Source organism: Leptopilina boulardi, unplaced genomic scaffold, assembly GCF_019393585.1.
Source record: "Leptopilina boulardi isolate dan_hultmark-lab unplaced genomic scaffold, ZJU_Lbou_2.1 LbouV2_310, whole genome shotgun sequence".
Taxonomy (NCBI): domain Eukaryota; kingdom Metazoa; phylum Arthropoda; class Insecta; order Hymenoptera; family Figitidae; genus Leptopilina; species Leptopilina boulardi.
Genome location: NW_026137875.1, coordinates 5,465,276 through 6,436,925, shown reverse-complemented (window position 1 = coordinate 6,436,925; position 971,650 = coordinate 5,465,276). Strand labels below are relative to the sequence as shown.

The 971,650-nt window shown below is 26.3% G+C and overlaps 25 protein-coding genes and 2 long non-coding RNA genes across 51 annotated transcripts; 16 read left to right on the top strand and 11 right to left on the bottom strand.

Moving 5' to 3' along the window:
- Positions 1–71,437: 71,437 nt before the first annotated feature.
- LOC127283584 (uncharacterized) lies at positions 71,438–89,065 on the bottom strand. Of its 5 annotated transcripts, XM_051308557.1 has the most exons (8): positions 88,642–89,065; positions 88,371–88,520; positions 86,399–86,489; positions 84,403–84,635; positions 83,492–83,801; positions 75,094–75,408; positions 74,361–74,747; positions 71,438–71,876 (listed from the first exon to the last, which is right to left on the bottom strand). In XM_051308557.1, the coding sequence occupies exons 4-8, from the start codon at positions 84,522–84,524 to the stop codon at positions 71,622–71,624; spliced, it is 1,389 nt and encodes a 462-aa protein (XP_051164514.1). In that variant the 5' UTR covers positions 84,525–84,635; positions 86,399–86,489; positions 88,371–88,520; positions 88,642–89,065; the 3' UTR covers positions 71,438–71,621. The 5 variants fall into 5 exon arrangements, with proteins under 5 accessions (XP_051164514.1, XP_051164515.1, XP_051164510.1 ...); XM_051308558.1 differs by lacking the exon at positions 88,642–89,065 and having other exon boundaries at positions 88,371–88,607; XM_051308553.1 differs by lacking the exons at positions 86,399–86,489; positions 88,371–88,520; positions 88,642–89,065 and adding an exon at positions 84,718–84,894.
- Positions 89,066–93,576: 4,511 nt separating this feature from the next.
- On the bottom strand, positions 93,577–116,988 carry LOC127283558 (huntingtin). The gene is made up of 14 exons (XM_051308514.1): positions 116,753–116,988; positions 115,957–116,140; positions 113,978–114,256; positions 112,499–112,640; positions 111,756–112,334; positions 110,668–111,263; positions 110,200–110,513; positions 102,627–107,949; positions 101,770–101,975; positions 98,095–98,269; positions 97,570–97,983; positions 96,395–96,555; positions 95,779–95,866; positions 93,577–94,130 (listed from the first exon to the last, which is right to left on the bottom strand). The coding sequence occupies exons 1-14, from the start codon at positions 116,839–116,841 to the stop codon at positions 94,032–94,034; spliced, it is 8,649 nt and encodes a 2,882-aa protein (XP_051164471.1). The 5' UTR covers positions 116,842–116,988; the 3' UTR covers positions 93,577–94,031.
- Positions 116,989–117,256: 268 nt separating this feature from the next.
- LOC127283567 (MATH and LRR domain-containing protein PFE0570w-like) lies at positions 117,257–122,894 on the top strand. Of its 3 annotated transcripts, none has more exons than XM_051308528.1 (3): positions 117,257–117,347; positions 117,879–117,992; positions 120,159–122,894. In XM_051308528.1, exon 3 carries the CDS (start codon positions 120,198–120,200, stop codon positions 122,736–122,738), a length of 2,541 nt encoding a protein of 846 aa, XP_051164485.1. In that variant the 5' UTR covers positions 117,257–117,347; positions 117,879–117,992; positions 120,159–120,197; the 3' UTR covers positions 122,739–122,894. The 3 variants fall into 3 exon arrangements, with proteins under 3 accessions (XP_051164485.1, XP_051164486.1, XP_051164484.1); XM_051308529.1 differs by having other exon boundaries at positions 117,329–117,410; XM_051308527.1 differs by lacking the exon at positions 117,257–117,347 and adding an exon at positions 117,429–117,678.
- On the bottom strand, positions 122,891–125,762 carry LOC127283587 (cytosolic non-specific dipeptidase-like). The gene is made up of 5 exons (XM_051308561.1): positions 125,331–125,762; positions 124,368–124,629; positions 123,712–124,258; positions 123,351–123,531; positions 122,891–123,151 (listed from the first exon to the last, which is right to left on the bottom strand). Exons 1-5 carry the CDS (start codon positions 125,562–125,564, stop codon positions 122,936–122,938), a joined length of 1,440 nt encoding a protein of 479 aa, XP_051164518.1. The 5' UTR covers positions 125,565–125,762; the 3' UTR covers positions 122,891–122,935.
- A 150-nt stretch (positions 125,763–125,912) lies between these two features.
- Positions 125,913–128,899, bottom strand: LOC127283603 (beta-1,4-galactosyltransferase 7). Its single transcript, XM_051308591.1, has 5 exons — positions 128,636–128,899; positions 128,267–128,478; positions 126,602–126,825; positions 126,357–126,503; positions 125,913–126,208 (listed from the first exon to the last, which is right to left on the bottom strand). The coding sequence occupies exons 1-5, from the start codon at positions 128,736–128,738 to the stop codon at positions 125,923–125,925; spliced, it is 972 nt and encodes a 323-aa protein (XP_051164548.1). The 5' UTR covers positions 128,739–128,899; the 3' UTR covers positions 125,913–125,922.
- A 140-nt stretch (positions 128,900–129,039) lies between these two features.
- Positions 129,040–131,143, top strand: LOC127283598 (uncharacterized). 3 transcript variants are annotated; one of them, XM_051308582.1, is made up of 4 exons: positions 129,040–129,369; positions 129,714–129,746; positions 130,141–130,389; positions 130,703–131,143. In XM_051308582.1, exons 1-4 carry the CDS (start codon positions 129,216–129,218, stop codon positions 130,999–131,001), a joined length of 735 nt encoding a protein of 244 aa, XP_051164539.1. In that variant the 5' UTR covers positions 129,040–129,215; the 3' UTR covers positions 131,002–131,143. The 3 variants fall into 3 exon arrangements, with proteins under 3 accessions (XP_051164539.1, XP_051164537.1, XP_051164538.1); XM_051308580.1 differs by having other exon boundaries at positions 129,459–129,746; XM_051308581.1 differs by having other exon boundaries at positions 129,237–129,376; positions 129,459–129,746.
- Positions 131,082–132,397, bottom strand: LOC127283824 (uncharacterized). Its single transcript, XM_051308918.1, has 3 exons — positions 132,030–132,397; positions 131,488–131,832; positions 131,082–131,095 (listed from the first exon to the last, which is right to left on the bottom strand). The coding sequence occupies exons 1-3, from the start codon at positions 132,310–132,312 to the stop codon at positions 131,082–131,084; spliced, it is 642 nt and encodes a 213-aa protein (XP_051164875.1). The 5' UTR covers positions 132,313–132,397.
- A 135-nt stretch (positions 132,398–132,532) lies between these two features.
- On the bottom strand, positions 132,533–138,940 carry LOC127283594 (inhibitor of growth protein 3). Its single transcript, XM_051308571.1, has 6 exons — positions 138,576–138,940; positions 138,076–138,147; positions 136,056–136,415; positions 135,532–135,955; positions 133,953–134,154; positions 132,533–133,428 (listed from the first exon to the last, which is right to left on the bottom strand). The coding sequence occupies exons 1-6, from the start codon at positions 138,601–138,603 to the stop codon at positions 133,312–133,314; spliced, it is 1,203 nt and encodes a 400-aa protein (XP_051164528.1). The 5' UTR covers positions 138,604–138,940; the 3' UTR covers positions 132,533–133,311.
- Positions 138,428–139,890, top strand: LOC127283611 (uncharacterized). The gene is made up of 2 exons (XM_051308603.1): positions 138,428–138,594; positions 139,492–139,890. Exon 2 carries the CDS (start codon positions 139,497–139,499, stop codon positions 139,713–139,715), a length of 219 nt encoding a protein of 72 aa, XP_051164560.1. The 5' UTR covers positions 138,428–138,594; positions 139,492–139,496; the 3' UTR covers positions 139,716–139,890.
- Positions 139,891–139,974: 84 nt separating this feature from the next.
- LOC127283599 (sideroflexin-2) lies at positions 139,975–150,901 on the bottom strand. 2 transcript variants are annotated; one of them, XM_051308583.1, is made up of 9 exons: positions 150,546–150,901; positions 148,543–148,708; positions 146,955–147,125; positions 143,419–143,617; positions 143,028–143,153; positions 142,834–142,900; positions 140,993–141,092; positions 140,721–140,768; positions 139,975–140,643 (listed from the first exon to the last, which is right to left on the bottom strand). In XM_051308583.1, exons 2-9 carry the CDS (start codon positions 148,698–148,700, stop codon positions 140,529–140,531), a joined length of 984 nt encoding a protein of 327 aa, XP_051164540.1. In that variant the 5' UTR covers positions 148,701–148,708; positions 150,546–150,901; the 3' UTR covers positions 139,975–140,528. The 2 variants fall into 2 exon arrangements, with proteins under 2 accessions (XP_051164540.1, XP_051164541.1); XM_051308584.1 differs by lacking the exon at positions 150,546–150,901 and adding an exon at positions 150,378–150,531.
- A 6,515-nt stretch (positions 150,902–157,416) lies between these two features.
- On the bottom strand, positions 157,417–159,069 carry LOC127283597 (uncharacterized). Its single transcript, XM_051308579.1, has 2 exons — positions 158,966–159,069; positions 157,417–158,886 (listed from the first exon to the last, which is right to left on the bottom strand). Exon 2 carries the CDS (start codon positions 158,875–158,877, stop codon positions 157,870–157,872), a length of 1,008 nt encoding a protein of 335 aa, XP_051164536.1. The 5' UTR covers positions 158,878–158,886; positions 158,966–159,069; the 3' UTR covers positions 157,417–157,869.
- Positions 159,070–173,965: 14,896 nt separating this feature from the next.
- Positions 173,966–241,107, top strand: LOC127283574 (PWWP domain-containing protein 2B-like). The gene is made up of 7 exons (XM_051308540.1): positions 173,966–174,228; positions 229,171–229,625; positions 229,707–230,391; positions 232,652–233,174; positions 234,319–234,453; positions 236,715–238,091; positions 238,436–241,107. Exons 1-6 carry the CDS (start codon positions 174,077–174,079, stop codon positions 236,862–236,864), a joined length of 2,100 nt encoding a protein of 699 aa, XP_051164497.1. The 5' UTR covers positions 173,966–174,076; the 3' UTR covers positions 236,865–238,091; positions 238,436–241,107.
- Positions 241,108–244,117: 3,010 nt separating this feature from the next.
- Positions 244,118–262,645, top strand: LOC127283605 (uncharacterized). Of its 3 annotated transcripts, none has more exons than XM_051308594.1 (6): positions 244,118–244,444; positions 245,700–245,756; positions 249,906–250,123; positions 251,155–251,229; positions 252,784–253,009; positions 259,281–262,645. In XM_051308594.1, exons 2-6 carry the CDS (start codon positions 245,702–245,704, stop codon positions 259,394–259,396), a joined length of 690 nt encoding a protein of 229 aa, XP_051164551.1. In that variant the 5' UTR covers positions 244,118–244,444; positions 245,700–245,701; the 3' UTR covers positions 259,397–262,645. The 3 variants fall into 3 exon arrangements, with proteins under 3 accessions (XP_051164551.1, XP_051164550.1, XP_051164552.1); XM_051308593.1 differs by lacking the exon at positions 244,118–244,444 and adding an exon at positions 245,167–245,375 and having other exon boundaries at positions 245,587–245,756; XM_051308595.1 differs by lacking the exon at positions 244,118–244,444 and adding an exon at positions 245,168–245,375.
- A 1,647-nt stretch (positions 262,646–264,292) lies between these two features.
- Positions 264,293–271,264, top strand: LOC127283575 (BLOC-3 complex member HPS1). Of its 2 annotated transcripts, none has more exons than XM_051308543.1 (8): positions 264,293–264,685; positions 265,727–265,992; positions 266,122–266,594; positions 267,946–268,577; positions 268,969–269,085; positions 270,547–270,660; positions 270,780–270,865; positions 270,940–271,264. In XM_051308543.1, exons 1-8 carry the CDS (start codon positions 264,566–264,568, stop codon positions 271,115–271,117), a joined length of 1,986 nt encoding a protein of 661 aa, XP_051164500.1. In that variant the 5' UTR covers positions 264,293–264,565; the 3' UTR covers positions 271,118–271,264. The 2 variants fall into 2 exon arrangements, with proteins under 2 accessions (XP_051164500.1, XP_051164498.1); XM_051308541.1 differs by having other exon boundaries at positions 264,295–264,685; positions 267,946–268,573; positions 268,941–269,085.
- Positions 271,265–272,106: 842 nt separating this feature from the next.
- Positions 272,107–278,016, bottom strand: LOC127283593 (BRISC complex subunit FAM175B-like). Its single transcript, XM_051308570.1, has 6 exons — positions 277,891–278,016; positions 277,564–277,654; positions 276,326–276,635; positions 276,091–276,228; positions 275,703–276,018; positions 272,107–273,228 (listed from the first exon to the last, which is right to left on the bottom strand). The coding sequence occupies exons 1-6, from the start codon at positions 277,999–278,001 to the stop codon at positions 272,896–272,898; spliced, it is 1,299 nt and encodes a 432-aa protein (XP_051164527.1). The 5' UTR covers positions 278,002–278,016; the 3' UTR covers positions 272,107–272,895.
- A 3,134-nt stretch (positions 278,017–281,150) lies between these two features.
- On the top strand, positions 281,151–347,793 carry LOC127283590 (hexokinase type 2). 3 transcript variants are annotated; one of them, XM_051308563.1, is made up of 7 exons: positions 281,151–281,380; positions 339,162–339,324; positions 341,037–341,392; positions 341,518–341,617; positions 343,113–343,467; positions 344,717–344,987; positions 346,459–347,793. In XM_051308563.1, the coding sequence occupies exons 1-7, from the start codon at positions 281,324–281,326 to the stop codon at positions 346,534–346,536; spliced, it is 1,380 nt and encodes a 459-aa protein (XP_051164520.1). In that variant the 5' UTR covers positions 281,151–281,323; the 3' UTR covers positions 346,537–347,793. The 3 variants fall into 3 exon arrangements, with proteins under 3 accessions (XP_051164520.1, XP_051164522.1, XP_051164521.1); XM_051308565.1 differs by lacking the exon at positions 281,151–281,380 and adding an exon at positions 296,307–296,348; XM_051308564.1 differs by lacking the exon at positions 281,151–281,380 and adding an exon at positions 331,750–331,950.
- Positions 331,880–369,426, bottom strand: LOC127283610 (uncharacterized). 2 transcript variants are annotated; one of them, XM_051308602.1, is made up of 4 exons: positions 369,313–369,426; positions 367,126–367,211; positions 337,310–337,369; positions 331,880–332,421 (listed from the first exon to the last, which is right to left on the bottom strand). In XM_051308602.1, the coding sequence occupies exons 2-4, from the start codon at positions 367,148–367,150 to the stop codon at positions 332,183–332,185; spliced, it is 324 nt and encodes a 107-aa protein (XP_051164559.1). In that variant the 5' UTR covers positions 367,151–367,211; positions 369,313–369,426; the 3' UTR covers positions 331,880–332,182. The 2 variants fall into 2 exon arrangements, with proteins under 2 accessions (XP_051164559.1, XP_051164558.1); XM_051308601.1 differs by lacking the exon at positions 369,313–369,426 and adding an exon at positions 367,290–367,337.
- LOC127283565 (FHF complex subunit HOOK interacting protein 2A-like) lies at positions 348,109–360,778 on the top strand. 2 transcript variants are annotated; one of them, XM_051308526.1, is made up of 6 exons: positions 348,109–348,392; positions 351,171–352,292; positions 354,698–355,148; positions 356,743–357,106; positions 357,221–357,721; positions 360,367–360,580. In XM_051308526.1, the coding sequence occupies exons 1-6, from the start codon at positions 348,363–348,365 to the stop codon at positions 360,476–360,478; spliced, it is 2,580 nt and encodes an 859-aa protein (XP_051164483.1). In that variant the 5' UTR covers positions 348,109–348,362; the 3' UTR covers positions 360,479–360,580. The 2 variants fall into 2 exon arrangements, with proteins under 2 accessions (XP_051164483.1, XP_051164482.1); XM_051308525.1 differs by lacking the exon at positions 348,109–348,392 and adding an exon at positions 349,737–350,098 and having other exon boundaries at positions 360,367–360,778.
- On the top strand, positions 361,075–366,785 carry LOC127283592 (DALR anticodon-binding domain-containing protein 3). Its single transcript, XM_051308569.1, has 5 exons — positions 361,075–361,411; positions 361,993–362,611; positions 364,179–364,312; positions 364,536–364,703; positions 366,094–366,785. The coding sequence occupies exons 1-5, from the start codon at positions 361,124–361,126 to the stop codon at positions 366,211–366,213; spliced, it is 1,329 nt and encodes a 442-aa protein (XP_051164526.1). The 5' UTR covers positions 361,075–361,123; the 3' UTR covers positions 366,214–366,785.
- Positions 369,427–369,565: 139 nt separating the features above from the next.
- LOC127283606 (max dimerization protein 1-like) lies at positions 369,566–826,793 on the top strand. Its single transcript, XM_051308596.1, has 8 exons — positions 369,566–369,690; positions 371,094–371,495; positions 380,292–380,385; positions 381,615–381,644; positions 618,901–619,015; positions 654,004–654,331; positions 818,637–818,791; positions 824,138–826,793. The coding sequence occupies exons 2-7, from the start codon at positions 371,441–371,443 to the stop codon at positions 818,789–818,791; spliced, it is 777 nt and encodes a 258-aa protein (XP_051164553.1). The 5' UTR covers positions 369,566–369,690; positions 371,094–371,440; the 3' UTR covers positions 824,138–826,793.
- On the top strand, positions 672,626–673,423 carry LOC127283615 (uncharacterized). The gene is made up of 2 exons (XR_007843377.1): positions 672,626–672,929; positions 673,258–673,423. It is a non-coding gene; the product is annotated as an uncharacterized LOC127283615 (long non-coding RNA).
- On the top strand, positions 694,298–696,013 carry LOC127283583 (cytochrome P450 6B4-like). The gene has a single exon (XM_051308552.1). The coding sequence runs from the start codon at positions 694,335–694,337 to the stop codon at positions 695,874–695,876; it is 1,542 nt and encodes a 513-aa protein (XP_051164509.1). The 5' UTR covers positions 694,298–694,334; the 3' UTR covers positions 695,877–696,013.
- Positions 811,001–811,456, top strand: LOC127283613 (uncharacterized). The gene is made up of 2 exons (XR_007843372.1): positions 811,001–811,151; positions 811,231–811,456. It is a non-coding gene; the product is annotated as an uncharacterized LOC127283613 (long non-coding RNA).
- A 13,770-nt stretch (positions 826,794–840,563) lies between the features above and the next one.
- Positions 840,564–925,519, top strand: LOC127283595 (nicotinamide/nicotinic acid mononucleotide adenylyltransferase 1). Of its 5 annotated transcripts, XM_051308572.1 has the most exons (6): positions 840,564–840,837; positions 842,654–843,063; positions 844,558–844,659; positions 844,744–844,907; positions 845,569–845,887; positions 853,592–853,736. In XM_051308572.1, exons 1-6 carry the CDS (start codon positions 840,762–840,764, stop codon positions 853,619–853,621), a joined length of 1,101 nt encoding a protein of 366 aa, XP_051164529.1. In that variant the 5' UTR covers positions 840,564–840,761; the 3' UTR covers positions 853,622–853,736. The 5 variants fall into 5 exon arrangements, with proteins under 5 accessions (XP_051164529.1, XP_051164533.1, XP_051164532.1 ...); XM_051308576.1 differs by lacking the exons at positions 845,569–845,887; positions 853,592–853,736 and adding an exon at positions 925,501–925,519; XM_051308575.1 differs by lacking the exons at positions 845,569–845,887; positions 853,592–853,736 and adding an exon at positions 888,445–888,591.
- Positions 884,006–921,722, bottom strand: LOC127283570 (ABC transporter G family member 23). 5 transcript variants are annotated; one of them, XM_051308536.1, is made up of 15 exons: positions 921,126–921,722; positions 900,580–900,721; positions 893,255–893,499; positions 890,550–890,727; positions 889,627–889,720; positions 889,224–889,448; positions 888,910–889,028; positions 888,437–888,668; positions 888,111–888,294; positions 887,067–887,182; positions 886,900–886,970; positions 886,715–886,803; positions 885,866–886,042; positions 885,669–885,755; positions 884,006–884,291 (listed from the first exon to the last, which is right to left on the bottom strand). In XM_051308536.1, the coding sequence occupies exons 2-15, from the start codon at positions 900,681–900,683 to the stop codon at positions 884,074–884,076; spliced, it is 2,139 nt and encodes a 712-aa protein (XP_051164493.1). In that variant the 5' UTR covers positions 900,684–900,721; positions 921,126–921,722; the 3' UTR covers positions 884,006–884,073. The 5 variants fall into 5 exon arrangements, with proteins under 5 accessions (XP_051164493.1, XP_051164491.1, XP_051164490.1 ...); XM_051308534.1 differs by lacking the exon at positions 921,126–921,722 and adding an exon at positions 914,406–914,539; XM_051308533.1 differs by lacking the exon at positions 921,126–921,722 and adding an exon at positions 914,411–914,511.
- A 15,789-nt stretch (positions 925,520–941,308) lies between the features above and the next one.
- Positions 941,309–961,431, top strand: LOC127283569 (ABC transporter G family member 23). Its single transcript, XM_051308532.1, has 12 exons — positions 941,309–941,769; positions 949,026–949,236; positions 952,738–953,008; positions 954,825–955,247; positions 956,695–956,784; positions 956,989–957,101; positions 957,444–957,829; positions 958,180–958,295; positions 958,975–959,045; positions 959,163–959,251; positions 959,340–959,516; positions 960,253–961,431. Exons 2-12 carry the CDS (start codon positions 949,028–949,030, stop codon positions 960,552–960,554), a joined length of 2,247 nt encoding a protein of 748 aa, XP_051164489.1. The 5' UTR covers positions 941,309–941,769; positions 949,026–949,027; the 3' UTR covers positions 960,555–961,431.
- A 707-nt stretch (positions 961,432–962,138) lies between these two features.
- On the top strand, positions 962,139–966,217 carry LOC127283586 (uncharacterized). The gene is made up of 2 exons (XM_051308560.1): positions 962,139–962,321; positions 964,615–966,217. Exon 2 carries the CDS (start codon positions 964,628–964,630, stop codon positions 966,065–966,067), a length of 1,440 nt encoding a protein of 479 aa, XP_051164517.1. The 5' UTR covers positions 962,139–962,321; positions 964,615–964,627; the 3' UTR covers positions 966,068–966,217.
- The last annotated feature ends 5,433 nt before the right edge of the window (positions 966,218–971,650 follow it).

Here is a 971,650-nt window from a genome sequence, read left to right as displayed (position 1 = left end):
ATTTCGATTCCAATGTAAAAAGGTCATTTCTGTGATTACAAACAAAAACCAATAGTTACTTTTGTATTTAACATTATAATTTTTCGTGAAAAGTGGTTTTTAAGGCTGAAAACGTCAAAATTTCACCTGTCCCCACAGGATTTTTAAACAAAAAAGTTAATATTTTTAGCAATGTGCACTAATAAATACAATTACTGTTCAAATTTTAGTATTGTATATTTTAGTGGAATTGAATAAAAAAAACGTTTGATCAAAAAAATAATTATTTTCTTTTTTTTTTTGCTATTTATACTTGACTGCACTTTTGTGTGTTATTCTGCGTTTTATTATTAAACATTGAATTATTTAAATAAAAGTCAAATGTTAATATAGTTCTACTTCAGTAACAGCAAAAGTTATATTCCTTAAGGCCAGGTCCAAGTGAGGCAGCTCCATCTACATTGATACTAAAATTTTGGAAAATTTTCAACAGCCTTTTCTTGAAAACAAGATGGTAAAATGCTTTTTCCTTTATGGATAATTGATTATTGGCAAGATATACACCAGCTAAAACTTTTTTTGAGTTAAAATATTAAAAAAAATTTCATGTCAATAAATTAAATATGAGCACTTTTTTCACAAAAACTGTAACAGTACTTTCTCAGAAATTACAATCAAAAATGCAATTTCCATTTGGAAAATTAATAAACACTAAAAAAGTACACGACCTAAGATTTACCAATCACGAAAATAACAAAAAAAAAAGTATTTTAACATAACATATTTTACTCATTAGGACAGCCGTTTGGCAGGTTATATATGTCACCAGACGTTTCGCAGTTTTGCCGAAAGGAGGAGATTGGCGCTGTTGCTAACCACCTGAAATACATAATCTACCAAAGGGCTGTCACAATCAGTAAAGCAGTATCAATATGTTAAATATTTAATAAAATTTTTTTTTGTTTTTTGTCGTGATTTGTAAATCTTAGGTGGTGTATTTTTTAGCGTTTATTAATTTTCCAAATGGAAATTGCATTTTTGATTGTAATTTCTGAGAAAGTACTGTTACAGTTTTTGTGAAAAAAGTGCTCATATTTAATTTATTGACATAAAATTTTTTTTATTATTTTAACTCAAAAAAAGTTTTAGCTGGTGTATATCTTGCCAATAATCAATTATCCATAAAGGAAAAAGCATTTTACCATCTTGTTTTCAAGAAAAGGCTGTTGAAAATTTTCCAAAATTTTAGTATCAATGTAGATGGAGCTGCCTCACTTGAACCTGGCCTTAAGTTGATCTATGATGAAAGTAATCAATTGTCTAATTGATTTATCCTTTTTTTACACATTTTAAGATTCAAATTTGTACAGGGCATCACAAAATCGTCTCCACCGGCATCCACCGACCCTTCAATATTTTTTAAAAAAATAGAATATAATTAAATAATAAAGGTTAAATAAAGTGTAGTTATATTATTTTAGTCTATAAGAAACGTATGAAACTGATCAAAAATAAATGATAATTTTCTCAAAAAAAAAAAAAAAAAAAAATTATTATTATCAGTTCCACCGGTTCGATCGACCCCAGCGTCTCCACCCGCCACAAAATTTCGACCGTCAGTCCGTCACTAGTCCAAGTTTAATACACAATGAAACAAACGAAATTAAAAATATTTATTATAAACTATCATAGCTCTGGTAAGTTTACTATAACTTACCAAATAAATTTCTATAAATTACCGTATAAATTTCCATAAATTTCCATAAATTACCAAAATAAAAATTTTAATTGTCGTTCGCGCTATATATATTTTTGTAAATTACAGCGAAAATTTTCATAAATTACCGAAATTAAAATTTTTAATTGCGATTTATGCTTTACATATTTTTATGAATTATAGCCAAAATTTCTATAAATGACCGTATAAATTTCCATAAATTACCATAAATTACCGAAATAAAATTTTTAATTTTCGTTCCCGCTATATATATTTTTGTAAATTACCGCGAGAATTTCCATAAATTACCGTGGAAATTTCCGTAAATTACCAAAATTAAAATTTTTAATTGTGATTTATTCTTTACATATTTTTATGAATTTTAGACAAAATTTCTATAAATTACCGCATAAATTTCCATAAATTACCGAAATAAAAATTTTTAATTGTCGTTCGCGCTATATATATATATATATATATATATATTTGTGAATTACCCCAAAAATTTCCATAAACATTTTAAATCAAATTTCAACTATTTTATAGAATTCAAAAAGCAAAGAATTTTGTTTTTAATTTCTTTAAAAAAATTATAAAAAATTTTTCCGGCCCACCATGGATATTTATTTCTTGACACTTTATCTTCAAAAATATGTATTGATATTTATCATTTCGATAAAAAAAATATTTTTAAAGTTTCAGACACCAAATTGTGCGCTACGCGGAGAATCACCCATATAATATGAGCTTTAGCCTCACGAAAAAGTTATACCATGATAGTCTTTGCATAAACCTTGAAAAAAAAAGAAAAAAATAATTTCCAAGGACAATGAAATTTACATCATTTACAAAGGTGCATTCAGTACAGAGAACAACTTTTCGTGTCATATCCAGAGAGAGGAGAGAGAGAAAATTATTTGGGTATAAAATACCCCTATCTTTTCGCACTTAAAATTTTCTAACAATGACGTAGTTACCACCACATTGTTTTCGTTTTCTTTATATATATATATATATATATATATATATATATATATAATCACATTGCACTTTTTGCAGTACATATTCTCTATTTCAAAAGTTTCATTCCATATATTGTTTCGCGTTGAAAAAAAAAATCTGAACATCTTAAAAAACAAGGAGTATTTTTCAAGAAACAAACAATCCAATATTTATAAATTTTGGAGGCAGAATGTATTTTTTTTAAATTTTAAATTGCCTTATGCTGAATTGGTTTAAAATTGGGTAGGTAATATACCCAAATTCTTAGTTGAACTAATATTTATATGGTCTTATTTTCATTTGATATAATTCTTGTTTGGCCTAATCGTTCATTGAAAAAAAAGATTTTGTATTTGCAACATAATTGTTTGGTTAGGCAATTTTGGTGAAACAAAGTCGTAGAGTTATCTCAACTAAACATTTGGTTAGGCCAACAAAACTATTTGGTTGAACATTTTTAAATTCCAAGCAAAATTTGGTTAAGACTGTAAAATAATTTGGTTAACACAACAAAGCAGTTAAGTATAAAAAAAACCAAATGATCGTTTGTTGTCCCAAACAAATAGTTTCCCCCACAGCACCGAAACTTTTCAAAAGATTTCCTAAAGATTTATTTGAAATATTCGGAATATTTAATTGCAATGTTTAGTGAAATTTGTGTAAAGATTTAAATGTCCCGATTAAATAAATGTTAAGGAAAGTTTAAATACCAACAAAAGTTTTTTTTTACCCAACCAAATTTTGGTTGCTTTGACTAAACATTTTTCTCGTTGTTAATTAGGGCAATTTTCATTTGGTCCAATATTTAATTAACCTAATATGTTAAGACTAATTTTCATTTGGTCTAATCTTCATGAAACCTAATTCTCTTTTTTGGCCTAAAGTATATATTTGTCCTAATTTTTATATGGCCTAACGTTCATTTAACATAATTGTTATTTGTCATAAGCTTTGTGTGGCCTAAATTTCATTTGGACTAATTTTAATTTGATCTAATCTTTATTTAAACTAATTCTCATACGGTGAAAACCGGCTCTTGGTCAAAATAAATGTTAAGTTACATAAAAATTAGATTAATTAAAAATTAGGCCAAATGAAAATTAGCTCAATTTACGAGTAGGTCAAATAAGAATTATATGAAATTGAGATAAGTTCACATTAAGAATTATGCCAAATACACAGAAAAAACCTGAACTCAATTTTGTTAATTAATTAATTAAATATTTTAAAACCTTTTAATATAAAAACAATTGCATGCAATTTATTATAAATATACCTATATAAAAACATATTTCTAACCTTGGCTTGTAATAGATGTAATATATATTTTGGACATCATCTGCTGGAAACACAAGCGATTAAAAAAAAATTTCGAACACTCCCGAAATAACGTCTAAATTAATTAATAAACAAAATACTTTTTCTAAAGTATGAAGCGATTGCGATTTAAAAAATTTCGAACACTAACGAGATAAAAATTGAGCTAAAATTGCAAATAAAGTTTAACATTCTAAAGTGTTTTCATTCCACAACTTCAAATGTGAAAATACATTTTGTTTACTTACGCTTCTCGTGAAGTAATAATAATTGAAGTCCTTACCTGAAACGGAAAAAAATAATTAATTATAAGTTTGTATACTCTTTCAGGATTTTATTATTTTTATTTTGATTTCTGGTTTCTGTATTCTGGTTATTGTAATATCAAAAATTCTTTAAACCCATGTTTTATATTTTGTATAAATAAAATTAACAATTGCATTAAAATAAAAAGATTCGTTTAATAATAAAGCCATGTGGGAAACTCCCACGTGACCTAGTATGGAAAAATATATTTTGCAAAATTTAAACTTTTTCTGAAATAAAAAAAGATTTGGGGCTAAAATTTTCAGCGATAATAAAGAAGGATACACTGTACATCGCTGTTCTTAAACAGCTAAATTAACAGTTAAATTACTAAAAAAAAATAAGTTTAAAAAGTAATATTTTTAAATGAAAATGTCAAGAAACATGGGGGCGCATACACAGACGTCGCGTGAAAGTGTCAGTGCCTCAGGATGCAGCGCCAGTGCTAGCTAGTGGCCGCTGAATGAACTAGGAAACGACACATTAATCGTTCCTGCTTTATTTTTATCACTTTTGCGTTAAATTATTGAAAATGAGTAGAAGAGCAATGTTCCTTGTATCCTTCTATATCATTTCTAAAAAAAAATTTAAACCTAAATCTTTTTTTTTCAGAGAAAGTTTGAGAGTTTTGAAAAAAGTATTTTTCTCACATGGCTTTAAAATTTTTTTTTTTTTTTGCGAGCAATTAAATTTTAAGATGTATATTTCAAAGCACATACGTAAAAAAAGACAAATATTGTACTGAGAAAAAATATATAAATTAAAATACAAAAAAATGGTCTCGACATTAATACAATTAGTAATTTTATACTAAGGGCAATTTTTTTACACCTATATTTACAGAAAGTCTTAAAAAAAACCGTTTTATATTTACGCTTCATCTTCTATATTGAAATTATACTGCGATCATTAAAATGGCAATGCGGGATAATAAAAGATTCCTACACGTGCGGATTTAGAAGAAGAGCTTGGCTGCTTAACCACCCCTTCCCCCCTCCCCCCTCTTCATCACTCAAAGTCTTAGATTTATAGGTGAATGAAAAAAAGTAACATGTTTTCAATTTTTTTATGGGTGTTCTTTTCTAGTCCCTTGATGATCCCCTTGCTTCAATCTCACCTTCCCCCCCCCCCCAAAAAAAAACTATTGTTTAAATACTCCTTTGAAGTACTATGCCAAAAATAATGTTTATTTTTTTTATCAAATTACGTGTGAAATGATCCACAATTAGCTAATTAAGTTTTTATTTTCGAATAAATGAAATATTACCCTCTGTTTAACATTCGCCGGACTGGATACCCACCCAGGGTGGGTCAGACCGAATTTACATTGTCATATCTTCTAAATTTTTGCCTAAATTGAATCGCGATTTTAAGTCACTGAACAAAATTTTAAAAACTTTCAAAAAATGTAGAAACAAATTTTTTTAAAAAATTTTTTCTTGATTATTTATAACGTTTATCAATGTACTAGCAAAATTACACGCGCGCAATCGCGCAAACTTTGAATGCAATGGTTGTTTTAAAATAATAATTCTGCATCAGTGGAGTAATAAATTAATAATAGGTATATTTCTAATTTTCACGTTATTATTTATTTATACACAGAAAAAAATGAGTTTGATGTTATATAAATAGTGATTTTTTAGTTAAGCCAGCTCATAATTAGTTAATACAGCAAAAATAATTTAGCTAAGTTAATTTTTAAATTTAATAAACTTGTAATACTATTAGTTCGATTGTTGACGGTAACAACAATGAAAACCCAAGAAAAAACCTATCGAAAAAGTGATGATAAGAAAAACATAAATTAAAATCAATAGTTACAATTGGCGGTGTAAATGTTGATAAATCAATTCTAGTATCGCCAACATAACCGCCGCCACTTGAAATGCCGAGAAAAATTAATTATGTTGTGTCAATTATGATTGAAATATTCTTTGTCACTTATGTATACTGTATACGAAAAGGCAGAGATTGTTGGGATAAAAGATGATATTACTGACGAATGGATTTTCTTATTGACAGAATGTATATAACGAGTAAGATCATTTTTTTGTGAATTGATAGTAAAAAAATAAGATTTTTAAATAAAAATTTTAAAATATAAATATTAAAATTTTAGAAATAAATATTGTTGATAAAGTCAATGTTCGATGATTTTTTATAATCTTTAAGATTACAAAAAAATAGTTTTGCTAAATATTTTTTTGTATTTTCTATAAATATTTCGTTGTAAATGAAAATTTTAAATTTATGTTTTTTTTTCAAAAAATTTAATTAATTGATAATTAATAAATATTAAAAAATTATGTAATCAAAAAGAAAATTAAATTAACTGAAACTTATTAATTATATTTTAAAAAGTATTAAGCAATTAAAAAATATTTAAAAATTTTGAAAAAATAAAACCTAAAAAAAACTTTGTAATGTTTTAAACTTTAAATTTAAATTAAAAATTAAAATCAAATTGAACATTTTTTAAAAAAACAAACTATTTTTATATTGTTTACAGATAAAAAAATATAACAATTTAATACTAATAAATTTATGAATAATAATATATAATAAATAATAATGAATAATGAAAAAATAATGAAAGAAATAATAATTATAAGTTAAAATGTTCTAATTATCTGTAATAATCATTATATAAAAAAATGTATATATAATATAATAAATTTATAAATAATAATAAAAATTATATTATAATTGAAACTTTTTTTTCTATAAATACCAAGTAAGAAATATACTGGTGCTGCACACAATGAACAATATTTTTTTTTTACTTTAAACTGTCACTTTTAGTATATGACTTAATTAATGACGATGAATAAAAATATCCGTCGCGTTAACCATAAAATATTACGAAATCAAGAATTGTCAAAATTTTAGAAAAACAAAAGGAACAAAATACGACTAACTTCAAGTGTGGACAGACGGAATGAATGAATGAATGAATACGGAAATTATTATAGTTAATTAATAATAATAATAATGTACAGCGATCACCGGGATGATTCAAATATTTTTTTAATTCTATTTTACAAAAAAACTTGAAATCATACTGTAAGTGTTTTATGTTATCAAATAATATGGATATAAAAATATTATATTGCATTTTTTATTTGTTTTGTATTGCACCTATAGAAAGATGCAGTTTTTTTCAAATTTTGCTATTATATTGTGCTTGTTAAGTTGCAAAATGTTTGTTTGTTTGTTTAAACAATTTATTATAATAGTTGTAAAAAATTTAATTATACATTTTATTTTATTTATAATCTTTAAATTAATAACTTCGAAGAAAAGGTAACAAAATTTATAAAAATTTTGCTCCTTTCTATGTATATTTGAAAAAGTTTTAAATTATTAATAATTAATTGTTTAAACAAATAAAAAATCAAGAAAACATTAAGAAAATATATTATTTGTGTAATATATAACAATTTCGGGAAAAAACTGGATGATTCCAGTCCGGCGAAGGTTAATTTTATTTGTCTTGGGTTTCGTTATTTTTTAATTTTTCATAAAACAATTTTCTATAATGAATACAATATGGGCGATTCCATGTGAAATTTACCTATGACATTTTAAATTTGGATAAATATATTTTTTCTCGTTTAAATTAGTGAAGATTTTACTAATATTAATTCAGTGAATAACAAGTCTATTGCGAAACTGAATAATCAACTATGTAAACATAAAAGTATAAATTCATAAAATTAATCTTTTTGAAATGAAGCTGAAAACAATAATTAAAATTGTATTCAATAATAATCGACAATATTTTTAATTAATTTAAAATTTTTATTTCATAATTAATATATACCTATTCATGATGGATATTGTAAATTTATTATATGTAATTATGATATCCACCTTAGATTAATTAACTAACTCTGTTAGTGTTTCCTGTAATTAAATTTTAAACGTAAATTTCAATTTTCATGTATATCTATTTATGATGAATATTGTAAATTTAATTATATAATTATGATATCCACTTTAGATTAGTTCACTAACTTCATTAGTGTTTTCTTTGTAGATGAAATTCATATATTTTAATGTTGATATAATTTTATTATTTTTTTAAAAAAAGTCATTGTCAACTAATTTTAAAAAATTATAATCTACAATATATAATTCTATAATATATTTCTAAAATAAAAAATAAAAATAATTTTCTTAATTTTTGTATTAATTATTAAATAATAATTAATAATATATATAATTATTATTTATATATCACAAAATCTAAGAATCTGTAAAAAAAAAAAGATTTTCAATGTATAGGAAGTAAAACAATAGTCTGCTTTAAAAAAAAAACAAAGATTTAACTGCAAAGATTCATTAATAATTCAAGAGATAAATCTTCTTATTTTAATTTTCCAATTTCCATACAAATCACCCTATTCTGACCCTTGCAGTATCATGTTTCAAGAAATACTTTTAAAGTCTAAATTAGCCTTCCTCGCCCTTCTCGCAGTCACAGTTTACTTAATCAAGAGATTAAGCTAAAAAGAGAATATAACTTTTTCAAAAATTGTTTTAACTGCTTTTTTCTTTAAATTATTTATAATATTTTATATATATATAAATTTAGACTCGCATTATTAAACCCCAAATTTCATTTGACGTAAAATTAATTTGATATAAATCTTACATGACATAAATTTCATTTGACATATAAAACTCACTTCACATAATTTTAAATTAACATAATTATCCATTGACATAAAATTTATTTGACGTATAATAGTCACTTGTCATAAATTCCATTTAAAATAAATTTTATTTGATAGGTACACACTGAAAAAAAACTAGTAGATTTGACTACTTTTTAACTACTCTGCCTAGTACAATAGGTCCTCAATTAAATTTAAAAAGTTGTATTAACTATAAAAAAGTAGTTAAAATAATTAAGAATGTAGTTGGCAGAACGAGATTTTTTAGTTGTTTCAGTTTTAGTAGTTGATTCAACTATATTTTTTAGTAAACTGAACTGCTAATTATTAACTACATAAAAAGTAGTTCAATTAATTACACACACAAAATTAAACTAACTAAAAAAGTAGTTACTTTAACTACTTTCCAGTCAACTATCGAACAGTATAGTTAAAGATCTCAGCTAAATTTTTTTCAGTGTATAAATTTCATTTGACATAAAGTTCATTTGATATAAAATTTATTTGTCATAAAAATTGCACACACAGAAGTTTATATGTAAGACAAGGATAGACAATGCTATTTTTATGACAAATGAGTTTTATGTCAAATGAATTTTATGTCAAATAAGTTTTATCTTAAATGAAATTTATGACAACTGACTATTATGTCAAATAAAAGTTTTTATTTTAATTTTTATTTAATTTAATTTTAATTAAAAAATTAGGCATATATTGCAGATTTTTTGATTTTTACCCTTAATTTAATTACCTGTATTTGTAGAAATATATAAATTTACCTTCTTTGTCTCTATATATACATTCTAACCAACTGCGCATGCCTCGTACTTAACTTTCGTATCTTACTTACGCGACTTACGAATGAACGAACTTAGCCGATATTAATAGTTTAAATATTTAAATAATTATTTAATTTTACAATTTATTTGAAAATCTTTAATACATGATTTTTATAAAGTGAAATGTTGAGGGCTGGAAAAGCAGAACCTACGCTGCGCTCGAACTTAAGAAACGAGTGGTGGGGATGTTGTCTGTTTTCAATGGCTTTCTCCAATGGGAACGTTCGTACGTGGACTTGAAAGCAAAATCCCCACCACTCGTTGCCTAAGTTCGAGCGCAGCGTTGGTTCTGCTTTCCAGGCCCTTAATTATAATAAAAAAGGAATTATCCATTTCTATATGAATAATAAATATGCTTTTTCCAAAATTCAAAACATTTACATTTATAAACATCATTTTCACACTTGTTTAATATTATTACAATAAAACTTCGTGGAATACATCGTTACCATACAATACTCCATTCTTAAAATCAGTTTTACGTAATATTTATTTTTAAAAAAGTTATTAAGAAAAACGAACTTAGCCGTCGGACGAACTGACCCACCTTTCCCCTATATATATGTATAATATGGATTTCGAATGAAATGTAGCGAAAAAAAAATGTAAAGAAGAGATAATTCACCAAAAGTTGGGTAATTATTGTACTTCTCTGTGAAAGAAAAATTATTCTAGTGCGGAAGCACAGTGACTTTAAGAATTATAGTTCATTCATTAAAATATAAGAACAACTAAAAGAAAAACTGAATTTTATAAAAAGAATTCTTCCAACATTAAGAAAAGTCCAAATTTTACAAACACAACTTTAAAGTTTCCCTATATTTCATCTACATCACATTTATATGTAAAAAAGAGAAATTTTACAATAAAAAAAAAATTGAGACATTTTTTCCACAATATTTCATCTTTAAATTAATTTTTTCTTTTTAACTGTACTTTTTTTATTTTCTATACCTATTTAATTTTTAATAGCAATTATTATATACATATACACTGAAAAAAAAATTTATTTGGATCAAATAAAAAGTATGTGATTCAAATACATCATTTACTTGTCTATTATCCAATAAATATGTATTTGAACCAAATACACATTTACTAAACGTAAGTATATTATTTTATCGTATCAAATAAATAGTTATTTGAATCAAATACAAAGTATTCAAGTCAAATAAATGGAATATTCAAAGCAAATAAATAATTATTTGAATCAATTATGAAAATTATTCCATTCAAATAAATATTTACTAGACATAAGTATTTTATCATATCAAATAAATATAGTTATTTGAATCAAATACAAAGTATTCAAGTCAAATAAATGGAATATTCAAAGCTAATAAATAATTATTTGAATCAATTATGAAAATTATTTCATTCAATACTGCATGTTTTTTGATTTAAATAAATATTTATTTGCATTAATAAAATATTTTTCTTGAAACAATTAAAAATTTTCTTGAATCAAATATTCGATTATTTGTCATAAGTAATTGTTTTAATTGAAACTAAAACCTCTTTAATTGCGGCAATTATTATTTTATTTGATCCAAATACATAATTTATTTGCAAAAAATGTAAGAATTTTTTGATTCAAATAAATCAAAATTATTTGAATTCAATAAATAACATATTTATTTACTAATTCTTCTATTTCTAAATTAAATTCTTACTCAAATAAATAAATTAAAAAATATGTAATTTCTACATACTATGATCGGATATTTTCATTTTTCAACTAATTCATACATAGAATTAATGATTAAGGCCAGGTCCAAGTGAGGCAGCGCCATCTACATTGATACTAAAATTTTGGAAAATTTTCAACAGCCTTTTCTTGAAAACAAGATGGTTAAATGCTTTTTCCTTTATGGATAATTGATTATTGGCAAGATATACACCAGCTAAAACTTTTTTTGAGTTAAAATAATAAAAAAAATGTCATGTCAATAAATTAAATATGAGCAGTTTTTTCACAAAAACTGTAACAGTACTTTCTCAGAAATTACAATCAAAAATGCAATTTCCATTTGGAAAATTAATAAACGCTTAAAAAATACACGACCTAAGATTTACTATTCACGAAAATAACAAAAAAAAAATTTAATTAAATATTTAACATATTGATACTGCTTTACTGATTGTGACAGCCCTTTGGTAGATTATGTATTTCAGGTGGTTAGCAACAGCGCCAATCTTCTCCTTTCGGCAAAACTGCGAAACGTCTGGTGACATATATAACCTGCCAAACGACTGTCATAATGAGTAAAATATGTTATGTTAAAATACTTTTTTTTTGTTATTTTCGTGATTGGTAAATTTTAGGTCGTGTATTTTTTAGCGTTTATTAATTTTCCAAATGGAAATTGCATTTTTGATTGTAATTTCTGAGAAAGTACTGTTACAGTTTTTGTGAAAAAAGTGCTCATATTTAATTTATCGACATGAAATTTTTTTCATTATTTTAACTCAAAAAAAGTTTTAGCTGGTGTATGTCTTGCCAATAATCAATTATCCATAAAGGAAAAAGCATTTTACCTTCTTGTTTTCAAGAAAAGGATGTTGAAAATTTTCCAAAATTTTAGTTTCAATGTAGATGGCGCTGCCTCACTTGGACCTGGCCTTAAACACAAACCTGAGAAATAAATAAATCTAACGCTTGGGGGGAATCGAACCTACGGCCTACGGATTATAAGTCTAACGCTTTACCAACTACGCTACGCACGCTACGTGAAAACGAATGTTAACTTCTTGATGTCATTTAAACTTGCAAAAGACCTTACTCAGAAAAGTGCTTAACATCATTTAGTTAAAATTAAGATATTAAATTATATTTTCCAATTAAATGCAATTAATAAAATATAATTAATTATACACGCAGAGAAATGATTTATTTGAACCAAATAAAATATATTTGAGTTAAATAAACGTATATTTGTCTCAGAGCCTACTAACTTATTTATTTGTCGTAAATAAAAGTTTTATTTGTCAGAAATAAATTTTTCTTTGCCTCAAATAAATTTTTTATTTCAGTGAAATAAAATATATTTGCAACAAATAAATGAGTTAGTAGGCTCGGAGACAAATATACCATTTCTCTGAGTGTAAGCTTCATGATTTTTATCATGAATCATCCCAGGTGAATTTTCAAAAAAAGTGTAAATATATTTTTATTAAAAACATTAAAACATTAATTTTTTGTTGATGAAAAAATATTTGACTTTTGGACTTAAAATATTAAATAATATATATAAATAAATGAATAGTATCAAATAACTCATTATTCTCATTACAGTTAAATATTTAATTGGTAAAAATATTTTCTTTTCCTTTAATAAAATAGTGTATTAACATTAAGTAACGCATTATTTATATTAAATAATTTAATTAATTAGAATTAATAAATTTATTGTATCAAATACTTTTTATTTGTATCAAAAAAAAAATGAAATATTTGAGTGAAATAAATAAATTAATAGTTTCAAGTAACTCATTATTTGTATTAAATAAATTCATTTATTTAATTCAATTTAATTATTTAATTGAACCAAATACGATTTATTTGGTTCAAATAAATGCGATTCAAATAATAATTCAAGTTATTTGAATCAAATACATATTTTTTTGATCCAAATAAAAAGTATTTGAACCAATTAAATATTTTTCAAATATTTTGAAGTATTTGAATCAAATAAATTTTTTGTTTTCAGTGTAATAATTATTTTGTCTAATTTTATATTAAATATTGGAGTTGAAAAAAAAAATTCATATTAACGATATCTTTAATCGTTAGAAACTTATGTGTAAAATCTGTGAACGAATTTCATGCAAATTGCTTTAACATGTAATAAATTTAATTCCGACGTTTTAACCATTCATTTCGCTTCATAGTGACGCCTCTATTTATGAAAGCCATTTTAGCCGAATAGGCTTTTATATTGCACATACAAGATCGATCAGTGTGTGGAGAGTCACCTTTTATGACTGTTATAACTTTTCAATTTAAAGGGTAGGTTCCAAAGTCTCAGGGAAGCTCTTCAGGTCGTAAAGATAAACCCCAATTTATCGTAAGCATGTCAAATATTTACGTTACATATTCAACATTAATCTATAATTTTCAAAAAAATATCTGTCTCTTCATTTCAATTTTTTAATCGCAATTAAACTGAAAAAAAATTAAAGTAGGGGACTGTATTTATTACACGAAAGAATTTTAAGCGTGACAACAACGTTTTTTTTTAATTAATATTAAAATACATTTTATAAGATTTTGATTTAGAATTTATTTTGTACTCAAACACACACAAAAAATTTATTTGGTTCAAATGCTTAACTACTTGATTATTATCATATAAATATTTACATAAACCAAATAATTTTTATTTGAATTAAATAAATTGTATTTGAACCAATAATTTCTGTATTTGAAATAAATACCATTTAATTGACTGAAATAATAATTATTTGATACAAATGAATATTTATTTGATAATAATCAAGTAACTGATTATTGGAAACAAATAAATTATTTTCAGTGCATAAAATTAGCCAATTGCTGAAATTTTGCACCGGAATAATATCAAAACATAACCTCAATCATAGATTTACTTTTTTCAAGAATTGTGGTGGACCAGTTAAGTTTAAAGGTTAAAAGGTTGCTTTAAGGGTGTTTCTTTTCCTGATTTTTTTTATAAGTATAATGTTTTTTTGAAGTTTTTTGTTGTGTTTATGCAGTATCCTGGGTTTTAAAATTTCGATGATCGTAATCAATGTGAACTTCACCGACCTATCGCTATACAGTTTTTTTTCCTCAAATAACGACACGAAAACAAAACAAAGTGACAGCTTCGACAGCCATGTGTATTTTCCAGGGTGTCTACTAGTCCTAGAAGTCCTGGAATTTGAAAAAATGTCCTGGAATTTTAATTTTTATCCTTGAATTTTTTATATTTTGCTTTTAAAATTTCAAAAATTTATAATTTTGTCAATCAAGTTGAAAAAAATTAATTAAATAAGTAAAATGAAAATTTACTTAAGTAATTAATTAATTTTTTAATTAAATTTCTGAAAACAATAATTAAACTAAAGATTTTTTTATTAAAAATAAGAAATTTGTCCTGGGAAGTCCTGGAATTTTAATTCAGATTTTTAGTAAACACCCTGTTTTCACCATTATACATATATACTGTCAGCAGTCTGCGCTGTACCAACATGTATAGTTAAATCTTTAACTGGTCGGTAAAATAGAAAGATATACAAAATTTTATTTCACAGTTTTCCTAAAAGTATCAAATTGAGACCAAAAATTGCATCAAATCTTTGCAACGTTTTGATGCACATAAGTTATATCAAAAAGAGATCGTTTTGTGTATCATTTTTAGAAATGATACACGAAACGGTCTCATTTTTTGATGCAAAAATTTTAATCAATTTATATCAATCATGGCCGAATTGAATCGACTCAAAATTAAACGAATTTTTTTCAGATATTTTGGTAATATAGTACAATTGCGGAGACCATTTCACTATTTAATTTGAAAATGAAAATAACAGAAAATCAAAGACAATGTGCAATTCGATAATTAAAAAGTGACAGCTTATAAACATAACCTAAAATACATGAGAAAAAATTTGTCGATAAAATCAATGTAGCTGAGCTTTTTAGAAGGTAGATGGCAGCACTCATCTATTTTCTTTCTTTAAATTTTTTCTGAATCGTTTTTATAAAAAGCAAAACTGCCATCTACCTTCTAAAAAGCTCGGCTATATTGATTTTATCGACAAATTTTTTCTCATGCATTTTAGGTTATGTTTATAAGCTGTCACTTTTTAGCTTTTTAATTATCGAATTGCACATTGTCTTTGATTTTCTGTTATTTTCATTTTCAAATTAAATAGTGAAATAGTCTCCGCCATTACACTATTCAGAAAGTAACTGAAAAAAATTCGTTTAATTTTGAGTCGATTCAATTCGGCCATGATTGATATAAATTATATAACTTATGTGCATCAAAACGTTGCAATAGAAAAAAATACAACCAAGTTTACTGTGTTCCAAATTTGACAAAAATAATTGTGGCATCGAGATTAAACCTAAAGTAATTGAATAACACAAAAATCTTGAAAATATGACTTATAGTTTTCAAACTCTGGCTGTCAATATAAACGCCAATTTTTCTGACTGACTCCTTAGACCTCAGAGTAAGACGTTGTCACGTCAAAAAATAATATAAATCTACTTTATAATACGACAATTTTTGCTACGTTACTAAAGAAATCCACAAATGGCAATTGTTTTTGTAAAAACAGATAATTTTTGCTTTATTACCTAGATTTAAAAATTATATTTTTTTTGACATTTATATTGACGTATTATAAAATAGAATTTGAATTTTTTTTACTTCAGTGTAAAGAATTGAAACCAATTAACCATTGATTATTAATTCAAATTATTTATTACAAAACCCCATATGAGGCATTCTCTGAAAAAAGGTACCATCAAAAACAAAGTTTTGATTGTTTAGATAATACTGCGCCGAAATCTTTCTGACGATTGTTTGTTCGGCCATTTGAAATTTCGGACAAATGAAAATTCTATCAATTAGAAATTCTGTTAAATGATTTTTCGGTTAATTAAAAATTCTGTAGTATAAAAAATCGGTTATATGGAAATTATATCAAATAATAATTCGAACAAATGAAAATTCATTTGCAAGAAAATTCTATGCAATGAAATTCTACCCAATAAAAATTCTTTAAAATGCCTATTATGTTAAATGAAAATCGAGCAAATAAAAATTCTAACAAATAAAAATTCTGTGAAGTGGATTTTTGGTTATATAAAAATTCTGTAATATAGAAAATCGGTTTGATGAAAATTCTGCAAAATACTAATTCAAACAAATAAAAATTCGGCTTAAAAATAATTATGACAAATAAAATTCCATAAAATGAAAATTCTAACTAATGATTTTTAAATCATATTCATGCGTTCCAATTTACCAAAGTATCAAGACAATCTCAGAACTTTTTTTGTGATTTATATTAAGAATTCAAATATTTATTAAAATATTTATTTAAAAATTAAAGAAAAATTTATTACCACGTAATTTGTATGAAACTTTATTGTAATTTATTATATAATTTTATTAATTGCAATATTAAAAGAATGTCTTTTAAATTTTTGGCAAAAAAAGAACAATCGCAATAACAGAACTTAAATCCATATGGATTTAAATAATGCGCGATAATATTAAAGTTGAAATAAGAGAAGTTTGCGTGGTAACTATTTATATAGTTGAGAAGAGTTTTTGAAAATCGAAAACGAAAACTTGCAACACAGAACTTTCAAGAAAAAGTTTTAAGTAAGAAGAAGAAGAAGTAGAAATTGTGAAGGTTTTGACGTCATTTTAAATAAGAAAAAAGCATTGCGTGGGCATATACAGATACCTACTTTTTTAACCGTATAAAAGTTATTCGATTATAGAAAACCAAAATTGATCTATAAATGTTATTCACAAAATTTTTTTTACATTTTTATTATTGTTGTATGTTAGAAAAATTAAAAATTTTAACTATATATATCATTATTCAAAACATCCATTAATAAAATTTATCTCCTTTCTTGATTACACAAGTACCTATATTGCACGCATATATACCACTCTTTTTAAAATACTTTTTGCAATTGGCAACTATAAAATCAAGATTCGAAAACTCCTAAAACAAAATTCCAAGCATATAATCATGTCTGCGGATAGCGTGATAATAAAACATTTAGTACAATAACTTATTATTATTATGCCACACAAAGAGTGGGAAAATTATTTTTTATGTAAAAACAAGAAAAAAAATTCTCATTGATTAAGGCCTTAAAAATTATGTAATTGCAATTAAAATATTTAAGAAACAAAAAGAAAAACATTTATCCTCAATACTATTAGATTTAAAGCTAATATTATTTTCTAAATTTTGCTTAAAATAAAATTTGCAAATTTATAAATGTTTAATTAAACTAATTATTAATTTATTAAATAATTAAATAGTATTGTGAAGATATTATACTAATTATATATAGCAATTCAATATTTCAAAAATTATATTTAGTGTTATAATTAATTCTTAACTTAATTATTAGATTTTAGCCTTAGGCTGATTGCGAGTAGTATCATGAACAACATATTATACATGTGTCAGTCAATTAATTTTCTAACTATTTTATATACGTATGAGAAATTGATTTTATCAGCATTATTAAATATTTATTATTAATAATAAAAATTAATGAAATTATCCTAGTAGGTAAATATTTACAAAATATTATAGTTAAATATTTCTTTTCAAAAATCAAAAACATTTTTCACTTCTTAAAATTAGATTTTTTTTTTTTTTATTTAAAAAATTATTTTTATAAAGTTTAAAATATATCTCCATGAATTTGACGTCGACGCTCAGCGCCGAAAAATTTGTTGGTCCCTTAAAAAATAAATTTTGACGCTGAACGTCGACAACTTCATGGAGATTTTTCAACTTTATAAAAATAATTAAATTTTTTTTTTAAAATGCCGATTTAAAGAAGTGAAAGATATTTCTAATTTTCAAAATAAAGGGTTAAATTTTGATTTCTTTGAAAATTTTTTAAACAAGCAGGAAAATACTTTTCAAAAGGTCAAAAATAACCTTATTGATTAATGACTTTTCAAAAAACGCACTGTTCGCACTTTTTACCCTGTATCAATTGAAAAATTTTGCCCCATATAAATAATATTAAACGGAGAAATTAACTATATATACAAGTTTACTAAAAGGTAAAATTTATTTTATTCTAATTTAAAGTGTGTGCAATTTTAAATATAAACATTAAAACAAATACTGTTTCACTGCAAAAAGTTGGTATCTTCTTGGTATCTTAAAACAAGATGTTAAGACGGAAATGGTAACTTCCATTCGCTTCCATCTTAGAATAAGATGTTAATTTTAATATTTAGATGCTTTATTCCTATTATAACATCTTAAAATAAGACACTTTAAATAACTAAAAAGTTACTACCAAAACGTCTTAAAAGTGACTACCAAAACATCTTATATTAAGACACTTCTTTTTGCAGTGTTGTCCTCATAAAATAATAATTAATTTAATTATTATTTTCAGGTCCGTTTCCGGTAGAAATCTCTATCCTCACTTTAAAGTCTATCTGCAACCATTAATTAATTAATAAATCAAGAAATCCTTTGGACTTAACTAAAAGCCAGTTATGGATAGAGACCTCTACCCACTACAGAAGCTGTCTACAGCCACTAATTAATTAATTAGCTGATTACTTAGACCAAGGTCGAGAAATAATTTTGAGAGAAAATTTCTAAAGTGAAAGAATTTCAATCTAAAATTTCTAATATTTTATCATTCAATTTTTTTCCCACGATATAAATATAATAGAAATTTTGTTAGATTAAAATAGGTGCAAAAAATAGGTCGAAGTAAATTTAGTGTGAGTTTAATTAATGTTTAAAATTTAAATTGATAGTCAATTTAATATTCTAATATGGTCTTAACACTTTTGTTTTTATTTCCAAGATATTATGGGTTCTTTCTTTCGTTTTGCATTATTTACAAAAGGAGATTGCACTATTTACAGAATAAATTTTGTAATATTTACCAAACGAAAAAATAATACTTGTAAAACAATTCTACATACAATACAACACATCTACAATACAGTGAATAATACTTGCATAAATTAAACTGATAATAAAGTAAAATACTAAAAACTTTCAGTTAAATATTTTTCTTTATTTTTATGTATATTTAATTGTCAATCATTTTTCAGGGTGGCCACTAAAACAAATTAAAAAAAATTCCCAATTTTTCAGAAATAAATATTATCTCCTTAGTATTCAATAAGTCAAATAACTATAAATAATAACCACTAAAAAAACCTTTAAAACACAATTTTATTTTATTAAAAACAATCTAAATATAAAATTTAATTTATACTTTTAAAAATTAATTTCGAAGTTTTAAAGCGGTAGTAATCTTTTTTTTTTAAAAAAATTAATGTAGGGTCAGTTGGGGTAAATGGGGCCAAAATCGCTATTTTTCACAAATTACGTAAGTTTCTTCCTTTAAAAGGTAATATTTGCGGGTTTATTTTTTTTAAAGTTGTTATTTACGTTCCCAGGATTAATTTTATGCAGCAAAAAAAATTTAGATAAGTTTTAAATGCATGAAAATATAGCATAGTTTCTAAGAAAGTTTTAAGAAAAAAGTTTTCTTAAGTATATTACTGTATTAAGGGATGAAAAAACTTGAAAAAATTTTGTACCCACATGGTACGACTTCTTGCTGTAAGGTTACTGTAAGGATATCTGTAGGGTTTGTAAAGTTACCCTGTAAGCTTACAGTAAACGAGAGGTCATCTTAAAACTTCCGCCATTACAGTAAGCTTACACAGTAAAGCTAAGGTAAGCTTACACAGTAGGATCGTAATAAGTTTACATGGTAAGGTTCACAGTAAAGTTAGTTGTATCATTTTCTATTGCAACGTTTTGATGCATATAAGTTATATCAAAATCACAGAAAATTAAAAGGCATTAAAATAAGCTGCAACACTTATTATTTTAAAGCGTTGCAGCTTATTTTAATGCCTTTTAATTTTCTGTGATGAGAGCGTTTTGTAAATAATTTTTAGAAATGATACTCGAAGCGGTTTCATTTTTTGATGCAAAAAATTTAATCAACTTATATTAATCATGGCCGAAATGAATCAACTGAAAAATAAACGATTTATTTTCAGTTATTTTCGTAATAGTGTAATTGCAGAGACTATTTGACTATTTAATTTGAAAATAAAAAAAACAAAAAATCAAAGACAATCTGCGATTCGAAAATTAAACAGTGACAGCTTATAAACATACCCACACGGAGAGAAAAATCTGCCTTTTATAGTATAGAAAGGTTTACATTTAATGCACAGAAATTTTCTATGCTATATAGACATGAAATTTGAGTAATTATAGTACAATCGTATGTCTTTTTAGCATGAAACTTGTCTATGCTAATAAAGTTTGTCATATAGCCTCTTATTACATACTTATTATACTTTTAATCCAACGGCGCCATGCGAAGATCGCACATAACATCATTCTACTATGTTTGCATAAGTTCTATGCTTTTTCGGGGATAGACTCTTGCAACTGGCGATTAGGGCAGTTCCAATTCAGTAAAGGTGGGCGTGGCCTAATCGCCAGTTGCAAGAGTCTATCCCCGAAAAAGCATAGAACTTATGCAAACATAGTAGGATGATGTTATGTGCGATCTTCGCATGGCGTTGTTGCTATTAAACTACATGTTTTGTACTATAGAAGCATATATACTATGCTTTTTTAGTACGGACAAATACTATCCTAAAAATTCTCAAATCTTTGCTCTATTAGTATGAAAAGTTTAAAGAAAAATAGCAGCAATCTATTTCATACTATAAAAGGCAGATTTTTCTCTCCGTGCAAAAATGCAAGAAAAAAATTCATCGATAATATCAATCCGACCGAGCTTTTTAGAATGTAGGTGGCAGCACTCATATCTTTTCTTTCTTTAAACTTTTTCTGAATCGTTTTTATAAAAAGCAAAACTCTTACTTGCTAAATGGAAATATTAGTCAAAAAGTTGTATTATGCTACCAAAAAAAGTAATATTGTCTTCCTCTACTCGTATCGAACCATCATGAAGTTGGCGTCGACGCTCAGCGCCGAAAATTATTTTTACAGGCCCAAGAATATCAAATTATTTTTTTAAAAATACTTTCGGTCCAAATAATACCTTGAGAAATATTTTTCAAGGTATTATGTGGACCGAAAACGTTTTTAAAAATGATTTGGTATTTTTGGTCCCATAAAAAATAATTTTCGACGCTGAGCGTCAACGCCAACTTCAGGGAGGACGTATCGAACTGTAAATTATTTTCTACATTTTTGGGTGTATTTTGTGCAAGAAATTGCAATAAAATAGTCTACCTAAGAAAAAATGAATTTTTTTGAAAATTTTTTTTTGACCGTAAACGCTTTAATGGTCATAATTGGGGTCTTCCTCTACTTGGATCGGGCGGTCAATTTTTTTCTACACTTTTGGGTGTATTTTGTTCAAGAAATTGCAATAAAATAGTCTGCCTAAGAAAAACTGAATTTTTTTGGTAAGTTTTTTATGCTTTTGGATGCCTTTTTGGTCATAAAAAAAGTCTTCCTCTACTCGGATCAGGGTGTCAATTTTTTTCTACACTTTTCGGTGTATTTTGTGCAAAAATATGCAATAAAATCGTATGCCTAAGAAAAATTAATTTTTTTGGAAAGTTTTTTATGCTTTTGGATGCGTTTTTGGTGGTAAAAAGGGTCTTCCTCTACTCGTATTTGGCTGTCAATTTTTTTCTACACTTTTATATGTATATTGTGCAAGAAAATGCATTAAAATCGTGTGCCTAAAAAAAATTAAATTATTTTGGGAACTTTTTTATAATTTTGGATTTATGGGTTTGTCGACTTTTAGGTGGAAATATGTGTCATCCTCAACTCGGATCGGGCTGTCAATTTTTTTGTACACTTTTATGTGTATTTTGTGCAAGAAAATGCATTAAAATCGTCTGCCTAAGAAAAATTAAATTTTTTTCGGAACATTTTTATAATTTTGGATTTATAGGTTGGCTGAAATTAGGTTGTAACAGGTGTCTTCCTCTACTCGGATCGGGCTGTCAATTTTTTTCTACACTTTTATGTGTATTTTGTGCAAGAAAATGCATTAAAATCGTGTGCCTAAGAAAAATTAATTTTTTTTCGAAACTATTTATAATTTTGGATTTATGGGTTGGATGACTTTTAGGTTGTAATAGGTGTCTTCCTCTACTCGGATCGGGCTGTCAATTTTTTTCTACACTTTTATGTGTATTTTGTGCAAGAAAATGCATTAAAATCGTCTGCCTAAGAAAAATTAAATTTTTTTCGGAACTATTTATAATTTTGGATTTATGGGTTGGATGACTTTTAGGTTGTAATAGGTGTCTTCCTCTACTCGGATCGGGCTGTCAATTTTTTTCTACACTTTTATGTGTATTTTGTGCAAGAAAATGCATTAAAATCGTCTGCCTAAGAAAAATTAAATTTTTTTGGGAACTTTTTAATAATTTTGGATTTATGGGTTGGATGACTTTTAGGTTGTAATAGGTGTCTTCCTCTACTCGGATCGGGCTGTCAATTTTTTTCTACACTTTTATGTGCATTTTGTGCAAGAAAATGCAATAAAATCGTCTGCCTAAGAAAAATTAAATTTTTTTCGGAACTATTTATAATTTTGGATTTATGGGTTGGATGACTTTTAGGTTGTAATAGGTGTCTTCCTCTACTCGGATCGGGCTGTCAATTTTTTTCTACACTTTTATGTGCATTTTGTGCAAGAAAATGCAATAAAATCGTCTGCCTAAGAAAAATTAAATTTTTTTCGGAACTTTTTAAAAATTTTGGATTTATAGGTTGGCTGAAATTAGGTTGTAACAGGTGTCTTCCTCTACTCGGATCGGGCTGTCAATTTTTTTCTACACTTTTATGTGTATTTTGTGCAAGAAAATGCATTAAAATCGTCTGCCTAAGAAAAATTAAATTTTTTTCGGAACATTTTTATAATTTTGGATTTATAGGTTGGCTGAAATTAGGTTGTAACAGGTGTCTTCCTCTACTCGGATCGGGCTGTCAATTTTTTTCTACACTTTTATGTGTATTTTGTGCAAGAAAATGCATTAAAATCGTGTGCCTAAGAAAAATTAATTTTTTTTCGGAACTATTTATAATTTTGGATTTATGGGTTGGATGACTTTTAGGTTGTAATAGGTGTCTTCCTCTACTCGGATCGGGCTATCAATTTTTTTCTACACTTTTATGTGTATTTTGTGCAAGAAAATGCATTAAAATCGTCTGCCTAAGAAAAATTAAATTTTTTTCGGAACTATTTATAATTTTGGATTTATGGGTTGGATGACTTTTAGGTTGTAATAGGTGTCTTCCTCTACTCGGATCGGGCTGTCAATTTTTTTCTACACTTTTATGTGTATTTTGTGCAAGAAAATGCATTAAAATCGTCTGCCTAAGAAAAATTAAATTTTTTTGGGAACTTTTTAATAATTTTGGATTTATGGGTTGGATGACTTTTAGGTTGTAATAGGTGTCTTCCTCTACTCGGATCGGGCTGTCAATTTTTTTCTACACTTTTATGTGCATTTTGTGCAAGAAAATGCAATAAAATCGTCTGCCTAAGAAAAATTAAATTTTTTTCGGAACTTTTTAAAAATTTTGGATTTATAGGTTGGCTGAAATTAGGTTGTAACAGGTGTCTTCCTCTACTCGGATCGGGCTGTCAATTTTTTTCTACACTTTTATGTGTATTTTGTGCAAGAAAATGCATTAAAATCGTCTGCCTAAGAAAAATTAAATTTTTTTCGGAACTATTTATAATTTTGGATTTATGGGTTGGATGACTTTTAGGTTGTAATAGGTGTCTTCCTCTACTCGGATCGGGCTGTCAATTTTTTTCTACACTTTTATGTGTATTTTGTGCAAGAAAATGCATTAAAATCGTGTGCCTAAGAAAAATTAATTTTTTTTCGGAACTATTTATAATTTTGGATTTATGGGTTGGATGACTTTTAGGTTGTAATAGGTGTCTTCCTCTACTCGGATCGGGCTATCAATTTTTTTCTACACTTTTATGTGTATTTTGTGCAAGAAAATGCATTAAAATCGTCTGCCTAAGAAAAATTAAATTTTTTTCGGAACTATTTATAATTTTGGATTTATGGGTTGGATGACTTTTAGGTTGTAATAGGTGTCTTCCTCTACTCGGATCGGGCTGTCAATTTTTTTCTACACTTTTATGTGTATTTTGTGCAAGAAAATGCATTAAAATCGTCTGCCTAAGAAAAATTAAATTTTTTTGGGAACTTTTTAATAATTTTGGATTTATGGGTTGGATGACTTTTAGGTTGTAATAGGTGTCTTCCTCTACTCGGATCGGGCTGTCAATTTTTTTCTACACTTTTATGTGCATTTTGTGCAAGAAAATGCAATAAAATCGTCTGCCTAAGAAAAATTAAATTTTTTTCGGAACTTTTTAAAAATTTTGGATTTATAGGTTGGCTGAAATTAGGTTGTAACAGGTGTCTTCCTCTACTCGGATCGGGCTGTCAATTTTTTTCTACACTTTTATGTGTATTTTGTGCAAGAAAATGCATTAAAATCGTCTGCCTAAGAAAAATTAAATTATTTTGGGAACTTTTTAATAATTTTGGATTTATGGGTTGGATGACTTTTAGGTTGTAACAGGTGTCTTCCTCTACTCGGATCGGGCTGTCAATTTTTTTCTACACTTTTATGTGTATTTTGTGCAAGAAAATGCATTAAAATCGTCTGCCTAAGAAAAATTAAATTTTTTTCGGAACTTTTTTATAGATTTGGATTTATGGGTTGGATGACTTTTAGGTTGTAATAGGTGTCTTCCTCTACTCGGATCGGGCTGTCAATTTTTTTCTACTGTTTTATGTGTATTTTGTGCAAGAAAATGCGATAAAATACTCTGCCTAAGAAAAATTAAATTTTTTTTGGAACTTTTTAATAATTTTGGATTTATAGGTTGGCTGAAATTAGGTTGTAACAGGTGTCTTCCTCTACTCGGATCGGGCTGTCAATTTTTTTCTACACTTTTATGTGTATTTTGTTCAAGAAAATGCATTAAAATCGTCTGCCTAAGAAAAATTAAATTATTTTGGGAACTTTTTTATAATTTGGGATTTATGGGTTGGATGACTTTTAGGTTGTAATAGGTGTCTTCCTCTACTCGGATCGGGCTGTCAATTTTTTTCTACACTTTTATGTGTATTTTGTTCAAGAAAATGCATTAAAATCGTCTGCCTAAGAAAAATTAATTTATTTTGGGAACTTTTTTATAATTTTGGATTTATGGGTTGTATGATTTTTAGGTTGTAATAGGTGTCTTCCTCTACTCGGATCGGGCTGTCAATTTTTTTCTACACTTTTATGTGTATTTTGTGCAAGAAAATGCGATAAAATCGTCTGCCTAAGAAAAATTAAATTTTTTTCGGAACTTTTTAATAATTTTGGATTTATAGGTTGCCTGTAATTAGGTTGTAACAGGTGTATTCCTCTACTCGGATCGGGCTGTCAATTTTTTTCTTCACTTTTATGTGTATTTTGTGCAAGAAAATGCATTAAAATCGTCTGCCTAAGAAAAATTAAATTTTTTTCGGAACTATTTATAATTTTGGATTTATGGGTTGGATGACTTTTAGGTTGTAATAGGTTTCTTCCTCTACTCGGATCGGGCTATCAATTTTTTTCTACACTTTTATGTGTATTTTGTGCAAGAAAATACATTAAAATCGTCTGCCTAAGAAAAATTAAATTTTTTTCGGAACTTTTTTATAGATTTGGATTTATGGGTTGGATGACTTTTAGGATGTAATAGGTGTCTTCCTCTACTCGGATCGGGATATCAATTTTTTTCTACACTTTTATGTGTATTTTGTGCAAGAAAATGCATTAAAATCGTCTGCCTAAGAAAAATTAAATTTTTTTCGGAACTATTTATAATTTTGGATTTATGGGTTGGATGACTTTTAGGTTGTAATAGGTGTCTTCCTCTACTCGGATCGGGCTATCAATTTTTTTCTACACTTTTATGTGTATTTTGTGCAAGAAAATGCATTAAAATCGTCTGCCTAAGAAAAATTAAATTTTTTTCGGAACTTTTTTATAGATTTGGATTTATGGGTTGTGTTGAGGTTGTGGATTTGTAAATGAATTAAACACGTTAGAAATAAGTTTAATACAAATATATTTAAGTGACAAATGTTTAAAGACACATCGGTAGACCTTTCTTGTTCAACAGATTCGTAAGGACTAACCACCCGTAGCTACCTGGACGACCAAGGTCCAGACGTCATAAACACCCCTACCTTGAAAAACGCATTAGACACTCTACCTAAATTTAAGAGAAACTTGTTTATTACTTTAAGCTTCGTCGATTCAAAGGTGTTGAGTTTTCGAAGACAGGAATATTATTTCAACACCCTCCCTAAAACTCTACAGCCTTACATTTTATGAGATAAACTAGCAAATTTCCCTTTTATTTCGGAGACCTAATTTAGCCATTAGATACATAAATCTTGGCTTTCCTAACGCCTTTGTAAATATGTCCGCTATCTGTTCAGAACTCTTGATATATTTAGCATTAATTTCATTCTTTTCATACAAATTGCGGATGAAGTGATATTTCACTTCAATATGTTTGCTGCGCTGGTGAAATTCTGGATTCTTTATCAATCTAATCGCACTCATATTATCTATATACAGAGTATAATCAACATTATTTATCTCACAATCTTCAAACAGTTTCTTTAGCCATACAATTTCTTTAGCTGCAGAAGCAGCACTTACAAATTCGGCTTCCGTTGTGGACAAAGCAACACACTGTTGACGCTTGCTTTGCCACGTGATAGCCGCATTCGCATTTTTACATAGTATACCTGAAGTTGATTTTCTGTTTATTTTATCCCCAGCGAAATCGGCATCGCAATAACCCTCAAAACTGCCACCCCTACTATAAAATAATCCTACATCTATTGTCCCTTTCAAGTACCTTAGGATGCGTTTAACTAATCCCCAGTGCGCTTCACTTGGTTTATCCAAATATCTCGAGACAATGTTTACAGCATAACTAATGTCAGGTCTGCTCACAACTTGTAAAAACATAAGATTCCCTACAGCTTCTCGATACGGTGCTTTACAAATTTCACTTTCTAAATCGCCAGCCTGCCAATTAGTTTCTATTGGTGTCGAGACGCAGTTTGCCGAATTCATATTAAATTTTTCTAAAACTTTCTGAGTGTATTTACTTTGATTTATGAAGATAGACCCGTCGCCTAACTTATTTATCTCAATCCCGAGAAAACTTGTTACATCTTTTGTACTCGTTATTTTGAAATGTTTACTCAATTCGAAAAACAATTTATCAATGAGATATTCATCACTTGCTGCAACAAGTCCATCATCAACATAAATCGCAAGCAGCATTGTTTTATCGCCTACTTTATACACATAAAAACAAGAATCAGCTGAACTTCGTTGAAAACCAAAAGATTTAACAAAAACATTAAAATGTTCAGTCCAACATCTAGGAGCTTGTTTTAGTCCATAAAGACTTTTAAACAATTTACAGACTCTCGCAGTTCCATCATCAAAACCTTCGGGTTGTTTCATATACACATCTTCCTTTAAATTACCATACAAAAACGCTGTTTTAATGTCAAATTGCCCTAGACGAAGTTGTTCAGTAGCTGCAATACTTAACATTAAGCGTACAGTATCGAAGCGGACTACAGGACTAAAAGTTTCTTTGTAGTCAATTCCTTCTACTTGCGAACATCCTTTGATTACTAACCTAGCTTTAAATCTTTCTGTGTTATCAGAATTTAATTTTCGAGTAAAAATTCAACGGCTATTCAAAACTTTCTGATTTCTCGGTTTCTCAGTCAATACCCACGTTTCGTTTTCATGCAAGGAATTAATTTCATCCTGCATCGCGTTAACCCAATTAACTTTTTCATTTGACGTTACAGCTTCTTTATAACATTGAGGAAGTGCCTCAGCTAAATACAATACTGGATCACCATAGAAATCAGTCCGTTTTATCGTATTTCTATCACGCAATTCTCTTAGATTTTGATTACTTACATCGAATAATTGCAAAGGTCTTTCAGATTCCGTTTCACTTTCCGCACTTTCAAATTGATCCTCGTTATTATCGTCAAGTTCATCTTCTAGTTTGTTTTTAATATTCGACTTACATGAGTTTACAAGTACCGTATTTGGCACTACCTTTTCTGTTTTAAATAAGACATCGCGACTCAAAACAACATCTCTGAAACCCGGGACATAAACGCGATATCCTTTGCAATTATCCATGTAGCCAACCAAAAAACCTTTTATCGATTTTCTATCAAGTTTCTTTCTTTTTTCTTTTGGAACATGCACAAAACATTCGGTCCCAAAAATTCTAAAATTATCAACGTTCTCAGATTTTCCATACCACAATTCATATGGAGTTTTACCCGGCTGTTTTGACGGACCAGTTCTATTTAATACATGTACTGTCGTATTTACGGCTTCAGCCCACAAATACTTCGGTAAGTCATATCTAGAATATAACATCGATCGCGCTGCTTCTATCACAGTTCTGTTTTCACGTTCCGCAACACCATTTTGCTCAGGTGTATAAGGAGTAGTAAAGGTTTGACGAATTCCTTTACTATTTAAAAATTTCTCTACATTTTTATTTTTAAATTCCAAACCTCCATCACTGTGAATCTCTTTAATGTTTTCTTTAAATTCATTTTCGGTTTCTAAACAAAATAATTTTAATTTATCAAAAACTTCAGATTTATTATGAATCAAATAAACTTTTCTAAAACCAGAGAATTCGTCCTTTAATATCAAGAAATATCTATTTTTAGCAAGAGATTCAAGTTCCATGGGGCCACATACATCTGCATGTATTATTTCTCGAACTTTCTTTGCCCGATCAACGCGCTCGTGAAAAACAGATCTGTGATGTTTCCCGTAAGCACAACCTTCGCAAAAATCAATGTCATCAACATAATTTATTTCTAAATTTTTCAAGAAGCTCTTTACATGTTTATAATTTTGATGACATAGCCTTTCATGCCACAATTGCAATGATTCAGGTTTCTTTTTAGATGATTCTTTTGTCGTTAAACTACATTCTGCCGGATTTAAAACACAAAAATCTATTTCATACAAATTTCCTTTATCGGAACCCTTTGCTACTATTTTGTTATCTTTAGTAAATAAACATTTCTCCCCATTTTCTGTTATAGAAAAATCTATTCCCCTTTTTGCAACAACTTTAACTGAAAATAGACTTTGTTTTAAGTCCGGCACAAACAATACATCATGCAACGTTGCCAAAACATCTTCGTCGTTAACAAAACTCACGATTTCTATATTCCCTTTTCCAAATGCAAGTATATTCTTACCGTTACCTATTTTTATGTTGATAGGCTTCTCAAATTCCTGGTAGTCAGCAAACCATTCTCGTCGATTCGTCATGTGGTCCGATGCTCCAGAGTCTATAATCCAAGAATCGTTGTTGATAGTGTTCTTGCTTCCAACTAAAGCAATTTTCCCCGATGAATCCTGCTGCACTGGATTCGTCCCACCACTATCTCGTTCACTGTTCATTTTTCCTTGCCACCGATTTGCACCATTGTTGTCACCATTTTGTTTATTTTTAAAACAATTTCGACTCAAATGTCCTCTGCCACCACACGTATAACACCCACGACAGTCTGCTCTTTTGTGACCGATTTTTCCGCAATTGTAACAATTAATTCCCCGATGTCCATTACCGTTATCAAATCGAGCCGACTTAGATTGCTGCTGCTGTTTCGAATAATTGTTACCTGATTTCACTTTCGACACTAAAGCGACTGGTGTTTCTGAATTACCATCTTTATCTTGAATCCTTACTTCTTCTGTCATTAATCTGGTTGTGAGATTTTCCAGATTCTTCTTCTTATCATCCACGGAATCCCACGCACTATGGAAATAGTTGAATTTCTTGGGTAATGAATGTAAAACCCGTGAAACTAGCATTGATTCCGAAACTTCGCTACCGAGATTCTTCATTTTTGTAGACAGTTGATCTATTTTCGACAAGTTAAATGCTATTCCTTTTGCTTCGTTCCACTTGAAATCATAGAATTGTTTCTGCACCATCGACAAATTCTCATCTGATTTCATATCGAAAACTGCATTTAACTTCTTCCACATGTCTCTTGCAGTTGTGCAACTCAAGATCAGATCCATAGGCTTCCTGTCCACAGATGTGACGATCAACTTCCTTGCTGTTTTATCTGCATCCAAAAACTTTTTCAGATTACTCTCATAATTTTCTGAGTCTACTACCGGGCGAGTCAAGGTACCTTCACACACATTAATCACATTATCGTCATCCTCCAGCAATGTACGCATTACAAAGCGCCATTGGAGCCAGTTATCCTTGTCCCGTAACTTCTCAACTTTCATATTCGAGTAATCCATTTTAATTTAACAAAATCACTTTTAAAACAACATATGTTCACTGTCACTTATCGCGTTATTGATCTGGGCCCATAACCTGTTGAGGTTGTGGATTTGTAAATGAATTAAACACGTTAGAAATAAGTTTAATACAAATATATTTAAGTGACAAATGTTTAAAGACACATCGGTAGACCTTTCTTGTTCAACAGATTCGTAAGGACTAACCACCCGTAGCTACCTGGACGACCAAGGTCCAGACGTCATAAACACCCCTACCTTGAAAAACGCATTAGACACTCTACCTAAATTTAAGAGAAACTTGTTTATTACTTTAAGCTTCGTCGATTCAAAGGTGTTGAGTTTTCGAAGACAGGAATATTATTTCAACAGGTTGGATGACTTTTAGGATGTAATAGGTGTCTTCCTCTACTCGTATTTGGCTGTCAATTTTTTTCTACACTTTTATGTGTATTTTGTGCAAGAAAATGCATTAAAATCGTCTGCCTAAGAAAAATTAAATTTTTTTCGGAACTTTTTTATAATTTTGGATTTATAGGTTGGCTGAAATTAGGTTGTAACAGGTGTCTTCCTCTACTCGGATCGGGCTGTCAATTTTTTTCTACACTTTTATGTGCATTTTGTGCAAAAAAATGCATTAAAATCGTCTGCCTAAGAAAAATTAAATTTTTTTCGGAACTATTTATAATTTTGGATTTATGGGTTGGATGACTTTTAGGTTGTAATAGGTGTCTTCCTCTACTCGGATCGGGCTATCAATTTTTTTCTACACTTTTATGTGTATTTTGTGCAAGAAAATGCATTAAAATCGTCTGCCTAAGAAAAATTAAATTTTTTTCGGAACTTTTTTATAGATTTGGATTTATGGGTTGGATGACTTTTAGGTTGTAACAGGTGTCTTCCTCTACTCGGATCAGGCTGTCAATTTTTTTCTTCACTTTTATGTGTATTTTGTGCAAGAAAATGCATTAAAATCGTCTGCCTAAGAAAAATTAAAATATTTTGGGAACTTTTTTATAATTTGGGATTTATGGGTTGGATGACTTTTAGGTTGTAATAGGTGTCTTCCTCTACTCGGATCGGGCTGTCAATTTTTTTCTACACTTTTATGTGTATTTTGTGCAAGAAAATGCATTAAAATCGTCTGCCTAAGAAAAATTAAAATATTTTGGGAACTTTTTTATAATTTTGGATTTATAGGTTGGCTGAAATTAGGTTGTAACAGGTGTCTTCCTCTACTCGGATCGGGCTATTAATTTTTTCTACACTTTTATGTGTATTTTGTGCAAGAAAATGCATTAAAATCGTGTGCCTAAGAAAAATTAAATTTTTTTCGGAACTTTTTTATAGTTTTGGATTAATGGGTTGGATGACTTTTAGGTTCTAACAGGTGTCTTCCTCTACTCGGATCGGGCTGTCAATTTTTTTGTACACTTTTATGTGTATTTTGTGCAAGAAAATGCGATAAAATCGTCTGCCTAAGAAAAATTAAATTTTTTTCGGAACTTTTTAATAATTTTGGATTTATAGGTTGCCTGTAATTAGGTTGTAACAGGTGTATTCCTCTACTCGGATCGGGCTGTCAATTTTTTTATTCACTTTTATGTGTATTTTGTGCAAGAAAATGCATTAAAATCGTCTGCCTAAGAAAAATTAAATTTTTTTGGGAACTTTTTAATAATTTTGGATTTATGGGTTGGATGACTTTTAGGTTGTAATAGGTGTCTTCCTCTACTCGGATCGGGCTATCAATTTTTTTCTACACTTTTATGTGTATTTTGTGCAAGAAAATGCGATAAAATCGTCTGCCTAAGAAAAATTAAATTTTTTTCGGAACTTTTTTATAATTTTGGATTTATAGGTTGGCTGAAATTAGGTTGTAACAGGTGTCTTCCTCTACTCGGATCGGGCTATTAATTTTTTCTACACTTTTATGTGTATTTTGTGCAAGAAAATGCATTAAAATCGTCTGCCTAAGAAAAATTAAATTTTTTTCGGAACTATTTATAATTTTGGATTTATGGGTTGGATGACTTTTAGGTTGTAATAGGTGTCTTCCTCTACTCGGATCGGGCTATCAATTTTTTTCTACACTTTTATGTGTATTTTGTGCAAGAAAATGCATTAAAATCGTCTGCCTAAGAAAAATTAAATTTTTTTCGGAACTATTTATAATTTTGGATTTATGGGTTGGATGACTTTTAGGTTGTAATAGGTGTCTTCCTCTACTCGGATCGGGCTATCAATTTTTTTCTACACTTTTATGCGTATTTTGTGCAAGAAAATGCATTAAAATCGTCTGCCTAAGAAAAATTAAATTTTTTTCGGAACTTTTTTATAGATTTGGATTTATGGGTTGGATGACTTTTAGGTTGTAACAGGTGTCTTCCTCTACTCGGATCAGGCTGTCAATTTTTTTCTTCACTTTTATGTGTATTTTGTGCAAGAAAATGCATTAAAATCGTCTGCCTAAGAAAAATTAAAATATTTTGGGAACTTTTTTATAATTTGGGATTTATGGGTTGGATGACTTTTAGGTTGTAACAGGTGTCATCCTCTACTCGGATCGGGCTGTCAATTTTTTTCTACACTTTTATGTGTATTTTGTGCAAGAAAATGCATTAAAATCGTCTGCCTAAGAAAAATTAAAATATTTTGGGAACTTTTTTATAATTTTGGATTTATAGGTTGGCTGAAATTAGGTTGTAACAGGTGTCTTCCTCTACTCGGATCGGGCTATTAATTTTTTCTACACTTTTATGTGTATTTTGTGCAAGAAAATGCATTAAAATCGTGTGCCTAAGAAAAATTAAATTTTTTTCGGAACTTTTTTATAGTTATGGATTAATGGGTTGGATGACTTTTAGGTTCTAACAGGTGTCTTCCTCTACTCGGATCGGGCTGTCAATTTATTTGTACACTTTTATGTGTATTTTGTGCAAGAAAATGCGATAAAATCGTCTGCCTAAGAAAAATTAAATTTTTTTCGGAACTTTTTAATAATTTTGGATTTATAGGTTGCCTGTAATTAGGTTGTAACAGGTGTATTCCTCTACTCGGATCGGGCTGTCAATTTTTTTATTCACTTTTATGTGTATTTTGTGCAAGAAAATGCATTAAAATCGTCTGCCTAAGAAAAATTAAATTTTTTTGGGAACTTTTTAATAATTTTGGATTTATGGGTTGGATGACTTTTAGGTTGTAATAGGTGTCTTCCTCTACTCGGATCGGGCTATCAATTTTTTTCTACACTTTTATGTGTATTTTGTGCAAGAAAATGCATTAAAATCGTCTGCCTAAGAAAAATTAAATTTTTTTCGGAACTATTTATAATTTTGGATTTATGGGTTGGATGACTTTTAGGTTGTAATAGGTGTCTTCCTCTACTCGGATCGGGCTATCAATTTTTTTCTACACTTTTATGTGTATTTTGTGCAAGAAAATGCATTAAAATCGTCTGCCTAAGAAAAATTAAATTTTTTTCGGAACTATTTATAATTTTGGATTTATGGGTTGGATGACTTTTAGGTTGTAATAGGTGTCTTCCTCTACTCGGATCGGGCTATCAATTTTTTTCTACACTTTTATGTGTATTTTGTGCAAGAAAATGGATTAAAATCGTCTGCCTAAGAAAAATTAAATTTTTTTCGGAACTTTTTTATAGATTTGGATTTATTAGTTGGATGACTTTTAGGTTGTAACAGGTGTCTTCCTCTACTCGGATCAGGCTGTCAATTTTTTTCTTTACTTTTATGTGTATTTTGTGCAAGAAAATGCATTAAAATCGTCTGCCTAAGAAAAATTAATTTATTTTGGGAACTTTTTTATAATTTTGGATTTATGGGTTGGATGACTTTTAGGTTGTAATAGGTGTCTTCCTCTACTCGGATCGGGCTGTCAATTTTTTTCTACACTTTTATGTGTATTTTGTGCAAGAAAATGCGATAAAATCGTCTGCCTAAGAAAAATTAAATTTCTTTCGGAACTTTTTAATAATTTTGGATTTATAGGTTGCCTGTAATTAGGTTGTAACAGGTGTATTCCTCTACTCGGATCGGGCTGTCAATTTTTTTCTTCACTTTTATGTGTATTTTGTGCAAGAAAATGCATTAAAATCGTCTGCCTAAGAAAAATTAAATTTTTTTCGGAACTATTTATAATTTTGGATTTATGGGTTGGATGACTTTTAGGTTGTAATAGGGGTCTTCCTCTACTCGGATCGGGCTATCAATTTTTTTCTACACTTTTATGTGTATTTTGTGCAAGAAAATGCATTAAAATCGTCTGCCTAAGAAAAATTAAATTTTTTTCGGAACTTTTTTATAGATTTGGATTTATGGGTTGGATGACTTTTAGGATGTAATAGGTGTCTTCCTCTACTCGTATTTGGCTGTCAATTTTTTTCTACACTTTTATGTGTATTTTGTGCAAGAAAATGCATTAAAATCGTCTGCCTAAGAAAAATTAAATTTTTTTCGGAACTATTTATAATTTTGGATTTATGGGTTGGATAACTTTTAGGTTGTAATAGGTGTCTTCCTCTACTCGGATCGGGCTATCAATTTTTTTCTACACTTTTATGTGTATTTTGTGCAAGAAAATGCATTAAAATCGTCTGCCTAAGAAAAATTAAATTTTTTTCGGAACTTTTTTATAGATTTGGATTTATGGGTTGGATGACTTTTAGGATGTAATAGGTGTCTTCCTCTACTCGGATCGGGATATCAATTTTTTTCTACACTTTTATGTGTATTTTGTGCAAGAAAATGCATTAAAATCGTCTGCCTAAGAAAAATTAAATTTTTTTCGGAACTTTTTTATAGATTTGGATTTATGGGTTGGATGACTTTTAGGATGTAATAGGTGTCTTCCTCTACTCGTATTTGGCTGTCAATTTTTTTCTACACTTTTATGTGTATTTTGTGCAAGAAAATGCATTAAAATCGTCTGCCTAAGAAAAATTAAAATATTTTGGGAACTTTTTTATAATTTGGGATTTATGGGTTGGATGACTTTTAGGTTGTAATAGGTGTCTTCCTCTACTCGGATCGGGCTGTCAATTTTTTTCATACTGTTTTATGTGTATTTTGTGCAAGAAAATGCGATAAAATACTCTGCCTAAGAAAAATTAAATTTTTTTCGGAACTTTTTAATAATTTTGGATTTATAGGTTGGCTGAAATTAGGTTGTAACATGTGTCTTCCTCTACTCGGATCGGGCTGTCAATTTTTTTGTACACTTTTATGTGTATTTTGTGCAAGAAAATGCGATAAAATCGTCTGCCTAAGAAAAATTAAATTTTTTTCGGAACTTTTTAATAATTTTGGATTTATAGGTTGCCTGTAATTAGGTTGTAACAGGTGTCTTCCTCTACTCGGATCGGGCTGTCAATTTTTTTCTACACTTTTATGTGTATTTTGTTCAAGAAAATGCATTAAAATCGTCTGCCTAAGAAAAATTAATTTATTTTGGGAACTTTTTTATAATTTTGGATTTATGGGTTTGTCGACTTTTAGGTGGTGATAGGTGTCTTCCTCTACTCGGATCGGGCTGTCAATTTTTTTCTTCACTTTTATGTGTATTTTGTGCAAGAAAATGCATTAAAATCGTCTGCCTAAGAAAAATTAAATTTTTTTGGGAACTTTTTAATAATTTTGGATTTATGGGTTGGATGACTTTTAGGTTGTAATAGGTGTCTTCCTCTACTCGGATCGGGCTATCAATTTTTTTCTACACTTTTATGTGTATTTTGTGCAAGAAAATGCATTAAAATCGTCTGCCTAAGAAAAATTAAATTTTTTTCGGAACTATTTATAATTTTGGATTTATGGGTTGGATGACTTTTAGGTTGTAATAGGTGTCTTCCTCTACTCGGATCGGGCTATCAATTTTTTTCTACACTTTTATGTGTATTTTGTGCAAGAAAATGCATTAAAATCGTCTGCCTAAGAAAAATTAAATTTTTTTCGGAACTTTTTTATAGATTTGGATTTATAGGTTGGATGACTTTTAGGATGTAATAGGTGTCTTCCTCTACTCGTATTTGGCTGTCAATTTTTTTCTACACTTTTATGTGTATTTTGTGCAAGAAAATGCGATAAAATCGTCTGCCTAAGAAAAATTAAATTTTTTTCGGAACTTTTTAATAATTTTGGATTTATAGGTTGCCTGTAATTAGGTTGTAACAGGTGTCTTCCTCTACTCGGATCGGGCTGTCAATTTTTTTCTACACTTTTATGTGTATTTTGTTCAAGAAAATGCATTAAAATCGTCTGCCTAAGAAAAATTAATTTATTTTGGGAACTTTTTTATAATTTTGGATTTATGGGTTTGTCGACTTTTAGGTGGTGATAGGTGTCTTCCTCTACTCGGATCGGGCTGTCAATTTTTTTCTTCACTTTTATGTGTATTTTGTGCAAGAAAATGCATTAAAATCGTCTGCCTAAGAAAAATTAAATTTTTTTGGGAACTTTTTAATAATTTTGGATTTATGGGTTGGATGACTTTTAGGTTGTAATAGGTGTCTTCCTCTACTCGGATCGGGCTATCAATTTTTTTCTACACTTTTATGTGTATTTTGTGCAAGAAAATGCATTAAAATCGTCTGCCTAAGAAAAATTAAATTTTTTTCGGAACTTTTTTATAGATTTGGATTTATAGGTTGGATGACTTTTAGGATGTAATAGGTGTCTTCCTCTACTCGTATTTGGCTGTCAATTTTTTTCTACACTTTTATGTGTATTTTGTGCAAGAAAATGCATTAAAATCGTCTGCCTAAGAAAAATTAAATTTTTTTCGGAACTTTTTAATAATTTTGGATTTATAGGTTGCCTGTAATTAGGTTGTAACAGGTGTATTCCTCTACTCGGATCGGGCTGTCAATTTTTTTCTTCACTTTTATGTGTATTTTGTGCAAGAAAATGCATTAAAATCGTCTGCCTAAGAAAAATTAATTTTTTTTCGGAACTATTTATAATTTTGGATTTATGGGTTGGATGACTTTTAGGTTGTAATAGGTGTCTTCCTCTACTCGGATCGGGCTATCAATTTTTTTCTACACTTTTATGTGTATTTTGTGCAAGAAAATGCATTAAAATCGTCTGCCTAAGAAAAATTAAATTTTTTTCGGAACTTTTTTATAGATTTGGATTTATAGGTTGGATGACTTTTAGGATGTAATAGGTGTCTTCCTCTACTCGTATTTGGCTGTCAATTTTTTTCTACACTTTTATGTGTATTTTGTGCAAGAAAAAGAAAAATTAAATTTTTTTCGGAACTTTTTTATAGATTTGGATTTATAGGTTGGATGACTTTTAGGATGTAATAGGTGTCTTCCTCTACTCGTATTTGGCTGTCAATTTTTTTCTACACTTTTATGTGTATTTTGTGCAAGAAAATGCATTAAAATCGTCTGCCTAAGAAAAATTAAATTTTTTTCGGAACTTTTTAATAATTTTGGATTTATAGGTTGCCTGTAATTAGGTTGTAACAGGTGTATTCCTCTACTCGGATCGGGCTGTCAATTTTTTTCTTCACTTTTATGTGTATTTTGTGCAAGAAAATGCATTAAAATCGTCTGCCTAAGAAAAATTAAATTATTTTGGGAACTTTTTTATAATTTGGGATTTATGGGTTTGTCGACTTTTAGGTGGTGATAGGTGTCTTCCTCTACTCGGTTCGGGATATCAATTTTTTTCTACACTTTTATGTGTATTTTGTGCAAGAAAATGCATTAAAATCGTCTGCCTAAGAAAAATTAAATTTTTTTCGGAACTATTTATAATTTTGGATTTATGGGTTGGATGACTTTTAGGTTGTAATAGGTGTCTTCCTCTACTCGGATCGGGCTATCAATTTTTTTCTACACTTTTATGTGTATTTTGTGCAAGAAAATGCATTAAAATCGTCTGCCTAAGAAAAATTAAATTTTTTTCGGAACTTTTTTATAGATTTGGATTTATGGGTTGGATGACTTTTAGGATGTAATAGGTGTCTTCCTCTACTCGTATTTGGCTGTCAATTTTTTTCTACACTTTTATGTGTATTTTGTGCAAGAAAATGCATTAAAATCGTCTGCCTAAGAAAAATTAAATTTTTTTCGGAACTTTTTTATAATTTTGGATTTATAGGTTGGCTGAAATTAGGTTGTAACAGGTGTCTTCCTCTACTCGGATCGGGCTGTCAATTTTTTTCTACACTTTTATGTGTATTTTGTTCAAGAAAATGCATTAAAATCGTCTGCCTAAGAAAAATTAATTTATTTTGGGAACTTTTTTATAATTTTGGATTTATGGGTTTGTCGACTTTTAGGTGGTGATAGGTGTCTTCCTCTACTCGGATCGGGCTGTCAATTTTTTTCTACACTTTTATGTGCATTTTGTGCAAGAAAATGCATTAAAATCGTCTGCCTAAGAAAAATTAAATTATTTTGGGAACTTTTTTATAATTTGGGATTTATGGGTTGGATGACTTTTAGGTTGTAATAGGTGTCTTCCTCTACTCGGATCGGGCTGTCAATTTTTTTCTACACTTTTATGTGTATTTTGTGCAAGAAAATGCATTAAAATCGTCTGCCTAAGAAAAATTAAATTTTTTTCGGAACTATTTATAATTTTGGATTTATGGGTTGGATGACTTTTAGGTTGTAATAGGTGTCTTCCTCTACTCGGATCGGGCTATCAATTTTTTTCTACACTTTTATGTGTATTTTGTGCAAGAAAATGCATTAAAATCGTCTGCCTAAGAAAAATTAAATTTTTTTCGGAACTTTTTTATAGATTTGGATTTATGGGTTGGATGACTTTTAGGATGTAATAGGTGTCTTCCTCTACTCGTATTTGGCTGTCAATTTTTTTCTACACTTTTATGTGTATTTTGTGCAAGAAAATGCATTAAAATCGTCTGCCTAAGAAAAATTAAATTTTTTTCGGAACTATTTATAATTTTGGATTTATGGGTTGGATGACTTTTAGGTTGTAATAGGTGTCTTCCTCTACTCGGATCGGGCTGTCAATTTTTTTCTACACTTTTATGTGTATTTTGTTCAAGAAAATGCATTAAAATCGTCTGCCTAAGAAAAATTAATTTATTTTGGGAACTTTTTTATAATTTTGGATTTATGGGTTTGTCGACTTTTAGGTGGTGATAGGTGTCTTCCTCTACTCGGATCGGGCTGTCAATTTTTTTCTTCACTTTTATGTGTATTTTGTGCAAGAAAATGCATTAAAATCGTCTGCCTAAGAAAAATTAAATTTTTTTCGGAACTTTTTTATAGATTTGGATTTATGGGTTGGATGACTTTTAGGATGTAATAGGTGTCTTCCTCTACTCGTATTTGGCTGTCAATTTTTTTCTACACTTTTATGTGTATTTTGTGCAAGAAAATGCATTAAAATCGTCTGCCTAAGAAAAATTAAATTTTTTTCGGAACTTTTTTATAATTTTGGATTTATAGGTTGGCTGAAATTAGGTTGTAACAGGTGTCTTCCTCTACTCGGATCGGGCTGTCAATTTTTTTCTACACTTTTATGTGTATTTTGTTCAAGAAAATGCATTAAAATCGTCTGCCTAAGAAAAATTAATTTATTTTGGGAACTTTTTTATAATTTTGGATTTATGGGTTTGTCGACTTTTAGGTGGTGATAGGTGTCTTCCTCTACTCGGATCGGGCTGTCAATTTTTTTCTACACTTTTATGTGTATTTTGTGCAAGAAAATGCATTAAAATCGTCTGCCTAAGAAAAATTAAATTTTTTTCGGAACTTTTTTATAATTTGGGATTTATGGGTTGGATGACTTTTAGGTTGTAATAGGTGTCTTCCTCTACTCGGATCGGGCTGTCAATTTTTTTCTACACTTTTATGTGTATTTTGTGCAAGAAAATGCATTAAAATCGTCTGCCTAAGAAAAATTAAATTTTTTTCGGAACTATTTATAATTTTGGATTTATGGGTTGGATGACTTTTAGGTTGTAATAGGTGTCTTCCTCTACTCGGATCGGGCTATCAATTTTTTTCTACACTTTTATGTGTATTTTGTGCAAGAAAATGCATTAAAATCGTCTGCCTAAGAAAAATTAAATTTTTTTCGGAACTTTTTTATAGATTTGGATTTATGGGTTGGATGACTTTTAGGATGTAATAGGTGTCTTCCTCTACTCGTATTTGGCTGTCAATTTTTTTCTACACTTTTATGTGTATTTTGTGCAAGAAAATGCATTAAAATCGTCTGCCTAAGAAAAATTAAATTTTTTTCGGAACTATTTATAATTTTGGATTTATGGGTTGGATGACTTTTAGGTTGTAATAGGTGTCTTCCTCTACTCGGATCGGGCTGTCAATTTTTTTCTACACTTTTATGTGTATTTTGTTCAAGAAAATGCATTAAAATCGTCTGCCTAAGAAAAATTAATTTATTTTGGGAACTTTTTTATAATTTTGGATTTATGGGTTTGTCGACTTTTAGGTGGTGATAGGTGTCTTCCTCTACTCGGATCGGGCTGTCAATTTTTTTCTTCACTTTTATGTGTATTTTGTGCAAGAAAATGCATTAAAATCGTCTGCCTAAGAAAAATTAAATTTTTTTCGGAACTTTTTTATAGATTTGGATTTATGGGTTGGATGACTTTTAGGATGTAATAGGTGTCTTCCTCTACTCGTATTTGGCTGTCAATTTTTTTCTATACTTTTATGTGTATTTTGTGCAAGAAAATGCGATAAAATCGTCTGCCAAAGAAAAATTAAATTTTTTTCGGAACTTTTTTATAATTTTGGATTTATGGGTTGGATGACTTTTAGGTTGTAATAGGTTTCTTCCTCTACTCGGATCGGGCTGTCAATTTTTTTCTACACTTTTATGTGTATTTTGTGCAAGAAAATGCATTAAAATCGTCTGCCTAAGAAAAATTAATTTATTTTGGGAACTTTTTTATAATTTTGGATTTATGGGTTTGTCGACTTTTAGGTGGTAATAGGTGTCTTCCTCTACTCGGATCGGGCTGTCAATTTTTTTCTTCACTGTTATGTGTATTTTGTGCAAGAAAATGCATTAAAATCGTCTGCCTAAGAAAAATTAAATTTTTTTGGGAACTTTTTAATAATTTTGGATTTATGGATTGGATGACTTTTAGGTTATAACAGGTGTCTTCCTCTACTCGGATCGGGCTGTCAATTTTTTTCTACACTGTTATGTGTATTTTGTGCAAGAAAATGCATTAAAATCGTCTGCCTAAGAAAAATTAAATTTTTTTGGGAACTTTTTAATAATTTTGGATTTATGGATTGGATGACTTTTAGGTTGTAACAGGTGTCTTCCTCTACTCGGATCGGGCTGTCAATTTTTTTCTACACTTTTATGTGTATTTTGTGCAAGAAAATGCATTAAAATCGTCTGCCTAAGAAAAATTAAATTTTTTTCGGAACTTTTTTATAGATTTGGATTTATGGGTTGGATGACTTTTAGGATGTAATAGGTGTCTTCCTCTACTCGTATTTGGCTGTCAATTTTTTTCTACACTTTTATGTGTATTTTGTGCAAGAAAATGCATTAAAATCGTCTGCCTAAGAAAAATTAAATTTTTTTCGGAACTTTTTTATAATTTTGGATTTATGGGTTGGATGACTTTTAGGTTGTAACAGGTGTCTTCCTCTACTCGGATCGGGCTGTCAATTTTTTTCTACACTTTTATGTGTATTTTGTTCAAGAAAATGCATTAAAATCGTCTGCCTAAGAAAAATTAATTTATTTTGGGAACTTTTTTATAATTTTGGATTTATGGGTTTGTCGACTTTTAGGTGGTGATAGGTGTCTTCCTCTACTCGGATCGGGCTGTCAATTTTTTTCTACACTGTTATGTGTATTTTGTGCAAGAAAATGCATTAAAATCGTCTGCCTAAGAAAAATTAAATTTTTTTGGGAACTTTTTAATAATTTTGGATTTATGGATTGGTTGACTTTTAGGTTGTAACAGGTGTCTTCCTCTACTCGGATCGGGCTGTCTATTTTTTTCTACACTTTTATGTGTATTTTGTGCAAGAAAATGCATTAAAATCGTCTGCCTAAGAAAAATTAAATTTTTTTCGGAACTTTTTATAATTTTGGATTTATGGGTTGGATGACTTTTAGGTTGTAATAGGTGTCTTCCTCTACTCGGATCGGGCTGTCAATTTTTTTCTACACTTTTATGTGTATTTTGTGCAAGAAAATGCATTAAAATCGTCTGCCTAAGAAAAATTAAATTTTTTTCGGAACTTTTTTATAATTTGGATTTATGGGTTGGATGACTTTTAGGATGTAATAGGTGTCTTCCTCTACTCGGATCTGGCTGTCAATTTTTTTCTACACTTTTATGTGTATTTTGTGCAAGAAAATGCATTAAAATCGTCTGCCTAAGAAAAATTAAATTTTTTTCGGAACTTTTTTATAATTTTGGATTTATGGGTTGGATGACTTTTAGGTTGTAATAGGTGTCTTCCTCTACTCGGATCGGGCTGTCAATTTTTTTCTACACTTTTATGTGTATTTTGTGCAAGAAAATGCATTAAAATCGTCTGCCTAAGAAAAATTAAATTTTTTTGGGAACTTTTTTATAATTTTGGATTTATGGGTTGGATGACTTTTAGGTTGTAATAGGTGTCTTCCTCTACTCGGATCGGGCTGTCAATTTTTTTCTACACTTTTATGTGTATTTTGTGCAAGAAAATGCATTAAAATCGTCTGCCTAAGAAAAATTAAATTTTTTTGGAACTTTTTAATAATTTTGGATTTATGGGTTGGATGACTTTTAGGTTGTAATAGGTGTCTTCCTCTACTCGGATCGGGCTGTCAATTTTTTTCTACACTTTTATGTGTATTTTGTTCAAGAAAATGCATTAAAATCGTCTGCCTAAGAAAAATTAAATTTTTTTCGGAACTTTTTATAATTTTGGATTTATGGGTTGGATGACTTTTAGGTTGTAATAGGTGTCTTCCTCTACTCGGATCGGGCTGTCAATTTTTTTCTACACTTTTATGTGTATTTTGTTCAAGAAAATGCATTAAAATCGTCTGCCTAAGAAAAATTAATTTATTTTGGGAAATTTTATAATTTTGGATTTATGGGTTTGTCGACTTTTAGGTGGTGATAGGTGTCTTCCTCTACTCGGATCGGGCTGTCAATTTTTTTCTTCACTTTTATGTGTATTTTGTGCAAGAAAATGCATTAAAATCGTCTGCCTAAGAAAAATTAAATTTTTTTCGGAACTTTTTTATAGATTTGGATTTATGGGTTGGATGACTTTTAGGATGTAATAGGTGTCTTCCTCTACTCGTATTTGGCTGTCAATTTTTTTCTATACTTTTATGTGTATTTTGTGCAAGAAAATGCGATAAAATCGTCTGCCAAAGAAAAATTAAATTTTTTTCGGAACTTTTTTATAATTTTGGATTTATGGGTTGGATGACTTTTAGGTTGTAATAGGTGTCTTCCTCTACTCGGATCGGGCTGTCAATTTTTTTCTACACTTTTATGTGTATTTTGTGCAAGAAAATGCATTAAAATCGTCTGCCTAAGAAAAATTAATTTATTTTGGGAACTTTTTTATAATTTTGGATTTATGGGTTTGTCGACTTTTAGGTGGTAATAGGTGTCTTCCTCTACTCGGATCGGGCTGTCAATTTTTTTCTTCACTGTTATGTGTATTTTGTGCAAGAAAATGCATTAAAATCGTCTGCCTAAGAAAAATTAAATTTTTTTGGGAACTTTTTAATAATTTTGGATTTATGGGTTGGATGACTTTTAGGTTGTAATAGGTGTCTTCCTCTACTCGGATCGGGCTGTCAATTTTTTTCTACACTTTTATGTGTATTTTGTGCAAGAAAATGCATTAAAATCGTCTGCCTAAGAAAAATTAAATTTTTTTGGGAACTTTTTAATAATTTTGGATTTATGGGTTGGATGACTTTTAGGTTGTAATAGGTGTCTTCCTCTACTCGGATCGGGATATCAATTTTTTTCTACACTTTTATGTGTATTTTGTGCAAGAAAATGCATTAAAATCGTCTGCCTAAGAAAAATTAAATTTTTTTCGGAACTTTTTTATAGATTTGGATTTATGGGTTGGATGACTTTTAGGATGTAATAGGTGTCTTCCTCTACTCGTATTTGGCTGTCAATTTTTTTCTACACTTTTATGTGTATTTTGTGCAAGAAAATGCATTAAAATCGTCTGCCTAAGAAAAATTAAATTTTTTTCGGAACTTTTTTATAATTTTGGATTTATGGGTTGGATGACTTTTAGGTTGTAATAGGTGTCTTCCTCTACTCGGATCGGGCTGTCAATTTTTTTCTACACTTTTATGTGTATTTTGTGCAAGAAAATGCATTAAAATCGTCTGCCTAAGAAAAATTAATTTTTTTGGGAACTTTTTTATAATTTTGGATTTATGGGTTTGTCGACTTTTAGGTGGTGATAGGTGTCTTCCTCTACTCGGATCGGGCTGTCAATTTTTTTCTACACTTTTATGTGTATTTTGTGCAAGAAAATGCATTAAAATCGTCTGCCTAAGAAAAATTAAATTATTTTGGGAACTTTTTTATAATTTGGGATTTATGGGTTGGATGACTTTTAGGTTGTAATAGGTGTCTTCCTCTACTCGGATCGGGCTGTCAATTTTTTTCTACACTTTTATGTGTATTTTGTGCAAGAAAATGCATTAAAATCGTCTGCCTAAGAAAAATTAAATTTTTTTGGGAACTTTTTAATAATTTTGGATTTATGGGTTGGATGACTTTTAGGTTGTAATAGGTGTCTTCCTCTACTCGGATCGGGATATCAATTTTTTTCTACACTTTTATGTGTATTTTGTGCAAGAAAATGCATTAAAATCGTCTGCCTAAGAAAAATTAAATTTTTTTCGGAACTATTTATAATTTTGGATTTATGGGTTGGATGACTTTTAGGTTGTAATAGGTGTCTTCCTCTACTCGGATCGGGCTGTCAATTTTTTTCTACACTTTTATGTGTATTTTGTGCAAGAAAATGCATTAAAATCGTCTGCCTAAGAAAAATTAAATTTTTTTCGGAACTTTTTTATAGATTTGGATTTATGGGTTGGATGACTTTTAGGATGTAATAGGTGTCTTCCTCTACTCGTATTTGGCTGTCAATTTTTTTCTACACTTTTATGTGTATTTTGTGCAAGAAAATGCATTAAAATCGTCTGCCTAAGAAAAATTAAATTTTTTTCGGAACTTTTTATAATTTTGGATTTATGGGTTGGATGACTTTTAGGTTGTAATAGGTGTCTTCCTCTACTCGGATCGGGCTGTCAATTTTTTTCTACACTTTTATGTGTATTTTGTGCAAGAAAATGCATTAAAATCGTCTGCCTAAGAAAAATTAATTTTTTTGGGAACTTTTTTATAATTTTGGATTTATGGGTTTGTCGACTTTTAGGTGGTAATAGGTGTCTTCCTCTACTCGGATCGGGCTGTCAATTTTTTTCTACACTTTTATGTGTATTTTGTGCAAGAAAATGCATTAAAATCGTCTGCCTAAGAAAAATTAAATTTTTTTGGGAACTTTTTTATAATTTTGGATTTATGGGTTGGATGACTTTTAGGTTGTAATAGGTGTCTTCCTCTACTCGGATCGGGCTGTCAATTTTTTTCTACACTTTTATGTGTATTTTGTGCAAGAAAATGCATTAAAATCGTCTGCCTAAGAAAAATTAAATTTTTTTGGAACTTTTTAATAATTTTGGATTTATGGGTTGGATGACTTTTAGGTTGTAATAGGTGTCTTCCTCTACTCGGATCGGGCTGTCAATTTTTTTCTACACTTTTATGTGTATTTTGTGCAAGAAAATGCATTAAAATCGTCTGCCTAAGAAAAATTAAATTTTTTTCGGAACTTTTTATAATTTTGGATTTATGGGTTGGATGACTTTTAGGTTGTAATAGGTGTCTTCCTCTACTCGGATCGGGCTATCAATTTTTTTCTACACTTTTATGCGTATTTTGTGCAAGAAAATGCATTAAAATCGTCTGCCTAAGAAAAATTAAATTTTTTTCGGAACTTTTTTATAGATTTGGATTTATGGGTTGGATGACTTTTAGGATGTAATAGGTGTCTTCCTCTACTCGTATTTGGCTGTCAATTTTTTTCTACACTTTTATGTGTATTTTGTGCAAGAAAATGCATTAAAATCGTCTGCCTAAGAAAAATTAAATTTTTTTCGGAACTATTTTATAATTTTGGATTTATGGGTTGGATGACTTTTAGGTTGTAATAGGTTTCTTCCTCTACTCGGATCGGGCTGTCAATTTTTTTCTACACTTTTATGTGTATTTTGTGCAAGAAAATGCATTAAAATCGTCTGCCTAAGAAAAATTAATTTATTTTGGGAACTTTTTTATAATTTTGGATTTATGGGTTTGTCGACTTTTAGGTGGTAATAGGTGTCTTCCTCTACTCGGATCGGGCTGTCAATTTTTTTCTTCACTGTTATGTGTATTTTGTGCAAGAAAATGCATTAAAATCGTCTGCCTAAGAAAAATTAAATTTTTTTGGGAACTTTTTAATAATTTTGGATTTATGGGTTGGATGACTTTTAGGTTGTAATAGGTGTCTTCCTCTACTCGGATCGGGCTGTCAATTTTTTTCTACACTTTTATGTGTATTTTGTGCAAGAAAATGCATTAAAATCGTCTGCCTAAGAAAAATTAAATTTTTTTGGGAACTTTTTATAATTTTGGATTTATGGGTTGGATGACTTTTAGGTTGTAATAGGTGTCTTCCTCTACTCGGATCGGGCTGTCAATTTTTTTCTACACTTTTATGTGTATTTTGTGCAAGAAAATGCATTAAAATCGTCTGCCTAAGAAAAATTAAATTTTTTTCGGAACTTTTTATAATTTTGGATTTATGGGTTGGATGACTTTTAGGTTGTAATAGGTGTCTTCCTCTACTCGGATCGGGCTGTCAATTTTTTTCTACACTTTTATGTGTATTTTGTGCAAGAAAATGCATTAAAATCGTCTGCCTAAGAAAAATTAAATTTTTTTCGGAACTTTTTATAATTTTGGATTTATGGGTTGGATGACTTTTAGGTTGTAATAGGTGTCTTCCTCTACTCGGATCGGGCTGTCAATTTTTTTCTACACTTTTATGTGTATTTTGTGCAAGAAAATGCATTAAAATCGTCTGCCTAAGAAAAATTAAATTTTTTTCGGAACTTTTTATAATTTTGGATTTATGGGTTGGATGACTTTTAGGTTGTAATAGGTGTCTTCCTCTACTCGGATCTGGCTGTCAATTTTTTTCTACACTTTTATGTGTATTTTGTGCAAGAAAATGCATTAAAATCGTCTGCCTAAGAAAAATTAAATTTTTTTCGGAACTTTTTTATAATTTTGGATTTATGGGTTGGATGACTTTTAGGTTGTAATAGGTGTCTTCCTCTACTCGGATCGGGCTGTCAATTTTTTTCTACACTTTTATGTGTATTTTGTGCAAGAAAATGCATTAAAATCGTCTGCCTAAGAAAAATTAATTTTTTTGGGAACTTTTTTATAATTTTGGATTTATGGGTTTGTCGACTTTTAGGTGGTAATAGGTGTCTTCCTCTACTCGGATCGGGCTGTCAATTTTTTTCTACACTTTTATGTGTATTTTGTGCAAGAAAATGCATTAAAATCGTCTGCCTAAGAAAAATTAAATTTTTTTCGGAACTTTTTTATAGATTTGGATTTATGGGTTGGATGACTTTTAGGATGTAATAGGTGTCTTCCTCTACTCGTATTTGGCTGTCAATTTTTTTCTACACTTTTATGTGTATTTTGTGAAAGAAAATGCATTAAAATCGTCTGCCTAAGAAAAATTAAATTTTTTTCGGAACTTTTTTATAATTTTGGTTTTATGGGTTGGATGACTTTTAGGTTGTAATAGGTGTCTTCCTCTACTCGGATCGGGCTGTCAATTTTTTTCTACACTTTTATGTATATTTTGTGCAAGAAAATGCATTAAAATCGTCTGCCTAAGAAAAATTAAATTTTTTTGGGAACTTTTTATAATTTTGGATTTATGGGTTGGATGACTTTTAGGTTGTAATAGGTGTCTTCCTCTACTCGGATCGGGCTGTCAATTTTTTTCTACACTTTTATGTGTATTTTGTGCAAGAAAATGCATTAAAATCGTCTGCCTAAGAAAAATTAAATTTTTTTGGGAACTTTTTTATAATTTTGGATTTATGGGTTGGTGACTTTTAGGTGGTAATAGGTGTCTTCCTCTACTCGGATCGGGCTGTCAATTTTTTTCTACACTTTTATGTGTATTTTGTGCAAGAAAATGCATTAAAATCGTCTGCCTAAGAAAAATTAAATTTTTTTCGGAACTTTTTATAATTTTGGATTTATGGGTTGGATGACTTTTAGGTTGTAATAGGTGTCTTCCTCTACTCGGATCGGGCTGTCAATTTTTTTCTACACTTTTATGTGTATTTTGTGCAAGAAAATGCATTAAAATCGTCTGCCTAAGAAAAATTAATTTTTTTGGGAACTTTTTTATAATTTTGGATTTATGGGTTTGTCGACTTTTAGGTGGTAATAGGTGTCTTCCTCTACTCGGATCGGGCTGTCAATTTTTTTCTACACTTTTATGTGTATTTTGTGCAAGAAAATGCATTAAAATCGTCTGCCTAAGAAAAATTAAATTTTTTTCGGAACTTTTTTATAATTTGGATTTATGGGTTGGATGACTTTTAGGATGTAATAGGTGTCTTCCTCTACTCGTATCTGGCTGTCAATTTTTTTCTACACTTTTATGTGTATTTTGTGCAAGAAAATGCATTAAAATCGTCTGCCTAAGAAAAATTAAATTTTTTTCGGAACTTTTTATAATTTTGGATTTATGGGTTGGATGACTTTTAGGTTGTAATAGGTGTCTTCCTCTACTCGGATCGGGCTGTCAATTTTTTTCTACACTTTTATGTGTATTTTGTGCAAGAAAATGCATTAAAATCGTCTGCCTAAGAAAAATTAAATTTTTTTGGGAACTTTTTAATAATTTTGGATTTATGGGTTGGATGACTTTTAGGTTGTAATAGGTGTCTTCCTCTACTCGGATCGGGCTGTCAATTTTTTTCTACACTTTTATGTGTATTTTGTGCAAGAAAATGCATTAAAATCGTCTGCCTAAGAAAAATTAAATTTTTTTGGGAACTTTTTAATAATTTTGGATTTATGGGTTGGATGACTTTTAGGTTGTAATAGGTGTCTTCCTCTACTCGGATCGGGATATCAATTTTTTTCTACACTTTTATGTGTATTTTGTGCAAGAAAATGCATTAAAATCGTCTGCCTAAGAAAAATTAAATTTTTTTCGGAACTTTTTATAATTTTGGATTTATGGGTTGGATGACTTTTAGGTTGTAATAGGTGTCTTCCTCTACTCGGATCGGGCTGTCAATTTTTTTCTACACTTTTATGTGTATTTTGTGCAAGAAAATGCATTAAAATCGTCTGCCTAAGAAAAATTAAATTTTTTTCGGAACTTTTTTATAGATTTGGATTTATGGGTTGGATGACTTTTAGGATGTAATAGGTGTCTTCCTCTACTCGTATTTGGCTGTCAATTTTTTTCAACACTTTTAGGTTTATTTTGTCTAAGAAAATGCATTAAAATCGTCTGACTAAGAAAAATTAAATTTTTTTGGGAACTTTTTCATAATTTTGGATTTATGGGTTGGATGACTTTTAGGTTGTAATAGGTGTCTTCCTCTACTCGGATCGGGCTGTCAATTTTTTTCTACACTTTTATGTGTATTTTGTGCAAGAAAATGCATTAAAATTGTCTGCCTGAGAAAAATTAAATTATTTCGGGAACTTTTTTATAACTTCGGATTTATGGGTTGGTCGACTTTTAGGTGGTAATAGGTGTCTTCCTCTACTCGGATCGGGCTGTCAATTTTTTTCTACACTTTTATGTGTATTTTGTGCAAGAAAATGCATTAAAATCGTCTGCCTAAGAAAAATTAAATTTTTTTGGGAACTTTTTATAATTTTGGATTTATGGGTTGGATGACTTTTAGGTTGTAATAGGTGTCTTCCTCTACTCGGATCGGGCTGTCAATTTTTTTCTACACTTTTATGTGTATTTTGTGCAAGAAAATGCATTAAAATCGTCTGCCTAAGAAAAATTAAATTTTTTTCGGAACTTTTTATAATTTTGGATTTATGGGTTGGATGACTTTTAGGTTGTAATAGGTGTCTTCCTCTACTCGGATCGGGCTGTCAATTTTTTTCTACACTTTTATGTGTATTTTGTGCAAGAAAATGCATTAAAATCGTCTGCCTAAGAAAAATTAAATTTTTTTCGGAACTTTTTTATAATTTTGGATTTATGGGTTGGATGACTTTTAGGTTGTAATAGGTGTCTTCCTCTACTCGGATCGGGCTGTCAATTTTTTTCTACACTTTTATGTGTATTTTGTGCAAGAAAATGCATTAAAATCGTCTGCCTAAGAAAAATTAAATTTTTTTCGGAACTTTTTATAATTTTGGATTTATGGGTTGGATGACTTTTAGGTTGTAATAGGTGTCTTCCTCTACTCGGATCGGGCTGTCAATTTTTTTCTACACTTTTATGTGTATTTTGTGCAAGAAAATGCATTAAAATCGTCTGCCTAAGAAAAATTAAATTTTTTTCGGAACTTTTTATAATTTTGGATTTATGGGTTGGATGACTTTTAGGTTGTAATAGGTGTCTTCCTCTACTCGGATCGGGCTGTCAATTTTTTTCTACACTTTTATGTGTATTTTGTGCAAGAAAATGCATTAAAATCGTCTGCCTAAGAAAAATTAAATTTTTTTCGGAACTTTTTATAATTTTGGATTTATGGGTTGGATGACTTTTAGGTTGTAATAGGTGTCTTCCTCTACTCGGATCGGGCTGTCAATTTTTTTCTACACTTTTATGTGTATTTTGTGCAAGAAAATGCATTAAAATCGTCTGCCTAAGAAAAATTAAATTTTTTTCGGAACTTTTTATAATTTTGGATTTATGGGTTGGATGACTTTTAGGTTGTAATAGGTGTCTTCCTCTACTCGGATCGGGCTGTCAATTTTTTTCTACACTTTTATGTGTATTTTGTGCAAGAAAATGCATTAAAATCGTCTGCCTAAGAAAAATTAAATTTTTTTCGGAACTTTTTATAATTTTGGATTTATGGGTTGGATGACTTTTAGGTTGTAATAGGTGTCTTCCTCTACTCGGATCGGGCTGTCAATTTTTTTCTACACTTTTATGTGTATTTTGTGCAAGAAAATGCATTAAAATCGTCTGCCTAAGAAAAATTAAATTTTTTTCGGAACTTTTTTATAATTTGGATTTATGGGTTGGATGACTTTTAGGATGTAATAGGTGTCTTCCTCTACTCGGATCTGGCTGTCAATTTTTTTCTACACTTTTATGTGTATTTTGTGCAAGAAAATGCATTAAAATCGTCTGCCTAAGAAAAATTAAATTTTTTTCGGAACTTTTTATAATTTTGGATTTATGGGTTGGATGACTTTTAGGTTGTAATAGGTGTCTTCCTCTACTCGGATCGGGCTGTCAATTTTTTTCTACACTTTTATGTGTATTTTGTGCAAGAAAATGCATTAAAATCGTCTGCCTAAGAAAAATTAATTTTTTTGGGAACTTTTTTATAATTTTGGATTTATGGGTTGGATCGACTTTTAGGTGGTAATAGGTGTCTTCCTCTACTCGGATCGGGCTGTCAATTTTTTTCTACACTTTTATGTGTATTTTGTGCAAGAAAATGCATTAAAATCGTCTGCCTAAGAAAAATTAAATTTTTTTCGGAACTTTTTTATAATTTGGATTTATGGGTTGGATGACTTTTAGGATGTAATAGGTGTCTTCCTCTACTCGGATCGGGCTGTCAATTTTTTTCTACACTTTTATGTGTATTTTGTGCAAGAAAATGCATTAAAATCGTCTGCCTAAGAAAAATTAAATTTTTTTCGGAACTTTTTTATAATTTTGGATTTATGGGTTGGATGACTTTTAGGTTGTAATAGGTGTCTTCCTCTACTCGGATCGGGCTGTCAATTTTTTTCTACACTTTTATGTGTATTTTGTGCAAGAAAATGCATTAAAATCGTCTGCCTAAGAAAAATTAATTTTTTTGGGAACTTTTTTATAATTTTGGATTTATGGGTTGGATGACTTTTAGGTGGTAATAGGTGTCTTCCTCTACTCGGATCGGGCTGTCAATTTTTTTCTACACTTTTATGTGTATTTTGTGCAAGAAAATGCATTAAAATCGTCTGCCTAAGAAAAATTAAATATTTTTGGGAACTTTTTATAATTTTGGATTTATGGGTTGGATGACTTTTAGGTTGTAATAGGTGTCTTCCTCTACTCGGATCGGGCTGTCAATTTTTTTCTACACTTTTATGTGTATTTTGTGCAAGAAAATGCATTAAAATCGTCTGCCTAAGAAAAATTAAATTTTTTTGGGAACTTTTTAATAATTTTGGATTTATGGGTTGGATGACTTTTAGGTTGTAATAGGTGTCTTCCTCTACTCGGATCGGGCTGTCAATTTTTTTCTACACTTTTATGTGTATTTTGTGCAAGAAAATGCATTAAAATCGTCTGCCTAAGAAAAATTAAATTTTTTTGGGAACTTTTTTATAATTTTGGATTTATGGGTTGGATGACTTTTAGGTTGTAATAGGTGTCTTCCTCTACTCGGATCGGGCTGTCAATTTTTTTCTACACTTTTATGTGTATTTTGTGCAAGAAAATGCATTAAAATCGTCTGCCTAAGAAAAATTAAATTTTTTTGGGAACTTTTTAATAATTTTGGATTTATGGGTTGGATGACTTTTAGGTTGTAATAGGTGTCTTCCTCTACTCGGATCGGGCTGTCAATTTTTTTCTACACTTTTATGTGTATTTTGTGCAAGAAAATGCATTAAAATCGTCTGCCTAAGAAAAATTAAATTTTTTTGGGAACTTTTTAATAATTTTGGATTTATGGGTTGGATGACTTTTAGGTTGTAATAGGTGTCTTCCTCTACTCGGATCGGGCTATCAATTTTTTTCTACACTTTTATGTGTATTTTGTGCAAGAAAATGCATTAAAATCGTCTGCCTAAGAAAAATTAAATTTTTTTCGGAACTTTTTATAATTTTGGATTTATGGGTTGGATGACTTTTAGGTTGTAATAGGTGTCTTCCTCTACTCGGATCGGGCTGTCAATTTTTTTCTACACTTTTATGTGTATTTTGTGCAAGAAAATGCATTAAAATCGTCTGCCTAAGAAAAATTAAATTTTTTTCGGAACTTTTTTATAATTTGGATTTATGGGTTGGATGACTTTTAGGATGTAATAGGTGTCTTCCTCTACTCGTATTTGGCTGTCAATTTTTTTCTACACTTTTATGTGTATTTTGTGCAAGAAAATGCATTAAAATCGTCTGCCTAAGAAAAATTAAATTTTTTTCGGAACTTTTTATAATTTTGGATTTATGGGTTGGATGACTTTTAGGTTGTAATAGGTGTCTTCCTCTACTCGGATCGGGCTGTCAATTTTTTTCTACACTTTTATGTGTATTTTGTGCAAGAAAATGCATTAAAATCGTCTGCCTAAGAAAAATTAATTTTTTTGGGAACTTTTTTATAATTTTGGATTTATGGGTTTGTCGACTTTTAGGTGGTAATAGGTGTCTTCCTCTACTCGGATCGGGCTGTCAATTTTTTTCTACACTTTTATGTGTATTTTGTGCAAGAAAATGCATTAAAATCGTCTGCCTAAGAAAAATTAAATTTTTTTCGGAACTTTTTTATAATTTTGGATTTATGGGTTGGATGACTTTTAGGTTGTAATAGGTGTCTTCCTCTACTCGGATCGGGCTGTCAATTTTTTTCTACACTTTTATGTGTATTTTGTGCAAGAAAATGCATTAAAATCGTCTGCCTAAGAAAAATTAAATTTTTTTCGGAACTTTTTATAATTTTGGATTTATGGGTTGGATGACTTTTAGGTTGTAATAGGTGTCTTCCTCTACTCGGATCGGGCTGTCAATTTTTTTCTACACTTTTATGTGTATTTTGTGCAAGAAAATGCATTAAAATCGTCTGCCTAAGAAAAATTAATTTTTTTGGGAACTTTTTTATAATTTTGGATTTATGGGTTGGATGACTTTTAGGTGGTAATAGGTGTCTTCCTCTACTCGGATCGGGCTGTCAATTTTTTTCTACACTTTTATGTGTATTTTGTGCAAGAAAATGCATTAAAATCGTCTGCCTAAGAAAAATTAAATTTTTTTGGGAACTTTTTAATAATTTTGGATTTATGGGTTGGATGACTTTTAGGATGTAATAGGTGTCTTCCTCTACTCGTATTTGGCTGTCAATTTTTTTCTACACTTTTATGTGTATTTTGTGCAAGAAAATGCATTAAAATCGTCTGCCTAAGAAAAATTAAATTTTTTTCGGAACTATTTATAATTTTGGATTTATGGGTTGGATGACTTTTAGGTTGTAATAGGTGTCTTCCTCTACTCGGATCGGGCTGTCAATTTTTTTCTACACTTTTATGTGTATTTTGTGCAAGAAAATGCATTAAAATCGTCTGCCTAAGAAAAATTAAATTTTTTTGGGAACTTTTTAATAATTTTGGATTTATGGGTTGGATGACTTTTAGGTTGTAATAGGTGTCTTCCTCTACTCGGATCGGGATATCAATTTTTTTCTACACTTTTATGTGTATTTTGTGCAAGAAAATGCATTAAAATCGTCTGCCTAAGAAAAATTAAATTTTTTTCGGAACTTTTTATAATTTTGGATTTATGGGTTGGATGACTTTTAGGTTGTAATAGGTGTCTTCCTCTACTCGGATCGGGCTGTCAATTTTTTTCTACACTTTTATGTGTATTTTGTGCAAGAAAATGCATTAAAATCGTCTGCCTAAGAAAAATTAAATTTTTTTCGGAACTTTTTTATAATTTGGATTTATGGGTTGGATGACTTTTAGGTTGTAATAGGTGTCTTCCTCTACTCGGATCTGGCTGTCAATTTTTTTCTACACTTTTATGTGTATTTTGTGCAAGAAAATGCATTAAAATCGTCTGCCTAAGAAAAATTAAATTTTTTTCGGAACTTTTTATAATTTTGGATTTATGGGTTGGATGACTTTTAGGTTGTAATAGGTGTCTTCCTCTACTCGGATCGGGCTGTCAATTTTTTTCTACACTTTTATGTGTATTTTGTGCAAGAAAATGCATTAAAATCGTCTGCCTAAGAAAAATTAATTTTTTTGGGAACTTTTTTATAATTTTGGATTTATGGGTTGGTCGACTTTTAGGTGGTAATAGGTGTCTTCCTCTACTCGGATCGGGCTGTCAATTTTTTTCTACACTTTTATGTGTATTTTGTGCAAGAAAATGCATTAAAATCGTCTGCCTAAGAAAAATTAAATTTTTTTGGGAACTTTTTATAATTTTGGATTTATGGGTTGGATGACTTTTAGGTGTAATAGGTGTCTTCCTCTACTCGGATCGGGCTGTCAATTTTTTTCTACACTTTTATGTGTATTTTGTGCAAGAAAATGCATTAAAATCGTCTGCCTAAGAAAAATTAAATTTTTTTCGGAACTTTTTATAATTTTGGATTTATGGGTTGGATGACTTTTAGGTTGTAATAGGTGTCTTCCTCTACTCGGATCGGGCTGTCAATTTTTTTCTACACTTTTATGTGTATTTTGTGCAAGAAAATGCATTAAAATCGTCTGCCTAAGAAAAATTAAATTTTTTTGGGAACTTTTTAATAATTTTGGATTTATGGGTTGGATGACTTTTAGGTTGTAATAGGTGTCTTCCTCTACTCGGATCGGGCTGTCAATTTTTTTCTACACTTTTATGTGTATTTTGTGCAAGAAAATGCATTAAAATCGTCTGCCTAAGAAAAATTAAATTTTTTTCGGAACTTTTTATAATTTTGGATTTATGGGTTGGATGACTTTTAGGTTGTAATAGGTGTCTTCCTCTACTCGGATCGGGCTGTCAATTTTTTTCTACACTTTTATGTGTATTTTGTGCAAGAAAATGCATTAAAATCGTCTGCCTAAGAAAAATTAAATTTTTTTCGGAACTTTTTTATAGATTTGGATTTATGGGTTGGATGACTTTTAGGATGTAATAGGTGTCTTCCTCTACTCGTATTTGGCTGTCAATTTTTTTCTACACTTTTATGTGTATTTTGTGCAAGAAAATGCATTAAAATCGTCTGCCTAAGAAAAATTAAATTTTTTTCGGAACTTTTTATAATTTTGGATTTATGGGTTGGATGACTTTTAGGTTGTAATAGGTGTCTTCCTCTACTCGGATCGGGCTGTCAATTTTTTTCTACACTTTTATGTGTATTTTGTGCAAGAAAATGCATTAAAATCGTCTGCCTAAGAAAAATTAATTTATTTTGGGAACTTTTTTATAATTTTGGATTTATGGGTTTGTCGACTTTTAGGTGGTAATAGGTGTCTTCCTCTACTCGGATCGGGCTGTCAATTTTTTTCTTCACTTTTATGTGTATTTTGTGCAAGAAAATGCATTAAAATCGTCTGCCTAAGAAAAATTAAATTTTTTTCGGAACTTTTTTATAGATTTGGATTTATGGGTTGGATGACTTTTAGGATGTAATAGGTGTCTTCCTCTACTCGTATTTGGCTGTCAATTTTTTTCTACACTTTTATGTGTATTTTGTGCAAGAAAATGCATTAAAATCGTCTGCCTAAGAAAAATTAAATTTTTTTCGGAACTTTTTTATAATTTTGGATTTATGGGTTGGATGACTTTTAGGTTGTAATAGGTGTCTTCCTCTACTCGGATCGGGCTGTCAATTTTTTTCTACACTTTTATGTGTATTTTGTTCAAGAAAATGCATTAAAATCGTCTGCCTAAGAAAAATTAATTTATTTTGGGAACTTTTTTATAATTTTGGATTTATGGGTTTGTCGACTTTTAGGTGGTGATAGGTGTCTTCCTCTACTCGGATCGGGCTGTCAATTTTTTTCTTCACTTTTATGTGTATTTTGTGCAAGAAAATGCATTAAAATCGTCTGCCTAAGAAAAATTAAATTTTTTTCGGAACTTTTTTATAGATTTGGATTTATGGGTTGGATGACTTTTAGGATGTAATAGGTGTCTTCCTCTACTCGTATTTGGCTGTCAATTTTTTTCTACACTTTTATGTGTATTTTGTGCAAGAAAATGCATTAAAATCGTCTGCCTAAGAAAAATTAAATTTTTTTCGGAACTATTTATAATTTTGGATTTATGGGTTGGATGACTTTTAGGTTGTAATAGGTGTCTTCCTCTACTCGGATCGGGCTGTCAATTTTTTTCTACACTTTTATGTGTATTTTGTGCAAGAAAATGCATTAAAATCGTCTGCCTAAGAAAAATTAAATTTTTTTCGGAACTTTTTATAATTTTGGATTTATGGGTTGGATGACTTTTAGGTTGTAATAGGTGTCTTCCTCTACTCGGATCGGGCTGTCAATTTTTTTCTACACTTTTATGTGTATTTTGTGCAAGAAAATGCATTAAAATCGTCTGCCTAAGAAAAATTAAATTTTTTTGGGAACTTTTTAATAATTTTGGATTTATGGGTTGGATGACTTTTAGGTTGTAATAGGTGTCTTCCTCTACTCGGATCGGGCTGTCAATTTTTTTCTACACTTTTATGTGTATTTTGTGCAAGAAAATGCATTAAAATCGTCTGCCTAAGAAAAATTAAATTTTTTTCGGAACTATTTATAATTTTGGATTTATGGGTTGGATGACTTTTAGGTTGTAATAGGTGTCTTCCTCTACTCGGATCGGGCTATCAATTTTTTTCTACACTTTTATGTGTATTTTGTGCAAGAAAATGCATTAAAATCGTCTGCCTAAGAAAAATTAAATTTTTTTCGGAACTTTTTTATAGATTTGGATTTATGGGTTGGATGACTTTTAGGATGTAATAGGTGTCTTCCTCTACTCGTATTTGGCTGTCAATTTTTTTCTACACTTTTATGTGTATTTTGTGCAAGAAAATGCATTAAAATCGTCTGCCTAAGAAAAATTAAATTTTTTTCGGAACTATTTATAATTTTGGATTTATGGGTTGGATGACTTTTAGGTTGTAATAGGTGTCTTCCTCTACTCGGATCGGGCTGTCAATTTTTTTCTACACTTTTATGTGTATTTTGTTCAAGAAAATGCATTAAAATCGTCTGCCTAAGAAAAATTAATTTATTTTGGGAACTTTTTTATAATTTTGGATTTATGGGTTTGTCGACTTTTAGGTGGTGATAGGTGTCTTCCTCTACTCGGATCGGGCTGTCAATTTTTTTCTTCACTTTTATGTGTATTTTGTGCAAGAAAATGCATTAAAATCGTCTGCCTAAGAAAAATTAAATTTTTTTCGGAACTTTTTTATAGATTTGGATTTATGGGTTGGATGACTTTTAGGATGTAATAGGTGTCTTCCTCTACTCGTATTTGGCTGTCAATTTTTTTCTACACTTTTATGTGTATTTTGTGCAAGAAAATGCATTAAAATCGTCTGCCTAAGAAAAATTAAATTTTTTTCGGAACTTTTTTATAATTTTGGATTTATGGGTTGGATGACTTTAGGTTGTAACAGGTGTCTTCCTCTACTCGGATCGGGCTGTCAATTTTTTTCTACACTTTTATGTGTATTTTGTGCAAGAAAATGCATTAAAATCGTCTGCCTAAGAAAAATTAATTTATTTTGGGAACTTTTTTATAATTTTGGATTTATGGGTTTGTCGACTTTTAGGTGGTGATAGGTGTCTTCCTCTACTCGGATCGGGCTGTCAATTTTTTTCTTCACTTTTATGTGTATTTTGTGCAAGAAAATGCATTAAAATCGTCTGCCTAAGAAAAATTAAATTTTTTTCGGAACTTTTTTATAGATTTGGATTTATGGGTTGGATGACTTTTAGGATGTAATAGGTGTCTTCCTCTACTCGTATTTGGCTGTCAATTTTTTTCTACACTTTTATGTGTATTTTGTGCAAGAAAATGCATTAAAATCGTCTGCCTAAAAAAAATTAAATTTTTTTCGGAACTATTTATAATTTTGGATTTATGGGTTGGATGACTTTTAGGTTGTAATAGGTGTCTTCCTCTACTCGGATCGGGCTGTCAATTTTTTTCTACACTTTTATGTGTATTTTGTTCAAGAAAATGCATTAAAATCGTCTGCCTAAGAAAAATTAAATTTTTTTCGGAACTATTTATAATTTTGGATTTATGGTTTGGATGACTTTTAGGTTGTAATAGGTGTCTTCCTCTACTCGGATCGGGCTGTCAATTTTTTTCTACACTTTTATGTGTATTTTGTGCAAGAAAATGCATTAAAATCGTCTGCCTAAGAAAAATTAAATTTTTTTGGGAACTTTTTAATAATTTTGGATTTATGGGTTGGATGACTTTTAGGTTGTAATAGGTGTCTTCCTCTACTCGGATCGGGATATCAATTTTTTTCTACACTTTTATGTGTATTTTGTGCAAGAAAATGCATTAAAATCGTCTGCCTAAGAAAAATTAAATTTTTTTCGGAACTATTTATAATTTTGGATTTATGGGTTGGATGACTTTTAGGTTGTAATAGGTGTCTTCCTCTACTCGGATCGGGCTATCAATTTTTTTCTACACTTTTATGTGTATTTTGTGCAAGAAAATGCATTAAAATCGTCTGCCTAAGAAAAATTAAATTTTTTTCGGAACTTTTTTATAGATTTGGATTTATGGGTTGGATGTCTTTTAGGATGTAATAGGTGTCTTCCTCTACTCGTATTTGGCTGTCAATTTTTTTCTACACTTTTATGTGTATTTTGTGCAAGAAAATGCATTAAAATCGTCTGCCTAAGAAAAATTAAATTTTTTTCGGAACTATTTATAATTTTGGATTTATGGGTTGGATGACTTTTAGGTTGTAATAGGTGTCTTCCTCTACTCGGATCGGGCTGTCAATTTTTTTCTACACTTTTATGTGTATTTTGTTTAAGAAAATGCATTAAAATCGTCTGCCTAAGAAAAATTAATTTATTTTGGGAACTTTTTTATAATTTTGGATTTATGGGTTTGTCGACTTTTAGGTGGTGATAGGTGTCTTCCTCTACTCGGATCGGGCTGTCAATTTTTTTCTTCACTTTTATGTGTATTTTGTGCAAGAAAATGCATTAAAATCGTCTGCCTAAGAAAAATTAAATTTTTTTCGGAACTTTTTTATAGATTTGGATTTATGGGTTGGATGACTTTTAGGATGTAATAGGTGTCTTCCTCTACTCGTATTTGGCTGTCAATTTTTTTCTACACTTTTATGTGTATTTTGTGCAAGAAAATGCATTAAAATCGTCTGCCTAAGAAAAATTAAATTTTTTTCGGAACTTTTTTATAATTTTGGATTTATAGGTTGGCTGAAATTAGGTTGTAACAGGTGTCTTCCTCTACTCGGATCGGGCTGTCAATTTTTTTCTACACTTTTATGTGTATTTTGTTCAAGAAAATGCATTAAAATCGTCTGCCTAAGAAAAATTAATTTATTTTGGGAACTTTTTTATAATTTTGGATTTATGGGTTTGTCGACTTTTAGGTGGTGATAGGTGTCTTCCTCTACTCGGATCGGGCTGTCAATTTTTTTCTTCACTTTTATGTGTATTTTGTGCAAGAAAATGCATTAAAATCGTCTGCCTAAGAAAAATTAAATTTTTTTCGGAACTTTTTTATAGATTTGGATTTATGGGTTGGATGACTTTTAGGATGTAATAGGTGTCTTCCTCTACTCGTATTTGGCTGTCAATTTTTTTCTACACTTTTATGTGTATTTTGTGCAAGAAAATGCATTAAAATCGTCTGCCTAAAAAAAATTAAATTTTTTTCGGAACTATTTATAATTTTGGATTTATGGGTTGGATGACTTTTAGGTTGTAATAGGTGTCTTCCTCTACTCGGATCGGGCTGTCAATTTTTTTCTACACTTTTATGTGTATTTTGTTCAAGAAAATGCATTAAAATCGTCTGCCTAAGAAAAATTAATTTATTTTGGGAACTTTTTTATAATTTTGGATTTATGGGTTTGTCGACTTTTAGGTGGTGATAGGTGTCTTCCTCTACTCGGATCGGGCTGTCAATTTTTTTCTTCACTGTTATGTGTATTTTGTGCAAGAAAATGCATTAAAATCGTCTGCCTAAGAAAAATTAAATTTTTTTGGGAACTTTTTAATAATTTTGGATTTATGGATTGGATGACTTTTAGGATGTAATAGGTGTCTTCCTCTACTCGTATTTTGCTGTCAATTTTTTTCTAAACTTTTATGTGTATTTTGTGCAAGAAAATGCGATAAAATCGTCTGCCAAAGAAAAATTAAATTTTTTTGGGAACTTTTTAATAATTTTGGATTTATGGATTGGATGACTTTTAGGTTGTAATAGGTGTCTTCCTCTACTCGGATCGGGCTGTCAATTTTTTTCTACACTTTTATGTGTATTTTGTGCAAGAAAATGCATTAAAATCGTGTGCCTAAGAAAAATTAAATTTTTTTCGGAACTATTTATAATTTTGGATTTATGGGTTGGATGACTTTCAGGTTGTAATAGGTGTCTTCCTCTACTCGGATCGGGCTATCAATTTTTTTCTACACTTTTATGTGTATTTTGTTCAAGAAAATGCATTAAAATCGTCTGCCTAAGAAAAATTAAATTTTTTTCGGAACTTTTTTATAGATTTGGATTTATGGGTTGGATGACTTTTAGGATGTAATAGGTGTCTTCCTCTACTCGTATTTTGCTGTCAATTTTTTTCTAAACTTTTATGTGTATTTTGTGCAAGAAAATGCGATAAAATCGTCTGCCAAAGAAAAATTAAATTTTTTTGGGAACTTTTTAATAATTTTGGATTTATGGATTGGATGACTTTTAGGTTGTAATAGGTGTCTTCCTCTACTCGGATCGGGCTGTCAATTTTTTTCTACACTTTTATGTGTATTTTGTGCAAGAAAATGCATTAAAATCGTGTGCCTAAGAAAAATTAAATTTTTTTCGGAACTATTTATAATTTTGGATTTATGGGTTGGATGACTTTTAGGTTGTAATAGGTGTCTTCCTCTACTCGGATCGGGCTATCAATTTTTTTCTACACTTTTATGTGTATTTTGTTCAAGAAAATGCATTAAAATCGTCTGCCTAAGAAAAATTAATTTATTTTGGGAACTTTTTTATAATTTTGGATTTATGGGTTTGTCGACTTTTAGGTGGTAATAGGTGTCTTCCTCTACTCGGATCGGGCTGTCAATTTTTTTCTTTACTGTTATGTGTATTTTGTGCAAGAAAATGCATTAAAATCGTCTGCCTAAGAAAAATTAAATTTTTTTCGGAACTATTTATAATTTTGGATTTATGGGTTGGATGACTTTTAGGTTGTAATAGGTGTCTTCCTCTACTCGGATCGGGCTATCAATTTTTTTCTACACTTTTATGTGTATTTTGTTCAAGAAAATGCATTAAAATCGTCTGCCTAAGAAAAATTAATTTATTTTGGGAACTTTTTTATAATTTTGGATTTATGGGTTTGTCGAATTTTAGGTGGTGATAGGTGTATTCCTCTACTCGGATCGGGCTGTCAATTTTTTTCTTCACTTTTATGTGTATTTTGTGCAAGAAAATGCATTAAAATCGTCTGCCTAAGAAAAATTAAATTTTTTTCGGAACTATTTATAATTTTGGATTTATGGGTTGGATGACTTTTAGGATGTAATAGGTGTCTTCCTCTACTCGTATTTGGCTGTCAATTTTTTTCTACACTTTTATGTGTATTTTGTGCAAGAAAATGCATTAAAATCGTCTGCCTAAGAAAAATTAAATTTTTTTCGGAACTATTTATAATTTTGGATTTATGGGTTGGATGACTTTTAGGTTGTAATAGGTGTCTTCCTCTACTCGGATCGGGCTGTCAATTTTTTTCTTCACTTTTATGTGTATTTTGTGCAAGAAAATGCATTAAAATCGTCTGCCTAAGAAAAATTAAATTTTTTTGGGAACTTTTTAATAATTTTGGATTTATGGATTGGATGACTTTTAGGTTGTAACAGGTGTCTTCCTCTACTCGGATCGGGCTGTCAATTTTTTTCTACACTTTTATGTGTATTTTGTGCAAGAAAATGCATTAAAATCGTCTGCCTAAGAAAAATTAAATTTTTTTGGGAACTTTTTAATAATTTTGGATTTATGGATTGGATGACTTTTAGGTTGTAACAGGTGTCTTCCTCTACTCGGATCGGGCTGTCAATTTTTTTCTACACTTTTATGTGTATTTTGTGCAAGAAAATGCATTAAAATCGTGTGCCTAAGAAAAATTAAATTTTTTTCGGAACTATTTATAATTTTGGATTTATGGGTTGGATGACTTTTAGGTTGTAATAGGTGTCTTCCTCTACTCGGATCGGGCTATCAATTTTTTTCTACACTGTTATGTGTATTTTGTGCAAGAAAATGCATTAAAATCGTCTGCCTAAGAAAAATTAAATTTTTTTCGGAACTTTTTTATAGATTTGGATTTATGGGTTGGATGACTTTTAGGATGTAATAGGTGTCTTCCTCTACTCGTATTTGGCTGTCAATTTTTTTCTACACTTTTATGTGTATTTTGTGCAAGAAAATGCATTAAAATCGTCTGCCTAAGAAAAATTAAATTTTTTTGGGAACTTTTTAATAATTTTGGATTTATGGATTGTATGACTTTTAGGTTGTAACAGGTGTCTTCCTCTACTCGGATCGGGCTGTCAATTTTTTTCTACACTTTTATGTGTATTTTGTGCAAGAAAATGCATTAAAATCGTCTGCCTAAGAAAAATTAATTTATTTTGGGAACTTTTTTATAATTTTGGATTTATGGGTTTGTCGACTTTTAGGTGGTAATAGGTGTCTTCCTCTACTCGGATCGGGCTGTCAATTTTTTTCTTCACTGTTATGTGTATTTTGTGCAAGAAAATGCATTAAAATCGTCTGCCTAAGAAAAATTAAATTTTTTTGGGAACTTTTTAATAATTTTGGATTTATGGATTGGATGACTTTTAGGTTGTAACAGGTGTCTTCCTCTACTCGGATCGGGGTATCAATTTTTTTCTACACTTTTATGTGTATTTTGTGCAAGAAAATGCGATAAAATCGTCTGCCAAAGAAAAATTAAATTTTTTTCGGAACTTTTTTATAATTTTGGATTTATAGGTTGGCTGAAATTAGGTTGTAACAGTTGTCTTCCTCTACTCGGATCGGGCTGTCAATTTTTTTCTACACTTTTATGTGTATTTTGTGCAAGAAAATGCATTAAAATCGTCCGCCCAAGAAAAATTAAATTTTTTTCGGAACTATTTATAATTATGGATTTATGGGTTGGATGACTTTTAGGTGGTAATAGGTGTCTTCCTGTACTCGCATCGGGCTGTCAATTTTTTTCTTCACTTTTATGTGTATTTTGTGCAAGAAAATGCATTAAAATCGTCTGCCTAAGAAAAATTAAATTTTTTTCGGAACTATTTATAATTTTGGATTTATGGGTTGGATGACTTTTAGGTTGTAATAGGTGTCTTCCTCTACTCGGATCGGGCTGTCAATTTTTTTCTACACTTTTATGTGTATTTTGTTCAAGAAAATGCATTAAAATCGTCTGCCTAAGAAAAATTAAATTTTTTTCGGAACTATTTATAATTTTGGATTTATGGGTTGGATGACTTTTAGGTTGTAATAGGTTTCTTCCTCTACTCGGATCGGGCTGTCAATTTTTTTCTACACTTTTATGTGTATTTTGTGCAAGAAAATGCATTAAAATCGTCTGCCTAAGAAAAATTAAATGATTTTGGGAACTTTTTTATAATTTTGGATTTATGGGTTGGATGACTTTTAGGTTGTAATAGGTGTCTTCCTCTACTCGGATCGGGCTATCAATTTTTTTCTACACTTTTATGTGTATTTTGTTCAAGAAAATGCATTAAAATCGTGTGCCTAAGAAAAATTAAATTTTTTTCGGAACTATTTATAATTTTGGATTTATGGGTTTGTCGACTTTTAGGTGGTAATAGGTGTCTTCCTCTACTCGGATCGGGCTATCAATTTTTTTCTACACTTTTATGTGTATTTTGTTCAAAAAAATGCATTAAAATCGTCTGGCTAAGAAAAATTAATTTATTTTGGGAACTTTTTTATAATTTTGGATTTATGGGTTTGTCGACTTTTAGGTGGTAATAGGTGTCTTCCTCTACTCGGATCGGGCTGTCAATTTTTTTCTTCACTGTTATGTGTATTTTGTGCAAGAAAATGCATTAAAATCGTCTGCCTAAGAAAAATTAAATTTTTTTGGGAACTTTTTAATAATTTTGGATTTATGGATTGGATGACTTTTAGGTTGTAACAGGTGTCTTCCTCTACTCGTATCAGGCTGTCAATTTTTTTTTACACTTTTGGATGTATTTTGTCCAAGAAATTGCAATGAAATAGTTTGTCTTAGAACAATTGAATTTTTTTGTCAATTTTTCTGTGGTGAAAAGTGATTTAAAGGTGGTAATAGGGGTCTTCTACAAAATACTGAAAGAGTTTGTCTTTGATTTTTAAGTTTTTATGCATTGAGCGATAACTGTAAATTAAGCTCCAAAACCTCTTGTACCCATTTACCCCAGCTGACCCTATAATATAATATTTATAATACAATAACAATTGCATGTAATTAATATTTTTAAAAAATAAATCTCTAACCTTAGTCTCCAAGTGATGATGATATTTCGGACGAGTAGATCTGCCGGACACACACACACACACAATTTAATAAAAATTTTAAACACTCGAAACCACGTCTAAATCAATTAAAAAATCAAAATACTTTTTTCTAAAAAATTTAAGCGATCGCGATTTTAAGAATTTCGAACACTCTCGAGATAGAAAATTTACTAAAATGAAAATAAACACTCCCGGAATAGAAAATTTACTAGACTGACAATAAAATTTTTTTATTCACGAATAGGCCTTTTCATGCTGATCGTTTTGTCCTTATCTATCGCATACAATGATGCATGAGTTGGAAGAGGACAAAATGATCAGCATGAAAAGGTCTATTAAAAATTTCGAACACTCTCGAAGCTATTCACTTTCAAAATATATCAAATAAAAGACGATAAAAGAAATATATATATATTTAACATAGATAAATTTTGATTTTAAAATTAAAAAATTTACACTCATGTTGATCACGTCTAAACAGGCCAATACACGAATTGCAACTGATTAAATTATCTTTGGGATTTTCAATCTATATACATTGTGTATATGACCTTAGGTGACAATAAACTTTTCTTCAAGTAATGAAAAACATGAAAAACTATATTTATACACGTGGAGAAAAATATCAGGGTTTTCTAACAGAACCTATTATATACTTATTTCGTACGCTCTCTGCCGTCAGTTTTTGTTACTACAAATACAATGGAATCGAGCAAATACAGTGCTTGGTCGTACCAAAAACTGACGACAGAGCGCGTACGAAATAAATTACTAAATTTATTTTAGAATAGGAATGAAATGTTTTCAAAACATTTAAAAAAAATTTTTTAAATATCATTCCTAACCTAAAAAAAATTTTAGTAATTGTAATAAAAATCCTATAATAATAATAAGTTTTCATCAATTATTTAAAAATTATTTTCAAAATACAAATACAAATGTTGCTGTAAGGTTACTGTAAACATAAAGTAATATGAAAATATATTAAGAGAAATTAAATTATAATATATATTATATTATAAATTTTTTTTATAGAAAATTATATATTTGGTAAACTACTTATGTTTATCGATGAACCCCAATAGGGTTTGTTAAATAAAATTTACTACGCAGCCATATGTGCCATAGAAAACTACTGTGCATGAATATTAATAAAATTGATTTATTAATAACATTCTATGTTTACAGTAACCTTACAGTAACCTTACAGGAAGCTTACAACAACCTTACCATGTAAAATTACCACGACCTTACTGTGTAAGCTTACTTTACTTTTACTGTGTTAGCTTACTGTAAGGCGGAAGTTATATAATAAAATTTATATAATAAAATTATATAAATTAGACGAAACATTAAAAAAAAATTTTTTAGGTTCAACACAAGGTTATTTATCAACCTTGCACTAACCTTGCTACAAGCTTACCGTGCAAGCTTACTAAACAATCTTGCAATAATCTTATTTGAATATTTGGCAATCTTGCAGTAACCTTACACTGCAACCTTTCAGTAAGCTTACCATGCGAGCTTTTGGTCAGGTGGGACATTTGAAGCTTACGTGCTATCTGGGATGGTACAATCGTTGAGTATACATAACAACGCAGATAATTTTTTTTTCTAATAAAACTTACAGAAAATTTTCAAAATGATGTCCTCAACACGACTAAATTATTTTTTTAATTATTATTACTATAAATTATTTAAAACATTTTTCTATAAAAGCACCGGTTGACAATAATAAATATGTTTTTTTTCTACCTATTTTATTACCTTACAGTGGTAATGTTTTATATTTAAAAAATTTTAATTTAATTTTATTATTAAATTGTGTACTTAAATAATTATCATATAATTATTTTTATATAATAATTATTTTACAATTTATAATAATTTTATTGTTATTAAAATTTTTTTTTGTATCTTATATAAAAAATTGAAATAACAATGAAATTATTATAAACTAGTAAAATTAAACGCGCGTAACTCAAATTGAGTATTTAATTGTTTGTTATAAAGAAATTAAAGATTAATACTATCAATAATAATTTAATTTATTAGAATATTACTACATATTAAATGATAATAATGAAAATTATATGATTACAGGCCTCGGATTATACGACTTTTTCTGACTTTTTTCAAAAATACGACTTTTATCGACTTACTTTTAATAAAATGCGACATTTTTTTTACATTTAAAAAAAAATGTAAATAAAATACATTTTTTTAGTATAAAATGTAGATCTTCTTTAGATCTTCTTCAATTCAATTATTTAACAAATTTTGAAATAAAATGATTCTTCACTAAATTAATTATTTTTAATAATTTTAATGAAATACATCACAAATTCAATTATATCAATATTATTTTTCAATTAAAATTTTTATGAAATTTAATAATTGTTTATAATTTAAAAAAAATATCACAATAAAATTGAATTATTTTTTAAAAATTTCAATTCAAAATAAACTAAAATTCAGTTATTACCCGAAATTTTAATTCAAAATCAATTAAAAATTCAATAATTATCAAAAATTTTCAATTTAAAATTTAATTATTTACCAAGTTTTCAATTTAAAATGAAATAAAATTCAATTATTTTCTAAAATTTCTATTCAAAATTAATTATCCAAATTTTCAATCAAAAATGAACTCCAATTAAATTATTATCCAAAATTTGAATTAAAATTCAATTATTTCACAAAATTTTCAATTCAAAATGAATTGAAATTCAATTATTTTCCAAATTTAAAATCAAATAAAATTTAATTATTCTCAAAAATTTGAATTCAAAATTAATTGAATTTTCAATAATTTGAATTTAAAAGCATCTAAAATTTAATTATTTCTAAAATTTTCCATCGAAAATGTTTTTTTTTGAAATTTAATAATTTCAATTATAACTCTAAGGAAATTCAATTATTTTTAACTATTTTAATAATATTCTTGGAAATTTCAACTATCTGAAACCATTTTTTAATTAAAAATGATTTTCAAATTATTGTACTTTGTCCGCATTTTCTAATAAATTTTTAGTGAAATCATCTAAAATTTTAATTACAAAACACTTAAAGTTTCAATTAATTTCAAAAATCTCAATTTTAAATCTTTGAAAATTTAATTAATTTTAAAAAATGTTTTCCAAAAATTGTTTGATAAATTATTTTTAGTTCTGTAAAATTTAATAATTGTTTGAAAATTAACAATAACTTTTGAAATTTAATTATTTCTAAAAATTTCAACTTTAACCCTTCGAAAAGGATTATTATTAAAAAAAAAAATTTTATTTAAAAATCTGTAAAATATTTTTGTTAAAATAAAAAACAAATACACTTTTTTTTGGAATCGACTAAAACGACTTTTTATGTCTTTAAGTTGATTCGAGGCCTGTGTTTTTATAATTAATATTTAATAGGTATTCGTTGGCCCCTGGTACCTTAAAAATAAATTTTTTTCAAATTACTATCTTGTACGAAATTTCCTGGCGCATCTTTTTTCTCATCATAAATTTTTTGTATTTGTATACAATTTTTGAATGAATATACAACTTTAAAAAAAATTTCGTTGGTAAACGTTGTGTACTTCAGCTTCGTGAATTGAATTTTCGAATTTGGAATTTTAAAGAAACTTATTCCGAAATTTGGAAACACAATTATACAACTTTGGCAAAAATGAGAAAAAGAATAAATTGTCAAAATTTGACACGTCATAAGATTAATATTCAAAAAAACACGTGAAATCAGAAAAGGCCAACTTCAAGTTAGGACAGAAGGACAGACCAAGCATTTTATTATTATATAATTATAAAATAATTATTATATAAAAATTAAATATAATTATATTATTATTATCTTTATAATTTATTATAATTTTATTGTTATTAAAAAATTTTTTTATATCTTATATAAAAAATTGGAATTTAATTTACAATAAACAAATGAAAGAACATAAATTTTTCATAATTATACAGTAAAAATAATGATATGAAATATCATTGAAATAGAGTGAAGTGTATTTTGAAAAAAAATTTTTTGGATTAAACGTTCTCCTTTTGCTTCTTTGATATTTTGAAAAGCTTCGACAGTGATTTCACTTTTTTTACCCCTATAATATGCTTTCGCAAGTTCCTTTTATTCAGCTCTCAGAATTTGAGATAGGTCTACTATGCTAATCAGCCGTGCGAATGATACTATATTCGATTGGATCTCTCTCTCTTCTTCTGAATGCAAGCATTCCTATTCAGAAATCGCTGTCTTCTCGCTATATACGATACATCACTGATTATCAGTATCGACATCAAGAGCGCGTTTTGCACATATATACATATACAACTTTCCTATATATTCATAAGAGCACATAAAAGAAAATGGAATATGCTACATAGGTACAAATTCTGTTTTATACAAAAGAAAAGAAGGCTTATATTTATACAGAACAAGAAACATTTCTTGTCATTGAAACTACTGTCACAAATTTACATAAAAATAGTAGAAAATTAGTAAAAAAAAAAAAAAAAAATTGTCATTCAAAATTATTTCCATTTACAATATTCAGCAATATCAGTAAAAAAAATTAATTTTTCTCCACGAAGAAATAAACTTGTTTCTTATTTTATTAAAAATTTATTTGACAATATCAATCAATATTCTGGCATAAAGAATATAGATATATATATATATATATATATATATATATATATATTTGTGTATATTGCGTACCTTAGAAAGGTTTATAGAATTTCTCGAAAAATTTTAAACTGTAATGTTAAATTATTTTTTGGATTGAATGTTCAAGAAGTTGCAGCTTCTTTTTCAGCATGCCGAGGAGAACAAATATCGATTATCTTTTCAAGACTTCGAAGTTGTTCTTGAATGTGTTTAATATACGCCCAACGAAATCTCTTTAACAGCTTTACATTATCAATATTATTCTCTTGAAAATTATCCAAGTTCTGAGTAAATGACTGACAGTAATCACCTTGAAGCGCTCGAGTTACCTCAAAACACATTTCTTGCCAGGATGGTGAATTCTTGTTTAGGTCAACCTAATAACCAGATGTTATATAGATATATACAAATAAAATGTTAATTATCATACTGCAAATTTTCATTAAACATACATGTCTCAAATAAATTTCAAAATTAAAATTTATATATTATATATAATCACCTGGAAGTTAATTAATTTCATTTATTTAAAGAATTACAAATATTCAAATGTATTTATGCAATTAAGACGTTTAGTTTACGTTACTTAATTAGAGAAATATTAAAAATAATTTTTAAGAAAAAAAAAAAATTCAGGGTTGTCATAATAATAAATTTTTCAATTTTCCATGCAAAAAATAACATTCGAGATAAAAATTCATAGAATTTATTTTTCATTTAAAAAAATATTTCTTAATCGTTGATCATAGTGAATTCCAATAATTTACAATTTTATTAATTTCTGATTTTAATAATTTTAAGTTACAAATAATAAAATTAATTAAATTGTAGCTATACAGTTAAAATTGATGTCATTTTTAACAAGTAATTATAAAAATTGAAAATATCTTCAATATATTTTTACTACCTAATTAAAAAATCATAATATTATTCATGTTTACTTCAATTTTCAAATGAACATATCTTCTTTAAATATTAAGAAATTGTCACTGATATTGAAGTATAAATCAGTATTTCTGATACTACGCGTATTATTTTAAAAAGAAAAAGTTTATGAATGAAAATATAAAATAGACAAGTTTAACAAAAGATTGAAAAAATATACAAAATATTCAAATCTATTTTTTATGTGCAAATATTGAAAACTATATAAAATTACTGCAAATTTAGATTTTCATATTTTCATAAAATATTTTCAAATGTCGCCTAATAATTAATTGTTTAAACTTTGACACATAATCAATATACACTTTGCTGTCAGTTTTCCACTTCACGTTTATAATTATATATATAATGTATATACAATATTTTGATGTTTCAATGCAATTTAATGAAAAATTGGTAAATAACTATTAATTAAAATTTTAATTATAATAATAATGAAATTTTATTATTTTTTATTTTTTGTATAATCTATTCTTATTTATTTTTTTTTATTTTGTAGATGTTTAGTCTATTATTTTCTATTTCTTTTAATTATTTTTTTTGGTAGCTGCTTGTTTTATTACGAATCACCAATTACAGGTTATTTCGAAAAAAAAAATTTTTTTCAATATATTATTAATATTTTTCTTAATCAAGTTTTACAGATTTTTAAATAAAATTTTTTATAAATAATAATTTTGGAAGAGTTAATGTTGAAATTTTTAAAAATAATTGAATTTCAAAATATTTTGTTAATTTTCAGAGAATAATTAAATTTTACAGAACTAAAAATAATATATCAAATAATTTTTGATAATATTTATTTAATGTAATTGAATTTTCAAATATTTACAATTTAGATTTTTGAAATTAATTGAACTGCAAGTAAGTTTTAATTTAAAATTTTCGATGATTTCTGTTACTAAAAAATTTATTAGAAATTGCAGACAAAAAAACAATAATTTGAAAACTTTTTAAGTGAAAAATTGTTTCAGATAGTTGAATTTTTTAAAAATTGAATTTGAGGAGAGTTATAATTGAAATTATTAAATTTCAAAAAATTTTAGAAATAATTAAATTTTAGATGCTTTTAAATTGAATTTTTTTTTAAAATAATTGAATTTCAAAATATTTTGTTAAATTTTAGAAAATAAGTAATTAAATTTTATACAGAATTGAAAATAATTTATCAAATAATTTTAGATAATATTTTTTTAAAAGTAATTGAATTTTCAAAAATTTATAAAATTCAGATTTTTGAAAATAATTGAACTTCAAGTGATTTTTGATTGAAATTTTGGATGATTTCTGTTGCTGAAGAATTTATTAGACATCACATAGAAAAATTGAATTTCAAAAGTTTTTAATTGAAAAATGCTTTAAGATAATTGATTTTGTGAAGAATTTCATTAAAATTATAAAAAAAATAATAATTAATTTAGTGAAGAATTTTAGTAAATTTGTTAAATAATTAAAATAAAGAAGATCTGAAGAAGATCTGCACTGTATACTAAAAAAAAACGAATTTTGGTTAAAAAAATTTTTTTTTAAATGTAAAAAAAAGTCGAAAAAGTCGCATTTTATTAAAATAAGTCGAAAAAAGTTGGAAAAAATCGTATAATCCGAAGCTTTATTTTTAAATAATTATTAAGAAAGAAGAAGAAAAAACCTGGCGCGAATATAAAGAAAATTAATTTGTTTATAACATTTTTTTTTTCTATTAAAAAACTAGTTATTTTTCACGTTTTTCGAAAATAGAAAAGAAATTCAATAAATGTTACATCATAAAGAAAAATAATACGAAAAAATAAAAAAAAAAAAAAAAAAACTTTCACTATTGTATAAAGTATCGGATGATTTTCTTTATGGTTACTTATAATATTATTTATTGAAATAAAAATTTCTTTTTATTTAAAAAAAAAATATTTTTTTTTTACCTTTCTCTCATCCATATGCGTTCTCAACTGTTTGCTAAGTGCTCTATCAATAAGATCTACAATGTAACTCTTACACGTATGCAAATCTAAATCACCACCTCCATAAAGGTTCCTTCTGTCTTCCGCTAATGCTTTGTTTTTAGATTGAAATTCATTTTCCTTTGCCAAACTCATTATTTCAATATTATTTCTCTCCAATTTTTCCATTTGTAAATTCTCAATAGTAGAATGACGTGAAATTTTTGAATTGCCATTGCCTTTGAATTCATGTTGCAATTGCGATTGCTTCAAAAAATCCACCTCAATATCGTTATCCGAATCGTTATCGTCCTTTGGAAGTGTATGGCAACTAGTACTCGGTTCAATTTTGTGTCGTTGATGCATTCCCTGAAATAAAAAAAAAAAAAAGAAAAAAAAATATCATGCATCTTTCGTCAAACTCCAATGGACCAGAAAATTAGAAAAGAAATTTTTTATTTTTTGCACTTTGAAAGAAAAAAAAAAAAGAAAAAATCTTATTTCGCAACTCATGTGAAATGAAAGTTAAAAAATTGATCAAATAATTAAAGATTGAGAAAACGAATAAATAAAAAATAAATCTAAATAATAAAAAATTCGATTTTTTAAAAGAAAATATTTACTATTATTAAAAAAAAAAAAAAAAAAATATTAAAAATGAAGAATTTTTTAAATCTATGAAAAATAATAATTCATTATATTTGCGAATTTTTACTTCTCTTTTTCGGCAAACCTTTCGATCAGATGAAATTTCATTAGGACGTATAATTGCAGATTTGTCAAATTTTGCCTTTTTCTTTTGACTGTCACTGTCTTTTTGGCTTTTTATTTGTTTCGTTTCCACAGTCAGCTGATTAAGTTCCTCACAATTGTGCTTCAGCTCCTCATTTCTTGTGATCTCACATTTTTCAATTGATTCGGGAATCTTTTCGAAACAACCTCTCTTATCCTTCTTCAAGTGACAATGGACTTTGAAAGTCTTTTTTGAACAATCACTATCCAACTCCGACTCATCCTGATTGTATTGAAGCTGCAAAATTTATACAACCTAATTAATTGATACATTATTATTATTATTTGAAAAATTATTATTATTATATAAAAATTTTTTTTATAAAAAAAAATTTTCTATAAAAAAAAAATGCGAAACAAAAAAATTATTTTCAGAAAACTAAATAATATATTTTCAATATGTATATTAGAATTGTATATGTATATACTATATACAATTCAATCTTAAAAAACGGAAATGAATTTTATAAATCTGAAAAATAAAGGAAAGGAAAAATCGCAATGCCAGTGAAGTTTCTACAAACTCAATTTTCTGGTAATATAACTTGAATGGAAAATTGAAGACGTGAGAGGATTTCAAAAAAAAAAAGAAATAAAATAAGAAAATAAATCGAAATATACAGTTTAAAATTTTTCATAATAAAAAAATAACAAGTCATATGTATATATATGTATAGTACCTATATCATTAGAAACAAAAAAGTATGATACTAAATTTGAAGGTTTAGCTTTACGTGACTATATTTCAAATATTACAGCAATTTAACCTGACATTTTGCAGGAATAATCTCTAAAGTTCTAGTTGCCTTCAATCTCACAAGTTCATGTATGTCAAACTGTCACGCCATAGAGTAATTTTTTTTTTTTTTTCATTTTATTTCGAAAAATCTACCAGGTGCTGAAAATTTCCTGTCAATTCATTCTTTTCATTGTAGTATTTATTTTTTAAAAAAATAGAAACGTACTTTAATCATATATTTTCTTTTTCTATACTAGAATTATTAAATTCAATTTTATTTATTTTATTTTTGAATTCAGTGTCTAAAAATTTCCTGAAATTTCACCTTTTTCATATATTTTTTTTTAAATAAAGACGTACTTTAATCATTTTTAATTTTTTACTATATTTTCTTATAGAATTATTTTATTTAATTTTTAAAAAATTTATTTTATTCTTCAGTATCTGAAAATTTCCTCACAATTGTACTTTTTACGCTAATATTTATTTTTTAAAAAAGTATAAACGTACGTTAATTATTTTTAATTTTTTAATAAATTTTCTTTTTCTATACTAGAATATTATTTTATTTAATTTTTAAAAAAATTAATTTTATTGTAAAATTCAGTATCTTTCTATTTTTGCTTTTGTATCTCCTTTATTGAATTATTATTCTTAATTCTTAATTATTATTATCTTTAAATATTGGGAATTATATTATGGTCAGTAAAATAATATGTAAAAGGTATTTAAGTAATTATAGAAAATACATTAATTACAAACTAGCAAAATTAAACGCGCGCAAGCGCGCCACATTAAGTATTTAATTGTTTGTTATAAAGAAATTAAAGATTAATATTATCAATAATAATTTAATTTATTAGAATATTATTACATATTAAATGATAATAATGAAAATTATATGTTTACAGGCCTCGGATTATACGACTTTTTCCGACTTTTTTCAAAAATATGACTTTTATCGACTTATTTTAATAAAATGCGACATTTTTTTTTACATTTGAAAAAAAATGTAAATAGGTAAAATACATTTTTTTAGTATAAAATGTAGATCTTCTTCAGATCTTCTTCAATTCAATTATTTAACAAATTTTGAACTAAAATGATTCTTCACTAAATTAATTATTTTTAATAATTTTAATGAAATACATCACAAATTCAATTATATCAAAATTATTTTTCAATTAAAATTTTTATGAAATTTAACAATTGTTTATAATTTAAAAAAAAATATCACAATAAAATTGAATTATTTTTTTTAAATTTCAATTCAAAATAAACTAAAATTCAATTATTACCCGAAATTTTAATTCACAATCAGTTAAAAATCCAATAATTATTAAAAATTTTCAATTTAAAAGTTAATTATTTACCAAGTTTTCAATTTAAAATGAAATAAAATTCAATTATTTTCTAAAATTTCTATTCAAAATTAATTATCCAAATTTTCAATCAAAAATGAACTTCAATTAAATTATTATCCAAAATTTCAATTAAAATTAAATTATTTCACAAAATTTTCAATTCAAAATGAACTGAAATTCAGTTGTTTTCCAAATTTAAAATTAAATAAAATTTAATTATTCTCAAAAATTTGAATTCAAAATTAATTGAATTTTCAATAATTTGATTTTAAAAGCATCTAAAATTTAATTATTTCTAAAATTTTCCATCCAGAATTTTTTTTTTGAAATTTAATAATTCAAATATAACTCTAAGGAAATTTAATTATTTTTAACTATTTTAATAATATTCTTTGAAATTTCAACTATATGAAACCATTTTTCAATTAAAAATGATTTTCAAATTATTGTATTTTGTCCGCATTTTCTAATAAATTTTTAGTGAAATCATCTAAAATTTTAATTACAAAAAACTTAAAGTTTCAATTAATTTCAAAAATCACAATTTTAAATATTTGAAAATTCAATTAAATTTAAAAAATGTTTTCCAAAAATTGGTTGATAAATTATTTTTAGTTCTGTAAAATTTAATAATTGTTTGAAAATTAACAATATCTTTTGAAATTTAATTATTTCTAAAAATTTTAACTTTTACCCTTCGAAAAGGATTATTATTAAAAAAAAATTATTTAAAAATCTGTAAAATATTTTTGTTAAAATAAAAAACAAATCCATTTTTCTATGGAATATAAATCGACTAAAACGACTTTTTGTGTCTTTAAGTTGATTCGAGGCCTGTGTTTTTATAATTAATATTTAATAGGTATTCGTTGGCCCCTGGTACCTTAAAAATTAATTTTTTTCAAATTACTCTCTTGTACGAAATTTCCTGGCGCATCTTTTTTCTCATCATAAATTTTTTGTATTTGTATACAATTTTTGAATCAATATACAACTTTAAAAAAAATTTCGTAGGTAAACGTTGTGTACTTCAGCTTCATGAATTGAATTTTCGAATTTGGAATTTTAAAGAAACTTATTTCGAAATTTGGAAACACAATTATACAACTTTGGCAAAAATGAGAAAAAGAATTGTCAAAATTTGACACGTCATAAGATTACTATTCAAAAAAACACGTGAAATCAGAAAATGCCAACTTCAATTTAGGACAGTAAGACAGACCAATTAAGCATTTTATTATTATATAATATTTCAATAATAATGAACTTTACAAATAATTGATTTTAAGAATAATTAAAATGATAAATAAAAATTATTCAAAACATCAAGATAAATGAGAAATATTATACTTTTTTGTCAAAAAAAATTTTTGGAAAAAAGAATAAAATTATGTTTGGAAAATTTTGGCCTAAAAATTTAAACAAATTATAACAATTAAAAATAATTCTATAATATGTAAGTTAAATTTTATTGATACTGCAAAAATTGACGTAGAATTAATTTAAAATAAAAATTTTCTAAATTTGAACAATGAAGAATAATAATTTTTTTTTTATTTATTTATAACGTATAATAATATATAAATATTACTTATGTTCAATTTTCAATTATTTAATAATAATAAATTATATGATTTATATTTATAATAATATAATATAATTTGTTGCTGCAAATGAAAAAATTTTGTTTCACTATTTGTTTAAAAATAGAATTGAAAAAAATCCATGATTTTCATAATTTAATTGAGCTGCCGGATCAAAGAAGGGCACATAACTAATGTAATTCAAATGGATTATGTGCCCTTCTTTGATCCGACAGCTCAATTTCAAAGAAAAAAAAAGCTGCTGAAAAATATCCTGGTCATGAAAAAATAACAGTATAGTAGCCAGTAAATATTTATGCGATATTGTCGATTTCTAGTTTTATAGATATAAAAATAGAATTTTATGATTCTTATTTTCACTTGTAGCCTATACAAGGAGGAGAAATATATAGAATTATTTAAGGACCAGATGCTGTTTTACGTGTATTAAATTATTCAAACTCGCAACTGATGCAGTAAATGAGAATTCATCGATTGAGTCTCGTCGAATTTTTAAAACCCATACTATCGAGGAAGAAGTGCATTACCCTGATTCGTTGATAAGCAGGAATTTCCGATTAGCCAGTAATTGAAACAGTCACGCTTAAAGCGAGAGTTCGGAATGCTCTTCAATATTAAAAAAAAAAGAAAGAAAAAAAACTATTAGTTTAATCAAATATTATTCCAAAAGTGAGAATTTACAAACATTACAAAATTTTGCCTAATTATTTTAAAGTTTCAAATTTTTTTTTCATTTATTATTAAATCAAGAAAATGCATTTTTATACATAGAGAATCTTAATTTGTCTCAAAGACTTTTGAAACATGCATTGATTTTATTTGTTTCAAATAAATTTTATTTGATAAATAAAAAATTTTATTCGCGGTAAATAAAAAATTGTATTTTTTTTTTATTTAAAACAAATAAAATGTTACATATTAACCTCTGAGACAAATATATTTTTATTTCATACAAATAAATTTTATTTCTCTCAAATAAACGCAAATAAAAGATTTTTCTTGGAAGTAAAACCCCTTTATATGAAAGATGTTTTTTTTTATATATTTGATTTTTATACTTAACATTTTCTATAGCTTTTAAAGAAATTTATTTATTATTATATTTTCTATATATGAGGATGAAAAGAATAATTTATTCTTGATATACAAAATAATTTCTTTTTGATGTCAAGAATATTATTTCCAATTCAAATAACATTTTTTTTTCAATTTAGAAGAAATAATTTATTGCTCTAAATCTAAAATAGTGAAAAATTCCTGTTTACCTAAATAGAAATTTGTAAAAAATTTTACTAATTTTTACTAATTAAAAATCCTATTTTTTTAATATTTGAAATTTTATTTATTATTTATTTATTTACTATTTAATTTTAAGCTATTGAAATTTTCGTTGCTATAAGGTAACACATTTTTTTTTTCTAAAATTTTTTAGGATCTAAAATTGTTTTACGTTATCAAAATTAAAAGAATATCTTTTCAACCAATTTGAAAACTTTATTTTTTGAAAAAAATGAAAAATTTTTAAAATCCATTCAATTGATTGTTCAAGATAATAAAATCATAAGTCTAAAAAAAATTTGTTAATGAGAATTATAAAAAATTGTTAAAGAAGTTAAATTTTAAAAGAATTATCAGTGAAATTATTTCAATAAAAATTTACATTATTTATTTATTTATTGAATATTTATTTATTATGTAGAGTTGTCATTTTTTTTAGACTTTTTTTTTACTAAAGTTTTTGTGAAAAATAACTAAAAAGTAATAGAGAAATTTTCACAACAAAAAAAATTATTTGACGAAAAAAAAATTATATTTTAGCCATATTTGTTTATATTTTTTATTTTAATGTTATAACAAAATTCAAATGAAGTTTCTATATACTTTAGATAAATAAATAAATAAATAAATAAATAAGATATTTAAAATTTAAAAAAAGAATAAAATGAGGAAATAACGTAACCTGTATATAAAAAAACACTTTATATTTCTTATTAACACTCGAAAAATTCAGTTTGGGATAATGGTACCGATTATTGACGAAACATTGCCTTTTTATTGGGACGAAGAAAAATATACAAAATCGTTTTCTCTGTGCAATGCAAGGGAAATGTGACATGAAGGTAAGCTGGCTTTCAGATTCTGTTATTCTAATGGCTCTCCCTTTACGACAATCGTTGGTACAAGTGTCTTCTTCCGCGTAAAGTCAAAAACTCGAAGAAAAAGAATAGAATATATACTATAAAAGGAAGAATATCACAAATAGTTTTGTGATGAAATCCCTTTTATCTTTATCCTAAAGCTAACAAGGTACTTGGATGTCAAAGACTAAAAAATGTAAATTTGCATATTTTTTTTTTTCTTTTTTGCATAGATTACCAGTCATTCTTTCTTCCATTTCAACAATTCCATTATTCAATTTATCATTCTTTTATCTCTTAATATTATAATCAATAAAGTTCATTGATTTAAATGTTATTTATATTATTGGAGAAGAATGCTTTTTTAAAAGAATACATTTTTTTTAGAAAAAAAAAGTTGTAAATAAAAGAGAAAAAAATATAGATATATATATACAATATATATATATTATTTGAGAATATGAATATTTATTTGTTTTCAAATAAATTTTATTTAGTTCAAATAAAATTTTTATTTGTGCAAAATAAAAGTTGTATTTGTGACAAATAAAATTTTATTTGGTTTAAATAAAAATTTTATTTGCGTCAAATAAAATTTTATTTATGTCAAACAAAATTTTTATTTCTTACAAATAAATAATCACTTTGGTCTGAGATAAATATTTTTTATTATTTATTTGATTCAAATAATATGTATGTTGGTTCGAATAAACAATTTCTCTGTATTTAATTGACTTGAAAAAAATTAATTGATGCAAAAAATTAATTATTTGATACAAAGTAAATATTTCTTTGATAATAGACAAGTAATCAATTATTTATTTCAAAGAAAATGTTTTTTCCATACAATTAAAAAAAAAACTTAAGTAATAAAAATAATTAAAAAGAGAAAATTATTTTAGAAAGATAATAATGCTTAAAAAAGTAAACTTAAAATTATAATTTCTATTTTTTTAATTACAAATTTGTAGTTCAAGCCTCGGATCGAATTTTTGGCGTAAAAAAGTGTTTTAGTCGATTTATATTCTAAGAAAGTCGAAAAAGACGATTTTTTTTATTTTAACTAAATTTAATTAGTTAATAAATATTTTACTTTAAATAATTAATATTAGATATTAAATTTATTTTATTAATTCCTTAATAAGAATAATTTTACAAAAAAAATTAACAAAAAAATTTATTTCTAATAAAAAAATTCAAAATTTTCCAAATTTTAATTAAGTAGAAAAAATTAAAAAAAAAAAATTCTTAAAGTTCAATTTTAAAAATTTTTTGAAGTCTGATTTGATCAATTTATTCTAATTTAAAATTTTGGCTTAGTTTTTAGTTTTAATGATCAAAAAAAAAAAAAATTCCAGACAATAATGAAGTTTTACACATTTTTAAATTAATTTTTTTTTTTGGTAATTGAATTGCAGATGATTTTAAATTTGAAATAAATTTTCTGCAAATTTAAACTTCTGTTGTTTCTTTTTAAAATTTTTGACAACTAGTATTCAATTTTACAGTTTTTATTTGAAATTTTTTTAAATATATAATTGAATTTTTAAAGAAATATTAAAATTATTAAAAATAATTAAACTTTTGGAAGAGTTAGAGCTGAAATTTTTAAAAATAATTGAATTTCAAAAGAATTTGTTAAAATTTAAGACAAATAATTAAATTTTATACAGAATTGAAATTAATATATATCAAATAATTTTAGATAATATTTTTTTAAAACTAATTGAATTTTCACAAATTTACCATTCAGATTTTTGAAAATAATTGAACTTCAAGTGATTTTTAATTAAAATTTTCAATGTTTTCTATTGCTGAAGAATTTATTAGAAATTACAAATAAAAATTTAACTTTGAAAATTTGAAATTATTATATTTCAAAAAGTTTTAAATGAAAAATTCAAAAAAATAATTAATTTTTAGAAGATTTTAAATTGAAATTTTTTAAAATAATTGAATTTTAAGTGATTTTAAATTAAAATTTTTGGTAATTTTATTTGATGATTATTTTTTTAACTTTAAACAATTATTGAATTTCCTAAATTTTAACTGAAAAATAATTAAAAATAATTGAATCTGTGTAGAATTTCATTAAAATTATTGAAAATAATTAATTTAGAGAAGAATTTTATTTAAAAATATTGTACATGAAAAAAAAGTTGTACATATATGACAAATAAAAAAATAAATAAATAATTTAATTAATGAAAATTTGAATAAGATCTGCATTGCATTACTAAAAGAAACGTATTTTGTTTAAAAATTGTAGTAAAAAATTTTTACAAAAAGTCGAAAAAGTCGCATCCAAGACCTGTCATTTCTATTTTTTTTTTTTTTTAATTGCAATTTTATAGTTTAGTGAAAAACATTTATCGTATATATAAAAAATACTTAAATTATTAATTACCATTTTAGAAATACACTGTATTTTAAAAGGATTTTGCAAAAAAAAATGTATTTCCACAAATATAAATACCTGTCCATCTTCTTTGTCGTGTTCCTTTCTGTGTGTACTCTTATCGTAAAATTCTCCATTTTCATCTGCTACAGCGGAATTTATCATATTCATAAACACAGTATGCATCTCCTCCGGATATTCGATTTTTGATGATTGGTTTTGTTCCGTGTTTTGACCTCTTTTAAAGCTCTGAATTTCACCTGTCATTCGAGAATTTATTCCAGTAGGAATTGAGAAAGGCGTTTTCATTCTTTTCATTGTTGAATTCTGCGGATTAGCCAAATAATTCTCATATTCTTCCAACATAGCCATACTTTCCATGTATCTACTAATTGGTTATTTGTCAATTTTTTTTAAAAAAATATTTTTCTAATTTTAATTTAATTTTTCTTATTTTAGTTTTATTTTGCATCCAGAGAAATATTTTACTTGCATTGAGACAAAAAAATTATTGAATCAAATAAAAATTTATATGAAGTTCTGAACATTTAAATGAATGAAAAATTTTTTACTATTTTTTTAATTTCAAATTTTATAATAAAATATTGCTTTTTGTATCTACAGGTAAATTAATAATTTATTAAATATGTTTAATGTACTTTTTTATTTTTTACTGATGTAGTAATTTTCAAAAAAAATTTATATAGTCCAAAAAATGATTTCGTTCATTTAAATGTTCAGAACTTGAAAATATAAAATATCTAAATAAATAAATATATTTATCTCAAAACCTAATAACATTTTGTTTTAAATAAAAAATTTTATTTAGCGCAAATAAAATTTATATTTAAATCAATTAAATATTTATTAGGCTCTGGGCCAAATATATCTTTTCTGTTTTTTCTTTCATTTTTTTTTTTTTTTGAAACTTTTTTTAAATAAAAATATTTTAAAAATTGAAATAAATATTTAATTTTTTGTTAATGTACCTTTCATAGTTGTTGTAATTCAAATGACAATTACAAGAAGGACAATGTTGATATTTATTGGATTTTTTTCTCCTTCTTTCTTGATTCAATGATGCCTCATATGTGGGCAATTCACATTTCATGCAAACATTCTCTTTCCGAATTTGACGCTTTTGTCGATGTGCTGTTGATTTTTCTTGCCTTCGTAAATTTCTGTTAAATAATTCTTCAGTTGGAAATGATTCAAATTTCCCCTATGATAAATTATAGTAATTTATTACATCTTTATAATTAAATAATCAAACTCTCTTTTTTTTGGGGAAAAATTTTACTCACATCTCCATGCTGTCTTGGCATTTTTATTTTATTGAAAAAATTTTTTTTTTTTTTAATTTCCAATCATATAAATTATTATTTTTTTTTTATTAAAAAATAGTTGGATTCATAAAATTATTTTAATGAAAATTAAAAGTATTTTATAGAATTAAAAAAAAAAATGTTAACCATCAAGGAAACGACATTGACATAACAAAAACTGATCAAACAAACGATTAACTTCAAGAGTGACAATATTATTTTTATTTATTTATTGAATGAATTATTTTTCATAATTTAGTAATTTTTAAAAAATTTTACATTAAATTTAAATAAGAAGGAAAAAAAAGAATTAAAATTAAAACTAGAAAGCGGATAAATTAATTTAAGAAATGTTCAAAGGAATATTTTTATAAACTAAAATACTTCTCATTATTTATAAAGAAAAACAATAAAGAGATGTAAATTAAATTTATACAAATGAAATGGCATAAAGATAAAATAATGAAAATACTTGAAAGTCGAGTTCATAAATAGACTTGAAAATATTTTTATTCTATGTATACGTATTCCAAGCAGAGAAAAAGAGAGATCTTTTATCAATTTCGAAGCTCTTGAGACTATTCAGTATCTTCACTCGCATAATGAAACACACTTTAGAGAAGTAAAGATTGGAGATGTAACTCTTCAAATCTTATATTATTCAGACTTTAAATGAAAATTTCTACTATATACACATATATATATATATATGAATCTGCGAGAAAATTGAATTTTTAAAAATCCAAATCTAAACATTATATGAAGAGAAATAAAACAAAATGAAAATGATAAATTAATTATAATAATTTTACAAATTATAAAAAAATCATAATTATATATTTACTTAAGGAAGTTCTCTCCCTCCAACGTCAGTCAAATCAATGCCCATTTAAGTTTTCATTTGTATCACGTAGTACTAGCTCAACGCTTGGCAACGTTGGATTATATTTCCCCCGTTCCGTTTCTTGTCGTCTGCTATTGTTTGATTTATTTTCGTTAAATAATAATAATAATAATTTATTATTTTAAAAATCTTAATTTTTTATAAGCAAATTCAAATTATTATTCATTATTATGAATCTTTGAAGAATATACTATTATATGTATATACTACTTATATTACTTTCAAATTTCGCGCTTTTTCTATACCTAACCTACAAGACGCAACGTTGCCAAGCGTTGTGCTAAGTAATTTCTGATTGTCAAAATACGGTGTTTTTTTAGACAAAATAATTAATTGTGAGTCTCCTAAGCCAGGTATGATCAATTTTATTAAAAGTAAGTGAACATTGGCTATTAAACTTTATGTATATAAAGTTCCAGTAATATCTTTTCGTCAGATTTTTCACAATTTGAGATTTCAGACCAAAAAATTCAATTTCCTATAAGAACCCGTGTTAAATGTGAAAAGAGAAAATTATTTATATCTTTTGTCAAAATCCACCTAGACCTCTAAAAATTTAACTACATCTTCTTTAAACCATTATCTATCAGTTTATCAAGTTTGATAATTAACTCTTCGTCATTTCTGTTTGCGAGAGAACTTCCTTAAAAAAAAGTAAAATATTAAAAACTATAAATTCATGTTAAAATTGTATATATATATTATATAGTTGACATAAAGGATGGAAGTTGAAAGGACCAAAAGAGAAAATATTACCTCTTTTAGTGATTTCGTTTCTGGGAATGAGAAAAAAACGATCAACAGATTACGTAAATCTTGAAAATCCCTTCCTCGAATCCTTTGAAACCTAGTCAAATTTAGTAAAGTGTTTCAATTTGATATTAACAGTTCTTTTTATTATATTTTATTTTCAGTTCAGTTTTTGCAAGATAAAAAAAAATACACGAAACTGAAATATGCAACGTTTAAACGATTTTTAAAGAAATAATTTTTTATCACGGAAAATTATAAAAATTTTTGCCTAAAAAATATTTCTTGTAGTTTTTATTAATCATGAAATTATAAAAAAAAATTTTTTTAAGTAAACAATTTTAAAAATTTTCCGTGTTAAATAAAAATTGATTTCTAATCATTGATCAGAAACGTTGCGTACTTCAGCATCGTAAAAACACTATAAATTATAAAAATATTTCGTAAAAATTATTTTTTTTTAAAACAACGAAATAACTATATTGCGTCACTCTAATGAAATCAGCACAATAATTTTTAGTAACGAAAAAAATATCCTATTTAGCTGAAAAATACAAAAATCAAAGATGAGAAAAAATTTACGTGAAATAATGAAAATTACTATAGAAAAAATGAATCATTTAAATTATTAAGTTAACTAATTATTAGTGAAAGTCCATCTGCAGTTGCATCTCCAATTTTTTTTTATTTTAGTACTAATTGAGACTAGCTTCCGTGAATTTTTTCAAATTTATTTATTTATAGTTTATTTGTAGTCAAGTGTACACAATTTTTACTAGTAAATTCCCCCTCGAAAACACACATTTTAGAAAAAAACTTTTAAAATTGATGCATTTTTAAGGAATTTATGAGCATTCAAAAATTAAAAGTCATGAAAATTCTCCAATTTTCAAAATTCCAAAACTCAAAAACGGCTTGCTAACAAAATTTGAAAAAATTCATGGAAGCTAGTCTCAATTAGTACTAAAAGAAAAAAAAAATCTCAAAAAAAACGGGGATGTAATTGCAAATGGACTTTCACTTTGACGTGGAATACATTCTATATTTTCATATAAATAAACATAAAATATATTATTATTCAAAAGTTGTCGTTGGTTTACATTACAGTAAAGTTTTACTAATTAAATTTTAGGGAATTAATTTTAGTCGTGTCGAGGCATATAAAAAAAATATATTTACAAAATAGCATATATATATAATAAATTATTAATGCATAATAATTAGAGCATATCATAAATTGCATAAATCTAATGTGAATCAAATTCATATGAGAAATAATTCAACAAATTGTCCAATAAATCATCCAGCACATGCTTATTAATCAGTAATTTATATATCAAAATGTTAAAATATGCAAAATATTTGTTTACAATATAATATTTACAGCTGTGGCAATTTTTTTTTCTTTCAAATTATATTTTATCACTGTATATTTAAAAAATTTAATTTAATTCATCTTTTTAAATTATTATAAATTCATAAAAATAAATAATTTACTATATAAAAATTGCATTATAAATATAATTTGAATTTTTTTTTAATTAAATGAACGCCATATAATATTGCTTAGGATATTTTTTTGAAAATCTGTATAAAATATCCTAAAAAAAAATAACATGAAAAAGAAAGTGAAATATTTTTATAAAATATCAACACTCATTGTGTCTCAATAGAAAAGATAGATACAATATATATATGGACATTGATAAATTCAACGTCTTCAATATAAATAATCAATAGCTTCACGTCTCAGTTGTATTGAAAATTTTTGAAATCAAAAAATATGCATGAGGAAAAATAAATTGTTACATCAAAGAAACGAATTGTTGATAAATATATAGAATATGTAAATGTAATAATATAATATAATATTTATATATAAATATATAAAAATTATAAACAAGCGAAATTTACAAAAATATGAAAAAATTCTGTCTGAATTTTGATAATACTGTATAAAATTTTTTATATTACTGACCTGAATATTGCGACTTGTTTAAATTACATTGTTGTACAATTTTCAAGAAATATATATTTCTTACTGCCACTGCCTTTTACTCGAGAAATTTTTTATTCGAACCAAATTTGTAATTTAATTGAATGAAATAAAAAATATATGCAACTCGTTCTGAAGAAAGACCAAACAGAATGCACCATATTTTATAGGTTATGTTTATGTTTGTTTTTCTTTGATTAAAAGTTAATTTTTAGTTATAAAATCAAAATTAGTTTTTTATTAAATTATAAACCTCTTTGTGTGTATTTTCACAGTAAACTACATAAACATGACCTAAAATTTATTGCTTCGGTATTCCTTTCTTCAGAATGCAGCACATCACTTCAACACTTTATATATGCTTCTATGGTAATTCATAGAAAGAAAATAGTGAAAATAATAATGAATTATATTTGTCTGACAGTTTAAGAGATGTTCAACGGTCTCTGAATTTCTTTGGCAAACAGAGACCTTTAATTATATCGCTCTATAAAAACGGCACTGATCGTGAAAATGATAAACATTGATTTTAAAACACTTTTTTCTCGAAACATGAACATTTTTTATAAAATCGGCCAACGTACCAAGATTTCTTATCTTATAAATTTTCTAAATCCGAAAGATTTTTCGAATCCATGCAAAAAAGTGATCGTAAAATTGGAAATAGGAAAATAATAATAATGACAGCTGCGACTTTGTGCTCCCTGCATGCTCCTGCCGCCTAACGGCAGGAGGTCGTAATAAAGCTGTGATTATATTACTTTTCTATTTCCAATTTTGCAATCGCAATTTTGCATGGATTCGAAAAATATTTCGAATTTAGAAAATTTTTAACATAAAAATTCTTGGTACGTTGGCCAATTTTATAAAAAGTATTCGTGTTTCGAGAAAAAAGTGTTTTAAAATCAATGTTTATCAGTTTCACGTTCAGTGCCGTTTTTATAGGGCGACAATTAAAGGGGTCCCTCTTTGCCAAAGAATTTCGTTGAAAATAAATATTTATTTATTATTTTAAATAAATATTTATTTGCCTTTTTGTTTCAAATTTTCGTTCAAATAAAAATTGTCATTCGTGTCAAATAAAATTATTATTTAAAATAGAAAATAAATATATAGTTACACTTAGCTCTGAGAAAAATATATACTTTAATTTAATTCAAATAAATTAATGTATTTGATTTGAATAAAAAAAAAAATCTGAATTGAAACAAGTTTCTATCAAAAATCCTGAAACTATAAATCGCACAGTGGCGTAGGAACCATTTTTGTAAGGGGGCCAGTTGCCCTTCAGTTCCACAAGTGTTTAAGGCCATGTAACTGTTGTGATTTCACATGTTAAATTTTCTCCGCAGGTTTTTTCGCAAAAAAATTTGATAAATACAAATTTTGTGGAAAACTCAAAAATAGTATAAAAATTCGTGTTGTCATGTGCTAAAGGACTAAAATCGTATTGAATATTTTCTCAAATATTCAATTTTTTTAAAATAAATTTTTTTGATAAAATATTAATAATACTCTGGCACATAACAACGATTTTTTTATACTATTTTTTGAGTTTTCTACAAAATTTTAGCTACTACATAAATAAATAATTTACTGTATTATATGAGTATAAAAAAAAAATTTATGTGGGAAAATCTTATTCTAATAATTTTTGCATACTGTCCGACTATACTTGGTTATTACCACGAAGTAGTATAAGGAGTCCCCACTATGCAAAATGAATATGTACCGAGTTTCCCGACTGCCTTTCAATTTGGTAGGATAGCGATACTAGCGCGATTACCGGGAAAATTGTTGCAACTCAACTGGATAATGGCGGAAATGTATGTTTCGTGATGATTCGTATCTGCTCGTGAAGAGTCGAGTGCAGACGACAAATCTGTCACAAACATACATTTCCGCCATTATCCAGTTGAGTTGCAACAATTTTCCCGGTAATCGCGCTAGTATCGCTATCCTACCAAATTGAAAGGCAGTCGGAAAACTCAGAACATGTTTTTCCTGAAATTGCCTATGCAGTGGGGGCTCCTTATACTACTTCGTGGTTATTACTACTTAAAGAAGTCGTGTAGCACTTCTTATATATAAAAAAAATTTATATCCCGTCTGACTACACTTAGTTATTACTACTAATAAAAATGTCACTTTGACAAATTTATATATTCGAATGGAACTGTCTTCCACAATACTGAAAATAAAATTTCAATTTTACAAAAAAAAAAATTCTACAAAAATGAAACTATATTTCAGAAAATGATTTAAACTAAATATATAAAAATTCAACATTTTTTGTTTGCGACTAATAACTAACTTTTACTGCTGTTACTAATTTAAAATACTATATTATTATGTTAAATTAAAGCTCTTATTTAAATTAGTAATCAATTTTCACTAATTGAAAATACAAATAATAATTATTCTCGTTTGCAAATTTCATCGATAAAATTTAACTTCATTTGAAGCTATAATTATTGATCGAAAATTGATAGTACTACCTACATAATTACTATCAATTAAAACTATCGTTGATTGTAATTTTATTTATTTTTTTTTTTTTTAAATGAGATTTTTAACTTTAGTATACCGAAAAAAAATTTATTTGATTCAAATAATTTATTACATGACTATTATCAAATAAATATATTTATTTGTATTAAATAATTATTTGGGTCAATTAAATGGAATTTGTAATACAGAAATTATTGGTTTAAGGAAACCAATAATATTGTAAAATATATTAATATTAATTATTATTAAATAATAATAAAATGCTTGGTCTGTCCTTCTGTCCTAACTTGAAGTTGGCCTTTTCTGATTTCACGTGTTTTTTTGAATAGTAATCTTATGACGTGTCAAATTTTGACAATTCTTTTTCTCATTTTTGCCAAAGTTGTATAATTGTGTTTCCAAATTTCGGAATAAGTTTCTTTAAAATTCCAAATTCGAAAATTCAATTCACGAAGCTGAAGTACACAACGTTTACCAACGAAATTTTTTTTAAAGTTGTATATTCATTCAAAAATTGTATACAAATACAAAAAATTTATGATGAGAAAAAAGATGCGCCAGGAAATTTCGTACAAGATAGTAATTTGAAAAAAATTTATTTTTAAAAATTAATTTTTAAGGTACCAGGAGCCAACGAATACCTATTAAATATTAATTATAAAAACACAGGCCTCGAATCAACTTAAAGACACAAAAAGTCGTTTTAGTCAATTTATATTCAAAAAAAAAGTGGATTTGTTTTTTATTTTAACAAAAATATTTTACAGATTTTTAAATAAAAATTTTTTTTTTAATAATAATCCTTTTCGAAGGGTTAAAGTTGAAATTTTTAGAAACAATTAAATTTCAAAAGATATTGTTAATTTTCAAACAATTATTAAATTTTACAGAACTAAAAATAATTTATCAAACAATTTTTGGAAAACATTTTTTAAATTTAATTGAATTTTCAAAGATTTAAAATTGAGATTTTTGAAATTAATTGAAACTTTAAGTGATTTTTAATTAAAATTTTGAGATGATTTCACTAAAAATTTATTAGAAAATGCGGACAAAATACAATAATTTGAAAATCATTTTTAATTAAAAAATGGTTTCAGATAGTTGAATTTTCAAAGAATATTATTAAAATAGTTAAAAATAATTGAATTTCCTTAGAGTTATAATTGAAATTATTAAATTTCAAAAAAAAAAATTTTCCATGGAAAATTTTAGAAATAATTAAATTTTAGATGCTTTTAAATTCAAATTATTGAAAATTCAATTAATTTTGAATTCAAATTATTGAGAATAATGAAATTTTATTTGATTTTAAATTTGGAAAATAATTGAATTTCAATTCATTTTGAATTGAAAATTTTAGGAAATAATTGAATTTTAATTGAAATTTTGGATAATAATTTAATTAAAGTTCATTTTTGATTGGATAATTAATTTTGAATAGAAATTTTAGAAAATAGGTAATTGAATTTTATTTAATTTTAAATTGAAAACTTGGTAAATAATTAAATTTTAAATTGAAAATTTTTGATAATTATTGGATTTTTAATTGATTTTGAATTAAAATTTCTGGTAATAATTGAATTTTAGTTTATTTTGAATTGCAATTTTTAAAAAATAATTCAATTTTATTGTGATATTTTTTTTTTAATTATAAACAATTGTTAAATTTCATAAAAATTTTAATTGAAAAAATAATTTTGATATAATTAAATTTGTGATGTATTTCATTAAAATTATTAAAAATAATTAATTTAGTGAAGAATCATTTTAGTTCAAAATTTGTTAAATAATTGAATTGAAGAAGATCTAAAGAAGATCTATATTTTATACTAAAAAAATGAATTTTATTTACATTTTTTTTCAAATGTAAAAAAACATGTCGCATTTTATTAAAAGAAGTCGATAAAAGTCGTATTTTTGAAAAAAGTCGGAAAAAGTCGTATAATCCGAGGCCTGTAGACATATAATTTTCATTATTATCATTTAATATGTAATAATATTCTAATATTATTATTATTGATAATATTAATCTTTAATTTCTTTATAACAAACAATTAAATACTCAATTTGGCGCGCTTGCGCGCGTTTAATTTTGCTAGTATATAATAATAATTAAAAAATATATACCAATAGTTGTAAAATAAAAATACAATTTTTTTTACTTCGAATAAAAATTATAAATACATTTTTTCAATTTATTTTTGTTCTTGTACTATTTCTATTCATATTTCTGTAAATATATTAATGATTTTCCAACTATAATAAATTGATTATTATAGAAATAATGGGATATTAAATAACCCGGTTTTATATTTCGGTTATACTTCAATTTATTTTCCGGAGTCAAGTATATAAAAGCACATTTTTGTTGAGATATTCGCAAACTTACGTTTACACTGCTATTTGCATAGTTTGAAGCTTTCAAACGAATCGCAAACTTAAACCATAAAATGCTTTTTCTAAAAAAAAATGAAAAATAAAAAAAAAATGAAGAAAAATTCCTGTTAGAAAGAGAATAAATTATTTAAATATGAAATATTATATGTTGTATACAGTAGAGCCTTCAACGTGCACGTTTGCATGAATTTCAAATTTTTTCGAATTATTTTAAAAAATAAAATTTATTAAATAAAAAAAAATACATAATATATTGGAAAAAATTTACACAAAAATATAGAATCACTCCGAAAAAATATTTATTTAGAAACATTCTCTGCTTTCATTTTTACTCTCTAATTCTGAATTATGATAAAAATTTTAAAAACTAATTTGAATTAGTAACTGAATTTTTACTATAAATATAATATACATATATTAGTTAAAATCATTATAAAAAAAAAATTATTCACTAACGCATTTGTAAAATACAACTAATTCAGATATAGAAAAAAATTCAGTTACTGATATTTAGTTAAAATTTTTACTAATTCAAATTTTAGAGAGAGTTATATAGACAATAAAGTTTTCTATACATAAATTCTTCAATTTTATATATACAATACATATAAATATACACTCTCGGAAATACTTAACTGGAAATAGAAGCACCATATTTATAAACTCAGTAGTTACATTTTTCTCATCAAATTTATACAGGAGGTAGAATAAATTATTATTCTTATATATGATTCATAGGGATGCTAAAATATCAACAAACGGATTTCCAGGTTCCTTTGCTGCAGCCTCAAATGTTTCCACAAAAGTCTTCTTTTGAGTTTCACTAGTTAACTGCAAATTTTTTTTTTTTTTTTTTTGTAAAAAGCGAAAAATATTTTAATATCTAAAAACTTAAATGAGTACACATAAATTATAAAAATTATAAAAAATTACATTTTTTAATATAAATAAAATGTATAAATTATATTTAATATAATTTTATTTATAATATAAATAAAATTAGTTTTATATATAAATTATATTAAAGTCGTCCATAAATTACGTCACACTTTAAGAGGAAGGGGGGCTCACAATCAGTTAATTTGTGACAAACAGCAGAAAAAAATGTCGCTAATGTACGCAACAGTGTGTGACATGGGGGATCAAAAAAAGGTAAAAAATGTGTGACTTTAAATTTATAGACGACCCCAATTTTTATAAAAAAAATTATATGGAGCATTACACGTGAGATTTTCATTTAAAATTTTTTTCGACTTGAATATTTTCGAAATCATTATGAAAATTTTAAAAAAATACGTTTTCTATTTTTTAATTTGGTAAAATTATAGAGCCCAATAAATTTGATAAAAATTATAAAGATTTCATTATTTTAAATTTAACATTGTCAAAAGCAGAGTACTTTTGAAACCTATTTTTCTCTGGCATACTAATTGATAAAAAATAATTAAAAAAATAATTAAATTAAATAATTAATATCAAATATTATTAATAAGATATTTGGTAAAAAAAAAAGTAAATACAACAAAAGCATCTAAAAAATAGAAATTAAATCTAAAAAAATGACTTTTTGTCAAAACCGAAGTAATCGATTTTTTGAAATTTTTTCAAATCCAGTCTCTGATAAATAAGAAATTTTTTGCCATTTATGTGAAGGTGGTATTTTTTGTAGTTAAAATTCTATTTACAATTTTTAGTACTACTCACTGATTTTCAAACATTTATTTTATAAATATAATCGTTTCCCATATTATCATTAATTTGTTTTTGTATTATTTTCAGATATACATAATGTAAATCTTTGCATCTAGCTTAAGAATTGTAAATATTATTTTAATTCCAAAAAACATCATTTTTGCATAAACATGAATAAGTTCCATATTTAACAGAGACTGAATTAAAAAAAAAAAATTTCAAAAATCGATCACTTCGGTTTTAAGAAAAGTCACTTTTTACACTCAATTTCAATTTTTTTAAACACTTCCGTTTTCCGTATATTAGTTACATTATTTTTAACTATATATTTAAAATATTAACGAAAAATTTGACCAATTTTATATATTTATAATATTATTTTTTAACTATTAGTAGAATAGTGAAAAACGCTTTTTCAAAAATAATTTCAAATTTTTCAAAAATTCAAATTTAATTCATTTCAAATTCAAATTAAAAAAAAAACATTACTTTCATAATTTTTATTAAATAAAGAAATAAAAAATTGCGTATTTTCTTATTTTTCATCAAAATTTTGAAAATAAATTACCCAGTCAAAAAAAAATATTTAATGAAAATCTTACATGCAATGCCGCGTATTTGAGTAAATTTTACAAATTATAAAAAATTATATTCAGTATATAAGTATAAATTTCATATATTTTTATATAAAAAATAAGCTAATTTTATTAATATTAATTATATTTTTTGAAAAATTATGTTAATTATATTTAATTAAAATTATTTATTTTTGTAAAAATTAAAATACCTTGGAATAGAAATCTGATGCAGCAATGCAAAGAAGTTTTTTATCTTCATACTCATATTTGCCTATCCTAGATTGAACGTGTGGAAATCTAGTGAAAAAATAGTTAAGGATCATTTTTACAACATTAAAAAAATATAGAAACATTTATGTATTCCAATTTTTTGAAATTAAAATCATTGAACAGTAATAAAGTGTAAAAAAAAAAATAATATAATACACTATTAAATAAGTAATAATAAACTCGATTATTATAAATATTTATTTTTGATAAAAATAAATATTTTTTGAATCAATTATTTTTTTTCAAAAAAAAAAAATAATAATAATTTTGAAACAAATAATTACTTTTTCAATTAGAAAAATATTTTTAAAGTTAAATAAAAAATAATTACTAAATAATAATATTAAATAACAATAATAATAATAATAATAATAAAAATAAATAAAAAATATATTAATAAATATTTATATAAATAATAAATTTAAGTAGAAGTAATTTAACCAAAAAATAAATTTTTTTGTTGTTTTATTAATATGATGTATAATAAATAAAATTTTCAATTTTTTTTTCTTTTTTGATAAATAAAACGTTAAAAATAATAATGAAAAAGGATACAGAGCCCTCAGCCATGGATTTGTTGAGGTGCTAATGAAAAAACAGGATAAACACCAAGTCGATATTACAACTGGCAAACTTTGTATAAAATTCGGTAAACTGAAAACTACCCAGTCTTGAAGTAAACTTAATTGAGCGCTATTACACGCTCTCTCGCAAACCTGCAAAATAAAAAAACATCTATATAATTAAAAATCAATTTTACAACACGAACAATAAATTGTCCAGTAAATCATTTCATAAAATTATTCACTAAAAAAAATACTCAATTTATTTTTCTTAAAAAAAAAGAGTTTAAAAAAGTCATTAAAAAAAAAATTGATTTAAAAATCCCTCAACTATTGAATTGACAATAAAAATCCAACCTCTGATAAAAAAATTGTAATAAATGAATTTTCATCTTAAAGATATTTCTTGCAATGTTTATTGATTAACAAATTATATATATAAAACATTTTTTTAGATAAAATTTTTTTTTGTAATTGTCCGTGTTAAAACAAATTTGTTTTCTAATTTTTTATCATAAACGTTGTGTGAACTTTTACTAAATATTTCCCACGACATTACTTTAAATTATTAATAATAAAAAATTGATTATTATTCATACTATAGAAGTTTTACTTAATCGAAAAATCATTTAACAGAATTTATTTTTTAAATTTATAATATAAATTCTATGCATTAAAATTCTACCTTCTAAAAATTCATTAAAATGACTCTTTAAATGAAAAATCAAGCAAATAAAAATTCCAACAAAAGAAAATTCGAACAAATAAAAATTCTGTGAAGTGAATTTTCGGTTATATAAAAATTCTGTAATATAGAAAATCGATTTAATGAAAATTCTACAAAATAAAAATTCGGCTCAAAAATAATTATGACAAATGAAAATTCTATAACTAATGATTTTTACAACTTATTATAACTTATTTCGTAAATTTTGATTAGAAAATTTTTTCTTTCGGAAAATGATCTTTTCTGAATATTGTAATTGCGGAAAATTAATTTCGTAAAAATGTCCATGAACGTAATTAATTACAATGTTGATTCTAAGCTCGCAGTCTAGTCATTAAACAAAATGTTAAACATGTAAATGATAATTGTATATAACAATCTTTGGATTCTATGAAATATTCACATTCCCATTAAACCACATGCACTCTATGCAATCTCACCTTAAATACCACAGCAGACATTAATCTCTGATGTGGTTGTTGTGGCGATAGAAACTCTCCTATAACTTTAGTTAAGATTTCCGATGGTGGGAAGAAATCGCTTAAAACGCCGGAAAGTACTGTACAAAGAATTTCAACTTCCATAGGATATCCCTTTTTAACCTTATCAAATATTGCTGATGTTCTTTCAATCGATCTAACTAAAGCTTCCGGCTCTTGATCAGGTAAAGGCTCTTCAATATCAGGCTGATTAAACCTATCAGCCGCTTCTGTATACATGCACGTCAACAGTAACTGCAACGCTGGCAGGGCAACTAGTGCATTACTTTGTTTCAAACGATCGATAGCAATTTTGACAATTTGCTCCGTAACTTTACCAACTACACTTCTTGTTGCAACCAACCTTTCCAAGCCCTATTAAACAAAACAAAGTTTCAATACATATATATACAACTTTCAAGTGTCAAACGTTCAATCAATAAGAGACACTCACACAAATACAAGTGGATTATAAATGTACTATACCTTTAGCAAGGTTTGATGAAGTGTGGTTGAAATATTCTGAGTTGTGACTAGAGTGAGGACAAGTTCTAAGACTGCTGGTGCTTCTGAATCCGCTGGTGTATCATCAGCGTGTTCCAATAGAAAGAAGACAAGGGCCCACATTATTCCTTGATGCGCTTCACTTTGAAGTGGAACTCTGCAAAATTATTATATCCAACATTATTCACGAGAGAATCCATAAAACAAATTTCAATTATTTCATCATTTTTTTTATTATTACATTAAAAAAAAAATTAAAATTTTTAGAGACAAATAAAACAGCATTGAAGTTAATTTTTTAGAATTTTCATTTCATAGAATTCTCATCTATATAGAATATTATTTTTGCAAAATAATAAAATGCTTTGTCTGTCCTTCTGTCCTAATTTGAAGTTGGCCTTTTCTGATTTCACGTGTTTTTTTTTGAATAGTAATCTTATGACGTGTCAAATTTTGACAATTCTTTTTCTCATTTTCGCCAAAGTTGTATAATTGTGTTTCCAAATTTCGGAATAAGTTTCTTTTAAATTCCAAATTCGAAAATTCAATTCACGAAGCTGAAGTACACAACGTTTACCAATGAAATTATTTTTAAAGTTGTATATTGATTCAAAAATTGTCAAAGATTTAAAATTGAGATTTTTGAAATTAATTGAAACTTTAAGTGATTTTTAATTAAAATTATAGATGATTTCACTAAAAATTTATTAGAAAATGCGGACAAAATACAATAATTTGAAAATCATTTTTAATTGAAAAATGATTTCAGATAGTTGAATTTTCAAAGAATATTATTAAAATAGTTAAAAATAATTAAATTTCCTTAGAGTTATAATTGAAATTATTAAATTTCAAAAAAAAAAAATTTTCGATCGAAAATTTTAGAATTAATTACATTTTAGATGCTTTTAAATTTAAATTATTGAAAATTCAATTAATATTGAATTCAAATTTTTGAGAATAATGAAATTTTATTTGATTTTAAATTTGGAAAATAATTGAATTTCAGTTCATTTTGAATTGAAAATTTTGGGAAATAATTGAATTTGAATTGAAATTTTGTATAATAATTTAATTAAAGTTCATTTTTGATTGAAAATTTGAATAATTAATTTTGAATAGAAATTTTAGAAAATAATTGAATATTATTTAATTTTAAATAGAAAACTTGGTAAATAATTAAATTTTAAATTGAAAATTTTTGATAATTATTGGATTTTTAATTGATTTTGAATTAAAATTTCGGGTAATAATTGAATTTTAGTTTATTTTGAATTGTAATTTTTAAAAAATAATTCAATTTTATTGTGATATTTTCTTTTTAATTATAAACAATTGTTAAATTTCATAAAAATTTTAATTGAAAAATAATTTTGATATAATTGAATTTGTGATGTATTTCATTAAAATTATTAAAAATAATTAATTTAGTGAAGAATCATTTTAGTTCAAAATTTGTTAAATAATTGAATTGAAGAAGATCTAAAGAAGATCTACATTTTATACTAAAAAAATGTATTTTATTTACATTTTTTTTCAAATGTAAAAAAAAAGTCGCATTTTATTAAAATAAGTCAATAAAAGTCGTATTTTTGAAAAAAGTCGGAAAAAGTCGTATAATCCGAGGCATGTAAACATATATTTTTCATTATTATCATTTAATATGTAATAATATTCTAATAAATTAAATTATTATTGATAATATTAATCTTTAAATTCTTTATAACAAACAACTACATACTCAATTTGGCGCGCTCGCGCGCGTTTAATTTTGCTAGTTTAAAATTAATTTGTACAAAATTTTAATTTGACAGAATATTTATTTATTCTAAATAAAAATTCAGCAACATTGATAATTAATCAGTTAAATGGAAATTTTGTAAAATGAAAATTCCAACAAACAGGGTTGACACAAAAATATTCTTTTCTTTTTCCATGACTTTTCCCTGATTTTCAGTCAAAATTCAAATTTTTTCGCAGAATAAAAATACTTCAAGATGTTTTCAATAACATGCCTCGGATTGCACGACTTTTTCGACTTTTTTTTTGTTTGTTTTAAATTGAATTATTAAAAAAATATATTAACCTGATTGTTTGAAAAATCAATTATTTTCAATTATTTAAAACAAATTCATTCGAAAATTACATGATTTAAAATATTTTTCAATTGAAAATTCACTAAATTTCAATTATTGTCCAAAGTTTTAAAAAAAAATTTAACCACTTCAAATTGAAAGTTTCAATTAATAATCTCCTGAAATTGAAATATTATTTCTAAAAAATTTTAACTCGAACTCTTCTAAAATACAATTATTTCTAAATTTTCTATCTACAATTCTTTGTTGATTAATTTAATTTTTATAATTTTAATCAAGATTTTCAAAAATTAAATTATTTAAAATATTTTCCAATTCAAAATTCTCCAAAATTTAATTATTTTTTAAAGCTTATAAAATATCTACAGAAATTCCAATTTAGGAAAATTTTAATTAAAAATCTTCTGAAATTCAATTACTTCCAAAATTTTAACTATTACTTTTCCAAAATTCAATTATTTCTCAAATTTTTAACTTCAATTTTTTTTTCAATTAATTATTTCTAATAATTTTAATCAAGTTTTTCAAAAATTCAGTTGAATAAAATATTTTTTAATTATTAATTCTTTAAAATTAAATTTTTTTATACTATATTTTTTAAAAAATTTCAATAATGTAAGTTTATTAAAATTTTAATTCTAAAAAAAAATTTATCAATTAAAATTTATGAAAGTTTCAATTTAATATCTTTTGAAATTTAATTACTTTCAAAAAATTTTTTAACTTGAACTCGTCCAAATTGAATTAGTAATTGAATAATTAATTGAATGTTAATTCAATTGAAAATTTTTTTTTCCAAATTTTTATCTATATAACTCTTTATTTAATTAATTATTTCAACAGGTTTAATCAAATTCTTCAAAAATTTAATTATTTAAATCGTTTTTCAATTAATGTTTATATTTACAACAAAATTATAATTTTTGAAATCTCAAAATATTTAACTTGAAAATTCTCTAAAATTCAATTATTCATTGAAATTTGTAAAAAAAAAAATGTAATTAATTTAAATTTATAAAAGTTTTAATTGAAAATCTCCTGAAAAAGTATTTCTAAAAATTTTTAATCAAACTCTTCTAAATTCAATTATTTTTAAAATTTTAATTAAAAATCTTCTGAAATCCAATTATTTCACAAATTTTCAGTTAAAATTAAAATTTTTTTCAATAATATTTATTAATCAAATTTTTAATTCCCAATAAAAAATTGTTAATAATAATAAAATATTTATCGACTAATTAAATTTATTGAAAATAAAAAAAATTGACTTTTTAGATTTTTCTTGTAATTTAAATCGACTAAAATGACTTTTTTTCAAAAATCAATCCGAGGACTACAATTATAAAAATTTAAGACAATAATTTTTAGAAACAAAAGTTTGAATTGAAAATTTCAAAAATTATAATTTTAGTAGCATTTTATATCATTAAAAAATTTAATGACTAAAATAAATTTTTTAATTTCTATTTTTTTTCATATTTTATAGAATAATTAATTTAAATCTTCAATAATGAAAATAAATTAACATAAATCACATGTCCCTCTCCTTTAAGATGAATACCTTTCAGATTCTTGAACGTCAATATGTTTTTGAATATATTCTATTGCCAATGGATGTACAATACTCTTTGTATCCTCACAATTTGCCAATACAGCACTTTGCAAGAGATATAACATTCCATGCAATGCTGATATTCTCGCAGGTAAGAATCCAGACTTCAGACTTCCATCTAATAAGCGCTTTATCCTTTCTAAGATTTCCATATCCTGGAAAAAATTTTTTTTTTCATTTCTTACAAAATTTATTAAAAATTTTTTTTATATTTTTTTAAATTTACTTATATATATATAATAAAAATGATGTAAAAATAGAATAAATCAAGTGATAAGAAATTATAAAATTGAAATCAAATTAAATTATATAAATTTAAAAACAAAAAAAAATAGATTTTTATTCTCTCGTAACGTAGTATTTTAAAAATAATTTTTGTTTCCAAAACAGTTAAAAATTTCAATTATTTATAACTTTAACAAAAAATCTTTTTTCATTCTAATACCTATTTTCAGAAGTTTATTTTAATTACAGTAGAAGCAAAAAAAAACACAGAACGAAAATAAAAATTTAGTTCCATTCTGTTCCAAATTCTGAAAAATTTTATTTTCATTTTCATTTTGCGTTTTTAAAAACAAAATTGAAATAAGATTCACATTTTCATGAAATTTATTTATAAAATTAAACAAATTTTTTTTTCATCTCCAAGCAAATTTTTTTTTTAATTTGAAAATACAAATTGTATTTGAATGAATAAATTTTGTTTCTTTAATTTGGAAAAAACAAATTTTATAGAAATTTTTTTTTTTTTTTTCAAAACTTTCTAAAATATCAAACTCACAACATTAATTAATGAAGAAACTTACCAAAGGCGTCAAAACAGCAGCGGCCTTACAGACAGCGATGACTAGATATTGATGTAATATTTCATCTTCAATTGGATGCTTCTTCAACAATTCAAAACATGAATCCAACATCCATTTATATTGCCCTCGTTCAACAAATAATTCCGAAATTGCAAGTATCGATTGAACAACTTCCTTGAGAAGACGTAATGGAATTTTCACTTGTGGACTTATCCACGATGTATATAATTCCAATAGAAATCTCAAACACGAATCAATATCAAGTGAGGACGAAACTAATGCATCATTTCGACGATTTTTCAATAAAAGAACCGATGTACTCAATTTATCCTCATGCAAATAGCACAATGACCATAAATAAGCCACCGATAATTGACTGTAACCAATGGAATTATCCATATTTGTCACACGTTCAATATTTCCACGACAAAATATATTATCCAAAGAAAGACCAAAGCGAGTATTTTTAAAATCATTCATACATTCATATTTCCAACAAAGTAAATCCTGTACGAAAAATAATTTTTGTGAACTTATTTTATAAAGTGCCAATTGTGGATCACGTGAATGATGAATGGGACGGCTATTACCCGGATTACCCGGACATGGTAATAATAATGTTTGCATTAATAATCTCGTGATTCCTTGTACCGCTAAACTTGTCACTTGACATAATTCAATTAAATCCTCCTGTGGAATATCATCATTTTGTAAAATATTCACAACACTCAAAAATGCCATCCAAATTTCTTCGAATTGTAATCGCGATGACCAACCCAATAGTGTCACACGAAATATAAATTGTTCAAGAATATCAATTTCATGAAATAAATCCGATTCAGATGATAATAATGGAAATTCACATTTTGTTAAACCAGTTCCCGTCATTTGCCATCCATTTTTCCAAACTAACGGCGGCGTTAATACAAAAGAATTCACTAACGATAATCGACTAATACTAATAATGAGACTTTCAATGGGTTCCAATAAAAAATCAGGAATGATTTGCGAGCAGTCTTTTAATTTACATTTCTCCAACCAAGCTACCAATGTAGCCATACGTAAACATGCTTGGGCAAAATTTTTTGTTTCCTCATTATCAAGAGCCGGTTCCAATCCACATTTATCAATAATTGGTAACATATTTTTTGATTTATAAAAATGTTCAACAATTCTCATCAACGCTATTGTCATTGAACAAATTCTCTGACAATGTACATCTTTATTCATAATTTTACTCAAATTGGAATTTTTCATTATCTCCTTTGCACAATTTAAACACATAACAATTTCCGATGGTTTCAATTTTTTCTTTCCACTTTCATGATTTTCAATAATCCAATGACACGTCTCCAAACATAATGTGGCAAATTTACACAAATCATCCTCATATTTATCATCAATAAATGCTAAATTAAATTTCACTAATTTCGATAAAGTTTCAAGATAAATAACTATTCCTGGAATAACAGAAAAAAGTACATGTCGATAAAATTTATCCTCCATTAATTCATTAAATTTACCAATATATTTCATTGAATCTTGTTCTTGTGGATTAAAAATAAAATAAGGTCTCGGAATTAAATCATTTAGATTTTTCACATTCTCCAATAAACATTGTTTACTAGCCAAGTAAAGTGGACTTTCTTTAAAATCAAAATTCTTCTCCAAAGCATTAAATTCCATATCCTGACATAATTTCACCGTTAATCTCACACCCATTATTATACATTCCTTAAGAATTTTAATATTAAATTCCTTAGTGGAAAAAATATTGACACATTCCTCATAGTTGAGATTACTTAATAATTGCGCTGATTCACAATAACCGCTATTTAAATAACAACAATGAATTTTCACCTGTGACAAAAACCAATTGCGATCAATTTCAATTGTTTTTATAATCAATGGATTTAAAGTACGACATTGATCAATTAATAATGGTGATAAATCATAATATTGATCACCAAGTTTATTTAATAAACTCACAAGACCACTATATTTTTTTGTTAATTTTTCATTTTTTAAAATATCCATAATTCTAATAAATTCAATTTTAGGCAATTGTTCCATAACATCGTCTAAATTTAATGTCAATAAAATTTCCACTCTTCGACTCAATATATTGGCTGCAATTCGTGAGAGTGCCAAATATTTTGTTGTCAATAAACGTGGAATAAGGGCAATAATCACAGCACCACTTTGTGAATGATGAGCACCTTCAATGCACATCAATAAACGTTTAACAAAACATGGTCGCGTAAGATCTAAACATTTTGTTGCTATTGCCTGAATTAGTAAACCACTAGCTGATGAATTTCTATGAACTGCAACTGCAACAAGTTCACGAACAGGTGGTTCACTAGCCAAATGAATTGTCTCCTCGATATGATTCACCAATAGCCATGTTAATGGTTCAGCGTCATTTAAATTTTCACCAACATAATCACAAAATAATATTGTCCCACCACGTTGAACAATATTTCTATTAATCATCAACGAACTCTTCGATTTTATTCCCAAAACATCAGACCAAAAATTCATTTCACTATAACTTAATAGCGTCATTAAATAAGCCCACTGACATGTCAAAATTGGCCAATAATTACCAATATCCAACATTAATTTATTTAAATCATTGACAAAAATTCTCTCATCCTCTGAAATATTACGTCCCACAATCATTTGCATCGTAGCATTGGCAACTTTACAATGACTACCCGATTCAAACATATGAATACAAAGTTGCAAAAATAATGCCGTTTGATGAACAAAATATTCATTCACCATTTGATTACATCTAAATGTGGAAATTTTCAAATCCCTCAATTTCCCTCCAATTAATTTAATAACACGAAATATAAAACGTGACAATATTCTTTCGGGTTGCATTTCCATTAATTGTGTACCAAGTGCATTTAATGGATCACGTGATTTTTGCATTGCCTCTGGCAATAGAACAACATCAGATAAATCATTAATCGTTGGACTTAAATCCGACAATCTTGCCAACATTGCCTCCTCCTTGGCATTGGAAATTAAACACAATAGAATAATATTCACCATACCAAGCCATCGTTCAAATTTCATTAATTTATCACAAGATAATGGTGGATTTGTCAATAATACCTTTAATAATGGATCAACGGGACGAAATACAGTTGGCGATACAGCGGCACAAAGTTTCACCATTGCCGCATGCGATTCTTTTGTTTCAATTCTCAATTTTCCACACGCCAACATTGGCAACAATGTCTCCATTACTGATCTTGACCAACGTCTCCATTTTTCCTCACCATTACCATCGTTATTACAACGAGATTCAATTAAACACAAACTAATCAATTCAATAATTTCACGATATTCAACTAATTTCAATAGCATTGACATTAAAACTTCCCTTGTTGTTTCCAATTCTTTCTGTTCTGTTAAATTTGTACTTGAATTACGCGCGAGAAATATATCCTCAACAACAGGTATAAGCGCTGGTATACAATGTGTCAATGGTAATTGTCCACTTGCCATTAAACCATCGCACAATTGAATTATTTTTGGTATACCAATAATATTTTTTGAATGATATTTTTCATACGAGAGACGTACCAAAAATTCAAAAATACGTGGTAACAATATTTCCGTCTCCTTTATTTGACCCTCTTCAATGAATTCAAATTGTTTTATAACAAAATCAATGAAAATTTGATCCGAATCCAACATACAATAGTTTATATGAAGCTGTACCAATTGACTGAGAAGCATTAACACTTGACATTGCAATTGTATTGAACTTGTTATTGTATATTGTTTCAATGATTTAATAACCATTGGTTCAAATAAACGAATATATGATGCAACCGATGTTTTTTTATCCAATGATTTTGTTAAATTTTTAAATACAGATGTAATTTTACGATCACTACGTCTACGCATTAGACCAATAAAACCAGTATCTGGTTCATTACCACCTCGGCAATTGTTACCAATTAATTTTATTGTTTCAGCAAGTTGTCGCGATGGTTTTTGAAAACATTGATTATAAAAACCACGATCCTCATCGCGATAATGTTGATTATTTCTCTTTTTATCTAAATCAATCCATTGGGCACAAAGATTTGTACCAAAGAGACATTTTAATAATTGTTGTACACATTGAACTGATTTTGTCGATGATAATATCATTGTTGTTTGTAAATAATGTAAAATTTCCTCAGCAATACGACCAGCTTCAATGAGTGTTGCCATTTCTAAAAGTTGTGAAAGTACCTGCAATGTTGCATTTAATAATGATAGATACATTTCACTAGCCTCGGATATTAATGTGACATTATAATTTCCATGTGCTGTTCGCAGAATTTCATATAATTTCATATAATGTGTGATATTGTGAAAAACACCCATTTGCTCTTTACCTAAACGTAATATGGGAAATTTGTCAATTTTCTCCTTTGATTTATCAATATTTATGAGTTTTTTTTTTGGTGACAATGATTGTGCACCTGGCAATGATGAAAGTGCTGATTTACTAATTGGTTGCAACAATTGAATATCATCGATAACATGAACAAAAACATTTAAAAGTCTCATTACATGATTTAACAATAATTCCAAATGTTGATACATTTGTTTATCTTTATAAAATCCCCATAATTTTGATGAATCGGTTTCATTTTTATTTAGTGGATCAATGGGTTTTAAATTTGATACTGCCATTCCTGATGCTAAATTACCAGCGAGTAATAATATATTTCTATGAAGTGCAAGATCTAAACTCACTGGCAATGAGGATAACATTGTTATTGATAGTGATAATAAACTATTTCCACTTGATATTATCATGTCATTGGATAAATTAATTTCTTTATGATCCGATTTATTTGATGAAAATGCTGAAGAAGAAGAAGAAGAGGATGAGGATGATGATGATGATTTTTTATGTGTCTTCTTTGATGGATTTTTTGATAAAATACAATCCCAAGCTCTTGAGTATACTGTTGTGAAATATGTCTCGCTTAATAGACTGAGAGTTTCAAAAATACCAAATGTTAAATGTTTTGATTGAAATGGATTGAGTTGATCGATGAGAAAATTCACTATTCGCGATAGAGTGTCATCGATTTTTTCTGAATAATGCATTTCTTTTGGCGCGCATAGCGATACGAAAGGCTTGATCAAGCTATTCATTAAGAGTTTATGCTCGACGAAGCATGTTGATAATTCCAAAGATTCGGAAATTACTGTCGATAAATACTGATCTGTGTGCAGTGATGCTTTCCTCGTCACTGCATCTTCTTGTGGTTGTTGATAATATAATAATGGAATTATTCTGTAAATAATTAAAAAAAAGAAATTTAATATTTTTAATTACAAATAAATAAATATTATTTTATGGAACTTTCCTAAATAAAAAATATACTAATAAAATATACCAACATTTTTTTTTTGTATTTAATAGAGGTTAAAAAAAATTTTTAAGCTTTGTTAATTTATTATATTAATAATGTCTTCTAATAACTGAATTGACAATATAAACATTTTTATATACAAGATAAAAAGTTGGTTCATATCCAATAGTTGAAGAATTAATTTAAATTCTCCAAAAAAAGAAGGAGAATTTAAAAGAAAAATTGGAAAAGAATAAAAACACGAGAATTTTAGAAAATGGAAATAAAAAATTTCAAGGAAGTACAAAAAAAGAAAAGTTGAAGAAAAAAGTTTTAAAAAAATCAAGAATTTTTAAAATTCCAAAAGAAAAAGAAGAAATTGAAAAAAAATAAAAACACGAGAATTTGAAGGAAAAATTCGAAAAAATAGAAACATGAGAATTTTAAAAAAATGAAAATAAAGAAATTTAAGATTCAAAAATTTTTAAAATTCCAAAATAAAAAGAAAATTTTACGGGATAAATGAAGAATTTTTAATTAATTTTTAAAAATAAATAAATAAATTTAAAAAATTTTTTAAAAAAAAGTAGAAATACAGGCGAAAAATAATTTCAAAAGACAAAAAATTTAGATGATAAAAGGAAAACGAAAATTTAAGGAAAAAATTGTTGAAAAAGAGAAATTGAATAAAAAATCTACAATTTTATAAAATTTATCCAAACAAAAGTTTTGGAGAAAAATGTAAGAAAATAAAAAAAGTCAATGATTTTGAAATAAAAATGGAGAATTAAAAAAATTTTAAATGACAGAAGATTATGAAAAATAAAATAGTAAATGAATTAAAACACGAGAATTTTAGAAAATGAGAAGAAAAAAATTGAAAAAATCGAGAATTTTAAAAATTTTGAAAGAAAAAGGAGAAAGTGTAAAGGAAAAAAAACCCCGAGAATTCGAAGGAAAAATTCGAAAAAAAATATAAACACTAGAATTTAAAAAAATTGAAATTAAGAAATTTCAGGAAAAAACACAAAAAAATTTAGAATTTTAAAAATTCCGAAAGAAAAAAGAGAATTTACTGGAAAAATGAAGAATTTTTAGTTAATTTGTAAAAATAAATAAATTTTATAAATTTCAAAAAAGTAGAATTATAAGCAAAAAAATTGTTACAAAAGACACAAAATTTAGACGATGAAAACAAAAAAGAAAATTTAAGAAAAAGCTGTTGAAAAGGAGAAATTTAATAAAAAATCTACAATTTTATAAAATTTATCAAAACAAAAATTTTAGAAAAATTGAAAAGAAATAAAAAAAAGACGATGATTTTGAAAGAAATTTCAAAAGACAGATTAATTTGAAAAAAAAATAGTAATAAAGAATTAAAACACGAAAATTTTAGAAAATGAAAAGAAAATAAAATAATTTAAGGAAATATAATGTTATTTTGAATTATTTTGTAAGAATAAATAAATAAATTTTAGTAATTCCAAAAAAAACAAATAGAATTTAACGCAAACAATTTTTTAATTTTTTAAATAAAAATTTTAATAATTCTGACATGAAAAGGAAAATTTTTTGAAAACATTGTATATGTATTTTTATATAATAAATAAATTTTGTATATAAATAAATAAAATAAAATATACATTTTTTTGTTCAGAATCTCCCAACTTAAAAGAGAAATTGAAAATTTAGAAAAAAAATTTCCAGTATTAAAATTTCTTACTAAAAAAAATTTATTTTTTCCAAAAGAAATAAATTTACTTTATTTGCATTTTCTTCACGATGCTGAATTTCACATTGTTTATAACTAAAGATTAAAAAATATATATTTTTTTTTGAAAGAGAAAATTATAAAATATTTTAGCTAAAAAATTGTTTTCTATAATTTGTATATTAATAAACATTGAAAGAAATATGTTTTGAGACAAAAATTAACAGAATTTAAAAATTTTTGATTTTCTATAAAAATATAAAAAAAAAAATATTTCTTTAAAAATCGTTAATCAAAAACGTTGTAAATTTTAGGTTCGTGTTTTTTCCAAAATTTGTTTTTTATTTAGATAAAACATAAAATATTTTTAATTTTTGAAAATAATTGTTATTATCAAAAATAAATTCAAATTTCTTTTGAAAATTCAATAACTAAAAAATTTGTATAAGATTTAATAATTAATTGTTTTTTTTTAACTCACTTGGTAATAGCAGTGCTAACAGCCGATCGAACTCGTTGATCCTGATCACCTAGCAATTGAGTAAAAACAGAAATTACATTTTCTTGAAATTGAGTACTATTTGTTGCGTGTTCTATGGTAATATAGGGCAGTTCACTTAAAATTTCAGCTAATTTTACTCTAACTAGAAAATAGGGATTATTTACAATTTGCGGAAGCAAATTTAATATCACTATTGCCCGTTGATTTTCCACTGATTCTAAAAGATCAGTCAAACAAATTTTCAGAGCAATTAAAGTCTGTCGACATGTTACTGCCGATTCATCCTCCAGTCCCTTAAAAATTCAAATAATTCACAAATTAAAAAAACAATTGTAATAAATACAAAATTTTTGAAATCTCACACTTTTTTTAAAACAAAAAATTAAAAAATTAAAATTACTTTTTTAGATGAAAATTAAATTAAAATTAAAAAATTATTATTATTACCTTCAATAATAAATTGATCAACTCTGCCAAAAAATCCGGCCTTTTGTTATTAATTTCAAAATTTGTTACTTCCGTATTTTGAAATGTGCCACAATTTTCGGATAATATTGCTTTTAAAAAGAAGCCAATAATCATTGATACATTTCCTCTCAATTGGGGATCGGAATGTTTTGCAAATAGTAAAATATCGGCAATTGTTTGTTGATATTCATCCGTCGGTGTTCTGGCAACCGTTGAAAATAATAAACTTGGATATATCCTTAAAATATGTGCAATGCATGTAAGTGCAAGGGATTTAACGCTCACACGAAATACTTTATCGGGTATTAACTGACCGACTTTATTTGTCAATAGAAATGTTGATATTAAATAACGACAACAATATTTCAATGGCACATCAGCTTGTGTAAGTCTACCAATATCAAATTCAGGAAGTGAAACATTCACCAAACTTCTTTGCGGTGAATCAATCGATGTCATTGTATCGTCCAAAAATTCCTCTTCCCTCGAATGCTGACTCAATACACTTGAATCATAAATTTTCTCCGATTTTTCAATTTCACTTCCAAAATCACTTCCATCATCCAATTCGTCATCTATGAGAAATTTATATCTTTTTTTTTTCAATGTAAATAAATAAAATTTTAGAAAAGAATTTTTTTTCTTTCAAAAATATTATATTACAAATCAAATTTATTTTTGACAATTATTTAATAAAATTTGCAGGGTTGCAATAATTGAAATCATGATTTAAATTCTATTTTGTATATTCTAAGTTTTAAAATTCATCAATCTATTTTGACAAAAACTCTATAATGAACATTCAATCAAAAGTTATTTACCTTTTAAAATTTAAAAAAAAAAAAATCTTTTTAAAATAATTTTTTTGATCAATTCAAATCTTCAGTGATTTTTTGTCCCAATTAATAATAAATTTTTAAGAAATTATAATTTTTGATCAAATAAACAATGCAAAACACTATTTCTTTAAAAATCGTTCATCATAAATATTGTAAACTTTAGCATTCTATGGATTTATGAATAAATAATTTTAAATTATTATGATTGAAAAAAAAAAATTAACATACTTCCAATTGTTCCAATTTTCAAATTATTATAATCGTCCAATATTTTCGTTGATGTTTCAAGACAATCATTGGGAACTTGTTTTGGTGATCTATGAACAACGGGCAATGAATTTTCCGATTCAGCAATCCATTTTTGTACTTTTGGCGTAATATCTGACATTTCGGATAAATCTAAATCTAATAAATTTAAAGGAACATCAGATGTTCCTCCCGATACTGTTGTGGTGGAGAGACTCATATGTCCCAATGATAGTCTTCCTGTATTTTCAGTGAGAAAAATTCGACTATGTCCAATGCCATCGGATGATAATAAAATTGACACAAAATCCTTTTGAGGCGATTGAAAAAGTTTAATAAGTGTCTCCAATGCGGAATTAATGACATTATGATTTGAATGCCATTTTGTGTAATGTAAACATAATTCATAAATTTGTAGAAAATTTTCCAATCTATGCGCATTTTCAGATTCAGTTTCCAATGGTTCATTCATATGTGGTAACATTAATTGAAAACAATTGAAAATACCAAGAACTGTTGTCATACATTCTTTATCGGTTTCAATCACTCTTACCGCTGTTTCTAATAAATTGGGAAAAATTCAATTATTTTTAAATAAAATTAACTAAAAAATTATTAAATTACTTTTTAGTAGCGGTAATTGTTGAAATTAAAATTTTTCAATTATTCTTTTAGTTAACTAAGAAAAATTATAAAATTTTTAATTTATATTATTTATTTTATACCTATAAGATTATCCATGACGTAACTTAAAAAATTTTGTGGTTTACGACAATTCAAACAAGTTGTTACTATCATATTGGCAGCGGATCTTCTTAATGTGGATTCAGTTGATGAAACATTGGGAAAAAATGCTTTTAACAAAATCTGCAAAAAATTTTCGATAAAAATTGATATAAATACGTTCTAAGTTTGCGATGAGAAATAATATTTATATCTTTATATTTAGTTGAATTATGTTTTTTCTTTTTTAAATTAATTATATTTCTAATTTGTTTCTATACTTTTTGTATTTAAGTGTAACCCACTAATGGATCAAGAGAACCGCAGGTTTACCATTGTAATAAATAAATAAATAAATTTTAATGTTTCTGGGTTAAAAGTTGTTTGTTAAATTTGAATTATTTTGAATAATTTATTATTCAAGATTTTGAAAATTGTTGTAGGAATTTCTTTTTCTTCTGGTCTTGCAAAATTATTTATTTCTAATTACGCGTAAGAAGCATTTCTGTGCTTGAAAATGTTTTTTTTTATTCCAATCCTAATTACATACTATTCTTTCAAAAAAAATTTCACAGCACAAATTGTCACAATAATTTTTTTTTTCGAAAAAATAAAAGTGGCTAACTATTATTTGATTTTTAATAAAATTTAATTCTTTTCAGAAAATTGAATATATTTAATTGTTAAAGGTAACTTTGTTCTTTATTTTTTATTTGTAAGATTGATTAAAATTTTTTTTTTTGAAAGTCTAGAATTAAACAATTTTTTATGTATAAATGAAAACTTTAATATTTTAAGGGAAATGATTTTTGTATATTTTTTTTAATGAAAACTTTTACTGAAGTGTAAAAAGAAAAGTTCACATAACTGAAAAGTTGTTGAAAATGAATAAAAATTACACCTGTAATAATTAAAAGGAGAAAAGAAGAGAATTTAATCGTAGATTAAATCTAATTATGTGACTATGAAAACAAAAACTGCAATAATTCAGCTAATTTTTAACGAATCCTATTTCCAAAAAAATCTCATTCGACGCATAATTACTATTTAAAAGTGTAAACAGAAAAAAAATTATTCTAAATGAAATTGTGACTGAAAATTAGTGTTTAAGTTGAAAAATTGCTTAAAAATTTATAATTTTTGAACTTTTTTTCCAATTTTTCTGATCTTATTTTTAATTATAACAAAAAACACTTGTTGAGAGTTAAAAAGCTCTTTTCTTCAGCTTTAAAATGAACAAAAACTACAAAAAAAAACGGTTTTTTTGCTCTAAAATTAAATTTTAAATTCCTTAATATAGTTAAAAATGTGGATGTATTCTCCTGTTAATTAATGAATTAACAATATATAAAATAAAATAATTAATTTATAATCAAACTCATCAAATTTTTTATCTTGTTATAATTTTGGTTTTCTTAATTCAGCTTTTTTATTTGCATTAAAAAAGTAGTGAAAAAAGCAGTGAATTTTTTTTCTGATACCTTAACATCTTTGTCGGTCATAAATGGTCCCAAGGATTTCAAAATTAATGGCAATGACTGAGCCAATGTTTCAATGACAGATTCCTCTTTTCGTTTTATAATGTTAACAATGCAAGGAATTAAATTTGAAACATATGCTTTTCCCCTTGCTGCTCGAATCATATGACTGAGTAATCCAAAACGCCATAATGCAGCCCTTAAACTTCGTGCTGATCTATTTCTTTTTATTTCTTGATATAATTCAATTTGTACTTTTACGATATGCGTATCAGCCATCGCCTAAAATCAAATTCTATAGATAATAATTTTGTTCTTTTTTTTAAGTTAGAAAGTAATAATAAATCTCTAAACTACTGATAAATATATATATTTTTAGAAATAATTAAATTTCAAAAGATTTTGTTAAATTTCAGGAAGTAATTAAATTTTAAAGAATTGAAAATAATTTATCAAATAATTTTAGATAACATTTTTTAAAAGTAATTGAGTTTTCAAAGATTTACAATTCAGATTTTTGAAATTAATTGAACTTCAAGTGATTTTTAATTAAAATTTTTTGGTGATTTCTGTTGCTGAAGAATTTATTAAAAATTAAACCCAAAAATTGAACTTTAAAATTTTTTAATTGAAAAATTCTTTCAGATTATTGAATTCTTGAAAATTATATAAATCATTTAAAATAATTAAATTTTGGAAGAATTATAGTTGAAATTTTAAGAAATAATTAAATTTTAGAAGGTTTTAAATTGAAATTTTTGAAAATAATTGAATTCAAGTGATTTTTAATTGAAAATTTTTTTTCACATAATTGAATTTTCGAAGAATATTTTTAAAATCATTTAAAATAATTCAATTTTGGAAGAATTACAGTTGAAATTTTAAGAAAAAATTAAATTTTAGAAGGTTTTAAATTGAAATTTTTGAAAATAATTGAATTCAAGTGATTTTGAATTGAAATTTTTTTCAGATAATTGAATTTTCGAAGAATATTTTAAAAATAATTTAAAATAATTGAAATTTTTGAAGAATTACAGTTGAAATTTTAAGAAATAATTAAATTTTAGAAGGTTTTAAATTGAAATTTTTAAAAATAATTGAATTCAAGTGATTTTTAATTGAAAATTTTTTTTCACATAATTGAATTTTCGAAGAATATTTTTAAAATAATTTAAAATAATTGAAATTTTTGAAGAATTACAGTTGAAATTTTAAGAAATAATTAAATTTTAGAAGGTTTTAAATTGAAATTTTTGAAAATAATTGAATTCAAGTGATTTTGAATTGAAATTTTTTTTCAGATAATTGAATTTTCGAAGAATATTTTAAAAATCATTTAAAATAATTGAATTTTGGAAGAATTATAATTGAAATTATTAAATTTCAAAAAGTTTTAGATGGAAAATTTTAAAAATAATTAAATTTTAAAAGGTTTGAAATTGAAATTTTTGATAATTTTATTTGATTTTTTTTTTAAATTATAAACAATTATTTAATTTCATAAAATTTTAAATTCAAAAATAATTTAACATAATTGAATTTGTAAAGAATTTCATTAAAATTATTAAAAATAATTAATTTAGAGAAAAATATTAGTTAAAAATTTGTTAAATAATTGAAATATTTCTTTGATATTAAAAATTCTCTCATAATTTGAAACTTAAATTGATTAATCTTTAAATAGATTGAAATTTTGTTAATTTTAAGTTTCAATCGATTGAAATTTGCATTTGAAAAAAAATTTTAATTAATAAATTTCTGTTGACCAATAAAAATTAGAATTAATTGAAAATTAGAATATTTTGAAATTTAAATTAAAGTTAAGAATTAATTTAAAGTTTGATCGAATACAATTTTAATCAAAAAATTCTTCAACTAATTTAAATATTGATTTATTGAAATTTGTCCTTAATAATTTTTAAATAGATAAAAAATTGAAGAATTTTAATTTATCTCTATAAACTAATAAATTATTTTCATACCCTAATAATTTTGTTGAGACATTCATCTGCCACAGTTTGAACGTCAGAATCATTATCATCGCAATATGATAAAAGTGTTTCGATTGCAAGACTGAGAACATGAGTGAATTTTGGAACAACTTTAATTGTCGATACACAAACTCCATCAGCAACAGTTATGCAATTTGATATTTTCTCCTTTTTTCTATAAAAACAAAATAGTTAATTAATTAGATAAATTAGTTCATTTAAAATTGCAGACAGAAAAAATTCAAAAAAATTAATAAAAAAAAAACAACAAAATAACAATAGAAGATTAAAAATAAATTGTGAAAACAATAAATTAAATTCAATAATTTTAGTTTGAATATTTGTAATTTTAAACATATTTCCCAAAAAAAAAGATAAAATTAACAAAAGTAATTTTTATTAATAATGAAAATAACAATTGAAAAAGTATACACAAGTGTCACATTACAATTTAATTACCATATAAATATAAAAATACATTATTCATATTATTTTGTTAAAAAATGTCGTTTTATCTCAAATAACTGAAATTACTTTTTTTTATTAGAACGTGACATTTTTTTCCCTGCTTTTCAAAATAACAATAATAATCTCCCCTTTGGTTAGAAAAATTCATAATTTTGTTTATATCATTTAAATATAGAATTTCATTTACTTAAAAATTTATTCACAAAAAAAATACTCCAAATTAATTTATAAAACTCATTAATTATCAATAAAATTATTAATTTTTAAAAATAAAATAAAAATACATGAGAAATTTAATCAAAACAATTATTCAAAATACCTGGCACCAAAATCCAAATCAGCTGATTCTTGTTCTTGAAAATTTTTTAAATTCTCCACTGCTTTTATTATTACATTTAATGTTGTCATTTTTGTGAAAGTTTCATTTACAAGCGAATTAAATAAATTTTATTCATTTTTTCCACTTTATTGGCACATTAGCCTTATTAATAATTGAATGCTTTCTAAAAATTTAACACCATGCATGAAGGTCGAATGATGTTGACAACGCGTCAACGCGACATTATTGACAGATTGACATTTTTTTTTTTGACAGCTGTCAGTATGTAAACAAAGACAGAGATGGCGCCAGTGTTCAGCGCGCGCGTACTTGAAATTGACAAAATCAATAAACTTTAAATTAACTTTTAAATACAAAAACAACTATAACATCATTATTATTCACTACCAATAACAATAATTTATTTATATTATCCTCAAAATTATATTTAAAATTAAAAAAAAAATAATTTTTATCATTTTACATTATTTCCCTTGGAGAAACATTTGATTGGTTGATAGTGAGCTTGAGAAATTGAGATTGGTCTGCTAAATAAGTGAAAGATTCCTGTTTACAGTCCTATTTGATTGAAAAGGTACTTTATAAGTCTTTTATCAGTTATATTTTGTATATCTACAAAAATAATTCATCTTTCATGGTACAATAGTATTTTTTTTTGTTTATATATAAAATCTCACTAACCTATTCATAAGTAATTTATGAATTTGTAATAGTATAATATTTCTCAAAACAAAAATGGGGATACAAGTTTGGGATGCTCTTGCTCTCAGTTACGAAATTCGTGATACATGTTTTATATGTTTGTTTCATTTTAAATTTCTTTGGCTATGAATATTAGTTTATTTATTTAAAGTTTTTGATTATTTGTGCCATTAATAAGTAACAATAGAGAATAATTCAAAATGGTAAGGGGATGAAGATGTATTAAGATGTTTGTGCGCCAATAATGTCAGAACATTCGTTTATTTTTTTCTTATAAAACGCAAATAAACATCATTGTTGCTAAAAAAAAAAAGAGAGAGATGAAAGGGAAATAATTTGAAACTATTTCTAACAATGTAGTGAGTTATTATTTATTAAATTATAAATTTTCTTTTCTTTTAAGGAGATCAAATAACATTGGAGGTTACAATTTAAATCTGGATTTTTTAGATCATCAGTTGATTATACTTGTCTATTTTGGAAGGATTTTTTGAAAAATTTTGAAAATTTCAAATAGGTAAGTAACTTTTTTTTGTTGATTTATTGCGTAAATATGAATTTAAGGTTTTTCTATATTTTTTATTAGAAATTTGCTTCAATTGCTTGAAATTTAATTTATTGGTGTTATTGATTGTAGGTTATGTTTTGTAGTTTCTTTAATAATTCAATAAGGCGCTAAAAGTATCACTGCACTTTAATCGTTAAAAATTTACAAATCATGATTTTTTTTTTAAATTCAAATTCTGATATTTTTTTTTTTTAAATCAGAGTTTTTTGTTTACATAGAATTTTTTAAATCTTTGCATCTAAGTAGTTTAATTTTTAATAAATAAACGACAAATTTAATAATAAAACGATAAAACATCTATATATATATATATATATATATATATATATATAGGTCAAAAAAATAGTAATTTCTTTATCTGTTATAAAATTATATTTTTTTATTTCAGTTTTACTATTATTAACAAAAATTATTTTTTAATAAATAAACGAAAATTTAATAATACAGACCTCGGATCGACTTTAAGACGGAAAAACAGTCGTTTGAGTCGATTTTAATTCTAAATAAATTCGAATTATTGGATTTTTTTAATTTTAATAAATTTGTAATTTTATAGATTTATAAATATATCCAAAATTCAATTATTTGAAAATTTTATTGTCTTTTGCAAAATTACTTTTTTTCAATAATTTTAATGAAATTCTTCGAAAATTCAAATATTTAAAACATTTTTCAATTGAAATTCTCTAAAATTAAATTATTGACAAAAATTCTTTTATAAAAAAGTCATTTGTAAATTGAAATTTACAAAATTTTTAATTTAAAATCTCTTGAAATTTGATTAATCCTAAAAATTTGGACTGTAGCTCTTCTCAAATTCTATTATTTTTTTAATTTATACATTTAAAATTCTTCGACAATTTTATTTATTTTTAACAATTAATATTAACCAAGTTCTTCTAAAATTCAATTATTTAAAATATTTTTTCATTTTAAAAATCTCTTGAAATTAAATTATTTTTAAAAATCTTAAATCAGTATATATAACTCTTTGAAAACTCAATTATTTTCAAAATTATTTAAAATTCTTGTCCAAATTAATAAATACTTATCAATAATATTTACTCAATTGTTTTCAATTCAAATTTAATTTTTATCAATTTCATCTAAAATTCAATTATTTAAAACATTTTTAGGTAAAAATTCTCAATTTTCACAAAAAGTATTGAAATTTTAAAAAATGACTGAAAGATTTCTTTTACCCATTTGAATTTTTTAAATTCAAATTATGATCATAATTAATTTGAAAATTTAATTTTTTTTTAAAAAAAGTAACTTTCATACAAAATCTACAATTTTTGAAATTCTTGAAAATTTGACGTCGATAAAATTTACAACATTTATGATCAACGATTTAAAAAAAAGTATATTTTTCACTCAAAAAATAATAACTAATTTTTTGCCTACAAATTTTTTTTTCAAAAAAATTATTCATCAAGAAAGGTTGCAAAAAAATGTTTTAGATCAAAACTAATAATAATAATTTGCATAGAAAAATAGTTTGTTTTTTTTATCAATCGTTGATCATAAACGTTGTGAACTTTACCGATGTAAAATTTGTCTCATTGTCAGTTCAATTTTTAAAATATTGTTTAAATAAAATATCTTGATAAATTTTTGTGCAATTTGTTTTTATCAAAAATTTCTTAAAATTTGTTTTTATTTATTTATTTAATTAATATTTATTAACAAAATGATTAATAGAAATAAAATATTTATTTAAAAAAATCGACTTTTTCACAGTTTTTTATATACACGAAAAAAAAATGGAAAAACGAATAAAATAACTTTTACTATTTTAGAAGTAAAATTTAAACTGTCCGCAGTTTCTGAGTATTTCTGGCAATTTTTAATCCAGAAATAAAAAAATTTAGTATTTCCGGAATAATTTTCACTATTTTAGGAGTAAATTTTACTGCGGACAGTTCCGGTTTTACTTTTGTAAAAGTAGTAAAGGTTTTTCCATTTTTCTCCGTGTATAAATCGACTAAAACGACTTTTTTGTACCTTAAAATCGATCCAAGGCCTGTGTTTTACTTTTTTTTTTTTTTTTTGTAATTTGAAGAGGAAAAATAATTTTAAAAAAAGAAAAATATTTTTGAACTATGATTTCAGATGATGTTTATTAACAACTGAGTGAACAATGTTTATTTCATGTGTGAGCAGTTAATTTCTCCAAAAATACTGTCAACAAAGAATTTAAACAAGAAATCATTGAAAATGCCTGGTTGCGCTGCGATAGGATGTAATAATCGTAGCGAGAAAGGTTATACAATGAAATGTTTCCCACGCGATCCAATATTACGACAAATATGGAAAGATCGTGTTGGAAGAGCCGATTGGGAGCCATCGAATAATTCATTTTTGTGTCATGCACATTTTGCACCAAATCAATGGATGGTGACACAATGTGGAAGATTGAAATTAAGAAAAGGCGCTGTACCATCGATATTTCGTGTTGTTTCCACTCGTAAATCACCAAATAAACGTCGAAGATTGGGAATAGTTGGTCGCAGTGAGGATGAAGAATTTGGAATTGAAATTGTCGACGACGATGAGGAGAATTATATTTATGTTGAAACACCAGATATGGGAAGAATACAAAATATTGGCGACGAGTCAATTGTTTTTCTTGATTCACAAAATTCGCCAATTCTTGCTAATTTAAAGGGAAAAGATGGTCAATCAATGAATAATGTTTATCAAATTATTTCAAATAATTCATTGAATAATCTTCAACATGAAAATGTATTAGTTATTTCTGACGAGAGTAATAATGAAATTGGACAATTTGTTCACAGTAATGATAAATATATAATAATAAACAATGAAAATGAAGATACAAACAATCAAATTCAACCAATTGAAATTGTTACAAATCAAATTCCTCACAATCAGAGAATAAAAGTTGAAGTCAAAGATGAAGGACACGCGACGGCTGATGAAATTTACGATGAAGTTGAAAGTAACATGGAACGTATTTACGAAGGTATCAACAGCGATGACGAATCAACAAGTCAAAAGAGTTCGAGGCTTAATAAAAAATTGGAACAAATTGAAGTTCTACAAAGAAGAGATTTTATATTAAATGGTAAAAATGTTGATAATGATGTCAAGAGTATGTTGAGAAATAGTAGATCCGATGATAGTGATGAGATCATTGTTAATGTTGATGATATTGAAGATGAAGATGAGGACGATATTGATATTGAAAATACAAGTACAAAAGGAACTGAGGAATTACCAAATTTCGAAGCTGCACTACAACGTAAAAAGAAAGCTCGTGAAGAAACAATGAAATCAATTGAAAGATTTATTTCCGATTCAGTTAATGAATCAACTGAAAACGATGTCACAGAGGCAAATTCATCAAAATCAACAAATGGAAAATTTAATATTAAATTCACCGAGGAAATTGAAGATATTTCGGATATTATGCGCGATTTAGGTGAAAAACCAACGGAGAAATGTCCAATAGAAATAAATTATCAAAAAAGACCCGTTATTCGTATGGAGAGAACTTTACAAAAAATTATTAAAACCGAACGCATGAGTAATTACGATAGTGAAGAAACTATAACCGATCAAATAATTACTATACCGCAAAAATTACAATTGAAAACTGAACATTCCGAATTTATGATAGTTGCTGATTCAGATTTTATAAATGAACAAAATGAAAATGTTGACATTCAAATTACAAATAAACAAAAGAAAGACACAAAACGTGGAATTAAACGAAAATGTACATCAGACTCGGAGGAAAAACTCGATCCATCAGATCCTCAATATACATTAAAATTAAAATTACAACAACAAAAAAATACAATTGCCAAACTCACTGATCATATGTCAGCGTATAAGGATATGGAAAATAAAATGCAAGAAATTAACGATGAATTGAAATTAAAGAATCGTGAAATTGTTATTTTATCAGCAAAATTAAATCGTAAGGATAATATTGATGAGCGTAGTGATAGAAATTTTGCCGCTCTACATGCATTAATAAAAGATTTAACGCAAAAAGTGAAAACAATTGAAGATGTTAATAGACGATTATCGCGTACAATATCAGTGGAAAATCAAAGTAAAAAAAGTTTAGAATATCAAATAAGAGGTCGCGATAAATTAATAAAGGAATTAAATTGGAAAGTTGATAAAGCATCAAAATTACTTGAGCGCGCTGAAAGAAATGCAAATAATTATAAAAGACGAGTTAATAATATGCGTTCATTATTGAAACGTAAAAATTTTGATCTTGTTCATGATAAACAATCGTCATTTGATGTTTTATTTGCCGATTATGTGAAACATGAATTTTCTGAAAAATCATTGGAAATGGCTTGTGAAATAAGAAAATTATGCGGTTCCAATGGTTATGAAAAATTACTTGGTTATAATTTTCCTCTACCATCATTGAGAACAATTAAAAGAAGAATATCGCGACCATTAAATGAAAATGGAGGAAATAAATCAAATATTGATACAAATTTTTTTAATGCAATTGGTTTAAATTCGTCAGATTTGAAAAATATTCAAGCAGTCATGAAAACGCCAGAAAATAGTGTCACAGTAACGGGTACAGTACAAGATATTTTTAATGAAGACGACAATATTGAAGATATGAGTGAAACCGAAGTGATGAGTGAAATGGAATTAAAGGAACATCTTTTCAATTTTATGCACGTTAAATGATGTCTAAAATAACGAAAAAGAAAAATGAGAAAAGGACTTTTTTTTGTGAATTTTAAAGAAAATTTTCAAAATTTGTGTAAATAGAACTTAAAATTCAATTTGTACAAAACGAAAAGTGTGTCCTTCTCGCTAATTAATAAACTTAATGATCGTTTATGTATTTTTTTTTTTTTTTTTTTTTTTGAGGGAATTTATTTTCAAACTTGACTCAATTGATAGAAATAATTAGCAAGCACTTTTGTTCCTTCAATGTAATTTTTCAACGATATATTCTCATTATCCGAATGAATATTTGCATCGTCATTGACCAATGGCAATAGGAGAATATTTTTTTTAGGAAAAATCTTGCGCAAATGCAAAACAATTGGAAAACCTTGTCCCTCTTGTATTAAATTTGCCTCGTCTTTAAAAACCTTGAAAAAAAAAAAAAATTAAGAAATTAATGATTAGAAAACAAATTATTTTTTAAAATGAAAAATCGAAATCTATTTCGAGAATAATACAAATTTTCATTAAAAAAAAAATATATTTCTTTAAAAATCGTTAATCGTGAACTACGTAAAAATCATTTAAAAAAAAAAAAATTGTTTTTAAATATATATCAGAAATTACTTGTTTCATGGCAATTTTTGCCGCTTTATAATTCCAATGTGAATAATCTTCCGACCATGGATCCATTGTATTGTGAAATTTCACATTTACATTGTTAGGTGTACATCGGGAATGAAGAATTTTTCTTATATATTCCATTACCAAAGCAGAAACTTGTTCATGTGTTTGATAAGGAACAATACTATAATAATAATGTAAAAATATGTATCTTTATTTTTTTTTTTCTTCAAAATTTCTATTTTTTTTATGTTTAATTTTCAATATTCTTATAAATTAACTTAAGAATTTACTTTTTTTTCCCCCTTATTGTATTAATCAATATATTTTATTATTGAATAAATAATTTATGAATAAAATTTACCATATGGAAAATCTTGCATTAACTTTCTTTGGTATCGCTAATTTAACAGTTGGTTCACATTTAATGGACGTGTCAATAAAATGTAAATTAAACGAAGGATGTCGCCAAGTATTCATTAGAGTGCGTGTTATTTTTTCGTTGTGAGTAAAATTTGCAATTGATGAATTTTTTTTATAATCGTCGAAATTAATTTTTATTTCACGATAAATCTCTTCCTCCTCGGGCGTAACGGGCATAACGTTTTTATAAAAGTTTGGAATTAAAATATTACCCGATGAATCGACGAGATTATTTAAAATAAATAGTAAATCTTCCATTGGCTCATACATCATTCCACCATAATCGCCACTGTGAAAATCTTTTAATGGACCATCTATTGTTATATCAAAGAAACAAACACCACGAAAACCATACATTATGCAGGGATAATTTTTTCCCAACCATTTGCCTTCGTTCAATAAAATACAATCGATGTTTGTCAAGAAACTTTTTTTTAAATCTTGCAAACTTTCGAGAATATATTTGCTACCACATTCGTGCGTGGATTCTGAAAATTTATTTTTCACTTTTAATACCTGTTTTTTTTTTTTATTTTATTTATTTATTTACTTATTAAAAATTAAAAAAAAATAAAATTATTAGAATTTATAATGTACCGCAAAAAATTTTAATGTTAATTGGCATTTTGATTTTTAATTCCTTAAAACACTCGATGGCGTGTAAAAAACATAAAAGTGGCCCTTTCATTTTAGCAGTTCCTCGACCAAATAATTTTCCATCTTTTTCAATTAATTGAAAAGGATTTGTCGACCATTTTTTTTGATCAACTTTTAAAACGTCCAAATGACAATAGTAGAATAGAGTCTTTTTATTTAAATCATTACCAAGGGTTCCTAATACAAGAAATGGAATTTTTACCTAAAAATTCAATAATATTAATTTTCTTCTCAGAAAATTAGTTTTAATTAATTATTTGAAATTATTAAAGTTAATTTCAATTATTTTTCATTTTAATTAAGAAAAGTCACCACTTTTATTTTGAATTCTTTAAATTTTAATGAACGTAGAATGTTATATTTTTTCTATGTGTCATTTGGATCCTAAAAACATATTGTGATCAGAAATAAAAAATATTAATTTTTGACCAGTTTAAAATTTTTGGTTCCAATAAAAATTGAAATATTTTTCAAAGTGTAACTTTTTTCACAATTTTCACTATTTTCTATTACCAATTTTTTTTTTCTTCATAATTCTTCAGAATTTTTCGTATGGATTTTCAAAAAATAAGAAAAAAAGAGTTGAAATTTAATTATTTTCTCCTTTTAAATAATAAACTACTTTCACAATTTTCATTATTTTCTATCGGCAATTTTTTTCTACGTTTTTTTTTTTTTTTGAATAATTCTTTACAATTTCTCGCATGGATTTTCAAAATTTTTAATTTTATCAAAAAAATAAAATTTCTAAATTGTCAAAAACTAAAATTTTAATTTTTTGATCACTTGGTATGTTTTTAGGACCTACAGGAAAAAAAAAACTATAACTTCTTGTGATTAATAAAATTTAAAGAACATAAAATAAATGTGGTGTTGCTATTTAAAAGCTTCATTGTCATTTACTTGTTCGTTTTGTCCAGAATTTGCGTAATTTCTGATATTTTTGAGTGAAACAGAAAATCCAAGTTTCTTCAAACGATTTTCTAACCAATGAATTAAAAGTGACATTTGCTTGTCAGCTTTTTGATTTGAACTCACATTTTGAATTTGAATAATTTCTCTCAATTCTTCCACATATTTTTTTTTATTACCATCTATATATTTATAGCACTTAACAATCTCTGGTGCAGTTGGCATATTTAGAAATAAGGAAAATTAGATAAACTTTCAACGAACAAAGTTTTTTTTTAATCTTTAAATATGCATTTGGCATTTGTTTTTAAAAAATAAAAGAAAATTTCTTTAAAATGAATATATTTAAAAGTATCGGTAAACATTAATTCCCAATAAAATTCTGTTGTACAGAATAAAATAATAATAATAATAATGTCAAATGTTTTTAGTAATTAATTTGTGGAATTATATTCAAAAACAGTTGTTTTATTTTTTAAAAATAAAATTTTGACTTCCCTGGAAAAAAGAAAAAAAAATTCCCTAACTTGTGGCTACTCTGTATTTGTAATATAATTTTAATTAAAAATTCCATTTCAAAAAGTTACGTGACGGTTTTATTATTGCTTTCTTTTTTCTTTTCTTTTGTCTTAACATTAAGTGGATCTTCAACTTTATTGCATTCACACCATGGAGTAATGAATTTATCACATATTAATGCAATATTCAAAACTGTCACTGAACTATTTCCTATAGTCATTTCAATGACTTCTTCTAATTTAAAAGAAACATCATGCAATCCTGTTTGACGATCTCTTTTTCTCGTCACTTCACGTTGATTGTAGCATTTGGTCATATCTCTTTTACGACGATTTCTATCGTGCAAGTGTCTAAAGTTGAATAAATAAAAATTATTAAAATATTAATAAAAATCTTAATTATATGAGTATTAAATTTAAAATTTTCCAAAAAAAAAACAACTTTAGAATAAATTATTATTATGACAAACGAAGAGAAAGTAGATAAAATATTTCTCACATAAATGTATTACGAGAAGTTGTTGATATTTTTTGCGGATGAGTAATATTAAGTCCCGCTTCTTTCAGTCTTATGTAAAATTCATCATCCTCCAATCCCCAGCCCCAGTATTTATTTGACATTCCGTCAACTTTTATAAAATGTTCTCTATAAATGGGAAATTAAATCTCATTTATTAAAATTATTTCAAATGAAATGTTTCTTTATTGTAATAAATGAAATTTTCATTATTATATAAAAATCACCTTCTAACGAGTAATATTCCTCCAACAAATGTATCATAATGATAACGCGGATGAAGTTTTGGCGATGAAACGTGAAAAGGTCCCGTTTCAGGGAAAATGTATATTAATTCATCATTCATTGGCAATAAGTCAACGTCATGCATTGCTATATAATCGTAATTATTTTTTACTTCTAAAAATCCTACATTTATCAAAGACGCTCGATTAAATCTATATTTGTCTACCTATATAAAAGTAAATAATAAATTTAAATTAGAGCAAAGAAAAAAAATTTTATTTTCAAACACAACAAATCCTTATAGAGAAATAATACTCTAAGAAAAATTTTTTTTTGTATGGGTTTTTTTAATACATTTTATCTAAAGTCGATGCGGACAATTTATTTTTGATAATTATTTAATAATAATTTGTTTATTTTGCCCGTCTATACTAAATAAATAAATATATAATAATAAAAGTAAATTAGATCATTTTAAACAATTATCAATTCTCAAAAAAAATTGATTTTTTTATTTTAATTAAATTTAATTAGTTAATAAGCATTTTACTTTAAATAATTAATGATATTAGATATTAAATTCATTTTATTAATTCCTTAATAAGAATAATTCTATAGAAATATAGACAATAATTAAATTTTACAAAATTGAAAATAATTTATCAAATAATTTTAGATAATATTTTTTAAAAGTTATTGAATTTTCAAAGAGTTACAATTCAGATTTTTTAAACTAATTAAACTTCAAGTGATTTTTAAATGAAATTTTTGATGATGAAGAATTTATTAGAAATTACAGACAAAAATTAAATTTCGAAAGTTTTTAATTGAAAAATGCTTTTAAATAAGTGAATTTTTGAAGAATATTATAAAAATCATTAAAAAACAGTAAATTTTGTAACAGTTACAGTTGAAGTTTTTTAGAAATAATTAAATTTTAGAATATTTTTGAAAATCATTAAAAATAATTGAATTTTGGAAGAGTTTTAATTGAAAGTAATTAAATTTTCAAAGAATTACAATTCAGATTTTGGAAATCAATTGAAGTTCAAGTGATTTTTAATTAAAATTTTTATTAATTTCTGTTGCTAAAGAGTTTACTAAAAATTAAAGACAAAAATTGAATTTTCAAATTTTTTAATTGACAAAGTTGAAGTACGCAACGTATTATGATAAACGATTTTTAAAGAAATAATTTTTTAAAATAAAAAATTCTACGATTTTTTGCCTAAAAAAAATTGTTTTTTTTATAATTTGTTGATTAATGAAAACTAAAAGAAATATTTTTTAGGCAAAAAATTAGGATTAATTAAAATTTTTCATTTTAAAAAATTATTTCATTAAAAATCGTTTATCATAAACGTTGTGTACTTCAGCTTCGTTTTAATTGAAAAATGCTTTCAGATAATTGAATTTTCGAAGAATATATTATAAAAATCATTAAAAAATAATTGAATTTCGGAAGAGTTATAATTAAAATTATTAAATTTTAAAAAGTTTTAGATGGAAAATTTTAAAAGGTTTTAAATTAAAATTTTTGTTAATTTTGTTTGATTTTGTTTTAAATTGTAAACAATTGTCGAATTTCATTGTCCGCAATTACTTTAAATGAAATATAATGGATTCACCCATAAAAAAAAATATTTTTAATCAATAAAAGTATTTACCTGATTCAAAATAAATATATGATAATCTAAATTTTGTTTATCTAAAAATTTCTTCATATGAGGAGCAAATTTTAACAGCTCATCAAATCGATCTCTAAATGGCACAAGTATGGCTAATTGATGTTTTGATTTTTTTCTATTTCTCAAAATATGTGATGATTTCACAACACTCCTATCTCTTGCCAATGGACCAATATTGTATTTAGTCTCATCTGAAGTAAATTGAAAATTCAGTATTTTTGATATTTTCAAAAAAAAAATATATATACGCGCACTACAATACTTAACCTCAAAAAAAAAATTTGCATTTAAAAATAAATGAAATATTTACAAGAATTTAATTTTCAATATTTAGTTAAATGAACTTACCATTGTTTATTGGAGAAATACTTATCAAACATGTGATAATAAATGTAATAACAATACATATGAGTACATATTTAAATCTCAAATTTTTCCAAAATCTTTCCATGTCACTAATCCATTTACAATAATACTAATTGTTTGTGTAAACTTTGTAAACGTCATCAAAAAAATTCCATAGTTTTCAACTCTATAATCAGTACAATAAAAAAAAAATGTAAACATTAAAAAAGTTAAAATTATATATCTGTTTGACAACTTATAAAAGCCATGGAGGCTGCCATTTTGAATTTTATATTTTCCAAATTTTGCTCAAGACGTCTCTAGTCTCGCAATTAGCGCGTAATTTTGAAATTTAAAAAAAAAAAAATAAAGAAGAAACGATAAAATTTGTCATTTCTGCAAATTCAAGGAAATAGTTAATTTACAAAAATCTAAATTGACATGTAAAAGTGACACATTAAACAATATATATATATATAAATTAAGAATTTAACAAAATCTCTAATGAATAGAAAAAAAATATGTTTGAAAATATTCATTTTTAGAAAAATTTTTCAGTAATAATAAATAGAAAAAAAAAATTATGGAAGATTTTAATTTTACATTTGACAAAGAAAAAAAGCAAACTATTGACAATTCTCATCAAGATGGAAATTATGATGTTCTCTATCGTTGGCTGAATAAAATTCCTTTTTCCAAACGACCTAAAACTTTAGCTCGCGATTTTTCCGACGGTGGTAAGTAGTATGTATCCACATTGGATTTGAAAAAAAAATCAAAATAAATAATAAATCACAATATTATTTTCTTAATTTTTTTTTTTTAGTTTTAATGGCCGAATTATTAAAATTACATTATCCTCAATTATTGGAAATTCATAATTGCATACCAACAAATAATGTTAGTACCAAAAAGGATAATTGGAATAATTTAAATAGAAAAGTATTTTCAAAAATTAATTTAAAATTAAATAACAATATTGTGAGTCAATTGGCAAATTGCCAACATGGAACAATTGAGAAATTGCTTTTTTCTTTAATTGATCAAATTACAAACAATGATAATAATTCTTCTTCTCGAGATCCGGTACAAGAAATTGAAATTATCGAAAATGGTATAAAATTTATTTAAAAATTAAAAATTTATTTTTATTATTATTATTGTATATTTTTGCATTTTTTATATTAAATTTGGTAAAATTGTATATTTAATCTCTGCATTGAAAAAAATTTATATTATTCAAATGATTAAATAATTATTTATTTGAACCAAACAATTTTTACATTGAATTAAATAAACTGTATTTGGACAAAAAAATTTCTCTATTTCAAATAAATACCATTTAATGTACTTATTAATTATTTAATACAAATATATATTTATTTAATAATAGTCAAGTAAATTATTTGAATTAAATAAATTTTTTTTCAGTGTGTAAATTAATTTTAAAAATATATCTTTATTTCCTTTTTTTTTTTTTGAAAAAAGAAAATCGATATTATTTTCAGTTGATGAAAGTATAAATGAAATAATCCAAGAAATTCCGAGAGTAGATTCAAAAATTCCGCAAATAATAGAAAAAGAAAAATTTTTCTCTTTTTTTTCAAAAATGGGAAAAAATATTTTTAATCATCTCATGACTTTTTTGATGCAAGCATCTTGTATTTGGCGATGGTTTGGCAATTTACAAATTATAAAAGGGGACCTTGAAATTGAAAATAAATATATCAGTGGAAATAATTATCTTTACGAAACAAGTATGGGAGTTTTATTTATCTAATATTATAAAATTTTCATAAAAATTTTATAATTTCTTTTAATTTTTTTTATTTATTTTTTCAATTTATTCTTAGTTTATTTATTTAAATATAAATAAATATTATTTATTTTTTGAATTAATTTTATATTAATTATTTTATGATGGTATTATTATTTGAATAAAAAAATATTATTCTCTGCAAAAATAGCTTTGTTTTCAAAAACTGTGAAAATAAAAATTAAAAAATTAATTTAATATAAATAAATAAAAATTATATAAAAATTAAAAATAAAATTAAAAAATCCCTACAGGAAGTGAAACTTATTTTAATGAAGAAATTGACGACACTGCAGCGCGTTGGGCTTATGAACAATTAATTGAAGAGATACGCGAAAAAGAGGATATAATTTCAACTTTAAATCATAAAGTCGCATATCTTGAGGGAACAATGAGACAAAAAGATTTACGAATTGCAAATTTGATGATTCAAATCACCAATGAATCATTAGAAGTACCGTCGAATTTAAAAAAACGCTCTTCCATTTGTGGATCCATGAAATTACGACCAAAAACATATAATTCACAATTGATAAATTCGTACAAAAATTGAAGATCAACTATTTTTTTTTTCAACATTTATTTTTTCGATAAATATTTTGTATACTTTTATTTTTTTTAGTTTATATATTTTTATACAAAACTGTCTTTTAGAATTGACTTTTAAGATTTTGAATAAATATTTTTAGAAAATATTTTGTCTTTTTTTAATAAATGCAATTAATTTTTAATATTTTAATTAATGTAATTAATTTCTATTTAATGTAGGTAATTAATTTTTAATTAAATTTTCCTTTAATTAATAGAACACTTAATTTTTATTAAATTTTTTAACACTTCTTAAATTTTGTTAATTAATTCATATTTCTCTTGTATTTTATTTTTTCAAAAAAAATTCAGAAAATTAAAAATATATTCTAGGAACAGTAACAATATCATTTTTTTTTTTTTTTTTGTTAATTTCTGCAAAAATTGTGAAAATTGCAATCAAATTCAAAGTGCTTAGAAGTAATTTGTTTATAATCATTTTTATAAGTACTAATATTTCCAGAATACGGTAGTTGAGAAAATTGCTTTGGCAATTGACGATAGAATGTTTTTTCTTTAGGACAAAAGTAAAAATGAGATTTTCGACGATTTTTACTATCAATGTCATTGTTAAATTTTTGTGAAATTATATTTTTCTCATTGCGAAAAAAATCAATATGTGTCAATTGAGAAGTTGTTGAATAAATATCTAATAATTTTTGAAAATTATTCTCATTAATAGGAATAGTAAATTTATCATTGTCTCGTAATTTTATGGAACAATCAACATTTTTCGGTAGTTGATGTCTCTCAAAAGAAGTAAAAAATGGTAGTTTTAATTTTCTGTCTCTTGTACCTGTGTAAATAAATTTTTAATTAACTATTAAAATAGTAAAATTAATTTAAAAGATTAATTATTATTATCATAATAATTTTTCCCATTTATAATGGAAATAAATAAATTGAATTATTTTTCACAGTTATTTGTAGTAAAAATAGCCGTCGAATAAGAATATTTATTAAAAATTTTAATTTAAAAAAAAAGAAACTTACCAGTAGTTGTTCCATGAGGCTTGACCGGATTTCCTAAATATTCTTCGTGCAATCTTTTCAAATTTTCTTTAACAGACGTTCGTTGATAGTGATTAACGCCTTCTTGTTTTTTATATCTAAAAGATGTCTCATAAGTTGATAAATATTTTTCTCGAAAAATAGGAATTTTCAAATTTTTTTTCACTTCCTTGTTAACATAAATATTATGTGGATAATTCACAATATTTCGTCTTCCAAATGAATGATTGTACGAACTTTTAAAATTATTATCCACTAAATTCATTTTCCTTCAATTTACCGAAACCTATTTAAAATAAAAAAAAAATATTATTTTTACCTAAATAAAAAATCGAAATTAACCTAAACAAATAAATTTAATTTTCTTCTGTGGAATAAAATGTTCATGTGAATTAAATTAAGAATTAAAATTAACTTATACTGGCAGAAATAAAAAAAACTTTCAGGTATTTTTGTTAAATCGAAAAAAAAGGGAAAAATTTAAGTAACTCTGCATTCTTCAGTTTTATTACACAATCGGAATGACTACATTTCCTAAAAGTTTAAAAATCATGAATTTTATGCGTTGTATCATTTTTTTTTTTTTTTTTTTTGCTTTTGTTTTTTCTTTTCTCTGACAATACATAGAACTAACAAATAGACGAAGTAACAAGCGAACAAGTCGCCTAGAATTGAAAGACGCATAGCATTAAAAATGTGATAATTTGAAATATTTGAAAATTGCTATTGTTTAGAAAAGCGTTTCTTTTTTATTATTATTATTATTAATATTATTATTATAATAATAGAAAAACAGTACTTCTGTCATGAACATAAAGTTCATTCTCAAAAATCGAGCTACCAACATCATTGCTAATGATGTTAAAAATCTTGAAGTTTATATCCTAAATTGCAATCTCACTTTTCTCTTTTGACTAACTTTTTTTTTTTTGAACTAACGCCTATACAATCTTAAGTTAAAAATTCGATAAAAAAAAAAAAATAATAATAATAAGAAAGTTATCAATGGTATACTATCGATCTCACTTAAAAGTCATTCTTACTATTTAAAGTCAATATTGTTTAATTGAATCGATTGGCGAATTATTGTCGCGTACGATTTAAATAAAAAAAAAAAAAAAAAAAAAAAAAAAAAAAAAAAAAACCGCAAGTAAAAAGGAATAAAAAAAAGTGTGTAATCAGAATTAACGGTTGCCGAAATAAATTGATGCTCAACAGACAATCCTAAGAGGTAGTAGAAATCTCTTGATCAACTGTGCCGAAATCAGTTCTTCCGACCACCTCGTCTCTTCATTGAAGATGTACATTGAGGACAGTACCATTTCCCTTTCGGCGGAGAGGTGATTCCTACGCAAGGGTAATGGAACCACTCGAAGGGGCACTGAAATTAAAAATATTAATTTGAATATCATTAATATAAATTAATGGATTAAAATAGATGATAAATTAAAATATTTACGAAATTCTAATTTTACAAAATAAAAAGAAAATTTATAACAAAATGTTGAAAAAAAAAAATTAAAAAAAAAATCTAGAATTTAAAAAATTTACAATTAAATAAAAGGAGAATTTGTAGAAAAAATTGAGAATATTTTTGATTTTATTATTTTCTGCATGAAAAATATTTCTTAATTTTTATCGTTGATCATAAACATTGTAAACTTCACGATTGAATTTCTAATTTTAAATCTAAATTTTATTTTTTAATTAATTATAAGGCTTTTTTTCTAATTGACCAAATTTAAATTTAATGAATTTATATTGAAAAATGTTTAAATTAAAATCAGGAGAGATTTAAATTAATAAACATTTAAATATTATTAAAAAATGTTATGTAACGTTAATTTAAAAAAAAAAATTTAATTAATTAATGACTTTAGTTAATTATGTGAATTAGTAACTTACATCAGAATTATCACAGGCAACCATGTCTCCGTAAGATACTTGGTTGCATATGCAATATCTCGGTTCATTTGGATCGTAAGTCCAATCAGGATTATCTGAATCTGTGACTGTACTTGCTGTCGTTACAACCGGGGGTGTAACAGGTTGTTGAACAGCGGCTGTAATAACGCTCGAATTTGGAACTGTAGCAGCAGTAACTTTTCTGTAAATAAAAAAAAACAGCATTCTATTAATTTTTGAAATTATATTATTAGATACCATTCAATTTGAGTAATAAAATTCAAGGCTTTTATGAATTCAGGGTGTCTAGCACCTTTTCCAAATAAAATTCCAGGACTTTTCCAGATTAAAAACTTTTTTCCAGGTGCTATTTTAATAAATTTTAATGACAAAAATACCTTAAATGTACAAGATAAAATTATTCTTAATTTTTTTTCATTATAAACTACTAATGAATACATTTTATTTTTAGTATTTTTAGGCCTCGGATCGAATTTAGGGCAAGAAAAAAGATGTTTTAGTCAATTTACATTACAAGAAAAGTCGAAAAAGTCGATTTCTTATTTTTAATAAAAATATAATTAGATAGTAAATATTTTATTATTATTGTCAAACAATTGTTATTAGAAATTAAATAAGTTTTATTAATTCTCTAATCTGATTTATGCAAATTATTCCAATTTAGAAGTTTAGAAAATGTTTTAAATAATTAAATTTTCAAAGAACTTAATAAATTTTAAAAATAATTGAAATTTCAAAAAGCTGCAGTTAACATTTATAGAAGTACCTAATTGAATTCTTGGAGATTTTTAAATAAAATTTTTGAAAATTTGAATTGCTAAAGATTTTTTTATTAGCTTTTGATAATAGTAATTAAATTTTAGAGAATTTTAAATTGAAAAATGTTTTTAAAAAAATTAAATTTTCGAAAATGTTGATTAAATTTATTAGAAATAATTGAATTTTTTGAAGATTTAAGTCAAAATTTTTAGAAATAATTGAATTTCAGGAGAATTTTAATCAAAACTTTCATAAATTTTAATTGATGAATTTCTTTTTTTTTTTACAAAATTTAGACAATAATTGAATTTAAAAGAACTTTTTTTTCAAAAATATTTTAAATAATAGAGTTTTGATAGAACTTGATTAAAATTACTAAATATAATTAATTTTGCAAAGAATTCTAGTTAATATTTATTTAATAATTCAGTTTTTGAAGATATAAATTGTATACTAAAAAAGTCGTATTTTCTTTAAAAAAATGTTTTAAAAAAAGTCGAAACAGTAATTTTTTTTTAAATGAGTCGATAATAGTCGCATGCATTGAAAAAAGTCGAACGTATTATACGAAATGGGAAATTACAGGACTCTATGAAAAATTCAAGAACTTTTCCATTCTTTCCATGTGAAAATAAAATTTAAAGAATTTTCCAGGTTTTAAAGAAATTTCAAGTCGCTAGACATCTTGCATGAATTTTTTTTCCGGACCAAAAAAAAAATTAGTTTTATAAATAAAAATTTTTAACAGCAAAAGATAAATAAATTCTTTGAAGAAAACAAAAATGTTGGAAAAACTTACTTTTTGTGCTTTTTGGTAGTTTCTTGAATAGCTGCTATAGCAGTTTGAGCAGCGCCGGCCAATTCTCGACTAAATTCAGCTGCATGAACACCACCAGTGTTAATGGCCTCGTAGCTGGCTTTTAAACTTGCGGTACGTCTTCCCTGTTGCATTTGTTGTGTTGCGGCAATTGCTTGCGATGCTGCCGCAGCAATGGCATTACCACCAGCTCCAATATGACCCAAATTATAACTCACAGAACCAACAGAATTTGCTATTGCCGTTTGTGCAGCGGGAAGACTTGCCGTTGTAATAATTGTTCCAGAATTCGCTGACGCTGGACGTGGCTCAGCGGGAAGACTTTGAGGAATTTTTTCAGCCGCTGCTAAACGTTTTTCCGCTGACGCTGAAGACGCATTTGAATCTCTTCTCTTTTCAGAACGAGCTGCAAAAAAAAAAAAAACAGAAACAAAATATATATTAAAAGTATTTATAAATATTTGAAAATAATATTGAAATAATAAAAGAAATGATATTAGACTTACAATGACTATGATTGTCACGAGATCTACTCGAAGAAAAGCTATAACGATTTTCTTTTTGACTACTATTCGTGGGAGGTTGATCCAATTCCAGGGATCTCTTCTCCAAAACTTCTGTGATACCCTTATTATCAGCCTCTAATTCCATTTTAAATTTATGAAGTTCCTGATCTAATCTTCGCAAATACCTATCTACCAAATCATACATTTGATTCGCTAAATGAACTTTTTCATCGGCATCCTCAAGTGTTTTGTAATATTCCTTTTGTATTGTTTTATATTCTTCGTCTTTTTCGTTTGGCTTCATTTTCTTGGCATTTGAAAAAAATACTTTTACTTTCTTTTCCAAACTATCCACTGAATCTGAAAAAAAAAAAATAATTTTATCGTGAGTTGCCACAATTTCTCTCGAACAAAATTCCATGAGATTTTCAGGTTTTCCAGAACTTAATATATTTTTCCATTCTCTATAAAAGTATGATTTATATAAAAATAGTTATTAAATATATAAAATTCATTAAAATACAGTAAAATTTATTATTATAAAAAATAATTTTAAAAAATTTTAAATTTGAACAATTTTAATAACAGTTATATTATTTTTATTTCTTTCACAAGAATATTTAATTAACTTAATTTAGGATATTTAAACGTTGTAATAAGTGCAGTTTATTAAAAATACTATTGGTTTTTATATTTTAAAAAATATAAAAATAATTAAATTCTTGAAAATACAAAAATTTACTTATATATTTAAATTCTCATCATACTGAAAATTTTTTTGTTTTGGGCGATTTTTTTATATTATTTTTAAATATTTCTTAATTATATTTATCTCTAACATATTAATCGCTTTTTCTTTTCCATCAATTTTTTAACTGTTTTATTCTTTTTTTCTTCTTTACACTTTGATCTCTAAAATTTGACTTTAGAAAGTCATATTTCCGAAACTTTTAGAAATATAAGCACATCAAGTTTTTAATTTGTAGGATATTATTTGTTTTAGTTCTTCTTGAAATACTTGAGAGTTGAGATACAATATTTAAAAAACTGAATTTTACAAAGTTTTGTTTAAGTTTTTAATAAATTTTATAATTCTATTTTTTTTCAGGTGTTTTATACTTTTTTCCTGACTTTTCAATATCAAATAAAATTCTCTGATTCTTTTCGAGGTTTCTAGAAAATGTAGCAATCCTGGATTTTTGACAATTCAATTTTAGTTTTTATTTGATATTTTTTAAATTGAATTTTTGATGAATATTATAAAAATCATTAAAAATAACTGAATTATGGATGGGTTATTGTTAAATTTTACAGAATTAAAAATAATGTATCAAATAATTTTAGAGAACCTTTTTTTTAAAAAAATAATTGAATTTTCGCAGATTTAAATTTCAAATTTTTGAAAATAATTGAGTTTCAAGTGAATTTTGATTGAAAATTTTTGTAATTTTTTATGTTAAAGAATTTATTAGAAATTACAGACAAAAATTGAATTTCCAAATTTTGTAATTGAAAAATGTTTTCAAATAATTGAATTTTCGAAATATAAATCATTAAAATTAAATTAATTTCGGAAGAGTTATTATTTAAAATTGCTTAATTTCAGAAAATTTTAGATGGAAAATTTTTAGTAGATTTTAAATTGAAATTTTTGAAAACAATTGAATTTTAAATCATTTTGAATTTCAATTTTTGGTAATTTTATTTGCTGATTACTTTTTAAAATTTTAAACAATTATTGAATTTCATAAAAAAATTTAATTTGAAAAACAGTTTAAGATAATTCCATTTGTGAGTAATTTCATTAAAATTATTAAAAGTATTTAATTATGAGAAGAATTTTATTTAAAAATTTATTAAATAATTGAAATGATGAAAATTTGAAGAAGATCTGCATTTTATTCTAAAAAAAGATGTATTTTATTTAAAAATTTTGTAAAAAAAATAAAAAAAAGTCGAATCTTATTAAAATAAATCGAAAAAAGTCGTATACTCGGAGGCCTGAATATATATAACTTACTCTGTACACCTAAGTCCATCTCTCTCATTTCTGTAAATCGATCTCTTAACTCCTGTGGAAGGTGCTCGATCACTGAAAACAAAACACGAGGTCAGTAAACATAACCTCCAAAAATGTATTTATTTTTTGTAAAGAAAAAACATTCAAAACCCACAAAACACAAATTAGCATCGTTTTAATTATAAAACAATATCATTTTAATTAAATTAGTTTATTCTTTTTTTAAAAAAAACATTAAAAATAAAAAGTAAAATTAATAGAAATCATTCCAAAAACATTTGACTAACCTATAAAAATAATAAATACAAAAAATTATTTTAAATATTAATTATATTCTCAAAATGCACGATTTAATTTAACAAATTTAAAATTTGAGATTAAAATTGAATAGATATTAATTTACAGTTTATAAATTAAATATTTCATGAGAATAATATATTTGAAAAGGACAGTACTTAAGAAAAAGTTGTGTCATTCTTGCTCGCTATATTTTTACTTACTTTCAACGTAATCTTCCAGGTAAAGCATTTTGTATTACTAAAAATACTTTTTTCAATACTTAATTAATAATTATATACAATTTTCTAAATCAAAGAGCTTTTAGTTGTGTAGTATTTCACGAAAATTGGAGCACTCGAAATGAAGCGTCGTTACAGCAACTAATTCCCTTGTTGCACCCACTTTTTCATTAAAAAAACAGTAATAATTTACAAAATCTACATTTATTATTTACATAATTTAAAAAAATAGATTATTTTAATCATTGAAAATGTAATTTCTCCAATGTGTACTGCCACGTGGCAGGGTTACTCCAAAAATGAAATCAAAATACAGCCGTCAAGTTCCATTGACGCCATTTTAGCATCATAAATGCCCAAGCCTTTCAATAATAAATTTTTTTTTTTTAAATCTTTAAATAAATCAATAGTATTTAATTTTTCATTCTAGAAATACTTAAATTTATCAGAATTAATTTTTTTAAAAATAATTATGTTACCTTGTTTAAAATCAATAATTTTTTGATAAAAAGTTTTCTTTTTAAGTTTTTGAGCGGGAAAATTTGAATTGACGTTACCTGATATTTTTTTGAGAAATAAAATAATATTAAAAAAAATAGATTCTTTTAATTTACATTCACTTTTTTTTGCAATTATAAAATTCTAATTCCAAGGAATTAGTAAAAATACTTTAAGAAAAATTTGATGTAAAAAAAAATTTTCATTTGAAAATTAACCCATGTGGAAGGATTTCCGGAAATTCGAGTAAATAACTTCCGGAAATTTTCCGGAAGTCATTTCCAAATTTTTTTCAGAAATCCTTCCACGTGGAAAACTTTGTAAATTGAATTTTTATTTATTTTTCATATATTTATTTATTTATTTAAAAAATAAATATTTCTATTCTTTTTCTATTTAGAAAAAATGATTCGTCGCAGCCCAACGAGAATTGAATTTCGTGTTGAAGATTTGGCGGAATATGATCAATTGAAAAAAGAACGCGAGGGTAAAAAGGAAAATGATCGACAAACTGGTTTTAATCCATCGTCATGGGGTGGAAAAATTTCTCAAAGTGAAATTCACGAAAGAATTGGATTTGTCTCACAACAAGCACCCACAACTATTGAAAGGCATAATATTTAAGAAAAAAGAAAATTTAATTTTTAAATGTAAAATTAAGAAATTTTAAATTAATGATTATTAAGAATAATTTCCAATAACAAAGAATGATAATTATAGAATAATTAATATAATAATAATAATAATAATAATAATAATAATAAATAAATAATTGATAATAAAATATTGATTAAACAATTGTTTCAGTACCTTAATTTTTATTTTTCCGGTACTAAAATATAATTTTGTATCAGTATTTTTTTTTTTTAAATAGACAATCAAAAATTTATCCATTATTTTATTTGATATTTACGCATCAATAATGACGTAACTTTTTATCATTTCCAGTTTAACACAATCACATTTACAATAATATATGTTTAGTTGAAAATATTAGTTTGCTGATAACTTTACATGAGCAGACTTACATATAATATAGATATATAATTATTATTTTTGTTGTGGAAAAAAATACCAAGTGAAATAAAATAAAAAAAAATTTTTATAGTTACTTATTCAGTTTCTAAGTAATGACGAAAAATGAAATTTACTTAAAAAATTGTTGCATTAAATAATAATTATTACATTTTCTTTTCAATAATTTTCAAAAAACAAATGCAGAATAAATTTAACCTTCTTCTGTGCTTTATATATCCTCTATATCTAATCTAGATTCATCAGTTTGTATATTATATAGATTGATTATTTCTGGAAGACCTTTAGCGGCAGCATTAAAATAGTAGATTTTGCCGATTATTTTCTTTCTCTATTTTCTAGAACTCTCAAAAAACATTAAATTTATTTTTTTTTTTGAGAAAAAAAAATTAATTTCCTTATTTATAATCCTTTATTGAAGTAAAGATAAGCCGGTACTTCTTTTCCTTCACAATTTTTCTTCAGTAGCTCATAATTTTCAGGTTCCCATTTCTTTAATGTAGTTGTTGATATTGAGCTGAAATTTAATAAAATACAAAAAATAAATAAATATAGGTATTAGAAAAAAAATTACTAAAAAAAAAAAATACATACCATCTTTGAGGAAATAGAGCACATGCTGTTGGTACCATAAAAACAAGGCTAAAACAATTATATAAATTAAAATTATCTAAAAATAAAATGAATAAATAAATTTTAGAAATTAGCTTCAAAAGAGTATAACGAATTTGTTATGGATTATTATACAATATTGTTTCAATTTTATAAACTAAAATTAATTTTGGTTGAAGTTATCATTGATTATAAATATAAATAATTCATTAATTACAGAAATTAATTAAAATTATAAAAATAGTCAAACTCACAAGCATCCGACAAACAGAACTTGAATTGGTCCATGAAGTGGAGTTATCTTCTTCATCCAATTATATTTCTCCAATCTTTCCATAATAGGCGGTAAGATCACTATAATAAATCAAGTGAAATAAATTAATATTTCAACAATTTGAAATATAAAAAAAAAAAAAATGGAAAAAATATCAGGGTTGCCATAAGAATAATAAATTTTTTAATTTAATAATAATTTAATGTTAGAAAAACTTGTTTTTCTATTATATTTCACTGTTTTTACTAGATCAGGGATCACAGTTCCCTTTTTTCTTGATAATAGTAAAACCAATAAAAACGTGAACTATTTACTGAAAATAGGTGATAAAATTTTGAATAAACTAAATTTTGAAGAAATCTAAACTTAATCTTAACTTACATTAATTAAAATTTGGACAAATTGAAATTCAGATAAATTGAAACACAAATCAATTATATCAATTAAAATTTCAATAATTTGAAAAATAAATCAATTGAAAATAATAACAATAATTTAAAGTTTAAATTCGATTAATCGATTAATATTTAGATAGATTGAAGTTTAATTTTAAGTTTCGATCGAATATCGGTGAAATTCATAACGTATAATATGATCAATGATTGAAAAAAAAAAATTATTTTTTCACTAAAAAAATAACTAATTTTTTGCCTAGAAATTTTTTTTTCAAAAAATTATTGATCAAGAAACGTTGCAAAAAAATTTTTTACATCAAAAATAATAATAATTTGCATATAGATAAATATTTTTTTTTCTCAATCGTTGATCATAAACGTTGTGAAATTCACCGACGTTCGATCGATTGAATTTGAATTCAAAATAGAATAAATTGGATTTTAAATAGATGGTTGATTAAAATTAGAATGATTTTAAATTTAGGTCGATTACAATTTTAATTAACAAATGCTTAAATACCTATAAATTTAGATTTATTAAAATTTGTCCTAAATCATGTTTAAATTGATGGAAAATTTTGATAAATTCAAACTTTAACTTTTGTCTAAAAGTTTTTTTTTTTAATTTTGCATATTTTACCCAATAAACGAAAAAACCATAAATTTTAGGACTTTTTTTTTATGGTTTTCACCATAATAATGAAATTTTCATGTATTTTATTTATTACTCTTGTTTAATTACAAATTGTGTTTACAAGAGGAATTACGCAAAAAATTTACAAAGTAAATTAAAAGAAATTTTTATGTATTGTCACTATGATTTTTTTAAAAAATTCAAATTTTTTTAAAATTCCGAAAATATTGAAAAAATTGTTTGCCCACGATTGGACTAGGATTAAAATTTTCGTAATAGGAAGTAAATAGTTTTTTTTAAAATAAAGTTTTGAAAAAAATCGATCAGTACATAAATTGAGAAAAATGACTTTTTATCTTTAAAACTTAAAAATTTGATAGTAATAACATTTGAAAAAATTTTTGATATTTTTTGAAAAGTACTTTTAAAATCAAATATTTTGAAAAAAAAACTTTTAAAATTGATGCATTTTTAAGGAATTTATGAGCATTCAAAAATTAAAAGTTATTAAAATTCTGAAATTTTGAAAATTTCATATCTCGAAAACGACTTGATAAAAAATTTGAAAAAAAATCATGAAAGCTAGTCTCATTTAGTACTAAAAGAAAAAAAAGTTTCAACAAAAATCGGAGATGCAATTGCAGATGTACTTTGAATTTGGCGTGGAATACATCATATACTTAACTGACTTTTTCTGTTTTGTTCAATTTCCCAAATTTCCCTGACTTTTGACTACTCTGAATATGAATATTGATATGAAATATGATTAAAATTTTTTTGTAATTCACTCACACATTCCGGGAGCACACATGATAATCCTTGAGATGACAACTTGAGAGATGCCTTTCACAGCTGCAATCTAAAAAGTGTTTTGCTCGATCAGCCGTGATCCATCTACATGATAAGGAATAGCATGAATTTCCTTTTGATCGTTTTTGAAACTAACGATATGCAACTAATGATCATATATATTATTGAATATTTACCTTTGATCGTGTAAGTTTTTTTCCATCCTCATCGGTTAGTTCTATTCCGCCACCTATTTCCGTTTGTCTCATCAGAGGAATATTGACACAGTTTGCGGCAGCGACAGCAGCAAATGGAACGTATCTCTAAACAATCAATGCAAATTTTAATTAATAATATAAATAGATACGTGAAAATTTATTCAATATTGAAATTGAATTCCTAACTATATAAACAATAATATATTGAAATATTTTAAATACAATTGTTCGTTTTTGTTTTTAAATAAATGAAATTACATTATTTTTTAATTTTATATCAGAAGTTAGAAAAAATTCTCTATTTCTAAATTATTTTAGAACTGAAAAAATTTAGAGAAAAAAAAAAAAAAATGATGAAAACAAAACTTACTGCAAAAAGAGGATTTGCTCTTTTTCCCCAAAATGATTTGCAACCAATTGCCGTAACCATAGCAGCTGTTGTTGCACTTGCATAAGCTAAACCCAATTGAACAGTTGAAATTGGACTATTTGCATTTCTATTGGTATAATTGACTAGGGCATTAAAGGATTGATTGACCCATTGCCAAAATACAACGGCCGTTGTGCTCCTGATAAAAAGAAATAAAAAAATATAAATCTTTGTAAAACATTATAGAAATACAATAAAATTTAGCGGAACAAAATGCATTTTTATTTGAAAAAAAAAAAATAATATTAATATACAGCAGGGTGACTAGCACCTTTTCCAAATAAAATTCCAGAACTTTTCCAGGATAAAAACTTTTTTCCAGGTATTATTTTAATAAATTTTAATGATAAGAATACATTTAATGTACAAGATTAAGGGGGGGGGACCGCTGAAATTTCAACCTTTTGAAATTAAAGCTGTTTATGGTTGTCAATTTTTTTTCTGTTAAATATATTGAATATTTAAAACTTTAATATATACTATGGAAAATTGAAAAACAATTAATTCATTAATAATTTTTTAAATAAAACTCGAAATTTTCAAAAACTAAAAATTTAAACTTCTGTCGCAATTTTGATTATTTTTTATTGCAAATTTTTTTATACACTTTTTTCATGATTCTGAACAATTAATCGTATGGATTTTGAAAAAATGGAATTTTTTTATTTCTGAAAAATAAAAAAAAAATTGTAAAATTATTGTTAAAAATTACTTTTTCTTCATTTTTTATAATGAAATATGATTTGAGATTCTAGAAAATTAAATAAAAAAAAATTGTTACCCCTAAACTAAACCAATCATGTTTGGTTAAAATTTTATCAATTATTCCTTAAAAATTCAACTTCTTTTACAATTTTTATTATTTTTTATAGGTCATTTTTTTGTAGGCTTTTTTCATGATTGTGAACAATCAATCTTTATGGATTTTTAAAAATTTTAATATTTTCAAAAAATAAAATTTCTAATATGGTCAAAAAAATTTTTTTCTCTAATTTTGATAAGTCACAATAATTTTAGAACCCAAATAATGCCAGAAAAAAAATTGACACCTCTTAGCAACATTAATTTCGATGAGTACAAATTAACTAATTAATACATCTAATTTTTGGTATTTTTAGGCCTCGGATCGAATTTAGGAAAAGAAAAAAGACGTTTTAGTCAATTTACATTACAAGAAAAGTCAAAAAAAAGTCGATTTCTTATTTTTAATAAATACAATTAGACATAGTAAATATTTTATTATTATGTTATCATCAAACAATTGTTATTAGAAATTAAATAAGTTTTATTAATTCTCTAATCTGATTAATGCAAATTAATCCAATTTAGAAGTTTAGAAAATGTTTTAAATAATAAAATTTTCAAAGAACTTAATAAATTTTCTTATTGACAAAAAAGGAATATAGAAAAAATTTTAAAAATAATTGAAATTTGAAAAAGCTGCAGTTAACATTTATATATAGAAGTAATTGAATTTTTAGGGATTTTTTATTTAAATTTTTGAAAATTTGAATTGCTAAAGATTTTTTTATAAGCTTTATTTGATAATAGTAATTAAATTTTAGAGAATTTTAAATTTAAAAATGTTTTTCAAAAGAATTAAATTTTCTAAAATGTTGATTAAATTTATTAGAAATAGGGTCAGTTGGGGTAAATGGGGACAAAATCGCTATTTTTCACAAATTACGTAAGTTTCATCCTTTAAAAGGTAATATTTGTGGGTTTATTTTTTTTAATGAGTCAAAAGTTTTGAACGTTCAAATGAACGAAATTTTTTTTGCATCTTCTATTTGATTACAAAATATTGTATTAAATATCTAAAAAGAAGTTATTAATTTAATAATTGTTTAATTTACTGTTTTATTTTAAATTACCCTCATAATTTTTAATAATTTATAGATTTAAAAAAATATTTCGTTCATTTGAACGTTCAGAACTTTTGGTTCACTTTTTTTAAAGTTGTTATTTACATTCTCAGGACTAATTTTATGCAGCAGAAAAAAATTTAGATAAGCTTTAAGCGCATATGAAACTGACTGTCCCCATTTACACCAAAATTTAGAAAATTTCATAAAATTTGGGGTAAATAGTGACAGCACAGTTTCTAAGAAAGGTTTAAGAAATAAGTTTCCTTAAGTATATTACTGTATTAAGGGATGAAAAAACTTGAAAAAATGGAATTTTTTCAAAAAATAAAATTTCAGACAAATAAAAAAAAATTGTAAAATTGTTAAAAATTACTTTTTCTTCATTTTTTATAATGAAATATGATTTGAGATTCTAGAAAATTAAAAAAAAAAATTGTTACCCCTAAACTAAACCAATCATGTTTGGTTAAAATTTTATCAATTATTCCTTAAAAATTCAACTTCTTCTAAAATTTTTATTATTTTTTATAGGTCATTTTTTTGTAGGCTTTTTTCATGATTGTGAACAATCAATCGTATAAATTTTTAAAAATTTTAATATTTTCAAAAAATAAAATTTCTCATATGATCAAAAAAATTTTTTTTTTAAATTTTTATAATTCACAATAATTAATTTAGAACCCAAATATGCCAGAAAAAAAATTGACACCTCTTAACAACATTAATTAGATAGTAAATATTTTTTTATTATTGTCAAACAATATTGTTATTAGAAATTAAATAAGTTTTATTAATTCAATAATCTGATTTATGCAAATTATTCTAATTTAGAAAATGTTTTTAATAATTAAATTTTCAAAAAACTTAATTAAATTATTATTGAAAAAAATGAATTTAGAAAAGATTTTAAAAATAATTGAAATCTGAAAAAGCTGCAGTTAACATTTATAAAAGTAATTGAATTCTTTGAGATTTTTAAATAAAATTTTTGAAAATTTGAATTGCTAAAAAATTTTTTATACGTTTTTGATAATAGTAACTGAATTTTAGAGAATTTTAAATTTGAAAAATGTTTTAAAAAAAATTAAAGTTTTCGAAAATATTGATTAAATTTATTAGAAGTAGTTAATTTTCCGAAGAATTTTAGAAATAATTGAATTTTTGAAGATTTAAAGTTAAAATTTTTAGAAACAATTGAATTTCAAGAGATTTTAAATCGAAACTTTCATAAATTTTAATTGATTTTTTTTACAAAATTTAGATAATAATTGAATTTATTTATTTATTTATTTAAATAATGTAATATAGATATATATTATCTTTTTACATGAGGCAATAATTGAATTTAAAAGAACTTTTGTTTGAAAAATATTTTAAATAATAGAGTTTTTAAAGAACTTGATTAAAATGATTGAATATAATTAATTTTGCAAAGAATTCTAGTTAATATTTATTTAATAATTTAGTTTTGGAAGATGTAAATTTTATACTAAAAAAGTCGTATTTTGTTTAAAAAATGTTTTAAAAAAAGTCAAAAAAGTCGCATATTCAAGAACTTTTCCAGGCTTTCAATAAATTTCAGGTTGCTAGACATGTAATTACAATTACCTATAAAATTGTAGCATAGCACCAGTAATAGCCATTCCTCCTGGCACTTGAAAGGACATTCGGCCAAAAACATTTTGCAAATCACCAGTATCTGGATGAAAAGCAGATTCATATAATTTTTTCGCATATATTACTTGATCTCGGGTTGTGCCCGCTGGCTCTATGCCCAACCTAAAAAATAGAATGGCTTCGTTACATATATGACAAAATTTTAAAGGTGATTCTGATCCTAATTATAGGACAAACACTTTTTTTTTAAATTGTTCATTTCTTAGACTGACTGAAGTTAGGTAAATTTTTTTTATATATTTTTAAAAAATTTTATTATATTTAAAAATCGCAAAATTTCAATTTTACAAAAATAAATAGTTAAATTTTAGTTTAATTTATAAATTAATTAATTAAATAGATAATAATTTTCATTTTTTTTTATTAATTAGCAAAATTATAGTTTTACTAAAAAAAAAAGATTTGTCATTATGAGCAAAAGAGATAGAAACATATATATTTCGTTAAAAACAGTTGAATATTGCAACCTGGATTTCTCATCGTGATTTTTATGTTGCTAAATTCACATTGTACGAAGCGTTAACCTGTCTTTTTAACCGCATATAACAAGAAAGTGTTTTTTTGTTTATCATTTACCTATATTAGTTTATATTTTTAAGATAAGATACATATTTTTTATTACTTTGGTTTTATTTAAAACAGCTAAATTGTTATAAAATCAACATTAATATTTAATAATATTTTCCATTTAAATCTCATTTTATTTCTGAACAGAATGAAAAATAGACTTTTGAATAACAAAACAATAGAATTAGATTCAAAATGTGAGGTTAAAAGTACAAGTAAGTAAGCATTATTTTTCATAAAATAACTTAAATTTCTTATTTAAAAATGTGTTAAATAGTTATGTTTTACAAATATTTCACTAATAAATGTTGTGAACTTCGCATGGACGTTAAATGTCAATCATCGACTTAATGGTAAATATGTGACAATTGAAAGAAATTTGTAAAAAAAAATAATTTCCTTTCAATATACAATATCTACGGAAATATAGCGCACACACACACACACACACATTCACAACCTAACATAATAATTTCTAGATTAGATATACGCTTTTATAAATAATAATGTAGTACATATTTCACCCTTCACCCATTACAAAAGTGTTATTTAAACTTCATTCTATTGTTACTGTATATCTTGTTTTTTTGAAATTTCTCAAATTAAACAATACATTTCCAAAAAGTTAGACAAGACGTCAGATGATTTTTTATTACATTTTGTAACTTGTAAAATTTCATTTTTCCTTAATAATTTTGTAATATTTTTTTTAACAAAATTTGAGCAAAAAATCATATATTTCTAATGTATCAGTATTTCAATTTAATATTTTGAATTAATGATTTAAGTAAATAAATAAAATAAATGTACAAAATGATTCATATTTCATATTTAATTAATTAATTTCATATTTTATTAAATTTAATTCATTATACTAAATAAATAATAAAAATACAAAATTATAGAAAAAAAAAATTTGTTAGAATATAAATAAATTATTTTATTATCTCACCTATAATCTTCGCACAATTTCTTAGCTGCCAAAAGATCTTTTTCGGAAGCAACACATGTTCTAAAATCTGTAACCCATGCAAAATGTTTCCATCGTCCAATGAATGTATTAAGATCCCAAAGGGGTTTATCCAAATCTAGCCTCTGATGACTCTCCATTGTTTAATCTAAAAATTATAATTAATTAATAATTACATTAAAGAATTGTATCACAATTATACTAAAATTCACAAATTTTTATGACCATTGATTAGAAAAAAAATATATTTTTAAAACGGGAAATTATAACAAATTTTATCTAAAAAATAGTTTTTTTATAATTTTTGCAAGAAAAAGAACAAAGATTACAGGCAATATCTTTGAAACAAAAATTAATAGAATATTTTTTTTTCAAATTTTCATAAAAAATATTTCTTTAAAATTTTTTGATCATAAACGTTGTGAACTTCAGCGACGTGAAATCATATGAAATTTTAATTTTATAAAAAGTTATTAAGATATATTTTTATCAAACCAAAAGAATTGTTTGTTAAATTTTTGTTGACAAAAATTTATTTTGAATATAAACTCCGCGCACTATGACCATTAAATTTTAATTACCAAGTATAATATAAACTTTATATTTTGTAATTGAAAGCATTCAAGGTAAAAGTGAATTTTCATTATTTAAAATGTTAATTAAATTTAAAATATATAAATTAAATGTAAATTAAAGTAGCTAAATATATTTAAAAAATGTATTTTAATTTTTGTTTTCTCATAAATAGAGAAAATAATTTCTAAATTTATTTTTTTATTCAAATAAATATTAAAAAAAAAAATTAATTATATCATTCTATTTTGCAATGGAAAATTAAAACTTAAATATATTTCAATTAATTTATAATTTAAAAGAATTTTCGCAACGTTCATCGATCAAGAATTTTTAAAAGAAAAATTTTTAGTTAAAAAATTAATTATTATTTTTCTAATGAAAAATAAATTTTCTTTCAATAGTTGATCATAAACGTTGTAAACTTCATCGACGTAAAATTAAGTAAGAAAATTTGAAATTAATTATAAAAAGAAAACCTAAGATTACAATTTAAATACACAAATTTTTACATAATGGCCTAGAAAAATAATTCAACAAAATTTATATATATATATATATATATATATATATTAATTTTTATTATCTTTACAATGAATTATTTATCATTTATGAGATAATATAACGAAATTATAAATAATATTTTTACGTAATTTATTGCCAACATTTATAAAAGAATTGACGACCCTGAATTATTTAAATAAAAAAATAAACTTATACACAAGATATTAAAGTCTTTGAAAAACATAAATTAGAAAATTTGAAATTTAAAAATCTAATTGTTTGCACCAAAAATATATTTAAATTTATTTTTAAAACTCTAGAAATAAGTTTTAAAATTATACGAATTTTTGAAACACCCAGTATATTGCCTTTCGTGGCTCTTAAAATATTCTGATACCTGCGCCCTTCAGCTTTTCAAAATTCTAGACTTGTCCCGAGAACACTTTTTTCAATCTTAATAATAATAATAATAATAAATATAAATTAAGGAGCCTTCAAATTTTACGAATATACAAAAAATTTAGACTTTAAAAATCACTTGAATATTTCAACAAAAATATCAATTTGTTTTAAACAAATTTAAAAAATTAAACTATTTTTTTTTCATATAGACAAAATTATATGCAAGAATATCGATCGCAGAAAAAAATAATTATTAGTTTATACAACTGAAACCGTTATAATATTTTGTGTGGTAATATTTCTATATGTATATATATACCGGATAATATAAGACACACCTGACACTTTTCAATTTACACAATTTACCAAAAACTGTCAATCATCATTTAATAAACAGTAAAAATAAAAAAAAAATGATATTTCATAAGTACATAATTTTAAAATAGATTTAATTTTTTAATTCTATTTATAATGCAAAGAATACAAAATAATATTCGTCCGCTTACCGTGAAACGCGAGTCTGATCTGGAAGACCCTCTTCTCGAGTAAAGCGCACACGCAAATAATATTTACTCAAGGGCCCTCAATAATTATTGTTACGCACCTGGAGGGGGATTCCGCACATAGCTATATATATATATTATTGTTATGTGTATATTGTTGTTTCAGAAAAATGGTTTCATTGATCATTTCAGTAACACATATGTTGTCACTGAAATGTGCCACACACATGTTTAAGGGCTCGTGACGTCATTGAATATTGATTTTTATATTTAACAATAGGACCTTATTTTAAGGGCAATTTTAATTATTATTTATATAATATATACACTGGAGTCTCCCAAGAGAGGACTTCTGAAGAGAGGACTAAGTAGTAACGCGGCGCGGTAAGGAGTGAGGGGGGAAGAGATGGGCGGGATCAGAAAGAGGAACGTGAACTCAGGAGCGTTTGTTTTTAGTGTACCTTTCTCGCGTAGTGTTTTACATACGTAACAGAATGTATTCTGTTAAAAAAAACACATCTCTGTGATACGATATACGGCCCTGGAGTGTTTACAATTTTCGGCGTCAAGGACGAATTCCGTAGAGAGGTCCAAGACTCTTTCTGTCCTCTCTTCGGAGACTCTAGTGTAATTGTAAATTTTATTTTTTACATATACTAGAATTTATATTAAAAAAAAATTATAATTCAAATTAAATAAGTCTTAAATGTTAATATAAATTAGATTCAAAACTTCGAAAATAAAATTTTACATCTGAATTTACGAAGCGTGTGAAATTCAGACTCTTGAGATTAACATTATAAACTTACAAACTGGCTTAAAAGTCCATCTCAGTATTTTAATTAAAATAAAATTACTTTAAAATAAGTTGTATTAACTTAAAATAATACTTTTTTCTCTTAAAATAATATTATATACCTTTTTGTCATAATTTTGTGTTTATATGTTTGTTTAATATTTTTAAAATTGATATATAAAATAAAAATTATATTTACATGACATAAGAAATAAAGTAACAGACAAAATAAATCAGTCAAGAAACAGTTAAATTTAAGTGAACCTGACATCAAGTGCGACTTTTCGAGGTGACGTTTTTTGTAACATGAATATTTTATTTTTACTCTCAAAGTCATTCATGCAAAGTTCACTCGTACATATATATATATATATATATATATATATATATATTCTCTGCCAAGTTCGTAAACTCTTACAACTTCGAACTTGTACTTGAAAATTGCAAATTAATTAGCAAAACTGATGTGTATTAATTAATTTATACATTATTCAAAATAAAAAATAATTTAAATATAAACTTCCTGATTAATTAACAAATTACAAACACAAATTAAAATCTTACTTTTAAACAAAAATAAAAATTTTTATATGGAACTTTAAACCAGTATTATATTATTTTCTGTTGTCATATTATTATTAAAGTGTATATACATATATAAATAAAAAGTAGTTCAAACCAGGATTATACACGGAAAAAAAGAAAAAGTAATTTTTACTACTTTCATAGTAAAATTGGACCTGTCCGAAGTTTCTGCGCATCTCTGGCAACTTTTACTCAAAAAATAGTAAAATTTACTATTTTTGTAATCATTTTTACTATTTCTGGAGTAAATTTTACTATTTCTGGAGCAAATTTTACTATTTTTGGAGTAAAAGTTGCCATAGATGCGCAGAAACTTCGGACAGATCCCATTTTACTATGAAAGTAGTAAAAATTACTTTTTCTTTTTTTCCGTGTACTATTTTCTATATTTATATTATTAAAGTGTAATTAAAAAATTGTTTAAACCAGGATTCTACTATTTTCTATATTTGAGGAGCAAGTTTTCAAAACCTGATAAATCCATATTTTCTTATTTCGAGAAATTCGAACAAATGACTTTCCACACATAACCACTATAGAGTTAATTTTAAAATAAAAAATTTATAATAATTTATTTCTATTACAATGTTTTTATATTCAAGACGTTATGTTTCTAATTGAACTTTGTCATAATTGAGTGATTTACAGGTTTTGGTAATTTTTTTCTAATATAGAACATACAAATTGTAAATCATCTTGGTTATGTCAATAAGTTTTTAAATAAAAAATTTGTAATTAATAAATTTTTTTTCTTAAATTTAACAGTGACAGATCGATTTGTGAGATCCTTAAATTATTAAATTTATGGTTATCTCCATTTTTTTGAAAAATGGATTTATCAAGTTTTGAAAATTTGCTCCTCATTTATATTATTAAAGTGTAATTAAAAAAATTGTTTAAACCAGGATTCTACTATTTTCTATATGTATATTATTAAAGTGTAATTAAAAAAATTGTTTAAACCAGGATTCTACTATTTTTGATTTTATAGCATTAAAGTGAAAAAAATTGTTTCAACCAGGATTCTACTATTTTAGATTTTATGGCATTAAAGTGAAAAAAATTGTTTAAGCCAGGATTCTACTATTTTTGATTTTATAGCATTAAAGTGAAAAAAATTGTTTAAGCCAGGATTCTACTATTTTTGATTTTATAGCATTAAAGTGAAAAAAATTGTTTCAACCAGGATTCTACTATTTTAGATTTTATGGCATTAAAGTGAAAAAAAATGGTTTAAACCAGGATTCTACTATTTTAGATTTTATGGCATTAAAGTGAAAAAAAATGGTTTAAACCAGGATTCTACTATGTATTTTCAATTTTTTATATCATAATTTAAAAGTTTTCCATGGGCCCATAAAAATCAGTAATTAAAATTTTTAATTAAAAGAATTTTATTAGAAATAATTATATTTTTTAGACGAATTTTTATTTTTTGAATTAGCATTTGACAAAATTTTTTTATACGAATTTTTACTTAATAAAATTTTTAGCTATCGAATTTTTGTTTGTCAGAATTTTTATTTCATATTCATTTCATTTACATAACTTTTTATTTAGTTTAATTTTAATTTTAATTTAACATCATTCTCATTCAATCGAATTTTATGTGATTTGAATTTTTAAATGAAAGAAATTCCAATTCACCGAATTTTAATTTGTATGAATTTTTAATTGATAAAATTTTTAAGACGCTGAATTTTCATTTGTCCGAAATAACATATCACAGAAAATTAAAAGGCATTAAAATAAGCTGCAACGCTTATTATTTTAATCAAATTTTGCTTATTTTAATCCATTTTGGTATTAAAATAAGCAAAATTGGATTAAAATAATAAGCGTTGCAGCTTATTTTAATGCCTTTTAATTTTCTGTGATGTTTTACTAATCACGATTTTTTTTAATAATTTATAATTTCTCAATTTTTAAAATTGCGCCGTAATCTTTCTGTCGATTGTTTTTTCAGACATTTGTAATTTCGGACAAATAAAAATTCGGACAAAGTAAAATTCGGTGAATGGGAATTTTTGTCATTTAAAAATTCGATTGAATGAGAATTCTGTTAAATTAAAATTCGATTAATTAAAAATGTCATGTAAATTAAATGACTATAAAATAAAAAATTCTGTCAAACAAAAATTCGATAGCTAAAAATTTCGTTTATGTAAAAATTCCGTATAAAAAGAAAGTCTGTCAAAGTTTAATATGAAAATTCGTCTAAAAAATAATTATTTCTATAATAGAATAATTAAAAATAAAAATTCTAATTTAATCATTATTGGTAATATTATTATTGATATTAAAATTTTTGTCAAATATAATTTCTGTTAATTATTTTCTAACATTATTGTCATTAATTTTTGGTTGTATATTATTACAAAATCGTTAATTAAAACTCATTTTAAATTATGGCAAGATAAATGAACGTTTGTAAATATAATATGTATAAAAGCAACATTTTTTTATTTTATATATGAAGGAAGAAAATGTTGTTGACAATTTTCTGTGAAAATGCTGAAAGATAGATCAATGAATCAAACTACCCTATATATATATCGTGAAATAATTTAGTGATAGACTGATAGCTATATATATATATATATATATATATATAAGAACTTATACACATACAAAATATGACAAGAATATAAAGACAAAGGCCATTGCCCTCCGGTTGTTCATATATATATATATATAATATCGAATGTCAAAAATGGTTTTACTGAAATGCCATACAAAATAGGGGAGAAAAATTTATTTATCGTATTCAATGAATATTCAGAAAAAAAACCCCCAAAGAAAATATTCAAATCTAATCGATTTTTGCATACATTTTGAGTTTTAAAGAAATAATGGAAGTTTCGTAATAAATTTATATTAGCATACCAGTAAATTTCCGAGTTCCAACTTCCAAGTTTTAAGACACAAAAAATAATTCGATGCAATCTTACCATTCCAGGGGCTATTATATCCATCGACAGTTTTTAATGAAAAACATTTTTGTTGTAAAGTACCTAAGTATTTAAATTTACCTTTCTTTTTAGTAAAATTGGGCTAGAAAAAAATTCTTTTAAATAACTACATATTCTGTCTAATGAAAATATTCTATAAAATTCAAATTAGATAAAATAAAATCTGTAAAATGAAAATTCGTTTGAGTAATAATGCGCTATTAATATATAGAAACTCGGTTAAATGGAATTTCTGTTAAATAAAAATTCGGCAAAAAATAAATTCTATAGGTATAGGTATAAATAAAATTCTAACAAATTAATTTTAGAGCTTACACTGAACAAATGATATTCTATATTCTAGAATGCCTACTTAAATAGGAGACACAATAAATAATATATTCTTGTTGTTAGAATATTTTCCAATTAATTTAAGTGGGGAATATTCTTGGCTCCTATTTAAGTATATAGGCATTCTAAAATCTAGGATATCGTTTTTTCAGTGTATTCATACTTAAAAATATGTAGCTCGAAGTGTAGACTGCAAATTATTTATTTATTAATTAATTTGAATTAAACGTTATAGAATATAAGTTCTAAAAATTTGAATTTCCATACGATATATAATACAAGTCCAACTAAATATATATAGAAAAGGATCAAAGTCCATTATATATTTTTTGTAATAATAAATTATCTTAAACATTCACTACTATATATTTATTATTTACTTCAATCACTATAATAATTATATATAGTAAATCTACTTTTTCGCTGTTCTATATATTTATTCACCATATAAAATTTAAGTATTTTTGTAAATATTTAAGAAACTTAAAATAAAGCTCGTTATGTAACTTGTTATATATATTGAGCGCACGTCATAACTAACACATGTGCGTTATTTATACATATATATATATATATGTATACATGTTCATAGATTTACCATCATGAAGGAGCAGAATCCACATGGACATAAGCCGGTAAATAAATCCTCCAGGATTTCATCCCCTAAAAATGTTCCTTTCATGAACCCTAAATCCCCTTCAAAAGAGTGCAAAAAATGTTGTGTGAAACATGATTTTCGAATCATGGGTCTCGTTTTAGAAAGACAAGAAATTTTAGCACAAGCTGCACTTGAGAGGAAGTCTGTGAGAATAAATCTTTGCGAAACGGCATAATATGTACATGCGTTTTTATATACACATCAAAGAAAAGAAAATCTTATAAAAATATATTTCAAAAATTGAAAATTTTTCTTCAAACTATTTAAAATTGATTTTAATTTAAACTGAAATTTATGTAAAAATAAAATAAATTCTTCTCTTCTTATAAAATTTATAGATTTTTTTTTTTTGATTTTGATAATTTATCAAAAAATAACGTCTTAAATTCAACATTATAAATACCTTACGTATATAATTTATACGAAATGATAAAACAAAGAAAAATTGTTCTTTGATTTAAATAAAATTTATTGGCTGAAATAATTATATATTTCAATAATAAACAAATTATAAATTAAAATATATTTGAATCGTTTGAATCAAATAAACTTTTTTTTTTTTGTCAGTGTGACTCTAAAACAAAAAGAAATTATTAGAAAATTAATTAATTTTTGTGTAAAAATTTTTGTAATAGTATAGAAAATATTTTTTAAATCTACCAGGTATTTAAAATAGTCACTACGCACCTGTAGAATTGAAAAACATGAGCGTATCTAAGCTTAGTACACTGAGGTATTTTAAAAAGTGAAAGTATAAAAAGAATTTTTTTCTGCAAAAATTAGAAAAAACAAATTTAACATTGACAGACTGAAAAATATTTTTCAATTAATATTATTATTACTATTATTATTATTATTTGACACAGTATTAAGTGTTTTTGTGTATAAAGTACTAATAATAAAATTTCATATTAATTCAAAATAATAAAATTGTAATTACATTTTGGGTAAATTACATTCATTTCTGTGAGTTAATTTAATTTAACTTAATTTTTTTAAATTTAAAGAACAGAATCGTCTAAACAAAACAAATTTTACAGTTCAATTAATTAACAAAATTTTTTATCCTGTATAATACATTTAATCCTCTGTAAATTTATATAAATTCAAGAAAATATTTAGGGAAGTAGAAACTTGTACCTGAAAATACGGGTGCCCTGATCTACGATGATTGATAAAAAAAAAACGTTATTGGGGTCTGAAGTCTCTCACTAAATTTCGAGATCATTCAAACGTCATTCTTTTTGAGTTGAAATAATAACTTTTAACTTTTTAGACTTGAAATTCAAGTTTTTCAATTTATTGAAAATTTCTGATTTCTCATTTAATAAAACTACTCTAAAAATATTATGAAAACTTTGATTTTACTATGAAAAATTGAAAAAGTTTAAATATATATAAAATGCCCCACATGGGCTGTCCAGTTTTTGGAAATTTTAAAGATTACTACGAAATAAACTAAATTTTTTCAATGTCTTATTATTCATTGAATTAGTTTAATTTTTTACGATTTTTTTTATTAATATAGGTATATATTTTCATAAACTTTAATTACCAATAATACAAACAATGTTTATTTAATTCGAATGAGAAACACAGAAGTTAAATAAAATATTCAAAATGATGTTATTTGGTTAAAGAAAATTTTTATTTATCAAAACTAAATATTTCGTGGAAATTCATTATCAGTAAGGTTTATCAGTAATGGAACAAAACTGACACATTCGACAATTATTTTTAAATAATTCCATTAGCTTTTTAATTTTTATGTAGGTATAACAATTTTCAAAGTCAAAAGCCAAGCCCAAAAATGTTTGCGAAAAATGCCGTTGGTGATTAGCCTACAGCCTAAATGTAATAGTAACATTACAGTAATATTACAGCAATATTACACGTTTATTTGAAATACATAAAAATTTCAAAGTTCTTTATGATAAAACAGAAATAATATTACCATAAGGCGGACATTTTAATATTACAGTAAAATTACTTGCTACTTGGGATCTGATATTTTTCACAGTCCACATAAAATGTCGTACCAGAATCTTTTAGTTCTTTTAATTTTATCATTACTTTTTTCTGTTGCTCAAATATACTCAAATTTTCATCATTATGAGTTACATTTATTCTTAAATCAACATCAGTAACACGATATCTATTTCCTTGAATTATTTTCCAAAAAGATGGATTTTCTCCCTTTCTCCAAGTCCTATTGTTAACAATTAATTTCGTTTCTGGAAGCAGCACTGTTTCTTTTTGAATATCGTAACGTGTTATATTGTCAATATTTGCACTCAAAAATGGCTTTGAAAAATGCATTTCATAAAGTGCTGAAATCATGTTAGTTCCATTTTTTCTTATTTTCGCATATTCAGTTGCTACTTCTTCACTTGGTGCTGTTGAAGTAAATCTTGTCAATTCTTCCGTTTTATTTTCACCATAACGTTCTTCATACCATGTATTCAGTTGACTTTGTCCTCGATACAATATAGAATTATGATATTTATTTGGATCTTTGGATTGTACAATTGCTAATCTGTAGAAAGCATTCCTCATTTGTCTACCTTCATCCGTATCATCTCTTATTCTTTCAAAGCCATAATCAGTGTAATGAATAATTGAAAAGCAATCTTCAAAACTTAATACAGATGACAGATTATTACGTGTATAAATATTAATTGCTATATCATAAATTCGTTTAAAAATATAATTATTATCCCAAAATTTTTGTCTGCCATTCATACTGTAAGAATACCAAATTCCATGATGAGTTTCGTTCATCGCCTGTAATCTATATGGGCAATTGTTATAAAAATTTTCTGTGTGCGTTAAGTCGTAAAACAATTCTGGCTCAACCATTCCTAAAGCAGTGAGACGTGCAATTTCTTCATCCCTCAATTTTTGTTCCTCATTTAATACAGAAGCATTGCTACAGAAGCACAACGTAATAAGAAGAATAATTTCCAAAAGAATTACATTATTTAATACAGCCATGATTGGAATCTAAAAAATTGTATTAAAATTATTGCGCCATTTTAATAAGTACAAAAATTATAATAAAGAAGAATAAAATAAATCTTACCTTTTCCAAAAGCAACGTTATAAAATTACTTGTGATGAATTTTGACCTATTTTATATGATTTCTGTATTATATATATATACACATAAGTGTAATTCCTTATTATTCTACAATGATAATAATATTCGCTTAAATAAATATAATTCACTTGAGTTAATATTAATATTTCAACATTTCAGTTAAAATTACCATGAAATATAATTATTCTATTATGTATGAGGTATTCCACATGACAAATTAGACACCAGTTTGAATTTACTTTTCCGATTTTTTTGAAACTTTTTTTTTCTTTTACAAGAATCATTAATACCTAAAATCTGACACAAGGATTTCCGAATATATTCACAACATTTTATTTTTTACAATTTTTTCAAAATTAAAAAAAAAAAATTTTTTCAAAATATTTTTTTCTTTGTAAATTTAATTTTGTTTAGTTTAAAAAAACTTATTTCTTGCATTAAAACGAGTCGATTAGCCTATATAAAGTTCATATTTTACTGAAATCTATAGATTAAATAATTTTTTGAATTTTTGAAAATAATCGTTTTTGGTATATTTTTTTGAAATAACTTTTTCTAATATAAAATTTTTAATTAATTCTTGTCAAAATTGTATTTCTGTCATAAAAACGAATCGATTGATGTATACAAAGTTTACATTTTACTAATATTTATAAAATTGATTGCTATTTTAGTTGTAATCCTTCTTTTAATCTTGAATATGTATGAGTGTATCATGATGAGAAAGCTACATGCGGTCATGAAATGAACACCTATTTTTTTTTTATTTTTTAATGCTCATAACTTCCTTAAAAAATGCATAAAATTTTATCAGTTTTTTTTATTATTTGTTTTTACGTGAACTTTTAGAAAATTAAAGAAAAATAAAATAAAAGTTTTAAAGCTAAGTAAAAATTTTTTTTCATAAATCATATAAAGAAATAAAGAATACGAAATTTTTACATTTTGATACTTTCAATAACACGTCTTTAATCGAGGAATAGACGCAACATGTGCTGCATAATAAAATAAAAAAAAAAAAAAAGAAGGAAAACATTCGTCCACAATGCTCCGCTTTTAGTGTCAATGACATATGTCTCTGGGCACCATAGGAACTGACAATAAACTAACTGCAAACTTAGCGGCTGACACAAAAACGAATCTACCTTCATTTGATATTACATATTATACAGAAAAGACAAATTTTTGTACTTTAAAAGATATTTTTCTTCTTGTAATGATATTACACAAGAATCAAGTATATAATCCCATTTTTTTTCCACATTTATGTGTGTATAGATAACTATACACAAACATAAAATGGCATCAATCATTTGAGGAATTTCACCATGGAATACGAGGGGTAGATTACCCCATCGTCTTAAAGTGCGATGAAGTAGAATATAACACACGTTATTCAGGCGCTACATTGGGGAAAAATATATATATATATATTTCTTGAATTCATTCAAGTCAGCATATTATTTCAACGTTGAAAATTAAATTGAAAATTATTTAAAAAACAAAAACTATACAATAATATATATATATATATATATATATAAATTGACATATTAATAAAAATTTTCTTTCTTAAATCTTTTGAGAAGCATTCATTGGAAAAAATTTAAAGAACAAAAATTAACAAAATAAAAAAAAATATAACTGTGAGCATAGTTTTATTGTGTATACAGTATTAAATTTCGAAATAATCTTATATTATATGTAGTGCGTGCGTTCTCCAGCGAGAGAGAATATAAAGTCACTCTGGTCATGCTGACAACAGAATTTCAGACCTTTACCTTGATGGAATCCGATGCCAGTTCCTTATATCTTTATGGTCGCGGCTTTAAAAACATATGAACTTTTTGAGAAGCAAAAAAAAAAACAAAATTCCCTCTAAATTTTTGAAGCTACAATTTTATAATTTTGTTACACTGAAAAAAATGTATTTTATTCAAATAATTGCAATTACTTTACTAAATATTATCAAATAAAAATATATATTTACTTGAAACGAAATAATTTTTATTTAAATTAAATAAATTGTATTTATAGATCAATAATTTCTCTATTTCATGCAAGTACCATTTAATTAACTCAAATAAAAATAATAATTATTTAATACAAATTAATATTTATTTGATAATAGTTAAGTATAATCGATTATTTAAATCAAATAAATATTTTTTCATTGTACAAAGAATTCTGTTAAATTAAAATTCTTTTAAATAAAAAGTCATGTAATAAAACTGACTGTAGAAATTAAAATTTTGCGAAACAACAATTCAGTAGTTAAAAATTTTATTATGTTATGTAAAATAGAAAAAGAAAAAGTAAATTCAAGAAAATCATAATTATAGACTATTGAAAAAATTTTTTTTAAATATTCTTTCTGTAAACGACAATAAAAAAAAAAAATTTTATTAAAGATAATACTGTAAAATTTGTAATTTTCTGTCTATAGTATATTCTTGAGTCCAAAAATCGTTGTTTGATTATTACGTCTGTTTACAGTCTTATTGTCTGTGCGTTAAGCATATATAAAAACTTGTTGACGCGATAACTCAAAAAAGTTATATTGAATCGATTTCTATATTTTATATAGCATTATACTAAATCAAGTTAGAGAAAAAATAAAGGCATTTAAGTTAGCCAGAGAAATTTTTATTATATTTTTATTTTTTATTAAATTACACTTGCAATTAGTCATTTTCGACTAAGTATTAGTCAAAATGATTACGTTTGATGAACGAATCGGCGCAGTTTTTGCTATTATATAATTATTATTTATTTTATATAATTTTTTCAAAACATTTTTGATTTTAATAAAAATTAATTTATCGCAAAACAAATATATGTAGTTCATGATAATATTGATGAAATAGAAAACATTGCACAACTATATTGATTGAACAAAACGTAAAACGCAAAAGAGTATATATGCTTTTGATGTAAATATATCTATACAATGTATGTATTAGTTATATTTTGTGTATTGTTGCCATACAATAGGGCCATAATCTAATCCGACAATAATTATTATATCTTGATATATTCATTGTTTAGTTTATTCTAAGCATTACTTATTTTTAAGGAAATCAAAATCCTTTGTAATGCCTTTAGAAAATCTTACTTATTTTACCGTTTTCAATTTTAACCCTAAAAAGGGTTTATTTTGCAATTTTAAAAAATTTCTTTCGAATTTATTTGATATACACCTGATGCGAAATTCCTTAAGTCATCCAATTGACAAAATGTATATATAGGTATCTTTCTAAATCAGAATTAGTAAAAATGTTTACTAATTTAAATTATAGTGACTCACTTTTTGCTTTAGAATTAGTTAAATTTTACTAATTGTTAGTAAAAGTTACTAATAATTAGTAAAATTTTAATAATTGAGAAGCAAAAAGTGAGTTACTAATTCAAATTAGTAAACTTTTTTACTACTTCAAGATTTAAAGAGTAAGCATTGCATTTTTTGAAAAATCATAACTATTGTATAACAGGGTGAAAAAAAAATTTGACCTATATGATTTCGAAAGGTTTTTCCTGCTCTTTCGAATGGTGCAAAATTTAAAAAAAAAAAATATTTAAAATTTTACCCCTTTTTTTGAAAATTAAAAATATTTTCGACTTTTTTTTAAATAAAGGACCCTTTTTTTCACCCTCAAAATGAAGCTTAAGATGTATACATTCAATACCAAAAAAAAAAAAATAAAATCTCAGGGTCAATCCATTATATTTCGAATGAAGTCGTCGCTGACTAATTTTTAAAAATAATTATAATACTTTGCAGGAATGATTTTGAAGTTATCTAGATCACGAAATGAAAAGAATTTTATTAAAATTTTAATTATTTATTGCAAAATATGAATTTAAAGTATATGAGGTGCTGAAAACTGTCAATTTTTTAGCCATTAGAAAATATGCAAAAATACGTAGAATTTACCATAAAAATAAAAATTTTTTTTTGTAATTTACTAAGAATGAATAAATTTATCATTATCAATTGATATAATTATTTAAATATGTGAAAATTATATAAAATATGATTTTCAAGTTCGCCTGTCAAATAACCTAAATTTGCAAATTTCATCTATTAAATGTGAGAAAGAGAAGTCATTAAATTAAAAAAAACTTTACCAAATATAAAGTACCTGTGACTAACTTTTAGTTTTTCTTAGCACTTTTTTCCTTTTTTCTTCATAAATGTGAAATAAAAAGCAATAAAAATTGGCACTTTGCTTATTTTCACTATTTTCAAATGTAAATAACTTTCTTGGAGAAAACTGAAAAATTACAAAACTTGGGCAATATCTAATTGATCACTAAATACACACACTGGAAAAAAATTCGCTTTGGTCCCGAAGATACTTTTTGAGATAATTATGTTTAAATTTTTCACAATTTTTATCAGGTTAATGCATGTGATTTTTATAAAATTGAAGTTAGTTCAAAATGTTTAACCAATAAAACCTAACTTCGTCCTTAAAAAACTACATGTATTAACCTGATAAAAATTGTGAAAAGTTTAAACTTAATTATCTCAAAAAGTATCTTCGGGACCAAAGCGAATTTTTTTCCAGTGTGTGTATTTAGTGATCAATTAGATATTGCCCAAGTTTTGTAATTTTTCAGTTTTCTCCAAGAAAGTTATTTACATTTGAAAATAGTGAAAATAAGCAAAGTGCCAATTTTTATTGCTTTTTATTTCACATTTATGAAGAAAAAAGGAAAAAAGTGCTAAGAAAAACTAAAAGTTAGTCACAGGTACTTTATATTTGGTAAGGTTTTTTTCAATTTAATGACTTCTCTTTCTCACATTTAATAGATGAAATTTGCAAATTTAGGTTATTTGACAGGCGAACTTGAAAATCATATTTTATATATTATTTCACATATTTAAATAATTACATCAATTGATAATGATAAATTTATTCATTCTTAGTAAATTACAACAATTTTTAGGGTTCCGTACTCGGTTCGGAACCCTATTAATATCGGTTTTTTTGAAATCGTGTACCCCCCCCCTAGCGGCCACATAAATTTATCTGGAGGGCTGAAAATTAGTACACATATGTATTTTCGCGTGTAGATTACAGGAAAATTATAGCGAACTTGATTGGAATTGATTAACATAGCGTTGTCAAGGAAAAACCATGAATTTTTACGAAAAATGCCTAAAAATGACTATGTACCCCCCCCCCCCTAGCGGCCACATCTTTTGACATAAAGAGCTCAAATTTGACACACTTACGTATTTTTACGTGAAAATTACAGGAAAATTATAGCGAACTTGATTCGGATCAATTTACATAGCGTTGTCAAGGAAAAATCAAAAATTTCGAAAAAAATTATTTATTCTCCCTAGCGCACACAATATTCAACCCAGACAGATCATATTTAGTATACAAATGTATTTTTACGGGAAAAATACAGGGGAAAAAAAGCGGTCACGATTAGAGTTGATGATTAACTTTTTATCAAGTTTTTCAAGAAAAAATGACAATTTTAGGAAAAAAATGTATTTTTCCACCAAAAACGAACAAAATTTTATTTAAAGCAAATTAAATTTATATATTTTAACGTATTTTTACGTGTAGATTACAAAAAAAATATAGCGAGCATGATTGGAGTTGATTATCATAGCGTTGTCAAGGAAAAACCATGAATTTTTACGAAAAATACCTAAAAATGAGTATGTACCCCCCCCCCCCCTAGCGGCCACATCTTTTGACATAAAGAGCTCAAATTTGACACACTTACGTATTTTTACGTGAAAATTACAGGAAAATTATAGCGAACTTGATTCGGAATAATTTACATAGCGTTGTCAAGGAAAAATCAAAAATTTCGAAAAAAATGATTTATTCTCCCTAGCGCACACAATATTCAATCCAGACTGTTCATACTTGCTGTAAAACTCAATTTTTGCGTGAAAAATACAGGGAAAAAATGTAAGCGCGATTGGAGTTGATGATCAATTTTTATCAAATTTTTGAAGAAAAATGATAAATTTCAGAAAAAAATGTATTTTTCCGCAAAAAACGAAAAAAGTTTTTCTACAGTGATTCAAATTTATATATTTTGCCGTATTTTTACGTGTAGATTACAAAAAAAATATAGCGAGGATGATTGGAGTTGATTTTTCAGGAATTAATAAACAAATTTTATTTTTTAGATAACTTTCGATTTTTCCTTGACAAGCAGCTACTAGCCTTATATCAATATCTTAAGTTTTATCTCTTTTTGACTTAGAAAGATAAAATTTAATATTCAATATATTTTTAAAATGTAAATACAATAAAAATATTGCGAGTTGAAATAAAATTATGTTTCTTATATTTTTTTAGTAAAATATTTTTTAAAAATAAAATCGGACAAGTGCGAGTTACACTCGCACTGAAATCGAGGGTTCCGTACTCGAAGCGAACTTATTTGGTATAAAAACAAATGTTTAAAAAATATGTGTTGTATGACAACTAATATAAGTGATACAAAAAGGAACAATTTTGTAAAATTCAAGAAAATTGTTCCTTTTTGTATCACTTATATTAGATGTCATACAACACATATTTTTTAAACATTTGTTTTTATACCAAATAAGTTCGCTTCGAGTACGGAACCCTCGATTTCAGTGCGAGTGTAACTCGCACTTGTCCGATTTTTTTTTTTATTTTTATGGTAAATTCTGTTTTTTTTTGCATATTTTCTAATGGCTAAAAAATTGACAGTTTTCAGCACCTCATAAACTTTAAATTCATATTTTGCAATAAATAATTAAAATTTTAATAAAATTGTTTTCATTTCGTGATCTTGATAACTTCAAAATCATTCCTGCAAAGTATTATAATTTTTAAAAATTAGTCAGCGACGACTTCAGTCGAAATATAATGGATTGACCCCTCATTTTTTTGTTTCTGAAATATTAATTAAATAATGTTAATAAAAAATGAAATATTTTACAAAAACAAATAAAGTTACCCTACATGAAGTATTTTGGATAAGAATATTGTTAATAAACAATTGCATAGGCCTCGTTGAATGCGGAATTACGTTAAATTTCAATTGGTAAGTTTAGAATTACGGTAACTTTATTTGTTTGAAAAATATTTCATTTTTTATTAACATTAATTAATTAATATCTCGAAAACAAAAAAACGACATTTTAGTTTTTTTTTGGTATTGAAAGTATATATATATATGAGAGATTCTTTTTCAATCGCCCCAGCCCAAAAAGTCAATGTTCTGGGATTGGCTTCATACTTTGGTAAATTGTTGTCCTATATGATAGTAATAAATCCCTAAAATATAAATTAATTAAAAAAATATTTGTAGAAAGTAGAGGGGGTTGAAGTTTTGACGTTAAGGGTAACATTGTCATTTTCAAATCCGTTTAACTATGACAAAAGTTAATGGATTTTAATTTATCTATAATGAATTTTATTGCATTTTTCACGTACTTTTCAAAAATGTATATGAAATTTAAAAAAAAAAAATTTTAACCCCTTTTTTGTCAAAATCAACCCTTATTTTTAGATTTTCACCCCTTTGGTTATTTTTTTTTTTTTTTTTTTATTTTCATTGGAAAGCTGAGGTTTTTTCCGATGAGCTATGTAAATATGAAAATGGGACAACAATAATTTTGTGAGTAACAGAATATTAAAGTAGGCGGTGCCGATAAGGGGTGTACCTGGAGATCATCTTTGAGGATTTAGATAGGCACCGCCTAATTTAATATTATGTTTCTCACAAAATTATTGTTGTCCCATTTTCATATTTACATAGCTCATGGGAAAAAACCTCAGCTTTCCAATGAATATAAAAAAAAAACAAAAAAAAATTCCCGAAGGGGTGAAAATCGAAAAATAAGGGTTGATTTTGAAAAAAAAGGGGTCAAAATTTTTTTTTTTTAAATTTTGTATACATTTTTGAAAAGTACGTGAAAAATGCAATAAAATTCATTATAGATAAATTAAAATCCATTAACTTTTGTCATAGTTATACAGATTTGAAAATGACAATGTTACCCTTAACGGCACCCTTATCGGCACCGCCTACTTTAATATTCTGTTTCTCACAAAATTATTGTTGTCCCATTTTCATATTTACATAGCTCATCGGAAAAAACCTCAGCTTTCCAATGAAAATAAAAAAAAAAAAAAAAAAATACCCGAAGGGGTGAAAATCGAAAAATAAGGGTTGATTTTGACAAAAAAGGGGTTAAAATTTTTTTTTTTTAAATTTCATATACATTTTTGAAAAGTACGTGAAAAATGCAATAAAATTCATTATAGATAAATTAAAATCCATTAACTTTTGTCATAGTTAAACGGATTTGAAAATGACAATGTTACCCTTAACGTCAAAACTTCAACCCCCTCTACTTTCTACAAATATTTTTTTAATTAGTTTATATTTTAGGGATTTATTACTATCATATAGGACAACAATTTACCAAAGTATGAAGCCAATCCCAGAACATTGACTTTTTGGGCTGGGGCGATTGAAAAAGAATCTCTCATATATATCTTAAGATTCATTTTTAGGGTAAAAAAAAGCCCTTTAAAAAAAAGGTAAAAATATTTTTGATTTTCAAAAAGGGGTTAATTTTGAATTTTTAAAAAAAAATTTGCACCATTCAATAGAGCAGGAAAAAACTTTTCGTAATCATATAGGTCAACATTTTTTTCACCCTTTATTATTAAATAATAAAATATTAATATTTAATTAATATTAAATTTTTTTAAATAAAGTCACAAATAAAACCATAATTAATCCATAATTCACTGCTTGTGAAACGGGCCAAATGCATGTACACGTCATTTGCACGTCATATATAGTATATATAACTCTCTAAATCAGAGTCAGTGAAAATTTTACTGATTTTTCGCAATGATTCATTTCTCACGATTTTAACTATATAAATTGAAATTTAATTTGAAAATCATACCAAAAATTAATCAATTCTCATATGATTGATGAAAATAACTATATAGTTTCTGTATAAAATTATACACCTCGTAACGTATATACACGCCAACATAAATACAACATATGGTATACGTAATACAACCGTACAGGAAAAAAAATGTTCTATTTTAAGCTCCAAACACCATCTTAAAAATATTTCATTAGGCCAAATATCGACTCATTTTTAATGTGCGTGGTTAATACAATATTTTATAATACAGAATTTCTCTCCAAAATATTGAATTACCTTTGTTTTGTGCAACTTAATCTTCGACCTTAATGTACAATAATAATTATAAATGTTATCTAAGATTGTTTATATCGTTATAAGAAAATCTATTTTTTGTTAATTCGTTTATTTATATTATATCGAAATAAATGAAAATAATTTTTAAATAAAATCATAAATAAGAAAAATAAAATTGTAAAAGCAATATAATATTTTCGATGAAATTTCATTCGTCATCAATAGCGTCACCATCAGGAAATTGATGAATCAACATTGACATATATGAAATATGTCGTGATATACTTATATATACGCGTTATAAAAAATAACATTTTTTTAACGTTTCTCTGTTTAAGAATATTTTTTTTTTCTTTTGAATCATCGTTTATATTTTTAACTTTTGTATTATTTTATATTATATATGTGAATATTACGTTTTTAGTAATATACATCATAAAAAATATAAATAGAATCATTTATTAATATTATATTTCAGTTATCAATGAAATAAAGAATCTTCTTTAAATAAAAAAATATTTGTAAAATAATTTTTTTAGCCTGCATAAATAATTGTCGAAAATAATTGTAATTTTTTGAAAAAATTATTTTACAATTATTATTACTTGATTGAGAAACTGCGAGTATTTATAATAAATAATATTTTTTACTCATTAATAAAATTAATTAATTATTAAAGTTTAAATTTTCTAAGCCCACTTTTTCATCTTTATGCCCCTCTAGGAAATATCTCAGCTGTCGTTAAAAAAACCCATGTATCTTTCACACAAAAAAAAGTGAAATTTATTTTCCATTTTCATTTGTTCCAAAAATTTTTGTTTAAAAATGCATTTTACCAATTTAAAGGGCGTCAAAATAGCTATCGAAAGTATGATATTGAAAAAATTTGCAAAAGAAAAAAATATAATTAAACCAATGGTAAGAAAAAACTATTACCCCCTCCCTCCACAGTAAATATTGATCTAAATGGAAAAATTACCACCCAGATAAAGCATCATTTTTCAAGAAGTTTGTAGCAAGTTTTGGGCATATGCCAAAATGTCGTTTAGTGTCAAGTTTGCCGTGCAATCTTGCAAGAGGTTTGCCATGCAAACTTTCAGGAAAATTGTCATGTAAACTTGCAGTAAGTTCTCACGGTAAACTTGCTGAAAGTTCTCTCGGTAAACTTGCACAAATGTATTGAAAGTTATAGACAAGTTTAACTAAATACCCAAGCAGCACGGTATATCCCCTGAATATCCCTTGAATACCACCGTGGAATATTCCCATGATCTTCCAGGAAAATCAAAATGTCCGCATCATGGGAATATTCCACAGTGACATTCAGGGTACACGGAAAAAAAATTTCTGTAGAATTAACAGAAACTCCTGCGCCATCTACTGATGTTTCTCCAAATAGAGAAATATGTAGAATCATTGGCATTAAAATCTGTTAATTCTACAAGTTTGAGCTACAGTTCTTAAAAACTGTTGAGTGACCAAATTATGTATACTATATATGGGGATAATATATATTTGGTAGAGTATTTCTTATAGGTTATATTCTCCTCCGAATACATTAAATTCGCGGAACATTATTGTATAAATTAGTATAACTTCTATGTAAATAAATTCATCCTTCAATAATTTTCTAACAAAAAAAATGAGGAGCAAGTTTTCAAAACTTATGATAAATCCACTTTTTCTTATGTCGAGAAATTGAAACAAACGACTTTTCTCACTTAATCACTACAGTTAATTTTAAAATAAAAAATTTGTAATAATTTATTTCTATAATAATAATGTTTATATACTTAAGACGTTTCCTTTTTAATTAAACTTTCTTGCCGACACTATGATAATAATAAAAACACTAAATTCGCCTTAACCTCTCGCACTCAATCGTACTCAGCCTTAGTCGAATCACTGCATTGTTTTCGCGCATGCGTTAAATCCTTACAGAAAATATCTGTAGAAGTAACAGATTTAGGAACATGTAAAATCTCTAAATCGATGTTAAAGAATTACCAGAAAAATTTTTTCCGTGTATATTCCAGTGCCATTGAGGGTAATATTAAAGGAATATTCCAGTGATATTGAGGGAATATATTCCACGGTTATATTGAATTTTTTTTAAGTGTTGAAATAATAGAAACACATTTTAAAAAAAAATTCAATGTAACCGAGGAATATTCCCTCAATATCACTGGAATATTTCCACAATATCACCTGAATCTCCCCTTAATGTCACTGGAATATTCCATGAATGTCACCGAGGAATATTCCCTTAATGTCACTGGAATATACCCTGAATGTCACTATGGAATATTCCCATGATGCGGACATTTTGATTTTCCTAGAAGATCATGAGAATATTCCACTGTGGTATTCAACGGATATTCAGGGAATATACCGTGCTGCTTGGGTATTATTAATTGTATATATAATAAAAAGTTAAAAAAAACAATACTACATTATTTCATATTTTGAGAACAATTTTATTCAATAAACTTTTATATGAACAGTACAAATTTTTAAAAAATAAAACAAGTATTATGAAACGTGAATTGAAAAATTTCAGCAAGTTATTTACCATGAGAACTTTCTGCAAGTTTCCATGACAATTTTTCTGAAAGTTTGCAGAGAAATTTTCCTGTAAGTTTGCACGGCAAACTTGACACCAAACGATATTTTGGCATATGCCCAAAACTTGCTACAAACTTCCTGAAAAATGATGTGTTATCTGGGCATCCAATAAAACTACAAAATTACCTAAGTTTAAGCACGGTGGGAGGAAATTTTTTTTTTTACTTTGATCACTTCACCTGATATCCTCCAAAATATATGTCATAGATTTGATTTTAACGATAAAAAAATACACATAGATAAGAGACGCGCATGAATAAGCTCTAAAATTAATTTGTTAGAATTTTCATTTGACAGAATTTTATTGCCTATAGAATTTGCTTATAGCCGAATTTTTAGTTTTTCGAATTATTATTTAACAGAAATTACATTTAATCGAATTTCTATGTTACAGAATTACAGAATTTTATAGACCCACTTCACTTTTTCGTATTTAAAAATATAATTTTTCATTAAAAAGTTTGTCAATAAAAATATGAGTAATTTTATTTTTAACTATTTTAATCACTTAAAAGTTCTTTTTTTTACATCACTGATTTTTTGTTAATTAAAAACGCAATTTTCGCGCATTTCTGGCAATTTTTACTCCAGAAATAGTAAAATTTACTCCTGAAATAGTAAGAATTATTCCGAAAATAGTAAATTTGACTATTTTTGGAGTAAAAATTGCCAGAAATGCACAGAAACTGCGGACAATTCCGGTTATATACTTTTAAAGTAGTAAACGTTACTTTATTCGTTTTTCAATTTTTCTCCGTGTATCCAAATTTTGATAAGCAATATTAAAATTTTTAATTAAAATATTTAATTAAATTTAGTTTTATAAATTTATTTCATTAAAAATAAAAATTTTTTAAAAACATTTGAAAAAATTACGATGGCAGAGAATATAATTTCAATGCGAGTAATGTAAGTTATTGATTATAAAAATATGAAAACTGCAATGTGTCTGAACTGAAAGAAAAATTATCAAAAATTTTAAATTATAATTTTTTAAATATTTTTCTTTGCATTAAAAATCAATTTTTTAAGTTTGAGGTTATGTTACTGTCACCATTCTCCTTAAAATATATACAATTTCAAACTGTTAAGACTTAAGAATGATGGACGCCCTAACTTAACCTCAAAACAGAAAAATTGTTTTTAACGCAAACAAAACTTTGTTAAAGAATTAATTTCAAATAATTTTAGAAGATTTAATTATATATACTTTTCGAAAAAATTATGATGAGTTAAAATCTTTTGTTAAATTTTTTTTTTAACCTTTTTAATATTTTGATTTTTTTCTTTCACAACAGACAAAAATCGCATAATTGTTAAAAACAATAATATTTTATCCATGTGAAACAATACCTATACAATCGTATACTTTTTTCAGTTATTAAAAAATTATTTAATAAATAAAATGTTTGTTTTATAATTTTTTAATAATTAACATACTTTTAACGATCTCTCTAAATCTGAATTAGTTAAAAATAACTAATTAATAGTAGAATCTTACTAATTCAAAAAGCAAAAAGTGAGTCACTAATAATTAGTAAAAACTTACTAATTCAAATAGTTATTTTGGTTTAACTAATTCAATTAGTAACTTTTTAATGCGGCTCCCGGGGGCGCAAATTACTAATTGATTAGTTAAAACTACTAATTGTTTACTAATTCATTAGTCATTATACAATTTTACCGCCAAATCGTAAATAATCAATAAAAATTTATCAACTTATTAATACTAAAATTTTAAATTTGAAAAGTCGAGTTTCAAAGATAAAATTTTTCGCATGTAGTTTCTTCATGATTGTATAAAAAATATTTTATTTTTAAAAGTCCGTTTTCATGGGTTAAATTGCATAATATTGGAAAAATTCATATAAAATTTTTTACGTTCTGGTGGTTCATTTGATATATTATTTCCGATTTTTTTTGAGTAAAGATTTTATTAAAATTTTTACTTTATAGTAATTTATTAATTTACTTAAAGACAGTTTAGATACACATACATAGTTACTTTTGGTGAAATAAAATTAATAAAAAAATTTTAACGGTTAGTTTATATCAAAAAATTTTTTGAAAAATAAATAATTTCAAAAGTAATATTTAAAGCACCAAACAAAATATTTTGAACATAGTACAAGCTATAGTATCACATAATACTTCAAAAAAACAGAACAATAATTTAAAAATAATAAATGCTTTCAAAAGTAGTATTTTAAGCATCAAACAAAGTATTTTGAATAGAGTACAAGCTATAGTTTCACATAATACTAAAAAAACAAAAAAATATTTTTAAAAAAAACCCATGGAAGATGACATACGTCATAAAAATAATAGAGGTTACGTTCAACTGACTAATTCAATTAGTAACTCGGGTGTAATAACTAATAGAATTAGTTAATTTGATTACTATTTTAAATTAGTAATGTTCAAATACTAATTTTTTACTATTTTATTAGTAAAACTTCCAAACATAACTAATTCATTAGTTGAAATTTAATTTACTAAATGAATTAGTTAATTTTTTACTAATTCAGATTTAGAGAGATATATTGAAAAAAGTTTACTTGGAGAGTGTTTTTCAAATGAATAAAATAATGTTTATTTAAATTGAATAAAAATTGCGCTTTTTGTCTATGTTCTGAAAGAAAAATGTTAAAAAAAGTAATTAATTTAACAAAAAAATGTTAACTCAACATATTTTCAAAAAATGTATAATTATAAATTGTCTTAAATTGTTTGATATTAATTTTTATTTTGTTCGCGTTAAAATCATATTTTTTTTCCAGTTTTGAGGTTATGTTAGCGCTTCCATTCTCCTTAAATTAAATTATTTATACACTTTTCTCACACATCATCAATTCAAAGTAAAATTTCGTAATAAATAACAAGTCTCCTCATATAAAACAGGTATTTTTAAGACGAGTAAAATTGAATAAAGCACATAATAACAGAAATGGAACCCTTTTATTAATCAATAACAATGAAAGTATTTGATAAAGAAAACAGGTTGAGGTTAGAGATGGTGGGGTGTTATTTTTATTTTTTTTTTTCGTCTCTAATAATCTGTCGCGGGCATAACATTCGTCTTCGTCCGTCACTGTTCGGCAATGGGGCGCATGCGCGATTCTAACCAGCTGTGCATGCAGCAATGGCGAGCGTCCCTCGCCCTGCACCCCGCGCAAACGTGTTGGAGTACTGTGGCCAGGCTGCTCCTCACGTCATCCAGACAGACCCGCGAGGAGGAGGCGAGGAGCTCCTAACGAGCTAATATGGCGGACCTCGAGGCCCCGTCCGGGCTGGCCCTTGTCCCGGGCGAAAAGATCCTCGTGACCGTCGGGTCGGCACTGCCGGACATCATCGTCGTCATCTTCGAACACGGAGCCAAGACCTTCCAGGGTGCCTTGCTTGACGCCACCAAGAGGTAAGCCTCTCATACAAAAAAAAAAAAAAAATATCCCTCTCGAGAAATTCACGCCTGATTGCCTACACTCTCGACGACTTGACTTTTCCCGTCTGGCGTTGTTGTCGAGGATATGTCTAAACTTCTTCACATCTTACCCTCTGCAAAAGGTACTCCTCCTTAATCCTGACACGAAAACAAAAAAATGAATTTTTTTCCCACCGTTTTAAAGCTGGACATTCTTCCGGTTTCAAATCGTCTCTTGATTTCACTTTATGCAAAAAAAAAAAAAAAAAATATTGTGATCACAATAAATGATATCAAATAGAAAAAAAAGTGCCACTGTGAATAGTGAAAATTTGGAAATTATTCACATGCTTCAGTGTTGGAGCTCTCTGCAACTATCCGACGGCAAACAAGTCAGCAAATAAGATGCTTGTAACATTTTTCTTTTGGATGAAAAGCTTTTTGACTGTTATATTAGAAAAAAAAAAAAAAAAAACTCAAGAAAGGAAAATTTGAAAAAAATGAACATTTTGTTTTTGTGCAATTTTGAGAATTAATGTAGGATGTCTATTTCTGTGATGCTGATGTTCGTATACACAAGCAAAAAGGTTGTGTGGGTTTCACAACATGAGATCTAGTACAAAAAAAAGAGCCTTTAATGACTTCTCAGAATGAATGTGTGTAGTTTCACTTATACTATGGTGTAATTTGTTCCTATTGATCTTATATCAAAGAAAATGATCCTTATCAAGAGAAATAAAATTTTGGAAAAAAAAGAAAAAAAATTGAGACAAAAAAAAAAAGTAAATTTTATTCTTCTAATAACCAAAAGTAAACTAAAACTAAATAACTGAAAAATAAACATGAAAATAATTTTAATATTGTCTAATCATTTGCGATTATCAATATATTCGATCAATCTCCAAAAATTTTAGAAACTTATTCTTTTTTACTTGAAACATTTTTTTATCTACAAGAAAAGTAAAGTGATATATATTTTTTTTTTGCTTTTTAAACAAAGTTAAAGTTTTATTTTCACGTGACTTGTTGAAAACTGGTAAAATTCATTCGTGAAATGAAATTGAATTGAATTTGCTTCATTAAACACTTTGTGCCGATGAAAGAAAGATTTGCCAGGATAATGCACTTATTGAATGAAATATTCATTGGACCGACTAAACGATTATTTTCTTTTGTTCAAAATTATTAAATTGCAACAAATACCAAAACAATTTTCTAATACATATCTATTGAGCAAAGTGATTATAAAAGCGAGAATAATATTTTTACTTAATATTTGTGCAACCAAATTTGTGGTTGACCTAATAACATTTTTTTTTTTTTTTTTTCTCTAAATCTGAATTAGTTACACGGAGAAAAATGGAAAAACGAATAAAGTAATTTTTACTACTTAAATAGTAAAACAGCAACTGTCCGCAGTTTCTGCGCATTTTTACTCCAGAAATAGTAAAATTTACTATTCCCGGAATAATTTTTACTATTTCAGAAGTAAATTTTACTATTTCTGGATGAAAAATTGCCAGAAACTGTGGACAGTTCCGGTTTTACTTTTAAAGTAGTAAAAGTTACTTTATTCGTTTTTCCATTTTTCTCCGTGTAAAAACTTAAAAATAACTATTTTTTTTAGTAAAATCTTAATTTGACTTTTTGCTTCAGTAATTAGTAAAAAGTTACTATTTTTTAATGGAAAAATAAATGAAAAAAATAGTAAAATTTGACTAATTGAATTAATTACCAGAAATTTTCGTTATAATATTAAATGATCCAATTGTTCTATAACATTGATGTCTCTTTGGAATATCAAAGAGTGAAACAAAAGGAATTTTTTGGTTCATAAGTCAGTTAATTTAGACATTTGAACTAAATAATTTTTTTTAATTAAAAAAATATGAAAAAAAATGTTATTATATTTTAAGCGTCTCCTTATCTTGAGTTTTTACAAAAAAAAAAACCCAACTCAATTATCTTTAACCGTTTAAAAGATATGTCCATTTAAACAATTTTAAGCAACTTTAACTTTTTAAATAAACAATTGTTTTACTTAAAAAGTTGATTTTCTAAAAGTTTAAACTAACAAATTTAATATTTTATAATTTTAAAAATCTATTTTTATTTTGAAAAATTTAATTTACGATTACTGAAAAAAAAATAAATTAAAAAAATAAAATTTTGAAGCTAATTTACACTGCACAACAGAATTTCAACAGTTTTATGTTTTCCAAAATGTTACAGGCGATTCTTATATAGGATTTTGTTTGTAGAATTTGAATCTGACCTTGAAAATATTGGATTGCATCTAGTTTTCGAGTAAAAATTAGATTTTAAAGTGAAAAAACGTATTTTTGGTTTTTTTTGAACGTCTGTAAAAAACAAAATAGCGAGATAAAAAAAAAATAAGTAGGGGGCCCTTTATGTTCATTTCATGCACATTTTGCTTCCTCATTGTGTGAAGCAAAAAATTTGCTTCCTCGTGAAGGAAGCAATAAATTTCTTTAACTCATTTGATTGATTTAAATTAATTTTGAGTAAAACATATACTTTATATATATACCATAATCGATTCGTTTCATTGCAAGGAATACAATTATTTTATATGTATAAACTTTAATTTAAACAAACAAAAATTTTTTTAGCTACAATGTAAATTTTTGATTTTTTAATTTTCATTAATTCTTTAAATTTAAATCAAATTTATACTTTATGTATATATATATATATATATATTTTTTTTTATTGGAAACAAATTTTTGGACAAAAGACAATAAAATTTTTCTTGGGTTATTTTTTAAAATCTTATAGTGTCCATTTTGAGATATTAATGTGATAAATAAGTCTTTATATACCAAATTTCTATATAGAGGAAAATTTGTTTCGACTATTTTTAAAAATTTTATAAACAAAAAGACTACAAAGCTTCCTTCACGAGGAAGTAAAATTTCTTTCATTTCATTCTTTCATTTCGAAGTTCGATAGTTATAAATTTTTTAAATCATTAAATTTTGGAGACTTTTTGACACTCATTATATAATTAAATAAAAAGTCATTTAAAAATAATCGTAAATACAGTTGATATGCAAGCATTACTGTGAGTGATATATATATATATATATATATATATATATATATATTATTTACTGAGGAAACCCCTTCAAGTATTATTGCGCGAATTGAAACAAAAGAAACACTAATCTTAGAGGTTATGTTTCACGAAGAGATGCACAGTAAAAATATTTAAAATTCGCAGAGTAATATCTAATGCAGTAAAAAAATATTTCTATTAATTACTGTTTTAAGAAATATAAATTGAAAATTAATAAAATATGGGTCAATTAATATATTTTTAAAACATATTATTGTAGTGTATTCTTGCACGGAAAAAAATTTTCTGTAGAATTAACAGAAACTCCTGCGCCATCTACTGATGTTTCTCCAAATAGAGAAATATGTAGAATCATTGGCATTAAAATCTGTTAATTCTACAAGTTTGAGCTACAGTTCTTAAAAACTGTTGAGTGACCAAATTATGTATACTATATGGGGATAATATATATTTGGTAGAGTATTTCTTATAGGTTATATTCTCCTCCGAATACATTAAATTCGCGGAACATTATTGTATAAATTAGTATAACTTCTATGTAAATAAATTCATCCTTCAATAATTTTCTAACAAAAAAAATGAGGAGCAAGTTTTCAAAACTTATGATAAATCCACTTTTTCTTATGTCGAGAAATTGAAACAAACGACTTTTCTCACTTAATCACTACAGTTAATTTTAAAATAAAAAATTTGTAATAATTTATTTCTATAATAATGTTTATATACTTAAGACGTTTCCTTTTTAATTAAACTTTCTTGCCGACACTACGATAATAATAAAAACACTAAATTCGCCTTAACCTCTCGCACTCAATCGTACTCAGCCTTAGTCGAATCACTGCATTGTTTTTGCGCATGCGTTAAATCCTTGCAGAAAATATCTGTAGAATTAACAGATTTAGGAACATGTAAAATCTCTAAATCGACGTTAAAGAATTACCAGAAAATTTTTTTCCGTGTGTAAATATAATATCAACATATACTAATTTAAAATTATCGAATTAATACAAAAATATCAAATTGATATAAAAATTTGTATCAACACTGTAAAAACTGGCCGTCTTAAAAGTGCAAAAAAACGTCTTGTTTTAAGACGTTTTTCGCGTCTAAGACACCAAATGTGTCTTAAAACAAGACGTTTTTTGCACTTTTAAGAAGGCTAGTTTTTGCAGTTAATTTGATATTTTCAGTACCATTAATTTGATACTTTTAAATTAGTGTGAATGATTTTAAATATAAACATTAATTTTTTCGTTTTGAATTAGTTAAATTTTACTAATTCAATGGTTACTTTTGATATATGTTAAGAAGAATAATTATTCGATTATAATTTTATTTTCAATATTTTATAACTTGTAGTTTTTTCAAGATTATAACACTTTTTATTTATTATTATTATTATCTATATATAGAAACTGCATAAAGAAAAAGATGATTAATATAAAAAAAAAAAAATATGATACTATCAGTGAAAAATGTGAGGCATTCCGTTGCATTTTATATTTTGAAATTGACAGTGCAAATTTCACTTTTAAAGTGGTCCATTTCCTTTGAGGCGAATAATATTCTAAGGAAAAATTTACAAATGACCAACTTTGAATGAAGGCGACAAACAAAAGCAACCACTTGTATGGTTTTGAGATGCAAAACAAAACACGCGTATTTTATGGGTAATTAACCATCAAAACCTTTAGCAATTACATTATTTCCGCTTCGAATTATTTAACATGTGCATTTTTTTTATTAGCCTCATTTATTTATTCTTTCTTTATTTATATATTTATATTCTTTTACGCAAGTGCCTCTATATATATATATACATATATATTTAAAAACCCATCGAAAATTAACTGAGATAAATAAACAAACGACAACTTATTTTTTTACCATTTTTTGAAAAAAAAAACAATTTTCTAAATCTGAATTAGTTAAAAATAACTATAAGTATTAGTAAAAAGTTACTAATTTTTATTGGATAAAAAACTGAAAAAATAGTTATAGCAGGTGTCATTTACTGTAGCTTTTACCATAAATATTAAAAAATTATTTTCTACATTTCTTCTCTCAATGAGAGGTAAATTTTAGTAATAATAAGAATTATGCACATGCATATCCGACGGATAAAATTCAAACACCCCTTTTTTTATGGTCTCAAAAAATGTTTTCCGAAAATTCGAATATAAACGACCAGGATCACGCCTACGTGATTTATTTCATCAATGCCTCTCCTGGTTTTCGTTCTACAATAAAAACATAAAAATTCAAACCCTCATTGTTTCGTATTTAGTATCCGTCACTGTGCGAGAGTTGGGCACCACCACGCCCGTGAGTGTTTCATAAATTCTTCAAGCCCAATCCTTTCTTTGTTATTCGATTTGTTATATACCGTAAGTTCCATATTATTTAAAAATTACGGCATACTAAATTTCTTTTTTTAAAAAAAATGATATATATATATATATATGTATACGAATATTACAAAACAAGTTTCAATGTCAAGTCCACTGTCCTTCACATAATTAAATTTCATAATTTTATATATATGATTCATTTTACATACACTCAGGGAAAAGTTTTGTTTGAACCAAATGTACAATTTTACTGTATTACACTGAGAAAAATGTTTAGTCAGAGCAACCAAAATTTGGTTGGGCCAACAAAATAATTTTGTTGGTATTTAAGCAACCAAATTATTTGTTTGAGTCAACCAAAAAAATTTGTTGAGTGTTTTTTGTTGGTTGGAATTTAAAAATGTTCAACCAAATAATTTTGTTGGCCTAACCAAATGTTTTGTTGAGATAACTCTACGATTTTGTTTCAGTTAACCAAAATTTGGTTGTAAGAACCAAAATCGCCTAACCAAACAATTTTGTTGCAAACACTAAATTTTTTTTCTCAGTGTAGCTGTTAAAATTTAATATTTCATTTATCTTCCATTTATCGAATTAAAATATTATCTTACATTACAATATTGGAAGTAAAAATTGTTAACTATAATTTTGTTGTATATAATTGTATTATTTCAAACAAAATTTGTTTGATTCTAATAAATATTTATTTGATCTAAATAAAACTTTGGTTTCTAAATTTTTTCGAAAAAAAGTATAAGGGTGATTCTCTCAAAAAGAACAAATTATTTGTGCACAATTTTGGACGAGGTTTTTGTTAAAAAATAATAACATTAATTTCAATTAATAAACATTCTCCCAGCCATACGATAAAATTCAACAAATTTTTATGGAATCACTAAAGAAAATTTCAAAAAAATGTCAAACAACTGAATTATTGAATGAAAACTAGTGTTAAAACTCCATTCCGTAACTCCATTCCGTAACTCCATTCCGTAACATCAGTTTTTATTCAATATTTCAGTTATTTTACCTTTTTTTAAAATTTTCTTTAGTGGTCCGATTGAAAATTGTTAAATCCTAACGTATGGCTGACAGAATTTTAAATAATTTCAATTAATTTTCATATTTTTAACAAAATATCTTAAAAGCGTAATTTGTCCTTTTTGAGAGAATCACCCATAAAAAATAGTTTCTAATTCTTAGTCAGTTTAAAATTCACAAGTGGAATAAATTTATCGGTGCAATTTTACAAATAAAAATTTTTTAAAATATAATAAGTAAGCCAATTATTATCATATAGAGTTTATTAAAATCTGAAGACGATCCAAATAAAAAATATAAGGGACGTCATAATTATTTTTGAGCCGAATTTTTATTTGTTCGAATTATTATTTGATGTAATTTCCATATAACCGATTTTTCATAGTACACAATTTTTACTTAACCGAAAAATCATTTAACAGAATTTCTAATTGATAGAATTTTCATTTGTCCGAAAATGCAAATGACCGAACAAACAATCGCGCCGAAATCTTTCTGTCAATTGTTTGTACGGCAATTTGCAATTTCGGACATATGAAAATTCTATCAATTAGAAATTCTGTTAAATAACTTTTTGGTTAAGTAAAAATTGTGTACTATGAAAAATCGGTTATATGGAAATTACATTAAATAATAATTCGAACAAATGAAAATTCATCTGAAAAAAAATTCTATGCAAATAAAATTCTACCCAATAAAAATTCTTAAAAATGCCTATTATGTTAAATGAAAATTCGAGCAAATAAAAATTCTGACAAATAAAAATTCGAACAAATAAAAAATCTGTGAAGTGAATTTTCGGTTATATAAAAATTCTGTAATTTAGAAAATCGTTTTTATGAAAATTCTGCTCTCTAAATCTGAATTAGTAGTTTTCTACGAAGCTGAAGTACGCAACGTTTATGATAAAGTAATAATTTTTTAAAATGAAAAATTCTATAATTTTTTGCCCGAAAAATATTTCTTGTAGTATTCATTAATCAAAAAATTATAAAGAAATATTTTTTAGGTGAAAAATTATATAATTTTTCATTTTAAAAAATTATTTCTTTAAAAATCGTTTATCATAAACGTTGCGTACTTCAGCATCGTATAGTTTTCTACTAATGAAAGAGTGCGGATTCGTTTGTCAATTGACTCTTTTTTTTAGTAGAAAACTACTAATTGCTAGTAGAAAAACTACTAATTCAGATTTTGAGAATGCAAAATACTAATTCGAATAAATAAAAATTCGGCTCAAAAATAATTATGACAAATGAAATTCCATAAAATGAGAATTCTAACTAACGATTTTTAGAACATATTCATTTGTCCCATATTTATTTAGTTGTTTTAACCAAAATTTTAATTGCTTTAAACAAATTTTTTTCTAAGTATAATATATATTCGCGCGCATAAAACTTTATATTTTATCATTAAATTTTTCGATAATTGATAAATTATTGTCTTTTAATTAAATAACGTAATTAATTTTAATTCACTTAATTTTAATTAACGTTTACTTATAATTAATTACTAAAATTGTTTAATATTGGAATAAAATTGCGAGTAAAATAGTAATAATTCTAACAAATATAGCTTTACATATGATAAAGACGATTTATAACAGATAACATTACTTTTGAGTATAATTCAAAGCTCTCATATACTGATTCAACATTTTGACAATGTCTTGTCTAACATCCATATATCATAGTATAAATTTCAACGTAGCGAATTTTCTCAATTTTAAGTACTTGAATATTTTTCAATGATCGTGTACAGAACAAACTTGACTATGCTTTATGTCAGTCGTGTATATAAATGTTATGATCTGTTACACATCATATGATTATATTGTAAAATTAGCAGACACATGAAAGCAAAGTTTATAATAGTAGGTATACGTGTCATCAGATAATGAATTTAACCAATTCAATATTACGAAAAGGATGAATTATTTTTTTCTAAAAAAAAAATTCTTTGAAATTAAAAAAATTTAAATTGTTTAAAACAATTAATAATTGAAATTATTTTTCCTTATATGTAAAGTCACACACGCAGAATAATTTTTTATTTAAACCAAATATATGAATTTAATAAAAATCAATTTATTTTGGAATTAAATAATAATTCTAAAACACATTAAGTTTCTATTTATAATTTTTTAAGTCAAATAGTTTTTTCTTTGAATGTGTATTTTTGAATTTAAAAGAATTATAAAGTCTTGAACGTCATATTATATAAAAGATATTTATTCTTTAAAATTACTTTCTTTCAAAAAAAAAAAAAAAAAAAAAATATTCTCTATAAAAACTTTTTTATAGAGCAAAAAAAAAAAAAAATCTTGCAGAAAAAAAAATTTAATTTTATGCAAAGGACAGAGTCTTTTCTCTCGAAAATGACTTCCTGCTATGGACAGAGTTCCAAAGAAGATAAAAGGACACCATCAGGGCCGTATGACTATAACTACCATATAGGGGCTGTTCTCAAATTACTTTTACTTTATTTTCGGAAATTTTAGACGTCTCAACAAACACACACAGGCATATATATAGGAAACCTAAGATATTTTTGATCTAAGATCACATGATGATACACCATTAAGACTTCAATTTAGAAGAGTGAAATTAATAATAATAATAATAATCGTGTAATTTTATATTATTAATATTATTATTATATATTATATATATATTATATTATATATTATATATTATATAACATAATTTTATAATAAAAATAATAGTAATAATAATAATTATTATTATTATCATTACTATTATAAAAATATGACGTATTTGAAAAATCTATAATAATATGATAGAAGAAAATATGATACACAACATTTAATCAAAACATTGACTAATCAAAAAACTCAAGTTCTTATTAATTCGAACATAACTATTTTTGGAAGTGACATCACTTTCTATAACAGTAATTCTAATAATTAATTATTTGAAGCATAACCATTGCTTCAATAAAAAATGATTGCTATTATATACACTGAAAACTGACTACATTATCAAATAAATATTTATTTTAAAATAGTCAAGTAACTCAAGTAACCGATTATTTGAATCAAATACATTTTTTAATGCGTCAGAGGACTTAACTAGTATTGAATAAAATTTTCATAAAATTAATAAAGCTACACTGATCAGAGAAAATTTATGTTTAAACCAAATATACCATTTTTTCGCATTAACACAATTTTTTTTTTAGTTATTTTAAACAAAATTTGTTTGATTCAGATAAATATTTATTTGATCTAAATAAGTGGTTTATTTTAATAAATTTTTCGAACAAAGAAAGAATTTAATTGAATTCTATTGTTTAACAAAATTTTCTTTTGAAAAAGGCATTGTTATTTACTAAAAATTTTTATTTAATTTTTTTTTTAAATTATATGTAAAAATCGACGCCTTTAAAAAAATTTGCCATTCATAATATAAAAAAATATTACTCGAATTTAAGGAGAATGGTGACTGTAACATATAACTTCAAATTAAAAAATGGTTCTTTTATGCAAAAAAAAATTATTAGAAATATTAATTTCCAATAATTTTGGATGATCTAGTATAAGAACTTAAGAAACACTTAAGAAAAAATGATATATTGAGTCAAAATGATTTGTTCGAAAAATATTTTTAACAAAAAAAAAAACATTGAAAAACTTACAATTGTAAAGTAAAAATGTTTCAAATGAGTAAAATAGATTAAATTGGATAAAAATTAAAATTTTTGTGAAAAAATGAAAAATTTAAAAAATAATTATTTATAACGCAAGATTTTGACTCACTGTCATTTCTTCTGAAAATTTGTATAACTATATCTTCCAAAATTTATTAAAATTAATTTTTATTATATTTTAGTATGCATGTTAAAAACGTAGTTCAAAATCATTTTTTAATTTTAGGTTATGTTAAGGTCACCTTCATCTTTAAAGTAAAAGTCGATTATAGTGGCATTTTACTTTATAAAATTCAAAAGAAGGATATATGTATTTTATTTTTATTTATTCGAAAAATTCTTACACTCTCAGCCCTACCGGAAATAAAATGTTTATTTAAACCAAATGAATATTTATTCAAGTCTATATAAGAAAAATATTTCTTTTCTCTTAGGAGTACCGCATTTTTGAAACTTACCGTTATTTCTCGAAACATGTGTATATAGCAATTTTTCAGAATATAAGTTATTTTATGAAAATTATATAAATTTTTGAAATTAGAGAAAAGAGAAAATGTAATAAGTAAAATTTATTCTGGAACTAATAAATATTAATCTAGTATAATGAAAGAGGAGGTTGCAGTGAATATATTTCTACGTATATTTAGGTCAATTTGCATTGCGAATATATGGGTTATACATTTCTGGTTCATGATTTGATTAAATCTTTTTTTTTTTTTGATACGCACATCAAATTCACAAACAAAAATGGGCCAAGATTTTATGTTTTTGCACTTCGTCCGGATATTAACTTTGATAACCTGTGCTTTTTGCTCTCTCTCTCTCTCTCTCTCTCTCTCTCTCTCTCTCTCTCTCTCTCTCTGTAATATGAAAAAACCGCAGAGAATAATACAGTATGTAACACAAATTATTTTTGATGTCATTGCACAATGTCACATATTGCATGTTGACGCTTCCATTGCAAAAATTAATGTATGCAATACATTCTAAATTATACAAAAGCAAACTGAAGAGAAATCTGATTTTTTTCAAAAAATTAAAAGAATTATAGAATTTTTTTTTTTTTTAATTTTGTTTAAAGATGTTTTTTAAGAATTAAATTAATTAATTAAGAAAATATGTGATCGGCCGCATAAAAAGGAACTACTTTGTCAATTACAATAGGGATTATTTTTGCTTGAACACAATTATATTAATTCGAATTTCATTAGGTAAAATTTTTATTGAGCCAAATTTTATTTGTTAGAATTATTATACTTTGCGGAATTTTTATTAAACCAACTTTCTATATTATAGAATTTTTATAAAACCGAAAATTTACTTCACAGAATTTTTATTTATCAGATTTTTAAAATCAGCCAATCACAGTTTTATAGATAATATTTGATTGGTTGATTTTAAAAACCACTCCTACAAAAATAGTTTCAGTTAGTTACCACCAATGCAAAAGTTTAACTATAACAGAGTAGTTGGGTTTACCATTTTTTTTTTTAGTAAACGCAGTTGGTAGTTGTTAGTTGTTAGCAATTCGGTTGGCGACACTCATGCTCGTGAAGCAATGTCGTGAGAAAACGTAGTCATTTGTGTTTAGGTTGTTTTACATTTTATGTAATTATAGGGGAGGATGGGGCAAGGATAGTTAGGTAAGACCTTTTCAAATCTAGCGGCCAAACCTAAATATATATCAGCAATCGAATAGTATCTTCAGAAAACCTGGTTATTTGGCTATAATTTTGCTATACATTATTTTGCTGTAGAGTGCAATCCCTACGAGATACGAATGAAAAAGTAAAAAAAAAATTTCAACTATCCTTGCCCCAGTACCGGGGCAAGGATAGTTAAAAGAATCCAAATTCTAAAATTGTCATAGAAAATCAGTAAATTTTCGGTTTCTTTATTTTATTGAATTTAGACTATTTAATATTGATATATCAAGTATTAACAACATGTTTTGAACATTTTCTAAATATCAATTATTGCATTAAAATTCGTCTGAACTAAAATCTGAGGTTTAACCAATTTTCTTCAGATGATCACCAATTTCTTGGTCAATAAGCTTCTTTTTTCGTATATAATTACATACCATTATGTATATCAACATATAAAGAACAATTAAACATTTTTTTAAAATTTGCAGTCGCATTAGCAGGATTTTATCGAGCCGTAATAGCCCTAACTATCCTTGCCCCATGAGCCCATATTTCAGTTTTTTCTAAATTTTAAGGAACGACGTTAATTAATTTGAAAATAAATACGATATTCGTGTTCAGCAGGAAATTTCACTCCGGAAAACACTTACGAAAATAAATATTCGGAAGCACTAATATAGAAAACAGTATGATAAACACTACGTTGACATTTTATCAAAACAGACTTTTTACAAAAATAAACTCCTAACTTCGCAAATTGTGGCAGATTGACTTCCAATTTTTACTATCATCTATTGGTGTTAAGACGCAAATATACCATAAATGACGCGAATTTTGAGCAAGCCGTCTAAACATAACAGCAACTAACTATCCTTACCCCTTAACTATCCTTGCCCCATCCTCCCCTATAATTTCTATATAAATTATTTAAATTATTTTATTAATATTGTTAAAAAAAGTGCCATGGATTTGCGAGAGTTATTACTCTCATGTGTGTTCGAAGAATATGTATAGATCGTTTTGAATGTAAGTAACAATTTAACCTCGAATTTAACCAATAAACCTAACTTAATGTATTTATTATTATTCACATCATACAAAAAATATGTTTAATATAAGATTTATATTTTACTTCACGGAGAAAAATAAATAGTAATAATTGTAACATTTTCGATCAAAAATTACTACTTTCAAATAGTAATTTTGGACCTGCTCAAGAAATAGTAACTTTTGTTTCTTTTTAAAGAAATTTTACTTTTTTCAAAAAAGAATAATTCATCTCAAGGAATATAATTTTTATTAAAAGCTGAGTAATATTTAAAATGTCCCAAGCAATAAATGCTAGGATCGAAGCAACTTTTATTATGAATCGGAACAATTATTACTATTTCCTAAAGAAATAGTAATAACTTTTACTCGAAAAAGTAGTAATCGGTACTACTACAATGACGCGCCTCACATGTACGGGTGAAAGGAATTCTGTCGCGTGTGCAGCTGCGCGCCTGCGCGTTTGTCCACGACGTGATGAGAAGATGAAGCGAGTATAGAGAGCTATATATTTTCTCGTTTTATTTTAATAAATAAAAATAAAGCAGTGCGTTTAAAAAAAATTTTTTTAATTGATTAACACTCTTTATGCGTATTATATTCATTATTTCACAAGTTTCACTCTTTAAACATATTCACACTTACAATTAACAACTGAACATATCGGAAAATCTTACATCTATACGGATTAGAACCCTACCTACGAAACTTATATCTAAACGCAATAACCCTAAATCGCACGCTTTTTCACTAAGCCTCTCGGCCGTCGCAACCGCTGCACTCAAATATGTAATTTACCCACATACCCCTCTTTAATAAAATGAATCATAAATTGTATTTATTTAGATAAGATATTAAATTAACATATAAAAATTTATAATAATTTAGATTTAAAAAAATTTGGATATTTCTTGTGAAATTTTACTACTCAAGTAAATAGAAATACTATAACCCCATTTTTGAATCTTTCGAATTTTTTAAATCTTTTTATTTACTTTTTTAAAAAAGTTTTAAAACGTTAAATAATTTCATATATGAAATTTTTTTCTGTCCTATAAAAAATGTTAACTTTTAAACATATCATGTTTTAAAATTATTTTTGCGCTGAAAATCTCGTTGATCATTACAACTGATTAATGAAAACTTATTTTTTGTATTTTAATTATCAATATAAAATGTTGATAATTAACCAAAAACATGACATTGTTAATGTTATATTAAAAAACAATTTTTATTATTGTATTGAAATGAACTATTATAATTTTACTTAATTTTAATTTAAAAATGTATTTTCTGCAAAGATTTTATTATTTGATTGAAATTATAAATATTTTATTGGTGGCTTTGACATTAAAAACAATTTTACGAGGTTTGGATGTCGACATTTAATTTAAGAGGAAAATCCTCTTAAATGAAGAATAATAATTTTGATACCAAAATTAAGAGGAAAATATGCATTTATTTTAGAGGAATCCTCTAGATTGAAAATTACTTTTTTTAGGGTGTAGCAAATAATAATTAATACTAATATACATAAAATCTTAAGAAGTTTATTTCTTTATGTTTTTTTTATTTATTTTATTATTATAGGTATAATAATTATTATATTATTTATTTTTATTATTTAATTAGATAGTAATTAATTAAAAGTTAATTAAGTAATCAATTGATATTCATTATATACGCAGGAATTGCATACTTTGGAAATTGATATAAATAAATAAAATGTAGGAATTAAAAATTAATTTAAAATGCTAAAATTATTTATTGTCAAACATTTTTTTATTAAGATATTAAAACCATTTTTTGGCAACATATTCTTGACCATTGCCAAGGCGTGTCATATACGTGATTTTTGCTTGAGACACATTTTCCCAAGTAAATAAAGTGTACTTGGAATCACACTTAACAACTTTGTACGCTTGAAAGTGATCATCAAAATAACATTCAATTGCGCTAACAATTACGTTTAAATCATCAACTTCATTTGTGATTAAGTAATGAATGAAGTAAAACTCTGGTTCATCTTCGTTAAAATTAACCAAAATCATTCCAGGCTTAATAATTTCTCCATTAAAAGAGATCCAAGATGTAATTGATAAATTTTCAATTCGCAAGTCATTTGGCAAAATTTCGAAAAACGAGTCGTAATTTTTCAGATTTGAAGAATGAACACTTTTTACCGGACCTTTAGTAAACTCGTGGTTAGTATCAATTGGCTTTAAAAATTCGTAATTTAATTTCAGTTGTTCCTTTAACGCGATAGTATAAAGTATATTTCGTCGGGAGAGTGAAACGTGAGCTACAATTTTTCCTGTTCTATGTTTTCGTTCGAAATTCATACAAGCAACATGCCACAATGGACCCAATAATTGCATTACTCTCGGGTAGTGAATAAGGAAGTGGTGCTTTGGTTTAAAGCAATTTGGAAATAATTCTTGCAATAGAGTGAGGTATTCTGTTATCATATAATCTAAAAGGTCAACGCAACCGAATTGAGAACACTTTGAACTAACACACAATGTTATCTGCTGCAAAAGAATTATTAGTCGCCAATGTTTCGAATCTTCCGGTACTAAATGGCCTATCATCATTGGTAAATTTCGAATTAAGCACATCATTTCACTTGCTGACATTGAAAATGTTTGATTTTTTAAATGAGTATCTTTCAATTCAGGTGGCTTATTTTGTTTGTCATGAAAATTATAATGAAAACCTTTTAAAATCGAATTAAATTCATCTACTGTAAAATAAGGATTGTCTTTAGTAATAAAATAGTATAAAATTTTACCCAAATCATAAGGACCGATACCCTCCAATATGTCGTGCATCAAGTCAACTACAATGTTTTCTACAAAATGAAAATCTGGCAAATCTTTAAAAACACTATCTTTCACTATTCCTGTCGTTTTACTATTCCCGTGTTGCTTATTTTGTTCATAATTTTCTTTAGTTCGAAGTTTGCACTGATTTTCATGAAAAATCGTATTGATCAATTTTTTGTTTATTAGACACATGCGGCAGAAAATGGAGGAATTAAAACTTTCAACTAATCCAAACATTTGTTGTAAGCCTAAATTATCTGCAGTGACACTAATTACTTTGAAATATATTTTTCTTTCTACGTTGTTTATAATTACTGTTATTCCATTAGTTTCTAAATTTTTTAACTGTTCTACGGCTGGTTTAAAAACTTCTACGTTATTTCTATCGAGAGCATTGAATATTCCAAATAAAAAAATGTTACTTAATTTTGACTGTAATCCGGGTGGTAGACATGGCATTTTCAAATATAATGCACCACATTTTTTAATTCCCTTGTGACTCCCAAGTGGGTTATTTGTCTCGTACTCATCGAAATATAAAATCAAGGGTAAAACAAATTTGTCTCCAAATTTCTCCATTTTCTGTCGCCATAAATCACCTTGAATTATATTTTGAAAAAGACTTGAAACGCTTTGTAACGAATTCACATATTCTACAACCTGGTTAAAAACATTTGACAAACTAAAAAATTTCGTAAAAACTGAAGCAATATTAATGTATTCAGCAGTAATTGGAACTTTCTTGATAACATTTTTACCATTTTCTTCTGTGAATTGCTCTTTATATCCCAAAGTGTGGCGAATAGGGGGAATAAATGTTCCTTTTTTTTTAAAAAATTGAAATCTTTTGTGTTCAGTATCAAAATTGTCAAGCGAATTTTGCAATTTATCGAACATATCTCGAATTTTACGAATTTCATTTGGGTCATCGTTTAGCAACTCTAATCTTGTTAGAACCGTATTCCGCAAAATATTTATAATTTCCGAATTAAAAAATAATTTCAAATCATCAATAAACATTTGAACTCTTTTTCTTGGCAGATCAGTGATGTTATACCATTTTGCAATTAGTATGGTCATTAAAAAATTCAACATGTCATTAAACTTATTTTTAGAATTTTTCAACACGTCATCATTTGCGTACTTTAAATCGAAATCTTCTTCAATTTTTTCCATTTCATCCTCAATGTCAACATTTAATGAATTCGTTTCAAAAAGTGTTTCTGGTGGTAAGCTATTAATCAAATCGTCACTCGGGACGTTATCAAAAATTTTATTTTGATTTACAAAATTATTTTCATTAAGATTGATCGAACTAGTTTCCGATGAACTCTGGAGATTTCGATTTTGAGAATTTGTTAACTCATGGTCTCGGGCTCTATGCCTTTGAAAACATCGAAAAATTGAAAAAGCCCTGTCACAATCTTTTTCTGAGCATTTAAAAATTGACAAATCAGAATGTGCAATTTTTATATGAATCAACAAATCATCATTGCTTTTCACACTTTCGTTACAAGTAAAACATTGAAACATTATGAATGCGCGTTAAACAAAAAATTACACGAAAGCCTGTGATCTAACCACGATTTTACTTGCTCAATAAGAATTTCCAAATATATATAGATAATAAAAACAAAACGTTTATATATACATCGATGAACACTTTTAGTTAAACGTTTTTTTATAATCCTATAAAAAAATTATTTTTAACGTTTTAGTTAACAAATCTAAGATTTGTGAGACACAGAAAACGTTTAAAAATATATCAAAATCACGGGCTAGGATGAGAAGCCATATAAAAATTTAAAGCGCAGCTATAATAGACAGCAATCAACAGCGTAAAAAATTTAGCAATTTCAAAGTTTTACATCGATTGCATCGATACTATTTTTTAAACGATATCTAAAATTATATCAATGTAATAACTTATTTCGAAGAGATTATGTCTAAGTGAACGCTTTTTCGATCGTCAATTATTTCTGATGACGTCTTCTATCAATAAATCTAAGGTTTGTGAAACGTTAGGAACGTCTAAAGGTATACCATAACCAGCAGCTTGGACAAAAAGCCAAGAATTTAAAGCAGCAGGCGGGTAGTGACAGTCAACAGCGAAGCAAATTTTAAAAGCAATATCGACTGCATCGATAGTATTCTTTAAACGATATCTCAGATTATCAATAATGACGTAGGCGTCTTCTACTTGTGTTAAAGTTCCAATAAGAACCGGCAGTGGCTGAAGAGGCAATTTATTCTCAGTGTACTCTTTCCTCTTACGTTCCACAATTGTCTCAAGATTTCCAACATTCTGTAATATACAAAGTTTTTATTAATTATGCAAAATATACAAAATATTTTAAAATTTATAGAAAAAAAAACTCACAGGTACGACAAGAAAAAATGATTCTCTACTCTCTGACAAAGTAGCTCTACGTTTTTTTGATACTCTTTGCTTTTTGTTATTCGATACTTTTCGCTGATTTTCTGGTATATCTACGTATGCCCTTTGTGTCAGAATAGGAAGTAAGTGTAAAACAATTGCATCTTGTTTATCTGTAACATTATAACTTTATAACTATTGACACATAAATTATGTATACAATATATTATATAGATTTACGTACCATTATCCACAATGCTTAAAGTTTTAAATAAAGCCAAATCGTCATTTTGCATGGTTATTTTGCAATTTTTTAACAATTCAATTAGTTTCAGTTTTATCAAAGGCCATTTGCTTCTAAATTCATTTTCTTTATTTGGAAACTGGCGAGAAAAATCGACTTCGAGCTGAAAAAAAAGTATATATACAAAAATAAATATTAAATAAAAATATATTATTTTATACGAATTAAAAATATAATCGTTTGCATTAAAGTTTTATTCTATATACCAATTTATATCCGGTCTCACTGGCTAAACTCGGAAATGAATTTAAATATTCATCCACTGGCAAAGAATGATTTTTCAATGATTTTTGACGAGCATTAAATGTTTCACTCCAATAAAGTTTAATTCTTTCGATTGGTTCCAAGTTTTCTTTTAGCCATTGTAATTCAATTTCTTTATCTATAAAAATCATTCTAATTAATTATTCATTATATATTTATTATATATTTAATTTGTTTATTATTATTTTTTATTATAAAAATATTTTACTTTGCAAAATTTTCAATTATATCTCACTTAAAATCTTATAAATAATTATTTATTATATTTTGTTAAATAAAATGGTTAATTGTTTACCTGATGTATTATCGTCGAGAGCAATTTCATCAATTTGTTCCTCCTGGGAATTTGCCGACTTCGAATTTCCAACTAAAATATTGTCATTTCGCAATTTCTTTTTCATGTAGTTGTAAGAGCAATATAACTTGCCTTTAGCACCTTGTGCTCCAAATTTAGTTTTCTGACTCGGGATATAGTAGGCTGAGCGTTTTTCGCATTTGAAAATTGATTTAATCGCTTTAGTGTAAGTAAGAAATTGTCTTTTAGATATGCTGAAAATAAAAAAAAGTAAGAAATTATAGCATTAGAATATACTTAAAGACAGATTAACTTACACAAATTTTAATAATTTTCCATCTTCACTATCAGAAACGGCCTTCTCTGTTTCATATTTTATAATTTCTCTGGCAAGACGATCTGGTTTTTTCAGTCTTTCATTTGGCAACTTCTGATTTGCACAAAGAATTGCACGCCCTTCTACAGTTAATTTTAAAATTTCTTTCAAATTCTATAAATAATTAAATTTCGAATAAAATTATTGTAAATTATATATGAATAATATTTCATTTATGAAAAAATTATAACAATTTTTAGAATAAATCATCATACTACTGCTGCGACATCAGCATCTGTTATTATTTCACCGTAATCTTCATCAAACTGTGTACTTCCTGGCAATACAAATAAATCATTTTGTTTATCATTCATTGACTGTACTGATAAAACATTTTCAGTTACTCCTTTGGAATTTGAAACGGTTGAATCTCGGTAAATTTGTCTATTTCCTAACTCTTCACGTACATCATTTTCCGAAGGCATAGAATGCGATTGTGGTAAAAAATTTGATTGTTGAATTATCGATTCTGCTGATGAGGATATTTTTTCAGTTTCGTTAACAGAAGGTGGAGTAGTAAAATTGTGTGAGACCGGTTGAAGTTGAGCATAATTGGAATTGTTTAGCGATGCAAATTCATCTATTTAAAAAATATGATTTTTTTAAATAATCGATTAATATATACTGCTCGAATTTCAAGGCCGATCGATTTTCCAAAGAAAACAGACCCACAATTCGACCAGCGAGAACATCGAAAATAATATTTCTGGCGTTAGAAATTAGAATATTAAAACGTTTACGCGTATACATACTTGTCGCTGGCACAACCGATTTCTGAATGTTATCAAATGTTGATGGATAGAATTCACGATTTTCCGGAGGAAATATAAATCTTTGATAATTTTCGTTATTTGTCTGAAGCTGCTCATTTCGATAAAAAGGACTCTGATTATCCCAGTGCGACATTTTTATAGAACGCTATGTCATTAATTTACCAGCTATATCAAAAAATGATTATATATTTCATTAACTTTGATTATAATTAGAAATGTACATACAATAAAATAGAAGTGACTTAAATTCGATACAAATTGATTTGAGGAAACAAACTTAACCTTATTTCGTTTGCGAGTGTTATTTTTAAAAACAAATCTATTGAAGTTGCGTGCAATAAATTTCGTTTCAATATATAATTTTTTGTTCTTGAAGATGGGAATCATCAAATAGTATAATTTAAATAATATCTGTCTTTAAGAAAGAATATATATCTAATGTATTGAATACGTGAATTTTATGATAAGCGACTTCTTGTATATATTTATATAACTGTTCACATAACTTACTTGAAAAAAGTCTCAAATTTGATGAATTCTATCCTTGATGATCACTTATATTTGTAAAATTAACCACTTTCATAACCTTGCTTTCTTTGCTTTCTAACCCGAAAATGTCGGATCACTTTAACAACGTCAGGCTACGATCGCTGCGCATGACCGTAGTGACGTAATCACACACTCACAGGCGTATAGTAGTAGTGGTACGGATTACTACTTTTTCGAGTAAAAAGTTTGTTCTGCAATAGTAAAAGTTGTTTCTTGCAGAAGCAATTTTTATATTCCGCAGTAGTGCTTATTAGAATTTCTACGAGTAATATTTAAAAAATGTTAAATGTAAAAATTAATACAAAATTTAATAAAATTTACAATGGCGTTATAAAATTTAAAAACCGCAAAGCAATTTCCATTACATCTGTAGTAATTTTTAAAGTGACTACTGTAATAATTACTATTAGTAATTTTTACTACCATAAATAGTAATATTTACTTCATGAAAAGTACATTTTACAATTAATAGTAATTTTTATTAGAAAAATATAATTATTACTATTCCATAGGAATTATTACTAGAAACTCAGCTCCATTTTTCTCCGTGTTGGCACACCCAGAGAAATGATTTATTTGAACCAAATAAAATATATTTGAATTAAATAAACGTATATTTGTCTCAGAGCCTACTAACTTATTTATTTGGCATAAATAAAAATTTTATTTGTCAGAAATAAATTTTTCTTTGGCTCAAATAAATTTTTTATTTCAATGAAATAAAATATATTTGCAACAAATAAATGAGTTAGTAGGCTCGGAGACAAATATACCATTTCTCTGAGTGCACAACAAGAAAGTTATAATAAACATATTTTTTTGAATGTAAATACCTAATATTAAATAAATAATTGCGGTTGTAAGTATTTTATTTATCGTATTACCTATTTTATCAGTAAGGTTAACTAACTAAATGCTATCTGTTTCAATATTTATTAGTTGCTGGTAGTAACTAAAGTAAGTTCCTCTTACTAATAAAATGGTAACGACAACTATTTCACTGTAAAACGAAAGGTATTAATTTAATACCCATTTTAGGTACTAAATTGTCATTTGGTTCTATTTTGATATACCTAAAATCGGTATTATTTTAGCACTTTCTTTTTACAGTAAATTAACTTCTTATTATTATAAATGGCATCTCTGACTACCGAATTAGAAGTGGTATCGTTTTTACTAACAAAAACGGTATTCGTAATCATTTTATTAGTTGACACAACTACTTTGTTCTCTCATTGTATTAAATAACATGTTCAATAATTGATGATTTTAAATAAATAAAAAAAATATAATTCATGTCACATTAGACAAATGGTAAAAATGGAATTACAAATAAGGTTTAAATATAGCGTAAATGTATATAAAATTTTTTTTTTTATTTAATGACTAAAGTCATGCGTTAACAAAGTGAAGTATAAAAATTAAATGATATTCATGTAACATTTTGAACTCTACGATAGGTCAGAATAAATTCAAGAATATTGTTATGCAAATAAATTCATATTTTATCAAATAACTTTTCTGTGATGAGTTAACATTGTATTTTTAAATTTTTGAAAAAAATGGACCACAAATTTTTTTTTCTTTTTTTTAGGTTTTTAAAGCGCATGATTATTCTATATAAAAATCATTATAGTGTTAGAATATTTGAACATTTGAAAATTCGATCAAATATAAATTTGTATACTTTTAGAAATCCATATCCTTGGATAATTCGAAATAATAGAAATTAAATCTTTTGATAATTTGAACTTTTAAAAAATTTTATCTTTTGGTAATTATAAAAATTCGAATTTCTAAAAATTTAATATTTTGGTAATTCAAATTTTTTGAAATTCTATTTATAACAATTTTTGTTTATTATAGAAATATTCGATTACTTTCATTTTTCTAATCTCAAAATTAATTGATATAAATAGGTATCTATGTATATACTTAAAAGGCAAATATATAATAATATTAGAAAAGTTACAAGTTCTATCTTAAAGTTTTGCGGTCACATATATCGTTTCTAATTAAGTTGAAAATGTTTCTACAACTTCTTGACGAATAAGCTTGCAAGACGGAAAGAAATTTTCTCTGGGTGAGAAGTTTCCTTAACTTTTTTCTTATATATATATCTTAAAAACTAACCGAATCGAATAATCTGTCAATACCGTGCAGTACTCGATGAAAAAAAATGATTAAAAAACAAAATAGTTAATTTTTTATTTTGATACTAAAACACGTTTTAATTATATGTATATAATTGTAATTTAGAAATATATGTAGGAAAATTAATATTTATTATATTTTATAAATGAAAAAGTAACATATATTTATTATACTAAATTAATGACAAGAGTATTACAACCAATAATCAAATGAATTGAATTATAATTATTATTAAGAGACGATGTGTCTTAGTCAAAGATTCGACATATAATATCCTCTCAGTTTAGAGGAACCAAGGGCTATGCTTAACCTATTGCTTCTATAATATTCTCCTTCATATATTATTATAAAAAAAATATAAATGACAATTTAAAAAATAATATTTGCAAATATGATTTGAAAACTTAAAATTTTATATTTTATTGTGAATTGAAATTTACACTACTAATTTTATTAAAATTATAGAGTAATATATAATATAATATAATATAATATATAATATTTGAATTACATACCTATATAATAAAATACAATAACAATTTTTTAGCATGAATTATGCAATCAAAAAGTAAATAAATTCAAATATTATTTGTCACTTTTTTTTGTAGAAATTGCGAAATCTTTTATTATTTCTTGTTTCTCAATAGCTTATATCAATCCTATCATTAAGTTGAAAGCAACTTACAATAATAATAATAATAATAATAATAATAATAATAATAATAATAATAATAATAATAATAATTACGGATTCTAAGAAGCAGGATATAAATTATTGATATTCAAAAATGAAAATTAAATAAATAGGAAATAAAGTATTAATAACACTTCAAAAAGAAGTATCTTATTTTAAGATGTTCTGGTAGCGTTTTTAAGACATTAAGACATCTAAAACATTTTAATGTCTTAAAAACTCTATCAAAACATCTTAAAATAAAAGATACTTCTTTTTGCAATGAAGAAAACAATGTGAACAAAACAACAAATGTTTAACACTTAAATGTTTCCGAACATATATGGTATTAATATTAACTTTACGTAATATATGTAAATTAAATACAAGTGACATTTTAAGATAAATTTGATCTCTGACAAGTATCTTCACACGATTCTGATTCTAAAACAATAGTCGCTTTTATTAGAAGTGATTCAATCCATATGTCGACGAGTGAAGTACGGATATTAACATTTCATATTCCTAACCAAATACGAGTTGATGTTCCTCGTAAATTTTCAACTATCAATAACCGAATCGAAATTTATTCATTTATTGAATCATTAAAGTGACTAATTATTATTTCCATTTTCTATAAATATATATATGAGGCATTTTACGTGTAATGTCCTGAGTTAAAAAATTGATTTCTCGAAAAAAAAATGAAACTTGGGGAAATTGTTGTCCTACCTGATAGTAAAATATCCCCAAAAAAATTTTTGACTTTTTTGAAATTTTGGGGGTGATAGAGGGGGTCAATTTTATCAGCTTTCCCTGACACCGACTACTATTTGAATTTATTCTGTCTATAAATGCAATAAAAAAAATTTTGGCAGGTATGTTTTTTGAAGGTTTTTTCATGCTCATAATAGATAATTTTAAAAAATTCACTTTTTTTGTGTTCCACCAAATAAATTGGTTTAAAGATCAATATTTTCCTTATTTTTTAAGCTTTAATACTGGACAAGAAAAATGAGGTGATTCGAAATAGTTAATTCACAATTTTTGAAATAATTTTAGTTTTTTCTTTTTTGTATTTTATTTACTGTGAAACGTCTGCTATCACTGCGCGCGACGTTCGGAAGTTGTCGCTCTCGTTATTGAGCAGAACCTCATTACACTAGCGTAGTAGAAAGCATTTTTAGCTACCAAATTTTTGTTTGGCAGAATTTTTATTTTACAGTCATTTTCTTTACATGACTGTTTGATGTAATTTCCATATAACCGATTTTTCATACTGCACACGGAGAAAAAAGATTTCTTTTATAAAGTAACTTTTACTACTTTCAGAGTAAAACTGGACCAACTCGAAGTTTCTGCGCATCTCTGGCAATTTTTACTCCAAAAATAGTAAAATTTACTTCAGAAATAGTAAAACTTACTACGGAAACAGTAAAATTTACTACAGAAATAATAAATTTTACTATTTTTGGAGTAAAAATTGCCAGAGATGCGCAGAAACTTCGAGTTGGTCCAGTTTTACTCTGAAAGTAGTAAAAATTACTTTTTCTTTTTCTCCGTGCAGAATTTTTACTTAACCAAAAAATCATTTGTCAGAATTTCTAATTGTTAGAATTTTCATTTGTCCGAAATTACAAATGGCCTAACAAAAAATTGAGAGAAAGATTTTGGCGCAATTTTTCAAATTGACCAATTAGAAATTATCAAGAAAATCGAGATTAGTCAATTTTAAAAAATTGCGCCAAAATTTTTCTGTCGATTGTTTATTTGGCCATTCGGAATTTCGGACAAATGAGAATTCTGTGAAATTAAGGAGGGTGGCGGGTCAACATAACCTCAAAAACCTGTGAAAACTAAAAAATTGTTTTTAACGCAAACAAAAATATAATAAATATTAATTTCAAACAATTTTAGAAGATCTAGATTTACTCCTTTCGAAAAAAATTATTTTTTTTCAAAATATTTTGTCAATAATTTTTTTCGAAAGGAGTAAATCTAGATCTTCTAAAATTGTTTGAAATTGATATTTATTATATTTTTGTTTGCGTTAAAAACAATTTTTTAGTTTTCACAGGTTTTTGAGGTTATGTTGACCCGCCACTCTCCTTAAAATTCTTTTAAATAAAAGTAAATGACTAAAATAAAAATTCGGTAGCTAAAAATTTTGTTATAAAAAAGAAGGTATAAAAAGAAAATCTGTCAAATGCTAATTCGAAAAATGAAAATTCGTCTAAAAAATAATTATTTCTAATAAAATTCTTTTCTTTTCGTTTATTTAGAAAATTTAAAATTTCAGGCACATAATTTTTTTATTTTTTTTATTGTTTTCCCTATATTATATTTCTTCGCGTTTTTTCATTAGAAAAAATGTGGAAATTTTATTGCGCTAATGGACTCGTGTTTTTATAAATTCTTTCAAAAATATCTCGGAAAAAATTCATATATTTTAATAAATGAAATTCTTCTTTATTTTTTTTTTTTTTTGGCTTTCTTTTTTTTAGAAAAAAAATTAATTAAGTATAAATTTATATTATAGTAGAAATGTGCTATATAAAATGTAATTAATATTTTCGTAATGAATAATAGAAAGGTCAATATGTATGCATGATTTATTCCATATAATATATGTAATATAATGGAAGCGATATCAACCAACGGTATAATATTGATTTGATGGTTTCCCTCAGTGGTATGAATATGAAAGGAAAACTTGACAGTTGAATTTTTATTTTCTCAAGTCTCGAAACCATTGATTTTATCTTTTTATGTTTAAACTTTTTCCTCTTGTTCATCAACTATAGAAAAGGCGAACTTGTTGAAAAGTATTTTTCTCTAACAACACAAATCAAGGCCTTGCAATACATTCAAAAACACATGTGCTTACCACAACAACTTACAGTTTTCAAAAAAAAAACTTTCCAAGTCTTGTTCAAGTCGTTTAACAAAGAAAAAAAACATATTTTTTTAACAAGTTTAACAAAGTATTATATATATATATATTGTCGAGTAAATTGTAGTAGATTTGTGGCTTTTAGTTGAATTATAAACTTTAACCATATATAAATATATTATAACTTTATAAGAGTTGGTATAATAACTACACAAAATTTTTCAAAAACTGTTAAATTGAATAAAACATAAATAATATTATTCTTACATTCGACTTTTTATTTACATCAAATTTTATTTCGATTTGTTATTGTAATAAAGAATTTTTTAATGTTTAAAAAAAATGTTATGTAAAAACATCTAAAAATAAAATTATTTGTATTGTTCAATCTAACGTTTTTTCTTTTGAAAAATTTTGTGTAGTTTTGATACCGTCTCAACTGTAATAAAAAAAAATCAAGAAATATTATTTGCAAAATTTCTTGTTTTTTAAAATTATATTCCAGACGTTGTGTTAGTTTTGCAAAAATAACTTTATATATATGTATCATACATATATTATACACAGAATTGCAAACAACTTTGTAAATAAATGATTATATTGTAAATGAAGCTTCTTTAAATATGTATCAAGTGTCAGGAATTTTGAACATAATAAACGTTAAAGATACATAACAGATAAGAAAAGGAATCCTCCTGTTTCGTTATATATATAATATATAATCAAATTATATATAATTTTCTTATCAAATATAACTTCATTATTGGACTATTCAATTATTATCATCTTCACTATAAAATTTTTCGAATTTTTCCAAAAACTGGAAAAAAATAATTATTCTTGTTTGGCAGATTGTAATTATCTTTCATGATCAGACTCAACACGTACGTCCATACACATACATATATATATATATATGTAATATTGACGTGCTTACATCATTGCAATTAATTGATCGCTCTTAAATTACATACTATTATTCACAGGCACGGATAAAACTTTATATATCAAAATTAATATTAAATCTTGAATTTTATTGCAAATTTATAATGCCTAATAAGACCACGTTTTTCCCATAAAATTTTATACGATCAGGCTCAATTTTTATGATACTTAAAACTGTATAATATAATTAAATTTAAAATGAATAATTATAATGATTTTTACTGAGTTTTTTTTAATCTACAACATGGCATTTGGCATTTTTCCTGACATTTTTTGTGAGATTATTTTAATTTTAAATGACAGTTTTTACAATTTTTTTTTGTTTCTAACTTATATATTCTATTTAAGATTATTACATATGTATTTAAAACACTTGAGAATAATATTAAAAAACCTCGCACGCATGGGGGATCGAACCCATGACCCTTGGGACGCGATCTATGTACTCTGACCACACAGCTATATGAAAATTTGCCTCCAATTATAGTTTCTACCCGAATTTAAATTTCTTTGTGACTAAAAAACTCTTTTGAAATCAATTATTTGAATCATATAAATTTTTTTAAGTGTAAGAATAGTGTATTACTATAATATGTAATAAATAAATATAAGTATATAGGATCACTTGGGGTAAATGGGGACAAGAGGTTTTGGAGCTTAATTTACAGTTTTAAAATTACGTTCAACGTCCAATATTTTAACCTCAGATCACCTGCAAGAGGTTTTGAGTATTGCCAAGCTTTTATCTTGACAATTGGCAGTAAGATAAAAAAAGTTAACGCTCAATGCATAAAAACTTGAAAATCAAAGTCAAACTGTTTCAATATTTTGTCGAGCATTTGAAAGAAAACAGACTTAAAAATCATACCAAATTTTTTTCTTATTTCTTATGACTCGCATAACAGAAAATTACTTGAATTTTTTATTTTTGTCAATTTGGCTAATAATGACAAGCTGTCCCTATTTACCCTGAGTTTTCAAATTTTTGGGGTAAATGGGAACAGCTTGTCATTATTAACCAAATTAACAACACAGTAAAAAAAAAGTAGAATTTTTACCCCAAAATCGATATAAAAATTAACTACAACAAATTTTATCCTAGTTGAGGGCGCCACCGTCTATGTGAATTAGCATTGGTTAAAATTACCCGCAACAAAATTTATCCAGCATTTTTTCTGTGAAAAATCAAAAATTCAAGTGAATTTCTGTTATGCGAGTCATAAGGAATAAGAAAAAAATTTGGTATGATTTTTAAGTCTGTTTTTTTCAAAATGCGAGACAAAATACTGAAATAAAAAAAATAAAAAAATTTCAATTAGTAGATATATCTACTACAAATTTTTTTCAAGTTTTTTCATCCCTTAATACAGTAATATACTTAAGGTATTAGTCGCGTAAAATCATTTTCGTCAGATATTTTTTAAATTTTGCATGAGTGTTTCTGACATAATTATCTACAAAATAAGACCAATCCCATCGATTTTGACCGTTCCTAAGCTTTAAAATATCATTTCAAAGTTGATACTTTTTACATGGACGGAGCACCTAATGCATGTAAGGAATTTGCTTTATAATTATTTAAATGAAAACCAGTCGTCAGATTTTAAAATAAAACTACCACATAATACATTCTCATGAAACGAATGCCTACAAAAAAACTGAAATTTTTTGACCGTACCAAACTATAAATATGTTAGGAGAAAGTTAACAAAATTTTAAATTATATGAAGTTCCACTGCTGGAAAGCAGTAAACTTGGCAACGCTGTAGCGCGCGAATGCATACAAAATTCAAAATCATGCAAAGTACACAGTTAGAAAGTAGGAATATCTCATAGAGTAGAATAAAAAAATAATATATTTAAAATTTCACAACATAGATTAGTATTAAGTAATTCTCAATTTTTTAAATTAAATCATATATTTTAAGAAAAATAAGAATGAGAAACGTTAAATTGGTTGGTTATATTTCAACAGTTAAGAAATAAAAACAATTTTTGATGAAATATTTATTTTTTACTTTATAAACCAATTTATAATACATTATTGATGTAAATATTAATTATAAATAATTAAAAATTAGTTTTCAAAGAAGCATACTTGAATTTTTTTTAATAATATTCACATCTTTAATTATTAATTATTCTTAGTAAGTCTCATACTTTTAAAAAGTTTAAGCATTTATATACATAATTATTAATCATAAATAATTCAAAAATAGCTTTTAAAGAAGCATATTTGAATTTTTTTTAATAATATTCAGATTGCGACGTTGCCGCGATCAAAACTTTAGTTCTACACGTGCGAGAACGCGGCGCTCTGAGTGGAAGTTACCTGTACCCTTCAAAAAGTTTGACTCAGAACTATAGCTCTTGCTAAGCACAGACTGAGTCAGACTCAAGACAAACTTTTGGTTAGAGCCGGCGCGCGACTAATACCTTAAGGAAACTTTTTTCTTAAAACTTTCTTAGAAACTATGCTGTCCCCATTTACCCCAAATTTTATGAAATTTTTTAAATTTTGGGGTAAATGGGGACAGTCAGTTTTATGCGTTTAAAGCTTATCTAACTTAAAAAAAATAAACTCGCAAATATTACCTTTTAAAGCAAGAAACTTACGTAATTTGTGAAAAATAGCGATTTTGTCCCCATTTACCCTAACTAACCCTAAAATATAATTTTTATTATATAACATAATAATATTATTAATAAAGTATACGAAAGAATAATTTTCTTTTAAAATAAATAAATTTTACATAAAACTTCCTTCTATATCAATGAGCAAATGTCTCACTGGAAATTCTTTTAATTTTGAACTTCTCTGCAGACTTATTGCGTCCATAAAGGCAAGAAAACGTGGTAACGGATATGTCTCTATTTATAATAAAAAATTATTAACAAATTAATGATTTTCAACTTTCTCGTTATATATTATCGCCTTCCGTGGTCCTAAATGCGTGTATATATGCACAGAAAAAACTTGGACTCATTTTTGTTGCAACTCATTTTCTTTTGGGTATCGAAATGAGTATGGGACAAACTTCATGTTATTCAAAATGATATTGGCTGGAATTTCAGATTTCTAAGTTGGCATCATAAGCAGAGTAATTTTGTATTTCAATTATTGTTTCTAATATTTCAACAACACCAGAAAGATTATTTTGACCAGTACGAATATTTAGAAGTTTTTAAATAAAAATTATTTATTATTATTTACGTAGATAATAATTAATTTCATAAGTTTTTAAATTTACCGCTATTATTTAAGTTGGCAGTACCGTTCCTGTTGTCAAAACACATGTTTTCATTTTTCTAACCTAAAAACATATTTCCTTTATTATTTTATTACGCGATTACAAGCAATTTTTAATCAAATATATTAAGTCTAGCGTGTTATTTACTTCTTTGTAATTATTATATTTCATGTTTTTGTGCAAAATTATTCGTTATTTCACAATATTTTTCCATTTTTCTTTTTCTCAAAATGAAACTTGCCTGTTTCATTTTGATACTTTTACCTTAGAACTCGAAATGAAACAACCAGTTTCATTTTTGTTGCGAATCAAATTGAGTAGGGTAAATGCACTAATTGCGGCGAGATTCGAGTCAAAACACCTTTGAAATAGAAAATTCGACATTTCTATTGTATAAACTCAATTTAAGACTTATTAAACTTAAAGCTTATGTTATTAAGATATTAAAAAAAAATTTTAACTCTATAAAAATCGATTATTTAAACAAATATGAGAAATTAAAACTAATACCGTAATTTTCTATTGCGGCGAGTTTGTATCAGTTTCGGTGTATCAATTGCGGTGACCAAAATTACGTGTACTTTGAAGATACTTTGCCCGCCGAAATTGAAGCCAATGGAAATCTTAAAAATGTTTCAATTGCGGCGCGGAAAAAAATTTGATCTCAAATAATTAAATTAATAATTGAGGAGCTGGAAAGTAAAACTCGCTCTCCGCTCGGATGGACTCCGTAGAGCCAGTCAAACATTTGAAAAAGTGATGAAAATTGAAATTCAAAATTTTGAATTTTGAAAAGTACTACATTATAGGAAATTAAAAGGCGCATCTTTTTTTCCTTTGGAATTTTTTTATAAAACGAATATTTTAGTTTCTAGAGACCAAAAACTGAGAAATTTAAATTGTTAAATTTAATTAAGTTTTAAAACATAAATCATCGTATCTCCGACAATTATTAATGAATTTGATTCAAATTTGAGATGTACACGTAATAGGGTCTACTAAAGGCGACAAAATAATGAAAAATTAAAAAATCATTAATTGTTTAAATTTTTTTTAATAAAAATTGTGACCAGTTGATAATAACGTTTTCTTACTTTCATCGACAAAAAGTCTGCGGGGAACTTTGTAGTTTAGAAAACTTCCAGTGAGACATTTGTTAACCACTATATAAGGAAGTTTTCTGTAAAATATTAAACCAAATTCATTGAAAACTTTAAAAATTATTCAAGTTTTAAGAAAGCGCGGTCGACGCGCAAGTAAGTCCTAACGCTATTCGTACAGACAGCTGTTCCGTGCATGAAATATAATTAGATTTTCACATTAAAGTATAAATTTCTTTATTATTATTATTATTGCCTATTCAGAATTAAAGTTTCTTGACAATTAATACTACAATGTTCAATTCTGTAATTACCATGTTATTTTATTGAACAAATATAATTTACAAATTTTTTGTCATTTTGGATAAATGGAAAATTGACGTTCTGTAAAATAAATTTTTTTTAATTCAATTTTAATTATATAAAATAAAATTTTGGTTTTAGGATTGTTCAGTTTTATAAACTTTAGAAAGTTAATAAGATATTTGTAATACTTTCTGTATTTATATATCATCATTATAAAGTGTATGTATCGAAATTAAGTGAAATAATAAAAAAAAAATTTGAAAAAAATTAGTAAATATAAGGTAATAAAAAAATTTAACATTAACAATGTATATACAAAGAAACTGTTGAACTGTTTGTTAATAAATAATAACAAAAAAATGTATTATTAGCATCATTTTTAAAATACATATAATTTTCCATTTATCCAAAATGACAAAAAATTTGTAAATTATATTTGTTCAATAAAATAACATGGTAATTACAGAATTGAACATTGTAGTATTAATTGTCAAGAAACTTTAATTCTGAATAGGCAATAATAATAATAATAAAGAAATTTATACTTTAATGTGAAAATCTAATTATATTTCATGCACGGAACAGCTGTCTGTACGAATAGCGTTAGGACTTACTTGCGCGTCGATCGCGCTTTCTTAAAACTTGAATAATTTTTAAAGTTTTCAATGAATTTGGTTTAATATTTTACAGAAAACTTCCTTATATAGTGGTTAACAAATGTCTCACTGGAAGTTTTCTAAACTACAAAGTTCCCCGCAGACTTTTTGTCGATGAAAGTAAGAAAACGTTATTATCAACTGGTCACAATTTTTATTAAAAAAAATTTAAACAATTAATGATTTTTTAATTTTTCATTATTTTGTCGCCTTTAGTAGACCCTATTACGTGTACATCTCAAATTTGAATCAAATTCATTAATAATTGTCGGAGATACGATGATTTATGTTTTAAAACTTAATTAAATTTAACAATTTAAATTTCTCAGTTTTTGGTCTCTAGAAACTAAAATATTCGTTTTATAAAAAAATTCCAAAGGAAAAAAAGATGCGCCTTTTAATTTCCTATAATGTAGTACTTTTCAAAATTCAAAATTTTGAATTTCAATTTTCATCACTTTTTCAAATGTTTGACTGGCTCTACGGAGTCCATCCGAGCGGAGAGCGAGTTTTACTTTCCAGCTCCTCAATTGTTTAAATGTGCACCTTTATAAGTATTTGTATCAAAAAAAGATTGAAATAATTTTTTTTAATCATTTGGTAACAGTTATATTAAATATAATAGTAATAATAGTTATTTTTTATGAACGCACCGTAATTGGTGCACTCGCCGTAATTAGTACACTTACCCTATAGAATCTATACTCAATTTGAATTCAGGCTTTTTCTGTGTGTACCAAATTTCAAAACAAATAATTAATTGCCCAAGATTCGACAATTTATGTTTTAAAATTCAATAAAATTTGTAAAAAATATTTTTTATAGTTTTTGGTCTTTATTAACCCCTTGACAGTCCAGGGCCCATATGTGGCCAGAAAAAGTCGTGCCACCTTTGTGCAAGTGGCCATATATGGCCATCGCAAAAAAATAATACTAAATTTAATTTGATTCGCCTGAAATTTGTTACTCGGGGGTTTTTGGGGTCGCTGAATCCAAATTTGAAGTCAGATTTCAAAAAAACAAAATGGCGGACCCAAAATGGCGACCATGAAAACTTAAAATTTATCAGATTTACATGAAACTCGTTGCTCAGGGGTTTTCGGGGTCTCTGATTACGAATCTGAGGTCGGTTTTTCAAAATTCAAAATGGCGGATCCAATATGGCAACCCAATATGGCGGATAATTTAAAAATTAATGCGTTTTGACCACAAATTGTTACTCGGTGGTTTTCGTAGTCGCTGAATTCGAATTTGAGGTCAGTTTTTCAAAATTCAAAATGTCGGATCCAATATGGCGGACAAATTTTTAAAAAATCAATCCGATTTGTCTGAAATTTGTTACTCGGGGGTTTTTGGGATCGCTGAATTCGAATTTGAGGTCGGTTTTTTGAAATTCAAAATAGCGGATCCAATATGGCGGACAAATTTAAAAAAAAATTTTTTTTAATTTGTCCGCCATATTGGATCCGCCATTTTGAATTTTGAAAAACTGACCTCAAATTCGAATTCAGCGACCACAAAAACCCCTGAGTAACAAATTTCAGGCAAATCGGTTTGATTTTTTAAAAATTTGTTCGCCATATTGGATCCGCCATTTTGAATTTTGAAAAACTGACCTCAAATTTGAATTTAGCGACCCCAAAAACCCCCGAGTAACAAATTTCAGGCAAATTGGATTGATTTTTTAAAAATTTGTCCGCCATATTGGATCCGCCATTTTGAATTTTGAAAAACTGACCTCAAATTCGAATTCAGCGACCACAAAAACCTTAAATATGATGAAGTCATATTTTTTTGGAAACTTTTTTTTCGGACCGTTTTAGGCCCACCAGCGATTTTTAACTGGACTGCGAAGGGGTTAATTAAAATATTCGTTCTACAAAAAAATGTCAAAGAAAAAAAAGATGCACCTTCGTATTTCATATCGAGTAGTAATTTTCAAAAATCAAAATTTCGAATTTTTACTAATTCAAATTTAGACACTATTTTGAAATTAACTGAATTTAGGGAGTTTGTAATCTCACGCATTACGAATTTTACACAAGGCGGATATATTTTACTATAATAATAATAATAATAATAATAATAATAATAATAATAAAAAATTATCATAAATAAACATTCATTTAAGCGGAATAATTTCCATTTCTTTTGTTTTTATGAGCTTTTACGTAATTTTAAAATGTTGCTCAATTAATTCATTTTCATAAAAAACAATAGTGGTTTATATCTACCTGAGTTTAATTTACCGCATACATATAGTATAATAATATAAAAGTCACAGGGAAACAGGATATAGAAAAAATTAAAATATTAAGAAGTTGAGACATTATATACTATATGTAATGTCTCGGATTTGCCGAATCTGGAATTTCCGACTTTTGTTATATTTTTCTTTTTTATATATCTAGATTTCTAGAACGAATGAACAGACCTTGGGTATTACTGCCATATACAATTTCTCGCATGTAAATCTTGCCTCGTTGGGCGGTGGCTCCATTGTAGCGTATCATGGTTCATGCGGGCTTATGGTTCTCTATGTTGAAGCTAGATTAATCGTCTTTCTAATGAATCCACGTCTGCAGAGAACATTGCCTTCCATGGGTTCTCTTCCTCACACAATTAGAGGTTTTTCGAGGAAAATACTATATATATGTATACAGTGGGCTTTCTTTTGTTTGAACCTTTTTCACTTTTCATGCCCGTAATGTTTATATATTATACGTACACAATACAATTAGTTATATAGTACATTAAAAATAAACTATTGCGCTTATAATCAATTTTACACAAAACACCTGTTTTTCACTATTAGAAATATAGCCTCCTTTTTGAGATGAAGAGGGTCGCATGATTATGTTCTAAAAATCCTTAATTAGAATTTTCTTTTTATGGAATTTCATTTTTCATAATTATTTTTGAGCTGAATTTTTGATTTGTTCGAATTTGTATTTAGCAGAATTTTCATCAAACTGATTTTCTATATTAAAGAATTTTTATAAAACCGAATATTCATTTCTCAGAATTTTTATCAATCCTAAAAATTTTACGCCAAAATATTTTTTCATTTTAGAGAAAGTTTAGTTTTTGCAAAACACATTTTCCCATACTAGGTCACATAAGAGTTTCCCACAAGCTGTTAACCGAATAATCATTTAACAGAATTTCTAATTGATATAATTTTCATTTGTCCGAAATTGCAAATGACCGAACAAGCAATCGACAGAAAGATTTCGGCGCAATTTTTAAAATCAATCAATCAAAAATTATCTATAAAATTGTAATTGGTTGATTTTAAAAATCGCGCCGAAACCTTTCCATGGATTGTTTGTTCGGCCATTTGCAATTTCGGACAAATGAAAATTCTATCAATTAGAAATTCTGTTAAGGGTATGTGGGCAAAGGACGTTTTTTTGTGGTTTGAAAGTTACTCTGAAATAAAAAATGATTTTGGGTTAAAATTTTGGAGAAATGATTTTGTTTGGTACAAGGAATTTCGCTGTTCTACTCATTTACCATAACTTAACGCAAAAATAATAAAAATAAAGCAATAAATAGTAAAATAATGTATTATATAATAGTTCATTCAGCGGCCACTCGCTCGAATTGGCGCTGTTTACTGGAGCACTGACACACTCAAGCAACGTCTGTGTATGCGCCGCCATCTTTGTTTTCATTTTCGTTTAAAAATGCCACTTTTTAAACTTCATTTTTTAATAATTTTACTCAAAATTATGTATTTTTCAGAGAACAGCGAGATTCCTTGTACCCTAATCTATCATCCCTCAAAATTTTAGATAAAAATCTTTTCTCATTTTAGAGTGAAACGTATACTACCAAAACACATTTTCCCATACTAGGTCACGTGGGAGGTTCTCACATAACCTTAAATGATTTTTCGGTTAAGTAAAAATTCTGTAGTATGATTAATCGGTTATATGGAAATTATATCAAATAATAATTCGAACAAATGAAAATTTTTTTGAAAGAAAATTAAATGAATAAAAAGTTCTTTAAAAAGCCTATTATGTTAAATGAAAATTCGAGCAAATAAAAATTAAAATGCGAATAAATAATAATTCTGTGAAGTGAATTTTCGGTTATATAATAATTCTGCACGGAAAAAACAAACTAACTATTTTAGCACCAAACTGCTTTATCCTTTATTAGTATGCAATGTCGTTTACCTATTAAAGTATGAAATAATGCTTTTTTAGTTTAAAGTAAGTCCATACTAAATAAGTATAATGGTTATACTCTTATAGTAATAGTGACGTACTTTAAAAGCATAAAATTGATGCCCGCGAAGTACGACATATAGTCTACCTACACGGAGAGAAAAATCTGCCTTTTATAGTATGAAATAGATTGCTGCTATTTTTCTTTAAACTTTTCATACTAATAGAGCAAAGATTTGAGAATTTTTAGCATGAAACTTGTCTATGCTAATAAAGTTTGTCATATAGCCTCTTATTACATACTGATTATACTTTTAATCCAACGGCTCCATGCGAAGATCGCACATAACATCATCCTACTATGTTTGCATAAGTTCTATGCTTTTTCGGGGATAGACTCTTGCAACTGGCGATTAGGCCACGCCCACCTTTACTTAATTGGAACTGCCCTAATCGCCAGTTGCAAGAGTCTATCCCCGAAAAAGCATAGAACTTATGCAAACATAGTAGGATGATGTTATGTGCGATCTTCGCATGGCGCCGTTGGATTAAAAGTATAATAAGTATGTAATAAGAGGCTATATGACAAACTTTATTAGCATAGACAAGTTTCATGCTAAAAAGACATACGATTGTACTATAATTACTCAAATTTCATGCCTATATAGCATAGAAAATTTCTGTGCATTAAATGTAAACCTTTCTATACTATAAAAGGCAGATTTTTCTCTCCGTGTATGGACTTACTTTAAACTAAAAAAGCATTATTTCATACTTTAATAGGTAAACGAAATTGCATACTAATAAAGGATAAAGCAGTTTGGTGCTAAAATAGTTAGTTTGTTTTTTATGTGTGTAATATAGAAAATCGGAGTCATGAAAATTCTGCAAAATACTAATTCGAACAAAATAAAATTTCGGCAACTAATGATTTTTTGAACATAATCATGCGTAACGATGAGGCTGATATCAAATTGCGTGCGCCTGGTTGAATTGCGTGCCTTGGGTAACCGTGATATAGAGTCAAATTGCGTGCGGTGTCCGCAATTTTTTATATGATGTCTTAAAGAATAAATTTAAAATTATGTAGCCTAATATGCCTGAAAGTGTGCAGAAAAGTGTACTTTGCTGCACACTTTATCAGAATGCAAAAATCAACAACTTTGTGCTGCATTTACGTTAAAGTAAAGTAATGATTTTCTTACTGGTGTTACACAAAATAATTTTTTTTAACTGGGGAATTTGTTAAATATTTCATGTCTATTAACTAAGAAAATTGGTGCTACGATGTCGATTTTGGAGGGAACGGCACGCAATTCAAACAAAAAAGGATCATACCTGAAAAACCGCACATAATTCATTATCACCGTACGATGAAGTGATCAAGAGTTCTTTGTTTCGAAATTTATTTACAATTTTTTCAAAATTTGAAATTTTTTGTTTTATTCTAATACTTATTTATATTAAGTATAACAATAATATACCAATAAAAACTATTCTTTTTTTTATTTTATATACCTAAATTTCCATTAACAAAATTTCTAGAAAATAGAATTTAAAAAAAAATTTTCTATATGACGCAATTTTTGTTTACGATGGCTTATTTTCTTTATTAATAGATTATCTACAACTTCGACGAAAAAAAAATATTGAAAAAATGCAACATTTTCAAATTATAATTATTTGTTTTTTAAAAATTGCACTTTATTCAACGAAAATTGCACTTTTTTATTATTAAACAAATAATCATATTTAAAAAACGGTTCATTTTTTCATAATTTTATTCATTGAAGTTGTAGATAATCTATTTACGTAGAAAATAAGCCATCGTAAATAAAAATTGCATCACTTTACAAAATTTGTGTAATAGCGATATGAAAAAAAAGTTTGATTGACTAAAAATTTGGGTAAATAAACAAATATTTAGATAACAACATTTTTTCCTCGTAGAACCACATTTTTTCTTTACAAAATATACTTATATAATTTAGAAAATAACAGATATTATTAACATTATTTAAATTTAATTCAATAATACAACCCAAGTAGAAATATCCGTAGCTCGCCGTAATTAAACACCGGCATGGTACTGATCCAATACTGGCTGTCGGTATTGACTTTCAGTACTGGCAGTGTACTGACTAATACACCGAATCAGTACTATGTCGGAGGTAAAAAAATATTTAAACCAGTACTGGCAGTACACTGTCATTCACACCGAATCAGTACTATATCGGTGATAAAAAACATTAAATGAAAAAGTCTTTAAATTATTTCAATAGGTAGAAAACGATGATTTTTTATTTAAAAAAATGTATATTAATTTCTTTCGAATACTTTCCCTCAAAATTTTGGATGTAATTGTAATGTATTATTATATACCTATATAAAATATATTTATGTTTTTTTAGTTATTTTAGTACTCATTGAAATATGTGCATTAAGTTATTTATCATGCATACAATAACAATAAGTTGAGAATTTTTTTCTAATAGTTTTAAAAATAAAGCAAATGTAATTTTTTCACTGTAATTTTTAAATATTATTAATAATTAAATATTAAATTTAAAAAATTTTTCACCATTCATATTTTACAGTCGTCTTTTATTAACTTATTTTTAATTATGTAATTCATCAATCATTTTTGTCTGTTTTAATATTATTTACGGTAAAAATAATTTATTAAAAATATTTAACTGAAATTGATATCCAGTTTTATTTCATTAAATCTTTGTAAAAATTGAAAAAATTTTGTGAGTTTAAAAAATTTAAGAATAAATTCATTTTATTTTCGTGATCAATAGATAATACAAACTTTGAAATCAAAACTTTTGTATTAGGTGAACTACTTCAAGTCAGCACATTTAAGCCAGCGCGGCTGTGCGGTATGCGTATCTGACTTGCGTTCTAAGGGTTTAGGGTTCGATCCCCCATGCGTGCGAGATTTTTCGTTCTTAGTTTTAAGTGTTATAAGTACAATATTTGTTCATGTGTAATATCAATTATTAAATAATTATTAAATTAAGTATAAGTGCAAAGTAAAAGAAATTAAATATTATGAATTTAAAAAAATAAAAAAATTTACAACACAAATTATTTTTTGTAAAATAATTTATTAAAAATAAAATAATTTAATTAATATAAATGATAATTATTATTTTAATTATTTATTGTTAATAATATTTTATATATTCTAAATAACATTAACTATTATTGGCTTCACATTACCTGTTCGTGGTAAAAATGGGAGTAATAAGCTAATAAGGATGAAATTTGCATTGGAAAGCGTGTTTTAGCATTTTGTAAAAAAGTGAGATTTTAAGTCCGGATGAGTACTTTGCCAGTATTATGCCAGTATTATTCTAGTACTACGTTAGTACTGGTGAGCGGGACAAAATCAGTACTGGACAGCGTTACCAGCCAGGGTTGGTCCACTACTGGCCCAGTACGGCAGTCAGTACTATTATACTGACTGGCAGTGTTGGGTCAGTACTATGCCAGTGGCACATTTCTACTTGGGAATTTTGTTGGTAAAATATATTTTATCTAAACGTAAATTTTGTTTGATTCAAAGTTAGTTTATTTTTGATATGGAGTTATAAATACAATAAGTTTAAATGAAAAATAATTCATGCACTTTTCATACACGAATAAAAATACAGTATAAATTTAATACGCACAGAATAAACTTGAGCTGAAAATGATTTGCGAACGAAACACGAAAAATAATTTTTAGGTTAAGAATCATGTACAAAAATATGTCGTGCAAAACTGAAAGACCGTAACTTCATTTTTGAATTAGGTTATGTTGACCATTACATTTTTACTTCTATAAAAATAAAGAGATTAAAATTTCGATCAAATTTTGTTTTTTTTTAAGGTAGAAATAATCATTTCCACCTATGATATGTATCAAATTTTTCATAATTTCAATTTTTCTATTCTTGCAGAAGGGAAAATGTAATGGTCAATATAACCTATTTGAAAAATGAAGTTACGGTTTTTCAGTCCTGTACAGTAGAAATCTTGTTGACAATAAATATAAAATAATCAGTGAAACATTTGAATTGTGCAACTTTGCAGGGAATGATAGCTTTTTTTCTATTCATAGCGGGGAACTAAAATAGAGGAAACCAGGGTGAGGCAGGTGTCAAAAATATAAAGATATGGCATATTTCACACGTTCTACTGGATTTCCAGTGGAAATTTACATGCCCCCATTCTAAACTAACCCTTAAGTTTAAATCAAACATATTATAATTTTCATTTAAAGAAGTAATATTTTTAAGGGGATGTCAAAGCAGTGATACTTTTTACATGGCAGCTTTTATGTAAAAAGTATCACAACTTTGACATGCCCTTAAATGAAAGTAATAGATATTTTTCTTGTTTTCAGTCAATGAGACTCTCAGAACCGTAGCTATCATTTTTTAAATAATTGTAATATTGAAATCAATTTTTCCATGTAAATCAAAATATTATCCATTCCTCACTTATTAAAAATATAATTAATACAAAAAATGCCATTGCGTATTTCAATTATTATTTAAATAAAAGTTTTAAAAACACAAAATATATCCATGATTTCAAAATTTCTCCTTACTTAGTATATGAATTATTATATTATTGTTGAGGTTATTCCACCAACAAGTTTTTGCAAACTTTAACATACAGGATATATCTTCTACATCGTATAAAATATTCATTATATTAAACCATATAAGCGTAGACGGTTATATAACCAGAAGCGAAGGTGGTGAGATGTCGGATCAATGTTTTCCTGTATTATTCCTTTTTGTTCATATATATTGTTTTATATGTTGAAAAAATATGGTTGTTAGACATATTTTTTTACACAGGGAATTATATAGAGCTATAGAGTATAATTCCTTTAATTATTCATTTTTTCGAGCAAATATATTTCAATAACTTGTGGGTACAATAATAATCCGATATTATATAATAAATATATGAAGTCATTTTCATCTTATATTTATTTAATTCAATAGTGAAAAATATGTAAATTTTCATACTAAATATTATATTTTACATAATATATATTTCTGTATTATATATATATTCAATAATAAAAATATATGTAAATGAGTTAGCACAAATAAATTATCTTGAAAATTAAGAAACTTTCTCTATATATAACTGTAATATTACTATTTAAATATAAATTATAATTAAAAACTTTAATTAGTAATTCCAAAGTTCCCATTATATTTTAAACCGGAAATTTTTGAATTTTTAAATTAAAAATTAGTTAAATTTTATTATCATTATTATTATTGAAAAATTTAACCTAGAATTCGAATTATATTCAGAATTCATTATATTCAAAATTCAGTTCGTGAGGAAAATGGGTCACTAATAAATGTTAATCAAATTTCATTGATTAAAATTTAATTACATTTCAGTTATATATTATACATTCTATAATATAAATCTGATTTAAAATAATAATTTAAAAAAAAAATTCATTTTTATGAAAAGGAAATTAAATTTTTATAAATTTAACACACTGTTGATGTAAAATTTTTCTAAATTAAAGTAAATTCTCTTTATTACAATATATATTTATATAATGTGGGTTTTCCCTGAAATATGTCAGGAACAAGCGGCAACATAACTGCTTTCATCGCAACAATATATATAAGATGCGTCTAAGCTCTACTTGGTGCGAGAATATTATAATTTTCACCGCTAGCTTTGCGCATTGTACCTTGTACATATACCTATTCAATGAAAGGCGTAATGAAATCAACCTATGACTCATATAGTCAAATTCTGACTCACAATTCTCTATTATCTTTCGTTTGAAATTTTATTGGCTTAAAATTTTCCAAGCTCATTACATTATAATAAAAAATATATGTCAATAAGACTTACAATAGTAATTGTTTAATGTGATAATTTGTTGTAATCAGCAAAAAAACGATTCACAATACTATATATATATATTGTTCAATGTATTTTGGCGCAAAATAAATGAATATAAACTCAAAAGAAAAAGAAAGGTTGATCGCGAGTCATTTTAAATCGAGTACATATGCATTAATGATTTCTTTGTTTGAACGATACATAATTATTATTGTTGTTGGTTGCGAAATGTCATACTGTAATATTATGCATATATGTCTCACAATATGTCGAACCCTTTTTTATGTTAAATTTTCTATATATATAGATTATTGTGAAATTACTTTTATTGATTACTTTTTTTTTATTTCTAAAAAAGTATTTTTTTTTTAAATATGTCTGACATTCAGCGCTGCTATAACAAATATGTATAGCAAAGAAGTTTATATTGTGCGAAAGGCAAGTGCAAATCCGAGAAAACCATGAGTACAAGAGAGATAGCTAGACTATTTATCTCTCTTGCACTCATGGCAGAGAGGAATTGAGAGTAAGCACGTAATGCAAATCGCGCTTTTCTATTAAAGTCTGCCCCCTCGCGGTCAAAATATCGAAGCTTAGGTGGTTAGCTATATATATTCCTTAAATCGGTGAGGCTACACACATACGCATAATGTAATGGCTAAGCCGAATGACGTTCGGAATTGATCGGGCGGGCTCGTGTATCTTTGCGTGAATTAGAGAAACAAACTGAAAACGAACCGTGCGGGCCTCATCCAATGTTTTGACTTTTTTTCAGATAAAGTATATGAGCCGGTTTTTCAAACAATTCACTAACCGACAATATTTTTAAGGTTAAATTTAGAAATTTTACTTTAAATTAGTAATTAAAATACAATTTTAATTTATTATTTAAATTTCATTTTAAATTTTTATAAAATTTAGAATTCTAAATGTTCTCTCTTCGAATGCATAGTTGAATAAGTACGAAATTCGTTTTCAATAAATCTTATCATAATTATTATAAATTTTTAATTAAAAAATGTTTTTCTTAAACGTATGGGTGATTTCACGTGAGATTTCAGTCGACCCTTTAATTTCAGCCAAATATAATTTTTTCGTGTTCTGTAGTGAAAAAAGATACTTTCTTTATGCAAATTTTCGAGTTATAAATTTTCAAAATTTCAGTTTTGTAAATGTAGACAAAAAACTGGATTTTTTCAATTTTTGCCAAGAGAAGAAAAGTTCCAGTTTATCTTTTACTTTTCAATAATGTTAACGAAATTTTTTTTTCATTTTTTATTAAAAAATAAAAAAATTTTATAAACAAATTAAGTTTTTTTAAATTGGAATATGATTTTTAAAAAAAAATTTTAAACATACCTGAAAATACTAAGAAATACTGGAAATAACTAAGATTATAGGTTTAAATAAACATTTAAACACTGCGCGCAGCATTGTGCACATTTCTGAAAAGTAAAAAAAATTGTTAAATTATTGTTAAAAAATTTTCTTTTATTTTTCATAGTGAAATAAAATTTCAGGTTTCAAAAAAAAATTTTTTAAATAATTTTTAACAATTTATCAATTTTTTTTACTATTCAAAAATGTGCACAATGCTGCAAGTGGTGTTTTTTTTTAAATACATAAAAATATAAAACTTATTGGCTGACTAAATTTTTTCACTAAATCTTCTTCTTATTTCCAGGTATGTTTTAAAAAAATCACATACAAATTAAAAAAAAATTAATTTGTTTATAAAAAATTGTTACTTTTTTAATAAAAAATGAAAAACAAATTTTTTTGATAACACTATTGAAAAGTAAAAAAAACTGACATAATTTTTATAAATATTATCTTTATTTATTTAATTTAGTTAAACATAAATAATAATGTGAAACTAAACACCATAGAATATTCTATACAAATTAATAATGTATTAAATTGTGGGTAATTTTAATAGGTATTGACAACAATGTTTACAATTTAAATTTTAAGAATATTCTCATTTTATTTAAAATTAAATCATTTTTTACTTGGACAAGCCCAAAGAAAAAATAATTAATTAATTTACAAAAACAATTTTTCTGATTTAAAAACCTATAAAATATTTTTTAAAATTGATTATTTTATTTATTTATTTTAAGTTAAAACATTTAATCTCTTGACAAAATGTTTTTAAATTTAATATTTTAAAAAATGTAAGCTACTTATAATGTGTAAGCATTTACAAATCGAAAATTTAAAAGTATAATATAAAAAAAATTATATTTTTTTATAAACTATTAAATAGACATAAAAAATTGATTCAATTTTAAATAAAATGAGAACATTCTTAAGAATTAAATTATAAACATTGTTGTCAGTATTAGGTAAAATTTTTAAATTCTAAAATTTTATTATAATATTACAAAAAATATTTTTCAAAAATTTTAACGGCAAAATAATAAAAAGAATTTAATTTTTCTTTTAATATGATTTTGACAAAAGCACATTATTTCACATTACTAATCTATGATTTAACTGAATTAAATAAATAAAGATAATATTGTAATATCGAAATTTTTTTTACTTATTATAAAATAATTATGATAAGATTTATTGTAAACGAATTTCGTACTTATTCAACTATGCATTCGAAGAGAGAACATTTAGAATTCTAAATTTTATAAAAATTTAAAATGAAATTTAAATAATAAATTAAAATTGTATTTTAATTACTAATTTAAATTAAAATTTCTAAATTTAACCTTAAAAATATTGTCGATTAGTGAATTGTTTCAAAAACCGGCTCATATATACTTTATCTGAAAAAAAGTCAAAACATTGGATGAGGCCCGCACGGTTCGTTTTCAGTTTGTTTCTCTAATTCACGCAAAGATACACGAGCCCGCCCGATCAATTCCGAACGTCGTTCGGCTTAGACATTACATTATGCGTATGTGTGTAGCCTCACCAATTTAAGGAATATATATAGCTAACCACCTAAGCTTCGATATTTTGACCGCGAGGGGGCAGACTTTAATAGAAAAGCGCGATTTGCATTACGTGCTTACTCTCAATTCCTCTCTGATATAAGATTTATTGAAAACGAATTTCGTACTTATTCAACTATGCATTCGAAGAGAGAACATTTAGAATTCTAAACTTTTATAAAAATTTAAAATGAAATTTAAATAATAAATTAAAATTGTATTTTAATTACAAATTTAAATTAAAATTTCTAAATTTAACCTTAAAAATATTGTCGGTTAGTGAATTGTTTCAAAAACCGTCTCATATACTTTATCTGAAAAAAAGTCAAAACATTGGATGAGGCCCGCACGGTTCGTTTTCAGTTTGTTTCTCTAATTCACGCAAAGATACACGAGCCCGCCCGATCAATTCCGAACGTCATTCGGCTTAGCCATTACATTATGCGTATGTGTATAGCCTCACCGATTTAAGGAATATATATAGCTAACCACCTAAGTTTCGATATTTTGACCGCGAGGGGGCAGACTTTAATAGAAAAGCGCGATTTGCATTACGTGCTTACTCTCAATTCCTCTCTGCTCATGGTTTTTTTTTTGGACTTGCACTTGCTTTTTGCACCTATTATAGAACCTTCTTAAAGTTTAGGGTTAGTTTAGAATGGGTGCATGTAAATTTCCACTGGAATTGTACTAGAACGTCCGAAATATGACATATCTTTATATTTTTGACACCTGCCTCACCCTGCTTTTCTCTATTCTGGTTCCCCGCCCTGTATCGGAAAAAAGCTACCATTCTCCCTCCATTTTGTTTTTTCTACTCTTTCTAACCTATTAAGGCCAGGTCCAAGTGAGGCAGCGCAATCTACACTGAAACTAAAATTTTAGAAAATTTTCAACAGTCTTTTCTTGAAAACAAGAAGGTAAAATGCTTTTTCCTTTATGGATAATTGATTATTGGCAAGATATATACCAGCTAAAACTTTTTTTGAGTTAAAATAATGAAAAAAATTTCATGTCAATAAATTAAATATGAGCACTTTTTTCACAAAAAACTGTAACAGTACTTTCTCAGAAATTACAATCAAAAATGCAATTTCCATTTGGAAAATTAATAAACGCTAAAAAATACACGACCTAAGATTTACCAATCACGAAAATAACAAAAAAAATTTTATTAAATATTTAACATTTTGGTAGATTATGTATTTCAGGTGGTTAGCAACAGCGCCAATCTCCTCCTTTCGGCAAAACTGCGAAACGTCTGGTGACATATATAACCTGCCAAACGACTGTCATAATGAGTAAAATATGTTATGTTAAAATACTTTTTTTTGTTATTTTTGTGATTGGTAAATCTTAGGTCGTGTATTTTTTAGCGTTTATTAATTTTCCAAATGGAAATTGCATTTTTGATTGTAATTTCTGAGAAAGTACTGTTACAGTTTTTGTGAAAATAGTGCTCATATTTAATTTATTGACATGAAATGTTTTTTATTATTTTAACTCAAAAAAAGTTTTAGCTGGTGTATATCTTGCCAATAATCAATTATCCATAAAGGAAAAAGCATTTTACCTTCTTGTTTTTAAGAAAAGGCTGTTGAAAATTTTCTAAAATTTTAGTATCAATGTAGATGGCGCTGCCTCACTTGGACCTGGCCTTAATTGAAGAGAGACAAAGAAAGAAAATGGAGGGAGAGAATGGGTTCCCACCAGATGGCGTATTGCAGTTTAGCCGATCCCAATAAAGTGTCAATTCAGATATTCCACTGAATTTTATCTAAAATTTAGGAAAAAAAATTTAAAGTTATATAACTTTTAAAGTAATTTAATTATTTCATTTTTTTCTTTTTGTATTTGAAAGAGCTTTCATTTTTCTTTTAAAATCCGTTGGAAAAATTAAAAAATGTTCAAAAATAACAAAATGGCGGCCATTTTAATAAAAACATTTTAATTGAAAATACTCAAAAACCCCATTTTTTTTGTTGCTCAAAATTTTTTTGTAGACTGTCTTCACCGTGAAGAATATTTTTTATAATAATTTAACTTGTGCTTGATTCTGATAGAAGAGAAAAAAATTTTTTTTATTGTTATTTTTTTAAGAAAATTATTTTTTCTCTTCTACTAGAATCGGGCACAAGTTAAATTCTTATAAAAAATATTCTTCACGGTGAAGAAAATCCACAACAAAATTTTGAGCAAAAAACGAAAGTGGGGTTTTTGAGTAATTTTAATTTAAATTTTCCTTATTTTTGAACATTTTTTATTTTTTTATGGCGGATTTTTAAAGAAAAATGAAATCTCTTCCAAATGCAAAAAGAAAAAAAAATTCACAGAAAAAACCGTAAACTGAAATTAAGAATATATTCGTGGCGCATATTTAAGAATATTTTATACTTAAATTCAGAATATATTCTTATATTTTAAGAATAATATATACTAAGTTTAAGTATAAAATATTCTTAAATATGCGCGACGAATATATTCTTAATTTCAGTTTACGGTTTTTTCTATGTTACCTTAGAAGTTATATAATTTTATAAAGTTTTTTTTCTTTAAATTTGAGATAAATAAGGTTTCAGCCTGCCTGATTTGAAATTAATTTGGCCATTAGAAATTAATTTGTTAAGAATGTTCTGTAATTTAGTTATAGGTAAACAAATTGTTTCGTCTACATATGTATAATAAAATTTATGATAATTAATTATCACTAAAAATAACGAAACTGAAGTACGCAACGTTTATGATAAACGATTTTTAAAGAAATAATTTTTTAAAATGAAAAATTCTATAATTTTTTGCCTAAAAAATATTTTTTTTATAATTTGTTGATTAATGAAAACTACAAGAAATATTTTTTAGGCAAAAATTTATATAATTTTCCATTTTAAAAAATTATTTCTTTAAAAATCGTTTATCATAAACGTTGCGTACTTCAGCTTCGTCTAAAAATTTGTTTTTCATAGTATTGCATAACTATTTTAGAAATAACTCGAGAAATAGGGCTAACCATAGGGAGATTTAATTTTTGTCTATAAATATTATTTTGAAACGAACAGAAAGTATTATCTAAACAAGTCCCCTGATAAAAAAGAAAAAAAAATGCCCTTTTGTACTATATAGATACTAAATTATAAAAGTCTATTTAAAATACACAGTTTTTGATAATATAAAAATTAAAAACTAGACGTCATTATTATTATTATTATATTAAAATCAAAAAGTAAATTAAACAATTGTGTTGTAAATTCACTAAAAATTAAAGAAATCTAACGAATTACCAATATAAATTCGTACAGAGTCTATATATAGTATAAATAAATTTATCTCCATAATTTGTTCTTTGTTGATTAATTTAAAATAAAAATCGATTTCAATATATGATCGTTCAAAAGCCGAGAAATTAATATTCATAATGTTAAAAATTGAGTTTATTTACATTAATTCCAAACAGGGAAAACACTGACCAAAGCTCCATTTTATAAATATAGGGCAAAGTGGCAAAATTTCTGCACGAGTATATAAAACTTTTTAAGATTGATCTAAATATTTGCGGTGAATTGCTGCGCGAGCTTAATTTTCTAAAAAGTTTGCATATTTCGGCGAAACACTCAGTAAACTTACTAATGAGTTTCAAGGATGGTCTTCATTTTGAAACTAAGCGGATCTTTAGATCTTTGAGAGTTTCTTTCATATATATATATATATATATATAACTTGAAAGTATATATGTACATACACACATAAATATATATATAGTGTACGAGGTGTTTAACAAAGTAAAAACGATAAGTACACATCATAACCATTTCGCTTTAAATTTATACAGTTTCTTTGAATGCTTCTTTAAATTGAAATTGAAATTTAAAGTCGACATTCACAATATTCTTATATGCTCCAATATTAAGTAATCAAATTCTTTTTTTAACTCAATATTGAAAATTTTCTGCTAAATTGCAAAAAAAAGCATTCCAATACACACATACTGTTGAAATTTGTTTCTTGAAGAAAAGAATTAAATTTTGTTTATTATACGAACACTAAATAAAATCTTGTTTTAAGAGAATTTATAAGTTGCAACATTTTTGTCAAATTCATAGGGAGTAAAAGTTTTAAGTTTTAAACGAATTTAATAAATTAGAAAAAAATCCATAAAATTACCAATTTGAATTTAGAAAATCAGATGATAAATTCGACTCTGATTTACAACACCTATGTTGACCGAATTCCAACGAAATTTCACAGAATTAAAATTGTGAGAAATGAAGACATATACTGAAAATTATGTGGGAATATTCAGATATTCAGAATATTTCCTTTTACAACAATTATTTTCTTTTCTGGTTTTTTTTTTCTAATCTTGAAGAATATAAGAGAAAATTTTCTTATATATCTATAATTAAAAAACTAATATTTTCGCTCTAAGCCTGTGTTCGACACATATCAAACCTTTTTGTGAAGGATTATTATTAGGGATAACTTTTCTGATTAAGCGTGAAAGCTGTGCGAGCCAAAAGTTTCGCAAGAGATTTTGATCAGGCGTGGACCAATAATAGTGACCCAAGGATATATATGGAAACATTATAGAATATGGGCATTCGCAAAGACCACATAAATTTTGGGGCGAGCTTTATGCTTGCATATACAGCTTCCATTATTTCAACAGTGGGAAATATGATGGAAACAGCAGCCACCCGTCGCTCATTGTCCGCCTCTTTCGAATCAATACCTTGCCCTTGCGAATGTGTTGTCTGTGCAAGTTGAAGCTGCAAGTATAAATGTGTATATATATACCTATTCGATCATTGGCTACTGACCATTTACTTTTGATGCATATATATAGATCCAGTTGTGTATGTGTGTGCACTTGTAACAGAACACTCTCAACAGTATCAAGTTTCCGAGGGCAAAAAAAAAAAAAAATACGGGAAACTTATCTTCAAAATCAGATATTGGTTCGTCCTCGTTTGCTACCTGAAAATACACTTCTAACGAGATTAAGTATATATAAATTCTCCTTCGTTTCTCTGATAAATTTCTGATTTTTTAAAAAGAATATCAAATCCACTTATTATATTCTTATATTCAGCCGGTGAACTGATTAAATGTTTCTTAACAGAGAATTTTTATTTCATTATATCTATCTTGAATTTTTTTTGCTTTCTTTATTAATTTTTACAAATGTTATTATTTTACAACAAAAACAATAATCATGGAAAATTTTGAGGTACAAAATATTTTAACGCAATTTTATAGCTTATTTTAATCCAATTTTGCAAATTAAACCCCCAAATTTTCTCTGAATAATTGAAATTTTCTGTGGGAAATCAATAATATAAAGATGAAAATGTATATAACTCTTCTTTATCGAAAGGTCAATTATATATAAGTATTATTTCTTTCTGTGCCGTCAATCCCAGATATATAAACTTTTAAATCAATTTGACCACAGTCCATGAATCTTGATTGCCCTGAATCGAAACAATACACCTGAATGTCTAAACTCAACAATATATACATATATATATACTATATAAAGAAGTCATATAATCCATTATTCGTGTATAGATATGAAGCAATGCCCATGGGTTAATCTCGAAACTAAATGATAGATGAGATTGCGTGACTTTTTGCTAATCATTATGTATATATAACTTGTAGCCATTTCAAAAGAATTTTCGGCTCTTATAACGTTTACTATGTATAATTTTAGATTTCACGATATATATTTCGCAGCTAGGATTAAAAAAAAAATTCCTCTCGATATTCTTTTTGCAACCCAGAGAAATTTTTTATTCAAACCAAATATACAATTTATCTGAGTTAAATTATAAAAATATGTGTGGTTAATTCTTGGCGGGGAGAATATTCACAGTTTAATTAACAAAAAAAAAGTATAAATAATTATTGATTTTGTTGCAAAATATATGAATCCCAAACCGTGACAATTCTCTGATTCCCTATAAAAATTTGTTGCTTAAAACGTAAAAAAGAACAAAAATCAATATAATAAAATTAGCTTCTGTCATATAGTGGATCCGCCACTGGACAAGAATTAACATAAAATAATAAACTGTCAATAATAATAATAATAATAATAATAATAATAACCTTCGTAAAGTCGACGTCGACGCTCAGCGTCGAAAATTATTTTTGACGGGACCAAGAATACCAAATTATTTTTAACAAGATTTCGGGTCCACATTAATATCCTTGAAAAGTATTTCTCAAGGTATTATTTAGATTTTTAACATCAATAACTTGGTAATATTTTATAATAAAAGGTTCAATAATATAGGTGAATTGATTCGTTTTTAAATATTCTCCAAATTGTTCATAATAATTTTAAAGTTTTTTTTTTAAGATTTTTTAATAAATAATGCAAAAAAGGCAGGTTTTTCAAAATGTTAATAACTCTGAATAAAATAACAATAGAATATTCGCTATAATAGGTCAAAAGATGCGTCTTGAAAAACTCTACAAAACTAGACATAAATATCTGTTGGTGTCCTAACATTTTTTTTTAAAGTTATGGGCAAAAAACGATTTTTCAAAAATTTTAAAATGCAAAAAAATAATAGTTAATCTTTATTAAGGAGATTCAACCCATGAACATAACCTCAAACTAAAAAGTAATTTTTAACAAAACTTTCCTTCCTTCATAAGACAAAATTTTGCCACAAGAGCAAACGTTGGTCTCAATTTTGAGAAAAACGGGTTCAAAGTGTCAAAAAATGGATCCAGTTGTATAATTTTCAAAAAAAATTGTTTTGATTTAAAATTTGTTGTTAAATAATAATTAATTAACATTTTGCGTATTTTTTGTTAAAAGTTAGTCAACAATTCTAATTTTTATCCAATTTTTATAAACAATAGCTCATTTTTCTCTTTGAAAGATTTTCTACAATTTTGTTTTTCTGTTTATTTGTTAAATAATTGTTTGTTAAAAGAAAAATAAAAAATAAAAATTTTATTTGTTTATTAACTTTTAAACAAAATATTTGCAAATTTCATCGAACAGAATTGTAAAAAAATTCTTTCAAAGAGCAAAATGAGCTATTGTTTTTTAAAAATTGGATAACAATAACAATTGTTTATCAACTTTAAACAAAAAATATAAAAATAATTATTATTTATCAACAAATTTTTGCGCAAAAATAATTTATTTTGAAAATCATAATTACAAAATTTAATGAAATTAATTTTATTTTTAATTTTATTTGTAGGTAAAAATAACTTTTTAGTTTGAGGTTATGTTAATCGGCTAAGCACCCTTAAGGCCAGGTCCAAGTCGTGTCAGCTGTTCCATTGAAACTTCAAAGGAACAGCTGACTCGACTTGGACCTGGCCTTAATTGTTTTTAGCGCAAACAAAAATATTAGAAAAATTAATTTCAATAAATTTTGAAAGATCCAGTTATAGGTACAAACTTAAGAAAAAAAAATGATATTAAGTCAAAATCTTCAGGCCTCGGATTACACATTACTTTTTGACTTTTACCGACTTTTTTCGACTTATTTTAATAAAATGCGACTTTTTCGACTTTTTTACAAAATTTTAAAACAAAATACGTTTTTTTTAGGATACAATTCAAATCTTCTTTAAATCTTCTTTATTTCAATTATTTAACAAATTTTTAACTAAAATTCTTCACTAAATTAATTATTTTTAATAATTTTAATGAAATTCTTCACAAATTCAATAAACTTTAAGTATTTTTGAATTAAAATTTTTATGAAATTTAATAATTGTTTATAAATTTTTAAAAATTAGCAAATAAAATAATAAAAACTGTTTAATTCAAAATCACTTGAAATTAAATTATTTGCAAAAATTTTAATTATTTTTAATAATTTTTTATAATATTCTTCGAAAATTTAATTATCTGAAAGCATTTTGCAATGAAAAAAATTTAAAAGTTCAATTTTTGTGTGTAATTTCTAATAAATTCTTCAGTTATTTTCAAAAATTTCAATATAGAAATTCAATTATTTTCAAAATTTTAAATTCAAAATCAACTAAAATTCAATTATTTTCCAACGTTTCAATTCAAAATCAATTAAAATTCAATTATTTTCCATTATTTCGATTGAAATTACATTATTTTCAAAATTTTCAATTAAAATCAACTAAAATTCATTTACTTTCAAAAATTTCAATTCAAAATCAACTAAAATTCAATTATTTTCCAACGTTTCAATTCAAAATCAATTAAAATTCAATTATTTTCAATTATTTCGATTGAAATTACATTACTTTTAAAATTTTTAATTAAAATCAACTAAAATTCATTTACTTTCAAAAATTTCAATTCAAAATCAACTAAAATTCAATTATTTTCCAAAATTTCAATTCAAAATCAATTAAAATTTAATTATTTTCAAAAATTTCAATTTAAAAGCTTCTAAAATTTAATTATTTCTAAAAATTTCCATCGAAAATTTTTTTGAAATTTAATAATTTCAATTATAACTCTCGTGAAAACAAATTATTTTTAATGATTTTTATAATATTCTTCAAAAATTCAACTATCTGAAACCATTTTCCACTTAAAAAGTTTTCAAATTATTGTATTTTTGTCTGCAATTTCTAATAAATTTTTTAGTAACAGAAATCATGAAAAATGTTAAATTAAAAATCACTTGAAATTCAATTAATTTCAAAAATCTAAATTGTAAATCTTTGAAAATTCAATTACTTTTAAAAAATGTTATCTAAAAGTATTTGATAAATTATTTTTAGTTCTGTAAAATTTAATTATTGTCTGAAAATTAACCAAATCTTTTGAAATTCAAAATCATTTCTAAAAATTTCAACTTTAAATCTTCCAAAATTATTATGATTTAAAAAAAAAAAATTTTAATAAAAAATCTGTAAAACTTGATTAAGTTTTTGCCTGAAATTATTTTGATCATCAAAACTAAAAAACTATGACAAATAAATTTTCTTGATAATATTTTTATAGAATTATTCTCATTACAAAATTAATAAAATGAATTTAATTAACATTAGTTATTTAAAGTAAAATATTCATTAACCAATTCAATTTTGTTAAAATAAAAAAAATCAACTAAAACGACTTTTTTTGTGCCTTAAAGTCGATCCGAGACCTGAATCTTTCGTCAGAAATAATCAAATGAAAATTCCCTTTTTTTTGAAGAATCTCATAGCTAAATTACCCGTATATTTTATTTTAAAAAAATCTTATTTTAACTAAATTTTACTGAAAGAAAATAAAAAATAAATAATTTGAAAAAAAAAAAAAAAAAAATTGCAAACAAATATAATTTATACTCATGTGTAAATTATTTTTAATGTTACAGAGGACTTCCTTGCGGGGTGCAACCACCAGAACCAGTAAGTGGTCCTGACGGCGATAAACTTGCTTCGATTGCCGCTCGCTTCAGTTATTTCCAAGAAAAAAGGCAAGCACTAGCGGCGAAGGCCGATCTTCGTCGAAATATAAATCCTCCAGCGAGATACAAAAATGCCAGACCAACCGTTCGTCTTAGACCAAGGCAGGTGCTTTGCAGCAAATGTAGATCGATTTGCAACGAAAATAGCGAGAATGTCGATGTCAGCAAAAAGCGAAAGCTCGAGACACAATCATCGGAGCCAACAGCAATGCCAACGCGAAAAAGTGATCGTCGATGTGTTCAACAACCAACGCAATCAACGCCACAGAAAAGTCAACAACGACTCTTGTCTGATTCAACAAAAATGAGAGCTTCTCTCATTCCAAAATTGTCAAGGTTGCAACCCAGCGAGATGAATGCCGGTTGAGTGTTTTCTCAAAAAAATTTTTAAATTTCCTAATTTTTATTTTATTTTTCTAATCTGATGATAATTTTTTTTACAGGTCCAATGAAAGTTGCATCCAAAGCATGTTGGAGTGAGAGTGAAGAGACTTCAAAAATAAATGGCGACGAAGAACCAGTGGAAACTGAAGGTGTTCCCATGGAGATGGAAAGTAATCCAACAGCAGCGTATTGCGCCACACCACGAAGACTGAGTAGTTCATCAGTTGAAAGTGCCAAGGTACCGGACGAAGAAGAAAAGAAAACTCTAGCGGCGGCCGATTCAACAATGAGGCTTAAAACGGGTAGAATACCAAGGAAGAAACGTTCTGTGGGTTCAATGGAGGACCTTTGGGATGAATCAGTCTTTGAAGATCTCACGAGGATAGCCAAGACAACTCCGGTGATAAAAATCTCTTACGGAGCTCAGGGAGAGGGTACAGTATTGAAAATACCCTCAAAATTACAAGAGCCTTATCAACATGAAGGTGATACCGATCAGGATGACCTTCAACTCGAATCCGACAGGGATCCACTTGAGTTACCAAAAACATTTGAAGGAACTGATTTATATTCAGCCGATGTGGAGGAAGATGGTCAGGAACAAGTCGATCCACAGAAGCAAGGTGTCAAAGATGCAAGTGCAAAAGCCGCTAAGAGAGCTTTGAAAAAGGCAAAAAAAGAAGCGAGAAGAAAAATGCTTGGCGGTGTTTCACCAGCGAGATCACCATGTAATGGTTCTCCTAGGTAAGAATTTTTTTTTTGTTCAATTGAACAATTTTCGATGTGACTATTTTGTGACGAAGCTAAAGTACGCAACGTTTATGATAAATGATTTTTAAAGAAATAATTTTTTAAAATGAAAAATTCTATAATTTTTTTGACTAAAAAATATTTTTTTTTATAATTTATTGATTAATGAAAATTACAAGACATATATATTTTAGGCAAAAAATTATAGAATATTTTAATTTAAAAAATTATTTCTTTTAAAATCGTTTATCATAAACGTTGCGTACTTCAATTTCGTTATTTTGTGATAAATTTAAATTCAAAGTTGCCGTAAGAATAAATTTTTCAGTTCATTGAAATTTTTAAACATTAATATCGTGCTAGAAATTAGTAACTCCATTTTGTTTTTTCGAAAAAATAATTTTTGTGCTAATTAGTGCTGTAAAAAGTTTTTCGTAATAAAAATAATTAGGACTCGAATTTCAAAACAAAAAAAAACAATTTTAATCTCAAAAAATCGAACAAGTGCGAGTTATACCTATAATTTTATCAGAAATAATTCGTAAAAATACACCAGAATACCAAATTGTAGCACTTTTGGTTAAAAATTGTAAAATTAATAGAGGGGATCGCTTATTTTCGAAAATTTCAATTTATCGAAAAAAAAATATTTAAATCAATTTCAATCGAATTCGCTAAAATTTTTTTTGTAATCTTTCATTGAAAATACACTATCAGAACCAAGTTTTAGAATTCAATTTTAAAATTCAAGTGTACATTTTTCTATCCAGAAATATTTAAAAAATATTGTTTTACAAAAATAATTTTTGTGCTGAATTATGCTGATCGAGAACAAAAATAAATTATATCTAATAATAATTATTTCAATACATTGCTTTAAATTCTTAAATTATTTATGTGACGATTATTGAAGCAAAGGTGTCGATAATTGGGGCATTTGAATTTAAAAATTAAATTATCTTTAAAAAAATATTATGATTTTTTGCTTTTTGTACTTTGGCTTAAAATTAAAATGTGTCTGAAGTTCTGAACGTTCAAATGAACAAAAAATTTGATTACCTTACGAAGCTGAAGTACGCAACGTTTATGATAAACGATTTTTAAAGAAATAATTTTTTAAAATGAAAAATTCTATAATTTTTTGTCTAAAAAATATTTCTTGTAGTTTTTATTAATCAACAAATTATAAAAAAATAATTTTTAGGCAAAAAATTATAGAATTTTTTATTTTAAAAAATTATTTCTTTAAAAATCGTTTATATAAACGTTGCGTACTTCAGCTTCGTATTACCTTTTTTAATTTCAAATTTTTTTTAAAAAATATGTACAAAAATAAATTTATATTTTATTAAATGTTTAAACATACTTTTTTAGTATTATTCATTGTTGTAGTAATTTTTTAAAAATTTATGGGCAAAAAAATTATTTCGTCCATTTGAACGTTCAGAACTTCAGACACATAAATTACTCATCCTGAAGTTGTGAACGTTCAAATGAATGGAATAATTTGTTTGGTCTATAAATCTTTTAAAAACTTACTACAGCAATGTAAAATAAAAAAGTATACATTAAATTAATATTTAATAAATTTATTTATTTTTTGATACAGAAAGCAATATTTTATAATAAAATTTGAAATTAAAAAAGTAGTTAACAAATTTTTATGTTCATTTGAGCGTTCAAAAATTTAGACAGTTGAACTAGTTCAAATTAGCACAAATTTTGAATATTTCTCGGCTAAAAAATCGTTTTTTGAATTTAAATTTGACTTTATTTCAATTTTGATCTAGTCTTGAACAATTGTTTATTTTTAATTACACATAAGTAGCTTTTTTGAGCTTAATACTCTTTTTTTAAAAAAATTCAAGTCCTAATCATTATTATTAAAAAAAAATTTTTTGCATTATAAATGAGAACAAAAATTATTTTTTTGAAAAATAAAAATGGCACCTTGCTAATTTTTTGCTCGTACATACACAACGTTTATAATTAACGATTGAAGAAAAATTATAATATGTATTTTTCATTCGGAAAATAATAAAATTATTTGCCTAAAACTAATTTTCTTTTGAAAATTGTTGATTGAGAAATATAAAAATTTTTGTACAAAAAAAAAAAAAATTATAATAATTTGCATAGAAAAATATTTGTTCTTCTAAATCGTTGATCATAAACGTTATAAATTTTTTCATAGCTTCCCTGTTTTTCATTTATATTTTTTGTAATAAAAAATACAATTTTCTTCAATATATAGGTATAATCCAAATTACGATCCCTTATCGTATCATCGTCGAAAGCACAAAGTGAAACACAAGAAGAAGCACAAGGAAGAAAGAAAGCACAAGAATCAATCACAGCAATCGTCATGCCTCGACGACAGTGAAGAGAATCAGCAAAATTGGAATGTTTTGCCTGGAGGAGTAAGCGGCGGTGGTGGTGATACTTATACTGCGATCAAAGAGCAGTGCCTCAAGCAAAAGCTCTCGATCTCCCTCAAGAGACTGAATACAAATGCTTACGCAAGATGTGACTATCCAGTAAGTAATGCATCCTCAGGTTGTAAGAGTCCTGGTGCAAGTAGCGACGAGCTCAGTGAACAAGAGCCGGAAGTTGACGCTGGAGAAACAGCTCCAGATTTTCCACCTCCGTCTCATCCACTTGTGATGCGACTCGCCGCTACGCCCGTGCCACATTGTTTAACTGCCAATGGCCGAAGAATGGATGTTGGCGATGTTGTTTGGGGGAAAATTCATGGATTTCCCTGGTGGCCAGGAAAAGTAAGTGAAATTTACGAATATTGTCAAAATTTTCATCAGGGAACGTCACAAGAAGAATTATTTTCTCATTTTAGTTTTTGTTTTTTTTTTTTTTTTGTCTTCTGTTCAAGAAGAGAGAAATTCAAGAGAACAACATTTTTTATTTTTTTGATTTTCAAAATGCAAAATACAAATTGCAAATAAATCAAAAATCGACATAAAGATTTCGGTACGATTTTTAAAATTTACCAATTAGAAAATTATCAAGAAAATTGTGATTGGTAAATTTTAAAAATCGCGCTGAAATTTTACTGTCAATTCTTTTTTCGGCAATTTGAATTTTTGGACAAATAAAAATTTGTCGCTTTAAGAAATCTATCAAATAAAAATTCATACGTAAACAAAAATTCGAACAAATGAAGATTCGATAAATTGAAAATTCTGACTTTTAAAAATTCGAATCACTTTAAATTTTGTTGAAGTAGAATTTTTGCTAAATTTTAATTCCGTTAAATTAGAATTATTTTAAATAAAAATTTTTATAAAGATAAATTCTGTAAAGTATAAATTTGTTTAAAAAGAAATTCTCTCAAATGCCAATTCAAAAAATGAATATTCGTCTAAAAAATAAATACTTATATCTAATAAAATTATTGAAAATTTAAATTCTTTATAATAATTTATATAAAATAATCATGTGCCCCGTTTTTTGTAAAAAAAAAAAAAAATTAAAAAGCTCAGAACAATTATTTGGTTTTAAGTAGAAATTTTAAATAATGTATTTATTTATTCATAAACGGAAATCTTATGAATTTTTATTTTCAAAAATAAGTAGACATAATAATTACATAAATTTTGCAATATTACAAGAAATATGAATTTCAAAAATATCAAAAGTATCATAGTTCCAAAAGATAAATTTATCTCTTTTAAGATAAATTATCATTTCTAATAATTCCAAAAAAATTTAGTTTTATTACATTTTTTTCGAAAACTAATAAATATTATTTGACCAAAAAAAAAGAGTTTGGAATCTGAAATTTAGTTATTTTTATTTCGTACTGGAAGAAAGGAAAAAAATTCATTTGTGACGATCCCTGATTTTAATTCTCTTAATTAATTATCTGATAAATTTGTTATTTTAATGAATAATATTTAATTTTAGGTTCTCAGCATCACAGTATCCTGTAAAGAAGATGGTACATCTTCGGGTCCACAGGCTCATGTTGCCTGGTATGGTTCGTCGACAAGTTCTCTCATGTCGTGTGACCAGCTTAGTCCATTTTTAGAAACATTCAAAGTGAGTTTCGTTTTTTGATCAAAAATTTTTATTTTTAAATTTATAAAAAATTAATTTTTCTAATTATTAGAAAAAAAATAATCATATTATTCTTTTCTTAAAAAATAATAAAGATTTTTTTGGTTGTAAATTAAAATTCAAAATTAAAATTTGACTAGATTTTGAAAAATATCCCAAAGATTAGGTTTGAATTTTAAAACGTATACTATAAATTAGGAATCAGGTGAAAAAAAGTATTAATCAATATACTTATTTTTTCTAACTTGTTTATTGGGAAAATGTGATTTATTTTGAAAATAGAAAAATAAGGGCGGAAATGTTTTTAGAATAATTTAGAAACTTTGGAAAATTAAGAAACGAATCGATTTAATCTAGATAACGATGAATCATCATTAGGCTCTGATCCGCCCACGCACCGTCCATTTTGCATTCACCCTATTACACTATTCTTCAATTTATTCTTATCAAGAAAATTTAAATCCCGTTTGAAAAATCACAACACAATTTGAAAGACCATCATTTATATTAATGTCTTAAATCACATGTTAAATATTAAAGAAAAAAAATACACAATCATTTTGACAAGAAAATGTAATTACCGCAATTGACAGATTGATTATTATTATAATCTTTATCAGTAAAATTTTATCTTTATTTAGCAATAGAATTTTTTTTTTTTGTACACACGTAGACTGAATATTATATTTTTTCAAGATATTTAAATTTCAAATGTGTTGTTTTTTGTTTATAGAAATTATTATTCTTGGCTTCATTTCAAAATTTCCGAATGAAAGTTTTTATAAAACTTTCTCTGTCGGTCAAAGTTAAATAAAATGTTTAACTTTTATTCATTACAATTTACATTTTATCAAATTTCTATTTAAAAGAATTTTTATTTATCATTAGTTCTATTTAAAAGAATTCTGATATAAATGATTTTTTGTTGTTTTCTAATTTTTTTTTCTCACTTTTTTAAAATTTGTTTTCTAATCGTTGATTATAAACTTTGTGTACATCATAGTAATTATAATGAAAATTCTCTAGTTGATTAAATTTCGAAATTTGTTTTAAATAAACTTTCATTTTTATATTCAATTAATTTGTTTTTTAATAAAATTTACATTTTATCAAAATTTTATTTAACCAAATTTTATATGTTAAACGAATTTTCCTCTGACACAATTTTCATGTAATTTAATCGCATTGTTGTTTAATGAAATTTTCTTATGAAGTAATTTTTATTTAATCAAATTTTCATTTCAATGAATTTTGCTTTTTTTTGAATGAATTTTAATTATTTTTTGTTAATTATTGTTATTTATTAATATAAATAATATTTGTCAATTGATATAATTAGTAAAAATTATTAAAATTTTATTATTCGGAAATTTTTTTTTTCGAATTATTTATTTAATCAAGTTTGCATTTGATCAAATTTAAGAGAATTTGCTTTTAATTGATTTTTCATTTAGTCAAATTGTCATTTCATATTTATTTTTTTATCGATTATTTATTTAAAAATCAAATAATAAAATTTCAATGATGTAGAAAATCTGTCAAATGAAAATTGGATCAATTAAAAATGTTCTTACATGAAAATTGTGTTTCTACATAATTAAGGGGAGGGACCGCTGAAATTTCAACATTTCGAAGTTAAGACTATTTAAGGTTGTCAATTTTAAAAAAATTCAATTTTTTCAAGAAAAAAAAATTTCTGAAAAATAAAAAAAAATTGTTAAAAATTCCTTTTTTTCATTTTTTAAAATGAAATACGATTTTAGGTTCTAAAAAAATTTTTTTTTAAAATTGTTACCTCTAAACCAAATCATTTATGTTTGGTTTAAATTTGATCAATTATTCCATAAAAATTCAACTTCTACAATTTTTATTATTTTTTATCGGTAATTTTTTTTGTAGGCTTTTTTATGATTTTGAACAATCAATGGATTTTTAAAAATTTTAATATTTTCAAAAGTAAAATTTCTAAAATGCTCAAAAAAAAATTTTTTTTTTTTATAATAATTCACAATAATTTTAGATACCAAATAATGTCAGAAAAAAAAATTGACACTCCTTAACAACATTAATTTCGATGAGTTGAAATTTCACCGGTCCCTCCCCTTAAAAATGTGATTAAATGAAAATTCTATAATATAAAATTTGTCTAAATAAAAATTTGACTTTGTAAAATTCGTTTTATTAGTATATTTTAAACTGATGAAAATAAACTATTTAAAAAAAACAAAATATTTAAATTTCAGACACGGTACAACAAAAAGAAGAGAGGCCCTTATAAAGAGGCAATTCGACAAGCACAAACTGAAGCCCGTAGCCAAGTGACACCCAATCCTGTGAATCCTGCGAGTAGTGTAATATGTGGATCACCTCGCGAGGTGAATGTTTTGTCATAAATGAGAATTTTCTCATTATCTTACTGCCGCGTGTCTGTGAACGAGAATACGAGTTTTAACTGACAAAACGGAATTGTAATGTAAAATAACTTTTGTACATAAAAAAAAGTAGTTTATGAAAACAAAAAACAAAAAAAAATTGTCACGAAATCGTAGTCGTGACGTTTCTTTTCTTTTTTTGTTTTGTAATTTTTTTTTTTTGTTTTTGTTTTATTTTTGGGCCAAATAAATCATTTTTTTTGCGCAAATCATGTTGAATTTGCCTTGCGAATGATAATAATAGAAATATCTTTATAAAGATTGAAAAGCAACGAGATTCAATCATGGCCATTTTTCACTTTTACTGTTTACAATGGAAAAAAAAATCTTCGTAAAAACAATTACTGTGATAAACGAAAGAAGTTCGCGCAAAGACACACATACACATAATATTTCTCTTTAAAGCGTGATACTTCAAAGCATTTTTTTTTCTCTCTCAATATATAAATCGCCGTAATAATAATTCGAAGATTATTATACTGAATCATATTTAGAAGCTGATTTCCGTTTTTTATCATCTTAAAGATTCACCTATTTTTATACATATAAATTTTAATTTATGCATATTATATAAATTCTAGAGATGCATCTAGAATAAAAAAGAAAAATCGAACTTTTTTTTGTTTAAAGAAAAGGAAAAAAAGAAAGGAAAGGGTAGAAATTAAATTTTTACGCTATTAGAACGCTTTCAAAAGAATATTAAAGAGACGAAGAATAATAGAATACCAAGTAAAACATAATGTTTTATAAAAGATATTCTTTTTCAAATTATTCAAAAATTTATGTCATAAGTAAATAAAATTTGTTTTTTTCTTCTTTTTTTTAATTCTTTTTAAGAATGTTTAATATTATCGATGTTACCAATTTGTTAAAATTGGAAGAAAGAAGACGAGTTTTTGAATTTAGTCATGTTTTGTGGTGTTACTTAAAACGTTTGTATATTGCAATAAACATGAATCAGACTTGAGATACTTATCAAACAATCGTATTGATTATTAAACGCGCAATCTCGTGTTTATCAGTAAAAAAAACCAATAATCAGTACAGTTGCGAGTTCACTATAGAGTGTTACAACTTTTCACTGTATATATAAAAAAAAAAGTGTTAAAAATTCAAATTAATACAAATTTCATTGAGCTGCGTTGAAACACAAGAGAAAATGTTTTCTTGTTACACAACAATATTAATGTAACTATCATGATAATAATTTCAATTTAATATTTAAAAATTAAAATTGCTCTTATTTTTTATTTATTTTCGTAATAATTTTTTTTTTCAAGCTTATTTCATCTCATTACATTGTCATTTTTAAAATATATAATTATTTTCCAACTTATAATTGTATTTTCCTAATGACGAATTTTCCATTATCATTATTGTTCTTACAATTAGAATCGATGATAAACATTATTTTGAACTTACACTGCCATTGAGAAGAATAAATAATTGTGCTGAAGCACAATTCATCTTTTTTTTTTTTTTTTATCAATTGCTCTACAATGCGAAAGTATCTTGTAATGTCTTTTTTTTAGGTATCGAAAAAAAAGATTTCAAAGTGTATAACAATAAATTAAAAAAAAAAAGGTTCACAATACATTTGGACAAGTTATAAAATTAGAATCAATTAAAAAAGCGACAAGTAAATCTCGATGCAAGGTGAATATCAGTTAATGATGACAAAAAAAAAAAAAAAAAAACTGCAGTCGCGAAGCATTTTTCTAAAACTACGTTTGCTACGCGATTGTACCTCGTCGATGAAATGTTTTAAGTAACTGTGATTTTTTCAAATGTTTTTATATTAAATATATATATAGTATATATACATATATATATATATATTATATATTAATTTCGATGTTGCTGTGTTTATACGAAAACGTAGCTTTTCTAGACTAACATATCGGTAACGTATAGATGTACGTGCAAAAAACCTATCCGTTATGGAGTTTCAATTGTTGTTCTAGATTATGAAAAATGCACAAAATTGTCAAAGCCAATTATAAGGTTTGCTAGACTTTTGCATAAAGGAAAAAAAAAACCTCGTCTAGATAGTCAAATAATTTTTTTTCCAATTTAATTCAATGAATTTTTTTTAACATTTAAGAAGGTTCGACCCATTAACATAACTTCAAACTAAAATGTAATTTTTAACAGAAAAATGTATTTAAAATTGATTTTACTCAAATTCAAAAGATCCAGTTGTAAAATTTTCAAAAAAAAAATTATTTTCAGTTAAAATTTATCGTTAAATAATAAGTAATAAACATTTTGTGTTTTTACCTTAAAGTTAGGTGAACAATTCTAATTTTTATTCATTTTCTATTCACAGAAAAATTTTCTACAATTTGTTTTGAATTTTATTTAAAAAAATTTTTCTTCAAAAGTTTATTGAATAAATAAAATTTAATTATTTAATAATTTATTAACCAAATTAAATGAACAGAATTGTAGATAATCTTTCAGAAATTAAAATGAATATAAAAATTGGATAAAAATTTTAATTGTTCATTAAATTTTAAGAAAAAACACAAAATGTTTATTAAATTATATTATTTAACAATAAATTTTAAATGAAAATATATTTTTTTTTAAATTGTACTTTCGAATTTAGATGAAATCAATTTCAAATATATTTTTAGTCCTATTAAAAACTATATTTATTAGTTTAAGGTTATATTAATGGGTTGAAACTCCTTAATTTAAAATTAAAATTTTCAATTTTTTATTTAAAACATTTAAAAATTATTTTCCAAATGAATGTATATTTTTTTCATTTAAAATTTCTTTTTTGAATTAATTTTCTTTTCATTTTTATCATACAAAATTCGATTGTCATACTATTAGGACGATTTTCAAAATTATCCCTGAAAATTTTTTCGTAATTTTCTAAGTTTGCATCATATTTTCTTTAGTGACTGTTTTAAAAATGAGTGTCATATATTACGAAATGTAAAACACTAAAAAAAATCGCATTAAGTGTTTATTTTGTACTACAGTCCACCAAAAATGGTTTAGTGAACGTGTCATAAACTTGAGGTCACATTTTACCTTTTTTTTGAAATTCTAATTTTTTTTTTTAATTATACAAAGTCTACGTTAATTAAATTATTATTCTCTCAATATACAATTGAAATTCTTTTTGTTATTTAGAATGGAAAATTGTAGTAAAATAATAGTAAAAATTATGCTTTCACAAAATTTATAATAAAAAAAATTAAAAATTGTACCTAATGTGATTTCAGGTGATTTGACTCGATACCTACTGTACCTGAAATGGTCGAGGTACACAAGTAACGACCTATAAAAATTATTACAGAATAACAGTATCAATTGAACAGTTTACCTAGAGTGTCAAATTAATCTCCAAATATTCTTTTTCTCTGATCTGCACTTTATTGAAAAACATTAAAATAAGATGAAAGAAAAAAAAAGAAAAAAGGACAGAAAATTGTAATAAATAGTAAAAATTACCCTTTCGAAGATTTACAATTAAAACAAAAAGTTTACAAATTCAATTTTTTGGTAAAATTAAAAAATTCGAAAATAAAATTTGTATAAATAAATTGAATTCAAAAATTTTTTAAATTAAATTATTTAATAATTAAATTAGTTAATAAAAACCAAATTTTTGCCTACAAATTTTTCTTCAAAAAAATTGTTGATCAAGAAATGTTACAAAAAATTTTTTAATAATAAATTTGCATAGAAAAATATTTGTTTCTTCTAAATCGTTGATCATAAACGTTGGGAATTTAACCAACGTGATATTTCAAATAAATTATTTACTATTTTATTTCAAATTACAATGCAAAATATAATTTACGATTATAAAGAAAACAATTTTCAATTTAGTGCAAATCGAAAAAAAAAATTTTTCACAGTTTATATAAATGTATTTGGAGAAAGTCGTATTTTCACACTGGTCAGTTCATCGTCTTCCAATTTAGAATGATTTTCTTTTTTTTTTTTTTTTTTTTAAGAAATATTATAATAATGTATAATTGTCATGCTTGTACTGCATCTATAGTACACGTTTTTGTATGTTCTAAGTAAACACGACATTCTTTTTTTTTTGTCACGAATATTTTCAAATGTTAATGTATAATATTCTTTGCATCGAATGAACAGATAAAGAGAAAAAAAACAGAAAAAAGTTCTTTCTTAGTGTGTATAAAAAAAAAAATAAATAAAAAAGTGAGCCTTATGACATTTCGATTTCATAACTCCTTTGGGAAAATAATTTCATTGCCCTCAAATCCCTTAGTTCATTTTCAAACTTTTGATTAGATTTTTTTAGTACAAAAAAAAACTTTTATTCCCCTTTTTATTTTGATGGTATAATTAAAATTATTTTATTTGAAAACAAATTTAAAAATAAAGTATTACAAGTACAATATTTATAGAAAATAAAAAATTCCCCTTTTTGTATATTAAAATTTACTTTAAAAAATCTTCTTTTGAGAGATTTTTTTTTCCGCTTCCGAATTATTTTTTATATTTTCTATTTAAAATATAATTTAATATTTTAAAAGAATATTTCATATCTTTAAAAAGATTTCTTGGTCAATTAGAAATGATATTGAAAAGATAACTTAATTTTTTCGGACAAATAGAATTTTCGATAAATAAAAATTCGATGCAATAAAATTTTGAATAATTAAAATTGGGAATAATGATAAAGTAGAATAAATTAAAATTTGGTCAAATGAAATTTTGGATAAATATAAATTTTAATAATGAAAATTTTGCAAAAAAAAATAATTTTAGATAAATATTCTAAATTTTAATAATAAAAAAAAAATTCGGACAAACAGAATTTTGAAAAAAATGAAAATTTCTCTTAATTGAATTTCGGAAAAGTGAAATTTTGGGCAAAAAGAATTTTAGAAAAATAAAAACTCGATAAAATTAAATTTCAGCATAAAAAAATTTTCCACAAAATGGAAATCTTGAAAAATGTGAATTCGAATAAATTGAAAATTTGGACTAGAGTTTGGAATAGAGTTTTGGATAAATGTTGCATAAATGAAAATTCAAATAAAAAATTTTTTTTTTTGTCAATTCAAAATGATATTGAAAAGATAATTTAATTTTTTCATACAAATAGAATTTCGGTAAAATAAAAACTCGATAATATTAAATATCGCGATAAAGAAATTTTCCACAAAATGGAAATCCCAAAAAATGTAAATTCGAATAAATTGAAAATTTGGGTAAATGAGATTTTCCTTTTGAATAAAAATTCTGAGAATGGAATTTAAATATTTTACAATTATTTATTGAAAAATTATTATTCAATGATTGAAATTTTTCGGCAAATGAGATTTTGAAAAAATGAAAATTCGTATACATTAAATAAAATTTGGTATTTTGAATTAATAAAAATTTGAATTATTTATAATTCGTTATAAATTTCTATTCAAATTGAATTTCAGATAAATATGAATTCGGACAAATTAAATTTCAGTCAAAAGATATTATTTTGAACAAAAAAAAAAAAAATTCCAATAAATATAAATTCGAATAAAAATGCATTTATTTAGTCAAAAAATGAGATTTTGGTGAAAAATAAATATTTTGATAAAGAAAATTTGTATAGGAAAAATAAAAATTACTACAAAAATTTTTTATAGAAATTTCGATCAATTTGAATAATAATAAGAAAATTTCTGAAAATTTAAAATACGTTAAAAAAATTGTCTTAAAGTATTTTTATAAATAAAAAAAAATGCTTGTTACAGACATTCAGAGTGACAAATTATAAATTAGATTTTCTGTTCGAAAAGTTGCATACACCTTGACTCCATCAACAAGTGCGCCATCTCCATTGATTGTTGGCAGCCACGAAGTAAGAATAAGGAGTCTTCACTTTGAAGGAAAAATGTCCCCAACTATGGTACAAGCATTCCGGAAAATTAGAATAGTCGGAGGTGGCGTTCGTAACGGGAAAAACCTTAAACTATTGATTTCCCTAATGAAAATCGTCTGCTATTTTTGAAAAGTATATTATAAAATCATATAATTCCATATTTTTGAAAAATTAAGTAATTTAATAAATAGTAAATGTTAAATATGAAATATTATTTGTATTTAAAAAGTCATTTACAAATTAATTAATTTTATTAATTTTAATGAAGTTCTTTAAAAATTCACTAACTTTAAACTTCTTTTTAATACACATTCTTTAACAATCAATTATTGTTTTTACAGTACGACGAAAGTTCGAAAGGTAGTTTAATAATACCTTTCCAATGGTATATTATTTTTTTTGGACAAACTAATTTTCCTACAGGTGAATTTAAGTAACGTCACACCTCGAAAATGTGTTTTTTTAGATTCAGCAAAATTGCACGAAGGAAAAAAATATCCAAAAATATGTTTTTCTTACTTAAAAAACACCTATTAATAAAAAAACATGTTTCGTACGATTGGCAATTTCACTGTAAACTGGTGTGATTTATGACAATTTGAAGAGTTTTTAAAATGTTTTAAATTATTGAATTTTATTTAAATATGATTAAAAACATTTTTATTACATTTACTTTTATAAAGAATTTAAATAATTTTAAAAATAATTAAATTTCGGAAAAGTCATATATTCGAAAGATTCTTAGATTGAATTAATTCAATTTTAATAGATTTTTAATGGAAACTTTTTTACAATTAAATAGATATACAGATTACTGTAAAAACAAAAAAATCAATAGTTGACTGTTAAAGAATGTGTATTAAAAAAAAGTTTAAAGTTAGTGAATTTTTAAAGAACTTCATTAAAATTAATAAAATTAATTAATTTGTAAATGACTTTTTAAATACAAATATTATTTCATATTTAACATTTACTATTTATTCAATTACTTAATTTTTCAAAAATATGGAATTATGTGATTTTATAATATACTTTTCAAAAATAGCAGACGACTTTCATTAGGGAAATCAATAGTTTAAGGTTTTTCCCGTTACGAACGCCACCTCCGACTATTCTAATTTTCCGGAATGCTTGTACCATAGTTGGGGACATTTTTCCTCTAATCGACGCATGGAGTGAAGACTCCTTATTCTTACTTCGTGTTGGCAGCATAGAGAGTGACCTCTAATTCTAATGCACATTAACCCTCCAATCTCTCATCCAAAATTGTCTCATGCAAATACTACCCTCCCCACCACTCCCCTCACGTCATCGTAGAGGGTTAATTTTGACCTATTTGCGCGCGCACCCACCCTCCACAAGGTATATAGAAAAAAAAAGTCGTGCTTGCGAGTATTATTTTGTACTTCTCGAAATACATACAGTATTTCACTGTGTGTTGACCGTGAAGTAAATGCGCGAACCGGGTGATTCCACGATGTGAAATTCATATCGTCTTTTCGTCAGGAAAATCCTCCTGCTACTCTATACATATAGATATATAACCTATAATAAACACTCGTATGTACATCGTGAGAATAGTGAATAATAAATTTTCGTCATTTCCGCGCATGAACCCGGAAGAAATGGACGACCTCAGATCATCATCATCATCATTCAGTGGCCTTGAATAGTAAGTCTCTCCGAAAAGAACATTTATAACACAATGATCATTACATATATATGTATATATGTATACATGAAGGGTGTATCATGATCGATTTGTTTCTTGCGTGGGAGAGGCCGGTTTATATCCCAATAGTAAAAATGTATTAGACTAAAGTTTCCTCATACAAAATTTATCGTCATATTTACTGTCTAGACGATAAATCAAATATTAATATTGGAAATAATTTATTTTATTCCAGTGAAAATTCAGGTTATTAAAATAGAAAAAAAAATTTCATCAATCTGTGACAATAAGAAAATAAATACTCTGTAAACAAATTTACTACAAAGCAAACATATATTATACGAGTCGAGGGGAAATGTATAAATCAATTTCTTATCAGATCATGCGAGAATGAAATGCACCCTCGCGTTGAATTTTTTTTGTGTATAAATGTAGGTCAGGAGGGAAGTTCTCCTTTTTTTTCGACCCCCGAAAAATCGAGCAACCTTCTTTTTTTTTTTTAATATAATTTATTATAGATAGTCGCTCAATTTGGCCCTGACTTATGTAGACGCATACCGGCATTATTTCAGCAGGCAGGGGTTGATTGTTCGCTATATAAATTCGATCCTTGCAACTGCGCAAAGTCCTGCGGAGGAGGTGAAAGAGAAAGAGGTGGTGATAAGGCGGGAGGGAGGGAAAAAAGAAAGGAAAAAAAAAAAAAAAAAAAACCCTCTCGAGCAAACGACACCTGCAGTAGCATCCCTAGTACCGGTTGAATCGTTTCGTATATTTCATAACTGAATATTGCCAATTTTGATTAATTTCCTGTGTGTTATCGGATGTTATTGGACAAATTGCTCGTTTATCGATTTGGAGAATTCATTTTCTGAAGAATCAAAAAATTTTTTTATAGCCAAAGGTTTATGCAGACCTATATAATACCAAACAGGTGTCAGTTTGTTTCATCGATAAAACACTTTAAAAAAAAAAAAAATTTTCCACTATATAAATAAAAGAAAAAATTTATATTTTTTTCTTTTTTTTTTTACATAAGAAACGTTTTTTCATTTTAAAAAATTGATTTTTTAATTTAATTTTAGAAAGAAAATATTTTTTTTTTCTTTTTTTTTCAAGTACAATATGGAACTTTTTAATTGTAGAAAAATAGTAATGATACACGTGTCTTCTGAGAATGCACAAAGATTCGAGAAAATTAAACGTAAAGGTGCAATTTTCTTGGCCAATTTATTTAAATCGAAAACATTGACTCTAGGAATGAGGATCAACACGAATGAGGAGATGGAACGAGCCCCGAGAGTCGAAACTCCAGGTGAGATTTATTTTTTCACTATTTTCTGAGTTTATTTATTTAAATTATATATATATTTTTTTTAATATTCCATTAACTTTAATGATTTCGAGTTTTTATTTGATCATATATGGATGGAAAAAATTCTCTACTATCGAATATAAATTCAATCAACTCACTCGTTTTCAATTTAGCCGGTTTTTTATTTAAAAAAAAGAGTGATGTTTTTCTTATATTGAAAGAGAATTCAGAATTTATGAATAATTTACAATTTTTTGATAAATTTAATATTTACAATATAAATAATAGGTATTGTTTAAAAAAAAAACAGGTCACTTTATATAGAAAAAATAAAAAAAAATTTTAACCCTTAAAGTACACATTGGGTACAAATCGCCCATATGTGATTTTTAAAATTGGGGGCCTTCTTTGAAAACAACACGGAGAAAAAAGATTTCTTTTATAAAGTAACTTTTACTACTTTCAGAGTAAAACTGGACCAACTCGAAGTTTCTGCGCATCTCTGGCAATTTTTACTCCAAAAATAGTAAAATTTACTCTAGAAATAGTAAAACTTACTACGGAAACAGTAAAATTTACTACAGAAATAATAAATTTTACTATTTTTGGAGTAAAAATTGCCAGAGATGCGCAGAAACTTCGAGTTGGTCCAGTTTTACTCTGAAAGTAGTAAAAATTACTTTTTCTTTTTCTCCGTGAAGTCATTGTTTATTTTTAAATATTTTTTAAAAAATTAATTTTTTTATTAATAAAATTATATTTTTTAAAAAATTAATTTTTTTATCAATAAAATTATATTTTTTATGTTCCTTAGAAAATTTCCAATCAATTAAAAAAAAAACTCAAACGTAAGTTTATTATGGTTAAAGTAACTGGAAATTTGATTTCCTTTTTCAATTTCTATTTAATTATATTGAAATTTATACTCAAAGTGTTCATTGTACAAAATTATTTTGAAGGCACTGAGGAAAGACTTAATTTTAACGCATTTTTCAAATTAATTTAATTTTCATTTTCTTTTTTTTTGTAAAATTTCTAAAATAATTAGATACAAACTCATGCATTTTTTGTATGAATAAAAAAAATAAAAAAATATTATTACACTAAAAAAACATATTTAAAATATAAACTAATACAAAAAATATGACAATTACTAATTTATTTAAAAATAATTCTATAAACATTCAAATATTAACGATGCTGAAGTCAACAACGTTGATTATTATTATTTTCATTACTACTATTATTATTATTATTATTATTATTATTATTATTATTATTATTATTACTATTAGAAAAAAATTATTTTTTAAAACGAAAAATTATAAAAAATTTTATCTAAAAAAATGTTTTTTTAAATAATTTTTTCAGGCCTCGGATTATACGACTTTTTTTTCAAAAAATAAGCCAAAAGTTTTGAACGTTCATATGAACGAAATTTTTTTTGCAACTTCTTCAAGTACGAATTTTATTACAAAATATTGTTCAAAATATCTAAAAAGAAGTTATTAATTTAATAATTATTTAATTTACTGTTTTATTTAACATAGTCATCATAATTTTTAATAATTTATTGATTGAAAAATATATTTCGTTCATATGAACGTTCAAAACTTTCGGCTAATTTCAAAAATACGACTTTTTTCGACTTATTTTAAAAAAAACCGAAGTACGCAACGTTTATGATAAACGATTTTTAAAGAAATAATTTTTTTAAATGAAAAATTCTATAATTTTTCGCCAAAAAAATATATCTTGTTGTTTTCATTAATCAACAAGCATTTTTCAATTAAAAACTTTTGGAATTCAATTTTTGTATGTGTGATTTCTAATAAATTCTGGAATTGAATAAAATATTTTGAAATTCAATTAATTTCCAAAAATTTCAATTTAAAAACTTCTAAAATTTAATTATTTCTACAATTTTCCATTTAAAATTTTTTTAAATTTATTAATTTCAATTATAACTCTCCTGAAATTCAATTATTTTTAATGATTTTTAAAAAATTCTTCGAAAATTCAACTATCTGAAATAATTTTTTACTTAAAAAGTTTTCAAATTATTGTATTTTTGTCTGTAATTTGTTAAAAAAAATTTTATTAACAGAAATCATCAAAAAATTTTAATTAAAAATCACTTGAAGTTCAATTAATTTCAAAAATCTAAATTGTAAATCTTTGAAAATTCAACGATACTTTTAAAAAATGTTATCTAAAATTATTTGATAAATTATTTTTAGTTCTATATAAAATTTAATATTATTGTCGTAAAATTAATAAAATCTTTTGAATCTGTAAAACTTAATCAAGTATTGTCTGAAATTTTTTTGATCATCAAAACTAAAAACTATGACAAAAATTTTTAATTCAAATAAATTGCTTAAATCAGGCTTCAAAAAATTACAAAAATGGAACTTTAAGAATTTTTTTTTTTAAATTTGTCCTACTTAAATAAAATTTTGAAAATTTGTCTTACAATTAGTTCGATTCTGAAATATTCGAAATTTTTCTTGATAATATTCTTATAGAATTATTCTCATTACAGAATTAATAAAATGAATTTAATATCTAATAACATTAGTTATTTAAAGTAAAATATTTATTAACCAAGTAAATTGTCTTAAAATAAAAAAACGATTTTTTCAAACTTTTTTTGGAATATAAATTAAAATGAATTTTTTTGTGCCTTAAAAGTCGATCCGAGGCCTGTGTTTTGATCAATAAATATTGCAAGAAATATCTTTGAGACGAAAATTCATAGAATTTTTTATTAAATGAAATTAAGTGAAATTTCAATTTTTTAAAAACCTGTAACGTTACTTAGAGATGTTCATTTGTGTTTCAATATTATTAAGAATTTAAAATTATACTTCAACATTATGAAATAGAAAAAATTGTTATTAGTTAATCAAATGTTTTAATAGAACTTGAAGTTTTTAAAAAATTAAAATTTAATCTTCTTTAATTATTTTTAACTGACAATTTTTAAAAATCTGTTTTTCAATATTCCGGACAATTAATCGCTTATGGATTTAAAAAAAAAATCAATTTTTATAAAAAATTTATAAAAATTTGTATAAAAATATAAAAAAAAAAATTTTTAATTACAAAATAGTTACAAATTATTTTTCTTTAAAAAAAACAGAATTGACACCCCTAAACAATTTTAATTTAAAAATCAGTAATTTGCAAAAAAATAAATATACAACAGAAGAATTTCGTTTATCATAAATCTTAATAGCAAATGAAGCAAATATTGTATTATGTATGAAAAATTATTACACTTTATTCGTATATATGGAAAGTAGGTCGTAAAGAGAGAAAAATTATTTATTTGTTCGTGTGTGACCTATATAAAAAAAGTTTTGGTCGTAAACTAAAAAATATGACATCATTTTGGCTGCAAAAAAATCGATTTTTCCATCATAGTTACAAAATCATTTGCAGATAAGAAAAGACATATATCTATACAATCATAAGAATATAATAGGGACATTTTTTTTTTTTGTATATTATGTTTTATGCATGTCTTTAATAGACAAGCCCTCAGTCTAAAGTCGATTAGGGTCAATCTGATAACGTCAAAAACAATAAAAATGAAGTAATTTTTCATTTGAATACAAGGAAAAGTAATATGTATATTATTTTCTACCTTTTAGTCTATTAACATAAAAAATGAGCACTTGCAGAATAAAAAAAAAAAAAAAAACAAAGTTATTATAAAACTTCTTATTTGAATAAATAAATTAAAGTAACATTTTTATTGTTGGTGTTCCCTTTAAGTAAATCGATTGTAAATATAGTAATTTGATATAAAACATTTAATACTAAAAATTATTATTAAATTTCATACACAAAAATTAGTAAATTTTTGATAAATGATTAGAAAAAAAAATTTGTTTTAAAACGGAAAATTACAAAAAAAAAATGTTTTTTTTTTTCATAATTAATCATTAAAAATTGCAAGAAATATCTTTGAGGTGAAAATTCATAAACGTTGTGAATTTCAGCATCGTATATTATCACACTCGTGTGTATTCAATGATAATAATATCTACATTCATGAATATATAGCCAAGTGTGATTAATAATTTGCCCCAGCGTGTGGAACTCATAAATAATTATAATTTGTGTGTTATGAAATTTTAGCCGTTATCACGAATGTTTGTCGGCGAAGTGGAAATGAAATTGACAATGTGGTGTCGAGAATTCCCTCGACCTTAAGTGTGACGGCCGTGGATGTCGTTGTTGCCTGCCAGCCTTCACCGTCTCATTCGATCCTGACATTGACCCCCGGAAGGACTCGTAACATCGACCAGGACATGGAAGCCTTAAGGCTCAGTCGTCAGGACAATCCATTTCTCCAGGTTCAAATTTACTTTTTTAAATTAACATCAATTTTTTTTACAAAAGAATTGTTAAAATTTTTCATTCATTCATTCATCATTATTATTCAAGTTCAACCTAGAAAAAAAAATAATATATTTTTCCTCATGAATAACCAAAAATTTTTTTTCATTGCTCTTTTCTTCGTGAACGAAATACTAATTTGAAAAATTTGCAAAAATAAATAAAAAATTAATTTTTTCAATAAATCAAAATTTAAATTAATTGATTCAAATTTTAATTTCATTTAAATTTTCATTTAAATTTCAAGTAAGCGAATTTTCATACAAATTTAATATAATTCAAATTTTAATTATATGCAAACTCCAACCGATCGAAAATTAAAATTGAAGAAATTTCAATCAATCTAAAAATTAATCGATTTGAGTTTCAAAATTAACTAAATTTTAATTTATCAAACATTTAATTGATTTAAGATACAATTTATTCACATTTCAATTTGTCTAAATTTTAATTGATTTATGAAAAATTATCAGAATGGCAATTTATTTAAATTTTAATTGATTTAACTTTCAAATTATACGAATTTCAATTTGTCCAAATTTTAATTGATTTAAGATTCGAATTATCCGAATTTTAATTTGTCCACATTTTAATGGATTTAAATGTTTAATTATCCGAATTTTAATTTATCTAAATTTTAATTGATTTATGTTTCAAATTATTAGGATTTCAATTTATCCGAATTTCAATTTTTTTTTGTAATTCAATTTATCCAAAATTCAATTTACTCATATTTTAAACTATTAATGCTTCAATCTTTGATGAAAAATTTGAAAGTTATTTTTCACGTTAATTGATTTTTTTTTTAAATTTAAAAATACGAAAATATGAATTTGGGATTATTGTTTTTTTTTTTATGAAATTCAAGTTTTAAAAATGTTGAAAACATTTTTTCTTCCCTATAAAAATTTTGTTATAATTTTTTTTGTTTTTTTTTTTTTGTTATAATTTTTTATAATTTTTTTAATTTTTCTTTATTCACTTTCAGGTGCTAGCGAGTCGGGAAAATCTAGTCGAGTCAATAGAGGAATCAGAATCCGACGACGCAATATTGATGGCACAGGTTAAACTAATTTACCTTAATTAACAATTAAAATGATAATTCTAAAATCAATATAATCATAAATAATATTAAATAATAATATTGCGAGAGAAATAATATGAGACCAGGGTTATATTAGGGTATAGCCAATCGATAGTCAATATAATCCTATATATCTATATAACTACTATATAGCAGAGATTTATCATTAAAGACACGAAATGCCCTCGTTAAAGATATTAGCTAAGAGAATTTCCAATAACTTAAAAATCATAAATTTTCTTTATTATTTGCACTTTTAAAAAATTAAATTTTTCTGTTTTTTATGAGAAACAATGTTGCCTCATAAATAAGTGAAAATTATGAATTATTATTAATATAAAAGAAGAAATTAGGTTTTAAATAATTTTAGAAAACATATTTTTAAATCAGACGTTCTTTTTAAATTTGTATGAGTTCAAATTTTGAATATTTGTTGATTCAACATTTTTTAAAATTATTTTATTTAACAATTTTCTATTAGGTAATTGATCTTTTACGCAAATTAAAAAAAACTATTAATTTTTGATTATTATTCTTATACTATTATTATATTTGGAATATTTCTAACAACTGTTTTCATGTTTTTTGAAAATTTTTAAATTTTATTCTGAACTTTTTAATTTAAAGTTTTTTAAGTCGGATTTATGGAAATTATTGCATGTTATTTATTCAGAATTTCAGTAAAATTTTAAAAAGGAATATAACTAAAAAATTATATTATATTCTTCACAAATTCTTTACAAATTCAATTATCTTAAATTATTTTTCAATTACAAATTATTTCATCTAAAACTTTTTGGCAATAAATTTTTCAATAAAAAATTTTTAAGTTCAAATTTTTGTCTTTAATTTTTAATAAATTCTTCATCAATAAAAATCACCAAAAAATTTCAATTCAAAATTACTTGAATTCAATTATTTTTAATAATTTAAATTTAAAACCTTCTAAAATTTAATTTCAAAGGGTTTCACCCTATTTACTTTAAGTCGTTGATATATTCAGTTTAGAAAAGTATTAAGTCTAAAATTTAGTTTTATTTTTGAAAATGTTATCTAAAATTATTTGATAAATTATTTTCAATTCTGTAAAATTTAATTATTGTCTCAAAATTTAATAAAATCTTTTGAAATTTAATTATTTCTAAAAATTTCAACTATAAATCTTCCAAAGTTCAATTATTTTTAATAATTTTAATATTTTTTTAAAAATTCAATTATTTAAAAAGTTTCAAATAAAAACTCTAAAATAATTGAATTGTTGTTAGAATTTTTTTTATTTTTTTTTTTAGAAATTTCTCCTACTTAATTAAAATTCTAAAAAATTAACGTCTTCGATTTTGAAATATTCAAAATAAATTTTGTTGATAATATTCCTATGGAATTAAATTTAATTAAAATAAAAAATCGACTTTTTCGAGTTTTTTTTTTGGAATGTAAATGGACTAAAATGACTTTTATTGTGCCTTAAAGTTGATCCGAAGCCTGTAGATTTAAAACTGGAAAAAAAAAATAATTTCTCTTTTCGTATTGTAGGAGTTAGGAGACTCGGATCCACTTACCTTAGCACAAGTACACGAGCATCTGGTAAGAAGTCCTCCACCTGCCTCATGGTCAACTACGCCTATGTTCCATTTTTCACATCAAAATAATAGCGGGAGAAGTGACACTTCAACTTTTTACAAGAGTCCACCAAAAACCCCAGCTAGGCACAGCAGCAGTGATGTTGAAGTAAGAAGTGATCCACCTACAGACATAAGAGGTAATTCACAAAATTAATAAGACATAAACTGAATCAATATATTATTAATGGGTGATTCTCTTGAAATATTTCATTTTATTAGTTGAAAACAAAAAAATACTAATTGAACTTCAAAACATTGAATCCTGTTTTAAAAGATTTAATAATACTTTTATTCTTGATCATGCTAATTTTTAACTTTAAAATAATAATAAAAATAATAATTATTATTATTTCGCTGGTTTAGTGGAAAAAAAGGACACGTGAAATTTTCGTTGAAAACGATGACACGTGCCTTTATATTTGAATACACGTGTCCCCCTTTTTCAACGAAAATTTCATGTGTCCTTTTTTTTCACTAAACCATCAATTTAATGATTCTAATTTATTATTTTTATTCATAAAAAATTGGAGATTTTAAAAGACAAGAATAAAAAATTTCTCAACATGCAAAAATCAGAGAAATGATGATTTCAACGTTCTTTTAATTTTATTTAATATTAAGTAATTTTTCCTTAATATTAAAATACTATAATTTTCAATGAAAATATGTTTTTTGTTTCGACTTATACTAGTCAATTATTTGGTATAAGATATTAATGACTTGAGTCTCAATGATTAACAATAAAAAAACTTTTTCACGCGGAAAATAATAAAATTGCTTACAAATTTTTCTTTTAACAATTTGTTGATCCAAGAAACTTGAAAAAATTAAAAAAAAAATTATAATAATTTATAAAGAAAAATATATTTTTTTCTTAATCTTCAAAAATATTTTCATCATCAGAAGTGTATAAAAATTTTTTTTGCGTATTTATTTTGGAAGTTAACGGAAAATATTGTCTCTTTAACATAAGTCAATTTTTATGTCTTTTTTTAAATGACGATGTTCAAGAGAGATGTGAATTATGGTAACCTATTTACAGACGTGATAAATAAAGAAAATACAATGTCTTCAGGTAATTTAATCCTCTTTTTATATTTTTATATATGATGTATTCCACGCCAAAGTGTAAGTCCATCTGGAATTGCATCTCCGATTATTTTGAGATTTTTTTTTCTTTTTGTACTAATTGAGACTAGCTTCCATGAATTTTATCAAATTTTTTTAGCAAGCCGTTTTCAAGTTATAGAATTTTGAAAATTGGAGAATTTTCATGACTTTTAATTTTTGAATGCTCATAACTTCCTTAAAAATGCATAAATTTTAAAAGTCTTTTTTTCAAAATGTTTGTTTATAAACGTAATTTTCAAAAAAAAAAAAAATCTAAAATTTTTTTTAAACGATATTACTATCAAATTTTTGAGTTTTAATGATAAAAATATTTTTGGTTTTTTTTTTATACTACGTAGTTTTATGTACCAAAATTTATGGTTTTTTTCGTTTATTGGGTAAAATATGCAAAATTAAAAAAAATTCATAAGATATAAAAAATGTATTTTAATAAGATCTATAACATTTGTTTGAAAGTTTTTTTTAAATTTTGCATATTTTACCCAATAAACGAAAAAAACACGTAGCTGCAGTACGCAACGTTTATGATAAACGATTTTTAAAGAAATAATTTTTTAAAATGAAAAATTCTATAATTTTTTGCCTAAAAAATATTTCTTGTAGTTTTCATTAATTAACAAATTATAAAAAAATATTATTTAGGCAAAAAATTATAGAATTTTTCATTTTAAAAAATTATTTCTTTAAAAATCGTTTATCATAAACGTTGCGTACTTCAGCTTCGTAAAAAAAACCATAAATTTTGGGATTTTTTGGGGTATTGTCACTATGATTTTAGTAATCAGCGCATCAAAATACATAAAAGTACGTAGTATAAAGAAAAACCAAAAATATTTTTAAAAAATTCAAAATTTTTTGAAAAATTCCAAAAATATTGTAAAAATTGTTTGCCCATTATCGGGCTAGGCTTAAAAGTTTTGTAAAAAGAAGCAGTTTTTCAGAAAAAATTATCTATTAATTTTTAATTAATTTAATTAAATAACAAAAATTTGTTTATAATTTTTAAACCCATTCTCCCTGTTTTTAAAGATCGCAAAAAAATTATGTATATTATAAAATAATTAAAATAATGTTAAAGCTGAAATGTTTTCAGTATAATGTTTTTTGTATAATATTTTCGCGATTATAGGTAATTTATTATAAGAAATTCATTATAAAATTTTTTTTCTCAAATAATTATAAAAATATAATTATTAGAGACTCTGTTATGAAATCATTACAATTTTATAATTATGAAAATGTAATTATAGAAAATAAAATTTTTCACGTGCAAAAATTAAAATATTATAAAATTAAAATTATAAAAATTTAATTACAGAAATTAATTAATTTTTTATTTTACTGATAACTATATATAGTTTTGTAATTAAATTTTTGTAATTTTAATTTTATAATATTTTAATTTTTGCACGTGAAAAATTTTATTTTCTATAATTACATTTTCATAATTATTAAATTGTAATGATTTCATTACAGAGTCTCTAATAATTATATTTTTATAATTATTTGAGAAAAAAAATTTTATAATGAATTTCTTATCAAAAAATTACCTATAATCGCGAAAATATTATACAAAAAACATTATACGAAAAACATTTCAGCTCTAACATTATTTTCTTATAAGGAATTTTCATAAGGGAAGGATTAGAAAATTAAAAAAAAAATTTTCTCGAAAACAAAAAATAAAGCTATCATGAAATTTTCGGTTTGTCTTTTTATCATAAGTTGAATATTTTTGTTTTTTTCGAAGTTGAAAAACAGGAAGAACAATTATTTCATACTAAAAAAAAAAAATTTATTTTTTAAACAAATTTATTAAAAAAGTCATAATTTTTATTACTTTTTTCTAAATGTTGAACATTTTGCTACACCAAAAAGAAATCTTTGAATAACATTTATTTATTTAACAAGTAAACGGACTTACGGAAATAAAAATAAAAATAAAAAAAAAATCAATGAAAAATGAAACTTGGTATTCTTATATTTTTCACTAATTGAAATTTGTATTCATAACGAAAAGGATCTTCTGATAATTTCCAACTATGTATATAGTGTATGAAACAATTTTTAATTTTTTCACATACATTAAAATTCCATATTTTCTGATTTTTTTATCAGATAATTTCTAATAAATAACACACGCTATATACGACTTTCATCTTTTTAAATGATGACTTATATTTCTACCGAGAAACAGTAATAATTCTCAACAAATTGAAGTTAATATGATACGTTATGAAGATATATCATTTTTTGGGATATTATATAATTAAAGATGATGCTGCAGCTAGTGACTTTCCCGAAACAAGGTTCCTCTCTTTATATATATATATATATATATATATATATATATATATATCTACATTAAACAGGGAAAGTGGACGTCCTTGACCTTCCTAGGCCAAGTTATACACGCTCCATCGATCTCCTTATTTTTAACACGAATAAATTAAATTCTTGTCTAAAATTGGGCGAGCTTAATCTCCAACATTGTCAAAAATAATTGTCCGATTAGCTAAAAGTATATATATATATAAATATACATATATATATATTTTCAGACATATTTTCACTCTTGAAAAATAAAAATATACAAAAGCGAACTATATTTATGATTAATTATAAAAGAATGATTGATCAAAACTTTCTTTTGATTATAAATGAATCAGCGCAATAGGAAGCATTTATTGATTCAGAATTATTGTCTTCTAATGAGAATTATTGCACATTGAATAGACAGTTCTGTCAGTTAATACATATTTCATTAATAAAAGACCATTCTATATTGATAAACAATAGAAAATAAATAATTAACTCTTATATAATACAATTTATCAGAGTTTATAATTAATTATGCCTTTATATGTACCTACATTAATAAGAAATACTCTAATTAATTACCTACACTCAGAGAAATGGTATCATTGTCTCCGAGCCTACTAACTCATTTATTTGTTGCAGAAATATTTTATTTCATTGAAATAAAAAATTTATTTGAGCCAAAAGAAAAATTTAATTCTGACAAATAAAATTTTTATTTACGCCAAATAAATAAGTTAGTTGGCTCTGAGACAAATATACGTTTATTTAAATCAAATATATTTTATTTTGTTCAAATAAATTATTTCTCTAGACGTATATCATCGAAAAATCAATAATATAAGCCTCTTGAATCGTAAGTTGTTTCATTTTTTGCTTTTTCACTGAAAAAATTTAATCAGCATCAAAAATAACAAAAAAAAAAATTTTTTTTAACTTGAAGCTCATATATATTTTTTAAAGATAAAAATATTTGCAATGATAAGAATAAAATATTTTTTACATCATTAAAAAAGAATTTTTTTTGAATTATCAATAACTTGCCAAACATTTATAGATACAAAAAAATAATAAAAATAATTTGTAAAAAATAAACGATTGAATTTTTTGTGAATAAATTATTTGAACAAAAAGTTATATCAGACACACACTAAAACAATTTGCAAAATTTTTTTTGAATTGAAAAAGAAATTATTGTTGAGAAAAGAATTAAAATTTAATTTTTATTTGTAAAAAATTTTCTCATTTTTATATTTTTCAAGGCTGAAAATTAAATTTTTCAGTATTAAAGTAAAAAAAAAAAAATTTTTAATTTATATTTAATATATTCGTTCAATTTTTTTATTTCAAATTTTTAGCTTATCAAAATAAAACTTGTTTTAAAATATGACTTTTTGAAGTATTTATTAAAAAATATTTATGTCAAAACGATTACAAGCAGATAATGTAGAATATTTAAAAACGTATCGACTGATTTATTTGAGAAATTTTACTGTTAATTATTACAAAGTTATTGACGTTTCAAACATTTCTTTTTAGAACAATAATTTTAGTTTAAAATTTTTATACGAGTTCTGATATATATATTCTAAAAACAAGTTCAAACTTTATTATCGAATTATTGACTTTTTAAAAATCGACAATTTATTTATTTACAGTAATAAACTGGGCTTACACAAAAAATTAACAAAAATAAGATCTCGGATTATACGACTTTTTCGACTTCTTTTTTAAAAAATTTTTTAAACAAAATACGTCTTTTTTATTGTACAATACAGATCTTCTTAAGATCTTTTTTATTTCAATTATTTAACAAATTTTTAACTAAAATTATTCTCTAAATTAATTATTTTAAATAATTTGAATGAAATTCTTTACAAATTCAATTATGTACCTTAAATTATTTTCAATTCTGTAAAATTTTACAAAATCTTTTGAAATTAAATTATTTCTAAATATTTCAACTGTAACTCTTCCAAAATTCAATTATTATTTTTAATAATTTTACTATTTCTTTAAAAATTCAATTATTTAAAAAAGCTTCAACTTAATTATTATTTTCCGAAATTTTCTTTTGACCATTAAAACTAAAAACTATGCAAAAATTTTTTAAATTAAAATTATTTGCATAAATTAGACTTTAAAAAATTTTTTAAATGAAACTTAAATTTTCTTTTTTTAAATTTGTCCTACTTAATTTAAATTTTGAATATTTGTCTTAGTTTAGTTTTGAAATATTCGAAATAAATTTCCTTGACAATACTCTTGTAGAATTATTCTTATTAAGGAATGAAAAAATGAATTAAATAATATGCAATAATTTGAGATCTTTTATTTAATGTACAATAACAGTAGATATTTAAAGTAAAATATAAAAACTAATTAAATTAAAAAATCGACTTTTTCAACTTTTTTTGCAATGTAAATCGACTAAAACGACTTTTTTTGCGCCTTAAAGTCGATCCGAGACTTGAAAAATGAAAATAAGTATAGGTAAAAACTAAAAAATTGAAATAATAATATTTGGATTTTAATTTTTAATTCAAAAATATATTTAAAAAAAAATATATTTTCTGATGCTTGCATTATTAGATTTATCGTTTAAGTATTTATTATATAAAAAAACAGACTACTTAAAAATCAACTTTTGAAAAAGGTAAAAATAAAGATTTAAATTTAAAAAATCAGATTTCAATAAAAAATAGTATGTTTTGATTTTTGTTTTTAAAAATCATGATTTAGATCAACTCCGATATTTTAAACTTTATTTTTTTAAACGAAATTGTTCCTTTTTTGCTGTTGTAATATTGAAATATTAAAAAAACGATTGATTTTGGTAACGGAAAATTGACGATTATTATTATTACTATTATATATATTTTATAATATTATGTATTTTCTTCTTTTAGAAAAATAATTTGAGAAAAAAAAACTAATAATTAAAAATTTCGTTTTCAGATCGACATTCACATCCTTTCTCTCTACTAAATCCAACACCAATTCGTTCCCTATCAGAAGTTAGACGATTGCATAGATCAGCGGATGACAGTGTTCAGCTAATGTCATCGGAATGAAATACTTTTGATCGCCATTTTTGGCAACGACATGGAAAACCAACGAATCACTTTTATTAAATATTAATAATAATAATAATAATAATAATAATGAAGTGATGGTTAAATTGTTATCAATTTTTTGAGGTCATTAGATTCTGGTAATACAATGGCTATATATATATAAATGATAATTATATATAAATCAATCAGAGAAAAGAAAAATCTCTATAAGAATAACGACCGATATAAAATCTATCGATCTATATATATATAAATTAATTCGCCTTATTCCTGATGACACTTTATACATTTTATTAAAAAAAAAAAGAAAAAAAAAGTGACTTGGCAAATTTCTTTATCTTTCATAAAGGCTTAATGCCTTAATGCCTTACTGATTGTGCGAATTTAAAATTCTCAATTTGCTCTAAAAATGGCAAATCTTTCTTTGTTCCACATTCGGGAATTAGCTAAAAAAAAAAAAAAAAAAAACTTTATGACGTGATATATCACAAATACAAATTTGTTTTGTCGTCAGATTGACGAAACGTTTATTTCAAATTTTCTTTAATTGCTATAGTACAATTATTATTTTTATTTATTACTATCAGTATTGTTAAAAAAAAACAATGAAATATCGAAAAATTCCATCCTTATAATAAAACTATCATTATAAAAAAAAAAAAAAAAAAAATGGGGTGTGTAATATATAATTTTCAATATTATATTGAAAATAGAATATTTTGTGCGTACAAATATTTTTCAATATCAGTCAATCAAGATTGTCAAATTATTATAAATTATACAGTATAAATCGAGTATTATAAAACATTTAGCATACCAAAAAATATACTGTCTAAATTATAATAATAAGCTGAAAATGATTTTTAAAGACAATTGAAAAATGGATTTTTAGATCTTCCTATATATATATATTATATAAAAAAAAATAGGGTGTGTGCCTATAATTTATTCGTCAAAGAATAATAATTTATGACTATACTGTTAGAAACTGTTTTTTCTTGATGAAAAATAATTTCATTTTCTTAAAAAAAAAAAAAATTTTTTTTTCATATTGCAAATACAATAATAAAATTCAAAAACGGGAAGTTTTTTAATCACTGTAAAAAGAAATTAAAAAATAAAAAAAAATATATTTTTCCACTAATCTTTACACAAATTTCAAGTATAATACACATTTTCTGCGTGAAAAAAAAACACACACACATTTTTAAACAGAAAAATTTCTAACAGTGTGGTTTTTTGTCTTACGGATTTTTGTGGCATGTATATAGACAGTAAATAACTGTCTTTTAAATTATTAGGGCCTACTTGACAATTATACATTTACTATTTATTATAGTAAAAAAAACAAGGTTCTTAGCAAAAAGGAACTTGAGCGATGTGTTTATAATGTTTATATATAATTGTACATTGTGTTATATTTATATATATAACAGGGTGTTTACAGCACAGAGAAAAAAAAAATTTAATTTAAAATTTTAAACAAAAATACAATAAAAATATTAAATATTACAGAATTTTCAAATTATTTCACTATATAAATAATTTACGCAATCTATTTTCAAAAAGTGAAAATAATATTTTTCTCTGTGAATAAATTTGGAAAAAAAATTTTTTTTTTTTAATCACGAGTTTATAGTTTTGTAAAACATCCTGTATATATATACATATTTTAGAATAGCAAATCAATAGACTTATTGAAAGTGTATTTTACATGAGCACCACGTTGCACCGCTTTACAAAAGCATAAAAAAAACACTTGAAGAATATTTTTCTAGAGTCCCGAGTTGCTCGAATTTTTTCATGATTGACTGTGTAAAATTTGTAAAAAAAAAAAAGAAGCACGCGAAATCAAAAAAAAAAAAAATGAGAAACCACAAAAAAATGCTCACGATGATTGACAGCAATGATGAAAGTAAAAAACGGTTCTCATTTTATACTTCAGCCAGAAATAATGTAAAAAAAAAACATTTTTAATTTTTCAAATTTCAAATCACTCAAAATAAATCGTGGCAATCGTTAACTTCAAATGTATAATATATTATAAAATTAAAAAAAAAAATTAAAAAAATTTAAAGTAAATTTAATATGAAAATGATAAAAAAAAATTATTTGATAATATAAAAATATGAAATTTGATACCAAAGAAAAAATTAATCGATAAAATGGAAAATTTGATACAAAACAAAATTTCACAAAATAATATTTCATATAAAAGAAAATAAGAAAATTTTTTATATTAAAAATGAAATTTGGTCTTTAAATAAAAAGAAAATTTTATAAATATTGATCGAAATTCGATCTTAAATAAAAAGAAAATTTTTTGAATAAAAATTGAAAAAAAAAATTATTGATTTTGTATAAAGCTTTGCTTTTAAAAAATTTTGTTCTTAAAAAAAACGTGGGTGTAGTTCACAACGTTTATATAATCAACGATTGAGAAAAAAACATATTTTTCTATGCAAATTATTACTATTTCTGATCTAAAAAATTTTTTCCAACGTTTCTTGATCAATAATTTTTTTAGAGAAAAATATTTTTTTTTCAATCGTTGATTCACCGACGTTTTAAAAATATTGTACATTGCATCTCAAGTAGCCTGTAAAAAAGATAATTTATTTTTAATTTGAAAAAAAAAAAATTTCCAAAGCTTATTGTCGAAAACATTTTTTTTTTTATTTATATATAAGAAGGAAATTATAAAGAAAAATATATTAAATCATATAGGAAGACATATTTAGAAAATTTTTTAATTAGAATTAAATTTATCTGGCTAATACTTTTGAAAAAGATATTATAAATTAATAAATGAATTTTTATTGTATGAAAAAAAAAATAAAAGCGAAAACGAGAGAGAGAGGAATTTAATTGCGGCTCTGAATGAGATTTTTAGAGCTTAAAACAATTTGAGATTACGATGAAATTCGTAGAAAATCTTAAACAAATATTTAAATAGAAAAGACTTATTAATCTAGTCCAAATAAATAATAAAATAAAACGTATACTATAATATACGCTAACTGCATTTATATCACGACTATCATAAAACTGCGAGAAAAGAATACGAAAAGTTATTTTCTTTTTTTTTTTAAATAACATTAAATGTGCAATTTATGTGTTCTGAACCATTTAGAAAATATTAAGTTATTGTATATAATATTAAGTTTATTAATATGGATATTATTTTATATTATTCTATTTTATTATTCAAAAAATATTTATTAATATATATATATATATATATATATATATATATATATATATATATTATATATTCAGTATTGCATTGTACTTTAATTTATGCTCAATTTAAAATAGTCAATTAAGTTTACGAAATGAAATAATTTGTAAAAATAAGTATTTTATATTCCAATAATTTCTAATATAAAAGATTTACCTGGGACAATTAACACATTTATCGAAAAAAAAATATTCTCCAATTGAGTAGGAATATTCCTATATTTTATGTTTACTTTTTTAAAATAATAATATTTCTCTACAAAAAAAAGAGAATTTTCTCCTTTCAATCAAAGAACCGGTTATAATATTATAATTATACTAATAATAATAATAATTTAAAAAAATGAAGAAAAGTTTTACTAGAAAAAAAATATTGAACTAAAATAAATGTTTTAGTTGTTCTGGGCAATTTTTTTTTATCTTGTCTCTAAGAATATGTATTTTCCAACACTGAAATAAAAATTGAAAATGTCTATTTAATTTAACGATATTAAAATTAAATGACAATTTCTCGCAGCACATTAATTATAGCATACAGTTTGATATAAAAGATCCTATAATGTGAAATTTGTCATCTTGTTGTAATATTTCAATTTAGTAATGTAAATGGGCCTAAAGAATAATATGTATAATGAAAATCGAAAAAAAAAGAAAAAGGGAAGAAGGAATATTTTTCTGCATACGGCCAACAAAGCAGAGAAGCACAAAAGAAAAATCAATATTTATAGTGTAAAATGAGAAAATATTCGTAACTTACAGGGTGCTTCGATAATATTTGTATAACATTCACAGGCGGTTATATATATATAAGCGATATTAAATTATTGTTAAAATACAAACATAATATATTTAGCATAGTTGCATAATTCAATCTGTGCTAATTATAATTAATTAAACCGCCTGAAATTTAACTCCTTTCGGATATATTGTGAATTATTAAAAAAATTACTTATTTATTTATTTTTTTAAGTTTACTCTCGTTATTAGATATGATAAATATTGTTTTACATTAAAAAAAGAAAAATTTAAAAAATAAAATATATTTGCGTTACTGTAAATTGTTTTGTCTTTTTAATCTATATTTCCTTTATCTATAAATTTTCCACAAAATTAAAAGAAATAATTTTAATTTTTTTATTTTTGTTCAAAAATAATTTTTGAATAGAATAAATATAAATAAATATGTATTATGTGGTTTTTTGTTAAGAAATTTACATAAAATAATTTTTAGAAAAAAAATATATAATCAGTAAATTAGAAAATATTAAATTTTGCTATTTTTATATAACATTTGCTATCTTTATTTAATATTTTTATTCTTAATTTTTTCTATTAGTTTCTTTTTATAAAGAAAAAATTCGTTTTTGTTAAAAAAATTTTTTATAACTCTTTTTATAATGTAATTAAAGAAATTAATATTAAATTAAAAAAATAAATATTTTTAAATTGAATTTAAAATAGAGATTAATGAACTTTTTCTTTTATAAATTAATTTAAATTTCAAAAAAAAAATTTTAATTTTCTTTCTTTTTACATTTTAAATATAAGTAAAATAAATTGAAACAACAATTCCACTAAACGTATAAGTAGTGTCATCTGTGTGATGAAAGTGTAATGAAAACTCCCGATAAAATGTGTTCGATCTACTCCACCCAACTTTACCTGTCTGGCATTTTAGTATAGCTCTGTTTTTTATTACGAAAAGAAGTATATAAATGTGAATAAATATTTTTTTTTTTAATATCATGAATGACATCAATATTTACTCATTTATTTTAAAATTATTTCTAAGCAGAAGATTGTTAATAATGAAAGAAAGTAAATTTTAAAATCAACAATTGAATATATACAGTCAAATATAACAATAATAATAATAATAATAATAATAGTATTCTTTCATCGGCGAATGTAAATAAAACACAAACAATGAGAGGAATTTTGGTATTTGATCATCTTAATGATGTACTTTTTTCAAAGTGTAACAAAAAATTTGTCAGGCATATAAAAAAATTGGCTAAAAGTCAAGGTCTTCTCAGTGAAAGTGAAGTATGTGTTCTCTTTTTTTTTTTAATATAAGTTAATTAATTTATCACTGAAACATTAATAAAGTTTAAATGAAACTTGAGATAACATTTTAATAAAAAAAATTTTTAATTAGTATTTTACAAGAAAGATGTGAATAATCATTTTTTTTTAAACCAAATATAAAAAAGCTAATTATAATTTTATAATAATAAATAATAAATAAATCATGCAATAATAATAAATAATAATAATAAAATAATATTTTAATTATTTAATAAATTATATTAATAATGTATTGTAAAAATTGTACAAAGTATATATATACAATTGAGATAAAAAATTAATATATTAATCATAAGATGCAATATCTCAAAATTAATCTAATAAATCTGACAAATATGTTTTAATTTTAAACATTTATCATTGATTTTAAAGAATTTGGTATGCATGAAAAATGTTTGCGTTTTAATGCAATTATTTAGAATGATAAAATGTAAGAATATATTTTATCAAGGAAAAATAATTATCCATTCTTATTAACTATTTTTATCACTGCCTTGCATAATCATGTGCAATGTACATTTTTAATTGTAAATTTTATTATAATTCACAAACTTTATGTTAAATTTGTAAATATTTACTAAAAACTAATTAAATTATTTAAATTTTAAATAACTATCGATTCTTTAATTCCAATAGTAACTTAATTACAGATTAATTAATATTATTTATTTATATAACAATAATTTATATTCTATAGGTAATAATAATATTAATATATTATTGAATAATTAAATTTTTTTTCTAAATAAAATAATTAAAAAACAAACTAAATAATTATCTATTTGCTTTTTTTTTAATGAATTTTTCGTGCATTTAATAAATTTCACCTAGAAATAAATTATTAATTTAATATTATAAGAATTTGAAAAAATTGCTAAAATTTGATACGAAAATGAAAAGTAAGAAATGTGTTTTAAATATAAAATTAAAAACACATTCGAAGTAAATAAATATTAATTAAATTATAATATATAATGTAATTTATTATTTTGTCATCAGGATGATGAGGAATCGGATGATTCTCCAAGTGCAAATATTGTCATGCAATTATTTTCTCCCATTGTAACATCACAGCATATAATGGCATCACAATTTGGTAATTCGTACACATCAATGAAATGCGAAGATGGGACAAATATGGTTTTTGACGAATTTATGGGTAATACATTTATTTATATTTCTACCAAAGAAATAGATCTAATGAAGAGAACACTAGGAATATGTATATCTATCATAAGACTCATTTGTGGTCCTGATGTTTCTTCGTGAGTTGTAATTTTATATAATTTTCTCAAATAAAAAATAAAATATAAATATTGTACATTAAAAAAATTATTATTATTAAATAAGTTATTTTATTTTTTATCAACGATTTAAAAAATTATATATTTCAGATTAAAATCAAGTACTCAAAAGGCAAATCTCGTATCTTCTCTTTTGGACGCTTGGATACATTTACGGGAAACTGAACAGAGTTTTTTAACTGAGGCTGTGGAACAATTATCAGTGAATATTGATTTAGCATCATCAACTTTGAAAGTATTAACTGATGCGGCGGATAAACTTAAAGCGCAATCAGAATTTTCTAATATTCATCTTTTGATATTGGTAGAACAAAAATTTGTATCGCTATTCTCCAGTAAAAATGCTCAAGACTTAAATGCATCTGATATTTTGATGATGATTTTAATGTGTTATGTGGCAAATAAAAATGAATCATCATTATCATTATCGGAACAAAAAGATATTCAAGAAAGAGATATTTTATTAAGGCCAAATAGCTCAATTCCAAAAAATGAGGATCTCACATCAAGCTCATCATCACTTCTATCGAACCCAACGTCTGAGGATATTCAAAATTTATTCGGTAAAATATTTTCATCATTTTCAAAATTCATTTTCGTGTATGATAAGAATTTTTATTTTTCTCAAATTAAATTTAAACTTTTGAAAACTTTTAAATACTATTTTTTTTTTTAAAAAAAAAGGCAAATTAGGATAAATTCATTATATTTCATCTAAAATCATTGTGGGCTATTTTTAGAAGAAACTTATAATTCGTAATAATGATTTCTGATATCCGTACATTTAATTTTTTTTATAATAAAATATTTTTTATTTAAATAATAATTTATATATTTACTTTTTTATATTATTTTTTTCAAATTCAAAATGTAATACATATTTTTTTAAATTTGTGTCAAAATACGTTTCTAAATTTAACCGGTTTTTTTTAAATAATATTATTTTGTAAATTCAATTGAATCGGAAATTTCGAAAAGAATTCAACTCTTTTTCGAGTTGAGCTCTTTTCGAAATTAACTATTCAATTATAATTTATTGCTCGATTTAAAAAATAAAAATCTAAGTACTGCAATTTTGATATCACAAAGCGGATAATTGGTTTAAAAAAATTATTTAAAACTAAAAAATTGTTCAGCAACTGTTTTCTTTATATAAATTTTTCCTATGTAGAAAATTGAAAAAATAGAGAATTCAAGTTAAAATTCAGAGAAATAAATAAAATAATCGAAAAGTATGATCCATACCCAGACAAAAAATTTCTAAATCTAATTGAATTCACAAAATAATTGAATTAAAAAAAAAAATGTACAAAAAAATAATTAACTTGTATCTAAAGTAGTTTTTCAACGATTGTAGGGTAAATGCACTAATTGCGGCGCGATTCGAGTCAAAACACCTTTGAAATAGAAAATTCGACATTTCTATTGTATAAACTCAATTTAAGAATTATTAAACTAAAAGCTTATGTTATTTAGATATTAAAAAAAAATTTAACTTTACAAAAATCAATTATTTAAACAAATATGAGAAATTAAAACTAATACCGTAATTTTCTATTCCGGCGCGTTTGTATCAATTTCAGTGACCAAAATTACGTGTATTTTAAAAATACTTTTCCCGACGAAATTGAAGCCAATGGAAATCTTAAAAATGTTTCAATTTCGGCGCGGAAAAATATTTTAATCTCAAATAATTAAATTAATAATTGTTTAAATGTGCATCTTTATAAGTAATTGTATCAAAAAAAGATTGAAATAATTTTTTTTTTAATCATTTTGCAACAGTTATATTAAATATATTATTAATAATAGTTATTTTTTATGAACGCGCCGTAATTGGTACACTTACCCTAGACGAAATTATAATGAGTTGACTCATTATTAATTTTCTTATTATTTAAAATATTTTTTCAGGTGACTCGAGATATTCATCGATAAGTGAAGGCCTTTATACCTTCGCTGAAGACGGTTTGTATAGTCAATTAGTTTTATTAGGATCAGATGAAAATTTCACAGCAAACGCAATTCACATTTCAAAATTAGCTGAAGGTATTAATTTAGTAACAATTGTTGAAGTAATGAATTCGGGAATTTCATGTGGGCTGTATAATTGTTTTTATCATTTAAATATCATCAATAAACTACAATTACAAAGGGATATGGATGATTTAAGATCGGCTGTAGAAAATTTAGAGACATCGATTAAAAAGACAATTGATGGGATCAAGAAACATCGAGCTTATATAAATAATGACATTGATATGTGTCAAAGACGTTTACAAGTAAAATGGGAATTTGTACGAAAAAAATATATAGATCTATTTAAATCAAGAGATCCAGATTTTATAATACAAATTGAGTCAAACATATCGGGTTTCATTGAGACAATGAAGGAACTTTTTCGTTTGACTTGTTTTGATAAAAATTTATTGAGACAAGGATTTGATGTGATAACAACTGTCAGTCGTCTTGTCAGTCAAAAACTCAATGATTTTAGTGATTTTTTGAAAGTAAAAGCGCTCAATAATTTTAGTCTTGGATCATATCCTTTTTGAAAAATAATTTATAATCTGTGCTTTTTGTAGCAGTTATTTTTTTGTCATTTTTGTTTATTGAGATTTGAAAAAAAAGACTTTTTTTCATTTTTGTCAAATTCTCAATATATTTGTGTCATTTATAAACTGTTATGAATTATACTTTGTGACTGATAAAGAAAATGAGAGAATTTCTGCAAAAAAAAAAAAAATCATTTTAACAAAGTATTTATCATAAGGTTTATGAATTATTATTATTTTTTTTTTGTACATTAAATTTTGAGTTTTCCGTTTCCAAAAGTGTGCTTGTGTAATAAGTTGTATCGCTTGTCAAATATCTGTCCTTAATGTTTTTAATATGTGATTTGAATATACGAGAACTTCCCTAACCATCAACAAATATTTGGAAGAATTTCCTGGACTGGTACATTTTATATACATCGATCGAACGAATCATAGACTAACAGCACCAACTGTTGATTTTACAAATTCAGAAACACTACAGCTCACAACTGCAAAGGTAAATATATATAAAAAAATTTTAAAAAAGTAATTATTCCTGTATTAAGAATTTGTCAAAAAAAAAAGAAAAATTGTTTTCTAATTTTTCGTTTAAAATCTTATAACTTCTACAATTTTCGCGATATTCAGTTGCTCCTACGCTTTTTTTTCATTTTTTTAAAAAAAATTTTCAGAAAATATTACGTAAAGTGAAAAATGTTGATAAATAATAATAATAATAATAATAATAATAATAATAATAATAATAATAATAATTTAATTTTTTTGGGCCGCATGAATTTCTCATAAAAATCATTTATTAGAATTTTTATGTTAAAGTATTTTATTAAAAATAATATTATTTTTTAGATGAATTTTCTATTTTTGAATTGAAATTTTACAAATTTTCTTTTTATACGAATTTTTAGCTACCAAAGTTTTATTTGTCCGAATTTTTATTTTACAATCATTTTCTTTATATAATTTTTTATTTAAAAGAATTTTAATTTAAGCAAATTTTCATTTAACGGAATTCTCATTAAATAGAATTTTGAGTGTTTTGAATTTTTAAATAACAGAAATTCTAATTCACCTAATTTTAATTTGTTCGAATTTTTATTGGTACGAATTTTTAAGACGACGAATTTTCATTTGTCCGATATTACAAATTGTCAAACAAACAATCGACAAAAGGATTTCGGTGCAATTTTTAAAATTGACCAATCACGATTTTCTTGATAATTTCTAGTTGGCTTATTTTAAAAATCGGGCCAAAATTTTTCTATCGATTGTTTGTTCGGCCATTTGTAATTTCGGACAAATTAAAATTCAATTCAATTAAATTTTAAATAAAAAGTCATGTAAATTAAATGACTATAATATAAAAAAAATTCTGCCAAAGAAAACTTTGAAAGTTAAAAATTTTCTTATGTAAAAATTTGTATAAGAAAATTTGTAAAATTTTAATTCAAATTTATAATTTGAATATTCTTGTTAATTTCTTTAAATACACTGTAAGTTTGGTACCTCAGATGCCCAAACGAAAAATTTCTATATTCAATTAAATTCATACTTAATATTTACCATGAGTTTTAATATGAGTAAAGTTAACTGAATATAGAAATTTTTCAAATTGGAACAGCGAAAAAAACTAAAAACAAATTTTAAACAAGAAAATAAAATTATTAGGTAATTAATAAAATTATTTAAAATAAAATTATGTATTTTTTAATTGTCGTGATTGGTCATTAAATTTAAAAGTATTTAATAATAAATTTTCCATTATAATTTATTTTCTTTTCACTTGTACAATTACAATTTATTTATCACAGAAAAAAGCCGAAATGATTGTTTCTTTTTTTTTTTTTTTAATCCTAATTCACAGCTTTATCTAAAATTTAGGACAATAATGACAAAGATTTTTTTTTTCGTTTATATAAGAATGAACATAGTTTATTAACAATTTGAGAAATAATTTTAGATATGGACAATGATTGAAGAAAGCAGGATTCATTTACAAGAAGGTCACATGTCAGTAATGTGGAAAGACACGACTTTTAATTATGCCTACTTTTTATGGTTTGAAGACAGTTCGGTGAGTATCGTGTATATTATTTATTAGTTAAACATTACAAGTTTTTTTTCAAAAATGTAAATAATGCATAATTATATAATGACCGGGGGATGAAAATTAAAAATCATTTTTTTTTTAAGGGTACACCTCTTAAAAACAAAGAATATGTTAATCATATGATTAAAAACTTTGGTGTTCCTGGAATACTCTGCGGTGATTATTACAGGTTTGTTAAATTTTTTCTTTTCTTTTTTTGTACGTTTTGCATTTAGGTAATTTCACCTTTTTTTTTTTTTATAGAAAAATAGCGAGTGCTTATTTTCCAAAAGTATCGCCAAATAGAATGAGGATTTATGAACTTTATTGTGTTCATCTTGGATTGGCAACTGCATCTTGTGTTTTGGAACATTCAAGACGATTAGCGGCAACAATATGGGAAGTTACAGGTCTACCAAATAATCCCGTGGATATTATTTAATTTTTATTTAAATAAAAGTGATCTTATTGTGCAAATTATTGCGACGAAGAAAAAAAAAAAAGACTTTACATGACAAAAATGTATTTATAATAATGTGTAACGGGGAATTATTAATTTGAAAATAATATTTAAATACGTTAAAATTAATTAGCAATTACGCATCTTTTCCATAATTAAAAATATCTCCTTAAAAATCTTTAAAAACACAATCTAAGGGGGAATCCCTTCAAAGACAGCTATGATGCGAAAAAGCATTCGATACCGACGCTTTGGATTTGAAAATAACGAAACTTATGCAGACAGCTTGGCGCCAACGATGTCTCAGAACGCCACAGATAAGAAATCGCCACAAGAAGATAAATCCAAAAGGAAACTTATAAAATAGTACACACACACTTAAAAATAATGAACAATTTATTAAAAAGAATAATTAATATAACAATAAAATTTATAATTAATAAAGTCCAACTATTCACAACTCTAAAAACGCGACCACTCGCGAGAGATAAACCAACAAGTGAAGTCAAGAAATTCTACTTCCCGGAACAAACAAAATACTCCATCCTTCTTCCATAGTCCAAAAAAAAAGTCTGTCCTCGTTATCCCCAACTGGTTAACAACCTAAAGGGTAAAACTGGAAGGGACGTTGACCACGTGACTCTAAGCGCCGATTAATCATGCACATAATCACTTCTAATAAGACTTGACAAAAGTCACATCTCCTGAATGTTGAACGAAAGAAAGAAGGCAAAGAGGAAACGAGACAAATCTATACGAGAAGAGAGAGACAACCACTTGTCTCACAATAACGTTATCTCTCGCTATACACCTTATATTCTATATTCATTTTAATTCCCAGGGAATTGGTGGTTTAAAGATTCACTTCGTTACAAATTTGTTGAGTAGTCCATTATTCACCGATTTATACAGTATTTATAAAACTTAAAATTTGGGGTTTTAATAAAAAAAAAGAAAAGAAAACGAAAAAATTAAATGTTTTTTTGTTTAATTGACTTTTAAGAGAAATATTTCAAGAAACATGCGTCGTGGCTACATTTTTCTTTGGTGTATTGTGAAGTCTTAGAATATCAGACTCTTTTAAGTAATAAAATATCATTTACTCTTATGCTAGAATTTTTTTTTTGTTTCTTTTTTTTTTAGTAAAAGTTGATCCTGCAAGTACTTGGCGATAACTTTTTAAGTATCGCTTTTTTTGCAAGTATAAACGTTTAAGTACAGAGAGCAACTATTCGTAAAGTTTTTTTTTTTTTTCAAAGTTCTTTCAGAATATATGTTATAGGATAGCGATAATAATTCTGTGAATATGCAGCTAAAATAAAATCAATCTTTTTTTGCACTTAGGAGTCAAGGCAAAGTTCCTATTATTAGCTCATTAACAATATTTAGATAACACTACTAAATTTCACGAATTTATCTATTCTCTCTTTCAAATTCTACTTTTTTTTTTTTCTTTGAAAAATAATTAAACTTTATTTATTTTCTCTCTCTTCTCTCTTTTGAAAATATCGACTATTGTCGATGAAAAAACTAAAACAATTAATTATTAGGAACTATTCATTATAAACTTTCAAAATGCTGAAGTATTTACAATGGCGTTTTTAGTGAATTAACTGAGAATATATGAATGTAAGAAAAAAAAAATCGAAATTAAAAAACAAAATAGTTTTCTTTTCTTTAAAAAATAAAAAAACATAATCTTGGAATGGCAAATAGCAACACTTATAAACTTATGATTAATTTTCTGAATAACTTATTCGTCAAGGCATTTGATCTCTATTTCCAACAGTGAAACTCTCTTCTTGACTGTGACCACCAAAATCGCCAATAGAATGACGTTCAGTTTTTTTACCTGTATTTTTAGGAGAACTCGTTTGTCTCTTTGACGTTGTAAATTTTTCATCTAAACTACTTTTATTCATTGATTTTAATCCTCTTTCTCTACTTCTTGTACTCTCTGGTGAACTATCGGCTCGTGTTACATCACTGTAACTTAAATCTGTACTCGAATGATTTCGATTCTCCTTTGAAACAATCGATTGTTTTGTTCGTTCCAGACTTGTTATTTTAAGGGTGTGTAAATTTGAGAATGGCTGAAATTCATTTCAAAAAAAATTTAGTAATTTAAAAAATTAATAATATAACAGGATTGTCACAAAATTTTCATTCTAATTTTCCCTGACATTTTTGAATTTTATTCTTTTTTATCAAATGCGTGAATTCTATTTTTAAAAAATCGTAATAAATGGAAATTCAATCAAATGAAAATTATATTAAACATTGACATTCTTAAAAAAAAAAAAAAAATCAAATAGAATTTTCAAAAGTTTTAATTAAATTCTTTTTAAAAATTCAATTATTTTCAAAGCTCTCAATCAATTTTTACGAAATTTCAATTACTTACAATTATTTTAATTCAATATATTTAAAAATTCAATTAAAAAAAAAATTTTATTTGTTATCATTTAAAAAAAAAATTTAATTATTTCATAATTATGAAAAAAATTCTTCGAAAATTGAATTATGTTTGAAATTTTTAGTTAAAAATCTTTTAAAAATAGAAAAAATCAAAACTTTTAATTGTAACTCTTTCAATATTAATTTATTTCTATTAAATTCACATAATTTTGTTATTTACAAAAAAAGTTAACTAAATTAAACTTCAATTGACTTGATTCTTTTTAATCAATTACCAATTTAAAATTATTGCTTTTAACACATTATTTTTAATTTTTATAAAATTTATGTATTTATAAAAAAATTATATAATAAATTTTACTCTTGAAAGTTTGTGTGAATTAAAATTAGAAATAGAATTGAAAAAATAATTCTATTTTAATTTTTCGTTTTTGAAAACGTTGCAGACTTCAGGCTCATATAAATTTCTCAAAAATTTCATTATATTATTTAAAACTTTGATTGCAGCTCTTCCAGACAACAATTATTTCAAAAATATCAAAATTAAATTTGTACAAAAAATTTGTACCTACAAAGTTTTTTAAACTTTTAAATATTATCCAAATTTTCAATTGAAAATCTTTTAAAATTTAATTATGAACAAAAAATTTATCAATCAAGAGAATTTAAAGAATTATTTGAAAAATAAGAAAAAACATAAGAATTTTATAAAAATAAAGAAATTATTAAATTTAAAGTAATATACTAGTGCGGAAAAAGGGAAAATTGAGAATTTCTAACTAGTTTGTAAAAGTCAATAAATATATAAATTTTATGAATTGCCAAAAAAAAAGAAAATTTGAGGGAAATATCGCTTTAAAAATGAAAAATTTTAATAATAAAAAGATTTAACAAAATAAAAAGTATTAGAAAAAAAAACGAAAAAAAATTTTTAAATTGTTCGAGTTTTGAAAAAATTAAAATTTATGATAAAAAATCGAGATCTTTGTAAAAATAAATAAATGTTAGGAATTTTCAAAAATATTTTTTTATTGCATGAAATTTTTTTGCAACAACAAACCAAATTAGTTCTATATTAACAATCTGATTGTCAAGTACTTTTAATATTTTAAGAAAAAAATATCCCTTTAGAACATTTTCAAAAATTGAAGATTTTTGTTATAAAATTCCAGAAATTTTAATGTTTTTTAAGGTTCAAAAAAATATTTAAGGACTTTTCAAGGATTTTAAGGTCCGTTGGACACTATTTGTAATTAATTAAAAAAATTTTCAATAAAAGTTTCTAAAATTTAATTAAAATTTTTTTAAAAAAATTTAGGAGTAGGGTAAGTGTACCAATTGTCGATGGTTGTAATTTTCTTTTTCTGATAAATAGTATATTGTAGAAAATTTAAAAACAAAAATAATTTATAAATTAACCCTGTATTTCCAATTACATATTCATCCCATTTATCCCCCCCCAAATTTTATATCAATGGCACTATAATAATTATTCTCTTATAATTATTATAATTCACTGCTGTGAAATTTACTCGATTCGCCATTTTTAAATTCAAATTTTTAAGTACATTTACTCCTGATAAGCCAAAAGTTTTAAACGTTCATATAAACGAAATTTTTTTTTGCAACTTCTTCAAGTACGAATTTTATTACAAAATATTGTTCAAAATATCTAAAAAGAAGTTATTAATTTAATAATTATTTAATTTACTGTTTTATTTAACATAATCATCATAATTTTTAATAATTTATAGATTGAAAAAAATGTTTCGTTTATATGAACGTTCAAAACTTTCGGTTAATTACTCCTGAGAAAAAAAAATATCAAAGTCACATGTTGTCTAAAATCATCGACAATTGCTGCACCTATTCTATGAATTTACAAAAAATTTCCATTTAAAATTGCATGAAATTCAATTATTTCTAAAAATATAACGTGTTAATATTCAAATATTCAATTATTTTGATACATTTTTAAAAAATTTGTACGCATTTGTGTGCTAATAATTGTAAAAAATTTAAATTAATTTAAATTAATCGATAAATTCTCAAATTTGCCTGACAATAAAATTTTTCCTGATTTGTGGCTACCCTGTTTTATATTAAATTGATATCAATATTTAGAAAGAAAAAAAAAATATTAACATACCACATGAGATGGAGAATTAGAATCAAATAAATCATCCGAGTGTGTGGATCGCGGTGAACCATGAACTTGAGCTGTGGTTAATATTTTTTCACTTTCTATACTGTGTTGTAGTTCAGATGCTTTTTCCATTCGTGTACAATTATTTTTCCAATTACTTTTCAAAAGTTTAGCTCGCACATCATTAATTTGTTCCTCTAATCTAGAAATTTCCTCATCAGATTGACAAACTTTCGTTATCATTTCATGTAAATAATCCTCAGCTTGTTTTTCAATAGTTGTCACCATATCGACACTCGATGTATTGCTTGGATTTAATCTGAAAATAGAGAATAAATAATTAACAAACAAAAAAAAAAAAAAGAAATTAAACAAAAATTAATATTCATACTTTAGATCTTCGACGAGTTTTGTAAAACAATCAGTCTCTTTGAACCTTCTAACTGGCACAGATTTATAATCAGATCCATCGAGACACGCGACATCATCACCTAAATTAATTATTCTCACTGGAACTGGACGATATGAACTTAAAATTGAAAATAATTTTTTTTATTACAGCTTTAATGTAAAAATTGTTCATTAATAATTTTTATTAATAATAATAAAAATTTCAAAGAACTTACTCACGACAATATTGAAGACAAACGTGTCTAAATTTATGTGTACCTAAATGCTTCGTTGTGGAAGCATTTAAAAGAAACATTATAAAATGTTCTTCACAAGAACGTGTTAAATTCCAAAAATGTGTTGCAAGCTCTTTGTGTAATATTTTATCTTTCATCGTTGGTTGTAAGAAATTGTGACGTCGAAATCGAAACCATCCAACAACACGTTTCTCCTTATTTTTTATGAAGGCTTCCAATTTCTCAGGACTGATTCGTCCGATTCCATCTTTAATAACATCTTTCGAACAAACCGTAATTGTATCAATATCTGAAAGTGCGAAACAAAAATATCAATATTTCTTTTATTATATAAATAATTTAATAAATTCAATCAAAAATAAATAATATAGTCGATGAAGTTCACAACGTTTATAATCAACGATTGAGAAGAAAAAATTATTATTTTTGATTTACAAAAATTTTTTGCAACGTTTTTTTGATAAATAATTTTTTTAGAAAAAGATTTGTCGGCTAAAAAATTACGATGCTGAAGTACACAACGTTTATGGTTAACGATTATAGAAGTCAATTTTTATTTAACACGGAAAATTATAAAATTGTTTACTCAAATAAAATATTTTTTAAAATAATTTGATGATTAATAAAAACTACAAGAAATATTTTTTAGGCAAAAAATTATTTCTTTAAAAATCGTTTATCATAAACGTTGCGTACTTCAGTTTCGTAAAATTAGTTATTATTTTTTGAGTAAAAAATATATTTCTTTGAATCGTTTATCATAAACATTGTGAACTTCACAAACGTAATTTTTTCCTAAAAAAAAGAGGACAAAAAATAAAAAATATTACAAATAAGTGTTTAAAGTTATAATAACAATATATTCATACTAAAATATAATTTCTTACAATTTTTGAATTTTTTGATAGAAAGTAACTTTAAATTAAATATAATTAAATTTTTCAATTTTTATTCTTATTGGTAGTAAATTAGTTAACTTAAACAAATTTATCGACACTCCTCTTTTTTATGAACAAAATTCGAAATATTTACAAAAAAAAAATTTACATTTTTTATCAAAAAAGGGGAAAAAATCATCGAAAAAAAAGATGAAAAGGGAACTAACTAACAATAATAGATATTTTAAATAAATTAAAGTATAAATGTAGTTTGAAATTTTGAATACTAACAATAGAAACACAAGAGAATTTGTGAATTTTTATAAAATATAAACTTACTGATGTGATGCTCAGTACGTTCCACTTGTCTTTCACAGTCTGTCACTTTTTTAATAACAAAAGTAAATACATTGCCAAGAAGAAGTCCTATCTGTAATCATTTATCATTATAATTATTGATATACACATATACATATACAAAAAATAAGAGAAATATGTCACATACACAAAATCCATAAAATCATTATAGGTTAGACGCAGAGAGGTTATGTTCGACAAATATATACAGTCATTTAATACGAGAAAAATAATAAAAAAAAAAAAAAAATTAGATATTTAGATATATATGGAAACATAGAATTAAATGAGAAAAATTATAATAATTACCTGATCACCAGTACTTCGAGCATTTTCGTACAAAAGTAGAGAAAGTGCTGGACCAGAAATAGTAACGAGTACACTACCTTCCGCCATGTTGACAACTGCATTAACCTGCATTATACATTTACATACAACGATATACATATATGTATATGATACTTACACAGTAACACAATTTCATTGCATATATCACCGCAGTAGTAAAAATAATAAAGGCGCGAATCTTAAATTGGATTTATCGTTAAATTAATTGCGAGTGGGACGAGTATAATATTTGCTTTATGTTCCATTAAATTAGGAAATAAAGAAATTACGCGAAATCGTTAAGACGCAGAAATATAATTATTATTATTATGCGTTTCTGTTTTCAAGAGAATTCTCAAAAGTGAGAACAATTATTATTTGCAATTATGTGATAATAATAATAATAATAATAATAATAATAATAATAATAATAAAATGTTATTTCTGAAAAATAAAAATAGTAATAATAATAATAATAAAAGGAACAAAAATTAAAATAATAATTAAAATACCTATAGTTTATAAATTTTTCATCAATTTTACAGGTGATAAAATTTTTATTGCTGCAAATAATTTTTGTTTAAAAAATAATATTTTGATTGCAAAAAAAAAAAAAAAATTTCTAATATTTTTTAGTTATCTATATATAAAATAAATTTTTTTTGTAAAATTTGATCATTTTAGAATTTTTATTTTCTTTTTAAATGAAAAATGTTTAAACTTCTGTTCGAATTACTATATATGTTTGGAATGATGAAAAAAAGTATAAAAGAAAAAATGGTCGACGAAAAATAATAAAAATAATTTATTTATTTAGGTATTAATTAATAATAATTTATTTATTAATTAATTAATAATAATTAATTAATAGTGTTAAATTTTTTAGAAAATGTATTATTTTGAAAAAATTGTAATTTTTTAAAATTCATACATTGTTTACAAATTATATGAGGAAAAAAAGAAAAATAATTAGAAATAAAAAAAAAATAAAATAGGTAAACGAGTAATATTGCGATAGATTAAAATTTCACTGATTTCTCCCCTTAAATTATAAATGAACGTTTTGACAAATATTGGTGAATTTTTTTTTTTAAAACTGAAAAGAAAATTTTATAATATAATGTTTTTTCGAAATATTATTTCAACATTTTAATTTATGAAAAACAAAATTTGTATTTTAGAAACGAATTAAAAATGATAGGTTTTTAAGTATATAACAAAAAAAAAATTTAATTTTTTTATTTTTTAAAATAATTAAAAAAATTTATAATAATAAATATAAATTGTGAGTTTATCACTTCGTCCTTGGTCGTTTTTAATATACAGTAAAATATGTTTTAAGATAACAATCACTTCAATTTAATGAAAAATAAAAAAAATAAACAATTCTTTTTTACGTTTAGAAAATTTTTTTATTTATTTATTATTTTCTGAAATTTATTAATATTATATTAATTTTATTATAAAATATATTGCTTTCTGCATGGGAAATGTAAAAGGCCGAAAGGTCATACATATGAAATCAATAAATCCATCTATCTATTGCTTTCTGCATTCAAAAAAAAATTAATAATTTATTAAATGTTTAATGTCCTTTTTTTATTTTTCATTGCTACAGTAATTTTTAACAAATTTATAGACCAAAAAAATTATTTCGTTCATTTAAACGTTCAAAATTTAGCCATACATAAATTTTTTTCATCCATTAAAAAAACTTCGATTGTGTAAATTTTTTAATTAATCATTTATTTGGTTAATCAAAAATTTGCTTCTTGCAACTTTGGTTCTCCAAAACTTTAATTATTGTAATCAATAACAAAAAAATAATTATTTTGAAAATTTTAATATAGCATAGAAGTAATTTAAGTAAATAGTTTTTTTTTAATTAAAAAATTTTAATGACAGAAAAACTAAATTAATAATTTTTTTGAAATTAGAAAATTTGAATGGCATAGAAATAAAATAAATAAACATTTTTTTTCGAAAATTAAGAGCATTTTTTTTCATAAAAATCATTAATTAGAATTTTCATTTTAAAGAATTTTATTAGAAATAATTACTTTTTAGACGAATTTTCATTTTTCGAATTATCATTTAAGAGGAATTTCTTTCTATACGAATTTTTACATAACAAAATTTTTAGCTACCAAATTTTTGTTTTTGGCAGAATTTTTATCTTATAGTCATTTAATTTACATGACTTTTTATTTAATTTTCATTTTAATGTAAATTTAATTTAATTTAATTTTAATTTAACAGAATTTTCATTCAATTAAATTTTATCTGATTCAAATTTTTAAATGACAGAAATTACAATTCACCAAATTTAAATTTGTCCCAATTTTTATTTGTACAAATTTTTAATTGTATACGAATTTTTAAGACGCTGAATTTTCATTTGTCCGAAATTAAAAATGTCCGAACAAACAATCGACATAATGAATGATTTTGGCTAAATTTTTTAAATTGACCAATTAGAAATTATCAATAGAAAATCGTGATTGATCAATTTTTGAAAATTGCGCCATAATTTTTCTGTTGATTATTTATGTTTGGACATTTGTAATTTCGGACAAATAAAAATTCGCCGTCTTAAAAATTCGTGCAAAATAAAAATTCGGACAATTTAAAATTCGGTGAATTGAAATTTCTGTCGTTCAAATAAAATAAAAATTCTGCCCAAGAAAAATTCGTTAACTAAAAATTTTGTTATGTAAAAATTAATATAAAAAAAAAATATGTCAAATTTTATTTTGAAAATTAAAAAAATAGCTAAAAAAAATTATTTCTAATAAAATATAATTGAAAATAAAAATTCTAATTAATTAATTTTATGGAAAATTAAAGCGCTCTCTTAAATTAAGGTGAATTACGTTTAAAAAAATGAACTTAAAAATTTTTATACAATTTTTTTTTAAATAAATAAAATAATATGTTCAAAATAAATGAATAAAAAAAAGTATTGTTCCTCATTAGTTATTTTAATGTTTTTATCGTAAAGTTCAAACGAAATAAATATTACGTCTTGAAATTTATAACGATGATGGATGAAGATGAAAATGATCAAAGAAATGAATGATTGACAAAATGGGAAAAATAAAACGAACGTACGTTCGTAGGTAGGTTTTAACATACACGATTATAAACTTTGCTCACCCAAAAATACCTGGCAGACATACTACATTAGACTCGTATATTTCTAGCCAGTAAGATATAGGATTAGTTGTCGGTCGTGTGATGTAAGCATAGTGTGTTTAGTAATCGCAAGAGAACTCATCAACAAGGTGTCCAAGATACCTTTTTCTACAGCTTTCTTAAAATTGTTCTTTTGAAATATTCTTTCCACTCCTCCTCCTCCTTCCCAACTCCCTCAAAAAAAAAGAAAAGAAAAAAAAAATCATCGAAATTTTCGATAATGGAAAGTGAGGACTGGAACTATCTTGCCGAGAAATGGGAGAACATAGCAGAACCGGTGAGTCAAGCAAAAATTTTCTATATTCCAATCAACTTCATATAGCGAAGAATAATAACCCTGACATCATTATTTAATTAAAATTTTGACGATCATCAAATTTTATCAATTACCCCAGTCATTATTTAATTGTGAAAATATTTTTTATATTTTAATGAGAGAAAATTTCAATTTTATTAATTATTAATAAATTATATTATTCTCTCTAAATCTGAATTACTAAAATAGTTTACAAATTTGAATTAGTGACTCACTTTTTGTTTTTCAATTAGTAAAATTTTACTATAATTATTAGTAACTTTTACTAAAAATTAGTAATATTTAACTAATAATCGATTATTTGATTATTATCAAATAAATGTTTACTAGAACCAAATAATTTTTGACACAAAATAATTGAATTAAATAAATTGTATTTGTTTCAAATACAGAAATATTATTGATTCAAATAGAATTCAATTATTTTGTGTCAAAAATTATTTGGTTCAAGTAAATATTTATTTGATAATAGTCAAGTAATCGATTATTTGAATCGAATAAATTTTTTTTTTTTTCAGTGTAAAAGTTAATTAATAAAAATATAATATTTTTATGAAAATATTCTTATACAATTTTTAATAATTCATTTTAAGATTAAAATATTAATGTAAATATTAAAATAATTTAATATATATATAACAGTAATAGTTACTGATGATGCGGAAACTGTCATTTTTTTTTTTAATACAATGTATAAGGAACTGTTGACATTATGTTTAAAAAGCTATTTAAGAAACATGCCACTCTTCCTATTTATTAATATAACGAAACAGCTTCCGCGGAACATAAGCGTTGTCTCTACTTTCGATGATCTTGATTCACTGATACGTCACGAAGGTCATGGTCAAAATATGTTACATATATATAAAATATACATAAATGAATCACAGTAACGTGTCAAGAGAAAAATAAAGCAAAGTTCATTTATAAGAGTTAGTGTATGGTCAGTTATCACAAAAAAATATAGTAATAAAAAAATAATAAGTTAAAGAATTTTAATGACAATCAGTATTATAATATATATATATATGGTATTAAATCTCGAAGACTTTATGTGATTTGCAAAAAAATTATTAATATTTTTTCAACTTTTTTTTTTTCATTTTACTCTGTTTACTATATCCAGTTTATAGGGGATATAACAGTGCTGATAATTATTTAATTGTCCAGCCAATATAGAAAATGGAGAAAAAAAAGTATGATCTCATTTTTTATGCTTTCATTAATAAAATGATGATTATATTATCAATATTTTCTTAAATAAAAATAAATAAATTTTTTTTTTTAATTTAAATTCTATAGAAAATTATTAACAATTTATTACTCATGAAAATCCATCTATTAATTAAATAAATTAACAAGTAAAAAAAAAATCCACCCACATAGCACGACTTCTTGCTGTAAGGTTACTGTAAGGATATCTGTAGGGTTTGTAAGGTTACCGTGTAAGCCTACATGTAAACTTGAGGTCATCTTAAAACTTCCGCCATTACAGTAAGCTTACACAGTAAAGCTAAGGTAAGCTTACACAGTAAGGTCGTGATAAGTTTACATGGTAAGGTTGTGGTAAGCTTACACGGTAAGGTTGTTGTAAGTTTCCCACAAGGTTACTGTAAGGTTGCTGTAAGGTTGCTGTAAGGTCACTGTAAACAGAGAATGTTATTAATAAATCAATTTTATTAATATTTATGCGCAGTAGTTTTCTATAGCATATACGGCTGCGCAGTAAATTTTATTTAACAAACCCTATTAGGGTTCATCAAGTACTTTACCAAATATATAATTTTTTATAAAAAAAAATTTATAATATAATATATATTATAATATAATTATTTTTAATATATTTTCATATTACTCTATGTTTACAGTAACCTTACAGTAACCTTACAGTAACCTTACAGCAACCTTACGGGAAGCTTACAACAACCTTACCGTGTAAGCTTACCACAACCTTACCATGTAAACTTACCACGACCTTACTGTGTAAGCTGACCTTAGCTTTACTGTGTAAGCTTACTGTAATGTCGGAAGTTATAAGATAACCTCAAGTTTACATGTAGGCTTACACGGTAACCTTACAAACCCTACAGATATCCTTACAGTAACCACACAGGAAGAAGTCGTGCTATGTGGGGAAAAATAATAAAATTGAAGAATCTAACATTCTAAATAATAATAATAATAATAATGATTATTATTAGTTTTTTTAAATAAATAATATTACATAAATAATTATATAGTGAATTGATAACTTATTACTATTTTTATATGAATGATGATGCTTTTTTTTAAATAGAATTAACGCATCGAATAATAATAATAAAAATAATACTTTTAATAATTAATAATAAAATAATTCCCCCAATGAAACATTTTAAATAATTACAGTAATTAAAAAATGTTCTGCGCACTCTATTAAATTTTTTTCTGTGATAGAAATACATTTTTTCACAATAAGAACACGTGCTAATTGAAAAAGTTGAAGATACATCACACATAATATATTTATAGTTAAGGGTATATATGTTTCAGCCACGTGACAATTTCACGTGGGCAATATTGTAATGAATTTCTAATAATTAGTGTCATTAAGGGCGTAATTACGAAATAATGACGTTAAGTTATAATAAAAATAATAATATGATAATTATTATTATAATTTATTTATTTTCATAAATTCTACGGGATAATAATAATAATAAAAAATAATAACAATAATCTCTTTTTAATTTTTCTGAAATGCAATATGTTTTCTATGAATTCTTTAGCCAAAACTAATAAATTTATTTAAACTATATACTATATAAACACAAACAAATATATATATTTTTACTATAAACATATAAAAAAAACATCCGGTTTCATTCAAAAACACACGTGCCCAATATTTTCGTAGTAAAAAATCGTAAAGTTATATTTATAAATAAACATAAAAATACATAAATAATTTAATTGACAAAATATAAAGAAGAATAAGTCATATCATTTATATGATAAATGTTGAAAAATTAATGGAGAATGATACATTATATACTTCCTTAAAAAATGCATCAATTAAAAAAAAAATTTTTTAACCCTTAACTGGCACAACGGGTCTGCTGGACCCAACGTATTCAAACGTGTATTGTACAGCCGGTATTGAATATTTTTGCACAAAAATTTAATCTGAGGTAGCTTATGATGTGTTTTTTAAAATTTCATTAGTTTTACAGGGATTAATTTAATTTAAGTTAGTTAAAAAAAATTGTCAAAAATATAAACGAAAAATTGCGTGTTTTTACATAAAAATTCATGAGTTATTTAAATTTTAATAATATGACTTAAAAATTTAAGGTTATGATATATTATTGTTTATAAGGAAAAAATTACCACAACAGCAGGACTTGCAAAAAAGGTGTTTATTTTGCCGAATAAAATGTGACTTTTTAGGTTAAAATTAAAAATTTATAATTATTAATGTTTGAAGCTAATTTATTCTTTTGTATCGAATTAGTTGTATGAAAAAACTTAGAAAATTACTAAGAATATGTCAAACTAATATAGTAAAATATAAAAAAATATTCAAAAGCTACACATTCAATTAATTTGAGCTTGAAAAAATGCTCGGGTCTACTGGACCCATGGTGCCAGTTAAGGGTAAATTGTCTGTTTTTACGCGAAATTTTCGAAAATTCGATGCAAAAAATTTTGGAAAAATAATTCACTATATTTGTTTGCAAATTATGAATTAAAATTTTATTTTTTAAAACTGTATGTAGCATTCATGAGCATTCAAAAAAAGAAATCATTAAAATGCTGAAATTTTGAAAAATTCATATTTCGTAAACGACTTGATAAAAAAAAATTGAAAAAAAAATCATGAAATCTAGTCTCAATTAAAGTTTTAAAATTTGAATGAGTCTAACAAATTAATGACACTATAAATGTAATAATATCTTACAAAATAAATATAATAGAAAAATAATTTTTTAATTAAAAAAAAATTATACATAAAAAAAAAGAATGAAACAATAGCCTATATAACGGCACGATTATGTTCAACCTATATAAATGCGTTATCAAATCATTAATTTTCATTTCTTTTGCTAGATGTATAATGACAAATCTTAATAATTTTCAATCATTTTTTTAAATTATTGGTAAGACGTGATAAAATATAAGAATTGCATTTCCATAAACATATTATATATTGAAAAGTGGGTTTCATATTTGATAGCATATCTTTGACCAATGAAATGCTTCAAAAGCACACTGGGTCATTCTCGTTATGATTTCTTCATAAATATTCAGCTTTAAAAGAATTTATTCGCAATTCTTTACCATAATCTGTTTTAAGAGCAGGACTTACAAATCATTAGAAAAAAAATAATTTTACACGCAACTCTATATATATGTAATATTTTCTAATTTTGATATAGAAAAAAAAAATTATTGTGCCCAAAAAAAAAAAAAAAATTCTAAATATTTAGAGGTGAAAGTGTTTTCGTGATTTAATTGCAAAAAACAAAAATGGAAGTCAAATTATTGTGTTGCCTCAAAAATTACTATCATCAACTTCCAAAATTAAATGAAAAAAATCATATTCTGTCGGTGAAATCTCAGGTATACTTTTTTCAATTATTTAATATTTAATTCTTTTTATTCGTAATTTTTTATTTACTCTTCCTGCGCATAAAGCAAGAATCAAGTCTATAATTTATTTATTTTTATTATTTATTATATTTATTATTAATATAATTTTTTATTATTATTATAATATTAATTAGATAAGATTTATTTCATTGATGCTATACATATTATATTTTACATGCTTTAATATTTTATTTTTACTTATTTCACAACTTTTACAATATTAATTATTATTGTATAATTTAGTGAAAGAAAAAATGTAAATTAATACAATTTAGTCTAATTAAATAATATTAATAAGGCCCAAGATACTTTAAGGCCAGGTCCAAGTGAGGCAGCGCCATTTACATTGAAACTAAAATTTTGGAAAATTTTCAACAGCCTTTTCTTGAAAACAAGATGGTAAAATGCTTTTTCCTTTATGGATAATTGATTATTGGCAAGATATACACCAGCTAAAACTTTTTTTGAGTTAAAATAATAACAAAAATTTCATGTTAATAAATTAAATATGAGCACTTTTTTCACAAAAACTGTAACAGTACTTTCTCAGAAATTACAATCAAAAATGCAATTTCCATTTGGAAAATTAATAAACGCTAAAAAATACACGACCTAAGATTTACCAATCACGAAATTAAAAAAAAAAAATTTTATTAAATATTTAACATATTGATACTGCTTTACTGATTGTGACAGCCCTTTGGTAGATTATGTATTTCAGGTGGTTAGCAACAGCGCCAATCTCCTCCTTTCGGCAAAACTGCGAAACGTCTGGTGACATATATAACCTGCCAAACGGCTGTCATAATGAGTAAAATATGTTATGTTAAAATACTTTTTTTTGTTATTTTCGTGATTGGTAAATCTTAGGTCGTGTATTTTTTTAGTGTTTATTAATTTTCCAAATGGAAATTGCATTTTTGATTGTAATTTCTGAGAAAGTACTGTTACAGTTTTTGTGAAAAAAGTGCTCATATTTAATTTACTGACATGAAATTTTTTTTATTATTTTAACTCAAAAAAAGTTTTAGCTGGTGTATATCTTGCGAATAATCAATTATCCATAAAGGAAAAAGCATTTTACCTTCTTGTTCACAGAAAACTAAAAGGTATTAAAATAAGCTGCAACACTTCTTATTTTAATCAAATGTTTCTTATTTTAATCCATTTTGGTATTAAAATAAGTAAAAATGGATTAAAATAAGAAGCGTTGCAGCTTATTTTAATACCTTTCAATTTTCTGTGTTTTCAAGAAAAGGCTGTTGAAAATTTTCCAAAATTTTAGTTTCAATGTAGATGACGCTGCCTCACTTGGACCTGGCCTTAAATCAGTTTTTAAATTAACAATGTTCAACAGTCTTTGAAATTCGTTGACAAAGAGAGACCTCTAATTATCGCCCTATAAAAACGGCGTTGAACGTGAAAATGATAAACATTGATTTTAAAACACTATTTTCTCGAATTATGGACAGTTCTTATAAAATCGGCCAACGTACCAAGATTTCTTATCTTATAAATTTCCTAAATCCGAAAGATTTTTCCAATCCATGCAAAAACGTGATCGAAAAATTGGAAATAGGAAAGTAATAATATAATGACTCTGCTGCGACTTTGTGCTTCCTGCATGCTTCTGCCATCTAATGGCGGTAGGACGTAATAAAGCTAAAATTATATTACATACTTTCCTATTTCCAATTTTACGATCGCGCGTTTTTGCATGGATTTGAAAAATCTTTCGAATTTAGAGAATTTATTAGATAAGAAATCTCGATACGTTGGCCGATTGCATAAAAAGTGTCTATAATTCGAGAAAAAAGTGTTTTAAAATCAATGTTTATCATTTTTACGTTCAGTACCGTTTTTATAGGGCGATAATTAAATGCCAAAGAATTTCAGAGATCGTTGAACACTCTTAACTTGAATATGTGAAATTAATAATGTTACTTATTGAGGTTATGTTGTACCCTTTGTAAAATTATAATTTACTTATTTTTAATTTTCTTACATAAAAATGAGACATTTATATATGTACATATAAAATCAAAGTAAGGAAAATTTTTTTTTCCTTATTGGGAAATGAATTTTCGTATAATAATTATTTTTAATTATTCAAATACCCCGGTTGACAATACATGTGTTTTTAAACTATTTTCTTGACTTTAATCTTTGTTAATAGTACAAAAAAAAAACATTTAGCAATTCACAAATGAACTCCAACTGTCCTTGAACTTGACCTTTTCATTGGAAATTATCTTTCTCCCGTTCATTTATTACTTCATTGCACGAACCTTCCTCTAAATCTTGTAAGTTCTAGTTTTCTAAGCTTTCTTTTAAAGCTGATAAACGATAATACAAACATTAAAAAAAATATATGTAAATTTTTTTTTTAAATAAATATAACTGGAATTTTTATTAGATTACAAATTAAAAAATTATCAATTATTTTTATGCATTGAGAATTATTATTATTATTAATTAATAATGTGATAATAATATAAAATAATTATTTTTAAAAAAAAATTATTAATAATAATATAAAATATAGTAATTAATAATGAAATAATTAAATGGATTCATAAAAATTAACATTTTTTTTTTAACAAAAAACACACGACATTGTCAAGTAAAGGAAAATATATCCATAACCTTCAAGTGTAATAAAGTTAAAAAAAGAAACTTGCAAAATTTTGCTTTTATCCATACAATAGAAAAATGTGGTAAATATATATATATATATATTTCTTAAATTTGTATATTTATAAAATCAACAAATTTTGTTTTTATTTTTTATTTTACATACAAATTATTTAAAGATAAAAATTATGAAATTTTTCAACTAACCCAAAATTACTTGCAAAAAATTATATTATGTAAGTGTGGATAACTAATAATTTATTACATAATCTTTTTTTTTAATAATAATGTCTTGAAAACAAATTTAATGATAGTTTGGTTTTTTTTACAGTCAGTGAAGATTTTATTGTCAGAAAGTCAAATTTTGAGAAAATGTCTACAATTCCACCTAAGGCAAAAAACATTAACATTAATTTTTCATTTAAAATCAATTAAATTTACATATATATATACATGATTCACTTTTCTTAATTAATAATTTTTTTTCATTACGATAATAATAATAATTTTTCTTAGTAATTTGCAAATAATTACATATATCATATATATAAATGAAAATGAAAGTTTTTATTCCAATTAAATTATATAGAAAAATATTTCAATTTTTAAAAATGATAAAATAACTGTTATTTCCATATTAACGGATTTTCAACATTCTCCCTCGATTTTGTGACACCCCAAATTTTATGTTGAAAAAACTAGTAATTCCAGTAAAAACCGGAAATTCTGGTTTATTTCAACGAAAATTTCGATTCCTATATTAGGGAAAAAAAGTGTTAAATGAGCTTGATAGGAATTTCAATTCAAAAATTTTTTTTTCTCTATGAATCATATGAATTATTAAAATAATTAATTAAATTGAATGATTTATGAAATAATTGAGTATACGTATATAATCAATTTTTATCAAAGAAGCAGATTTTGCAAGTTCATCATTTTTAAAGTAAAGTACATATATATATATTGTGCAGGCCATGTATTGCACTTGTAGATAATAAGTTTTATTCTAAAAAAAAATGTTTGTATTGATGATAAGACAGTTAACTAATCATGAAATGTAGTCATCAGAAAAAAAATTAATGTAATCTTTGACGTCACCTGCTCTTACAAAGTCACATTGAATACTGAAATAATACACGGCAGTCACATTACGTATTTGTGGAGTGATATTGACCTAGCAACAAACGCACGCGCACAAAAAATTCATTGTAAAATATTTAAAAAGTGTTATTCCACAAGAATGAAATTAACTAATTTTGCACCTAATTAAAAATTTTTCCTAAAATGAGATTATATCGGAAAAAGAAAATAGAAAAATACGTTTTTATTAATTATTCCATATAAAAATTATCGAAAGCAAAAATTATAATTGAATAAAAATACATATATATATATTACATGGAGTGCTCTATATAATTATTTTAGTTTTTATTTCCCATTTCAAAAAAAAATATTTAAATTAAATCAATTTTTTTAACTAGGGTCAGTTGGGGTAAATGGGGAGAAGAGGTTTTGGAGCTTAATTTACAGTTTTGAGTATTGCCAAGCTTTTATCTTGACAATTGTCAGCAAGATAAAAAAAGTTATCTCTCAATGCATAAAAACTTGAAAATCAAAGTCAAACTGTTTCAGTATTTTGTTGAGCATTATTCAAAGAAAACAGACTTAAAAATCATACCAAATTTTTTTCTTATTCCTTATGACTTCTATAACAGAAATTTACTTGAATTTTTGATTTTTGTTAATTTGGTTAATAATGACAAGCTGCCCCCATTTACCCTGAGTTTTCAAATTGTTGGGGTAAATTAGCTTGTCATTATTAACCAAATTAACAAAAATCAAAAATTCAAGTGAATTTCTGTTATGGGAGTCATAAGGAAGAAGAAAAAAATTTGGTATGATTTTTAAGTCTGTTTTTTTTCAAATGCAAGACAAAATACTGAAATAAAAAAAAATAAACAAATTTCAATTGGTTCAACTATTATATATCTACTACAAATTTTTTTCAAGTTTTTTCATCCCTTAATACAGTAATATACTTAACACGGAAAAAATTAATTCAGTATATTTTACAAAACTGTGACGGAGTAGCGGATACAGCTCTTTACGAAACAGAGTTTTGTAAAATGTGATGAATATTTTCGGATAAACTACACAAATTTCATTGTTTATACTGAATATTTCTGAAGTTTATCCTGAATATTTAGTGACATTTTACAACACTCAGTTTCGTAAAGAGCTGTATCCGCTACTTCGTGATAGTCCTGTAAAATCTACTGAATTAATTTTTTCCGTGAAGGAAACATTTTTCTTAAGTCAGGTCCAAGTGAGGCAGCGCCATCTACATTGATACTAAAATTTTGGAAAATTTTCAACAGCCTTTTCTTGAAAACAAGATGGTAAAATGCTTTTTCCTTTATGGATAATTGATTATTGGCAAGATATACACCAGCTAAAACTTTTTTTGAGTTAAAATAATAACAAAAATTTCATGTCAATAAATTAAATATGAGCACTTTTTTCACAAAAACTGTAACAGTACTTTCTCAGAAATTACAATCAAAAATGCAATTTCCATTTGGAAAATTAATAAACGCTAAAAAATACACGACCTAAGATTTACCAATCACGAAATTAACAAAAAAAAATTTTATTAAATATTTAACATATTGATACTGCTTTACTGATTGTGACAGCCCTTTGGTAGATTATGTATTTCAGGTGGTTAGCAACAGCGCCAATCTCCTCCTTTGGGCAAAACTGCGAAACGTCTGGTGACATATATAACCTGCCAAACGGCTGTCCTAATGAGTAAAATATGTTATGTTAAAATACTTTTTTTTTTGTTATTTTCGTGATTGGTAAATCTTAGGTCGTGTATTTTTTAGCGTTTATTAATTTTCCAAATGGAAATTGCATTTTTGATTGTAATTTCTGAGAAAGTACTGTTACAGTTTTTGTGAAAAAAGTGCTCATATTTAATTTATTGACATGAAATTTTTTTTATTATTTTAACTCAAAAAAAGTTTTAGCTGGTGTATATCTTGCCAATAATCAATTATCCATAAAGGAAAAACGATTTTACCTTCTTGTTTTCAAGAAAAGGCTGTTGAAAATTTTCCAAAATTTTAGTATCATTGTAGATGGCGCTGCCTCACTTGGACCTGGCCTTAAAACTTTCTTAGAAACTATGCTGTCCCCATTTACCCCAAATTTAATGAAATTTTCTAAATTTTGGGGTAAATGCTGACAGTCAGTTTCATGCGTTTAAAGCTTATCTAAATTTTTTTATGCTGCATAAAATTAATCCTGGGAACGTAAATAACAAACTTAAAAAAAAATAAATCGGCAAATATTACCTTTTAAAGGAAGAAACTTACGTAATTTGTGAAAAATAGCGATTTTGTCCCCATTTACCCTAACTGACCCTATATATTAATTTCGAGATTAATTTTATCTTTTTATCACATTAATAATTTCTAGAGTGCATCAAAAGAAATTTCCATAGAAGAACACACACACCCAAAAAAAAGTAATCTTATACTTAGAGGAAAATTCCTCTTCTAATATCCTCTAAATATTTCCTCTTAAAACAAGATTATTCAATTGAAATGTAGAATATTTTTATTCTTCATTTTAATGGAAGAATGACAAAAGGATTCCTTTTGTATTTTCCTCTTTAATTAAGATTTTCCGTTTTAAATTTAGAAGATTTAAAAAAAGGAAACGGAAAAAAATAATGTAATCGTTTGATCCCTTTCCCTGGGTATGATAGTTGTGAAGTTGTTTTTTAACCTTTCAGTTTTAATATTTCTGGTAAAATGTCAACAAAAAGGACAAAAAAATGGATTTGCTTTATTAAAAATACAGAAAATATAGTTAAATTCAAATTAAATGAATATTTTTAACGCTATTTTTAGATTTAAAAAAATTTGGATATTTCTTGTGAAATTTTACTACTCAGGTAAATAGAAATACTATAACCCCATTTTTGAATCTTTCGAATTTTTTAAATCTTTTTATTTACTTTTTTAAAAAAGTTTTAAAACGTTAAATAATTTCATATATGAAATTTTTTTCTGTCCTATAAAAAATGTTAACTTTTAAACATATCATCATGTTTTAAAATTATTTTTGCGCTGAAAATCTCGTTGATCATTACAACTGATTAATGAAAACTTATTTTTTGTATTTTAATTATCAATATAAAATGTTGATAATTAACCAAAAACATGACATTGTTAATGTTATATTAAAAAACAATTTTTATTATTATATTGAAATGAACTATTATAATTTTACTTAATTTTAATTTAAAAATGTATTTTCTGCAAAGATTTTATTATTTGATTGAAATTATAATTATTTTATTGATGGCTTTGACATTAAAAACAATTTTACGAGGTTTGGATGTCGACATTTAATTTAAGAGGAAAATCCTCTTAAATGAAGAATAATAATTTTGATACCAAAATTAAGAGGAAAATATGCATTTATTTTAGAGGAATCCTCTAGATTGAAAATTACTTTTTTTAGGGTGGCAGATCAAATTTATAGTCTGAAAATGATTTTATTTATTGCAGATAAATATCACTAAAAGTAAATTTACAATTTAATATCGTGGATTTAATTAAAGCTTTTCTCGGTATTTTTCAAATTTCCTATAATTTCTGAGAAGATGCACTGAAAAAAATTCTTTTATTTAAATAATCGATTACTCGGGTAATATTATTATTATTATCATCACACTGAAAAAAAATTTATTTGATTCAAATAATCGATTAATACTATCAAATAAATATAGGTATACTTAAACTAAATAATTTCTGTATTTAAAACAAATACCAATTAAATAAAAATTATTTGGTTCAAGTAAATATTTATTTTGATAATTCTCAAGCAAGTAAATGATTATTTGAATCAGATAATTTTTTTTTAGTGTATTATTATTATTATTATTATTATTATTATAGAATAATTTTTTAATTTTATATCAAATAATTTTTTTTATAAGTGAATTAAATTATATTTGTATTAAATATAGAAATTATTGATTCGAATACAGTTTATTTGATTTAATTAAAAATTATATTTGGTCCAAGTATAAATATGTCAAGTATTAAATTTTTTTTTTCAGTTATGTATACGCTCTCTAAATTTAAATAAGTAAATTTTTTTAACTAATTTGAATTTACTGACTCAATTTTTTGCTCCTGTAAAAAAAATTTTTTTTTACTTTTATAATTAGTTAAATTTTACTCATTTAAAAGCAAAAAATGAGTTACTTATCAAAATTAGTTAAAATTTTTATTAATTCAGATTTAGAGAGCGGAAAAAAAAGAAATTTAAAATTTTATAAAAGTATTTTCAAATTTTGTAAAAGTATTTTGAAGTCTGTGAAAAATATGGTAAAAAGCGAAATTTTAATATAAGAAATTTTAATAATTTTCAATAAACTTTATGAAATTTACAAGACGTATTTGATTAATTACTAAATGATAATAAATTTCATTAAATTCTGTAAGTTTATAAAAAAATTTTCTATAGATTAAAATTTCTTATTATGAAAATTATCCGTTTTTAACATATTTTCCACGACTTGAAAATATACTTTTATAAAATTTCTTATTTATTTTCATTCCGTGTAAATATATGAATGATGATAATCCAAAAGTTAAATATGAAAATCCCTCTGAATATAAAATTAAAAATGATATGAAATTAAATTCAAATTATAATTTCCTTATACAGAGGAAATTTAAAGAAGATTAAAAAAATCAAATAAAAATGAATATGACTAAGAAATATATAATTATATCAAAGATAAATAATTTTTTAAATTGAAACAAATAAATATTTATTTGATCAAAATAAATCTGAGACAGATAAATTTCTTTTCTAAATGTATAAAAAATTGTTTTTTTTTTTTTTTTTTTAATAACTTATAGATGAAAGTTCAAATGTCCAGAAAAATCTGGTTAATTTTGTCCCATCATTCTTATAATATTTACGTAATAAATTTTCATAATAATAATAATATAAACGAAAATACTTTTATCATAGATATTATAGTTCATTTAACCCTTTACGACACTACAGCAATAAATTTTTTAATAATTTAAAAAAAAAAGTTGAAAGTTGCTTCCAATAGGGTGGAAAATAAAAGAGATGATGCTATAACGACGTAATAAATATGACGTACTGTAATTACGATTAAAAATGCGTCGTTGACGTTTTATAGAAAATTATTAAGTGTAAATAATAGGAAAAAGTAGGAAAAAAAAGTTTGAGCAAAAGTTTTATAGGAAACTTTTAATTTAACCTTGAACTTAATACAGATTAAACATTAATTGAACATGCATTAAGTATTTATTTAATCAGATCTTAATGATGATTTATTAAAGAATTGGATATTTGATAAAAAAAAAAAAAAAAATTTGTTTCTTCGAAGTAAATATTTTCTTTAACATTAATAACACAAAAAATAAAATAAGTAAATGATCAACACAAAAAATAGAACACATGAATATTTCTCATTTATGGGAATTTTTTGTGATGTCTATAATTAAAAATTATCGAATTATTAAATTAAATTGTATAACAATTTTTCTAATATATCGAATTTTCAAATATACTTAATACAATTTCCATTTAACAAAATTTTCATAAAAAAATAATTTCCACTTTATCTAATTTATGTCCACCAAAATTTACATAAAAATTAATGTTTATTTAACAAAATTGTTATTTTATCGAATTTCTATTTATCCGAATAGTATTCATTTGGCAGTACTTTCATATAAATAAAATAAAAAAACAGTATTTTTTGACCATTTTACAATTTCTTTTTATTTTTTAAAAAATTGAAATTTTCTCGAAATATTTACAATTAAATTTACGATAAAAATTATAAGAGAAGTTTAAATTTTAATTTTTCAAGAATTTCGAGTTCAATTAAAAAAAATTAAGAACTAAGTAATAGTTTTTTTTTCAATTTTTCATAATATATTGTAATTTTAAATATTCAATAATGTTGGAAAATAAATTTTCACCTCTAAACAACATAAATTTGTATAGGTTAAAATTTCACTGGTCCCTCCCCTTAAATAGAAATTCTATTAAATCATAATGTGGTTAAAAATAAATTTGCTTATTATTATTATTATTATTATTATTATTATTATTATTATTATAATTATTTTATTTTTAAAAATATTTTTATTTTTTGATCAATTTTTTCCTCGTATATATTTATACATAAAATTACAAAAAATTTTAATTTAAATCATTTTTCCTAATTAATATAAAACCTAATTTTCCTCATTAAATAAAATAAAACTCATTATATAAAGAATATATTAATCATTCTAAAATAACTAGGCAACACATTTTTTTTAACTATTTTTGACTTCGTATTATTTCCTTTCGTTTTCTCCCCACGTCTACACTCGTTGTCACTATTCGCGAATCGTGTGGTTATTTTAGTTACATTCTTAAAATGAACCACATACTGTTTTTATCGTTTTAAGCGTATAGACACGTGGTTACTTTTAGGATATAGTTGAAAACGTTATAAACTGAGTGTGCTTTCTAGTGTTATTATATCGATTGTGTTTTATTAGAAAATTACAAAAATATGAAGTGCCCAACAACAAAAATGCTTGTAAGTTTCTAAATCAGGCAGAAAATTAAAAAAAAAAATTCTTACATCATATTGAATAGAAAATTTAAACTCGTTATATTTTAATTTAAATTATAATTAACCTATAATTATAATAAATGATATTAACGTTATTTTTTAAATATTTTATTTTATAAATAAAAAAAAATAATTTTCCACTCACGAAAACGATTCATTTATTAAAACAGAAATCTTTCGTAAAATTCACAACGTTTATGATCAGTGATTGAAAAAAAAAATATTTTTCACTCGAAGAATAGCAATTATAATTTTGTGTCTACAAATTTTTCTTCCAATCTCAAGAAACGTTGCAAAAAAAATTTTAAGACAAAAATTATATAATAATAAAATCCTTGGTCTGTCCTTCTGTCCTGACATGAAGTTGGCCTTTTCTGATTTCACGTGTTTTTTTGAATAGTAATCTTATGACGTGTCAAATTTTGACAATTCTTTTTCTCATTTTTGCCAAAGTTGTATAATTGTGTTTACAAATTTCGGAATAAGTTTCTTTAAAATTCCAAATTCGAAAATTCAATTCACGAAGCTGAAGTACACAACGTTTACCAACGAAATTTTTTTTAAAGTTGTATATTGATTCAAAAATTGTATACACATACAAAAAATTTATGATGAGAAAAAAGATGCGCCAGGAAATTTCGTACAAGATATAGTAATTTGAAAAAAATTTATTTTTAAAAATTAATTTTTAAGGTACCAGGGGCCAACGAATACCTATTAAATATTAATTATAAAAACACAAGCCTCGAATCAACTTAAAGACACAAAAAGTCGTTTTAGTCGATTTATATTCCAAAAAAAAGTGGATTTGTTTTTTATTTTAACAAAAATATTTTACAGATTTTTAAATAAAAAATTTTTTTTTAATAATAATCCTTTTCGAAGGGTTAAAGTTGAAATTTTTAGAAATAATTAAATTTCAAAAGATATTGTTAATTTTCAAACAATTATTAAATTTTACAGAACTAAAAATAATTTATCAAACAATTTTTGGAAAACATTTTTTAAATTTAATTGAATTTTCAAAGATTTAAAATTGAGATTTTTGAAATTAATTGAAACTTTAAGTGATTTTTAATTAAAATTTTAGATGATTTCACTAAAAATTTATTATAAAATAAGGACAAAATACAATAATTTGAAAATCATTTTTAATTGAAAAATGGTTTCAGATAGTTGAAATTTCAAAGAATATTATTAAAATAGTTAAAAATAATTGAATTTCCTTAGAGTTATAATTCAAATTATTAAATTTCAAAAAAAAAATTTTCGTTGGAAAATTTTAGAAATAATTAAATTATAGATGCTTTAAAATTCAAATTATTGAAAATTCAATTAATTTTGAATTCAAATTTTTGAGAATAATTAAATTTTATTTAATTTTAAATTTGGAAAATAATTGAATTTCAGTTCATTTTGAATTGAAAATTTTAGGAAATAATTGAATTTTAATTCAAATTTTGGATAATAATTTAATTGAAGTTCATTTTTGATTGAAAATTTGGATAATTAATTTGGAATAGAAATTTTAGAAAATAATTGAATTTTATTTCATTTTAAATTGAAAACTTGGTAAATAATTAAATTTTAAATTGAAAATTTTTGATAATTATTGAATTTTTAATTGATTTTGAATTAAAATTTCGGGTTATAATTGAATTTTAGTTTATTTTGAATTGAAATTTTTAAAAAATAATGCTATTTTATAGTGATATATATTTTTTTAAATTATAAACAATTGTTAAATTTCATAAAAATTTTAATTGAAAAATAATTTTGATATAATTGAATTTGTGATGTATTTCATTAAAATTATTAAAAATAATTAATTTAGTGAAGAATCATTTTAGTTCAAAATTTGTTAAATAATTGAATTGAAGAAGATCTGAAGAAGAACTGAAGAAGATCTACATTTTATACTAAAAAAATGTATTTTATTTAAATTTTTTTTCAAATGTAAAAAAAAATGTCGCATTTTATTAAAATAAGTCGATAAAAGTCGTATTTTTGAAAAAAGTCAGAAAAAGTCGTATAATCCGAGGCCTGTAAACATATAATTTTCATTATTATCATTTAATATGTAATAATATTCTAATAAATTAAATTATTATTGATAATATTAATCTTTAATTTCTTTATAACAAACAATTAAATACCCAATTTGGCGCGCTTGCGCGCATTTAATTTTGCTAGTTTATAATAATTTTCATAATAAATAATTTTTTCTTCTATACATCGTTGATCATAAACATTGTGAATTACACCGACGTAAAATTTTTTAAAATTTCTGAATGACTGGGTCTTACTTATATTATTTATGTTAAATTATTTATCATCGATTCGCAATAATGACCAATTTAGAACAACTCATACAATTAAAATAGGATGTAAATTATTTTAAAAATAAAACTTATTTGCATTTGCAATATACGACAACTAAAATGTAAAATAAAAATATATAATTCAACTTTTTAACAATTTATGTTTAATTAATTTAGAAAATTAATTACAAAAATTAATTCATTAATTGAAAAAAAAAAATGATTAAATGATGAACTTTATATTTTGCGCTAATTTATACAAAAACAATGTCATCGACCTTATTATTTTCTCGTGAGATGAAAATACTTTCTTTAAAAAAATGTATAAATATATCCACGAGTTAAATGACCTGATGCAATTTTTTTTAAATAAACTCGAAATCTTAAAAATTTATTCCGTGCATTGATAATTAATTTTCAGGTAAATTTTCTTCGTATAAAAAAATCGAATTATCTTTCATTAGAACAAATATGTATCAAACATTTGTAATATATTTGGTTAACTTTTAGGCATGAAAAATAAAATTTTTTCCTTAATTATAAAAAACAAAAATTTTTGCGCATCAAAAAATAAGTACCTCAAACTAATAATTTACACCCAGAGAAAAAATATATTTGTCTCTGAGCTAAATAAATATTTATTTGATTTAAATAAATTTTATTTGGTTTTAATAAACTTTATTTTTTATGTGAATAAATTTTATTTGGTTTAAATAAAAATATTATTAACGCTAAATAAAGTCTTATTTGTGCAACATAAAATTTTTTAATTAAAAAAATAAGTCATTAGGCTCTGAGACAAATATATTTTTATTTGATTCAAATAAAAACTTATTTGTTTTCCTTATTTGTCACAAATGCAAATAAAAGATTGGATGTAAAAAAAAATAAAGAAAAACACCCTATAAACTAGAAAAAAAGGTTTGGTATTAACAACCAAACATTTGGTTGGTATTTAAGCAACCAAATTTTTTTTGTTGAATCAACAAAATTTTGGTTGTCCCAATCAAACTTTAGTTAGGACAACAAAAATCCTTTTTTTCTAATTTTGGTTGTGTCAAACAAATTTTGATTGAGACAATTAAATTTTTGTTGATTCAACCAAAAAAAATTTTAATCTATTTTTCAATGTCTTTAGTTCAGTGAAGAAAAAGTATTAATTGCAGGTTAATTAATTTTTAATTCTATAAAGGACGTGTTTTACGTACTAAATGTATGTTAAAAAAAAGAAAGCGCAAATATATAAAAATATTGATCACATGGTGTTTTTAAAAACAGTTCATTCACCTCCCAATGTAAATCACGTGTAACTTGACTTTCGTATTTTTACGTCATACTGACACGAATAATGTTATTTTGAATAAAACGTAGAATAGAAGCCACAAATTTCATAGCGCACATATATAAATATATAATCAAGCGTAAAATATTTTCACTGATTTTATAAAAAAAAAATTTAATCGCGGACTTTTATTTATATATTTATATAATATGAATTACAAAAGCCTTAAATTCTAAAAGTATATTTAAAAAGAAACAATTGACAAATAAAAAGTAGTTTATTTAATCCAAAAATAATTGTTGAATTAAAAAAAAAAAATTGTTAACAATGGATTCAAATCTTTTGTATAAAAACAATTCCATTATTAAGAAAAGAATATATTTTAAAGTGAAATTGTGAAAAGTATACAAATTCTTTTAACATGATCTCTTCTTTATAAATATTTTCATTCATGTTAAATTATACTCATTCATATTTTGAAATGTGAAATAATTAAGTAACTAACAAATTGCGAATGAAATTATAAAATATAAATCTTTCAAAAATTTTAACTGAAATGAATTTTAATTTTAAGTAACAATTTTTTTTAAATAAAAAAAAAAAAAATTTTAATTTTTCTTTTTATTCAAAGACGACAATTATTGAAAGGAAAAATTCAGAAAATGTTTGTTTTTTTATTTCTATTTAAACAATTTTTAAGAAAAAAAGAATTAAAAAAATTTTGAATCTTTGAAAATTATTTTTATCCATTATTTTTAAACGTTGACTTTATAGTATCCCCATGAAGAGGATACACACATGTTTTTTTTATATCTAATCTCGTCATTCTTTTTTAAGCCATTACAGTATGGTCCACTCATTTAAGTATAGATAATGTATAATATAATAGATACTATTTAAGGCCAGCTCCAAGTGAGGCAGCGCCATCTACATTGAAACTAAAATTTTGGAAAATTTTCAACAGCCTTTTCTTGAAAACAAGAAGGTAAAATGCTTTTTCCTTTATGGATAATTGATTATTGGCAAGATATACACCAGCTAAAACTTTTTTTGAGTTAAAATAATAAAAAAAATTTCATGTCAATAAATTAAATATGAGCACTTTTTTCACAAAAACTGTCACAGTACTTTCGCAGAAATTACAATCAAAAATGCAATTTCCATTTGGAAAATTAATAAACGCTAAAAAATACACGACCTAAGATTTACCAATCATGAAAATAACAAAAAAAAATTTATTAAATATTTAACATATTGATACTGCTTTACTGATTGTGACAGCCCTTTGGTAGATTATGTATTTCAGGTGGTTAGCAACAGCGCCAATCTCCTCCTTTCGGCAAAACTGCGAAACGTCTGGTGACATATAACCTGCCAAACGGCTGTCATAATGAGTCAAATATGTTAGGTTAAAATACTTTTTTTTTTGTTATTATCGTGATTGGTAAATCTTAGGTCGTGTATTTTTTAGCGTTTATTAATTTTCCAAATGGAAATTGCATTTTTGATTGTAATTTCTGAGAAAGTACTGTTACAGTTTTTGTGAAAAAAGTGCTCATATTTAATTTATTGACATGAAATTTTTTTTATTATTTTAACTCAAAAAAAGTTTTAGCTGGTGTATATCTTGCCAATAATCAATTATCCATAAAGGAAAAAGCATTTTATCATCTTGTTTTCAAGAAAAGGCTGTTGAAAGTTTTCCAAAATTTTAGTATCAATGTAGATGGCGCTGCCTCACTTGGACTTGGCCTTAATAGTTAATATATTATATATACACTGAAAAAAATTTATTTGATTTAAATAATTGGTTACTTGACTGTTATCAAATAATTATTGTTTGAGTCCAATTAAATGGTATATTTGTTTCAAGTACAAAAATTATTGGTTCAAATACAGTTTATTTAATTCCAATAAAAATTACTTGGTTCTAGTAAATATTAGTGCTGCCCACGAGATGAGACGAGACGAGATTTCACATAGTATCGTCTCGGACTCGTTAAATATTAATATTTCGAGTATCGATTTCGGTTTAAGTTTCATTTCATTTTATTCGTGTTTTTTATTGCAATACATAAAAACAAATAAAAAAAAAAAACATAATTGGCATTTTAAAGAATTTTTATTGGGTAGAATTTTATTGCATAGAATTTATTTTCAGATGAATTTTCATTTGTTCGAACTATTATTTAAAATAATTTCCATATAATCGAGTTTTCATACTACAGAATTTTTACTTAACCGAAAAATCATTTAACAGAATTTCTAATTGATAGGATTTTCATTTGTCCGAAATTGCAAATGACCGAACAAAGAATCGATTTTGGCGCGATTTTTAAAATCAACCAATCACAATTTTATGGATAATTTTTAATTGGTTGATTTTAAAAATCGCGCCGCATATTTCTGTCGATTGTTTGTTCGTCCATTTGCAATTTCGGACAAATGAAAATCCTATCAATTAGAAATTCTGTTAAATGATTTTTCGGTTAAGTAAAAATTCTGTAGTATGAAAAATCGGTTATATGGAAATTATATCAAATAGTAATTCGAATAAATGAAAATTCATCTGAAAAGAAAATTCTATGCAATGGAATTCTACCCAATAAAAATTCTTTAAAATGCCTATTATATTAAATGAAAATTCGAGCAAATAAAAATTCTGTGAAGTGAATTTTCGGTTATATAAAAATTCTGTAATATAGAAAATCATTTTGATGAAAATTCTGCAAAATACTAATTCGAACAAATAAAAATTCGTCTCAAAAATAATTATGACAAATGAAATTCCATAAAATGAAAATTCTAACTAATGATTTTTAGCACAGAAAATTAAAAGGCATTAAAATAAGCTGCAACGCTTCTTATTTTAATCCAATTTTTCTTATTTTAATCCATTTTGGTATTAAAATAAGCAAAATTGGATTAAAATAAGAAGCGTTGCAGCTTATTTTAATGCCTTTTAATTTTCTGTGAGAACATATATTCATGCGTCCCTTTTTTTCAATGTAATATTCAAATAATACTTTTATATTAAATTTTACAATTAAAATTGTTCATTTTACATGTAAAAAGAAGAAAATCTTTACAATCATCAATTTATCTTCTTTAGAAAAAAGGAAAAAATTTTTTAACTTACCTTTTTATCTTCAACATCATTAACTATAGTATTATAGATTTATCATATACAGTTTTAAAAATATTTTTCATTGCAAAAATGACATGGCAAAATTATGTTTTTTTTCTTTTTTTTTTTTTGCACAGATTCTTGTTAAGAAAATAATCTTTTAATACAATATCAATTTTGTGTGGAGTTATGTTTATGGCGCATATAGGCCACGTGACATATTTTGTATATATATATACATACATATGCAGATCATTCAATCGAGTCACATGTATACGTGTAATATTTCTCACAGTCAACAAATGTTTATGAGCATACGTATACTTAAAACAAGATCAACCAAGTTATATAATATCAATGCTCGGTGTATATGCACTCTGTATTGTAAATTTAAACGTAGGTAACTTGAGTTTCAATGCGCAGTTAGAAATGTATGCAAAATAAATTATCGATTTTCTTTTGCAATCAAAGACTTCGATTTTATCATTATTTTAATACTCGCAAAGTTTGCATTTATAAATAACCAAATATATATATATATATATCATTCAAATATTAGGACCATGTGTCTAGAAAAAAATTATTTCATTTTCAGAATATTATATATTTTATAATATTGTTCGAATATATATGGGCAAATCCACAAAACTTTTAACTTTCAAGAAAAAAAAATTTCTTTTTTTAATTTGCAGGCACATTGATGTCACTTTGTATACACGTTTAAGTACATTTTAGCACTACAAATTCATATGCGTGATTCATTTTTAGCTCACGCCGTCAATGTTTAACTCTTTAATGTTAATAAATTACATATAAAATTGAAAAATTCAACTTTTTTTATTTTTGATATCGGAGTGGTTTCCAAAGTATTTTCGTCCTCTGAACACGATTCTGGCACTCAAATTTGCTTAGCACGTCAGAATTTTGAGAAAAGAGGAGGTAAGGACTCCAAAAAAGTGTTTTCAGCATATTCTTAACTTAATAAAATTTATTTCACTCAAAATCCTTAAGCGGCGTTTTTGTGTTCAAATGTATGTATGAAAATGTTTCGATCACAACATAGATTGACCTATGTTTAAAGCAAAAATGCAGTTGTGCCTTTCAAAAATGTATAAATTTAAATGAAATCACGATTTTTATTATCATCTTTAAATTGTTGCCACAGGAATACAATTAGAGGCACATCATTGAAAAAGGTCTTAAAAGTTTTGTTTTTTCATCACCCTTTAAGAAATGCATTGAACTTTTATTTTTATCCAACGCCGTAATAGATATTTTCAATAAGAAGACGTTCAATTGAATTTTTTAAAAAAGTGCTATCACTCAATCAAACCTTCGTATTTTTAGTTTTAGTGGTGGCACACTAATGGGATAGTGAAAATTTGATGACAACATATGTCTGTTTGATATTTCCATAGTAGCTGAAGTGATATTTTACACGCCGCAAAAATAAAAACGTTAAGAATATAAACTTTTTCAAGAAATTCAAATGAAATATAAGCATTTTTTCACTTTTTAACTTATAAAACTAATTGTCAAATAAATATTTTGTTCTAATATTGTATATAAATGTTCCTTTGTATATAATTTTGAAAAAAAAAAAAAATGATACCCAAAGTTTTAATTAAAAATAATTCAGATTTTTAAGTGTTCGATTCGAGAATCACAAAAGTTGAAAGTTTCGTGGATTTACCCATATGTATACAAATAACAAATTTAAAAATATATATAGATTCCTCTTGATTAAAAATAAAATACATGGGGCATTCTATGGGAGATTTTCATTGAAAATTTTTTTTCCCCGAAACATTTTTTTTCGAAATCTATATGAAAAATAAGGAAATACGTATTTTTTTATTTGATGCTGAAGGAAGTTATGATTTTTTGAAATTTAAAGTCAACGAAGAAAGTGTGTTTTTGGAACATTTTTTAATCTATTGTACTAATAAATGAAAAATTTTGCGTCAAGCTTAAAAATTGTAAATAATAATTTAAAAACTAAAAGTACCACTTTCGCAGATAGGGGAAAAAATTTTTCAGTCATTAGAGATTGTAATGCGAAAAAAAATTAAAAATCGAAAGTGTCTCTTTTGAGAAAACTCACTTTTTGAGTTTAATTTCAACTTTTTTGTTGCTTCTGTTATAGGTACGTTATTTTTTAGCACATATTTGAAAAATTTGAGAAAAAATGAACAAATTTCATATATATATAGCATAATTTTTAATTTATTAGTACAATAGATTAAAAAATGTTCCAAAAACACACTTTCTTCGTTGACGTTAAATTTCAAAAAATTATAACTTCCTTCATTTTCATCAAATAAAAAAATACGTATTTCCTTATTTTTCATATAGATTTCGAAAAAAAATGTTTCGGACAAAAAAAAATTTTCTATGAAAATTTCCCATAGAATGACCCACATTGATTAAATTCTTATAGATATTAGAATAAAATATTCTTAATGTACAAAACATTGCTATTTATTAAGGGCGTACTCACACCTTTTGGCTGCCTGCCTGCCTGCAGGAGTTGTCATGGCAACGTGTAGGAGTAACAGAGAGAGAAAATTCAAATTTGAATTTACTATCTCTGTTACTCCTTCACGTTGCCATGACAAATCCTGCAGGCAGGCAGGCAGCCAAAAGGTGTGAGTGCGCCCTTAAGGCACCCTTATTTGAAACCTTTAAATTTTAGAAAGATGAGAACCCTAACATAACCTCAAAGGTGAAAAATATTTTTTAACGCAAACAAAAATTAAAAAATTAATTTCAAACAAATTCTATGATTAAACTATACACTTTTCGGAAAAAAATTGTGTTGCGTTAAAAACATTTTTCTGTTTTGAGGTTATGTTAAGTTCTCCATTCTTCTTAAATAATCGGAGAAAGTTATATATATAAGGTTGAGTCCACAATAGAAAACGTTAAACAGATCAGCTTTGCAAGATATGCTTAAACAGCTATTTATCGTCTGTTTAACGTTTTCTATTGTGGACTCAACCTAAAATGATCTCTGAACGAAACAGGAAAAATAATTTTTTATGGTTAAGAATCATGTGAAAATCTTATTGACAATAAATATAAAATAATGAGTGGAACATCTGAATTGTGACACTTTGCAGGGAATGGTAGCTTTCTTTCGATACATGGCGGGGAAGCAGAATAAAGGAAAGCAGGGTGAGGCAGGTGTCAAAAATTTAAATATATGGCATATTTCGGACGTTCTACTTGATTTCCAGTGGAAATTTATATGCGTACATTCTAAACTAATTTTTAAGTTTAAATCAAACATATCATAATTTGTGTTCTTTATTATTTGGTGTATATTTATTAATTTTGGTGTTTTTTTTTAAAAATAAATTAGCCTGAAGAGAACGGTAACCACGCCATCGAAACGTGGAAAAAGCTTTAAAAAATAATCATAAATTTGTTTTTTATTTTACCTTCGATCGAATTTACTTTTTATTAAAATTAACAATTTTATATCGCGCAAAAAAAAGCATTTATATATTTTTTAAAAAACAAAAATTAATGACTATTAAAATTATAAAATAATCCAGTTTTTAAAATTAAATTTTAAAGCGAATTAAGGGCGCTCTTATAACTATAACGAGAAGTTGAAAATTCAAAGTGCAATATTGACACGTCTTTGGACCTTTTGTCATCTCATCTTCTTCGTTATTTGTAAAGTAGAGCAAGTAATATATATAACTTTTCACTTCATAATAAGAACCAATATTCGCATATGAGTTTCACCAATATAAAATATATATGTGAAAAATACACGATTAAAAAAATATTATTTTTTATATATATTTTTTCTTTTTAATATAAAAGAAAAATATTTTTTCTGTAATTTACTTGTGAAAATACACCAAATTTACCAAAGCTTGTAAAGTAAAAAATAATTATAAAACACGAGGGGGGGATGTGAATTTTCAAAAAAATGTTGTGTTTTTCAATAAAAAAAACTCTATTAAAATCAATACATTTTAATCAGGTTAGCTGTATTTTTCTTGTATTCTAATCGTAAAAATACACATAAGTACCAAATTTCATCCCAATAGGTTAAAATGTCTGAGCTCGGAGAGGGGCGACACAATATCATGAAAGTGGAATCATAACCCAAGCAAAAATTTACAACCGGCACAGTGTTGCGCCAGTACTGACAATTACTGGCAAAGTACTGACCGCCAGTATTGAACCAATACTGGCATATGTTTGGGATGATAACGTTTCTTAGTACTGGTCATTAGTACTGGCGTTCAGTACTGGTTAAATACTGGAATTTAGCAGTAATTCTGTATTTTGTCAGTATGGGCAAAATTATAGTAACCAGTAATAAGCCAGCACTGGTAGATATTCAAACTTCAGGGTTCTTTTTGCTTTTTACATTAATTGAGGAGCTGGATCGAAGAACCGACTCATACCATTAACTATTAATAATAATAAATTATTATAATAACATTTAAATTGTTATTTTTTTCTATTAACATTTTACTCTTTATTTTATTATTCAAATAATTTCTTCAAATATTATAAAATATATATTTATTTGTATTTGTTTAAATTACCGGAATTGAATGAAATTATGTATTTCTTTTATTAAAAATTGTTAATATTAAATTTAAATTTCATAATTCCGTTAACGAACGCATTGCAGTAATCGAAAAGAAATATTAAAATAATTTAAAAAAAATATGTATGTAAATTTAATTTGTAACCAACAAAAAAACACAATTTTCACGTCTATGAAGTTGGCATCGACGCTCAACGTCGAAAATTATTTTTCACGGGACCAAAAATAACAAATCATTTTTAAAAAAGTTTTGGGTTCACATAATACCTTAAAAAGTATTATTTCTTAAGGCATTACATATTTGGACCGAAAATCTTTAAAAAAAAAAAAAATTTGACATTTTTGGTCCTGTGAAAAATAATTTTCGGCGCTGACCGTCAACGCCAACTTTATGGAGGTAAATTTTCATAATTTTTCTGGATACTGGCATTCGGTATTGAATTAATACTGACCGAGTACTGGTTTGCCATTACTGTCTCAATAATACTGGCACAGTATTGGAAAATACTGGCATGCCGGTATTGGCACAGTACAGAATTTAATCCATATCAGTACTAAACCAATACTGGTAAGCCAACGGTCGGCCAGACAGAAATTTTTGCTTGGGAAGGATTACTTCGTGAACGAAACCTTAATAATAATAATAATAATAATAATAATAATATTGACCCGTTGCCTGTTGCTGACGCATATATCGTCAAAACTAAAAGTGGACAAAAGTGCTCATCACGCAATGTGCGTCAAAAAAAAAATAATAAATAAAAAAATAGAAAAAAACTTCTTATAAAGATTCCTGAAATTTGTTACTCGGGGGTTTTCGAGGTCGCTGATTACGAATCTGACATCAGTTTTTCAAAATTCAAAATGGCGGATCCAATATGGCTGACAACAAAATTAAAAAAATTGATCAGATTCGCTTGAAACTTATGTTACTCGAGGATTTTTAGGTCAATTTTCAATTTTGAAAAACTAATATGTCAGATTCGTAATCAGCGACCCCGAAAACCTTAAGATAACAAGTTTCATAAAAATCCGTTAAAATTTTATTATTATTATTAATATATTTAAAAATAAAAAGTGAATAAATATTTTATTTGACCGTAAAGAATGCAATTTGTCATATGTCACATGATTTGTTGAACGGGTCAAGAAACTATATTCTCTTCTATTATACAATAAATTATTAGATTATTATTATTGCAATATCTCGGTCGAGGATTTGAACTTTTGACGATTGTCTATATTAACGCTGTATATCAACTTTTTATTATTTTCAACCTTAAAACTATGTCATGATTACGTTAATGTTTAAGGTATTGATTTTTAACGACATAAGAGGTAGTTATTATTATTATTATTATTATTATTATTATTATTATTTTTTATTATTATTGTATTATTTTTCATTAAATAGGTATTAACTACTTTTTTTACTCATTTTTCATCAAAAAAAACGTAACGTATTTAAATATATATTCAATGTTAAAAATTTATGTTTTAAAGTATTTTATTATTATAATTTTTGTAACAAGTTGTCAAAAACATATGAAAAATTTGCCATTGTTGTCTGTCATAATTTATAGTAAGTTTAAATCGTGATTTAAAATTTTTTTTTAAGTATTTTCCTAATTTGTGTACATGTACTTTGCATATATATGAGGTTTTTGATGTTATAATTTTTACATTTTATTCAAAGGAACTAGAAAATTGAATAATAAGTCATTGAATATCAATATCAATATATATAGTATTCTTTCTAGATGACGAGCATCAAGAAAAATTAATTACAAATTCATCTGTTTTAATTAAACACACTAGCAAATTGTACTTGAACTTGACATAATACAATAATTCGAGAATATATTTATATAAAAATTCAAATTTTGCAACATTGTAAAATTTTAATGACTCATATAAATATCAGCTTTAATCTGTATATAGCTTAAATTGTCAAGATATTATATACGTATATATATATATATAAATGCAAAATCACTTAATACTATGTAATAGAAATCTCATCAAATATCGTTAAAGGCTTAAATTGTTAATGCTTCATAAGAAGCTTTTTTTTTAAATTATAAAAATTTTAAATTCAATGTTCTTCATAGTAAAAATTTTATCAGAATATTGAATATGATTTTATATGATTTAACAAATTGTTATAAAGTTTTGTTTAATAATAGAATAAAACTGGTTTTCATTAATATTACATTAATTGCGGTAAAACGGTAGAAGTTACTATTATCGTATCGCTTTGAAGAATGAAATTCAAAACCTTATATATGTGTACATGAAAGAATGTTGATTAACAAGTGTAATTTAATCGTAACGTCATTTTTCTATGAAATGTATTTTTATTTCAATGCATATATATATATATAGATATACACAATTTTTTTAAAAATAAATTTGAATTAAGTACATATATAAGATTTGCAAATTTTTCTGTGAGAAGATTTCTTCACAAAAAATAATAAACAAAAACAATATATATTTACAAAAACAAAGTTCAATATCTCGGGAATTAATTTTTAAACGAAAATTTCTGCAAATATATTTTATTCTTTCTTTCCGTGTTTGTAAAATAATTCTAGAGTCATCAATCATTATAAGTATAAACTCTCTTGATATAATTGGACGATACCTGTATATCATCTGATCTTTTATAAAAAGTTTCTTATAAAAAAAATGAAAGACAAGAAAATTTATTGTCTACACTGATTTTCGGGATTAATTGTAATCGATAAATCCTGGCAATTAAAATGATAAGAGTCGTAAAATCACATCAATATATATAAAACCTAATAAAAGTAAATCCCTTATAAATTTTATCAGAAAAACTCGGAAACAATTTTTATTAGAATATGTTTTTATTATTAATTTTTTAAATGAATTAATACTTTCTTACTTACTAAAATATTTTAAATATATCTAAAAAGAAGTTATTAATTTAATACTTGTTTAATTTAATGTTTTATTTTACATTAACATATTATAATTTTTAATAATTTATAGATTGAAAAAACTATTTTGTTTATTTGAACGTTCAAAACTTTTGACTCATCTTTCTAAATCTGAATACAGTAAAACTGATTTTAATTTTGTAATAACCAAATTTATTTCAAATTAGGCCGGCCATTTTAATAAAAAAAATTTAATTGAAATTACTCAAAAACCCCAATTTTTTTGTTGCTCAAAATTTTTTTAATAGATTGTCTTCACCGTGAAGAATATTTTTTATATGCGAATTTAACTTGTGCCCGATTGTGGTAAGAAGAGAAAAAAATTTTCTTACAAAATAACAAAAAAAAAAAATTATTTTCTCTTCTACCAGAATCGGGCACTAGTTAAATTCATATAAAAAATATTCTTCACGGTAAAGAGAATCTACAAAACAATTTTGAGCAACAAAAAAATTGGGATTTTTGAGTATTTTCAATTAAAATGTTTTTATTAAAATGGCCGCCATTTTGTTATTTTTTAAAAATTTTTAATTTTTCCAACGGATTTTGAAAGAAAAATGAAAGCTCTTTCAAATGCATAAAAAAATGACATCCAAATTACTTTAAAGTTATAACACGCACTTTAAAGATTTTTTTCCTAAATTTTAGATAAATGACGTTTTTTAGCCTGCCTGATTTGAAATGAATTTGGTCTAATACTGTTTGCTATTTTTTTTAATATTACTATAGCAATTACCATCGTCAGGTTATTATTGCATTATTTAAGAATTCAAAGTGTCGTTTAACATAGTGAAATGTTTGTACAAGTTGTCTTTTGTACTATCCTATGGTCACGACTGAATAGAGACTTTAGGACTAAGAATAATGGACATCCTCACACTCTATATACGTTATAGAGCAGAGATGCATGAATAAGTCCGAAAATTCTTTTGTTAAAACTTTCATTTGAAAGAATTTCTTAACATAAAATTTTTGTTTAGTCGAAATTTCATTACTTCGAATTATTATACGTTTCACAGAATTTCCATCTAACCGATTTTCTACTAAAGAATTTTTATATAATCAAACATTCACTATTGACCAGAATTTCTATTTGATCAAAATTTTATTTGGCAGAATTTTCATTAAACAGAATATCAATTTAGACGAATTTTTCTTTTAAACACATAGAAAAATGAATTCTTTATTGAGATATTTTTTTTGCAACACTAACCTCTAAAGTTAAATTTTACACACCGAAAAGTGTGTTATGTGTAAAGAAGCTCTTTTTCAAACGGTGCGTGTAAAGTAATTCACTTTACGCACTGAAATTTACTTTACGCACCGAAATTTTTCTCACATAATATAAGGATTGTTTTAGACCATACAAAACCACAAAATTAAAAAACGAATACTTTACTTTTAAATTTATACACTCCTGCTTAATGATATTTTTCCTGATCTTCGATTGATTTTTTGAATTCTATACAATCGAAATTATTCTAATAGAGAGTTGGAATTCTTCATAATAGGTACTTAACTTTAGAGGTGGGTGTTGCAAAAAATGTTGTATGATACACGTGCGTAAATCTGATTATACTCGTGTGATTTGCATCACACTCGTGTAATCACTCACTTTACGCACTTGTATCATAAATAACTATTTTGAACGATTTTTGTTTAATTTAACAAAGTTTGTAAGTTTTATTTTAATATATATGAAAAATATCTATAACTTTCATTTAAGTATATTATTCGCTTGAATGAAAATTATAATAATTATATTTGATTTAAACTTAAAGATTATTAGTTTAGAATGGGCGCATGTAATTTCCACTGGAAATCAAGTAGAACGTCCGAAATATGCCATATATCTTTATATTTTGGATACCTGCCTCACTCTGCTTTTCTCTATTCTAGTTCCCCGCCATGTATCGAAAAAAAGCTACCATTCCCTGCAAAGGGTTACAATTCAGATGCTCCACCTATTATTTTATATTTATTGTCAATAAGATTATAACATGATTGTTAACCTAAAAAATTATTTTTCCTGTTTCGTTCAGAGATCATTTTAAGTTTAAGTTTATTCTGTGTGTATTAAATCTACTGTATTTGAAAACGCGTGCAAATTAAATTTCCTTATATTTTTTATGTTGTTTATTTAACTGCCGCGTGGATGTTTAATTGTTCTTTGATCTAAATGATTATGAATTAAAAAACTTGTCTAAATTTAAAATAATGGTAAAATGTTCAGGTTAAAATTAATTCACAATTTGAAATTAAAGAAAAACGTTTATTTTAAGTTGACAGACTGAGTGTTGGATCACGACTGACCTTCGTCAATGAATATACAAATTTCGACAATTTCACGATACACACACTAACAAAATTTCTACCACAATTAAATTCAAAATTATATACTTGTCGTCGACATACCGCCGGCCTTGAACGGCTTGCGTTCAATTTTTATTACATTTCAATCGGCAACGGAGACAATGTCTTTAATCCACGCTTATATACTCCATCCTTCGTACGCACATCCACCACACGAACAATATCATCCCTTCCCGGATAAATCTTCTCAATCCTTCCCAACAACCATCTTAGTGGTGTTTGATTATCATCTTTCAACAAAACAAATCCACCAATTTCTACTTTTGACTCTCCCGTATGCCATTTATTTTTCACTGTAATTTCATTCAAGTATTCTGTGTGCCAACGTTTCCAAAAATCAATTTTCATTTTTTGAATGTGCTGCCACACAGAAAGTCGATTTACTTTAATATCTGAATAATCCACAGATGGAACAGTTTGGAAGGATTGCCCTATTAAAAAATGCGCTGGAGTCAAAACCATTAAATCGTGCGGATCAGATGACATCGGCGTAAGAGGGCGAGAGTTCAAAATCGCCTCTATTTCACACACAAGCGTCTCGAACTCATCGTAACACAACAATGTTTCCCCGATTGTTCTTTTTAAATGGTGTTTGAAGGACCTTACAGCAGCTTCCCAGATGCCTCCAAAATGTGGAGTACGTGGCGGAATAAAGTGCCATTCAATTTTTTGTTCAGCTAAATTTTTTGTTATTTTTTCTCGATCTTTTTCCGAATTTAGCATGCTGTAAAGTTCCTCAAGCTCATTTTTTGCGCCCTTAAAATTCGTCCCGTTGTCAGAATACAATGCCTTGCATTTTCCCCTTCTCGCAAAAAACCTACGCAAACACGCCAAAAATGCATCAGTGGTTAAATCACAAACAACTTCCAAGTGAATCGCCTTGGTGACCATACAAACAAATACTGCGACATAAATTTTTATTCTATTTTTATTTCTATATTTTTTCTCCTTGACGAAAAAATAACCACAAAAATCTACACCTACGTTCTCAAAAGGTCTCGCTGATTTAAGTCTAACTTCTGGTAAATTTCCCATTTTATAACCAAATTCTTTTGGATTGGATCTCGCACATTTTACACATTTATAAATACAACTTTTTACGGCGCTCCTTCCATCTACAATCCAATAATTTTGTCGAAGCGAATATAATGTACAATTTACTCCCGCGTGCAAAGCTCTCTCATGGTACTCACGAATCAAGAGAAGTGTTATGGGATGATTTTTAGGAAGGATTATCTGATGTTTCTGATCATGATTTAAATTAGAATATTTAATTCTTCCCCCCACTCTCAGTAAGCTTTTCTCCATCATCGGACTCAAGCGAATCAATTTCGATCCCCTTGAAACCTCCCCACCACTTGACAGATCCCTGATTTCCCCTGCAAATGCCTCGCGTTGGACCAGTAGTAATATTCGCAATTCAGCTGACTTGAATTCCTCAACCGAAAGCAAACCTTTGCGTAATTCACCTTTCTTAAATCTCACGAACCGTAAACAATAAGCAACCACACGTACCAAAACAGTCCAAGATGAAAAACGCTCACTTAATTCAAATTTCTCAATCGTCTTGACTGTCAAGGATTTAATTGCTCGCCTTTCAGGAACTTCCACTGCCTTCCATTTTTGTTCAGGCCACACAGCTTCCGGTTGCTCCAACCATTCTGGACCTCTTTTCCAAAGATTACTTTCGATAAATTCTGAGGGTGATAATCCACGAGAAATTAAATCCGCTGGATTCTCTTTCGTTGGAACATGTTTCCATTCTTCACTACTCGTGAATTCCTGAATTTCAGCGATCCTGTTGGCCACGAATGTTTTGAGTTCATGTGAAGGAGTATTTATCCAATTTAGTACAATAGTGGAGTCAGTCCAAAACACCACTCGTGAAATACTCAATCTCAAGGCCGCCACCGCTGCCTTGTGCAGTCGAACCAGCAACAGCGCTGCGCACAATTCCAATCTCGGGATGGTAACGAAATGTAAGGGCGCTACCCGTGACTTAGAGCACAATAGTAAATTATAATAATTTCCATTTCTGATCACTCTCAAGTACAGACACGCTCCGTATGCCTTCTCGCTCGCATCTGAAAAACCATGAATCTCTATTAATTCATTTTTCTCGCGACGTATTGTTCTTGGAATCGACCATTCATTTAATCGTTTCAGCTGTTCAACGTAATCCTTCCAGAATTCCACCGCTTCAACAGGAACAGGATCGTCCCAGTCCAGTTTATTTTTCCCCAATTCCTGTAGGCTGATTTTTGCGCAAATTATTACAGGGGATATTAATCCAAGTGGGTCGTAAAGTTGCGCAACCTTTGAAAGTATTGTTCTCTTAGAAATGAGCTGCTTTTCGGAAGATTGATTTATCTCGAACAAGAGTGTATCCTCTTCAGGATTCCAACACACTCCCAACATCCTCGAGGTTGAAGAATGTTCTTTATCCAGATTCACTCGCATCTTGATGATTGTATTTGGAAGATCCTCGATTAAATTATAGCAATTAGACGTCCATTTTGACAATCGTAAACCAGCAGCATTTGTTATCCCTATTATCTGATCTCTTATTTCCACAGCCTCTTCCATGGTCTCTGCTCCCGTGAGCATATCATCCACGAAGAAATCCTCTCGTAACACAAGTGCAGCTATAGGAAATCTTTCTTCTTCGTCGTCTGCTAGCTGCTTTAAACACCTGACTGCCAAAAAGGGAGCAGCTGATGTACCATACGTTATGGTGTTTAATTCGTAAGTACTCACAGGCTCACTGGAATTGAATCTCCACAAAATTTTTTGAAATTTTCTGTCTGCAGGCTCCACCCAAAATTGACGGAACATCTTTTCAATATCGGCACCCAGAACTATTGGATGTTGCCTAATTCGAAGCATGAGTTCAAAAATTCCATCCTGTATTATTGGACCGGCTCTCATTACATCATTCAATGAAATCCCTGTAGATGTTTCCGAAGAAGCGTCAAATACCACTCTCAGAATTGTTGACAAACTCGATTCCCGAATAACTGCCTGGTGAGGTATAAAATACCCTTCTTCCTTTTTTGTCTCTACTGGCTGCATATGTCCCAAGTCTAAGTAAGTCTTCATAAATTCGTGATATTGAATCTTTAGATCTGGATTACGTTCCAATCTTTTCTCCAGCGTAAAAAATCTTCTTGCTGCAATTTCAAAAGAAGAACCCAATTCTTGTAATTTGTCCGTAAATGGTAAACTAACCATATATTTACCATCATTCATTCTTCGAAAATTTGAAACAAAATGTTCCTCGCATGTAATTTCCTCCTCAGACTTGTGACATCTTTCCTCTATGTTCTCCAGCTTCCAAAATTTTTCCACTTGTTCTGAAAGTGAATCTCGAACCATATGACATCTCAGACTTGAACTTCCAGGAACTCCCACCTTTCCTACAACTATCCAACCAAGTTTAGTACTTTGTAAATAAAGTCGTGGTGCTGCTAAGGGAATTTTTCCATCTTGTAATAATTCATAAAAAATTTCTCCACCAACTAACGCATCAATTTTACCTGGTTTGTGGAAACTGGGATCCGATAATTGAATTTGAGAAGGAATGCTAAGATTATCTTTATTTATTGGGAAGTTGGGAAGGTGACTGGTAATGTGAGGAAGTACCATGAAAGAAAGTCTGCCTGCATATCCTGAAACATGTGATTTAAATTTTACATCTACCCATTCTGCGCTTTTTATTGCATTATTATTTACACCTTCAATAGACGAGTCAAATTTTCTTTTCTTTAGTCGTAATCGCGTTACACATTCTTCGGTAATTAAGTTTGGCTGAGAGCCACTGTCGAGTAATATTCTACATGAATGAGATTTTCCTAATGTGTCAAACAATCCTATATTTGCTGTAGACAATAAAACTCTTGACGCGTCTAAGACATGCATATTTTTTACATTTGATGAACTATCGCTATTTTGTATTTTTTCCTTATCTCGTTCAGCATGCAACAGCGTATGATGTTTCTTTCCACAAATGGTACAATTACTACAACGACATTCATTGATTCTATGATTACGCCTAAAACAGTTAAAACATAAACCTTTCTTTTTTACAATTTGAACTCTTTCATCTGTTGACAATTTTGTAAACTGCTGACAATTTTGAATGTAATGATTTTCGCTACACATCGGACAAGAAATTGAACCCTGAGTATTTACAAATGCTTTGCTTAAATTCCTTCTATTCGTATGAGTGTGCGACCCCCCACCAGCCGTCGACTTCAGAGGCTCTATTTGGTTATTACTGTCACTCTTAATAGTTTCGAGTATCTCGCATCTTGTCTTTAGAAATTTACTGAAACATTCAAAGGTAGGCATCGCACTCCCCGTTACCGATTTTTCCCACTCCGTCCGAGTGTCCCTGTCCAGCTTACCAGTGATAAGACAAATTAAGGGCGTATCCCAACTATCAGTGGGCTGGCCTAATACATTCAAAGCCCGCACATGTCTTAACATCGAGTCTACCAAATTTCTCAAATTAAACGAGGAATCTCTATTTGCATTAGGCAATTCAAAAATCGACTGCATATGGTTTTGAATAATTATGCGTTCGTTGTTGTATCGTTCGTTTAGTAAGTCCCAAGCTACATTATAATTATTATCAGAAGTTGACAAATTATCGATTACTTTTGCCGCGTTATCTTTTACATAAGCCCTTAAATATCTCAATTTTTGAATTTTTGGAATTGACGCATCCTCATGAATTATGGCCTTAAATGCATCTTTAAACCCCAACCAATCTTTATAATCCCCTGTAAAAGTTGGCAAATCAAGTTTCGGTAAAGGGAAGTGCGAACCAGAATGTATACTACTACCTCTAGAAGCCGTAAGCTCACGCAAAGTCGCAAGCTCATTTTCCCTTTGAAGTGCAAGTGCAGCTTCAAGCTGTGCGATTCGCTCCCGATTATGTCCCTGATCAACTTCCGATTCTTGAAATCTACTCGTTACAAATGTAGCTGAACGTTCTTTTATTAATTTCGAAGCTACTGCACAAAGACGAAAATAATTATCTTCAAATTCCATACGTTCAGTTTCGCGATTTGGATTCGGCACAAGTATTTCTAATTTACTTTGAGTTCTATCATAAATATCCCACGTCTCTTCTATCTTTGCTAATCTAAGTTTAAGTTCCTCTACATCCACAATATCGTTAAAATTTTCATTCGTGCATTTTTCTATATACGTTTTAAATTTAGTCAATCGAGTTTTGCAATTTGTCCTAGTCTGTCTCAATTCCTCTAACTCAGGCATTTTAATATCGTTATTATCGTCGATTAATTAATTACACGAAATTTACAAATATACAAAAGATTATAACAATTTTATTTATTTCTTACTCAGATGTTGTTGTTTTTCTGACCTTCAACCGCTTCTCTGTAGTGACTTGCTGCTTTCAAGCTGCTGTTTGAAGAACGCCTAAATTTTATTTCTCGAATTTATTCCTTAAATTTCGTTTCTTCTCTCTGGATTTTTCACGGTTTTTTGTCCTTTAAACTGATAACACCTGATCTGAATAATGTCTTTCTTGTGAGTCGTGATCCTTATATATTTCTTAACACTCTTGCACTTGAATTTTTACTGAAGCTTCAGTTTTCCACTATTGTTTTTTCATTAAAAACTTCACTTAGTTTAGTTAACTTACAATTGTTCACAAACACGAATTATTTTCACTTTTTATTGTTCATTTTATCTTCCCACACCTCTTATAAACAATTTTGTGGAAAAGATCCGGCTCGAAGGACCATGAAAACGCGTGCAAATTAAATTTCCTTATATTTTTTATGTTGTTTATTTAACTGCCGCGTGGATGTTTAATTGTTCTTTGATCTAAATGATTATGAATTAAAAAACTTGTCTAAATTTAAAATAATGGTAAAATGTTCAGGTTAAAATTAATTCACAATTTGAAATTAAAGAAAAACGTTTATTTTAAGTTGACAGACTGAGTGTTGGATCACGACTGACCTTCGTCAATGAATATACAAATTTCGACAATTTCACGATACACACACTAACAAAATTTCTACCACAATTAAATTCAAAATTATATACTTGTCGTCGACAGTATTTTTATCCATGTATGCAAAGTGCGCAATATAATATAAATAAAATAATATACTAGATCAGCCAAAGAATTATTTTTTATTTAAACTTAATATATTTAACTGCACATTAAGAATATACTTTGAATCAAACAAAATTCATTTTTAAATGAAATATAATATTTTGTCAACAAAAATTATTGAATTAAAATCAAACAATCAAATTTTTATTTATCAGAATTTTCTAAAGTACACTGAGAAAACTGTTTGGTATCATCTACTGAAGTTTGGTTCCCCAAACCAAATTTTTTATTTGATATATGTGCAACTAATCCGTTTGGTTCGGGCTACTAAATTTTTTCGTTGAATCATTTTGTTCGGTCTACCAAATTTTTTGTTTTGCACAACTAACTTATTGTTTTTAAGCAAACAAAAAATTTAGTTAAATGAAAAAAATTTTTTTCTTTTCTCAACCAAATTATTTTTTGGCTCACACTTATATTTTTTATTTTTCACTTAATTTTATCACTTTTGTTATCCTAGCCTATGTCTACTTAAATTAATTTCTATTGCGGAAAAACCTAACACTGCTGGGGATCGAACCCTCAGACTACGCAACGCAAATCAAGAACGCTGACCACTACACTAAGAATCCTAGTGACAATGTGAGTGTAAATTATTTTCATAAAGTATACAGGCTGGAGAAAAACTTCCGTTCTTTTAACAAGCTTTATTCTCTCTGTTCGATATGCATCACTACACACACTTTTTTACCGAATTTCTGAAACACATAAAAATCCCGAAAACACTTGAATAAAACTGGACGACACGAAGAGCGAAGCATGGTTAACGTGTAACATATTTACGAGAACAGCGCATGCGCAATTGAGCATTCAGACGGTTTGGTTTGGAGAACCAAATTATTCAGTTAACAGACACAAAAGCTTGAACGAAATTTTTGGTACAGCCAACTAAATTTCTCGATTGATTGCTTCTTTCGTTACTGTTATGTCAACTAAATTTTTGTAATCTTAACTAAAAGTGCTCCACCAAATTATTTTATTAACATTACATTATTATTTTTCTCAGTGTAGATTTTATAATGAGCCGAATTTTCATTTATGATTTTCTAGTTAACTGAAATTTTGTAAAGCAAAACAGAAATTTGATAAAAGAACAATTCTCATAAATAAAATATAGTTATTTATGATACAAGTGCGTAAAGTGAGTGATTATACGCACGTGTATCATACAACATTTTTTGCAACACCCACCTCTAAAGTTAAGTATACCTATTATAAAGAATTCCAACTTGCTATTAGAATAATTTCGATTGTATAGAATTAAATAAATCAATCGAAGATCAGGAAAAATATCATTAAGCAGGAATGTATATATTTAAAAGTAAAGTTCTTTTTTTAATTTTGTGGTTTTGTATGGTCTAAAACAATCCTTATATTATGTGAGAAAAATTTCGGTGCGTAAAGTAATATTACAGTGCGTAAAGTAAATTTCAGTGCGTAAAGGGAATTACTTTACACACCGTTTGAAAAAGAGCTTCTTTACACACACTTTCCGGTGTGTAAAATTTAACTTTAGAGGTTAGTGTTGCAAAAATTAATTTTTTATAAAAATTTTTCTAGACATAAATTCTGTTAAATGGAAATTGTATTACATATTTGAAAATTTAATGTATTTAAAATTCTTCTATACAAAAATTGAGTTAAATAGAAATTTTTCAATATGATAATTCGTCTTATTATAAAATCTACTTTATAAAATTCTGATGCAACATAAAAATTCGATAATTATTTTAATTCAAAACAACAAAAATTCCAATACTTCTAATGTGGCAAATATTCATGGTTCCAAGAAGAATCAAAGGTGTCCACATAACTTTTAGGTATAACTTTTCGTTTTGTTTTTTATCCAGATATCATAGGAAAAAAATTCTAGAAATGCAGTTTTTAGATATTTTAAATATTTTGAAAATTACTCATGAAAAATTTTACCTGATATATTACACCTACTAATTATGCGATAATATTATATAGATATATATCACAATTTGATATCTTAATCTTTTGTTTGAAAGAACAAAAATTATACCAGAATATTCCGATAAAATCTCATTCGTATATATAACATTTTTTGATTAATTTTCTGATCGTTAAAAATAAAAATTCCCTTTGAAATTCGTTTCAATGATTCATATTGTATAGTCAAAATTAGATTTTTCTCAAAAGAAATTGATGAAAAATTATCTATATTATCATTTTTCAACACATTTTGGTCGTCGAATTTTGTTAGGAATAACAAAAAATCGCCTCTTGAGAATTTTTTCTAATATTTGAATTTTCCATAATCAATTGGATCTGTCAGAATGTCATGGTCATTTATTTATGTTAATAAATTATTTTTCACGTCAAAAATACAACAAAAAATATTTATTGATATCTTAACCGGAATTTAGAATTGGAATTTCTAGTTGGAATTTTCTGGTAGCCGTGTAGAAAATGAAAACTGGTTCTAGCTTGGTCATATCTATTTTGCCCTATTATTAACTAGGTCCAAGTTTGGCATTCTAACTTGGTCCTACAATGGTTTGTGATGCGATTTTAGCCTGGTCCTAACTTGGGTGCCTAGTTAGAACCAGTTTTAATAATAAATAATTAAAAAAATTAATTTTATCCACAATTAATACTAACTTTCTAGAAGAAATATCCTGTAAATTTTAAATTAAACTCTGAGAGTTGAATTAACCAATTAAAGTCCATGCTTAGACACATGGAAATATCTGCACAATCAAAAGTAGAAAGAGGACTGCGGTCCAAATAATGACTTTTGACGTTAAAAATTGTTAAAAAAAATAATTTGTTTAAACAAATTAACAAAATTGATGAATTTTTAAAAACTAACAGCGCCATTCGCTTCTACGGGAAAAATTACTAAAAGAACAAGTATTACTTTTTCAAAATTTTCACGCCATTTGTTATAAATAATTTATAAACAAAAAATGCACTGTGGTGCACCCATTAGAGCTCATGCTCTGATGGAAATATCTGTACAATCAAAAGTGGAAAGAGGACTGCGGTACAAAAAATGACTTTTGACGTTAAAAATTGTTTAAAAAAATAATTTGTTTAAACAAATTGTTATAAACAAATTAACAAAATTGGTGAATTTTTAAAAACAAACAGCGCCATTCGATTCTTCGGGACAAATTACTAAAGGAACATGTATGACTTTCAAAATTTTTAATCTATTTGTTATAAATAATTTATGAACCATAAGTGCACTATGCACCCATCTGAGCCCATGACTAGACGCATGAAAATATCTGCAAAATGAAAATTGGAAACAGGACTGCGGTTGAAACAATTACTTTTGACGTTAAAAATTGTTTAAAAAGTAACACAGCCCCACAAAAAAAAAAAGTGTCATGTACTTTTGACCGGAATACCCTAACCCTATGTATTTTGACGCGCTGAACACGAATCCGAAGTCCGTTTTGCTCCATCACGTCAGGATTTTTTCTAACCTCAAAAAACATGTCCGATTTTGAGAAGTAGGCGATTTTTTTTAAAAATTGCTGTATTAACTTCAAACTTGGTATCTGGGGGTTTTTTGTGTCGCTGATTACGAATCTGAAGTTAGATTTTCAAAATCCAAAATGGCGGATCCAATATGGCGGGCGAATTTTGAAAAAATTTTAAGATTTACTTCAAACTTGGTATCTGGGGGTTTCTTGGGTCGCTGATTACGAATATGATGTCAGATTTGAAAAATTCAAAATGGCATATCCAACATGGACTTCTATCGGACATATTAGATACGCCATTATCTGTATCTGGGGGTTTTTTGGGTCGCTGATTACGAATATGATGTCAGTTTTCAAAAATTCAAAATGGCATATCCAACATGGACTTCTATCGGCCATACTAGATACGCCATTATCAATTTTTGAAAACTGACATCATATTCGTAATCAGCGACTCAAAAAACCCCCAGATACACTATTGCACATTAATTTTTAAAAAATTTCGTAAAATAATGTCCCCCTACCAAAAAAAAATTAAAGGGGTAGTTCCCCCCATAAATCAGCTTTTGGGGAAAAACAAAACATACGTGTCAAATTGTTTTTAAAAAACTACAAAACTGCCAAGTTTCAGAAAAATCGTCGTATGGCACTTCCCTAGTGTTACTTGTCAGCAACTTAGAAAACCTGTAGATACCAAATTTCATAATAATCTGACAATTTTTTAAAAATAATTCCTTAATATTGAATCAGACATGTCGAATTTCGGAAATCTGACATCAGATTCGTAATCAGCGACCCAAAAAACCCCTAGATACCAAGTTTGAAGTAAATCTTAAAATTTTTTCAAAATTTGTCCGCCATATTGGATCCGCCATTTTGGATTTTGAAAATCTAACTTCTGATTCGTAATCAGCGACACAAAAAACCCCCAGATACCAAGTTTGAAGTTAATACATCAATTTTTAAAAAAATCTCCTACTTCACAAAATCCGACATGTTTTTTGAGGTTAGAAAAAATCCTGACGTGATGGAGCAAAACGGACTTCGGATTCGTGTTCAGCGCGTCAAAATACATAGGGTTAGGGTATTCCGGTCAAAAGTACATGACACTTTTTTTTTGTGGAGCTGTGTAATTTGTTTAAACAAATTATTTTTTAAATAATTTGTAACGTCAAAAGTCATTTTTTGGACCGCAGTCCTCTTTCCACTTTTGATTGTGCAGATATTTCCATGTGTCTAAGCATGGCCCAACCAAATTTTGGTTGCTCTGACTAAACATTTTTCTCAGTTTAATTAATATATATATACAATGTTCCTGTTTTGGTTAATTTTTAACGTTAGTCTACAATATGAAACTATATAATAATGTGGAAATAAATTATACGGATACTTTAACTGTTTTTAGTCATTCAGAAGTCTATTTTTCAATGGAACCGTAAATAACGGATGTTGGCATACAGCGAAAGACATTCGTGACGTCAATCTGTAGATCTATAGATATATATACGTATATATGATGTGAGACAGTCCCATTGTAGATGCGTTCTATATCAGTTCGAAAATGTTTGAGTGCGTGAGTAAAATCACGAAGTCAGAACTAAAATTATTGTCCTTCTCCAAATCCATAAAAGGTATCTACAGATTGTTTATTGAAAGCATCCATTTAATTTGTCAATAAAAAATCAAAGCAAAACTCTGGAAATATTTCATGGAGTTAATTTTCATTCTAATACATATACATATATATAAGAGTACAATAAAAATATAACTCTAATCTGATCTAAACCGACTTAATTCACGCAATGGGTATATAAATATATTTATTAAAATAAAATTAGTTAACAATTTGACTGATTATAAAAATGTAGAAAATAATTTCTCAATTCACTTTTGTGCAAATTCTGAAAATTTTTCGAGAAAAAAAAAAAAAATTTTTTCGAGAATGTTCGTGACTTTGATAAAGTCCAAAGGCTCAGATACAATCTTGTAAATACTGTAATCATAAATCAACGGTTTTTCCATGAAATGCGCAATTCCTATTGTCTCTTTCCTTATATTTCGTTTATTTATACTTTTTCAAAGTAAATAAAAAGCTTCATCATCTTATTGATGAAGAATATAAAAATGATGAATATATTATGATAAAGCATATATACAACAAAAAATAAGTAATCAATAACCTATATATTATACATGTGTGTGTATATTCCTTATTACAATGTAAATATTTTTGGTGACATTGGGACAATAATTACATTGCATTAATCAATTCTACTTATTTATAGTAACATGGAATTTTTTTAAGAGTCTAATACAATACATAATGAAAATTTTAACGTTATTTTGTGATTCAATGTAATTATGAAGTTGAAGTTTTTTTGTGGTATTTACACTATGAAAAAAGGTTTGGTATTAACAACCAAACATTTGGTTGGTATTTAAGTAACCAAAATTTTTTTGTTGAATCAACAAAATTTTGGTTTTTCCTAATCAATCTTTAGTTAGAACAACAAAAATCCTTTTTTTCTAATTTTGGTTGTGTCAAACAAATTTTGATTGAGACAATTAAAATTTGTCTAAAAAATAATTATATCTAATAAAATTTTTGAAATTAAAAATTCTAACTAATGATTTTTATGGGATAATCATGCTTCCCGTATTTAGAATCATTAAAGATTGAAAGTAGATAATTATTTTGTTTCTTTTTTGTAAAAAGTTTCGATCCTAATTTAGATCATCTTCATAATCTTTTTATCTTCTGTAAAAATTTAGTTATAAAATTAAAAAAAATTTAAATTTATTCTAATTTATCTTTAGTCTTAGTTTAAAAAAGTTAGGTATTAAAATCAGCATGAGCTATTGGTTCTAAGTCCCATTTATATTAATTATTTTTATTTTAAAATTCTATTCTCCGACTACAGTAAATTTTTTGAATGAAAAAAACTGCAATTACATTTAATCATGCAAATCGTTTAATATATTTTCTGGAAAATACTAGTATGTATGTATAAGGATCCCAAAGAGAACCGTTGTTGGAAAGTTACATAGCAAGGACGTACGGGAGTTGGGAAGCGATGTGACGTCAGTAGAGGGATCGACCGTTCGAGCCCCCAGAAACAGCCAATCAGAATTTACCCCGATCCCTTCGCTTATAGCATACAAAGTTCGATTCGTTGCGTCACCCTTAGAAAATACTTTCTCGCGACATGAACGTAATTTTTTCTGCAAAACTTATTTTATTTTATTTTTCTTTTATTTATAATTTATAACAACACGCTCATTGCTATATAATCTCACTGACCTTTATAGAATGTTGACGCGCAGCAATGACTATATAGATAATCGATTATTATCAGACATTTTTTTATTCGTTTGATCAAACACACACACACATGTACACGCACAGTGTATATTATAGTGACGTATTTACATTCATGAATTTGCAAATTCAGTAAATTCTGATGTAACAAATTTTTTTTTTGTCTATTTGCTCTTTATCGAAAAGTCATTGACCACAAATGAAAAGGAGTATTTGAATCAAACAAATTTTATTTGAAATAACTAAATTGACATAAAAAATGGTACACATTTGGTTCAAACAAAACTTTTCTCTATTATTGCTGAAGAGATGTTTTTCTTCTTTCTTTTCGACCAGTGATAAAAGTTTTAATTTGTTAAGATGTCAAATTAAAACTTTTCTCTAAGTATAAGGATTTTGTGCGATCAGAAATAAATCATAAAAGTTTTGTTTTGAACCAAATATACAATTTTTTTTTGTACTATCACAATTTTTTGGTTATTACAAACAAAATTTGTTTCATCTAAATTAACGTTTGGTTTGTTTTAATAAATTTTTAGAACGAAAAAAGAATTGAATTGCGTCAAATAAACTTTTGGTTAACTGTATAGCAAATGCATTTTTTTAGTTGTTCCAAACAAATTTTTTAGACTGTAAAAAATCATGCAGTGGATTCTTGAATTATTAGAACATTATACGCATTCTCTTTTGTTTGTAAAGAATAGAAGTGATCTGAACTTAATCTGAAAAAGAAGTAGACATAATTCAAAGAACTTCCAGTCAGATAAGCAGTCTATCAGGCCTAAAACGTGTCTCTAAACACGTAATCAAAGGACGTGTCTGAACCGATCGAAAATATGTCCTTTTATCTTAAAAAAATATTTCAAAGAAACTGAAGATCTTATTTTTAAAATCATAGATTTTTGCTTTATAATATACACTAAGTTCAAAAAGTTTCTGTACATTTGGATGGATTAATGGAAAATACTCGTTTCACTTTAAATAAAAACATTTCTACAAAAATTGCAGTTGACTAAGCTGGGAATATTTAAAAATTTATTAAAATTAGCGTTAAGTAGGCTATAGTTCGGTCAAGTTAGCATTTTTAGATGTTTTAACTCAAGACTTCAATTTTTTTTTTGCTTAAATCCTTTATTTTGGGTTAAAAATAAAGTACCTAAACTTGGTACTTTTTGAACTCCTACCGGAACCTAAAAATTTTTTAAGAAATAAGTGCAAAAAATCAGTTTTCTACAAATTGCCGCCTTCCAAGACATTTTAGCATAAAAATAGTTATTATAAAAAATATAGTGTATAAAATCCTGAGTAATTTGATAAATAATAAACCCTGTAGCTCAAAAATTGACCGAAATATAGCTTCCGCAAAAAATCCATTTTTTTTCGTGATTTTAGCCAAAATCCGGTATTTTTCGGTTTTTATAATATAGCTTTGAAACTAATGATTTTTTGAAAAAATGACCAACATGTAAGTTAAAGCTGTCTAAATTCCTAACAATTTGCAAAAAAGATCAACGTGATAGCTTTGATAGTTTCCGAGATACAATCTCTCAAATTTGACCCTTTTGAGGTTTTACATACAATATTATTTATTATACTATTGAATGTAAAATCTCAAAAGGATCAACTTTGAGAGACTGTATCTCGAAAACTATTGAAGCTATCACTTTGATACTTTTACAATGTAAAGTATAAATCTTAATTTTTAATTCTTAACCAAAATCACTCAAAAGTAATCAGTATTCGCTTTAAATTTATTAAAAACATTTTCATATGTTCTGTAAATTTTTGCAAAGAAAATTTGACGATCTCATTCTTTTGCGTTCTGATATTTAACCACACTTTTTGATTGTTAGATTTGTCACATTATAAATGAAAAACAAGTTTAGTTTTTTAAAAGTGTGGTTAAATGTCAAAACAAAAGAACGAGATCGTCAAATTTTCTTTGCAAAATTTACAGAGCATATAAAAATGTTCTTATTAAATTCAAAGTGAATACTGATTATTTTTGAGTAATTTTGGTTATAAGAATCAAAGATTAGGGTTTATACTTTACATTGTAAAAGTATCAAATCCAAAAAAAATTTCAATTGACGTTCACTTGAAATCAAGATTTATCAATTTTAGTTTTCGCTAAAATAATATCTGACTTTAATAGAGAACTATTATACTGAGAAAAATATGCTATTGAATCAACAGTATTTTTGCCGCAAAGGTATAAAAATTATTGATTCAAAAGCATATGCTATAGAATTTGTAAAATATTATACAGATTCTATATAGCATATGCTTTTGAATAAATAATTTTTATACCTTTGCGGCAAAAATACTGTTGATTCAATAGCATATTTTTCTCAGTGTATTTCATATTAATATCATTAAAATGATTGTACTTTAGCCTATTTAACGCTAATTTTAATAAATATTCGAAAATTGTATATTTGAATTAAGAAATAATAATTTCAGTTTTCGTAAAATGTCTTCAGTTAAAGGTATTCGTATAAAAATATACCAACTTTTATTATCAAACCAGAATGTTTCGCAATTGAAAAACAAAAATATCAAAATTTCTATTCAGATTTATTAAATATTCTAACAAGATTTCTTTCCGTGTGATTATACGATAAAGATAATTAAAGATTAATAAACCAGTGTCAAATTTAGACGCATTGTATTTATAGTCAATTATTCCTTAATTAATCGAGCTATGTGACGCAACAGTGCAAGGATATATACGGAATAGAATTTCTGCTCTAAGCGAACAACTTTATGTCGTCATGCTTGTATCCTGGGAGAACAGAAAAGCGGGGTATAACCCACTCGGTGAACCTGGTATCACCAATGTGGAGGGATGAAAATTGAGGGTGGAAATTCTCTACCTCGGTACTCGCGAATTTCATCATACACCAAAGGATGATGCAAACTGGAATCACCTTTAGTTTCTATAAATTGTGTATTTTATAACACGAAAAAAAAAATATTTGATTCAAATAACCGGTTACTTGACTATTATCAAATAAGTATTTATTGTATCAAATAAATACATTTATTTATTTTCAAATAAATATATTTATTTGTATAATTTTTATTTGAAAATTCGAAAGTTTTCACAGAAAAATAATTTATAACTCGCACAACTGTTTTTTTTTAGCCTCTAAGTATATAATTAATGTTGGATCGGTTTCAAAACCATAATGCCAATGTCATGAAAATAGAAATAAAGGATCAATATTTGTTTTATACCGAAAAGAACATATAGCAATAATGAAAATTGCCAATTTATATAAAATTAAAATTAGTTTCAACCAAAATTGAGATGTACACATATCTCCTAAACAGATCTAGCAAAGGGGATGTTATTTTAGCTATTTATAGAGTAGTTTTTCGGATGAATACCACATTCGAAGTAACCTAAAATTGAAGCACTTATTTATATTTGAGCCCCTTTCTTCCAATATAAATCAGTGACGTATATTAAAACAAGATTTTTAGAGGTAATCCATTAAAAAAATTTAATCTCTTTCTCATATAAATCTTAAGGGGGTTTTTTTTTTGGAAGGGGAAGAAAACTGCAATAAATTCACACATTTTGTACGAGCTATGAATTTTTATCCAAATATTATGATGATTGCAAAGTAAAATTTTAAGCTTTGTACAATATTTTTGAATCAAACATGTATAGTATATGTTTAATTCAAACTTATTTTATACTATTTACTGCTATATACAGTAAAACAAATTTTTTATTTCAAATAGAATTTTCGATTGATTTAATGCAGATAATAAATTATTTAATTTAGAAAATAAAAATAAAAAATCATCAAAAATTATATCTTTGTACTCGCAAATTGGGTATAATTTTTTCTCAATGTATGATTTATTAAAATCAAATACAAACATTTATTTGAATTAAACAAATTTTGTTTAAAATAACCTAAAAATTGAGTTAACACAAAAAATGTTGTATTTGGTTTAAACAAAACTTTTCTCTGAGTGAAACATTAATAAAAAAAAACCTAAAAAAAACAAGACGTATAAATAATGCCTCAAATTATTAATTTATTAGAATTTTTTTTATAAAATGTCACACGGAGAAAAATGGAAAAACGAATAAAGTAATTTTTACTATATTTAAAAAGTAAAACCGAAACTGTCCGCAGTTTCTGAGCATTTCTAGCAATTTTTGCTCCAAAAATAGTAAAATTTACTATTTTCAAAATAATTTTTACTATTTCTGGAGTAAAAATTACCAGAAACTGCTCTCTAAATCTCAATTAGTAAAAAAGTTTACCAATTTGAATTAGTGACTCACTTTTTTCTTCTTAATTAGTAAAATTTTACTCATTATTAGTAACTTTAACTAACAATTAGTAAAATTTAACTAATTCTAAAGCAAAAAGTGAGTCACTAATTTAAATTAGTAAACTTTTTTACTAATTCAGATTTTGAGAGTGCAGACAGTTCCGGTTTTACTTTTAAAGTATAGTAAAAGTTACTTTATTCGTTTTTTCATTTTTCTCCGTGCATTAGATATAATTTTCATTTAGCCGAATTTTGATTTGTGCTAATTATTTTTTGACATGATTTCTATTTAACCGAATTTTCAAAAATTTTACATAAGCGAAATTTCATTAACCAGAATTTTTATTTGACAGAACTTTCATTATTGTTCGAATAAATATATTCGACAGAAACATATTTCGGCGCGAATTTCAAAATTAATCAATCAAAATTTTCGGGCTAATTTCTGATTTTAAAATTCGCGCCCATATGTTCATATAACGAATGTTTATTCGACATTTCAAATACAAATGAAAATTCTCGCATAATAAAAATTCGATCCAATAGAAATTCTGTTAAAAGAATTTTTGGTTATAAGTAAAAATTCAGTTACAAATGGAAATCATGTCAAAAAATAATTGAAACAAATAAAAATTCTAATATATATTAATTTTAAACATTCATGCGTCACAAAAAGCGAGCTAATAATCAAAAATTTTGTCCCGTTTGTAAAAATAAACAAATTTCCAAAAATAAAATAAAAAAAAAAAGATTTAAAAAAAAATTGTAAAAATTTCCAATTTGACAAAAAAATTCCCGTTTGGGGTTTTCCAGTTAGTACACACTCACTATATCTTAGTTAAAATATATTTTTCATTGTTAATAAAAATTTGCAAATATTTTGCAAAATACAAATGCAAAAAAAAAAAACCTCGCAAAGAATTAAAATCCAAATATTGAATGAAATACAATAAATGAATTATAGTAAAAAAAAAAAAAAAAATCCTACAATCAGATGATGAAACATTACTCTCTTCTTTGCGAGGGGAATTTCGCACGTGAATGTAAAATTTTGACAGAATGGTGCAATGGTTTATCGCCGCAAGAACTTTGGAGAGATGCAGGAATGCCACGTGACCTCGTTGCCCTTGGGACGACAGGCGAGCCTCCTTCTCCCGGTTGTATAGGCGCATTCACCGATAAAACGTGGAAATCAGCGAGTACGTTAGTAGGAGGGAAAAAGGAGGGGGGGGGGTAGAAGGGGAGATCAAGAGGAAGCCAAACAACCTTGGGTGGAAGAGGGAACTACCCATACTTTCGAGTCCAGTCCACCTCCACTTCCTTCATATATATATATATATATTTATATATATATATGCCATTTGGCCTACCCCCAACATGGAAACACAACCCCACCAACAACTCCAAGTCCATATGCATGGAGGTGCGCGTGGAGTAGGCGCCTCCAACTTTAGTCTCAATATAAAACTGGATTGGTACGCACGCAACAGCGCATAGAGACGCCAAGTTTCATAGAGGATTTTTCACATTTTATCAGTTTTTTTCCCTCCCCTCGGACACACAAGTGTTTTTAATAAGTGAAGTGAGAAAAAAAGTGTTTTTTTATTTCACTAAAAAAAAAAAAAAAAAACAACATTATGAAGATGTCACCGACACTAAATACTAGTGATTTGATTAAACCGGAGGTGAGAGAATTAAATTTTGTAAATTATGTGTGTAAAAAATAAAAAAAAAAAAAGGCGACAAAATTAATTTCGGCAAAATGACAATTGAGCATGCCTCGTGTGCACTTTTGCGCGAGCCATGAGGCGCTACGATTAAAAAGAATAGTCAAGTATCGACGTATGAGGGAAAATTTGAAGAGAGTGGGAATATCAATGTTTCAAAGTTACGTGTGCTTTTACGTAATGTTTGAAGCTAGGATCGAACATTTCGTTGAGTTTTTTTTCTTTTTTTTTTGTTAGCAAAGAAACCGACAGAAAAAAATGCATGCATGCACTCAGTGTCGTATGAGATAATGAGAATATACACAAACCAGGTGCTCCAATCGATTTTACCTATACTCGTGTGTGTGCACGAGTCACGAGGGCATTGGTTTGAAACCCGGCTTTTATTCTCCTTAGTGTCACATCCCTTAACCTTGACAAGAGATTCCACTAAAAATAAAAAAAAAATCTTAGTCATTCAGTGTGATTTCCCCTTTGGAAATATATAAATCATTTCTTGAAATTCCAAACTACTTTTGTGTGAAATGTACTGGATAAATGAAATCAATATATATATAGTCAATGTTCAGTTATTTCTATCAATATGGTTACAAGCAGGGAAAAGTTTTACAAATGCAATTTTTTTTTTTCGAGAAAAAACGCTTTTTTGTAAGCAAAATTATTTGTTTTAAATAAATATTCTATTTTTTTTCATACATTTTTTTAATGAATAAATTATTTTAAATTAACTATACACACTCGCAAATAAATATTTTACTTGTGTCAACAAAAAAAAATTAATTTAGCACAAATAAAATTTTACTTAGCGCAAATAAAATTTATTTGTCAACAAAAAGAAATTTATTTAGCACAAATAGGTGCTAGTTTTAAGCAACAAATAAAATTTTACTTAGTGCAAATAAAATTTTTATTTAAATCAAATAAAATTTATTTGACTCTGAGACAAAAATATAATTTCTCTGGGTATATTTTTATTTGATTGAAATAAATTTAAAAATAAATGCAAATAAAAATTTCTCTGTATGTAAATTTAATTAGTTAATATAAAAAATTTGCATAGATTTTCATGAAACGGAAACTACATTAATTTTTAAACAATGTTAATTGATTGAAATTTTTATGTAATTGGTTAGAAATTATTTTTAAAAAAAAGAATTGTTTCATATAGATTTCTATAAAACGGAAACTATAGGTATTAATTTTAATAATAGAATTTGTACAATATTCATGAATTTTAAACTAAACATTTGTATCGTCACAAACTCAAAATTATTATAAATTCCATCTGCATTCACTCAACATTAATGATAATAATTGTACACCTTTACAAGTCACACTGAAGCTTAACAAACACTATTATAATGTGACAACAATTTTCTATATATCTGATGAAGTACATCACGCTAACAATGTTTAATTAAAGTACTCTGACATCAAAACAACAATATTATAAAGTTACAGAATTTATATACTTTCGTGAATTGAATTTTTGCATTAATAAAATATTAAAAGTATATTATATAGTCATAAAATAAATTTTTATTTGTTTTAAATAAATGTTTATTTGTTTTAAATAAATTTTATTTGTTTTAAATAAATTATATTTGGTTTAAATAAATTTATATATTTATATTTATATTTATTTATATATATTTAAAAATGGAAATTTTCGTTTAAAAAAAATTAGAACTTTTTTAACTTGAATGTCAGAGTACACAAAAGTGTATTGTTAATTTTCACAGTCTCGCAATAATGTTAGTTTCGCGATAACAATATAAGGTACATAGATAAAAATTACTCTTTTCTTTTCACTTTTTTTTTTTCAAAAACAATTTACTGATATTTTCTTCTAATCTATAAAAGTTAATGTATAAAATCAACGTTGATGAAGTTCACAACATTTATGATTTTTAATTTTTTATTATTTATAATTAATAATAAATAATATTTAATAATTTAAAATAATTCATAATTAATTTTGAAAGACAAAATATTTTTTTAATGCAAATTATAATTTTTCCAACGTTTTTTGATCAATAATTTTTAAAAGAAAATTTTTTTTATATATTTAAAGCATTTGAGAACCCTCATACGAGTGTTATAAGCTTACATAGAATTTAAATTTTCAAATTAAATTTTGTTAAAAATTTTACAATATGGTTACACACCACAAAACATACATATTACATTTCGCGTGAAGAATATTTTTTACTTATTTTTAATAGTTTTTTTTAACGTCGGTGAAGTTCACAACGTTTATGATCAACGATTGAGAAGAGAAAATATTTTTCTATACAAATTATTTATTTATTTATCAAACAATTTTTTTTTTTTTTGCAACGTTTCTTGATCAATAATTTTTTGAAAAAAAAAAATTATAGGCAAAAAGTTAGTTATTATTTTTTGAGTGAAAAATATATATTTTTTTTTCAATCGTTGATCATAAGCATTGCAAAGTTCACCAACGTTTTTTAAAAAGTTAAAATCAACTAATTTCTGCAGAAATTTACAAATAAATAAACGATTGTATTGTGAATTTTATTTAGATTTGACTCTTTAAATAATGGCGAAATTTACAATTTTCATTAATTAACAAATTTTAAAAAACATTTTTTAGATAAATTTTTTTTTTTTTATGATTTTTAACAAAATAAATGTTCTTTTATCGTTGATCAAAAACGTTGAGAACTACATTGTTATTGTTTTGTTCTAGTTTTAAAATACAATCACTTATGACGTAAACATTTGAAAGAAACATTAATTTTTTTTTTTTAAAAAAAAAGCTTATTCATCGCATTCTTTGGTTTCAATGATATAATTTTTATTCTCTTGATAATTCAAAGAAGGATCAAAGACCTTTTTATGAAATAAAATTATTCTTTGAACTCGAAACTGTCATAGAAGGTGCAAAAATCTTTTAAATGTGTGTCTAAAGTATACAATTTAATATGTTAAATAAACCGATAATGTTACGTGCCAATAATGATAGTGACGTATATTAATGAGAGATTTAAAAATAACTTTAAAAAAAATGGAAGCTATAGTGACTATTTTTAAGCCGCACAACTTTGATAATTTTCTTAATAAAAAAAATAATTAAATAATTTCAATTTGTATAAATTTTAAATATTTTGAAATGTAGATTAAAAATTTTTTAAATTAATTAATTTAAATTAAATTTATTTCCTACTTATTTAAATTAGATAAATATTAAGGGAAAAAAAATTTTTCTAAAAGAAACTGAAAAAATATAACAAAATTAAAAATATGCTTTTTTTCAAAATAAATGTTAAATTATGTGAAATTGCTGAATATTAATTTTCACTTTAAAAATATTTAACCGATATATAACAAAATCGTTCAAGATTTTATTTGTTACATAAATAAGCGAAAAATATATGAATTTTACATAACAAATGCTCCATATAAAAAACTTATCTTTTCTTTTATTGCCATGAATATATATATATATATATATATATTTCTATACAGATTCCGCATTATTTTCTGCTTTTTGTTGGAATTTACAAATATGTTTTTTAAAATTCACGTAATTTATAAAAAAATGAAAAAAATTTGGATAAAAATTCAAATTCTTTACTATTTGTAATATAGTTATATCTTTTAATAATATACTCAGAGAAATTTTTTATTTACATTTATATATTTAAGACAAATAAAATTTATTTAAATCAAATAAAATACAATATATTTATCTCAGAGACAAATATAACTTTTTATTTATTTTAAATGTGTTATTTAATACAAATACAATTTTATTTTGCGCAAATAAATTTTTGTTTTAATCCAAATAAAATTTATTTGTAAGAAATACTTAAATATTTATTTGACTCTGAGAAAAATATTTTTTTTCTTTTTCACAAAATTTGTAAAACAATTTTAAATTCCATTTTCAATTGTCTTAATGTTTTTATTAATTTTTTCTTATCTTTCTAGAAATTTATGAAAATGAAACTTCACTCAAAAATATTGTATTGTGTAAAACAATATTGTTTCGAAGTAATATTTTTTTTCCTTCCCAGTCGAGTGTAAAAAAAAAAAAAAAACATATACCACGTGTTTTGTAATTAACATTTTTGCATGAAAAACCTGTTTTTTATTACAATAACATAAATGAAGTCGCGTGGAACGTAAAATTCATTATAGAATACACGAGAAAATATAAATATAATTATTTCTGATAAAAATAAAAGTTGTATTAATTTTTGAATTGCATATTTCAAAGAAAATAAAATTTTTTATACTTTTGAAATTATTAAAAAATAAATATTTTTATAAAATTAATCTTTTTTTGTTAAATGTTTTTAATATTATTTTGAATGCAGTAAATTTTATTTTCATGAATTTACAAAATTCGAAATGCATTTGCTAAATGAAATATGAATCATTACATAATAGTTATGTAAAATTGTCATAAGTGTCAATTCCACTGAGATTTTAATGTCAAGAGAAATTTATACACAAATATACGTTATTTGAACCGCATGTGCTTCAGCTTTTATCGTTCATTCATGTAAATTCTATCGGACAGTTTGCGGGTGTGTCAATGACGTCAGAGAAAATCAATGGCAAGAGTATACAGCTTGAGAAACGGAAGATGGGGTAATATGATAGCAAGGACATGACTTTGAACTATATAGAAAATATATTTATTATAAAGTATAATAATTATTTTCGTTATATGTAAAAATATTTTTTTAAAAACTCTTTACGCATATTAAATTTTACAATCAATTAATTAACTCATTCGGCTGATAAGATTCTTCTAAATTTAAAATTCAAGTTCAAATTGCCATTTAATCAAAATATTTTTGTCAAAGATAAATATAAATATATGCGTATATAAATTAATTGTGTAAGTAATCGTTAAAAATAAACGCAATCATTGTCCCATTTATTGAACGATTGTGGAATCGCAAGTATAGAAAAAAAAAAAAAAAACACTTAAGAGAATGGAACGTAAAGTGGTAATTAAAAATAATTCCCGCAATTCTGTGAATTTGTTGACTAATCATTGTTATTGAAAGAAAGCTTATTTTTTTTAAATTCAACGTATCGGTTTTTTTAAAAATGTATTTGGAAAAATAAACTTTAGGGGAAAAAATTTTTGTATTTCCCAAATGAAATTTTTTTTCTTTATTAAAAACCATATACCATTTTGCTTAAAGCACAAAAAACGTGATGATGAAGTTCATTCACAGTTTTATGTAAATTCAATGACTTTCAAAGTCAATTATTAGTAATACTAATTACGAGATGATTTCTTATTCATTTATTCGTAAATAAAGGTACTTACGATTTTTCTCTATGCGAGAATCGAAATTTAACTTCCATTGCGAAAATTTTACCAACAAATCTAGAAGAAAAAAAGAATAAATAAAATTTAAAAATGGAAACTAATAAAAAAAAACTAACATAAATAATAAACAAATAAAAATATGTTATTTACGGCAATTATAGTAAAAAATAAATAAAAAAAAAATGTCTTCAAAATATATATTTTCTAGAAAGTATTTTTTTTTTAGAAAAACGTGAAAAATGAATATGATTCATAAAAAAAAAAAAATTATTGACGTATTGAACTGTTGTCGTTCATTGAGTAAATAACAGTAGTTTGATAAAAATGTATATAAACCAGAGAAAATAAAATTGAAGAAAACTAGAAAAAGAAAGATTACAATGTTGTCTAAGCACATTAACATTGATATTCAAATTTACCCTCAGAGCAGGAAACATTAACCAGTAGCCAGATAAAAAAAAAACTGGTTTGATGAATAAAATGACTAAAGGGAATCTCATGTTCATTCCGCTAATTTCCTAGAATTCGGTCACGTTTATCATTAAACACGTGACTTATTTTGTTGAATCATAAAATATAGTATTGCGTAAATTGAGTATTATTAAGAAATTTTATGTTAATTAAAAAAAAATAACTATAAATTTGTATATTCTTTTTTTATATTTATAATGTATTTTCTTTATTAATTTTGAAATAATATACTATTTAATATATATATTATTTCAAAATTAAAAAAAAAATACAAACTGAATTTTGGAAATTGATAACTAATAAATTAAAAAATGCACCATTATTATACCCAGAGAAATCTTTTGTGTTTATTTGAAAAAAAAAAAAAATTTATTTGAATTAAAAATATTTATTTTAGGGCCTAATATTTTTTTGTTTCATATAAAAAAAATTTAATTTAGCATAAATGAAATTTTATTTAGCGCAAATATAATTTTTTTTTTTTTTTTTTTTATTTAAACTAAATAAAATTTATTTAAAAGAAATAAAAATTTATTTGACTCTAAGACAAATATAAATAAAATACATAATTTTCTAAACCTTCAATAAAATAAAATAAAATATTTTTTCTAAACCATTTTTGCCTTGAGAGGTGTTTCCTGAGATATAAATGAACAAAAATTTTAAAAAATTGTGTCTTATTATTTCCTTGATATGAAAATGTAATTATTTACTATTGCACTCAAAAAAAAATAAAAAATTAATTATTAGGAATCATTTTATTAAATACCAACACGCACAATATTATCAGCTATATTCAAATTTTATCATTTTCTTTTTATATACTGATAATTATAAATGTTTATCATAAATAAATATTAATTTTTGATCAAATGAATGACGAATATTTAAACTATGAATAATAAAATTATCGAAGAATTTAATAACTCTCAAGAAACTGTCTTCAAAAATTTATATTAAAAAAAAAAATTAAAAGTTAAAAAAAAACAAAAAAAGTTTATTTATTATTTAATTCTAGAAATTTTAATTTTATTCCAATAAAATATATTGAATTCAAATTTATTTAGTAAATAGTAAAGGAATATTTTTTTTTTTTTTTAAAATTTTCTTTTCATGAGAATGTAGAAACTATCTTAGATGAACTTTGTAAATTAGTTTTTTTTTTCTTCAAAATATATCCTATATATGACCGGATGTTACTTTGTAAAAGCTGATAATCGCACTAAGATTTAAAGAAAAGATTTCCAAGAAAACGCCATTAACTATATGAACAAGTGATATATATATATTCCACAGTAGTCTTAAAAAAAAGATATGGTCTGATTTAAATAAAAGTCTCTCTGAAATAAAAACTAACCATTAATTTTCTTACTTTCAGATAAGGGAGATTTGTAAAGATCTCATCTTGACAGATGAACAATGTCGGAAAATTATGGAAAAATTGACGGAGGACATAAATAAGGGATTATCGAAGGATAAGCATGATGATGCTGTAGTTAAATGTTACACAACTTACGTTCAAGACCTTCCCAATGGCACAGGTGATTTTATTTTTATCAATTAATTAATCTTCATAATAAATATGTAATTGAAAAAAAAAATATGATAAAATAAAGAAAATCGAATTTTAAGATACTTAAATACTCATAGTATACGTTCTGAAAAAGCTCAGGAGAAAGGCACCTGAGAAGCAAGAAAATTTTAGGTTATGTTTAATTTAGAATTACCTTTATTAAAAGTTCCTTTTTTTCTTTTTCTTTTCCTATTTGTAAAATAAATATCAGTTTTTATTGATTATTTTGGTTGTAATAAAGACTTAAGCATTAATGATTTTTATTAAAAGTTAAATATCCTTTTTGTGTATTTTCACTTTAAACTTCATAAACAAACACGGAGAAAAATAGTAGAACTTTCTAGCAGAACAATTAATCTATTCTTGTTTCGCACCCCCTCTGTCGTCAATTATTGATACGACCAAGAATTCAAAGTAGTTTCTTATTTTACTTGTGAATTAAAAAGTTCGATTATTAAATTCTTCAAATCATTAAATTTCCGAGACTTTTGGCACCACTGATCTTTATTTATATATATATATATATATATATACAGGGTGATTTTTATGTTCCGTACCTAAAAAATTTTGTTCCTTCTCATTTTTTTTCGTTTTTTAAACAAAAATAATGGAATTTAAAAAAATTTTAGGGGGCCCAGAACAAAAATCACCCTACCACAACCGTACATACTTTGATTAGAAGACCGGAAGCGCCATATTGTTCATTCCCATTATTGTCATAATTGGCGGGAAAATTCAAATAATTTAATGGAAATAAATTCAATAACAAATTAAACAATTGTTAATAATTTTAATTTTGAAATATTTGAACATAATTGATATAAAAATACAGTTGTTATTACATATTAAATTAAAAATGAAATTAGTTAATTAATTAATTAATAATTATAATAATGAATAATATAAATTATTTAACATTTAAATTTTGTTTGATTTATTATTACTGGTTTTTAGTGTGGCATCTTTAATGATTTAATATTTATTAGTTTATTTAAAAAAGTACTTATATTTTTGTTTGTTTAATGGATTTTTAAAGAAATAGCAACATTTAAAAATTAAAAAATTAAAAATAAATTCGTTTTTTAAAAATTTATAGTATAATAAGGGGAAACCGCAGTAATACTCACACTTCCCCTATAGTTTTACTAAATGACTTTCCAGTAGTTTAAACTCGTTATTTATTTATTATTATTTATTTATATATATAATTTTTTTTTTTTTTGATAAAACGGAGTGGGCACTTAATTTTAAAACCTTGAAAACTGGAAAGACGACATGAATTTATTTATGTCTTTAAAAAAAAGAAAACATAAAAATTTTAACCTTGACATTTTTCTGAAACGAAATGTCGGGGGAAAAGTCAGAAATTTTTATTAAAAACACTGGAAAAATATCAAATAGATAAATTTGTTAAGAAAATTCCTCCCTTCAAGGAAAAAAAATAAAGTAATTTAATTAAAAAAACATTTTGTCAGCGTCAAGGAAAAAAAAATTTCATTTTTCAACAATTACATTTTCTCAAATTTTAAATCTTGTAAAAGAAATTAGTTGTTTAATGAATTAAATTTTCAAATATTTATTGCCTACAAAAATGAACAGTATTATTTGAAAAAAAATAGAGACAAAAAAGAACTATGATTTTTAAAATAAAAATTTAATTTTTTTTTTTTTTTGTTACAGAAAAGGGTAATTTTTTGGCTTTGGACTTGGGAGGAACAAATTTCCGAGTACTTTTGATTACACTGGACGGACACAATTTCGATATGAAAAGTAAAATCTATGCAATACCACAGAGTTTAATGTTGGGAACTGGAACACAGCTTTTTGATCACATCGCCCAGTGTTTGGCACTTTTTGTTAAAGATCTCAAACTTGAAAATGAGGTTTTACCTCTTGGATTTACGTTTAGTTTTCCATTGGTGCAAGAAGGACTCACAGAAGGAAGACTCGTGAGGTGGACAAAAGGTTTCAATTGCAGTGGAGTTGTTGGAGAGGACGTTGTTGCTCTTCTTGAAGCGGCAATTGCCAGGAGAAACGTAAGTTAAATAATATACTTTTTTCCTGACAAAAAAAAAAAAAAAAAAAAAATTAACCTCGTGTTTGATGATTTGTTGATTATTTGTACCAGAAGAAATTTTTAAGTTTCTTATTTATCCTTCAGGATGTCAAGATTGACGTTTGTGCCATTTTGAACGACACCACTGGTACCTTAATGTCCTGTGCTTGGAAAAACAAAAATTGTCGTATTGGACTTATTCTTGGTAAAGACAAATTTGATTTCTAACTATCGAAATTAAAATCATTTATTAATTCACACATTTATGCCTCGGATCGACTTTAAAGCACAAAAAAAGACGTTTTAGTCGATTTATATTCCAAAAAAAGTCGAAAAAGTAGATTTTTTTATTTCAATAAAATTTAATTGATTAATAAATATTTTACTTTAAATAACTAATGTTATTAGATATTAAATTCATTTTATTAATTTTGTAATGAGAATAATTCTATAAGAATATTATCAAGAAAATTTATTCCAAATATTTCAGAATCAAACTAATTGTAAGATAAATATTTAAAATTTTATTCAAGTAGGACAAATTCTTAAAAGTTCAATTTTAAAAATTTTTTGAAATCTGATTTAAGCAATTTATTCGAATTAAAAAATATGGCATAGTTTTTAGTTTTGATGGTCAAAAAAATTTCCGGCAATACTTAATCAAGTTTTACAGATTTTTAAATAATAATTTTGAAGGATTTAAAGTTGAAATTTTTAGAAATAATTGAATTTCAAAAGATTTTTTTAATTTTCAGACAATAATTAAATGTTACAGAACTAAAAATAATTTTAAATAACATTTTTTAAAAGTAATTGAATTTTCAAAGATTTACAATTTAGATTTTTGAAATTAATTGAACTTCAAGTAATTTTTAATTAAATTTTTTTTGATGATTTCTGTTACTAAAACATTTATTAGAAATTACAGACAAAAATACAATAATTTGAAAACTTTTTAAGCGAAAAATGGTTTCAAATGTAGTTGAATTTTCGAAGAATATTATAAAAATCATTAAAAATAATTGAAATTTCTGCTAATAATTAAATTTCAAGTGATTTTGAATTAAAAATTTTTTTGTAATTTTATTTGATAATTTTTTTAAAATTATAAACAATTATTAAATTTCATAAAAATTTTAATTGAAAAATAGTTTAAGATAATGGAATGTGTGAAGAATTTCATTAAAACTATATTAAAAATATTTAATTTAGTGAAGAATTTTAGTTAAAAATTTGTTAAATAATTGAAATAAAGAAGATCTGAAGAAGATATTCATTGTATACTAAAAAAAACGTATATATTGTTTAAAATTTGTTTAAAAAAATGTTAAAAAAGAGTCAAAAAAGTCGCATTTTATTAAAATAATTCGAAAAAAGTCGTATAATGCGAGGTCTGCACTTTAAAAAAATTATTAATAATATAATTAATCTAAATATAATTTACATTATCTTATTTTCATTCACTAAAAAAAATGATTAATTTTTTATTATTTAATGAAATTAGTTCCATTCGAAAAGTAGTCCAAGATGTAAAATCTCACAAAATGAAAATATAACGAGAATAAAGATTAAAAAATGTCAAGTGGTGAAATATAGTCGAATTTATTATTAATAGCGTCTTCACACTCCATTGAATGATTCAATATTTTCAGACGAATATAATTAATAAAAATAAATAATAATAATTGTTTATTTTTTAGGTACGGGTAGCAATGCATGTTACGTTGAGAAGACACAAAATGCAAAACGTGCAACACCAGGAAGATATTCAAAAGACAAATCAAATATGTTAATAAATATGGAATGGGGTGCGTTTGGCGAGAGAAATACACTTGATTTTTGTCTCACTGAATTCGACAGGGATGTTGATCAAAATTCCATTAATCCTGGAAAACAAATTTTCGAGAAAATGATCTCTGGCATGTACATGGGCGAATTGGCAAGATTAGTACTTGAAAAACTTGTCAATAATGGTCTTTTATTCGGTGGTAAATGTCCCAGTGAACTCAAAAAACGAGGACAATTCTTCACTAAATACGTATCAGAAATTGAAAAGTAAGTGTTTAAAATTTTTGTTTAATTACCTATTCTGAGAATCTTTTTTTTTTTTTTTTTGAATGAAATTAGAAATAGGCCTCGGATAGACAAAAAAAAGTCGTTTCAGTCGATTTTTTAAATTTTAATAAATTTAATTTAATAAATATTTGATTTCTATCAATCATTGTTAAAATTAATATTAAATTAATTTAATAATAATTAATTATTAATATTAATATTAAAAATAAATTTTAATATTTCCGAATAAGAATAATTGCATAGGAATTTATCAAGAAATTTAATCAAAAATGCAACTGAGACAGTTTTTCAAAAATTTTAGATTTTTAAAAAATAAAAGTCAGTTTAAAAAAAAAAATTCCAGACCTGATTTATGCCAATTATTTATGAATTAAGAATTTTTGAAAAGTTTGAAGTACAAATGGTTAAAAAAAAATTCAGTCGTTTTTAAAAATAAGATACGGAAACGGGAGAATTTTCAACCTAAACATGTTTTTAATAATTGAATTTTAAAAAATGGTGAAAAAACTATTTGAATTGAAACAATTGATTAATATTATTAAAAATAGCAAATTAGATAAAGAAATTTAGATAATTGAATTATTTCAAACGAATTTAAGATTTTTTTTAAATAATTGAATTTTAAGAGATTTTAAATTGAAATTTTTGTAAAATTGAATTGATGAAGATTTTTTTTTTACAAACTACAGACAATAATTGAATATTAAAAAACTTTTATAATTGAATGATTAAATTATTATTATTTTTGATATACAAAATTTTTTGAAACGTTTCTTGATCAATAAATTTTTTTGAAAAAAATATTTCTAGGCAAAAAATTAGTTATTATTTTTTTAAGTGAAAAATATTTTATTTTCAATCGTTGATCGTAAACATTGTGAACTTCACCGACGTAATAATTGAATTTTAGAGAATTTTTAATTGCAAAATATTTTATTAAATAATTGAATTTTTGAAGAATTTCATTAAAATTATTAAAAATAATTAATTTTGCAAGGACTTTTTAGATTAAAAATTTCAAAATAATTAAATTTTAGAATAGCTACAATTTGTACAAAAAAATTAATATAGGTTTTTAATTTAATAAATTAATTAATTTTTCATTTTATTTTGTAAAATAAGTGGAAAAGTATTCTTTTATTAAAATAAGTCGAAAAAAATCGTACAATCCGAGGCCTTAGTTTGTGATTCTTAATTAAACTAATAAATGAAAATTTTTAATTTCCAGCGATCCAAAAGGAAAATATACAAATTGTCGGGAAGTTTTAGCTGAAATTGGAGTTAGAAACGCCAGTGATCAAGACTGTGAGAATGTTAGATATGTTTGTTCAGTGGTATCAAGAAGAGCGGCACATCTTGCGAGTTCGGGAACAGCTGCCGTTCTTAATAAAATAGGAGAAGAAAATGTTACCGTAGGTGTCGATGGTTCCGTCTACAGATTTCATCCTCACTTCCACGATCTCATGACAGAGAAAATTAGCCAATTACAAAATCATACGGTGAGTCATCTTTCATTAATTTGTAAAAACAATGTATTCAAATTTCGAAAATTTCTCAATTTTTTCTCCAAAAATTTTCAACGAAATAAAATATATCATAAAATTTTCTAAAGTATTTTAGAAATATAAAATATCCTTTTTACTGGCGAATAATAATTTAATTAAAAGATTTTTCATTTCATAATTCAGAGAAAATATTTTTGTCAGAAATTGTGAATTTTATAAATGATTCGATTGACCCAATTTTGAATTAATCAAAATTATTCATCGATTCATCAATTTTATCAATCCAAAATTTAGTTTATCAAAATTTGAAGTTGTTTAAATTTTAATTTATCCAAATTTCATTTTAATTTTTATTAGTTAAAATAAAATTTATTTTAAAAAATTTTAATTAAATTCAATCAATCGATACTTAAAATTAATGAAAATTCAAATTATCTAAATTATAATTGATTTCAGTTTCAAATTATTCGAATTTTAATTAATTTAAGTTGCAATGTTTCCGAATTTCATTTATTTGTCCTAATTTTAATTGATTGATTGATATTTTTTGTAATGTTTATTGATCAAAAAAATTATAAAAAAGATTTTTTTACATAAAAAGTTTTATAATTTTTCATTTTAAAAAAAAAATTTGTTTTCTAATCGTTGATCATAAACGTTTTGAAAATCAGCATCATATTCTAGTGAAGAGTTAAATTTTTGTAGAAAAATGTGATTTTGCAACTTCAAATTATTAGATTTCTATTATAATTCATTAAGTTTAGTAAAATTTGTTTGTCAAGGCAAATTTTTTAATGTCAAGGAAATGTCGAAAAATTGAAAAATTTATTCTTGTGACAACTCAGAGGAAAGATGTGATGATGAAATGTAAATTGTGTAATTTTTATTTTTGTTTCACTTAGAGTAAAAAAAAAAAAATCGTGGAAAAATAGAAAAAAGTATTTAAGTTAACAAAATTTTTAAATAAAATTCGAAATTCTGAAAAAATTAATTTCTATTATATTTTATAGACAATTTTTTACGCTGTTTTATTATTGTAAACAATAAATAGTGTGGATAAGGGAAATTTTTTAATATTTTTCAAAAAAAAAAAAAAAAAAAATTCTAAAAGTTAAAAAAATTTGTAAAATGGTTAAAAATTATTTTTCTTTATATTTCATAATAAAATGTGATTTTAATTACTAAAACTTTTAAAAAATCAACTCCTTTCACAATAATTGTCAATTATTTAGCAATTATTGATAGAAATTGATGATTAATAAAAAAAACTGAATAATTTTATGGAATTAATTTTTAAAAGACAAAAAGTGAAATTTTCAACATTAGAAAAATTCATATAAAATATAATTTTACATAAAAAGTTTTAGAAATAAATTGTAAAACTTCGAAAAAATTGATTTCTCAAAATTTGAATATAATATGATAAAATTAAATTAATAAAAATAAAATTTCTCTTTTTTTGCAGTTCGATCTGATGCTTTCAGAGGATGGTAGTGGTCGTGGTGCTGCGCTTGTCGCCGCAGTTGCATCACAAAAGCGGTGAAGATAATAACGGAGCCATATTACCCACACATTAGAATAAAATTAAATGTATAATTAAATACAAATTGAGACACTGTTGTACATATAGCACAAAAAAAATAGTAGCCAATGCGGGCTAGTCCCAATTAAATAGCTGATTGTAAATTTGAAATTTACTATACACGACCTCGAATATATTTCGGCAACTAATTAAATCTGCTTTGTTCGATTCAATTAACGAAAATTGATCGAAAATCGCGTTTTCAACTTTGAAGGTGCTCGATGCAAATTCAAATTGTTTTGTTCTCTAGAACCTTCAAAATAAATGTTTCGTGTTCTTTTAACTATTTTGATACGAATCGTGGGTGTAATTAAAAAAAAAAAAAAAAACCGCAATCTCGCACTATTATAAAATAATAATTTATTTCTAAATAAATATAGAATCAACGAAAGTATCACAATATTATAGTGATTCTCTGCAACTACATTGGGCAATAAATACTGCCAACGAGCACTACAAAGAAAAAAAAAGAAGAAAATAATAAAATCGAATAAAATCAAGAGCAGTGCTCTTAAAGTATATATTATATCAATAATTAGATGCTTTGCAAAAAAAAAAAAAAAATTCTTTTGTAAATTACAATTATAATAGCGCGCAATTAGACGATTTATTGACTAGTATAAAAGAATGGAGAATCGAAAAATAAATTCTTTTAAAAAGACATTGCCTACTTGTACAGCTAAAATCCGATCTAAAGAATGATATTTTTGTTTTTTATTGTCAAAATAAAAATCCTATCATCGTCACGCGCGTATTTGAAACAAAAAATTGTTTCATTTCTAGAAGAATAGTCGAGTCAGATATTATAAATATATAAATATATATATATTTATGCATAAGAAAAATAGACACTTACGCAGTCTACATTATTATCAACTTGGACGATCGAACTTTTTTTTTTATTTTTTATTTTTTTTTGGACCAGTTCCAAAAATCAAGTTCGATCAAATTTCCGAGTGCGATTTAAATTAATTGGAGATTATTGTGTGTAAATAGAAGAATGAGTGACAGATGTTTGATGTCAAAGTTTGCAGTGTTTACCTCAAATTAATTGTTGAGATGCAACAAAAATAAAACGCGTCAATTTGAATGAAAAAAAAAAAAAAATAATGAATGAATGTAGTTGAAAAGGACATTATACAACAAAAAAAAATTGAAGAAAAATATTGCGTAGATCTTATAAAATGGAATGAACAAAGATTTATTCGAACGAACAAATGTTTATTCAATTTCCTATACTTTCCCTTCCGTTAAAATTGCAACGAATATGTTGTTTCAAATACAATTAAATATACAAAAAAAAAAGGCCTACAATAATTTTATCTTTTGTCTTACAAAAAAAAAAAAAAATATTTTAACCTATATCAGCAAATTTTGAAAAAAAATTTTGAAAATTCATACTTTTTGTAATTTTTTAAATCCGTAAATATTCGTTGGAAAAAAAGGAGGAATTTTAAGGTAATTTGTGTTTAAATTAAAATATGTGGAAATTAGAAAGTTTCCAAACTATATAGTCAGAGTGATCTGATAAGTTTAACTTTGAAAAATAAAATTAGTCTCTTCCAACGTGACTGTAAGTAAACTACCACAGAGGAGAGGGAATCGGTCGCAGTAAAGGGACGATAAAGTATAATAAACCCGGTGTTGCTACATTCTTCATATTATTGTCATTCAGATAAGATGAAGTACAAGTTAAGTGAAGAAAATATCGCGAAGAAGCTCAATAAATTTTCTGTTTCTATTACATCTACGTTCTTCCGCAAAACAATAAAATTTATTTTTGCATCATGTTACGTCGTTTACGTAAATTTAAGCGGGTGAGTACACCTTGAAAAAGTAGACAATAATTCTCTATGGGGGGAAAATAAGAAAAAAAAAAAAAAGTGACATTCTGTTATTACTGCCATGGAGCAAAAATTATACTTTTAGAATTTTCAGACTTGACAATGCAAATTATATATAATATATATTCTATTTGAAAATTGAGAAGGTACAAAAACTTCTATTTTATACAAAAAAAGTGTCATATGTACTCAAAGAGATAAGAAATATAATACAGGTGCTACGAGATATAATCGAGTTAAAATACTTTTGACGATGTAAAAAATTATTATTTTCTATTATTATTATTAACTCTGCATCATTACGATTCATCACGTTTTATATACATTTAAGACTATATATATATATAAATGTTGTTAATTATGTACACGTTGAAAATGCAAAATAAAATTTATCAAAATCCTATCAGTTTTTGATAATTGAGATAGAATTTAATTTTCACAAGAAAATTAAAATGCAAAAGAAAATCTAACTTTTTTTTCATTTGAAAAATCAATTTTTTAATCTTTTTTTCACGTATACTATTTTTTTTACAGTATAAATAATGAAAAATTATTATTATTATTATTATTATTATTTTAATAATAATTATTATAAAATATAACAATAATAAAAAAAATTTTAACGATATTATAAAAAATTAATAATAATTAAAGCACCAATTTTTCAAATCGGTTATATATTAATATATAGTTGATATAAATATAAAAGTCAAGTTTGTACAATCCGATAGTAATTTTTAAAATTGATTTGCATATTGGTACCTTGCCAAAGGTTACGCATAAATAAAACGTTAAAAAGTTTTATTTTAAACAAGTTTTCCTGTGCGAATAAATTATAAAAATCAATTAAAAAATATAAATATAATATTTAGAATTTAATTATATAGAATTATTATTTTTTTAATATTTTTAAAAACACACGATTTCTAAAATACTATTTTTATTTTCTACTATTTGATATTTACTTTCTGATGAAGATAAACGTAATATTTAAATTTCTACTTTTTAAATCGATTTTTTTAATATATATATATATCTGTTTTATCATGTAAATTTGAAAGTAAGTAGCTCTATCTATAAAACCTTGAAAAAAAAAGTTAAACTAAATCTATATTCGATATATCGCTACATAGTTCTTCATTTTCGAATAATAATTTCCGTATTAATTATACAAAATTAAATAAAGAAAAGGACAATTTTTTTATTAAATAAAATTTAACAAGTATAATTCGTCTTGGAAATTATAAAATTTAAATAATTTCGTATAAATGAAAATTAAAATCTAAAATTTGCCGCTCTTTTTTATATCGATACTTATCGATATTTTACATTAGTGTTATATCGAATTAGACTTCGAGATAAGGAAAATAACAATATGTCACACATACAGAATCGACGAAATGTCAATGTTTAATTTGTTATAATTAATTTCTTTCAAGTTTTTAACAATATACATCACCTGTGATATTATTTATAAAAATACAGTAAAGCTCAAAGCTATTAAGAAAAGAGAAGTTAAATGAAAATAATAATGAAGTCATTTGTTGATAAGTTTTACCTACACTTGTTTGCTCTAATTTTATAAAAAAAAAAATAAGTTACAAATTTTTCCATCTAGTATTCTATATTAAAAAATGATTAGCAGTCTTCAGGTTGCTTTAAAAAATGCTATTGACGTGGTGAGTTATGTGATTTTATTATTATGAACATAAAAAAGCGTTCTCTCTCATTATTTTTATTATTTAATTTTTATTAATAAATATAATACACTTAATGACTAAAAAGACTACCATGTACAGTCAATTTAAATCAAGGTTTCATTATTATTGAACAGAATAATTATAAAAAAAAGAACACTAATAATAAATAGTACAAGAAAAATAATAAAAGTCTATTATTGTTCCTTTTATAATTATTTTCATTTATTATTATTATTGTTTCTTTTATAATTATTCTTTTTAACAATGACATTTCTATTCGATTCATATTATAGATTTTGTTCTTCGTATTTTCACGTTTATTGTTTTTGACACTTTTTGTGTTTTTCACTTTTAGAATCGACATTTTTCATATATATTCATCGTTTTCATTGTGTGATTATATTGTTGCTTTCGAATTATTCGTATTTTATTTTCCCTTCATGTATTTTATGTACACTGCTTTTTATATAAATAAATTATTTATTTTCTATTTTATTGGTGTTTTTGCTTTCATCCTTATGTCATTATTAAAGTATTTTTTTTTCTTCTTACGCTCATTTTTGAAAAATTGTCTTTTTCTTTTCTAAATAATTTGCACAGTAAAGCTCGTTTATTATCGAAAAATAAAATTTAATTCATAATTTTTTTGAGTTTGAAAAAAAAATAATTTTTATTTAAAAAAAATTTGTAATTTATTATTTTCCGCGTTAAAAATATTTTTTATTTTTAATTATTTGTCATAAACGTTGTAAACTTCACCGACGTAATTCTGATTATTTTAACGAGTTTTTTTTTATCTCAAATAAAATAAAAATTTTATTTAAGGCAATTTACATTTTTCTATTTTTTAATAAAAAGGATCCAATTTTGTTAACTGAAAAATTGTTGTTTACACAAATATAAACCAAATATTTTTCTTATTTTTATATTTATCTCCAAATTGTAAATTATTTTTAAAATATTTATTTCAGTAAAATTTAATTTCATTCAAATATTTTCAAAAAAAAAAAATTAATCTTCGCAAACTTCCTGTGACCTTAATAAATTACAGATAGCTCCGCCAGCAACACCGTTTCAAGATTTCACTTATCATTGGAAGCAATTGATGAATTTTTATGCGGATCATTTAACCGACACTAAAGTACCAATAGAATCAACGGGAATTCCTCATCATTTAAATAGACTCCTTGAAATATTGATACTCGAGGAAAAAGATAGAGAGGAACCTGGCTCATGTTTGGAATATTTGATACAACACAAATTACTCGATTTATTAGCAACATTAGCATGTGCAGAATCACCGCCAGGAATGAGATTAGTGAGTCTTGCATTTTTTCGAAAATTATTAACAAGATCAAAATTTCCATTGCTACATCATTCAGCGGTGTTTATACCAATTCAAAGGCTTATTGAAATTTGCGATGGTAATCGAGCGTCGCCAATTGAAAATGAAGAAATACAATTTTTACTTGCACTTTGTTTTCTTGTTTGCAAATATCCACATTGTACAAATATTGTCAATGAATCGAGAAATATTCATAGAGAAAGTAATGCGACACACAATAATGACACTGATAGAAATAAAATACAAAATATCACCTATGTTGCCGATAGACGATGTAGTAAATCAAATCCATTATTTAAACCACTCAATACACAAGCGATAACACTTGTGAATCCAGATTTATTTGCTGGTGGTGATGGTGGTGGTGGAGCACGTTTGATATGTTCTAAAAGAATTTCCAGAAATTTGGAGAATAGTGTTGAGAAAAATTCACAGATTACATTGGAACAAAGAGATATTAGAAATGATACAGAAAATGTTCCAAGTTGTTCCAATATATCTAGTCAATTGAATGAATTTTCAAATGAAAATGCTTCACAATCGTCGAGTCCAACTTCACAAAAATGTAGTTTTGAAGGAACCTCAACGATGGAAAATCCTTGTGATAATCAAGATAATGAAAATTCAAGTAATGTACCTGATGAGACTTGTGATATAGTAGACACCATTATAAATGACATCGAAAATGTTAAGGTACAATTTGATAGTAGGAAAAATAATTCCTGTGAGGAAAACACTAATATAGACAGTCCATTGAGTGATTTAGAAGATCCTCCAAGTTCCAAGTGTCTGATGATAGACGCTCTCAAAAGTTACATCAACAGTGCTGTGAGTAATTTATCAAATTTATTTTTTATATATCCTCAAAATTAAAAAAAAACTATTAAAAAAGAGTTTACACACGTGGTTTGAAACAAAAAATATAATCATGTAAATTTTAATTTAATAAACATGTTCTCTTTATGAGAACATGTTTGTTTTTCCTAAAAATTTTTCCCTCTAATTTTCAATATGATGTTTTATATACACTGAAGAGGACACCAACGTTTGGTGTCGAAACGTCTGTAATTTTTTTGTGATTTATTATTAATAAAATAAATCATTTTTTGATCCAGTATAATCCTGTTTTTCAACAAATTATATATACATCTGGATGAAACTAAAACTTATGAAAAAAGAGGCATTTTTAAAATGAAGTAAAATTAGTTTTCTAAGTTTGACGTTAAAATGGTTCTTGTCTAAAAAAAATTGACAAAGCTGAAGTACGCAACGTTTATGATAAACGATTTTTAAAGAAATAATTTTTTAAAATGAAAAATTCTATAATATTTTGCCTAAAAAATATTTTTTTTATAATTTGTTGATTAACGAAAACTACAGGAAATATTATTATAGAATTTTTTATTTTAAAAAATTATTTCTTTAAAAATTGTTTATCATAAACGTTGCGTACTTCAGCTTCGTAAAAATTGAAAGAAAATTTCTAAGGAATAAAATTAACATTATTTTTCTCATGATTATTTAAAAAAAAAAATATCTATTGTTAAATTTCGATTAACTTTTTGTTTTTGGCACAACGGTAGGAGAGTATGATTATTTTATAAAAATGATTTTTAATATAAATTTTTATTTTACAAAATAGCATTTTCTACAGAATTCTTTTTAAACGAATGTTTACTCAACGGAATTTTCAAAGTAACGAATTTTTATTTGACAGAATTTTTATTTTACAAAATTTCTCTTTACCCAACTGTTTCTTGAAAAGAATTCTAATTTAACTTATTTTTAATTTAATAAAATTCTCATTCAGTAGAATTTTAAGCAATTCGAATTTTTAAATCCTAGAACTTGGAATCGGAAGCTTATATAAAATATTCAATATTTTAAAACAACGATTTTCATTAAAAATCTCCAAAAATTCAATTATTTCTAAAAATCTTAACTCGAATTCTTACAAAATTCAATTATTTTTAAAATTTGTATCTAAAATTCTTTGCTAAATTAATAATTTCAATCCAATTATTCAAAAATTCAATTAAATAAAACATTTTTGAATTAAAAATTATCTAAAATTCAATTACTGTTTGAAATTTTGTTAATATAATTTTCAGCAATTCTAATTTACAAAAATTTTAATTCAAAATCTCCTGAAATTCAATTATTATTAAAAATTTTGATTCAAATTTTTTGTTGAAATAATTATTTCTAAAATCTTTAATCAAGATCTTGGCATTTCAATTATTTAAAACATTTTCAATTCACGTCCATAAAGTTGGCATCGATGCTCAGCGTCGAAAATTATTTTTCACGGGACCAAAAATATCAAATTATTTTTAAAAAAGTTTTGGGTTCACATAATAACTTAAAAAGTATTTCTCAAGGCATTATTTTGACTGAAAATCTTAAAAAAAAAAATAATTTAACATTTTTGGTCCCGTGAAAAATAATTTTCAGCGCTGAGCGTTGACGCTAACTTCATGGAGGTTTCAATATTCAAAATACTCTAAAATTCAATTATTGTCTGAATTTCGGTTAAATTAGAATTATTTAAAATAAACGGTTGAGTAAAGAGAAATTTTGTAAAATAAAAATTCTGTCAAAAAAAATTTGAAAAATTAAAAATTCCACTTGAGTAAAATGTCGTTTAAAAAGAAATTGTGTTAAATGCTATTTTGAAAAATAAAAATTCGGGTAAAAAATAATTATATAAAGCAGTAGTTCACGCGGCAAATAATAAATCATCAACTTGGAGAGCTTTTAGGAATAAAAAAATTCGCTAAAATTTAAATTCTTGAATTCTTTCATTTTTAAAATTATTTTTTTGAGAAAAGTAGCATTTAGTGGCTTTTGGCCAAAATTAGTAGTAAAAAACTAAAAAATTGTGTCACTTCAAAGCCTGCTAACATGAATTTCTACATCATGAAAATTAATTATTACTTATAAACGAATTTTTATATGTTCGAATAAATATCTGCCAGAAAAATTTTCAGCGTTTTATGAATTCTGTCAAATGTAGAAAAGAGCAATAATCAAAATTTGGATAGAAATAAAAATTCTTTTTGTAAAATAAAAATTTATTACTCACAGAAATAAAAATTCGGCTAAAAATAAATTCTACTTAATGAAATTCTATGAAATAAAAATTCTAACAAATTAATTTTAAAACTTATTCATACTTCTTGGTTTTGATTGAATTTAAATAAATAAATATTCAAAAATATTTCAAATTTCAGGACAACACAGTACGAATAAGAGCATGCGAAGGAATAATGGTATTAGCGTCCTTGGAAGATACATCCTTCATTACTTCGATAGCTCAAAGTGATCTTCCATTAATTCTATCAAAACGTTTAGAAATTCTCTTTAATGCCATACCGGCTCACGTTTTTCCCAATGAAATTGACGACATTGAAGTAACTTGGGGTTTAGATTCACCTCTATTAACGAGTGAGAAAAAATTTCCCGGTTGTCGACGTGTTGCAGCATTTTTTATGTGGCTAGATTTTTGTGATCAACTCATAAAGGAAGCACATCAAAAAATTGCCGAAATTGTGGCTAAAACAATAAGAATTGAATTTTTCGAAACAATTTTAACACCAGCACTTTCTGAGCATCACGTTGTATTGGTGACTTCTTTAATTACAAAATGCTTCAAGGAAATTACATCCCATTATTTGAGTCGTGGTAAATATTCTCCAATCAGTTATCGATAATTTTTTTATTTTACCACACTGAAAAAAAACATTATTTTATTCAAATAATCGATTACTTGACTATTATCAAATAAATATTTACTTGGACTAAGTAATTTTTATTTGAATTAAATAATTTTTTTTCACTACATAAAGCAATAATTTCAAAAATTAATAAATACAAGTCATCTTTTTACAAGGAAAGAAAATAAATATTTTTTAGTAAAGTACATGGAAAAAAAAATTTATTTGATTCCAAATAATCGGTTACTTGACTATTATTATTATCAAATAAATATTTATTTGAACCGAATAATTTTTATTTAAATTAAATAAACTTTATTTCAACCAATAATTTCTGTATTTGAAACAAATAAAATTTAATTCCAGGCCTTGGATTGACTTTACGGCGCAAAAAAATCATTTTAGTCGATTTACATTTCAAAAAAATTCGATTTTTTTAATTTAATTATATTTAATTAGTTAATAAGTATTTTACTTTAAATAGCTAATGTTATTAGTGATATTAAATATATTTTATTAATTCCACAATAAGAATAATTCTATAGGAATATTATCAAGAAAATTTATTTCGAATATTTCAGAACCGAAGACGTGAATTTTAAAAATTTTAATTAAGTAGGACACATTTCTAAAAAAAAATTCTTACAACAATTCAATTTTAGAGTTTTTCTTTGAAACTTTTTAAATAATTGAACTTTCAATGAGTTATAGTTGAAATTTTTAGAAATAATTAAATTTCAAAAGATTTTTTAAAATTTCAGACAATAATTAAATTTAACAAAATTGAAAATAATTTATCAATTAATTTTAGATAACATATTTGAAAAGTAATTGAATTTTCAAAGATTTACAATTCAGATTTTTGAAATTAATTGAACTTCATGTGATTTTTAATTGAAATTTTTGATGATGAAGAATTTATTAGAAATTACAGACAAAAATTGAATTTTAAAAGTTTTTTATTGAAAAATGCTTTCAAATTGAATTTTTGAAGAATAGATATAAAAAATAATTAAGAAACATTAAATTTTGGAAGAATTAAAGTTGACATATTTTTTAGAAATAATTAAATTTTAGGAGGTATTAAATTGAAATTATTTGGTGATTTCTGTTGCTGAAGAATTTGATTAAAAATTAAAGACAAAAATTGAACTATATATTTTTTTATTCAAATATGCTTTCAGATAATTGAATTTTCGAAGAATATTATAAAAATCATTAAAAATATAAAAATAATTGAATTTCGGAAGAGTTATAATTGAAATTATTAAATTCCAAAAAGTTTTAGACGGAAAATTTTGAAAATAATTAAATTTTAAAAGATTTTAAATTGAAATTTTTGGTTAATTTTATTTGATTTTTTCTTTAAAATGTAAAAAATTGTTGAATTGCATAAAAAATTTTAATTGAAAAATAATTTAAAATAATTGAATTTGTGAAGAGTTTCATTAAAATTCTTAAAAATAATTAATTTAGAAAAGAGTTTTAGTTAAAAATTTGAAAATTAATAAAATTTAATATTTACTTTCTTTTTGTGTAATTAAAAATTATTTACTTTATAGAAATGAGTTTCTGGCTGGTTGGACAGCACAGAAATCCCGATATTCCGAATTTTTGGTCATGGCCAGTTTTGCATAGATTAATTGACAATTGTTGCACCGACAGTGATGATCTGACTGTTGAGACATTGAAATTGTTTGAAGAGATGATTGAAAAAAGAAATGAGCACATATTACATTGTCTTGTTTTAACGTACTTAACAAATCGAGGATATTATGACAATAGTGCTGCTGATAGTGCAATTGCTTCTTGGAGTGATGAAGAAGATGAACGAGAAAGAGAAAAGAAAAGTTCACTTGATTTATCAAGTGGAATTAATCATAGTCGAACACTAGCACCAAGCAATATTCACAGAATTCTCAATTGGTATGAGTAGATAATAATAATTCTTGAATTTCAATTTCAAAATTTTTATTTCCTAATTCGAATTTTGTCTCGAAATTTTAAAAAACTAAATTTTAATTCTACTTTTTTTTACAGTTTCTTGTCACTGATACCAAGACAACTACAAACAGATTTTGAAGCAAATCGATATGAACGTTATATGCTCGATTGGGAGAAACAATATTCAATAGTATTTGCAGATTGTGCTCTATTTGCATGGCCTTTGGAAGCAGTGACAGTGGACGATTCTGCTAGTTCTGATTCGAGGCCAGAAGCTGATCATGGTTCGACTCGATTTTATATGGGTCCATTTTTGTCAATGCTTTTGGAAAAAATCAACAATTTAGCTAATCAAAAACACGATATCAATTTGCAATTAACTATTGTGATATCTAAATTAGCACTGTTACCTCATCCATATCTACACGAGTTTCTTTTAAATCCACTGATACCATTGACTGCTGGTAATCGAAGTTTGTTTATTTGCCTACAAAGAGTTGTAAAACACTTGATGAGCGAAGTGCAAAAAACCCCAAATTACAAGCAACTTCTCAAAGAGACAAGACATAGACTACTGGAGGATTCATGCATCGATCCGTATGTATAATTTTGAATGTTATATAAAATTAAAAAATTGAATTATAATTTCAAAATCATCGTCGAAACTGAAAATCAATTTTTTCTCCAAAATGTTGTTTTTCAAAGTATTTTTAGACGTTACGTTGCTTTTTTACGTCGGTAAAGTTCACAATGTTTATGATCAACGATTGGAAAAAAAAAATATTTTTCACTCAAAAAATTAATACACTAATTTTTTGCCTACAAATTTTTTTTCCAAAAATTATTAATCACCGGCCTTGGATTATATGACTTTTTCTGATTTTTTTTTCGAAAATACGACTTTTTTTGACTTATTTAAATAAAATGCGACTTTTTCGACTTGTTTTTTACAAAATTTTTAAACAAAATTCGTCTTTTTAAGTATAAACTGCAGATTTTCTTCAGATTTTCTTTATTTCAATTATTTAACAAGTTTTTAACTAAAATTTTTCTCTAAATTAATTATTTTTAATAATTTTAATGTAATTCTTTACAAATTTAATTATCTTAAAAAACTATTTTATAATTTAAAAAAAAAATGCCAATAAAATTACCAAAAATTTCAATTTAATACCTATTTAAAATTTTCCATTTAATACTTTTTGGAATTTAATAATTTCAATTATAACTCTTTCGAAATTCAATTTTTTTTTTATATTTTAAATGATTTTTACAATATTCTTCGAAAATTCAAATTATCTGAAAGCATTTTTCAATAAAAAAATTTTTAAGTTCAATTTTTGTCTTTAATTTTTAATGAAATTCTTCAGCAACAGAAATTCTCAAAAAATTTGAATTAAAATCACTTGAAGTTCAATTATTTTCAAAAATTTCAATTTAAAGCCTTCTAAAATTTAATTATTTCTAAAAATGTCAACTGTAACTCTTTCAAAATTTACCTCCAAGAAGTTGGAGTCGACGCTCAGAGCAGAAAATTGTTTTTCACAGGACCAAAAATGTAAATTTAATTTTTTTAAAAGATTTTTGGTCCAAATAATACCTTGGGAAATACTTTTGAAGGTATTATATGGACCCAAAACCTTTTTAAAAATAATTTGATATTTTTGGTCCGATAAAAAATAATTTTCGACGCCAACTTCATAGGGGTCAAAATTTAATGATTTTAAATGATTTTTATACCTATTCTTCAAAAATTCAATTTTTGTCTGTAATTTCTAATAAATTCTTCATCATCAAAAATTTCAATTAAAAATCACTTGAAGTTCAATTAATTTTAAAAATCTGAATTGTAAATCTTTGAAAATTCAATTACTTTTAAAATATGTTGTCTAAAATTATTTGATAAATTATTTTCAATTTTGTAAAATTTAATTATTGTCTGAAATTTTAAAAAATCTTTTGAAATTTAATTATTTCTAAAAATTTCAACTATAACTCTTTGAAAGTTAAATTATTTAAAAAGTTTCAAAGAAAAACTCTAAAATTGAATTGTTGTAAGAATTTTTTTTAGAAATGTGTCCTACTTAATTAAAATTTTTAAAATTCACGTCTTCGGTTCTGAAATATTCGAAATAAATTTTCTTGATAATATTCCTATAGAATTATTCTTATTGTGGAATTAATAAAATATATTTAATATCACTAATAACATTAGTTATTTAAAGTAAAGTACTTATTAACTAATTGAATATAATTAAATTAAAAACATCGACTTTTTTGGTACGAGTCTTGTGATCAAGAAACCTTGCAAAAAATTGTTTAGATCAAAAATAATAATAATTTGTACCTATAGAAAAATAGTTTTTCTTCTCAATCATTGATCATAAACATTTTTTTTTTAATTAATTTTTTTTTACGAAATTACAATGAATTTAATTTTCCAAGTCGGAATATTCGTTTATCTTAAAATTGAGAAAAAAAAAATCTTTTAAGTGTTATAATTTTTTGTCACATCGGAATATTTAATTTTTTCTTTTTTGACATGAAAGAGTTTTTGCTCCTCTTTGAAAATCCGGTAGAAAAATTAAAAAATATTCAAAAACCTTTAAATTCAAATTACTCAAAAACCCCACCCCAAAGAATTTTTTGTCATAAGAATTTAACTTGTGTTTGAAAAAATATTTTTTTAAAAATTTTGATAAAGAGAAAAATTACATTTTTCCCATGAAATACAATAGCGATAAAAAAATTTCTCTAACGAAATTTGTCCCTTTTTAAAAGATGAAAAAAAGTGTCTTTTGATATTTTTCTCTATCTCGCTTTGTTTTCGATATGTTTTGCAATATTTTTTGTTATGGACATTTTTTCTTTTTTCTTTTTATTTATAGTAAAAATATACTGTTACTATTCAAATTAAATTTTCCAAAACATATCGAAAACAAAGCAAAATATAGAAAAATATCAAAAGACATTTTTTTTACATTTTTAAAAATGAAACCACTTTTGTTGTCTGCGAATTGGAAAATTAAATTCGTTGTAACTTCATAAAAAAATTTATTTCATCCAAACAAAAAAATACTTGTCGTTTAAAAAAACTTTGAAAAATAATATTTCGAAGGAAAAAAATTTATTTTCAGCTCCGACGATTTTTCATCCTGTCTAATTTGAAACGAATTCAGTCAAAACAATTTTTAATTGAAATAATCTATATAATTTTACATCATAATGTTAATTTATTTCAGAGCGATAGAGAATATTTTATTTGAAAGTGTGATTATTACTGAAGAATTTTGCAAAGAACTTGCAGCGATAGCATATGTCAAATATCATCATTCCATGCCAATCAAATGTTGACTTAAGAATTTTAAATATAATTTGTATTTAATTAAAATAATAATTGAATAGCGAAGAATGTTTTAGTCTATAATATGAGGCATATATCATGTGAAATTTGCATTCAAAAACTTTTTTTTGAATAAAAATCTCATCTGTAATTGCCCCATAAATATAAACTTGTAAGTATTTCACAAATTTCAAAATTTTATTTAGAAATATTGTAATGCATTTCATTCTGTAATAATAACTTTCATAAAAACATAAAATGAATGTATAAATATGTATTTTTCAATAGAATTATTATAAATGTTTATATTATACAAATTATAGAAATTTTTGTGCACAATTTCGTTATTGTAAATAAAAAAATTGAAAATCTATACATTAAACAATTTACTCTTAACAATAATTCATAATAGATTTATAATTTCCAATATTTTATTTGATTGTTTAATATATTTATAAAAAAAATTATCTAACAATTAACGAAAATTGTAAAATGAACAGAAAAAAAAATTTAATTAATTTACCTGCAAAATTCATTAAATAAATAAATATGAATTTAAATCAGTACTCATTCAGTATCGTAAAAAATATATATACTGAGAAAATGAGTAAAGTTGTTTTTGAGGTTAGTTTCTTCCTATATACATATAACAACAGATGCTCCTGATGGAAAATTCAATAACTTATCACGTGAGTAATCTGGTGAACAATATATTTTATGAACTAACTAATTTAGAGACAAATACTTCTAGTATTATTAAAATAAATTGTGAAAAATTGTCGAGGAACGGAGAATTAAGTTTTCTAATCAATCGTCAAGTTTGGAAAGACTATGTACCAAATGGCAGTGACAATAATTTAACATCAAATAATATTTTAGACTACTACGTGAAAAATAAGAATGCAATTGAAAATTGTTCAACATTTGATGAAATTGTACAAAAGGTGAGTAGTTTTATAAAAAAAATTTGTAAATAAATCTGCAAAGAAATAATATCGAAATGATAGAGAAAAATAATACAGTAACATAACCTCAATTTTTTTTCGGAGTAAATGAAATATTTTGAAGTAAACAATAAAATAAAATAATTTAAATCAAACAATTAATAAAAATTAAGATAATAAATTTAAAAATACATAATAAAATTTGTTAATTTTTATCTTTTGAAAGAAATTTAAAGAGCAAATAAATAATTATATTGGTAATAATTACGAGTGGTGTAATATTATTCACTTAATAAATTTCGTTTCTGTTCTTTTCGTTCGTTTTTAAATATTTACAATATAAATCAAGAAACGTTAAAGATTTAATTTAAAATTAAAATAATAATTTAATAGTAAAATTAATATAGTAATTAAAATAATAGTTCATTTCTAAAATTATCGTTTTTATCTATAAATCAAAATTTCTGAACTAAATTTTACACAGAAAAAAATTTATATGAAATTTTTGATTATTTAAAATAAATTTAAAATTCTAAACAGTATGCTACTTAATTTTATTAATTATTCATTTCTATTTCCAGGCTTTTAATTTAATAGAATTAAAATCTCACGAATGGTCTCTACAAATTAATTCATTTTCATTACAAAAAGAAAGATTATGTCTATTTCTAAACAGACCTCAAGCACTATCATTAGCCATAAAAAATGCTTTAAACAATGGTTTGTCATATGGTCAAAAGGCATTGGTTGACGAAAGTTTTACATTTAAAATTCAAATCGACAATGAAGCTGAATTATCTAATCAACGATTGAATTTTTTGAAAGATTTTTTTCAACGTATTTTACAACTACAAGGATATAAAATTATAACGGAAAAAAATCATAACAATTATATATTGACAACAAAATCTGAGGGTATTGTAGAAGAAAATTATAAAAAAATTGTCTGTGGTGTTGTCAAAAATTCAGAAAATAATTCCAAAGAAAAATCTATAACGTGGAATTCTTATTTATCTAGTAAAAAGGAGCAATTAAAGAAATTAAATGCTCATAAATATCAAAATAAAGACAATGGAGAAGATGATGATGAGAATATAAAACAAATTGCAACGACAGCTGTAAAATTTGAATTTTTGTCAGTAAAGCCTAGTCGCTCTGTGGTTTTGAAAAAATTTGATACTTCCGACGATACATTGAAAGGTATGTTCTAGATTTTGTTTTTAATTGAAAAAAAACTGATGTTTCAAAAGTGAATTTTTGTCTTTTAATTTTCAGAATTTTTTTTGGCTGAAAATATTTTTTACAATGCTTCACGATTAACAAAAATTTTAGGACAAAATTTTTATTATTTTTTAAGTAAAAAATATTTTTTTTGTTTCAATCGTTGTGAATTTCACAAACATAAAAAAACATTAAAATTAGTATTTTTACTCTGACGTTTATTAAAAATTTGATACTATCAAAAAAATAAGACTTAAAAAATAAAATTTGATTAACATTCGAGTAAGATATTTCAAAAATAATTTAATTTTTTCCATTTTTTTTTTAAATTCATATTTTTTTCGAATTCTTATAAGAAATTTCAATATTTTAAAATTTTTATAATAAATTTGAAATGATTTTGAAATATCAAATCAAATATTCTGACAAATCTTGCAATTGTTTAACGAAAATGTCTAATGAAAATTTTTAATGAAATTATAAAAAATAAAATAATATTTTTGATCAATTTTTCATGTAAAAAATTTCAAATTAAAAAATATTTAAAGAAAAACAAACGGATTGTGAAAACAAAAATAATTCCTTTAATATAATGATAAATTTATCAGTCGATTGTGATTTTTGTATTACAATGTAAAAGAAATAAATAAATTCCAATTAACGCTATTTTCATTAAAAGTGTGAAAAATTAAACAATTATTAAATTAAGTAAATTGTTTTTAGATATCTAAAACAATTTTTTGTAATAAAATTTGTACTTAAAGAATTTATAAAAAAAATTTCGTTCATTTGAACGTTCAAAATTTTTGGCTCATTAAAAAAAATTTGTTTTAAAGTTGCACTGAAACAGTTTTAAAGTGTAAATTATTTTTTTTATTTAAATATACGTAAACATAAAGTTCAACTTAATTTTTGTTTCATTTGTTTGTCCGATTCTTTTGTAAATGATTAAACGATTGTAAAAAAACATTTTTAACATTCAGAACGTAAAGAATTTAAAAAAAGTCATATATAAAAAAAGTTAACTTTTTGAAGATTTACACAGAAACGTAATTTTTTATTTCTATTCAAATATTTCAATTCAACTATTTCAACTTTTAAAAGTAAATTTTAATGTTTTTCCTTTTAATAATAATTAATTATTTTAATTAAAATAAATTTAAAAATTTGTAATTTCTTTTAATTTAATTACATTTTAAGTAAGTGAATTTTTCACAAGTTCGGAATGTTTAAACGAACCAAATTTTTTTACTATTTTTTTTTTTCATTTGTATTTTTATTACTAGTATAATTTCAAAAATGTTAAATATTTAAAAATACAAAATATAAAACTCATTCGTTAAAAAATAATTAACATAAAAATAAAATAAAATAAAAAATAATAAAAATAAATTAAGAATTTATTAAATAAAATTTTTTTTTTACTTTCAACATTTTTTAAGAAATATTTGAATAAAAACAAATAAAAATTTCGTTTACATGCGAGCATTCAAAATGTCAAGAACATCAATCTTTTCTGTTCTACAATTTCAAAATTATTTTTCAGAGGCAGCTTTTATCTTGTATAACACTGCAAGAATAAAAGCAATTTTAAATAAATATGAAGAAAAAGTGCTTGCTGGAAAATATCCAAAGCTTCTAAACGTCGACAATATCGATTTCCTCTGTCTTTCTCAAGAGGTAAAATATATATATTTTTTTTTTAATATTGTATCTACAGTAAGAAAAGTACCATGGTAGTCACAGCCCATGAGTGCGAGTGAGACAAACTTATGCGTAACGCATGCTTTCCTATGACTACCATGGTACTTTTCTTACTGTATATTAAAAATAATTATTAAAAAAAAAAAAAATTCACATCTTCAGGGACTTAATAAAAATATATATAAAATTTTTTCTCCAGGAAGAATGGGAACTGGTTTTTAATTATATTCTACAATATCCTGAGATGATACAGGGCTGTGTTAAACACAAACCAACTTTAGAAGCATGTCCACAGTATATTTGCTCCTTTTTGAGTAAACTTTGTCAACATTTTAGTATATATTATAGAAGAAGTCGTGTTTTAGTCGTAAGTATGAAATGTTTCATAAATTTTATATTATTTAAAGTAGTTGTTGCTAAAATAACACAGTTTTACAACCATTTTTTTTACGCTAAATGGAACTATATTTTTCTTATGCATTTTTGCCTCGTAAACTCGAAAATGACATTAAAAACTAATTTTTTTTATGGATAATTGTAATTTTGAAAATGTTTTTTTTGGAGGTAGTTTCTATTTTGATTATATTGCAAATTTCCTAATCTGTTTTGTAATCTAAGTGCAATGTCTTAAAATATAAAAAATATAATAATGGCTTCATTTTCATTTTTTACATAATGTTGAAATTTTTTACAAAGAAAATAAATATAAATATAAATATTTCAAAAGCAAATTTAATAAAAAATTTACCGATCTCAACATTTATTAAAATATCTGCCTGAAATTCTGAACGTTGATTACTACTTTTTTAAGTTAAATTTTATTATAAAATATTGATTTCTGTATTCAAAAATAAAGGAATAATTTATTAAATATTCAATGTACTTTTTTTATTTTACGAAGCTGAAGTACGCAACGTTTATGATAAACTATTTTTAAAAAAATAATTTTTTAAAATGAAAAATTCTATAATTTTTCACCTAAAAAATATTTCTTGTAGTTTTCATTAATCAGCAAATTATAAAAAAAATATTTTTTAGGCAAAAAATTATAGAATTTTTCATTTTAAAAAATTATTTCTTTAAAAATCATTTATCATAAACGTTGGGTACTTCAGCTTCGTTTTTATTTTTCATAGCTGTAGTTATTTTTAAAAAATTTATATACCAAAAAAAATTGTTCCGTTCATTTGAACGTTCAGAACTTCAGACAAATAAAATATAAAATTTACTTTGTAAAAGTTAAAAGCAAAATTTTCAGAAAAGTAACAGTTTGGAAGCAATAATAACAAAAAATTTTAATTTTTACTTAATTAATCTAATAATTAAGTTTAAAAAATTTTTAATTTAAACAAATTTTTAAAATTTCAACATTTAATACGTCGTTGAAGTTCACAATATTTATGATTAATGATTTAGAACAAAAATTATTTTTCTATACAAATTATTATAATTTTTTGTCTAAAAAATTTTTTGAAACGTTTCTCGATCAATAAATTCCTAAAACAAAAATTTTTAAGCAAAAAATATTATCATTTTTTACGTGAAAAATATTTTTAATATTTAATCGTTGATCATAAATGTTGTAAACTTCACTGACGTCATTTAATAAAATATAAAAATCATTTCAAAAATTAAAAAAACAAAATTTTCAGAAAAGTTATAATTTGGCAGCAACTATTGCAAAAAAAAAAAAAAAAAAAAATTGTAATATTTATTTCATATTTAAAAATTGTAATAAAATGAAATTTTTTTTTCAGGACGGTTATAGTCATTTAATGCCAACGGTGATGGCGAGAATTTATTTACTACAAAGTATACTTATTGTTTTGGAAAATTCACTTTCCATTTTTGGAATAACTCCAATGTCAAAAATGTAAATTGTTTTTTAAAAAATAGCCTTTGTTTTCAATTATTTTTGGCGAATTTTGCCATTTATACAAAAATTTATATATATATATTTTTTAGTGCGATTTATAAATAATATCAATTAAAGATTATGATAAATTTTTCAATGTAGTATATATAAATTAAATATAATTTCAATGATTTTTACAAAAAATGTCAAATTCAAATCTACTGTAACAGTGATGAAAAATTAATGTATTTTGATTTACTAAAAAATAATGTTCAATATAGAAAATTGTATTTATTTTTTTTTAATTCTGGTGACTAGCTGTCTGTTTCGACAGCATTTAAAAAAGACTTCTTATCGCAACTGATAACATTGCGAATAAATTCACCGTGCTATGTATAGTTCGTTTATATACATGTTTTCATGAATTTAAAAATCACAATATTTATGAGTTGTCTGCCAGGCAGACGTTCTTTATCGTGTATATCGAAAAAACAAGTTCATTCTTTTGTCAAGTAACAATATAGTTTAATAATGTACTTTAATTAATTAATTTTTTATTCTTAATAAAAACAAATATTTGCTTTTTATTAATAATTTTTGTATAATAATTATAAAATTTAATTTAATTTATTTAATTTAATACCTACTTTTATTATTAAATTAATTGAATGGTGAATTTCGAAAAGGGCTCAACTCGAAAAAGCGTAAGTGTCATTTTCGCATAATAATTGATAGTGAAAATGACTTTTAGCCTTTTTAGAGTTGAGCCCTTTTCGAAATTCACCATTCAATTTAATTAATAATTTTAAAAATGTTTTAATTTAATATATAATTTTTCATATAGTGAATTTTAAAATATAAAAAAAGAAAAAAAATATTAATCATTAAAAAGAGTATATTATACGACTAAATAGAATTATAAATAAAAACTTACAATTTGAATCAGATTTTGAATTCATGCTGTGTTGTCATCTTTTTTTTGCAAGGTACATCACATCCTGTCAATAATAATTGATCCACCTGTTTAATGACCAGATTAAAAAAAAATGTTATTCATCTTCTCTTATTGCGAATTTTGAAATAATGCATAAAACCCACATTTATAAAAGAGAATATTATAATTACAGCATTTTTATTACAAATTTCCTGAAAAATATATAATAAAACATTAAAATAATTTTAAAAAAAGCGTATAATAAAAATATACTTACACAATAAAAAAAAAAAAAAATTTCATGTCAACATTTTTTGCATCTAATAACACTGTCCGACAAAAATGATTTTTTTTTCTGCCCCTCGGATAATTCCGGTCACTTTCGATAGATTTTTACACGCTGATTACGAATCTGCAAATAAAAATGCTCTAGCACGTCCAGTTTCTGAGAAAATTAGTGTTAAAAAGTCGAAAATGCGTGTTTTTGGCCATATTTGAATTTGAATAAAATAAAAACAAGAGGTGCTAGAATCTTGTTCTTGGGTTCAAATGAAAGCTTGAAACTTAAACAACAATTCCATGAAGGGAAAAATTAAAGGCATAATGATAAGGCTGTTAAAACTTATTTTTTCATTTGCGATTAATTTTGTCATTTTTCATATTCAACGAACACTGTATATAACCCTAACATTTTGAAACAAGTGACAAGCAAGTGAATGAAACATCATTCGAATTTGAAAATTTTTCAGTTGACTTTCAGGTTACTTATTATCTAATTAATTTTCTATTAACTATTTTCGTCAATCGTGACGAGTATAAACACACAAACTTTAATAAATAATAAATAATTATCACAAATAACAAAATTTCACAATACACCTAAAAAAGTTTATATAATTAACATCTTATTAGTTTCATTTAACATAAAATACACAAATACAATATTTAAAATTCTATACGATAGATAAAAAATTTCAAAATATATCTTAAAAAATTTTCAAAAGATGTCTTTGAATTTTTAATATTCATATTTTTAAAATTCACACTTTAAAGATATTATTATTTAAAATCAGTTTAATTTTGTTAATTTTGCAATTTTTTTCTGGTTTTAATTTTCAAAGTTTGTGTATTTAAATTTTTAATTTATTCGTTATTTACAATTGTAAATTTACAATTAAAATTATTATTGTCTGAAAAAACATTTATAAAATTTAGAAAGACGAGAAAAGTTTGTCTACATTTGGATTGCTAAATAAACATCATTTAGCCATATTTCCATTTATTTATTGCTCTTTGTAATCTTCATTTATATATCTGAATTTTCAAATAAATGAAATTAAAATAAAAATATATCCGAAAAATAAAATTAATTAAAATTTTTGATTAACAAAAACATTTTTTATAAAATTTTTAAATTTTTATTTAAATATTAATTTAACCTATATGTAATAATTGAAAGTTAATTATTTATTACTGTATTTTGTTAATAAAAACAATTCGGCCCAGCGTTCTGCAGAAGTCTTCAAAAAACTGTATAGTGAACATTATCTTATTTAAATATGGTTTAAAGAAGGTAAGTTTAAAAATTAATAGATAATAAGTAACCTGAAAGTCACGTGAAAAATTTTCAAATTCGAATGATGTTTCATTCACTTGTTTGTCACTTGTTTTAAACTATTAAGGTTATACACGGTGTTCGTTGATTATGAAAAATGACAAAATTAATCGCAAATGAAAAAATAAGTTTTAACAGCCTTATCATTATGCCTTTAATTTTTCCCTTCATGGAATTGTTGTTTAAGTTTCAAGCTTTCATTTGAACCCAAGAACAAGATTCTAGCACCTCTTGTTTTTATTTTATTCAAATTCAAATATGGCCAAAAACACGCATTTTCGACTTTTTAACACTAATTTTCTCAGAAACTGGACGTACTAGATCATTTTTATTTGCAGATTCGTAATCAGCGTGTAAAAATCTATCGAAAGTGACCGGAATTATCCGAGGGGCAAAATCATTGTCGGACAGTGTAATTAAACCCTTAACACTTGTACAAAAAAACCAATTCTAATAAAAACTTTCCCTCCAAGAAAAAAATACAAAATAAAAATATAACCTCAAAAAGTTTAAATTCAATTACTTTGCAACTTTTGTTCTTTTTGTAATAATAATAAGAAAAAAAAACTGACATATTTTATTTTCAGAGCACGTTTACACCGAAATCAAAGAGTTATAGAATTTGAGACAAGCAAAACAAAGGCAAACGAATGTAATAAAAGGCAGCTGTTTGTTTTGTTTTCAAAGCATGAGATTCACGTGACACGGTCACGGCCGGCGCTGGTGGCGACACGTACGGCAATAAAGAAACAATAATTTCTATTGGCTGTTGCAATGCACTCGCGCACTGGACAACCAATCAGATTTTCGTTTATAGGCAAATCTCACTGCTTCTACAGTGCAGTCGTTTGACTGGTTTGACATCGATAAATGCGTGAGAGTGTTCGCGAAGTGCGGAGGTGTAGGTTGTCGTTCGTCGTAGTCGTCGGCTCGTCGGCTCGTCGTCGTCGGTTAGTTTTTATTTTTTTTGGGTTTACATTTAAATAATTATTATTCCTCAATTATCATTTTAAAGCCAAAGTGTATCGAAAGTGTTATTATCTACTTTTTTTTTTTTTTAATTCCAACCTTGTACACCAGGCAAGGTTACGCTACTCCTGTCGCTGCGTTCGATGACCGAATGTAAAAGGAGAACCTTTTGTAAAATATCGAGCTCGCTTCTAAATTGCCAACAATTTATAAATTTATTCGAAAGAAGAAAAATCTATATCGTGCTAGATGAGAAAAGTTTCTTTCTTTTTTTTTCCCCCTAAATTGTATTTGTGTGTATAATAACATCTACCCCGTGCTTCTTGACGTTTACTCACACATTTTTCCATCGAATGCAGTTGAACGCGCACGCAGCCACGCGCACACACGTTTCCTACGCATACAAAGACCACTAGACCAGTCGGCGAGCACGCAGTCGAACGGTCGCCTGACTTCTGTAGACCTGTTTTTTTCTCCGCGCTTAAATCACGCGTTTCTCTGATCTCCGAGTTTGGTGCGAGTATTTTAGTGTTTGGCGGAGGTGATTTCTCAGTGATATCGTGTTGTGTTTGTGTGTGTGCGCGTGTTTCTGTGTGTTGTGTCACACGCGTATTTTCAATTTAAAGAGCCCTGTTCTCAAGTGTTTTAAACTTTTGTCCCTATATATAATAAATAAAAATAAATTGTGTTTTGAGCACAATTTATTATTTCTGTATTCCAAATAGCCCTGTGTGGGCAACAACAATCACTTAGCTCTGACGCAAACCCGACTGACAGTGGTGTATTACCATTCCAGGTGTCCAATTAGTAAATTAGGGGACGAAAGTTGCTCTCGCTGACCCGGTAATCAAGGTTAAATTCGCGTAACGGTGAGACTCCCCCCCTTCCCACCCATTTCTGACCAAATATAACCTCAAAGAAAGAACAAAGGCGCATATTGTTTCTGCTTTGGAGTATATAGCAGTTCTTTTTCCATGAGTACATAAATTGGAGTTGGAGTGACGGGAGAAAAAGCTAAAAGGCACGAGAATATAAGAGAGGGAGAGTGAGATCGAGTTTTTTGTTTGCGGCGTAGAAACCAATCGCGCGCGCTGTATAACGTCACGAATTTTTTTTTTTTTTCCAAAAAAGAGGGGCTTAAAAAGGCGCGAAAAGAACGTGATTCAAAATCACGCAAGATGCAATAAAAAAAAAAAAAACGTGCAATTTTCTTTACCTCCCACATTTTTTTAGAAAAAAGAAAATTTAAAGTTGGTTATAGTTTAGCGTTTTGCAAAGTAATGTGTGCATCTCCTAAAATCATCGGTTATCAAATCGCTTTGGCAGGCGTGGAGTAGCCGTGTGTTCTCTGGTGATTACAAAAGTGTTTCATTTCTGTCAATAGTTTGGTATCGTGATTAAAGTGAAAACGTGTTAAGTGGTGGAACAGTGAAAAGAATAAAAAAAAAAATTCAACGACGAAAAATCGTGGAGAAGACGAAGACACGAGACAAAAGAAAAGAATTTTGGAAAAAAGAAGGAAAAAAGTCGTGTGTGTGTGTGTGCTTTTTATCGAAAAAAAATCAGCTCTTTTTTTTTGTCCCAAATTACGTTTTTCAAACGCACAACAAAAAATTGTGATTTTGTGTCCTCAAAAAGTTTTTTTTTTTTTGAGCGCTTCCAGTTTATCAAGAGTAGAGTTTAAAGGGGGCTTGGAGGGAAAGGAACAAATTTAATACAAATCAGGAAAATATGAGCATTGCTGCCCTTCTGCAAGCCGCTGAGTACATTGAACGAAGGGAACGAGGTAAGTTTTCGCCATGTGCGACGAGTGTATGCGCATGTGTAATTATGAACATACGTGTGTGTCTGAAACCGAAGTTGTAAGGGGGCGATGTAAAACCTCTCTCTCTCTCTCTTTGAAACCACATTCTTTCACATAAAGCCTTTTCTTATCACGTCTTAAATATCCTTCAAAATTTTTACCATTTTCTTGATATCGAGTTTTTTTTTTAAATTATAAATACAGATTGATTTAAAGTACTCTGAAAGAGAGAGAGAAAGAGAGAGACACGTGACCTGTTTCCATGCTTGATATATACAAGTTTTACTTGTTGATGATTTTTGTATTTTAGTCAATGATTCTTGTTCTTTAGATGTTTATTATAGAGAAATTTATTTGTGATATTTTATATTTAATATACAATAGCTGTTACTAAGGGAAGGCATTGTCCCCCAAGCACGCAAAAAACAACAGTTGGCCTGGGTGTATTACTTACATGTATTATGAATTCCCACGCAATGCATAATATTATAAACTGAACTCTATATAATACACAAGTGCGACATGCAAACAACAAATCAACAAACTACATTATAATAGTTAAAACTTTATATACATATATATATTTTGTATTTTGTCATATTTGTAACTTGACAATAATGTTTTGAGGTAAAGTTAGTGTGGTCATTTTGGGGAATTTAATCCCAGACGAGATTATCCGAGATTCATCAGTGCAATGATACAGAAAATCCTCGAGAGATGATAATTCAGACGCTATATTATGTTGAACCAAAAATAATCTGATAAGAAGCGAAAAGAGGATTAAACATATGGCGTGAAATAATAACTATATATATATATATTGCTCAAGTCTCACAATATCATTTTCTTACGAAGCTGAGAAGTACGCAAAGTTTATGATAAACGATTTTTAAAGAATAAGCCAAAAGTTTTGAACGTTCATATGAACGAAATTTTTTTTGCAACTTCTTCAAGTACGAATTTTATTACAAAATATTGTTCAAAATATCTAAAAAGAAGTTATTAATTTAATAATTATTTAATTTACTGTTTTATTTAACATAGTTATCATAATTTTTAATAATTTATTGATTGAAAAAAATATTTCGTTCATATATGAACGTTCAAAACTTTCGGCTAATTTTAAAGAAATAATTTTTTAAAATGGAAAATTATATAATTTTTTGCCTAAAAAGTATTTCTTGTAGTTTTCATTATAATCAGCAAATTAAAACAAAAATATTTTTTAGGCAAAAGATTATAAAATTTTTCATTTTAAAAAATTATTTCTTTAAAAATCGTTTATCATAAACGTTGCGTACTTCAGTTTCGTATTTTCTTGATTCCTATATGATGAATTTTGTGAGTTTGTCATGTGTGGTCTAACCAGGGTTCCCTACAAAATTTACTCTCTATAAATCTGAATTAGTCAGTTTTGACTAATTCTCAATTGCGTCGATTTTTTCATCTAATGAATTGGTAAAATTTTTTTTTCTAATTCTCAGTCAAAAATGACTAATTGATATTGTAGAAAAATAAATTCATTTATTAAAGTTTACTAAATTGAAATAGTAGCCTGTAATATTGAATTAGTAGTTTTCTACTATCAATTAGTCATTTTTGATTGAAAATTAGTCAAAATGTTTACTAATTCATTTAATAAACGAATTGGCACAGTTCAATATTAGTCAAAATTTTGAGAATGTAAATCATGGAAAAGGAATGGAATTTTTAAATGTTTCTAGAAATCATAGAAAAAAAGTACTTCCATGAAGTTGGTGTCGAAAATTATTTTTTACGGGACCAAAAATATCAAATTATTTTTTAAAAAGGTTTTGGGTCCACATAATATCTTTTATAGAAGTTATGGTAAATGTCCCAACTATACTGCGGGTTACAATCCAAGACCGATTTTAAAATAATGAAAAACTATAACTATAAATGAAATAATGATTTAATTCTTTTTATTAAAGCACAAATGGTATTTATTGAAATAGAAACGATATACTTTAAAACTTGAAAAGAAACAACTATATATTCTTAAAAATATCAACTTTTTTTAAAAAAGGACATATTCTGCACTGAAAAAAAATTTACTTGATTCAAATACTAGATTACTTGACTATTATCAAATAAATATTTACTTGAACCAAATAATTTTTATTTGAATTAAATAAATTTTATTTGAAATAATAATAATTAATGAGCCAAAAGTTCTGAACGTTGAAATGAATGAAATCTATAAATTACAATTAAAAATTATGATGTCAATGTTATATAAAACAGTAAATTAAACAATTATTAAATTAATAACTTCTTTTTAGATATTTAAAACAATATTTTGTAATAAAATTCGTACTTAAAGAAGTTGCAAAAAAAATTATATTCTAGTTTTAAGAATATTTTCTTGGCGCCTATTTAAGAATATTTTCTATGCATTTTAATGAGTCAAAAATTTTGAACGTTCAAATGAACGAAATTTTTTTTTTGCAACTTCTTTATGTACGAATTTTATTACTAAATATTGTTTTAAATATCTAAAAAGGAAGGTATTAATTTAATAATTGTTTAATTTACTGTTTCATTTTACATGGCCATCATAATTTTTAATAATTTATAGATTGAAAAAAATATTTTGTTCATTTGAACGTTCAGAACTTTTGGCTCATTGCATTTTATTCTTAAAGTTAGAATAAAATATTCTTAAAATAAGAAACAATTCTTAAATTAAGAAATATTCTAATGACAAAAAAAATTCTTAATTTAAGAAATGTTTCTTATTTTAAGAATAAAGTGCATGGGAAATATTCTCAAATAGGCGCCAAAAAAATATTCTTAAAACTAGAATATAATTTTTTCAGTGTAGGTTGACTGAATTGACTGCAGTATTAGCACCATGAGAAGAATATACACATGCTCTAATTACTGCAGTATTAATTAAATAATTAATTTGCTAACAGTCGAAATATGCATCTTGGATATAATATTAAATAACATTCAGAATAATTATATTATAGTCATTTTGAAACAATTTTATATTTTCAAATATAGTAAGTTTTACTAATTTTATAGAAATCGCAGTAATTGGAGCCTTTGCAGTAATTGGTACAATTACTCTACTTAAATTCGCGCGATAATATAAAACCTTGTTCATAACAGATTAGTCGAATTTAATGAACAAGGAAAAAGAGGAAGCAAGGTTTAGAAAGAGAACAATAATTATTGTAGATCGCAAGTTGAAGATTTAAGATTGATTTTACATTATTAATGTTATAATGAATAATAAAATATTAAATTTTTTTGTTCATTCTATTTTCATATTACAAAAATTAAGACATCGCTAAACCTATTTAAAATGTGATAGAAAAATTGTGGAAAAATATGACTAATTAATTGTTGAATAAAGTTTCAATATTAGGCGAAACCCTCTATTCGCAGATAAACATCCGACGACGCAATTTGTATGCGACGTATATGTCTGGTAGAAGAAAAGAAGGGGAAAGAAATGTAGAGAGAGAGAGAGAGAGAGAAATGGGTAACCTTAATAAACCATTATACGTAATTCGGATGCTTGCTGATACAAATAAAAAGAGTAACAGAGTGACTACAAGTTGGAAAAAAAATAATTTATGTGAGACTAGAAAATTACAACAATTTTTTTAAACCTTTAATTTGTTTTTAAAAAACAGTTTTTATTTCATAAGAATAATTATATATCTAATAAAATTCTTTAAAATGAAAATTCTAATGATTTTCATGGGTAAAATCCGACCCAAAATGTATAGACTAAAAAATGATTTCGTTCATTTGTAGATATTATCAGAAAGAACTTATATTATGGACCCTCATGTCAATACATGAAACATATTTCAATTTATAAAATAATTATTAAAAATGTATTGTAAACTAATGCTTATAAATCATTTCTACAAAGTATGTATTAGAATTTTCCATTAACAGAATTCATTTGTACTTTTTATCAAGTCAGCAAAATGTCAAGGAAATTAAAAAAAAAAAACTAATTCTTGCGACCTCCTTGTGTACCATACACGAAAAGAAATCGAAAAACCTTGAGTACATTTTGACATACTATAATAGTCAGTAAAAATGACGGAATATATAATGTAATCATGTATATATATAATTTAACCCTTTCGTGCCTCCGGTACATATATGTACCACTTATAAAATTTGATATAACTCTTACAAATTTAACCCAATCAGTAATTCCAATGGATAGTTTTATTGACAATCGTTATTACTATATGTTAAAAAATAGAAAACAGTATAATACAGTTATAATTATTTTAAACAATAGGTACAACATTGATAAAAAATTAACAAAAGTTATATATCAATAATGTTAAGTCATTCATTTAGGCTTCATCCGTTTTTAACAACACATTGACTCCTAATATTTTCGAGGTCGCTGATTACGAAACTGGAGTCAGATTTTCAAAATGCAAAATGGCGGATCCAATATGGCGGTCGAATATCCAAAATTTTATCTGTTCTCTTCAAATTCGTCACTCGGGGGTTTTTGGGGTCGCTGATTACGAATCTGAAGTCAGATTTTCAAAATTCAAAATGGCGGATCCAATATGGAGGAATAAATTTCAAAATTTCACCGATTTCCCTTAAAACTCATCACTCGGGGGTTATTAAAATTATTATTTTATTAAACTAATTATATTGAAATTAATAATTTTATTTTAATCACCATCTGAAAATTATATTTAATTAATTTCTTTTATATTAATTGAACAATTTTTTGTATTTTGTTATATGTAAAGCTTACATCGAATTTGAAAATTCGCGAGACTCACATGATAATGAAATTCATCCACCTTGTTAAAATAGGGTTCTTGGCGAAGGTTTACTGTAAAAAAAACCTAACGCGCCTTATTCGGAACCTCTTAGGTGGTGTGGAAGACCGTCACCGCTGCAAACAATTGATTTGAAAGTGAGAAAAATTTAAAAATTTCTAAAAATTTTTTGAACAAACTCCATCCGTCATTTAGAATTTTGAAAATCTGACTGCAGATTCGTAATCAGCGACCCCAAAAACCCCCGAGTAATAAGTTTTAAGTGAAACCGGTGAAATTTTGAAAATTAGTCCGCCATATTAGATCGGCCATTTTGAATTTTGAAAATCTGACTTCAGATTCGTAATCAGCGACCCCAAAAACCCCCGAGTGATAAGTTTGAATGGAAACCGGTGAAATTTTGAAAATTAGTCCGCCATATTGGATCCGCCATTTTGATTTTTGAAAATCTGGCTTCAGATTCGTAATCAGCGACCCCAAAAACCCCCAAGTGATGAGTTTTAAGGGGAACAGATAAAATTTTGAAAATTTGTCCGCCATATTGGATCCGCCATTTTGAATTTTCGAAATCTGACTTCAAATTCGAAATCAGCGACCCCAAAAACCCCCGAATGATGAGTTTTAAGGGGAACAGATAAAATTTTGAAAATTTGTCCGCCATATTGGATCCGCCATTTTGAATTTTGAAAATCTGACTTCAGATTCGTAATCAGCGACCCCAAAAACCCCCGAGTGATGAGTTTTAAGGGGAACAGATAAAATTTTGAAAATTTGTCCGCCATATTGGATCCGCCATTTTGAATTTTCAAAATCTGACTTCAAATTCGAAATCAGCGACCCCAAAAACCCCCGAGTGACGAGTTTCAACAAAATCTATAAGCTAGGTTGCCCGGGGGCACGAAAGGGTTAAATGTATAGAATGAATAGTGTGATGCTATTTGAAAACTAATTGACATTTGTAATTTGAAAATACTAACTATACTTATACTACGTAGTTCAATCGTCACCACCAATCTCTGGTGATGGTGATAAATATACCGCATTATGTTTCCAAGATAATTAGCCAAGTGCATTAACGAAGCATTTTAACTTACAAAGAGAGTTAAGATACACGCCCGTTACAAACAAAGTAATCAAACGCACTCTCATTAATCACATACTATATGAACTCAATTGCATATAATCATCGGAAAGTGAATATTTCATCTGAACTGAATTACAAAGTAATAAACGAATTAAAATTGAAACTTCTAATTAGATAAGAAAAAAAAAATTTTTTGCAACAAATGGTTTGTGTGTGTGTGTGTGTGTGTTTTTTTATTTTATTCATTTAACTATCTTCTGGCATGAGGTAATCTCTGTTTACAGAAAAGTGATCTATTAAAGACTTATCTTTGTCTCTCGATTTGTATTCCAGTCTAATCTAATCAATAAGCATTGTGTTATATTTTTATCTTTCTCAATACATATATACACATATATCAGTCATCTTAATGCTAAATTTAATGTGAAAAATACTCTCTCTCTCTCTCTCTCTCTCTCTCTTTTATTGATAGTTACAAAGATCATTTTAATTTTTAAAACAAAAGAAGAAAATAATTACATAAATTTTCTGGAAATCGTTAAAGAGAACGATATTAATGTTTTTCCGTATATTTAGTTGCAACTTGACGCCCACTTGATGAAAATGGAAAAATTCATATGATAGTTAAATTTACCTTTATATGTATGTATATAGCTATTCGTAATGGACAAGTTTGAAATTTACATAATTAAAAAAAAAATTTTTTTCAGTCGCTAAACTATTAAACATCTAATGTGAAAAATACAACAAACCAATTATGATGGACAGTATGAAATATTACTATACTCAATTATTTAGTGTAGTAAAATTAGCATTACAAAATATGTACACCTATATAGATTATATTAGAGACTTTAACTATATACACATTGACGTAATATGATCTTTAAACAGATGTTGACTCACGACTAAATAGTCATTTTTTGGCACTTTTATCCATCATATAAAAAAGTTACAAACGCCACTGACTGTTAGCCTAACCCAGTAACTTTGATTCTTCACTAAATTAATTATTTTTTAAAAATTTTAATGAAATTCTTCACAAATTCAATTATCTTAAACTATTTTTCAATTAAAATTGCTAAATTATTGTCTGAAATTTAACACAATCTTTTAAAATTCAATTATTTTCAAAAATTTCAATATAAAAGCTTCTAAAATTTTCCATCTAAAATTTTTTGAAATTTAATAATTTCAATTATTACTTTTCTGAAATTCAATGGTTATTAATTATTTTTACAATATTCTTCGAAAATTCAACTATCTGAAACCATTTTTCACTTAAAAAGTTTTCAAATTATTGTATTTTTGGTCTGCAATTTCTAATAAATTTTTTAGTGAAATCATCAAAAAATTTAAAATTAAAAATCACTTGAAGTTCAATAATTTCAAAAATCTTAAGTAATTGTAAATGTTTGAAAATTCAATTACTTTTAAAAAATGTTATATAAAATTCTTTGATAAATTATTTTTAGTTCTGTAAAATTTAATTATTGTCTGAAAATTAACAAAATCTTTCAACATTCAAATAATTTTTAAAAATATCAACTTTAACTCTTCCAAAATTAATATTATTTAAAAAAAATTTTTAATTAAAAATCTGTAAAACTTGATTAAGTACCCCATTGCCTGAAATTTTTTTTGACTATCAAAACTAAAAACTATGATAAAATTTTAAATTCGAATGAATTGCTTAAATCAGACTTCAAAAAATTATAAAAATGGAACTTCAAGAATTTTTTTTAGAAATTTAAAGTAAAATATTCATTAACCAATTAAATGTTGTTAAAATAAAAAATCGACTTTTTTGGAATATAAATCGACTAAAGCGACTTTTTTTGTGTCTTAAAGTCGATTCGAGGCCTATCCGACTGTATTTTGGCCTCAATTTAATTAATGAAAACAATCAGGTTACTTTTCATGCTTGAAGATAATAAAGAATAGAAAAAGTCTAAATTGTAAAATTTGAATGGAAATTTTTTCTTTCCTTATATATGTATGTTATAAACTAAAACATAATTACAAAAGGAAACGTACGTTTAAACAGTTTCAAAATAAGTTGACCTTGATTTGATCATTAGGCGCTCAATAATGTAGAAGCACCGGAAATTTTAAAGTAAACAAAGCAATTACAGTAAATATAAATTCCAAATTGTATATCGATGATTAGAGAAAACGCAGTGTTTCTTGTTTTATATATATATTATGTATATATAACCTGCAATAAAAAGGAGGTTGTTTGATTCTTGAGTATCCCTTCGCTATATAGTTTAAACGTAAATGGAAATATTGTTCTTTTTTTTTCTTAAGTTCACCTTAGCGTGAATTATTCCTGAGCTCATATGTTGTTGATGCGAGCGTCCCCGGAACGATGATCTCATTTTATCACTCCACTTACTGCGCTGCGCCATGTCAAGTCAAGCGATACATATATGCGAGCACGTACACGACGTGGCATTACTTTCTGTCCAAACTATAAGCATCTCTGTTGCTATGTTTTATGACATTTAAAAAGAATACTACATTTTTTATAGAATGTAAATCTTTAAATATTGTTCATGTTTTTTTTTCCAAACACATACTTTTATTATAAGTTAATATATTCCTAATTTTGTATATATTTGAAGCTTTTTTAATACAAAAATAGAATTATTTATTTTCTTACAATATTGTTGTAGCAAAGAAAACATAATTTTTGCCTATTTAACTATTTTTTATTGTCGGAATTAGTTTGTCCTTGAACACTAATCATTTAATTAATTTAAATTTAGCGTTGTTTAGTAATTTAAATTTTTTTTGCTAATGGACGTTTATAACGTTGATATTAATTAATTTAATTTGATGTACCAATTTTGATTTTTAATCAATGTTAATTTTCTATTTTTGTAGAAGCTGAACATGGCTACGCTTCGACAATGCCGATACCTGATGACTTGCGATCATCCAGTAAGAGGTCAAAAACGAAAAAATCTCAGGGCAGCAGGTTAGTATTCATTTATTCCTATATATATATATATACATGTATTAAATCTTTGTTATTCAATTCAAATTTAAATTTTTGAATTTCATTGAAACTTGTTCAAACTTCTTTTTAATGTAAAAAAAAAATAATTTAAATTATATTTATTTCTCTAAATAAAATGGAAAATAGTATCAAGATGTCTTGATTATATATTTCAGGTGGATAGGTTTTAATCTATTCTGTTGGGGACTTTTAAATGTAAATGATCTGCTTTATGGTTGGGATTAGTTGGGAGTCCTATGAATAATGATGTTTACAGCTACCGTTTCGTCATTTCAGTTTATCTTTAGATCCTATAGAAACCTAACTTTTCGTATATAACACCATTAAAGGAAAAGTCACAAATTTCTAGTCGTTCAGATAGTTTAGTTCGTAAATCCCATTATACCTTAAATGCACTTTATTCTCTGATTGATTGTTAGTACCGGTTGCATTTAATTGTAGTTCTAATCGTCCAAGAAATCAACTATACACTACAGATGGTTTTATTAGTACCTTTAAAGTTCATATATCCAGAACAATTGAAAATAATTAGCAGTTTTGTTTAAAGTTAAATTTCACTATTCTAGAAATGAAAATTATTTTTAAATACCGTATTATTATATGACTAAAATAAATTGTTTTAGAAAAAAAACATCAAATCTGTACAAAGATAATGATAGAGGAATGTTTAAAAACTATTAATTTAAAATACACTTTTACCCCCTCATTGATTATTTTTCTGAACCCCATTTCCAGAAACTACAAATAATAAATCCGTAATGCGAAAGTGTGTGTCCACAACAAAAGTATTCACGCGCTAAAATTATGACACTGGTTTACGAGCGAAACGACGTTTCCTCCCTACTTTAATGTTTCTCCTCCATGGGGCCGACTGTCAAACGTTTATTATCAGACATTTCGCAGTCCGGAGCAGCTGGTCATTGGAAGAATACAATTACTTAACCTTTTGTTGAACGCAATTATTTCCAGTTTTCAAATCACATTATTTGAAATTCGTCATTGACGCTAATAAATTTTTTTTTGTACATTTAAATGGAAAACGAGATTAATGAAAGAATATTTCAATTAGTATTTAAATTATTTCATCTTGATCTTTTTTTTATTCAATAGACTAATTTTTTTTCTCCAACAATTCATTAAATTCTATTTAATGACTTTTGACTAACTTTTATTTCTTTTTGTTTCAGGACAACTCATAACGAGCTGGAGAAAAACAGGTGAGTGCCTCTTTTATGCTCATAGTCAAATGGCGTAAAGATAATCGAGGCGGTCATTACCGCAACTCTTTTATCGACCCACAGGGATATTTATGTAGACTCCTTTCTTATTCTGCTTTGCATTAGTAAAGCCTCCCCGTCCGGAGGAACGTCTTCACGTTTTGCCAACAAATATTTTATTGCCAACCACATTCCTTAAGTTGAGAATAATCTTGAAAAAGTTAGATCTTTATACTTTATCATAAAACTATCCACATAATGTTGCTTTTCAGTTTACTTCCTTTCCTATTCAAGAATTCATCACATTTGATTGCTTTTCTTTCTTAGAGTTTTTTTTTTATTATTATTATTTTATAAAACTACCATTATTTGAAATTAAATTATTGGAATTTTTTTTAACATACTAAAACATTTTAATATCCTGTGGGTCAAATATATATAATTTTTGTTGTCTTAATTTTTTTTTGTTCCTTGGGAAATATTTTGAATTAATAACTGGAGCTTATGAAAAAAAATATTAATTCATATATTTTAATATTTAATACCAATATTTTTCATTTGAAAAATATATAAGGATGGTGTGGAATGAAACGATATTGAGTGTAGGCAATGGCAGGGGTTAATTATATCGTAGTTGGTGATCTTAAGTGCAACCCTATTCTGTTGAAGAGAGATCAGAAAACTTTGGAACAGAATGGAACACAATAGAGAGCGAGGCACTCTAGTGAACCGGATCTGTTCCAAGGGTGCCTGTACTAACCCCGATTGTTGAGGTGATTTATAAGTCGCGAACCGCGGCCGTGCGCACACCGCCCTCTTCCGTTAGTGGTGCTTTAACATATACATTGAAATGGGCCTTGAAGTATATAAAATACAATTGTAGCCACGCACACGTGCCTCGGCAAACCCCCCTATGCTTTTTGAACACCTATCCTTTTGCAGTAAAATGTACGATACGATATGAATGTATATTCTTTAAGTACGCCGTAGCGTCGTTAAGATTCAACACGATTGTTTCTTAAAATCGTCAATGGCATGGTGTGTGTGTATGTATGTATAGTTGGCCTCTTTCCTTAAGAGCGATAAAGTAACTGAAACTTTAAACACAAAAAGCTTTTATTTTAACCCATTGTTATTCACAATACTCAATGATACTATTGGAAAAAAAGTAAAGGGAACGCTTTAACGGTATTCTATTTAATTTCTTCTTTTTTCCCTCCCAAGTTCAGGAAATAATCACTAATAAAAAGTATATAAAAAGAAAGTATAGGCAGAATTTTTTTTTCACATACCTAAAAGATATTTCATACCTTAAAGATAACCTTTTGATCCTGAAAAAAAATCTCCTTTGTTTATTTGCTGATAAACATATTTATTATTATTGAATTTAAGTCTTTTTAATTTCGTATCTCGAGATAAAAATAATCTGCTTTTTTTTGTTAACGGTATACAATAGTTAATTTAGTAAAAAATTTATTCATTTTCATTGAGGGGAAAATTTAATTATTTTGTATTATACAAGTTGAATCGAGTGGTTGAAAATATTCATTAATTTTAATGAAAAATGTCGATGCAGTAGCTGTAACATTTTGCAAGCCGTCACTTGTGTCAAGAAGAGAGTAGTGAGATGTGAAACGTTCGATGTGAAAATAATTATGAAATCATTCGAAAATTCCACGCTTTGTTTATTATCGTTTATGTAAAGTTGAAATGCGGTCAGACAAGTGCAATAGCGTGAATATTTCACTGAATATAAGCTGTCGATTTTCGTGGCAAAATTCTATTTTATTCAACATGTTCGACAAATAATAATAATAATTTCCAATATACATATATACTTTTATCTATATATTACAGAAATACCATTTTTCAGTAATTAACATTTTTTTAAAAATTTTTCCTCAAACTCTGACAAATATTAATTGGCCCAAATTTATTTTTCCTCTTTTTTTTTGAGAAAATAAAACTTTTTGAAATTCAAAGTGCAATTCAGCACGAAATTTGAATTTTAAAACTGACAGTATTTTATTTGAAAATTATTATTATTATTGTAGAAATAATGAGACTATCTTTCATTGTCGATTGTTTAGAATTTTTAAAATTTTAATTGATTTAGGTTTGAAATGATGGAAATTTGAATTGATTTGTGTTTCAAATTATCTGAATTTTGATTGATTTAAGTTTCAATTTATCCAAAATTCAATTTACCCTGAACTACTTATGCTTCAATCATTGACAAATAATTTCGACTAATCCAAATTTGAATAGATACAAATAAGTTATTTTGCACGTTAATTGGTTTTAACTATCAGTTTTTTTTTATCACTTTTTGGCAACTATTTTTGGTAAATAATTCACCTTTTCACCTATTCAAGAAAAAAGGTCTCCACTCCAGTAAAAACCGTAGAATATAGTTTAGTAAAACACGTTTCTCTATCATCAAATTATTAAATTTCTATTCAAAATTCATTAAAAATAAAAAAAAATTCGTAGGAGAAAATTTTTTAATGTCAGAGAAATGTTGGGGAAATTGAAAAATTTATTCTTGTCGCAACCCTGATACAGTTTGATATTCTTTGCGGAGGGATAAAAAATTATTTATTATTTTCATTTTTTTTTTCTCGAGAAAACTGGGGATGTGAGAGAAAAAGAGAGGCAGTGAAAACGATGCATACGTCGTGCACTTCGAAGGACTTCGTCGTCGTGCGGAGTCTATTGATTTTTTTCGGTGTCGAGGAGGGGTTGCGTGCCCTACTCCGGTCATGACAAACCGAACGAAGTAAAACCAGACACCCGTTATATCGAATAGTGATTCGAATACGTATCCACCCATACATACTCGTGTTATGTAACCCAAACGCAACCTCTCTGGGCAACGCACAGCCCACGCCACACGTTGCTGTCATGACACACGATTTCGTTTCATTGAGAGTGTAACGTGGACTATGAAACTATATACACACACTGGTTATTTTCGATGCCAGATTCGCATTTACCTCCACAAATGCATTATCGCATTGGTATATGTTGAGGTATTTACATGCGTGCATCTAAAAAAAAAATCGTATTTTTTTGACATGTTGAACGAAGTATAAATATTTAAAAAATTATCCCGTTTTTTTAATATTTCCTTTTAATAAAAATATATTTTTTTATTTATTTATTTACACTTGTCTACCTCGTTACATGAGTAGAGAATCGCTATTCTCTAAAACTAAATTATGAGATAAAATTACATTTATATTTACCTAATACAGATACTGAAATTAAAATAAAAAACAATCGGTAAAAGTGACTGTAACACATTAATACTCTTTCACAATTATATCGTTCATGCAACAATTGACTAATTAATTTTACAACAAAATTTGACAATTCTTATTTCTGAGGAATTTAAAACTGAAAGCCATCTTTCCACCGGATCAGAATTAGAACAAACATCAACAGCCGCGTTGAGAAATATAGGTATTCAAAATATATATTTAATTTCCTTTAAAATTGCAAAAAAAATAATTTTTTTAAAATTATTGAACAAAAAAGAACTGGTTGATAAACTCGCTTTTAGTATATTCCATTAACGTTTATAATTGCCTTGAAAAATAATTATAAAAAGTAATACATTAAATGATAATGTAAACTAGTAAAGTTCCCTTCTTGAATAAAATAATCAAACATTCATCCGGCTATGTATATGTCGTGCACAGATCACGAGATTGCAGAACGGAGGACGATAATGGCTGCCATTTAATTAATTGCCTCAGTAACGACGCGACCGCGTAATGCGTTACATGAATTTGTATTCATTTGCACCGAGACCAATTCCTTAATCAAACAGCGCCCTAGTGCAATATTGAAAAATAAATTCAATTAAACATTTTTTTTTCTAAATTCAAATTGCAGTTTAATAGTTGAAAAATTTATTTAGCAGTAAATTAAGGTTTTTAGAGTAAAAAAAAATTACAAATAAGCACATATATTATTAATTAATATTCAATTAGTTGTATAATTAATATAAAATACTGTAATGGAGAAGTAAAAAATAGCTTGTTTATTTGCTCGACTTGAATTAATAGCTTTATATTTAAATTGATATGAAGCTGAAAATAGTCGCGACTTTGAAAATTATGGATAAAGTTTAAAAAAATTAAGATCGTTAATATTTTTTTAAATTAAAAGATATGTAAAGAATTGGAAAAGTATAAAAATTCTTGGAGATAAAATTGAGTCTTAGTTTTATTAGGTCGAGGAATTAAAATCTCTCGTGAAAGTCTCTTCAACTGATTCTTCTCGTTTCTATTTTTCTGTATAAGGCTTAGTGTAATTAGTGTTGTAACTGCAGTCTGACACGTACCTGGTACACTGTACGCGCGTACATGCCAGCTGCATCAGCAAGATCCACTTTAGATTGTTGCGCTGTCACTTCCAGTGGGAACGATTTGCGTCTGTCGATATCTACATAATTGCAGTATTGTCACCTTAACGAGGTGACGAGAATCTAGAACTAGAATTACGGAGAAGCTCTATAACTTTATAGAGTATGCATCCCTTGTCTTTGTGTCATGCTTGCATCGTTCCTTTGTCTTGTTGGCTTCTCGAATTCATTATTTCTCGGAACACCTAGTCTGTTATTAAAGAAAGCATCCCATTCCTCCCTCTCTCCTTAATCTCGTGGATTACTTTTCACTGTTAAGCAAAACTGCAGAACAAAGAAAAACAAGGAGGAAGAAGAAGAAGAAGAAGAAGAAGCGAATTATGCTAAGCGAAAATGTCGCAAGTTTTGTGTAAAATAAAAATATTGAAAGTTGGAGGATAGTGGTTATAGTTTCTTTAAAACTATTTTCTTTTATGAGCTTTCTCATTCTTGTGTGGTGTTCCGGGTATGAGAGTGCAGCTGTAGTTTTAATTTGTTGAGTTTTCTTCTATATCCCGACGAAGGACGCGTCAATTTCATTTCTATTAATGTTTTATTTTTTCACTAGCTAAAAGTAGTTTCAATATTTTGTTACTTCAATTAAAGAAAATACTTTAATATTGTCATTTTAACAGTGAAATTTTTGTATCAAACGTTAAATTCTCTACCTGAGAGAGTGGCTCTGTAAAATGGGAGGGATGCTGAAAATCCTACACGCTCACAACAGCCCCTATTCGATTTGTTTCGATGCGGGCGAATAATTTATTGGAATGTGTGTTGAGTAATTTTCCAGTAGTGAAATAATTAGTTTTGCTTATGGAAAAAAGGAATTAATATTTATTTTTTTTAAACTATAACAAAACTTTTATTTGTTCAATAATGAATATAAAAAAAAGATTTCGTTTTGTAATTTGAATTTTATTGATTCAAATCAAAAAAGAGGAATTTTCAAATAAGGAAATTGAATTCAACCAATGTTATTATATTTGAAGAAATGAAATATTGAACGTGAATGATATTTCTCCATTTGATATATCCTTGAAAATGATAGAATTATATAAACTGCAAATGTAAGCCAGGTGTTCAAGATCTGCCATGATAGCTATGTAATGATAGCTTTGAACAGAAATGACTAGTCTACACCACTAGAGAAATTGTCAATATCAATCAGCTTGCTGCTGATAGCTGAATCATGAAACTGAATCATTGTTGTCTATATATATGTAATTCAACTCGATATTAATTATTGTTGAGTCTATATAGCTAGGCAATATTTGACTGATTGGTTGATTTTGTTTGTTTCCATTTTCATGTCTCTTGCATGAATTACATTAATCATGCTATAATTAACGTTATATAAAAAGATTGCTATTAGGTTTAAATATTTGACAAAATATGTTTAAAGTCTTCGTAACATTTTATACCATTATTCATTAATAATTTTAGTTTATTGTTTCATTCACGAATTAATTATCCAATCACGCGTGTTTTCTTTTTAAGTAATTTCTCTTTACTATTTTTCTTGTTTCCTATCTATTCTGGTACCTTGCTATCTACCACTATAAGCTCCACCTCCAAAATCGATTACTCTCCCTGAAGCCTTTAATCTTTCCGAACTGCCAGCTGGCATTCTTCTAGCAAACGATGTAAATCCTACTCTTTTACTCTTTTTTCTTCCTTTTCTTTTATAGTTTTATCCAGATAGAAAAACATTTTTCTCTCTCTTTTCTTTTATACCAATGTGCTCTTCCAAGTTTTGGTGTTTTGTAATTATTTTTTTCCATACTTTTTTTTTTTTGTTTTATTTTGCAATGCGCAATTTTTATTTTATTTTTCTTAAAGATATCTGGCGCACGTTTCGCCTAGTTGGAAGCATCTGTGTTTTTTCAATCGTTTATTCTATACAAGCACTTCCGGTAAATAGGTATTTTCGAAGCGTGATCACGACGTGGAAGCGATAGCCTGAGGATGTCGATGCTCCGTCAGCAATTTTTTTCTTCTTCTTTTTTCATTGTATTTACTTCGTTACCTATAGCCTTTTAGGGCTGAACGGATTTTGGACATTCCTTTTAAATTGCTCTAAATTGTTGTGTAATTTTAAGAAAGTAGAAACAGGAAACCATTTACGAAAATTATTATTTGGATAACATCTCTATTTATATATAATATTTTGTTCAGTAAATGCGTGCAATTTTACCAATTTTTTTTTTGCTAAATGCTTAAATATTGTGGTTTTGGGAGTTAGAAAATTGTACGACTTGGAAAAAAAATTTAGTTTTAAATGCAATAAGTAATTCGATAATTAAGAACAAAGTGTATCAAACTCCTTTTTATGGATTTATCAGACATCCTTAAGCAAATAAATGAAAATTAATTATTTCAGTCTGTAGGAACTATACCTGAAAAGAAAAAAAAAGTTTATTCTATATAAATCTTAGAAAAGTTTTGTACATACATATTTAGTAAGTCTATAGTGCGTAAAGTTTCAACTTTATTTCAAAAATGTACCAACTATTATTAATTTTCTAGACAGCTAACGCAATTGTAAGTCTATACGTGTCCTAAACCGCATATATATATATATATACTTGCGATCCACTTTAAGTTTGTCTTTCAGTACGATTCATCACACTAAATGATTTATGTGCGTGTAAAGAATTATTATTGAAACTCGAGCACTAGTTATTTTAATTTTATATATGATTACTTTTAAAACTAATATATTCACCTCTACACTGAAAAATAAAAATTTACTTGATTCAAATAATCGGTTACTTGACTAATATCAAATAAATATTTTTTTGCATGTTTTCACTCGAAAAAGGATAAATTTTTTTGCTTACAAATTTTGGTTTTAGTAATTTATTGATCAAGAAACGTTGCAAAAAATTTTTTTAAACAAAAAATTACAATAATTTTTGTTCTAAATCGTTGATTATAAATGTTGTGAATTTTAACGACGTGTATATTCAGTCTTTTTTTTAACCCAGTATAATTGCATTATATTTGTATATAGCTATAACTGATACAGTCATTAATTTTAAATAAGAGCCACACTATATTCAAGGTGCACACCAGCTCTCAACATGTAATTCTCCCTCTTTTTTTTTTAATAACGGCAGTAATTACCACCTGGTGATCAATATTGTGAAAACATTTCAAAACTTGTTATGGCAATATTAAGGATTAATCGTATCGTTGGTCCAGGCGGTAATTTGTTTTCTGGGATTAAAAACAATTCGAGTTCATGATAAACGAGTTTTCTTTTTTCTAAAATTCAACTTTTAATTTTTTCGTTTCCTTGCGGAATTATTTTTTTCCATATTAAAATCGAGTAATTAAACTGAAATTTTTTGGGTACAAAAAGGCGCATCATTTAGGAAAAATTGTAAAGATGTCTCGTTAAATTTATAACACTATGTTAGTAACAAAAAAAAATGTATATTGTATTATTTTAAATCGATTTTTGGAAGACAGGTGAATAAAACACATTCACATATATAATGACAAAAAAAAATGTATTCTACAAATTCTGAATGTTTAACAAACCGTTTTTAAGTATATTTATGTACAAAAACTCTTGTGATTTTATTATTTCTGGTGTTCTTCCGAATAGTACTTCTAACCGATCTTAGTAAAACTTGGTATTACGTATTTTGAAGCTCCACGAAGTTGTCGTCGATGTTCAGCGTCGAAAATTATTTTTTACGGGACCAAAAATATTCTGAAGCTTATGATAAACAAGCGTTTTCTTTTTTCTAAAATTCAATTTTTATTTTCTATTTTCCTTGCGGAATAAATTTTTCTTCTTCCTTTAAAATGAAAACTGCTCACCATTTAAGAAAAATTGTAGAGAGATGTCGCTTCTTGGATTTATAATAATTGTTGCAACAAGTGATATAAATTTGTTCCAAGAAAACCATCTTTGTAGCGGCGCGCCTATATCTTTATATTATTAATTTTAGCATTCATCTTCATTCTTTATCTTCAGTTGTTCGTTTTTGTTGTAGTCGTTGGTTTAGTAATATAGGTACAGCTATATATACGGAAAGTCGAGTCGCGAAACGTCTTGCTTCGCTGGGAAAGGTAGCGGATTCGAAAGATGGAGTAGTAACAGCGAAAATTGAGCCTCGAGCAGGACCGTAGGCGACCAGGGACGTTTCCTGGTCCATTTGAAATGCATTGAATTTTTAAGCGTTTCCCTTTGTACTGTTCATGCGCTACTACACTTTACTCTCTTTCTCTTTCTCTCAAGGCTTACCTAGGATCTTGCTTAGGCTCATGGTCGATATGATTTTCCTGAGTGAAGAGGTTCTTTAGGAGTTTTCTTTTGTTCGTCCAATAGAAACAGAGTTCAAACATCAAGCTTAAAATGAATTTTAGAATAAAAAAATGCGGAAAAATTTTTTTCAAATATTTGAGGAAATTTTTTTTTTCCCCTTCTTTTGTGCAATCTCGTAAATGTAGATTCTTATTATAGAGCTTTAATTTATTGAGGGAAAATAAAAGTTTTTCCTTTGTTCGTTTTTTTTGTGGGATTTCGCATAAATCTAAAATCGCAATACTTCGTTCTTAAATCGGTCTAAAGTCCTGGTTTTCCGGTATATGAGAAGTAGTTGAAGCTTACCGGAAGGAAGAGCTGTAAGGTTCTAAGGATTTTAGGATGGGTTGTGAGTTGAGACGACTTAAGAAAGTTAAGGTGGCTAGGAAGTACATAAATACAGAATGGCCACAGAGATCCTTCTTCCTTCCTTGAGGGCTTAATCTTGGTCAGCTGGATTTTCCAAGTCGTAACTGTGCACCAGTGATAATGGAACAGGTCCTCCTCGAATATGACCTTTCGAGAATCGTCCAAACTGCCATAAACTTTGCATAGATCGTGTTTTAAGGTGCAAAATTCTTAAGTAGAACAGATGTTTCATAAATCTCAATGGTATAATAAAATATATGCGTCTACTATATTCGATAATAAAAAACCAAACGGGAGTTAATTTTTGCTAGGAAAAAAATAGTGTTTTCTGTATACTATTATATTGTGAATAGCATCAATCGAGAGGAGAGCCACTGATAACTCTAGTTGGCTGCTTCACTCGAGGTCATTGCTCCCTTTCTACGATTACAATTTCAAAACCGTTTTCAAATGGTAATCGGTTTTCTCCATGAAACTCATGAAATACAATGGCAACAGTGCTTCCGTTTGTTTTCCAACAAAACTTTGATCCTTTTACTGGAGTATAATGGAACGAATCGAAATTCACGTAGAATAACATTACGCAGAAAACCAGGAGTGAACTCTTTCATTAGATTCCATCGTCAATTAACTCTTTTTCGATTACATATTGACAGAATTTTAAATTAATTTTTTTTTTATGGAAATAATATTTGGGTTTGCTATTTAGAACAGTTTTCTTTGCGTTTTACTGAATTGTCCTTAACCTTGAAAAAATCTTAGTATAGAGAATGCACTTCTTTGCGCTTGCGTTCTCACCTTGTCTTTCTTCAGTTTATCTTTTTCTCTTAAGCTTTCTTTGTCTTTGTTCAAGAGTTCTCGTTTCTTTTTTTCACTCTCCTTTTTTTATGTATATATATATATATAAGCTTGTAGTCGCGTCTATTTTTCTAGTTTTCTTACCTTTCTCGTTCTTGTCTGTTCTCTTATCTTCGCTGTTTTACAAGTACAAAGGCAAAGGAGATGCGAGCACACAGTCTCATTTCTCGTTGCATTACATAGGTCGTTTCAGAGTAGAGATATATGGGCATCTTCGCCTACGAACCTTCTACAGGGCTTTATTGCGATATATCTCCTTTTCTCTCTTTCTCTCTCCCTCTCTTTTGGATGTGTATACTCATGGTTTCTTTAGTTGTTTCCACACTTTTCTTCTTTTTTTTTCTCTCTCTCTCTCTCTCTCGAGTTTTTATATACGAATAACTGCACGAATTTCTACTGGCATTGACAAGTTACGCGAGCTTTTCTCATGTATCAAGGCTACATTAAAATATACTGAGCCCATTTTTACACACTGGGAACGCGGATGGGGAGGGGGGGAATATAAGACTTTGCGACATCAAAAATTGTACTTTGCACTTTATGTCCATTGTCTGTGTGTTCTGCTTTCCATTCTTTGGGGGGATATAAAACGTAAATCCTCTCGTAAAAGGAATTTGTTTATTCTATAATAAAATGTCAGTTTGCATTATAGCAGGAAAAAAAAGAATTCCGTTAGCTGAGATTTTTTTAATATATTTATTCAAGATGTACTTAATTCTTTAAACATTCGTATTGAATTTAGATAGTGCCAAAATTACTTCTACAGAAGATATAAGTTATCAATTTTCACTGTGAGAGTATATCGTGCGAAAAGTTGTAAGTAAAACGATAAATGAGAGAAAACAAATAATGTGCCAAATGCTTCTCTCTCTCTCTCTTTCTGAGTATAGTGGAAAATAACAGCTAACGCTTCTGGCTTACATTTCGAAATTTTCCAAACCACTTCACGTGTAATTTATAATACTGAAAATGTAGTTTTTAGGTCATAGAGTTGATTTAGCATGGTAACGTGTGAACTAAAGTGGAAAAATGTAATTTCGTGTAGTATTAATTTCCGGAATCTCTTATCTTTTTGATCAGACAATTAAACAATGCTTTTAAAATTTTGAAGGATGTAAAAATGGTAGGAAAAAATTAAATTTGTTGCGATGAATTTTCTTTTTTCTTCTCTTTCGTTACAATTTTGTTCTTATCGAGTGTCTGGATCTGATCCAGAAACAGCAGCCAGCGATATCAGCAACCTGTAGATGTAAATGACAGCTCTTCGACTCTCAAAAGCTGTAAGAAAACTAAAGTAAGGACTTGGCAAAGAGGCACGAATTATATTGCCGATTCTTTCTATGTGTTGAGCCAGTCAATCTTTTTCGATCTTCTAATGGGAAAAGAATTTCTTCCTTCCCAATACTTAATGGATACGAGTTCCTTCTTTTTTCTTCTGTTTATGTATATAGTAAAGTTGTAACTTTACTTTTTCTATATTTGAAAACTTTTATTGTTGTATTTTTATAGTTTTTATTGCTATCATTTAAATTATTTCAAAAAATATATATTATATAATCATACAAAAAGAGATATTGTACTTTTTATTATATACTTAAATATATATATATTTTTATGTATTAAAAAATTTTTAAATTAAAAAAAAGATTTTTTTAGCAATAATTATTTGTATGAAACACTTGTTACTTCCTAATGATTTATCGTTCATTATCTTTATTTCGGTCTCGAAGCTTAATGCAGATACATAGTTATCGATTATGTATAAGAAACTGGTACCAACCTCTTACCTTGTAAATAGACATAGCACTTAAACGACCGACCATGACCGCTTCAATAGCATCCGCCAGTTATCGACTTTATTGTTGCACCATATTCACTGATATCAATGCAAACGATAAAAAAGTATAATAGCGTGTTTTGTTAACTTGGTGATTTCGATTTTTCACAAAAATAATTTTGAAATGAATTTTTTAGTCACAAACATTTTGGTTTATTTCAAATTATTGTATCAAGAATAAATTAATTGATTTAAGATCCAAAAATATTGAATTTTTTTTTAGTAATAGATGTAAAAGTTTTTTTGGATTGTAAAAATTGTAGTATATGATGTTTATTTTTTTATTTTTTAAAAATAATCCACTTTTTATTATTAAAAATCTCTCTTAGTACATAAGCTTTCGCCCAACGACGTCGGGCCTCTTCAGATGAGAATAAACTACAAAAAATATAATAAAAAATATAAAAATATTATTATTTCAAAAAATGAGGTTCTCTTTTCGTAGAAAAAATGTTGTAGTTTTTTGTAGAAAAAATGTTATAGTTTTTTGTAGAAAAAATGTTATAGTTTTTGTAGAAAGTGAAAGAACAAAAGGGCATGTATTTTATAGACATAACCTCAAACTCACCATAGTGGATTATTTCCTTCTCATAATATGTGAAATCAAATTTTAAGTATTATAATGAAAGCGCATTTTTGGCGCGATGATAATTTTATTAAAAAAGAGTAAGAATTTACGATCCCACATAATAATCGTATGTTGACGGCGGAACATAATCAAAACCTCGTGGTGTTGGTTTGATATGTGGCGGCAACTGATTTCATAAGATGGAGAATCGAATTCTTTCTAATATAGGTTGATAAGGTAGAAAATTATTATATCATTAAACTTAAAGACATGAGATGTAAATACACTTTAATTAGTTTTAGTAATAAGAGAATGGTAAATTCTACTTAGAGAATTTATATCTGTTTTTTTATTGATAGCATTACTGTTTTTCAAAATATGAAACATTTCTCTAAACAAGCGTTTCTTTCTGTTTCTTTCTGTGCAAATGATTCTAGTATTTTGAAATTGGAAGGCATGATCATTGTCATGCGCGTGACAAATAAGAGCAGTTTCTCTCTTATCAAGTCTACAGTCTCTCTTATGTTGGTAAATTCTATCTTTAATATAGTTACTGGTTTCACCAATGTAACAGGCCCCGCACTGACAAGGGATGTGATAGACCACGTGATTTCTATATTGAAATTCTGTGATATCTTTATTTTTTGAAAAAACTTTAAAAGGATCCCTTTTGTAAGAGAAGACAACTTTGACGCCATACTTCCGATATAGGTTGTCAAAAAAATATTTTAATTCGTTAACAAAAGGTAGGACTACAGTACTATTAACATCAAAAGATTGTGTATGTGTATTTGTATTATCTGGAGAAAAAAGTTTCTGAAATCTAAAATTTATATGTTGTGATAAAAATGAAGATGGATAGTCATTCTCTTTTAATGTGTCAAAAATGAAGTTAAGGTTTTCTTCATAAAATCTTACATCAGAAAGTTTAACTGCCCTATCCACAAGGCCGTATATTATTGATATCTTGTCTTTCTCAGAAGTGTTAGAATTGAAATTAACATATCTGCCCGAGAAAGTGTTTTTGTGGTACCAGTTAGTGATGACGCGGTTGTTTTCTCTTACAACGGTGTAAGACGGTGTCTTACATTTTTTTTTATTTATTTAAGGAATCTGAATTTGTGAATTAATAATTATTTTACAACTTGGATCATTAACGTTAATTTTGATATAAAAAAATTTAATTTCAAAATTTTTCTTAATATTGGATTTTTTTTTCTTTTTATTAGGTGTAGTTTTAGAAAATATACGATATTCGATCTAGTCTAGATTTATACACCCCTCACTGATTCGATCCGCCTCTTCGGTGTTTCGTAGAGAAGCCACATTCGCAAGCTGATTTTTCCGCACCCTGAACACCAAGTACTTTACCAATGATGATGCCGGAATCGCTTTCCTTCTTCCTTTCCCTTATCGCTTCCAGTAAGTTAATGCAGTCGACACCACTAGAGTGGTGCTTATTACAAGTCAAATATTGCAAGTTGGAAAAGATCAATTCCTCTTCTTTTTTTTATTTCTATTCGTAACTTACTTTTCACTATTAGATTCAATAGTTTTTTGACATTATTTTGTTAATAAATTTTTTATCTGTCTATTTATAAATTTTTTTTCTGTTTAATTAAAATTACGTATTTGTATATAGAAATTTTATAAGATTAGATTCAAATTGTTATTTTATTAAATTTGTCTAAGTGTAGAAATCTAACGAGACGCATGAATATTCCCCACATTATACATGTTGGAATTTTTTATAAATATATAAATTATCGAATTTTCATTTAGCAGAATTGTTCTTTTATTAAATTTCTATATTTATTTGAATGTTCACTCAACAGTATTTTCATTAACTGAATTCACATTTAATATAATTTTTATTTTACAAAATTCTTATTCTTAACGTTCCACGAGAAAAGAGAACGTAAAGGCAAAAAATTTTAGGTTATGTTTAGTGAGAGTTTTAGCTTGATTAAAAGTTCATTATTAATTATGTAAAGCCAACATTTCTATTCCAATTAATTTTTATTAAATCGAATTGTCATTTAACAGAAAATCTACTTAATTGAATTTTTAAGTGGGAGAATACTTATTTCACCGATGTTGTACTTGACCGAATTGTCATTTGATAAAACGTCGAATTTCTATTTGATACAACTTTCATTTGTTGATTTTTAAAATTCAAGGTTTTAAAAGTTCTATCCAATGACAATTCGGACAAATAAAAGTTCGGTCAAATGGGGTTTCGGTAAAATAAAAGCTTTTTCACTTAAAAAATTCAGCTAAGCAAAATTCCACTTAAATCACAATTCTGTTAAATAAACATTAGTTCGAATGAAAATTTTCTTTAATAAAACTTTGGTTATATAAAAATTTTGTTAACTAATTCTAATTTAATTCAGTTAATGAAAATGGTACTGTCAAGTGAATATTCGGATAATTCTCATAGATAAAAATTACTTTTTATGAAAATTTTACTTGACATAAATTTTGTTAAATAAAAATTGTAATTGAAAGTATTAGAAAATTTGCTTTATAAAAGTTCAGTTAAATAAAAATTTTACTAAATCAGAATTTAGTTAAATGGAAATTTTTTTTAAAATTAAAATTTGTCTTATTATAAAATCCAATTTATAAAATTCTGCTAAATAAAAATTTGGATAATTTTTAATTCGACAATACCAAAATGCCGAATAGGAATCAAATTTAACAGTACAAATTTCTGAATTTCAGGAAAAAAGTTTTTCCGATATTTTTAATTTCTTGAAAATTGAAGTTTTCGAACATTGAAATAAAATTGTAAAAGTGTAGAATAACTATGTTTTTTGTTTTTTTATCTTGATTGCTCCTTTTTTTTATTGAAAAATAATACTTTTTCGTTAATTAAAATTTCTTGAAAATCGAGGTTTTGTGGAAAACGGGAATGAAACAAAAATATAGAAGAATTATATGTTTCGTTATTTTGTTTTTTACAATAATCATTGTTCTGTTCTTTATTTACTCGCTACACTTTCAAACTTTTTCGCTTATAAAAAAAGATAAAGAGGAAAATCTTTGAAAACAATTTAATATTTCATTTGTGTGTGGGTTGGCAACGGTTTTCTCTTTTCTCTCTCTCTCTCTCTCTCTATCTTACTCTCTCGTAGTGTTGAGTTCAAGTATTAGGGACGACAGACCCTTCGGCTCTCCCTTGCCAGTTCCATTGCCAGTTCGAAGCTCGTTCACCTTGAGTTCTCGAGGGCAGCGATTCTCAATCTCATTCAGTTATTATTAAGTACAAAACCATGGAAATATTATACAAAATTCAAATATTTATAATATTTTCTATTTAATATTGTTGAAAGTAAAATATTTTTCTTCTTGTAAAATTTTGTTAAATCCTTGTTTCTTTTGAAAAAAGAATATTCAAACTTTATTTTGTTTTCTTTCTTTTTTTGAGAACCATTATTTAATGATCTGTTTTAGGTTCATAGACTTATAATTCCCTTATAAATACACACAAGTAAATCGATAGTGTTTGAAAAAATTTGTACTAGGCCCTTTAAATCAGTTTTTTTTTTTTTTTTTTTTAAATTCTCTATTAATAAAATCTTGAAAAGTTCTCTTTTTTTTTTGTTGTTAATGAGAAAAAAATTGCAATATGTTTATCGAAGAGAAGAATTCTAAAAATTTTTTCTCTTTGAGGGAATTGTATAACTAATATTCTTAATTTTCACAAACGGAACAAAATAAATTTGAAATGAAAGAAATCAGAGAGTCAGAAGAAAAATTGTAATTAAAACGAGAGCACGTTCTGCCCAGCCTCGATTCCAGTATCATGTTGCAGCAGGTTTGAAAATGATATCTGGATGCCTCTATCCTTTCATTATTCGATATTTTTTTTACCTTCTTTGTCACTTCCTTCTTTCCTCATCAAAACATTACTTTTTTTTTGTTATTAGCCAACACGTGTCAAGTTATTTTTTTTGTTTCTGTGTTCATGAACCAAAAAAAATGTATAAAAGAGAAAAAAAATTTTAAATTTAGAATTTTCTTGATATATATATATATATATATGACAAAACTTTTTCATCCTTTTCTTTTTTATTGCCTCATGTTTTATTCATTTCGTTATCTGTATTATATATATATATACCTATAGTTTAAACTTTCTTTAAAAGTTCCTACAAAAAAATGATTACTTTTACAACTTTAGTTATTATTATTTTCTAAAACAATTTAGAAGCGAAACCAGTCATGCATTTTTCATCACGTTCAACACGCGAGCATTGTTCTTTGCCTTTATTTTATATTTTTCTTCGTTTCTTCTAATTTCAAGTTAACAATTTCATGTAAGATATTGTTTAACTTTAGCATTATATATATATAGTTGTAATTAACATGTGACTGCATGTTATTTCGTGTAGGAAGCACCTTGTTGGCAACTATTTTTATTTGAAATATGTATATCAATAAGTTTGCCAACAAGGTCACGTAAACGATAAATTATTTTAATTAATTCTTAAAATTTAATTTAAAATTTATTTTAAAAATTTTGAATTAAATTTGTTGTCTTCTAAAAGGTGAAAAAATTTTTTTTTTTGTCTACGTTAAAGCTGCGTTGTCGAATTCAAATGATGACTCTTGAGTTTCACTGAAGGGAAAAGGGGGCAATCTATATAGTAATTAAATATCCTTCTTCTCGTGATCATCTTTGAATAAATTAATTTAAAATTTTGCACTCCTCTTGCGATGTAGCGGAAATATACCTGAGATTGCAAGTTTTCAGAGGGAGAGAGAGAGAGAGAGAGAGGGGGGGGGCTGGAATTTGCATCGATTTGAGAAAGAGGGAGGCATCTTTTACCTCATCCCTTTTAGGCTGCTACCTCTCTCGCGCGCGCGAGACTGTTTGGTCGAGGCATTTAAAATTAAATTCAATGCAAACTAGCACAAATGGCAATGTGCCACGGCATGGCAAGAGCGTGGCCCGTACCAACTATACCAACTGGCCACGAGAGAAGAAAACTTTAATGTACATTCCGGTGCACGAGGTGTCCCGTCAGCGACGTGAATGAAAATATTTCTCAGAATTCTGCACAAAATAGAATACCTCGCTAGTGTGTGAGTGACTTATTATTTTCCTGAAACATTAAATTACAACTTTAATATAATAATATATGCTTTTAGAAAAAATGACAAAGCCATATCCTGTTATAGGAATTAATTATTTCTCGTGTATGTACGCAGAAAATTATAAAGTAACTAACATATATAATGTTTGCCTTTTTAGAAAAACCGTTATGAACTTAGAAAATTCATTATTTAAATGAAAATTGACTTTTCAAGAGAAAAATGAAAAAAATTTGAATAAATTAAAAAAATTTGTTATACTAAAAAATTAAGTTTTGATCTACGGGGTCTGACTATGTATACTATATGTTTTTGGGGTCGCTGAATCTGAATGCAAGGTCTGTTTAACCCCATCACTTAAAGATTCTGCCACAACCTCAAAAAATCCTTGAGCTACGAATCCAGAAAAAAATTTCTTTCTGATCTGGGGGTCTGACCATGTTTGCTATATGTTTTTGGAATCTTTAAATCCGAATCCAAAGTCCATTTAACCTTACTACTTTAGGATTCTGCCATAAACTCAAAAAATCCGAAATTTGAGTTACAAATTCAGAAAAAAAATTTTCTTTCTGATCTTGAGGTCTGACCATGTTTACTTTATGTTTTTCGGGTCTTTGAACCCCATCACGTCAGGATTCTGTCATAACCTAAAAAAATGTGTTTCTAATGTGCTTTTTTAAGGTTATGACAGAATCTTGACGTGATGGGGTTAAATAACCTTTGGATTTTGATTCAAAGAAATTCAAAGACCTGAAAAACATACAGTAAATATGGTCAGACCCCGAGATCAAAAAGAAATTTTTTTTCTGGATTCCTAACCCAAATTTCGGATTTTTTGAGGTTATGTCAGAATCCTGAAGTGATAAGGTTAAATGGGCTTTGGGTTCGGATTCAGGAACCGCAAAAACATATATACTAAACATGGTCTGACCCTAAGATCAATAAGAAATTTTTTTCTGATTATTTAACTCAAATTAAGAGTTTTTTGAGGTTATGTCAAAATCCTAATCTGATGAGATTAAACGGACTTCGGATTCAGAGACCCCAAAAAAACATGTATAGTAAACATAGCCAGACCTCCAGATCAGAACTTATTTTTCTATGACTGATGTATTATCAGTAAAATTTTGACTTAATTTTTATTCAAGCAATTAGTGGAAAACTGAATTATTAATAAAAGAAAAAGAAAGTACGTAAATCATAAAATAAATTGCCAAAAAAAAAGTCAAGGAATAATTAAATCAGTTAATGAATATAGTAAAAAGAATCATATTTTATTAAGATATATGAAATCAAATTAAATAAAATATTCATAATTTTGAAAGAAAGAAACCTCACTAAAAAATTAGTAACTGATTATATTTTTATAAAATTAGTTATTTTAAATTCAAATTTCAAAAACGAATTTCATTATTTTAAAGTAAAATTTGAGAAAAATACAATAACCATAAAAAAAACATCCTTAATATTAAATATTAATGTGAAAAAATGTTACATTTAGACCTTTCTCATAAATAAATAATTGGGTTAGAAGCTTCTGAAGGAATCACTCAGATTCGATGAATATTTTAAAAGCATAAAGAAGGGAAATTTGTGACTGTCTTTTATACAAAGTATAATATTTGTGAATAAAAGATAGATTGATGTGCTCGAGATATGTAAAAAAAAATCTAAAATTTTAAATTCACTTCTCTTCAGTATATATGCAAAAAAGAGAGAAAGAGAGAGAGAAAAAAAATTGCTGTAAAAATATACGCATTCAATTTTTAAAAGTGGAAACTACATGTTCAATGCGGTAGGTCCTTACTCACACATACACATATACAGAGTTGGGTTTATTTAATAAACAAAAGTCAAGACCTGGATCGTGCTGGAAGCATGTGCAAGTACAAGCGAAGAGTGATCCTGAAGGGCTTGAGAGCTCAAGGGGGTTGTTGGAACGAATAAGATCGTGATTTCGCAATGCGGACAGCCTTTCTGATACGTGAGTTCACAAGGAAGCTTAATGTACCCGGAGATAGAAAATTACGCTTGCAATTTAGAAGCAAGTTACTGCAAATAACATCTATCATTTTGCAAAAGGACATTTGACTTTGTTATTGCTGCAGTCATCATCAAAGAGCTGATGTTTTCTATTCTGATAGACAAAGAGAAAATCCCATGACCACATATCTAGAAATTATTATTATTATTCTTATTATTATATGAAAACTAACATTACCCACATCAAAAGCAATATACATTACATTTGGATGCTATGATTAAGTTCTTGGTAGCAAGATAATATACAGTGTGTCCCAAAAGTTTAGAAATTTAGTTGTTATTAAAATCTGTAAACTGAAAACTGTAAAAATCAACTATTGTTTAAATTTAAAAAAAATTATTTAAATTTTACCCTAAATCTGGGTTAAATCTTATGGGTTTTAGCATTGGAGAAAATTACCCGCAATAAAAATAACACCAGCTTTTTTCTATGAACTTGAAACTTACATGATTGGAAAACAGATAAAATTCTGCGTTGAAATTTACATCAAGAAATTTTTGTTTTGAAACATCAAAAACGTTTCAAGAAAAAAATTATAAAATTTTCCTACTTTTATATATACTAATGTTTTTGACTCCCGGCATAATCTAGAATAATGTATGGAAAATTTTGAAACTCTTATACAACATTATCTTTAAGATGTTATAGCTTTAATTTGCTTTTTTAAAACTAAAAAAATGTTTTGTGGTTCATGAAATATGTTAAGAAAAATCCAAATATGCGTTTTTTAACATATTTCAGGAACCATAAAACATTTTTTAAGTTTCAAAAAAACAAATTAAAGCTAAAATCTGAAAGATTATGATGTAGGAGTTTCATATTTTTTTCATACACTATTCTAGATTATGCCGAAAGTTTTAATTAGTACAAAAGTAGGAAAATTGTATAATTTTTTCTTGTGACCTTTTCGGTGTTTCACAAAAATTTTTTTTTTTATGTACATTCAGACGCAGAAATTCATCAGTTTTTCAACCATCTGAGTTTCAAGCCTCTAACTTTTTTCTAACTTAAAATATCTTGCTTTAAAATCAGTTTTTAGATCAAGTTTTGAGCTTAGAGAAGACGAAAAAAAAACCAAAGTGCGATCGCTTGACTAGCAAGCAGTTGATTGATATTGATATAACATTGAGGAATTGTAAAGTTTGGCAAAAAAAAAAAACTATAAATTGAAATTTGACGTCGAGAACAGTTAACACTTTAGAGAAAAATTGTATATCATATAGATATATGTTACAGAAGGTGAAAACGTTACAGACGTGGAAATTATGACTACAAGTACACAACTTGTCTTGTGCTATCAATCATTCTAAGAGAGATGACAAACTTTATCCACTATCATCATTCATAAATCTCATGTATATTCGAAGACGTTTTATATATATATAGTAAAGAATAGAAGCGTTTAGACATCGCTGGCAGATCGCGTCTGTTTGATGAAAGCTACAGAGGGTACTTATGACTCCGTGCTGCGCAATTAGTGTGAATCTTTAGAGAACCGGTTACATAACGCGGGTAACTCAACGTGGGTTGCAAGAAAGGGTACCATGAGGAATTAAGCGAGCTCGTGACTTGCGTCATAAGCACAACCAGCTTTACTGACTCCTGTTCTCTCCAGTAGTGTGTCTCTATATAATAGTCCCTTTTATTATGTACATACATGCATATATATATATATATATATATATATATATTCATAAACGTGTGTGTTCATCCATAATAAATCATAATAATATATATTCGCTTTCTTTCCTAAAAGTTTATACCTTTAACTCTAGACAATGTTTAATATCTATTTTTTATTTTTACCTTTATACGATAACTTTACATTACTATTTTGATGACGGAAATATATTTTATTATTTATTTGATTTTTTTGACGTGACGTCTTATTGCGAGGTCTATAGGGAGTCAGTCAGAAAAATTTGTCGTTCATATTGACGGCCATTTCTCGAAAACTATATAAGTCATTATTTAAAATTTTTGTGTTATTCGATTAGTTTCGATCTAATCTCGATGCCAAATCTATTTTTGTCATATTTAGAAATGAAATTTTTTATAGCTTTCTATATTACCAACCGGTTAAAGATTTAACATGTTAGTACAGCGCTGACTGCTGACAGTATCCACTATACCTATATATATGTATAATGGTGAAAATAAACATTGCTGTCGAAGCTGTCAGTATTGCCAATTGCTGAAATTTTGTACCGAAATAATATCAAAACATAACCTCAATCATGGATTTACTCTGTACAAGAATTGTTATAATTAACTGATCCCACTACAATTCTTGAAAAGAGTAAATCCATGATTGAGGTTATGTTTTGATATTATTTCGGTGAAAAATTTCACCAATTGGCAATACTGTAGTGTCCGTATATAATAAATATACACGGAGAGAAGAGATTTAGTCTATTCTACTAAACACGTTTAGTCCAGATTCTACTAAACAGCGTAGTCAGAGGGACTACTATAGTTCTGTCACACAAAAAAAATTTACCGACAGAATAAAAATGCACAAATCTGATTGGTTGTCCACAATTAACCAGATTACGGACAACCAATCAGATTTCTACATTTCATTTCTGTCGGTAAATTTTTTTCTATCGATAATCGTGTAAATTTTTTTACTAAACAGTATCGTTCATTTAACTGAATGTTTACTCCGTCCAAAATGAACGATACTGTTTAGTAGATTTAACTGAGATAGTAGTAAGATCTACTACGCCCTTCTCTCCGTGTAGACAGGTCCGTTAACCTAGCTTGTCCACATAGTCCGATCTGGATAAAACCTATTTGAAAATTAAGGGCTAATTTAAGGCTAATTTAATGCCCTAATGCCGAATTTAATGCTCGGCATTTTCTTTAAAAAACTTGTGGACAAGCTAGCTTAACATTAAGGTGGCTTGTCCACACAATGAAGGAGCACTCGTAGGAAGGCCTACTATAGGTCAAAATTTAGGGCTTTTTTAAGGCTCTTGAATGCTCTATTGTAGAATTTAATGCCGGCATTATTTCGCGAATTTTTTGCAAAAATTCAATTTTTACGTTATCTCATTTTGTCCACATCATGAAGGAACACTCGTAGAAAGGTCTACTATGGATCAAAATTTAGGGCTTTTTTAAGGCTCCTCAATGCTCTATTGCCGAATTTAATGCCGGCATTATTACACGAATTATTTGCAAAAATTATGTTCAACATTACAAAAGTTTGTCCAAAAAACGAAGGAATACTCCTAGGAAGGTCTACTATAGGTCAAAATTTAGGGCTTTTTTAAGGCTCCGCAATGCTCTATTGACGAATTAAATGCCGGCATAATTTCGCCAAATATTTGCAAAAATTCAATTTTTACGTTATCTCAGTTTGTCCACATCATGAAGGAGCACTCATAGGAAGGTCTACTATAGGTCAAAATTTAGGGCTTTTTTAAGGCTCCCCAATGCTCTATTGTCGAATTTAATGCCGGCATAATTTCGCGAATTATTTGCAAAAATTCAATTTTTACGTTATCTCAGTTTGTCCACATCATGAAGGAACACTCGTAGAAAGGTCTACTATGGATCAAAATTTATGGCTTTTTTAAGGCTTCTCAATGCTCTATTGCCGAATTTAATGCCGGCATTATTTCGCGTAATAATTGAAAAATTCATTTATTACTTGATATTTGTTTGTCCAAAAAACGAAGGAATACTCCTAGAAAGGTCTACTATAGGTCAAAATTTAGGGCTTTTTTAAGGCTCCACAATGCTCTATTGACGAATTTAATGCCGGCATAATTTCGCCAAATATTTGCAAAAACTCAATTTTTACTTGATATCAGTTTGTCCACACAATGAAGGAGCACTCATAGGAAGGTCTACTATAGGTCAAAATTTAGGGCTTTTTTAAGGCTCCCCAATGCTCTATTGTCGAATTTAATGCCGGCATAATTTCGCGAATTATTTGCAAAAATTCAATTTTTACGTTATCTTAGTTTGTCCACATCATGAAGGAACACTCGTAGAAAGGTCTACTATGGATCAAAATTTATGGCTTTTTTAAGGCTTCTCAATGCTCTATTGCCGAATTTAATGCCGGCATTATTTCGCGTAATAATTGAAAAATTCATTTTTTACTTGATATTTGTTTGTCCAAAAAACGAAGGAATACTCCTAGGAAGGTCTACTATAGGTCAAAATTTAGGGCTTTTTTAAGGCTCCCCAATGCTCTATTGTCGAATTTAATGCCGGCATAATTTCGCGAATTATTTGCAAAAATTCAATTTTTACGTTATCTTAGTTTGTCCACATCATGAAGGAACACTCGTAGAAAGGTCTACTATGGATCAAAATTTATGGCTTTTTTAAGGCTTCTCAATGCTCTATTGCCAAATTTAATGCCGGCATTATTTCGCGTAATAATTGAAAAATTCATTTTTTACTTGATATTTGTTTGTCCAAAAAACGAAGGAATACTCCTAGGAAGGTCTACTATAGGTCAAAATTTAGGGCTTTTTTAAGGTTCCCCAATGCTCTATTGTCGAATTTAATGCCGGCATAATTTCGCGAATTATTTGCAAAAATTCAATTTTTACGTTATATCAGTTTGTCCACACAATGAAGGAGCACTCATAGGAAGGTCTTCTAGGTGTCAAAATTTAGGGCTTATTTAAAACTCTAAAATGCTTTTATGCCAAATTTAACACTATCTTAGCAAGTCTAAACGATTTTTTTTTTAAATAAGCACTTAAGAATTACTTGCTTATTTATTGCTCGTAAATAGCACTGTATTGGCTGTTTAAAAATGATCTACCAATCCTAAAAACTACCCCCGACTAGTTCAAAAATTTATTTTTGAATTTTTTATAGAAAATAACGATTTTTTTATAAACAAATTATTTTTTTTAACTTTAGACCCGTTGTTTTACTGTTTGTATATTTACATACATGGAAATACTACTAAAATACTTTGTAAAATGTTTTACTGATAACCTGATTACCCTTTTTGGATGACTACTCGAAATTTTTTTTTGCAAAATATTCTTACTATTTTCAGGTATGTAAAAATAAAAAAAAGTAAAAATAATAGCTTCCACAGTTTAAAAAAATTAATTTGTTTATTAAAAATCGTTATTTTCGATAAAAAAATGTAAAAGAAATTTTTGAACTACTGAGGCGAAGTTTTCGAAGATGGATCGTTTTTGAAAATGCAATTTAGTGCTATAATAATGAGCCTTAAGTTAGCCCTATATTCCAAAGTACTTGTTTTTTGTAAAAACTGAGTTTGAAGTACTCAGAGGTAGTTTTTGAAATTGGTGGATCATTTTTGAACATCTAATTTAGTGCTATTTAAGAACCCTAAATTAGCCCTAAATTTCTAATTACTTGATTTTGAAAAAATTGATTTTGATTTTCTCAGGGGTGGTTTTTGAAGTTGGTGGATCATTTTTGAATATCCAATTCGGTGCTCGTAAAGAGCCATAAATTATCCCTAAATTCCTAAGTACTTTTTCATGAAAAAATTGAGTTTGAAATACTCATGTATAGTTTTTAAAATTAGTGGATCACTTTTGAACATTTATTTAGTTCTATTTAAGAGCCTTATATTAACCTTAATTTCTAAGTACTTGTTTTTTGAAAAAATTGAGTTAGAACTACCCAGTTAGTAGTTTTTGAAGTTAGTGGATCATTTTCGAACATTTAATTTAGTTCTATTTAAGAGCCTTAAATTAGCCCTAAATTCATAAGTACTTGTTTTTGAAAATATTAAGTTTGAATTATTTGAGGGTAGGTTTTGTGTTTGGTTTTCTATCAGTTACATGGTTGGGGTGCTTAGGAGTGCATTTTTAAAAAGTCAATTTAGTGCTATTGAAGAACACTAATTTAGCTCCTATGTCCTATATGATTATTGTTAGGTTAAATCAAGTTTTAATAATTGGAGATGTTTTTTTGAACTTAGGGGTGGTTTTTGAAAAATTTAAATAGTCTTAGTTAAGAACCCTACTCTCTAAATCTGAATTAGTAGTTTTCTACTAATGAAAGAGTGCGTATTCGTTTACCAATTGAATTAGTAACAGTTTTTACTAATTTTTAGTAAAAAACTACTAATTCATAGCGTAAATCGGCTTACTAATTTGAAATAGTAAAAAATACGACTTACTCCATAAATTAGTAGTTTTCTACTAGCAATTAGTAGTTTTTTTTACTACAAATTAGTCATAACTGTTACTAATTCAATTAGTAAACGAATACGCACTCTTTCATTAGTAGAAATTAGAAAACTACTAATTCAGATCCAGCTTGACGTCAAGCTTGCAGTACGAAGGGTTACTTTAAATAGGTAAAGGGCCCTAAATTTTTGCATGAGGTACTAAATTAGCCCTAATTGAGCCCTAAATGTTAGCATATATAAAAACTTTTTTCGTGGAAGTGGTACTTCTAGGATTAACGACCTTTTTGGCTAGACTTTTCAGACGAGCGACGCTATTTAGGGTCTGACTAGTGGCTGAGTAGCAGCAGAAATGGGCAAGCTTATCAAGTAAAAGTTGAATTTTTGCAAATATTTCGCGAAATAATGCCGGCATTAAATTCGTCAATAGAGCATTGGGGAGCCTTAAAAAAGCCCTAAATTTTGACCTATAGTAGACCTTCCTATGAGTGCTCCTTCATTGTGTGGACAAACTGATATCAAGTAAAAATTGAGTTTTTGCAAATATTTGGCGAAATTATGCCGGCATTAAATTCGTCAATAGAGCATTGCGGAGCCTTAAAAAAGCCCTAAATTTTGACCTATAGTAGACCTTCCTAGGAGTATTCCTTCGTTTTTTGGACAAACTTTTGTAATGTTGAACATAATTTTTGCAAATAATTCGTGTAATAATGCCGGCATTAAATTCGGCAATAGAGCATTGAGGAGCCTTAAAAAAGCCCTAAATTTTGATCCATAGTAGACCTTTCTACGAGTGTTCCTTCATGATGTGGATAAAATGAGATAACGTAAAAATTGAATTTTTGCAAATATTTCGCGAAATAATGCCGGCATTAAATTCTACAATAGAGCATTCAAGAGCCTTAAAAAAGCCCTAAATTTTGACCTATAGTAGGCCTTCCTACGAGTGCTCCTTCATTGTGTGGACAAGCCACCTTAATGTTAAGCTAGCTTGTCCACAAGTTTTTTAAAGAAAATGCCGAGCATTAAATTCGGCATTAGGGCATTAAATTAGCCTTAAATTAGCCCTTAATTTTCAAATAGGTTTTATCCAGATCGGACTATGTGGACAAGCTAGGTTAACGGACCTGTGTAGACTTCACTTTAATTTTTTTTTTCACTACTTAACAATAGAAATTTAATATTTAGAAGTGGAAAATTATGAATTTAACGTATAATTTCTGAGAATATGTCTGGAAAGTTTAATTTAAGAAAAAAAATGTTTCTTATATTTTGTGAGTTAGGCCAAAGTTTATAGACTTGTATTGCATTGAAAGAAATTTATTATTAAATTTTACTTTCAGTATTTTATGATTCAGGGAAAACGTGTGTGTTGAACATGAAAAGCATATAAATTATTTGTGAACTTTTGAAAAAAAAAATTCATAAACTTAATGTTTGTACTTTCTTATATATAATACAAAACATGAAAATAATTTAATTTTAGAAAACAACAATTAAGGCCGCGGATCTTAAAACGGCCTACACTCGAATTTGCATCACAAGTTTTGATCCCTGAAGTTAATTAAAATTTTGCCAAATTGTTTAATATCAAATTTTAATAGCTATGGTTGAAATTTGATATTGAAAATTTTTAAATTATTTTAATTCAGAGGCCAAAACTTATTATGTAAATTCGGGCGTAGGCCCTTTTAAAATCCAGAGTTTCAATTCGGGTATTTAAAATTTTTCCTTAGTCGAAATTCTGTTGAATAAGAATTATGCTTAAACATCTTAATGTCTTAAAAACGCTACAAAAACATCTTAAAATAAGATATTTCTTTTTGGAGTGTAAGTCCTAAGTTTATCATTCTAAATATTAGAATATTATTTTTTTTTTTGGTGCAAATAATCCACTAGTTCCAACAGATTCTAAAAAATTTTGTTGAAATACATTTTTTTCACCTGAAATGAGTCATTTTCGAATAGATCGAATAGTCGTCGTGATTTGGCCTGTTTACCGAAACTAATTAGCAGAATTTCAAACAAATCAGATTATATAGGTTTCAATGCGCACATTTATATAAATCTGTTAGAATTGGGAACAATGCAAATTAGGAGTGTGCGTTTCCAGGCTTCGACTAGATTCCCGTAATTTTCACTGAGCCACAGTTATATGGACAAGTATAGGGACTTGTTGTAGACGGTGATTGGGGAGGGTCGCCAATGGCGAGGGAGAACAAGGGAGGCTTCAGTGAAATAGGAAGATAACAACTTCACGTTAATTATGCGTTAACAGCCTCCAATTAGAGACCGCATCGAGCATGCCCGTGTTCGGCTCTCTCTCTCTCTCTCTCGCTTGTTGGTTTGCATCTCTACGAATTTCTCTTATTCATCTCACAAAATGCACAAATCATCGACAACTTTTTTTTTTTATATTTTTAACTGGAACAAGGCATTCACTGATGATTAACAAAAAAAAAAAAGAACAGAAAAAAAATCAATCAATCCGAATTGCTCGATGCCCAGTAGACGAGTTCGCAGTTGATTGGACAGTCGCTTTTTTTTCTCCTCTGCACAATTTCATTTTCTCTAATTTGTCATCTAGTTAATTATTTCAATGTGGATTTACAGGTTTTATTGAATTTAACTCTTTCACAATATCCTGTTTGCAGTTTTTGATTTGTTATTGAACAAGATAATAGTTTTTCAATTTGAATAGAATATATATTTATACATCTAATCTTGAATTTTTGAGGTTATTTTCGTATTGTAGCCCTGAGTTTTGACTTAATTTTGAGGTTATGTTTGTTAATTTTAATCTCAAACACAGCGGCGTTTTGATATAAGAATATAAAATTTTTAACATTGAATTTTGATATTATGTTCGCTCTCTTCATACTCAGCAATTAGCCTAATTTTGAGGTTATATTTGTTGATTGTAATCGTAAACACAGTTTCCTCTTGGTTTTTTTTTATTATTTTGACTTTGATCTAATTTTGAGGTTATGTTTGAACCTCGAACCCAGCGTTCTCTTGACTTATGACCATGTTCAGGGTCAAAATACTAACAAATCTGAAAACATAACATCAAAATTAGATGATAAGTAAGGTTCAAAAGGCAAACGTTAACAAATTAGTTAAATTTTACTAATTGTTAGTTAAAGTTACTAATAATTAGTAAAATTTTACTAATTCAGAAGCAAAAAGTGAGTCACAAACCTGAAAACATAACCTCAAAATTAAGGAAAAACATGTCAAAATAAAAAAAAATTGGTATAAATCTCTAAATCTCAGAAAAGTTATAAAAATTATACTAGAAATTATTACTTGAATGTCCTCATTATTAACTATAAAATTTCTACTAATTTGAAATTTTTAAAATATTTTCTTTAATATTTCATATTAATTGTATTAAATCAATAAATGACCGTACGAATCTATCATATGCATGACTTTTCAATTTATATTTGATTCCACTTATAAAGTTTGCATGCAATATGAAAAATGAAAGATAATGGAGGAGAGGACGAAAAGAATAAAAATGAGAGGTAAAGGAGAGATGAGAAGAAGATTGGTAAAAATTGCTCTTACGTGCAAGATCGAATGAGCAGTCTCTCGTACTTCAAGGTCATTATTGTTGAATGAAAAAAGCTTTCAAATTTATAGATGTTGTTGCTAAAGCTATATTATTTTCCTCTCTGTTGTATGTGTGTCAATTCGAAATGTTGGAGAAAATAGAACTCTATATATATATATATACATTGTATAATAATCTATATGCTTCATTATTCGATATTGCATAATATACATAAAGAACATGTATAATAAGGATTTTGAGAAAATATTTTTGTTACGTAAAATTCTAGTATAACGAGGTTTTTGTACGATATTATAAAACATCTGATAAATGGAGACTGAACGATAGAAAAACAGAATCTAAAGTATATAGATATATACATCAGATTCTTCTAAATGAAAAGAAGAATATTGAGATACAAAGGAAGAAGATTCTTGAAAAATCATCTTCAGTCAGAAAGGCAGTTAGTGGTAACAGTGAATAGGATATTAATCTCCTTTGCAACCCCCTCGTCGCGATCGACCCTCCCTATGAATTTTTCGGATTTCCTTCTTCAGTTTCTCTCTCTCTCTCTCTTTCTCTCTCTCTTTCTCTCTACTCATCAATCGTTATATAGTTTGTTTCTCTTCCTTTAACCTGCAAGTCGTCCATTTATCAACATCCCTTTTTGCTACAGAATGCAGCGGCTTAAGGCATGGAGAGCCTTTTCTTAAGATTTGTCGACAATTAAAATTAATTGCCCGGATACCCCTAGTAGAAATTTGTCCTAGCTATTTTAAAGGAACTGCCTAGTCGCGCTGGAGTCTGTCTAGTTACTTGACTGACCAGCTAGCTAAAAACTCGAATGTCATGTCACGCTTTTTTCATCAAGTTATTATCCAGCCCAACTTGATAATTATTTATCAATAGGACTTTTGAAAAACTAGTCAAATTAATTCTTTTAAATATTTCGAAATTCATTTAATAATAAGATTTAATGTAGTAAACACGTTTATTTTATGTAATTAAAAAAAATATTCCAATTATCAACAAAAATTATTATAAGAAAATATATTGCACTAAATATAGTAATTCGTTATAAAAATGTAATTTTTCATTCACAATTAAACTGGATTTAAAAAAAAAATTTACATAAGTAAAACGATTGAAGCAACATCTTGACCTGAACTGTTAACAACACTGAAACAATTATAATTTTTATATTAATATGAATGTCATAACATAAACCTTAAAACACTTCTCGCAGTTTCAACGAAAAAATCTTGGGGCTACCGGGGAGCGAACACGGGTCCGCTGGGCGGGAACGAAAGAAACGCACGCTTTACGCAACTCGGCCGTTCTGATCAGTGATATTAGAATAAATGCTTGACGTATTTCACTGTACCTAATAATATTATGAATTTGTGCATATTATTTTTATTATTTTCTAGGCAAATAAACATTTTAGATGTTTATTTGATTTTAAATGATTTACTTATAATTTAATTTAAACATTAGACAATTATAAAAAACTAATTACTAATTTTTTTTATTTATTATCCTCAAAAATTATATGTAAAATTTTATAAATAAAATTATTTTAATAAATTAATAATTATTGATATAATATAATATTATTATTATTATTATTATTATTATTATTATATTATTATAATATACTCAAACAGAAAAATAATATTCTACTATATTTGTAAAATTTGTCTGAAAATAATAATAATTGTTTAATCATTTTTTTTTTAAAACTAAAAACACTTTTTATTCAAGGTAATATTATTTTCATAATAATTTAATTTATTGCAATTATTTTATTATAATTTAATAAATTTTATTATTTTAAAAAAGCGCGCGCTATTTTGTCTTGGGCCAATCAAGTGATTTCAACTAAATATAGGTTATGTTCGTTTCTGATTCATGACAGCTGGCAAACATTTACAACAAATAATATTTTGCAAGTGTATATTTATTGCAATAAGATAAGTTATGCAAAAAATATATATGTGGAACAATAATTTACAGTGATTTTCATAAAATGAATATTGATTTAGATGCTCTGGAAAGCAAAGTTCATTTTTTCTTAAATTCAATTTTTTCGACCACCGAGATATTTCGATACATTTTCATGTGTTTTGTATGCACTGTCTTTTTTTGAGAAAGGAATATTAATATTATTATTATTAATTTTTATAAACAAGTTGTAATTTTTTTAAATCAAGCAAGCGAAATGTCAATACACAAAATCCTAGCATAGCTGTCCAGTTACTAGACTTATTGAAGCGCCACCGCCATGACAAGGATATGAATTTAATTTCGAGCAGCACTGGACAGTGCCATTAAAAAAACTGGATAGCTTTGAGTCGTGGAATTATCAAGTTCAACTTGAATTTCTTTCAAAAAGCACTGATCAGTAACTTCACAGTTATTTATCAGTTCAGCTAGAATCAGCGTCCGCGAGAAAAACTGTCAAGTAACTTGAGTCAATCTAGTGCATCCACGACAAATTTCTACTAGGGACTGGAGCGCATCAATGCTTTCTTCGTTACTTTTCTTGTTATTCCCCGTTATTTATTGATAGGATTATATGGGCATTGATTTTTAAGAAAGAGAAAACAAACAACGAAATTTTATTCTCCAATATTCTAAAATGTAATTATTGCGATACATGGAAAACATGATTTTGCATTAATAGAAACATGTTGATTAGAATAAAATTTTTTTTTTTTTTTCTTAATGGAAAATTAAACTGAACTATTATTTAAATAAATTCAGAATATTTATTTACCTAAAGAAAAAAATATTTATTTGACATTTACACAGAAAAAAATCTTTACCTATAGAACAGCAATAAGTTTTACTGAAACAGCGATATGTTTCACTAAAACAGCTAAAGTTTTCCCTATTCTAGTGAAACATATCGCTGTTCCAGATGAAGATTTTTTTCCGTGTAAAAAATTTAAATATTAAAAAGATGAATAGCACTGAGTTACAAAAACAAGCTAATGTGTTTATTTAAAATTTCTTGTATTTATTGAAAGTTTAGGTCTCACTGAAGAAAAATACAAAAAAAAAAATTTTTCTATTTGGTCAGTTTCATAAAAAACGAAATTAAAGTGTCAAAAAATCGCTTTCTTAGAACTTGATAAAAATCAATTTTCATAACCGGATTTATTTAAAACTTGTCACTTGGATGTATTTAATGTTTCTATTGACGAATCGAAAGTTGGATTTAAAAAATTCAAAATTACGAAAGAATGCATTCAATTTTGAAATGGACGCCATTTTGAATGCGACATTTTTAATTTTTTAAATCCAACTTTCGATTCGTCAATACAAAACGTTAAATACTTTCAAGTCGTGTCATTTTAAAAATTTTTTAAAGAATCTAGCGAATATTTTTATAATATTTTAATTTTGTTAAATGTCATTTATTTTTTTCTGGAGATTTAGATTTCCGAGTATAAACGCGTTTAAAATAATTATTTATTGATACTTTAAAAGATTGAAATTTTTTTTTTCTACTATCAAAAAAGTATATTAAAATCTGACCCGGTGATAAATGAAAAAATATTCTTGATATGACAATATTTTTGCAGTGTGTGTGTAGGTGTATGTGTATAAAAAAAGCCTTGACATTTTTCTAAAGTGAAATGTATTTTTTGCACGCGAGAATATTGATTTTCTTTTATAATAAAATTGTGTGTGTGTTGAATTTTGAGGTATATATATATATACTTTTTTATTCGAATTTGCGATATAATTTAAAATATTTATATATACATACGCGAGAATCGTAATATAAATGATAATTAAAATATAGATGTGAATACATTGTTTACATTTTGTATAGTAGATTATTTAACAGCAATTATATTGTCGTCATGATATTGAGCTCGCTATTGTAATTTTTATATAATTTTCAAATTAGATATTTCCGTGCACCAACTGAGTTATAAATGAATTAATGAATACTATTTGTATTGTTTAAAGAAAAATCAGTATTTTTCTTCCTCAATGGAAAATGGATTATAATTTTCATTTTTTTTTTTTTTTCATTTAAGATTTTAGTTCTCGAGATAAAATTTTCATCAACTATTATTATACTTTATGTTAGAAGCAGATAACAAGATGATTATACGACCATTTGAGTAAACAGTTCAAGGTTGGGAAAAAGATTCTTATCAATATGCCATTCTTTTTTTGTGTGCAGAAACTCGATTTAAATTTTCCTTCTGTTTAGGTAATTTCTGAAAAAAATTACCATGGAATTAGATTTTAATATATAATTGCATAATACTACTTGTTTTAGTTTTAATTTATTTAGAAAACAGTTTGGATTAATTAACCGTAAAACTGTATAGACTATCAAAAACTGACTACTGTCGCAGTACTTGTATCATTACTGCACCAGTAGTCAGTTTTTGATAGGATATACAGTTTTACGGTTGTAGTAATATGAGTGAAACTTATTAAGTTTTCCTATAAAATTTGTTTGAAGTATAAAGAAATTTTAGTCAAATGATCAAATTATATTTTGTGGGTGTTATATTAGTTTTATCATTACATATAATTTTCTGAGAATTAGTCAAGAATTTTGGGAAAAAATTAACAAATTTGGAAAGTAGGCTTTTCGAAAAAGAAGTTAAAAATTAAGTATTTGAAAATAAACGTAAACTAAGGAAGAAACCATTAAAAATCTATATATTTTTTCTATAAGCATTTTTTATATATATTTATAAAGACATAGATATGTGTTATCTATTTGAATAAAAAATAGCATACTCCAGCATCTTGGAACACGTAAGAGGTTATATGCCTTTTGATATCTATACGACGTGTATATATATATTATATAGTGGACAGTGTCTTTATGTAAACTTACTCATTCGTCACGCCCACAAGTGTCATATACTCTTTCATTGATTCGTATTCATATAACCAAGGACACAAAGACAAAATTTTATATATATTAGCATCCATAGATTTTTCGAAAAAGATCTATTGACTCGTATTTATAGTAAAATTTGTGCGTCCTTTAAAAAAATGACTGCACCCAGAAAAAAGATTTTTTGTTGTAAAAAAAATTTTCTTTGAATCAAAGAAATTTGTGTCTCGTTATAGGATCAAAATAAAAAAATAATTTCTTTACTTTCAAGAAATTATTTCTTTACTTTGTTTTTTGTTGACTCAAAGAAATATTTCATTTTTACCATTGTTAAGCATAAGGAAAAAATGATATCGAATAAAATATTTTTCATAAAGTAGGATATAGTAATTTTTAAATGAATCATAAGTATACAAAAATATTATTTATTATAATAATAATTATTATTATTATTATATTATGTATTTTTGTTTCCATACAATAATTAATATAATTATATTGATTAATGTTCTTCAAATTTGTTTATATTATCAAAAAAAAAAATGCGGCCAATTTAAATAATTAATAAATTAGATAATTTTTTCATTTATTTGTTGATACATTTAATTTTATAAATTATAAAAGTATCGTTTGCACGTATTTCAATCTAGAACAAATAATTTCCTTCGCATGAACGTTCAGTATTTCCGGAATATAGATTGAATAACGCAATTCATCGCGAGTAATGGAATTCTATATTAATTAATACACACTATTAATAATAGTAATCAATGGAATTAATTTGTAATATAGTACTATTAAATAATCAATTTAGCTGATTGTAAAAATTTAAAATAATAAAAAAAATAATAATAATAATAATCACCCTAAAAGTAACTTTTCAATTTTACGATTTAAAAAGTTATTCATTTTTATTTAAATTGAAATTACAAAAATATAAATTATAAAAATAAATGTTAATTTGAACATTATTTAAAAATTTTCAATTAAGTTATAGTAGTACTTAAAGATGACCAATATACTAAGAAATTTTTTTGTTAAAAAATTTAATATAGTACCGTTTCATTTTAGGGAAACTGGAAATTATTTGTATTTCCATTAAGAGTGTATTGAAGTTTGTAAAAGGTGTATGAAAGTTTGCAAGTTTTTACTTGAGGGACGAATGATTATGTTCTAAAAATCATTAGTTGGAATTTTCATTTTATGGAATTTTATTTGTCATAATTGTTTATGTGCCGAATTTTTATTTAATGTAATAGGCATTTTAAAAAATTTTTATTGGGTAGAATTTTATTGCATAGAATTTTCATTTTATTCTTTCAGATGAATTTTCATTTGTTCCAATTATTATTTGATATAATTTTCATATAACCGAGTTTTCATAATACAGAATTTTTACTTAACCAAAAAATTATTTAACAGAATTTCTAATTGATAGAATTTTCATTTGTCCAAAATAGCAAATGTCTGAACAAACAATCGTCAAAAAGATTTCGGCGCGACTTTTATAATCAACCAATCACAATTTTATGGATAATTTTTAATTGGTTGATTTTAAAAATCGCGCCCAAATCTTTTTGTCGATTGTTTGTTCGATTATTTGCAATTTCGGACAAATAACAATTCTATCAATTAAAAATTCTGTTAAATAATTTTTTGGTTAAGTAAAAATTCTGTAGTATATGAAAAATCGGTTATATTGGAATTATATTAAATAATAATTCGAACAAATGAAAATTCATCTAAAAGAATAAAATGAAAATTCTATGCTATGAAATTCTACTCAATAAAAATTCTTTAAAATCCCTATTATGTTAAATGAAAATTCTGACAAATAAAAATTACCTCCATGAAGTTGGCGTCGACGCTCAGCGCTGAAAATTATTTTTCACAAGACCAAAAATGTTAAATTATTTTTATTTAAAGATTTTTGGTCTAAATAATGCCTTGAGAAATAATTTTTAAGTTATTATGTGAGCCCAAAACTCATATTTATAAAAAACTAAAATTAAAAATAACTCAGATGACGTAGACTATACTCAGAGATAATACAGAATTTCCTACTGGGACACCACCTCGGATAATCGAGACCTCGGATAAAGCGAGCTCGGATAAACGGGGTTTTACTGTATTTGAAACACAAAGTCTCTCAGTGTAGGTACTATAGAAATATCGCAATTCTTGAAAAAGTATGTTAAAATTTTTTGTTTTTGAAATAATTTAAGAGGTTAGATTATTTTTAAATTATGTCATACACCCGCAAGAAACGATATATTGTAAAAAAAAATTAATTCGCTTATGTGACGTTCCACGAGAGAAGGGACCTTAAGTCAAAAAAAATTTTAGGTCATGTACCGTGTAAAAATTGTCCTACCAGGGCCCTAGTAGGGAATGGAACGCCACACCTGATCAGGGCCAAATCAGGGCGACCGGAAAATTTTGATTTCCTAATCAGGGTCACATCAGGCGCGGCATTTCATTCCCTAATAGGGCAGCCTGGTTCGGCCCTTATCTGGGCCCTGGCAAAATTTCTGCACGTTTAGTGATAATTTTACCTTGATTTAACGATTTTTTTAATTTAGTAAAATAAAATTTAGTTTTTAATGAACTTTTTGAATGGAGATAAATGTTTTTTTTTTTATTAAGAGTTGATTCTCTGTGAGTAGTTTTCTTTCAAAAAATCACAAACATAACCTAAAAATTTTTTTTGACGTAAGGTCCCTTCTCTCGTGGACCATCACATATGATAATAATAATACAACAGCAAACATTAGAGTATAGTTAAAATTAATGAACATAACAGTAAAATATTTTAAATTAAATTTTTTAATAATATGTAACGAATATAAATATAAAAAATATTTTGTTTTCAACAAATTGATTTCCCGACACTCGCGAGCTTACAAATATTTCCTTCAACGATCTCATCGTCGTGAAAAAAATGCATTATATCCCGAGGGCGGTGTAGGTTCATTTAAAAGTATATCATGGTGACTGAATCGCAGGAAGCAGGGTATAAGAGCGTGATGATGATGGTGGTGGGAGAGAAAAAAGAGTGTTGAGGGGGGTAAGAGGGAAAAAAAAAGAAAAAAAATCTTTGGAATATATCAAGGCGTGCGTAGAATGAAAAATTTGCTCGTTGCACGGGACCCCGGAACATAATAATTTCACCCTTATAATGGCTCTCTGTCGCGACTTTTTTTTTTCGCCCCCTTCCCTTGACTGTGGCTTATGACATTACAGCATAGGTAGTATAAGCAAAAGAGTTTAACGTGGTTATCGCGTCGTCGCTAATTCCTCAGCTGTTCTTATCACCTTACGGCCGGGCTGCGGGTTAGCGAGGGTTGGTGGGTGGGATGATGGAAGGTGAGGAAGGGGAACGAGGGAGTAATCGATACGACGAACGTTTCGTGCGCTCGATACTTGCTGGATGCTAGTGTGTTATGTGTAGAATACGTGACATGAACGAGGAAGCTATATATATATATACTGATTCGTTTGTTCCTCACCCTTTTAGTCGCCCCACCCCCTCTCAATCTTCCTCTAGATCCGTCGATATAAATTTAGAGGAGTCACTTGGAAGCTACACTGAAAATTTATATTTTTAATACTCTTGTTCCATAAAGGAAACAAATTTCACAACGCGGTGTATATATATGGGTTTAATTTATTGCTTTTGAAATTTTATTTTGTTGCTCGAAATTCATTTTTTTGTTCCTTCATTTTCTTTCGTTCTTTTCTTTTTTAATTTTGGTAAATGTAATCGAAAAAAGGTAGGGTGTATATATGTGTATATATATATATATATGAGGGGGATCCACGTCATTCCAACTTAATGTTGACTTAGACATTTTCGATTTGGCTAAAATTTTTTTTATAGTACTCTAACAAAAAGTGTTCCATGATTTTTAAAAAATTTTTTTTATCAAGCTGTTTACGAGATTGAAATTTTAGAATTTTAATGATTTTTTATTTTTGAATTTTTTACTATCGAATTAGTAAAATTTAACTAATTCAAAAGCAAAGAATGAGTCACTAATTGAAATTAGTTAACAAATTTTACACTGATTGTGAAAGAAACGATTAGTTGCGATTATCATTTTTTTAGTAAGAGTATTTTTGCTAATTTATATTAGTTACTGTTACCATTTAGTTAGTCTAACCATTTCGTTAGTATAAGTTAACTAATTAAATAGTTATTCCAATAAACTAATTATTTAAACCAACTAATAAAATAGTTATGCCAACCAATGAAAATAGCAATCATAACCAATCTTTTTTCTCAGTGTACTAATTCAAAAGAGTATGACAAATGAGAATTTATTTATAATAATATAAAACAAAATTTTTCAATGAAGTGCGATTAATCATTGATTACAAAATACCCGTAAAACTGATGATCAAGAATTACAATGCATTGAAATTTTATCGTCCAAATATTAAATTATATATATCAATATTAAAACCCTTAAGGGAGAGTTTGCGTTTGTAAATTTCTATAATTGAAACTTGTAAAATAAATTAAATGGATTATAATGTATTCACTGATCATGAAATATAAATATATACATATATATATGTTTAGTGGATGTGGCAAATATTTTAGATATTTCTGTTCTCGATGCGAATGATATGTGAAAATTCTCTCGACAAATATAATGAATATCAAACATATGTATAGCAAATATTTCCACAAATTTGCCTGCAACAGTAACTATACAAAATGCGTGGTTATTTTGCATTACATATACCATAGGTACTGACAATTTTCCCTCGGGGCAAAAGCATTATTGAAATATTTATTTTATTACAGTGGTATAATTATACAATTCAGCTTACTGTAAATGTAAAATAACTATATATATATTTATATGCATATACATTTATGTATATGTTTCTTTTTACCGAATTTTCGCAGTATTTTTTTTTGTAATTACTTCAATTTACAAAGGCATTAATTAATTCATATTTATTTTTCTGTTTTAGGTAAGGAAGAATATTTTGATGCAACATGTTTGTTCAATTCTGTTGTTTACGTAAGTTTTTATATTCGTATATTTTTATAATTCCCTAAAATGCATTTTTTTTACATGAAGAAATTTTATTGACAAAAAATTAATTATTAGTTTTTGTATATATGGGTATTATCTTTTTAGGGCTCATGATTATCCCATATAAATCATTAGTTAGAATTTTCATTTTCAACAATTTCATTAGATATAATTATTTTTTAGACGAATTTTCATTTTTTGAATTAACATTTGTCGGCAGAATTTATTTTTTTAAAGAGTTTTTAATTAACAGAATTTTTAGGTAATTTTTATTTGATAGAATTCTTAAAATTTTTGAATTTTTTATTTGTCCGAAATTGCAAATGGCCGAATAAACAATCGACAGAAAGATTTCGGCGCGATTTTTAAAATCCACCAATCACTATTTTTTTTTGGCAACTTTTCATACGTGAATTTTAAACATAGCGCCGAAATCTATCAGACAATTGTTTATTCGGCCATTTGCAATTTCGGACAAATAAAAATTCGGTCCCTAGAAATTCTTTCAAAAAGAAATTTTGACAAATGTTAATTCGAAAAATGAAAATTCGTATGTGCTAAAAGTTTTGAACGTTCATATGAACGAAATTTGTTTTGCTACTTCTTTAAGTACGAATCAAAATATTGTTTAAAATATCTAAAAAAAAGTTATTAATTTAATAATTGTTTAATTTACTGTTTTATTTTACATAGTCAGCATAATTTTTTAATAATTTATAGATTGAAAAAAATATTTCGTTCATATGAACGTTCAGAACTTTCGGCTCATTTCGTAATTAAATAAATAATTATCGGAATAAAATTCTTTAAAATAAAAATTTTAAATAATGATTTTTATGGGATAATCATGCGCCCCATCTTTTTATTTATATTTATTGAAAATGCAGTTCAATGGGAAAATTTGTGCTTTTTTTTTTTTAATTTAGATATATGTATTGATTAAAAAAAAAAGGGAGCTTTGAGAATTTTACTGACATATATAGGAAAAAGTTCTAAATTGAAAGTGTCTCCTCTTTCAAAAGTACTCAACATTTGACTTTGCATGGAATTATAACGTTGGAATTCGTAATAAGGATGATGTCAAAGAAACTAAATTGCATCTCTCAGAGATCATACAGATTAAAGATTCAATTCAATTTGAAGTTTGTTCCGGCTGAGGAAGCTTAGAATCGTTGTAGAGAAAATAATGAATTTTTTATAATGTGACAATCATTTTGAAATTTTATCAATTATTCAATATTATGTAAATGATTAAAATTTACTATTATTATCGAAAAGAAATGGGAAATTCAGATTTTTAAGTTGGCAGCATTTTAAAATTACAAATAATTTTTTCTAGTATTTTAATAATAGCCGAAAGATTTTATTTACTTGTACGAATATTTAAAAATTTTTAAGCAAAAATATTAATTATTATTGTTTATTTTAATAATTTATTTCATGTTTTCAAATTTAGCGCCATTATTTAAGTTGGTAATAGTGTTCCTGCTATTCATTTTTCTAACCTCAAAACATATTTATTTTTACTTAGAAAAATTTTTTAGTTATTGAATTTTTATTTGACAGAATTTTCCTTTACCCAACTTTTTATTTAGAAAATTATAATTTTATTCGTATTATTTTTTGTTTGATATAATTTTTAAAATGTCAAATTTCCACTTGTCCGAAATTACAAATGCCCCGACGAACAATCGACAAAGAAAATTGTGATTGGTTAATTTTAAAATTCACGCCTAAATTTTTCTGTCAATTATTTGTCGGGCATTTATAATTTCGGACAAATAGAAATTCATGGCATTGAAAAAAATCGCTTCAAATTCTGTTAAATCAAAATTCTGCTAAATTCGGTTAAATTAGAATTTTTTAAATGAAAAATTGTTTAAAGAAAAATTCTTTTAGAAATTCGGTATATACCTAATAAATCTGTTAAGTAAAATATTCGTCTACATATATATATTTATAAATCTCAAAAGAAGAATTTAATGGGATAAAAAAAGCCGATTTTACAGATGTTCTTAAGGTAATAAATGTTGGCATACACATAAAGTAGGAAAAGTCAACGACTCCCGACAGAAGTGCAGAACAACAACGACGCGAGAGTTATAAAAAAGTCGGTCAGGAAAAATGGCATATGTCGATAGGTATCCCCGATGACAAATTCGCACACCGTCGCGCATCATCGCTCGCAAAAGCATGAAAAGTGCTGTCGTCTCTTGTGCTTCATGGCTTGTCGTTTGTTTTCTTTCAATCCCTCTTAGATTTCTTGTATTAAAGCTTTTTCTTATACGTTGTTATTGTATTGATGTGTCTTACAGCAAATTCCATTGCAAGCATTCACTTGAGAGAATTGTATTTGATTTTTTTCTCTTAACTCTTCATATTGTATATATATATAGTTTTTTTCTGATGTCTTATTTCTCCAACAGTGGTTTTTTTGTTGTGTCAATTTTTTTCTCTTCTTCAATATAATTGAAATTCAATATTTTTGTTTAGAAAAATTTTTCAAATACAAAAAATCGTGAAATAAAAACAGAATTTTCTTTAAACAAAAATATTAGGTAACAAAAAGAATTTTTTGACAATAATTTTGAAAACGTTTAATAATTGCTGAATTATGCTAGTCACAGTACAAAAAGATATTCCTCAATTTTGAGTAGAAAAATTATTTTTTTTCGTAAAAATAAAATATATATGATAAAGGAAATAAAATTGGACCTTATTCCGCATAAGCGGTTTGAGAATGTAAAATAGAAAAATAAGATGAAACCAGACATACATATATATATCTTTTGGCATATTAGAATGGTATATGATTGACGGATATGTAATCCATCCTATGACTTCTATTTCCAATAAAATCGATAGCAAGTTGAGATGTTCCATTATTGAATTCGGAGATCAGAAGAGACGAGAGAGAGAGAGAGCTTTGGTCCAGGTATACTTATACGCAAGGAAGCAAATGACATCGACGAATGAAAGCCGCATTGGGCGCTGTACCTTAGATCGGTGACTCAGCGAAAGTTCACCAATACCTGACCTATTGTGCTCGTTAGAGACGGAGCGGCCATTGGCCAAGCTGTTTCACTCAACTCATCCTCCTATCGCTTCTTATCCTACGTTATATCCTCTTTCTTATCCTCTCCAATAGATGCGGACCATTCTCATGATATCTTTCAACTCGCGGGGAGAATTGTTGAGAGTGGCTATATAGCGTCTTGTCCTTCGATCTATCGGGTCAAATCCTAATTCTATAGGCCACCATGTCGACGACGAGTACTCTCATGGGGATTTAGAAAACCAACGTGCACTTTGGGGAATCCCTTTCTCTAACGAGTTTCAGGATTTCAGAACTCTTGCGAAGCCAGCAGTAACGTAATCGCGTTCGACAGACCAAGCTAGAAGCTTGTGCTTCTCATCACCACGAGCAAAGAATCCTGAAAGAAATTGGGATGACAATTAGATATAGCAGGAGCAGAGAGAGAGAGAGAAATGAAGAAAAATTTTCTCTCAAGCAAAAAGGAAACATAAAGATGCGGTCTACAATTTTCAAATTTATTTCACGCTGTAGAAATACGAGACAAAGTAAAATCACCCGAAAATTCAGAAATTTCTTTGTAAAATATGAAATTTATGTAACAGAAATTTCATTTAACAAAATTTCTATTGATACAACAGATTGGACGAAATTTTTATCTAGAAATGCTTCTTAACAGAATTTTCACCTGGCAGAATTTTTATTTCTAAGTAAAAAATATATTTTTAAATTGAATTATTTATAAATTTATTAATTAGATAGAGAAATTCGGTTAAATAAAATTTTCGTTAACTAATAATTCGAAGAAATAATATTTAAGCTAAAAGTAAATTCTAGGTAATGATATTCGGTCATGGGGGTCAATTACGTAACTTTTTCCGGATCCCATTTTCAAAATTCCGTATTTTAGATTCAACATTATAGATTTCACTTTCAAAATTCGGTATTCCACATTCCGGATCCCACATTTCACATTCTGTATTTCAAAATCCGGATTTACATTTCGTATTCCACTTTCCAGAAACCACATTGCGGATTCCATTTTCCACATTCCGGATTCTACATTCAGAATGTGAGATGTGAAATCCGGAATATAAAAAGTGGAATCAGGAATGTGAGATCCAGAATACGGAATGTAAAAAGTGGAATACGGAATCTGAAATACGGAATTTTTAAAGTGGAATCCGGAATGTGGAATCTGAAATATGGAATTTTGTAAGTGGGATCCGGAATGTGGAATTCGGAATACGGAATTTGAAAAGTGAATACGGAATTTGGGATCCGGAATACAGAATTTGAAAAGTGAAAACTAAATGTGAAAAGTGTAATCTGGAATTTGTAATCCGGCATGTGAGATCCGGAATACGGAATGTGAAATTTGAAATCCGGAATCTGAAATATGGAATTTTGAAAGTGGGATCCGGAATGTGGAATTCGGAATTTGAAAAGTGAGTACGGAATGCGGGATCCGGAATATGGAATTTGGTATCTGGAATTTTGAAATTGGAATCCGGAATGTGGAATCTGAAATACGGAATTTTGAAAGTGGGATCCAGAATGAGAGATCCAGAAAAAGTTACATAATTGACCCCCCTGTCTGAATTTGATGCACATTTTCCTGTCAAATGAAAATTTTTAAAAAATAATTAATTTTAAAGTTTTATTGATGCGTGTTATATTATTCTCTCCTCAACAATGAACGAACAAGATTTAATCGTAATAAGCTGTGTGCGAAAAAAAATGAATAAAAGAAAATCAACTTTATAAGCGCATTAAGTCCCATGATTATCAGAAATTATAACAAAATAGCTTAAGGGAAAATATAGGGGTGAAGATATTAGCCGCTGCAATAATATTTGGGTTCGAAAGGTCAAGATCAACGTTGCCTGCGCTTTAGAAGAGGAAGAAGCAACGAACACAAAAAGGAGAAAGGCAAAAGGCAATGAAAAGAAGAGGCAAGACGAAAGCAGCATCAACCACGAGGAGATTCAGAGGCGCTTCTCCTACAACGAGATATAAAATAAAATGGCAGCTTGCCAATGCACGTGTGTGCATCAGAGAGACGATGCGATGCTCTGCTGCGATTTTTCGTTGAGATTCCAACAAGCAAGAGTTTATATATATATATATACAGATTCAGTTGACAACAACGTCAGTAGTTGAAGCTTCTTCTTCCTTTTCATTCGCACGAAAAACGAATTTACAAATTCTTAAGCTTGTGCAAAGCTCGAATTTACCTTTTGTCGTCCTTTCCTTTACAGATATGAAGACTCGCGTCACAACAAAGGAATAAAAATAAAAATAATAATAAAAAAAAAAAAAAACAGAGTTTACGATCCTCTTGGGATGCTCTACGAAATGCCACACACTTTACTATATTATGAAAACTTATCTATAGCTTCTTCCTAGGTACCAGCAGGCACGACCTATTGAGCGGATATACTGTTCTATAAAACCTTAAATCTCATAAAAGACCTTTTTTTTCTCTCAATGAAATTTCCGCATTTTTGCCAAAAAAAAAATAAATAAACTATCCAAAACTGTTTTTTTTTCTCTTGAACCGAAAATAGATAAAATTTTATACACTCTATTTTCTGGCGAAGAGAGGTATAACGTCACGCACATACAATGGATAAATATCTGATTGCAAGAAAGTATATATTTTGAATGCAAAAACCTATTGAAAACCTCTCTCTCTCTATATATATAAGTATAGTCACTCTATTCTTTACATATACCTGCTATCTAATAATTTCCTTGGTTGTCATAAAAACAGCCATTGAAGGTTTTAGAGGGGGGTAAAGTGTAATATGCAATAAAGAAACGAAAAGATGAGAATTCTATATATTTATGTAGGGTTCAATAATTAATAAAAATAAATCCATGAGTTACAAGTAAATTATACATCGAACTATATGAAGGGTACACTATAAATCCATGAGTGACAAGAAAATTATACATCTAACTATATATGAAGGGCACGTTGCACACTATCCGATTTGTGTCGGACGAACGAGCTTTACACACTGTCCGATTTTTGTCGTACGACATTTGATCATCCTACGAAAACTTCAGGTATGCGAAGGAATTCTTTCAGGTATGATTTCAGTCGCACGTTAGCCCGAGTACTGTGTGCAGCAAAGTATTATTATAATTTGATATTTGCTTTTAAAAAATGAATATTAAAAATATAGTTGTCACAGCTTGTCTGCTACGTCGTAAAAATTGGAAACTACCTGAATCTATGAGCCTAATGATATTTTAATTATGGAGTTAACAAACATATATTTTCTAAAAGCTGTTCAGTATCAGAGAGTATTTTACCTCTTTGGTTTAGAAAAAAAATTTTAAATAAAATATTGTTTAAAACATTACTCTGTTTATACAAATTGTTATAAACAAATTGGGATCTGAAATACTGCGATACGCCATCTGGTGTGAGCCTTGTTGTGGTGGCCATGTTTTCATTCCGTGTTTCTCTAACAAATACAAAAGAAAGAGATAAAAAACCAAGATGGTTGTCACAAGAAGGCTCAGGAGTGGGTCAGTTTCGCGTGATTTCTGATCCCAATAAGAAAATTCAAATTTTTCTAATAGAGTTCACGTAGAATTAGAAAAACTACCTGATTCTATAAACATCGGACGAAAAATTGTCGGATAGTGTGCAAGCATCCATTGCTTTTCATAAGAGACTGCTTTGACGACATCATCCGACAGTCGGATGTTCTAGTCGATTCTTCCGGTAGCACAACGACATTTTGTCGGTCCGATTTTAAATCAGAAAGTGTGCAAAGCCCTATTTACTTCATCAGTCCACTGAAAATTTTTTGTCGTCCGATTTTTTGCCGTCTGACACAAATCGGATAGTGTGCAACGAGCCTTAAGAGAAACGATTGGTTGCGATTACCATTTCGATAGTAAGAGTATTTTTGCTAATTGATATTAGTTATTGTTACCATTTAGTTAGTCAGCCTAACAATTTCGTTAGTAAGGTAACTAATTAAATAATTATTCCAACAAACTAATTAGTTAAAGCAATTAATAATTTAGTTACGGCAACCAATAAAAATAGTTACCACAACTAATAAATTAGCAGCAGTATTGTTTACTAACTAACAAAAGGTCACATCAAAAATGGTAACCCCAACCATTCTTTTCTCTCTCAGTGTATATATTGCTAATGGGGTAAAACAGAAAAATTTGGACTCATTTTTTTTTTTTGCATCTCAGATTAAATTAGGTATCGAATTGAGTAAGTGACAAACTTCAAGTTACTCAAAATTATCATGGTCGGAATTTCAGATTTCTAAGTTGGCAGCATTTGCAAAGTGATTTTGAATTATAATGAGGCGCCGTAAAAACTTATAATAATTGTTGTCGAAATCACCACTTGTTCGAAAAACAGTAAATCAAATGTTGAGTTTTTAGATAAGTTTGTAAATAAAAATAAAAAACACTGAGAAAAAAAATTTAGTGTTTGCAACAAAATTGTTTGGTTAGGCAATTTTGGTTCTTGTAACGAAATTTTGGTTGGCTGAAACAAAGTCGTAGAGTTATCTCAACCAAACATTTGGTTAGGCCAACAAAATTATTTGGTTGAACATTTTTAAATTCCAACCAAAATTTGATTACGACAACAAAATAATTTGGTTAACACAACAAAATAGTTTGGTCTAAAAAACCAAATGATCGTTTGTTGTCCTAACGAAAATTTGGTTGCGACAACCAAATAATTTGATTCGCTCTCAGCTCATAGCTTAAGAGAACAGTTAGTTTAAATCTCTCACAAGGATGGGTAGTCCAGTTGTCAGAGCTCCCGACCTTCAGTTTAAAAAAAAAAGGTTCGATCCCAGGCGGAGATGAGATTTTTCAAAGTCCACAAATATTTCAATTGGATAAATATAAATTAAACGTTAAATTGAATAATAAATAAATAATGAAATAAATTATAAAAGAAATAAGGTAGAATAAAATTTTTAATTTTACAAAAAAACTGTTTGTTTGATCAACCAAGAAAATTAAAAGGCATTAAAATAAGCGTTGCAGCTTATTTTAATGCCTTTTAATTTTCTGTGCTAACAAAAAAAAATTTGGTTGAGCTAACCAAACATTTTTGTTCTGCCAACAAAAAACACTCAACCAAATTTTTTGATTGACTCAAACAAATAGTTTGGTTACTTAAATACCAACAAAATTTTTTTGTTGGCCCAACCAAATTTTGGTTGTTCTGACTAAACATTTTTCTCAGTGAACAATTGTCAAAATTTTGATTAAGCTTAATAACAATTTAAAAGAATTTTATTTTTTAATAATTAGCATTTGTATAAATTTCCCTATTTGTAGTATAAAAACATATTTATCCTTATTTATATTTGACGAAAGTGACGTTTCATAATAAAAATTTTATTTAATCGAACCTATACAAAAATCATAAATATTACTTATCAAAATTGCAAGTTGTCCTACGGCGAACTTCCGGAATACCAGATATGAGAAACAACGACGATAAAAAAATTCCTAAGGAACTTCCAGAATTTTTTTTATCGTCGTTGTTTCCCATCTCTGGTATTCCGGAAGTTCGCCGTAGGACTATTTGCAATTTTGATAAGTAATATTTATGATTTTTGTAGGTTTGATTAAATAAAATTTTTATTATGAAACGTCACTTTTGTCAAATATAATAAATAATTTTGAAAAATAATTAATAATTAAGAAAAAAAAAGGGGAAGAAATTTCTAATTTCTGCAATATTACCCCAAAATTACTTCATGCGACTTAGAATAATAATTTTGTAAATATTACAAATTGGATACAAAAATTGATAAAAGTTATTGGAAAAACAAAACCTTTTTATTAAATTAAAAGAAAGAGGATTTAATATTTAATTTTCATATCAAGATTAGAAAAGTTTCCACCCTATTGGAGTGTAGAGAGAAACAATAAAGAGAAAGCAATTATATTATTGTTACTTGTGAATTTCTTCGAACATGCATAAATTATATATTCCATTCGCGGAAAAAAATACATTTCATTTATTTATTTTATTATTCATCGGTCACTTATAATCTATAACCAATATCCTTTAATGAGAATAGAATTTTTTGTTTTTGTGTGTTACAAATATCTGGCTAATAAGAATTTATTTTTATTATAATAAATTTTTTTAAATTTTATTCAATATATTTAATAATTCATGTGCAATGAATCAGTAATTAATTTATTTTAATAATTATTAATTTATTTATTAAAATAATGATTTTAATTATTAAATTACTTTTAAGGAGATTCAATCCCATTAACATAACCTCAAACTAAAAAGTAGTTTTTTACAGAACTAAAAATATAGGTATTTAAAATTGATTTCACCAAAATTCGGAAGTACAATTTTCAAGAAAATTATTTTTTGTTAAAATTGTTGTTAATATTTTGTTATTAATATTTTGTTTTTTTTTTTCTTAAAAGTTAGTGAACAATTCCAATTTTTATCTAATTTGAAAAAAATTAGAGAAAAGTCAGTGTATTTTGAACCAAAAATATGGTTGGTTGAATTTTTTCTTTTTTAAATTTTTAATCGAGATACATTGTAAAAATGTTTTTAGTAAAAAAATTATAATAATTTGAAAAAAAAATTTTTTTCTTCAAAGTCGATGATCATGTAAATTTATAAACTTAATTGACGTTTTTTAACTTGTATTTCTAGTTATGAAAAATATATATTAAAATTTATTTACGTTTTAAAAAGTTAAAAACAAGCATTTGTTAATTTAATTCCACTTTAAGTACCTATATGTATAGTTTAATTTAAAAAATATTTTGTTCCATGAAAGTATTACATTCTTTTTTTTCTTATAAGGTACGATTAAAATAAATTTATTAGGTCTATTAACTAAATACCTAGAACGCTTTTAGTTTCAAAGCGATAAGACTTTAATGTCTTTTAATTTATTAACTTTATTTGCGTTCTAAATTATTCCAACTTTTAAAGTTTTATAATAATTTTATCCATTAAAGTTGTTGATCTTTGTTGCTCTTTGAATTTTTTTATGTCTTCTCTCGACTTTTTTTTGAATTGTATACAGTAAAACCATTTTTTTTTTTATTTTATTTACAATTTATTATTATTTATTTTTGTTTATTATTATTTTAGTAACTTTCTACTGGGGTGTATTTTTTTTTTGTACAATATTGTTTGAAGATAATTTAAATATTGAATAATGCAGATACTATTTTGTTATGAACACACAACAGAAGTTATTTTCGAGATTGTAGACCCCGTCCTAATTTCTTCGAGTTTCATAAGTTACTGAATGATTCACTGCACGCGAATTATTATGCTTCAGAAATTATCATTATGTAAATTTATGTAAAGAGGGGATGATTTCATTGAAAAATATTTTGGTGTTAGTTTTGTTTATTCATTTCAGTGTTTATATTAAATGTTTATAGACGGAGAAAAATGAAAAAACGAATAAAGTAACTTTTACTACTTTAAAAGTAAAACCTGAACTGTCCGCAGTTTCTGGCAATTTTTACTTTAGAAATAGTAAAATTTACTTCAGAAATAGTAAAAATTATTCCAGAAATAGTAAAATTTACTTAATTGCCAGAAACTGCGGACAGTTCAGGTTTTATTTTTAAAGTAGTAAAAGTTACCTTATTCGTTTTTCCATTTTTCTCCGTGTATTTTTAATAATTTATAGATTGAAAAAATTTTTCGTTCACTTAAACGTTCAGAATTTTTGGCTCATGTCAAATTGAAAATAAGAACAGATTTTTATCATTTTTTTTCAATTTAAATTTATATATTGAACGTAGACTTTTTTTGTGGATTTTAAAAAAGAAATTGTTTACAACTTGCGAAAAAAAAAATATATATATATACTCTTGAAAGTAATAAACTTACGCGGTATTTTAAGTCGTAGTGAATGTTTTAAAAACTAACATTATATGTGAACGTCGCCGTAAAATCTCTCTAAGTTTTCTTACATTTATTTTAAGACCAAAAACTCTCATGACAAACTAAGTTAAGATATAATATACCTATCGTTCATATATCATTTGCCTTCTGATTTTTGTTTCGCTTATTCGATTGAAAGTTACTTCTATATTACCGACATTTATTAGTTTTTCATCACTTTTTGTTATATCTCATCATATATCTTCCACAAGAAACTTCCATTAAGTTTTATCTCTTATATATATAGGTATATATATATAGTGTTCGACTTTTATTTTGCAAAGTCATCTATAATAGCCATGTGCTACTTATATATATGATCAAAAAAAAATTTTGCTGCATTGTCATATATAGGTATATTTCCCTCGAAACTGAATCTAATTTTATCCATATGTAATTATCTAATTATGATCTGAGGGATACAATATATAACCTCTCTAGAGAGATGAAATTATCTTCTCTTTCTATTAACGAACAATCAGTGTCTGAATAATGTAAGGTTTTTTAAATTACAAAAGCAGCAGTTTTCCTTCTACGTCATTAAAACTTTCAGCAACGTCTTTAAAAAAGTTTCCCCCAGACATTGGGAAAAAGTTTCCACACGAAGGTAAAGTACTTCAACTAAAATCACTTTAAAACATTTTATTATTTCGACGAGTATTTATGTCTTTTCATATAGTATATAGTCATCAAATATATATATATATATTAGAGGAGCTACGCACTTCTGCACGTTTCGCGTCCCAGCCCGTTATTTTACACTTTAAGGATTAATTTTTTAAAGGCTTTGCAAATATTAAAATTATTAAATTTTTTGCCTAAATTTTGAGGTTACACTACCGTCGGAAATTGTCGGTACGATTGACGTGCGCGGGATGAAATGTTGATGTCGCACCTAAATTAAGATATTTTAAGTTTGAGAAAAGCTAGAGACTTGAAACTTAGATCACCTGAAAGCTGATAAAATTCTGCTTCTGAATATATACCTAGAATTTTTTTTCGACTTTCTGGAGCGATTATAACACTGGAAAGATTTCGAAAAAAAACGTCTAATTTTCCCAATTTCGTACCCAGTTTTTGATTCCCTGCATAATCTAGGAAAATGCAAGGAAAAATTTGTAACTCCTACAACATAATCTTTAAGATCTTAGCTTTAAAAGTAATTTTTAAGACTTAAAAAATATTGTTTCGTTTTTGAGATAAGTTGAAAAATGGCAGAGCATGTTTTTTACACAACTCAGCGTCAAAGATTAGTTCTTGCATCCCCGCTGCTTCGCCCGTTCCTTGCGCCAGGGCCGAATATGCGTGCGGGCCCCTGCTTGAAACCCGTCTTGTATTTTCTCACATTTACAGTTATTGATTATTAGAATATTAATTAATTTATTTAAAAAATGTTATTATTATTAGTTAATTAAAAGTTTAACAAATACTTTTTAATATTGTACTTAAAATTTTCCAAATTGGAAAAATGTTCTTCTTTATCAGAACTTTAAAATTTTTTGTTTAAAATTTGTAATTAATTTTGAAAAATTTAATTTATAGTACTAATTATTTTAGTAAAAATTATGGAAACAATAATATGAACAGTGTATGGTTAATCTTTTGCATTTGTATGACATATTGAATTATTATTAATTTTTCTGTCTTATTGAGAAGAGAATGAAACAACTGCAAGAATGTAACAATGTTCTTTATTAATTAGTTAAAACCAAAAAAATATCTTGCAAACATTCAATTAAATTTAACGTAATTTATCAAAACAATATTTTTCATTTAAATAATTTACATATTAAAAGGGCAGAAAGTGCATTTTCAGAAAAAAAGAACTTTCTTATGTACACTAAATTATATATAGTATAATATAATATAATAAATAATAATAATATAAATATTAATAATAATAAAATATTTATAACATTTATAATAATCAATAACTGTAAATGTAAGAAAATACAAGACGGGTTTCAAGCAGGGGCCCGCACGCATATTCGGCCCTGGCGCAAGGAACGGGCGAAGCAGCGGGGATGCAAGAACTAATCTTTGACGCTGAGTTGTGTAAAAAACATGCTCTGCCATTTTTCAACTTATCTCAAAAACGAAACAATATTTTTTAAGTCTTAAAAATTACTTTTAAAGCTAAGATGTTAAAGATTATGTTGTAGGAGTTACAAATTTTTCCTTGCATTTTCCTAGATTATGCAGGGAATCAAAAACTGGGTACGAAATTGGGAAAATTAGACGTTTTTTTTCGAAATCTTTCCAGTGTTATAATCGCTCCAGAAAGTCGAAAAAAAATTCTAGGTATATATTCAGAAGCAGAATTTTATCAGCTTTCAGGTGATCTAAGTTTCAAGTCTCTAGCTTTTCTCAAACTTAAAATATCTTAATTTAGGTGCGACATCAACATTTCATCCCGCGCACGTCAATCGTACCGACAATTTCCGACGGTAGTGTATGTGCAGCATTTCTTGCTTAAGGGAATTTAAGGTTATGTTCGTCAAACATATTCAAAGTAACCCCACTTCTGTGTTCAACAGATCTAAGTTTTTTCTAATAATTCGACCTCTAATAATGCCTCTCCTGAGAAAAATTGGAATTAAAGTATATCGTCTGCTATATTGAGTAAACACTAACTGAAAGCAAAAACTGTTTCAGTAAAATGAGTTCGAACAATTAAAAAAATGTGAAAAATATGGTTGGAACAGAAAATTTTGATTTTACAAATTGCAAAAAAAATTTTAATATACCATTTACCCTCTGAAAAGTGGTGCTACATCAATGAAAATGAAACTTTGAGGTTATGTTTGATCTATAGCCTTGAATCCTGGAGATCTAGGACCTTGAATTTTGAGGTTATGTTCATTTTAATACTAATATAGGTAGATATATGGGTCATTTCACGCCAAGAGTAACCAACCTAAGACCTATCTTATACTTCCCATATGTCAAAAAATAGGTTTTAGGTTGCTTACTCTTGACGTGGAATGACCCATATAAAGACAACGGCGAAATCTTTTTATATTATAGAGAGATATATTCTCCTTTCTATATTTTCAAATATGTGAAAGTTTGAAAATTTTCAACTCTTTTTCTACCCTTTATTGCTATATTTGTAAATTTAAATTGCCTGCTATTACATTGTAGAAAAAATCCATCGTTTTTTTTTTTAAACAAAATCATTTGTTTGATTATTTCGCATCAGTCAACTGAAAATCGTTGCTATTTCGTTTCGTTGATTTTTTTCCCCCGAAGATATTGCTCGCCAATCAAATTAAAAATTGGATTAATTGATTTTCGATAACGTGACAAATTTTTTGTTTATAATTGGTGAAAATGTTGCATATAGGTAGATATTGAAATAAATGAAGTGCAATTTAGGGAATTAGATGAATTCGAGTATAAAAGGGATATTTCATTTGTAAAAATCTGTTTAAATTGTTGTATCAAAAAAAAAAAATAATGGAAAATCGTCACAAAACTAAAAAAAAAAAACTGATGGAAATTATATATAAAGGCGATTCTTTAAAAAGAACATTAGGGCCTCCATCCTCCTTAAATTTAATCGATAGAAAAATTTTGACGCACTATTTTAAAAAACCAATCACAATTTTCTTGATAATTTCTGATTGGACAATTTTTAAAATCGCGCCGAAATCTTTTTGTTATAATGAGCCATTTGCAATTTTGGACAAATGAAAATTCGAATATTTTTTAATTTTCGTATCACTTAAAATTCTGTTGAATGAGAATTATGCTACACTCTAAATCTGAATCAGTAGAAATTTTACTAATTCAATCAGTACTTTTCATTTTAACTGAAGTTTCAGTTATTTTTTGAAATTTACTAATATAATTAGTGAATATACAAGCAATAGAAAATAACTTATGTAAAACAATAATTTGTATATAACATAACCTTTAAAATTAACTATTAAATCAGTAGATTTTGCGACCGCCGCCATATATTTATATTACTGATTCAATCATAGTAATTGATATTTTACTAATTGAATCAGTAAATTTCTACTAATTATCAGTTGCTCAATTCTCGCTATATGGCAATTAGTAGATTTCTACTGCTAATCAGTGAAATATGACTGATTCAGATTTAGAGAATAAATTAAAATTTGGTTAAAAAGAAATTCTCTTTTAAACGCTGATTCGAAAAAATATATATCTATATAATTTTCTCGCAATTTTAATGTTCAATATATTAAAGCGCAGAGATAGAGAGAGAGAGAGAAACCCTTTTCTGATTGAAGATTGTGGATGTAACTGGCCAATAGGACCTTGAGTACGAATCAATGAACAGACTCTGCGTTCGATGAAAGCGCTTTATGTTCACCCATACATATGGATTGGTTGTGTACACACGCATGGACTTCACTCGTGCACACAAACGACTTCAATGCTGGCACCAGAATACTAAACGATCGTTCCCAGCTTTCGTCGAGAGCTTGAAACCTGTGGTTTCTATCCTACTAGGGAATGCAACTCTCTCACAAAAGTCAGTGGCGTATAATAAGCGTATTCCTTTTGCAAAATACAACATTCAAATATATACCATTTTCAGATTTTCGAATATCTGATATTCTTGAGGGCACAACCCTTTTTTCCTGATATATATATATATATATATATATATATATATATATATATATATATATATATATAAACAGTCTTCTTTTTATGTTTATGAGAAACAGTTTCTGACGGATAAACATCTCAAAAGGAACGAAAAAAAAATTGTCGAGATATTTTTCTATTTTAGCTGAATTAGGAATCGGATATTGTTTTTCGATTTTCTGTTAGATTATAGGATTATACTAGTGTAAGTTATCACTTTTCGATTTTGGCAGCTTTTTCATCTATTTTTTTTTTTTTTTTAATGATTTGTCACCTTTTTCACTTTTTTTTATGATTTTATAACGCAACACTGATTTTGATTCTAGAAGGTTTCTTTCTGTTGATTAGAAATCCGTTAGTGAAAAGTTTCCACTTATTGTTAGTTATATCTAGTTTTCAAGATAAATAAGGTAAAAGGATCAAAAAATCGCGTTTTTGGCAATATTTGAGTACCTCTACCAATGAATTATAGGAGCCTAGAAGCTTTTACTTGATCTTAAATTAAAGCTTAAACTTATGACTACATTCCCTAAAAAGAAAATACCTGGACTGAAAGTCGTTGGTGATTATTTTTTATCCGCAAAAACTTGATTTTGACAAAATTTAAATAACTCTAGTGGTGAAACAAAAGGTGATATAACCTTTTTCTTTAACTTAAATTAAACCTTTATAACTGTGAATGAACAGCTAGAAACACTTAAACTTTGTCCATATCATTTTTGTTGCGTTTAGAAAAATGGCTACCAATAATTTTAAGTGTAAGGTATAGGTATTTTCTTTTTAGGAATCGTAGTCGGAAGTTTTAATTTTAATTTTTTAAATCTTTGAACCAGTTTTTCTTAAAAACTACAGCTCTGATGGAAATTTTTCACTAACGGATTTGTAATCAGCAGAAAGAAACCTAGCAGAATCAGCTTTGACATTTGCCCCCACCAAAATCAGTGTTACCCTGCGATATCATAAAAAAAGAAGTAAAAAGGTGCCAAATTTAAAAAATTAATTTCAATTTTCCGAAAGCTTTCGTTGCAGTTTGAATTATGATAAACATATGCTTAATTTGGTGACAGCGGTGGGATTTTCCTCTAAAATGACACATTTTTTTAAAGCTATTGTAATTGTATACTTGAAATTTGCTAAAAACATTGCTTTTGGTGACAGCGGTGGGATTTTTCTAAAAATACACATTTGATCAATCTATTGAAATTGCATACAATTGATTTTTGTATTTTCGATTTTCCTCTCAAGAAATTGAAAATTGTATAGAAAAAATACTGTTTTTTTTTTTTTAATCGAAATATTTTTTTTCCCAAATACATGTGTGCGTGACAGAAAACAATTTTATTCCTCGTCAAAAGTCACATACAATGTATATATGTAATATTCATATTGTACCTATATATGAAGAGAGAAAATTCCCAGTCATTTCCAACAATTCACGCCCTTTATGAAGCGTTATATAATGTGCACTATGTATATAAAAGTAACAATTGACGTTAAAAAAAAAATATATACATTTATAAAAAGTATATAAATAATATAATTGGCGGAATAAGTATAATTTTTTGGAACGAAGGCTATAGTTTTAAAAAGGCTGTATGTAACGATCCCTTTTGTCGTAAGAATTGCTTTTCTTTTCTGATGCAGGTGAGTCTGGTACAGGGCGATGTTATCTCTCCTTCCTTGGGTAGAGAAGATGGCAAAGTAGTCGTCTTTAAGTATAAGGTAGAGTGACTGTGCCCCTTTTGCAAACTCGAGCAAAGACCATGCGGTCTTATGCAAAGGGACTTTCGAGGTTGTCGAGTTAAACGAGGTGGAATATAATTTTTCTTTTTTTTTTTCCAGTGGCGAGGTCACCAAAAATCGAACCGCGAGATTTACATGGGAAAATTATATGTACTATACAAAAAGAAAATTTTAAATCTACAGATTTCAATTTATGATTTTTGATACAGAACTAACAAATCTTGTTTGTCAGGAAGACAAGTTTTTTGTTTTCTAGTTTTCTAAAGCATTTTGACGTGCTCAATCCAAATCTAATTTCAGAATTGACCCAGTATGTTAGGTTTTCGAGATATTATAACCTAAAAGTTCAAAAAAGATGATATTTGAGTCATGTAACATCAAGAGATAACTATTTTTCAAGAAGTTCGTTACAAGATCTGAAAGTACTAATCTTACTTTTTTAAATGAGTTTTGAAACTTTAAAAAATGACTCTGAGTTATCTTCATTTGAATGTTTTGATATACTTCTCAGTTTATGAATATTGAAAAATTCACCGTATTTGGAAAATTCAAATGAAGATAACTCAGAGACATTTTTTAAAGTTTCAAAACTCATTTTAAAGAGTAAGATTAGTACTTTCAGATCTTGTAACGAACTTTTTGAAAAATAGTTATCTCTTGATGTTACATGATTCAAATATAAACAAAAAAATATCTTCTTTGAACTTTTAGGTTAGAATATCTTAAAAACCTGACGTACTATGTCAATTCTGAGGTCAGATTCGGATTCAGCACGTCAAAATTCTTCGGAAAAGTATAGTGTCTGGTTTTTGCTTTTAAAGTAGGACAAAATTTTGTTGGCCTGTGTAATTTAAATTAGTGACTATTAAAACTTCGTTGCTCATCTCTGGCAATTTTTGCTTCGGAAATAGAAAAAATTACTTATGAAATCGTAAAGTTTATTCTGGAAATAGTATTTTTTTTTTTACTATTTCCGGAGCAAAAGAGCGATAATCTCTCTTCTCCGTGTATGTAGATAGTTTGAGGTTATAAATTACATGAATTTTGGATTGGATATATGTATATTTTAGTAAATAACATTATAAAAATAACGAAATGATCCGTGATACTTCTTGCAAAAACTCCGAACTCGTTTTGCTTTCAAGTGTATATAGAGAAGGGATACTTTCACAAATTTGTTTACGTTGTTGCGATATATACACGCGGTAATGGCGCAACTCAAGGATCAACATTTACGTTTTGATTCAAGGTTAAACTATATTGAAAAAACTTCATTTTAATTCCAGTCAAATAATCCCGCACTGGTAGAAAGTCGCTTTTCGACACACAATGAAAGTTGTATACGAGTTTTAAATATATTGTCTTTAGGATTTTTTTTTTTTTTTTTTTTTTTTTTTAAAGGAATATTTAATTTTGTTTTTAATAATTTTTTTTACGTCGATGAAGCTCACAGTAGACATTTAAAAGAAAAAAATATCTTTCTGTGTAAATTATTATAATTTTTGTCCATAATTTTATTGATTTAAATTAAATATATTTTTGAAATGAAAAAATATTTCTGTGTTTTTAATCATTGATGTCGTAAATGTTGTGAACTTCACTGAAGTTATTTTTGTTATCTTTTTTTTTTAAATTATATATACAAGAAATTTGATTATGTATATTTCTAAATGTGACGCTTTACGGTGAAAGGGACTTTAGCTGCGAAATTTTTTTCAGGTTATATTTAGTGATAGTTTTACCTTGATTAAACCTTCATTTTTAATTATGTAAAATTAAAATCAGTTTTTATTGAATATTTTTGATTAAATATGAAGAATTGAAATCGTTTATTATAAATGTTGGATACTTCAGCTTCGTTATTTTCCCTTCAAAAAAACTCAAACATAACCTAAAATTTTTTTGCAATTACGGTCCCTTTTACCATAAAGTGTTACATATATTAATTATTAGAGTAGGATTTACTTTTCATCATTTTGAACTATTAATAGTTGAATTTTAATAAAAATTACAATTTCCAGTCAATAAGAAACGATTTCGATAGAAATAACCTAAAATTCAATAATCGTTTTTCATATTAAGGGATTTTTAATCTAATTATTTTGGAATATAATTTTTTTAATATTTAAAATTTATTATTATTAATTTCATTTTTATTGTTTTTATTATTGTAAATAAAGTTTAGTTAAGACAGAAATTATTATTATTATTGCTGTTACTGTTTTCACAACTATTATTAAAAATATTTAAATTTTAAATGAAACAAAATGATTGTTACATAAAAACTTTTCCTTAACATATGAATGAAAATATATATATATATATATAGATAGATAATTATATGCTGAAACTTTTAAAATATATGTATAAAACTAAACTATAAATTTCGCTTATGTTATAATATACTTGTAAAAAACTATTTCTCATTTTCTCCGGAAATAGTTTCTGTCGAAGGAAACTTTATATGTTTAAGAAAGCTTCGATAGAAAAATATATAGCCAAAGCACTTCAAGGTCTCAGTGTGTCCATAAAATATATCGGAAAGTCTAATTTTTCTTCTGAAAATTGCTTTTACACACAATATGGGAAAACATTTTTTTTTCTTTTTTTTCGTTTAAAAAAAAAGTCTAATAAATTGTGATTTTTTCTTTTATCTTTAACGTTATTCCACTAAGTATACATTTGAATTTTCATTCTTTGTTATTATTATTATTATTATTATTATTATAATTTTTTTTTTCGTTTGAAGAAAATCGTGTAGCGGACGATGTTTGCTTTGCTTTCAAAATCAATATTAGTTTTAGGAGTATATATGCGTTACGTCATGAGAGCATTGCAACCAACGCCTTCTCTCTTGCTGTTGAGAAGTCTTCGATAACGAAGGAAACTCGTTTACTTGTATATATCAAAACTTATCTCTTTTTCTTTTTTCAAAGGGGGGGATGTTAAAAACCAAGTTTTCTTTTTACTCTCTAAATCTGAATTAGTAAAAAATTAACTAATTCATTTAATAAATTAAATTTCAACTAATGAATTAGTTATTTTTGGAAGTTTTACTAATAAAATAGTGCGATTCCAAGTGAGATTTTGACTTTTTCGGAGTAGGTAAACCGATTGCAATGAAACTTTGGAATTTTGTTATATATAGTAAGACTAATCTTTAACGTAAATTTCAGCCTAAAATATTTGTTAGTTTACGAGATTTGCAATAATAACAAAAAATTTAAAACTGCTATATCTTCCGTTCTAATAAACGGATTGAGGTCTACTTTTTTTAAAATGTCAAGGAAAATGAGAGGAATAAATCTCTTTCAGAACATTTTTTTATAATTTTACAACTAAAAAAATTATTAAATAATAATTGAATAACTTTCGCGCGACTATCTAAAATTCAATCACTTAAACGCTAAAATGATCTTACCTGTGTTTTCTTTAATGTTCCAAAGGATTTTTATTGTAAATGTAAGTTTAACTTAAGAAATTTTATTAATTTATTAGTATAAACAATTGAGATTTCTGCTAGTTGACGTGCAGATGACATTGCGCACGCAGCATTCTCACATAGCCAACTGACGTGATTCGTGGACTAAATTGGCTATGTGAGAATGCTGCGTGCGCAATGTCATCTGCACGTCAACTAGCAGAAATCTCAATTGTTTATACTAATAAATTAATAAAATTTCTTAAGTTAAACTTACATTTACAATAAAAATCCTTTGGAACATTAAAGAAAACACAGGTAAGATCATTTTAGCGTTTAAGTGATTGAATTTTAGTTAGTCGCGCGAAAGTTATTCAATTATTATTTAATAATTTTTTTAGTTGTAAAATTATAAAAAAATGTTCTGAAAGAGATTTATTCCTCTCATTTTCCTTGACATTTTAAAAAAAAGTAGACCTCAATCCGTTTATTAGAACGGAAGATATAGCAGTTTTTAATTTTTTGTTATTATTGCAAATCTCGTAAACTAACAAATATTTTAGGCTGAAATTTACGTTAAAGATTAGTCTTACTATATATAACAAAATTCCAAAGTTTCATTGCAATCGGTTAACCTACTCCGAAAAAGTCAAAATCTTACTTGGAATCGCACAATAGTAAAAAAATAGTATTTGAACATTACTAATTTAAAATAGTAATCAAATTAACTAATTCTATTAGTTATTACACCCGAGTTACTAATTGAATTAGTCAGTTGAACGTAACCTCTATTATTTTTATGACGTATGTCATCTTCCATGGGTTTTTTTTTAAATATTTTTTTGTTTTTTTAGTATTATGTGAAACTATAGCTTGTACTCTATTCAAAATACTTTGTTTGATGCTTAAAATACAACTTTTGAAAGCATTTATTATTTTTAAATTATTGTTCTGTTTTTTTGAAGTATTATGTGATACTATAGCTTGTACTATGTTCAAAATATTTTGTTTGGTGCTTTAAATATTACTTTTGAAATTATTTATTTTTCAAAAAATTTTTTGATATAAACTAACCGTTAAAATTTTTTTATTAATTTTATTTCACCAAAAGTAACTATATATGTGTATCTAAACTGTCTTTAAGTAAATTAATAAATTACTATAAAGTAAAAATTTTAATAAAATCTTTACTCAAAAAAAATCGGAAATAATATATCAAATGAACCACCAGAACGTAAAAAATTTTATATGAATTTTGCCAATATTATGCAATTTAACCCATGAAAACGGACTTTTAAAAATAAAATATTTTTTATACAATCATGAAGAAACTACATGCGAAAAATTTTATCTTTGAAACTCGACTTTTCAAATTTAAAATTTTAGTATGAATAAGTTGATAAATTTTTATTGATTATTTACGATTTGGCGGTAAAATTGTATAATGACTAATGAATTAGTAAACAATTAGTAGTTTTAACTAATCAATTAGTAATTTGCGCCCCCGGGAGCCGCATTAAAAAGTTACTAATTGAATTAGTTAAACCAAAATAACTATTTGAATTAGTAAGTTTTTACTAATTATTAGTGACTCACTTTTTGCTTTTTGAATTAGTAAGATTCTACTATTAATTAGTTATTTTTAACTAATTCAGATTTAGAGAGTAGGTAGACCAAAAATCGGTAGTAAATTCAATTATATAGGAGAAAAAAAAAACTTGAACTCATTTTTGTTGAAACTCATTTTAAGTTGGTAATCGAATTGATTGAGCGACAAACTTCAAGTTACTCAATATTATTTTGACTGGAATTTCAGATTTTTAGATTGGTAGCATTTGCAGAGTTATTTTAAATTACAATTATTTTTTGTACCTAAATTTTTATTATTATTACTACTACTATTATTATTAATTTTATAATAATAATAGTAATAATAATAATAATAATAATAATAATAATAATAATAATAATAATAATAATAATAATAATAATAATAAGTTAATATTATTATTATTAAATAAGAATCAATTTCAAAAGTTTTCAAATTTCGCGCCATTATTTAAGTTGGCAGTACCGTTTCTGCGGTCAAAACACACATGTCAATTTGAAACTATAGTTTCAAATTGCACAGAAAATTAAAAGGCATTAAAATAAGCTGCAACGCTTATTATTTTAATCTAATTTTGCTTATTTTAATCAATTTTGGTATTAAAATAAACAAAATTGGATTAAAATAATAAGCGTTGCAGCTTATTTTAATGCCTTTTAATTTTCTGTGTGATCATTAATAGCGTAAGCTATTCAAATTTTGATTCCAAATTTTTTCTTTGTATATCTGATCGTTATTTTTTACCTTATATTGAGTGCAAAAGGTGTCAGGAGAGGGGAGAGAGTAAAATATATGATTTTTAAAGAAAACAATATGACGCGATGATTCTCGACAAGTTTTGTCATATACTCAAGATATATTTGTCTGACCAAGCAAGTTATTGCATAAGCACAAAAAAAAAGTTGGCTTCGGTCAATACAATTCTGATTATCTTGGTCGCGGTATTATTATTGCGAAAAACAAAACACGCAACGAATAAATTGAAATTAAATTGTAATAATAATAATCGTAATCATATAGTAGTATTCTACTATATGATTATTTCATTATTTTATTATTATTTTTATTGTTATTATTACTATTACTATTACTACAATATACAGGGTGTTCCAAAAGTATGGAAACTTGCAAATATCTCGAAAAGTACGAATTTTCGTGAAAAATGTTCAATACAAAAGTTGTTCCAAACAAAAAGATCTACATTGTTGAAAACAAAAAATTGGGCCCCGGGCCCAATGTTGGGCCCTACAATGAAAAAAGTAGTTTTCTTAAATGAGACCACTAATTTTGAATATCAAATTCGTAATCCTCATGAAATTCTGCGTTCAGACATGTGGTATAAGTGCCCAAAATATTGGGCCCAATCCAAGATATCGGGCCCAACATTTTTCGACAAACAAAAAAAATTTTTTAAATCGTATCTTTGTGGGTTTTTGGGGTCACAGGATTACAAAATTCAAAGCTACTTTTCAAATTGGGCACAGAGCCCAATGTAGGATTCCGCGGCCCAATGTAAGGCCCACAGTAAAAAAATTAGTTGTCTAAAATAAAACCCACTAATTTCTAGTATCCATTTCGTAATCGTCATGAAATGGATACTAAAAATTAGTGGTCTCATTTAAGAAAACTACTTTTTTCATTGTAGGGCCCAACATTGGGCCGTGGAATCCTACATTGGGCTCTGTGCCCAATTTGAAAAGTAGCTTTGAATTTTGTAATCCTGTGACCCCAAAAACCCCCAAAGATACGATTTAAAAATTTTTTTTGTTTGTCGAAAAATGTTGGGCCCGATATCTTGGATTGGGCCCAATATTTTGGGCACTTATACCACATGTCTGAACGCAGAATTTCATGAGGATTACGAATTTGATATTCAAAATTAGTGGTCTCATTTAAGAAAACTACTTTTTTCATTGTAGGGCCCAACATTGGGCCCGGGGCCCAATTTTTTGTTTTCAACAATGTAGATCTTTTTGTTTGGAACAACTTTTGTATTGAACATTTTTCACGAAAATTCGTACTTTTCGAGATATTTGCAAGTTTCCATACTTTTGGAACACCCTGTATACATAGAACTTTGAAACTTATTCTTCTTGTTGTTAGAGCACATGAATTTTATAATTTGAATTTCCGGACTAAAAAATGATGTTACATTTTCCAAGTACCATTTTTCAATTTAGATGACAGTGATTGTGAGAATCAGGACCATTTCGTTGACAAATGGATTGTTGAGGTCTGGCGTGAAATTTCCAGACAGCGACGGACGTTTTATAACGTGATTTAACTTGAAGCGCCTGCGAATTCAAAGAAGTTTTCTAGGCGACAAAATTTCAGGATCGCTATTTTCCCCTTGCTGCATTCCTCTCGTACTAAAGTAATTGACGTATAGGACATTCTATTTCAGGTTTATCCATCTGTCAAAATATCTCTTCGAATTGTAGTTAATTCGCCTTTCTTTTCTTTCTTTTTTTTTCAATTTGTTCATTCTCAACTTGTTACATACGTGCAGAAAAAAAAAGAATTCAACCTTTGATATTACTCGCGCGCACCTAAATTGACAAACGGAAATTCAATCAATTACGAAACTCGAATGTCGTTAAATTGCATCGTGGGTCCGAAAAAAGTATTGGAAGCTTACCGATTCGTTGGATTTGACTCTATAGGGGTAAAAAACACAGGAAAGAGAAAAGGAATGATTAACTACTCTTCTACACAAATTAAACAAGATCGAGTTAGAAGGATATTTAATTTTCCTTTCGTATCCCTTTCTGTTGAACTTAAACTAAATGTATGCTCTCTCTCTCTCTTCGATTTTAATCAAGAAATTTCCATCAGATATTCATTAGGAACTCATTGACTTTTCAATTTTGTACTTTTTTTTTTTATTTGCTAATAAATGAAAGAAAATTTACGAAACTGAAGTACGCAACGTTTATGATAAACGATTTTTAAAGAAATAATTTTTAAAAATGAAAAATTCTATAATCTTTTGCCTAAAAAATATTTTTTTTATAATTTGTTGATTAATGAAAAGTATAAGAAATATTTTTTAGGCAAAAAATTATAGAATTTTTCATTTTAAAAAATTATTTCTTTAAAAATCGTTTATCATAAACATTGCGTACTTCAGCTTCGTAAATTTCAATTTTTATGAAATAAAATTATTCTTACACGTATATAGAAAAAGTTTGCGGAGGCAAAAAATTTTTTGGTGCCACACTTTGCTTATGCAAATAAGCTGTTTTTTGTTTATTCAAAAAAATAATTTTTGCAACAGTTTGTACTAATTTGTATTGCAAAATGTTTTTTGAAAAAATAATAATTAGGATTCTAATTTTAAAAAAAAAACACATTTCTAACCTCAAAAATGCTACTTAGGGAGCGTTAATAAACTACGTAGACCTATTTTTGTGACTTTTTGACACCCCCCTCCCCCCACGTAGACCAACGTAGACTTTTGATGAACACCCCCCTCCCCCCGTGTTTCACGTAGTTTTTTTTTAATATGCATTTTTACTACATATTTAATTATATTCGCATATTATACAAACAAGTCAATTAAAAACAGTAAAATAATCTGAATAAAATATTTTATTCTTTACATATAGAAATGTTTAAAATCAACAAATACAAAAAATCTTTTAATACAAAGATAACATTTTTTTAAAATTTTCTTAAAAATTTTTTTTTTTTAGAGATTCCCAAGTAGCACGATATATCAAGCAGATGTCAGGGTGATATCACCGGGGAATGTCACCGTGACATCAGGAAAATGTCAAAATGTCCGCCTTACAGTGATATCACACGGTGACATCGAGGTGATATCATGGTGACATCAAGGTGATATTATGTTGATATTTTACAGGGACTTAAAATTTTTAATAATTTAAAAAATAATAATAAATAAAAAAAAATAATAAAAATAATAAAAAAAAAATAAAAAAAAAAATTTTAAATCCCTGTAAAATATCAACATGATATCACGGTGATATCACCATGATTTTGACATTTTGACATTTTCCTGATGTCACGGTGACATTCCCCGGTGATATCACCGTGACATCTGGTTGATATATCGTGCTACTTGAGTTTTAGTATATTTTAGTATATATTACGTAGTTAGAGTCGACACCCCCCCCCCTCCCCCCACGTAGACTAAGGTAGAATTTCGCTTAACCCCCCCTCCCCCTAAACATACTACGTAGTTTATGAACGCCCCCTTATATGTAATTAAAAATAAATAATTCCTCTTCCACTTTTTTTAATTCTCATTCCCATTTACACTTTTTTATTTTTATTAAAAAATTTTCTTATTTTCACTCTCATTTCCATTTCCCTTTTTCAAATTTTCATTCCCACTTCTATTCTTATTTTTTAAAATTTTTATTCCCATTTTTCCACTTCTTCTAATTTTCATTCCCACTTCAATTTCGACTTCTATTCTTTCTAATTTAAATTCACACAATCATTTCCATTTTTTTTTTAGATAATGGATGGAAATTAGAAAAAGTGAAAGTGGGAATGGAAATTAAAAAAAATAGTGAATAGAAGAAGGAGTAAAAATTAGAAAAAGTTGTAATGAAAATAAAAAAGTGGACGTTAAAATGGGAATGAAAATTAGAAAAAGTGGAAGTGAACGTGGGAATGAGAATTAGAAAAAGTGGAAGTGAAAGTGGAAATGTGAATTACATGGAAAGAAAAGGAATGGTTGAGCCAACCATAGGTATTGATAAATACGTCCCATCAATATTATATGGTTACCACAACCATATCTTTAGTTGATACAACCATAGTATGGTTGGCCTAACCAAAGGTTAGGTTGTCACATCAAAATGACGAAAAATTGCAAATTTGATGTGTCAACCTGACCTTTGGTTGCGCCAACCATACTATGGTTGTATCAACTAAAGATATGGATGTGGTAACCATATAATATTGATGGGACGTATTTATCAATACCTATGGTTGGCCCAACCATTCCTTTTTCTCCTTGTAGGATAAGTGGAAGTTGGAATGAAAATTACAAAAATTGGGAATGGAAGTGAGAGTGAAAATAAGAAAATTTTTTAATGAAAATAATAAAATGGAAGTTGAAACGGGAGTGAAAATTAGAAAAAGTGGAAGTGGGAATGAGAATTAGAAAAAGTGGAAATAAAAATGGCAATGAATATAAAAAAGTGGAAATGGAAATGGGAATGAAAATTAGAAAACCTGGAAGTGAGAATGGAAATGGAATTATATAATCGACCCTCTGGTTTTACATCTTTGTTAACTTAGGTTAATTTCCTCGTAAAAATTGACCAAAATTGACCTAGAAACCAGTCAGTCGTGGTGAGAATCCTTCTGGTTTTCCATATATTTGTTAGTGTGGTCAATATTTCCGTAGAAATTAACCAAAAGTGATTTTGACACCTAAGAGAAATTTTGAGAATTCTTGGTTTTCTATCTTTGTCAAAATTGATCTAGACACCCAACTAGGGCGTTCTAGGTTGGCCCAACTGTGGCTGCTGACCGTCATGTCAGGTGGTCGGCCCAACTATGGCAGCCAAGGTTGGCCCAACTGTGGCTGTCGACCGTCGTGCCAGATGGTCGGCCCAACTGTGGCTGCCCAAGTCATGCCGACCATTATCCCCTACAGTCGGCCCAACCATAGGCCAACCAACCATCTCTGGCGGCCGACCGAAATTCGCACCTGGTGAAATACAAATTTTCCGGAATTTTCTCCCGGAAACTTTTCACGTGGGAACCCAAATTAGCACAAAAATGATTTTTTTGAAAAAACAAAATGTCGGTCCTAATTTTTTTCCGCCTCTACAAATTTGATATTATAGGGACAGTAAATAAGTTTGCTGTATGTAGGGTTTAAATTCTTTATTTTTTGGTTTGTTACACGTCACAGCTAATTTTTTTTAGCAGCTCCAACATTTTAGTTGTAGCAATTTTTGTCAGCAAACTCATTTTTTTCTGTGTATTTTTGACTATCTAGTATATAAACTAAAATTATGCAAATATTTTGGAAACATTACAAAAATCAGTGTATATTGTATACAATAAAATCAAACGTTATATATTAACTCTACTGCAGAAAAATCTCGATTATTATGGGACATTTTTCAAAACTCTTGCCAAAAATTCTTTATAAGTTTGTGAATCTTGGTAAAATAAAGTTATGCGAGAGTGAAAATAAGAGAGAAGAAGAAGAAGAAGAAGAGGCCAGGCAAAGCGAGAAAATGAAAGGGAAAAAAAGAGCACACATAGAAAAGGAAGGAAGGAAGGAAGAAGACCGTAAGGTTAAGGGATTTCGTTTTGCCGCAGAAGCCAGTTGGATAAAAACACACACACACACATACACACACGTGGGTGGAAGGATTTTGAAAATTCCAATATCTCGGTACGAAGCTTCGGCACAAAATCCTCCAGGGCTTTAGGGGAGGAACTTAAGCTAACCATTCGGTTGCCCGTTTCGTTAAAGCAATCGTCGCGCTGCTGAGAAAAATAAGTGCCAGTTCCAAAGAGAATCCACGTATAGTTGAGTGAATATTTTGAATTCTTCTTACCTTGAAAATTTCTTTTTATATATCACACAAAGTTCTAACAACTTTTAGGTGAATATTCTCTTTTAATATAATGTATATGGTTATTTTGATAAATCTGATTCAGTTATTTATAGTATAGATTTCAGCAAAGTACCATATTTATCAGAAAGAAAAGGGATTATTACAAATTTTTCTCCATGTGAGAATTATTATTAAGAATTCATTGATAAAAAACTGTTGTACTTACATAAAACCTGGAACTAACAAATTTTGTTTGGTCGCTACAACAAATCTGTATTGTTGCATTAATATATTTGTTATTACAACTGTTTAGTTGTTATAACAAAATTTTATTGTTTCTTACTATAAATTTGTTATACCAACGAATATATAGTTAATATTACAAAGGAATTTGTTACTACAACAATACAGATTTGTTGTAGCGACCAAACAAAATCTGTTAGCCTTTAGGTGAGAATCTCTTAACTTATTTGCTCCTATACAATGTAATTTAATATTTAGAAATATAGTGCTGATATTTATATTGTATTTTTACGAATCCAATTAAACAATTAACAAAAATCCCAAAAATACAGAATTCACTTTTACAGTAAAGTTGAGGGCAAAACGAAAGAAGTTAAGATTTCGGAAATTAGCTAATTTTAAAGTGATTTTGATCCGATAAGAAACCTGGAAAAGTTAATTTTGGTGGTTTAGGTCTATTGGTCTTCTATAAAAAGACAATGTACTTTTTGAACATAATTGTAGAATCATTGACCTTTCTTTAGATTGGTATCGAGCAAACAAAAGCGCCATCGATACCTGACAAGAGTTTCCACTGTGATTGTATGTGCACCTTGCCTTTGGCAAACACACCTCTCTCTCTCTCTCTCGTCCTTTTCGTACGCGCGTCAAGGACCGAGGAAGATTATCTTTTTACTTGTCCACGTTGTCGACTCCTTCGTCTCATTCTCATCCTGTCTTTCACTATTCTTTTATTTTTCTTTTTTTTTTGGATCTACTCTCGCTTCGGGGTGTTAGGTCTTAGGAAAACCAGCTACAGGCTGCTCTCTCCTTCTATCTTTCTTTCTCTTTCGTTTTGTCAACGTACTTGCATCCTCAGTGCCCTCACCTCGCTTCAGAGTGACAATCAACGACAACGCCGCAGGCAACGCTACGAATTTTTCTCCTCCTTTCCTTTTAAAGATCCTCTCCGCCTGTTTTGTGTCCCTCTCTCACTCTTCTATTCGCACATCACTCTCTTTCTTTATTCTCTTTCCAGTAAGAAAACAAGTATTCCTTTCTGCACTGTCTGACGGTTGTGCTCTTGCGGAAATTGCGTGTCATCGGGCTTCAAACGCTCGTGCCCTCCGGTGAATCGAGATAACAGGCTTCGAGAAAGAAGAAGAAGAAGAAAATTTAAGAATAACTGCGAAACTAAATATCGTTTTCTTGTGGCTTGGTAATTTTCTCTTTCTTCTAATAGCAAAAGCAGCAGGAGCAGCAACATCAGTTGAAAAGTATTTCCATTCTGATCTGGCAAAAGAGCTTGATGAGAAACTTCTTTATTTCACAATTTTCCTCTTGCGTGTCAGCCAATTCGATAACAGCCTTCAGCAATCAGAAAAAAAAATTTTATATATATATATAATGTAATATTGCAAAGTTGAAAACTTTTAAACGTTTAGAGAGAGAAAATTTTTCTTCCTTTAAATTATATATCTACGAATTTGAGATTCTTTGAAATAACTGTTTTCATTTTGCTGCTTCTTGAACTTGGAGATAAAATAAAAATTATTTTTCCCACTACTACTTTTTTAATTCAAATTTTATTATAAAATATTGGTTTTTGTATGATGCTGAAGTCTGCAACGTTTTTGTAAACGAAAACGAAAAAATAATTAGACAATATATCTATTAATTTGGGTTAAAATTAAAGTTATTCGGGGGTAATTGGTTTTTATAAAAGTATTAATTTCTTGAAAGTTTGTGCAAATCAAAATTAGAGATAAATTGACATGAAAAAATAATTCTATTTTAATTTTTCTTTTTTGAAACAGTTGCGGTCTTCAACCTCATGTTTTTGTTTAAAAAAAGTAAATTAAAAAAAAAAATTAATAAAAGTTTATTTGCAGTAGTAAATTTAAAACATTTGTAGATCAAGAAAATTAATTCCATTTAAACGTTCAGAACGTCAGGCACATGAATTTTAGAGTATATATATATATATATATATATATATATATATATATACCGTGGATGTCCCAGTTACCGTCCACCTAAGACCTAGTTTCCGTCCAGTTTAATTTTCAAAATAACATTTATAAAAAAATTATTTTCTTTTTTTTGTTTACTTAAACTAATAAGTCGATTGTGTGCCAAAAGGAATAAATTATTGTTAAAAAATAATTTAAATTACTATACGAGATATTTGTAAAATGGACGGAAACTGGGACATGGACGGTAACTGGTACATCCACGGTATATATTTATGGTTAATTTAAAAATATTTTTATATAAAAATATTTACAAATTTGTTTTATTACAATTATTAAATTTTTTTTCTAAAAACTATTCATTTTTCTGTTTCAGGTAAGCACCAAATATCACAGATGATTTTTTTTCGCTATTTGTGTTTTTATAAACGTAAGTAAAAAAAACGTACAATTTTTACTTTCAAGAGAGCCTTTCTTTTATCTTTGGGCGATTTCAAGTGAAATTTACCTAATATGACATTCTAAATTCGGATAAATATATTTTTTTTTGTTGTTCTTTGCAGAAAAAAGTGGTATACATACACGTACAGAAAAAAGATTTTTTTTGAAACAAAGAAATTGTTTTTTTGAAATCACTTTTTGAATCGAAGATAAAATTTGTTTGAGTTAAAATAAATTTGTTTTACTTTTACGAAAAAAGAATTTCAATGTGTTTTTTAATTAAAGAATTTTTTTTCTTTAATTAATATTATTGATTCAAAACTTTTTTCACATTAGAATAAAAATTTATTTCTTTGATTTAAATAAAAAATTTCTTAAATCCAAACAAATCATTCTTTGAGTCAAAAGAAAACAGACAAAGAAATAATTTCTTTAAATCAAAGAAACTTTTTTTTGACTCTATATATATACAAATTTCTTTGATTCAAAGCAAATTTCTTTCAAACAACACTGAGAGAAAAGAATGGTTGCGGTTACCATTTTTAGGTAGTAAACTATACTTTTCATCGACTCTCGAAAAAATTTTAACGAAAAAAATTTTGTTCAATTTTTATTTATAAAAAATAACAAATTTTTTTAAACAAATTAATTTTTTTTAACTTTGGGAACAATTTTTTTTTACTTTTTTCATATTTTTACATACGGGTGAATCTCTCGAAAAGGACAAATGCTGAATTAAGAAAAAAAAAAAAAAAAAGTTCAAAACCACTGTTATGACTATTGCTATGTGAAGAGAAGGACCTAAATAAGTCTCTAAAATACGTTGTTACGATCTTTATGAACATTATTGTTTAAAAAATAATTGTTTAATATAAAATAATTGTTTAATATTTTGTCACCGATACAATGATCGAATCCGTTTAAATCTTGTTACTCGAGGGTTTTTGGGGTCGCTAAACACGAATCCGGTGTTAGTTTTTCAAAATTCAAAATGACAGATCCAATATGGCGGACGACAATTTCAAAAATCAGTCCAATTTACTTGAAAATGGTTATTCGGGGGTTTTCGGGGTCGCTGATTACGAATTTAAGATCCGTTTTTAAAAATTCAAAATGGCGGACGACAGATTTAAACATCCATCCAATTTACTTGAAAATAGTTACTCAGGGGTTTTTGGGGTCGCTGATTACGAATCTGGAATCAGTTTTAAAAAATTCAAAATGTCGGACAATTATCTTTTAAATCTATTTAATTGGCTTTAATATCGTTAATTAGGGGGTTTCAATAACGGTGAACACAAATCTGAAGGTAACCCAAGTAACCATTTTCAAGTAAATTGGATTGATTTTTGAAATTGTAGTCCGCCATATTGGATCCGCCATTTTGAATTTTGAAAAACGGACCTCAGATTCGTAATCAGCGACCCCAAAAACCTCCGAGTAACCATTTTCAGGTCAATCGGATCGATTTTTTAAATTGTTGTCCACCATATAGGTTCCGCCATTTTGAATTTTTGAAAACGGACTTCAAATTCGTAATCAGCAGACGAAAATCTTGAAGGAACGATTTCGTTTGATTTTTTTAACATTATTATTCGATAATATTACATGTTCTTTTTTTTTGACATGGCCCCCTTTGACCCCCTGTAATTCCGAAAGGGGGCATATGCTCATCTTGAAATTTTGCAGGGATTATTGGATCATCATATGTTACCATTTGGCATAAAGAAAGTTTCAAAATTCGAGGTACGAAAAAGGTGCATTTTTTTGCATGAGGCTTTATAATCGATGGATGTGACTAGCGATCACGGAGGGGAGTTTTCTTCCTTTAGGCGTAGCCAAAATTTATTGATTCTAATATAAAAATAATAAATTTTATAAAAAAAAGTAATAATAGTATTCGCGATATTTAAAAGAATATTCTAAAAATTATTAATAATATTTATTATTTATTTATCAAAAAACTAAATTTAAAGTGGACACGGAGGGGAGTTTTTTTGTGTCGACGAACATTGCGAAACTGAAAATCTTTCTGACACTTATTGTTTTCATTTCTTTCATGATGTTGTGTACTGACCAAAACAACATCGTCACTGTAAACACTTTTGAATTCTTCATTTCTCAATTATCATTTTTTTTTCATTTACTCATTATATTTGTAATTGGTCACGGAGGGGAGTTTACTTTGCGAACAAAACTTATTTAATTCTAGGAAAAAATATTTTACAAATATTCTGTTTTACACTTTATAAATCAATTATAAATAATGTAATTAGTAGATGTTACTAGACAAAAGATGTTTTCCTATTGCAGTATGAATGCAATAATTCTTCTTTAAATAAAACTTACTTCGCGAACGGTAACGGAGGGGAGTTTTTACACTATATAAACATGATTATATTCAATTATTTAAAATTGTCAATTTTTTTTTATAAAATCTTATTAAATTCTGTTGACTTCTATAATAAGGCCCGCAACATTTTCAATTATTATAATTATTTATTAAAAATAATGTCATGAACGTGTCATTTGTCCTTTTTGTGAGAATGACCCATACATATTGTGATTAGGCCAAAAATAATAATTTACTATACACCGAGAGAAACAATTTTTTTGATTTAAAGAAACCAATTTTTTTGACTTCTTTTCTTCTTTCCCTCTAAATGTGAATTAGTGAAAAGTGAGCTACTGATTCACATTAGTAAAAATGTTTACTAATTTTTAGTAAAATATTACTATTTGAATTAGTAGTTTTAAAATTTTTTACTAAAGTTTTAGTAAAAAATGACTAAAAATTAATAAAAATTCGTACTAATATAAATTAGTAGCTCACTTTTCACTAATTCAGATTTAGAGAGATCATTCGAAATAAAATTTTCTTTAAAACAAAAAAAGCTTCTTAGTTGCAAAGAAATTTTCTTTGAATGAAAGAAATTTGTGCATTAAAGCAAAGAAATTCTAACATTTATATATATATATATATAGGGTTCAAGAAACATTTATTTGAATTAAATAAAAAATCTCTTTAAAACGAAGATAATTTTTTTTTTTAATCAAAGACAATTTGTTTGAAACAAATAAAGTTTCTTTGTACACTGAAAAAAAAATTTATTTGATTCAAATACTCGATTACTTGATTATTATCAAATAAATATTTACTTGAATCAAATAATTTTTATTTGAATTAAATAAACTGTATTCGAACCAATAATTTCTGTATTTGAATCTAATACTATTTAATTGACTCATAATAATTTTTTGATAAAAATAAATCTCATAATAGTCAAGTAATCGAGTATTTTAATCAAATAATTTTTTTTTAATTTTCCATAAATACCTATGTATTTTTATATCCACAAGTTTTTCCTTTTACCAAACAAAGTGTTTAATTATAAAATTCATATACATAGTGAACTTTGGTTGTTGCTCATTATAGATGCGGTTATTAACTTTGTTAGTATATAGTTTTTGTGCAGATATATATATATATATATAGGGAACTTTATAACTTTTGTATAAGAATATATTTCGTTGCTAAATAGAAAGTTTTTGATTATTGTCAATTGCACGGTTTCTCCGCGAGTGTGGTTAATTACGATGTTAGAACTAGCCATAATAATGTTCACAATCTGGTGGTCTAATTTCAAATTAGATTGACCAGAAGTTTGAAACTTGTGGCAAAGCTTTCCACTAAGTTTGAAACCCTGGAAATTCTTTTACCATGATAGCTAATTCCTCGCTAATCTGAGCTCGAGTTTCTCCAAAGTTATATACGCTGGAGTTAAATGAGTTTTTGAAATAATAAAAATACTTAACTCTTGGCTGTTTACATGTGCGAAAAATTAGATCGTCGCACTCTAAATGCATAAAAAAAAGTTTCTCAACATAAATAATAATAATAATAATAAGTCTTGTATAAAAAGATTTTTTAAATCATTATTTTATTCATTGACATTTTGTAATTGAGTTTTTTTTTCATAAAAATGGAAATATAATTCTAAGACGTGTATGCTCAAAATGGAATTTGTTAGAATTTTGAATTGATAGAATTTCATTATCTCGAATTTACATGTTCGCTTTACACTTTCCTAAAGTGGAGAATTTTAAGTGCTGATTATTATTATTATTATTATTATTATTATTATTATTATTATTATTTAATTTGTCTCTAGATTTTGAAGGATTCATTGAAGAAGATGTTGTATATTCAGTGCTACAGTTATATGAATAAGCCTCAAATGTTAAGAGGATTATTTATTTTTAATTTCGATGTATATCGTAATATATATATATATATATATATATGGCACCATTGTATTTCGATTGCCAAACTTTAGTTGATGCTACAACAAACGAAACAATCTGTTACGCCACTTTAGAGTGCGGCTTATTCATATACGGAAATTGTTGTGAACTTACTTTTGTTATTCAAAATTTCTCTCTTTTAGTATTCAAAATAGATAATTAAAATAATTGCTTTTGTTGTACTTTCACTTTGGAGGTGCGGAACTTCAATAACATATATATATATATATTCAAGTGATATAATAAAAACTTTTCGTCTCAAGAAGGTAAAAAAAAAAAGATTTTGTGTTTGCAACAAAATCGTTTGGTTAGGAAATTTTGATTCTTGTAACCAAATTTTGGTTGGCTGAAACACAGTCGTAGTGTTATCTCAACCAAACATTTGGTTAGGCCAACAAAATTATTTGGTTCAACATTTTTCAAATTCCAACCAAAATTTGGTTCCAACAAAATAATTCGGTTAAAACAATAAAAAATAGTTTGGTCTAAAATTTTAACATCAAAGGCCAAAACTTGTGATACAAATTCGAACATGTGCTCGAGGATCCGTTTTAAGATCCGAAACCTTAATTTTTAATTCAACACCTCAAAAATTCTAATAAATTTAATGTGGAGAATATTAATGCATCCCAATTGTTTCTATACTGAATTTCAATAATATTGCAATATTGTAATTCCAAACACTGCATTAGGCATAAAATAGATACAAATATAAGCAGATGCAGTTGGTGTATATATGTATGTATATATGTATAGTTACTTAGTGTGCAAGATTAAGCTTAGACGACGCATACGGATTTAGCAAGTGTGAGCTTCAATTAATACAATCCAAGGCGCATTAATGTGCATTTATGGGGCTTCTATTGTGTATCCGATGATATTCTAAGGGTTCGCCAAATCATGTTTACTTAATTGAGATTTGCTCAATATTCGTAGCCTTACGAATATCTATATTTTTGTTTTTTACGCCAACAGTTGATGCATCCTTTTTCGATAAATCAACGTCTGTGTCGCAATGTATACATGGGTGATTCTCCGCGTAGCGCACAACTTGCTTTTTTTCATGTTGTGAAAGAAAAATCACAAATAATGTTCACATAATATTTCTATTCCAATGTCAAATGATCATTTCTGTGATTACAAACAAAAACCAATAGTTACTTTTGTATTTAACATTATAATTTTTTCGTGAAAAGTGGTTTTTAAGGCTGAAAACGTCAAAATTTCACCTGTCCCCACAGGATATTTATACAAAAAAGTTAATATTTTTAGAAATGTGTGTAAGTTTACTATAACTTACCAAATAAATTTCTATAAATTATCGTATAAATTTCCATAAATTGCCACATAAATTTCCATAAATTACCGAAATAAAATTTTTAATTGTCGTTCGCGTTATATATGTTTTTGTAAATTGCCGCGAAAATTTCCATAAATTACCGTGGAAATTCCCGTAAATTACCAAAATGATAATTTTTAATTGTAATTTATGCTTTACATATTTTTATGAATTATAGCCAAAATTTCTATAAATTACCGCATAAATTTCCATAAATTACCGCGGAAATTTCCGTAAATTACTAAAATGATAATTTTTAATTGTGATTTATGCTTTACATATTTTTATGAATTATAGCCAAAATTTCTATAAATTGCCGCATAAATTTCCATAAATTACCGCGGAAATTTCCGTAAATTACCAAAATTAAAATTTTTAATTGTGATTTATGCTTTACATATTTTTATAAATTATTGCCAAATTTTCTATAAATTACCGCATAAATTTCCATAAATTACCTCGAAAATTTCCGTAAATTATCGAAATAAAAATTTTTAATTGTCGTTCGCGTTATATATGTTTTTGTAAATAACCGCGAAAATTTCCATAAACATTTTAAATCAAATTTCAACTATTTTATAGAATTATTCAAAAAGCAAAGAATTTTTTTTTTAATTTGTTTAAAAAAATTAAAAAATTATAAAAAAATTTTCCGGCCAACCATGGATATTTATGTCTTGACACTTTATCTTCAAAAATATGTGTATTGATATTTATCATTTCGATAAAAAAATATTTTTAAAGTTTCAGACACCAAATCGTGCGCTACGCGGAGAATCACCCATATATATATATATATATATATATATAATATATGGCTTCAAAAATTAATTTCTAAATTTTTTTCCCCCTTCTAAAAAAGCAAGAAACTTTTATACTCGGCAAGAAAAAAAAATTAATCACACTTTCCGTTCTGTTTATTCTACTGCGTAACAGAAGTAGCGCTCATAATAAATTAAAAAGATTAAGACCTGTTTTTTTTATATACTCATCTTATAAAGTAAAATATTTGCTTCTAAAATCATATGCTGTACTATCTTTTTCGTTTTATTTATTCATTATTTCGTTTAGTAAGATTTTTTGTGTAAAAAAAATATTAAGCACTCTTTTTTATACTGTTGCAATATTATGATTACAAAACAAAAAATGAATATATTATTTTTAATGTATGCCTGAAGTTCTGAATGTTCAAATGAAGAAAAAATTTTTACTTTTTTTAACTTTAAATTTTATAAGAAAAAATTATTGGTTTCTGTATCCAAAAATAAATTATTATTTTTTACTATTTGATACTATACTATTGTATATTTGATACACTACTAGCGCAGTACTGGAATTTGATAAATTTCTTTATGTTTACAAAGATTAAAATTTAATTAAATTTTCATGAATGACAATTTGTAATTTCCAATGAATTAAAAGTCATTACTATACGTTTGAGGTAATTAAATAACAAATTAATAATTCATTATATTTGTTATTAGAACAAAATTTAATTTGATTTACTCGTATTGTAGAAAATTGAAAGAGCCAAATAATATTCGTTTGAGCAAATAAAAGTTATTATAATATTAATTGATTAAACTATTGTATAATGTAAATTTTAAATGTGTTTTATTTTATAAATATATTGAAATGCTTTAGTCCGTGAACTGAATAACCTGCTCACTGTACAATATACAGTTTCCGGTATCAGCCAATTATTCCATTCGATATTTGCGACGTTGCGTTGTTACGTCTATACTGATGGATGGTTTCGTTGAGCATATACCTTTCTGCACAGGATATCGACTATGTGTCGGATACGTGCAGACGTAATTAGTCTAGTAAGACAATGTTAGTTCATAGAAGTGTGTTCGACGTACAGACAGAGAGACACAGAGAGAGGGGGAGAGTCAAAGATATATATTCAACAGAAATCAATTTTGATATTTTGATTTATAATTCTCGACGCGAGCATATAACGTAATATTATTGAATTAATCCGGAATTTATAGAAATATATATATATATATATATATAATATAAGGGAAAAGGAATAATACTCTTCAATTTTCATTTCTATTTTTTAACAAAATATTTAACATTCGGAAATGCAAATTTGTTCAAAATATATGACTTGTTTGTATCTTTCCATATAGTTTTTTTAATTGAACATTTTTTTATTCGGGTCCGTTGTGAAATTATTTTATCAATTTATTTGGAATGTTTTCAAATTATCGAAACCGATTTAACCTAAAGATTCAGGCACCTGGGATTTTCTTCTTGATTTCTATTCTAGATGATAAATACATTCAATAAATGCGACAATCTTTTGTGGCGCCGTTTTTGAAAAAAGTCGATTTAAAAATTTTAAATACCAAAAACTCAACTTTTTTTCAAGAAATATTTATTTAAGAAAAAAATTTATCAAATGGAATTTGTAGATATTAAAAAAAGGAATTCTTTTTACTTTACCAATTTCCTGTACAATTAATAATTTACTAGAAAAACGAAAAAGAAAATATAATGACAGATTCATTACGTCCTGTCGCCGTCAGATGGCAGAAGCATCTATGGAGCATAAAGTCACAGCTATTATTATATTACTTTCCTAATTTTCCTGTTTCAATTGAGTTTTTGTAAGTTCCAAACAATTTTAAAAATATAATTTTAATCTTTAAATTAAAAAAAAAATTTAGTTAATTATTTTTTCATCATTCTGAAATCGAAAAAAAATATTTTTTGAAAATTTTGAAAAATTCATAACTCTTAACCCCTTCACTGTTACTGACCTCTATAGAGGCAAAAATAAGTCGTGCCACCAGTGTGCATGACCGTTATAGCAGCATCTTAAAAATAAAATAGTTTTACTTAATATAATATTAATGTTAATAAAAACATACAATATGGTAATATAAGATTTAAAAAAAAAAATTTTTTTTTTGCACACTGGTGGCACGGAAACACGATTTTTGCTTCACAGCGAAGGGGTTAAATAGCATTATAAAAAAAAAATTTGAAAAAAGTCATAAAACCCTTTTTCCTGTAGAGTAAAAAACAGTAAAAGAAAATTTTAGTCAAATAAAAAGTTGTCAAATTCAAATGATTTTGTTGTTATGTGGATTATACATATATATATATATATATATATATATATATATATATATATATATAATATGTCATCTCGTTAAAAGAAAAATGATGGACTTAATTATAAGAGGTAAATTTCTAAGAGCTTCTTAAAGAAGAAAAGTTCTCTTTTTTGTTATAGAGACCCGACAAGTAAAGATAAAAATCAGCAAGCTATATATTTTTCCTGAAAGAGTCGAGATAATATTTTTATTAAAAAATTTGATGATCAATGAATTTGGTGATTCTCGAGGAAAGATTAAAGGTTTTTCTCGACTCCTTGAATACCAGAGTAAAGATACCTTAGAAGAGAAAAGATAACGAAGAGCATTGAGAGAGGGTCGTAAGAATAGAATAATGATGAAGGTAAAAGGGAGAGACAAAGTAAAAGATGGAGGAAACGCAGAGAGTTGAAAAAGGAAAGGTCAACATAGAGAAAATACAATGTTAGATATATAGAGAAGAGATTTTTAGTGAAGAACGTATATATATATATATATAGAATTTAAAGGAAAAATGAGGGAATGAAAAAGTAACTTTATTTGTGATGTACGACGACGACGACGACGTCGACGAAGGGTAGAATTTTCTCTTCTCTTTCTCTTCTCAAGTTTTATATAAGCGTACTAATATAATTATAAATAAACAGGAACTTGGGAGTGCACTTCTCTGTTTACTGCTTTTTCAAAGCACCTCTCTCTTCTCTCAGCCAAATTACACTTACCTCGTAATATACATATATATGTGTATCTCAAAAAAAAAATTTAATTTGAATATTTCCAATATTTACTAAATATTCTAAAATGTATGTACAAAGATAGCAGCGTCTACGAATTCTGAAAGAAGTGTATTTGCTTATACATTCAGCAAACTGTTAATAGCTTCAACTTTTTTTGAAAATTAAATTTTCTTTCATTTGCATTTTTAAATCAAAAGTCGTAAGTTTTTTAATTAAAACTTTTTGATAAACTATAAAGTTTGTCAAAAAGGTGGTTCTTGCATATTTTTTTTTTTTTTTAAAACACACACACACACACACATACTTTGTTCATTTAAATAAAAAAGTTTTTGATTCTAACACAATTTAATAAATATTTTAAATCGAAATTTTTAAATTCTAACGTAGTTTAATACATGTTTTTAATTTGAATTTAAAAATTTTAATATATAATTAAATAAATATTTTTATTTGCATTTTTAAAGTGTTGGCATAAAAATTAGAATAAAAAGAAGTTTTTCTTCTCTGCATACAAATTATACGAGTATTACTTTGTCAGGCAGTTGGTTTATTTATTGTTTTGAGCTACATAGAGTTTTTAGTTTATTCAGTAGCTGCTATTTTGAAACAAAGTCATTATCCATTATTGACTGTTTAGGTTTTAAAAGTGCTCATAATATTCTCATAAAACTTGTGTGTATATCACGCAACATTTTTTTTTCACCACTAAAAAAAAGTGTATACGTGCGTTTTAGTCATAAAAAAAAATGGTGTTACTCTCAAACTAATTAATTTATGGTAGATAAACTATATATATATATATATATATATATATATATATATATATATATATATATATACATACAAAAGAATCGATATGTTAATGTCACTTCCAATTTCACAATGTGCGTGCGTATTCATAAACGTAAGCTCATATTGAATGCTGGAACACAATCGATTGTGAGTTTCACGATAAGTGCAGCGTTCATATAGGTATATATATATGAACACTTAGGATGACTCTTTGTTAAATATGGAAATGGATGATGTATTTACTTTTCATTTCTAGCTTTTTTTCATATTGAACCCATATATATAGAGTTGAGACGCACATGAATATTCCCTAAAAGTAATTAGACGAAGCTGAAGAACGCAACGTTTATGATAAACGATTTTTAAAAAAATAATTTTTTAAAATGAAAAATTCTATAATTTTTCACCTACAAAATATTTCTTATAATTTTCATTAATCACCAAATTATAAAAAAATATTTTTTAAGCAAAAAATTAAAGAATTTTTCATTGTAAAAAATTATTTCTTTAAAAATTGTTTATCATAAACGTTGGGTATACTTCAGCTTCGTATAGTAATTAGTCTGAATTTTCCAATTTCAAAATTCATATTAGTCAAATTTCTATATTTAATACAACACTTTTTTTTCAAAGGCAGATTTTACCCAATATTTTTTTTTTTAAGTTTTATTTTTCTGTATCACTAAAATCCTCGAGAGTGTTATGTATTAATTAAATAGACGATTCCCGCTAAAGGGGTATACACACAAAGTTTATACTTGTTTAGAAATAGTTTTAGGAGATTATAATGAACATATATATGCATATTTCGAGGATATATTAACACTTAATTTTCTTCAAGAGAGTTCCTTGAGTAAGAGATCAAAGGAAGTCAGAAACACTCCTATTATACACACAGTTCACTTTGGCCCTTTGGCCATATTTGATTTACAATATATACTTCACAAGTATAATATTGTTAGATATATACGTGCACTTTAGAACTGGTGTGCTGCAGCAGCAGAGGTATTCAGGCAACAGTATATACATTAGAAGTAAGTTCCTTGTGGAAAATTCGTGGCACGCAAATCCGCGGTGAGTTTCCAACAAAGTGTTACCAGTAATAATTTATCTATATATATATATATATATATATATATATATAACATGGGATTGTTAATTTGTCGAGACATTCCTTTTTAACCCGTAACTAGCACCATGGGTCCAGTAGACCCGAGCATTTTTTCGAGCTCAAATTAATTGAATGTGTATATTTTAATATATTATTTTGACATATTCTTAGTAAAAGTAAATTTTCATTTAGAACAAAATTTATTTGAAACAACCAAATTTTTAGTTCAATCAATTTTATTTATTTGAATCAAACAAATAACGTTAAATTTTTATATTGCTGTTGAGTCAAATGCAACAATGTATTAAATAAATACACTAAAGATTACATAAAGATAAAAAAAAACACTTATCTTTGTATTTCCGAAACACATTTTTTTTTTTTATTTGAAAATGTCTATATTTAAAAAAAATTTAACACTGTCTTTTTTTTCTAGTCTTTTACACAAAATTCCTTTTGTTTGCTGCGTGCCTTATGTTTAAACATTTGACTTTGAAAAAAAAAATAAAAAAAAAAAAAAAAATGTTTAAACAGTTATAATCGCAGGAAACTCGCTTTTACTGAGATAATCGTAATTAGCTTCGAGAGAAAGTAATTTCGTTTCCGTCAGAATAACGTGTTCGTGAATCCGTGCTGGAAAGCAAACAAGCGGGCACATTAGGATAGTCCCTGCTCTTTGCTGCATGTGCAAACATGAATCGAGAGTCTCTCTCTCTCTCTCTCTCTCTTGGTGGCCCATAGCTATATACGGACAATGAAAATATCCCCAGTGTATTTTCAAGAGGAGATCGGAGCCCGAGTCTCTCCCTACATTTGAATTAATCGTGATGTCTACAGGGAGCCGTGTATACTATATATGTAGAGGCAAAAGGACCTCACCACGGAGGAAGTAAAGTGAGGAGAGGAGGAATGAGAAAAAAAAAAATTCAGCTACCAAATCGGCCAGATGAGATTCTTGATCCTTGTATAGAAAATAACATGCCTCAACCCTGAGGCAAGGGACTATAGACTTCATTGCGGATCAATGAATACAAGAATATATACAACGAAATCCCTGAAAGTAACTTACCATGGTAATAAAAGGAAAAGTAATTGTGATTTCATATATATACTAACAGAGGCTACATTTTTGGCTTATATATGTATATTTATATTAGATAATACATTCTTTTAGAAAAATTTTAACTTCTCTAAATAACTTTTATAAAACCGTTTTATTTGTACTATTTATAAAAGTAAACAAACAAAACTTTCAGGTCAGTAACTTGTTTAATTGTTAGGCATGATCATGTCTAACCTAACCTAAAAAGTTTTGTTTACTTTCATAAATAGTACAAATAAAACGACTTTAAGGTCGCTTCCACAATAGGTATTAGATGAACGATAAAGCGTCGATTTATTCAGCGATTAAGTATAGATGTTCGATTAGAAGCGCAGTACTGCCAACTACTAAAAAAAAAGTTTAAATTTTTTTTGGTTTTGTTTATAAACTGACACATAACGTCCAAAGTTTTGCGACTCATGTTTTATTAATTTGAATTAATCTTGCAAGATTAGTTGAAAGAATCGCAAAACAGATTTGGAGGTTATGTGTCAGTTTGTAAACAAAACCAAAATTGGAAAAGATTTGAAAATTTTTCTTTTACATATGGAGAAAATTGGAAAAATTAATAAAGTAACTTTTACTATACTTTAAAAGTAAAACCGGAACTGTCCGAATAAGTTTCTGCGCAATTTTAACTCCAGAAATAGTAAAATTTACTATTTCTGGAATAATTTTTACTATTTCAGGAGTAAATTTTACTATTTCTAAAGTAAAAATTGTCGCAGAAACTATGCGGACAGTTCAGGTTTTACTTTTAAAGTATATGTAGTAAATATCTGATTTCAGATTCGTAATCAGTGACCCCAAAATACCTCTGAGTAACAAGTTTCTAGCAAATCCGAACAATTTTTCATTTATTTGTCCGACTTATTGTATCGGACATTTTGAATTTTGAAATCTGACTTCAGTTTCGTTATCAGCGACCTAAAAAACATTAAATAGGACCTTTTTTTTATAAAATAAGAAGCGTTTACAAAAAACGAGACACAAAGGGTTAAAATAATTTCTCTTTACTACCCAACTGTTTATTTAAAAGAATTCTAATTTAACCCAATTTTAATTTAGCACAATTCTTATTTAACATATAACATTAAGGGGTCTACTCACTTTAGACGCTCTAAAATGAAGGCTGTTTTCAAGAATTTTTCTGATTGGTTTATATTATAAATATTGACATATAAGTTGTTAGACTAAAGAAATACACTCCCGAAATACATGAAAAATTTTTGTTATTTGTTTTTGTAAATTTTATATGCTTACAAATGGTAGTTGAAAAAAAATCCCCCAAAAAAGATGGGTCCACGCTGTTGATGAAATCTCTGACATGAATTGTCCAAAACCAAAAAATCAAAAAGTTTTAGATTCAGTGTGTTAATAGCTATTGCGCATATCAAGGGATTTTTTATTTTTGCAAAATTGACAAAATGGCGGACATTTTTCGAAAAATTAAAGAAAACCGTGTGTTAGTTTTTTCTAAAAATATCCGCCATTTTGTCAATTTTGCAAAAATAAAAAATCCCTTGATATGCGCAATAGCTATTACCACACTGAATCTAAAACTTTTTGATTTTTTGGTTTCGGACAATTCATGTCAGAGATTTCATCAACAGCGTGGACCCATCTTTTTTGGGGGATTTTTTTTTCAACTACCATTTATAAGCATATAAAATTTACAAAAACAAATAACAAAAATTTTTTCATGTATTTCGGGAGTGTATTTCTTTAGTCTAACAACTTATATGTCAATATTTATAATATAAACCAATTAGAAAAATTCTTGAAAACAGCCTTCATTTTAGCGCGTCTAAAGTGGGTAGACCCCTTAAGTGACTCGATATTTATAAGCAAAAATTTCAAATTCGTCCAAAGATTTTTTATTTGACGAATCGTTATATTTCATAGAATTCTTAAAACAAGTAGAATTTTCATTCGACCGAAATTACAAATGACCGAATAAAGAACCGACAAAAAGATTTCGCGTGAATTTTAAAATTAACCAATCAGAAATTGTAAAGATTGATGATTGGTTAATTTTAAATTTCGCGCGAAATCTTTTTGTCTGTTCTTTATTCGGTCATTTGTAATTTCGGTTGAATGGAAATTTTATTTGTTTTCACAGAAAAAACCTGATCTCAAATTAAGTATGAAATTCATACTCAATTTGATGCGCATAAAAAATGAAACTGCTTGTCTCATTTCGAGTTATAATGCTAAAAGTATCGAAATGAGATAGAACAGTTTCATGGCAGTAGTATCTGTTTTCAGGTATCTGTATACAGATTTCCCAATAGTCCCTAAGCAAAAAAAAAAAAGTAAGAGAAATATATTTTTAGATTATGAACGTGAAAACATGTGTTTTGACAGAAACAAACTGTACTGCCAACCTAAACAAAATGGCGCGAAATTTAAAAACTGGTAAAATTAATTATTATTTAAATAAATAATGACTAATATTTTTTACTTGAAAAATATTAAATATTCGCACTGACGTTAAGAATCTATTTAATATTATTCAAATATTAGAAAAAATTATTTAAATTGTAAATCAGTTTAAAAATGATACTAACCTAAAAATCTGAAATTAAGGTGCTCTCAAATTAAGTAACTTGAAGTTTGTCATTTTTTTTTAATTTGATACCGATCTCAAAATGAGTTGAAACAAAAATGAGTCCAGGTTTTTTCTGAATTAAAATTGTGTTAAATAAGAATTATTTTAAATTTAAATAAACAAATGGAGGTAAAGAGTAAATGATTTTTCCCGAAAAAAACGGTTCTAATATTATTTTATGTAAAAAAACTGTACAAAAAAAAATTGTTGTTACATACAACATGATTCGTTGCCGATGCATTGTCCCCTTTTTTTTACGTCATGTCATTGTTTGTTTATTGGAACATATAATAAACTGAGTTGATGGTTACTATTTTTTTCTTTACGTGTGTGTGTGTGTGTTGGGGAGGCATTATCGTGAAACTTTCCTGTTGACATCATCGCTGACGTTGCAAAAATCTTATATAGTTTTTCTCTCGCGCGGATTTCAGAAGAGAATCCCTATATATATAAATATCTATCGTGTGAGATAGGTGTGCGTCTCGATCGATCTTGTTTCCGGTAGCGCAGATCCACCGTCGTCTCTACCTCAAATTTATTTCCCGATGACCTCGTTACGCGGATTCGTGGCTTTCTACCCTCGCTTCCGCGTGACTGTTGAGCCGTTTCTAAACCCATTTCCTCCTCCACCCCCTTGATTTCCTCAAGCACTGTAGTCAGGATGCACGACGACGTTCAATGAGGCATACATGCCTCACAATTATTCAAGAAATGTCTTCGAATAATAGTTAATGGCGTACAGCCGTTAAAAAAAAATGAATATACGACGACATTCTTTTCATTCGCAACGACAATGAGGTGTATAAGATTTCATGGCCTAGTAAATTCTCATCGAGATGAATAATATAAGTTTTATTTCATATTACCTTTTATTCACAATGAAATTATGCATTTTGTTTACTGTATGTTTCTGGGGTCCTTGAATCACTTCAAGATTTTGCCATAACCTCAAAAAAAACACATTAGAAACATATTTTTTAGGTTATGACAGAATCCTTAAATGGGTCTTTGATCCGGATTCAGCGATTCTAAAAGCATATATAATAAACATGGTCAGGCCCCTAGATTAGAAGTTTTCCTTTTTTCTGTGACTAATAGTAGTAATCCACTGTATTTAGTCAAATTTTTATAAAACTTTTTTGCCTAGGCGACGGTGTTGAAAAAAGTGATTCACTGTTGCCTATACTCTTTTCCACACACGTGTACGATAAAACAAAAGTGTAATATTGGAAATTTCGACATAGACACGGCCATAAGCAATAACAATTCTATTTAATAGTTTTCATTCAACCGCGTAGTTAAATTTTGACTATATATATATATATATATATATATATATGTATAAGAAATAAAACGCATAACACCCCCGGATTTATGAAGAGTTGAAATATTTTGTTTCACGTGCGCGCAGCTCTCGAGTTGAAATGAAGTGTAATAAAGGATTGAAATGCAAGAGAGGAGGCCAGTGACCAAATAGCCAGGCGGTTTACAAACTGAGAGAAAGAGAGTGAGGGAGAGAAAAAAGAAAGAGAGAGAAGAGCAGTGTCATGAAAACCAACTGCAATATAAAGCTTAGACATTGAAGCGGAACGCGTTCGTTCTCGCACGCATCGACCAACATATAACCCTCTTCTGTAAAGTGGAGGGCTTGGTCAGCTATGGACAAAAATAGAGAATGGAGTATTCAGGATTGTGGTGGATAAACGAAGAGAATCGAGAGCGAAAGAGTGAGAAAGAGCTCAAGAGATAAAGATTCTCCAAAGCGATTTAGAGAGAAAGAGACGATATGTTGAAGAGGCATGCTCTTTATGCGTCGTATAAACGCCAGAGCACGTTTACAACTATAATGTACTTTTTTGCTACAACAGCCCTTGTACGATCTTGAAATTCTTTTCTATGAGTATTTAAACGCGGGATTAGTTTTCCAACTCATTACTATTCATGAGTAGTCGCGCAAATTAAAAGAAATGAGAACTCGAGTTATATATACATATATATATACTTGACAATTTATATTAAACTTCTTTTTTTGTATATTTAATACGAGTATAAGAGGATAAAGATATTTGCCAAAAAAAAAAAAAATAATATTCTGATTATAATTTTCGTTATTACTTTATTTCTTTTTTTCCTGCAGCTTCGCTCGTGAAATTTTTTTTTTTTCCTTACACACACACAGGAAATTATCTTGATAAACCGAATTATAATAATTTTATTTAGGTTATGTTACGCAGTTATGTTTACGAAATAGTATAAAATGCTTCCACTCTGTGGATATGTATTTGAAAAATTTTTGATGACAATTTGTTTTTTCTTCGTTCTTATAGCGATACTAGCGCTCTTGCGGAGAAACTGTTGCAACTCAGGTGAGAGATGTATTATTACAAATGGCGGACTTGTGAAACACAAAACGCACATGCGCAGTTTCTACAGGATCTTTTTTTGAATTTATTAAATTCACATATCCGCCATCATCTCTCACCTGAGTTGCAACAGTTTCTCCGCAAGAGCGCTAGTATCGTTAACTAAGCTTGACTTCAAACAGAAATGAAAAATTGTCAACAAAAAATTTTTTTTTATAATTTTAATATATAATTATAATGTATAATATAATAAATATTAAATTAAAGAAATAAATTTAAATTGCACATATCTAATATTTTTTTATTTCTCTGTTTCAGGTGAGTTGTTGAAGTCCATGTTTTTCGAATTCTCTCTCTCTATATATATATATATCTAACTCAAGACTATATTTTTGGTTACGGTTATCAAATACATCTTAAAGTTTGCAAGAGGTATAGTTATTTCAAACCTACTTATCTGAATCCCTTTTATTTTCTGATGCGTCTATCAAAAATGCATTGCATATGAAGTGATAAAGCTCTATGAGTTTCACGTGACGTATATATATATATAAAGAGAGAGAAGTTTGAAACTCGAAGACAAATTCTACTTTTATTGGATCGTAAAACGTGAGTAGAAGTTGAGAAACTTATTTCACCGTTTTCTGTCTTGTTCATCTCTTAAGTAAACTACTGTATAGTCAAATTTGCAAAAATTATCGTTCCCTTTACAGTTGAAATGATTTTTAATTCTAATTATGTAATTCTTAATAATTCTAAACACAATTAACTTGAAAGTATCAAATTGATTCAAATTTTTATATAAATTATTGTCGTAGTATTATATAGAAAGCTTTTCGGTATTGTTGGAAAATCAGAAATTAATTAATCACATTCGGAAAAAGGTTTCATTTAATTAAAAAATAGTTTTATGAATGAGAGAAATTTTTTTTATTGATATAGAGTTGAATTAATTTTTTTTTTTTTTCTATAAAGACTTTTTTCTATAAAAATTTTGATTAATTTATTACATTTAATATGTGCCTGACGTTCTATAATGAATTTAGTTTAATTTAATTTTTATTCTAAAATAAATGTGTATTCTAAATTTAACACCCTGGAAAAATTTTGGTGCATCAACACTGTCGCAAACGAAAAATTTCTATATTCAATTAACTTCACTCAAATAAAAACTCACATATGGTAAATGTTAAGTATATATGGGGCATTCTATGAAAAATTTTTATTTAAAATTTTTTTTTTGCCTGGAACCTTTTTTTTGGAATCTTTATAAAAAATAAGAGAATACGTATTTTTTTCTTATTTGATTTGATGAAAGTTACGTGAGTTATGAATTTTTTTAAATTAAAGTTTACACATGAAGAAGGTACTTTTCAAACGCGTTTTTCTTCATTAAAACGAAAAGATGGAAAAAATGTGCCATATGAAATTTGTTGGAAATTTTTCAAATTTTTTATATAAAAAATAATATATTTTTTGTGGAAATGCCCAAAAAGTCAAAATTGAAAAAAAAAATTGATTTTTCTCAAAGAGAGATACCATGGATTTTCAATTTTTTTTTTTGCAATACAATCTCTAATAAATAAAGAATTTTTTCCCGTATATTAGAAAGTGGCGTTTTTTGGAATCTAAAAAGTATTTCAGATTTTCGAGTTGAGTAAAGAGAGCTTGAAACTGCTTTTTTATTAATGTAAAAAATAATTTCACTCCATTTTTATTCTAAGTCATTTGTTTTCTCTATAGTACTTGAATGTTTTTTTTTTTTTTTTGACAGCTGTGTAAACAAAAATTATGCAAAAATTAACAACTGCCTTAAAAAGTGCTACTTTATCTGCCCAAAACAGACACAAAAAAGACACTTTTTCATGTCAATGGCGAAAAAAAAAATTTTGAATAAATATTTTTCGTAGAATGCCCCATATGAAGTTAAATGAATATAGAAATTTTTCATTTAGAGCAGCTGCTGCACCAAAATTTTTTCACTGCAGAATATTTTTTTTTCGGTGTGGACAAACGTACATATTATTTACATTTTTTACAATTTACACATATACATATATATATTTGACGCATTTTATGCCTATTATTATACTTGGAAGCAAAAATGGAGAAGGTTAATAATCGCGATTGTCGACTGCTGTTATCGACTTTATGTTCTACTTGTCGGACCGTCAACGACGCAAAAGGGGGTGAAGAGCGTTTTGGCGAGAGGAGAAGAGCAGCTTCATTATTACGACACGTACGTGCTCGACCGTTAACGATATTACCGTCGGATTTAGGTTTATTAGAGCCACGAGAGGTACTTTAAATTTTCTTTATTACGTCAGTCCGTTATACTTGCATTAACACACCCGTTGACGAACGACCCGGTCACTGCCGATTGCCTCGAGGTCATAAAAATTAACCATATATAGAACTTGAAAAAAAAAAAAAAAATATTTCCTCAATTGCAAAACATTATTTTTTTTGCCTAATTAATAATAATTACTACTTACAATATCGAAAAAAAAAAAATGAAAAATAATCGTTTTTTTTTTTCATTGTACACCTCCAAAATATAATGAAACATATATATTTTTTGTGACATAAGCTCGAGGGAGATTTATAATAAATTAGGGCACATATTATAAATTGACTCACACACTATTGCGTGCTAGTATTTTTTTCTTCTTCCTCTTTTATTAAACTCAGCTCATCTCTTCACACTTTTGAATTGAGGACAATATATTTCGTTAACTCTGTTGTATATTATACATGACAAGTGCAATTAAACCATTGATAAATTAATAAAGAGATATCATAAGTTTTATTTAAAATGCGTCCAAAAAATATTATTCGTGATAACTTTTTTATTTTCATTTTTTTATTATGTTTTCGTCTTGAGTCAAGCAATTATACGTTAAAAATTTTTATTTCATGGAATTTTATTTGTCATAATTATTTTTGAGCCGAATTTTTATTTTCTCGAATTAGTATATATTTTGCAGAATTTTCATTTAAAACGATTTTCTATGTTACATAATTTTTTATATAACAGAAAATTCATTTCAAAAATCACAAAAGTCAGGAAAAAACAGAACAATATTTTTGTGTCAAGCCTGTTATACTTCAAAGATAGAAATTATTTGGTTTAAATACAGTTTATTTGATTAAAAATATATTTTATATGCATTTAACACACCTTTTTGAAAAAGAAATATTAAAAGGGACACATTTAAAAGGATTCCTCTAAACATTAAATAAACTGTTCTGTCAGTGTAATTTTATATATAATAAATCTTTTTATATTCAAAAATAAGAGGGCAATTCTTAATAAACCACAAGCAGAAAATAAAATGTGATGAGTTTACGAGTCGCAAATATATATGTAAAAGAAATGAAAATAATATTTCGCTTTGCATTAGTGTATGCGAAAAGATAGCACCATCATAAATCCGAGTATGTTGGCACTATACTGCCGCGTTTTTTAAATGTACACACACACACAAATACAGCCGCGAGTCTTTTATTTCCCATTTCCGTCCTTCCGTCTTTTTCGCATGAAAAACACGGCCGCTATTTTTCTGCTGCTTTTGGTTGAGCGTATTTGCGAGCTTTTATTATTTTTAATGGTCGCCATTGTGGATACAGGAGCCGAGGGAAAATCGCGTTTGATCCGCACTCGCATGGGATTAGCGAGGTCGCCAGGAATGAAAGAGAAAGAGGGCAAAAGAGAAAAAAGAGAGAATCAACCAAAAAGGATTCCGTTGGTTCCCAAAAAAGAATTAAAATAAAATAAAAAAAAAAAAAAAAAAAAAAAAATTGTTCACGTGTTGTGTCTAACAAATGCAAAGACCATAGTTTCTCATTCCACACTTAATGAAATATGTTAGTCCGATTTACCCGAAATTTAACAGAATTAATGCACCAAAGCTGTAGAATTTCTAACGAGGGTCTCAGAGACCTTCAACTCTATCTCTCTCGCTATTTCTCTATCTCTCCATGAAACCGCTTATCACTACAGCAACATTGATTTTTCAGGTTAAGCAAATATATATATATATATACCAATATTTTAATAATTGTTTGTTTTGCATCATTAGTTTTTCGGTCAAATCTGTAAAAATCTTTTGTGTTTTTTAAATACTTATTAATTTTTGATCCATTTTTAACAGATTACAATTGTTATGTATTACTCAGATTTGACGAAAAATATGATCAAAGTTTATATCTGAAAGAACACTGAAAAAAGAATTTGATTTTACCAATAAAACGTTTATTTGATATTTAAGGAACTAAAATTTTTCTGTTGTAACAACAAAATTTTGGGACGCATAATTATGCCACAAAAATAACTAGTTAAAATTTTCATTTTAAAGAAGTTTATTGGTTATAATTATTTTTTAAACGAATTTAATAACAAAAAAAAATTCGGTACCTAAAAATTCTGTTAACTAAAAATTCTGACAAATGTTAATTCGTAAAATGAAAATTCGTCTAAAAAATAATATGATATCTAATAAAATTGTTAAAAATGAAAATTTTAACTAATGATTTTTATATGATAATCATGGGATCCAAAATTTTATTTGCCCCTACCAAACTTTTGTTAAGACAACAAAAATCTCTTTTTTCTAAAGGCAATAACAAAATTTTGCTTCCTTAAATATACCAATCAAACGTTTTGTTGTCAAAACCAAACCTTTTTTTCAGTGCGAATCATTTATGGTTTTTGATTCAAAGGATTTACTAAAAATCATGGTCAAAATTTAAAGGTGTCAAAAAATGAATTCACTTTAAATTATATTTGATTAATTTAAATTTAATTTATTTTTTAAAAGAAGCATTTATGTGTCAATAAACATATTTTCTATATTCTCTGTTATTTGTAAAAAAAAATTCATCTTTACAAACAAAACACAGTTTTCTGAGGCTATCAAATTGAGACCATAAACAGCATCAAAACGTTGCATTATCAAAAATTTGATACATTTTATGGTATCAATTTGATATCCTCAGAAAAACTGTGAATATTTATTTCGAAAATTGTCATTCTGTTTATAATAATCAAGTATCGCAGACATTTTCAAGCCTTTGGGACCTGATAATGTCGTCGCTTCCGGTACAAAATTTCTGTTTCAATATTATTATTATTATTATTATTGTTATTGACATCCAGTAATCGTGAGTCTTCGATTACTCATTGGTTGGAATGACATTCAATTTGCATTGAAGTCGCCATGTCAAAGAATTGAGATAATAATGTACCTATCAGTTTCACTTCTCTTAGAAAGAAAACTAATATATAATTTATTTCTGCCAAGTTATAGAATTTCTCACAAAATAACTATATATATAAATACAAAAGTATAAAATTTCAAAACATAAAAAAATTTATAAAAAAAAGCATAATGATAAAATTGGCAAATAAACACATTTTTCTTCCATTAATTAGAAAAAATTCTAAAATTTTCATTTAAAAGGATTTTTAAAATATAATAAAAGAATTTTGAAATTTAAATATATAATTTGTACAAAAATTCCTTTTAGTTTTTGCTCGCAGACACGTCCCCTTAAAGGGAATATATATATATATATATAAAGAGACGCGACAAGAAATATTAGGAATGTGCGTGATTCTAAGTAACTGAATCGTCCCTGAGGTGCTCCTTTCATGAAAATCGTGTTGCACCTGACAAGGAAAAATGGAGTGCCTGCCTCGCGCATTTCCCTCGACTTCCGCAATCGTCAGCGATTTGCTTAAACCATTTCCTCGAGAGAGAGTCTCTATTTCTGCAGGCAGGCATATACCCTATATATATATAGAAGACGTGTGCACACACATTTTTTATGTATGCGTGTGAGTGCCATTTTTTATATACGAATATGTGACGTGTACGTGCACATATGAATATATCTATGAATATATGAGAATCATGCTAACGTATACACATAGGTTTCAAAACGTTTTGTATCCACCTTGAAAATTCGAATTAAAATAATTTTTCTTCTTTTTTTTAATCTATTTTATTTTTGAATTTTTTAGATTCTACCCAATGGGAAAAATACCATTGGCGTATTAATGGCCCAATAATGGGAGCCAGGGATGACAATATAATTCCAATAATGGGACCCAATAATGGACCATTATTGGTAAAGTCATGGGCTGTCCACGCCGATGCTAATGATTGGCAACCATCATTGGCAAATTATTGGCAACCAATAATTAGCCAATATTAAAAATTTTAATAATAATTTAAAAAATCAATAATTTAAAAAAAAAATTATATTTTTATTATTTTTTAATAGTTATTATTATTATTATTTTATTTTTAATAATTAAATTAAAATAAAAAAATGGTCATCAAAGTATTAGTGAAACTATTTCTTCCAAAAAAGAGTTTGTCTCAAATCCAATTAATAGGAGAGACATCGGGCAGAAAAAAATTTCGACGAGAAAAAAATTTTAGATCACTGCTTATATACCAATCAAGTGGCATCTCAACTGCGAGAAACAGTGATGTTCGCCCTCCCTTTGCGGCGTTGAGTGAACTAAAGTCCAGAGCTGAGCCATCAGCGCAGCGCGGGAACATTTGAAAAATTTGATTTTATTAGATATTTTATTTTATTTTAAATATGACAAATAATTAACTTAATAAATAATTAATGTCATTAATAATTATTAATAACATAATGTCATACTTAATAATTCGTTAATTATTATAAAATAAAATATCTAATAAAATCAAATTTTTTAAATGTTCCCGCGCTGCGCTGATGGCTCAGCTCTAGACTTTAGTTCGCTCAATGCCACAGGGAGGACGAACATTATAACTGTTTCTCGCAGTTGAGGTGCCATTAGATTGGTATATAAGCAGTGATTGAAAATTTTTTTCTTGTCGAAATTTTTATCTGACCGATGTCTCTCCTATTATTTGGATTTGAGACAAACTCTTTTTTGGGAGAAATGGTTTCACTAATACTTTGTTGACCATTTTTTTATTTTAATTTAATTATTAAAAATAAAATAATAATAATAATAACTATTAAAAAATAATAAAAATAAACATTTTATTTTTAAATTATTGATTTTTTAAATTATTATTAAAATTTTTAATATTGGCTAATTATTGGTTGCCAATAATTTGCCAATGATGGTTGCCAATCATTGGCATCGGCGTGGACAGCCCATGACTTTACCAATAATGGTCCATTATTGGGTGCCAATGGTTTTTTCATCGGCTCCCATCATTGGGCCAATTAATACGCCAATGGTTACTCGTGGCAGTTTCCCATTGGGTAGTTTTAATATTCTTCATTTGGTGTCTGTCCGTGGTCGTTTACGATATAGTTCATCAGATTATAGGTTACAATAATACAATAACCACTTGTCCAAGAAACGGTTACGGCTCCTTCACTGAAAAAAAAGTTCTGGTTAAAGTTACTAGATGCGTTTGGTTAAAAAATTTCTAGTTATTTTAACAAGAAAATATAGTTAAAAAGACTAAACAGTTCTAGTTAAATAAGTATGGTTAAATTATTCTGGTTAAAATAATTCTGGTTAAAAACGCGCGTTCGCGGACACTGCATAGCGTCTGTTGTTCTTTTTCGAATAGTTTATCGTGCGGATCGCAAGAATGGATGAAAAAGTTAACCAAGCTCTGGAAAATTGGGGTTTGGGAGAATTAAAAGATCTGTTTAAAGGTTGGTTAATTAATTTTATAATATAAGTGAAAAAATTGTTGACGAACGGCAAACCCGTTCGTGTGGAAAATAGTTTGAAGGTTATGTTGAAAACGTGCTCGACACGTTTTATCAGAATTTTAGTTCTAAATAATCATATTTAAATAAACATTATTAAGAGAATTGCAGTGTAAAGGTGTTATTGTTTGATTGCATTTATATGTACATAATACAAATTTTTTTAATTCATATTTTATAATATTTTATAATATAATATAATAATAATAAATTTAATTAATTCTCTGATTAACTAGAATTTCTGGTAAGATCAACCAGAAATTTTTTTACCAAAAATTTTTAACTAGAAAAATTCTAGTAAGATTAACTTGAAATTCTAGTAAGATTAACTTGAAATTCTGGTAAAATTAACCAGAATTTTTTAACCAAATTTTCTAGTACTTTTAACCAGAAAAAGTAGTAAGGGTATATATAACTTTTTATTCTGGTTAGATTAACCAGAATTCTGGTTATTTTAACCAGACTTTTTTTTCAGTGTTAGCAACGGTTACTATATTAACCGCCCCCTTAGCAACAGTTGCTATTATAACCGTCTTCATAGCAACCGTTGTTATGGAAAGAAAGGTTACTATGGCAACCGTTGCTAAGGGGCGGTTACTATGTCAGCCGTTTCTACAGAAACGATTACTATGGCAACGGTTGCTATGGAAATTACTGACATAGTAACCGATCCTTAGCAACCGTTGCTATGAAAACAGCTGTCATAGTAAGCGACCCTTAGCAACAGTTGCCATAATAACCTTCCTTATAGCAACTGTTGCTAAAGGGCGGTTACTATAGAAACTGTTGCTAAGAGGCGGTTACTATGGCAGCAGTTTCCATAGCAACAGTTACTATGAAGGCAGTTAACGTAGTAACCGTTGCTAAGGAGCGCTAACTGTGGCAACTGTTTCCTTAGCAACGGTTACTATATGAAGGTGGTTACTGTTGTTAAGGGGCGGTTACCATAACAACTGTTGCTGTGGTAACAGTGGCTAACTTTCTGTATGTAAATAAAAATAACTATTTTTAATTAAAGCAAAAAAAGGTTTTTAGAGGTTAATTTAGTTGCATCTTTTTATTCATATATATATATATATATATATATATATATATATATTAATAAATTTATTTATATATTATATTTGTGCGTGTGTGTTCAACGGAAACATCTTCAATAAGTAGACTGCTCGACACATCGTATCAAAAGAAAACTCTCGTGTGCCGCCTTCTGTATTATTCGTGTGCGTATATTTCACATTTTTCGTAACCGTCAGCCATTCGTTCAAACTACTTTCCCACAAAACGTCCATACATCTTCTCCCTTCCTTTTTTCAAGGCACCTTTACATATATACATTGCTATATAGCAGTTTCTCCCTTTTGCGAACTTTTAGATATATAGGCGTATATATATATATATATATATATATATATATATATACAAGCCCTCACTCACATTATCACACGTGCCTCGCGCTATGCCAGCTTGGCGCAGATGGGCAAGGACGAATCCAGATTGCTTTCTTAAGAGGAAATTAAAAAAATTCCGGAAGGTCGGAGAGAGGATTCAAATCGAAAAATATTTCTACTCACCCAACTTGTGCGAGAAAGAGCGCAAAACGTGCTTTACGGACGTAGTTAATTGTTTTTTTTTTCTCTTTGTATTTGTGTATGTGTGTGTGTGTGTGATTTTTTACTCTTTTCTTTTTAAAAGGACTCTAATTCCACAGAGACTAATTACAAATTGTACCCTCGTCTTTAGATGCATTGCCTTTTTGAACTTTGAGGCATTATATATTAGTGTTATGTTTGAATTGTATATATTAAGAATTTTTGTTTAAATAATTAATTTATTATTATTATTTATGCATTGAAAAAAAAATTTTTGATTCAAATACTCGATTACTTGACTATTATCAAATAAATATTTATTTTTATTAAATATTTATTATTTGTGTCAATTAAATGGTTTTATAATTTTTTATCTATAAACAGCAATTAATGTCTAAAAGAAATTATTTATTACAAAAAAAAAAAATTTCTTTGAAAATCGTTGTTAACTTTAGCATTTGTTTGCGAATTGTTTTTTTAAATTATTTGAATTTCCTTTTTTTTAAATTAAATACAATATGGAGTTCAGTAAACAAAAACAAAAAAAAATATGTTTTTAATCAATCACATGTGTATTGTGCGTGGTTTTAAAATAAATCGTCTCTTTCTTTTGTGCAATATATTGATTTTTATTTTTATAAAAATTCAATTTATCTTCTTATTTTTTATTGATAAGATAGTTACTGAAGATAATAAAAGATCAATTAAGAAAATTCAAGGATATAAAAAAATGACTTAAAAATGAAAAGGTATTGGTCATAAGTTACAAGTAAATAAATATAATAATAATAATAATAATATATTACGAAGATGTTTTTCATTTGTCATAATTATTTTTAAGCCGAATTTTCATTTGTTTCAATTATAATTTGATTTTCAAATAACCAAGTTTTCATAGTACAGAATTTTTACTTAACCGAAAAATTATTTAACAGAATTTCTAATTGGTAAAATTTTTATTAGTCCGAAATTGCAAATGGCTGAACAAACAATCGATTTTGGCGCGATATTTAAAATCAAGCAATTGAAAATTATCCATAAAATTGTGATTATGGTTGATTTTAAAAATCGCGCCGAAATTTTTCTGTCCATTGTTGGTTCGGCCATTTGCAATTTCGGATAAATGAAAATTCTATCAATTAGAAATTCTGATTTTTCGGTTAAGTAAAAATTCTGTACTATGAAAAATCGGTTATATAGAGATTATATCAAATAATAATTCAAACAAATGAAAATTCATCTGAAAGAATAAAATGAAAATTCTATGCAATTAAATTCTACCCAATAAAAATTCTTTAAAATGCCTATTATGTTAAATGAGAATTCGAGCAAATAAAAATTGTGACAAATAAAAATTCGAAAAAATAAAAATTGTGTGAAGTAAATTTTCGGTTATTTAAAAATTCTGTTAATATAAAAATCTTTTTTTGATGAAAATTCTGCAAAATACTAATTTGTACAAATAAAAATTCGGCTCAAAAATAATTATGACAAATTAAATTCCATATAATGAAAATTCTAAATTTTTAGAACATAAACAAACGTCCTCTGAAAAAATAATGAAGTTTGACTAATCGATCAGAAATTTTAGCTAATTTATTAATTTTATATTATTATTATTTATTTAAATAATTTTTTTAACATAACCTAAAAGTGAATTCAACCAATAATTATTAATTTTTAATTAAAAGATTAGTATAAATATTACAATTTAAATCAGTAGCTGACCTTTTACTATCAAATGAATTATTTTTTACCAATCCAATTTTAAAAACTCCTTAAAAAAATTGTTTTACTATATAGAAAAAACTTCTATTTAGGGTGAATATTTAGTTTCAATTTTGTTTAGGAGGGGGGGGGGGACATTATTTTTTTTCCAAATTATTTTCTACTCTAGATGTATATATACAAATGCATAAAATGTCTTTTTTTCACATAAATTGTTCATATTACCATAACACATTGATCATATTGCTGAGGGTGTTTTATTCCCCTTCAGGGATCCACTTAACAATTATGTGATGCATGACATATTTTTATGTTTCCTGAAATCACCATATGCCTAATAGATGTGGTTTTCTTTATGTCAAAAACACAAATATATGTACGTTCGCAAGTTTCAAATGGCCATACTATTTCACAACCTCGAGAGGGTGTGTTTTTTTTCTACTAAAACTTTTTATGATGTTTACCACTTTTTTTTTACACACCTAAAATAACCAACATTCTCACACTAAAAGTAAATAAATTGCAAATCTGTTTGGCTATTAAGAGTGAGATAGAGAGAGAGAGAGAGAGAGGGAACATTTTTTTTCCTGCGTATATTCTCATGTTACAGGTTTGAAACGATTTTTTTTTTCTTTTTAAAGGTAGTTTAACGCTCATTATCCTCACAGCTTTTATTATCCGATTTAACGATAATTTAAAACAATTTCACGGTATTGAGATTTTTCAAAAGTTTTTCTCAATAAAAGAGATTTATTTTCTTTTAATGGCGCGATGGAAATAAATTAAATGTGTTCAATTTTCAAAATTGAGTTTTTTTTTTTATTTTTGTTAAATTTTTGAAAGTAGCAATTTTTTTTTCATGTATTTTACAAAATAAGTAAACTATAATGTTGTAAATTAAAAATTAATTGAAATTTTTTTTAAGTTTACCTTTTAGGGAAAAATTATTTTCGAACGAAAAATGAAATTTTTTTGTTATTTTAAACAAAATTTATTTAACTTAAATAAATATTTATTCTTTTCAAATAAACATTTAGTTTATTTTAATAAACTTTATCAACGAAGAAATAATTTTGATTGAATCAAATAAAAAATTTTAATTGCTTAAAATTTTGTTAAATGCGAGGATTATATCCTTTCTTAAAAAAGACATGTGCATATGCAAAGCACATAAAAATGTATCGAAATATCTCGATGGTTGAAAAAATCGAATGTAAGAAAAAATGAACTTTGCTTTCATTGCGGCCCAAGACAAAATAGCGCGCGCTTTTTTTAAAATAATGAAATTTATTAAATTATAATAAAATAATTGTAATAAATTAAATTATTATGAAAATAATATTACCTTGAATAAAAAAATGTTTTTAGTTTTAAAAAAAAATTATTCAACAATTATTATTATTTTTAGACAAATTTTACAAATATAATAGATTATTATTTTTCTCTTTGAAACTTTCTCTATAATTACATGCCTTTTTGCATTTTGTCAACAATATTATTAAATATTAAATAAAATAATTGTAATAAATTATGAAACATAAATTGAAAATTAAATTGAATGGACAAAGAATAGAAGCAGTAGAGACGGCCCAAGGCCATCGGAGGCGCTAGTTAAATTAAAATTCGGATAAATTAGAATTTTTTAATTTTAAAAATTTAGAAATTCTGTAAAAAAAACATCATACACCCAGAAAAAAGATTTCTTTAATTTAAAAAAACCAATTTCTTTGACTTGTTTCTTTCATTCGAAATATAATTTTTTTTTTTTGAAACAAATAAAAGCTTCTTTGTTTCAAAGAAATTTTTTTTGTATGAAAGAAATTTGTGCATTAAATCAAAGAAATTCTAACATTGATATAGGATTAAAGAAACATTTATTTGAATTAAATAAATAATTTCTTTGAAACAAAGATAATTTTTTTTAATCAAAGATAATTTGTTTGAAACAAATAAATTTTCTTTATATCAAAGAAAAATTTGTTAAAGAAATTGATTTCTTTGAATCAAAGAAATCTTTTTTCTGGGTATATCTAATAATTTATACGGGTTTATCACCCGTTTGTATATTTAAATAAAATAAATAATTTCTTTAATTAAATTGAAACTTTCTTTAATTAAATTCAAAATATTTTTAATGTAAAATTTTTGAAAATTGAAAATTCTAATCAATAATTACATTTTATTTGACTGATTCAATAAAACTTTAGTCGTTGTTTCAAACAAAAATTTGTTTCTGAATAAATACAATTTATTTATTAACACATGAAAGAGTGTTTTAATAAAACAAAGAATTTTTTTTTTTTTCTCATTCATTTGAACACATTTTAGAAGCATATAGTGTAATTATATATTCAGAAAAATGGAAAAGGAACTTTTTGTTTTTTCTTTTTTTTTGGACAAAAGTAACACAATATGAATGTACAATTGAGCATCAACATTCGTCGAGTGACGTTACAAAATCGTGTTGTATATGTACATATACATAGGTTGATAGGGTGGAAGTATACATATAAAGCGCTGGTTCCGTGTTATTATATGGGCAGTTGCTATGGTGACGTGCATTTTTCAAAGCAATATTCGCGGAAAGAGACGACGACCGACCGTACGAACCAGCGAACATTTCTATTTCCCCGGAAACGTCTTCCTGCAGGAATGCAACACTTTTTTTTACCCCTTTTTCTCCGTCTGCACAAAAAAAGAAAAAAAAAAAAAAAATGCAAACTCATTTTTTTCAGGATTCATTTTGCCCTCTTCTTTTTCATGTCACATTTGAGGCTTTCCCCCATCACATCTTCTCATTTGTTTTTGCGGTCTTCGCGATCTGTTACAGAAATATTTTTATCCTGAAAAACATATCATATATCAAAATATATATATTTTTTAACTGGCATAAATTGCTTTTAAAAATTCTGTCGAGGTGGAAATTAAAAATTACTTTTTGGACAATTTATTTATTATTTTAAAATATTACTGTTTAATTTAGTAATATTTTTTTTTCTAAAATTTAAGTGAAAAATAACAGTCCAAGAATTTAGAACAGTAAAGTTAAAGTTTTCAAAAAACTAATATTGTGCTCGATTTATGCTCATTTTTGATATAAAATTTACTTTTTGCGGGAAAACTCAAAATTCGGGACAAAAAAATCAAAAAAACTTTTGTAAATTTAAAAAAAAGTTAATGTTTTCAAAAAACAAATATTTGGCTGAATTGTACTCGACTTGTGATATGTTTTGTGCAAAAATTAAATTTTTTGAAAAACTCAAAATTCCGGGTAAAAATAAAAAAAACTTATTTTAGACGATTCAATTTACAATTTTCAAAAAAATAATTATTGAGCTAAATTGTGCTATTTTGTACACAAATTAATTTTTTGAAAAACTCCAAATTTTGGGCATTAAAACTAAAAAATATTTGTAAATCTAACAAGGGGTCGTGCAAATAATACGTCACGCAATTTTTACCTTTTTTTAACCCCCCCCCCACTCTCACCCCATGTCACACTTGGTTCTATACAATAGCGCCATTTTGTCTATGGGGCTCAAATCTCTAGACCCCTCCCCCCCCTATTCGCGTATGTTGGTCAGAAACTTTTTTTAATTTTAATTTTTTACGTCCCAATTAATAAAAAGAGCTCAATTGGAAATACTATAAATTTTTAAAAAATTTATACACTTTACATGTCTAAAAAAAACTTTTTGATGTTTTTGCCCGGAATTTCGGTTTTTTAAAAACGAATTTTAGCACAAATAAGCACAATGCAGCACAAAAATTTGATTTCTTTTTTTTTTTTAGAAAAGTTTAAACTTAGTCATTTAAAAAATGGTTTTTCATGTTTTTGCCCGGAATTTTGAGGTTTTCAAAAATTTATTTATACACAAAATAGCACAATTCAGCACACTATTTTTTTTTTTAAATTTTAAACTGAGTCATATAAAATAAGTTATTGATTTTTTTTTTGCCCGGAATTTTGGTTTTTTAAAAAATTAATTTTTGCACAAAAAAACACAATTCAGCACAATATTTGTTTTTTTTATATAAACATTAACTTTTTTAAATTTACAAAATTCTTTTTGATTTTTTTTTTTGCCCGGAGTTTTGAGTTTTTCAAAAAATTAATTTTTGCACAAAGGAGCACAAGTAGAGCACAATTCAGAAATTTTTTTTTTTTTTTTTTTTTTTGAAACTAACTTTTTAGGTTTACAAAAGTTTTTTGGAGTTTTTGGTCAAAAAAAAAATAAAATTTTAATTTTTGATCATTTTAGAATTTGTAGTTTTTGCAATAATATAAAATTTTGAAAATCCCTATGAAAGAGTCTATAAAATAAAAAAAAGTTGTAAAAAATTGACTATGAAAAATAGTCGAATTTTAATTTTTCCAAGACTCTAAGATAGTCGAAAAATTAAGATTTAATTTTTTTGACCACCTTGCATATTTTTAGAAACCAAGTGATGCAATAAAAAAAAATAACATCTTGCAATTATAAAAATTTAAAGGTGTCAAAATAAAGGTGATGTCACCCCTTAAAAGTTCAATTTGCTCACATTTTCTCAATTGTTTTCTACTTCAAAAATTTTTGTCTCCAAAACATTTATACATACAACATATCATCATGTCAAATCGATTCATATTTTCAATAAATTTGTGCAAATTTTTTTCAATTTTGATATGCGTCTACATGAAAATTGAAAATTTCACCCGCTCGTATACATAAAATATTTATTTTCTATATTTCGAATAAAAATTTCATTTTGAAAATTGAATCTATATTGTAATAATAAAAAAATGTTTATATTTGTAAAAATTTTTTGAGAATTTAATGAAAACTCATACTATAAGAAAGTGAAATGTAATTTTATATAAATAGAAAAAAGTTTACTTCCATTGAAACTTGAGAATGATGATATGAGTTTTATTATTACTGTGGCGGTGCGTGCATTTTTGTTTGTTGATTCATTGTTGAAGAAAAAGAATAACAGGTATAATTTCTTTGTAACTGCAACTCGTGCGAGCTTCCGAGGAGGGAATTATGTTTTTCATATGGAAATAAAGTAGGATAGAATACCAGGCTGATTATAACGTCAGCTATATACTATATATACGACAGTTGTAGTAGTTCCACTCTTTGTGTGGCTCTCATCGCGTTGTTTGTGTATAAATATACATAAGGGAAACTAAAGTAAGGTGTAATGCTTCACATTTCCATTTTTACCACTGATGGTCCTATCTGAAAAGTAGGTACATGCAAGAGAGAATTTTAACTCTTTTCTGAGGAAAGTGTTGGAAAAGAAAACCGTAAATCTGAGGGGGATATGATTTATGATCCATTCACAATCATCCGTTTGCTATTGCAGACTTTTGAATTGGCGAAGATAAGGTTTTATACCTATTTCACATGCAGCCATTCTTTACTTCCGATTTCTGTCAAACATTATATATATATGTATATATAATAAAAGAAATAGAAAATTTTCAGAATCTTTTTTTTATAACCAAGTTTTTGACTGATGTATTAGTCTTTCGAATTTTCAAATCAATCTTCAAAGTTTTGTCAGGTAAACAAAATTATGTGAGCGAAACTAATTTCTTACTAAACTTAAAATCTAAATTAGTTCAAAAGTTTTAGTAATTTGAATCAAAGCCTGAAGTTTCGAACGTTCAAATTTATTTACTACATTTTTAACTTCTAATTTTATTATATATAAGGGAAATCTATAAAAGCGAATAACCTCAACATTGGTTTGTTTTGCAATATTTCTTTTAAATTTTTGAAATTTTATTAAAAATCTATTAAACAAAGGAAAATAGATTGAAATTTTGTTGTAAATTTAATAATGGCCTTTATGGCATCAATTTTGAAAATTTGATTAATTTTAACTTCAGAAATTGGAAAACAAAAAATTATGTTTACAATTAACTTTGATCATTTTCAGAAAAAAAAATTGGGTTATAAGTTCGAGTCGATAACTCCAATTCAAACTCCAGTATATTTTATAAATTAAATATAACTTTTAAATCATTTAGAATTTTAGAATTTAGTATACTTAAATCTACAAAATTTATGATATCTTTTAAGACATTTTCCCCATCAAAAATTGACTACCTACTGGCAATTTCTGGTATAGGGTTTAAATATTTTTAAAATGGTCCAAGTTTATGAAAAATTGATTTAAAATTTGTTTTTCAATTTTTTGAAGTTAAAATTAATCTAATCTTCAAAATTAATGCCATAAAGTCAAATAGCATTAAATTTACTATATATATATGCAAATCCACACATATTTTTCTTCGTTTGGTGGATTTTTTAACAAAATTTGATATTTATTTTCTTTTCGTGTACAGATTTAAAACATAAAATTTTAATTAATAGAGTAGATTTAGAGTGTGTGTGTATTAAAATATGCCAGTTTGTTTGAAATTATAATTCCTTATTATATATTAATATTGTGAGTATATTTATAATACGAGGAGAGAATTAAAAAAAAAAACATAATAAGGAAGGTCAGGTAGAGGTAATATATAAATGAAATTCCTTATAATCATCTTGTGCAAACTTCCTCATAACATTCTTGTTGCAAATATATAAGCAATTTGCGTAAACACGTAAAGAAAATTTAAAAATTATACATATATACGGGTGAATCTCTCGAAAAGGACAAATGCTGAATTAAGAAAAAAAAAAAAAAAAAAGTTCAAAACCACTGTTATGACTATTGCTATGTGAAGAGAAGGACCTAAATAAGTCTCTAAAATACGTTGTTACGATCTTTATGAACATTATTGTTTAAAAAATAATTGTTTAATATAAAATAATTGTTTAATATTTTGTCACCGATACAATGATCGAATCCGTTTAAATCTTGTTACTCGAGGGTTTTTAGGGTCGCTAAACACGAATCCGGTGTTAGTTTTTCAAAATTCAAAATGACAGATCCAATATGGCGGACGACAATTTCAAAAATCAGTCCAATTTACTTGAAAATGGTTATTCGGGGGTTTTCGGGGTTGCTGATTACGAATTTAAGATCCGTTTTTAAAAATTCAAAATGGCGGACGACAGATTTAAACATCCATCCAATTTACTTGAAAATAGTTACTCAGGGGTTTTTGGGGTCGCTGATTACGAATCTGGAATCAGTTTTAAAAAATTCAAAATGTCGGACAATTATCTTTTAAATCTATTTAATTGGCTTTAATATCGTTAATTAGGGGGTTTCAATAACGGTGAACACAAATCTGAAGGTAACCCAAGTAACCATTTTCAAGTAAATTGGATTGATTTTTGAAATTGTAGTCCGCCATATTGGATCCGCCATTTTGAATTTTGAAAAACGGACCTCAGATTCGTAATCAGCGACCCCAAAAACCTCCGAGTAACGATTTTCAGGTCAATCGGATCGATTTTTTAAATTGTTGTCCACCATATAGGTTCCGCCATTTTGAATTTTTGAAAACGGACTTCAAATTCGTAATCAGCAGACGAAAATCTTGAAGGAACGATTTCGTTTGATTTTTTTAACATTATTATTCGATAATATTACATGTTCTTTTTTTTGACATGGCCCCCTTTGACCCCCTGTAATTCCGAAAGGGGGCATATGCTCATCTTGAAATTTTGCAGGGATTATTGGGTCATCATATGTTACCATTTGGCATAAAGAAAGTTTCAAAATTCGAGGTACGAAAAAGGTGCATTTTTTTGCATGAGGCTTTATAATCGATGGATGTGACTAGCGATCACGGAGGGGAGTTTTCTTCCTTTAGGCGTAGCCAAAATTTATTGATTCTAATATAAAAATAATAAATTTTATAAAAAAAGTAATAATAGTATTCGCGATATTTAAAAGAATATTCTAAAAATTATTAATAATATTTATTATTTATTTATCAAAAAACTAAATTTAAAGTGGTCACGGAGGGGAGTTTTTTTGTGTCGACGAACATTGCGAAACTGAAAATCTTTCTGACACTTATTGTTTTTATTTCTTTCATGATGTTGTGTACTGACCAAAACAACATCGTCACTGTAAACACTTTTGAATTCTTCATTTCTCAATTATCATTTTTTTTTTTCATTTACTCATTATATTTGTAATTGGTCACGGAGGGGAGTTTACTTTGCGAACAAAACTTATTTAATTCTAGGAAAAAATATTTTACAAATATTCTGTTTTACACTTTATAAATCAATTATAAATAATGTAATTAGTAGATGTTACTAGACAAAAGATGTTTTCCTATTGCAGTATGAATGCAATAATTCTTCTTTAAATAAAACTTACTTCGCGAACGGTAACGGAGGGGAGTTTTTACACTATATAAACATGATTATATTCAATTATTTAAAATTGTCAATTTTTTTTTATAAAATCTTATTAAATTCTGTTGACTTCTATAATAAGGCCCGCAACATTTTCAATTATTATAATTATTTATTAAAAATAATGTCATGAACGTGTCATTTGTCCTTTTTGTGAGAATGACCCATACATACACTGAAAAAAAATATTTCGTCTTAGCAATCAAAATTTAGTTGGTCCAATTATACAATTTTATTGATATTTAAGCAACCAAACCATTTGTTTGGGGTCAACTACAAAATTTGCTTTTTTTGTTGGCATAACAAAAATCTTGGTCAGCTCAACCAAATTTTTTTTTATCAAGGAAACAAAAATGTTTGGTGGATCAAATTAACATTTGTCATTGTAAAATTAAAAATTTTCTTTATATCTTATTTCTTTTTATTTTATCTATTACTATTATTTATTTATTATCAATTTAACGTTTAATTTATATTTATCCAATTCAAATATTTTTGGAGTTTAAAGCAGACTAAATTATTTGGTTGTCGTAACTTAATTTCGGTTAGGACAACAACTACTGATCATTTGCTTTTTCAGACCAAACTATTTTATTGTGTTAACCAAATTATTTTCTTGTCGTAACCAAAATTTAGGTTGGAATTTAAAAATGTTCAACCGCAAATAATTTTATTGTCCTTATCAACTGTTTGGTTGAGAGCCAAACAAAATTTGACTACGACAACCAAAATTTGGTTACGACAAACCAAAATTGCTTACACTTTAAAAAGTAAATCTTATTTTAAGATGATGTCTTAAATTCAGCAGTACTAGCCATAATGTTGTATTTAAATTCAAATTGCATGTAAATCCATTGCTTATAGATTCAGCAAGGGCTGTCTTAAAAATGTTGCCTCTTAAAATAGGACACCTTTTTTTGTCTTAAAATAAGATTTTCTTTTTACTGTGTAACCAAACGATTTTGTTGTAAACACAAAATTTATTGTTCAGTGATACAAAAAAATGCGTTATTTTGAATGAGTCGATACGATGAGAGACAGGTGTGTAAAAACCAAATTAAAAAAAAATTCAAATCTAGAGATCTCACTATAATGCATTTCATTTTAGATATAATTGTGTAGTGTAAATATAAAGGGGTTACTTTTTTTCCTTCAGATTATTGGCGAAGATAATGCGAAACGATCACTTTTTTTTTTTTTAACTCGCGTTTAGCAAATTGTAAGCGCGCGTTAGCGAATATCTATAGAAGTGGGTGTAAATACGAGAGAGTGCATATAAGCGCAAGGCATATATCTTTAGGAGCGGTGCATATACATACACACACACACACACAAATACATGTTTGAACATAAATATACGCACCGACAAAATTACCGGAGGCATATCGCAACAAGGACTGTCAGAGAAGCACACACACATATATACACATAGGTCCGCGTGCGCGCACAACGGTGCAAATTAAAGTGGAGTGGCGTTTCATGAATAATTGAAAGCTGTCGGTTTTCCATGTGTTCGTCGCGCTCCATGTAAGTACATTCGAGCCCAGTAGAACGAAGTGCGAGAAGCAGTTGTCGAACGAAACACTACTACTTCCCTCGCCTCGTAGTGTGTTCACTTCTCTTCTTCCCAAAGCGTTTTCGCCCTATTCAACGTTGATATATACATATATATAGTCTTTCACCTGCCTTCAAACTATGCTATATGACACAGGACTCAATAAATGTAACTTGCAAATAACTCAATTATAAACATTGCCATTCATTAAGTTGACCAAAAGCGGGACAAAATTCAAATATCGATGCATTCAAATGAATAAATTAATATTGAAAAGGGTTAATTAATCTTTATTAAATTTTTTTTTTTTAAATGAAAAAAATACTTGTGTAGACGCTTGATAGTGTGTCGAAATTTTTATATTGATGATTTTCTATTTTGATACATTTTTTTAATGAGAAAAACAAGACAGTAAGTGGACTAAATTCCCTAATTATTCTCTAGTAGAGGTTAAAAGTAAATTTACTGTCAAATTTCTACTAGGGAATTATTTTTCTACTAGAAAAACAAAACAGTAATTAGGGGGCCGTCCAGATACCACGTGGACAATTTTTTATCACTTTTTGACCCCCCCTCCCCCCTCGTGGACAATTGTGGACTTTTGACGAACCCCCCCACCCCTAAATTTTGCTAAGCAAAATAACATTTTTGGTTGAATCACATAACAATCACATTGGTAACACATCTTAGAATAACGTTTACCAACTAAATACCATTATTTTTTGGTATCGTGAAGATATTTTTGGCAAAAATATTTCAAATTACTTTACAAACTAAAAATACATAAATCTTTTTGGCAACAAATCTTAAATTATCGATCACTATAGCTAAAAATACAATGTATGGTAGAATTAAAATATTTATGCCAGGAATATCTGAAAATTATCGTATAAAATAAAAGTAGGTAAATCTTTATGGTAACAAATCTTAAAATAATATCGAAAAAACCACAAATCTACTAATCGTCATCTTTATTATCATTGCTGATCCATGGTTGTGTTAACCATTCGGCAAGATTATCAGTTGCGAAAAAATCAATGGAGCTCTCTGAAGTTACATTATTTTCCATCTCTACACAAGACACTTCAACAAGTTCCGTTTCTTCATCCCAATCCTCTGTATTTCTTTTACGTTGATTTTTATGTAATATTTTAACGTGAGTAGTTAAGTGCGACTTTGCGGCAAAATAAAGGCCACATTCACTGCATATGCGTTTTAAAATTTTAAAAACAGTCTGTTAGTTGATTGAAGTATTTTGAGTCAATAGTAGTTTCAAAATTCAAGATGTATTTCAAATCAAAATTTGTTACGCTAAGTATCAAAATTTTTATCGGAGTCCTATCTGTGGAATCTTTTTAAGGGGACGAAGCTGAAGTACGCAACGTTTATATAAACGATTTTTATAGAAATAATTTTTTAAAATGAAAAATTCTATAATTTTTTGTTTAAAAAATATTTCTTGTAGTTTTTATTAATCAACAAATTATAAAAAAATAATTTTTAGGCAAAAAATTATAGAATTTTTTATTTTAAAAAATTATTTCTTTAAAAATCGTTTATATAAACGTTGCGTACTTCAGCTTCGTTTTAAGGGGTCACTTACCTTGCAGTACAGGTAGTACTGAAGGGCAGTACAAATCATAAGGGAGATTTTGAGGTAAATCATTCACAGTAGGTTTTAAATTCATTAAAAATGAAATTGTAATTTATGAGAATTCAGGTTTAGGCGGGTTTGTTATGATTTTTCACGTATAGCACACCAGCCGGCGTATATTGATCCGATAAAACTCGAACGAAATCGATAAAAATATCGAATGACTTGCGCAGCGCTGCATAATACACTGGCGCGAAATTTAAAAGAGGGATAAAAAACAATAAATAAAATTTCATTTTTACTGGGTCCACGTGGATATTTGCTTTGACCCCCCTCTCCCCCCAAAACTGTCCACGTGGTATATGGACGGCCCCTTAGACTAAATTCCCTAGTAGAAATTTAACAGTAAATTTACGTCAATTTTCTACTAGGGAATAATTTTTCTTTTCGTAACTAAATTTAGTGTAAATTCCCTAGTAGAAATTTTACCTAAATTTACTGTCAAATTTCTACTAGGGAATTTACACTAAATTTGGTTTAGTTACTGTTTATTTTTTCTCATGGACGTTTATGATAATTATCAACATCTAAAATTACTAGAATGTTAGTCAACAACGCTCTTGAAACCCGTTGAATTTGATATTTTTACTATAGATGTAATTTCTGTTAGTTTTTGTAATGTCACTGATCTGTTTTTATTTATTTATTGAAAAATATACGGGCAAAGCCCATTATTGTCGTTGAAAATTAAGTCACGCAATTTTTTAATGAAAGTTGTAAGTCACTACAAGTCACTACAATGATTCCAGTAACTAAACAGCCATGCTTGGTAGTAACTTTATCGACGCAGTAGCGAGCGCCATCTGTTGGTTTTGAAAACAAACACTAATCGCTTACTACCACTGACTGTCGTCTGCTATTGTGGAATATAGTTTTTATGTTTCAAAAATTACTAACTAGATTTTTTTATTTAATTTTGGAGTATATTTATTGTGTTAATTTGAAAATATTTTTATTCGAAAATATAAAATTTTTTTTTGGAATTTTCTTTTATTACAATTGTTAGAATTTTTTTTAACCTATTCATTTTTCTGTTTCAGGTAAGCAACAAATACCAAAGATGTTTTTTTTCGCCATTTGTATTTCAATAAACGTAAGTAAAAAAGAAACAATTTTTACTTTCAAGAGATTTATACACTGAGAAAAAAGGTTTGAGCTGACAACCAAATATTTCATTTAATATATGTGCAACTAAAATTTTTTGGTTGACACAACTAAACTTTAGTTGACATCAACCAAAGTTATTATTTAATAGAATTTGTGTTAAGGCTAATTTTAATTTTATCCGAATTGTTATTTAACGAAAATTTGATAATAATTAAAAATAAAGTTTTCTCAATTATACAGTTTAAAACCTCAAGCATAATTTACAAATAAAATAATACTTTAAAATGAAAAATTCGAAGAATTATAAAAGTGTCGAAGCAATTTTGAAATTATCTTTATACCTGCACCCCAAGCTGTGTGTTTACATTATTCAAGTACAAAAGGCGCCTTACGGCAAAGGTCATAAACAGTATAGATTGAAAATCTGAAAGATAATTAAATCAGTTACAATTCGTGTATTGACCTGTTTAAACGAGATCAACGTGAGGGTAAATTTTGTAATTTTGATATTTTTCACATTTGAATATATATATATACCCAGATAACACACGTACTAGTACGGTAGTAGTATAATACTAGTACGACGTACTAGTCATACTAGTACTGTACCAGCCATGTACCTTCGCACGGTACCAGGTACTGTACTAGTACGGCGTACCGGTATGCAATATCGGTAGAATACGAGTACTATACGAGTACGACGTACTGAAAACTTTTGTGACTTAGTATAACGTACTGTTATTGTACTGGTACAATACTAGTATGATGTACAATATAAAATATTATATACCCTCCCCTTTCTCTTCCCACAATAGTATTTTCATTATTTTCATTTATTATTCAAAAGAAAATCTGTGGGAGAACTGAAATAATAATAATTCATTTTTATTGAATCATTTTTTTTATTTACATCATATATGTAACTTGTATTCTCACTTATCTTAAAATATCTGGTATTTTATATTATTTTAATTACTTAACTTTATCAAATATTAATTGATTATTTCTTTACATTTAAACATTATTTCAAAAGAATTTTAAACTTGATGTTATAAATTGCTTTGAAATTTGCTTTGAAAAACATATTATCACATCCTAACCTATAAATATGTTATATGTATAAGAAAAACTATAACGAAATAACACACAATTGAATTTAAAAATATATCAATATGATCAAGACCGAATTTATGAATTTTTCTCATTATAAATGTAAAAGATTTTGAAGTTTTTCAATGAAATAACACCATGGCACCATGTCAAAGTAAAAGAATATAAATCTTATAAAGATCGATAATTTAATATAAATTTAATCTCGGATATTCAAGATGAGTACAGAAGCACAAGTTACAAACGTTAAAACTCTTTTGCTGCATCATAAACGACTTTTTTCACCAACATTTAATGCACCGTTTTCAGTGACGCGTTCATATTTGACAATTGTCAAGAAAGTGAGGTTGGGTTGGCATTACCAGCAAAGATTCCCAGTACGACGTACCAGTATTATACTTGTATCGTACAAGTATGTTGTGTTTCTTATTTCAGAAGTACGACGTACTGATATTGTACTAGTACTATACTTTTATCGAGTAATCATATTTTACAATTCTAACAGTACGACATACTTTTATTGTACTAGTACCGTACTGGTACGACATATATAATTATTTTGTACTTGTATAAAACTAGTATAATACTAGTACGCCGTACTCGTAAATAACGATTAGTACGCTTGGTTATCTGGGTATATATATATATATATATATAGTATATAGCTTCGGGAGTGCTCGAATTTTTTAATTTACTCGCGAACGAAAAAATTTCAGTGTTGAAACTTTTATTATAGTAAATTTTTTGTTTCGGGAGTGTTCGAAAATTTTAAAATCGCGATCGATTTTAATTCTTAAAAATCTTTAGAAAAAGTATTTTGTTTCTTAATATTATTTCAACGTATTTTCGGGAGTGTTCGAAATTTTTTAAATCGCATGTGTTATCATTGCGACGGATTTTTTTTCTGAATTATTATGAACCGCATCAACAATAATAATTGGAGGCTAAGGTTAGAGATATATTTTTTTATTGTTGATAATTATTGTTATTTTTACCAAATACTTAAAAAATATTACATTTATTTTTTTTTTTAAAAAGCTTATTACCATTTTAACGAAACTATTTTTTAGAAGCACATAAATTACATTGCTCGGTCAAATAAAAATTTTGCTAAATGAATATTCGGTTAAATGAAAATTCTGCTTAATAGAAATAGAATTAATAGAAACGGTTGAATATAAATTATTTAAAAATTGAACTAAAAAATTGAAACTTTCCTAAATATTCAGTTTAGTGAAAATTTTATTAAATGAAAATTAGAAAACAAGCTATGTAGCTATTAATTCTAGTTATAAATATTGCAGATGTTGCAAAAAAAAAATTTCAAATGTTCTGACGCATGTCAAAAAAAAAAAAAAAAAAATGGCAAATGTGGTTCAATATTCAAAGTTTAAAATTTCAAGTACATTAAATGTCAGATGCAATTCCTGCATTCGACGAACAATTCTCTATTGTTTTCTGGCTTTTATATGATTCAATATTATTGGTTTGTTAATTTTGACATAAATGTAAATTTAACATTGAAATGCAAAAATTACCAGAAGTATAATTGTTTTTGTGTATTTATATAGAAAAGCAAATGCGTATATGTATATTATTCATTATTGATAAAAATGAATGTTGCCAGTTTTGTGCGAAAATATTTAATTCTCTTTTTTTGTATAATGTCACATCCTTGACAAAGCGTGATCGTAATGATTTTTTAAAACAAAAAATAATGAGCTATTAGTTTGAACCAAATAATTTTTGATTTCAAATTGTATTTGAACCAATAGTTTCTGTATTTGCAACAAATATAATTTAATTGACACGAATAACAAATAAATACAAATTTTACAAATAAATATTTATTTGATAATAGTCAATTAACCGATTATTCAAATCAAATAAATTTTTTTTTTCAGCGTATAATTTGAATAAGTAGTACTTTTTGCTTTTGAATTAGTAAAATATTAATTCAAAAGCAAAAAGTGAGTCACTAATTCTAGTTTTTATTTTTAATTCAGATTTAGAGAGTACATGGAAAAGAATTATTTTTTTTTTCTGATTTTTTTAATTTCATCATATAAAATAATTTAATTTTATTGCTATTGATGAGAGTTGGAGAAAGTACCTTTATAATTTAATGAAAATTTGAATTATTTAAATATTGATATTAATTAAATCCTTATGGTCGTATTAATTTACCAATAAATTTCTCATAAACATTGGAAGTTTTAATGCGTATAAATATATAAATAAAGTTTATTACACGCGCGATTGGTGTACTCTAAATAACGAAGACCGGAAGTTAAATGAGAAGGTTCAACGATATTTCTCGGTAACATTTAACGAATTTTCCCAACGTTTAAAGTAGTCGTAATTCTCTTGTCTATATTGGTATTCATATTCATGGGGTTATAATGGCCAGGCAAAAGATCATAAATACTGTTATTTCTCCCAAGACTTTTCATTCCTTGCTTTATTAGCTTCTATTATGACGCAGCCTCTAACAGCATTTGCATGCCGCTATGAATATTTATAGCGACTCGCGTTGCATCTCGGATTGAGTTTTCTTATTTATATACTCGACGATCGATCACTAATGCACAAAACACGAAACTGATCTCCTTCGCTGTGTGAATATTTTAACCAGATTTCTCTCGTTTTTGACTTGGGTGTGTAGAAAGAGAGAGAGAAAGAGAGAGAGAGAGAGGAGGAACTTCCATCCAGTTTAGAGTTTACTGCATCTGCATGTAAATTTTATTTAAACACCACGCTCTATTTTTCCTTCTTCATGAGCGCAATATACAAACTTTAGTACAACCAGACATTAATCATTTATATACGCCAAAAAAGGTACTGGCAATATATTTCAAAAATTTTTCCCTTTTTTTTAAATATAAAAGTAATTTTTATTAATTTAATTAAAAGAGAATCAATTCCTTGACTCATTTTCACAGAGAGAGAGAGAGAGAGAGACGCAAACAGAAAATTCGCAATAGCGTTAATTAGAGTTATAAATAAAACGAACTGTCGAGATTAAAAACAAAAATTGTCATCCACTAGTGAATTTACCGATCCAATTTACTCAAACAGTCTCGTTCTCCAGTGTGAATTTATTGTTGCCAGGTTAGGTTCGACATGCACGAAAAAGCAATACTCTCTTTTTCGCAGAATTTCTTTCACGATAAAAGCGTCTCTCTGATGGTTAAATTGCGACTCGACAAAACAGAGAGAAAACGAGAAGGAGAATGGACGTCTCGTCGTTTTATGAGGTGCTTCGCGAATGCTTCGATTTTTCAAGGCGCGAGCCGCAATCTTGGATGTATATATATATATATATATATAGAGGATTGGTCTCCACAGAATCGTTTATACAAGCCAATCGTCGGCCCCCCCCCCCCCCTATTTCACAAATCGACAAACTCGATATAGAAAACCGATACACATTTCTTCAAATTTCATAGTGTGCACATGAAACTTTCCTCGGTCACGCTATACGTCAATTTGTTTCACCGTATCATCTCGCTTCTATATAACGTGTGTTGTAATAACAAGGTCACACGAATTTTAAACTGAATTTGTACTTGCGAAACATTTTTCAATAAATTTATACATTATACATATTGCTTTAATAATGTTACTATGAATTTTATTCAAAATACATTGTCATTGATATTAAAAATTATAATTACTTGGTTCTCAATTAAAATATAAATATAATTCACTTATATATTTTTGAAGAAAATAGAAATTTCTACACGGGAAAAAAAAGGGGCCAAAAAAACTCGGGACGCATGATTACGTTCTAAAAATAATTAGTTAGAATTTGAATTTTATGGAATTTTATTTGTCATAATTATTTTTACGCTGAATTTTTATTTGTTGGAATTAGTATTTTGCAGAATTTTCATCAAAACAATTTTCTATAGGATTACAGAATTTTTATATAACCAAAAATTTACACAGAATTTTTATTTGTTCAAATTTTTATTTGCTCGAATTTTTATTTAACATAATAGGCATTTTAAAGAATTTTTATTGGATAGAATTTTTTCAGATGAATTTTCATTTGTTCGAATTATTATTTGATATAATTTCCATATAATCGATTTTTCATACTACAGAATTTGTATACTTAACCGAAAAATCATTTAATAGAATTTCTAATTGGTAGAATTTTCATTTGTCCGAAATTTACAAATGGCCAAACAAACAATTGACAGAAAGATTTCGGCGCGATATTTAAAATCAAGCAATCGAAAATTATCCATAAAATTGTGATTATGGTTGATTTTAAAAATCGCGCCGAAATTTTTCTGTCCATTGTTGGTTCGGCCATTTGCAATTTCGGACAAATGAAAATTCTATCAATTAGAAATTCTGTTAAATGATTTTTGGATTAAATAAAAATTCTGTAGTATGAATATATATACAATTACTTATAAAGATGCACATTTAAACAAATATTAAATTAATTATTTAAGATCAAATTTTTTCCGCTCCGCAATTGAAACATTTTTAAGATTTCCATTGGCTCTAATTTCGGCGAGCAAAGTATCTTCAAAATACACGTAATTTTTGTCACCGAAATTTCTCATATTTGTTTAAATAATAATCGATTTTTATAAAGTTTAATTTTTTAAATATCTAAGCTTTTAGTTTAATACGTCTTAAATTGAATTTAGACACACGGAGAAAAAAGATTTCTTTTATAAAGTAACTTTTACTACTTTCAGAGTAAAACTGGACCAACTCGAAGTTTCTGCGCATCTCTGGCAATTTTTACTCCAAAAATAGTAAAATTTACTCTAGAAATAGTAAAACTTACCACGGAAACAGTAAAATTTACTACAGAAATAATAAATTTTACTATTTTTGGAGTAAAAATTGACAGAGATGCGCAGAAACTTCGAGTTGGTCCAGTTTTACTCTGAAAGTAGTAAAAATTACTTTTTCTTTTTCTCCGTGCAATAGAAATGTCGAATTTTCTATTTCAAAGGTGTTTTGACTCGAATCGCGCCGCAATTAGTGCATTTACCCTATATGAAAATTCAGTATTATAAAAAATCTTTTTGATGAAAATTCTGCAAAATACTAATTCGAACAAATAATTGAACAAATAATTATGACAAATAAAATTCCATAAAATGAAAATTCTAACTAATGATTTTTAGAACATAATCATGCGCGTCCCAAAAACTCTACCTCACGGGTGGTGTGAAACTGAGTATTAATGTTTTATAAAAATAAGAAATATTGATGAAAATATTGCATAAAAAGACCAAAATATTAATTTACATTTATAATTTTCGAGTTATAATTGGTTTGCATTGGTGATTTGAGTAATTTTTGCTGGCACTGCTGAGCAAGCCGCGTCAATAGAGTGTTGCAGTGAAAATTTCATATAAAAAATAACAATAAAAAATTATTGTTTAAACAAATTATAGAAAAATTAACTTTTGTTAATTGTAAAAATAATATTTATTTATTTATTTATTGAAAATATACGGGCGAAGCCCATTCGTATATATATATTATCAAATTCCAATGTTTTCCCTACAATTTTTGATCAGAAAGTTTTTGAAAATTTTGCAAAATCTTTTGTCATACTTATTTTGCACCCCAAGCACAACAAAATCACGAAGTATAAACAAAATCTATTTTCCGTCAGTCCACCATGAAATAGAACGCCCCTATGACTTTTTGTTCAAGAGAATTTTAATTTAATCGAATTTTTAAATGACGTAAATTCCAATTCACCGCATTGTTATTTATACAAATTTTTAAGACGCCGAATTTTTATTTGTCCAAAATTACAAATGGCCGAACAAACAATCGACAAAAAGGTTTCGGCACAATTTTAAAAATTAACCATTCACGACTTTCTTTATAATTTTTAATTTGTCATATATTTAAAAATTGCGCCGAAATCTTTCAGTTGATTTTTTATTCGGACATTTGTAATTTCGGATAAATGAATATTCGGCGTCTTAAAAATTCTATCAATTAAAAATTTAGTGAATTCTAATTTTTTGTTATTTAAAAATTCAAATCACATTAAATCGTCCAATAATAATCATTCAAGGCATACCTTATCAATTTCTACATGAGCTCTTATTTTCAATTTTATCTACAGTTCATTTTTCCCTTCTGAAATTTTTTTTTTCCTATTTGTTTTTAGAAAATATTTTTTTTCAACATATAATAACGAAGTTGGAGTTTTCTAAAGCTGATTAAATTGAAAATTGCAACAAAAATAAGTCGAGATGACTGCGTGACGGCAGATTTTTTCCTAATACTTTTTTTTTTTGTCAATCTTCTAATATTGCTTGCCGAGGAAGATTGGGTTTTCTTTAAAGAATCAGCGTAAAGGAAATGATGAAAATGATTACGTTGAGAAGGAATATATATATATATAGGGTTGACATTTTCATTCTTATATTATATATACTATGCGATTGGAGAAATACGGAAAGATTGTTGTGGGGTGATCTGATCTTGTACTGAAGAGGGATAGAATAACAAAATTCAAAAGTATACACGAAAATTGCTGAGGTGCAAGTCGAGAATCTAAAAAATATTATACGTGAACGATATATCGTCTGATGGTTTCTCTATGTCAAACGATAAGTTCAACATATATTGTATATTCTTTGAATATACAATTTTTCATTTTTAAATTGCAACTTACATTTATAAAATTTTATTTTGTAAAAAAAAAACGAAAAAAAATATAAATAGATATATAATTCGTAACAAAATCGAACAACTGAGTGCACTGATAAAAGAGGAAGTAACTTTACCGACGCAGTAACGAACCGCCATCTGTTGGTTTTGAAAACAATCACTAATCACTTCCTATACAGATTACTGTCGTCTGCTACTGTTGAATTTCAACAAATACGTGCTGAAAGGCCTTGTAACAAATAAAAAATTAATGTTTTGTTATAATTTATAATAAACAATGCCGTCTGTATATTACAATTAAAATTTTAATTCTAAGAAGAAATGTAAAATTTTTATAATGAATGAAAATAGTGTTTATAAATGAATACAGAAACTATATTCGCGAGTTATTTATTCGATTTCATTCCTCTATAATATATATGTATACAACTGCGCGCTGTTTCACGGGTATTTTCTTCTAATATGTGTTTCGGTTTAACTCTCCTCATGTCACGAATTTGTTCGTTACACACGTACGTCACAGTTTCCAGGTACAAAACGTGCGTTCATAAACATCTAAACATATGTGGTTTGGCTGCCCCATCGATGTGTATATGTTTATATGTATATGTACATACGGGAACGTGATGCACGTGACTGGCGCAAGGGTATGCAAAGCTAGATTGCGACGTGGTTCAAAGTGAAGCAGGAAAATCCATCCCCGGGGCGAGATTCCACCGTGAATTGTGTCCGAGGGATATCACACCCAGCTACGGTTATTTATGCATTTGTACATTTGCACACTCCTGGAATCATAGATTCTATGCACGCGACCATGCGTTGTTGCAACGCGATGCCATCACATTTATATATATATATATATATATACATATATATTATGGCCCTTTCTGTACCTTTTATACGTTCATTTCAACGTAGAGAGGAGTACGAAATTGCTTTTGCCTCAAATGACTCTGTTTATTCCCCACAGTTTCTCCACACATACAAAATGTTTAAGGGACTATTTTGCGTGATTCATATTTATATATATATTTGTATTATATAGGAGAATGTAATCATGAGTGGGCCACGTTTTGTTTTTTCCTGTATTTAGAATTTTTTTTTACTGTCATCAGAGTTGCCAATGACCTACACTGTTAGAAATATATGATAAATAAGATTACAACTTTACACAAGCGATCGGTGTTAATATTTAGTGCGAAAATGCGTACGTTTACTTGTTCTGCATCATATATAAAGTGTGAAGTTTAACCTTCGCTTGACAAGATGCCCACCCAGGGTGGGCCAGACAAATTGAAATTGCCATATCTTCTAAAGTTTTGCCTTCATTGAATCGCGATTATAAGTCACTGAACAAAATCTTAAGAACTTTCAAAAAATGTAAAAACAAATTTTTAAAAAAAATTTCTTCTTGATTATTTATAACTTTTATCAATGTATGTACGGAGATAACCGGGATGATTCAGATATTTTTTTAATTCTATTTTACAAAAAGACTTGAAATCATGCAGACTTTTCACTGTGAGTGTTTTATGATGTCAAATAATAGATATAAAAAATATTATATTGCATTTTTCATTTGTTTAAACAATTTATTGTTATTATTTATTAACTTTCTTTGTTCTGTACCTAGAAAGATGCATTTTTTTCTAATTTTGCAATTTATCAAGCCGAATATAATAAAAGATAGATTTGAAGTAAAATTATTAATTCAACAATTGTTTAAACAAATAAAGTTAATAAATAACAACAATAAATTGTTTAAACAATCGTTTGAATACTAAATTCATATAAAATCTACATGTTTATTATGTTGAGCTTGTTAAGTTGCAAAATTAGAAAAAAATTGCAACTTTCTTGGAATATTATGAAGAATGTTAATAAATAGCAACAATTATTTGTTTAAACAATTTATAATAATAGTTGTTGCAAATTGAATTATATATTTTATTTTATTTATAACCTTTGAATTAATAACTACGAAGAAAAGGTAACAAATTTTTAAAATTCTTCTACTGTCGTATGTATATTTGAAAAAGTTATAAATTATTAATAATAAATTGTTTAAACAAATAAAAAATCAACAAAACATTAATATAATATATTATTTGGTAACATATAACAATTTTGGAAAAAAACTGAATGATTCTAAGTTTTTATTGCAATATACAAAGAAGAAAACATTTGGCCCACCCTGGGTGGGATCTTGTCAACCGTGTATATAAAAAGTATCCAGTCCGGCGAAGGTTAAGAAAATAGATCTTTCACACCAAAGCGGTGTAACAAGTTTGTTCCTAACCAAGCTTAACATCTATGAAAGTGCGAGAGTGTTTTCAATCGCATTAATAAGTGTTTTTAGATCTCCCACCTCGTTACACGCATGCGTTGTGCATTTTATCTAGTATGTAATTTAAGTAAAAGCCTTTAATAATTTATGTTTAACTCACGTTGTAGCGTCATATTCTATAAAATTTGAGTATAAGAGTTTTGTTTTTGTAAATGTTTGAAAAAATATATTTCTTTACCTTTTATATATAATATATTAAATACAAAAATGTAAGCAAATAATTTTATTCTATTCTCTACCTATCAGAATATTATCATATTTAATGTATAAAAACTATATTTAATTTATATTTTCTCTAAGCACTGAGAAAAATGTTTTATCTAAATATATGGTGAACGAAAAAAATATGTTTAAATTAAACATAATATGTTTTAATAAAAAATATTATAATGAATTCAAACATATTTTTTGTCTGACTGTATATCAAACATTTATGTTTCAGTGAAACATACTTTTTTCTTAGTTCAATGTATATTATATATTGTATATGAATATTACTAATAATATAATATTACCTTTTTAAATCCAAAATGTTATACATAGATTTGGTCTGAATTTTCTATTAAATTTTTTTATCTGTTTAAATGAGATTCAAAGGTTACAAAAAATTTTTTAAATTGTTTCAGAAAATTTGGTTTGAAATTAAAATTAAATTATTTTAATAAATTTAAATGTAGGTTAAGTATTTAAAATTATTTTTGTATTAAGCTTTATGTATTAATTAAAATACTGAACTAAATAAATAATTAATAAATTAGTAATAAATAAAAATAATTAATTCAAAATAAATAAATAATATTAACCTGAGTCTGATTAGACATCTTTTTAGAAAACGAGATAATTTTGCAATAAATTTATTAATTAGATACTGTCTAAATATTTTAGGGTTATAAAAAATTCAGATTGGTATATTTAAACAATTTGTAAACAATTAGAAAATCATTCCGTTTTTTAAGAAAATATCCAGTCTTTTTAAATCTAAAACAGCACCCTCTGCTGAAATCATTCTAGAGTATAGGTATGCAGAACTTACAAGTTAATAACTTGTTCCTCTTTTTCTCCAAACGGCATATCAGCCTAATTATTACGCTAGAGACAGTGTTAAAAGAATAGAAATTTCAAGAATTGCACTTTAGTCATCACACTTATAGTCGCAACTCACTTTACACCATACTTGCATCTTTTATAGTGTGACTCAAACAGAAGTTACACTTCTGTAGTTGCAACGTATATTCATTCACACTTTTTGGAGTAATTCGAATTCACATTTCTAACAGTGTATGTTTTGATGAACCAAAAGTTCTGAACGTTCAAATGAACGAAATATTTTTTTGAATCTATAAATTATCAAAAATTTATAATGTCAATGTAAAATAAAAAAGTAAATTAAACAATTATGAAAATAATAATTTCTTTTTAGTTATTTAAAACAAAATTTTGTAATAAAATTCCTACTTAAAGAAGTTGTAAAAAAAATTTCGTTCATTTGAACGTTCAAAACTTTTGGCTCATATGTTTTGACACAAAAATGCACACATATTACAATAAACATTTTTAGCAGACTTATTTTACATAAAAAAACCAGGAAGTGGTCCACTCATGACTACATTCCCCTATATAAAAAAAACAGTAAAAAAAAAACGAGAGAAAAATTCACTCGAGTCTTTTTTTAATATTTAGAGCGCTTGCAGCTAATTTTATCTCTCCCTTAATTTAAATGTTAGGTACAATTTGAGAGGGTAAAATTGAAATGGGGTTGAGAATTGTTTTTTTTTTTATTACAATAAATTTTTCAAAATGTAAATTCTTTTTGCTCTCGTATATAAACGGTAAAATGAAAAATTCTGAATAATGAACGGCAATTTTCTTTCATTTTGTGAGGGACGCCATTATTTCTTTCCTTCTTCATCAATCACTTAAAACATAATGCACGACAAAAGGAACATCAAAGGTTTCGGTTTCTCCAAGTTGGATACTTAATGGACCTCTCGATTGCAGTTGTTAAACATTCGTACATTCTGAAAGAGGTTTGAAAAAACCTATTTCTACCCTTTACTCTCTTTCTCTCTCTCTCTCTCTTGGCTTTTTTTTCTGTGTGTGGCAGGCGGGTATCCAACCATTAAAGTCTAATCGATATAGACCAGTGAACTTTTACAAGGGAATAAAAGTAAATGCACGTCGTCGAGCGAAAGTGACCTTTTTTTTGGAGGGGAAGGCAATACCTTTTTCATCATGATGAAAATAATGTGAGAGTAGATTAAACAATTTTTTACACTAAATTTAGGTGTATTGGCAGGGTGTCCACCAGTCAGGGAGAGTCAGTGAATTTACACAAAAAAAAAAAAAATTAGAAAATTAAGGAAATTACGAAATTTTAAAAAGATAAATAGGGCATTCTATATGAGACTTTCATTCAAAAAAAATTTTTTTTTACTTGAGAATATTTTTTTAGAAATTTTTATGAAAATTGAGAAAATAGGTATTTTTTTATTTTTTGATTGGATAAAAATTGTGGAAGTTATGATTTTTTTAAATTTAACGTTCGTCATAGGCCGAGTACTTTTGAAATGCGTTTTTCTCTGTCATTTTTTGGACTTAATTTAAAATTTTTAAAAAGCTTTCGTTGTAGTTACTTTATTTTTTACAACATATTTAAAATCTTAAAGAAAAAATGAATATAATAGTATTTTTCATGGAGAAGAGAGAAAAATGCATTTCAAAAGTATTCGGCCTCCGATGAAGTTAAATTTTAAAAAATCATAACTTCTATAATTTTTATTAAAACAAAAAATAAAAATATACGTATTTTCTTATTTTTCATAACAATTTTGAAAAAAAATGTTGTAGTGAAAAAAAAAATTGAAAAAAAACAGGAATAGAGCGAAAAATTTTAAGACAGAAAAACAATCAAAACTATACAAAAATTTTTTTTTTTCAAAAACATGTTAGATTGAACAAAACATAAATATTGTTATTTTACTTTTGTTAAGTTAAGTTCAATTGCAATTTTCGGCTGTATTTTTCTGTTTTTTTTTTTTTTTTTCTTTAATAATATATTGAGAGGTTTTGTTGTTTTCTAGTATACACGTTCGTGCATCTGCACCGGCGAGTCAAGACTTTAGGTTGGTCGTCGTGGCTCTTCGAATTATAACCGGCTTTATCCTGCACTTCAGTCTTCGTGCCGGTCACGCTCCGAACGTTTATTATCCACGGCACTCAGTGGTTCTCATTTCATAGTATACGTGCAACAATAATACTCACGATAACTTTGTCTCAAGTATCAAATTCAACAGACCATCTCTTCACCCGAGTTATTGATTTCTATTAAAGGGAAAAAAAAAATTTTTTTTTTTTTTATTTTCAAAATTATATCGGAAGTGAGAATATTAAATTTTCCTTTTTTTCCCCCTTTTATAATAAGGGTCTTTGAATTTCTAAATTTAATTTTTTAATCAATAGAATTCTTAAAACGCCAAATTTTCATTTGTCCGAAATTGCAAAATAGCCGAACAAAAAAAAAAATCGTCAGAAAGATTTTGGCGCTGTTTTTTTTGAAATTTACTAATCACGATTTTTTTTTGATAATTTCCGATTGGTCAATTTTAAAAATTGTGCCGAAATCTTTCTGTTTCGATTTTTCGTTCGGACAAATGAAAATTTGGAGTTTTGAGAATTTTATCAAATAACAATATGTACAAATAAAAATTCGAACAAATGAAGAATCGGTGAATTAGAAAAATTTTGGTATTTTTGTCTGCTAAACATGATCCCGAAGTCTTAAAATTGTCTGGATTTTGAGAAAAGTGGGGGTAAAATAAAAAAAAACGTGTTTTTGAGTTTTCAAAATTTTTTTCTATTTAACCTGAAGTGCTAGAGATTTCCGTTAGGTCTTAAATTGAAAATTTTAATTGTACACTTGAAGATCTACATGCGCAGGACAAAAAAAAAGAGAATTTTGATAAAAGTGGGGATAGTCCCAAAAAAAAAAATTTTTTTGTTATTTTTGATATGGGAGTGGTTTTCAATGTATTTTTGTCCGCTGAACACGATTTCGGGTCCCAAAATTGCCTAGCACGTCAGGATTTTGAAAAAAGTGGTGGTAAAGACCTAAAAAAACGTATTTTTAGGAGTTTACTTACATTTTTTTCAAAATTATGACGTGCTGGGCAATTTTAGGACCCAGGATCGTGTTTAGCGGATAAAAATACATTGGAAAACACTCCGATATCTAAAATAAAAAAGTCAAATTTTGCAGGTTAATTGCTAAATTAAAATTCGGTCAATTTAGAATTCTTATAAATAAAAAATTTGGGTAAAAAGAAATAAATATAAATAAAAATTCTACTATTAAAATTTCGGTACATTGAAATTTTGTTAAATAAAAATTTGTTTAAAAAGAAATTCTATTAAATGCTAATTCAAAAAATGAAAATTCATCTAAAAAATATACAAAAATTTTAAATTGAAAATTCTAAATAATTATTTTTATCAAATAATAATGCAACCCGTGTATATACAAAACAAGTTAAAAGCATTGCAGCAATTATCTTTATAAATATTTTTCTTTAGTTTACTTTTTTTTTTTTCTATTATTGTATATTCTGTGAACAAAATTCTCCTTTATTTTGCATAACCTGAATATCTCAGTATTCTCGTGTATATTAAAAAATATTTCAAGAGAAGAAAACAAAGAATCTCCTTACAGTGAAAATGTAAAAAAAATATATATATATATATATTCTAAATAGAAGAGAAAATAATTTGTTCACCAATATTGTCAAATAATTCAAGGGAGCAAAAATGGAATTTTAAATTCTCGAGAGAAAGAGGTTTTGAAATATTTAAAAGCAAAAGGGTTGCACCGTATCTTTTAATAACATGCACACTTTCATAAGACAGCGTCTTATTGAATGTCTTTTCAACAAATGATTTAAGATTTGTTTAAAGAAAGCTTTTTAATTATTTAAAAGTTATAATAATATAATCTACAATCGAAGAGAATGGCCGAAGTATTATAATGTGTGTGTGTGTGTGTGTATTTCAATATGAGATTTTCTCTCGTTTTATCATGGAGAATATAAAGTCAGAAGAAGATGAGATGTGTTGGTAAGAGAGGATGAAAATACGTGCAGGCATTGTTTAACCGTTAATTTATTCATCCCTGCGAGGCGCCGAGTCGTGGCAAGAGAAACGCTTAATCTTAATAAAATCTTCATAAAATCATATGCCCGCTGCAAGCTTTCTCCTTCTCTTTTACACTCTTCGCCTCTTTCTCTCCCTTCATTTTCTTCTTCTTCTTTCTCTTCTTCTCTTTTACACTTTCATATTCACTCCTGTTTCCTTTGATTAATTCTCTCCTCTTGTCCCCTTATAAGCTTCGAGCTCCATCACCTTCTCTCTCTCTCTCTCTCCTTTTCTCTCCTTTTCTCTCTCTCTCTCTCTTTCTCTCTCCATGTCGAATTTTGACTGAGCGTTTTGTCTTTATTTTTTTAATATTTAGCTTTCAGATTTTTTTTTTTTATTATACATTCGACTTTTATATTTCAATATTGTATATATCTCGTGTACTTTGTCACATTTAAAATTCATGAAGTTGGATTTTTTTTTATTTCAAGTTGAAAGAGAATTTTACACACGTATATACAAATGGAGGAGTAAAATTTACAGAAAAGATGAGCGGAAATATGGATGAGATATGGATATATATGTAAAATTTACATGACTACTATTTTCTTTTTACTTAACTTCTGGTAAATTTTAATGTAGAATTATTTTGTTTAATTTTGTTCTCATTATTAATTTCAAAAATTATATTTAAATAAAAAAAAAAAAAAACTTTGGAAAACATTCTAAGTAGATTTATAATTACAGAATATTTATTGTGGCATATGATTATCCCATAAAAATCATTAGTTAATATTTTCATTTTTAATAATTTTATTATATATGATTATTCTTTTTGAGATGAATTTTTATGTTTTGAATTAAACTTTTTTGACAGAATTTCTTTTTAAACAAATTTTTACTGAACAGAATTCTTATGTATCGAATTTTTATTGTACAGAATTCTTAAAACGCCGAATTTTTATTTATCCAAAATTGCAAATAGCCGAACAAACAAACGTCAGAAAAATTTCGTCGCGATGTTTAAATTTTACCAATCTATATTGTAGTTGTCAAAAAAAATCGTTATTGGTGGATTTTAAAAATCGCGCCGAAATCTTTCTGTCGATTGTTTCTTCGGACATTTGCAATTTCGGCCAAATAAAAATTCAGCGTTTTAAGAATTGTATCAAATAAAAATTCGGTGCTTAAAATATATGTTAATTAAAAAAACTTTTAAGAAACTTAAAAAAAAAGAAAATTCTGACAAATGTTAATACGAAAAATGAAAATTCGTCTGAAAAATAATTATATCTTTAATAAAATGGTTGAAAATGAATATTCTAACTAATGATTTTTATGGGATAATCATGCGCTCTATATTTATTATTCGAATTATTTAAAGTTCGAATTATCAAAAAATTGTATTTTAAAAAATTCGAATTATTAAAAGTTTGAATTATCAAAAATTGGAATTTTCGAAAGTTCGAATTTTTATTTGTTCGAATTTCTTAAAGTTCGAATTTTCATTTGTTTCATTTGTGTCCGAATTATGAAAAGATGGAAATTTTTTACTTATGTGATTTAACATTCTATGTTTTATATTGATGCTATAGTGAATTCTATTTGCGCGCGAAATTTGAATTTTGTGTATAAATATAGAATCTTTTGATCATTCGAATATTGGAAAATTCGATTAAATACAAAATTCGCAATTTTAAATATACAATTTTTTTGGCAATTCGAACTTTTAATGAATTAAATTTTTTAAGATTTCTATATTTTGATAATTGAAACTTATAAAAATATTATCTTGTTGGTTATTCGAACTTTTAAAAATTCAATTTTTTTATAATTCAAACTTTAAAAAATTCGGATATTTGAAAATTCTAATTTTTTAACAACTCTATGTTTAATAATTCGAACTTTTAAAAATTCAATTGTTTGATAATTCTAACTTTTGAAGAAATTGATCTTTTGATAATTTGATTTTTTGATAATTTAAGGCTTCTCCCTGGCAATATAAGGAAATGACACAGACTTACCAAATTTTGACAGTTTATTCATTAGATTGATTTAGGAAGTTATGATTTTTTTCAGAATTTTTTACAACGTAGTTTTTTAGAGAAAAAATAAAATATATGACCAATTTAACATGAGCTCTTATGGGAACGTGTATAAACCATAGGAAAAAGGTGTGATGGAAATGACACAAAAATCTGAAAGTTGGTATACAGGAAGAAAATATGATAAATTTATTAACTGCACAATATAAAGAAAGTTTACCACATAGTTTTTGAGTAAATAAATAATAAAGTTTCATTTTTTTTCATAATAATAATAGTAAGTGTAGCAGACATGAAAACGTGGCAACGTCGCAACACGTGTTTGGCACGTTTGCGCAGCAACTCGCCGCGAATTTCAAATGCAAGTCGACAAATTGATAGATATTTTTTTATATTATTTTTAGAAAATAATGGATTAAACTGCAATTTAATATATTTTTTAAATTTAATTCTGATTAATTATTGGAAAACAAAAAGAGTGATAAAAATACACGTACATAACCTCAAATTATAATTAAATATTTTTGTCAAAATAAAATATAGTTCAAAACTACTACAATCACAGTTTTATTTAATTGGATATTTGTTTACTAATTATCATGCAAATTGAAATTAAGTAGAATAAATAAACTATATTTTCCATTTTATTTTCAAATTTTGAGGTGAACGACTTATATTACAAAATTCTTATAAGTAAATAATCTTATTTTCATTTCAATTTTAAGTGTTTTATGAAAGTTCAACAATTAAATAATAACATATAACAAAAAATTTGAGGTTAGCTGTCAGATCAGGTGTAGGCCCAATCTGTGTTACATACATATATATACATACAAAGACCAGTCTTACCAACCTTACATAAACTACGCGACGAGAATGCGACGTTGCCCTGATTTCAAGCACTTTTTAAAAAATTTAATTAAATAGAATTTATAATATTTTAGTAACGAGGAAAGCTTATTATTAATTTATACACCTTTTTCTAAACAATTCTCCTATCAATAAGGACAAGAATCTTACTTATCAAATAAAAATTTATTTTTTATAAGGTTGCAAACTTGTGAGCCTTCACACGGGAAGAATAGAAACTATTCCCTTACTCCGCACCACCCCCTGGAGAATCCTTAAACTTTTAGAAATTCGAGTTTTTGGTTATTCAAACTTTTAAAAATACAATCTTTTCGTAATTTAAATTTTTAATTTTAAAAAAATTTTTTTTGTTAATTAAGTTTTACCAAAACAAAAAAATTTTTGTAAAGAAAAATTAATTTTCAATAATGTAAAAAATTATTTAATCATTTTATGATAAAATTTATTAATAATTAAATTTTTGTCATTAATTGAATCAAATTTTTATTTTTATTTTTGAATGAATAATATCAAATAATCTGAATAAATAATGAAATCCAAATATTATGTGGGTATGTATATACATAGAGAGAGGGTAAAAAAAAATGTAAAAGAACTTTTAAATTGAAAAAGCGAGAAGTATAAAATAAATATAGCAAGAGATGTGGGGGTCGGGGGCGCGAAGGTTTTGCTGAAAGCTAAAATCGTTTGATGTTGCAAATTTTTTGAGCGGAAGTATGCTTGAAGAGAAAAGAATGATTTTAGGTGAGGCGCGCTAGAGAGAGAGAGAGAGTGAGCTTTTTTCAGCAGTACTGTACTTGCAACACATGTTGCACGCTTTCGAATGAGTTCGCACGACAGGCACACGTGTTCGCGTGTAAACGACTTTATCATACCGATCAGTCAGAACCTTATAGTTCAAATACATTATTTGAACGTTGTCAATGAGAGAACGAAAAAATATCGAAAAAAAATATTGTAAATCAATATAGAAAAATTTACAAGAATTTTTATACATTCTTTCGTTGACTTATTATTCTATCTTTTTTGGGGAAAAGCAAAAAGTGGAGCATTTTACGAGAGATTTTCATTGAAAAAATTTTATTTTGACTTGAGTATTTTTTTCGAAATAGTTATGAAAAATAAGACAATACGTATTTTTTTATTTTTTAATTTGATAAAAATTATAAAAGTTATGATTTATTTAAATTTAACGTCTTCGCAGAAGCCGAATACTTTGAATTTAAAATGAATTTTTCTTTGTCCTTTTAACAGATAAATATAATATTATATATCAAATTTGTTCGATTTTTTTGTTATTTTTTTAATATGTAATCTTGTAATGATTATTAATAAAAAAAAAAATTATAAAATTTTCTTAGATAAAATAATTTAGTTAAATGAAATAAGTTTTTTCCTGAGTAAATTTATGAAATTTTGAAATAAATTATTTTTTTATTATTATTATTATTTAACATTGAGCCTAATTTATTGTCCACTATATATTTGTATTCTTGCCACAATATAGTTTCGATTATAATCAAAAGTTAAATTGGACATCTTGAATAAAACGTGATCGAATCGTGGGATCTGATCGAAACACGTGATCTCGTCGCAATTGTACTATATATATATGTATATAGATGATATAGAACATTCTTAAATAAAAAAATTTAAAAAAAAACAATAACAAAATAGAAATTGAAAACGATTGATTTATGAGCCTTATCATATTTCTCATCTCAATTTCTCAAGATCAATATATATAAAAAGATCTTGATCTCTCTCCCTCTCTCTTCTACCTTCACAGTGTTATATCCTTATGTTTGACTCAAAGGAGCCAACATAAATATATGTGTCGCATAAAAGTAGCTTGCAAATATTCTCAGCACGAACAAGTAAATATAAACCACAGGTACACCCCGAGAGTTACGGGCCAAGAATGAGAAGTAAATACTAGGGCGGGTGGTGCGTTTTACAAAAAAACGTGTGAAACATTTTTGACTTTATATAACATAGAGACTGAACAAATTACATTTTCCCCTTCACAAAAAGGGCTTTGATATTATTCTTTTTTTTATCGTGTATTCTAAATTTTTATTATTATTATTATTTTTTTTTGTTTACACTGAGAAAACAAATTTATTTGATTCAAAAGGGTCGCATTATTGTCACATAAAAATTTTTAGTTCAAGAATTTTATTAAATATAATAATTATTTTTTAGACGAATTTTTTACTTTACAGAAATTTTTAGATATTAAAATTTTGGTTTAGTAGAATTTTTTATTTTTGATTGGTTGATTTTAAAAATCGCGCCTAAATTTTTCTTTCGATTGTTTTTTTGGTCAATTGCAACTTCGGACAAATAAAAATTCTATTAATTAGAAATTTTTTAAAATTAATTTTTCTGTTAAGTACAAATTCTGTATTATAAAAAATCAGTTATATGGAAATTCCATCAAATAATAATTCGAATAAATGAAAATTCATTAACAAAATTTCGTCTTAGTCGAATTTTTAAATGCCAGAATTTTCATTAAACCGAATCTTCATTTGTCCGAATTTTGAATGGTCAATTTTAAAATTGGCGCCTAAATATTTGGTTATTCGACCATTTGCAATGTAGGTTAAATGAAAATTCTAAGTTTTAAGATTTTTATCAAATGAAATTTCGTTTTAATAAAAATCCGGGCAAATGAAGATTTGGTTTAATAAAAAATTCTGGCATTTAAAAATTCGACGCAGACAAAATTTTGTTTAATAAGAATTCTGATAAATAAAAATATGTGTTAAAAAGAATTTTTTTTTAATAAAAAGCGTGCTAAATAGAAATTATGTTAAAAGAATATTCTCTTAAATAAAAATTTAATTAGGTACATAGAAATAAAAATAAATTAAAGTAAATTTTAAATATATTTTGTGGGATCCTAAAACAAAAATGAAAAAAGGAATGTCGCATAGTCAAGATTTAAAAAAAATGAGACACTTGAGTATTACACATACAAAATTTTGGCCTACTTAAAAATCAAGAACCAAACTATACTTTTCCGAAGCATTTTGAATCCGAATCTGACTTCAGAATTGATACGGCACGTTAGGTTTTTGAGATATTCTAACCTAAAAGTGCAAAATGACGTTTTTTGACAATTTTTAGAGGTTATGCAACAACAAGAGATTATTGTTTTTTCAAAAAAGCCGTTACAGCATCTGAAAGTACTAGTCTTCTCCTTTAAAATGATAACACAGAGCCATATGAAGACTTTTTAAAGTTTCAAAATGCATTTTAAAGGGTAAAAATAGTACTTTCAGATTCTGCAACGACCTCTAAAAAAAAATTATCTCTTGATGTTACATGACCTTAAATATGCACGGAGAAACTTTGTGTATCACTTTTTATTAAACTCATATGTATTTTTAGTAAATTGACTACTAAAGTGGGGAAAAAACGAGAAAAAGACGAAATTTATTATTTAATAGAAGTCTCTTTAACAATATATGACTTCTTTTTTTCAATTTCTGTGTTTACTAGTTAAAGTGGTTCAATAGGCTTTAAGAACATTTATGTCGTAGAATTAAAAAATCCTTTGCAATTAAAACTATCACTTTAAGTAGTAGATTTTACTGCATTATGCAATTAAATAACTTATAATATAATTAAAAGATGAAAAATTTACAAGTCAAAACTTAAAAAGGATAGTTATAGCAACTAATAAAAGTAGTAAAAATGACTACTTTAAATAGTTAAATTACCAATTGGACAAGCAGAAAGTAGTCTTCGAGTAGTTTGCAGACTGTCGTAGCGAGCGTGCGTGGTTAGTCGGTTAAGGTATCGGATAGCGAGCATTAGGGTCGAGGGTTCAATTCCCGTCGGTTAGAAATTTTCTCTGTTAGGTACATAATCGTTAGGGCATAAAATAAGCGTCAGTATGGGAGAGAGGATGAAAAAGTCAATTCTACTGATAATAAACAATTATAAATAAAAAATAATTTTATTTTCCTATTTTAAGTAGTAAAATCTACTACTTAAAGTAGTAGTTTTAATTGCAAAAGATTTATTAATTCTACAAAAAAAATGTTCTTAAAGCCTATTGAACCACTTTTAGTTGTAAAGTTTACTACTTAAAGTAGTAGTTTCAATTGCAAAATATTTATGAAATGTACCAAAAAAATGTTCTTAAAGCATATTGAACCACTTTAAGTAGTAAAATCTACTACTTACATCTTGAGCTGTTTTAACATTTTTAAATTGAGTTAATACAATCACAAAATGTCATTCTACCAATTACATTTTTAATTGGTTTAACTATTTTTATATATTTAATAGAACCGTTTAAATTCAGTTAAGGACCTATTGTACTACTCAAGAGTAGTTAAAAAGTAGTAAAACCTACTAGTTTTTTTTTCAGTGTAAGAAAGTACATAAGAATTTACCGCTTTTTTCCTATTTTGTGACAACTATTTTTTGTTTTTATAATATTTCTACTCCAGTGATTTCAGTTACAACTAATCTAATGTTTTTATAGTAATAAGATGTGTACATACCAGATCCTATAAAGAAATTGACATTTTTTTCAAAAATTTTAGCAATAAACAATAAAACTTGTAAGGTGGTTGACTACTGTCTGTGTTTGAGTGAGAAATTAAATTTTAATTGACTGATGACTGAGGACATCTGAGTGTTATACAGAAATTAATAAATAGAGAGAATTGAGTAGAGTGAGTGAGATAGGAAAATAGTCATGACAATATGTATGTAAGAAATATTCAAATTCTCATTTAGAAATATAATAGACGCGAAACGAAACAGTGTTTCAAAATTTTAAACTTATTAATTATTGTAATTTTGTGGAGTGATTTTCAATATTATTAAAGTTGCTTTGTTTAGAATAATTATGAACTTTATTTATTTATATTATTTTTATCATCATCCTACGCAATAAGAGAAATCCATATCATAAAATTTTTAGCCATAAGAAATATGTGTTTTTCATATTACTAATATTCTGATTAGATGTAACCTCAAATTTCAGTTCTAGAGATCTCCTCGCATTCGACGTCCGATTCCAGAGACAGTTTATGCCTAAATCTCATATGAAATCTCTAATTTAGATCTATAAGATGTACTATAAGATCCTTTTTTCGAAAATTGAAAAAAAACAATTTCCTATTCAAAAAAAATTATTAAAAATGTCTGAAATAGCCATTTTTTGACCCTTTAGGATTCATTTACTAAAAATCCTAACGTGGTGGAGCATTTTGAAAGGTCAGATTCGTTTTCAGCACAAAAAAAATCTACACGAATCACTTAGAACTATTTTAGATACTGGAAAAAATTAAATTTCGCAGGCATGTGTAATTTTTAAATTTTATCTTTCTCTGATGTGTGGTTAAAAATAAAGTTTTTACACTTTTAGATTAGAATATCTCGAAAACCTGATGTATTGTATTATTTAGCCAATTGCAATATATAATTTCTCTATTAGATTCTCGTGACATTTTGCTGATTCAAATTTAGAGTGTGTGTGAGAGAGAGAGACGACTTTCCGGATCCCCCGGTCTTTATGTACAAAGTTTTGAGAAAGTGCGCGCATGATTAATACAGCCCTATAACAGATGGATTGTCGATGCAATTCATAATAGATGTAATGGATAATAAATTTCGTAGGTACAAGGTAAGATAAATTCAATATAAGTGATTTATGCATCGAATCATCGATATATTGCCGAGTATTATTGAAGGAGACTATCTTTGAAAATCGCGAAAGTTGAGATTGCGGCTATATAGGAAAAGAGAGAGAGAGAGAGAAAAAAAGAGAGGGGGAAGTAAAATGGAATGATATATGAAGGAGTAGTACAATGAGTGGAACCGTCGACTAAGAAACAAAGCAAGAGAAGTACGTGAGGCAGTGTGAGAGAATCAGAGGAGGGGGTGAAGGGGGGTGGTAGTGGTGGGAGGAGGAGGAGGAGATGAGAAAGGAGTAGTAGGGCATCAGACTATGTTTGCGCTCTCGTCGCTAGTTTGTTGAACCCAGCGTCGATCCACCATGTATTCTGCACACAGCGACAGTTTTGCCACGATAAAATCGTGCGTTTATCACGACGTCGTTCATGACTTATTCAATGCACGACGCCGTAGGGCATAAATGCGTGCTAGGTATCTGCACTGACGTTTACCTCTAGCAGCGAGAAAATTTTGGTTGGAAAAGTTTTAAGAATCAGATTTGACTTGTACACTCCCCTTAATATAGCTGATATATAATTTGTATTTCTTTTCTTTCGTGAATCCACTTTGTAAAATTACTCTCTCAACGTTAAATTCAAAAGACATATGTGTAATGTAAGAATTTTTTAGTGACAGAATGTGTAAGAAAAAAATTATTTGAGTATAGAAAATATTAAAAAAAAGTCCTTTTTCTGCAATATTACCGTTTTTATTGAAATTTGCATTCAATGTGTAAAATTTTAATAGGAACGACCTGTTAATATTATTAATTTAAGGACATTTAATGAGTCAATTCTTGTAAAACCATATTTAAGGTAAACGTACACAATTACGACCTAGTACGTTATTACGTGCTATTTCTTTATACTAATTGAAATAAGAAATTGATAAAATGTTTCAACAAGTGAAAAATTGCAACACAAACTTTGCTATTTATTAGATCAATATTCTGTGTTTTAATTGCATCTATTTTGTTTATGTATTGAAAATAAAAGTTTTTGTCAGTCAGTCGACGACTGAGCTTTGTGCAATACAATATACTTTAAGTGACAGCTAGGACCGAAGGTGATCTTAGTAAGGATATTAAAAGTGAAGTGTGTTTATTTTTTAATTTATTTTTTAATTTGTTGATTAATTATGATCTATTTAAATTATATTTTCTATTGCTGAATTATTTTTAAAAGTTTTCTTTATATAAAAATACTTTTTTAAATAGACGGAATTATGTTCGCTCTTCTCACACGAAGTATATTATTCCGTTTGAAACACGTAAATAGGGAATTACATTGTTTTATATTATACTTATTTTAATGAATCTAATAAGAATATTAAATGTGTTTACATTTTTTAACAAAAAATGAAATTATAAATAAACAAATGAGGTAATTGCGTACTAGTATTTTATTAACCATATTTGAAATATTTTATTAGAAATTATATGAACGGAATTAGGTTCAAAACATTTTATACATACATTCATTATTCCGTGCTATACGCCGTATTTAAGTTTAAGTAAAATGGAAAAAGAGTTTGTTCACAATTCTTTAATTTTAAACTTATTAATTATCATTTCAAGAGGCAAATTTTTAAAAGTATCGTTTTTTATAAGAATTATTAGGTATTGTCACGAAAATAATTCAAGCAAAATGTGAAAAAATATCAATTAAAAATTAATCAAATGAGTGGGACAAACTGGCGCTGGCTTGATAGAGACGATATCCTCATCTTCGATGCTCAAGATGTTTTAAAAAAACTGAATCCTCTAGTATTATTTGATGACCGTAAAGCATATATGTTTAATGATTTATAATATTATTTCAAAACAAGTTAATGACCAAAGCGAGTAACCAAAGAAGAAAAATAATTACTGAATATTACAAAAATTATCATTTGAATAAACATTATTTTATTTGACATCTGTGTAAAAAATTCCCTTTTAAACACAATCTTAAACTAATTTTAAGATTATGTTATTAATATTCTTATAAGAATAATTATTATCAAACAAATTGATATTTTATATATAAGTATGTGTGAAAACCTGGAATATGCCGCAATTATGGACAAGTTGGAACGGAATTAGTTACATGTCAATATTTTTAAAACGGAATTACATACAATTGAAAGGATTTAAAATATGTTAAAAAATAATATAAATTTAGTTTTTGAACAGATATATAAAATAAAAAATTGAAAATGATTGATTAATTTTTACAATACAATTGTTTTCTTAAACTTTAAGTTACTTGATAAAATAAGAAAAATAAAATTCTCAGGAAGGGCCTTAACATGCCGTAATTGTGTACATTTACCTTATTGGAATTTTGAATGGAACAACGCAGTTGACGTAAAATTTGCAACGTTATAACGATTGAAAATTCAATGAAAGTGTAATCTAACAAAAATATTTGTAAATTTACTGTGATTGTTGAAAATTTATTACTTCTTTTTGTAATTTTATTACACGTAATGTTCCATATTAATTTTTCATTATCCTCTGTTGAAAATTCATAAAAGAAATTAAATTTTACTAATTTAAAAGCACAGTTTTCCTAAAAGTCTCAAATTGAGACCAAAAATTGCATCAAATCTTTGCAACGTTTTGATGCACATAAGTTATATCAAAAAGAGATCGTTTTGTGTATCATTTTTAGAAATGATACACGAAACGGTCTCATTTTTTGATGCAAAAAATTTAATCAATTTATATCAATCATGGCCGAATTAAATCGACTCAAAATTGAACGAATTTTTTTCAGATATTTTGGTAATAGTACAATTGCGGAGATCATTGCACTATTTAATTTGAAAATGAAAATAACAGAAAATCAAAGACAATGTGCAATTCGATAATTAAAAAGTGACAGCTTATAAACATAACCTAAAATGCATGAGAAAAAATTTGTCGATAAAATCAATATAGCCGAGCTTTTTAGAAGGTAGATGGCAGCACTCATCTATTTTCTTTCTTTAAATTTTTTCTGAATCGTTTTTATAAAAAGCAAAACTGCCATCTACCTTCCAAAAAGCTCGGCTATATTGATTTTATCGACAAATTTTTTCTCATGCATTTTAGGTTATGTTTATAAGCTGTCACTTTTTAATTATCGAATTGCACATTGTCTTTGATTTTCTGTTATTTTCATATTCAAATTAAATAGTGCAATAGTCTCCGCAATTGTACTATTACCAAAATATCTGAAAAAAATTCGTTCAATTTTGAGTCGATTTAATTCGGCCATGATTGATATAAATTGATTAAATTTTTTGCATCAAAAAATGAGACCGTTTCGTGTATCATTTCTAAAATTGATACACAAAACGATCTCTTTTTGATATAACTTATGTGCATCAAAACGTTGCAATAGAAAAAGATACAACCAAGTTTACTGTGAGCAAAAAATGAGTCATTAAATTAAATTAGTTAAACTTTTTACTAATTCAGATTTAGAGAGTAGGTATTAATAATAAAATAGACTTTTTTTTTTATTTATTTACAGTATTAAACGGACTTACATAAATTTTTCATTACTGTAATAATTTCGTTTGAAGTGAACGTTCAGAACTTCAGGCACACATGATATTTCTTGTATGTGCAATTTTCTTTTTACTCTTAATATTCTCAAAAAAAAGTGGAACATTGTAAATTACAGAATTTTTGAGCAATTTGAGTGTCTCATCATTCTTTTTTCCTCAGACCTTCCACTTCAAAGAACTTTCACTCTTCTTTAAGATGAGATTTTTTTTTAAGAAATTAGTTTTAAGACCAGAAAATTAGTTTTAAAGGCGAAAAATGTGTTATACTTTTAAAAATAACAAGAAAAAAAAATTTTAAACCCTGAAAAAGAATTCTTGTTAATTCCCAATCAAAAATTTACTAATGGCGCAGTAGTGGCACCCAGTATTGGCGCTAGAGTTGGCGTAACTTTGGGATGATAACATTTTACCAGTATTGGCTGCCAGAGTTGGCACCAGTACTGGTAAACACAACTGGTTCAGTACTGGCTGAGTACTGGTAGTTTTGTTTATAAAATAATTATAATGTATATAATTATATAATTAGCAATTTAATTATTTTATTATTCACTTTAATTATTTGCATCAAAATAAATATGTGGAAAACTTTTTTAAGAAAAAAATAAAAGTTGTTTTTTAATTTTTAACAAGTGTTGTCAAGGAAATTTTTTTAAATTCTTTTTTTAAAAATTATTAATTTTTTTATAAAAAATTTTATTTATTTTTAGTTTGATCGTTTAAAATTTTTTTTTGGTTCACTCTAGAACTTTTTGTAAACTAGTATTAATCAAAAAGAAAATCTATTTGTGCCAGTACTGGCTCAATATCGGCTCAGTACTGGTTTTCCAGTGGTACTGTACCAATACTGATACAATGAAAATACAAGTACTGGTTCAGTACAGACTGCTCAGCCTCGGCAGCCAATACTCAACCAGTACTGCGCCAGTAGTTAACTCTGGTATAATACTGAAATTTTTGGTTGGGTTCTGTTTTTTTTTTTCTTTTTTTTTTTTTTAAAGAAAGTAAGGAATTTATTTTGATTGACGTTATGCTAAATGTCAATAATATCATCTCTGATTTACGTCTGAGAATTCTTCGCAAGTATTTTACTCGATATTTGTCAGATTTACTTCGAAATCAGTCAGGATGAGTGAGATAAAATGTTTCTCTTTATATTAAAAAAGTTGTGAAAATTATTTTAAAAACGTTTTTGTTTTTTATTTAAAATGATAAACTTGTTTTTTGTTTGACGTTTATAAGTTTGTATTTATTTTTCCTTTCTAATTGTTTTCATAGATAATAAATAAAATAATAATAATAAATATGTAAACAAATGATAATAAATGTATAGATAATAAAAAAAAAAAAAAATAATGAGCCAAAAGTTTTGAACGTTGAAATGAACAAAATTTTTTTTTGTAACTTCTTTAAATATGAATTTTATTACAAAATACTGTTTTAAATATCTAAAAAGGAGTTATTAATTTAATATTAGTTTAATTTACTGTTTTATTTTACATTGACATTATAAATTTTATTAATTTATAGATTGAAAAAAATATTTTGTTCATTTGAACGTTCAAAACTTTTGGCTCATAAAAAATAATAAATATGACCAAAATTTCTCTATTTTAGAGTATATTTATTGTTAATTTAAAAATATTTTTATTCAAAAATTTAAAAATATACGAATATTTTTTTTTTTTTACTACATTTGTTGGCAATTTTTTTTTCTTTTCTAAAAATTGTTCATTTTTCTGTTTCAGGTAAGCACCAAATACCAAAGAAGATTATTTTTCATTATTTGTGTTTCGATAAACGTAAGTAAAAAAAAATACAATTTTTACTTTCAAGAGTGACTTTTTTTTTAATATTTATTGTTTTAATTTTTTTTTGTTATTTATTATTATTTTGGGACGCATGAATATGTTCTAAAAGTCATTATAGATTTTTAAAATCGACCAATCAAAAATTATCCATAAAATTGTGATTGGTTGATTTTAAAAATCGCACCGAAATCGATTGTTTGTTCGGACATTTGTAATTTCGGACAAATGAGAATTCTATCAATTAGAAATTCTGTTAAATGATTTTTCGGTTAAGTAAAAATTCTGTAAATATAGAAATTCGTTTTGTTGAAAATTCTGCAAAATACTAATTCGAATAAATAAAAATTTGAATCAAAACTAATTATGACAAATGAAATTCGATAAAATGAAAATTCTGACTAATGATTTTTAGAACATAATCATGCGTCCCATTTTTTTTTAAATGCCAAATCATTAAGAAATTTAAGCAATTATTGAATAATGTTTGACATTAATGAATTGAATTTTATTTCTTGATAGAATTCATAAAGCATGACATTATTATATGATAAGTTGGCCTTCGGCAAATTCAATTGATTCTCCATTAGAGAAAAGAAAAAAAAAATTGATTGACATGATTTGCAAAAACATATTTGCTTTTGCTCAATCATAATTCGATTAACTTATTTATTTTGTTTTGCAAAACCAATCTTAGACTATATATATTATATATTTAATAATATAATATTATAATAATTATAATAATTTTTACAATAAATTTATAATAAATTTTAATAATATAATGTATCAAAATTTCATTATACAGGAAAAAATAAAATTTGATTGAAATTGACAATTAATATATTTAAAAAAATATAATTTGCGATTTTATTTTTTTAAAAAAAAGCATATTAAAAGTGAGATCACACAGTCGATCGATAATTTTCTAATTGAAACCAGCGTAGATAACACACATACTAGGGAAAATCTGATAAACGAGGTCGCGTGTCGTTTTTAAAAATAAAGTCATATTTTCTTATCTTATTCATTAATTCTCGTAAACGTATATTCAATATCTGTATTGATATTATTTTTTATATGATTATTTGTATATATATATATATGTCTGCGTACCATATTTGTGACAAGATAAAAATAATTTTTGATCTTAAAATGAAGAAAAAACATTTTTAAACGATTGTTTGAAAATTTTATAATTAACCTTTAAGATTAGATTAAACACATTTGCCTCGAACTTTGTATTTTATACTGGAGTAAATTTCATAATAAAGAATTATCATGTCTAAAGAGAGATGAGATTAACTAATATAATTGCTGACGTTCGCACGATAATATTTAAAACACACATTTATAATTTGAATTTCTGAACATCCACTGACCTAAGTCAAATTTCTTTAATTAAATATCGAAAATAAAAATAATCTGCTTTACGATAAAAAAAAAAAAAAAAAAAAAAATTGTTTTGCACATCTTTTTGCATTTCAATGAAAGAGACAGTTTTTGTATCTGCCTATATGCCTTGTAATAATAAAAGAAAAAAAAAATTTCTATACATTAAAATTTTATATACGAATATTATTGTAAAATACTAAAGTTGCCCGAGGCGAAATTTAAGGCCTACTTTACAGGGAGTAAAGTAGGGGTAAACAGACCCTCCTCAGCTTTCTCAACTAGTTGCAAATTTCCCTTTCTTCCACGTTTGTATATTCAAAGGAGGGCCTAAAAATTTATTAAAATATTGAAAATTTTGAAATTGCTCTAATTCTATTAATTTTTTTTTAAAAGCTTCAAAATATGTTAATTTCTGTTTTTAAAGTGTAATTAGAGAGAAATTGTGTGAAAATAAATTTCATTTTGCTTTAATCAAAATATAATTAAAAGAGTATTTTTTTGTATTTTTTTAATCGAACTATAGACCCTCTTTAGATTCTTCAACCAGTCGCAAATTTCCCTTTCTTCCACGTTGGGATTCAAAGGAGGATCTACGGGAGTCTACAAGATTCAAAAGAGGGCCTATTTAGGTTCTAAGGGGAGCTAAAGAGGATTTTTCGCCTCGGGTGATTAATTTTTCAAGTTTTTTTCTTTTTTCATGAAAAAATTAGACGGAACTATTTAAATAAAAATGAGTCTAATTATTCATTTTTATATTTAATACATTTTGAATAAATAAAAGTTTAAAAAGTTACTTTCTAATAAAGATATTAAAAAGTTTTAATATAGTAAAAAGACGATTAAGATATCTATATATAATACGCCTAATATATAATGTAACAACTTTTAAAAGTTTATTTTTTTTTTTTAGTGTCAGAAAAAGTTATATTTTTATACAAATACATCATCTTTTAATAGTTTAAAGTTGAAGTAAAATTGTTCATGAGTTTTACTGAAACAAATTTTGTTTTACAAATTGTTTTTTTTTTTTTTATTTATAATAATCACGAAAATAAAATTTAACAAAACTTTTGTTTCGAGTGTTTGTCCGATTTTTAATTTCATTTCCACTTTTTATTTCTATTTCTACATCCACTTTTTCTAATTTTCATTCGCATTTCCATTTCCACTTTTTATGATTTTCATTCCCACTTTCATTTTAACTTCCCCTTTTTCTAATTTTCACAATGTAAGTGGGAATAAAAATTAGAAAAAGTGGAAGTGGCAGTAAGAATGAAAATCAGAAAAAGTGAAAGTGGAAATGAAAAATATAGAAAAAGTGGGAATGAAAATCAGAAAAAGTAGAAATGGAAATGGGAATGAAAATTAGAAAAAGTGGAAGTGAGAATGGAAATGAAATCCTCTAGGGAGTTGAAATTCAACTCCTTTTTTTTTACAGTCTATCTTTTAAAGTTGGTAGAAATTAATTTGTACTATATTTTAGTTTGCGTCTAAAAACATTGTAGAATATCATTTTTTAATTTGAAGTTATGTTACAGTCACTATCCATCTTAATTTTTTCTTAAACGCTATAAAATTCATAGCTTCATTTAATTCTAAGAAATATTTATATATCTCTCTCTCTATATATATATAAACATGTTTCATATTTGTTTTTACTGTGCGCATTAAATATTCATTAGAAATATCGATCCTCTATAGTTGTTAGTGCGGAAGACTCTTCTGTTAATAATTGTTTCGGAAGTTGAGACCAGTCGTGTTTCATTGCCAAGTCAAAGCTGCTGTAACTTTAACGATCACTTTCTTCTCTCTGCAAACATCAGAGTCATAATACAGTTTCCTTCAATTCTCTCTCTCTCTCTCTCTCTCTCTCTCTCTCTCTCGTCACTCCCAGCATTGTCTCGAATCCTTTCCGTCTTCTTACTCGCAGAATCCCCCCCCTCTCTCTCTCTTTCTCTCTCTCTTTTTCTCTTTCTCTCTCGTAGTGTTCCTTTCTCGAATAGAGGTATAGCAATAAACTAATCGTAAAAGCGAGGTAAGTGATTACAACCACATCACGAAGACTATATACAATCTCTGTCTATCGAACACACAAACGATAAGAGTCTGTTCAGTTGGAAAGAGGAATTGGGTTGAGAAGGGGGGTGTGGGGGTGGGATGATGTATTGATTCGACATTTTCTGTCGTCGTCGTCGTCGTAAAACCGCAAAAGGCGTTACCTCGTTGCTTGCCATATTATGTCACTATATACATATCAAAGGCTTTGGGTCTTACGGATATTTCTACGCTTTTAAGGTGATCGATTCACCAAAGAGCTAACGAACCGTGAGAATTACCAAGCCTCGTCTTAAGCCCAAGAATAACCGAGGTAAAGTTCATGCGATACTTTAAACACTTTCGATATAGATGTATCGGATTTCTTGCAAGACATGCGTCTAAAAATAGAAAATGTTTTTATTTTTTCTGCTGACTTTTCAAAGTTGTGTAGAAGGCAAAATTCTTATAAAAATACTTTCTCAATGAGAATGTAATTATTAAATAGATCTGATAAGGAAAATAAAATAATTTGCAAAATTTTTTAAAAGTATACCATAAAATTGTGATTGGTTGATTTTAAAAATCGCGCCGAAATCGATTGTTTGTTTGGCCGTTTGTATTTTTGGACAAATGAAAATTCTATCAATTAGAAATTCTGATTTTTTGGTTAAGTAAAAATTTTGTAGTATGAAAAATCGGTTACATTGGAATTATATCAAATAATAAATTGAACAAATGAAAATTCATCTGAAAGAATAAAATGAAAATTCTATGCAATGAAATTCTATCCAATAAAAATTCTTTAAAATGCCTATTTATGTTAAATGAAAATTCGAGTAAATAAAAATTCGAACAAATAAAAATTCTGTAAAGTGAATTTTCGGTTATATAAAAATTCTGTAATTTAAAAAATCGTTTTGATGAAAATTCTGCAAAATACTAATTCGAAAAAATTAAAATTTTTCATTATTCGTACACTGAATAGTATCAAAAAATTCAAATAACGATAATTCAGAACCAAATAAATATTTTTTAAAGTTTTAAAATACATTTTAAAGTCTAAAAATAGTAATTTCAGATGCTGTAATGACCTTTTTGAAAGAAAATGATCTCTTGATGTTACAAAAACAAAAATATAGTCAAAAAACGTATTTATGTATTTTTAGGTTAGAATATCTCGAAAACCTGACGTGCTGGGTCAATTCTAAAGTCAGATGCAGATTCAAAATGCTTCGAAAAGATATAGATTCCAAAGAAGATAAAAATTTTGTCGGCTTGTGTTATCAAACAAATATTTATATACTTGAGCCAAATGATTTTTATTTGAATTAAATAAATTTAATTTCAGTATTATATTGCAAATTTTCCTAGAGTCGTCAGGTTCAATCTTTATCTACTCAGAAATGTAATTTTTCAAATACGACAGTAAAGAATTTAAAAATAAAGATATGGTAAATTTTTTCATGATGTATTATTAATTTTAATAAACTGTCATTTTGAAATTACCATAATGTGGTATTATTTTTCACATATTTGAAACATTATACAAATTTCCTGACGTTAGGTTTCAATATACTCAAAATTCAGTTTAGTATAATTTTTCAAAATCGCTTTTATGAAAAATACGTTACGAGAGTGCTGTGGAATAAATAAGTACCTAATAAATTATTATAAAAGCAGCATATAGGATTAAAGGTATTAAGAGGACCAAAATTTTTTTTTAAATCACGATTTTTAATTTTTAAACAAATTTTCCAACGAAACTAATTCATCTTTTTTGTTTGAAAACCAAAGTTTGGAATTGAAAATTTTAAATAAAAAAAACATTAATCCAATATTCAGTTTTAAAATTCAAATGAGATAACAAAAAAAAAATGTTCATGTTGCCTGAACTGATTTTCAAAGGGTTAAATAGATTGAAAATAAACAAAAGTTTAAATAAATTAAAAATAAACAAATGTTTAAATAAATTTTAAAACAAATTGAAAATACAAAATTAAAAAAAGAATTTAGATACAACATTTTTTGAAATTTTCCTTTTTTATATAAAAGTAAAAATAAATTTTATTAATATTTAATATATATATATATATATTTTTTTTCTGACATGTTAGATTCCAGTAAGCAGTTGCGGAAGGAAAAATATGATTGCTTCTAAAGAAATCCACCTTTTCGTTGAACAAAGGTTTCTCTCCGCGTGTACACACACTCTCAGCGAAATTGAAGCAATCTTTCAATTTTCTCTTTCAGCTAGATATTTTTTTTTCTCACATTTTTTTTTTTTCTTATAATCTTTGGCAAATAGGTCAAGAAATAAAACTCGGTTTGATTTTGATAAGATAGTAAACCCAAGGTTTCGCTCTTATTGACCAAAAAAATAAAAAAAAAAAATAATAATAATAATAAAAAAAAATTAAGAGAGAACAATTTTTATATATCAGATTTTTGGAATCTTATTTCTGTAAACAATTTTCTTTTCATTGTCAATAGATTTTTTCTGCAAACATTTTTTTTTTTTTTAACTACTAAACTATTATAAACTGAATTAAAATCATTTTCATTTTTCGGAATTTTTATCTGCACGAATTTTTATTTGATATAATTCTTCAAACGATGAATCTTTATTTGTCCGAAATTGCAAATGACCGAATATAAAATCAACAGAATGATTTTGGCGCGATTTTTAAAATTGTCCAATCAGAAATTATCAAGAAAATCGTGATTGGTTTCACAGAAATTTAAAAGGCATTAAAATAATAAGCGTTGCAGCTTATTTTAATGCCTTTTAATTTTCTGTGTTTTAATAACAATTTCGAAATGTTTCTGTTAATTATTTTTTTTTGTCTATTTGCAATGTCGGATAAATGAAAATTCAGCGTTTTAAAAATTCGGGTGTACTTCCGAAGTAGGGGTACCTCCGATCTTAAAACCGATTTAAATTTGTAAGAAAGATTATTATGGAAAAGAATAGAAAAGGTACGATATTTGTCAACTTCAAAATCTTTTTTAGTTATTATCTTAGTATCATTATTATTGTTGTAATTTTGTAATTGAAAGGTTCTTATTTTAATTTGTTTATTTATAAATTCTAATGAGTAGTTATTTAATAATAAATTTTCTTTAATTAAATTTAGATTTTCAAAATGGAATCTCTTGTCAGCTAAAAATATTGCGGAATCTACTAAATTTTTAATAATACAAATTTTTTGATTTATTGGATGATTGGACAAAAAATTAAGATATCGTCCAGAGTATGTACTTTTTTGGAACCAGTTGGTTATGATCGAATTATCAGGTAATTTTATTAATTTTAAATCTAAAAAGGAAATCGAATTATTATTCTCAATTTCATACGTGAACTGTAATCTAGGGTTATAACTATTGAATTGTTCAATGATCAAGTCTAATTTATTCCTAGGAACAATAAGAAAAATTAAAATTAACTATATTAAATCAGTAGATTTTGTGGCCGCCGCCATATATTTATATTACTGATTCAATCAGTAATTGATATTTTACTAATTGAATCAGTAAATTTCTACTAATTGTCTGTTGGTCAATTCTCGCTATAGCAATTAGTAGATTTCTACTGCTAATCAGTAAAATATGACTGATTCAGATTTAGAGAGTACCTCACGCGGCCGAAGGCCGTGTTTACTATTTTGCGTTCACCGCAAAAAACCATGATTTTATGGTGTTTTTTTGGATTTTTCTCGAAAAATAATGACTTTTGGTAAAAAATGTATAAAACATAAAATGTGTGCTTTTTTTGAGATCTACAACTTTTGTCTGAAACTTTTTTCAAAATTTTGCGATTTTTACGAGATAATCGCAAAAAACCATGATTTTATGGTGTTTTTTATGGTTTTTACCATGATAATCAAATTTGCGCCAATTTTCACTATCATTTTCGTTATCAGCGCACCAAAATACGTTAGTATACCAAGTTTCATTAAAATCGGAGGTACCCCTACTTTGGAAGTATATTCAAAAATTCTATCAAATAATAATTCGTATAAATAATAAATATTTGGATAAATTAAGAAATTTTTTTTGAAATAAAAATTTGCTACCTAAAAATTGTGTAAATTAAAAAAAATTCTGCAGAGTCTTAAAGTTTATTTTAAAAAAATTCTGTTTAAATATAAATTCAATAATTTTGAATTCGACATCTTAAAAATTCTAAGTTCAATGTTGGTAATCGCATGCATCCCAAGAATCGGACATATCTCGCGTTTATTTATTCAAATGCAATTTTGAATCATTATACTATCTTCATGTAAAATTATGCAGACATTAATCAATTGATCAGCTGATGATGAAGATGAATGGCTATAAATAGGCAAAATACACAGCGCCAGACACGGATTCTGGATGTATGTATATATATACTTCTTATCTCGAATGTCTGCACTTTTTTGCATTTAGTTAAATATATATAAATATAGTTGTGGAATATATTATTTCTGGATTTATATACATATATAATGGTGAATTTACACGCATCTCTTGCTATTGACGCTCTTGACTTAACACGAAGTCGTTCTCGTGCAGAGTGAAGAGAAGACGATTATTGCCCTAGCAATTTCGCAATTTTTTCAACGGTCGTCGACGCGAGGCGGATGCCTTGCTATCGTGATTGCCTTATCCGGGAACTGCTCTATCTCTGACTATACGCTCCTGGCAACGACGTCAATATTAAAAGAACCCTGTGTTTTGTAGCTTATTTTCATGATTGCATCGCACTCACACATTTTCATATATATATGCAACGTTCACTTATATATGTGGATGAAGCAAGTATAAAATCGTGAGTCATTAGCGAGAGCTCCTCTCATTTTATAGCTTTATCACTTTCGCTCTGATAGCAAAGAAATTAATATACAGCTGGTACTTAAAAAAAAAACACGACATTTGTAAATTGAGGCTTTTAAAGCGTAAAAAAGTAAATTGTATCATTTGTCTATAAAAGTGAAATAATATATTTGCACAGAGTTGAAAAAATTTATATAAATTTCAAATTTATTATGTCTTCTAAAAAGGCTCACACTTGGCTTCAAGTAGATTTAGGTTTTGCAAAAATGGTGACGAAATCGGGAAGTGGCATGTTATTCCTCTTTATTTAAAGGTTTAAAAAACGTAAAGACCAAAATCTTAGCTGATCCTTTTCTCAAGTTATTGTCAAATTAATATTTTTTTGACGAAATTTATATAAGATAATAAGAGAATAATTATTGCACATTAGTTTAATTAAAAAATTTAATGTTTTAGTAACAATTAACTATCTTAAAAATAACAACGAAGATATTTTTCTTAATTATTTTAGTTTTAATTAACAAATTTAACACATTGGAATCATCAAAAATTTTCTCAAAGGTATTTTGAAGAGAACTCGATTACTGCATTTTTGAATCGAATTAAATAGGTAGGATCGTCAATCAAATTAATTTTCTAACGCTCCCAAAACTAAAAATTCTCGGTGAATTGATTCACCAGCCTGTTCTGACCACAAACCTAAACCACGATTTCCTAAAAAACTCAAACTTTCTTGAATGTGTGATACTGCGACATGGATTTTTAAAGTTTCGGTAGCTTCCGTACCTCTAAGAGCAGTTTTTAACTCGTGGATGTGTTTATCCAAATTAGGGCCAACTGTTTTTGCAGAAAAACAACAATTAACCACTTTATCCATAGCCTTAAAAGCAGATATTAAAGGCACTAAACGCAATTGACAATCTCACAATCCAAAAGTTTGTCCGCTTCTTTTAGGAGCTTTCGACAAGCATTGCCCTCAAAAATTTCACCCTGGTAATTCTTTGGTATCAATTTCAATTTTTTCGGACAAAGAAGCGCTCTTTCGCGACCAACGAGTGGTACTAAAGAGTTCCAAAATAAATGATTGACGACACCTTGTAAAATGTGTAATTCAGGAACATCACATTTTTCAATTACGTATGTGTCATCTTTTTCGTCAAATAAAGGAAGCCAAAGAATTACCAGGGTGAAATTTTTGAGGGCAATGCTTGTCGAAAGCTCCTAAAAGAAGCGGACAAACTTTTGGATTGTGAGATTTATAAAGATGTAGGTCAATTACGTTTAGTGCCTTTAATATCTGCTTTTAAGGCCATGGATAAAGTGGTTAATTGTTGTTTTTCTGCAAAAACAGTTGGCCCTGATTTGGATAAACACATCCACGAGTTAAAAACTGCTCTTAGAGGTACGGAAGCTACCGAAACTTTAAAAATCCATGTCGCAGTATCACACATTCAAGAAAGTTTGAGTTTTTTAGGAAATCGTGGTTTAGGTTTGTGGTCAGAACAGGCTGGTGAATCAATTCACCGAGAATTTTTAGTTTTGGGAGCGTTAGAAAATTAATATGATTGACGATCCTACCTATTTAATTCGATTCAAAAAAGCAGTAATCGAGTTCTCTTCAAAATACCTTTGAGAAAATTTTTGATGATTCCAATGTGTTAAATTTGTTAATTAAAACTAAAATAATTAAGAAAAATATCTTCGTTGTTATTTTTAAGATAGTTAATTGTTACTAAAACATTAAATTTTTTAATTAAACTAATGTGCAATAATTATTCTCTTATTATCTTATATAAATTTCGTCAAAAAAATATTAATTTGACAATAACTTGAGAAAAGGATCAGCTAAGATTTTGGTCTTTACGTTTTTTAAACCTTTAAATAAAGACGAATAACATGCCACTTCCCGATTTCGTCACCATTTTTGCAAAACCTAAATCTACTTGAAGCCAAGTGTGGGCTGTAATATTTATTTAATTATATTCCTAGTTGTCGTGGTAGAACCAGATTTAGTTCAGTTACTGTCTAGTTTTTCTTCTAGTTATTTTCGAGCAAACAGAACTGCTAGAAAACTGGGTAATTAAAATTATTTTCTATTTTCTAATACAAATATTGAAATAAAAAAATAAAAAAATAGAAAAAATTTTGATCAGTAATTTGTAACAAAAACAAACAGCTAAGTGCACTGATAAAAAAGAGGTAGCAACTTTATCGACGCAGAAGCGAGCGCCATCTATTTGTTTTGAAAACAAACACTAATCGCTTCTTTACAATAAAGAATTATTTTGTAGAATTTTTATTTAACCCAAGTTTTATTTGATCGAAATTTTTATTTAACACAATTTTTAATAGAATTTATATTTGATAGAAAAAACGAAAATGTCAAGGGAAAATAATAGCACACGTGGTGGGAAAAATGACGTCACAATAAAATGAGTTCTTTTTCTCCAGTGATAATATGAATTGTTTTTTCGCATTGGTGTGTATATTTGTGAGATGGTTGTTGGCCTCTCTTGCACGCTTTTATTTTCCCGAGGAAATATTATAAAATTTGCTTCTCATTTTCTCGTGTATTTTATATATTTGTGTGTGTTGTCTTATTATTTCGCTTTCTCGGTTCTTTTACCGTTCAAGAGCCGACGCAATTCATCACCCTGATAGCATGCATCGTTTCTGGGGGATCGCGTAAGCCAGTGGCATTAGGAATGCATGTATGCGCTGATCCGCAGCCAAGATACGTAGCAATACGTCAAGTCCTGGCGAGAAAAATGCCTTCGCCTCCCGTGTAAACCGACCAAGAAAGAGAGAGAGAGAGACTGGGTCGTGCCACCGGGATCGTGACCTCGCGGGTACCAAAGTCACGAAATTACTAGAAATTTCATCTCCTCACAATTTATCCCCCTTGAAAGGAAGAGAGAAGGAAGCGAACGAGTTTTGGGATGGTAATTTATTCTAAGTATCTAAGGGCTAGGTGCCAATTTTTTTTTTTTTTTTCCTATCTTCGCTCTTCTGTACTCGGCATCCCTTCTCTTCTTTTTCATTCTCAAAAACTAGAATCTGTGTATCAACGATAATACATTGCTGTGGAAGTCATAAATCTCGGAAAGTTTCTTTCGGTCAGCTACAGTTTCCGTCAAAACAAAAGTGTGTGTGTGTGTGTGTGTGTGTGTGTGCTTCTCTCTTAAAAACTATGATAACAGATTTACACGAGATTGTGACTGAAACTAACCAAATATTATAGATTTATGTTTTAAATATTAATAACAGTAAAAATTTAAAGTTAACTTATTTTTTCTTTCTTTTTACTATATTTAAGGCCATGTGGGAAATTCCCACGTGTCCTAGTATGAAAAACTGTTTTGCGATGACCAAAGCATTTTAATTTAGTAAAATTCTCATTTAATCGAATCATAAATGATACGAATTTTGAAAAGACAGAAATTCCAATTTACCTAATTTTAACCTCCATGAAATTGGCGTCGACGCTCAGCGTCAAAAATTATTTTTCACATGATGAAAAATGTCAAATTATTATTTTTTTAAAGATTCTCCGTGCAAATAATGCCTTGAGAAATACTTTTTAAGGTATTATGTAGACTCAAAACTTTTTTTAAAAATGATTTGATATTATGGGTCCCACGTGAAAAATAATTTTCAATGTTGAGCATCGACGCCAACTTCATGGAGGTTAATTTTAATTTGTCCGAATTTTTATTTGTTTAATTAAAATGCCGAATTTTCATTTATTCGAAATTGTCAATGGCAAAAAATAGGCACAGCTTTACTATTTTTTTTCTCTATTTTAAATTAAAAAAAAAACTTTTTACACTAAAAAATACAATATTTTAACTAAAAGGAACAATTTTCGTTTTTAAATTGAAACGTAAATTTCGAAAAGGGGCTTTCGTAAATTTTCGAAAAAGCGTAAGTGTCAGTTTCGCATAACAATTGGATAGTGAAAATGACTCTTACGGTTTATAGAGTTGAACCCATTTTGGAAGTTCATGATTCAATTATTAATTATTTTTTCCAGAGGGGGCGAAAATGATAAAAAAAAATGGCGGTTAATACAGACGTGGCGTGAATGTGTCAGTTGTCCAAAAAGCAACGCCATTGCGAGCTTGTAGCCGTTTAATGAACTAGAAAAGAACTCATTACTTTACTATATTTTTTGCTTTATTTTTATCAAGTTTTTTTTGTTAATTTATAGTAAATGAGTAGAGGAGCAATGTTCTTTGTATCCTTCTGTAAAATTTCAAAAAAAAAAATTTACTATCAAAATTGAATTGAATTGAAATTACTTAGTTAATAGACATGACATTTATTCTAACTACTAAAATTTCAAAATTTTGTTTTTCCTTTTCAGGCAACTAATATTTTTTTTTTTTTTTATCATTTATTGAAAATTGACTACTGGCGCAGTACTAGTACACACTAATATTTAAAAGTATCAAATTGGTACTCAAAAAATATCAAATTGATCCAAATTTTTATATCAATTTAATATTTTTGGTATCAATTTGATACTTTTAAATTAGTGTGAATAGTTTTTTAATTTTTATTATGGGTAACAATAATTTTCATGAAATTATGAAATAATTTTTAAATCGTTCTGGAACATTTTTAACGAAAATATATTTAAAATTTTTTTTTCTTGAATTTTTGAAGCATAAAGTATGAACGTGGCAACGTTATATATACTTATAGTTATGGACGCGAGAATTGTAAAATGGACGTTAGTTGGGGCCTAGGTTAATTGCCTTGTGAACCACAAGGTGCAGCTCATTGCGGTGGTTGAGTTTTTCTTTTTTATCATCTTTTTTTTTGAGCAATAAAACGTTGCTTTTTTACCCGCGGAAATGTACTTTGCGGCGGCCTCGTTTTCCAGCGTGCAAAAGGCGAAATCGTCAAGGGAAAAATGTCGAGGGGTAAAAAAGTCACGAATGGTACGGGCGGGTGCCTATAAATTACGGTATCTCTCCGGCAGCAGAAGGTCGACATCAAATTCGCGGATTCGACGAAAAAGGTCACCCGTGGTAAAAAAAAAAAAAAAGAAAAGAAAAAAAAAGTGCACTCGCGAAAGAAGGTGGATGGCATAAGAAGAATCGACGAACGACGTCGGGCGACTTGGACGAGACGTTCTTCTTCTTCTTCTTCTTCTTTTCACTTCTTCTTTCTTTATCGTTCAGCTTTTAACCCTCGTCTTCCTTTCTCTCTTTTTCTCCCATCTCACTCCCCCTTTAGAGGTTGCTCCATCTTCGTTTTACACGCAAGATTAATTTTATCGCCACTATGCTGGTGGACCTTGGTAGAAACTGGCAAAGCATGTTGCGCCTCGATGAAAAGACTTCTTGAGAGTTGTACGGTAAAAAGCGGAAGGGGTTGCCGCGCAACTACAGAGAGAAAAGAGGAGAAGAAGGGATAGATCTTTTACGAAACGAACGTTAGAACTTTTTCCTGTAGATTTTGCTTGGAAAAATGAAGAAGAGAGAGAATCTTTATGTAACCTCCACGAGACGTATAACAGTTCGCTTTCATATCCTTTCTTTGGTAAAATGTCATTCGCAAGGGTGTTTCATTTTTTTTTTCCTTTTTTTTTTTTTTTTTGTTTGCTTGAGCCTTTTTTACGCAAACGAAGCGAAAACTTTTGAAAAAGAGAGGAAGAAAGAGAGCTTCTTTTTTTTTTTTTAAAAAAAAAACTTATTTTGTAAAATAGCAAAAATTACTTCACGTCTGGAATATTTCGAAATTTTAATGTTTTATATAAAAATTGTTTGAAAGATAGTTACGACAAAATCGGATGTCGTAACACGTGATAATTTTATTATTTTAATAGAAACAGTTGTCTAAAACTTGAAAAATTAAAAGGAAAATTTTCTTTGAACATGAAAGCAGTTTAATAATTATCTTGATATATATGTTTTACATTATTCTGGAATGTCGAGTTTTGATTTAACAAAGTGGAAGAAACAAGGGAAAAAAAACTTAATTCAAACAAAATTGCGCCTACTGCATATATGTGCTTACTTGTATGTAATCGAAAAAAAAATCACGCGGCCCTTAGACAATTTCTTGCTAAATACATATACATATATGTATATATATATATATATATATATATATATATATATATATATATATATATATATATATATACAAACTCACGTTCGAACTCTTAAAGTAGCAAGAGTGGCGAGAGACACGAAAGTCACGAATCACGACTACAACCAGCACGTCGAAGTGATTAGACAGTCACGAGCTTTACCGGAGGTAAAGAACTATATATACATACATACAATGTAGACCTTATTTACAGTTGAATAGCTACAACTCTTTTTTTTACCTCTTTTATTGCAATTAGGTGCATTAAACTTGCATCTAAACTAATTATTAAGTCAGTGTTGTCTTGTGACAGTCTTTGCGAAAAGTTTGTTTTAAAAGTGGGAAACATTATAAGGAACGTTGATATTTTTATTAAATCGAATGCCGTATAGGACGTGATAATTTTTTTATTTTAGTAGGAGCAACTGTCTATAAAACCCATAGAAACGACAAAATCAAATGTCGTAGTACGTGATAATTTTTTTATTTTAATAGGAGCAACAATCTAAAACCTATAGAAACCTATAAAAAGTGGCATTACAAAATTGGATGCCGTAGTACGTAATAATTTTATTATTTCAACAGTCGAAAATTCATAGAAATTTAAAGATGGGCACGACAAAATCGGATGCCGTAGCATATGTGATAATTTTTCTATTTTAACAGGAGCAACATTATTTTATTATATATATACTTGAAGTTTAAATAAATGACAAACATTTTTAACGTAAAAATGGAAATTTTATAAAATTATAATTTAAATGACTAATTGTATTTAATTAATGAGTAATTAGTAAAATTAAAATTATTCGAAACAAAGTAGAAATTGAAAAATTTATAAGCGCAAAATATACGTAATATATAACCATATCTGGGAAGAGTTAGAATTTCAGTTGAAGTAGTTGAAATGCTTTTGTAAGGTATTTCTGCAATTAATTATGGCAGAACTATTCATAGTCACATTCTACTAATTTCATTTTATAAACCAGAGATTTAAGTGGAGTTGTTTAAGGTCTACAAACTGTAATTAAATTACAGGCCACGAGGCAAACTTGTGGAGAGTAATCAGCATAACTCTGTCATATCTTTCCGTGACACACCAGTGACCAACACGCTTGGCTTCATCATCTTTCATTTTCCACCCTGTGACACGACAGTCCAGTAACACGTCCTTCCGGTGGCTGTGATAACACTTGATAGAACTTGAAATTCCTCTTCTCTCTCTCTCTATCTCTCACTTCACCATAGTTTCTTAGGTTTACTATCAGTCTATCACACACATACATATACATAGTGGTTCTCTTCAACGACCAAGATGACTCTTAATATAAAGTTTCTCTACCTCCACAAACAGTGCGGTGGAAACACCTGAGAGAGGAAGACTAATTAACGTTCTCTCGAAACGACGTCTTGAACAGTCGTCGTACTTTTAGTTCCGGATATCGTTGATTAGGAAGTGAAATTGCATCTTTAGAAACTAAAATCAACGACGTTAACTAAATTCTAGTTCAAATTTTAGTTTAATATTGAAAATTTAAAGTTTTGAAATAATTTTTTTTTTAAAATAAATTAACGAATTTAGTTTTCTTAAGTAATTAATTAGAAATTTTGTTATTTACAAGTTTACGTATTTAGAATATCTTCTAAAGTGGACTTAAAATTTTTAAATTAATCTATCCTTAGGATGAATTTAGAAATGTGTAGAGATGGAATAAACCTACTATATGACTCTAGGTTGAACCTACTTTGAATCTACATTAAACTGACTTTGACTCTACATTAAAGCTACTTTGAATCTACATCAAATTTACTTTTTTGTAAAATTAAAATTTCTTAGACCTTTCAACCCTGACTTAAATCTATTTTGAATCTTCTTTGAATCTACTTTGAACATAATTTTACTCTACTTTTATTCTATTTTGAAGTTACATTGACCCTATTTTAAACCTACTTCAACCAAACCTTCAGCCTTCTTCGACTCTGAATTATACCTTCTTTGAACCTAAATTTAATCTTTTTTTTACTCTACATTAAACTTTCTTTGATTCTATATTAAACCTACTTTGACTCTACAATGAAATTTTTTAAACCTTACTTTGCCCTTCATTAAACCTACTTCGAACTTAACCCTAAATTAAACCTACTTTGAACCTTCTTTAAATCTACTTTTAACATAATTTTACTCTACTTTGAAGTTAAACTGACCCTATCTTAAATCAATTTTAATCTATTCTTAAACCATCTCTGACTCCAAAAAAAAACCTACTTTGAACCTACATTTAACCTCTATTGATTCTACATTAAACCTTTTTTGACTCTACATTAAACCTACTTTGACTCTACATTAAAATTTTTAGACTATACTTTGACCTTACATTTACTCTCCATTAAATCTACTCCGACCTTAACCCTAAATTAAACCTACTTTGAACATAATTTCACTCTACTTTACACTGCTAATACATTTAAAAAAATTTCGATCTTATTCTTCAACCTTCTTTGACTCGAAATTATACCTAGTTTGAACCTTTAACTCCACGTTAAACCTACTTTGACCCTACATTGACACTGCATTAAATCTTTTTTAAACCAATATTTCACTTTGTGTAACCCTTTATTAAACCTGCTCTGACTCTAAATTGAACATATTTTCATTTCACTTTAACTCTTAATTAAACCTACTTTGACCTAAAATTAACCCTACATTAAACCTATCACTGTAAAAAGAAAGGTATTAATATAATACCGACATTAGGTACTAAATTGTCATTTGGTTCTATTTTGATACCTGAAATCGGTACTGTTTTAGTACTTTTCCGTACTGTTTTAGAACTTTCTTTTTACAGTGATTTTAAAACTACGTTTAACCTAGTTTAACTCTTTATTGAACCTGTTTTTACTAAATTTGTTGTATTTTTTTATTTTGGACCTTTTTGGATCCAAAAACGATTTTTCCATACTAGATTACACAGCCCCACAAAAAAAAAAAAGTGTCATGTACTTTTGACCGGAATACCCTAACCCTATGTATTTTGACGCGCTGAACATGAATCCGAAGTCCGTTTTGCTCCATCACGTCAGGATTTTTTTCTAACCTCCAAAAACATGTCGGATTTTGAGAAGTAGGCGATTTTTTTAAAAATTGATGTATTAACTTCAAACTTGGTATCTGGGGGTTTTTTGTGTCGCTGATTACGAATCTGAAGTTAGATTTTCAAAATGAAAAATGTCAGATCCAATATGGCGGACGAATTTTGAAAAAATTTTAAGATTTACTTCAAACTTGGTATCTAGGGGTTTTTGGGTCGCTGATAACGAATCTGATGTCAGTTTTCAAAAATTGATAATGGCGTATCTAATGTGGCCGATAGAAGTCCATGTTGGATATGCCATTTTGAATTTTTGAAATCTGACATCAGATTCGTAATCAGCGACCCAAAAAACCCCCAGATACACTTTTGCATATTAATTTTAAAAAAATTTCGTAAAATAATGTGTCCCCCTACCAAAAAAAAATTCATGGGGTAGTTCCCCCCCCCATAAATCAGCTTTTGGGGAAAAACAAAACATACGTGTCAAATTGTTTTCAAAAAACTACAAAACTGCCAAGTTTCAGAAAAATCGGCGTATGGCACTTCCCTAGTGTTACTTGTCAGCAACTTAGAAAACCTGTAGATACCAAATTTCATAATAATCTGACAATTTTTTAAAAATAATTCCTTAATATTGAATCAGACATATCGAATTTCGGAAATCTGACATGAGATTCGTAATCAGCGACCCAAAAAACCCCTAGATACCAAGTTTGAAGTAAATCTTAAAATTTTTTCATAATTCGTCCGCCATATTGGATCTGCCATTTTTCATTTTGAAAATCTAACTTCAGATTCGTAATCAGCGACACAAAAAACCCCCAGATACCAAGTTTGAAGTTAATACATCAATTTTTAAAAAAATCGCCTACTTCTCAAAATCCGACATGTTTTTTGAGGTTAGAAAAAAATCCTGACGTGATGGAGCAAAACGGACTACGTATTCGTGTTCAGCGCGTCAAAATACATAGGGTTAGGGTATTCCGGTCAAAAGTACATGACACTTTTTTTTTGTGGGGCTGTGTTATTATGAAAAGGGATAATGAAATTATTAATTAAATAGATTCCGTGACATTAGAAATTTGAAGTAATTTTGAAGTAAAACTTTTAATAAATGTGCGATTCCAAGTGAGATTTTGACTTTTTCGGAGTAGGTTAACCGATTGCAACTTGGAATCGCACAAATAAAAATTCGATTAAATTGTTTTTTGTTAAATTAAAAATTCTCTGTAATTAACATTTTTTTTTATCTAGAAATAAAAGTTAAATCAATAAAAATTCTTCTTTTATAAAATGCGATTTAATTGAAAAAAATTGAGTTTATGAATTTTAAAACACACTGTAAATTCAAACTTATGATTTTTTTAAAAAGAATATTCATGCTTCTATAAAAAAAAAATTAAAACAAATATAATTGTTTTTAATGCCATATAAAGTTTAGCTTCAATTGTTTTTACACATTTTTACAGTTTTATTATTACGTTGTATGTTATAAATTTATAAATTGATATCGTTCAGCACCAACAAAAAAAAAAGAGAGCAATAAAGCTAAACTGCTGTTTCAAATAATGGTGATGAAATTTATAACGTTCATGATCAACAATTTTTAATGGAAAAATTATTTTAGATAAAAATGGTTTTTTTTTGCGTTTGAAAAATATTTTTCTAACTTTTACTTATCAACAAGGTTTAAATATAATTTTATAAACAAAAAGTTTTACTTTCCGTTGGATAAAAAAATTTTATAAATTGTTATCATACAGATTGAAAAGTTTACCATTATTATTTATATATATATATATATATATAGTACACTGAGAAAAATGTTTAGTCAGAGCAATAAAATTTGGTTGGGCCAATAAAAATTTTTTTTTTGGTATTTAAGCAACCAAACTATTTGTTTGACTCAACCAAAAAATTTGGTTAAGTGTTTTTTGTTGGCATAACAAAAATGTTTGGTTAGCTCAACCAAATTTTTTTGTTAGATCAACAAAAAATGTTTGGTTGATTTTTAGACCAAACTATTTTATTGTGTTATTCAAATTATTTTGTTGTCGTATAAACAAAATGTTCAACCAAATAATTTTGTTGGCCTAACCAATTGTGACAACTCCACGACATTGTTTCAGCCAACCAAAATTTAGTTACAAGAACCAAAATTTCTTAACCAAAAAATTTTGTTGCAAACACAAAATCTTTTTTTTCAGTGTATGTATATAGGTAGTGAAAAAAATATTCCGGGAAATAAATATGAAATTAAAATTCTCGTATATATAAAAATAAGTGGAAACTGTTTTATGCTTCGGCGGTCATTCTGACAATCGTTATGTAACTTAACGCCATGTTTTCTTCCGCGAGCAGAAACTTTTCGATGGTAATCATGTTTTTAATACCGTTTCAAAATTAACTTGATATTTATCTTTTAGGAGGTTAAAGAAAATCAGAAACTGTATAATTACGACTGCAATTTACATTTTTAATTAAAGTCAACAACCAAAATATGCAAACTTAATTACACTTCTTTATGCTTATCATTTTAATTTTCAAAATTTTATCAAATTTGTATGTAAAAAGATTCGTTTAAAATTTATTTGATAAAGTTTATATCAAAAGCTTATCTATTAATAGTTTCAATTTTTTATCCTATATATAACTATATTAACTTATTAAACAAAAAATAAAAATTTATTTATAAATTAATATAATATACCTATATATTTATTTTATAAATAAATTTTTATTTACATTTTTTGAGTAATAATATATTAATAAATATAAATAAAAATATCATAATTGAATTATAATTAAATCTGTTAATAAAAAAAATATTTTTCTTGCTCTCTAAATCTGAATTAATAAAAATGTTTACTAATTTAAATTAGTAAACATTTTTACTAATTCAGAGAGTGGTACAATATTTATACAATAGATTTAATTTATACCTTTTTATTTCAATTGTCAGTAATTTTGTTTTTTAATGAATAAATCCATTCTTATATACTTTTCATGATTATAAAGTTTTTCAATTCACAAAAGTATAAAGGTGTGGCTGTAAAAAAAAAGAAGTTGAGGAAAAAAAAAAACTTTATTTGACTGTATAAAGAATCATTTTAAGCAGACCTAATTAGAATAATTCGCTTCATGAAATAATAATTGTCTTTTAATGAGTAAGTTCACGAGAAAAAAGTGAAGATAAAATTAGCAATTCTTTGTCTACTTAAAATTCAATTAAAAATCTTTAACGCTGATTGCAAAATTAGGTTGTTTCTATGCTATCGATTAAGACACTTTGCTCTATATAACCTATACTTGCGCGCATGATTCTAGCTTTTCAAATTAACTTCTCTGCGAAAATTTTCTATATAAATCTTATACTTTTTCCAAATCTTTATTAGCAGACAGACATTTTATATATATATATATATATAGGAATAAAATTGTATTTTATTGAATTTTTATTTTTAAAATTCATTTTTTATAATTTTTTCTGTATTATAAATATATAATAATTGAAGAGAGAAATATAATTTTTATGAATTATTGAAAATAATTAAATTAATTAGTATTTTTAATTTTATAACAAATTTTATTTATTTAATGAAGTTGAGATTTTAATTATAGGTATATAATTTCATTTATTTAATTTCAAATAATTAAATTCTAATTATTTTTATTAAAATTTGAATTTAAATACGGGGCATTTTATGTAAAGCGTACAACCTCGATTTTTATTTTTACCTATTACTTATAGGGACGGATAAATATGTTGTAAAAATCATTAGTTAGAATTTTCATTTTATGAAATTTCATTTGTCATAATTATTATTGAGCCGAATTATTATTTTTTTGAATTAGTATTTGATATAATTTCCATATAACCGATTTTTCATACGGATAATTTTAAAAATCGCGCCGAAATCGATTGTTTGTTGGGACATTTTCAATTTCGGACAAATGAGAATTCTACACGGAAATAAAATTTTTGCGACGAAAACGAGCTATTTGGGAATATAATTAATATGAAGGAACGAAACATCCAACGCTGTGAATAAGTTTCACCGCAGTAGCCAAAAAGTTTATCCAATTCGGCTATAGTGAATTTAGAGTACAATCTTTCTGGTCAGCCAATTTTGGCAATACAATATCGCTGGTTCATTTTTGACGAAATGTTTAATTGTTATGGCGAAAAAATTCTCAGATGCAGTTGTACTTTTTTTCCGTGTATCAATTAGAAATTCTGTTGAATGATTTTTCGGTTGAGTAAAAATTCTGTAGTATAAAAAATCGGTTATATATATGGAAATTATATCAAATAATAATTCGAACAAATGAAAATTCATTTTATAATAAATATTTCGTTTACATTTTGAGAAAAATTTTTGAATCAATAATAATTTATTTGAAACAAATAAATTTTCTTTATATCAATGAAAAAAAAATGGGTCAATGAAATTGATTTCTTTGAATGAAAGAAATCTTTTTTCTGAATGTATATTTTCTATAAAATGAAAATCTCATTGCGTATATTTTTTTATTGAAATGATGTTACCGCATAGCGTCATACTATAATATATTATGAAGACTCTATATGAAACGAATGTTTCTTTTCTACTCTCTAAATCTGAATCAGTAGAAATTTTACTAATTCAATTAGTACTTTTCATTTTAACTGAAGTTTCAGTTATTTTTTGAAATTTACTAATATAATTCGTGAATATGCAAGCAATAGAAAATAACTTATGTAAATCAGTAATTTGTATATAACATAACCTTTAAAATTAACTATTAAATCAGTGCCGCCGCCATATATTTATATTACTGATTCAATCAGTAATTGATATTTTACTAATTGAATCAGTAAATTTCTACTAATTATCAGTTGCTCAATTCTCGCTATGGCAATTAGTAGATTTTTACTGTTAATCAGTGAAATATGACTGATTCAGATTTAGACAGTAAAGTTCTTTTAACGTTTACTAAAATTGTTGGCTTGTACATATAACTTCCCTCCTCTCTTCTTCTCTCTCTGTGCATAACTTCTGGCACAAAAATGCCAAAAGTCTTGTGAGAGAGAAGTGTTGTATATATATATATATATATATATATATATATTTCGGAAGCTCGCGTCATCGAGCGTTCTTGACCTCGACAAGTTTAAAGAACAATTTTAAAATCACCCATTCTGAAAACGTTTCACGATGTTTTACAACTTTCTTTTGTTGTCGATCAATTTACAATTTACTGGATATTATACGATCATTACAAAACTTTTGTAAAATGATATACCTACACTTGTTTAGTGTATATAATTTATATATTCTTATAAACGTTTAAAAATAACATTTTCGCAATATATGTCAGTTGATTTATATTTTCAAAGAAATTATATTATCACGATGCTTTAGAAGCGTAATAACAGATATATGGTAAAAATGGGTGTAAATTTTTAATGTGTGTTATATACACCATTATTTATGTGTAGGTTAGAAATTCGTTGGCGAATAAAAAATTATAAAATTTCCTTTTCTCAAGATATTGCACAAGAAGGGAAATATTATCTTTTAAGTTTCATGTAAATTGAAAATTATACTTTTTTTTAGAAAAAATTCTTGCTTTTAATTGATTTATTATATTATGAACATTATATCAAAATTTAACTTTTTTGTACCATCTTTTAGACTGAGATCTCAAAATATGTTTAAAATTCCCTTTCATAGAACTAACTACGGTAAATTTTCTGTTTTTAGTCGTTTGAGTAGTAAAGCGAATGACTTTTTCAACGATTTGAACTTTTTTGATTTCAATGAGAATGCATTTATTTCGAGTTTGCGCACATCAATATTAAAATTATAATAATATACTCTATGTACTATACACTACCTCTGTATCTCTATAGAGCTATAAGCCCGTTGGTTCATTAAATAAATAAATAAATAAATAAACATAACCTCAAAATTTAGACTTGTTCAAAAGTCAGAAAACAAGTGTTTATTTTTTTTCTTAGGGGCCATTCATTAATTACGTAAGGGTCCTCAGGGGGAGGGGGGGTTTATAAAATCTCTACATGGTCTTACGTGGGGGGGGGTGGGGGGTAGAAGCTAATCTTACGTAAGATTTTGCCAAGTATTTTCCATTTGTATTGATGTAATTAATTTTTTAATTAGATTAATATTGTTAAAAACTTACGTAAGAAGGGGGAGGGGGGGGTCCGAAAAATCTTATATATCCTTACATGGGGGTAGGGGGGGTCAAAATTAGCCAAAATCGTCCTTACGTAATTAATGAATGGCCCCTTATTGAAACTAGTATAAGTTTTGAGGTTATAAAAAAATTTAATTTTAATTAACACTTTATTCTAATTTTTATTGGGAATAATTTTAAATGCACACCTTTATTATAATATTAAATATTTCTTTTATGAGAAAGAAATATAATATTAGAAAATATTTCATTTTCTAATATTGATTTGAAAGGAAAATTATAGAATAAAATTGTCAAGATTTCAAAAAAATCAGTCAAATTTTATTAACCAGAACAAAATTGTTCTGGTTGACTCAGCAAAAGTTTTTGTTGTTTCTGTGTATATATATATATATATATATATACATATACTGCCCCGCATGAAAATAAATTAGATTATATATGAGCTTCATCCGGTCCCCTACGATATATTTTTAGATTTGTGATATTATATATCTTTTTATGGAAAATGCACAATATTTTTTTTTATATAATCCAAATTTTTTTTTATGTTTTTTCGAATCTTTCTCTATTATGAGAATATTATGTTTCACAATATATATATATATATATATATATATATATATGGGATGTTCCACGTCAAGCGGACCAAAGCTCTGCCCAAAATTGTACGCAATATAAATAAACTTATAATATATAAAAATGTTCGTACACATGTAAACTTTCAAAAAATGAGTGGCAAATTAAAAAATTTATAATAATGCTTTTGTTATAACAAATATAAACAATCATAAATGGAAATGCGTAAGTTAAAAAATGTCTCATTTAAAGACAAAAATTTTAAATTCTAAAGTCATAGTTGTTTTTAATGTTTTCGGGGTCGCTGATTACGAATCTGATGTCAGAATTGAAAAATTCAAAATGGCGGATCCAATATGGCGGCCGAATTTTTAAAAAATCGTCCAATTCGCTTAAAACTTATTATTCGGGGGTTTTCGGGGTCGCTGATTACGAATCTGATGTCAGAAATAAGAAATTTAAAATGGCGTATCCAATATGGCGGCCGAATTTTAAAAAAATCGTCCAATTCGCTTAAAACTTATTATTCGGGGGTTTTCGGGGTCGCTGATTACGAATCTGATGTCAGAAATAAGAAATTTAAAATGGCAGACCTAATAGGGCGGAAGATTATTAAAAAAAACTATTAGAAATATTTAAAACTTGTTACTCTGGAGCTTTTTAAGTTGCCGATCACGAATTTGTCACGAGAGATTAAAGAAAAAAAATATTAATAAAAAGATCATTTGTATGGATCTTGTAAACTATAGGTTTTCGTATTCAAAATATTTTTTGCAGTTACTCATTACTACTCTAGTATTGGATAACTGCGAGTGGTGTGGTTGCATTTGAGTACCTAAATACTACTAGCTTCTTGTCTGAAGTAACTATGAATGAGTGTGCTGATTGGATTTTTGTAACTGAAGGAGCTTTGGAAAATCTTTTATTTAATGAACGCTTAATTTTTTCATGCTCTTGTTTTGTGTAATAGATAAATCGTGTCGTTTTAATGTGCTCTTTAGCCCATGTAAATAGACTAGTGGCATTCAAAATAGCATTTTCTGGCTTAGCTTGTAAGCTAGCTCGAGTGGCTTCTCTCTTTAACACTGCTCCTATGCCATCGCATGCTCCTTTTCCATGAGCGGTAGCATGAAAATGCCACTCTGCCAGAACATTAAAATCATCTTCGTGATGAACTAAATTCATCATTTGAAATTTGTTTTTATAATGCTGTTTAGCACCATCAGTAAAAATTATTATTTTTTTAACATTTGTGCAAACTTTTTTAATGTCTGCAATAACTTTTTGTTGCAGTATGTAGACTGCAGCAGTATCATGCGTAGTAGATTCGGATAGCAAGACAATGCTGCAATGCTTTAATTCACCATTTTCTTTATAATAAAAAATTGCAGGATGCACTGTGCATTGGTCATTATTATAATGAAAACCTTGTACAGCATCTTGTACAACATAGGCGTAGTTTTCAGAAAAATCACACTGTAGTAACACTTCGCCTTCTTGGAGGTTTCTTTTCCTCTCTTGATAATATTCCGATTGATTTTTTGCAATGTAATGGTGTGGCAATAGTTTTGTTAATTGACTAGATAATTCGGTTACAAAGTCCTTTGAAATATAATATTTTTTCGTCAGAGTGCATCTATCAGTTGATTGCCAACAACTACAAATGATTTCAGATATTTCATTTTCTTCCAAAAGGTTTAAAATCATATTTGAAAAGTTTTCCACGCCAGGGCATAAGGTGCACTCCAAAAGGAAACAGGATGGTCCAGGATTTTCACATAAAGCAAATTTAAAGCAGTCTTTATAATCTTTTATCCTATTCTCTGAATCAGGTATCAATTTTTCAAAATTTATGGATTCAATCATCAACTTGAAATTTTGATGAATCACACACACACAGACGCTTTGTGTACCTGCTGATCCTGCGCAGACACAATTTTTGGGTCGCAATTCAGCGAATTTCGACAAGCCAATTGGAAATTCAGGATACTGCTCCTTAAATTGATTATGCAACACTTTAATGTCTACAAGCAAAAGTCTTTTTTGTAGTATCATTTTTTTTCCATTCACTCTAGCGGAAACAGTATCTTTTTTACCTGGCATAATACGACTATTCTGATCACACTCGTAATAATCTTTAACTTTATCAATTGTTTCCTCAGGTAGTGTTTTACCAAGTTTTGATTCAGGTGTTGCCAAAACTCCACCATTCTTTCTCAAATGTTTGGCTTTCCTTGCTTGTCTCTCTGAAGTACCAAACTCTGACGCAATTTGTCGTACAGTCCAGCATTCAGGAGAAATTGTCAGTATAGACATGCGTAGAGGATCGTTCATTGGTAAAGAAGAAAATTTATCCTTTAGCCCCGTTAAAAGTTGCTCTAATTGTTCTTCTCTTGACAAACATTTCCGTTTACTCTCTGGCTCTTCTGTCAATGAATTATCAAAATCACTAGTGACAACACTTTTATTACATAATTTACGACATTGCGAGCAAATTCTTGCATTTTCTGGTACTTGAGGAAATTGTTTTAATAATGTCTTTGACATTATCCTTAAATCTGAACCTTTGTGATTTTCACGGTTTAAGGGGTTAATGCATCTATCTGCATGAAGCGGATAGTTAGAAGTTTTCTTTTCACCGCCTGACATGATGGAAATGATAATTTTGAAATTAAACAATTTCGAAAAGAAATTAAGAACTTTCAATGCAAAATTGAAAAAACTTACCTTTTGACAATTAAAATAAAAATGACAGAAGAAAGTCACTGAAAATAAACAAAAAAAGAACTAAAAATAGGAAAGAAAGTATCAGAAGAATGAAGAACAGAAAGAGAAGAATAAAACAATGATTTGAAAAAATGACTGGAGAAAGAAATGTAGAGATGAAAATGAAAAGTTTTAAAAAAATTTAAAAAGATATGACTGAGAAAAAAACGAAAAATAGAAGGAATAATGGAAAGGAAAAATGGAAAGGAATAGCTCTGAAAAGAACTGATTTTTTTATGTTTGAAATGCACAAGAATACCTACCTGCAAAAGTACACGAAAAATTCGTAATATTTCTGTATCGAAAGTCTCTCGTATTTATACGTTTCACAACGCATCTCGTTGATGAGAGAAATTACCTCATTTACGATTGCGCCACCATGCGGAAAATATAGAAAACGCGGCTCTTTAATGAAGGAATCGACCTTATGTACGATTTCGCCACCTCGCGGACAAAATAAGAGTTATATATTAAGAGCGCGAATATTTAAATTTGACGAAATCTTTACAAATAATAAAAAGCAAAATTATGTTAAATTATTAAATAGAAATTAATTCAAAATAATTAAAAAATTAAGTGATAAATAAAAATCACAATTTTCACAAACAAAACGGGTTCTTAAAATTATATGTTAGAATTTTCATTTCCAAGAGTTTCTTGTGAAATAATTTTCTTTTAGAGCAATTTTTATAACTCCAAATTATTATTAGAAACAATTTTCATTAAACAGTTTTTCTACATTATAGAATAATAATAATTCGGGCAAATGAAAATTATACACAAAAAAAAATTATTTTAATCAAATATAAAAGTACTTATCATTCAAATGTTTTTGCTTCCTCGTGGAGGAAGCTTTGCAGTCTTTTCGTTTATAAAATTTTTAAAAATGGTAAACATTTTTTTTAATTGAAAAATTTAAGGTAATATATAATATAATCGTCTTTCTTACGTCAAGACGAATCCATTGGTATATACAAAGTATAGATTCGATTAAAATTTAAAGAATTAATGAAAGTTAAAAAATCAAAATTTCACATTTTAGCTAAAAAATTTTGTGTTTTTTTAATTTCAAGTTAATAAATAAAATAATTTAATTCCTTGCATTGAAACGAATCGATTCGTATATATAATATAAAGTATATGTTACACCCAAAATGAATTGAAATTTTCTTACTTTTCCAAAAAATTTTATTAATTTAAATCAATTTTTAACTCGAAATATTTTAATTTAATCAATCGAATTAGAGAAATTTATAGCTTCCTCCACGAGGAAGCAAATTTTTTGCTTTACACAAGAAGGAAGCAAAATATTTATGAAATAAACATAAAGGACCCCCTCTTTGTTTAAGTTTCAACATAATCAATTTCTTATTTCTGACATCAGATTCGTAATCAGCGACCCCGAAAACCCCCGAGTAACAACTTTCAAACGAATTGGACGATTTTTTTAAAATTCGGCCGCCATATTGGATCCGCCATTTTGAATTTTTCAATTCTGACATCAGATTTGTAATCAGCTACCCCGAAAACCCCCGAATAATAAGTTTTAAGCGATTTGGACGATTTTTTTTTAATTCGGCCGCCATATTGGATTCGCCATTTTGAATTTTTCAATTCTGACATCAGATTTGTAATCAGCGACCCCGAAAACCCCCGAGTAATAAGTTTTAAGCGAATTGGACGATTTTTTAAAAATTCGGCCGCCATATTGGATCCGCCATTTTGAATTTTTTAATTCTGACATCAGATTCGTAATCAGCGACCCCGAAAACATTAAAAACAACTATGACTTTAGAATTTAAAATTTTTGTCTTTAAATGAGACATTTTTTAACTTACGCATTTCCATTTATGATTGTTTATATTTGTTATAACAAAAGCATTATTATAAATTTTTTAATTTGCCACTCATTTTTTGAAAGTTTACATGTGTACGAACATTTTTATATATTATAAGTTTATTTATATTGCGTACAATTTTGGGCAGAGCTTTGGTCCGCTTGACGTGGAACATCCCATATACATCTATAAAAATAAAAAATTTGGATTATATAAAAAATATAATAAATATATTTATTAAATCGTTAAAATTTGTATAAAAAGTAAATAAATAATAAATAAAAATAAATTTTATATATAAAGGTGAAACGATTTTCCTCCTTGTTTTTTTTTCTCTTGCAAAATGTCAGGGGTCGTTAAAAATCTAAATTGTTTTAATTGCACCAATTTAAATATATAGGTATATTAAAAAAAAAATATTTCTATTTTTATAAAATGTCTTTTATACTCATATGGGTCATTTCACGTGAGATTTTCATTGAAAAAATTTTTCTTTTCCTAGAGAAGTTTTTTTCGAATTTGTTATTAAAAATAAGAAAATTAGTTTTTTTTTTTTTTGATTTTTTGATTGGATAAGAATTATGGAAGTTATGATTTATTTAAATTTAACGTCATCGCAGAAGCCAAATTCTTTTAAAATGCGTTTTTCTCTGTCCTACTAACAGATAAATAATATTATATATGAAATTTCTTCGATTTTTATATTCAATATTTTAAATATGTATATAGGTAGTAAAAAATAATGTAATTTCTTATATATTATTTTTTAACTCCTATAGTAGAACAAAGAAACGCATTTTAAAAGTATTCGGCTTATGCGATGACGTTAAATTTAAAAAAATCACAACTTTCACAATTTTAATCAAATAAAAAAATAAAAAAATACGTATTTTCTTATTTTTTATAAAAATTTCGAAAAAAAATTCTGCAGAAAAAATTTTTTTTTTTTTTGAATCAAAATCTCACTTGGAATGTCCCGTATATATATATACAGTTTATACGGATTTATATTTACTTTTGAAATATATAGACAAGTCTGTTGAATATATGCGTGCTTAGCAGGTGGACGAAAATGCTTGTGGGTTTGTTTGACGAGTTCACCGGTAGCTCTGGTAAACAGGAAGATAATATATGTATGCACGCATACCTAATCTTTCGTTTGTTCGGGACTTATTTTATAGACAACCTCTTACACTTTATGAGACTTTCAGAAATACTCAGCGAAAAATGTTTTAGTCAGCAGGCACCATAGATTATATTCGACTTTTTTTTTTTAAATAATCTTGTAACATACATATTATATATTTAAATATAGGAATTTTGAAAATATGACACCATTTAATCTGTTCTGGAAATTTTATTTTTCAATTTGATTATAAATTTATTTGAATTGTAATGTTTCTAAATTTTTTTTTAATAAATAATAATAAATAATTTTTATAATAATAAATATTTCTTTAATTAACAATTTTTCTAAATTCAAATAATTTGGCGTTTATAATATTAAATTTAAAAAAATATGTAACATTAGTGTTAGTGTACATAAATTTATAAAATTAAGAATTTTTAATTACACTATTTTTTTTTCTTTTTGTTTCAGGTAAGCAAAATGACGAAATTGAAAATCCTATAATATTGTGAAATGTAACGTAAGTTCTATTAATGTTTTAATCTTCTTTTGAAAAGTAACTAAAATATGCTTTTTGAAAATATAAATTCATTATATTATCATGTAAAAGAGATATATAGCTCATCCCTTTGATTTGCAAATATTATTTTAAAATGAGAAACAGTTTTTGTAAATAACATGCATTTTTTAAACATCTCTTTCAAAAATTAAATAATTAAAATCCTCATTTTATCTTTTGCCGCGAATTTTGAAAAATAATCTAAATATTACGAATGCATTTAGCAGATAATTAATTTTTTATATTCTAATGTTCCTTTTTAAAAATTGAACAAAAATTTATTTCTATAAATTCCTTATATTATATTATGATTATCCCATAAAAATCATTAGTTAGAATTTTCATTTTGCAAATTAACATTTGTCAGAATTTCTTTTATAAGAAATTTTTAATTAACAGAATTTTTAGACAACGAATTTTTATATGGTAGAATTCTTAATACGCCGAATTTTTATTTATCCGAAATTGAAAATGTCCGAACAAACAATTGATGGCGAGATTTTGACGTTATTTTTAAAATCCACTAATCACGATTTTCTTGACAACTTTTTTATTGGTGAATTTTAAACATCGCGCCAAAATCTTTCTATCAATTGTTGTTTGTTCGGCAATTTGCAATTTCTGACAAATAAAAAATTCTGTTAATTAAAAATTCTTTAAAATAGAAATTATAACAAATATGTTAATACGAAAAATGAAAATTTGTCTAAAAAAATAATTATATCTATAATAAAATTCTTTGACTCTTTCTTTTCTTTAATTGAAACAACGTAAAAAATTAATATTTATTTATTTGTTAGCGAGGGAAAAGTAAAATATTATTTGCTGGTAAAATTTTGCATAAATTTTGAAGCTTTTCAAGAACTAAAAGAAATTGTACAAATTCCAAGAATTTGTCGTGTATAAAATGAATAAAAGCAAAAATCCAAGTCGCGATATGTAAGTTGGAGAAATGCTGCTGCTGGCGTTGAAAGAAAAAGAAAAAAAAAAATTCCAATAGTGTAATTCAAGTTGAAAGTATATAAGTAGTTTTGTGTATTCTCATACATTTTAACATCATCGACGCAAGATGTTTGCGTCAAAATAAACTTTTACCATGAAATACCGATAAAATGCACATCCTTTCAATGCTAATTCTACTCTTAACGCTCAGTTTTGAAAAAGAGCTTTTCTCTCCTCTCTCGCAAGCGAAAGCTGAAAGTACATTTGCAAATGCATTCCAGCGCATCCTAAAGTATATAATCTCTCTCTCTCTCTCTCTCTCCCTCCATCCCGTGTGTTTGGATCTAACTTTCATTTCTAGATATGGTTCGAAAGTTTGTTGCTATGGGCTTTCAACAAAGTTTTACCTATTCCCTAATCACGTAGGGAGCTTTTCTTCATTAAGGCTCTTACCAGTTATAACAAGTTTGATAATAATTTGCTGCTACTGCTGCTGCTGCTGCTGCTATATGTGTCGGAACTACAGGCTAAATATAAATTTCATATTAGTTTCCCTCAATTTGACTATCAGGTTAATGGAGAGAGTCGCTTATCTACAATCACATTGGGTGATAATAATACTTGTAATGCTGAGTATTACGTTGTTGTAAAACTTCCACCTACATGTTGTCAAACCATTTGGAAGAATGCCAACTATATCACATATAGACTTGTTAACAATCATTCTCAACTTTATATTTTCCTCTCTTTCTCTCTCGTTCTCTCTTTCTCTCTATAAAATGATAAAATTGAAAATATTTTTTTACATACTCGAGAGATTATTATTGTTTTTATAAAAATTAAGGGAATGCACCGCCTCACTTATTTTGACCCCTTTAAATTTCAATTGACAAACAACGTTATATTTTTTTCTTGCATTATTTGGGTTTAACCCAACTTTCAACCTTCTATGACTCTAAATTATTATATTATATATATTGAACCTACATTTAATCTTCTTTGATTCTACATTAAACCTCCATTGACTCTACATTAAACCTACTTTAAATCTACATTGAAGCTTTAAAACTAAGTTGAGCTTACTTTGGCCTTACATTGACCTTACATTAACCTTACATTAACCCTATATTAACTCTATATTAAACTTATTTTAAATCTACATTTAACCTATAGTTAAACTCTACATTAAACCTACCTCGTCTCTAGCTTGAATCTGTTTTGAATCTATATTGTATCGACAATGACTATACATTATGTTAGATCCTACTTTGGTCTTACATTGATTCTACATTGAAACTACTTTGATCTTAATCATGAATTAATCATACATTAAAGCTACTTAGATTCATGAGCCAAAAGTTCTGAACGTTCAAATGAACGAAATATGTTTTTCAATCTATAAATTATTAAAAATTATGATGGCTATGTAAAATAAAACATTAAATTAATTAATTATTAAATTAATAACTTCTTTTTAGATATTCAAAACAACACGGAAAAAAATTTTCTGGTAATTCTTTAACATCGATTTAGAGATTTTACATGTTCCTAAATCTGTTAATTCTACAGATATTTTCTGTAAGGATTTAACGCATGCGCGAAAACAATGCAGTGATTCGACTAAGGCTGAGTACGATTGAGTGCGAGAGGTTAAGGCGAATTTAGTGTTTTTATTATTATCATAGTGTCGGCAAGAAAGTTTAATTAAAAAGGAAACGTCTTAAGTATATAAACATTATTATAGAAATAGATTATTACAAATTTTTTATTTTAAAATTAACTGTAGTGATTAAGTGAGAAAAGCCGTTTGTTTCAATTTCTCGACATAAGAAAAAGTGGATTTATCATAAGTTTTGAAAACTTGCTCCTCATTTTTTTTGTTAGAAAATTATTGAAGGGTGAATTTATTTACATAGAAGTTATACTAATTTATACAATAATGTTCCGCGAATTTAATGTATTCGGAGGAGAATATAACCTATAAGAAATACTCTATCAAATTTATATTATCCCCATATAGTATACATAATTTGGTCACTCAACAGTTTTTAAGAACTGTAGCTCAAACTTGTAGAATTAACAGATTTTAATGCCAATGATTCAACATATTTCTCTATTTGGAGAAATATCAGTAGATGGCGCAGGAGTTTCTATAAATTCTATAGAAAATTGTTTTCCGTGAATATTTTATATAATAAAATTCGTACTTAAAAGAAGTTTTAAAAAAAATTTCGTTCATTTGAACGTTCAAAACTTTTGGCTCATCTTAGATTCTAAGTTGAACCTACATTGAAGCTGAATTAAATTGACTTTGAATCTACATTAAAATTTACATTGATAATACGTTAAAAATTTTTCGACCTTATTCTTTAAGAGCATTTGAACCTTCGTGACGTCACAAATCATGGCGCATGACACGCAAACTTCTCAGGTATGTGAAAAACACAATTTTGAATATTTTTTAAAAAAACCTTTTGGAAAATATTCAGAATAACACAGACTCTGTCTGTTATGTGCGAAAAATTCAAAATTTTGCGTTTAAAACGTTTTTTAAACAATGTTTAAGTTGGTTGTCACAAGTAAGGAAAAATACACGAATTGCTTATATGTAGGCATTGTTTAAAAAACGTTTTAAACGCAAAATTTTGAATTTTTCGCACATAACAGACAGAGTCTGTGTTATTCTGAATATTTTCCAAAAGGTTTTTTTAAAAAATATTCAAAATTGTGCTTTTCACATACCTGAGAAGTTTGCGTGTCATGCGCCATGATTTGTGACGTCACGAAGGTTCAAATGCTCTTAATCTTCTTTGATTCTAAATTACACCTAGTTTTGAAGCTTTGATTCCACATTAAACCTACTTTGACCCTACATTGACACTGTATTAACCCTAAATTAAATCTATTTCAAACCAACATTTCACCTAGTTTAACCCTTACATTGACCCTTATTCATTAAGCCTACTATGACCCTACATCAACCCTGCATTTTACCTATTTTAAACTTACAGTTAACAATTTACATAATTGTAACAACACTTTATAAATCATTTTTAAGGACATGTAACTGTTGTGATTCGAGGTCAAACAATGACTACTTTATGTTTTTGGGGTCGCTGAAACCGAATCTGAAGTCAGTTTAACTCCATCACGTAAGGTATTTGACATAACCTCAAAAAACCTCAAAATTTGTTCTCATTATTTTAAAATCAAGAAAAATTCGATTTATATAAGTTTTACCATGACTACTTTATGTTTTGGGGTCGCTGAATCCGAATTTGAGGCCTATTTAACCCAATCAACTCAGGCTTTTGAAACTAACTCAAAAATTCCGAAATTTGACTCAAAAATTTTAAAATATAAACAAATTTTGATTTATATAAGTCTTACCATGTCTACTTTATGTTTTTGGGATGGGGTTATATAGACTTCAGATTTGGTTTCAGCGACCCCAAAAACATTAAATACACAGAAAATTAAAAGGCATTAAAATAAGCGTTGCAGCTTATTTTAATGCCTTTTAATTTTCTGTGTAAACATGTAAGATTTATATACGTATACGAATTTTTCTTGATTTTAAAATTTTAAGGACGAATTTTGAGGGTTTTTGAGGTTATTTCAAATACTTTACATGATGGGGTTAAACTGACTTCAAATTCGGTTACACTGTCCCCAAAAAACATAAAGTAGTCATGGTTTGACCTCGAGTTCAGAACATTTATGTAGGTCAAAATTGGAGATATGCCTCTCCTTAATGAAAAATTATAGTTTTGGCGTTTTATATTTATTTTTATAAATCCAGAGTATAGCTACAAGTCTCAGGTAGGACATGAAAAAGGTTAGAGAAAAAGTTATTTTTATCAGTAAAATTTGTGAAATTAAACAAATTTACAAAAAAAAGACTATTTTAGACTTTTTTTTCTTTTGTTCAAATTTTGAAAAAATTGAAATTTTTCAAATATTGCAATGCTGCAAAATAATAAGGGATAAAGTTAAATAAGTATAAAGTTATATTTAAATTAAAAAATATAAATATGTAAATGTGATTTACTGTGTCTTTTTAAATGTTGCATATACTATAGCAACTTCATTATATTATTCTTCCGCTCTAATTATATTATATTATCTCAAATAAAACACGGTATTATAAAATCTAATAAAAGTTTTATAGTTATGCACTGCTTGAGATGTGAAGGATTTCCTATTGAGAAAAGTTGTTCGTTTAATTTTGAAAGACAATGACCTATAAATTTTAAATTATTTTAATTTGTTTGCAATTTAGAGCATTTTTGTTGTTACAGTAGTGGAAATATTCAGAGGAGCCATTTATTTTGCATTCATTATTCTTTACTAGAATTTATATATATATGTATATGTATGGGTGAATCTCTCAAAAAGGACAAATGCTGAATTAAGAAAAAAAAAAAAAAAAAAGTTCAAAACCACTGTTATGACTATTGCTATGTGAAGAGAAGGACCTAAATAAGTCTCTAAAATACGTTGTTACGATCTTTATGAACATTATTGTTTAAAAAATAATTGTTTAATATAAAATAATTGTTTAATATTTTGTCACCGATACAATGATCGAATCCGTTTAAATCTTGTTACTCGAGGGTTTTTGGGGTCGCTAAACACGAATCCGGTGTTAGTTTTTCAAAATTCAAAATGACAGATCCAATATGGCGGACGACAATTTCAAAAATCAGTCCAATTTACTTGAAAATGGTTATTCGGGGGTTTTCGGGGTCGCTGATTACGAATTTAAGATCCGTTTTTAAAAATTCAAAATGGCGGACGACAGATTTAAACATCCATCCAATTTACTTGAAAATAGTTACTCAGGGGTTTTTGGGGTCGCTGATTACGAATCTGGAATCAGTTTTAAAAAATTCAAAATGTCGGACAATTATCTTTTAAATCTATTTAATTGGCTTTAATATCGTTAATTAGGGGGTTTCAATAACGGTGAACACAAATCTGAAGGTAACCCAAGTAACCATTTTCAAGTAAATTGGATTGATTTTTGAAATTGTAGTCCGCCATATTGGATCCGCCATTTTGAATTTTGAAAAACGGACCTCAGATTCGTAATCAGCGACCCCAAAAACCTCCGAGTAACCATTTTCAGGTCAATCGGATCGATTTTTTAAATTGTTGTCCACCATATAGGTTCCGCCATTTTGAATTTTTGAAAACGGACTTCAAATTCGTAATCAGCAGACGAAAATCTTGAAGGAACGATTTCGTTTGATTTTTTTAACATTATTATTCGATAATATTACATGTTCTTTTTTTTGACATGGCCCCCTTTGACCCCCTGTAATTCCGAAAGGGGGCATATGCTCATCTTGAAATTTTGCAGGGATTATTGGGTCATCATATGTTACCATTTGGCATAAAGAAAGTTTCAAAATTCGATGTACGAAAAAGGTGCATTTTTTTGCATGAGGCTTTATAATCGATGGATGTGACTAGCGATCACGGAGGGGAGTTTTCTTCCTTTAGGCGTAGCCAAAATTTATTGATTCTAATATAAAAATAATAAATTTTATAAAAAAAGTAATAATAGTATTCGCGATATTTAAAAGAATATTCTAAAAATTATTAATAATATTTATTATTTATTTATCAAAAAACTAAATTTAAAGTGGTCACGGAGGGGAGTTTTTTTGTGTCGACGAACATTGCGAAACTGAAAATCTTTCTGACACTTATTGTTTTCATTTCTTTCATGATGTTGTGTACTGACCAAAACAACATCGTCACTGTAAACACTTTTGAATTCTTCATTTCTCAATTATCATTTTTTTTTTCATTTACTCATTATATTTGTAATTGGTCACGGAGGGGAGTTTACTTTGCGAACAAAACTTATTTAATTCTAGGAAAAAATATTTTACAAATATTCTGTTTTACACTTTATAAATCAATTATAAATAATGTAATTAGTAGATGTTACTAGACAAAAGATGTTTTCCTATTGCAGTATGAATGCAATAATTCTTCTTTAAATAAAACTTACTTCGCGAACGGTAACGGAGGGGAGTTTTTACACTATATAAACATGATTATATTCAATTATTTAAAATTGTCAATTTTTTTTTATAAAATCTTATTAAATTCTGTTGACTTCTATAATAAGGCCCGCAACATTTTCAATTATTATAATTATTTATTAAAAATAATGTCATGAACGTGTCATTTGTCCTTTTTGTGAGAATGACCCGTATGCATATACGTGTTACTCGAGAAAATCTCGAAAAAGCAAAGCGCAGCAAACAACATATATATATATATATATATATATATAGTGAAGATTTATCCAAGCAAGATAGATTTATCTATGCCGCAAAAGAAGTGAATTAAACGTTCGATTATTCAGTCGGTGTGTCTTGTTACGCGACGTAAACGAAAAGAAAAAACAAAAAAAGAAGTTAGTCGATTCGTCTTGGCGTATATATATATATATATATAAATACGATGAAAGTCGATGTATTTAATCCTCGTAATCGAATTGAATCCATCTCCAATTATAAACTCGGAGAGTTTCTTCGTGTGACCCCCTCCCCCCTTCCTTTTTCTCTCCTATCTAGAAATCGTCATCTCAAGCGGTGTAAATGCTCTTCTGGCTTGAAACGAGTTACTGGCTTCTGTCTGCGGGTTTTAGTGACTCCCAAAGACGGACATAATAAGAGTCTGAATATATAGGATTATGAGGGCGCAATGAGAGAGAGAGAGAGAGAGAGAGATGAGAGAGATTCTGCAAGCTCGAGAGCTTCGCGATGGGGGGAATGAGAGAGTGGAATTTCTCGACTGAAAGTGCACAAGGACTAATTTGGTTTATCGTCAGACGATAATATTCAGAGAACCATGCTAGGACAGGGTCGGTGGTAACAGATGTCGCCAATTGTTCCTAGACGCAAAAGCAGCAGCACACAGAGACGTGCCGACTGCATTTCGACCTCTCGACATCAGGGAACAACGACGTTCCTTCGTCTTCCAAGTCTGTGGTGTATAACGACATTAGGAATTCTTATGACCACCCAATCTGCCAGTATAGTTTCTCTCTCTCTCTCTTGCTTCTAACCCCTTTTAGAAACAGTATGCTTCTGCAGATAATTCCCCTTGGCTTTCAAACTTTCAGAATGAACTTCCAAATTAAGAACAGACATTTCAAAATTCACTCTATACATCGGTCAGCGACCTTCACGAAAGTCGAATTTTCATTTCGTTTCAATATTTGTAACGAAATGAAATTTCAATGTACTTTGGTTTGACAAAATAAAATCATCTTTTGCTGTATAGATAAAATTTAGTTGCATTTACCCGAAAATTTTATCTAGGGAGAGTGGACAACAGTGGAACACTTTTTTCCAAGAGCTATAATCATATTTTAACCCTTTCACACTGATAGATGTAAAAAAATTACACTTAGTTCTATCTCCGGTCTATTAGACCGCACTTCCTTTTTTTTAAGTGATTTTAACAACTGTCGTGTGTATTTTATATTTTTTTACATTGGAAAGTTATTTTTTTTTTTATAAATAATTGAAATATTTGCATATTTACAGAATTACAAAACAATAATATTGTAGGTTATGATGACTAACACAACTAGTTGCGCAAGCATATGCGCAGAAGTTACCTGATACAAAAATTCGTTTACATTTACGTCAGCCACCAAATGCAACTGCGCTTGCGCCGCAATAAACTTGTGATTGGTAGTTAAAACCGCGTTTATATAAACTCCTTAAGGCCAGGTCCAAGTGAGGCAGCACCATCTACATTGAAACTAAAATTTTGGAAAATTTTCAACAGTCTTTTCTTGAAAACAAGAAGGTAAAGCGCTTTTTTGTCCTACCTGCACGGAAAGTGTGTTATTTCGTGCACTTGAGGCGGTCGCAAAGTAAGTGATTCCCGCCCAGAGATGGGGTGAGCGTGCGCAAAGTACGAAAATTACAAAAAAAAAGTATCTTGCCAATAATCAATTATCCATAAAGGAAAAAGCATTTTACCTTCTTGTTTTCAAGAAAAGGCTTTTGAAAATTTTCCAAAATTTTAGTTTCAATGTAGATGGCGCTGCCTCACTTGGAGCTGGCCTTAAGTAGGTTTGACCCTTTAACATAACCTCAAACTAAAAAGTACTTTTTAACAAATACAAAACTAAAAATATATTTAAAATTAATTTCACCTAAATTCAAAAGATTCAGTTGTATAATTTGCAAAAAAAGAAAGATTCACTATACAATTTTGATTTTATGCACCCAGAGAAAAGATTTCTTTAATCTAAAGAAACCAAATTTCTGTAACTTGTTTTCTTTCATTCAAAATAAAATTTTCTTTGAAACAAAAATAATTTTTTTTTAATCAAAGATAATAATTTGTTTGAAACAAATAAATTTTCTTTGTATCAAAGAAAAATTTTTCAAAGAAATCTTAGTATTGGTCGAGGAAAATTCAGAACAAAATTTTTTTTTATTTAATAATAATAATAATTGTTGAATGTTTCTGGGTTAAAAAAAAATCATTTTTTGATTTATATTTAAAAATCTTTCTTTGTAAATGTAAAAAAAAAAGATTCTTTTTAAGAGCAAGATTTAATTTTCTTCTTTGAGTGAAAATTAAACTTCTTCAATCAGTGTGAAGTCACTAAATCAAATTAGTCAAAAATCCAGGTTGAATTTAGAGTGTAGATAATTTTTTAGATCTCTCTTCAAGCGGAAAACAGCACACTCGTGTGAAAAAGGGGGTCAAGAAACTCTTGAAAAGTTTTTGGGTTAAAAGAAATGTTTGAAAAATTAAAAACTATTTAATTCAATGTTTTTTCCTTTCTTTCTTTTATTAAAAAAAAAAAGAAATTAAATTAAAAGTGTCATTAAACGAAAATATTGCAAATTTCCACTAAATTGTTAAAAACAAAATTAAATTAAAAGTGTTATTAAAAGAAAATATTGCAAAATTCTCACTATCTAATTTAAAAAAAAAAATTATTTTGTAATTAATCAATATATAGTTTCTGAAAATGAATTTAAGCGCAACTTGTTCTTGATCTAAATTGTAATAAAATTACATTAATAATTTTAACGAACTTTTCTTCACATTATTATCTTCAACGTTTTGATAATTTCTCGATTATATGGAAATGTTCTATTATCATATTACATTAATAATATCTCTATTGTAAAGAATAATCATAATGATCTCTCATTATATATGCACATAAATGGAACTAATTAATTCTATATACATATATATGTATATTCATAAATGTTTCAATAATATGAATTTTGTATATTTACATATATAGAAACCTTCTCGTATTTAGAGAAAATCATGGAATTAAGTTACAAAATTAATTATTTATTTGTAAATGATTGTACATAATTAAATTCGGATAAATATATAGTTTACGTTGTTTGCAGAAAAATATGGTATACGTATTTTTTTTTTTTTATATATATAAATGCTCAAATTTTCGAGTTATAAATTTTTAGAAATCTGTATTTTTCGAGATTAAATTAAAAAAAATTAAAATTTATCCGAATAAAAATAAATTTGAAATATAGTAAATTGAAAATATTTTTTTTTGTATTCACAATATGTATTATTTTCTGTATGAGGTATTAAGTAAAATAGAAATAAAAATAGAAAATGCATGTATTAGGATTAATTTGTTCTATTTAGATATTTCTAAATAAAATACGATAATGATACAAGGCAAATGGCATTTGAATTTTAAATTAGAACATATAACTATATATATATATATATAAAATGACGTCTAGATACTTCGACATATATATTACCTAGTTATTAAATTTTAATATTCAGATAGTAAAAATATATTGTTTGAAATATTAATAACTCTACGATTTAAAATTTTACTAACACATAAAATTCTAATATTGAAAATTTTACATCTATAACCACTTCTCGAGTTAAATAATCACCTAGATTTTATATGTATTACTTTGTATTTATTTTTGTGCAAAGTTTGTGAAATTTACAACAAAATTGTATAGTAAAAGGAAAAAAATTTGAAAATAATTATATTTTGTAAAGGATTAAAAATTTAAAAAATTATTTTTAGTTAAAATTTATTGTTAAATAATAATTAATAAACATTTTGTGTTTTTTTTGTTAAAAGTTATAGTAAACAATATTCTAATTTTTATCCAATTTTTAGAAACAATGGCTCATTTTAATTTCTGAAGGATTATCTACCATTTTGTTTATTTAATTTGGATATTAAATTATTAAATAATTAAATTTTATTTATTTAATAATTTTTATATGACATTTTTTAAATGAAAACAAGTAGAGAACTTTTTTTGAGAATAAAATAAATAAGAATTGAATTCAAATTAGAATTGTTCACTAACTTTTAAGAAAAAACACAAAATGTTTATTAATTATTATTTAACAATAAAAATGCAAAATAATTTTTTTTCTAAATTGTACAACTGGATCTTTTGAATTTGAGTGAAATCAATTTCAAATACATTTTTAGTTCTGTTAAATACTACATTTTAGTTTGAGGTTATGTTAATGGGTCGAACTTCCTTAATCATTAAATTCCGACCAAAAAAGTCAAATTATTCTTTTAAAAAGATTTTTGGTTCAAATAATGCCTTGAGAAAGACTTTTTAAGGTATTATGTGGACCCAAAACCTTTTTAAAAATGATTTAATATTTTTAGTCCCGTGAAAAATAATTTTCGACGCTGATTTGTATTTACACGTCGTAAAAAAATTAAGGAGTTAACGTTATTGGGAGTTGAATTTTTCGAGTTAAAAATCAACTCAAAAAGGGAGTTAATAATTAAATTAACTCCTTAAAACTAACTCCCTATAGGCATAAATTTAACTCGTAAAGCATTAACTCCCTTCGCTTCAACTCCAAAAAGGTGGGACATTTATAGCATCCCCTAGGGAGTTGAAATTCAACTCCTTTTTTTTACAGTGCATTGAAACGTGAAATGTGTAATTACAGTGAAAAACTTAGGTGGTCCACTCATGACCACATTCCTCTACACAAATAGAAGTTAAAGTAAGGAATTAAAGTGAACTTGAACTTTAAGGAGAATAAGTACTGTGTTCAGAGAAGTGAAAAAAGAGCAAAAGGAGAAGAACAATTAAATTGTGATTAGGAGAAGTTGAGAAAGGAAAGATAGATTAGAGGTGAACTTAGTTTCAACCTTATTTGCAAGTTCTTGCGCCAAGGAAATGTTTCGACAAACTAAAAAGCATTTCGTAGAATATAATCACTGTACAACAAAGAGCAGGAAGAAAATTTTGTCTTTATCATTCTAATTATCATTTGCAATTATTCGTTGAAAAAAAATTTGTATCTATATGATTATATTATTTGCATAGATAATGAGGAAAGATTTTTCTCCTTTTTTTTATTGTTTAGACGATATTGATGACTGTTGAGATAAACATATATATTGTTTAGGTAATAGAGAAAGAGAGAGAGAGAGAGAAAAGAAAAGAATTCACATACACATAGGAGGAGGAGGGTACTTTGCCTCTCTTTAGATAGAGATAAAACAATAGACTTTGCTTAACAAACAGTTCGATGAAGACGTTGTACAGTGAATCTCTCTCGGAAACAATACAGTGCCACATTTCAAGGTTCATGAGACCAGAGACAAACGTCATTGTGATTAAATTCTCCCTCTCTTTTACGAAATGCTTGCTTAAAACTTTGTCTGAATTCACAGTGTTATATATACTTCTTGAAAGTGTATAAATTATTTGAAAATGTGATGAAATTTCGTTGAAATTTAATTTAAACAGTAAGCTGCACAACTAATGCTTCTTCCTTTTTTTTCTTTTTACACTTGTTCGCTATAAAGAATTTCTGCGAATGCATTTGTATTCTTTTCTTTTTATTATGATTAATATTGTACTTCTATTATCATTACTGTTACTGAATACTGTTACTACATATATATATTATTATTACTGTTAGTACATATATATTATTATTATTATCATTATAGGAAAGACAATAAGTAAATTAGAAAGGTGAGCATAAAAACATTCTTTCCAGTTCTCGAGATTCCCATGACTTCGTTATAGCATTTAATTCTTTCAGTCTTGTATTTAACATTCATTGAATAATATAACATTTGCAAAATATAATTGATACGAATTAATGATGGTTCATTATTTCTTGTTTACTCTCAATTATAAATTTTGAAATATATATTCATATTTAATGGTTCCTATAATTATTCAATCACTCGTATATCGCGGTGATTAATAATAATAATATGAAACAACCTGATTTTAAAATAAAAAAATTCAACCGTCGGGGTTTATCTGGTACACAATTATTAGGATATTTTTTTAAATAAGTATCATTTTTTTTTATTTAAATCATATTTATTTTTACTAAATATATATATAACATTTGTCATAAATTTATTTTTAAGAAATTTGCTTTTTTAATAAATGCTTAAACGATAAATTCAGAAATTGTATAGAACATTAACAATTAAATTTTTATATAGTAAAATTTATATAATAACTCAATCAATAATTGTTGAAACTGGATTGGTTATTTGGAAGTAAAACACGTATAAGATGAAAGATAAGAAATTGTAACAGATAAATTAAGACTTTATTGAACAATTATAATGTTAACTAGCTAAAAGAAACGCGCGTAAACGCGCGAGATATCTGCAATTTTTTATGAAAAATTAAAAATTTATTTTTATTTGACGGACACTTTTTGGAATTTTGATCTCACAAAAATAATAATATTATTTTTGTAATCGTTACTGTATTACTATTTCAACATTATGGTGTTATAATAATATAATACCTATTATTGCCCAGTCAATATGACCTTTAAATTTTGTACTCAAATAAAGATTATACAATGTATAATCAATGATCTCAGGATCCATGCAGGGTGAATTAATTCCTATTTTGTTTACCACAAGGCCCATGAACTTAAAATCGCTTTACAATGTTAAAAAGTTCTGGATTCTTTATTTCGTCTGTGATTTCAGCACATATCATTTTATTTAAAGTTTCTGAATCGCAAATTTGTGTACGTAAACAAATAGTTAAACGCACATGTGTCAATCCACGCTTTTTTCTTCTCTATGAAAGACGATACATATAAAATTGTAAATGAATAAAATTACAAGTACCTTGAGTATGCTTAACCCTAGTAGAAATTTGTCCTAGCTATTTTAAAGGAACTGCCTAGTCGCGCTGGAGTCTGTCTAGTTACTTGACTGACCAGCTAGCTAAAAACTCGAATGTCATGTCACGCTTTTTTCATCAAGTTATTATCCAGCCCAACTTGATAATTATTTATCAATAGGACTTTTGAAAAACTAGTCAAATTAATTCTTTTAAATATTTCGAAATTCATTTAATAATAAGATTTAATGTAGTAAACACGTTTATTTTATGTAATTAAAAAAAATATTCCAATTATCAACAAAAATTATTATAAGAAAATATATTGCACTAAATATAGTAATTCGTTATAAAAATGTAATTTTTCATTCACAATTAAACTGGATTTAAAAAAAAAATTTACATAAGTAAAACGATTGAAGCAACATCTTGACCTGAACTGTTAACAACACTGAAACAATTATAATTTTTATATTAATATGAATGTCATAACATAAACCTTAAAACACTTCTCGCAGTTTCAACGAAAAAATCTTGGGGCTACCGGGGAGCGAACACGGGTCCGCTGGGCGGGAACGAAAGAAACGCACGCTTTACGCAACTCGGCCGTTCTGATCAGTGATATTAGAATAAATGCTTGACGTATTTCACTGTACCTAATAATATTATGAATTTGTGCATATTATTTTTATTATTTTCTAGGCAAATAAACATTTTAGATGTTTATTTGATTTTAAATGATTTACTTATAATTTAATTTAAACATTAGACAATTATAAAAAACTAATTACTAATTTTTTTTATTTATTATCCTCAAAAATTATATGTAAAATTTTATAAATAAAATTATTTTAATAAATTAATAATTATTGATATAATATAATATTATTATTATTATTATTATTATTATTATTATTATTATTATTATTATTATATACTCAAACAGAAAAATAATATTCTACTATATTTGTAAAATTTGTCTGAAAATAATAATAATTGTTTAATCATTTTTTTTTAAAAACTAAAAACACTTTTTATTCAAGGTAATATTATTTTCATAATAATTTAATTTATTGCAATTATTTTATTATAATTTAATAAATTTTATTATTTTAAAAAAGCGCGCGCTATTTTGTCTTGGGCCAATCAAGTGATTTCAACTAAATATAGGTTATGTTCGTTTCTGATTCATGACAGCTGGCAAACATTTACAACAAATAATATTTTGCAAGTGTATATTTATTGCAATAAGATAAGTTATGCAAAAAATATATATGTGGAACAATAATTTACAGTGATTTTCATAAAATGAATATTGATTTAGATGCTCTGGAAAGCAAAGTTCATTTTTTCTTAAATTCAATTTTTTCGACCACCGAGATATTTCGATACATTTTCATGTGTTTTGTATGCACTGTCTTTTTTTGAGAAAGGAATATTAATATTATTATTATTAATTTTTATAAACAAGTTGTAATTTTTTTAAATCAAGCAAGCGAAATGTCAATACACAAAATCCTAGCATAGCTGTCCAGTTACTAGACTTATTGAAGCGCCACCGCCATGACAAGGATATGAATTTAATTTCGAGCAGCACTGGACAGTGCCATTAAAAAAACTGGATAGCTTTGAGTCGTGGAATTATCAAGTTCAACTTGAATTTCTTTCAAAAAGCACTGATCAGTAACTTCACAGTTATTTATCAGTTCAGCTAGAATCAGCGTCCGCGAGAAAAACTGTCAAGTAACTTGAGTCAATCTAGTGCATCCACGACAAATTTCTACTAGGGAAGGTTAACAGTCCATCCAGGATCACCATAAGGAAACATTGTAAGATATGTCATAGGATCAAAATTTTCCCTAACAATAAGACTTGAAATTATTTTCTTTTTATTTTCTGTTGTGCATACTGAATTTACATCAACATGTAAATCCCTCTTCAATTTCTGTAGATAATTTCTTCATCTTTCAGGACAAACTTTTTTCTTTGGGTATTTTCTTTTCATTCTCAGTTTCAGTAGACAGAACTCTGTTGTCATTTTTACTGGGAAAAGTCTTTAAAAAATATGAAAGGTTTAGTTCACCATTTTGAACTTCTTTAGCTCGATTTATGAAAAGACAATTTCAATCATTCTCTACAAATCGAAATCCTAATATTAGACATTCTAACTGCCGGAAAATTATTTAATTAATTGTTTTCAAAAAATGATATCAAATGCTTGCTCATTATATTATTATCAGTTTCATAAATTAATCTTTTAATTTACACTGTTAACCAATACAGATGTTGCAAATGCTATTGCATTATACTTTACACTTAACTGTACCAATCGGTTGTTGATCAACATCTACAAAAAATTCTGTTGGTTTAAAAGGGAACAATCTAATTAAATATTCTATTTGTTGAATATTCAAACACCCTGCATTAAGGCTATCAAAAATATAAAGTCTTACTCCATCGTAATAAACACAAATCCAATGCCCAGAATTGTTATTACCGCTAAAAACTATTTGAATATGTTTAACTCTTTCTCTAATTGGAACAATTAAATCAAGCATTTGTAAATACAAAGTACTTTGCATAATGAAAAAAGAATTTGAATCATTTTTTGATAATTCTTGAAATTTATACATGTGCATATCATTTAACATTTCATTTACATTTTCAATAATTTTAAAATCTTCATTACTTAAAATAAAATACTCTTCTATGTTCGACATGGTATCCTTCTTCAACTTTCAAACTGTTGATAAAGCCAATTTTCAAAACAAATCGTTTATTTTAGTTTATTGCTTTAAAAAATTTACTTACATGTGTTTCACCTATAAAATATTGCATTAACTATAATTCAGCTAACTAATGCAACAATGATAGTCTTTTATGAACGTGAATTAGCGTTGTTTAATCATTTTCCACATTACATCATTTTCGATAATGATTATTATTGAACTTATTTTCCTCTGCACTTTTTATTAATATTCAAATCAATATTCAACTCACAAACTATTATTTAACCCATAAAACAACTTTAACCCTTAAAACAATATTCAAACCTCTTTCTATCTATTTAAATACTTTTCCAAAAGCCAGCATCCTCTATTCTCAAACAGTCAATATTTTTTTTTCATTATCGAAATATATTCAATGCCAATGTTATCCAATATCATATTTTATTATCCTCAAAATCCAAATATCTTTAATGCCAAAATTACCCAATACCAAAAAATTTTTCCAAAAGACAGCTTCCACTATTATAAAACAATCAATATTTTTGTTGCATTATTAAAATATATTCAATACTAATGTTATCCAATATCTTTCTTTATCCTCAAAATCGTAATATCTTTAATGCCAATGTTATTTAATACCAAAAAAACTAAATGGATTGAAGTATTTTTTATATGAAACATTTAAGACAACCAAAAGAAACAAATATCTTCAATAACAATATCATGCAATATCCATATTTATCTTCAAAATACATATATAATTATTAATACTATACAAAAATAGGAATATATTTTTTGGGCCCAATACAAAAATGAAAAAGACAAATATAATATAAGAAGATTCAACACCTGCAGTAAGTTATTGATCGACAAATTGCAGAAAAATATTATAAACTTTATAATAATCAAGTTAATTTACCTGAGACTATTAGAATCTTTTTTTAGCAACACTACTACAATGTTGTTGAAACGGTAGTTGGTTGCTCTATGTTTATCTTACATCAGCAGTAGCCGTTTCATTCCATTGAGGAGAAGTGTTATACCCCCACTCTACCAATCTGGGCCTATATTAAGTTCTCGCGAGTGGCAGATATTACGGTAGGCCTGAGTGGCGTCCTCGGGGATAGGTGTTGGTAAGTTAAGTATGAATACACCACTTCCACTCACTGGGATTAAACGGTTATCATCTATATCGCATATACAATAATAAAAAAATTTCCATCAACCCAAGACTGTTAGGACGAATCGAGCGATCACGGATTGGGTCCTGAAAAGGGAAGTGGTATATTCTCACTCTATCGGCCTGTCCCGGGCTCAGACCTCGAGTAAGTCAATTACAGCGGGGGCCTGTATGACGTTCTCGGGCTTAATGACAATATTATTTTATGACGCTTAATGAGTTTTTCAAAAAAATTATAAAATTTTTAAATATAAACACTGTTTAATTTATTTTGACATATTCGTTTTCCTCAGAAGTTCACGATTACGATCATATATTGCTCCAATAATAACACAGGCACAAAAAAAAATTCAGGTCCCAAAAAACACAACCCCATATTCCTATGTTTTTGGGGTCGCTGAAACCGAATATGACCATGAACAATTTTTTTGACGACCCATTTTCCCGCAACCACCCCTTGCATCTACTCACGGGGGTTGGAGTTTCAAATTAAAAAAAAATTGAGTATGGTGTCTATTCCAATGTTTTTTGGGTCGCTTCATCCCAAAAACACCATTGAAAACAAATCCTTTCTTTCCTTAACCCCGTACAACCCTCTGGGAGGGGGTTAAAATTTTAAATTTCACAAAAAGTCAAGTTCGGTGTCTAATCCTACGTTTCTTGGGGCGCTGAAATCAAAAAACACCACCAAAAACAAATTCTTTACCCCCTTAACCCGCTAGAACCCCTGGGAGGGGGTTGGAATATCATTTTTCACGGCGCTAAGTGTAGAAAAATAAATTTCCTTAAGACTTTGTAGGTGCGTATTTGTGTAATCATAGGTAACTTTCTAGAAAACTTTATTGTTGGTGATGTTTTTTGGTTTCAGCGACCCAAAAAACATAAGATTAGACACCGTACTCGACTTTTCGTGAAAAATGAAATTCCAAACCCCTCCAGGGGTTGTAGGGGGTTAAAAGGGTAAAGAATGTGTTTTTGTTGGTGTTTTTTGATTTCAGTGACCAAAAAAACATAGGAATAGATACCGTACTCGACTTTTTGTAAAAATTGAAATTCCAACCCCTTCTCAGGGGGTTGTAGGGGGTTAAGGGAGGAAATGACTTGTTTTTGGTGGCGTTTTTCGGTTTCAGCGCCCCAAAAAACATAGGATTAAACACCGTACTCGACTTTTCGTGAACAATGAAATTCCAACCCCCTCCCAGGGGTTGTAGGGGGTTAAGGATTTGTTTTTAGTGGTATTTTTCGGATTAAGCGACCCAAAAAACATTGGAATTGACACACTACTCGATTTTTTTTTTTTGAAACTCCAACCCACGTGAGTAGGTGCAAGGGGGTGGTTGCGGGAAAATGGGTCGTCAAAAAAAAAAATTTTCATGGTCATATACGGTTTCAGTGACCCCTTTCATTACAGTATTTAAAAGGTCATCGACCATCTTATGAACCCTCAACCAAAAGCTGTTTTGACAACAAAAATTTCAGGTAGAAACCTTCGAGAACCCTAATTATCAAAGTAAAGATATATATGTATATATAATCTAATAATAATGAGAAAATTCAAGTACTAAGAAAATGTGAATGAATGACGGAATGAATACAAAGATTATTATACTATAATTTGACAAACGTAGAATTGACTTTAATGTAGATTCTTTACTGAATTCTTTAAGTGAGCTGTACAAAGTTTAATGCTATCCGCAGTAAACAACAAAATTCTTCAACCCGGAATTGCACTCAGGTACCTCAAGTACCTGGTTTTCCCTTTCCACCTGAATTTTACTTAAAACCTTAAATATTTATGAATATCGTTGTATCTCCAATAATAATAATAATAATAAATTATAGACCCTATTAAGTTATTTAATTAGTGTAAAATGTGGTTATTTAAAAGTTCTGTAAAATACCATTCTTAATCTAAAAAAAATTCTGTAATTATAATGAAGTTTCTATAATAATAATAATAACAACAATAATAATAATAAATAGTTTTCAGTAACTTTTTAAAAATTATTTCCAGAATATGCAGTTAAAAGTTTTTCAACTTAATTCGAAGGAAAAAAAAATTTTTCCTTTATTTTATGAATAAAATGAAATTTTTTACCATAAAGTGTACCATAATACACCCAATTGCGGGGCTATTATGGTACAAAGTTTAACTTAACATAACTTAAATAAAAAATTTTGTTTTCTTATAAAACTTACAGAAAATCTTCAGAAGAATGTCGCCAACACGATTAAAAACATTTTTTTACAAAATTAAAAAGTTCGATTAAGAATAAAACAAACAGAATTGCGATTTTTATTTATCATAATAACCCCGGTTGACGGTAGTGGAAAAAATTAATTTCATACAGTATATAAATAGTATTTTTATTGATTAGAAAAAAAGAAAATTGCCAAAAATTTAGAAAAGAGAGAAAATAAGTAAACGGTTCTTTTTAAGATGATGTAAAAAGTTGTGTGTGCGCACATACGTTTCACCTATTCGAAAAGTGACGACGAAGAAAGTAAACATCGGCGAACTTCACAGACCCATTCATTCCGTTTCTATGAAAATATCTGCTCAAAACTTTTCTCATTGCATATGTCTTCTTCTGGGTTTCTTTTGCCGTTATTCCTTCCGGGATGACCCGTTAAGCGTAGGTGTGTATAGCAAACGACGTACGGTTACTTGAAGGCTTATACGAGAGGCGCATTTGTACTGATCCTCCCAGTCACGTATCAAGACTTTCTTTTATGACTGTGCAAAGACCTAAAAGTGCAGAAAAGATTTTTTTTTGACCATATTTGAGGTCGTGTAACAAAGATATAATTTTTTTTAAACAAAAGGGCCGTTACATCATCTGAAAGTACTTTTTCTACCCTTAAAAATGCGGTTTGCAACTTTAAAAAATCTTTATTTGTCTCTGAGTTATCGTCATTTGAATTTTCTGAAATGTTTCAATATTCGTGTATCAGATAATGCTTCAAAAAATTCAAATGACTATAACTCAGAGGCAAATAAAGATTTTTTAAAGTTTCAAAATTCATTTTAAATGGTAAGACAAGGACTTTCAGATGCTGTAACGACCCTTTTGTAAAAAAAAAAATTAGATCTTAATGTTACACGATCTCAAATAGGTATGGTCAAAAAACGAAAATCTGGGTCAATTCTGAAGTCAGATTCGGAAACTAAATTATAAATAGAAGCATATTCTTTTTTTGGGCATTTTATACTTATAATAATCGTGAAAAAAACTGATTTTAAAGGAAAATATTTTTTCCTTCGAGTATATTAAAAAAAAAAAAAAAAAAAAAAATGTTATAGATAAGTATAGAGCTGCGAGGCAACATTATTATTATATTGAATATATCGAGTAGGGGGAGGAAGAATAAAGAAGGGTCGAAGAACTTACACACACAACAAGTAGAAAAACAATAAGAGGATGATGAGAAGGAACAATTTCACGGATCAATGGAAAACCGTAAACGCAGAGAAAGAGAGGGATCTCTGCGTATTACAGTCTAGCAGTTATTTGACGTAACATCTCGAATGGAATTACACTGTCCCGTCAAATTTTGCACGCGTAACTTATTCTTTGCTATTGCATATATGTGTTGTCGTCACTGTGGAAAAGAGAATACATGTTACAAGAGACTATATGCTTAATATCTTGCGCCTGTTATACGGTTGGAACGTACGCTGTTCGTGGCGCATTCATATTTAAATTCAATTTCGTCTAGACTACGTGTAACTTGCGCGCTTCAAGGGCTCACACACACACATACACAGTGACTCTTAAGTTTGTGCGAGTAACTCTTGTCGTCGACGTCATCGTCAAAATACCTTGTAGTTTTCATACCCAATCTCACTTGTGAGCCGAAACCAGGTGACGACGATAAATCTAATAGTCACTTCAACTGATCTGCTTTCTTCGAATTTTTTAGATATTATTTATATACTACACTTGCCACCGAAAACGAAATTAAATTTAAAAATAATTCCCATTTATTTTTTTCTGTAAATTAGAGCCGATTTTTACCGTGTGGATTAAATTTAATCCTCCTAGAGGTTTTAAAGGCAATAGATATATTCTGCGTCTGCGCAGAATGTTTGTCTGCGCAGACGCAGAATATATCTCCATGCCTTCAACTTCTCGAAAGATTAAATTTAACCCAAACGGTGAAAAATCGGCTATATTTAAAACAAAAAAAAAGGAAAAATAAGAGCGGAAAATATGCAAATTTCTCAAAATTTAATTACACACATTTTTTTTTTGTTAAATAAAAATTTTAACCACTTGACAAAACTGGCAGAACAAAGAGAAATAAACGCAAAAAAATTGAATAGCACGAGGGAATAATAAAATCGCGCGTAATTTTAATTATTTTTCGTCACCGAAGAGCTCTTCTCTCTTTTTGACGTGTTCGTATAATACATATGTGTGTGTATATATATAATGAAAAGACCGATGCGAAACGCATGAAGATAATTAAATATTGGTTATCCAAATTATGGTGCACTTACAATACACAAAAGAGGTTATATAGAGGAGATAAATCATTGACATAAAAACGGTTTTATAGATATGTACAATTATAAAAATTTTTTTATTTCTAAATTTATGATATTATTTGAAGTATTCCTTTGATAATTAAATTAATTAATCTGTAAATTGTCGAGCATATGTGTGTACGCAACAGAGAGAGAGAGAGAGAGAGAGAGAGAGAGAGAGAGAGAGAGAGAGAGAGAGAGAGAGAGAGAGAGAGAAGAGCTATGTAAGAGCGTGTTGTTCTCTGTATGCTTCTGTTAATTTTAGGTTACAACATATTACGCCTGTTCTCAAAGCCTGCTATTTAACGGAGCGTAAAGCTTGTACATTGGTATAGAGATTATTTATGCCATTGCCATCGGCATTTACACTGAGAGAGAGAGAGAATCAGTGTGGAATGCGTGCATTTAATATCTTATAGTATAGTCTCAACCGATCGAACTGTAATAACCCCGAAAACGGTCTCTTCAGTACATATAGAATATGCGTGTATTTAATATGTTTACCAAGTAATTTCGCTTGTGTTACAATTTACGAGCTAATTAAGGATGAATTGATTTATCTTATACGCACGAGTGTATTTTATTACCATGCGCAAACTGTTTTTTAAAAGTACAATGTGAAAAAACACGATTTTACACACACTCTCTCTCTCTCTTTATTATTTATTCTCAATTATATCTGCTGGCTGTTTAAAATTTTTTTTTCTTGCCACATTTATCTCTTTCTTTCAAATGAGATGAGTATGAAGGTCATTTATCATTTTGTTCAACATAAAGAACAAAAAGCTATTCTATATAGAGGTGATAAATAGATTTACTGCTCATTTAAATGGCTTAATTTGTGCCTCCTTCATTTTGTATTGTCGCAAAAGAATCTAGCAGATTTTACTACAGTGTTAAAAATCAGATCTTAACACTCAGAATGAGAAAATTTTCAAATGTATAACGTCTTTTGAACACAATTTTAGTCATTGCTACAAACAAAAATTTTAATTTTGATCTGTAAAAATCTTTTTTCTTTTTAAATATACTTATTATTTTTTTGATTTTGTATTTAAAAACACAACAGATTTTTACAGATTTGACCACTAAAAAATGGTTCAAGTTTTTCTGAAAAATTTATAGTTTTTGATTCATAGGATTTACAATCATGCTCAAAACGTTAAAAAAGATGTACATATTTTTTCCTGTTTCAAAATGCCAAAATTTATTAAAATAATTATTTATTTATTGGTAAAAAACTCATTATTAATTTAAAGATACAATATTTAATTCACTCTTTTCTTGAAGGTATATCAAATTGATACCGAATTGGATCAAATTATGTTTCGATTCAAATATTAGTATCAGTTTAATCCAATTTGGTATCAACTTAATATTTTCAAGAAAAGAGTCCTCATGAGGAATTAAAATTTAATTATATAGAATTTTCATTGTGTTTAATTGTTTTAATTTTAAGCAAAGTCATTAATTAAACACTAAATTAAACGCGGGTATAATTTAATACTAAAAACGGATTAAAATAAGATGCACAACGCTTTCCATACATCGAAGATTAAAATAATCCATCCAAAGATTAAAATTACAAACTGTCAATAATTGAAGTAGGAAAATTTATATGTATATTCATAGACGAATTTAATTCTGCAAAAGCAATTATTTTAATTTTTTGTGATATGAATTTTAAAATCAGCAACGCTTTTTAATACCTTATATATTTTACAATATTATTCACATCACGTTTCAATTGGACGAGAATTTTTTTTTTTCCTATTCTTTTGTCATTTAATGTAGCAAAATTTTATGAATTTATATCGCAATAATGTTCCTGGTTCTTTATAAATAAATATCTGTTATCAGAGTGAGTATTTGTGTTAACTTTCTGTATATAAAAATAAGAATAGATGATAAATCATAATGTTAAAAGTACCGCTTATGACTTTTGTTTCACTTCGTTTATAATATAAATTTCTCGTTTAAGAATACAATTCAGATATAAATGACATTCATGGAAACGGAAGGAAACTGTCCATAACGACGTTTTATGTATATGTATCGTTTGTAGACGAAAAGTAACTATATATCTACCTTTTCTCATTACATTACAATTGGCATATACATTCCGCGCGCAATAACTTGGATCCCCTTAATTAATACAAGTGTGTGAGTATAACGTGCCAGCGACGGAAACGACGTTATGGTTGACTGATACTTGTCTGAGTACATGCTTTCAACTGGAAGACCCGTTTAATTCCGAATCGTGTTTACACCTCGCGTGAGAATACAATTATTGTCAAAGCAAACCTTATATTAGTTGGAATATTATTATAAATTTAAAGCTCTAAAGAAATCCATATTATATGCGACAACAATGTTCAACATTTAAACATCAAACATTGGAAAATGCGAGAATTAGAAGAGGCATTTCATATGAGCGTACGGGGTCATGTCTCAGATTTTTCTCAAAATTCGGTAATAATTTGAGCAATATTTTTTTAATTCACTTATAACTTTTTCCCTACTAAAAATAGAGAAAAATGTTGTAAATGTTTTTTACGCAGAAGATCTTAAACTTTTAGAAAAAAATTATTTAAAAAAAAAATATTAATTTTTAAACAATTTGTTTAAAAAATAAAATTTGTTTATAACTTTTAAACATGTTCTCTCTCATTTAGAAGCGCGAAAAAAATCATGAATATTGTTTAAGTCATAATAAATTGATGGTTAAATTTTTGAGATGGCATTATTTTTTGTTTCCGAGATATTAATTAATTAACTAACAAAAGTTAATAAAAAACGAAATATTTTACGAACAAATAAAATAAGAGTAATTTGAAAAACACCATTAGAATGCTTATCAAAATCCGCATCCAACGAGCCCTATATGAACTATTTCTAATAAGCGGGTATTAAATTAATAATCTTCCTATATTACAAAAAGATATCGCCGCCGCCGCTGTTTCAAGAATTCTTGACCTAGGAGGGGGGGAGTCCCCTCCTCCTAAATTTTGAGGTTATGTTCGTTTCAAGGCTCTGAATATAGCCGCAAGTCCCCCCTCCCTCCTCTCATTTCCCCTCCTCCTTCAAAATGGCCTAAATTTTAAGGTTATGTTCGTTTCAAGACTCTGAATATAGCCGCAAGTCCCCTCCCCCGTCAGAAATGACCTAAATTTTGAGGTTATGTTCGTTTCAAGGCTCTGAATATAGCCGCAAGTCCCCCCTCCCTCCTCTCATTTCCCCTCCTCCTTCAAAATGGCCTAAATTTTAAGGTTATGTTCGGTTCAAGACTCTGAATATAGCCGCAAGTCCCCTCCCCCGTCAGAAATGACCTAAATTTTGAGGTTATGTTCGTTTCAAGTCTCTGAATATAGTCGCAAGTCCCCCCTCCCTCCTCTCATTTCCCCTCCTCCGCCAAAAATGACCTAAATTTTGAGGTTATGTTTGTTTTAAAACCCTAATAAAGCAGTCAGTCCTTCCCCCTTCCCTCATTTCTCTCTCTGTATTTCCCGCAAAAAATGACATAAATTTTAAGGTTATGTAAATTTCAAGACTTTCAATATAGCCGCAAGTGGAGGTGGAGTTCCCGCCAAAAATGACTTGAATTTAAAGGTTATGTTCGCTTCAAGACTTTTTAATAATTTATTGGTTTTTAGGCAATTTCATTGAAATTATTTTTAAAAATAATTTCTTAATGTCGATTTTAATTTATTTAATTATTTATTTATTATTAATTTAATTAATTTATTAATTAAAATTTAATAATTTTAATTATAATAATATTTATTCAGATTTCAATGAATTTGTAATAATAATTCTTTGAAATAGGTGGTTCATTTGGAAAAATAAGATTAAATGGAAAATTAAAAAAAAATGATTAAAACAGGGGGCTTGGCGCGCGAGTTCATTCTGCTAGAATGCAACATAACCTAATCCAATAGAATACAAATCTTTGTACATAGCGTTATAATAATAATACAAACAAAATTCAAGATTAAAAAAAATTATAATACAGAAAATTTATTTGGTAATTTTTGGAAATTTATGAGGTAATTTATGAAATTTTTGAGGTAATTTATAATTGTAATATAAACAAAATTTAAGATTTAAAAATTATTGCAGAAAAACTTGAAAATTAATTGATTAATTAATATTTAAAAAAAAAATAATTTTTTTCTAAAAGTTTAAGATCTTCCGCGTAAAAAACATTTACAACATTTTTCTCTATTTTTAGCACTGCAAAAAGAAGTATCTTATTATAAGACACATTGGAAGCAAGTTACCAAAAGTATCTTCCTATCTATCTTATATCTTAAGAAACTAGTGCATTTTAAGATGTTTTTGATAACTTAGAAGCAAGTTGTAAAAAACATCTTAAAAAGGCGACCAAAACATCTTAAAATAAGATACTTCTTTTTGCAGTGAGTAGGAAAAAAATTATAAGTAAATTAAAAAAATATTGCTCAAATTTGTTATTGTAAATATCTCGAAAAATATTAAAAATTTCAAATTCAAAATTTGTACACTTATTTAGCACCACTATCACTACAATTTTCCGAATTTTGAGAAAAATCCGAGACATGACCCCGCATTCTCATATGAAATGCCTCATAAACAATTTTTGAATTAAGATGTACAATTGTGTTGGATAACACAGGCCAACAAAATAAGCAAACTTTTTTGGTGCGGCAAATGTTAGACCTATTTCTGATAGGTTTTTTCATGCCGAACACGAATCCGTAAACAAAAATTTCCTATCAGCTCTAGTTTTTGAGAAAAACGGATTTAAAATATTCAAAAATCGCGTTTTTGGCTAACTTTTAGTATCTCTAACACTAAAACAAAAGGTCGTAGAACCTTCCACTTGGGCTTAATTTGAAGCTTAATGTTTTAACTATAATCCCCAAAAATGACCTATCTTGCACCATAACCTCAAAATCATTTGTTATCCATTTTTGATTCCCAAATATTAATTTTGTAAAAGTTTGAGCGCATACATCTAGTCCTTGAGATTAAGGTGCAGCAATGTAATTTTTATGAACTACGGTCAAGGGATAAATTGAATTGAAGCTCAACAAGAAGGTTGACCTTTGATTTTATTGACTAGATTTATTCAAATATTACCAAATAAGTTCTGTAGTTAAATGTCTGGTTACCAACAATTTTGAGGTTATTAGTGAATAATATAATTTTTAGGGCTTGTAGTCTAAAGTTCAAACTTTATTTTAAGTTCAAATAAAAAGTTCTATGATCCTTTTTTCTTTGCTAGAGGTACGCGCTCAAACTTTTACAAAATTAATATATGCGAATCAAAAATGATAACAAATGACTTTAAGGTTATGGTGCAACATAGGTCATTTTTGGGGATAATAGTTGAAACATTAAGCCTCAATTTAAGCCCAAGTGGAAGGTTCTACGACCATTTATTACAGTGCTAGAGGTACTCAAAGTTAGCCAAAAACGCGCTTTTTGAACATTTAAAATCCATTTTTCTCAAAAACTAGAGCTGATAGGAACTTTTCGTTTACGGATTTGTATTCAGTATGAAAAAACATATCAAAAACAGGTCTGACATTTGCCGCACCAAAATCAGTGTTGGCCTGTGTAATAATCCTGAAATATATGGAAGCATCTGAATTATCGTGATTTGTAAAGGTATTTGAAGTATTGTAAATTATCTGAAGTATTTTGAAATATACTGAAGTACCTAGAAGTACTTTAGATTTAATAGATCACTTCAGATTTTTAATATTTCAATTACTTCAAGATAAATCAGGATATTTAAAAATATTTCAAAATAATTATTACTACTTGAAGGTGCTTACGGATATTTCATAATACTTTAGATAACTTAGGGTATTTCAGATAATTTAAAATACTTTAAGACAATTCAGAATATTTCAAATCATTTTTTTTTGAAGTCCTTAAATTTATAAATAAATATTTTCTAACGATAAAATTATTTTTTCTGTTACAGGTAAGATGCTCTTAAGATTCATCACATCATAATTTTAAATATTTCTTAAAATTGGTGAGTAACGTGAAAAATTATTTTTTAAAATCATAAAGCTTCCTGTAAAAAGGAGTGTGTTTCATCGACAGATCAATCACAATAGGGTCGATTGAATTTTCAATTTGCATATGATATCCGCCGAGGATAGAACAGAGGGAATGAGAGAGAGAGAGGGCAAAATAAGACTGCATAATTTTGATGGAACTCATATCTAACCTCTGTGATTCGCAATGCCGATCCTAAGCACGTCCTCATCGCGTGACTGGCTTCACTGATATCGAATGTCACTGTATTTTGCGTTGCGAATATTTTATACAGAAAGAGAGAGAGAGAGAGAAACTATTCGCCCACGTTGTCCCTCCTCCACCCTCTATTCTCTCTATTTTACCAATAATCGAAATCATACAAGCAGACTCTATAAAACTACGATTCTGAAATATATACGCTTACCATTGAAAGCATCTGTGCCCCCTCCAAAAAAAAGGGTATAGAAATAATAAAAAAAAGAAAATATTCTAGTCAAGGCACCTAACTGACGCATAAAACACGAGCTCTAGTTTTGCACAAATCCAAGTTTTTCTCTCAATTTTTCTTCCTTTACTATATATAGTATTTTTCTTCTTTTTCTTCTTCTACTTACTTTTTTTCCACTGGCACACACACACTATTTTATTTTTCTTATTTGCCACCTCTTTTTTTTCCGGACAAGAAAATATTTGAAATTCGAGCGCATATAGTTTGGGGCCAAACGTATCTATCTCTTTCTCTTGGCGTCTGCAGTCGACATGTGCCCTCACACCCTCTTTTACACACCACTATACACACACACTATACCCACCTCTTTCTCCTTCTTTACCTCTTCCATTGGACCTTTTGCTTTACTCTCGAACTCTCAACCCATTTTCTATAAAACGACTCAAACTATGAAAGTACGAGAGGAGCGCGAAAGTACGAAACGGAAAACAACCGCGGATAAATGATGGCTCGAGTTTTAAGATATATCGAGGACAAGGAGCCTGTTCTCGCTCTCTCGCCTCTCTGAGTCGAGTCGACGAGAGAAGAACTCTCTCTCTCTCTCTCTCTAACCAGGATAAGGGATGAGAAACGTTGAGAAAATAGGCAGTGAGAATGGTCGAGGCTTTTTTTTTTCTTCTATACCTCTACTCGAGTTGAGATCATGCGCTTCAAAAAAAAAAGTTACAGAATATCTTGTAGTTTTATATATATATATATATATACATATGTATATATATATATATATATATATATATATATATATATATACTAGGGGGGGGGGTCGCCTACATCTTGAATTTTTGAGGTTATGTTCGTATTTTATCTGACATAACTGTCATATAGATTTGTAGCTATATTCACGTCATTAAAACTTTCTGAATCACTGACGGTGGCGGCGAAATCTTTTTATCATAGGTTATGAGTGGCCTTATGACCTATCTTAAGGCCAGGTCCAGATGAGGCAGCGCCATCTACATTGATACTAAAATGTTGGAAAATTTTCAACAGCCTTTTCTTAAAAACAAGATGGTAAAATGCTTTTTCCTTTATGGATAATTGATTATTGGCAAGATATACACCAGCTAAAACTTTTTTTGAGTTAAAATAATAAAAAAAATTTCATGTCAATAAATTAAATATGAGCACTTTTTTCACAAAAACTGTAACAGTACTTTCTCAGAAATAACAATCAAAAATGCAATTTCCATTTGGAAAATTAATAAACGCTAAAAAATACACGACCTAAGATTTACCAATCACGAAAATAACAAAAAAAAAAGTTTTTTAACATAAAATATTTTACTAATTATGACAGCCATTTGGCAGGTTATATATGTCACCAGACGTTTCGCGATTTTGCCGAAAGGAGGAGATTGGCGCTGTTGCTAACCACCTGAAATACATAATCTACCAAAGGGCTGTCACAATCAGTAAAGCAGTATCAATATGTTAAATATTTAATAAAATTTTTTTTTCTTATTTTCGTGATTGGTAATTCTTAGGTCGTGTATTTTTTAGCGTTTATTAATTTTCCAAATGGAAATTGCATTTTTGATTGTAATTTCTGAGAAAGTACTGTTACAGTTTTTGTGAAAAAAGTGCGCTCATATTTAATTTATTGACATGAAATTTTTTTTATTATTTTAACTCAAAAAAAGTTTTAGCTGGTGTATATCTTGCCAATAATCAATTATCCATAAAGGAAAAAGCATTTTACCATCTTGTTTTCAAGAAAAGGCTGTTGAAAATTTTCCAAAATTTTAGTTTCAATGTAGATGGCGCTGCCTCACTTGGACCTGGTCTTAAGATTATGTTTGACTTATGACATGAAATTTTGAGGTTATGTTTTGTTATGACTTAAAATCTTGAATTTTGAGGTTATGTTTGTCGAAAGTAGCCTTAATCCCAACGGTCCCCATGACCTATGACCTTGAATTTTGAGGTTATGTTCGTTTCTTGGTTGAGGGAATTTGAAGTTGTTTGTCGGGCATAGCCTCAAACTCATAACGGTCCCTTAAAAAATTTTTGAAATTATATTTGAACGAAGGCCTAAAATCTTTGAAACCTATGCCCTAGAATTTTGAGGTTATGTTTGATCTATGACCTTGAATCAAGGTCATATGTCAAAAACTTAGATTTTTTTAATGGTTTAAAACGGTCATAACCTCAAAATTTGTATCAGAGGTCAGGAGATGACCCCCCCCCACCTTAAAATTTCAATTGTCATAGGTCAAAGGTGAACATAGCTTCAAATTTACGTGATATCTCACCTCCCCGTGGTGCATCTTGGAAACTAGATGCAAGCAATTAAAACTTGTTAAGTTACTAATTAATTATTTAATTTCAGAATAAATGAAAATTTAGTTTACGGATACAAGTTGAAATATATAGGTTTATGTTTATATTAAAATATACATAAATTTCAGCTGTTAAAATTTTTAAAAAATTTATTAAATATAAATTTAATCAAAATTATATATTGAATATTTTTTGAATAACTTAAACAGGGGTTGGCTCACAAAGCGCGCAGGGGGTCGGGGCCCCCCTAGTATATATATATATATATATATATATATATATATATATATAAAGAATCTCTTTCTGTGAATCAAAGGATATCTCGAAATCCAAGGCGAGGATAAGAACTTTACTTTCTTATAATAGCGCACATTCTGATAATGCACATTTTTCCTCCTCGCGTAAAATGGAAAACTTTTACTGACAGAAATGTTAAAAGGAAGAATAAGGCTATATATGGATTGTATGTGCCTCTGACGTTTCTTGAGTCAGGCAAAGTCAGATTGTAACATATATATATACACTATCAGCGTCTATTCCTTTGCTTTCCATCCATTCCCTTCTGTCAACAGACAAAAAGATGACTAAACTCTATACGACACTAGTAGTGGCCTGTCTTTCTCGACACATTGAAGACAAAACTGCAGTTTCATATGAAATAACTGATAGTGAGAACGTATGATATAGATATTTCAAAAAAAGCATTTTATTTCTTTGTTTTACTTTTTTATTCACAAGATTCTTCTAAAAGATATTTTCTCTATAATACATTTTTTTTTTGACATCCAATTAGAGAATGATATCATTTTAAGGGTGGCGCTTAGCCCATTAACATAACCTTAAACTGAAAAAATTGTTTTTTTAACAACAAATAATAATATGAATAAAATTAATTTTATCAAATTTTAAAAATACGATTTACATTATTTTGCCCAAAAAATTGTTGTTAAATAATATAATATTATTTCACTTATTTTTTATTATTTAAAATTGGTATAAACAATTGTAATTTATATTCATTACCTCATTTTGCTCTTTGAAAGTTTTTCTACAATTCTGTTCGTTGAATAAGAATATATAACATAATAACAATATTTTATTCAAAAGTTAGTAAACAAATTTAATTTTTAATTTTTTTAAATTAAAAATGGCGGATCCAATATGGCGGACGAAAAAATAAAAAATTTAACGAATTTATATATGAAACTTTTTGCTAGGGCGTTTTCGGGGTTGCTAATTATGAATATAATGATAGAGCAATAAAACTTTCACATAAAAAATTCAATAAAGAAATTATCTATTTTACGAAAAAAATTCTAACAATTATAAGAATATAATTTTTATAAAATTAGAAAAAAAATCCAATAAATAAAAAGGTGACACAAAAAAAACTCTGTTCTATTTTCAATATACAAATAACAAAATATAATTTATTTTGTATTGTTATTAATTTTTTTTCCTGAAATAATATAGTTTTAATATGTTGGATCACTCGAGAAATTTTGCCCCAAATTTTATATAAGTGAAATAATATTTAAAAATTTAAAAATTATAATTTCGAAGAATTGTAAAAGTATCCAAATAATTTTCAAATTATCCTTATACCTGCATCCCGAGCTGTATGTTTACATTGAAGTACAAAAGGTCATAAACAATGTAGATTGAAAATCACAAAGATAATTAAGTCAGTTACAATTCGTGTATTGACCTGTTAAGACATGGTCAACGTGACGGGGAATTTTTTGTAAATATATATGTATATTTTTTTTTACTTGGTTTTTTAAAAATTAGAAATAAAATAACTTCGGGAGTGCTCGATTTTTTTGAATTTATTCGTGTACGAAAAAATTTAAGTGTTAAATTCTTTTTTTTTTAGTCAATTTAAGAAATTTTTTGTTCCGGGAGTGTTCGAAATTCTTAAAACCGCAATCGCTTAAATTTTTAGAAAAAGTATTTTGTTTTTTTTTAATTATTTAAACGTGATTTCGGGAGTGTTCGAAATTTTTTAAACCGCGTGTGTTTGTTCTAACAGATCTTTCTCGTCTAAAATATAATACGTCATCATCAGTTGGAGGCTGAGGTTAGAGATTTATTTTTTTTATGAATAATCATTGTTTTTGTACTATTTAAAAATATTACACTGATTTTTTTTTTACAAAAAAGTTGAAAATTAATTTACATCGAACGAAAATATCTTTTAAATTATTATATGCTTGAAGAAACGGAAAATATTCTTGGATTTTTTTTTAATTTCACCATACTTTGAATTTACTGTTTATTAAGTAAATATTAATATGAAAATATTATTTTTAAAAAATATAGATAATATAAAGAAATATAAAATAGAAAAATATTTGGTTCAAATAAATATTTACTTGATAATAGGAAACTAATTATTTGAAGAAATAATTTTTTTTCTTTGCATAATTAATAATAGTTCATTATAATTGATTTTTTTTTTAAATTAATGAACATATGTAAGTTTAAATCACTCTAATAGTTATACAATTGATGTCATGAGCAATTTATAATTAATTTATGGTTCTTATAATAAATTCGTGATAGTTACGATACTTACGATCAATGGTAGTTATAATTAACGATGTAGTTCGAGTTGAAATTAGTTGTAGTTAATGAATATATATAGTAATCGGTACTAATTACAATTCAAGATTGAATCAATTAACGTCAAAGAGATAATGAGGAATATTCATTTTTTAAGGCAGTTTCAAAATGTGAAAAATAGGCACATATTTACTATTTTTTTCTCACTCATTTGTATTTTAAATTAAATAAAATTTATTTCTACATTTAGAAAATATATTTTTTTTAATTTAGAATATAAAAAATATATTAATAGTATTAAAAACTATACTAATATAATTGTAATTTAAATTTGTTTTAATTGCCTAAAATTGGTATTTTCTATTGTATATATATATATGTATAAGCTAAATAGTTTACTGACTATAAATTTTGTTTGAAATGTTTTTAAAGTATATAATATATGTGGGCTGAGAAAATATTTATCGATTCATTTTTTTTTCTATTTAGAACGCACTCACGACATATAGCTATAACCATCACTAGCATTTACTTTCTCAACCCTTTAGTTTTTGCAACTATGTGATTTTCCTCTTATGTTTATTTTAAGCGTGGGTTGAAAACACTAAAATGGGGTTAAGTTGAGCTATAAGTGTTGGAAAATGTTCACACCACAGCTTCATAATACAAATATATGTTTTGTCAAGATAAAATCCAAAATAAACTTGAAAGTTAAACAGATTTAATAATATAACTATATAATATATATAAATTTTAACTTCCTATATAGAATATAGGTGTATTAAGTTGGACACTTTTCAAAACTGAGTGTAAATATTTTAGTTTTCATATTTTGGGGAAATTTTAACGAATATATTAATTTACCTCGATATTAGGATGAATATATACATGGTCGATTCTACGTGAAATTTATATATGACATTTTAAATTCGAATAAATATTTTATTTTCGTTCTTTGCAGAAAAAAGGGGTATACATATTTTTTTATATAAGTGCCCAAATTTTCAAATTATGAATAAAATATCTGGAATTTTTCGGGTTTTTTAAAATTAGAGTTATTTATTTTATTATGATGTGTATAATTTTGTGACGCATGATTATGTTCTAAAAATCATTAGTTAGAATTTTTATTTTATGGAACTTCATTTGTCATAATTATTTTTGAGCCGAATTTTTATTTGTTGGAATTAGGGTAATCGGTACAATGATTGGCCACCCTACAATGATTGGCCGTCTTGATGAAATATAAATATAATAAGAAAGAACTAACATCAAATCATTTTTCAATTTATGCTTAATAAACTTCACACAATTACGCTGCGATCATTTCAGTCGGGATTATCTGGTCCTTCATTATTAATTTAAATTTAATTATTTATTTACGTGTTCTGAAAACAAAGTTTGACAGCAAAGAATACTATGGTGATCAGTAGTGTACCCTAATAAAAGATTAGAAATTTTTTAGTGTAAAAATATGTTTTTAAGAAAATTTGTTCTTATATAAACTTGCAGTGGTTACAAATACACGATAAAATAGTTTTTTATTTAAAAATATAACGTTTTTTTAATTTATTGGGAGGCCAATAATACCCTCTTTGAATTGTACGAAAATACAATGATTGGCCATGGTGGCTAAAGAGGCCAATGACTGTAGTTTTCAAAAATATTGTAAAATATTATCAAACATTTTTTACAACACTTAAATATTTGTTTTTAATAAGTCTGTTTATGTAAAAATGTTAAATAACCTTAAATTACAATTTTTGGCCACGGCCAATCATTGTACAACGATAGGGGCCAATAACTGAAAATTCAACATTTTATTTTGCCACCAGTGTCGCCTCTGTTGCTTTCAAAAAAGTACAGGTTATATTTATCTGCTGTCACAAAAACGTTTACCTCATGTGAATGCAAAAAAGTGATTTTATTTAGCTAATTTATTTATTTAGTGTTTAAAAAATGCCAAAGACAAAGCACGATTCAGAGTACTGTAAAAAGTACAAAGAGATATTATATATTAAATAAATAATTTTTATTAATAAAAAATAAAAAGATATAATAAATTAAAAATTTTTTAAATATAATTCTAATAACTTCATGTTAATAGGAAAGGTGGCCAATCATTGTACTTAAAAACTTACAGAGGCCAATGATACAATTATTGGCAACTGCCAATCACTATGTTTTTAAGGCCAATAAATGTATTTTCTGACATTTGCATTATTTTCTTAACATATCTGTTATTTAAAATTTTCCTATTTTTTTCTAATTACTAATATTTAAAATAGAATAAATTTATGGGCGATTAGTGTTTCTCAAATATTTTTTTGACATATGGTGTGAATTCGACAGTAAGTCAAACATAAAAATTTTCTTAGGGGGGCCAATCATTGTACCGATTACCCTAGTATTTTGCAGAATTTTCATCAAAACGATTTTCTATATATATTACAGAATTTTTATATAACCAAAAATTTACTTCACAGAATTTTTATTTATTCGAATTTTTGTATGTCAGAATTTTTATTTGCTCGAATTTTCATATATAGTCAGTTTAAAGAATTTTTATTGGGTAGAATTATCCATAAAATTGTGATTGTTATTGATTTTAAAAATCTCTCCGAAATCTTTCTGTCGATTGTTTGTTCGGTCATTTGCAATTTCGGACAAATGAAAATTCTATCAATTAGAAATTCTGTTAAATGAAAATTCGAGTAAATAAAAATTCTAACAAATAAAAATTTTGCCAAATAAAAATTCTGTAATATATAGAAAATCGTTTTGATGAAAATTCTGCAAAATACTAATTCGAATAAATAAAAATTCGGCTCAAAAATAATTATATATATGACAAATGAAATTCCATAAAAAAAAAAGTAATAATTTTTAGAACATAATCATGCGTCTCGTAATTTTTAGTTTTTAAGAGTACTTTTTGTACAAATGGGCTTGTCCTATATACTAAATAAATAAAATAAATATATTTTGAAAGTAGATGAAAAACTGAAGCTTTTTTTTTTCTTTGCAAAAATTCCAAAATTGAATAGGTACATTTGGAGTACTAAAAATAACAAAAAAATTTGTGCAGTAATAAAAAAAAAATAGGTATACCACTTTTTTCTACAAAGAACAAAAAAAAATAAATTTATCCGAAATTAAAATCTCATATAGATAAATTTTACGATGGAATCGCCCATATATAAAGTCTTTTGTTAAAGTCGGTATACATATTGTGTAAGGTTATGGAAAAGAGAGCTCAATTATCATAAAATGTAATAGAAAAGTTTACGTAACACCAACCATCTGCTTTATTCCTTTCACTGTGATTTCATCAATTATAAGTTCCCGCCAAGTAAATTAAAAACATGAAACGTGTATATTGCGTACAGTGTAGTTTGAAAACAAAAAAAAAATTACAAATTTTCATTACTTCCTGATGAAGAATTTCTACTAAATGTCTTTCAAATATATAAACAAAAATTTTTTTCCTTTATTCTTTGTAAAAAGAAATTTAATTCATTTTGATGTAATTCTCATTTAAATATATATGTAGAATAAATTATATTTTAAGTAATTTTCTTTTTACATAATGTATAAATCAGATAAATCTTTTATATATGTTTATTTGAAGCAAATTAAATTTATTTGTTTCAAATAAAAATATATTTGTCTCAGAGCCTAATAAATTTCTATTTGTTTTAAATAAAAAATTTTATTTAGCACAATTGGGAGTTTATTTGGAGCAAATAAAATTTTTATTTAAATCAAATAAAATTTATTCGAATCAAATAAATATTTATTTGGCTCAGAGACAAATATATTATTTCTATATAAATATGTATATATATATATATATATATATATATATATATATATATATATATATATATGTTACGGTTAAAGTGCGAAGTCCGGTGAATGTGCACATTAACCGGTCAATGTGTACATTCACCGGGCATTTTGGTAAAAGTGAGAAATCGGACATTTGGGGAAGATATTATGTACATTTACCAAGTAAATTGGTGATTGTACACATTGACCAGCCTTGGTTGGTAAATGTGAAAATTTGAAATGAGTGATTTGTTAAATAATTTTTTTATGCATATAAAATGTGAAAATGGAATGAATATTATTATTAATAAATTGATAAGATAATATTAAATATAAATTGTATTAAAGGAATAGAATTATAATAAATGAAAATGAAAATTATAAACAGAAGTAGGAAGACAAATATAAATAGAAGTTCAAATGAGGGGCTGATAGTAAAAATGGTTTAAAATAACATTGGGAGCAAAAGTGGGATAAGTGACTTGGGAGCAAAAACGGGTTAAAATGATTCGTGTAATTTATTGATAAATTCATTATATTATCGATTAAAAAATATTAACAATAGGAAAAAATGCATATTTTATTATAATTAATATCTTTTAATCGATAATATAATGAATTTATCAATAAATTACACGAATCATTTTAACCCGTTTTTGCTCCCAAGTCACTTATCCCACTTTTGCTCCCAATGTTATTTTAAATCATTTTTACTATCAGCCTCTCAAATGTAAATAAATATATTAATTGCAAAAATAAATAAATATATTCTTCCTACATAGCTATATTTAAAGTTAAAATTTTTTAATCCCAAAAAATATATATATTATTCAAAATTCAATATTTTCTAAAATACTTTATACTTTAAAAATAGCAAAAAAAATGTCAAATTAAACAAAATTTCATGAAAGTCGCCCCTGCAAAAATAAATAAATATATTTTTCGTACGCAGCAAAATTTATTTTAATCAAAACGATTTGGGTGAATGTGTACATTTACCGGTTAAAGTAGCAAAACATCAATACTATAATATTTATTTTTCACTTTAACCAAAATGATTTGGTGAATGTGTACATTTACCGGTTAAAGTGCACAAAACAAAGAAATTCGTATGCTATTCTCACAATCACCTACCTACTGATGCCCAATTTGGTCAATGTGCACATTGACCGGTTAATGTGCACATTCACCAATTTCGCACTTTAACCGTAACATATATATATATATATATATATATATATATATATATGAGGCATTATTTGTCAACTGAAGCCCCCTTCTGCCTAAAAATAGTTTAAATATAGAAATTAAAAATGGCGGATCCAATATGACGACTAAATTTCATAAAATTAATTTAATTCACTTGAAAATTGCTAGTCGGGGGTTTTTGAGGTCGCTGATTACAAATCCGATGATAGTCTTGAAAAATTCAAAATGGCGAATCCAATATGGCGTCCAAATTGATGTCAAATGGTTTCTCAAGCAAAAACATCTATTACTTCTCGGTTAACACTAGATTTGTAATCAGCGACCCTAAAAACCCCTAAGTATCAAATTTCTAAAGAATCTGAGTAAATTTTGAACATTTATCCATCAATTTTGACGCCATATTGGATTCGCCATTTTGAATTTTTGAAAACTATCATCAGATACGTAATCAGCGACCCTAAAAACCCCCGAGTGTCAATTTTCAAGTGAATTTAATTAATTTTATAAAATCTAGTCGCCATATTGGATCCACCATTTTGAATTTTTGAAAAATATCATCGGATTCGTAATCAGCGACCCCAAAAACCCCCGAGTGTCAATTTTCAAGTGAATTTAATTAATTTTATAAAAGTTAGTCGCCATATTAGATCCGCCATTTTGAATTTGCAAAAACGCTACACGACATCGAAAAGTATTTGTTTTTATTGAAGTAATAAGTCTATGCCCGATTTTCTATATTTAAACTATTTTTGGGCAGAAGGGGGCTTCAGTTGACAAAGAATGCCTCATATATATATATATATTTTTTTTTATTACTATTGATACTTTATGTAGAAAGAAAATAATTTTTTTTTAAATTTATTTTTCAATTTCTTTTTCTTTAAACTACATCTAGTCGTTATTTCTATGTAAACATAAATGGAAATTCACTTAAACATCTGTAAATTCATTAAAAGATGAAATATTTTATTAATTAAACAGGAAATTGTTGAATTCTTGACGTCAGTCGACAGGGATTACTTTAATATTTATGTCTCACACTTTATTGGATTTTGTGTTTTATTCATAAGATGTCAGTTTTCGTTTTCTTTTTGCCCTGAGTGTTTATATAAACTGTCTGATGCGCGTCTAGATATTTAAAGTGTAATAGACTCCAAAGGGACTCTTTGTTCCCCGGTTAACAGTTTTCGTGTTTTCTTCCTCCTTCGCGTTTTTCCTCAAATATAATATAACTCTATATATGTGTTATATTCAAATTTTCAAGACTCGCATAAAGCAACAACCGAAAATTAACAATCGAATACATTATCCTTTGTTATAATATTACTAACAAGAGAGAAAATCAACACACTATAAATATATTATGTGTTACACGCAGACTTCTCGCAGAGATGGATGAATAATGTCTAAAATTAATTTGTTAGAATTTTATTAGATGAATTTTTTATTCGTTCGAATTATTTTTTGAAAGAATTTCCAATAAACAGATTTTTCATATTAGAGAATTTTTCACTTAATCGAAAATTTATTTAACAGAATTTCTATTTGATTGAATTTTTATTTTCATTCGTTCGAATTAACTTAAACACTAAAAATTCTGAACTAAGGCGGGGAATTATTCAATCTTAGGAAAAAAAAATACTTTTCGTCGATCCAACGTTGGTAACTTCAGTGTCATATTAACTTACGCGTCAGAAAATTTTGGGCTCGAATTTTAAAATCAACCAATGAGAAATTACTCAAAAAAAAATTTAATTAGTCAATTTTTAAATTCACAACGAAATATTGCCAATCGAATGTTTATTTGAACAAATTGCAGTTCTGTCAAATTAAATTTTAATCAAATAGTGTAATTCTGTTTCATTTATTTTTGGTCGTGTAAAAATTATGTATAATAAAAATTCGGTTAATTGTAAAATCTCAAAAAATAATTCGGAACAAATATAAATTTGGTTAAAAGAAAATTCTGTCTATTATAAAAGTTGATTATAAAGACTAAAAGAAAAATAGAATTTTTACCCGAAAATCGGTATAAAAATTAACTGCAATAAATTTTATCCTAGTTGAGGGCGCTATCATTTATGTGAATTAGTACTCAGAAAATTAAAAGGCATTAAAATAAGCTGCAACGCTTATTATTTTAATTCAATTTTGCTTATTTTAATACCAAAATGGATTAAAATAATAAGCGTTGCAGCTTATTTTAATGCCTTTTAATTTTCTGTGTATTGGTTAAAATTATCCGCAACAAAATTTATCCAGCGCTTTTTCTGTGTTTGTCTCTAAATAAAAAGTCTCAAACCTTTTTTTTTTGTTTTTTTTTTTGCTATCCGGTAGTTATGAAGTTTAAAAAAACAAAGTTGCACGTTATTGTGGGTTGAAAGAAAATTTAAATCAAAACCTCCTGTCGTGAATTGCGTTAATTTCGCTTTAATATTTAATATAAATGTCACAAATTGTAGACTATTGCGCTATTGTCCTGAGACAAATTGAGATAGTTTAGTAGTCGCTTTAACTGCTTTCTTGTGTGTGCGGCGCGCGGTTAAGGCAACAACGTTTGGAATAGGTAATAACAGTAACTATATACCAGAGGTCTTAGACTTGGACAATTGTGCAAACTTTAAACTCGTCAGGCAACGACCAGTATATAGTATATAGTAGGAAAACTCTCCAAGACAAGGGATAACACACTTATGAACAAGTCTGTTTACGTGAAGTCGTATATATTCGATCGTTTACTACATGTATATATTATATAACTATACAGAAGCACACATAAAATCGTCCCCTTGTGCGGAGGATCACCAACACACATACACAAACACCGCTTTCGGCGCGATTGTAACTCACAAACACGCGGGTGCATCGAACTGGCAGGTGAAAGTGAACCACAATTTTCTGATATATGTTCTTTGATTTATTTATTTGTGAAAATAATTAGTTTAAAGGTTGAAAATAAAGAAAAGGGAAAAGGTCGATTATGTACTTTTATTTCCACTTTTCCCCATTATTTTCCACTTTGATGATTATGTTATGTTATGTTATGTTATGCCTCAAACCCAACTTTTCTTTGACCTATGTCCTTGAATTTTAGGTTATGTTTGAACTAAGGCCTTGAATCCTATGGAAACCTATGCCCTAGAATTTTGAAGTTATGTTCGATCTTATGACCTATCAATACTGAAGACCTAGGATCTTAAATTTTGAGGTTATGTTCGTGTTAATACTAGTATGTGTCATTCCATGTCAAAAACATAGGTTTTAGGTTGGTTACACTTGACATTGAATTTTGAGGTTATGTACGCTTTAACCTATTTAACCTTGATTTTTAAGGTTATACACTGAAAAAAAATAGTATTGAATCGAGAAAACCTATGTACTTGACCGTATTTTATACCAATATTTTCTTGATCCAAGAAATTTTTATTAGTTTGAAGTAAATTTTCTTGGATCAAGAAAATATTGGTATAAAATACGGTCAAGTACATAGGTTTTCTTGATTCAATACTATTTTTTTTCATTGATAGAGTGATAATGATTAATATAATATATAAAATATAATTATTAATATAATAATATATAATTATTTATTATTATATTAAAATTATAATTTTTATGTGGGAGAGCAGTTATCTCCCATATGTGGAAAAAATATATATACATAGTTACAGTTTGAGATAAATAGAAACTATAAATTTTGCCTTTTTTCTCTCTCTCTCTCTCTCTCTCTATAGTGTCTGTTTTTGGTAACGGCATACACGCACACATCATCTTCTTTTTTCTCACAATTTCGCGCGGGTTTATACATTATTACAAGTTTCATGGTGCGCGCAGATAATATCAGAAAAACTTATGATAAAACTAACAATAAAAATAACCGTAACAGTATAACGCAATGTTATGCCGATAATGTTGTTATCATTCAAATGAGAAGGACAGACAATCGTTTTCTCATGCATTTTATAAAAATTGTGTGTAGATTTTTTTTTCTTTTTTTTTTGGGGGGGAGAAAGCAAAAGAATTTTTGTCCTCATTTCTGATTCTCTCGAGGTAAAATAAAACTTCGCGAAAAGCTTTTTATATACCTTACGTTCACAAGAGAGAGAAAGAGAGAGAGCGAGAGAGAGAAAAAAGAGAGGAAAATCCTCTTAAGCTTCTTAAATATATAAAAAAGAAAATTCTCTCCCTCTGTTCAAGAATACGCACTGGAATATGACTTCCATTTTTTTTTCTATTAAAATTTATTTATTTTTGTTGCTTTAGTGTAAAAAAAAATGATTTAAGAAATCTTATTAGTTCCGTATTTTAAAATACACACAGTATTCCGTATTTTGAAATATGTGTATATAGAATGTATAAGAGTTCAACGCGGAAGCGTTATATATATTATGAATAAACGGGAACATTGACCATCAGCTTAAGTTGAGCATGAAGGTACATATGCTATTGTTTGTCAGAAATTTCAACAAGTTTGTGTTATTGTTTCCTTGATCTAGCGATCGTTTGCGGTCTAAAATAACAGATTTCAATAATAGATTCAGATTTATATTTATATATGCAAATATAAATTATAATTGAAAGTGCAAAAAATACTTCTGTTTTTACAAAGATACAATCTTAAAGTGATTCCATGATGGAGTAAATCCATTATATTTCGACATAAAGTTGTCGCCGACTAATTTTAATTTCAAAATTTCGACACAATTTTTAAAATAGGCCAATCACAATTTTCTTAATAATTTCTGATTGGTTCCTGATTATACCAACAGGAATTCTAACCTCAAATTTTATGTCCGTATTCGTAATACCAAAATCGCACTTATAAACAGTATTTCACAATTATATTTCTCTGTCTGATAAATAATGCAAATAAAATTAAAAAATTTTAAACACATTATTTTTTCTCTTTTTTATTTACAATTAAAAAGATAATTAATAGAAATATCAGATTTAAGTTTGTGTAAAACGAGTTCTTTTTTAATTAAATGATAAAATTTAAAAGCATTGTCACGTGTTTTGGTGTTTTATATCAATTAAGAACAAAGCGTACAAACTACCACCCTGACGTTTTCCTTTAATTCGCAGAGTGCGCGACGACGTCGTCAATTGAATACAAAGTTACAGCATCATCATTGCCACAGTATTTTATCTTTTTACGGTTAAAGCAACGATAAAACAAGCTTCATAGGAAAAGAGGTTTTATATATATATACACTACTATCGTTGAAGAATTGCTAATCAGATCCACGTTCGCGAGTTACTTTATCCGAATCCCCATTTTATCGTCGCGTTCAAAGTATAAAGATTCATGTGCGCGCACACGCTGCTAACATTCAGGCGACACTTCAATTAATGGCATAGTCTATCAAGATATACACACATTCATAGCCGAAACTGTGTATATATATATACTGTATATCGACTATCGTGCAAGTATATTTGAAAGGATGGTTCTTCTCGGTTGCACAAGTTGTCGGGACAGAGAGAGAGAGAGAGAGAAAGTTCCACTTAATCGTAATTAAACAGCGCCCTGCAATTAATCAACCCCTAGAATTGCGTTCCATTGTGCCCCAGCTGCGCTTAAAAAATACACCACTCAACAACTAATTTCTTTATTCTCATCGCAATGTATATACTCGCACTGTTTAAATTTCAATTTACATTCCGATTTCCATTATTTTGACGGTTACTCTCTTTCTCTCTCTCACTCTCTCGACAATGTTTGCTTTTCGGTAAATTAGATTAGGTTCGTTGAAACGATAACTTTTGAAAATTATTATTAAAATAATAGTGTAATGATAATTCCTCTCGGGAATAGGAAGAGGAATAGTTTTCATAGAGTTAACATTTATGTTGAACGCGGTTTCACGGAAGAGGACAATTTGTAAGCACTGATTGTGTTAGACTCGAGGAAAATTAGAAACTTTTGCTTTCAAACTTTTCACATCTATGTGTATGTGAGGAAATTAGACATTTCCGGTTCTTTTTTTTATGTCGTTTTTCACTCATTTACATTTTTAAATAAACATACTGATGTCTTTGAATTAGAATGTTAGTCAAAATATTAAAAATATATTCATCATAATTCGAACTCTCTAAATTTGAATTAAGATTATTAGTGTATTTAAATAAACTAAAAGTTGACTACTTATTTAACTGGAAATATATTAGAAAATATTGCTTTCTGTAGCCAAAAATAAATTAATAATTTATTAAATCGTAAGTAGATATGTGGTGTTTCTGGATAGTAGGAATCTGTTACCGGCATTACCTACATTTTTAATGCGCCCTAAACTTTCAAAACAGGAAATACGGAGATATCTTTCAATTGCGCAATATTGAGCAATCAGAAGTTTACAAAATGTCGGTAATGCCGGTAACAGATTTCTACTATCCAGAAACCCCATATATCTACTGAGCTACTTTTTAATTTTTCATCGCTGTAGTATTTTTTAAAAAGTTTATAGATCGAACAAATCAATTTCGTTCATAACGTTCATAAGCAGATAATCTTCATTTTTGAAATTATTTTTTCCCTTAGATTTTGAGTTTATGTTTGTCCCTTAACCTAAGCTTGCCTTTCGAAGTTTTGTTTGACGGGTCAATTCTGAAAACTGCGAAGATTTTGGAGGTTATGCTCGAAAAACATTCTGAATCATTATAGATAGATTTTTACAGGAATTATTTATCAATTAGAGATTCTTATAAAGCAGTGATAAATCGATTGGTTTACTTTTGACGAAAATGAAAAGGTTTTTAGGTTTAAAGATTTTCGGAATTTATGAAGAGGTCGATACGAAGGTACAATATCTATATATATATATATATATATATGCGACCCATAGGGCGGAACTTTTCTCGTTTCCGGTATACGTGCCCGATGAAATTTTTCGAATTTCCGCCAGGCAATTGGTCTCGAGAAGTGGAATAGTAGTATTCCCCATGTTGTAAACGAAGTTAGCCTTCCGTTGTTTTGGATTTCATATACATAGTAGTGGTAGTAGTAGAGAGTGGATGTGTATATATCCACCAAAACCCTAATGAAGGCACGCAGTCTCCGTGCACACGGTATGCCTTTGTCGTTCGGCTATATACGTGGCACGGTGCATGGCAAGGCCAGAGCTTACCAGCTAGACATAGTTTAATTAAGCGAAACCAGCGTTATAGCACTGCTCTGCTTCTATCCATACATCCATACAAATATATATATATATATACCTAAGTACATATATATATATATATACGCATATTCATTGCAGCGAGGAGTATGGTACACCCTTGGCGGAAGCACACATAGATGGAATGGACCACTGCTCACTACTGTCTGCATGGTCCAAGTGTCCGCCACTATAGTTCAACGGTAACGATCCAACCTGCCTTTAAAACACGTCGCTCTTTGACAAAACACAAAATAACGGAGTAAATTTCATTCTCGAAGTGTGATAAGACTCATGAATTTTGCTAGAATCCCTCTTGTGCGATAAGAGGTTATAAACATTCTTTAAGGAAGTTTCCCATTTTGTTGTTTGAGAGTTATTACACTAGTACACAAATCCCTAGACCAATTTTGTCTGAAACCTACTAACCAAATTTGGAGTATTTTATTTCGTTATCGAATTTACAATTTCTATTCTAATTGTCCTGTTACACTGAAGAAACGTCTTTTGAATTTCAATTATTACGTTAAATGTAGGCATTTATTTTGAAAGAAACTTCTTCTTCTTCTTCTTTTGTAGAATAACAAATTGCTAATGCTAATTTTGTGTAGGATTTTTTAACCGATGCTGATTTTGGCCCAGAGGCAAGGGCGATCCTTTTAATTTTCATAAGTAATCCCTATACTTTGTGATGACAATTATGATTCTTCTTTTATTATAGTATGGCGTTACTTTGGAAAAATTTAATCCATTTTGGATAACACGTTCTTCCGAACGGAACTAGAAATTGTATTAAAAAAATGAAGAAGTAATTTTTGACTTTAGGGATTATGATTTCTTCGATTGTTTGAAGATTTATAAATGTAACACTATTTCAGTTTTTGCAACAATTCGGTGACTTGATTTGACACCATTTTCAGGTCATTATGTGTTGTGAATTTTGAATAAATGTTCTACATTCGCAACAGATAATGTCCTGAAGATGGTGTCAAAGCAAGTCACCAAAACGTTGCAAAAACTGAAATAGTGTTTAATTTATTAATTTTTCAATAATCAATAAATCCCTAAAGTCAAAAATTACTTCCTAATTTTTTATATAATCCCTAGTTCTTATCCAAAATGGCCTACTGTTTTGATAGTACAGCCAAGCAAATGAATAAAGTAACATCCGTGTGGCTAAAACAACCCAACGGTATGGCTGTAAGAAAATCACCAATACAATATGGTTGCATCGGTCAGAATTAAGGCAATATTTAAGAAAAATTTCTTTTAATGTATGTTAGGGATACTTCTAGAGTATGATCTCAATAATAAATTGAGTCCTTTTATGGATTGCTTTAGATGAATAAGATCAACATGTACACTAAAAGACTTTTCATTTCAAAAAATTAATATTATTTACACTTAGAAAAAAATGCTCTTGCATCAGCAGCATTTCTGTCAAAGGCATAAAAATTATTGATTCAAAAGCAAATATGTTATAGAATCTGTATAATATTTTACAAATTCTATAGCATATATGCTTCAGAATCATATTTACTAACATATTTTTCTCAGTGCATTTCAATACTCATTTCAAAACTAATTTTCAGTATTATTTGATCAAAAACTGGTACGTTCCAACTTTCTAAATAGGTTACCTCACCCAAAACAAAGATGTCCCTATTTTAAAATACATTATATAAATTTCTAAAATGAAAACCCTTTTAAACTATAAATGCTTGAAAATTTAGTTTTTACGTTGTAAAACACACAAGAACATTGGTTTAATGTCTTATATTATTCTTGTGAAGGTCTTATGACTTGTAATATACAGACTAGAGTTGATCCTTAAAGAGCGTCTTCTCTCTATGAAAGCTATTAACATGTTCATTGTGCTCTCCCTCTACCCTATTTCTCTAAGCATTAGTCTCTGGCCTATCGTGAGGATAGCTTTGATGTGGGATGATGTGAATGTGTCAGGATCTGGATCCTTCATCCTTAGTTTGCAGACTCAGCAACTCTCTCACTCTCTTGCAGGGCATTGGCATAAATTATGGATGGAGGCTTCATCCTCCATCTCATACAATCTGCAAACCTACTTCTCTACCGACCCAGGTTTATGCATGTGATATTTCAAGGCAGCAATGACCTGCTAGAGAATTTACCCTGGGAATTAAATCGTGTATATACACACACACACACACACACACACTGCGACTGGAAAATATCCAATTTACTATTCTACTTACTATTCTACTCTCTGTCAAGTGTAAGGCTTGTTATAAAAATTTAAGACTTAACTTCAACACTGGGAAAAATATTTTTTTTTTTGTTTTAAAAAGAATTTTTCTTATCTCTGCGCTGGAATTAAATTCCAATGGAAATCTTATTGTTAGTAAAGTGTTAAATATAGTTTTCTGAATTAGAACTACTGAAATTTATAACAACTGCAATAGTTTAGTAAGACTTTTGTATAAAGGTTAATATTTCATTTCCAGTTTATATCTGGTATCTAGGACAGTTGATTTTGTTCAAAATTATAATAACTACGTTGATTTATGATTATTATGTTACCACGCGTATATTACCATACTATTCGAGTATCAACTTTCCAAGTATATATCAATTATTATTATAATATACATGTGCGGAATTGTGTGATTATAAACTCTCATGAAATGTCAATAGGTATACATACGTGCGTGCAATCTGCCTTTTAAATAAACACGTGATTGCTAATGCAATTATTTTTTTTTTTTCCTTAAAGAAATGGCCTAGATGATTGTGTGTACGCGCGATTTGGTACGTAACGCATTACGTTCGTTTGTGGATAAACGTGGCTGAGTACTTTGCAAACTTTCAAGGACAGTTGAAGGTCAATGAATATAAGCGCATTGAAAATATATATATATATAAAATTCAAGAATGTATATATGCACGAATTACTCATATTATCTGCGACTTATTTATTCTCTCACGTTACAATTCAGAGAAGATTATTTCCTTTTTCAAAATGTACGGTAATATTAGATTTATTTAAATATCATCTTTTGTAAGGGTAATTTTTTTGTAAGTCTCGGATTTTGATTTTTACATTATTAAATTACATTATTTAAACTCTACATAATTAATTTTTTAATTCTCCAAAATGAAATTCTACAGTGTTAAACTCTACATAAATTTTATTTAATGAATAGAAAAATTAATTTTGTTAAATTCTACACAGTTAAATTCCACACCGTTAAACTCTACATATTTTTTTTATTACATTATATTACCATACTCTACATTTATTTTTCATTGAGAAAGTGATTGTTGATAAACTCTAAATTCTCTCAATTACATTCCACAATATAAAAGTCTTTAGATTTTATATATATGCTTCGTTAAACTTTTCATGGTTAAACTTTACATATATATTTATTTAAAAAAAATAATTTTATTAAATTCTGAACTCTAAATTGAGTACTATTAAACTCTACACACGTTTATTTTTTAGTGGGAAAATTATTATTGTTAGACTCTACACATTTAAATTCTACAATGCTAAATTCTTTACATTCCATTAGCTTTGTTAAACTCAACATCTTTAAATTCTACACATATTTAATAAATGAAAAATTAATATTGTTAAATTCTACATATTAATATTAATTTTTAATTTATTAAATATATATAGGATAGAATTTAAAGATGTTCAGTTTAACAAAACTAATGAAATGTGAAGAATTTGGCATTGTAGAATTTAAATGTGTAGAGTTTAACGGTGTGCAATTTAAATGTGTAGAATTTAACAAAATTAATTTTTCTATTCATTAAATAAAATTGATGTAAAGTTTAACAGTGTAGAATTTCATTTCAGAGAATAAAATAATAAATTATGTAGAATTTAAATAATGTAAAATTTAATATTTTACATTTTAAATTTTTTTTACATTTTAAATGTGTAGGGTTATGAAACTTATCAGGAATACGTCGTGGAGATACAGTTAAATTCAACACCATTAAATTCTACACAAAATTATTTTGTAATAAAAAATTAAATTTATTAAATTCTACACAATTAAACTTTTCACAAATTTTATTTATAATAGAAAAGAAAATTTGTTAAACTCTACACAATTAAACTGCACACAGTTAAAATTTACACAAACTAAGCTTATAATAAGAAATTAATTTTCTATAAATTCCACGCAGTTAAATTGCATACCGTTAAAATTGTCAAAAATTTATTTTCTAATGAAAAATAATATTTGAATTTAACACATTTTGTGTAGAGTCTAACGGTGTGTACAATTTAAATGTGTAGAATTAGAAAAAAATTGTCTATAGAATTTAAATGTGTAGTATTTGAACCGCCCCCAAAAAAAAACTTGCGACAATTTTGCATACTTTACACTCTTTAAAAATTCTATGCTTTAATTTTAAATCCCACAATAGCATTAGTTGGAATTCTATACAACAGCCGAAGTTTAATCGTATATAGGATAATAACTATAAAGGAAAATGGGATTTTCGAGAAATAGAAACTAGATGGAAATTGAGATTAGTTTCAATATATCCATACTTATTTAACACTTGTGAAGTTTATTATATAATATAATTGTTAGGAATTGTTCTAAACGTCTCTCTCGGAGAGTGAAAGCTATTATATATAGAGAGAGAGAGAAAGATACTGGAACAATCACTGTCGTAATGAAATACTATTCCCTGACAAGAGTGTGCACGCTCATTCAAGGAATAAATAAGGACCAAGAAGGGAAGATTCGTGCTAAACTATAATGAGACACACTGCTTGCGTGAAATGCCATGACGAACGCTAAACAATTCATCTGCTATGAGCACGCACTTACGTGTCGACAACCCTACTTCTCAAACTGATATATATCTATACTATGGATTCAGATTTAGAGGAGCGATTTGGATCGTGTGGTGGCTTTATACGTATAAAGCGCCACCATTATTTCAACAGGGTACTTTGTATATTGCACTAAAAGGGAATATATATATATAGCATCAATGTTATAATATGAATTTCTCACTCAACAACGAGAATATAGCGTGTCTACTCAATAAAAGAGAGGGAAAAAAAAAGAAATCCGAGTTTATCTTCTTTTGCCGGCAAAATAGTGCGCCAAATGAATCGAAAGCCTTGTGCATTGTAAAATACAATTTTTTTTCTTCTTTTAATTAATACAAAGAGATAGTCTGTCTGCGAACCTTTTATCCTCCTTCGTATAAGCCATGTTATATATAAATATATTCCTATTGAATGGACAGTTTATGCATATGCTGATATCGTTTTGATATGATTTAATATGCCTCAAAGGAGCAATGTTCTTGTCAAAGAGCACTTTTTATTTTTATTGACAAAATACTCTGTTGGTATTAATTTTTTTTTTTCAATTAAAATTGGAAGTGAATCAATATTTTTAAATTCACCAAAAAAAAATATTAATGTCTATAAATTTTTTTTTTATAAAATTACTACAGCAATAAAAAAAAATAAATTATTAATTTATTTTTAAATAAAGAAAGCAATATTTTATAATTAAATTTGAAGTTAAAAAAGTAGTAAATAAATTTTCTGTTCATTTGAACGTGTTTACAATTTGCAGAACATTTTTTTCTAGTCTAATTCGAAATTTTTATGAAGGAGTATTTAATTAACTTGTTTAATTTTACTTTGAGAATTTTTTATACTCAAAGAAAATGCTTTGACAATATAAAACAATTTGATTATATATAGTCCCAGGAAAACGTTGATTAACTCAATGAATTTTTTTATTGCCTCTAGTGAAATTCAAAAATTTTTAAATATTTTTTAATTTCAAATATGAGGGACAATATTAAAAGTTAATTAAATCAGCCAAAATTTGATTGAGTCAATTTTGATTGAATAATTTTTATTGGTTAAAAATGTTCGATTCTGCACGAAACATTAATGAAATTTTTTTAGTTGACAAAAATTTTTATATATATTGAATATTTGAAATTAAATTTTTTTTTCAGAGTAGTAGTAAAATTGTTGTGTTGAGAATTATTTTGTTATAGCTTTTTCTTATTATATTTAATAAGTAAAAAAAATATATACATATATTATTTATGCATTTACATATTGATATCAGTGCGAGTGTATTTGTTTGAGTTCAGTTCATTGGTATTGTTCGTGAGGTCGGGTTACGGTAGGTTACCAAACAAACGAACTTGATCCGTTTAAAGCAATGCTCATCGATCGATGCATTGAAGCAGGCTAACAAGGTCTTCGATGCTCGCGTTTTACCGGCGGATTTTCTGTGCGTTGTTGGCATTTGATATGCTGATTCGCCAAATTATCTTGTGTACGTGAAATGTTCTATATATATATATATATATATATATATATATATATATATACACATACATACAAATTGAATTTGAGATACTAAGAATGATAACTAAGTATAAAAATATCAAAATAAAATTAAAAAAAAATTATACGGGTCATTGAAGAAATACGATCGACATATTCGAAACGGAAATTTCTAAGAATTATAACTATATACTAAAGCATACGCATTATTTATTTTTTAACGATCGACTTGAAACTTTATAGTTTTCAATTTTAAATATTCATTCACACTGAAAGAAATGCTTTGGGGGGAACTGACAAATAAATATGGCTGGGGTTTTGTTTTGAACTGGCGATAAAATTAGGTTATGTTACCCACTTTTCTGTTGACTTAAACATCTATATGTATGGAACGCCATTATGTATGGCTGAACTGCCTATATAATATATGTCAGTATCCAAATAGCTGTTTACCAATTCATTATGGGAAAACTAGAAATAATTCTAGCTGTGCCGACGAATTATTTCTTTCAGTGCATTCTTTGGATAATTATCCGAAGAATGAAGAAAAAATAGCTTTTACCATATAAATTATATTTAATATGATAAATGGTATTATTTATTTTAGTTTGCTGTTAGGATTCCATTTTTAAAATTAAACCAAGTTCCACGATTTTTTTTTTTTAATTTATTGAAACCGTTTACGAGATATGTATTTAAAAAATTTTTTTTTTTTGAATTCTCATAACTTTCTTAAAAATGCATTAATTTTAGATTTTTTTTTGTAAGATAGTATTACACCATTAAAAAGAGCGGTTTTTAGCACATAAGAAATGGCTATTGCAGAATTTTTTTTTTACAGAATTTAATTGCGAAAATACAGCGTCAAACTTTGATAAAAATTTGTACATTTGTGAGTTGAAAGTTTAAATGCGTTTTTCTCGAAACGATTTTTTTTGAAATTGTCGGATAGGATAACTCGGATTCTATTCATCAAATTAAAAAAAAAAAAAACATTTTCTTCGTAATTAGAGCCTTCAGGAATACTGCCTAAAGCCGATTATCTGTTCCATTTTGGTTTTTAGCTACGACCCAAAAACTGCACAAAAAACCCTTTTTTGAAATATATTTTTAATTCGTTGCCATTTTATAATTATTTTTTATCAAGGTTTTTGCAATGCCTGCACGAAGCTGATGTACGCAACGTTTATATAAACGATTTTTCAAGAAATAATTTTTTAAAATGAAAAATTCTATAATTTTTTGCCTAAAAAATATTTTTTTATTATTTGTTGATTAATGAAAACTACAAGAAATATTTTTTAGACAAAAAATTATATAATTTTTCATTTAAAAAAACGATTTCTTTAAAAATCGTTTATATAAACGTTGCGTACTTCAGCTACGTATGCCTGCGCCATATAGTTGTTCTACATTAAGGTAAAGGCCTCATCTGAAGCTTTTCGAATGGCTGTGAGCTGCTTACGAGCTTCTTTAGCTGCTTCTGTTTTTTACATAAAACAATTCCAGATCCAACTTTTATAATTGAAATTATATTCTATACCCTTTAAAGTACAGATTAAGCAAAAAAAAACCGACTTTTGTGCCTTGACAAAAGGCATACCAGGGACGCTGAGAATTTATGAAAATGTGAAGTAGAATTTCGTTACACATTGATATATATATAGAAAATTAGTTTGAATTGCAAGTTAATTTAAAAAAATTCTCTTTAAATTTTAAAAATATTGAAACATTTTAAAATATGTAATAAATTGATTAACATTAATAATAAGATTCTATATCGGTTTCATGAGAAGATATGATTATTCGGGCATGTTATTAAACTTGAATGGTTCACAAAGGGTCCAATTACTCCATTCTACGTTACGTAATCTAGGACATATTCATGATAGAGTGAGAGAGACAGAGACAGAGATTCATGAAGATCCATTCAATCGTCAATCATTGTTTTACGAATGTTACGAGAATACTGATGTAACTCGAGAGATGCTTGAATTCTATGGAAACTCGAGCTTAGAATCCAGCTAGGAAGCCATTATATATATATATATATATATATATATATATATAGTATACATATATATACATAATATATGGAACTGAAGACCCTCATGTGATTTTTCTTTTGAGAATGTTTGAATCGAAAATGCATTATGCGAAAATTGTTGTTTGATAAAACGACATGACTCTGTAATTTCTAGAACGGTGTGTATCGAGTGTGCTTGCAAGAGGAGAGCAAGAGAGGTTTGCGAAGGAGGAGGAGGAGGGAGTTGGTGAATGTGTGGCGGCAACAGCCAAGCTTGGCCGCGGCGGGTGCATTGGCCGGCCATGAGTTAGATCGGTTTAACAACCGTCTGTAAACAGCCTCGTAACTTTGCCTCCTCCCTTCCCTCTATTCTCTCTTTCCTCTCGAATGTATTGCCTCTTCTTCTCACTTGCACAAGTAACCTCTTCTTATCTTTATCCTTGTCTCCTCATCTCTCTTCGCTCTGTGTTTATCATTAACTATATCTTTTGCTCTCTTTCTCTTCCCTTTTCTTCATTTCTACTTTAGCCTTTGTCTTTATATTCTCCATTTCTCTCTTTATCCGATCCGTCATCGCTTCTGTCCTTTTTTTTCATTTTTCTTTTTTTATTATTCAGTGCCTTCTTCTTTCTTGTAGAATGACAGTCTAAACGCATATGTGTGCGTGTGTGTGTACACTGAAAGAGTAAGAGGACATGAGTCTGCTGTATTTTTGCAACGTGTACAATAAACATTGTAGCTTGGCTCAGGCGAGATGTCGGCATAGTTCAGAAACACAGTTCTTATTGTTATACTTTATGTCCAGTGTTGACCGAGGTATACAATATAATTCCATCGGGATCTGTTTTAAAATGAAATTGTCATTTTTACAATTTTTTTAAATTCTACAATAATTTTACATACAGAGAAAAATCGGTTTTAGTTTTTCGAATCAATTGTATAGATATGCCAAAACAACTATTCCGATATGCTTAAGTCAAAATTTTGACCAATGTTAAATAAAACCAATGGTTTCGAACAATTTATTTAAAGAATAACTGTTTAAATTCACTGGAAATAAAAGGAGGACGGAAATAATTGTTTTTTTTTCTCCTATGTATGAATCTAATATTCCTTTCAAATGGAAAAAGGAGAGCTTTTGTCAGAAGCTGTAGGATAAAACACAAACCCTTTGTACTAAAATTCGTGCACACTTCTGGGATACAAAAACTGATTTCCAATTGATTAAAGTGTGTGGTATCTAGTTTTTTGATTTTAGTTCTTAAAGGGCAATGTTTACAGCTTTCATTTCGTTTCATGCAAAAAGTTTTACTACATTGTTTTGTTGTTTTACAGATGTACTTAAAAAATGTCAAAAATCCGTATTACGTCGTAACAATTTTGTATCTAAAAATAGACAATTTATGATTGTAAATTAGTGATTATCTTTTATTTATAAATATTTTTTGAGATATCGATCTTTTAAGACAAAACTGGTTAAGGGACCATTCCTAAAAAAATAATCGTTCTTAATTTAAGTTTATTACGATCACAATAGATTAAAACAGTTGTGCCGACTATTAGTTTAAAGACTTTATTGTCGTTTTACCCCAAGTTAGAAGAAAACTCTCCAGGTTTTTTCCTATTGTAAAACCAGCATTGGAAGGAGTGTCTAATTTTCACAACCGATAATTAGAGGCACCAATGAAGTTCATTATTTGCTCTTTGGCAAAATAATGTTAGCACCCCCCACTTAGGAGATGAGACAAGAAGGAAGACAACAATTTTCAGACATAAATGAACATTCAAGAACGTAAGTTCTAAAAATCCTGATTAACCTTAACCCGTAAATAGAATTCATAGATATATGGGTCATTTTCAATGAACGCGTAAATTTGAAACGTCGGAATTAAAAAAAAAAGAATCCAATTTTTTCAATTTTTTCTATTGATACATGTTTTTTAGGGTCTAATTAGGTAATATATTAACTGGCCGAGCGTGACTACTTAATAGTAATGAGAAATTGCAATTTCAAATTTTTAATGCAACTGATAAAATTACTTGCCTATATTCGTATTAAAATTGTTATAAATATTTTATATTTTTCATGAATTCTTTTTAGACGTTCTCTTTCTGCAATGCGTTTTCTTTCTAAACATTTTTCTTTCTCTATAATTTTAGATTTATTATTGAGTTTTGAATTTTTTTTTCGTTTTGCCTTTTGCCATCTGCGTTTGGTTTGGTTAAATTATTCGTTTTCCTTAACCTCGTATTCATTTTCACTAATTAAAAAATAATACTCAATTAATGCCAATTTAAATTTTTTACTTACTTTGTTAAGTATTCCCATTGAAAATTCTTACCTTTATTCACATATTTGGTTTATTTTCAATAAATAAATTTTTTGACGTTTGTCAAATTTGAAGGTTTAGTTAAAAGTTTACGTGCACCACGTTGTGTGCAGTTTTTTGTATTTGAAATTTTTTTGCGAACAGAGGACGTTACATTCCAGGGTACGTTACATCATACAATATTTGATATTTTAACGTATACGATATAAAAACATTTATTTATTATTATAAGATATTAGAAAGAATTTATAACTTAATATTTGTAGCCATCATTATCGAAGGAAAAGTTTATATTTTTTATTTCATATCATGCCAGGGGAGATACATCAAAAAAGGTACTATAGGTTTTTTCCCATTAATTGTATTTTATTTCAAAATATGATTTTTTATGAAGAAATTAATTATTACCAACTGAAAGCTGGATAAAAATACTTGATAACCAACATAAAAGAAAAATTTTTTTCTATTAATAATTTCTTTTACGAAATAATTTTTTTTTGAGTCTGTTGGAACATCAAAAGTGTAAGATATCGTTAAAAGAAGTGTAAATATTTTATTCATGAATATTTTACTTCATTCAATGTATTTTCATGTTCGTTTGGATGTATAGAAAAAGTACGTATAATTGAAAATTACCGATAAAACATGTGTTACTACTAATAACGCGTTAAAAGTTCCAAAAAGCACTTGAAGACAGCCAGGGGACGTTACATTTCACACTTCAATCTACTCTCACATCTTATGAACTAAATATTTGCAATTTCTGAAAATAGAAATGAGTAAATATACTATTATTTAACATGTATCACCATTATTAGCAACATAAACATTTTTTTTTCATTAAATAATTACAGAAGACTCGAATTTACGCGTTCATTGAAAATGACCCATATATTGAGTCAACCTTAAACATTTGTTTTGTATTGTATGAAAAATATACATATTAAAAAGATGATTAATCATTATCCCTCGTCAACCAAAAAATTATTTTCTCATGTACGAAATATTTATATATATTAAGATTCGATTCCCGAATACGAGCATGAAATATATAATCTCAGCGTTTTTTCAATATCAAATTTTAATAATTTATATATATCTTTTATTTTTGAATCTGTCGTCGGACATAAATTATAATGCGTCAATTGATGACAACATTTTTCCAAATGATAGAATAAACGAGTAGGAATAGCTAAAATCGTTTTATCTGCGCGAAAAGAAAAAGGAGGAATCATATATAGAGATCAATATCAATGGAGGGGAGACGTAGATGAGTCTGAACGGTTTTTGATGATCGAAATTTTTTTTTTTTTCCCCTTCGTTTTACTTCTTGAAGAATAAGCAGAGATTTATTCGTCGATTTTCGATAGAGCAAGGCCAACCTGCGATTCTTACATTATATATAGGTATACTTCTCTTTCGGTGAATTTGTTCGCAAATGGGTTTTCATTTTGCTTGAATAGATATATATATATATATATGCGGTCTGTGCACAGAGGTTGTTTCATAACAGGATTCTGGGCAAAAGCAAAATATTAGATCGAGAAACGGAAAATAACAGGGAGGATGAAAAAGGCAAAAGGAGATATGGGCATACACCAATTGCGGAATAGAGAAGTGAGTTTGATACGGAGTACACTTGAGTACGCGCGCGGTGCTGTCACGGAGCTCACGATTGGTATATACGACTCTCAACTACCGTTGAGTTCTCCGCAATCACAAAAATCGTTTCTTCTCTTTGATCTCGACTTTTGAAGCACATAGAGAGGGAGAGAGAGAAAGAGAAAGAGAGAAAACGGATATATGGTTAGTGGGAAGCAAGAAGCGCTCTTGAGAGAGTATATACCATCCTTGTGTTCTCTTTGCTTGCTGTTGCTCTGCACCTCTCTGTGTTTCCCCGAACCTCTGGGAGTTCTCAAAGGTTTCTTGGAGATGAGTTCGGTATATTAGCTGGCAAGTTCAACGCGTCAGGAGACCCTGGTGTGTCGTCTTCGTCTTCAACGCAGACATCGTTCTCATCGAATTCCGGTACATAAACGTGTGAATGGAAGTTCGTTTGAGCTTCCTGCCAGACTGTCAGCGAAGGCAATGTATCGCTTAACTATAGTTATACATGGGTATATATATAGTTGGGGCAACTGTGGCTCAAGTGTAACCATGTCAAGTTATAGCACTCTCTCTCTCTTACATGTGTGTATATTTCGCGAGGGTGTGTATATATACCCAGCCATCTAGCTACTTTAGTTCTCTAGTATCAGAGCGTGATATCTTACAACCAGGAATACCCACCCGGATATTCGACTCGACGCCGCGCCACTGAGTCGCTATGATGATGGTGACGCCCAAACTTCCAAAGCTAATTACTCCATAATTTTCTATTGTTGTTCCACTACGCTTCTGATCGCTTTATTTTATGGATGTACTTATGAAGAAAACTTACATAAAACTCTTTTATGCGAACATTAAAGTTCCAACGTTTACAGCTCATCTTCTAATTTCATCGGTAACACTTTGAAGAATTAGTATATGGTGTGTGGTGAAAACTTTTCCCATGATATAATTTTTATTGAGTGAGAATAATTCTTTTTGTTTTTAAAATCAAATGAAATAAGGGTTTTTCACTTTTGGGATTCCGTAAGAATCATTTCAACGTTGTTTAAACAGATTTTACAAAAAGTCTATCCTATATGTATTTAAAGAAAACTCTTTAAAAATTTTTGTCGAAATCTGTTGGTTTCTGTTTATTGATGAATAACTCGATCCTGATTCCTATAAGAGATTTTTAAAACACGATAGAATTTCGTACGTAGAATCAAAAGCTGAAGAAATAATTAGTATTTAAATATTGGAAGCTCAGTATAATGCTACTTAGTTTTCATTAGCATATTCGATGTTTGAAGCTGGCTTTTGGTGTATTGATTCTCATTAGCATTTTCTGTGTTCAAAGCAGGGTTTGGATTATGGTCTAACGAAATATGGATCAATACTTGATTGAGTTCATAGTTAAAAGCCAAAAAAAGAGAGACTTAACAATTTTAAATATACATAAAATACGGTGATTTTTGTAAAATATGAAGTGACAAAATACAGTTAATAAAAAAGGAGACATCTGTTGGAGTTGATATTATATAAAAAGACAAAGGAATATAGACGGTATACAGTATGAGCGTGATTTATAGCTTGGTTTTGATGAGGTCATTAAGCTTTGGTTAGGTTATTGTTTCTCCCAAAGTGCGCATCTCTAAACGTAAGGACATATGGTCACATCAATTTAATCCCTCTTCATCTTCTCTCATTCCACTAGAGACATAATTCAACCCACTGTATACCATCGTCTATAGTTGTCCAACCAAAAGCCGAGTATTAAACCGAACATAAACATATAATTAAATGGCCTAATGGCTCACGTCCACTGGTATATTCTGGACCACGTCTCGACTTTTGTAGAAATTGCACGACGATATAGAAGAGGGGCGAATCGCCTAAAATAAAAGGGAAAATGCTATTTCATCCCTCTTAAATTCTCTCCATTGAGTTGACATTCCTATTCTTCTCACGTGGTTTAATAGAATGTTTCTATTTGTATTAAAAACATTTAGGTATGTTACAAATGTCATTCTTTTCTTTCTTGTATAAGAAATAAAAGAATTTAATAGTATTTGATTTAAATATAATTAATGGAAAATTAGTTTCCTGTTGATTATTGAATGGAAATTGTGTGGTTTATATATATATTATTGTTGAATTTGTCTTTAGAGGACAATCCTTAATTGTGAAAATAACAGTATTTGCGCACAGAAATGTATATAAACATGGATTCTCTCTCGTCTTTCGTCGGGGGGCTTTAAGCGTCCTGTCGTAAACAGACTGTGGCCACCATCTCTTTGTACAGATACCTTCGTGTTTACCCTATGCGTGTGTTTAGCAAATGGAACGTAAAATGAAACTTTAACACGTGACGTGACACGTGCAGATACCAAGACACTTGAAAATGTTGCTATACACTATTTATCAAATCATAATCGAAATTTCAAAGAGAGAGAGAGAAAGAGAAAATTCTTTATCAACTTCTATTTTGTACACCAATAATTTATTTGTATCAAATAATTTTTATTTGATTATTTGATCCTAAATAAATGATTTAAATTCACTGAGAAAAAGGTTTTAGTTGACAACAAAACATTTTGTTTAATATACATGCAAACAAAAATTTTTGTTGCGTCAACAAAATTTTGGTTATTTTAATTTTTAATTGAGACAAACAAATAGAAGGAATTTTGTTGTCTTAACCAAATTTTGGTAATACCAACTGGATTTGGATTAGGATAACCAAATTTTTATTGATGCAACAAAAAAAAAATTTGATTGCACATATATTATACGAAAATGTTTTGTTGTCAACTTAAACCTTTTTTTCAGTGCGTAGTGTTTTTATAACCTTTTTTCTCCATTAAATCTGTATTTGAATCAAATTAATATTTACTAAACCTGCTACATCAACCTTAAGGGTACTTAGCCCCGAACATAACCTCAAACTAAAAAATGATTTTTCACAGAACTAAAAATATGTTTAAAATTTATTACTTTCAAAGAGCAAAAGTTGTTAAAACCCAACTTTTTAGTTTGAGGTTAAGACCTCGAAACTCTTAAACGTTAAATTAAAATTCGAACCCTACGGGGATTGAACACCCGACGCACTACCTAATCTAAAAACTAATCTAAGAGTGCTTTAACGACCACGGCTATCAAAATATATTCATTACTTGCATTAAATAGTTCAATTTATTTAGTGTTGTTTAAAGAAATTATTTATTAGAATCAATTAATTATTTATTTGATCTAATTACAAGTCATTTTTGGTTTAAATGTAATTATTTAAATGTAATTAAAATAATTCAATTTATTTGAATCAATTATATATTTTTTTAGATGCAAATAAAAGATATTTAAACCAAGTAAATATTTTTGTAAAATTTCAAATACTTAGTAAATATTTTAAAATAATTCATATTTAGTATATATTTTTCAAATAATTTGAATTAATTGAATCAAATAATTTTTTGAACGTATTTGAGTAATAAAATTTGATTTACCTTTTTACTACTCTTACTCTTTTGATCGAAAGTTAAAAATAGTTGGAAATTGATTTATACATAAAGGAAGTAATGATTCTGTTTAAAAAGATTTTTATTGTCTTGAAAACAATCAATAAAAGAATATTGACCAATTTCAGTATTTATATCCCATTCAGATATGGACACTTGACATACAAATAGAAGGAAATATTGGAAAGTTGAATCCTTTTTTTTTTTTGCCTCATTCGTTATATACCGCTGTTGGAACAAAGTACCCTCTTATATATATTTTATATATATAGATAGCAAAATAGATCTTGGGTTGTTATCTTAGCGTCATAAATGTTTCCATATGTTTTTCTTATTTTTCAATATTTTATATAAGACATATATAAATTTTTTTTTTTTTTGCTTGTTACGATTTCTAGACTTTACTTTTGGTGGCTGATATATTGGAGACGCGGGGTACTCACTTTTTTGTGAAAGTAAATAAAATAAAATTGTAGTTTCATTTGCACAATGAGAGTAGAGGAATCGCAGGTAATAAAATATGAAATAAAATTTTATTGTCTCGTATTTTCTTCAATATATATATATATACAAAAGACCAATAGAGAGAAAAAGCTTGATAAAGAAGAAAAAAAAGAGAAAAAAAAGGTGACAGGCCCCGGAAAAAAAAGAAGTATACGATCCGGGTTATCGACGCGATCACGGGCCATTAGGCGCGTGAATACTCTCCCTGTACAATGGCAGCGATAAATACCCCACTCTTTGAAAAATATACAGCTCTGGCCATTCAAGTAATTTGGAAAGAATTTACACAACATGCGCTTTCATTGTTCTTTTGTTATTGTTTGTCGCAAAATTTTAATATGTAAATTTTTGAAGTCGAAAAAAAAAAATTTTTTTTTAAATTTTTACCTTTTTTACTAAAATTTGCCAGAGTACTGGCGCGACACTGGAACCAGTACTGTGCCAGTACTTTGCCAGTAATAAATTTTGTGACAGTAATAAAATCTTTTTTTTGTAACATACATCAAATTAAAGAGTCTAAAATGAAAGTTTATAGAAAGTAAATAATTAAAAAAAAAAAAAATTTTTTTAAATTGCAAAATTAATAGTATTTTTTATTTTGTTTAAAGAAATTGCGAAAATATTTTCGAGTTCTTGAAAAATTCATAGAATATTCGCTCTAAACTCCTATTAAGTATAAATATATGAGATTTATATTACCATATCATGCGGATTTACGAAGCCATAAACGACACAGATAATTTATAAAGGCTTAGTAACGAGGTATGTGACATTTTCATAACTTTAGTGGTATCTCTCGATAAAAAGTTGGATGCAAAGATTAGCGTTGTATCATGGAATATATATATATATATATATATATACTGTCAATTTTCATATATGGAATTTACGTTGACGCTTTTGAATATTTGAAAGTATGTCGTTAATGTTTTACTACGTGAATCAAAAATTAGTTCCAACAAAATTTATACGAAAAAAAAAACATTTTCTTTTACACTCACAATCAGAGAAAAGTTTTGTTTGAACCAAATATACCATTTTTTTTTTTTGGAGTAACATAATTATTTTTTGTTATTTCAAACAAAATTTATTTGATTTAAAATAAATATTTATTTGATCCAAATAAACTTTTTATTAATTCAACCAAAAGTTTTGGTTTTTTACTGAACCAAAATTTAGTTGTTTCAAATTAACCTTCTTGTATAAAAATACAAAAAAAAATAGTTTTCACTCATACCGTGCAATAAATAATTATATAATAATAAAATGCTTGGTCTGTCCTTCTGTCCTAACTTGAAGTTGGCCTTTTCTGATTTCACGTGTTTTTTGAATAGTACAAGATAGTAATTTGAAAAAAATTAATTTTTAAGGTACCAGGGGCCAACGAATACCTATTAAATATTAATTATAAAAATACAGGCCTCGAATCAACTTAAAGACACAAAAAAGTCATTTTAGTCGATTTATATTCCAAAAAAAAGTGGATTTGTTTTTCATTTTAACAAAAATATTTTACAGATTTTTAAATAAAAATTTTTTTTTTAATAATAATCCTTTTCGAAGGGTTAAAGTTGAAATTTTTAGAAATAATTAAATTTCAAAAGATATTGTTAATTTTCAAACAATTATTAAATTTTACAGAACTAAAAATAATTTATCAAACAATTTTTGGAAAACATTTTTTAAATTTAATTGAATTTTCAAAGATTTAAAATTGAGATTTTTGAAATTAATTGAAACTTTAAGTGATTTTTAATTAAAATTTTTGATGACTTCACTAAAAATTTATTAGAAAATGCGGACAAAATACAATAACCTGAAAATCATTTTTAATTGAAAAATGGTTTCAGATAGTTGAAATTTCAAAGAATATTATTAAAATAGTTAAAAATAATTGAATTTCCTTAGAGTTATAATTGAAATTATTAAATTTAAAAAAAAAAATTTTCGATGGAAAATTTTAGAAATAATTAAATATTAGATGCTTTTAAATTCAAATTATTGAAAATTCAATTCAATTAATTTTGAATTTAAATTTTTGAGAATAATGAAATTTTATTCGATTTTAAATTTGGAAAATAATTGAATTTTAGTTCATTTTGAATTGAAAATTTTGGGAAATAATTGAATTTTAATTGAAATTTTGGATAATAATTTAATTGAAGTTCATTTTTGATTGAAAATTTGGATAATTAATTTTGAATAGAAATTTTAGAAAATAATTGAATTTTATTCCATTTTAAATTGAAAACTTGGTAAATAATTAAATTTTAAATTGAAAATTTTTGATAATTATTGAATTTTTAATTGATTTTGAATTAAAATTTCGGGTAATAATTGAATTTTAGTTTATTTTGAATTGAAATTTTTGGGAAATAATTGAATTTTAATTGAAATTTTGGATAATAATTTAATTGAAGTTCATTTTTGATTGAAAATTTGGATAATTAATTTTGAATAGTAATTTTAGAAAATAATTGAATTTTATTTCATTTTAAATTGAAAACTTGGTAAATAATTAAATTTTAAATTGAAAATTTTTGATAATTATTGAATTTTTAATTGATTTTGAATTAAAATTTCGGGTAATAATTGAATTTTAGTTTATTTTGAATTGAAATTTTTAAAAAATAATTCAATTTTATTGTGATATATTTTTTTTTAATTATAAACAATTGTTAAATTTCATAAAAATTTTAATTGAAAAATAATTTTGATATAATTGAATTTGTGATGTATTTCATTAAAATTATTAAAAATAATTAATTTAGTGAAGAATCATTTTAGTTCAAAATTTGTTAAATAATTGAATTGAAGAAGATCTGAAGAAAATCTACATTTTATACTAAAAGAATGTATTTTATTTACATTTTTTTTTCAAATGTAAAAAAGAATGTCGCATTTTATTAAAATAAGTCGATAAAAGTCGGAAAAAGTCGTATAATCCGAGGCCTGTAAACATATAATTTTCATTATTATCATTTAATATGTAATAATATTCTAATAAATTAAATTATTATTGATAATATTAATCTTTAATTTCTTTATAACAAACAATTAAATACTCAATTTGGCGCGCGTTTAATTTTGCTAGTTTAAATTATAATATTTTTTCACGTTACTGCCAATAAATAAATTTTGTTAAAAAAAAAAATGTTAAATTTTAAAAAATTTTGAAATTGTTTTTTTTCTGTTACAGACGAGCACACCTTAGAAATTGTCTTGAAAAGCTGAAAGGACTTGTACCATTGGGTCCTGAAACGTCAAGGCATACCACGCTGGGACTTTTAACGAAGGCCAAGCGTTTTATCAAGGTTAGTAACTATACACTATAGTTATAGCAGGTGCATCTTATTTTCATTCAACGTGACGAAAATTTATAGTATTCTTGACTAGGTTGAAACAGGAAACAGATGCAAAACTATGAAGTGCATTTATCCTATGCCGTGAGTTGTATAATCTTTTATGGCGCAATTTATTTTCCACAAGTTCAGACATTATTTTTTTTTTCCCCCTTTTTTCTCATTCTTTCAATATAAATGTATATAAGTCGCGTCTCACAAGGTAGAGATCAAGATAAAATAGCCTCATAGTAATTAGATAATTTAATTTCTAGACTTGAAAATAATAATATTAAGTGTAGATCTAAAGATTTGAGAATTAGGGTGGTTTATTGTTTTTAAAAATAATTTTGGAAAAAAAAATTCCGATTAGGGATATGAGATAATGTCTACTCTATATAATTTTTGTTGGTTTTATATGTGTCTTTAGTAAATTTATTGTAGTTAATTATTATCTTTTTTTGTATTATTTATGATTTTATTTATTATTTCATTTTATGGGAAGGAATTTACTGTTTCGCTTATTTGTCTTTTTGTTTTAATTATTATATTATTCATTTATTATAATATTTCGTTTTTATTTATTTCGTATTTTTGATAATTATTTTATATTTATATAATGTTGAAGATAGGTAAGACATTTTTTTAATTTTATTTTAAACAAAAATAATAAAGAAAGAAAATTTAATTTCGAACGTAAAAAGACCGGGACGCATGATTATGTTCTAAAAATAATTCGTTAGAATTTTCATATTTTATGGAATTTTATTTGTCATAATTATTTTCGTGGCGAATTTTTATTTGTTCGAATGAAAATTCATCTGAAAGAAAATTCTACGCAATGAAATTTTATCTAATAAAAATAATTTAAAATGCCTATTATGTTAAATGGAAATTCGAGTAAATAAAAATTTTGACTAATAAAAATTCAAACAAATAAAAATTCTGTGAAGTTAATTTTTGGTTACATAAAAATTGTGTACTTTATTAGGGAGAAGGTGGGGGTGTGATTAAAGCCACGGTTGGGCACAAAGGGGAAGAGGTCTAAAAAGGTCGAAAAATTGGTCACGTATAGTTTATGGACGGCCTCTAATCATGCGTCTTAAAAAATCACACTATTGATTTAAAACAATAAAATTGAATTATTTTTTATTTTATAAATAGGAGAACTAATTATTTAAAAATTGTCTTATATTGTCAATTGTTTACTAGGGGTATAATTTTAAAATAGAATGCCCCATATATATTATGTATTCCACGCCAAAGTGTAAGTCTATTTTCAATTGCATCTCCGATTTTTTTGAGATTTTTTTTTCTTTTAGTACTAATTGAGACTAGCTTCCATGAATTTTTTCAAATTTTTTTAGCAAGCCGTTTTTGAGTTATGGAATTTTGAAAATTGGAGGATTTTCATGACTTTTAATTTTTGAATGCTCATATAACTTTCTTAAAAATGCATCAATTTTAAAAGTCTTTTTTTCAAAATGTGTGTTTTTAAACGTACTATTCAACAAAAAAATCGAAAATTTTTTTTAAACGATATTACTATCAAATTTTTGAGTTTTAATGATAAAAAGTCATTTTTCTCATTTGACGTACTGATCGTTTGTTTTCAAAATTTTTTCAAAAAAACTACTTCTTTTTACGAAATTTTTAAGCCTAGCCCGATAATGGGCAAACGATTTTTACTATATTTTCAGAATTTTTCAAAAATTTTTTAAAAATATTTTTGGTTTTTTTTTTATACTACGTACTTTTATGTATTTTAATGCGCTGATTACGAAAATCATAGTAACAATCCCAAAAAATTTGATTTTTATGGTGAAAACAAAAAAAAGTCCCAAAATTTATGTTTTTTTTCGTTTATTAGGTAAAATATGCAAAATTAAAAAAAAATGCATCAGATATAAAAAGTGTATTTTAATAAGATCTATAACTTTTGTGTAAACATTTTATATTTTACCCAATAAACGAAAAAAACCATAAATTTTGGGACTTTTTCATTATTTTTCACTATAAAAATCAAAATTTTTGGGATTGTTACTATGATTTTTGTAATCAGCGCATCAAAATACATAAAAGTACGTAAAATAAAAAAACCAAAAATTTTTTTAAAAATTTTTTTAAAAATTCTGAAAATATAGTAAATATCGTTTGCCTATTATCGGGCTAGGCTTAAAAGTTTCGTAAAAAGAAGTAGTTTTTTTGAAAAAATGTTGAGAAAATTCGATCAGTACGTCAAATGAGAAAAATGACTTTTTATCGTTAAAACATAAAAATTTGATAGTAATATCGTTAAAGTTCGTTTAAAAACACACATTTGGAAAATCAGACTTTTAAAATTGATGCATTTTTAAGAAAGTTATGAGCATTCAAAAATTACTCTCTAAATCTGAATTAGTAAAAATGTTTACTAATTAAAATTAGTGACTCACTTTTTGCTTCTGAATTAGTAAAATTTTACTAATTATTAGTAACTTTTACCAACAATTAGTAAAATTTAACTAATTCTAAAGCAAAAAGTGAGTCAATTAGTAAACATTTTTACTAATTCAGATTTAGAGAGTAAAAGTCATGAAAATTCTCCAATTTTCAAAATTCTATAACTCGAAAACGGCTTGCTAAAAAAAATTGAAAAAATTCATGGAAGCTAGTCTCAATCAGTACACTGAGAAAAATATGCTATTGAATCAACAGTATTTCTGCTAAAGGCATAAAAGTTATTGATTCAAAAGCACGTGCTATATAATCTGTATAATATTTTACAAATTCTATAGCATATGCTTCAGAATCAATGATTTTTATGCCTTTAGCAGAAATGCTGTTGATTCAATTGCATATTTTTCTCAGTGTACTAAAAGAAAAAAAAATATCTCAAAAAAATCGGAGATGCAATACCAGATGGACATACACTTTGGCGTGAAATACATCATATATATATATTATTAAAATAGGAATTAAAAAGGTGAAAAATAATTGAACACAAATTTATCCGTCACTATATGCGCTCGATCGAATGAAATATGCTGGCGGCAATCCGAAGGTAATTTAGCCATAGGATTGAGGACCATAAAACTTTCGATTTAATTCATGTCACGTAGCAAATTCGTTTCAGAGGGGTATATATATATAAAGAGAAAAAGAGAAAGAGAGCTAGGTGTATATATATGTTTTCGCGATGCGAAAGAGAAGCGGTATAGGATCGAAATAAGTCTCGTATACGCATTACTATAACTAGAGAAAGAGGAAGTGAGATTGAAGGCATAGAGGAGAAGCAGGAGGACGGGGGGGAGAAAGAAGAAAATAAGTATGAGAGTTAGGGGGCGGAAGAAGGCGCAGATCACAGATAGAAGCCACACCGTAAAGTTGGTTGCTTGAATATTTCATGTCATTTCCGCGAATGTGGCGCGCGGAGAGAGAGAGAGAGAGAGAATACAGCTTGAGGTTTGAGAGCCGTTGAAAAACGGGTCGGGTAATTAGCAAGAAAGATGGCGGAAAAGATGTCTGCCTAGTGTGAAAAGAATCGTGGCACCCGCGCGGGAGGAAACGGGTGGTGAAGGGGTGCACAAATAAAAGATTACTCGCCCTCTTGTGTCGCAGTGAAAAATGCGCGCCAAACTGTTCCCTTATACTTTTCTTTTCTCTCCTTCCACTTTTCTTTTCTTCGTTTCACTCGCATCTATATTCATGTCTATTAACTTATATGCCTATTTTTTCCAAAACCTCGTTTCATTTCTTCTATACATACGTAAATTATCCCCTCATTTTGTGTATATATGTCGTAGGCCTCTTAGTGAAATCTGACATTTCATGAAGCGCAAGCAGATTGTGAAATAATTATTTATTTCACTATGTGTCTAAAATTTTTAGACATTTCATGAAATTCAACGGTTATAATTATGCATTTAGTGTAATAGTATAAAATTATACAATATGTCTAATATTTTAAAGCATTTCATGAAATGACTAACAATAAGTCTCATTATGCCGATCATGAAAAGAGACAAATTTCGAGTTTGATTAATAAGAAATAATAATTTTTTTGAATGCAATAATATTTATTAATAAAAGATTAAAAAGGAATTTAATAAAGAAATACTTTATTTAAGTTTATTTGGTTTAATTGAAGATAAAACATTTCTTTTGTTATTTATTAGTGCAGGAGAGACTGTAAGCTTATCACAACCTTATCCTCCCACTTGGAAAGATTCCCCGGAAAGTGCCCCCTGGAAGTTCTATCAGAATTCCACCGGAACTTCCAACGTAATTCCGTCGGAATCCCATCGGAAATTCTTTGGAACTCCGATGGAATTCCGACGGAATTACACATCAGAAAAGTTTATTTCCAAATTCCACTTTTCACATTCTGCATTACAATTTTCACTTTTTGCATTTCACTTTTTACATTTCGCATTCAGAATTACAGTAGAATAACTTTAAGGCTTATTAAATAGTGAAAAAATCAAAAATAATAAAAAGAAAGAAAATAATAGCAATAATAATAAAAAAAAAATTGTAAATAATTTTTATTTTCGTACAAGAATAAACTGGTGAATTTTGAGAGTAATATATATATATTTTTTTTGTTATTCATTGTGTCGATTCGCTACAATAAATCTTGATCTAATTAAATTGTGCATTCATTATTTCTGCTTAATCGATCGATTATCTTGATGCATTACTCATCTGCCAAGTCATCTATATTGCATATATGTGTACTTTATTTCGGAACAATTTTTACGCTTATCCTCTTATTTCTTTGATGTCACGTCAATGTGTCTTGCGCTAGAGAGAAAAGTAATCAAATCCATTTTTTTTTCTCTATCGCCTTTCATTCTACTGCCTCGGATCTTATTGAGATTATACTAAGTATACTTTATTAGTTTGCACTTCTGATATCCTAACTGTTTACCAAAGTAAAAGAAAAATATAAATAACTTGTTTCTATCGCGTCAACCGCCCTCTTTTTTTTTATTCTTTCATTGATTATTATCTTTTACACGCAAGGCTGTATTTTTTCATTATTAGAAAAAAAAAATGAGAAATGAATTCTGCTTGTGAAGAGAAAAAGAGAAAAAAAATTATATTTTTTTTCTTTAAAAAAATTTAATTTAAAACGAGAATTTTTAGTTTTATTATTAAAAAATATTAATAGAAATTGTATTTTAATTTTTCATATTATATTATAATTTTAAATATTCAATATTGTTAGAAAAAAATTGACAAACCTAAACAACATTAATTTCGATGAATTGAAATTTCACCGATCCCTTCCCCGTAATCGAATTTATATTTTATAGAATTGTTACTTAAACGAATTTCCATTTTACAGAATTTTTGTTTCATAGAATTTGAATTTAAATTTTAAAAAAATTTTATTTTACAAAAAAAATATTATAAAGAATTCTATTCTAGCTGACTTTTGATTTCTTTTAATTTACATTTTACATAATTCTTAAAATGGCGAATTTTTATTTTACAGAATTTTTATTTGTACGAATAAACATGTGTCGGAAAAATTTGCACCGAAATATTTTCTGTCGATTATTTTTCGGACATTTGCAATTTCGGACAAATTCGGCGTTTTAAGAATTCAGTAAAATGTGAATTCGAATAAATCAAAATTCAGCTAGAATAGAATTCTTTCTGTAAAATAAAAATTCTTTTAAATTTAAATTCAAATTTGATGAAATAAAAATTTTGTACAATGAAAATTCGTTTAAATAACAATTCTGTAATATAAAAATTCGATTTAAATTAAATTTCTGTAACATAATAATTCGAAGAAATGTAAATTCGGCTGATAACACAGGTACGCAAAAAAAAATTTATGTTCTGAGTTCGAGGTCAAACCATGACTATTTTTTTTTGGGGGGGGGGGTCGCTGAAACCGAATATCAAGTCAGTTTAACATCATCACGTCAGGTATTTGACATAACCTCAAAAATATTCAAAATTTGGCGTTAAAATTTTAAAATCAAGAAAAATTTCGATCTATAAGCCTTACCGTGACTAGTTTATGTATTTAGTGTCGCTGAAGCCGAATTTGAGGTGTATTTAACCCTATCAAGTCTGATTTTTGAAACAAACTCAAAAAATTCCAAAATTTGACCCCAAAATTTTAAAATAAAAAAAATTCTAATTTATAAGTCTTACCATGTTTACTTTATATTTTTGAGGTCGCTGAAACCAAATCTAAAGTCTATTTAACCTCATCACGTCAAGCTTTTGACATAACCTCGAAAAAATCCCAAAATTTGATTTTTTAAATGTTTTTTTTATGTTATGTCAAAAGCTTGACGTGGTGGGTTTAAATAGACTTCAGATTTTGTTTTAGCGACTTCAGAAACGTAAAGTAAACATGGTAAGACTTATAAATTAGACTTTTTTTTATTTTAAAATTTTTAGGTCAAATTTTAGGATATTTTGAGTTTGCATCAAGAACCTGACTTGATGGGGTTAAATAGACTTCAGGTTTGGTTTCAGTGATCCCAAAAACAAAGTAGACAGACATGGTAATACTTATAGATCCGAATTTTTCTTGATATTAAAATTTTGAGGACGAATTTTGTGTTTTTTTTTAGGTAATGTCAAATAACTGCGACATAGTAGGGTTAAACTGACTTCAAATTCGATATCAACGACTCCAAAAACATAAAGTAGACATGGTAAGACTTGTAAAGCAGAATATTTTTTATTTCAAAATTTTTGAGTCAAATTTTGGGCTTTTTTGAATTAGTTTCAAATACCTAACGTAATGGAGTTTAATTGACTTTAGATTCGGTTTCAGCGACCTCAAAAACATATAAAGTAGTCATGGTTTGACCTCGAGCTCAGAGCATGAAATTTTTTTTTGCGTGCCTGGTGTTATAAAAATACTATAAGTAATGAAATTCTGTCAAATGAATATTCTAAAAAATTAATTTTAAAGCTTATTCTTGCATTCAGCTTAAATAAATATTCATATAGTGTGAGATTTTTTTCTAATGTCAAATTATGAAACTTGTTTTATAAAAAATAAAAAATTGTTCAATATTATTGAAGGATGTACTTAATATATACATACGCTGAAAGTCATCAAGGGTTTTTTGTGGTTGTACAGCAAACTGATTGCTTGTAAAAATAATATCCAACAATATAATGGCATATGCAGAAGGGTGTGACGGCTTCCATTCTTTGCCGCGTGGATATCTCTCGGCATCAAGAATTGAGGTTTTACTCCTTCTCTCCTCTGTGTTTTTTTTTTGTGCTTCATGTGCAGAGGAGCATACAACATGTCACGCCCCTCCGGACACCATTATCGTAAGATATTGCACGTGTATGTATAGGGAATATAAAGATGCGTGTATACAGACAAACAGAAGATGTAGTTTTTTGGGAGTTGGAAACACAGTGTCAGAGAAAAGTATATAGGGGGGTATAGTGAAGATGGGAGGAATATTTTTACGCTCGATAAACTTGAAAACGCCGCTGCTAAGTATCGAAGGACCTTTGAATTTTCCGTATTTGAGATGGAGGGGGGAGAGGTCCACCACAACACAACTTTTCGACTTTTATATACATATATATATATATATATATATCGTGGTAAACCTTTTTCTCTTTCTCTCTTTCTCTTATATGTATACTTATCGTATCTTTCCTTCGCCCAAACAGATTTTCTCTTCCGTTGCGCGCCCTCACAGTTTCTTCTTCAGTTTGCACGACTTGTGAATGTTTACGATCGGAAACTGTAACCAAATCACAATCGTCTTCAGGTTCAATTCTCTTTCTCTTTCTGTCGTCGTTTTTTTTTTTTCTTTTTCACAATATCATTGCTTCTGTTTGTGCAACTGTTTTTATCAAAAGTCGAGAGAAAATGGGAAGTAGTATTTGCGATATTTGGTCTTCTTTTTGTATGTTAATGTTCATCGTATGTTCATATCGTATACGCGAGATATCGTGAGGAAATTATTGGAAAATTGTTTTGTAGAAAAATATTTTTATTATTGTCGCAAAAAAAAAAGAAATGATGAACTCAAAATTGTCTTCACTTTTACCATTCCATTTCCACTCGGAAGTTTTTGGGGTCACTGATTACGAATCTGTCATTAGTTTTCCGAAATTCAAAATGGCGGATTTTTTTTTAATTTTGAATTTCAAAAAATCTAATGATAGATTCGTAATCAGCGACCCCAAAAATCCCCGAGTGACAAGTTCCGAGTCAAAACGACCAAATTTTAATTTTTTCGGCCGCCATATTGGATCCGCCATTTTGAATTTTGGAAAATCAAGCTTATATTCGTAATGAGCGACCCAAAAACTCTCTAGTAACAGTTTTCTAGCAAATCGGATCAATTTTTTAAAAAAAGTTCGCCATCTTGAATCTGCTATTTTGAATTTTGCAAAAATAATGTCATATTCGTGATCAGGGACCCCAAAAACTTTGTATACTAAGGGTAAAAGTGAAAAAGAAAGTGGTGAAATTGGAAATGGAATTCTAAAAGCAGAATGGTAAAAGTAGAAGTGTAATGGTAAAAATAGAAATATAATAAAATGAAAGTGAAAATGAAAGTGAAATAGTGAAAAGAAAAGTGTAATTTTTAATTTCTATTGTTAAATTTTCATTAACCAAACTGGAACAAACAAAAACAATTTTAAAAAAACTTTTAAAAATCACTTACAAATTATGACAGTTGTAATGAATGGTAAAAAATTTTAATTACATATATATAAATAAATTATAAATAGCAGTTGGAAAATTGGTGAAACTATTTTTTTTATATTTTTCATTTGAAGCGATTTTTATGCTGTGTTGGTAGTATATATATATAAAAAAAAATGAAAAAAAAAAAAATTGGAATATGTCCGAGAGAGTTTTCAAATTAGTTACGTTAAATTGAAGGGAATTCAAGCTTGTATGATGGCCTGTGATTTAGGAGGTATGAGGGGTTGAAAAAAAAAGTATTCAAAACAGCATATGATGTAATATTATGCATAGCGAGAGACTTCTGTTTCACATTTTGTACATTTCATTTCGTCCAGGAAAAAAATGCCGAGGATTTAAAATTTTAATTTCCTCTCGAATGCCTCGAGCTATCACGGGAAAAATTTTTATAAAATCACATCACTTCATAATCTTGACTGAGGGAAAATTAAAAGACTAATTCTGTTTTCTAATTTCATTAATGTTTTAAAAATTATATATGCATAAGAAAAAACTATTGTACTTTTTAAAATAATTTTGTAAAACAAACCATCGAGATGTTTTCACAATATTATACCTTAAAAGTAAACTAATACCCTAAGTAACTCTAAATATTAAAATTATATATGCAAATATTTATATTTAAATTAAATGTTTATATTATGAATCTATAAATTTGTGATATATATATATATATATATATATATATATATATATATATATATAAATATTCATTTATTCGGGTAAAGAAATTTATTTCAAAATCTTGTGAGTATAAAGTTAAAAAACTTGAGTCTGGAAATTAATAGCCTTTGAGAAAATCGGTATCATCTTGAGTCACCTCAGCCCAGCTTACGCCTGAAGGTGTTTTTGCGCTGAAATTGTAGACGTCAGCTTCTGAAATTTATAAAGCAAGTCATCCGCACAATTCATGATAAAAGGGATGGTTAAGCTTCTGGTCTTGAATTTACAGGATTGTGTATCCAAGCATGTGTAACCCTAGTAGAAATTTGTCGTGGATGCACTAGATTGACTCAAGTTACTTGACAGTTTTTCTCGCGGACGCTGATTCTAGCTGAACTGATAAATAACTGTGAAGTTACTGATCAGTGCTTTTTGAAAGAAATTCAAGTTGAACTTGATAATTCCACGACTCAAAGCTATCCAGTTTTTTTAATGGCACTGTCCAGTGCTGCTCGAAATTAAATTCATATCCTTGTCATGGCGGTGGCGCTTCAATAAGTCTAGTAACTGGACAGCTATGCTAGGATTTTGTGTATTGACATTTCGCTTGCTTGATTTAAAAAAATTACAACTTGTTTATAAAAATTAATAATAATAATATTAATATTCCTTTCTCAAAAAAAGACAGTGCATACAAAACACATGAAAATGTATCGAAATATCTCGGTGGTCGAAAAAATTGAATTTAAGAAAAAATGAACTTTGCTTTCCAGAGCATCTAAATCAATATTCATTTTATGAAAATCACTGTAAATTATTGTTCCACATATATATTTTTTGCATAACTTATCTTATTGCAATAAATATACACTTGCAAAATATTATTTGTTGTAAATGTTTGCCAGCTGTCATGAATCAGAAACGAACATAACCTATATTTAGTTGAAATCACTTGATTGGCCCAAGACAAAATAGCGCGCGCTTTTTTAAAATAATAAAATTTATTAAATTATAATAAAATAATTGCAATAAATTAAATTATTATGAAAATAATATTACCTTGAATAAAAAGTGTTTTTAGTTTTTAAAAAAAAATGATTAAACAATTATTATTATTTTCAGACAAATTTTACAAATATAGTAGAATATTATTTTTCTGTTTGAGTATATAATAATAATAATAATAATAATAATAATAATAATAATAATAATAATAATATTATATTATATCAATAATTATTAATTTATTAAAATAATTTTATTTATAAAATTTTACATATAATTTTTGAGGATAATAAATAAAAAAAATTAGTAATTAGTTTTTTATAATTGTCTAATGTTTAAATTAAATTATAAGTAAATCATTTAAAATCAAATAAACATCTAAAATGTTTATTTGCCTAGAAAATAATAAAAATAATATGCACAAATTCATAATATTATTAGGTACAGTGAAATACGTCAAGCATTTATTCTAATATCACTGATCAGAACGGCCGAGTTGCGTAAAGCGTGCGTTTCTTTCGTTCCCGCCCAGCGGACCCGTGTTCGCTCCCCGGTAGCCCCAAGATTTTTTCGTTGAAACTGCGAGAAGTGTTTTAAGGTTTATGTTATGACATTCATATTAATATAAAAATTATAATTGTTTCAGTGTTGTTAACAGTTCAGGTCAAGATGTTGGTTCAATCGTTTTACTTATGTAAATTTTTTTTTTAAATCCAGTTTAATTGTGAATGAAAAATTACATTTTTATAACGAATTACTATATTTAGTGCAATATATTTTCTTATAATAATTTTTGTTGATAATTGGAATATTTTTTTTAATTACATAAAATAAACGTGTTTACTACATTAAATCTTATTATTAAATGAATTTCGAAATATTTAAAAGAATTAATTTGACTAGTTTTTCAAAAGTCCTATTGATAAATAATTATCAAGTTGGGCTGGATAATAACTTGATGAAAAAAGCGTGACATGACATTCGAGTTTTTAGCTAGCTGGTCAGTCAAGTAACTAGACAGACTCCAGCGCGACTAGGCAGTTCCTTTAAAATAGCTAGGACAAATTTCTACTAGGGAAAGGAGAGCATCTAAGTGAAGTTGCATGGAAGTATATGGAGATGGAAGATACACATACATATACATATATGTATGTAGATGTAAATACATATATACACTTGTGAATATATGTACACATAGGCAAACTGTGGATACGCATCGCTGCACGCCTCTTCATGTACTGTCTATGGACAGCGGGAGACCGTACACCATTGTCCTAGCAGCCTGTAATTTACTAACTGCGCATCTATTGTGCGTCGCTGCTGTGTGTTTGCTACAACACCTTACTCTACCTTTCTCGTCACCCCATCCGAATACATCAAACCCCCCCCCCTTTCCTTTCTCGCCGGTTAAATTCCGAGATTGACACGACTCTAATCCCTGTGGTTATAATCTCCATAATTCCCTTTTTTTTTATTGCATTCGCCAATCATTTTACGATTCGTTGTCATTAGCCAATCAAAAAATTAATTCAATCATTTGATATATACTTGGAGATTGTACTCTTTTTAGGATGGTTGCAATACTACTTATTTAAACTCTTAAAACCCTTCACGTTAAACTGTGGATTATTAAATTTTACATTATTTAAACTCTACACAATTTTTCTTCTAATTCTCCAAAATTAAATTCAACACTGTTAAACCCTCAAAGAAAAAACCTGAACTCAAAATTATAGCGTATGCTACTCATTTTGATATGCAGCAAAAATGAGTCAGGTTGGTGGCGCCACTGTCTATGTCGTTTAGCATTGACTCATTTTTGCTGCATATCAAAATGAGACTAAATTTTTTCTGTGCTACATACATTTATTTAATGAATAGAACAATTAATTTTTAAAAAACAAAGTGTTATTTTATCCCAAAATTTGGTATTAAAATAATCCGTAAAAAATTCTACCCTTCACTGTAAAAAGAAAGTACTACCGATTTTGGGTATCAAAAAAGAACGAAATGATAATTTAGTACGTAAATTTGGTATTAAATTAAATACCTTTCGTTTTACAGTGTAGTTGAGAGTTAAATCTTACGGGTTTTAGCATTGGACAAAATTATCCACAATAAAAATAACACCAACTTTTTTCTGTGTTAACGGTGCGTGCAATTTAACTGGGTAAAATAAAACAAAACATTAATTTGTAAATAATTAATTATTACATAAATTGTAAATAATTTTATGTAAAGGTTTAACAGTTTAGAATTTAATTTTGGAGAATTTAAAAAAAAATTGTTGTAGAGTTTAAATAATGTAAAATTTAATATCGTACAGTGTAACGTGTGTAGAGTTTAAATATGTAGTATTACAACCGCCTTGTACTCCGTTGGGTATTTCTGAAATGGGATTTTAAAATAAGTTACAATGCAATACGTTTATAAATTAATTAATGTAATACACTTTAGAAACGAGATTTTCCATTTAACTATTTTTAATTTTTTCCAAAATAATATTTAATCAATATTAAATACGTGTTTAGAAATTATAATTATAAAATTATTGAAATTTTGCGAAACTATATTGTTTCACGTCACCGTAACATTTTTGTTATAAATAAATAAATAAATATTTATGTAAAAGTAATTTTAATATTAATATATAAAGGGAAACCTTTCACTACGAAGCACAGTGGTTCGAATAGCGAATCTAGCTGGACAAAAATCCTAGCTCAAAATGTTTTGAATGGATTTTTATGACACTTGGTATCTAAGGGTTTTCAGGCTCGCTGATTACGAATTTGACGTTAATTTTAAAAAATTCAAAATGGTGGATCCAATATGGCGGACTTTTTTTTAAATTCGTTTGATCTTCATAAAACTCATTATGTAGAGGTTTTTAGGATCGCTGATTACGAATTTAATGTCGGTTTTTAGAAATTCAAAATGTCGGATCCAATATTGTGGACTTTTTTAAAAATTTCGTTTGATTTCCATAAAACTCGTTATGTAGGGGTTTTTGGGGACGCTGATTACGAATTTAATGTTGGTTTTTAAAAATTCAAAATAGTGGATCCAATATGACGGATTTTCTTTAAAAAAATTATTCGATCTCCTTAAAACTCAATACCTAGGGGTATTTTTGGTCGCTGGTTACGAATTTGTTGTTGGCTTTTAAAAATTAAAAATGGCGGATCTAATTTAGCAAACAATTTTCATTTAAATTGATTGATTTTTATTAGTCCTGATATTTTAGAGGTTTTTAGGATTTCTGATTAAAAATTTAAAGTCATTTTTGAAAAATTAAAATTAGTGCCTTTTATAAAATAACATTAAATTCCTAATCATCGACCCCAAATGCCGTAGATATCGAGTTTCATAGAAATTTAACATTTTTTTATAAAATCATCCACCATATTAGTGCCGCCATTTTGAATTTTTAAAAATTCACTTCAAATTCGTAATCAGCGATCCCAAAAACTCATAGATACCAAGTTTCATTGAAATTGAACGATTTTTTAAAAAAGTTATCCGCCATTTTGGATCCGCCATTTTGAAATTTTAAAAATTGACTGCAGATTCATAATCAGCGACTAAAAATACCCATGAGTACTAAGTATCAGAACATTTGAGTCAGTAGATATTGTTGAACGACATTTAATACTTAAGGCATATCCGTCACCCGGAAGTTCAAAATGAAAATTTAAAAAAAGGTGGCTAAAGGTGGCTACTCTATACATTAAAAATAGTTTTACAACTGGCCAGCACAGGCTCCAGAAGTTCTGGTCCTTCGAAGTAAATAAAATTAATCTTAAATTATATAATTTAGTCCTATATATATATATAACGATCATAGATACAGAAAATATTAAGTGAAAATGTTTAAAATATGTTTTACACACAAGATAATACCTCTAGTTTACTTTGCAAAAGTATTTTGCTTTATTAGTTTCAAGCGAATTGCATAATTATATAATTTATAAGATATGTGTTGACGGTAATTTTTCACGAAAACAAAGATGCCGCGAATGGCAATATGTTTAAATTGTTTTTAAATGACAAATATTTTTTTTCCTGGAAACTAACATTCATATACGTTAATGTAGAACAACTAAACATACTATTCCTATAGTATTTATATTTTTTGAAGACACAAAAATTTTGAATTTTGTCCAGCTAGATTCGCAATTCGTACCACTGTGCGAAGGCAGTCTCAAATTATACACACGGAGTTCGTCATAGCGAGTATTAGATAGTTTCCAAAATTATCATAGTTCTCAGTGGTTACGTGCGGTAATAAAAATCTTAACGACCAAAAAGATACAATCTTACCAGGTCACTACATCAGGTGCTAATTGAAGATTCCTCAATTTACATCTTAAGGTAACCATACCAAACGTTATAAAACATAAGGATTTGTTTGATTGTCTTTCTTGTTACACTAATTATTGAGAATATTATACATTTTTTTAAATAAATAATTTATATATTATTTTTCAATTCATTCATTTAATAAAGCTCTCCCCAACTTAGTTAATTTAACTAAGTTAAATTGAGGAATTAGAATAGGGTAAAATAGTAAGTTCAAATTAGGTAAAATTAATAATAATTTAAATTTTAAATAAATATGACATAACAATTGTATTAACTTTCAAGTAAATTACTAAGACAAAAATAAAATATGATGAACAAACAATTTGAAATTCAAAGTTTGTCCAACTTCTGAAATGCCCTTCAACTCTTTTCATTAGTACAAAAATTTAATTATAGGAATCAAAGTTTAGTACTTGTTTTTCAAGCCTTATAAAATAGAGAATTTAGCTTGTGAAAATATAAATTTGAATTGCGAATAAAGTTAAAGAGAAGTGGATTAAATATTTGTTAACCGAATAATAATATACAATAACTTATTAAAAAATATATGGGGGAAAATTCCTGAAGTGAACCGATATAAAAAAAAAAGTTTTTGGATCGGGCTAAAATTTTTCCTAAATTTAGTACTATGGGTGAGTACTTCACCCACCAAATATTATTAAGTTTTATTAAAAACTGTAGAGGGGGGAGGGGGTTGTAGTTTTCAGTCAAGCGTCAACATTGAGTTTTTCTAATAATGGTAGCTATTATATACTGAAATGAAAAAAATTTTGACATATATGTTTTCGAAAGGTTTTTTCCTGCTCTTTCGAATGGTTTTAAAAATTTTTGAAAAAATTCAAAATTTGACCCGTTTTTTTGAAAATTAAAAATATTTTTGACTGTATCTCAAAATCGGCATTTTTTTTTTGAATTTTTTTTTTTTGAAATAAAGCTTAAAATATGTACTTTTAGTAAAAAAATTTTGGAAATGTCCTTTTTTTTGTTTTCCAGATATAAATAAATTTATTAACAAAAATTATTAAAAAATGAAATATTTCACAAAGGAATAAGTTTAAGGTAACTCTGAGATTAATATTTCAAAGCTTATGAAATTCCGCATCTAATGAGCTATGTGTGAAGTATTTTGAATTAACAGATTGTTAATAAATAATTATCAATGACTGCTAGTTAATTAATTAATTAAAATCTATTAATCCAAAATGCTTCACATAGGGCTCATTGGATGCGGAATTTAACCATTTTTAAGCTGATAATTTCAAATTTACTCTAACTTTATTTGCTTTTGAAATATTTCACTTTTTATAAATTTTTATTAATTTATTAGTTTATATCTCCGAAACAACTCTCTAAATCTGAATTAGTAAAAATGTTTACTAATTTGAATTAGTGACTCACTTTTTACTAATTCAGAAGCAAAAATTGAGCCACTAATTCAAATTAGTAAACTTTTTTACTAATTCAGATTTAGAGAGAAGAAACAAGGACATTTTCATAATACATTTTTTTTAACTTCTCTCTGCATTTACAGGGTTGAGACTGTCATTGGTTTATATCAATGCCTGCATTACAGTTGTGTAATGTATATGTGTGTAAATGTGTAAGTTTTATTTATATTGTTACAGTTGTGAAATGTATAAGTGTGGAAATGTGTAATTTTTATTTGTATTGTAAAAATTGGATTTATACTTTGTATTGTAGTGGTTTTATGTTTTATGTCATTAATTTCTTTTTTTTTCTTTTTTTTCTTAATTTTTTAATCATAAAAATGTGCCTTTTTTAGTTATGGAAATTATTTTTACTTTTTTTTCGATCTAGTTTGAATGACAGACTCAACCCTGTAAATGCAGAGAGAAGTTAAAAAAAATGTATTATGAAAATGTCCTTGTTTCTTGTTTCGGAGATATAAACTAATAAATTTATAAAAATTTATAAAAAGTGAAATATTTCAAGAGCAAATAAAGTTAGAGTGAATTTGAAATTATCAGCTTAAAGATGGTTAAATTCCGCATCCAATGAGCCCTATATGAAGCATTTTGGATTAATAGATTTTAATTAATTAATTAATTAACTAGCAGTCATTGATAATTATTTATTAACAATCTGTTAATTCAAAATACTTCACACATAGCTCATTAGATGCGGAATTTCATAAGCTTTGAAATATTAATCTCATAGTTACCTTAAACTTATTCCTTTGTGAAATAATTCATTTTTTAATAATTTTTGTTAATAAATTTATTTATATCTGGAAAACAAAAAAAAAGGACATTTCCAAAATTTTTTTACTAAAAGTACATATTTTAAGCTTTATTTCAAAAAAAAAAAAATTCAAAAAAAAAATGCCGATTTTGAGATACAGTCAAAAATATTTTTAATTTTCAAAAAAACGGGTCAAATTTTGAATTTTTTCAAAAATTTTTAAAACCATTCGAAAGAGCAGGAAAAAACCTTTCGAAAACATATATGTCAAAATTTTTTTCATTTCAGTATATAATAGCTACCATTATTAGAAAAACTCAATGTTGACGCTTGACTGAAAACTACAACCCCCTCCCCCCTCTACAGTTTTTAATAAAACTTAATAATATTTGGTGGGTGAAGTACTCACCCATAGTACTAAATTTAGGAAAAATTTTAGCCCGATCCAAAAACTTTTTTTTTTATATCGGTTCACTTCAGGAATTTTCCCCCATATACAAGAAATTCAATTGCACCACATACTTTGAATCTGAATTAGCAGATATTGACTAATTGATGTAGTAGTTTCTGACTAATTCACAAAGGACAGATTCGCTTACTTTATGAATAAGACTGAAAAAATTATATTCTAAATTTAAGAATATTTTCTTGTCGCCTATTGAAGAATATTTCCCATATAAAATGCCTGGGAAATTTACTTAAATAGACGCCAAGAAGATATTCTTAAATTTAGAATATAATTTTTTCAGTGTTATTTGCTATAGGTTTTTAGTACGTGACAAAACGAAAAGATTAAGTTTTTCAACAAATGAATTAGAAATTTGCTAAAACTAGGTTTTTTTGTTATTTTAAACAATCAAAATAACTAAATAGTGTTACGCCACAATAGATATAATTTTACTTAGTCAGATTTAAAGTGTAGGTGGTTTTTTGACGCAAAAGCTAATTATTTCCGAACAGAATATATAATATTTACACACACACACATACACATTATTTTTTTTTATAAAAAATGTAGACTGGGATAAAAGTGCGTGAGGTCCTGTACGAAGAAAAAGTCTTTCTCCCGCATCCCTCAAACACGAGAGTGGAATTCCAACGAAAGGTTCCCAAGAGAGATGAAACGAGAATAGAACAGACTGGCGTTGAACGGGTTGTTCATAGTGTGTGTGTGTGTATAGAACTCTTATATATACCTTCTACCTGTGAGCGAAGTACAAACGTACTAATTGCAAGTCCGCAACGCGGCATTGTCCTAATTGAGTTTTCCGCAGCAAGTCGCATTTGTTCCTTCATTTTTCATGCTCGAGGAATCCTCGACATGGCGAAATTTAAGTCCTTGGGATTAAACTGATGTCAAAAAGCTGTTTCAACCGTTCCCTATATATATACATGTTGGGCATCATTTTAGTCTTCGCTAATAATTAATTATTATTATTATTATTATTTTCTGCCTTCATTATATATAAAAATCTCAATATGTGTAAATACATATGATATTAGTGAAAAGAAAAATTATTTTGCTTCAATTAATTTTGAAATTATTTGACAAATATTTTTTAGGAACGTATATTTTTTACTTGCACCTAAAAAAATATTTATCAGAATCAAATAAAAATTAAATTGAATCAAATTCAATTATACACAGCCCGAAAAAATTTTAGCCTATGCTTTAAAACCAAGAATCAGACTATAGTTTTTCGAATTATTTCGACGTGCTGAATACGAATATGACTTTATCACACTAAAAAAAAAGTAGAATTTTTACCCCAAAATCGGTATAAAAATTAACTGTAACATCGTCTATGTGAAGTAGCATTGGTTAAAATTATCCGTAACAAAATTTATTCACCGTTTTTTCTGTGTTAGAATTGACCTAGAATGTCAGGTTTTTCGAGATATTCTAACCTTAAAGTGCAAAAAAGACGTTTTAAACTATATTTGAGGTTATGTAACATCCAGAGATAATTTTTTTTTCGAAAAGGTCGTTACAGAATTTGAAAGTACTATTTTTATCCTTTAAAATTCATTGTGAAACTTTAAAAAATCTTCATTTGTCTCTGAATTATTGTCATTTGAATTTTTCAATATTCGTAAATTGAGTAGTATCAAAAAATTCAAATGACGATAACTCAAGAGCCAAATAAAGATTTTTTAAATTTTCAAAATACATTTTAAAGGGTAACAATTATTGTACTTTCATATGCTGTAACGACATTTTTGGAAAAAAAATTATCTTTGGATGTTACATGTCCACGAAGCTGAATTATGCAACGTTTATGATAAACGATTTTTAAAGAAATAATTTTTTAAAATGAAAAATTCTATAATTTTTTGCCTAAAAAAAATTTCTTGCAGTTTTTATTAATCAATAAATTATAAAAAAATATTTTTTAGGCAAAAAATTATAGAATTTTTCAATTTAAAAAATTATTTCTTTAAAAATCGTTTATATAAACGTTGCGTACTTCAGCTTCATTACATGCCCTCAAATATAGTTAAAAACGTCTTATTTACACTTTTAGGTTAGAATATCACGAAAACCTGAAGTGCTGTGTCAATTCTGAGGTCAGATTCAGATTTAAAATGCTTTGAAAAAGCGTATAGTCTGGTTCTTAGTTCTAAAGTAAGCAAAAATTTTGTCGACCTGTGTTATTATTTTAATTACACTTATTGAAAGAAAATAAATTTTAATTAGATCAATTAAATAATTTCTTTAAACAAAATACGAAGTTTTTTCAAATAATTAATTTAACTGAAATATTTTTTTATTTTAATGCAATTAAAAATTATTTGACAAGACAAAATTTGGGACAGCTGCTGCACCAAAATTTTTTCAGTTGATATAAAGTGGTATAAATGAAGGGAGATTTATTATTATTATTAATTATTATATAGAAGTAAATTTATGGAGGAAGTTATTAGGGAATATTTTTATCGTAAGTTAAATATTGTTATTTCTGAGTTAACCCCGTGTTTACAAATTATAAGAGGGCATTAACATTGTAAACCCCAGTGGATTATAATCAATGTCGTTAAATTGTTTTGGCATTGTGCTTAACGATTAGTGTCAATCAATCGATATTACATATCGATCGATGTGATTAGCCGGCACATTCAAAACCACAAAAAAAAACATTCAAAATTGTTACGTTTTTATAAAATGTTAAATAAAAAAAAAATAATAATAATAACTAACAATGAATTCTAAAAAAAGTATTTTTTAAATTTTTATTTTCAATTTTAATTACCTCATAATTATAATTATATACATACATCTATGGATTTTCATATTTTGATTATATAAATTATCTCTTGCATATCAGATAATTAAGATTTTAATTATCTATTGATTATATGTTAATTTTGATTACCCTTGTATTTATGAATATATACTCTCTTAATTTGAATCAGTGAAATTTCACTGGTGGAATAGCGGTAGAAGTGCAATAGAAGTCGGTTACTGAATCATTTAGTGAAATTTTCACTGAAAATCAGTCAAATATCACTGATTTCCAGTGAAAATTTCACTAAATGAATCATAAGCCAAAAGTTTTGAACGTTCATATGAATGAAATTTTTTTTGCAACTTCTTCAAGTACGAATTTTATTACAAAATATTGTTCAAAATATCTAAAAAGAAGTTATTAATTTAATAATTATTTAATTTACTGTTTTATTTAACATAGTTATCATAATTTTTAATAATTTATTGATTGAAAAAAATATTTCGTTCATATGAACGTTCAAAACTTTCGGTTAATAAATGAATCAGTCAATCTGTATTATCGGTAATGGGTAAAACAGATTGACTGATTCATTTAGTAAAATTTTCACTTGAAATCAGTGATATATGAGTGATTTTCAGTGAAAATTTCACTAAATGATTCAGTAACCGACTTCTATTGCACTTCTACTGCTATTCCACCAGTGAAATTTCACTGATTCAAATTAAGAGAGTATATATATATATATGTGTGTTTTGATAAAAAAAAGAATTTCAATTATAAGGTAAACGTACACAATTACGGCCTAGTACGTTATTACGTGCTATTTCTTTATACTAATTGAAATAAGAAATTGATAAAATGTTTCAACAAGTGAAAAATTGCAACACAAACTTTGCTATTTATTAGATCAATATTCTGTGTTTTAATTACATCTATTTTGTTTATGTATTGAAAATAAAAGTTTTTGTCAGTCAGTCGACGACTGAGCTTTATGCTATACAATATACTGTAAGTGACAGCTAGGACTGAAGGTGATCTTCGTAAGGATATTAAAAGTGAAGTGTGTTTATTTTTTAATTTATTTTTTAATTTGTTGATTAATTATGATCTATTTAAATTATATTTTCTATTGCTGAATTATTTTTAAAAGTTTTCTTTATATAAAAATACTTTTTTAAATAGACGGAATTATGTTCGCTCTTCTCACACGAAGTACATTATTCCGTTTGAAACACGTAAATAGGGAATTACATTGTTTTATATTATACTTATTTTAATGAATCTAATAAGAATATTAAATGTGTTTACATTTTTTAACAAAAAATGAAATTATAAATAAACAAATGAGGTAATTGCGTACTAGTATTTTATTAACCATATTTGAAATATTTTATTAGAAATTATATGAACGGAATTAGGTTCAAAACATTTTATACATACATTCATTATTCCGTGCTATACGCCGTATTTAAGTTTAAGTAAAATGGAAAAAGAGTTTGTTCACAATTCTTTAATTTTAAACTTATTAATTATCATTTCAAGAGGCAAATTTTTAAAAGTATCGTTTTTTATAAGAATTATTAGGTATTGTCACGAAAATAATTCAAGCAAAATGTGAAAAAATATCAATTAAAAATTAATCAAATGAGTGGGACAAACTGGCGCTGGCTTGATAGAGACGATATCCTCATCTACGATGCTCAAGATGTTTTAAAAAAACTGAATCCTCTAGTATTATTTGATGACCGTAAAGTATATATGTTTAATGATTTATAATATTATTTCAAAACAAGTTAATGACCAAAGCGAGTAACCAAAGAAGAAAAATAATGACTGAATATTACAAAAATTATCATTTGAATAAACATTATTTTATTTGACATCTGTGTAAAAAATTCCCTTTTAAACACAATCTTAAACTAATTTTAAGATTATGTTATTAATATTCTTATAAGAATAATTATTATCAAACAAATTGATATTTTATATATAAGTATGTGTGAAAACCTGGAATATGCCGCAATTATGGACAAGTTGGAACGGAATTAGTTACATGACAAAATTTTTAGAACGGAATTACATACAATTGAAAGGATTTAAAATATATTAAAAAATAATATAAATTTAATTTTTGAACAGATATATAAAATGAAAAATTGAAAATGATTGATTAATTTTTACAATACAATTGTTTTCTTAAATTTTAAGTTACCTGATAAAATAAGAAAAATAAAATTCTCAGGAAGGGCCTTAACATGCCGTAATTGTGTACATTTACCTTATATCGTTTAGATTATAAATTAATTTTTTTCTACTATTTATAAATATTCTTGATGGAAGAGTGATTTTACTGAATGATAAATAGAAAAATCCATACATATATAAGGAGATGCACAACAGAGGGAAAAAAAAATCAACGCAAAGAGAAATATAATAAGCGCGCGAGTGTTCTATTTTCATTCCTTTTTTTCTCCTTGAGTTCTCTCATGTCTGATTCGGTGTGAAAATTCCGAATCGTAAAATGATAAAGTTAGATGGATCGTCTGTGTTGAGAGGAAGGGGGAAAGAAAGAAAATTGGTAATGGTGGTGGTTTAAAAGTGCAAGGGAACAAAGATGTATAGAGCCACGCTAGACTCTCGTTGAAAAGTTCTTGGCTTCGTGCTTTCATTCGACTCGATATGAGTTTACAACGGAGATAAGGGTATTAAAGCAACCAAGTCTACTCGTAAACTTCCGTCACTGACCCTAAAAGTGGGCCCCTTACTCTCTCTTCTTTTTCCTTTTATACACACACCCCCCCCCCATTCCCGTTTCTCTTGCCATCATTTTCTATCCAAGAAGCTTAATCGAGAATGTCGTAGACTTCTTATTTGAAAGATATCGATCGTCCAAAGAGAGGAGAGAGCCTTTAAATTCCAATTGGCATTCTATTACAAATTTCAGTGCTTCCCTTTCATTTTGAAAACATAATTTTCTTATATTATTTCTTTAAATATATACAGTCATTTTAATTATACAATTTATTTAATTATCGGTATTATATATATATATATATAGTAATTTAGTTTAATTACAGTAATTTAATTAAATTACTATAGAATACTATAATTTAATTATATATTTATTATTATAATTATATTTTTGTTAATAATTAATTGTAAAATTAAATTATTATAATTTTTTTTAATAATATAATATAATTTAATAATTTTGCATTGTATACGAATATGTTTGGATTATTTAACCCCTTCGCAGTCTAGTAGAAAAATCATTTGTGGGCCCAAAACGGTAAAAAAATAAATTTCCGAAAAAAATATCATATCATCTTATTTAAAGTTTTTGGGGTCGCTTTATCCAAATTTGATGTCAGATTTAAAAAATTAAAAATGGAGGACCCAATATGGCCACCCAATATGGAGGAAAAATTTAAAATTGATTCGAATCCTTCAAAATTTGGTACTTGGGGGTTTTTCAGGTCGCTGAATCCAAATTTGAGGTTAAATTTGGATTCAACGGCCCCAAAAACCCCCAAAAACCAAATTTTGAACGAATTGAATCAATTTTAAATTTTTCCTCCATATTGGATCCGCCGTTTTTATTTATTTTTGACCTCAAATTTGGATTCAGCCAACCCGAAAATCCCCGAGTACCAAATTTGGAACAAATCGAATCAATTTAAAAATTTTCTACCATATTGGGTCGCCATATTGAATTTTTTTAATCTCCCAGTCGAAAATCGTAAGTTTCCCTGAAGGGTTCACATGGCCTTCAGGTAACTGTTATGAAGGTTTCAAAAGCTTCATGGCAACTATTTATACATTAGACCTAAAATTCTGTGATATTTGCTTTCTGATTTCTTAACGGGAAGCTTTTTCTACAGCTTCTTGAATATCTGTGGACAGCTTCTAGCAAAAGGTCTACCAGTTTGCTTGGTGAATGCTTTCCTAATGCCTGGTTTAATGTGTAAGAAAGCAATTCTATTTGCTTTTCACAAGTTGCAAATTAATATGTAATTTAATTACCTTTTTTACACTTCCTGAAAACTAGAATAATTTCATTAAATTAAACTAAATCGAAAAATCATAAAAATTCTATAGTAATTTGTAAATCCATTTTATACAATTAATAATTATTCTTTATATATTATATAAAAATTATTTTTCAAAGAAAACGTTTATTTTTATACACTTAAATTATATACGAAAAAAATTATATATAACTTGAGCAAAATTTGGGGTTAGGAATACGAACACGGTGAAAACCTTTTATATTGAATAATGAATACAATTTCTTAAAAAAAAGACAAAATATTTAATATTTAAAAAAAAGATTATTATTTTTATACTTGATATTTATGAATATTTTTTATAAATAATATATTCTTTATTCTTTTAGAATTTCATAATTTATGAAAATGAATTTAACAGCGTATTAAATTATTAATCAATATTAATTGTGTAATTTCACTATAGAAAATTAATTGACAACTAACTTTTAATTGAAAGAAGATAATAATTAATTTAAAAAAAAGTATTTAATATCACTAATAGATATTTTATAAAACAATTGTACCCTTTTAAAAAGACTGTGGAAATACCGAGTCTGACGTAAATAATTTTTCTTTAATTCTTCAATATTTAAATATAATAATCTAATACATAATATTTTCACGAGATAAATAAAGATGGAAAGAAAGGTTAAATATAATTTTTGATCATTGTCATTTTTCCGCTGTTTCCTGAAACATCCATGACGCTTCATTTAATTTTCGCCACCTGAACGCTTTCTTTTTACATATGCAAAATCCTGCAACTCTTTGATAACTCTGTCAAAGCTACTTGAATGCTTTGTTTAAAACGTACAAAATTTGTTATTTTCAAGCTTTCCGTGGAAGCGAAAAATCGGCCATAACAGGCTTCCTGAAAGTTTTCTATAGCTAGTTATCTACTGTCTCACAATTCTCTAATGGTTATCTCAATACTTCAAAACAACTTTTTGTTCAGCTTAACATAGCGTAGGATTTTCGACTGGGCTGAGCTCAAATTTGGATTCAGCGACCCCAAAAACCTCCAAGTATAGAATTTTGAATGAATCGAATCAATTTTGAATTTTTCCGCCATATTGGGTCCGCCATTTTGAATTTTTTAAATCTGACCTCAAATTCGAATTCAGCGACAACGAAAACTTTAGTATATCCATTGACACTCAAATCGAATTATGTTTAGTATTTTTTTTTTCTAATGGGGACATATATGTCCAAAATCACAAAGGTGGCACGACTTTTTTTTGAATACAAACAATAATACAATCACTTTCTTTGATTTCTCAAGAAAAATAAATGATGAAAAATAAATTTTCTACGATCATAATTTGAAAACCAGAGATAATGGAAAACGTAAAAAAGGGAAAATGTAGAACATCGGATTATTTGATGTGATTGGAAGATACAGCATTTTACTTTTTTTTTTTAAGAGATGAATAAACTCTGGTGAATTATCAAAAAAAGTAAAAGCATATTCTTTTGAGAGTAATCTCAACTTGCAAGTCCAGCAGCCAATCTCTCGACTTATCTCAATCTTCTTTTTTTTTGTTTAAACATGTTTTTCTTCTCTCTAGAAAAAAAGAGAGAAAGAGAGGGAGAGAGAGTGAAAAAAGAGGAAAATAAGAAGAAGAAGAAGAAGAAAGAGTTTGCCTTAATGAACGAACTGCGACAACAAAAGAAATTCCGTAGGGTAGAACGCATATTTTCCTGACAATTAAACAGAATTGTTACTAACGCAATGGCGTCCTCGTTTTCTGCTTGTGACGTTAAGTATTGAAGAAAATGAAAATAGAATTTAGCGAGCTCACCCATAAAACAAAATTTTCAAGCAGCCGTTAATCCAAATTAAAAATCCCTTTTCTTTTTAAATTCTATTTTTATTCATACATTGGCAAAAATGGAGAATATAATCTTACGTAGTTAATTTAAATATCGACTTAATTTATGTTATAAAAATATTTTATTTTTACATTCTTATTTAAATTGGAGAAAGTTGATAATGTTTTATTCTTGTATCTCGCTTTTAATTTACTATTTTTATATTTTTGTTTCTCGATTTTTTTTTTTTTATTATTATTAATTTTGTGACATTACGTTGCTTATATTTTATATATTCTTACGTTATTTTTATATTAGAGAATTAAAAAGAGGAAAAAAAGTGAATTTTCCTTCCATGAAACTTGCGTGAATAACTGCGGACATTGAGACTTACGAATACAAATGAACGTAAAGAAAAAGAAGCAAAAGGGGTAGAAGTACATGGCACATTAAGTAATGAATATTTCCTTCTTTCTCGCACAGTATAAAGCTTATGTATTCTATATACATATATATATATATACACTCCTGTAATAAATCGTAGCGTTTGACAGTTTCATGTGATTCAAAAAAAAAACTTGTGAGATATTTTCAAACTTTGATATTTGTATTTTAAATTATAATCAAAATAATTAAAAAAAAAAAAGAAAACTTGTGGAATATTTTCAAACTTTGATATTTGTTTTTTAAATTAAAATATTATTTTCTTTAAATTTCCCTTTTATGTAAGATTATTTTTTATTTTAAATAAGTAAGTTTTTACAATTTTTTATTTCTAACTGATATTCTATTTAAGATTATTACATATAATATATATGTATATAAAACTCAAGAATAATTTTGAAAAATCTCGTAAGCATGAGGGATCGAACCCAGGACCCTTGGGACGCGAGTCATGTACTATGACCACACAGCTATGTTAACTTACAGTTTACCTAACACTTCTATTTGAATATTAAGACTGTGTTACATTTTGTTTGTGATAAAAAACTGCATTTTTTTAACAAATTTAACATATAATAATAATATTTATATTAACAATAATAATAATAATAATAATTTAGTAATAATAATAGTAATAATAATAATATAATGAATATTTTTATTAATTCAATTTTTTGTTTAATTATTAAGTAAATAATCTACAAAGTTGAAGAAAAATAGTAATAATTAATGCAACAAAACTTTAAACAATTTAATTTTTTTTAAACTTTAATTTGTCCGAATTTTTATTTGATAGAATTTTCCAGACGTCGAATCTTGATTTGTTCGAAATTACAAATGCATGAACAAAAATTCGACAAAAAAGATATGGGAGCAATTTTTAAAATTAACTAATTAGAAATTATTATTATTATTTATTTATTTATTTTTTTTTTTTATTTATTTTTATAAATTTATAAATTCATAAATTGTTTATTTATTTTATTATTATTTATTATTATTGTTATTATTATTTTTCTGTTGTTTGTTTGTTCGGCCATTTGTAATTTAAGAGAAATAAAAATTCGGCGTCTTGAAAATTCTATTAATTAAAAATTTGTACAAATAAAAAATTCGAACTAATTAAAATTCAGTGAATTGAAATTTCTGTCAATTAAAAAATTCAAATAACATACATGAAGAAAAATGGAAAAAGGAATAAAGTAACTTTTACTACTTTAAAAGTAAAACCGGAACTGAACTCAGTTTCTGCGCATTTCTGTCAATTTTTATTTCAGAAATTTGTAGAATTTACTACTTGCGGAATAATTTTTATTACTTCAGGAGTAAATTTTACTATTTCTATAGTAAAAATTGACAAAGAAATGCGCAGAAACTCCGGACAGTTCCGATTTTACTTTTAAAGTATAGTAAAAGTTATTTTATTTGTTTTTCCATTTTTCTCCGTGTAAAATTTACTTGAATAAAAATTCTGTTTCACTAAAATTCGATTAAATTAAAATTCTGGTAAATAAAAAGTTATGAAAATTAAATGACTATAAAAAAAAATTCCTTCAAACAAAAATTCGGTAGCTAAAAATTTTGTTAAGTAAAAATTTGTATAAAATTGAGCCAAAAGTTTTGAACGTTCAAATGAACAAAATATTTTTTTCAATCTATAAATTATTAGAAATTATAATGTCAATCTTCTATATTAATAAAATTAGACTCTTGTCTGTACATTGCTTAGAACTTAAAAATTCATGTATAATTCTTCGTTTCAAGTCATAAGGATTCTAAAAATAGCATTAAAAAAAAATTCTGTCTGTCTGTCTGTCTGTCTGTCTGCACAATAATTTTGTTCGCCAATCACGCATAAACGGCTTGACCGATTTAAGTGAAACTTGGCAGTCTTTTAGGTATTAGTCTAACTTAAAATCTTAGCCATACCCCATTAAAAAATATTAACTTGAACGGAAGTTATGTCACTTTTTGTAAAAATCGAAATTTTAAAATTTTTTATTTTTTCGCTTATTTCTACTAGACTTTTTTTTAGAAGTTTTTTGAGGTTAATTAATCGCATTTTTACCTTAAAATTGAGAAAATAACTGATAGATTTAAAATTGTGAAGAAAAATTCCAAAAATCAAATTTTTTAAATTTAATTTCTGTTATATTTTACTAAACCTTTTTTAAGCTGTTTTTGAGTCCAATTAATCAAATTTTAACTTTAGAATTAAAAAACATGACAAATACATATAAAGAAATGAAAAAATGTTTTTTTTAGTAACAACCTTTTTATAATTATTGTTTTCGGGTTATAGATTTTTAGGGTTTCGTGGCCCATGGCCGAAAGCCTTATAGTTTCACTTTGGCGTCCGTCTGTCCGTAGTATATTTTGGGGCACCACAGCTCCCAAAATCAAATTTTAGGGCACAGATCCCAAATTAAAATTTTGGGGCACCACAGATCCCAAATTAAACTTTTGGGGCACCACAGATCCCAAATTCAAATTTTGGGGCACCATAGCTCCCAAATTCGAATTTTTGGGCCCCACAGATCCCAAATTCGAATTTTGGGGCACCACAGATCTCAAATTCAAATTTTGGGGCACCATAGCTCCCAAATTGAAATTTTGGGGCCCCACAGATCCCAAATTCGAATTTTGGGCAAACATAGCTTCCAAATTCGAATTTTGGGGTACCACAGATCCCAAATTCAAATTTTGGGGCCCCACAGATCCCAAATCTCCATTTACTGAATGGACATTTTCCCGAATGGACATTACATGAATGGACATTACATGTCCCATTAGTTATGTCCCAATAGTTGACATGTCCCTATAGTTGACATGTCTTAATAGTGGACATTATCGAATGGACATTTTACCTAATGTTTTTGTTTGTGAATCAAAAAAGATAAATGATAGAAGAAAGACCTCCACTCCACAGCCACTCTTTCTTTTTTCTTTCTTTTACCTTTTTGAATTTTGATTTTGCCAATTTTTGATTTTCTTCGAATTTACTGTCTGGGGGAGAATTAATTTATAGAAATTAATATTTTATAATTTATAATTAATTTATAATAAAAATTTTGCTAAATAAATAAAATTTAATAGTACATAAAATTTATAAAATAAATTTTATTATTTATTTTTAAATTATTTATTTTTGATTTATTTTTTTTTAATTAAAATTTAAAGCGCCACGAAACCCTAGATGTAGGCGCAATTGCGCCTAGTTCTTTTCCTATTTTTATTTTAATATTATAGTTTAAATAATATTAAAAGATTTTAAGTTGTAAAAAAATATAAGAAATTAAAATTTTGTAATTAAATTCATACTTAAAGAAGTTATAAAAAAAAAATTTGTTCATTTAAACGTTTAAAACTTTTGGCTCATGTATAAAAAGAAAATCTTTAAAAATTTAAAATAAATAATTTAAAATTATTATTTGAAAATTCGTTTAAAAAATAATTATTTTTAATAAAATAGCACTCTATACTAGTAGACGATAATATATTTGAAAATGGGGAATGATCAAACGGAAATGATAAAAGTTTTAGAATATGAATTACGATTGTGTGTGTGTGTGTGTCTTGTCTCAAAAATTGATTAAAACAAATGATAGGCTTCAATTAATTGTCATAATGTGAAAAGGCGAAAGAGAAAGAAAGAGAGAGAGAGAGAGAGAGAGAGAGAGACATTAATCAGAGCGATGATCAGGCAAGTTGATTGTTTTACGTTTATATACTTGACCGGAACTGACTAGCCTTTTCTGGGTAGATAGTTATACTCTCCGATGTTATATATATATATATACAATGGAAAGGAAACCAATTATCATTTCACATCAGGACAATTACCGACAACTGCGACCGATCGGGAACGTCGCAGCTGGATAGTAGGAAACACGATTTGTACTATCCGGATCCCCGACGACCAAATCAACTACGTGAAATCCCTTCGGGAAGGTGAAACTTCTCTGAACGACGAACGCGAGTTGAATTTTAAATAGAACTTCCCCCCGAAATTTGCATTTTCTTTTTTTCTTTTCTTTTTTTTTTTTTGAGATGGGGGCTCGTAACATCCGCTTTAAAGGAATCCTTTAAAAATTAATCTTGAAACGATAAGTTGAATCGCTTTTGCGCCAAAGGAGTTTTCAGTTGCAATTTGTCGTGAGAAAAAGAGGAGACACTATATGTATATATATATATGGAAACATGAACGAATGAGAGATGGAAATTGCCAGTCTCGATAAATCGAAAGATTTGTGTGTGTGTTACCATATCGAGTTGCTTCATATTCTGCAGGCAGAATTTTTCTGCAGTTTTCACGAATACACCCGCGTCGTATATCGTATATTAAATTAAAATGGAAATAAGGTCACACGATCTACTGTTATTGGGGGTTTATGCTATGGCGAACGATATATCTGTTTGTTTACTGTTCCCACTAAGCAAGACAAATTACCCCACGATTCATTTCATTTTAAGTAAGTCAATTTTCTTCTTTGACGCAAATCACTTTTTGCGCAAAAAGATTTTTCGCATTTTATGAAAATAAGTTAATTTTTTTCTTTTTTACATTTTTTATAACTATTTTCTTAATAAGAATTATAAAAATAATTAGAATTTTTAAAGAATTTTATGTTGGATATAATATTATTATTTAGACCAATTTTCATTTTTTGAATTAGCCTTTAGTATATGGAATTTCTTTTCAAACGAATTTTTACTTAACAAAATTTTCACCAAACCGGAATTTGGCGAAATTTTTATTTCACAGAACTTTTTTTTAACACAACTTTTTTTTAAAAAGAATTCTAATTTAACCGAATTTTAATTTAGCATAATTCTCATTTAATAGAATTTCAAGTGATTCGAATTTTTAAATGTCAATTCACCGAATTTTCATTTTGTTGGAATTTTTGTTTCCACGAATTATTATTCGATATTATTCTCGAAAACGACGAATCTCTATTTGTCCGAAATTACAAATGTCTAAACAAACATAACCTACAAAAAAGATTTAAGGGCAATTTTTAAAATTGACCAATCAGAAATTATGAAAAAAAAATCGTGATTGGTAAATTTTCAAATTAGCGGACGTCGATGAAGTTCACAATATTTATGATCAACGATTGAGAAGAGAAAATATTTTTCTATGCAAATTATTTATTTATTTATCCAACAATTTTTTTTTTGCAACGTTTCTTGATCAATAATTTTTTGAAAAAAAAATTAGTTCTTATTTTTTGAGTGAAAAATATATTGTTTTTTTTTTAATCGTTGATCATAAACGTTTCAAACTTCACCAACGTAATTAGCGGCAAAATCTTTCTGTCGATTATTATTTGTTTGGCCATTTGCAATTTTGGATAAATGAAAATTTCTCGTTTTAATAATTCGATGAAATAACAATTTATGCAAATAAAATTTTGGACAAATTAAGAATTGGTTAATTGAAAATGCTAGTGTTTAAAAATTTGAGGCATTTAAAATTCTATTAAATGAGAATTCTGTTAAATTAAAATTAGGTTAAATTGGAATTAGAAATTAAAAATTTGTGTAAAGAAAAATAGGAGCGATTAAAAATTTAGTACTCTCTAAATTTGAATCAGTGAATTTCACTGCTAACCAGTTATAATTATACAAAACCAGTGAAATTTGACTAATTGGTTCAGTGAAATTTCACTGGTTTGGTATACTTATAACTGGTTAGCAGTGAAATTCACTGATTCAAATTTAGAGAGTACCTAAAAATTATGTAAAATAAAATTAATTTTATTAATAACCCACAATCAATAACATTCAAAAAGCTTTAAAAGTAAAATTAAATTAAACCAGTTTTAATAAAATTAAAGAAAACTTAAATAAAAATAGGAATAATCACCCAAATACTTGAATGAAATAAAAATAAAAATTATGTTAAAAAATTTAAGAAAAAAAAAAAAAAAAAAGAAAGAAATGAATATCTCTCTGACACTAATTAGAAAATGATACGAATCTCCTCTATCACTGTATTATATTGCGCGTCACGCTTTAATTTACGAGTTTGTTTGTGATGTCAAAAGTGGAAATTGTTAAGACAACATTCTTGAAGCTTCAATTAATAAATTGGTTTTCCTAGTACAAAAGGCACTTAGGTGCATTATTTTACTTTGTAACCATCGAGAAATTCATTAGGGAAGGGAACTTTCGTAGTACTTGGAAACTTACCTTATGTATATACCTTTTGTGCTTGCATATACCATAAAATTGTATCTTGACACAAGAAGAACATTATATAATCTCCATCTATATATTTATATAGCGTATAACATGAAAAAAATTAGCAATTATTTCAATAATATATCTCGTGAAGGAGAAAATTGATATTATTTCCACAAAACCATTAAATGTCACTATATATATAGAGAAAAAGAATAGTTACTATCCCAATTTTCAGGAGAAATTTTCTGGTCCATAGTTTGCTATATATTTCTCCTTGAATGAAGGTATTTAATGTCGCAGTAATCTTAAAATGTTATTATGATCACACATTCATTCTGATAACAATAATGGTACGTATAATTGATGTTTTCGATTTTGTATCTGAAAGCTATAAAATTTGATATAAAAGTAATATAACATTTTATCATTTTCATTGCTGACGAGGTCAGTATTTTTGTTAAAAACTGATATCTCTACTTTCCAGTTATTTTTTTGTTTTCTTTATTTGCGGGAGTAAATTATTCTCTTCTGAGATATGATTTAAAATTAAGTAGAGAAAATATAACTAATATTATATGATAAAGAAAGATTTATTTTCCATGACTTTGATTTTTTTTTTTTTTGTTTCGTGTAAATTATTCAAATTCAAATGGTTTTCGCGCCGTAGCGCTACCGTCGATTTTGTCAGATATAAAGTGTGGAGAATATTCATAATTTATAGTATAGAATAAAATAACATTGATTAAATAAAAGATTAATTTTGAATAAAAAAAAAATATATAATCTAAATTAAGTTTTAGGGAAAATAAAACAAGTTTTAATTTTAATTCTTATAGTTATTTTTATTAATTAAAATTTTAATTATCTGAAATATAACATATATATATAAAATTGGATTTTAAATATTAAAATTATAATTAGAAATTGAATTTTCAATTTTAAATGTATATTTGAATTTCAACGATGACGCAAATTTTGAAATGTAACAGTAATTATAATATATAGTTTAATGATAATGATACTGCAATTTTGACTCTAAGTTTAAGTTGGTAAGTTACCAGCCGTGAAATATAAACGCTATTGGATATTTAATTTTATATGTTCAAAGTTTTGGAGGAGTTTCCAAGTTTCAACTCGAGAAAATATTGAAGTCATCCAATTTTCAAAACTTAAAGCTTTTAATCATCTAGCATCGAAACTTGGAAAATTTTATCGCTTATTTCGATATTACCAGACAATGACCTGGATTAATTATAATAAGTATAATATATAGATTTTAATTAATGCAAAAGTTAATTTATATAAATTATTAATCTCATTTTTAATTTATCCATTAGCTTTAAAAATTTCAGTTTAATAAATATTTCATTGATTTAGAAAAAAAAAAAAAAAAAAAAAAAATTCTAATAAGATAATTATTTATTAAAAATACTGAGAATATCATTAACTATTATATTATTAATTAGATTATATATAAAAATTATTCTAAATTAATATTCTTATATATTAATTATATTAAATGTCAATATTATTATATTTTAATTTTATTATCTATTATAATAATAATAATAGTAATTAAATATATTATAATTATTATAACCGTGTAGAAATTCAATTTTTTTTGTAGAAAAAACGATGTTAATTTAAAAAAAAAATTGATGAATTTTAAATTTGGCGCCATTATGAATTGTTTATAGAAGGTGGCGCTGTTAGTTTTTTCAATGTTATATGGTTGGTAGTTATAATTGGCAATTTACAAGTTCCTAACATAATTTTTTTTTCATTTTTAATGTTCGTTTATTATAAAAAAAATAATTTAAATTTATATTCTTATGAATAATTACTTACTATTTGACATTATATTTCTTATACAATGTTAAACGAAAAGGTTAATATATTAGTAATTGTAAAGTTTTGCTGGAAAAAAAGCGTCAAATTGAACGCCTCGTGGGTACTATGGGAAACTCATTATAAACTTTACGTTAGCGCCAGGCATATGGTTAGAGGAACTTTGATAATTTGATGACAGAAAATTATTTCTCGGTAAAACGATCTTAGTATTATTATTATTATTATAAAAATAATAATAATTATTAATTTTATTTGAATTAAATAAACTGTATTTAAACCAATAATTTTTGTATATATGAAATAAATTTAATTGATTTAAATAATAATTATTTGCTTCAAGGAAATATTTATTTGATAATAGTCAATTATTTGAATCAAATAAATTTTTTTCAGTCTACTTTTAATAATAAATAACGTATTTGTTTTTTTTTGCAATTGTTACAGAATTTGGAGGAACGTGAAAGAAAAAATTCGGTGCACAAAGAACAACTGCACAGAGAGCAGAGGTTTCTTAGGCGAAAATTAGAGCAATTGTCAACTCAAACAGGTCTTAATCTAAATGGTTTTCATGGCCTTCATGGACTTAGCTCTAGTGCACCGACAGGTTCATCCTGTGGTTCAGCGGCGGCGGCAGCGGCAGCAGCCGCCACCCTACTCTCTAAGAGACGAAGTGTATCTGAATGCTCGGTAGGAACAGCCTCTTCAACAAGCTCCACAGCGAGCTCTAGGAATTCGGACAGGTCTGCGGGCAGTCCATCCGTCTCCGAGTCTGGTAAGTCGTCTTTTTTTTATCGAACAATAATTTTCTATCGTTTTTTTTATCTCTTTTGAAAATTTTTTTCAAAGAGAGCTTCTTATCCATCGCGCTTTTCTTATCAAAATCCCATATATATATACATTTGTCGAATAGCCATACACTATTTCCGAGACTTGCTCTTATGATCCAGACTTTTGAAAAGGCTCTATTCACGCCCCCGTAGTCTTTCCTCTTTTCAGAGAAGCACGAAATTATCGGAGATCCCTCGCGATTAGAAAGACTTAATCGCCAAGTTCTTTACTTCTTGAAATTGAGACGATAGCGAAACTCAAGACCTGGAAGTGTTCAATATAATACCTCAATGAGGTTTTTTTTTTCAAAATTGAGAATTCTATTTCTATATATGGGTGATTCTCCGCTTAGCGTACAATTTAGTTATTGCTATTATATTAATTTTTTTTTTATAATTTAACAAAAATTATATTATAATCTTCAGGGTTAGTGCTCAAAAATGAAATATCCAAGGTGCATCGGATAAAATATTCATATCCAATGGGAAACTGCCACAAGTAACCAGTGGCGTATTAATTGGCCCAATGATGGGAGCCAATGAAAATACCATTGGCACCTAATAAAGGACCATTAAATTGGTAAAGTCATGGGCTGTCCACGCCGATGCCAATGATTGGCAACCATCATTGGCAAATTATTGGCAACCAATAATTAGCCAATATTAAAAATTTTAATAATAATTTTAAAAAAATTTATTTTTTAATAGTTATTATTATTATTTTATTTTTAATAATTAAATTAAAATAAAAAATGGTCATAAAAGTATTAGTGAAACCATTTCTTCGAAAAAAGAGTTTATCTCAAATCCAATAAATAGAAGAGTCATCGAACAGAAAAAAATTTCGACATGAAAAAGAATTTTCGATCACTGCTTATATACCATTCTAATGGCACCTCAACTGCGAGAAACAGTTATGATGTTCGCCCTCCCTGTGGCGTTGAGCGAACTAAAGTCCCGAGCTGAGCCATCAGCGCAGCGCGGGAACATTTGAAAAATTTGATTTTATTAGATATTTTATTTTATAATTAACGAATTATTAATTATGACATTATATTATTAATAATTATTTATGACATTAAATATTTATTAAGTTAATTATTTGTCATATTTAAAATAAAATATCTAATAAAATCAAATTTTTCAAATGTTCCCGCGTTGCGCTGATGGCTCAGCTCTGGACTTTAGTTCGCTCAACGCCACAGGGAGGGCGAACATCATAACTATTTCTCGCAGTTGAGGTGCCATTAGAATGGTATATAAGCAGTGATCGAAAATTTTTTTTCTTGTCGAAATTTTTTTCTGTTCGATGACTCTCCTATTTATTGGATTTGAGAGAAACTCTTTTTTGGAAGAAATGGTTTCACTAATACTTTGATGACCATTTTTTAATTTTAATTTAATTATTAAAAATAAAATAATAATTCGTAGTCAAAATTGTCAGATTGGCTCAAAATTTTGAGATAAACTCAAAAAATTCACAAAAACACGAATGTGAAAGAGAATTTGCTATGTTTTTCTTGTTTGGTCTGAATTTAGAGTTAAAATTTACCACATTGAAAAAATTGTTCTCAAATTGAGTATGAATTTAATTTTCTTTGACTTGTTTTCTTTCATTACAAAATAAAATTTTCTTTCAAACAAAAAAAAGCTTCTTAGTTTGAAAGAAATTTTTTTTTGAATGAAAGAAATTATTCCATTACATCAAAGAATCGATATAAAAATTAACTGCAACAAATTTTAACCTAGTTGAGAGCGCCACCGTCTATGTGAATTAGCATTGGTTAAAATTACCCGCAACAATATTTCTCCAGCCTTTTTTTCTGTGAATAAAAAATTTCTTTCGAACAAAGATAATTTTTTGCATCAACGATAATTTAATATATATATATATATATATATATATATATATATATGACTTGAAAGCATTTCATCGAATTCGATATACAAAAGCCGTTTTGCACTGAAATCGAACGAAAAGATTAATTTTCTTTCGTTGGCAGTTTACTTTTGAAAAAGCCTTTTCATCCTCGGACTATTAGTCTTTTTTTTTAAAGCAGATGTTTTGTCATGATGAAAAGACGTTAGTCAGGTGTTTATATTTTATAGTTGCGATGCAATTTGGGGGAGTAGAAGTTAATTAGATTTTTTTTTTATTGGTTCTTTTTTTTTTGATTTGTAACTTTTATATATATAAAAGAGGTTGTTTACCTTGCTACAGGAGTCTTTGACAAAGGTTTATGCTTGCGGAAATTGGAAATGAAAATTACTTGTACTTAATTAGAAAGTTTTCTCTCTTAAATAAAATAATATATAATTTCTTTTTTCCATCAAAAATGATGGAAAAAAGAAATTATATATTTTTCCTATACCCTTAAGAGTATAAATCGTAATTAAAAAATCGAAAATATATTTTTTTTGTCACTATTTTGGATAGGAAATTATAGGAAAAAGAGAAATATAAAATTGATAATAAATTTTTTAGAATTTTGCTATTTACAATTTTTATATTTAGAAAATTATAATTTTTGCAAAATTTTTTTATAGAGAAAACTATTTTTAGGGAGGTAAACTTGTTAAATTGTCGTAATTTTATTTTTAGTAGTGAAAAACAGTTTTAGTCAGACTCGCGACTTCTCTAAATTTTTGTAATGCCAGTTTCACAGTAGTAAAAGCCAGTTATAGTCAGACATCTCTCTCTTTTCCCTCTTTCTCTTTTTTAATTTTTCTTACAATTTCAGTAAAAACTGTAGTCAAAAATCATTTTTCAATAATATTTTTAAAGTTCTTGTAAAAATTTTTTTTATATCAGTAGTAAAAGAAAATTTTTTTTTTCTTTTTCAAATGAATCAGTAGTATAAAAGTAACGAATCAGTCACACATAATTATTCTAAATTTATCATGAAAATTCGTTTTTATATAGAAAATTAAAAAAAAATAAGAATTAATTTTATTTATTTATTTACATTTATTAGGTATATTTTGAAAATTATATTTAAAAATAAATTTAATTTTTAAAAAACTAATTATTTTCTTAATTTCTAATTAATATTATTATTTCAATAAATAAAAAAAAAAAATTAGAAATTAATTCTATATTATTTTTTCTTTTTCAATATAAAAGCAATATAAAAGCATTTAGACCAGCTTCAGCTTTATACCTAATTTAAAAAAGCTTTTTCTTAACTTCGACGCATTTTAAGGTAAGACAATATCGATATAATGCGTTGCAACTCAAGTATAGAAGTTTATAAAACTTATTCTTTTCTTTCTTAAAATATAAGATTTTTATCTTTTTATTGTGCTTCAATTTTTTTTTTTTTTTTTTTTTTTTTTGTATTCTCAAGAAACTTTTAATAAATTATTGTTTTATTAAACATCGTCTACACAACACAGAAAATTAAAAGGCATTAAAATAAGCTGCAACGCTTCTTATTTTAATCCAATTTTGCTTATTTTAATCCATTTTGATATTAAAATAAGCAAAATTGGATTAAAATAAGAAGCGTTGCAGCTTATTTTAATGCCTTTTAATTTTCTGTGAATGTGCTAAATAAAAATTTAATAATAATTTTTAATACGACATGTCTAAAATGTGGGGAAAATTTATGCTTACCAATTTGAATAATTTTTATTGTTTCTAATTATTAAAAAAAAAAAACATTTTTCATTTTAACTGAATTACTTTTTAAAAAAACGAAATTGAAAATTGTTTTTCATTTTGAGAGACAGAGAGCTGATTAAAATCTCATTTTGAATTGGCTTTTGTGAATGACGTAACGGGTTTATGTAACATAAATGTCAATCTGTAATGAGAACATAGGGCAGATCGATTTTGTGCGGTTAAAGGCCATGAGGGAGAATTCTGGCCGTTGTATATTGTATAATGCTAACAACGATAAGAATCCCTTTCAACTCAAGCGGAGAGTTACCATGAACTTCGGTTGCGGATTCAAGGGGTTTCCGAAATGGCTGCTGCTTCTTCGGTTTAACGCGTTCTCTCTCTCTCTCTCTCTCTCTCACTCTTTTCCCCTTTCTCTTTCTAAGGTCGGGTAACAGCAATCTCGCTTGCTGACTCAGCCGGAAGAAAGTCGAAGAACAAACTTTAACGCGACTCATCCTTACGGCTGTTTCGCCACGTAAGACCCTAACTTTATTAGTGTTGACGTGCCAGGTCACTGATGAACATGAAGAGTTGAAAATCAGAATTAGAGTTCCTTGAGTAAATTCATTTCGTCGCGTGACACTGCCGAGAATGATTCTTTAAGGGGTCTTTTAAATTTTTTAGGACACCCGTGCAGAAATTTCCCTACTAAGTTCTACTTTAAGTAAGGCTCTCTCATGGCCCTTGCCAGTTTTTTCACAAGTCCGGCATTTCCCAGATTAAACGACAGTTACTTGGTTTTATGCCATGTTTGCAATATAACCTAGAAAACTACATATCAAGGCAGTGGAAAGGCCCTTGCCAGTTTGTCCACAAGTATGACATTCCTTAGAGCAACTCGGTCTTGCCATGGTTTTATGACATAACCTAAAAATAAAAAGTCATTTTTAACACCAAATAAAACTATATAATAAAATTAAATTTCCATGAAAAAAAATTTTATCAAGTAATAATTATTTTATAATAATATTTATGAATTTTAAATTATTTAAATAACAATTAATTAATTAAAAATAATTTATTTATTAAAATTATTAATTTATTAAAAAATTTTATATTTTGTAAAATATTCATTTCGAAATATTAAAATTTCACAACTATAGCTGTAATTGTAGTGTGACAATTTGGCAATAAAGTAACTGTATATTATTAGTAAATTCGGTTTTAAAAATTTGAAAAAATTTTTTTGAAAATTGGAAAATTTTTAGGAAATCTATACCTACCAATAATAAAATTCACGAAAGTTAGTGTCAAAAATATTTATGATACATATTCAAAATTTAGTTATGACAATATATACTCGATGGGCTAATTTTTTATTAAATATTTTAGGAGAAAAGTGTCTAAAACTGAAAATCCAGCATTTATAGAGGCTATTCTGGTACAATATTAAAAATAATTATTATACGAAAATTAATTTCATAATAAGTGAAAAAAAAAACTCCTGTACATCGTTTTTATACACAAATGACTAATTTTTGTATCAGAAAATTGAAAATAAGTCAATAATTTTACAAATAACATAACCTAAAAAAAGTAACATTATTATAATTTTACATGGTTTTCAAGTTAATTTAAAAACTGTTTGATTTAAAATATCTTAAAAAACAATAATGGACCTTATTAAGTTATTGCCTAAGTTAATTTGAAATTTTTTTTTAAATTATCATACATAACCTAAAAAAAATTCAGTAATTATAATAAAATTCCTATAATAATAATAATTTTTCAGCAACTTTTTAAAAATTATTTACACAATATGTAGTTAAAAATTTTCCATTTTATGAACAAAACACAAATTTTGTACCATAATAGCCCAAAATGCGAAGCTTTAATGATATACAAACTTTGAGTTTATATAATTCAGATAAAACATTTTTTTTCTAATAAAACTTAGAGAAAATCTTTAGAAGGATGTTCACAACATGAATAAATAGTTTAAAACATTTTTCTACAAAGATTAGAATTTTGGTTAAAAAAAAAATTGCAATTTTTGTACCATAATAGCCACGGTTGCAGAATTGTCAATGACCCTATCTAAACGCAACTGCGCTTCCCCTACGACAACTCTCTTATAGGTCGAAAAAAGCGCGGTTATATAAAATGTTTAATAATAAAAAAAAAACATTATGAAAACAACATAAAAACATTTTCACTATTTAATTTATTGTTTTTTTAAAATTATATTTATGGTTAAATAAAAATGAATAAAATAGAAAATCGGCTTAATGTAAATTCTGTTAAAAAATAATTGGAACAAATATAAATTCGGCTAAATGAAAATTCTATCCATAATGAAATTCTATTAAATAAAAATTCTAACTTAATTTTAGTCATTATTCGTACATCTCTGTTTGATCAATTTTTAAAAATTCTTTCCGTATTGAATTCTTTAGTTTAGAAGTTCCTTCAGTTATTGAACCTCCGCTTACTCAAAATTAGTAAAAAGTAAAAAAAATGTCGTTTTTTTAAAGCAAAAAAAAAAATAGAAAAACGTCATTTTTTGATATTAAATAAATCACAAAAGACATAAAAATTTACAAGACCTCTTAAAAAGACGCAGACGGTAACAAAAAAAAAAAAAAAAAAAAAAAGGTGAATGTTAAAATTGATGTAGGAACACTGAAAACGAATATATACTTTCCTATACATAAATATATTCTCGAGTAGAATTCATGAATTGTATTTTGTTTTTCATACACGCGAAAGGAAATAGCTCATGTCGAAGGTTTCAATGGCAATTTGTTTCGTTTATCGTAAAAATGTTTCAGAGTTGCAAAAAGTTTCACGCTTCGTTTGAAAAAAAATACGATTCACTCTTTTTTTCATTTCATTTTTTTTTTTTTTCTTTTTGTACACTATAATCAAAATACGAAATCTTTTGCGTTTTCAAAAAATGATAAATCATGTATGAAAAAAAAATCGTAGAGTAAAATAGTTCAATGCAAAAAATGTTTTTAATTAAAAATAAAAAAAAAATAGAAGTTGTATTTTTTGTATAATAATATTTTCAAAGGGATGATTTTTTCCCCTTTTTTTGAAGCAAGAGCAATTTCAAAAGGACGAGAAGCAACAAAAATGTCAAGAGATTAAAACCGTTCTCCCGAAAAATTGTCAAACAGACCTTTACAATTTTTTTTTTTTTTTTTTTTTTTTTTCATGTGAATCACACTTCAATCAACAAACATAAAAAAAGTGATATATACTGTAACTTTTGTAAAGTTTACTATTTCTTTGTCTCTTTTTATATTTCTCAAAATATTTGGCAAATATTTTTTTTTCTCAATATCCCTTTTTTTTATTCAAGATATAAAAGATGGAAATTTGTAATATTTTGGCAAAATTGAAAATTTTTTATTTTTAAAAATATTTATTGAAATTTATTGAAATAAATATTGAAACGACCAATTAAATGAAAAAGTATAAATAATTCCTTTTTCAGAATTTGGGAAAAAAAAATTTAATGACTTATATTTTTCTCGTACAATATAAATGAATAAAATGATTATTTATTTTAATTTTTAAATTTATGTGCATATAAAATAAGGAGAAAATATCTAGTTGACTTGTTAGGATAATAAATAAATTGATCGCTTTTATTATATGAAAACAAAAGGTGCTTTAAATTTTGCGGTACAATAAACTAAGCTGGAAATAATTTTATCAATTAAGGTCATGAAAATAGCAACATTGTTTTAAAAGACCAACGAAGGTTTATTCTCTTAAATTACAATTTCCATTGAATTTTATATATACCGGAAGCTGCTATCGACCAATCATTATATTGCCATTTTCATAACATTCTATATATATCTATATTAAAAGATATTTTCTTTTCTGTAAATAATAATATTTTAATTAAAAGAAAAACTTTTATTTATAAGTAGGTATAAAATTTTTATTTGTTTTTTTTATTTAATATTCTTTCAAAATTAATTTAATTAATTAAATTAGTGACAATTTCTATTTATTTTTTAATTTTCACTAAAAAATTTAAATAATTTTAATTAATTAATTAATTTATTAATTTTAATTTTTTTTATTTTTTTAAATACTTTTTATTTTTAAATTTTAGTAAAAAGAAATTATTAAACCAAGTAGTACTACTTTACTAAAAGTTGGTGAAAATTTCTAGTACTTATTAATAATTTTTTACTAAAACTTACGAAAAAAATAATTCAACAAATATTTACTAAATATCTCTAAATTCTAATTAGTAAAAAATAAAAAAAAAGAAAAGCATTTATTTTACTATTAGTTAGTAAAATTTAACTAATGCAAAAGCAAAAAGTCTGTCACTATTTCCAATTAGTTATAAAAATTTAAGTAATTCAAATTTAGAGAGTAATAATAATTAAGTAATAATAATTTTAGTCACTTTTCACTAAAAATTTTATAAAAAAAAATATTACTACATTAAATAGAAATATTTTACTGAAAATTAGTTCAAATTTCTACAACTTCTAATAATGTTAGTATTATTAGTAAAAAATAGTTAGCATTTTTATTAATTTTTAGTCATTTTTTATTAAAAATTTACTAAAAATTTATTAAAAATTTATTACTAAATTAAATAGTACTTTTATTATTATAAGTAAAAATTACTGAAAGTTGCAACTATTTTTTAATTATTTTTTACTAAAACTTTAGTAAACAAAAAAAATATTACTAAATCAGACAGTAATATTAGTATTATTAGTAAAAATTAGTGAAAATGTATAACAAATTTTAGTCACCTTTGACTAAAACTTTGACAAACTAAATCAAATAATAATATTTTTTTTAATTAATTTTTATTTAAATGAATGAAAATTTTTACTAATTTTTAGTCATTTTTCAATAAAAATTTATTACAAAAACATTATTAAATTAAATAGTAATTTTAGTACTATTAGTTAAAATTACTAAATGTTTCAAACTATTTTTTAATTATTTTTTACTAAAACTTTAGTAAAAAATAAATTACTAAATCAAATAGTACTACTTTACTAAAAGTTAGTAAAAATTTCTACTAATTTTTACTCAGTTTCCACTAAAAAATTAGTAAAAAAACATTAACATTAAAATAGTAATTTTAGTATTATTAGTAAAAACTAGTTAAAATTTTTATTAATTTTTAGTCACTTTTGCACTAAAACTTTAGTAAAAAATATATTTTCAAAAATCAAATAGTAACATTTTACTAAAAATTAATAAAAAATTTTTTACTAAATTTTAGTCATTTTACACTAAAACTATAGTAAAAAAAATGTTTTAATCAATCAAAATAGTTATATCAGTATTATTAGTAAAAATTAGTGTAAGTCTCTACTACTTTTTAATAATTTTTTATTAAAACTGTCAAAAAAAATATTTCTAAATCAAATAATAATATTTTACCAAAAATTGAGTGGAAATGTTTACTAAATTTGTAGTAATTTTTGACTAAAACTTTAGCAAAAAAATATTACTAAATCAAATAGTAATATTTTATTGAAAATTTTTACAAATTTAAATTAGTGAACGAACATACTAATTCAAATTTAGAAAGTAAACAATTTTATTTTCACACAATTTGAGTAATAATTAAAAATTTCCACTGGAATAAAAATTAAAAATTTCTAAAATTAATAAACAAAATATAATCTAAAATTGTATATAAATTTTTTTTTTCTAAAATTTTCTTAATCTGAAATTTTTAATTATTCAAATGCACTTTTCTACTCAAAAAATAAAATTATTCACACTTTTCAATGAAGAATTTTTTAATTATTTTTTTTTAACTAAAATTAAAATTATTTCCATTTCCACTTAAAAATAAGAATGTACATAAAAGTTGAACTAACTTTTTATTTTACTGTCTATCCCATTGATGGGATATTTTCATTTTACTGTCTAAAACTTCAAAGTTTTCTCTTTTGCAAAAAAAAAAAAAAAAAAAAAAAAAAGATAGAAACAAAACAGGAAATCAAGTGTTAATAAGAAAGGAAACAATATTGAACGTTGCGAAGAAAGTTTATTATTGCAGTTGACTGGAAAATGTTCCTTTATTGCAGTTTACTAAGAATGTTTTTGAAGAGTTACGATTTCGTTATTATATATATATATATTTTTTTTTTAAAGTTTTTACTGAATTTCTCTCTTGTTTTCATTGTATAGGCCATTTAATATCGTTTATCACTTCCTACTGCCAATTAAAAGCAAAATTCAGAAACTCGCTCCTTAACAGTAAGTTAATACTTGTAACAAAATGTTGTTTAATTGAACACAAAGCGAAAGTAACCTAAGTCTTTTTCTGTATTTTATATATGTTGTTGGCCCCTTTAACTCTTGAGATAATGTGGCTCGCGTTTGTATTTTGCGGTCCGATTGCTATCTCACGATTCGTATCGCGCCGTCCTTTCTAACAATGATGAGCGTCTTACAAAATAAAAGAGAAGTGAAAAAAAGAGAGAGAGAGGGAGAGAGGAAAAAGAAGCAAAAAAATACGGTTAAAATTGATGATCGCACTACCTTCGAGAAACCCGGTGGATTGTATGTAGGAGCACTTATCATAAGTCACTTGGTACGTAGTCGAAACGGCAATTTTCAGAACTCTAAAAGTGAGATCAGAAACGGTAGAAAGAGAAAGAGAGAGAGAAAGAGAGATATGCCTTTGCTGCATTGATTTTCGCCATTCGCGAAATCGCAATGCCACCGACGAGTTATCGGGTGCGATAAGCAAAAGTCCAGCCTCTCCAATCCGTGAATTTTGCTTCTCTCTCTCGCTCTTACAGTTTACTTGAAAAATAACGACAGGAGAACTTGGAATCGAGATAAAAATGGGCTTTTACCTCTTTTTCCCCTTTTTTTCTCTTTTTTTTCTCTTTTTTTTTCTTTTGCTGTTTCGATCTCATTTGTACTAAGAGAGAGAAAGAGAGAGAGAGAGAGACAATAAGGAAATGATCCCCATGGAAAAATGGATCTTCATTTTTCTCCTGATTGCTCAGGATTTATACTTTTCCTTTCAAACAAGTCAATGTTTTTATGTTTCCTTAAACCCAGATTCTCGACATTTTATTTTTCTTCTATTTATATCAAAAATTTATTAAATAATATCGTATTTTCCGACAAGAAAAGAAAAAAAATGTACTCTTCTACTTTCTAAATCTGAAATAGTAAAAAAGTTTACTAATTTGAATTATTGACTCACTTTTTGCTTTTCAATTAGTGAAATTTTACTAATTATTAGTAACTTTTACTAACAATTAGTAAAATTTTACTAATTCTAAAACAAAAAGTGAGTCACTAATTTACATTAATAAACATTTCTACTAATTCAGATTTAGAGTACTTTTTTTTTAAAAAAAAGGTAATTTAATTTTTTTCAGTTTTCCCCAACTGATTAGGGAAAATTTTTACTACTTTTTTTTTTGGTCATTTTTCACAAAAACTTTAGTAAAAAAAATTACTAAATCAAGTAACAATATTTTACTAAAAAATTAGTGGAATTTTTTATTTATTTGAAATGAACGGGGTTATTTAATTACAATTTTTACTAATTTTTAGAAATTTTACACTAAAACTTTAGTTAAAAAACTGTTTTAATAAATTAAAATAGTTATATTAGTATTATTATTAGTAAAAATTATAATTAAAGTTTCTACTAATATTTCTAAATCGAAAGAGTAATATTTTACTAAAAAATTAGTCAAAAATTCTAATATTAGTAAAAAATCTGCTACTCTCTAAATTTTAATTAGTAAAAATTAAAAAATTCTTTTTTTTTTTACTATTGTCGCTGCGCGATTAATAAGAAAGGGAAATTTAAAAGGTAGAAGGGTTTTCCCACTACTCGGAAGGTGTGGCTAAACTGACAAATTTAAATCAGAATGATTTTAGAACTAAACGACGTATAGCGGTATTTTCGCATTAAATTTTATATTATATAATTATATTGTTAATAAAGAAAATAAACTGTGGAGTGACATTTTCTAAATAAACATTGATAGACTTATAAATTATTGAAGTGTTTTCTTGTTTTATTGTTTTTTTTATTCTACTAACCATTTATCCTCTTCACACGTAAAGAGAATTCTATTAAATAATTTTTAAAGACTTTCACGTGTCGAAATGGTCCTTCGAGTTGGATATTTTGTACTATTTTAAGTGTATTGAACTGTGTTGCTAAGGTTTGATAATTATCAAGTTTATCGTGAAGTGAATTATAGGGTTTGGTGCTGAAAAACTAGAATATTGTACAAGCCGCTGTACATATCATTCTCAAAATATAACGAATATTTGAAATTTTATCATTAATTATGGTGTCGTTGGTGTCTCACTTATCTTCAGAGGTTTCAAAAGTTTGATTTATCATCAAATTTGTTAATTTTGGTCCCATCTCATTATTGAGATTGAGAATTATTCTACTTTGGTGTCAACTTTGGAAAATTTTCAACTACGATTACGAGATTCCAACGGCAATCAACAATCTTCAAATTCAGCAACAATAACTGACAAACAATAGCAGCTTTCATCAAAGGTCATCAATTTGTAATTCGTCAGTAAAGTAAGCGTATTTATATCTATTGTTTTGTTAAATTTTCTTATAATTATAATAATAGTGATTGATTGTATTGTGAGTGTTTATCATGTCGGTTACACAGCTTGATCATGCGAGACAAGATCGAACGAATTGTAAATCGCGTTTGACAAAATTTAAAACATTTTTAGAAAAATTGAAAGATGAACCGCGCGAGAATATTGATCCTAATGCATTAAAAATACGGTTAGGAAAAATCGAAGAAACGTGGTCTCAATATGATCAAGCTCAAAAGACCATAGAGTTGCTTGCTCCTACACCTAGTCGAGAAATAGAACGTTCAGAATTTGAAGATAATTATTTTGTTTATACAAGTTTAGCTATGAAATTAATTAATGAGTGTTCCAATCAAACAGTTACTATGTATAATAATGACAATGTTAATCAGGAGGAGGTGGAACGACAGCGTTTGCGCATTTTTGAATTAGAGACGAGGATTCGTGTACAGCACGAGTCCGAAATACAGCATTTACGAGAACTTGCCACCTCCCGTGCGACTATAAATGATAATGAGGCGTCAACTATCCGATCACGTTTCCCACTACCCAAGCTAGACCTTCCCATTTTCTCCGGAGGGTACGAAGAGTGGTTGGGCTTTCGCGATTCGTTTACTGCTATCATTCATAACGATGAATCTATTCCCAATGTACAAAAATTACGTTATTTGAGGTCGTACTTAAAAGGAAATGCTGCTCGAGTAATAGAAAATATAGAAACGTCAGAAGCAAATTACGGTATAGCTTGGAAATTATTAGAGGATAGATATAATAATAAACGCATAATAGTTGTTAATCATATGCAAGCTTTGATTGATTTACAATCAGTAATTAAAGAATCAGCTCCTTGCTTGCGTGATTTGCTAGACACGACACTTAAACATGTGAGAGCATTAAAAGTACTCGGTCAACCAACGGAATCGTGGGACGTCCCTTTAATTTGTTTAATTTCTGCAAAATTAGATAAAGAATCACGGAGAGAATGGGAACGTTCGGTGAAGGGTATAAATGTGCCTAGTTTTGATTCATTTATTGAATTTTTAAGGGAGAAATGTCAAATTTTAGAAAGTTTACATCTTGGTATAAATAATAATAATAGTAATAATCATGGTAAACAAATTGTAACTCAGGTCTCTAAATCTCAAGCGAATAATGATAGGAAAATTTTGGGAAGAACATTAGTAACAACACAGGGAAATATACACTGTTATCATTGTAATGAAAATCATTTTATTCAGAGTTGTGAAGATTTCGTAAAACTACCTCATGAACAGAAAACAGAAATAGTAAAGAAAAAGGGGCTTTGTTTTAATTGTTTAAGGCGTGGTCATATGATCGGAGAATGTAAATCGAGAAATTGTTCTATTTGTAATCGTAGACATCATACCGCGATGCATTCTGATTCAATTGTGCAATCTAGTTTGGATTCAAATGATAAGAAAAATGATTCGGTTCAAGTAAAGAATTGTCACATAAAGGACTCTTCCGAAGTAATTTTATCAACAGCTGTAGTTGATGTTCTTGACAGTTGTGAGGGAAAACATGTGTGTAGAGTTCTTTTGGACAGCGGTTCACAACCGAATATAATAACTCGAGACTTAGTTGATCGTCTTAAATTAAAGAAATCAAAGTTTAACGCTACGATAGAAGTTGTTAATAATAAAGAGGTAAATAGTTCTGAGTGGGTCGTTGCGACATTCCAATCACGAAATTCTTCCTTTTCAGCCAAGCTTGATTTCCTTGTGTTACCTCAGATAACCGGAAATGTTCCTATCATGCCATTGAATAAAGATATCCTTAAAATTCCTAAAACATTGAATTTAGCTGATCCCGAATTTGACAAACCATCAGGAATCGACATGTTGATTGGAGCCGAGCTTTTCTACGATTTGCTGCATGTGAACAGAGTTCCCCTCTCCACACCTGGGACATCATTGCAGAGTACAAGGTTGGGATGGATCGTCTCTGGAAGGATCAATGATCAGGCGAGTCGCTACCGGTTCTCCAGCAATTTAATAAGAGATCCATTAAGCATTCAACTGGAGAATTTTTGGAAATTGGAGGAATTTTCTGAAAGGCGATTCTTGTCAGCTGAAGAGGAGGCGTGCGAGGAGCATTTTACTTCCAATATAGAGAGGTTATCATCGGGTCAATACCAAGTTCGCTTACCTTTCAATGATAAGCTGAATCTTTTGGGATCATCTTATGAAGCAGCAAAAAAGCGATTTTTTATCCTGGAAAGAAAATTGGAGCGAAATCCAAAACTGAAGGAAGATTATCATCGATTTATGAGAACATATGAAGATTTGAATCATATGGAACTCATTTCATCAGTGGATCCTGAAGTTGGATATTATATTCCTCATCATTGTGTCTTGAAGGAGTCAAGCCTTACCACAAAATTGAGAGTCGTCTTTGATGCTTCAGCTCAATCAAAATCTGGAGTGTCTTTGAACGAGGCAATGATGGTTGGACCAACAATTCAGAGTGGCATCTTTGATTTGGTTTTGAGATTCAGACAGCATCAATTTGTTCTCACTGCGGACATCGAGAAGATGTATAGGCAGTTCATCATTCATCCTGGTGATAGACGATACCAAAAAATACTGTGGAGATATAACAAGAACGATCCTTTGGAAACTTATCAGCTTAACACAGTAACATATGGTACTGCTGCAGCACCATTTTTAGCTACTCGATGTTTGAAGAAACTGGCAGAAGATGAGAGAGACTCATTTCCAATAGCAGCTGCGGTCCTGGAGGAAGATTTTTATGTAGACGATCTGGCTACTGGTAGGGACACTTTCGAAGAAACTAAACAACTCCAAATGGATCTCATTAAACTGACTAAAAAGGCCGGATTAAATTTATGTCAATGGAATTCAAATCACTCAGAGTTGATCAATGATGTTGAAGAAGGCTCTAAAAAATTGGATCAAATTTTGGGTCGAGATCCAATATCAAAAACTTTAGGATTGAGATGGAATTCTTCGGAGGATTCACTAAGATTCAATTTCGAGACCAAATTAGAATCATTTGAGAATATTACCAAGAGAAAGATATTATCTCAGGTAGCGCAACTGTATGATCCTCTTGGACTCATTTCTCCGATCGTGATTTTAGCAAAGATACAAATGCAGCTTCTCTGGAAGATGAATGTAGGATGGGATGATCCTCTTCCCGTAGAATCACTAACATTGTGGCAGACTCATCGGGAGCAATTATCACTTTTGTCTGAATGGAGCATTCCAAGATCAGTCAGGGTTCCAGAGGCAAAGGAGTGCCAGCTGCATGGTTTTGCTGACGCAAGTCAAAAAGCATATGGTGCCTGTTTATATCTCCGTACTTCCAATGATCATGGACATCAATCTATTTTACTATGTTCAAAATCAAGGGTGGCTCCTGTCAAGGTCATTTCCTTACCAAGATTGGAATTATGTGCTGCGAAACTTCTCGTTAAATTGTATGAAGCAATTAAAATTGCGCTGAAAATAAATTTCGAGAAAATATATTTCTGGTCTGATTCCATGATCACATTGAACTGGATAAATACGCCACCATATAAATTAGAAACCTTTGAAGCAAATAGAGTCACGGAAATCCAAAATTCTACCAATCCATCTGACTGGAGACATGTATCTACCAAGGAAAATCCTGCAGATTTTATATCTCGAGGACAGCTACCAAAGGATTTTCTCGTAAATGAATTATGGAAACATGGACCTACGTGGCTCAAATTGAATGAATCAGACTGGCCTGATCACTCAATAGGAATTGACAGTTTTAAGATACCTGCGGAACCAAAACTGTCCATTCTGAATGCGAAACTTGTTTCGAGTGATCAATTCGAGCTGTGGAATCGATATTCGTCGTTGACGCGATTGACTCGGATTGTTGCGTACTGTTGCAGATTTGCTGATAGGGTTCGAAAACGTTCAGTCAATTCGGGTGAATTAACTTCGGAGGAGATGCAAGTTTCTTTGAATAGGATTTTTCAACAAATTCAGAAGGAAGAATTTTCCAAAGAAATTGATGCCTTGTCTAAACAAAAAATAATTCCTAACGTTTCGAAAATTCTTCGATTAACACCTATAATCAGAGAGGGACTTCTACGAGCAGGAGGAAGACTTGAAAATGCCGATGTCGAAAATGGAATCAAACATCCGATTCTAATTCCTAAAAATCACCCAGTAACCAATCTCCTCGTACGTGACACTCACAATGAATTGAAACACGCTGGTATTAATGCCACCTTATATGCAATTCGCGAAAATTTTTGGATTGTCGATGGTCGTTCCGTAGTAAAAAAGATTATACATTCCTGTGTAAAATGTTGCAGAGCGAATCCGCGAGACATACAGTATACAATGGGTAATTATCCGAAAGCGAGAGTTACAGGCAGTTATCCGTTCGAACATACTGGTGTTGACTATTGTGGTCATTTTTATATAAAGGAGAAACGATTGCGAAATAAACAAAAAATAAAGGTGTATGTAGCTGTATTTGTTTGTTTGTCAACCAAGGCTGTACATATAGAGCTTGTAAGCGATCTGACTACTGATGCATTTATTGGTTCTTTACGGCGATTTTTTAGTAGGCGCGGACAAGTAAAGGCATTATATTCGGATAATGCATCAAATTTCATAGGAGCAAGCAACGAGCTAAAGGAGCTTCACAGTTTGCTTAATTCCAATGATCATAACAAAAAAATTCAAAGAACATTGGCTAACCGAAAAATAGAATGGCATTTTATTCCTGCGCGATCGCCACATTTTGGTGGATTGTGGGAAGCAGCTGTGAAGTCCCTGAAGCATCATCTGCGGAGAGTGATGGGTGAATCATTGTTGGCATATGAGGAAATGACTACGTTACTGTGTGAAATCGAAGCGATACTTAATTCGCGCCCGCTTACACCTATGTCAACGGATCCAAACGATCTTCGGGTGCTTACTCCGGGACATTTTCTTATCGGAAAATCATTGCAAAGTATTCCTACTGTAGACTATACTGATATTAATGTAAACCGATTATCCTCGTGGCAACATGTACAGAAAATAAAAAATAATTTATGGAAACGTTGGTACAATGAGTATCTAAATGAAATTAATATTAAAAATAAATGGTACAATGGCCAAAGCGAGGATATCAAGGTAGGGAGATTAGTGACAGTAAGGGATGATAATTTACCCCCGTTGCGTTGGGTCTTAGGTCGAATAATTGAGGTATTTCCGGGAGAGGATAATATTGTAAGAGTGGTTAAAATTAAAACATCCTCGGGAGAATATATGCGCGCTGTTAAAAAACTAGCTCCGCTTCCTATTGATAATTAATATTTTATGATTGAATGTAATCATTCAAGGCTGGCAGTATGTCGCTGCGCGATTAATAAGAAAGGGAAATTTAAAAGGTAGAAGGGTTTTCCCACTACTCGGAAGGTGTGGCTAAACTGACAAATTTAAATCAGAATGATTTTAGAACTAAACGACGTATAGCGGTATTTTCGCATTAAATTTTATATTATATAATTATATTGTTAATAAAGAAAATAAACTGTGGAGTGACATTTTCTAAATAAACATTGATAGACTTATAAATTATTGAAGTGTTTTCTTGTTTTATTGTTTTTTTTATTCTACTAACCATTTATCCTCTTCACACGTAAAGAGAATTCTATTAAATAATTTTTAAAGACTTTCACGTGTCGACAACTATTAATTAGTAAAATGTAACTAATGCAAAAGCAAAAAGTGAGTTACTAATTCAAATTAGTTAAAATTTTTAGTAATTTGGATTTAGAGAGGTAATTTTAGTCATTTTTTACTAAAAATTTGGTCAAAAAATTTTACTAAATCAAATATTACTATTGTATTAAAAGTTAGTGGAAGTTTCTACTTATTTTTTTGTCATTTTTCACTAAAACTTTAGTGAAATTTTTTTTTAACTAAATCAAATAGTAATATTTTATTAAAAATTTGTAAAAGTTTCCACTAATTTTTAGTCATTTTTCACTTAAGGGGGGAACACCAGTTGTAACTTTCGAAAAATCAATTTTTTTTTTTGTGCATTTTCTTAAAGTACACATATTTAGAAATGTGTCTGTAAATTTCAAAGTTGATCCGGTGAAAAATAAATGAGATATACAGAACACTGCATCGGCGCGTCCCGTGGCTTCATACAAGGTGGCCAGCCATAACTGACCCTAACGACAGATGGCCTTTTCCTATGATTTAGAAACGGCAACCACTGCGGAAGAGTTATTATATGGTCCAAGAATCGATGACTCTTTGTAACTTGGAAACAAAATTTCTTCTGAACAAAAAAAAGTAAGTTGAAACTTTGAATGCGTTTTTCTCAAAATGACATTTTCCAAGTCGGTGACCACGATTACTCGAATACCATTAAACCGATTTATTTAAAATTTAGTGTGCTTCATTTACACATATAAGTCTAGTTCGTGATCGAAGGATTTTTTTTTTTATGCAAAACTTTTTTTTATATAGCTGAAAATCGACCGTATTTTTTTAACGAAAATCATACTTTTGACTTTGACAGGTCGCCATTTTGTCAAATTTTTTTTTTTTTTTAAATCCTTCGATCACGAACTAGATAATCTTATAATAAATGTAAATCAATTTCATTTTTGTATTTCAGACGAAGTATACTTGCAGAATGCTGGTCACCGCAATTCGCCTTTTTTCTTAAGACGCCACTTCAATGGCTCATATCTCCAAAAGTTTTTGTTAAAAAAATTTTTTTTTTCTTTTAAATTACAGCTTTTTACATGTACTTTTAACTAATAAATAGTATTCTTTAAAAAGATTCATTGTTCTTTTGGAAAATATTCTTGAAAAAAGCATTATTTTTTGAGTTACAACTGGTGTTCCCCCCTTAAAATTAAAAAAAAATATTACTAAATTCAAAAATAATAATTGTTTTAGAAATTAAATAAAAATTTTACTAATTTTTTGTCATTTTTGACTAAAACTTTAGTAAAAAAATATTACTAAATGAAATAATATTTTACTTAAAATTAATGAAAAATTTTACTAATTTTTAGTCATTTATCAATAAAAATTTTTTAAAAAAATATTACTTAATTAAATAGCAACTTTAGTATTATTAGTAAAACTGACTGAAAATTACAACTATTTTTTAAATTATTTTTCACTAAAACTTTTAAATTGAAGTTTATTAGGAAAAAGAATTAGATATTATTTTTCGAGTAAAAAATATTTTTTTTCCAATAATGAACTTCACTGACTTAAAATAAAGGTAAAATAAAAAAAAATTATTGAAAATTGGAAAAAAGTTCTTCTTCTGTAATATTGCAAAAAAAAATAATTTTTCTAGGAAAATTATTATAAGTTTTTCTCCAAAAAAATTATTTGCAAAATTTTATTAATCAATAATTTTTTAAAGAAAAATTTATTACAAAAAAAGTTAGTCATTATTTTTCGAGTATAAAAATTTTTTTTTCAATCCTGAATTTCATCGACGTAAAATAAGTCAAAAAAAAAAAAAAACTGTATTCCAAAAAAAAATATTGAAAATAGGAAAATAGTCCTTTTTTTGCAATATAACAAAAAAATAGTTATTAAAATTTCGAATATTTGATTAAAAAAAAAAAATTTTTTTTACTAAAATTGAAAGCAAAGTAGAATTTCAATCGAAATCAAAACTCCATTGATTCAAATCATTTTTCAAAAAATGTAAGAGAGACAAAGAGAGGGGAAAAAAATGTATTTTTCCAAATACGAAAGAGCTGAAAACGATTTTTGATATTTCGTCAATATACGTGTAAAAATGATTGCTTGACAAAAATTGATGGCTTGGAAACTTGTTATATACTTGTGTCGTCTGTGTATGTAATACATACATATATAAATATTGGATTGTTCGGAGAGGAAACAAGAAAAGCTTTAGGATTTTCCAGGATTTTCGATATATAGACGATAGGTGATATATATATATATATATATATACAAACGCTGAAAACTTTTTATATAATCGACTTGAATTAGTATTTTTTTTTCAAGGGCAAAATGCTTCATATATATTTATTGTTCCTATATAGTTGGTACATGGTACCGAGCCCATAAACGACCAAGTGCTGCCCGGGCTTTCTGGTTCTATCCCCCGGGAAATTCGTGAGGATCGAATACGAATTAGAGCGCGTAATCGAGAAACAAGCGTTCCCCCTTCCTCCTCCCCTTCGACCCTACTGGATATTCATGCGACGAGCTACGCCCAACTATACGAAAATAGCCGACAAAACTTTGTTACATCTCGTCGCTATATTGGCCAGACTGAAAATGTCGACGGTTCACCGAGGCTCATTCACAGAAAAAAAAAAAAAAATTGTATTCTTGAAAAAGGACAATTCTATTTTTCCCTTATAAACGGAAACTTTGTTTCTCTTATTTCCGTGTATGGATTCTCTTTTCACCTTTCACGCATCACACTGGCACTCACAAATTTCAATCTCTACAATCATGAATTTTTTTTTTATTCCGAAATCATATGGTATTTATTTTATATCGAAGTGGAGAAAAGTTGGGGAAGGGGAAGTTACAGAGAAAATATTTGTCTTTGACAACTTGCTCGGTGCATAGTCAAAAAAAAAGATAAATAAGTTAATTTTTTTGTTTTATGTTGCATTTGTGATGGAATGGTCTATTTGTGTTAAAGAAAAAATTAATCATTTATATTATTTATTGCAATACTAGTTTATTTAAAAATGAAAAAAGTTGAAACAATTTTTTTATTTTCACACGATGTTCACTTCACTTTCACTTCACTTTCACACGACCTACACTTCACTTTCACAAAATGTTCACTTCACCTTCACTTCACTTTCACACCATGTTCACTTCACTTTCACTTCATTTTCACTTTCACAAAATGTTCACTTCACCTTCACTTCACTTTCTCACGATCTTCACTTCCACTTCATTTTCCCTACACTTTCAAATGATGTTTACTCCATTTTCACTTCACTTTTACACGACCTACACTTCACTTTCACATGATGTTCACTTCACTTTCATTTCACTTTTACACGATTTTAACTCGATATTCATCACTTCACGTTCTCTTTACTTTCACTTTATTTTATTTCACTTACTTTATTTTCACTGCATTTTCATTTCACTTCACTTTTATTTTCGCTTGATTTTTACTTTACTTTCACTCTTTTTTCACATCACTTTCACTTAACTTTCATTTCATTTTTTTTTTAATTTACAAAATTGGGTGAAAATGGAGTGAAAGTGTAGTGAAAATTAATTAAAAATGGAGTGAATGTGTAGTGAAGGTGAAGTGAACATCGAGTAAAAAAGAAGTGACAGTAAAGTAAAAGTGAAGCTAAAATCGACTCAAAAATGGAGTGAATCTAATATGAAAATCGATTGAAAATGAAGTGAAGTGAAAGTGTAGTGAAGGTGAAGTTATAATCGACTCAAAATGGAGTGAAAATAGAGTGTAGTGAAGTTGAAGTAAACATCGAGTAAAAGGGAAGTGACAGTGAAGTGAAGTTAAAATCGACTCAAAATGTAGTGAAAAGGAAGTGAAAGTAAAGTGAAAGTGAAGGTGATGTCAAGTTATAGAATCGCACTCCTGTAATCATTAAAAAAAATTATTTTCCTTTGACGGAAAATAAATTTCAATTCAAAAATTTCAAGGGAAAGAAAACATGCCTTATTGACCCTCCTCATTTGTAGCTAAGAAATTATTTATTATTTTCCGAATGAGAAATATATTTTTTTTCAATATCTGATAAAAAAAAATTCCAGTATCACACATAAAATACTAGGGCCCAATCAATTTTTTTGCCCCTATTTTCCTATAATAATACTGCTATATAGAAAAAGGAATGAAACAAGAACAAATTGGGAAAATTTCTACACGGGTTAAATTCTCTTTGTTTTATCATACTGAAGTCGGTGCAACGTTTTTAAAATAAATACGAAAAAATACTTAGACAATATGTATTACTTTGGTTTAAAATTAAAATTATTTGGGGGTTTGTATAAAAGTATTAATTTCTTAAAAGTTTGTGTAAATCAAAATTAAAGATAAATTGACTTGAAAAAATAATTTTTCGTTTTTGAAAACGTTGCGGACTTCAGCCTCACTTTTTTTTTTTTGGTTAAAAATTTTTTTTTTTTGCAGAGATTTTAGTGCGCGTAAAATATATTTATGAAAAATAACAAGAGAACCGCATGTTTCTATATAGTAGAGTAATTTATAACTTTTTTTCCGGATTATAAGATGAAAGATAGAATGGTTTGAATGAAGCGAGTTCAATGAAGCAAAGCAGTTGAATCGCGATTCGTTTGTCCAATCAGTCGTAATTGGCGATATTGCGTGGAATACTTTACTGCCACATGGGGATCACAGGGTGCTTTTAGTCGAACATATATATAGAATTGCATTTCGAGAACGGACCCCGACGCTCAAAAAGAGATAGATAGAGAGAGAGAGAGAAATGGGTGTAATGATCATCGTCGACACAAGCTCTCTTCTCTCTAGATTCGATGGTCTCGCTCTGAAGGAATTTCAACAATCTGATTGCGATCAATGAAGAGAATCAAGTACTCTGCATCTGGTTGAAAATCACAAACGAATTGTTTGGAAACTGAATCAATTCGATTCGCCCATCGTTTTACTTTTTCTTTTAATCTTTTTTCATCCCCATTCGCTTAAAACTAATTTGAAATGCATAATTAAATTTTTTTTTTTCATAACACTGTAAAATGAAAGGTATCAATTTTAATATCGAGTTTAGGTACTAAATTGTCATTTGCTTCTATACTTCTATACTTTCTTTTTACAGTGAACATTTTAATTACAGCTACTACAGAAAAGTAATTTTCAATCTAGATTTAAAAATTTTAAACCAATTTCTCAAAAATTTCGAATCTATAATATAAATGTACCGTAAAATTAAATTTATAGATACCTTTATTCTATATAACAATGAAATATGAAAGGAAACTACTAAAATTTGAGATAAACGATTATCTTGAAAATTGCCGATAAAGTGAATATGATAATAAAATTAGAGAAATGGTTAATATTTTATCGGCAGACATTGACCTGCAAAAAGTTAATCGCAGATCGATTAATTGTTTGATAAATGTATAATTTTTGGAAGTGTGTGAGTTGTATGCTACTGTAATTCGAATTGAAAATGATATAACTTTCAATTACAGTAATGTCCATTTACCATTTGGTATAGCCAGTGAGTATCGTACACGCGCAATAACAATCTCCAATGTTTCTAATTCCGTAGGTGCTTCATCGTTATGCGCCCAAGATATTTATGTAGTTAATTACTGGAATCATTAGAGTTGCACTATATCGCGAATGCTATTAGAGAGCCGGGGTTGTATCTTTATCGCTTATTTCTCTTCCGACAGTTTCTCTCTCTCTCTCGCCCTCGAACAGTGACACCTTCATGATACCCTATTAATAGCCCTCATACCTCCTACATATATGTATATATACGACCAAGTTCGATCGTCGACGGAATTGCTTAGATGATCACGAACGTGCAACTTGACCACAGGTGAATAGCGTTCAATATTAACGTTCCCTTTAACTCACTCAAACTATGCCAATATATATGTATATATATATATATATATATATATATATCCCTATATTATAAAAGGATTTCTCCGCTGCTGGTTTGAGTAGTTCTAGTAACCAAGTTAAAAACGTAGGTTAAAAAGGAACATAACCTCAAAATTCAAGGCCAAATGTCAAAAACAGGCTAAAACGAACATAACCTCAAAAATCAATTGATTTTTCGTTCATTCGTTTTAGCCTATGTCTTTGACTTTTGGCCTTGAATTTTGAGGTTACAGAAAAAACGCTGGATAAATTTTGTTGCAGATAATTTTAATCAATGCTAATTCACATAGACGGTGGCGCCCCCTACTAGGATAAAATTTATTGCAGTTAATTTTTATACCGATTTTGGGGTAAAAATTCTACTTTTTTTTTTAGTGATGAAGGTCTTATTTCAAAAAAATAGTTTAAAACAAACATAACCTCGAAAATCAAGGTCATATTTCAAAAACATATAAAGACGAACATAATCTGAAATTTCACACTGTGAATCGAAAGGTATTAATTTAATATCGACTTTAGATACTAAATTGTCATTTGCTTCTATTTTGATATACCTAAAATCGGTACTATTTTAGTACTTTCTTTTTATAGTGCAGGGTTAGATGTTAGAAACAAAAATAACCTCAAAAATTAAATAACTTTTAAACAATTAAAAATGAGATACCATATGAGACATTTTATAAAGCAGGTGCAAGGTAAAAAAACAAGTGTCGCCCATTCCTTTCTTTAAAATAAGTAAATTATATCAAATTTATGCATATATATATTTGATATAATTAGACTAAAAATGATCCCGTTTATTGCATTATTCATGAGGTTATTATTAATTAATTCAAAAAAAGGATCAAATTGTACGTGCTCGAGATTATAAACATTTTCATGGATATAATATAGGTGTATTTAAACTTCATTTCAATTCTAATTTACTGTAAATTATCAGTTAATATATGGCCAGAAAATAATGTAGGAAAGCTAGGGGCTGGTTGTAACATATCATTTTAATACTAAAATTTGTTTATTACTTAACCATAATCTCTAAATTTGAATTAGTAAAAATTTTAACTTATTTGAGTTAGTGACTTACGTTTTGCTTTTGAATTAGTTAAATTTTACTAATTGGAAACACAGAAAAAACCTGAATTCAAATTGAGTATAGATTCTATACTCAATTTGATTCGCAACAAAAATGAAACTGGTTGTTTCATTTCGAGTTCTAAGGTAAAAGTATCAAAATGAAACAGGCAAGTTTCATTTTGAGAAAAAGAAAAATCGAAAAATATTGTGAAATAACGAATAATTTTGCACAAAAACATGAAATATAATAATTACAAAGAAGTAAATAACACGCTAGACTTAATATATTTGATTAAAAATTGCTTGTAATCGCGTAATAAAATAATAAAGGAAATATGTTTTTAGGTTAGAAAAATGAAAACATGTGTTTTGACAACAGGAACGGTACTGCCAACTTAAATAATAGCGGTAAATTTAAAAACTTATGAAATTAATTATTATCTACGTAAATAATAATAAATAATTTTTATTTAAAAACTTCTAAATATTCGTACTGGTCAAAATAATCTTTCTGGTGTTGTTGAAATATTAGAAACAATAATTGAAATACAAAATTACTCTGCTTATGATGCCAACTTAGAAATCTGAAATTCCAGCCAATATCATTTTGAATAACATGAAGTTTGTCCCATACTCATTTCGATACCCAAAAGAAAATGAGTTGCAACAAAAATGAGTCCAAGTTTTTTCTGTGAAGTAAAAAAAATTTTTTCTACTATCAATTTAGTTAAATTTTACTAATTCAAAAACAAAAAGTGAATCACAACCTGCGCCAATATTGGGTAGGTTATAACAGCTGATTTTTTAAAAATAAAAAACCTTTTTTGTGTATACATGTGGAATTTTTAAATTTTTCTCTGTATTCTAAAATTTGTTACAACCAACCCCCGTCCTCCCTACTGATAAAAAGATACACATCTCTTTATTTTGTGTCTAGATAATATAATATATAATATAAATATCTATTCTCTTAAATAATACTTTGGTGGACAAAGCAGATACTTGGTAAAATTTACTGTACGGCTGTTTTATTAGTCTAGATTACTATTTTCTGGTTTGATGTTACTGCTCACATACAGTTTCATCGGCTAATAAAATGGTTAAGTAATAAAATTGCAGTGTCATATTTCACCAAGTGCGCGCTCTTCAGTTCTTCTCGTATATTTTCCACTCAAGCTTGAGAGATTTTCTGGGTTCTATTTTTTTTTTTTTTTTTTTTTATTTATTGTCTTTTTTCACCTTTTTCATAAGCAGTAAAAAAAAGTATTTTTTTTTTCATTTTAAAAATAGATGAAACTACATTATATAATATTAAATTGATATCTTATTTTAAACTTGAAATTTGTATAAAAATATGGTACAGAAAAAAAATATCAATATTAATATTATAAATAATACTGAAGTTATCTTTCATCAAAGGAAATTGTTAAATTTAGACCCTTTCGAGATATTTTTTTTAAATATTTTTATTAGTTAGAAAATTAGAAACTGAAGTGCTTTAATGGTAGTTGATTTCCACTGAAATGCAGTTATATTTTACTGCAAATTAAGTAGAATTATTACTGATTTAAACAATGGTGAATCTGTTTTACCGCCACCCAGAGGAATGATTTATTTGAACCAAATAAAATATATTTGAATTAAATAAACGTATATTTGTCTCAGAGCCTACTAACTTATTTATTTGGCGTAAATAAAAATTTTATTTGTCATAAATAAATTTTTCTTTGGTCCAAATAAATTTTTTATTTCAATGAAATAAAATATATTTGCAACAAATAAATTGAGTTAGTAGGCTCGGAGACAAATATACTAGTTCTCTGAGTGCGATTGTTGATAAAACGGATTTGAATAGCTCTGGTATTCATTGAGAATCTGTTTTACCGATTGTTAATAAAACAGATTTGAATGGTTCTGGTATTAATTGGGAGTCTGTTTTACCGATTGTTGATAAAACAGATTTGAATTGTTCTGGTATTAATTGGGAATCTGTTTTACCGATTGCGAATAAAACCGATTTGATTGGTTCTTCTGGTATTTAGTGGGGAATCTGTTTTACCGATTATTGATAAAGCAAATTTGAAAATTTATAAAAAATTATTAATTTAAACATAATAATAAATAAATTACTTCGTATTAAGTTTTATTTCTATAAAATTTAAATCAGGTTTTAATTAAATTTCATTTTGTTATTATATGTTGTCAGAATTGTGAAATGATAATTTTTTGTTATTAGGTTTGAAATGTTGATGATTATTATTCATATATATATATAGAATTCTGAAACATGACATTTATCTGAACAAAGTTTCACGTGAAAACACTTGCAGAGAGAAGCGCGTTAATTAAAAGTCGCAGGAGGGTGCACGAGTGTAATCTACGATTGCGTTACAGTTTACCAGCAAAGTGTTTCACAGATCTAGATTTTAGAGTAATCTGAAGTTGTTGTAGAAGGGTTTGGTCAAAGTTAGCCTAGTCTAGTGTACCGTAATTTACAACCCGATATCGCCGCAACCTGTGCAACGATCACTTTGGAAATAGTTTTATACCCCATTCTGTGTTACATGAAATTACACGAAAACTCTATTTATCGGTTGCCCTAAAAACATTTACCTCGTGTATTTTCAAAGTGGTATGTGTGAATGCATTTTCCGAAAATTGATTAGAAATTAAATAGAGCGTATGAATAAAATAAATAAAAATCAATGGGTAGAATTTTTATTTTAAAAAATTTTTGTTATATTTAATTATTTTTCAGACGAATTATTATTGTTTTTTTTTGAATTGACATTTGATAGAATTTATATTTAAGAGAATTTTTACTTATTAAAATATTTAGGTACCGAAATTTTATTTTAAAGAATTTTTTCTTTTATATATTTTTTATTTTACCGAATTTGTAGCCAATTTTTTTTTATTTAAAATAATTCTAGTTCGATCGAATATTAATTTAGCAGAATTCTCATTTAGAGGAATTTTAAGTTACTTGAAATTTTAAATCCCAGAATTTTTAATTCAACGAATTTTTATTTCATAGACATTCTTAAAAAGTTGATTTTTAATTTGTCCGAAATTGCAAGTGGCCGACAAACAATGGACAGAATAACAATAACAACAATAAATAAATAAACAAATAATGAATATTCAGTGAATTGAAAATAATTTAAATATTCGAATCATTAAAAAATTCTCTTGAATCAGAATTCAGCTAAATATTCGGTTAAATTAGAATTTATTAATTAGAAAAATTGGTTAAATATTAATTAATATAAATAAAATTTCTGTAAACTCAATAGTTTGTCAAACAAAAATTTGGTACTTAAAAAAATTTGCTTGAAAATTTTTATTCAGAGGGTTTTTTTAATCGCAGATAACGAATCTGAAGTTTATTTTAAAAAAATAAAAATGACGGATTCAATATGGCGGACGAAAAAATTAAAATTTGATCGTATTGACTTGGAACTTGTCACTCGGGAGTTTCTGGGATCGCTGATTACGAATCTAACGTTAGTTTTTTAAAATTTTAAATGGCGGATCCAATATGGCGGACGAAAAAACTAAAACTTGATCGTATTGACTTGAAACTAGATACTCGGGGGGTTTTGGGGTCGCTGATTACGAATCTGAAGTCTATATTCAAAAATTCAAAATGGCGGATTCAATATGGTGGACGAAAAAATTAAAAGTTGATCGTATTGACTTGAAACTAGATACTCGGGGGGTTTTGGGGTCGCTGATTACGAATCTGAAGTCTATATTCAAAAATTCAAAATGGCGGATTCAATATGGTGGACGAAAAAATTAAAAGTTGATCGTATTGACTTGAAACTTAATACTCTGGGGTTTTTGGGGTCGCAGATTACGAATTCAACGTTAGTTTTTTAGAATTAAAAATGGCGGATCCAATATGGCGGACGAAAAAATTAAAACTTGATCGTATTGACTTGAAACTTGATACTCGGGGGTTTTTGGGGTCGCTGATTACGAATCTGAAGTCTATTTTCAAAAATTCAAATTAACTATTCTTTTTAAAAATTTTAGGTAATCCATTTAGGAAATTCTGACCCAAAAAAAAAATAATCTCGAAATATCTGTCAGTAGAATTAACCGCGGTTAACATTATAATTAGGAAAAGCAAAATTACTTTGAGATTTACTCTAGGGATCTTTTTCAAGGGAATATATTCCATAATAGAGGATAGATTTCGAAACTCTGTCGATTAGAAGTTTGAAACCATAGTTCTCGAGTCTCTTCATCGTTCTCTTAAAGTATCCTCCCTTTCCAGTTTCTCTCTCTCTCTCTCTCTCATTTTCTCTCTTTAGTCAGGAGAAAATTCGCCGAGCTCCGCAAAAACTCGTTACCAACCACCGAGAGCAGGTTGCTCCCTTATAATCCTGGACCGTCTTGAATCTCTTGTGGAGGTTAAAAAAAAGAAAGAAGTGTAACGAGGAGCGCTTAGAGCCGTCAGGGAAGTCTTAATGATATTCACGGTTTTAATAAAAGAACTGGCCGAGAAAATTCGACCGGCAAACACTATGTATATAGTCAAAAAAAAAAAAAAAAAAAAAAAAAAAAAGATAGGATCTAATGCCATTAACCTAGCCTCTATTTAATTAAATTAATGTCAAAGATTTTTTCCAATATTGGAAAAATTTAATTCTCTTTGACAAACTTTGAAACTGAAAGTTAATACCATATATAGAAAATCGATTATATTCTTTTAATGCAATATAAGAAAAAGAATCATTCTTTTATGATTAAAAAAAAAAAAATTGATTAGAATATTACAATAATCATTAAAATCTGTTTAAATTATACTGTAAAATAAATTTTTTTTTTTTTTTTATTTTGGAAATACAGTATTTTCACTTTTTGTAACAGTTACGCAAATTCTAAATCGAAAAAAAATTATACTTTTAATAGGAAAAAAATAGTATTTATTATACTGAAAAATAGTTAGAAAACTATTTTAGGTTAAAAATTTTTGGTCTAAAAAATATTTTAGCTTTAGTTTTTTTTTCGGTTTAGTATAAAATAATATATTTTAATGTTGAAATAAAAAAAATTCTTAAAGATTTTTACTTTTTTGTAAATGGTGAAGTAAAAAAAAAAAAAAAAAAAATTTCTGTCAGTCTTTAAAAAGAGAGTCTGAGGCATTTTCACTCCTCTCGTTATCTCTTCATCTTCTTCGTTTCTAAGCCTCTCCTTCAACCATTTTCTTTCTTTTCTTTTTTTTGCCCCTCTGCGCGCCTTTCTTGTTATTTTCTTTTCGCGGGCTTTTCATGGAATTTTTTTTTTTTTTCGCCTTTCTTTTTTCGGGAAAGCTTCTCTCGACCGTAGTAGTTTTCTGGTAACGGTGGAATACAGAAAGGCTTTTGTCGACCGTAAAGGGAGTCTCGTGGCTTCCGGTCTGAGTATTCTCTTGGCTCGAAGGAGAGAAACAAGGAGACAGAGAACACTTGCGAACGATGCCCCCCACAGGAATTAAGTTTTAAGGCGCCGTCAAGATTTATCATTCTGCCTTCTCGAGCCTCTCTCTCTCTTTTATATATATACATATATATATAAAGGGCCTGCAGCAGCAAACCCGTATATCCGTATATTTCAGTGGGTGTTCTTCGTATTAGACGATTTCCCCCTTTTCTCAGCCTCCTTGCCCCCCCCCTTTCCTCCCACCTATCATCCCCGCTATATCGCGTCCTATTCCCGCGGGACAACGTTTGTCAGCCATATACTTCTTGTGCAATAAATTTTGAATTTTGCTCTATTACTTCCCAACGCCCTTGTCGCCAAGTTCGCTAAATCATCGTTGCGGTCTTGTTTTCAACTATAATTCCACAAACTTTGATTCAAATCCGTGTTTTAGGTTAATCATCGTTTTCAATTTTTTTTTCTTTTTTTTTTACTTATATTAAATTATTCTGTCGTTTATTTATTTGTCTGATAGAATATAGAAAAAACATGGATTAATTTTTGTTGTGGTTCAAAATGAGCCAGTGCTAAATGACATAGAACGTGGCGCCACCTACGAGGCACATTTCTGTTGCAATTTTTTTCTGTGGCATACACACATACTATCTCTCTCTTTTTTTTTCTTCATTTCTTTCTTTCACTTTCACATTTATTTTCACAACAAATTTTGAAATATTATTTCAGTGTCAAAATGAATTAAAATAAGATCCAATATTTTAAGGTTATGTGATTGTCATGTTAATATTATCCGCAGATTTTTTTCGCAAAATATTTAATGACTTGAACTAAAATTTTGTGGACAACTTAAAAATAGTATAAAAAAAAATTAACAGTATATTAATATATTTTGTCAAAAAATTAATTTTCAAAATTATATTCTATATTTGAGAAAAATTCAATATGGCGGCAATACGATTTTAGGTATTTTTTCTAATATTCAATTTTTTAAGAATAAATTTTTTTTGACAAAATATTAATAATTCACATTAGTAAGAATTTTTAGTAAAATATTATACTATTTGATTTAGTAGTTTAAAATTTTTTTTTTACTAAAGTTTTAGTAAGAAGTGACTAAAAATTAGTGAAAATTTTTACTAATTTAAATTAGTAACTCACTTTTGACTAATTCCGATTTAGAGAGTATTTTTAAATACTTTTTTGAAAAATACTATGAAAGCTAATAAACGTTGAAAAAAGATTCACTGAGAATAAATTTATTTGATTAAAATACTCGATTGATCATATCAAATAAATATTTATTTGTATCAAATAATTATTATTTGAGTCAATTAAATGGTACTCTCTAAAAATGTTTACTAATTTAAATTAGTGACTCACTTTTTGCTTTAGAATTAGTTAAATTTTATTAATTCAGAAGCAAAAAGTGAGTCACTAATTCAAATTAGTAAACATTTTTACTAATTCAGATTTAGAGAGTTATATTTTTGTATCAAAAACAGAAATTATTGATTCAAATAAAATTTATTTAATTTAAATAAAAATTATTTGGTTCAAGTAAATATTTATATTTGATAAATTTATTTTGATTTGTTTGATTAAAAATATATATATATATAGAATAACTATTTTCAAATTTTTAAATATAAATATAAAATTTTATATACAAAATCTTATATATAAAATGAAATATTTTTATTTTCACATCGTATATAATTTTATATCTTGAATCTTTATATATTCTACACCTTTGCACACATTTTCTCTATTTTTATACTATGTATTTTCAAACCCCTAGTTTTTACACACCCTTTATTTTTGAACCGCACACTATATTTCATATCTATATACTCCGCTTCTATTATTAAACCCTTTACATTTTTAAAGTCTTTTTATCATATATACACCTTGAGGTGTATATTTTTAAATTCAACTTGTTTTATACATCTTTGCATTTTGTATAAAATTTTAAATAATACATTACTTATTTTTTTAAATACTTTTAATATTTGTAAACGTTTCAATTTAATAACGTTTAATTGCCAACGAGAATGAAAAGAAAATAAATAAACATTTGTAAAAATGAGAGTCAAAAATAATTTTTAACAAGTATTTAAGTGCACAAATCTATCGTCAATAATGTTAATGGACTTAAAATCGTGATTTTGTTGAAAGAATATTTTAGCGTGAGAGAAAGAGAGAGAGAGAGAGAGTTGTGTCCTGTATCGTCGAAAAGTCGATGGAACCCGTACAACTTGCTCAACCAAACAGAAAACGTGAACATTAACGCGGGTGATGACACATATGTCGCGCAACCAACACGGATGAAGAGGAAAAATAGAGGGATTTTACGCGCGTGCGTTCACTTATTTTTGCTGGGCTTCCAATATCTTTAAAGGCTTCACATTGGTTACCACCGAAAACGCAACTGTGATATCGTTCTAACACGATTTGCGCGGGGAAATTTCCATTAATGAGATTTGCACAGAGATTCAACTATTTATAAAAGGGCAGACTCATTGAATTCTTCAATGAAACACTATAAATCATTTGAAAAAACTTTTCACTCGCTCGACTCGATATTTCATTTATATATATATATATATATTCACAAAATGAAAGAAAAGTCAATTTTTTTTTAACATGACTTTAATTAAAAGTACAACAAATTAATTAGTGAAAATTTAATTTAATTTACATAATCACTAAGTGTAAGATTTGCAATGAAATTCAGTTGCATATTTCACTGAAAATCAGTAGAAATTTCTACTGTTTCAAACAGTCAAATCTGCATTATCATTAATCGGTAAAACAGTTTATTACTAGTAAACTAGATGTAATAAACTACTACTAATTTTTTTAAGTGTATTCAATTATACTAATTTTCAGTTAAATATGACTGAAAATCAGTAAATCTCTCTGCTGATTTAACCTTCGCTTGACAAGATGCCCACCCAGGGTGGGCCAGACAAATTGAAATTGCCATATCTTCTAAAGTTTTGCCTTAATTGAATCGCGATTTTAAGTCACTGAACAAAATCTTAAGAACTTTCAAAAAATGTAAAAACAAATTTTTAAAAAAAATTTCTTCTTGATTATTTATAACTTTTATCAATGTATGTACGGAGATAACCGGGATGATTCAGATATTTTTTTAATTCTATTTTACAAAAAGACTTGAAATCATGCAGACTTTTCACTGTGTTTTATGATGTCAAATAATAGATATAAAAATATTATATTGCATTTTTCATTTGTTTAAACAATTTATTGTTATTATTTATTAACTTTCTTTGTTCTGCAACTAGAAAGATGCAGTTTTTTTCTACTTTTGCAATTTATCAAGCCGAATATAATAAAAGATAGATTTGAAGTAAAATTATTAATTCAACAATTGTTTAAACAAATAAAGTTAATAAATAACAACAATAAATTTTTTAAACAATCGTTTGAATACTAAATTCATATAAAATCTTCATGTTTATTATGTTGAGCTTGTTAAGTTGCAAAATTAGAAAAAAATTGCAATTTTCTAGGAATATTATGAAGAATGTTAATAAATAGCAACAATTATTTGTTTAAACAATTTATAATAATAGTTGTTGCAAATTGAATTATATATTTTATTTTATTTATAACCTTTGAATTAATAACTACGAAGAAAAGGTAACAAATTTATAAAATTCTTCTACTGTCGTATGTATATTTGAAAAAGTTATAAATTATTAATAATAAATTGTTTAAACAAATAAAAAATCAACAAAAAATTAATAAAATATATTATTTGGTAACATATAACAATTTTGGAAAAAAACTGAATGATTCTAAGTTTTTATTGCAATATACAAAGAAGAAAACATTTGGCCCACCCTGGGTGGGATCTTGTCAACCGTGTATATAAAAAGTATCCAGTCCGGCGAAGGTTAAACAATTAAATTTGTATGATCGTTTATCGGTAATTTAACGAGAAAATTCCATCGATAACATATAAATCTGCATTATCATTACACGGCAAAAAAATATTTTACTGTTTTAATCGGTAAAGAATTCTACTGAATTTCAGTAACCCTAATTAATTCCAATAAAAAGTACTTTGTATACATTCGCGTGCCAATCCCCCTGAATCTTGAACTTTTGAGGATATGTTCGCATTTTATCTCTTGAGTTTTGACTTAATTTTAAGGATATGTTTACTGATTTTAACCTCTTGATTTAAGAACTAAAAATCTTACCTTGAATTTTCATGTTATGTTCGCTCTTTTCACCCGAAAATTGACATAATTTTGAGGTTACGTTTGCCGATTTTAATAATCTCAAACCCAATGTCCTCTTGATTTGTTTTAGAATTTTAATCCAGAAATTGACCTAATTTTTGAGGTTATTTTCAAATCTTAGACGTAACCATCGCTTGACTTATGGACTTGTCAATATTCAGGGTCAAAATACTAACAAATCTGAAAAAATAACCTCAAAATTAGATGAAAAGTACACTGTAAAAAATTCCAGTTTTATTTTAGAAGGTCAGACTTTAGAAAAAAGTGACCACCTGTCCCATATATTAAAAAAAAAAAAAACTTTCAGCACCTTGTCAAGAGGAAGCAGGCTTAAACCCTTCACTGTCACTGACTGCTATAGCAGCATTGAAAAAAAATATTTAAAAGTTAACAAATATGGCTGAAAATGGTTACTTGGGAGTTTTTTTGGGTCGCTGAATCCAAATCTTTGGTCGAAAATAACAAATTCAAAATGTCGGCTATAAAAATTTTAAAGATAACGAATCTGGCTGAAAATGGTTACTCGGGGGTTTTTGTGGTTGCTGAATCCGAATTTTTGGTCGAAAATGAAAAATTCAAAATGGCGGCTACAAAATGACGACCAAAAATTGAAAATTTTCAGCCATATTCGTTAACTTTAAAATTTTTTTGGTCGCCATTTTGAATTTTTTATTTTCAACCAATAATTCGGACACAGAAAATTATAAGGTATTAAAATAAGCTGCAACGCTTATTATTTTAATCCAATTTTGCTTATTTTAATACCAAAATGGATTAAAATAATAAGCGTTGCAGCTTATTTTAATGCCTTTTATTTTTCTGTGAATTCAGCGACCCCAAAAACATACAATATGATAATGTTTTGTTTAAAAAAAATATTTTTTTTTTGAAAATTTATGGCACGAAAACTTTATTTTCACTGGACTGTGAAGGGGTTAAAACCGGTAACCATAACCTCAAACTTAGATAAATTTTTAATTCAAGTGCCCGCTTGGTTTGAGATTAAATCGGCTAATATAACCTGAAAATTTTTTAAGCAAAAAAGGGCGCTGGTTTTGAGGTTAAAATCTACGAAAAGAACCTTAAAATTAGGTTAATTTATAGTTCAAAAATCCGCTGAGATTAAAATCTTGATTTGTTAATATTTTTGAACCTAAATTTCGTTCTAAAACTCATCAGAACTAAAATAGTATGAAACCTGAAAGCGTAACCTCAAAATTAGACCTATTTCTAAGCCAAAAGGTAGCTGAGTTTGAGGTGAAAATCGCTTAACATAACCTCAAAATTAGGTTAATTTCTAAGTCAAAATGCCGCTGGCTTTGAGGTTAAAATCTGAGGCAAAATACTAATAAACCTAATAACATTGATTCCACAGCCACACAAAAAAAAAAAAGTACCCGGGCCGGGGAATGAGACCAACATTTCTCGATGTATTTTGATGCGCTGAACACGAATCTGAAGTCCGTTTAGCTCCATCACGTCAGGATTTTGACATAACCTCAAAAAACATAGCTGATTTTAAATGACAGGAAAAATTTTTTTAATAATGGCAGATTTGCTTGAATCTTGTTACTCGGGGGTTTTTGGGGTCGCTGATTACGAACTTAACGTCAGATTTATAAAATTCAAAATGGCGGATCCAATATGGCGACGAATTTTTAAAAAGTAGTTGGATTTTTACGAAAATTGGTATCTAGGGGTTTTGGGAGTCGCTGATTACAAATTTATCGTCAGATTATTCAAATTCAAAATGGCGGATCCAATATGGCGGACGAGTGTTTTAAAAATAGTTGAATTTTTATGTAACTTGGGCGATACTGGGGTTCCGAGTCCCTGCATCGTAATACGTTTCCTACGTGTGTCTGCCATGACGGCATCAAAGCCGTTATCCAGGGACTTAGACGGATTGCGGACAAACTCCGTTGCCCACCGTCACCGCGTGGAGGTGCCCTGGATGCAGACACATGTAGAAACATAAAGATATTTAACCACCGTACTATATCTGCCATTTTACATTTGAATAATCTGACGTTAAATTCGTAATCAGCGACTCCAAAAAAACCCCAAGATACCAATTTTTGTAAAAATCCAACTACTTTTTAAAAATTCGTCCGCCATATTGGATCCGCCATTTTGAATTTTATAAATCTGACGTTAAATTCGTAATCAGCGACCCCAAAAACCCCCGAGTAACAAGATTCAAGCAAATCTGCCATTATTTAAAAAATTTCTCCTGTCATTTAAAATCAGCTATGTTTTTTGAGGTTATGTCAAAATCCTGACGTGATGGAGCTAAACGGACTTCAGATTCGTGTTCAGCGCATCAAAATACATCAAGAAATGTTGGTCTCATTCCCCGGCCCGGGTACTTTTTTTTTTTTGTGTGGCTGTGTTCTTTAAACAACGAAGGCGGTGATATCTTTTTGTAATATATATACATATATATAAATGCGTATATACATATATTTTTTGCATCAGTTAACTTGATAATTAACTTTCAACTCGATGCAAACAAGAAGAAAAAGAAATCACTTTGTTAATTATTTTTAACTAAAACGAGATAAAAAAAAAAATATTGAACTCGGAACTTGAATCCTCTACTTGCAATCCTTTAATTGATATCCTTTTAAAGGAATCTCTTAATTTAATGAATTATTTCAACTCGCTCGTTAATTTTGATCATCGTTGAAACATTGAAGTAACTTCTAAAGAAACATAAGTGCAATCCCAGTGGGGATTGAGTAGATTTCCTCTTGATTGAAATAAGTGGATGTTCCCACTGAATTCATCGATTTCGATTTCCGAGTGAGAGAGAGAGAGAAAGAAAAATACTGTATATCTTAGATGGTACAAATCAGATACGTGCAAAACGAAGCTATTGGTCCAGAAAGTAGTGACAGGGGAACGAGAAGTGAGTAAGACAAGTAAAAGCAGAAACTCTTTCTTCGGTTTGCGTCCCACTGAGTTCCAAGTTAACTCTCCATGCCAACAGTACCTATATTTTATATATATATATGTGTGTGTCCCGCGGGAATCCCCCTCGGGATGAGAGAGTAGATAACAGGAAGGAGATTCTCCCGCGTGGAAAGATCGCGGTTCCCGATTCTGTGCGGTTCGTTCGGTCAACTTTTTCCCCACTACTCGATCAGCCATCTTCTTCCGCCTTTGGATCCCGCGATAGAATCTGGATTCAAGAACTGCAATAAATTCTCACTAGATGACGTAATGCTTTTCTTATAACATTCCCCTTAGCTGCACTTTTTCAATCAATTCTTATAAGAACGCATGTAGATAAGGAACAGGAAAAAAAAAAAAAAAAAAACAATAAAAATATAAAAAGGGAAAAAATTGTGCACTTGGGAAAAATAATATTCTGCTCTACTTTAAATAATAGACTCTTATAGTTTAGCGATGTGATAGAATTTTATTTTTAAGATGGATTAAAATAATTTCATTTCCTCACTAGTTAAATTAAATTGACACACAAAAAAAACTCTTATTTTAAGATGTGTTTTTAAATTAAATTACAATTGAAGAAAATATAATGAAAAAAAAACTATTTGATTCAATTTGTTAATTCACTATTATCAAATAAATATTTACGTGAAACAAATAATTTTTATTTAAAATGTTATTTCAAGACAGGAAAAAAAAAATATTTACCTGTAACAGCGAAAGATTTAACTGAAACAAGTTGAAACTTTTGCTACCATAGTGAAACATTTCGCTGTTACAGGTAAATATTTTTTTTCGTGAATAAATAAATATTATTATTATTATTTGAACCAATAATTTCTGTATTTGAAATAAATACACAGTAAAAACAAAGTCTTAAACCGTTTACACCTTAAATTAAGCCCATATATTTTGCATAAGTCTGTCCTTTTTTAATTGGTCTGACTCCGTTTACACCTTAAATTCAGCCTCAAAAATAGGCTGAAATCAAGATTTCTTTTTTAGTGTGTACCATTTTATTCAAATAATAATAATAAATCAAATAATAATTATCACTCTATATTATAAAAAGATTTTGCCGCCACCGCCGCCAACGCTGATTTTGAAATTTTTACCAGGATTGTACTAACCATGTCAAAAACATATATGTTAAAACGAACATAACCTCAAAAATAAAAATCATATGTCAAAAATGTAGGTTAAAGCGAACATAACCTCAAAATTCAAGGACATAGGTCAATGGACTGTTGGGTTTGAGGTTATGTCCGACAAACATAACTTCAAATTTCCCTAATCATAAAACGAACATAACCTTAAAATTTAGATAAAATTTTAATATTTTTGCAATTGACAATACACTGAAATGAGTGAAATTATACAAAAAGAAACCCTCCCCAGGAAATAAAAATGAAAACATTTGCTTTAGAAGTGGTTGGTCATATGTCTAGATAAATCGGTGTTGTCAGAAGGTGAACATTTATCAAAAAAAAAAAAAGAAAGAAAAGTTACTCATTCTTCGTGACTATCGTCGGAATAAAAATCCAATTCTTTCTGCAAAGGGCTTTTTAAATCAAGGAAGGAATGTTTTTTATTATATGACTTGAGTGATTCTCCTTGTCATCCGTTGTTTTTCTTTCACAATATTCACGTCTTAGTTATAAATGGGTGATTCTTCAGAAACCTGGTCATTTTCGAAGGGAGAAATATTTCTTTTTTTTTTAATTAAAAAATAATTTTAAAATTCAAAAAAAAAACTTTTATCAAAAAATATTCAAAAATTAATATTTAAAAAAAATGTTTTGAATTGTACTAATCCGACAAAAAAGAAAATAAATAAATAATCATAACATTTACGAAAAATAAAATTTTTCTTTTTTCAATAATTTAATTTAAAAATACGTTTTTTTACACAGAAAAACAATTTTAGATACCAAATAATGTTAGGAAAAAAAAAATTGTTGCCTAAAATATCTAAAAATAAAAAATGCAATAGATTAAAATTTTAGATAGTCTCTCTGGATTTTTATGGACCTGCCAGCAAAATGCAACAATCACATATAAAACTCAAACAAAATTTTTTTTAATCGTACAGAGGTGCATGATTCAGTAGTAACGTAAAGTTTTCCTTATAATATTCTAATAGTTTATATTATTTCAAAATCGACACTGCGAAAGTGATAACAACTTTTTTTTTTATTATCGACCTTTACACGTCCCATCGTACATTGAAACAATCGTAAATTAAACAAGTTCTGCTTATCATTTTGAAAATAAAAATAACAAAATTAGTTATCTTTACTAGTTTACTGTGTAGTTTTCCTGACTTTTCTTTCAGTTATTTGTAGACCGACATAAAAAATGGAACTCATTTTTGCCACAGTGGCATTTGTTTTTTTCCTCCTCTATTTTTATCTATCACGACAGTACAATTATTTTCAAAAAAATGAAATACCTTCAGCCAATGGAATTGTACTAGGATTAGGTCACATGCTACCGGTTTTTAGTGAAAAAAAAAGTTTAGCAACATTGTGCGAAGATTTTTATAATGAGGCAAAAGAATACAGTATGTACGGATTTTATGAATTATGCTCGCCAGTACTGTTAGTTCGTGAACCTGAACTCGTTAAAAATGTTCTACTAACAAATTTCTCCTCATTTAGTGAAAATCCATTTAAACTCAATTATCAAGATAAAAATGAACTCTTTAGTTTAAATCCTTTTTTTGTTGACGGTGACAAATGGAAGGAAGCACGTGCACCACATACACACAGTTTTTCCAGCATGAAATTGAAACAAATAACATTTCAAGTTGCAAAAATTGCTGATAAAATGAATAAATATTTATCCAAACAATGCAAAAATGGTGAATTTGAAACAAATCTCAAGAAACTTTGCAAAAAATTCACAGGTGAAGTTTCATCAACAGCAATTGGTATTGAGACACATAATTTTGAAGAATTACAACCGCAAAATAGTGAAATGACCTATAACGAAAGGCTTGATAAAGTTTTTGAATCACCTTCATTTAGTACTGTATTCCAACAAACAATTAGATTATATCTACCATCATTGGCAAAATTATTTCAACTCTCCGTTACACCCATAGAAGTTGATCAATATTTTCGACAAATTGCAAAAACCATCATTGACAATAGAAAAATGGAGAATTTCATTTACAATGATTTTGCGCAATTTGTCATTAATTTTCAAAAATCACATGATACAAAAATAAATGAAGAAACAATTATAGCAGCACACATGTTATCGTTTGCCGTCGATACTTATGAAACCACATCACTAACAATGAGTTTTTTAATTATTAATTTAGCAAAACAACCTGAAATTCAAGAAAAAGTACGCAATGAAATTGTCACTTTATTAAAAAAATACAATGGCAAATTAACATACGATGCACTTAAAGAAATGACATATTTTGAAAAAGTTTTAAATGAATCACAAAGAATGCATCATATAACGGGATATTTTTTTAAAATTTGCACAAAAAAAACAAAACTCATTGGTACTGATGGATTATCATGTGTTATTAAACCGGGACAAAAAGTGGGAATATCCCTCTCGGGATTACAAATGGATTCAAAATATTGGCGAGAACCGGAAAAATTTAATCCCGAGAGATTTAATGAGGATGAAAAAAATAGTAGACATAAATTTACATTTCTTCCATTTGGTGAAGGACCACGAGTGTGTGTTGGAATGAGATTGGCAGTGATTTTAATAAAAATATCAGTTGCTGCTATTTTAAAAGATTTTTCCATTGAGATTTCATCAAAAATGATTTTTCCAATTGAAAGAGATGAATCGTCTTTTCTTAATTCTCCCAAAGGTGGATTTTGGGTGAACATCAGATCTTTGAAAACAAGTGCTTCATCTAATGACTAATAAATAGAAATTTATTAATTTGAATAATTTCTGCAATAGTGAAAAATATGATTGTATTTCAACATATTATTATTATTATTATTTAATTACTGTAATATAATAAATATAAATCCTTCAATTCCTAACAATTTTTTAAATTAAAATATAATTAATTAATTGAAGCGATATAATTAATTGATTCTATAACGAACGGAAAAGGAAAATAAAACTTTTCTTTTTGAAATACGATGCAACTTTTGATAATTATTCGCTGCCTTCCAAACAAAAGTGAGAAATGATCTTTTTGGGGTGTTAATTATTTTTCTTTTTTTCTTTTTCGATGACAAATGAAATAAAAGAAGGTGTCAGCGAAACTTTGACTCTCTCATACAGACAGTTTATACAATCTTTGCGCAAGATATAGACTATACACCATATATACACTGAACTCTTGACAGTATAAGAAAAGAAGTTATTTGACGCGGATGATAAAGCGAAACTTCCCTATAAAGAGATGGCGGAAGGAAAACTTTGCTGCTAGTATAAAATAATTTCACGAAAACTCGCGTACCTATAAGTGTATATATCCAACGTATAACCGCGCAACAATCCAAAGAAACGTTCAAGTCGCGCGGTAATTCGTGGTTTATACCCAGAGGTGTATATATCTTGTCTCAAACGAAGCTTCTTATTTTAACCCCCTCCCCCTCATCCCTCTTTTTTTTCTCTTTCTCTTGTCTTTTCTCCCCTTTTCTTTATTCTTTTATTTTGTTCTTCATGTCGTATTATTTTCTCTCTTTTTCATTTCTTTTTTTTTAGTTTTATTTCCCATCTTTAAGTACTAATTTCTACTTCTTTTGTGTTCACCTTTCTTAATTCTTCTTATAAGATTTGTTTCTCCCTTTTGTTTTTCTAACTTTCATTTCTATGCGACTTATTTTTCCTGTCACTTTGAGAAATTAAGAAAGTTAAGATTTAATTGGCTCATTGGATTTTCTTTCAAACCATTTGTATTTTTGTTCATGTGTTATATAAATATTCAAATATTTATTTATTGAAGATATAGGGACAAAGCCTGTTCGTACAAAGTATTAGTAATATACATTATAGAGGGGTGATTTTTATGTTCCGGACCCCCTAAAAATTTTTTTTTTTAACTAATTTTTTAAACAAGAAACAAGTATGAGACTTAAGTTATTTCTGTGTGCTCAGTCTGTAGATTACTGAATTTATTAAATTGTTTTCTTTAATGAAAGGTAATTTAAATAATGATGATGATGATTTTAAATAAAAAAAGATGATTAGCAAGCAAACCAGTTTGTCATGGCAACAAAACGCAAAAATCTGTTTTGAACCTCTACTTAATTAAAACCAAGATCGTCTTGATACAGTCGCCATAGTATTGATGCAAATTCAATTATCGATCTAACCAATGAGAAATACAAGCATTTCAAAGCATTAATGTTTTTTGAAACGTTTGGAATTTCTTGTGATGAAGCCCAAGACTGTGGTGATCTTATTCACAGAAAATTAAAAGGCATTCAAATAAGCTGCAACGCTTCCCAAGTAGAAATGTGCCACTGGCATAGTACTGACCCAACACTGCCAGTCAGTATAACGGTACTGACTGCCGTACTGGGCCAGTAGTGGACCAACCCTGGCTGGTAACGCTGTCCAGTACTGATTTTGTCCCGCTCACCAGTACTAACGTAGTACTAGAATAATACTGGCATAATACTGGCAAAGTACTCATCCGGACTTAAAATCTCACTTTTTTACAAAATGCTAAAACACGCTTTCCAATGCAAATTTCATCCTTATTAGCTTATTACTCCCATTTTTACCACGAACAGGTAATGTGAAGCCAATAATAGTTAATGTTATTTAGAATATATAAAATATTATTAACAATAAATAATTAAAATAATAATTATCATTTATATCAATTAAATTATTTTATTTTTAATAAATTATTTTACAAAAAATAATTTGTGTTGTAAATTTTTTTATTTTTTTAAATTCATAATATTTAATTTTTTTTACTTTGCACTTATACTTAATTTAATAATTATTTAATAATTGATATTACACATGAACAAATATTGTACTTATAACACTTAAAACTAAGAACGAAAAATCTCGCACGCATGGGGGATCGAACCCTAAACCCTTAGAACGCAAGTCAGATACGCATACCGCACAGCCGCGCTGGCTTGAAGTGCTGACTTGAAGTAGTTCACCTAATACAAAAGTTTTGATTTCAAAGTTTGTATTATCTATTGATCACGAAAATAAAATGAATTTATTCTTAAATTTTTTAAACTCATAAAATTTTTTCAATTTTTACAAAGATTTAATGAAATAAAACTGGATATCAATTTCAGTTAAATATTTTTAATAAATTATTTTTACCGTAAATAATATTAAAACAGACAAAAATGATTGATCAATTACATGATAAAAATAAGTTAATAAAAGACGACTGTAAAATATGAATGGTGAAAAATTTTTTAAATTTAATATTTAATTATTAATAATATTTAAAAATTACAGTGAAAAAATTACATTTGCTTTATTTTTAAAACTATTAGAAAAAAATTCTCAACTTATTGTTATTGTATGCATGATAAATAACTTAATGCACATATGAGTACTAAAATAACTAAAAAAACATAAATATATTTTATATAGGTATATAATAATACATTACAATTACATCCAAAATTTTGAGGGAAAGTATTCGAAAGAAATTAATATACATTTTTTTAAATAAAAAATCATCGTTTTCTACCTATTGGAATAATTTAAAGACTTTTTCATTTAATGTTTTTTATCACGGACATAGTACTGATTCGGTGTGAATGACAGTGTACTGCCAGTACTGGTTTTAATATTTTTTTACCTCCGACATAGTACTGATTCGGTGTATTAGTCAGTACACTGCCAGTACTGAAAGTCAATACCGACAGCCAGTATTGGATCAGTACCATGCCGGTGTTTAATTACGGCGAGCTACGGATATTTCTACTTGGGTTATTATTTTAATCCAATTTTGCTTAGTTTAATCCATTTTGATATTAAAATAAGCAAAATTGGATTAAAATAATAAGCGTTGCAGATTTTTTTAATACCTTATAATTTTCTGTGTTCGTGATCTGTTACTTTTTGTTATTTTTGTTATATTAGTTGTTATTATCTCTTGTTAAGTACTTTGTACTTAAGGGTTTTTGGTCCGTTGAAGTGTAAATAAATAAGTAATTATATAAAATTAAAACATTAATTATTACAATTAGGTGTTAAAACAATAATGAAATTAATAACAATGAAAATTTAATTAATTATATATTATAATATAACTATTATTTACATTTTCATTGTTATTAATATCATTTAATTAACATTTAATTGTTATAAATAATATTTTAATTTTTGTACATTATTTTCTTTTTAATTGCTATTGATTACATTTTTATTAAATTATTTTTGTTTATTTTTTATTTTTATTTTATAAATATATTTTTTTGATATTTATTTTCATCGTTATAATCTTTTATTATACTCAATGATGTAATTGAACGATTTTTTCCATTTTCTATATTTGAAGTTATAATAACAAATTTCATTAAGAGTGTTCTTAATGAATCTCAGTTTAGATTTGTCAGAGAGTTTTAGCGAACCAAAAAGGTGAGACGTTTCAATGAATTCCATTGGTATATTGAGTGCCTTCAGTCTACGGACTTAGAGGAGCACTAATTGGAACAAGATCGAGAACGATAATTAGTCCAAGAGTTACTGAGCAAAGGTGGAGTAAGGGGGAATTATTTTCTTATTTTTCTTTGTACGTACAGCCACCGAGAGAGAGAGAGAGAGAGAGAGAAAGAGAAAAAAAAATATATATATATACGTACATAAAGGTGATTATTGGAGAGAAAAAAAAAAGTATACGTGGAACTCCTGGAGAAAATGTAAGAGTTAAAATGTTTCATTGGCCAAGTTTTACTGCTGGAATATTTCAGGAACTTGAAACTTTCAAATTGAAATGTAAAAACTTTCCTATGAAAGTCTTTCCACCCATTAACTTAGTGAATTTGAAATATTTAACAACCCTATTTTGAGCAATTTTAACAAAGACATTCTGAGCTTTGAATTTCTTTCTTATATGAGCTACTATTTTCTTTTTAGTGCGGTTTTCTCCACTTCAAATCTTAAATATTTTTGAAAGAAATTTAAAAAACTTTTTTTTTTGTCTGTAAAAAATTTTTAGTACTAACACAGGGGGAGGAAGTTTTTTTTTGCTGTAAAAACTGTTTTTGTTTTTATAAATCAATTAATTTATCCTCTAGCTTTTAGCTTTAGATGATTTGTTAAATTCTGAATAAGAGAGAGAGAGAGAGAGAGAGAGATCCTTGGTGAACAGTCCTTGTAACAAGTAGATGAAAACATTCCACTGAAAGAAGGAAAAAATTAGAACAGCAAGAAAAGTTTTAGAAAAATCTATTATTAAGGGGTAACACCACTCTAGCGGTAAGAAAAATAGCCTAACTTTGACGATTTATATTTGCAGTAGGATAAAAGGAATAGGATTTTTCTTCAGATAGGTTTATTTAACACATATTCAAGTATAAAAAATAAATTTAATATTATTATTTTAATATAAAATGGCGGCGATAGAGTCCGGCTCAAAAATCTTGAATTTTTAAAACACCTACGAGGACGATTTTCTAGGAAGGTGTAAGACCTAGAACAAAAATCCAAGAATTTTCTGAAACTCTACCCTATTGACTATATGGAACTACGTAGGGGTTTTTTTTTTTAAATCAAAATTTGTACAAATGGTAGCATTTTGAAAAAAAAATCGATTTTTTGCCAAAAAACAAGCAGTAAATTGTTTATAAAAAAAAAAGTTTACATTAAATCAAAAAACGGCTACGTAGTTCCATAAAGAAGGTTATTGTGTAGTTACTGTTAAATTTTCAGATCAATCCATGCAACGGTGTTCGAGTAATCCGTCCTCCCAGTTTGAAAAAAGTGGTTTCGAGAAAAACGCGTTTAAAGTAGAACGAACACACAATGGGCCAGCAGACCTTTACAATGTTTTTTGTAATTCGTCCGCCATATTGGATCTGCCATTTTGAAATTTGAATAATTAACTTCGAATTCGTATTCCGTGACACTAAAAACCCCCGAGTAACAAGTTGCAGGAGAATCCATTAAGCAGGAATATGGATTTTTTTCAAAGGCGTTGTTCAGTGTTCAGTCATGACGCCTATATGATGCATTAGTGACACTCAAAGGGTTAAAAAAAAAAAATTTTCGCCATAGGATCACCTGTCTATTGTTTCTACAATCCTAAAGTACATTTTAACAAAAAAAAAATCGTTTTCTTGAAAATTCTAGAGTGGTGTTACCCCTTATGCCGAATACAATAAATCATTACGGTGACGTGAGAAATTATTTCAAAGCTCAAGTATTTATATTTATGTTCTAAATAGAAGGGAAAACGTTTTATTGCTTTATGTAATTTAGATTAGGACTTGCGTCTCTGGTCTAATGTCTACGTGTCACCATTGATTTTCAGAGCTTACAACTAAATTCCTAGATATACATGGAGGAAGTTGATTGTACTAAATGTAGCATGCACCCTCGGACGTTTCTGTGTATTTTGCCAGACTTTGGTCGACGATTTCTTCCCTTAAGCTAAATACCAACACATATCCCCCCAAGTCAAGTTCCGCGCAGTAAGTTAGCTCGAGCACATATATACAGTTAAGTGGTATCGTTGATACCAGGCGGAGTTTCCTTGTGTTTATATATATATATAGTAACGTAAATGAAAATGGAAAGATAGCTCGAGAGTAAAGTAGGGCCCTGCATTTAACTGAGAGCAAGAGTAGCACTGGCTTTTCCCGCAAATACAGAAATGACACTGGTGCTTGGGGCCAGACCCTATTCTTGCTTCAGGTACCCCTTTATCGTAGTTGGTAATTCGCCTAATCGTTCCAGCTAAGAGCCTCACGGTATTAAAGTCTTAGGATGAAAATCGTTCTTATATAAAGCAAGGTATTTGCTGGATAAACCAACCAGGCAGCATATTTACCGGAGGGAGCAGCAAAATTGTAAATAAAAAAAATATATATTTCTGTTTAATGAAAATTTTCTCAATTTAACTATAAGTATATCAGCTGTTTGTGAAAACTGTTTCGTTAAACAACCTCTGGCAAAATTTTATTATAGAAGATATAGTTACCCTGCGATTTCCATTTTCATTTTGCTAACGTTGCTTCAATTAAGACACTCCACACTTCTTGACTTGAAAAACTATTATTATTATTATTATTATTATTATTATTATCATTCACCTCATTTCAGATGCATATCTAAAAAATTTTTAGTTCAAATTTTTAGTTTCTCAAAATTTTCGTTGTCGAATTTCGTATTTTTATCGAAATTTATAACATAAAAATTATTTAGTATTTTGATTTTTGTGATCCAATTGTGTAAATTTGCTAATATAATATTTATAAATTAAATAATCAATTTTATTACGATTAATTGTAATTATATACACTGTAAAAAGAAAGTACTAAATTAGTACCAATTTTAGGTATCAAACTAAAACCAAATGACAATTTAGTGCCTAAATTTGGTATTAAATTAATACCTTTTGTTTTACAGTGTAATGATAATAATAATTATTATTATTATACTAAAAATTTACCTAATATTTTAATTATAAAAATGAAATTATTTTTCGAAGAAAATTTTTTTTACAATTTAAATATGAATTTTATATGCTATATATATTAACGAAAAATGATCTTTTTTTGTTTTAGGTAAGTGTTTCAATTTCATTGGCTTTGAATACATGCACGTTCCATTTTCACGTAAGTATAGTTACATGTTTATCAGCAATAAAAGCGCTGCTGGCGAAACGAAAGTTCCTCTCTTTCTCGGAACATTGAAAATTAAATGTGAAAAACAATGAAAGTTTGAAAATTGTAACCGCGCAATTAAGGTTTTACCGATTTAGAGAAAAAAAAAATATATATATATATAAACCGCTGCCAAGTTGAAGTATAAATTTTTTGTGTTCATTTCATGAACACTTTGCTTCCACATGAAGATATGGAGTCTATAAAATAGATGCAATTAAAACTTAAATGAAAATTTAATAACTAATTATTAAGTTACATTTTTAAATTTTTTTTTAATTTTGAAACATCAATAACTTCGTTAAATTTTATAGTAAAAGGTAGTCAAAAATAGATCAATAGATTCATTTTTAAATATTCTCTAAGTTTGTTATGGTAATTTTTATAGTTAAATTATGTTTTTTAAACAAATAGTGCCAAAAAACGGTTGAAAAATTTTTTTTATTATAAAATAAGAGTAAAACTAGTAAATAAATTTGTCATTCATTCAGAACTTGAGGCACATCTAATTTTTGTTTAAGGGTAGGTCCTAGTGAGGCAGCACCACCTATATCGAAACTAAAATTTTGGAAAATTATTTACAGTATTTACTTGAAAGCAAAACAATAAAATAGTTTTTCCTTTAGAATAATTGATTATTGTCAAGAAATATACCAGCTAAAACTTTTTTTTGAGTTAAAATAATGAAAAAAAAATTAATAACGATAAATTAAATATGAGCATATTTTTTTAAAAAAACTTTTAAGATATTTTCTCGGAAATAACAAAAAAAAAATGCAATTTTCTTAATTATCTTAAAAGTTTTCGTAAAAAAATATGCTCGCATATTTAATTTATCGTCATTAATTTTTTTTTTCATTGTTTTAACTCAAAAAAAGTTTTAGCTGGTATATTTCTTGACAATAATCAATTATCCAAAAAGGAAAAAGTATATTTTATTGTCTTGCTTTCAAGTAAATACTGTAAATAATTTCCCAAAATTTTAGTTTCGATATAGGTGGTGCTGCCTTACTATAGGACCTACACTTAATGACTTATTGCGGTGAGCTCTAAATTTAATGAAAAATAAGTTGCACTTGGTAAATTCAGTGAATTGATCGCGTGTAATGGATACTCTTGGGGCTAAGTTGCACGGCTATAAGACCTCTTTAACAAAGAAACAATAATGAGCCGCGATAGCGAGGAAAATTGCGGCATTTAAAACTTTTCTCTCACTCGTAAAATGTGAACGAGAGCACATCAAATGTAGAAATGACGGCGAATGGTGCAGAAGAAAGAGACCCCATTCTAACCTATTCCCGGCTCTTTTGTGAATCCACATACACACACACATACTATACATATAGATATAGTTATATAAGTATATGACTTTGCTGACTTTCTTGTCGAGTCTACAACTCCTAAATTGAACACTTTTACGCGAAACAGTGCTCAAAACTTCCCAAAAACTTTCAAATATCCCTTTTCTTGTTACACTCCGTACATGCATAATTTAAAAAAAAAAACTTTGCCCTTCTCAAGTTTTGTCATCTTTTCGTGAAAAATTTAAACAATGAGAAAACACTTTTATTTGATTTCGCACAGAAAAATGGGTCAACAAGAAAAGAAAAAAAAAAAAAAAATTCTACAACACCGCGAAACTTGTTCATTTTTCTTTTGTTTCCAAACTTTTTAAGGAATGAAATTTATTATTTCACGTTATTTTTATCTTTTTGAAATTTGTTCATTTTCATTTAGAGAATGAAATTTATTATAGGTTATTTTTATCTTCTTTGTTTTATTGGTTTCTTTCTTGTTTGAGGGGAGGGGGATATTTAACGAATGAATATATATATTCTTTTAAATATACACATTGGTCTGAATTTTCAGTGGATTGAATTTTATAAGGTGTTTTATATAGTCTAATTTTTTTGTGTATGTAAGGATTTTTATATTGGGGAATTTTTTATTTAGGAAAATTTCCATTTAAATGTGACGGAATTTCTATGTTATTGAATTTATATATTAAAGAAAATGTTTTATTTTACAGAATTTTTTTATTAGTCGAATTGTTTTTGACTAAATTTACAATTAACTATTTGAGAAATAAATTTTTTTTTAATTTTAAATTAGTTTCTCTGGGTAACTGATTGCATCAATTTCAAAATGACATTTCTGATCGCTATAAACATTCATCTGGTGGGGTAAATTTTTTATTACACGACTCGATTCAAAACGACAATGTACACACTATCGGTTACAAATATCCAATTTTGATCCACTGGTATTTTCTTTAATTTATAACTATATTTTAATATTTTTTATTGGATAATATAATAAAAATAATAAAAAAAAATTTAAGGGGAGATATCACATTAGGACGCTGATTTTTAGTCGTTTTTCGGGCATTTTTTTTTGAAAGAGATAAAATTATTCAAATGAAATGTAAGAATGACATTATGTTGTACATATATTTAGCTGTCTCTCATAATTTTTTTAGAGCATTTTTATTAAAAATATTCCAAGTTAGCAGCTATTGGTCTGAGTTTATGATTGCTGTGCAGTATGAAGTCCACAAATTTGATCTGAAAGCAAAAAAATGAAAATTCTTTACATTTTATAAATATTTTATTATTAATTAAACTAATTTTTTAAGTGAAAATATTGAACACCATTCATTGGGAATAGCACTTTTTGGGAAAAGTGTTCAAATAGAATGTTTTCTTAATATTGTTTTATAATGAAGAAAAAAGTTTAAGCACACTATATTTATAGAAATAAAAAATTATATCCCATTGAAAATGATGCTTCGTTTTATATTGCTTTACTAATATTTCCCTCGCGAGTCAATCACGTAAAAAACACATAAAACAATCTCTTCCCTTGATAAGCTACTTTGTTGAACTAAGTCGATGATGTACTCTTGGAGGAAAAAAAAAAAAAAGTTTTCCAACTTTGAAAACTAACAGTCGGTATTTGGGAGTTTTCCCTCCTTTTTTTTCCACATTCCTTATTTCTTTTTCTTTTCCTTGAAAAGATTCTTCAAAGTTTTCAGTTCATTCTAGCAATTTGCGAAGAATTTAAAGTGGAAGCTAGCGCACGGAGCACATCTTTTTGGGAGAGAAAGTAGAAAAGAGAGAAACATTTGCATGCAAAGGTCTAGATAAAAGCTAATACTGAGAGGATCGTCATTCCGCCTGACGTCGCGAGATTGTTCTTATTTCTCATGCAAAAATCAGAGAGGAAACAAAGTTAGCCGAATTGTCAGGCGAATGTTGGTCGGCGTCAAAAACTTCACCGTGACTTGAGTACGAACCGGAACGAGAGTTATGGTTCAGTGAGTGAGTTTCCTTCCGTTTTTCCCCTGGGCTATATAGGTATATATATGAATTCGATACATATACTGTGTGTGTGTATGTGTGAGTGTGTGGAAAGGGGAATGAGAAATCGTGATCGGTTCAAGCAACTGAGAGATCAGAGGAGAGCTCAACTTGAACGAAGGGGAGGTTAATCAGCACAATTACGGGATTAAGGAGAAGTAGACACTATCTTGTGGTGTATAGGATTGCTATATAGAACTGGGAAAAGCCGCATTCAGAGAAATACAGGAAATTGACTAGAGAAAGCGAGACATTGAAATAGGGAGGAGGGAAGCGACAGAAAATCGAGTCCAGTTTCAGATGTATATACATACATATATATATATATATCGACAGAATTCAATTCCCAAAACAAATTCACTTTGATGCATAATCACTTTGCTCCGCGTGTACATCGGTCATTGTATTCAAAGTTTCACTCCAAAGTTGGGAAATTCACTCGGACGAAAGAACATCATTTACGTAATGCTCTCCTTTATTCATTACCTCAATATATATATATATATATATATACATACAGTATAAAGTCTCTTTTAGACTTATATTTCAATTCAAGTTTCATAACGTAATCCTTTTGTTGTAAATTATTTTGATAAAATAGAGTTTTGAAAATTAATTTCTTGTTACCAGGAAGAATAATTCTCCTTTATTTCAAAGATACGGTTCTGCTTCTGATAGATAGGTTCTTATTACGTATCTTATATAACAATGAATATAATATTCACCTTTCAATAAAATGACAATGAAGTTTCCAATGTTATTAATTATTTTATTTGTATATTTCCACTCAAAACACGTTATCTACATTTATTTATTTTTTAATATTGCCAGACGCCAAGTTATTTTATGGAAAACAACTAAACCAAAAAAATAGTTAACTCGAAAAAGTAAAAGATTATAATTTTACATAGGAAAAATCAGCTCAGAAACTATGTTGTTGTTGTTCATTTCAAAATTTAGAAAAAGTAAAAAATTGGCAGAAGCCCGAAAGAAAAGATTCAAATTTTATTTATTCAATTATATTTTAATAATAATGAGATCGAATCACCGTCCAAATTTGAATGTTGACGACCACGATTATCGCCTTGTCTGAATTTTATACTTTAAATTTTGAAATATTTCACTAAAAAAGAATGACACTAACTCGACGAACGCCAGAGGATTTGGGGCCCTTCTCCAAATCTATTTGGAATATTTTCTTTTTGTAAGATTTAATCAGTGATATTTTCTTTAATTTTGTAAGGTGTATTTCCCAGCTAAACTTCATACAATTTTGTTTCCCTGAATTTTGTCCTTTTATAATTATCATTTTATTGAAGCATTTTTTAGGGTATCTTTAATCTGACATTTTTTGTATTTTTTCTAGGTAATTTAATATATATTCAATAATCTTAGTTGTAATTTGAGTCGCTTCGACCTCTAGTATTAATGCGTATCCTGGTGTATTTTTCAGGTTCTGGAATAATTTTTTAAAGAAATCTGTTTGAATTTTTTCTATATCGTCATTATGGCTGGATTCCCACTCTGATGTCGTTTAATTACTAAATTTCTAATAATTTATATTATTTTAGGTTATTTGTATTAAGTCAGTTAGGTATTAGTAATTCAGAATTCTGGGGGAAGTAAGGTAGGAAAATATTCCTGATTGGTTTAAATTGAAGAAAATCGTGGCGTCATGTACTATCAAATGTCAACATGTTTAGTTTCCAATAGTTTTCAAATGTGTATTTTGAGTTACAGTTTTTCGTTATAGTGTGGTATTTTGATTAGTTGTAAGTTTTGAGATTCCATATTTTGGTTATAGTTTAATTCGTTTGACAATAAAGCGATACAATACTTGTCTGACCTCCTTCCAGTTATCGTCCAAAACATTAAAAAACTAACTCCCACCGTAACGTTTTTCTAACGTCGATTATTGTCTTATGATATCTTTTAAAATTTGTTTCTTAACATTTTAAATCAACTTAAATCTATGGTTTAAAATATCAAGTCGTTTTTTGAATTTACGATTTAACGTAGTTTAAAGTTTAATGATTTATCAATTCTCTATATATAAATGTAAGTACATAAATATATAAAAACAAGAATGAATCGTCGGTCAATGCTATTTAATCGTGTTGAATGAGTCGAAGGGAATCAATCGATTATAAAGAAGAATTGTAAAAGCGTAACTTTCTATTTTTATTCGCGCGATAACTTTATATCACACCAGATTGAAGAATCGGAAGAGGGAGGAATTTTTTTTTATTCCCCCGTTCAAAGAAGAAGAAGAAGAAGAAGAAGTAGTAGGGGTCGAGGACAGAGGAAATTAAACTGAAAGGGTGGATATTAGGGCAAAGAACAGGAAGTTCCAGAAAGAAAAAAAATAGGATGGTTACATAAAAAGAAAGAAAGTGAAATTAAAAGAAAGAGATGTAAAAAGATTATACGATGAGACAAGAGTATGAAACATAGAAAAGATACTTTTTTTCTTCCATGTCTCTTTTTATCAAAAAAAAAGGTGCGATAAAAATGAAGACAATATTCAAATTAAAAAAAGTTGTTATTTTAATTTTAATTCGATTATATAAACATCTTATATAAAACTTTTTTGATCTTTTGAGAAAATCGTTTTATAAACTTTTAATAATTTTCTCCGTTAGCCATTGATTTAAAAAGCATTGGTTCGTATCTCAAGAAAGCGTTCTCTTTGAATTTTCCACGAAACTTTGGGAGGTTTAATGTAGAAATAAGGGGGAACTTTAAGTACACTTAAGAAAGTCGATACTTAATCTTATTCCAAGATTGTAGAAAACTTTTCAGTTTGATATAAAAGATAACCAGACTCGACCATTGCTATAGAGCTATATGTGAAAGGAAGGTATAGCTTATCGGAAGAATTTCTCGCTCTATAGATATATACAAGATATTCAACTGTATATGAAAGGGTTGAGAAGAAGAAAGAAGGGGGGTGAAATAGGGAAATTCTATTTATTTCAACTGTGTTCCAAAGTCGAACCTCAATCCCTCGGGACAAACTACTATGTCCGCTCTCCTATCATTCAAGTGTCTCATTCCTGGACTCTGAAATGGCTCGAGTGGTATTGGCAAACAGTTCGTGAGATGCCACACTATTTCGTTTGCATTGCATCCGGTAATTCTCTCGGGCTATAACACCCTATACTACTGTGATTACTTCCGTTGTATATATTTAAGTAAGCGTGTTTGCAAATCCACTAGTTCTAACTATTTCATTCTGATCCAAGATAGAACTTTGCAATGGCTTAAGGCACAAACTAAACTATAAGCTGTGTGTGCTATAAAGCTGCTTTCAAAGCCGCTGAAAGGGCTCATTTTCTTTCAATTATTTATAATGTATTTGAGGATTTTTATAAATTGATCTCTACTTTTTTCAAAAAAAAAAAAAAAAAAAATAGAAAATTTAACGACACTCTCCCGTTGTTATTTATTTCGGTAATTAATTAATGTTCTTAATTGTGCAATCAATCTGACATTATCTTCTTCGTGTACCTCTCTGAAGTTGGCGTCGACGCTAAGCGTCGAAAATTATTTTTCATGGGACCAAACATTATCAAATTATTTTTAAAAACATTTTTGGTCAATATAATTTAAAACTAATTTAAAACATCTTACTGCTAATTTACTTGACCTTGTTGCCAGTCTAACATCATAGCCAGAAGTGACACCTGATTTTAAAATTCTTTTGTAAAATAAGGTTTAAATTTTTTAATTTCTTCGAAGTACAGGGTCGTCTAACTGTGTGCTTAGTGAGGGAGTAAGTAACGTTTACACACATGCGTTTAATCAAAGAAGTGAAAAAAATTCTAAGACTGGCATAACTAATTATTTTTTATTTAAATATAAATTTTTTAAATCTGCAACAACTTCCTTAGTTTCATTATTAAACATTTGGAGGCTTAATAAATTTTGTGGTTCACAATTCCAATTCAATTTATTTTTATGTACACGGAAAAAAATTTAGCGATATTGGAAATAAAACTGAAATAGAAATACATACAATTCATTTTTAGAATCTATTCAGCTATTGCCAGTAAATTTTTTAAAAAGAATTGTCACTTTTTATGTTATCGCTGAAATGGCAAATTTCCTTTATTAAGAAATTATCTATTATTTTTAAATAACAGAAACAAACAAGTCTTTCAAATAAAGCAGCAAAATATACACCCAAAAGCGCCAGACATGTAGTCGGTTTAATTATGCGAACATCAATAATTTGGCGATTATGATTATGATTTTAGCTATACATTTTGAATACTGTAAACGAGGAATTTCAAAATCTTTATTATAAAGTGACATAAAGTAAAAATTAACAGTACAGTTTCACCAATATCGAGATATTGACCAAAGATTTTTCACTTTGGCCAAAACAGCGATAATTCCAAAATCGCTCGTTCATTTTCGACGAAATATTTAGCTACTACGGCGAAAAAATTCTTAGATATAGTTGTACTTTTTTTTCCATGTATTATTTATCAAATTTCGTTGAAATTAAAAAATTTCTATTGTAAGTGTTATGTATAACTAAACTAAAATATGTATAACTTGAAACAATCTCAATGTTACCGTTATCTCCATACTCGAATTATCCATATTTATTATCGTGAACGTGTTCTCTCTTTCTGAAAATCACTATTTTTGTTTTTACAAAATAGGATAAGGATCACTTATCAATAAGATGTCTCGTTTCTTTCTCGACAAAATTTCGACAACCTTGCCGGGGCGGCGACGTTGTGTTGTCGTCTGCTAAGCGATACAGTGCGCGCCATCTACAACTTTGTGGCGCGCTAATTTAAATTGATAATATTAAACAAAATTAATAGATCGGAATTTTTTTTCTTGTAATTTTCCAACATTATAGTAAAGCAGTATAAATCGGAAAAAATTTCTTAAATCTATTTTTAAGAATTTACTATTAGGAAAAAAAATTATTTTGAATATACGATTAGAAAAAAAGTTGGATCATAACAACGAAACTTTAAAATACTGGAGTATAAAAATTAATAACTTATTTAGAGCTTGTTCTTTAGCAAATAAAGTGCATCGTATTTTTTTTTCTTGTTAAAGTAGGACAAAGGGAAGCAAGCCGGAATAGTTATATAGCAAGTTTCAATTGTTCCGAAAATTCAACGATAAATTTTCGGCCTTGTTTGTCGTATATATGTATATATATATTTCTAACTGAAAGGCAGTGTAGAGCGTGAATACTGCATGCCTCGCATAATGGCGTATTTACCATAAGTCCTGTCACATTGTTGTTCTCTTGTGTTTTACGTGGTAGGAAATATTACCGCAATGTCAGCCGCGGACACAGCTAATGACCGAAGGGGGTGGGGGGGAGGCTTTCACCGCTAGAGAAAACGCTTTAGGAAAGACAGTTGAGGGTCTAGAGTTGGGAGGGGGGTGGGTATAGTAATACAGTAAAGGAGGAAATGGCAAAGCAAAAGAGAGAGAGAGAGATGGAGAGAAAAACGAATACGTATGAAGAAACACCAGATAGACGCTAATGTTGTTTGTGAAAACGCTACTCAAATTAATCGTACGCCCCCACAAAGCGCATTTCTCCCCTCCCCCACCCGGCGCTTTTAGAGACGGTTTTTTCCCTTTTCCTCCCCCCTCCACCCCTCTTTATCTTCACAAATCCACTTCAGCACTCAAATTTATCTACTTTTTAATCCTCTTCCTTTTATCCCTCGATGCACTCGTAAAAGTTGTTTCATATATATATATAATGTCGCGACTCTTTTCTGCTTCAAAGATTTCATCTGTCCGCGACGTTAATTAATTAAATGCTTCAAACATATAGTATATATGACGCAAATTACAGCAACAATGCGATATTTTCTTGGCTTTTTTTTTGTGCTTATATGTTATATTTAATGGTTATTCTTTAATGTAATTTGGTAATTTAACATCCCATTTCAAAAACAACATGGGTCAATTAAACTCGAAAACTATTAAAATAAGAACTTGAAAAATTATCAAAATAAGAAATCAAGCATTGAGAATATAAAATCTTAATAGATGGGCGAAACGTACTTCAAAAATTGGAAATGTACAGATGGAGCTGCAGTCGCTGCTTTGAAAAAAATGAGCGCTAATTTATGAATTTTAGAAAATAAAAAGTCAATGAAAAAGAATAAAAAAAATTAAAATTTTTTTAAAAAATTTAATTTTAATAAAGTTATGCGAAACTTTGTTCGTTTTTTATTATTAAATTAAATAGTTCTTTAAAACTAAAATACTAATAAATTATCATATTACCTTGTAAATGATTTACTATAGTAAATTTAAATGAAAAAATATATTTAATTTAAAAAATCTCTTAAATATAAAAATAAAAATTGTTCAATAATTTCAAATATATATTTAGATGGTAAAAATATCATAAAAAATAATTTAGAAAAATTGCCATTGACGGATGCGCAGAAATTTTTCGTCTATGCCATTTGATAACATAACCTCAAATGCGTTTTATTGTAAAAATTGCTTTTGCTTTTATACACTGCAAAAAAATGTATTTGATTCAAATAATCGGTTACTTGACTATTATCAAATATTTTATTTGAATTCAGAAATTATTGGTTCAAATACACTTTATTTAAGTCAAATAAAAATTATTTGGTGCATATTAATTATTTATTTGATAATATAGTCAAGTAACTGATCAGTTGAATCAAATAAATTTTTTTTTCACTGTATGTATTTGTCCAATTTAATGTAATTTTTGTATGTAAAACGGTGTTATTTCGCTCAGTGCGGGTAAAGTCGCTCACCCATTTTTTTTGCTTTAAATTTGATTTAAACTAAAATTTAGTATTTCTATTAACAAATTTAACATTTTTACCTGGTAATAAAGGTATTAAACTTTATTTTAAAGCTGAAATAAAGCATAAAAGTGGGTGAGCGAATTTACCCGCAATGAGCGAAATAACCCCGTTTTACGGTATAAAATTAATTCGGAAAAATTATATATATATATATATATATATAAAAATTGGTTTAATGGAAATGCTGTCAAAAAAATAATTTGAACAAATATAAATACGGCTAAAAGAAAATTTCTATCCAATGAAATTCTATTAAATAAAAATTCTAACAAATTAATTTTAAATAAATGAAATTTTTAAATTTCCACAGAAAACTAAAAGGTATTAAAATAAGCTGCAACGCTTCTTATTTTAATCCATTTTTACTTATTTTAATACCAAAATGGATTAAAATAAGAAAAATTTGATTAAAATAAGAAGCGTTGCAGCTTATTTTAATACCTTTTAGTTTTCTGTGTCTTTAACAAATTCTTCTTTTAATTCCTTTCTATATACTGAAATATTTTTTATCAGCATTGAAAAGGTTTATTTAAAAAAAAGAAAGAGAGAGAAAGGAAAATACGTACGTCGCTACCTGCGCTTTGACGATATCAGTGAAATTTTATGTCCATTGATCATATCTGATTTTATCAGGAAATAATATATATATAGAGAGAGAGAAATTGAATAGGTTAAACATTTGAATGCAATTTTTGTATGGTAAAAAGATCAAAAACACATTTCCGTGTATATATATATATATATTATAGATATGTATATATGTATATACATATATATATGTATGGGATATTATTATACGTGCATACAAGAGAAGCACTTAACCAATCGTTATTGATCGTAAAAGTGACGGATACATGATGACATTAAATTTGAACTGCGCGTAGAATTACACCGGACATAATTTGACGGAAATGAAAGGGAATGACTGGATATAGAAAAGAGGTGAAAAGGGAGGGGTCAAGCCAGTGGGGGGGCACTGCGATAAAATCATTCACCTCAAAAACCTACTATCGTGATGTGGCCACATAATATTTCTGCGTACGCATCCATGCATACATTTATCCTCTAACGAGAAGAAAAAAAAGATTTATCTAATCCGAATACGTTGAAAAAAAATTCTATATTAAAAATATTTATTTAATTAAAAAAAATTTCACTAACACGTATCCATTAGTTATTTTGTGATAAATTTTTATCTAGGGATTTTATTTGAACTCAATATTATTTATTTATACTATTTTTTTTTCTAACAAATTGGAAATTTTTTTGAAATATTTTTTTTTTCACTTCAGTTGTACTGTTTGAAATGTGATTTTATTACTGAAAGAGGTAGGGGGCAATAGAGATAGGATGTCTGACTAAAATCGACTATTACTACTTGTGAGCCTCTTTCTATATATATATATTTATATACTATTCACTCGTTTTCCAATCATTTTATTCACAATAAATAGGAATTAAATATCATTTGTATTTTACCATAATCCTTGAATAATGTTTAATAATTTCCCGTGACAAATAATTCATTCATGAGTATGAATAAATTACAAAGCCCTCTAAATTCTGAATACAAAAGCTCGCGCGCACTACACTCTTACAATAATGTAATTTCCTGACAAATATATAATGAAACTAAATTACGTATCAATATTAATTTTCACTCAATTCAATATATTTATTTAGTTAATTTCCAAATGATAAATGTAAATTGACAATCGACATTTATTAATTATTATCCAACAAAAACTACTATATGGACAAATTGAAACTGTCATTATAAATTTTTGTTTTGATCATTCAAAAAATAGAAAAAAAAGAAGCATTATAAAATTAAAGGTATATAATTGGAAGAGGGCTTCAATCATTTTAAAGCGAATGCGAAAATGGAGCTTGAAGAGAAATAACGTATGTCTGGAAACAGAGATAGGCAATCGAAACGAATTAGTGCGAACGGAAACAAATGAACCAGCATCGAATTTTTTGATTTCCGTCCATGCGTTCGGTATATATGTTTACAATATATATACGTATATATGGTACACTGGCAATTGAGTGTTGTTATACACAAGTCTGTATCCCACATTACACATCACTGTCTGTAAATTCAGCTGGAGGGTGGTATCCACCTCACAATCCCGTCTGTAACATCACGCGCCATTGGCTGCGTGCAAAGTGATTAAAAACAGGGAACGGCGACAGAACGTCCCTCTCTCTCTCTCTCTCTCTCTCTGTTTTTACCCTATACCAGTATATCAGTAGGCGGAATAGCGACCACAAATGCCCAAGAGATTTCTTCCCATCGCGCGTCCCTACGGAAAACCTCGTTTCAATGCACAACGATCCCAAAAAGGTTTTTCAAAATCTCAACTTTTTTTACATATATACGTATAGAGAGAGGGAGAGAGAGACTAAAACCCAATCAATTTATGCATGCTAAAACCCAATTTTTCCAATTGAAAAACTTTATAAAGGGATTTTTAAAAATAGTATATATATATATAGAAGAACTTTTTTTTTCCTTTGACATTTATTGATGACAGAAAATTGCGGAACATGTTAAGTATTGCATAAAAAGAAAATATTTTTCTATTATTCATTCATTCATTATTTCATTTGATTTTTAATCATTTCACTTCCACTTTCACTAGTCCACTTCTATTTTCATCATTCCACTTTCACTTCAACTCTTAGTATTCTACTTCCACTTTCACTTTCATCATTCCACTTTTAGTATTCCACTTCCTCTTTCATCATTTCCCTTACACTTTCACTTCCACTTTCAGTATTCAATTCTACTTCCACTTTCACTTCCACTTTCATCGTAACACTTTTAGTATCTTCCACTCTGTCACTTTCACGAAAAATGGAAATGGAGTTATGCAAGTGAAATGGTGAAATTGGAAGTGAAAGTGAAAATAAAAGTGAAAATGGAATTACATAATCGACCTTCTATAATAGACATTATTACCCCTGGTTTACAGTATCTAAAAAATTTATTTTAATTTATCTATAAAAAAAAAATTGATTCCAATTTATATTTTTATTATTTCATTCTATTTTCTCTCTCGTGGAATTTTATATAGCATTATATATGGGACAAACAAAAAGCATTTTTCAAATCGTTAAACATATCAATAAATTTAAGTGGAAAATGAATTGCCATTAAATAAACTGCGGTCCACGAGTAAAAAATGAGTGAAATTTAAATAAATTAAATTGTTTATATATATATATATTGACTCTCGAAATTTTCCTCTTATAGAAAATTACACAGGCACACAAAAAAAAAGTCAGGTCTCAAAAAACACAACCCCATATTCCTATGTTTTTGGGGTCGCTGAAACCGAATATGACCATGAAAAATTTTTTTGCCGACCCATTTTCCCGCAACCACCCCCTTGCACCTACTCACGGGGGGTTGAAGTTTCAAATTAAAAAAAATCGAGTAGGGTGTCTATTCCAATGTTTTTTGAGTCGCTAAATCCGAATAACACCACTAAAAACAAATCCTTCCTTCCCATAACCCCGTACAACCCTCTGGGAGGGGGTTTAAATTTGTAATTTCACAAAAAGTCAAGTTCGGTGTCTAATCATACGTTTTTTGAGTCTCTAAAACCGAAAAATGTCACCAAAAACAAGTCCTTTCCTCCCTTAACCCCCTGAGAAGGGGGTGGAATTTCAATTTTTACAAAAAGTCGAGTGCGGTATCTATTCCTATGTTTTTTTGGTCGCTGAAATCAAAAAACACTACCAAAAACAAATCCTTTACCCCCTTAACCCCCTACAACCCCTGGGAGGGGGTTGGAAGTGCATTTTTCACGAAAAGTCGAGTACGGTGTCTAATCCTACGTTTTTTGGGGCTCTGAAACCGAAAAATGTCACCAAAAACAAGTCCTTTCCTCCCTTAACCCCCTACAACCCCCTAAGAAGGGGGTGGAATTTCAATTTTTACAAAAAGTCGAGTACGGTATCTATTCCTATGTTTTTTTGGTCGCTGAAATCAAAAAACACCACCAAAACCAAATCCTTTACCCCCTTAACCCCCTACAACCCCTAGGAGGGGGTTGGAATTTCATTTTTCACGAAAAGTCGAGTACGGTGTCTAATCCTATGTATTTTGGGTCACTGAAACCAAAAAACATCACCAAAAATAAAGTTTTCTAGAAAGATACCTATGATTAAATTCCAACCCCTTCTCAGGGGGTTGTAGGGGGTTAAGGGAGGAAAGGACTTATTTTTGGTGGCGTTTTTCGGTTTCAGCGCCTCAAAAAAACGTAGGATTAGACACCAAACTTGACTTTTTGTGAAATTTAAAATTTTAACCCCCTCCCAGAGGGTTGTACGGGGTTAAGGGAAGGAAGGATTTGTTTTTAGTGGTGTTTTTCGGATTTAGCGACCCAAAAAACATTGGAATAGACACCCTACTCGATTTTTTTTTAATTTAAAACTCCAACCCCCGTGAGTAGGTGCAAGGGGGTGGTTGCGGGAAAATGGGTCAGCAAAAAAATTTTTCATGGTTATATTCGGTTTCAGCGACCCCAAAAACATAAGAATATGGGGTTGTGTTTTTTGGGACCTGACTTTTTTTTTTTTTGTGTGCCTGTGTTATGTTTATTATATCTAAATAAATATTTAATGTTCCCATTTATATTAATTATTAACTGTTTATTATTTTCATTAAAATTGTAAACATTTTTATATATATAATTACAATATATTTACCCAAAACAAAAAAAGATATAATTATGATGACGGGACATTCATTTATATATTAATAAATTTTCATGTATAATGTAGTTAATGGCATAAAATTTACATTCAATTGAATAAATTCATAATTTCGTGCTTTTTATACAATTAATTGGTGAACAAAATTTAATCAATTTTAATTTTTCTAAAAATTTTCAAAAGAAAATAATTTAAAAAAAAAAAGTTTTTCAAATAAAATTAAAATAAACTTTTAAATTAAAATTAAACTAAAAAATGTATTTTATTTCAAGTAAAATGTGAACACTAACGCTATTTTATATGTGGATATATACCTATCGTCAGCTCCATTGAAAATCAACTTCAACTTTGACAAGCAATTAACTCCGTTAAATTGTAAGCTAAAGTGAAATTTTCAAAAACAATTGAAAATATATATATATATATATATATATATTAAATTTTACGTAAATTAATATAGCAACAATTAAAATTATTTTAATTATTTTTTAGTTTTACAAAAATAAATAAAAAATTATATGCGAGAAAAAATAATTAAATATTTTAAATATTTTTACAATATCTGTGAAATTATTACAATTTTTTCTTGATTTTTTCAAATGTTTACATTTTTTATATTTTTTAACAGATTAAAAATTTTTTCTCCTCTACCGTTTATTTAATTGTAAAAGTTAATTAACTGTTTGAAAATTTCAAAAAAATTATTCTCCAACTTTTTTTTACAAAATTTATGAAACAAACTTTAAATGAAAAATATTATTTTTTTATTATATCATTAATATATTTTAACCGAGGGGGAATTTACTAGTTAAAAACGTGTACACTTGACTACCGGTATTACACTTTATATTACCCTTATTACTAAGTTATTACACGTTATTACAGAGTATTACACATTATTACAGAGATATTACAGATTTTTTTGCGTTATTACAGCACCGTAATAACGCATTATTACACGGTATTACACGTTATTACACAAGTATTACAGGAAGAGTGAACACTTGACTACCTAAGTAAATTCCCCCTCGATTTTAACTTTAGTGAAAATTTTATATTTTTTTCCAAAAAAAAAATAGTTATGTTTAAAATTTTTAAGTGAGAAAATGTAATAATTTCCAAACATTTATCTAATAGAGGACCAAGTTTCATTAAATTTTTAATGTTGATTCTATTTTCTATTTTAATTATTATTTAATTATATTAAATGCGTTATTTGTAAATAAAATGCATTTTAATTTTAATTAACACGATAATTAAATTTAAAATACTTTAAAATTGTATAAGCTAAATTCAACTTAAAAACACATTCTAAATCTGAATAGAAAAAAGAAAGATCCTGCAACACAATTCACAGAAAATTAAAAAGCATATGAAAAGAAAATGATTGTTGTTCCCTTTTTTTGTGGGTCTCTGAAAAAAAATGTATATCTACTCTTTCATAAACTTGAAATTAAACTAAAATGTACACTATGTAAATGAATCTTTTCCGCCAGCACACAGACACATACCAAGTTGGCTTTCTGGTACTCTCTCTCTCTCTCTCTGTCTCTCAAAAAGGATGTGGTAAACGCATACGGATATGTACAATGTACAAGTAAATGTACTCTATATGTATGATTTGTATATACATACGTGGGAATGTTAATTCACTAACAAGCTATTGCGCTTCTTTCTGTACGGTTCGGTGAACATGCTCGTATCGTTGTTTCGAGACCATGTTTACTGTCCTTTCAGATCGTATTGCATGAAACACGAGTAGATTACGCCCAGTTCAGGTTTTCGGCACTGGCACACTGGTCTTCCAGACGTATATAGTCGTATATTGGCCCACGTAATAGATATCCGTAAGACTCACACGTTTTACATTTATATATCTACTTAATTCCATAAAAAAATAAAGAAAAAAAGAAATTTTACCTAAAAACGTCTTAAAATGCCACATGAGTTTATTGGGAACTTTGTTATAAAATGTGTTATGTCATAAATAACACAATTGTATATTTTTAAAATTTTACCTTAACTCTACACTGAAAAAAGGGTTTGGTATTGACAACCAAACGTTTGGTTGGTATTTAAGCAACCAAATTTTTTTTTGTTGAATCAACAAAATTTTAATTGTCTCAATGAAAATTTGTTTGACACAACCAAAATTAGAAAAAAAGGATTTTTGTTGTCCTAACTAAAGTTTGATTGAGACAACCTAAATTTTGTTGATTCAACAAAACCATTTTTGGTCGCTTAAATACCAACCAAACACTTTCCGTGTTAGCGACCCAACATTGGGTCGTGAACATTTTATTACAAATATGTTATTACAAATATTTATTACAAATATAACAAATTTGTTAGATAAATTGCAAAATTATATTTTTTACATCATCTTTGACGCACTATACAGATACCACTGACTCTAATGTTTACAATAATTAATTAATTATTCATTAACTAATGTTAATTATAACAATTGGAAAACAAGTAAAAATCGCGAAAAAAAAATTATTTTTTGATTTAATCTACATTTAGGGTATAAGGGTTTTTGGAGTTGCTGAATTCGAATATAATGTTAGATTTTCAAAATTCAAAATGGCGGACCGACTTTTTTAAAAATTGAATCCAAATGGTTTAAAACTTGTTACTCGGGGGTTTTTGGATTTTAAAATTTGATATCAGATTTGAATTCAGCGACTTTAAAAATCCCCGAGTAACAAATTTTAAGCAAAATCCGGTTGATTTTTAAAATTTTTGTCCGACATATTGGATCCGCTATTTTGAATTCTTGAAAACTAACATCGGATTCGTAATCCGTAAATCCGTTCGTAATCGTAAAAATGATATTTACGTCACAATGACAGTATTAAAGAATCTGCACCCAAAAAAAAGTAATCTTAAATTTAGAGGAAAATAGTAGTAGTAGTAATAGTACTTTTGCATTTTCCTCTTCAATTACGATTTTCCTGTTTAAATTTAGTATATTTGAAAAAAGGAAAAGTTACATTTTTTTCCTGTTTGACATTTGCGCTTTTGTTTTTCGAAACTGTCAATTTTCGTATTTTGTCATAATAGTGTTGTGTTATAAATCGAAAGACCAAAATGGAAAAGAGACTCGAAGATTTAATAAATGATTTAAATCTGGGTGGATATATTGAATGGAGGTATAAATACAGAAAATATAACCTCTCGATGAATTTTCATTTCTTACTAATTTTCTTAAATATTTGCGTCGAACTTCTTTGATATTTGCAACTGGCTATAGCATTTTTTATTATTATTGTAATTAAATCTAATGTATTTCAGCTCAGCAAAAAGCAAGAAATTTTTTTCAGAAATGTTTAATTAAAAACCAATATTTCATTCTTTATTCCAGGAATCTATTATAATTTTTCCTTTTTTGAATGTAAATAATTAAATCTTATTAAATATTTATTATATTATTCAAATTTTAAAAAATTATTGGTTCTCTTGACATTAATAACACTAGGAATTTTTGAGGTTGAGGTTTTGATATCAACATTTAATTCAATGTGTCAAAACTGTACTTTATTATCAATACATAACCATTATTATCTAATAATTTATTCAAAACCTGTGTATTACGATAATTTTCAATTTGTCAAAATATTAGAATATTATTCTTTCTTTAAGAGGATTTTTTCGAGAGGAAAATCCTTCTAAATTAAGATTATTACTTTTGATATCAAAATTAAGAGGAAAATATGCATTACATTTAGAGGAATCCTCTAGAATGAAGATTACTTTTTTTAAGGTGTGAAAAATGTATATAAAAACAAAAAAAAAAGAAAAACCAATGGGAATGAAGAAAAATTTTTCAAAAATAAAAATATACAGTCAAAGCTACTTTTGCAAAAGAAAAAAAGAAAGCATCAGGGATGAGATGATATTTTTTTCAATGTTGTGCGCAGGTTCTTACTGCCGGCAAGTAGTGAAACCACATTTGACGTTTTGCACGACCCAAAGGGAGTTTTCTCGATTCAATCTTGATGGAAAATGCTACTTTTTTTTTTTTGCTGGTGTGCATGTTAGAAAGAAAACGCTCTTATCTGAGACTAGAAGCGTGTTTCAGATACCGTAAATGGGAGTCGGTGTCTTCGTACACATATATGCCAATAGTTTTTCTCACTTTCAACGATATGGATGAAAATGTCGAGAATAAGGACATGCGTGTGAAGGCAAAAATAGAGACGAAGAAGTTAGCATCAAGTAGTGAAATGAAAGAGAGAGAGAGAGAGAGAGAGAGAGAGATGGTAACTCAGAAGCACACAAGATATCCAGAATTTTGAAATCCCTCGACGAGCTTCGGCTCTTTGGATAAGAGGGTGAGAGAGAGAGGCAGACGTTACGAAAAGGAATGGACGGCCGACACGTGGTTTGGACAGGGTTGAAGGAGGTACGTACGTGCTCGGCTTCTCCTTTGCCTGCTTCTTCTTTTTTTCTCGGGTATGTGCAACTTTCTCGATAGAAAGAAAAGGTGGATTGCCAAAAAAAAAAAAAAAATGAGAAAAAAAACACGGTGGAGGTTCTCGATAAAATCCCACGGGTACTCGAGAACCAAAAGGGGGTTCGACGATCAGCCACGCGAAAACCCGAATGGACACCGTGTGCTTCCTCTCATCATTCTCAAATTTATTTATCTGACAACGAAAAAAAAAAATTCGCAGAAAATACTTGAATCCACTGAAAATACGCAACTATATAGATACAACTGAGACTTATATATATCCAACATCCAATAAGAAATTAAGAGGAGACGACGTAAAACGATGATAAAATAAATTCACTAAATGTCAATTTTACTTGATTGAAATTCAATAAAGTTGTTGACAAATATTTGCGAAAATATTTCTCACACAGCTCTTAATATCAGATTAAATTTCGTTATTATTATTATTTATTTAATTTATATTTTAAATAATAAATAAATTGTAAATAAATAAAATTATTGCAAATATAAATATAAAATAAAAAAAAGAGTGATAAAATAAATAAAAATGATAGAATGTAAATATTGCAATTTCTGTTGATAAATATGAAAATAATTTTTCAATTACAAGTTTTTTTTTAAGAGAAACTAAATGATTTTATTTTCTGTTTGACGCAGACCTCTCTCTCTCTCCCTTTTTTGGACAAAAGAGAAACAAAATTTGATTTTTATTTAGAGATCGAAAAAAAAAATATTCGACAATATATTTTGTTAAAATAAAAAAAAAATTTCTCATTTTAAAATAAATGAAAAAAAAAGTTTTAAAAACTAAATCTCTCTCTAAACACGTTTTTTTTTTTTTTTTTTTTTTCTTTTGAATCGTCACAACTGGTAATACTCGGTTTTTTCTGAAATTCACTGCGAGTAGACGTGCTGACTATTTTATTCAATGAAAATTTACAGATTGCAAGAGAAAATATATAATGAAATTTCAGTGGGAGTTTCGCCAGGTCATGTGCAGAATAATAATAGGTTAAAGAGAGAGAAAGAGAGAGGGAGATTTCACTCATGGTAAAAATCCACAAAAAATGAGTAACTTCATCCACAAGTGAATCCACGCAATTTGACAAGAATTTCGCTCTGCATATTCACATTTAATTAATAATGGGAACACGGCAAAAATTTCCACTAATTTTCCAAACTTGATAGGAGAATTTTTTTTTTTCCCCACAAATATTTACTATATAAACACACGGAGAATTTTTTTTTTTTTTTTTTTAATCAACTTTACAATTTATTTGAAATAATAATTTTCGAAAGTCTTTTTTTTTACAAAGCTGAATAAATATTTATTTATGTTTGTTTTAATTTAAATAGAATTTTTTTTGTCGCAAATAATTTTTTTATTGGCGAATATAACATTTTTATTAAAATTAAATAAATGTTTATTTAGATATCAGATGAATACATCTTTCTCTCTTGGTACACAAAATAATAAATATAAATAATAAAAATTTAAATAAATAAATATAAAGAATAAATAAATAATTTAGACTGAATATTGTATTGAGTATATTAACACAATTATTTTGGTTATTTCATAAAAAAAATAGTTTGATTCAAACAAATATTTATTTGATCTAAATATATTTATTTATTTATAAAAATATTTATTTTATCTAGGTTTATTTTTAGTAAATTTCTTGAACGAATAAAGAATTTTATTGAGCCAAATAAATGTTTGATTAAGCCAAATAAATGTTTGGTTGATTCAATCAAAACTTTGGTTAACTGTTTAGCAATACATTTTTTTTTTATGAATTCAACTAAAATTTAATTGTTTTAAAAAAAAATTTTTTTTCTTAGTCTATGTTTAATTAAGTAAATTTGTTTAAATAAAGCAAATTTTAGTTGAATTCATCAAAAAAATTTATTGCTAAACAGTTAACCAAACTTTTGATTGAATCAACCAAACATTTATTTGGCTTAATTAAACATTTATTTGACTCAATCAAATTTTTTATTCGTTCATGAAATTTACTTAAAAATAAACTTATAAATAAAATAAATATTTTTAGAAATAAATAGATATTTAGATCAAATAAATATAAATTTAAATCAAATAAATTTTGTTTGAATTAAATAAATATTTGTTTTGAATCAAACAAATTTTGTTTGAAATACCCCCAAAAAATTATGTTAATACCAAGAAATGGTATATTTGGTTCGACACAATTTTTTTTCCAAAAAAATAGCGTTACGTATTTTTTGAACAGACCCAAAAATTTTAATTTTTTTTTATTTTATCAAATTTTCTGCCAAAGAAAAAATAATTATTTAGAGAAAATTTACATTGTAAATAAAATTTAAAAGTTGACATTTGCAAATTTGTTTTTGTGAAAAAAAAAGAATGCGTTACAGTGAAAACAAAGTGAAAATTAAATTTTGTTGAATGTAGAAACGCTTTTTGAAATGACATTCTCTATATATATATGTATATAATTTATCTTCACTAGGAATGTGAATAAAACTCTCAATGAGATTAATTAGACAAACACTACATATATATATATATATAAAGTGATTTGAAATGATTTTAGTTGAGAGAGAGAGAAAGACAAACAGAAAATGCATCCCCGAGCATGAATTCAGTATACCGGATTTTGTAGGGAGAAGAACTAGTGAAAGAGAATATTCAACTCATTCGGCAGAACAAAAACGGCGCTCACTATATACACATAGTCAGAGAGATAACGGTCATAGTGTATAACGAGATGAGGGAAAGAGAGCTCTAGAAATCATTAGATGCTGTTATATACCCAACTACATTTTCGACTCGGAGTCTTTGTTTTCCTATGGCAGGCAAAGTTTTCAATTTCATTAGGTTTTCAGTGTATTAATAACACGCATTATCTCTGGACTCACTATGAGAATGAAACAAGAAAGAAACAAAACAAAAAAGAAAAAGAAGTCTTGACACTCTCGTTTGCTGACACTTTCTTAAAAGATACTTCTGTTATATTCAGAAGAAATAACCTAGAGGAAACTGTGTGGAGAGAAAAGTGACTTAACAGGAAAAAAGAAACAATGAGAATTTCCACGACACACTTTTAAACAGAATAAAAAAAAAAAAGAAAAAGGAAGAAAATAGCGAACAAAAGAACTGTGGAAAATGAGCACTTGTTTAATTGGCGAGAGTACACTTTTTGTTTTTTTTTCTTTAATTTCATTTCGTCTAACTGATACTGCAATAATAAGTGTTTAAAAATATCCAACAATTTTTCTCCTCTCGTGTACCTATATATAGTTGAAGTTGTTTTTTTTTTGGGTAATTATTAAATTACGATAATGGTATCAAACTATATTATTTAATTTTAGAGAATTTCAATTTTAAAAATTTTAGTGATTTAATTTGTAAAATTTTTCATCGATTTGGTAAATTGACTTGAATTTAACCCTTTCGTGCCTCCGGTACATATATGTACCACTTACAAAATTTGATGTAACTCTTACAAATTTAACCTAATCAGTAATTCCAATGGATAGTTTTATTGACAATCGTTATTACTATATGTTAAAAAATAGAAAACAGTATAATACAGTTATAATTATTTTAAACAATAGGTACAACATTGATAAAAAATTAACAAAAGTTATATATCAATAATGTTAAGTCATTCATTTTATCCGTTTTTAACAACACATTGACTTTTAATATTTTCGAGGTCGCTGATTACGAAACTGGAGTCAGATTTTCAAAATTCAAAATGGCGGATCCAATATGGCGGACTAATTTTCAAAATTTCACCGGTTTCCCTTAAAACTTATCACTCGGGGGTTTTTGGGGTCGCTGATTACGAATCTGAAGTCAGATTTTCAAAATGCAAAATGGCGGATTCAATATGGCGGTCGAATATCCAAAATTTTATCTGTTCTCTTCAAATTCGTCACTCGGGGGTTTTTGGGGTCGCCGATTACGAATCTGAAGTCAGATTTTCAAAATTCAAAATAGCGGATCTAATATGGAGCAATAAATTTCAAAATTTCACCGATTTCCCTTAAAACTCATCACTCGGGGGTTATTAAAATTATTATTTTATTAAACTAATTATATTGAAATTATTAATTTTATTATAATCACCATCTGAAAATTATCTTTAATTAATTTCTTTTATATTAATTAAACAAATTTTTGTATTTTGTTATATGTAAAGCTTACATCGATTTTGAAAATTCGCGCGACTCACATGATAATGATATTCATCCACCTTGTTAAAATAGGGTTCTTGGCGAAGGTTCACTGTAAAAAAAACCTAACGTGCCTTATTCGGAACCTCTTAGGTGGTGTGGAAAACCGTCAACGCTGCAAACAATTGATTTGAAATAGAGAAAAATTAAAGAATTTCTAAAAAATTTTTAAACAAACTCGATCCGTCATTTTGAATTTTGAAAATCTGACTGCAGATTCGTAATCAGCGACCCCAAAAACCCCCGAGTAATAAGTTTTAAGTGAAACCGGTGAAATTTTGAAAATTAGTCTGCCATATTAGATCGGCCATTTTGAATTTTGAAAATCTGACTTCAGATTTGTAATCAGCGACCCCAAAAACCCCCGAGTGATGAGTTTTAAGGGGAACAGATAAAATTTTGAAAATTTGTCCGCCATATTGGATCCGCCATTTTGAATTTTGAAAATCTGACTTCAGATTCGTAATCAGCGACCCCAAAAACCTCCGAGTGATAAGTTTTAAGGGAAACCGGTGAAATTTTGAAAATTAGTCCGCCATATTGGATCCGCCATTTTGCATTTTGAAAATCTGACTTCAGATTCGTAATCAGCGACCCCAAAAACCCCCGAGTGATAAGTTTTAAGGGAAACCGGTGAAATTTTGAAAATTAGTCCGCCATATTGGATCCGCCATTTTGCATTTTGAAAATCTGACTTCAGATTCGTAATCAGCGACCCCAAAATCCCCCAAGTGACGAGTTTCAACAAAATCTATAAGCTAGGTTCCCCGGGGGCACGAAAGGGTTAATGAATAAACAAAAATGAAGTGTTAGTACTTTTTTTATTATTATTATTATTATTATTATTAATTATTTATTTCTAAATTAACAATTCTTTTTCAATTATTTATTTATTAATTATTAATTCATTTTTAAATAATTTTTATTAATAGAATTAATTAATATCGATTAAATAATTATTAAAAATTAAAAAAAAAGAATACCTTTAATTACAATTTTTATATGAATATCAAAAAACTATTTATTCATTGAAATTATATTATTGAAAGTAATTTTCAGCAAAAGCTGTATATGAAGTTACAATCAATTGAAACTATATAATTGCTTCAGTTAAACTTAAAATCGATTAAAGTTACATTTGATGAAAATTACCATCGAATAAAATTACCTTCAACTGAATCGACATTTAGAAAATATTCCAATATTTTCACAATTAGTAGAAGGGAAATCACCACCTTCATATTTTGAGTTCTTTAAATTTTAATAATTGGCAGGAAGTTATGTTTTGTTATGGCATCAATTGGGGTTCTAAAAACATACAGGAAGGTAAAATAAAAATAAAATTTTACTTTTTGACCATTTTAGAAATTAAAAGTCTTTTTTTTACCACCTTATATATTTTTAGGATCCAATAAATGATGCAAGAAAAAAATATAACCTCGTTTAATAATTGAAATCCCATGTGAAAAAGTTCCCGGGAATTGACCACCGGAAATTCTTGCGGAAATTCCGTTTGGAAATTCCGATACATTTTTTTCATATAATTTAGCACAAGAACTCTGTTTTTCAACATAAGTGAATTAAAATTATTGTTTATAATGAACAAACACATTTTATACATTGCACTTAAGAAAAATTTATTAAAGTCGTTTTGTTTTTACTATTTATGAAACTAATCAAACAAAACTTTTAGGTTCGGAACTTGTAAATTGACAGGCATGAATGCCAGTTATGTATAGATAATGGTGCTAAATTTAAAATGCGTCAAATTAAATGCAACAGTTTTTAAATTTACATTATTTTATAATAATTGAAAGAGCAAAAGTGTATTTCAAAATATTATAAGTTTCCATATTTTTACCTAATATTAATTCATGTCCAGTTTACCTTTTGTCAACTTTTTTTTAAAATTCAATTAATTATATAACAATATATTGTTATATAATTATAATAATTATATTAATAATTATAATAATATAATATAATTAATTAATAATTATATAATTATAATAAATATAATAGAAATTAACCAAATTTTGTAAAAATCTATAACGAAAAATTTTCCGAGAGTCAACCTTTATTATGTCACGTTATTTCTTGAAATTTTCTTCAGAGTATATAAAAACTCTAAAATTCGACAACGAGACGTAATTCAATTAATTATATAACAATATATTGTTATATAATTAATTGAATTATAAAAAAAAGTTGACAAAAGGTCAACTGGACATGAATTAATTTTAGGTAAAAATATGGAAACTTATAATATTTTGAAATAGGGTAACGGCACCAGTGAAAGAACATTTAAGGAAATACATACTTTTATCATTTATTATTTTTGAATGCAGTTATTGAAAATTTTTTTACCAATTTTTTTTCGATAGCTAATTAAGTGTAGAATGCGAAGGTCATATTTAATTTTCATAAATATAAGATGTTAATTAAAATTTTAATTAATAAGTAAAACATACCTATTTTACCAGTGAAGGAACAAATTGTCTAATGAAAGAATTTTCTGCATCCAGTGAAAGAACAATGTGAAATATATATTTAAAATATATTTAAAAAATATATTAAAACAAAGATAAAGTAATAAAATGTTTGTAATATACTAAAATAAAGGTAAATTAATGATAATTATGAATATTTTTTAACTAAGTTTGCAGAATCTTATTTTTAATTGAAAATGCATTTATAACCTACAATCAATCATCTAGTTGCAATTTATTTTGACAATATTATTGTAACCTAACAGTGTTAACCTATTTGATTTTGTCATTTTTTTGTTTGACTTCAGACTATTCGTTGAAGGTGTTCCTTCATTGGATTGCATTGGAACCAGTGAAAAAACATTTCTGTTCTTTCACTAGTAAATAAAAAAAAAAAAACCCAATGACGGAATTTGCTTTTCTTACGGCAAATTAATATTTTATTAGCTTTTAAATGAAAAGAAGTATTTCTAATACACAAGATAAATTTAGTTTAAAGAAGACCGACGATTTAAGGCAGTTTAAATTAGTTAAATGTGAAAAAAGAAATAACGTGTCAGAGAAGAGTTCTTATTGTTGAAGATAAATTTGCAACACAACATTTAAAAAAATTTTTTTTTATTAAATTTACGTGTTAACTCTCTAGGTATCATAGATACTAAATACGTAAATTAAATAAGGAACATAAAAATATATAATTTATAATACCAAATTGCTTATTACACTAATTAGAATGCAAAACATGAAATTTGTTCTTTCACTGGTGTCAGTTCCTTCACTGGTGCCGTTACCCTACACTTTTGCTCTTTCAATTGTTAAAAAATAATGTAAATTTAAAAACTATTGTATTTAATTTGACGCATTTTAAATTTGGCACCATTATCTATACATAACTGGCATTCATGCCTGTCAATTCACAAGTTCCGAACCTAAAAGTTTTGTTTGATTAGTTTCATAAATAGTAAAAACAAAACGACTTTAATAAATTTTTCTTAAGTGCAATGTATAAAATGTGTTTGTTCATTATAAACAATTATTTTAATACAGTTATGTTGAAAAACAGAGTTCTTGTGCTAAATTATATGAAAAAAATGTATCGGAATTTCCAAACGGAATTGCCGCAAGAATTTTCGCAAGAATTTCCGGTGGTCAATTCCCGGGAACTTTTTCACGTGGGAATTTAAGTGGGTCAAAATAAAGGTGGTGACTCCCCTTAAGACGCATATTCCAAAAATGAGTAAACTTATTTTTCAATTTTTTTTTTTTTTTGCTATGTAAACTGATTTGACATTTCGATTTTAATGACTTTTTGCTATCAATTTTTTTTCAATCGGAAAATTAAAAAAAAAAAAAAAAAAAATCTCATTACACTTTACCTCTGTGATTTGGTGGAAAATATAATCGGTTATCCGAAACTGATATAGAAACATATATATTGCAAAGGGGTATACGCTTTTTGGATGAAAAAAATGTATACTTTTTGGATTTATTTATTTTTTTTATTTTTCCACGTAAAAGTATCGATATATAGCATATATATACTGAAATGCAGGGTATGAGCTAGAAGCATTAATTTAAAAAAAAAAAAAATTAGATTTTCCATTTGTGACACACAATATGTGAAGCTTTAAAATTGCACGAATGTGGGCGTGTTTAATCATGAGAATGTAAGCTCGCAGTTTATGCGAATGAAAGATAGATGCCATAAATGTGAATAGATTTGCATAATATAAATGAGTTTTGGTGATGTGGATGCGAATATATATATATATGTATTTGTATATATGTGAAAATAACGTAGACATTTCTGAAGATGTACATAAAGATGGGATGAGAGGTGGAGGGGAGGGAGGGGGGGGTTATATATAGAATACAAAGCATTGTTGAGTATTATGAGGTCGTATATTTTATATGAAGACGAATATAGATCGTGATCCCGAGGGATAAATTTTCAACGAGAAATTATGACGTTTATATTGTCAAGTAATTTTGTCATTTAGATTTTTAACATGAATTTTAATACCCCCCTTCCTTATCCTACAATAATTTCTATGTCAGTTTTATTCGCGATAAAATGACAAACGTGAAAGAAAAAAAAAAAAAAACAAATGACAAACTCTAAGAAAAAAAAAAGAGTAAGAAAAAGAAAGGAAAAGAAAGTAAAAAGAAAACGACAAAATAACATTGTAGATTCTTGAAAATTACTTTTGTCTTGATTTTCTTATACCTCGAGAGACGACGCGAGCATTACCTTAAATTTATATTCTTTTTCTTTTCTTTTCAATTTTTTTTTTTTTTTTTTTTTTTTTTTTAACTTTTTCATTGTAAGGCCACAAGGGGCGGTCTCTGCACTTTGTCGCCTGAACCAATCTGTACAAATGACTTTAGAAGATGAAACTGAATTTTCAAACATTAAGAAAACGGGACAATTGAATTTGAGCCAGCATCACTGGTCGTGCTTTTTTTTATTTTTCATTTTACCCTCTTATTTATTCTTATTTACTTTCAATTTTTGTCATCTATTTTCGCAAGTGTGCAATTAATATTTGTGCCATTCGATTAACTTTTAGGCTCTAATTTTGATGCTACACTCAATTTCTTTTTGGTAATTTTACAATAAAATGTTAATTTAGATTTCTGTATTACCGACGAAGGAACGATAATGAACATAGATGTTTCATTAGTTGATGGTGCTGCATTACTTGTCACAATCTGATATTCGTTCGTCGCATAACCTAAAAAATGATCAAATATATACATATATAATTATAATTCTCCTATTACCGACCTATTTTACTATTATGTTCCAATAATAAACACTATCTGCATTAAATTGTGTGGCCCAATTTTAAATTGAAGTTCAATGTAAATATTAATACCTCAAGTTTAATTTAATTTTGACATTCCTTTGATAAATAATTTAGGAAATTACCAACCAAATTGGTTAAAATTATTTTAAAACAAACTTTATTTTAATATTTAAATGGATCACCGCAGAAATTGATATAGAGTTCACTACACAGAAAAAACCTGAATTCAAATTGAGTATAGATTCTATACTCAATTTGATTCGCAACAAAAATGAAACTGGTTGTCTCATTTCGAGTTCTAAGGTAAAAGTATCAAAATGAAACAGGCAAGTTTCATTTTGAGAAAAAGAAAAATGGAAAAATATTGTGAAATAACGAATAATTTTGCACAAAAACATGAAATATAATAATTACAAAGAAGTAAATAACACGCTAGACTTAATATATTTGATTAAAAATTGCTTGTAATCGCGTAATAAAATAATAAAGGAAATATGTTTTTAGGTTAGAAAAATGAAAACATGTGTTTTGACAACAGGAACGGTACTGCCAACTTAAATAATAGCGGTAAATTTAAAAACTTATGAAATTAATTATTATCTACGTAAATAATAATAAATAATTTTTATTTAAAAACTTCTAAATATTCGTACTGGTCAAAATAATCTTTCTGGTGTTGTTGAAATATTAGAAACAATAATTGAAATACAAAATTACTCTGCTTATGATGCCAACTTAGAAATCTGAAATTCCAGCCAATATCATTTTGAATAACATGAAGTTTGTCCCATACTCATTTCGATACCCAAAAGAAAATGAGTTGCAACAAAAATGAGTCCAAGTTTTTTCTGTGTACCTATCACAGTACTATTGTTACCAGTTCCGTACCAGTAGTCAATTTTTGATACGGATTAATTACAAAAAGACTTTGTCACGCTCAAAATTCTACGTCAATGTCATAAACAGACCCGCCCAACAATTTTTTGTTTTCATTTTACTTGAACCAATCAATTTATTTCATTGACCTAACGAAAATTCACTTTGATCGCAATCAAAAAAATGTTTCATATTCCATTAATATCAATCAAACATTTCGTCGATTTCAGTTGGCGTAATTTTGATAATAATTTAATAACCAAGCGGATTAATAAGCTCTTTTGCGATTTAAATAAAATTTAATTGAGTGTTATAGAGAGAGAGAGAGAGAAAGATGGGAAAATTGAAGTTATATATATATATATATATATTGAGGCCAAAGTCACTGGCTATTGAATCGAGGTCGAGTGATATTAATGACAAAGTCCAGGGGGGATATCGACACACAAATGAGCCTGTTTCATATTATGAACCCCATATATACACCTGCTCTGAGGCGGGGGGCAACACTCTAATCAGCAACTAACTTTACTCGTCATTCGTCAGTAAAGCGTCATTTTGCAATTATCTGACACGCGATAATATATCTATATTAATCGTAGTCCTCTCTACTCTCTTTGTTCGAGTGCTGTGGACCCTCGACATATCATCACCGATTTGTCAGTGACACTCTAGTTATGATCACCACCACCACCACCTCCCTTTCTCATATGCGTGCGCGCGTACAACAACCTCCTGTACATATATATATATATATATATATATATATACACCTCTGAGCAAACTTTATAATGGTCATTTGTTCTCCGATCTCTGTTCGTGTCACGTGGATATCTGCGAATAAATAGCGTTGCTCGTCGACACATCTATCTGCATTACCGGGCATGACAGTGGCCACGGGTAATGGACCATAAGTTGATCGACTATTTTACTGTTTCTGCAAGTTGAAAATTACTCCTCTCACCTTCACAAAAGAGAACATGAGATCTGGTCTTAAGGACGTGTAATTATTTCTAAATGAACAAAAGGGCAAAAAGAAATATAATCTCAAATTGGGAAATATCTTTTATTTCTACTCTCTCTCTCTCTCTCTCTGAATCTGATGTCGCGAATCAAATAAAACATTTAGTTTTAATATCCAATCTTTAAAGTATTAACAAAAAGAATTAGTTGTAACAAATTTCTAATTTTCTTTATTGAAAAATTTAATATTTTTTGTTTCACTTATTCAACCAATTAGATTCCGAAATTTCCAATTACTTATTGTAAAAACTTTCAGATAATTTTAATATTCAAAAATGAATTGTAAAAATTAAGCAGAAACTCACGAAATACTTAAGACCCGTGCATATAAATTTCCCTACTTAGTTCTACTTTAAGTAAGGCTCTCTCATGGCCCTTGCCAGTTTTTCCACAGGTCCGACATTTCCCAGATTAAACGACAGTTACTTGGTTATGTCATGTTTGCAATATAACCTAGAAAACTACATATCAAGGCAGTGGAAAGGCCCTTGCCAGTTTGTCCACAAGTATGGCATTCCTTAGAGCAACTCGGTCTTGACATGGTTTTATGACATAACCTCAAAATAAAAAGTCATTTTTAACACCAAATAAAACAATAATAAAATTAAATTTCCATGCAAAATATTTTATCAAGTAATAATTATTTAATAATAATATTTATGAATTGCTTGCATGATAAGCTTACCGAAAGATTGCAGTGTAAGGTTACTGCAAGATTGCACAATAATATTATCACAAGACTGCTCAGTAAGCTCGCACGGTAAGCTTGTTGCAAGGTTAGTAATCTTGCCCAATCAGCACAGAAGTCTGCATTGAAAATGAACACTATGCGCAATCATTTGCTCTCCCCAAAAAATTTTTTGTTATATTCCGCAAGCTTGCGCCGAGCTTGCCATAAGGTTGCCGAGCAAGCTTGCACCAACCTTGCGACAATCTTACTGAGCAATCTTGCGATGATATTATTGTGCAATCTTGCAGTAATCTTACACTGCAATCTTTCGGTAAGCTTACCATGCAAGCTTGGGTCCGGTGGGACATTTGAAGATTGCAGTAAGCTTGTGGCAAGCTTAATCTGGGAACAAAATAGTAAAATAGATCGGTAATAGGAGAATTATAATTATATGTATATATTTGATCATTTTTAAGGTTATATGCGACGAACAAATATCAGATTGTGACAAGTAATGCAGCACCATCAACTAATGAAACATCTATGTTCATTATCGTTCCTTCGTCGGTAATACAGAAATCTAAATTAACATTTTATTGTAAAATTACCAAAAAGAAATTGAGTGTAGCATCAAAATTAGAGCCTAAAAGTTAATCGAATGGCACAAAATATCCTAGTTTTCTAATTAATTATCAAAGGAGCTTCAAGTTAAATTAAACTTGAGAAATTAACATGTACATTGAACTTCAATTTTAAAATTGGGCCACATAATTTAACGCAGATAGTGTTATTATTGGGAAATAATAGTAAAATAGGCCTGCACAGAAAAAACTTGGACTCATTTTTGTTGCAACTCATTTTCTTTTGGGTATCGAAATGAGTATGGGACAAACTTCATGTTATTCAAAATGATATTGGCTGGAATTTCAGATTTCTAAGTTGGCATCATAAGCAGAGTAATTTTGTATTTCAATTATTGTTTCTAATATTTCAACAACACCAGAAAGATTATTTTGACCAGTACGAATATTTAGAAGTTTTTAAATAAAAATTATTTATTATTATTTACGTAGATAATAATTAATTTCATAAGTTTTTAAATTTACCGCTATTATTTAAGTTGGCAGTACCGTTCCTGTTGTCAAAACACATGTTTTCATTTTTCTAACCTAAAAACATATTTCCTTTATTATTTTATTACGCGATTACAAGCAATTTTTAATCAAATATATTAAGTCTAGCGTGTTATTTACTTCTTTGTAATTATTATATTTCATGTTTTTGTGCAAAATTATTCGTTATTTCACAATATTTTTCCATTTTTCTTTTTCTCAAAATGAAACTTGCCTGTTTCATTTTGATACTTTTACCTTAGAACTCGAAATGAAACAACCAGTTTCATTTTTGTTGCGAATCAAATTGAGTATAGAATCTATACTCAATTTGAATTCAGGTTTTTTCTGTGTGTATAAGAAAAATTAACACATTATTAAGTATATTTGATCATTTTTGTGGTTATGCGACGATAGAATGTCAGATTGTGACAAGTAATGCAACGTTACCAACTAATGAAACACCTAATTATGATCGTTTATCGATCGGTAACACAGAAATCTAGCTCAAAATTTCATTTTTTTTTAGATTTTTTAGTTTTGTAACTTAACATTCGATTTTTATTTTTAACACAAAAATATTATGGTTAAATTGAAATTTATAATTAATTCTATTAAATTTGTTTAATTTATTTTAAGATTGTAATCAATTATTAATAAAAAAAAAACATAAATATATTAATAAATATAGAAATAAATTAATATGAAAAAAATATATTTAAAAATAAATGAAATATTTGGTTGATTGAAAAAAATTGATGTGCAATGACGCAACATATTAATTCAGAAGAGAGATTGAATGTGTCATTTATATATATATATATATATATATATATATATATACAATCAATCATTGAATTGTTTTTTTTTTGCACAAAAAGTTTTGTTTTATATATATATCGAATGTGTTATTTAATATGTTTAAAAATAAATGCTCAACAAAGAGAAGATAATGAAACGTTATTCATTCATTGGAAGGATTCATGTACAATATATAATTGAATATATAACGATAGAGTTATTATTGGCATAAAGTTTCCGATATTCGCGCAAAGAAGAGAGAGAGAGAGAGAGAGAAAGAGAGAGTTATTTTAAAATTCTGGAGGCGGAAAACTTTGACTCCTCTCTTTGCCTCGTCTTAGCCGCACAATGTTTTTAGAGATTCAAGAATTCTAGAGCACATTATTATATGCGGGGGACAGAGGGTGGGGGTGGGCAGGGGGTTATAACATAGCTCCTGGCTTTCATACTGCTTGTTTAGCTTTTCACCACTTTGTCGTTTTATCGAAGCAAACTTTTCTCCTAGCTCTTTATTTTCATTGCAAAGCGTACCCGAGCGATCCATTAAATGTAGTTACCTACGTCAACATCAATATCCTTGACTACATATCAGCGTCTGTGAAATATCAACCAAGTCAAACCGATCGATCCTTCTTTTCAGAACTTATACGTAAATTACTATGCTTCTTCCACCTTCTTCTTTGGCTAAAAAAAATATATACCCAACTTTTTTTTTTTTTTTGCATTTATACCCTTTTTCTGCATGTTTTAAAATAAATTTTCTGTTTATATTTTATATTTTGTTTGTTTAACCAGTATTTATGTATCAAATATTTATTTATTATTTTACTTCTTATGTGTTTTTTTTTTTATTTGTTGACTTATTCGTATTTTATTACATATTAATTTAGTTTTATTTATTTTTAGTTTTTTAATTACTCTTATTGATTTAGTTTTATTTAGTTATTTTTGATTTATTTTTATGTAAATTTTAATTTTTTTTCATTTATTTATAATAATTTTTTAAATACTAAGTGCTTTAAATACTATTTGTACATTGTAATTAAATAAATAAACGAGAATAAATAAATTTTTATTTATTTATTATTTTATTTTTGTATTAATTATTGATTTATTTTTATTTATTTACAGTTTCATTTTTATTTATTTATAATTTAATTTTTATTTAATTATGCATTTATTTTTATTTGCTTATAGTGTTTCATTTTTGTTTGTTTAAATACTGATATATTTTTATTTATTTTTATTTATAGTTTCATTTTTATTTAATTATGGATTCATTTTTATTTATTTATAGTTTCATTTTTATTTAATTATGAATTTATTTTTATTTAAATAATTATTTTATTTTTACCTACTTAATTATTGATTTATGTTTATTTATTTTTAATTTTTTATTTATCCATTAAATTTTTTCATTTATTTATAGTTTCATTTTTATTTAATTGTGGATTCATTTTTATTTCATTCTTATTTGATTATTGATTTATATTTTTACCTTATTAATTGTTTAATTTTTATTCAATTACTGATTTATTTTTATTTATTGTTTTTTTTTTTTATTTAACTATTGATTTATTGTTACTTATATAATGTTTTATTTTAATTATTAATTATCTATTTTTATTTATTCACTTATTTGTAGTCAATCATTAATTTATTTTAATTTCTAATTATTTATTTACATTGATTTATTATTTAATTTGTTTATCTATATCCACCTTTAGATTTTGTAATGTTTTTTTTTAAAACCAAAATTACAGAATAAAACATAAAAATTCGAAATTACAAAGAATCGAACCGCGGTCTTTGAACTTGCACATTCAATAGGGTGAACCACTAGGCTATTGAGACATCCGATTCAGATTATAAAAATTCGATAAAAAATGATCTTATGAACTGTTTTATTTTATTTTCAGAATAAATTAGCAATTATTATTATTATTTATATTATTATTTACATATTTATTGTTAGTTTTATTATTACAGTTTTAAATTAATTTTTCTAATTTTTAACTTAAAATCTAAATTTAAAAAGATTTTCGCACAAAATTCTTTATTTTGACTGGAAATGCAATTTCCCGTGTTATGGGTACACGAATCCCAGAGAACGGATTTTCATAGAGAAAAACGCACGGGAATCCCTTTAGTGCTGGCACTCTCACGACGACGACACCCAAAAGGAAAGATTTCGCTTTCAGTCTACATATATATATATATATATATATATATATAGAGTTTTATATATATAGACGTGAAATTATTTTTTATTTTTTTTTGCGTTCTTTTTTTCACGTCTCCCATAAATCGCAACAGTCGAAACTGTCGATCGACCTCACGATCGTTAAGCTCGTTTCGTATCGTGTATAAGCGGGTATACACCTTCTCCCAGAAGTGAGGGTGTGGAATATCACGTTCGTTCGGGATGGCAGGGATTTCACTGTAATCTCCATTGCGCGAAGAGCGCGCTATAAATGCGCTATACATCGAGGGGTGAAAAGGATTTTCTACATTCATGAATCCTTCAGTTAAAATTGTGTGTGTGTGTATATATACATATATATGTAAAAAAAAAAGTGCTTGTCTCTTTGTGTGTCGCGCGATGTCGTTCTAAACGCCGCGGTTGTGTCAAAAATTGAGGAAGCACCATATATACAATTTTAGAGTTTAAATTTTTGTCACTATATAACAATAAAAATCTATTCTGTAAAATATTGCGAGTAATAAAGAGAAAATTTTGATATTTTAGATTTAAATTTTTTTGAAAATATTGTTTAATTTAAAAATTATTATTTAATTAAACTGTTATTTTTATTTAAGTAATAAATAAATTTATTAGGCCATTTTTACCGTGTGGATAAATTTAATTTTCCGCAAGAGGTTAAAAGCAGAAGATATATATTCTGCGTCTGCGCAGAAGCTTGTATACAAAACAATTTCGAATTTTCTGCGCAGACGCAGAATACATTAATACTGCCTTTAATCTCTCGAAAGATTAAACACGGTGAAAACGGCCTAAATGTAAAAATTTAGTTTTTTTATAATCATAGTCTAAATTAGTTAAAAATAACTAATTATTAGTAAAAAGTGACTAATTTTTAGTATCAAAGTAAATGGAAAAAATTTAAATTTGAACTATTACTTTTATTTTAGGAATAATTGCAAATACCCACTGACTGAAATTAGAAAATAGAAAACACAATAAAAAATAGATTCTAAATGATATTTAGATATTTATGTAATATTTGTGATATTTATTTATAATAAAATATTTATGATAAGAATTTAAAAACCATATTAATTAGAAAAATGAAAAAATGTTTTTTTTTTTTTAATTGTATGAAAAAATTTAATTTTAATAATATATATTACTGAAGATTTACTAACAAATTTATTGTCTTTTTTTTTGTTCACAGGTGAGTACAATTTACGAGTCCTTTTGCTTCTGAATTCTCTGTAAGTAAATCACTGTTACATAAAATTCACAATTCGATTTGTTCCCAGTTTACAGCAACTTTGGCCGGAATTTTATTTCATTGATTCGTAAAACTGAGTTTTACAACTTGAAAATGACAAAACATAAAAGATAAACTGAATTATGGAATTAATTTTGAATTTCAAGTAGTATTTTATTTCTTTTAAAGTAAAATCATAAATTCTTCAAATAATAGAATTTTAATTTCTGTCTTTCAATATTATATTCTTTCTATATAATTGAATTGAAATTTCAAAAAAAAATTTATATATCGAATTTGTTTCTTTTAATTTTTATTAATTATTAATTGTTTTTTAGTCAACGAGTGTTTTTTTTTACTAAATTGTAAATTTTATACGGGACGCATAATTATCACATAAAAATCATTAGTTGAAATTTTTAGAATTTTTAGGTACCGAATTTTTAATTGACAGAATTCTTATTTTATAGTATTTCTCATTATACACAAAAATTTCTTTTTACCCAACTTTTTATTTAAAAAAATGATAATTTAATCGAATCTACATTTGTCAGAATTGTTATTTGATAGAATTCTTAAAATGACAAATTGTCATTTGTCCGAAATTGCAAATATCCGAACAGACAATCGAGAGAAAGATTTCGGCGTAATTTTTAAAAGTTTACCAATCACAATTTTCTTTGATAATTTTTGATTGGTCAATTTTAAAAATCACTACGAAATTTTTCTGTCGATTTTTCATTCGGTCATTTGCAATTTCGCGCAAATGAAGATTCATCCATTTAAGAATTCTATCAAATAATAATTTGTGCAAATAAAAATTCAAATAAATGAAGTTTCTGACAATTTTTACTCCAGAAATAGTAAAATTTACTACTGAAATAGTAAAAATTATTCCGGAATTAGTAAATTTTACTATTTCTGGAGTAAAAATTGCCATAAACTGCGAACAGTTTAGGTTTTACTTTTAATAACTAGTAAAAGTTATTTTATTCGTTTTTCCATTTTTCACCGTGTAATGATTTTTATTGGATAATCATGTGCCCCTTTTATACTATACACAAATACTGGGATTTTGTTGTTATGTATAACTGTGCGGATACAAATTGAAATTGTATAAATTAGCAATAAAACTTAGAATATATCTGAAAATCAATGACAATTTTCACGTAGAGAAACAATTAGGAATGCATTGGGGCAAAAAAAAAAAGCAAAAAAAAAAGAAGAAGAAGTCAAATATCGTAAAGGGATCGCAAAAATTTCAAGGGACTGTCTTTCGACATTTTACTCGGAGATTTTTATCGAATTCTTAGCACGTTTCTTTTATGTTTATGCGTATACGATTCCTATCTTTGGGTCGTCTTTGTCGGAGGAAATGGAGTTCCCTCCCATGGGACTATTGAATCTCAGAGTACTCAAAAATGATATCTACCTCTTTCGTTTTCTTTTTAACCCGCTTCTGCTCCTCTCTCTCTCTCTCTCTCTCTCTGTCTATCCCTCGACGCTTGAAATAACGAGCGGGCACGGAAGTACAAAGGAGTGCACGATATATTTTGCTCTTTGGTTCTCCTGTATCCGCCCCCCCCTTTCCTCTCTGTATATATACTCTCTGCCTTTTGCCACCCCTTTTTCATCCCGTCGTATATATGAGGAAGGGGTGGAACGCAACTATACGTCTCTATAGGTGGCTTCGTTACGCCGATTTATCGTTTAATAAAAGGTGATACATGGTCGGAACAGGCACGACCTCGTGCCCGTGGCCATTTTATATTTCCACATCTCCACCGAAGCAACTCTCTCTCTCTCTCTCTCTCTCTCTCTCACTTTGTTTCACTATCACTATCTTCCGCACTATATATTTTTGCTCGCCATCTTTTTTACTCTGGGGACCATCCCTGTGTGTATCGATAATGTCGAAATAACTTCGGATGCAGCAGCAGTAGCAGCCTCTTTCCCTTTCTCCCGCCCCCCCCCTCCCATTTCCGGTTTATCGTCGCGATTTTTTTTCCACCCTCAGGATAATAACGTGGAGAAAATATCGTCAAGCCAGCAGATGCTTGGTGCAACGATTGATGGAACAATCTCACGAAACCAGCCTGTTACTATAGCATCTCCGCGCACGCTTGTGAAAATTCAATTTTCATGAATACAAAACTAAGCGTATTTTTAGGGTTCATCTCTACTATGCACGCGCTCTCTCTTTATATATATATATATATATATATATACACGGAGAAAAATGGAAAAACGAATAAAGTAACTTTTACTACTTTAAAAGTAAAATTGGACCTGTCCGAAGTTTCTGCGCATATCTGGCAACTTTTACTCGAAAAATAGTAAAATTGACTATTTCTGTAGTAAATTTTACTGTTTCCGTAGTAATTTTTACTATTTCTGAAGTAAATTTTACTATTTTTGGAGTAAAAGTTGCCAGAGATGCGCAGAAACTTCGGACAGGTCCAATTTTACTTTTAAAGTAGTAAAAGTTACTTTTTCTTTTTTTCCGTGTATATATATATCGCGTCTCTTCGAAATATGCACATTTTCTTTTTTTAATGCACATATTAAAAAAAATTTTCCATTTCGTTGACTCCTCATATATATATATATATATATATATATATATATATATATATATATATACGGTGGACTATAAAATTTTTCAATGTAGGCAATTTTTATTTAAACTGTTTTTAATTACGTCAAGCTGTTAGTTGTTTTTGGTAAAAATACACATTTTATTTTTAAAATTCTTAATTAATATTATTATTATTGCTTTACCTTTTGTAAATGAATTAAAATTTTTTTTTTGAAAACATTTACAGAGACTATGATGTTAAAGTCGTTTTCTCTTATGAAAAAGATCCCTTTAAAGTTTTTTCAAAAAATAAAGATATTACAAATTTTCAATATAGGAATCACGTTGTTTATAATATTCCATGTCAATGTGGAGCCTGTTATATTGGTGAAACAAGTAATTACATTAAAGACAGAATCTATCAACATAAAAGAGACTGCAGACTTGATAACAGAAGTACTGCTTTGGTTATTCATGCACATGACCAAGATCACAACTTCCAATTTGAAAATACTGAAATTATTTGCACAGAATTGAATCACAAAAAAAGATTATTTAAAGAGATGTTTCACATTTTAAGAAATAATAATTCAATTAATAAAAAAACTGACTTAACATCTTTAAATTAAATATACCACTCTCTTATTGTAAATACTAATTAATAATAATATAATAATATGATGATAATATAGTAGTATGGTATTTCAACATTGTTTGTATTATAATTAATAATATAATTGATGTTAATGCTGCTATTATTGATGTTTAATTATTATTGTTGATATTGTTATTATTGTTATTTTAATTTAATTTTAAATCACACGCACTAATGTGATATAGTAGATCCCTCAGTTATCAACTCATGTGAACATTATAGATTTTACATCATTAATCATACCCATAAATGATAAAGTAGGTTTTTAATTTTTTAACAAATTTAATTTCTTTTAAACTTATATTAGTATCCGTTGAAACACGTGTCTTGTAGAACGCATATCGACACATAAACATCATACCACATAATTTGAATTATGTTTGGTTTCACGGAAGCACACCCTTTTTGGGAAAAATTATTTTTCTAATACAATTTTTTATTATTTTTTTATTTAAAATTATTAAATGAGAGTGGAAATCCATATTGGTGAGTTTGAGGTTATGTTTATCAATTCAATTAAATTTTATTTTTATAACAAACTCAAAAAATGTAAATTTAATTTTAGTATTTAAATCTGATGAGGGCCGATGTTGACGGGCGAAAGCTCATTTAATTAAGAATTTTAAAAATAAAATGTGGATTTTTACCAAAAACAACTAACATCTTGACTAAATTATGTAAATCCAAAAAAATTATCATCTATCCTACTGTTTTTAATTACTTTCATAAAAATTTTTGATCAAATAGTTTGTGGGATTAAAATTTACTTTTACTACTGACGAACTGACTAAATCTATTTTTTACTACTGGAAAATACAATAGCTCTGTCCGACTAAACTCGTCTTTACTACTGATTCATACAGATCTACAAGGTTTTTTTTTTTGTTGAGATATCAGAGTGGTTTCCAATGTATTTTTCTGTTCTGAACACGATTCAGGGTTCCAAAATTGCATATCACGTCAGGATTTTGAGTAAAGTGGGGGTAAATTCTCCAAAAACCGTGTTTTTGAGGGTTTTAGGTATTTTTTCTTCTGAGTAACCTGAGGTGATAGAGACTTCTATTAAGAGGCTTAAATTAAAGCTTAAAACGTACACTTTAAGACGCATGTGCGTAAGATAAAAAAAATTTTGAAAAAAATGGTGGTAAAGACCCCAATAAACTTTTTGGGTGTCTTGAACCTAATTTTTTCAAAATTTTTTTTATCTTGCGCATATGGGTCTTAAGGATTTTAAGCTTTAATTTAAGCCTATAGGTAGAAGTCTCTAGCACGTCAGGTTAAGGAGAAAATATACTGAAAACCCTTAAATACACATTTTTTGGGGGTCTTTACCAAAGTTTTTTAAAAAAAATTTATATTCTAATTTGATTTCTTCTAGATTTTGAAAAATTTTCAACAGCCTTTTCTTGAAAACAAGAAGGTAAAATGCTTCTTCCTTTATGGATAATTGATTATTGGCAAGATATACACCAGCTAAAACTTTTTTTGAGTTAAAATAATAAAAAAAATTTCATGTCAATAAATTAAATATGAGCACTTTTTTCACAAAAACTGTAACAGTACTTTCTCAGAAATTACAATCAGAAATGCAATTTCCATTTGGAAAATTAGTAAACGCTAAAAAATACACGACCTAAGATTTACCAATCACGAAAATAACAAAAAAAAATTTTATTAAATAATTAACATATTGATACTGCTTTACTGATTGTGACAGCCTCTTGGTAGATTATGTATTTCAGGTGGTTAGCAACAGCGCCATCTCCTCCTTTCGGCAAAACTGCGAAACGTCTGGTGACATATATAACCTGCCAAACGGCTGTCATAATGAGTAAAGTATGTTATGTTAAAATACTTTTTTTTTGTTATTTTCGTGATTAGTAAATCTTAGGTCGTGTATTTTTTAGCGTTTATTAATCTTCCAAATGGAAATTGCATTTTTGATTGTAATTTCTGAGAAAGTACTGTTACAGTTTTTGTGAAAAAAGTGCTCATATTTAATTTATTGACATGGAATTTTTTTTATTATTTTAACTCAAAAAAAGTTTAAGCTGGTGTATATCTTGCCAATAATCAATTATCCATAAAGGAAGAAGCATTTTACCTTCTTGTTTTCAAGAAAAGGCTGTTGAAAATTTTCCAAAATTTTAGTTTCAATGTAGATGGCGCTGCCCCACTTGGACCTGGCCTTAAGCATCGTTGAAGTTGCGTCCACAAACTCATTTTGATATGAAATTTATAATAATATTATATACAATATACAACAAAACTAAGTTTTTTTTCTATGAAAGACTCAATAAAAAGACCAATGAAATTAATTTCGTTTGCTATATAATTTTCGTAGAGGTCAAACAACGTTTATGGTATACCGCGTCTTGAAATAAAAAATCACATATATATATATATATATATCTTTAGAGAATGATCTAAATAAGACTTTTCTCGTAAGTCGTTCAATAATTTTGAAATCTCTTTATAACAAAACCCTTTGTATATCTAATCTTGTGCTGCTGTTAACGCGTTAAGCCGGATTACGTTTCGTGGTACACACAAAGGCCAGCTTGAGTGGCTTTTCGTTCATTCTCGGGGGCAGGTTTATGTCTCCCCCCCATTCCTGTGCTCACTCTCTCCTGTCTCGTCCTCCATTGATTCTCGATGTTATATATACTATTCACATCGAAACGAATCTACAATGGATTCGCTATTACTATATGTTCACCGCACTTATATTTCTTTGGTATATATATATATATATATATATCGATGATGATGAAACGTGGAATGAGAAAAAGAAAGTAGTCGCTAAACCGAGAAGCTCTGTGCACGGCTTTTGACGATATTTGATTCGGATCTGAAAAATTTCATTTGCCCCGCTTCTGATGCCAGAGAGAATAAACTGCATACCGCACGAAAACCACAATCCTTCTAAATATACTTTTTTATCGTCTTTAGCTCATGCGCTGAATAAAATTGAGAAAAATTTTTCTTCAACGAAATTTCATCATTTTTATTATATTTCTTTATTATTATTATTATTATTATTATTATTATTTTCGCAGATTTATTTTGCTTCGAATTGAGAAAAAAAAGTGTACAAAATGGAATTTCTTTGAAATTAACAAAATGTTGCTGTTTAGTTAGATTAGATTAGGTTAGGTTCATAGATGCCAACTGCCGTCACCAGATGCAATTTCGCTTGCGCAACTGTAACTCTCTCATTGGTAGACAAAAGCGCTCTTATTTAAAAATTCTTTACTATAAGAGAATGCACAGAAAAAACTTGGACTCATTTTTGTTGCAACTCATTTTCTTTTGGGTATCGAAATGAGTATGGGACGAACTTCATGTTATTCAAAATGATATTGGCTGGAATTTCAGATTTCTAAGTTGGCATCATAAGCAGAGTAATTTTGTATTTCAATTATTGTTTCTAATATTTCAACAACACCAGAAAGATTATTTTGACCAGTATGAATATTTAGAAGTTTTTAAATAAAAATTATTTATTATTATTTACGTAGATAATAATTAATTTCATAAGTTTTTAAATTTACCGCTATTATTTAAGTTGGCAGTACCGTTCCTGTTGTCAAAACACATGTTTTCATTTTTCTAACCTAAAAACATATTTCCTTTATTATTTTATTACGCGATTACAAGCAATTTTTAATCAAATATATTAAGTCTAGCGTGTTATTTACTTCTTTGTAATTATTATATTTCATGTTTTTGTGCAAAATTATTCGTTATTTCACAATATTTTTCGATTTTTCTTTTTCTCAAAATGAAACTTGCCTGTTTCATTTTGATACTTCTATCTTAGAACTCGAAATGAAACAACCAGTTTCATTTTTGTTGCGAATCAAATTGAGTATAGAATCTATACTCAATTTGAATTCAGGTTTTTTCTGTGTGTTTAGAAAACAATAAGAAAATTTTTTTTAAGTGAAATGTTTGGTTATAGGTTAGTTTAGGTTAGGTTAGGTTAGGTTAGGTTCAAACAATAACATTCAAACAATAAACAAAAGTGCACATTACTAAGATAATAAATTCATTGTTAGAGTATAATTTTTATATTTATTGACAGTTTATTTAAATGATATCAAATAAAAGAGAGAAAATAATTTCTTCTCTTTAAGTAGAAAGAGAGAGATTTATTTATTTTTTTTTTTTTCTTTCCTTTCTTTTTTTTCCTATAGAAGGGAACTTTATCATGTTGTCATTCGCAGTGTTTCATTTTTATTGACGCGATCATTTGGAACTGTTTTTCGTATATAGTAATCTTGAAGTCAGACTTTTTCTCTATATTAAATCGTATTTTTCTTATATTGTCACAGTGTACGCTATTTCCTTCAAGACGAGTCGTGTTCTTTTTAGTTCTTTCTCTCTTTTCTTTTCATTTCTTTTTTTTTCCTTTTTCTGAAAATTCCGCAAAACACACACAACACAGTGCACTGCAGAGATTTGCAATTTATCCTATTTCGAATTATCCTTTTGTCGTCTCGAACCCTCACTTTTTCTCGACATCAATCTATTTGTCAATCTATCTAACCCAGCATCCCCCTCTCTCTCTCTCTCCTCTCTCTTTCTCGCTCTCTTCATCCCTCTTTCTCTGCATGTCTGTCCTTTTTTTTTTTAATCCATTCTCTCCTTTTTACTCACATCCTCCCTATAGTCTCTTCACCTCCTTCCCCTTCTCATCCCCAACCTTTCCATCAGTGCAACAAATCGAGGAAGAGAGCCATTCTTCGTCTTCCCACGTAAAAAAAAAGAGTGCACCATTGTTTCGCGAATGATGAACCGTGCACAACGTCAAGTCACACTTTTGTTTCTATATACATATATATAATATATATATAAAAAAATCTGCGAAAGTTTGATGAAATTGAAAAGTATTTGTATTTTAACGAATATTTGGAAGTTGCACACGTGTTTTGGTCTTTTTTTTTTGCAAATGAAAGAGTATATATAGAAAAGAGATGATAGGGAGAATGAAATTTTCGTTTGGTAACTTTTGACATCAATTGTCATGCTGTTATCTGCTATAAACTTTTATGATTTTTTATTTTATTATTCATTTGACGAATTTCATTGTAACTGTTTTAATCTTATGGATGAAAAAAAAGAGAGAAGCTTTTCGAATGTTGTTTTTACTCTTTGTGTTATGAGCGAAAAAAAATTGGAATTCACACGCATTTATGTTTTTTTGTATATATGTATATGTATATATATACAATATCAATGCAAAGGGAGAAAAAATATCAATGATAAAAATATTTACTGAAAAAGGTCAGTGATGAAAAATATTTATTGAGAAAAATATATCAGTCGATATATAAATATTTATATATTGAAAAAAAGGGAGCTTTTCAAAATATCATCACCATTTCTAAAAGTTTTACATCGTTTTTCTCTTTTTTATGCGGATTTTTTTTTTTTATGATAGTAAAGTTCGAAATAAAAAATTCGAGATATTGTAATTTATATATAGTTTTTTCAAAGCTTATTTGACATTCTGTGGGGAGATTTTTTTTTTCGTCAATAGAAAATAGGTAGATTTCATCTGTTTGTGGAAGGCCAAAAAAAAAAAAATTTTCCTTTACAACCTTCGATTTTTTACTAATTGTCTATTATTGTTATTTTTATTATTTTTTATTTTTATTTATTGCAATAAGTCTATTGGAAATTACAGTTTAACTATGCTATATTATTTTTTCTAATATCAATATAAATAAAGTTTTTACTAGTTTTGTCATTTTTCATTAAAACTTTAGTAAAAAAAAAAAAAATTTTACTAAACCTAGTAATATTTTCACTAATTTTTAATAAAATTTTATTAATTGATTTAGTAATATTTTTCATTAAAACTTTAGTAGAAAATAATATTAGTAAATCAAATAATAATAATAATAATAATTTACTAAAAATCAGGAAAAGAAGCAGACGCAAAGCTCCTAAATTTAGGATTTCGTGGCTTTTTAAATTCAGATCAAAAGTTATTTGTAATGGTTGTCATGGAAACGGTTGCCATTGAAACAGTTGCTATGGTAATGGTTGCTATAGAAACAGTTGCTATGGTAACTGTTACCATGGCAACCATACGAGTGTACGCGGAATGAATAAATATGGCAACCTAACCCCAAAATTCAGTCTATTCGATTGAGAAACAAATACGTTTGCGCATCACTTTCTGCGCAGCATTTAACCCTCTAAATATAATAAAACAGAATATACAAGCAGATTTCTTTTATCTATATTCAAAAATCATTCTAGAAGGACTATTAAACTCTCTTTAATCACAGAAAAAACCTGAATTCAAATTGAGTATAGATTCTATACTCAATTTGATTCGCAACAAAAATGAAACTGGTTGTCTCATTTCGAGTTCTAAGGTAAAAGTATCAAAATGAAACAGGCAAGTTTCATTTTGAGAAAAAGAAAAATGGAAAATATTGTGAAATAACGAATAATTTTGCACAAAAACATGAAATATAATAATTACAAAGAAGTAAATAACACGCTAGACTTAATATATTTGATTAAAAATTGCTTGTAATCGCGTAATAAAATAATAAAGGAAATATGTTTTTAGGTTAGAAAAATGAAAACATGTGTTTTGACAACAGGAACGGTACTGCCAACTTAAATAATAGCGGTAAATTTAAAAACTTATGAAATTAATTATTATCTACATAAATAATAATAAATAATGTTTATTTAAAAACTTCTAAATATTCGTACTGGTCAAAATAATCTTTCTGGTGTTGTTGAAATATTAGAAACAATAATTGAAATACAAAATTACTCTGCTTATGATGCCAACTTAGAAATCTGAAATTCCAGCCAATATCATTTTGAATAACATGAAGTTTGTCCCATACTCATTTCGATACCCAAAAGAAAATGAGTTGCAACAAAAATGAGTCCAAGTTTTTTCTGTGATAATAAAGGGAGAAACATACACTTTTTGAACCTCTGAATTTGAACCTTCAGTTTTCTCAGTGTGAATTTTTAGTTTTTTTTTCTAACTTATCTCCTAGTAAAATTTTCCACTTATTACAAATTTTTATAAAAAAAATATTGAATTTTTTCTTTTTAAATTTGAATGCAAAACGTGGAGAATGAGGTCGGTGCGCGGATATTATATATATATATATATATACATATAGTGAGCAGGCACGAAGTAGAGAAGTACGTATATAGTATACCTTAGTCGACTGTGAAACTCCAGTGACGTTCTGTGTAAGAGGAGAATGGAGTTCCATAATCTGCGCTAGATATATTTAAACGCCAGTCGTAAATCATAAGGCACAACTCTCGTAAATATAAGTTACTACCGGGCGAAGTTCTCGTGTACCTTTACGAGGCTAGCTGGTCCGAGGCTGATTTTAAATATGTGACGAAGGTACTAAGTGAGATTAGGGCTCTTTTATTTATTATTCAAAAAGTCCCCAAGCCTGTTATTACTTAGCACAAAAAAAAAAAAAAAAAAAAAAATGAAAGTGAAAGAAAGACAGGCGAACAATTTGACATGGTGCGCACTTGAAACACACAGGGAATTAAAAAAAAGAAAGAAGCATCAATATACAAGTCTGACATTTAAGACTTTGGTTTTGAAGAGAAATAATATGGCGCCGAGTAAAGTTGTATAAGGGAAAAGAGACATGAAAATATATGAGAGAGAAAAAAGTACTTTTTGTTAGAATGCAAGGAGACAGTGATGAGAGATGAATAAGTCCAGAGAGAGAGAGAGAAAGAAGGAAAGGGGAAGGCTCTTTGACAAGTCAAACATGCGCTAACGCCTGTTCGTAGGTTCTCATTTGCACCCAAGCCGCAAAGGCCTAAGCTCAGCTTTTTTTTTTATTCTCTGAAAACCCTTCTAAAGGTCAGACTATAAGAGCTGGCGCACTCAGGCGAATATGCAGAAGGGCTAAAAGGAACAGAGCCATACTTCATCATTCCCCTCCCCCCCCCCCAAAAAAAAAGTACATGTCCAAAAAATGAAAAATCTTTGTCTCAAAATAATCAATATAGAAATTTTGACAATGCTGAAGTCAGCAATGTTTATTATCTAGAAAAGAAATTATAAAATTTTAGCTTAATTTTTAAAATTGATCAATCAGAAATTATAAAGAAAATTGTGATTGGTCAAGTTTAAAAATAGTCGATTATTTTTTCAGCCATTTGCAATTTCGGTTAAATAAAAATTCGGTGTTTTAAGAATTATGACGAATAAAAAATTTGATTCTTAAAAATTCTGTCATATGTAAAAGTAAAGACTTTATTAATAATGACATAATATTGAAATTATTAAGTTCTATGAATAACAATTTTTGTTTCAAGTACCTAAAAAAAAATGTATAGTTTGTCACATTAAGCTCCATGAAAAATTGATAGGAAAATAATTGCAAAAAGATAAATATTAAAGATAACACAAATGAGATGATCGATTTTTTTTTTTTAAAGAATATATATGCTTATCGTTTCTATTATAAGATATGATGGAAAGATAGATGAAATTTGGTATTCATCATTCAGCTAACGTGCTTGTGGTTATTTTTGCGATGAAAAATACTTGCCGACGATCATAGGGCCCTCCCTCTCTTTCTCCCATCAGGAAATTGCGATCCGCCCCTTGTTCATTCCTCGAATTTCTTTCTCGACCTTAGACGCTCACTCTTAACTCTTCTACTATTTTTTTTTTCCTTATCTTCCGCTTTTTCTCAACATCTGTTCTTAAAGATCAAGTTAATTTGTTTGACATTAATGAAGTTCTTTTTGGAAATTAATTACCACTATAGTAATAATTTATTTGGCAATAACATAAATTTTTAAAATAGTTACATGAATAAAGTAACTTTTACTTTTTTAAAAGTAAAACCGAAATTGTCCGCAGTTTCTGCGCATTTTTGTCAATTTTTACTCCAGAAATAGTCAAAAATTTACTTCTGAAAGAGTAAAAATTATACCGGGAATAGTAAATTTTACTATTTCTGGAGTAAAAATTGACAGAAATGCGCAGAAACTGTTGACAGTTTCGGTTTTACTTTTAAGGTATAGTAAAAGTTACTTTATATTCGTTTTACCATTTTTCTTCGTCCCAGGTGAAAAAATTAACGTTACTAACGTTAGTACCTATAAAAAAAATTAAGAGTTTCTAAAATATATTTTCACAGAAACTTTGCCACTACTTTCCCATTACCACTTTCACTTCCACTTCCACTTAAACTTTTTATAATTTTCATTCCCATTTCCACTTATATACTTTTTCTAATTCTCATTTGCACTTCCATTCTCACTTCTACTCTTTCTAATTCTCATTCCCACTTCACTTCCACTTTTTCTAATTTTCATTCCCATTCCTATTTCCACTTCCAGTTTTTTATATTCATTGCCACTACCACTTTTTCTAATTCTCATTCACACTTTCACTTCCACTTGTTCCAATTTTCATTCCCATTTCATCTTCCACTTTTTTATTTTAATTACAACTTTTTTATATTTTCACGTCCACTTCCATTCCTAATTTTTTAAATTTTCATTATCACTTTCACTTTTTCTAATTTCCATCCATGGTAATTAAAAAAAGTGGAAATGGTTGTGTAAATGGAAATTAGAAAGAGTTTTAGTCGAAATGGCAACAGCTAATGAAAATTAGAAGTGGAAAAAATGGGAGTAGAAGTGGGAATGAAAATTAGAAAAAGTGAAAGTGGTAATGAAAATAAAAAAGTGAAAGTGGAAGTGAAAATGGAAATGAGAATTAAAAAGAGTGAAAGTGGAAATGGAAGTGCGAATGAGAATTAGAAAAAGTGAAAGTGGAAATGGTAATGAAAATAAAAAAAGTAGAAGTGATAATAGAAATGAAAATTATAAAAAGTGCATTGAGCTGAAGAACATAACGTTAATTGTTTCACGGTTACAAAAACCAATTTATTAAAGTTTGTTCAAATTGTAATCATTACCAATCGAAAGAGCATAAAAAAATGTGTCAGAATCCATGAATTTTATTCCAAATTTGATGTCGGAAAGTTATGAAAAATCAAAATCAAAATTAATTTAACCTTTCTTAAATGTTAACGATCGCGTTAACGGGTGCTTATTAAAGTTTGTTCAAATTTTAATCATTACCAATCGAAAGAGCATGAAAAAATGTGTCGGAATCCATGAGTTTTATTCCAAATTTGATGTCGGAAAGTTATGAAAAATCAAAATCAAAATTAATTAAAATTAATTAACTTCTTCAATATTTTGATTTTTCATATCTTTCCGACATCAAATTTGGAATAAAACTCATGGATTCCGACACATTTTTTCATGCTCTTTCGATTGGTAATGATTAAAATTTGAACAAACTTTAATAAATTGTTTTTTGTAACCGTTAAACAATTAACGTTATGTTCTTCAGCTCAATAAAAGTGCGGGTAAGAACATTAAATACTTCCTGGTGGTCGATTTTCGACAAATTTCTGCAAAAATACAATTTAGAAACATTTTCTTAATTTTTTTATAGGTACTAACGTTAGTAATATTAGTAACGTTAGTAATGTTAATTTTTCTACCTGGGGTGTAGTGTTCTGAATATGAAATTAAAGTTTAATTTCTAAGTTTTTACTTTTTAAAATTTTTCATATGAAACAGTCAAATAAGTACCTATTTGCATTTGAAAATGCAATTACCAATTTTTTGGTTGATTGGCATAAAACTCAGCGACTTCTCCAAAAATTTTTTAGAACGAATGTGGAATTTTTCCAATTGTCACGAATGTGGACGAACATTTTATTCTCATATCCCATTTTTACGTTAGGCATTTGTTTTTACGATTGTTACGAAATAAGACGAACCAAAAATCCATTTTTATTCAGGCAATAATATTGCAAAGAACTAATTATGCAGAAAACTCTTTTATGGTTAGATTAACAAAAGAAGCCAATGACATTGATTTCCACCTCGTTTCTCTAAGTACGTATTTACATAAGTGCGATTTACGTAATGAAATCATTAGTGTTATATCTAAGTTCAAATGTGTCATTTTCTTTTTATAATTAAGGGGCACTTATTAAATAAATAAAATTCACAAACTTCAGGAACATAAAAACAGAAAGACAATTTTGAAAATACACTTGTAAATAAAAAAACAAAAATTTGTCGAATGAATCCGTAAAAAGTTTTGAGAAGTAGTTTTTTTTCCGTAGAGTGTGTCTTATTGTTTCACTTCCTAACAATAGTCGCGTGGGCAGGGTATGAAAAAGAGAAAAGAAATGAATGAAAATATCTCTGGATATGAGAGAGGCTTGGAAAATGTGAAGTGTATATATATATATATATATATATATATATATATATATATATATGATGACAGACATAAGTGCAAATGTATCTTGCGCACATGGACGCTTTTCATGTACAAGTACTTAGACGACTTTCGTATATATATAGGATATACAGCATAAGTTTCACCCTTGCCCCCAAGCCCTCTGTCTCTCCCTCTCATTTCTGTATACTGCCTCCATTTCGTATATTTAAACAGCGACGGGAAATACTATTTGTCAACACTTGTGCATTTATACCAAGTCCGTGGACATCGGGCGGTAAATCATACAACAAGCGGAGAAACTACTGACCTTGCGACCTAGCCAGGTCACGTATCTCTCTCTGAGTTAAAGACAAATTTTCCCCAGGCAGAATACCTCCTATAGTCTATGTCAAATGGACAACTATTGTCCCGGTCACGGAGTTCCCATATAACTAGCGGTAATAGTCGGAGCCGTTCCGACTCTGTGACGTCATATCGCGGTATAAAGCCAACCTCCCGCCTCCTGTTATTCCTCCTTTTGACCCAAACCACCCTCACTTTAGCAGCACCGCGTGTTTCGGAAATTAAAAAGCACTGAAACTTCAAAAGGCACTCTCTCTCTCTCTCTATATATATATATATATAGCTGTAAATCTTTCGAATAATCATTACGATTTTTGAAATCGGCTTTTTGTGAATGTTTTAGTAGCTGAAAATATTTCAGTATTGAACCAGCTGTTATCCTGCGAATTTCATCCTGGCTGTTTCTATTTTTAACACTCTTTCGTGTGTGTTCTGCCTTCTATACATTTCACTTTTTCATATTAAGCTCGCTTTTACCATTCTCATTTATATAGAGAAATTTATATATGGGGCATTCTTTCTCAATTTTACATTCGAGCTGACTATTTTCTATTTCATCCAAAATTTTTTTCGGATACCCATTAAAAGAGTCAAGTCAAATTTACCCCATTTTTGGGTAATCGAATTTCGCATTTAAACATATAGTCCCAAGTGCTTTATATTGAGGAACAATAATTCCATAAACGTTTAGAGTTGTGCATAACCTTTGTTTTAAAGATACAGTATTAAAAAATGGTTAAAATATATAACAATTAAAATTCGCTTAGATTCACTTGAAACTTATTACTTGTGGGTTTTTAGGGTCTCTAATAACGAATCTGCAGTATCAGTTTTCAAAAATTCAAAATGGCAGATCCAAAATGGTGAACAAGATTTCTAAAAATCGCTCAGATCGATTGAAACTTGTTACTCGGAAAGTTTTTGAGTTTTTTTTTTATTTTTTAAAATTGTTTTTTTTTTAATTACAAAACAAGAACGCTAAAATATTTTAAAAAGTATATAACAGTTTTTTGGGTAAAATTAATAGCAACAACAACCTGATTTAACCGATTTTTAGACTGCACATTAGTAATCAGTGACCCCGAAAATCCCCAAGTAACATTTTTTATAAGAATCTAATTAATTTTTAAATTTTCGGTCGCCATATTGAATCCGACATTTGAAATTTTGTGAATTTTGAAAATTTGAATTTATATTCGTAATCAACGACCCCAAAAACTCCCGAATAACAAGTATATTAATCGAATTTGAGTGATTTTTAAAAATCCTGTCCGCCATTTTGGATCCGACATTTTGAATTTTTGAAATGTGACGCCAGATTCGTAATCAGCGACCCAAAAAAAAAACCCGAGTAACAAGTTTCAAGTGGATTTAACTCTTTTCTAACCCTTTCTTAAGGGGACTTTCTGGTTTAGAATTGACAAAAAAGGAAGGTTTTAAAACTTTTATTGTAAGAACAGTATTAAAGAAATTGTAAAAACTATTTTTGGACATTGTAGCACATTGCGTAGAGAAAACTTAAAAAATATGTTTGAGTGTATTTAGTTCAATTTCATAGCTGTAGGTGGCGTCTTCCAAAAGATACCTTTTTTTGGTACGTTAGATTCCGGGCAACCTGTAATACATAAATTCAAGTTCCAAACGGGAATCTCTTCATAAGGATTTATTCTTGTGCCTAAACCTCAAAAACGATTTTTTTTAAAGGTTTTTTTTATTTTTTATGTACATTTTTCTCAAAAACTCGCAAAAACGCCGTATTTTTGGGTCAATTTACCTCCATATAAAAACACAGGGGGTAGAAATATGAGTTTTTAGAGGTTTAGGCACCAGTTTTTTAAATAAAGAATCGAAAAATTTTTGGGATTTCAAAATCGGTTCGGTAGATTTCGAGAAAAGCTCTGTACCAGTTTGAAAAATGAGTTTTCGAGAAAAACGCGTTCAAAGTTTTCATAACATAATTCATTGAGTCATGAATATCAAACAACTTTTTATTACAACAGAACATCGTATCCCGCTGTTTTTGGGGTCGCTGATTACGAATTTGATGTCCGTTTTGGAAAATCCAAAATAGCGGATCCAATATGGCGGACGAAAAAATAAAAATTCAACCGGATTTGCTTAAAACTTGTTACTCGGGGGTTTTTGGGGTCGCTGATTACGAATTTGATGTCAGTTTTTGAAAATACAAAATGGCAATAGCATATCTTTAAATTCTATAGCATTTTTTTTTCAGTGTATATGTATTTAAAACGTTCCTAGAACGTTAATGTTTTGTGCCTATATTCATAACTAGCAATCTCAAAAGGCCACAAGTAACCATTTTCAACTAAATTTAATTAATTTCTTAATCTTTGTCCGCCATATTAGATCCGCCATTTTGTATTTTTAAAAACTGACATCAAATTCGTAATCAGCGACCCCAAAAACCCCCGAGTAACAAGTTTTAAGCAAATCCGGTTGAATTTTTATTTTTTCGTCCGCCATATTGGATCCGCCATTTTGTATTTTCAAAAACTGACATCAAATTCGTAATCAGCGACCCCAAAAACCCTCGAGTAACATGTTTCAAGCTAATATCAATAAAAGAGGAACACCAAATATGTAAATAAGATAACTGTAGATTGTTGTTGAAATACATACCGTCATAAATATTGTTATAACTTTTGTTTTTGTACATATTTTTTAAAAAACGTTTTGGGACAGTAATTCTATGATACTATGAAACATTTTTAAGCAAAAAAAAAATCGATTTTTTTGAAATTCTAAACCAGAAAGTCCCCTTAACACTGTGTCTTCAAAACAAAGGTTATGCTCAACTCTAAATGTTTATGAAATTAATGTTCCTTCAATATAAGACACTTTGGACTATGTTTAAAAGCAAAATTCATAAACCCAAAAATGACTTAAAAAACAGTAGATTTTAGCGTCACTCTTTGCAATTTTCAAATAATGACAAAAAAAAAATTGACACCCCTTTAAAAGAAAATTAATTTCGATGAGTTGAAACCAATTTTTTTCTAACAGTGTATCTAAGAAATTGAAACTTAATTATAAACGATTGTATTATATTCTAATAATATCAATTATATATAATAATGAAATATAAAATTGTATCCCAACATTTTTATATGAAAAATGTCAATAAAATTTTAAACTATAATAACTTTTCATATGATTGATGCGACATTAATTGAGCAGATATTATAATCCTTTTTACAGTTGATTATCTTGACTTATATAAAAATCGATGGAAAAAGGGAGAAAAAAAAATTCTATAAACCAGGATGTAAATTGGCCAGAATGAGTATTGTAAAGTGGTTATCATCCTTGAATTTTTCCAGAAAAATATATCTTGAAAAATAATAAAAAGTTACATTAATGATTCAATCAAATGAAAAGAACCAAGCGATTTCTATTTATTATAGAAAAATTACAAAACTGACAATAGTATAATACAGATTTAATAAATATTGATCAACGGTGATTTCTCTCTCTCTCTCTCTCTTTTTTATCTCTCTAAAGCGAAGATTAATGGATCAATGACTTTGTTTACTCGCTCGATCTCTACTCAATTGTAAATAATCACTATAGACATTAAAATCTCCAACTCGAAGAAAGTCGTCGACAGATATTTTAATTCGTAAAATAAAAAAAATACTCACACTTCATTGGTTGGGAGAATAATAAAAATAAATTCATATATAAATGATAAAAGTAAGAGAGCCAGAATAAAAAGCAGTCAACCGTAACTATAGCTGTGATTTCAAGTTAATTGGCGCGTTGTAAAATTGGGGATTAGTGTAATGTAGGAAGAAAGAGAGAGAGAAAGAGAGAGAGAGAGGGATGGTAATCGAAATTATTATTTGGAGTTTTTTACGATGCACCCTCTCCAGGGGGTTGACGCGCGGGGTCGCGAAGGCGAATTGGTAGAGCTGAAAGGCAACACGGGGGATGCAGACGGTGCTGGTTTTAATGAACTCTTTCACCCACCACTCGTGCCACCCTTAAACCACCGCTTTAACCAGAGATTCTCAACTTGCAACCCTTTCCATCAACAATCGATACCTTATACACTCCACAAAACTCGTAATCCAACTTGACAGTCCCTCCACCCCCTTTTCGTTTTATATGTTTCTTCAATTGCTTTTGCATGCGTAATGGAAATTTCATTCAAACAACCTAGTCAAAAGTAAACACACAACACAAACGTGTCCCCATGAACAATGGGATTTTATTCAATTACATCGCACATACACACATCAATTGTCCATTGATCAATGCGCAAAATGGTTTAAACCATATAATGTCTAAATTAGTTTGCCAGATTTCTTACTTCCTCAATTTATACGCTTGACACTTTATTGCCCTATTCACTTTTTGTTTTTACTGATTTACAAAATAGTATATGATACTTTTCTAATTACTAATTAGTCATATTAATTTATTGTTTTTACTAATTTTTTGATTAGTAATATTATTTTTTGTTTACTGAATTAACTGTTTGCTGATTTGTTGACTTATTTATTTTTTTTACTAATTTGCTGTCTTTTAATCTATTTTTTTATTTACTATCTACTAATTTATAGTTTACTTATTAAATTTTACTTACGCAGTTACTGTTTGCTAATTTGACGTTTACTAATTAAGTGTTTACTAATTTACTGTTTACTAATTAAAGGACAGTAAATAAAAAAACAGTATATTAATATACAGTAAATTAGTAAACAATAAATGAATTTATTCATAGAAAATAAATTATTATACTATAAATTAGTAAACAGTGAATTAGTAAACAGAAAATTAGTAAATTGTCAGACAGTAAATAGTATAAAATAATTTTAGTAAATAGAAAATATTTAGTAAACTATAAATTAAAGGACAGTAAATAAGTAAATAGTAAATTATCAGACAGTAAATAGCATAAAGTAATTTAGTAAATAGAAAATAGTTAGTAAATAATAATAGTTAGTAAACTATAAATTAAAGGTCAGTATATTAATAGACAGTAAATTAGTAAACACTAAATTAGTAAACAGTAATTTAGTAAGCAATAAATTAGTAAACAGTAATTTAGTACATTGTAATTTAGTAAACAAGTAAAGAGTAATTTAATAAATAGTAATTTAGTAAACAGTAAATTAGTATGTTGAAAATAATTAGTAAACTATAAAATAGTTGACAGGAAATAAGAATACAATAAATTAGTAAATACTAAATAGTAAATCAACAAACAATAAATAAAACTTACAGCACAGATATTGAATAAAATATTCTCAGTATATGTTTTATGTTTACTAACGTATTGTTTACTGATTTACTGTTTACTAATTTAATATTATTTCATTACATGGAAAAATTGTATTTAATTTAAAGAATTTTTTTAATAAATCAAGTAAATTAATAACTAACTAAAATCAAATAATATGAAATTGTCACTATACTCGAAATTAAATAAATTTTTATTTTGACGTTATTTTCAATCTATAATTAAAAATATTTACAAAATTAGTAAACTTTAAACTTTTATTAATTTTAATTTTTTAATATAGGATGCCTTACACTTTTTATTGTTATGTTTCGAGCAGAAATATTGTAATTTGTATTTTGTAAAAACACAAAAATCCAACATAAGCGAGTTCCAAACGTTTCTCAGAGTTACGTACATTCTGCTCTGCACCACAAAGTTATTTCCAAAACGGCTGTGGAAGTTACGTACTTTCCAAAATGAATCTGAAAGTTGCGTGCATTCGACTTGGGACTAACGAAATGTAAATTAAATTTTTTTTTGTAAATAATGCTTTAGAATTTTTATTTAGAAAAAAAAATTATTTCTCTCCCTCTCTCTCTCTCTTTACGTAAAATTGAAATAAAATTTTTATTATTTATGTTATTTATTGATTAAATAGAAATTTTTTTATATTTTTCCTATATATTTGTGCTATGAAAAAAAAGAAGATAAATTTAATATTGAAATGTATCTCATAAATGTTGCCTCGATACTATGTATATAGTTATAAAAAGGCGAACGAAGTAAAGTAATAACTGAGGAGTAAAAATTCCACTCAGTTACGCGTATATACTTTATACTTGATTTTAAAATTTAATCGATTTTTTCGGGGCGGTACAAATTGCCCACAAATAAACTGTATACGAGAAAACTGCACACACTAAACTGCACACAGTAGAAGTGTATACAAGCTGTTAAAAAAAAAATTTTTTTAAATAAAAATTATAAACTGTATACAGTTAAAGTGTACACAGTAAAACTGTACACGGCAGAACTGTATACAAGATATTTTTAAAATAAATTAATAAAATTTAAATTAAAAACTGCATACATTTAAACTGTATACCGATAAACTGCATACATCAAAACTGCACACGAATAAAACTTATGACATTTTTATTTTTAAAAAGTTTGGAAATAATAGCATACAGTTGAACTGTATACGGTAAAACTGCACACAGATTAATTTTTAAGAATTTTAAGAATTAATCTTAAAAATTAATCTGTGTGCAGTTTTACCGTATACAGTTCAACTGTATGCTATTATTTCCAAACTTTTTAAAAATAAAAATGTCATAAGTTTTATTCGTGTGCAGTTTTGATGTATGCAGTTTATCGGTATACAGTTTAAATGTATGCAGTTTTTAATTTAAATTTTATTAATTTATTTTAAAAATATCTTGTATACAGTTCTGCCGTATACAGTTTTACTGTGTACACTTTAACTGTATACAGTTTATAATTTTTATTTAAAAAAAATTTTTTTTTAACAGCTTGTATACACTTCTACTGTGTGCAGTTTAGTGTGTGCAGTTTTCTCGTATACAGTTTATTTGTGGGCAATTTGTACCGCCCCATTTTTTCGATATAATATAAATCATTTTTGCCATTTATCTCTTGTTTAAATTGTATATTATTAATATTTATATTTTAAATTAACTTAAAAAACATGTAAAAATAAATAGATTTTACTTTTTGAGGTTATGTTGTATCACTCGTTAAATTATAATTTATTGTAAATTTTCTCATATCAAAATGAGACATTTACGTATAAAATCAAATAAAAAGAATGATTTTACTTATTAGGAAATTAATTTTTGTATAGTAATTATTTTTAATATACCGTTTTTTTGTTTATAAATTTTAACTGATTTTTAAAAGTGAATTCACTTATACCTAATGTTTAGAGTTACTATGATGACAAAATGTCAATGGTACAATTACAGATAGATGTGAAATTTTAATATTTCGAAATTAATACTTTACTAATTAAAATCTAGTGTGTACCATAATAGCACCTTCGTGTATACCAGAATAGCCTCGGTTGACGGTAATGCCACCGATAGAAATTACTGGTCGTTACTACTATATTTATGTGTAAGCTTCTCATATAATGTGAGTAGAATATATATAGCATGTGCTTCAAGTTCTGAACGTTCAAATTAAGGAAATCATTTTTTATTTTGGTCTATAATTTTTTTAAAAATTGAAAAATTAAAAAAAAAGTAAAAAATTACATTAACTATTCAAATATAAATTTTGACGTATTTTTGAATACAGAAAGCAATATTTTATTTTAAAAAAATTAAAGTTTAAAAATTAATTGTATGGTAAAATCCATTAACTCATTTCTGTCCCTGACGAAAGTTTCGGATTAAATTTCAGTTAGTTTTAATAAATATTATTGAGACATTACGAAATTTGTTTTCAAACCAATAAGTTTCTATTGTAATCTAAATTTTAATGTAAATTAACAAAATATACTTTTCCGAATCAATTCATTTTATTCTGAAGCTGAATTTTAATATTTTTTAATTCTGTGTTTTTCTTTCCGAATCAATTCCTTTCTAAAACTGAATTTTAATTCTTTTGAATCCTAAAATTTCATTTCGAATCAATACTGTTGGATTTGAAACCAATTTATTCGGATGTATTCAAAATAAAATTTCCTAATTCAAAAAAGATTAAAATTAAGCTTCGGTTTGATTCGAAATAAAATTTCATGATTCAAAATCATTGCAATTAGGCTTTTTGGAATGCCCCGAAAAGAATTTTTTTGTTGAGTAACAAATTCCGAATCAATTCTATTGGATTCGAAACGGATTGTATAAATATTTGTTTGCTCTTAAAAAGTACGGTTTCATTTTAATTTCTATACATATCTTTATATTGTTATTGCGGTTAATCTATAACCAGTTTAGAGTGTGCAAAAAATAAACGCGTTCATTTTGATTTCGCTTAATCTGAAAATGTCAAACCAATTCATCGAAACGTCGTTTCTTTATTTTATGACAATAAAAACAATTTATGCCTTCAAAGGATTGAATTTTTCACATTTATATGCAAAAAATACTTCGATAGGGAATATCCTTATTTTACAAAAGATTAAAATTTCAGGATTGAAAATCTAATGAAACGGATTGATTTGAAAAGAATTAATTATATGTTGAGTAGAAATTTAAATTCGGATAAAAACTGTTTGCCTTGACAACAATTTTTTCAAAGTAACCACCGAATAATATACTCAACCAAAACTGATTGAACATCAATTCGAAAACTTTTTTTCAAGGATCAGTGTAAATAAACGTGGTTTAAATTCTTCGACATAATGGGATATTCAAAAGCCTCATTTATATTTACGCAGTTTGATATTGAGTTTTCCAAAGTAATTTTCCACAAAATTGAAATAATCCACCGTATATAGTCAACTCTCCCCTTCTATATATATATATATATAAATTATTTTCACATCCCTTTTGGAGACTAAAAAGATAATTCGCACACACGAATAAAGAGATTTTAATGAGGATAAGATATTTAACCTTTCTCCGCCTTTGATACCATTACATAATTTTACAAATAATGGATATTAGAAGGTAATAAGAGGATTGAAAATTAGGTGCTCGGTACACTTATGAAATGTAGAGATAAAAAAGAGGGGGAGAGGGATTAACTTTTGTAAAGAGGGTAAGATGGCGAGAGCACCACTGTCACCTGGACAGGTTAGTGAGGCTGAGTGGAAGGCGAAAGAGAGTGAGAGAGAGAGAGAGGGGTGGGTGCAGCAAGGGCAGAGCTCGCTTGCTCAGTGTGACGAGAATAGAGGCATGTTATTGATTATGGAAAAATACCCCTGGCTCACAAGGGTTGGATGGGGTGGGGATGTGCGGCTGCCCCCTACAACCAGAGGCATGGTTCCCAGCCGGTGTCATGGCTACTGTGCACCTTGCATTCTGTCTACCACCACCACCACCCCTTGTCGTGTTTCTCAGTCCTCAACTGCCCCTAAGTCGTCGGCTGACGTCATAATAGCCTACCTCCCCCCCCCCCAAACACTGTGTTTCTCGTTTCCGTCAACGGTCGGTATGAGCACCTACGGTCATTACCGATTGAGAGATAGTCACGAGAACCACGTGGATAGGGAGAGGGATTGATAAAGGTAATAAGAAAAGAAAGAAAGAGAGTTCATGTGCATGCTAAGGGAATCCATAATTTAGCAGTAAGCGAAAACTGCTTTTCGTGCTTTTCATAATGGGATAAGTATTATGTTCTCTTATAAAATAAAAGATAAAAATTACCCCTTATTCCAACTTCATATAATGCACGTAGACGTGGTGAAAATTTCATTTTATAGACAAGTTAAGCTTCTCTCATATATTACTCGGTGGTATCTGTGTGTGTGTCATATATATACCTATTGAAAATTGACATGCTTTATTAATCGGTGGCGCTTCATTATATTATGTGATCGTCTCTCATCTACACGAATATGTTCTATGATTGAAATAACCATAATTTTGATTAGGCTATTTAAACTAAAATCTAATTTAGTTAAACACCCTATGATCAAAATTTTGAGATAATTTTAATTAACATCATCTCATTGTTAGATCTACATTTTTTTCTCGATTCCTTTAACTTCTCTTATTTAATTACTACGTCGGTGATGAAGTTTACAACGTTTATAATCCAACGATTAAAAATAAAAATAGTTTTTAAAAAATAATTAGATATACCGAAAATTCGAATGTATAACCCTTTCGGTATATAATAATATCTTAGAATAAAAACTTTATATTAAAATTAGAATAGTTTCCAATGCAGAAAATTTTTTTTACAATAATAATTCAATATATACCTATATATTTATTATAAAAGTTGAAAGTGGAATAAAATTGAATAAATATATAAATATGCAAGTCAATGACCGTAGGGGAAAAGCATTGGCTTTAAGTCTTATTTCTGATATATATATATATATATAGAGAGAGAGAGAGGAAGAGAGATTTTAAGCGCATTTCTGTTCATATGGTGCCATTAGCGACCGTATGTGTATATATACGCGACCTGATAAATAAACACGTACGAATACTGCTATATGGAGGACACGCGTGCCACTGCGATTCGAATACCAATTAGGTAGATAATTACTTCAAGTGCCAAGTAAATAAAGTGGATGCGAATGCTTAAGCTGCCTAATGGAATGGGTCAATGCGAAATGCTGCGAAAAAGGAAACTTTGATCGTTATGCCCAACATCAAGGAGATTAGCGAATGCACTCCAATATCCCTGCCATCTGACGATTAGAATCCCATACCCCTCACAACTTTTAAAAGCGCAGGTAATACAATTTCTCATCAGGGATGGCAACCGAAATTTTTTTCGGTTTCTGTTTTTTCTTAAAAGATTAACGGTTTCGGTATTCGAGTTTGGGTCAAAAATTTCTGTTTTTTTTTTTTGGTTATCGGTTTTCTTCGATTTGTTTGGATGATTGTAAAGTTTCATTCATATACTCATTTGATTTTTTAAGTTTTCTTCTGTTTTAAAAATTTGAAAGATTTAATATTTACTTGAAAACATGTTTAACTGTCAGTTCAATGGTGTTGTAAATGAATTTTCCTTATAACTCTGCTTCTCTAGTTTTGAGTTTTGAAATGATTTGAGAAAGCTCGAAGAGTACGTCAGGTTCGTTTTTCAACGTCTATTGAAATTCTCCTCGTTACTTGGTAGACTTCGTGTAAAAGAGAAGACAACAACAACAAACGAGGAGTTGAAGAACGCACCTTCTCGCTTGCTTAGAGTTTCTTTAATCTTCATTACCCCCTTAATCATTCGTATCCGGGTAACAACTCAAGGGACGTAATTCTGGAATTATCATTGCAATGCAAGTGAAGAGAGAGAGAGAGAGAGAGAGAGAGAGAAAGATAAGTATTACAAAGTCGTAAAGAGGGATTTGCAAAATGTCTCCAAAATGTCAACCCATCGAATTAGGAGTCTCGAAAAGGAAATGAAAAGCAACACTTTAAGATAAACACATTTTCCACGACAGAAAATTACAGATAAAACAAACATTACATTATCAAAGCCCGTGTGGAAAAATTTCTGGGCGCTGGTAGGACACTGGACAGACTGTCTAACGTCTCTATAGACCCAGGCCAGACGGTCTTGTCGAGCCCCCGATCAGAAGTGGAACGAAAGTTCCATGCTACGGTCTAGAGTTAGACAAGCTGGCCAGGTCTTGATACTCGCGTTCAATAATTCTTAATAATAATAGTAATAATAATAATAATCCTATTAATATTACGTATTATTATATTTATAGATAAAATTAAAACAACATTAGTATTCATTAATAATATGATTTTAATTTATTAATAATAAGAAGATAAGTTGTATTGAAATCTTATAAGCCAAGACAACTTATCTCCTCATTTAATTATTATTAGTAATTTCAAAAAAAATTTATTATTATTTAATTAATTGAATCCGAAGTTTTTTACTATTTTTATATTATCACTTAAGATTAATTAACAACACCTGAGGAAATAACACCTAATCTAATTTGAAAAATCTCGCTCGCACTGGGCACCGAACCCACGACCTAACACTCGCAAACCTACTACGCTAACCACGGGGCCACGCTGGCTACTTGGCGACAATCTGTTAATACCGGTCATGTTTTTGGCGCGCCTTTATGCTAAATTCAAAATGTTTTTATCCTTAAATTACATATATAATTTTAATATAATTATAAAATTATTTCTATTTATATAAAAGCCATATCCATTGTCTTTATTGTTAATAATATTATAATATAATATATATATTAATAATAATATTGTTTTTTACGTTATATTTATGATTTATCATCTCTATAATGTATCAAATAATAATTCTTTAATTATTACAATATTATAGGTATAATTATAATGAATAATATTGAAATAATCCATAATAAAGATGTTTCAATAGACGTAGTCGAGTTCGTCTTATCTATAACGTTTTTCAAGACTCAGGCCAGCGACTTTACAGCGCTACTTGACAAACGTATAGGTTATGGTCGTTTGCGGTTGTCAGTGTACTTTTATAGTTGTTGCACTTTTGTAAAATACTTTTGCGAATTACTTTTGTAGTTGTGTACAAATATTTTTAAATAATATATTTTTTACAATTTTTACTAATAACAATTTAATATATTTTATAATTAGTAATTGATATTATTTAAATTAATATATATATTGTACAATTGGATATGTCGAATTTGGGTGTAATAAATTTTAAATATATTTTTAGTTTTGTTAAAAACTACTTTTTAGTTTGAGGTTATGTTAATGGATATATAATATAAAAATAAATAAATTTGTGACAAAGTTTTTTCTTCGATTAAAAAAATTAATTTCAAAAATCTATAAAAAAACAAAGAATATTTTTATTGAAATTAACAGCAATATATAAATATAATTTAAATAATATTAATTACTAATTATAAAATATATTAAATTGTAATTAGTAAAAATTGTAAAAATATTTGTACACAATTATAAAAGTAATTCGCAAAAGTATTTCACAAAAATTTAAAAATATTTGTACACAATTACAAAAGTAATTCGCAAAAGTATTTCACAAAAGTATTTTACAAAAGTATTTTACAAAAGTATTTTACAAAAGTGTTTTACAAAAGTATTTTACAAAAGTATTTTACAAAAGCATTTTACAAAAGTGCAACAACTATAAAAGTACACTGACAACCGCAAACGACCATAACCTATACGTTTGTCAAGTAGCGCTGTAAAGTCGCTGGCCTGAGTCTTGAAAAACGGTCTAGATAAGACGAACTCGACTACGTCCATTGAAACGCTTCTTAGCGAATAGCAAGACCGACTAGTTTAGACGGGCTTGCCTATTACTGGAAAGACTATTTCTAGACGCTAGACTTCCACAAGATTTTTCCACACGGGAGAAACGAAAATAACAACATAAGATAAAAAATCCAAAAAAAGTGATAAACATCTTTTTTTTACAAAGAATTTAAATACTGAAAGTACAAATAATTTTAAATTAAAAACATTCTAAAAAAAAATTTCAGTTTTACAAATTAAAATTTTTAATTATATTTTTCCTCAATAATCAAACTGAAATAAAAAAAAAACAGTTACATTTTTTAACCCAAGAATTACATCAAAAAGAATAGAATTTTAAAGAACAATTTAAAAAAAAGTAACAAAACAAAAAAAAAATGTAAAGCAAACTGAGTCTTTGAAGTGCACTTTCTTGATGAAAATTGTGAAAGGCTGATAAATTAAAAAATGGAAAGCTTTCTATTTCAAAGACAGCATAATTCCCGAGACATGCATAAATTATTCCATGGCAAGCAACAAAACTGAAGAGAGTATATAGTGTATATATCGTCGAATTTTTCTGCAGACGATACTTGAAGAATTTTTAATTTAAATTCCGATACTTACGAGGAGCGTCTGGCAACAAGTCAAAGCACGCGTAGCGCTATTTTTAATCAGAAAACTCCAAAGCGGAAAGTATTTGACGAATTCATCGAACACTTCCGAAATCTCTACTCTTCTCAATTTCAAGAGGAACAAGATATATATATATATATATATATGGCGCTTCGCTCGCCAATACCCATAATTTTTTAAAGGCTTGCAAATATTAAAATTATTAAAATTTTACCTAAATTTTGGGGTTATGTTCGCTTCTTGGTAAAGGGAATGTTTGTTATGAAGATTATGTTTGTCGGCCATAGTCTTAAAATCAACGATCGCTTAACTTAGGTTATTGAATTTTGAGGTTATGTTTGAACTAAGGCCTTGGATACTGAAAACCTTGCATTTTGAGGTTATTTTTGAACTAAGGCCTTAAATCCTGAAAAACTATGTCTTTGAATTTTGAGATTATGATTAATCTACGACCTTGAATCCTGGATACCTAGAACCTTGAATTTTGAGGTTATGTTCGGTTTAATACTAATGTAGGTAGATATATGGGTCAATTCGCTGCTGGATTTGAGGTTAGAATCAAAACTAAAATACTAATATATATATATATATATATAGGTCATTCCATGTCAAGAGTAACCAACCTAACCTTGTCAAAAACATGTGTTGGGTACATCTATTTTCATAAGTGGACCACCTAAGTTTTTCACTGTAAATACACATTATTGATATTTGAATCGAATACAAATCGGCACTAAGATTAATTTAATGTAATTTTTCTACATTTTAAATATACATACTTTGTTCCAATTTAATATATAATAGGAAAATATTTCATTTTTCTAATAGACTGATTAAATTAATGAGAACATTTTTTTTTACATACAAATGTACGTTCAGTAATTCTTTTCAAATTGAAAACTGACCTCATTCTCGAACAAGTTTATTTTCCCTCTTGAGGTTTTCCCAGCCGTATTAATGCCTTTCAGACTGACGCTGATGTCATAATAGTCATATGATCCTAGAATGTACGTACCTGAACTCGGAAATGACTATGTCGTATGTTCCATTCTATATACGCTATCATCCTCTGAGTCTCAAAGAGAGTTGAGAGAAGCGAAAGAGAAGAGAAACTTCACCTGGTTAACAACGGTTATTAGAGAACCGTAGATACGTTTGTTTTCCTCATGGTATGTATATATACTTAGTATATATAAGGTAAAGAGGAAACCCAAAATGTGAGCATTCTTCCTTTTACAAACCATGAGTTTCCTGTTACCTGTGTGTCTCATAAATGGAGCAATTCTAGTGGAAATGCGAGTAACTTAATTTTTGCTATTTAGAAAATGTTGTTTACTATATATATATATATATAATCTCTGATATTCAACGAATTTTGTTTACCATCATTTTTGCTATTCTGAAAATGTTGTTTACTATAATTTCTGATATTCAGAAAATTTTGTTTATCAAATATTAAGAAAATATTTTAAAATTTAGGACTCGTACAATCTGAATTTTAAATTTTGTTAGTTAATTTAAAAACATGCTGATAGGTATGTATATGGAAAATTTTATCTTTTTAGTAAAATTTTTAGTTTAGAAGAAATGGTAATATGGTTAAAATTTTCAGAATGTCTTGCAAGTTTAAAAAATCTGTTAATTATAAATTAAATTAAGTTTCTTTTGTTGAAATTTCAAAAATTTCGTTCCTCAATTTAGATTTTTTTTTCACAATATTGAGAGAGGTGAATTTATTTTAAATTTTTGAGATTTTCTTTTTGCAAGTATAGGGTACAATGGCACAACTTTTTGAAAGTGATACGAAACACTGCGCAATGGTTGAGTGCTCGTTGGCTAAAGACACTTTTGGGAGAAGCATCAAGAAAATCGTGATACGTATATATATATATATATAAGAAAAGTGTGAGAGTCGCACAATTCTTCCTGGCGAACAATATGTACTTTTGGATTGTAAAAAGTAAAGAGCGGAGTAAAGCAAAAAAAAAAAAGGAAAAATCTTTAAAGAAATAAGAAACGTGACAGAAGAATCGAAGAATTTTACGGTATATATATACTTATAGGGAAAAAATGTCGCTATAATATTTTAAAAGTTAACTTTTATAAATATTAAAAAAAACCTATCTATCGTTTGGCTAAATATTTTAACAGTTTATTTAATTTCTAATTTCGTTGCTTTACTTTTTGTTTATTTATTTATTCTTTTTTCGATATTTCATCTTTTTTTTCATTTTTTTTGCTTTTTCAAATTTTAATTTCCTTTAGTTTCTTTATTTTGTATTTCCATTTTTTTCTTATTTTTCTACTTTTCATTTTTCTTGTATTTTTTATTCCCTTTACAATTTTTTACTTCCATTTTTGATGTTCCGTCCTTTTTCCTCAATTCTCTGCTTAACGAATCTTTTATTTATCTTCATTTTCTTTAACAATACTTTTAGAAAATTTCATCTGCATTACTTCCTTAATCTTCTGTCTTTATTTTCTTTAAACTTTTATCATTTTTTTTCTTTCTTATTTGAGACTACTTCAAAAGTTCTTTTTCAATTTCTTCTTTCGCTTTATGTGATTCCTCTTAATATAATTTATTTTTTCATTTCCCCTATAATTTTTTGTTTATTTTTTTTTTCATTCATTTTTTTGTTTATATCTTTGAGTCTCCTTGCGTTTATTTCAATTTCTCTGATCTCTTTGTATATATGTATTGTAACGTAAATTTGGAGATTGTTATTACTTTAATTTTTATATTTTCACTCAAACTACGCTATTTATACTTATTTAATTTTAATTATTGACAGACGCCAAGTGATTTTATGGAAAATAATATTAAACCAGAAAATAGTGAAATAACCCGACAAAGTAAAAGTTAATAATTTTACATAGGAAAAACCAGCTCAGAAACTCTATTTTTACCTTACAGCAACAATAGACTGCAGAGAGGGAGGGACATGGATAATATTTATAAAGAAATTATTTTCTTTTATTTGTTTACTTCAACTAATAAGTCCGTTGCATGCCAAAAAGAATAAAATATTGTTGAAAAATAATTAAAATTATTATACGAGATATTTGTAAAAATATACGGCTACTGGGATATAGACGGTAATAAGGACAACGACGATATAATATTTTAATAATAATGAGATTGATTCGGAAGGAAAAATTAAATAATTGGGACTCACTGTCCGAATTTAAATGATGACGACGACGATCATCGCCTCGTCTGAATTTTACAATTTACATTTTGAAATATTTCACCAAAAAAGAATGACACTAACTCGACGAACACCAGGATGAGAATGAGGGTAAAATGGCCGACGAGTCAAACTTGAAAGCGTCGCTAATCAGCGGCCTCTCTTCTCGGTGTCAGTTAGATTAATTAATATTCAATTCAATATATCGATAATCGAAACGCGGCCGTCGGTAACGCAGATTCCTGAACTATCCGATGTTGAACTGATTGATGTGCGAAGTCCATAGCCATTGTAGCTGGATTCCCACTCTGGTACCATTTATTTCCAAATTTTTTAATAATTTCTAATATTTTAGGTTATTTGTACGCGACAAAATGCTGCGTTACAATACGTAAGTTGTCTCTCGTCAAAATTTTTTTTTGTTTCCATTTTCCTCATCCTTATTTCGTAAAATCTTCCATCCCCCGCTTATATACAACTGTACTTCTCATCTCTGGAATTTACCTATTTGTCTCGTTGGTACGAGTCTCCTGGCTAGCGTTTGTACTGAGAATCATTAAGAACAACATTAGGAAGTGGATATATACATCACGCGAGATGCTGAACCATCAACGTGTATATATATATATATATATAACCATCTTCTTGGATTCTCCGCTATTCCTCTTAACTTCCCTTCAGACTCCTTATCCTCCTTATCCATCCATCCAACCAACCTCTCTTCTCGTTTCTCGTTAAGTGAACGTTGGCAAATGGTTAGATCTATCCAAGTGACTCATACTGCACGTTTATCCGGCTGACGATATCGTTCTTATTCTACTTGTTTCCACCAATTCGGAGCATCATTTTCCTCTCAAGAAAAAGTACCCGTCAAACGAGATACTCTTTTACGACCAGGTCGGCATTCCTTTAAAAAGAATGAAACTTTTAATTTAAAAAAGAAATTCACAGTGTATCGTTAAAGTTTCTTCTTTTTTTATTTATTTTTTAATTAAAAAAAGAAAAAGTGTTCATCATTCTGAAAATATATACACCATCAATTTAAATTGACTCAAAATTGTTTCCTAAAAAAAATTATCTGATTCAAATAAACGGTTACTTGACTATTTTATCAAAATAAATATTTACTTGAACCAAATAATTTTTATTTGAATCAATAACTGATGAATTTGAAACAAATATCATTTAATTGACGAATTTTTACTCAAAGAGAAGAGATAATTTTTCAATAACTATGAATATTTAGGTGAACCCTTTGTGCAGATGTAGAATTAAAAATTTTTTTTTTTTAATTAATAATTAAAATTACAATTTAATTATATTTATACGAATAATCTAATAATTAAAAGAAACATAACTAATGTGATAAATTTTTCTTATCTGTTTCAGGTGAGTTTTTCGTTACGATTCTTCTTAACTAAGTATAACTTGTGATAAAAAGCAGAATCACAAAAAAAGAATAGGAAAAACCCTCTTGTGGAATGGTAACTTATTATGAAATTTTATCGTTATTATCTCGCCAAACAAGGTTAGTGTATTTAATTACAGTTTTTTTGGATGGGAGAGAAAGAGAGAGAGAGAGAGAGAGAGAGAGAGAGAGAGAGAGAGAGAGAGAGAGAAGGGAGTGCCTATTAATTACATAAAGCTCTCGAGGGGTAGAAAGAGCAGAAATTTTATGATCCCTTACGTTAAAAAGTACGTGCGGAAGTTGACCGCATTTCTTAAGCTTTTTCTAATTACTTTTTTAAAATACCATAATTGAATTTAATTGCGACTCTTTAAAAATCATTTATCTCAATATTGCAAGAATTAAAAGCGCACGTGACGAGCAAATAATCTCTTATTATAAACCATGTTCAAAAAAAAAAGTTATTTCAAAGTATTTTTATTTTAGTAATTTTCGAAATATGGAATTTTATACATATTGCTCTTTATAATTGATTAAAAATAATAATTTATAAATTAAAAAAAGATAAATAACATTTTTTCGATATTACTCGATTTAAAATAATAATAATGTTTAAATACAAGTTTTTAGTATGAGGTTAAAAAAACACTTTTTTAAATTAAATATTTGAAACACATTATACTTAATGCGTTAATAAAATGTTACTTTAAATGAGAAATTACCAGAACGTTCAATTGTGGATTGAAACCTTTTGTTACTATTATCGCAAACTCATTCAGACATGCTGAAGTCGTTAATCATTTTGACGTTAATTTCTATTTACTTCCTGCAAACAAGACCATTTAACCTTCGCCATTGACCACAATAAAATTTCTAAAAGTAGAATTTATTTTATTCAAAGAGGAGAAATTTTTATATTAAGTTTAATAATAGTCACAATGAGATTATTTATTTAAAAAAAAAAAAATTTTTAGTATCTAGGTATTTTTTTACATGGGTTAAAACAAAAACATAAACAAAAGACATAAACAAAAAATTTCAATACCTAAAAGCTACGAGTGTAAATAAAATAAATGTATGGAAAATTTGGTTTCTTTGTAAACATTTGACTGAACATAACCTATATATTTGATTTTAAAAATTAAAATTTATTCACGAAATAAAATTTCAAAATTGAGATTATATTTGATTTTTTAGAAAATATACTTTAACTAATTCAATTATGTGTTATTTATTTAAAAAGAAGAAATTTCTTGTGAGAAAATGAAATATAAAAAAAATTAAATTAAACAAGGGTAATTAAAATTAAAAAAACATAAATTATATAAAACAATAAATGTTTTAAAAAAACAATTATAACGCTTATCTCTAAACGAAGATCATTTCCTTTTGGGTGGAATTTTATTTCGAAGAAAAGTTTTTCCGGTTTTTATAGTGTGCACTCGCTTCGTCCTGCATTTTTTATGGATATACGAAGTATATAAGGGTGAGTGTAGTTTCAGCAAAGTACATCCAGCTTTTAGGTACTAGGGGAGTTGTAACGTAAACGTGTCTAGCCTGTGGTCAATTGACCTCGTTTTGTACATAACAGTTTGAACGGTCAGGAATGACTAGAACGCGAAACATGTTATGGTACATAAAGTGTAAACGTTTACGCATCAACTATCTATTTCGTAAAGTACAATTTTATCGGATCATATATAAATATATACCTAAGTACTATTTTATTATCTCTTTTAATTGTATACCGTAACAGATCAACTTTGTGTTGAAAACATAAAATATATATACATATATATAGCAATGTATAAATGTTTTATATTTTATCAATTGTCGAGAATTTTATTTCACAAGAGAATGTAGACGCGAAAGAAAAATGATAGAATTTTATAACTTTTTTTTTTAATTTAAAAAACAATTTTTATAACAGGATTTTTGATATAAAGGCTCGTATTTTACAAGCAACAAATATTTTTCAAACAAGAAACTTTTCCTTTTGTATACATTTACCATTGTATAATAAATTCAAATATTATTTCAAATTTTTTTAAATTTTTTCAAGGGACAGAAAAATTAGTTTTGCTTAAAAGCATTTTTGTATTGAAATGAATTTTGTGTAGTTACAGTTTAACATTTTCTAACCTATAAAAGATCAATTTGTTCGTAAAGGAATACAGTTTCACAAGGTTAAATTAGTTTTTACGTTAAACTCACCGTTTTGCTCCATGTTCCCCTAATTATTAACTGAAGAAAGAACAAAACAAATATAAAAACAGAAGAAAATTATACAAAGACCATTTGCTATATTGAATTGTTAGAAATTAAGTTCAAAATCAATCCGTACAATTTTCTCAAAAATACCCAAATCGTTAATTTTATTTAAACTATTTTTTCCTTTTTTAGAAAAAAAACATTTCTTCAGTTATTTACCAAGGCTAAATTTCTATTTAATTATTTTAATTAGCAAATAACAATTTTTTTCAATTTTCAATTATATATATGCATTTCTATCCATGAAGCATTCATAAGCTCTCAGTCCGAGGATTATTAATATATTATATGGAAGATGCTATTTTTTTATATATGTATGCACGTGCTCATCGACATTGTATACAAGCACAAGGTATTGCATGCCGGTATTTAAAAGGATGATATAACCCCTTTCGTAGCTTTCTAATTCTTTTTTAAATATTATGGGGACTGACAAAATGCTATTGTCGTAATCAGTGATTCTATATTGTTCCTCCTTGTCTTTATAAAAGTTAAGAATCTCCTCCTTCATTTCTATTTGTACATCCTCTCTATACGTTAATTTAGCTTTTATAGCTGATGGATTTATTGAGTTTATGATTCTCATTTTGTACTTTTTACTGTTGAGAACCATGTCAGGATATTGCTCATACCCTGTTTCTATATCATCTTCCCTTAAATTTTGTTGTAGCATCTTGAAAAAAAAATAAAGAACAAAAAAAAAAATAACAATTATAATATTTAATTTTAATTAAAACATGCCAATTTCAAAATGAAAAGGAGAAATGCAATTTCTAATTCTTGAAAGAAGGTAAAAAAAATAAATAAAGTTAATTAAACAAAAAAAAAATTTTATTCGGTATAATCCGTTAATCGAATTTTATTTGGGTATATAACCCCATTAATTTTTACAAATAGAGCAAAAGGTTCCTCTTCCTCTACTTTATTATTATTATTTTTTTTATTGTGGAATAGGTACCTGTCCACACTCAACTTCACTATTTCAATTTTAGTGATTTTTGGTTTGTTTTTGACGATTTTTTTTATTAAATTTTTTTTCTATTATTATTATTTTCTTTTTTAGTTTGCGTAGCCTTATTGGTTACTTCAGTTGTTTTTGAGTTGTTTGTAATTCGATAGTCGCTGATCGAGATAGACAGAGGGCCTGCCTCTTCTGTTACACCATCGCACTCAGTACTTGTCGCCTGACTTTTTTTTAATGATTAATGCCATCTATAAAAAAAAATTTTTTTAATTTTCTTTTGGCTCTAAAAAAAGGAAAAAATATCTAATTTTTATTCATGCATGCATATATAAAAAACAACATCTTCCATATAATATATAATATATTAATAATCCCCGGACTGAGAGCTTATGAATGCTTCATCCAGTAGGAGGCAATATCATTAATGATAGAATATTGTTATTTTTTACGTTTTTCATTAATTTACAGACATTGTGAATATTTTTTATTTTCGCAATTTTAATTATAACATAAAATTGCGAAAATAAAATATATTGCGAGTAAAATTTTTCACTACAATTAAAAATATTTTATATAGCATCAAAAAAAAAAATAAAGTTTTACCCGCAATGTTTTAACAATACATGTACAACGAGTTAATTTTAAATGAATGCAATATACGGATTTTCATGATTTAACAAAAATTGAGTGAGACGGGGAGAAAAATATGATTGAATATCTAAAAATAAAAGGACGATATTAATAATGTTCGACAAAATTTTAATACCATAATACAATCCGGTTTTATTGTATTTTAAGCAACGCGCGCGCGTATACGAATACTGTCCATATTGCGAATTATTCGCTTGATCGAAGCAAGCGTTCTTGACAGTTTAATATGTCCCGACATTGGAAGTAATCCGGTGCGCACTGTTTGGTATTTTGGATGTCGTATATTTTCTTCCATTCGAGCGAATATTGAATTATCCATCGGAAGTAGGCGAAACAAGTGAATGGAACAGAGAGAGAGAGAGAGAATGAGTACGGGTTTGGCGCGGTGCATAATCCTAGCTTTTTCAGAACAACATTCAGTTTGGTTGGCTCCGCAAAGCAGGAGTCCTAGTCGTGGTGCGCGAGAGAGGACAGGGCATGATTTAAAAGGGATGGTTCGTGCCAGGGTCACTTGCAATAAATCCTGTCACCCCTTCTAAAACGAAAAACGCGCGTATGTGCCTATATAGTTACTTTGCGCACAACCACGAAAAATCCTGTGCTAGGTGAAACGGTGAAGGATTTATTCTTACGTGTGCAAATGTAAATGAAAAAAAGACAAAAAAAATTTTTCTCCTCACAAAAGAGAAATAACAAAATTTTGCCACATACACATAAATGCATGGGTTGGGATGAATTTTTGACAAATTATTATAATAACACATTTCTTTCATTAAAAAAAAAAATCGAAACCAAAAGAAAAACCGTTGTTGTCCCAAGTTTCCGTCCATTTAAGAGTCCAACGCTCACAAAAAAGATGATATAATTATTTTCTCTTTATGATATCATATATTTTTTACGCAAAATTTAAATTTATATTCTCTTTTGTTATTCAAAATTATTAATTTTTTAAAATGTGCAATAAGTGAATTATTATATAATTATTAAAAATATAAGTTTATGCACCAGTTTCCGTCTACTAAAATCCGCGATGACTAATATTGGTTTTGATGATTACATTACTTGGTTTTGAATCGTCCAGTTTTGTTCAAAAAATATAAAAATGCCTGATTTTAATCGGAAATTAGTTAAGAGTTCCATGGAAAATTTCCAATAAGAAACATGTATTTTTTTCCAATTTTAACTCAAATCATGTAAGATTTTAAAAGTCAAACAAACTTAATAATTAAAATTCTCCTTTTAATATTTAACTTAATTCAACATCGAGATCATAAACATTTTTATCAATATGATCTTTTCAAAAATATTATGCTGTTATCCCTAAAGTAACTTAATCTAATAATTTAAAACTTAACACTCTTTTACATTAAATATTTATTTATATATTTTTAAATAAATTTTTTTTTTAATGTCCCCAATTAAATAAATTTAATTTATTATAAAAATTAATAAATTAAAATTAATTTATAAAATTTTGTTTGTCTATTAATTAAAATTAGGATTTTTTACTTAAATATAAAATTTAATTACACTAATTTTAATAAAGTTTATATTTTATTCAATTTTCCAATTAATATAAAAAACAAAAAAATGTGTTTATAAATTTTCCTGATAGCATAAAAAATTTGAATTATTAAGAAAACAAAATTATTAGGATTGCAATAAACAATTTTTATCTCTCAATATAATATTCAATTGTACTCTGACAATTTGTTAATCTGTTTCTGTAAAACGGAATATTTATTACAAAATTGTCATAACTTCACTTAACAATTTAATTTTATGACATTTACAAAACGACAATATTAAAATAAATCCAAATGATTCCAATTATATATATTTAGTAATTTTTAAATTTGATACATAACCTTAAAATATATTTCATTCACGTTTTTCCTTGCACGCATTCAAGCAAGTTGTGAGATTGATGAAATAAAATTATTTCTGTAATATTTTTATGTTATTTTGTAGAAATAAAATATTCTTTAAATTAACATACATTTAGATTGGAAAAAATGTCACTATACATTACATAGACTTGTTAGAAGTCCAGAAGAAAAATACCGGAAAATTACGTTGAAAGTTTCATGTCATATTTGACTTTTACGCATTTTGTGTAAAGAAATTACACAAAAGTATTGAATTTTCAATAATCACAGTAAGTTTACATATTTTTTTAGATTACACTTTCAGTGAATTTTCAATCGTTGACCACGAGGAAAACTTACCTAACCTGAACTTTATTGCGCGCGGTCGAACAAAGTCGATGGCAGCGCTACGGCGCGAAAACTGTTTGAATTTGAATAATTTACACGATACAAACAAAAAAAAATAAAACTCACGCAAAATAAATTTTTCTATCGTAATATTTTCTCTACTTAATTTTAATCGGTGTGACATATCAAAATGTCACGTCACAGTTAATTCAATAACTTGAATAATTCAGATTGCTAGAAAATGTTAAACAAAATGAAACAAAATTGTGTTGATATAAAAAAATAATCCATAGGATAAAATCCCCGTTTTCTTCCCGGGAAACAAAAGTTCCATCTTCTTTTTTCCCTTTTATAAATTTGAACAATTTGTTGTGAGAAAATTAAGTTTGGATGTTGTAATGTGAAGCTGAAGACATTTACCGAATGGAAGAAGGCAAGCGCAAGGGGCCATGATAAATTTCTCAACAAGATATATTGCCCTAATAAATATATCTTCATTGTAGAGAATATTCAATATTGATTTCCCTGAAATATTTTCACATATTAGAGAGACTTCCCTTTGCTAGAAACTTGACTACGACTACTACTATTCGTATACATTTATATATATTAGAACTGATTTATTTGGCAGTCAAATGAATTCCACGTCTTTTGTAGCTACATATATTTATAGCAAAGGATAGGAAATTAATCAAATTGAGCTCTCACTCTCTTTCGGATAGGAAGAGAAAAAAAAATCGAAGGTACATGGGAAGGGAAGATTACTTGTCGAATGTAGAGAAAGAGAAAGAGGAAGCAGACAGGTATACGGCAAAGTAGTGGGTGGATGGGTGCCAGGAAAATGGCGATTTCAATGTGTCGTAATCCAGTTGAATCTCCATCTGCCAGTTGTGTGTCTTGTTGGAGACTCTCGTATAGCGATGATGATTCGCTCGTGGCACAGCTGGCCCGTTTGGGCCATTGCATCTTCCAAGTTGGCAGACGGCTTAGCATTTATCAAGTGAGATTAATTAATGGCGTTGGTCTCGTAAGTATCTGAGGGAGTATCGTGTGAGGAATTTCAAAAGGTTTCCCTCCCCTTTCCCTCGTTGTTCCTTCGTCTCTCTTTTACCAATCCACCCACTTCTGTATATATACGATTCCACTCTATTTTGCGCGCGATTTCTCTCTTTCTCTCGCGCACATCCGTTTCGCATGGCTTTCCGGTCAAAGGAAAGTACTCTCTCTCTCTCTCTCTCTCTTGCAAGCTTTCCGAACTTGGACAGCCTCGGGTATTATCTATCTCGGAAGTTCGTCGTCGTCTCGTAGCACTGTAACGACGGTCACACTAATCGCACTCGGCTGGATTGGCTTTTAGCATTAAGTTCGACTAACTCAATACCGACCGGAGACTACTCTTCAACTTCAGCCAGCCTCCCTGTTTCCCCCATGCATTCAAAAATACATGGAAATAGGCTGGTTATTTTGCTTCTAAGTAGCAAGTACCGTCGTTTAATCTTCGCTTTCTAAACTTTGCTGTATACAAACTCTCCTGTGATGCGATGGCAATAATTAAAATTTAACTTAATTGCACTTGCAATTTTATTAGCTAGATATTGCGAATTTCGAACTCGATTTTTTGATGTATCTTTATGTTTTTCGACCTCGGAATCCAAAAATGGACACCGCACCAAATACATAGAAAAAAATTCTTGTTCAAATTTCTTCTAACTTTGCAATTTTGTAGCTTTTGACCTCCTGAACAAAAAAAATGTTAATGTCAAAAACTTAAAAAAATAGACACATTTTTTATAAAATGAGGTTAAAGTATAGAAAATTCGCCGTAAATCAGACGGAAACATTCAAAAGTGAGTAAAATCCAAATAATTAAATTAACTATCTTGAAACTCGTTACTCGGTGGTTTGTGGTATCGCTGATTACGAATCCAATGTTAGTTTTTAATAATTCAAAATGTCGGATCTAATATGGCAGCTGTATATGTAAAAATCGTTTGGATTCACTTGAAAATCACTACTCGGGAGTTTTTGGAGTCGCTGATTACGAATTCGATGTTCGTTTTTAAAAATTCAAAATAACTGATCCAATATGGCGGACGACTTTTTTAAAATACATTGAATTCACTTGAAACTCGTTATTCGGGGGGGTTTTTATGGAACATATTAATTTCTATAATTAAAAATGTAACATTTATTCTTCAAATATTTTTTTAAATATAAAAATAAACTTTCGAATTAGTTATATAATTATATATTTATAAATGAATTTAGTTATTAATAATTTGAAAAATTTATATATAACGTATAATGACGAAAATGAATTCGACATCAAAGTTAAAATGAATTTGACGTCAAAGTGAATGTAAACTTGACGTCAAAGTATAGAATGAAATTACATAATCAACACTCTTGACAAATATTAAATATAGAACATTATTAAATGCGTTCGAAAATTTTAAAATATGACAACTAAAAAACAAATCAATCACATAGTAAAGTATAACGTCATTTTTGGGAAAAATCGCAAATAATAATTATTATAATTATAAATAATAATTATTTAATATACAAATAAGTATTTATTTGATAGTAATCAAATAATCGATTATTTTAATCAAATTTTTTTAAATTACATTTTTTTTTTATTTGACTTAAAAGAAACCAATGATATATCAAAAAGGTCGATGTCAATATCACGGTGAACAAACATAGTGTTTATAGCGCTGCACATAATAGATATTGGTGCATGAAAGCCAATTGTGGATGGTAGCAATGGTACACTAAAAGGTTGATAGTATCTAGACTCGATTCTTGGTACTTTAATATTAATGCGACTCAATAAATCAGCACAGTTAATTTCATTCTTAATTAACTTAAATAAAAAAATTGATTAAGCTAAGAATCGTCGCTCAGCTAAAGTTAGGAAATAAAATTCAATGCATAGTTGTATGTAATCTGATCCTCGTAAAGGATATGTTCCAGTCTTTCGGAAGTGCAAGTATTTCAAGAATCTTTTTTGAATTTTTTCTAAGGACATTATGTCTATGTTGTATATCGGATTCCATAACATTGGCATGTAGTTAAATTTTGATAAAACAAAGGAATTATAGAGATATGTGACAATTTTTAAATTCTTGTAACCCTTGTAAGTCCTAAGAAGGATTCCTAATGCTTTTGATGCGTTACGTTCGATGGTTTTATGATATTTAAATGTAAGTCTTAAATCAAAATTTACTCCAAGGTCAGTTACAAAACATTTTCGTTCAAGTATTTTTTCTACGGATGATTCTATGTCTTGTATACGATATAATAAAAATAAATTGGATTCTCTTTTCGTGAAAAGGTGACATCATGGCACTTGCTTAGGTTCAGTTTAAGTTTATTTGTTTTTTAATTCATTTAAAATTTATCAAATATAGAGAAGAAATTTTTCATTTACTTAAAAATTACAAAATAAATAATTATAAAAATAAAGTGGAAATAAAAAAGAGAAAAAGAAGTAGAAGAAGAAATTGAGAATGAGAGAGAAAAAGTATTGCTTTTGTGAGGTAAAGTTTTTAGGCAATAAACAGAAAAGCGTGTGAAGTTGGAGAATTGAAAATTGGGCTCAAGTAAAACTATGTGACAATATGATGAAAGTAAATTGAAACGGGGCACAACATGGTAAACACAGATATAGTGGTAAAACGAAGTGGAGACAAAAGAGAATGAACGAGGAATATATGAGAATGTAGCAATACAGAATAAAACGTTATGAGGTGAATTTACCTGAACAATAATGAAATTCCATGAGTAATAAAATTTCACCGCTATATACACATGTATATGTGTGTGTGTGAAATAAGATAAAAACTTTGTTTCGCTGTAGTATTCGTAAACACTGACAAATAATTCATATTTATAATTATGCTTGAAATAATATATTATATAACAGTAAAATAAGAAGCAAATATTCATATACATATTAAATATGAATTTTCCATTTCAATTTTATGTCACGTTTTTTAAATTTTTATCTAGCACGATGATATAACATATTTTTCATGGAATCCTTTTTATTTGTTAATTTCTAGGGGTCGATTATGTCATTTCATTTTCACATTCACTTTCATTTTTACCATTCCACTTTCATGAAAGTCGAATAATATATTACGTCCGATAACGCAACATTATTTGTTAATTTTAATTAAATTTTTGAGTCTAGAATCATTGTCCACAACTCAGGAATCATTCAAATTGATTTGTTTATAAAAAGGTGGAATTTATAAGGATTGAAAAAATTATAACTCACTAAAATACATCAAAATCTTTTCGGAAGGTATAAAAAAAATAAAATAATGTGCAATTTTTTTATCGGAATGAAAGAACTAAGAATTAGAAAAATATTAGTTGAGAGAACTGGAAGAATTTCGATCTTTAAAAACTTCTTGAAAAAGTGGGGTGGGGGGTCTAAAGTTCAAGCTATTTCTAAAAAATTGAGCCAAGATTCACTTTTTAAACGAATTTTCAAAATTACAAAATATTCTTAAAATTATATAATTATATAATATTGAAAAAATTGAAATTTTTCACACACAAATACATAAACTTGGGTACATATACATATAAAAGAGAAATAGTCAAAATTATTTGAATACAATTTAATAATAATTATTAAAAACTTTATATATGTATAAAAAATTAATAATTAAAATTTATTATTTCATCGTGTGATATTAAATTTAAAGTCATTGACTTTTCTGTCGATTTTATGGTTATATTTTTTACATATTTTATTGCTTACAAATGCTTATTCGGTTTCATTGAATTTTGTAAATTTCAAAATGCAACTTGCAAGTGTTTACCACTTAAGGTTTAGAATTTCATTATTGGTTCTAAAAGGAAGAATTAAATAAATACTAAAAAAAAGAAATATTGGTTTTTTGAAAAAATTTCAAAATTTATACTAAAAGTAAAAAAGAAAGTTGTATATATAGTATAAATATATATATTTTTAATTTTCCAAATGCAAATTTCCCTTAAAAAAGTGTATTAAACAAATTTTGTTTATACAATGTTGATTTCTGTTTATTTTTCTACTATACATGCTATGATTTTTGCGGAGAATTTTTTAAAGTTTTAAATGTGAATATTTGAGTAAAATGTGGTGTGAGAGAAGTTTCACGTGCATAATTTGGTGGGTTTTCCGCGGATTCAAATAGGTCGAAACGAATAAGGGGAATATGCGTATTTCGTAAAATTCAGGAAGCGATGCGCTGCTCGTTCGATAAACAACAATTAAAGCTGGAAGCCCAGACCTCCAAATAAGAGAAAGAGAGAGAGAGAGAAACTCTAAAACGCGAGAACCTCTTAACGACGCTTAATTGCTAGGGAATATGCGAGCTGGAAAGACTGAGGATGAAGAACGATTGGGTGGAGAAAGAGACAGAAAGAAAGGCTAAGGGACTTGCAGCGACCAGTGGAAAATTTGCATACAAACGAGGTCGAGATTTCATTCGTATCGTGCACGTTTCCGCGTGTTGCCATCGCATTTAAAGTCTTCTCTAACGCCACCTGGGATTTCTAATCCTAAAATTACGAAGCCGCCTTTCTACACCGAAACATGTTTTCTCTCTTTCTCTCCTATTCTCTCTTTTAGTATAGATAGTCATCGCAATTTCAACGGATAACTAGATAAGCCTTTTACTAAGAATTTTTCTTTTTACCATATACTTGTCGCTTTGTGTTTTACTTCATTATTATATAAAACTTCTATTTTATTAAATTTTCGTAAAACAAAAATCCGTAAAAAAAATAGAAGACAAACATTGATTTTAAAATATTTTTTTCTCGAAACACGGATACTTTTTACAAAATTGGCCAAAATTCCAAGGATCTTTACCTTATAAATTTTCTAAATTTGAAACATTGTGCGAATTCATACAAAAACACGGTTGCAAAACGAAAATTAGAAAAGTCATATAATAACAATTGCGACTTTGTGTTCCCTGCATGCTTCTGCCATCTAACGGCGGCAGGACGTAACAAACCTGTCATTATATAATTTTTTTCAGTTTTCTAGTATATTATTAATTGTACAGGAAATTGGTAAAGTAAAAAGAATTCCTTTTTTTAATATCTACAAATTTCATCTGATAAAATTTTTTCAAATCTTTATAATAAAAATAAATTATTAAAACACTTGTATAAAATGATCCCCTTTAATTGTCAATAATTTTTACTGTAAAACGTATTAAAACACTAGTATAAAAATTCCCTTAATATTATATTATTATTGTATATTTTTGTAATATTTTTGTATTAAAATACTTTTTTTAATATATTTTTTTAATAAATTTTTAAAAACATTTCAATTATATTTTTGTAATATTTTTTTTTAATATAAAAAATTTCTACACGTTGTTTATAATTTTTATTTTTTTTTTTGCCAAATTTAAAAATAATAATGCACTAATTATTATTTTTTTTTGTGAAATTAAACTAGAATTTATATTTGATTTATAAACGAGAACTAATTATTATCAAATTATAGATATTAATCATTACATAAGAGAGCTCATAATCCTTGAGATTGCAAACGATTTTAAGCTTGATTAATGATTATATGCCGAGACATAAAAGTTTCTTCTATAATCAGCATAGCGAAAATTGTGAAAATCGATATTCTTGATTGAGTTGTACTAATTTGTTTACCTTGCGTGAATAAGACGTCTTAATATCTAGAAATGAATCGTTCGCGAATTTGAGAGACATGAGCATGATTAACACTTATAATTGATATACATATATACAGTGTACCTAATTTGTTGAAATTTATTTTAATTTCAAAAGTTTATTTTAATTTTAGTTACAATAATTAATTGATATAATAATTTTCGTCAGTGATACGTATTTTTTGTAAATTTATTTTTAAAAATTTTTGATTAAACGGAATTTTTGTTGATGAATTAAAACTAATTATTAATTATTAATTATTAATTAATAATAAATTATAATAAGTTATAATAAATCATTATTAATTATTAATAAATTATTATTAAATATTATTATTAAAATTTTCAAAATATTTTGTTTGAGATTAACGTTGCAGAGAAAATATTTTTTTGCTAATAATTTTTACCAAGCCTCTAAAAAAAAAGATGTTTATAAATTTGAGAACAAATTTTAATTTATTAAAATTTTTGAAAACTCCTTTCTTGTTATATATAATATAAATAATTTATAAAGAAACTTTTATCGGGGAAATAATATTAAAACAGCTAAATTTCAAATAATTATTCGCTTTTATTATATTTGAATCACTGCTTGATATTTAAAAATTTATTCTTGATTCAATGGCAATATTTTATATTTCCCTGATAATTTTTCACTTATCAACGTTGTTTACGCGCTAAAATTATATATATACGACATTATGTTGAATCACAATTGCAGATTTATCAATTGTGCATATACAAAATATATATATATATATATATATATATATACAGATATAACAAAAAATGCACTAAAAAAATTGATTTAATTCAAATAATCGGTTACTTGACTATTATCAAATAAATATTTCCTTAAAGTAAATAATTATTATTTGAATCAATCAAATGGTATTTGTTTCAAATACAGAAATTATTGGTTTAAATAAAATTAAATTGATTCAAAAATTATTTGGTTCAAGTAAATATTTATTTGATATTATAGTCAAGTAACCGATTATTTGAATCAAATCAATTTTTTTACAGTGTATGAAATGGAAGAAAAAAATTTTTTTTTTTTTCTTTTTATTTTCAAAACACAAATATATATAATGTATTTGTTCAGGTATTTATGAAAAGTATAGATGCATATATATATAAGAATCTTATTGGATGACGTGTGTGACACCAAGTTATTCTGAATATTGGAATTGATCCAAAAGCTCTTGGTTCACTTTGCTTTTTGCGAATTTTGAGCCTTTAGTTTTGCCACTCCTCGCGGCTTCTTTACTTCCATCGTTACTCTCTTATTCTCATTTTCACTTCTCAACATCCGACACAGGCTTCTCTCGTCTTGGCACAAGCAGAATACACGAAAACTTTGCGTGGACAGGCATCCGCCTCGTTACTTGCAGCTGCCTTTTTCTCCATTCGTGACGACAAAAAAAAAAAAAAAAAAAAGAAAAGAAAAGAAAATCGACAGAAAGAAAACTTAATAAAAGTCAATATTCTTTATTTGGAACATATTCTTCAGCGAAAAATTTTTCTCGTCATCCTCGAAAATACACTCTTATTAGAAAACTGTCTCCTCTCAGTTTGTGAAAAGTACTAAAAAAAAATGTAAGTTTCGAGAGAAATTCACAAATCATAAGATAATAATATGGAAAATGAAATTTGCAACTGAAAAATTTTAAATTTCTTATATAATATAACCAAATTTTGGTTGAATTAACCAAATGTTTATTCAGATCAAAAAAAAAAATATTTATTGAAAACAAATAAATATTCATTTAAATCAAATAAATTTTGTTTGTAAATACCTAACCAAAAAATTGTGTTAATATACAAAAAAAAAATGGTATATTTGGTAGCAGTAAATTTTTTTTTACAATTTTTCATTTATGTGTCTGTAAAACTTTTAAAACAAGAAGCAAGTTTTCTTTTTCTCTTTTTTAATATGAGAATAAAAATAAAAATGGAATTTAACAAAATTATGTGTGAAATTAGTTGAATATTATGAAATATTTAAGTAAATTTGAACAATGAAGCCAGAATATGTAGAATGAAAATTGAATTGCTGGCAAAATAATTTAAGTAATTTCACTAATGTATAATATTCCAAGCTCACTTTTCATTCAACTTAGAGAGAGAGAGAGAGAGAGAGAGAGAGAGAGAGAGAGAGAATGTAAAGTTTACTGCATATGATGATATGTATAGAAGTCGTGGATACATTTTCAAGGGAGAATCTGGTTTATTTAGTGTTGAAGGCAAATGAAATTGCAGACTTGCTACTATAGGTGTACCTTTCTCTCTACCTCATTCGTTCTCTCAATTCCATTCGCGCGAAATGTGGTGCAATTTACATCCCCCAGTGCAACTATTTGCATTTCCAGGACGCGTTTTACTTTAAAATTTAGCTAATACTATTCTTTACGTCAGATCCTTTTATACGGAACAGCATCACCAAAGCACACTCTGTTCTTGCGAGATTGAAATCTCGGGGAACATAATAAAGAGCACGTTCTTCAGCGCCTTATACATATATATATATATATATATATTATTCACTCTCGTCCATCCACATGCTGTTGATGGCAGTGTAAAAGGGGGCTGAGAGACTTGCTGAATTTACCCTGACACTTTGCGAATTTTCGCGCGTGAAAACGAACATTCCCAAGATTCTGGATGCGAGCCGAACATTCTTTGAGTTCGTCAAGCAAATTTTCAACCACCGACATTATTTACTGTCAACTCGTTGAAAATAAAGAATCACCTTGCGCACGATTAATTCACTGCCAGAATTCTATTATATATATATATATATATATATGCATGTACAAGGAATGTCTATTATGTAACATTGCGCGTTTAAATCTCAACTTCTTGAGAAGCTATTATATAATTTTGATTTGCGATGATTTTCTAATTTTTAATGTTTTAGTCATTATTTTTATTGTGTAGATAAATTCATGTCAAATTGAAAATAATCACATAATATGGCTTTAAAAAAATTCTATAATTCGAATTAATTTCAATATATAATTATTTTAAAACGAAAACTTTAATTCTATTACTTCAGTCACGCTGAGTGACATTGAAAATAAAGGTAGCAAGTGTACCGACGCAATGGCGAGAGCCATCTGTTGGCTTTGGAAACAAACACGAATCACTTCCTACACGGAAAGAAATTTAGTAGCAATATTTGATAAATCTGATAGGAAATTTTAGTATTCTCTTTTTCAAACGCGGAACATTTGGGTTTGATAACGAAAATCGGTATATTTTTACCAATAGTCTTTTTAGTAAATATATTCCAGAAATTGAAATTATTATTTCGTAAATTGATAAATTTATACGAAAAACCAGAAATAAGTTAAACCGACGCGCACTTCGTTATTTACTAAAGTTATATGAAAATTTGGAAAGATTATTTCGAAATTTGTTAAAACTATACTAAAAATTCGAAGTGGTTCAGTCGTGACAGATGACGACAGAAACACCAACAGATTCTACGCCAAAGTTTTATCTCTTTCTCATCTCGAGGATAGACGAGGATATGAACTTTTAAATGCACACACACACACATACACCGCATTGTTTTACATCGATTGGCTTATTTTTATTCCTAACCTATACTAACGATAATACGTATAACATTCGCAAGATAACGCTTCATATACAAATTTACGCTCATGTGAAAAACTGATGTGACCATTCTTATATACTAACCAGACATATTTTTCACCGCTTATGAGAAAGGTGAAATTATATCAAAACATGTTTAAAAATATAAATAAAAATCATTATTTATTGGGAAATAATTAAATATTTTATTATTTTTTAAAGAACAATTTTTTTTACTGATTTATTGTAAAATATTCGAAATTAATTATATAAAAGAAATTCAGGTCTGTATCAAGATAATAGTAAAAAGGGGCTTGTCTAAAGAGCTTCGTCAGTCTTCGTTACCACTCGGTGAGGATCGGGCAATTCCGAACGTTCAACTTCGGCAAATTTCGTCGAATCTCGTTAACTTTGATATTTCTTTTTCAATTTTCATATCAAATATATCAAAATCTGAAATAATTATATCATTTTATACAATTCTAATTACGAAATTTGAAATATTTGGTTAGAAAAATTGATAAAGAGCTTATTAAAATTTGACATTTTTGTGTTTCAATAAAAAGATTTCAGATTTCGTAAATATTATGTCAAATTTTTTTTCCAACTATATTAAATATTCTTATTTTAATCTCAATCATTCTTAAAAACAGTATCGAAAATCGTTATCATGCCAAAATGTTCCGCAATTGTAACCAAATATACTAAAAAGTAACACCATAATATCAAATATTGCTTACAAACTTTCTTTCCGTGTATAGCTGACTGTCGTCTGCTGTTGTTAAATTGCAAAAAGTACAGTTTTTATGTTTCTAAAATCACTAATCAGTAAAACCAAAGATTTTTTGTTAAAATCGCATTCGTACTTTAAGAAAAATTAGAAAAAATTATAATTTCTTTATTATATCCCAGGAATACCAGTAAAAATTTTAACTCATTTTATTTAGTGACTTAAATTTTTTTATGAAGTCTTTATTACATTCAAAGTATGCAACAAAAACTGATTTTGATTTTATATATAATTAAAAAAAGAACTTTTAATCAATGAAAAAAATTTCATAACCTCTATAATTTTTTGCTTCTTAGGTCACTTTTCCAAAGCGCGTCACATAGAAAAAATTCAGTAATTCAAATTAGCGTTTTTCCATCAGTGAAAAATTTTGAACAACTAAAAATTGAATACTAAAAATTGCTTACATACAGAATTTCTTTATTGTGCTTTCTATTTTATTTCTTTTATTATTATTATTATTATAATTATTCTATAAATGAAATTTGAAAAGGAACGAGTCGCAATTACATAAAGGCAAATGGAATAGTTGTGTTTGTCGTATATTATAATTGTTTATATATATAATGTACATTTCTATATATATATATATATAGTAAACATCGATGCGCAGATGAGTGGACCTTGATGAATGCGAACTCGCCCAAGCATTTGTCAATGTCTTGTTCGTTAATTTCGCTAATTGTGTAAGCGATGAGCGCCCGACCGGCGCCTGACACTGCTAGATTACAAACCCACTGGTCCTTGTCTTCCTCGTGTTAAACCTATCTTCCTCCTCCTTTTCTTCCTCTTTCATCTAACCTTCTGCTTTCTCGAGTCATAGGTTCCTTCATTGCAAATATATATAATCTCAAAATTCATTATTATACAACACATTACATAAATCTAATGTGTTCTATAATCATGAATTTTGAGGTTATGTTCGCATTTTACCTCGGAACTTTAATCTAATTTTGGGGTTATGTTTTCCGGTTTTAACTTTTGAGGTTATGTTTACCTACTGACCTATGGCTCTGATTTTTGAGGTTATGTTCGTATCAGAGGTTAGTATAAAATTTTGTGGTTATGTTTGATTGGAAGGGTTAATAATATAGGAAAAATATACAGAGATGAAGATTAATAGTAAAGAACGGTACAGGTTTTTTTAAAATGTGTTTCGAAATACATCATACTAAAAATTTTCTGAAACCAATGATCCTTGTCAATCCAACTCTGTTATGTTTTAATCCATATCCTGCCTTTACTCGTTACCACGCTCATGTGTGTGTGTGCGTGCTACATCGCGTTTTATTTATGTTTCATCGTGCAAGTCAATAAACGCTCAAAAAAAAAAATTTTTTTTTTTATCGGAAACAAACGATAACATTATACAATGTATATTTCGATTTCACGTTCCCTACGCGCACTTGTCGCGTATCCAATAATTAACGATTCGAGCGAAAGTGCATGCAGATGTGACTCGAATTGTGGATTATTATTATTATTATTATCATCTGCGCTCTATTTTCTCCCATTGGAGAGTTGGACCCAATAATATGCGGTGCGTATTTTTATCCTTTTAATTATATATACTGTTTATGAAATTCAATGTGATGTTAATTTTTCTATGTAATTAATAGGCAATTTGTTTCAAATAAGTTCAAAAATTTAATTTCAATCTACTTCAAAAAATCACAAGGAAAAAAAAATTTAATTGCAACAACAAAAGACGACGCGAGTTTTTACTAGAATTTAACATAAGTTTTAATTGTTTCAATTAAATATTTTATTCTCCCTATACGATGTGGAAAAAAATATTTTTCGAAAAATAATGATTATATAAAAGATGAATATTTTATTTTTTATAAACAAACAGCAGTGAAAATAAAAGTAGCGACTGTACCGACGCAGTGGCGAGCGCCATCTGTTGGCTTTGAAAACAAACACTAAACACTTCTCACAGCTGACTGTTGGAATTTCAATAAGTTTAAATTATTTCAATTAAATATTTTACTATTCCAATGAAACCTTTCGCTGTTACAGATGAATTTTTTCTCCCTGCGATGTAGAAAAAAATATTTTTTCCAATTATAATGATTATATAAAAAATAAATATTTTAATCTAAAACGTCTTTTTAAAATCGTTTGCAAAAATTCAGTATTTTTCTTTTATGATAGTCAATGAAAAAACAATACTGTCTCTCATTTATAAACAAGCGTGTATCAGGAGATTTTTTTTTCCCAAAAAAAAAAAAGAAATAAACATTCAGGCGTTCTTTTATAGCCACTACTATTCTATCTCTGCAATATTTCAATGATAAATGCAAATTCGTGAAAGTATTACGTATCATATCTTTTGTGTATACGTATATTTGTGTGTCATCTATGAAAACAACCTCGACTGACAAATATTGTTTACAATTATTAGTCGCGGGTATAAAGTTAAGCATAACCGAGTAAAAAAAAAAAATATATATATATATATATAAATATAGCACTGAGATAGAATTATGTAGATTTATAACGAGGTGAATATGTTTTTTTCTTCTTCTTCTGTGGATTATATTATTTTTAGATTTTGTAACCTTGTTAAAGAAAAAGTTGTTCTTATTCAGAATCTCGAACGAGTATCAAGTGTCCTTGGAAATAAATGCAACGACTATTGTGCGTTGGCCCAGAAAAATCATTTCTTGCTCTATGTAGAGATTGTTACATTTAAAACAATTTTTGCTCATTTAAAAAAAAAATTTTTTCTTTTTCAATGAAAGTCTGTCTTTGCTAGAAAAAAAAACAGTTATTAAAACATATCGGTATATTGTCATTATTAGTTTCTGACATTAAAAAATTGTAAAAAATTTATATATTTTATTGATCGATGGTGCAGTATTGATAAAATGTTTCTTTTACCATATCAAAGTATAACATGTGTCGCCATCCTTTGCCAATAAGAAGAAATTTTCAAATATTCACTACACGGAAAGAAAGTTTGTAGCAATATTTGATATTATGGTGTTACTTTTTAGTATATTTGGTTACAATTGCGGAACATTTTGGCATGATAACGATTTTCGATACTATTTTTAAGAATGATTGAGATTAAAATAAGAATATTTAATATAGTTGGAATGAAAATTTGATATAATATTTACGAAATCTGAAATCTTTTTATTGAAACACAAAAATGTCAAATTTTAATAAGCTCTTTATCAATTTTTCTAACCAAATATTTCAAATTTCGTAATTAGAATTGTATAAAATGATATAATTATTTTAGATTTTGATATATTTGATATGAAAATTGAAAAAGAAATATCAAAGTTAACGAGATTCGACGAAATTTGCCGAAGTTGAACGTTCGGAATTGCCCGATCCTCACCGAGTGGTAACGAAGACTGACGAAGCTCTTTAGACAAGCCCCTTTTTACCATTATCTTGATACAGACCTGAATTTCTTTTATATAATTAATTTAGAAGATTTTACAATAAATCAGTAAAAAAAATTGTTCTTCAAAAAATAATAAAATATTTAATTATTTCCCAATAAATAATGATTTTTATTTTTATTTTTAAACATGTTTTGATATAATTTCACCTTTCTCATAAGCGGTGAAAAATATGTCTGGTTAGTATATAAGAATGGTCACATCAGTTTTTCACATGAGCGTAAATTTGTATATGAAGCGTTATTCTGCGAATGTTATACGTATTATCGTTAGTATAGGTTAGGAATAAAAATAAGCCAATCGATGTAAAACAATGCGGTGTATGTGTGTGTGTGTGCATTTAAAAGTTCATATCCTCGTCTATCCTCGAGATGAGAAAGAGATAAAACTTTGGCGTAGAATCTGTTGGTGTTTCTGTCGTCATCTGTCACGACTGAACCACTTCGAATTTTTAGTATAGTTTTAACAAATTTCGAAATAATCTTTCCAAATTTTCATATAAATTTAGTAAATAACGAAGTGCGCGTCGATTTAACTTACTTCTGGTTTTTCGTATAAATTTATCAATTTACGAAATAATAATTTCAATTTCTGGAATATATTTACTAAAAAGACTATTGGTAAAAATATACCGATTTTCGTTATCAAACCCAAATGTTCCGCGTTTGAAAAAGAGAATACTAAAATTTCCTATCAGATTTATCAAATATTGCTACTAAATTTCTTTCCGTGTATTCCATTTTCATACTCATAAAAAATGTATTTCCATACGCTTACTTCTGTCTTCAAAATGTCAATATCTCATAATGTAGGTATTTTTAATAAATTGTTAAAAAAATGTATGCTAAAAAAAAAATCTCGTTAAAAATCTATTATGAGTGCGGATTTTATTTCACTAATTAACTAATTGGTTCAAGAAAATATGTGTAAAAAAAAGTAGGTCACTTTTTTTATAATAGACAATTTCAATTAGAACTTTTTGTAATTGTTAAATAATAAAATTTCAATAATTAATAATTCGAGGTAAATATATATATATATTATAATTTTAATGGTAAAACTATATTTTTAAATATTATTTTTCTAATATATATTTTCAGTTAACAATAAATGAATTTTCTATCTTTATAATATATAATTTATTAAAATAGAAAATTTCCATCACATATACACGTTGGGGGTTAAGATATCCATCTATTTTTTTTTTTTTTTAAATAGAGGAATTATCGAATTTGTTTGCTTTTCTCTTGGAAATTCAATAGAGAGACTCTTGTGTTTATATTTGTTGGAAAAATAAAAATGTCTCGAAGGTTCATCCAAGTCCATCCAATACATATATATATATATGTATATACAATATAAACGTGGCTTGTGAAAAGTAAACTTAATAGAGGTGGATCGAAAGCTCACGCGATTCTTTTCTCTACCGGTGCAAAACAAATTGCATGGCGCGATCCTTTAAATATATAGGCTGCCAGTAGCTCATGGCCTCTACGCGAAAGATCCCCTGCAATTTTAACGGAAGACCCTCAAAGAAAGCTGCTTTCATATCTATTCATTATAGCTCGTAAAAGAGCCGCTCCAAGTTAAGAGACTGTAAGCGACTCGCATAAATATCCCAGTTACACAGTATGAAAGGGGATCATTTTCTCTTTTTTAAAGTGCATATTAGAACATTATATGTCCCTATAGGTCGTAAGAGAGGGGGAGAGGAAAAAATAATTCACGCGACGACTAATTATATTTCATGATTGATGAAGACAAAGTTTATATCCATATTTTAGGAATTATATAATATAATGGAATCGATTCATCGGTTGAAAAAAAAATTGAACTTTTCAATTGATTTTATTTTTTATGCCGTTTGTATTTCTTAACAATTTTTATAATGTACTCTCTAAATTTGAATTAAAAATAACTAATTTGATGACAAAATTTTAGTCATTTGATACAAATTGATTTCTAATTTAATCATTCAGTTCAAAATAACTAAATATTTTTAGGTTATGTTAGAATTATTCATAGGTTATATTACTTTTAGGTTATGTCAAAATAACTAAAATATTTGGTAACTAATTCGATTTGTCAAGTTTGACTATTTTTCCAATAAAAATCAGTAACTTTATACTAATAATTAGTTATTTCTTTAATAATTGCTGAAGGAAAAAGACAGTCAAGACATTATTACAATTTGTAATTAATACTCTCTTCAATAATTTATAAAAATCAAAATAATGGGTATATTTTTATGTAAAGCTTACCTCAGAGGGCACTATATTAGCTACTTATCCTTTTCTTGAAATCATTGAAATTCTCTTACATAACCTAAAAATTAAAAGGAGGAATTTTTAATTTCCTTAATTAAGGAGTAAACAAAAATAATTATATTAGAAAATATTCATTATTTTAAAATTTATATATAAAAACTCATCATTGTTTTTCTAGAAAAAAAGCAATAAATTTTTTATTTTTTAATATGCAATTAAATTTTTTTTTAAATTCTACTTTAAAATCTTACGTTATTTTACAGTTTCACTAAAAATAAACGTCGATGAAAAAAAAAATAGATTAAATTTAGTAGTGCCACAAAAAATTTCTACGAAGGTTAATTGATTGAAAAAAAAAAATTTCCAATCAAATAATGTGTTTAACAATAGAATAGATTGAAATAGAATAAATATTAATTTGTCAATTCAAAATACAATCAAGTAAATAAATATTTGAATCAAATTAATGAAATTCACTTATTGAATACAATTATATATCGAAATTATTTGTCTAATTTTAGAAAAGTTAATTAAAGTAAAAATCTATTGAAAAAAAAAAAAATTGGGAAGCTAATACTTTTTTTTTTTAATTTCCCCTTTAAAAAAAGTACATATACAGCACTCGACACTTTAATTTCAGTTAATTGATAATGTTCACCATTCTGTTATTTTCTCTTTAAATATTCTATTATATATTCTATTTTCTCATTATTGTTAAATTCTATTTCCGTGCAAGTTTGTTAAATTCTATTTTCACATTCTGTTACATTCTATTTTCACATTCTATATATGTGTAATACTTTTATCTTATGCGGTTGGCGGAGGAAGGTAATTTATGAGATAACTGCGGCAAAAGAGCGATTTTAAAAAATAATAATTGAACAATGAAGTGGAAAAATGAAGGTAATTTTACGTTGAAAAATTTCCTCATGGTGTTGTTGTTGGGTTTTTTTTTCTACTTTTTTTTTCTAAATGTGGTGGAGATATAACTGCATTTGTGAAAAAGGGTCAATTTTTTTTTTAACTCAATGTAACTGTAACGAGTTTTCGGCTAATTTCCATGTAAATTTTGTTTACTGTTGCCATGGCAACATCTCGGGAAACTGGCATTTACCATCACTGGTTTTCGCTGATAGAACTTTCGGGATAAAGTGGTAGTAGGTTCACAGTGTATACGTCATGCGCAGAGTCAGATGGATTTTTACTGACCTTAGACCACGCGTCACGTCGCGCTTAGTGATAAGGGATGAATAAAAAAGATACAGAAAAAATTCATTATATATTTGATATACCAAAGAAAAAAAAACAATTAAAAAACATAATATACAAGAGAAAATGTTTTATATATTTTTTTTAATTGAGTGTAATTAATTTTTTACCGCAAATAGACTGAAAGAAAAAAAAAATTATTATTATTATCAAAAGATCGAAATGAATATATTATTTTAATTTTATTATTTTTGCTAACATACCATTTTTTTAATTTCAATCATTTTTCGTTAATTAAAATTGAGATTAAAATAGTATTAAATTAAAAATTAGTAAAAAAACGTTCTTACAAATCGATATATTAACGAGAAAAATTTTGTTGTCGCTATAAGCTGGGGATGTGTGTCTCTAAATTGCATAAATATATAATAAATTGTAAACATGTGTAATTTTTGCAATTGAAGCCAGAAACGATGAATGCAATACTAAATCAAATGTGTACTGTAGGATGGTAAAGGTATATGCATATATTATTATCACACGCCATTAAACATTGCGCGCGCGTTAGATTCCATGAGCGCTGCGTATATGCATATAGCAAATGTACTTTACTAACGCGTGTACAACTCGGATCGTTACCTATGATAACGTTTACACGACTTAATACAGCTCGAATCTTAACAGATAGGTGTGTATACACCGTCAGTATAATAATACCTATATAGTATACTGAAACTAATCACTATTGCTACTGCGACCACATTGGGTATTAGTTATCAGGAATTAGGTACTATGGAGGTTAGGAAATATTGACCTACGTCAATGTTGACAGTCGAACTCACGTTTGGTTAAGGATCTCTTCATTCTCTCATTATTCAAATTTTCGATGAGATAAAATTCCTCGTTAGATTTGACTATACCTCTTTATTATTATAATATAGTATGTTAGAGGCGTCCATATAATATATTATATACTTTTTACCCTTTTTTAATATACTGTACTGTACTATACTGTACTATACTGTAATATACTGTTTTATATTGTACTACACTGTACTATACTGTACTTTACTGTACTATACTGTACTATACTGTACTATACTGTACTATACTGTACTATACTGTACTATACTGTACTATACTGTACTATACTGTACTATACTGTACTATACTGTAATATACTGTTTTATATTGTACTATACTGTACTATACTGTACTATACTGTACTATACTGTACTATACTGTACTATACTGTACTATACTGTACTATACTGTACTATACTGTACTATACTGTACTATACTGTACTACATTGTACTATACTGTACTATACTGTATTATACTGTACTATACTGTACTATACTGTACTATACCTTACTATACCGTAGTATACTGTACTATATTGTAGTATAATGTACTGTACTGTAAAATACTATATTGTACTAAAATATATTGTGCGAAACTGCAATGTAATGTAGTATAATGAACTGTACTTTACTGTACTATAATATACTGTACTATACTATAATGTACTATACTGTACTATATTATACTTTATTATAATGTAATATACTATACTGTACTTTAATATACGGTTCTATAATATACTGTTCTGTACTGTACAGCCCTTTAATTACTGCACTATAATATAGTACAGTAAAGAAAATTATAGTATACTATTAGTATGTTTTACTGCAGAATATTATATTACAGTATAGTATAGTACAATATAGTACATTATATAATAGTATAGTACAGTATACTATAGTACAGAACATTACAGTATACGATATTATAGTATATAGTATAGTATATTACAATATAGTACAGTACACTATTTTACAGTACAATATATTATTGTACAGTATAGTATAGTACAGTATAGTGTAGTATAGTACAATATGGTACAGTACAGTATAGTACAGTACAGTGTAGTACAGTATAATAGAGTACATTATATTACAATACAGTATATTATTTGAGCTGGTACATTTATACCACATAGAAAAAAATTCCCAAGCGCCGAGAATTGATCCCAAGACCCCAAGGCTTGAAAGTCGACAACATAATCACCAGGCCTTGGACGCACGCTTTGAGAGTAGTAAATTTTACAATTCTGTTCAGATTGAAACGCTGTCGTGTACAGCAAAAGTAAGAAAAAATATTCTACCTTTTTCGTCATGAAGTAATAAATTAAGAAAAATTTTAAAAACGCATTTACTGAATTTATAATTCATAAGGAAATATGAATTTAGAGTAATAAGAAAAGTTTTTCTTTTATTCGAACGTTTAGAAGTTAAGAACTAATTTTTTTAGTAATTCTGGCACGTAGTTCGTTTCTGGTACTGTAACCTATATATATATATATATATATATTTCTACTTCAACACGTATATATATATATATATAGAGAAACATCGTGACTTCTGTGGCAGAGAATTCCTCAGTGAAACGACTTGAGATTGCTTCCTCTCATGGAAATTGTTAGCATGTTATTAGGTATAGGTCTGCGCCCGTGAAGAAGGGAACTGAAAGGGTCGTTACATTCTCGCTTCTCTCTTCAGGGATTGGCGAGTTTTAGGGTCTTGAACTTTAACATTGCCACGCAAAGTCGTGAGGTGAATCGCCAAAAGCTTTTGGTGTATGAGACACACTATACAATATTGGCTGCTGCGCCTGAGAGTGGTTTCGGATGTTAGTTATTCCCCTTGAGTTAGGCAGCGATACGTCAAATCTCTATTGGTTACGCCATATACTAGAAATTGCACTTCTCAATGGGGTAACTATTATGCAGATTAATTCCCTTTAATGTATACAATATCTATCTATATATATATATATGAGGCATTTCATTTGAAAACGATCAGTCATGTCATAGATTTTTTTAATATTTCGTTTTTTTGTATTGTTTGGGGACTTAAATAAGTGTGCAAAATTTTAATTAAAAATCTTAAGTTTTTTTCAAGTTATTTACATTAACAAATTTAAGACACTTTTTTTTCTTTTCACTATAACTTTTTCATTTTTCTTTGTACAGAAAAATGTTTTAAATGTTTTTTCTTTAAAAATTATTGAATTTTAAGAAAATGATTTTTATTTTTAATATTTTATAATTTTTATATTTTTTATTTAAAAAAAAAATTTTTTTATTAATGTTTAAACCTGTTATCGGGCTAATTTCGATCTAAAAAAAATCATGAATATTCTTCAATATTATACAAATCACATATTAAAATTTGGTGAATGCATTATTTTTTGTTCTCGAGAAAAAATTTTTTGAAATTTACCGTGCATGGCTCTAGCGGTCGCATCGGTCAGCGCTTGGGTTAGATCCCATGCTGCGCGCCGATAGAGCCATGCACGGTAAATTTCTTTTCACTATAACTTTTTCATTTTACTTTGTACAGAAAATTGTTTTAAATGTTTTTTCTTCAAAAATTATTGAATTTTAAGAAAATGATTTTTATTTTTAATATTTTATAATTTTTATATTATTTATTTAAAAAAAATTTTTTTTATTAATGTTTAAACCTGTTATCGGGCTAATTTTGATCTAAAAAAAATCATGAATATTCTTTAATATTATACAAATTACATATTAAAATTTGGTGAATGCATTATGTTTTGTTCTCGAGAAAAAATTTTTTGAAATTTACCGTGCATGGCTCTATCGGCGCGCAGCATGGGATCTAACCCAAGCGCTGACCGATGCGACCGCTAGAGCCATGCACGGTAAATTTCAAAAAATTTTTTCTCGAGAACAAAAAATAATGCATTCACCAAATTTTAATATGTGATTTGTATAATATTGAAGAATATTCATGATTTTTTTTAGATCGAAATTAGCCCGATAACAGGTTTAAACATTAATAAAAAAAATTTTTTTTTAAATAAATAATATAAAAATTATAAAATATTAAAAATAAAAATCATTTTCTTAAAATTCAATAATTTTTAAAGAAAAGACATTTAAAACATTTTTCTGTACAAAGAAAAATGAAAAAGTTATAGTGAAAAGAAAAAAAAGTGTCTTAAATTTGTTAATGTAAATAACTTGAAAAAAACTTAAGATTTTTAATTAAAATTTTGCACACTTATTTAAGTCCCCAAACAATACAAAAAAACGAAATATTAAAAAAATCTATGACATGACTGATCGTTTTCAAATGAAATGCCTCATATATAGATATCCTCAGTAAAGTTAAAATTTAATTCAATGTGTGCGTCTCTAACAAATTCTATACACTTACGTGTAAATTTTCATCTATTTTATGAAAATATTTCTTTATTTCTCTTTTTTATTTAATCTGTTTGAAATTTATATGTAGTCTCATATTTGAGAGGATTATTTATATATCTGTTGTCAAAAACATTTTTCAATATGAATTAATTTTTAAAGGTGTTATATTTTATTAAAAAAAAAAGAAGATTTATTTGATTTAAATAACTTGTCATCAAATAAATATTTACTTGAACCAAATAATTTTTATTTGAAATAAAAAATTTTATTTTCATAAAATTTTAATCATTTTAAAAATGACATTTTTCTAACTGCAATATTTGTGTGAAATAAAAAGAAATTTATTTGAAATTAAATTTGCACAATACCTATATATATATATATATTTAAACTTTGGACAAAGTAATCGGCTTTACAACAATAAAGTTCATTTGAATTCAAAACAATTGACATGGAAATTTTTTTTTTTTAGAATATTTTTTACTAGCTGTCATTTTTAATTGCACGTTTTCAAAAATTGAACAAAAATTTTATAGTAACTAATCATCGATATTTTTTTATTGCTTCATATGAAATATTGCATTTTTTCAGATTTTTATCATTTTTCATATTTTTTTTTTTTTTTTTTGAAATCGAAATGATGTATAACGAAGATAAAATTCGCTTTAAAAAGTAATACTTCAATGTGCATTTGAAAAAAAATTGATGAATTGATAAACAAAATTTTCACTAATTTAAATTAGTAAACGAATTCTTACTTATTCAAATTTATAGAGATTCACATAGCCTCAAATTAAAAAAAGTTTTTAAATAAATAGGCAGTTCTGCACTTTTCAGAAAAAAATACAGTTAAGTTCAAATTTTAAATATTTTTTTAACATTTTGATTTTTTTCTTTCAACTCAGATAAAATTGGCAATTTTTTTGTAAATTGATGTAAAATTGCGAATTATTTGACGAAAGATTTTGACACAATATAATTTTTTTCTTAAATGTGTACATAACTATAGATCTTCCAAAATTGATAGAAATTAATTTTTCTAATATATTTTTATTTGCGTTTAAAACAATTTTTTAATTTAAGGTCACTTTAGGTTCACCATCCTTCTTTCTAACTTTCGATTTAAATAATTTTATTTATTTTTTATTATTTATTTTATTAAATTTGTCTTCTTCTTTTATGAAATTGAAAGAAAAAAATTAAAAATAAATGAAATACCTTGATGTATATATAAATTTATAAATATATATATATTATATAAATAACTAAATAAATAAATAACATGGTATTAAAAGTTTCACTTCATTTTCAATGCAATAATAATTCATTAATGATTTTTCCAAGAACAAAGTCCGTGTGCGTTTTAATGTATAAATAATATAGAAAAAAAAGTCAATATAATGAATGACGTCAGAGTTTGGTTGACACACAACTCTTAAGAAAATCAATTTCTTCCTGTATATCGTTTTTCTCTTTTCCATATATATAATAATAAAGAAATAACTCATATATTTCATAAATTTTGGAACATATCCAACATAATTTGTTACAGCATAATTTTCAAATAAATTTAGTCTCTTCTGATTTATTTATATATTTAATATATATATAAACAAGCTTACAAAAGAAATAAAATTCCCTTTCGTATAAATGTGATAAATGTAAAAATTACGTTGAAAAAAAAAAAAGTTTGAAACACTTAGAAAAAAGAAATAGGGTAACTGTGGATATTCCTGCGGGTGTACCAATTGCTGCAGTTTTTATAAAGTTATTATTATTTATCATTTATGAATATATGATTTGTTTATATTGTTAGTGTTACTATTCAATAAAGTAGGTTTTATTGTTTTAAATTAATATTTAGTTACCTATTTATTATTTGTTTATAATTAATATTCCTTAAAACTGTATTACCAGCAATATTTTCATTGCTTGTGGGTATTCCTGCGATTTTTAAATACGTTCACTGCGCAACTCTTCGCAAAGACATAACCTAACTTCTTTGTTGACATTACCGATCATTCAGATCATTGTGTCATGCGCAGCCTGATTTTCTTCAGTTATACCCGCACAGAAATTGGTGTTTCGTTAGTAATTGCCACACAGGAATACCGACATCTCAACAGCAATACCCTCAATTACAATTATCTTTTAATTGATATTTTTAAATTTGTGGAGTGCCCAATAAACCTAACTTTAATTTGTTAGCAAAATTTAATAATAAAACTTTCATTTTTAATTGAAATAACGACATTTATGGTTTAAAATGAGCTCAGACAAGCTTTTGCAAAGTTAACCTACACTGAAAATCAGCAGAATTATCCACAGTTACCCTATCCAGTAGAACGTCCGAAATATTATGACATATCTTTATATTTTTTGACATCTGCCTCACCCTGCTTTTTTTCTATTCTAGTTCCCCGTCCTGTATTGGAAAAAAGCTATCATTCCCTGCAAAGTGTCACAATTCGGATGTTCTACTGATTATTTTATATTATTTTTATAAATGAATTTCATCAATTTTAAATTTTTGCAAATATTCCTTTAATATTATATTATTAATTCATATTTATAAATAGAGAAAAATATTTTTATTTCCTGACAAATTTTGCGTTGTTTACATTTCTTATAATATTTTTTGTGTGGGAGTGTTGAAATTTTTACGCACTCCGCGTCAACATGACTGAATTAAAAAGCAAAATATAAAAAAAAAATACCACACAGTAGTAAACACAAGATTGACTATATAATTTCTGAACGTATTGATATCATCGAGTTTAAAAAACAACAAATGGGTAAGTGTGTCATAGGCTAAAAATACACGTTGTATTTCGTTAAAAATATATTTCACAAACACTTATGTATATATATATATATATACGCGAATGGTCAATTTTTTTTAAAGGGGAAAAAAGAAGAAGAAGAAGATGAAAAAGAAAAGAGTAATGTACCAGAGAAAAAGAGAGAAGAAAAATAAGAATATTTGGGGGTAAAAGGTTTGGTTGAATTCGTTTTGAGGAGAGAGTGAGTGAGAGTAGGGGGTCGGTAGAGAGGGGGGGGGGGTGTTACTCACAGAGATGGATTGTGCCACGAATATGTGAGCACGTTTTGCTCGCGGCTACGTTCACTTGTATTTATACGAGCGAATGCAAGCATGGGTAAATAACCGAGTCGAATATATATATCCAACGGGTGTTCAAGAATGTTGTAAAAGTCATGGGGGTAAAGATGTTATTAGGGATAAGAAATTACTTTCAGCTTCCCGCTAGCAATGATCATTAGGATGTATCATTAAATTGGTTATCCTTTTATTTTTTACAAAATATTTGTAACTGTTGTTTATGTATAATCGATTAATTTGCCATTTAAAAAAAAAAAATACTATAATCAATCTGTTTTCGACAATTTGTATTGATAGGATAAAATTATCCTCAATGATCAATGATTTTAAATGTAATTTGATATATAGGACACATTATAGACTTCCAACAATGTTTATTTAAATTAAATTAATTTAATTTAATTAATTCAAATAATATCATTTTTTTTATAAAATCATTTTAAAATTTAGAGAAGACAATATTGCGAAAGGAAATAATTATGAATTGATTAAAATTTAAATCCTGAAAAGTATTATTAATTAAAATTTAAATTGATAAGCACTAGAAATTCAAAATTGGTTATTGTAAACCAATAATATCTGAAATTTCGATAAAATAATAATTCGATAAAACTAATTTATATAAAAAAAGGAATTTTGAACTTTTTTCTTTACATATAAAAAATGTTTCTTAACTTAATAAAAACTTTTTTTTTACATTTCTAAATGAATTGAATTTTCTTTTTAATAGAGTTTCGAATGAATTTAATTATTTAACTATATACAATATTCCAATTTAATATTTATTGAATATAAAGTTAAATTTCAATTGCCGATAGAAGTTTAACAATTAATCTGCACGGAGAGAAAAATCATACGATATTCACATGGGTTGTGTCACTCATTATTCACATCACCTGTGACGTGCTTTTTTTACACAAAATTCATGTGTTTATTTGGTCGTAGATTTCTATGCAAGAAAAGTTTGGAACATGTACTATATTTGCTTCAAGTCCATGTAGTAAATACTCCCCTCCACTCAATGCGAAATTTGCTTGAAATCCATGCGCTTTTCGGATGGATTTCTTGCAACGGAGATAGAAATGATAGTGCGCATGCGTGACTATATATATATATATGACTAGACACGTGAACGGGAGTCACGCATGCGCACTAGCATTTCTATCTCCGTTGTAAGAAATCCATCCGAAAAGCGCATGGATTTCAAGCAAATTTTATATAGAGAGAAGGAAGGCAATTTTATCATGTTTCTTAAGCGTTTATAGTTTACAGATCAATCAGAATTAGTATACATGTCTTTCTAATTTCACACAACGTTTATTCATGCAATAAACACAAAATTTCATGAAAAAATATCTTGCGTGATAAACGATTTTTACATGAAATAGTGTTATGTGAAAAAAGCAACAGTGGCTAATGTGAATATAGTATGATTTTTCTCTCCGTGTGGATTTAAATCGCTTAAAAATTGTATGTTAAATTAAAAAATTGAACAAAAATGAAATCACTTCAAAATTTGTACAAAAAATATTTCCGAACAATTTATTTATAACACCACACCTTAAAAAAAGTAATCTTCATTCTAGAGGATTCCTCTAAATGTAATGCATATTTTCCTCTTAATTTTGGTATCAAAAGTAATAATCTTAATTTGGAAGGATTTTCCTCTCAAAAAAATCCTCTTAAAGGAAGAATAATATTCTAATATTTTGACAAGTTGAAAATAACCGTAATACACAGGTTTTGAATAAATTATTAGACAATAATGGTTATGTATTGATAATAAAGTACAGTTTTGAAAAACAAAACATCAAAACTTCAACAAAAAAAATTCCTAGTGTTATTAATGTCAAGAGAACCAATAATTTTTTTAAATTTGAATAATATAATAAATATTTAATAAGGGCGCACTCACACCTCTGGCTGCCTGCACAGGCAGCCAGTGAGAGCCAATCAAAGAGTCAGTAGATTTAAATTTGAATTTTCTGTCTCTCTTACTCTTGTACGTTTTCTGCGTGGTGGGAGGCTGCCTGTGCAGGCAGCCAGAGGTGTGAGTGCGCCCTAAGATTTAATTATTTACATTCAAAAAAGGTAAATTATAATAGATTCATGGAATAAAGAATTAAATATTGGTTATTAATTAAACATTTCTGAAAAAAATTTCTTGCTTTTTGCTGAGCATCAATACATTAGATTTCATTACAATAATAATAAAAAATGCTACAGCCAGTTGCAAATATCAAAGAAGTTTGACGCAAATATTTAAGGAAATTAGTAAGAAATGAAGATTAATCGAGAGGTTATATTTTCTGTATTTACACCTCCATTCAATATATCCACCCAGATTTAAATCATTTAGTAAATCTTCAAGTCTCTTTTCACAACACTATTATGACAAAATACGAAAATTGACAGTTTCGAAAAACAAATGCGCAAATGTCAAACAGGAAAAAAATGTAATCGATATCATGTATTTACTTTTCCTTTTTTCAAATATACTAAATTTAAACAGGAAAATCGTAATTGAAGAGGAAAATGCAAAAGTACTCCTTTTGTCATTGTTCCATTACAACAAAGAATAAAAATATTCTACAGTGAAATGGAATATTCGTATTTTAAGAGGAAATATTCAGAGGATTTTAGAAGAGGAATTTTCCTCTAAATTTAAGATTACTTTTTTTTGGGTGCAAAGTTAAAAAAAAATATATTCATGTCAGAGAAATAAAAAAAAAACAACAAAACAGACTGAATATACAAAAAATAAATGAAAAAACATATAAAATGATAAAAATAAAATTTCCATTTTAAAATTGGAATAATTATATATACTATTTGTTAAAACGAAAATCGTATATATTCGTTTGAAATCTGTTCAATTTACAGAATTGCCTGAAAATGTCACTTTTCCAATATTCCACTGTAAAACAGTTTTTGTTCATAAATTTAATATAATTACCTTACATATATATATATATATATATATATATATATATATATATATATATATAATGTAATATCCATTCGTTATTACGCTTTAAAAAAAACTGTAATTACTTTTTCTCAATTACATATATATATATTTAGAATGAAATAACATGAAATGGAATTTTCAGAAAATAAATGCTTTTTTCTGAAAGTAAATTAAAAAATTTTTTTTTCATTGTAAACGATTTTGAAATTTGTTGAGAATTTAAAGAAAAAAAATAAAAACACAAACAAAGAATGGATTATTTAATTTAAATTGGAATATCTCTCTTTCCAAGCTGTGTGAGGTCCCGGTTGTTTTACAATACACGGTAAATATCGAAAATGAGAAAGGAAAATGGAAATTGTGAATGAGAAGTAAACGCGACAGCACACATGCACGTGAAACGAATACTTCAGTACCATGCGGTGCAAAATATCTGCAGAAACTTTCCCTTGGTGACATATGCTCTTATGTTTCCGTCTAAAGCTTTTATATATATATATATATATGTCACATTCGCACGTTCGGCGATTGCCTTGTATAAATTATTGAAGAGATTTTTATCGTCTCCCAAGTAAAAAACCGAATTTCCATTCTATTATATATTTTATACAGGGTTACTACGATTCATAAATGCAAAGAATTTAGGATAAATATTGTAAAATTAATGAGATATTGTCAAAAGAATATTGTTAAAAGATCGAATTTTTAAAAGTTTGAAAGATCTAATTTCAAAAAAATTCCAAGTACAAAAATATCGAATTTATAAAGAAATTCGATTTTTCAAATGTTCGAATTACCAAAAAATGGAATTATTAAAAGTTAGAATTACTACAACTACGCGAATATCATTCGATATATCGATAAACAAAAGATGAAATTGAATTTTTAATTGGGGACCATCATGAAAAGGAACTGATATTAAAAATGGAATGTCTTTTTTTTAAATAGAAGGATTTAAATATTATTTTTCTACTTACCATATGTCATAAAGAAATCATGCTGATTTTCATATTTTCTCTCTTCAAATCATTTTAAATGTTAAAAGAATTAAAATTTATTATGATAATAAAGTTTCAACATTATAAATTAGAATAGAATTTTTTCTTTCTTCATTGATTCACTGTAAAAAGAAGGTACTAAAATAATACCGATTTTAGGTATTAAAATAGAACCAAAAGGCAATTTAGTACCTAAAGTTGGTATTAAATTAATACCTCTTGTTTTACAGTGTTAAAATAAAATGTCAAAAAATTTTTAAAAACAAAAATAGACAACTCTTGATTAATAATTTAATTTCAACAAAAGTTTATTTATACACCAATTTTTTAATACTTTAACATAACAATATGTATGTATATAGTAATTTACTTTTCACCAAAAATTTTAAAATTATCAAAATAGTTATTTATGTGCGGCAAGGGCGCAAAAGTAGGGGAATCGAGACTCGTGTGAATTTGACAATCACGCGTGTCGAGATTTCCCTATTTTTGCGCCCATGTCCTATACATAATTTTTTTATAACATTTTGCGTCCAAAACTCGACTAAATTGCTGTGATGGAAGGGAAAAGTGTGCGTAAAAGTACGATTTCCCCTCCTTTTAAGCACGCACAGTTTTTTTTTTTTTTGACGCAAAGTGTTATAAAAAATAAAATCGGACAAGTGCGAGTTACACTCGCACTGAAATCGAGGGTTCCGTACTCGAAGCGAACTTATTTGGTATAAAAACAAATGTTTAAAAAATATGTGTTGTATGACAACTAATATAAGTGATACAAAAAGGAACAATTTTGTAAAATTCAAGAAAATTGTTCCTCTTCGTATCACTTATATTAGTTGTCATACAACACATATTTTTTAAACATTTGTTTTTATACCAAATAAGTTCGCTTCGAGTACGGAACCCTCGATTTCAGTGCGAGTGTAACTCGCACTTGTCCGATTTTATTTTTTAAAAAATATTTTACTAAAAAAATATAAGAAACATAATTTTATTTCAATTCGCAATATTTTTATTGTATTTACATTTTAAAAATATATTGAATATTAAATTTTATCTTTCTAAGTCAAAAAGAGATAAAACTTAAGATATTGATATAAGGCTAGTAGCTGCTTGTCAAGGAAAAATCGAAAGTTATCTAAAAAATAAAATTTGTTTATTAATTCCAGAAAAATCAACTCCAATCATCCTCGCTATATTTTTTTTGTAATCTACACGTAAAAATACGTCAAAATATATAAATTTGAATCACTGTAGAAAAACTTTTTTCGTTTTTTGCGGAAAAATACATTTTTTTCTGAAATTTATCATTTTTCTTCAAAAATTTGATCAAAATTGATCATCAACTCCAATCGCGCTTACATTTTTTCCCTGTATTTTTCACGCAAAAATTGAGTTTTACAGCAAGTATGAACAGTCTGGATTGAATATTGTGTGCGCTAGGGAGAATAAATCATTTTTTTCGAAATTTTTGATTTTTCCTTGACAAAGCTATGTAAATTAATCCGAATCAAGTTCGCTATAATTTTCCTGTAATTTTCACGTAAAAATACGTAAGTGTGTCAAATTTGAGCTCTTTATGTCAAAAGATGTGGCCGCTAGGGGGGGGGGGTACATACTCATTTTTAGGTATTTTTCGTAAAAATTCATGGTTTTTCCTTGACAACGCTATGATAATCAACTCCAATCATGCTCGCTATATTTTTTTTTGTAATCTACACGTAAAAATACGTTAAAATATATAAATTTAATTTCCTTTAAATAAAATTTTGTTCGTTTTTGGTGGAAAAATACATTTTTTTCCTAAAATTGTCATTTTTTCTTGAAAAACTTGATAAAAAGTTAATCATCAACTCTAATCGTGACCGCTTTTTTTCCCCTGTATTTTTCCCGTAAAAATACATTTGTATACTAAATATGATCTGTCTGGGTTGAATATTGTGTGCGCTAGGGAAAATAAATTATTCTTTTCGAAATTTTTGATTTTTCCTTGACAACGCTATGTAAATTGATCCGAATCAAGTTCACTATAATTTTCCTGTAATTTTCACGTAAAAATACGTAAGTGTGTCAAATTTGAGCTCTTTATGTCAAAAGATGTGGCCGCTAGGGGGGGTACATAGTCATTTTTCGTAAAAATTCATGGTTTTTCCTTGACAACGCTATGTTAATCAATTCCAATCAAGTTCGCTATAATTTTCCTGTAATCTACACGCGAAAATACATATGTGTACTAATTTTCAGCCCTCCAGATAAATTTATGTGGCCGCTAGGGGGGGGGGGGTACACGATTTCAAAAAAACCGATATTAATAGGGTTCCGAACCGAGTACGGAACCCTAAAAATTATATAAACGTAAACATATTTTCAGGACATGTTTTTTTAAAATTATATTTTTATTATCTATTGTTTATTTTACAGTTATTATATTTTTTGTGATAAAGAATAAAACTCAATTTTTGTCCATTAAAAATTTAATAGTTCAATAAAATAGAAATTTTCAAAAATAGAAAAAACCAGTTAATTAGTCACTAGTTATTTTTTATCGCAAAAAATATAATAACTTCAAAAGAATAGATAATAAAAAATTATTTTAAAGTCTTGAAAATATGTTTAAATATTTTGATAAAAAAAATGTATACTGTATAATTATAGGTAATTAATTCACTAGTATAAAAAGGTAAGGGAAATTTCTTTATTCACAGTATTTTGCAAACTTCGTAAAAGTTATAATTTAAAAGTCAATCATGAGGGCAATTTCTATTCTTTTTGTAGCAGCAATTTTAATTGTTTGCTATGCTACATATGGAGATGCGAATCCAGCGGGTAATTATTAGAAATAAAGAATTTTAATACTTTTTTCAATTAAAGGAAAAATAAATAATATTTTTGCTATTTTTTTTAGCTGCACGAGCAGCAGCTATACGCCGGATGAAAAAGAAGAAGCAAAAAAATTAAATTGATTTTTCAATTGAACTCTTTAAAAATGTGGAGTAAATAAAAATTTTGTTTGATCATTTAAATTTTTGGGTGAAAAGTAAATTATTATACATACGTATTGTTATGTTAAAAGTATCAAAAAATTGGTTTATATAAAAATTTTTGCTGAAATTAAATAATTAATCCGTCTATTTTTCATTTTAAAAATTTTTAACGTTTTATTTTAATTAATGACAAAAAAAAATTATTCTATTCCAATTTAATCTTGAAACTTTATTATCATAAATTTTAATTCTTTTTACTTTTAAAATAATTTGAAGAGAGAAAAAGAAAATCATAATTATTTCTTTATGGCATGTGATTAGTAGGAAAATAATATTTAAATCCTTCTATTTAAAAATTTTACCTTTTTTCTTATATTATCAAAATGAATCTTGTCTATTTTATTTTAGTAAATTTTACCGTAGTCTTAAATTGAAATTAGTAAAAAATTTCAATATAGGCATAACTTTTTTTTCATTACACCAGCAAAAGAAAAAACAAAATAATTTTGTTGATTCAACATCACAGTTTGCTTACATCTTTTTTTTTGCCTTTAATTAGTTAGTTCCGTTAATTTTTTCTACTTTCAAGTCAATTCTCTCACTTTTACGTTGTGAAATAGTTTTTTTTTTCCTAGAGAAAGAGGGAGAAAAAGAGGAAGAAAAATATTGGGTTTGCTTTGATAGGTCGTCACTCTTCATTAGAGACTCAGGAAGACTCTTGGAGTGTCTTGGACAAATGGAGTATCCTGGAATAAAAGAAAAGAAAAGAAAAAAAAAAAAAAAAAGTAAAATGGTGTTTAACGGGATTCGGCACACACAACGGTCGAGCGAAACGCGATGGAACTAAAGGCATCATTAAAGTTGAATTAACCATTATTCGCAGCCGAGGTTGCCTCTGTTGGTTCTAATTAACCGGCGAGATCGTAAAGTTTAATTATTTGCCGGCAAAATGCATGCTTGGCGACAAACTCTCCGCTCTTCTCTTCATTCCTGCCAAACGCGTCTCAATCTCTCCCTCTCTCTCTCATCCTAATCTTGTACCATGTTATACACTTGCAACGAAACATTCGGCGCGCAAATGATGTTTCTAATCCTAATTAATTGGATTTACCTGGCGCGATTTTCTTAGATGGCGAGACATATACACACACACACACACAACGCTTCAAAATGCCTCTCCAAATCAACTGTTTTTATGTCCCGGCAAAATGTGTATATATACAGTTCCAAATTAGGATCTTCAATTTAGGTTTTAATTTGAAATTTAAATTAGCAATTCTCGACACTGGTAATTTCAGTTGGAACTGTTGTTTCTCGCCTATAACAATATAGCGTCTCAATTATATATGTATATGAATTTTGATGTTTATTTTATAAACTTTCGAAAATTTATCATGAAAAATAGTAATAGAAGTTCTGTGTATTGCCAAGCTTTTATCTTGACAATTGGCAGCAAGATAAAAAAAGTTATCGCTCAATGCATAAAAACTTGAAAATCAAAGTCAAACTGTTACAGTATTTTGTCTCGCATTTGAAAAAAAAACATACTTAAAAATCATACAAAATTTTTTTCTTATTCCTTATGACACCCATAACAGAAATTCACTTGAATTTTTCATTTTTGTCAAATTGTTTAATAATAACAAGCTGTCCCCATTTACCCTCAGTTTTCAAATTTTTGGGGTAAATGTGGACAGCTTGTTATTATTAACCAAATTGACAAAAATCAAAAATTCAAGTGAATTTCTGTTATGGGAGTCATAAGGAATAAGGAAAAATTTTTGTATGATTTTGAAGTATGCTTTTTTTCAAATGCGAGACAAAATACTGAAATAAAAAAAAAAATAAAAAAAATTTAATTGGTTCAACTATTATATATTTACTATAAATTTTTTTCAAGTTTCTTCATCCCTTAATATAGTAATATACTTAAGGAAACTTTTTTCTTAAACTTTTCTTAGAAACTATGCTGTCCTCATTTACTCCAAATTTTAGGAAATTTTCTAAATTTTGTGATAAATAGGGACAGTCAGTTTTATGCGTTTAAATTCTATATAAATTGTAAAAAATAGCGATTTTGTCCCCATTTACCCCAACTGACCCTACTTAATTATTTTTTTTTTACATTTTATTTATTTATTGACTTTAATTGACATTTAAAAAATTAAAACATCATTAGTAATATCCGCTTGGAGAACAGATAACAAAAAAGTAATTTTCACTTTTCTTAAACAAATAACCATATTTTAAACAAACGGTGCACTTGTTTAAAAATCCCAACGCAGTGACGATGTTAAAATTTTTTTCTGGATAAAAGAAACCATCATTAATTTAATAATTTTAATACGAATCATTTTAAAAAAATATTTAAACGGATTTTTGGGGTGATTATCAATCGATTGTAAGATTTAAAAAATTCAAAATGGCAGATTCAATATGTCGACTAAAAAAATTTTTGAATTTCATCGAATTCACTCGAAACTTGTCACTCGGTGGTTTTAGAAGTCACTGAATCAAAATTTGAAGTCAGATTTCAAATTTAAGCAAATTATTAGACCAAATTTTAAATTTTGGATTTAATTTAATTTTTTAAATTTGAAAAATTTAAAAATTGACATCTTTGAAATCGTCTCCAACATAATAAAGAAAGTTATTGTTATATTAGTAATTCAGACAAAAACTATATATAATTGGAAAATTAACTTTGTCTGGCGTAAACTTTTTTTTCTACTACTTTAAAGGCATTAAAGGCAATAACAGTTGTTTTTTTTAACCAAACAAATTCTGTGCACTTCTTTTATTGTTTGCTTTTCGAATAAACAAAACAGACAAATATAATAAAAGCAATACGTATGTAATTTTGTGTCATCGCACTGTTATTTTAACGTAAAACAAAAATTTACAAATATAAACGAAAAACGCACGTATTAAAATTTTTATCATATGAACAATTTTAATAATAAAAAAGAAGGAAAACTAAGAAAACGATATTTTTAGTTCAATCATATTATATATATATATATATATTTAATTCAAACTTAGTATACATGGAAAAAAAAGAAATTGGTTTACAGGTGCTAACTGCTATCAGATCTGCCAAAATTAGTAACCACAACTAAATTTTTTGCTATGACAACAAAAAAGTTTGCTGTGATAAACAATATTAGTCTTAATTTTTAAAAATTTACTGCTACAGCAAACTTTTTTTGACCCCATAGCAAATTTTAAATATATTTTTAGTTCTGTTAAAAACTACGTTTTAGTTTGAGGTTATGTTAATGGGTTAAACTTCGTTAAATATAATTTTTTTTCATTCAAAGTTAGTATATTCTTCATATACAGTTAATTATCTTAATATATTTATTAATAAATGCAACACAGGATAAATTTTTACTTAAAATGATCTCCGAACGATACACGAAAAAAAATTTGTTAAGTTAAGAATCATTTCAAAATCTTTATTGAAAGGTTAGTTTCTATTGTCCACCACTCGCCAGAATTCCTACTCGACATTTGTCATAATTCTCGTCAACTATCGCATCCTGATCTAGTAAAAATTTAGTGACTTTATTGTTAAAATTAAAAGTTACTAAATTTTTACTAGAGCAGGGTGCGGTAAATGACGAGAATTATGACAAATGGCCAGTGGGTGTTTTTGGCGAATGGGCACAATGGAAACCAACCTGTCAATATAAAATAAGTGGAACATCTGAATTGTGTCACTTTGCATGGAATGGTAGCTTTTTTCGATACAGGGCGGGAGAAACTTGAATAGAAGAAAGCAGGATGAGGCAAGTGTCAAAAATATAAATGTATGTCATATTATATTACGGACGCTCTAATTGATTTCCAGTGTAGATGCGCTCATTCTAAACTAAATTTTAACTTTTTTAAACATTTTATTTAATACAAATAAAATTTTTACTAAATAAAATTAAATAATATAAATTTTATTTGATTATTATTATTTAAAACAAATATTTATTTGACTTTATTTGGTTAAAAAAAAACATTTAAAACTGAATATAATATTTAAATTAAATTGAATACAAAATAAAAAATATTTTTCTCTATAAATTCCCTCTATACTGTGAACAATAAAACAATTGACTAAATTTTATTTTTCAGTTTATATATAAGGCACAAATTCCCACATGAACAGAAAAAAAGAGAAACCCTCCATAAAACATGAGTGTAACGGACGAAAGGAGATTTTACAATAAGGCGATTTTCCGTTGGTTGAAAATTTGTTCCCTTCGTACACGTTTCATATATATATATATATATACATAGAGGGTTATGCGCCAGGGTTTGAAAATTTCTCTGAAAAACATCTTGATATTTATGTGGTGGCCGATATTTTTCGCGTTTCATCGAGGAACCCATATACCTCTCGATGCTTGGAACTTTTCCATCGTATATGTTCCAGGCACACTGGCATGAGCTCCTTTTTCCCAATCGTTGTGAGAGAAGAGAGAAAGATTTTAAAAAGGAACATAGAATTAGGAACCCTACTTTACTTTTTCCCTTCAAAAAAAATAATAATAATAATAAGGAAAAAACGAAAAAAGGGGAGGGGGTGGAGTGAGTGAACTAAAGGCGATATTTTTTCCTTGAGACTGAAATTACTGATATACACACACATACACGTATACATATATATATATATATATGGTTGCATGAAACGTGCAAGAGAACCCCCATAGCATGTCTGCACCGATACTCGAGTGTCGGGAGTGGTTCGTATCGATTCCGCATAAAATTCGAGAATGGTCTCGGGTTCAAATTATTTTGGTGTTTATGACCAGACGGTTCTCTGCAAAACCGAAGCATATCGATATTAGCTGATGAAGTGTGGCCACATAAAAATTATAAATCATCCCTCTCATGCGCGGTAATTTTTATAGCAAAGTTGCACGCTCTCTCTTAAAACGATTATATATACATACAAAAGCCGACAGTCGAGTCCTCATGTTGTTTTTAATTAATGGCTTTTTAAACATTTTTTGTGGGACAAGTAATGCGGAGAGAGCGATTAAATAGAAATTATTGCATGATTCCATAAATATTTTCTCTTTAACAACAGGCTCGTTAAAAAGGGGTGCACTTTGCGAAAAATTACAAGGACGTTCATTCTGCGTATACGTGGATATCATTAAAGCGTGTTTTTTTTGGGGTATTTTTCTTTTTTTTTTTTTTGAATATTTATTTTTAGCAGACAAAAATTTTTTTTAAGCTTGTATATGTAAATACTACACGTTAATTTTGTTTGGCAAGTGGAAAATTTTTTAATTAGAGGTAAATTTATAAACCCAACTTTGGTTTATGTGGTGAATTGTATATATGTATGCGAATGTATTAATTTATATATATATATATATATATATATATATATTCTTGTCGATTTCATCTCTCAACATGCGGGTATACGCGGTATTAAAATTTTTTTAATAAAATATAATTCGTAAAGTGAAAATTCAAAGTTAAAAACTTTTTTTTTGCATATATATATAAAGCTAGATTTAATTTATTGTAGATTTTAATAAAAATTTTTATTTATTTAAGACAGAATTTTTTCTATCATACTTTCTATTTAATTTTTGAAATAATTTTTTTTTTATTTTTAATGCGATTGAAATTTTCTTTTTAAATTGGAATTAATTAAAAACACTGGAACGCCGGTTATTAGGACACTGAATTATTTGGAAAGCTTAGGCGCTTAAACGGGGTGAGGAGAAAAGGGAAGTATCTCTGCACGCAGTAGCGCATCTATTAAAGAATCCGTTCTCCGCCTTGATTTAATGTATTATTTTGCAATTATTTATTGGTGTTATATGAATATGATAAAAATTAATAAGCTGTGTAACAATTTTGCTAAGTAAAATTTGTTTTATTTCTAAAAAACAATTAATATTTCTCATTTAATTAATATTTTCTTTTCTCACGTCTCATGCGCCTAACTTCAAAATTGTTGTTCAACTGTCAAACTTTGGTTATGTATTTCAATCGAAGGCAAAAAAAAACTTCTTACGGCCCTGTAAGTTTATGCTTTTTCGTCAAAGTGACCTGTCCCGATTATTCGGACACATACCCGAGCTGTCCTAATAACCGGCGTTCCAGTGTATTTCTAATAATAATTTAGGTAAAATAACTTAAAATAACTAATTTTTAACGTTATTGTAAACGAATTTTAAGTTCATTTTTAACGTTATTATTATTTTTCTAATATCTTTTGCAGAATATGTTCTGTGTGTGTGTGCGTCAATGTTTATTTGTATATTTATTTATAAATTGTGTCAACCCTAAGTAGAATTAACATTTTCGAATTGTGCTAACCATAACCAGACATGTTTCGCGATTCGATTTTGCACTTCATTTTTTCATCAATCATGAACCGCACAATACATGCAATAAACTTACATTGCCGATTTCTTGTTTTCTTTATTCATTTTTTATGTTTAATTACATCGCTCACAAAACTTTTTTCGTTCCTACAAATGCACCGACGTCACAGCAGACGCTACTTTTTATCCTCCAAAAATGTAATGGCACAAAAAGTTAGGTTGCACTACGTGAAGCTTCACCACGTCCGTGCATAGATGACGCTAGTGTTCTTATTTTAAGAAAAGCGAATTGTCCAACCCTAAGTAGTGTCCAATCCTGAATATATTCCCCTAGTTAAATTTATTTTTAGGTTATGTTAAAATAATTAAAATTTTTGATAACTAATTCCATGGGAAATATTCTTAAATAGGCGCCAAGAATATATTCTTTTTAGAAATATAGTTTTCTCAGTGAGTTGATTTAAGTGTCAATTAATCTAAAATTAAATTGAGTAGCTGCCTGCAATAACTCGCCGAGCGCTTGGCCGATCGCTCTAACGCCAGTCAAACGTTCAAAAACGTGAAAAAAATGAAAAATCAAAATTTTGATTTTTGAAAAGTGCAATCTTGTAGGACATAAGATGGCGCATCTTTTTTTCCTTTGAGTTTTTTTTGTAGATCAAAAAATAGAGTTAATATATGCAAAACACTTAAAAATTTTATTTCACAAATTTCATTCAATTTTTAAACATAAATCATAGTATCTTTGACAAATTTCAATGAATCTTATTGAAAATTAATATACATACGTATTTAGGTCCATAGAAAACGACAACATAATCAAAAATATTAAAATCATCAATTGTTTATTTATAATTAATTGTAAATGAAGACTTGTCAATAATAATGTTTACTTATCTTTGTCGACATAAAGTGTGTGTTAATTGTTCACTTTCTTTTAGAAATATTCAAAGATTTTTAATAAATTTTTACTATTTTTTCAGATGAAGTGGATGTGATTGGATTGGATGGAATGGGAGGATATTTGAGCAACCAATCAGACACAGATGACCATAGCAGTGTGCAAAGTAGCAGTGATAGTGGCGTCGCGATGTCCACCTCAAGGCTCACCCTTTCCGAAATGATGGACAATCTATAGGTAATAAATTATTTTTATAAGGTGAAATATTTATGAATAACAAAATTATTTTTATTATTTGGTGGTAAATACTTAATAAGACTTTATTATTTTTATTATTTTACTATTAGTTGTTAACTAAGTACCTTTTGAATTTTAACGCATGAATTTTCTCCAAATTTCAAATGGCCTAAAAAACTTAATTGACCTAAATTCAATTGGCCTAAAAGTCGTATGAACTAATTATTACTTGGCATAATCTGTATATGACCTAATTATTATTTCGCCTAATCTTCATTCAATCTAATCCTCATTTGTACTAATCGTCATTTGTCCTAAATCTCATTTGGCATAATCTTAATTTAACCTAATTCTTATTTAACGTAATATTTATCTGCCCTAAATCTCACTTGACCTAAATTTTCTGTAAGCTAATACTTTTTTAGCCTCATTTTTATTTGACCTAATTATTACTTGGCCTAAACACCATTTCCCATAATTATTATCATTTGAAATAATTTTCATCTGACCTAATTATCATTTGGACTAAACGCCGCTTAAACTAATTTTCACTTGATCTAATCTTTATAAAACCTAATTCTCATTTGGCCTAATGTTACTTTATCCTAATTGTTATACTTGTTCTAATATTAATCTATAACATAATTCTTAATTGACCTAATCTTAATGCAACCTAATTTTCTTTTGGCCTAATCCTTATTTGATCTAATTCTCACTTGACCTAAACTTCATTTGTCACCCGCTCATAAACGCGAAGCTAATAAAAAAAAACTAACAAAAAAAAATTGTTTAGAATATTAAGGGAAGTCACAACTTTTATTGATTTTGAGTTCTTTAAATTTTATAATGGTTGCAGGAAGTTATATTTTATATCTTGTATCATTTGTGTCCTAAAAACATACAGGATATGGTCAAAAAAATAAAATATTTTAATTTTTCACCATTTCAGAAATTAAAATCTTAAAAATTAATATTTTAAATATCAATCTTCTTTTACAATTTTTACTATATTTCATTGCCAATTTTTTTCCACGCTTTTTTAATGATTCTTAAAAATCACTTGTATGGATTTTCAAAAGTTTTAATTTTTTCAAAAAATAAAAATTTTAAAATAGTCAAAAATTTTAATTTTGTATTTTTGTATGTTTTTAAAATCCAAATGATTCAAGAAAAAAAAATATAACTTCCTGCCATCATTAAAATTTAAAGGACTTAAAAGAAAGGTGGTGACTCCCCTTAATTTTACCAACAAATAAATAAAGCCTAACATTTTTATTTTGTTTCATCAGTTTTTTCTCCTTAAATTATTTTTTTAACTAAAATTTATTTTACTGATTATTTCCTTTTTTTTAAAAAAAAAGAATCATTGTTAAATTGACCTTAATGAAAGTTTCCTTGAAATTTCGCCGGAAATACAAGCGAGAGAGATTTAGAAAACAATTTTCAAATTCCATGGATTCTATTTCATTAAATTCTAATAAACAGGTTGCTATATATATAATCTTGAAACTGTAAAGCCTTCATGTATAAGTTTCCATGGGAGTAAACCACCTAAACATAATTCAAATAAATATAATGAAATAAGCCGCGTTCTTGTACTCTATGAGGTTTGCCTTTGAGACTGAAACTCATCGCCTCTCTCTCTCTCTCTCTCTCTCTCTCTCTCTCTCTCTCTCTCTCTCTCTCTCTCTCTCTCTCTCTCTTTCTATTCGTAACTAACATTTGATTGAAAATCGCCAATTTTCTTTGACCCGTATAAGAATGTTATTCACAGTACAACCAGTGAAGCGTTTTGGAAAGGGTTCTTTTTTTTTTTTTTTTTTTGCGGATGGAAACGAGAATGAACGAGGGATGGTTTTTGTGCGCGAAACTTCTCAGCAGGGTTAACGTACGACTTATCGAGCGAAGAATAAAGCCTCGATCCTCGAACAGATAGGAAATTCGTACGATCTTGTCGAGAGCTCGTATAAATAACTCTGCTGTTGTTATATCCACGAGAGAGAGAGAGCAAGTCTCAAGTGGAATGGGTGTAGAATAAGGTGGAGGAGAATGCAAAGAGAGAGAAAGAGAGAGGAGGGTCAAGCAGATGAAAGAAGCTGATGCCACTGGATGATGATCCTCATTTACAAATATATATGGGCGAAATCCACAAAACTTTTAACTTTTGTGATTCTCGAATCGAACACTTAAAAATCTGAATTATTTTTAATTAAAACTTTGGGTATCATTTTTTTTTTGCTAAATTATATACAAAGGAACATTTATGTACAATATTAGAACAAAATATTTATTTGACAATTAGTTTTATGAGTTAGAAAAGTGAAAAAATGCTTAAGGCCAGGTCCAAGTGAGGCAGCGCCATCTACATTGAAACTAAAATTTTGGAAAATTTTCAACAGCCTTTTCTTGAAAACAAGATGGTAAAATGCTTTTTCCTTTATGGATAATTGATTATTGGCAAGATATACACCAGCTAAAACTTTTTTTGAGTTAAAATAATAAAAAAAATTTCATGTCAATAAATTAAATATGAGCACTTTTTTCACAAAAACTGTAACAGTACTTTCTCAGAAATTACAATCAAAAATGCAATTTCCATTTGGAAAATCAATAAACGCTAAAAAATACACGACCTAAGATTTACCAATCACGAAAATAACAAAAAAAATTTTTATTAAATATTTAACATATTGATACTGCTTTACTGATTGTGACAGCCCTTTGGTAGATTATGTATTTCAGGTGGTTAGCAACAGCGCCAATCACCTCCTTTCGGCAAAACTGCGAAACGTCTGGTGACATATATAACCTGCCAAACGGCTGTCATAATAAGTAAAATATGTTATGTTAAAATACTTTTATTTTGTTATTTTCGTGATTGGTAAATCTTAGGTCGTGTATTTTTTAGCGTTTATTGATTTTCCAAATGGAAATTGCATTTTTGATTGTAATTTCTGAGAAAGTACTGTTACAGTTTTTGTGAAAAAAGTGCTCATATTTAATTTATTGACATGAAATTTTTTTTATTATTTTAACTCAAAAAAAGTTTTAGCTGGTGTATATCTTGCCAATAATCAATTATCCATAAAGGAAAAAGCATTTTACCTTCTTGTTTTCTAGAAAAGGCTGTTGAAAATTTTCCAAAATATTAGTTTCAATGTAGATGGCGCTGCTTCACTTGGACCTGGCCTTAAATTTCATTTGAATTTCTTGAAAAAGTTTATATTCTTAACGTTTTATTTTTGCGGCGTGTAAAATATCACTTCAGCTACTATGGAAATATCTAACAGACATAATATTTTGTCAAAAAATTTTCACTATCCCATTAGTGTGCCACCACTAAAACTAAAAATACGAAGGTTTGATTGAGTGATAGCACTTTTTAAAAAAATTCAATTGAACGTCTTCTTATGAAAATATCTATTACGGCGTTGGATAAAAATAAAAGTTCAATGCATTTCTTAAAGGGTGATGAAAAAACAAAAATTTTAAGACCTTTTTCAATGATGTGCCTCTAATTGAATTCCTGTGGCAACAATTTAAAGATGATAATAAAAATCGTGATTTCATTTAAATTTATACATTTTTGAAAGGCACAACTGCATTTTTGCTTTAAACAGGTCAATCTATGGTGTGATCGAAACATTTTCATACATATATATTTGAACACAAAAACGCCGCTTAAGGATTTTGAGTGAAATAAATTTTATTAAGTTAAGAATATGCTGAAAAAACTTTTTTCGAGACTTTACCCCCTCTTTTCTCAAAATCCTGACGTGCTAAGCAAATTTGAGTGCCAGAATCGTGTTCAGAGGACGAAAATACTTTGAAAACGACTCCGATATCAAAAATAAAAAAAGTTGAATTTTCCAATTTTATATGTAATTTATTAACATTAAAGAGTTTAAAGAGTTAAACATTGACGGCGTGAGCTAAAAATGAATCACGCATATGAATTTGTAGTGCTAAAATGTACTTAAACGTGTATACAAAGTGACATCAATGTGCCTGCAAATTAAAAAAAAGAAATTTTTTTTTTCTTGAAAGTTAAAAGTTTCGTGGATTTGCCCATATATTATGCTTAATTTTTTCGTTTTTTTCCCTGCTTTTAAATTCGACCGCGTTTGTCACTTGAGCACGTAAGATGACGAACAAAATTGGAGAACGTTGTAAAATCAGATGTGAAAGAAGATTCTTCTTTTTAGAATGAATGAATATAAATTTTTCTCAAATTAGAAAGCAAATAAATTATTACTTCTTTTTTATTTAAATTAAATAATAAAAGTTATATATAAATTAAAAAATTAATTATAACTCATTTTTTATTTCCGAGAAAGTTTAAAACCACAAAAAAACGTCCTTTGCCCACATGGCCTTAAGAAGGAATGTGCCATAACAAAAAGTAAAGATTTTTTTTTATGCTTTTGAAATATGTTAAAGTTGAATTATTAATTTTATGTAATTTTATAAAGTTTAAAAAATTTTCACCGTCTAGTTTTTAAAATTATTTGCAATTAAATTAACATTGTATCTTATAGAGTTAACCTCTCCTAACCTATAAATTTAGTTTTTTTTAACACTTTCAGTAAAGATATAATTCTAGAAATATGATTTTTTGATAAATTAAACCTCCAAAATAATGTAAAAAATTTTTAAATGAGACTTCACCGTCGATTAATGATATGAAAAAGATTTTTAAAGTGAACTAATAAATAAATTTCCAATATAAAAATTCATATTTTAACTTGGCAGCGGTTATTACATTTTTTTATGATTTTTATTTTATTTATTTTATTATTTATTTTTTGTTTTTCCTTTTTATCGACTATAAACTACAAAAAAAAGTCACTTTAGTCGCACTAAATTCTAAATAAAAATCCTGAAAAGTTGATAAATTTAATTCTTAATAAAAAATATTGCAATTTCTTTTTCCGTAAATTTTTTTTTCCCCGATTTAAGAGAAATATTATTCTAATTTAAAATTTTCGAAATAATATGAAATCAAAAAAATATTCATTTTTGGACAGATTTAAGTTTTCTTATATATTAATTTCAAGGAATTTTTTTCAGTTAAATCTATTAATATATAATTTAAAAAAAAAATGTTTGCCTCAAAAAAAAATTCGGTGAAATTCACATTTATGGATCAACGTTTTAGAAGAAAAGTTATTTTTCTATATATATTCTTTCTTTCTATTTTTTTCTTTTCTAAATAAAATTTTCCAACGTTTCTTGAACAGTAAATTTTTAAAACAAAAATTTGTAAAAAAAAATTATATTTTCAATTATTTTCCAAAAAAAAAATTGTTATTTCTTTAAATTAACAATTCTTCTTTAATTTTACAGACAAAAAAGCGACGTGGGGGTGTCAAAAACTGGAATGCAAGCACCTGAGACAGAAACTGAAGATGAAGAAAAAAAAGAAGAAGAAGAAAAAGAAGAAAGAAGTAGTTGACATTTTCAACGCAATTCATGATTATCGGAAGGACGACGAATTAAGAAAACTGAATAAATCTATATTATATATATACACACACACATATACACAATTAAACAATAATACATGTATACACAAATATATTTGTCAATTCTCGATAAGAAAAAAAAAAAAAAAAAAAAACATCGTTGAATCAATACATTTGTATGTGTATGCATGTATTGAATACAATTTGGTAACCTCGATAAGTCAGGAAAACTTATTGCGCACAGAACGAATCAAGAAACGAAAAATACGATATTCAAATTGCAAAAGAAAAAAAAAAAAAAGTGCACCCTATCTACATAATGTAATCAGCGAATAAGAATTTACAGCAGTTGAGTTCATTTAAGCGCGAGAAGGTCACACTATTCTTCTTCTTAACTATTATTGTACATCTTATTATAAAAAAAAAAAAAATTAACAAAAATAACAAAAAATAACAAAAAAAAGAAAAAGCAAATTTTAAGAAAAAAGTGTTTGTATGTAGGAGGAGAAATGGAAAACTGGAAATACGACGGTGACCTCTGCGATGCATTATGTGTAAATTATTGAATGTCAATGTAAAAGTATTGTAAATATTTAAAAAAAAAAAAAAAAAAAAAAAACACAAAAAAAAACACAAAAAAAAATTGAAAGAAAAGACGTCGAATCAAGATTTCCCGAGAGCCTGGAGGGAAAAAATAAACGTGCGTGATGGAAAAGTGAGATAAAAAAAAAAATACGAGCGATCAAAAAAAGAAAAAAAAAAAAAAAGAGCTGAGAAAAAAAAATGAGAGAATGAGAGCGAATGAATGTGCGCCGAAAGAAGAACGTATAGGACGAGAAATGACTGCATACAAAAAGTAAAGGAAGAAGAAGGGTTGATTCGAAAATTTCGCAAAAGGTGGGGTTTATAACCACAGACAAGGGATATATAGAAAACGAACTTCAGAAAGGCAAAAAAAAAAAAAATAATAATAATAAAAAAAGAAAAGAACCGTCTTAGTACGGAACACCTTCCTATTTTTGCCTTCTATATTGGCGTCCTGATTTTGTTCCAGGCCTTATGAATTTTTAGACGACGTTCACGGATTTCCTATTTTTTATTTTTATGTATATAAGCCAAATTATTTTATCTTAATCACGCTCGCCATTATCGCTTTACTTCGTGGCATTAATAGCACAATAATTTAATATATTTCGCGTAGGCTTCTATATAAATATTTTTTATTTTTTTGTTTCCTTTTTTTTTTTTGTTTTTGTCGGAAAAAATTCTAAAATAATTTTTTTTTTTCGTTGATCCCTCTTTCAGGATCTAATTTTTTGACAAATTTAATTTGCATTCAATTTTTAACCTACCGGTTGATCTCAATAAAGATTTAAAAAAGAAAAGAAAATTGACCAGCCTGTAGAAAATTTTTTTTTTTGTTTTTTTTATTTATTTAAGGCTATAAACAAAGTGCGATCTATCTTTTAAAAAGTATGATTCTCTGCTAAACATTTTTTTTTTTTTTAATATTAAAAACGAGAAAAAATGTAACTAAAAAAAAACGTGCTACGTAGATTTTAGTTTTTGGGAATGATTATAAACGCCTTTAAAAAGCGTTTCTTTTTATGGAATAGATAAAGATGGTTTTCAGTTTAAGAAATTGTGATTCATTGAATCAGGGCGCGAAATTGGAATATGGATCTTTGGAGGACCATTACTCAGATTTAAAAGAAAAAGAAAAAGAAAAAAAAAAAAAAAAAAAAAAAAAATGATGAAAAATGCAATCGTTGTCTACTGGTCCATTAATGACCAAATTTATTAACTGTAGTTGCAACTTCCTCCCTCTAAAAAATAAAAATTTCAAACTAAGACCACCCAGTACACTTAAGTGTAAAAAAAAAAAAAAAAAAAACAAATTTACCACAAAAAGCGAGCAATGTTGCTCACTTTGTGCCCCTAATGCTACATTTTAAGATACTTTAAAGTAATTCATGTATGATATATTTAAAAAAAAAAAAAAAAGAAAAAATAAATAAATAAAAAAAAAAAAGTATCGTCGCATCGTCTCATACACATTCAAAGAGTACAAATTCTATAAGTCCCTGTATCGCGTCACCTGTTCTAAATGCCGAATAGTTCGGTTTATTGAATGCTCCGCATGATCGAAGACAAAACTTAGGAAAAAGGGTTTGAGAAAGTTAACTATAATAAAGATAAATCGAAAAGATAAAAGTTTTATAGGTGAGAGAGAATGTATATGAGGAAATTGAGAGATCGGATCGAAAAGAATGAGGAACGTAAATACACGAATAGACCCCAGATTGCGTATAAATGATATTTGTAGATTTAAAATCTAATCGCAGAATTTTCATTCTGAATAAGAATTAAAAAGAAAAAAAAAAAAAAAAAAAATAAATAAAACATTGAATGATTGAACAACTAAAGTTTTGCGTAATAGATTTAAGTAAACGACTAGATAGACTGACATACAAAAGTAACGAGTGATCTCTTGAAAGTGAGTTGGAATGGGTGATTTGAAAAAAAAAAAAAGAAAAGCAACATCATCGTAAATTATTTTTCAAAATTCATTATTAGTAAGAGTTGATCTCATCAGTTATTTAAGATTTATTTAATATAAACCGTTTGTTTAAAATAATTCTTTATTTAAAAAAATAAATAATCTTCTATTTGGAAGAAAATTTCTTTGAATGTAAAATTTTTCTTATTGAAAAAAAAAGTTTTGAAAAAAAAAATATTATTTAAATAAAAATTTGGGATAATAAAATTTAGTTTTGTAAACAAGGTCCTAGCTGTTTTTTTTTTGAATAAAAATTGTTTTAGGATAAAAACGAATCTCAACTCTCTCGCACAGACCAAGCCAATTGAAATATTTTCAGCGAGGCGTTGCCGCATATTTTAATATCTCGTGTGTAATGAATAATATAAAAGTGCATTGTTGTATCAACAATGTAATTATTTAATGTAACTCTACGTTCACATATATATATATATATAAATATAGAGCCAACGAGACATAACCATATTGGTTATTAAGTATATAAATTATTGCGGCAAAAGTCTTAATCTTTTTTGATGGGATTCGATCCTAAAATAATAAAATTAAAAATTTTCGTTAAATTCCAATTTTTTCTTCTCAGCTGACCTTTGTTTTAAAGTGAAAATTCAAATTTTTCTTTTAATAATTGCTTTTTATTATTTAATATTTATAATGTCAAGAAAGAATAAAAATTATAATTTTTTTTTTAAATTTCAATAATTTATTAGTCATTAGTCATTATTATTAAAACTTGGTAAAAAAAAAGAAAATTATCTGAAGGAAGTAATTTTTGCAGAGTCATTGCAAAGAATTCTTTTTTTTTTTTTTAGGAGGGTTAAAAATAAATGTCAAAGAAAAGTGAATATATGCAATATTGGAAAATAGAGAGACAAAGCGCGAGGTTCAAATGAAATGTATTGCGAAACCTTATATAAATAGCAAAACCAAAAAAAAAAACAAAAAAAAAAAAAAAAAAAAAAAAATTACACAAAAAATCTACAAAGCATTAAAAATCAATTTCAAATGGAAGAAGAAAAAAAAAGTAAACATAATTAAAAAGCTAACGCTAAGAAATTTTAGTGAGTAAATTGCAGTAAAATGATGAATGTCTTTTTGAACGTGTTATGCGTAATAATATTAATAATAATAAAATAATAATAGTTAAAAAAAAAAAAAAAAAAAAACGGAAGCACCTCCGTAATAATTTTTTTTTTTTTTCATTGATTTCTTCGATGAGATCAAAAGACCTATACTGATTGTACATGTGCTTTTGGCTTTTTTTTTAATAACCTACAAAACTTAGCAAGATATTATGTACTCTATATAAAAAAACAAAAAAAAAAAAAGGGGGGGAGCACATTTGCCCGATGTATTTAATGCGCGCGCGCTCTCTTTTTCTTCTTTAAAGCCTCAGCTTTTTTCGCAAAATGACAAGTCAATTTAGATACATGCACGTAAATAATACGCTATTACTCGAGTATTTGAGCACGTATGATGAGCGATTGTCTTGAATGCATGAGTGAAATATTCATCATCATCATCATCCCACATAAAGTGAGAATCAAAAAAAAAAAAAAAAAAAAAAAAGAAAGAAAAGAAAAAAAAATTACAAGATTCTGTCAGGATTGTTCTTGGATTTTTTTCCTCGCGATTAATGCCATTTTTATAATATTTGTAATTTTATTCTTTCTTATATCAATAATAATTAGATAACGAAGCTGAAATACGCAACCTTTATGATAAACGATTTTTAAAGAAATAATTTGAAAATTTTTATAATTTTTTGCCTAAAAAATATTTTTTTTATAATTTGTTGATTAATGAAAACTAAAAGAAATATTTTTTAGGCAAAGAATTATAGAATTTTTTATTTTAAAAAATTATTTTTTTAAAAATTTGTTTATCATAAACTTTGCGTACTTCAGCTTCGTATTAGATATATTATTGCATTTTTTTTTTAAATTAACTATTAGGCAATTAATTCTTTAGATAATATAAAACTCATTTCTTATTAATGTATTTTACTTTCTTCACTTACTATATTAATAATTATTATTGATTAATAAAAAAAATGTCTTTACTGTCAATTACTTTATTTATTATTAATTTATCATTGTAGCAATTTTTCAAATTTTCAATAAATATCAATTTCTCAATTTTTTTGTTATCTCAATTACAACAACAACAACAACAAAAATAATAATTTTTTTTTCCGTGAAATAATTTTTGAAATTATATTTTTTCTTTTGCTTTTGTATTAAAAAACAAAAATATGTAGAAAATTTTTTTAATTTTGTTTTGAATAATATAAAAAATTTTTTTTAAAATAAATAAAAAATAATTTAAAATCAAATATAAAGTATTATTTTTTAAAAAAATATTTGTAAAAATGTTTTATCAATTTTTATAACAAAATTTTGTTTTTTATTAAGAATCTATAATTTTATTATTATTTTTAAATGTACCTGAAAATCTAAACGTTCAAATGAAGGAAAAATTTTTAACAAATTTTTTTAACTTCAAAATTTTATTAATAAAAATATTGTTTTCTGTATCCAAATATGAATAAAAAATTAAATGAATTTCAAAAAAAAAAAAAACTATTGACCAAAAAAATGATTTTGTTCATTTGATCGTTCAGAATTTCAGTCATATATTTTAAAAATTTACCAATTTTTAATTTATAGACAATTTCACTATTATCAAATAAATATTTATTTGTATCAAATAATTATTATTTGAGTCAATTAAATGGTATTTGTTTCAAATACAGAAAAATTATTGATTCAAATACAGTTTATTTAATTCGAATAAAAATTATTTGGTTCAAGTAAATATTTATTTGATATTAGTCATGTTTTCGAATATTTGAATTAAATCAATTTTTTTTCATTTTTCTTTATTATTATTATTATTATTATTATTATTATGAATGTTGCAAAAAAGTGTGCTTTTATTTTTCTCTTTTCTAATCCCGTTTACACTATAAATAAATAAATAAATAACAAAATTCAATAAATTAAAAAAAAAAAAAAAAAAAATTGAGAAATTTGGCAAAAAGAAATTTTTTCCAGTGGTCCAGTGGAGGAAAAATATCTGTGCGATCCCATTTTTGAAGCATGGATGACACTGACAATGAGCGCAATCCGCTTCTATTTGCCCGCGAGACCAAAATATAAATCTGATACATCGGGCCAGTTTGCTTTCCCGAAAATGTGATATTAAAATTAAAAAAAAAAACGAAATGACATGAGACCACGATTCGAAATGATAAAAAAAAATCCGTATAGAAAAAGACGTAGGGGTTGAGTTTTGTCAAGAGAAAGTTCATTGAAGGGTGTGTGCGAGATTTTGATCCGGCGAAAAGCAATCGATTCTATATATAAATATATATATATATATATAGTTTTTACTTGTAACAAGTAAAACCACGTTGTAAACTGTGAATTAATAATTTAACTGGGTATATAGAAAAAAAAAGAGGGGGAGAAGGGGCACAGATCACATACAGCAGCAACATGAACTGATACAGTATTGACGCAGATTACAAAAAAAAAAAAAAAATATATAAAAATTAAAAAAATAAAAAATAAAACAAGAATGAAAAAAAACGTGTTACTCCAGCCGCTAGAATAAATGTAAGTGTAATTCTCGGTACATAATTGTTGTTATAAACCTGGATTTAAGAGCTTGCTCTAAAAACCAAATTTTTTTTTAATACAAAAAAAAAAAAAAAAAAAATTGAACAAACGAACGAGCTTTTAAATCCGCGGGGCAATGCAACAGTGTCCCAGTCTAACATTTAAGGATCTTTAAGTAATATTTGATTGATAACAGAGATGATGAACTAAGGAGAAAATACAAAATATTGAAATAATAATGAAAAATGGGTGTTATTTTTAGATGTCTATTAGATTATCGGAACCAGAATTAAAGAAATAAAAAAAAAAATAAAAGCTTAAACATAAAAACGAATAAAAAAAAAAAGAATACCTACTACTACCTACTACTGTAATAAGAATAAAAGGATATTAAAGAATGAGAAATCTTAGTTGACGCAAATTTCACAAAAAAAAAAAAAAAAAAAATGTATAAAACTCCGAACACCATTTCGGATAAAACATCGATAAAAAAAAAATGATTTTCAAAACTTGCAAAAAAAAAAAAAAAATTTACTTTCTTTTTTTCTATTATTATAAAACACGTCCACTTGTAAATTTATTGGCTCATTATTTTTTAAAACATGAAAATAATATGAAATAAAAATAATAAATATGAAGAATATTTGCTCGATGTATCGGTATCCGAAATTGTGATTTCAAAAAGAGTCCCATATACTTATGTGGGAAAGCGATTAGCGCGTCTAGTTTGTTATAACGTGCTCGTCGTTCTCTCGCATTCTAAAAATAAAAAAATAAAACAAAAAAAAAAAAAAAAAAAAAAATACAATTTTTCCTCCAGATAATTTGCTGCTTTCATTGTTTAGATGAGTATTATAAATGAGCGTAAGGGAGAAATAATGCAAAGTACTAGAGAGAGAGAGAGTGAAAGAGAGAAAAAAAAATGAGAATGTGAACTCTAAGCCTGTCCTCGTTATGTCTCCAGTACTTTCTATCCAAAATCCCTTTTCTCCTTTTTTTTTTATCACTAAAAAAGAAAAATATGTCCAAAGCGTCAATTTGAAAAAAGCTCTTTGTTTATGTAATTGAAAACAAAAATGGTTACATAAAATTTATACTACCAGAGATTTCTTTATTAAAGAGTTATAAAAAAAAGTTATTAAATTTTAATTAACCATTTTTTTTTCCTCATTGAGTAAAAAAATGAAAAAGTGGTAAAAACTTGTTCGTGAGAAAAGTGCGGTCCTTTTCTTCGAATTGTTATTAAATCCACAAGAAAAAAATAAAAAAAAGGAGACGGCGATTAAAGAAAGTGAATATTATATAGAATGGTAGGCATATCAGAGGGCGAGCTAGAGATTTTATTTTGGATAGGATGATGGAGAGAGAGAGAGAGAAAGAGAGGGATTTAAGGAGTCCGCGAAAATCCATGATGCACGAACAACCGCCAGAGGCTCCAGAGCACTATAAGAGCAAGAGCATTTAATCAATGGTAGAAAAAAAAAATGCTTAGTGGATATTAAAAGAAAAATGGCAAAAAAAAAGAATTACAAAAAATATACAAGTTTCACGTTTGTAATAATAACGTTGTAAACTACAATTTTAAGGTGACGAAGATATGAAATGATTATAATGTTATTATGTAATATTATTATGAGCGAACGAAAGAATGTGAGAGAGAGAGAAAAAGAGGGAATGTAAGGATGAGACATTTTTAGGTGTGTTAATAATATGGAGTACGCCTAATTATATTCATATGCGTGTCGAAACAAAAACAAAAAAAAAAAAAAAAAAAAAAAAGATGAAATAAAATCCAAATACAAAGAAAGAGAAACAATTGAGTGTTTGACTATTATAAAAAAAAAAACCTTTTTGAAAAATCCAATTTATAAAAAATAATTTTCAGGAAAAAATTTTTTTGAAGAAATTAAATATACATACATCGCAGGATGTGTGGCTGTATGAAATATTATTAATGTTTTATTATAATTATTATTAATTATTATTATTATTGCAATATCATTAACGAGATATTAAAAAATAAATCCGATTATAAAATTAGCAAAAAAAAAATTTTGTAATATGTAATGCATGTGTAAAGGTAATTTTTTCACGGGAGAATGTTTATTTAATTTTTTTTTTTTTTTGTTTTGATAATGGAGCTTATTTTCAATTTTAAGTAAATCATTTGAGAATTTTAAATTGGTCACTTTATAGCGCAGGCTTTTCGAGTTCAAAAGGTCAAGACCAACATCGACTGCTGTTATTCAACTTTAGGGCGTGTACCAATCTCTGACGTCAAGATTTATTATTGACATTTATATGGCGATTGTTTATATCTATCAGTAATTTTTTGTTTTTTTTTCGGCGAAAAAAGAAAAGAATAATGAGAATTAAAAATATTTTTTGATTTCAATTTTTTTAAAAATTAAATTAAATTAAATTCGAAAAAAAACTCAAAAATTCTTTGAAAAAATTTTGTTTTTTTCATATTGGAAGCAAAATTGAAATTGCAAAAATTAATTAATTTCACTACTCTATACAATAATATAAGATTTATTTGAAATAATTAATTGATGAATTTATTTTTTTCAATCAACTGGCAAGAAAAATATTAAAATGGAAATAATATATTATCGGTAATAGGATATTCTCTCAATTTTATTTCTAACAAATAAAAAAATTAAATTAAAAAATTAAAAATTATACACAAAAGCGTATTATAGGTATATAACACCGTCCGACAATATTCAACTTTTTTTGGACCCACAAAAAAATCCAACATTTTTGGAAATTAGGACCCAAAAAAAAATGCCCGTGTCTGACCGTTTTGCTAGATCAAGTCATTTGTGGTTTTTAGGGGTGAAAACAGCTCCTAAATAAAAAGTGACAAGATATCTTTTAAAAATTATTAATATTTTATAAAACTTGGTATCTGGGGGTTTTCGGGGTCGCTGATTATTAATCTGATGTCATATTTTCAAAATTCAAAATGGCGGTCAAAATTTTAAAAAGTTATTAATTTTTTTTAAACCTTGATATCTAGGGGTTTTTTGGGTCGCTGATGACGAATCAGATGTTAAATTGTCAAAATTTAAAATGGCGGATATAAAATAAAAAATTAATAACTTTTTAAAAATTTGATCGCCACATTGGATCCGCCATTTTGAAAATCTGACATCAGATTAATAATCAGTGACCCCGAAAACCCCCAGATACCAAGTTTTATAAAATATTAATAATTTTTAAAAGATATCTTGTCACTTTTTATTTAGGGGTTGTTTTCACCCCTAAAAACCACAAACGACTTGATCTAGCAAAACGGCCAGATACGGGTATTTTTTTTTGGGTCCTAGTTTCCGAAAATGTTAAATTTTTTTGTGAGTCACAAATTGTGTCGGACGGTGTAATTTATATTAATCTTTCAAATTAAAAACATTTCCTTTTTGTTTTATCTATATGCAATCATACCTAGTCAGAGTGCAAAAAAAAGAAGAGTTAATAAAAATTTTTTTTTTTTCCTAAAAATTGTTCAATAAATTTGAAAATTGAACATTGAAGTTTAACTAAAATCTATATTTAAACGTAAATTTTTTAGGTTAAGTAAACAATTCAATAAAATTCCCTAATAAGTTTTTTTAAGTTATTTGAAGAATTATAAAAATTTGAAAAACATAAAAATATAGTAATGAAAGTTACATTTTTGAGGTTATGTTGCAACGCTTGTAAAATTATATAATTTACTTATTTCTGGTTTTTTCCCATAAAGTGTGTCAAAAATGTTCACATCAGACCCGTATTCCTGGACTCTCCCTTATGTACACAGCTAGGGGTAAGCGGTACAGTTGTTGCCCCCCTCACAGTGATTGCCACCATTACATTACAAAGCAGAAATAATAACGAAATTTACATATAATATTTTGTTTTATTTATTTATATAAATTCTACAGAATATTCTGCTAATAGTTATAAAGCATAATAAATTAACATTGTTGAATAAGTTATTTTACATTCGGCGTGTAAATCGACACAAAATTTTTTTTACAGTGTATATAATATATTAAAAGGTTATGTTTGGTTATCAGGTTATGTTTGTAAATTATTTAAATTTAAATCCGCCATCTTGATTTAGTTTCATACATTTCATACGATTTATACGTATATTACGTTTTTGACGTAAATTACGTCAAAAACTCTCAGTTACGCGTAACTGCGCATCCCTGGCCCTGAGTGTTTTTATTTTCGAGCGATAAAAATCGCGTCAATCGAGAACAGCATTGCACATTCGTCTGTTCTCGATTGACGTTTTAGTGTATTTTCCACTAAAAGTAAAATTTTTCCACTAAAAATTTTTTTCCCTAATTTTCACTATAGAAAAATAAAAATAAATAAATAGAAAACGTAAAAATCTTTAACTCAACGCAAAATTTAAATTTTTTGACACTAATTATGCAAAAGTTACTTAAACTTAGAAAATAGTAAGGACTAAGCGGTTACCAAAATTTGGTCCACTTTTAACGCAGATTTAACATATGGTCGTTCGGTCTCCTTATACTACTCCATGGATTTTATATACATAAATTTCTCATGAGTGTCAGAAAATTGAAAGTAAGTCAAATTATAATTTTACAAGGAGCACAACATAACCTCAAAATTTTGTACATCGCGTAAAATAATTTTATAAATAATACAATTAACATAAAATAATAATAATATAAAAATAATTGTAAAAAAAAAAAATAAAAGTCGAAAATAATTTTTCGTAAAATGTTTTTAAACGTAAAAAATTTTTTTTTTTTTAAATAACTTAAAAGGTACATTGATAGGAAGTAAAAGTCACAATTTGGTACATGCTCTTAAAGAAAAAGTAATTTCGATTGATTTGCAAGACTTTATATAGTATTTACGTGAAATGCATCTCAGTATAATATATATATATATATATATATATATATATGTTTGACTGTGCGCGAGAAGCTTTCCTTTGGCTTTTAAGGGAACTTGGCAAGTTTTTATTACCCGCGAGTATACCACTATCGTCGTTGCTAAAGGTTTATCACAAACAGCTGCCTGTGCTGTCTGGACTGGAAAGAAATTAAACTGCCTTCGCTATTACAGATGTTTCTTCAGGAAAAGTTTTTGAGAGACGTGAAACGTTTCTGTTTACGAACACCCAGTGATGCATTGGTGTTTTATTGTCTTAGTAAATTCGTACTTTTTTGCAAAACTCAAGAGAGAGAGAGAGAGAGAGAGAGAAAATAACGTCGACCAATCTCACTAATTTATTGGTTTCAATTTACCCCCCAGCCCCCAATCGACCCCCTGCTTTTATATATCCAGCTGGGTTGATATTTTTAACAGAACTTTTTAAACTTGCCAAGTTTTCCGCAGTAAAATATATAATCCTTGATGTCAGTTTCCCATAAATTTGAATAGATTTTTCTCCTCGTTAAAATATAGTAATTATTCTTTTATATGAGGGATTTTAAATGATGTGATCAAGGTGAAAAAAAAATTCTCCAATCAAACTTTAAGAAAGTATGATCAAAAAAAATTTTTTTTCCCAAAAATGCATTTTACCAATCAAAAGGACGTCAAAAAAAGTTACCGAAACTGATATTGAAAGAAAAAAATTTATTTCATTATTTAATTGACAAAATTATCTATAAAAAAAATTTATTTGATTCAAATACTCGATTATACATGACTAGGGTCAGTCGGGGTAAATCCGAACGGGGGGTAAATCCGAACGCTAATTATTTCAGCTTAATTAAAATTTTTAAAAATAAGTTCGATATGAGAATTTTTACCTCAGATCCTCTTGAAGAGATTCTAAGTATTATCCCATTTTTTGTTTGTTAATTAGCAACAGCATAAACAAAGATAACGAGTATTGCAAAAAAGATTGAAAATCAAAGATGACACTCTTTCAGTATTTTGTCTCGTATTTGAAGAAAAAGAAGCTAAAAATTCATTTTATTATTTATAATTGTTTGTTATGAATACTAGAACAGAAACTATATTTGATTTTTGCCTTCTGTCAAATTTTATTAATAATATCAGACCGTTCGTATTTACCCAAAAAAATTGGAAAACTGGGGTAAATCCGAACGGTATTTTTAATAATTTTTTTTTACTTCAAAGCCACACAAAATTGTTTTTATTTGATTACACTATTATTTTAACATTATAAAAGTACATAGAAAAAAGTTTTTCTTTCTATACGTATCCTCGTTAGTAATTAATAAGCAGAAACTTAATCTCTGTTCTCTCGAAGGAGTGTTTCAATTTTTTTGCCAAATGGTTTGTTGAAAAAAGTTTTTCAGGATCTTAATAAAATTTGGTATTCTACGGTTTTTGGGGTCGCTAATTACCAATTTGAAGTCAGTTTTTCAAAATTCAAAATGGCGGACGAGAATTAAAAAATTCATTGGATTCGCTCGAAAATTGTTACTCGGGGGGTTTCAGGGTTAGCAAATTTGGTCATTTTTAAAAATAAGTTTTAGGAAAGTTCGCCATTTTGAATTTAAAAAATTTCACTTTTATTTTTGTATTTACATTCAATCACTCCAAAATACTTTCTGTACCAAGTTTTGCAAAAATCCGTTATGATTTGATAAAGTTATTGAAGGTTTTAATTGTGTAATGCATTTTAATTTTTAACCTGTTTGATTTTTGTATTTATATATGATGCATTATTACATAATAGGTTTATTATCGTATTTTTTTTGAGTTTTTATATAAGTTTAACAATTGCAATACTTTAAATTTATTTTCCCTAAGATTTTTCTGAAATACAGTGGCGTTCGTATTTACCCCCATATTTTAGGAAAGTTGCAAAGTATCGAGGTAAATACGAACGCTAAGTTTCCTGCGATTGTAATTTATCAAAAATTTTTTCTACCCCATAAAATTGTTCTATGGAAGTAAAGTAACAACTTCATGCACCAGAATACCGGAAGTATTTTTTTTTTAAAGAAAAAACTTATGTTATTGTTGAAACTTACTAAAAGCGTTCGGATTTACCCCAGTTGACCCTATTATCAAATAAATATTTATTTTTATCAAATAATTATTATTTGAATCAATTAAATGGTTTTTGTTTCAAATACAGAAATTATTGATTTAAGTACATACAATTTATTAAATTCAAATAAAAATTATTTGGTTCAAGTAAATATTTATTTGGTAAAAGTCAAGAAATCGATAAATCAAATAAATTTTTTTTTTAGTGTAATCAAGAGCGTGTTTAAAAAGAAAAGGTTTTTTATTTTTCATCACTTCACGTGAATTTCCCCATATATATTATTTTATAATAAAATAAAATTTATTAAAATAAAGTGAATAATATTAGTTTTTTAAATTTTATTTATTCCGAAACGATTCTTTTATAGGTATTTCATTTTTTTTAAACAATAAACAATAATTAAAAAATAAACAATAAAAAATATCAAATATTAACAAAAATAACAAAAAAAAGTTTTTAAAAAAAATAACAAATAAGTATAAAAATAATAAATAAACAACAAACAAATTTAGGAATTAATTTTAACTCTATTCAATTTTCTCCCTTTTGATTCAATTTAGCGAAATTGAAATTACAGGTAAGTAAAATAAAAATGTTTTCAAAAAAAAATTGTTAAAGTTGTAGAAAATATAATTATTTTTTTAAAATTAAAAAACCTAATTTTGAATAAAATATTATTAGTTATTTTGTTATTTACTTTTTTGTAGACATATAAAAACTTACTCTGAGAAAAATGTTTAGTCAGAGCAACCAAAAATTTGTTGGTATTTAAGCAACCAAACTATTTGTTTGAGTCAACCAAAAAATTTGGTTCAGTGTTTTTTGTTGGCATAACAAAAATGTTTGGTTAGCTCAACCAAACAGTTTTTTTTTTGTAAAATTAAAAATTTTATTCTACCTTATCTATTTTCTTTTTATCTTTTTTATTCATTTCATTATTTATTTATTATCAATTTAACATTGAATTTATACAGGGTGTCCTATTTTAATCTATCAGGCGAAATAACTTTTAATCAGTTGATTTTACAAAAAAATGTTTTAGACAAAAGTTATTGTGCTCAGAGGGGGAGATTTAGTGGTAAACTTGAATTTGACCTAAATGACCTAATTTAGGTCATTTTAAGGTCAACTCATTTTTTTTATATGGAACCACCTACTTTTTATGCCGGAAATCGATAAAGCAGGAAATTCCACGTCGAAATCGTTGATGCACTTTTTTTCGATAGACCGACCTATTTAGGACAAATAGGTCATTTAATTATTATTGTATTTGGGGAAATAACTTTAAACTAATTAATTTTACAAAAACATGTTTCAGTCAAAATTTGTTGTGCTTAAAGGGGAATATTCAGTGATGACCTTAAATTTGTCCTAAATGACCTGAATTAGGTCATTTCAATTTCAACTCATTTTTTTTTATGGAACCATCTACTCTTCATGTTACAAATCGGAAGAGCAGGAAATTCCACGTTAAAATCGTCCAAGTACTTTTTTCGACAGGTCGACCTATTCAGGTCAAATAGGTCATAATTAATTTCACCTACAAGGCCTTGGTTAGATCTAGTCTATGTCAAATAATTTTTCATGAAGAAAGATCAAGTTTTTATGCAAGGAATCGTCAGGGCAAGAATTTTTATGTAAAAAACACTAGACCCAAACAAGGCCTTGTAGGTGAAATTAATTATGACCTATTTGACCTGAATAGGTCGACCTGTCGAAAAAAGTACTTGGACGATTTCAACGTGGAATTTTCTGCTCTTCCGATTTGTAACATGAAAAGTAGATGGTTCCATAAAAAAAAATGAGTTGAAATTGAAATGACCTAATTCAAGTCATTTAGGACAAATTTAGGGTCATCACTGAATATTCCCCTTTAAGCAGAACAACTTTTGACTGAAACATGTCTTTGTAAAATTAATTAGTTTAAAGTTATTTCCCCAAATACAATAATAAATAAATGACCTATTTGTCCTAAATAGGTCGATCTATCGAAAAAAAATCTATCGACCAAACTATTTTGTTGTGTTAACCAAATTGTTTTGTCGTAACCGAATTTTGGTTGGAATTTAAAAATGTTCAACCAAATAATTTTTTTGACCTAACCAAATGTTTGGTTGAGATAACTCTACGACTTTGTTTCATCCAACCAAAATTTGGTTACAAGAACCAAAATTGCCTATAATCAAAGAATTTTGTTGCAAACACTAAATTTTTTTTTCTCAGTGTAGTAAAATGTTAATCGCAATAAAAAATTAAATTTTTTTACAAAAACCAATTTTTTTCCTTGAATTATTTTTATAGCGTCTAAAATATTAATAAAAAAATATAAAAAAAATTATTTTGGAAAATGTTAGAATTTTTACTTTTGAAAAGTTAATTTAAAAAAAAATCAATACAATTGATTTGTTTTTGAAAAAAATGAAAAAAAATTATCTTATTTAAAGTCCATTTTAGATTAAGAGAGAAGTTGAAAAAATTTTGAGTTCTATTAAAAAATTAATTAAATTTTTTTTTTTTTTATTTATATATCAATTATAATTAATAATAATCAAAAATATTATTATTAAAATTGTGATATTTTTTATTAAATTAAAAAACAATTTTGCAAGCTTATTGTGATATGCTTTTGTATTTATTAATAAAAATTAATCAACAATCTTACGCTTAGGCAATTTGTTTCCATATGTACATATATATATATATAGTGCTAAATTAAATCACTGATATTAATAGATTGGAACATGTAGAGACACCTTTTGGCTAAAATTTTGAAGCAGCTTATTGATTAATTAGAAATTGACATTCAATATCTCAATATTAATTGATAAAAAAAAAGTCAATTCTATTTATTTAAAATGTGAATTGTAAAAAAAAAATTGTTTCGAAATTAACCGTTGTGTAATTTGAATTTACAATTTTTACCGCCTGTAATAGATATTTATATTTGAAAAAAAATATCAAAAATTGAATAATAATTATATGAAAATATTTTTTTTAACTATAATTCTTAAATTGATTTTAATTATGTACGGCAATTTGGATTAATTTTTTTTTTATTCAATAAAAAGCGATAAGTTGTTGTTTTGATGATACAACGTAAATAGAAGTGTCTTTGACTCGAGTGGTAGATGGAAAATCAAAGATGGCGGAAACGTCATTAGCAGTGGCACGACATTATGTCGTCTCCTGTTATTTTTAGTTTTAATACATATTTTTATATGTTTCATTTATCAAAAAATCGACGTATGTTGTAGAATAAAGCATTAGATATAAAGTGATAGTGTTGTCAGCACATGCAATATAAAAATAAAAGAAAAAAATGTCACGAACGCGTGTTATTTTAATGTCATGCGGTAGTTATGATCCTCCAACTAACATGCATTTACGAATGTTTGGTATGTATAAATTGTATTTTTTTAAATTAAAATACCTTTTAATTTAAGTGTATTTAAAAAAATTTTAATAGATTTTTTAAATTAGTTTTTTTATTTTTATTATCATTTTGAATTGGTATTACTACGTCAATATACATATTGCTTTATAAGGTTGATGTCATTTCTTTTTATAAACATTTACAAATATATCAGTATTTAGATATATATAGTAATTATATTGACACATTGTTAAAATGCAATTTAATTTTATTGAAACTTAATTGAATTTTTTTTTTTTTTTCGATAAAAACTAGTGATGTTTGAGGTTATATATACAATGTACGATAATAATTTAAATTTAATGAAATTCTTTTTATATTCAAAACGTGTTTTTATTCTTATAAGATTTTAAGATTTAAAGGATAAGTGTGGAGAAGAACGTGATTCGCATTTTAAGAAGTTTAAAATTTTATGAGAAAGTGCATCATGCAATTTTAATCAGGTGTCTAAGGCGCATTTCTGATAAAACTAGGTCACTGAGACTATTTCTTAAATAATATAATGTTATCTCTTCATTTGTCTGACCTAAAGCTGCAAAACCCTATTTTAAATACAAATGCCTTTTTTTAGACGAACTGGATTTATAACAAAATTTTTTGTTTGCAACTTCACAGAAGATAAAGAATCACTTATTTTTTTTGTGAGATACGTTTTCTGTAATAAATGATTAAATAAAAAATGATTCACGACAATTGTGACGCAAATCAAATTATATGTCTTTTTAAATATTCGTCAATTCATGATGACGAAAACATTTAAAGTTCTTGTACAAAAATTAAATTTAGAAACTTAAAAAAAAATTATCACATATTGATATATTAATTCTAAATTATTAACTAGTAAATATATAAATAATAAATTAACAAAATAATATTTAGATATTAAATTATTTGGTTTTATTTTTTTTTTTTAAATTTATAATTCCATAGAAACAAATTTATTTTATTTTTACTTTTCAAATTTAAAAAAGTAGAAAAGTTTTAAAAATACGAGAATTATCAATACCATTTTTATGTATTGTTCACCAAGTAGGACACTTACTAAAATGGAAACTATAATATTACCTATTGTGTTATGCCCTGAAGCATAAAGATTTGTTACCGAATAGAGAAATAGATCTTTTTAGTAGAGGGAAAAAATATTTAAAAAAAAAAAAAAATTGCCCCAGTAACATTCATTATAACATTTAAATAACTTTGAAATCGAAAATGAAAACTTGAACGGCAAATTTCATTATACGACTTTTGTTGAGAATTAATTATTTATGCTTACAGACATTTTTAACGAGTACTTTTTCTCATGGACAAGCATTTTAATCCCCAAAGGAAATTATGCACATAATGTGGAGAGCTGTTTTTTCAGCAGCAAAAGCGTGTTTTCAGATATATTTTTTTTTTCCGAATAATTAATTAACTCCCAAAGCCGACGTTAATTGAAAACTCGTATAGATAAAATTTTTTTTAATCAACTCATCTATTCGTCACTTAAATTATGTCATTTACTCAATAAAAAAAAATTATGATACAACCGCTAGTAAAATAATACAAAAAAAAATTATCTCTTTAATTCGCTATTTTTTAATCTGAAATTAATTCTCACTATAAATTAATAAAAAAAAAAGAAGTTCACATAAATTATAAATATCAATTAATAATTAAATTTATATTAGTAATAAATTATTAGTAAAAAAAAAAAAAAAAATTTATAAAAGTAAATGAATTAATATTGTAATAAAAAAAAAAAATTCAATTTTTATAGATAAATTTTGTAATTTCAGAAATTGCAAGGGATCATCTTCATAGAATGGGTACACATATCGTGGTGGGTGGTGTTATCTCTCCGGTACATGAATCATATTCAAGAAAAGAATTAACATCTTCATCGCATCGATTAGCAATGTTAAGATTAGCCCTAGAAAATAATGACTGGATACGCCTTAGTTCATGGGAATGTCGGCAGAATTCTTGGTCAAAAACAAAAATTAGTTTACAGCATCATCAAAATTTATTAAATTCAATTTTATCCGAGGTAAACGATGTTAAAAATGGTGTTGATATCGAGGACTTGGACTGGATACCGGAGAGTATTAATAATGACTTGGATTCCACTCCGATTGAAATTAAACTGCTTTGTGGAGCTGATCTCTTGGAAACTTTCACAATTCCTGGAGTTTGGGCAGACGAAGATGTAAGATTAATTTCAAAAGATAAATTGAAATTATTTTATCCAATGAAAATTTAATTTATTCACATTTATTTTTCTTAATCAAGTAAATTTTTTTTTTAAATTTATATTTATATTTTCTTTGCAAGCTTTTTTTTCAGGCCTCGGATTATACGACTTTTTCGACTTATTTTAATAAAATGCGACTTTTCGACTTTTTTTTACATTAAAAAAAAAAAAATTTGAAACAAAATACGTTTTTTTTTTTAGTATACAATGCAGATATTTTTCAGATATTATGTATTTTAATTATTTAACAAATTTTAACTAAAATTCTTCACTAAATTAATTATTTTTAATAATTTTAATGAAATTCTTCACAAATTAAATTTTCTAGCAAATAAAATTACCAAAAAATTTTAATTCAGAAATTTAATTATTTGCAAATATTTCAATTATTTTTAATGATTTTTATAATATTTTTCGAAAATTCAACTATCTGAAACCATTTTTCATTTAAAAAATTTTTTAAATTATTGTATTTTTTTTCTGCAATTTCTAATAAATTTTTTACTAACAGACATCATAAAAAATTAAAAATCACTTGAAATTAAATTAATTTCAAAAATTCATAATTGTAAATCTTTGAAAATTCAATTAATTTTAAAAAATATTATCTAAAATTATTTGATAAATTATTTTTAGTTCTGTAAAATTTAATTATTGTCTGAAAATTAACAAAATCTTTTAAAATTCAATTATTTCTAAAAATTTCAACTTTAACTCTTTCAAAATTATTATTTAAAAAAAATTTTTATTTAAAAATCTGTACAACTTGATTAAGTATTGTCTGAAATTTTTTTGACTATCAAAACTAAAAACTATGACAAAATTTTTAATTCAAATAAATTGCTTAAATCAGACTTGAAAAAAAATTATAAAAATTAAATTTTAAGAATTTTTTTTAATTTGTCTTATTTAAATAAAATTTTGAAAATTTTTCTTACAATTAGTTCGATTTCTGAAATATTCGAAATAAATTTTCTTGATAATATTTTTATTGAATTATTCTCATTACAGAATTAATAAAATGAACTTAATATCTAATTACATTAAGTAGTTATTTAGAGTAAAATATTTATGAACTAATTAAATTTTGTTAAAATAAAAAAAATCGAGTTTTTCGACATTTTTTGGAATATAAATCAACTAAAACGACTTTTTTTGTTCCTTAAAGTCGATCCGAGGCTAATTTTTTGAAAAAAATAAATTTACAGAAAAAGTCAATAAAATAGTTTTAACAATTAAAATTCTAAACGTTCAAATGAACGAAATCTATTTTAGTTTATAAATATTTTAGAAATTACTACAGCAGTGAAAAATAAAAAAATACATTAAACCTTTATAATTTATTTTTGGATACAAAAAGCGATATTTTATAATGAAATTTGAAATTAAATTTTATCTCTTGAAAAATATAAAGACCCTATAATATTATCATTTGTGTTTTTTTTTCAGGTCGAAACAATAGTTGGTCAACATGGATTGGTCGTAATTACAAGAGAAGGTTCAAGTCCAAATAAACTTATTTACGATTCGGATATACTTTCGAAAAATATGGTGAGTATTTTTTAGCGACCATTATGTAAGAAAATAAAAATCAATAAACGATAGATAGGTCACATCAGCTTTACCCAATTGCAGCATAATATAATCGTCGTGACTGAGTGGATACCAAATGAAATTAGTTCCACTAGAATCAGAAGAGCGTTAAGAAGGAATGAAAGTGTAAAATATTTATTACAAGATTCCGTAATTGATTACATTTATCAGCATGGAATTTATGGTGCCAAAAGGACGTCTTCAATGTGAGTGTTTTTTTTTTTTTTATTGAAAATAAATAAAAATAAAAATACATTTTTAATTTTTCAAATTTTGTACAGAGAATAATGTGACTATGATTAATTTTTTTGTTTTAAGGCGTGTTTATCTTAAAATCATGTTTATAGGTATATTTAATACCTCTAAAATTTCAATTTCTCGAAAGCTTTTAGAGGTAATAATTCTTTTTTTATCTGCACAAAAGTGTGTTATTATCACATGCAAAAAAAAAAAAAAAAAAAAAATTCCATTAGTCTTCTATTTTGTATTAAATACTCAGCGATAAATTTTATAATATTTATTATTTACACAGTTTATTGCAAATAAAAATGGTAGTTTTTCACAATATACATTTTTCAGCACTTTTTCGTTAGGAAAAAAATTAAAGACGATTTTATTAATAAATGGAAATATTGGGATTAGTAAAAAAAAAAAATAGTAAATTTATCAATTTCTTAATTTGTAAAGATTTAAATCAGGGCTGATAAAAAACTAAATTTAAAAAAAATCCGATTTTATTTAACTCTGATTTCTCTTTATTTACGTAGCATTTAAAAAAAAAAAGTTATTTATTTTTAATCGTGTTCTTTAAATATTTGATTCTCTTTTTCTCTCCTTTTTCATGCCATCAATGTTTGGATTAAAAAGTAAGTTAAATTTGTCTTCGAATATTGAAATGAATGTATTGCACAGTGAATCAGAATTTTTAAGTGCTTTTTTAACACCATCGCCCATTGATGTACTCATGGAAAGTCCTGTCGATAATTTTCCAATTAATTTACCATTATTAAAGTCAATCAATGAAAATCCAAATGACTCCGAAATACAAGTAAATGAAAAATTTATGAGTATATTTTCCGAGAATGGAAATGATTCTGTGCCAAATTCAAATATTATTTATCCCGATTTGTCTCAACAAGTCGTTGTCGTTGCCAATGAATCGGAAGATTCACAAATTATTGATGAGGTAGGTTCCAGTCAATATATCGAGAACGTTAAAATTATTGGCTCGGATAGAAAATCATCATTAGAGCACACGCACACTATTGATAATAATTTTAAAGTAGATTATTCAAATTTAGTTTCCACTACACCAACATTAATTCCTCTTGACAATGTTATTAGCACATTTAGTAATCCCCTAATTCGAAAAGACTCGGGAGATAAACAAATTAGAAAATCCATTATATCGGAGAACAAGGAAATAGTTATTGTTTCATCGAGTGACAATTCTTGTGATATAGAATATATATTGTCACGTAATATTCATAATACAAGTAAAACAACATCCGAAACAATGGAATCAACCAAAGAATTTGATCGTAATCGTTATGAAGAACAAAAAATTGCCAGCATTAAACCAATTGTCAGTAGCAATATCAAGGAGGAAAACAAACACTGCCTAAAGACTGATATTGAAAATGAAAAACAAAGAAGTTTTGGACAAGTTGTTAATTTTAAAAAACTTAATAAAACACGTGGTACACAAACACAAAATAGTGACAATGAAATTGAAAGTCACAAGGAAATTGGTTTAACTGAAAGTGAGACTGAAGATTCTGAATTTTCTCAAATGGAAACATTTCACACAAAACGTGGTGAAACCCATCTCGAAATAGATGGCAAGTACCTGAAATCATTAGTCAATTCTAAAAAAAGTCCAAAAAAAGTGAAACTCGATGGCAAATTAAAAACAATTGAACATCAAAAATCCGATGAAACAACATCGGAAGGCGATCAAAGTATTTATGAAGAATCAAGAGAAGTATGGTCAAGTCCTGATTCAAAGGCAAAAACAATTAATATAAAAAATGATAATTTTCGTATTATCAATAAAGATGTGAATAATGAGAAAAAAACAACAAATCTCCTACAAGGAAGTCTCGATTCATTTGATATTAAAAAATCAATAAACGAACATAAAGTATTTGAATCAATGGCAAAAAAATCAAGAAGTTTGGAATTAATAAAAAATAATTCCCTATCATTAAAATCGCCATTAACATATTCAAATACAAAAATAATTTATGACAATGAAATAAGACCAAAATCAGAATCAACATTTCAACTCGTCACTGGTAATAATTTTGACGATCAGACTGATAATTTTTGCTCTGAATGCTATATTGCAAATGATCCATCATCAACGGAATTATTTTACACAATACGTTCAAATTGTAGTTCACCACTTGAGGATTCAACAGAGTGTGATATTTGTAGTTCGTGTAATCTTCCCGATTCGGCTGATATTTTGGAATTTAAAATGTTACCAAAAAGTAAATCAGTGTGTGAAGTTTGTGAAATATGCGGTGAACCGGCAATTGAATATGAGGAAGATACATCAAAATTGGAAAAACCGGATATTGTCAGTCGACGTGTGACCGCATTAAAATCATTGCATTTGAGTTTACCAAAAACAAGTTTTGAATCAGATGAGGAATTGATTTCACAATCAAATCGAATAACATTAGAGGAGGAACGATTTGAAATTGAAAATTGTGGTAATAAGAAAATTGAAGAAAATGAAGGGGAAATTTTTGATAATAAAAATATTGAAGAATCAATTTCGAGAATTGATTTTCAAGGACCTGATTTTTTTGTACCAAAAGATGAAGTTATTATGTTGACGGAAAATTCAAAGAGACTCAGTAGAAAAGGTTCATTTCTTCGTAAGACATCAGATCGTCATCATCAGGAGAAGAGACGTTATTCATCGGCTGATAATTTACAGCATAAATTATTTTCCAAAGGAAATGATCGATTTTTAAAATCAAAGGATATGAAACTTATGGCATCGGCTGATAGTATTCGTCCAATGAAACATTTTCGAAGTCGTTCACTGCGACGAATGTCTGACAATATTGGACGATCTGATTCATCGAATGATAATTTGGATCGTTTAGATGAGCAGGCGGATAATGATGAAGATGGAACAAAGGAAGATATTCCCGGTCCCGATGATATCAAGAGGAAAGATAGCGATTCTCTTGAAACAATTTTATTGAAGCATGGAATTAAACTTATTAGTCAGAAAGAGACTGTTTTATAATTAATTTGATTCAATTTTTCAGATTAGTTGTCGAATATTTACTTGAAAAAAAAAAAATTAACTTTTTTGATATTTCATTTTACAGTTTATATGTGAGGCGTTTTGAAGAAAGGGACCGAAGAAACAAAAAAAAAATTATAGGTTATGTCTCAATGCAACTAATAATATAATTAACATTACTTTCAATGAATTAAAGTTTCATTACATAATCAATAAAACCTGATTTTTTTTTACATAAATTAATAAAAAGGAACTTTTAATCAAAATAAAACTATCTTAAACATAACCTATAATTCGTTTGCTTCTTGGGTTCTTTTTTCCAGAGCGTGTCACATATTTCCCCCCCCCCTAAATTTTATATATTTGAGAAATAGTTTTTATTGCAACTACAAAGAATTGTCAAGAAAAAAAGAAGATATGATCATTCTTATACTAAAAAAAAATATTTACCAGCAAAATTTTTAAATTTTGCTCCACGAACATTTTTCTCAAGAAATGTTTTAATTTTATATTAAAACAGTAGACACTTCGCACCGATGTTAGAATAGTAGGATAAGCAAATAAAAAAATTGTTCTTCATTTTCATTAAAAAAAAAAATTAAATTAAATTCCAGCATCAAAATTAAATAGATTAGGTACATAAAATTAAAAATTTAATTTTTAACTAAAAATCATTTTTTTACTTCTTATATAATTAAGGAGAATGGTGATGCGTAACAAAAATTTAATAAAAATTAATTTCAATAATTTTTGAAAGATATAATTCTCCATTTTTTGGAAAAAATAATAAAATCTTTTGTAAAATAATGATTTTTAACATTTTTTTTCTTTTTTCTTTTACCTTCAGACAAAAATTTTAATAATTTATATCCAATTTTTATAAACAATGGCTTATTTTGTTAGAAGAAATTTTTAATTCTTTTTTTGATAATATAGATTAATAAATTTCACAAAGTCTTTTATGGTTGTTATAAGGCCTTGTAAATTTTTTTAATCAGTAGCTCATTTTGATTAATAAAACATTTTCTATAATTTTTTTAATGTTGTTAAAAGTAAGTTGTTAAAAAATTATCTAATATAAACAATTTGACTTTATTTTTATTGTAGAGAATATTTAAATGAGGAAAATAAGCTATTTTTTATAAAAATTTGATAAGAATTACAATTTTTCTCTGACGAGCTGAAAGAAAAAAAAAATTAAAATAATAAAAATTCATTCATTCATTATTTCTGAAAAGTGAATTAATTAAATCTTCCAAAATTATATTTGAAATTCATTTTTTATTTGTATTTATTCTTTTGAAATAAAAACCATTTTTTAGTTTGAGGTTATGTTACGATAATAATATTGTATTAATATTTTAAAAATAAATAATATAAAAAAAAATTTAATGAAAAACTGTTTAATAAACTTTTTTTGTATTATTTATTTTTATAAAAATGTTAAACAGTTTTCAATAAACCTTTATATTCATAAATAAATAAACATTTTACAAATAAATGAAAGAAAATAAAAATATTTTAAAACAAACATTATTTTTGAATTTAAAATACATTTTTAATTTGTTTTTAAATTCATTAACTGAAAATTCAGAAAATATTTTCTATCTACTAAAAATTAAAATTCTTAATAACTTAAAAAAAAATTTTTTCTAATAATTTTAAAAACTTTTTTTGATCACATTAAGAGTAAAAAAAAAAATAATTTTTCGTTAAAAATGAATTGTTTTTCAATTTTATGTGATTATTGTTATTATTCTTGCAATTTTTTAAAATTATTAAAAAGAAATTACATTCATAAAAATTTTTTTAATTGATTTTCTTTTTGTTATTTTTAGTTTTCAAAATTTTTTTCCATTTTGAATGTAGAAAATAAAAATTAAATGTTTAAAGTTATTTTAAAAAAATTTTTAAAAACGAAAAAATTAACCAAAAGATTTTTTTTTTTTCGGTCAACTCTATTTGTGTAGCAATTAAAACCATTAACGCGATTCAACAGTAAAAAAAAAGTAGATGATAATAAACACACTAAAGACTTAAAAAAAAAATCGAATATGTATTAAAAATAAGATAAATATAACGATGGAATATTTTCGACATTTGAGTATCCGATCGTGTTGAAATATATGAAAGCCAAAACAGTGCCAAATATAATTAGGCTTACTGTTAGAAACTCAAAGTAACATTATTAAAATTTATAACTAAAAAAAAAAACCCAAACCGACAATCTAATATGTCAATATCGCATAATTATAAAAAAAAAAAATATGCACAGAGTGGTATATATCAGAAATTATTATTATTATAATAAATGTCGGTTGTAATTTCAATTTAAATTATTATAAATAACTTTTTGACGGTGAGAGAAGAAAAAATCCGTCAAATGCTAATAAAACATGTCTAAAATTCAGTATTAAAAAAAAAATTTAGAAATAAAAAAAATTATCTAATTCGAAATATTAAGTATTATAGATATTATGTGTTTATTAGGATGGAATGAAATACCTATATATATATAAATAAAATGTCAAGAGGAAGAAAATTTTGTCATTTTTTGGTGAAAGACGAAGTTTTTTTTTTTAAATACAAAAAAAAGGCAAAATTTGATTCTCCAATATATGTGTATTGTCTTTCTGTAATATAGACAAAATTTCTCAAATTAATATTTGAATTTTCACTCCGTCCTAGTATTAATACAAAAAAAAAAAAAAATTACATTATATATAGGTATATAATTAAAAATATAAAATAGTTAAAGATAAATAAAATTTATCGTCGTGTATAAAGTTTCTTTATTGAGGAGTTGAAATTATTGTAATAAGGTAGATATTTTTTAGAAATTAGAAATGAAGCTTTAAGAACTTTAAAAGTTTCCTCAATTCTATTTAGAATGAAACATTCACCTATAACAAAAATTTACAAGTTATATAATTTTTTAAAAAATATTTTATTGAATTTAAAACGAAAATTTCATCAATTTTTTATAATTATAAATAAATATCAAAATAATTAATAATAATAAAACTTATTAAAATAATACTAATAATAATTATTATTATTATTATTATAATTATTATTGTTGTTGTTATTATTATTATTATTATTATAATTATAGAAAAATAATAATTTAAAATTGATGTTATTTTTGTTTGTTTAAATTTTGTTTTGCTGACATTTTGAAATTTAATTTTTCTAAATAAGGCTCACAATATATTTTCAGTAAATTATTGATTTTTGGATAATACAAACAAATAATCAAATACACAAAAACAATTTCGATTTTTTATTATTATTATTATAATTGTCTATGTACTTTACAAATATATGAAAATAATTAGTGCATGAAATTCTTTAAATTTGAGCTAGTTAATTTTTGAAATTTAAAAATAATTATCCTTTCTGTCATTTATAACTTATTCTTTTATTTTTTGGCATGAAATGGCGTGTATTGTTATAAATAAATAAAAAATAGCTTATTATAAAAAATTAGAAGAAAATATTCATGTTTCTTTGATGAAAAACAAAAAAAAAAAAAAAAAAAAAAAAAATAGTAAAAATGCTTAAAGTTTTAGAAAAGCTGTGCTTTTTTAAAAACAATACGATTTAATGCAATATTGTAATGTTTTGCGTGTGCGTGCCTTTCTCTATTTTCTATAAATGATGTCATAGATAGAAAATTTCTCATCAACGTTACAATTATCTTGTCTCCGTTTATAAATCCATAAATCCAATTTTTAGCTTATTTCTTCTATATAGTGAAAATGTTATGTCCCTTTTGTCAGTTTTATTGTTGTTTATCTAAAACATGTTTGTTAGTCATTAGTAATTGTTAGTTTTTAATCTTATCCTTGCTTTCTGATTGATGTTTTAATTTTTACTTTTATTATTTATTTTCTTTTTATTTTCTATTTATTTTTTTATCATATATTTTTTTTTACAATTTATAAATGTTTAATATTTATATGTTACATATATATTTATTGTTAGATAATTAGTATATTTTTAAGATTCCAGTTTGAATTTTAGTTTTCATTAAACAAATTTTCATTTTTTGCTGACAGTTTTTTTTTTTTTTTTTTTTTTTTTATTTTGTGCCAAACTTATATCGTCCGATATTTATCACTCAGAAATAATATAGGAATTTGTTAATGTTTTTCCGCAAGACATATTTTTCTAAATATTTTTTTATAAACTTCTCTCCGAAAATAATAAATGCTTGGATAATTTAATTATTATCATCATTATCATCAGAATAAATATATAATAATAATAATATGTAAAAGATTTGGGCATAAAATGTCATATTTATTATATATATATAAGTATAAAACTATAAATAAGAAGTAAAAAACGAGTTAAAGAGTACAAAAATAATTAAAGAATTGTATTTCTCCATATTATACTAAAATAATAGTTCTCAAAAAGAGTTGCAATATTTTGCCCGCATAAAAAGTATTTATTAAAAATAAATCTTATTATCCGCATTAAGCAATTTAAAACAAATAGAAATTTTAAATAAATCTTTAGATTCATTTTTATGCATGCTCGCTATAATATTCTCGTAAATAAGGTGGGCAAAAAAAAAAAAAAATAAAATATATTTACACAAATTTTACAATACTAGAAAAAAATATCATTAAGCATTATTCAAGTAGAGAATAATATAAACAATTTAAGATAATTTATTTTCTATGCTAACTTTGATTATTATTAATCAAATAAAAAAGTTCATATCCAATATTTTGCCCATCTTAATAAACTTTGTCTTGCCATCAATTTTATTCCTGAGAAAGAAGAATTATTTCATATTTGATAAAAAAAAAATCTCAATTTTAATAAATAAGAATTAAATTAATTTATTGTAAGAAATAAATCAGTGATTTTGTACTTAAAAGTAAAAAAAAAAATATTCTTAACAAATGTTACGTATATTATTGACAAAAGTTTCGTACAAGAACTGAAATTGTTTTCAAAAATTAATCTGAAGGAATTTTTTATTTTTTTTTATTACTTCTTCATTCGTGTATTAATAAACTTATTAATTTTAATCCGAGGCTCATCCGGATTCAAATTTTCATTTTCAATCATCTATATATCCATTCATCCAAGTTCTTCTCGTAACTTTTGTCAGAATAAACGATTATACGAATAATTTCTTTTTCAAATGGAATATTAACTGCGAACATGAAAGACTGAATTCTATTAGTTCCGCTTTTCAATTTTTATTTTTTTCATCGAAAAAAATTTCTAGCAATATTTTTTATCAACAGTTTAAAGGAGAAAAATATTTTTCACAAATTTATAATAAATTCAAATAAAAAGTTTTAGACTAAAAATTTGTAAATAATTTATAAAGTAGATTTTTATTAATATTAATAAATTAAAAGTAAATAGAAAAACTTTTTTTTGAAATTGAATAATTTTTTGAGAGAAAAATTGCATAACAAAAAAAAAAATGTACAATATTTTTTTTTCAAGTACTTTTGGATTGTTGATAAATTGAAATTGTTTTCGATGATTGAATATTTGTTTTTTTTTTTTTATTTCGAAAATTCTTGTTTTGAATGAGATTGTGCATAAGATGTTGGCGTTTCTGATCAGCATGTGATATGTGTTTTCCAGGGTACAGCAAAACCTGCATGCCTACTGTAAGACAGATAGTTGACTGTCTTGTCGCTGCTCGTCCTATGCCCATTCGATGCGGCCCCTGCCTTTCTGCTAAACATATTAATCATGCTACTAACAATTGTAGTAATTGCGACGACAACGTACACATCTTCAACAACCTCAAAATCCTTCATGATAATGATAAAGACAATATTAAAAAAACAGTTAAAACCAAATACCGTAAAAACGGTCATAGCATAGATTCTCTAGAAGTGTCTCTCAAAGTTCGAATTTAGCCAAAAAAAAAAAAAAAAAAAAAATCTATCTCACACGAGTTCAATTATTATCTTCATCACTATACACAATAATTAATAATTATGTTTTCATTTTTGAAAATTAGTAAAGTTTTTAATTTCGGATTAAAAATTTTTTTTTATTATAAATAATAAAATATTTTTAAATATTTTCAATATTTCAAATAAATTTATAATAATAAATATTTATTATTGTAAATATTTTTATTATAAATAAATTCTGTTTTTATTCTTTCTTTCTTTTTTTCTGTTTTTACTTTTAAAAAAAAGGAAATATTTTCTCTAATTTTTCTTTTTTGCATAAAATGTCGAAATTCTAAATTGAAATTTAATCTATGAGATATAAGTAAAATTTTAAAAAGATTTTAATTCAAAGTAGATAAAATAAAAAAAAAAATTGAAACATAATTATTGTGACATTATTTGTTTTGCTTCTTTATAGAGGAAAAAGAAATAAAAAGAGCTACAATTTTTTTTTTAATTTTTCGGCCTGTAAGGAGGAAAAAAATTTTTTTTTATACTTTAAAATTTTAAATTATCATAACTATATTAAAGAGTATTTAAATAATCGGTATCAAAAGTACACAGTAATAATAAAAAAAAAATAATTTTTAATTTGTTATTTTGTACATACAATTTTTTTATATATATAAAATAACAAGTTTAAAAAATATGTTATGTATAAAATAACAAATTAAAAAAAATATTTCTTATGTAATAACTAACAAATTGAAAACAAAAAAATAACAAAGTAAAATAATTAAAATAACAATAGCAAAAAACATTGAATTTAAAAATAACAATATTTATGTCTTTTTGAATCTAAAATTTTTATACAAATTTTTGAATAGTTTTGATACCGACCAAAATTTTTTGAAAAATCAAAAAAAAATTTTAAATCGAAATTTTTGGACGGTTTTTATGTTTTTAAAACAAAAATTGTAATCTCTATGAAGGTAGCAAAGTTTTCATGAAATCGACGCCTCCCGTTGATAAGATGCCCGTTCATTTGTCAGAATAATAAAATGCCAACTCGAGCTCAGTTCAATATGAAGCTAGTTCAATTGTCAAAATAATAAAAGGCTATCTCAGTTTCAGAATAATATAATCCTATCTCGCATTAAATTCGAATTCAAGTTTTCGTAAATTAAAAAAAAAGTTTAAGTCGATCAGAATATTAATTCATACTTTTTAATGATTAATTAGTGATTAATAATTATTAATAAAATAAGAAATAGAATAAAAAACAAATAATAAAATAAATGAAAATAAAAAATATTATTAAAAAAGAAAAAAATTAATTTAGCCTTGAATTATTTATTAATTATTACTAATATTATTTTTTTTATTATAATTTTTTTATTAATTTTTTTATTTTGTTAATCATTAATTAATCATTACAAACTATTAAATAATATTCCGATCGAGTTAAAAATATTCAAGTTTTCGTAAAATAAAAAATTTTTAACTCGATCGGAATATTATTTAATATTTTGTAATGATTAATTAATGATTAACAAAATAAAAAAATTAATAAAAAAATTATAATAAAAAAAATAATATTAGTAATAAATAATTCAAGGCTAAATTAATTTTTTTCTTTTTTAATAATATTTTTTATTTTCATTTACTTTATTATTTGTTTTTTATTCTATTTCTTATTTTATTAATAATTATTAATCACTAATTAATCATTAAAAAGTATGAATTAATATTCTGATCGACTTAAACTTTTTTTTTAATTTACGAAAACTTGAATTCGAATTTAATGCGAGATAGGATTATATTATTCTGAAACTGAGATAGCCTTTTATTATTTTGACAATTGAACTAGCTTCATATTGAACTGAGCTCGAGTTGGCATTTTATTATTCTGACAAATGAACGGGCATCTTATCAACGGGAGGCGTCGAAATGATGAAAATTTATTTTCTTTAGCTGAAAATGAAAGAATAATTTTTAATTATTGTGTAGTAATGACGCACACTTGCTTTATATTGACATAAAAGTAAATTAAGTTTCAACAGTTTTTGGCAAAAAATTTATTTTTGAGCTTAAAAAAAGTAGAATTTTATTATTTTAATTAATATTAATAATTTTACTACTACATTATGACTATTTTTACGCATAGAGTACACTGAGAAGAGAAAAATATTCACTTTTGTCAAAAAAAAAAAAAAGAAACAAATTGCTATTTGTATAAAAAAAAACATTTCTGATACAAATAACGAAATTTGCATTTTTTTTTTGTCAATAACAAATATATTTTACTCATTGCACAATTATCTGGCGATTTTGAAATATTTTTAGTTTCTGATAATTTTAATATTAGATGCATGAAATATATAATAACAGTTACATTAGAAACATTAAAATATCAATAAAATTTTTGATATTCTGATTTAATGCAAAAAAAAAGAAAGAAAAACTCATCTAAAAACTCCAAATTAATTTTATTTGCTTCAATTTCACATGTACCTGCGAATAATTCTAATTTTATTTATTAAATTTTTATTTTTAAACTCTTAGATAATATTTAAAATAACTATTGCAAAAATTAATTACTGGAATGAATATGTTAACATCTTGACGGTAAAGAAAGGATCTATATTTATTTTTTGTATAAATAAAGCGGATTGACTAAAATACTTATTTTTTGAAAGTATTTAAAAATTAAGCTACATCAGAACGTTTTAACGTTCGAACCTGTCTTCAATATTTCAATTAAAAATCATAATGTATACTTCCCCCTATTAAAAAACACACTTTCAATTTAGATATTTATGTGAAACTAGGTATTTTAATTTTACCCTGAAATTCAGATGAAAAAAAAAAAAAAACATTTGAAAGTCTTCACCAGTGGTACAATTCTAAAATTTCTCATTTTTTCAATGTCTACAAGATCTAGAGTGCACTTATATCAAATGTTTTAAAAGAAGAATTATATAAGGAAAAAAAAATTAACTATTATAATCTATATAATAGAGACGTTGTAAATTTAGAATTGCTTGAAACGACAAATAATAATAATGAAATATTTCGCATTTACAATCATTATTTCACGGCTGGTTTATGTTTAGCTGTAAGTACAGAAATGTTCGTAGACTGATAAATCTTTCTTAATTGCCAAATATTAAAGTTAAAATAAAAAAAAAAAAAAAAAAAAAAAAAAACGAATGTAAACATTTTAATTAATGTCCTCGTTATTGTTTTTAGATAGAATTAAAATAACGAAAAATATTATATTAATGTGTGACGTAAAGTTATTACACTGAAAAAAATATTTTTACTTAACATATATTATAAAATATTGTTTCTTTTTAACTGAAACGAATCGAATATTGTTTCATTGAAATAAATTTTAAATGGAAAATAAAATTTTTATTTGAATTTGAAATAAATAAATAGTTATTTAACTCTGTGACAAATATAATTTTATTTAATTTAAATATAAAATAAAAAAAAAATATTTCTCTTTTACTACTGATACCAAAAAAAAAAACAACTTTTAATGTTTGATTTATCTTTACTACTGAAAGCAAAAATATAATAGAATTTAAAATATTTTGACTAAAATTGTTTTTTTACTACATTGATTTAAAAAATCAATTTTTAAAAGTAAAACTGCAAGAATATTTACATTGTTTCATCTTTAAATGATACCGATTTTTACTAATTTTTTTGTATTTAAAAAATATAATTAAAATAATTCGTTGTTGTCAATGTAAAATATTTTTTTGAGTGTAAGAAAAAAATGTACTACAGTTCAAAAAGTTCATTTTAAGTTATAATATAGAATACAGCATTGTACATGTTTGTATTATAATAATTAATATAAATAGAAAAAATATACATAAAAATATGAAATGTACTTCGAATGAAAATAAATTATATTTAACGTCGATGTTTGACGTTTGCTGTAAATTAATGGTCAATATTTATTTCGACAGAAATTCCAAAAAGAAATTCAAATTTTATTTTAAAACTAGCAAAATTAAACGCGCGTAAGCGCGCCAAATTGAGTATTTAATTGTTTGTTATAAAGAAATTAATTATTAATATTACCAATAATAATTTAATTTATTAGAATATTATTACATATTAAATGATAATAATGAAAATTATATGTTTACAGGCCACGGATTATACGACTTTTTCCGACTTTTTTCAAAAATACGACTTTTATCGACTTATTTTAATAAAATGCGACATTTTTTTTTACATTTGAAAAAAAATGTAAATAAAATACATTTTTTTAGTATAAAATGTAGATCTTCTTCAGATCTTCTTCAATTCAATTATTTAACAAATTTTGAACTAAAATGATTCTTCACTAAATTAATTATTTTTAATAATTTTAATGAAATACATCACAAATTCAATTATATCAAAATTATTTTTCAATTAAAATTTTTATGAAATTTAACAATTCTTTATAATTAAAAAAAAAATATCACAATAAAATTGAATTATTTTTTAAAAATTTCAATTCAAAATAAACTAAAATTCAATTATTACCCAAAATTTTAATTCAAAATCAATTAAAAATCCAATAATTATCCAAAATTTTCAATTTAAAATTTTATTCTTTATTTATTTTATTTATTTATTTATTTATTTATACTTGTTTATGCATTATAATAATGTTTACAAGAGGATTCCGCTCGTGAAAAAAAAGATACAAAAACATGTTACATAGTAAAATTTAAAACAAATTATCTATCTTGACATTCCGACAAAACTTTCTTAATTAAAAAGACAAAGGTCTTAATTACAATAAAGTTCTTTGACGATAACACATCCAACCAGAAGTCTCCGCGGTCAACATTTCTCAGCGCAGGAAATTTCGATTCCCATATATGCTCGAACGCTAAGCAGTTACACAGTATGTGTGACAAAGACTCATTCTCGGCTTTACAATACTTGCAATTCGATTCTAAATTAAAACGATAAATTTTCTTTTTATCGAGAATAATTCTGCAGACGTGGACATTGATCAGCCTAATCTGTGCTAAGATCCTTTTAAAAGACAGAGGCAGTTTCATTCAATTATTTTCCAAATTTAAAATCAAATAAAATTTCATTATTCTCAAAAATTTGAATTCAAAATTAAATGAATTTTCAATAATTTAAATTTAAAAGCATCCAAAATTTAATTATTTCTAAAATTTTCCATCGGAATTTTTTTTTTTTTTGAAATTTAATAATTTCAATTATAACACTAAGGAAATTCAATTATTTTTAACTATTTTAATAATATTCTTTGAAATTTCAACTATCTGAAACCATTTTTCAATTAAAAATTATTTTCAAATTATTGTATATTGTCCGCATTTTCTAATAAATTTTTAGTGAAATCATCTAAAATTTTAATTACAAAACACTTAAAGTTTCAATTAATTTCAAAAATCTCAATTTTAAATCTTTGAAAATTCCATTAAATTTAAAAAATGTTTTCCAAAAATTCTTTGATAAATTATTTTTATTTCTGTAAAATTTAATAATTGTTTAAAAATTAACAATATCTTTTGAAATTTAATAATTTCTAAAAATATCAACTTTAACCCGTCGAAAAGGATTATTATTAAAAAAAAATTTTTTATTTAAAAATCTGTAAAATATTTTTGTTAAAATAAAAAACAAATCCACTTTTTTTTGGAATATAAATCGACTTAAACGACTTTTTGTGTCTTTAAGTTGATTCGAGGCCTGTATTTTTATAATTAATATTTAATAGGTATTCCTTGGCCCCTGGTACCTTAAAAATTAATTTTTTTCAAATTACTATCTTGTACGAAATTTCCTAAAGCATCTTTTTTCTCATCATAAATTTTTTGTATTTGTATACAATTTTTAAATCAATATACAACTTTAAAAAAAATTTCGTTGGTAAACAAATTTTCGAATTTGGAATTTTAAAGAAACATATTCCGAAATTTGGAAACACAATTATACAACTTTGGCATAATAAAATTTTTTTTTGGAGTATTTTTCAAAATCCTTTGGTCACATTTGAGATATTAATATGATAAATGAGCCTACTAAATTTTATATAAATCCATTAAAATCTGTTAAAGTTATCATCTAAACAAAAAAGGAATCCACACAAACACACATACACACACACATACATACATCCGGACAATTGATCAGGATCTCATATAACATGTTTCTATAAAGAAAAAAATTTGTTTCCGCCACTTTGAAAAGTTTTATAAACGAAAGGACTACAAAGCTTCCTCCACGAGGAAGCAGACGATTTTATTGCATATACTTGCACAGAATACACCGAAAGGTGTAGAAAAAAATTGACACCCAGATCCGAGTAGAGGAAGACCCTTTTTATGACCAAAAACGCATCCAAAAGCATAAAAAACTTTCCAAAAAAATTCAATTTTTCTTAGGCAGATGATTTTATTGCATATTCTTGCACAAAATACACCGAAAGGTGTAGAAAAAAATTGACACCCAGATCCGAGTAGAGGAAGACCCTTTTTATGACTAAAAACGCATCCAAAAGCATAAAAAACTTTCCAAAAAAATTCAATTTTTCTTAGGCAGACGATTTTATTGCATATTCTTGCACAAAATACACCGAAAGGTGTAGAAAAATATTGACACCCAGATCCGAGTAGAGGAAGACCCTTTTTATGACCAAAAACTCATCCAAAAGCATAAAAAACTTTCCAAAAAAATTCAATTTTTCTTAGGCAGACGATTTTATTGCATATTCTTGCACAAAATACACCGAAAGGTGTAGAAAAAAATTGACACCCAGATCCGAGTAGAGGAACATCATTTTTATGACCAAAAACGCATCAAAAACATAAAAAAATTACCAAAAAAATTCAATTTTTCTTAGGCAGACGATTTTATTGCATATTCTTGCACAAAATACACCGAAAGGTGTAGAAAAATATTGACACCCAGATCCGAGTAAAGGAAGACCCTTTTTATGACCAAAAACTCATCCAAAAGCATAAAAAACTTTCCAAAAAAATTCAATTTTTCTTAGGCAGACGATTTTATTGCATATTCTTGCACAAAATACTCCGAAAGGTGTAGAAAAAAATTGTCACCCAGATCCGAGTAGAGGAAGACCCTTTTTATGACCAAAAATGCATCAAAAAAATAAAAAACTTACCAAAAAAATTCAATTTTTCTTAGGCAGACGATTTTATTGCATATTCTTGCACAAAATACACCAAAAGGTGTAGAAAAAAATTGACACCCAGATCCGAGTAGAGGAACACCATTTTTATGACCAAAAACGCATCAAAAGCATAAAAAACATTCCAAAAAAATTCAATTTTTCTTAGGCAGACGATTTTATTGCATATTCTTGCGTAGAATACACCGAAAAGTGTAGAAAAAAATTGACACCCAGATCCGAGTAGAGGAAGACCCTTTTTATGACCAAAAATGCATCAAAAAAATAAAAAACTTACCAAAAAAATTCAATTTTTCTTAGGCAGACGATTTTATTGCATATTCTTGCACAAAATACACCAAAAGGTGTAGAAAAAAATTGACACCCAGATCCGAGTAGAGGAAGACCCTTTTTATGACCAAAAACGCATCAAAAACATAAAAAAATTACCAAAAAAATTCAATTTTTCTTAGGTAGACGATTTTATTCCATATTCTTGCAAAGAATACACCGAAAAGTGTAGAAAAAATTGACACCCAGATCCGAGTAGAGGAACACCATTTTTATGACCAAAAACGCATCCAAAAGCATAAAAAAATTACCAAAAAAATTTAATTTTTCTTAGGCAGACGATTTTATTCCATATTCTTGCATAGAATACACCGAAAAGTGTAGAAAAAAATTGTCACCCAGATCCGAGTAGAGGAAGACTCTTTTTATGACCAAAAATGCATCAAAAAAATAAAAAACTTACCAAAAAAATTCAATTTTTCTTAGGCAGACGATTTTATTGCATATTCTTGCACAAAATACATCAAAAGGTGTAGAAAAAAATTGACACCCTGATCCGAGTAGAGGAACACCATTTTTATGACCAAAAACGCATCAAAAACATAAAAAAATTACCAAAAAAATTTAATTTTTCTTAGGCAGACGATTTTATTGCATATTCTTGCACAAAATACTCCGAAAGGTGTAGAAAAAAATTGTCACCCAGATCCGAGTAGAGGAAGACCCTTTTTATGACCAAAAACGCATCAAAAACATAAAAAAATTACCAAAAAAATTCAATTTTTCTTAGGTAGACGATTTTATTCCATATTCTTGCAAAGAATACACCGAAAAGTGTAGAAAAAATTGACACCCAGATCCGAGTAGAGGAACACCATTTTTATGACCAAAAACGCATCCAAAAGCATAAAAAAATTACCAAAAAAATTTAATTTTTCTTAGGCAGTCGATTTTATTCCATATTCTTGCATAGAATACACCGAAAAGTGTAGAAAAAAATTGTCACCCAGATCCGAGTAGAGGAAGACTCTTTTTATGACCAAAAATGCATCAAAAAAATAAAAAACTTACCAAAAAAATTCAATTTTTCTTAGGCAGACGATTTTATTGCATATTCTTGCACAAAATACATCAAAAGGTGTAGAAAAAAATTGACACCCAGATCCGAGTAGAGGAACACCATTTTTATGACCAAAAACGCATCAAAAACATAAAAAAATTACCAAAAAAATTTAATTTTTCTTAGGCAGACGATTTTATTGCATATTCTTGCACAAAATACTCCGAAAGGTGTAGAAAAAAATTGTCACCCAGATCCGAGTAGAGGAAGACCCTTTTTATGACCAAAAACTCATCCAAAAGCATAAAAAACTTTCCAAAAAAATTCAATTTTTCTTAGGCAGACGATTTTATTGCATATTCTTGCACAAAATACTCCGAAAGGTGTAGAAAAAAATTGTCACCCAGATCCGAGTAGAGGAAGACTCTTTTTATGACCAAAAATGCATCAAAAAAATAAAAAACTTACCAAAAAAATTCAATTTTTCTTAGGCAGACGATTTTATTGCATATTCTTGCACAAAATACACCAAAAGGTGTAGAAAAAAATTGACACCCAGATCCGAGTAGAGGAAGACCCTTTTTATGACCAAAAACGCATCAAAAACATAAAAAAATTACCAAAAAAATTCAATTTTTCTTAGGTAGACGATTTTATTCCATATTCTTGCATAGAATACACCGAAAAGTGTAGAAAAAAATTGTCACCCAGATCCGAGTAGAGGAAGACTCTTTTTATGACCAAAAATGCATCAAAAAAATAAAAAACTTACCAAAAAAATTCAATTTTTCTTAGGCAGACGATTTTATTGCATATTCTTGCACAAAATACATCAAAAGGTGTAGAAAAAAATTGACACCCAGATCCGAGTAGAGGAACACCATTTTTATGACCAAAAACGCATCAAAAACATAAAAAAATTACCAAAAAAATTTAATTTTTCTTAGGCAGACGATTTTATTGCATATTCTTGCACAAAATACTCCGAAAGGTGTAGAAAAAAATTGTCACCCAGATCCGAGTAGAGGAAGACCCTTTTTATGACCAAAAACTCATCCAAAAGCATAAAAAACTTTCCAAAAAAATTCAATTTTTCTTAGGCAGACGATTTTATTGCATATTCTTGCACAAAATACTCCGAAAGGTGTAGAAAAAAATTGTCACCCAGATCCGAGTAGAGGAAGACCCTTTTTATGACCAAAAACGCATCAAAAACATAAAAAAATTACCAAAAAAATTTAATTTTTCTTAGGCAGACGATTTTATTCCATATTCTTGCATAGAATACACCGAAAAGTGTAGAAAAAAATTGACACCCAGATCCGAGTAGAGGAAGACCCTTTTTATGACCAAAAACGCATCAAAAAAATAAAAAACTTACCAAAAAAATTCAATTTTTCTTAGGCAGACGATTTTATTGCATATTCTTGCACAAAATACACCAAAAGGTGTAGAAAAAAATTGACACCCAGATCCGAGTAGAGGAACACCATTTTTATGACCAAAAACGCATCAAAAGCATAAAAAACATTCCAAAAAAATTCAATTTTTCTTAGGCAGACGATTTTATTGCATATTCTTGCGTAGAATACACCGAAAAGTGTAGAAAAAAATTGACACCCAGATCCGAGTAGAGGAAGACCCTTTTTATGACCAAAAATGCATCAAAAAAATAAAAAACTTACCAAAAAAATTCAATTTTTCTTAGGCAGACGATTTTATTGCATATTCTTGCACAAAATACTCCGAAAGGTGTAGAAAAAAATTGTCACCCAGATCCGAGTAGAGGAAGACCCTTTTTATGACCAAAAATGCATCCAAAAAATAAAAAACTTACCAAAAAAATTCAATTTTTCTTAGGCAGACGATTTTATTGCATATTCTTGCACAAAATACACCAAAAGGTGTAGAAAAAAATTGACACCCAGATCCGAGTAGAGGAAGACCCTTTTTATGACCAAAAACGCATCAAAAACATAAAAAAATTACCAAAAAAATTCAATTTTTCTTAGGTAGACGATTTTATTCCATATTCTTGCAAAGAATACACCGAAAAGTGTAGAAAAAATTGACACCCAGATCCGAGTAGAGGAACACCATTTTTATGACCAAAAACGCATCCAAAAGCATAAAAAAATTACCAAAAAAATTCAATTTTTCTTAGGCAGACGATTTTATTCCATATTCTTGCATAGAATACACCGAAAAGTGTAGAAAAAAATTGTCACCCAGATCCGAGTAGAGGAACACCATTTTTATGACCAAAAACGCATCCAAAAGCATAAAAAACTTTCCAAAAAAATTCAATTTTTCTTAGGCAGACGATTTTATTGCATATTCTTGCGTAGAATACACCGAAAGGTGTAGAAAAATATTGACACCCAGATCCGAGTAGAGGAAGACCCTTTTTATGACCAAAAACGCATCCAAAAGCATAAAAAACTTTCCAAAAAAATTCAATTTTTCTTAGGCAGACGATTTTATTGCATATTCTTGCACAAAATACACCGAAAGGTGTAGAAAAAAATTGACACCCAGATCCCAGTAGAGGAAGACCCTTTTTATGACCAAAAACGCATCCAAAAGCATAAAAAACTTTCCAAAAAAATTCAATTTTTCTTAGGCAGACGATTTTATTGCATATTCTTGCACAAAATACACCGAAAGGTGTAGAAAAAAATTGACACCCAGATCCGAGTAGAGGAAGACCATTTTTATGACCAAAAACGCATCCAAAAGCATAAAAAACTTACCAAAGAAATTCAATTTTTCTTAGGCAGACGATTTTATTGCATATTCTTGCACAGAATACACCGAAAAGTGTAGAAAAAAATTGACACCCAGATCCGAGTAGAGGAAGACCCTTTTTATGACCAAAAACGCATCCAAAAGCATAAAAAACTTACCAAAAAAATTCAATTTTTCTTAGGCAGACGATTTTATTCCATATTCTTGCAAAGAATACACCGAAAAGTGTAGAAAAAAATTGACACCCAGATCCGAGTAGAGGAAGACCATTTTTATGACCAAAAACGCATCCAAAAGCATAAAAAACTTTCCAAAAAAATTCAATTTTTCTTAGGCAGACGATTTTATTGCATATTCTTGCACAAAATACACCGAAAAGTGTAGAAAAAAATTGACACCCAGATCCGAGTAGAGGAAGACCCTTTTTATGACCAAAAACGCATCCAAAAGCATAAAAAACTTTCCAAAAAAATTCAATTTTTCTTAGGCAGACGATTTTATTGCATATTTTTGCACATAATACACCGAAAAGTGTAGAAAAAAATTGACACCCAGATCCGAGTAGAGGAAGACCCTTTTTATGACCAAAAACGCATCCAAAAGCATAAAAAACTTTCCAAAAAAATTCAATTTTTCTTAGGCAGACGATTTTATTGCATATTCTTGCACAAAATACACCGAAAAGTGTAGAAAAAAATTGACACCCAGATCCGAGTAGAGGAAGACCATTTTTATGACCAAAAACGCATCCAAAAGCATAAAAAACTTACCAAAAAAATTCAATTTTTCTTAGGCAGACGATTTTATTGCATATTCTTGCACAAAATACACCGAAAAGTGTAGAAAAAAATTGACACCCAGATCCGAGTAGAGGAAGACCCTTTTTATGACCAAAAACGCATCCAAAAGCATAAAAAACTTTCCAAAAAAATTCAATTTTTCTTAGGCAGACGATTTTATTGCATATTCTTGCACAAAATACACCGAAAAGTGTAGAAAAAAATTGACACCCAGATCCGAGTAGAGGAAGACCTTTTTATGACCAAAAACGCATCCAAAAGCATAAAAAACTTACCAAAAAAATTCAATTTTTCTTAGGCAGACGATTTTATTGCATATTCTTGCACAGAATACACCGAAAAGTGTAGAAAAAAATTGACACCCAGATCCGAGTAGAGGAAGACCCTTTTTATGACCAAAAACGCATCCAAAAGCATAAAAAACTTTCCAAAAAAATTCAATTTTTCTTAGGCAGACGATTTTATTGCATATTCTTGCACAAAATACACCGAAAAGTGTAGAAAAAAATTGACACCCAGATCCGAGTAGAGGAAGACCCTTTTTATGACCAAAAACGCATCCAAAAGCATAAAAAACTTTCCAAAAAAATTCAATTTTTCTTAGGCAGACGATTTTATTGCATATTCTTGCACAAAATACACCGAAAAGTGTAGAAAAAAATTGACACCCAGATCCGAGTAGAGGAAGACCCTTTTTATGACCAAAAACGCATCCAAAAGCATAAAAAACTTACCAAAAAAATTCAATTTTTCTTAGGCAGACGATTTTATTGCATATTCTTGCACAAAATACACCGAAAAGTGTAGAAAAAAATTGACACCCAGATCCGAGTAGAGGAAGACCATTTTTATGACCAAAAACGCATCCAAAAGCATAAAAAACTTACCAAAAAAATTCAATTTTTCTTAGGCAGACGATTTTATTGCATATTCTTGCACAGAATACACCGAAAAGTGTAGAAAAAAATTGACACCCAGATCCGAGTAGAGGAAGACCCTTTTTATGACCAAAAACGCATCCAAAAGCATAAAAAACTTACCAAAAAAATTCAATTTTTCTTAGGCAGACGATTTTATTGCATATTCTTGCACAAAATACACCGAAAAGTGTAGAAAAAAATTGACACCCAGATCCGAGTAGAGGAAGACCCTTTTTATGACCAAAAACGCATCCAAAAGCATAAAAAACTTTCCAAAAAAATTCAATTTTTCTTAGGCAGACGATTTTATTGCATATTCTTGCACAAAATACACCGAAAAGTGTAGAAAAAAATTGACACCCAGATCCGAGTAGAGGAAGACCTTCTTTATGGCCAAAAACGCATCCAAAAGCATAAAAAACTTACCAAAAAAATTCAATTTTTCTTAGGCAGACGATTTTATTGCATATTCTTGCACAAAATACACCGAAAAGTGTAGAAAAAAATTGACACCCAGATCCGAGTAGAGGAAGACCTTCTTTATGACCAAAAACGCATCCAAAAGCATAAAAAACTTTCCAAAAAAATTCAATTTTTCTTAGGCAGACGATTTTATTGCATATTCTTGCACAAAATACACCGAAAAGTGTAGAAAAAAATTGACACCCAGATCCGAGTAGAGGAAGACCCTTTTTATGACCAAAAACGCATCCAAAAGCATAAAAAACTTTCCAAAAAAATTCAATTTTTCTTAGGCAGACGATTTTATTGCATATTCTTGCACAAAATACACCGAAAAGTGTAGAAAAAAATTGACACCCAGATCCGAGTAGAGGAAGACCTTTTTATGACCAAAAACGCATCCAAAAGCATAAAAAACTTACCAAAAAAATTCAATTTTTCTTAGGCAGACGATTTTATTGCATATTCTTGCACAAAATACACCGAAAAGTGTAGAAAAAAATTGACACCCAGATCCGAGTAGAGGAAGACCATTTTTATGACCAAAAACGCATCCAAAAGCATAAAAAACTTACCAAAAAAATTCAATTTTTCTTAGGCAGACGATTTTATTGCATATTCTTGCACAGAATACACCGAAAAGTGTAGAAAAAAATTGACACCCAGATCCGAGTAGAGGAAGACCCTTTTTATGACCAAAAACGCATCCAAAAGCATAAAAAACTTTCCAAAAAAATTCAATTTTTCTTAGGCAGACGATTTTATTGCATATTCTTGCACAAAATACACCGAAAAGTGTAGAAAAAAATTGACACCCAGATCCGAGTAGAGGAAGACCTTTTTTATGGCCAAAAACGCATCCAAAAGCATAAAAAACTTTCCAAAAAAATTCAATTTTTCTTAGGCAGACGATTTTATTGCATATTCTTGCACAAAATACACCGAAAAGTGTAGAAAAAAATTGACACCCAGATCCGAGTAGAGGAAGACCTTCTTTATGACCAAAAACGCATCCAAAAGCATAAAAAACTTTCCAAAAAAATTCAATTTTTCTTAGGCAGACGATTTTATTGCATATTCTTGCACAAAATACACCGAAAAGTGTAGAAAAAAATTGACACCCAGATCCGAGTAGAGGAAGACCTTTTTATGACCAAAAACGCATCCAAAAGCATAAAAAACTTTCCAAAAAAATTCAATTTTTCTTAGGCAGACGATTTTATTGCATATTCTTGCACAGAATACACCGAAAAGTGTAGAAAAAAATTGACACCCAGATCCGAGTAGAGGAAGACCCTTTTTATGACCAAAAACGCATCCAAAAGCATAAAAAACTTTCCAAAAAAATTCAATTTTTCTTAGGCAGACGATTTTATTGCATATTCTTGCACAAAATACACCGAAAAGTGTAGAAAAAAATTGACACCCAGATCCGAGTAGAGGAAGACCTTTTTATGGCCAAAAACGCATCCAAAAGCATAAAAAACTTTCCAAAAAAATTCAATTTTTCTTAGGCAGACGATTTTATTGCATATTCTTGCACAAAATACACCGAAAAGTGTAGAAAAAAATTGACACCCAGATCCGAGTAGAGGAAGACCTTCTTTATGGCCAAAAACGCATCCAAAAGCATAAAAAACTTTCCAAAAAAATTCAATTTTTCTTAGGCAGACGATTTTATTGCATATTCTTGCACAAAATACACCGAAAAGTGTAGAAAAAAATTGACACCCAGATCCGAGTAGAGGAAGACCCTTTTTATGACCAAAAACGCATCCAAAAGCATAAAAAACTTTCCAAAAAAATTCAATTTTTCTTAGGCAGACGATTTTATTGCATATTCTTGCACAAAATACACCGAAAAGTGTAGAAAAAAATTGACACCCAGATCCGAGTAGAGGAAGACCCTTTTTATGACCAAAAACGCATCCAAAAGCATAAAAAACTTTCCAAAAAAATTCAATTTTTCTTAGGCAGACGATTTTATTGCATATTCTTGCACAAAATACACCGAAAAGTGTAGAAAAAAATTGACACCCAGATCCGAGTAGAGGAAGACCCTTTTTATGACCAAAAACGCATCCAAAAGCATAAAAAACTTTCCAAAAAAATTCAATTTTTCTTAGGCAGACGATTTTATTGCATATTCTTGCACAAAATACACCGAAAAGTGTAGAAAAAAATTGACACCCAGATCCGAGTAGAGGAAGACCTTTTTATGACCAAAAACGCATCCAAAAGCATAAAAAACTTTCCAAAAAAATTCAATTTTTCTTAGGCAGACGATTTTATTGCATATTCTTGCACAGAATACACCGAAAAGTGTAGAAAAAAATTGACACCCAGATCCGAGTAGAGGAAGACCCTTTTTATGACCAAAAACGCATCCAAAAGCATAAAAAACTTACCAAAAAAATTCAATTTTTCTTAGGCAGACGATTTTATTGCATATTCTTGCACAAAATACACCGAAAAGTGTAGAAAAAAATTGACACCCAGATCCGAGTAGAGGAAGACCTTTTTTATGACCAAAAACGCATCCAAAAGCATAAAAAACTTTCCAAAAAAATTCAATTTTTCTTAGGCAGACGATTTTATTGCATATTCTTGCACAAAATACACCGAAAAGTGTAGAAAAAAATTGACACCCAGATCCGAGTAGAGGAAGACCTTTTTATGACCAAAAACGCATCCAAAAGCATAAAAAACTTTCCAAAAAAATTCAATTTTTCTTAGGCAGACGATTTTATTGCATATTCTTGCACAGAATACACCGAAAAGTGTAGAAAAAAATTGACACCCAGATCCGAGTAGAGGAAGACCCTTTTTATGACCAAAAACGCATCCAAAAGCATAAAAAACTTACCAAAAAAATTCAATTTTTCTTAGGCAGACGATTTTATTGCATATTCTTGCACAAAATACACCGAAAAGTGTAGAAAAAAATTGACACCCAGATCCGAGTAGAGGAAGACCTTTTTATGACCAAAAACGCATCCAAAAGCATAAAAAACTTTCCAAAAAAATTCAATTTTTCTTAGGCAGACGATTTTATTGCATATTCTTGCACAGAATACACCGAAAAGTGTAGAAAAAAATTGACACCCAGATCCGAGTAGAGGAAGACCCTTTTTATGACCAAAAACGCATCCAAAAGCATAAAAAACTTACCAAAAAAATTCAATTTTTCTTAGGCAGACGATTTTATTGCATATTCTTGCACAAAATACACCGAAAAGTGTAGAAAAAAATTGACACCCAGATCCGAGTAGAGGAAGACCCTTTTTATGACCAAAAACGCATCCAAAAGCATAAAAAACTTACCAAAAAAATTCAATTTTTCTTAGGCAGACGATTTTATTGCATATTCTTGCACAGAATACACCGAAAAGTGTAGAAAAAAATTGACACCCAGATCCGAGTAGAGGAAGACCTTGTTTATGACCAAAAACGCATCCAAAAGCATAAAAAACTTTCCAAAAAAATTCAATTTTTCTTAGGCAGACGATTTTATTGCATATTCTTGCACAAAATACACCGAAAAGTGTAGAAAAAAATTGACACCCAGATCCGAGTAGAGGAAGACCCTTTTTATGACCAAAAACGCATCCAAAAGCATAAAAAACTTACCAAAAAAATTCAATTTTTCTTAGGCAGACGATTTTATTGCATATTCTTGCACAAAATACACCGAAAAGTGTAGAAAAAAATTGACACCCAGATCCGAGTAGAGGAAGACCCTTTTTATGACCAAAAACGCATCCAAAAGCATAAAAAACTTTCCAAAAAAATTCAATTTTTCTTAGGCAGACGATTTTATTGCATATTCTTGCACAAAATACACCGAAAAGTGTAGAAAAAAATTGACACCCAGATCCGAGTAGAGGAAGACCCTTTTTATGACCAAAAACGCATCCAAAAGCATAAAAAACTTTCCAAAAAAATTCAATTTTTCTTAGGCAGACGATTTTATTGCATATTCTTGCACAAAATACACCGAAAAGTGTAGAAAAAAATTGACACCCAGATCCGAGTAGAGGAAGACCCTTTTTATGACCAAAAACGCATCCAAAAGCATAAAAAACTTACCAAAAAAATTCAATTTTTCTTAGGCAGACGATTTTATTGCATATTCTTGCACAAAATACACCGAAAAGTGTAGAAAAAAATTGACACCCAGATCCGAGTAGAGGAAGACCTTTTTATGACCAAAAACGCATCCAAAAGCATAAAAAACTTTCCAAAAAAATTCAATTTTTCTTAGGCAGACGATTTTATTGCATATTCTTGCACAAAATACACCGAAAAGTGTAGAAAAAAATTGACACCCAGATCCGAGTAGAGGAAGACCTTCTTTATGACCAAAAACGCATCCAAAAGCATAAAAAACTTTCCAAAAAAATTTAATTTTTCTTAGGCAGACGATTTTATTGCATATTCTTGCACAAAATACACCGAAAAGTGTAGAAAAAAATTGACACCCAGATCCGAGTAGAGGAAGACCCTTTTTATGACCAAAAACGCATCCAAAAGCATAAAAAACTTACCAAAAAAATTCAATTTTTCTTAGGCAGACGATTTTATTGCATATTCTTGCACAAAATACACCGAAAAGTGTAGAAAAAAATTGACACCCAGATCCGAGTAGAGGAAGACCTTTTTATGACCAAAAACGCATCCAAAAGCATAAAAAACTTTCCAAAAAAATTCAATTTTTCTTAGGCAGACGATTTTATTGCATATTCTTGCACAAAATACACCGAAAAGTGTAGAAAAAAATTGACACCCAGATCCGAGTAGAGGAAGACCCTTTTTATGACCAAAAACGCATCCAAAAGCATAAAAAACTTTCCAAAAAAATTCAATTTTTCTTAGGCAGACGATTTTATTGCATATTCTTGCACAAAATACACCGAAAAGTGTAGAAAAAAATTGACACCCAGATCCGAGTAGAGGAAGACCCTTTTTATGACCAAAAACGCATCCAAAAGCATAAAAAACTTTCCAAAAAAATTCAATTTTTCTTAGGCAGACGATTTTATTGCATATTCTTGCACAAAATACACCGAAAAGTGTAGAAAAAAATTGACACCCAGATCCGAGTAGAGGAAGACCCTTTTTATGACCAAAAACGCATCCAAAAGCATAAAAAACTTACCAAAAAAATTCAATTTTTCTTAGGCAGACGATTTTATTGCATATTCTTGCACAAAATACACCGAAAAGTGTAGAAAAAAATTGACACCCAGATCCGAGTAGAGGAAGACCCTTTTTATGACCAAAAACGCATCCAAAAGCATAAAAAACTTACCAAAAAAATTCAATTTTTCTTAGGCAGACGATTTTATTGCATATTCTTGCACAAAATACACCGAAAAGTGTAGAAAAAAATTGACACCCAGATCCGAGTAGAGGAAGACCCTTTTTATGACCAAAAACGCATCCAAAAGCATAAAAAACTTTCCAAAAAAATTCAATTTTTCTTAGGCAGACGATTTTATTGCATATTCTTGCACAAAATACACCGAAAAGTGTAGAAAAAAATTGACACCCAGATCCGAGTAGAGGAAGACCATTTTTATGACCAAAAACGCATCCAAAAGCATAAAAAACTTTCCAAAAAAATTCAATTTTTCTTAGGCAGACGATTTTATTGCATATTCTTGCACAAAATACACCGAAAAGTGTAGAAAAAAATTGACACCCAGATCCGAGTAGAGGAAGACCATTTTTATGACCAAAAACGCATCCAAAAGCATAAAAAACTTACCAAAAAAATTCAATTTTTCTTAGGCAGACGATTTTATTGCATATTCTTGCACAGAATACACCGAAAAGTGTAGAAAAAAATTGACACCCAGATCCGAGTAGAGGAAGACCCTTTTTATGACCAAAAACGCATCCAAAAGCATAAAAAACTTACCAAAAAAATTCAATTTTTCTTAGGCAGACGATTTTATTGCATATTCTTGCACAAAATACACCGAAAAGTGTAGAAAAAAATTGACACCCAGATCCGAGTAGAGGAAGACCTTTTTATGACCAAAAACGCATCCAAAAGCATAAAAAACTTTCCAAAAAAATTCAATTTTTCTTAGGCAGACGATTTTATTGCATATTCTTGCACAAAATACACCGAAAAGTGTAGAAAAAAATTGACACCCAGATCCGAGTAGAGGAAGACCTTTTTATGACCAAAAACGCATCCAAAAGCATAAAAAACTTTCCAAAAAAATTCAATTTTTCTTAGGCAGACGATTTTATTGCATATTCTTGCACAGAATACACCGAAAAGTGTAGAAAAAAATTGACACCCAGATCCGAGTAGAGGAAGACCCTTTTTATGACCAAAAACGCATCCAAAAGCATAAAAAACTTTCCAAAAAAATTCAATTTTTCTTAGGCAGACGATTTTATTGCATATTCTTGCACAAAATACACCGAAAAGTGTAGAAAAAAATTGACACCCAGATCCGAGTAGAGGAAGACCTTTTTATGACCAAAAACGCATCCAAAAGCATAAAAAACTTTCCAAAAAAATTCAATTTTTCTTAGGCAGACGATTTTATTGCATATTCTTGCACAAAATACACCGAAAAGTGTAGAAAAAAATTGACACCCAGATCCGAGTAGAGGAAGACCCTTTTTATGACCAAAAACGCATCCAAAAGCATAAAAAACTTTCCAAAAAAATTCAATTTTTCTTAGGCAGACGATTTTATTGCATATTCTTGCACAAAATACACCGAAAAGTGTAGAAAAAAATTGACACCCAGATCCGAGTAGAGGAAGACCTTTTTATGACCAAAAACGCATCCAAAAGCATAAAAAACTTACCAAAAAAATTCAATTTTTCTTAGGCAGACGATTTTATTGCATATTCTTGCACAAAATACACCGAAAAGTGTAGAAAAAAATTGACACCCAGATCCGAGTAGAGGAAGACCTTCTTTATGACCAAAAACGCATCCAAAAGCATAAAAAACTTTCCAAAAAAATTCAATTTTTCTTAGGCAGACGATTTTATTGCATATTCTTGCACAAAATACACCGAAAAGTGTAGAAAAAAATTGACACCCAGATCCGAGTAGAGGAAGACCTTTTTATGACCAAAAACGCATCCAAAAGCATAAAAAACTTTCCAAAAAAATTCAATTTTTCTTAGGCAGACGATTTTATTGCATATTCTTGCACAGAATACACCGAAAAGTGTAGAAAAAAATTGACACCCAGATCCGAGTAGAGGAAGACCCTTTTTATGACCAAAAACGCATCCAAAAGCATAAAAAACTTACCAAAAAAATTCAATTTTTCTTAGGCAGACGATTTTATTGCATATTCTTGCACAAAATACACCGAAAAGTGTAGAAAAAAATTGACACCCAGATCCGAGTAGAGGAAGACCCTTTTTATGACCAAAAACGCATCCAAAAGCATAAAAAACTTTCCAAAAAAATTCAATTTTTCTTAGGCAGACGATTTTATTGCATATTCTTGCACAGAATACACCGAAAAGTGTAGAAAAAAATTGACACCCAGATCCGAGTAGAGGAAGACCCTTTTTATGACCAAAAACGCATCCAAAAGCATAAAAAACTTTCCAAAAAAATTCAATTTTTCTTAGGCAGACGATTTTATTGCATATTCTTGCACAAAATACACCGAAAAGTGTAGAAAAAAATTGACACCCAGATCCGAGTAGAGGAAGACCCTTTTTATGACCAAAAACGCATCCAAAAGCATAAAAAACTTACCAAAAAAATTCAATTTTTCTTAGGCAGACGATTTTATTGCATATTCTTGCACAAAATACACCGAAAAGTGTAGAAAAAAATTGACACCCAGATCCGAGTAGAGGAAGACCTTTTTATGACCAAAAACGCATCCAAAAGCATAAAAAACTTACCAAAAAAATTCAATTTTTCTTAGGCAGACGATTTTATTGCATATTCTTGCACAAAATACACCGAAAAGTGTAGAAAAAAATTGACACCCAGATCCGAGTAGAGGAAGACCCTTTTTATGACCAAAAACGCATCCAAAAGCATAAAAAACTTTCCAAAAAAATTCAATTTTTCTTAGGCAGACGATTTTATTGCATATTCTTGCACAAAATACACCGAAAAGTGTAGAAAAAAATTGACACCCAGATCCGAGTAGAGGAAGACCCTTTTTATGACCAAAAACGCATCCAAAAGCATAAAAAACTTTCCAAAAAAATTCAATTTTTCTTAGGCAGACGATTTTATTGCATATTCTTGCACAAAATACACCGAAAAGTGTAGAAAAAAATTGACACCCAGATCCGAGTAGAGGAAGACCCTTTTTATGACCAAAAACGCATCCAAAAGCATAAAAAACTTACCAAAAAAATTCAATTTTTCTTAGGCAGACGATTTTATTGCATATTCTTGCACAAAATACACCGAAAAGTGTAGAAAAAAATTGACACCCAGATCCGAGTAGAGGAAGACCCTTTTTATGACCAAAAACGCATCCAAAAGCATAAAAAACTTTCCAAAAAAATTCAATTTTTCTTAGGCAGACGATTTTATTGCATATTCTTGCACAAAATACACCGAAAAGTGTAGAAAAAAATTGACACCCAGATCCGAGTAGAGGAAGACCCTTTTTATGACCAAAAACGCATCCAAAAGCATAAAAAACTTTCCAAAAAAATTCAATTTTTCTTAGGCAGACGATTTTATTGCATATTCTTGCACAAAATACACCGAAAAGTGTAGAAAAAAATTGACACCCAGATCCGAGTAGAGGAAGACCTTTTTATGACCAAAAACGCATCCAAAAGCATAAAAAACTTACCAAAAAAATTCAATTTTTCTTAGGCAGACGATTTTATTGCATATTCTTGCACAAAATACACCGAAAAGTGTAGAAAAAAATTGACACCCAGATCCGAGTAGAGGAAGACCCTTTTTATGACCAAAAACGCATCCAAAAGCATAAAAAACTTACCAAAAAAATTCAATTTTTCTTAGGCAGACGATTTTATTGCATATTCTTGCACAAAATACACCGAAAAGTGTAGAAAAAAATTGACACCCAGATCCGAGTAGAGGAAGACCCTTTTTATGACCAAAAACGCATCCAAAAGCATAAAAAACTTACCAAAAAAATTCAATTTTTCTTAGGCAGACGATTTTATTGCATATTCTTGCACAAAATACACCGAAAAGTGTAGAAAAAAATTGACACCCAGATCCGAGTAGAGGAAGACCTTTTTATGACCAAAAACGCATCCAAAAGCATAAAAAACTTTCCAAAAAAATTCAATTTTTCTTAGGCAGACGATTTTATTGCATATTCTTGCACAAAATACACCGAAAAGTGTAGAAAAAAATTGACACCCAGATCCGAGTAGAGGAAGACCCTTTTTATGACCAAAAACGCATCCAAAAGCATAAAAAACTTTCCAAAAAAATTCAATTTTTCTTAGGCAGACGATTTTATTGCATATTCTTGCACAAAATACACCGAAAAGTGTAGAAAAAAATTGACACCCAGATCCGAGTAGAGGAAGACCCTTTTTATGACCAAAAACGCATCCAAAAGCATAAAAAACTTTCCAAAAAAATTCAATTTTTCTTAGGCAGACGATTTTATTGCATATTCTTGCACAAAATACACCGAAAAGTGTAGAAAAAAATTGACACCCAGATCCGAGTAGAGGAAGACCCTTTTTATGACCAAAAACGCATCCAAAAGCATAAAAAACTTTCCAAAAAAATTCAATTTTTCTTAGGCAGACGATTTTATTGCATATTCTTGCACAAAATACACCGAAAAGTGTAGAAAAAAATTGACACCCAGATCCGAGTAGAGGAAGACCCTTTTTATGACCAAAAACGCATCCAAAAGCATAAAAAACTTACCAAAAAAATTCAATTTTTCTTAGGCAGACGATTTTATTGCATATTCTTGCACAAAATACACCGAAAAGTGTAGAAAAAAATTGACACCCAGATCCGAGTAGAGGAAGACCCTTTTTATGACCAAAAACGCATCCAAAAGCATAAAAAACTTTCCAAAAAAATTCAATTTTTCTTAGGCAGACGATTTTATTGCATATTCTTGCACAAAATACACCGAAAAGTGTAGAAAAAAATTGACACCCAGATCCGAGTAGAGGAAGACCCTTTTTATGACCAAAAACGCATCCAAAAGCATAAAAAACTTACCAAAAAAATTCAATTTTTCTTAGGCAGACGATTTTATTGCATATTCTTGCACAAAATACACCGAAAAGTGTAGAAAAAAATTGACACCCAGATCCGAGTAGAGGAAGACCCTTTTTATGACCAAAAACGCATCCAAAAGCATAAAAAACTTTCCAAAAAAATTCAATTTTTCTTAGGCAGACGATTTTATTGCATATTCTTGCACAAAATACACCGAAAAGTGTAGAAAAAAATTGACACCCAGATCCGAGTAGAGGAAGACCCTTTTTATGACCAAAAACGCATCCAAAAGCATAAAAAACTTTCCAAAAAAATTCAATTTTTCTTAGGCAGACGATTTTATTGCATATTCTTGCACAAAATACACCGAAAAGTGTAGAAAAAAATTGACACCCAGATCCGAGTAGAGGAAGACCCTTTTTATGACCAAAAACGCATCCAAAAGCATAAAAAACTTACCAAAAAAATTCAATTTTTCTTAGGCAGACGATTTTATTGCATATTCTTGCACAAAATACACCGAAAAGTGTAGAAAAAAATTGACACCCAGATCCGAGTAGAGGAAGACCCTTTTTATGACCAAAAACGCATCCAAAAGCATAAAAAACTTTCCAAAAAAATTCAATTTTTCTTAGGCAGACGATTTTATTGCATATTCTTGCACAAAATACACCGAAAAGTGTAGAAAAAAATTGACACCCAGATCCGAGTAGAGGAAGACCCTTTTTATGACCAAAAACGCATCCAAAAGCATAAAAAACTTACCAAAAAAATTCAATTTTTCTTAGGCAGACGATTTTATTGCATATTCTTGCACAAAATACACCGAAAAGTGTAGAAAAAAATTGACACCCAGATCCGAGTAGAGGAAGACCCTTTTTATGACCAAAAACGCATCCAAAAGCATAAAAAACTTTCCAAAAAAATTCAATTTTTCTTAGGCAGACGATTTTATTGCATATTCTTGCACAAAATACACCGAAAAGTGTAGAAAAAAATTGACACCCAGATCCGAGTAGAGGAAGACCCTTTTTATGACCAAAAACGCATCCAAAAGCATAAAAAACTTACCAAAAAAATTCAATTTTTCTTAGGCAGACGATTTTATTGCATATTCTTGCACAAAATACACCGAAAAGTGTAGAAAAAAATTGACACCCAGATCCGAGTAGAGGAAGACCCTTTTTATGACCAAAAACGCATCCAAAAGCATAAAAAACTTTCCAAAAAAATTCAATTTTTCTTAGGCAGACGATTTTATTGCATATTCTTGCACAAAATACACCGAAAAGTGTAGAAAAAAATTGACACCCAGATCCGAGTAGAGGAAGACCCTTTTTATGACCAAAAACGCATCCAAAAGCATAAAAAACTTTCCAAAAAAATTCAATTTTTCTTAGGCAGACGATTTTATTGCATATTCTTGCACAAAATACACCGAAAAGTGTAGAAAAAAATTGACACCCAGATCCGAGTAGAGGAAGACCCTTTTTATGACCAAAAACGCATCCAAAAGCATAAAAAACTTACCAAAAAAATTCAATTTTTCTTAGGCAGACGATTTTATTGCATATTCTTGCACAAAATACACCGAAAAGTGTAGAAAAAAATTGACACCCAGATCCGAGTAGAGGAAGACCCTTTTTATGACCAAAAACGCATCCAAAAGCATAAAAAACTTACCAAAAAAATTCAATTTTTCTTAGGCAGACGATTTTATTGCATATTCTTGCACAAAATACACCGAAAAGTGTAGAAAAAAATTGACACCCAGATCCGAGTAGAGGAAGACCCTTTTTATGACCAAAAACGCATCCAAAAGCATAAAAAACTTCCAAAAAAATTCAATTTTTCTTAGGCAGACGATTTTATTGCATATTCTTGCACAAAATACACCGAAAAGTGTAGAAAAAAATTGACACCCAGATCCGAGTAGAGGAAGACCCTTTTTATGACCAAAAACGCATCCAAAAGCATAAAAAACTTTCCAAAAAAATTCAATTTTTCTTAGGCAGACGATTTTATTGCATATTCTTGCACAAAATACACCGAAAAGTGTAGAAAAAAATTGACACCCAGATCCGAGTAGAGGAAGACCCTTTTTATGACCAAAAACGCATCCAAAAGCATAAAAAACTTTCCAAAAAAATTCAATTTTTCTTAGGCAGACGATTTTATTGCATATTCTTGCACAAAATACACCGAAAAGTGTAGAAAAAAATTGACACCCAGATCCGAGTAGAGGAAGACCCTTTTTATGACCAAAAACGCATCCAAAAGCATAAAAAACTTTCCAAAAAAATTCAATTTTTCTTAGGCAGACGATTTTATTGCATATTCTTGCACAAAATACACCGAAAAGTGTAGAAAAAAATTGACACCCAGATCCGAGTAGAGGAAGACCCTTTTTATGACCAAAAACGCATCCAAAAGCATAAAAAACTTACCAAAAAAATTCAATTTTTCTTAGGCAGACGATTTTATTGCATATTCTTGCACAAAATACACCGAAAAGTGTAGAAAAAAATTGACACCCAGATCCGAGTAGAGGAAGACCCTTTTTATGACCAAAAACGCATCCAAAAGCATAAAAAACTTACCAAAAAAATTCAATTTTTCTTAGGCAGACGATTTTATTGCATATTCTTGCACAAAATACACCGAAAAGTGTAGAAAAAAATTGACACCCAGATCCGAGTAGAGGAAGACCCTTTTTATGACCAAAAACGCATCCAAAAGCATAAAAAACTTTCCAAAAAAATTCAATTTTTCTTAGGCAGACGATTTTATTGCATATTCTTGCACAAAATACACCGAAAAGTGTAGAAAAAAATTGACACCCAGATCCGAGTAGAGGAAGACCTTTTTATGACCAAAAACGCATCCAAAAGCATAAAAAACTTTCCAAAAAAATTCAATTTTTCTTAGGCAGACGATTTTATTGCATATTCTTGCACAAAATACACCGAAAAGTGTAGAAAAAAATTGACACCCAGATCCGAGTAGAGGAAGACCCTTTTTATGACCAAAAACGCATCCAAAAGCATAAAAAACTTTCCAAAAAAATTCAATTTTTCTTAGGCAGACGATTTTATTGCATATTCTTGCACAAAATACACCGAAAAGTGTAGAAAAAAATTGACACCCAGATCCGAGTAGGGGAAGACCCTTTTTATGACCAAAAATGCATCAAAAAAATAAAAAACTTACCAAAAAAATTCAATTTTTCTTAGGCAGACGATTTTATCGCATATTCTTGCCTAGAATACATCGAAAAGTGTAGAAAAAAATTGACACCCAGATCCGAGTAGAGGAAGACCCTTTTTATGACCAAAAACGCATCCAAAAGCATAAAAAACTTACCAAAAAGTTGTAAATTCAGATGTTCATTACAGGAACATTTTGCTTCCTCTTTACGATCAGCAAAAAAATTTGCTTCCTCGTGGAGAAAGCAAAATTTTATTGACAAAATGTGAATTTTTGATTTTTTAACTTTCATTAATTCTTTAAATTTACCTCAAATGTATACTTTATATATCGATCGATTCGTCTTTACGTAAGGAATACAATTATTTCATATATAAACTTCAATTTAAAAAATCACAAAATTTTATAGCCAAAATGTGAATTTTTGATGTTTAACTTTCATTTATTCTTTAAATTTACCTCAAATGAATACTTTATATATATATATATCGATTGATTCGTCTTGACGTAAAGAATACGATTTTATTATATATAACCTTAAATTTTTCTATTTAAAAATTTTTTCGATTAAAAAAAAATTTTTGGAAAAAAGACCATAAAATTTTTTTTTTTAGAGTATTTTTCAAAATCCTTTGGTCATATTTGAGATATTAATATGATAAATGAGCCTACTAAATTTTATATAAATCCATTAAAACCTGTTAAGGGGTTATACCTGTTTCGAGGCTTAAAAAAAGGATGTTTTTAAAGACTTTTTCGTTAATACAGTTTTAAATAATCGTTGGCAACTAATATACCACTTAATTAAGCAACTTTTAAATAATGAGAAAAAATTTTATTACGAATTTATTTTACAAATTGTCGGCTGTATGGTTGCATAAAAAGTGCAATGTATTTTTGCAGTCCTCCGCGGCGAGCAGTTGAAGTCCCCTGGATCGTCATCTAGAAGCACAAAAAAATTTTTTTCATAAACTACATAAGATTATCTAGTGAAGTACACATGATCATAATTTTAGAATTTTTTTTGTAGAATTGTGAGAATTATAAAAATAAATCGCATTTTTGACCCAAAAAAATCGATTTTAATTGTTTATAAAAAAAAATTCTCTTCATCAATTTTAAAAATCGTGTGTACTTCACTAGATAATTTAACTAAGAAGCTACAGTTAAATTTTTAGCTCAATCGGACAATAACTCTTCGAGTTCTACTGCTCGCCGATTTGTAAAATATGGTTTCGAGAAAAACGCGTTTGAAGTTTCACAACACTATAATTTTTAATAATCTCATGCATTTGGTTAATAAATTTTGTTTACCTTCACTCTGCTATCCCAGCACCATATAATTGTCCCTCAGTGGCCGTATTTGTCTCTTCCAGCTCCTTTCTCACTGAAGTTATGCTCCGTCGAGCATTTTTTTTCGGAAAAATTAAAATTATGCATTATGGCGCTTCCGAAATGCTCCAGAAAAAATAATTTTAACAACATTTCCAAGTTGTTTTCGTGCAAGGACGTCATTGATTATTAATCTAGGAATGTTATAGTCTATTTTAAGCAAAAAAAAAAATCGAAAAAAAAATTTTTCAGGCAGGTATAACCCCTTAAAGTTATCTTCTAAACAAAAAAGGGATCCACACACACATACACACACACATACATACATCCGGACAATTGATCAGGATCTCATATAACATGTTTCTATAAAGAAAAAAATTTGTTTCCGCCACTTTGAAAAGTTTTATAAACGAAAAGACTACAAAGCTTCCTCCACGAGGAAGCAAAATGAGTAAAAGAATTGTCAAAATTTGACACGTCATAAGATTACTATTCAAAAAAACACGTGAAATCAGAAAAGGCCAACTTCAAGTTAGAACAGAAGGACAGACCAAGCATTTTATTTTATTTTAAAATTAAAATTACATCATTTTTGTTTGGCGTCTTATTTTTTTTTTTTAATGAAAAAACGGGATAAAATATGTCTTTTCTATAATTATTTCTATAACTATTATTTTGGGAGGGAAAAAATTATTATAAAAAAATAAAAAATTTATTTTCTTTAATTATCTCTATTATTATTATTTTTATTATTATGGAAAAGAAGAAATGATTAACATCTTGATGCACACACTCTCAAAATATATTTACAATATCAATTATACATGTTCATTATAAAAATACATTTAAAATATTTTATTTAAATAACACAAGAATGAACACAAATTTTATTTGAGGAATTCTTCGCGTAGCGCATAAATGAACTACTTATATTATTGCATTTTTTTCAATTGAATATAAAGATCGAAATATATCAAATTATAAAATTTTTCCTTTAAAATGTTTTTAAAGAAATATTATAATATTATGAATAAAAATGACGCTACACGGAAAATTACCCATATTAAAAAAAAAAAAAAAAAAAACCAGCAGAAAATGTGAATGCGTCGATAATAATAAATAAACGATTGGAGAGTTTTTCAATCGAAACTGTTTTTCTTTTTTGCATTTGTTGAATTTTTTTTCTAATTAAAATTAACATACATTCTAGAATAAAAATCACTCATTCGAAAAAAAATTTTACTTTAAAGAAAACTGTTTTTTTTTTTTTAATGAAAAACACTTTCTGATTTTTCATGTACCTAATGTAATAAATACGATTTTTTTTTTTTGCTTTACACACTATACAATAAATACAAATATGATTACAGTGTTTACATAATTAAAAATAAAATTTATACAATCTACATTTTTTTTCACTAACGAATCAAACAAGTACAAATTTTCAATTATAGTCTGCTGACTAGAAAAAATAATTTACAATAAATCTTGTTTTTTTTTTTTTTTTTTTATTACCTAAAGAAATCCTAATTTAAATACTTTTTTGCCTTGATAAAATATTTAATAAGTCTTTAAAAAAAAATTGTATAAAATTCTTTATAAAACAATGAAAGACAAAATTAATGAAACTTTTTTTTTCAGTCCATGTGTTTCTCGTTCTAAACTTATAAAAAAAAAAAATAATAATAACCCCAGTAGCAGACGTAGTAATAATCAGTAACAATAAATTAATTCAATCAAAAAATAAACTATAAATTTTAACAATCAACATTTAAAAAAAAATTCAAAAATTAAGATAAATTTAAAATTGTTTGTTTTCAGTAAAAAAAAGAAATTAAACTTAACTCAATATGCTTACAATATTAAACCCTGTTTGATAAAAAGTTTCTCAATTTTTAATGTTACTGATGTAAAATTAAAAAAAAAAATAGCGTTGAGAAACAAAATGATCTTTTCTCGTAAAAGAAGGAATAAAATAAATTTTGTACAGATTATATAAAAATGAATAGTTAAGCTACGTTCCTTCTTTTATCCTGAGACCAATCAAGCAAAGAGCAATGAAAAATGCTGTCCAACTGGACACTATTAAAAATCCATCATAAACTATTGGTTCGTTTATTGTATATCCTTGATCTAATATCCCTCTCATAGATAGGCCAGGAACAGTTATTGGCAACGTCAAACTGAACCAGTGAAGAAATTTTGGCATCCCTTCTAATGGCCATATACATCCTAATAATTGTAAATTAGTTCATTAATATCGTCACTGATCACAAACATTCAAAATGTTATTTTAATTTTTAAACTGCTACAAAAATGTAGCAATTCTTTTTTTTCTCTTTTAATTTTACTCTATTAAGAAAGATTTCATATAGATCAGCGTCGGTGAAGTTTACAACTATTATCAAAAATATTTTTTTATTCATTTTAATTTTATTATTTTATTAATAATAAAATAATAAAATTAAAATGAATAAAATATAATTTTAATAATAATTTTATTATATTTTATTATTATAATAAATTTAAATATATTATAATTTTTTATCTTAACAATTTTTTTTAACGTTTCTCGATAAATAAAATTTTTAGAAGAACATTTTGTAGACAAAAAATTAATTATTATTTTTCGAGTGAAAAATATTTTTATGTTCAATCGTTGATCACAAACTTTGTGAACTTATCACCGACGAATATAAAATAAAATTATTTTTTTTTTTTACAAATAAACAAACTGTGCTGAGTATATACTGTAACTCCTGTAAAAAATTTTTTTGTCCCAATAATAGTTAAACATTTTTTTTTAATTCTGAATTTTAATGATGCGTTGAGTACACATAATTTAAATTTAAAAAAAAATGGAATAAAAATAAAAATATAAAAAAATTTAAATTAAAAGTTTTTTTAATACAAAATTAAAGTTTTTATAGATAAAATTAAATAAATAAAAAGTTAAAAATTCTTTTGAGTGTAATTAGTATAAAAATTATAATTATATTCCTGGTCAAATTTTCACGAGATCTTGTCTCATTAATAATTTGAAACACTCTGAAAATAATACAAAAATTCAATCTAATAATTTGCCATTCAATTTTTGTTTAATATATAGAAAAGTTTAAACTGATTAACTACAAATGTTGACATTAAACAAAAATTGAATGTAAATTAGGTTGAATTTGTATTATTTTCAAAGTGTTAAAAAATTATTAATGAGACGAGATCCAATAAAAATTTCACCCGGAATATAATTGTAATTTTTATTCTATAATTAAACAAAAAAGGATTTTTAACTTTTTATTTTTATTTTATTTCTATTATTACCTATTTTACAAAAATTTATTTTTCATATAGGTAAATTTTTTTTTACTTATTCTGTTATTTTTACTATACTATACCAAAACTAACTTATTGCATCAAGATGCATAAAGAAATAATATATGATATGATTTTTGTTGGAGTTACTCATTAAAAAATTATTAATTTAATTAAAAAAGAGAAATTAAAAAAAAAAACTAAACAAAATAATTTTTTTTTAGTAGGGTATGAAAAACAAATTAAAAACGAAAAAAATATTTTCGAAATAGTTAAAAATTATTATTTTTCACTCACCACAAAGTAATATCATTGGATAAAAACTTCCGGTTGCTATAAAATTCGCTAACGTGTGAGAATTACTGTAAACAGATATCAGAAATCCTGGAAAATTTAAGAATAAAAATTTATATAACTTTTGCAATTTTTTTTATATTAAAAATAATAATAATAATAATAATAATAAATTGAAATATTATTTATAATTATCTCACCGTAACACATTCCACACAGGCCCGTTAATATTACTAAACAAATAGCAGTTAATAATGGTCCTTCACAAACTAAATTGAATACTAAAAAGCTCAGGGATAGACATATTGTACTTTGAAGGAGAATCACTGTAAATTGTGTCAATAAATGAGCAAGTAAAATTTCCGTTGTTGTAACACCTGTAAAAATTAATTATATTTCAATATTTTTTTATAATTGTATTGGATATAATTTTTTTTTTTTACAAATTTTAATATTTTCTATAATTATAAGTTATTTTATAATTATGAGTTATACATTACAATAATTGGTAGATTTTTATTTTATATAATTTAATTAATTAATTTGTAAATAATTAGTTTTTTTTTATAATTTATATATTGTTTTTAATAGTATATTATTTATCTGTGTTTTTTGTTAGAAAATTTTAATATTTGTGAATTTAAAAATTAATTTTAGCTGTTCGGTAATTTTTTAAAAAATTATATGCTAGTTCGTTAGTTATTTTTAACGATATTTACATAATGCTATTTTAAATCTGATGCGCTATTGTTTTTATTATTCATTTTCTTTTTACATGATAAATGATAAAGATGTCTGTTGAATTGAAAACAATAGACAGTTTAATATTCTTTATACACATATATTATATGTATTTATAGTGAGATCATTTTAATTCATTGTTATGAAATAAAATTATTTTAATTTTAATTTTTTTTTTTTTTTTTGCTCAATTGAAGCTATAAATTTAAATATTTAATTATTATAGTTATTTAATATTTTATTCATTAATTCATGACATTTGTAAAAATTAAAGTTAGTTTATTTAATTCTAATTTAAATGAAAATACCTTGAACAAGACTTCTGTCCCAAACTCCTTCATGCCGATCAGAAATAATGATAAAACATGCTACAGCAGTTGCAAGGAAAAATACAAGTCTGTAAAAATATATATTAATTTATAATTAATATATTCAAATATATAATTATGATAATTTAAAAAAGAAAAAGATTTTATTAATAAAATTTACATACGTTAATATAAACACTGGGGCTACAAACGATCTGTAAGATTGATCCAATTTACCAAATATTGGTGTTTCAAACTAAAAAAAAAAAAGAAATTAACAATTATTCATTTCTTTTTTCAACGATATTATTGTAAATATCTGATCTAGGAATAAATTTAATTTAATACTCACTTTAACAGGTAAATCAGCAAATTGTTCGGAAATTGCACATTCCTTATAGACTTTACGTGTTATCTCAAAATATCGATTATACAATTTTGTTTGCATAAACATTCCAATTTGTCTGTCTGTGTAGCAAAATAAAAGAAAATTAATTTTAAATAATAATTTTTTTAAAAAAATTAATCGAATATTTAAAATACAAATTGTGTCATAAAATTTTATTCAATTTTGCGAATGTCCAGTTCTAGGATTATACGACTTTTTTCGACTTATTTTACAAAATAAAATTAAAAATTAATTTAAAAAAAAAAATTAAATAAAATATCGATGACTTTTTTTTTAGTACATACTGTAGTTCATTCAAAAATTAAATTATTTTGAAAATTCGAATCAAAAAATTCTTTAAGAAATATTTTCAATAATTTTTATTAAAATTCTTAGAAAATTAAATTATTTAAAAGATATTAAATTTTTCAATTGAAATTCTTTAAAATTTAATAAATTATTGCCAAAATAAATTAAATTATTTTAAATATTTTTCAATTTAATTAAAAATTATTTATAATTCAATTATTGTCTGTAATTTATAAAAAGAATCCAATTATTTTTTAAATTATCCAAAATTCTCCGCCAAATTAATAGTTTTCAATAATATTAATCAAATTTTTTCAATTCAAATAATTTTTACCAACTTTTTCTAAAATTTAATTATTCAAACAAATTTTAGATTATTAATCATTTGAATACTTCAAACTTTGACAAAATTCTGAATTCATAAATAATTTTCATAAATCAAACTAGAAAATTTTTTTAAAAAAATAACTTTTCTATTTTTTTTTATGAATCTAAAATTTTGAAAATTCTTGAAAATTTGCCGCAGTTAAATTTTGAAATTTTATGTAAATAAAATTTCTTGATAATATCCTATGCAATTATTTTTATTATGGAATTATTAAAATTTATTTTTTTAACCCTTAACTAACACAATTCCGCGTTCGAACGTAAATGGCATAACGGATCAATCTAAGGTCTGAATATGCACATTTTACTCACCACCCATATCCAAAAATATTGGTATTTCACTAGCTTCAATAGATCCTTCATCCAAATAATCTGTACTGTCGCGTTTTTCTTCGAATGCTTGTGAAAAATTTTTTGCAAAATGTATCACACCCACGACTTTATCTGATGATTTTAAAATTGCTTTAGTTGCTTCTTCCATAGTTGAATAATACACCTACAAGAAAGAAAAAAAAAATTATTTCAACTCAATGAATATTATTAAAAGAAAAATATGGACAATAATATTTGCAAAAATTAAATTAAACATCAAAATAATTTGTAATGAAAAAAAAAATTATTATTTTTTTTTTTCATACCTTTTCAGCAATTGAATCATCAAATCCATTTAAATACGTGCAACTTAAATCGGTATAAAAACAAGTTAAATTTACTGGATCGTATGAAAAATGTCCTGTATTATTACCAAAATTACAATTTCCTGCTTCATCATTAACCACAGCTAATTTCAAACCTTTTGGATCACCACCAATTGAAAGAAAAAAACACATTAACTCAACTATTGGAAACAAAAGTGCAAACATGATTCCTCTGCAAAAGAAATAGATGAATAAACTTCTTCAATTTTTTTTTTTTTATTATTATTATTATTATTAAGTAAAATTAGCATTCTAATTTCAATTGTAAATTTAATAAATTGCGATAAATTTTTTTTTCCATCACTTTATAAATGGATTTTCTTATTAAATGCTTTTAATAAAAATTACTATAAATTTTGCACAAAATTGTTTTTGTATTCTTATAACGAAAAAAAAAAAAAAATTTTTTTTACCCAGGATGACGTAGAAACTGCAAAGTATTTTTTATCATCAGTGCTTTAAATCTTTTACAGGATGATTCTCTCCAATTTTTTTTACTAATTATACTGTTATCATTAATTGGGAAAATACTCTGAAATCAAAAGAAAAATATTTTTATATATTATTTTTTGCAAAATACCTTCAAATACTGCAAAATTAATTTTTTTATACTATTCGGAAATTTTATTAAATTAGAAGAAAATTTTATCATTTAATAATTTAATTTTAGTAATGGATAATTGGAATAATTTTTTTGTTTTTTTTTTTTTGAACTTTGTTTTCTTACATTTTTCTTGACGGAATAATTATTTGATGGAGTTGTCGGTGAAATCACTTCATCCAATTCAGAATAATATTCGGTTTCAATTTCCATTATTCCTCGATCTTGTTTATCCTTCTGCCGTTGACTTAATGCAAGAAAAGCATCTTCCAATGTTTGACATTGAAATTTCATCAAAAGATGACCTGGTGGAGCTTCTGCTAATAATTGTCCACATCTCAATAATCCAATCTACAATATTAATTCAAATCGAATATTAATTTAAATAGAGATAATAATAATTTTTAATAATTAATTTTAGTTTAAGAGAAATAAAAATATTATTTCAATAAAAAAAAAAATTGTCATTTAAATCAAAAAAAAAAAAGTAAAGATAACTTTTTTTTTAATGAGATAATTTGTAAATTACTTTATTCGCCTGTTTTGCTTCCTCGATGTAATGTGTGGTAATTACAATGGCGGTGCCATATTCCTGGGATAAATTTACGAGATAATTCCAAATGCTAGAAAATCGAAAAAAATCATTGAAAAATATAGAAAATTACATCAAACTAAAAAAAAATTTTTCATTTATGAAAAAAATTTTTTTTTTTTTCAAAAAATAATGTGTGTTTTTTTAATAAAGTAATTTTTGTGCCAATTTGTGCTAAATGCTGCAAAATTTTTATTGACAAAATTAAAAAATTTGGACTCAATTTAAAAAAACGCCTTAAGATCAAAAATACCATTTCTATGTAATTAAAAATAAACAATTGTTCAAGAACAGAACAAAAAGAAATTTTTACAACAATTTTCACAATTTTTAATAATAAATTATTCGAAATAATTTAAATTTAAATTCAAAAAACGATTTTTTAATTCAAAAAGATTAAAAAATTATTATTTTTCAAAACTAAATTTTGTACTGAATTGTGCTATTCGATAACAAGAATTAACAATCATAATAGTTACGAAAAATTAAAATTTTTTAAAAATGAATCAATTTTAAAATTCAAATAAACCTTTTTTGATCGAGAAATATTCAAAACTTATTATTCAAATAAAACTTTTTGTTGAATTATGTTAGTCGAACACAAAAAGATACAATTAAAATATTTACAAAAAAAATTAATAATTTTTCAAAATAAATCAATTTTTAAAAGTCAAATAAACATCTTTTCATCTAGAAATGTTAAAAAAAATATTATTTTTCAAAAACAAATTTTGCGCTAAATATTGTGCTAATCGAGCAAAAAAAGATAGTTCATCACAAAATTTGTTTTTTAAAAAATAATATATTTTTTTTTTAAATTCAATTCTATTTTTAAAAATAAGAAAAAAAAAAGTACTTGCTTCTCCCGTAGAATGGGATCCAATCCCACAGTGGGTTCATCCAAAATTAATAATTCTGGATTGTGAATAAGTGCAGCTGCAAAAGAAACTCTCCTTTGTTGACCTCCACTCATGTGCTTAACCATTCTATTTTTTGGTGGAAGTTCAAATAAAGTTGAAAGTTCCAAATATCTTTTTTCTGGAAAATTATCGTTAATTAAAAAAAAAAAAAATTATTTACTTTTAATCGTAGAAAATAATTATTACATATGGGCGATTCCACGTCAAATTTACAATTAAATTTTTAATTCGGCCAAAAACATTTTTTCTTCATTCCTTATTGAAAAAAAAGGATACGTATTTTTTTTTTTTTTTTTTTATGGCCAAATTTTCTCACTATGAATTTTTGAAATTTTAGATTTTCAAAAGTAGACTTATTTTCAATCACATGTATCTTTAAAACTATCAACTTTCGAAAAATTTTGTAAAGACATAAAAAATTTGTTTTTTCTTCGACTTTTTAAAAATGTTAACAAAAAAAAAAATCTAATTTTTCTTATAAAAAAAATTAATTTTTTATAAACAAATTAATGTTTTTTACATTTGGGCCCGATTTTTTTTTTCGTATACCTACCTGGAAGTGTTAAGAAGACTTTAGAAAAGGTTTCAGAGTGCTTATTACAAAACGGATTTGTTAAAACTTTAAATATAAACATATTTAAACATTTCAATTGTTTATACGATTAATTAAATAGTTAGATTAATGAATTTTTGTTTTATTCAATTTTTACATATCACAATATTCGAAAAGAATTGTTTTTCAAATATTGTCACAAAAACACATATAATAATAAGCACAAAAGGTAAAAAAAAGTTATAACTATTTTTAAAATATAATAGGTATTTTAAAAAACATTTTGAATCTACAGTATAGAACGGTTAATCTGATAAATGATAAAATAAACGAATTTTCGATTTATAAAGTAATTATTTAAGTATTTATTTTTAATTATTTGATACGATAAACTGACGTAATTTCGTATTTTACATTCCTCAGAAATATTGTCGTTTTACGTATTTGAGGATTTTGAAAAAATGTTTATATGAATCATTTTAATTATTTTTAAACAGAAAATTTATTTATATTGACTTTAACAGTTTTAATTTTGTACAAGTCTGTTTTATATAAATAAATACTTAAATAATTACTTTATAAATCGAAAATTCGTTTATTTTATCATTTATCCGATTAACCGTTCTATACTGTAGATTCAAAATGTTTTTTTAAAATACCTATTATATTTTAAAAATAATTATAACTTTTTTTTACCTTTTGTGCTTATTATTATATGTGTTTTTGTGACAATATTTGAAAAACAATTCTTTTCGAATATTGTGATATGTAAAAATTGAATAAAACTATTTAAAACTATTTAATTAATCGTATAAACAATTGAAATGTTTAAATATGTTTATATTTAAAGTTTTAACAAATCCGTTTTGTAATAAACAGATGTAACAAGTTAAAAAAATATAAAATGCCTCTAAAAAGAAAATTCCTTTTCAAACTAGATAGACTCACAAAGCACCGCGCGCGCATTAAGCTTGCAATCCGAGTTTAAATATTTATTTAAACTTATCAGGCCCACTCTGAAACCTTTTCTAAAGTCTTCTTAACACTTCTAGGTAGGTATACGAAAAAAAAAAGAAAAAATCGGGCCCAAATGTAAAAAACATTAATTTATTTATAAAAAATTAATATTTTTTATAAAAAAAATTAGATTTTTTTTTGTTAACATTTTTAAAAAGTCGAAGAAAAAACAAATTTTTTATGTCTGTACAAAATTTTTCTAAATACAATAGTTTTTGAGCTATTCTTAATTGAAAATAGGTCTGCTTTTGACTGAACAAAATTTTTAAAATTCGTAACTCAAAAATTTGACCATAAAAAAAAAAAAAAAAATAGGTGTCTCTTTTTTTTCATAAAGAATAAGGAAAAAATATATTTACTAGAATTTTAAACCTCGACTATAAATCTCACGTGGAATTGCCCATATATGAAACACAAATCAATCGATTTAAATCTGCTTTAAATACAAATTTTTTTTTTAAATATAAATATATTTTAAGTTTGAAAACAATTTGTTAAATCAGGGTTTCCATAAAAATTTTATTTTGTTTTTCCCTGATTTCCATCAAAATCTTTTCCCTAATCCTAACGAAAATATTTTCAGATATTTTCAATTATAAAAAATTAAGACAATAATTTTTAGAAGCAAAAGTTTAAATTGAAAATTTCAAAAATTATAATTTTAGTAGCATTTTTAGAAATTTGATATTTTTCCAGTACTTTTCATAAAATTCCCTGATTTTACTGACCCGTGGGGCTGTTCACAAAATACGTAACGCTTTTTTTTTTTAAATTTCAACCCCCCCTCCTCCCCCCATGTAACGGTCAGTTACATACATTAGCGCCATTTTTTTGTCTGTCCGTAAAAAATAGCTTGACCCCCCCACCCCCCTGAGTTACGTATTTTGTGAACAGTCCCCGTGGTAACATTTTAAAAGTAACAGTATGTAATTATAAAAGAACAATTTTTTAAAATTGTATCTTCATTTAAAGAAAAAATTTATTTTTTATTTTTATTTCAAATAAATATATTTGAAATTAGATTATACAAAAGAATTTGTTGAAAAGTATAATTTAAAAAAAAAATCATTTTTACCAATCATATCTTCATTGACACCATTAATTCTGCCAAAGTAATAAAGAGCATTAAGAAGAGTAAATTCTTGAACGAGAGAAATTTCCTGTGGCATATAACCTAATCGAGGTCCGGGCACTCCTGAGCCTTTTGATCCTGGTTTACCACCCAGACACCATATTGTGCCACTATCCAATTTTCTCACGCCAACTACACATGATAAAAGAGTGGTTTTTCCACATCCACTTGCACCCAGTAGACTGTAGCTGTAAAATATTTTTATTTTTTTAGCATAAAATAGAAAAACACGTGTTGTCATGGCAACATATGCGTTAGAAAAGGACAAAAAAGTGTAGGCATTTATGGCCACGAGTGTACATGTACATTTGAATTGGCCCACCAAGTGGCGCCAATTCGAGCTAGTGATCGCTGAATAAACTAATAAAAATACATTAGTTTATTATATTTATTGCTTTTTTTTATTATTTTTGCGTTAAATTATAGTAAATTAGTAGAACAGCGATATTTTTTGCACAATTCTTTAATAATTTCTCGAAAATTTTAACCCGAAATCATTTTTTATTTCAGAGAAAATTTCAAACTACAAAAAACGTTCTTTTCTCACATGGCCTTAAGGTTATGTGGGAACCTCCCACGTGACTTAGTATGGGAAAATGTGTTTTGGTAGTATACGTTTCACTCTAAAATGAGAAAAGATTTTTGTCTAAAATTTTGAGGGATAATAGATTAGGGTACAAGGAATCTCGCTGTTCTCCGAAAAATACATAATTTTCAGTAAAATTATTAAAAAATGAAGTTTAAAAAGTGGCATTTTTAAACGAAAATGAAAACAAAGATGGCGGCGCATACACAGACGTTGCTTGAGTGTGTCAGTGCTCCAGTAAACAGCGCCAATTCAGCGAGATTCATTGTACCAAACAAAATCATTTCTTCAAAAATTTAACCCAAAATCATTTTTTATTTCAGAGTAAGTTTCAAACCACAAAACAACGTCCTTTGCCCACATACCCTTACTAAAAAGTATTTATATTGTATTTGAGTAAAAGCTGCTAAATTTAAGAAAAATAAACATTTTTTGTAAACTATTTGAAACTTTCTCTGAAATAAAAAATGATTTCGGGTTAAAATTTTGGCGAAATAATTTTGTTTGGTACAAGAAATAATCTCGCTGTTCTACTCATTTACCATAACTTAACGCAAAAATAATAAAAATAAAGTAATAAATAGTAAAATAATGTAGTTCATTCAGCGGCCACTCGCTCGAATTGGCGCTGTTTACTGGAGCACTGACCAACTCAAGCAACGTCTGTGTATGCGCCGCCATCTTTGTTTTCATTGTTTTCAACTTCATTTTTTAATAATTTAACGCAAAATTATGTATTTTTCGGAATACAGCGAGATTCCTTGTACCCTAATCTAACATCCCTCAAAATTTTAAACAAAATTGTTTTCTCATTTTAGAATGAAATGTATACTACCAAAACACATTTTCCCATACTAAGTCACGTGGGAGGTTCCCACATACCCTTAATGACTGTACAAATCTAAAACCTAAGAAAACGAGAATATGAAATGTCATAAAATATATTTTTTAATTTATCGAGAATTTAGTTGCAAATATTTAAGAAAAGTATTTTAAGTAATTTGACATAATTCTGGAATTTTAATAAATTTATTTTTCTAAATTGTAAAATACCTATTAAGGAGGGTGGCGGGTCAACATAACCTCAAAAACCTGTAAAAACTAAAAAATTGTTTTTAACGCAAACAAAAATATAATAAAATATTAATTTGTAACAATTTTAGAAGATCTAGATTTACTCCTTTCGAAAAAATTATTTTTTTCCAAAATATTTTGTCAATAATTATTTTTTTAACATTTAGTTTTTTTTTCTTTTAAATCAGACAAAAATTGTAATTTTTAACCAATTTTTATAAACAAAAGCTCATTTTACTCAGTGAAACATTCTCTACAATTGTTACCTTTTTTATATTGTAATTAGTATGCTCTTAAAAAGTTATTTAATAAATATATTGATCGATTCGTCTTGACGTAAGGAATACGATTTTATTATATATAACCTTAAATTTTTCTATTTAAAAATTTTTTCGATTAAAAAAAATTTTTTGGAAAAAAGACGATAAAAATTTTTTTTTGGGTATTTTTAAAAATCCTTTGGTCAGATTTGAGATATTAATATGATAAATGAGCCTACCAAATTTTATTTAAATCCATTAAAACCTGTTAAGGCCAGGTCCAAGTGAGGCAGCGCCATCTACATTGATACTAAAATTTTGGAAAATTTTCAACAGCCTTTTCTTGAAAACAAGATGGTAAAATGCTTTTTCCTTTATGGATAATTGATTATTGGCAAGATATACACCAGCTAAAACTTTTTTTGAGTTAAAATAATAAAAAAAATTTCATGTCAATAAATTAAATATGAGCACTTTTTTCACAAAAACTGTAACAGTACTTTCTCAGAAATTACAATCAAAAATGCAATTTCCATTTGGAAAATTAATAAACGCTAAAAAATACACGACCTAAGATTTACCAATCACGAAAATAATAAAAAAAAAATTTTATTAAATATTTAACATATTGATACTGCTTTACTGATTGTGACAGCCCTTTGGTAGATTATGTATTTCAGGTGGTTAGCAACAGCGCCAATCTCCTCCTTTCGGCAAAACTGCGAAACGTCTGGTGACATATATAACCTGCCAAACGGCTGTCATAATGAGTAAAATGTGTTATGCACGGAGAGAAAAATTAGGTTGTGTGGACTGGAGACTTAAGTTAAAACTACTTGAGTGACTCAAGTAACGATGCCTACAGTTAAAGCAAAATTGGTCGCACGGTAGTTTTGACTGTGCGGTCCCAAATAGTATTAATGTGCCATTAAAAAGTGATATTTCCATTCATTTAAACAGTTGAGGTTATTCGTGTAACAAGTAATATCAATATGTTAATATCAATAGCGAATTCAAGAAAAAAATTATGCCAATTTATTTATTTGTAAAATATTTAAATAAAAATTTTGCACTTCGAAACTTACAAATTTGTCATTTATCGTATTCGAAGTGTGTTATGGTTTGCTGACAAAATAATTAAATACTTATTAATGAATGCGTTCACAAAAGTAATGTAAAAACACTGTAAAAAGAAAGGTACTAATTTAGTACCAATTTTTGTACTAAATCGTAATTTGGTTCGATTTTAATACCGAAATCAGCTCTAATTTAGAACTTTTTTTTACAGTGAATAATTAATGTACGCTTTAAATGTTGAAATACGACTACGCAATGTCCTAACTTTTTATTATAATTATGTATAACGAGAAAAGTGTCTAAAACTGAAAATCCAACACACAACATAACTTGAAAAAGTGTTTCTTTTTATTTTTACATAATTTTTCAGTTAATTTGAAAAACCTTTGGATTCAGAATTGCTTAAAAACTATATTGTGGACCTTATTATTTCCTTTAAATCATCAAAAAAATGTTAATATTTGAAATTTTTTTAAAAATCAAACCTAACCTAGAAAAAATTAATAAATATAATATTCTATTAATATGCGTGTGTGAATAGCGCCACGCTGCCAAGCAAAGCTGATTGGTCAAACCGTCTGTCGGTATTATTTGAGAACATTATAGCCCTAACTTGATAGCCAAGTCAAATCTACCGTGCTCTCCAGTTACAAATGCCTTGTTTAATAAAATTGGACCAACGACTTGAAACAAAGCAGTTATCACCTAATTTTTCTCTCCGTGTGTTAAAATACTTTTTTTTTGTTATTTTCGTGATTGGTAAATCTTAGGTCGTGTATTTTTTAGCGTTTATTAATTTTCGAAATGGAAATTGAATTTTTGATTGTAATTTCTGAGAAAGTACTGTTACAGTTTTTGTGAAAAAAGTGCTCATATTTAATTTATTGACATGAAATTTTTTTTTATTATTTTAACTCAAAAAAAGTTTTAGCTGGCGTATATCTTGCCAATAATCAATTATCTATAAAGGAAAAAGCATTTTACCATCTTGTTTTCAAGAAAAGGCTGTTGAAAATTTTCCAAAATTTTAGTATCAATGTAGATGGCGCTGCCTCACTTGGACCTGGCCTTAAAGTTATCTTCTAAACAAAAAAGGGATCCACACACATACATACATCCGGACAATTCATCAGGATCTCATATAACATGTTTCTATATAGAGAAAAATTTGTTTCCGATACTTTAAAAATTTTTACAAACAAAAGGACTACAAAGCTTCCTCCACGAGGAAGCAAAATATTAATTAACAAAAAATTTATCCATATTTTTATTATTTAATATTCTAAATCTAATATTTAATATTATACTATTGTAAACGATTTCCGCATGTTCCAATTACTTCCATAAGCGGAGTTGAAAGATAAATTATTATTGCTGAAAGCAATTAGCTTTCCAATCCAAAGAACTTTTCATAGTAATTATATTCGGGCTATATATATGGTCATCAAATAAACTTTTGTTTGATTTAATGAGTATTGGATCAACATTCAAAATAATAGGGATACAATCAATTTAATAAGACAAAGCTAAAATTTTATTTGAATAATTCACTCTCTATAAAATAATTTTTCTATAAATAAAATGAAATTTGTCATTTATTCAATTTTATTTTTCACTTTTATTATATTTTCAAATGAATTTACCCTTCGTTCTATTATTTTTGAATCTCCGAAAATTTTATCAAATCATTATTCATTAGATTTGACATCTAAATCAATGTATTTCAAATAAAAATAATAATATAGTCACTCGAATATGATTGTTAAAAAAATGAATAGAACAAAGAATTTTCATCGAATTCTCAAAGACGACACACTTTTTGACAAACAACACATGTCGTTGAATCTCACCGATTCTAATTTTCCTCAAGGATTAAGTAAAATTGAAGCTACGAATACAAATGATTTGAAGATTAACGAGAAGCTGCCAAGAAATAGAGAGGTTAGTGTCATTCGTGTAAAGGAAAATTTAGATAATTTTACAAATTATGTGAGTAATAAACAACATAGTTGGAATTTATTTATATAAAAGAAACTCCCAATGAATTTATATTATAAAAAAAAAACTTTATTTTCTTTCTTCAACAATTTTATTATTAGAATTGATTGAATATTCCTTGTGAATTTGCAAATTTTATTTTAATATTTATAAAATAAATATAAATTATAAAAGATATAAATTATTAATAATTATAAAATCTTCTTAGGTATATAAAACGAGCAAAAAATTTTTAAACAAAAATATTAAAAAAAAAAAAAAATAAATAAATAATTCTTCTTTCAATAGCAAAATTGTATCAATTTTACTTGGAAAATCTTTTTCTTTGTATTAAATGAATTTAAAAAAATCTTTTTACTTTCAATTCAATGATAAATGTTTTTGTTTAAATAAAAATAAAAAATAGAAGAAAAAAAGAAAACAAGAAAATGATAATATTTTTGTAGAAAAATAAATTTTATTACAGAAAACATTTAGGAAACGAATTCTTGTTGAAAATCATTTTTCTAAAGGGCGGCCCCCCCCCCCCCCCTTAAATGATAATAGACATCAGTTGCCAAAAATTTATGATAATTCTTTGGCGACGACAACGACAATGCCTTTCGAAATCGCATCCGATCTCGATATAAATGCAACAAATGCTGATGGAATACAAAAGGATTCTAAAAGTTCCTTGACAGAGGTTCATGGTCTTAAGAAGCTCGTGAAAAAAGTTTTAAACGTGACGGGAACACGAGATAAGATAACGCTTGTCGATGAACTAGGAATGAATTTTCCTCAAGTTAAAGTGAAATGTTTAAGTGAAAAAAAATTGAATAATACATTATATGATTATTCTCCTTTAATGTTGAATGTCTTTGATAATTATCGTAAATCACATGAAGAAGAAAGTAAACAAATTTCACAAAATTTGAAAAAATTAAAAAAATTCCTATTTTGAGAAAATTAGACAATAATGATGATGATTATGATGGAATTTATCGTTGTCTTTATGGTAACTCGGAAGAATTAAAAGATAATTACAGTAAAGTTGGTTGTATCTTTTTCTATTGCAACGTTTTCATGCACATAAGTTATATCAAAAAGAGATCGTTTTATGTGTATCATTTTTAGAAATGATACACGAAACGGTCTCATTTTTTGATGCAAAAAATTTAATCAATTTATATCAATCATGGCCGAATTGAATCGACTCAAAATTAAACGAATTTTTTTCAGATATTTTGGTAATAGTACAATTGCGGAGACCATTTCACTATTTAATTTGAAAATGAAAATAACAGAAAATCAAAGACAATGTGCAATTCGATAATTAAAAAGTGACAGCTTATAAACATAACCTAAAATGCATGAGAAAAAATTTGTCGATAAAATCAATATAGCCGAGCTTTTTAGAAGGTAGATGGCAGCACTCATCTATTTTCTTTCTTTAAATTTTTTCTGAATCGTTTTTATAAAAAGCAAAACTGCCATCTACCTTCTAAAAAGCTCGGCTATATTGATTTTATCGACAAATTTTTTCTCATGTATTTTAGGTTATGTTTATAAGCTGTCACTTTTTAATTATCGAATTGCACATTGTCTTTGATTTTCTGTTATTTTCATTTTCAAATTAAATAGTGAAATGGTCTCCGCAATTGTACTATATTACCAAAATATCTGAAAAAAATTCGTTTAATTTTGAGTCGATTCAATTCGGCCATGATTGATATAAATTGAATTAATTTTTTGCATCAAAAAATGAGACCGTTTCGTGTATCATTTCTAAAAATGATACACAAAACGATCTCTTTTTGATATAACTTATGTGCATAAAACCGTTGCAAAGATTTGATGCAATTTTTGGTCTCAATTTGATACTTTTAGGAAAACTGTGAATTTAAAAATACTTTACCAACTTTAAACGAAAAATACAAAAAAATGAAAATTAAAATATAAAATTTTAAGAAAATTTAATGAATTAATAATTGTATTATTATTAATAATTATATATTAATTAATATTTTAAATTTTAATAATTAGTGTTAAAATAGCTTTTTTATTAAATTCTTTTTTTTTCATTTATATTTACATACGAGACAATAATTATATGAATTAATATTGTACTAGTTATGAAATTTTCTGTTGAAAACTCGAATCAAATAGGAGAAAAAAATGTTTTAAAATTAGCGTTTTTTGTTCTATGTCATTATTAAGTATAAGCAGTGTATATAAACATGTAATATATGTAAAATTATATATGCTTGGAATATAAACACTATAAATATACTCACATAGTTCCACGAGAAACAGTCATATTTAATCCATTAAGGACAATATTTGTTTTTCCATAATTTTTCCGAGCATTTCTAACGACTATTGCTTCCTGAGAAGTCATTTTGAGAAAAATTGGATCCTCACTCGAGGGAATTTGATCTGCAACCAAAAATTTTCATAATATAAAATCTATATTTTTTTTTCTATATATGATTTTTTCCCCCTATTTTTTCTCATTTATTAAAATTTACATAACTAATAATAATAATAATAATAATAATAATAATAATAATAATAATAAATAAATTACAAATAAATTACAAATAAAAAACAAAAATAATAATTAAAATAGAATAAAAAAATAAAAAAAATTTCTGTTATTAAATAATTTAGAAAAAAAAAGTTAAAATCAAAATGTCACATTTAAATAACTAAATAAATAAATAATTATCCAATGAGGTATATATCTAGACTAAAAGAATAAATGTTTAATATATAATTTTGTATAAATTCTAGGGACATAATTTCGAAAGTAGTATTCAAATAATTATGAAATTGCTAATGTTTTCCAAGAAGTTCAATCGATTTAGACACCTCGTAATTATATATAATAGGTATATGAAAAATAGACATAGGTCATTTTGTAAAACACACACCTTGATTACAATGAAACATTCTTTACAAGTCACTTGAAAAAAAAATATTTTTTTTAAATTTAAAAAAAAAACGATATTTTAAATTATATATTTATTTTACGTTCATTTGCTTGTCATTGTTTAAGTATTATACAATATAGAAAATGTCATTGAAAAATCGATGAAATTGATTATTTTGAAGAGAATTTTTTTTTTATATATATATAGCACTTGGAAAATTTATTTTGTGTCAAAAAGAAAAAAGAAACACATATTTCTTAAATGGACACAATTTTTTTTTTTAAATACTAAAGAAAAACATTGAATAAAAAAATCAAGAATTATAGCTAATGATGCGTAATTTAAATCGAATCATTATTAATTGTACTTGAACTTTTATATATGAGAAATCAGAGAGAATGCAAAAAGTCATTTATGCAAAAATTTTCATGAGTAAGCAAATACTTTTGTGACATGCAACATAAGTTCGATGTAAAAATATGTAATGAGAAAAATTAAAAAATAATGAGAAAAGTTAACAATTTATTTTTATAATAATTGCAATAAATAAAAGTATTTTTGAAAATGTGTGTAAATATTCTCAAAATCATATAAGGGAATTAACGTGAAGTGATCAAGGTTTAAAAAAACGTTTTTTTTTCAATTAAATAATGAAATAAATTTTTTTTTTCTTCAATAATAATATTCGATTCAATCATTTTTTTTTAAATTTGTAAATTTTTATCTTAGAAAAAAAAATTATAATAATCATTGTCCACACGAGATTTGTCATAATTGTTTTTGAGTCAAATTTTTATTTGTTTGAATTAGTATTTTGCAGAATTTTTATCAAAACGATTTTCTATATTAGAGAATTTTTATATAACCGAAAAATCATTTTACAAAATTTCTAATTGATAGAATTTTCATTTCGCCGGAATTTGTAAATGACCGAACAAACAATCTACAGAAAGATTTCGGCGCGATTTTTAAAATCAAGTAATCACAATTTTATGGATAATTTTTGATAGGTTGATTTTAAAAACCGCGCCGAAATTTTTCTGTCGATTGTTTGTTCGGCCATTTACAATTTCGGACAAATGAAAATTCGACTCAATTAATTATGACCAATGAAATTCCATAAAATGAAAATTCTAACTAATAATTTTTAGAACATAATATTTTTGAAAATTTTGCATTTTTTTTTTAAATTAGTTTTACCATATCGTAATCAGTACATTAAAATATTTTTAAAAATTTGAGTATCAAGATAATCGGAAATATTAAAAAAAAATTCTAAATTTAAAAATTTTGTTTAATTTTTGAAAAAATTGGAAAAAAAATTTTTTTTCCCTATGACATGACCACGCTGTAAAGTTTTATAGAAGGAAGTAATTTTTTTTGAAAATTTTTCATAAAAAATCCATAAAGTAAAATTGACATTCTGATCAAGTATATACCTGTATTATTATTTATTTATCAACGTTGGGGGCCAATAATTTTTTAGTGACCATTTCCTATTGAAAATTATATTGCATTTATTACTTTAACAATGCGCGTGTATTGAATTTAATTAATATGTGATTATAAAGATTTTTCAAGAACTATACACTCTCTATATTGACAAGAGATATAATACATACATAAATTTGCACTTGTCATTTGTGTTCAATAAAAAAAAAAACACCTCATCTTTATTGATAATTAACAATTGAAATTATACACTCAAGTATGGAAAAATTTAATTAAGAAACTTTTTGTTCTCATTTATGAAAAATTATGAAATTTTTTTTTGTATAAAAACTAATTGGATATAATTAAAAAATAAAAAAAAATTTTAATTATAATAAAAACTGTTGTTTTGAAAATTTGAAAAATTTTCTATTTTTTTTTGTACAAAAACTTATTAGGATTATAATTAAAAAATAAAAAAATTTTAATTGTAATAAAAACTTGTTTTTAAAATTAGATTTTTTTCTTTATAGTTTTTTTTTAGTATATGTGCAATTTTAATTCGAATTAAGAAAGAATTATTCGAACCAATTAAAAAAACAAAATATTTATTTATTTCATTCTAAAACAAATATATTTTTGGTGTTTATATAAGGAACAAAATTTTTTCTCACTACTTTTTTGACATACGAAAAAAATGTACCCAACCAAAAATTTCAGTATTATACCAGAGTTGACTACTGACGCAGTACTGGTTCAGTATTGGCTGCCGAGGCTGGGCAGTCTGTACTGAACCAGTACTGGTATTTTCATTGATTCCGTACTGGTTCAGTACCACCCTCACAGTACTGGCAAACCAGTACTGAGCCGATATTGAGCCAGTACTGGCTCAAATAGATTTTCTTTTTGATTAACACTAGTTTACAAAAAGTTCTAGAGTGAACCCGATGAATCTTTTTGTTTAAATATTTTGTTCATCAAAATTTTATCAACTTGATTTTATTTTTCAAAATTAAAATGTACTTTATTTTGGTTTTTTGTTGGTAAAATTTTATTTAAACAAAAAGTTTCCTGAGACCAAGTCTAAAACATTTTACAAGATTTTCTTTTTGTTTTCAGATATGCAATAATCAAAAAAAAAATTTAAACGATCAAACTAAAAATAAATAAATTTGTTTATAAAAAATTAATATTTTTTAAAATAAAATTTATAATATAAATTTAATTTAAAAAATTAAATACAATCGCAAGTAAAATTGCAAAAATTTTATATTATCAATAATATAAAATATATACTTAATTAACCTTTCTTAATAGAAATTATAAAAAATAGTTAAAACTACAAACTTATATATTTTAATGGTCAATAAAATTATTGTAATTTGTTTCTGGATGTTATTCTTCAGTTTTTTTCCAAAAGTAAATTATAAACAAAAATGTAATGTTAATTTACAAATAATTTAAATAATTTTTTTAATAATTACCTAATTTCAGGAATTTAATATTCATTATTTATTAAATCATTATATTTGTAATGAGTTAATTTGTAAACTAATTTTGTTTTATGTAAATTGAATTGAATTCAATATTAATTTTTTTATATTTGATATAATAATTAATAAATTAAAGTGAATAATAAAATAATCAAATAGTTAATTGCATAATTATATACATTATAATTATTTTATAAACATTTTTATTTTTACTGAACTGTTTTTATATATTATAAAAACTTTGGTTTTATAATAAACATATTTTTATATTTATTTTTTGATTTTTTAAAATAATAATTTGCAATATATATTATAAGAAAAAATAAAAATTCTTGATGTTTTCGATTTTATATAATAAAATATTAATTAGTTAGTTTACTAACTTAATTAATATTTAATTTGTGTTGGGTTACTAAAAATTTCAGACACTTTTTCCTAAGTATACCAAAAAAGTATTACCTGGAGTGAAACTTATCTCTGTTACAGTTAAAGCTTTCTTTTCGTAAACAATAAATTACAAAACTGCCAGTACTCGGCCAGTACTGAATCAGTAGTGGTTACCAATACTGGTGCCAACTCTGGTAGCCAATACTGGTAAAATGTTATCATCCCAATGTTACGCCAACTCTGGCGCCAATACTGGGTGCCAGTACTGCGCCAGTACTGCGCCATTAGTAAATTTTTGATTGGGTATAAAATGTTCTAGTGGTATAAAAAACATTTCTTATAATGATTAAATTATTCTTAAAAAAAAACTAAAATAAAAAATTAAAAAATTAAAAAAAAAATTTGCCCTTAAAATTCTAATAGAAATCTGTATGTTGTTGACTTTTTGATGAAGAGGTTCATTTATGGATTATTATTATTATAGTGTGAAATATAGGTCAGGGTTATAAGGTGATTCTCTGTGTGTAAGGAGATTCATCTCTAGGTGTAACTAGGGATATAAAACTGGGAAGTGGCAGACTGTTTTACCGTTATAAAGGAACCGCTTGATTATAAAACATACTATTCCACATTCCAGATGAGCACAGAGGAAACCATAATATTCTAGCTCTAGGTCAATGTTCTTTATAATCTTGCATATTTATTATCAGTGTCTCTCTTGTATTAAAAGCTTTAGAATGTTTATTTTTCAAGGTTCTATTTCTATTAAAATTAAATAAATAAAAATATTGAAAATCTTTTCAATTTTTCTAAAATTTAAAATTTTAAAAAAAACAATTTTTTTTTAATTAAATTTTTTTAACTAAAAAAGTTGTTTTCTTCCTTTGACCCTCAAGTCAATTCAGTCAACACAACAACTATACTGTAAAAAAAATTATGGAGTTAACGGCACCGGAAGTTGGGAGTTAAATTTTTCGAGTTAAAAATCAACTCAAAAAGGGAGTTAATATAATTAAATTGACTCCTTAAAACTAACTCCCTAGGCATAAAATTAATTCATAAAGCATTAACTTACATTATTTTTATCAAATAAAGAAAAATATTGAAAATTACGTACTTTCTTGTTTTTTCATAAAGATTTCGAAAAAAATAATTCAAATGAAAATCTCACATGAAATGTCCTGTATATATATATTTTTTTTAAATTAAAATGAATAAAAAGTATTTCTATAAAAGTTAAAATAGAAAAAATTGACTGTAAAAAATGAAATTATGCAAAATACATTAGATAATATATGAATTTCTTGTTTAATTTATGTATATACAAGTTTATATGAATTTACAAAATTAATAACTAGCAATAAGGCAATTTTTATAATTTGATCTCTGTTCTTAGTAAAAATTTCAATTAAATTCATATTTGAAAACAAGTTTGTAAAATTCTAATTTTTAGTTTTATTGTAATTTAATTCTATATTCCATTCACATAAATAATATAATATTACAATATTAATTTTGAATATTTGGTTGCCATAGTAACTGTTGCATAGTATCTGCTGTCATAGTAACTGTTGACATAGTAACTGTTGCCATAGTAACTGTTGTCATAGTAACTGTTGCCATAGTAACCGTTGCTATAGTTCATTGCTGTAGAAATTTTTAAAAAATTTATAGGCACCAGTGGCTATTATATTTTGAACGTTCAAAACTTTTGGCTCATATATGGTACGAAGGTGAAGTACGCAACGTTTATGATAAACGATTTTTAAAGAAATAATTTTTTAAATTGAAAAACTCTATAATTTTTTGCCTAAAAAATATTTCTTGTAGTTTTTATTAAACAACAAATTATAAAAAAAATATTTTTTTGGGTAAACAATTTAAAAATTTTTCTGTGTTAAATAAAACTTGATTTCTAATCGTTGACCATAAACATTGCGTATTGCTTCAGCATCGTATATATATATATATGGTACAAGCTAGTTTTTAATTTGTAAAATATTCATTTCAAAATATTAAAATTTGACATCTAGCTGTAATTGTTGTGTGACATTCAGGCAACAAAGCAACTGTATTGTTATTAGTAAATTCGGTTTTAGAAATGAAAAAAAATTTATAAAGACGAAAAAATTTTGTTTGAAATTGGGAAGTTCTCTATACCAATAATAAAATTCACAAAAGTTAGTATCAGAAAATTGAAAAATAAGTCAATTTTAATTTTACAAAGGGTACAAAATATCCTCAACCTCAAGTAATATTATTGTAATTTTACATATGGTTTTCAAGTTAATTTAAAAACTGTTTGATTTAAAATATATCTTAAAAGACAATAATGGACCTCATTAAGTTATTTAATTAGTCTAAAATTTGTTAATTTGAAATTTATTTAAATTATCATTCCTAACCTAAAAAAAATTCACGAATTATAATTTAATTCCTCTAATAATATAAGTTTTCAGCAACTTTTTAAAAATTATTTACAGAATATGTAGTTAAAAGTTTTCATACAATTTAATTCGATGAGAAAAATTGTTTCTTTTTGTTTATGAACAAAACACAAATTTTGTACTATAATAGCCCCAAACGCGGAGCTTTTATGATAAAAACTTTAAGTTTATATAACTCAAATAAAAAATAAAAATTTCTAATAAAACTTAGAGAAATTCTTTAGAAGGATGTTCACAACACGACTTAATATAGTTTAAAACATTTTTCTATAAAGATTAGAATTTTGATTAAGCATAGAACAAAAAAATTGCGATAACAACGTATTAATTATTTTATGTTTAAAAAATAATATAAGTACTAGCAAAAAATGAATTACAGCTTCATTGATAGAATGTTAATGTAAAAATTTTGAAGAATATTTTATGAATATTCTCTTTGCCTCAATTTCCCTTAAATAAAAATTCACCACACTTTACTTTTAAAATAAAAATTTGATTATTAATTTTATAATACACACCCTCTACGTTTATTAAGGAAGCACTTAATAATTATATATCTTTTTGCAGCACAATTGATCTTTACGTTCTGATAAATCTGATTAAACTGACACTGACATCTAATTTACAATTTTACCTCACTTACTTCATTTTAATGAATTTTAAACCGGTTTGAATAAAGAATAAGTAAAACATTGCTAATTTTTTGTTAAATAGCTTTTTCAAATATTTAATAATAAATGCACTATAAGTTCATATTTTATATTGTCGACTTTTTAGAAGTTTGATATATTTATTTTAAAAAATTATTTCATGCAAACATTTCCATCTTTAATTATTCCTAAAATCATTATAAAGAAGTTTTTGAGTTATAAAAATTTAAAAAAAAATTGAATATAAATTTAATTTTTTTCTATCAGTTGAATATAAAATTGTAGAAACTGTTCACTTTAAAAAAAAAACATTTATTTTTAAAATTAACTATGCGATAATAACTGAATTAATTAATAAATCAAAAGATGCTTTTTAAGTGCATTTCAAATTAAACTACGTAATGAGTTTTACCGTATATAGAATTTCATTTTGCGTAGAATTAAAATATTAAACTAAAAACATAAAATATATTTTTTTTTTGCCTAGAGAATTTATTTACCTAAAATTACACCTGAAAAACTATTCATAAAAAAAAATATATATTTTCTGAAAATATTTGAAAATACCTTTACGTAAACCCATTTTTGTTTATATATAGATATACTATTAGAGTAATTTATTGACAGTCAGAACTATATGAAAAGTGAATAAATACTGAGACTTCTTGTTGATTTCTTGAACTATAAAAAAATTATAGTTTTGCGAATCATTATGACTTCATATATGCAAGCTTGATAATTTACGCATTTGTAAATTTTTCATGATAAAATTTTGCATTTCATTAATAAAATATGTGACAGTGAAAAGTTTTTTATTTTATGAATATAATTTATGACAATTTTTATATTACAAAACAAAAGAAAAAACAAAAAATAGAAAAACTAGAATTTCCACAATGATGAAGATTCTCTTTATTTCGCGATAGTACAAAGAAGAAAGTTCAATTGAGAGGCGAAATCCACTTGATAGACCTCCTAAGATTACAGAATAATTCGTTCGTGAAAGTCGAAAAGTTACGAGAATGCCACTTGAGTACAATTTCCGTAAAAACAATGTTTCTTACGCGAGTTATGACAACGTATATAAAATATGATTCTAATGAGAGGGCTTCATCTCGTCATATTATGGAAAGAAAATCGTAAATTTATTTTTCCTATTCTTAATCAAAATTCTAAATTTTATAGAATAATTTTTTAAGGGTGCTTAGCCTATTAACATAACCTTAAAATAAAAAGATGTTTTCAACAACAAATAAAACTATATAAATAAAATTAATTTTATCAAATTTTGAAAGATTTACACTAAAAAAAAAAGGGTTTGGTATTGACAACCAAACGTTTGGTTGGTATTTAAGCAATCAAAATTTTTTTGTTGAATCAACAAAACTTTAATTGTCTCAACCAAAATTTGTTTGACACAACCAAAATTAGAAAAAAACGATTTTTGTTGTCCTAACTAAAGTTTAATTGGGACAACCAAAATTTTTGTTGATTTAACAAAAAAATTTTGGTTGCTTAAATACCAACCAAATGTTTGGTTGTCAATACCAAATCCTTTTTTCAGTGTATAGTTGTACGATTTTCAAAATAAATTATTTTGCGCAAAAATTTGTTGTTAAATAATAATTATTTCACTTTTTATATTTTTTGTTTAAAGTTAGTAAATAATTGTAATTTTTATCAAATAAAAATAAAGTTAATAGATTGAGCTAAAATTTTGTTGAAAACTCAAAAATAGTATAAAGATTCGTTATCATGTGCCAGATTAGTATAATAATAATTTAAAAAAAAAACTATTCTTAAAAAATTATATTGTACATGACAGCGATTTCTTAAACTATTTTTGAGTTCACCACAAAATTTCAGCTCAATCTATCAAACTGCTTCCACAATAGCTAAATCGCATTGACTTGAAGACGATTTTTTTATATGACCAGACGATGCGCGCGCATCCATTGCCAACTGTCAACAACAAATCTATTTCTCACGTGTTTCACTATTCCTACAATTTTCGCTTGTAAATAATAGCGAAATTATAAAAAAAAAGTTGTTTTGTTAAGGAAAATAAAAATTTTATATCCTCCCAGGTAAAATGTATATTTTAATTTTTAGTATACGTGAAATAAATTTTTTGTCGACAGTTGGCAGTGGATGCGCACGCATCGTAGAATCACAATTATTACATGACCTTAAGTTCTATGGAAACTTTTATCTACATATTCTGAAAATAATTTTTAAATGTTGCTGGAAAATTATTATTACTATTATTATCATTAATATAGAAATTTCATTACAATTAATGAATTTTTTCTGGGTTATAGGATTTTAATTTTAGTTAACCCATTTTAGGACAATTAAATAATTTAATAAAATGTCCATAATTGCTTTTTAAGATACATTAAATCAAACCGTTTTTAAATTAATTTAAAAAACAATGTAAAAATAAATAGATGTTACTATTTGAGGTTATGTTTTACACTGAGAAAAATGTATAGTCAGAGCAACCAAAATTTGGTTGGGCCAACAAAAAAATTTTGTTGGTATTTAAGCAACCAAACTATTTGTTTGAGTCAACCAAAAAATTTGGTTGAGTGTTTTTTGTTAGCATAACAAAAATGTTTAGTTAGCTTAACCAAATTTTTTTTGTTAGGTTAACAAAAAATTTTAGTTGATCAAACAAACAGTTTTTTGTAAAATTAAAAATTTTATTCTACCTTTTTTCTTTTTTATTTATTTCATTATTTATTTATTATAAAATCAACATTGAATTTATATTTATCCAATTGAAATATTTGTGGACTTTGAAAAATCTCATCTCCGCCTGGGATCGAACCTCTGTTTTAAAACTGAAGGTCGGGAGCTCTGACCACTGGACTACCCATCCTTGTAAGAGATTTAAACTAACTGTTCTCTTACACTCAGAGAAATGGTATATTTGTCTCCGAGCCTACTAACTCATTTATTTGTTGCAAATATATTTCATTTCATTGAAATAAAAAATTTATTTGAGTCAAAGAAAAATTTATTTCTGACAAATAAAATTTTTTTTTACACCAAATAAATATAAGTTAGTAGGCTCTGAGACAAATATACGTTTATTTAACTCAAATATATTTTATTTGCTTCAAATAAATCATTTCTCTGGGTGTAAGCTATGAGATGAGAGCGAATCAAATTATTTGGTTGTCGCAACCAAATTTTGGTTAGGACAACAAACGATCATTTGGTTTTTTTAGACCAAACTATTTTGTTGTGTTAACCAAATTATTTAGTTGTCGTAACCGAATTTTGGTTGGAATTTAAAAATGTTCAACCAAATAATTTTGTTGACCTAACCAAATGTTTGGTTGAGATAACTCTACGACTTTGTTTCAGCCAACCAAAATTTGGTTACAAGAACCAAAATTGCCTAATCAAACAATTTTGTTGCAAACACTAAATTTTTTTTTCTCAGTGTACCCCTTAAAAATTAAATTATAATTAAAATTATAATTTTTTGTAAAAAAAATGATTTTTCGGAAATAAGAGCTTTGTTTTTCATAACACTGAGAAAATTTAAGCTCCAATTTAAGTTAAAGTTTATACAATATACCAACGTTTTAAAAAAAAACGGAGTAAAATTTTTTTCTTACAAAAAGAAAAAAAAATTGTCAAAATAATAATTTTGATTTTATTGAGATTTTTATTTAATGAGGTTTTACTGTAAGATTGTAATTGTTATAGTCACTATGATTATTATTATTATAATTATATAAAAATTATTATAAAAAAATTTAATTTTTATCTAATTTATTATTTAAGTTTTTAACTTAATTTGCAATTATCAAAAATATAAAACTTAATATTTTGTTAATTGTTTTGAAATATGTTTAAAGGCGTCTTTTAGAATTAAGTAATTAATTGCCTTCTTCATTTTTCACTCATTTGTAACAATACATATTTGCGAGTTTAAATGAATGATTAAAAATTGTAATAATTATGTTTTACAGTTTTTCTCCTGCAATTGTTTTCCCGTGTAATTATATATAATTGAAAAGTCATTGCTCATAGTGTTGCATAAAATTGTTATGTTTCTTTAAATATATTATAAACTCGGTCTTAAAAATCTATACTAAAATAACATAATTTTTATTAATTAAGAATATTTTTATATAAATTATATTATAAATATACTAACATATAAATTAATATCAGAGAAAAGATTAATTGTTTATTAAATAAACAATAATGTTCATTATAGTATTTTTGTTACTAAGATTGTTTTTATTTAATTTAAAAAAAAAAATAATAAAAAAATAATATATATATGTGTATATTATATAATATAATATATAATAATGCCACAGAAAAAAATTACCACAAGAAAAGAAATTTCCTCTAAAGTAAATAAATTACTCGATAAATTTTATGAAGAGAATTATTAAATTGTCAATTAAATATAATTATCAATTAATATTTAATAATTTAATTTAAAAATTTATTTAAATTTAATATTTTTATTAATTTTTTTTTTATTAATTTTAAGAAGTACTACTCAACGAAAAGGCTTGTCCCGTTAACTTATTAAATAAAAATAAATAAAAATTTTTTTTTTTTGAAAACAAGTTGCAAAATTTTATAATTAATAAAAACGGCGACAAGTGTCACTTTTAGAATATATTTTCATTTTTCTAAAAAAAATAAATAATTTTTTAAAAAATTCAATTTTTGAAAGTGCATAAAAATTGTCAATTTTCTATTAATGCAATAAAATTATTTTAACCATAAATATAATAATTAATATCAATGAATCGAAATATCAATCGAAAGCTGTGTAAGAATTGAGAAAAATTGTACAATATATGACGCTTCAACTTTCAAAAATGGCAATTTTGTTTTTTTTTTTTTTTTGCTTAAATTAAGAAATTTGTCTACACTTATGTAATTTCTTTTTGAATTGACGAAATTAACATATATCTCATTTCTCTCTCTCTCTCTCTCTTACACTTTTTTCTATATAAACGAGAGCCTAAATTTCTTTATATCGCGGACTTGGCTTTGGCACGTTCTTTTTTTACTTTCCCTCGAAGCCGAATCGAGGGCCTTTCCTTCAGTGATCCACTAGCACACTTCATTTCTTCTTTTTTTTTTAGTCTTCAAGTTTCTAGGGACAAAACGCCGCATAACGTTATATTTCTCGTCATTTCAACTCCTAATGTCATTCAACTCTTTTTTTTATTTTTTTTTTATTTTTAAATAAAAATTATATTTAATAAACTCTTTTTCAATTTTTTTTTTTAATTGAAAATTATATTTTTAATAAATTATAATAATTTATCATCCCACTTGTATATATATATATATATATATATATATATATATATATAATTATATAATAATTATTGACACTTTATAATTCATTATAATATTACTAAGAAATATAAAGCTTATTAATACGCGATACACATTTGAAAATTTGTATTAGCAATTAAAATTTGACCACGGGGAAATTGTCACGATGAAGAAATTTTATTTTCTAATAACTTTTTCTATACAGTTATCACTATTGCTACTATTTATTATAAATAATAATTAAAAAGAAAAAAAATTTATTTTTATTAATAATAATAATAATAATAATAATAAAAATAAATTATTATTTATTTATTAATAAAAAAATAAAATTATTATTTAATAAATTATTAATATTAATAATAATAATAATTATTATTATTATTTATAGTTATTTTTTTAAAGGAATGGTACAAGGAAATGAATTGAAAATTTTTACATAAATTAATTATTATTTGTTGTGGATATTATAAATATATATAATATATATATATATATATATATATATATATATATATATATATATATTTATAGTGGCAAAATTTATAGTAAATAACAGAGAGGAATATTAATATGCAATTAACGTGAATAAAGTATGTCATCATCGATAAGACCGGATGCCTGTGCATTTAAATTTAAATCACTGTTGAAATACTATCAAATTGCAAAAATCAGTTACATATTTTAGAAAAAAAATTTTTAGAAACTTTAAATTGTTTACAGATTGAGATAAATTATATTGACAAGAATCAGTGTCGTTAAACTTTTTAAAAATTTACTATTTTCTCGATTCTGCATTTTACAATATTATCCTATATTTTCACTTGATTTTCAAAATAATATTTTTACATTTTTTTTTTTCATTTAATATGAAATTTAATTATTCATTTCATTACATTATTTTATTCGAATTTAAATTAAAATTAACTAATTATTGTTCATTTAAATTAATTAATTGAAATAAAAAATAGATATAAAAATTAAATAATAAATAAATAATAAATAAATAATAAATAAATAATAAATAATAAATAAATAATAAATAAATAATAAATAAACAATAACCAAATAATAAACAAAAAATAAATAAATAATAAACAAACAGTAAACAAATAATAAATAATTAATAATAATAATTAAACAAAATACAAAAAAAAATTGAAATGTTTTTTAAAATTTCAATTTAGTTTAAATTTTATTTAATTTATTTATCATTTTAAAATTATCATTATTATTGTTTAATATTCTTATTTTAGTAAATTTAACTTTTGAAACTTCTTAAAATTATTAAAAATTTTATTTTTTTAAAGAAAAATCTAGAAAGAACCGATAATAAGTAAATGACAAGAATTCTTCATTTTTTTTTTTGTTTTTAATAATTTAAAAAAAGACAAAAATGAATGTGAGAAATTTTTCATAAAAGTGGAATTTTTTTTTTTTGAAATTACCTAACCATTGCTTAGCCATAGCATTATCCAAAAATCACTGCGGTACAATCACAAACAAATTATTATATATACACTTAAACGATAAACCGTTTGTTTTACTCGACTCGATTGCACGTGAGTAACTGTGAGTTTTAGTGGAACATCGAAATTGTATGCACCAAAGAAAAAGTGGGGAATCCTATGAAGTCTTAACCACAATTCCTTTTACAACATGCACATGTATATAATATAAAATAACGGTGTTCAAAAAAAAAAAAAGGAGGAAAAAGAAAAAAAATCCCTTGACAAACGGCATTCTGTTTAACACAGAGGATTTGAAAAATCTCTCTAAACAGGAGTTATTTTGGAAAATTTATATTTCCCGCTTGAAAGAAATTATTTCAATTATATAAATGAGAAAAATGAATTTTTTTTATTAAATTTCAAAATTTAAATGAAAAATTAGTTTAAAGATTTTGTTTTTATCATCTCACATTTTGTTGATAAGTTACCTTCATTAGAACTGGATGAGATCTTATAGCTGATGCTGGTAAATTAGAATTCTTTATATTTTTCATTATTAACTGACGATATTCAGTTCATATCAGCTGCAGATAACTGTTTTATCTTCTGTAAGTGATACATTTTTTTTAAATTAGTATAAATAAATAACAGTAGGAGAAATTAATGAAATTTTTTTCTATGGTTCTTTTTTGTTTACTTATTATTTTTCTTTATTTGTTATTTTTTACTTATTTGTTATTTTTGTTTATTTGTCTCATTTTTACTTGTTTGTTATAATTTGTTTACTTGTTATTTTTGTTTATTTCTTAACTTTTGTTTGTTATTTTTGTTAATATTATTATTTGGTATTCTTTATTTTTTTATTTCTTTATTATTTATTATAAAGAAAAAAAGTACAATGTAACACAGTCGTTTCAGAATAAATAAAATTTATTAAAATTGAAAAAAGTAATATACAATTTACTATTAATTTTAATAAATTTTATTTTGGGGAATTTCACGTGAAGTTATGAAGGTGAAAAAACGTTTCTTCTCAAACGCACTCATACTTAGGTATTTTTTTCAATTAAATAATAAAATAAAAATTATTATTTAAATATCAATTTCAATAATTTTTTTTAACGCGTTTTTTGATTCATAAAATACATTTTTGAAGGAAAAATTTTTTCAACAAAAAAAAAGTTGACTTTTTTTTAAAAATAAGATATTTTTTTCTATAAGGACCTAATAATAATAATTATTTCAAAATTTGTAAATATTTATCTTCCATGAAAAAATTAAAAGAAAATAGAAATTGACAAAATTGTTACTTTAAGAAAATTTAAATGATAATTATAAAATTAAAAATAATTAAGTATAAAAAAAATTATTCAAAAAATTATTTATTTATTTTTATTTATTTTATAAAAATAATTAATTCTAAATAAAAAAAAAATTTCAAAAAAGAAAGATTCCAAGAAATTTTGTACTTTCTTGGTTTTCAGTTAAAAATAATTATTTGAATTACTTGAAATTAATTAAATTAAATTTAATTAAATTGACCAATGACATATATGGGGAATTTCACGTGAAGTGATCAAGGTGAAAAACATTTCTTTTTAAACGCGCAAATGCTTAGGTAATTTTTTCAATTAAATAATGAAATAACATTTTTTTTCAATATCAGTTACGGTAGCTTTTTTGACGCTCTTTCAATTGTTAAAATACAATGAAAAAAAAAACTTTTTGACCAAAAAAAAAATTAAAAAATAAATTTGACTTTTTTGGATGAAACACTGAAAAAAGAATTTGGTATTGACAACCAAACGTTTGGTTGGTATTTAAGCATCCAAAATTTTTTTGTTGAATCAACAAAATTTTGGTTGTCCCAATTAAACTTTAGTTAGGACAACAAAAATCTTTTTTTTCTAATTTTGGTTGTGTTAAACAAATTTTGGTTGAGACAATTAAAATTTTGTTGATTCAACAAAAAAATTTTGGTTGCTTAAGGAGGTTCATCCCTTCAAGCGGTACTCATTCTATTAGGGGTTTTCCGTAAGTTTAAAACCGACAGCTATAGTCCATAAAAGTTGAGCTCCACTGGCCAATTTAGAGGTTATGTTGCCGTTTCTCCTCTTCTTTCTTTTATTTACATGGGATAAGTTCAAAAGTTGCTAATTTTGATTAACATTTACTTCACAACCAAACGGTAAAAAAATTTCATATTTTTGTAAAAACTGTTAAAACTCATAATTTAAAACATATTAGTTTTTGAAAAAAATCTGTAGAACCGTTTTTTTTGAATTAATGAAAACATGGTCGTTTTTCATGTTTTTTCACTGTTCCCATGTAAAACTTCAAACTTTATCAATTTTTATCTTGAAAATGATACGGTAAAATTCAATAAAATTTGAACAACACATGTAAAGTGATGTCAATAATACATCTTAAAAATTTTTAAAAAATCTGTAGAAAATCGATTTTGGGATGAACCTCCTTAAATACCAACCAAACGTTTGGTTGTCAATACCAAACCCTTTTTTTTTAGTGAAGATAAGAAAAAAAAATTTTTTTTTTTAAACAAAAGCTGATGTTTTTACCTATAGCCCAGCTTGCTTTAAAAAAAATCAAATTTATTTTTCATTTTTTTTACCCAACAATTATTTTTTTTTTAATGCATTTTATTAATTAGAAGGACGTTAAAAAGGCTATTGAAACTAATATTGAAAAAAAAATTTATTTGTTTCAAATACAGAAATTATTGATTCAAATGGAGTTTATTTAATTCAAATAAAAATTATTTTGTTCAAGTAAATATTTATTTGTTAATAGGTCAAGTAACCGTTTATTTGAATGAAATAAATTTTTTCTCCAGTGTATGTATATGAAGAAAATAAAATTGTTTGTGTTCGAATAAATAAAAAGAAAATTTTCAGTAAATGAATTTTTTTTAATTTTGAATAAGAATAAAAAAATATTCGATATGTATACTATTGTATAAAATTATATACATTTATGTGTCTTTGGTATTTATTTAACATTTTACGCTTTTAGAAATTCTTCCTTTTGATATATTCCTATATATTATATATATCTATGCATATATCACGTACGTGAAAGCTGCGAAGTCATTGATCAATTTCAGACATTTTAAGGAGCCATAAAAATTTTACATAACTTAGAAAAAAAGGGATTAAAAAAAATCACTGTCGTGAAATGGACTACAAGATAAATTATTGTAACCTTTTAAATTTGTCATTGAGACAAAAAAATAATCATTTTTTTTTTTTTAAGAAAAAGCGATTTGCACGCCTTTACATAACATATCGCTAAATTTTATTATTGGTCAAAGTCCTATTATACATGCTCTTTCAAACTACCTTTTTTAAAATATAAATACAAATTTTGAGACATCATTATAATTTTGAAGAAAGAAATATTTCTTTTGAATTTTAGACGTTTCCCAAGTTACTGTTGACAAATCTTTTTTTAAACTGTTTTTTATATTTTCTGAATATTCTTATAAATAAAAAATAAAAGAGATGAATTATTTCTTAAAAAAAGTTAATTATTCAAAAAATTATTAATTTTTAATAAAATTAGATTCAATATTATAAACAAATACAAATTTAGAAAATTCATTAATAAACTATTAAATAATAAATGATTAATATTTCATTAATAAATTAATTAATATGACTAGTGCTTTGATAAAAATCAATTTTAGAAAAGTATCTATTTTGTTAAAATGCTAAAATAAAAATTAAAAATAATTATTTTCGAAAGTTACATTTTTTAATGTCTCATTTTCTGAAAGAAAATATATGATTCATGATTCCATGTAAAATTGAGAAAAAAATAGATGCCTGCATAGCTTGACAATAAACAAAGCAGTTGAATGTATAACTGCAAATTAACAATTTTTTTTTTTTTCCTCTAAAATGATGAATAATAATTCGCATTATATTCTAGGAAATATGATATATGAAAAAAAAGATACGACTAATTTTATACAACTAAAAGCATTTTTTCTTCGTTCAGTTTTTTAATTTTATTGAAAGTTCGAATTACAAAAAAATCGAATTTTTAGAAATTTGAATTATCAAAAGTTTGAATTGTTAAAAGTTCGAATTACAAAAAATCGAATTTTTAGAAATTTGAATTATCAAAAGTTTGAAATCCAAAAAGTTCGAATAAGTTAAAAGTTCGAATTACAAAATATTGATTTTTTAGAAATTGCATAATTATCAAAAGATCGAATTTTTAGAAATTTTGAATTGTTTAAAAGTTCGAATAACCAAAAGATCTATTTTTTGAAATTTTAATTATTAAAAGTTTGAATTACAAAAAAAAATCGAATTTTGAAAAGTTTAAATTATAAAAAGGATATCACCGAAAAAAAATTCTCTTGTTTCAAGAGGATTCCTCTTATTTCAATGCACATTTTCCTCTAGTATATGCTGCAAAAGGATGTCCTCTAGGTTTAAGAGGATTGTCCTCTATGTAAAATTATTCCTCTTAACTTAAGAGGATACTCTTATTTTAAGAGGAAAATATCATCTTAAAAAGAATTCTGAAATAATAAAAATGCAATCATCTAATTTGTATGTCATAGATATAATCTATAAAATTAAAAGGAATAAAATTTGTTATTCCATGATTTACATCTATATTTGAGTATAAATAAATTGAAATTGTTTTTAATTTTTTTTGAATAAATCAACTAAATCTATTTTTAATAATATTTTTATGCGCAAAACATATAATTCATTAAATTTGAAAATTTATTTTAAATAAATTTTCAAATAAAATTAAAATAAATAAAAATCGTAATAAAATAAATTTTTAAATAGCATAACCTCAAAATTATTTAAATTTTCTTAAAAATTACTTTTAAAAATTTCTTTTACCAACAAAAATAGGCACGTATTGTGTAAGTTGCAACTCTATCAAGATATTTAAAAGATTATTATCCATTTTGGTTTATTCCCCTTTTTTTCACACAGAAATTAAAACTTTTTCACGCATGATATGCGATTTATGACGCAACGTAAATGATATGACGCAATCATCTTTGCGCATGAGCGACTTTCTATGGGAAATCCTCTTAGAATTTAGAGGAATATTCTTAAATATAGAAGATTATTCTAAATTCTAAGAGTATTTTTTTTTATTCTAAAAAGATTATTCTGAATATAAGAGGAATGCTCTAGAATAGTCCTTTTGTTTCGATCCTCTTGAAATTAGAGGAAAATATTCTCATTTAAAGAGTAATACTCTTGTTTTAAGAATAAAATTCAAGAGGATTCTGTAAGAGGAATTTTCCTCTGAATACAAGAATATTTTTTTTCCGTGTAGCATTGTTAAAAATTCAAATTTCTAATTGATTGAATTTTTAAATGTTTGAATTATCCAAAAAAAATCAAATTTTTAAAATATGAATTTCTAAAAGTTCAAATTTCCGAATGTTCGAATTATCAAAAAAAAAATCGAAACTTTTTACTCATTTAAGTTTAATACAAAAAAAGACTTTTTTAAACAAAGAAAACATTTTTAAAATAAAAAAATAATTCTTTAATAAAATTTCTCAAATCTAAAAAAATATTTTCGTTCACTATATAGTACTTCACTCATAAATTATTATTAATTTTTATCAAAAACTATAGAGAGGGGAGGGGAGAGAGAGGATTAAAATTTTGTCAAAATATAAAAAGTGGATTTTTTAATACAGGACATTTTACCAAAATTTTGAATTTTTTTAAAAAAAATTTGCACTATTCAAAAGAGCAGGAAGAAACCTTTCGAAATCATATATATATATAGGTCAAAATTTTTTTCATCCTTTTATAAAATATTTATGATTTTTCAAAAAACCAAATTTCGCCCCACCTATACAATTTAAATTGAAAGAAATTGGGGAGAATTTATGTATACCCTACGAAACAAAAGTAAAAACTATATTTAATGCATTGATATAAAACTGGTTTACCCTCACCGATACTGACCTTGTGTTGATCAGAAACATGTCAATGTCATCGTTAATGAGAAACGACAGTGAATCTTGTACATTATCTTTCAAAATAGGGTCATTTTCCAGTGGAGAATTTCTGTTAATTTTTTTTTTTTTTTATATATATATATATTTTATATTTATTAATAAGAGAAATAAATCACTAATAAACAGAAAATCCTCCTGATCAGAAAGAAACAAATGCATAAACAATGTAAATTATATGGTATTTATACATAATTAATTCACTATAGACACATTATTATTATTGCAATATCACCAACACTTATTGATTGTCAATTTAGAAAAATTTATTAGTTAAATAATCGTATGATTATTTTAATTAATAAATTTTTCTAAACATAGTTTTCTTATAATTATATATTATATTATTATAATATTAGGTAATTATATATTTCACTTGCATATTTATTAGACTGTAAAAATAATTTATTTAATTCAAATAATCCGGTATTACTTAATTATTATTTATGAAATAAATATTTATTTCTATTAAATAATATGATATTTGTTTCAAATACAGAAATTATTGGTCCAAATGCAATTTATTTAATTCAATTATTTTGTTTCAAAAATTATTTGGTTCAAGTAAATATTTATTTGATAATAGTCGTTTATTTGAATCAAATAAATTTTTTTTTCCAGTGTACCAAAAATATATGTATGTACCAAATAATATGTATAATGTTATTAAATTTTTAACAAACCTGTATTATAATGCGAAGCTAAGATGCATTTACGAATGAAAAGAATTTTTCTTCAAAATTTTCAAACACGCGCGAAAACTTCATATTTAAAAAAAAATTTTTTTTATTTAATTCTGTTATAAAATATCAATAAGACACTTTTTTTTCATTACAGTTTGTTTTTAATTTTTTTCAAATCATAATTTTTTTTTTCCTTTTTTTTATATAATTCGTTTCTTTCAATGTTTATCATGTATATTTTTACGAGATTGTCAGTATTGTATATACGTCATTTGCAGACATGACGTTTAAAAAGTGACTCGAGGGTTTTTGCTCTTTTGTTAACAATTATTTTTTGTTGACAGGTGTAATCGCGAAATAGAAGAAAAAAAAAGACGCGGTTAAAGTTCATATTGATTTACACATGAGATTCGAATTTCGATTGATAGATACGCACACACACACATACACAAACATAATTCTATTAATAAATATATTATCAAAAAAAAAAAAAAAAAAAAATACTTGACTAGAGATTTTTTTTACATTTATAATGTATTTTACATATACAATAGACTAAAAAGGTATATAATATATATATTATCCGCTCAATGGCTCTGATGACAATGATATGAAATTTCTTAATAAATTTACTAATTTCTTTGTCCTTGCTTAACGGGATCAATAACTCAATGGTATATTTTTGTTTACAAATTATTAAGCGCCTTAATTGATTGTGATGATATATTCCACAATGGCTAAACTTCCTAAGACACGGAAATCGATAACCATATTCTACGTTGATAATGTATATTCGCTTACTTCCTCTTTAAGTTTGCCTTTACATATGTACACTCAGCAGTAACAATTTATTATACATTTGATAAAGATATTTACGTTGACAATAATTATTTTCAAATGATGTAGTTGAATTTTCGAATTTATGAAATTAATTATAAAAATATCAAATATAATAATTTATTTAATAATAATTAATGGTTAATTTATTATATTTCATTTAAATAAGCGGACTATTTTTAGAAAAATTTTTGATAATTATTTTAATAATGATTATATTTGCACTAAGAAAAAAGAATTCTTAATTTAAATAGCTGTTTGAACGATTTTATTTAATTTAACACATTTTATAATTTTTATTTTTATAAAAAATATCTATTACTTTTATTTAAAAATATTATTTATTTGAAAGAAAATTATAATATGTTTGATTTAATCTTAAGAGTTAGTTTAGAATGGGAACATGTAAATTTCCACTGGAAATCAAGTAGAACGTGCGAAATATGACATAGCTTTATATTTTTGACACCTGCCTTACTCTGCTTTTTCCTATTCTATTTCCCCGCCCTGTATCGAAAAAAAGCTACCATTCCCTGCAAAGTGTCACAATTCAGATGTTCTACTGATTATTTCATATTGTTAATATATGATTTTGACATGATTCTTAACCTAAAAAATTATTTTTTGCATGCTGTTCCGAGATCATTTTAACTACAAGTTCATTCTGTGTCTCATTTAAACTTAATATATTTTACTGTATAAGAATATATTAATTTTGAATCAAACAAAATTTATGTTTTAAGAAAAGGTACCTGAGAAGCAAACGAATTATAGGTTATGTTGTTTATTGCTTGTTTTACGAAAAAAATATATTTTCTAGAACATTCTTTATTTAAATTATGAAATGTGACAAAGTAAGATAATTTACATAAAATAAAGTAATATAAAAAATTAATTTTAGATAATTTAGATAAAATGAAATTATTTTAAAAATAATTGAGTTAAACACGAAAAATGCTTGCAAAGATGACGGGTACCACTTAAAAAGTTAGTTCTTAACGAAAAAAGAATATGCCAATAGTTGAAATTTGTCATATTAATTACCATAATAAGAAAATTAAGGTGGAGCACGACTCCCCATGAGGCACAATTCCCCACTCTCCCTTTATATGATTCACAGGAAATACTAATATAATATCCCCGAACGTTTCCGAAAAATGCCGAATATAGTACCGGAGTTTTTTTTTCGAAATGCTGTGATTGGTTGAAGTATGCGTTTTTTAAATCAGCGCGCATATTTTTGACCAATCAAGCTCTTGAACTGTACAGAGCAGACGATGCAGGAACTATTTTGGAGGTTAGGTACAGTTTTATTTATATCATAAAGAATTTACAAATTTATACAAGTCAGGTCGGTTCGATGTGTTTTTATAAATTTTTAATTTCTTTTGTAAATAGTGTATATATTGTTATTATTCTTAAATAAATATTGACCTACAAACAAATAAACGAAAATCGGTTCTGTGGTTAGGACTCTCGACTATAGTGTCAATGATGTATTTTTAACGCTAAGAATCCTGTAAATATTGTTCAATAAACATTGTTTTCACAAAAAAAACTCGACTCGCGTGCGCGTAGGTTCTAGTGTTTTCTATACTGGAAATCAAATATGTATATATATATTTTTCATACAGTCAAAATTAAAAATAAAAATTCTCGATTAACTGTGTTTTTAGGTTAGGTGTTTCTTCTCTTTATATTTTATTAACTTATTGAAATTTAATATAAACCATACCAATTTTTTATACAAAATCCAGTTTATCCTCACTTTAAAACATTATTAAAATTTAGAATAAAAATTCCTAATATTCCAAACATAAGGTCTTTTAGTGCAGGTTTTTCAATTCTCATACAGTAAAAAATATAAGATACAAGAACCGCGGATTCCGGTTACAAGCTCAATAGCTGGTAAACAAATCCGTGAGAATCTCGGATACAAACACATTTCGGTATCCGAAATGCTCATAAGCTTGTAAACCTCTGCATTAAAAACATTGTGAAAATAATGTTTTGTTGGTAATTCTACCTTGTTATTCGGAAAATATGGTTTTCTACTTTAACGACATTGGATATTAATTTAACGCGGTTTCTTCAATTTTCCAATTTCAAACACAATTCAAAATAATCAAAATGTTATTTAACATAATCAAGTGCTCATTTTTAATTTCGTTTACCCCTTTTAATTAAATAATTTTAGATTACTATTGAAATTGAAAATTCGACAATACCCGCGTTAAATTAATATCCAATGTCGGTAAGGTAGAAAACCATATTTTCCGAATAATAAGGTAAAAATACCAACAAAACACTGTTTTCAAAATGTTTTTAATGCAGAGGTTAGAATTACCCAGGTGCGAATTTCGGTCGGCCACCAGAGATGGTTGGTCGGCCCGTGGTCGGCACAACTAGGGCTGCACGAGAGTCGGCCGCCCTAGTTAGGTCGACCATAGTAAATATTGTCACCCAAAGGTGGCCTGACTATGGTCAACCATGGTTCGCATAGTTGGACCGACTGTGGGGGATAATGGTCGGCAGCCACAGTTGGACCCACCTTGGCCGCCCTAGTTGGGCCGACTATGGAGAACAATATTTAAAATTTCTAAAAATACAATCGGCATAGTTCCCCATAGTCAGGCCAACTGTGGCTGCCGGCATGACTTGGGCAGCCACAGTTGGGCCAACCTTGGCTGCCATAGTTGGGCCGGCCATTTGGCATAACGGTCGGCAGCCGCAGTTGGGCTAACCTTGGTCGCCCTAGTTGGGCTTTCTTAAAAATACATCCAATTCACTTGAAACATGCAACTTGGAGGTTTTTTGGGTCGATGAAGACGATTCCAGAATTGATGCAAAAGGAAAGTGCAAATCCAAGTCCAACTGCATATTCCATGAGAGCAAAAGAGACAAAGAGACTATCTATCTCTTGTACTCACGGGATTTGTACTTGGACACATTCTGGAATCGCCTTGACTAAGAATTCGATGTCAAATCTTCATTTTCTCATAGCTGGGTTAAAACAAACTATTACTTTTTGATTAAATATATTCTTTCAATTCTACGAATAGAGAAATTGATTTTTTGTGAGTAGGAAGAGTTTTTTAAAAAGTCGTCCTAACTAACACTGGATTCGCAATCAGTGACCCCAAAAACCCCTGAGTAATGAGTTTTATGTGAATTGGATGTATTTTTAAGAAAGTCGTCCGCCATATTGGATTCGCCATTTTGAATTTTTAAAAACTAACATCGGATTGGCAATCAGTGACCCCAAAAATCCCTGTGTAATAAGTTTCAAACTAGTTAATTCAATTATTTGGGTTCAACTCATTTTTAAGTGTTTACATCTTGCTCACTTCGAATTTTACACTTTAACCTCATTTTACAAAAAATCTGTCCATTTTTTTGGATTTTGTCATTAACATTTTTTGTTCAAGAGGTCAAAAGCTACAAAATTGCAAAGTTATAAGAAATTTAACCGAGAGTATTTTTCCCAAGTATTTGGTACGGGATCCTTTGCTTTGTTAATAGTAGAAATTTTTTTCAGGTAGAAAAGACAGTTCAAATAAGGAAGTTTAATTTTGTACAATAGATATAAAGGTGTCTTGTCAAGGCAACATTCACTTTCTAAGTAGAAAAAGTAGTTTTGCAAGACTTATTGAAAGCTGAAATATGGTTGGGAAAAGGGTAAGTATTTTTTAATGATTTTTTTCAACTTAAATTTTAGCGATTTTTAGTTGTTGGCATTTACAGAAAAAACCTGAACTCAAAGTGATTACGAATTTCGTACTCATCAAAACTGAAATTGGTTGTCTCATTTTGAGTTCTAAGGTAAAAGTATCAAAATGAAACAGGCAAGATTATCATTTTGAGAATAAGAAAAAGGTGAAAATATTGTGAAATAACCAATAATTTTGCACAAATACATGAAATATAATAATAACCAGACGTAAATAAATCCTAGACTTAATAAATTTGATTGAAAACTGCTTGTAATCGCGTAATAAAATAATAAAGGAAATATGTTTTTAGGTTATAAAAATGAAAACATGCCAACTTAAATAATAGCGGTAAATTTCAAAATTTATGAAATTAATTATTATCTAAATAAATAATAATTAATACTTTTTACCTAAAAATTATTAAATATTCTTACTGGTAAAAATAATTTTTCTGGTATTGTTGAAATATTGGAAAAAATAATTGTAATACAGAATTACTCTGTAAATGATACCAACCTAGAAATCTAAAATTCCGGGAAGAATCATTTTGAGTAACATGAAGTTTGTTCTTTACTCATTTCGAAACCTATCATAAAAATAAAAAATTTGAAAAATAATTCCAATTTCATTGAAATTTTTTATTTTAATAAAAAACTTAAATATGAACCTGAAATTCATATTTATGTCAAGAATATATATATTGCCATGTTGTACGAGTTTATTTGTGTCAAAACATTGTAATTAAAATGAATTGAAGTGTAGTAATAATTAAAGGAAATTATACAAAAAAATGTTTGTGAATCCCAAGATGGTTTTTAGAATTTTTTTTTTCGATTTTTACGAATTCCAGCAATTAGCACACAAGGACAATTCCACCAATTATTAATGCCATCTAGGATTCACTCTTTGATTAATTAGTGGTGGAATTAATAAGTCGTCCTTATAGGTGTGTATACAATATATATTATTGATTTGCGTTTTATGACTGGAGCAGTTGAAGAGGAATTATTGATTGTCTATTAATGAGCTTTTGAAGTGTAAGATGCTTTTTGCAAGCTCATATAAATCTCTAATCATCAATTATTAAAGTCATTTTTAGAAAATAACTATAATTTTCAAAAATAATTTTAAATTAAAATCAAAATAATCTTCTTATTTAGCAAAAAATACTTCTATTTCATTGAAAAAAAAAATGTTCACAAATTTATTGTAAATTCAACATTCTTAGAATTTTACAGTATTATAATATAATATAACAAATATAATTATAATATAATATTTATTATTTATTATAAATTTATATATTGTTTAATAATTATTTTCATGCAATAATATTAAAATTTTTTTTTAAATATTATAGTACTTTTAAAAAAATTAATTTCTCGTCTTTTTAAAGAAGTTGACAATTTACTCTATGTTATAAATATAATTTCTATTTTTTTTTTTTTTGTTTTTTTTTTATTGAGGAAGTATATAAAAATTCTGAATAAATTGAGTTATAATGATTGACATTCATGAGATTAGTACGCGCGAATAATTATCAAAAAAAAAAAAAATTCAATATTCTGTTATTTCCCGATGTCATTTTTTTTTTTACTAATAAACATATACATATATGTGAAAATCTATTTTAAATATTTATACATGACACAATACGAAAACAAATCAATTAAAAATATAGAAAATTATAAAATTTACAATACTTGATATTATCGTAACAACCAGTCCAAGAGTGGAACTCGTTTAATTATGTGAACTAATTACAATTCTGCTTTTACTGACGGTACTTACTTTATTTTTAATTTGTTAATTTTCTTGTATATTCATTCAAAGAATCCCATATATATATAAAAATTATTGTCCACAACAAAAATTTCCTCTTATTGAAATATGTGAAATTAAATAAAAAATGATATGAAAACTTTTTCTTAGAATTGTTTTCATCAAATTCAAATATATCACGCATAATTAGAATAATAATATCATTATATTTGTTATTATGCGCGAAGATCGAGACCGTAAGATGTAAAAAGGAATTATACATATATGCACGACGCGGATAATTATTATGCATAGAATATTATTTCATTGACGCGTAAACACCTTTTTTTGTCAGCGGTCAAGGATTTTTATTTTTTTAATTATATTGTCAGCACTTGAAAATTAATTATCATTGTCTATTTTATATTATTATTATATTGGTAATATAGATTCTCATCATATTTCATTAAACTTTTCAAATAAAAATGAATATAAACTGAAAAAGACATACTTGCGGAAGTTTCGACTTTATTGTACTAAATGTTTCTGCGACAAATAAGTCAAGTTTACAAAAATCAGCAATGTCTGCAAATTTTTTTTTTTTGCAATGTAGGTCGAATTTTTGTAAATCTTCTTAAAAATTATATTATAAAATTTAATTCAGTTAAAAAAGTATTTCTCTTTTTTCACTGAATTGAATAAATTTCCTTTTTAATTTAAATAAGTTTAAATTTAATTTTTATGTAAATATATTTTTAAATATTATTATTCTCGGAAAAAAATCAGATTGGAATTGAATAATAAATTCTGTTTTACCGACTGTAAATAAAACAGATTTTACTGTATTTTTTTAATAAAGAAAAAGATATTTTAGTTACAACAGCCGCTAATATGGTTTTGATAAATTAATTATTATAGTTTTTAATTTGTAAAATATTTATTTCAAAATATTAAAATTTGACATACACCAAGCTGTAATTTGAAATTTTGACAACAAAATAACTAATGTTATTAGTAAATTTGATTTTAGAAATCAGAAAAAAAATTTATATAAAAATTTTGTTGGAAATTTGGAAAGATTGTGAAAATATACATCAATCATAAAATTCACTAAAGCCAGTGTCAAAAAAATCCTGTGCTTTGATTTTAAACATAAATGTTTCATTTTTGTGTCAGAAATATGAAAATAAGTCAATTATAATTTTACAAGGGGTACAACCCGGCTGAAAAAACTTGTACAAGAAAATGTACATGTTCTTGTACATATTTTTTGTGCAGGTTTCATGTACAAGTACTTTTACACGCAGTTTTCTTGAAAGTATCAAATTGAGACCAAAAAGAGCATCAAATCGTTGCAGAGAGCGTTTTGTAAATCATTTTTAGAAATGATATGCAAAGCGGTCTCATTTTTTGATGCAAAAAAAATTAATCAACTTATATTAATCATGGCCGAAATGAATCGACTGAAAAATAAACGATTTATTTTATTAAAAATATTGCAAAAAATAATGAATTATTTTATTAAAAATATTGTTGAAAATAATTAATATCTTATTTAAACCAATATTATTGATTACAATATTACTTTTTTTGATAACATAATACATCTTTTTGACCAATATTTCCGTTTAGCAAGTAAGAGTTTTGCTTTTTATAAAAACGATTCAAAAAAAATTTAAAGAAAGAAAAAAGATGAGTGCTGCCACCTACCTTCTAAAAAGCTCGGCTATATTGATTTTATCGACAAATTTTTTTTTCATGCATTTTAGGTTATGTTTATAAGCTATCACTATTTAATTATCGAATTGCACATTGTCTTTGCATTTTCATTTTCAAATTAAATAGTGAAATAGTCTCCTTAATCACACTATTACGAAAATAACTGAAAATAAATCATTTATTTTTCAGTCGATTCATTTCGGCCATGATTAATATAAGTTGATTAAATTTTTTTGCATCAAAAAATGAGACCGCTTCGTATATCATTTCTAAAAATGATTTACAAAACGCGCTCTCATTTTGATATAACTTATGTGCATCAAAACGTTGCAATAGAAAATGATACAACTAACTTTACTGTGGCATGAACACGTTTATGTTCTTGTACAAGAACGTTTGTTTAAAAATGTTTTTGAAAAAAATTTGAAATTTTAATAAGTTATAATTATTAAGACTCTTCACTTATATGCATGCTAAAAATTATTGCGCAGCTGTAAAAGCTTAAGAAAACTACAGCAGCTTTCTTGTACAAGTATATTTTCTTGTCCAGGATATAAAAAATATAATAAAATATAAAAAAACCTAATAATAAATAAAATAAAAAAACCAAAAATATAAAATTCAAAAATTAATTACAAAAAAAATTTTTAAATATTTAAAAAAATATAAAAAATTAATTTAATTAGTTAAAAATTATAGTATATTGAAAAAATAATGGCAATTAATACTAGAAATTAAAATGATAAATAATTAAGTATATAATAAGATATATAAATATTATTATTAAATTAACAAATGTTTAATACATTTAAAAAATTTTATTCATCTTTTCAATAAGTATTTTCATATTTTAAATAAATTTCATAAAATATAACAATAATAACATTGATTAATTAACAAATAAAATAGAAAACACAAAATTTCTATTTAAAAGCATTTTGAAAAAGCCCGCCGTTTTTCAACTGTTTTTCAACTCATAAAAACAGTCGAGGGTTAAGAGCAAGATTTTTTTATTCTCTGATAGTTGGTCGAATAGGTTCTCGGTTAGGGTCTTTGGTTAGTGTCTGTCGAACCCGGGTTCAATTCCCAGTTCCCTCAAATTTGTTTCGAAAATTTTCTCGTTAAGTTTCCAAATAAAAATAAACAGGACATAATTAGTAATAATAAACGTCACAAGGATTTTCAAATTTAGACAACAAATAAATTTCTTTTTAATTTAAAATGTATGTTTTAAAAATTACAGCAAGCTTGCAGCAACCTTTCCAGAAGCTTGTTGAAATTCTCCTGCAACCTTACGTAGCAAGCTTACAGCAATCTTCCACGGCAAGCTTGCCGCAATCATTCTTAGTATGCTTGTAGCAATCTTTCCTGGAAAGCTTACAGCAAGCTTTCACGGCAAGCTTGCCCTGGGTGGGACATTTCGCTAGCTCAGACAAGCTTGACAAGCTTGCACGGTAAGCTTGCTGCAAGTTTCCGTGCTACCTGGGATGTACAAGTTCATTAATGAACATGTACAAGAACTTGTACATTTTCATGTACAAGTTTTTTTTAGCAGGGAACATAACCTCAAAAAGTAACATTTATTTTTACATACTTTTCGAATTAATTTAAAAACTAATATGGTTAATGATTCTATCACTTGGTAAATTAATAATGTAAAAACAATTATCAATCAATCCATGTGTAAAAAGTGTTAATTTGAATTTTTTTAAAAATATAACCTAACAAAAATTCAGTAATTGAATTGAATTCCATTTATTTTACCAGAACAAATTTTGCTAATTCAAATTAAAAAAAAAAAATTGCATTTATTTAATATGCTTTAGAAAAATTAAAAATTCAAAAATTATTTCATCATTTGTATATAATAATATAATTGTATATTATGAAATGAGTTAAAAAAAATTTAATACTCTAAAAATACTTTGCCTTTACATCTCTCTGGTTAACGCAAGCATTTAGATATTATTTTTAAACAAAAGTACATGAAGTATTCAACATTAAAGATGGTAAACAGCGTAGGTTTTTTGATAATAAAAAATTCTTCAAGGTGATCATGTTTTTTTTTCATCACAATTCATAAAGTTCTTTGTGGATCTTTTTTTCAAAACTATCTTCCGTGTCATCTGTGCACACTTTTATTCTATGAATGTAAAGTATTATATTAAAATAGAAGTTTTAATGTTCATATAATCTCGAAAAAATCAATACTATAATATTTGTTCTCCTAAAAGGAATAGTTTAGCACCTCAACTACAAATAATATTCGATTCAATAATTTTTTTCAAAAATTTGTTAGTATTTATCATACAAGAAAAAAATTATAATAATCATCGAGAATAATTATAAAAATTGCCCTATAGATCTTTATCATATATCATGCAAGAACTGTGATTTATCTTTTTTACAATTATATATATCAAAAGGAAATTGTTTTCCAAGAAAATAGAAATTGACAAACTTGTCACTTTAAGGAAATTTAATTCAAAACTATAAATTTAAAAATAAGTAAGCATTAAAATTAATAAAGATAAAAATTATTATTTGAAAAATTATTCAAAAAATTATTAAATTGTTTTATCTAAATAATAATATAATAAATATTATTTATTTATTATGGAATATTTATTAATATTAATAATATTATAAATATTATTACAAATAATAATAAAAAATAAATAAAAATTCCAAGAAATTCTTCACTTTCTTCGTTTTCTGTTAAAAATAATTAATTTGAAATATATAGTTAAAATTAGTTATTTAAATTTTAGTACCTAATAATTAAATTAATTCAACGATTATAATTGTGTATTATTTCAAAAATTTCTAAATTTATTCAACAAATAATATTAATTAAAAAATATTTTCATATTTTGAAAAAAAAATTGTAACTCAGGAATGAAATATATGTATACATGTGTATGTGTGTGTGTGTGTAATTGAAATTCTTGCCCTAGGTTTCGGACACGAAGGGAAAGTTACTTCGAAATCTTGAAGGTTATTTCATATTGGCATATTACATCCTATGCTAGAGGCAACGTTCCGTAGGCGTTATATAGTTCTTATATTATAATTATCTACGTTGATCCTGAACCTTAACCCATACTCATATATAAATTGAACATTACATTTTTTTTCTATTTAACAATTACAATCATTGATTCTCAAGTACCACTCATTTTTACTTCACTAAAGTAATTATTAATTCATATATTATTCGTTATAGAGTAATTATTGTAATTAGATTTACAAATTGAAATAAAAATTAGAATACAAAAAAAAAATTACTAAAATTTTATTGATAATTAAAAAATTAAAATAATAATTTAATAAATATAGAAATATAATTGTTTAAAAATACAAAAATGTATTCTTTGTAATTTATCAAAATAGAAATATATTTTGATTTTTTTTTTAAATAGAAAAAAAGTGCTTCCTCATTTCTTGGTTACCGCTAAGTCATCCTCTTGTATAAATACGAAGTATTATCTCATATTTTCATTTTTATTTATCAATAATTGATTTTTACGATCACATTTTTATTGCTTATATTTTACATATATGTTACATTTTTTGAAAATTTATCAGTAATTTATTTTTTATGGTTATACATATTTTATTAGGAAGAATCCTTGATTTTGGAATTGACAAACAGTTTTTGATGAAACTTGGTACACTGGTAGATATTGGTTTAAAAAAGATGTAGTGAAAATTTTAGAGGTCGAGGTTGACTATATGACAAAAGTTATAAACAATTTTATTTTTTCACATTTTACATGGTGTCTTATGGGAAAATGCACTTTCATCATCTTTAAAATTTAATTGTATAAGAAATATGACAAACAGATAATAATATAATTTTCTACAGTTAACCCTCTAATGCCGAGGGTGTTTAGATGTTATCATAAAATTTTTTCAAGGCTTTAGTTTATTTAATTTATGCTTCGGATTTGGAGGAAAATTGTTGAAATTGAAAAAAAAAACGGTAAATTCACTGTTTTTTGTTATTGCACTTGAAAATACCATCAGGACTTTATATATTATATAAATTATTTAAAATAAAATCAAACATAAGTTACTGAACACAAATTTAATTTGAAATATTATCAAATATAAAATATATGTAATTATTTTACCATAAAAACTATTAACACTTACTTTCTTTTAAAAAATTATCGCATCAAACTTGAACAATTCACTTAATCTTGAAATTTATTGACAATTATAATATTTTTAATGTTTAAACAATTGAATAACGATTTTCGATGGTACAGAAACATTCTTCTTTGCCTACTGAAACCTACTGTAAGTATTAGATATTTGTTTCTGCAGTAAAATTGTTAAAAAAAATTGTTAAATCTATGGGACGCCCAAGTCCAACCCGTACCTAGAGGGGTTAAAGTTAAATAACTGGTGTTTAAATAATTTCCAAAAAAAAATTATCAGTCCTCACCTATGAGACTTAAAATTATTTATTTTGTATAAAAAACACCTTTTTTTTTATCAATCAGCAGTTTTCATTTTTGAGGTTAGATTCTTCATTATTCCTAATTCCATAAACACCACGAAGGTTTTTTCCCACCTCCCGCAGCCTAAAGCGGTTCTTATAAACTTTTTTTCACCTTTCCAATAATAATTTTTTGATGGTTTCAAAGAATTTTCTTCTAATAAATTTAATTCCGACATGATGATAATCAAAACATTTGCAGACGACACGAAGCAAAATGGGAGAGAAACAAATACAATGTTGCCAAGCGTTGCGTTAGTACTAATTGGTTCAAATGAAAACTTAAATGGTTCTTATTTTGACTAACTATGCAGGGAGGGTTCTTCATTAAAAAAAAAAAATCAAAATTACTTAATAATAATAAATAATACTTAAAAAAAAAAAAAATACTTAATAATTAATAATTACTTAATAATTACTTATAAATATATATGATGAAAGTTTTTTTTTTCTTCTTCTCCAGAATGCATAAATTATCATTTATTCAAGTTCAGATCCAAGATTATATGACTCATATTAAGAATAATATTCTTCTTTTAAAGAAGAAATTCTGCGTCACATTTTTTGGGGTATTTCCTTTCATAGTTTGGAAATATTCCATTGTGATTTTTAATATTATAATACAGAGTTTGTAAAAAAATAACGTAACAGAGACAATTTTGTTAAAAAAAAGAATAACAGTTATTATTAATAATAGTGGATAATTATTATTTTATAAAATAATAATTCTAATTAATAATAATTGACAATCATTAAAAATAAAGGATAATTGCTATCAATAATAATTGTTGCTGAAAATAATAAAAAATTTGACAAAATTAAAAATAATAACAAAGTTATTAAAATAATTGTTCAAAAAAAAAAATTGTTACAAAGTTATATAAATATGTATTTTTATACCAACGGAAAAATGAGTATAAAAAAAAATTAATTTTACATTATATTTTGAATTGAAAATTTTCATAAATTATGAACTGGTATACTCTATATATTGAGTTACATATATGATGAGAGAATTAAGATGTGAATAAAAAAGAATGTTATTGTACATAATTTATGATTTCAAATGATCTCTCTAATATTATATTAACACTCAGCTCACGTTTCTTGTTTATATGAATTTATTAATAACTTTTGTATTAGACCTTGACTTAGGTACAAAGAATCATTGATGAGTTTAATATGCTAGTGTCAATTATATATTTTTCTGAGGTGTTAAAAAGTTCATAAACAATTTACATTTGACATCGATATTTGTTCATTATATGCCTATGAATTGAATTTTTGAAATTATTAAATGTAAAAATAAAATAAATTAGTAATATAAATAAATTAATAATTAAACTGGTATAATTATAATTATAAACAAATTTTTGATTTAATAACAAAATATTAATTAATTAATTTATATAAATAAAATAAATATTAAAAAAAATAATTAGACCAATAATAATTGAATAATTATAATTAAATATTAGTTGACGTAAATATTTCTTAATTGTTGAAAAAAAATGTATTACAATTTTTGAAATTATTTCGAAAAAATGTTTAATGAGTTAAATAATTATATAAAAGTAAATATTTAAATTTAAGAACTATTTAAAAATCGGATTTTGATAAAGTATTAATGTAAAATTAGGAACCAAATTATATAAATTATTGAGTTTGATTAGAATAAATTTAGTCAAACCATTGCGGGTTTCATCATTTATGGAAATCAAATGCACCGAAAATTATATCTAAATGCGGATGTTTTAATCACGAGTTACATAGAATTTTTTTTATATATGATTATATAAGAAAATTTTTATTTTAAAGTTATATATTATTAAGCTTACGTCAGCAATTCAAAAAACAAAACAAAAATGAATAGAAATTCATATACACTGAGAAAAATATGCTATTGAATCAACAGCGTTTCTGCCAAAGGCATAAAAATTATTATTTATTCAAAAGCAATATGCTACATTCTCTAAATCTGAATATGGGAAATTTCACTTAGAATGTTTCAAGAGTCTTCCACAGAAAAATAAGTGTATATGCACTTAAAAATAATCATTAATTTTTATGCCTTTAGCCGAAATGCTATTGTCATTTTTCTCAATTATTGACGTAATGATCAATTTTTTTCAAAAATTTTTCAAATAAACTACTTTCTTTTACGAAAATTTTAAGCTTATAGTCCGATCGTGGGCAAACTATTTTTTCAATATTTTCGGAATTTAAAAAAATTTTTGAATTTTGAATTTTTAAAAAGTTTTTTATACTACGTTTTATGTATATTTTGATGCGCTGATTATGAAAATCAGACAATATCCAAAAATTTGATTTTTATGGTGAAAACCATAAAAAAAAGTCCTAAAATTTATGGTTTTTTTCGTTTATTGGGTAGAATATGCAAAATTTTTAAAAAGTGCATTAGATGTAAAAAATGTATTTTAATAAGATTTATAACTTTTGTCTAAAAGTTTTTTTTTTTTAATTTTGCATATTTTACCCAATAAACGAAAAAAAACCATAAATTTTAGGTTTTTTTTATGGTTTTCATCATAAAAATCAAATTTTTGGGTATTGTCACTATGATTTTCGTAATCAGCACATCAACATTCATTAATGTACATAGTTTTTAAAAAAAAAGACTGAAATTTTTTGAAAAATTCCGAAAATATTGTAAAAATTGTTTGACCACTATCGGACTAGGCTTAAAATTTTCATAAAAGGAAGTAGTTTTTTAAACAAAATTTTGAAAAAAATCGATCAGTACGTTAATTGAGAAAAATGACTTTTTATCTTTAAAACTTAAAAATTTGATAGTAATATCATTTGAAAAAAATTTTCGATTTTTTTTTTGAAAAGTACATTTAAAAACTGACATTTTGAAAATAAAACTTTTAAAATTAATTGCATTTTTATAGAAGTTATGAGCATTCAAAAATTAAAAGTCATTAAAATTCTGAAATTTTGAATAATTCACATCTCGAAAACGGTTTGCTAAAAAAATTTGAAAAAAATCATGAAAGCTAGTTTAGTTTCAATTAGTACTAAAAGAAAAAAAAGTTTAAAAAAAATCGGAGATATAATTGCAGATGGTCTTTGAATTTGGCGTGGAATACGTCATATATTTATAAATATTAACTGTTATATGCATTATTTTTATATTTTATTTTCACACATTAATAATTGTTTTTTCCGTCAGACGTGTAAAAAAAAATATATCCCCATTTTTTCCTATATATTTATCGAGAAATGAATATAGAAAAAACTTGTATTGAAATGTATATGATACAATAATATTAACTCTTCGCGCGCGCGGTAAGTGGAAAATACGTTGGTGATTTGAATGCTGGGAATTACTATCGGTTATTTATTTAATTTCAGTTTTACTTTTTCCTATAAAGATGAATATATTTTAGAAAAAGTGAAGGATATTTTTAATGTATATATATATATTTATTTTTGTTTAATGTTTCCATTTTTGACTATACATCTGTCTATGATCCAGGTGTGATTGACCTTTCAGGAAGACGGACTATAAACCTCGAGTTACCAAAAGTCCTTGATGTGTTGAATTTAAAAAAAGTTGAATTGAATTTTTTCCACTAACAAAAAATAAAAGGAAAAAAAAGGAGGAGAAATATTATGTAATATATTCCAGCTCCTTTGGGGCATATGAGAATTTAAAAAAAAAGTAAAAGGATTAAAAATGTATTAAGTAATCGTTTTAAGATAATATTTACTTGATGCAATTTTTAAATATATTTTCACTTAAAATAAAAAATAAATAAATTAAATATGACAAAAAGGTTGAAATTTTATTTTACATATAATAAAAAATGTTATTGTATAGTATTTATACAAAAATAACTATGTTTCACTACTACAAATATAAATATTTACATATGTAGGTATGTGCAAAATTATCACCATTTCAGCGAATATTTTTTATGGGAAAATTGTAACGTTTGAAAAAAGCGACTTTATTTGAAATATTTCAAAAAAAAGTGCGCTCAATATTGCTATATCATAATTTAAACATTTTTTCATCTTTTCAAATCCTTTCAATGTTAAAAAATGACAAATTACTTTTTTCTTTTTGACAATTTTGCTTTTAAAATAAAATTTTCAACTTTAAAGGAAAATATATTTTTGTTTTTAGTGGCTATTGGAAAAAGAATTGTCCACTTAAAATGAGATTACTTTTTTTGGCTTTGAAATATAACACTGCGGAAAATTTGATTCTTAAACTCAATTTTTTTTCTAGTATAGAATGTAAAAACTAAAATATTTCAAAATTAAATATATATCGATAAAAATTGAATGTACCGTATACCGGGGCTATTAAAGGAAAAATCGCTTTTTTTTTTGTTCTATTCTTAAGACAAAAAAAAACTTCAAATTTGACCAATCATTAAGAAAATTATGATTAGTCAAATTTGAAGTATCCGCCGAATTATTTCTGGCAAATTGATATTTGAACATTTTAATTTTCTGGACATTATAATATTTCAGATTATCACTGTATGGATTATTATTATTATTATTAAAAGAATTATTACTATTACTGAATTCTTTTAAGGTTATAATATTTTTTAAAAATTTTAAATTAACACATTTTAGATTAATTAAATAACTTAATAGGGTCCATAATTGTTTTTAAGTTGCTTTAAGGAGAGGCACCCATATGAAAGAGTTTCCGGAATTTTTCCAAAAGTAACTTTTCCGGAAACTTTCAACTGTTAAAATTTAAATTTGTCAAATATTTCGAGAAATTGAACTACATTTGATGAACATCTGCTATTTGGAAGTTCATGTCATTTATGGTAAATTTTTTCGAGTAAGCTGACAATATATTGTCAGAAAATAAATCAATAGCTATGTGATTTCTGGTTACCTTTTGCACACCATTTTGTAATAAATAATTACTTATTCGAATGGCGGTATTGGTTATTTAAAATTCGAATTTTCTTTTATTAAATTGTTTAAGCAAATTATTTTGCAGAAAGAAAAAATAGAGGTAAATTTTTTTTCATGCTATGAACTGAATAGTTAGTTTTAATTTTTTTTTTTGCAATTCTCAGAACATAGGCTAATTTTTTTTTTTTATTGCTAATTGTTTATAATTATTTATTGCAAAAAGGTGTGGAGGGATACAAAAAGTTGTAAAGAGAAAAGTTGCTTATTTTTACTCGTTCTATCAAATGGCAGCATTGGTTTTTATAAATCGATTTTTTTTTTAATTAAATTGTTTAAACAAATTATATAAACAAATTATTTTGCAAAAAGAAAATATAGTTGTATCTTTTTTTCGGTTATGCCATGGTTATGCTATGAATCCAAAAGTTAGTTTCATGTTAGAAACGCTGTGTAACCTATGGGCCTTAAAGGATTAAACAATTTAATAAAAAAAAATTCGAATTTTAAATAACCAATACCACCATTCGATAGTAATTATTTATTACAAAAAAGGTGTGCAAAAGATAAGCAGAAATCACATAGCTATTGATTTATTTTCTGATAATAATATATTGTCAGCTTACTCGAAAAAATTTACCATAAATGACATGAACTTTCAAATCTCCGATGTTCACCAAATGTATAGTTCAATTTCTCTCATGAGCACCACCCACCAATTTTGACTCACTTAAATTTAAATTATTAAACTATAGATTCTATTTTTTTCCTTGCATCATTTGGGTCCTAAAAACAAATAAGCACTGAAAAAAAAATTCTGGTTAGGCTATATTTAACATTACTTTCTAGTTATGTTAACCAGAATTCTAGTTGAATTAATTAGAATTCTCGTTAAAATAACCAGAATTCTGGTTAACCTAACCAGAATCAAAATGTTAAATATACCCTAACCAGAATTCTGTTTATTCTAACTAGAATTTTTTTTCAGTGAGGTGGTCAAAAAAAGGAAAATTTTAATTTCTGACCACCCAAGCAGCACGGTATATTCCCTGAATATCCGTTGAATACCACAGTGGAATATTCTCATGATCTACTAGGAAACTCAAAATGTCCGCATCATGCCCAGGTGAAACGATTCTACGGTAATAACTCCACGGAAATTCCTCGAAAATTCTATATGGAATTCCGCAAAATTTTGAAAGTATTCCTTTCGTAATTTTGCGAATTTGTTTGGAAGAATTCCATACAGAATTGCACAAAATTTTCAATAAAATTCCACAACTTTATTTTTTGCTGATTTTTTTGTGATTTTAACGGTAGTTGAATTTCTCGACTAATTTTTTTCAATGTATCCACCAGCAGTTATTTTAAAATTACAAAAAAATCAGTAAAAAATACATTCAATAAAAAAACTAGTAGATTTGACTACTTTTTAACTACCCTGCATAGTTCAATAGGTCCTTAACTGAATTTAAAAAGTTGTATGGACTATTAAAAAGTAGTTAAAAGAACTAAGAATTTAGTTGGGTCAAGGAGATTTTGTAATTGTTCTAATTTTTGAAGTTGATTTAACTACTTTTGTTAAGTACAATTAATTACTAATTTTTAACTCCATAAAAAATAGTTAAATTGACTACACGCACATAGTTAAAATAACCAAAAAAGTAGTTACTTTTACTACTTTCAAGTCAGTTAACTAAAGGTAGTTGAGGATTTCGGCTAAATTTTTTTCAGTGTACAGTTGTGAAATTCTAACAAAAATTTTGTGCAATTCTGTATAGAGATTATGTGTGTAATTCTTATAAAAAATTCGCAAAATTACAAAAGAATTTCTTTCAAAAATTTTGCGGAAATTTTTGCGGAATTCCGTATATAATTTTTACGGAATTCCCGTGGAGTAGTTTCCGTAGAATCGTTTCACCTGGGTGGGAATATTCCATAGTGACATTCAGGGTATATTCCAGTGACATTGAGGGAATATTCCACGGTTACAATGAATTTTTTTTTAAAATGTGTTTTTAATCTTCCATGCTGATTCAAATAACAATTTATAACGCACATTTCTATTATTTCAATACTTAAAAAAAAATTCAATATAACCGTAGAATATTCTCTCAATATCACTGGAATATTCCTTTAATATTACCCTCAATGTCACTGTGGAATATTCCCATGATGCGGACATTTTTATTTTCCTGGAAGATCATGGGAATATTCCACGGTGGTATTCAAGGGATATTCAGGGGATATACCGTGTGCTGCTTGGGCATTTTAGAATTTTTATTTTTTGAAAAAATTAATATTTTTGAAAATCCATGCGAGAAATTTTTTAAGCCTCATTAAAAAAAAAATGTGGAAAAAATTTGAAGATGAAAAATACTTAAAATCTAATTTCTAAAATTCTGCTAAATAAGAATTTGACAATTTTTAATTCGACACCACAAAAATTTTGATAGATATAATGTGGAGAATATTCATACATCCTTCACTTGGGTACCAAAATAGTCCCGGTTGACGATATTGAAAAATGAAATATATTTACAATTAAAATACACTTTTTTTGGTAATTTAAAAATTTTATTATTTTTATTTTTTAATTGTAAATTTTAAAAATCATCCCTATTTTTGTAGGGTTTTTTTTTTTTGCTTTTATTGTAATGTTAATCCCCCCACTAGGTGAATGTGGAATTTCCATATTGTACTCTAACCGGCATCCAAAGTTGCACAAGGCTTTGAATCTCTTTTGCTCTGATCGGGCAGTCGAGCCAGTTCTCAGTGGCTTCGTGTATAAGCCACAACTCTTTATTTTCTTTGCTCGCGTTGTCATCGGTCTTCTGTGGTCGTGTGGACCCTTTGGGAATTGCACAAATGACAGAATCTCAGTGTGGTCCACCTTTAATGTCAATATACTCAATATAATCTGTTGATTTTCAACAGATATTTTTATTTGTTTTATTTTATTTTTTTTTTAATTTTAATTTTAATTAAAATTGTGTGACGTTCTTCTATTTATAATAAAAAAAAAAAAGGTTTGTGTTTTAACTTTTGTGTTATGTTAATTTACTCGCAAATGGATGAAAATTCAGTGTCAAAGGATGCTTTATTGTGTTTGTTTTTAACAATTAAGTGCAAGTGTTATACATTTTAATGAGTTTTCCTAATTCTTCTTTGGAATACAGCTAATTAATTTTTCTACGTGAGTTTTTCTTTGCAATGTCGTATAAGAAAAGCGGAAACAATGATTTTGTTCTTTAATTTTTGTTACAATTTTTAACAAAAAAAAAATGACAAAAAAAAAAAAATTTTTCACTAATTCAATTTCAGATCGAAAGGAATTTTTTTCGAACCAAATATAATTTTTTGAATTAAATAAAAAATTACAATTAAAAAAATATAAATATATATTTATTTGTTTTAAATAAAAAATTTCTTTGATACAAATATATAATTTATTTAAAAAAAAGTAAATATTTATTTAACTCTGAGACATTTATATTTTTTCTCTTCAGGTAGAGAGAGATAGTAAATTTGTAACAATAAAATAATAATAATATGAATAACTATTTAAACAATAATAAAACAATTAAAAATTTTTTAAATTTATAATTATTATTTTAATTATAATTATAACTATATAATTATTTAATGTGATTATTACAAAAATATTTATAATAATTATAATTACTATAATAAATAATTTGTAAATTACTTATAATTAATGTATCGTTAATTATTTACAAATTGTTTAATGTAATTATAATGAGATATTTAATGTAATATGTAAATTATTAAAAGTTTTGATAAATTTATTTAAACAATATACATCACAAAATATTTTATTTATCGTTAAAAATGCAGATCTTTTAATTGATTCATTTACGAAAGTTTACAATAAAATCACGATTATTTATACAACTTTTTTTAAATAAAAATATGAGTCATGCAAACAATAAACTATATTAATTTTATCAGTTTTTTTATCAATAAAATTAAAAAAAAAGTATATTCGAAATATTTGAAACTAAAAAAATGAACTTTGCTCTTGTTTCTGACTAATGACTATTAGTCACTAGAAGTACATTAATTTTTCTTGTGGGACAATAGAATTTTTTAACAACAATCAATTTTCAAAATAACTTATAAATAATATTATTATTATTATTATTATTAAAATTATATTATTATTATTATTATTATTATTATTATTATTATTATTATTATTATTATTATTATTATTATTATTATTAATAACATGATATAATAAATATTGTATTATATAAAATAGGAACTTTTGCAGAATTTTGCAATTTTTTTATTTTCTTTAAAACAATTTTTTTTTTGAAATACATTCGTTAATTTAGAAATGCAGGTGAGTTTTTTTTTTTAAACGAACAAATTTTTTTGTCTTTAATTGTCGTTAAGAGCATTTGAACCTTCGTGACGTCACAAATCATGGCGCATGACACGCAAACTTCTCAGGTATGTGAAAAGCACAATTTTGAATATTTTTTAAAAAAACCTTTTGGAAAATGTTCAGAATAACATAGACTCTGTCTGTTATGTTCGGAAAATTCAAAATTTTGCGTTTAAAACGTTTTTTAAACAATGTTAAGGTCACAAATCATGGCGCATTACACGCAAACTTCTCAGGTATGTGAAAAACACAATTTTGAATATTTTTTAAAAAAACCTTTTGGAAAATGTTCAGAGAAACATAGACTATGTCTGTTATGTGCGAAAAATTCAAAATTTTGCGTATAAAACGTTTTTTAAACAATGTTTAAGTTGGTTGTCACAAGTAAGGAAAAATACACGAATTGCTTATATGTAGGCATTGTTTAAAAAACGTTTTAAACGCAAAATTTTGAATTTTTCGCACATAACAGACAGAGTCTGTGTTATTCGGAATATTTTCCAAAAGGTTTTTTTAAAAAATATTCAAAATTGTGTTTTTCACATACCTGAGAAGTTTGCGTGTCATGCGCCATGATTTGTGACCTTAACATTGTTTAAAAAACGTTTTAAACGCAAAATTTTCAATTTTCCGCACATAACAGACAGAGTCTATGTTATTCTGAACATTTTCCAAAAGGTTTTTTTAAAAAATATTCAAAATTGTGCTTTTCACATACCTGAGAAGTTTGCGTGTCATGCGCCATGATTTGTGATGTCACGAAGGTTCAAATGCTCTTAATGAAATAGTTTAGAATCGATATTGTAAATGTGAAAACAACCACGTGTTGATTGCGCAGAATAAAATAATTTTCTACTGCATGATTCTAGCCCGCAAGTTATATTATACCAGTAATATAAAAAGGTCATAAAACCCCGGTTTTATATATATATATATATATATATATATATATATATATATATATATATATATATATATATATATATATATATATATTATATAAAACATATAGACGATTAATTCCCATTTACGACTTAAATAATAATTATCATCGGTATCTGAATATTTTAATTTTTCAATTATCTTTTTCTTATTGCTTTTAAATTAGGTTTTTAACTATTTTAACTGTATAGACAAAAAAAAAAAAAATTTGTTTACTTAACTAGTTTTAATTGAGACGAGAAGGAAAAAAAATTCGTGATTCATCTCTTTTTTTTCATATATTACAAAAAATATAATTTAATTTTTTAAAAAAAGTTGTTTATAAAAAATAATAATTTTTTAATTAAACTAATTTTAAATGACGATTTATTGAAATTGTTTTACAAATTTTTTGTTTGTTAAAAATATATATTTAAATTAAAAATTTAAAAAAAAAATTTATTTTTGAAAATTATTGTAAATTAATTTCATTAATTAATTATGAATTATGAATTAAATTTTTCAAAAATAAAAAAGATATTTGTCTTTAAAAATTTGATATTATTCTTTGCGAAATTCAATATTATAAATTATATATAGAAACTTCGTATAGGTGGACCTTATGTTATATAATTTGAAACAAATTCTTTGATCAGAGTGATTAGAATGAGAAAATATTGCGCAATCTATAGACGTATTCATTATTGGCGTAATATTTGCCAGATTTTTTCCTTTCTTTCTTTTCTTTTTTTCCTTTTCTTTTTTTTTTTTTTTTTTGAAGTTACCTCATCGAGTCCGAGGTTGCCTTATGTAGACCACACAGAACAATAATAATTTATCCCAAGAAATATGTAGCGAAATAAATAAATACGTTTATGAATTTCGCTCACAGTTTTCATTTAGGCGATGTGATATTAATTTTAGGAAAAAAAATTTTATTCATTAAAATGAAAAAAGTGATTAAAAAAAAAAACATCTAGACAATTGAATATTTTTTAAAAAATGCGTAAAATTACCATTATGGGGTATTCCACGTGAGATTTTCATTTAAAATTTCTTTTTGACTGGAACATTTTTTTTTCGAAATTTTTGTGAAAAATAAGAAAATACGTGTTTTTTGATTTTTTTTATTTGATAAAAATTATGAAAGTTATGATTTTTTTAAGTTTAACGTCGTCAGTAGCCGAGTAATTTTGAAATGCATTTTTCTCTTCTATACTGACAGATAAAAAATAATATTTAAAATATTAAAGAAAAATCGAACAAATTTCACATTTATAATATTATTTGTTATATCTGTTAGAGCTTTAGAACAGAGGAAAACACATTTCAAAAGTACTCGGCCTCCGAAGGCGTTAGATTTAAAAAAAAAATGCTAACTTCCATAATTTTGATTAAATCAAAAAATAAAAAACTACGTATTTTCTTATTTTTTCATAAAAATTTCAAAAAAAAAAAATGTTCCAGTCAAAAAGAAATTTTGAATGAAAATCTCACGCGGAATTCCCCTTATATATAATTTTATAAAATTGTCACCTTTTGCATTTATTTATAAATATTAAAAAGAAATTTTTTTATTAAATTTATAATAAAGAATAAATAATGTAATAAATAATAAATGTAATGTAAAAAAAATTTCTTGTATACATTTTTCTACTATATGACATTGTAATGCCACGAAGGAAAAATATTATCTATTTTTCTCTATGCTTATAATAATTATGATAATCACGTTCACTATAAGAAATAACATTATATTCTTTTTTGAAAAGCATCCATCATAAAACAATTCTAATGAAATTATATTCTTCTTTTTTTTTATCGAATGAATTGATTTTAGTTAGCAATTCAGATGACGGCAAAAACAGATGAAAAAGTAAAGAGATATTTTATTTTCAATCTCACATTATAAAGACTGCATATTACGTGGAACTTGATAGAAAAAAAAAAAAAAAAAAAAAAAGAAAATTACAATACATCATGCAAATTTTTTTGGCTTTAATAATCCCAAGCCCTAAATTCCTACTATGACTGCACTCGTTTCATAAGCGAGATACGAATAAATAATCGAGCATTTAACTTTCCCAATATTTTTTCGTATATAATAATTTTCATTGCAACACAATTTAAGTTCACTTTTTTTTTTAAAACCATTAATTGAATATTTAATAAAATAATTATAATAAATCGTTAAAAATTAAATTTCATTTCCTTATAATAGTTTTTAATAAAGAGGCAATAAATTTTCTATTTCACCCGAATAAGAAATAATACTAAATTAATAAGAAATAAATATTAAGAAAAATTTTTATAAAAATAATAACAATGCTATAAATATAGTTATATAAATTATAAAAATAAAACAAAAATTTATTAAATAAAAATAATTATACATCTTTAAATAGTTATTAATGTTTATTATTAATTAGTTAATATACTAATAGTGATTAATAATAATTAATTAATCTTTTAATAATTATTAATTAATTAATTAATTAACTAATAATAATTAAAAACAAGAAGGGGTGGACATTTATATTACATAAATGTGATATGTTCATTTCACGAACATTTTGCTTCCTCGCAGAAAATATTTAATTTAATTTACATTAAAAAAAAAAAATTTTAATACTTTTAATTTAATTTATTTCAATTTTGATTTTGCATTTCCTGAAGAAGTTTTTGTTAATTCGAATTTATTTACATTTTGTTGACGTTAAAAATAACGATTAATTTTATCAAAAGGTAAAATATATAGATCAATCAATTAGTTTCTATGTAAGGAATGCAATTTGGCGTAAAATTTTTGAAAATTTTTATTAAGAAAAAAGAAAAAAAAGTTTTTTAACAAAAACAAAAAATAAATTTTTTTAAAAAAATAAAAATAATGATTTCATCTATAAATTTAGGTAAAATATGAACTTAATATAGGTTAAAAAATTCGTTTTAACGCAAAGAATACATTTTTTTAAAATAAATAAAGTGAAATTTTTATAATAAAAAGCTTTTTTATCAAAAAATGTATTTTTGACTTTTTGAAAAGAAAAGTCCGAAAAAAAATTGTGGGGATATTTTTGGAAATCCTTGTGTCCGATTTTTGGTATTAGTAAGTAGAATTAGCATACAAAATTTCAGGGCGTTCCGTCAACATTTGTTTGAGATAATTTGTACACAAGAAGCGGTGCCATACACACACATACATCCGGACATTTGTTCCTCATGTCGAAATATATCTATATTAGTTAAAAATGTATTAAAATAATTGATTTTAGGAAGTTCGAAAATTGTCATCACTATATAAAGCTTCCTACGAGAAAGCAATAAATAAAATAATTATGAACAAAATAAAGTTGATGGAAAAAAATCCAATTAAACAAAAATAAATCGTAATTATGGTGATAAATAATTAATTACATATTTTGAAATGAAAATTAATTAATTAGATAATTAAAATTGAATTGCATATTTGTTCATTAATTTATAATTAATTAGTTAATTAACAAAAGTTGCTGGTAATTTTATTTTATTTATTTTTTTTTATTGTTTCCTCGCCGATGTTTGGTCATCATTTCTTTCAAAATCAAACTTTCAATTTTCATTTTCCGGTGAGAAAGAGTATGAATCATTTTCTTATAATTCGCATCAAGTGAAACCTGAGTCTCCTTTTCCCGCGTTGAAATCACACACAAACTAACACATAAATGCAGTAATATTACGACATACGTGTTATACTTTTGATTTCTGTTTGTATAATTTTACTTGTTTATTATATTTAATTGTCACGCATTAATAAATATACAAATATAAATTACAAACACATATTTCTATTAATTTGACAATTTTTTTATCGGAAATTATTTAACAACAAAATTCGAGGAATTTGTTTTTTTTAAATCGAATATTAATATTATCTTTTATTTCGATATATATATATATTGAGATCAAGGAGATTTATATAAATGAGAAGAAATAACTTTCCTTTCGATCGATAAAGATTTCGTTCAGCTACATTTATTTCATCGTTTTCGGATTAAATTTACCTTTTAGTTATTCTTTACATAAATAATTTTATATTTTATACGCAGTACGTTTTGGATCCAATAACAAAATTATTAATAAATTTTTTTAGTTATTCTGAAAATAAAAATATAATAATTAAACATAATATTTTATTGTAATAAAAATTATATAATATTAATATAAAAATTTATTATATTCTTGAATTATATATACATATAAATTGATTTGAAACTTTCTGGTTTGAGTTAGTGAAAAAAATTAGTCAAGATCATTTTTAATAGAAAAAGATAATAATTAAGTATAAATTACAATTTTCATTAAAATTAATAAAGAAGAAATAATACTTTCTCATGGGACGACATGAATGAATGAATTTAATTTGTACAGATTATATAATATTGTGACTCAGTGTTAGAGAGAGTGGAATATACATATTATGTTGTTTTTTTTTAATTTTATCACAAATCAATAATAAAATATTATATAAATCTGTGACTAGATCTTTTACACAATCTGTGCGTATATAATAGATAATTTATGTAAAATAAGATACAATATTTTCTTTTGAAAATTTTTTTTTATATATTATACGAGAAGTTCAAGTGATCTTCAGGGTCAAGGTTATTTCTTAGTAAAAAAAAAGAAAAAAAACGCGTCCTTAGAAAAATATAAAAATAAATCATTCTCCATTGAACACAGTCAAAATTCTATTATATTAAGTTACTTCCGTTATTTGAACACCTTGAACACAATCTTTTATTTTCATTTGAGACAAATAAAATTTATTTGAATTAAATAAAAATATATTTATCTTTAAAGCCTAATATGCTAATAACTTTTTATTTGTTTTAAATAAAAAAGAAAATTTATTTAGCACAATAAAATTTTCATTTAAATCAAATAAAATTGAGACAAAATATATATCTTTTCTCATGGGTGTGTAAAAATTTAATTTTTTTCAACTTTTAAATTATCACTTAATTTTTAATATTTTTTATTGAATTATATTATTGAATTATTTTATTATATTATTTTATTAAAAAAAAATTCACTATTTTAATTTTCACGTATTTTTATTTCTTTGTTGAAAAATACAGAAATGGATCCATCAACAAATAGCCCGGTGACCTCAGTACCATCATTGGAACTGAAAACAAGGAGGGCTCAATTTCAAACTCAAGCTTCAACGGTTGATACGAGAAGAAGGCATGCGGTTTGTGTTCGTAGAGCTTTCAAGAAATATGGACCAAAAAAGAATCCAAACGTTATTTTGGATGGACTCAATATGACAGTACCAAAAGGAACCATGTTAGTATATAAATTTTATTTTATAAAAAAAAAAATTGTGCAATTTTTTAAAATCTATTTGTTGAATTAAAATTTTAATTTCTATAATAGGGCAAGTGCACCAATAATTGAGGTTCATAATTTTTTTTTTCAATTTTAATATAGAAGAAAATTTAAAAACAATAATTTCTAAATAATTTTTACATTTTCAACTCATGCTTATATACTCAACTAATTGTACTAAAATAATTATTCCTTTAAAATTATAATATATCCAAATTCGATAGATCGAATTGTACAATTTTGGAAAAAAATTATTTTGAGTTAAAATTTGTTGTTAAATAATAATTAATAAACATTTTGTATTTTTTCTTAAAAGTTAATAAACAATATTGTAATTTTTATTCAATTTTTATAAACAATAGCTCATTTTTCTCTTTGTAAGATTGTCTATATAATTCAGCTTTTGTGTTTTTAATAAATAATGGTTTGTTTAAAAAATATAAAAAGTAAAAATTTTATTTGTTTATTAAATTTTGAACAAAATATTTTTAATAATATTCAACAAACAGAATTTTTGTAGAAAATCTTTTAAAGAGCAAAATGAGTCATTGTTTGTAAGAATTGCATAAAAATTACAATAGTTCACTAACTTTTAAGAAAAAATACAAAATGTTTATTAATTATTATTTAACAATAAATTTTATCTTAAAATAATTTTTTTCCAAAATTGTACAATTAGAACTGTCGAATTTGGGTGTAATAAATTTTAAATGTATTTTTAGTTCTGTTAAAAACTATTTTTTAGTTTGAGTTTATGTTAATGGGTTGAACCTCCTTAAACACTTTAATTTTTTTTTTTTTTGGGACGCATGATATTATGTTCTAAAAATTATTAGTTAGAATTTTCATTTTATGGAATTTTATTTGTCGCATAATTATTTTTGAGCTGAATTTTTAATTGTTTCAATTAGTATTTTGCAGAATTTTCATCAAAACGATTTTTCATACTACAGAATTTTTACTTAACCGAAAAATCATTTAACAGAATTTCTAATTGATAGAATTTTCATTTGTCCGAAAATGCAAATGGCCGAACAAACAATCGACAGTAAGATTTCGGCGCGATTTTTAAAATCAACTAATCAAAAATTATCAGCATAAAATTGTGATTGGTTGATTTTAAAAATCGCACCGAAATCTTACTGTCGATTGTTTGTTCGGCTATTTGCAATTTCGGACAAATGAAAATTCTATCAATTATAGAAATTCTGTTAAATGATTTTTCGGTTAAGTAGAAATTCTGTACTATGAAAAATCGGTTATATGGAAATTATATCAATTGTTGAACTTCCATAAAACACTTAAAATTGAAATGAAAATAAGATTATTTACTTATAAGAAATTTGTAATATAAGTCGTTCACCTAAAAATTTGAAAATAAAATGGAAAATATAAATAGTTTATTTATTATACTTTATTTCAATTTGCATGATAATTAGTAAACAAATATCCAATTAAATAAAACTGTGATTGTAGTAGTTTTGAACTATATTTTATGTTGACAAAAATATTTAATTATAATTTGAGGTTATGTACGTGTATTTTTATCACTCTTTTTGTTTTCCAATAATTAATCAGAATTAAATTTATATAATATATTAAATTGCAGTTTAATCCATTATTTTCTAAAAATAATATAAAAAAATATCTATCAATTTGTCGACTTGCATTTGAAATTCGCGGCGAGTTGCTGCGCAAACGTGCCAAACACGTGTTGCGACGTTGCCACGTTTTCATGTCTTCTACACTTACTATTATTATTATGACAAAAAATCAAACTTTATTATTTATTTACCATGGACGTAAGAAGTAAATGGACCCAGCACGTTGTATGTTTGATAGACAAGGGGGGTAAAACCGATCTTCGGTGAAGGGTGAGGCATTGGTGGAAGTACGTTGATTGGCCGTTTAGTACGCTTGCGCCGGCGCGCGTAATTTAAAACGAATAACATAATTATAAAAAGTAACTTGTAATAAAATCCGTAAATTTCAATCTAAAAAAATATGTTTTTCAAAAAAGTGTCCATTAAATTAATTAATAACATTTTTCTGTAAATATTTAATATGAAACAGATATTTTCCAAATACAAAACAATATGCAATAAATAAAATATAACACGATATAATAATGTTATTAATAATACAAAATGAATTATAAAAAAATTAATAAAAATAAATTATGAATAGATACATTTAAAAGAAATATGATCAACTATTTCTATAAATAATGAAATTAATAATTAAAAAATGTCACATAAAAATTGTTAAAAACATAACCTGTACCGTGAACAAACAGAGAAACACGAGATAAATACTTACCTGTGATATGTCACATTTTTCTTATTTCCATTTGTTTTAATAGTCCGAGAATTTTCACACGTTTTAATAATGCATTTTTCATATTTTTTTACCATGTTTTACTTATTCTAAGATTATAATAGAATGCATAATTAAAACCGCTAGACACATTGTCAACAAACAATAGTCGATTTCCATTTTGCATCGTCTGCTATACACGACGCAATGTTCGACCAATCACAGAATTTCCACCAATTCATGCGCACTGAACAGTTCTCCTCTTACCTACATGAGTCCCCACCCCGCAACTTTGTGCTGGGTCCATTTACTTCTTACGTCCATGTTATTTACTCAAAAACTATGTGGTAAACATTCTTTATATTGTGCAGTTAATAAATATATCATATTTTCTTCATGTATACCAACTTTCAGATTTTTGTGTCATTTCCATCACACTTTTTTCCTATGGTTTATACACGTTCCCATAAGAGCCCATGTTAAATTGGTCATATATTTTATTTTTTTTTTCTAAAAAACTACGTGGTAAAAAATTCTGAAAAAAATCATAACTTCCTAAATCAATCTAATGAACAAACTGTCAAAATTTGGTGCCTATTATGTTAAATGAAAATTCGAGCAAATAAAAATTGGAACAAATAAAAATTCTGTGAAGTGAATTTTCGGTTATATAAAAATTGTGTTTAGAAAATCGTTTTGATGAACATTCTTCAAAATACTAATTCGCACAAATAAAAATTCGGCTTTCGTTAAAATAATTATAACAAATGAAATTCCATAAAATGAAAATTCTAACTAATAATTTTTAAAACATAATCATGCGCCCATTTTTTTTTTTAATAAAAATAAATGTAAACATTAAACTTTATTACATTTTTCGTCCAAATACCTATTATTAACGGTGAAATTCAAATTTTTAAGTACATTTATTTCAGAAAAAAAAATATAAATAAATTATCGACAATTGGTGCACTTTATCTATAAAAATAAATTCATTTGAATTAAAGAAATTAAATGTTTGAATGTATAAATTTTTTAATAAATAAATGTTGAATTAAAATAACAATTATTCTTTTTCTGTATAAAAAAAAAAAAAAATTTTTCAATTATTAATCAACTTTTTAAAATTCATCCATTTTCTAGATACGGTCTTTTAGGTGCAAGTGGCTGCGGTAAAACAACATTACTCTCATGCATTGTTGGTCGAAGACGTTTAAATTCGGGTGAAATCTGGGTGTTGGGAGGTAGACCCGGCTCAAAAGGCTCTGGAGTTCCAGGGCCACGAGTCGGTTATATGCCACAAGAAATTGCACTTTATGGGGAATTTTCCATAAGGGAAACATTTATCTACTTTGGCTGGATTGCTGGAATGACAACAGAGCAAGTCGATAGTAAATTAGATTTCTTATTAAAGGTATAATTTATTATTTTAATCAATATTTTCATATTTATTTATAATTATATAATTTATAAATCAGGAACAAAAAATAATTTAAATTATTGTTTTTGAAAAAAAAAAAAAATTTTTTTTTCTAAAAAGAAAAACAATTAGAAAAATTTGCTCTTTTTTTTGCCCTTGAAATTACTATTTTTAAATAGTATAATAATATTTTATTAAAATATGCATACAAAGTCGTTTCTTTGTCTTTTGAATAATAAATTGCAAATGAGATTAAGTTATTCTGAGGTCAGTGCACTTGAAGTTAAAAATTCATGGAAGAGTGCATATCAAGATCTTTCAAAAAGCTTACCTGCAGTCAACATTAACATTATAAGTACGAAAATTCCTCAAACAAACGACAAGCCTTCTTTTAGATGCGAGTTTATATCCTTTAAAGCGTTATATATATATATACTCAAGACCGGTTTTCAACTATAAAATTTAAAGAAGCCAACTTTTGGTTTCTCATTATAAAATGAAAAGAAAAACATTGTTCTCTTCTTTTTTTTTATTTTTTATGCCCGGATATATTGTAATGAGCATCATTCATAAATTAAATTCCACTTTTACATGACTCTCAAAGTAATGTATACTCATTTGTTAGAATGTAACATTTCTTTTTATCAGCATTTTTTATTTCATGAAATTAAATGCAAATTTTGTGCAAAAAAAAATAAAAATAAAAATTACTCACATCTTTATAAATACGATTTACGCCGAAAACTGAATTCATAAACAAAAAAAAAAACAATTAAGGAACATTTTTCTTATAATTCATTGGAACTTGAATGTTAAGTTTTTATTGCCTTTGCAATATCTACTCTATAACCCTGAAAAACTTTCCTTACGCGCGTTACAAAATAATTACAACATAGGAAATAACTTTCTATCTGAATTCATATAGTCTTGGAAATTCTGTTCTTTAGAAATATTTATATATTAAATTCATTAATGATTTTTTTTAACTGGCTTGATTTTTATTTTTGCTCGATTTTATAATTTTTATTTTTTGGCTCAAATTTTTTCTTTGAATCAAATTATATATTTTAAATCCAAATTATCCTTATCCGAAATTTTTTTAATACTCTATTTTTGACCAGAATGTAATATTAATAAAATTATCATCGAGTTTTCTTCAATTAAATCTCTTTTTTTATCTTTAAAATTTTTTAACTAGAATACCATTATTAAAAGAAAGTAGATTTAAATTGTTTTCTACTCAATACACTTTTGATTAAAATTTCTTTTTCCACAAAATTATTATATTTGTCTCCAAACTATTTTTTTTACAAAAAAAAAACAAAAAAAACAAAAATGATCAATTATTTTAAATAAGTTGATTTAACCGGAATTTTTTATTGTTTTTTGAACTGAAAAATTGTTTTTCATTCAAATTACCTTGAATTCAATTTATTTTTCGACTGAAATTACTTTCAATTCAAATTAAGACGTTTGACCTAAATTTTTTTTTTAACCGCATAATCATTCAAATTATTTCTTATACACAATTTATTATATCTTTAACCCAAAAAATGCTTGGAGCCAAATATAATTACAATTTTCATTTTCTTTTACCTGCAGCTTCTTTTTAAATTTAAATATTAAATTATAAAATAATATAAAATTTATATTTGTTCATATAAAATTATTATATATAGTTTTTGTTTGCAATTTCATTCACTTTTTTTTTTTATATAAAATAATGAATTTTAATTTTAAAAATAGAATTTCCATAACAATAATTTAGAGAAAAATTTGCTTTGAATTTTCTTTTTTTTTTTTTTTTTAGTTTTTGGAATTGCCCTCAGAGAGTCGTTTTGTAAAAAATCTTTCGGGCGGTCAACAAAGGCGAGTGTCATTTGCGGCAGCTTTATTGGCTGATCCTGAATTATTGATACTTGATGAACCAACAGTGGGTGTTGATCCTGTTCTTCGTAAAAGTATTTGGGATCATTTGGTACACATCACCAAGGATGGTAATAAAACAATTATAATAACGACACATTATATTGAAGAAACAAGACAAGCCGGTATTATTGGTCTCATGAGAGGTGGCAAATTTCTTGCCGAAGAATCGCCAAAAAGATTAATGGAAATGCACAGGCTGGATACATTGGAGGAAGTTTTTTTGAAATTAAGTAAACGTCAAAATATGGGTCTCAGACGAAGAAGTAGTATTCTCAGTAGCGTTACTGGTGTACTTCCAGAAGCCGTAAGAATTAAATTTCTTTTTTTCTTTAATAATTCTAATATATAATATATTTAATTTTAATTAATTATTAAGATTAATGATTAATAAAAAAAAAAAAAAAATTTATGAAAGTTTTTTTCAATATTTGTATCTAAAGATTTTAAATGAAAGAAAGTTTACTTTTTTTTAATTTTAAATTTTATTATAAAAAATTTTTTTGTATCCAAAAATAAATTAATAATTTATTAAATGTTTAATGTATTTTTTTTTATTTTTTAGTAATAATTAAAAAAAAAATTTATAGACCAAATAAAAAATTATTTTCTTCATTTAAACGTTCTGGACTTCAGGCACGTATATTAATGATAATTTAATTTGTAATTTTTAATTAATTAAAAAGTGACTAATATAAATGGTTGTAATAATTTTTAATAATGAGGTGCAAATTTTCAAAAGTCGATAAATCAATTTTTCAAAAAAAGTCTAAATAAATGCAGATTTAACATATTAAAGACCTAACTAATCGATCTATTACAGTTGAATTCAGGGATAAAATTTTATTAACAAAGAAATTTTAATTTAAATGCATCTTGGTTTAATCAAGATGATTTATAATTTTAATTCTTTTTACTAGAAAAAATTACCAAACTATAAAAATTCTCTAATTACGATAAACTTTAATTAAAAACAAAATGTCTTAAATCCAAAAAACATTTTTACACGGAAAAATAATAAATATCAAATTTTATAATTTTTTTCAAATCATGGAAAATGTGGTAAAATACGAAATTTCCATATAAGAAATACAAACTATTTTTTTTATAAAATTTACAATATTAAAATTTGGTAATACGTATTTGATTCATTACTAAATGTTACTTATTTATAATCCCGTATTAAATTTATCAAAGTTTTTCTAAAATTTAGAATTTCTTGTTTGGAAATTATATTATTCCATATTATATAATATGGAAATATTTTCCATATTTTACACGATTTGAAAATACTTTTATAAAATGTTATATTTATTTTATTTCCATGAATATATATATATATATATATATATATATATATATATATATATATATTATATAAATAATTTATTACAATTTTTCTTCCCAAAAATTAACATCTAGTTGCTTATGTGAGAAATGTCATTTGTTTAAATTTCTCAAAATATTAAAATATAGTTTTATCAATTTTTGAAAACTTACTTCTCATATATATTCAAATTTCTTTAAATAAGCATACATGTAAATTACATTTGTTTGAAAAAAATTCTATAATTAATTATTATTGAACACTTAATTTTAATTTTTATTTAATTTTAACCTACTTTATAAAAAAACAATTATATGAATTTTATTTTCAAATTTTTTCCTTTCTTCCAATAAGTAATTATATTACGATTTTCTTTTTCGATTGAAAATAAAATAATTATGTAAATATAATTACGAATAATTTACAGACACCAGATGATGAAATGAGCGGAGAATTTGGTGATAATGTCAGTATTTCTAGTCGCAGGAAAAGTATCGTCGTGACTGAAGAGCAAATTGTAAGAATAGTTATTTAGTTTATTTATATAGGATATAATTAGTAAAATTATTAATTTCAATTTTATAATATAAATAAATTAATATACCTATATGTATTTTCATAAATTATAAATTATAATTTGATTGAAATATTAAAAATTATTTCGTAAAATAAAATATTTCTTGAAATTAAGAAAAAAAAATTTTTTTTTTTAAACACTTAGGCAGCGGAACTTCCACCAGAGGAGGAAGGGAACTCTAGTTTCAAAATGCTCGATCCAAAACATATGAAAGCTTTAATATGGAAAAATTTTCTATGGATGTGGCGGAATGTAGGGTAAATATTTTAAAAATATATATATATATATATTGTTTATTATTTTAGAGAATAAACGATTCTTTAATAATTATTTAACAGTTTTTTATTTAAATATAAAATTTTCTGAAATTATGATTTTAGATTACCCGTTTATTACTATAAATAAATTTTTTATATTAGTGTCAGTATTTTTAATAATATATTTCAATTAATAATTAATAATTAATAATAAATAAATAATATTAATAATAGTAAAATAATAATAATAATAAATAATTTTAATGATAAATAAATTGAATCTAAAATAAATGAAATTAGGTAAAAGAATAATAAATTGAATGAATGAATTTATTATTTCAGAATAATGGCATTTATAATTGGTCTACCAGTTTTGCAAATAATTTTGTTCTGCGTTTCAATTGGTAAAGATCCGGTTGGTTTAACATTGGCAATTGTAAATAATGAATTAAATAACAGTATGGACAGATGCATTCCATCGGTGGGTTGCGATAGTACACGATTAAGCTGTCGATTTTTACATCATCTTGAAAAACGAACTGTTCAATTTCTTCCATGTGATACGGATGATGAAGCGAGACACGCCATTACGAAAGGTTGGGCCTGGGCTGCTATTTCATTCCCATCGAATTATTCAGAATCCTTACAAAATAGAATCAATGATGGAGCAAATGCTGACGAAGCCAGTGTCGCTTTTTCTGATATGAATGTCGTTATGGACATGTCAAGTAGGTCAAATCTTCATATTTTATTTTCATTTTTAAATATAATTAGCTTCATTATTACAATCTTTATTTATTGAATAAAATAGACATTTTTTTTCTGATGCTACAATTTGCAATTGAAATATTTATTTAATAAATATTTCATAATTTTGTAATCTATATTTTACTATAATTTCTTATATTTAATTTATTTTTTAAATAAAAAAAATAATAATAATATTCATAAATATTTATATTGAAGAAATATTTTTAATTTCATTTATTTTTCAACTTTTTTCACATTTACTTTTTTTTTCACTGTGATCGTATTTTAAATTTATTTATAATTGAGGAAATTTTATTTTAATTATTAGATCAACAAATTGGTCAACTTCTTCAGAGGGATCTATTGTATTCGTATCAGGACTTTGCAAAAGATTTTATAGGTGCCTGTAACTATAGCGAGAAATTAGCAACGCTACCTGTAAATGTAGGATATTAATTTTTAATTATTACTAAAATTTTATTTTTCCAATTAAATTTGTTCGTCATAGCTTAAAAAAAAAATTTTTTTATTTTTTTTAATAACTCATTAACGCTCATGTTCAGCGAAAAATAAAAAAATATTCAAGAAATTTTTATTTTTGTTAATAGGAACGTTGATGAAAATTGAAATTTTTTCCAATGCGGTGTTCTTTTTTAAATAAAGCAATAATTTTTTTGATTTGTTTATACAAATTTGTATAAAATATATTTTTTTATACAAAAATTTTAATGTCTTATTACTAAAAATAAATTTCTTGATATTTTTACTTTTCTCGTGGGTTTAACAATTGGTAAATTTCATATAGAATTGCCCAAATATAAATAATAAAAATATCATTATTTTTTTTCTTAATATAAATAATATAAATTATATTATAATAAATGAATTTTTTTATTCAATTAAAAGTTTCTATTATTTTTAAATACGCGATTCGTTTATTAAATTTTGTTTTACATTCTATTCCGCTTTATATATACATATTATTTAAGTTCAATATACGTAATTGCAATTTATTCTTTCTAATTAAAAAAAAAAATGTTAATTCCATAAAATGAATTTTTAACTTTTCGTTCAACTTTTAATTTCGACAATTTTTCATTTTAATTTAACAATTTTATTACAGTTCAAAACTCCGATATATGGAACAAAAGAGCCTAATTTCACAGATTTTGCAGCTCCTGGAGTTATTCTAACGTGAGTGTATTCTCGTTTTATTCGCAAAAATTTAAACAAAAAAAAAAACAAAATAAACAAAAATTAGAATTGTACAATGAAAAATTATAATGAAAGTTGAAATTTTTTTTCTTTTAGTATCATTTTCTTCCTGTCTGTTGCACTCACTTCGGGAGCTATGTTACTGGAAAGAAATGAGGGTCTACTTGAAAGATGTTTAGTTTCCGGTAAATTTTGATTAAAAAAAAAAAAAAGTTAAGAATAGAAATTAAATTTCTTCTAATATTGTTAATAAATAAATAAAATATATTTCAGGTGTAACGGGGACAGAAATTCTGTTCGGACAGGTCGTTACACAGTTTATGGTGATGACTGGTCAAACAGTGATGGTTTTGATTTTCGCATTTGCCGTGTTCAACGTCACGTGTGAGGGAGATTTAGTCTTGGTGACTATTCTCACAATACTTACTGGATTGTGTGGAATGTGTTTCGGTAATTTTACTCTTTTATTTAAAATAAAATTTAAATGTTAAAGTTAAATTAAAAAAAAAAAACAACTTTTATTATTATTAATTTATTAAATTTACAATATTTATTTATTTTTCATAATACATAATAACATTAATTTGAATTTGATTTAATTTATCAAAATTATGTTTTATTATTTTATACATTAAAAATCATTAATTAAAGCTTTTTTATTATCTAATTAAAACATTGATTAAAATTTTGATTACTATTTAAAATAATAATTTAAATCTACTTTTAATATAAATGTGAAACTCGATGAATTTCTAAATTCATTGACAATAATATTATCGAGTAAAATTATTTAATGATATTATCAAATTATTTTATTTTAAGATAATAATCATCTGAAATTGAATAAAATCATTTGAAATTTAATTATTTCTAAAAATTTCAACTAATAACTCTTCCAATGTTCAATTATTTTTAATAATTTTAATATTTCTTTAAAAAAGTTTTAAATAAAAACTCAAAAATTGAATTGTTGTCAGAATTTTTTTTTTATTGAAATTTTTGTCCTACTTAATTAAAATTTTATAAATTTACGTCATCTATTTTGTAATATTCGAAATAAATTTTCTTGATAAATATTCCTGTAGAATTATTCTTATTAAGAAATTTTTTTTTCACCTTTGTGAAATTTTAATAGTAATTGAAACAGTGAATTGAATTTGTATGAAATGATTATTAAAATTTACAGGATTCGTTGTTGCTTGCTCGTGTGATAATGAAAGAAGTGCAACGTATATGGCAATGGGATCATTTTTGCCAATTGTCATGTTATGCGGAATTATTTGGCCTATTGAAGGAATGCATCCAGTTTTGAGATATATCAGTTTCATTTTGCCATTGACCAAGAGCACAGAATCATTTCGATCAATGTTGGCGAGAGGATGGACAATCTCAGAGGCAACGGTTTATGAAGGATTTATTGCCACTTTCATCTGGATTATCGTTTTTCTAACAATCGCAATATTATTACTTAAATTCAAAAAGGGATAAATGGGAAATTGTTTTTCCTTTCTTTGTTTTTTTTTTTGTTGTTGTTTGTAACACCAATTCCAATTTGCCATTATAATTGACCATTTTTTATTTTTGATGATAAAATGTTATCTCATTATGTGGTTAATTTATATTGTAATATTTAGTATATGAAGAGCTTAAAATTACTGAAACTGAGAAAGTTTAAACTAAGTATAAATTTATAGTTTTTAATTAGACATTATAGCTGATGTTATAAAGATAAGAAAAAAGAGTTTTAATCATTGAAAATGAAATTAAATGGAAAAGAATTCTTTTAAGTCTTTTTTTTGTTTGATTGAAAAGTGTTTTGTTCTGCGGAAAACTTTTTCATCTTAATATGTTAAATCAAAATAAATGAGTGTATATTGTGTGTCAATAACGAATTGCTCAATGCGATGTAATATATTTATTATTTTGTTTAACTTAAAAAAACAAATTATTTATAAAACAAATGTCTATATACATTAAATATTGATAATGATAACAATAGAATAATATATGTAAAATGTTGATTTAAGGAAACAGGGTTAATTGCTCAAGGTTAATTTTTTAATTAAATTTCCCATTTTTTTCCCCGTAAATAATTTAATTATTTTAATAGAATAATAAATTTGATATTAGCGATTATAGTATAATAACAGCGATTTTCAATAAGTAGAGCAATATTCGTTATGCAATTGTTTGTACAGTAATGGTGCAAATGTTTCTTTATTTTGGTTAAAAAAAAAAAACATTAACAAATTTAGTAGAAAAGCATTTGTATAAAGCAAGAAATAAAGATATTTACGAAATTATTATTTTCTGTAAAAAAAATTTGTAGAAACGAAAATATATATTATATTTTTAAAAAACAAAATTTAAATATAATGTGATTATTTATCTTTTCATTTCTTTTTTTTTTATTGTTTTTCATATAAAATTTTCATGTATAAAAACTATAAAATAATTTTCCACAAATAATGCGTAAATTTACATTGCAATCAAATTTTCTTTAATTAACATTAAATAATTATATGACGATTAATTTTCAAAGTATTTTCAATTTATTTCAATATACATTTAATGCAATTTTAATTTATTAAAAATAATTCAGAATAATTAATAAATTTTAATAACAACCAAAAATGCTCACCTGTATAGTATAGTCTATAATCAGGGGCATGGGGAATTCCCTTATTATAACAATTACTACATAATTTTTAAATTTAATTTCGTTATTATGATTTAAAATATATTAAATAATACGTTTAAATCTCAATGTAAATAAAAATTTAATTTAAGTTTAATTCTTATTTATGTACTATATTTACGTTTTAAATAATAAATATTATATTAATAAATCGTATTACTTTTACCGCTATAATTGAAAACTCAATTATTCAAGCATATGATTGGCTGAAAAATAATCAATTGATAAACAAATATGTAATTATTTTAAACAATATATTGAAATAATTAAAAATATTAATTAAAATATTTTTTTGATTGGAAATAAACATGAAATATTATATTTAAAATATTTTTTTAGGAATCTCCTATATCGACAAATTTGAATCACTCAGTTGTTTACATTGTTGTCATTTCATCAAACTACCGGCGATTTAATTGTTCAAAGTACAAAATTATTCGTCAACATGCTGTGAAATATATGTTTTTCCTTGTGTTCATTTATATCTTCAATAATTTATAATTATTAATAAAGAATTTTATATTGTTTAACTTGATAATTCGATGCAATCATATAAGGTAAGTGTCTTGTTTTTAAATTTTGTCACATTATTTTGAGGTTAGGTTCTGGAATTTCATATAAAAATTCCTTATTTTATCAGAATTTTAACATTGTTTTTTTTCAATGATTTTCTGTATAAAACATTGACTATTTTTGTGTTGAATATTTGTTTTTGTCTTTTGAATCGAAAACGTAATTTGTACAATTGTAGGGACAAAATAAAAAATTAAAAAACACGTGTTGACTATCGACATATATATAGGTATACATATACTATATACACAACACAATATTTTTAATTTTATGAAACTATAATCTTAATAATTTATTATTCTTGTGTACTGTTATGTATTATTTAAAATATTATAAATTATTACGAAAATTTTTCAATTTTATTGTAAATTATTTAATAGTCGTGTGATACATTGATTTTTATGAAGAATTTTTATCGCCTTTTAAATTCCTATTATATCACTTGCAATGTATCGCGCTTATTGATTATACGACATTTTCTGATTTTTTTTTCGAAAATACGACTTTTTTCGACTTATTTTAATAAAATGCGACATTTTCGACTTTTTTTTTTTTTTACATTTTTTTACAAAATTTTTAAACAAAATACGTCTTTTTTTAAAATACAATGCAGATCTTAAAATCTTCTTTATTTTAATTATTTAAACAAATTTTTAATTTAAATTCTTCAATTCAATTATTTTAAATTATTTTTCAATTAAAATTTTTATAAAATTCAACAATTGTTTACAATTTGAAAAAAAATCAAATAAAATCAGCAAAAATTTCAATTTAAAACCTTTTGAAATTTAATTGTTTTTAAAATTTTCCATCTAAAATATTTTCTTTTTTTTTTATAGAAAAATTTTTTAATTAAATTTTTGTCAGCAATTTCTAATACATTTTTTTCAGCAACAGAAATTATCAAAAATTTCAATTAAAAATCACTTGAATTAAATTTTTATTTTCAAAAATTTTAATTTAAAACCATCTAAAATTTAATTATTTCTGAAAATGTCAACTGTAACTCTTCCAAAATTTAATGATTTTATGTAATTAATGATTTTTGTAATATTCTTCAAAAATTCAATTATTTGATAGCATTTTTCAATTAAAAACTTTTAAAATTCAATTTTTTTTCTGCAATTTCTAATATTAATTCTTCATCAGCTGAAATCACAAAAAAAATTTGATTAAAAATCACTTGATGTACAATTAATTTCAAAAATCTGAATTTTAAATCTTTGAAAATTCAATTACTTTTAAAAAATGTTATCGAAAATTATTTGATAAATTATATTCAATTCTGTAAAATTTAATTATTGTTTAAATTTTAACAAAATTTTTTTAATATATTTAATTATTTCTAAAAATTTCAAACTTATAACTCTTCCAAACTTCAATTATGTTTAATAATTTTAATATTTCTTTAAAAATTTAATTATTTAAAAAAGTTTCAAGTAAAAAGTCTAAAATTGAATTGTTTTCAGAATTTTTTTTTTTTTTTTTTTTAGAAATTTGTTCTACTTAATTAAAATTGAGGAATTAATAAAATTGATTTAATATATAATAACATTAGTTATTTAAAGTAAAATACTTATTAACTGATTAAATTTAATTAAAATTAAAAATCTACTTTTTCGACTTTTTTTGCACCTTAAAGTCGATCTGAGGCCTGAATATTTATATTTTTTAGGTTTCTTTTTTTGTTTTACTGTTATTTTTTAGTTTTAACTTAAAAAATGCATTTAAGTATTTTATTTTATTTGTTTTTTATTATTATTATTATTATTAAAATTATAAATGTATTTTTAAAAGAATTTTCAAAATTTCGAAGTCAGAAATTAATGCGTTTATCTATGCATATAAGGTTGATACAAATTCCTAAACCATTTACCTGCAGTCTCAACTTAAGTCTTTAAGTCCGTTTAGAATCCCTATAGTTGTGAAGAGCTTATAATATTTAATCTGTTGTGTCCAAAACTTAATTAATCTTACAAAAGTTTATTCGCTAATGAAGAAAATAAAGTCATCAAAATATAACGATTCAAGAATTATGATCTTTACGATTTTTTCGATCTCTATATTGAATCGTCCCTGTACGGAATTTTAATTAATTAAAAAAAAAAAAAAGGAATGTAAAATTACATTAATTTTAAATTATTTAAAATGTAATTTTAATTATTAATTAATAATTTAAAATTTTTTACTTTTTAATTATAATTTTTAATTTATTCTTAACTGTTTTCAATTTAAAACGTTTATTCTATTTTTGAAAAAAGTGAAATTTCATTTCAGACGTGTTCCAACTATGAATGAAGTCACGTGTACGATTCAACATTCGAAGTGTCCAGAAACTTTGATGGATCAGTTGATTAACAAAAATAAAATCACTGACTCACTTGAATTGGATTCTAAAATTTCTGATACAATTTCACCTTTTACTAAAGTATTGGACAAAGAAAAAGTAATTATTTCAAAATTAGATTCCAATGATTTACTCAATATGAATGAAGACGATTCAATAATTGAAACACTCGTTGAACCACTAATTGGAGGATTTTATGATTTATCAGAAATTCATAAATTTGCCAATTTAAAAGAGGACGATGTTCAAATGCCCGAAGTTTCATCGACTGAAAAAATGAAAAATGATTTTGATAATTCACTTTTAACAGAAACAAATCTTGCAATTGATACAATTGATAATTCAAATAAAATCATAACAAAAAAACCGAGAATAATTTCAAATAAAATTATTGAAAATAAAATTCAGTTTCATTGCAAAAAAATTATTGACAATAATAATTCAAAATCATTGAATTTTGAAAAAAATAATTCATCAGAAACGGATTTTTCTACATCAGATTCCTTAATGGAAATGGAAGATTGTCTTGGATTTTCGAATGATGATATTGAACAAAGTTTTAAAACTTTAAATCGAAATATTAAAAAAGAGCCAATTAAATACAATTTTCCAAATTTTTATCGTGAAACACCAATTATTTTAATTAGTGAAACTAAAATTGAATTGACTTCTTATTTAAGATTCAATCTTCCCGATCAAATTGAACCACTTAAATCGATTGGTCACAGGAAAAATTTAATAAAACCATCAAAATTTCATTTCAATGGCTCTGGATACACGGAACTTGATATATTAATGAGAAATTGTAATATCATGAATAAAAAAAAGAATAAAAAAAAGAAACAATCAAATAAGAAGAATAAATTGGCTATTATTCAAAAGGGAAAATTAAAATCGCCAATTAAAAAGAAGGCGGAAATTTTCGTCGAGAATAATAAAGAAGAAAGAAGTGTTGAACGTCGACAAACAAGATTTTTATTAAAGACTTTAAATCATCATCAATCATTACAATTGAATGACACACCAAAATCAAATAATGAATCAAAGCCACGTGCGAGAAATATTATTTCTGAAATTAATAAATGGCATTTAAAAGATGTTCGTATTCATCTTGAACGTATGGAAATTATAAAAGAATATGCACATTTAGATTTTATGAATACGAGTCCCTTTATCGATTCCCCAGGCTCTTCAGAAAATGAACAGTCATTATCTATGGATGAGAGTTCAAAAAAGGAAATATTTTTCGCAACCCGCAGGTCGGATAGGCTAAGGAAAAGTGAGATAAAAGGTATCATTTCTCTTAAATCTAAACAGCCTTATAAACAAAACAAAAGAGTTTCATTTTCAAAGTCCGTTTTACAATATGAGTATGATAAGTAAAAAAAAAAAAAAAAATTTACTTACCTTCGTGACGCTTAAAAATGTTTTTTATTTTTTGTAAAAAAAAAAGGATGAAATCGTTAACGATTTTTAAAAACTTTTTCTTTTACTTATTTTTCTGTAAGAACAAAAAAAAAAATGTGTGATAGTCATGAGACCAAAGAAGGTTAAATTTTACTTTTTTTCATTTTCAATTTTTTTTTTTTTTTCTTTTAAATACGTCGATGAAGCTAACAACGTTTTTATTATTAACAATTTAAAATAAATATTTTTCACGCGAAAAATAATAAAATTTTTTGCTTACAAATTTTTTTTTTTTTTTAATTTATCAAGAAACGTTGCAAAACTTTTTTTAGACAAAAAAATTATAATAATTTGTATAGAAAAATAATTTTTGTTCTAAATCGTTGATTATAAAAACGTGAATTTCAACGACGTGTTAAAGTACGTTACTTGGTAACAAAGAAAAATTTTTTATTTAAAAATTCAAAAATATTTGAAAATTTTTATTATAATTATTTCTTTGAAAAAATGTTATTGCTTAATTTAAAAAAAAATTTAATGAACTGTTCCTAATCATTAAAAAGAGCAAAACCAGTGATATAAAATATAAAATTCAAAGAAGTTTTAATAGAAATTGTGATTTAAATATCAACATAAATATTGTTCTTTATTAAATAATTGTAATCAGTAAAAATCAGTTTCTTTTTAAGTTTAATAATTGCTCTTTTAAGTTTAATTATTCAAATAACTTATTAATTTTTCATGTAATTTAAATAATTTTGTTTTAGATTTAATAAAACAGGTGTTTTTTTCGCTTTAAATGGAAACAAATCTGTTAGAAGTTTAATTATTTTAAGTTTACACAAATCAAATGAGCCAAAAGTTTTGAACGTTCAAATGAATAAAATACTTTTTTCAATCTATAAATTATTAAAATTTATAATGTCAATGTAAAATAAAAAAGTAAATTAAACTAATATTAAATTAATAACTCCTTTTTAGATATTTAAAACAGTATTTTGTAATAAAATTCATATTTAAAGAAGTTACAAAAAAAATTTTGTTCATTTGAACGTTTAAAACTTTTGGCTCATCAAATCAACAAACATTCTAGTTAGGCAGCTATATAAAAGACTGTTAATAAATTATCAAAACTAAAATGTATTTGTTTATCGATAAAAGATTGCATTTACATTATGTAAACAACTGTGTTACTTACCTATAAATAAAAAAAAAAATTATTTTGTATAATAAGTTTTGTGAATTATTAAATTAAAATTGCGATAATAATTTTAAAATGACCCAAGTTTTGATATAGAGGAGAGTGGATAATTTCAAGTTTTTTAGAAAATTACTTTAGAAAATTTTATTATAATTATTTTTTTTGTTTTCCATATGAATATAAAAATTTTAATTTGTATAGGCAAAAGAAAGGATTTTTAAAAATTAAGTAAATATTAAATTTAGATTTCATTAATTAATAAATATTTAATATAAGTAGACATAAAATTTGAAGTTAATAAAAAGAGGAGGTAGTTAATTACTAGATAAAATGAATTTGAATTGAAATTTTTTAAAATAAGTCAATAAATTATAATTCGATTTTAAAAAGAGTTTAATAAAAGAGTTGAAAATTTAGGGTGTTATAGTAGTTGTACAAAAATGTATCTTTTTTAAAAAAAATTTTGTAAGAATTATATTAATAGAATAAGAATAAATCTTTATTTGTAAGGGGGTTAAGTTCTTTATTTATTTGTTTAATAAATTAATTTAATTTTATAATTTTTTATTATACGAATTAGATGATTATTCTTATGTTATTATATTAATTTCGGAATGTTAAAATTTTGATTATTAGTAAATTTGTTTTTAGAAATTAGAAAAAAATTGTTACCGCGATAATATTTTCGGAAATGAGACAGACTTATTAAATTTTTTACCATTTAGTTTTTTAGAAAAAAGAAAAAAAATATTTTTTTCAATTAAATTTGAAAAAAATTTCAATTATTTAAAATTATATTAAATTTAACAAGTCAAAACTTTTAAATTCAAACTCTTCCAAAATTGAAAATAAATACATATAGATTTAATTATTTTATTTAAAACAAATTTTAACTAAAATTTTTTGCAAATTTTATCATAAATTTTTTAAGAATTTAATTCTTATTAGAAGCTTTGATTGCAATTCTTCGAATTATTAATAAATTCAAAAAATTTTAAATAAAATTCTTCACAAAATTTATTTAGTACGTTAAAATCAATTAAAATTTATAAAAATTTATATTGAAAATCTCAACATTCAATATTATTTATAATAATTTAATTTTTAATAATTTGAATATTCAAAATATAAATTATGTAAAAAATTATAAATACGTGATTATAGTGAATTATAATACAAACTTTATTTATTAAATAATTTTTTAACTGAAAAAATTATACGATTGTAGGAATTATTTCACTGAGTAAAATAAGCTATTGTTTTATGAATTATTATTATTATTATTTTATGAAGAAAAACAAATTTTGTAATAGTCCCAATCGCGGAACTATTTTGTTTTTGAGTTTACATAACTCAGATAAAGACATTTTTTTCTCTAATAAAACTTATAGAATATCTTCAGATGACCTTAAAACCCACATGACCTTAATATATTACTGTGGCTTTGAAAAAAAGTGATTCATTCTTACCCACTCTCCCCTATTTGAATTTCTGAAAAATGAATTCTCTCTCACTTTTTTTTTTAAAGAGGGGAAAAATATTATTAAATCTATTAAAATTATTCTTAAAAATTAGGTGCATAATTTACTTTAAATTATTATTTGAATTGAAAAATAGGATTGTATTAAAAAATCATAATTTATATATAATCTGACAAAAACTTTTTTGTTTTTTTTTTTTTTTTAATAATAATCAGCAACTGCTTTATTTTGACTGCCAGTATATTTTAATACACGTGGATTAATTTATTGTAGACTAGAAAACAAATTCGGTATAATAAGTATTATTATTTTTTGCAATGTTTATTGCTGTTTTTTTTCATAAATAATGAAATAAATACTAAAACTAAATTTATTGTTCATTCGTTTTTCCGAGAGAGTAAAGAATAGTTTTTACATACTATAAATGGTACAAAATTTTGATTTCTAATTAAAGATTCTAATTATATATATGAACAATATTTTCGCTTTTTTCATATTTATTTATTTTATTTTATTTTTGTTTTTGACAATTAGCACCAAAATTGTTCGATTTTTATTTTCTACTGTAGGTTTGTTTCTTGTTTTTTTTTGTTGAGAATCAATTGAAAATTGCGAAATTTTTTTTTTTAATATTACAACTAAAATTAATTATTTTAAGGCGAAGAATAAACTAAAAATCAAAATATATAATGGTGCTAATTTTGAATTATGAAACATTTCATATTTTGTTACATTGTAACCTAGCTACTAAATAATTTTTTCATTTCTTTCTTTTTTTGAACAAGTTGATAATCTAACAATAAATCACAATAATTTATGACGTTTCAACTTAGCTTAATTGAAATTTACAATTGTCTTATATAATATTTACATCTATAATGATCTTATTTTATTAAAGTGTCTATTAATTATTTAATTTACTAGATTTATTACATTTACGCAAATTCATTGCTCATTAACCCTGTTATTTATTTATTTTTTAATGAATTTTATCGCCAATGAAGTGTTCCATAGAAAAATAACAATAAATCAGTCAATTATTCAAATATTTAATTAAAAAGTAATTTCAATTTTGTTTGTAATTTGAATGTTGCTTTAATTTTTTTTTTTTTTTGCATTTTTTTTCAATTGACGGACAATAAATTATTCTTCTCATATGGAACAATATGAAAGTAAAAATGTACTAAAAAATTTGTCTATAACGTTTTTTTTTTACATTCGTAAGTCTTTTACACGCATTAAATTAACGACATATGTAATTAATTTTAATTGCGTCATATACAAAACAGATTATTGATAATCTTTTTTTTTTCTTTTAATTATTTTCTAAAACAGATGAGTTTAGTAATAAACATTTTATTGAATACAAATCAATATATTTTTGTGGGATCATTAACAAAACAATTTCAAATCTTATAAACAATTGAAGAATTTACAAATTGTTTATTGTTTATAATTTACATGTAAGTGATTTGTCAATTCGCTTTAATTTTTTCGCCCTATTTATTTTCACTCAGAATAAAAGTTTCTTTCACTTAAAAAATAGTTTTTCATTATAGGTAAATAAATAAAATTCTAATAATTATTTTTTAAATCATAAATTAGAATGATTTATTTTGAAAATAAAAATTTGTATAAACAATTTTTTTAAAGACATTCTTGATATAAATTATCAAAATATTTATTTATGTAATAAATTATACTGTAATAGCATTTTTTAAATTAATTATAAAGTTAGTTTAAAAAATAAAATTTCCTTAAATTCGAAACAAAGAAATTCTGAAATTCGGAGAAAGACGGTTTTTTTTTTTTTTATTATTTTGAGAGAAAGAAAAACTTTTCTGAGTTCTTTTTTTTAATAGAATTTCGAGTATACTCTTTATTTAATACTCTTTCGAGTATATTAAAAAAAATTTCTTTCAATTTAAAAATAAAATTTTTTAATAAACTATATTATTAATTACCATTTTTGTTTTTATAGAAAAGATTTTTAGAATTTTTTAATGCACAAAATAATCAGTGAAAATATATATAGTATAAATCCAGATATAATCCAAGTATAGTAATAAACTTCAGTAAGTACCATCTGCCCTTGGTCTTATTAACAGTTAGGATTTAGGATTAAACATAATTAGCTATAAATAAAAATTTTAAGCTACAACATTTTACGACGTACAAAATTTATAGGCAAGTTTAAAAAAAAATTTGTGAATTTTGTTATAATAGAAAATTTTCACCAAAATTGTCTTCTTTTCGTGAAAAGAAAAAAAATGATAACTAAAAATAAAGTTTTTATTCAATTTTTTAAAATAGAAAATATATATATGTGTGTATTTGTCGTTGACTCTATGAGAAAAAACAAATATATTATTTAGAGGCAATTTTCTCTAAAATTGAATAACAATATATATGTATTATAATGGAAAACACTTTCTTATGTATATCAAACATGAAATATTTTTTTTTTTAGAACACTTTCGTCTTATTATAAAATTATTATTTTTATTTCATTTATCGAGTAAGTGAACAACAAAATTGAAAGCTCTTTGGTATAATATGACAATGAGAATTGTTTACCTATAAACATATATAATACTATATTGTATGTATTATACCATAAAATATGAATTCAAAATTTTCAATGTTTCAATTAATAATAAAAATTCAAAAAAGTAAATTTTCAAATATATAGACAAAATCAATTGATTAAAATTATTATTTTTTCACAATCGAATAGAATTTTTGTTTTTTGGTCAATTTAAAAACATTTTCTTCCAAAAAAAATTATAATTACAAATTTAGATTTATAGAGATTATTATTTTTAAAAAATCAACTATACGATAAAATTAGTAATTTATGAAAATTCAATTCTCATT

Coding starts and splice junctions, on each gene's coding strand:
- LOC127283567 (XM_051308528.1), top strand. CDS start 120,198: ATGTGTGAGCAGTTAATTTCTCCAAAAATACTGTCAACAAAGAATTTA.
- LOC127283592 (XM_051308569.1), top strand. CDS start 361,124: ATGCTCCTGATGGAAAATTCAATAACTTATCACGTGAGTAATCTGGTG. Junction 361,412..361,992: donor TTGATGAAATTGTACAAAAG/GTGAGTAGTTTT, acceptor TTCTATTTCCAG/GCTTTTAATTTAATAGAATT. Junction 364,704..366,093: donor GAAGAAGTCGTGTTTTAGTC/GTAAGTATGAAA, acceptor TTTTTTTTTCAG/GACGGTTATAGTCATTTAAT.
- LOC127283595 (XM_051308572.1), top strand. CDS start 840,762: ATGTCACGAACGCGTGTTATTTTAATGTCATGCGGTAGTTATGATCCT. Junction 840,838..842,653: donor CATGCATTTACGAATGTTTG/GTATGTATAAAT, acceptor TTGTAATTTCAG/AAATTGCAAGGGATCATCTT. Junction 845,888..853,591: donor ATTCACAAATTATTGATGAG/GTAGGTTCCAGT, acceptor TGTGTTTTCCAG/GGTACAGCAAAACCTGCATG.
- LOC127283605 (XM_051308593.1), top strand. CDS start 245,350: ATGCAGACCTATATAATACCAAACAG. Junction 251,230..252,783: donor ACGCAATATTGATGGCACAG/GTTAAACTAATT, acceptor TTCGTATTGTAG/GAGTTAGGAGACTCGGATCC. Junction 253,010..259,280: donor TCCACCTACAGACATAAGAG/GTAATTCACAAA, acceptor TTTCGTTTTCAG/ATCGACATTCACATCCTTTC.
- LOC127283594 (XM_051308571.1), bottom strand. CDS start 138,603: ATGCTTTACCTGGAAGATTACGTTGAAA. Junction 138,148..138,575: donor CCTGGAAGATTACGTTGAAA/GTAAGTAAAAAT, acceptor TTTTGTTTTCAG/TGATCGAGCACCTTCCACAG. Junction 134,155..135,531: donor ACTACCAAAAAGCACAAAAA/GTAAGTTTTTCC, acceptor TTTTATTTACAG/AAAAGTTACTGCTGCTACAG.
- LOC127283575 (XM_051308541.1), top strand. CDS start 264,566: ATGAGAGGAATTTTGGTATTTGATCATCTTAATGATGTACTTTTTTCA. Junction 264,686..265,726: donor GTCTTCTCAGTGAAAGTGAA/GTATGTGTTCTC, acceptor TTTTGTCATCAG/GATGATGAGGAATCGGATGA. Junction 270,661..270,779: donor TATGGTTTGAAGACAGTTCG/GTGAGTATCGTG, acceptor TTTTTTTTTAAG/GGTACACCTCTTAAAAACAA.
- LOC127283593 (XM_051308570.1), bottom strand. CDS start 278,001: ATGCAGGTTAATGCAGTTGTCAACATGGCGGAAGGTAGTGTACTCGTT. Junction 277,655..277,890: donor CTCGAAGTACTGGTGATCAG/GTAATTATTATA, acceptor AAATGATTACAG/ATAGGACTTCTTCTTGGCAA. Junction 276,636..277,563: donor ACGTACTGAGCATCACATCA/GTAAGTTTATAT, acceptor TCGCACTTTCAG/ATATTGATACAATTACGGTT.
- LOC127283606 (XM_051308596.1), top strand. CDS start 371,441: ATGAGCATTGCTGCCCTTCTGCAAGCCGCTGAGTACATTGAACGAAGG. Junction 371,496..380,291: donor CATTGAACGAAGGGAACGAG/GTAAGTTTTCGC, acceptor CTATTTTTGTAG/AAGCTGAACATGGCTACGCT. Junction 619,016..654,003: donor AGGCCAAGCGTTTTATCAAG/GTTAGTAACTAT, acceptor CAATTGTTACAG/AATTTGGAGGAACGTGAAAG.
- LOC127283599 (XM_051308583.1), bottom strand. CDS start 148,700: ATGGAGAGTCATCAGAGGCTAGATTTGGATAAACCCCTTTGGGATCTT. Junction 147,126..148,542: donor AAATTGTGCGAAGATTATAG/GTGAGATAATAA, acceptor TCTATTTTTTAG/GTTGGGCATAGAGCCAGCGG. Junction 143,618..146,954: donor GCTATGCTACAATTTTATAG/GTAATTGTAATT, acceptor TCTTTTTATCAG/GAGCACAACGGCCGTTGTAT.
- LOC127283590 (XM_051308563.1), top strand. CDS start 281,324: ATGGAAAGTGAGGACTGGAACTATCTTGCCGAGAAATGGGAGAACATA. Junction 339,325..341,036: donor AGACCTTCCCAATGGCACAG/GTGATTTTATTT, acceptor TTTTTGTTACAG/AAAAGGGTAATTTTTTGGCT. Junction 341,618..343,112: donor TCGTATTGGACTTATTCTTG/GTAAAGACAAAT, acceptor TTTATTTTTTAG/GTACGGGTAGCAATGCATGT.
- LOC127283824 (XM_051308918.1), bottom strand. CDS start 132,312: ATGAATTTAGTGGATAATAATTTTAAAAGTTCGTACAATCATTCATTT. Junction 131,833..132,029: donor GCCTCATGGAACAACTACTG/GTAAGTTTCTTT, acceptor TTATTTACACAG/GTACAAGAGACAGAAAATTA.
- LOC127283611 (XM_051308603.1), top strand. CDS start 139,497: ATGATTCGTCGCAGCCCAACGAGAATTGAATTTCGTGTTGAAGATTTG.
- LOC127283570 (XM_051308534.1), bottom strand. Junction 889,721..890,549: donor GATCCCATTCTACGGGAGAA/GCAAGTACTTTT, acceptor TCGATTTTCTAG/CATTTGGAATTATCTCGTAA. Junction 887,183..888,110: donor AATATTTTTGGATATGGGTG/GTGAGTAAAATG, acceptor TTTGCTACACAG/ACAGACAAATTGGAATGTTT.
- LOC127283610 (XM_051308602.1), bottom strand. CDS start 367,150: ATGAATTCAAAATCTGATTCAAATT. Junction 337,370..367,125: donor TTCAAAATCTGATTCAAATT/GTAAGTTTTTAT, acceptor TTTTTCTTCTAG/ATTTGTTGGTAAAATTTTCG. Junction 332,422..337,309: donor TTCTCGCATAGAGAAAAATC/GTAAGTACCTTT, acceptor TTTTATTTTTAG/TGGAATCTCTTGTCAAGGTT.
- LOC127283558 (XM_051308514.1), bottom strand. CDS start 116,841: ATGACAACATTAAATGTAATAATAAAAGCAGTGGAGAATTTAAAAAAT. Junction 112,641..113,977: donor TGACCGACAAAGATGTTAAG/GTATCAGAAAAA, acceptor AATTTTTTGCAG/ATTTTGTTAAAAGCATTTTT. Junction 98,270..101,769: donor GACGTTCAAGAATCTGAAAG/GTATTCATCTTA, acceptor ATAATTTTGCAG/AGTTCCACTTCAAAGTGAAG.
- LOC127283565 (XM_051308525.1), top strand. CDS start 350,054: ATGATTAGCAGTCTTCAGGTTGCTTTAAAAAATGCTATTGACGTG. Junction 350,099..351,170: donor TAAAAAATGCTATTGACGTG/GTGAGTTATGTG, acceptor AATAAATTACAG/ATAGCTCCGCCAGCAACACC. Junction 357,107..357,220: donor ATTCACAGAATTCTCAATTG/GTATGAGTAGAT, acceptor TTTTTTTTACAG/TTTCTTGTCACTGATACCAA.
- LOC127283569 (XM_051308532.1), top strand. CDS start 949,028: ATGGATCCATCAACAAATAGCCCGGTGACCTCAGTACCATCATTGGAA. Junction 949,237..952,737: donor ACAGTACCAAAAGGAACCAT/GTTAGTATATAA, acceptor TCCATTTTCTAG/ATACGGTCTTTTAGGTGCAA. Junction 957,102..957,443: donor TGGATGTGGCGGAATGTAGG/GTAAATATTTTA, acceptor TTATTATTTCAG/AATAATGGCATTTATAATTG.
- LOC127283584 (XM_051308553.1), bottom strand. CDS start 84,738: ATGCCAAGACAGCATGGAGAT. Junction 83,802..84,402: donor AATTACAACAACTATGAAAG/GTACATTAACAA, acceptor ATAACCAATTAG/TAGATACATGGAAAGTATGG. Junction 75,409..83,491: donor ACGACAAAGAAGATGGACAG/GTATTTATATTT, acceptor TAAATTTTGCAG/CTTCAATACAATCAGGATGA.
- LOC127283598 (XM_051308580.1), top strand. CDS start 129,216: ATGGAAGATTTTAATTTTACATTTGACAAAGAAAAAAAGCAAACTATT. Junction 129,370..129,458: donor TCGCGATTTTTCCGACGGTG/GTAAGTAGTATG, acceptor TTTTTTTTTTAG/TTTTAATGGCCGAATTATTA. Junction 130,390..130,702: donor TAATTATCTTTACGAAACAA/GTATGGGAGTTT, acceptor AAATCCCTACAG/GAAGTGAAACTTATTTTAAT.
- LOC127283586 (XM_051308560.1), top strand. CDS start 964,628: ATGAATGAAGTCACGTGTACGATTCAACATTCGAAGTGTCCAGAAACT.
- LOC127283574 (XM_051308540.1), top strand. CDS start 174,077: ATGGCGGACCTCGAGGCCCCGTCCGGGCTGGCCCTTGTCCCGGGCGAA. Junction 174,229..229,170: donor TTGCTTGACGCCACCAAGAG/GTAAGCCTCTCA, acceptor TTAATGTTACAG/AGGACTTCCTTGCGGGGTGC. Junction 229,626..229,706: donor ACCCAGCGAGATGAATGCCG/GTTGAGTGTTTT, acceptor TTTTTTTTACAG/GTCCAATGAAAGTTGCATCC.
- LOC127283603 (XM_051308591.1), bottom strand. CDS start 128,738: ATGGAAAGATTTTGGAAAAATTTGAGATTTAAATATGTACTCATATGT. Junction 128,479..128,635: donor TATTTCTCCAATAAACAATG/GTAAGTTCATTT, acceptor AATTTACTTCAG/ATGAGACTAAATACAATATT. Junction 126,826..128,266: donor ATATATTTATTTTGAATCAG/GTAAATACTTTT, acceptor ACTTTTATATAG/GTAGACAAATATAGATTTAA.
- LOC127283597 (XM_051308579.1), bottom strand. CDS start 158,877: ATGGCTGTATTAAATAATGTAATTCTTTTGGAAATTATTCTTCTTATT.
- LOC127283587 (XM_051308561.1), bottom strand. CDS start 125,564: ATGCCAACTGCACCAGAGATTGTTAAGTGCTATAAATATATAGATGGT. Junction 124,259..124,367: donor TAACATTAAAATTTTTTGCG/GTACATTATAAA, acceptor ATAAATTTTCAG/AATCCACGCACGAATGTGGT. Junction 123,152..123,350: donor CAAAAATTGCCATGAAACAA/GTAATTTCTGAT, acceptor TTTTTTTTCAAG/GTTTTTAAAGACGAGGCAAA.
- LOC127283583 (XM_051308552.1), top strand. CDS start 694,335: ATGGAACTCATTTTTGCCACAGTGGCATTTGTTTTTTTCCTCCTCTAT.